Source organism: Heptranchias perlo, chromosome 34 (assembly GCF_035084215.1).
Source record: "Heptranchias perlo isolate sHepPer1 chromosome 34, sHepPer1.hap1, whole genome shotgun sequence".
Lineage (NCBI taxonomy): Eukaryota > Metazoa > Chordata > Chondrichthyes > Hexanchiformes > Hexanchidae > Heptranchias > Heptranchias perlo.
Genome location: NC_090358.1, coordinates 27,877,544 through 29,030,976, shown reverse-complemented (window position 1 = coordinate 29,030,976; position 1,153,433 = coordinate 27,877,544). Strand labels below are relative to the sequence as shown.

At 46.0% G+C, this 1,153,433-nt stretch overlaps 4 protein-coding genes and 1 pseudogene across 11 annotated transcripts; 4 read left to right on the top strand and 1 right to left on the bottom strand.

Annotated features, from left to right (window-relative positions):
• Positions 1-178,894: 178,894 nt before the first annotated feature.
• On the bottom strand, positions 178,895-243,355 carry asb7 (ankyrin repeat and SOCS box containing 7). 4 transcript variants are annotated; one of them, XM_067971651.1, is made up of 5 exons: positions 243,211-243,355; positions 238,534-238,609; positions 218,371-218,641; positions 200,182-200,787; positions 178,895-182,315 (listed from the first exon to the last, which is right to left on the bottom strand). In XM_067971651.1, exons 3-5 carry the CDS (start codon positions 218,579-218,581, stop codon positions 182,176-182,178), a joined length of 957 nt encoding a protein of 318 aa, XP_067827752.1. In that variant the 5' UTR covers positions 218,582-218,641; positions 238,534-238,609; positions 243,211-243,355; the 3' UTR covers positions 178,895-182,175. The 4 variants fall into 4 exon arrangements, with proteins under 4 accessions (XP_067827752.1, XP_067827750.1, XP_067827749.1 ...); XM_067971649.1 differs by lacking the exon at positions 238,534-238,609 and having other exon boundaries at positions 243,011-243,355; XM_067971648.1 differs by lacking the exon at positions 238,534-238,609 and having other exon boundaries at positions 218,371-218,561; positions 243,011-243,355.
• Positions 243,356-243,417: 62 nt separating this feature from the next.
• lins1 (lines homolog 1) lies at positions 243,418-291,710 on the top strand. Its single transcript, XM_067971647.1, has 7 exons — positions 243,418-243,494; positions 256,647-258,046; positions 264,679-264,768; positions 274,976-275,117; positions 282,682-283,299; positions 287,227-287,419; positions 290,651-291,710. The coding sequence occupies exons 2-7, from the start codon at positions 257,651-257,653 to the stop codon at positions 291,537-291,539; spliced, it is 2,328 nt and encodes a 775-aa protein (XP_067827748.1). The 5' UTR covers positions 243,418-243,494; positions 256,647-257,650; the 3' UTR covers positions 291,540-291,710.
• A 6,971-nt stretch (positions 291,711-298,681) lies between these two features.
• cers3a (ceramide synthase 3a) lies at positions 298,682-425,347 on the top strand. 5 transcript variants are annotated; one of them, XM_067971643.1, is made up of 13 exons: positions 298,724-298,765; positions 299,306-299,436; positions 311,003-311,069; positions 316,333-316,506; positions 326,701-326,818; positions 353,317-353,435; positions 357,178-357,235; positions 360,499-360,549; positions 370,671-370,763; positions 382,246-382,374; positions 384,320-384,426; positions 385,382-385,535; positions 420,322-425,347. In XM_067971643.1, exons 4-13 carry the CDS (start codon positions 316,334-316,336, stop codon positions 420,442-420,444), a joined length of 1,125 nt encoding a protein of 374 aa, XP_067827744.1. In that variant the 5' UTR covers positions 298,724-298,765; positions 299,306-299,436; positions 311,003-311,069; position 316,333; the 3' UTR covers positions 420,445-425,347. The 5 variants fall into 5 exon arrangements, with proteins under 5 accessions (XP_067827746.1, XP_067827744.1, XP_067827747.1 ...); XM_067971645.1 differs by lacking the exon at positions 299,306-299,436 and having other exon boundaries at positions 298,682-298,765; XM_067971646.1 differs by lacking the exon at positions 298,724-298,765 and having other exon boundaries at positions 299,142-299,436; positions 422,999-425,347.
• Positions 425,348-497,012: 71,665 nt separating this feature from the next.
• adamts17 (ADAM metallopeptidase with thrombospondin type 1 motif, 17) lies at positions 497,013-1,044,864 on the top strand. The gene is made up of 23 exons (XM_067971641.1): positions 497,013-497,134; positions 498,012-498,334; positions 501,371-501,530; positions 531,288-531,460; positions 589,380-589,463; positions 589,923-590,077; positions 639,106-639,149; positions 695,062-695,167; positions 759,931-760,071; positions 773,304-773,454; positions 817,229-817,330; positions 826,111-826,256; positions 841,757-841,923; positions 851,508-851,635; positions 866,789-866,909; positions 905,040-905,120; positions 923,838-923,995; positions 935,736-935,895; positions 950,099-950,234; positions 974,630-974,834; positions 990,762-990,914; positions 1,034,424-1,034,601; positions 1,041,043-1,044,864. Exons 1-23 carry the CDS (start codon positions 497,056-497,058, stop codon positions 1,041,192-1,041,194), a joined length of 3,303 nt encoding a protein of 1,100 aa, XP_067827742.1. The 5' UTR covers positions 497,013-497,055; the 3' UTR covers positions 1,041,195-1,044,864.
• LOC137301566 (putative nuclease HARBI1) lies at positions 775,634-791,103 on the top strand (annotated as a pseudogene).
• Positions 1,044,865-1,153,433: the final 108,569 nt, after the last annotated feature.

The window sequence follows — 1,153,433 nt, the reverse complement described above, 5'->3', positions numbered from 1 at the left end:
GTGTGGACAGTGAGTGTGTGTCTGGACAGTGAATGTGGACAGTGAGTGTGTGTGGAAAGTGAGTGTGTGTGGACAGTGAGTGTGTGTGGACAGTGAGTGTGTGTGGACTCTCTGTGTGTGGACAGTGAGTGTGTGTGGACTCTCTGTGTGTGGACAGTGAGTGTGTGTGGACTCTCTGTGTGTGAACAGTGAGTGTGTGTGGACAGTGAGTGTGTGGGGACAGTGTGCGTGTGTGGACAGTGAGTGTATGTGGACAGGGAGTGTGTGTGGACAGTGTGTGTGTGTGTGGAAAGTGAGTGTGTGTGGACAGTGAGTGTGTGGACAGTGTGTGTGTGTGTGGAAAGTGAGTGTGTGTGGACAGTGAGTGTGTGTGGACAGTGTGTGTGTGTGTGTGGAAAGTGAGTGTGTGTGGACAGTGAGTGTGTGTGGACAGTGAGTGTGTGTGTGGACAGTGAGTGTGTGTGGACAGTGAGTGTGTGTGGAAAGTGAGTGTGTGTGGACAGTGAGTGTGTGTGGACAGTGTGTGTGTGTGTGGAAAGTGAGTGTGTGTGGACAGTGAGTGTGTGTGGACAGTGTGTGTGTGTGGACAGTGAGTGTGTGTGGACAGTGTGTGTGTGTGGACAGTGTGTGTGTGTGTGGAAAGTGAGTGTGTGTGGACAGTGAGTGTGTGTGGACAGTGAGTGTGTGTGTGGAAAGTGAGTGTGTGTGGACAGTGAGTGTGTGTGGACAGTGAGTGTGTGGACAGTGTGTGTGTGTGGACAGTGTGTGTGTGTGGACTCACTGTGTGTGGACAGTGAGTGTGTGTGGACAGTGAGTGTGTGTGGACTCTCTGTGTGTGGACAGTGAGTGTGTGTGTGGACAGTGAGTGTGTGTGTGGACAGTGAGTGTGTGTGGACAGTGAGTGTGTGTGGACTCACTGTGTGTGGACAGTGAGTGTGTGTGGACAGTGAGTGTGTGTGGACTCTCTATGTGTGGACAGTGAGTGTGTGTGTGGACAGTGAGTGTGTGTGGACAGTGAGTGTGTGTGTGGACAGTGAGTGTGTGTGGACAGTGAGTGTGTGGGGACAGTGAGTGTGTGTGGACAGTGTGTGTGTGTGGACAGTGAGTGTGTGTGGACAGTGTGTGTGTGTGGACAGTGAGTGTGTGTGTGGACAGTAAGTGTGGACAGTGAGTATGTGTGGACATTGTGTGTGTGTGGACAGTGAGTGTGTGTGGACAGTGAGTGTGTGTGTGGACAGTAAGTGTGGACAGTGAGTATGTGTGGACATTGTGTGTGTGTGGACAGTGAGTGTGTGAGAACTCTCTGTGTGTGGACAGTGTGTGTGTGTGGACAGTGAGTGTGTGTGTGGACAGTGAGTGTGTGTGGACAGTGTGTGTGTGTGTGGACAGTGAGTGTGTGTGTGGACAGTGAGTGTGTGTGGACAGTGTGTGTGTGTGTGGAAAGTGAGTGTGTGTGGACAGTGAGTGTGTGTGTGGACAGTGAGTGTGTGTGGACAGTGAGTGTGTGTGGACAGTGTGTGTGTGGGGACAGTGAGTGTGTGGGGACAGTGTGCATGTGTGTGGACAGTGAGTGTGTGTGTGGACAGTGAGTGTGTGTGGACAGTGAGTGTGTGTGTGGACAGTGAGTGTGTGTGGACAGTGTGTGTGTGTGTGGAAAGTGAGTGTGTGTGGACAGTGAGTGTGTGTGTGGACAGTGAGTGTGTGTGGACAGTGAGTGTGTGTGGACAGTGTGTGTGTGGGGACAGTGAGTGTGTGGGGTCAGTGTGCATGTGTGTGGACAGTGAGTGTGTGTGGACAGTGAGTGTGTGTGTGGACAGCGTGTGTGTGTGGACAGTGAGTGTGGGGACAGTGAGTGTGTGGGGACAGTGTGCGTGTGTGGACAGTGAGTGTGTGTGGACAGTGAGTGTGTGTGGACTCTCTGTGTGTGGATAGTGAGTGTGTGTGTGGACAGTGAGTGTGTGTGGACAGTGAGTGTGTGTGGACTCTCTGTGTGTGGACAGTGAGTGTGTGTGGGGACAGTGAGTGTGTGTGGACAGTGAGTGTGTGTGTGGACAGTGAGTGTGTGTGGACAGTGAGTGTGTGTGGGGACAGTGTGCGTGTGTGGACAGTGAGTGTGTGTGGACAGTGTGTGTGTGGGGACAGTGAGTGTGTGGGGACAGTGTGCATGTGTGTGGACAGTGAGTATGTGTGTGGACAGTGAGTGTGTGTGGACAGTGAGTGTGTGTGGGGACAGTGAGTGTGTGTGGACAGTGAGTGTGTGGGGACAGTGAGTGTGTGGGGACAGTGTGCATGTGTGTGGACAGTGAGTATGTGTGTGGACAGTGAGTGTGTGTGGACAGTGAGTGTGTGTGGGGACAGTGAGTGTGTGTGGACAGTGAGTGTGTGTGTGGACAGTGTGTGTGTGTGGACAGTGAGTGTGTGTGGACAGTGAGTGTGTGTGGACAGTGTGTGTGTGGGGAGAGTGAGTGTGTGTGGACAGTGAATGTGTGGGGACAGTGAGTGTGTGTGGGGACACTGAGTGAGTGTGGACAGTGAGTGTGTGGGGACAGTGAGTGTGTGTGGGGACAGTGAGTGAGTGTGGACAGTGAGTGTGTCGGGACAGTGAGTGTGTGTGGACAGTGAGGGTGTGTGGATGGTGAGTGTGTGGGGACAGTGAGTGTGTGGGGACAGTGAGTGTGTGTGGGGACAGTCAGTGAGTGTGGACAGTGTGTGTGTGGGGACAGTGAGTGTGTGTGGACAGTGAGTGTGTGTGGGGACAGTGAGTGTGTGTGTGGACAGTGAATGTGTGTGGGGACAGTGTGTGTGTGTGCACAGTGAGTGTGTGTGGACAGTGAGTGTGTGTGGACAGTGAGTGTGTGTGGAGACAGTGAGTGTGTGGGGACAGTGAGGGTGTGTGGACAGTGAGTGTGTGGGGACAGTGAGTGTGTGTGGACAGTGAGTGTGTGTGCGGACAATGAGTGTGTGTGGACAGTGAGTGTGTGGGGACAGTGAGTTTTTTTGGCAGTGAGTGTGTGTGGACAGTGAGTGTGTGTGGGGGCAATGTGTGTGTGGGGACAGTGAGTGTGTGTGGACAGTGAGTGTGTGTGGACAGTGTGTATATATGTGGAAAGTGAGTGTGTGTGGACAGTGAGAGTGTGTGGACAGTGAGTGTGTGTGGGGACAGTGAGAGTGTGTGGACAGTGAGTGTGTGTGGACAGTGAGTGTGTGGACAGTGTGTGTGTGGGGACAGTGAGTGTGTGTGGACAGTGAGTGTGTGTGGGGACAGTGAGTGTGTGTGGACAGTGAGTGTCTGTGGACAGTGTGTGTGTGTGGGGACAGTGAGTGTGTGTGGACAGTGTGTGTGTGTGGACAGTGAGTGTGTGGACAGTGTGTGTGTGGGGACAGTGAGTGTGTGTGGACAGTGAGTGTGTGTGGGGACAGTGAGTGTGTGTGGACAGTGAGTGTGTGTGGACAGTGTGTGTGTGTGGGGACAGTGAGTGTGTGTGGACAGTGAGTGTGTGGGGACAGTGAGTGTGTGTGGACAGTGAGTGTGTGTGGACAGTGTGTGTGTGTGGGGACAGTGAGTGTGTGTGGACAGTGAGTGTGTGTGGACAGTGTGTGTGTGTGGACAGTGAGTGTGTGTGGGTACAGTGAGTGTGTGTGGACAGTGAGTGTGTGTGGACAGTGTGTGTGTGTGTGGACAGTGTGTGTGTGGACAGTGAGTGTGTGGACAGTGAGTGTGTGTGGACAGTGAGTGTGTGTGGACAGTGAGTGTGTGTGGTAAGTGAGTGTGTGGACAGTGTGTGTGTGTGGACAGTGAGTGTGTGTGGACAGTGAGTGTGTGTGGACAGTGTGTGTGTGTGTGGACAGTGAGTGTGTGTGGGTACAGTGAGTGTGTGTGGACAGTGAGTGTGTGTGGACAGTGTGTGTGTGTGTGGACAGTGTGTGTGTGGACAGTGAGTGTGTGGACAGTGAGTGTGTGTGGACAGTGAGTGTGTGTGGACAGTGAGTGTGTGTGGTAAGTGAGTGTGTGGACAGTGTGTGTGTGTGGACAGTGAGTGTGTGTGGACAGTGAGTGTGTGTGGACAGTGAGTGTGTGTGGTAAGTGAGTGTGTGGACTGTGTGTGTGTGTGGACAGTGAGTGTGTGTGTGGACAGTGTGTGTGTGGACAGTGTGTGTGTGTGGACAGTGAGTGTGTGTGGACAGTGTGTGTGTGGACAGTGAGTGTGTGTGGTAAGTGAGTGTGTGGAAAGTGTTTGTGTGTGGTCAGTGAGTGTGTGTGTGTGGACAGTGTGTGTGTGGACAGTGTGTGTGTGTGGACAGTGAGTGTGTGGAAAGTGTGTGTGTTGACAGTGAGTGTGTGTGTGGACAGTGTGTGTGTGTGGACAGTGTGTGTGTGGGGACAGTGTGTGTGTGGGGAAAGTGAGTGTGTCGGGACAGTGTGTATGTATGTGGAAAGTGAGTGTGTGTGGACAGTGAGTGTGTGTGGACGGTGTGTGTGTGTGGACAGTGTGTGTGTGGGGAAAGTGAGTGTGTCGGGACAGTGTGTATGTATGTGGAAAGTGAGTGTGTGTGGACAGTGAGTGTGTGTGCACAGTGAGTGTGTGTGGTGGCAGTGTGTGTGTGTGTGGGCAGTGAGTGTGTGTGGGTACAGTGAGTGTGTGTGGACAGTGAGTGTGTGTGGACAGTGTGTGTGTGTGTGGACAGTGTGTGTGTGGACAGTGAGTGTGTGTGGACAGTGAGTGTGTGTGGTAAGTGAGTGTGTGGACAGTGAGTGTGTGTGGACAGTGAGTGTGTGTGGACAGTGAGTGTGTGTGGTAAGTGAGTGTGTGGACTGTGTGTGTGTGTGGACAGTGAGTGTGTGTGTGGACAGTGTGTGTGTGGACAGTGTGTGTGTGTGGACAGTGAGTGTGTGTGGACAGTGTGTGTGTGGACAGTGAGTGTGTGTGGTAAGTGAGTGTGTGGAAAGTGTTTGTGTGTGGTCAGTGAGTGTGTGTGTGTGGACAGTGTGTGTGTGGACAGTGTGTGTGTGTGGACAGTGAGTGTGTGGAAAGTGTGTGTGTTGACAGTGAGTGTGTGTGTGGACAGTGTGTGTGTGTGGACAGTGTGTGTGTGGGGACAGTGTGTGTGTGGGGAAAGTGAGTGTGTCGGGACAGTGTGTATGTATGTGGAAAGTGAGTGTGTGTGGACAGTGAGTGTGTGTGGACGGTGTGTGTGTGTGGACAGTGTGTGTGGGGAAAGTGAGTGTGTCGGGACAGTGTGTATGTATGTGGAAAGTGAGTGTGTGTGGACAGTGAGTGTGTGTGCACAGTGAGTGTGTGTGGTGGCAGTGTGTGTGTGTGTGGGCAGTGAGTGTGTGTGTGGACAGTGTGTGTGTGGACAGTGTGTGTGTGTGGACAGTGAGTGTGTGGGGACAGTGAGTGTGTGTGGACAGTGAGTGTGTGTGTGGACAGTGAGTGTGTGGGGACAGTGTGTGTGTGTGGACAGTGAGTGTGTGTGTGGACAGTGAGTGTGTGGGGACAGTGTGTGTGTGTGGACAGTGTGTGTGTGGACAGTGTGTGTGTGGACAGTGAGTGTGTGGGGACAGTGAGTGTGTGTGGACAGTGAGTGTGTGTGTGGACAGTGAGTGTGTGTGGACAGTGTGTGTGTGGGGACAGTGAGTGTGTGTGGACAGTGAGTGTGTGTGGGGACAGTGAGTGTGTGCGTGGACAGTGTGTGTGTGTGTGCACAGTGAGTGTGTGGGGACAGTGAGTTTTTTTGGCAGTGAGTGTGTGTGGACAGTGAGTGTGCGTGGGGGCAATGTGTGTGTGTGTGGACAGTGTGTCTGTGGACAGTGTGTGTTTGTGGACAGTGAGTGTGTGGACAGTGAGTGTGTGTGGACAGTGAGTGTGTGTGGACAGTGTGTGTGTGGGGACAGTGAGTGTGTGTGGACAGTGAGTGTGTGTGGACAGTGTGTGTGTGTGTGGACAATGAGTGTGTGTGGGGACAGTGAGTGTGTGTGGACAGTGAGTGTGTGTGGACAGTGAGTGTGTGTGGGGACAGTGTGTGTGTGGACAGTGTGTGTGTGTGGACAGTGAGTGTGTGTGGTAAGTGAGTGTGTGGACAGTGTGTGTGTGTGGACAGTGTGTGTGTGTGGACAGTGAGTGTGTGGACAGTGTGTGTGTGGGGACAGTGAGTGTGTGTGGACAGTGAGTGTGTGTGGGGACAGTGAGTGTGTGTGGACAGTGAGTGTGTGTGGACAGTGTGTGTGTGTGGGGACAGTGAGTGTGTGTGGACAGTGAGTGTGTGTGGACAGTGTGTGTGTGTGGACAGTGAGTGTGTGTGGGTACAGTGAGTGTGTGTGGACAGTGAGTGTGTGTGGACAGTGTGTGTGTGTGGTAAGTGAGTGTGTGGACAGTGTGTGTGTGGGGACAGTGTGTGTGTGTGGTAAGTGAGTGTGTGGACAGTGTGTGTGTGGGGACAGTGAGTGTGTGTGGACAGTGTGTGTGTGTGGACAGTGAGTGTGTGTGGACAGTGAGTGTGTGTGGTAAGTGAGTGTGTGGACAGTGTGTGTGTGGGGACAGTGTGTGTGTGTGGTAAGTGAGTGTGTGGACAGTGTGTGTGTGTGGACAGTGAGTGTGTGAGTGGACAGTGTGTGTTTGGACAGTGAGTGTGTGTGGACAGTGTGTGTGTGTGGACAGTGAGTGTGTGTGGACAGTGAGTGTGTGTGGACAGTGTGTGTGTGTGGACAGTGAGTGTGTGTGGACAGTGAGTGTGTGTGGACAGTGTGTGTGTGTGGACAGTGAGTGTGTGTGGACAGTGAGTGTGTGTGGACAGTGAGTGTGTGTGTGGACAGTGAGTGTGTGTGGACAGTGAGTGTGTGTGTGGACAGTGAGTGTGTGTGGGGACAGTGAGTGTGTGTGGACAATGTGTGTGTGTGGTAAGTGAGTTTGTGAGCACAGTGAGTGTGTGTGGACAGTGTGTGTGTGGGAAATGTGCGTGTGTGTGGACAGTGAGTGTGTGTGGGGACAGTGAGTGTGTGTGGACAGTGAGTGTGTGTGGACAGTGTGTGTGTGTGTGGACAGTGAGTGTGTGTGGACAGGGTGTGTGTGTGGACAGTGAGTGTGTGTGGGTACAGTGAGTGTGTGTGGACAGTGAGTGTGTGTGGACAGTGTGTGTGTGTGGTAAGTGAGTGTGTGTGGACAGTGTGTGTGTGTGGACAGTGAGTGTGTGTGGACAGTGAGTGTGTGTGGTAAGTGAGTGTGTGGACAGTGTGTGTGTGTGGACAGTGAGTGTGTGTGGACATTGAGTGTGTGTGGACAGTGAATGTGTGTGGTAAGTGAGTGTGTGGACAGTGTGTGTGTGTGGACAGTGAGTGTGTGTGGACATTGAGTGTGTGTGGACAGTGAGTGTGTGTGGTAAGTGAGTGTGTGGACAGTGTGTGTGTGGGGACAGTGTGTGTGTGTGGGGACAGTGTGTGTGTGTGGTAAGTGAGTGTGTGGACAGTGTGTGTGTGTGGACAGTGAGTGTGTGTGGACAGTGAGTGTGTGTGGACAGTGTGTGTGTGTGGACAGTGAGTGTGTGTGGACAGTGAGTGTGTGTGTGGACAGTGAGTGTGTGTGGGGACAGTGAGTGTATGTGGACAGTGTGTGTTTGTGGACAGTGTGTGTGTGTGGTAAGTGAGTTTGTGAGCACAGTGAGTGTGTGTGGACAGTGTGTGTGTGGGGAATGTGCGTGTGTGTGGACAGTGAGTGTGTGTGGACAGTGTGTGTGTGTGGACTGAGTGTGTGTGGACAGTGAGTGTGTGTGGACATTGAGTGTGTGCGGAGTGTGTGTGTGTGTGGACAGTGAGTGTGTGTGGGGGCAGTGAGTGTGTGTGGACAGTGTGTGTGTGTGGACAGTGTGTGTGTGTGGGGGCAGTGAGTGTGTGGGGACAGTGTGTGTGTGTGGTAAGTGAGTTTGTGAGCACAGTGAGTGTGTGTGGACAGTGTGTGTGTGTGGACTGAGTGTGTGTGGACAGTGTGTATGTGTGTGGACAGTGAGTTTGTGTGGACAGTGAGTGTGTGTGGGGGCAGTGAGTGTGTGTGGACAGTGAGTGTGTGTGTGGACAGTGTGTATGTGTGTGGACAGTGAGTTTGTATGGACAGTGAGTGTGTGTGGACAGCGAGTGTGTGTGGAGGCAGTGTGTGTGTGTGTGGACAGTGTGTGTGTGGACAGTGTGTGTGTGGACAGTGAGTGTGTGTGTGGAAAGTGAGTGTGTGTGGACAGTGAGTGTGTGTGGACAGTGAGTGTGTGTGGGGACAGTGAGTGTGTGTGGACAGTGAGTGTGTGTGGAAAGTGAGTGTTTGTGGACAGTGAGTGTGTGTGGACAGTGAGTGTGTGTGTGGACAGTGAGTGTGTGTGGACATTGAGTGTGTGTGGACAGTGTGTGTGTGTGGACAGTGAGTGTGTGTGGACAGTGAGTTTGTGTGGACAGTGAGTGTGTGTGGACAGTGAGTGTGTGTGGAAAGTGAGTGTGTGTGGACAGTGAGTGTGTGGGGACAGTGAGTGTGTGTGGACAGTGTGTGTGTGTGGACAGTGAGTGTGTGTGGACAGTGTGTGTGTGTGGACAGTGAGTGTGTGTCTGGACAGTGAATGTGGACAGTGAGTGTGTGTGGACAGTGAGTGTGTGTGGACAGTGAGTGTGTGTGGACTCTCTGTGTGTGGACAGTGAGTGTGTGTGGACTCTCTGTGTGTGGACAGTGAGTGTGTGTGGACTCTCTGTGTGTGAACAGTGAGTGTGTGTGGACAGTGAGTGTGTGGGGACAGTGTGCGTGTGTGGACAGTGAGTGTGTGTGGACAGGGAGTGTGTGTGGACAGTGTGTGTGTGTGTGGAAAGTGAGTGTGTGTGGACAGTGAGTGTGTGGACAGTGTGTGTGTGTGTGGAAAGTGAGTGTGTGTGGACAGTGAGTGTGTGTGGACAGTGTGTGTGTGTGTGGAAAGTGAGTGTGTGTGGACAGTGAGTGTGTGTGGACAGTGAGTGTGTGTGTGGACAGTGAGTGTGTGTGGACAGTGAGTGTGTGTGGAAAGTGAGTGTGTGTGGACAGTGAGTGTGTGTGGACAGTGTGTGTGTGTGTGGAAAGTGAGTGTGTGTGGACAGTGAGTGTGTGTGGACAGTGAGTGTGTGTGGACAGTGTGTGTGTGTGGACAGTGAGTGTGTGTGGACAGTGTGTGTGTGTGGACAGTGTGTGTGTGTGTGGAAAGTGAGTGTGTGTGGACAGTGAGTGTGTGTGGACAGTGAGTGTGTGTGGACAGTGTGTGTGTGTGTGGAAAGTGAGTGTGTGTGGACAGTGAGTGTGTGTGGACAGTGAGTGTGTGTGTGGACAGTGAGTGTGTGTGGACAGTGAGTGTGTGGACAGTGTGTGTGTGTGGACAGTGTGTGTGTGTGGACTCACTGTGTGTGGACAGTGAGTGTGTGTGGACAGTGAGTGTGTGTGGACTCTCTGTGTGTGGACAGTGAGTGTGTGTGTGGACAGTGAGTGTGTGTGTGGACAGTGAGTGTGTGTGGACAGTGAGTGTGTGTGGACTCACTGTGTGTGGACAGTGAGTGTGTGTGGACAGTGAGTGTGTGTGGACTCTCTGTGTGTGGACAGTGAGTGTGTGTGTGGACAGTGAGTGTGTGTGGACAGTGAGTGTGTGTGTGGACAGTGAGTGTGTGTGGACAGTGAGTGTGTGGGGACAGTGAGTGTGTGTGGACAGTGTGTGTGTGTGGACAGTGAGTGTGTGTGGACAGTGTGTGTGTGTGGACAGTGAGTGTGTGTGTGGACAGTAAGTGTGGACAGTGAGTATGTGTGGACATTGTGTGTGTGTGGACAGTGAGTGTGTGTGGACAGTGAGTGTGTGTGTGGACAGTAAGTGTGGACAGTGAGTATGTGTGGACATTGTGTGTGTGTGGACAGTGAGTGTGTGAGAACTCTCTGTGTGTGGACAGTGTGTGTGTGTGTGGACAGTGAGTGTGTGTGTGGACAGTGAGTGTGTGTGGACAGTGAGTGTGTGTGTGGACAGTGAGTGTGTGTGGACAGTGTGTGTGTGTGTGGAAAGTGAGTGTGTGTGGACAGTGAGTGTGTGTGTGGACAGTGAGTGTGTGTGGACAGTGAGTGTGTGTGGACAGTGTGTGTGTGGGGACAGTGAGTGTGTGGGGACAGTGTGCATGTGTGTGGACAGTGAGTGTGTGTGGACAGTGAGTGTGTGTGTGGACAGCGTGTGTGTGTGGACAGTGAGTGTGGGGACAGTGAGTGTGTGGGGACAGTGTGCGTGTGTGGACAGTGAGTGTGTGTGGACAGTGAGTGTGTGTGGACTCTCTGTGTGTGGATAGTGAGTGTGTGTGTGGACAGTGAGTGTGTGTGGACAGTGAGTGTGTGTGGACTCTCTGTGTGTGGACAGTGAGTGTGTGTGGGGACAGTGAGTGTGTGTGGACAGTGAGTGTGTGTGTGGACAGTGAGTGTGTGTGGACAGTGAGTGTGTGTGGGGACAGTGAGTGTGTGTGGACAGTGAGTGTGTGGGGACAGTGAGTGTGTGGGGACAGTGTGCATGTGTGTGGACAGTGAGTATGTGTGTGGACAGTGAGTGTGTGTGGACAGTGTGCATGTGTGTGGACAGTGAGTATGTGTGTGGACAGTGTGTGTGTGGGGACAGTGTGCATGTGTGTGGACAGTGAGTATGTGTGTGGACAGTGTGTGTGTGTGGACAGTGAGTGTGTGTGGGGACAGTGAGTGTGTGTGGACAGTGAGTGTGTGGGGACAGTGAGTGTGTGGGGACAGTGTGCATGTGTGTGGACAGTGAGTATGTGTGTGGACAGTGAGTGTGTGTGGACAGTGAGTGTGTGTGGGGACAGTGAGTGTGTGTGGACAGTGAGTGTGTGTGTGGACAGTGTGTGTGTGTGGACAGTGAGTGTGTGTGGACAGTGAGTGTGTGTGGACAGTGTGTGTGTGGGGAGAGTGAGTGTGTGTGGACAGTGAATGTGTGGGGACAGTGAGTGTGTGTGGGGACAGTGAGTGAGTGTGGACAGTGAGTGTGTGGGGACAGTGAGTGTGTGGGGACAGTGAGTGTGTGTGGACAGTGAGGGTGTGTGGATGGTGAGTGTGTGGGGACAGTGAGTGTGTGGGGACAGTGAGTGTGTGTGGGGACAGTCAGTGAGTGTGGACAGTGTGTGTGTGGGGACAGTGAGTGTGTGTGGACAGTGAGTGTGTGTGGGGACAGTGAGTGTGTGTGTGGACAGTGAATGTGTGTGGGGACAGTGTGTGTGTGTGCACAGTGAGTGTGTGTGGACAGTGAGTGTGTGTGGACAGTGAGTGTGTGTGGAGACAGTGAGTGTGTGGGGACAGTGAGGGTGTGTGGACAGTGAGTGTGTGGGGACAGTGAGTGTGTGTGGACAGTGAGTGTGTGTGCGGACAATGAGTGTGTGTGGACAGTGAGTGTGTGGGGACAGTGAGTTTTTTTGGCAGTGAGTGTGTGTGCACAGTGAGTGTGTGTGGGGGCAATGTGTGTGTGGGGACAGTGAGTGTGTGTGGACAGTGAGTGTGTGTGGACAGTGTGTATATATGTGGAAAGTGAGTGTGTGTGGACAGTGAGACTGTGTGGACAGTGAGTGTGTGTGGGGACAGTGAGAGTGTGTGGACAGTGAGTGTGTGTGGACAGTGAGTGTGTGGACAGTGTGTGTGTGGGGACAGTGAGTGTGTGTGGACAGTGAGTGTGTGTGGGGACAGTGAGTGTGTGTGGACAGTGAGTGTCTGTGGACAGTGTGTGTGTGTGGGGACAGTGAGTGTGTGTGGACAGTGTGTGTGTGTGGACAGTGAGTGTGTGGACAGTGTGTGTGTGGGGACAGTGAGTGTGTGTGGACAGTGAGTGTGTGTGGGGACAGTGAGTGTGTGTGGACAGTGAGTGTGTGTGGACAGTGTGTGTGTGTGGGGACAGTGAGTGTGTGTGGACAGTGAGTGTGTGTGGACAGTGTGTGTGTGTGGGGACAGTGAGTGTGTGTGGACAGTGAGTGTGTGTGGACAGTGTGTGTGTGTGGACAGTGAGTGTGTGTGGGTACAGTGAGTGTGTGTGGACAGTGAGTGTGTGTGGACAGTGTGTGTGTGTGTGGACAGTGTGTGTGTGGACAGTGAGTGTGTGGACAGTGAGTGTGTGTGGACAGTGAGTGTGTGTGGACAGTGAGTGTGTGTGGTAAGTGAGTGTGTGGACAGTGTGTGTGTGTGGACAGTGAGTGTGTGTGGACAGTGAGTGTGTGTGGACAGTGTGTGTGTGTGTGGACAGTGAGTGTGTGTGGGTACAGTGAGTGTGTGTGGACAGTGAGTGTGTGTGGACAGTGTGTGTGTGTGTGGACAGTGAGTGTGTGTGGACAGTGAGTGTGTGTGGACAGTGAGTGTGTGTGGTAAGTGAGTGTGTGGACAGTGTGTGTGTGGGGACAGTGTGTGTGTGTGGACAGTGAGTGTGTGTGGACAGTGAGTGTGTGTGGACAGTGAGTGTGTGTGGTAAGTGAGTGTGTGGACTGTGTGTGTGTGTGGACAGTGAGTGTGTGTGTGGACAGTGTGTGTGTGGACAGTGTGTGTGTGTGGACAGTGAGTGTGTGTGGACAGTGTGTGTGTGTGGACAGTGAGTGTGTGTGGTAAGTGAGTGTGTGGAATGTGTTTGTGTGTGGTCAGTGAGTGTGTGTGTGTGGACAGTGTGTGTGTGGACAGTGTGTGTGTGTGGACAGTGAGTGTGTGGAAAGTGTGTGTGTGTTGACAGTGAGTGTGTGTGTGGACAGTGTGTGTGTGTGGACAGTGTGTGTGTGGGGACAGTGTGTGTGTGGGGAAAGTGAGTGTGTCGGGACAGTGTGTATGTATGTGGAAAGTGAGTGTGTGTGGACGGTGTGTGTGTGTGGACAGTGTGTGTGTGGGGAAAGTGAGTGTGTCGGGACAGTGTGTATGTATGTGGAAAGTGAGTGTGTGTGGACAGTGAGTGTGTGTGCACAGTGAGTGTGTGTGGTGGCAGTGTGTGTGTGTGTGGGCAGTGAGTGTGTGTGGACAGTGAGTGTGTGGGGACAGTGTGTGTGTGTGGACAGTGAGTGTGTGTGTGGACAGTGAGTGTGTGGGGACAGTGTGTGTGTGTGGACAGTGTGTGTGTGGACAGTGTGTGTGTGGACAGTGAGTGTGTGGGGACAGTGAGTGTGTGTGGACAGTGAGTGTGTGTGTGGACAGTGAGTGTGTGGGGACAGTGTGTGTGTGTGGACAGTGTGTGTGTGGACAGTGAGTGTGTGTGGACAGTGAGTGTGTTGGGACAGTGAGTGTGTGTGGACAGTGTGTGTGTGGGGAAAGTGTGTTTGTGTGGACAGTGAGTGTGTGTGTGGACAGTGAGTTTGTGTGGACAGTGAGTGTGTGGGGACAGTGAGTTTGTGGGGACAGTGAGTGTGTGTGCACAGTGAGTGTGTGTGTGGACAGTGAGTGTGTGTGGACAGTGTGTATGTATGTGGACAGTGAGTGTGTGTGGACAGTGAGTGTGTGTGGACAGTGAGTGTGTGTGGACAGTGTGTATATATGTGGAAAGTGAGTGTGTGTGGACAGTGAGTGTGTGTGGACAGTGAGTGTGTGTGGGGACAGTGAGTGTGTGTGGACAGTGAGTGTGTGTGGACAGTGATTGTGTGTGGACAGTGAGTGTGTGTGGGGACAGTGAGTGTGTGGGGACAGTGTGTGTGTGGACAGTGAGTGCGTGTGGGGACAGTGAGTGTGTGGGGACAGTGAGTGTGTGGGGACAGTGTGTGTGTGGACAGTGAGTGTGTGTGGACAGTGAGTGTGTGTGGACAGTGTGTGTGTGGGGACAGTGAGTGTGTGTGGGGACAGTGAGTGTGTGTGGCCAGTGAGTGTGTGTGGACAGTGAGTGTGTGTGGGGACAGTGAGTTTGTGTGCACAGTGAGTGTGTGTGGACAGTGAGTGTGTGTGGAGAGTGAGTGTGTGTGGAGACAGTGAGTGTGTGGGGACAGTGAGGGTGTGTGGACAGTGAGTGTGTGGGGACAGTGAGTGTGTGTGGACAGTGAGTGTGTGTGTGGACAATGAGTTTTTTTGGCAGTGAGTGTGTGTGGACAGTGTGTGGGGACAGTGAGTGTGTGGGGACAGTGTGTGTGTGTGGTAAGTGAGTGTGTGAGCACAGTGAGTGTTTGTGGACAGTGTGTGTGTGGACAGTGAGTGTGTGCGGACAGTGAGTGTGTGTGGGGGCAGTGTGTGTGTGTGTGTGGACAGTGAGTGTGTGTGGGGACAGTGAGTGTATGTGGACAGTGTGTGTGTGTGGACAGTGAGTTTTTTTGGCAGTGAGTGTGTGTGGACAGTGTGTGTGGAAAGTGAGTGTGTGTGGGGACAGTTTGTGTGTGTGGACAGTGGGTGTGTGTGGGGGCAGTGTGTGTGTGTGTGGACAGTGAGTGTGTGTGGGGACAGTGAGTGTGTGTGGACAGTGTGTGTGTGGGGACAGTGAGTGTGTGTGGACAGTGAGTGTGTGTGGGGACAGTGAGTGTGTGTGGACAGTGAGTGTGTGTGGACAGTGAGTGTGTGTGGACAGTGAGTGTGTGGGGACAGTGAGTGTGTGTGGACAGTGAGTGTGTGTGGACAGTGAGTGTGTGTGGACAGTGAGTGTGTGTGTGGACAGTGAGTGTGTGTGGACAGTGAGTGTGTGGGCACAGTGAGTGTGTGTGGACAGTGAGTGTGTGTGGGGACAGTGAGTGTGTGTGGACAGTGAGTTTTTTTGGCAGTGAGTGTGTGTGGACAGTGAGTGTGTGTGGGGACAGTGAGTGTATGTGGACAGTGTGTGTGTGTGGACAGTGAGTTTTTTTGGCAGTGAGTGTGTGTGGACAGTGTGTGTGGACAGTGAGTGTGTGTGGACAGTGAGTGTGTGGGGACAGTGAGGGTGTGTGGACAGTGAGTGTGTGTGGGGACAGTGAGTGTGTGTGGACAGTGAGTGTGTGTGGGGACAATGAGTGTGTGTGGACAGTGAGTGTGTGGGGACAGTGAGCTTTTTTGGCAGTGAGTGTGTGTGTGGACAGTGAGTGTGTGTGGACAGTGAGTGTGTGTGGGGACAGTTTGTGTGTGTGGACAGTGAGTGTGTGTGGACAGTGAGTGTGTCTGTGGGCATATGCACTCACTGTCCACACACACACACACTCCTTGCCCTGTTGGTTTTCCTCAGCCAGCAATTTTAAATTAATTTCTAAAGCTGATTCTTACAAAGCTGTTTTATTCTTTTATTCTAAACTAATTTTCAGGAGGCACAGACTGTTTTTATAATATTGCCAGACCCGGCCCCCAGACCCTCGGTTGCTGATGTTCTCTTTAAAAAAATGAATTTGCTCTGAGATGGTGATTGGCCTCTCTCTGGGATATGTCGATCTGCTAACAGGCCCCAAATCACTGTTTCTGTATTTTTAAATTCCTTTTCGATCCCAAACTGAAAGCAATTGAATTATGGACATTAAATGTTGATGATACAGCAATACCCGAATGAGTCCTGGAGAGAGCTTTCTCCATCTTTATTGTCCAATCACTGTGTTTGGGGAATGACTTATCCCTTGCTAAACTTTCTCTCCTGTTCAATTGGACAGCCATTCTATACATTATCAGTCCGGGCTGTATTTTCTGAAGAATTCTCTTTCCTCCTCAATCTATCTGTTGTCCTTTTCCATGGGACTCTCGGTCTTTTCACCGTTCCCAGGTTTGCCGCCCCACATTCCAGCTCTGCCCTTTTCCCCTTTTCATGTCTTGTTAAGACACAGTCTGCACTCCAGCTGCTCTCTCATGCGCATCCTGCCGCTTCTCAGCACCTCGTTTCCTCCATCCACCTTCCTCATGTCCCATATCCATCCCATTTTCTACATCTGCTGTCGGCCCTGTGCCCAGATACTGGAACTCCACGCCTGGATACACAAGCCCATCCGATCGGCCTTGTAGCAGAAATGGGACTCGTGCTTCCTTCAGCCGGTTACATTGTAGAATATAAAGTGACTCAGTTATACTGGAATGTGTTTATATTTTGCAGCCTCCGTTCTAGGTGTTTGGGTTAAATGCTGCACTTTCTGATGGACAGACGGTTTTAAACACTTAAATATAAAAACCCAGCATGTTATTTCTAAATTCCTAAACATTCTTGTTTTTAAAACTTTCCTCTTCCAGCTTTGCAAAGAGGTGCCGACTTTTCGAGCATCACAGAATTGCACTTATACCCAACAGACACTCAGTGTGTTATCAGTCTGTTGTAAACAATTTTACAACACCAAGTTATAGTCCAGCAATTTTATTTTAAATTCACAAGCTTTCGGAGGCTACCTCCTTCCTCAGGTGAACGATGTGGCACTGTCTGTGACACTGAACTGGCAAACAAATGGATCCCGAACGGAGAATTTGGAGAGGTTTTTAATCAGGTCCTGGTCGGAAGGAACATAAGAACATACAATTCCTCTTATTGCTACTCCTGAGAGGAAATGAAATAACTAAAGCACAGGAGCAAATCTAGGAGATCAGAGAATGATATAATTCACAAACTATCTCCAGAGAGTGATCGGCCAGTGAGTTACGATCAATTCATTTGATTTTGAAATGATTAAACTTTGAAAGTCCATGTCTTTAATTTTGCCAATTAGTTTTAGTTTAAGTAACAGGATTCCAAACAATGAGTATCTGAAATCTTGGTTATTTGATTTACAATCCATGGACAGAGGGGGAGAGCTCTGTCCTCACAGTCAGCGACTGCTTCATGTTCACAGGCCCATCATTAACACGGGGAGTTAAATCCTTGCAATCCTCTCAAAACCAAAATAAAAAGTTACCAGTTTTGTCCTAATCTGTCTGACAGGGCCGTGCATCGGAAATAATGATTTTGAATTTGTTTGAGAGCACAATATTTATATTGTAACATAGTAACTTTGAAGTAGTGCACACATTAGCCCGGGGATTATTGCTTCTGACGAATGACTGTGCATCAGGTTGTTGAAGGTGTGATCAGTTGTGATGTTCTTGTACTTGCACCTGGCTCTGTGACATCACGCAGCGGACTGTTGAAGTTAACACATGTAAACAAATGCTTTTGTTCTCCAAAACAAAGCCTGTCCCAGAGTGAGCATTGCTGGCCCGATACTCTGAACACTGTCGCTATTGTTCACCCTCTGTCGCTTCTTGTCAAAGTTTAATTACCAAAACGAACGTTCACAGGCTCATTTCGCACTTCAGCGCGTCTCTGACACTTGAGAAAAGAGCGAGAGGGAAAGTGGAAAAAACACCAAAGGGAACTGGAAAACCAGGCGAGGGAAGTAGAGAGAGAGAGAGAGAGAGAAAGGAGGGGGGGATGGGAGAGTGTGGAGGAAGAGAAGGGGGGAAATGGAATGAGAGCAGAGTGAGAGAGAAATGGAGACAGTGAATGGGCAGAGAAGAGTGAGAGAGAAAGTGAACAACACCAAAGAGAATTAGAAACCAGACAGGGAGAAGGAGCGAAAGGAAAGGAGCAGAGGAGAGTAAGAGAAGGGAAGGGGGAGGGAGAGAGAAGGGGAGAAGATGGAATGAGAGCAGAGTGAGAGAGCAAGGAACGGGGAGAAGGAGAGAGAAATGGAGGAAAGTGAATGGACAGGGAAGTGTAAGAGAGAAAGGGATGGGGAGAAGGAGAGGAAGGAAAAGGCCAGCTCTGAGCTCACACACACCTCATTCATAAAAAGATGTTTATGAAGAACAAAACCCTGCCATGGTCTCTAAAGGGTTAACAACTGGGGGAGAAGACGTTACACAGGAAGAGAAAATGAGTTTGACTAAACTAATTATACTTGCGTTAAATATTTTTCTTTACTAAAACATACTGAAGACAAAACCTTAGTCAGTTATCAGCAAGAGTTTTACAAAAATAGCACTGAGAAGGAAGGACAGGCTGACCTTCCCAGTGGAGACCCCTCACTGTATCGGGGTTGTGGGGGAGACATGGCTGAAGATCAGCCAGTATTTTGCAATTGCCCACCTTTTCATTTTGTTTCTTTAGTGTTTGAAGTTCGGTGAAACAGAGTGAGCAGGAAACAAAAACTGAGGCTTTCATTAATACTGAGAAACAATTGAAATAAATGTTATAGAATCAGAATGATTATCGAATCAGAATGATTATAGGATCACTATGATTTTGGGATCACTATGATTTGGGGATCACTATGATTTGGGGATCACTATGATTATAGAATCATTATGATTTATGCTGATTGTTATGTTGACTGATTCACATTGATTATTTCAAATACAATTAATGTACAACCAACCAGAGTAAATTCAGATTAACCCAGGTCTCACATTCTCACTGCCCCAATTTCCTTGCACTGCTTACCCTCCTTAACTTACCCTCTATACCGACTCCCCCACTCACATACAATGTCCCCCCCCCACACCTTGATCTTGTCATTACAAGTGTCCGCACAACATCTAAGGTCTCCACCATTAACAGGACTCTCTCAGGACACTTCCTCATCTCCATTCTTCTCTATATTTCTCTGCCTGCCCCAAACCACTTCAAACTGTAATCACTCCCCCTCCTCGACTAAAACTGCTCACTACTCCAAGATCATCCTACAGGACAGAAACTCCTCCAAAATTCTCTTCTGCACTACAGATATTCTCCTCAGAGTTCCCATCTTCACCACCTCCCATTCTCACCTCAAATTCAAAGTGCAAGGAACTCGAGTTTTTTATCTGTCCAAATTGAGACCATTGGTTGCCTCCTCTGACTGTTCCTTGATTCCTTGTCTGCTTTAAATCCCGACTTTCTCTCCTGACTCCCACCCAGCCTTCACCTACCCTGTTCACAGCAGTTTTACCCCAATCTCTCCTCAGTCCTCGGCACATTCATCTTCACCATTCGCTCCCTCTATTCCCTGCTTTCCCAGCTCCTGTAAAGCCAACTTCGCCACCTCATCCCCACATTTGCCAACATATTCAACCTCATGCTTTGGTCCTGTGCCTCCCCTACCTCCTTCAACACTGTATTTATCACCCTCTCTTCAAAAAAGTCACTCTCAACTCATCCATGTCTTCCTTTCCAAAGTCCTGGGATGTGTCATTGCTTCATAAATGTGCTGCCATCTCTCTCTTCACTCATTGTCTAAGACTGTCTAACCTGGCTCCATCCTGCCCATAGCATTCTGTGTGACAGTGATTCTGACTTTCAGCCCCTCCGCAGCCTCCTTGATTCCACTGCCTTCAACACTGTTGACTACCCCATCCTCCCCCAAAGTCTATCCTCTGCAGTTCACCTCTACGACACTGCTCTCACCCGGTTCCACTCATTCTGTTGCAATGCAGGTATGTTGCATCACCTCCAAACTGCTTCTCCTCCTCTGCTGTACAATCACCTCTGGTGTACCACAAGATCCCATCCTTGGTCTCCTACCCTTCACCATTTACTCACTACCCCCTGGCGATATCATGGTGGCAGCTTCCACATGTATGTTGATGACACACAGTTTCACTTCTCTGTCTCCTTCATCAATCCAAAGGCTGTCTCTACACTCTCCAGCTGCCTGTCCAACATCAAGAACTGGATGATCCAAAACTTCCTCAGCAAAACTAATGCCATTCCTTCGTGCATCTGGTCTTGTGTCCATCAATTGCTCTAGCTGACTAAGGTGGATACACGCCACAACACCATGAGGGTCATTTTCAATGCAAATGAAAATCGAGTAGGTTCTATGGAGGGAGGGTCTGATCCACTAGTTTACTGCCCGAGTAGTGAAGGTGAAAAGTATCCTGTGTGGGTGACGAGGACACGTGCTCTGTGATACTGCATAGCTCTATATCAGAAAGCAGAACTGAAGCATGATACCAGGCAATACCAAACTCATGTTAACACTGTATTGCGAATGATTATATGCACAGGATCAGTGTGCCATCAGAAAAGCCATTAACTTTTCAAAGAATCATAGAATCTTACAGCACAGGAGGAGGCCGTTCGGCCCATCGTGCCTGTGCCGGCTCTTTGAAAGTGCTATCCAATTAGTCCCACTCTCCTGCTCTTTACCCATAGCCCTGCAAATTTTTCCTTTTCAGCTATATATACATTTACTAAATATGCTAATAGCCAAGCTATTATTATAATGACATGATTGTATTTTACTTTTCCACAGAAAACACACGTTTAACATTAGTATCCAGACAGGATCTCTGAGCATTTGATGTATCGGCAGGTTGGTGATATAGGGACATGCTTGAGATTTGAAAAGGCACACACACGAATGTCATCAACAGATACAGGAAGGAAAGGTGATTTGTTGATTTGTTTTTCTCCTCTGACTATCCTGCCCTGGGGCCTGCTTCTATCAGCTGTTCCTCTCAGGCGTTGTTCAGGTGTAAACTCCACCCTGCTTACAATTTGTTAAAAGGGAAAGTTGTTTGTGGTTGTATTATTGAGATTAGACTTTACCCCTGCACGTTTCAGGGTTTGGAAGGACGTGGCAGCTCCAGTGAGTGTTATCGAGAGGAGAGAGACTGCTGGAACAAGTCGCAAAGAAAATGTCCCTTGTGTCACATGGAGAGAAGTGAACCTGACACTGAGGGGGCAAACTCTCTCACCCCCTGAACCACAGATCAGTGTCACAACAAGGGCAGACAAGGTAACTCACCGCTCACTCCCTCTCTCCTTCCTTGGTCACTCTGGGCATCAGCACACTCTTCACCCTCTAAAATTAAAAGCTGCACAACTAGCCCTTCACACTTCACAGACCTTTCAGTATCTGTCCTCATCTCACCCAACAGCACTTACTTGCATGCAGAACCTTTAGAATCCTTTGCTGCACTTTAAGAGAGTGATACCATCAGATCGTTTACAGCAGCTGTCTGATGGCACCTGGGAGACATGCCTCAGTTGCGAGCTCAATCTCGATGGAGGTGAACCTTGTGAACAATACTCCCAAGAGGAGGGGACATTTTTTACATTAAGGAGCCCGCCCCCTATGAGAGCAGACCTTGGAGCTGCTGGCCGGGCACTCTGCTCTTGCCATGGGAGTCGGTGAGGTCAGTAGCACGGTACTAGCACCAAGTTAGTGACTGTACACCTACACAATCACCATGGCATCCCTATGAAGTAGCACACAGCCACAAGCTTCCACCCCTTTCTCTGTCTCCTTAACACTAAGGGGGTTGTGCTCACTTATTCATAACTTGTACCCTCCTTTCCTGCTCGTCCACTGCAGCAATGGGGACAGACGATGAGGAAAAGGAAGAAGGTGATAATGAAGAGTTGAGGAGCAGCAGGAGAGAGGGAACTTCTTTCTTGTGAACTTTAATGATGATGTTGAGGAGGATGATGATGAAGATGAAGAGAATGTGAAGATCAAGACCACCCATGTTCCTCCTTCACAATCCCCTTAATTTCACCCCCTGTGTCACTGGATTTCTCACTTGCAAGCACCAGCTCAGATACTTTTGCGTGAGGATGAGGCACTGGCTGTTTCACAGAGCACAAGGCACTGGAAGAGTGGGTGAGAATTTGCCACCTTCCCCGTGGAAGCTGAGGAGAAGACTGTCGATGGTTTGAGTTGTGGGACCCAGAACTGCTGGGGACTCTCCTGAACATTCCACCTACACACAGGGTCTGAGGAAAGGCTCCAAAGATGTGTGGCAACTGACAGCTACAACTCTGGAGTTTACAGCCCTCATTTGCTGCAACATCAGGGAAGCTTTGTCTTCATTGCAGGCACCAGTGGACCATGGGCAGTTTCGTTGGAACCTCCATCTAATAGGTGTGATGTGGAGATGCCGGTGATGGACTGGGGTTGACAATTGTAAACAATTTTACAACACCAAGTTATAGTCCAGCAATTTTATTTTAAATTCACAAGCTTTCGGAGATTTTCTCCTTCCTCAGGTAAATGTTTACCTGAGGAAGGAGAAAATCTCCGAAAGCTTTTCTCCTTCCTCAGGTAAATGTTTACCTGAGGAAGGAGAAAATCTCCGAAAGCTTGTGAATTTAAAATAAAATTGCTGGACTATAACTTGGTGTTGTAAAATTGTTTACAATCATCTAATAGGTGTCCAGGGACCAGTTGGTGCCTTCTCCATGGAAGCTCAGACTGCTGCCCTGGTGGCAGGAGGGGAGAGATTAAACCCCCTGCTTGTTAGCCTTCAGGCACTGAGGGCCAGGATGCATGCTGCTATCTCTCAGGGCTATCAGGATCTGATATGTGTAATTAGACCAACCCTCCATGGTCAATGGCTGGCGGGGACCTGCCTGAGCCATCCAACCTTCCCCCTCAGAGAACCACGGCAGCGGTGAGGTGGAGGTGACACCAGGCTGCCCAGGAACAAGCCCCAGAGATAGAGCCAGCAGTGGCTCCCTGCCACGGGGAAGCTGCCATGAGAGGAGGGACACCTCAGTCCCATGAGCCTTTTGTAGAGCAGGAGCAGCCAATCACCTCTCACGATACTAACCCTCAGATTGACCAAGGCGATGCATGGGAATATATGAAGGAAAGTCATGTTTAGAGACCCAGCGGGAGGGTTAGGAGAGAGTAGGCTGGCTGCTGTTGACTTTGGAGCTGGCTGAACTCTGTTATTCATGAAGGTTAGAGTCATACAGGAAAGGGTGCACTTATTTCATGCTGACTTATTCACTCGGGCGATTATTATAGACATGCTCATGTAGAGGATCTGATGTATTCTGGTGCTCTACTCTGGGTATTGGATTGAAGGATTGGTCCTTTATTTGAAGATGGGGAAGAAGCAGTTAAGGCAGTAGTGAGAAAGGTGGACCGTGTTAAAGAGTGTGAGCAGTCACTGAGGCGTCCTTTAAGTGACGGGCATCGTGATGCTCTCCTCCATGTCGTTCTTCCTCCAAAACTGCTAGGGCTTCCTCCCGGGAATATCCATTTCAAGGACTTTTTGGATGGGGAAGGTGTACAGAGCACTGCAGGATACCACTATGCAGGACACACAAGCTGGAGAATATCACAGAGTTCTTCCCGACCTGCCAAGACAACAAATTTGCCCCTTTAAGATCCCAGCAGTCCTCCTGATGATCGATCTTGTGAAGGCATGTCCCTTGTAGCGGTCCTCTGCTGCTGCTCATGCAACTCATTATCCATGGAGCAGGAGGAAGTCTTCATCACCCACAAGCCATCCAATGACCTGATTTTCATCCTTGAAGAGCTCAGGGATGGCTGAACTCAGAAGGATGAATGTATTGACAAATTTCAAAGATCAAGCATTGACCTGCATGATCCTTTGCCTGTTGTTACACACAAGCAGGGAGTGGAAACCCATCTGGTTGAGGACTACCTGTAGGAGTTTGTAAAGCTTTGTCGGTTCCATTTATTACACCTTGAACCTTGGGGAACCTCATAGAACTGGATGGTCCTATTTCACTGGATGGTCCTATCTCACTGGATGCTCCTATCTCGCTGGATGGTCCTATCTCGCTGGATGGTCCTATCTCACTGGATGGTTTATCTCACTGGATGCTCCTTTCTCGCTGCCAAAGGTGATGAATTCCCCAGCTCTCCTGTAAAATGCATCAATCACCTGACGAATGCATTCCCGCACTGTACCCTGATTCATGTTACAGAGATCGCCCTTGGCTAGCAGCCTGTGCCATAAAATTGGAGTGTGGTCATCACCTTCATGGCCACAGAGTGCGCAGTGTGGGCAGATGACGGGCTGCAGATTCTAATGCAGTAGGCGTCAGTTCCCTTATTGTCTTTGTGGGGAAGCGATCTCCTATACCCATCTCCTCAATAAGGTCATCGTCGGACCTGTGTTGCCAGTATATTCTATTGGGGTGGGGGTAATATCTAATGGGGTTCACTTTCCTTAAATGCTGTCTCACTCTCCTTTCCTCTATCCTGTGCTGTTCCTCCTCCTTGTAATGGAAATCAAGAGTCTGCCCATAAGGAAAGCCATACCTGCTCCTGACAAGCCCTTACTGGGAGGCGGGACGTCACAATCTGCCTGTGGGCTCTCTCTCTCAGAGGGAAGTCCAAGCCTGAGTTGGCAGACTGACTAAACCATTGCTCCAAAAAATCGTTCACAGTTGCAGAAATAATTGAATCCCTTCACACTCTTCAGGCTGACTAATTGCCCCTTCACTGTTGCTGGCTGCAGCTGTGCTTTATATTTCTCATTCTAACTTACCACTAGTGCACTGTGAGTGGAAAACCAGGAAACTCGGGGTCGGGGGTTAAATTTTGGTGTAAAACTGGCAGAAACTGCTTCTAATGCCCCAAAATCAGTCCGTAAAAGCTTTTAAAAATGTCTCTCTATTTTAGGGCTGTTTCCCATTGTCCTCTCTCCTCTCTTCATAGCAACATGTGATACAGGGTTTGCTTCCTGTGAGTTCCTTCATAGCCCTCAAGATCTTTCTGATTCAGGCCTCACAGCAGTCTAAACACTCTCTGTTTTTTCACGGTGCCCTTTTTTATGTGGGCCGCTTATACACAACCAGTGATCGCCTCAAAACCAGTATATCAGGTCCCGGGTCATCATGGCGTGGAATAGCAACATAGCCTTTTAGTTTAAATACCAGCACCAGCTGTGGCTCTGTGATGTGGGCTGATTTGAAACAGGGTAGGAAGTTTGGAAGGCGCATGGAAGCACTGGTTCTCCTCTTCAGGCCCCCCTTGTTCATTAAACCCAGGAAAATCCACCCCCTGGGTCATAAACCCAGGAAAATCCACCCCCCGGGTCATTAAACCCAGGAAAGTCCATCCCCTGGGTCATAAACCCAGGAAAATCCACCCCCCGCCCCCCGGTTATCAACCCCAGGAAAATCCACCCCATTGGGTCATTAACCCCAGGAAAATCCTCCTCCCGGGTCATAAACCCAGGAAATCCACCCCACTGGGTCTATGAACGCAGGAAAATCCACCACCCGAGTCATAAACCCAGGAAAATCTATCCCTTGGGTCAGTGTGTACCATCCACAGGATGCACTGCAGCAACTCACCAAGGCTTCTTCGACAGCACCTCCCAAACCCGCGACCTCTACCACCTAGAAGGACAAGGGCAGCAGGCACATGGGAACAACACCACCTGCACGTTCCCCTCCAAGTCACACATCATCCCGACTTGGAAATATATCCACTCCGGCCAATTGCCGCCCCATCAGTCTACTCTCAATCATCAGCAAAGTGATTGAAGGTGTCGTCGACAGTGCTATCAAGCGCCACTTACTCACCAATAACCTGCTCACTGATGCTCAGTTTGGGTTCCGCCAGGACCACTCGGCTCCAGACCTCATTACAGTCTTGGTCCAAACATGGACAAAAGAGCTGAATTCCAGAGGTGAGGTGAGAGTGACTGCCCTTGACATCAAGGCAGCATTTGACCGAGTGTGGCACCAAGGAGCCCTAGTAAAATTGAAGTCAATGGGAATCAGGGGGAAAACGCTCCAGTGGCTGGAGTCATACCTAGCACAAAGGAAAATGGTAGTGGTTGTTGGAGGCCAATCATCTCAGCCCCAGGACATTGCTGCAGGAGTTCCTCAGGGCAGAGTCCGAAGCCCAACCATCTTCAGCTGCTTCATCAATGACCTTCCCTCCATCATGAGGTCAGATATGGGAATGTTCGCTGATGATTGCACAGTGTTCAGTTCCATTCGCAACCCCTCAGATAATGAAGCAGTCCGTGCCGGTATGCAGCAAGACCTGGACAACATCCAGGCTTGGGCTGATAAGTGGCAAGTAACATTCGCGCCAGACAAGTGGCAGGCAATGACCATCTCCAACAAGAGAGAGTCTAACCACCTCCCCTTGACATTCAACAGCATTACCATCGCCGAATCCCCCACCATCAACATCCTGGGTTCACCATTGACCAGAAACCTAACTGGACCAGCCACATAAATACTGTGGCTACAAAAGCAGGTCAGAGGCTGGGTATTCTGCGGCGAGTGACTCACCTCCTGACTCCCCAAAGCCTTTCCACCATCTACAAGGCACAAGTCAGGAGTGTGATGGAATACTCTCCACTTGCCTGGATGAGTGCAGCTCCAACAACACTCAAGAAGCTCGACACCATCCAGGACAAAGCCGCCCGCTTGATTGGCACCCCATCCACCACCCTAAACATTCACTCCCTTCACCACCGGCGCACAGTGGCTGCAGTGTGTACCATCCACAGGATGCACTGCAGCAACTCGCCAAGGCTTCTTCGACAGCACCTCTCAAACCCGCGACCTCTACCACCTAGAAGGACAAGAGCAGCAGGCACATGGGAACAACACCACCTGCACGTTCCCCTCCAAGTCACACACCATCCCGACTTGGAAATATATCGCCGTTCCTTCATCGTCGCTGGGTCAAAATCCTGGAACTCCCTTCCTAACAGCACTGTGGGAGAACTGTCACCACACGGACTGCAGCGGTTCAAGGAGGCGGCTCACCACCACCTTCTCAAGGGCAATCAGGGATGGGCAATAAATGCCAGCCTCGCCAGCGACGCCCACATCCCATGAACGAATAAAGAAAAAAAAACCCAGGAAAATCCACCCCCGGGTCATTTTGTGATGTGCGTTTTGTGACACCAGGTGATGTTTTAATTTTAACATTATATTTGAGTCAATCCTGATCTTTTTGCTTATCTTTTCGATTATTATAAAACTGCATAAGTTTGTTGATATTAAATTCCAGTGACTGAGCACTTGAACAAATATGAACTGATCAGAAAGAGCCAGCATGGATTTGTGAAGGGTAAGTCATGTCTAAGTAACCGAGTTGAATTTTTTAGGAGGTTACTGATATGGTAGATAAGGGAACGTCTATAAATGTTATTTATGTGGATTTCCAGAGGGCATTCGATAAGGTTCCACAAAAGAGATTGTTAACAAAAATGAGAGCACCATGGAATTGGAGGCAACCCATTGACATGGGTAGGGAATTGATTAGGAGGTAGGATTCAGACAGTAGGGATAATGGGTATAGAATCACACAGCACAGAAGGTGGCCATTCAGCCCATCGTGTCAATATCTGCTCTTTGAAAGAGCTGTCCAATCAATCCCTGCAAATTTCTCCTTTTTAAGTATTTATCCAATTCCCCTTTTGAAAGTTACTACTGAACCTGCTTCCACCGCCCTTTCACGTAATGCATTCCAGATCATAACAACTCGCTGCGTAAAAAACATTCTCTTAACTCTCTCCCCTCTGGACTTTTTTTGCCAATTATCATAAATCTGTGTCCTCTGGTTACCAACCCTCCTGCCAGTGGAAACAGTTTCTCCCTATCTACTCTATCAAAATCTGTCAAAACCCCCTCAAAATTTTGAACACCTGAATTAAATCTCCCCTTAATCTTCTCTGCTCTTCGAGCAATCCCAGCATTTCCAGTCTCTCCACATAACTGAAGTCCCTCATCCCTGGTACCATTCTGGTAAATCTCCTCTCCACCCTGTCTAAGGCCTTGACATCCTTCCTAAAGTGTGGTGCCCAGAATTGGACACAATTAGACTGAGGCCTAACCAATGTTTCATAAAGGTTTACCATAACTTCCTTGCTTTTGTACTCTATGCCTCTATTTATAAAACCAAGGATCCCGTATGCTTTTTTAACAGCCTTCTCAATTTGTCCTGCCACCTTCAAAGATTTTGTGTATGTGCTCAAATTGGCAGAATGTGTCCCCCAGGGATCTGTACTGGGGTCACAGCTTTTCATTATATTTATCAACAACTTGGATGAAGGAATAGAGAGCCGTATATCCAAGTTTTCTGAAGACACTAAGTTAGGTGGAACAGTAAATTGTGTAGATGGGAGCAGAAAGTTGCAAAGGGACATTGATAGATTCAGTGAGTGGGCAAATCTGGGGCAGAGGGGCTCAATCTGGGGAAATGTGAGGTCATCCACTCTGGACCTTAGGAACATCTCTGCCTTCACCAGACGGCGGAACACCCCACCCCCTGTTGGCCCGTTGGGACTTCCCAGTGTTGTGGCAGTGAATAGATTAATCTGCTGGAGTTGTTTGGCCAGTTGCTGAACATAAACTTCTTGAGTTAGAGCCTGATATTGTGGGTCAGACCAGTCGTCAAACATCAAACGTTCAGGTGTTTGCATCATTCGCCCCGTAAGTACCTCATGTGGGAGAGTTTGGTGGTTTTAGAGGGTGTAAAACGGATTGCCATCAGAACAAGGGGAAGTGATTGGCCCCACGTTTCAGATGATTGGGTGATGTGCTTTTTCAGCATTGTTTTGAGAGTGGGGTTCAATTGCTCAACACTGCTTGATGAGGTCGCATTGTACGCCATGTGGAACCTATTCTGAACCCTAAAGATGCATGATGTGTTACATCATCTCCCCGGTGAAATGGGTGCCTTGGCCTGAATCGTTGGACCCGGGTAACCCACATCTGATGAAGACATCTTGTATCAATACTTTAACTGTGGCCTAAACCATAGCTCGAGGAATCAGGAAAGCTTCTACCCACCTCGAGAAAGTGTCAATAATTACCAGGACATACTGGGCACCCCGAGAAGTTGGACAAAACGGGCTAATGTAATCGATCTGAAGATGGGTCCATGGCCCAGCTCAGGGCCTGGTATGTCGGAGATGGGCCTCTAGGCCTGTGGGTCAGGGTTGTTTTAAGCACAAACTCTGACAATAATCATCAACATCCTCTTTACACCCAGGCCACCAGGCTGTCTCCTGGAGTCGAGCAAGTGTGTTTGCTAGTCTGGGGTGACCTGAAGTTAGAGAATCGTTTACCTGACAAATTAATTGATTCGGCAACATTTTCAGCACAGCCCATTTTCCCAGAAAAAGGAGGACACCATCCTCGATCTGCAACGAGGCAGCTCACCTGGAGATCGGTTTAGGCCAAGGCTGTTCAGACTGTATGAATCTGATGACCAGAGGAAGGGTCGGATCCCCCCTTTTGTGGTAAATCTAAAGACTGGGGTTCGGACTGTGGAGCCACTGAATCAGCCGGGGGGGGGGGCCAAAGTCCGGGGATCCCACAGATCTCTTCTCTCCGCCCCCTCCCTTGCCAACTCATCCTCACGAGAATTCCGTTCCCAATGCTCCTCTGTTTCTGTATGTGTGCGTACCTTGTGTATGGCTGCTTGACCCTCATACTGCTGTGGACCTGAAGGGAGGGGCTTCTCGTCAGTAATGACCAATCCCCATTTCTCCCATAAGGGCTGGTACTTGGTCAGGGAATTACACATATACATTGAGTCAGGATAAATGGTGAAGGCAAGGGATAATCAGGAAGATTGGACATCACATGTGCAACTGCAGCAAGTTTGGCCACTTGTGTGGACAAGGTAGGCGGGAGTTTAAGGGAAATTTCCTGTTCTGGGTCAGCTCATAAATTCCACAACCAGTAAGTCACTGCCCATCTACCAATCGACTCGATCCACCCACATACACTGCGATAGATCCCACTGCCCATCTACCAATCGACTCGATCCACCCACATACACTGTGATAGATCCCACTGCCCATCTACCAATCGACTCGATCCACCCACATACACTGCGATAGATCCCACTGCCCATCTACCAATCGACTCGATCCACCCACATACACTGTGATAGATCCCACTGCCCATCCACCAATCGACTCGATCCACCCACAAACACTGTGATAGATCCCACGGCCCATCTACCAATCGACTCGATCCACCCACAAACACTGTGATAGATCCCACTGCCCATCTACCAATCGACTCGATCCACCCACATACACTGTGATAGATCCCACTGCCCATCCACCAATCGACTCGATCCACCCACATACACTGTGATAGATCCCACGGCCCATCTACCAATCGACTCGATCCACCCACAAACACTGCGATAGATCCCACTGCCCATCCACCAATCGACTCGATCAGCCCACAAACACTGTGATAGATCCCACTGCCCATCCACCAATCGACTCGATCAACCCATACACTGTGATAGATCCCACTGCCCATCCACCAATCGACTCGATCCACCCACATACACTGCAATAGATCCCACTGCCCATCTACCAATCGACTCGATCCGCCCACAAACACTGCGATAGATCCCACTGCCCATCTACCAATCGACTCAATCCACCCACAAACACTGTGATAGATCCCACTGCCCATCTACCAATCGAATCGATCAGCCCACAAACACTGCGATAGATCCCACTGCCCATCTACCAATCAACTCGATCCGCCCACAAACACTGCAATAGATCCCACTGCCCATCTACCAATCGACACGATCAGCCCACATACACTGTGATAGATCCCACTGCCCATCTACCAATCAACTCGATCCGCCCACAAACACTGCGATAGATCCCACTGCCCATCTACCAATCGAATCGATCAGCCCACAAACACTGCAATAGATCCCACTGCCCATCTACCAATCGACACGATCCACCCACAAACACTGTGATAGATCCCACTGCCCATCCACCAATCGAATCGATCCACCCACATACACTGCAATAGATCCCACTGCCCATCTACCAATCGACTCGATCAGCCCACAAACACTGTGATAGATCCCACTGCCCATTTACCAATCGACTCGATCCACCCACATACACTGCGATAGATCCCACTGCCCATCTACCAATCGACTCGATCCACCCACAAACACTGCGGTAGATCCCACTGCCCATCCACCAATCGACTCAATCCGCCCACAAACACTGCGGTAGATCCCACTGCCCATCCACCAATCGACTCGATCCACCCACAAACACTGCGGTAGATCCCATTATCTCCCCTGCCTTGATTAGTCCCTTGTTGCTCGGACCACGATTGATCTGACAGTGATTGGGTTGCCCTGATACAGAAGGCTGTTAGCTGGGAGTGACGGTGATTTTCTGTGTTTGACAGTGAGATCCCTCCCTTGTAAGCGAAGGATCCACCGAGCCAAATGAACATTTGAGACAGAGCCATCCTTGAGACAGCTGTCCAGAAGTAATTCGGTCGGTGTGTCACAGGTGAGTCAGTAAAAAGGAGGATATCGGTGAAATGCTGAACTGCCCAAAACAGACCCAATAAATGCTTTTCACTCACTTAGTAATTCGCCTCTACTGGGCTCAATCCTCGGGAAGTAAAGGCGATTGGAACAATTTCTGGTGGGTGTACTGGAGCAGGACTGATGTCGATGCAGTCAGTGGCTGCCACTCCCAGATAGAACAGTCTCTCCCCATCGAGGCCTCCTGTGTCGGGGCTGACACCAAAGCCTTTTTGAATTTTCCCGCTGACTCTGTACAGGCTGGAGTCCACTCCCAGGGAGCGTCCTTTCTCAACAGGGCATAGAGAGGAGCTCTAAGGGTCGTGAAATCTTCAATAAAGTCCCTACTGTAGCCGACAAGGATCGCAGGGAAGTGACAGAAACAGGCAAAGGCAATCTCGAGATTACCTCCTCCTAATGCTTGTTGAGGATCTGCCCATCAACACAGACCTGGGCTTCCAGAATCGAGACCGCCTCTTGGGCAAACTGCACCTTTTTCGGGTTCACTTTTAGCCCCACTGTGTGTAACAGTTTCACCAATTCATCCAGCAAACCACAAGATTCCAGATTCGGTGCGTGTAGGAGCAAATCATTTACTTACTGGATAAGGGCACTCGATTGGCTGAAATTGGTTTGGGCCTCAGCCATCCTCTGATGATAGGCAGCTAGTTGTGAAATCCCTGGGGAAGGCAGGTCCACCTAGACTGCTGTTCCTTAAAGATGAACACAAATTGATGCTGACAATCGGGATGTAAAGGAACCGACCAGAACCCATTTGAAGTGCCCATCAGGACCTCAGGGGCAGTGCCCATCAGGACCTCGGGGGGCAGTGCCCATCAGGACCTCGGGGGCAGTGCCCATCAGGACCTCGGGGGCAGTGCCCATCAGGACCTCAGGGGGCAGTGCCCATCAGGACCTCGGGGGGCAGTGCCCATCAGGACCTCGGGGGCAGAGGCGATTGTCGGGGCACAAGCTGGTGTCACTTTATTGAGCTGCCTGTAATCGATATTAGTCTCCACGACTCATCTGACTTTCTAACTGGCCAAATCAGGGAAAGCAATAGTTCGAGTCCCTCAATTTTATCTATTCCTGTCATTTTCCCACAATCATGTTTATACTTCGTGAATGCCTCCCAGTTATTATCTAAACCCTCCTCTCTCCCTTGGTCGGGGGAGACTGGTATTGGGTCTAAATCATAGAATTCAATTTTCTTATCGGCGATTCTCGCCCCGCGGTCTGTGATCACAAACATGGTGTTTATGGGTTGGCCCCCCTCAGGCCTTGGTTGCCAGGGCAATCAATTGACAAGATCCACCACCAGTCCCTGTGCAATCAAAAGGTCCGCCCCCAAAATGCTCACTCCGCTCTTGATGTTCATGATGACACATGGACACTCAACCTTTAAGGAGTCTATTCACAGGGGCATTGGGATTGACTCTACCCCTCTTTGTGCTATTCCAGTAAATCCACTCAACTGGAATCGAATTCACCTTGAAAACGGTGACCTCTCAGGATCGCGCTCAGCTAAGACCATTCGAAACACACCTCCAATTCTGGCCTTGTGCACATCTACGATTTGCATCGCGCTGCCATTGGCGGTCGTGCCTTTAGCTGCCTAGGCCCTAAGCTCTGGAACTCCCTCCCTAAACTTCTCCGCCTCTCTGCCTCTCTCTCCTCCTTTAAGACTCTCCTTAAAACCTACCTCTTTGACCAAGCTTTTGGTCACCTGTCCTAATGTCTCCTTATGTGGCTCAGTGTCAATTTTTGTCTGATCATCGCTCCTCTGAAGCACCTTGGGACGTTTTGCTTTGTTAAAGGCGCTATATAAATGCAAGTTGTTGTTGGTGTTGCTGTTGTATCTACAAGACAATTCTTGTGGTGGCCTCCAATCACAATCTGCACACATGGTCTTCTGTATGGTCAAGCTGTATTGGACACAACATGCTTACCGAGGTCAGGCACCGTCTTAATTGTGGTTGTGGGGATGGTGGCCAATTTCCCATGTTGGATATGGCACAGACTGGCACTGAAGGTACAACCTTCTCCAAGGTCCTTTGAACCTGTTGCATTTGGTCCATCAATTCAGTCAATTCTGGATACAGGCCCTGAGCCGCACCAGACCAATCAGACTGAGATCGATTCAGACAATCCCTCGCAAAATGACCCCCTTTTCCACACTTGAAACATTTTCCCCCATTACCAATAAAGGGGCCTTTTGCACTCCCGAATTTAGATCCCTCTCTACTTCGCCCTTTCCCCATGGCTTGGGTCTGTTTCTTAAATGAGGACCCCTCGTTATTCCATGCTATCTCCTGCGGTTCGGTGACAATATTCACTGATCCCTTTCCAGCACTTGCTTTCCGATTTTCGCACTTTAAAACCATCTTGCGAAGCACCCACTGCTGTTTGTGATTCAAATCCTCCGGATCAAATCCTTCCAGGGCTGCCTGGAGGTGCGGAAATGAGTGATTTATCAGAGGTTTTAGCCACCGAATCGCATGTGCCCCATTATTGGCCCGAGTTTGGTTGTTCCTCACCAGCCCTGGTCAGTACACCCTATCCTGGTATTGCCCAAGTGGACTCATCTAACAACTGTCTACATGTAGTCAATATCTCAGCTGGATCCCCTCTAATAAAACCCATAGTTTGGCAGAAGCTCCTCCTGCAAGTCCCCTGTCCCTGCATCTGGTCACTTGAACGGACGCTGAAAAAAGTGGGCCCCAATCACCATGAAAGCCTCCGCACTATCTCTGCCTGGCCCAGATTGTTGAGCTCAGCTCCCTGTGCCACATCACCCAGATGTTTTATAACATCTTTCCCATCAAATTTATGTTTGCTGCTGTGTCTTGCAGCTGTTGTGGGGGGTAAATGGGACCACGAATCGGGAGGCCAGATGGATGTCACTGGTGTCTGGATCTATGGCATATTGTTTCCTGTGTCGTGGGAGGCATTTCCCCACTCGATCTTTACAATGATAATCGGCTGCCTGTGGGGCCAATTCCTCTCAATTGACCTATGTTCGTCATGAACCATATTTTCCCCTCTTCACAGCTCGAGCCCTTTCCAGTCTCTCTATTTTCCTGTCACACCTGGTGTGGGAGATTGTCTCTGGTGTCTCTCGAGCCAGTGCCTCTTGTGTCTTAACTGGGGCTCGAAGGTCACGATTCTGTCTTTGTATTAGCTCCATCCGGTGGTCAGATGCAGCCTCACTGGCCCTGCACTGTTTCAGTTCCTCACCTTTTTCAAGGGCCTATGATTGATCATAGAATCATAGAATAATAGAATCATCCAGCACAGAAGGAGGCCATTCAGCCCATTGTGCCTGTGCCGACTCTCTGAAAAGCTACCAGTTAGTCCCATTTCCCTGCTCTTTCCCCATAGCTCTGCAAATTTTTCCAATTCAAGTATTTATCCAATTCCCTTTTGAAAGTTACTATTGAATCTGCTTCCACCGCCCTTTCAGGCAGCGCATTCCAGATCATAACAACTCGCTGTGTAAAAAAATTTCTCCTCATCTTCCCCCTGACTCTTTCGCCAATTATCTTAAATCTGTGTCCTCTGGTTACCGACCCTCCTGCCAGTGAAAACAACTGGGACAGAGTGTACTTTCTGTATAGGACACTGTGTACTTTCTGTATGGGATGCAGTGTCGTCTCTAAATGGGATAGAGTATACATTCTTTACGGGATAAAATGAACTTTCTATATGGGACAGAATGTACTGTCTATACGGGACCGTGTGTTGTGCGCTGCCTGTCTCTGTGGGACCATGTGTTGTGCGCTGTCTGTCTCTGTGGAACTGAGTGTTGTGCGCTGCCTGTCTCTGTGGGACTGCGTGTTGTGCACTGCCTGTCTCTGTGGGACTGCGTGTTGTGCACTGCCTGTCTCTGTGGGACTGCGTGTTGTGCACTGCCTGTCTCTGTGGGACTGCGTGTTGTGCACTGCCTGTCTCTGTGGGACTGCGTGTTGTGCACTGCCTGTCTCTGTGGGACTGCGTGTTGTGCACTGCCTGTCTCTGTGGGACTGCGTGTTGTGCACTGCCTGTCTCTGTGGGACCATGTGTTGTGCACTGCCTGTCTCTGTGGGACTGCGTGTTGTGCACTGCCTGTCTCTGTGGGACTGCGTGTTGTGCACTGCCTGTCTCTGTGGGACTGCGTGTTGTGCACTGCCTGTCTCTGAGGGACTGCGTGTTGTGCACTGCCTGTCTCTGTGGGACTGCGTGTTGTGCACTGCCTGTCTCTGTGGGACCGTGTGTGTGCGCTGTCTGTCTCTGTGGAACTGTGTGTTGTGCGCTGTCTGTCTCTGTGGGACCGTGTGTTGTGCGCTGTCTGTCTCTGTGGAACTGTGTGTTGTGCGCTGTCTGTCTCTGTGGGACCGTGTGTTGTGCGCTGCCTGTCTCTGTGGGACTGCGTGTTGTGCGCTGCCTGTCTCTGTGGGACCATGTGTTGTGCACTGCCTGTCTCTGTGGGACTGCGTGTTGTGCGCTGTCTGTCTCTGTGGAACTGTGTGTTGTGCGCTGCCTGTCTCTGTGGGACTGCGTGTTGTGCGCTGCCTGTCTCTGTGGGACTGCGTGTTGTGCACTGCCTGTCTCTGTGGGACCATGTGTTGTGCACTGCCTGTCTCTGTGGGACTGCGTGTTGTGCACTGCCTGTCTCTGTGGGACTGCGTGTTGTGCACTGCCTGTCTCTGTGGGACTGCGTGTTGTGCACTGCCTGTCTCTGTGGGACTGCGTGTTGTGCACTGCCTGTCTCTGTGGGACTGCGTGTTGTGCGCTGCCTGTCTCTGTGGGACTGCGTGTTGTGCACTGCCTGTCTCTGTGGGACTGCGTGTTGTGCGCTGCCTGTCTCTGTGGGACCATGTGTTGTGCGCTGTCTGTCTCTGTTGGACGCTATTGTACGTGCATATGAACTTAGGAACAGGAGTAGGCCATTCAGTCCCTAAAGCCTATTCTACCATTTAATTAGATCATGTATCTTAACTCAATTTATCCGCCTTTGCTCCATATTCCTTAACACAGTTAGCCAACAAAAATCTCTCGATCTTAGTCATGAAATTTTCATTCGTTCCAGCATCCACATATTTTAGGGGGAGAGAGTTCCAGATTTCCACTCCCCTTTGTGTGAAAAAGTGTTTCCTGATTTCACTCGTGAAAGGCCTGGCTCTAATTTTAAGATTTTGCCCCTTGTTCTGGAAAATCCCCACCAGGGGAAATAGTTTCTGTATATATCAGTTACATCACCCCTCGACCTCCTAATCTCAAGGGAATACAAGCCAAGTTTATGCAACCTGGCCTCATAATTTAACCCATTAAGCCCCGTATCTAGTGAATCTGCGCTGCACCCATTCGAAAGCCAATACATCTTTCCTGAGGTGGGGGGCCCAGAACTGAAGGCAGTCTCCAGGTGAGGTCTGACCAAGGCTCTGTACAACTGAGGTATAACTTCCTCCCCTTTGGGAAAGGGATGTACAAACAACCAAGTACAAGGCTATCAACTGCATCCCGTACCCAGGCATTTAAAAAATCAAATGTCCTCACACCTGCTGCAGCAACATTGCATGCTAGTTACACTGCTATGGCAGTGATGACGGAAAAGGACACATGATGAGACTCTACCATCACCTTGCCAACCTATATTTGGACATAGTTGCTGCCACATCTGGGTGCAAATTGAGGAAGAGGAGGCTCCAGCAAGGAGCACGTGGAGGGCCTAATGCTGCAGTCAGTTCTCTCGGTCCTTAATGGGGGGGGCTGTCACCAAGTAAAATCCTGAATGTGGAGTCAGGGGCTGCAGGCGTGCTCCTCCTGGCTTCACATTGAAATATTGGGCTGCCACCGGACACTGCTCCCCTACAACCCCCCCTCTCCCCCCCGCTGGACTTACCGCAGGCCCCCCACCTTCATTCCTGTCAGGGCCAGTGTACCACACCTCACAGCGTGACTAGACCCCCCCAGCCCGCCGCTCGGGTCCTGATGAAGGAAGGGGTCCTATTTCTTGTAGTCCTTTTCCTCATCAGGTTTGATGCAAACCTCTTTCCATCCCATAATCTTTCTTCACTCTACACACAGAGTAGAATATTTCCCTGAAAGAACCAGACTTGGTGAACATGTGTGATGATGACAAGGGCTTTCGACTGTGGATTTTAATCCCGACCATATTTTTAAAAACTATTTATTTAGTTTTGTTTCATCAGAAAGCAGATTGCAAGCAGGATTGCAGTTGTTTTAATTTGTCTTGATAGAAGCCAGTGTTAATTTAAACATTTGGTAAATTGTAAGGTTTTTGTTTGCTCTAATGGAGCTCACAGGAGGTCATTTAACTTTGGCCGATGGTGTAAATCGGCCGATATTGAATTAGCCGCCTGTCGCACACACCACCCGATCCCCCCACCAGCTCACTTCAATGGTGTGTTGGCGGCTAATTTGATATCGGCCGCTTTACACCATTGCCCAAAGTTAAAATGACCCTCGCTGTGTCTGGTAGGCACAATGGCAAAAGGTCTCCAATCAAAACCGTTCAGCCCATCTATTACAGCAGAGGTAACTGCATTAACAGCTTGTCAGTGAGATCATTGGTTGCAGCTTTATAGACTCTGTTTTTGTAATTAATATTTTTTAATTCTATAAAGGAAGTATAAGTGAGACACATTTGTGTTCTGTATCAAATGATTTTATAAATGAGGCATAGAGTGTAAGGAAATCAAGACAAAGATGGTTAGGTTTGGACAAACCCCATCACAGAAAGGACATTAAAGCCATAGAGAGCATTTGGTGTAGATTCACCAGGGTACCAGGGATGGCAAACTCTACTTATGAGGAGTGACTTTAGACATTGGAACTATTTACACTGGTAAACAATTTTACAACACCAAGTTATAGTCCAACAATTTTATTTTAAAATCCACAAGCTTTCGGAGGCTTCCTCCTTCCTCAGGTGAATGTTGTGGAAATGAAATCCTCGAACCTTTCGCATTTATAAATCACAGAACAATGCTTGGTGATTACAGATAGTCTTTTCAACTGCCCGTTGCCAAGGGCAGTAACACCTATCTGTCTGGACAACCAAATTGTCCAGACAGATAGGTGTTACCTACAAGGCCACCGAATATACAAATGGCCAGAACTAAAAAAACAGATGATGTGGAGATGCCAATTAAAAAAACAGAGCGAGAGAGGCAGAAACATATCGACAGCAACTGACCCGTTATATTAAAAACAGATAACATTTGTTCGCTGGTGGGGTAACGTGTAGCGTGACATGAACCCAATATTTACACTGGAGCAGAGAAGGCTAAGAGGCGATTTAATAGCAATGGTTAAAGTTATGAAGGGTTTTGACAGTGTGAATAGGGAAAGACTGTTTCTTCTGGTTGGGGAATCAGTGATGGGTGGTCATCAATTTAAAATTGTCACTAAGAGAATGAGGAGAGAGTGTGGGAAAGTGTTTATACCCAGAGGGTTGTTGGATTATGGGATGTTTTGCTGCAGGGAGCGTGAGCCAGAGACTGTTGCTTCTTTTAAGTGAAAATTGGATAAACACTTGAAGCAGAGGAAGATACAGAGTTATGGGGAGACTGAGGCAATGGGATTTAGTTTTGGATTGCTCGAGCAACATATGTGATGGGCTGAATAGCCTCCTTCTGTACTGTAAACTTTGATGGCTCTATGTAAAATTTTAATGACCTATAAACAGTATGAAGACTGCAGGCCACTCAGAAGCAATCAGTTCCGACACAGAGTTACACCAAAACAGGGACCTGCCTTTTCTCAGCTGCTTACTCCCAGAATTTATAGTCTTTGCTATTTATTTGTTCAGGAATCTATATTTGACTGATACTCGCAGAAAAAGTTATAAAGGTAACTTCAAATCTTGATACAGACATAAAAGGTGATTTTTCACTGAGGAATTATTAATCATTTATGTGACAGTCACACAATTTGTTATCAGCACCTCCCAGTGCAGTGAACTGTTCTGTCACATCCAGTTACAGGGGTCGTGTTCTTCTGCTAAACTTTCCGATTGTAGAAAACAACCTTTAACAGGATGTTATTTTTGATTCAGAGTGTCAGGACCTGATGTGAGAGTGCTGTCATCTTTGTGCAGTTCTCAGGCTCCATCTGATGTTAAAGTAATGGAACAGCTTTCCCGTCACTGACGCTAATGACTGATCTGATCCAGCCACAGCCGTACTGTACTGGCCTGAGAGAGTCAGCCCCTAGATAACTCTCCCCAGGTGTTCAGCCCTTAAACAATGAGCCTTTTCAGCCATGTCTGAGAATGAAGTGGCTTCAGTCGTCCAAAAACATCCCTCACTGAGGTTTTCCCAGATGCCAAGACAACCAGGCCAATATGTAGCTTGAAGAAGATGCTTAATCTGTTCTAAAACAGATTCAACAATGAGACAGTACCCTGATGTGAGTCTTATATGAACATCTTATTACACATTATTCATTTTTAATTGAGTCTCTTTCCAACGGTTCACTTCTCAAAGTCAGATCAGTGAAATTCCTTCAAAATTATCCTGAGGTAAATGAGTTAGTTCAATCTGGGTGGAATTCTCTAACAGAGCCATTACACCCACTAAAGACAACCTGCCCTCTCCTCTCCCTCCCCTCCTCTCCCTCCCCTCCTCTCCCTGCCCCTTCCTCTCCCTCCCCCTCCACTCCCTGTCCCTCCTCTTCCTCTCCTCCTTTCCCTCCCCTCCTCTCTCTGCCCCTCCTCTCCCTGCCCCTCTTCTCCATCCCCTCCTCTCCTTACCCCTCCTCTCCCTCTGCCTCCTCTCCCTCCTCCACTTCCTCTCCCCCCGCCTCTTCTCCTTCCTCTCCCCCTCCTCCACCTCCTCTCCCTCCCCCTCAGCCTCCTCTCCCTCCGCCTCCTCTCCCTGCCCTCTCCTCTCCCTCCCCCCTTCTCTCCCTCCCCTTCCTTTCCCTCTCCCTCCTCTCCCACCCCTCCTCTCCCACCCCTCCTCTCCCTCCCCTCCTCCCCCTCCCCCTCCACTCCCAGTCCCTCCTTTCCCTCCCCTCCTCTCCCTGCCCCTCTTCTCCCTCCCCTCCTCTCCCTCCCCCTCCTCTCCCTGCCCCTCTTCTCCCTCTCCTCCTCTCCCTCACCCTCCTCTCCCTGCCCCTCTTCTCCCTCTCCTCCTCTCCCTCCCCCTCCTCTCCCTCCTCTCCTCTCCCTCCCCTCCCTCTTCTCCCTCCCCTACTCTCCCTCCTCTCCCTGCCCCCTCCTCTCCCTGTCCCTCCTCTCCCTGCCCCCTCTTCCCCCTCCCCCTCTTCCTCCTGCCCCTCCTTCTCCCAAATTCAGAGATGATCCGAATGCCAGTTCCAAAGATGTTGTTTAAAGACGGGTCTCATTGTTACCTCAGGCCCGTGGCTCACCGGTGAAAGGAGATGCTGCACTTTGACTAGTTGGTGTTTTCAAAGATTACGAGTGTCCCGTTTTGGGAGTTTATGACTACGTTTCCACAGAAAATATTTAAATATAAAGAGTTACATTTAAATGTTGGGTTCTTTTAAGCAAAATGTATTCACACAAGTTAAAACAAACATCTAAAATGCTATTGGAAGTTGTTTCCCCAAAGACTGTAAATAATAAATGATTCATTAACTTGTCTCGGCAATCGATATACATCTCACAACCATTACCTCAGGTAGTCTCTGATCCCAAGTGCTCGGTAGAATTTGCCGGTTTGTCCTTCCTTTCCACCTATGAACAAAGAGAGATACAGAGACAGAGACAGAGGCAGTGAGGCATTGGATCTGAGGGGCGAGCAAGGGAGGGGAGCGCAGGGGGAGGGATGGGTAGATGGAGGGATAGGGTCACACAGGGGGAGAAGGGGAGGGGAGCAGGAAAGGGATGGGCTGGGGAGGGGTGCGCAGAGGGGTGGGAGCAGGGAATGGGGTGACTAGTGGAGGGGCGCAGAGGGAGGGGTGCCCAGGGGGTGGGGGCGCGTTCTGCCTGGGCCGGGCCTGTTAACGTGGGTGCAGTGACCCCGTGAAATTGGTGCGCACCCTGGACGCCCATGAAGGAGTCTGATCCACTATGGTGGGCGGCACTGATTGAGTGTGTGGACGCCACCCACCATATTGGGCCCTTAGGCGTCCATTTTATTCCTGTGGCACGATGGAATTTCTGGGCCCAGCTGCCTCACACTCAGCGAGCCAGCTGTTCAGCCTCCCCTGGGCAGGGCCAGCAGGGGGCAATCGAGCAAGAGTCATCGATCTGAAGAGAATGCGATCTGCTGGTTCAAATGTGGTGAGGAGAACCACAAAGCAAACCGCTCTTGGGAATCATGTGATGCAAGCCGGGAGGCCACATGAGCGTCTAAGATAAGTGATGGTTAGTTATGGAGTGGCAGCCAATCCCTTATCTTCACCCAGTCACCAATAATAGGACACACATAAAGGGGTCTATGAGACAGTAACACATTCCTAAAGGGGAAAACTGCCCGCATTCAGGTCAGTAGAACTCAGAACTGCCCATGGCCAGAGTTACAAAGAGGTTATGGAAGGGGGAGTTTGTTCATCCACACCGTTCAATGTTTTAGGAGTATAGGAATTGCTTAACTGAGAAAAGATCCAGATCTATCTTGTTCGCCTACTACCACCCTGGTATCGCACGATACGATGATAATGGAGTTGTTGACTAATCGTACAATCAATCTCTATCAATGAGTCTACAACAGACCCAGACATGAGGCGAGGAAAACCCCCAGTGGGGGAGAGCTTTGGGAACCATAGGTCCAAAGTCACCTGTTCCTGCCACATGCCGTGTCTGAAATTACTCATATACAGTATCCCAAAATCTATTTTCTGAAAGATTAGGGAATGACGTAGATACTGAGTTACAGCAAACAGCTCAGGGAAGAGGAGACGAGGGAGAAGCAGTGTTTGAGTCTCACTCACTGGTCCAGTGCGGGCAGCGGCATAAGTCACTGATAGAGGTGCACAATGCCTGGGACTCCCCACACTCAAAGAAACAATAGTGTCTGGATAAGATTGCAAGTGTGCTTGTCAAATGGAATCATAGAATCATAGAAAGGTTACAGCATGGAAGGAGGCCATTCAGCCCATCGAGTCCGCGCCGGCTCTATGCAAGAGCCCTGCAAGTTTTTTCCTTTCAAGTACTTATCCAGTTCCCTTTTGAAGGCCATGATTGAATCTGCCTCCACCACCCCCTCGGGCAGTGCATTCCAGATCATAACCACTCGCAGTGTAAAGAAAGATTTTCCTCATGTCGCCTTTGGTTCTTTTGTCAATCACCTTAAATCTATGCTGCCTGGTTCTTGACCCTTCCACCAATGGGAACAGTTTCTCTCTATCTACTCTGTCTAGACCCTTCATGATTTTGAATACCTCGATCAAATCTCCTCTCAACCTTCTCTGTTCCAAGGAGAACAACCCCAGCTTCTCCAGTCTATCCAAGTAACTGAAGCCCCTAATCCCTGGAATCATTCTAGTAAATCTCTTCTGCACCCTCTCTAAGGCCTTCACATCTTTCCTAAACTGGACACAATACTCCAGTTGTGGCCGAACCAGTGTTTTATAAAGATGCATCATAACTTCCATACTTTGTACTCTATGCCTCTATTTATAAAGCCCAAGATCCCGTATGCTTTTTTAACCGCTTTCTCAACCTGCACTTTCAACAACTTGTGTACCCTCTAGTTTATATTGCCTCTCCTCGTTCTACCTACCGAAATGTATCACTTTGCATTTTTCTGTGTTAAATTTCATCTGCCACGTGTCCGCCCATTCCACCAGCCTGTCTATATCCTCTTGAAGTCTATCACTACCCTCCTCACTGTTTACTACCCTTCCAAGTTTTGTTTCATCTGCAGATTTTGAAATTGTGCCCTGTACACCCAAGTCCAAGTGATTAATATATATCAAGAAAAGCAGTGGTCCCAGCACCGACCCCTGGGGAACACCACTGTACACCTCCCTCCAGTCTGAAAAACAACCGTTCACCACTACTCTCTGTTTCCTGTCCCTTAGCCAATTCTGTATCCATGTTGCTACTGCCCCCTTTATTCCATGGGCCGCAATCTTGATGATAAGCCTACCGTGCGGCATTTTATCAAACACCTTTTGAAAGTCCATATACACCACATCAACTACATTGCCCTCATCTACCCTCTCTGTTACCTCATCAAAAAATTCTATCAGGTTAGTTAAACACGATTTGCCTTTAACAAATCCGTGCTGGCTTTCCTTAATTAATCCACACTCGTCCAAGTGACTGTTAATTCTGTCCCGGATTATCGTTTCTAAAAGTTTCCCCACCACTGAGGTTAAACTGACTGGCCTATAGTTGCTGGGTTTATCCTTACTCCCTTTTTTGAACAAGGGTGTAACATTTGCAATTCTCCAGTCCTCTGGCATCAACCCCGTATCTAAGGATGTTTGAAAGATTAAGGAGCACCGTTAATCACCAGAGTGCAGCGTTCTGCAGTTTAATTCTGAACTTATGTTATGTCAATTGTTTCATCTGTGGATATATGAAAAGTACCAACTCTTTCACAGTTTCATGATCCATATGGTCTGAATTTAGGAATGTACAAAATTAGGTCACTCAGATCAATATGTCCTCCTCGATAAAGAGTCCATGTTTATTTTGTTAACATTGACCATTTATAATTCTGACATTCATACTTCTTATATTCTAACTCACTGTCAGAAAGCCCTACTCTGATTCCAACCTATTTAAGAACAAACTGATTAGCAGCAGACACAGGAGAACGAATCCTGTCAGATTAGTTTAACCAGCAAACTGCATAACTTTTCAATAAGTTCTTTTCATTTATCTCTCTTTTCCATCTTATTCCTTCAAGTGTGCACATACCTGCATCTGACAGCTCTGAAATCTAGGACTTTGAAGTTGTAAAGGATATTTTATCCCAGGTAATTTTCGCCATTTCAGGCACTTGGTGCGGTGTGTGATAGTTTGATCTGTCGCGATCTGGCAGAAGATTGAGAGACTGGCAGGCTCACTTTGCATTCAGAGATCAGAGCAAATGAGCAATTCATCAAAGAAAGAAGTCAGAACAAAAGAGTTTAGATTTGGAGTCCATCAGCAGATAATGAGAAAATCAAACAGGGGAAGCCTCCTCCTGCCATGTCCTGAAACGTACCTTCACAATGCAAGATTTTATTAAATAGTTTAAAACTGGGAGCTAAATTTTTAGATGAAATGTTTTCATTACAACAATAAAATGAAGGGAGTCTGCAAGCATCTCTCAGACCCATTCATAGGAATAGGAGGAGCCCATTCGGCCCCTCAAGCCTGTTCTGCCATTCAATCTACACGGTTTAGTTTCCATTCTTATGAATCTAAAATGAACTACAGGATAATTTCATGACGTGTATTTTGTGTTTTATAGATGTGCTAAAACTTATCAGAGTCAATAAACACCATGCCTAGTAAACATAAAGCTGGTAATTTTTGGATCCTGATGGGGAACCTTGTCTCCCAAGACTGCATATTGGACAGTCAGGCGGATTTTGCTCAGAGATTCCCGATCGTGTTGTGTACCCGAACTTCCAGTATGAGGTCCAGGAGGGACAAGGATCCCACTGGGAGTGGGAAGTCCTTTGTTGAAATGGACTCAGCAATCTGACAACTCATCTCTTTTGGTCCCCACTTCTCCTCTTTCCATCGTTCCACCATTGGCGGCCATGCCTTCAGATGCCTGGGGCATGAGCTCTGGAATTCCCTCCCTAAACCTCTCTACCTCTCTCTCCTCCTTTAAGACTCTCCTTAAAACCTACCTCTTTGACCAAGTTTTTGGTCACCTGTCCTAATATCTCCTTATGTGGCTCGGTGTCGAATTTTATTTGATAATCTCTCCTGTGAAGCACCTTGGGACGTTTCACTACGAAACGCAAGTTGGCCATGCTTCACATGTGAGCCAGTGAGTGCAGGGAGTCACACATCCATCCAATCCTGTTCTCACCACAACACTCACACTTTCCAGTTGAAGTCACTGGGCAGTGGGCAGCAGCACAAACTTTGTCTGTTTTTTTCCTTGCACCAGGAGCGCTGAGGCCCAATTACAGCACACACTGCTGCTGCTCTGCCTGTCGTCAGCTAACTCACTGGAATCTGGGCACTAAACCCAAACTTTCTGGCTTAGGTGGCGAAGTTACCCCAAAATTTGCTGGAATATGCCATAGCGAGCATAGCGGCTGTCAGAAACAGCACAGCCAACGCCCAATGTTTATCGGCCTTCAGTATTTGCGAGTTATATCGGTCTTCAACATGCCTTCTGCTGCTTTATCTCAAATGTATTTGTTGCATTTCTTTATGTGTATTTTTTTTAATTTATGCATTTGATCTTCCAAGGAATCTCCCTAAAACATATTTACAGGAATATGTTTATTAATAGAGGTGGCGGAGTCCGTCGCCTTGAGAGAAAATGTTAAGTGATAGAACATTGAAACAAATACCAAAGTTGTTACCAATGTTCAAGAAGCCCAAGGCCATTCTACAACCAACGAACGACTGGTTGGGTTAAACTGCAGCTCAGCAATCAGCAAGTGTAATTAACTTGTTACTTTTTGTTTTCTTTGAAAGCAGTGAGACAGCGATCCCTGTACCACACTGTCAGAGCACAGGGCTGAACCGCTGGGACCCAGAGGCTCTTTTATCCCTAACAATGGCCCAAAATCTTCCTGTAAAAATAATGGTGAGTTATAGAGTCATAGAGTCATAGAGTCATACAGCACGGATAGAGGCCCTTCGGCCCATCGTGTCCGTGCCGGCCATCAGCCCTGTCTACTCTAATCCCATATTCCAGCATTTGGTCCGTAGTCTTGTATGCTATGGCATTTCAAGTGCTCATCCAAATGCTTCTTGAATGTTGTGAGGGTTCCTGCCTCCACAACCCTTTCAGGCAGTGAGTTCCAGACTCCAACCACCCTCTGGGTGAAAAAGTTCTTTCTCAAATCCCCTCTAAACCTCCCGCCTTTTACCTTGAATCTATGTCCCCTTGTTATAGAACCCTCAACGAAGGGAAAAAGCTCCTTAGTATCCATCCTATCTGTGCCCCTCATAATTTTGTACACCTCAATCATGTCCCCCCTCAGCCTCCTCTGCTCCAAGGAAAACAAACCCAATCTTCCCAGTCTCTCTTCATAGCTGAAGCGCTCCAGCCCTGGTAACATCCTGGTGAATCTCCTCTGCACCCTCTCCAAAGCGATCACATCCTTCCTGTAGTGTGGCGACCAGAACTGCACACAGTACTCCAGCTGTGGCCTAACCAGTGTTTTATACAGCTCCATCATAACCTCCTTGCTCTTATATTCTGTGCCTCAGCTAATAAAGGCAAGTATCCCATATGCCTTCTTTACCACCTTATCTACCTGTTCCGCCGCCTTCAGGGATCTGTGAACTTGCACACCAAGATCCCTCTGACCCTCTGTCTTGCCTAGGGTCCTCCCATTCATTGTGTATTCCCTTGCCTTGTTAGTCCCTCCAAAGTGCATCACCTCGCACTTTTCCGGGTTAAATTCCATTTGCCACTGTTCCGCCCATCTGACCAACCCATCTATATCGTCCTGCAGACTGAGGCTATCCTCCTCACTATTTACCACCCTACCAATCTTTGTATCATCAGCGAACTTACTGATCATACCTTTTACATTCATATCCAAGTCATTAATGTAGACCACAAACAGCAAGGGACCCAGCACCGATCCCTGTGGTACCCCACTGGCCACAGGCTTCCAGTCACAAAAACAACCTTCGACCATCACCCTCTGCCTTCTGCCACTAAGCCAGTTTTGTATCCAAAGTGCCAAGGCACCCTGGATTCCATGGGCTCGTACCTTCTTGACCAGTCTCCTGTGGCGGACTTTATCGAAGGCCTTACTGAAATCCATGTATACCACATCCACTGCGTTACCGTCATCCACACGCCTAGTCACCCCCTCACGCACGGCGTTAGTAATGCGCAAATCGGCCAGCAAGTTCAGGCGAAGAAGAGCTATGGTGTGATTTGTGAATCGCCACAAGTTCCTGGGTGATTTGTGCTGCTCTGCCGTTAGCCTCGCACAAATGGCAGCTCACCCTCAACCTCCCCGTTATTTTTAAGAAATTGCTGGATTTGCACATTAAACTCAAATTAAACTCGCCACAGAAAGTTAGAGCTCGTATTTAAAGACCCTTTTAATACATGATAATTGTTAATGCAGCACCAATCAACTTCTCCAGCCCAGAAAGGGTGTTATTTAAAGTGTTGATTCATATGCCTACAGAAATCTTAGAGCTTTAAAAAAAAATTAAAATTTTTTAAATTTTAAATTTTAAATTTAAATTTTAATTTTAATTTTTTTTATATCTGTCTCTTTTTTCTCTCTCTCTTAATCCAATCTTTCTTTCCCTCTCTTTATTTCTCTTTCTGCACCTGATTTGACTCTAATTCACCCCATTTCCTTCTCCATCGTTCCTCTGTTTCTTTCTCAGTCTTTAAATCTCATTGGTTAAGGAGAGAGACTGTTGCCCTTGCCGTTCACTGAGGTCCCAGATACCTCGTTGCCCTCGCCGTTATCAGCTCGCACTTCCAGCAATTTGCAGCGCAAAAATTGTTCGAGGTGAAGGATGAAGAAAAAGTCTAACGAGCGGCACTCTCTGTGAGATGTCCCTCCAGCAAATCCTGGGCTATTGGGCCAGAAATTGCTCCCGAAACAACGGAGGAGCTCAGCAGCGCTCTCCGTTGTTGGTGGTGAATCGAAGGAGCAAGTTCCCGGGTTCGCACACGCGCAGTGAAACACGGAAATCGTGAACTTGCTCCTATTGGTTTGCCGGTGATATGACAGCTTCGATTTAAAGGGACATCGCACGCTGCAATCGGAGAAACTATTCAAAAATCACCAATTTACTCATCTGCCCAGCTGGAAAGTAATTAATTACACCCCAAACAGATACACTTAAAAATATCAGGTCTAAACTAAGTTTTAACAGTGTGGTTAGTCTCAATGATTGCCAAATAACTAAAAATTAATTTTTAAAAATGTGGAGTCTCATATTACTCCTTATTTTAATAGTTTTTGTTCATTTAAAAAAAAATTAAAATTTTTAATTTAGAATTTTTTTTATTTTTCCCTTCTGTCTCTTTAATTTAATTCAATCATTTCTTTGGGTTTTTATTGAAATAATTTATTTTTATTATTTACAATGATATCCAGAACACTAACTTTAAATGAATGAAGTCTGCTCGCCTGCTTGAGCAATGCAGCCTGAATCTGTGGGCGGGACTTCTCTTCCTGACAGATTTTGTGGGCATGTTTTCTCCTCACAGATGTTTCCAGCTGCGCGGCAACTCAGGCTGCTCAGAGGCTGGGTTGATAGCGCACAATTTGCTTAAAATTCAAACTCAAGCAATTCGACGCCACAGAGCCCGCAGTAAGTAATTTCGTTAATTAAATTCGCAGGAGCTGCGGTGAGCGTTGCCTCGCAGCTCGGAGCGATTTCTGGCCCAACTCATACATGCCATAATTTCGGGGGGTAGAAATTGGTCTGGGGCAGTCGTGCAAAACAGGCATGGGCTGCCCATTATACGCCCACCCGATATATACGCAGCGCTATTGAAGTCACTGGGACTGAATGTCGAGCGGGTCGTAAAATGGCTGACTGATGCAATATTGCCTGTTTTGCCTCCCCTCCCATGTCCAATTAATGGCGTACACCGTAAATGCACCATTGCTACGATGCAAGTTTCCAGGAAATTCCGGGCCAATAAGACAAATCAATTTGGCCACAACAGATGGTTCTCCTTTAATGGAGCTATTTACAGAACAGTCCACAAAATTACAAAATGTCAAAGTTATAAATCTTTTGGATTCATTTTCTGGTTTAATGGAATGTAGGTGGAGATGGAAAGTCCCAAATATCCATGCCCAGTTATATCTTCACAATGTGTCCACTTAAGACCATTCTCCATAAGTTGTGTTTTTTAATGCTTATGTTTCCACATTTTTTTTTCAAATTGCAGGAACCATAGAAATTACAGCATGGAAGGAGGCCATTCGGCCCACTGTACCAGTCTCAGTGCTAGCTCTTCAACTGGAGCTGTCGGCTCTAATTCCACTTCCCAACCCTTCCTGATTACGCTGCCAACTCATGTCATACTCTGATGCTATATTGTTGTTCTATATTTCAGTTGATTTCCTGTGGCATTACACACGGGGATTGGCGGGGGGGGGCGTAATTTTGACTTTGTGTGATCGTGTAAAACGGGTGATAGAGAATCAGCAGCCTATGTTACATCTCTCCCAATTATTATTCCCATTGAAAATACGTTCTACATGATCACATAAAGTCAGAATTACACCCCGGGGAGTTAAGACCAAGTGTTATCTTCAGGTGCAGTGGGTTAGCGGACAGGGAATAATTGGGCCAGGCACTGAGAAAACAGTCAGTCCCATTTTAAAGTCATTCATTCTGACCTTATTGTTGTATTTCCATTATAAATTCCTATGTCCACATTGTGAGAATCAGTGCCTCTAATGGTGGGAGGGTGTAATTACAGTGTGACAAGTTTACATAGGCAACTCTCATTATAAACGCGGGCAAAAGATTTTATAATGGCAAAGTTGACAGGAAGTGTTTGCAGTTGTAAGATTTTTAATATATTATGAATAGATATGGTTTTGGTCACATGGCACCTGGGAAATACAATCATTAAACAAATAAAATCTTGAAGAAACTGAAGCTCCATCTGGTTACACGGGCACCAAACTGTATCCAGGAAGGAAGAGGCTTGGTGACATTGTTTAGAGGCGGAAACTAGTGCCAGTGTTTAGTTCCAAAGTTTGACAGACTGCTTACTTCAAAATATAAATATTTGTGTCAAACAGCTACAGTACGAAGTTAGCATTTAATGGATTCGGATATATTGCCATGAACTGAAAAATTACTGAACTGCTAACCAATGGTTAAAACACTAATTACCACATCAGTTGCCGATGCAACTACTTTTGCGGTTAGCATTGTGCACAGTGGTCAGAAATTTCCAATTTCTGTCCTTTTCCACCTCCAAATTTCCTAACCTGGTTTGGTGGTAGTTCTCTCTCTCACAGACACACAAATACGCACGATGGAGGTAACTTCATGAACTCCCGGAGGGCAGCACATATCAGAAATTCAGGCACGTGTTGCCCGTGATTTTCTGGCCAAAGGGTCTGAAGATGGTGGGCTGCACTTGCCTGAATTTCTGCTATGTGCTGCCTGTAGCGAGACTCCCCTGTGGGAGCTCGGGCTCGAGAAGTTATTCCCACTGTCCAAGAGTTTCATTTTAAATTCTAATCAGGTGCTAATGGGAGCACCAGTGATATTCCTGAATTCTCGCACTGCACTGCAGTGTGCCTGTCCCCCCATTCCATGGAAGACGAACAACAAAGTGGGAATGCCAGGGATATCAGGTGGCACCAGTGGTAAACTGGCAGCGACCAGCATTATGCCACCAACCGTACCGACAGGCCCAGGCCCAATTACTTGGCAATGATGGTGGGGAACTGCCTCCTCGGGCTCAGGTTCAGCGGGGAAGCAGTTACAGACAGCTGTGCCCATCTGCCTCAAGGAGCCAATTTCCACCACAGGGATGGCGTTGTCAGGAGTCACTGTTGGTGACCATAGTCCTCAGCTTTTCTAGCTCTGACTCCTTCCAGGCTAGCTCGGCCCATCTGCTAACGTGCTGCCCACATGTGTATCAAACTGGTGACAGGCGCCTTGTTCAGCAGGGCTAACACCTTCATCTCATTTCCCATTGAACAGCAGCAACATGGCAGACCTGCCCAATGCCACCTCACTGCTGGATTTCCAGACGTCCAAGGGCTCATTGATGGTAACAATATGGTCATCCAGACCCCTAGGCACAATACCTTTGTCTACATCAACAGAGTGCGGCTTGTCTGTGACCACCAACACCCTATCATGCAGGTCAACGCCAGTGTCCCGGACAGCAGCTGAGAGGCTTTCACTTCAAGGCAATCACCTGTGACAGGCTTTTTGATGGGAGCTGGAAGGATGGCCAGAGCTTTTCTCTTTGGCCTTAGCTAATCAATTCCTTGAGGCAGCCATGAACAGATACAACATGGCAGCGTAGATTTACTAGAATGATACCTGGACTCCAAGGGTTAAGTTACGAGGCAAGATTACACAAACTAGGGTTATATTGCCTGGAATTTAGAAGATTAAGGGGTGTTCTCAAGATATTAAGGGGCACTGATAGGGTAGATAGAGAGAAACTATTTCCGTTGGTTGGGAGTCCAGAACTAGGGGACATAGCCTTGAAATTAGAGCCAGGACTTTCAGGAGTGAAGTTAGGAAACATTTCTACACGCAAAGGCTGGTAGAAGTTTGGAACACTCTTCCGCAAACGGCAGTTGATGCTAGCTCAATTGTTAATTTTAAATCTGAGATTGATAGAAAGGTATTAAAGGATATGGGGCTAAGGCAGGTATATGGAGTTAGGTCATGATCTCATTGAATGGCGGAACAGGCTCGAGTGGCTAAATGGCCTCCTCCTGTTCCTATGTTCCTGCACTCTGTTCTCGCCCAGAGCTGTAGGAGAGCTGAGGCCAAGTCCCAGGAGAGTGGCCTTAGCTCCATGGGAGAGGCACCCACTCCCCCGCTAGCCACTCTGCCAGTGCCTTTGTTGGTGCCACACAGCCAGCTGAGCCAGACTGTCCCGGCCCAGGCAGAGAGGCTACAGTCTGTAGCCGGGCCCTCAAGGCCCAGAGCTGCTCCAGGTTGCCCAGCACGGCCATAGAGTGTCCTCAATGGAAGCTCAGCAGCCTCCCACCTCCCGAGCTGCAGCTACTGGGGAAACACTTCATAGGAGCACCAGGTTAGGGAAATGAGCCCACAAGACAGGACTAAGGGCTTGTAGAAGGGTGATTCTTAATTCTGCAAGTCGAATATGACCAAATGTGAAGTGAGTTGCTGTGTAAACATTTTTTTCTGGATTTGGTGTTTGTGTTAATATTATTAGTACAGAGTCCTTCTCCTCCTCCCTCTTCTCCCAGCTGCTCCAGCTCACTCCAATCTTCTTTGCTGCTCTCCCTCCTCCTCCAGCCCTGAAGGCAGACATAACAGACCACCCCTAAGGGAATTAAAATATTTGCAAGGCAGACAAGCAATCCGTCACCTGCAAAATGTTCTTCCCAGAACTCACTATTCCGCTGTACAATGGAGAAAATTGCCAGAAAACAGGGCCCAGACGTTGACCAGCCGTCTAAGAGGACAAAGCAGCAACTAACTAATTGTTTAAAATGTGGAACTCACCACCACATGGAGTAGCTGAGGCGAATAGTATAGAGGCATTTAAACGGAAGCTAGATAAGTACATGAGGGAGAAAGGAATAGAAGGATATGCTGATAGGATTAGGTGAAGCAGGGAGGGAGGAGGCTCGTGTGGAGCATAAACACTGGCACAGGCCAGTTGGGCCGAATGGCCTCCTTCTGTGCTTTAAAGTCTGTGTAATTCTATGTAACCTAGAGGGGATGAGCCCTTTAAACAGCATTCCTGCAGAGTCCTTGCTGACTGATGGCTCCATGATTTGCTGGGCATGTTTAAGACAGATTAATTTCACACAAATGTCCTACAACCAGCGAAGGGGCACAATGGACAATGGGCCCACTGCTTCAGCCCCAGAAACAGAGCATTGATCCTTTATTTTCGAAATTATCTGAAAATTGATATTTTGCTGCACTCCTTTCATTGTAAACTGTTGGGTCTTTGCTGTACACTTAGAGACCAAGGAAGGGCTCTCCGCCAACCTATCTCTTTCTGATTGATTTCATCCCTGTCCTCTCACCATAATCCCTCGATCTCGATATCCAGAGACAGCCCAGCCTCTCTTGAGTCTGTTTCTATTTCTTGGTGTCTAAAGCTCTTAAGACTGGAGCTCACTATGTGGGCAATATTTGTGGACAAACACTTAAAGCGTTTATATGGCAGAGTTAGAAAGCAAGGTGCGAACAGAGTTATTTTAAATGGATTAGCAATTCCACTGAAGTGGTGGAGAGAGGAACATTATTAAGAGTTCATCACTGATATCACCAAGATTTAGGCTTTTGTGTGATGCGATTTATGCCTGAATTCCCTCTTTATTCTGAATTTCCTCATTTTTAAAACTTCTGTCAGTGTGAACAATTTTTTATCAACCCCCTTCATAATTTTGATCATTTTATTGGGCCGCTTTGATGTCTCCTCTGATGAAGATGAGCCCAGTTACATTCAGCTTTTTGTTTCCTAATAATGGCCAAGTATCGAGTGCCCCTCACCAAACCCTCCCAGGCCGCCTGATGCCCTATAGAGCTGTGACCAATTATACACAAAATCCAAAGCAAAATACTGCGGATGCTGGAAATATGAAATAAAAACAGAAAATGCTGAAGACGCTCAGCAAGTGAGGCAGCATCTGTGGAGAAAGAAACAGAGTTAATGTTTCTTCAGAACTCAGTTATACACAGTGGTGCAGTGATGTTAAACCTGTACACTAATATAACAAAAACAACAACAACTTGCATTTATATAGCGCCTTTAACATAGTGAAACATTCCAAGGCGCTTCACAGGAGCGATTATAAAACAAAATTTGACACCGCCCAACATAAGGAGATATTAGGACAGGTGACCAAAAGCTTGGTCAAAGAGGTAGGTTTTAAGGAGCGTCGTAAAGGAGGAGAGAGAGGCGGAGAGGTTTAGGGAGGGAATTCCAGAGCTTAGGGCCCAGGCAGCTGAAGGCACGGCCGCCAATGGTGGAGCGATGGAAATCGGAGATGTGCAAGAGGCAAGAATTGGAGGAGCGCAGAGATCTCGGAGGGTTGTAGGGCTAGAAGAGGTTACAGAGATAGGGAAGGGTGAGGCCATGGAAGGATTTGAAAACAAGGATGAGAATTTTAAAATCAAGGTGTTCCCAGACCAGGAGCCAATGTAGGTCAGCGAGCACAGGGGGTGATGGGAGAACGGGACTTGGTGAGTGTTAGGATACAGGCAGCAAAGTTTTGGATGAGCTCAAGTTTAGAGGGGTGGAAGTTGGGAGACCGGTCTGGAGAGCGTTGGAATAGTCCAGTCTGGAGGCAACAAAGGCATGAATGAGGGTTTCAACAGCAGATGAGCTGCTGATAATAATATCATCTCTTGTCATCTGGATTCTTGGACTTCAACATGAGATTGATGAAGATGGTCAGCCTCAATATCTTAATTCTAATTTTCTTGGTTTATCTCCTTTGTCCATCCCCAGCCTTAGATGGGGGGAGGGGAATGCCATCCAGGTGTTCCCTGTTAGTATAACCACAGTGGATGGTCAGCTGACAGGAAAAGCACTAACTGTTGTACTTACTCCTCCCTGAGGTGGAAGATTCCGTGATAACAAGCGAGATCCAGGAAAATATCAACTCAATGACAGGAGGACACAAACCTACAACCGGTTAATTGGAAACTGGTTCCAAACTCCATAGGCCTCTCCTACAGATAGTCATTTTTAAAACTACTGAAGCTCGTTTTTATTTGGCTTAACCTTATCACCCAGTTTGTTATCCCCTCCTCCCTGCTCACACTATTGTTTAATTTGCTGTGAGTAGCTGCCCAGGCTGAGGCCATTCACTAAGCAATTTTACTCCATTTTACTTCTCAATGTCAGCAAGTGCCCGACATCTGCTCAACGCTCCAAACTAACACGCTCTGTGGAGATAGGGAACTCGCAAACTGGGGGTCATTTTAACTTTTATCACTGGGCAAAAACCGGGCGATACGGCCACCTGTTTCACACCTCGCCCGATCCTCTCTTCTATTGAAGTCAGTGGGAAAGATAATCGGGCGAGATGTAAAATGGATGCCCCATTTCCAAGCACCCGTTTTCCGCCCGACGATCAAAGTTAAAATTACCCCCACATGTCTAAACCTGCCGCCGACGCTCTGTGACAGGACACTGCAGGGCCTCTCGCATTTCTCCAGTTCACTATTCACCAATGCACAGTCACACTTGCAGTAATGTGATTTCTGAAAAAGGTAGAGTACAAATGTGATATCGGGAGAGAAAGCTGCAAATGCTTTGAGCAGAAAGCAGTTTTGCAACAATGCTGCATTTCTTTACAGGAGCGTGGAAATTCCGTGAATGTCTAACTGATTTAATCAGGGCCAATTTTAATATAATTGACTGCAAATTGGAACAAGTACAAAACCTGACTGGAAAATTGGATGCAACTTTAAATCGATGGAATTCCTGCCAATTATCCGATCAGTTTTGTTCACTTTATAGAATCATAGAATCATAGAAGTTTACAACATGAAAACAGGCCCTTCGGCCCAACATGTCCATGTCGCCCAGTTTATACCACTAAGCTAGTCCCAATTGCCTGCACTTGGCCCATATCCCTCTATACCCATCTTACCCATGTAACTGTCCAACTGCTTTTTAAAAGACAAAATTGTACCCGCCTCTACTACTGCCTCTGGCAGCTCGTTCCAGACACTCACCACCCTTTGAGTGAAAAAATTGCCCCTCTGGACCCTTTTGTATCTCTCCCCTCTCACCTTAAATCTATGCCCCCTCGTTATAGACTCCCCTACCTTTGGGAAAAGATTTTGACTATCTACCTTATCTATGCCCCTCATTATTTTCTAGACTTCTATAAGATCACCCCTAAATCTCCTACTCTCCAGGGAAAAAAGTCTCAGTCTATCCAACCTCTCCCTATAAGTCAAACCATCAAGTCCCGATAGCATCCTAGTAAATCTTTTCTGCACTCTTTCTAGTTTAATAATATCCTTTCTATAGTAGGGTGATCAGAACTGTACACAGTATTCCAAGTGTGGCCTTACTAATGTCTTGTGCAACTTCAACAAGACATCCCAACTCCTGTATTCATTTTTATATCCATTAATGAGAAATAATCGATCAGAAAATCTACCCGACTGCATCTAAAATACCTGATCTGCACCTCTAACCTATTGTGATCTTACTGTAAAGAGATTTGAACTGCCTGGCTTTAAATCACATATTAAACTGTAAAATCTAACACTATCTGTGCCAGTGCTCGAATCCTTTACATGAATGAAAGTGCTGCTGCACATCGGTAAAGAAAGAACCTGCATTTATATAGCACCTTTCACGACCTCAGGATGTCCCAAAGCACTTTACAGCCAATGAAGTACTTTTGAAGTGTAGTCACTGTTGGAATGTGGGAAACGCGGCAGCCGATTTGTGCACAGCAAGATCCCACAAACAGCAATGTGATAATGACCAGATAATCTGTTTTTAGTGATGGTGGTTGAGGGATAAATATTGGCCAGGACACCAGGGAGAACTCCCCTGCTCGTCTTCGAAGTAGTGCCGTGGGATCTTTTACATCTGAGAGGGGAGACGGGGCCTCGGTTTAATGTCTCATCTGAAGGTAAATACTGTACAGTATAGGATTACCACTGATCATAATTAGCAATCCTACATTCACTACAAATGCTGCTTACAGAGCTCTCTGTTATTTTCAGTCTGCTTGTTGAAAGTGTTAAAACTGGTTTGTGTTAACAGTGCAGGTGTGAAAGTTGGAAAGATAAAAACCCACGCAGAAATATCCCAGTGACTGTCCACTCCGTAGGGCATTGTTTAAATACACCAGCTAGGTGGCAAAACTACAGCGCCTCTTAACACATTAGAAAGGACAAATACTCATTCACATTCCTGTTTGTTTACATTGCTGAGGCATGAATAAATGGCAGGCTCCTTAACGATTCCCCCTTTACTAAATCATCACAATCCTTCTTGTGGTTTATTTTCCTCCTCGTTATTTTTGACACATTGACAGGGGACATTAACCTGCTTATGTCTCTCTTTTATCACTACTAATAATGTCAGTCCTCCTCAGAACTATCCCCTTTCTCCTACCACCCTGCACATTTGCCCCCCTCCCCAAACCTACTTCCCTCAGCCTTTCCTTCCACCCACATCTTCAGGTTTTAAAACCCAAACTTGATGTCACCCAATCAACATTTTGCAATTTACTTTGTCCCACATTTTACTCTTTTATAATTTATCAAGTTTAAGCACAGCTGGTCTCTGAGAGTAACTCTGCTGGCCTGGGTCTGCAGGGCTGCACTATTCCAACACAGCTCTAACTCAGTGTGAAACCTACTGAGACATCTTTCAACAAAATGACAACGATTGGAGATGAAAACATTCTCCGATGAGGGCAGGAGGCTGATGAACTACTGAATTGTGGTGAGAAAATCCTCCAGACATTACATAAGATAGTGATAGTGGCTGCACAACACGGTCCATGGGATCAATACCTGCCTGTGCCCATGGGATCGATTCCTGTCTGTGTCCGTGGGATCGATTCCTGTCTGTGTCCGTGGGATCGGCACCTGACCGTGTCCATGGGATTGGCACCTGACCGTGTCCGTGGGCTCTGTATCTAACCGTGTCTGTGGGATCGGTACCTGACCGTGTCCGTGGGATCGGTACTTGTCTGTGCCCATGGATCGGTCCCTGACCGTGTCCGTGGGATCGGTCCCTGACCGTGTCCTTGGGATCGGTCCCTGACCGTGTCCGTGGGATCGGTCCCTGACTGTCCATGAATTAATTTAATATGTGGAGGAAATCCTAATCACAACTTCTTTAACTTCAGGACCAGTGATCTGGGAGTGATTTGAGCGTTATTGGAGAGTGATTTGGAAAGGATTTACGTGCTTTTTGAGAGTGATTCAGGAGTGATTTGCACATTATTTGAAAGTGAACTGGGAGTGATTTGCACGTTATTCGAGAGTGATCTGGGAGTGATTTGAGCTTTATTCGAGACTGATCTGGAAGTGATTTGGCATTATTTGAGTGTGAACTGGGAGTGATTTGCACGTTATTTGAGTGTGAACTGGGAGTGAATTGCGTTTTATTTGAGAGTGATCTGGGAGTGTGATGAAATAGGAAAGTTATTTCATTTAAATGGACTACTATATGTAATATATTATAATAATTGTTATTTATTATATATTATTATTTTACAATATATTATTTTTATTCTTTGATAGGTCTACGTTAACACATTGACATGATGTGTATCTCCGTGCTGGTCCTTTATTGCACCGATTTCAGTGTTTGCGGTTTTAATGCATTATCTCCTTATCAATCTTTTTATTTTACATAAAAAACCCTCAGGATACAAATGGTTGGTTGGTTGATTCTGAATTTGTGAAGCTGACCCAAGATGTCAGTGTCTTTTATAAAAGACTTTGTCAAAACGTCAAGATCTATTCATAGCAAGAAGAGCTAAAATAAAATAACATGCCTGGAGACAGCCGAGTGACTGGACGTAATTACCTGAAATTCAGTGTCAGGGAGGGAGCCCATGGTCACTGGCTGCTCACCTGCGACTGGCTTTGATGTGAGTGAAAGGCAAAAACGGCATGTAGCTATCATATAACTGTCTTTGTACTGAATACATCAGAGTAAATAAGTCTTTTAATATGATTTTATTTAATAAACACTGCCCACAGATGAGGGAGTTGGACAAAGATAAAGGGCTTATAAATTCATGCTTTCTTCTCTGTTGTGGGACTCACCCTGCAGGGTGGGCCTGGTTTGGCTGCCAGTTTATACACTGGCTAATTGTAATACTGAAAGCCAGCCTGAAAGATTATGTGTCATTGTGGAAGTTTATCAGCATCTCATCTAAAGAAAATGGAACATGACTGTGTTGTTAGTGTTGTGAGAATCCTTGTTGAATCGATGCCCTTGTGCAGGGCATTGAATGACAGAACATTGTTTACATTTCCCTGTTGACTGCAGAGTCGGCAGTCAGTGTCTCAGGGTAATGATCAGAACAATCCTTCAACTCTCTGCAAATTGAGATGCAGACTGTCCCTCAGCACTTCATCCCCACATTGAATAAAGCAGAACATTTGTCCCACTAACACTATCCATGTGAACTTCCAGAACCAGATAAGGGAACACACTTGTTTGATTCCAGCTGCAGTGAGGATGTTAGTGAGATGGTTTGTTTATGACAAAGAGTTTGTCTGATTACAGAACAGTTTGTAGGTCGTTAGTAGGAGAAACATTTTGAAAAACAAGTTCTTGGAGGAATCGGTAAGATAAGGAATATTTGATAAAATAATGACAAACAGTTAAACCAGACATCTCGGTATTTCAGCTTCTGCATGAAGAAGTGATTGAAAACAGTGGGGTCATTTTGACTTTGTGCGATCGTGTGAAGCTGGTGATAGTGAGTCGGCTGCTCGTTTTACATCTCCCAATTGACGTCAATAGAAATAAAACTTGGGAAATATGTAAAACGGGCGGCCGATTCGCTGTCACCCGTTGTTCACTATCGCACAAAGTCAAGATCTACCCAATGTTTTCATCCTCATGCAGTGATGTGTTCAGGAATAATTCACCGAAATCGTTCCATGTGTTGACTGATGTTATGTTAAACCCTTTGATTTTGATTAATTGTTGAAAGTGATGATTCACACAATTGCGATTTACATTTTCCCGCACACGCTGGCCGTACGGAGTCTCATGGACCGACCGTTCTCCCACGGGTGAGATCCCCAACCTGTACTCAGAAAGTTTCCACTGTTTCATTGCACTTTTACTGGATAATTGGCAAGGAAGTGGTTTGTTGGCCATTTTAAGAAATAAGGAAGAAAGAAAGACTTGCATTCATTTAATGCTTTTCACAACCTCGTGACGTCCCAAAGCGTTTTACAGCCAATGAAGTACTTTTGAAGTGTAGTCACTGTTCGATTTGTAAAGGGTAGGTTATGCCTGATGAACTTGATTGAATTTTTTGAAGCGGTGACTAAAGTAGTGGACAGGGGAATGTCTGTGGATGTTGTTTATATTGACTTCCAGAAGGCATTCGATAAAGTCCCACATAAGAGACTGTTAGCTAAAGTTGAAGCTCATAGAATTGAGGGCAAGTTATTGACCTGGTTAGGAAATTGGCTGAGTGGCAGGAGACAGAGAGTAGGGATAATGGGCAGGTACTCAAATTGGCAGGATGTGACTAGTGGTGTCCCACAGGGATCTGTGATGGGGCCTCAACTATTCACTGTATTTATTAATGACTTAGATGATGGGATAGAGAGCCACATATCCATGTTTGCCGATGACACAAAGGATGGTATCATTGTAATCAGTGTAGATGGAAGCATAAAATTACAGAGAGATATTAAGTAACTGTGGCAAATGGATTTCAATGTAGGCAAGTGTGAGGTCACCCACTTTAGACCTAAAAAGGATAGATCAGAGTACTTTCTAAATGGTGAAAAGCTCAAAACAGTGGAGGTCCAAAGAGACTTAGTGGTCCATGTACATAGATCATTAAAATGTCATGGACAGGTGCAGAAAATAATCAAAAAGTCTAATGGAATGCTGGCCTTTATATCTAAAGGGACTAGAATACAAGGGGGTAGAAGTTATGCTGCAGCTATACAAAGCCCTGGTTAGACCACACCTGGAGTACTGTGTTCAGCTCTGGGCACTGCGCCTTAGGAAGGATATATTGGCCTTGGAGGGAGTGTGTCGTAGATTTACTGGAATGATATTTGGACTCCAAGGGCTAAATTACGAGGAGAGATTACACAAACTAGGGTTTTAATCTCTGGAATTTAGAAGATTAAGGGATGATTTGATCGAAGTTTTCGAGATATTAAGGGGAGCTGATAGTGTAGATAGAGAGAAACTATTTCCGCTGGTTGGGGAGTCTAGGACTCGGGGACATAGACTAAAAATTAGAGCCAGGACTTTCAGGAGTGAGGTTAGGAAACACTACTACACAGAAGTTTGGAACTCTCTTTTGCAAACGGCAGTTGATGTTAGCTCAATTGTTAATTTTAAATCTGAGATTGATAGATTTTTGTTAACCAAGGGTATAAAGGGATATGGGGCTAAGGCAGGTATATCGAGTTAGGTCATGATCTCACTGAATGGCAGAACTGGCTCGAGGGGCTAAATGATCTACTCCTGTTCCTACGTTCCCATGTTGTAATGTAGGAAATGCAGCAGCCGATTTGTGCACAGCAAGCTCCCACAAACAGCAATGTGATAATGACCAGATAATCTGCTTTAGTGATGTTGGTTGAGTGATAAATATTAGCCAGAACTCCCCAGCTCTTCGAAATAGTGCCATGGGGTCTTTTACGTCCATCTGTGATTAAATGGATTAGACAAGGCTGCCATTGAACAAAGTAGATGTAAGGGTGAAGATTACTGTCAATGACGTTGTTGTACAAGCATTTATTTTAAACTGGTAAACGTCTCTGGTAAAGTAGCAGAGGGAGAGGTTTGCGATGAGCACATTAAGCGTATGTACGCAACACTGCTGACAGTGATTTCTACCTTGTAGAATGAATATGGTTTTACGCAGTGATCCCTGGATTCCAGCATGGAGACTCACTCAATGGAAGCACTATGTGGACTATCTACAGCCTGTACTCCCATCTAGTGAGGCTCCATTCTGTGAGCTGAATTTACCCCAGTCAGAAAGAATTGTGAATCAGAAGGGTGCAGAGAATTAGACTGTTCATAACTTTCATCTGAGTACAAAAAAGAAAACTCCATTTTTTACTCATAATTTTCACAAAATTATCAAATGGAAAAAATTCAGGCCTCAGATTTTTACAAACGTTAACTTGTGCAGGTGGCCAGGGTGGCTGAATAATTTTGAAGACTGTCAAAACTCACACAGCTGCACGCCAGAGTCAGTTTAAACCCCACCCACTGGGCGGAAACCGGGCAGGTGGGGAGTTAATAACGAGCGGGTTACTTACCCACTCAGAACTCGACCCCTTCCTGCCGAATCCGATATAAACCCGCTGCATTCCGCAGGCGGATGAGGCGGCCACCTAAAGCAGGCGGGAGCCCCGTGAATTTATGCAAATCGGGGTCCTATTACGCCAATAGGACATCGATGGTATTTTAACCGGGGTCTGAGTGGGGAAACCGCTGCTGCTCTCTCGCCAGGCTGGACCAGGTGAGCAGCTGGTGGGGAAGGACAAAGAGGCCCAAAAGGTAAGTCCAAACATTTCCTTTGTGGGACCAGGCAGAGCAGGAATATTCCTCCTGTCCCCTCAAGGAAAGTCGCAGTCTCCCCTGCCTGGACTCCTCCTCATTCCTCCCGCATGATCCTCCCCGCACCCCCTCCCCGCCACTTACCTGGAAGCTGGCGGGCAGCCAAGGGCCACTCGATTTTCGCGCACTGCTCTGCGCCCTCCATGCCCGTTCTGAAGAGTAATTGTGCCGGAGGCATTTAAATGAGGCCCAGTGGGTAAAATACTCCGGGCCTGAAACTTAGGCCAGCGAGTGTGTTTTGCACTCAACCCCCCGAAATCTGCTCTAATTAAAATCGACCCCAATGAGTCAGCATGGAACAGAAAGTCCCATGGAAATGGTGCCTTATGATTGAGGGCAGCTCCATGCACATTACACAGGGACATCCGGAGAGCAACATTTCACATTAATGCTTCCCGCCTGTTGTTCGAGACCTTCAGCTTGTGTGTGTGTAGAGAAATAGTCACAGTATTTTGTTTTCCTGGTCAGTTGATGTCCTTGGAAAATAAACCTGAAACAAACTGTCCTCATTTATAGTACAGAAAAACATGAGGGGAGAATTATGCAGAGTTTCCCCGATGAGGTCAGTCTGTGAGGTAAACGGATTAAAAGGGACTTTACTGGGTAGTTTGCAACCCGGCTGTAATTCAGGCAGGTGGTGTGTGGCCGAAATTTATTTTACAATTTTTGTCTGTCAAACTTCTATTTATCAGCCTGAGGTGGATTAAAATCACTTTCACTGTTACTCAGCGGTTAGTTTATTTTCTCATGGACTGTAGAATTAATGTGGATCTTTTGGTCTTTCAAGACTTTACAAGGCCAAAGGCTGTGGCTCAGTGGTAGCACTCTCGCCTCTGAGTCAGAGGGCCATAGGTTCAAGCCCCACTCCAGAGACAACGAGCACTAGGCCAACGTTTCAGTGCAGGATTGAGGGAGGTGCCATGAGCCATTAAAAAATGAGACCCAGTCTGCCCTCTCATGGTGGCTTTAAAAGATCCCATGGTACTATTCAATAGAAGTCTCCCCAATATCACTGAAACAGATGATCTGGTCATTGTCACATTGCTATTTGTGAGACCTTGCTGTGTCTTCCTACATTATAACAGTGACTACACTTCAAAAGTAGTGTAAAACACTTTGTGGTTGTGAAAGGTGCTATATCAATGCAAGTCCTTTTTAAATATCCGGAGCTGAGACCAAAAACATCTCCATGGAAAATGCTGGGCCAACCATTGTTCATTTGCTCACAACAACATGATGTTCTGATGTAAAGCAGGTCAGGATGCACCATAACGTCACTTGTACATCTTTCTATTGTGAAGAAAATAATCCTCCTCCCATCACAAACTACAAAAATAACTCATTTCCACAGAAAGTGCCCTTGAAAATGTGAAATTAAAGAAAACAAAAGTGTTGTGGGAGTGTGGAGATTCTTGGATTGAGAGCTATAAGAACATAAGAACATAAGAAATTGGAGCAGGAGTAGGCCAATCGGCCCCTCGAGCCTGCTCCGCCATTCAATAAGATCATGGCTGATCTGATCCCAACCACAAATCTAAAGAACACAAGAAGTCGGAGCAGGACCCGGCCACATAGCCCCTGGGCCCTCTCCGCCACCCACAGGGCATTGACCGATCCGAACTCAGCTTCATGTCCAATTTCCTGCCCGCTCCCCAATAAGAACATAAGAAGGGAAAGTTCTCTTATTCTCGTGGATATGAGTAAAGGTTTATTTGATATTTATGGTGATAGCATTTTAAAAGGTGGATTGCAAAGAATCAACAAATTTGAAATGGCACGACATTACCCCAAGGTTGAAAAGACGCTGGGTCAAAAAAGCCAGTCCCTCAAGGGGTAATCTTGAGCTTAACAGTGTCTCTGATATACCATGCACAAACACAACGCTGAGGATTATACACATTTATCATGCATCACTTTGTGACATTCTTTTGTGACAGTAGTGTATCATAGGTTGTCTGGTCAGGGTGGTCGCATGGAATGTTATGGGGTTAAAGAGCCCAGTCACGCACTGTAAGGTGTTATCCCATCTCAAGAAACAAATAATGCCAAGCTTAGTTGATTCACCTCGGTGAGCTAGAGCTGAAGATGCTGAGCAGGAACTGGGTGAACTGAGCTTTTTATTCCTTTAGGATTAGAAGGCGATGCTGTTATATTTAAGAGAACCTTCCTATTTACATTAATCAATTAATTGAAGTTATTCGAATAATATATGATCTAATTAATTGAAACCTGGTAGTGAAGATACTGTATATTAGCTGCTTAATGTTATAGAATCGATTTTATCAAATAAGTGTGGATCCAATTTAACAATCAATTCTTTTTGTGAGCAGAAGGGGCTGATTTTAATGTGGTTCCAGGCTCATACATTAGTGATCATTATAACCTTTTATATGAACTGTTGTAATATGCTGCATTTGGATTGGGACACATTAGTGCCGACTGTAAAGTTTTAAGTCAGCATTTCACTTCTTTCTCACTTGTATTTTCAATGTACTTTTGCACTGACCCCTTCTTGTATCATTTCAGGCTATGCTCCAACCATTTGTTCATTGCAGGCTCTGGAACACTACAAACTGAGTGGCAGAGGATGAATCATCCTCTGTTTCAGGAGGAAAGGTCTCCTGAACACCTGAGGGCTGAAACTGATAGTTCCCTGCAGGCAAATGCCAGGTTATTGGATTCCAGTGTGATCATTTAAGACTAAAATGAGGTCTAATAATTAACTGTTCCATGGTCTGAACATGGGCTGGCTGGTACTCGGTGGATTAGAGGAGATTTGAGTTCAATGAGTTGACCACAGAGTATTGGCGAAGGTCTGTTTATTGTCAACTGAACAATATGGGCTCAATTTTAAAATGGTGGTGGGGTGGCAGTGGGCGGGGGGGAGGGGGAGGGGTGAAGGTGCGCGTGGCAAACCTGAATAAACAAAACTTACCGTTTCCGACGCGATCGCATCGTGGTTGATGGTGATTAAAGTTCTTTCCGGGTTTTGCGTCCAGCAGCCCCTGATTGACAGGCTGGCTGCCGACAGGAGCTACAATGTGAGGGGGGGGAGAGAGAGAGACGTCATCCGGCATTGGAACGGAAGACCGGGGTGGAGGGAGAGGGGAAGATCAGGGGGGAGAGGGGAAGTTCGGGGGGGAGGGGAAGATCAGGGGGGAGGGGAAGATCGGGGGGGGAAGGGAAGATCGGGGGGAGGGGAAGATCAGGGGGGAGGGGAAGATCGGGGGGGGAAGGGAAGATCGGGGGGAGGGGAAGATCGGGGGGGAAGGGAAGATCGGGGGGAGGGGAAGATCGGGGGGGAAGGGAAGATCGGGGGGAGGGGAAGATCGGGGGGGAGGTGAAGATCGGGGGGGGGGGAAATCGGGGGGAGGGGAAGATCGGGGGGGAGTGGACGATCGGGGGGGAGGGGAAGATCGGGGGAGGTGAAGATCGGGGGGGAGGGGAAGATCGGGAGGAACGGAAGATCGGGGGGGAGGGGAAGATCGGGAGGAAGGGAAGATCGGGGGGACATCGGGTGGGGGGGAAGAGGACAATATTGGAGAGGGAGAAATCAGACATCGGAGCAGGGTGGAAAGGTGGGTTGATTTTGTGTTTTAACTTTGTGCAATGGTTTTTTATTTAATTTATTTTGTTTCTTTTTGCCTGATCCGGCCCTTGAAACCAGGTGTGAGTCAGGAGCCGTGGGAACGATGCCCAGGTGAGTTAAAAATCATTCTAACTACCAAATCTGTCACAAGTAAAGTGTCTTAAGTACCTCGATGAGGTACATTTGGTTTTTAACTATCGTCCCTCCGGCTTTCATTACCTGCGTGATTTCTGGATTCGGGACGCCCGCACACAGGTGCGTCTGTGGGAAACTCGGAAGTCGGTGGGTTGGAGCCGGCTTCTGAACCTGCTCCGCATTTCTGCAATTTTCGCAGTCCACCCGCCCCCAACACACCCAAAATTTATGTTTAAAATTGAGCCCTATGAATCAGAATGACCTCTTAGTGAGAAGTGACCTCTGCTGTTAAACATTCACCAGATACTGGAGCATAAAGGGTTAAATTATGAGGACAGGTTGCATAATCTTGGCTTGTATTCCATAAGGCCATAAGAGATAGGAGCAGTAGTAGGCCATTCGGCCCCTCAAGCCTGCTCCGCCATTTAATGAGATCATGGCTGATCTGATTTTTACCTCAACTCCACTTTCCCGCCCTTTCCCCATATCCTTTGACTCCCTTGCTGATCAAAATTTTGTCGAACTCAGCCTTGAATGTATTCAATGACTCAGCCTCCACAGCTTTTTGGGGTAAAGAATTCCAAAGATTCACAACCCTCTGGGAGAAGAGATTCCTCCTCATTTCCGTCTTAAACGGGCGACCCCTTATTCTGAGACTATGCCCCCTAGTTTTAGATTCCCCCATGAGGGGTAACATCCTCTCAGTTTCTACCCTATCGAGTCCCCTCAGAATCTTGTATGTTTCAATAAGATCTCCTCTCATTCTTCTGAACTCCAATGAGTATAGACCCAACCTGTTCAATCTTTTCTCATAAGACAACCCTTCCATACCCGGAATCAACCTAGTGAACCTTCTCTGAACTGCCTCCAATGCAAGTATGTCCTTCCTTAAATAAGGGCACCAGAACTGTACGCAGTACTCCAGGTGTGGTCTCACCAGCACCCTGTACAGTTGGAGCATGACTTCCCTGCTTTTATACTCCACCCCCCTAGAAATAAAGGCCAATATTCTGTTTGCCTTCCGGATTACCTGCTGCACCTGTATGTTGACTTTTTGTGTTTCAAGTACGAGGACCCCCGATCCCTCTGTACCGCAGCATTTTGTAGTATTTCTCCATTCAAATAATATTTTGCCTTTTTATTTTTCCTCCCAAAGTGGATGACTTCACATTTTCCCACATTATATTCCATCTGCCAAATTTTTGCCCATTTGCTTAACCTGATAATATCCCTTGAGTTTAGAAGGTGATCTAATCGAAATGTTTAAAATGATGAAGGATTCGTTAGGGTAGATAGAGAGAAACTATTTCCACTGGTGGGAGAATCCAGAACAAAGGGGCACAATCTTAAAATTAGAGCTAGGCCGTTCAGGAGTGAAATCAGGAATCACTTTTTCACACAAAGTGTGGAAAATTCTCTCTCTCTCCCAAAAGGCTGTGGATGCTGGGGGTCAATTGGAATTTTCAAGACTGAGATCGATAGATTTTTGTTAGGTAAGGGTATCAATGGATATGGATAAATGGAGTTGAGGTACAGATCAGCCGTGATCTAATTGAATGGCAAAGCAGGCTTGAGAGGCTGAATGGCCTTCTCCTGTTCCTATGTTCCTATTAGACTGCAAGAGCTGAGATTTCCTCCTTCCTTAGCTACTGGGAATTTATTTACTACTATTTATGGAATAGAATCATAGAATGATACAGCACAGAAGGAGACCATTCGGCCCATCATGCCTGTGCCAGCTCTTTGAAAGAGCTATCCAATTCCTCCCATTCCTCTGCCCTTTCCCCATAACCCTGCAAATCTTTCCCCTTCAAGTATTTATCCAATTCCTTTTTGAAAGTTATTATTGAATCTGCTTCCACCACCCTTTCAGGGCAGTGCATTCCAGATCATAACTCGCTGCGTAAAAAAATGTTTCTTCATGTCACCTCTGGCTCTTTTGCCGGTCACCGTAAATCTGTATCCTTTGGTTACCGACCCTTCTGCCGCTGGAAACAGTTTCTCCTTATTTACTCTATCAAAACCATTCACGATTTTGAACACCTCTATCATATCTCCCCTTAACCTTCTCTGTTCTAAGGAGAACAACCCCAGCTTCTCCAGTCTCTCCACATAACTGAAGTCCCTCATCCCTGGTACCATTCTAGTAAATCCCCCTTGCACCCTCTCTAAGGCCTTGACATCCTTCCTAAAGTGTGGTGCCCAGAATTGGACACAATACTCCAGCTGGGGCCTAACCAGTTTTATAAAGGTTCACCATAACTTCCTTGCTTTTGTACGCTATGCTGCTGTTTAGAAAGCCCAGGGTCCCATATGCTTTTTTAACTGCCTGATCAACTTGTCCTGCCACCTTCAAAGATTTCTGTACATACACCCCCAGGTCTCTCTGTTCCTGCACCCCTTTAAAATTGTACCATTTAGTTTATATTGCCTCTCCTCATTTTTCCTACCAAAATGCATCGCTTCACACTTCTCTGCATTAAATTTCATCTGCCATGTGTCCACCTGAAGTCTGTTACTATCCTCCTCACTGTTTACTGCATTTCCAAGTTTCAAGTTTAGAACATTTTTCCCAGGCATCTTGACTTTATGGCAGGAACAACTTTCTGGAACTTGTATGTATGACTGTGAAATGTATGTTAAATATTATTATGAACCTGAATATCAGTGACTGTGTTAGATCACTCAAAGGCACAGATGAGTAGTCGTACAGTTTTGTCCTCCTCATTGCAGCAAGGATGTCAAAGCAATGGGGAATGTGCAGTGTAGACTCACTGGGATATTATCAGGCCAAGGGTTTACGGTTATGAAGAGACATTTGAGAAGTTAGTGTTTTTTTTAACGAGCTGAGGTTAGTGATCTTCAGATTATGAAGGGTTACGATAAGGTTAATAGTGATGGATTGTTTCCGCTGGTTGGCGACATGGTAACAGTGGGGAACAAATTGAAGAGGGTTCTAAAATCCTTCTGATAATGAGGTGCCCAGAACTGCATGCTGTACTCGAACTGCGACATAAGCAATATCTTACACCAAGAACGAAGCAAGAGGTTAGGAAATTTTACTTTAATCAGAAGGTTGCTAAGACATGGATTGCCTGACCAGGAACAGTGATAGCAGAATCCATGATAGCTTTTAAAGGGAAGTGGATAAATATTTGGAAAAGAAAAACATATTAAAAGGGTTTAGGGAAATGGCAAGGGAATGAGACTAATTGGAAAGCTCTTTCAGAGAACTGATACAGGTGCGATGGGCCGAACTGTCTCCTTCTGTGCTATAAAATTCTATGGGGGTGCATTTCTTGGAGCTGCTCCCACTCTGCCTCTGTGACTTCAGCTGATGTTTGGTGGAATAAACGGGGATCCTGCCAAAAATTCACCCCTTACAGTTCTGTTACACAGGTGTCTATAGGGCAGGGGAGGGCAGGAAAGGGCAGGGCAGGACAGGGGAGATCAGGGGAGGGCAGGGAAAGGCAGGGCAGGGGACGGCAGTTCTGGGCAAGGCATGATGGGACAGGGCAGGGCAGGGCAGGGGAAGGCAAAGCAGGGCAGGGCAGGTGGCAGGGCAGGACAAGGCAAGGCAGCATAAAGCAGGGCAGGGGAGGATGGGGCAGGGCAGGGCAGGGCAGGGGAGGATGGGGCAGGGCAGGGCAGGCTGAACTGAGATTTTTTTATATAAAGCTCACCCTCTATTTTCAATAGGCTTCTGGTTTGCCCAGAGAGCTTGGCCTGTAGCACGCTCAGCTGGGAGCATAAAATTCAGAAACAACAGGAGAAAGCTTTGGGTTTTGCCCCAATTATAGGATTCACCAAAATCCAGAGCATCATCAACTGTACTCATGTTGCCCTGTGTTAGTGTTTGTCTAAGTGTTAGGGTTAATGTTAGGGTTAGGGTTAGTCTAAGGTTTAGGGTTAAGGTTAATGTTTGGGTTAGTCTAAGGGTTAAGGTTAGTCTAAGGGTTAGAGGTAGGGTTAGTCTAGGGGTTAGTGTTAGGGTTAGTCTAAGGGTTAGGGTAAGGGTTAGTGTTAGGGTTAGTCTAACGGCTAGTCTTAGGGTTAATGTTAGGGTTAGTCTAACGGCTAGTCTTAGGGTTAATGTTAGGGTTAGTCTAACGGCTAGTCTTAGGGTTAATGTTAGGGTTAGTCTTAGGGTTAATGTTAGGGTTAGTCTAAGGGTTAGTGTTAGGGGTAGGGTTAGTCTAAGGTTATTTGGTTATTTGGCGGACTTTGAGGAGGCCAAGTAATCCTAGCTAATGACAACCTTATGAGACCCATACTCATAAAGTGAATGTAAATACAAGGCCTATCTACCTCCCAGGGTACTAACAATAGCTGTGAGGATATTGCCACAAAAGGCCTTTGCAGCCAAGAAGAGTATTACACCAGACTCTTTTATTCATTCATTCTTGGGATTTGGGCGTCGCTGGTAACCTCGGCATTTATTGCCCATCCATAGTTGCCCTTGAGAAGGTGATGGTGGGCCTTCTTCTTGAACCGCTGTCGTCCATGTGATGAAGGTACTCCCACAGAGCTGTTAGGTAGACAGTTGCAGGATTTTGACCCAGTGACGATGAAGGAACGACCGTTATATGTCCCAAGTCAGAATGCTGTGTGACGTGGAGGTGGTGTTGTTCCCATGCACCTGCTGCTCTTGTCCTTCTAGGTGGTGGCGGTCGCGGGTTTGGGAGGGGCTGTTTAAAGGAAGCTCGGGCAAGATTAGTCCATCAGATGATCCCCCTTGGATACCAACAATAACAACAACAGCTTGCATTTATATAATTGTAAACAATTTTACAACACCAAGTTATAGTCCAGCAATTTTATTTTAAATTCACAAGCTTTCGGAGACTTCCTCCTTCCTCAGGTAAATGTTTCAGGAGCTCCTTGAAGCCTACGCATTTATACATATAGAACAATACATGGTGTTTACAGACTGCCCCTGCAACTGCCCGTTGCCAAGGCAATCACCGTGTTCAGACAGAGAGGTGTCACCTGCAGAACCCCCGAATACACATTCAACAAAAAAACAAACAGGGAAAAAAACAGAGAAAAAAAAACAGAGAGAGGCAGAAACATCCGGAAGGCAGAGAGAGCCAGCAAATGACCCATTATATTAAAAACAGATAACATTTGTTCGCTGGTGGGGTTACGTGTAGCGTGACATGAACCCAAGATCCCGGTTGAGGCCGTCCTCATGGGTGCGGAACTTGGCTATCAATTTCTGCTCGACGATTTTGCGTTGTCGTGTGTCTCGAAGGCCGCCTTGGAGTACGCTTACCCGAAGGTCGGTGGATGAATGTCCATGACTGCTGAAGTGTTCCCCGACTGGGAGGGAACCCTCCTGTTTGGCGATTGTTGCGCGGTGTCCGTTCATCCGTTGTCGCAGCGTCTGCATGGTCTCGCCAATGTACCATGCTCTGGGGCATCCTTTCCTGCAACGTATGAGGTAGACAACGTTGGCCGAGTCACAGGAGTATGAACCATGCACCTGGTGGGTGGTGTCCTCTCGTGTGATGGTGGTATCTGTGTCGATGATCTGGCATGTCTTGCAGAGGTTACCGTGGCAGGGTTGTGTGGCGTCGTGGACGCTGTTCTCTTGAAAGCTGGGTAATTTGCTGTGAACGATGGTCTGTTTGAGGTTGGGTGGCTGTTTAAAGGCGAGTAGTGGAGGTGTGGGGATGGCCATAGCGAGGTGTTTGTCCTCATTGATGACATGTTGAAGGCTGCGGAGAACATGGCGTAGTTTCTCCGCTCCGGGGAAGTACTGGACGACAAAGGGTACTCTGTTGGTTGCGTCCCGTGTTAGTCTCCTGAGGAGGTCTATGCGATTTTTTGCTGTGGCCCGTCGGAACTGTCGATCGATGAGTCGAGCGTCATATCCCGTTCTTATGAGGGCGTCTTTCAGCGTCTGTAGGTGTCCATCGCGTTCCTCCTCGTCTGAGCAGACCCTGTGTATTCGCAGGGCCTGTCCATAGGGGATGGCCTCTTTGACGTGGTTAGGGTGGAAGCTGGAAAAGTGGAGCATCGTGAGGTTGTCCGTGGGCTTGCGGTAGAGTGAGGTGCTGAGGTGCCCGTCTTTGATGGAGATTCGTGTGTCCAAGAAAGAAACTGATTCTGAGGAGTAGTCCATGGTGAGCTTGATGGTGGGATGGAACTTGTTGATGTTATCGTGTAGTCTCTTTAGTGATTCCTTGCCGTGGGTCCATAGAAAGAAAATGTCGTCGATGTATCTGGTGTATAGTGTTGGTTGGAGGTCTTGTGCAGTGAAGAAGTCCTGCTCGAACTTGTGCATGAAAATGTTGGCGTATTGGGGTGCGAATTTGGTCCCCATGGCTGTTCCGTGTGTTTGGGTAAAGAACTGGTTATCGAAGGTGAAGACATTGTGATCCAGGATGAAGCGGATGAGTTGTAGGATGGCTTCCGGAGATTGGCTGTTGTTGGTGTTGAGTATTGATGCTGTCGCAGCGATGCCGTCATCGTGGGGGATACTGGTGTAGAGTGCCGAGACGTCCATCGTGGTGAGAAGTGTTCCTGGTTCAACTGGTCCGTGGGTACTGAGTTTTTGTAGGAAGTCTGTAGTGTCGCGACAGAAGCTGGGGGTTCCCTGTACGATGGGTTTCAGGATGCCCTCGATGTATCCAGAGAGGTTCTCACACAGGGTTCCGTTGCCTGATACGATGGGACGTCCGGGTGTGTTGGCTTTGTGTATCTTTGGGAGGCAGTAGAAGTCTCCCACGCGGGGATTACGTGGGATGAGAGTGCGTAGGATGCTTTGAAGGTCTGGATCGAAGGTCTTGATCAGTTTGTTGAGCTGGTGGGTGTGTTCTTTGGTCGGATCTGCGGGTAACCGTCTGTAGTGTTCCTGGTTGTCCAGTTGTCGGTATGCTTCTTTGCAATAGTCTGTTCTGTTCTGTATGACTATGGCTCCTCCTTTGTCCGCTGGTTTGATGACGATGTTGCGGTTGGTCTTGAGAGCGTTGATGGCGTTGCGTTGTGCTCGGGTGACATTCTGAGGTAGACAACGTTGGCCGAGTCACAGGAGTATGACCCATGCACCTGGTGGGTGCGGCTGATGAATCTGGCATTGACGCATTTCCTGACAGCTTGAGCATACATGTCCAGCTGAGGGCAGCGACCCTCCGGAGGAGTCCAGTTTGACTCTTTCCTCTTCGGTTGCTGTACCGCGGATCCCTCTGTCTGCTGTTCCGGATCGTCGATTGTCTCATTGGGTTCGCTGCTGAAATCTTGGGGTTTGTGGTAGAATTCCCGGAGCCTCATTCTCCTGATGAATTCCTCTGTGTCCGCCGCGAGACTAGTGGGGTCCATTTTGGTAGTGGGGCAGAAATTGAGCCCTCGGCTGAGAACTTCGATTTCGTCTGGTTGATGACGATGTTGCGGTTGGTCTTGAGAGCGTTCAAGAGAACAGCGTCCACGACGCCACACAACCCTGCCACGGTAACCTCTGCAAGACATGCCAGATCATCGACACAGATACCACCATCACACGAGAGGACACCACCCACCAGGTGCATGGTTCATACTCCTGTGACTCGGCCAACGTTGTCTACCTCATACGTTGCAGGAAAGGATGCCCCAGAGCATGGTACATTGGCGAGACCATGCAGACGCTGCGACAACGGATGAACGGACACCGCGCAACAATCGCCAAACAGGAGGGTTCCCTCCCAGTCGGGGAACACTTCAGCAGTCATGGACATTCATCCACCGACCTTCGGGTAAGCGTACTCCAAGGCGGCCTTCGAGACACACGACAACGCAAAATCGTCGAGCAGAAATTGATAGCCAAGTTCCGCACCCATGAGGACGGCCTCAACCGGGATCTTGGGTTCATGTCACGCTACACGTAACCCCACCAGCGAACAAATGTTATCTGTTTTTAATATAATGGGTCATTTGCTGGCTCTCTCTGCCTTCCGGATGTTTCTGCCTCTCTCTGTTTTTTTTTCTCTGTTTTTTTCCCTGTTTGTTTTTTTGTTGAATGTGTATTCGGGGGTTCTGCAGGTGACACCTCTCTGTCTGAACACGGTGATTGCCTTGGCAACGGGCAGTTGCAGGGGCAGTCTGTAAACACCATGTATTGTTCTATATGTATAAATGCGTAGGCTTCAAGGAGCTCCTGAAACATTTACCTGAGGAAGGAGGAAGTCTCCGAAAGCTTGTGAATTTAAAATAAAATTGCTGGACTATAACTTGGTGTTGTAAAATTGTTTACAATTGTCAACCCCAGTCCATCACCGGCATCTCCACATCATGCATTTATATAGTGGCTTAACATTTAAAAAATCCAAGGCTTTTCACAGAGGAGTATTCAAAAAATGGACATGGGGCCAAAGAAGGAGATAATACGACAAAAAATTTGGCAAATGAGGTGGGTTCTAAGAAACGTCTTAAAGGAGGAAAGGGTGGCGGAGAGCCAATGGGCTTTAGGTACAGGTCCCAATGGTAGGGCTAAGGGAGGGGGGTGGAACAAGAAACCAGAATCAGAGGAATGGAGAGTTTGGGGGTGGTGGGAGATTAGCACAGGAGAAGGTTACAGAAAAATTGAGTCAGAAAAGTCAGTTCAGGGTCACATAGGACGGCGAGGTTGCGAACTGTCTGGTTCAGCCTGAGACAGTGACCGGGGAGGGCAAATGGAATATCAATGGAAGCTTGTGGTGGGGGCCGAAGACAATGGCTTCGGTCGTCTCAATATTTAGCTGGAGGAAATTGCAGCTCATCTAAGATCAGATGTCGGACAAGCAGTCTGACAGCCCAGAGGCAGTGAAGGGATTGGGAGAGTTAATGCTTCGAGCTCGGCTTCATTAACGTACATTGGAAGCTGGCTCCATGTTTTTGGATAATGTCGCCAAGGGACAGCATGAGGATGAGGAGGGGCCAAGGATAGGTCCTTAGGGGACCGCGGAGATAATAATTTGAGGATGGGAAGAGAAGCCATTGCTGGAGATACCCTGGCTATGATCAGATAGGTAAGAGTAGCAGCAAGCCAGGGCAGGCCCACTGAGCAACCTTTATTTCCAAGCAGACCCCATGAGGTCCAATTCCCTGAGGTCTGCAGCTGAGAAAGGATGTGAGCTGGCCCTCCAGACGCTAGTATCCTGCTCCTCCACTTGTTCCTCCTCACTCAGTGTTCAGTAACTTTAACCCCCAAGGACGGGTGGGTTGGGGGCGGGTGAGCAGTGAAAATGCAAAGTTTTCAGAGCGGGACCGCATCCCGGCTCCAACACCTCACTTCCGGGTTTGACCCAGACGCGTTTGGATGAGCGCGTGCCACAGATACCCAGAAGTCCCGTCGGCTTTAAGGGCCAATTTAGGCATTTAAACCACTTAAGGGGATTAACTTTTTGTGTATTGAGTTACACAAACCATTTTAACTTCTCCTCAACGTGTGTCCCACGGCCTCTGAAACGGAGGTGAGTTGCAGATGGCACCCATTAGGATCTTTAAACCAGCGATTGACACATGAAGAAAAGGTGAGTTTTTGCAGCAGGGCAATCAGTTCTCACAGACAAACCTTTGGCTGGGAATTCTTTGTGTTTAGACTGAGATTTCTTTGTTCACACTGAGAATTCTTGTGTTCAGACACATTTACCTACATTTTGGACCCTCTCAAACTGACACCATCAGGATGGTGGGGGGTGCAATGGATTTATTCAGCAGTTCATCTGAGGAGGAGGCACATCACCATCTGCGGCAGGCACGGCGTGGAATTCGGGGAGTTGCAGGTACACAAGACAGAGGTGCGCCACAAGGACCTGGAGAAGATCAGAGAGGGGAACGACGGAGGGGCCGAGGTCGCAGGAGGCAATATCCATATGAGAGGATTTACAGGCAGAGGCTGAGCTTCCTGGACCTCTCTGAGGAGCAGTGCCTACAAAGGCTCAGATTGAGTCACCAGGTGGTCACCAGGTGGTCGCCAGGTGGTCGCAGACATCTGCAGGCTCCTTTATGCAAAGCTGCTCTCGCTGGGTCTGGTGGCCACGCATTGCCCGTCACAGTTAAAGTCATCACTGCCCAAAATTTCTTCACCTCCGGATCCTTCCAAGGCGCCACCTGTGACATCTCCAGGGTCTCTCAGTTGTCGTAACATGAGTGCATACGACAGGTCATGGATGGCTTGTTTGCCAGGGCATCCCAGTACGTCAATTTCTCCCGCGACGACATCAGCCAGACTGGGTATGTCCTGTCCCACCGGCAGGACAGATCCACCAGAGGTGGCGGTACAGTGATATACAGTCAGGAGGGAGCAGCCCTGGGAGTCCTCAACATTGACTCTGGATCCCATGAAATCTCATGGCTTCAGGTCAAACATGGGCAAGGAAACCTCCTGCTGATTACCAATAACCGTCCTCCCTCAGCTGACGAATCAGTCCTCCTCCATGTTGAGCACCACTTGGTGGAAGCACTGAGGGTAGCAAGGGCACAGAATGTACTCTGGGTGGGGGACTTCAATGTCCATCACCAAGAGTGGCTCGGTAGCACCACTACTGACCGAGCTGGCCGAGTCCTGAAGGACATAGCTGCCAGACTGGGCCTGCGGCAGGTGGTGAGCGAACCAACACGAGGGAAAAACTTACTTGACCTCGTCCTCACCAATCTACCTGTCGCAAATGCATCTGTCCATGACAGTATTGGTAGGAGTGACCACCGCGTGGAGACCTTGTGGAGATGAAGTCCCGTCTTCGCACTGAGGACACCATCCAACGTGTTGTGTGGCACTACCACCGTGCTAAATGGGATAGATTCAGAACAGATCGAGCAGCTCAAAACTAGGCATCCATGAGGCGCTGTGGGCCATCAGCAGCAGCAGAATTGTATTCCAGCGCAATCTGTAACCTCATGGCCCGGCATATTCCTCACTCTACCATTACCAACAAGCCAGGGGATCAACCCTGGTTCAATGAGGAGTGTAGAAGATCATGCCAGGAGCAGCACCAGGCGTACCTAAAAATGAGGTGCCAACCTGGTGAAGCTACAACTCAGGACTACATGCATGCTAAACAGCAGAAGCAACATGCTATAGACAGAGCTAAGCAATTCCACAACCAACAGATCAGATCAAAGCTCTGCAGTCCTGCCACATCCAGTCGTGAATGATGGTGGACAATTAAACAACTAACGGGAGGAGGAGGCTCTGTAAACATCCCCATCCTCAATGATGGTGGAGTCCAGCACGTGAGTGCAAAAGACAAGGCTGAAGCGTTTGCAACCATCTTCAGACAGAAGTGCCAAGTGGATGATCCACCTCGGCCTCCTCCCGATATTCCCACCATCACAGAAGCCAGTCTTCAGCCAATTCGATTCACTCCACGTGATATCAGGAAACGGCTGAGTGCACTGGATACAGCAAAGGCCATGGGCCCCGACAACATCCCAGCTGTAGTGCTGAAGACTTGTGCTCCAGAACTAGCTGCGCCTCCAGCCAAGCTGTTCCAGTACAGCTACAACACTGGCATCTACCTGACAATGTGGAAAATTGCCCAGGTATGTCCTGTCCACAAAAAGCAGGACAAATCCAATCCGGCCAATTACCGCCCCATCAGTCTACTCTCAATCATCAGCAAAGTGATGGAAGGTGTCGTCGACAGTGCTATCAAGAGGCACTTACTAGCCAATAACCTGCTCACCGATGCTCAGTTTGGGATCCGCCAGGACCACTCGGCTCCAGACCTCATTACAGCCTTGGTCCAAACATGGACAAAAGAGCTGAATTCCAGAGGTGAGGTGAGAGTGACTGCCCTTGACATTAAGGCAGCATTTGACTGAGTGTGACACCAAGGAGCCCTAGTAAAATTGAAGTCAATGGGAATCAGGGGGAAAACTCTCCAGTGGCTGGAGTCATACCTAGCACAAAGGAAGATGGTAGTGGTTGTTGGAGGCCAATCATCTCAGCCCCAGGGCATTGCTGCAGGAGTTCCTCAGGGCAGTGTCCTAGGCACAAACATCTTCAGCTGCTTCATCAATGACCTTCCCTTCATCATAAGGTCAGAAATGGGGATGTTCGCTGATGATTGCACTGTGTTCAGTTCCATTCGCAACCCCTCAAATAATGAAGCAGTCCGAGCCCGCATGCAGCAAGACCTGGACAACATCCAGGCTTGGGCTCAAAAGTGGCAAGTAACATTCGCGCCAGACAAGTGCCAGGCAATGACCATCTCCAACAAGAGAGAGTCTAACCACCTCCCCTTGACATTCAACGGCATTACCATCGCCGAATTCCCCACCATCAACATCCTGGGGGTCACCATTGACCAGAAACTTAACTGGACCAGCCATATAAATACTGTGGCTACGAGAGCAGGTCAGAGGCTGGGTATTCTGTGGCGAGTGACTCACCTCCTGACTCCCCAAAGCCTTTCCACCATCTACAAGGCACAAGTCAGGAGTGTGATGGAATACTCTCCACTTGCTTGGATGTGTGCAGCTCCAACAACACTCAAGAAGCTCGACACCATCCAGGACAAAGCAGCCCGCTTGATTGGCACCCCATCCAGCACCCTAAACATTCACTCCCTTCACCACCGGCACACTGTGGTTGCAGTGTGTACCATCCGCAGGATGCACTGCAGCAACTCGCCAAGGCTTCTTCGACAGCACCTCCCAAACCCGCGACCTCTACCACCTAGAAGGATAAGAGCAGCAGGCACATGGGAACAACATCACCTGCACGTTCCCCTCCAAGTCACACACCATCCCGACTTGGAAATATATCGGCCGTTCCTTCATCGTCGCTGGGTCAAAATCCTGGAACTCCCTTCCTAACAGCACTGTGGGAGAACCTTCACCACACGGATTGCAGCGGTTCAAGAAGGCGGCTCACCACCACCTTCTCAAGGGCAATTAGGGATGGGCAATAAATGCCGGCCTCGCCAGCGACGCCCACATCCCATGAACGAATAAAAAAAAAAGCCAGACTGAGAGGGCAGTAGGTTTCCACTCTCTGGCTGGCTTCCCATGGGTACAGGGCGCAATTGATTGCATACACATAGCAATCCGAGGACCTGCACATGAGTCAGGACTGTTTATCAACCGAGAGGAATATCACTCCATCAATGTGCAGCCAAATTCCCTGGCAGTTGCCATGATTCCTTCATTTTGCGCGAATCCAACATCCCGGCCCTCTTCCACGCACAAAACAAACTGAAGCGCTGGCTTCTTGGAGACAACGGATGCCCCCTGAAGACGTGGCTCATGACACCTGTGAGAAACCCCACCAGCGAGGCACAGCAGCGGTACAACGACAGTCACATCACCACCAGGTCTGACATTGAACAAGTCATTGGAATGCTGGAGATGTGCTTCAGGTACCTGGATCGATCTGGGAGAGCCCTTCAGAAATCACCAGCGAGGGTGTGTAGAATAATAGTCGTGTGTTGCGTCCTGCACAACATCGCTGAACAGAGAGGGTTACAGGTGGAGGAGCTCCAATGCGCTCATGAAGCATCCGCACCTGCCATCAATGTTGAAGAAAGCGAGGAGGAGGAGGAGGAGGAGGAGGAGGAGGAAGATGGGGAACCCATCACCAGAGCAGTGGCGCACATGGCTGCTCGTGATGCCAGGGATTCCCTCATGCCCAACAGGTTCTCATAAGAGATCTGCAAACTGAAGATCGTGAACTACTCAGATCGCCTGGAACCAACCACCACCAACACCAGCCCCTCACCTCCTCTTGCACAAAACAGTCCTTCAACCACACATACACCCATTGTACACGCGCCCAATGGGTGGCATCAAGTCTCACCGTTCATGATGAGCCACATGAAAGGGCAATTTCACAAAAGGGACTCAAGAATGGACAAGGTGTGGCAGTGGTGGTGACAATTATAACATGGATTTAACAAAAAACAAATATAAATGAGAAACATGACATTCCGTCAGACACCCTTGTGCATACCCTTGGTGATTACAAAACCTTTGCCTTCATCTTCCTAGCTCTTCCACGTGACTTCAGCAGAGGTAGTGGCAGTTTGCTCAGATTCATTCCCTGACTGCTGAGATGCTCTCGGCCTATGACCTCTGGATTTTGGAGCCCGTGAGGGCCCCGCCAAAGGCTGCTCCACCTGCACCTGTGCAGAGGCAGGCTTGGCCATCAGGAGAGGAGGCAGCATTGTGGGTACTGGCTGAGAGGGGGGCAATGGGTGAGACGTGGGCACGCTCTGCGTGGAGTCCCCACTTCCATGTCCCCTTTCACCATCATCCCTCTCCCGGGTCAGTGCAACATCACTCCCATCACTCTGGTCTGTACGGCCATTATCACGGCCTGCACGGATTCATTTGAGAGCCGTGTTTGAAGTTCAATGAAAGCTGCCACTCTCTCCATCGAAGACACTCCCTCTCTTACCTGTGCCACCAATCCACTAGCAATGGGGTTGGACTCCTCCAGCCTATCCGCTATTGTGGAGAGTGTGCATGACACGTCTTCCATTATCTCACAAAGCTGGAGCTGTATCTCGATAATTCTCATTCTCAACAATGGCCCCCGGGGTTCAGCATCTGTGTCCAGCTGGGCAGAGCTTGGAGAGGAGTGCGTCCCCCGACAAGGACTCTCCGCAGCTGCCCCTGCCACCAGTATCTGTTCGTGCTCACTTGTGAGTGATAAATCACCAGGTGACAACCCAACTATCTGTCTAACAGAACCCACTGAGGTGCAAGTATCTGGGCTGGTGCAGGGCTGGATGTGATGTGACGGTGCACCCTCAGAGGAATGGAACTCCTCTGAGGAATCGCCCTCTTCCATGGTGTGTGACTCCTCATCAATCCTTGAAGGCCCTGGGAGAGAACATAAAGCAATATTAAAAATCATCGCAGAAGTTAGTTTCCAATGAGCATCCTGAGGTGTGCAACAGGTCAATCATTGATAACATCAGTTCATGATGTATGTGAAGGATGTTAAAGTTCTGTCACCAGCCGTTTGCGGGGTGACAGTCTCGGCATCTCCAACAGCCAGGCATTCAACCGTGCTGCTGAGGTCCAAGGCCTCCTCCTCCGCCTCAGGGGCACTATTTGTGGTGGCCCCCCTCCAGTCCGACTCCTCTCCCATGCATTTTGCACTCTCTTCTCCTACCAGGAGAGAAAGAACGGACGTGTGAGTGAGTGAAGGTGATGGGGTCACCTGATGGATTCATTGATTTGGGTGAAGCTGCCAATGAAGAAGTTGTATCAGAGGGTGAGTATCAGACAGATTGATCACATTGCATCAGGATGGGGGTGAGTGGTAGTGGTGGGGAGGTGAGGAAGTGCACAGAAAGTGAAGGTGAGTTGATGATGAGACTTCAGTGGGTGTGAGGTGGGATGTGATGGAGTAGGCTTGGCAAGACAGAGTGAGGGGGGGTAATGTACACCACAGGATGTAGGTGAATCAGTAACTGTACTCACTTTCCCTGACCTTGTTAGGTCATTAAATCGCTTCCTGCATTGCACCCATGACCTTTCCACTGTGCTCCTGCTGCTCAGCTCCTCTGCCACCTCCAGCCACGCCCTCCTGGTGGCAGAAGCAGGTCTCTTCCTCTGGTCAGCCGGGTACAGTATCTCCCTCCTGCTTCTGACACCAGCCAGTAAAACACTTGAGAGGAGTCGCTAAGACAGAGTGTTGCCTCACGCCTGTGATGCTGCATCTCTGCACATTCCTCCTTTCTCCTTCAAAATCCATGTTTGCAATGGCCCTTTAAATACTCCAGTTCACAGCACGTCATTCAGGTGCACAGTACACCCTCTGCGCAGCTTGGAGATGCGAAACACGGAAATAACAATAAGGGCCTTCAGTTGAGTCCCGATTGATCGAGCCGACACACAGAAAAATTTTCCGAGTTTCCCACATGACTATTCAGCCCCCACACCCCACAACTGCTGAGTTCCCGCTGCCATATTAAAATAAGCCCATGGAGTCAGCATAGACACCTGCTCCCTCAGGCTTGTCAGGAATGGCTGCCAATGGCTTCATATCTGAGAACCTCGGGGGTCTTTAATCCCCTCGTGATACTCCCTCACCAATAGAGTCATCCCCTTTACCATGTGAGTCGTGCTGTACATCAGTGACCTGTGAAGTGGGTGATGTGTACCCCCAATTTATGTAGTGTGAGGAAAGCCCCTGCTGCTGATTGTTTTCCTGCAAAGTATTAATGACCCTTCACGTGTGAAGGGAACACAAGAATAATGGGGACAATATCTATATTGCAGTACATGGTGCAGGGATGTCCTCCTTACTGAGATACTCTGATACTTGCTGCGAGAACCATGCTCAGAATGTACTTTTCTGGGTGTGGTTATCGATCATCAGTCTCAGGAGAGCGACTCCCAGAACAGTCTGGTCCTGATTAACTCCACTCGGGGCAGCATGGTCTTCTCTTGGGGACGTCTGGCTCTGGTGTTGAGATGAACGTGGATGGGGTTTGTTCCATCTTAGTTCATCCATCCCGAAAGACCCATTGTGACATCCAATTGTTTCTTAGATAATTCTAGGATTTTTGCCTGTAGTAATCTAACCAGAGTCCATTTCATGTGTTGATCACTCTTTGTGTGAAGGGGACCCTCCTGACACCACTCCTAAATTACCTCTTACAAATTTGAATCTCTGTCCACTTGCCCTACTCTCGCAATTTGCTTTGTAGTAATTTTCTGGATTTATCTTTTCCAATCTGTTTACTTCCTTGTACATCTCATTAAGATGCCTCTTTTGAGGGTAAAATTACCAAGGGGGATAGTTTTCACCGTGCGATGGTGTAAAGCGGGTGATAGCGAGTCGGCAGCCCCGATTTACATCTCTCCCCATTTTTGTTTCCATTGACTGCGAGACGGATTTCAGCCCCCATGTGTTTTAACACAAAGGGGTTAACGCGAGCCTGTTTGAATCTCCTGCATTCCCTGCGCCCAGCTCATGCAATACAGCCACAGGGACAAGAACATCTGGCCCCTGCAGCCCTCCTTGGTCAGCTTTCCAAAAACCACTGCCTCCCTCTCAGTGAAGAAATTCGTTCTTACATTCCCTCTTCAGCTCATCCAAAACATCAAGTACACGCCCAATTAATTATAAAGTAAAAATGTAAACCTTGTCTCATCTGTTATAAAATCTGCTCTCATGCGTCCTTGTCATTTGCTGTATATTTTTTAGATAAAAAAGGGGTGCAACAGAGCCATAACTGCACCCACATTCTGCACTGTAATAAAGCCCAGAGCAGTGGATGCTGTGGCTCTGAGAGTGAATAATCACCTTATTGTTAGTGAGCCCTGGCTCCCTCCCAAGCTGCTAATTGATACCAATGGTTAGATCTATATTTCTAGTTACTTTTACAGTAACAATAAAACAATTGTTTCTGTTGCCAATGTCTGGGAAAACTGGTTTCAGTTTAAGAAACAAAAGTTATTAATTAGTCCCAAGTTATCAGTGAAATCCAAGAAATGAGGTAGCCCTCTGATATGGACCACAGCCTGCATTGTGCATTATTAAATATACTTTAATGGTACATTGCTAAATAGACTGGTCTTCTGTTGCATTCGCCATGGCCGCTATTATTGACTGAATGGTAGCCAGCTCTGTCAGTGTGCTGCCTTGGGTCACCAGGTGCCAAACTTACCTTCCTTGTGCCTTGAAACCAATTAAAGAAACAGAAACTATTTTGAAAGTAGAGATGATTCATTAGAACCCAGCTAAATAAAAAAATGTTTTCTTTGTGAATTAATAGAAACCAGTGTTAGAACTCAAACAATCTTCAGTATATATATAAAGGTCCCGATAGTGACCGCTAGGTAGAGAGTTGTGTATTCTGTTTATCAACTCTGGGCTGGCAGATGGACTGAAATGATTCCTCTGGTCCTGTGCATTCCCACATTCCTATTTTCCTAATTGTGACTTCTACATGAGTTTATTAGGCACACTGAGTGCTGCAGAGTGACAAACTGCATATTATATATGCAATACAGTAATGTGTTTACTGTAAGACTATTGGTGTTACACTGAACATCCACACTTGTGCATTATGGAGCAGTAATTTCAGGAACGTGGACAGTATGTTTAATAACTTGTTATCACACGCCACGGACTTATTGGCCAGTGGAGGTGGTTTGTTGCTGCTATGCTCAGCTCACCAATGCTGGGATAGATGGTACATTCAAACAATTAATTCAGAAGCCATGCTGTTGCAGCAGATGCAGACTGTCTGACTGCACTGACAGGTGAGGGGTGAGAGGTGAGAGGTGAGGGGTCATTGGTGAGGGGTGATAAGTGAGGGGTGAGTTGTTACAGAATGGAGCTGCAGCATCTTCACTACAACAGCTGTTGGTTTGAGTGCTCCACCTGCCCTGCAAGAGGCTGAGGAGAACCGGCCACAGCAGGCAGGGGCTGTCCATCATGGAAGGTGGCAACCAAGTGAGGTCCCACCAGCACCGAGCACATTGGCTCCCAATTTCCACTGATCTCACTAACAATTGCAGGCTCACCCACTCGTCCCCTCACCCACTCGTCCCCTCACCCACTCGTCCCCTCACCCACTCGCTCCCCTCACCCACTCACCCCCTCACCCACTCACCCCCTCACCCGCTCACCCACACGCCCACTCACCCACTCGCTCATTCCCCAGCTCACCCCCTCCCCCGCTCACCCACTCGCTCCCCTCACCCACTCACCTACTTACCCGCTCACCCACTCACCAGCTCACCCACCCACTCGTCCCCTCACCCACTCACCCCCTCACCCACTCGCTCCCCTCACCCACTCACCCGCTCACCCACTCGCTCATTCCCCAGCTCACCCCCTCCGCCGCTCACCCACTCGTCCCCTCACCCACTCACCCCCTCACCCGCTCACCCACACGCCCACTCACCCACTCGCTCATTCCCCAGCTCACCCCCTCCCCCGCTCGCCCACTTGCCCGCTCTTCCGCTCCCCTGCTTGCTCACTCACTCGCTTGTCCCCGTGCCCGATCGCCTGCTCACCAGCTCGACCACTCACCTGCTCGACCACTCACCCGTTCACCCGCTCACCCGTTCACTCCCTCGCCTCTTGGCCCCCTCGCCTGCTAGTTACACTCCTAACCCATCCCACCTTCTGGCATCAAGGATATTTGTATACATCAGGTAGGCATTTACAGCAGAGCAGGGGCATGCACCTCAGGCAGGGCAGGTACCTCAAGTGGGGCAGGTACCTCAGGTGGGGCAAATACCTCAGGTGGGGCAGGTACCTCAGGTGGGGCAGGTACCTCAGGTGGGGCAAATACCTCAGGTGGGGCAGATAGCCCACGTGGGGCAGGTACCTCAAGTGGGGCAGGTACCTCAGGTGGGGCAGGTACCTCAGGTGGGGCAAATACCTCAGGTGGGACACATACCTCAGGTGGGGCAGTACCTCAGGTGGGCCAGGTACCTCAGGTGGGACACATACCTCAGGTGGGCCAGGTACCTCAGGTGGGACAGATACCTCAGGTGGGGCAGTACCTCAGGTGGGCCAGGTACCTCAGGTGGGCCAGGTACCTCAGGTGGGCCAGGTACCTCAGGTGGGACAGATACCTCAGGTGGGCCAGATACCTCAGGTGGGACACATACCTCAGGTGGGGCAGATACCTCAGGTGGGGCAGTACCTCAGGTGGGACACATACCTCAGGTGGGGCAGTACCTCAGGTGGGACAGATACCTCAGGTGGGACAGATACCTCAGGTGGGGCAGTACCTCAGGTGGGGCAGTACCTCAGGTGGGACAGATACCTCAGGTGGGGCAGTACCTCAGGTGGGGCAGTACCTCAGGTGGGACAGATACCTCAGGTGGGACAGATACCTCAGGTGGGGCAGTACCTCAGGTGGGACACATACCTCAGGTGGGGCAGTACCTCAGGTGGGACACATACCTCAGGTGGGCCAGGTACCTCAGGTGGGGCAGATACCTCAGGTGGGCCAGGTACCTCAGGTGGGACACATACCTCAGGTGGGACAGATACCTCAGGTGGGGCAGATACCTCAGGTGGGACAGATACCTCAGGTGGGGCAGATACCTCAGGTGGGACAGGTACCTCAGGTGGGACAGATACCTCAGGTGGGGAAGATACCTCAGGTGGGACACATACCTCGGTGGGACAGATACCTCAGGTGGGGCAGATACCTCAGGTGGGCCAGGTACCTCAGGTGGGCCAGGTACCTCAGGTGGGCCAGGTACCTCAGGTGGGGCAGATACCTCAGGTGGGCCAGGTACCTCTGGTGGGGCAGATACCTCAGGTGGGCCAGGTACCTCAGGTGGGGCAGGTACCTCAGGTGGGGCAGGTACCTCAGGTGGGGCGGTTACCTCAGGTGGGCCAGGTACCTCAGGTGGGGCAGGTACCTCAGGTGGGGCAGGTACAGACTCACTGTGGCAACGAAGGGGTTTCACCACATCAGCCAATTTTTGGAAGTTTGAACAAATGGCCTATTTTCTTTAACTGTTGGATGGTAGAGAATGCTGCAATGAGGGGAATAGTTGCCCCCAGGTTCTCAGATGCCTCCCTAGAGGTGTTGTTGGAAGAGGTCAGGGCTAAGAGGGACATGTTTTTCACCCAAAGCAGGAAAAGGATGCCCAACAGCCTCACTCAGAAAGCCTGCAGGGAGGCGGCAGATCAAGTGAGTTCACCCCAAGGGCCTGCATCCAGTGCAGGAAGAGATTCAATGACCCCACAGGACCTTTCCCCGTCTCTTGCATTACACCAGGTCACGGTCTCTCCCCTCCCTCCTCCATCACTCAGAGCAATGACCACCCTTGCCTCACATCCCTCACCACCAATCACACGGGTACACTGCACCACCTCTCATTCTCACTCCCGACTTGCTGCTTCACTCCTTCCACTAACAACTAAGAACCTGCACCTCCTCTCGTGACTCCTTTCTCAATTCACACTCAAGCCACTTACTTCCCATTCAACTCCTCCCCATTCTCCGAGCATCTTGCATCTTCTCCCTCTCAGCCTGTGCACTACTTTCAGAAGCCCAACACATGTGCACCTGCCTTCTCAGTAGCCATTCATAACTCTCTCCTTCTCCTTCTGCAGGAGAGGACATGCACAACGCCAGGAGGCACAGGAGGTCAGTGGGAGAGCTGGCAGCGCTGAGATGGCGAGGCTGGCAGCTCCTCTGAGCAGGGTGACTGCTTATCACTTGTACCCCTTCGTGCACCACAAGCAATTACACCTTCAATCAACTTCGGTACCCCAACCGGTATGAGCAAATTTTTCTGTGAGAATGTCCAGCCTCTCATTGTCATCCAAACTCTTGTCCCTTTCCTCTAGGTCCTTCTCAGCATCAAGATCCTCCTCAAAAAGGCACCTCGGAGGAGGGCATCACTCCTAAGGAAGCACCACGGTGCTCCATCCCCCCCAAGGCACCAGCACAAAGATTGGCGCCCTGGGTGGGATAGATAGTGAGTTAGAGGGGCCTGCACCTGGTAAACCACAAAGCACAGATGAGCAGGCAATGGTGGCAGGGACAGCCCAGGAGATGACTCACCGGAGGGCGCCGTCCTCTCCTCGTTCCACTGAGCAGGACAGGGTTGCGGACTTGCAGGGCCAGCCATGAAAAGAAAAATGCTTGAGGCGCACCTTCGATGAAATTAGGTATCGGAAGGTCTGCCATAGACTCTAAGCACCATGTCAGAAAGTATGGAGGAGTCCACTTCCAGCATGTGTGGAGTTCTCTCACGGGGCATTTCCACTCTGCAATCTATCCTGGAACGTGTGGCCATCTCCAGAAACAGTGCAGCACAGCAGGAGCCTGTCACCAGCCTTTGCAGCTTCGATGGAAGCTCAGACGGCTGAAATCCAGACTCTGGCTCCAATGTCTGCTCCACCTCGGTGAGGCTGGTGCACCAGATGGCTAGACCGGTGCACCAAAAGGGGCTTTCAAGGCGTCACTCATCTCCTGCAGTCTGCTCTGCTTCAGATCAGTGGGAGTGATAAGCTGCAGCCCCATGGGAGTGATGCTATGGGACAGGCAAACGTAGCTCCCTTACCACCCCGTTAACCAATACCTGCTGTGGTGCCTGAAAGCCAGCTGGGCCAGGCTGCCCGAAGAGCAGCCCGAGGAGCTTCAGTCTGCAGGCAAGCCCTCACGGACTCGAGCTCCCAGAGGTCACCTCAGGGGGACCCAACATCATCAACAGTGGCCGAGCACCAGCTCTGCTGAAGCCACTGGGGGAGCACTTTGTAGAAATAGTAGAGTGAGTAAACCTTCTTTTAAAAAGGGCACTTGGGTTAACACTTGGGTGTTTGATGCTTTGAAGCAACAGATTGTGTTTGGATGCACATTATAACTTCCATCACTCTTGGCGCTTTGGTCTGCAGTGTGTTTGTAGAGCAGCTGATGAGTCTGCTTTATGAATAAGCCATTGATGTAAAAGTTGGCTGAATGGTTTCAATGTCATACAATGCAGGATTAAGGGTGTGGTGAATGAAGTTACCAGGACTGTTAATGCAGAGGGGCTTTGTTGAAGTTTTCAGGGGAGGGGACTGAGCAGTTCACCTGAAGCGTGAGCTACTAATTCACCCTTTACATCGCTGGCTGTAAGGTGTTGTGATGGCCCGACTTCCTCTGCTGCTCCCTCGCCTTCTCCCACCTGTTCCTCGTCACATGATGAGTCTTCCTGTAGATTTGCTTCCACCAACTGCAGTCCTCTCCAGACTCTACTATTCCAATGCTCTCCTGGCCGGTCTCCCACCTCCCACCCTCCATAAACTTCAGCTCATCCTAAACTCTGCTGCCCGTATCCTAACTCGCACCAAGTCCCGTTCACCCATCACCCCCTGTGCTCGCTGACCTACATTGGCTCCCGGTCCGGGAACGCCTCGATTTTAAAATTCTCATCCTTGTTTTCAAATCCCTCCATGGCCTCACCAAAGGGGGTAGCCCTTTGTCCCCAAGCACACATCTTCGAACATTTCGGGTCAGGTGGAAAAGTAGGGGGATATTGACTGCCGCCAGATGAATGCATCATTACAGCAGCCTGGGAACTTGGCTCAGACCTACACAATCCTTCTGTCATCACACAATCTGAACATTAATGGAGTCAAACCCCTTCCTGTTTATGGAAGCTCCTGGTTGGTCTTGTGATGCCCTGATAGCAACATGAGTGCAGTAAATAGCGGCTCGCTGGAGGCAAGCAGCCACTGCTGCAAAACCCCAAGGCTCTCCCATGTTGACTGCTCTCATCCATAGGGAAAGCGACGTATTGATTGGCCCTGAGTTGCACTCCCAACTGAGTTGCACTCCCAGCACAGACCCACTCTCTGGCAGGGCCTTGAGCCAGAACAGGGGGTGGAAACAGAACCACAGCTGCAGGCCGAGCTGCTGGGCCTGGTTGTTGGAAAATAGCAGCCAGAAAGAGTCCAGGTCCCAAAATCCAATTGAACCTGAAACAATAAGGTTCCTTACCTGTTAATTGTATCCATGTGATTTATATCAATTAGCGTCAATTGTGTTCAGGTGGTGGATATTAATTGGGGACTCTCTTGTATCCATTTATAGGAGGGAACTTATCTAGGATGTGTAAGGGTGATCTCTGAATAAAGGCTTGGAAGCAACTGAAGACCAGGCTGTAGTATTCTATCCTTCACCCCCGGGCTATCTGACTTTTTACATTACCGTCTCATCCTTCTCCACTTTGCTGCCTGGCCTGCTCAAGATCTGAGGTTGCAAGATCCACTCTCAGTTTCTTGGGGCTTCCGTTCAATGTTATCAAAAGAAATTGAGGTGGGCGGGCTGGGAACATTCATCCTGCCTTATTGCCATGACAACGGTGGAGCTGCACCTGTTGCAGGCATGGATCCTGGTCCACCCTTTGTACACAATGTAAAGAAGGAGGAGGCCTGGCATACTGGGTCCTCACTCCTGTATTGTCAAGGAAACGAGCGTTCCAGAGGCACTCGGGAGAGCAATATCGGGGCGTAAATTGTCCCTTCCATTTTAGATTTTAAAAATGCAATGTCTACACTCATTGTAGTTTTCAAAAATTGGAAAATGCACCAAATATAACGGCTAATTGTGTGATCCTGCACTCCTATCAAAGAAACAGTATTCAAAGGGAGAGTAGGTCAGTGATAGGAGACATCCTCCTGCCAATTCTCCATCTGTGGTCACAAAGATCACATGGAGCGTTGATGTGTCAAAATTCACAATTTATGCCGAATGCACTCCACAAAATAAATTTTGTGCTTTTCCCCCTTCAAACGTTCATGTGCTTCTGATTTGTTTCCCCCAATATGACTGTAGGAATGTTCCTCATACCTCACCTTACAAGCCTGCATCGCACCACACTCTCAGTGTAATTCATTGTCTCCACATGCCATTGGCCTATATTCAGGGCTATTTTTGAGTTATCACTCACTGACGTGCAGGTCTACACAGAAACCTCACACACAGGACCTCGCATATCGAGCTCTGTTTAAAGATGCAGCCAACAGTCCTTTTGCCATTGCGGCAGCTGGCAGTGACTCGGGGCCAGACATCAGCTCACAACTTCCTGAGCCCCTCACACCAACATCAAGCATCAGCACAGCTGGATCTGATCTGTGAGCTTGAGGAGATAGCAATAGGTAAATGAGTGCAGGAGTGAGGAGGAGAAAGTGATGGTGCCGGAGGAGGAAAAGAAAAAAAACTTGCATTTATATAGCGCCTTTCATGATCTCAGGACGTCCCAAAGCACTTTTGCAGCCAATTAAGTACGTTTGAAGTGTAGCCACTGTTGTAATGTAGCAAATGCGGCAATCAATTTGCGCACAGCAAGGTCCCACAAACAGCAGTGTGATAATGACCGGATAATCTGTTTTAATGTTGTTGATTGAGTGATAAATATTGGCCAGGACACCTGGGAGAACTCCCCTGCTCTTCTTTGAAATAAGTGCCATGGATCATGTATATTTACCTGAGAGGACAGACGGGGCCTCGGTTTAACATCTCATCCGAACGTGGCACCTCCGACAGTGCAGCACTCCCTCAGTACTGCACTAAAATGTCAGCCTAGATTTTGTGCTTAAGTCTCTGGAGTGGGACTTGAACCTACAACCTTCTGACTCTGAGGCGAGAGTGCTCCCACTGAACCACAGCTGACGTCTTAGTAGGAACCTGATCCCGTGACGGGCAGGCCCCGTGCCCTGTACTTTGGGTAATGCAGCAGTGAGGTGGCACTGGAAAGTTGCATCATTGCTGCTATTGCCCTTCAGTGGGAGTAGAGATGAAAGTGCTGGGTAAGTTGAGCAATGCATCAGCCACTTATTTGATAGACGTGTGACCAGCTGACACAGGAGTGCCAACCTGGGGTGAGCGAGAGGCAGTGGTGAACCTGCCTGCCACTGGCCGTGCTGTGCCTATGTTGTAGATTGGCTGCAAGTGTTCTTGAAGCAGACGGCTAGGCTCTGCAATTGGCACCCTGCTGACCTGAAGCCTGCGGAGGCCGTTATCCTCAGTAATTGATAGGTCGGTGTGCCAAGGCTTGTGGATATGGTTGATGGCATCCCAAGAGTGCAGTTCAGGTGCCAGCTGATCTTCCTGCCATGTCTTCCTTCACCTCGTGCCATGTCAATCAGGAAGTGCTGCATCCAAGCCAACCCCCATCATTCATTGCACCTTGATATGGATCCCATCACAGGCCTCTGCAGCTTCTACCTGATACCCTGTGTCCCTGAGCTCCTTTGAAAGTTGCTATTGAAGGTACCTTTTAATGTGCCCTTGTTTCATTTGTTCCTGTTATGTTGAAGTCCTGTAAATGCATCACTTATAATCCACATTCACAGTGATTTAGTGATTGAGAAGCAGGCATAATTCATCAAAAAATTATAAATACTGAAAGCAATCTGTAATAAAAACAATACGGTATGAAAAGGCACCATTTTCATAGCGACTAAAAGCCTGTTTCCCTGTAAGAGCTCCATCGCGCATGGACCTTCCTTTGCAACCCTTCAGAATCGACTTTCAAGGCAAATAAACACAACCCTGGCACAAATCCAACAGATTGTGTCAGATATTCATCCTGTGCGCACTCTGGGGCCTCAGTGAGGCTACGACATGAAATATGCCCAAGTTCTCATTGAATGATAGAATCACACAGCACAGAAAGAGACCATTCGGCCCATCGTGCCAGTGCCGGCTCTTTGAAAGAGCTATCCAATTAGTCCCACTCCCCTGTTCTTTCCTGTGGCTCTTCAAATGTTTCCTTTTCAAGTATTTCTCCAATTCCCTTTTGAAAGTTATTGTTGAATCTGTTTCCACCACCCTTTCAGGCAGCGCATTCCAGATCATAACAACTCGCTGCCTAAAAAAAAATCTCTTCATCTCCTCTCTGGTTCTTTTGCCAAATATGTCCAGCACACAAAATCATAGACAGAGGGAACTGGGCACAAAACATACCTCACGCCTGCTCCAATCGCCCCCATGCCCATTCTGCGTCTGTGCGCTGTCACAGCTGAACACAAAAGCTAACCATAATTCCAACTGATAAATGTTTTAGTGAAGCTTGCCACTTTGAAACTCTCCAGAAACACTGTTATTATGAGAATTATAAGAGACTTACATACCGTTCTGACATTTTGATAACTCTGCTTACACAGGAATTTCTGGTTTCTACACCACGGCCCTGTTTTCTGCTCTGATTTCCAGCAAAGTATTACAGCAATCAGCACAAAACCTCCCTGAGAACAGGGCCGTTTGACTAAGCATGAACGATCACTGTGACACTGTAGCACTTTGTTATGGCAAATTCAGTCTTGTTTGCTACAGAGTCACTTCCACTGTCTGTGCAGTCTCTGTGGTGCTGACTAAGATATTCCACTCGTTTCCTGTCCTCTGCTTCTGGCGTTGGACTAACAGGTTTTCCAGTAACCTCAGCTATATATGGTGTGCATCTCACAAGATTCCGAGAGGTTTGTTCATTGAAATAATTACCCATCGCTCTCATTACTAAAGGGGAAGCATGAGTAAAAAGATTCATTTCAAACACTCCAAGTTCGGTTAGAGAAATCAATGGGAGTCATTTTCATCTCCACTGCCTGGTGACGGATTGCCTGCCCACTGTAGAACCTGCCCAATTTTTATTTCATTGTAACCGACATATGTCTGCTAGTCCCCTCCTGCCTATCTAGTCAAATAGCCTGTCAAATAGACAGAATCAATCCCTTCATTATTTGAAAGATCTCAATTATATCCCCCTCAAAGTCTACGAGGTCCCCTAAGCCTAAGTGCCCTTAAACTAGGTATCGATTGAGTGGCCCTTCTCTGCATCTTTTCCAGGGGCCTCGACATCATCCACCGTGTAACAGGGCCAAAACTGTGTTTGAACCAAGGCGATATATAAGATAAGAATTGTATCTAGTTTTATGTTCAATTGTAAAATATTGCAGATGTTGGAAATCTGAAATAAAAACAGAAAATACTGGAAATACTCAACAAGTGAGGCAGCATCCGTGGAGAAAAAAACAAAGTTAACGTTTCAGTTCGGTGACCCTTCGACAGAACTGGAAGAAGTTGAAGATTAATCAGTTTATAAGCAAGTACTCAGCCAGGGAAAGGCTCCATCCACCATCATTCCCTTCCCACCGTTCAGGACCCCAATCTCTCCTTCCAGGTGAAACAGTGATTTACTTGTACTTCTTTCAATTCACTATACTGTATTCGCTGCTCACAATGCAGTCTCCTCTACACTGGGGAGACCAAATGCAGACTGGGTGATCGCCTTGCTGAACACCTCCGCTCTGTCCGCAAGTGTGACTCTGACCTGCCGGTTGCTTGCCATTTTAATTCCCCGTCCCACTCCCACTCTGACCTATCTGTCCTCGGCCTCAATGAAGTTCAATGGAAGCTCGAGGAACAGCACCTCATCTTTCGATTGGACACTTTACAACCTTCCGGACTCAACACTGATTTCAATGACCACTGCTCCCATTCTTTCGGATAGCAGGTGCTGGTAATTGTTCTGCGTTGCCATTTACAGCTCCTCTAGACCCATCTTTTGTTTCTAAACTTGTCCCATTCCCATCCTCCCTGCCTTGCACCATCATCCCTTTGTCATTTAATCACTCCTGTCCTCTAATAGAGGCAAATTAGACGCAGGAAGAGAAATAAAGGGAGGGAAAGAATGATTGGAATAAGAGAGAGAAACAAAAGAGAAAGAAAGGAAAAATAAAGAAAAAACTTTTACGTTTAAAATTTTTAAAATCTCTGGGAACAATTTACTACCTACTGGAGTGAGAATCAACAGTTCAATTGTTCGCTTTCTGGGCCGGAGAGGTTGAGTTTCATATCAGTACCATAAATTATGTATGATGTGGAGATGCCGGTGATGGACTGGGGTTGACAAATGTAAGGAATCTTACAACACCAGGTTATAGTCCAACTGTTTTATTTGAAAATCACAAGCTTTCAGAGGCTTTCTCCTTCGTCAGGTGAGTGTCGGATTCCATGGAAGGTTACCGCATTTATAGTCAGAGAACAATACCTGGTGATTACAGATAATCTTTCCAACTGCCCGTTGTCAAGGCAATCAAAGTGTTCAGACAGAGAGATGTTACCTACAGGGCCACCGAATATGCAAACGGCCAGAACAAAAGACAGAGAGAGAGAGAGAAACATCCGAAAGGAAGAGAAAGACAGAGAATGACCCGTTGTATTAAAAACAGATAACTTTTTTTCACTGGTGGGGTAACGTGTAGCGTGACATGAACCCAAGATCCCGGTTGAGGCCGTCCTCATGGGTGTGGAACTTGGCTATCAATTTCTGCTAAACGATTTTGCGTTGTCGTGTGTCTCAAAGGCCGCCTTGGAGAACGCTTACCCGAAGATCGGTGGCTGAATGTCCTTGACTGCTGAAGTGTTCCCTGACTGGGAGGGAACCCTCCTGTCTGGCGATTGTTGCACGGTGTCCGTTCATCCGTTGTCGCAGTGTCTGCATGGTCTCGCCAATGTACCATGCTCCGGGGCATCCTTTCCTGCAACGTATGAGGTAGACAACGTTGGCCGAGTCACAGGAGTATGAACCATGTACCTGGTGGGTGGTGTCCTCTCGTGTGATGGTGGTATCTGTGTCGATGATCTGGCATGTCTTGCAGAGGTTACCGTGGCAGGGTTGTGTGGTGTCGTGGACGCTGTTCTCCTGAAAGCTGGGTAATTTGCTGCGAACGATGGTCTGTTTGAGGTTGGGTGGCTGTTTAAAGGCGAGTAGTCGAGGTGTGGGCATGGCCTTAGCGAGATGTTCGTCGTCATTGATGACATGTTGAAGGCTGCAGAGAACATGGCGTAGTTTCTCCGCTCCGGGGAAGTACTGGACGACGAAGGGTACTCTGTTGGTTGCGTCCCGTGTTAGTCTCCTGAGGAGGTCTATGCGATTTTTCGCTGTGGCCCGTCGGAACTGTCGATCGACGAGTCGAGCGTCATATCCCGTTCTTACGAGGCGTCTTTCAGCGTCTATAGGTGTCCATCGCGTTCCTCCTCATCTGAGCAGATTCTGTGTATTCGCAGGGCCTGTCCATAGGGGATGGCCTCTTTGACGTGGTTAGGGTGGGAGCTGGAAAAATGGAGCATCGTGAGGTTGTCCGTGGGCTTGCGGTAGAGTGAGGTGCTGAGGTGCCTGTCTTTGATGGAGATTCGTGTGTCCAAGAAAGAAACCGATTCTGAGGAGTAGTCCATGGTGAGCTTGATGGTGGGATGGAACTTGTTGATGTTATCGTGTAGTCTCTTCAGTGATTCTTCGCCGTGGGTCCATAGAAAGAAAATGTCGTCGATGTATCTGGTGTATAGCGTTGGTTGGAGGTCCTGTGCAGTGAAGAAGTCGTGCTCGAACTTGTGCATGAAAATGTTGGCGTATTGGGGTGCGAATTTGGTCCCCATGGCTGGTCCGTGTGTTTGGGTAAAGAACTGGTTGTCGAAGGTGAAGACATTGTGATCCAGGATGAAGCGGATGAGTTGTAGGATGGCATCTGGAGATTGGCTGTTGTTGGTGTTGAGTACTGATGCTGTCGCAGCGATGCCGTCATCGTGGGGGATACAGGTGTAGAGTGCCGAGATGTCCGTCATGGTGAGAAGTGTTCCTGGTTCAACTGGTCCGTGGGTACTGAGTTTTTGTAGGAAGTCTGTAGTGTCGCGACAGAAGCTGGGGGTTCCCTGTACGATGGGTTTCAGGATGCCACCATCACACGAGAGGACACCACCCACCAGGTACATGGTTCATACTCCTGTGACTCGGCCAACGTTGTCTACCTCATACGTTGCAGGAAAGGATGCCCCGGAGCATGGTACATTGGCGAGACCATGCAGACACTGCGACAACGGATGAACGGACACCGTGCAACAATCTCCAGACAGGAGGGTTCCCTCCCAGTCGGGGAACACTTCAGCAGTCAAGGACATTCAGCCACCGATCTTCGGGTAAGCGTTCTCCAAGGCGGCCTTCAAGACACACGACAACGCAAAATCGTCGAGCAGAAATTGATAGCCAAGTTCCGCACCCATGAAGACGGCCTCAACCGGGATCTTGGGTTCATGTCACACTACACGTAACCCCACCAGCGAAAAAAAGTTATCTGTTTTTAATACAACGGGTCATTCTCTGTCTTTCTCTTCCTTTCGGATGTTTCTCTCTCTCTCTCTGTCTTTTGTTCTGGCCGTTTGTATATTCGGTGCCCCTGTAGGTAACACCTCTCTGTCTGAACACTTTGATTGCCTTGACAACGGGCAGTTGGAAAGATTATCTGTAATCACCAGGTATTGTTCTCTGACTATAAATGCGGTAACCTTCCATGGAATCCGACACTCACCTGACGAAGGAGAAAGCCTCTGAAAGCTTGTGATTTTCAAATAAAACAGTTGGACTATAACCTGGTGTTGTAAGATTCCTTACATAAATTATGTAATTAACAGGGTCTTTATGACATGAAATACCAGTCCTGATTATCTGCGGCCTGATTCATTCGTGAAAACAGTGCAAATCCAGCAATCTCTTGAAACTCACAGGGAGATTGACGGTGAGCTCCCGTTTTCACAAGGCTAATGGCAGAGTGGTGCAAATCGTCCAGCAATTCATGGTGATTTGCAACTCAACGCGTATCTCGTCCTTGCCACAACCTGTGGGATGTTTTACTTACTAATAACGGTGAGTGTCGTAAACTCACCATTATTTTCCCAGCAAATTCTAGGCTGCATTAGGGTTAGGGTTATTTTACAGCTTTATCAAAATATCCTCCCACTTTGAAAGATTTGTGCATCTGAACCCCTAAATCTCTCTGTTCCTCGAACTCCTTTTAAAGTTTTGTGTCTTTTTCCTCTCCTTATTCATCCTCCCAAAATGTTTAAACTTGCATTTCTCAAATTTAAGTTTCATGTTGCACCCATCGGGCCAATCTATGTGTTCCTGAAATCACAGATAGTTATTATTTTTGCGTTGTTTGCAGAAGAGGGAATGTCACTATATGCACAGATAAATAAGCACTTCTGTGTTTCATATAGAATCATAGAAAGGTTACAGCACGGAAGGGAGCCATTCGGCCCATCGAGTCCGTGCCAGCAATCCAGCTAGTCCCATTCCCCTACCCTTTCCCCGTAGCCCTACACATTTTTTCCTTTCAAGTACTTATCCAGTTCCCTTTTAAAGGCCATGATTGAATCTGCCTCCACCCCCTCGGGCAGTGCATTCCAGATCCTAACCACTAGCTGTGTAAAAAGTTTTTCCTCATTGGTTCTTTTTCCAATCACCTTAAATCTATATCCTCTGGTTCTTGACTCTTCCAACAATGGGAACAGTTTATCTCTATCTACTCTGTCTAGACCCTTCATGATTTTGAACACCTCTATCAAATCTCCTCTCAACTTCCTCTGTTCCAAGGAGAACAACCCCAGCTTCTCCAGTCGATCCACATAACTAAAGTCCCTCATCCCTGGAATCATTCGAGTAAATCTCTTCTGCACCCTCTCTGAGGCCTTCACATCTTTCCTAAAGTGCGGTGCCCAAAACTGGACACAATACTCCAGTTGTGGCCGAACCAGTGTTTTATAAAGGTTCATCATAACCTCCTTGCTTTTGTACTCTATGCCTCTATTTATAAAGCCCAGGATCCCGTATGTTTTTTTAACCACTTTCTCAACCTGCCCTGCCACCTTCAACGATTTGTGAACATATACCCCCAGATCTCTCTGTTCCTGTACCCCTTTTAGAATTGTGCCCTTTAGTTTATATTGCCTCTCCTCATTCTTCCTATCAAAATGTATCACTTCATATTTTTCTATGTTAAGTTTCATCTGCCACGTGTCCGCCCATTCCACCAGCCTGTCTATATCCTCTTGATGTCTATCACTATCCTCCTCACTGTTCGCCACACTTCCAAGTTTTGTGTCATCTGCAAATTTGAAAATTGTGCCCTGTACACCCAAGTCCAAGTCATTAATATATATGAAGAAAAGCAGTGGTCCCAGCACTGACCCCTGGGGAACACCACTGTACACCTCCCTCCAGTCTGAAAAACAACCATTCACCACTACTCTCTGTTTCCTGTCACTTAGCCAATTTCGTATCCATGCTGCTACTGCCCCCTTTATTCCATGGGCTTCAATCTTGATGACAAGCCTATTATGCGGAACTTCATCAAATGCCTTTTGAAATTCCATATACACCACATCAACCACATTGCCCTCATCAACCCTCTCTGTTATCTCATCAAAAAACTCTATCAAGTTAGTTAAACACGATTTGCCTTTAACAAATCCGTGCTGGCTTTCCCTAATCAATCCAAACTTGTCCAAGTGACTGTTAATTCTGTCCCAGATTATCATTTCTAAAAGTTTCCCGTCCACCGAGGTTAAACTGACTGGCCTATAGTTGCTGGGTTTATCCTTACACCCTTTTTTGAACAAGGTTGTAACATTTTCAATTCTCCATCCTCTGGCACCACCCCCGTATCTACGGATATTTGGAAGATTATGGCCAGTACCTCCGTAATTTCCACCCTTACTTCCCTCAGCAACCTAGGATGCATCCCATCCAGACATGGTGACTTATCTACCTTAAGTACAGCCAGCCTTTCTAGTACCTCCTAATTATCAATTTTTAACCCATCCAGTATCTCAACTATATCTTCCTTTACTGACAGTCTGGTAGCATCTTCTTTCTTGGTAAAGACAGGTGCAAAGCAGTTATTTAATCCCTCGGCCATACCCTCTGCCTCCATGAGTCGGTCTCCTTTTTGGTCCCTGATCAGCCCCACCCCTCCTCTTACTATCCGTTTACTGTTTACATGCCCATAGAAAACTTTTGGATTCCCTTTTATATTGGCCATCAGTCTATTCTCATACTCGTATCATAAGGGGTTCCCTGCAGGTAAAGGCCACCCACTGCAATGATCATCCAGGCACTCCCATTGGGGAATTAGCTGCCAGAACCACAACCTCAACTGCTGCCACCTCCTCACCAACTGGGTCACGATGTCAAGGACCAACACAGAGACACCCACTTGGGAGGAAGGAGCCAGTGAGTCAGAGGGCTGTCACCAGCTGATGCTCTGAGTACCACTGAGAGTGAGGACCTGGAAGTGGAAGAGAGGAGCCTAGGGACCCTGATCACAGGAGGACAGTCCTCAGAAGAGCTATGAATCGGGAGCATGTGCAGGCGTTGGAGGCAGTTTCCACACATATGGTGGAGATGATGGAAGGATGGGAGGAGGAAGTTTCCCATGATCTGCAGAAAACCCTGGACACTGTAACAGCCCAAGAGATTTCTGTGACATGGAAGGACATCCGAGGAACTTGGTGGCTTCTGGAGAGGCAACTAACAAGTGCTGCCATATATGCTTTGAACAGAGCACCTTCACAGGCCTGTGAAAGTCGTGGATAGCACGTTCAGTGAGTTGGTCACACCGCAGATAAAAATTACTGAGGGAGATAGTGAATGGGTGACCAACAGACAGAGGAAGAGTAGGAAGGCAGTGCAGGGGTCCCCTGCGGTCATCTCCCTCCAAAACAGGTATACCGTTTTGGATACTGTTGGCGGAGATGGCTCACCAGGGGAAGGTGGCAGTGGCCAGGTTCATGGCACCGTGGCTGGCTCTGCTGCACAGGAGGGCAGGAAAAAGAGTGGCAGAGCTATAGTGATAGGGGACTCGATTGTAAGGGGAATAGACAGGCGTTTCTGCGGACGCAACCGAGACTCCAGGATGGTATGTTGCCTCCCTGGTGCAAGGGTCAAGGATGTCTCGGAGCGGCTGCAGGACATTCTGGAGGGGGAGGGTGAACAGCCAGTTGTCGTGGTGCATATAGGCACCAACGATATAGGTAAAAAACAGGATGAGGTCCTACAAGCTGAATTTAGGGAGTTAGGAGTTAAACTAAAGAGTAGGACCTCAAAGGTAGTAATCTCAGGATTGCTACCAGTGCCACGGGCTAGTCAGAGTAGGAATGACAGGATAGCTAAGATGAATACGTGGCTTGAGAGATGGTGCAAGAGGGAGGGATTCAAATTCCTGGGCCATTGGAACCGGTTCTGGGGGAGGTGGGACCAGTACAAATTGGACGGTCTGCATCTGGGCAGGACTGGAACCAATGTCCTAGGGGGAGTGTTTGCCAGTGCTGTTGGGGAGGGTTTAAACTAATGTGGCAGGGGGATGGGAACCGATGCAGGAAGTCAGTGGGAAATAAAGTGGTGACAGAAACAAAAGGCAGTAAGGGAGAGTGTACAGAACATGACCGGACAGATGGTCTGAGAAAGCAGGGCAAAGACCAAGGGAAGACTAGATTAAACTGCATTTATTTCAATGCAAGAAGTCTGATGGGCAAGGCAGATGAACTCAGGGCATGGATGGGTACATGGGACTGGGATGTTATAGCTATTACTGAAACATGGCTAAGGGAGGGGCAGGACTGGCAGCTCAATGTTCCAGGGTACAGATGCTATAGGAAAGATAGAGCAGGAGGTAAGAGAGGAGGGGGAGTTGCGTTCTTGATTAGGGAGAACATCACGGCAGTAGTGAGAGGGGATATATCCGAGGGTTCGCCCACTGAGTCCATATGGGTAGAACTGAAAAATAAGAAGGGAGAGATCACTTTGATAGGATTGTACTACAGACCCCCAAATAGTCAACGGGAAATTGAGGAGCAAATATGTAAGGAGATTACAGACAGCTGCAAGAAAAATAGGGTGGTAATAGTAGGGGACTTTAACTTTCCCAACATTGACTGGGACAGCCATAGCATTAGGGGCTTGGATGGAGAGAAATTTGTTGAGTGTATTCAGGAGGAATTTCTCATTCAGTATGTGGATGGCCCGACTAGAGAGGGGGCAAAACTTGACCTCCTCTTGGGAAATAAGGAAGGGCAGGTGACAGAAGTGTTAGTGAGGGATCACTTTGGGACCAGTGATCATAATTCCATTAGTTTTAAGATAGCTATGGAGAAGGATAGGTCTGGCCCAAAAGTTAAAATTCTAAATTGGGGAAAGGCCAATTTTGATGGTATTAGACAGGAACTTTCAGAAGTTGATTGGGAGAGTCTGTTGGCAGGCAAAGGGACGTCTGGTAAGTGGGAGGCTTTCAAAAGTGTGTTAACCAGGGTTCAGTGTAAGCACATTCCTTATAAAGTGAAGGGCAAGGCTGGTAGAAGTAGGGAACCTTGGATGACTCGGGAGATTGAGGCACTAGTCAAAAATAAGAAGGAGGCATATGACATGCATAGGCAGCTGGGATCAAGTGGATCCCTTGAAGAGTATAGAGATTGCCGGAGTAGAGTTAAGAGAGAAATCAGGAGGGCAAAAAGGGGATATGAGATTGCTTTGGCAGATCAGGCAAAGGTGAATCCAAAGAGCTTCTACAAATACATAAAGGGCAAAAGGGTAACGAGGGAGAGAGTAGGGCCTCTTAAGGATCAACAAGGTCATCTATGTGCGGAACCACAAGAGATGGGTGAGATCCTGAATGAATATTTCACATCGGTATTTACGGTTGAGAAAGGCATGGATGTTAGGGAACTTGGGGAAATAAATAGTGATGTCTTGAGGAGTGTACATATTACAGAGAGGGAGGTGCTGGAAGTCTTAACGCGCATCAAGGTAGATAAATCTCCGGGACCTGATGAAATGTATCCCAGGACGTTATGGGAGGTTAGGGAGGAAATTGCGGGTCCCCTAGCAGAGATATTTGAATCATCCACCGCTACAGGTGAGGTGCCTGAAGATTGGAGGGTAGCAAATGTTGTGCCTTTGTTTAAGAAGGGCGGCAGGGAAAAGCCTGGGAACTACAGACCAGTGAGCCTGACATCTGTAGTGGGTAAGTTGTTAGAGGGTATTCTGAGGGACAGGATCTACAGGCATTTGGAGAGGCAGGGACTAATTAGGAACAGTCAGCATGGTTTTGTGAGAGGAAAATCATGTCTCACGAATTTGATTGAGTTTTTTGAAGGGGTAACCAAGAAGATAGATGAGGGCTGTGCAGTAGACGTGGTCTACATGGACTTCAGCAAAGCATTTGACAAGGTACCGCATGGTAGGTTGTTACATAAGGTTAAATCTCATGGGATCCAAGGTGAGGTAGCCAATTGGATACAAAATTGGCTTGACGACAGAAGACAGAGGGTGGTTGTCGAGGGTTGTTTTTCAAACTGGATGCCTGTGTCCAGCGGTGTGCCTCAGGGATCGGTGCTGGGTCCGCTGTTATTTGTTATTTATATTAATGATTTGGATGAGAATTTAGGAGGCATGGTTAGTAAGTTTGCAGATGACACCAAAATTGGTGGCATTGTGGACAGTGAAGAAGGTTATCTAGGATTGCAACGGGATCTTGATAAATTGGGCCAGTGGGCCGATGAATGGCAGATGGAGTTTAATTTAGATAAATGTGAGGTGATGCATTTTGGTAGATCGAATCGGGCCAGGACCTACTCCGTTAATGGTAGGGCGTTGGGGAGAGTTATAGAACAAAGAGATCTAGGAGTACAGATTCATAGCTCCTTGAAAGTGGAGTCACAGGTGGATAGGGTGGTGAAGAAGGCATTCAGCATGCTTGGTTTCATTGGTCAGAACATTGAATGCAGGAGTTGGGATGTCTTGTTGAAGTTGTACAGGGCATTGGTGAGGCCACACTTGGAGTACTGTGTACAGTTCTGGTCACCCTATTATAGAAAGGATATTATTAAACTAGAAAGAGTGCAGAAAAGATTTACTAGGATGCTACCGGGACTTGATGGTTTGACTTACAGGGAGAGGTTAGACAGACTGGGACTTTATTCCCTGGAGAGTAGGAGGTTAAGGGGTGATCTTATAGAAGTCTATAAAATAATGAGGGGCATAGATAAGGTCGATAGTCAAAATCTTTTCCCAAAGGTAGGGGAGTCTATAACGAGGGGGCACAGATTTAAGGTGAGAGGGGAGAGATACAAAAGGATCCAGAGGGGCAATTTTTTCACTCAAAGGGTGGTGAGTGTCTGGAACGAGCTGCCAGAGGCAGTAGTAGAGGCGGGTACAATTTTGTCTTTTAAAAAGCATTTGGACAGTTACATGGGGAAGATGGGTATCGAGGGATATGGGCCAAGTGCAGGCAATTGGGACTAGCTTAGTGGTATAAACTGGGCGACATGGACATGTTGGGCCGAAGGGCCTGTTTCCATGTTGTAACTTCTATGATTCTATGATTCTATGATTTCAGTCTCTACTAACGCCGACCAGTAGCTCCTCTGAGCTTCCTTGTGGACTCCCTCCGAGAGAGGCATCGAGCCGGCTGCCTCAGACCTTCTTCAATATCCTAGAAGGACAAGGGCAGCAGGCACATGGGAACAACACCACCTGCACCTTCCCCTCCAACTCACACACCATCCCGACTTGGAAATATATCGTCGTTCCTTCATCGTCGCTGGGTCAAAATCCTGGAACTCCCTTCCTAACAGCACTGTGGGAGAACCTTCACCACACGGACCGCAGCGGTTCAAGAAGGCGGCTCACCACCACCTTCTCAAGGGCAATTAGGGATGGGCAATAAATGCCGGCCTCGCCAGTGACGCCCACATCCCATGAACGAATAAAAAAAAACATGAAGGACCTTCAGCCAGTGCAAGACAAGGGCTGCCAGAGGCTGGTCATTCTGGGAGAGCTGCTTCCCTGAGATAAAAATCACCCTGGGGAGATCATCACAGGTCCCCACTGTTCAACCTCATCTCAGTCAGGGGGCACCTTGTAGGAGCAGCAGATGAGAAGCACGAGCAAGGAAGTTAGCTGGCACAAAGGGTAAACATGCTGTCAAGTAGTTGTAAAAAAGATGATTTTGCACTTTTTGGAGAATATATTGTGTGAAGTAAACAAGACTTGTGCACATGGACTTTTGGGTTCATTTCTGGGAATGCTTTCAGCTTTTGAGAGTTGGATGAAATGTAGACATCTGTCTCATGAAAGAACTTTGACAGTGAGGGACTTTGTGAGGGTTGAGGGAAAAACAGCCAGGTGTGAAGTGACTTTATTGGTGAGTGAACCTTTACTTGTTGAAAGCGCTGTCATTCAGTCACACCTGCCCCTCTCTGACTGCTGGCTATCCTATCCCATCCTCTTCTCCCTGCACATGCTTTTCATACAATGGGGAGAGAGGTCCTTCCACTCCCCTCATCATCATCAACATTAGCTTCAGCTTCTGGGAGTAGCAAGCCTGTCTTCATTGTGATATTATACAGAATGCAGCAAGTTACAATCATTCTTGAGCCTCTCGCTGGGCTGTACTGCAGGGCTCCACCAGATTTATCCAGACACCTAAAATGGGACTCGAGAATTCCTATAGTTTGCTCTATCACTTCTTGAGGTGCCATGGGCTTCATTCTGTCTTCAGAAGTCATAAGCCATGAATGCAGAGGATAGCCCTGATCACCAATCAACCATCAGATCCATGGCTCCACATTATGAGGTCTAGCTTGCTGGATTGTTGCAAGATGAAAGTACCATGGCAGCTTCCTGGGTATCTGGAATTGACACACGGGATAAGGTGATTTGCATCGCACACTAGCCACACATAATAAAATGAAAGCCTTTCCCGCTCAAAAAATTGAGGGGGTTTGCACACAGGTCTTTGAGTGGCTCACGCATTCCATCAATTGCTCCGTGTACCTGTGGGAACCCTGCCAGTCTGTTGAACCAGATTGCCAGCTCTCTCGCTCTCTCTTCCATTGTCTGCTTCCATTCCGAAGGATATGAACTGAGCAGCCATCCTGAAAAGGACCTTGGTGACTTTGCCGATGTTAATGGTGAGCAGCTGCCTGATTAATGTGGCAAGGGTCACCTGATGCTGGAAGGATCCAGTGCAAAGAAACTCAAAGCAGATTTTTTTTTATTCGATCATGGGATGTGGGTGTCACTGGCGAGGCCGGCATTTATTGCCCATCACTATTTGCCCTTGAGAAGGTGGTGGTGAGCCACCTTCTTGAGCCGCTGCAGTCCATGTGGTGAAGGTTCTCCCACAGTGCTGCCAGGTAGGGAATTCCAGGATTTTGACTCTGCGACGATGTAGGAACGGCGATATATTTCCAAGTCGGGATGGTGTGTGACTTGGAGGGGAACATGCAGGTGGTGTTGTTCCCATGTGCCTGCTGCTCTTGTCCTTCTAGGTGGTAGAGGTCGCGGGTTTGAGAGGTGCTGTCGAAGAAGCCTTGGCGAGTTGCTGCAGTGCAGCCTGTGGATGGTGCACACTGCAGCCACTGTGCGCCAGTGGTGAAGGGAGTGAATGTTTAGGGTGGTGGATGGGGTGCTAATCAAGCAGGCTGCTTTGTCCTGGATGGTGTCGAGCTTCTTGAGTGTTGTTGGAGCTGCACTCATCCAGGCAAGTGGAGAGTATTCCATCACACTCCTGACTTGTGCCTTGTAGATGGTGGAAACTGCCCAGGTGGGATTTGAACTCACATTCTCTGGATTATTAGTCCAGGCCTTTGGATTACTGGTCCAGTAACACCAACCTTCAGCAGCAGCACACAAAGTGGCCACCTTAATGGAGGCCACAGGGACACCTGTCAGCAGCTCATACCGCCACTTATATAGTGACAGCGATTTTGCACAGAAACTGGGAAAAATGGGTCACAGGGCATGGTCACGCCCCTTCGATCCCACTTGCATGTGGTGGATTGGGCTCGCAGTGAGCATTAAAGGGCACTGCCACTTTATTGGGGGACAATAATTCAGATGCAGGTTTTTTGAGATGGCAGCATCTAAGGACCCATTTTACTCCATGGACCACCCTAAATCCACCCCAAAACAGGCAGTAATCCAACGGGATCTCCTGGCCATGATATCAGATCGACACGATTTGTGCTCCATCCAGCCAGGATCGCACACGGTCAGAAAATCTGGGATAACGGTACAAATCATTGTATACAAGGCTGATGAGTTCACGTCATTTGGTTTTCAAGGACCCGTTAATGCCTTGATCAAGTAAAACTTAATTAGCAATTGGAACAAAGCCTCCCTATTCTGACTAATTTCCAGATCAATCAACCTGACCAGGCCCAGTAGAAAATCCTGGCAGGGTTTGTTAGGTGCCCTTTGATGGGTGCCCTTTGATGGGTACCCTATGATGGGTGCCCTATGATGGGTGCCCTATGATGGGTGCCCTTTGATGGGTACCCTATGATGGGTGCCCTATGATGGGTGCCCTATGATGGGTGCCCTTTGATGGGTACCCTATGATAGGTGCCCTTTAATAGGTGACCTTTGATGGGTACCCTATGATAGGTGCCCTTTAATAGGTGACCTTTGATGGGTACCCTATGATAGGTGCCCTTTGATGGGTACCCTATGATAGGTGCCCTTTAATAGGTGACCTTTGATGGGTACCCTATGATAGGTGCCCTTTAATAGGTGACCTTTGATGGGTACCCTATGATAGGTGCCCTTTGATGGGTACCCTATGATAGGTGCCCTTTAATAGGTGACCTTTGATGGGTACCCTATGATGGGTGCCCTTTGATGGGTGCCCTTTGATGGGTGCCCTTTGTTAAGTACCCTTTGTTAAGTACCCTTTGTTAGGTGGCCACCATAAAATTCGTGGGGCTGGATTTTTAAACCGCTCGTCTGCCCCACTGCTGAACCTGGCGGATTTGCCATATGTAGATTTATTTTGGCAGACTCTTGCTGGTGTTTCTGCCTGTGCTGGAAGGGTCGGTCACAGGGCGGAGCAGATCAATAGGCACCGGCCCACACAACAGCTTCAAGCTGCCAGCCAGGCAGCAAGGGCAATGGGGCCTCAGAATCTGTCAGTGCGAGAGAGGTTACTGATCGTTCCCTTGTATTCAGTTCCATTAACTGGGGAGGGACCTTTAACTATTAAGCTCCCTTCTAGCAATGTTGGGTGCCAGTACATGCTGCATAGAGTAGCATCCAGGGTTGCTAAGGCAGTAATGATGGTGTAGCATAGGGGCTACTGAACAACATTACTGAATTCTGGGAAGAAAACCCTAAGGACTAATACTGGAATTATGAAAAACACAGATTTCCAGTAAAAGCTGGAGGCAGGGAAACCTTGGCACACAAACCGAGATCCAATTGAGGAAGGCTGAAACCACAAAGGTCATAAACCATTCCAAAGATAAACCCGAAATGCTCATTGATGGCTCTAAGCTGGTCATTAGATAAACAGAAGGGCTTGTGATAGGACATCAAAGTTGTGTTTATGGCCCCTTCGCTAGCTGATTGCCAAGATATGTAAACACTGGCGAGAAACGAAATAAAAACAGAAAATGCTGGAAACACTCAGCAAGCTAGGCAGCGTCGGTGGAGAAAGAAACAGAGTTAACATTTCAGGTCGATGATTTTTCATCAGAACTGGAAGAAGTTGAAGATTAAACAGTTTTTAAGCAAAATACAGAGACAGAGAAAGGGGGGGGGAGGAAAGAACAAAAGGGAAGGTCGGTGAGAGGATGGGGGGCAGGAGTGATTAAATGACAAAAGGGATGATGGTGCAAGGCAAGGAGGGTGGGAATGGGACAAGTTAAGAAACAAAAGATGGGTCCAGAGGAGCTGTAAATGGCAACATCAGAACCATTACCAGCACCTGCTGTCTGAGAAAATGGGAGCAGTGGTTATGATCTGAAGTTATTGAAATCAGTGTTGAGTCCGGAAGTTTGTAAAGTGTTTAATGAAAAGATGAGGTGCTGTTCCTTGAGCTTCCGTTGAAGAGCTTCATTAGAACAGTGTAAGAGGCCGAGCACAGAGAGGGAGTGGGACGGAGAATTAAAATGGCAAGTGACCGACAGGTCAGGGAGTGAGTGGAGGTGTTCAGCAAAGCGATCACCCAATCTCCACTCAGTCCGCAAGTGTGACCCTGACCTGTCGGTCGCTTGCCATTTTAATTCACCGTCCCACTTCCACTCTGACCTCTTTGTCCTCGGCTTCTTACACTGTTGCCTTTGGGGTGCATTAGGCCAAGACTAATGATCTGAACTCAGGTGGGTTCAGGTTTGGTCAGGCAGAGAACACTTAGGGTATCCTCTGCTCATCTAGTGCTGATGGGGGAGGGGGGAAAGAGGGAAAAATCGTTCCCAAAATCTGACCACCTAATTCCTGACGTGCGTCTCAAAATTGATTGACACATTGGAAAGGATTTAGTTGAACCAACTTCTTATCTGGACATTGAGATTTAAGCTCCGAAAGCAGATTGTCTCAGTGAGAATTAGGATACAAAAAGCAGTGCCTTGCCCCTTCCCAGGCAAGCAGTCAATCAGGCAGTTCGCAACCCAGCTCAGGGAGTCAGGCCAGTGAGTGCTCTGTCTCAGGGTTGGTGAGCCAGCAGAGCAAATGGGTAGAAAGAGAGAAAGTGATTTAAAAATTGAAACTTTGACGTTAATAGAAGATCATTGTTTAAAAGACAAAAGTAAAAGTCAAAGTGTATTGTCATTGTTATTAACTGCTCATGTCTCTGATTATAGAATGGGACCATGTGCACAGCTGATCTGTGAGAGGAGATTAGCTAGCCACAAGCGTCCAAGAAGAAGTCTTAAGATGGGGTGGCACAGTCTACTGAAGGACCAGGTAGTTTGCATCTATAAACAAGGATAGCCCATCGGAACATAGCAACAGTTGCTTTCAGCCCCTCGAGGCTGTTCTGCCATTCAGTCAGATCATGGGTGATCTGTACCTTAACTCTGTACATGCCTTTGATCCATATCCCTTGATACTCTTACCTAATAAGAATCTGTTGATCTCAGTCTTGAAAATTCCAATTGACCCCCAGCATCCACAACTTTTTGGGGAGAGAGTTCCAGATTTCCACTACCTGTTGTGTGAAAAAGTGCTTCCTGATTTCGCTCCTAAATGGCCGAGCTCTATTTTTAAGATTGTGCCCCTTGTTCTGGATTCCCCCCACCAGAGGAAATAGTTTCTCATAAAATCCTTCTATCATTTTAAACACCTCGATTAGATCACCTTCTATACTCAACGGAAAACTAGCAAAGTTTGTGCAGCCTGGTCTCGTAATTTAACCCTTCAAGCCCAGTATCATTCTGCTGAATCTGCTCTGCGTTCCCTGCAAGGCCAATATATCCTTCCTGAGGTCACACACAGAACTGTGTCTCCAGATGATAAAGACTCTGTACAATTGAAGTATCACTTCCTCCCCTTGAGATAAAGGCCAACATTCCATTAGCCTTTTTGATTACTTTTTGTACCTGTCCATTAGATTTTATTGATTTATGTACCTGGGCACCTTTGCTCCTCCACAGTTCCTAGTCTCTCGCGGTTAAGGAAATATTCTGATTTGTTTTTCTTGGCTCTAAAGTGGATGACCTCACACTTCTCCACATTGAACTCCATCTGCCACAATTTTGCCCACTCACTTAATCTGTCTGTGTTCTGTGGCAACTTTCTGTTCCCATCTACACAACTTACTGTCCCTCTTAACCTAGTGTCATCTGCAAACTTGGATATACAACTCTCTATTCCTTCATCCAAGTCATTGATATACATGGTAAAAAGCTGAGGCCCCAGTACAGATCCCTGGGGAACACCACTTATCACATCCTGCCAATCAGAGAATGTTCCCTTTACCCCCTACTCTCTGTCTCCTACCTCCCAACTAATTACCAGTCCATGTCACAAGGTTACCTCCAGTTCTGTGCGTTTTTATTTTTACTAATAATCTCTTGTGTGGAACTTTATCAAATGCCTTCTAGAAGGCCAAATGGTCTAATATGGCGGGCGGCATGTGCCCACATTACCCACCAGATGTGCACGGCCCGCCATATTGGTAAAAGCATCCAGGGCCAGCGTTAGGCCATTTGTAAATTCTGCTAATTCGATTCACTCCACGTGATATCAAGAAACGGCTGAGTGCACTGGACACAACAACGGCTACGAGTCCTGACAACATCCCTATGCTGAAGACCTGTGCTCCAGAAATGGCCAAGCTGTTCCAGTATGCTACACCACTGGCATTTACCCAATAATGTGGAAAATTGCCCAGGTATGTCCTGTCTACAAAGAACAGAACAAATCCAATCCGGCCAATTATCGCCCCATCAGTCTACTCTCAATCATCAGCAAAGTGATAGCACTGTCGACGACACCTTCCATCAAGTGGCACTTACTCACCAATAACCTGCTCACCGATGCTCAGTTTGGGTTCCTCCAGGACCACTCGGCTCCAGACCTCATTACAGCCTTGGTCCGAACAGAGGTGAGGTGAGAGTGGCCTGAGCTGTTGTAGCTTTTCCGCCGGATGAAGAAAGGGGAAGAGAAGCCGAGGCCCAAACAGGTTTTTTTTACTTTCCATCTGGGGCAAAGAGGAACAAAAGTGCTCCCCCGTGTCCCACAAGCAAAGTTTAGACCTCCCCTGCCCTGAGCTTCCCCCATTTCCCTCCTGCGAGACCCTCTGGAAATCTCCTCCCCAGGTGCGGTTATTGATCCCAGAGGGGATCGATTACATTCAGTAAAGGGCCCACTTGCTCTCTTTAGGAGCATTTAACAAGCAATTGACCTGCTTCTCCCCAGCCCTTCACAGGCCCTCAGAGGGATGTGGGTCTCCGCCAGATTCCCTGGCCATTGTCAGAACGGGCATCTCTGCAGCTTCCTTACAGATGTGGACTGCTTGCTCCAAATATCATAATGACCTCATCCTCAAATTTTGGGGCAGAGTGTATGAGGGGGGGTGGGTTCTATGGGTGGACACTTTGCCAATACAATAAATTAGTGCAGTCTTGCTGCCATCTGTGCTCGAATTTACCAGGACAGTTTTATGGGGTTAATTTTCTGAATTCACGGTTCAGGCACAGAGGCCCCATTAAAATTACCGGATGAAGATGGTGGCCAGTACCAATGTGTATGGCGGACAGACAAAGCTCCGCACCCAAACTCAGAAAATGGCATAGAGACTAAAATTTATAGCAAACAATTTTCCTGACCTTTGCCCCCCGGGGAACATCCATTTCTAGGGCACAAAGGTCAGGAAAAATGGTTACGTCTTCACACACACACACACACATAAAAACACACACACACACACACACACACATAAAAACACACACACACACACACACATAAAAACACACACACACATAAAAACACACACACACACAAAAACACACACGTAAACACTCAAACACACCCACACACACACACACACACACATAAACACTCAAACACATACACACACACACACACACACACATAAAAACACACACACACACATAAAAACACACACACACATAAACAAACACACACACACACATAAACAAACACACACACACACATAAACACACACACGTAAACACTCAAACACACCCACACACACACACACACATAAACACTCAAACACATACCCACACACACATAAACACACACACAAACACTCAAACACACCCACACACACATAAACATACACACACACACCTACACACACATAAACATACACACACAAACACTCAAACACACACACACACACATAAACATACACACACATAAACACACACACAAACACTCAAACACACACACACATAAACATACACACATACACACACATAAACTCAAACACACACCCACACACATAAACACACACACAAACACTCAAACACACACACACATATAAACATACACACACATAAACACACACACACACACAAACACACAAACACACACACACACCCCCACACACACAAACATACACACACATAAACACACACACACACTCAAACACACACACATAAACACTCAAACACACACACACATAAACACTCAAACACACACACACATAAATGCACAAACACACACACGCACAAACATTCAAACACACATGCCCACAGAAACACACACACAAACGCACACCTCACACACACACACAAACAAACGCCCATAGAAACACACATACAAACACACACCCCACACACAAACACACACCCCACAAACACACACACAAACAGCAACGCAAACACACAAACCTGCACACCCTCATAAACACACAAACACACACAAACACACATACACACACAAATACACACACAAACATACATACACACATACACACACATGCATGCGCATATACACACACACACACACACACACACAGGCATCTACTCAATCAGAAAACTATCACACACTGTATACTGCAGTGCACACACTATTTCAAGGTATCTCTTGCCACCAGCAGTGTAACACGCTCCTCTTCACTTTTCGTTGACCTCAAGGATTAGCCGGTTCGCACTGCCGCTGACCCCGAGCTAACCAGCACCTCACAGCACCCTGGTCATTCACACTGACTGTTACAAGCGCCCTGTACCTCTACACACCCCACCAAGGATGTACATGGTGAGCTTCAGGAGGCAGTGGGTGAGACCCACTACGCATATGAAGAGCAGCAAGGGGCGGTGCCGGAGACAGACCAGGCACCTGCTGCCCAGTGGACCAGTTTGGTCTCTTCCTCAGTTACACTGACCAGGGATTTACAGCTCACTGAGCCTGCATATAAAAGAAGATTGGTGTTTGTGTTGAATTAGTCACTGGCTTTGAGTCTGTTCAAAATACCCCATAGTCCACCAACCATCACCAGAACTGGAGAGTAGCCTTGGTCGCTAAGGAATCATCTTTGCTGCTGACCAATGTAACCTGCATGACAGGGCGCTGATGGTCACTTTGCCGCACATTAATGGGGTAGAACCACTTTCTGTTCACACAGGCAATGGCATTGTATCTATGGGCACAAATGGCCATATTGGTGCCATCAATGTGCCCTTTACTTTGAATAATCCTGTAGTTCAGTGAAATCCTATCATCCTATTGTTGCTGGTCAGTAAAAAAGGAAATGAAAGTGTTGGCTCTCCTGAATAAAAGGGTCACCCGTTTAACACATCAATGGATGACAAATTGGCGGATTCTGCAGATGTTTCCTGGAAGGACCATGGTGATTTTGATTGCCCTGGAAGTACCATCTTTGTAGTGGAGGTTGGCGGCAAGCCTCCTTGAAGCAGATGGCACAGTTCGTGTGAAGCATAAACACCGGCATGGACCTGTTGGGTCGAATGGCCTGTTTCTGTCCTGTACATTCTATGTAGTTCTGTAACTGCCTCACCGCTGAACCTGAACCTGCAGGGGCAATCGCTTCTATTATTTCCAGATGACAGTGTTTGGACAAATAGCTTAATAGCAAGTGGATAGTCCACTCTGGAGATTGCTCTGGATCTGTTCTTCTTCATCCTCGTCCTTTAGATCCAGTGAAAGAGGAGCCCTAAGATCGGCCCCCATGGACTGCTATTGGGTGACCACAAAGGAAACAAGTAACGGAACTGTAAGGCCTCAACGGGCTGGATTTAACATCCACTCGAGACGGGTGAGATTAGCAGTGCGAGAAACCAGAAATATCAGAGGTTTGCCTTTAACAACTGTTTAGCATCCAATTTAAATGTAAAATGAAACTCTGGCCCGAGTGAGCACACCACAGCGCCAACTGGGAATTGGGACAGGAACAAGGCACGAAGCAGAGAGTGACCAGGACGGGAGCAATTCACAGCAGGAATGATGTGAATCTGAACTCGAGCAAATACCAATGAATTCACCACCCTGCATTCACCTCACTTTGTTTTTCCAGTTTAACTTGTAGATATTTTATTTTATATATCAATGATTAGATCTTTCTTGTTGTGAGTGTACCGTCCCTGACATTCCTTCCACCCAAATGGGACACAGTGAAACGGAAAAAGGAACTAGGTAGATAAATGTTGCTTCTATATTTAACACATGTAATGCCCCTAAATCAGAAATAACATCAGGGAATTCCAGGAAACAGAAGTCCGATTAAGAATTGGTTACTGAAATGAAATATAAACTGCCTTCCATTGGTTTATTAATTAGAATTGTAAATTTAAGGTTTTCAAATCAGATAGTGTAATGTATCAGCATCTTCATTCTCCCTGTAACCGATGCCTTAAATTACAGGGCCAGTTTGGAATTTTAAATTCCGTGATTCAGGAATGCACTCCCACAGCCTCTGAGGCTGTGTTGAAATATGTGTTGATATAAATAGAAGTCTTGTGGTAAATTTCCATGGGGGTTTTCCCGATTTCCCGCTGTAACTTCAGCATGAGGGCGGCAAAATCCTCGGAGAAATAGTGTAAATGTTTTATTCATTCTCGGGATGTGGGCGTTGCAGGCAAAGCCGCCATTTATTGCCCATTTATTTCCCTGAGAAGGTGGTGGTGAGCCATCTTCTTGAACCACTGATAGCGGGTTTGACACAACTGAGTGACTTGCTGGACCACTTCAGAGGGCAGTTAAGAGTCACAACCATGTTGGAGTGAGGACTGGAGTCAAATATAGGTCAGAGCAGGTATGGACGGCAGGTTTCCTTCCCTAAAGGACATTAAAGAATCAGTTGAATTTTTACGACAATTCGACAGCTTCATGGTCATTTTTAATTTCTAAAATTTTTGCATGCCTTGGTGGGATTTGAACTCACGTTCTCTGGATTACTAGTCCAGTAAAATAACCACGTCACCACCATACCCTGTAAACGGCTATTCACATTGTTTCTCCAGCGTTTCCACCAAACTTCTGCCGACCTTACGGTGGGAGATTGGTGATTCTCCCGGAAATTCCAGGCGCTTGTATCTCGTCACACCTAGAATGGGAGAACATTAACCAAGCACACAAGGGGCATAAAATTAGGCAGAAATTAGTTCTGCTTCATTTCCGCCAATTTTTGATCCTGTTGGCTCTCCTGGTCAGGTCTGGGTTGGACAGTAGCAGCGACTGGTCAACTTCATTTGCATATTTATATGTTGGTGGGACATCCTATCCCTGAGTTCCTGGTGTTCGGATGTGCAGGACACAAAATGCAAATCCAGCCCAGGAAACCTGACCCACTGGGATGGGCAGCTTGTCTGAGGTCATTTGCAGGGCACAGAACAGGAAGGGAAGTGTTTTTTGGCCATTTCTGGGATGTCTTTGCTAATTTTTTTTTATCAGCATTTATGCTCTGATGAACCTTAGTATCATAAGAACAAAAGAAATAGGAGCAGGAGTAGGCCATACGGCCCCTCGAGCCTGTTCCACCATTCAATAAGATCATGGCTGATCTTCTACCTTAAATTCACTTTCCTGCCCGATCCCCATATCTCTTGATTCCCTTAGTGTCCAAAAATCTATCTATCTTAGCCTTGAATACACTCAACGACTGAGCATCCACAGCCCTCTAGGGTAGAGAATTCCAAAGATTCACAATCCTCTGAGTGAAGAAATTTTTTCTCATCTCTGTCCTAACTGGCTGACCCCTTATCCTGAGATTATGCCCCCTAGTTCTAGACTCTCCAGCCAAGTAAAACAACCTGTCAGCATCTATCCTGTCAAGCCATCTCAGAATCTTACATGTTTCAATGAGATCACCTCTCATTCTTCTAAACTCTAGAGATTACAGGCCCATTCTGTTCAATCTCTCCTCATGGGCCAACCCTCTCATTCCAGGAATTAATCTAGTGAACCTTTGTTGCACCGCCTCTAAAGCAAGTATATCCTTCCTTTGATAAGGAGACCAAAACTGTACACAGTACTCCAGGTGAGGTCTCACTAAAGCCCTGTACAATTGTAGTAAGACTTCCTTACTCTTGTACTCCAACCCCCTTGCAATAAAGGCCAACGTGCCATTTTCCTTCCTAATTGCTCGCTGTACCTGCATGTTAACTTTCTGCGTTGCGTGTACAAGGACACACAGATCTCTCTGAACACCAACATTTAATAGTTTCTCACCATTTAAAAAATATCCTGTTTTTCTATTCTTCTCACATTTCCCCACATTATACTCCATCTGCCACCTTTTTGCCCACTCACTTAACCTGTCTATAGCCCTTTGCAGACTCTTTGTGTCCTCCTCACAGTTTACTTTCCTGCCTAGCTTTTAAAGAAAGAAAGACTTAAATTTATAAAACGCTTTTCATGACCTCAGGATGTCCCAAAGCTCTTTACAGCCAATGAGGTACTTCTTGAAGTGTAGTCAATGTTGTAATAAGGAAACGCGGCAGCCAATTTGGACACAGCAAGATCCCACAAATAGCAATGCAATAGTGACCAGATAACCTGTTTTAATGATGTTGGTCAAGGGATAAATATCGTCCAGAACACCGGGGAGAACTCCCCAGCTCCTCTTTGAATAGTGCCATGGGATCTTTTATGTCCACCTGAGAAGGCAGACGGGGCCTCGCTTTAAAGTCTCATCGGAAAGATGACATCTCCGACAGTGCAGCACTCCCTCAGTACTGACCCTCCGACAGTGCAGCACTCCCTCAGTACTGACCCTCCGACAGTGCAGCGCTCCCTCAGTACTGCCCCTCCGACAGTGCAGCACTCCCTCAGTACTGACCCTCCGACAGTGCAGCACTCCCTCAGTACTGACCCTCCGACAGTGCAGCGCTCCCTCAGTACTGACCCTCTGACAGTGCAGCACTCCCTCAGTACTGACCCTCCGACAGGGCAGCGCTCCCTCAGTACCGACCCTCCGACAGTGCAGCGCTCCCTCAGTACTGACCCTCCGACAGTGCAGCACTCCCTCAGTACTGACCCTCTGACAGTGCAGCACTCCCTCAGTACTGACCCTCCGACAGGGCAGCACTCCCTCAGTACTGACCCTCCGACAGTGCAGCACTCCCTCAGTACCGACCCTCCGACAGTGCAGCACTCCCTCAGTACTGACCCTCCGACAGGGCAGCACTCCCTCAGTACTGACCCTCCGACAGGGCAGCACTCCCTCAGTACTGACCCTCTGACAGTGCAGCACTCCCTCAGTACTGACCCTCCGACAGTGCAGCGCTCCCTCAGTACTGACCCTCCGACAGGGCAGCGCTCCCTCAGTACTGACCCTCCGACAGTGCAGCACTCCCTCAGCACTGACCCTCCGACAGTGCAGCACTCCCTCAGCACTGACCCTCCGACAGTGCAGCACTCCCTCAGTACTGCACTGGAGTGTCAGCTTAGATTTTGTGCTCAAGTCTGTGGAGTGGGACCTGAACCCACGACCTTCTAACAGAGACGAGAGTGCGACCCACTGAGCCACAGCTGACACGAAGACTGTTCGAAGGCTTTTAGAATTTTCTGGCCTCTTACGCTCTGCACTAGATATTCTCTGGGGTGCAGTGTCACTGCTCATTCCCGTAAGGAAACTTCACATCCCCATGATCTGGAATGCACCTTCACTGCCCAAAACCAAGCGTAACCTTGGGACCTAAACAATAGGCCCGTTGTTTCCTGTACTGGATACCATGATCTCATGTGCTGCTGCATTCTCCTCTCTCTTTGGATGTTGTCTAATGGGTAAGTATTGTTCTCGGAAGCCAGGGATTGTGGGTTCCGGTCAATAAACATCAATTGTCAATCTCTTCAGTAGATGTTCCAATGAGACAAGGCTAATTGTTAATCAACAGACTGGTTTATTTTACATGACTTATATGAATAAACAAAATACAGTTCTCACAGCGCGATTCAATCAAATCATTGCAGCTCCTCATATTAAAAAAACAATAAAATATGTGCCCCTGCCCCATTATGGACTAAACTCACAAACGAGTTAGGCGACCCTGAGCTAACTGGTAATAAATCTTCCTCCTACAGGCCCTACGTTGCCCCATACTGGAGCCAGGAACCTGTCAAGCTCCTTCTAGCTGGCTAGAGAGCAAAATCTCTCTGTTTCGCTCACTCTTGTGGACTCAGAGTGCCCTCGACTTACTGCTCCAGAGAGAGAGAGAGAGAGACAAAGACTGACCTCTGACTTAACCCTCAACTCTGTGCGACGAGGAATGCTTCACTGCGTTGCCAATCAAAGTTAGCACCTTGAATGAGAAACACCCCTTATTGTAGGAGTTCACGGCAACTACATTGTCTGGTTTAGCTGAGCGGCCCACAGGTTTTATTAAATTAAAACCCGTTCTAACCCAGATGCAAATTGCTCTGGGATAGAATCATAGAATCATAGAAGTTACAACATGGAAACAGGCCCTTCGGCCCAACATGTCCATGTCGCCCAGTTTATACCACTAAGCTAGTCCCAATTGCCTGCACTTGGCCCATATCCCTCGATACCCATCTTCCCCATGTAACTGTCCAAATTCTTTTTAAAAGACAAAATTGTACCCGCCTCTACTACTGCCTCTGGCAGCTCGTTCCAGACACTCACCACCCTTTGAGTGAAAAAATTGCCCCTCTGGATCCTTTTGTATCTCTCCCCTCTCACCTTAAATCTGTGCCCCCTCGTTATAGACTCCCCTACCTTTGGGAAAAGATTTTGACTATCGACCTTATCTATGCCCCTCATTATTTTATAGACTTCTATAAGATCACCCCTTAACCTCCTACTCTCCAGGGAATAAAGTCCCAGTCTGTCTAACCTCTCCCTGTAAGTCAAACCATCAAGTCCCGGTAGCATCCTAGTAAATCTTTTCTGCACTCTTTCTAGTTTAATAATATCCTTTCTATAATAGGGTGACCAGAACTGTACACAGTACTCCAAGTGTGGCCTCACCAATGCCCTGTACAACTTCAACAAGACATCCCAACTCCTGCATTCAATGTTCTGACCAATGAAACCAAGCATGCTGAATGCCTTCTTCACCACCCTATCCACCTGTGACTCCACTTTCAAGGAGCTATGAATCTGTACTCCTAGATCTCTTTGTTCTATAACTCTCCCCAACGCCCTACCATTAACGGAGTAGGTCCTGGCCCGATTCGATCTACCAAAATGCATCACCTCACATTTATCTAAATTAAACTCCATCTGCCATTCATCGGCCCACTGGCCCAATTTATCAAGATCCCGTTGCAATCCTAGATAACCTTCTTCACTGTCCACAATGCCACCAATCTTGGTGTCATCTGCAAACTTACTAACCATGTGCTCAATGACTTCCCATTTTTTGAAAACCTAATGTGACTTGTGAAAGTACATAATTTCATGGCTCTCCCATCTGGTTCGCCACCTAATCATGGGACCAAATTTCTTTGACCATTCCACTAGACTCCCACATAAGGTCAGTTGAGGTCCCACAGAATGGCTTGGAAAGGGGCCCAGCCCTCTAAAGGCCACTGGCGCAGAGGGAGCAGGGCTGGGAACATGAGAGGTCAGGGCTGGAGGCGCAGAGGGGATAGAGCTGGGAGCACGAGAGGGCAGGGCTGGGGGCACGGAGCGGGCAGGGTGGGGGGCACGGAGCGGGCAGGGTGGGGGGCACGGAGCGGGCAGGGCTGGGGGCGCGGAGCGGGCAGGGCTGGGGGCGCGGAGCGGGCAGGGCTGGGGGCGCGGAGGGGGCAGGGCTGGGGGCGCGGAGGGGGCAGGGCTGGGGGCGCGGAGGGGGCAGGGCTGGGGGCGCGGAGGGGGCAGGGCTGGGGGCGCGGAGGGGGCAGGGCTGGGGGCGCGGAGGGGGCAGGGCTGGGGGCGCGGAGGGGGCAGGGCTGGGGGCGCGGAGGGGGCAGGGCTGGGGGCGCGGAGGGGGCAGGGCTGGGGGCATGGAGGGGGCAGGGCTGGGGGCATGGAGGGGGCAGGGCTGGGGGCATGGAGGGGGCAGGGCTGGGGGCATGGAGGGGGCAGGGCTGGGGGCATGGAGGGGGCAGGGCTGGGGGCACAAGAGGTCAAGGCTGGGGGCATGGAGGGGGCAGGGCTGGGGGCACGGAGGGGGCAGGGCAGGGGGCACGGAGGGGGCAGGGCAGGGGGCGTGGAGGGGACAAGGCGGGGGACGTGGAGGGGACAAGGCGGGGGGCGTAGAGAGGGCACGGCTGGGGACACAGAGGGGTCATGGACGGGGCAGGGCTGGGGGCAGGGCTGGAGGCATGAAGGGGGCGGGGCTGGGGACAAGGACTGCTTATGCTGGGAGTTCCCACTTCTGCAGCCCACATGGGACCCGACATGTGTAGAGGCAGGTACGCCCTGTGAGATAAGGCCTCCAGAAAGGTGCAAATTTGTCCGACTGGAGGGTCCATCTGAGGGAAGCAGTCTGGAACACCAAAGAAGAGGGCAGCTTTTAAAATATTAATCTGAATTTGCTCCCTTGTTCGGGGCAGGGAAGAATGGGAAGATGTCGGGGTTTCCAGCAGTCTGGGGCCTGCCAGGCACCCCAGGTGCGCTCATGGTGTTCACCGGTCTCATGCAAATCAGGTGAACTCCCACTGACCTTGCAAACTCCAGTGAGGGCCCAGCGGTCAGGATGCCGTGTCACTGCCAGGATTGCGGCCCAACAACTGGCCCCGATAATCCAAAACAGCTCGTGTATCTCTGGGAGTTAACCCTTAGTCAGCTGAACCCGACCGTCCATAAGGCAAATCAAACCAAAACCCTTTCTATGCAAAATAGGTACGTAACAATGGCACCCTCCTTTAATTGGCCCCATGCCTTTAGATTTAACTTACGGTTATATTCCTCTCTCACCATCAGTCCCCTCACAGACCCGTCTGAATCTGCACCTGCTGCTGTGAATAATTATGCAAATGAGCTTACACCAGAGGCATGAGTGGTAATAGCACTTGACCTTTCAAGTGGGATCTTGACCTTTTGGACCTGACCTACCCCTGTAGAGTAAAATTACCCTCAGTGTGTTCCTCATCAAAACATCACCTTGGTGTCACACCTCAAAGTGTCAGTGTGTTTAATAGCTACACCCAATTAAAACACAAAAACAAATCACAACTGCACAGGTATGGAACGTACCAATCAACAAGCAGCCAAAACAAATGAAAACTACCAACCGTGAATGAGCATTCAGGAAACAGATATCAATAAAATAAAAAGAAGGATCAACTGGGGACGTAGGAGGCCATTCAGCCCCTCGAGCCTGTTCCACCATTCAATTACAGCATGGCTGATCAGTATCTTAACTCCATTTACCCGCCTTGGTTCCCTATCCCTTATCTCACAAAAAATTATCAATCTCAGTTTTGAAATTTGCACTTGACCCCCAGCCTCAACAGCTTTTTGGGGGAGAGAGTTCCAGATTCCCACTCCCCTTTGTGTGAAGAAGTGCTTCCTGATATCACCCCTGAACGGCCTAGCTCTAATTTTAAGGTTATGTCCCCTTGTTCTGGACTCCCCCCACCAGAGGAAATAGTTTCTCTCTATCTACCCTATCAACTCCTTTAATCATCTTAAACACCTCAATTAGATCACCCCTTAATCTTCTAAACTTCAGGGAATACAAGCCTCGTCTATGCAACCTGTCCTCATAATTTAACCCTCTAAGCCCTGGTATCATTCTGGTGAATCTGAGCTGCACCCCCTCCAAGGCCAATATATCCTTCCTGAGGTGCGGTGCCCAGAACTGAACACAGTCTCCAGATGTGGTCTGACCAGAGCTCTGAACAGCTGGAACATAACTTCCTCCCCTTTGTATTCCAGCCCTCTTGAGATAAAGGCCAACATTCCATTAACCTTTTAAATTATTTTTTGTACCTGTCCACTAGCTTTTAGTGATTTCTGTACTTGGACCCCTAAATCTCTCTGCTCCTCCACAGTTCCAGTTTCTCATCATTTAGAAAATACCCTGATTTGTCTTTCTTAGGTCCAAAGTGGATGACCTCACATTTCCACACATTGAACTCATTTTTGCCCACTCATTTAATCTATCAATGTCCCTTTACCAAACGAACTGCAGCGGTTCAAGAAGGCGGCTCATCACCACCTTCTTAAGGGCAATTAAGGATGGGCAATAAATGCCGGCCTCGCCAGCGACGCCCACATCCCATGAGCGAATAAAAAAAAACTTTCTGCTCCCATCTACACTATTTACTGTTCCACCTAACAGTGTTATCAGCAAACTTGGAAATAAATCATTAAAAATACTATCAAAAATCCTTTTGGATATCATCTTGTAGAATCAATCACCTAAAATGAGAATCAGCAAAATAAGGTTTCTAACATAAGAATTGAGTAGTTCACAATAATATCATTAAACCCACTAACACACGGTTGAATTTTACATGTTTGAATGTCTTTAGGAACCTTTTTGTTTAGAGGCCTACCCCAGTGTTAAAAGCCTGAGGCTTGAATTTGACTGCCTTCCCAGCACTCTGAATGAAGAGGCTCGAGCTAAATTGCAGACTCCCAGGATGCGGCAATGTCGCTCTGATAGACTACAACTCCCAGCATCCACCTTGAGGCTGCCTCTCTCCTCAGTCCTTACTGAACAAATGGAAAGTTGTAACTTACCAGAGTGTCTGTCAATGATAGAAGAAATTCTGATGCTCTTATGGCACACCTGACTCACATCTATTGGAAGTGGGTTGATACGAATGGAATGTCTCCCACATTGGATCGTCACAGCCATCAGAGAGAGTAGATTCCCATCCCATCATCCTCAACTGGGTTTATATCCTAAAGGTGAAAGGTCAGCAGTCTAATTCACCCACTCCGCCACTCCTGCCCAGAGCAGACTGCTATGTTACTCCAACTATTGAAATCCTGGACACCGTTTTATTTGTCCAAACAACTCGCAGTGAGATAAAGGCTCTGATTTTTACTCTCTGTGCCTAGCAGAAACCCAGTGGGTGGGCACTTACACTGTCCTGACTTACTTGGCCGCCCTGAAGCCGCCAGGATTCTGCCTGTCCTCTGAGCGGGCAGCAAGGACACCCGCCCAAAGCCGACGGGGTCCTTCTTTACATACACGCATGTTAGGTCCTGATGATGTCATTAAGACCTGGTTGTAATTTAAACTCAGGCCTACGTGTGGGAACCGCTGGGGCCGACCCGGGACAGAAAAGGATTGGCCCCAGTAAAGGGAAGTGTTTTTCTCTCCCTCATGGGGCCTGGAGGAGCAGGAGTTCTCCGCCTGGCCCTGCAAGGAAAGCTCAAATCCTTCCCTGTCCTAGAATCCACCCCCCCACCTTCCTAAATCTGAACGAGGCCTGGTGGTTAAAGTAGCCCAATGACTCATTTCTGCAGCAGTGGGTAAGTTTCCAATTCACCTCACCACCCACCCACCCAAAACCCACCCGGAGTTAAAATCAGGGCCTTTAAAGCATCAGCAACAAATAGACAGATCAACATCACAGTAAGAATAGAGTGTGAAAACCTTACAGAGACAGTGACAGAGAATAGAAGACAAACAGAAAGACAGAGTGAGTGACATGGAAAGAATTAGAGAGGAGGAAAGAAGCAGTTACAGGAATTTGTTTTTATTTTTCTCTGTAAGCATGACATGATGTAACTAGTGTACACTAATGGTGTAATACTACTGTTCACTAATGGTGTAAAACTACCGTTCACTAATGGTGTAAAACTACTGTACACTAATGGTGTAAAACCATAATGAAACCTCTAATGTAGCATTAGGAGCTAGCATGAAATGGCTATTATCTGGTGAGAGCCTGAGAACCAAGCAGGAGGCAAGTGATGAATTACATGAAGTAAGATGAGTATATGATGATGGACTTCACTGTGAAATGCCCATCACTGTAATTGCAGATCTGTTTAAGTGGGAAACCTCAATCTGCTATTAACATCTCAACAAAGCTCTGGTGACGGGACTCAGATTGTGTAAACCAGAAACTGAGAGCTGTCATTAGCGAGACCACTTGTGCATGCTGCCAGCTAAATGGGAGGATTCTCTGTCATTTTGTTTTCCAGTTATGACAGAAAATACATGGCGTGCTAAGTATTTTACAGCCTAATGCATGTTATGTCATTGTGGCCTGTCTCAGGTACATTATTGTTGGTGCAGACTGCATTCTGGAAATGTATTTCTGCACTTTTAATCTTCAATTCCATGCATGATTGCATCTTTTTAAATACTAAAAGGCCTGATATCCCATTTCAAAGCACAAATATAATTTGTTGGAATGCTTCACCTTCCTGTCAATTCTGAAATAGTTGTGCCTTTCTAGTTCTTTTTAAACCTCCTCTTCCCCATTTCATACCCCCCATATCCAACCTTCTTACACCAACACCCTCAGCCACGACAGAGTGACAAATTCAACTGCAGGCTGTACTTTGACCGCAGTCAATACCAATCACTGGAAAAGACGACAGTTTCAGCCATTCCCAATACTCCCTCTCCTTTCACAGCCTGGACAACAATCTTCATGAACAGAACCAAAAGCTGCATCTCTCTTTTCATAGTGTAGTTCAGAGGACATTAGTAGCATGGACTGAAAGTTGGTTGACAGGCAGGAAACAAAGCGTTCGGATAATTGGGTGTTGTTTAGACTGGAAAAGCGTGGAGCACCCCGGGGATCAGTGCTGGGTCCACTTTTGTCCTTGGTTCTTACAGGTGATTTGGACTTGGCCACGGTGGGGGGACAATCTCAAAATCTGCTGGTGATATAAAGGAGAACTGGAACTGACTTCAGGAAGACAGAGACCGGTTAGGGGAATAGGCAGACAGGAGGCCGATGCAGCATAATGTGGACAAATATGAGGTAATACATTTTAGGAGAAGAAAAAACAATAAATAGGAGTTTACACTCAATGGAAAGACACTGAAGGGTGTGGATGAATTAAGAGACCCAGGGCTTCAAGTACGTAATTCCCTGAAAGTGAGAGTGCAGGTAGATAAAGCATAAAAAAAGGCCAACAGCATTTTGTGTTTTATAACTAGTAACATAGAGTGAAGAAGAAAGAAAGAAAGATTTGTATTTATATAACGCCTTTCACAGTCTCAGGACATCCCAAAGTGCTTTACAGCCAATTTGAAGCATAGTCACTGTTGTAATGTAAGAAACACAGCCACCAATTTGCACACAGCAATGTGATAATGACCAAATAATCTGTCTTAATGATGTTCGATGAAGGATAAATATTGGCCAGGACACTGGGGAGAACTCCCCTGCTCTTCTTCAAAATAGTGCCATGGGATCTTTTACATCCACCTGAGGGGGCAGACGGGGCGTCGGTTTAATGTCTTATCCAAATGATGGCATCTCCGACAGTGCGGCACTCCCTCAGTACTGCACTGGAGTGTCAGCCGAAATTATGTGTTCAAATCACAGGAGTGTATGTAAAGTAATGACAAAGTATGAGAAGTAATGATAAAATTGTAAAAATAAAAAAAAAGCATTGGGTAGGTCACAGTTAGAAACATAGAAACATAGAAAATAGGAGCAGGAGTAGGCCATTCAGCCCGTCGAGCCTACTCCGCCATTCAATGTGAGCATAGATGATCCTCTATCTCAATACCATATTCCCGCTCTCTCCCCATACCCCTTGATGCCTTCTGTGTCTAGAAATCAATCTAGCTCCTTCTTAAATATATTTAGTGACTTGGCCTCCACAGCCTTCTGTGGTAGAGAATTCTACAGGTTCACCACCCTCTGAGTGAAGAAATTTCTCCTCATCTCCATCCTAAATGTCCTTCCCTGTATCCTGAGACTGTGACCCCTCGTTCTGGACCCCCCCAGACAGGGGAAACATCCTCCCTGCATCCAGTCTGTGTAGCCCTGTCAGAATTTTATATGTTTAAACGAGATCCCCTCTCATTCTTCTAAACTCGAGTGAATACAGGCTGAGTCGACCCAATCTCTCCTCAGAGTGCCATGTGCAGTTTTCGATGCCCATTATAGAAAGAGTATTAAAGCCATAGAGAGCGTTCAGTGTAGACTCACCAATGATGCTGGGATGAGAAACTTTGTGCCCATACAAGGAGATGCAGATACCCTGGAGGCCCCCACGATACATTTATTCTACGTCAGTTTATCATTCCTCCTATTTTTTCAAAGCATTTCCACCCTAAATTCATGGATCTGCAGCCACCAGGGACAGCCTCTCGCACTGCGGCTGATGACACCAGTATGGAATACAAGAACTGCAGGAGAAAGGACGTATGATGAGACACAATACTCAGAAAGGGCACAAATATACCTTCTGAAACAAAGACCCCTCTGTCTGGAAAAGTCTGGGGATGTATCTAACCTCTAAAAAGTATGGTGATCCCAGAGTTGCGTATGGCGATTTCAGGGTTGTGTATGGCGATCCCAGGGCTGTGTATGGCGATCCCAGGGTTGTGTATGGCGATCCCAGGGCTGTGTATGGCGATCCCAGGGCTGTGTATGGCGATCCCAGGGCTGTGTATGGCGATCCCAGGGCTGTGTATGGCGATCCCAGGGCTGTGTATGGCGATCCCAGGGCTGTGTATGGCGATCCCAGGGCTGTGTATGGCGATCCCAGGGCTGTGTATGGCGATCCCAGGGCTGTGTATGGCGATCCTAGGGCTGTGTATGGCGATCCCAGGGCTGTGTATGGTGATCCCAGGGTTGTGTATGGCGATCCCAGGGTTGTATATGGTGATCCCAGGGTTGTATATGGTGATCCCAGGGTTGTGTATGGTGATCCCAGGGCTGTGTATGGTGATCCCAGGGTTGTATATGGTGATCCCAGGGTTGTATATGGTGATCCCAGGGTTGTATATGGTGACTATCTCCTACTAACTAATGAACTGCTCCTCCGAGCAGAAGTCAATGACTTGCCTGACTGCCAGGTGCTCCTGATTGCTTCTTGGATTGTGGTCTCTCTTTACCTCCTTCTGCAGGATGATAAGCCCGGCCTGGCACTTTGGTGGGTGCCTGAGCTGTAAGCTCTCTGGCTGTTCAGGATTCATTAAGTGGGGCAGCTGGGTGCAATGGATGTAGAGTCGCTGCCTACTCCTGCTGTACCCCTGCTGCTGGGCACCCCCTCAACATCCCCTGCCATGCATGTGGGAGCGGGCTGACGGGTGAAATAAGGTCACCGAAGCCGCCCTGCATCAGTGGGCTGTGCAGAGAACTCCCCAGCAGGGTGAATCCAGACAGAACCAACTTCGGGATATCAGAGCCCAAGGCCTCTGGAACATCAGCTAGTCCGTTCCTGAGGTGTGAATGTTCAGCTGTGCTTAGCGGGAACGTACCCCTGAGATGCCCCTGAGATGTCCCGACATGCCCCGGAGATGCCCCAAGAGGTGCCCCTGAGATGCGATGCTCCAGGGTGAACTGCAGTCTCTGAAGAGGCCAAACAACACTGCACATATACAGCTGTGGACTTTTCTATACTCAGACATTCAAATAACTCTCTGAAATAATGTTGTTCACAGAAAGAAAAAGAAAGATTTGCATTTATATAGCGCTTTTCTTAGGACCTCCCAAAGCGTTTTACAGCCAATGAAGCAATTTCAAAGTGTAGGCACTATTGTAATTGTAGGAAGCGCAGAAACAGCAATGAGATAATGACCTGATAAACTATTTTAGACTAGGACACTGGGGAGAACTCCCCTGCTCTTCATCAAAATAGTGCCATGGGATCTTTTACACCCACCTGACATGGGCCCTCGGTTTAACATCCCATCTGAAAGACGGCATCTCCGAAAATGCAACAGTCCCTGTATTAGAGTGCTGACGTAGATCTTGTTCTCAAGTCTCTGGAGTGGGACTTGAACCCAGGACCTTCGCCGCTACCACTGAGCCACAGCTGTCACAGGGCAACATTCTTCTGTATGCAGGTTCTGGGTGACACCACATCTCGCCAGCAGAGAGCGACCTGGAGCTGAACCTCCATCCAACCCCTTCCTGTACCTCTGCTGCTGTCTGCTCTTGCTCTGAGTTTCACCACTCACTCCTTGCTCTAACTCTAAGTCTACGTCGGTCTCTCCCAGAGTGGACATCCGCGGGCTGGAACTTGCTACAGGTGGAGCGAGTGATGCTGTGTGGTGTGAGGTGGAAGTCCCCACAGCCTCAGACCCTGTGAGCTGCTCCCTCAGCCATCTCCAAGGAAACCATTACACTCCATGTAACACATCTCAATCGCCAACACATGCCATGCTATGATGCTGTGGGACCTGATAACTTTCCACGTACCAGAATGCCTGACTGTGTGAGAAATTCGAGCGTGTAACAGCACATCAACCCTCTTTGCCCCAACACGACCGAACCAGTAATCATCACCTGACTGAATAAGTCAGCAGCAAATGAGAGCTCCCTTTCCTATATGACTGTAAACTCCATGAATAACAAAGCAACAAATCAGTGCACAGTCTCTTTTAATACAATAATCGCAAAGTGCAAACAATCACCCTACTCTTTCCCATCACTGGGACCCAGACCTTTCTATCTAACTAAAAGTTAACATGCAGGTACAGGAAGCAATTAAGAGGCAAATGGTATGTTGGCCTTTATTGCAAGGGGGTTGGAATAAAAGAGTAAGGAAGTCTTGCTGCAATTGTACAGAGATCTGGTGAGACCTCACCTGGAGTACTGTGTACAGTTTTGGTCTCCTTACTTAAGGAAGGATGTACTTTCCTTAGAGGCGGTGCTACGAAGGTTCACTAGATTGATTCCTGGGATGAGAGGGTTATCCTATGAGGAGAGATTGAGTAAAATGGGCCTATACTCTCTGGAGTTTAGAGGAATGAGAGGTGATCTCATTGAAACGTATAAAATTCTTAGAAGGCTTGACAGGGTAGATGCTGAGAGGTTGTTCCCCCTGGCTGGAGAGTTTAGAACTAGGGGGCATAGTCTCAAGATAAGGGGTCGGCCATTTAGGACCGAGATGAGGAAAAATATCTTCACTAAGGTTGTGAATCTTTCGTATTCTCTACCCCAGAGGGCTGTTGATGCTGACTCGTTGAGTATATTCAAGACTGAGATTGATGGATATTTGGACACTAAGGGAATCAAGGGATATGGGGATCGGGTGGGAAAGTGGAGTTGAGGTAGAAGATCAGCGATGATCTGATTGAATGGTGGAGCAGGCTCGAGGGGCCATATGGCCGACTCCTGATCCTATTTCTTATGTTCTTATCACCTATTCTCGTGCTCTTTCTAAGTGCCACCTGAGGGCTGGATCGTGATTGGTGTACAGAAAGGTCATGGGACTAAGGAGGCCCTCATCGCATGACAGCTGGCTCCTGGCATGGAGCCACTGCCGGCTGCAATCCTGCGGGAGCTCCTGGGCTGGGTCTCGCCTCCCATGTTCCACTGCCGTGGTGCTCTGTGGGGGGAGGCCAAAGGCCTGGCTTGTGTTGTTGAGCTGAAAGGCAGCAGGATCATGCAGGTGGACTCCAACTGTGGCCATTTCACTGGGCCCTGGATCAGTGTCCCCAATGATCGGTGCGATGGCTGGTCTAATGGCAGGTCTCAGATACTGAAAGCCCTGAGACACAGTGGTTACCGCAGTCTAGAACCCATGATTCATGCTACACTCACTCACTCACCCCAACGGTGACTGCAAGGAAGGCAAAGTGTCCGTGCTGTTGCTGAAAAGCGACCGCTGTAGATTCGAGAGTTACACCCGTCAGTTGCTGCACATCCTCAGAGACCGACCGCAGCCTGCACGTAGCTGCGATGTTCCTCAAACCTTTTCTGGTGAGCACCCATGAGTTCTGGATCCCACAACACTGAAACTAGGGGCAGTCTGGGAAGGTGACACAGTCTCACTCACTCCCCTCTCCTACAGCCCTCTCGTGCACTGTAAATCACCCAGTGACACAGTCTCACTCACTCCCCTCTCCTACAGCCCTCTCGTGCACTGTAAATCACCCAGTGACACAGTCTCACTCACTCCCCTCTCCTACAGCCCCTCTCGTGCACTGTAAATCACCCAGTGACACAGTCTCACTCACTCCCCTCTCCTACAGCCCCTCTTGTGCACTGTAAATCACCCAGTGACACAGTCTCACTCACTCCCCTCTCCTACAGCCCCTCTCGTGCACTGTAAATCACCCAGTGACACTGTCTCACTCACTCCCCTCTCCTACAGCCCTCTCGTGCACTGTAAATCACCCAGTGACACTGTCTCACTCACTCCACTCTCCTACAGCCCCTCTCGTGCACTGTAAATCACCCAGTGACACTGTCTCACTCACTCCACTCTCCTACAGCCCCTCTCGTGCACTGTAAATCACCCAGTGACACTGTCTCACTCACTCCCCTCTCCTACAGCCCTCTCGTGCACTGTAAATCACCCAGTGACACTGTCTCACTCACTCCCCTCTCCTACAGCCCCTCTCGTGCACTGTAAATCACCCAGTGACACAGTCTCACTCACTCCCCTCTCCTACAGCCCCTCTCGTGCACTGTAAATCACCCAGTGACACAGTCTCACTACCGTTATCTTATTCCCACCAGGTGAAAGAATCTGAGCTGGTGCCTGGGACTGAGGAAGCAAGTGCTGCAGAGGGTGGTGAGTTAGTGAGGATTGGGGAAGGGGGAGTGGGAGCAGGATGTAGCAGCTGCATGGGGAAGGATGTCCTGTTCATAGTAGGTACAGCACAGGAGGAGTCCAATCGGCCCATCGTGCCTGTGCCAGCTCTTCAAAACAGCTACCCAATTAGTCCCATTCCCCTGCTCTTTCCCCATAGTCCTGTAAGTATTTTCCCTTCAAGTATTTATCCAATTCCTCTTTGAAAATTACCACTGAATCTGCTTCAATCATCCTTTCAGGCGGTGCATTCAAGATCAGAACAACTCACTGCGTAAAAAAATGTTTCCTCATCTCCCCTCTGGCTCTTTTGCCGATCACCTTAAATCTGTATCCTCTGGTTACCGACCCTTCTGCCACTGGAAACAGTTTCTCTTTATTTACTCTATCAAAGCCGTTCATGATTTTGAACACCTCGATTAAATCTCCCCTTAACCTTCTCTGTCTTCTCCAGTCTTTCCACACAACTGAAGTCCCTCATCCCTGGCACCACTCTAGTAAATCTCTTCTGCACCCTCTCCAAGGCCTTGACATCCTTCCTAAAGTGCGGTGCCCAGAATGGAACACAATACTCCAGCTGTTTAAGTGGAGGAAGGGTTGTGGGTTGTCCATGCCAGTTGTTGGCGTCAGGGCAGCTGTGTAGCCATAGCCCAGGATACAGAGTTAGAGCCACCCTTAACCAGAGGGCGGTGTGAAGGGGTAATTGTGCAAGTGTTACTTTAAGAGGGTGAAGAGTGTATTCGTGCCTAGAGTGGACAAGGACAACAAGGAGAAAGTGTTCAATATGTTACCTTGCCAACCTTGGTGGGGTCATTGAATGGAGCTAGTGGGCACTCACTCGGCTGTTGCCATGGGCGATGGCGAAGGTCGGCGGCATCTTGCTGGTGCCGGGTTAGTGACTGAGCACAAATCTGCAGTCCTGGGGGTGAGGGGATTGGCACTCAGTGTCAGTCCTGGGGGTGAGGGAGTTGGCGCTCAATGTCAGTCCTGGGGGTGAGGGAGCTGGCGCTCAGTGTCAGTCCTGGGGGTGAGGGAGCTGGCACTCAGTGTCAGTCCTGGGGGTGAGGGGATTGGCACTCAGTGTCTGTCCTGGGGGTGAGGGAGTTGGCACTCAGTGTCAGTCCTGGGGGTGAGGGGATTGGCACTCAATGTCAGTCCTGGGGGTGAGGGGATTGGCACTCAGTGTCAGTCCTGGGGGTGAGGGGATTGGCACTCAATGTCAGTCCTGGGGGTGAGGGGATTGGCACTCAGTGTCAGTCCTGGGGGTGAGGGGATTGGCACTCAGTGTCAGTCCTGGGGGTGAGGGGATTGGCACTCAGTGTCAGTCCTGGGGGTGAGGGGATTGGCACTCAGTGTCAGTTGTGGGGGTGAGGGGATTGGCACTCAGTGTCAGTCCTGGGGGTGAGGGGATTGGCACTCAGTGTCAGTCCTGGGGGTGAGGCGATTGGCACTCAGTGTCAGTCCTGGGGGTGAGGCGATTGGCACTCGGTGTCAGTCCTGGGGGTGAGGGGATTGGCACTCGGTGTCAGTCGTGGGGGTGAGGGGATTGGCACTCGGTGTCAGTCGTGGGGGTGAGGGGATTGGCACTCAGTGTCAGTCGTGGGGGTGAGGGGATTGGCACTCAGTGTAAGTCCTGGGGGTGAGGGGATTGGCACTCAGTGTAAGTCCTGGGGGTGAGGGGATTGGCACTCAGTGTCAGTCGTGGGGGTGAGGGGATTGGCACTCAGTGTCAGTCGTGGGGGTGAGGGGATTGGCACTCAGTGTCAGTCCTGGGGGTGAGGGGATTGGCACTCAGTGTCAGTCCTGGGGGTGAGGGGATTGGCACTCAGTGTCAGTCCTGGGGGTGAGGGGATTGGCACTCAGTGTCAGTCCTGGGGGTGAGGGGATTGGCACTCAGTGTCAGTCGTGGGGGTGAGGGGATTGGCACTCAGTGTCAGTCCTGGGGGTGAGGGGATTGGCACTCAGTGTCAGTCCTGGGGGTGAGGGGATTGGCACTCAGTGTCAGTCGTGGGGGTGAGGGGATTGGCACTCAGTGTAAGTCCTGGGGGTGAGGGGATTGGCACTCAGTGTCAGTCCTGGGGGTGAGGGGATTGGCACTCAGTGTCAGTCCTGGGGGTGAGGGGATTGGCACTCAGTGTCAGTCCTGGGGGTGAGGGGATTGGCACTCAGTGTCAGTCCTGGGGGTGAGGGGATTGGCACTCAGTGTCAGTCCTGGGGGTGAGGGGATTGGCACTCGGTGCCACCTCCCTCCACACTGCAGGAATTATATTTTTGGCCCCACACCCAGGACTCTGTGTCTCCTGCCTTCAATCTCCTCCATGCGGCCTTGGAAGTCTGTATCTGTAAAGGTGTGTGTTCTTCTCCTGATGACGCCTTGCTCTGCTGCCCTTTGGTGCTCGAGTAGTCATTATTCAGTAAAAGTAAATACCAACATTGCTAAGACATGCAGTGGTTATTAGATAGTAAAAGGAGAGCCAAGCGCTGTGGCTCTAGGAACATCGGAACAGCAGGCCATTCAGCCCCTCGAGCCTGTTCCACCGTTCAGTTAAATTATGGCTGATCTGTATCTTAACTCCATTTACCCGCCTTTGCTCCATATCCCCTGATACCCTCACCCAACACAATTCTATCGCTCTCACTCTTGGAAGTTTCAATTGACCCCCAACATCCACAGCCTTTTGGGGGAGAGAGTTCCACATTTCCACTACCCTTTGTCTGAATAAGTGCTTCCTGATTTCACTCCTAAACGGCCGAGCTCTAATTTTAAGACTGTGCCCCTTATTCTGGATTCCCCCATCAGAGGAAATAGTTTCTCTCTATCTACCCTATCAAATCCCTGTATCATTTTAAACACCTCGATCAGATCACCCCTCAACCTTCTAAACTCGAGGGAATACAAGCCATCTTTGTCCCCTTTTAGCCCCGGTATCATTCTGTTGTGTCTGTGCTGCACTCTCTCCACGGCCAATATATTCTTCCTGAGAGCTGCTTGTCCCCAGTCTGCTGCTGGAGAGTGCAGGCTGACCAGATATTTCCGGGTAGTTCAGCTGCTCACACCTTTTTTACACCCATTTTACACCAGCGACGACTCCAAAATGGAAACCCACGTATAACTCCCTCTGTGGCCGGAGGCAGGTGCAAATTATTTCTTTTAAAAGGTGCAACACTGACATAACTCACTTAAAGGAAATTCTAAGTCTTTGTGTTTTTACACAACCCAAACACAGGATATTTCTCACTGATTCCTGAAAGGTGACATTTTCAGCTGCTAATTCATCTATTTTTGGTGTCAGTTACAAACTATTGAATAATAATGTATGGATTCAACCCTTCAGATCATCATCTTCTACATATTCCTTATCTTTCCAAATTCCTTAATCCGACTCGCTCTTTTCCTTGCCTTATTGCAGGTGTAAATGTTAAGTGCAGAATGTAGAATGTTTTTGCATTCGTTTTTTCTCTGTTTCTGCAACTCTCACTTGGTGTCTTAAAGAATGTAATTCTGTGCCCTGCTCAGTGCTCAGCTAAACACCGTGAAATGTCCATTTATTTGAAAGATCCCAATCAGTCAGAGAGGGATTTACTTTAATAAGACTGGGATCAGAAAGTTTAACCTGAACCATTGCAGCAACATTCCTGGAGCTGGGTGGAATTAACCCTGTCAAACAGCGATGAACACAATCAATAAAGTAGGAGAAAGGATATTTAACTAAAGCTCCACTCTCACAACCAATGCACCTGAACAATATTAATTTCTGAAGAATGTAACTTAATTAGAGTATGGACCATTTAGCACAATTAAATCCACAAATTTACAATTTATTAACTTTCTAAGTAGGTTCATTGATGAAACCTTTCCTAAATATCCAGAGTCATTCTGAATTTTACTTCTGAAGGTTTTTAATTTATAAGCAGCAGCAATGCTACCAGACCCATCCCTATTGTGCTGGGAGAGTGGATAGGGTATTCTCCAGCTCGCTGTCATTACCATTTCTTAATAAAGTCCCATTAGACCCATTAGCCTAACATCAGTAACAGGCGAAACAGTGGGCCAGGTTCCAGGATGGAGGCCAGAGGGGAATGTGTAGCAATAACTCGATGAGAGGCAGCTAGCAGGGATCTGGTGGGGAGATTCCTCCCTGAGAAACCTCCTCGAGTTCTTTGAGGTTGCTACACAATATAAGCAGTGACACTCCCCACCATATACATTAATTAAACTTTCAGAACGTTCTGGTCAAAGTTCCACCTGGAAGATTTCGAATTAATCCAAAAGCCCTCGCACGCAGGGTAGAAGAGGGGGCTGGATAGGCAGCTGGTTATAAAGTAGGAGAGTACACATGAGAGGGCAGGCTAGGGGAACCATTATGCAGAGTCCCACAAGGGACAGTGCATAGACCCATAGACCCGATTTTAACCGCCCACCCCGTCTAGTTTCCACCCATTGAGTGTGAAGAGGTGAATTCACTCGAGGGAGACAAGAGCAGGCAGAGGATGTAGTAAAAATAAATTGGGAAGGATTTGGATAAGCATTGTGATCCAATAGCCAGGGGGCAGATTAAATTTAACAATGATAAATATAAAACCTTACATTGTGTGGGTCATATGTGAAGAGTGAGAGATCCGAGAGAAGTACAGGACACCAAAATCCCAAAAACAGGTGGGTTGGGGGCAGCTTTTTGGAGCGGGATCATATCCCAGTTCCAACTTGCCCACTTCTGGGTTTAACCTAGGGCAGGTTTGTCTGTGATTGGAGAACAGTCACCCGGTAGAACCGCTCCACTTAAAGCTGGTGGGCCGATACTTAAAGGGGCAGTGTACCTCATTGAGATACTTGAGGTACTTAATATTTTGTATATTACAAAAGTAAAATGATTTTAATCTTACCTGTTTGGGTTTCCCATCACTTCCGATTCACATCAGGTGAAAGCCGGGGGGGGGGGTGTGGTGGGGACAGATTACATACCCCACATCCAAACCAGCCGTTTCCGCTGCTCAATGCGACTTCTTCTGTTGCAGTCAGAGGTCAGCTTCCTGTGGCTGCGCGCAGTTCAGCAGGGTCAGCAGGGTCAGCGGGTGAACGGGGTCAGTGGGTCAGCAGGGTCAGCGGATCAGCGGGCCAGCGGATCAGCGGGCCAGCAGGGTCAGTGGGTCAGCAGGGTCAGCAGGGTCAATGGGCCAGCAGGGTCAGCGAGGTCAGCAGGTCAGTGGCCGTGCGTAGGCTCACCCGGTACTCACGCTAAGAAGAGGCCCCGCAGAATATCAGAGCCGTGATCATTAGTCTGGAGAAAAGGTAGATAATAGGAACTCATCGAAGTATGTAAATTATACAAATTGGATAAAAATAGACCATTTCCTCAAAGTAAATCAATAAAGTAATAAAACAAATTTAGAACAGACACCAGGCTGTAAAAGCACTAAAATAGAATTCCCATTTCTACAGCACCTTTCACGACCTTAGTATGTCCCAATGTGCTTTACAGCCAATGAAGTACTTTTGAAGTGTAGTCACTGTTGTAATTGGTGCCAAAATATTGGCCAGGACACTGGGGAAAACTCCCCTGCCCTTCTTCCAATAGTGGCCATGGGATATTTTGCCCTGAGAGGGCAGATGGGGCCTCGGTTTATTGTCTCATCTGAAAGACGGCACCTTCGACAGTGCAGCACTCCCACAGTACTGCACTGGGAGTGTCAACCTAGATTTTGTGCTCAAGTCTCTGGAGTGGGACTTAAACCCATAACCTTCGGACTCAGAGGTGAGAGTGCTCCCACTGAGCCACGGCTGACACAATTTGCTGTGCGCAAATTGTCTGCTGCGGTTCCTCCATTACAACAGTGACTACACTTCAAAAATACTTTATTGACTGTAAAGCGTTTTGGGACATCTTGAGGTCATGAAAGGCGCTATATAAAGGCAGAAGGCTTTGGGCAGGGTTCAGGAGGGGAGTAGCCTGGCGCAAGGGAGGCCCCAGGAGGGAAACTGGGTAGGGGGAGAGATGAAGAGTTAGCACCAGCACAGGCTTGATGGGCCGAATAGTCGCTTTCTGTGCTGTCATTTCTATGATTCTGTACTTGATGCATGCAATAGTGACGTCAGATTTATCTGTTTCAGTTCAGACTTCCACCACTTTGAGCTTGATGGCAGTACAGCCCAGACAGTATTTAGGAGACTAGAAACAGCGCTGTAGAGGAGCGATTTTAACCCTGCCCACCTATAGAAACCGGGCAAGCGAGCAGTTAAAATCATCCGTGGGACTTACTAGCCGAGGCAGGCGGGAAGGACACCCATTGGAGAAAACCTTCTCTCAGACTTGGAAACGGGATGGGGAGGGAATTTTAACCTATCCCGTCCGGCGTAAAACTGGTGCGATGAGATCAGCCATCCATTTTACACCTCGCACCAAGTAAAATCGAGTTGGATGTAAAACAGGTGGTCGATCCAATCCCATAAACTTCTTCAGCAGGTTAGGTTAAAATTACCTCCGGAGGATGAGTGAGCTCCTTAACAGGACTGAACCAAAGAAAGAGGATGGGAGGGTGGGGGAGAACAACAGGGAGGGACCGGAATCAGGAATGCTGACTTCTGTCACAAAGAGGAGTTTAATGGGTTAAATGTTCAGCAAACAGGTTTTTTTGGCAAGCGGAAAGAGGTTAAAGTTGATTCGATCTCGAAGGATCCATAAATGAGACATTAATCGATCTTTTCCCTTTACAGAGACTGACGGACCCACTCTGCTTTTCCAGCGTTCTCTGCTTTGATCTCAAACTTCCAACATTTGCCTTTCTTTTAGTTCCTAGCCCTGGTGCTGCTCCTTTTCCAGAGTTTATCGATGTTACATAACAATCGGCAATCTCAAGGGAACTTCACATTTCAAAATACTGAGACAATCCACAAATTGATCCTCAGAACAGTAAAAATCCCACAGAATAAAAAAGGAATTTGACTCATCCAGTTACTAAAGCAGTGATCGCAAGGACAAAACTACCGAGGATAAATGGGTATCCTTCAATAACCTTTTGCAGTGTGGGCACATCCCTCAGTGTAACAGGGTTAAAAGTAAGCAAAAGAGATCAACAGGGAAAATTAAAAGGGAAATTAAGGAAACTGGGAGGATTTACAAAGCTGTGGGAAGGAAGGAGAGGGGAAACATTGAGCTGCGGACAAGATCGTAAAGAAACACCGAAGAGAGATTAATAGTGGCAGCAGAGATCTAGAAAGGAACAGAGAAAACACAATGTCAACCAACTCTTCCCATACTGTAAGAAGAGGGTCAGGAAGGTATTTCAAACTCAAGGGATTCATACAAAGTCCACATGAGGCATTAAAGGAAGAAAAAAAGAAGAAAGAGCTGAATAAAACTTAGAGTCTCAGTGGAATATAATTAAATTCTCAGGTGAATTAAGCTCAGGGATTGCTGGGCTCAGGTGAGGCAGACAAGATGTTATAAAGGACTGGCAAGTTGTGTACCTGGGTTCTCAGTGGCAAATGAAGTTCAGTACAGACAAGATACATGGTACAGCACCTTGGGAGTAAAAATTAGAGGCGCATGCACTCCGTGGGCAGGATGTAACTTAGCACGAGCCCGCAAGGTGTTCGCTTCTGTCTGAAGAGACGGGAGAATCAGCAGATCCACGCACCACATTCACACCTGAACCTCAATTTGTCTTTCCTTGCCCCAGGCAAGATGACTGCCTGTCGCCTTTTCACCGACTGCTGCAGGGAAATGGAAGCTGCCCCATTTTCCTGGCTTCCCTTCAATCCCTGGGACTACCAGGAGAGGGGTGGCAGTAGTCCCTGGGCAGCAGTGGGAAGTCCATTGATGCCCCCTTTTGGTGAGAGAGGGCCCAGTTGTGGGCGCCTCTCTGTCCCCTCAGGTTTCAATGACTCAACTTTTGAGGCCTCAGCCCAATCAGAGACCTTATATTAAAATTCCTACCTCCACCTTCATGGCTCTTCCACCCTGTAGCATTGCCCGGATTCTCCTTGCCCAGTAGTGGGAGGCTCTTGCTAGCTGGTGGGAATCCCATCAGGAGCCCAACCCAGGAAAATGCGTCTGGGTAGAAATTTCACCCCACCACAATAAGCCCACAGAACGAGAATCCAGCTGAGTTTGTCCAAACAATGTGAGGTGGCAATGAACAAAGTAGGTAACACTGCCAACTCAGATCAGTTCAGCCCACCATGTTATGCTGAAGCTGTCCAGAGCTCTGGTCAGGCTGCCTCTGGGGCACTGACTACAGTCCTGTGTGACAAAGGGGGCCATCCAATCCCCAGAGGAGGTACAGAGGAGAGCAACGAGGCTGATCGCCAGTGTTTGAGGGAAGTGCGATGAGCGACAATTTGATAAGCTCAGGTTCTTCAGCCAATAGAAGCACACGAAAGCACATCTTCTAGGAGTATTTAAAATATTTAATGGGATTGAAAAAGTAGAGGATGTATCAATACAGCAGGGTGAGAAGGAGCAGGGTCAGGGTGCAAAGGGCAAGTTCTGGGCAAATATCGGGTTGTACTTCTTTACACAGAGAAAGAAAGAATGACTTGCATTTATATAGCACCTTTCACAACCTCAGGACGTCCCAAAGCACTTTACAGCCAATGAAGCACTTTTGAAGTGTAGTCACTGTTGTAATACAGGATCACCGACAGCAGGAACAGGGTCCCAGGGAGGGTATTTGAGGCAGGACTCTGGGTGCATTTCGGAAACAGCTCAACGTGTAATGGGGATAAAATGAAATGGTCTCAAAGGGCCTTGGAGTGACGATGTTACTGAGACGATATTACTGAATGTAAACATTATGAGAATTACATTTCCCCCACAGTGCTTGGCTGACAACCTGAAGCACTTCCTTTTGAAAATAATGCAAGTAATTCTAGGACCCAGAACAGGTAGGAGTCACTGTGGCTGCCGGGGTCTGTACGTTTCTGCATCAGAATTGTGCAGCCAGACTGTGCCATCTACTGGTACACTCCTCTCACTGGTTTAATATCCATCAACAAGGACATTCGAGTGGCAAGTAAAATAAAGCAGTCCTTCCCAACAGAAGAGAATAGGAAATCTTGCAAAGCTGAGCTTTTCCTTCATGTAAGACTAACTAATAAAAACCCTTTAATAGCTAAGAAATTAACATCTAAAAGTCTTGCATTATCTCAATATTCAACAGAACAACTTGGATTATGGGGCAATTTGATAGAAGTGTTTAAAATTATGAAAGGATAGCAGGGGGTAGATAAAAGCAGACTGTTTCCATTATTTGAGGGTCCAGAATGAGAAGCCATAGATACAAGATTAAATATTAGACGTATAGAACAGAGAGCAGGAGAAACATCTTCACACAGAGTTGTGAGGCTGTGGAATTCACTTCTAGAGAAAATGGTTGAGGCAAAAACTATGTCAGCATTCAAGATTAGATTGGATGGTTGGATAAGAGGGTGGGTAAATACAATTAGAACTATTTGCTTGTGTGGAGGGTAAACGCTGACACGGGCCGGATGGGAGGAATGGCCTGTATTCGTGCAATAACTTCTTTATTTCACTCAGTATTTGTTATGATTTCCTGGGAAGCACTCACCGCTGCTAGTTTTTAAATTGTTTGACAGCACAAATTCCATGGAACTTGCATCAGGACCAGAGACTGTATCAGGACTGGGGTGTGTATCAGGACTGGGGTGTGTATCAGGACTGGGGTGTGTATCAGGACTGACATCTCGATCAGGACCGAGATCTGTATCAGGAATGGGGTCTGCATCATGACTGGAGCATGTATCAAAACTGGGGACTGTAACAGGACTAGGATGGTTATCAGGGCTGCGGTGCGTATCAGGGCTGCGGTGCGTATCAGGACTGGGGTGCGTATCAGGACTGGGGTGCGTATCAGGACTGGGGTGCGTATCAGGACTGGGGTGCGTATCAGGACTGGGGTGCGTATCAGGACTGGGGTGCGTATCAGGACTGGGGTGCGTATCAGGACTGGGGTGCGTATCAGGACTGGGGTGCGTATCAGGACTGGGGTGCGTATCAGGACTGGGGTGCGTATCAGGACTGGGGTGCGTATCAGGACTGGGGTGCGTATCAGGACTGGGGTGCGTATCAGGACTGGGGTGCGTATCAGGACTGGGGTGCGTATCAGGACTGGGGTGCGTATCAGGACACAGGTGTGTATCAGGACTGGGGACTGCAACAGAATTGGGGTCTGTATCAGGACTGGGGTCTGTCTAAGGACCAGGAGAGATTGAGTAGACTAGGCCTGTATTCTCTAGAGTTTAGAAGAATGAGAGGGGATCTCATTGAAACATACTAAATTCTTACAGGGCTCGACGGGGTAGATGCAGGGAGGATGTTTCCCCTGCCTGGGGAGTCTAGAACCAGGGGTCACAGTCTCAGAATAAGGGGTAAGCAATTTAGGACAGAGATAAGGAGAAATTTCTTCACTCTGAGGCTGTTGAATCTTTGGAATTTTGGAACCCAGAGGGCTGTGGAGGCTCAGTCATTGAGTACATTCAAAACAGAGATCAATAGATTTCTAGATACTAAAGGCATCAAGGGATAGGGGGATGGTGCAAGAAAATGGCGTTGAGGTGGAAGCTCAGCCATGATCTTGTTGAATGGTGGAGCAGGCTCGAGGGATGGCCTACTCCTGCTCCTATTTCTTATGTTCTTATGAACTGTATCAGGACTGGGATGTATTTCTCAGGACTGGTGCCTGAATCAGGACTGGGGTCAGTATCAGTACTTGGGATTGTATCAGGACTGGGATGTATAGCAGTACTGGGGATTGTATCAGGACTGGTTGGTGTGTCAGTACATAGGAATATAGGAACAGCAGTAGGCCATTCAGCCCCCTTCGTGCCTGCTCCGCCATTTGATAAGATCATGGCTGATCTGTGATCCAGCTCCATATACCTGCCTTTGGCCCATATACCTTAATACCTTTGGTTGCCAAAAAGCTATTTATCTCACCTTTAAATTTAGCAATTGAGCTAGTATCAATTGCCGTTTGCGGAAGAGAGTTCCAAACTTCTACCACCCTTTGTGTGTAGAAATGTTTTCTAATCTCACTCCTGAAAGGTCTGGCTCTAATTTTTAGACTGTGCCCCCTACTCCTAAAATCCCCAACCAGCGGAAATAGTTTCCCTCTATCCACCCTATCTGTTCCCCTTAATATCTTATAAACTTCGATCAGATCACCCCTTAACTTTCTAAACTCTAGAGAATACAACCCCAATTTGTGTAATCTCTCCTCGTAACTTAACCCTTGAAGTCCGGGTATCATTCTAGTAAACCTACGCTGCACTCCCTCCAAGGCCAATATGTCCTTCCGAAGGTGCGGTGCCCAGAACTGCTCACAGTACTCCAGGTGCGGTCTAACCAGGGTTTTGTATAGCTGCAGCATAACTTCTGCCCCCTTGTACTCCAGTCCTCTAGATATAAAGGCCAGCATTCCATTAGCCTTCTTGATTATTTTCTGCGCCTGTTCATGACACTTCAATGATCTATGTACCTGAACCCCTAAGTCCCTTTGGACATCCACTGTTTTTAACTTTTTACCATTTAGAAAGTACCCTGTTCTATCCTTTTTTGATCCAAAGTGGATGACCTCACATTTGTCTACATTGAATTCCATTTGCCACAGTTTTGCCCATTCACCTAATCTATCAATATCCCTTTGTAATTTTATGTTTCCATCTACACTGCTTACAATGCCACCAATCTTTGTGTCATCGGCAAACTTAGATATGAGACTTTCTATGCCTTCATTTAAGTCGTTAATAAATATTGTGAATAATTGAGGCCCCAAGACAGATCCCTGCGGGACTCCACTAGTCACATCCTGCCAATGTGAGTACCTTCCCATTATCCCTACTCTCTGTCGCCTTTCGCTCAGCCAACTTCCTAACCAAGTCCGTACTTTTCCCTCGATTCCATGGGCTTCGATCTTAGTTAACAGTGTCTTATGTGGGACTTTATCAAATGCCTTCTGGAAGTCCATATAAATAACATCCATTGACATTCCTCTGTCCACTACTTTAGTCATCTCTTCAAAAAATTCAATCAGGTTTGTCAGGCACGACCTACCTTTCACAAATCCATGCTGGCTCTCTCTGATTAACTGAAAATTCTTGAGGTGTTCAGTCACCCTATCCTTAATTATAGACTCCAGCATTTTCCCCACAACAGATGTTAGGCTAACTGGTCTATAATTCCCTGGTTTCCCTCTCTCCTTTCTTAAAAAGCAGAGTGACATGTGCAATTTTCCAATCTCGAGGGACAGTTCCTGAATCTAGAGCACTTTGAAAGATTATAGTTAGGGCATCTGCAATGTGCTCACCTACTTCCTTTAAAACCCTGGGATGGAAACCATCTGGTCCTGGGGATTTGTCACTCTTTAGTGCTATTATTTTCTTCATTACTGTTGCTTTACTTATGTTAATTTTATCGAGTCCCTGTCCCCGAGTCAATATTAGTTTTCTTGGGATTTCCGGCTGTAAATACTGACACAAAGTAATTATTCAACATGTCCACCATTTCCCCATTGTCAATGACAATATCCCCACTTTCAGTTTTTAAGGGGCCAACACTGCTCCTGACCACCCTCTTTTTCCTGATATAACTATAAAAGTTCTTCGTATTGGTTTTGATATCCCTTGCGAGTTTCTTTTCATATTCTCTTTTTGTAGCTCTTACTATCTGTTTTGTGACCCTTTGTTGATCTTTGTATCTTTCCCATTCGCCAGGATCTGTGCCATTTTTTGCCTTTTTGTATGCCCTTTCCTTATGTCTTATACTGTCCCTTACCTCTTTAGTTGTCCATGGCTGTTTTTTTTGGCAAGTAGAGTTCTTGCCCCTCAGGGGTATAAACCGATTCTGTATCTCGCTAAATGTTTCTTTAAACATTTCCCACTGATCATCAGTCGTTTTACCCATTAACAGATTTGCCCAGTTTACTGTGGACAGTCTCTGTCTCATCCCATTGAAGTCGGCCTTAACCAAGTCTAGAATCTTAGCAGCTGATTCACTTTTTTCCCTTCCAAACACTATATTGAACTCGATCATGTTATGATCGCTATTGGATAGATGTTCGCGTCCAGTTAAGCCGTTAACTAAATCTGGTCATTACTCATTACTAAATATAGTATGGCTTGCACCCTTGTTGCCTCCAGGACATACTGCTATAGAAATCTATCCCGGACACACTCAAGAAATTCACTTCCTTTCTGACAGTTGCTAGTCTGCTTTCCCCAATCTATGTGAAGGTTAAAGTCCCCCATTAAGATCACTATGCCTTTCTTACACGCTTGTCTAATCTCTGCATTTATACAATCTAGCACTTCAGAGCTGCTGCCAGGGGTCCTATACACAACTCCCACTATAGTCTTAGATCCTTTCCTATTTCTCAATTCAACCCATAAGGTCTCTGTTGGCTGCTTACCTCTCGTTATATCCCCCTTTATCATTGAATTGATTTAATCTCTAATCACTAAGGCTACTCTTCCCCCTCTTCCATGTTCCCTGTCTCTCCTGTAGACCTTATAACCCGGTATATTTAGTTCCCAATCCTGACCATCCTGCAGCCATGTCTCAGTAATAGCTATCATGTCATACCCTCCAATTTGAATTTGAACCTGTAGTTCATTTAATTTATTCCTTATACTCTGTGCATTTGTATATAGAACTCTTAGTTGGGCCACACACCCTGGCCTGACCTTCAGCCTTGATGCTGGGTTAATCGCCTTACGCCTTCTAGTTTTCACTTTATCTGTAGTGTCTAAAGTACACTTTCTTTCTGCTGCTCTACGCTTTTCCCTTTCACTTGTTCTTGAACAACTGTTTGTACTATTTGTATTGTAAATTTCCCCTGGGCCTTCCCCTCTCTTGCTGCTCTCAACTTTACTCCCTTCTGACTCCCCGCTCAGGTTCCCATCCCCCTGCCACTCTCGTTTAAACCTTCCCCAACAGCACTAGCAAACACCCCCGCGAGGACATCGGTCCCGGTCCTGCTCTGGTGTAACCCGTCCCGCTTGTACAGGTCCCACCTTCCCCAGAACCGGTCCCAATATCCCAGGAATCTAAATCCCTCCCTCCTACACCATCCCTGCAGCCACGCATTCATCCTGTCTATTCTCCTGTTCCTATACTCACTAGCACGTGGCACTGGTAGTAATCCTGAGATCACTACCTTTGAGGTCCTGCTTTTTATTTTATCTCCTAACTCCTTAAATTCACCTTGCAGGACCTCATCCCTTTTTTTACCTATGTCGTTGGTACCGATATGGACCACGACTACTGGCTGTTCACCCTCCCCCTTCAGAATGCCCTGCAGCCGTTCCGTGACATCCTTGACCCTAGCACCAGGGAGGCAACATACCATCCTGGAGTCACGTTTACGGCCACAGAAATGCCTATCTGTTCCCCTTACAATGGAATCCCCTATCACTATAGCCCTGCCACTCTTCTTCCTCCCCTCCTGTGCAGCAGAGCCACCCGTGGTGCCACGAACTTGGCTCTTGCTGCTTTCCCTGGATAAGCCATCTCCCTCAACAGCATCCAAAGCAGAATATCTGTTTGAGAGGGAGATGGCCCCAGGGGACTCCTGCTCTACCTGCCTAGTCCTTTTACTCTGCCTGGCGGTCACCCATTTCCTTTCTGCCTGTGTAATCTTTACCTGCGGTGTGACCACCTCACTGAACGTGCTATCCATGATAGTCTCAGCATCGCGGATGCTCCACGGTGAATCCACCCGCAGCTCCAACTCCGGTTTGCCAGTAGCTGCAGCTGGACACACTTCCTGCACACATGGTCGCCAGGGACACTGGTAGTGTCCATGACTTCCCACATAGTGCAGGAGGATCATATCATGAGTGCGAGCTCTGCTGCCATGACTTGCCTCATAGTTAAACTGCATTCACCTCTCAGACTCTCCTCCCACTCTCGGACTCTCCTTTTATACTGTGCTCACCTCTCAGACTCTCCTCCCACTCTCGGACTCTCCTTTTATACTGTGCTCACCTCTCAGACTCTCCTCCCACTCTCGGACTCTCCTTTTATACTGTGCTCACCTCTCAGACTCTCCTCCCACTCTCGGTCTCTCCTTTTATACTGTGCTCACCTCTCGGACTCTCCTGCCTCACCTGTGACGTCGCACAGTAGTTTTCTCTTGTTGCAGGTCTGCTGCTGCTTTTATCCCCACTCTCAGTCTTCTGCTGCTCAGGTCCACCGCTGCTCTGGGGAAAAAGTTTGGAAAAGCAAAGCAGCACCTCCTTCCCCCACTTCACCGAACTCCCACACTCACCAAACTCTCAGCAGTTCACTCTGTGCTCCGCTGCATTCTGTGCTCCGTTCGCACTAACAGGCCCCTGTTTGTGACTCAGATGAGTCAGGCCTGCTCCACCTTCAGGTACCAGTTTAATCTAGCGAACCAATTAACTAACTACAGCAGCTCTCTCTGCTGAAGCCTGACAGAAACTTAAAAATTTAAACTTTAAAATTAAACTTAAACAGTTGATAGCAATTTACACTAGATTTTAAAGAGATTAACCCTTAAACTCCCACACTCACCAAACTCTCAGGTGTTCACTCTGTGCTCCACTGCACTCCGTGCTCGGTTAGCACTAACAGTACTGGGGACTGTATCAGGACTGGGATGTATATCAGTGCTGGGGACTGTATCAGGACTGGGATGTATATCAGTGCTGGGGACTATATCAGGGCTGGGATGTATATCAGTGCTGGGGACTATATCAGGGCTGGGATGTATATCAGTGCTGGGGACTGTATCAGGACTGGGATGTATATCAGTGCTGGGGACTGTATCAGGACTGGGATGTATATCAGTGCTGGGGACTGTATCAGGACTGGGATGTATATCAGTGCTGGGGACTGTATCAGGACTGGGATGTATATCAGTGCTGGGGACTGTATCAGGACTGGGATGTATATCAGTGCTGGGGACTGTATCAGGACTGGGATGTATATCAGTGCTGGGGACTATATCAGGGCTGGGATGTATATCAGTGCTGGGGACTATATCAGGGCTGGGGACTATATCAGTGCTGGGGACTGTATCAGGACTGGGATGTATATCAGTGCTGGGGACTATATCAGGGCTGGGATGTATATCAGTGCTGGGGACTATATCAGGGCTGGGATGTATATCAGTGCTGGGGACTATATCAGGGCTGGGATGTATATCAGTGCTGGGGACTATATCAGGGCTGGGATGTATATCAGTGCTGGGGACTGTATCAGGACTGGGATGTATATCAATGCTGGGGACTGTATCAGGACTGGGATGTATATCAGTGCTGGGGACTATATCAGGGCTGGGATGTATATCAGTGCTGGGGACTGTATCAGGGCTGGGATGTATATCAGTGCTGGGGACTGTATCAGGGCTGGGATGTATATCAGTGCTGGGGACTGTATCAGGGCTGGGATGTATATCAGTGCTGGGGACTGTATCAGGGCTGGGATGTATATCAGTGCTGGGGACTGTATCAGGACTGGGATGTATATCAGTGCTGGGGACTATATCAGGGCTGGGATGTATATCAGTGCTGGGGACTGTATCAGGGCTGGGATGTATATCAGTGCTGGGGACTATATCAGGGCTGGGATGTATATCAGTGCTGGGGACTGTATCAGGACTGGGTGGTGTGTCATGACCGGGAACTGTACCAGGACTGGGGACTGTATCTGGACTGGGGACTGTATCAGGGGTCAGGTGTGTATCAAGACTGGGATGTGTATCAGGACTGCGTCTGTATCATGAATGGAGTGTGTATCTGTGCTTGGTACTGTATCAGGATTGGGGTCTGTATCAGGAAGGGGAATTGTATCAGGACTTGGGTGTGTATGAAGACTGGGGATTTTATCAGGACTGGGATGTGTATGAGGACTGGGGACTATATCAGGACTGAGGTTTGCATCAGGACTGGGGTCAGTATAAGGGTTGGAATGTGTATCAGGCCTGGGAACTGTATCAGGTCTGGGTGTACATCAGGACTCTGGTGTTTACCAGGACTGGGGACAATATCAGTATCGAGAACTGTAACAGGACTGGTGTTTGTTTCAGGACTGGGGTGAGTATAATCACTGGGCATTGTATCAGGACTGGGGACTGTATCAGGTCTGGAGTCTGTATCAGATCTGGGGACTGTATCAGGACGGGTGTGTGCATTAGGACTGGGGACTGTATCAGGACCGGGGTGTGTATCAGGACCGGGGTGTGTATCAGGACCGGGGTGTGTATCAGGACCGAGGTGTGTATCAGGACCGGGTTGTGTATCAGGACCGGGTTGTGTATCAGGACCGGGTTGTGTATCAGGACCAGGGAATGTATTAGGACCGGGAACTGAATCAGGACTGAGGTGTATATCAGAACTAGGCACTGTATCAGGAATGGGATGGTTATCAGGGCTGACATCTGTATCAGGACTGAGGTGTATTTTTTTTAAATTCGTTTTCAGGATGTGGGCGTCGCTGGCGAGGCCAGCATTTATTGCCCATCCCTAATTACCCTTGAGAAGGTGTTGGTGAGCCGCCTTCTTGAACCGCTGCAGTCCGTGTGGTGAAGGTTCTCCCACAGTGCTGTTAGGAAGGGAGTTCCAGGATTTTGACCCAGCGACAATGAAGGAACGGCGATATATTTCCAAGTCGGGATGGTGTGTGACTTGGGGGGGAATGTGAAGTTGGTGGTATTCCCATGTGCCTGCTGCTCTTGTCCTTCTAGATGGTGGAGGTCATGGGTTTGGGAGGTGCTGTTGAAGAAGCCTTGGCGAGTTGCTGCAGTGCATCCTGTGGATGGTACACACTGCAGCCACGGTGCGCCGGTGGTGAAGGGAGTGAATGTTTAGGGTGGTGGATGGGGTGCCAATCAAGCGGGCTGCTTTGTCCTGGATGGCATCAAGCTTCTTGAGTATTGTTGGAGCTGCACTCATCCAGGCAAGTGGAGAGTATTCCATCACACTCCTGACTTGTGCCTTGTAGATGGTGGAAAGGCTTTGGGGAGTCAGGAGGTGAGTCACTCGCCGCAGAATACCCAGCCTCTGACCTGCTCTTGTAGCCACAGTATTTATGTGGCTGGACCAGTTAAGTTTCTGGTCAATGGTGATCCCCATGATGTTGATGGGGGATCACAAAGGAAGATGGTAGTGGCTGTTGGAGGCCAGTCATCTCAGCCCCAGGATATGGCTGCAGGAGTTCCTCAGGGCAGTGTCCTAGGCCCAACCATCTTCAGCTGCTTCATCAATGACCTTCCCTCCATCAGAAGGTCAGAAATGGGGATGTTCGCTGATGATTGCACAGTGTTCAGTTCCATTCACAACCCCTCAGATAATGAAGCAGTCTGTGCCCGCATGCAGCAAGACCTGGACAACATCCAGGCTTGGGCTCATAAGTGGCAAGTAACATTCGTACCAGACAAGTGCCAGGCAATGACCATCTCCAACAAGGGAGAGTCTAACCACCTCCCCTTGACATTCAACGGCATTACCATTGCCGAATCCCCCACCATCAACATCCTGGGGGTCACCATTGACCAGAAACTTAACTGGACCAGCCATATAAATACAGTGGCTGGAAGAGCAGGTCAGAGGCTGGGTATTCTGCGGCGAGTGACTCACCTCCTGACTCCCCAAAGCCTTTCCACCATCTACAAGGCACAAGTCAGGGGCGTGATGGAATACTCTCCACTTGCCTGGATGAGTGCAACTCCAACAACACTCAAGAAGCTTGACACCATCCAGGACAAAGCAGCCCGTTTGATTGGCACCCCATCCACCACCCTAAACATTCACTCCCTTCACCACCGGCGCACTGTGGCTGCAGTGTGTACCATCCACAGGATGCACTGCAGCAACTCGCCAAGGCTTCTTCGACAGCACCTCCCAAACCCGCGAACTCTACCACCTAGAAGGACAAGAGCAGCAGGCACATGGGAACAACACCACCTGCACTTTCCCCTCCAAGTCACGTACCATCCTGACCTGGAAATATATCGCCGTTCCTTCATCGTCGCTGGGTCAAAATCCTGGCACTCCCTTCCTAACAGCACTGTGGGAGAACCTTCACCAAACGGACTGCAGCGGTTCGAGAAGGCGGCTCACCACCACCTTCTCAAGGGGCAATTAGGGATGGGCAATAAATGCCGGCCTCGCCAGCGACGCCCAAATTCCATGAACGAATAAAAAAAGGTTTGGCGGTGGTAATGCTGTTGAATGTCAAGGGGAGGTGGTTAGACTCTCTCTTGTTGGAGATGGTCATTGCCTGGCACTTGTCTGGTGCGATTGTTACTTGCCACTTATCAGCCCAAGCCTGGGTGTTGTCCAGGTCTTGCTGCATGCGGGCTCGGACTGCTTCATTATCTGAGGGATTGTGAATGGAACTGAACACTGTGCAATCATCAGCGAACATCCCCATTTCTGACCTTCTAATGAAGGGAAGGTCATTGATGAAGCAGCTGAAGCTGGTTGGGCCTAGGACACTGCCCTGAGGAACTCCTGCAGCACTGTCCTGGGGCTGAGATGATTGGCCTCCAACAACCACTAACATCTTCCTTTGTGCTAGGTATGACTCCAGCCACTGGAGAGTTTTCCCTGATTCCCATTGACTTCAATTTTACTAGGGTTCTTTGGTGCCACACTCGGTCAAATGCTGCCTTGGGTGTGTATCATGACTGGGGTCTGTATCAGGACTGGGGTCTGTATCAGGACTGGGGTCTGTATCAGGACTGGGGACTGAATCAGGTCTGGGGACTGAATCAGGTCTGGGGACTGAATCAGGTCTGGGGACTGAATCAGGTCTGGGGTCTGTATCAGGGCTGTGTCTGTATCAGGGCTGTGTCTGTATCAGGACTAGGGACTGTATCAGGACTAGGGACTATATCAGGATTGGGATCTGTATGAGGACTGGGGTCCGTATCAGCAGGGGGGTCTGTATCGGGACTGGGGGCTATGCCTTGACTGTGGTCTGTATTAGGAGTCAGGACTGAATCAGGACTGGGGACAGTATCAGGACTAGGAAATGTATCAGGACCGGGGTCTGTATCAGGACCGGGGTTTGCATAAGGTCTGGGGTGTGTATCGGGAGTGTGGACTGTATCAGGACTAGAGACTGTATCAGGAGTGTGGACTGTATCAGGACTGGGGGCAGTATCAGGACTGGGGGCAGTATCAGGACTGGGGGCAGTATCAGGACTGGGGGCAGTATCAGGACTGGGGGCAGTATCAGGACTAGGAAAAGTAGCATGACTGGGGTCTGTATTAGGACTGAGGTGTGTATCAGGATTGGGATTTGTGCAGAACTCGGGTGTGTATCATGACTGGAGTTCGTATCACAAATGGAATCTGTATCAGGACTGGGTTCCCCATCAGGAGTGGGGTCTGTATCAGGACAGGGTCTGTATCAGGAGTCGGGTTTGTGTCGGGTATGGGGTGAGTATCAGGGCTGAAGTTCGTATCAGGACTTGTGTCTGTATCTGGACTGGGGACAGGATCAGGTCTAGGAAATGTATCAGAAATGGGGTCTGTATCAGGACCAGAGACAATATCAGGAGTCGGGTGTTTATCAGGACTGGGTTGTGTATAAGGTTTGGTGTCTGTATCAGGAATGGGTCTGTTCCAGGATGGGGTGTGTATCAAGAGGGGAGTGTATCAGGAATGGGATCTGTATATGGACTGGGGTCTAAATCAGGATTGAGGTCTGCATTAGGACTGGGGACAGTATCAGGACTAGGAAATGTATCTGAAATGGAGTCTGCATCAGGAATGGGGACTGTATCTGGACTCGGGTCTGTATGAGGAATGGGGTCTGTATGAGGAATGGGGACCGTATCAGGAATGGGGACCGTATCAGGAATGGGGACCGTATCTGGACTCGGGTCTGTATGAGGAATGGGGTCTGTATCAGGAATGGGGACTGTATCTGGAGTCCGCACTGTATCAGGACTGGGATCTGTATTTAGGTTCGGGTCCATATCAGGATTGGTATCTGCAACTGGTCAGGGATCTGCATCAAGACTGGGGACAGTATCAGCACCAGGAAATGTCAGAAATGGGGTTTGTATCAGGACTGGAGTGTGGATCAGGACTGGGGTCTATAACAGGACTAGGAAATGTTTCAGGAATGGAGTCTGCACCAGGACTGGGGTCCGTATCAGGACTGGGGTCCGTATCAGTACTGGGGTCCGTATCAGTACTGGGGTTTGTACCAGGACTGGGGTCTGTACCAGGACTGGGGTCCGTATCAGGACTGGGGTTTGTACCAGGACTGAGGCCCCTATCAGGAGTCGGGACTGTATCAGGATTGGGGTCTGATTCAGGAATGGGATTTGTATCAGGTCTGGGATCTGTATCAGGACTGGAGTACATATCAGGACTGGGGACTGTATCTGGACTATGAATTGTATCAGGAATGGTGACTGTATCAGGCGTGGGGTCTGTATCAGGACTGGGATCTCTATCAGGAGTCTGGACTGCATCAGGACTGCGTCCTGTATCTGGACTGTGGTCTGCATCAAGACTGGAACCTGAATCAGGAATGGGATTTGTATCAGGACTGGAGTTCGTATCAGGACTGAGGTCTGTATTAGGACTGGGGTGTCTATCAGGATTTGGTACTGTATCAGGACTGGGGACAGTATCAGGACTGGGGACAGTATTAGGACTGGGGACAGTATCAGGACTGGGGACAGTATCAGGACTAGAAAATGTATCAGAATGGTGTCTGTATCAGGACTGGAGTCTGTATCAGGACTGGAGTCTGTATCAGGAGTTGGGTGTGTATCAGGATTGGAGTATGTATTAGGACTGGAAACTGTATCAAGATTGGGGTCTGTATTTGGGTTCACGCCTGTATCTGGACTGGGGTCTGTATCAGGGCTGGTGACTGTATCAGGAGTCAGGACTGTATCAGGAATGGGGACTGTCACAGCATTAGGAAATGCATCAGGTCTGGGGACTGTATCAGGACCAGGAAATGCATCAGAAATGGGGTCTGTATCAGGACTGGGGTGTAGATCAGGACTGGTGTCTGTATCTGGACTGGAGCACGTATCAGAACTGGGGTCAGTTTCTGGACTAGGAATTGTATCAGAAGTGGGGTCTGTATCAGGACTGGGCTCTGTTCCAGGACAGGGTTATGTATCAGGAATGGGGAATGTATCAGATCCGGGGACTGCATCAGGTCTGGGGACAATATCAGGACTAGGAAAAATATCAGGACTAGGAAAAATATCAGGAATAGAGTCTGTATCAGGACGAGCTCTGTATCAGGACGAGGTCTATATCAGGACTGGGGTCTATATCAGCACTTGAGTACGTATTAGGACTGGTGACTGTATCAGGACTGGGGACTGTATCAGGACTGGAGTCTGTATTAGAACATAAGAACATAAGAAATAGGAGCAGGAGTAGGTCAATCGGCCCCTCGAGCCTGCTCCGCCATTCAATAAGATCATGGCCGATCTGATCCTAACCTCAAATCTAAAGAACACAAGAAGTAGGAGCAGGACCCGGCCACATAGCCCCTGGGCCCTCTCCGCCACCCACAGGGCATTGACCGATCCAAACTCAGCTTCATGTCCAATTTCCTGCCCGCTCCCCGTAACCCCTAATTCCCTTTAATTCTAGGAAACTGTCTATTTCTGTTTTAAATTTATTTAATGATGTAGCTTCCACAGCTTCCTGGGGCAGCAAATTCCACAGACCTACTACCCTCTGAGTGAAGAAGTTTCTCCTCATCTCAGTTTTGAAAGAGCAGCCCCTTATTCTAAGATTATGCCCCCTAGTTCTAGTTTCACCCATCCTTGGGAACATCCTTACCGCATCCACCCGATCAAGCCCCTTCACAATCTTATATGTTTCAATAAGATCGCCTCTCATTCTTCTGAGCTCCAATGAGTAGAGTCCCAATCTACTCAACCTCTCCTCATATGTCCACCCCCTCATCCCCGGGATTAACCGAGTGAACCTTCTTTGTACTGCCTCGAGAGCAAGTATGTCTTTTCTTAAGTATGGAGACCAAAACTGTAAGCAGTATTCCAGGTGCAGTCTCACCAATACCTTAAATAACTGCAGCAATACCTCCCTGTTTTTATATCCTATCCCCCTAGCAATAAAAGCCAACATTCCGTTGGCCTTCTTGATCACCTGCTGCACCTGCATACTAACTTTTTGATTTTCTTGCACTAGGACCCCCAGATCCCTTTGTACTGCAGTACTTTCCAGTTTCTCGCCATTAAGATAATAACTTGCTCTCTGATTTTTCCTGCCAAAGTGCATAACCTCACATTTTCCAATATTGTATTGCATCTGCCAAATCTCCGCCCACTCACCCAGCCTGTCTATATCCCCTTGTCGGTTTTTTATGTCCTCCTCACTCTCAACTTTCCCTCCCATCTTTGTATCATCTGCAAACTTTGATATGTTACACTCGGTCCCCTCCTCCAAATCGTTAATATAGATTGTAAAGAGTTGGGGACCCAGCACTGACCCCTGCGGAACACCACTGGCTACTGGTTGCCAGTCCGAGAATGAACCATTTATCCCAACTCTCTGCTTCCTGTTAGATAACCAATCCTCCACCCATGCCAGATTAGGACTGGTGTCTGTATCAGGACTGGGGGCCGCATCAGGACTGGGGGCCGCATCAGGACTGGGGGCCGCATCAGGACTGGGGGCCGCATCAGGACTGGGGGCCGCATCAGGACTGGGGGCCGCATCAGGACTGGGGGCCGCATCAGGACTGGGGGCCGCATCAGGACTGTATCAGGGGGCATGATTAAGAAATTTGCGGATGACACAAAGATAGGCCGTGTGGTTGATAGTGAGGAGGAAAGCTGTAGACTGCAGGAAGATATCAATGGACTGGTCAGATGGGCAGAAAAGTGGCAAATGGAATTCAATCCGGAGAAATGTGAGGTAATGCATTTGGGGAGAGCAAACAAGGCAAGGGAGTACACAATAAATGGGAGGATACTGAGAGGTGTAGAGGAAGTGAGGGACCTTGGAGTGCAGGTCCACAGATCCCTGAAGGTAGCAGAACAGGTAGATAAGATGTTTAAGAAGGCATATGGAATACTTCCCTTTATTAGGAGGCATAGAATATAAGAGCAGGGAGGTTATGCTGGAACTGTATAAAACATTGGTTAGGCCACAGCTTGAGTACTGCGTACAGTTCTGGTCACCACATTACAGGAAGGATGTAATTGCACTAGAGAGGGTACAGAGGAGATTTACGAGGATGTTGCCAGGACTGGAGAATTTTAGCTATGAGAAAAGATTGGATAGGCTGGGGTTGTTTTCCTTGGAACAGAGGAGGCTGAGGGGTGACTTGATTGAGGTGTATAAAATTATGAGGGGCCTAGATAGAGTGGATAGGGAGGATCTATTTCCCTTAGCAGAGAGATCAATAACCAGGGGGCACAGATTTAAAGTGATTGGTAGAAGGATTAGAGCAGAAATGAGGAAAATTTTTTTCACCCAGAGGGTGGTGGGGGTCTGGAACTCACTGCCTGAAAGGGTGGTAGAGGCAGAAACCCTCAACTCATTTAAAAAAGACCTGGATGTGCACCTGAAGAGCTGTGACCTGCAGGGCTACAGACCAAATGCGGGAAAGTGGGATTATGCTGGGTGGCTCGTTTCTCAGCCGGCACGGACACGATGGGCTGAATGGCCTCCATCTGTGCCGTAAATTTTCTATGATTCTATGACTGGGGTCTGTACCAGAACTTTTGTACTTATCAGGACTGGGGTCTGAATCAGGACTTGAGTCTGATCAGGACTGGGGACTGTATCAGGCCAAGTGTCTGTATCAGGACTAGGGACTATATCATGACTGGAGTATGTATCAGAACTAGAGTATGTACTAGGGTTCGGGCCCTGGGGTCCATGTCAAGACTGGGGTCTGTATCAGAACTGGGGTCTGTATCTGGACTGGGGTCTGTATCTGGACTGGGGTCTGTATCGGGACTGGGGTCTGTATCGGGACTGGGGTCTGTATCGGGACTGGGGTCTGTATCGGGACTGGGGTCTGTATCGGGACTGGGGTCCGTATCGGGACTGCGGACTGCATCAGGACTGGGGACTGCATCAGGACTGTATCAGGGGGCATGATGAAGAAATTTGCAGATGACACAAAGATAGGCCGTGTGGTTGATAGTGAGGAGGAAAGCTGTAGACTGCAGGAAGATATCAATGGACTGGTCAGGTGGGCAGAAAAGTGGCAAATGGAATTCAATCCAGAGAAGTGTGAGGTAATGCATTTGCGGAGAGCAAACAAGGCAAGGGAATACACAATAAATGGGAGGATACTGAGAGGTGTAGAGGAAGTGAGGGACCTTGGAGTGCATATCCACAGATCCCTGAAGGTAGCAGAACAGGTAGATAAGATGTTTAAGAAGGCATATGGAATACTTCCCTTTATTAGGAGGCATAGAATATAAGAGCAGGGAGGTTATGCTGGAACTGTATAAAACACTGGTTAGACCACAGCTTGAGTACTGCGCACAGTTCTGGTCACCACATTACAGGAAAGATGTGATTGCACTAGAGAGGGTGCAGAGGAGATTTACGAGGATGTTGCCAGGACTGGAGAATTTTAGCTACGATGACAGATTGGATAGGCTGGGGTTGTTTTCCTTGGAACAGAGGAGGCTGAGGCGAGATTTAATTGAGGTGTACAAAATTATGAGGGGCCTAGATAGAGTGGATAGGAAGGACCTATTTCCCTTAATGGAGGGGCCAATAACCAGGGGGCATAGATTTAAAGTGATTGGTAGAAGGATTAGAGCAGAAATTAGGAAAAACTTTTTCACCCAGAGGGTGGTGGGGGTCTGGAACTCACTGCCTGAAAGGGTGGTAGAGGCAGAAACCCTCAACTCATTTAAAAAAGACCTGGATGTGCACCTGAAGAGCTGTGACCTGCAGGGCTACAGACCAAATGCGGGAAAGTGGGATTCGGCTGGGTGGCTCATTTCTCAGCCGGCACGGACACGATGGGCTGAATGGCCTCGTTCTGTGCCGTAAATTTTCTATGATTCTATGACTGGGGTCTGTATCAGTGCTGGGGTCTGTATCAGGGCTGGGGTCTGTATCAGGGCTGGGGTCTGTATCAGGGCTGGGGACTGTATCAGGGCTGGGGACTGTATCAGGGCTGGGGACTGTATCAGGGCTGGTGTCTGTATCAGGGCTGGTGTCTGTATCAGGGCTGGTGTCTGTATCAGGGCTGGTGTCTGTATCAGGGCTGGTGTCTGTATCAGGACTGGGGTCTGTATCAGGACTGGAGTATGTATCAGGACTGGGGTCCGTACCAGGACTGGAGTATGTATCAGGACTGGGGTCCGTACCAGGACTGGGGTCTGTATCACGAGTCAGGACAGTATCAGGTCTGGGATCTGCATCATGACTGGGATCTGTATCAGAACCAGAAATGGCGTCTGTATCAGAACCAGAAATGGGGTCTGTGTCAGGAGTGGGGCCTCTATCAGTATGGTGGTCTATCAGAACTGGGCACTGCATCAGGGCTGGTGTCTGCATCAGGGCTGGTGTCTGCATCAGGGCTGGTGTCTGCATCAGGGCTGGGGACTGCATCAGGGCTGGGGACTGCATCAGGGCTGGGGACTGTATCAGGACTGGAGTATGTATCAGGACTGGAGTACGTATCAGGACTGGAGTATGTATCAGGACTGGGGACTGTACCAGGACTGGGGTCTGTACCAGGACTGGGGACTGTACCAGGACTGGGGACTGTACCAGGACTGGGGTCTGTACCAGGACTGGAGTCCATATCAGGACTGGGGTCTGTATCAGGAGTCAGGACAATTTCAGGTCTGGGATCTGCATCATGACAGGGATCTGTATCAGAACCAGAAATGGGGTCTGTATCAGAACCAGAAATGGGGTCTGTATCTGGACTGGGGTCTGTGTCAGGAGTGGGGCCTCTATCAGTCTGGTGGTCTATCAGAACTGGGCACTGCATCAGGACTGGGGACTGTATCAGGACTGGGGACTGTACCAGGGCTGATGTCTTTATCATTACTGCGGTATAAATCAGGACTATGGTCAGTATCGGGACTCGGGTCCATATCTGGACTGGGGTCTGTGTCAGAACTGAGATCTGTATCTGCAATTGAGAATGTATCTGAATTGTGGTCTGTATCAGGACTGGGGTCTGTATTAAGACTGGGGACGGTATCAGGACGGTTGTCTCTATCAAGACTGGTGTCTATTCCAGGACTGGGGTATGTATCAGGAGTGGGGACTGCATCAGGACTGAGGTCTGTGTAAGGACTGGGGGCTGTATTGGGAGCTGGGACTGGATCGGGAGTGGAGTCTGCATTACGAATGGGGTGTATATCAGGACTGGGATGTGTATCAGAACTGGGGTCTGTATCAGGAGTCGAGTCTGTATCAGGACTGGTTCGTGTATCAGGACTGGAGTACATATCAGGGCAGGGGACAGTATCAGGACTAGGAAATGAATCAGAAATGGGGTCCGTATCTGGACTGGGGTCTGTATCAGGACTGGAGTACATCTCAGGACTGGGGTCTGTATTAGAACTGAGGTCTGTGTCAGGACTGGGGAATGTGTCAGAAATTGGGTCTGTGTCAGGACTGGTGGACTTTTTGCCACACTCGGTCAAATGCTGCCTTAATGTCAAGGGCAGTCACTCTCACCTCTGGAATTCAGCTCTTTTGTCCATGTTTGGACCAAGGCTGTAATGAGGTCTGGAGCCGAGTGGTCCTGGCGGAACCCAAACTGAGCATCGGTGAGCAGGTTATTGACAAGTAAGTGCCGCTTGATAGCACTGTCGACGACACCTTCCATCACTTTGCTGCTGATTGAGAGTAGGCTGATGGGGCGGTAATTGGCCAGATTGGATTTGTCCTGCTGCTTGTGGACAGGACATACCTGGGCAATTTTCCACATTGTCGGGTAGATGCCAGTGTTGTAGCTGTACTGGAACAGCTTGGCTAGAGGCGCAGATAGTTCTGGAGCACAAGTCTTCAGCACTACAGCCAGGATGTTGTCGGGGCCCATAGCCTTTGCTGTATCCAGTGCACTCAGCCGTTTCTTGATATCAAGTGGAGTGAATCGAATTGGCTGAAGACTGGCTTCTGTGATGGTGGGGATATCGGGAGGAGGCCGAGATTGATCATCCACTCGGCACTTCTGGCTGAAGATGGTTGCAAACGCTTCAGCCTCGTCTTTTGCACTCACGTGCTGGACTCCGCCATCATTGAGGATGGGGATGTTTACAGAGCCTCCTCCTCCCGTTAGTTGTTTAATTGTCCATCACCATTCACGACTGGATGTGGCAGGACTGAAGAGCTTTGATCTGATCTGCTGGTTATGGGATTGCTTAGCTCTGTCTATAGCATGTTGCTTCTGCTGTTTAGCATGCATGTAGTCCTGTATTGAAGTTTCACCAATTTGGCACCTCATTTTTAGGTATGCCAGGAGCTGCTCCTGGCATGCTCTTCTACACTCCTCATTGAACCAGGACCATGGCCTATATCAGGACTGCGGTCTGTATCAGGACTGAGGTCAATGTAAAGACTGTCATCTGTATCAGAACCAGGGACTGTATCAGGACTGTGAGATGTATCAGGACTGGGAACTGTATCATGACTGGGGACTGTTTCAGGACCGAGAACTGTATCAGGTCATAGAGTCATACAGCACGGATAGAGGCCCTTCGGCCCATCGTGTCCGCGCCGGCCATCAAGCCGTCTACTCTAATCCCATATTCCAGCATTTGGTCCGTAGCCTTGTATGCTATGGCATTTCAAGTGCTCATCCAAATGCTTCTTGAATGTTGTGAGGGTTCCTGCCTCCACAACCCTTTCAGGCAGTGAGTTCCAGACTCCAACCACCCTCTGGGTGAAAAAGTTCTTTCTCAAATCCCCTCTAAACCTCCCGCCTTTTACCTTGAATCTATGTCCCCTTGTTATAGAACCCTCAACGAAGGGAAAAAGCTCCTTAGTATCCATCCTATCTGTGCCCCTCATAATTTTGTACACCTCAATCATGTCCCCCCTCAGCCTCCTCTGCTCCAAGGAAAACAAACCCAATCTTCCCAGTCTCTCTTCATAGCTGAAGCGCTCCAGCCCTGGTAACATCCTGGTGAATCTCCTCTGCACCCTCTCCAAAGCGATCACATCCTTCCTGTAGTGTGGCGACCAGAACTGCACACAGTACTCCAGCTGTGGCCTAACCAGTGTTTTATACAGCTCCATCATAACCTCCTTGCTCTTATATTCTATGCCTCGGCTAATAAAGGCAAGTATCCCATATGCCTTCTTTACCACCTTATCTACCTGTTCCGCCGCCTTCAGGGATCTGTGAACTTGCACACCAAGATCCCTCTGACCCTCTGTCTTGCCTAGGGCCTTCCCATTCATTGTGTATTCCCTTGCCTTGTTAGTCCCTCCAAAGTGCATCACCTCGCACTTTTCCGGGTTAAATTCCATTTGCCACTGTTCCGCCCATCTGACCAACCCATCTATATCGTCCTGCAGACTGAGGCTATCCTCCTTGCTATTTACCACCCTACCAATTTTTGTATCATCAGTGAACTTACTGATGCAGCATTTATATAGTGCCTTTCATGACCTCAGGATGTCCCAAAGCACTTTACAGTCAATTAAGTACTTTTGAAGTGTAGTGACTGTTGTAATGTAGGAAATATAGCAGCCAATTGGTGCACAGCAAGCTCCCACAAACAGCAAGGTGATAATGATCAGATAATCTGTTTTAGTGATGTTGGTTGTGGGATAAATATTGGCCAGGACACCGGGGAGAACTCCCCTGCTCTTCTTTGAAATAGTGCCGTGGAATCTTTTACGTCCAACTGAGAGGGTTGACGGGTCTCCGGTTTAACGTCCCTTCGGAAAGACGGCACTCCCTCAGTACTGCACCAGAGTGTCAGCCTAGATCGTGTGCTCAGAATTTGTTGACGTGAAATCATTTGTGAGATTGTTTTCTGTAGATGCAGCAGAACGTTCAGCAGCACAACACACGAGAGGGCAGGTCCTGTCCAGCGTGGGGCTGCGTTCTCAACTTCTGGGTCTTTAGCCTTGTTCATTATCAGGTTAAACGATGTGGACTGGGGATTTGAAAGTGTTTCACTAGCCCCCTCCCGTTAGATTTCACCATAGCAATACCTGTAAAATCTCCAGCTTAGAGTGCAGGCGTAAAAGAGAGCAAGTTCGTCCCAACATTTCAAATCAGCAAAGGCTGGTGTTCAGAGAAATGAAAATAAAACATGCACACAGCTGGCTGCAGCTGCTTTTATCTCTGCTGCTGGACAATCCAGTTCTAACTGCCTCGAATGGACACTCTCACCAGCTGTGAAATCCCTGCCTGTAGAACATTAAAGGAATTCACTTCACAAATTGATCCTTAGAACCCAACTCCTGCCGATTATAATGGAGTGCAAACACACAAACATAAATGGGAAAAGGTTTTGCAAAGTGAGGTTTTCTCGGTAAAGCTGCCTGGGCACTATAAACAATGATAAAAGTGAATTCCATTGTATTCCAGTTTACTGAGAGATTATGGACGAACTTCTCCCCAATCAGCCAGTTAATTGTAAGTTATTTTAATTCAGTGTTGTCCAATAGAACAAACAAACAGATTTGCATTGATAGAAATCACCAACTAGCCACAGGTTTTTAGTAGAAATCACCTTACATACCCTTGCTCAATACAGGTAAATGTACTTGTGTATACAGTGTTTCTGTAACAAACATCCACCGCCATTCAGTAACCAAAGATGTAAAGAACTCAACAATCAAAAAACAATCACACATTCTATTTTTTTGTCTCTCCATTTTACCAACACACAAAAAGGTTAAAGTTCACATGCATTCACCGTGCGAATATGAGTATTGATTGGCCTGGGAATTGCAGTGTGGTGAATAGGAATTCATTTACAATTGTGATTTTACTCCATATAAAGTTGACCCCCATGGCATCGTAATAGAGAAAAGTTAGCAAAAAACACTGTTTGGATTACGTTTCTATATTTGTTCAGTATTACTTGGATTTTTTTTAAAAAAAGGAGAAACCAGGTATCTATAGATCTGCCAGTTTAACATCAGTTGTGGGGAAGTTACTGGAATCAGAGTGACTGAACACTTGGACAAGTATGAGGTTATCAAAGAGTCAGCATAGATTTGTGACGGGTGGGTCTGACTAATCTAGTTGCATTTATTGAGGAGCTCACTGGCATGGTGGATAGGGGAGTGTCTATGAATGTTATCAATATGAACTTTCAGAAGGCATTTGATAAGGTTCCACATGAGATTAGCAATAATAAAAGTGCATGGAATTGGAGGTAACCTTGTGACATGGGCTGGTAATTGGTTGGGAGGTCGGGGAGCAGGGATAGAGGGAATATTCTCTGATTGGCAGGATGTGACAAATGGTGTTCTCCAGGGATCTGTACTGGAATAGAATTGTATATACAATTTTGCAGATGACACTAAGTTAGGAGACACAGTAAGTTGTGCAGGTGGGAGCAAGATATTACAAAGGGACATAGACAGACTGAGTGGGCAAAACGATGGCAGGTTGAGTTCAATGTGAGAGAGCGTGAGGTCATCCACTTCAGATCTGAGAAAGACAAATCAGAATATTTTCTTTATGGTGAGAGACCAGGAGCTGTGGACGAGCAAAGGGATTTGGGAGTCTAAGTACATAAATTAAATTAAGCAAATAAATCGGCCTTTATCTCAAGGGGGGCTGGAATACAAATGGGAGGAAGTTATGCTTCAGTCATAGAGCCTTTGTCAGACCCCATCTGGAGTACTGCGCACAGTTTTGGGCACTGAACCTCAAAAAAAATATTTTGGCCTTGGAGGGGATACAGCGCATTCACCAGAACGATACCAGGATTTAAAGGGATGGCCAGGCACAGGCATGATGTACCGAATGACCGCCTTCTGTGCTGTATCATACTATGAATTATGAGGACAGGTTGCATAAACTTGGCTTGTATTCCCTTGGCTTTAGAAGGTTGAGAGATGATCTAATTGAGGTGTTTAAAATGATAAAGGGATTCGATAGGGTAAATGCAGAGAAACTATTTCCTTTGGTGAGGGAATCCAGAGCAAGGGGGCACAATCTTAAAATTGGAGCTAGGCCGTTCAGGAATGAAATCAGGAAGCACTTGTGCTCACAAAGGGTAGTGGAAATCTGGAACATTCTTTCTCAAAAAGCTGTTGAGGCTGGGGGACAACTGAAATTTTCAAAACTGAGATTGAGAGATTTTTTGTTTAGATCAGTGTATTAAGGGTTATGGAACCAAGGCGGGTAAATGGAGTTGTGGTACAGATCAGCCGTGATCTGATTGAATGGTGGAACAGGCTCGAAGGGCAGAATGGCCTATTTCTGTTTCTACATTCCTAATACTCGCAGTTCCTAATGAATTGAGCAGAAGTGACAGAACGATTGAGGTGATAAAATCTTTTTAGTTGAGTATTACTATTAACCAGGTGAGGAATCTGGGAGTAGTCCTGTTGTTAAGTAGGCAATAAATTATAATCATAGAACTATAGAATATAGAAAGGTTACAGCACGGAAGGAGGCTATTTGGCCCATCGAGTCTGCGCCGGCTCTATGCAAGAGCAATCCAGCTAGTCCCACTCCCCCACCCTATCCCTGTATCCCTGTAATTTTTTTCCTTTCAAGTACTTACTCAGTTCCCTTTGGAAGGCCATGATTGAATCTGCCTCCACCACCCCCTCGGGCAGTGCATTCCAGATCCTAACCACTCACTGTGTAAAAAAGTTTTTCCTTTGTTTCTTTTGCCAAAGGTGACATATCACCTTAAATTTATATCCTCTGGTTCTTGACTCTTCTGCCAATGGGAACAGTTTCTCTCTATCGAGATTGAATACCTCTATCAAATCTCCTCACAACTGTCTCTGTTCCAAGGAAAACCACCCCAGCTTCTCCAGTCTATCTACGTAACTAAAGTCCCTCATCCCTGGAATCATTCTAGTAAATCTCTTCTGCACCCTCTCTAACGCCTTCACATCTTTCCTAAAGTGCGGTGCCCAGAACTGGATACAATACTCCAGTTGTGGCCGAACCAGTGTTTTATAAAAGGTTCATCATAACTTCCATACTTTTGTACTCTATGCCTCTATTTATAAAGCCCAGGATCCCATATGCTTTTTTAACCACTTTCTCAACCCGTCCTGCCACCTTCAACGATTTGTGCACATATACCCCCAGATCTCTCTGTTCCTGTACCCCTTTTATAGTTGTGCCCTCTAGTTTATATTGCCTCTCTTCATTCTTCCTACCAAAATGTATCACTTCGCATTTTTCTGCGTTAAATTTCATCTGCCACGTGTCCGCCTATGCCACCAGCCTGTCTATATCCTCTTGAAGTCTATCACTATCCTCTTCACTGTTTACTACCCTTCCAAGTTTTGTGTCATCTGCAAATTTTGAATTGTGCCTCGCAATGTCCCAGCAATGACCCCTGGGGAACACCACTGTACACCTCCCTCCAGTTCGAAAAACAACCGTTCACCACTACTCTCTGTTTCCTGACACTGAGCCAATTCTGTATCCATGTTGCTACTGCCCCCTTTATTCCATGGGCCGCAATCTTGTTGATAAGCCTACAGTGCAGCACTTTAGCAAACACCTTTTGAAAGTCCATATACACCACATCAACTGCATTACCCTCATCGACCCTTTCTGGTACCTCATCAAAAAACTCTATCAAGTTAGTTAAACATGATTTGCCTTTAACAAATCTGTGCTGGCTTTCCCCAATCCCAATTTAAATGAATGTATGTAAATGTTAAATGAATGTGGTAATGAGGTGAATGTCAAAATAAATATGAAGCGGGACCGGCAGCTCGGGATGCCCCGTCTCATTTCCCTGGTCTCTCTTCAAAACTCATTGTTTAAATCAGTCTGCATTCATTGATCATTCTACCTCTGAATATCTCTCACCAAAATCTGTATTAGAACATGCATGAGATGAGTGACTGCCCTTGACATCAAGGCAGCATTTGACTGAGTGTGGCACCAAGGAGCCCGAGCAAAATTGAAGTCAATGGGAATCAGGGGGAAAACTCTCCAGTGGCGGGAGTCATACCTAGCACAAAGGAAGATGGTAGTGGTTGTTGGAGGCCAATCATCTCAGCCCCAGGACATTGCTGTAGGAGTTCCTCAGGGTAGTGTCCTCGGCCCAACCATCTTCAGCTGCTTCATCAATGACCTTCCCTCCATCAGAAGGTCAGAAGTGGGGATGTTCGCTGATGATTGCAGTGTTCAGCTCCATTTGCAACCCCTCAGATAATGAAGCAGTCCGTGCCCGCATGCAGCAAGACCTGGACAACATCCAGGCTTGGGCTGATAAGTGACCAGTAACATTCATACCAGACAAGTGCCAGGCAATGACCATCTCCACCAAGAGAGAATCTAACCACTTCCCCTTGCCATTCAACGGCATTACCATCGCCGAATCCCCCACCATCAACATTCTGGGGGTCACCATTGACCAGAAACTTAACTAGACCAGTCATATAAAACCTGTGGCTACAAGAGCAGGTCAGAGGCTGGGTATTCTGTGGCGAGTGACTCACCACCTGACTCCCCAAAGCCTCTCCGCCATTTACAAAGTAAAAAGAGTGTGATGGAATACTCTCCACTTGCCTGGATGAGTGCAGCTCCAAACCATCCAGGACATAGGAACATAGGAACAGAGGAACAGGAGTAGGCCATTCAGCCCCTCGTGCCTGCTCTGCCATTTGATAAGATCATGGCTGATCTGTGATCTAACTCCATATACCTTCCTTTGGCCCATATCCCTTAATACCTTTGGTTGCCAAAAAGCTATCTATCTCAGACTTAAATTTAGCAATTGAGCTAGTATCAATTGCCGTTTGCGGAAGAGAGTTCCAAACTTCTACAACCCTTTGTGTGTAGAAATGTTTTCTAATCTCACTCCTGAAAGGTCTGGCTCTAATTTTTAGACTGTGCCCCCTACTCCTAAAATCCCCAACCAGCAGAAAGTTTCTCTCTATCCACCCTATCTGTTCCCCTTGATATCATATAAACTTCGATCAGATCACCCCTCAACCTTCGAAATTCTAGAGAATACAACCCCAATTTGTGTAATCTCTCCTCGTAACTTAACCCTTGAAGTCCAGGTATCATTCTAGTAAACCTACGCTGCACTCCCTCCAAGGCCAATATGTCCTTCCGAAGGTGCGGTGCCCAGAACTGCTCACAGTACTCCAGGTGCGGTCTAACCAGGGTTTTGTATAGCTGCAGCATAACTTCTGCCCCCTTGTACTCCAGTCCTCTAGATATAAAGGCCAGCATTCCATTAGACTTATTGATTATTTTCTGCACCTGTTCATGACACTTCAATGATCTATGTACCTGAACCCCTAAGTCCCTTTGGACATCCACTGTTTTTAAACTTTTCACCATTTAGAAAGTACCCTGCTCTATCCTTTTTTGATCCAAAGTGGATGATCTCACATTTGTCGACATTGAATTCCATCTGCCACAGTTTTGCCCATTCACCTAATCTATCAATATCACTTTGTAATTTTATGTTTTCATCTACACTGCTTACAATGCCACCAATCTTTGTGTCATCGGCAAACTTAGATATGAGACTTTCCATGCCTTCATCTAAGTCATTAATAATTGAGGCCCCAAGACAGAGCCCAGCGGGACTCCACTAGTCACATCCTGCCAATGTGAGTACCTTCCCATTATCCCTACTCTCTGTCGCCTTTCGCTCAGCCAACTTCCTAACCAAGTCCGTACTTTTCCCTCGATTCCATGGGCTTCTGTCTTAGCTAACAGTCTCTTACGTGGGACTTTATCAAATGCCTTCTGGAAGTCCATATAAGTAACATCCATTGACATTCCCCGTCCACTACTTTAGTCACCTCTTCAAAAAATTCAATCAGGTTTGTCAGGCACGACCAACCTTTCACAAATCCATGCTGGTTCTCTCTGATTAATTGAAAATTCGAGGTGTTCACTCACCCTATCCTTATTTATAGACTCCAGCATTTTCCCCACAACAGATGTTAGGCTAACTGGTCTATAATTCCCTGGTTTCCCTCTCTCCTTTCTTAAAAAGTGGAGTGACATGTGCAATTTTCCAATCCAGAGGGACAGTTTCTGAATCTAGTGAACTTTGAAAGATTATAGTTAGGGCATCTGCAATGTGCTCACCTACTTCCTTTAAAACCCTGGGATGGAAACCATCTGGTCCTGGGGATTTGTCACTCTTTAGTGCTATTATTTTCTTCATTACTGTTGCTTTACTTATGTTAATTTTATGAAGTCCCTGTCCCCAATTCAATATTAGTTTTCTTGGGATTTCCAGCATGCTATCCTCTTTTTCTACTGTAAATACTGACGCAAAGTAATTATTCAACATGTCCGCCATTTCCCCATTGTCAATGACAATATCCCCACTTTCAGTTTTTAAGGGGCCAACATTGCTCCTGACCACCCTCTTTTTCCTAATGTAACTATAAAAGTTCTTCGTATTGGTTTTGATATCCCTTGCAAGTTTCTTTTCATACTCTCTTTTTGTAGCTCTTACTATCTGTTTTGTGACCCTTTGTTGATCTTTGTGTCTTTCCCATCGCCAAGATCTGTGCCATTTTTTGCCTTTTTGTATACCCTTTCCTTATGTCTTATACTGTCCCTTACCTCTTTAGTTGTCCATGGCTGTTTTTTTGGCAAGTAGAGTTCTTGCCCCTCATGGGGTATAAACCGGTTCTGTATCTCGTTAAATGTTTCTTTAAACATTTCCCACTGATCATCAGTCGTTTTACCCATTAACAGATTTGCCCAGTTTACTGTGGACAGTCTGTCTCATCCCATTGAAGTCGGCCTTACCCAAGTCTAGAATCTTAGCAGCTGATTCACTTTTTTCCCTTTCAAACACTACATTGAACTCGATCATGTTATGATCGCTATTGGATAGATGTTCACGCACAGTCAAGCTGTTATCTAAATCTGGTTCATTACTCATTACTAAATCTAGTATGGCTTTCCCCCTTGTTGCCTCTAGAACATACTGCTGTAGAAAACTATCCCGAACACACAAGAAATTCACTACCTTTCTGACAGTTGCTAGTCTGCTTTCCCCAATCTATGCAGATGATATAAAGATGGGAGGGAAAGTAGAAAGTGAGGAGGACATAAAAAACCTACAAGGGGATATGGACAGGCTGGGTGAGTGGGCGGAGATTTGGCAGATACAATACAATATTGGAAAATGTGAGGTTATGCACTATGGCAGGGAAAATCGGAGAGCAAGTTATTATCTTAATAGCGAGCAACTGGAAAGTACTGCAATACAAAGGGATCTGGGAGTCCTAGTGCAAGAAAATCAAAGTTAGTATGCAGGTGCAGCAGGTGATCAAGAAGGCCAACGGAATGTTGGCTTTTATTGCTAGGGGGATAGAATATAAAAACAGGGAGGTATTGCTGCAGTTATATAAGGTATTGGTGAGAGCACACCTGGAATACTGCATACTTAAGAAAAGACATACTTGTTCTCGAGGCAGTACAAAGAAGGTTCACTCGGTTAATCCCGGGGATGAGGGGGCGGACATATGAGGAGAGGTTGAGTAGATTGGGACTCTACTCATTGGAGTTCAGAAGAATGAGAGGCGATCTTATTGAAACATATAAGATTGTGAAGGGGCTTGATCGGGTGGATGCGGTAAAGATGTTCCCAAGGATGGGTGAAACTAGAACTAGGGGGCATAATCTTAGAATAAGGGGCTGCTCTTTCAAAACTGAGATGAGGAGAAACTTCTTCACTCAGAGAGTAGTCGGTCTGTGGAATTTGCTGCCCCAGGAAGCTGTGGAAGCTACATCATTAAATAAATTTAAAACAGAAATAGACAGTTTCCTAGAAGTAAAGGGAATTTGGGGTTACAGGGAGCGGGCAGGAAATTGGACATGAATTTAGATTTGAGGTTAGGATCAGATCAGCCATGATCTTATTGAATGGCGGAGCAGGCTCGAGGGGCCGATTGGCCAATCCTGCTCCTATTTCTTATGTTCGTATGTGAAGGTTAAAGTCCCCCATTAAGACCACTATGCCTTTGTTACACGCTTGTCTAATCTCTGCATTTATACAATCTAGCACTTCAGAGCTGCTGCCAGGGGTCCTATGCACAACTCCCACTATAGTCTTAGATCCTTTCCTATTTCTCAATTCAACCCATAAGGTCTCTGTTGGCTGCTTACCTCTCGTTATATCCTCCTCTATCATTGAAGTGATTTCATCTCTAATCACTAAGGCTACTCCACCACCTCTTCCATTTTCCCTATCTCTCCTGTAGACCTTATAACCCGGTATATTTAGTTCCCAATCCTGACCATCCTGCAGCCATGTCTCAGTAATAGCTATCATGTCATACCCTCCAATTTGAATTTGAACCTGTAGTTCATCTAATTTATTCCTTATGATCTGTGTATAGAACTCTTAGTTGGGCCACACACCCTCGCCTGACCTTCAGCTTTGATGCTGGGTTAATCGCTTTACACCTTCTAGTTTTCACTTTCTGTAGTGCCTAATGTACACTTTCACTTGTTCTTGAACAACTGTTTGTACTATTTGTATTGTAAATTTCCCCTGGGTCTTCCCCTCTCTTGCTACTCTCAAAGCCGCCCGCTTGATTGGCACCCCATCCACCACCCTAAACATTCACTCCCTTCACCACCGGCGCACCGTGGCTGCAGTGTGTACCATCCACAGGATGCACCGTAGCAACTTGCCAAGGCTTCTTCGACAGCACCTCCCAATCCCGTGACCTCTACCACCTAGGACAAGGGCAGCAGGCACATGGGAACACCACCACCTACACGTTCCCCTCCAAGTCACACACCATCCCGACTTGGAAATATATCGCCGTTCCTTCGTCGTCGCTGGGTCAAAATCCTGGAACTCCCTTCCTAACAGCACTGTGGGAGAACCTTCACCACACGGACTGCAGCGGTTCAAGGCAGCGGCTCACCACCACCTTCTCAAGGGCAATTAGTGATGGGCAATAAATGCTGGCCTTGCCAGCGACACCCAGATCCCATAAATGAGTTTAAAAAATCTGTGCACTATGTCCCATAAATACGTGAATCCAAGGCCATGGTAAAATATGCAATCATACAAATGTATGAAATTGATGGGCAGGAAAAGACCAGGTGGTCCATCAAACCTGCCCTACACCATAATGGCCGGAGTATCATGACGAAATACTTCCACTCTATCTTCTATATGATACGATCTCCGCCCCAATCAAGAACCAGATCAGCTCCCTCTTGAAGCCAGAGAGTCAGCGCCCACCACACCGGCCGGCAATGTATTCCAGAGGCTCACTACTCTGGGAAAAGAAATGCCCAACATCCAGTCCACTCCAACTCTTACATAGTTTAAACTCATGTCCCCTGATCATCCCCAATCTGTTATGTGGGGGGACCAAAACTGGGCACAATACTCCAGATGTGGTCTGACCAGCGACCTGTACAGCGACAAAATGGTGTCCTTTGATTTATACTGAATGGTTGTATTAATACAACTCAATACCCTGTTAGCTTTAGCTACAGTTTCTTTGGTCACTAATCTTCAGTGATCTATGCACAATAGCACCACAATCTTTTTCTCTCTCAACCTCAGTATTGTTCCCTGCAAATGACATGTATTCTGTGTTGGCCCTACCAACATGCATGATACTACATTTATCTAGACTAAATGCAATTTGCCATGGTGTAGTTCACTCCCTCTTAGCAAATTTGAACAGCATGACCTGTTTTTCCAGAAGCCTTGTTGTGAATTTCTAGGCATTTAAAACGCTGGATTAGGAATTGGCTCCAATTATTAATGGTCTGGACAGTGGTGCTGGGAGTATGGTCAGTAAGTTTGCAGATGACATCAAAATCTGTACAAGGGTTGAGACAGTAGAGGAGTGCAATCAAATGCAAACAAATGTAAATGTGCTAGGGGAGTTCCCCAGGGGTCGGTCCTAAGCCCGCCTGTGAACAGTAGCGGGCCTCGGACCGATCCCTGGGGGACACCTAGAGTCATAGAGAGTCATAGAGTTATACAGCACGGATAGAGGCCCTTCGGCCCATCGTGTCCGCGCCGGCCATCAAGCCCTCTGGTGACATGTTTCCAGGCTGAACCACATCCGTTAACTACAACTTTTTGGATGGGAGATTGGAGCTAATTCCTAATCCAGCATTTCAAATGCCTACTGGTGGATGCTTCACATCGGTGAAGATAACTCAGTGTGAGGTACCATATCAAAGGCTTTCTGAAAGTCCAGGGAGACAATGTCTACCGGATTTCCATCATCCACTACCCTAGTGACTTCCTCAAAAACCTCTTAGCAAATTTGTACCTATTTTTCTAGAAGCCTTATTGTGAACTTCTAATGATGCCTTCCCTTTCCCAGTGATCATAAAAGGGCATCTCTTACCATCTCCTAGTATCTTCCCAATAATGGATCAAACTCTGGGAACAGCATAAAACAATCTACGGGGAGAGGGCTATGATGGCAAAGGTGTCAGATCATGGGACATTTATTGGTAAGTTATTTTTGGTTAAATAAAATTTATTATATGCAGTGGGGTAAGTGAGAAACTAATACAGCTGCTGAATGGAAAGAACTTTAAGGTGTGCTCAGGTAGAGTGAAGTGTTTAAATGTTTTTTGATTGGGCCACTGATGGTGCTAACTGTACCCACTTTCAATTTCTAGCCCTAAACACTGAACCTTAAGTCAGCTTCCTGACATAGATATCGTTAGATGAAAAAAGACTAGTTCATCTAGTTCGCCTTTCACCAACCTGGTAGTCCCATGATACAATGATAATGGAGTTACTGACCAATCATAGCAATCAATCTCAATCAATTAGTCTACAATAGACCCATAGAAACATCGAAAATAGGAGCAAGAGTAGGCCATTCGGCCCTTCGGGCCTGCTCCGCCAGTCAAAATGATCATGGCTGATTGTCTAACTGAGTACCCTGTTCCCGCTTTTTCCCCATATCCCTTGATCCCTTTAGCATTAAGAAATATATCTATCTCCTTCTTGAATACATCTAATAACTTGGCCTCCACTGCCTTCTGTGGTAGAGAATTCCACAGGTTCACCACCCTCTGAGTGAAGAAATTTCTCCTCATCTCGGTTCTAAATGGCATACCCCGTATCCTGGGACTGTGACCCCTGGTTCTGGACTCCCCAGCTATCGGGAACATCCTCCCTGCATCTTGTCTGTCTAGTCCGGTTAGAATTTTATATGTTTCGATGAGATCACCCCTCATTCTTCTAAACTCCACTGAATATAGGCCTAGTCAACCCAATCTCTCCTCATACCTCAGTCCTGCCATCCCAGGAATCAGTCTGATAAACCTTCGTTGCACTCTCTCCTTGGCAAGGACATCCTTCCTCATGAGACCAAAACTGCACACAATACTCCAGATGTGGTCTCACCAAGGCCCTGTATAACTGCAGTAAGACATCCCTGCTCCTGTACTCAAATCCTCTTGCAATGAAGGCCAACATGCCATTTGCCTTCCTAACTGCTTGCTGCACCCGAATGCTCGCTTTCAGTGACGGGTGTACAAGGACACCCAGGTCTCGTTGCACCTCCCCTTTTCCCGATCTATCATCATTCAGATAATAATCTGCCTTTCTGTTTTTACAACCAAAGTTGATAACCTTACATTTATCCACGTTATACTGTATCTGCCATGTTCTTGCCCACTCACCCAACTTGTCTCAATCATATTGGAGCCTCTTTGCATCCTCCTCACAGCTCACATTCCACCCCAGCTTTGTGTCGTCTGTAAACTTGGAAATGTTACATTTAGTCCCCTCATCCAAATCATTGATATATATTGTGAATAGCTGGGGCCCAAGCACTGATCCCTACGGTACCCCACTAGTCACTGCCTGCCACCCGGAAAAAGACCCGTTTATTCCTACTCTCCGTTTCCTGTCTGTCAACCAATTCTCAATCCATGCCAGTATATTCCCCCCCCCAATCCCATGTGCTTTAATTTTGCACACTAACCTCTTGTGTGAGACCTTATCAAAAGCCTTCTGAAAATCCAAATACACCACATCCACTGGTTCTCCCCTATCTATTCTACTAGTTACATCCTCAAAAAACTCCAGTAGATTTGTTAAGCATGATTTCCCTTTCATAAACCCATGCTGACTTTGTCCAATCCCATTAATGTCCTCCAAGTGTTCTGTTATCATATATTTTATATGAGACTCTAGCATTTTTCCCCACTATTGATGCTAACTGGTCTGTAATTCCCAGTTTTTTTCTCCTTTTTTAAAAAAAAAGTAGGGTTACATTTGCCACCCTCCAATCTGTAGGAACTGTTCCAGAGTCTATAGAATTTTGGAAGATGATCACCAATGCATCCATTATTTCCAGGGCTACTTCCTTTAGTACTCTGGGATGTAGATTATCAGGCCCTGGGGATTTGTCAGCCTTTAGCCCCATTAATTTCCCCAGCACTATTTTTTTTTTAGTAATATTGGTTTCCTTCAGTTCCTCCCTCTCACTAGATCCTTGGTTCCCTAACATTTCTGGCAGGTTATCTGTGTCCTCCTTTGTGAAGGCAGAACCAAAGTATGTGTTTAATTGTTCTGCCGTTTCTTTGTTCCCCATTATAATTTCCCCCATTTGACTGTAAAGAGACCTACATTTGTCTTCACTAATCTTTTTCTCTTGACCTATTTATAGAAGCTTTTACAGTCAGTTTTTATGCTCCCTGCTAGTTTACTCATACTATATTTTCCCCCTCTTAATCAATCTCTTTGTCCTCCTTTGCTGAATTCTGAACTGCTCCCAATCCTCAGGCTTGCTGCTTTTTCTGGCAATTTTATGTCTCCTCTTTGGATCTAATATTATTCCTAATTTGTTTAGTAAGCCACGATTGAGCCAGCTTTCCTGTTTTATTTTTGCGCCAGACAGGAATGAATAATTGTTGTAATTCTTGCACACATTCTTTAAATATTAGCCATTGCCTATCCACCGTCAACCCTTTTAGTAAAGTTCCCCAATCTATCACAGCCAACTCGCACCTCAGTTTCATAATTTCCTCTATTTAGATTCAGGACCCTAGTTTTGGATTCAACTACTTCACTCTCCATCTTAATGAGGAATTCTATCATGTTATGGTTGCTTTTCTCTAAGGGACCCCGCACAACAAGATTGTTAATTAATCCATTCTCATTGCACAATACCCAGTCTAGGATCGCCTGTTCTCTCGTTGGTTCCTCAACGTATTGGTCTAGAAAACCATCACGTACACACTCCAGGAATTCCTCCCCCACAGTATTATTGCTAATTTGGTTTGACCAATCCATATGTAGATTAAAGTCACCCATGATTATAGTTGTACCCTTCTTACATGAGTCTCTAATTTCCTGTTTAATGCCCTCCCCTACATCTCCACTACTGTTTGGGGGCCTATAAACACCACCCAACGTTTTCTGCCCCTTGGTGTTTCTTAGCTCCACCCATACAGATTCCACATGGTGATTTTCCAAGCCAATATCCTTCCTCACTATTGCATTGATTTCCTGCTTTACTAACAAGGCTACCCCACCTCCTTTCCCTTTTTGCCTGTCCTTCCTAAATATTGAATACCCCTGGATGTTCAGTTCCCATCCTTGGTCACCTTGCAGCCATGTCTCTAAACACAACTACATCATAACCGTTAATATCTATCTGCGCTGTTAATTCATCGAGCTTATTGCGAATGCTCCATGCATTAAGACACAATGCCTTTGGACTCGTCTTTTTAAGACTGCTACTCATCTTAGTTTTATTTTGCACTATGGCCCTATTTGTTTTTCGCCCTTGTTGTCTCTGCCTTCCATTATTGCTTCTTCCCTTTCTGTCTTTCGTTTCTATCCTTGTTTCCCCCTCCTCTGTCTCCCCGCTCAGGTTCCCATCCCCCTGCCATTCTAATTTAAACCTTCCCCAACAGCACTAGCAAACACCCCCGCGAGGACATCGGTCCCGGTCCTGCTCTGGTGTAACCCGTCCCGCTTGTACAGGTCCCACCTTCCCCAGAACCGGTCCCAATGTCCCAGGAATCTAAATCCCTCCCTCCTACACCATCCCTGCAGCCACGCATTTATCCGGTCTATTTTCTTGTTCCTCTACTCACTAGCACGTGGCACTGGTAGTAATCCTAAGATCACTATCTTTGAGGTCCCGCTTTTAAATTTATGTCCTAACTCCTTAAATTCACCTTGCAGGACCTCATCCCTTTTTTTAAACCTATGTCGTTGGCACTGATATGGACCACGACTACTGGCTGTTCACCCTTCCCCTCCAGAATGCCCTGCAGCCGCTCCGTGACATCCTTGACCCTAGCACCAAGGAGGCAACATACCATCCTGGAGTCATGTTCGCGGCTGCAGAAACGCCTATCTGTTCCCCTTACAATTGAATCCCCTATCACTATAGCCCTGCCACTCTTATTCCTCCCCCTCCCGTGCAGCAGAGCCACCCGTGGTGCCACGAACTTGGCTCTTGCTGCTTTCCCCTGATAAGCCATCTCCCCCAACAGCATCCAAAGCGGTATATCTGTTTGAGAGGGAGATGGCCCCAGGCTCCTGCTCTACCTGCCTGGTGGTCATCCATTTCCTTTCTGCTTGCGTAATCTTTACCTGCGGTGTGACCACCTCACTGAACGTGCTATCCACGATAATCTCAGCATCGCTGATGCTCCACAGTGAATCCACCCGCAGCTCTAGCTCCGAAATGTGGTTAGCCAGTAGCTGCAGCTGGACACACTTCCTGTATACATGGTCGCCAGGGACACCTGTAGTGTCCATGACTTCCCACATAGTGCAGGAGGAGCATATCACGGGTGCGAGCTGTGCTGCCATGACTTGCCTTAGATTAAGCTAGTTAGTTACTCCCTTAAGGATTTACTCCTTTAAATTACTCTTAATCTAGAGAATGTTAACTACACCAGGGACCTTGATTCACTAAAAAACACCACCTGCAGACCATACCTTTTTTTTTTAAAACTTTAGTTACTGCACCGTAGAATAGTAGAAATACTCACCTGAACCTACTTACCAATCAGCTGCCTCCCCTGCGCCGTGTCACTTTTTCCACTGGTGATGTCACCTCTGGAACTCTGCCGCTGGTCTCAACTTATCCGCCTCCGGACTCCCTCAGCTCAGCTCTCCCGCTCTCGGGCCCTCCTTTATCCGCCTCCGGACTCCCTCAGCTCAGCTCTCCCGCTCTCGGGCCCTCCTTTATCCGCCTCCGGACTCCCTCAGCTCCAGACATGAGGTGAGGAAATCCCCCAGTGGTGGAGAGCTTTGGGAACCATAGATTCAAAGGCATCTATTCCTCCCAAGCCTGTTATACTTACATATATCGTGTCTCAAGTAACTCATACTGTATCCTAAAGTATTATTTTCTGAAAGAAATTACCTAAAAAGAGCGCTAAGAATATGGAACGGGCTACCACAAAGAGTAGTTGATGCAATTAGCACAGGTGCATTTAAGGGGAAGCTCGATAAGCATGAGGGAGAGAAAGAAATAGAAGACATGCTGAGAGAGTTAGATGAAGAGGGGTGGGAGGAAGCTTGTGTGGAGCATGAACACTAGGAAAGACCAGTTGGGCCGAATGGCCTGTTTCTGTGTTGCAGATTCTATGTAAATCCATCTATTTGCATTTGAATTAATCAATACTAACTGCTACCACCGTCTCCCTTGGGAATCTGTTACATAGATTGACCACTCGCTCACTGAAATAATGTTTCTGCAGATTAGTTTTGAATTTACCTCCCTTTAAGCACTAGGCATGTCCTGCAGTTCTACTGTTTTCAACATGGTGAAGCAGCTCGTAATGGCTGACATTTAGTCCCTTTAGAATCCTAAAAATGGCAATCACCTTTCACCCTTCTCTTTTGCAGTGAGAACATGTCCAGCCTGTGTAACTGCTCCTCATAATCCAATCGCTCCATCCCCTCAATCATGCTGGTTGTTTTCTTCTGTATTCTTTCAATAGCTGCAATCTTTTTTCTACAGTGGCGACCAGAACTGTACACAATATTGGAAATGCAGTATCACTAATGATTTAGAAAGTGGCAGGATTCCCTCACTATTTCAGCTCAATATTGACCTTTTAATACACCCTAACATCCGATTTGTTTTAATCACTGCCACCAAGCATTGTTGTGATAGCTTCAATATATTGTCAATCAGACCCCCGGATCTTTCATTTTCAACACACATCAATTTCTTTCCATTTGACTAATAGTCCCTTCAAATGGGGACAAAAAAATCCTGGAAGAACTTTGCATTTCTCTACATTAAATTTCATCTCACGTATATTCAAATCCTCCCATAGCTTATCCTGTTCAGCTTTGGAATCTACCACCTTCATTTGCTTTGTATCATCTGGAAATTTATCCACTGTGCTTTTGACTCCTAGCTCCAGACCATTTAAGAAGATATAAAACAAAAGAGATCCCTGTGGGACCCGACTGGTAACATTCTCCCAGGGTGATGACAATCCCTGGACCACCACCCTCCAGGTTCTATTGGTCAATAAATTGCATTGTAATATATTCCCGCTGATTCCTACTTTCTTTATTTTCAGTGCCAGCCTTCCCAGAGGAACTGTAGCAGACGCCTTACTGAAATCCAAGAACATATCAACTGCCTCAAGCTCCTCTGTCACACCCTCAAACAAAACATCCCACACAACCACCAAATGGACCGTGTGCAGCTCCTGCAAAGTACCCATTATCTTTAAAACTACTACTGCTAAGCACTGGATAGACAGCAAAAACCATCAGCTATATTCGTAGAGATCTTTAAATTAAACTGATTTCCTGGATTTGAGGGTGGTGAATCAGTTAAGAACTGATTTCCTCTGAACTTAAAGAAATTTCCCATTTGATTTGTTACCAAAAATGTGGCCTGGAGATATGCATGCATCACCTCCATAACAACAGGACAGACACTGAAGAGCTTTGATAATGATACAGTGCTCTTATTAACAAAATGGATATATGACATACAATAGTCACAATATACCAAAATTTAAATTTAGCACCAACTTTCTATTTAGACAGACTTGAACAATAGTCAAGCTTCACGATACCATGGTGATATGCCACGTTAAACACTAATTGTAGCGGTCAACATTTTGCACCACGCTGTCCATTCACAAATATTACCAATGGATTTTACTGTTTGAATAACGCAACAGTATTTTGTGACCATAGAAAATAATTATTTTGGAACTGTCAATAAAGCCTACGAAAGTGGTGCCTGTGAACTGTGTAAATTATCACCAGTTGCCATTTAGCCTAACCTTGCCTTGTTAGTCCTTTGCTGGTTTTGAGGTTTAATGATGCTCAAAATAAATATAGATTTTTATTGATTTTCTTTGAACTTAATCCAAGTTTTTGTGCTGTAATTTTTTCCTCCAATTTTCTCCCAATTTTTGATGCCAAAAATAAAAACTTAAAAAACACCTGGAAAAGCCCATCAATAAAAACTGACTTTGAAGGGTCCTTGTATATCTATTAGATTGGTCGATAACTTCTGACCAGCAGGTAAGGAGTTTGGGCATGATCTAGAAGAAAATTCGCGTTGAAATGTAGGAAATCATCCTTGCAGAAATAAACCAATTAATAAAAGAAAGCATTTTCTCAAATCTACCTTGGGGCTCAGCTCACTATGTTTTGTGTAAAATGTAACATGTACCAACATCACAAGCCATGAACAAAGTATCTGAATACAAACAATATAACATGACCAACACTTAGGAAATATTTTATTGAATTGTGGCATTTAAATAACTCAAAATGTATTAATCTGTTTACATTTAGAACACAAAACATTTACAAAAATCAGTGGTCCATTTCTTCAAACATTAAATAGTTCAGTCGATACATTACCAGTTATAAAACTGTACAAAAAAATTCATCCAATGAATTCTTGAAGATCTTAGTTTTTCTTTGGTATTTCAAGTTAAGATGAAAAATGTACAAAAAAAACACTTTAAATGACCCCTATGCATCATAGCTTACTAGTTTTTAAAAAAAATGTACTTATATACTTCTGTATTTACTCAGGATTAGATCCCAACCCGTCAAGTCTAGAAATGATGCAAGATAAAGTTTGGTCTTCAAAGCTGTTTAACTCCAATGGGCTTTCTTTTTTTGCACTCAAAAGGCCACATACTAAATTTCCTTTTGATTGGTGCAGTAAGAGCTAAATAGTTCTAGAGCTCGACATTAAATAAGTGGCCCAATACAACTTGATAGTACAGTGGGCCCTTATTACAACATGCTATTCACTACCAGCTAAATGCCCTATTGCAACAAGGACTGCATCACTAGCTTCAGTGGGCATTATTGTGAATTCTAGGGTCAGCTAGTGAACAGATTGCTACGGGCAGAAAACAGTAGGTTTTAGTGCTAACTAAGCACAAGGGCAAGGCAAAATACAGGTTAGCCACTAAGACTGACTTAAAAGTCTTTCTCTCAAGAGAAGTAAATGCAGTTAAATGCTCCTGACTACCTGTATTCTTATTAAATATTTTTGTATTACCTGAATAAAAAAAGGTCAGAAACAATTTAAGATTTAAATTATAAAATTTTTATTTCTTTAAAAAAGAGTAAAGCAAAATGATGATTTCTACAGTGTTGAGGCTTCAAGACTGGTTCCTTTTGTTTGTTATGTCAGTGTGGAGAGGGATAGTCAAGTGTCAGACCAGTTAGTTGTATAAGGCATTTCACATTTGCAAGGCAGACACCACTTTTTTTGTGTAACATCAGTGTCAGTGGTTCCCATGTGCAGACATTTGAATAATAGTTTTGTTTGTTGTAGATTTTTTGCAAAGGCAACGTGCAGAGGGGTACTCAACTGTAACAAGAGTCAGTCATCAGGGACCGTTTTAACTGCTGCAGTGCAGCATGTGACAGAGCTATCTCCACTGGTGTGGAAACAAGTTTTGGGGGCTGTAAATAAGAATGTGACTGTATAGGATTTGTAAACATGCAGCACTATCTCCCGTCATATTTTCATCTGAGCAAGAGAGAGCAGACAGTAGGTAGTAACATTACACACTGCCACGAGTTTAATAGCAGTCCCCCTTCTACCCCTGAAATCTCTCACTATCCACACAAAACTGGCAAACAAAAAGCATAAAGTGTCCCTTACATCTTAGTGGCTAAAGCATATTCTTACCTTTACTTGTAACTTATGAAACCGACAGTATTGAGTCATAGCAATCTTTTCAACAAGTTTGAAACAAGAAAGGAGGATTCCATTGCTTACTGCTTTTTACTTTGCTGGGAGTGGGGGGGGGGGGGGGGGGGGGAAGACAAAGAACAGGACAGAGAGGAATGAGAAGAAAAGGAGTGCACCAGTAACCTCGGGTCTTACTACCCTTATGGAAGAGCAGCCCTGTTCTTTATGACTGGGTTGGACGCCTAACTGCACTGTTGAATAACACTAAGTAGAACAGAACTGTGTACTCAAGTTTACAATCAACAGGACCATTCTCTCCACAGCAGTATCTGTAATAGTTTATCTCCTTTAATATTCTGGCAGAACCAAATAGAAATTCTTAATATTCTGTGTATTCACACCAAGCTTGACCTCAGTACTAAAGCCTAGCTGACGGGCCGGGTTTTCTGCTTGTGTTTAGCAGCCCGCAATTTTCCTGTCCATTAAAATGAATGGGGGAAAACCATGGCAGTGAGTGCACAAGCAGAAAACCAGGGCCACAATTTCTTCCCAGCAGATTTTGATTCTTAACTGGGGCCGAGAAACTGTAGTCAATCACCCAGTTCCAGTTGTTGATCACTCCAGGCGCCGGTCCTAAGCGAGCCCTTCTTACCCTGAACCGTGCCCTGCTGTGCTGGCATATACCAAAGTACTGTTCCTGGTTTTGTTTCTCTGTCTTGTAAAGCACTTTATATACTTCTATAAAAGCTACGGGACAAACTAGAAGATTACAGTAGAATCTGCATTTGAAAAAAAAATCACGACTACCACTAGGCAATTAAAGATCAAATACTAATCCTTTCAAAAAGGGAGTCTAAATGTCAGTGAGATCCAGGTTTTGCTCAGAATATAAAAAATACTCCTAACTATTCTGCTTAGAATTTGATGCAAGTGAAAGATATGATAATCTCTAATTTTAGGCTGAATACAACATACATTAAAAAGTTGTATAGTTTTTAGGATTCTTCTACTTTTTATGAAACACCTCTCACAGGGACAAATACCACTAGGCAGACACACGAGAAGTACTACTCACTGACACCCTTCTGCCTTCAGTGCTGTTACAACTTCTGCAACTCCTTGTTGTAGGTTTCAAAACTAAAAAGGAACAATGAACTGGTTGCATACATCAGACCATAGCAATATGAAACAGATGGGAGTGGTGTGCCTACACTATAGGTCATGTTAGTGAGCCCATTTTCATAATCATGATTTGAAAGGGTTTCTGGTGTGGGCAGAATGGAAGATGCCAATTGCAGAGCAAGGTTAAGGGAAAAGAAGATAACACAGAGGTACAAGAGTAAACAGCATAAACTGATGAGAGGGGCACTAAGGACAGAACAAGGCTGAGTGAAGAGATATTTATTATATGAAAATCTGATTTATGATATACACACTGGTCAGCTCTTCACCACCCCACCCCCATCTCCCAATCAATATTTCCATGTTCAATACATGTCACCTGCATTGCCAAACCACCACAGACATTATAACAGAGTATTACAGAAAGGGCAATATAAGCAGTTTTGGAAGGGGTGGAAAAGAGAAGACAGAAGAATGGAAAATACTGCAATAAAAGCCTAACAAATCACACTGACCTCTTTAAATTTTGCTTCTCATCAAAACACAATAGCCTGGGCATGGCAGACACCAACACATCGAGGAGGCACGCTGTGGAGAAGACACACTGACATTTTGACCTCACCCTTTTTCAGAATTGAAAAAGAAAAATGTACAAACATTAATAGGATCAGAAAAAGGGGGAGGGGAGGGAAGAAAAGGACCAGTGGAATGTTTGTTGGATGGTGTAACAGATCTGTGTCAAGTAATCTCACCCATAATCTCTTCCTTAAGCCTCCCAACTGCCATAGCCATTCACACATCCTTCCTTTAATTTACTTAACAGTTCTTTCTTTTACTTGAGTACAATGATACATCATTCATTCCATGACTACTTCCTTACTGTTTGTTGGCCTGTCTTTTGTTCCCGTCTCCACTCCCCCATTTTCTGATCCTATTAATATGCTCGTCTGTCTCTTATTTTGCAGTTCTGATGAAGGGTACGTGCCCAAAACACTTACTGGCCATCCTTTCCACAGATGCTGATTGACCTGCTGTTTGTTTCCAGCTTTTTCCACTTTTGTTTCAGATTTTCAACATTTGACTTTGAAGATCAGTCTTGAAACAAACTAACTTACAGGTGTACCAAATACATTTACGGAAATTTTCAAACTGAATTTCTTTGTAGCTTGTTCTCTCTTGTTCCGTGACCTTTATCATTCAAATTTCATCTGCTCAGGTTGAGTAAATTTTATAAAGTTAAAACAATTGAACATTTTGTTGGAACAGAAGTTAAGTAGGGAGAGAGGAAATAATGAAAGTTTTTGAACTTTGTCAACTCAAAACAGTTAAGTATGTCAGCTTGGAACTTTTTTTTGGAAGTGAAGTGAATGCAGAGATTCTCCTAGAGCGGGCCAATTATGACAAATAAGACCGAGTTGTTAAATTCGGAGAGGTATGGATACCCGTATTGACTTTAAATTTCATCAAATCGGGAATTGCATAGGATGTACTTGGGGCAAGGCAGCACCTACTACAAACCCTCAAGACTTGAATTTTCAACATTCAGATGCCATCAAACTTGTGCTTCAAATAGTCTTTCATGACCTTTGCAAGAGGGAGTTCATCCAGTCCTTTCAAATTCTGCAGGCCTATACACTGTCGGATCTTAATTCGGCACAGGTCCTGTAAATTTCTAGGCTGTCCTAGAGGGAAGGAGAGAGAAAAAGAGAGAGAGGGAGAGAGAGGGAGAGGGAGAGAAGCATTACACTAATGTCTCATGACTATCTCAATAAATTACACATCTTCTGGGTTAACCAGCAATTTAGGAACAAACTGAACATAAATTTCACATTTTATTGTACCTTTTCTGATTTTAAAAGCTCTCTTTTCCATTGCAAATTTGCAGAAGGTAATCATTGTTCCTTCAATTGTTTCAACCCCACATTGGAACTGGGACATGCAACTTGATGAATTTTCTAAGGATAGGTGGGAACAAACAAAATGGCCAAGAAATTGCTTTTAAAGTAACGGTGAGCCTAACAGCGCTCATTGTTATGAGTAGTAAAATCGAAGAGCAAGTTTCGGCAACCGCACATGCGCAGTCAAACACGGAAATCTGGAACTTGCTCTTCCTGGTTTGCTGGTGATGTGACAGTTTCACCTTAAAGGGATATCGCCGGCTGCAATCAGTGGAATCAACAGACTAGCGCTAACCTGCTCTCCTGCCCAGCTAGAAACAAACTAATCACTCCACAACACAGGTACGCTCAGTTTTTTTAGGTAAAAAAAAAGTTTTAACAATGTGGTCAGTCGTAATGACTGCCAAACAACCTCTCCGGCATTAAAAATTAACTTTTAAAAATGTGAAGTCTCATTACTCCTGATTTTAATAATTTTTGGACATTTAAAAAAGTTTTAAATTTTAAAAAAAAAATTGAAATTTTTAAAAACTTTGCCAATTGCCTTAAATCTGGTTACCAACTCTATTGCTTTTTTATCCATGTTTGGACCAAGGCCGTAATGAGGTCTAGAGCCTAATGGTCTGGCAGAACCCAAACTGAGCATTGGTGAGCAGGTTATTGGTGAATAAGTGCCGCTTGATAGCACTGTCGATGACACCTTCCATCACTTTGCTGATGATTGAGAGTAGACTGGTGGGGCGGTAATTGGCCGGATAGGATTTGTCCTGCTTTTTGTGGACAGGACATACCTGGGCAATTTTCCACATTGTCGGGTAGATGCCAGTGTTGTGGCTTTACTGGAACAGGTTGGCTAGAGGCGCGGCTAGTTCTGGAGCACAAGTCTTCAGCACTACAGCCGGGATGTTGTCGGGGCCCATAGCCTTTGTTGTATCCAGTGCACTCAGCCGTTTCTTGATATCACATGGAGTGAATCGAATCGGCTGAAGACTGTCTTCTGTGACGGTGGGGATATCGGGAGGTGGCAGAGATGGATCATCCACTCGACACTTCTGGCTGAAGATGGTTACAAATGCTTCAGCCTCGTCTTTTGCACTTTTTTTTAATATTCGTTCATGGGATGTGGGCGTCGCTGGCATTTATTGCCGATCCCCAATTGCCCTCGAGAAGGTGGTGGTGAGCCGCCTTCTTGAACCGCTGCAGTCCGTGTGGTGAAGGTTCTCCCACAGTGCTGTTAGGAAGGGAGTTCCAGGATTTTGACCCAGCGACGATGAAGGAATGGCGATATATTTCCAAGTCGGGATGGTGTGTGACTTGGAGGGGAACGTGCAGGTGGTGTTGTTCCCATGTGCCTGCTGCTCTTGTCCTTCTAGGTGGTAGAAGTTGCGGATTTGGGAGGTGGTGTTGAAGAAGCCTTGGCGAGTTGCTGCAGTGCATCCTGTGGATGGTACACACTGCAGCCACAGTGCGCCAGTGGTGACGGGAGTGAATGTTTAGGGTGGTGGATGGGGTGCCAATCAAGCGGGCTGCTTTGTCCTGGATGGTGTCAAGCTTCTTGAGTGTTGTTGGAGCTGCACTCATCCAGGCAAGTGGAGAGTATTCCATCACACTCCTGACTTGTGCCTTGTAGATGGTGGAAAGGCTTTGGGGAGTCAGGAGGTGAGTCACTCGCCGCAGAATACCCAGCCTCTGACCTGCTCTTGTAGCCACAGTATATATGTGGCTGGTCCAGTTAAGTTTCTGGTCAATGGTGACCCCCAGGATGTTGACAGTGGGGGATTCGGCGTTGGTAATGCCGTTGAATGTCAAGGGGAGGTGGTTCGACACTCTCTTGTTGGAGATGGTCATTGCCTGGGACTTGTCTGGCACGAATGTTACTTGCCACTTATCAGCCCAAGCCTGGATGTTGTCCAGGTTTTGCTGCATGCGGCTCGGAATGCTTCATTATCTGAGGGGTTGTGAATGGAACTGAACACTGCAATCATCAGTGAACATCCCCATTTCTGACCTTATGATGGAGGGAAGGTCATTGATGAAGCAGCTGAAGATGGTTGGGCCAAGGACACTGCCTTGAGGAACTGCTGCAGCAATGTCCTGGGGCTGAGATGATTGGCCACCAACAACCACTACCATCTTCCTTTGTGCTTGGTGCCACACTCGGTCAAATGCTGCCTTGATGTCAAGGGTGGTCACTCTCACCTCACCTCTGGAATTCAGCTCTTTTTTTGTCCATGTTTGGACCAAGGCTGTAATGAGGTATGGAGCTGAGTGGTCCTGGCGGAACCCAAACTGAGCATCGGTGAGCAGGTTTTTGGTGAGTAAGTGCCGCTTGATAGCACTGTCGACGACACCTTCCATCACTTTGCTGATGATTGAGAGTAGACTGATGGGGCGGTAATTGGCCGGATTGGATTTGTCCTGCTTTTTGTGGACAGGACATACCTGGGCAATTTTCCACATTGTCGGGTACATGCCAGCGTTGTAGCTGTACTGGAACAGCTTGGCTAGAGTCGCAGCTAGTTCTGGAGCACAAGTCTTCAGCACTACAGCCGGGATGTTGTAGGGACCCATAGCCTTTGCTGTATCCAGTGCACTCAGCCATTTCTTGATATCACATGGAGTGAATCAAATTGGCTGAAGACTGGCTTCTGTGATGGTGGGGATATCGAGAGGCGGCCGAAATGGATCATGCACTCGGCACTTCTGGCTGAAGATGGTTACAAACGCTTCAGCCTTGTCTTTTGCACTCACATGCTGGACTCCGCCATCGTTGAGGATGGGGATGTTTACAGAGCCTCCTCCTCCCGTTAGTTGTTTAACTGTCCACCACCATTCACGACTGGATGTGGTAGGATGCAGAGCTTTGATCTGATCCGTTGGTTGTGGAATCGCTTAGCTCTGTCTATAGCATGTTGCTTCTGCTGTTTAGCATGCATGTAGTCCTTTGTTGCATTTATATAGTGCTTTACACTACCTCAAGACATCCCAAAGCACTTCACTGCCAATGAAATACTTTTGAAGTGCCAGTGGCAAAAGAACTAGAGGGGAGATGAGGAGAATTCTTTTTAAACTCAACAAGTTATGATGATCTGGAATGCACTGCCTGAAAAGGTGGTTGAAGCAGATTCAATAAAAACTTTCAATAGGGAATTGGATATATACTTGAAAAGGAAAAAGTTTGCAAGGCTACGGGGAAAGAGCAGGGGAGTGAGATTAATTGGATAGCGCTTTCAAAGAGCTGGCACAGGCACGCTGGGTCAAATGGCCTCTAATTGTGCTGGAAAATTCTATGATTCTAGGTTACTAGGGAACTCATACCTCTATCACTGAAATCAGTATCAGTTTGCACTTCCTGGTTGCCAGGTACACTTCCAGTGTCAGTCTATGTGCCTGCACTTTGATATGCTCAAAATTTTATATTCAACAAATCACAATTTAGTGGCAAATGCAACCAAAATCTACTAAAGTAAAGCAGAACCTGAACCAATCAAATTACAAAAAAAAAAATCCAAATCCTTCCAGCCACAGCCAACCAGAACTCTAACAACTAGACTGAGCATATTCCACTAAAAAAGTTAAAAAACAAATTGAACCAAATTGCACAAAATGCTTTGAGAATGTTTCGATTCTCCATTTGCACATCTGGATTTTAAAAAAGTACAATTTACAATGTAAAAAGTGAAAACATTAAACATTTGCACATTTAAAAAAAAAATACACCCAGAAAATTGCCCAGATCATATGGAATTGCTGACGAGACTCTTCCAGTAACTAAGTGTCTCTGCTTCTTTCCCATTCTCTCGGGGGGGGGGTTTAAACTGCCAGCACTTTGAGCAGGCTGCACGGCCACCCAACGTCATCAGTGGGGGGCTCGGACAAATTTAACGGCCAGGCCTAGTTAGCGGGCGGCCCACCCACTCATGGGGCAGGGTTTCCTGTGGGCCTCACTATTTAAAGTGATGTGAATGCACCTCTTAAAAGGGAAGTTGCATTCAAATCACTAAAATTTGTCTGTGGTTTTGCTAGAAACATAGTTAAAAACAAGTCTGAAGCAAGTCCCCAGATTCTCAAACATCCGTGGAAGTCCTCATTGAGGTGAGGCATAGAAGGACATCATGTTTCCACCTGATGGAGAGAAGCTGTGATCTTGGACAGAGATGGCAAAGGTAGTGAATTCTTGGAGCATCGCCTCAAAAGACCTGAATTCAATGCAGGAAATGCTTCAGTGACCTGACCACTGGAGAGTATAGGTCTTCCTAGCTCCATTTCTCTGCATTACACCTAGCTCCAGCAACACCCAACAGCACTCTGAACACTATGACCCAACCCTGTGCCACATCCTTCTGCACTAATCAGAGGGGACACTAATACCTCGCCTTCTCATTCCAATCTCATTCCTGCACCAAATGGGAGCTCCAGGATACTTCAGGTTTCCTGGGTGACCATGTGCGCTGGAAGTGCCTCTGGTTGCACGAGCTCAGAGTTTGAGCTTAAAGTAGCAGCTGGAATCACTGCAGGGTATACGGGAAGCTGAGAATTTCCTGGATTGCACGAGGAGGTGGTCACCCCACAGCCACAGAAAGCTCAGGATAGTAAGTGGGTGGCCACCCGGCTGTGTAGGAAGAGGCAGACACTCCAGGAGTGTGTCGATCACTAACCTGTTTTCAGTATTGAATACCGGTGAGGGTGATGACACCTCGAAAGAGTACAGTCTGGAGCATGACATCATGGGAGCGAAGGACTTCATAGGATGCAGTGGTTATGGGGGATTCAATAGTCGGGGGACAGACAGGCATTTCTGCAACCGCCGACTTGAGTCCGGCATGGTGTGTGGCCTCCCTGGTGCCAGGGTAAAGGACATTACCGAGAGGGTGCAGTACATTTTTTTGGGGGGGGGGGGGGGGGGGGGGGGGTGCTGGGGCAGAAGGGGAACAGCCTGAAGTCGCGGTCCATGTGGGAACCAATGACATAGGAAGGAAAAGGGTTGAGGTCCTGCAGTCAGAGCTTCAGGAGCAAGGGAGGAAGTTAAAAAGCAGAACCTCAAAGATAGTTATTTCCAGATTACTCCCAGTGCCACAAGCTAGTGAGTATAGAAATAGTAGGATAAGACAGGTTGATCTGTGGCTGGAGCAAAGGTGCAGGAGGGAGGGCTTCAGATTCCTGGGGCATTGGGACCAGTTCTGGGGCAGGAAGGTCTGTACAAGATGGATGGGTTGCACCTCAACAGTACTGGGACCAATGTCCTCATGGGGAGGTAAACTAGTGCTATGGGGGAGGGTTTAGCTAATTTGGCAGGGTGATGGGCACCAGGATCAGCGAGGAGAAACAACAACCTGCATTTATATTGCGCCTCTAAAGTAGTAAAACATTCCAAGGTGCTTCACAGGAGCAATTTTTAAACAAAATTTGACACGGAGCCACATAAGGAGATGTTAGGACAGGTGACCAAAAGCTTGGTCAAAGAGGTAGGTTTTAAGGAGCGTCTTAAAGGAGGAGAGGACAGGTAGAGGGGCGGAGAGGTTTAGGGAGGGAATTCCAGAGCTTAGGGCCCAGGCAGTTGAAGGCACGGCCGCCAATGGTGGAGCGATTAAAATCAGGGATGCGCAAGAGGCAAGAATTGGAGGAGCGCAGAGATTGCGGAGGGCTCGTAGGGCTGGAGGAGGTTCGAGAGATAGGGAGGGGCAAGGTCATGGGGACATCTGAAAACAAGGATGAGAATTTTATAAATCAAGGTGCTCCCAGACCAAAAGCCAATGTAGGTCAGCGAACACAGAGGTGATGGGTGAATGGGACTTGGTAGAAACATAGAAAACAGGAGCAGGAGTAGGCTATTTAGCCCTTCGAGCCTGCTCCGCCATTCAATATGATCATGGCTGATACTCTATCTCAATACTATATTCCCACTCTCTTCCCCATACTCTTGATGCCTTTTGTGTCTAGAAACCTATCTAGGATATGGGCAGCAGAGTTTTGGATGAGCTGAAGTTTATGGATAGTGGAAGATGGGAGGCCGGCCAGGAGAGCATTGGAATAGTCAAGTCTAGAGGTAGCAAAGGCATGGATGAGGGCTTCAGCAGCAGATAAGCTAAGGCAGGGGTGGAGTCAGGAGACGTCACGGAGGTGGAAATAGGCGGTCTTGGTGATGGAGCGGATGTGTGGTCGGAGCTGATCTCAGGTGCAAATAGGATGCCAAGGCTGCGAACAGTCTGGTCCAGCCTCAGACAGTGGCCAGGGAATCGGTGGCTAGGGAACAGAGTTTGTGGCGGGGACCACAGAAGACTGGGAGAGACAAATAGCACTAAAGTGAAGAATAGTTCAGAAATAGGAGGGAACAAACAGGGGAAGGGGGCAAATGCAAGGCAGTCTAAGATGGATTTGGAGTGCAAGTGCATAAATGCATGTAGCATGGTAAATAAGATTGGTGAGCTGCAGGCACAAGTCGCCAGATGGGACTATGATATAGTGGCAATAACAGAGACCTGGCACGAAGGAGGGGAGGATTGGGTACTTAACATTCGCAACCCCTCAGATAATGAAGCAGTCCGAGCCCACATGCAGCAAGACCTGGACAACATCCAGTATTGGGCTGATAAGTGGCAAGTAACATTCGTGCCAGACAAGTGCCAGGCAATGACCATCTCCAACAAGAGAGAGTCTAACCACCTCCCCTTGACATTCAATGGCATTACCATCACCGAATCCCCCACCATCAACATCCTGGGGGTCACCATTGACCAGAAACTGAACTGGACCAGCCATATAAATACTGTGGCTACGAGAGCAGGTCAGAGGCTGGGTAATCTGCGGCAAGTGACTCACCTCCTGACTCCCCAAAGCCTTTCCACCATCTACAAGGCACAAGTCAGGAGTGTGATGGAATACTCTCCACTTGCCTGGATGAGTGCAGCTCCAACAACACTCAATAAGCTCAACACCATCCAAGATAAAGCAGCCCGCTTGATTGGCACCCCATCCACCACCCTAAACATTCACTCCCTTCACCACCGGCGCACTGTGGCTGCAGTGTGCACCATCCACAGGATGCACTGCAGCAACTCGCCAAGGCTTCTTCGACAGCACCTCCCAAACCCGCGACCTCTACCACCTAGAAGGACAAGAGCAGCAGGTACATGGGAACACCACCACCTGCACGATCCCCTCCAAGTCACACACCATCCCAACTTGGAAATATATCGCCGTTCCTTCATCGTCACTGGGTCAAAATCCTGGAACTCCCTTCCTAACAGCAGAGAGAGAACTGCAGCGGTTCAAGGCAGCGGCTCACCACTACCTTCTCAAGGGCAATTATGGATGGGCAATAAATGCTGGCCTTGCCAGCGACACCCACATCCCATGAACAAATAAAAAAAAATATTCCTGACTACAAGGTATTCAGGAAAGATAGGAGTTTAGAAGAGGTGCTCTCATTGAAACAAAAGATTCTGAGTGCACTTGACAGGGTAGATGCTGTGAGGCTGTTTCCCCTGGCTAGAGAGTCTAGATGCAGGGGGCATAGTCTCAGGACAAGGGGTCAGCCATTTAGGACTGAGATGAGAAATTTCTTCACTCGAAAGGTTGTGAATCTTTGGAATTCTCTACCCCAGATGGGCTGTGGATGCTCAGTCGTTGCATATATTCGAGACTTGAGATTGACAGATTTTTGGACTCTAGGAGAGTCAAGGGATATGGGAATCGGGTGGGAAAGTGGAGTTGAGGTCGAAGGTCAGCTATGATCTTACTGAATGGCAGAGCAGGCTCGAGGGGCCATATGGCCTACTCCTGCTCCTCTTTCTTTAAGGAAGGAAAGAAAGGAGGAGGGGGGATGGCAGTATTGATCAAATACACTATTACAATGCTGGAAAGGGGTGAGGTCATTGAGGGGTCAAAGACAGAATCTATTTGGTTAGAATTAAGGAACAACAGAGGTGCTATTACTCTAATGGGTGTATACTATAGGCCACCAAATAGTGGGAAGGAGATTGAGGAGCAAATTTGCAGACAAATTACAGAAAGGTGCAAGAACGGTAGAGTAGTGATAATGGGGGACTTCAATTAACTCAATATAGACTCGGATAGTAACAGTGTAAAGGGCAAAGAGGGTGAGGAATTCCTGAAATGTACAGAAAAGAACTTTCTTGATCAGTGCATTTCCAGCCTGGAAGGAAGTAGTGCTGGATCTAGTTCTGGGGAATGAAGTGGGGCAAATGGATCATGTTTCAGTGGGGGAGCATTTGGGGAACAGTGATCATAATATAATTAGGTTTAGACTATGGAAAAGGAACAATCGTAAAATTGTGAAGGAATACATAAAAATACTTCACTGGAGGAGAGCTAATTTCAGTGAGTTAAAAAGGGATCTTGCCCTGGTGTATTGGAATAAAAAAATTGGTAGGCAAAACAGTAATTGAACAATAGGAGGCCTTCAAGGAGGAGATGATTCGTGTACAGAGTAGACACATTCCCACGAGGGAGAAAGGAAGGGCAACCAAAGCTTGAGCTCCGTGGATGAATAAAGATAGAGATTAAAACGAAACAGAAAAAGGCTTATGACAAATGTAAGGTTCATAATACTGGAGAACACCAAGCTGAACTCAAAGTACAGAGGAGATCTTAAGAAAAAAGGAATAAGAAGGGTAAAGAGAGAGTGTATAAGAATAGATTAGCGGCTAACAAATGGGAACCCGAAAGTTTTTTTTATAAACATATAAAAATAGTAAAAGAGCAGTCAAAGGGAGGGTGGAGACCAATTAGGGACACAAAAGGAGATCTTCTTGTGGAGGCAGAGGTACTAAATGAATACTTTGCATCAGTCTTCACTAAAGAGGATGCTGCCAATGTAGCAGTAAAGGAGGAGGTGGGAGCAATATTAGATAGGATAAACATAGAAAAAGGAGGTACTTAAAAAGTTGTCAGTACTCAAAGTAGAAAAGTCACCCGGTCCAGATGGGATGCATCCTAGGTTACTGAGGGAAGTAAGGGTAGAAATTGCAGAGGCTCTGGCCACAATCTTCCAATCCTCCTTAGATAATGGGGGCAGTGCCTGAAGATTGGAGGATTGCAACTGTTACAGCCTTGTTCAAAAATGTGGAAATGGATAAACCCGGCAATTACAGGCCAGTCAGCCCAACATCGATGGTGGAGACACAATTAATTGGCATTTGGAAAAGTATGGGCTAATAAATGAAAGTTAGCAGAGATTTGTCAAAGGAAAATCATGTTCAACTAACTTGATTGAGTTCTTTGATGAAGTAATGGAGAGGGTTAATGTTGTGTATATGGACTTTCAAAAGGCATTTGATAAAGTACCACATAATAGACTCGTTAGAAAAATTAAAGCCCATAGAGTTAAAGGGACAGTAGCAGTGTGGATACAAAATCGGCTAAGGGACTGAAAGCAGAGAGTATCGGTGAACGGTTGTTTCTCAGACTGAAGGGAAGTATACAGTGGAGTTCCCCAGGGGTCAGTTTTAGGACCACTGCTCTTTTTGATACAAATTAATGACCTGGACTTGGGTATAGAAGGTATAATTTCAAAGTTTGCAAATGTCACGAAACTCAAATGTAGTAAACAATGGGGAGGATAGTAACAGACTTCAGGAGGACAGACAGGCTGGTGAAATGGGCAGACACAAGGCAGACATAATTTAATGCAGAGAAGTGTGAAGTGAAGTAGGAAGAATGAGGAGAGGCAATATAAACTAAATGGTACAATTTTAAAGGGGGTGCAGGAACAGAGAGTCCGGGGGTGTATGTACGCAAATCTTTGAAGGTGGCAAGTTGAGAAGGATGTTAAAAAAGCATATGGAATCCTAGGCTTTATTAATAGAGGGAGAGAGTCCAAAGGCAAGAAAGTTATGCTAAACCTTTATAAAACACTGGTTAGGCCTGAGCTGGAGTATTATGTTCAATTCTGGGCACCACTTTTTAGGAAGGATGTCAAGGCCTTAGAGAGGGTGCAGAAGAAATTTACTAGAATGGTACCAGGGATGAGGGAACATAGGAACAGGAGTAGGCCATTTAGCCACTCAAGCCTGTTCTGCCATTCAATGAGATCATGGCTGATCTGTGACCTAACTCCATATACCCGCCTTAACCAAAGGTATTAAGGGATATGGAGCTAACAAGAATCTTTCAATCTCACATTTAAAAATAACAGTCGAGTCAGCATAAACTGCCATTTGCAGAAGAGTGTTCCAAACTTCTACTACCCTGTGTGTGTGTAGAAGTGTTTCCTAACTTCACTCCTGAAAGTCCTGGCTCTAATTTTTAGGCTATGTCCGAGTCCTAGATTCCCCAACCAGCGGAAATAGTTTCTCTCTATCTACACTATCAGTTCCCCTTAATATCTTGAAAACTGATCAAGTCACCCCTTAATCTTCTAAATTCCAGGGAATACAACCTTAGTTTGTGTAATCTCTCCTTGTAATTTAACCCTTTGAGTCCAGGTATCATTCTAGTAAATCAAGGCTAATATATCCTTCCTAAGGTGCGGTGCCCAGAACCGAACACAGTACTCCTGGTGTGGTCTAACCAGGGCTTTGTATAGCTGTAGCATAACTTCTATCCCCTAGTATTCTGGTCCTATATTGGAATGCTGGCCTTTATATCTAGCCTTTTTGATTACTTTCTGAACCTATACATGACTTTTTATTGATCTATGTACATGGACCCCATAGTCGCTTTGGACCTCCACTGTTGAGCTTTTCACTGTTTAGAAAGTACTCTGATCTATCCTTTTTAGTGGATGATCTCACGCTTACCTACATTGAAATCTATTTGTCACAGTTTTGCCCATTCACTTAATCTATTAATATCTTTGTAATTTTATGCTTCCATCTGCACTGCTTACAATGCCACCTACCTTTGTGTCATCAGCAAACTTGGATATGTGGCTCTCTATCCCATCATCTAGCTCGTTAATAAATACAGTGAATAATTGAGGCCCCAACACAGATCACTGTGGGACACCACTCGTCACATCCTGCCAATTTGAGTACCTGCCCATTATCCCTACCCTCTGTCTCCTGCCGCTCAGCCAATTTCCTAACCAGGTCAATAATTTGCCTTCAATTCCATGAGATCCACAATAACCTCATGAATGGCAAAGGACTTGTTCACAAGTGAAGCGACATTCTAGAGGGAGATTCAGAGAGAATCTCCTGCAATGATTTCTCTTCCCACTCCCACACCGTTACCTCCAGAGACCCCAAGGATCTAAACTTGGCCCCCTCCTATTTCTCATCTACATGCTGCCCCTCAGAGACGTCATCCGAAAACATGTCAGTTTCCACACCTATGCTGACGACACCTAGGTCTGCCTCACCACCACCGCCTCTGATTTGTCATGCTGCTTGTCAGACATCCAATATTGGATGAGCAGAAGTTTTCTCCAATTAAACACTGGGAAGACCGAAGCCATTGTCTTCGGCCCCCACCACAAATTCCGTTCCCTTGCCACCGACTCCATCCCTCTCCCTGGCCACCACCTTGAGGCTGAACCAGACCGTTCACAACCTTGGCATCCTATCTTAACATAGCCGAGCTTCCGATCCCATATCCTCTCCGTCACCAAGACCGCCTACATCTAACCTCCATAACATCGCCCGTCTCTGCTGCTGAAACCCTCATCCATGCCTTTGTTACCTCTAGATTTGACACTTCCATTGGTCTCCTGACCAGCCTCCCACCTTGCACCCTCCGTAAACTTGAGCTCATCCAAAACTCTGCTGCCTATTTCCTAACTTGCACCAAGTCCTGTTCACCCATCACCGCTGTGCTCACTGACCTACATTGGCTCCCGGTCCAGCAACGCCTCGATTTTAAAATTCTCATTCTTCTTTTCAAATTCCTCCATGGCCTCTACCCTCCCAACCTCTAACCTCCTCCAGCCCTACAACCCTCCGAGATCTCAGCGCTCCTCCAATCCTGGCATGATGCGCAGCCCCGATATTCATCGCTCCACCATTGGCGGCTATGCCTTCAGCTGCCTAGGCCCCAAGCTCTGGAATTCCTTCCCTAAACCTCTCTTTCCTCCTTTAAAAGGGGCTCCTTAAAACCTACCGGTTTATCATAGAATCATAGAAGTTACAACATGGAAACAGGCCCTTCGGCCCAACATGTCCATGTCGCCCAGTTTATACCACTAAGCTAGTCCCAATTGCCTGCACTTGGCCCATATCCCTCGATACCCATCTTACCCATGTAACTGTCCAAATGCTTTTTAAAAGACAAAATTGTACCCGCCTCTACTACTGCCTCTGGCAGCTCGTTCCAGACACTCACCACCCTTTGAGTGAAAAAATTGCCCCTCAGGTGACCAAAATTGCTTTTGGTCATCTGTCCTAATATCTCCTTATATAAATGCAAGTTGTTGGTATCAGAAAGGTTATAGCACGGAAGGAGGCCATTCGGCCCATTGAGTCCATGCCGGCTCCATGCAAGAGCAATGCAGCTCGTTCCACTCCCCCGCCCTATCCCCGCAGCCCTGCACATTTTTTCCTTGCGAGTATTTATCCAGTTCCCTTTTGAAGGCCATGATTGAATCTGCCTCCACCACCCCCTCGGGCAAGGCATTCCAGATCCTAACCACTCGCTGTATATAAAAGTTTTTCCTCATGTCACCTTTGGTTCTTTTGCCAATCACCTTAAATCTATGTTCCCTGGTTCTTGACCCTTCCAACAATGGGAACAGTTTCTCTCATTTGTGCAATTAGTGTGCACTGCTCCTGACCAACCAGTGCAGCATAAAAGTCTTCAAAAGCGGCAAGGTAAAAAACACAACACTGTTCTAAAATTATTCAATACCTCATAAATAGCTATAATGCTCAACAGCTCTTCACTGGACACCAATAAGTCCTCCGAACATTTTGGAATTTCAAGAGGAATAAGGTCAGTTTCTTCGAACAATGGCGACCATGCCTGATGCACCCTTGTCTATCTTCTCCTTCCTGGAGTACTGTTGTGTGCTGTGACTTCTGAAGCTGCACTCTGTGCAATAACTAGCATCGTCCTCCTCTGTGACCTGCTGATAATCCAAATCCTGCTCGTTCTCCTCTCGGTCATCCTCTTCTTCCTCCCCGCTCTTGTGGTTGTCATAGATCACTTTGTTGACAGCCAGCCTGAGGGATCTGCCGCACCCAACGCACCACCGTGGCCCAGGCCCTGCCCTGGGTGCCTGCTCCGACATGATTCACTCGCTTGTCCACTCCTCTGCCTCTCCCGGCCCGGTACCTCAGGCTCCCTGCTGGTTCCCCACCACCTCCTCCTCCTCCGGCGAAGCAGAGCGTCTTGGGCAGCCTACCGCTCATGTTTCCCCCCCCCTCTTTTTCTACTTTAATCCGCAAACCTCCCCCAGGGCGTCTCACTTTTTCCTTAATGTACCTAATCTTTGCGGGCAGGCTTGCGTATGTGGAAGGAGTAGTCCTCGTCTCCTATAGCCATCCTCTAATCTTCTGCGACAGGTGGAATTTGAGGTGATAGTTGTCTGGTGCAGAATGAAAGAATCGTGTCAGCTGTCTGGAAATCTGGCACAGATCCATTATTCTGTGGCGGTGATCACTGACCAGCTGGAGACAGGTGGAATGAAAACTTTTTGTTAACAAATGCTCTTGGCTGGTTTTCTGGTGTCCTAATAGCTACATGTATATAGCCTATGACCCCCTGCGCTTGAGGGAAGTCAGTTCCTGCAACAAATCCCAGAGCCTTTTCATTCTGACTGCTGCCATCCATTGGGGAAGTAATGTAGTCATTGGTTCTGGCAAAGAAGGCACCTGCTTGATGCAATTATGAACTACAGACTGAGAGATGCAAGATATGTTCCCTGTATCACCCAGGAAATAGCCTGAAGTAAAGTGGTTAAGGGTGGTGGTGATTTTCACTGCAAAGCATGGCTACCTGGCCCAGCAAACAGTACAATTTCTTGCAGACGGCTGAAGAGATCTGTAACAGCCTGTCTGAAGAAGCACAGCCTCCTCATGCATTGCTCCTCAGACAAATCCAGGAAACTCACTCTAGGCCTTACACCCTGTGGGTTGAGTAAGGCCTCCCGCACATGTAGTATCCTAACAAGCCCAACTGCTGCTCCTTGTGGTAGGACAGCTACGACTCCTTCACACAACCAAATTAAAAGTTCTAAGAATGACACCCATCATGAGCTGTGTACTTAGAGGATGTGGAAGCAGAATAAATGTAGAGAAAAAAAGCAATATCCATGGCAAACTCTCCTATGGAAATCCAAAAACGCAGTAACAGATACCCATTAGCTGAGTGCTTGCAGACAAGTGTCCCTTTAATTATCACTTTCAATGGCCATCGTCAAACCAACGTTGCTAGGTTTTACTCAGCAGGTTCACAACTAGGCGGACTTCCGTTTTTGTTCATTAAAATTCCATCAGGGTCCTAATGACATCATAGATCATGATTTGCATGTATTCATGAGGCTCCGACCTGCTCCTGGCAAACGCCTAAAAGAACTGCACGGTTATAATGGCAGCAGGTAGAAAAGGGCGAGTTAAAATGACCCCTTCTAATTCTGTCACACTATCTTTGTCTTCTACCCTTCTAGGCTTTGATTTATATGACCGTCACACACAATTCACATTGTGGTATCTATTACTCTGTCGGACTGATTACAGCACAGAAGGAGGCCATTCGGCCCACTGAGCACATGCCAGCTCTTTTTGTAAGAGCAATCCAGTTAGTCCCATTCCCCCACTCCTTGCACGTAGCTCTGCAAATTTTTTCCCTTCAAGTATTTCTGAAAGCCATGATTCAATCTGCTTCCACCACCTTCTCAGGCAGCGGATTCCAGATCATAGCTGCTTGCTGCATAAAAAAGCTTTTCCTCATGTTGCTGTTGGGTCTTTTGCCAACCTTAAATCCGTTTCCTCCGATTCTCTACCCTTCTGCCAATGGGAACAGTTTCTTTTTATCTACTCTGTCTAGACCCTTCCCTTTATCTAAACCCATCACTTGATCTAAACTTCTTCCATTCTCCCTGCAAGTATCTCCTTCCCTCTCTTTTGTATGGCTCCAGTGTCTCTGGTGCACATGTTTATACTGGTGTACTCAATAACTGGCTGACTCAACAAATTGCAGGATTGAGGTAGGTTGGGGAGAGGCTGTTGAACGGTTAAAACAGAAGGTGTGACTGAAGGTCACGTCAGGGGGGAAAGTTAGGGGGTAGGTGAGGCCGAGAGAGGGTCATGCATGATAGGAGAAGCAAGATTGGAGTAGGAATACTGAGCAAGAATATTGGAATTAGGGAAAAATTGGCATTTTTTAATGCTACTAACCATCATGCTCTGCAGGCTGTGCTGCATATTTTGCTGACTTGTAAACGGTTAATCTTTGACTAGTGACTGACTGTTGTCACCCTCATTGTGAGGCAAGGCAGATACGGGATAAAAGAAGAACAATGACCCAAAAAGCAGAACAATGATCCAAAGATAGTGATAAGAACAAGATCATGACTAGATAGCCAGGCAAGTGTGGTCAAACAAACTGGCCATCCTGAAAAACTACCTTGCAAAGAATCTTGTGGTTAAATGAGAGCTCAGGGCAGAAGAATCAGCAAAGACCACCCAACTGTTGAAAGAACACTTAGCTGCCTGAAGATGATACCGCAGTCAGAAGAACACCTGACTATCGGAAGACCACCTCACTGTCGGAACGACCACTTCGCCAACTTAATTATGACCTCTGTCCAGAGATCAAACAGGGTAGTATTGTTTGATCTCTGGACATATTTGATTTGACTATTAATAAATGAGACATTGATTACCAATTGGTGTCACATCCGAATCTGTTACAACTGCATCTAGCAGCAGCCTGGGAGGGAGTGAAATGAGGGCTGGTCTTGGGAGTCATGGCAGATGAGGTGTGGTAGCAATGGGATCTGGAAACAGAGTGGGATTGTGCTGGCTAGACACTGGCTGCATTCATGGGGGCTACTCATGGTTGTTGTGAAGCCTAGGACAAAGTGAGGGGAGGAAATTACTGTCTTGAGTTACTCAGGAAGGCACTCGGGGGGGAATCTGAAGGCTTAGGAAATTGGGGAACTAGGGAAGTGCCTCAACAAACATCAAACCATTATAGTTTTTCATAGAATCATAGAAAGGTTACAGCACAAATGGAGGCCATCTGGCCCATTGAGTCCGTGCCGAATTTGCTCAGAGATTTTATGGTTACCCCCATCACTTGTTCAATCCGAGTACACCTCTTGTAACACTTTTTATGGCAACATTTATAATGGAGAAAACCGCATGTTAAAATTATGCAGTCACTATTTGATGATGAATCAGCTCTCTACTTTCAGGAATTGTGCCGATGGATTGGAAAATTGCAAATGTGACTCATGAGGGCTCACCATTTAAGAAGGGAGGGGGAGAGATAACAGGTAATTACCTACCTGCCGGTTTAACGTCAGTTATGGGAAATTACTGGATTCTATCAGGGACAGAGTGACTGACCACTTGAACAAGTATGAGGTCACCAAAAAAAGTCAGCATATATTTGTGACGGGTAGATCGTGTCTGATTAATCTAGTTGAATCTGTTGGAGGTTGTCACTGGCATGGTAGATAGGGGACTGCGTATGGATGTTATCTATATGGACTTTCAGACGACATTTTATAAAGGTCCAATGCAAGAGATTATTAGCAAAAATGAAAGCACGTGGAATTAGAGGTAACCTTGTGACATGGGTTGGTAATTGGTTGGGAGGTAGGAAACAAGAGTATAGATAAAGGTAACATTCTATGATTGGCAGGCAGGGGGTTACAAGGGACATAGACAAACTAAGTGAGAGGGCAAAACTATGGCAGATGGAGTTCAATGTGGGAAAGTGTGAGATCATCCATTTTAGATTCAAGAAAGACAAATCAGAATATTTTCTTAATGGGGAGAGACTAGTTGCTGTGGAAGAGCAAGAGGATCACTAAAAGCTAGTGCACAGGTACAAGCAGTAATTAAAAAAGCTAATGTAATGTTGCCCTTTATCTCAAAGGGGTTGGAATGCAAAAATGAGGAAGTTATGCTTCAGTTGTACAGAACCAGTCAAGACCATGATGTCAATGCAAGCATAAGATCATGGATGGCACTTGTTTGCAAGTGAACAGGCATTCTGGAGGGAGATGCAGATGAGACGTTGAACTGAGGCCCCATCTGCCCTCTCAGGTGGATGTGAAAGATTCCATGGCACCATTCATGAAGAGGAGCAGGGGAGTTCTACCCGGTGTCCTAGCCAATATTTATCCCTCGACCAACATCACTAAAAGACAGTTTAACTGGTCATCTGTCTCGTTGCCGTTTGTGGGACCTTGCTGTGTACAAATTGGCTGCTGCACGCCTACAAAACAGTGACTGCACTTCAAAAGTACTGATTGGCTGTGAAGCACTTTGGATGTCCCGAGAATGCGAAAGACCCTATACAAGTGCAAGTTCTTTCTTCTTTACTATATTTATGAAGATGCTTTGTTTGAAAATTAAATGGAAAATTCTAATCAGCATTTTTAATAAACTCGGTACTTCTTGCACTTACCCACGCAATCTAGTTTAAACTTCATACAGAAGGGTACGCTTAAGACAAGTGCTGAAAGTGTGCTTCCTCCGGCCTTAATTTTTTACCGTTTGAAAAATTTAAAATTACTTACTTGTAACTTCCTGTAAGAAATCCAGACAGGGTCTGCTGGTTCCAGATAGACTAACAGAGACGGCGAGAGGGGTCTGTCCCTCATAGTTCCTTGTGTTACAGTCTGCGCCATAGTTATGTAACATCCGTGCACAAAGCACATCGTCCTTTAGTGCAGACAAGTGTAATGGGGTCTGTCCATCCTCCAACCGGCCAAGATTTGTGTCTGCCCCTCTTTGAAGGAACATTCGACAGTATGAGTGGTTGCTTTTGATCACTGCATATCGCAGCAGGAAACCGTTTTGAATGTCGATGTTGGCATTGTGATCCAAAAGAATTTTCACGCAGCTTGAGCGCTCTCTGATAATGGCCAGCTGAAGTGGCGTGGTGCCTTTATCGCTGAGTGGGTCGACCTCAGCTTTAAACTCCAGCAGCAGTTTGACAAACGAGTCTCTGCCATAATGGGCAGCCACATGGAGAGGAGTCCAGCCGTCATTACTTTTAGCATTAATAATATCAGGTCTGTGTTCCGATTCCAACATCAACCGTGCAATCCGTGCTCGGCCATGCATGGCTGCATAATGCAAAGCAGTGAAACCTCCAATTAAGTCTTTAACAGTGGGATCAGCTGGAAAAGATCAAAAATAATTAAACTGAGACAGTACCAGAAAAAAAACTGTCTAAATACAATGGCACTTAATTAATTTGGACGATTGTGTTGTAAAACCATAAAATTGAAAACTCTAAGAAGGGCTTGATATGATTGTTTCTAGAGGAGGAACAATTTACTCTGAAAAGAAGTCTGGGCTGCACCTTGGGTAATCTGAACTCTAGGGGTCACTTTGGCCTCTGCAGCCACCTTGTTAGAATACTGATCAACCTTTGGCTGGGACTTTACTCATCCAATGCATTACTTTGAAACTTATTTCATTTTGTTGCAATTCTATGTGCAAACTGCACTCTTATTAGTAATATAGTACCTGTGACGATGAGTTAACATAACCTATACAATGATAGCTTGATACAGAATTGAAACACAAATCTGGAAGCAGGGGTGATTCACATGTTCAGCTGTGCTCAGTGGTAGCACTCTCGCCTCTGAGTTTTAAGGTTGTGGGTTCAGTTCCCACTTCAAAGACTTTAGCACAAAATCTGGCCTGGCACTTCAGTGCAGTACTGAGGAGTGCTGCATTGTTGGAGGTGCAGTCTTTCGGATGAGATTTTAAACCGAGGCTTGTCTGCCCTCTCAGGTGAACGTACAAGATCCCACGGCACTAGTTGATGAACAGCAGGGGAGTTCTCCCGGTCTCCTGATCAACACTTATCCCTCAAGCAACACCTAAAACAGATGATCTGATCATTTATTTCATTGCTGTTTGTGGGTGCGTGCTATGTGTAAATTGGCTGCCATGTTTCCTACATTACAACAGTGACTACAAAAGTACTTTATTAGCTGTAAAACGCTTTGGGTCGTCGTGAGGTCATGAAAGGTGCTATATAAGCATTTCTTTCTTCTTAGATGATAATATGACCTCAAAAGCAAAACTACGGGACAGCACTTGGGCACATAATCCAGGCCCGCACTATTTACCATGCAGTACTGGGGGAGAGCTGCACTGTTGGAGCTTTTGGATAAGATGTTAAACAGGTAGGTCTCAGTTTAGGTGGATGGAAAAGGTTCAATGGCACTATTCAAAAAACAGCAGGGAGTTCTCCCTAGTGCTCTAGCCAGTATTACTCCCTCAACCAACAATGCTAAAAAACAGATTAGCTAGCCGTTCATCTCATTATGTTTGTGGGACCCTGCTATGTACATATTAGCTGCCATATTTGCCTACATAACAATAGTGACTACATGTCAAGAGTACAAGAGTAATTCATTTGATGTGGTGCATTGGAATGCCCTGAGGATGTGATAAAGCACTACGTAAATGCATGATCTGCATTTTTTCTTTGACAGTGATCTCTTGTTAGACTACTGTTCATTGGTGTCAGCAGCCTCTCATACCTTATCCAAGAGCCGTTCTTCATGTGAGCCTAGATAGTGAGTGGCAGGCTTTCAACCAGAGAAGACATTACAGCCAAGTTTGATCCTGTCCTCACCCGCCATCTATACATGCACACTTCCAGTTTTTTGAGGTGGGGGGGGGGGGGGGGCGGTCGTCAATGAATCGCGATCAGGAGTGTGAACCTTGTCAGATTTCTTCATCCCCTCCAGCCCATTGAACGCTGAGCCCCAATGTATTACCACAATTGCTGAACAACAACATGCATTTTTATAGCACCTTTACCATAGTAAAACGTCCCAAAGCACTTCACAGGAACACTATAAAACAAATTTCGACACCGAGCCACATAAAGAGATATTACGGCAGGTGACCAAAAGCTTGGTCAAAGAGGTAGGTTTTAAGGAAGAGAGAGATAGAGGGAATTCCAGAGCTTAGGGCCTAGGCAGCTGAAGGCACGGTTGCCAATGGTGGAGTGAATAAAATTGGGGATGCCCAAGAGGGAAGAATTAAAAAGGAGCAAAAAAAATCTTGGAGGGTTGTATAGCTGGAGGAGGTAACAGGGATAGGGAGGGGAGAGGCCATGGAGGGATTTGAAAGCAAGGATGAGAATTTTAAAGTCAAGGCGTTCCCGGATCAGCAGCTAATGTACGTCAGCAGGCACAGGGGTGATGGGAGAACGGGACTTGGGGCGAGTCAGGATGTGGGCAGCAGAGTTTTGGATGAGCTCAAGTTTATGGAGGGTGGAAGATGGGAGGCTAGCCAGGACAGCATTGGAACAGTTAAATCTAGAGGTAATAAAAGGCATGGATGAGGCATGATAATCAGCTAACTCAGCGCAGATCAGAAATCAAACCTGGTATCTTCAAGTCTGAACGCTTAGTACTGCATCAGATGTTGCATTTATCCAGAGCCTTAAAAAGATTTTTTTTTTAAATTGTAAAACAATGCCTAATTAATGTGGCTAACTGAAAACAGTATGGCTCTATCAGAGCTATACTGGCCTCATATACACATTGTGCTAATTCTTAAAATCAGGTCTTATCTGCAAATTTCCAATGAAGCGTTAACACAAAAGGGTACACTAGCCTAGTGGACATGGTACTAGCTTGTAATCCAGAGGTCGAGTGTTCAATGAATCTGGTAATTTGAGAGCTGGCACCAGAAAATCTGCTGGAAACCTGCTGGATTGTCAAAAACCTAACTGGTTCACTAATGTTCTTCAAGGAAAGAACCTGCTGCCCCTACCTGGTCTAGCCTACATGTGACTCCAGTTCTATATGGTTAACTCTCAACACCCTCAGGGCAACAAGAATGGGCAATAAGTACTGCCTTGCCAGTATTACCCACATCTCAGGAACAATTTTTTTTTTAAAAAAGATAAATTAACATGGTCTAAAACAACATTTTTATGGAGAATCTCTTCATTTAAAAAGAGACAAAAAAATTGTATGGTGCTTTACGTCTCAAATGTCCTGCAGTGCTTCTTATAGAATAAATTATTTTAAATATGGCGACTTATGTAGGTAATGCAGCAACTATTTTTGCACATAGCAAGATCCCATGAATAGATGAATTACCAGTGAATCTATTTTTGTCTGTGTTGGCTGAGGGAGGAATATTGGCCAAGACAAAAGATCTTCGAATAGGGCCATGGATCTTTAACGTTCCTCTGAACTTCCAGATGGAACCTGGCTTTAACATCCCTTCTGAAAGTGCAGAGCTCCCTCAGTACTGCACTAAAGCATCAGCCTAGAACATGGGCTCAAATCCTGGAGCAAGGCTCGAACCCACAAACTTCTACCAATTAAGTGAAGATGGCGCTGGATAAGTTTTCTGTCTAGACAAAAACAGAATGCAAGATAAAACAATTTTTTTTTAAAAATGAAGTACTGTAAGAACAAGTTGGTTTAGTGGCAGTCACTCAGTCTATTTTGTTGAATATGCTTGGTTGCTACAGTAGAAAGCCAGGGTAAGTCAGTCAATCAAAAAACACTTCAAAGTTTTCACTTTTACCATGCCCCAAATTATTTGAAATAATAATAATTATATATATAAAAAATATAAAGTATCAAGTGCAGCACCACATTATGCAGTATAAGTGTGGAATTACTCTATTCCAAATAGAAATCTAGGAGTAATTCATTTCTTAAATGACTTACACTGCCACCTAGTGAAGTGCAAAAGTACCACAAACAAACAGACACAACAAAAAGTTCAAAGTCAGGAAGCACTGCATATAGTGATTAGTACTAGATGATGTTACAAACTAACTGAAAAATTGCAGCAAATCACGTCTGAGGGGCTCACGCACAGCAGAGCCAGTTACATAAGAAACAGGAGCAGCAGTAGACCTTACGGGCCTTCTAGCCTGCTCTGCCATTCAATAAGATCATAGCTGATCTTCTACCTCAACTCCTGCCCTATCCCCATTTCCCTTGACTCCGTTAGCATCCAAAAATCTATCGATCTCAGCCTTGAATATACTCAACAACTGAGCATCCACAGTCCTCTGGGGTAGAGGATTCCAAAAATTCACAACCCTCAGTGAAGAAATTTTTGCTCATCTCAGTCCTAAATGGCTGATCTCTTATCTTGAGACTATGACCCTAGTTCTAGACTCTCCAGCCAGGGGAACAGCCCCTCAAACCCTCTAAGAATTTTATACATTTCAATGAAACCATCTCACTCTCGACTGGAAACTAACTCAGTAGTACAAAGGACTAGGAAGAGGAAGGCCCTTGCGGAGGTAGGGAGGAAGGAGAGCTAAAGTAGTGCCCTCGATGGGGTACCCAAGAAACACCAAGGTGCTGGCAGTGAAGAACTGGGGTTCACTATCCAATTGCAAGTCTTTGCTTCTAAACAGAACCACAACTGGCACTTTTATATGGCTGTGGGACTGGATATAAAAGGATACTGCCCTACAAAGATCCGCAAATTTGATATGGTAAATAAAATGAAGGAATTTCAATTTCTGCCCTAAAGGAAACTTATTTTATGAAGAGATGGAAAACAGGGAAGTTATTTTAATGGAAGACTTGAAATCAACTCAGTATAAATTGGGAAAACCTAGGTGGTCTAGAGTCAGAACTGAAATATAATGAGTGACTTCAGAGAAGTCACAAAAGGTAGTGCTCATCAACCTGAAACGTTAGCCGGTCAGGCAGCATCTGAGAAACCAAGTTGAGTATTTCCAGCATTTTCTGTTCTTATTTCAGATTTCCAGCACCCGCAGCATTTTGCTTTTGTTTTAGTGATCATCTTGACCTGGTATACATAAATTACCCAGACAACGTATTAAAAAAAATGAAATTGTGGATTCCTGAGGGACAGAATCGCAGATGGAGTTTAATTTAGATAAATGTGAGGTGATGCATTTTGGGAGATCGAATCGGGCCAGGACCTACTCCGTTAATGGTAGGGCGTTGGGGAGAGCTATAGAACAAAGAGATCTAGGAGTACAGGTTCATAGCTCCTTGAAAGTGGAGTCACAGGTGGATAGGGTGGTGAAGAAGGCATTCAGCTTGCTTGGTTTCATTGGTCAGAACATTGAATACAGGAGTTGGGATGTCTTGTTGAAGTTGTACAAGACATTAGTTAGGCCACACTTGGAATACTGCGTACAGTTCTGGTCACCCTATTATAGAAAAGATATTATTAAACTAGAAAGAGTGCAGAAAAGATTTACTAGGATGCTGCCGGGACTTGATGGTTTGACTTATAGGGAGAGGTTAGATAGACTGGGACTTTTTTCCCTGGAGAGTAGGAGGTTGAGGGGTGATCTTATACAAGTCTATAAAATAATGAGGGACATAGATAAGGTAGATAGTCAAAATCTTTTCCCAAAGGTAGGGGAGTCTATAACGAGGGGACATAGATTTAAGGTGAGAGGGGAGAGATACAAAAGGGTCCAGAGGGGCAATTTTTTCACTCAAAGGGTGGTGAGTGTCTGGAACGAGCTGCCAGAGGCAGTAGTAGAGGCGGGTACAATTTTGTCTTTTAAAAAGCATTTGGACAGTTACATGGGTATAGAGGGATATGGGCCAAGTGCAGACAATTGGGACTAGCTTAGTGGTATAAACTGGGCGACATGGACATGTTGGGCCGAAGGGCCTGTTGCCATGTTGTAACTTCTATGATTCTATGACAGCAGCCACAGAACAAAATCTGGGGTTCAGAAATACCAAAGATAGATAACTTTTAAAAGGTTAATTTCAAAGAAATTAGGGAACACCTCAAGCAAAATGACTGCAGAAGGCTGTTCAACACCACCACTTCAGCAGAGAATGAGTGCAATCTCTTTAAAGCCATAATGATCATGCAGAATAAATACATACCTAAAATCAACAAGCTCATACTAAGGATAGGAAGAATCATAGAACGTTACGGCACAGAAGGAGGCCATTCGGCCAATCGTGTCCATGCCGGCTGAAAAAAAGCTATCCAGCTTAATCCCACTTTCCAGCACTTCAAGTGCTCATCCAAGTACTTTTTAAAATGAGTTGAGGGTTTCTGCCTTTACCACCCTTTCAGGCAGTGAGTTCCAGACCCCCACCACCCTCTGGGTAAAAAATTGCTCCTCAGCTCCCCTCTAATTCTTCTACCAATTACTTTAAAACTATGACCCCTTGTCACTGACCCCTCTGCTAAGGGAAATAGGTCCTTCCTAATCACTCTATCTAGTCCAGTCATAATTTTACATACCTCAATTAAATCTCCCCTCAGCCTCCTCTGCTCCAAAGAAAACAAACCCAGCCTATAAAAATCTTCATATACCTGAAATTCTCCAGCCCTGGCAACATCCTTGTAAATCTCCTCTGTACCCTCTCTAGTGCAATCACATCTTTCCTGTAATGTGGTGACCAGAACTGTACACAATACTCAAGCTGTGGCCTAACCAATGTTTTATACAGTTCTAGCATAACCTCCCTGCTCTGATATTCTATGCCTCGGCTAATAAAGGAAAGGATCCCATATGCCTTTTTAAACCACCTTATTGACCTGTCCTGCTACCTTCAGGGATCTGTGGACGTGCACTCCAAGGTCCCTTTGTTTCTCTGCACCTCAGTATCCTCCCATTTATTGCATACTCCCTTGCCTTGTTTGCCCTCCCCAAATTACCTCACACTTCTCTGGATTGAATTCCATTCGTCACTTTTCTGCCCATCTGACCAGTCTACTGATAGCTCCCTGCAGTCTACAGCTTTCCTCATCAACCACATGGACCAATTTTTGTAACATCTGCAAACTTCATGATCAAGCCCCCTACATTCAAGTCCAAATCATTAATATATCTCACAAAAAGCAAGGGACCTAGTACTGAGCCTTGCGGGACCCCACTGGAAACAGCCTTTCGGTCGCAAAAATACCCGTCAACCATTACCCTTTGCTTCTTGCCTTCTTGCCACTGAGCCAATTTTGGATCAAACGAGCCACTTTCCCTTGGATCCCAAAGGCTTTTACCTTTTTGACCAGTCTGCCATGTGGGACCTTGTCAAAAGCCTTATCGATCCTCCTTGTTACCTGCTCAAAAAGTTCAATCAAGTTAGTCAGACACAACCTTCCCTTAACAAATCCATGCTGACTGACCTTGATTAACCCGTGCCTTTCTAAATGGCGATTTAGGCTGTCTCTCAGAATTGATTCCAATAATTTGTCCACCAGAGGTTGGACTGACTGGCCTATAATTACTCTGTTTATCTCTCTCTTCCCCCTTTTTAAAAAACGGTACAATGTTAGCAGTCCTCCAATCCTCTGGCACATCAGGGAGGATTGGAAAATGATGGTCAGACCCTCCGCTATTTCCTCCCTTGCAGCTCTTAACAGCCTGGGCCTGGCGATTAATCTACTTTCAAAGATGCTAATCCCCTTAATACTTCCTCTCACTATGTTTATCCCATCCAATATTTCACACTCCTCCTGCTTAACTACAATCTCTGCATTGTCCCCCTCTTTTGTGAAGACAGAAGCAAAGTATTCATTAAGAACCATACCCACATCTTCCACCTCCACACATAGGCCCTATTCTTTTCTTAGTTATCCTCTTGCTCTTTATGTATTTATAAAACATTTTTGGGTGCTTAATGGTATATACCTCAATGCAAGGAGTAAAGTGAATAAGGCAGATAAGCTAAGGGCACAGATAGACATGTGGAAGTACGATATCTTAGCTATTACAGAATCATGGCTTAAACAGGGCAGGAATGGCAGCTCAACGTTCCTGGTTACAGGGTTTTCAGGCGAGATAGAGAGGGGGATAAAAAGAGGGGGTGGCAATATTGGTTAAAGAAACAATTACGGCTGTGAGGAGAGATTATATGTTCGAAGGGTCATCAAATGAGGCCATATGGGTTGAGCTAAAGAACAAAAAATGGGCAGTCACACTGCTGGGAGTGTACTACATATAGACACTCAAACAGTCAGAGAAGGAGATAGAAGAGCAAATATGTAGGCAAATTTCTGAGAAGTGCAACAATAATAGGGAAGTAATAGTAGGGGATTTCAACAATCCTAATAGTAACTGGGATACAATCAGTGCAAAAAGGTATAGAGGGTGCAGAATTCTTAAATTGCATTCAGGAGAACTTTTTTTTAAAGCCAGTATGCAGCAAGCCCAACAAGAGAGGGAGCAGTTCTGGATTTAGTTTTAGGGAATGAAGCTGGGTAGGTGGAAGGAGTATCAGTGGGAGAGCATTTTGCTGGTAGTGATCATAAATTTTTTTTATTATTCGTTCATGGGATGTGGGTGTCACTGGCGAGGCCGGCATTTATTGCCCATCACTAATTGCCCTTGAGAAGGTGGTGAGCCGCCTTCTTGAACCACTGCTGTCCGTGTGGTGAAGGTTCTCCCACAGTGCTGTTAGGAAGGGAGTTCCAGGATTTTGACCCAGTGACTATGAAGGAATGGCGATATATTTCCAAGTCGGGATGGTGTGCGACTTGGAGGGGAACGTGCAGGGGGTGTTATTCCCATGTGCCTGCTGCCCTTGTCCTTCTAGGTGGTAGAGGTCGCGGGTTTGGGAGGTGCTGTCGAAGAAGCCTTGGCGAGTTGCTGCAGTGCATCCTGTGGATGGTACACACTGCAGCCACAGTACGCCGGTGGTGAAGGCAGTGAATGTTTAGGGTGGTGGATGGGGTGCCAATCAAGCGGGCTGCCTTGTCCTGAATGGTGTCGAGCTCCTTGTGTTGTTGGAGCTGCACTCATCCAGGCAAGTGGAGAGTATTCCATCACGCTCCTGACTTGTGCCTTGTAGATGGTGGAAAGGCTTTGGGGAGTCAGGAGGTGAGTCACTCGCCACAGAATACCCAGCCTCTGACCTGCTCTTATAGTCACAGGATTTATATGGCTGGTCCAATTAAGTTTCTGGTCAATGGTGACCCCCAGGATGTTGATGGTGGGCCCCAGGATGTTGATGGTGGGGGATTCGGCAATGGTAATGCCGTTGAATGTTATGGGGAGGTGGTTAGACTCTCTTGTTGGAGATGGTCATTGCCTGGCACTTGTCTGGCGCGAATGTTACTTGCCACTTATCAGCTCAAGCCTGGATGTTGTTCAGGTCTTGCTGCATGCACGCTCGGACTGCTTCATTATTTGACGGGTTGTGAATGGAACTGAACACTGTGCAATCATCAGCGAACATCCCCACTTCTGACCTTATGATGGAGGGAAGGTCATTGATGAAGCAGCTGAAGATGGTTGGGCCTAGGGCACTGCCCTGAGGAACGCCTGCAGCAATGTCCTGGGGCTGAGATGATTGGCCTCCAACAACCACTACCATCTTCCTTAGGTATGACTCCAGCCACTGGAGAGTTTTCCCTCTAATTCCCATTGACTTCAATTTTACTCCTTGGTACCACACTCGGTCAAATGCTGCCTTGATGTCAAGGGCAGTCACTCTCACTTCATCTCTGGAATTCAGCTCTTTTGTCCATGTTTGGACCAAGGCTGTAATGAGGTATGGAGCCGCGTGGTCCTGGCGGAACCCAAACTGAGCATCGGTGAGCAGGTTATTGGTGAGTAAGTGCCGCTTGATAGCACTGTCGATGACACCTTCCATCACTTTGCTGATGATTGAGTGTAGACTGGTAGGGCGGTAATTGGCCGGATTGGATTTGTCCTGCTTTTGATGGACAGGACATACCTGGGCAATTTTCCACATTGTCGGGTTGATGCCAGTGTTGTAGCTGTACTGGAACAGCTTGGCTAGAGGCGCAGCTAGTTCTGGAGCACAAGTCTTCAGCACTACAGCCGGGATGTTGTCGGGACCCATAGCCTTTGCTGTATCCAGTGCACTCAGCTGTTTCTTGACATCACGTGGAGTGAATCGAATTGGCTGAAGACTGGCTTCTGTGATGGTGGGGATATCGGGAGGAGGCCAAGATGGATCATCCACTCGGCACTTCTGGCTGAAGATGGTTGCAAACGCTTCAGCCTTGTCTTTTGCACTCACGTGCTGGACTCCGCCATCATTGAGGATGGGGATGTTAGCAGAGCCTCCTCCTCCCGTTAGTTGTTTAATTGTCCACCGCCATTCACGACTGGATATGGCAGGATTGCAGAGCCTTGATCTGATCTGTTGGTTGTGGAATCGCTTAGCTCTGTCTATAGCATATTGCTTCCGTTGTTTAGCATGCATGTAGTCCTGAGTTGTAGCTTCACCAGGTTGGCACCTCATTTTTCTGTACACCTGGAGCTGCTCCTGGCATGCTCTTCTACACTCCTCATTGAACCAGGGTTGATCCCCTGGCTTGTTGGTAATGGTAGAGTGAGGAATATGCCAGGCCATGAGGTTACAGATTGTGCTGGAATACAATTCTGCTGCTGCTGATGGCCCACAGCGCCTCATGGATGCCCAGTTTTGAGCTGCTACATCTGTTCTGAATCTATCCCATTTAGCACGGTGGTAGTGCCACACAACACGTTGGATCGTGTCCTCAGTTAGATATAGTGTGGTTATGGAAAAGGACAAAGATAGAACAGGAGTAAACGTTCTAAATTGGGGAAAGACCAATTTTTAGTAAACTGAAAAGTGATTTAGCAAAAGTAGACTGGAAACAACTACTTGAAGATAAACCAGTGTTAGAGTAAATCAGAGAAAGGGGAAGGGGTTCACTAAAATGAATAAGACCATACAGAAACATGTTAAAAGAGGGTAATCAAAGGGGCAAAAATGATAAGAAATTCTCAGCATTTCCATAGTAAAAGGAGAGTCAGAGAAGGGATGAGGAAATCAAAAGATGCAAACAGGCTTGAAATAGAGGATGAGCAAAGGAAGGTAAAAATTCTGAATGAAGACTTCCTCCAAGTATTCACAAGAGAATACATGAGCAAGATGTCCCCCTGCCCCTACAGAGTTGCCCAAGGCAGAATTAGTGATCGACAAAGGATCAAGGCTCAAGAACAATAAATTCCCAGGGATAGGTTGCATTTATTCCAGATTGCTAAAAAGACTAGGAAGACTTGAAGCACTGAGGAGTCATTGCACAGTAAAGGGTACCAGTAGATTGGAAACAGGCTAACATGGTTCCCATATTTTAAAGGGGCAACACATCAGACTCTCAACTGCAGACCCATTAGACTTACTTCAATCCTATTGTAGATCATCTGTACACCAATAAAAATTCACAAAAGTCAGCATGGACTCAGAAGGGAAAGATCTTGCTTGACCAACCTTGATTTCTGGAGGAAGTGACACCCCAAATGAAAAAAGAGACTTGTATTTATATAGAGCCTTTCATGACCTTAGGATGACCCAAAGTGCTTTACAGCCAATAAGTACTTTTGAAGTGTAGTCACTGTTGTAATGTAGGTAGTGGTGGCAGTCCAACCAACACCTCACACTCCCTCCACCATCGACACTGCAGTGTGTAGTGCCTATAGGATGCATTGCAACAATTCGCCAAGGCTTCTTCAACAACACTTCCCAAACCTCCACCACCTGGAAGGACAAGGGCAGCAGGTGTATAGGAACATCACCTCCAGGTTCCCCTCCAAGTCACACACTACTTTGACTTAGACATATATCACCATTCCTTCATCTTCGCTGGGTCAAGATCCTGGAACTCCCTACCCAATAGCACTGTGGGAGCACCTTCACCACATGGACTGCAGCGGTTCAAGGCTGCGGCTCACCATCATCTTCTCAAGGGCAATTAGGGATGCTGGCCTTGCCAGCAATGTCCACATCCTAAGAATGAATTTTTGAAAAACTGTAAAAAAAAACCCTACCACGTATTGTACCTAGACTTCCAGAGGCATCAGACAGAGTTACACACAAAAGGCTATTAGTTAAACTCAAAGCTGTGGAGTTGCAGGGTGAATCTTGGATATAGTTAAGAAATTAACTGAAGGGTAGAAAACAATGGGTTTTTCTTAGGAGTAAAACAAGGTGGTGGGGGTGGGTTACTAAGTGGGGTCCCCCAGGGATAAGCAGTGAGACCACTACTGTTTCCAATTTGCATCAATAATTGGGACTCAGCAACCAATTTCAAATTGGTCAAATTTGCAGACAATACCAAAGTAGAAGGGGCAGTGGAATTGCTGGAAACATCTCAAACTACAGAATGAGTTGGACAAAATACGTAAGTGGCAAATAATGGCAGGTGACATTTAATACAAACAAAAGTAAGGGACTATACATGCAAAGGAAAAATGGGCAACATACATTCTCCAGTTTCAGCTGCAGATTGCAGAGATGTTGCAGATAGGAATCACAGGACTTAGTTGAACATTACCGAATACTGGCACCCCCCCCACCCCAATTCAGATTGTTAGATGGCTTCCATTTAGTACGTAGGGTGTCCACTACAACAGCAATAGGCTTAGGTCCAATAGTCATCCACCCTCAGCACCCGGGCAGTCAGACAGATGCCAGCTGGGCTAGGGTGTAGAACCTGACAATTAGAAACAAGATCTCTCCTGCGGGCTAATGAAACTGGGCCGCACCTACTCAACACCAGGATACTGGAGGGCACCACAAGGTGCGCTGGAGTGCAAGAGTGCGAGTGCTCTATTCTCTAAAAGTCCATCACTGTTGTCTTCTACTCCCCATCCAACCACTATTATAATCCATGTCCCCCCCCCACCACATCTGCTGAAAACTGCCATATTCTCCAACAGGGGAGGGGATTCCCCTACCCCCAACTCGCTGTCATTCACTTTCTGGTTACTTTGATTTGCTCCCCATCCCCCATTATGCTCTACTCTCCCCGCCCCACCTTGCTGTGATCTGCTTCTCACTTTCCCAACACTGTTCCATTTCTCACTCCCTCTAGATGTGCTCCATTCCAATGACCTACCCTGGTGTTCTACTTCCTGGTCTCTTCATGCCTTCTTCCCCCAACCAATGTTCTATTCTTCATCAACCCTCTTGTTCCATTATGCTCTACTCCCCAGCTACCTTCCCTACTACACCCTCATGTTCTACTCCCCAGCTCCCTCCCCCTTTACTGTGCTCTATGCACCCTCCCATCTGCCCCACCATCTTTTTCTGTGCTTTACTCCATGACCCCTTCCATCCTCACTACTTCCCCTGTACTCTCCACTTTGATCAGCTTAATCACTGTGCTCTAATCTCTGCAAACTACACCTCCATGGTGATATTCTCCTTCCTCCCCATATTCCACTGTCCACCAACCCTCTTGCTGTTCTCCACTCCCTGCCAGCTCCCTTGCTATGTTTCACTCCCCATCACTCCACTTTGTGCATTGTACTCCCCAACACGCCCCCTGCTGTGCAGTTCTCTCAAGCTTTGTTCCAGGCTCAGAATAAGACCATGCTAAAGATCACAAATGTGCTTCAGACTGCAAACTACCCGTAAGCAACAATGTGGGAGTTCAGGTAAAATGAGCATGATAATGTGGATATCAGAGGAAGGGAAGAAATTAAACAGTCTGGTTGGAGTTAAAAAAAAAGTTAGAAGACTTGACAATTGGGGTCTGTGCTGGGAAGGTAAAGGTAGATGACAATATTAAGATTTGAACAGTTAATAATGTTATAATTACAGTTGCCTTAAATTGACCCAGTATGAACCAGGAATGGAAGTACAGCAACAGATTACAAACTGATGATCCTAGCAGAAGGCAGGTGCTTGACACAATGCATCATGGGCCAGCACAGGCACGATGGGCTGAATGGCCTCCTTCTGTGCTGTACCTACTATGACCCCATTAGGAGAAACTCACATCTAGACTTGGTTCTTGGAAGCAATCAGGGTGGCATCAACAATTTAGATAATGTTGAACCTCTGGATTGGAGGTGATCTGGCAATCAGCACCAGCACAAAAAGATAGGATTTCAGAAAAACTGCATAACCTGGGCAGGCAGGGGAGGAAATTTGGATGGGGAGCCATTCTGCTGGCCCACCCCACCCAATACCATCTCTGGGACATTACAACAGGATGTAAATGACATATTTCCCTTAGCCAAGTTGGCTGCAAGGAACATGCACGTTCCTGGCATCCAGCATTGCTATAGGCCACAGAGGGAGCGAGTAAAATGTAAAAGAACACTTTGCACAAGTCAAAGCAGAAAATTTTAAAATTTAGAATTATGAAAAGTTTTTTTTCCCTTAACCGGCACCTTCACCTATGCTACACTGCGGCAAGGGACTGTCCAAATTTCCCTCCCAATCTAAGGCAGGTGCCATAGTAGTACCATAAATGGACCAGAGACCTGCTCCATATGTAAATTATCCTGATCCCAGGAAATGGGCTGGGGTAAGGCTGGAATGAAGCCCTACCACATTGCAATTTATAGTTTCATAGTATGAAACACAGAAAGAGGCCATCCGTGCTCTTTGAAAGAGCTATCCAGTTAGTCCCAATCCCCTGCTCTTTCCCCATGGCACTGCAAATTTTTTCCCTTCGAGTATTTATCCAATTCCCTTTTGAAAGTTATTAAATCTGCTTCCACCACCCTTTCAGGCAGTGCATTCCAGATCATTAATATATCAAATAGAGTTGCGTTCCTAATACCAACCCATGGGAAATACCACTGTATACTTCCCTCCAGTCTGAAAAACCGTCCATTATTCTCTGCTTTCTGTCCCTTAGCCAATTTTGTATCCATGCTGCCACTGTCCCTTTAATCCTAGGGCTTTAATTTTGCTAACAAGTCTATTGTGTGATACTTTATTAAATGCCTTTTCAAAGTCCACATACACAACAATACCCTCATCAAACCCCTCCGTTACTTCATCGAAGAACTCAATCAAGTTAGTCAAACACAATTTTTCTTAAATGAAAGTCAGCGCGGATTTGTTAATCAATTCATACTTTTCCAAGTGCCAATTAATTTTGTCCCAGATTACTGTTTCTAAAGTTTCCCCACCACCGTTAGGCTGACTGGCCTGCGATTGCCAGGTTTATCCCTCTCCCCATTTTTGAACAGGGATTTAACATTTGCAATCTTCCAGTCCTCTGGCACCTCCCCCATATCTGAGGAGGATTGGAAGATTGTGGCCAGAGCCTCTGCAATTTCTACCCTTACTTCCCTCACTAACCTAGAACGCATCTCATCTGGACCAGTTGACTTTTCTCAAGAGTACTTTTGAGTACCTCATCTAAATTTATCCTATCCAATATCACTAGTACCTCCTCCTTTACTGCTACATTGTCAGCATCCTCTTCTCTGTGACGTATTCATTTAGTACCTCAACCATACCCTCTGCCTCCACAAGATGATCTAATTTTTTGTCTCTAATCAGCCCCACCTTTCCTTTGACTACCCTTTTACAATTTAAGTTTAGAAAAAAAATTTTGGGTTCCCTTTTAAGTTAGCCGCTAATCTACTTTTATACTCTCTGCCCCTCTAATTCCCTTTTTTAGGTCTCCTCTATAATTTCAGTATTCAACTTGGCTCTCTACTGTATTACAAACTTTACATTTGTCATAAGCCTCCTTCTTCTGTTTCATTTTAATTTCTGTATCTTTAGATATGTCAAGGAAAACTGATTAAAAAGGATAAGTGATAGAATAATTGATTGTGAAGAATTTTAAATTGTTAAAACTGATTATTTTCTAGATGTTATTTTCACTGAGGGAAAAAGTATTGCTTCACTATCCAATTAGTATGGTACAGCAATTATTAGAATATTTTAAAAATCAGTCAGCATGCAGTACTTGTTGAGTTAAAAAGGCTGAAGAATTAAAAACATTTCTTGGGGAAATGGCGTAATTCCTTCCAGGTGAAGGACAGCAGGGGTGAAATTTGTTGAAGTAGCTGTATACCAATAATACAAGTCAGGAGGGGAAGCTCCAACTTGACAAAACTTGAGGATATTACAAATAAAATAGGTAGCAGAAGTTTCCATCATATAATTTATTTGGACTTCCAGAGACCTTAAGCGAGTAATGAAACTAACATCTGCGGGAATCAAGGGCAGAAAGTGATGCCGAGGGAATAGAAAATACCAGCCTCCACATTCAACGGATCATATTCCACCAATACTGCCACCTCCAGCACGATGCAACCAAACACATTTTCCCCTCCCCTTTCAGCATTCCGAAGGGACTGTTCCCTCCGGGACACCCTGGTCCACTCTTCCATCACCCGCAACACTCACTCCCCTTCCCCCAGCATCTTCCCACGCAAACGTAGGAGATGCAATACCTGCCCTTTCACCTTCTCGCTTACCACCGTCGAGGGCCCAAAACACTCCTTCCAGGTGAAACATCGGTTTACTTGTACTTCTTTCTACTTAGTGGATGGTATTCGCTGCTCACGACGTGGTCTCCTCTACATTGAGGTGACCAAACGCAGATTGGGTGATCGCTTTGCTAAACACATCCACTTAGTCCACAAGCCTGACCCAGAGTTTCTGGTCGCTTGCAATTTTAATTCTCCATCTCGTTCCCACTCTGACCTCGGCCTCCTATAGTGTTCCAATGAAGCTCAAGGAACAGCACCTCATCTATCACTTAGGCACTAAACCACCTTCCGGCCGCAACACTGATTTCAACAACTTCAGATCATAACCACTACTCCCATTTTCTCGGGCAGCAAGTGCTGGTAATGGTTCTGCTGTTGCCATTTACATCTTCTCTGGATCTATCTTTTGTTTCTTTATTGTTCCATTACCACCCTCCTTGCCTTGCATCATCATCCCTTTTGTCATTTAATCACTCCTACCCTCCACTATCACAGACCATCCCATTTGTTCTTTACCTAACCCCACCCCCACCAACCCCTCCGCCAAGCTCTGTAGTTGCTTAAAAAGTGTTAAATCTCTAACATCTCCCACTTCTGATGAAAGGTCATCGACCTGTAACTTTAACTGTTTCTCTCTCCACAGATGCTGCCTGACCTACTGAGGGATTAAAGCATTTTCTGTTTTTATTTTAGGTTTCCAGCATCCGCAGTATTTTGCTTTTGTATAAGCTTAGAGAGGTAACGTTGAGGCATTATAATGCCACACTTAAGTAATAAGTAATGTTGGAAACATTTGTCACCACAATTCAAAAGCACATGCATTGGAAAGAGTGTAGAAAAGGGCAACAAGAATCATACCAATATAAAGACCATGACCTACGAGGAGTCTAAGCTGTACAATCTAAAAAAGGTTAAAAGGGCAACCTCACTGGAGGCACAAAAACACATACGGCATTGCCAGCTTACTTGGCAGAAGCAAACTAAGCGGACATGTGGCTCCCACTCTCAGCAACATTCAACGCCTGGGAGAAAACACACCTCCAGCTTTCTCATTCAGTTAGCAAATGGATAGCAACTGTATTGCAATAGGTCTCTTGTAAATGCTAAATGCAAAAATTCTCTCAAAACAGGCATTGCCATCTTCAAATCATGCAGAATTGGAAAAATGGACATAGACAGCTCATTCGTGCTGAATACATCTGCACTTCAATTGATCCCATGGTAAAGAAGCTTGGGTATAAAATACCATCACTTAGACTATTCAGACATGGTTTCTCACCTCATGATACAGCTACAGGTCAATTTTAAATCACCAATTATTTACCTATTTTATAACCAAAACCAAATTTTCAAATGCCCTTTCTTCTATAGCCCTCAGCATGTCTTCTCCGTTCCCATCACTTTAATCCACAAATTGTAGCTGACTGGACCGCACCCAAACACACACACAGGTCAGTTACAAAAAAAAACACAATTTTTTCTAATCAATACAAGAACACAAGCAATTGTAAGTAAATTATGAGTAGTGTAGACTTGAGGTTCTGTCTTCACTTACCTCCGTGCTCTAAAAATACTCGAACACATCTTTCTTTGCCTCTAGCTGCAGAGAAATGGAGCAGTGTCCATCCATTAGCATCTCGACCATTAGGAGAATAGCCTTGCTCCAGCATCTTGCGCACTGTGTGAACATCACCAACTGCAACAGCATTTTGGATTTGCAGTTCCTGCTGCAGTTCCGGGTTTCTTCTACAGTGATGATGGAACATGCTAGTGAGTCACGTTGTCACAATAGATGCATGAGGTCAATGTTCTACACCTTCATCAAACTTTAACAAGAATTCACAAATTAGTTAGACGTAATGGCAATCTCCAAATCATTTTACAAAAATTAAACCCTCTAATAGAATCCACAATTGAAAAAACCTGGTGGTAAGTTTAGCAAATCCATCTGTAACCAGAATGGTAGAATCTGTTAAGAGGGTTCTGTCTGCTTAACAATAACAGGTTTCTTTGTACTATGAATTCTCAACAACAGACTTTGTGAAACTAAAGGGCCTCTTAGGCAGACAATACCATTCTACTCTTTAAAAAAAACAACCCATTTGTCTACCACAAGCTTGATACCAAACAGACTTAAATGTGCACTGCTGGAGAAAAGTTCAAATTTCCTAAGGATTTTTAAACTTCAAGCATACAATTTGTTCTCCCTCCCTCAAAGCTAATAAATTGTGGGTAATCCATCAGTGCCTCTTTCAGACTTTCCCCCATATTTATAGCTGAGTAATTTAAAATTAACAGAATGAGCATATGTAACACAAAACTTAAAGCAGGATTTACCAATCTAAACAATCACAAAAAAAGGTGATTAATGAATTGAACACTATAAATATCCATCACCTGCATAGAGCATCTTAAATGCTCTTTTCTGCTCTTCCCACCATTTAGCTATAAATTTTACTTCTGTATAGTACTACAGTATGTTGTGCTGTGTACCACACAGTACGTTAGTTGGTCAAAGAAAAGTCAATTTAGATCTATTAACACCAACATAATTTTGATGCAATTTCCAGTTACCACCCAGTAAAATTCATATTCTGTAATAATTGGTTAATTCAAGCAGAATTCAATAAACTAATAAAGGATTAGAGTAAATCAGTTACACTTTCCTGGATTAATCGTGCATTTTTGTAAGGTAATATGGTTATCACATGAGACAAACTCAAGATTGTTCCAAATGGCTGAACCAAAAGGTGAGTTGAATCTTGACACATTAGCGAACTTGACAAAACTGTTGATATCAAAACCCTCGTTTATCCGAAAGATTGGTTATTTCAGGGAAATATTGCAGATGTTTAACACAGGACGTAGCATTGACACTCACATTGACAGTACTAAAATGATAGACTGCGACCTTATAGGGTCCTGTTTCATTATTTAAGTAATATGCAACCTGCACACTGTGTAGGAGTGGAGTAAAGCCCAGCACAATTGGCAGAGAAAGCCAAACGTCTTGCACGCTTGTATAAAAGGTCTTCTGCACAAGTGATCTCCGACTTGGATTTCCTAGAACGTCCTAGGACCTACACTATAATATCAGACTGCTGTGATTCAAACCTACACTAAAACTAATGAGCAAACTTCTAACCACAACAAACTGACATCCCTGCAAGAACAAAAATAAATAGGTCAGTCAGCATTTGTGGAGAGAACAGACAGTCAAAACAGAATGGGACAAAGGGTGGGTATGAGAATAGACTAGCGACTAACATAAAAGGGAATCCAAAAGTCTTCTATAGGCATATAAATAGTAAACAGGTAGAAAGAGGAGGGGTGGAGCTGATTAGGGACCATAAAGGAGATCAACACATGGAGGCAGAGGGCATAGCTGAGATACTAAATGAATATTTTGCACCTATCTTTACCAAGGAAGATGCTGCCAAAGTCACAGTAAAAGAGGAGGTAGTTGAGATATTGGATGGGCTAGAATTTGATAAAGAGGAGGTACGAGAAAGGCTTGCAGTACCTAAAATAGATAAGTCACCCGGTACGAATTTTTAAAAAATTCATTCATGGGATGTGGGCGTTGCTGGCAAGGCCAGCATTTATTGCCCATCCCTAATTGCCCTCGAGACGGTGGTGGTGAGCCGCCTTCTTGAACTGCTGCAGTCCACGGATGGGATGCATCCTACGTTGCTGAGGGAAGTAAGGGTGGAAATTGCAGAGGTGCTGGCCATAATCTTCCAACCTTGGTTCAATGAGGAGTGTAGAAGAGCATGCCTGGAGCAGCACCAGGCGTACCTAAAAATGAGGTGCCAACCTGGTGAAGCTACAACTCAGGACTACGTGCATGCTAAACAGCAGAAGTAACATGCTATAGACAGAGCTAAGCGATTCCACAACCAACGGATCAGATCAAAGCACTGCAGTCCTGCCACATCCAGTCGTGAACGATGGTGGACAATTAAACAACTAACGGGAGGAGAAGGCGGCTCTGCAAACATTCCCATCCTCAATGATGGTGGAGTCCAGCACATGAGTGCAAAAGACAAGGCTGAAGCCCAGATAGGTCCTGTCCACAAAAAGCAGGACAAATCCAATCCTGCCAATTACCACCCCATCAGTCTACCCTCAATCAGCAGCAAAGTGATGGAAGGGGTCGTCGACAGTGCTATCAAGCGGCACTTACTCACCAATAACCTGCTCACCGATGCTCAGTTTGGGTTCCGCCAGGACCACTTGGCTCCGGACCTCATTACAGCCTTGGTCCAAACATGGACAAAAGAGCTGAATTCCAGAGGTGAGGTGACATCAAGGCAGCATTTGACCGCGTGTGGCACCAAGGAGCCCTAGTAAAACTGAAGTCAATGGGAATCAGGGGGAAAACTCTCTCGTGGTTGGAGTCATACCTAGCACAAAGGAAGATGGTAGTGGTTGTTGGAGGCCAATCATCTCAGCCCCAGGGCATTGCTGCAGGAGTTCCTCAGGGCAGTGTCCGAGGCCCAAACATCTTCAGCTGCTTCATCAATGACCTTCCCTCCATCAGAAGGTCAGAAATGGGGATGTTCGCTGATGATTGCACAGTGTTCAGTTCCATTCGCAACCCCTCAAATAATGAAGCAGTCCGAGCGTGCATGCAGCAAGACCTAGACAACATCCAGGATTGGGCTGATAAGTGGCAAGTAACAGTCATTGCCTGCCACTTGTCTGGCATTAATATCTCCAACAAGAGAGAATATAACCACCTCCCATTGACATTCAACGGCATTACCATCGCCGAATCCCCCACCATCAACATCCTGGGTTCACCATTGACTAGTCATATAAATAACCGTGGCTACAAGAGCAGGTCAGAGGCTGGGTATTCTGCAGCAAGTGACTCACCTCCTGACTCCCCAAAGCCTTTCCACCATCTACAAGGCACAAGTCAGGAGTGTGATGGAATACTCTCCACTTGCCTGGATGAGTGCAGCTCCAACAACACTCAAGAAGCTCGACACCATCCAGGACAAAGCAGCCCGCTTGATTGGCACCCCATCCACCACCCGAAATATTCACTCCCTTCACCACCAGCACAAAGTGGCTGCAGTGTGTACCATCCACAGGATGCATTGCAGCAACTCACCAAGGCTTCAACAGCACCTCCCAAAGCCACGACCTCTACCACCTAGAAGGACAAGAGCAGCAGATATATGGAAACAACACCACCTGCACATTCCCCTCCAAGTCACACACCATCCCGACTTGGAAATATATCACCGTTCCTTCATCGTCGCTGGGTCAAAATCCTGGAACTCACTTCCCAACAGCACTGTGGGAGAACCTTCACCACACGGACTGCAGTGGTTCAAGAAGGTGGCTCACCACCACCTTCTCAAGGACAATTAGGGATGGGTAATAAATGCCGGCCTCGCCAGCGATGCCCACATCCCATGAACGAATAAAAAAAAAAATCCTTAGATAAGGGGGTGGTACCAGAGGACTGGAGAATTGCAAATGTTACATAGTTGTTCAAAAAAGGGTTTAAGGATAAGTCCAGCAACTACAGGATAGTCAGTTTAAACTCTGTGTTGGGGAAGTTTTGAGATATGATAATCCGGGACAAAATTAATAGTCGCCTAGACGAGCGTGATTAATAAAGAAAAGCCAGCATGGATTTGTTAAAGGCAAATCGTGTTTAACTAACTTGATTGAGTTTTTTAATGAGGTAACAGAGGATTGATGAGGGTGATGCGGTTGATGTCGTGTATATGGACTTCCAAAAGGCGTTTGATAAAGCGTCATAGAATAGGCTTATCAGCAAAATTGAAGCCTATGGAATAAAAGGGGCAGCGGCAGCATTCATACGAAATTGGCTAAGTGACAGGAAACAGAGCAGTGGTGAATGGTTGTTTCTCGGACTGGAGGAAGATGGTATACCATGGTGTTCCCCAGGGGTCGGTGCTGGGACCGCTGCTTTTTTTGATATGTATTAATGACTTGGACTTGGGTGTCCAGGGCACAATTCCAAAGTTTGCAGATGACAAAACTTGGAAGTGTAGTAAACAGTGAGGAGGATAGTGATAGACTTCAAGAGGACAGATAGGCTGGTGGAATGGGCGGACACATGGCAGGTGAAATTTAACGCAGAGAAGTGCAAAGTGATACATTTTGGTAGGAAGAATGAGGAGATTAATATAAACTAAAATGGTACAATTCCAAAGGGGGTGCAGGAACAGAGAGACATGGGGTATATGTGCACAAATCTTTGAAGGTGGCAGGATAGGTTGAGAAAGCGGTTAAAAAAAGCATACGGGATCCTGGGCTTAACAAATAGAGGGACAGAGTACAAAAGCAAGGATGTTATAATGAATCTTTTATAAAACACTGGTTCAGCCACAGCTGGACTAGTCTCCCCAATTCTGGCACCACACCTTAAGGATGTGAAGTCCTTAGAGAGGGTGCAGAAAAGATTTACTACAATGGTTCCAGGGATGAGGGACTTCAGTCACGTGGATAGACTAGAGAAGCTGGGTTGTGACGAAAGGTCTTCGACCTGAAATGTTAACTGTTTCTTTCTCCACAGACGCTGCCTCACTTGCTGAGCTTCTTCAGCGTTTTGTTTTTATTTCAGATTTCCAGCATCTACAGTATTTTGCTTTTGCTGGGGTTGTTCTCCTTCGAGCAGAGAAGGAGAAGAGGAGATTTGATAGAATCATAGAAGTTTACCACATGGAAACAGGCCCTTCGGCCCAACATGTCCATGTCGCCCAGTTTATACCACTAAGCTAGTCCCAATTGCCTGCACTTGGCCCATATCCCTCTATACCCATGTAACTGTCCAAATGCTTTTTAAAAGACAAAATTGTACCCACCTCTACTACTGCCTCTGGCAGCTCGTTCCAGACACTTACCACCCTTTGAGTGAAACAATTGCCCCTCTGGACCCTTTTGTATCTCTCCCCTCACACCTTAAATCTATGCCCCCTCGTTATAGACTCCCCTACCTTTTTTGACTATCTACCTTATCTATGCCCCTTATCTATGATAGAAGTGTCCAAAATCATTAAGAGTTTAGATAAACTAAATGAAGAGAAACGGTTCCCATTGGCAGAACGGTCGAGAACCAGGGGACACAGATTAAAAGGTGATTGGCAAAAGAACCAAAAAGGTGACATGAGGAAAAACCTCTTTTATGCAGCGAGTAGTTATGATCTGAAATGCACTGCCTGAAAGGGTGGTGCAATCAGATTCAATCATGTCTTTCATAAAGGAATTGAATAACTACTTGAAGGGAAAAACCTTGCAGGGCTACAGGGAAAGAGCAGGTGAATGGAACTAACTGGATTGCTCTTACAAAGAGCTGGCACAGGTTTGATGGGCTTCTGTGCTGTAACCGTTCTATGATTCTGATTGAGAACAGAACGGTAAAACGAGAACAGTTAATGTTTCGGGCTCGTACCCTTCATCAGAATTGAAAAATAAGAGAAAACAAGTGTATTAATTGGATCCGAAATAGGTGGAGGAGGAGGAAAAATAAACAGGGAGGAGGTATGACTGGAGTGATACTTCCAGACACCAACAAATCTAACCCCACATCGCCAGCAACCCCTGCTGCAAGGGAAATGGTTTAAAGTCTGAATTTACTGAAGTCAATGTTCACTCGAGGGCTCAGGAGAAAGAGATATTGTTTTTGAAGCTAGTGTTGAGTTTCATTGGAACAGTTAAAAGGCTGAGGTTAGAGTGGGAATGGAAGGGGCAGTTCGAGTGGCAAGCCACAGGGAGTTTGGGGGTCACATATGAGATCAGAACAGGGTGTTTCGCAAAGTGGTCACCTAATTTGCATCCAGTCTCCCCAATGTAGAAGAGATTGCACCATGAGTAGTGAATACAGTATACCAGATTAGAGGAAGTACACGTAAATTGTCTCACATGGAGGTGGCGTTTGGGGCTCTGGACAATGGTGTGGGAGGAGGTGTATGGACTGGGGCGAGGGGGGGAACCCTTTGTCAGAGCAGGGGGGACAGGGCTGCAACCTCCCCGCTGACCTGCTCTCTCTTTTTGGAGCAGGTAACACACTGCATCATCTTCTGTTCAAATCTCAAACCTATTTGAATTTCAAACCCAATCCCTAGGCCATTTTCCATCATTCCCATTTTCTTCAGGCCTCCCACTGCTTCACCTATTCACACATCCTTTCTTTTTTTTAATGCTTATTTCCATTACTTGACTGAGATGATCAGCTGCATTGTCCAGCAATCGTTCCGCTGGTATTTCCTCTATTTATGCTCATTTGTTTTCCAATTTCCTGTTTCTGATTTTATTAACATGCATGTCCATCCCCTATTTTCCAGTTCTGAAGGGTACAAGCCCGAGACATCGACTATCTATTCTCTCCACAGGTGCTGACTGATCTGTGTGTTTCAATCTTTTTCTGTTATTTCAGATTTTCAGTATTTTGCCTTTTGTTTACGTTGCTGCAGGGCCTTGTGGTGCGTGGAGGAGGCATTGTTTCAAAAATTATAGGCCCTTTAAAGTAATCTATCGTTCCTTCTTCATTAAGCATCTTTCACACACTGGAGGAGCATACTGAAGTGGTACACTTTAGAAGCAGAGGTCTCTGAAGAGGAGCCATACCAGCACAAGTCAAATCTAAAATAAGTGCCTCCTTAGTTGGGACAATAAGTTGATGCCAGCTTCTGTCATAGGCTTCAAATGCTGTAGCCCATTTGTGATTGCTGGTGGGCAATCGCCAGCCACTTAAACATGCAAGGTTGAATCCACGTGGTATCCAGAGGTCCTCAGCACAGCCCAATTATCAATGGTGGATACATTGAGATCAGCAATTCTTGACTTGGGAGTATTTGATGCATCTTAAATAATGCACCACATGTGGTTCAAGTTATCTTTATGGGTACAATGTTGCAGGCAGCTGTCATGTTTTGGCAACAGGCATTCATGCATCAATTGTGCCCACCAGCAATCACAAATGGGTTATTATATTTTGCACGGTATTTGAAACCTTTGACAGAAGCTAGCGTCAATTTATTGCCCCAACTGAGGAAGTATTTATTTTGTTTTAGGGCAAGCAATATATTGCATGGGTCAGTGTTAGCAACCATACCAGATTAACAAGAGCCCAAATAGGGTATTCACACTTCAGTGCAAATTGCAATTACAATTTTGTGCCTCAGCCTCTTTTACGCACTTGCAATATCAGACATCTTTGTGTGCACTGGAACCTGGCTGTCCCAGAAACAAATGAAGTTGGGCTCTACATCTACATTGTGTGGAGCATCCTAAATGCAAAATATATGCAACATATAGGGAATCTGACAGCAGGCAAAGCGACAAGGAAGCAACCTCAACAAATGATACAAAAATATAATCAAAGACCGACAGATATAACAAACTCACTATCAACAACAAATGTATACCAATTTTTCTTCACTGTTATGGGATTGTTGCTTGAGACAGAGGAGTAATTACCCAGGTGAAAGAATTTAGGTGAAACCAATGTTGGAGCTGAAGGCACATGACATCACACAAAAAAATTAATAGCAGTATTTAAACTGGTATCAGTAAAAGTGACCATGATGCTGTCGGATTGTCATAAAAACCCAACTGGTTCACTAATATCCTTTATGGAAAGAAGCCTGCCGTCCTTACCCAGTCTGGGCCTATATGTGACTCCAGTCCCACGTCAACGTGGTTGACTCTTAACAACTCACTGAACTACTCTAGCAAGAATCATAGAAAGGATACAGCATGGAAGGAGGCCATTCGACCCATTGAGTCCGGCTCTATGCAAGAGCAATCCAGTTAGTCCCACTCCCCCAAGCAATCCTCGTAGTCCTGCAATTTTTTTAAAACTTTCAAGTACTTATCCAGTTCCCTTTTGAAGGCCATGATTGAATCTGCCTCCACCACCCCCTCGGACAATGCATTCCACATCCTAAGCACTCGCTGTGTAAAAAAGATTTTCCTCATGTCACCTTTGGTTCTTTTGCCAATCACCTTAAATTTATGTCCTCTGGTCCTTGACCCTTCCACCGATGGGAACAGTTTCTCTCTATCCACTCTGTCTGGACCCTTCATGGTTTTAAATACTTCCATCAAATCTCCTCTCATTCTTCTCTGTTCCAAGGGAAATAACTCCAGCTTCTCCAATCTACCCAAGTAACTAAAGTCCCTAATCTCTGGAATCATTCTAGTAAATCTCTTCTACACCCTCTCTAAGGCCTTCACACCTTTCCTGAAGTGCACTGCCCAGAACTGGACACAATACTCCGGTTGTAGCCGAACCAGTGTTTTATAAAAGGTTTATTGTGACTGCCTTACTTTTGTACTGTCTCTATTTATAAAGCCCAGATCCCATATGCTTTTTTAACCGCTTTCTCAACCTGCTCTGCCACCTTCAAAGATTTGTGCACATATACCCCCAGATCTCTCTGTTCCTGTACCCCTTTTAGAGTTGTACCCTCTAGTTTATATTGCCTCTCCTCATTCTTCCTACCGAAATGTATCACTTTGCATTTTTCTGCGTTAAATTTCATCTGCCACCTGTCCGCCCATTCCACCAGCCTGTCTTATATCCTCTTGAAGTCTATCACTACCCTCCTCACTGTTCACTACCCTTCCAAGTTTTGTGTCATCTGCAAATTTTGAAATTGTGCCCTGTACACTCAAGTCCAAGTCATTAACATATATCAAGAAAAGCAGTGGTCCCAGCACTGACCCCTGGGGAATACCACTGTACACCTCCCTCCAGTCCAAAAAACAACCGTTCACCACTACTCCCTGTTTCCTGTCCCTTAGCCAATTCTGTATCCATGTTGCTACTGCCCCTTTTATTCCATGGGCTGCAATCTTGATGATAAGCCTACCATGCGGCATTTTATCAAACACCTTTTGAAAGTCCATATCCACATCAACTGCATTGCCCTCATCTACCCGCTCTGTTACATCAAAAAACTCCATCAGGTTAGTTAAACACGATTTGCCTTTAACAAATCCGTGGTGGCTTTCCCTAATCAATCCACCCTCATCCAAGTGACTGTTAATTCTGTCCCAGATTATCGTTTCTAAAAGTCTCCCCAACACAGAGTGTTGGGGAGACTTTTAGAAACTGGCCTATAGTTGCTGGGTTTATCCTTACACCCTTTTTTGAACAAGGGTGTAGCATTTGCAATTCTCCAGCCCTCTGGCACCACCCCAGTACCTCCACAATTTCCACCCTTACTTCGCTCTGGAACCTAGCATGCATCCTATCCAGACCGGATGACTTATCTACTTTAAGTACAGCTGGCCTTTAAAGTACCTCTTCTTTATCAATTTTTAGCCCATCTATTGTCTCAACTATATTATTGTTATCCCAGTCTATATTAGGATAGTAGAAGTCCCCAGTTATCACTACTCTTTAGCTTTTGCACCTCTCTGTAATTTCCCTACAAATTTGCTTCTCTATATCCTTCCCACTAGTTGGTGGCCTATTGAATACACCCAGTAGTGAAATGGCACTGCTTTTATTTCTTCTCTCTAACCAAATATATTCTGTCCTTGACCCCTCCAGTACTGCAATATTCTCAATCAATACTGCCACCACCACTCCTTTCTTTCCTTCCCTATCTTTCCTGCACCTTGTACCCAGTCTCCGTTATCGCCACGACATCGTATTCCCATGTGGCTATTTGCGTCTGCAGCTCACCAACCTTGTTTACCACGCTTTGTGCGTTTACACACGCGCACTGCAAACCAGTCTTAGACTTTCTTTTACTCTCTCTTAGTCTGATCCCACCTAATACTGTACTATTACTTGCTTTAGTGCTATTTTTCTCCCCCGATCCTTTGCACCCCTTGTTTCTCCTTTCCATTGCTACATCCTGGTGCCCATCTCCCGCCAAATTAGTTTAAACCTTCCCTCACAGCACTGGCGAACCTCTCTGTTGAGGTGCAACTTGTCCGGCCTATACAGGTCCCACCTTCCCCAGAACTGGTCCCTGGAATTGTGCCCTCTAGTTTATATTGCTTCTCCTCGTTCTTCCTAATGAAATGTATCACTTCGCATTTTTCTGCATTGAATTTCATCTGTCACATGTCCGCCCATGCCACCAGCCTGTCTATATCCTCTTGAAGTCTATCACTATCCAAGTTTCGTGTCATCTGCAAATTTTGATCTGCAAGCCACCCAGCTGTATCAAATCTCTAATATGCAGCAGTTCAAGAAGGTCCACTACCACCTTCTCAAGGGCATATGTCACTATTCTATCATAGTCACTGGATTAGTATCCTGGAATTCTATACCTAAAACCATTGTAGGAGCACCATCACAATGACAAAGATAAGGCCCATCAACAGCTTTTCAAGGTAACTAGCGCTGGGCAATAAATGCGGCCTTGCCAATGTCAAGCATAATCCAAGAACAAATTTTTAAAAGCCCACCACATTCAATCCACAAACTTTAGTCCCTGTTGTCAGAACTTTTTGGTAAAGCTTAAACTGTCTTGTCGTGGCATTTTCCCATATAAACACAACTCACATTTTGCTGATGGAGCCAGACAACAAGGCAATGGAGTGATTTGATGGGTTCATTACTATGTAATTACAGGCTGTGATCACTAGGTGGTGCTGTATTATCTCCCCCACAAATCACTCAAAATTTTCATCCTTTCAAAGCTGCTGAAATTTCTAATGTCCAAAATAAGGTTGTAAACAATAAAATTAAAATATTACATATTTCATAATATGATTAAAATGTATCCATTGCATTGTTTTTGTCTTAATACCTACATTAAAGTTTTTACTTCAAGACCTATGTCTCTCCCAAAATGCTGGGCTTGGATTGGATAGTCACTCCTCTGGGTAGAAATGTCAGCTAAAGGCACACCCTGCAATCTGCCCAAATGCAGGGTGCACAATTTCCTGGGATGCATCAATAACATTTAAGCTGGCTAAATGATAGAGACTGAGAGAAGGGTTCTAACAAAATTATTTAGTTGCCTTTCAAAATTATTTGACGATAAGCTAAAGGATAAATTTCCAAAGGCTTATTCAGGTCAAATTTATATTGAATGTCCTTTTTAAAACCAGAGAATGTGTGTGCATGATTGAATGAAAAAAAAAGAACAAAAAAGAAAAAAGCTTAGTTGAACCCATAACCTTCTACATAGATGTGGAGATGCCGGTGATGGACTGGGGTTGACAATTGTAAACAATTTTACAACACCAAGTTATAGTCCAGCAATTTTATTTTAAATTCACAAGCTTTCGGAGACTTCCTCCTTCCTCAGGTAAATGTTCAGGATCCTGAACATTTACCTGAGGAAGGAGGAAGTCTCCGAAAGCTTGTGAATTTAAAATAAAATTGCTGGACTATAACTTGGTGTTGTAAAATTGTTTACACTTCTACATAGAAACAGAGGAAAAGGAGTAGGCCATTCAGTCCCTCGAGCCTGTTCTGCCATTCAATTAGATCATTGCTGATTTGTACCTCAACTCATTTACCTGCCTTTGATCCACATCCCTTGATACCCTTACCCAACAAAAATCTATTAAACTCAGTCTTGAAAATTCCAATTGACAAACCATCCACAGTAGGAAGAACAAGTTCCCGACTTCCACTACCCTGTGTGTAAAAAAGTGCTTCCTGATTTTGCTCCTAAATCTCACCTCAGTCAGAAGGTTGTGGGTTCAAGTCTCACTCCAGAGACTTGAACACAAATTCCAGGCTGACACGCAGTATTGATTCATATCAATTAGTGTTGATTGTATTCAGGTGGTGGGTATCAATTGGGGACTCTCTTGTATCCTTTTTATAGGAGAGTTTACATAGGGTGTGGGGTGCATGCAAGGGGAATCTCTGAATCAAGCTTGGAAGCTATTAAATACCAGGCTGTAGTATTCTATCCTTCACCACACGGCTATCCAATTTTAACACTATGCACTGTCGGAGGGGCCGTCCTTTGGATGGGACGTCAAACTGAGGCCCCACCTGCCCTCTCAGGTGGACGTAAAAGATCCCATGGCATTATTTCAAAGAGCAGGAGAGTTCACCCCAGTGTCCTGGCCAATATTTATCCCTCAACTAACATCACTAAAACATGTTGGGCTGGATTTTGCTGTAATAGTAATGGTGAGGCTAACGGTGCTCACCCTTATTCACGTACAAATCGGACAGTAACTTCCGGCGCCCACACCTGTGCAGTTAAACGCGGAAATCTGGAAGTTGCTGGCTGAGATGCGATGCTCCTCCAAAAGCTGCACGAAAACGGCATCTCACTGTCTGGCTCCCCGTTCAAATGTATTGAACGGTGTGACGTTCCTGTACTTACTCGATAGATACAGGCTTAACTCGCGAAAGAGAGTTTGTCTATTCCAGTGTAAGTACCATTTTAAACAGTGTGGTAAGTTTTAATTACTGCCAAACAACCTTTCCAGCACTGAAAATTAACTTTTAAAAGTGTGGAGTCTCATTCCTTCAGGTATTAATTACTGTTGGCTATTTAAAAAATGTAAATAAAAAAGTTTTTTAAAAACTTTTTCTTTGTCTCCTTCAACTCTTAGTTCAATTTTTCTTTCCATCTCTCTATTTCACTTTCTGTATCTGATTTGACATTGAATTCACTCTAACTTACACTTCCTGTTTCAGTCTCTGTGCTGCTTATTAACTATGCTTCAATCTGATTGGTTCAGGAGATACACAGATGCTTGCCCTGTTCACACAGGTCCCAGATGCCCTGTAGAGGGGGCCGCGCTCAACGGCTCTCTGATTTACAGGAACTTGAGTAAAAGATCGTAGAAAGTCTCTGGGCAAGTGCAAGCCTAACGAACTGCGCAGCAAAATCCGGCCCCTAATCTGGTCATTATCACAGTATTGGACCGTGGCAAATTGGCTGCCACGTTTCCTACATTACAACAGAGACTACACTTCAAAACTACTTCATTGGCTGTAAAGCACTTTGGGAAGTCCTGGGGTCATGAAAGGCACTATATAAATGAAAATCTTTTTCTTTCTTAAATGGCATGGCTCTAATTTTATTATGCCCTCTGGGTCCCCCCACCAGAGAAAATAGTTTCTTTGTATCTATCCTATCAGATCCCTTAATCATTTTAAACACCTCAATCAGATCACCCCTCAACCTTCTAAACTCAAAAGGAATACAACCCAAGCTTATCAACCTGACCTCATAATTTAACCCTTTAAGCCCTGGTATCATTTTGGTGAATCTGCACTGTACCATATCTTTCCTGAGGTTCGGTCACCAAAACTGAATGCAGTACTCCAGATGGAGTCTGACCAAGGCTCATTTCACATCGTTCACCTGACGAAGGGGGAAGCCTCCGAAAGCTTGTGAATTTAAAATAAAATTGCTGGACTATAACTTGGTGTTGTAAAATTGTTTACAATTGTCAACCCCAGTCCATCACCGGCATCTCCACATCTTAACAACTGAAGCATCATTTCCTCACTTTTGAATTCCAATCCACTTGAGATAAAGGCCAACATTCCATTAGCCATTTTGATTACTTTTTGTACCTGCAGAAATACATATAGAAGTTACAATATGAAACAGAGCATGCAACCCAACTGTGTCAGCGTTTACCCTCCACACAAGCAAATAGTTCTAATTATATTTACCCACCCTCTTATCCAACCATCCAATCTAATCTTGAATGCTGACATAGTTTTTGCCTCAACCATTTTCTCGAGAAGTGAATTCCACAGCCTCACAACTCTGTGTGAAGATGTTTCTCCTGCTCTCTGTTCTATATGTCTAATATTTAATCTTGTATCTATGGCTTCTCATTCTGGACCCTCAAATACTGGAAATAGATTAACGGGTCATTTGATGTTTGTGGAAACTCGCTGTGTGCAACTTAGCTGTTGTTTGCTTACAAGACAATAGTGACTTTATGTCAAAAGCTATTCTTTTGTTGTGAAGCGCTTTGGAGCATCCTGAAGACACAAAACGTGCAATATAAATGCAAGTTCTTATACAAAAACCCCAAATTCACTGTTAAAGATTAAAACAAGATAAACATGAATATCAGAGGCAAATGACTGGAAAAATCATGTAATTATATGAGACATTTGTTCATGAAACAGATTTTACATGCCCAGATTTGACTAAGTACATATGTAAGGTATGTGAAGAGAAAAAAATGTAGCTACTTTCCAAGAACCGATCAAAATATATTTACTCTAGTGAGCCCATCTCTTACAAACTTCTTTTTAAGTCTCCCATTACAATAACAACTTACATTTGTACAGCACCTATAACGTAGTAAAACATCCCAAGGAGCTTCACGGGAGTGTAATCAGACAAAAATGGACACTGAGACAAAGAAGGAGACATTAGGACAGGTGACCAAAAGCTTAGTCAAAGAAGTAGGTTTTAAGGAGGGTCTTAAAAAGGAAGAGAGAGGGGTAGAGAAGTTTAGGAAGGGAATTCCAGAACTTGGAGTCTAGACAGCTGAAAGCTTGGACGCCAGCGGTGCAGCAAAGGAAATGGGGATGCACAAGAAGCCAGAATTGGAGGAACGCAGAGTTCTCTGAAGGTTGTAGGAGGTTAGGATAGGGAGGGGCGAGGCCATGGGAGGATTTGAACACAAGAATGAGAATTTGGCATTGGAATGGTGGCAGTCCCAGACCGGGAGCCAACGTAGATCAGCAAGCACAGGGGTGATAGGTGAACCGGACTTGGTGCTAGTTAGGATATAGGCAGCAGAGTTTTGGATGAGCTTAAGTTTATGGAAGGTAGAAGATGAGAGGCTGCCAGGAGAGCATTGGAATAGTAGAGTCTGGAAGTAGCAAGAACATGGATGAGGGTTCCAGCAGATAGGCTGAGGCAGGGATGGAGACGGGTGAGATTACAGAGGTGATGGGAGAGGGTACGGGGTCGGAAGTTCAGCTCAGGGTCGAATAGGATGCCAAGGTTGCGAACAGTCTGGTTCAGCCTGAGACATGTAACCAGAGAGGGGAATGAAGTCAGTGGCCAGAGAACGGAGTTTGTGGCGGGGTCAGAAGACAACGGCCCACAACTTACTTACCTTGGACGCCACTCCATAATTTCGTCCATCCCAACCGCCATCAGATCCTTCGAAGCAAGTTCGCGAATGTGCACATGCGCATTAAAACCCGGAAATCGCGAACTTGCTCTGATTGGTTCAATGGCGTTTTGACAGTCCCGAATTAAAGGGCTAATCACGCCACAATCATATACAATCAAACACAATCACAAACTTAACCATCTGCCCAGCTGGAATGAAGATACCTACGCCACGAGAAGGTACACTTGAAAATACCAGCCCTACACTACTTTTTAAAAGCATGAAGACTTATATTGACTGCAAAACAACAAAAAATTAAATTTTAAAAATGTAGAATGGCTAATTATACTTATTAATTTTTTTTGATTAAAAAATTTAAAATAACTTAACTTCCGTATGTTTAAGTAAATTAAATAATTTCCTTGCATTTTTATAATCAAGTACACTAAATTTTTCTTTAAACATACGGAATGTCACTTTAAATTTATGCGTTTAACTTGCCTGCTTGCGGGCAGGGCTTGCAGTCCCAGTGTTTCCACGCGCACATGGCCTGCACTGATAACAGAACGCACCACTGAGGAAGATCTCAGAATCCACCAAATTTACGTTCTGGACCACGCAGTAAGTACATTCGTACTTTTTATCTGCAGGAGGTGCAGAGAGCCTTGGCACGCCGGTTGGAGCAAGTTCCGGCTCAATGGCTTTGGTCTTCCTAATATTTAAATAGTGGAAATTTCTGCTCATCCAGTACTGACAAATTAGAGAAAGTGGAGGGGTTGAGAGAGATGGTGGTGAGGTAGAGCCTGATGTGTTTTCGAATGATGTCGCTGAGGGGGAGCATGTAGATGAGAAATAGGAGGGGGCCATGGATAGGTCCTTGGGGGACTTGAGGTAACGGTGCAGGAGTGGGAAAAGAAGCCATTACAGGAGATTCCCTGATGTGACTGGATAGATAAGAATTGTTAAATCTTCTGTCCATCTATTAATGTTAAAAAATACAATGCCAACTCTCCAGACATTACATAGTTACAGATGCAATACAATCCGTAAATAAAACCCGGTGACTTTGTGCTGACTGCTTTGCAAACTGACAAGTACTTTTCAATCTGAATAATTCCTCCACCAAACAATTAAACTCTGATTCACCTCAGTGTTACTTTATTTCACAATTAGACTTGTGCCCCTAAATGCTACAAAAAGAAAGCCAAGTCTGACCCAAAGATTAATTTCAACAATGCAGAGCAATTGAACCTTATAGCCTTAAAGCAATGCTTATATATATTAGCAAAATAACCTGTTACCTGATAGAATGCTCCTCTTCCTTATAGACCAGCTTATCTTCTGATTTAACATCAGTACCATAGGAATCTGCTCAAATCTATACTAAAGGTTTTACACATGCCGCACCCCATCACAATTTCTATACCACTTCCTGTAACAGTTCTCTCCAAGACTTCATCATGGTCTCTTTTATCCTAATGTAGACAAATGAATTCTACCACACCTTAAAGGATCATCCTTCCCACTTCCCAGCCTTGGTTCTGCCAACCCTGACTTCCACCCTGTCAGCACCTGCAGCAGACCACAGATATGTTAAAATAAACTGCAAGCAATTGAACAGCAAGTGAAGTTTAAGTTTTTTAAACAATGGTTCTTGCAACTGGGATAACGTAAATATTCTACCTCCTGCAAGGTGCTCTTTTACAGATGCAAATCACTTAAAATATAGAGTTTCAGCTCCCTCTCCACATTGCACTATGTCTCCCAGCTTTTTAATTGACCTGTCAAGCAGGCAAAGTCAGGGGTCTGACCTGTAACTGACCCCAGCTTCATTTCAAGAATCCAGAGCCAGTAGAGATGTTGGATCACGAAGAAATGACAATGGGGAAGTGGTGACTGAGAACAGAACTTGTGCAAATACTAGATTGTAGTAGTGGGAGAAATGCCAAAAATGAAGACACAGTTGAAGGGCAAGTGTAGACTAGAAACCTTTAAAATCAGAAGGGAGGATATATTGGGTAGTTGTCCAAACTAGGTAAGTGCTGGGCCCAGCAGACTCTGAAGGAGATAGGCCTGGAGACTGCAAATCCCTTCAGCTATTTTCTAGAGCTCGGTGGAGGAGTCACAAACTGGAGGATTGGAAAATAGTAAACATGACTTTTTTTTTGTAAAAAAGGGTCTAAAGATGAACTGTCAAATTACAGACCTATAAGCCATGCCCTGATTTGAGAAATTATTGGCACTATACGATGTGATCATCTTGAGGCACAGTGGTTAATTGGAGATAGCCAACATGGTTTTGGAACCTGCAGGTCACGCTGAACAAATTTACTGGATTTTTGTGAGATGGGTTACAGATGTAATGAAATGGGCCTAGACAACAGATACTGTATATTTGATTTCAGCAAGGCATTTGACACTGTTCCACCTAATAGACTACTGCATAATACTGCTGAAAAACATAACAAAGAATAACAGTTTCAAATTAAGGACAAAAAAGAAAAATGGGAAATTCAGGTAACATTGGTTTCAGTGAACGATGAAACATGTGAAACAGACTGCCAGCAAGGGTAGCAGAACAAGAAACTATGACAGGGCTCAAAAAGGGACTAGACAAGTTCGTTCAGCAAGCAGGGTTCAGTGTTATTAAAATTCTAGATTGTTACAGCACAGAAACAGGCTCTTCTAGTGATTTTTCTACCCGAGCCAACTGGTCTAATCCCACTCTCCAGCTTCCCCCTTTAATTTTCTCTTTTTCAAGCAACCTTCTAATTGCCTTTTAAACAAAGAATTCAGCAATGGTTTGTGGCAATTCATCTAGCGTCCCCATCAGATTTAGTAATGCAGGAAGGTGATCTTGTGGGAAGTTGGATGCGTAGGGTAGATGAACCAATGTTCTAATCCTCCTTCAAAATGGTACCATGTTCCACCATCTGGTCTCAAATGCCTATGTTCTATTTTACAGGATGTAATGTGCTGCTCTTATAAAAGAATGCATACTGTAACTACCTGTGAGCACCAGATGATGTGTTTGCCTAAAATAAATTATAAGACACAAGTCATTCACTGTAAAGAAAGTACCAATTCTACCTGCATTTTGTACTAAAATGATTGATTTTCTGTCTCGTCTTGCCAATCAGAAGAAAATATTCTCATTCTTTCCTTTTCTAGGACATTTGTGAGCAGTTTGAAGCTGCAGAATCCCAAGTCAAGTTACTTTACATGCCTACAGAGAACGATCAAGCTGTAAAAAGTTCAGTAGTTCTATTTTCTTCCCAGCTGAACGTATTGATTTGTGGTGGAGTACAGTTCAACGAGCACTAGCAGCCCTCCGATACCTTGCCCTAGTGTCCATTCTTCGTCAGCCTAAGCAGCAAGATGCCACACGCTATGCTATCATGGTGACCATCACACGGAGCTCAATCGTGCCCTTACCTGACATGCACAATCAAGTACTTTCCAGCAGGAGTCACTATTCAGCAATTAGGAGCATAAAGTCTCACTGATTTTACACCTCCCTACTCCAAGGATGCGAGGCCAATCCTAGTACCCCAGTTTTGCCCTGGTTGAAAACAGATGACTCAGCACAAATCAGATGGTACATTTTGTCCGTCGCAATCTGATTTTGGTGCTGGAATATAAATTTACCATCAAGTCCACTTTCAAAAAGCAACAAGAGTGTTAACAATTCAAATCCCTCACCAATTATTTAAGGAGCGAGCTTGGATAAACCAACAGCTCCGTAATTTTGTTTTTATTACGCTTTTAAAAAAAAAACGCGTTCATGGGATGTGGGCGTCGCTGGCGAGGCCGGCATTTATTGCCCATCCCTAATTGCCCTTGAGAAGGTGGTGGTGAGCCGCCGCCTTGAACCGCTGCAGTCCGTGTGGTGATGGTTCTCCCACAGTGCTGTTAGGAAGGGAGTTCCAGGATTTTGACCCAGCGAAGATGAAGGAACGGCGATATATTTCCAAGTCGGGATGGTGTGTGACTTGGTGGGGAACGTGCAGGTGGTGTTGTTCCCATGTGCCTGCTGCTCTTGTCCTTCTAGGTGGTAGAGGTCGCGGGTTTGGGAGGTGCTGTCGAAGAAGCCTTGGCGAGTTGCTGCAGTGCATCCTGTGGATGGTACACACTGCAGCCACTGTGCGCCGGTGAAGGGAGTGAATGTTTAGGGTGGTGGAAGGGATGCCAATCAAGTGGGCTGCCTTGTCCTGGATGGTGTCGAGCTTCGAGTGTTGTTGGAGCTACATTCATCCAGGCAAGTGGAGAGTATTCCATCACACTCCTGACTTGTGCCTTGTAGATGGTGGAAAGGCTTTGGGGAGTCAGGAGGTGAGTCACTCGCCGCAGAATACCCAGCCTCTGACCTGCTCTTGTAGCCGCAGTATTTATATGGCTGGTCCAGTTCAGTTTCTGGTCAATGGTGACCCCCAGGATGTTGATGGTGGGGGATTCGGCGATGCTAATACCATTGAATGTTAAGGGGAGGTGGTTAGACTCTCTCTTGTTGGAGATGGTCACTGCCTGGCACTTGTCTGCCATTATGTCACAAGTTACATTTTGAGCTTTATCCCAACCCTTAACTCACGTTCACAGTAAAAGGTAATTTTCATAAGCAGATCTGCATCTCCTCTGAACTGAAATTTACACCCTTGTACATGAAGTGAATGGGATATTGTGCCACAAGAATTACCCTTTTATCAAGTTCTCCTGTCCATTCTAAGAAGTGTTGAGTAGCATGTTGTTATACCTTTACATTCAGTCTAAAACTAATAAAAATTTACAAATTAGATAATTACATTGAAGTAGAAAAAAGCAGCAAGATACAGTACAAATACTTATAAAAAAATAAAGATTGAATAAATACACAAAAGTTGATCATGTTCTCTAGAGAGTAAGGAGAGAAGTTAGGATAATTTTCTTCAGGCAGAAATAGAGGCAATGCCTTGCTAGAGGGAGTAGATGAGGCAGAGACCGAAGATAAACATTTGAAGCAGAGGAAGATACAGAGCTATGGGGAAAGAGCACGGAAGTGGGATTAGTTTTGGATTGCTCCAGCAAAGAGCCGGCAGTGGCCCTTATTCATCCTTCGGCAAATGCTTACCACTTCCTCAAAAATAATTCAAGATAAGGACATCTAAATTTTCCAGCACACTGAATATATCATGACTAAGTTGTTAAATGCACACCATCAGGTTAGCATTAATTTTTTTAAAAATTTACATTCTGCTGGAGAATTTTATGTGGACAAGTTATCCAACAATTTCCAGTGACAAGCAGCCAATCACAGCTCACTGCGGCAGGCAGGCCATACTGGCAGTGCAGTGCAATGCAATTTATGGAAGGTAAGGTGCTGTAATACTGAGCAAATGCTGTTTTCCTCCTGGACCAGGAGAACTATGGGATGTCTTTAATCAGTAAGAAGGACTACCTACAAATCAGGGAGTAAAATACCAACTTGGCACTGATGTGGTAGGAGCATGGAATAGAAAATGAGGAAGCATAAATTGACAAAATTTACTAATATTAATAAATATATAAGTTTGGATTACCATGGAGGGGGTGCAGAAGAGATTTATTAAGATTATACTACAGGTAAGAGGTTTTAGTTATGAAGAGAGAATACATAAAGAACTAGAACAAGAGAATAAAAGGAGATCTAATAAAGGTGCTCAAAATGATGAGGGGTTTAGATAACAACTTGCATTTATATAGCGCCTTTAACGTTGTAAAATGTCCCAAGGCGCTTCATGGGAGTGATTATCAAACAAAATTTGACACCGAGTCACATAAGGAGATATTAGGACAGGTGACCAAAAGCTTGGTCAAAGAGGTTATTTTTAAAAGGAGGAGAGAGACACGGAGAGGTTTAGGGCGGGAATTCCAAATAGCGTAGCGATAAAAATCGGGGATGAGCAAAAGGCCAGAATTGGAGGAGCACAGAGATCTCGGAGGATTGTAGGGCTGGAGGAGGTCACGGAGAGATTTGAAAACAAGGATAATAATTTTTTTTTAAATCGAGGCATTGCCACACCAGGAGCCAATGTAGGTCAGCGAGCACAGTGATGACAGATGAACAGGACATAGTGCGAGTTAGGATACAGGCAGCAGGGTTTTGGATGAGCTCAAGTTTATGGGGGCGGCAGGGGAGGGGGGGGGTGCACAAGATGGGATGCCAGCCAGGTGAGCATTGGAATAGTCACGTCCAGAGATAACAAAGGTATGGATGAGGGTTTCAGCAGCAGATGGATTGAGGCAGGGGAGGAGACAGGCGATATAATGGAGATGGAAGTAAGTGGTCTTGGTAATGTAGCAAATATGTGGTCAGAAGCTCATCTCAGGATCAGGTAGGATGCCAAGGTTGCAAACGGTCTGGTTCAGCTTCAGACAGTGGCCAGGGAATGGAGTTTGATGAAGTTAACGGGGAAAATATTTCCACTGGTCAGTGAGGCAATAACTAGAGGTCATAGGTTTAATCATCAAAAGAATGAAAAAGGTTAAGAACAATACATATTTTTAAATAAAAAATACAAATACGATGAACCTTTATAAAACACTGGTTCGGCCACAACCGGAGTATTGTGCCCAGTTTAGGGCACCGCACTTCAGGAATGATGTGAAGGCCTTAAAGAATGATGTGAAGGCCTTAAAGAGAGTGCAGAAGAGATTTACTAGAACGATTCCAGGGATGAGGGACTTTAGTTACATGGATAGACTGGAGAATCTGGAGTTGTTCTCATTGGAACAGAAACGGTTGCGCGGAGAGTTGATCGAGGTATTCAAAAGGTCTAGGCAGAGTAGATAGAGAGAACCTGTTCCCACTGGCGGAAGGGTCAAGAACCAGTGGATGTAGATTTACAGTGATTTACAGAACCAAAGGTGACATGAGGAAAAACTTTTTTTTAAACAGAGTAGTTAGGATCTGGAATGCACTGCCTGAGGGGATGGTGGAGGCAGATTCAATCATGGCCTTCAAAAGGGAACTGGATAAGTACTTGAAAGGAAAAAATCCACAGGGCTATGGGGATAGGGCAGGGGAGTGGGACTAGCTGGATTGCTCTTGCACAGAGCTGGTGCGGACTCGATGGGCCAAATGGCCTCCTTCCATGCTGTAACCTTTCTATGATTCTATGGTACATGGAATGCCCTAATTCTGGTGGAAGCAGAATCCATAATAACTTTTAAATGAAAGCAGATAAATATTTGAAGATTTAAACAGTTATGGGGAAAAGGCAGGGAATGCAACCAAGCGGATAGATCTTTGAGAACTGGTGTAGAAACGGTGGACCAAATGTTCTTCTGTGCTGCAAAATTCTTCAAGTTTTGTTGGAAGTTGCGGAGCGAATGAAAACATTTATCACCATCACTAAATAAAACTTCAAAGATTAAAACACTGATTCAAAATACATTTGCAAGCAAGTGCAAATTTTGTAAACACCAGTATCGAAACCAATGCCAAGTTTGGAATGCCCATAATTCAATCATAACTTGTACAGTTTTGAAGTTTTATTTAATTATGGAGCTAAAATGTTGCTATGTAAACCATTGGAGGAATATTTGAGTATTACAGGTTGGAGGGAAAAAAAATTATGACTTGCAAGGGAATATCTGACTTTCGCCAGAATTCACTTTTTAAAAAAAAACTTGCTTCCTGCTGCTGCTATGGTTGATATTTTGGCATTTTATTCCTTGCAGTATTTAAATTCTTGTCCACAGGTAGTTTATGTAAAAACTGCACACAAATAAATATTAAAATAATCAAAGGGAAACAAATGTAGTTCTAAAACACAGCTTTGGCAACAGCCTGGGCACCTGTTCATCCTTTAGGCAATAAGTTGCACATAACCTTGGTCAGACCCCATCTGGAGTACTGCATTCAATTTTGGGCACTGCACCTCAGGAAGGATACACGGGCCTTCAAAGGGGTGCAGTGCAGATTCACCAGAATATCAGGACTAAGAGGGTCAAATTATATGAGGACAGGTTGCATAAACATGGCTTGTATTCCCTTGAGTATAGAAGATCGAGGTGTTTAAAAGGATTTGATAGAGTAGATAAAGAGAAATTCTCTCCTCTGGTGGGGGACTGAAGATCAAGGAGACATAATCTTAAAATTAGAGCCAGGCCATTTAGGAGGAAAATCAGGAATGGCACATAGGGCAGTGCAAATCTGGAACACTCCCCTACAAAAGGCTATGGGTGCTGGCACAATTGGAGCTTTCAAGACTGAAACCGATAAATGTGTGTTAGGCAAGGGTATCAAGGAATATGGAGCAACGGCAGTTAAATAGAGTTGGGGATAGATCAGCCATGATTTAACAATGTCAGAGCAGGGGCCAGGGGTTGAACCTTATCCTTATGTTACTAATAAGTGCCAATGAACAAGAGAGCAATCTATAATTTTAAACATAATGTATGGTCATGGAAAATTAAAATGGCAATAGCTGGAGAGTGAGAATAATTGTGCCGCATATTTGTCTTAACATGACAATGTAATTTTGGCATTGACACAATGCAGGAACATACATCCCTTTGAGTTGCAAACAAATATACTATCCAGCAATTTTTTTGTAAAGTATTCCCCTTTTTATATGGTACCTTCTAGGTGCAAATGAGCAGGCAGACCTGTCCCACAAAATCGAATCAATGGAACAAACACTAAAGTTGTAAAACAAAAACAGAAAACACTAGAAACACAGATCATCAGCATCTACAAAAAAAAGAGGTTAACATATCAGTTGTAACCCCTAATCAGTTCTCTTCGCAGACCTGCTGTGCATTTCCAACATCTGCAGTTATTTATGTTTAAGTTATAACAATCTCCTAAGGCAACATCACTGACTTAAAACAATCTTAAGATCACCTTACACCACGCTGCTAAAGACTGGGTTTTAAAAAGAAAACTTCGCCTGTCAAGTGAGTGGAGGGGGTGAGGGGGTGGGGGCTGCCCGGAGTTTGGGTGCAGTTCGCCCCTTTGCCCAACCCCCCTGGGGTGTGGGGGGGGGGGGGGGGGGAAGAGCCCAGTATCGGAGCTGGGGGCCGGGACCCGGCTGCAGTTGGTGCCCCAGGTGTGACGCGCCCTGCCCCTCACCATGATGCGGCGGATCAGGTGGGAGCTTCCCCCCCCCACCCCCGGTCCCCGGTCCCCTGCCTCCTCCGTTCACACTTACATTACTCTGGCTCTCACTCGGCCTCCCTTTTTCCCCCTCATTGGTCCGTCTCCACGCATCCTCACTCAGCCGCCAGGGCGGGCCGGGCCGGGCCGGGGGGCGCCCCGGACTCGCCGACTAACACTGCGCCGTGCTCGCCGCTTGACAGGAGGGCCTGGCCGCTACCGGGCCGTCTGCTGCACTCGTACAAGGCGCCCTACCTGCTGGAAGCGTGTGACCGGGGGTTGACCAGGCCCCAGATGCGAGGTGTGGGCCGTACGCAATTTCCTGGGGAACTTGTTGCTGCGGAGCCATTTCAGTCCGAGGGACCCGGGCATCTACCCCGCGCGCATGCGCAGGGCCGCCCCCCACCCCAGGGCGCGTGCCCCCGCTTTCAAAACCCGGGCATGCGCAGTGCCGGGAGAGTCGGGAGCGCGCGACAAACGGACAGCGCCGGTCGGATGGGCGGGAGAGAGAAGCGCGGAATATTCCAGAACGCTTCCCGGTCAGTCAGAGGGGACCCGGCGGCGGGCGGGCGGGAGAGAGGGGAGGAGGAGGAGGAGGAGGAGGAGGCAGCCCGGCGGCGGGGGCGGGGGGAGAGGCTTCATACGCAGGGGGTTGGATCTGGACGTTCGAGGTAACCCCTCCCGCCGCCGCCGCCTCCTCTCTACAGGCAGGGGCCATGGAGCAGCCGCCGCCGCATTGGCACCAGGTTCGAGAGGCTGCATGTGGGAAGAAAGGCTGGTGAACCTGGGGTTTCTGTCATGGGAGCAGGGGGTGGAAAGGATTCCGAGTTAGCAGAGGCTTTAAGGAGATTTGTTCTGGTTAGTGATTTGGGGAGGGGGATGGAGGGTAGTGGAGAGGAGGAGGAGGTGGAGGTAGGGTGGGTGCAATCGCTAGAGAATGAAAGGGACACTCGCATCTTCACAGGTTGCCCCATGGATCCTTCACCAGTGCCTCTCCCTACCCCCTCGCTATGATGAATTACACTAACCCGAGGATCGGAGTATACAGACTGAGACTGTAATGAATTACACTGACCTGAGGATCAGAGTATACAGACTGAGACTGTAATGAATTACACTGACCTGAGGATAGGAGTATACAGACTGAGACTGTAATGAATTACACTAACCTGAGGATCAGAGTATACAGACTGAGACTGTAATGAATTACACTGACCTGAGGATCAGAGTATACAGACTGAGACTGTAATGAATTACACTAACCTGAGGATCAGAGTATACAGACTGAGACTGTAATGAATTACACTAACCTGAGGATCAGAGTATACAGACTGAGACTGTAATGAATTACACTGACCTGTGGATCAGAGTATACAGACTGAGACTGTAATGAATTACACTAACCTGAGGATCAGAGTATACAGACTGAGACTGTAATGAATTACACTAACCTGAGGATCAGAGTATACAGACTGAGACTGTAATGAATTACACTAACCTGAGGATCAGAGTATACAGACTGAGACTGTAATGAATTACACTGACCTGAGGATCAGAGTATACAGACTGAGACTGTAATGAATTACACTAACCTGAGGATCAGAGTATACAGACTGAGACTGTAATGAATTACACTAACCTGAGGATCAGAGTATACAGACTGAGACTGTAATGAATTACACTGACCTGTGGATCAGAGTATACAGACTGAGACTGTAATGAATTACACTGACCTGTGGATCAGCTTCAGCTTTGGGACCTGGGTTTAAATTCAGTTCAAGCTGGTGTAGTGAAGCTTCCTCTGGTTGTAACTTGTGAGGGTCCCAATGTGAAATTTGTTCACACAGCTTTTAATAAAGATGGTCCACAACACTGACACTTTCACTCAGAGAGGCCAGAAGGTTGGCCAGTGTGGGAAATTGAAAGGAACATGTTGGCTCTTTTCTGAGGTTGGATAAATGCAGGTTCTTCTTGATCACATCCTTTGTATATCACTGGTATGAGTCAGTCTCTGGGAAAAATGACATCAGGGATGATGTTCCTTTTAAGGTGTTTTTTGACCTGATTTGAAGCTATATGACCTTTCCCAATCCTACCCTCTGTAGGCTTCAGTTAATTAATCCAATGTCTTGCATTCTAATGTTCATTCCCAGCACTTGTGAAATCCATTTGTCATTTTTTTAAGTAAAAACGATGTGTAAAAGATACATATAAATCTCCAGTGGCAATGCTCAGGGAAAGTCAGAAGATGTGGTAAATATTTAAGGGAGGTGAGAAATCTACATTACAACTGAATGAAAAACATATAAATGATAAGGTTTTTAAAAAAAGTTTGATTAAAGTAATATGAACTCATGATAAATATTGATAAAAATGAAAGCTGCAGTTCAGCAAAATATATGCATGGATGGAGGTGGACTGTATTGTAGTTGAGGTGAGAGGTTACATGTAGGAGATTGATAAATATGGAAAAGGTTAAAAGGGAGGAAAAATGAAAGGAATAGAAGAATAACTGCAGATATAAAAATCAATGAGGTGCAATAGAATTGTGCAAAGAAAGAAAGGGTTGGTACAAGGACCACTGCTTTTTTTGATATGTATTAAAGACTTGGACTTGGATGTACAGGGCGCAATTTCAGAATTTGCAGATGACATAAAACTTGGAAGTGTAGTAAACAGTGAGGAGGATAGTGATGGACTTCAAGAGGACAGAGACAGGCTGGTGGAATGGGTGAACACATGTCAGATGAAATTTAACGCAGAGAAGTGCGAAGTGATACATTTTGGCAGGAAGAATGAGGAGATGCAACATAAACTAAATAGTACAATTCTAAAGGGGGTGCAAGAACAGAGAGACCTGAGGGCATATGTGCACAAATCTTTGAAGGTGGCAGAACAGGTTGAGAAAGCAGTTAGAAAGGCGTACAGGATCCTGGGCTTTATAAATAGAGGCATAGAGTACAAAAGCAAGGAAGTTATCTTGAATCCTTATAAAACACTGGTTTGGCCACAACTGGAGTATTGTGTCCAATTCTGAGCACCGCACTTTGGGAAGGATGTGAAGGCCTTAGAGAGGATGCAGAAAAGATTTACTAGAATGGTTCCAGGGATAAGGGGCTTCAGTTACGTGGATAGACTGGAGAAACTGGAGTTGTTCTCCTTAGAGCAGAGAAGGTTGAGAGGAGATTTGATAGAAGTGTCCAAAATCATTAAGGGTTTAGATAAAGTAAATAAAGAGAAATTGTTCCCATTGGCGGAAGAGTCGAGAACCAGAGGACACAGATTTAAGGTGATTGGCAAAAAAAAAACCAAAGGTGACATGAAGAAAAACTTTTCTACGCAGCGAGTAGTTATAATCTGGAATGTGCTACCTGAAAGGGTGGTGGAAGCAGATTCAATCGTGGCTTTCAAAAAGGAATTGAATAAATACTCGAAGTGAAAACATTTGCAGGGTTATGGGGAAAGTGCGGGGGAGTGGGACTAACTGGGACTTAAACAGGAGCAGGAATGACAACTCAACATTCCTGGTTACAGGGTTTTCAGACGAGATAGAGGGGTGATAAAAAAGAAGGGGGGGTGGCAATATTGATTAAAGAAAAAATAACCACCTTATCTACATATCCTGCTACCTTCAAGGATCTGTGGACATGCACTGCAAGATCCCTTTGTTCCTCTACACCCCTCGGTATCCTCGCATTTATTGTGTACTCCCTTGCCTTGTTTGCCCTCCCTAAATGCATTACCTCAAACTTCTCTGGATTGAATTCCATTTGCCACTTTTCTGTCCACCTGACCAGCCCATTGATATCTTCCTGCAGTCTACATCTTTCCTCCTCACTATCAACCACAAGGCCAATTTTTGTATCATCTGCAAACTTCATGATCAAGCTCCCTACATTCAAGTCCAAATCATTAATATATACCACAAAAAGCAAGGGAGCTAGTACTGAGCCTTGTGGGACCCCACTGGACACAACCTTCCAGTCACAAAAACACACATCAACCATTACCCTTTGCTTCCTGCCACTGAGCCAATTTTGGATCCAACCAGCCACTTTCCCATGGATCCCATAGGCTTTTACCTTTTTGACCAGTCTGCCATGTGGGACCTCGTCAAAAGCCTTACTAACATCCGTGTACACAACATCAAACGCATTACCCTCATTGACCCTCCTTGTTACCTCAAAAAATTCAATCAAGTTAGTCAGACACGACCTTCCCTTAACAAATCCATGCTGACTGTCCTTGATTAACCTGTGCCTTTCTAAATGACGATTTATGCTGTCCCTCAGAATTGATTCCAATAATTTGCCCACCACCCAGGTTAGACTGACTGGCCTATATAATTACTCGGTCTATCTCTTTCTCCCTTTTTAAACAAGGGTACAATGTTAGCAGTCCTCCAATCCTCTGGCACCACACCTGTAGCCAGGGAGGATTGGAAAACGATGGTCAGAGCATCTGCTATTTTCTCCCTTGCATCTCTTAACAGCCTGGGACACATTTCAGCTGGGCCTGGCGATTTATCTACTTTCAAAGTTGCTAATCCCCTTAATACTTCCTCTCTCACTATGTTTATCCCATCCAATATTTCACACTCCTCCTCATTAACTACAATCTCTGCATCGTCCCCCTCTTTTGTGAAGACAGACACAAAGCATTCATTAAGAACCATACCCACATCTTCTGCCTCCACACATATGTTACCTTTTTGGTCTCTATTAGGCCCTACTCTTTCCTTAGTTATCCTCTTGCTCTTTATGTAGGAAGCAAAGGGTAATGGTTGACGGGTGTTTTTGCGACTGGAAGGCTGTTTCCAGTGGGTTCCACAAGGCTCTTTGTGGTATATATTAATGTTTTGGACTTGAATGTGGGGGGCTTGATTAAGAAGTTTGCAGATGATACAGAAATTGGCCGTGTGGTTGATAGTGAGGAGGAAAGCTGTAGACTGCAAGAAGATATCAGTGGACTGGTCAGGTGGGCAGGAAAAGTGGGAAATAAAATTCAATCCAGAGAAGTGTGAAGTAATGCATTTGGGGAAGGCAAACAAGGCAATGGAGTACACAATAAATGGGAGGATACTGAGAGGTGTAGAGGAAGTGAGGTACCTTGGAGTGGCATGTTCACAGATCCCTGAAGGTAGATAACGTGCTTAAAAAGGGATATGGAATACTTTCCTTTATTAGGTGAGGCATAGAATATAAGAGCAGGGAGGTTATGCTAGAACTGTATAAAATATTGATTAGGCCACAGAGTACTGTGTACAGTTCTGGTCACCACATTACAGGAAAAATGTGATTTCACTCGAGCGGGTACGGAGGAGGTTTACGAGGATATTGCCAGGGCTGGAGAATTTTAGCTATGAGAAAAGATTGGATAGAATCATAGAATCATAGAATCATAGAAGTTACAACATGGAAACAGGCCCTTCGGCCCAACATGTCCATGTCGCCCAGTTTATACCACTAAGCTAGTCCCAATTGCCTGCACTTGGCCCATATCCCTCGATACCCATCTTCCCCATGTAACTGTCCAAATGCTTTTTAAAAGACAAAATTGTACCCGCCTCTACTACTGCCTCTGGCAGCTCGTTCCAGACACTCACCACCCTTTGAGTGAAAAAATTGCCCCTCTGGATCCTTTTGTATCTCTCCCCTCTCACCTTAAATCTGTGCCCCCTCGTTATAGACTCCCCTACCTTTGGGAAAAGATTTTGACTATCGACCTTATCTATGCCCCTCATTATTTTATAGACTTCTATAAGATCACCCCTTAACCTCCTACTCTCCAGGGAATAAAGTCCCAGTCTGTCTAACCTCTCCCTGTAAGTCAAACCATCAAGTCCCGGTAGCATCCTAGTAAATCTTTTCTGCACTCTTTCTAGTTTAATAATATCCTTTCTATAATAGGGTGACCAGAACTGTACACAGTACTCCAAGTGTGGCCTCACCAATGCCCTGTACAACTTCAACAAGACATCCCAACTCCTGCATTCAATGTTCTGACCAATGAAACCAAGCATGCTGAATGCCTTCTTCACCACCCTATCCACCTGTGACTCCACTTTCAAGGAGCTATGAATCTGTACTCCTAGATCTCTTTGTTCTATAACTCTCCCCAACGCCCTACCATTAACGGAGTAGGTCCTGGCCCGATTCGATCTACCAAAATGCATCACCTCACATTTATCTAAATTAAACTCCATCTGCCATTCATCGACCCACTGGCCCAATTTATCAAGATCCCGCTGCAATCCCAGATAACCCTCCTCACTGTCCACAATGCCACCAATCTTGGTGTCATCCGCAAACTTACTAACCATGCCTCCTAAATTCTCATCCAAATCATTAATATAAATAACAAATAACAGCGGACCCAGCACCGATCCCTGAGGCACACCGCTGGAAACAGGCATCCAGTTTGAAAAACAACCCTCGACAACCACCCTCTGTCTTCTGTCGTCAAGCCAATTTTGTATCCAATTGGCTACCTCACCTTGGATCCCATGAGATTTAACCTTATGTAACAACCTACCATGCGGTACCTTGTCAAATGCTTTGCTGAAGTCCATGTAGACCACGTCTACTGCACAGCCCTCATCTATCTTCTTGGTTACCCCTTCAAAAAACTCAATCAAATTCGTGAGACATGATTTTCCTCTCACAAAACCATGCTGACTGTTCCTAATTAGTCCCTGCCTCTCCAAATGCCTGTAGATTCTGTCCCTCAGAATACCCTCTAACAACTTACCCACTACAGATGTCAGGCTCACTGGTCTGTAGTTCCCAGGCTTTTCCCTGCCGCCCTTCTTAAACAAAGGCACAACATTTGCTACCCTCCAATCTTCAGGCACCTCACCTGTAGCGGTGGATGATTCAAATATCTCTGCTAGGGGACCCGCAATTTCCTCCCTAACCTCCCATAACGTCCTGGGATACATTTCATCAGGTCCCGGAGATTTATCTACCTTGATGCGCGTTAAGACTTCCAGCACCTCCCTCTCTGTAATATGTACACTCCTCAAGACATCACTATTTATTTCCCCAAGTTCCCTAACATCCATGCCTTTCTCAACCGTAAATACCGATGTGAAATATTCATTCAGGATCTCACCCATCTCTTGTGGTTCCGCACATAGATGACCTTGTTGATCCTTAAGAGGCCCTACTCTCTCCCTAGTTACCCTTTTGCCCTTTATGTATTTGTAGAAGCTCTTTGGATTCACCTTTGCCTGATCTGCCAAAGCAATCTCATATCCCCTTTTTGCCCTCCTGATTTCTCTCTTAACTCTACTCCGGCAATCTCTATACTCTTCAAGGGATCCACTTGATCCCAGCTGCCTATGCATGTCATATGCCTCCTTCTTATTTTTGACTAGTGCCTCAATCTCCCGAGTCATCCAAGGTTCCCTACTTCTACCAGCCTTGCCCTTCACTTTATAAGGAATGTGCTTACACTGAACCCTGGTTAACACACTTTTGAAAGCCTCCCACTTACCAGACGTCCCTTTGCCTGCCAACAGACTCTCCCAATCAACTTCTGAAAGTTCCTGTCTAATAGCATCAAAATTGGGGATGTTTTCTTTGGAACAAAGGAGGCTGAGGAGAGATTTAATTGAGATATATAAAATTATGACGGGACTAGATAGAGTGGATAGGGAGGACCTATTTCCCTTAGCAGAGGGGTCAGTGACCGGGGGCATAGTTTTAAAGTAATTGGTAGAGGGATTAGAGGGGAACTGAGGAGAAATGTTTTCTCCCAGGGGGTAGTGGGGGTCTGGAACTCACTGCCTGAAAGGGTGTTGAGGCAGAAACCCTCAACTCATTTAAAAAGTACTTGGATGTGCACTTGAAGCGCCGTAACCTACAGGGCTACGGACCAAGTGCTGGAAAGTGGGATTAAACTGGATAGCTCTTTTTTGGCCGGCACGGACATGATGGGCCGAATGGCCTCCTTCTCTGCAGTAACTTTCTATGATTCTATGAGCTGGATTGTTCTTATAAATTGCTGGCTCAGGCTCGATGGGCCGAATGGCCTCCTTCTGTGCTGGAACCATTCTTTGATTTTAAGAAAAAAATTGCGTTTATATAGCACCTTTTGCACGCTCAGGACACCCCACAGCCAGTGAATTACTTTTGAAATGCAATCACTCGTTTTATGGGCAAACATGGCAGCCAGTTTGTGCAGAGCAAGGTCTCACAAACATCAAGTGGGAAACGTAAACAATTAATGTTTTAGGTGATGTTGATTGAGGGCGGAATGTTGGCCAGAATACTGGGAGACGTCCTTGTATGCATGGTGTGGCGTGGTTGGAGATTGTGGTGGCTGGGACGTGGATGGTGATTATTCAGGGCAGGTCTGTGATTATAAACGTTGAAAAATAGAAAGCTCAAAAAAGGAAGAAAAATTAAAACAGAAAAACAGAAAATAACTGTCCAGGTACAAAAATAAATAGCGCAGAATAGAATAGCAGTTCATTGAGCCAGAGCAATTTGGGGAGCAGGTGTGTGATCGGGAGGAGGGAGGATGCTCATACATGCATGTTGGGGCTTAAGGGACTGGAGTTGGGAAAACAGGTACACTGAAAGAAAGTTATCTGTAATTGAAGAAATTTGAGTGAACCAAAGTGCAGTGTCAGAGTGTGACACAGAAAGTGTGTGCCAATTTTTTATAGCTACCAGCTGATATCCCATGGTGTTGCTCACGGTGAGTCTGATATTTTATAAGAACGGGTTTTATTCAAGTAGTATTATCAAGGACACTTAATTTATCAGCATTAGGAGCAGTCCTGGGATCTGGGAAGGGAGCCCAGAGTTTGACTGTACTAGGATGGGTGTCACAGGGTCTAACAGTACATTGAGGAAGTGGGGAATGGGGTCTAGGGGCACAACAGAGAGAAATTCTAGAAACATTGGGGCAGGTCCTGGGATCTTGGATTATTGGGAGAATGTTTGTGGGTGCATTGGTTCTTGGATCTGGGACAGTTCTATGGTCAAACAGCATTGCTCCCAAGGCCTCAGGGTAGAATCATAGAAAGGTTACAGGATGGAAGGAGGCCATTCGGCCCATCGAGTACGCGCCGGCTCTATGCAAGAGCAATCCAGCTAGTCCCATTCCCCTACCCTTTCCCCATAGCCCTGCAAATTTTTTCCTTTCAAGTACTTATCTGGTTCCCTTTTGAAGGCCATGATCGAATCTGCCTCCACCACCCCCTCGGACAATGCATTCCACATCCTAACCACTCGCTGTGTAAAAGAGTTCTTCCTCATGTCACCTTTGGTTCTTTTGCCAATCACCTTAAATCTATGTCCTCTGGTCCTTGAGCCTTCCGCCAATGGGAACAGGTTCTCTCTATTCTACTCTGTCTAGACTTTTCATGATTTTGAATACCTCTATCAAATCTCCTCGCAACTGTCTCTGTTCCAGAGAGAACAACCCCAGCTTCTCCAGTCTATCCACGTAACTAAAGTCCCTAATCCCTGGAATCATTCTAGTAAATCTCTTCTGCACCCTTTCTAAGGCCTTCACATCTTTCCTGAAGTGCACTGCCCAGAACTGGATACAATACTCCAGTTGTGGCCGAACCAGTGTTTTATAAAGGTTCATCATAACTTCCATACTTTTGTACTCGATGCCTCTATTTATAAAGCCCAGGTTTTCGTATGCTTTTTTAACCACTTTCTCAACCTGCCCTGCCACCTTCAACGATTTGTGCACATATACCCCCAGATCTCTCTGTTCCTGTACCCCTTTTAGAGTTGTGCCCTCTAGTTTATATTGCCTCTCCTTGTTCTTCATACCGAAATGTATCACTTTGCATTTTTCTGCATTAAATTTCTTCTGCCACGTGTCCGCCCTTTCCACCAGCCTGTCTGTATCCTCTTGAAGCCTATCACTATCCTCCTCACTGTTTACTACCCGTCCAAGTTTTGTGTCATCTGCAAATTTTGAAATTGTGCCCTGTACACCCAAGTCCAAGTGATTAATATATATCAAGAAAAGCAGTAGTCCCAGCACTGACCCCTGGGGAACACCACTGTACACCTCCCTCCAGTCCGAAAAACAACCGTTCACCACTACTCTCTGTTCCCTGTCCCTTAGCCAATTCTGTATCCATGTTGCTACTGCCCCCTTTATTCCATGGGCTGCAATCTTGATGATAAGCCTACCATGCGGCATTTTATCAAACGCCTTTTGAAAATCCATATACACCATATCAACTGCATTGCCCTCATCTACCCTCTCTGTTACCTCATCAACAAACTCTTATCAGGTTAGTTAAACACGATTTGCCTTTAACAAATCCGAGCTGGCTTTCCCTAATCAATCCACGCTCGTCCAAGTGACTGTTAATTCTGTCCCGGATTATCGTTTCTAAAAGTTTACCCACCACTGAGGTTAAACTGACTGGCCTATAGTTATTGGGTTTATCCTTGCACCCATTTTTGAACAAAGGTATAACATTTTCAATTCTCCAGCCCTCTGGCACCACCCCCGAATCTACGGATGTTTGGAAGATTGTGGCCAGTACCTCTGCAATTTCCACCCTTACTTCCCTCAGCAGCCTAGGATGCATCCCATCCGGACCGGTTAGCTTATCTACTTTAAGTACAGCTAGCCTTTCTAGTACCTCTTATTTATCAATTTTTGGCCTATCCAGTATCTCAACTATATCTTCCTTTACTGAGACTGTGGCAGCATCTTCTTCCTTGGTAAAGACGGGGGTTTGTGAGCATTGGTAGGGGGGGGAAGACCTGGGACCTGGCATCAAGAGGTGGCGAAGTCCGGAGTGAGAAATCCTGGTTACAGAAGAAGGGGAGAGGGGTCAGGACCTGGTAATATTGGGGGGCAGGGTCTGGCAGCTTGAGGGGATGAGGATCCAGGAAAAAAGGGCTCAAAGTGCCCTTGCCACGTTTTGAGCTCAGAATGATACAGTACAGCAGGAGACTATTTGGCCCATTTTGCCTCTGCAGCTCTTTGAAAAAGCTATCCAATTAGTCCCATTCCCCTGCCTTTCCCCTTAACCCCACAAATATTTCCCTTTCAAGCATTTATCCAATTCCCTTTTGAAAGTTATTATTCGATAAGGTGTCACATAAAAGGTTGTTACACAAGGTAAGGGCTCATGGGGTTGGAGGTAATATATTAGCATGGATAGAGGATTGGTTAAAGGACAGAAAACAGAGTAGGGATAAACAGGTCATACTCAGGTTGGCAGGCTGTAACTGGTGGAGTGCTGCAAGGATCAGTGCTTGGGCCTCAGCTATTTACAATCTATATTAATGACTTAGATGAAATGACCGAGCGTAATGTATCCAGGTTTACTGATGATATAAAGCTAGGTGGGAAAGTAAGCTGTGAGGAGGACACGAAGAGCCTGCAAAGGGATATAGACAGATTAAGTGAGTGAGCCTGAAGGTGGCAGATGGAGTATAATATGAGGAAAAGAGAAAGTATTCACTTTGGTCGGAAGAATAGAAAAACAGAATATTTTTAAATGCTAAGAAGCTATTAAACGTTGGTGTTCAGAGAGACTTGGGTGTCCTGGTACAAGAAACATAAAAAGTTAGTATGCAGGTACAGCAGGCAATTAGGAAAGCAAATGGCATGTTGGCCTTTATTGCAAGGGGGTTGGAGTACAAGAGTAAGGAAGTCTTACTACAATTGTACAGGGCTTTAGTGAGACCTCACCTGGAGTACTGTGTACAGTTTTGGTCTCCTTATCTAAGGAAAGATATACTTGCCTTTGAGGCGGTGCAACAAAGGTTCACTAGATTAATTCCTGGGGTGAGAATGTTGTCCTATGAAAAAAGGTTGAGTAGAATGGGCCTATACTCTCTGGAGTTTAGAAGAATGAGAGATGATCTCATTGAAACATTTAAGATTATGAGTGTGCTTGACAGGGTAGATGCTGAGAGATTGTTTCCCCTGGCTAGAGAGTTTAGAACTAGGGGGCATAGTTGCAGGATAAGGGGTCGGCCATTCAAGGCTGAGATGAGGAGGAATTTCTTCTCGCAGAGGGTTGTGATTCTTTGGAATTCTCTACCCCAGCGGGCTGTGGATGCTGAGTCATTGAATATATTCAAGGCTGAGAGATACATTTTTGGACTCAAGGGGAATCAAGGGGTATGTAGATCGGATGGGAAAGTGGAGTTGAGGTCAAAGTCAGCCATGATATGATTGAATGGCGGAGCAGGCTCGAGGGGCCGTAAGGCCTACCTCCTGCTCCTACTTCTTGTGTTCTTATTGAATCTGCTTCCGCTACCCTTTCAGGCAGTGCATTCCAGATCATCATAACTCGCTGCGTTAAAAAAATGTCTCCTCATGTTGCCTCTGGTTTTTTTGCCAATTACCTTAAATCTGTGTCCTCTGGTTACCAACCCTTCTACTGGAAACAGTTTCTCCTTATTTACTCTACCAAAACCCTTCATGATTTTGAACACCTCTATCAAATCTCCCCATAACCTTCTCTGCTCTAAAGGGAATAATCCCAGTTTTTCTACCCTCTCCACATAACTGAAATCCTGCATCTCTGCTACCATTCTAGTAAATCTCCTCTGCACTTGCTTCAAGGCCATGACATTCTTCTTAATGTATGGTGCCCAGAATTGGCCATCATACTCCAACTGAGGCCGAACCAATATTTTAGGCCTGTCTGGCACCCCCACCCACCCACCGCTTTCCCTGTTGGTTCCAGCCTTGAAGCAGTTCGTGCATAATTAGTGTGTTTGCCAATAAATGGAAACTCATTTGCTGCTGAGCAGAGAAGTGGAAAACCCCAGCTATATAGTCTTTAATAAATATAAATTTCCATTTAAGAAGTTACCTCAGAATACTCAGTTTCCAAGTTCTTTTACAAAGATTTACCCTTCAGCCCAAATAATTTGCCATCTTTCTCAGAAAATGTTTTAACTGAATTTGAAGCCAAAATAAAGAGGGATTGGGAGGAACCCAGTAATTGAAGTTCATCTTCCGGCTACGTTTAAATCTCTTGGGGTCAGAGGGAACCAAACTGTAATCCTCTTCAACTTTTCCAATGAGGGGGGAAAAAATCCACTTTTGATCTAGCCTAGAAATTGCACTGTCAAAATTATTTAAAAATAATGCCCCTCCCCCATGAAAACCATTGCACCATCAGCTGTGGAAGGTACTCAATGATTCCCCATTTTCTCAAAACTAAGGTAACATGCAAAATTACGCATTGTGAAGGTTATTCCATCTGGTATTACATCTAATCATCTTAACATTCAAAATGGCTTGTGTATCTTGGCATTAACCCTTTGTAAGCTGAGCTTCAGCCATTCTATCAGGCCAAATATGTATAGTGCAGGAGGCCATTCGGCCCATCGTGCCTCTTCAGTATTTCTTTGGCTTTCTGTCCCCTTTCTTGCACATCACTGGCTCCTCTCTCCTTGCTCATGTCACTCCGGCTCCTCTCTCTAGAGGTAAGTCTTTTCCTCTCAGATGTTACTTTCCTTGTGCTTCGCGCAGGATCCATTTTGATATACCGTCTGCGCAGATTGGGCACAGCGCATGTGCAGAGCTAGCTGCTGTTCAGGTTTATTATCCTGGGAAGCAAAGCTACTGGAGTGGGAGTGTAGTCCAGGTTGGGGGGAAGAGAACACCGGGATCAGGGATTGGTGCTGTGTAAACTGTTTTTAATGCTAATATTCTTGTGTTGATTCTTACAGATCTAAAGTTCCATCGCTACATGAAAAGCTAAGGACAAGAAAGGCCACTGGACCCACTGAAGCCCATTCGCCAATACTCTCCTCTCCACCTCGGTTTTCGACCTCTCTGGCGTTTTTGTTTCTACTGCCCGGCAAATTATTCCAAACAATTATCACTCTTTGAGTAAAGAAGATCTCACTAATACCTGTTTTAAATTAACTTTCCACTGATTTATATCTTTTGGTTTTTGTTCAGCAGTTTAGTTTGAAGTAATCTGAGTTTATTTTAAACTAATTACTATTTAATGTACCTTAGTGAGGTCCCCTGTAACCTTCTTTCCAAATGGAAGAGCTTGAGCTTCTTAAGTCTTTCCTCATATTTCATCCCTATTGCACTTGGGATCTGTTTTGTTGATCTGCACCCTCTTTAAATGTACATTTACTTTTCTGGGATTAGTGACCATAATTGACCATATTATAAGTATGGTCTGACCAGTAACTTGGCATAGCCTTCAGAGACTTGTACTGTATTGTACATGCTGCTATTCTATCCTGACATTCTCATTCCCTCATCACATTGCACAGGCACTGAAACTGATGAACTGCTGTCACACTCTGGTCCCCTTCTAAGTCTTTCTGTGCTAATTAAATTCCATTCATTGCATGCTTATCATGTGTATGTTTCAACTAATGTACAATACATTTGCCAGTATTACATTTTATTTGCCACCTTTCTGCTATATTGCATTAATGATATGAATTCTTATGTAAATGTTTTGCTGCATCTTTTTTTGCCACTACTCTCCCCAGTTGAGTATCAGCAAACTTGACAAGCTTTCATTTCATTTGGATGTCCAGGCTATTAAATATAGATGAGAAATAATAAGTCCATGCATTGATCCTCATGGAACCCCAACACCTTTCCCCTGTTTGATGTTACACATCCCTTGTGTACTCTGTTTTCTCTTTACCAACTTCCAAGTTCCAACCTGAAGCCTGTTTGTGGGATGCAGTGATACAGAATAATGGGAAAATACTTGCTATGTCTTCATCAGCTGTACAGGGAGTTGTTGGCTGGAGAGAGGCCCAGCGAGAGCAGTCAGGAACTGGCAACTTTCCTTTCTCCCGATATATGCATGAAAGAGTCAAACATTTCTATGGATACCAATGTATCTACTGAAAAAAGTAACCAGGCTGATCATTTCCATGGGAGCACATTGCCTGTGGATAGTCATGGCATGCTACCTGACAGCCTCTCCACAACAAATGGCAGTCAGAATGAAATCCTGTTGCTTCAGATGTCCCTGATTCAGATGATGAGTTCTAAAACGCATTCTGAAGTAGTGCTTCAAGATGTCAGAGAAACGTACACGAAGACTATAAGAATTCTATTGGAAGATATGGAAATTATATCTAAACTGGTGAGTGTGATTGGTATTCTGATACTAAGCATTCTTTATGTTTTACATAGAATTCACAGAAACAGGCCATTCGGCCCATCTGGTCTCTGCCAGTGTTTATGTTCCACACAAGCCTGCTCCCACTCTATTTACTATCAACATATCTTTCTATTCTTTTCTCCCTCATGTACCTATCTAGCTTCCCCTTAAATGCATCTATGCTATTCGCCTCAACCACTCCATGTGTTAGCGAGTTCCACATTCTCACCATTGCCTGAGTAAAGAAGTTTCTCCTGAATTCCTTATTGGATTCATTAGTGACTATGTTATATTTATGGCCTCTCCCACAAGTGATACATCTTCTCTGTGCCTACACTATCAAACCCCTTCATAATTTTAAACACCTCTATCAGGTCACCTCTCAGCCTTTTCTAACGAAAAGAGCCTTAGCCTGTTCAGACTTTCCTGATAGCTATAACCTCTCAGTTCTGGTATCATCTTTGTAAATGTATTTTGCACTTTCTCCAGTGCTTCTATAACATTATTGTAATATGGAGACCAGAACTGTGCGCAATATTCCTAGTGTGGTTACGTTATGTATTATCATTGCTTGCACTCTTCATGATTTGAAAGATTGTGTTCAGCTTTGTATGTATTGTGTCCGAGTACTTCGTGGGGCTAATTGCTATAAACTGGGGTTAGATTACAGTACCGATCTGCGACCCTTAGCTGTAGAGTGTGAAGTGTAGCTGACAATAGCATCATTGTACTGTGGGCTGTCACTCTCACTTTGCCTGCCCATAGAGAGTTCTGTGCATGTGGCTATTTTTGGCCTTGAATCCATTAACCTCCCTTTCTGCAATCTCAAGATGAGTCAAGAAGTGTGGAACTTTGACGTCCTGCTGACCCGAAGCTCAGCTCATCCTCCTCTCAGATCCATTCTTTTATCAAAACCGAGTTCTTCCACCTCTGCAACATTGTCCACCTCCGCCCCTATCTCTCCCTTCTTCCCACTGAAACTCCTAATACATGCATTCATCACCTCGAGGCTTGACTCCTCCAGTGCCCTCCTATCTGGGCTCCCTGCACCAACTCTCCACAAGCTTCAACTCGCCCAAAACACATCTTCACCAATGCTAGGTCCCGCATTCCCATCATCCATTTTCATCATGCAATTTCACATTTTCCCTTATGTTTTCAGATATCTTCATGGCCTTGCTCCTCCCTTAGTGATCTCCTTCTATCCTAAATGCCTGCAAGCACTCTTTGCTCCTCTAATACCAGACTTCTCCTTGTCCCGTGCTCCATTATCTTTCAGCCACTACACTCTGAAGTTTTCTATCTAGTCCTCTCCACTTTGACACCTCCCTGCTTTCAAAAATGTCTTCAACTGTGCGGTACTCTATTCTAGCCTTTCCATTCTCCTTCCCATTCCTCATGCTCGATGTCCACCTTATCCCTTTCCCCCCAAATGTGCTTGCCCCATCCTTCGGCTCGGCTCATCTCATCCCCATGGATCAACTTTCCCTTCCCCCACCGTCCCCCCTCCCTCCACCAGCCTGTCAAAACTCCACCTCATGCACAATCAGGTGAGTCCCAGACCCATTAATTATTTTCCATAATGATTTACTCTTGCCTTCAATGTTCCACAATCACCTTGTTTCCAGAGGTTCATCTATCACCTTCTTGAAGTACTGTAAAGAGCCAGTCTTCCCTACTTCCTCTGGGATCCTGCTCCACAGGTCAATCAATCTATGAGGAAATGTAAAACTTCCAGATTCCCAAGCACATCCCCTGCTTCCTCAGTTTGTATGGGTAGTCCCTAGTTATACCCAAACCCCCATTTTCTCAAACACTCTATCTAAATACACAAAATCCATGCCTTCAATAATCTTTAATACCTGGATCAGTTCCCTTCTAGGTCTTTGTCTCCCTAGTGAGTAGAAACCCAGGATATTGAGCCTATCTTCATAGTTCTATGAATTGAATGTGGGGATCATCCTTGTTGTCCTCCTTGAGAGTCACAATGTGCCCCTGAAGTGGGGAGACCAAAACTGGACGCAATACTCCAAATGCCAAACTGGGCCTGCATTAGGTGGTAAGGAAACTAACGCAAGAAATTAACCTGCATGACCTCTCCCTCACCCAACCTACCTGCCGCAGATCCGTCTGTCCATGATAGCACTGGTAAGAGTGACCACTGGAGTTCTTGTGAAGACAATTTTGTCTTCACCTTGAGGGCATTATCCATCATATAATATGGCACTATTGCTGTGCACAGACTAAAACCAGATCAAGCAGCCCAAAATTGGGCATCCATGAGGCATTGTGACCCATTCGTGGCCATGAATGTAAGTTACACAGCAAAGGTTATGTTCACTGACAACGTCCCAGCTATAGTGCTGAAGATCTGCACACCAGAGCTAGCTGTTTCCCTACCTGAGCTGTTCCTGTATAGCTATGACATATACCCAACAAAGGGAAAACCCTCCAGTGGTTCCTGATGGTTGAGGTTGCTGGAGGCTAATCATTAGCAGACCAAGGACATTACTACTGCCGTTTCTTAGGGAAGCATTCTTGGCCCCAACTGTTTCATCAATGACCTTCTCTCCATCATAAGGTCAGGATTGGGGCTGTTTCCTGACAGTTCCGCAGTGTTTAATTCCATTCACAATTCCTGTGATAATGAAGCAGTCTATGCCACCCTGTAGCAGAATCTGGATAATGTCAAGGCTTGTGCTGACAATTAGCAAGTAACATTCCGCAGCACATGAATGCTGGATAATGACCATCTTAAACAAGAGAAAGCCAACTCTCCTGCCTCCCCCCCACCCCCAACCCCCCGGACCTTCAACGCCATTGACATCGCTCAATCCCTCGCCATCAGAATCTTGGGAGTCACCATTCACCAGAAACTTAACTGTACCAGCCATATCAACACTGTAGCTTTAAGAGCAGAGGCTGGGTACTCTGTGACGAGCAGCTCACCTCCTAACTTCTCAAAGCCTCAGCTTCATCCACAAGGATCAAATCAGAAATGTGATTCAATACTCACCATTCGCCTGCAGCCGTGACAACACTCGAGAAGCTTGATACTATCCTGGACAGAGCAGTTTGATTGATATCCCTGCCATGAACTCAATATTCGCCCCTCCATCGCCAGTGCACAGTGGCTGCAGCATGTATAGGATGCACTGCAATAACTTGCCAAGGTTACTTCGACAGCATCTGCCAGCCTTAGAATTGTTACCACCGAAAAGGACGAGCAGCAATGTCTGGGGACCCCATCATCTCCAAGTTCCCCTCAAGTCACACACTATCCTGACTTGGCCTCATTCATCATTGTTGGGTCAATATCCTGGAATTCCCTACCTAACACTATTGTGGAGTACCACCACCACAAAGACCGCAGCAGTGCAAAGAGGCCCACTACCACTTTGGGACAATTAGGGATGGACAATAAACGCAGCCTTGCCAGCGTTGCCCAGATTTCAAGAAGAAAAAAGAAAGGTAGCTTGCCAAAGCCTAACATAACCATATTATTGTGGTTCCAATTTTGTAATTCAACCTTCTTGTTCTTAGAAAGTGGGTGACACACTCGCATTCTCATAACGTTAAAAAGATTCAAGTTTATACGGTGTCCAAATTCTGATTACCTGTCCACTTTTTAAATCTGGCTTCACATTTAGTGTGAAGTGTGAGAGACCTCTGGAGAAGTGTCTCACCCTTTGTGTCTAGTACATTTGGATATTGGATTGGGAGCTTACTCCTCAGTTATAGAAAGAAGAAAGTTGCCTTTATATAATTCCTTATTACGTCCTCATGACGTCCCAAAGTGCTTCACAAGCAATGGATTATATAGGCAAATATGGTAGCCAGTTTGCGCACAGTAAGGTCTCACAAATGACAAATAAGGTGAATGATCAGTTAAATTATTTTTTGTGGTGTTGCTTGAAGGAGGAATGTTGGCCAGGACACTGGGAGAACTCCTATTCTTTGAATAGTCCATACTGACAAAGCCTTAGTTTAATGTCTGATATGAAAAACAACACCTCTGACAATTCAGCACTCCCTCAATGTTGCACTGAAGTGTCAGCCTAGATCATGTGCTCAAGTCCTGGAATGGAGCTTGAACCTACAACTTCCGATTTGGACGAGACAGCTACCACTAAACTAAGGTGATACTGCCACTTTCATCCCTGTACACCTAAAAACATTGGAGAAAACGTTGCCGTATAATTACAATCTCATATACAATTAAAAAAATTCCCTTCATTAATCAGTGACAGAGTAGCATTGTCAGCTCTTCATCTTGTAAATCCTATGGGGTCAGGATTGGTTGATGGAGGGCTGGTAGGATAGGCAGTATGAGGAAGTGGGGGTGAGTGAGGCAGTTGTGTGGATAGCCCATTTCACCTATCTGTCTATGTCCTCCTGAAGTCTGCTATTATCCTCCTCACTGTTTATTACATTTCCAAGCTTTGTGTCATCTGAAAATTTCAAAATTATGCCCCCAATACCCAAGTTCAGGTCATTAATATATATCAAAAAGGGTAGAGGGTGAGATGCTTGAATGAAGAAAAGGTAGCCAAGGACTATGGGGAGATACTGCGATCGGCTCGACAATGAGAGACATACTGCTTCCACAGCAGTTTGAGTGGCCATGCATGCCGCTTGGAAAAGCTGTTGCAGCCCCAGAAAATGTTGACAACTTGAAAAAAACATATCCTGTCCTGCCTGCTGTTCATTCTCTGATGTTTGTCTTACTGTTGGCGCCCACATCTGACCAACCCCGTGCATTCTCTTCACCTTTTCACTTCTTGCTCTCCTATTGTTCTGTTCTCTTCGTTTTCAGCCACTAATCCTTCTTTAGCCCTTCACCTTTTTTCCATTCACCCTATCTTCTCTACCTCCTGTCACCCTTTCTGCTCTTTGCCCCTTCTGACTGTTGTCCTTTGCCATTTCCTCTTCCTCCTCCCTCCTCCCTGACCATTTCAATTTTTTTCTCCCCTCCATGGTGCTCCTCACCATTTCCCTCTTCTTCTCCCCTTCTTCCTCCCCTTCACTGCTGCCCCTCACCATTTCTCTCTTTCTTTTCCTTAGCCTGCCCCTCTCATTCTTCATTTCCCCATTCTACTCCCCCTCCTCTCAACCTTCCTTCCTTGCTCCTTGCCCATAACTTACCCTCTTCAATCTTCCTCTTTTTGGCCTTTTGCCATGGCACCTGTGAGCTTGGTGGCTGCTCTTTGCAGCTGGAAAACCTGGTCAATCTTTAAAGCACTCATAAAATATCTGCTGAGTAGCTTTTGCTTTGATAGATATTATATGAGCTGGGAGCACTTTTAAAAGTCACCAGCAAGCCTGGGGAGTGGTGGCGTTAGTGCTTTGAAGTCCTGAGCTGGTGAACTGGCAAACATCAGCTGAGGAGCCACATGGGAGACCACTACTGTCCCACTGCTTCTCAAGGCTTCATGCTGGGGAGTTATTCCTTGATGAAGAGGCAAATCACTGGAGGGGAGTCAGCCAGAGACAGGCACACCACTCGAGGAACCACTCTGCAAACAGAGTGGACGGGGCCCAAAAAGTGAGAAGTCCGCTCCAAACGCGAACAGTTGGAAACTGTGCCCTGCACCATCCAAGCCCTGCAATTTGTGCGGCTGATGTGCACTTTCTTGTTGTGGGGTGTTCTAATTTGCATGAGGCTTGTGAATTTTGTTCTTGTGTCCTCTACATCTAAGCTCACTATCTGAGTTAAACAGCTTGCAAATATGCACCTCCTTAGGTGGTTTGCCTTTTTTTTCCATAACTTAGTGTCCAAGTATGGGAGTCATCTTGGCCCTTTAGGCCTTTCTGATGCACATATATTTGAGGTAAAATGCTCAAAACCGTATGCCGCACTACAGAACCGACCACCTTTAATCTGTTTAACGTGTTCTGACTTATAATATAAAACCCTCCAAAAACTCAATATCCAAATTGCCTTATTGCTACCTAGTTCAGACTGATATAACCAAGGATCGTTCTGAAATCATTTTCCTTTTCAGCCTCTGCCAGGAGACATGTTCCCTGGATGGCTCAGTGGATAAGTGTTTGGGTGTGTGCGTGCTACTGATTGAGAAACATAAGGCCAGTCCTAGGTGTAGAATCAGGAAACTCTGCCCCTTTGACTCTCTGCTATCCTTCTGTGATTTGTCCCTCTACTTCTGTTACTTTTTCTAATGCTGTCTTTAGCAGTTGTGTTTTGTATGAATTTCAATCTCCCCTACTTTTTGTTTCCTCATATCTTTAAAGTATCTCTGCTTGTGTAGGTTCCATCCAACCTCTGTTAAACCACGGTGTGCAGCGTGTTGCTATTTTTATATTTCCCTCATTTTGTTCAGTAGCCTTCTACACTTTCCATTTTAATGCATTGAATCCCTGAGTGTCTCAGTAAATCAGCATAGAGAAAATCACAGCACAAGGCAAGCCCAGTAGCAACACTCTAAATGTGTCCATACTATGTGGTATCGTGAAACTGGGCCCTGGCGCAGGTTGGGGCCGGGCAATATAAAGCAACTGAATGATTTCACAACCTTTGCAGTAATGATTTTATTTTGATTAACTGCTGCGTTCTTTGGATATTCGGAGTGATACATAATGTATTCTATCCCTAGGTTCTCTTGTTTGGCTGCTCAGACAAGCTGTTGTCGCACGTGGCTATGAAATGCGTTGCATCACTGATTCTGGTTCAGATTTTGGTGACTGTGAGTATGAACAGTACTTTTAGTTACACCAGCAGACCTCCCTTGGTTTTGCTATGGTAAGTCAGAGGATGCAGTTTATAATAACACGAGCATTTAACCAAGAGACACAGAAACATTATTTTTTATCATCTGTGGCATTGCTTGTGGGCAAAAATTTCATCTCTGTTATCTACGGTAGGATTCTCGAACAGGGCTCTATTTGCAATGCACATGCCTTCGTAGTTCCATGGCACAGCTGTGGTTTCTATCCACAAGAAGATCGACCCTACTGAGACCAAAAACCATCAGCATTTGGCTGATATCAGTGACGGTTAATGTGAATCTTCAGATTGTGGAAGTGATATCAAATGCTGTGGAGTCCCATAGAGTAATTGTAAATGAACATAATCTTGTGGGATGTGTAGGGCAGGTTGTGGTTTATGTGAGATAATGGAATATCATATGGCTCAGGGGAAACCCCTTTCATTGTTTTTTGGACAGCTTTCAATCTAATGTCCCATGAGGAAGTTGGAAGCTGTGAATGTAAATAGCAGAATCTGGTAATTGGTTCAGAATGTGTGTTCTTATATCAACAACGACAACTTGCCTTTATGTTGCGCCTTTAATGTAGTAAAACATCCCAAGGCGCCTCACAGGAGCGTTATCAAACAAATTTTTGACACCGAGCCACATGAGATATTAGGCCAAAAGCTCGGTCAAAGAGGTAGGTTTTAAGGAGTGTCTTAAAGGAAGACCATAAGAAATAGGAGCAGGAGTAGGCCATATGGCCCCTCGAGCCTGCTCCGCCATTCAGTCAGATCATGGCTGATCTTCAACCTCAACTCCACTTTCCTGCCCAATCCCCAGTGGTTCGATTCCCCTACAGTCCAAAAATCTATCTATCAAAGCCTTGAACATATTCAACAACTCAGCATCAACAGCCCTCCGAGGTAGAGAATTCCAAAGATTCACAACCCTCTGATGAATAAATTCCTCCTCATCTCAGTCTTAAATGGCCGACCCCTTATCCTGCGACTATGCCCTCTAGTTCTAGACTCTCCATCCAGGGGAAACAACCTCTCAGCATCTACCCTGTCAAGCCCCCTCAGAATCTTATATGTTTCAATGAGATCACTTCTCATTCTTCTGAACTCCAGAGAGTATAGACCCATTCAAGGGACTTAGGGGTTCAGGTACATAGATCATTGAAGTGTCATGAACAAGTGCGGAAAATAATCAATAAGACTAATGGAATGCTGGCCTTTATATCTAGGGGACTAGAGTACAAGGGGGCAGAAGTTATGCTGCAGCTATACAAAACCCTGGTTAGACCGCACCTGGAGTACTGTGAGCAGTTCTGGGCACCGCCCCTTCGGAAGGACATACTGGCCTTGGAGGGAGTGCAGCGTAGGTTTACTAGAATGATACCTGGACTTCAAGGGTTAAGTTAAGAGGAGAGATTACACAAATTGGGGTTGTAGTCTCTAGAGTTTAGAAGATTAAGGGGTGATCTGATCGAAGTTTATAAGATACTATGGGGAACAGATAGGGTGGATAGAGGGAAACTATTTCCGCTGGTTGGGGATTTTAGGAGTAGGGGGCACAGTCTAAAAATTAGAGCCAGACCTTTCAGGAGTGAGATTAGAAAACATTTCTACACACAAAGGATGGTAGAAGTTTGGAACTCTCTTCCGCAAACGGCAATTGATACTAGCTCAATTGCTAAATTTAAATCTGAGATAGATAGCTTTTTGGCAACCAAAGGTATTAAGGGATATGGGCCAAAGGCAGGTATATAGAGTTAGATCACAGATCAGCCATGATCTAATCAAATGGCGGAGCAGGCACAAGGGGCTGAATGGCCTACTCCTGTTCCTATATTCTACTCAACCTCTCATCATAGGACAACCCTCTCATCCCAGAAATTAATCTAGTGAACCTCCGTTGCTCTGCCTCTAAGATAAGTATATCCTTCCTTATCTAAAGAGTCCAAAACTGTAAGCCGTACTCCAGGTGTGGTCCCACTAAAGCCCTGTACAATTGCAGTAAGACTTCCTTGCTCTTGTACTCCAACCCCCTTGCAATAAAGGCCAACATGCCATTTGCTTTCCTAATTGCCTGCTGTACCTGCATGTTAACTTTTTGTGTTTCTTGTACCAGAACACCCAATTCTCTCTGGACACCAACATTTAATATTTTCTCACCATTTAAAAAATATTCTGTTTTTCTATTCTTCCTACCAAAGTGAATAACCTCACATTTCCCTACATTATACTCCATCTGCCATCTTCTTGCCCACTCACTTAACCTGTCTATATCCCTTTGCAGACTCTTTGTGTCCTCCTCACTGCTTTCTTTCCCACCCAGCTTTGTATTGTCAGCAAACTTGGATACATTACACTCGGTCCCTTCATCCAAGTCATTAATATAGATTGAAAATAGCTGAGGCCCAAGCATCGATCCTTGCGGTACCCCATTAGTTATAGTTTGCTAACCTGATAATGACCCGTTTATCCTTACTCTGTTTTCTGTCCATTAACCAATCCCCTATTCATGCTAATATGTTACCCCCAGTCTATTGCTTAGCACACTGGAGGGGATTCAACGTCATGGCAAGCATTTCTCTTTGTCAGAGTCCTTCACTTAAGGACCTGGATTAAGCAGTTGGTGATGAGTAATCATGACTTTGACAAATCAAACAGCAAGGTGGCTGACATGTAGAAAACTGACTACGTAGATCATTCCGTCATGTTAGAGGTAGATTTTATTGATAGTGAGGAAACTCTAACAACAGCTACTGGAAAATGTTGCCTGGATTCCAAGTATGATGACATATAGTCATATCTCCAGTTTTCAGTGTCTACTATGATTGAGTTGCAGAGAGCAAGCAGTAGCTGCTAAAACTCTGCACCTACACCTGGAGGAACCACTGTTCAGTGGGTGTGGTGTATGCCCATACTGTGGTTAGGAGGATGGTAGCATTTTATGTTGACTTCTCCTCCGAGAGGAATGGGATCTGAGAGTCTCCCATCTACCTGTACACAGATATTAGAGAGCACATTCTGAACAAATTACAAGAGTCAGCGATTTATATTCACAGCTTCCAACTTCTCCATGTAGACTGCATGGGACATTAGATTGAAACCTGTCCAAAAAAGCAATGAAAAGGGCTTTCCCTAAGCCGTACCATATTCCATTATCTCGTATAAACCATCTCCTGCCCTACACATCTCACGTGAGACCCTGTTCCCTTTGCTTAGTGGCTGTCAGTTGCCTGACGAACTAGTGACTACTCCCCTTGACGGGGGATGGGGAAGTTGGTAAGCAGGGTCTTCTTGGAGACTCTGCGGAGTCTGGGGCAGACTCGGTAATCCGATACTTGAAGCAGGCAGGTCTGAAATAATCCAGGGCACTGTTGATAACTGACTAGCCAGTCTGACTCACCAATTGAACTTGGAGGGATGGGCCCATTATTAGGGGCTGGAATTCATCCCACTTGGCTCCAGATAACTCTGCAAACCAATACCTTAACAGGCAGGGTGGTCCTAGCTGGACAAGGAGCAGCAAGCTTCCCAATTATTGATAAGCTATTTGGTTTTAACTGGTTAACCTTCAGCAGCACTTGAAGATCTCCAGCTGTTGACTCTGCCAACCTGTATCTACATTCTCTGGGCTAAAGTAAATACCCCGATGGAGAGAGTGTGGTGTACTCTGTATCAGAAACTCGACAACGTAGATTTTTCCGTGGCTTGATTTGGTGACTCTTAAACATGTTGATTGTTTGTCAACACACCCAGCTTATCAAAAAATAACTTCCCCTTGCAACAGCGCCACCTCAAACTCACTGTCAGCAACATCATGGGACATTTATTACATCTAATGGTTCTGGGACACTCCTAAACTTCTGTCACCTATCAAAGTATTAAAAGGGAAGAAATATATTAATTTCATTGACCTGAAGCCAGAAATTTACAAGCAACAACAACTTGCATTTATATAACGCCTTTAACATAGTAAAACGTCCCACGGCGCTTCACAGGAGCGATATCAGACAAAATTTGACACCAAGCCACATTCAGACTGGAGGAAGGTATACAGTTCCCTAGGGGTTGGTACGAAGACCATGCTTTTTTTTGATTATATATTAATGACTTGGACCTGGGTGTACAGGGCATAATTTCAAAATTTGCAGATGACACAAAACTTGGAAGTGTAGTGAACAGTGAGGAGGATAATGCAAATGTGATACATTTTGGCTGGAAGAATGAGGAGAGGCAATATAAACTAAATGGTACAATTCTAAAGGGGGTGCAGGAACAGAAAGACCTGGGGGTTCATGTGCACAAATCTTTGAAGGTGGCAGGACAAGTTGAGAAAGCGGTTAAAAAAGCATATGGGATCCTGGGCTTTATAAATAGAGGCATAGAGTACAAAAGCAAGGAAGTTATGTTGAACCTTTGTAAAACACTGGTTCGGCTACAACTGGAGTATTGTGTCCAATTCTGGGCACGACACTTTACGAAGGATGTGAAGGCCTTAGAGAGGGTGCAGAAAAGATTTACTAGAATGGTTCCTGGGATGAGGGACTTCAGTTACGTGGATAGACTGGAGAAGCTGTGGTTGTTTTCCTTAGAACAGAGAAGGTTAAGAGGAGCTTTGATAGTGGTATTGAAAATCATGAAGGGTTTAGATAAAGTAAATGAAGAGAAACTGTTCCCATTGGCGGAAGGGTCGCGAACCAGAGGACACAGATTTAAGGTGATTAGCAAAAGAACCAAAGGTGACATGAGGAAAGTCTTTTTTACGCAGCGAATAGTTATGATCTGGAATGTGCTGCCTGAAAGGGTAGTAGAAGCAGATTCAATTGTGGCTTTCAGAAAGGAATTTGATAAATACTTGAAGGGAAAAAATTTGCAAGGCCAAGGGGAAGAGTGGGGGGGTAGGACTAACTGACTTACAAAGAGCCAGCACAGGCTCGATGGACTGAATGGCCTTGTTCTGTGCTGTAACCATTCTATGATAAGGAGGTATCAGGACAGGTGACCAAAAGCTTGGTCAACGAGGTAGGTTTTAAGAAGCATCTTAAAGGAGGAGAGAGAGGTAGAGAGGATTAGGGAGGGAATTCCAGACCTTAGGGCCTAGGCATGGCCGCCAGTGGTGGAGCAAATAAAATCAGGGATGCGCAAGAGGCCAGAATTGGAGGAGGTTATAGAGATAGGGAGGGGCGAGGCCATGGAGGGATTTGAAAACAGGAATGAGAATTTTAAAATCGAGGTGTTCTCAGACTGCGAGCCAATGTAAGTCGGCGAGCACAGGGATGATGGGAGAACGGTACGTGGTGCGAGTTAGGATATGGGCAGCAGAGTTTTGGATGAGCTCAAGTTTATGGAGGTTTATGTAGATGAGAAATAGGAAGGGGCCAAGGATAGATCCAGACAAAATGTGCGGGAGCAGGAAGAGAAGCCATTGCAGGTGATTCTCTGGCTACGATTGGATAAATAAGAATGGAACCAGGCGAGCGCAGTCCCACCCAGCTGGACAATGGAGGAGAGGCGTTGGAGGAGGATGGTGTGGCCAACCGTATCAAAGGCTGCAGACAGGTCGAGAAGATTGAGGAGGGATAGTTTACCACGGTCACAGTCACGCAGTCATTTGTGACTGAACTTTGATCAGGGCCGCTTCGGTACTTTGACAGGGGCAGAAACCTAATTGGAGGGATTCAAACATGGAGTTGCAGGAAAGATGGGCACGAATTTGGGAGGCGACAACACGTTCAAGGACTTTGGAGAGGAAAGGAAGGTTGGAGATGGAGCGCTAGTTTGCAAGGACAGAGGAGGGTCAAAGGTGGCTTTTTTGAGGAGGTGGGTGATGACAGTACCTACAAGCTTCCATCACCATCAGCAATTAAACTCATAAAGCTAGCGTGAACGGGACAGGCCAGGTTAAACACGGAATAATACATTGTCCATTACATGGTGTAGCATTACATCTGACTTACCATGAGCAATGCTATGGGAAGTCTGCCAGTTATATTGTAGCTATAAAAGGATTGCATCAGTTTTCAGGCTGGCTAGTCGGAACAGGTCACTGCAATTACATAGCTCCATTTTCTGTGGTGAATTCTGAATGCATGGAGATTAGATTTTTTTTATTCGTTCGTGGGATGTGGGCGTCGCTGGCAAGGCCAGCATTTATTGCCCATCCCAAATTGCCCTTGAGAAGTTGGAGATGAGCTGCCTTCTTGAACCACTGCAGTCCGTGTGGTGAAGGTTCTCCCAATGCTGTTAGGTAGGGAGTTCCAGGATTTTGACTCAGCGATGATGAAGGAACAGCGATATATTTCCAAGTTGGGATGGTGTGTGACTTGGAGGGGAACGTGCAGGTGGTGTTGTTCCCATGTGCCTGCTGCCCTTGTCCTTCTAGGTGGTAGAGGTCGTGGGTTTGGGAGGTGCTGTCGAAGAAGCCTTGATGAGTTGCTGCAGTGCATCCTGTAGATGGCACACACTGCAGCCACGGTGCGCCAGTGTTGAAGGGACTGAATGTTTAGACTGGTAGATGGACTGCTAATCAAGCGGGCTGCTTTGTCCTGGATGGTGTCAAGCTTCTTGAGCGTTGTTGGAGCTGCACTCTTCCAGGCAAGTGGAGAGTATTCCATCACACTCCTGACTTGTGTTTTGTAGATGGTGGAAAGGCTTTGGGGAGTCAGGAAGTGAGTCACTCACCGCAGAATACCCAGCCTCTGACCTGCTCTCGTAGCCACAGTATTTATGTGGCTGGTCCAGTTAAGTTTCTGGTCAATGGTGACCCCTGGGATGTTGATGGTGGGGGATTCGGTGGTAGTAATGGTGTTGAATGTCAAGGGGAGGTGGTTAGACTCTCTCTTGTTGGGGATGGTCATTGCCTGGCACTGGTCTGGCGCAAATGTTACTTGCCACTTATCAGCCCAAGCCTGGATGTTGTCCAGGTCTTGCTGCATGCGGGCACGGACTGCTTCATTATCTGGGGGGTTGTGAATGGAACTGAACACTGTGCAATCATCAGCGAACTTCCCCATTTCTGACCTTAGGATGGAGGAAAGGTCATTGTTGAAACAGCTGAAGATGGTTGGGCCTAGGACACAGCCCTGAGGAACTCCTGCAGCAATGTCCTGGGGCTGAGATGATTGGCCTCCAACAACCACTACTATCTTCCTTTGTGCTTGGTATGACTCCAGCCACTGGAGAGTTTTCCCCCTGATTCCCATTGACTTCAATTTTACTAGGGCTCCTTGGTGCCACAATCGGTCAAATGCTGCCTTGATGTCAAGGGCAGTCACTCTCACCTCACCTCTGGAATTCAGCTCTTTTGTCCATGTTTGGACCAAGGCTGTAATGAGGTCTGGAGCTGAGTGGTCCTGGCGGAACCCAAACAGCATCGGTGAGCAGGTTATTGGTGAGTAAGTGCCGCTTGATAGCACTGTCGACGACATCTTCCATCACTTTGCTGATGATTGAGAGTAGGCTGATGGGGCGGTAATTGGCCGGATTGGATTTGTCCTGCCTTTTCTGGACAGGACATACCTGGGCAATTTTCCACATTGTCGGGTAGATGCCAGTGTTGTAGCTGTACTGGAACAGCTTGGCTAGAGGTGCGGCTAGTTCTGGAGCACAAGTCTTCAGCACTGCAGCCGGGATGTTGTCGGGGCCCATAGCCTTTGCTGTATCCAGTGCACTCAGCCATTTCTTGATATCACGTGGAGTGAATCGAATTGGCTGAATACTGGCTTCTGTGATGGTGGGGATATCGGGAGGAGACCAAGATGGATCATCCACTCGGCACTTATGGCTGAAGATGGTTAATGTATTAAAAGCCCAGATTACTAAAATGATAATAAAGGACCTAAATACTCCATGAAACCTTAACAGCACCGCTTCTCACTGTGTTCTGTGAATGAATTTGAAAATTTATAATTTACATAATTAATATTCCATTGTTTTATGTTGGATTAGGGAGCACTGAACTAATTAAAACCATTGGCTGTCTCTTCTCCTTTAATCAATCTCTAGTCCAACATAAAACAGAATGGAGTGTTCATTATGACTGCACTAAAAAAAACTGTCAAAAGTGGGTTTGAATGGTTTTATAAAGGTTAATGGCTTTCATTATTCAGTGCTTTACACAATGCCATTGCCCAAATGTCAGTTTTCAGTGAAAAAAATTAGAGTTACTGTAATGTCATTTTGCTATGGAATGCAGAACTGCCAGTGAATAAGGTGATTAGTGAATTAGAATGTTTATGGGGTCAGTTGGTAATCACGGAACTATTGTATGCTTCTTGTAATTTCTCCTTTGAAATGGATAATGCAGTGTTTTGTGACCTTTTAATAGGCCGTATTGGGAACCAAGGATCTAATTTCTGAATGTTACTATGTTTCAGTAGTCCATTTTGTATATTGAACAACAAAATCCAATCATTTAACATGTGGACAGACAGGCAAGTCCTATTTCAGTCGAAACCCTCTGTTTCGTGAGCAGAATGAATAGATCTGTCACGGCGTTGCTTACGATGAGTTTATGGGGTGCTATACCAAGTAGTACTGCTGTGGACACTGACTTATCATAGAATGATACAGCACAGAAGGAGGCCTTTCGTCCCATCATGCCTGTGCCCACTCTTTGAAAGAGCTATCCAATTAGTCCCACTCCCCTTTTTCCCCATAGCCCTGCAAATTTTGGGGGGATCTGGCAGTACTCGGATGGGGTCTCGGGTTTTAGGGTATTTTTGGGGGGAAGATTCCAGGCTCTAGGAGCACTGGGAGGAGGGTCTCGGGATTCCAGGAACACTGGAGAGGGAAGTTCTGGGAACACTAGTGCAGGTCCTGTGATCATTGGGAAAGAGATCCTGGGGTGTTGGAGATAGAGGTCTCAGGGTCTGGGAGCATTGGAGCATTTCTGGTTCAGGGAGCACTGGGAATTCTGTGTGGGAGTTTGTGAGCACTGAAAGGGGTCCCAAGACCCTGGGTGGGAGATGAGAAATCTGGGAAGTGAGGACCTGGAGTCCAGCAGTCTTTTCTTCAGCCACTGATTTACAGATTTCACAGAAAAATAAACAGAATTGAGGAATTTGATCCCCAGAATGGAATGTTACAAAAATGCAATGTGACTTACTCAGTCACCATAAGTCAGTGGCTCTGACAATACATGGTGCATCACATGGCACAATGCCCTTGTTGGTATAAAACAGTGAAGTGTCTATTGACACCACTGTGTCAGCCAGTGAGTTGGAGGTGGGACGGGACTTACAGAAAACAGAGTCTATTTTACAGCAAACAGTCTATTTACTCAGCAAGCAGTCTCTACGAACCACAGCAAACAGAATTCATGACCGAAACTACAGCAAAGTCCCCCGATTTTAAAAAAAAAAGGAGGGTTATTTCACCAGCGAAATGCAGTGAATGGAGGATAGTTACATACAAATTATGTGCATAAAATCAATCCCAGTCGTTTACAACAGTGACTGACGGGGGAATTACCCAATCAGCTCCATTACCTTTGGGAATAGTCACTACATGCGCCATAAAATAGCGTATCCTCTTAACTCACCATCAACGACACCATGGAAGATCTGCGAGCATGTATTAAAAGTTTTGCATCCAGAGCTTATCTGTCGCCCACAGAAGAACACACTTTATTACAGATGAAATGAAATATTTTAAAAAGAATGAAAGGAAGACAGTCATTGTTGGAGCATGAAATTTACAACCAGTTGCAATGATCTAAATGTTCCTATTTGTAGCAGTAGCATTAAGGAAACGGGTCATGTTAGCAGCTAAACACCACAGTAAGCTGCAGAATTAAATTGCAGACCCATGTTGCCCCTCCCCAAAATGCTTGCAGACTCCAGTGCCTGTCCCCTTAGTCCTTCCATCATCGCCCCTCACAGATCCCAGACCCCTCTTCCAAATGTAGTTCTACAATTTAAATCAATATTAGCCGATCTGCCATGACTGTCAGCTAATGCTCATGGAGGCTTAAGTTTCAGACCAAATGCTTTGCGTTATTTAGGATTTTAAAATTATTTTAGGTAATAAGTTAAGGGATTTGAAGGTGGCAACAAATTAGCAATATTTGACAAATGTAAACTTGGTTCCATTTAAAGTAAATCTAGAGTCTTTAACACTCGTCACCTTAACAGGTACCGTTTTGTTGGTAACTTTTGACAATAGGTTTTATTATCATTCGTTTTTAGAACCTATCCGTTGATAGTTGGATGAATAGCTGCCTGCACACTCTGTCAGAAGACCCTGGAAGTAGACAGTCAGCTGAGTGGCTACATACTATTACAGTTGTAATTAAAGGAGTTTTAAAGGGAAAACCTCTGAACAAGACAGGTTAGTAGATCTATGTGGCAATATCCAAGATGAAGCTGTAATGAATCGTGTACTTTTTAAATGCTATTGTTCACATACAAAAAGGTGAGAAAAATGTTCAGTGCGTTAGACGGTGCCTCTGCACATCGCCACTCACTCCATACTAAGTCCTAAGGCAAAAAAATCACCTGGCCTTTTCTGTTTCCAAAAAGTATCTTCTGTCCCTTCTCATTTGCTTTAGTCCCTCTGACACTAGATATTGGCTTCATGGCACTTCTCTGCACTGCTTCAAGGGCTCGTGTGTTTCCCATGTTCCTTGGTGACAATATTCAAGGTGCAGTCTGACCATTGCATTGTACAGCTTCAGTATGATGGCCTCAGACTTTTACTCTACAGATCTGGCAATATAACCCAGCATTTAGATTGCTTTATTGATTGCTGTTCTGCAATGGCTAGTCATGGTCAAACCAGTGTAGCAAGTACTTACACTCCCAGGTGTCTGAGTCTCTTTCCAGCTATTTGAAAACCATTCATTAAATATACCTATTATTCTATATAAAAAATGCTGAGTGGGTCACAACAAAATGCATTGCAATCTCCTTTGTCAGGCTCTGTCAAGGGCAAAGTTCATTACAAAGTGTCAACATTTGTCTTCAATGCTTGTTATGCCAATAGGTGGCACTGTAATTGGCCCTTAGAATGATAAAAGGATTGTCACGCCGATGTTTCTTCCAAGTCAGTAATGGTCCAGCATTTTGTAATTATGAGCCAGCCTATGTGAAACCACTGAGTGATGTTGAACTAATCAGTTTGGCCGTAGATATACAATAATAACGAGAGCAAATGATCATTGTTTTTGAACATAAATCAGTTGATGCAATAAATATTACTCCCAGTGGCTGTCATGAAAATTTCTCTCTTAAAGGAGAATTTACAAGCAACATTAAACATCTATTACTGTCAAGGTAAACAACATTGCCGAGAAGTTTAACATACCCGACCTGATCGACATTCTTCCCACTCTTTCCATTGCCAACCTCCTTAAGATGGTCGCTCTTTTATATAACACCTGCCTACGGGTAGTGATCTGCAGTCCACAAGCCCAATGTAAGGTCTCCCACACCCCCCTCACCAACAGAGATTAAAATCCATGTCCGTCACAAGAACATGAGGGCAATCCCCACCCCTGCACCATTGAACGCCCCCCTCCCCCCCCCCCCCGCCCCGCCCCGTCAATGACATCAAAATCCATGCCTGGCAGAGGGAATTACCGCTCACTCCATCCCCACCCCCACCCCAATCGTTGAGGAGTGAAGGTGACCTTCGTGGAACCTCCTAACCCCACCCCCAAACCGAGAATAAATTTTGGCCTTTGCAGAGGGAGGCAAACCTTCGCCATGCATAACCTCTCCACTCTCGCGTCCCCCTCCCTCTCCACTCTTGCACCCCCTCCCTCTCCACTCTCGCGTCCCCCTCCCTCTCCACTCTTGCACCCCCTCCCTCTCCACTCTCGCACCCCCTCCCTCTCCACTCTCGCACCCCCTCCCTCTCCACTCTCGCACCCCCTCCCTCTCCACTCTTGCACCCCCTCCCTCTCCACTCTCGCGTCCCCCTCCCTCTCCACTCTTGCACCCCCTCCCTCTCCACTCTCGCACCCCCTCCCTCTCCACTCTCGCACCCCCTCCCTCTCCACTCTCGCACCCCCTCCCTCTCCACTCTCGCACCCCCTCCCTCTCCACTCTCGCACCCCCTCCCTCTCCACTCTCGCACCCCCTCCCTCTCCACTCTCGCACCCCCTCCCTCTCCACTCTCGCACCCCCTCCCTCTCCACTCTCGCACCCCCTCCCTCTCCACTCTCGCACCCCCTCCCTCTCCACTCTCGCACCCCCTCCCTCTCCACTCTCGCACCCCCTCCCTCTCCACTCTCGCACCCCCTCCCTCTCCACTCTCGCACCCCCTCCCTCTCCACTCTCGCACCCCCTCCCTCTCCACTCTCGCACCCCCTCCCTCTCCACTCTCGCACCCCCTCCCTCTCCACTCTCGCACCCCCTCCCTCTCCACTCTCGCACCCCCTCCCTCTCCACTCTCGCACCCCCTCCCTCTCCACTCTCGCACCCCCTCCCTCTCCACTCTCGCACCCCCTCCCTCTCCACTCTCGCACCCCCTCCCTCTCCACTCTCGCACCCCCTCCCTCTCCACTCTCGCACCCCCTCCCTCTCCACTCTCGCACCCCCTCCCTCTCCACTCTCGCACCCCCTCCCTCTCCACTCTCGCACCCCCTCCCTCTCCACTCTCGCACCCCCTCCCTCTCCACTCTCGCACCCCCTCCCTCGCCTCTCTCGCACCCCCTCCCTCGCCTCTCTCGCACCCCCTCCCTCGCCTCTCTCGCACCCCCTCCCTCGCCTCTCTCGCACCCCCTCCCTCGCCTCTCTCCCGACCCCCTCCCTCTCCACTCTCGCACCCCCTCCCTCGCCTCTCTCGCACCCCCTCTCCTCTCCACTCTCCCGACCCCCTCTCCTCGCCTCTCTCCCATCCCCCTCTCCTCGCCTCTCTCCCGACCCCCTCTCCTCGCCTCTCTCCCGACCCCCTCTCCTCGCCTCTCTCCCGTCCCCCTCTCCTCGCCTCTCTCCCGTCCCCCTCTCCTCGCCTCTCTCCCGTCCCCCTCTCCTCGCCTCTCTCCCGTCCCCCTCTCCTCGCCTCTCTCCCGTCCCCCTCTTCTCGCCTCTCTCCCGTCCCCCTCTCCTCATCCTCTCTCCCGTCCCCCTCTCCTCGCCTCTCTCCCGTCCCCCTCTCCTCGCCTCTCTCCCGTCCCCCTCTCCTCGCCTCTCTCCCGTCCCCCTCTCCTCGCCTCTCTCCCGTCCCCCTCTCCTCGCCTCTCTCCCGTCCCCCTCTCCTCGCCTCTCTCCCGTCCCCCTCTCCTCGCCTCTCTCCCGACCCCCTCTCCTCGCCTCTCTCCCGACCCCCTCTCCTCGCCTCTCTCCCGACCCCCTCTCCTCGCCTCTCTCCCGTCCCCCTCTCCTCGCCTCTCTCCCGTCCCCCTCTCCTCGCCTCTCTCCCGTCCCCCTCTCCTCTCCACTCTCCCGTCCCCCTCTCCTCGCCTCTCTCCCGTCCCCCTCTCCTCGCCTCTCTCCCGTCCCCCTCTCCTCGCCTCTCTCCCGTCCCCCTCTCCTCTCCACTCTCCCGTCCCCCTCTCCTCTCCACTCTCCCGTCCCCCTCTCCTCGCCTCTCTCCCGTCCCCCTCTCCTCTCCACTCTCCCGTCCCCCTCTCCTCTCCACTCTCCCGTCCCCCTCTCCTCGCCTCTCTCCCGTCCCCCTCTCCTCGCCTCTCTCCCGACCCCCTCTCCTCGCCTCTCTCCCGTCCCCCTCTCCTCGCCTCTCTCCCGACCCCCTCTCCTCGCCTCTCTCCCGTCCCCCTCTCCTCGCCTCTCTCCCGTCCCCCTCTCCTCGCCTCTCTCCCGTCCCCCTCTCCTCGCCCCTCTCCCGACCCCCTCTCCTCGCCTTGGTCCATTAACGCCCTGCCTTCCTGGTATATAACATTTTCTTTCCGTGTGTAAGACCTTGCCATAGTTCTGCACACTTGCAAGTATTGTCTAAGTTCTTCTACAATTCCTTAGCAGCTTCATCAGATTCTACTGCCCCTTCAGTATAATTTGCAAATTTGGTCAAGTTACTTTTTGTTTCTGAATCCTGATCATTTATGTAAATCAGAAGCAGTGAGGGTCGCAGCACTGACCTCTGGAACTCAGGGACATCTCCCCAGGCGAGCATCACGCCCGTAACCTATACTTCCTCTCCCTTGGCTAATTTTTCATCCACGTCCAAGTTTTGTCTATTATGCCCATTGCTTAAGATGGTGTAGCAGCCTTTCCTGTGGAACATTTATCAAAGTTTCTGGAAGCCTTGTTTTATTATATTGCGGCTTTCCATTTGAGATATCGCTTCCTCGAAGAAGTTACTGGTTGGTCAGGCAGGATCTGCCGTTTATTAGGTTATTTTATGCCAGTACTCAGCTTTTTTTCCTCATAATCCAGTCCATTATTGTACTGGTTCCTGATGTCAAACCAGCAGTCTGTAGTTATCCAGGTTTGTCTTATTGTCGTTTTTAAAAATAGATACCATGTTGGTTTGTTTCCGGTCCGGAGGGATCTTCCTTCTATTTATTGACTCCCACATGATGATGGTCAACGCTGTAGATTTTGGCTGGGAATTTCCTCGGAGCTGCTCCAGCTCAGCTGCCGTGACTTCACTGGAAATGCAGAGGAACCCCGTTTACGCGCTGTATATAGGGTTTCTATCACACGTCCGGCGAAGTTATGGTGGCGGAGCATGAGCAACTGTGAGGAAATTCCTGGCCTTTGTCTCTAGTCTCCCTTAGCCCGGCTGCATTGTGTTTGCAGTGGGGGGTTTACTGATTTTGAGCCCTTTAAGCTTGTTATGAATGATGTTGCCTTCCCTCATAATTTTCTTAGGGTGCAGGATGGTGCCCCCCACCTTCGTCACATAACTGGTAGAGGCAACTGAATCATACAGACCAGCAAGGTTCAGCTGATCCATCCATCACAGTCACTCACGGTCCACACGCAGCCAGTAGAATCGCAGCCCAGCAGCAAATCAATTGCTTCAGCAGTGAAGAAAAGGGAGAGTCATTTGGCAAAAAAGCTCAAAATATAGTTAAAATATAGAATTCGATAAGGTTTTTGCCATGTGGGTTTTTGAAGTGTTTTCTGCTGTGATGTCTTATGGGGATGTTTCTGAGATAAATAATGGGATGTCTCATTTTTCTCGAGCTCAGGAGATGATAAGTTGGGAGCTGCTGTTATCCAATATTGGGGAGCAATACCTTTAAGCAGCTGCAGATGGCACTGCTGCAAACCTAACAGCTCCACCAGAGGACAGTGGGTCACTGAGAAACTCCAGGGTAAAATCTGTGAACTTTAAAGGTCACAAAATTACTTGTTTAAAAAGAATGGAGATTTAGTGGCTGCAAAAACGGAAGTCCCTGCAGCTGTCTGGATCTTCAGACAGTTATTGCACTCTGTAGGTGTCCTTCCATGAAATTGATGGATAGTATCTTTAATGCCACTTTATGCTCTACATAAAGACACTGAACTATTATATATTTTCTATCACATCCCAACAAATTGCTGTGGCTGTGCTCAACTTAATCGGAGTTTCTGGATTATGGATGTACATTTTTGATGTCCTTATTTCTAAGCAGACTCCTGGGTCTCCACAGACTCAATGTGTGCTTAGTTCATATTGAAAAGCTTGGCCGTTTTAATCCTTGGGCTAGGAAGGTGATTGTTATTGAGAGTTCTGCATCTATAAAGGGAATGAGCATGTGCTGTGTAGCTGAGTATTATTGTAAATTAACAATCCATTTCACTGTTACTTTTTACATTTCTTTTGCCTGTTTTTGGTTTTTTCCCTTACTCAATTAGTACATCTGCCATTGCCCTGATCTCCATTAGGCACTGATTCCAATATCTCTATTAATTTTAAGTCTTAAGTGTACTTCAAGAAACCTGTTCAGCAAAAATAATTCATGCTCTCTCAGGAGCTGATGTTCAGAAAAAAAACAGAATGGTTTCCACTTCCTTTTGCCAGGCTAGTGTTTCCTGTCAGGTCAATGCATCCTTTGCAGAATCTCAACCATGTAAAACCATCACTGCCTTTCCCAAGGCGGCAGGTTCTTCAAGGTTGATGTGACCTTTGCCCATCTGTTCTGGGGGCTGTCCCATTCCCTCTGGTAAGCTGCATCATCTCAGTCCCCAATCACCATGTCTCTCGTCCAATCCACAGCCCCAACTCTGGCAAGTGACCATATCACTTCTTGCAAACTGCAGTCCATCAATCAGTACTCTACACCTAAACTTCATTCACCAGCAACCTTGTGTAAACCTAAGATATGGGGATGTTTTTCCCCACTCATTTTCTTCTTTTCTCTCCTGAAAGTGCCAATTCACATAGGGATATGGTGCCTTGTGTGTCAGTGATCCTTTACATCGTCCACAAGTGAACCATTCTTCTGTGTGTACCTAGACGGTCAGTACTGGCCATTGATGGAAGAGAGAGAGAGAGAGAAATAGCAGAGATTGATCCTGTCCTTGTGTAACATGCATTCACACACACTTTCCAGCAGAGGTCACTCAATGCAGATGAAAGGCATTTTCCTCTCACAAGTCACTTGTAGTTTCCCTGTAGCAGAGACAAGCTAACTCAGCACAAATGGGATAAAACCTGGGACCTTCCTGATTTCCTTGGCTCAGTGCCACATTTACAGAGCCACAAGGGAGTCAGTTCTTTAAATGCTCATGTTGGAAAAGTACCTAATTCTCTAAAGGCCTGTCTTTGAACAGAATACTTTATAATATTGACATACCATAAGAATTGTTCTATATTAACCCTCAATGCACCAGGGATAATATTACTTGTCGAGCTGAGCTGTGCTCACTCTCTGTTGGTGCGTGTTAGTTTGTCAGCGCTGCTTGCTGCTTTGACTCATTTTGCACATCATGGATTAACCTGGCCATATACGTGATGCAGTCATATTCAAACCGAAGCTGAGTCAGCCAATGGAAACCCTTTTTTCTTTTAAGTTTCTCTCACCTGAAGAATGGGGGTTGTGATCCTGGAAGAAGAAAACAGGTAAATATAAGGCTATTTTTAAAGTAACAAAAAGATTAGCGTAGATGGATTGAATAAAGATTTGTTAAACAGTAGTTAAAATGAGATAGGGAATATGGAGAAAGAGAAGAATTAGCATTTAAATTTTATTTAAAATAGAGATTTCAGTGGTTATTTTTTGTAGTTTAGAGTTGACCTTAGAGCTAGAAAGCACCTTCTCACGTTTAAGTAATGTTAATATTTATTGTAAGTAACAGCGAGTGAACTGAAAACTGACCATCCCAGAGCGGTAGTTATTTCCCTGGAATTCCCAGCAGTCTAAGGGTTATACTAAATGCACCAATGTAAGATTTGTTATATATTAATATACATGGCCATTTTATACCATTTTTTAAAAAAGTAATTTAGCTATTGCAACAAATATGATGCACATCCATATCCTGTATCAGTTTGCCTAAATTACTACAGTCACTGTAGTCCAAAAATAATTAATTCGATGAAAGGTTTTGAGATGTTATGTAAACATAAGTTTTATTATTTCAGTAGCAATCCTTGTTCCTGCAGAGGGAATTTTGTTTGGCTAAGATTTTAGTTAATTATTGTTGGGCATCTAGCTGAGTTTTCATTTTGCTTAGATATACAATTGGCAAAATCTGTTGTGGCTTCATCCATAAACGGTGTGCTAGTCATAAAGAAACGTACGGGACTGGAAAAGTGCCCTGCAGTCCACCTAGCTGGTCCCAAACATGAGTCTCCTTCAATCACCACCTCCTTCAAATATCTATCCAATTCTCCCTTAAATATTTCCTCACTCTCTGTCTCCTGGGTCGTTCAACCTCTGTGTGAGTACTTAAATCTAAACTGTCTGTGTATCTCTCCTCTCCAACACTTGCATGTCTGTGTTTGATGACCATGTACCGACTTCAGTGTAACTTTTGAAATGTTTCCATTTTTGCAGTGACACTACAGCAGCTCCTCATCCCGCTGGACTCAGTATTCGATGGCTTGTTTTCTATAATTTTTCCCTCGTATTCTAGTGACTGCCAAACAAGTGGTGCCACAACAGGGCCTGATACCAAGAACATTGCTACAATCAATCAGCTAGCTGTCATAGATGTACTTGAGGTTTTTGTTGCTATTAGAATCCGGCTGAAACTAAATTTTTCTTGTCTAAAGACTTTATACCTGCGTGCCTCACAAATACTGGACTGTGTCACTTCCTCTGCTCGTTACTTGGTTAAAAAGAGGCTGCTTTTGGTGCTCAAACAATGTATTCTTTGCCATGCTGGTGAAGATGATGCCAACGATTCCTGTCGTGCGATATCTCAACGAGATAGCCACATACACTGTGACTTACTGGCTGTATCTAACGCAGTGTTACAAGCTTTAGTGTCTGGTTGGTTAAGACAGGTTCCTGTGAATCCCAAGCCATGTTTCTTTGGAGGCAGTGAGATACTTGGTGTAGAAGATTCTAACCGTGGGCCAGATCTGGTGATGCTGAGGGCTGTAAGTCTTATTCTAATCAAAGCCATGGAAATTATGGTGCAGAACAGGACCTTTGCAGTCAAAGAGAGAGGTAACAATTTGGCATTTCATTCTTTAAGTTACCTGAAGACTTTAAGTAGTAAAGATTATTTACACCTGTTCACCGTGTGTTGGTGTCTGACATATCCACAGAATAAGTGAAAAGGGAAAATTATAATTCATAGACAGTATCGAAAGTTTCAAGATTACCTGGAACAATTTCACTGGAGGAAATTACAGTTGAGCAATGTACCTGCACTTGGCACTGCTGACACCGGTGAGCGTTCAGCTGCCACTAACCAAAAGTACATCAGGACACTAAATCAAAATTCATAGAATCATACAACGGTTACAGCACAGAAGGAGGCCATTCGACCTGTCGAGTCTGTGCTGGCTCTCTGCAAGACCAATCCAGCTAGTCCCACTCCCCTGCCCTATCCCCATAGCCCTGCAATTTTTTTCCCTCCAATTCCCTTTTGAAAGCCATGATTGAATCTGCCTCCACCACCCCCTCAGGCATCGCATTCCAGATCAGAACCACTTGCTGTGTTAAAAAAACAGTTTTCCTCATGTCGCCTTTGGTTCTTTTGCCAATCACCTTAAATCTGTGTCCTCTGGTTCTTGACGCCTCCGCCAATAGGAATAGTTTCTCTTTATCTAGTCTGTCTAGACCCTTCATGATTTTGAATACCTCTATCAAGTTTCCTGTCAACCTTCTCTGCTCTAAGGAGGACAATCCCAACTTCTCCAGTCTATCCAAGTAACTGAAGTCCCTCATCCTTGGAATCATTCTAGTAAATCTCTTCTGCACCCTCTCTAAGGCCTTCGCATCCTTTCAAAAGTGCAGTGCCCAGAACTGGACATGATACTCCAGTTGTGGCCGAACCACTGTTTTATAAAGGTTCATCATAACCTCTTTACTTTTGTACTCTATGCCTCTATTTATAAAGCCCAGGATCCTGTATGCTTTCTTAATCGCTTTCTCAACCTGCCCTGCCACCTTCAACGATTTGTGCACATATACCCTCAGATCTCTCTGTTCCTGCACCCCTTTTAGAATTGTACCCTTTAGTTTATATTGCCTCTCCTCGTTCTTCCTACCGAAATGTATCACTTCACACTTTTCTGCGTTGAATTTCATCTGCCACGTGTCCACCCATTTCACCAGCCTGTCTATATCCTCTTGAAGTCTATCACTATCCTCCTCACTGTTCACTACACTTCCAAGTTTTGTGCCATCTGCAAATTTGGAAATTGTGCCCAGTATTCCCAAGTCCAAGCCATTAATATATATCAAGAAAATCGATGGTCCTAGTACTGACCCATGGGGAACACCACTGTACACCTCGCTCTGGTCCGAAAAACAACCGTTCACCACTACTCTCTGTTTCCTATTGCTTAGCCAATTCTGTATCCATGCTGTCACTGCCCCCTTCATTCCATGGGCTTCAACTTTGATGACAAGCCTATTATGCGACACTTTATCAAACACCTTTTGGAAGTCCATATACACCACATCGCCCTCATTGTCCTCATCAACCCTCTCTGTTACCTCATCAAAAAACTCAATCAAGTCGGTTAAACACAATTTGCCTTTAACAAATCCGTGTTAGTTTTCCTTAATCAATCCACACTTGTCCAAGTGACTGTTAATTTTGTCCCAGATTATCGTTTCTAAAAGTTTCCCCACTACCAAGGTTAAACTGACTGGCCTGTAGTTGCTGGGTTTATCCTTACATCCTTTTTTGAACAAGGGTGTAACATTTGCAATTCTCCTGTCCTCTGGCACCACCCCTATATCTAAGGAATATTTGGAAGATTATGGCCAGTATCTCCGCAGTTTCCACCCTTACTTCCCTCAGCAACCTGGACTGGGTGACTTATCTACTTTAAGTACAGCTAGCCTTACTGGTACCTCCTCTTTATCAATTTTTAGCCCATCCAGTATCTCAACTACCTCTTCGCTTACTGTGACTTTGGCAGCATCTTCCTCCTTGGTAAAGACATATGCAAAGTACTCATTTAGTACCTCAGCCTTCATGTGTCTATCTCCTTTTTGGTCTCTAATCGAGCCCACCCCTCCTCTTACTACCCATTTACTGTTTACATGCCTGTAGAAGACTTTTGGATTCCCTTTTATGTTAGCTGCCAGTCTATTCTGTCTTTGCCCCTCATTTCCTTTCTTGCCTCCCCTCTGAACTTTCTATATTCAGCCTGGTTCTCACTTGTGTTATCAACCTGACATCTGTCATACGTCCCTTTTTTCTGCTCCATCTTACTCTCTACCTCTTTTGTCATCCAGGGAGTTCTGGTTTTAGTTGCCCTACCTTTCTCCCTCGTGGAAATGTATCTGGACTATACCCCAACCATCTCCTCTAAAAGGCTGCCCATTGTTCAATTACAGTTTTGCCTGCCAATCTTTGATTCCAATTTCCCCGGGCCAGATCCGTTCTCATCCCATTGAAATTGGTCCTCCTCCAATTGAGTATTTTTACTTTAGAGTGGTCCTTGTCCTTTTCCATACCTAATCTAAACCTTATGGTACAATGATCGCTGTTCCCAAAATATTCTCCCATTGAAACTTGCTCCACTTGGCCCACCTCATATCTGAAAGTAACCTGATATTTCCCCTCCTCAAACCTGCCTCTCTACCTGCCTCCCACTTTTAAAACCTTTCTCAAAACACATCTCTCTGACCAAGCTTTAAGTCATTTCTTCTAACCCTCCCACAAAGGCTCGGTACCCACTCCTTTTCTCCTCTGTGAAGCTCCTTGGGGCATTTTTCTATATTAAAGGTGCTAACGAACTATATGTTGTTGAGCTGTACCCAATTCAAGTTGTTTCCGGATGGTGTCTACGTATAGAGATTGTGTTAAGATAATGGAAACTCCAGCAGTTCCTGAGACATTACCCATTCATTGCTGATGGTAGTTTCAGCCTTTAGTGCTAACAGTCCCTCATTAACTGTATGAGCACAGAAACTTCATTGGATAGAACAGATATTTTTATTGGGAAATCAATGTGCTGAGGCTCCTTTTACATGACACTACCAAGTTTGCAAAGAGTAGAAGAGACAATGAGATAAATCAGGAAGTAATGATCAAGTGACTCCAAGCTTTATTTTTAAAAGCCTGAAGATTGTGGGAGGCAGGAGAGACTGAAGGAGGTAAGAGGTTGTAAAGTTTTGAGGTGAATTAGGATAGGAGTTGGTGCAATGAGTCTTGATTTCAACATTGTGAAGATGAAGGAAGGAGTAAGCTTGTAGGATGTATTTTCTGCCTAGGAAGAATAAGAAAGGAAATGTAAGAGGAGCAATGAGGCAAGAAAGGTTAAATTGGAGAGAGTTGATTGGCACTAGAAGTGAGAGGGGGATAGAGCATCATGGATAGAAAGCTGATTGGACATGAAACAAAGGGTTTGGATTATTTATTGTTTGGATTGGAAAATGGTTGGAAGTTGTTCCCAAGGGTCAGTGCTGGGTCCGCACTTGGGCGTCAGGAGAATGATAATGAAATTTGCTGGCGACATAAAAGTGTTTGGAGGACAGTAAAAGATTTCAGGAAGACATAGACCGGTTGGTGGAAAGGGCAGGCAGATGGCAGAGGCAATTTAATGTGGAGAAGTGAGGGAATTTATTTTGGAAGGAAGAACAAGGAATGGCATTCAATGGAAAGGTACAGAGGATATTAATGAACAGAGAGATTGAGTGATTCACTACTCATCCACAGCTGACATTACACCAACTGATTATGTACTGACCTGCAAGTCACACAGGAACACATCTTCATGGTGTTGAAATTAGACCCACTTCTCCTCTTTCACCTCAACATTGTGGAACTTCTCACCTCCTTTATTCTGTAACTGGTACTTATCACCTGATCATTTCTACATTTAATGTTTACGGGTTCCTCTAATGTATTTAGCACAGTGCGTAAGAGCAAACCTTAAGGCAGTACTTACTGTACGTTGATGTTTTCAGGCTGCCCGAGGGCTGAGCTCCAGTCTTGTGTATCTCAACTGATGATATTTCTGAGGATGCATTTCCAGTGCACTGTACATTCTCAGCAGCTCTCGCATCCATGTGCCTTGGTTTCCTTGGTTTTCGTGGAGCAGGATGATGATATGGTGGAGGCTGCCAGGGCACTGCTAACCATCTATACACATTTTGGCAGGTTGGTAACTCTTTTCTAGTTTGATCAGATTGTTTAAACCTGAGTGTGAAATATTGGATAGGATAAACTTAGTGAGGGAGGAAGTATTAAGGGGTTTAGCATCTTTGAACTCACCAGGGCCGGATGAAATGTATCCCAGGCTGTTAAAAGAAGCGAGGGATGAAATAGCAGAGGCTCTGACCATCATTTTCCAATCCTCCCTAGATACAGGCGTGGTGCCGGAGGATTGGAGAACTAACGTTGTACCATTGTTTAAAAAGGGAGTGAGGGATAGACCAAGTAATTATAGGCCAGTCAGTCTAACCTCGGTGGTGGGCAAATTATTGGAATCAATTCTGAGATACAGGATAAACCGTCACTTAGAAAGGCACGGAGTAATCAAGGACAGTCAGCACGGATTTGTTAAGGGAAGGTCGTGTCTGACTAACTTAATTGTATTTTTTGAGGAGGTAACTAGGAGGATCAATGAGGGTAATGCCTTTAATGTAGCCTACATAGATATTAGCAAGGCTTTTGATAAAGTCCCACATGGTAGATTGGTCAAAAAATTAAAAGCCCATGGGATCCAAGGGAGAGTGGCAAGTTGGATCCAAAATTGGCTCAGTGGCAGAAAGCAAAGGGTAATGGTCAACGGGTGTTTTTGTGACTGGAAGGTTGTTTCCAGTGGGGTTCCGCAGGGCTCAGTATTGGGTCCCTTGCTTTTTATGATATATATTAATGATTTGGACTTAAATGTAGGGGGCATGATTAAGAAGTTTGCAGGTGATACAAAATTTGGCCATGTGGTTGATAGTGAGAAGGAAAGCTGTAGATTGCAGGAAGATATCAATGGACTGATCAGGTGGGTAGAAAAGTGGCAAATGGAATTCACTCTGGAGAATTGTGAGGTAATGCATTTAGGGAGGGCAAACAAGGCAAGGGAATACACAATAAATGGGAGGATACTGAGAGGTGTAGAGGAAGTTAGGGACCTTGGAGTACATGTCCACAGTTCCCTGAAGGTAGCAGGACAAGTAGATAAAGTGGTTAAGAAGGCATATGGAATACTTTCCTTTATTAGCCGAGGCATAGAATATAAGAGCAGGGAGGTTATGCTGGAACTGTATAAAACACTGGTTAGGCCATAGCTTGAGTACAGTTCTGGTCACCACATTATAGGAAGGATGCGATTGCACTAGAGAGGGTACAGAGGAGATTGATGAGGATGTTGCCAGGACTGGAGAATTTTAGTTATGAGGAAAGATTGGATAGGCTGGGGTTGTTCTCTTTGGAACAGAGGAGCCTGAGGGGTGATTTAATTGAGATGTACAAAATTATGAGGGGCCTAGATAGAGTGGATAGGAAGGACCTATTTCCGTTAGCAGAGAGGTCAATAACCAGGGGGCGTAAAGTGATTGGTAGAAGGATTAGAGGGGAGCTGAGGAACATTTTTTTCACCAAGTGGGTGGTGGGAGTCTGGAACTCACTGCCTGAAAGGGTGGTAGAGGCAGAAACCCCCAACTCATTTAAAAAATATCTGGATATGCACCGAAGTGCCGTGACCGACAAGGCTACGGACCAAGTGCTGGAAAGTGGGATTAGGCTGAGTGGCTCATTTTCGGCCAGCATGGACACAAGGGGCCGAATGGCCTCCTGTGCCATAAATTTTCCATGATTCTATGATAAACTCAAAGCCTACAATTTAATATTCCACTTGGTGGGGAATCCTACAGTTGTAAAAAGTTATAAAATATAGTTATTTATTTTAGTGCCAGTTCCTCTTTAGAGTACAGGGGAATCAAGTGATATGGGGATCAGGCGGGAAAGTGGAGTTGAGGTTGAAGATCAGCCATGATCTTATTGAATGGTGGAGCAGGCTCGAGGGGCCATATGGCCTGCTCCTGCTGCTATTTCTTATATTCTTAAGTTTCTCATCCAGAGCTTTGCATCTTTTGTTTCCACCTGTCTACAGAGTCTTTTCTGTGCCGAGTTTCAGAGCAAGGTTTAATATACACCGACCAGGTGCCCAGTCTGTTAAACCAGCACATAATAACAAGCTCACCCCAAAACAGTTTCTTATTAGATGCAACATTCTTCTTCTACCTGTCCTGCTTCTACTTCCTTCACCACAACAGCACCTATTGTTGGTCATCATACACAAGATTCCAGTCCTATACTTTCTCTTTCTCTCTTCCAATCAACCCTGACGTTATGTGGTTCTGCAAAATCCATGACATAAGATTAACAATGCAAAATTGATATAATCCCTAGCAAACTAGGACCTTTTTACCCCAATTATCACACTCACTCACTCACTCACTCACTCACTCACTCACTCACTCACTCACTCACTCACTCACTCTCTCTCTCTCTTGTTCTCTCGTTCTGTCTGTCTGTAGGTCTCTATATCTATCTCCACCTACCTTCTCCCCTTCGACTCCCTTCCCCCTCGCCCTCCTTCCTTCTCCACCCCCCCCACCCCCGCAGTCGCCCTCTCCTCCCCTCCTCGTCCTCTTCCCACCCCGGCCTCTCTTCCCCCCCTACCCCTCACTCTCCTCCCGACCCCTCCCCCCGACCCACTCCGGCCTCTCCTCCTCCTGCCCCCTCACCCCCCCCCCCCCCCCCCCCGCTCTCTCACTGTTTTTGTCTGTATCTCTTTCTATTTGTGTCTGTCTCTCTCTCCTATCTGTCTCTCTCTTTCCTCTTTGTCTTTGTGTGTCTCTCTCTCTCTCAGCTGTCTCTCTGTCCTTGTGTTCCCTGTCTCTTAAACGTGTAGACTTGTGCTGGACAATTGTTGTATGGGCTCTGGCATCTTGGCATTTCACACAATTGACATTTCATGTGTGATCCGAAACAGTGAGTCTATGACTATGCGACTGCAGGAGGCATCATACCTGAGTAAAATTCTGTTCTCAGCTGACGTTCGCACATGCATCCTTTCTAGCAGTGGTCACTGGATGACAGTCAGGAGCAGGAATCCACTCTGTGTTTTTCCTGTTCCCAACTCTGAGTACACAACAGCCAGTTTCATTAATGCAACACTACTCCATCAACGAACTCAAGCTTAAATTTTGTACCTTTCTGAGCTGTACTATGAGCTGCATTTATCCATTCAGCCATCAGATGAGCCAGACGAGGATTACAGTCAGCCCCGTGCACTGCTATTTATCATGTTGTGAGTTTTGGGTCTGCATGAGATTTGAACTGGTTAGTTTGAATTGCTCAGTGCTTCATTTATATTTCTCTCCACAGATCCTTAGATAGCAACCCTCAGGAAAAGGCAGGCACCTCTTATGAAGCACATGAACATTGCTTCAATGCCCACTGTATCTTCCTGCTACTTTTACAGAGTATAGCATTTGATCATTATGTCCTGCTGGATTTCCTCATTTCCACTGAAACCTGCTTCCTGGAGTATTTTGTGAGATATCTGCGGCTTCTTCGAGAGGAGTGGCAGCCCTTCTGCTGCATTTGTGCTCAGTTTGATGCTGCTGCAGAATCGTTTTGTCCGCCTGCAGTTAATGAAGCCTGTGACAACCTCGATCATACTGCTGGGGTAAAGCAAGACAGGATCAACAGTCAAACAGTCACTGAAGGCCCAAAAGAAGCAATTGTAAACCCCTCAGCACCACACCTTCTCACACCCGAGGGAGAGCCGAGGCACAGCGGAGACACTGCGAGCAGCAGCAACTCTGGGCTTCTGGTGAGCAGTAATAGTCCCTGGCCACTTAGGCTGTCTCACGGTTTAGTGGACTATGAGAGCTCGGAGGACTCGGATACTGATGGAGTGGAAGCTGCCTACATGAATATTCTCAGCCTGGAAGGCAATCAGGGTGATGATGAGATAAATAATACAGGAAGAACTGGTGAGGCAATGAAACAAGCCCCAGAAAGAATCGGGGGTATCAAAGTTGTAAGAAATCAGAGAGATGTAAATTCGCACAGTTGTGAGAAAGATACAAAAATGGTCCTGTCCTTGGAGGGAATGTTTAAGAAATCAATGACTTGTTTGATTGAATTGAGGAAAACTATTGGCCGGTTGCAGGGAAGGAATCTTTTTCCGTACAATGCAACAGCACTGCTAAAACTGCTGTTAGATATTGAGGCACATTACAGAAGAGATGAATCAATCTCTACATGACTGTCAGTGAAGAACAGACCATCCGGCAATCCAAAGGTTTCAAATACTGTGCAAAAAAAGGAGGTCTTTTGTGCCTAGTGAGTTTATTGATGTGAATTTTCTCCAATACTATATAGTTAGATATTTGTACTATATTGATTTATGATTTATACTTGTAAATAAAACTTAACACTAGAAATCTGTTGAGTTAAATTCTTTGGTAACATATAGAAGTTTGCAACGAATAGAATGAAGAACAAGACATGAAATTAGGTAATTTAATCTATTCTACTACATCTCTAAATTGAAACATCTACAGTATTAGAAGGATTAGAGTCCATGAACTACCAAAGTGTTTCACTGTGAGGCTGAGATACAGAACAAATGCGGATAGCTATAATTTATATCCGAAAGTTTTAGGGTTTTGTTCGGTAAAAACACATCATAAGAACAACGCAAATTACGGGGCGATATGATAGAAGTGTTTAAATGATGAAAGGATGGGACAGGGTAGATGGAAACAGACACTTCCAGGGTTAGTGGTTGAGGCAAAAACTATGTCAATATTCGAGGTTAGATTGGATAGGGGGATGGAGGAAAAGGAGTTGTAGAAGAGATAAGGACTGTTTGCTCACATGGAGGGTAAACGCTAACATGGACTGGTTGGCCTGTTTCTGTGTTGTAACTTCTATGTATTTCGATGTATAAAATGACCCAATGGCACTAAAAGGCAAATCAGAGAATGAGCGAGTGATATCCATACCAGAAACTGACCTGAGATGATACACATAACCCACCAATGACACGAAACAAATCACAAAAAGACCAAGTGACACAAAGCACACATCACAACTAACCCAGTAACACAAAATGCCAATCACAAAATGAACCAGTAACTACACACAAAATGACAGTGACATAAAATGTCACCAGTTAATCATCTGATTTGCTGTTGGTGGCACTGGATCATTTTGTGACATTGTTTAAATCACTTTGTCAATTTGTGATAATTTTTTGTATTATTGGTGCCAGGCTGACCACATCGTGGAACGGGTGGGGAGAACAACTGGAAGCCGGGGTCCATGTTGAAACCAATGACATAGATAGAAGTACATTTGAGATCTTGCAGAAGGAGTTTTAGGTGTACGCACTAGATTGAGAAACTCGTTTTCAAAGAAAATTAGGACGATCCATGCAGGGCTGGTGCAGGAGGGAAGCATTCACATTCTTTGGGCATTGGGGAGATTTCTAGAAGAAGGGTACATTATATTGTGGGGTCAGTCTTCACTTGAACCCAAATAGCACAATGTCCATTTGTGAAAAGTAAAATCGAGCATTTAAATTAACATGCCAGAGGGGTGGGGAAAGTCATGACCCAAGACTAGAGGGGGAGTTCAGGTTTAATGAAGCAATCCGATAAGAAGCAGAAGGATTGGCTGAAATGATGGTGAGAAAATCCTACCAGAGGAGAAAGGGAAAGTAGTGAGATACAAACACTTTTAGAAGGGAGAAAAGAATAGGGATCGATGTTCCAAAGATTTGGAATCTGGATTGAGTAGTGTTTGTCAATGCACAAAACAAAATTGGAGAGTTCGAAGCATTGGTAACTGGAGGAATATGGTAAAGTAGGTATTATAGAGACATGGTTTAAATTTGAACACGACTGGAAGTTTAGTACTCCTGGTTATATTAGTTTCAAAAGAGGGGGGGGAGGGAAAAAGTGGATGGGGTGGCAATGTCAGTGAAGGATTCTATCACAGCTCTAGAACATAGGGCCGGATCTTGCTTGAAAAATAACAGTGTGCTAACGACGTACACTGTTATTAATGCGCAAATCAGCCAGCAAATTAAAGGGATTAAGAGATATGCTGTGAGGTGCGAATCTCCAGAATTTACTGGTCGATTTATGCCGCTCCGCTGTTTGCTTCCCACAAATGACATCTCGCCCTTAGCTTCCCCGTTATTTTTAAGAACTTGCTGGATTTGCATATTAAATGTCCATTAACTCACTACAGAAAGTTAGTCCGATAATTACTAGCATAAGTACCCTTTCAACAACGTGATAATTGTTAATTGAAACTGGACTCTCATTCCTTCAGGTAGTTAATTATTCTTAAAGATTTAAAAAATGTCAAATTTTACATTTTTTTTCTTTGCCTCTTTTTTCTCTCAATTGAATCAATCTTTCCCTCTCTTTATTTTTCTTTCTGTATGTGATTTGACTCCATTTCACCCGATTTCCTTCTCTGTCATTCCTCTGTTTCTTTCTCAGTCTTTAAATCTCATTGTTTAAGGAGATAGACTGTTGGTCCCGTCGTTGACTGAGGTCGTTATCAGCTCGCACTTCCAGCAAGTAACGGCACAAAAGTTTTTTGAGCTGAAGGGTGCAGGAAAAAGTCTAACTAAAGGCCCACTCCGTGAGATGCCCCACTCCAGCAAAATCTGGGCCACTATGTCCTGGGATGGGGGGAGGGGGATTAAGACAGAATTCGTGTGGCTAGAGTTAAGAAATAGGAATGGTGCAATTTTCTGTCTGCATTACAGGCCATCAATCAGTGAAGATGGGGTAGGGGTAGAGGTAGAGATCTGCAGACTATTCAGAGAGGTAGGCAAGAACAACAGGGCAATAATACCGGGTGATTTTAACTATCCTACGATAGAGTGGAATAAAGGTAATGAATGAATTCAAAGTGGGGAACACGTTTTAAAATGTCTCCAGGACTGCTCCCTAAATGAATCTGTTTCTAGTCCGAAAGGGAAATAGCCACTGCTTGATTTAGTTGTTGGGTCAAATGACTGTTGGGAGTAGGAGAACAATTCGGAAATAGCAACCACAACATAGTTAGGTTCAATGTAAGAACAGACAAGGACAATGAAGATTCAAAGATAAGGGTGCTGGAGTGAGATAAGGGATCTGGCCTAAATTTACTGGACACACAAGTTAGCAAACTGGTCAATCGTTTAACGATGGGAAATCTTCAACTATGAGATGGATAGAGTACAAAATAAATATACACCTGAAAGGTGAACGGGGGAACATAAGAACAGGAATGAGTCACCAGAATGATACTGAGGCTTAAAGGGATAAATTGTAAGGACAGGTTGCAAAAACTTGGCTTATATTCCCTTGAGTTTAGATGGTTGAAGGGTGATCTAATTGAGATGTTGAAAATGATGAACGGATTCTGCTAATGTAACTGCTAATGTAACACCCTTATTTAAAAAGGGTAGTAGGCAGAAGGCTGGAAATTATAGACCAGTTAGCCTAACATCTGTGGTGGGTAAAATTTTGGAGTCTTATTAAGGAGACAGTAGCGGAACATTTGGATAAACATAATTTAATAGGACAAAGTCAGCATGGCTTTACGAAGGGGAAGTCATGTCTGACAAATTTGCTTGAGTTCTTTGAGGACATAACGTACAGGGTGAATAAAGGGGAACCAGTTGACGTAGTGTATTTGGACTTCCAGAAGGCATTCGACAAGGTGCCACATAAAAGATTATTGCTCAAGGTAAAGAATCACTGGATTGGGGGTAATATTCTGGCATGGATGGAGGATTGGTTATCTAACAGGAAGCAGAGAGTTGGGATAAATGGTTCATTCTCGGACTGGCAACCAGTAGCCAGTGGTGTTCCGCAGGGGTCGGTGCTGGGTCCCCAACTCTTTACAATCTATATTAACGATTTGGAGGAGGGGACCGAGTGTAACATATCAAAGTTTGCAGATGATACAAAGATGGGAGGGAAAGTAGAGAGTGAGGAGGACATAAAAAACCTACAAGGGGATATAGACAGGCTGGGTGAGTGGGCGGAGATTTGGCAGATGCAATACAATGTTGGAAAATGTGAGGTTATGCACTATGGCAGGAAAAATCAGAGAGCAAGTTATTATCTTGATGGCAAGAGACTGGAAAGTACTGCAGTACAAAGGGATCTGGGGGTCCTAGTGCAAGAAAATCAAAAAGTTAGTATGCAGGTGCAGCAGGTGATCAAGAAGGCCAACGGAATGTTGGCGTTTATTGCTAGGGGGTTAGAATATAAAAAACAGGGAGGTATTGCTGCAGTTATATAAGGTATTGGTGAGACCGCACCTGGAATACTGCATACAGTTTTGGTCTCCATACTTAAGAAAAGACATACTTGCTCTCGAGGCAGTACAAAGAAGGTTCACTCGGTTAATCCCGGGGATGAGGGGGCGGACATATGAGGAGAGGTTGAGTAGATTGGGACTCTACTCATTGGAGTTCAGAAGAATGAGAGGCGATCTTATTGAAACATATAAGATTGTGAAGGGGCTTGATCGGGTGGATGCGGTAAGGATGTTCCCAAGGATGGGTGAAACTAGAACTAGGGGGCATAATCTTAGAGTAAGGGGCTGGTCCTTCAAAACTGAGACCAGGGGAAACTTTTTCACTCAGAGGGTGGTGGGTCTGTGGAATTTGCTGCCCCAGGAAGCTGTGGAAGCTACATCATTGAATACATTTAAAACAGAAATAGACAGTTTCCTAGAAGTAAAGGGAATTAGGGGTTACGGGGAGCGGGCAGGAAATTGGACATGAATTTAGATTTGAGGTTAGGATCAGATCAGCCATGATCTTATTCAATGGCGGAGCAGGCTCGAAGGGCCGATTGGCCTACTCCTGCTCCTATTTCTTATGTTCTTATGATTCGATAGGGTAGAGAGAGAGAGAGAAACTATTTCCTCTGGTGGGGGAATCCAGAATAAAGGGGCATAACCTTAAAATTAGAGCTAGGCTGTTCAGGAGTGATATCAGGAAGCACTTTTCCACACAAAGGATAGTAGAAACCTTGAACTCTCCCCCAGTAGGCTGCATATGCTGGGGGTCAATTGAAATTTTCAAGACTGATATCAATAGATTTTAATCAGGTAAGGGTATTAATAGATATGGAGCAAAGGCGGGTAAATGGAGTTGAGGTACAGATCAGCCATGATCTAATTGAATGGCTGAGCAGGCTCAAGGGGCTGAATGGCCTGATCCTGTTCCTATGTTCCTACAAACGCCTACATTCTCAGACTCAGTTCCAGCCTATTTCATAAGGCACAAGTCTAAACTTCCCTTACCATTCCATGAATTCTGAAGCCTAAGTGTCTAATTTCCACAACAACATTCACCAAGAGGTGCCAACAAATCCACACCTATTATCTATGAATACTCCTCATCAGCATGTCTACACTTTTTGCCAGTAACTTTCTTGTTCTAGTTTCTGATCTACTTCTATGAGATGTTTCTTGAGTATGATGAGGTTGAGCAGTAGATGGCTGGGAAGGTTTCCCTGGAGCCTTAAAGGCCTGAGGTGACTCATCTCAGTGAAGCAGCTGGTCAGAGGGACCAGCTTTTAGCAGCCTTTCTCTTGCAGCACCCTGGGGATGCCAGGCCCATATCTGAACCTCCCTTATCTGCAGGCATTAGAAGGAGCCTTAAGCGGGCAAGCTCATTGCCAGAGAATTAGTGGCGTCTGTGCCCTCACCTTGCAACCCAGTGCTGCAGGGCACAGGCTTAGAGGTGCTACTGGTCAGTCTGATTACAGACCAGTCCCAACCAGATCTTGGAAGCTCTGTGAAAATGTCTATTGGAGCATCTCTCCGGAAGGCACCAATGTCTGTAGAACCTCTTCCTGATGCCTTGTTGCTGCAGAAATCTCCTGGACTGCTACTCGCTCCAGGGTGTTCTGCAGGTTGAGAAACTTTCTGCAACGTGTTGCAGATGCAGTTAGTGGACTCCTCCCACTTCTCCATCATCTCAACCAAATGCATGGAAACCGACTCCGCTGAAATCAATGCTCCTGAATCATCATTCTTTTGAAGACTGGGCCCCTGAGATTGTGGGTCCCCAGGCTCCTCGGCCGAGAGCAGTCATTTTTCCACCTTCCGTGAAGGAACAGCATTCTCCCTCTCTTCCACTCCCAGGTCCTCATGCTTAATTCAGAAATATTTCATTGGCTGTGAAGTGCTTTGGGACAATCCGAGGTTGTGAAAGGCACCATATAAATGCAAATTTATTCTTTCTCAATGCTTCACCCAATGAAAACCCTTCTGCCTCAATAATTACTTCCCCCCGATTGGGTGTCTCTAGGCTGGAGTAGGTGAGAGCCATGACTGAGTTGGTGAGGATGTGACAGGATCTTTGTATCTGACAGTGCTCGGGTGGCTATCAGAGTGGCCAGCCTTTCCCTCCAAGGCACCATGTCAAAAACCGAAGAGCTTGTTTAGCTGTGCACAAAGTGGCATTTCCTCTTAAAGAAATGAGCTGAGACTCGCCATGATGAGCCTTGGGCCAGTCTTTAACAACTGGAGAAGGTGCAAAAAAGGTTTACAAGGATAATATCAGAACTGAGAGGTTATATCTATCAGGAAAGACTGAACAGGCTGGGGCTCTTTTCTCTAGAAAAGAGAAGGCTAAGGGATGTCCTACTAGAGGTCTTTAAAATTATGAAGGAGTTTGATAGGGTAGATATAGAGAAGGTGTTTCCAGACCAGAACTAGGGGCCATAAATATAAGATAGTCACTCATAAATCCAATGAGGAATTCAAGAGAAACTGCCTTACTTAGAGTGGTTAAAACGTGGAACTCGCTACCACATGGAATAGTTGAGGCGAATAGCATAGATGCATTTAAGGGGAAGCTAAATAAACACATGAATGGCCTGTTTCTGTGCTGTAAATTCTACGTAGTTAAAGTTTGCACATGTTTGTCTCATAGGTGAAATGCTCCCACACAAAAAGAATCTCGATTGCCTCAGATGTCACAGGAGCTAATCAAAATAACATTTACGTCACAGTTTCTGAGCACGTCTCTCACAAATTTCTTTCCAAATCCAATCAGTGGGCTTGTGTACCAGAGTACGACTGCTGCAGGCCCCTTGTAACAGCACAGCCTCTGACTGACTGAGCCACACTGCGATAGATTTACTCATACAGGTGTATGTGTAAAAATCCGTGCCGAACAGACTTCATTTTTTTTAAGGCTTACTTTCTTTCACATTCTTTACATCAGCCACTGAATTCAGCCTTTGTGAGGCAGTACGCCCTTAAGGTATTGTTAAGTGTACGCACGGGTTAGTCAGTGGTGCAGCATTAACAGAGGGCGTGAACTCAAGAACTTTCAACCAAGCTCCCAGGTTGCTGGGCTGTGCACGTGTACGAAAGCCTGGCAAGATAATCAGTGTTCAAATAGTCAGGCGCTCACTGCTGTCCTGCCACCCCTGACTTAAAGAAGTTTGAAAGGTAAACTGCAATACTGTTTGTACTTTGTCGTAAGCCACCATCCATATCAGTTTAAATGTCAGTGTCTTTACTTAGTGTATCATTGTGTGGGCCCACTAAATAAATTACAGGTTGGTCCATCAATGAAGTATGTGCTGTGTGACTGTTTATACAGAGAATTGTTTTGGTTACACTGAAGTATTTAAATTTACAAGAGTGGATCAGATAGTTTCACCTTAACGTGAAAAAAAGGACAAAACTATCTTAAGGTGCCATTAATTTCAGGGCGTGTGTGGGAGTGTTTAAATCACTGTGTTAAGTAATGTAATGATTTTGCAAGAATTAATGACAAAGAGATATGAGCAGCAGTACAGGAAGTCTCAGCACCAGCCTACAGGTGGGGACTTTGTGTTGAGGTAGCAACAAGGAATGCAGCCCAAGTTGAATAACTCACCAAACCAGTTGTATACTTGGAGAATGTGCTAGCAATATCCTCTGTGAAGAAACAGGAGAGAACAATGCTGCTCTGAAGCTACTACAGTGAATGATTTTTTAACTTAGCTACTGCCAGGAGAACTCAGGGACCTGGCCTTGGACTTTGTTCAGCGAGAGACCCTATCGTCTGGAGAGGATATCCTGGTGGTTGGGCACAACTCTGGTTCTACTGGCTTGGTTCGTGATCTTAGCTCGAGGTACGGTAAGCTTCAAGATGAGGGGGCGGGCTGATCTGCTCACTGCTTAACCTGGAAAAACATGTTTTTTAAACTGCATGCTGCTGACAGAAAGCATTTCTGAGTGGGTGCCTTTCTATTACGGAGTGTTTCTATCCGGGTAATTTTGTCAAACTCGAGATTTACACTATTTACACTTCAGGCCAAATTCCACAACACAGGAGCGATAGGTAAACAGCTGTACATGCCAGATTGTGGATACACAGCCTATTTAAAGTCACAGGCATTACTTCTGGTCCTCAGACCTTCGAAGATTTTTGGGAAAAGTTCACCTTGAACCAGACTGGGAACATCTCACTGAGTTACACAGAATGCGCAGTATGCATATAACCCAATAAAAACTGGCACCAGTGGTCACAAGATCACTAGACACGTATGGATGAGGAAGGGCCATCTTCATTCATCCATTCAGAAGAATCCTGCACTCCTCCCATTGATGTATTCAGTTGCTTCTAAAATGGTTCCAGGGTTTTCACCTCCAGCTCTCTGCCCAGAGTCTGCTGATTACACTCTGAGGGTAATTTTAACTTTTGGCGATAGAGTAAACAGGCGATATCAGATCAGAATGGCCGCCTGTTATACACTTCTCCCAATTTCCGTTTGCATCTCTGGAGAGATGTATAATGAGCGGCTGATCTAATATCACTCCGTTTAAATCATCACCAATAGTTAAAATGACCTGACTGTGTGAAGAAGAGCCTCTTGATGTCAGTCTTAGAATTACCCTTTATTAATTTGAACCTGTATTCCCGTGTCCTACTCTCACAGTTTCATGTAAAGTCCTATTCTGGATTAACCTTTTTCTTACCATTTACTCTGTAAGATCACCCCTCAGATGCCCCCCTTTCCAGGCCGAAAAGTCTAAGGGATTCTGTGGGTATTTCCCAATCACGCAAAGTAACGTTGACAGAAGATCCGTGGGATCCCCAGAGAAATGCGTAGACGGCATTTACGTTGTTTCTCCAGGATTTCCGTGGATCTTCGGCAAATGATAGGGACAGCCCCTATAGAAATCCCCCCTCCCCCACCAAGTCTCTCCTGCCTTTCCCAATAACTCAGACCCTGGGACTGGGGGTCAGTATCATGGCTTCTCTCTGCACTGCCTCCAGCACTTAACTGTCTCCCTTAGGAACATAGGAACAGGAGGCCATTCAGCCCCTCAAGCCTGTTCCGCCATTCAATTAGATCATGGCTGATCTGTATCTCAACTCCACCAATCTACCCTATCAAATCCTTTAATCATCTTAAACACCTCAATTAGATCACCCCTCAATGTTCTCTCCTCGAGGGGATACAAGCCTAGTCTATGCAACCTCTCCTCATAACTTAATCCTTTTAGCCCTGTATCATTCTGGTAAATCTGCTCTGCCTCCCCTCCAAGGCCAATATTTCCTTCCTGAGGTATGGTGCCCAGAACTGAACACAATATCTCCAGATGGGGTCTAAATTGAGCTTTATATAACTGTAAACTTTTTAATTATTTTTGTACCTGGTCCACTAGCTTTTGTGTCTGTGATTAGAACTGGACACAGTGCTCAAGGTGGCTCTGACCAGAACTGGACACAGTGCTCAAGGTGGGTCTGACCAGAACTGAGCACAATGCTCAAGGTGGGTCTGACCAGAACTGGACACAGTGCTCAAGGTGGCTCTGACCAGAGCCCAGTACAGTTTGATCACAACTCCCTCTGACTTGTATTCCACTGTTCTGACTATATAGTTCAACATTATATTTGCTTTGTTGATTGCTGCTCTGCATTGATTGGACATGTTAAGCGATGAATCTATTAAGATTCTTGGGTCTCTTTCAACTTCATCCTTAGTTATTTCAGCACCATTTGTGGAGTATGCATATTACCTCTGTGTCAGAAGGTCATGCGCTCAAGTCCCTCTCCAGGGACTTTACATAATCCAGGCTGACACTCTGTGTGCAGTACTGAGGGAGTGCTGCACTGTCAGTAGGTGCTGTCTTTCAGATGAGATGCTAAACTGAAACCCTGCCTGCCCTCTCAGGTGGATGTAAAAAATCCCATGGCACTATTTCAAAGAAGAGCAGGGGAGTTCTCCAGGGTGTCCTGGCCAACATTTATCCCTCAGCCAACATCACTAAAACAGATTATCTGGTCATTTATCTCATTACTGTTTGTGGGAGCTTGCTGTGCACAAATTGGCTGCTATGTTTCCTACAGTGACTACACTTCAAAAGTACTTCACTGGCTGTAAAGGGCTTTCTGAGGTTGTGAAGGGTGTTTATATACATGCAAGTCTTTCTTTCTTTACCCATGTTTCCTTTCTGGAGAGAGCAGCTCCCCCTTCCATTTAACTTCACCCCACTGTCTGGGGCCACTGTCCACAGTGACGTGAGACACAAAGGGGAAATGCAGCGGACTGATTCCAGACTATGTACTAAAGGTCAGGGAAAGATAATGCCTTGCTACTGTTTGTTTGGTTAAAGGCAGAACAGTGAAGACTGGCAACGTGTAAAGGCTAGATACACATTGCGGTGAGTTAGCTCCTGAAAGAGAAAAGACGGATCGGATGGAACTGCTGTGTGTTTCTGGCATTCCCCAAATTTTCTCCCCCAATCCCTCCCCAGTTTAATGGAGACTCTTAGAACAGACTTGCCCAAGCTGAGGGAAATGTTCTGAGAGGAAAGACTGAGCCAAGTGCCAAGGGGCAGGGGTGTAGCCACACTGGCTGGGGATTCAATACTGCGTTAGGTATCAAGAGGCTTCCGCTTATCATCATCTTTCATTTGTTCTTCTTGATACAAAATATCAGTGAATCCAAACTCGAGCTGTTCAACATTGACCTCACTGGACTCCCAAGCTGCGCCCTACATAAACCCCAACTCGTCCAAAACTCCACTCACCAGGTCCTGTCCCGCACCCAGTCACGTCCACCTCTCACCCCTGCCCTTGCTGACCTTTCGCTCCCTGAACCACAACATGTCGAAATCCAAACCCTCACCCTCACTTACAAATCCCTGTGTGGGCTCACCCCACACTACCTTTGCAACCTTCTCCAGCCCCATATCCTGATCCATGTTCTCCGGTCTTCCAACTCTGGCCTCCTGGGCATCTGCCCTCCCTCCACTCCACATCATTGGCACAGCCTTCAACCATCTTGGCTGTATATTAATCCGGGTTACTGTTCACAAATGAAGGTGTCAGCCTCGAAACATGGGTGCCTTGGAAGGGCTGGTACAGACTTCACAGGTGCTCGCATTTCTCTGAGGCCTCATCATTGCAATAGCTTTCCTCCATCTATGCACCTGGACAGTAAGTGTTATTGGGCTATTTGACTCTAGGGGTCTTCACCACTAAGCCCGAACCTGTCTTCACTCGACATCTACAAACACAAACTTACGGCACAGGTCAGGAGCAGGAACCATGGCTTTTCTTTTCGTGCTCTAGCCTAGATCATTGTAACCCCCACTACAACCCCAGCCTAGGGACACACCTGTATCCTTCCAGGTCTACCTCTGTACTGCATCAGGCAGTGCATCTTAACACCGATCCACCATTGTGCAATGTCTTCATCCTCTTTGAGCAGTCTGCTGCAGAAAAATAAGTTGCTAATGTTAGTACCGATACTGAAAGATACTGGTCCCATTTTTAATTATTCCTTCTCTCCCTTTCTGTGCCCTGAACCAATCACAGGGTCACCTACTGCTCAAGCTTATATCGATAGAAAAATCAATCTGAATTGTCGGGATTTTTAGTCCCAGTCAAATCCTTATAACAGTGTCCCGCGATAATGACCCAATCTGTAATCCTAGACTTGCGGACCTCCCATGGAAGTGTAAACAGTAAGTGTGTCTAACTCGTCCTTATCCCAGGTTCTCTCCCTCTCTCTCCAATTCTGCTTCTCTCAATTTTTGTCTTCCTTTCTACTGCTCTTGCTATATTCTTATTTTTCCTTCCCTCTCCTTTCTTCCTTTGTTGGTGTGAGGTGCAGGCAGTGGTCAGCGGAAGGATCTGCCCAGGGCTGCTGGACAGTGGATGGTGTATAGTGGTTGGGCAGTGGGTGGTGCGTAGTGTTTGGGCAGTGGGTGGTGCATAGTGGTTGGGCAGTGGGTAGTGCACAGTGGTTGGGACGGTGGGTGCTGTGTGTGTATGTGTATTGGTTGGGACGGTGGGTGCTGTGTGTGTATTGGTTGGGACGGTGGGTGCTGTGTGTGTATTGGTTGGGGCGGTGGGTGCTGTGTGTGTATGTGTATTGGTTGGGACGGTGGGTGCTGTGTGTGTATTGGTTGGGGCGGTGGGTGCTGTGTGTGTATTGGTTGGGGCGGTGGGTGCTGTGTGTGTATTGGTTGGGGCGGTGGGTGCTGTGTGTGTATTGGTTGGGGCAGTGGGTGATGTGTGTGTATTGGTTGGGTAGTGTGGCTAGTATCGTAGTAATATATTACAGCACAGAAGGAGGCCATTTGGCCCATCATGCCTGTGCCGGCTCTTTGAAAGAGCTATCCAATTATTCCCTCTCTCCTGCCCTTTCCCCATAGCCCTGCAAAATTAGAAGTCATTAACAATTTTCACGCCATTAATAGGGTACTTAAGCTGATAATTACTAGACTTAACTTCTGTGCTGAATTTAATGGGCAATTAATTTGTAAATACAACAACTTAATGAAATTCATGGGAGATAAAGCATGAGATGCCTTTTCACAAAGCTAATGGCGGAGAGGCACAAATACGCCAGAAATGTATAGTGATTCACAATTCACGGGATATCTGGATGGGGCAGTGGGTGATGTGTGTGTGTGTGTGGTGTGTGAGGTGTGTGTGGTGGGTGGTGTGTGTGGTGGGCGGTGTGTGTGGTGTGTGTGATGGGTGGTGTGTGTGTGTGTGGTGTGTGTGATGGGTGGTGTGTGTGGTGTGTGTGATGGGTGGTGTGTGTGGTGGGCGGTGGGTGATGTGTGTAGTGGGCGGTGGGTGATGTGTGTAGTGGGTGGTGGGTGTAGTCACTGTTATAATGTAGGAAACACGGCAGCCGATTTGCGCCCGTTTGGTGCCTACATCTCGACGCTTCTATTCAAATGAGGCCCGAGGGCACAGGCCCCGGGTATGGACCGGTGAGCAGAGCAATCACTCCACCCAGCGTTTTGCACGTGAGTCGAATTTATCCCCCTTTTGCCCCTGACCCTCTTTAAGTAGAAACAAAGGAGGCAGCCTGTAGCTGGTACACAAACCTTAGCTTCTCCCTGTGTTGACTTCAGTGTAGCTGGCACCTAACATCATTATCCCTGATAAGCTGCTTCTTCCCATTTACTTTATTCAAGGGTCCAGGACATTGGGAGTGTTAAATTGACAATCCTGCCCAACGTACATAAACAGTGTGACATTTCCGAATAAGCACTATTGTTTGCACAGATATGATGGGTACACTTAAAAGAAATAAAAAGAAAGATTTACATTTCTATAGCGCCTTTCACCACCTCAGGATGTCCCAATGCACTTTACAATCAATGAAGTACTTCTGAAGATTAGTCACTATTGTAATGTAGGAATCGCAGCAGCCAATTTGCGCACAGCAAGGTCCCACAAATGGCATTGAGATAAATGATCAGATCTTCTGTTTTTTAGTGATGTTGGTTGAGGGATAAATATTGGCCAGGTCACTGGGGAGAACTCCGCCCCCCCCCCCCCACTTTGAATAATGCCATGGGATCTTTTACATCAACCTGAGAGGGCAGGCGGAGCCTCAGTTTAACATCTCATCTGAAAGACGGCACCTCTGACAGTGCAGCACTTCCTCAGTACTGCACTGGAAGTGTCAGCCTAGATTATGTGTTCAAGTCTCTGGAGTGGGGCTTGTTAGGTACTGTGTGCGCTGTGCAGTTTGGAAAACTCCGCAGTTATTTACGTGAGCAGCCAGTCCAGGAGAAAGGCAATGAAACAGGCTGCGTGAGTGAGAGATGAAAACACAGTTGTAGAAGGGACAAGGGATGTCAAAAAATTAAACTAGGTTAAAAGAATGAGAGGTGATCTTATTGAAACATATAAGATCCTGAGGGGACTTGAAGGGGTAGATGCTGAGAGGATGTTTTCCCTTGTGGGAGAGACTAGAACTAGGGGACACAGTTTAAAAATAAGGGGTCTCCCATTTAATCTGGAGATGAGGAGAAATTTTTTCTCTCTGAGGGTCGTGAGTCTGTGGAACTCCCTTCCCCAGAGAACGGTGGAGGCAGGGTCATTGAATATTTTTAAGGCTGAGTTAGGTAGATTCCTGATCAACAAGGGAGTCAAAGGTTATAGTAGCTAAACGAGAAAGTAGGGTTGAGGTCACAATCAGATCAGCCATGATCTTATCAAATGGCAGGGCAGGCTCGAGGGGCCGAATGGCCGACTCCTGCACTTAATTCGTATGTTTGTATGAAAGCCAGGATAAAGAATAAGGGTCAGCAATTGAGTGATGTGTATGTGAATGCACAAAACATTCAAAACAAAATTGGAGAATTAGAAGCATTACTAATTATGGAGGGACATGATGAAATAATTATAATAGAGATGTAGCTTAGGTTTGGACAGGACTGGGAGTTTAATACTCCTGGTTATAATATAAGATGGTGGAACCCTTCCCCCACGCTATTTGTTCCTCCCTATCTCTCCTGGAACTATTATAACCAGGAATATTAAATTCCCAGTCCTGTCCAAACTTAAGCCTTGTTTGTGGTATAATTACAATTTCATATCCCTCCATGGTTAGTCATGCTATTCACTCGCCAATTTTGCTTTGTTCACTTTGTGCATTTACACACACCACTCAATTTTGAATCCAATTTTTTAGAATGCAGACTTAATTAAGGATGCGGTAGCATAATGTTATTGAACTAATAATCCAGAGAACATGAGTTCAATTCCCACCAGGGCAGTTTTTAAAAAATCTGGAAATAAAAAGCTAGTATCAGTGAGAAGTGACCATGAAGCTGTCAGATTGTTATAACAATCCGACTCGTTCACTAATATCCTTTAGGGAAGGAAACCTGCCGTCCTTACCCAGTCTGGGCCTATATGTGACTCCAGTCCCACACCAACGTGGTTGACTCTTAACTGCCCTCTGAAGTGCCTAGCAAGCCCCTCAATTATATCAAACCCACTATGAACTGCTTACCTAACAGCACTGCTGAAGCACCTCACCACACGGACTGCAGCGGTTCAAGGCAGCGGCTCACCACCACCTTCTCCAGGGGCAACTAGGGATGGGCAATAAATGCCAGCCTTGCCAGCGATGCCCACATTCCAGAGAATGAATTAATAAAAACCTTTATCAAAGTATGAAGTTCTATGGATAAACAGAGAGACTAAAATTAAACTGAAACTTAAAAGGGAGTTATGATAAAGTTAGGGCTCACAACATAAAAGAAAATTATGAGGAATATAGAAAGTGTAGTCAAGAGATAAAAAGGAAGATCAGAAGGGCTTAAAGGAAATTTTGGAAAAAAAGACTAGCAGATAATATAAAAGGAAATTGTAAAGGCTTCTATAAAAAAGTAAAAGAATATTTAGAGAGGATAGAATCTCTCGGATGAAGGGCCGAATGTAATTTGAAGGATGAAGTGGAGATTCTAATTATTTTGTTTACTTTTGTTTACGAATGATGGTGGAGGTGAGAATGTGGGTGTACAAGAGGAGGATATGGAGCAATTGTTAGAGGTAATTGGACAAAAGGAACTTGTTCTGAAAACAATAAGAGTAGAGCTCGAGGTGGATCAGCCAATGGGCTCTGAGGGCTGCTTCCCAAGCTGTTGAAGAAAGTCAGCGAGGAGATAAAATTATAGAATGATACAGCACAGAAGGAGGCCATTCGGCCCATCATTCCTGTACTGGCTCTTTGAAAGAGCTATCCAATTAGTTCCACTGAAATAAAAACAAGAAAATGCTGGAGAAGCTCAGCAAGTGAGGCAGCGTCTATGGAGAAAGAAACAGAGTTAATGTTTCAGGTCACTGACTTTTTGTCAGAACTGGAAGAAGTTTTTAACAGTTTTTAAGCAAGTACAGAACCCAGGAAAGGGTGGGAGAGGAAAGAACAAAAGGGAAGGTCTGTGATAGGGTGGGGGGCAGGAGTGATTAAATGACAAGAGGGATGATGGTGCAAGGCAAGGAGGGTGGGAATGGGACAGGTTAAGAATCAAAAGATGGGTCTAGGGGAGCTGTAAATGGCAACATCAGAACCATTACCAGCACCTACTGTCCAAAAAAATGGGAGCTGTGTTTATGATCTGAAGTTATTGAAATCAATGTTGAGTCCGGAAGGTTGTAAAGTGTCCAATCGAAAGATGAGGTGCTGTTCCTCGAGCTTACATCGAGCTTCATTGGAACAGTGTAAGAGGCCGAGGACAGAGAGGTCAGAGTGGGAGTGGGACAGGGAATTAAAATGGCAAATGACCGGCAGGTCAGAGTCACACTTGCGGACAGAGCGGAGGTGTTCAGCAAAGCGATCACCCAGTCTGCATTTGGTCTCCCCAGTAGAGGAGACTGCATTGTGAGCAGCGAATACAGTACAGTGAATTGAAAGAAGTACAAGTAAATCACTGTTTCACCTGGAAGGAGAGTTTGGGGCCCTGGACGGTGGGAAGGGAGGAGGTGAAAGGACAGAAACAGCATTTTCTGTTTTTATTTCAGAATTCCAGCATCTGCAGTAGTTTGCTTTTGATATAGTTATAGAGCACTTAGACTGACATCAGTTGTAGGCAATCTATTAGAATCCATAATTTAGTCAGTATTTAAAAATACACGGGTTAAACAAGGACAGTCAATGTGGATTTGTTAAAGGCAAGTCATGTTTGACAAATTTAAGAGTTTGTTGAAGAAGTAACCGATTGGATAGATTACAGAAAGAACATTAAAGCCATAGAGAGCGTTCAACATAGATTAACCAGGATGATGCCAGTGATGGGAAACACTAGACATGAGGAGAAACTTGTTATGATCTGGAACGCACCACCTGATAGGGTGTTGGAAGCAGATTCCATAGGAACTTTCAAAAGGCAATTGGACATGTATTTGAAGAGGATTAATTTGCATGGTTATGGGGAAAAATCTGGCGTGTGAGATAAAATTGGACAGCTTTTTCAAAAGCACGACGGGCCGAATGGCCTCCTTCTGTGCTGTAAGAGTCTATGATTTCCACTGGAGCAGAGAAAGCTAAGAGGAGATTTAATGGAGGTTTACAAAATTGTGAAGAGTTTTGACAGAGTGAATAGGGAAAGACTATTTTCGAATTCGAGGAGGAGATGGGGAGAGACAGTGGGGCAATTTTGGATTGCTCTAGCAAGCAGCAGGCACAGACACGATTGGCTGAATGGCCTCCTGTGCTGTAAACCTCTCTGGTTCTCTGGTTAACGTAGACCAAGGAATGTGATATTGACTCATTAACTCCTTGTCTGCTGATATTGCCAACAGTAACTTTTAGGTCCCAAAGGGATGATGGGCTGGTAACGTAACATTCCATGACTGTAGTGCTGCTACCAATCAGACACTGGCTCCCTGTAGTTCCATGTGCTGACCCCTGAGGCCCTGGAAGTGCCTGTAGCACTGGGTTTGCACACTTGTTGTGTACTAAAAAGAAAGAAAGATCCTGGACCGAGTGGGGGAGAGCAGCAGTTCAGCCCGGCTCAGCTGGCAAACATTGTTGTCGCCTTTTACACACCTTCACCCTGCAAAGTGACCTTCCCGTGGAGGAGGCACGAGATGACAGATAATTCACAGATGATAATCCTGGCCACGTGTTACCACCCACTTTCAATATGCCCCCCACTCCCTATATTTGGGGAGATGTATTTAATGGCTGCTGGAAAATTCCAGAAGTGGCAACTGCAGGAGAGCCAGTGGAATGGCCAGGAATCAGGCTGAAAGGGAGTGGAAAATCCTGTCCGGAATTGAGCTGAGGCAGGTCACTGTAAATCAGAGCCCAAGGTCTTTAGGGCCCCAGTCGGAGCATTTGTTCTAGGGCCTGAGCTTAGGACCTAGGCCAAGGTGGACATGCTGCAGAGGTCCCTGGAGTGGCCATGCTCTCCAGGCTGGTCATACAGCACAGCACAGAAGAGAGGTTGGGGGCTCTTCTGTAGATGCCCCCAAGCTGTAGAAGTTACGTGGATGAGCTGCTGTGTTTGTAGACAGGCTGAGTAAGGTCTGAGTCCCTGGGCTCAGGAGCTGCTGGAGTCCTTCAGCTAAACTTTCACCAGCCGGTAATGTCTCCATCAATTCCACCGAAACGTGCCCCTCCACTGTGTTTGTCTGCAGTGCTGCATTGTACGTGTGAGGGAATAAATGAGTAAGTGAATGAGAGAGAATGAAAACGAGGGATGATACTGAAGGCACAGTCCCTGAGCTTGAGGGAGACCTCCCACTAACCCTCCCCTCTCCCACTAACCGTCCCCTCTCCCACTAACCCTCCCCTCTCCCACTGTTGCCTCCATACCCAGAATCTCTAGGGAATTCTCCTCGCAATGAGTCAAAGGTCGTAGTTTTGGGGTAGTCCCTCCTGTCTGCATTCACTGGTGCGGATCATGTGCAGCCTTCTCCTGCGATCAGATAGAACAGGGACGTAGAATGTTGGACTAAGGAATACAAGAGAAGATTGTTTGTTTGATTCAAGTGCCCAGACCAGCAGCCACCTATGTGAGCGTGTGAACATGCATCATACAGGTACCGTCGGTGGGCAGCAGGCCGGGTGTCTGTTGCTTTCAAGGGCTATAGAACAAATACAAAACACTTTGCCACAGCTAACAAAGGATTAACTCTCCGCATTCTTCATCCAGGCTGCTCCGGCAATAATCCTGACTGTGGGCGCCCCTGCCCTCCAAAAAGATCCACCCTTTTCTGTAGCCCCTCCCACAGAAGCACCTTCAGAGCAGCAGGTTGGAATTGTGCTGTTCTGCGTCTGTCCCTTGCTTCCGTCATGTTTTAAATTTGGAACCTGTTCACCTTCAAGGGAGACCAGCGGCCCTTTAAGAGGTGCTGGTGTGCGATAACCTAAAGCTCCAAGCTCATCACGCGTTACGCGCTGAAAGCACATCGCACGCGAATCAGTCTACGCGCGGTTGCACCCAATCCTTATTATTGGCCCCGAGTGTGTTTCTGGGCACTGGCTTTAAGTTTCTGTTTAACTTGGCCGCCGTACACAGCCCCGCATGATACCTGCTATTTACTCTCTGACTGGATTTATATTTTGTTTGTCTTACTCATAATCAGTTCAGTTGTTGTCCTTTTAAAAACAGAAACTATTGGTAAACCATGAATCAAAGTTCAAACTGAAGTGGATTTGGTGACTCTTACACTGTGATGTTCCTCACAGTTAATACGGTCTCCAAAATATATGGCAGGCAGTGTGGAGATTGTACACGCCGATTACTGCTTGTGAATAGTATTTTGAAGGTCAAGTTCTACTGTATTTGTAATCAATTAATCCTCTCGGTGCAAAGCTGTTATATTCTATAAAGTTGTTCTATTTATGATTTACTAGTTTCCGATTCACTGCCGTTTCATCAGCCTGAAGTGACTCTCCACTTTTATTTCCTTGGTGGCAGCTCCATGATTGTATAAAGTTCACAAGGCCTTCTGTTCCTTTCCAACCTGACGTACAGTAACACTGGGGTAAGTGCTTTGCTTTCTCCTAATCTCACTGACTGTTAATGCTCAAACAAAATGTCAGAAGTTGTCTGAGCTGTTTTGTGAAATCGTCATTTCTTAGTCAATGAGTTTACAGAACTGGGGATCGTATTGTAGGAGCAGCAGGAAGCAGCACATTTATCCTGTTTCGATTTGTTCAAATATAATTAACCTGGTGTATTGTACATTAGCATCCTACACACTTATGTGTAAAGAGATCGTTAGAAGTCAGGCTGTAGGTAGACTGACTGCTTACATCGGTACTGCAAAGTCACACCACGCATAATGGCTTGGCTGATCGACTCGTGTGCGTGCGTGTGTGAGTGTTTGTGCGTGCGAGAGTGTGTGCGAGCGTGAGCATGCGTGCGCACAAATAGAGGCATGAAGTACAAAAGCAAGGAAGCTATGTTGAACCTTTATAAAACACTGGTTCGGCAGTCAGGGTATTGTGTCCAGTTCTCGGCACCGCACTTTAGGAAAGATGTGAAGACCTTAGAGAGGGTGCGGAAGAGATTTCCTAGAATGGTTCCAGGGATGAGGGACTTTAGTTACGTGGATAGACTGGAGAAGCTGGGGTTGTTCTCCTTGGAACAGAAACGGTTGCGAGGAGATTTGATAGAGGTGTTTAAAATCATGGAGGGTCCAGACAGAGTAGATAGAGAGAAACTGTTCCCATTGGCGGAAGGGTCAAGAACCAGAGGACATAGATTTAAGATGATTGGCAAAAGAACCAAAGGTGACATGAGGAAAAACTTTTTTACACAGCGAGTGGTTAGGATCTGGAATGCACTGCCCAAGGGGGTGGTGGAGGCAGATTCAATCATGGCCTTCAAAAGGGAACTGGATAAGTATTTGAAGGGAAAAAATTTGTAGGGCTATGGGGATAGGGCAGGTGAGTGGGACCTTTTTTTTATTCGTTCATGGGATGTCGCTGGCAAGGCCGGCATTTATTGCCCATCCCTAATTGTCCTTGAGAAGGTGGTGGTGAGCCGCCTTCTTGAACCGCTGCAGTCTGTGTGGTGAAGGTTCTCCCACAGTGCTGTTGGGAAGTGAGTTCCAGGATTTTGACCCAGCGACGAAGAAGGAATGTTGATATATTTCCAAGTCAGGATGGTGAGTGACTTGGAGGGGAACGTGCAGGTGGTGTTGTTCCCATGTACCTGCTGCCCTTGTCCTTCTAGGTGGTAGAGGTCGCGGGTTTGGGAGGTGCTGTCAAAGAAGCCTTGGCGAGTTGCTGCAGTTCATCCTGTGGATGGTACACACTGCAGCTACGGTGCGCTGGTGGTGAAGGGAGTGAATGTTTAGGGTGGTGGATGGGGTGCGAATCAAGCGGGCTGCTTTGTCCTGGATGATGTCGAGCTTCTTGATTGTTGTTGGAGCTGCACTCATCCAGGAAGTTGAGAGTATTCCATCACACTCCAGAACTAGCTGCGCCTCTCGCCAAGCTGTTCCAGTACAGCTACAACACTGGCATCCACCCGACAATGTGGAAAATTGCCCAGGTATGTCCTGTCCACAAAAAGCAGGACAAATCCAATCCGGCCAATTACCGCCCCATCAGTCTACTCTCAATCATCAGCAAAGTGATGGAAGGTGTCGTCGACAGTGCTATCAAGCGACACTTACTCACCAATAACCTGCTCACCGATGCTCAGTTTGGGTTCCGCCAGGACCACTCGGCTCCAGACCTCATTACAGCCTTGGTCCAAACATGGACAAAAGAGCTGAATTCCAGAGGTGAGGTGAGAGTGACTGCTCTTGACATCAAGGTAGCATTTGACCGATTGTGGCACCAAGGAGCCCTAGTAAAATTGAAGTCAATGGGAATCAGGGGGAAAACTCTCCAGTGGCTGGAGTCATACCGAGCACAAAGGAAGATGGTAGTGGTTGTTGGAGGCCAATCATCTCAGCCCCAGGGCATTGCTGCAGGAGTTCCTCAGGGCAGTGTCCTAGGCCCAACCATCTTCAGCTGCTTCATCAATGACCTTCCCTCCATCATAAGGTCAGAAATGGGGATGTTCGCTGATGACTGCACAGTGTTCAGTTCCATTCGCAACCCCTCAGATAATGAAGCAGTCCGAGCCTGCATGCAGCAAGACCTGGACAACATCCAGGCTTGGGCTGATAAGTGGCAAGTAACATTCGCGCCAGATAAGTGCCAGGCAATGACCATCTCCAACAAGAGAGAGTCCAACCACCTCCCCTTGACATTCAACGGCATTACCATCGCCGAATCCCCCACCATCAACATCCTGGGGGTCACCATTGACCAGAAACTTAACTGGACCAGCCATATAAATACCGTGGCTACGAGAGCAGGTCAGAGGCTGGGTATTCTGCGGCGAGTGACTCACCTCCTGACTCCCCAAAGCCTTTCCACCATCTACAAGGCACAAGTCAGGAGTGTGATGGAATACTCTCCACTTGCCTGGATGAGTGCAGCTCCAACAACACTCAAGAAGCTCGACACCATCCAAGATAAAGCAGCCCGCTTGATTGGCACCCCATCCACCACCCTAAACATTCACTCCCTTCACCACCGGCGCACTGTGGCTGCAGTGTGCACCATCCACAGGATGCACTGCAGCAACTCGCCAAGGCTTCTTCGACAGCACCTCCCAAACCCGCGACCTCTACCTCCTAGAAGGACAAGGGCAGCAGGCACATGGGAACAACACCACCTGCACGTTCCCCTCCAAGTCACACACCATCCCAACTTGGAAATATATCGCCGTTCCTTCATTGTCGCTGGGTCAAAATCCTGGAACTCCCTTCCTAACAGCACTGTGGGAGAACCGTCACCACACGGACTGCAGCGGTTCAAGAAGGCGGCTCACCACCACCTTCTCGAGGGCAATTAGGGATGGGCAATAAATGCCGGCCTTGCCAGCGACGCCCACATCCCGTGAATGAATAAAAAAAAACACTCCTGACTTGTGCCTTGTAGATGGTGGAAAGGCTTTGGGGAGTCAGGAGGTGAGTCACTCGCCGCAGGATACCCAGCCTCTGACCTGCTCTTGCAGCCACAGTGTATATGTGGCTGGTCCAGTTAAGTTTCTGGTCAATGGTGACCCCCAGGATGTTGATGGTGAGGGTTTCGGCGATGGTAATGCCGTTGAATGTCAAGGGGAGGTGGTTAGACTCTCTCTTGTTGGAGATGGTCATTGCCTGGCACTTGTCTGACGCGAATGTTACTTGCCACTTATCAGCCCAAGCCTGGATGTTGTCCAGGTCTTGCTGCATGCGGGCTCGGACTGCTTCATTATCTGAGGGGTTGTGAATGGAACTGAACACTGTGCAATCATCAGCGAACATCCCCATTTCTGACCTTATGATGAAGGGAAGGTCATTGATGAAGCAGCTGAAGATGGTTGGGCCTAGGACACTGCGTTAAGGAACTCCTGCAGCAATGTCCTGGGGCTGAGATGATTGGCCAGCAACAACCACTACCATTTTCCTTTGTGCTAGGTATGACTCCAGCCACTGGAGAGTTTTCCCCCTGATTCCCATTGACTTCAATTTTACTAGGGCTCCTTGGTGCCACACTCAGTCAAATGCTACCTTGATGTCAAGGGCAGTCACTCTCACCTCACCTCTGGAATTCAGATCTTTTGTCCATGTTTGGACCAAGGCTGTAATGAGGTCTGGAGCCGAGTGGTCCTGGCGGAACCCAAACTGAGCATCGGTGAGCACGTTATTGGTGAGTAAGTCCCGCTTGATATCACTGTCGACGACACCTTCCATCACTTTGCTGATGATTGAGAGTAGACTGATGGGGCGGTAATTGGCCGGATTGGATTTGTCCTGCTTTTTGTGGACAGGACATACCTGGGCAATTTTCCACATTGTCGGGTAGATGCCAGTGTTGTAGCTGTACTGGAACAGCTTGGCTAGAGGCGCAGCTAGTTCTGGAGCACAAGTCTTCAGCACTACAGCCGGGATATTGTCGGGGCCCAAAGCCTTTGCTGTATCCAGTGCAGACTAGCTGGATTGCTCTTGCAGAAAGCCGGCACGGACTCGACAGGTTAAAGGACCTCTTTCTGTGCTGTAACTATTCTATGAGTGTGTGTGTGTGGTGTGTGTGTGTGTGTGTGTGTATACAAGTGTGTGTATATATGAGTGTGCACGCATGTGTGTCTGTGTGTATGCGAATATATAAACACGTGTGTGTATATGTGTGTTTGTGTATGTGTATACGTGTGTGTATATATATAATATATTTTATATATTGGTGTGTGTACATACATGTGTAAGTGTGTGTATTTGGGACATAAAATCTTTTGATGAGATCAAGATGAGATAAAGAAAGCCACTCTTACACATTACTATAAATTATTCAAGTTTCCCAGTTTATCTGCTGGAAGCATGGGAGTAAATTTATATCTTCACTGCCTGGGCGTTACTCTGGCATTTATTCAATTGATTTTGATGTAATAAAAATCGGACGAGGTCTATAACAAGCTGGAGATTCCCCTCTCCTGGATTACTGGCCGTGCAGTGACGACAATAATTTATCCCAGCATTGCTCCTGGATTCTCAATTCAATGATTCACCAGCCATCACTGTTTTGTTCTGTGAGAACTTCTTTGACATTGTTTTGTTGTGAATTTACATGAAGAGTATTTGCCTTCGAGGCATCTCCTTGAGACCAGAGATGGATTGGTCAGATAAACTGTTTCAGCTTCCCTCGCTGCTCCGCCTGCTATTGTGAGCCAGATAAAGCTAAAACTAATCAATGCATCCCCAAGTTTGGCTGAAGGGTTGAAATCCAGCAGATACAAGCACTGATTAACCCTTTATGGATTAACTGGTTTTAATACGTCTGTCAAAATGTTTTTCTTTTTAACTCAAAGTCAAATATTATGAAGAAAAAGTTTCGAAAATTTTTCACTGTCACAGAACAGTTCTAGATTCTCAAAGTCCTGCACACAAACAAAAGTAAATTCTAATGACAGCTTTTTTAAGCACTTCGGAACAGAAATACAGCTCCAGCCTTGACAGGGTTAGAGTGAGAGTTTGTAAGAGTCATGCACTGCCCGACTGTCCCGAGGACGGAACGGGGTATCTGAGTGGGGCAAAGACCAAAGGCTCTTTCACGCTGTGGACGGGCTGTTTATTATGGCAGTTGTGACCGGCAAAGAATATTTGAAAAGCTCGGAAGATAATGCAAGGTTTAATTTAATGATACAATGTACAGTTTTAAAATGAATTTGATGACTACAGATTAATTGTTGCTTTTTGCCAGCAGGATGTTACAGACACTGAGCGATTGGTTTTGGTGGGATCACTTCTGGCTTCCCCGAAATCTAACATGGGCTGATCTCCAGGATAGGGAGGGCTATGTCTACGCAAAGGTCTCCCATTTATATGTCACAGTCCTGTATGCTGTTCTTCTTATGATAGTTCGACGCTTCTTTGAAAGGTAAAGTCCTTTACTTGGCTAAGTCCTGTAGAGTCTCTATGACGAGTATTGAAGGGAATATAAAGATTCAGGTCGATGATGTAAACAGGCTGTGACCTAGGGACCACCCAAAACAGCAAGGGAACCAATCGCTGCCCACCCTCACACAGTGCAGTCTGGCTGGGCCAACCCCTTGGGGGGCTGTGTGTGGCAGCAGTAATTGGGCCCCTTCAGCTTTGATCAGCAAATGTAATATTTTTATCTGCACTTTCTGTGTGTCATTCAGGTCTGAAACCCAAGTATTTCTTGGACTGAATAAACATGTATTACTGAAAACCATTAAAATAACACTAAAGGGGGCAATTCTCTAACTGTACTCTTGTATCAGATAATTAACCCCTGAAACTATAATGAGCACAGCTGTAAACACTTTTTTTTAATGTGAAAAGCAAAATGAAATTTAGCAGAAACTTCCTGTTTTGGGAATCAAATATCTTTCTTTAAATTAATGTATCATCTTGTGGCATTGCTCTCGGTGATGCCAACGTTATACCACAAGATGCAATGTATATAAAATATTATTTTACCTGTATGAGCAGATCTCCTGTAGTGTTGCTCACAGATAGTGTGGAGCATAGGTCAGGAGAAGGAGCAGTCAGCCAGTAATAGAACAAGGGGTGAGGGAGCAGAGCAGTTGGGCCACATAGGCCTAAACTCACATCCAAGAAATGTAATTCAAGCAGAGGCACAAGAGGAATAGCTTCAAAATGAAAAAACTTAGAAGCAATGGGGTAAATACAATGAACTCGTGCTGTCACTGGGGGAGTGTTGGAAACTCCAGACACCTTAATCTCCCTGAGGACAGACTTTATTTTTAATATGTAGATTCCACAATAATACAACCATATACTAAATGAGGGCAAACTGTTTAACATATAAGAAATTCTACAAAGGAATACTTATTGTAATATTCATACAATATGTGTAAGATTCATAATAGAGTCATAGAGTTATACAGCACGGATAGAGGCCCTTCGGCCCATCGTGTCCGCGCCAGCCATCAGCCCTGTCTACTCTAATCCCATATTCCAGCATTTGGTCCGTAGCCTTGTATGCTATGGCATTTCAAGTGCTCATCCAAATGCTTCTTGAATGTTGTGAGGGTTCCTGCCTCCACAACCCTTTCAGGCAGTGAGTTCCAGACTCCAACCACCCTCTGGGTGAACAAGTTCTTTCTCAAATCCCCTCTAAACCTCCCGCCTTTTACCTTGAATCTATGTCCCCTTGTTATAGTACCCTCAACGAAGGGAAAAAGCTCCTTAGTATCCATCCTATCTGTGCCCCTCATAATTTTGTACACCTCAATCATGTCCCCCCTCAGCCTCCTCTGCTCCAAGGAAAACAAACCCAATCTTCCCAGTCTCTCTTCATAGCTGAAGCGCTCCAGCCCTGGTAACATCCTGGTGAATCTCCTCTGCACCCTCTCCAAAGCGATCACATCCTTCCTGTAGTGTGGCGACCAGAACTGCACACAGTACTCCAGCTGTGGCCTAACCAGTGTTTTATACAGCTCCATCATAACCTCCTTGCTCTTATATTCTATGCCTCGGCTAATAAAGGCAAGTATCCCAGATGCCTTCTTTACCACCTTATCTACCTGTTCCGCCGCCTTCAGGGATCTGTGAACAATCTAGCAACCTGTGTCCATAAACTAGCTGGGAGGCACCATGAGATGTTTGACTCTGGCTTTAACAGTCAGCTTTCTTATTGTGGGGTGCTCGCTAACCTAAGCTTCAAACCATTCCCATATATAATGCCCCAAAAGGTACAGCCCATGTGACTTTGGTTACATCTGTCAATCAAATCATTAAACTGAAAACATTTATCAAACAAGACATTCTATTCAATGGCTGTTTGGATTTCATCGATTTATCTTTTCCTGTCTCATTAGAGCTAACTGATAGTCACAACAGTGTAACAGTTTGCGTCCACTGGTGCTTTTAAAGAAAGGAATAACCTTCCTCAATGCCACTCAGTCTCCCCATGCACACATTTCCAAGCCATGTCAGGGATAATTGGTGTCTACTCGTCTGAGGTAACCATGAGTCAATAGTTCACTGGACACAAACTCCACCAACACCAAACATACAAAGATATAAAACAAAGCAAGATTCTAAATCTAATTCATTCTTATGACTATTTCATATTAAATCTGACCTTTCAACACAGCAAATGGTGAGAGCCTCAAACTGGTCGCACTGACCTCCACACCCAATTCTGTCATTTGCCCTCCCGTCACAGGGACTCCCCGCTGGGAGTGCAAGGTCATAGCATTTGCTGCAAAATGTCTCTTATTTATTTCCTCATCTGCCCTCTCTTTCAATCTATATTGGTTCAAAAGGGCTCACAGACTAGCTGCTTCCAAGGTCACTCTCAAACAGGCTGCTGGGAGATGTATATGAGCAGTCTGGAGATAAATATTATTCACAATATTTATTAACGACTTAGATGAAAGCATGGAAAGTCTCATATCTAAGTTTGCTGATGACACAAAGATTGGTGGCATTGTAAGCAGTGTAGATGAAAACATAAAATTACAAAGCAATATTGATAGATTAGGTGAATGGGCAAAACTGTGGCAGATGGAATTCAATGCAGACAAATGTGAGGTCATCCACTTTGGATCAAAAAAGGATAGAACAGGGTACTTTCTAAATGGTAAAAAGTTAAAAACAGTGGATGTCCAAAGGGACTTAGGGGTTCAGGTACATAGATCATTGAAGTGTCATGAACAGGTGCAGAAAATAATCAATAAGGCTAATGGAATGCTGGCCTTTATATCTAGAGGACTGGAGTACAAGGGGGCAGAAGTTATGCTGCAGCTATACAAAACCCTGGTTAGACCGCACCTGGAGTACTGTGAGCAGTTCTGGGCATCGCACCTTCAGAAGGACATATTGGCCTTGGAGGGAGTGCAGCGTAGGTTTACTAGAATGATACCAGGACTTCAAGGGTTAAGTTACGAGGAGAGATTACACAAATTGGGGTTGTATTCTCTGGAGTTTCGAAGGTTAAGGGGTGATCTGATCGAAGTTTATAAGATATTAAGGGGAACAGATAGGGTGGATAGAGAGAAACTATTTCCACTGGTTGGGGATTTTAGGAGTAGGGGGCACAGTCTAAAAATTAGAGCCAGACCTTTCAGGAGCGAGATTAGAAAACATTTCTACACACAAAGGGTGGTAGAAGTTTGGAACTCTCTTCCGCAAACGGCAATTGATACTAGCTCAATTGCTAAATTTAAATCTGAGATAGATAGCTTTTTGGCAACTAAAGGTCTTAAGGGATATGGGTCAAAGGCGGGTATATGGAGTTAGATCACAGATCAGCCATGATCTTATCAAATGGCGGAGCAGGCACGAGGGGCTGAATGGCCTACTCCTGTTCCTATGTTCCTACTCCTCACTCATGTTCCTTCCATCCTCCCCTGTGGGAAGTGTGTAGTCGATTTGGTGCTTCCGACTATTGGCACATCTGGGACTGAAGACTCCTCGTGTGGGGACTCACACTCCTTTCATGGCAGAGTGTGTTGGGGTACCAGCCCACACCGTGTCATCTTTACAAAGCCACCTAGGGTTTGCATCCCTCCTCTCAGGCTTCAGTGCATGTGTGTCACATATCTCAGGGCTGTCACTTTGGTTGGTCAAGGTGGTACTTCAAGGAAAATACATTTCCAATATTTCTGCTAAAATACAGATTGATTTCATCTTATTTCATTTCCACCAGGTCACGTTAGTTTAATGTTCTGACTGCTATTTAATATCAAGCGATGAAACCTTTACTACTTTAAATGCAAGACCTTATATTATACAGAACCTTTCATGTCCTCAGCACATCCCAAAGTGCTTCACAGCCAATGAAATACTGTTAAAGTGTAATTACTGTTGTAATGTAAGCTGATGTGGCAGCCAATTTTGTGCACTGCAAGGTCCCACAAGCAGCAATGAGATAAATAACCAGGTAATCTGTTTTAAGAGAGACATTTAGTGTAATTCATGGTACAATAAAGGGCTCCCTACAATGGATTGGATTTACTGTTCATCTCATAGAATATCTGCCATTTATTTGTGCTTTGACACCATTCAGTACTTCTGATTTGATTTCTTTCAAGAAGCCTTGCCAGTCCATGGCTGCAGTGTGTTCTATCAACAGGATGCACTGCAGCAACTCGCCAAGGGTTCTTTCACAGCACCTCCCAAACCCGCAATGTCCACCCCCTAGAAGGACATGGGTAACAGGTGCATGGGAACAACACCACCTGCACATTCCCCTCCAAGTTACACACCATCCAGACTTGGACATATATCGGCCCTTCCTTCATCGTTACTGGGTCAAAATCCTGGAACTCCCTACCCAACAGCACTGTGGGAGAACCTTCACCACACGGACTGCAGCGGTTCAAGAAAAAGGCCCACCACCACCTTCTCAGGGGCAGCTAGGCATGGGCAATAAATGCCGGCCTCGCCAGCAGTGCCCACCTTCCCAGAAAGAATTTTTAAAAATTATTTTGAGCAATTGCTAAACCCTTAATTCAATACATGGAGGGCAAATTACAAGGTGACACCGAGCTTTCAGTCAGATCGGGTACATTACAAACAACAGTCAGTTGTACAGCAAAACATGTGCTTTGATTATGCTTAAGCCCTTGTTAACTGGCTAATTAACCAATGTAAATGGGCACACAGCCAGTCCTGCTGTGGAAGGTACTATTTTACAGGAGAATGGAAGCAGAAAGCAAAATGTGCAAAGCCCATTCAGAGAATAACCCATACAACAACCACACTAAACTATGATATAAATAATATTCTAACATAGCCATTCCTTTGGCTTGACAGAAGGGGCAGAAGGGGCTTAACAGGGTAGATGCTGAGTGATTGTTTCCCCTGGCTGGAGAGTCTAGAATTAGGGGGCATAATCTCAGGACAAGGGGTTGGCCATTCAAGACTGAAATGAGGAGGAATTTCTTCATTCAGAGGGTTGTGAATCTTTGGAATTCTCCACCCTATAGGGCTGTGGATGCTCAGTCATTCAGTATATTCAAGGCTGAGAGCGATAGATTTTTGGGCTCTAGGGAAATCAAGGGTTGGGCAGGAAAGTGGAGTTGAGGTTGGAGATCAGCCATGACCTGATTGAATGGTGGAGCAGACTCGAGGGGCCGTGTGGCCTACTCCTGCTCCTATTTCTTAAGTTCTTATGTTCTTTTTTGCACTGAGTCCTGACTATTTTTCCACAAAGACTACAGCCAGAATCCTTGATTCAAACAAGACAGGTTAATAAATACCTTCAAAAAGAGTGACCATGCAGCTTTAAAAAAAAAAGCTACCAAACATACATTTGAACGAATCCCACAAGATGTTTGTATCTGAATTGAATGGCTCGGCCCCACTTCCTCAGACACCAGTCACCAGTCTCTGAGAAATGGACTGATTCATAGAATCATGTAATGCTACAGCACAGAAGGAGGCCATTCAGCCCATTGTCCCTGTGCCGGCTCTTTGAAAGAGCTATCCAATTAGTCTGACTCCCCTGTTCTTCCCCACAGGCCTGCAAATGTTCCCCCTGTCCAATTCTTTCACACGTGTCTACATGTACACTTCTCCAATCTTTCAGTGGGTGGACTGATAACGCTTTAGTGAGGCAAAGCTGGTATGAGTTGCTGAACTGCATTATTTATAGGCAGCAAGTGAACATACTGAGTAACAGCTATAATCAAAAGTTACTTACTTCATTTAACTTCAAACCCTCCCTCATGAATAAGAAAAATAATAAACTATGCAGCCTGTGGGCTAAATACATTGCCTTCAGTTCATTTTAGCTTTGAATAAGACCAAGACTTGCATAGGCTTGGTTGACGTCTGCCTTACAATAAATTGCCTTTCTTGCCTTTCTCTTAACAGACCATCCCAAAACATAAGAAGCCATGATGTGGAGATGCCGGTGATGGACTGGGGTGGACAAATGTAAGGAATCTTACAACACCAGGTTATAGTCCGACAACGACACCTTTGATTGGTGTGATGGTGTCCCAGCCTAATATAAGATATGCGATTTGAGAACCTTTCACTCACTCACCTGACGAAGGAGATAATTTCCGAAAGCTTGTGATTTTAAAATAAAATTGTTGGACTATAACCTGGTGTTGTAAAATTCCTTACATTAAAACATAAGAAGTGGGAGGACTGTCCCTCTGACTTCTTCCCCATTCAGGGATTCGCCAGTAGGCCTGTCAACCTCACTGCCAAGAGTATATTATCAGCAGACAGCCCACACCCTGCTGGGTACCCGAGAGTATTGTCTCGAGTGGATGGCTTACTGGTATCCTGAAGGAAGATAACGTTACTTATTGTCTCCAGTAAACGTTAAGGATAATTGACACACCAATGCCCTGGTAGTCTCAGAGGCTGCAACATATGGCTGTAAGGAGGATTTTAAACCTGTGTGAACTCACTTGAATCTTAAAATGTAACTCATTCCCAAATCCTTCCTGTGGAAAAATGGTGAAAGTCCCAAAACATGATAAACACTTTAATGAGCAAAAATCTTATCATTTCTGACACTTTTCATGAATCATAAATCGTTTTTGGATAGGAGCAGTCTTCAGAACAACATTGAACATGGGAGAACAGTCTGTTAGCAAATTCTTACAGGTATCACACCTCATCCTACACTTGTGATAAGATCATTAGATGAAACTTAATGCAGAAGTGATGCATTTTAGTACCAAAAATGAGGAGAGGCAATATAAACTAAATGGTACACATTTTAAAGGGGGTGAAGGAACAGAGAGACCTGGGGGTTCACATTAAGAAATTATTGAAGGTGGCTGACAAGTTGAGAAAGCTGTTCAAAAAGCATATGGGATCCTGGGCTTTATAAATAGAAGCATACAGTACAAAAGCAAGGAAGTTGTGATAAACCTTTATAAATCACTGGTTAGGCCTCAGCTGGAGTATTGTGTCCAATTCTGGGCACCACACTTTAGGAAAGATATCAAGGCCTTGGAGAGGGTGCGAGGAGATTTACTGGAATGGTTCCAGGGATGAGGGACTTCAGTTATGTGGAGAGACTGGAGAAGCTGGGATTGTTCTCCTTAGAGCAGAGAAGGTTAAGAGGAGATTTAATAGAGGTGTTCAAAATCATGAAGGGTTTTGATAGAGTAAATAAGGAGAAACTGTTTCCAGCGGCAGAAGGGTCGGTAACCAAAGGACACAAATTTAAGGAGATTGGCAAAAGAACCAGAGGGGAGATGAGGAGAAATTTTTTATGCAGTGAATTGTTATGATCTGGAATGCGCTGCCTGAAAGGGTGGTGGAAGCAGATTCAATTGTAACTTTCAAAAGGGAATTGTTTACATACTTGAAATCATAGAATGGTTACAGCGTGGAAGGAGGCCATTCGGCCCATCGAAGCCGTGCAGGCTCTCAGCAAGTGCAATTCAGCTAGTCCCAACCACCACCCCCCCCCCCCCCCCCGCCCTTTCCCCGTAGCCTGCAAATGTTTTCCCTTCAAGTACTTATCCAACTCCCTTTCGAAGGCCATCACTGAATCTGTCTCCACCAACACCTCGGGCGGTGCATTCCAGATCATAACCACTCGCTGTGTAAAAAAAGGTTTTTCCTCATGTCACCTTTCGTTCATTTGCCAATCACCTTAAATCTATATCCTTTGGTTCTTGACCCTTCCACCAATGGGAACAGTTTCTCTCTATCTACTCTGTCTAGACCCTTCATTATTTTGAACACCTCGATCAAATCTCCTCTCAACCTTCTCTGTTCCAAGGACAACAACACCAGCTTCTCCAGTCTATCCACGTAACTGAAGTCCCTCATCCCTGGAACCATTCTAGTAAATCTCTTCTGCACCCTCTCTAAGGCCTTCACATCCTTCCTAAAGTGCGGTGCCCAGAACTGGACACAATACTCCAGTTATGGCTGAACCAATGTTTTATAAAGGTTCATTGTGACTTCCTTACTTTTGTACTCTATGCCTCTATTTATAAAGCCCAGATCTCATATGCTTTTTTAACCACTTTCTCAACCTGCCCTGCCATCTTCAAAGATTTGTGCACATATACCCCCAGATCTCTGTTCCTGCACCTCTTTTAGAATTGTACCATTTAGTTTATATTGCCTCTCCTCATTCTTCCTACCAAAATGTAACACTTCGCACTCTTCTGTGTTAAATTTCATCTGCCATGTGTCCGCCCATGCCACCAGCCTGTCTATATCCTCTTGAAGTCTATCACTATCCTCCTCACTGTTCACTGCACTTCCAAGTTTTGTGTCATCGCAAATTTTGAAATTATGCCCTGTACACCCAATTCCAAGTCATTAATATATATGAAGAAAAGCAGTGGTCCCAACATCGACCCCTGGGGGACACCACTGTACACCTCCCTCCAGTCCGAAAAACAACCGTTCGCCACTACTCTCTGTTTCCTGTCAGTTAGCCAGTTTCGTATCCCATGCTGCACTGTCCCTTTTATTCCATGGGCTTCAACTTTGATGACATGCTTGTTATGCAGAACTTTATCAAACGCCTAAAAGTCTATATACACCGCATCAACCACATTGCCCTCATCGACACTCTCTGTTACCTCATCAAAAAACTCTATCAAGTTAGTTAAACACAATTTGCCTTTAACAAATCCGTGCTGACTTTCCTTAATTAATCCATACTTGTCCAAGTGACTATTAACTTTGTCCCGGATTACCGTTTCTAAAAGTTTCTCTGCCACCAAGGTTAAACTGACTGGCTTATAGTTGCTGGGTTTATCCTTACACCCTTTTTTGAACAAGGGTGTAACATTTGCAATTCTCCAGTCCTCTGGCATCACCCCCGTATCTATGGATGTTTGAAAGATTATGGTCAGTACCTCTGCAATTTCCACCCTTACTTCCCTCAGCAACCTCGGATGCATCCCATCCGGACTGGGTGATTTATCTACTTTAAGTACAGCTAGCCTTTCCAGTACCTCCTCTTTATCAATTTTTAGCCCACCCAGTATCTTAACTGCCTCTTCTTTTACTATGACTTAGGCAGCATCTTCTTCCTTGGCAATGCCTCCTTCCTTGTTGGGTAAGAAACATACTGGTCAATAAAGTTATCCTGAACACACTTCAAAAATTCCTCCCCCTCTTTGCCCTTTGCTCTATTACTATCCCAGTCTATATTAGGATAGTTGAAGTCCCCCATTATCACCACTCTACGGCTCTTGCACCTCGCTATAATTTCCCTGCAAATTTGTTCCTCTATATCCTTCCCATTAGTTGGTGGCCTATAGAATACAGCCAGTAGTGTAATAGCACCTCTATTGTTTCCTAACTCTAACCAAATAGATTCTGTCCTTGACCCCTCCAGGACATCCACTCTCTCCAACACTGCAGTATTCTCCTTAATCAATACTGCCATCCCCCTCCTTTCTTTTCTTCCCTATCTTTCCTGAACACCTTGTACCCAGGAATATTTAGCACCCAATTCTGCCCTTTTTTGAGTCAGGTCTCCGTTATCACCACAACATCGTATTCCCATGAGGCTATTTGTGTCTGCAGCTCACCAACCTTGTTTACCACACTTCGTGCATTTACACACATGCACTGCAAACCAGTCTTAGACCTTCTTGTATTCTCTCTTAGTCTGATCCCACCTAATACTGTACTATTTCTTGCTCTCGTGCTATCTGTCTCTCCCAATCATTTCTCCTTTCCAATGTTGCATCCTGATGTTCATCCCTGCCAAATTAGTTGAAACCCTCCTCCCCACAGCACCAGCGAACCTCCCCACGAGGACATTGGTCGCAGCTCTGTTGAGGTGCAACCCATCCAGCCTGTACAGGTCACACCTTCCCCAGAACTGGTCCCAATGCCCCAGGAATCTAAAGCCCTCCCTCCTGCACCATCTCTCCAGCCACGCATTCATCTGCTCTATCCTCCTATTTCTATACTCACTAGCGTGAAATTGAAAAATTTACAGGGCTATGGAGAAAGAGCAGGGGGGTGGGACTAATTGGATAGCTTTTTCAATGAACCAGCACAGGGATGATGGGCTGAATGGCCTCCTTCTGTGCTGTAAGATTCTATGATTCTATCAGAGGAAAATATGGCCCACTTTGACTGTAGCCCACAGTTTTACTATAATATACGTTTACATTCACAGGTTGATAGCTACACCTCTTGCCAAAATCATGGGGATTAAGGACCAAGTACGGTTGAAGGTGACACATAATGCTGTTTTAGAAAACTGTTTTGTCTCAATTTCAAAGCATCCGACCAGGGTAAGTTTTTGTTTTGAATTTCAAAATTGCTGTAAAAATATAAAAGTTATATGCAAAGAAACAGAATCTCACAAACAGTTATTGTGAGTGAACTTGGACACATTAATAGTGAAGATGAATCTGGTATTTGTTTAGTATTTATTATTTCTGATCAGTAACTGATACCCGTGAGTCACTGTCGCAGTGGTTCGGGGGGGATTGGAAGTGTGTGGGTGGAAGGTGGGTGTGGGTGTACAGTGAGGGAGCATCAGGGTGTTGAGACTGTGAAGAGTTGAGGGATGTGCATTTGGGAAGGATTGAGGGGAACTATGGTTGGACACACTGAGAGTGCTGCAATGTCGGTGTTTTTTATATTACAAAGTTAAAAACTTATCTTTATTTTTTTGGGGTGACATTTTTGGGAGGATACATGGGACCCAGTGCCAATAAGTGCAGTATTCCATAATCTGTCGGGTACAGCATTTTCTGTAATTACTTTTTGGACATACAAAAGACAAATGATGCACAGGAAAAGACCTGTGCCACACAGTTGTGATGCCTTACGCTTAGCAATACGTACACTCCCGACCCCAACCAGAGCCATGTGATCTCCTGGGAAAGGCGAAAAACCAGATAAAAACCCAGGCCTAATTAAGGGGGAACAAAATCTGGAAAATCCCTCTCCAACCCACTTAGGCAATCCCAGTCCAGGACACCACTCTGGCCCTAATTAATGATACACAGTACCTACCTTTTGGACAAGGTGATCTCTGCCCCAGCCCGAAAGAGGTCCAGCGCTCTCTTGAAGGAATTTAGTGAATCAGCGACCACAGCACAAGCCAGCAGCCTGTTCCAGAGGTCCACTATTCTCTGGGAAAAGAGAATAACATCTAACCTAGTTCTGCCCTTACATAACTTGAGAATGTGACCCCTGGTCCTCCCTAACCTATTCAGTTGAAATAGTTTGATCTATGCAAACACAATCCAATCCCTTCATCATTTTATAAACCTCGATCGAATCACCCCCGAGTCAACGCTTCTCTAAAGTACAAAGACCCAGGTCTTTGAGCCTATCTCGGTAACTAAGCTGCTTTCGACTGGGAATTAGCCTTGTGGTCTTCATCTGAACCTTTTCTAAAGCCACCATGTGAGGAGACCAAAACTGGCCACATTATTCTAACTGAGGCCTAACCAAGGCCAAGGACAAAATAGTTTGCTTTGTTTTGTAGTTAATGATCCTATAAATACACCCTAGTATCATATTCGCTCTAGCTATTGCTTCATGGGATTGGTCATGAACCTTCAAAGATCTATGCACTAGAATGCCCAGATCTCATTCCCCACCGGCTTTAATTATTTACCCTGAAGGATGCATGCTCAGCATTTGATCTGTCCACACGTGTAACACTGCACTTTTCTAAGTCAAACATCATTTTGCCAATCTTGGGCTCAATCCCCAGTACATCTAAATCTACTTGTAGTGGTTGAGCATCGTCTACAGTCTTGACTCTCGCACATATCTAAGCATTATCTGCAACCGTGCAGATCATTCCCCAACACCTACATCCAGATCATTAATGAAAATAGGAACATTAGTTACAGCAGTAGGCCTGCTCCACCATTCAATTAGATCATGGCTGATCTGCACCTTACATAGAATTACATAGAATGCACAGCACAGAAACAGGCCATTCAGCCCAACTGGTCTGTGCTGGTGTTTATGCTCCACACAAGCCTCCTCCCTCCACACTGCAACTAACCCTATCAGCATATCCTTCTATTCCTTTCTCCCTCATGTGTTTAGCAAGCTTCCCCTTAAAGGCATCTATGCTATTCGCCTCAACTACTCCTCTGGTAGCAAGTTCCACATTCTAACCACTCTCTCGGTAAAGAAGTTTTTCCCGAATTCTTTATTGGATTTATTAGTGACTATCTCACAATTATGACCCCTAATTTTGGACTCCCCCACAAGTGGAAATATCTTCTCTACGTCTAACCCATCAAACCCCTTCATATGAAAATAAGAAATAGGAGCAGGAGTAGGCCATACTGCCCCTCAAGTCTGCTTTGCCAAATATTATATATACTATACAAGTTTAACATAACTTTCCTGCTTTTCAATTCTGTTCTTCTGGAAATGAACCCCAGTGCTTTGTTTGTATTTTTTATGGCCTTGTTAACTTGTGTCGCCACTTTTAGTGATTTGTGTATCTGTACCCCCAGATCCCTCTGCTCCTCTACCCCATTTAGACTCTTATTATCCAAGCACTATATGGCCTCCTTATTCTTCCTACCAAAATGCACCACCTCACACTTATCTATATTGAAGTTCATTGGCCATTTACACGCCCATTCTGCAAGTTTATTAAAGTCTTCTGATATTCTGTTGCAGTCTTTATCATTATTAACTATACCCCCCAAATTTGGTGTCATCCGCAAATTTTGAAATTGTACTTCCGATTCCAGAGTCTAAATTGTTGATGTAATGGTGAACAACAGTGGTCCCAGCACCGATCCCTGTAGAACACAACTTCCTACCTTCCACCAGTCTGAGTAACTACCTTTAACCCCTATTCTCTGTTTTCTGTTTTGTAGCCAACTTGCTATCCATTCTGCTACTTGCCCCCTGACTCCACATGCTCTGACCTTAGTCATGAGTCTATAATGCAGTATCTTATCAAAGGCCATTTGAAAATACAAATATATTACATCTACTACATTACCCCTGTCTACTCTTTCTGTTACTTCTTCATAGAATTCAATAAGGTTGGTCAAGCATAACCTTCCCTTTTGAAATCCGTGCTGACTATTCTTTATTATATTTTTGGTTTCTAGATGTTTTTCTATTACAGCTTCGAGTAAAAATTCCATTATCTTTCCTACCATCGACATTAAGCTAACTGGTCTATAGTTCCCTGGACTTGTTCTATCTCCCGTTTTAAATATAGGAATGACATTAGCTGTCCTCCAGTCCTCTGGCACTATATTGTTTTCTAATGAATTTTTATAAGTATGTAATAGTGCCTCTACAATCTCTTCCCTAACTACTTTTAATATGCACGGATGCAATCCATCCGGACCGGGGGTTTTATCCTCTCTAAGTTCAACTGGGTTATCAATTATCTCCCCCTTTCTATCTTAAATGTCTTGATATCTTTTTTGATCTCTTCCTCTAATGGCATGTCCACCCAGTTAGTCTCTCTGGTAAAAACTGAGGTAAAGTAACTATTCAATATTTCTGTCATTTCTTGGTCACGTTCTGAGTTTATTGTGTGCATCCCTTAGTGGCCCTATCCCTATCCTGATTTTCCTTTTGTTATTTATGTATGTAGAATACTTAAATATTTCTTTTGATATTGCTTAATAATCTAATTTTGTGGTTCATCTTTGCCTTCCTAATTTTTTTGACTTTTTTCCTAACCTCTTCATATTCCCTTTTGTCATCCTCTCCTTTATTGTCGATGTACTTAGTGTATGCCTTTTTCGTTAGTTTCAATTTTACCCTTATTTCTTTATTCCTCCATGGGGTTTCATTATTGACTAATTTGTTGCAGGTTTTTATTGATCACCTTTTTATATATTTCCTACTGCTATTCCATTTCTAGCTGTCAATATTATTTTCCAGTTTACCTTCCCTAGTTCCATTCTCATCCCCTCAAAATTAGCTTTCTTCCAATTTATTACTTTGGTCCTTGTTTTACTCATATCCTTCTCAATCATGATCTTAAACCTTATTATGTTGTGATCGCTATTTCCTAGATGTTCCCCTATGCTTACTTCTCTTATCTGCTCTGGTTCATTTCCCATTACTAGAGACAGCAGTGATTCCTCTCTTGTTGGGTTTCTTACACACTGTAAAAACTCCATTCCCTTTCCCCTTTCCCCACCTCTTCCTGCCAGTTTATTTGGGGGTAGTTGAAATCTCCCATGATTATTATTCTATGCCTTTCATTCATTTCAAAGTTTTGCTTACATATTTCTTCCTCCACTTCCCCTCCACTGTTAGATGGTCTGTAGAATATCCCTATTAGTCTGATCAATCCTTCCTTATCCTCTATCTCAATCCATATGGATTCTGTTTCTACCTTAATGTTAGTTATGTCCCTCTTTTATTGTCATTATGTTGTCCCCAATTAGTACAGCTACCCCTCCTGCCTTTCTTCATTCCCTATCCTTTCTAAATACGTCATAACCTACAATATTTAACTGCCAGTCCTGTTTTCTCTATCTCCTGCCTTTGCTCCATATCCCTTGATATCCTTACCTAACAAAAACCCATCAATCTCAATCTTAAAGCTCCAATTGTCCCCCAGCATCCACAGTTTTTTTGGGGGGAGAGAGTTCCAAATATTTACTACCCTCTGTGTGAAAAAGTGCTCCCTGATTTTGCTCCTGAACGGCCAAGCTCTAATTTTAACCAACTAATGCTCTCCACCAGGGTGTTCCCCTTCCTGTCAGTGGGTATGTGTTATGGTGCCCCAACTAATCTTCAGCTTCTTCTGAGTGCCGGCCCAGGGGGGAGGATGGCAGCTAAGCTTGTGGGCCCGACTTGGCTCTCGCTCTTTGATATTATGGCCATCAGATGCTCTATGTTCAAGCAGCTGATCTTCTGTTGCTATGGGCACAGTCCAGTCCTGCTGGCTTTCAGACTCCTGTGCAGTTTGGGAGTGGGCACACTGCTGTGGATGTGGTGCAATCAGGAGAGGCAGCACCACCATCCATTGGTAACTCGAGACTATTCCTTCTCCCAGTCTCCGTGCCACTTTGCCTGCTGATCTGAGGGTTGGCAGACTCCATGACAGGAGTGACTTTGAGCAAAATTCTTCTCCTGGTTTGAGCAAGCTCCGTATTAAGCCTGTCGATGGAGGACACACTACAACTGAGGGCCTGGATTGCAGCAGTCTGAACATTCATGATTGAACACTCAACAAGGCCCCTTCTGTGAGGGGCTGCTCAGCAGGTGCCTCTGGAGTTTTCACCAATGTTATCTGCATGTTCCCTATACCACGTGGACTCCTCCTCACTTGTCACCATGGTGCAGAAGCTGCTGGGCACGTCACTCACGGATCGTAACGTCCGTTCATGCTCCAAAAGCATCCTTCACTTTGAAAGTAGGGGCTCAAAGATTTGGGTCCCCAGCCCCTGTAGCCTGTGGCAGAGCCAATGGGGTGTTGGGAGGATTGGGGGTGGAGGGGATCATGACCATCCCCCCCCGCCCCAATCATTTTGAGGTCGGCGAAAACGGCTTTAGAGGACTGCCTCCATTTTGCTCCCAGAAACCTCTGCCACCCGTCTTCAGCCTCCAGGTTCAGCCTGCAGGTCTGTGCGGTTCCTGGCTCGGCCTACGGACTGGGTAAGTCGGCTTTCCCCCTTCCTGCCAAGTCGGCCAATTCTCGAGTTCGACCCCCGCATCCCAGCGGGGCCAACCTGAGCTCTGCCACTGACTGCAGCTGCCTGAGGTGGTGGCCTCCATCTTCTTCCTCCTCCTTCTCCTGCACTCCTGTGCTCCATCACCCACTATGCTCCCCTCATCCTCTCTATCTGGGTCCTCTGGTTGGATGGCACTGGGCTGCTACACAGCAAGTCTTGGAATTAGAAGGATGCGCCAAGTGAGTTGCTTGATGCAGACTCGGATGAGAGTCTGGCGTGATCTTGCTGTGCCGTTCCTGTCAACACATATAGATGGCCCTTCCTGGGAACTAGTTTCCAAACAGCATTCTGCAATCTCCCGTGAGACGTCATGCTGCTGAACATTCACCAAAGGCTTTGTTCAAATTAGCCCCAACTGGAGCCGGGGGCACCAGGCACTGGCTCTGGGTAGAGAGCAGTTCTGGTGCACTGCCCATGTTTAACACTCGCCTGCATGGGCCCCAGGAAAATTGGCCCTAGTCTCTGCCTCAGCAGTCAGCTCTTCTGGTGATGACCTTCAGTCTCTGCCCCTTTGTTGCCGATTCACAAACAGTCGAAACAATCTTTCACTACTTACCCTCTCAAAACCTTTTTATAATTTTGACAACCTTGTTTAGATCCCCCTCTTAACCATCTCTGTTCCAGTGCAAATAGCCTACATTTTTTGAGCCTTTATAACTATTCCTGATCCTATCTTCACTGTCTCCTATCCATGGTTCTGATACCCTTCCTATAATGAATGCCCAGAACTGTACACAACACTCCAACTGTGGTCTCTCCAAGTGTGTTGCACCCCCTCCTTGCTTTTATATTCATTTTGAACCTTTTCTACCTGCAGTTCTACCTTTAATCTGTATCCTTAGCTCTCTCTGTTCCTCTACTCGGTCTTACGTCCTTTTTATTGTTCTTTTTCCCCAAATTGTACTACTTTGCGTTTGAACTGTACCTGACCCCTCTCTGTCCACTCCCCTATCCTCCTACCATCTCCTGCATTCTTGCAGTTTGCCTCGCCTCTCAGTTTGGTATCATAAACAAACTTCAATATTATTTCTCCCATGCCTATGAAAAAATAATTCATATCAATGACAAACAAAAAGATGTCCCGGCTCAGATCTCCGGTCTACGAAAATGAAGACCATGGGGTGCCTGCGATTCACTCCATCTCATCACAACCAAAGTTAATGCCTGCAAATGGAGTTGTGGTGGCAACTTGGCAGGTGTGACCAATTATGCTTCACTGGTAGATTATCACCCTGGCATGAGTTCTTTCATAAAGCATGACAAGGTGGGTAAATGGAGTTGAGGTACAGATCAGCCATGATCTGATTGAATAGGGGAGCAGGCTCGAGGGGCTGAATGGCCTACTCCTGTTCCTATGACATGTGATTGGAGCGCTTCTGCAGTGTAACAGTTAGTCAGGCCTTCACACATATCTGTGCCACCACAGCTGATACCACAACCCAGCTTGGCAGTTGGAGTCTCTCTCTGCATGAATCATCTGCCAAAGTAAGTTCTGGTCACCTCCGCCACCCGTCTCCAGACTCCAGGTTCGGCCTGCAGGCCTGCGCGGTTCCTGGCTTGGCTTTCCGACTGGGTAAGTCGGCATTCCCCAATTCTCAGCTCGGTCCCCTTCCTGTGGAGTCGGACAAATATCGAGTTCGACCTCCGCCCCCCCGCTCCCAATGGGCCAACCCAAGCTCCACCACTGCCTACAGCCGGCAGAGGTGGTATCCTCCATCTTATCAACGTAAGCCTGCCCCACACTGATGATGCCTGCAGCATCATGACTGGACAACAACAACAACTTGCATTTATATAACACCTTTAACATAGTAAAACGTCCCAAGGTGCTTCACAGGAGCGATTATCAAACAAAACTGAGTCACATAAAGAGATATTCGGACAGGTGACTGAAAGCTTGGTCATAGAGGTAGGTTTTGAGGAGCGTCTTAAAGGAGGAGAGAGAGGCAGAGAGGCTGAGAGGTTTAGGGAGGGAATTCCAGAGCTTAGGGCCTAGGCAGCTGAAGGCACGGCCGCCAATGGTGGAGCCATTAAAATCGGGGATGCGCAAGAGGCCAGAATTGGAGGAGCGCAGAGATCTCGGAGGTTTATAAGACTGGAGAAAGTTACAGAGATTGGGGGGGAGAGACCATGGAGGGATTTGAAAACAAGGATGAGAATTTTAAAATCGAGGCATTCCCGGACCGGGAGCCAATGTAGGTCAGCGAGCACAGGGATGATGGGTGAACGGGACTTGGTATGAGTTAGAATACGGGCAGCAGAGTTTTGGATGAGCTCAAGTTTATGGAAGGTGGGAGGCCGGTCAGGAGAGCATTGGAATAGTCAAGTCTAGACCCCTCCCACCGCCACCCCACCCAGCCATGTAATCTCAAGGGAGAGGCAAAAAAACAGAAAAAAACCCAGGGCCAATAAGGGAAAAAATACTCTGTAAAATTCCTCTCCGACCCCTTCAGGTGATCGAAACCAGTCCAGGAGATCACACGGACCGAGTGCTTTCTATAGAGACACTTACCTTCTTTATGATGCGATCTCTGCCCCAGTCATGAACCGGTCCAGCTCCCTCTCGAAGGCAGAGAGTCGGCACCCACCACACCAGCCGGCAACACATTCCAGAGGCTCACTGCTCCCTGGGAAAAGAAAAACCGCCCAACATCCAGTCTATTCCTACTCTTCCATAGTTTAAACTCCTGACCCCTGGTCCTCCCCAACCTGTTAAACCGGAATAATCTATCAACAGGGACGCTATCCAGCCCTTTAATTATTTTATAGTCCTCTATCAGGTCACCTCTAAGTCTACGCTGCTCTGAAGTAAATAGACCAAAGTCCTTGAACCTATCTGAGTCGCTGAGGTTCTTTAAGCGAGGAATCATTCTTGCAACTCTCCTGAACCTTTTCCAAGGCCACTGTATCACCCATCATGTGGGGGGACCAAAACTGGGCGCAGTACTCCAGAGGCGGTCTAACCAGCGACCTGTACAATCACAGAATGGTGCCCTTTGATTTGTTATGAATGGTTCTATTAATACATCCCAATACTCTGTTGGCTTTGGCTACGGCTTCTCTGCATTGGTCATGAACCTTCAGTGATCTGTCCACAATAATTGTAAACAATTTTACAACACCAAGTTATAGTCCAACTATTTTATTTGAAAATCACAAGCTTTCGGAGGCTTACTCCTTCCTCAGGTGAATGTTGTGGAAATGGAATCCTCGAACCTTTCGCATTTATAAATCACAGAACAATGCCTGGTGATTACAGACAGTGTTTTGAACTGCCCATTGCCAAGGCAATCAGTGTGCAGACAGACAGGTGTTACCTACAAGGTCTCCTAGTCTCGCGGCGGACACAGAGGAATTCATCAGGAGAATGAGGCTTCGGGAATACTTCCACAAACCCCAAGATTTCAGCAGCGAACCCAATGAGACAATCAACGATCCGGAACAGCAGACAGAGGGATCCGCGGTACAGCAACCGAAGAGGAAAGATTCACACTGGACTCCTCCGGAGGGTCGCTGCCCTAAGCTTGACATGTATGCTCAAGCTGTCAGGAAATGCGTCAATGCCAGATTCATCAGCCGCACTCAGAAGACAGTCCAGAATGTCACCCGAGCACAACACAACGCCATCAACGCTCTCAAGACCAACCGCAACATCGTCATCAAACCAGCGGACAAAGGAGGAGCCATCGTCATACAGAACAGAACGGACTATTGCAAAGAAGCATACTGACAACTGGACAACCAGGAACACTACAGACGGTTACCCGCAGATCCGACCAAAGAACACACCCACCAGCTCAACAAACTGATCAAGACCTTCGATCCAGACCTTCAAAGCATCCTACACACTCTCATCCCACGTACTCCCCGCGTGGGAGACTTCTACTGCCTCCCAAAGATACACAAAGCCAACACACCCGGACGTCCCATCGTATCAGGCAACGGAACCCTGTGTGAGAACCTCTCTGGATACATCGAGGGCATCCTGAAACCCATCGTACAGGGAACCCCCAGCTTCTGTCGCGACACTACAGACTTCCTACAAAAACTCAGTACCCACGGACCAGTTGAACCAGGAACACTTCTCACCACGATGGACATCTCGGCACTCTACACCAGTATCCCCCACGATGACGGCATCGCTGCGACAGCATCAGTACTCAACACCAACGACAGCCAATCTCCAGACGCCATCCTACAACTCATCCGCTTCATCCTGGATCACAATGTCTTCACCTTCGATAACTAGTTCTTTACCCAAACACACGGAACAGCCATGGGGACCAAATTCGCACCCCAATACGCCAACATTTTCATGCACAAGTTCGAGCACGACTTCTTCACTGCACAGGACCTCCAACCAACACTATACACCAGATACATCGACGACATTTTCTTCCTGTGGACCCACGGCGAGGAATCACTAAAGAGACTACACGATAACATCAACAAGTTCCATCCCACCATCAAGCTCACCATGGACTACTCCTCAGAATCAGTTTCTTCCTTGGACACACGAATCTCCATCAAAGACGGGCACCTCAGCACCTCACTCTACAGCAAGCCCACAGACAACCTCACGATGCTCCACTTTTCCAGCTTCCACCCTAACCACGTCAAAGAGGCCATCCCCTATGGACAGGCCCTGCGAATACACAGGGTCTGCTCAGACGAGGAGGAACGCGATGGACACCTACAGACGCTGAAAGACGCCCTCATAAGAACGGGATATGTGCTCGACTCATCGATCGACAGTTCCGACGGGCTACAGCGAAAAATCGCATAGACCTCCTCAGGAGACTAACACGGGACGCAACCAACAGAGTACCCTTTGTCGTCCAGTACTTCCCCGGAGCGGAGAAACTACGCCATGTTCTCCGCAGCCTTCAACATGTCATCAATGACGACGAACACCTCGCTATGGCCATCCCCACACCTCCACTACTCGCCTTTAAACAGCCACCCAACCTCAAACAGACCATCGTTCGCAGCAAATTACCCAGCTTTCAGGAGAACAGCGTCCACGACACCACACAACCCTGCCACGGTAACCTCTGCAAGACATGCCAGATCATCGACACAGATACCACCATCACACGAGAGGACACCACCCACCAGGTGCATGGTTCATACTCCTGTGACTCGGCCAACATTGTCTACCTCATACGTTGCAGGAAAGGATGCCCCAGAGCATGGTACATTGGCGAGACCATGCAGACACTGCGACAACGGATGAACGGACACCGCGCAACAATCGCCAGACAGGAGGGTTCCCTCCCAGTCGGGGAACACTTCAGCAGTCAAGGACATTCAGCCACCGACCTTCAGGTAAGCGTACTCCAAGGCGGCCTTCGAGACACACGACAACGCAAAATCGTCGAGCAGAAATTGATAGCCAAGTTCCGCACCCATGAGGACGGCCTCAAACGGGATCTTGGGTTCATGTCACGCTACATGACACCACCAGCGAACAAATGTTATCTGTTTTTAATACAACGGGTCATTTGCTGTCTTTTCGATGTTTCTGCCTCTCTCTCTTTTTTTTTGGTGGTTTGTATATTCGGAGACCTTGTAGGTAACACCTGTCTGTCTGCACACTGATTGCCTTGGCAACGGGCAGTTGAAAACACTGTCTGTAATCACCAGGCATTGTTCTGTGATTTATAAATGCGAAAGGTTCGAGGATTCCATTTCCACAACATTCACCTGAGGAAGGAGGAAGCCTCCGAAAGCTTGTGATTTTCAAATAAAATAGTTGGACTATAACTTGGTGTTGTAAAATTGTTTACAATTGTCAACCCCAGTCCATCACCGGCATCTCCACATCATGTCCACAATAACACCAAGATTCTTTTCTCTCTTAACTGCTTTCAGTATTGTTCCCTCTAAATGATAAGTGTATTCTGTGTTGGTCCCACCTACATGCATGGCACTGCATTTTCTAGATTAAATGCCATTTGCCATTGTTTGGCCCATTCCCCTATCACATCTAAATCTCATTGCGGAAGTTTCTACTCCTCTACTGTCTTAACCCTTGCACAAATTTTAGTATCACCTGCAAACTTACTGACCAGGCTCCCAACACCACTGTCCAGGACATTAACAAGGACCGTGAACAGTAGTGGGCCTCTTACAGTTACAATCAGAATTAATTTCTTTGATTGTAAACACAGCATAAAGAGATGTGGGAGGTCTCAGATTGGCACTCCCAAATCATTCAGGAATCAGAATGACCCTCCCAACTGTTTCAAGTGGGAGCTCCCACTACAGATTGACTTTGTCTGAGCTCTAACATCAGACGGAACATTTGTAGCTGGGAATATTTAGCCCCCAGTCGTGTCGCAGCTGAAGCCAAGTTTCTGTCAAGGCTACACTTTCATGTCCCTCCATTCTAATTGATGCATTTAATTCCCGTACTTTGCACATTTGATTATAAACACTACAATCTCAACATACTCATTCTCCTCAGTAGTCTTTTCCTTTCTATTTATCTGTGCACAGTTCCGGTCTCCATATTACAAGAAGGATCTAGAGGCACTGGAGAAGGTGCAAAAAAAGGTTTACAAGGATGAGAGGTGAGAACCATCGGGAAAGATTGAACAGGCTGGTGGGGTTCTTTTTTCTAGAAAAGAGAAGGCTGAGGGATGACCTGATAGAGGTCTTTAAGATAATGAAAGGGTTTAATAGGGTAGACATAAAGAAAATGTTTCCAGTTGTGGGGGAGTCCAAAACTAGAGGCCATAAATATAAGATAGTTACTAATAAATCCAATAGGGAATTCAGGAGAAACTTCTTCACCGAGGGTGGTGGGAATGTGGAACTCGCTACCACAAGGAGTAGTTGAGGTGACTAGCATAGATGCATTTAAGGAGAAGCTGGATAAACACATGAGGGTGAAAGGAAAAGAAGGATATGCTGATAGGATTAGATGAAAAGGGGAGGAGGTTCATTTGGAGCATAAACACTGGCATAGACCTGTTGGGCCGAATGGCCTGTTTCTGTGCTGTGAATTCTATATAAATTCTATGAAATTTTTAAATTTCCGTTCACTATCCTTCTCTTTAAACCGCTCTCCTATCTATTTTAAGATTGGCAGGAAGTGGGGGGGTAAGTGGTGTCCCACAGGGACCTGTCATGGGACCATTGTTGTTCACCATATCCGGATATGATTTGGATTCAGGAATTAGAAGTGTTGAAATTTGAAGATGATAAATGGTACAATTCTAAAGGGGGTGCAGGAACAGAGAGACCTGGGGGTTTATGTACACAAATCATTGAAGGTGGCAGGACACGTTGAGAAGGCCGTTAAAAAGCATATAGGATCCTGGGCTTTATTAATAGAGGCACAGAGTACAAAGGCAATGAAGTTATGCTAAACCTTTATAAAACACTGGTTAGGCCTCAGCTGGAGTATTGTGTTCAATTTTTTAGGAAGGATGTCAAGGCTTGGAGAGGGTGCAGAAGAGATTTACTAGAATGGAACCAGGGATGAGGGACTTCAGTTATGTGGAGAGACTGGAGAAGCTGGGATTGTTCTCCTTAGAACAGAGAAGGTTAAGGGGAGATATGATAGAGGTGTTCAAAATCATGAATGATTTTGATAGAGTAAATAAGGAGAAACTGTTTCCAGCGGCAGAAGGGTCGGTAACCAGAGGACACAGATTTAAGGCGATCGGCAAAAGAGCCAGAGGCGACATGAGGAAAAACTGTTTACGCAGCAAGTTGTGATGATCTGGAATGCGCTGCCTGAAAGGGCGGTGGAAGCAGATTCAATAATAACTTTCAAAAAGGAATTGGATAAATACTTGAAGGGAAAAAAAAAGTACAGGGCTACGGGGAAAGAGCAGGGAGTGGGACTAATTGGCTAGCTCTTTCAAGGAGCTGGCACAGGCACGATGGGCCAAATGGCCTCCTTCTGTGCTGTACCTACTATAATATGCTAATAGTGTGGAGACTGCACCAAAATATAGGAAGACATAAACAGACTTACAGAGTGGGTGGATAATTGGCAAATGAAATTCAATATAGCAAAGTGTGAGGTGGTTCATTTTGGTGGGAAGAATAAGGAGGCCAAATACTCCTTTTAAGAAACTAAATGGGGAAGAGGAACAAAGATCCTGGAATACAGATACATAAATCACTAAAACTAGCAAAGCAAGGTGATAAGGCCATAACGAGTGCAAACAAATACTAATTTCTAGAGGAATAGGAGCATGGAGGTAATGATAAATTTACGTAGAATTTTGGTTAGGCCACACTTGGAGTACTGTGTGCAGTTCTGGTCTACATACTACAGAAAGGATATTGAAACACTGGAGAAAGTGCAGAAAAGATTTACCGTAACTGAGAGGATGCAACTATTTGGAAAGATTGAGCAGGCTGGGGCTCTTTTCTGTGGAAAATAGAAGACTAAGAGGACACCTGATAGAGATCGTTAAAATCATGATGGGGTTCGATAGGGTGGATATGGAGAAACTGTTTCCACTTGTGGGGGAGTCCAGAGTGAGGGGGCCTAAATACAGAGAGTGGTGAGAATGTGGAGCTCGCTGCCATACGGAGTGGCTGAAGCAGATAGCATTGACGCATTTATGGGGAGGCTTGATGCATACATGAGGGAGAAGGGCAGAGAGGGATATGGGGCAGGGTGGGAAAAGATAATTAGTGAGGTGCAGGAACGACCTCACAGCTTGAGAAACAGTCTCCTTACTGAGCTGTTCAAACTAATCTCTTTATTGAACTCGGCCCATAGCGACAATGAATGCCGCTATCCAAGGGCATCAGTAAGACGGAATATCCTACAGACGAATGTCAGGAAACTGGGGGCAGGAAGTTCTCCCTCCTTTTTAAATACTTTAATGAAGTATCCTCCTGCTTCTGTTTTCCCCACCCTTAGACATGCTTTGGAAGAGTAAAGTGGGCAGGGTTTGGGGGTTACGAATGTCCACCCACTTTTCTAATCAGGTTTGCCCAATCTATACCTGTAAATCGAGGCTATCACAATCAGAATATCTACCTGTTGTTTCTTATTAGTTCAAAAATTGACTGATAGTATATATCACATAAAATAACATAAATCCAACACCAGTAGCTCTTGGTCCCGAGACAGTTTCTTAAATTGATACCAGCAGTGCATGGGATGTGATTACCCCAGTTTTATCCGGTGGCGCACGAGGTGGTGAACCCCAACAGTCAATAAAACAGGCTGCCTTTCTTCATCTGGAAGTGTGCAAAGCCCTGGAGCGCTGGCTCTGGGAACAGCTTGCATCCCATATGAAGGTGAATGTGCTGCTGCGAATGAGGAGCGATAGATGGGGAAATATAACATCTCAGGTGCGAGCAACCTCAGTTACTGGGATCACTTCATAGCAGCATAGTAGGCACAGCACAGAAGGCCCATCGTGCCTGCTCTTTGACAGAGCTATCCAACTCATAGAATCATAGAACAGTTACAGCACAGGAGGAGGCCATTCGGCCCATCGTGCCGGCTCTTTGACAGAGCTATCCAACTCATAGAATCATAGAACGGTTACAGCACAGGAGGAGGCCATTCGGCCCATCAAGCCTGCACCGGTTCTCTGCAAGAGCAATCCAGCTAGTCCCACTCCCCCGGTCTTTCCCTGTAGCCCTGCGAGTTTTTCTCCTTCAGGTACCTATCTAATTCCCTTTTGAAAGCTGTAATTGACCCTGCTTCCACCACCCTATCAGGCAGTTCATTCTAGATCCTAACCACTCACAGTTATACCTCACGTTACCTTTGGTTCTTTTGCCAATCACCTTAAACCTGTGTCCTTTGGTTCACGACCCTTCTGCCAGTGGGAACAGTTTTTCTTTATTTACTTTGTCTAGACCCCTCATGATTTTGGACACTTCTATCAAATCTCCTCTCAACCTTCTCTGCTCTAAGGAGAACAATCCCAGCTTCTCCTGTCTATCCACGTAACTGAAGTCCCTCATCCCTGGAACCATTCTAGTAAATCTTGTCTGCACCCTCTCTAAGGCCTTCACATCCTTCCTAAAGTGCGGTGCCCAGAATTGGACACATTACTCCAATTGTGGCTGAACCAGTGTTTTATAAAGGTTCAACATAACATCCTCGCTTTTGTACTCTATGCCTCTGTTTATGAAGCCCAGGATCCCGTATGCTTTCTTAACCACTTTCTCAACCTGTCCTGCCACCTTCAACGACCTGAGTACATATACCCCCAGATCTCTCTGTTCCTGTGTCTCCTTTAGAGTTGCACCCTTTAGTTTACAACGGCCTCTCTTCGTTCTTCCTACCAAAATGTATCACCTCACACTTCACAGCGATAAATTTCATCTGCCGCATGTCCGCCCATTCCACCACCCTGTCCATATCCTCTTGAAGTCTATCACTATCCTCCTCACTGTTCACTACACTTCCAAGTTTTGTTCATCTGCAAAATTTTGAAATTGTGCCCTGTACACCCAAGTCTAAGTCATTAATACATATCAAGAAAAGCAGTGGTCCCAGCACTGACCCCTGGGGAACACCACTGTATATCTTACTCTAGTACGAAAACCAACCGTTCACCACTACCTTCTGTTTCCTGTCACTTAGCAATTTCATATCTACGTTGCCACTGGCCCTCTTGTTCCATGGGCTTCAATTTTATTGACAAGCTTATTATGTGGCACTTTATCAAACGCCTGGAGGGTATGACATAATAGCTATTACTGAGACATGGCTGCAGGATGGTCAGGATTGGGAACTAAATATACCGGGTTATAAGGTCTACAGGAGAGACAGGGAAAATGGAACAGGGGGAGGAGTAGCCTTAGTGATTAGAGATGAAATCAATTCAATGATAAAGGAGGATATAACGAGAGGTAAGCAGCCAACAGAGACCTTATGGGTTGAATTGAGAAATAGGAAAGGATCTAAGACTATAGTGGGAGTTGTGTATAGGAGCCCTGGCAGCAGCTCTGAAGTGCTAGATTGTATAAATGCAGAGATTAGACAAGCATGTAAGAAAGGCATAGTGGTCTTAATGGGGGACTTTAACCTTCACCTTGATTGGGGAAAGCAGAATAGCAACTGTCAGAAAGGTAGTGAATTTCTTGAGTGTGTCCGAGATAGTTTTCTACAGCAGTATGTCCTAGAGGCAACAAGGGGGCAAGCCATACAAGATTTAGTAATGAGTAATGAACCAGATTTAGTTAACAGCTTAACTGTGCGTGAACATCTATCCAATAGCGATCATAACATGATCGAGTTCACTGTAGTGTTTGAAAGGGAAAAAAGTGAATCAGCTGCTAAGATTCTAGACTTGGGCAAGGCTGACTTCAATGGGATGAGACAGAGACTGTCCACAGTAAACTGGGCAAATCTGTTAATGGGTAAAACGACTGATGATCAGTGGGAAATGTTTAAAGAAACATTTAACGTGATACAGAATCAGTTTATGCCCCTGAGGGGCAAGAACTCTACTTGCCAAAAAAAACAGCCATGGACAACTAAAGAGGTAAGGGACAGTATAAGACATAAGGAAAGGGCATACAAAAAGGCAAAAAATGGCACAGATCCTGGCGAATGGGTAAGATACAAAGATCAACAAAGGGTCACAAAACAGATAGTAAGAGCTACAAAAAGAGAGTTTGAAAAGAAACTTGCAAGGGATATCAAAACCAATACGAAGAACTTTTATAGTTATATTAGGAAAAAGAGGGTGGTCAGGAGCAGTGTTGGCCCCTTAAAAACTGAGAGTGGGGATATTGTCATTGACAATGGGGAAATGGCGGACATGTTGAACAATTACTTTGCGTCAGTATTTACAGTAGAAAAAGAGGATAGCATGCCGGAAATCCCAAGAAAACTAATATTGAATCGGGGACAGGGACTCGATAAAATTAACATAAGTAAAGCAACAGTAATGAAGAAAATAACAGCACTAAAGAGTGACAAATCCCCAGGACCAAATGGTTTCCATCCCAGGGTTTTAAAGGAAGTAGGTGAGCACATTGCAGATGCCCTAACTATAATCTTTCAAAGTTCTCTAGATTCAGGAACTGTCCCTCTGGATTGGAAAATTGCACATGTCACTCCACTTTTTAAGAAAGGAGAGAGAGGGAAACCAGGGAATTATAGACCAGATGGCCTAACATCTGTTGTGGGGAAATTGCTGGAGTCTATAATTAAGGATAGGGTGACTGAACACCTCGAGAATTTTCAGTTAATCAGAGAGAGCCCGCATGGATTTGTGAAAGGTAGGTCGTGCCTGACAAACCTGATTGAATTTTTTGAAGAGGTGACTAAAGTAGTGGACAGGGGAATGTCAATGGATGTTACTTATATGGACTTCCAGAAGGCATTTGATAAGGTCCCACATAAGAGACTGTTCGCTAAGATAGAAGCCCATGGAATCGAGGGAAAAGTACGGACTTGGTTAGGAAATTGGCTGAGCGAAAGGCGACAGAGAGTAGGGATAATGGGTAGGTACTCACATTGGCAGGATGTGACTAGTGGAGTCCCGCAGGGATCTGTCTTGGGGCCTCAATTATTCACAATATTTATTAACGACTTAGATGAAGGCATAGAAAGTCTCATATCAAAGTTTGCCGATGACACAAAGATTGGTGGCATTGTAAGCAGTGTAGATGAAAACATAAAATTACAAAGGGATATTGATAGATTAGGTGAATGGGCAAAACTGTGGCAAATGGAATTCAATGTCGACAAATGTGAGGTCATCCACTTTGGATCAAAAAAGGATAGAACAGAGTACTTTCTAAATGGTGAAAAGTTAAAAAAAGTGGATGTCCAAAGGGACTTAGGGGTTCAGGTACATAGATCATTGAAGTGTCATGAACAGGTGCAGAAAATAATCAATAAGTCTAATGGAATGCTGGCCTTTATATCTAGAGGACTGGAGTACAAGGGGGCAGAAGTTATGCTGCAGCTATACAAAACCCTGGTTAGACCGCACCTGGAGTACTGTGAGCAGTTCTGGGCACCGCACCTTCGGAAGGACATATTGACCTTGGAGGGAGTGCAGTGTAGGTTTACTAGAATGATACCCGGACTTCAAGGATTAAGTTACGAGGAGAGATTACACAAATTGGGGTTGTATTCTCTGGAGTTTTGAAGGTTAAGGGGTGATCTGATCGAAGTTTATAAGATATTAAGGGGAACGGATAGGGTGGAGAGAGAGAAACTATTTCCACTGGTTGGGGATTCTAGGAGTAGGGGGCACAGTCTAAAAATTAGAGCCAGACCTTTCAGGAGTGAGATTAGAAAACATTTCTCCACACAAAGGGTGGTAGAAGTTTGGAACTCTCTTCCGCAAACGGCAGTTGATACTAGCTCAATTGCTAAATTTAAATGTGAGATGGATAGCTTTTTGGCAACCAAAGGTATTAAGGGATATGTGCCAAATTCAGTTATATGGAGCTGGATCACAGATCAGCCATGATCTTATCAAATGGTGGAGCAGGCACGAGGGGCTGAATGGCCTACTCCTGTTCCTATGTTCCTATGCCTTTTGAAAGTCCATATACACACATAAACCATATTGCCCTCATCAATGCTCTCTGTTACCTCATCAAAAAACTCAATCAAATTAGTCAAACACGATTTGACTTTAACAAATCCATGCTGGCTTTCCTTTATTAATCCACACTTGTCCAAGTAATTTTTTCTCGGATTATTGTATCTAAAAGTTTCCCCACCATGGAGGTTAAACTGACTGGCCTGTGGTTGCCAGGTTTATCTTCACGCCCTTTTTTGAACAAGGGTGTAACATTTGCAATTCTCCAGTCCTCTGGCACCACCCCCTTATCAAAGGAGGATTGGAAGATTGTGGCCAGTACCTCCACGATTTCCACCCTTACTTCCCTCAGCAACCTCGGAAGCATCCCATCCAGACATGGTAACTTATCTACTTTAATTACAGCCAGCCTTTCTAGTACCTCCTTTATCAATTTTAAGCCCATCCAGTATCTCAACTATCTCCTCTTTTACTGTGGCTTTGACCGTTTCTTCTTCCTTGGTAAAGCCAGATGCAAAGTACTCATTTAGTACCTCAACCACGCCCTCTGCCTCCATGTGTAGAGCTCCTTTTTGGTCCCTAATCGGCCCCACCCCTCCTATTACTACCCGTTTACTATTTATATGACTATAGAAGACTTTTGGATTCCCCTTAATGTTAGCTGCCAGTCTATTCTCATACTCTCTCTTTGCCCCTCTTATTTCCTTTTTTACTTCCCCTCTGAATTTTCTATATTCAGTCTGGTTCTCACTTGTATTAACAACCTGACATCTGTCATACGCCCCCTTTTTCTGCTTCATCTTACTCACTATCTCTTTCGTCATCCAGGGAGCTCTGGCTTTAGTTGCCCTACCTTTCCACCTTGTGGGAATGTATCTAGACTGTACCTGAACCATCTCTTTAAGGGCCGCCCACTGTTCAATTACAGTTTTGCCTGCCAATCTTTGAGTCCAATTTACCCGCGCCAGATTTGTTCTCATCCCATTGAAATTGGCCCTCTTCCAATTAAGTATTTTTACTCTAGATTGCTCCTTATCCTTTTCCATAGCTAATCTTATGACACTATGATCACTGACCCCTAAAAGTTCCCCCACTGACACTTGCTCCACTTGGCCCCCCTCATTCCCCAGAACCAGATCCAGCAATGCCTCCTTCCTCGTTGGGCCAGAAACATACTGATCAAGAACGTTCTCCTGAACACACTTCAGAAATTCTTCCCCTTCTTTGCCCATTAGTTACATTCCCCTGCTCTTTGCCCATAGTCCTGTAAATTTTTTCCCTTCAAGTATTTATCCAATTCCCTTTTGAAAGTTATTATTGAATCTGCTCCCACCGCCCTTTCAGGCAGCGCATTCCAGATCATAACAACTCGCTGCATAAAAAAAATATGTTTCCTCATGTCGCCTCTGGCTCTTTTGCTGATCACCTTAAATCTGTGTCCTCTGGTTACCGACCCTCCTGCCACTGGAAACAGTTTCTCCTTATTTACTCTACCAAAACCCTTATGATTTTGAACAACTCGATCAAATCTCCCATTAACCTTCTCTGTTCCAAGGAGACACTGCGGTGATCTTTCCCATGCTTTGTTTGCCTTGTGTCATCAGCTCAGGAGCGCTTAATCCAAAACACATAGAAGGTCACCAGTTTGTTTTGAATAATGTTTCTTGGTGTTTGCTCACAGCACCTGGTTTCTATGTTCATTGGGCTTCATTCAATAAGTATTTCCTCCATTGAGTCTGTTCCTTTGTTTGCTCACTACGATATCGGTACTAAGCGGTAGAAGTTCATTGCTCACAACAGGGTCACTTTGATTAATACTGTCAACTGGTTGGTCAAATTGGTGATTCATGAGGATGATAACACCGGGGGGAAGTAATTCCTCTCGCTGTTAGATTTATCACCTGCACAAACTGGGACTAATAAGGTGATGTATCTGGTGCAGACAGCCCATAATATCAGGCCATGAGGCCCGAGGCCTGTATTGCGCCTATTGAAAATAGCACCCCATAATGCACTGGGGCAGTGGCTGTCATACTGAGATCCTTCAAAAAAAAATGAGATGAAAACCACTCTCGACACTTGAACAGACTACAGTCATTTGACAATGAGTGAAGCTATCAAATATAAATAAAGCTGGAGAGTAGATCCTGAAATCAACCATGTTGGTTCCTCTTATTAAAGGGTCATTACTGTATTTTGACTCATCGATTTATCTGCTTTGCTGCTGTTGGTTTTGTTTTCACTCCTATAGCTATACACACCTTCAAAGCTGCATCCCTTCTCCCACCTGCCAAGGGAACCAGGAATTGTACAGAGCACATACAACACCTGCTAGACATCCCTTTCTATCTGCAGGTTCTCGAGGAGGAAGTGAATGGCGGCAATGAGGTTGTTGAAGGCTTGTGTTAGGGCACTTAATCTGATTCCCTGACGGGGTGGATCCAAAGAGGGCACACAGGTGTAACACGGACCCCAAGGAGCATAAGGAGAAATTTTCCATTTTGGCACTCCCCACATGTGCTGCGAGCAAGTATCAGGAAATTCCACTCTCAGCTGTGCTTTTCCAGCTGTTAATTTAACTCACCAAAGCGGAAAATCTCCCCCGTGCCGTCTCAGTCGGAGTGCTCATGATTCAAGCTTAGGTCCTTGGGCAGTGGGTCTCCACAGCAGAGGGCCTTGGAGCGGCCGTGTTCTCCATAGTGGCCTGCAGCTCAGTCAGACGGTCACGCAGCACTGCCCAGATGGGGGGACGGATTCCTTCCTAGACACCCCCAAACTGTACGGGCTCGACTGTTTTGCTCACTGTCAAATGTATCCATGAACTGCTGAGCTACCAAACTGTATTTGTAGGCCAGCCCTGTGAACTCAGAGTGCCTGGGCTCGGCTGCTGAAGCAGTCGTAGATCTGGGCCTTCTGACAGCCGATTGCGACTCCACCATTTCCAGCAACACTTCCTACTCCTCACTCTTCCCTCTCCTCACTCTTCCCTCTCCTCACTCTTCCTGTGACAAAGTGTCAGCCTGCATGTTACATTCAAGTCCCTGGAGTGGGACTTGAACCCACAACCTTCTGACTCAGAAGCGAGAGTAAATCTATCCTGGTGGTCCTCAGACAGTCAGAGGGAACTGTCCAGGTATGAAAAAAGATAAATCCACTGCGTAACCCCTTCTCCAGCTCCTGTAATCAGTGCTAAAGGTTTCTTTAGTCTTCAGGCTCCAAACAGAATCATGTTCGCCAGTCCCAGCTGTTACTGGCAGTAGACCAGCCTGATTTAAATCTCTCCGTTAAGCAGACACACCGACAGCGGAACCTCTGGGGTTTCCGTATCGCAACACCACAGGCCCTCGTTTACCCATATATTCGAACCACCTGCGTGGAGAATTGGTGGGCGGATCGTGGGGAGGTCTCAGATTGTAAATTGGGTCTCTGCCAATAAGGGACAGAAACCCAGCGGAAAGGGGTCCCACCCAGAATGCACCTCATCAAACACAAGCGCTCTGAAATTCCCAAATCTCGGAGTCATTTTGGGACTGTATTGTATTATAATTATATCAGAGCCTTGTCCTATCTGGGTACTTCAACATTTCAATGAGAAGATTTAATATGTAGCAGACAGACCAGTCTCTGCCGTAAATACAGGAGAGCAGCAGAGCAGTGACTGGCAATGTAAAGACAGAACTTGCATTTATATAAAGCCTTTCACACCCTCAGGATGTCCCAAAGTGTTTTACAGCCAATGAAGTACTTTTGAAGTGTAGTCACTGTTGTAATGTAGGAAATATGGCAGCCAAGTTGCGCACAGCAAGATCCCACAAACAGCAATGTGATAATGGCCAGATAATCTGTTTTAGTGATGTTACTTGAAGAATAAATATTGGCCAGGACACCGGGGAGAGCTCCCCTGCTCTTCTTCAAAATAGTACCATGGAATCTTTTACGTCCATTCAAGAGGGCAGATGGAGCCTCGGTTTAACATCTCACTGAAAGACAGAATGTTTACTTTCTGTGCTGCAATAGCAGCTGGTAACATCCATGATGTTGGAACGTTCTAGAACCATTGCAACCAATGGATTTAAAACAACTGCGTAGTTTTTGTTGCACCGCTGTTAAACCATTTTAGTGCTGATATTAATGTGCTACGAGCCAAAATTTGGAATTGGGCCCCATAATGTCTGACAAATTTGCTTGAGTTCTTCGAGGATATAACGTATAGGGTGGATAAAGGGGAACCAGTGGACGTAGTGTATTTAGACTTCCAGAAGGCATTCGACAAGGTGCCACATAAAAGATTATTACTTAAGATAAAAAATCACGGGATTGGGGGTAATATTCTGGCATGGGTGGAGGATTGGTTATCAAACAGGAAACAGAGAGTTGGGATAAATGGTTCATTTTCGGACTGGCAACCAGTAACCAGTGGTGTTCCACAGGGGTCGGTGCTGGGTCCCCAACTCTTTACAATCTATATTAACGATTTGGAGGAGGGGACCGAGTGCAACATATCAAAATTTGCAGATGATACAAAGATGGGAGGGAAAGTAGAGAGTGAGGAGGACATAAAAAACCTGCAAGGGGATATAGACAGGCTGGGTGAGTGGGCGGAGATTTGGCAGATGCAATATAATATTGGAAAATGTGAGGTTATGCACTTTGGCAGGAAAAATCAGAGAGCAAGTTATTTTCTTAATGGCGAGAGACTGGAAAGTACTGCACTACAAAGGGATCTGGGGGTCCTAGTGCAAGAAAATCAAAAAGTTGGTATGCAGGTGCAGCAGGTGATCAAGAAAGCCAACGGAATGTTGGCTTTTATTGCTAGGGGGATAGAATATAAAAACAAGGAGGTATTGCTGCAGTTATATAAGGTATTGGTGAGACCGCACCTGGAATACTGCATACAGTTTTGGTCTCCATACTTAAGAAAAGACATACTTGCTCTCGAGGCAGTACAAAGAAGGTTCACTCGGTTAATCCCGGGGATGAGGGGGCGGACATATGAGGAGAGGTTGAGTAGATTGGGACTCTACTCATTGGAGTTCAGAAGAATGAGAGGCGATCTTATTGAAACATATAAGATTGTGAAGGGTCTTGATCGGGTGGATGCAGTAAGGATGTTCCCAAAGATGGGTGAAACTAGAACTAGGGGGCATAATCTTAGAATAAGGGGCTGCTCTTTCAAAACTGAGATGAGGAGAAACTTCTTCACTCAGAGGGTGGTAGGTCTGTGGAATTTGCTGCCCCAGGAAGCTGTGGAAGCTACATCATTAGATAAATTTAAAACAGAAATAGACAGTTTCCTAGAAGTAAAGGGAATTAGGGGTTATGGGGAGCGGGCAGGAAATTGGACATGAAGCTGAGTTCGGATCGGTCAATGCCCTGTGGGTGGCGGAGAGGGCCCAGGGGCTATGTGGCCGGGTCCTGCTCCGACTTCTTGTGTTCTTTAGATTTGTGGTTGGGATCAGATCAGCCATGATCTTATTGAATGGCGGAGCAGGCTCGAGGGGCCGATTGGCCTACTCCTGCTCCAATTTCTTATGTTCTTATGTTCTTATGTTCTTATAATATCAAACCCTCTGGTGTCGGACACCAGACTCATCCTTTTAAACACAGGGGGGTACATTTTCCTCTTCAACAGAGGTGAGTGGACAACTTGTAGGGCACAACACTACAGGTGATGCTGCACCTGAGGCCCAAATTACAATGCACCAGGAAAGAGACAGAAACTTCTATTATCAGGAATTGTATCAGAGGATGTAAAATACGCAACTTTTTCAAGATTAAATGTGGGGGATTTAATATGATTTATATAGTCACATAGGACCAGAAAAAACATTGCTTTCCAGCAGGTCAGTCCCAAACTCTGTCAAACATCACACTCCACATTCTTTCACATCCCTCAATCACCTCCATCCTGCTCCCTCTTGAACTTATTGACTAATCCAACTCCCCAGGCAGTGAATTCCACATTTTCATCATCCTCAGTGTAAAGCAATTAAATCTAAATTTCTCTGCTCACATTTCCTCTTCCTTACTTGAACCCATCTAGATTTTGTGATTAAATCAAATGTTACACTAGGGCTCACTTTATCATAGAATCATAGAAAGTTACGGCACAGAAGGAGGCCATTCGGCCCATTGTGTCTGTGCCAGCCGAAAAAGAGCGATCCATCTTAATCCTACTTTCCAGCACTTGGTCCGTAGCCCTGTAGGTTACGGCACTTCAGGTGCACATCCAAGTACTTTTTAAATGAGTTGAGGGTTTCTGCCTCTCCCACCCTTTCAGGCAGTGAGTTCCAGACCCCCACCACCCTCTGGGTGAAAACATTTCTCCTCAGCTCCCCTCTAATCCTTCTACCAATTACTTTGAATCTATGACCCCTGGTCACTGACCCCTCTGCTAAGGGAAATAGGTCCTCCCTATCCACTCTATCTCGGCCCGTCATAATTTTATATACCGCAATTAAATCTCCCCTCAGCCTCCTTTGTTCCAATGAAAACAACCCCAGCCGATACAATCTATTCTCATAGCTGAAATTCTCCAGCCCAGGCAACATCCTCGTAAACCTCCTCTGTACCCTCTCTAGTGCAATCTCATCTTTCCTGTAATGTGGTGACCAGAACTGTACGCAATACTCAAGCTGTGGCCTAACCAATGTTTTATACAGTTCTAGCATAACCTCCCTGGTCTTATATTCTATGCCTCGGCTAATAAAGGTAAGTATCCCGTATGCCTTTTTAACCACCTTATCTACCTGTCCTGCTACCTTCAGGGATCTGTGGACATGCACTCCAAGGTCCCTCACTTCCTCTACACCTCTCAGTATCCTCCCATTTATTGTGTATTCCCTTGCCTTGTTTGCCCTCCCCGAATGCATTACCTCACACTTCTCCAGATTGAACTCCATTTGCCACTTTTCTGCCCACCTGACCAGTCCATTGATATCTTCCTGCAGTCTACAGTTTATCTGTACCTTTAGGATCTTGAACACTTCAGTAAGGTCTCCCAAGGGCCTTCTCTTCTCAATCATAAACACTCCCAATTTCTACAGCCTCTCATAGCTCAGATGCTTATTCAGAAATCAATTGACCTTTCCTTCAATGTTTCGTCTCCGTGTGCCCCTTCCTAGGATATCCCTACTATAAGGTGGCATCCAGAATTGTTTACAGTATTCCAGGCAAGGCTGGACAATGCTCTGTACAAACTCAGTCACCCTCTGACTCTACACCCCAAGATCTTGTTTAATCCCGTTACTGCTCTCACACACTAGACGATGGTTTCAGTGAACTACCCTTACTCCCCGGATCCCTCTCCTGCAGTACATCCTACAGTATGTCATTATCTTATATCCACACTGTTTGTTCCTATTCCCCAATCTCAACACTCAGCATTTATCTACATTAAACAACATTTGCTACTTACTAGCCCAAATTTCCAAATCTCTCTGTATTTTGTATGTGTATTGCTTTGTAAGAATGTGATTTAGATATATCTATCAAGGAGAAAGATGTACAGTGTAGCATTGAATTAATTCTAAAGATGCTTTTATGTTTAATGTAATTAGTTGTATTGTTCTGTTCTATTTGCAGTCACAGGTAGAAGGCTTGTCAAAGAAATCCAGCTGGACCGTGCGGCAAGTCGAGAGATGGTTTCGAAGGAGGCGCAATCAAGATCGGCCGAGTTTGATGAAGAAATTTCGAGAAGCTTGGTAAATTTCAAGCTTGGTTGTTACAGGTCCTTGCCATGAATTTTGAATTGGTTTATTTCATTTTCAGAGATCATCTTTGATTCAACATCTGATTGGTCTGGAGATTTAAATTGCTAATAGCTGTATTGATGTAAATAGTGGAGACTTGCTGCAAAATATGAATGAGCTTGTGTGGCCATTGTGAATGTCTGGTTACTGTAGCTAACACGCTCTTTCTGTAAACTTCTGAATTTGGTTTATTATTACAGACAAAAATGAATGTTTCCACTGTGTGCAAATCCTGTTGTGTGTGTGTGTGTGTGTGTGTGTGTGTAAATCCTGACGTGTATGTGTATAAATCATGTTGTGCGTGTGTAAATCTTGGCATGTATGTGTAAGTCCTGTTGTGCACGTGTGCAAATCCTGTTGTGCACGTGTGCAAATCCTGTTGTGTATATGTGTAAATCCTGTTGTATGTGTCAATCTTGCTGTGTATATGTATAAATTCTGTTGCATGTGTGTTATTCCTGCTGTATGTGTGTAAATCTTCTTATGTGTGTAAATCCTACTGTGTCTGTGTAAACCCTGTTCTATGTTCAAGGGAGACAATGTGATGGGATATATTACACAGATACCAAAAGTTGTCCTAGAAAACAAAACCTATTGTATTCACATTACCAGTAACCCAGACTTTAAATTGAAAATAGATTATTATCTTCCTTCAAAAGTAATTCTTACGAAAGGTAATTGACCCATCTCGGATTTCTCTCTTTGTAGTTATGTTGTGTATTGATTATATCAGCCAAATATTTGTGCTTTGCACTTTTATCTAATTGAAAGTAAGTTTGCCAGTTATTATCTGATCTGAGTTTAATATCCACCTTTCTGTAAAGAGTGAAGTGGCACAGTGAGAGACTAGTTTAATCTGGTAAATGGAAAACTGCACAATGGTTAATTGTTAATTCTTGGGTCTGGCAAATCCGCAAGGGCAGATTACCAAAAAAGCTACAGCTTCTAGATCATTGGGTACAACGCAACTGAGAAATACAATCATCCAACAAAATACCCCAAATTGTGAGTCTGATAAAATAATGAAAAGCTAGCGTGTGTAAGCTCTTTTATTTGAAACAAAACAAGATGTTATAATAATATTGAGCAAAAAGCTCTCGTATGTCAGGGGTGCTCGAAGACGGGGCCGGATCCACAAGGTTGAACACTGAGTGGGCCATAACTTAATAAAACTCCAAACTCCTCCACTCTAAAATTCCAGGCCAGCTATAAACTAAAAACCTAAACTCCCTCCCCTTATACAAAAACGGAACCATACTCACCATTATGCTCTTGCTGACCTGATATGATCTATTCCCCTGCGTTCTCTCTTACTGCCAGGCCTGATCCACTACTGTCTGCCCCCGCCCGCTGCTTTGATCCTGCTCTGATGCTTTGTTACTCCTGATGTGCCCAACTGAGTGGGAGTGAGGGTCTCCTGCCTTTTTAAACTTCCCTTGGCCACGAGAGTCCTTCCCAATTGGTTCAAAAACGCTGCTTCTTCATAGACCTAAATGGACCAGACAAGAAGCAGCCTTGTCTAATCCTGCAGGCTCGGGAGCTTTGAACCACTCAGACAAGTTGTGTCCCCGTACAAAATCTCTCGATAATACTAAGTGTGGAAAGGAAACAAAACAACCCTGGGCTGGGTTGAAGGAACCCAAATACTTCAAAAGTACTTCATTGGCTGTAGAGTGCTTTGGGACGTCCTGAGGTTGTGAAAGGCGCTATATAAATGCAAGTTCTTTCCCTTCCTTTCTTTTTCTATTCCTCTCTTACCTCACCGTCGGGCTGTGTGTCTGATTTTCAAGTGCTGCAGTGTCCTTGGCATGTCTGCCTGCTCTGACAATATCCTTGTACCAGCTCACGATTGTACCACATTAAAGCAGATCGGCAGAAAACGGCAGGCTGAGTGAGCACAGAGGCAGGACACTGACCTGTACCCCTAGCCGACCTGTTACTAGAAACGTGTGTTTCTTGCAGCTTTAAGTTACTGAATTCGCGAACTCTCGACAATCTGTGACACTTCAGTGGTTTGGGCGAGAAGCAGGGAGCAGTTAAGTGGTTTTATCAAAAGGAGATTTAATGGCTTGTATCCCATAAACTAAACGATAAAGAGGTAGCAAAAGTCAATGTTAGTATGCAAGAGAAAATTGGACAATCAGCGCACGGTCTGTGACCAGAAATTCGCAATTGAAACAGCACAGTGCTATTACACAAAGGGCGATTAAGACAAATAGGGACATTTGATTTGACCCTGAATATATCAATTTCCTCTTAAGTGTCGCAGGCTGAACATTAATCACACACACACCATCTGTTCGACAGGGATATTAGATTCCCAGCGTTTCAAAATGAAATGTATAATTCATTGATACTGAAGTGGAAGAGTGAGCATGGAGCTGTCTCCCTGAACCAGCAGTCCTAGAATTTTAATATTTAAATGCACAGTATAAACCGTGAGTTGATAATTGAATTCTTAGCTCTTATGAGAGTGCAGTCACCCAATCGGCCCCTCAATCATTGGTAACACAGTGTGATTTTCTTCCACTAACATTGCTGAGCACGGCCTCTCAAGACCTCCTGTTCCTTGTACTTACCCTCATGTGTCAGCCTGAACAGCGAGTATCAACACAACGTTTGATTATTGGTGAGATTACAGCCAGCACCCGTCCTGTTCTTCACACACAGCAGGGATCACTGGATGTTGAACCCTGACTGACTATTCCACTCCCTAGCTTGGGCACACAGCAACAAACTGTCACGCCTGCACTATACCCCAGCGGGCTGGACACAGACTTGGGATTGAACACAGGACTCTGCCGGGAGATATGTTGCAGTAGCACCGACTGAGACACCGATCACGGAGGCATGGGGTGGGGTAGAGGGTCCACGGCTGCAGGTTCTATAGCACAGTGCACTCTCCGCCTGTTTGGCCCTCTAGGTTGCATCGGAGTCCTGTGTACGTCACGGAACCCTGATGTGCATAGAATGATGAGGGTCCCGCCTGATTCAGGTGGGCGCCTGGGCCAGCCAGCAGGAACGAGCCGTTAAGTCCACCACCTCGATTTTAACTCCATTCTTTCTGCCAGACGAAGGGAGTAAAACCTGCCCCTATAGTCCCATTCTCTTCCGATAGTATCCTCACAGATTCAGGCAGCATCTGTCGAGAAGACACAACCTTTCAGAGGAAAGGGTTGATATCCGAAACGTCAGCCATTTCGTGTCCATCGACTGATGTTTTCTGACCCGCCGAGTGCCTGACCCCTGACCCGCTGAGTGCCTCACCCGCCAAGGGCCTGACCCCTGACCCGCCGAGTGCCTGACCCCTGACCCGCTGAGTGCCTCACCCGCCAAGGGCCTGACCCCTGACCCACCAAGGGCCTGGGCCCGACCCGCCAGGGGCCTGACCCCTGACCCGCCGAGTGCCTGACCCCTGACCCGCTGAGGGCCTGACCCCTGACCCACCTTTTCTGATTCTATTTTACATTTCCAGCATCTGCACTATTTTTGCTTTTTTTTTTAGCCAGATAAATGCTGTGGCCTGTGCCTTTAATGTGCCCTGGATTCTGATTTCTTGGTTTCTCAACACCAGCTGGGCCTGACCTGTGTCTGTAACACGGATGTACCGACTCGGTGACTCATGTGCTCTCTCACTGCAGTCAGTGTCGGTTTGATGAGAAATTATTTAAGGAATAAACTGTTTGTTTTCCAGCTGGCGATGTACATTTTACCTCCTGGCATTTATTGGTGGCATTGCTGTCCTGATTGATGTAAGTGATTTCACTTCATGCTTTGACACACAGTAAACACATGTCAACAATTTAATATCATTGAGTATTCGACAAGTTTAATATTGATGCCTGGCGGAAACCGGGAGTTAAAATCCACTCACCCCGGGGCAATTCCAACCCTGCTGTTTTCTTGGGCGGCTGAGTCATGGATATGTGCAAATTTGGGTCTTATCTAAGATGCTATTTTAACTGCCTATTGAGTCAGGCTTCCGATACGGACGCCCCAATCAGTAACACCAGTTACCCTGATATCACCACATTAATGAGACGATGCTGGCACTACCCCAGAATTCTTTTCAGTAAAGGCGCCCGTAATCTGCATTAATTAAACCACATACTGTAACAATGTACCTGATGTATAGGACACCAAATCTTTGGGAAACAGATTGTGGTTTGACGTAGCAGTCAGTTTATATCATGTAGCTTGGGAGTTGCTGTTACTGTCCCAGAGACTGCCTGCACTACTTGTGGGTTACAGGAGACAATATCACAGCAGACTCAGTTCTCACCGGTTTATCACACGCTGCAACAATGCATTTTATAGTATGTGGCTTGTGGACTCCACAGCACTAAACACATTAAGATCATTATTATCAGCATCAAAGGTGGGTCAAAATACACCTCATTCCAAGGTTCAAATATTGTGCCACTGCTCTGTTACGATGACGACAGCAGCTTGCATTTATATAGCACCTTTAACGTAGAAAAACATCCCACGCGCTTCACAGGAGGTGTAATCAAAAAATCTACACCAAGCCAAAAAAAACGAAATAAGAGGTGTGACCAAAAGTTGGTCAAAGAGGTGGGTTTCAAAGAAGGTGGAGAGGTTTAGGGAGGGAATTCTGGAGCATGGGGCCTAGGTGGGTAACGGCAGGGCTGCCAATGGTGGGGCGGAGAGGGGTGATGGATACAGGCCGTCTACTGACAGCTCGGTTGCCGTTTCCTTGAGCTGAAACTTTGTCCTGCATGATGGGGATTGGATTGGATTCTCCTCGAGCACTGTAACTGGCTGAAGAGGGGCTGCAAGAGCAGGAAACTGCTCACCGTGTTAGGTGGCACACAAGGTGTATCTTCAGGTCCCACCCACACTCATCATCGTGACCTAGAAACTTGGCCCGTTCTACAGGCATAAAATAGACACCTAAAGGTCCGTTATGGTGGGCCCGAGCGCGCGCTCATTCCGCCATATTGGATCGGGCTGCTCAGTAAACGTCCAGGGCGGGTGCCTAAAAGCCTCATTATAATATTTAAATAAGGCTTGTTATACGACCCTTTTGTGAAATTGGGCTGCTGCTTTGGCTCGGTCTCAATTTCTGTCCTGTAGAGCACTCTGGGGCATTTTCCTATGTTAAAGGCACCGTATAAATGCAAGTTGTTGTTGTTGTATAAATTGTTTTAACTAAGCCCAGTTTAGTTTGGACCAAATTGATGTACATCCCTGTGAAAATGTAAAACACAGTCTCAGCCGGTCTCTACCCATATCGGTCAGAGAACCAGCTGGCCTGAAGAGAACAGTACTCAATGGAAACACTCTCTCACACTCTCTCCTACACTCTTACACACTCCTCTCACACACTCTCCTACATTCTCCTCGCGCACTCTATCATACTCTCGCACACTCGCTCACACTCTCGTTCATGCTCCCTCACACTCTCGCACATGCCTACACATGCTCTCGCACACTCTTGCACTCCCTCATACTCTCCTCTCATACTCTCCTCTCATACTCTCTTGCACACTCCCTCACACTCACACACTCTTGCAGATGCCCTCACATGCCTTCACACTCTCACTCACACTTTTGCACACTCTCGCTCACACTCCCGCAGACTCTTGCACATGCCCTCACACGCTCTTACACTCTCGCACACTTCCACACTCTCTCCTCTCATACTCTCTTGCACACTCCCTCACGCTCTCTCACACCCTCTCCCTCAAACTCCCTCACACTCTCTCACACCCTGTCCCTCAAACTCCCTCACACTCTCCTCTCACACTCTCTCACACCCTGTCCCTCACACTCCCTCACACTCTCTCACACTCTCTCACACCCTGTCCCTCAAACTCCCTCACACTCTCTCACACTCTCTCACACCCTGTCCCTCAAACTCCCTCACACTCTCCTCTCACACTCTCTCACACCCTGTCCCTCACACTCCCTCACACTCTCTCACACTCTCTCACACCCTGTCCCTCAAACTCCCTCACACTCTCTCACACTCTCTCACACCCTGTCCCTCAAACTCCCTCACACTCCCCTCTCACACTCTCTCACACCCTGTCCCTCACACTCCCTCACACTCTCCTCTCACACTCTCTCACACCCTGTCCCTCACACTCCCTCACACTCTCCTCTCACACTCTCTCACACCCTGTCCCTCAAACTCCCTCACACTCTCTCACACTCTCTCACACCCTGTCCCTCAAACTCCCTCACACTCTCCTCTCACACTCTCTCACACCCTGTCCCTCAAACTCCCTCACACTCTCCTCTCACACTCTCTCACACCCTGTCCCTCACACTCCCTCACACTCTCTCACACTCTCTCACACCCTGTCCCTCAAACTCCCTCACACTCTCTCACACTCTCTCACACCCTGTCCCTCACACTCCCTCACACTCTCCTCTCTCACTCTCTCACATTCCCTAACACTCCCGCACACTCTCCCCTCACACTCCTTCACACTCCTCTCTCACACTCTCTCACACCATCTTCCTCAAACTCCCTCACACTCTCCTCTTGCACTCTCACACACTCTTTGACACTCTCCTCTCACGCTCTCTCACACCCTCTCCCTCAAACTCCCTCACACTCCCCTCTCACACTCTCTCACACCCTGTCCCTCAAACTCCCTCACACTCTCCTCTCACACTCCCTCACACCCTCCCCTCACACTCCCCTCTCACACTCCCTCACACCCTCCCCTCACACTCCCCTCTCACACTCTCTCACACCCTCTCCTCTCACACTCCTCCACACTCCCACACTCTCATATTCTCTGCACAATTGGTTGCTGCATTTTTCTACAAAGCAACCGTGACTGTCCTTAAAAGTAATCCATTGTCTGGGAAGCCGTTTGGGATGTCCCAGGGAAGTGAAAGGTGTTCTTTCTATTGTAAAGAGAAGGTTTGGTTTGTATTTTTTATTCTAGTGCTCACTTTAATCACTTTGTGCAGTTTACTGACGATGTAAGTTTTCAGTTAATGTCATTCACGCTGTATTTTTATTATTCTGTTGCAGAAACCGTGGTTTTATGATACATGGGAGGTGTGGGTTGGGTATCCTAAACAGGTAAGTCCACTCTCGGCCTGATCTTATTAATTCCGCTCTTACACAGTGAATCTGTATTTAACATCGAAGGTGTTTGCGATAAAATCTGTACAAATAACTATTAACGATGGTTATTAAACAAGAGCGATGGCCGGTGATTGAAGGATTGTGTATCTACACCACGTTTCCACTCCTTCAGAGACTGTTTTCCCAATTATTATCCTGAGGCCATTGACTCAGTACCGACCCACAGTTATCAGCAGTTCTCCAACACCGAGCCCAGGTGACCATTCTTCACCTCTGACCCCAGGCACTGAGTGTGAGGACGATACTCTCCCATGTTCGGAAAACCCTCTGCCTGAAAAAAAATTCTTCTAATTTCCTCTTTCATTCTTCTAGTGGTAATCCTCAATCTGTGGCCCTTGTTACTGATTCACCAATCAGTGGAGACAATCTTTCACTATTTATCCCCTCAAAACCTTTTGTAAGTTTGAAAATCTCTATTTGTTCCCAGCTAACACAGTTTAAAAAAAACAATATTTTGTGCATTTCTTCATAATCACAACCTTTTATTGCTGGCCTTGTTCTATGAATCGGCACTGCACCATTCCCCTGGGTCTAATTTCTATCCTTTAATGAGATGTTCAGAACCGTACAAATTCATTATCTCTTCCTCTTTTCTATATTAAAGATCCCTATGTATAAATTCAGAATCCCATTTGCCTTTTTATGGCCTTTCTACTGCACTCCCAACTTTAACAATCTGTGAGATAGAGGCGGAGCCTTTACTGCCGGGGCAGTAATCAGCCAGAATTGGCTGGAGAATCAAGAACTAGGGGTCATAGTCTCAAGGTATGGGGTCGGCCATTTAGGACTGAGATGAGGAAAAATTTCTTCACTCAGAGGCTTCTGAATCTATGGAATTATCTACCCTGTGGATGCTCAGTCGTTGAGAATACTCATGACTGAGATCGACAGATCTTGGACACTAAGGGAATCAAGGGATATAGGGATCGGGCGGGAAAGTAGAGTTGAGGTTGAAGATCAGCCATGATCTGATGGAATGGTGGAGCAGGCTCGAGGGGCCATATGGCCTATTTCTTATATTTCTTTAGTTCCAGCAGATTACATAAGAACATATCACACGCCCCGTATAGAAGATTGATCTCAATGGAATGAAAATCCGGTGGGTTCTGTAATGGGTGGACAATCCGCTCCACTAGATGGTGAAGGTCAAAATCTACCCCAATATATCAGGACCCCATTAGAGGTGTGTGTACCATATAGAATCATAGAATGGTTACAGCACAGAAGGAGGCCATTCGCCCCGTCGAGCCTGTGCCGGCTCTCTGCAAGAGCAATCCAGCTAGTCCCACTCCCTCGCCCTTTCCCCGTAGCCCTGCAATTATTTTCCCTTCAAATACTTAACCAATTCCCTTTTGAAGGCCATGATTGAATCTGCCTCCACCACCCCCTCAGGCAGTGCATTCCAGATCCTAACCACTCGCTGCGTAAAAAAGTTTTTCCTCATATCACCTTTGGTTCTTTTGCCAATCACCTTAAATCTATGTCCTCTGGTTCTTGACCCTTTCGCCAATGGGAACCGTTTCTCTCTATCTACTCTGTCTGGACCCTTCATGATTTTGAACACCTCTATCAAATCTCCTCGCAACCTTCTCTGCTCTAAGGAGAACAACTCCAGCTTCTCCAGTCTATCCATGAAACTAAAGCCCCTCATCCCTGGAACCATTCTAGTAAATCTTTTCTGCACCCTCTCTAAGGCCTTCACATCCTTCCTAAAGTGCGGTGCCCAGAATTGGACACAATACTCTAGTTGTGGCCGAACAAGTGTTTTATAAAGGTTCATCATAACGTCCTTGCTTTTGTACTCTATGCCTCTATTTATAAAGCCCAGGACCCCCTATGCCTTTTTAACCGCATTCTCAACCTGCCCTGCCACCTTCAAAGATTTGTGCACATATACCCCCAGATTTCTCAGTTCCTGCACCCCCTTTAGAATTGTACGCTTTATTTTATATTACCTCTCCTCGTTCTTCCTACCAAAATGTATCACTTCGCACTTCTCTGGGTTAAATTTCTTCTGCCATGTGTCTGCCCATTCCACCAGCCTGTCTGTATCCTCTTGAAGTCTATCACTATTCTCCTCACTGTTTACTACCCTTCCAAGTTTTGTGTCATCTTCAAATTTTGAAATTGTGCCCTGTACACCCGTTAATATATATCAAGAAAAGCAGTAGTCCCAGCACCGACCCCTGGGAACACCATTGTACACCTCCCTCCAGACCGAAAAACAACCGTTCACCACTACTCTCTGCTTCCTGTCCCTTAGTCAATTTCGTATCCGTGCTGCCACTGCCCCGTCAATTTTGCTGACAAGCCTATTATGCGGCACTTTATCAGACACCTTTTGGAAGTCCATATACACTACATCAACCGCATTGCCCTCATCGACCCTCTCTGTTACCAATCAAGTTAGTTAAACACGATTTGCCTTTAACAGATCTGATACTCCTGCTCTGCCTGGTCTCACAAAGGAAATGTTTGGACTTACCTTTTGGGCCTCTTTGTCCTCCCCACCAGCTGCTCACCTGGTCCAGCCTGGCGAGAGAGCAGCAGCGGTTTCCCCACTCAGACCCCGGTTAAAATACCATCGATGTCCTATTGGCGTAATAGGACCCCGATTTGCATAAATTCACGGGGCTCCCGCCTGCTTCAGGTGGCCGCCTCATCCGCCTGCAGGATCCTGCGGGTTTATATCGGAGACGGCGGGAAGGGGTCGAGTTCCAAGTGGATAAGTAACCCGCTCGTTATTAACTCCCCACCCGCCCGGTGGGTGGGATTAAAATCAACCCTACGAGAAATCTGTTTCCACACATTGGGTTGTTGCAGGATGGAGTGCTTTGCCACGGGGAATGTTAGAGACAGAGACCACTGCATCTTTCAAGGAAAAGTGGACAAATATTTGAAGCAGAAGAAGATACAGGGGGAGAACAGGACAATGGAATCAATTTTGAATTGCTTTCGCACTGACTAAATGGGACAAACGGCTTCTTTTTGTGCTCTGCTAAGCTGCCTGTGTTTGCCTATATTCTCCTACAATCTTTGTCAGCTTCCCATGTCCCCTAATTTGGAATCATCAGCAAACTTTGACATCATTCCTCCTGTATCTTAATCATTTATGTGAATGGAAGCAAAAGAGGCCCAAGCACAGATCCCTGGGGAACATCACTGCCTACATCCAAAAAACATCCCATTCTACAATTCTGTGGTATTAAAGGGAAGTAGCTGCAAGGTTAGACAGATGATTAGAGGTCAGAAGCATGCGGGATATGCCTTTATTTTTATAAGTCCCTTATGTGAAGAATCTGTAAATGCTACAGGCACCACATTCCCTTTGGCTGTACAGATTCCATCGAGTACACTTGCCTTGTCTGATGTGTTGCAGCCCCACGGAGGTATCCAGAGTCTTTCTCTCAGAGGATGAGGGTCAGGCAGGTCCTGAGAGGGATGCTGAGGGTGAAGAGTTACCAGCTGCTCTCCTGCTGCCGATAGCAAGGCAGATCTGGCAACGTCTAATAGACAGCAATCTCGACTAAAGGTCAAAGTCACCGCAGCACAAGCATTACTGAAAACATGGCCCCAATAAACTGGCCACCAAGCCCCATAATCACCACAATCCTCCACCTGACCACGTTTACTATTTATGTCGTTCATACACCCCATTGCAACGGAGCGCTCTGCACCAAATAGAAATAGACTTTAAATAAATGATTCACCGAGCTGTGTTTGGAATATTATAGATTAGTGTTATTTCCCCTCGGTGGCTGTGGCTGGATGTGGTTTGTGTCTGGTACCTAATCTAATGCTGTTTCTCAGTGCCACCCCGGGGTGAGGAGGAAGTGAGATGGCTGGCTGCTCGATCTCATAGGATGGCTCTTGAGATGGTGCTAGTCCCATAATCCTTGGCGCAGGGTCATATGACAAGGGCCTACAACTGATGGTACCACATCCACGGCTGTAGTGACCTGCTGACCCTCTCTCTCTCTCTCTGTGCCTGAGTTACTCGATTGGGTGGTTGAGGACGCAGAATTTGTGTCACCCTCAGAGGCAGCTCCCTACTCCTGTCATGCTCCTGTTGCTCGGCACCCCCGTGACCTGTGTTAGGATGTAATGAGGTCATTGAAGCACCACATGGGGGTGATTCCTCAATGTAATGAATCCAGAGAGTACAGACTCACCGACACTGTAACCCAAGGTCAGTACAGCATCACTTACAACATTCCTGAGAGATCCCACCGCTGGCCCTGGGACCTCTGTCATTGGGGGGCTCTGCTGCAGGGGTCTGTGGAGGAGGGTCAGACTCCAGTTGCATGAAGTGGCCAAACACCACTGCACAGGTGAAGTGAGTTGTCTCCTCTGTATTGGGCGAAACTCCTTGCTGGGTGCTTCTCAGTCTCTCGAACGACCCCATGCAATGACAGAACTCAAAAAGCAACATTCATCTATATACAGGCCTGGGTCGCACAAATCCTGGAACTTGGCTTGAGGTTGGTGCTGATAGGCACATTCGTAGTACATTCCTGCCACTCTGCTGCCATCACTGTTCGTTCCTCCTCGTCAGTACTTCCTCTCCAAGTCTAAATCTAATTCCCCCAGAGTGGATGTACCCGTGCTGGTGCCTTGTGAAGGTGATGTGCGTATTACTGTGTGTCCCCCCCACAAGAAGCTGAGCCCTACTATCCCACAGCTGGCTCCGACAGCAACAAAAGGGCAACAACGGATTCAGCAACACATTCCTGGTACCTAATGGGACTCATCATTACACGGTGCGGGGGTGCACGCTGAGTTAATGAATGACAGAGTGCCTGACTAGGGGCCGATGGAATAACCATCAATGATGGGTACGAGCCTACAGGTACAGGATGCCCTGCTGCACCTGACAAGTGGCCCTCAAAATAGTGAGGCCATTTTGTGTGGAGACAACCTGAAGGTTGTCTCCACACAAAATGGCCTCACTATTTTGAGGGCCACTTCTATGAGCCTTGTTAGAGGTTTCAGGTTAGACGGGCTACCTGCTGTCGTTCACATCTCTCACCTGCCTTGAGCTTCTTTCTCCTGCAATAAAATGAAGGGCTATAAGCTTGAAGGACCCTCACAGAGCGATGCCTCCCAGAACGTGCCTGAGATCAGGAGTATGCAGCATGTAAGTTGCTGTTAGTGGAATCATCAGTAGCACTAACTTTTCTGATACGTAAATCGTAGCATCATACATCACAAAGGAGGCCATTCTGCCCATCACCCCTGTGCCAGTTCTCTGAAAGAGCTTTCCACTTTGTCCCATTCCCCCTCTAAATTTTTCTTTCTCAAATATTTATCCACTTCCATTTTAAGGGCTATTATTTATTCCGCTCCCACCACTGTTTCTAGTCAGGCGATCCATATCCTAACATAAAAATATTTCTCCTGACCTCTCTCTCCGTTCTCTTGGTGATGATCCAAAATTGATGCCCTCTAGTTAACAACCCACTGACCAATGGAAATAGACTCCCCCTTTTTACCTTATCAGAAACCTTCATAATTTTAAACACCTCTATCAGAGCTTCCCTTAATCTTTTTTCTTCCAATGGAAACTCGGAAATGTTGTAAACAACGTGGAGGATAGTAACAGACTTCAGGAGGACAGAGACAGACTGGTGAAATGGGGCAGACACATGGCAGATGAAATTTAACGCAGAGAAGTATGAAATGATACATTTTGGTAGGAAGAATGAGGAGAGGCAATATAAACTAAATGGTATAATTTTAAAGGGGGTGCAGGAACAGAGAGACCTGGGGGTGAATGTACACAAATCATTGAAGGTGGCAGGACAAGTTGAGAAGGCTGTTAAAAATGCATATGGGATCCTGGGCTTTATTAATAGAGGCACAGAGTACAAAAGCAAGGAAGTTATACGAAAACACTGGTTAGGCCTCAGCTGGAGTATTGTGTCCAATTCTGGGCACCACACTTTAGGAAGGACGTCAAGGCCTTAGAGAGGGTGCAGAAGAGATTTACTAGAATGGTACCAGGGATGAGGGACTTTAATTATGTGGAGAGACTGGAGAAGCTGGGGTTGTTCTCCTTGGAACAGAGAAGGTTAAGAGGAGATTTGATAGAGGTGTTCAAAATCACGTTTCCAGTGGCAGAAGGTTCGGTAACCAGAGGACACAGATTTAAGGTAATTTGCAAAAGAGCCAGAGGCGACATGAGGAAACATTTTTTACGCAGCGAGTTGTTCTGATCTGGAATGCGCTGCCTGAAAGGGCGGTGGAAACAGATTCAATAATAACTTTCAAAAGGGAATTGGAGAAATACTTGAAGGGAAAACATTTACAGGGGCTATGGGGAAAGAGCAGGGGAATGGGACTAATTGGATAGCTGTTTCAAAGAGCCAGCACAGGCACGATGGGCCGAATGGCCTCCTCCTGTGCTGCATCATTCTATGAAACTATGAATGAAAATAAACAATGGGCCAGAAATCGCTCCCGAAATAACGGAGGAGCTCAGCAGCGCTCTCCGTTGTTGTTGGTGAATCGAAGGGGTTCGCACACGCGCAGTGAAACACGGAAATCATGAACTTGCTCCTATTGGTTCACCGGTGATATGACAGCTTCGATTTAAAGGGACATCGCACGCTGCAATCGGACAAACTATTGAAAAAGTGCAAACTTACTCATCTGCCCAGCTGGAAAGTAATTAATCACACCCCAAACAGATACGCTTAAAAATACCAGGTCTAAACTAAGCTTTAACAGCGCGGTTAGTCTTAATGACAGCCAAACAACTAAAAATTAACTTTTTAATAGTTTTTGGTCATTAAAAAAAATTGAAAATTAAAAATATTAATTTTTTTTAACTTTTCCCTTCGGTCTCTTTAATTTAATTAAATTATTTCTTTGGCTTTTTATTAAAATTATTTTTATTGTTTACAATGATATCCAGAACACTAGCTTTAAATTAATGAAGTCTGCTCGCCTGCTTGAACAATGCAGCCTGAATCTGTGGGCGGGACTTCTCTTCCTGACAGATTTTGTGGGCGTGTCTTCTCACAGATGTTTCCAGCTGCGCGGCAACTCAGGCTGCTCAGAGGCTGGGTTGATAGCGCACAATTTGTTTAAAGTTCAAACTCAAGCAATTCGACGCCACAGAGCCCGCAGTAAGTAATTTCGTTAATTAAATTCGCAGGAGCTGCGGTGAGCGTTGCCTCGCAGCTCGGAGCGATTTCTGGCCCCCTATTTCTCCAATCGCTCCTCAGAACTAAAGCCTCTTATCCCTGGTACTATCTTCTGTACCCTCTCCATAACCGTGAACTCTTTGCTAAAGAAAAGTGCCCAAATCTGAGTCGTGGTGCGGCTGTGTGAGGCGGAGGTGTTTGTTTCAGATACGCCTCCCCATTTAATGAGATTCCGCTCAATGATGAAGACACTTTGACAGGCTTCCTGCAGGTGGAAAATTTCTTCTGATGCTGAGTGACTGTCGTGCTCACCAGAGACAACACACTGACCTGCTCAGACACCTCGTCCCAAACCTGGCTTTTCAGAAAGGTCTCCCTTGGATCCTTTGCTGTATTTCTGGCAGCACCACCTGCAGTCCCTCTCTGCACAGGGAGCTGTCCTCCCTCCCCCACCCACCCTCCCTCCTACTCCTTCCTCCCCTCCCTCCTTCCCCCTCCCCCTCCCCCTCCTTCCACCCCCTCCCTCTTCCTCCTCCCTCCTTATTCCTCTCTCCTACCCCCACCTCCTTCCTCCCCCTCTACCCCCTCTTCTTTCCTCCCTCCTCCCTCTCTCCTCCTCCTCCCTCTCTCCTCCTCCTCCCCTTCCCTCCCACTCCACCCCTTCCCTCTCTCCTCTTCCCTCCCTCTCCCTCCTCTTCCCTCCTTCTCCCTTCTCTCCTCCCCTACCCCTCCTCCTCCCTCCCACCTCCCTCCTTCTCCCTTCTCTCCTCCCCTACCCCTCCTCCTCCTCCCTTACCCCTCCTCCTCCTCCCTACCCCTCCTCCTCCTCCCTTTCCCCTCCTATCACTCCTACCTTCTCCCTCTCTGCTACCCTTCCTCCTTCTCCCCCTCCTCTCCTTCCTACTCCCTTCTCCCCTCCCTCCTCCCCTCCCTCCTTCCCTCCTCCCCTTCTACTCCCTCCTCCCCTTCCTACCCCCTTCTCCCCTCCCTCCTCCCCTCCTCCTCCCGCCTCCCCTTCCTCCTCCCCCTCTCTCCCCCTCCTCCCCTTCCTCCCTCCTCCTTCCTCCCCTCATCCCTCTTCATCCCTTCCCCTCCCTTTTCCCCTCCTCCCCTTCCTCCTCCCCCCTCCTTCCTCCCTCCTCTCCCCTCCTCTCCCCTCCCCTCTGCCCCTGCCTCCCCCTCCCCCAGTCTCCCCCTCCCCTCTCCACACCTCGGTGGGGATGGGGATTGTATTAGGCTTCCACAGCTTCCAGGAGCTTCTGGTTTCCTTTGTAAGGAGCAGGACCTCCGCCCACCACTTACGAGGGAAATAACAGGCAGGGAGCAGACCCAGGGGCCGAGTCTCCCGAAACCAGGAGCTTGCTTACGGGGTTGATAGGAATGCTGTTGTCGAGTGGAGGGGGTTGTGGGCCTGGGCAATGGGTATAACAAGGCCGAGGTTTCCGGCAGCATGGAGCAGGCAGGTGCCAGAGATGCTTCTGAAACGGCACTTGCACTCATCTGCCCTAAAGAGGTGCCCGCCCAGCGAACCGCAGACTCCATTGCTGATGATCCCACCATCATTGCTGAGCTCGTGACACCAGCAAATTCAGGGCCAGTGTGGGCAAAGTACTGTAGGCTGTGGCTCAGCTCTCAGTACAGGCCGGCAGTCTCCTGATTGATCTGACGGATCGGAGTGCTCTACACAAGTGGTGTCAGAGCCTTGGGGAATGGGGCCCACTGGGTCAGCAGTAATTACCTAAAGTCCAACCCTGTCTTCACCACTATAGCACAGACAGGCCACTTCGTCCACACGCCCTGCAGTCCATCCAGAGGATAACACTGGTGCTCAATGTAACATGAACACTTCCAGATCCTGACTCCTTAACTAGAAGTATCGACAGGATGTATTTCGCCTCTTGGTGCTTTGTTATTGGGCCAATGTTACATTTTATTTAACAATGTCAGGACTGTTGTGACAGTTTGACAATCTCTCTATTTCCTCTATGGCTTTGGTTGGGATCCTGTGACTGACTAGGCGAGCAGCTGTTTTGCGTCCAGCTCCCCGCTGGGACAGCACTCTCTCTGATGCTCCTCTGTGCTTGGATAGTTACCTATATCCAGCCAGTGTGTTCCCACAGCAGGTGGGAAGTTAATCCTGTGACAGGAACGACCTGTGGGATAATGCAGTGCCGTGGTCACTGGTGCAAAACCAGTGTTGCGCCCGATCCCATCAGTTTCCCGATGGGCAGGTTAGATTCGAATTGCCCCCAATGATTCTGCTGCTAGAATAAAATTAATTGTCTTTGTATCCTGAGGACTTTTCTGAAACCAGTTTTATTCATTGGGCCCCAAGAGTCACTTGGAGCTTTGACACTAATTCATAGAAACCCCGGGGGAGATTTTCAATTTGCCGCCCGGGTGTAAACCTGGCGATGGGGATTGTCCGCCCGCGACAGAAATCGGGCAGCATGTGCGGCAGACCCACATCACCAGTTTTACAACCAGTGATTCTTACTGATCACCTGACTGATCACCTGACTCACCGCCCACCTCCGCGGAAATAAATACTGAAAATCAGGAGTGCTGACGTTGGCAAGAGTGTCGATGGTTTGATGGAATACAAGAAATGGGGAATAAACGACTGACCGCTGCATATTGATTAAACTACCATGGGGAGTGTGTTCTCATCGCTCACTGCACTGCTACTGCATTCCCTGGGTGTGATTTGAAACAGACCCAACCCATTTCTTTTAAGTGGGTTTAAGTATTGTTTGACTAAAAATAGTGCAGAGAATGATATAGATCAGTGGATGTGAACTTCATCCATTAGTAATTGTAGCCTGATGATTCTGTAATGTTGACACACAGTAAATGAGTGTGAGGAATGTTACTGAATTGATGGATGTTCCTCTGTTTTCTCTGCAGACACTGTTACCATCCCAGTATTGGTACTATATAATGGAGTTGAGTTTTTATTGGTCGCTATTGTTCAGTATTGCCTCGGATGTAAAAAGAAAGGTAAGTGTTGAATCAGAAGGGTTTGTTTAGTGTAATGTCAGCACGATATTTTGGATTGCTCAGTGTTTGTTCCCATGAAGGGGGTTTGGGCGCCATGGTAACAGAAGGCCGTTTACCCAGTGGATGATGTCGTTGGGTACACGATGATGTCATTGCACCACCATTCACATCTCTCTCTAGTGCTTCGTAATTTGAGGTTAAATCAAATGAAAAATTCCAAGAGTTCACCCTGGGGCAAAGTGCTATCGGGTGATTTACTCTGAAAGGCAGTACATGATGAGAGAGCTTGTGAGGCTCCACTCTCAGTGTGGAGTCTCAGTATTGGGTATAATTGGGCAATCGGTGTTACAGCCCAACACCCACCCGCTGCAGGAGGAGCCTCACTAAATAACCCGTCATAGACTCTTCAGAGCAGGCTCCCCCCGGCTGTCCTGGGAACCTAGCTCCTCATAAGATCTCAGAGTGGCAGCATCATCCCTTTAAACACCATCCCTTTAAACACCATCCCTTTAAACACCATTCCTTTAAACAGAATCCCTTTAAACAGCGTCCTTTTAAACAGAATCCCTTTAAACAACGTCCCTTTAAACAGAATCCTTTTAAACAGAATCCTTTTAAACAGAATCCCTTTAAACAGAATCCCTTTAAACAGCGTCCCTTAAAACAGAGTCCTTTTAAACAGAATCCCTTTAAACAGCTTCCCTTTAAACAGAATCCCTTTAAACAGCTTCCCTTTAAACAGCTCCCCTTTAAACAGCGTCCCTTAAAACAGAATCCCTTGAAACAGAATCCCTTTAAACAGCTTCCCTTTAAACAGAATCCCTTTAAACAGCTTCCCTTTAAACAGCTCCCCTTTAAACAGCGTCCCTTAAAACAGAATCCCTTGAAACAGAATCCCTTTAAACAGCGTCCCTTTAAACAGAATCCCTTTAAACAGAATCCCTTTAAACAACATCCCTTTAAACATAATCCCTTTAAACAGAATCCCTTGAAACAGAATCCCTTTAAACAGCGTCCCTTTAAATAGAATCCCTTTAAACAACGTCACTTTAAACAGAATCCCTTTAAACAGAATCCCTTTAAACAGCTTCCCTTCAAACAGCGTCCCTTAAAACAGAATCCCTTTAAACAGAATCCCTTTAAACAGAATCCTTTATCAGAATCCTTTTAAACAGAATCCCTTTAAACAGCGTCCCTTTAAACAGCTTCCCTTTAAACAGCGTCCCTTAAAACAGAATCCCTTTAAACAGAATCCCTTTAAACAGCTTCCCTTCAAACAGCTCCCCTTTAAACAGCGTCCCTTAAAACAGAATCCCTTTAAACAGCTTCCCTTAAAACAGCTCCCCTTTAAACAGCGTCCCTTAAAACAGAATCCCTTAAAACAGAATCCCTTGAAACAGAATCCCTTTAAACAGCATCCCTTTAAACAGAATCCCTTTAAACAGAATCCCTTTAAACAACATCCCTTTAAACATAATCCCTTTAAACAGAATCCCTTTAAACAGAATCCCTTGAAACAGAATCCCTTTAAACAGAATCCCTTTAAACAGAATCCCTTGAAACAGAATCCCTTTAAACAGCGTCCCTTTAAACAGAATCCCTTTAAACAGAATCCCTTTAAACAACATCCCTTTAAACATAATCCCTTTAAACAGAATCCCTTTAAACAGAATCCCTTGAAACAGAATCCCTTTAAACAGAATCCCTTTAAACAGAATCCCTTGAAACAGAATCCCTTTAAACAACATCCCTTTAAACATAATCCCTTTAAACAGAATCCCTTGAAACAGAATCCCTTTAAACAACATCCCTTAAAACAGAATCCCTTAAAACAGAATCCCTTGAAACAGAATCCCTTTAAACAGCGTCCCTTTAAACAGAATCCCTTTAAACAGAATCCCTTTAAACAGCGTCCCTTTAAACAGAATCCCTTGAAACAGAATCCCTTTAAACAGCGTCCCTTTAAACAGAATCCCTTGAAACAGAATCCCTTGAAACAGAATCCCTTTAAACAAAATCCCTTTAAACAGCTTCCCTTTAAACAGAATCCCTTTAAACAGCTTCTCTTTAAACAGAATCCCTTTGAACAGAATCCCTTTAAACAGCTCCCCTTTAAACAGCGTCCCTTAAAACAGAATCCCTTTAAACAGAATCCCTTGAAACAGAATCCCTTGAAACAGAATCCCTTTGAACAGAATCCCTTTAAACAGAATCCCTTTAAACAGCGTCCCGTTAAACAACATCCCTTTAAACATAATCCCTTTAAACAGAATCCCTTTAAACAGCTCCCCTTTAAACAGCGTCCCTTAAAACAGAATCCCTTTAAACAGAATCCCTTGAAACAGAATCCCTTTAAACAGAATCCCTTTAAACAGAATCCCTTTAAACATAATCCCTTTAAACAAAATCCCTTTAAACAGCTTCCCTTTAAACAACATCTCTTTAAACAAAATCCCTTTAAACAGCTTCCCTTTAAACAACATCTCTTTAAACAGAATCCCTTTAAACAGAATCCCTTTAAACAGCGTCCCTTTAAACAACATCTCTTTAAACAGAATCCCTTTGAACAGAATCCCTTTAAACAGCTCCCCTTTAAACAGCGTCCCTTAAAACAGAATCCCTTTAAACAGCGTCCCTTTAAACAACATCCCTTTAAACATAATCCCTTGAAACAGAATCCCTTTAAACAGAATCCCTTGAAACAGAATCCCTTTAAACAGCGTCCCTTTAAACAACATCCCTTTAAACATAATCCCTTGAAACAGAATCCCTTTAAACAGAATCCCTTGAAACAGAATCCCTTTAAACAGCGTCCCTTTAAACAACATCCCTTTAAACATAATCCCTTGAAACAGAATCCCTTGAAACAGAATCCCTTTAAACAGCGTCCCTTTAAACAACATCCCTTTAAACATAATCCCTTGAAACAGAATCCCTTTAAACAGAATCCCTTTAAACAGCGTCCCTTTAAACAACATCCCTTTAAACATAATCCCTTGAAACAGAATCCCTTTAAACAGAATCCCTTTAAACAGAATCCCTTTAAACAGAATCCCTTGAAACAGAATCCCTTGAAACAGAATCCCTTTAAACAGAATCCCTTGAAACAGAATCCCTTTAAACAGAATCCCTTGAAACAGAATCCCTTTAAACAGAATCCCTTTAAACAGAATCCCTTGAAACAGAATCCCTTTAAACAGCGTCCCGTTAAACAACATCCCTTTAAACATAATCCCTTGAAACAGAATCCCTTTAAACAGAATCCCTTTAAACAGAATCCCTTTAAACAAAATCCCTTTAAACAGCTTCCCTTTAAACAACATCTCTTTAAACAGAATCCCTTTAAACAGAATCCCTTTAAACAACATCCCTTTAAACATAATCCCTTTAAACAGAATCCCTTTAAACAAAATCCCTTTAAACAGCTTCCCTTTAAACAACATCTCTTTAAACAGAATCCCTTTAAACAGAATCCCTTTAAACAGCTTCCCTTTAAACAACATCTCTTTAAACAGAATCCCTTTAAACAGCTCCCCTTTAAACAGCGTCCCTTTAAACAGAATCCCTTAAAACAGAATCCCTTGAAACAGAATCCCTTTAAACTGCGTCCCTTAAAACAGAATCCCTTTAAACAGAATCCCTTTAAACAGCGTCCCTTTAAACAGAATCCTTTTAAACAGAATCCCTTTAAACAGCTTCCCTTAAAACAGAATCCCTTTAAACAGCTTCCCTTTAAACAAAATCCCTTTAAACAGAATCCCTTGAAACAGAATCCCTTTAAACAACATCTCTTTAAACAGAATCCCTTTAAACAGAATCCCTTTAAACAGTGTCCCTTTAAACAGAATCTCTTTAAACAGCGTCCCTTTAAACAGTGTCCCTTTAAACAGAATCCCTTTAAACAGAATCCCTTTAAACAGTATTCCATTAAACCATGTCTCTTCAAACAGTAAGGGCGCTAAATTGGGCCGTGCAGCGCCCTTGTTTCGGCGCCTCTCCGACATCCAAGATGGCGTCTTGGCTGCGCACGCACATTTCCAGCGTGACGTGCGCCGGACGCCATCTTGGTGTAGGAGTTAGTGCAGGTGCAGACAACGAACGCTGGAATCATGTAAAGTAGGGATAAAATGGCTTCAATCAGTGTGCAACGCTGATTTAAAGTGATAGACACCATTTAGGGACTTAACGCACAGTCTTAACCCCGACCATCTGAACGTGTCTCAGAGTGTCTGGAGGACCCCCCACCAGTGCTATTTAAAGGGACCATGCAGGATTTACAGTTTAGTGGCTGGATTATTGCTTCTGGCTGCCAAGACATCTGTAACCGTTTATGGAGGTCTCCTAGACTTGAATACTAGGACGCGGGGACATAGCCTAACATTTAGAGCCAGGACGTGCAGGAGTGAAGTTAGGAAATGCTTCTACATGCAAAGGGTGGGAGACGTTTGGAACGCTCTTCTGCAGACGGCAGTTGATGCTAGCTCACTTGTGAATGTTAAATCTGAGATTGACAGATTTCTGTGAACCAAGGGTATTAAGGGATATGGGGCTCAGGCGGGTATATGGAGTTAGGTCACAGGTCCACCATGATCTCATTGAATGGCGGAACAGGCTCGAGGGGCTAAATGCCACTGCCACTTGCTGCCTCCTGATATGAACCACCTTCTCCTGCAAGAAAGCAAGGCGTGTGTCTGGGTGATGTGCCTGTCATGGTTGAATAGCTGCCAGTGTGTGTGGCCTGTGAGTTGTGGGTGGGCGGCTTGAAACAGTGGTAATGTGTGAGGGTGAGAGGAAGCATCTGATTGGAAGAGTTGAGTACAGATGGAAAGAGTTTGTTGGTATGTGGGTGATGGGGGGTGCAGTGCGTGGTGCAGTTGGTAGGAGATGCCACTTGACAGTTGACCTCACTCAACTTGACCACTCATGTCAAAGCATTGAACTTCTTCCTGCACTGCATCCATGTTCATGATGCTGTGCTCCTGGCATTGACTTCGTCCCCCGCTGCCTCCCACTGCCTTTTGAGTATATGTCTGGAGGGCCTCTTGCCCCCACCCCCAACCCCCGCCCATGGATATAGGATGTCCCTCCTTCTGTCCACCTCTTGCACCAAGGTCTCTAGTGCATCAGCAGAGAACCTTGGTGCACACACTCTCGCAGGCCTGGTACAAACTCAGATCGGCAGATTGGTGAGGTCTGGCGTGCAGATTGGAGGATGTGGGATTTAGTAGTGCGCAACCCTTATTCAATGTTTTAACATAACTCATCAGTGTGTAAACATAGGGATGGGACCTGCATCTGTGTTTTACGTGTGTGATGTCTGATCTCCGTTCAGACTCCATGCAGACAGCAGGCTGTTATTTTCAGCAAATAACAGGTACCGGCTACCTTTAAGAGATTTCTAAGAAACACCTTCCCTTTAAGAGATGGCGCTCCCTCTGGTGGTGGAAGATTGTAAACAATTTTACAACACCAAGTTATAGTCCAGCAATTTTATTTTAAATTCACAAGCTTTCGGAGACTTCCCCCTTCCTCAGGTGAACGATGTGAGGAAGGTGGAAGAGGAAGGGGGAAGTCTCCGAAAGCTTGTGAATTTAAAATAAAATTGCTGGACTATAACTTGGTGTTGTAAAATTGTTTACAATTGTCAACCCCAGTCCATCACCGGCATCTCCACATGGTGGTGGAAGGTGTGAATTGCATTGATTCCAGGTGCAAGTCCTGGAGAGGAACGCTGATTGCAGGTGAGTGCTCCCTTGGGACCAAACTTGCGTCTTGCCTGCCCAGGGTCCATCGGGCACGGGGTGTTACCGCGCTAACGTTGCCCAGAACGCAGCCTGAACCAATTTTTCCCCCTATCTCTTTAAAATAGTGTCCCTTTAAAATGAGTGACTGATGCCTTGTTCAACAGGGTCAATTTGTCCATCATGTTTTCCACTGAGTAGCAGGAGCAGCATGGCAGGGCATTACTGAACTCCCCAAAGTACAGGGGGGGTCATCGATGGTCCCTTGTGGCTGTTCAGACCTCCAGACACAGTCTCATGGCCTTCATCACCAAAAGGGGTTCAATCCATCAATATCTGGTTGGTCGATGATCAGAAAAGCTAGATCATGCAAATCAGTGCACCACCCCCCCAGACAGCATCAACAATACTTTCATTTGGTATATACGGACTATCAATAGGCGTTTGATAAAGGGCTTATCATCAAGATTGAAGCCCGTGGAATAAAGGGGGCAGTGCAGTATGGATACAAAATTGGCTAAGTGACAGGAAGCAGAGAACGGTTGTTTTTCGGACTGGAGGGAGGTGTACAATGGTGTTCCCCAGGGGTCGGTGCTGGGACCACTGCTTTTCTTGAGACATATTAATGACTTGGACTTGGGTGTACAGGGCACAATTTCCAAATTTGCAGATGACACAAAACTTGGAAGTGTAGTGAACAGTGAGGTGGATAGTGATAGACTTCAAGAGGATACAGACAGGCTGGTGGAATGGGCGGACACGTGGCAGATGAAATTTAACATTGAAAAATACGCCTGTCTTCTCCCCTGACTATAGAATCCCCGATCACTATCGCTCTCTTGACCTTTCTCCTCCCCCTCTGTACAGCTGAGCCACCCATGGTGCTGTGGACTTGGATCTGGCTGCACTCCCCAGAGAACCCTCTCCCTCACAGTATTCAGAACTGAATATTGGTTAGAGAGTGAGATGCCCTCAGGGCACTCCTGAACTACCTGCCTGGTCCTCCTTGTCTGTCTGGTGGTCACCCAGTCCCTCTCTGCCTGCACTTTCTTAAGCTGCGGGGTGACCATCTCCTGAAACGTGCTATCCCCATAGCTCTCAGCCTCGCGGATACACTGCAGTGACGCCAGCTGCTGCTCAATCTCTGAAACCCGGAGCTCGAGCTCCTCCAGCTGACGACACTTCCTGCACCGGTGGTTGTCCAGGACATGGGAAGCATTCCCACATGGCACAAGATGCTCATTGCACGGGACTGAGGTGCCCTGCCATGCTTCTATTTATTATATTATTAAATAAACTTAACTGAATATAAACTAAAGACTTAAAAAAACCACTCACCAGCTACTCACCAATCAGCTCCTTCCCTTGTGCGGACGTCACTTTGGTTTTTTTTCTCTCTCCCTGACGCTCGCGCTCCGACTCCCGCTGCCTTATGGGCCGCTCCCTCTCCTCTGCTCCGCCGCCTCAGTTGCTCTCGGGCCTCCGACTCCCGCCTTTTTATGGGCCGCTCCCTCTCCTCTGCACCGCCGCCTCAGCCAAGGGAAAAAATTTGCAGGTCTAAGGGCATAGGACAGGGGAGTGGGACTAGCTGGACTGCTCTTGCATAGAACTGGCATGGACTCGATGGGCCAAATGGCCTCCTTCCATGCTGTAATCTTTCTACGATTCTATGATTTGAAGGCAGTCAGCTGTGCTGCCCTTAAGATGTAGACAGGCTGCCAGGATGGCCCCTCTGAGACTGAAGCCACCCTCTTCAAGCCATGACTAGTGACACTGTGGCAGCCATGGATGGAACCACAGTACGGATACAGTGAGGCCCTTACAGTTACCAGTCTCCTGCTAGATGCTATACAGTGGTTTGAGGAAGCTGCCAGCCCTCCAGTGTACGGTTGTATTGTACTGGCCACCATTGCCCTGTTTGCCTGGGCCAGTCAATTCCTCTGTGCCCCCGTGGAAGGACCCAGCGACACAAGAGAACTTTTACTATTGTGCACGATCGCCCACAGTGCAGAACCTTATTGGTGGTGTGCGTATGGCTTTAGGCCCCAATCCCCAACATCACCACCGACATGAATGGAAAGCGGATTCCCTCCATGGTCTGAAACTGTTGGTACAGAAAAATGCACATGAATGCCTGGTACTCTGGCAGTGGCCATGATTCATTCATTTTTATGCCTATCTACACTGCCACCATTATTTTACAGGAGGATGGGATGGGTGGTTTCTGGGGGACTGACTCTATCCACTGCAGCTATGGCTCTTTACTCCCAAGGACCAGACCTGAAGAGAGATGTAATGAGGTGCTGCTGTTACCAGGGTCTTGGCTGAACAGACCATTATCCTCCTGAAGCAAAGGATCACATACCTGACCAAGTCGAGGAGAGCAGCTGTGCAGCCCAGCTCAACTGGCCAATAATGTTGTCGCCTTTTACACACCTACAGTGACCTTCCCATGGAGCAGTCATAGGAACAAAGGAATGGGAGGAGGCCATTCAGCCCCTTGAGCTTGTTCTGCCATTCAATTAGATCATGGCTAATCTGTATCTCAACTCCATTTACCTGCCTTGGTTCTGTTACCCTTAATCCCCTTACCCAACAAAAATCTATCAATCTCAGTTTTGAAATTTTCAATTGACCCCCAGGCTCAACAGCTTTTTGGGGAAGGGAGTTCCAGATTTTCACTCCCCTTTGTGTGAAGAAGTGCTTCCTGACATCACCCCTGAAAAGCCTAGCTCTAATTTTAAGGTTGTTCTGGACTCTCCCACCAGAGGAAAGAGTTTCTCTCTATCTACCTATCAAATCCTTTAATCATCTTAAACACCTCAATTAGATCACCCCTTAATCTTCTTTAATCAAGGGAATTGTAAACAATTTTACAACACCAAGTTATAGTCCAACAAATTTATTTTAAATTCCACAAGCTTTCGGAGGCTTCCTCCTTCCTCAGGTGACTGGTGTGGACTAGGCTTGTGTTCCCTTAATCAAGGGAACACAAGCCTAGTCTATGCAACCCTTTTAGCCCTGGTATCATTCTGGTGAATCTGGGCTGCACCCCCTCCAAGGCCAATATATCCTTCCTGAGGTGCGGTGCCCAGAACTGAACACAGTATCTCCAGATGGGGTCTAACCAGAGCTCTGAACGGCTGTAACATAAATTTCACCCCTTTGTATTCCAGCCCCCGAGATAAAGGCCAACATTCCATTAGCCTTTTGAATTATCTTTTGTCCACTAGCTTTTAGTGATTTCCATCCATGAACCCCATAATCTCTCCGTTCCTCCACAGCTAATAGCTTCGTGCCATTTAGAAAATAGTCAGAAGTAGACAAAAGAGACAGAAGATGATCCTGATGGGGAGAAAGGACATGTGTTTTCCCAGCGAATCAGTCACTCAGCAAGGCAGGTGGTGATAGAGGGCACAGTTAGTAAAGCATCAGAAACATGTGATCTGAACAGTCCCGTCTGTACCCAAAACCCATGGCAAATATAATGTCACCTCCATTGGCCCAGCTGTACATCAACACCCATGAATACAAAATGAAAACAGAAAATGCTGGAAACACTCAGCAGGTCAGGCAGCATCTGTGGAGAGAGAAACAGAGTTAATGTGTCGGGTCGATGACCTTTCAGCAGAACTGGAAGATGTTCGAGATTCAACAGTTTATAAGCAAATACGGAGCCGGGGAAAGGGTCGGGGGCGGGCGGGGGGGTAAGCAAAGGGGAAGGTGTGTGATAGGGTGGAGGGCAGGAGTGATTAAATGACAACATGGATGGGTGAAAAGGGGGCGATGATGGATATGACATCACCCTAACCTAACTCACACCCACAGAATGGGTCAGGACATATCACAGTATCACTAATCTGACCTTTTATTTACAGTGTGCAGTGCGAGTGTTTTCATTGTATCTGACCCCACTGCTTCCCCTTAAATGTGAGGTGATGCATATAAATGTGAGGTGATGCATTTTGGGAGATCGAATCGGGCCAGGACCTACTCCATTAATGGTAGGGCGTTGGGGAGAGTTATAGAACAAAGAGATCTGGGAGTACAGGTTCATAGCTCCTTGAAAGTGGAGTCACAGGTGGATAGGGTGGTGAAGAAGGCATTCGGCATGCTTGGTTTCATTGGTCAGAACATTGAATACAGGAGTTGGGATGTCTTGTTGAAATTGTACAAGACATTAGTAAGGCCACACTTGGAATACTGTGTACAGTTCTGGTCACCCTATTATAGAAAGGATATTATTAAACTAGAAAGAGTGCAGAAAAGATTTACTATGATGCTACCGGGACTTGATGGTTTGACTTATAGGGAGAGGTTAGATAGACTGAGACTTTTTTCCCTGGAGAGTAGGAGGTTATGGGGTGATCTTATAGAAGTCTATAAAATAATGAGGGGCATAGATAAGGTAGATAGTCAAAATCTTTTCCCAAAGGTAGGGGAGTATGTGAGAGGAGAGAGATACAAAAGGGTCCAGAGGGGCAATTTTTTCACTCAAAGGGTGGTGAGTGTCTGGAACGAGCTGCCAGAGGCAGTAGTAGAGGCGGGTACAATTTTGTCTTTTAAAAAGCATTTGGACAGTTACATGGGTAAGATGGGTATAGAGGGATATGGGCCAAGTGCAGGCAATTGGGACTAGCTTAGTGGTGTAAACTGGGCGACATGGACATGTTGGGCCAAAGGGCCTGTTTCCATGTTGTAACTTCTATGATTCGATGACTCTATAATGACAGTGTGCAATGCTTCCTAACTCTGCTCTCCTTCTGAGTGTTTCCCCAGTGGGCGGAGGAAGAGAGACTGTTGGATGCTGGGTGTCAGTCAGTGCCTGCCTCTGGGGATAAGAATATAAGAAATCGGAGCAGGAGTAGGCCATGTGGCCCCCCCGAGCCTGTTCTGCCATTCAATAAGATCATGGCTGATCTTCAACCTCAACTCCACTTTCCTGCCGATCCCCATATCCCTTGATTCCCTTCGAGTCCAAAAATCTATCGATCTCAGCCTTGAACATACTCAGTGACACAAAATCCACAGCCCTCTGGGTTAGAGAATTCCAAATTTTCACAACCCTCTGAGTGAAGAAATTCCACCTCATCTCAGTCCTAAATGGCCGACCCCTTATCCTGAGACTATGTCCCCTCGTTCTAGACTCTCCAGCCAGGGGAAACAGACTCTCAGCATGAGGTGACCCAGTGCCTCCATGTGCTCGGTCAGCAGTCGGCCCGGCAACTACAGGCGCCACAGGTACTGAAACGATGGCTGCTCGGTCTGTATTCCAAGGCTGAGCATCACTTGTACAGAGCTGTGTACAGGGCTGTGTACAAGGCTGAGTATTATTTGTACAGGGCTGTGTACAAGATTGAGCATCACGTGTGCAAGGCTGTGTACAGGGCTGTGCACAAGGCTGAGTACCACTTGTACAATGCTGGCTTTGTATCATTGCACAAAAACAGAGAGGTAAAAGGACTAGGTCAGAAATGCAGTGGAAAAGTTTGGAGCAAAAACACAAGCACAGATTTCTGTCACAGCAGTTTGGAGAATCTTGAGTTCTAGAAAACTAAAATCTAAAATCTGAGCCTCTATCCTCAGCGGTATGTGGATTAGAACAGTCCAGATGTGACAATTAACCCTGCTTACTCTCAGACACGGTCGTGTTTGTGGGACTAGGCTGATATTAGTCTCAGATACCATGATGTTTCTGGCACATTTATACCAAATAACTGTTACTTTTAATTACTGCTTAGGATTTTCAAGAACAAATAATTCATCACTTAGCAACCATCGTCCTCCTGAGCTTCTCCTGGTGTGCGAACTATATCCGTGTGGGAACGCTTGTGATGGCTGTGCACGATTCATCTGATATCCTACTGGAAGTAGGTGAATTTAATGCGATATTAATAATTACACTCAGTTCCATTTCTTGCATGTCCACCTCAGACACAAAATGAGGCACTCAGGGTAATTGTAACCTAACCTGCCCGGTGGCAAACTGAGGGGATCAGATTGGACGTCTGTTTTACATCCCATCCACAATTAATTGCCATTGACTTCGATGGAAAAGACAATCAGGCAGAGTGTAAACTGGGTCACCGATCGCCCACTACGCACTCCCGCCCTAGGCCAATTTCAGGTGTCCATAAGAACATAAGAAAAGAAATACGAGCAGGAGTAGGCCATTCGGCCCCTCGAGCCTGCTCCACCATTCAATCAGATCATGGCTGATCTTCGACCTCAACTCCACTTTATCCTGCCCGATCCCTAAATCCCTTGATTCCCCTAGAGTCCAAAAATCTATCAATCTCAGTCTTGACTATACTCAATGACTGAGCATCCACAGCCCTCTGGGGTAAAGATTTCCAAAAATTCACAACCCTCTGAGTGAAGAAATTCCTCCTCATCTCAGTCCTAAATGGACGACCCCTTATCCTGAGACTATGTCCCCTAGTTCTAGACTCTCCAGCCAGGGGAAACAACCTCTCAGCATCCACCCTGTCAAGCCCCCTCAGAATCTTATATGTTTCAATGAGAAGTGTGACGTTTGACCTCTGAGGCCCCACCCTGAGCAACCACCTGTACAGAACTCTCTTCTTTAACGGATAACCATTTTTCAGAAGCTCAGACAAGAGGAAATATTATTGATGTTTATTAACCAGGCTCACCACTGTCTGACACTGACGGAGCAGGTGCTGGATGCTCACCAGTACACACACTACCACAGGGTGTCCACTCGTGGACTGAATATTATTCTCTGTGCAATTTATACCAAACTATTTTTAATTCCCTGCCCCTGAATGTGAGGCCATTATGTTACTGTCAGTTCTGTCACCCTTATTCCCAGGCCTTTGTTACACCACATCACCAGCCTATCCGGCATCTTATAGGGAGGAAAGTTCTAAAGTAATTACATATAATTGGACACCACTCTAAAGTTTTTGGTGAGTTCATTCCAGAGAATCAGAGGAATAATCGCACAGAAGGAGGCCATTCAGCCCATGCTGTATTTGCTCTTCAAGTGGAGTTATTGGCCTGGACTTTTCTCCACAGACTCCATGTTTTTGGGAGGTGTAGCAGGAAAAATGGGGCAGCAATGGCAGCCATACTGCTGACCCCCACCCTGAATCATCCCATCCCTGAATTTCCCCCCTCCCACCTCACACAAACCCCCCGCAGACACCCAAAGGCACAAGCTCCTACTCCCCCCACAGATACGCCCCCTCCACACCCCCCCTACAGAACCCCCTCCTCCACACACCCCCCACAGACCCCCCTCCACACCCCCCCTACAGAACCCCCTCCTCCACACACCCCCCACAGACCCCCCTCCACACCCCCCCTACAGAACCCCCTCCTCCACACACCCCCTCCACACCCCCCCTACAGAACCCCCTCCTCCACACACCCCCCACAGACCCCCCTCCACACCCCCCCTACAGAACCCCCTCCTCCACACACCCCCTCCACACCCCCCTGCATAACCCTCCCCCCCACACACCCCGCACACCCCCCACAGACCCCCACAGACACCCACACACCTCGTACACCCCCCTCCACACCCCCCCACAGACACCCACACACCCCCTCACTGATTAATCCTCACTGAGACCTGCTCTCAACTTTCTGTTTCTTTGAGTGCATTTCTGCTGACTTCAGATTAGAGAGTGAAGTTACACACACCGGAATCGAGCTGATTGTCATCGCGATCAATTTATCTTCATTATTTTGTTCTCCCGTGTGCTCAATGAAACATGAAACTCTTGCCATTTGTCTTTGTTTTATTATTGAGAGACTTACATTAAACCCTTCCTCCCTCTGTGACAGTCGGCCAAGATGTTTAATTATGCAGGGTGGAAATCGATCTGTAACTCTCTCTTCATCGTGTTCGCTCTGGTATTTATAATCACCAGGCTCGTCATCTTCCCTTTTTGGTGAGTAAACAATACAAAACATTTCCTTCTTTGCATCACCAGTAGAGAAGTAGTTTTGAGGGGCTGAATATTACTGTCACCTGGTTCTTTCTTCTCTAATGCAGCTCAACACAAGTTCACTTCAAATTACAGGCGGATAAATCAAATACGTTTAGCATTATAAGGACAGGGACATTATATGGTGTGACACACGGTGTATTATAAGGACAGGGACATTATATGGTGTGACACACGGTGTATTATAAGGACAGGGACATTATACGGTGTGACACACGGTGTATTATAAGGACAGGGACATTATACGGTGTGACACACGGTGTATTATAAGGACAGGGACATTATACCGTGTAACACACGGTGTATTGTAAGGACAGGGACATTATACCGTGTGACACACGGTGTATTATGCGGACAGGGACATTATACCGTGTGACACACTGGCCAAGATAAGTTTCACCCCCACAGAAACCCTTCCACCCCCCCTCTTGACAGACCGGTAATCAGACACAGAAACTGTTTGGGGGCGGAGAGGCCGCGCACAAGTTTCGAACCATTAATTTAAAACCCATGGAACGTGACTTTCTGGTCCCGCTCCCAGTGGGTTAAGCTCTCCCAGCCCGAGTGCAAGTTCAGAAAGTGAACCCTTATTAGGTGGGGTGTTAGGAACTGCTGTTGGAGCTGGTGTTGGGGATTATGGTCATTTCCACTGCTGTTTATGAACGTGCCCCTTGATTTATATCGAGGGTAATGTTTCTCTACAAGTTTCAAAAACGATGGGGCCAAAACTATATGGAATGTAACAGTTTAGAAGTGGTGCCCAGATGTTCAGTATCAAGCAGTGACTATAATTCTTTGTTTCAGTGGTCTCTGAGCACATCTGGGGACTGACCTTTGAACTGAGTTTTATTGGAAACCTTTAACTTGGTAAAGTTGAACCTGTTTTTCTCATTGACAGGATCATCCATTGTACCTGGGTCTACCCAATACATTACTATTCTCCATTCTTTGGGTATTATTTCTTCAATGCCATGCTGGTTGTCCTTCAGCTGCTTCATATTTTCTGGGCGTATCTCATCCTGCGGATGGTCTCAAAGTTCCTCTTCAACAAAGTAAGTTGCTTCCTGTCACCTCAGAACCGTACAGTGTGACACGTACTGGAATAGCTTGCATTTCACCTGTACACAGAACAGGCAAACACGAGGACAGACAAAGCCCACATCGGTGCTGCTCAATTCTTCAGATTTGCACACACACATCTGGTTTTCATGAATGGTTTAAATAGTCTTCAATTCTCTCCTTGTTCACTTCCGTGGGGAGGATTAGCCTGCGGCCTGCTCAATTCTACCTGCTTCAGTCGCACTGGTTCGCTCTGCTCCAGAACAAGTGCTGCAGTAGGACTCCGCCAATCTGGCAGATTTGGAGTTTGTGACATTGCTCAGGCTGGCACTGTGCACTGATAGAAGTATAATTAGCTGGCGCCCAGTGGATTCTCAAACTTTAATAGGATGGAAGACCTCGTAATCTCGTTAGGATGTCCCAACAGGTTTTACAAATAATTAATTCATTTTTCAAAGTGTGGTAAGCCAATTTGTGCACAGCAAGATCCCACAAACAGCAAATGAAGGAAATCTGTATTTGTCGGAGGTGGTTATGGGAGAAATGTTAGCCAGGACAGCTTCAAATGGTGCTATAAAATCTTATATGTCAACTCGAACAGACAGAGCCCTGGTTTGACACCTCAACTGAAGGGCAGCACCTCTGACAGTGCAGCACTCCCTCAGGACTGCACTGAGGACGTCAGCCTGGATTATGGGCTCAAGTCTCTGGAGTGGGACTTGAACCCACAATCTTCTGACTCAGAGGCGAGAGAGAATGCTACCCGCTGAGTCAAGTCTGACACAAGGCACATTGTCACCCCATAGCACTACAGACACACGCAGCGCCCAAAGAGTGGCACTCCCACTGGCACAGTGCCAGCGCTGATAATGTGTTCAAAAATAACAACCAATTTATTCACCTACTTGTGTCCTGTGAGTGATGTGATGGTGTTGGTGCTTCCCCCTAGTGTTGGTGCTTTTTATGCACAGTCTAACCCCAAACCTGCGATTTGTTCCATGTGACTGTCCTGCAGATGGAGTACATATGCTGGCTGACCAAAGGGTGTTCGGGAGAGCTAGCTCAAATTTAAGTGGCCCTCTGCTTCCTTGTGCTGATTCACCACACAGCTCTGCCACTGACTCCTCCTATGGCAGCCAGCTTGTCCTGCCTACACCTACTGTCACATATACATGCTGGATGTGGTATCGCCCAGAGAGACAGGAGCATCATCAGGGCTTGCTCCAGTCACACCCCTGCTGTTAGGCACTCGTGCAGCATGAGCACTGATCTGCATGAGGGCAGCAATGCAGCCTGCGCATCCCTGTCTCAAGTTTCTCTCAGGGCTAACAGCTCTTGTAGACTGGAGTCCAAGGGCTCTATAGCAGCAGTCTGAGCATTCGCCAGAGGTAATCTGACCGGCTTTAGGACCTGAGCCACTCGTGACCCTGCTGCAGATGCCCCTGGAATTGCTCCATGCAAAATCAGTCCTTGTACACAGTACTCATATATTCCTTTACAAGATTAATTTCAATTCCTCATTCCATCAGTACTGCACTCAGTGCAGCTAACTGCCCATCTATGTCTACAGACCTCCTGACAGTAGTGATGTAGCGGGGAGACATATAAATACGGAGATCAGGGAAGCATGTAGCAGAAAACAGTGTGGTTATAATGGGAAGCTTGAATTTTCACAGAGACTGGGAGAAGCAGAACAGCTCAAGTCGTAACAGCAATGAATTTCTAGAATGTATTTGAGACAGTTTTCTCGAACAATGGCTCGACTTTCTGCTTTGGGCACAATCGGGAAATTGCGCTGGTTTGGTTACAGTTCAAGTTTCCGCCAAAATTCATTTGCTTAATCACAAATGTAAAATCTTCCATGAACTAGCGCAATTGGGCAGTGTTATTACATAATTGTTTCTTTTTTTTCCTCCCCATTAAAAAGTATTCCTTGATGTATTTAAGAGCGGTGACCTGGTGCAGTTTTATTAATACAGCTGAAAATGGGTTTATCACCAAAAATCAGCATTTTTAATAAGTGTCCAGTCCTCCACCTGTGAGTAACATGATTTAAAATCACTGAAAATGACTTTAAAAATCTACACTGAACCATTTAATACTTTCATTGGTGTACACTAGTCAGTTTCTTAGTAAATTAAATATTTTTTGATCTGTAAAAACGTTTAAAATGTGCCGACCACTGCCTGTGCGCCGAAGAAAATGAGTTCAATTTGAAGAGCCTTCCCGACCCAGCGCAATCGGCAAAATCTCGACCTGGGGGCGGGGCCAGTTTTGTGGGCGGAGCCTGAGCTGGGAGAATTGAATCTTAAACAAGTGTAAAAGATCGCGGAAAACACAAACGTACGTGGTTTTGGGCATAACTCACTTGCGTTTAAAATTTTGAGAGGGAGAAGGGAGAGTCACAAACCAAGGTTTTAAATTTAAGTAAGGAAAACTTCGAAGGATGAGAAATGAATTGACCCCTGTAAACTGGGCTGAGCTTTTAATGGGTAAACCTACAGGTAAACGGTGGGAAGTATTCAAGGGAGTACTTGGTAGGGTATAAAATCAGTGCATACTCCTAAAAGGCTCCACTTGTGTAGTTAACAAACGAGGTAAGAGACAGTATCAAGCTGAAAGAAAAGGTTTACACACATGGAAGGAAAAGTGGAATTCCAGCAGACTGAAGAGTTATAAAAAGCAACAAGAGAACATAAGAACATAAGAAATAGGAGCAGGAGTAGGCCAATCGGCCCCTCGAGCCTGCTCCACCATTCAATAAGATCACGGCTGATCTGATCCTAACTTCAAATCTAAAGAACACAAGAAGTAGGAACAGGACCCGGCCACTCAGCCCCTGGGCCCTCTCCGCCACCCACAGGGCCTTGACCGATCCGAACTCAGCTTCATGTCCAATTTCCTGCCCGCTCCCCGTAACCCCTAATTCCCTTTACTTCTAGGAAACTGTCTATTTCTGTTTTAAATTTATTTAATGATGTAGAGGATAGAAAGAAAGTAATAAGAGGTGCAAATAGGGAATATAAAAAAAACCTGCAAGGGATATCAAAGCTAACAGAAAAAGTTTTTAGAAATATATTAAGAGAAAGAGTGTGACAAAGGGGAATGTGGGCCCATTAAAGACAGATGTAGGTGATACCAGAATGGGTAATAAGGAAATGGCAGACTTGTTAAATGAATACTTTGTATCTGTTTTCACTGTGCCAGAAGAGAACAAAATATCAGCAGTACAAGTCAAGGGGAGAAATTTATTGGATTTAATATCAGTAAGAAAATGATAATGGAGAAAATAATGGGACTTAAGACAGACAAATCTCCAAGATCTGATGGCTTCTACCCTAGAGAATTAAAAGAAACAGGTGGGAAAATTGCAGAGCTGTTCGTCATAATTTTCCAAAGCTCTCTAGATTCAGGAATTGTGCCTTTGGATTGGAAAATTACTAATGTAATTTTATAATTAAGAAAGGAGGGAGAGATAAACCAGGTAATTACAGACCTGTCAGTTTAACATCAGTTGTGGGGAAATTACTGGAATCTATCATCAGAGATAGAATGGCTGAGCAGTTGAACAAGTATGAGCTGATCAAAGGGAATCATGCATGGGTTTGTGAGGGGTAGGTCATGTCTGGCTAATCTAGTTGAATTTTTTGAGCAGGTCACTAGCATGGTAGATAGGGGAGTGTCAATGGATGTTGTCTGGACTTCCTTAAGACATTTGATAAGGTTCCACACAAGTGATTATTAGCAAAAATGGAAGTACATGGAATTGAAGGTAACCTTCTTGCATGGGCTGTTAATTGGTTGGGAAGCAGGAGACAGAGATGGTGATAAAAGGAATATTCTCTAAGTGATGGGATGTGAAAAATGGTGTTTACAGGGATCTGCACTAGTCTTAGCTTTTCACCTTATACACCAGTGACTTGGATGAATGAATAGAGAGTTGTATATCCAAGTTTGCAGATGGCACTAAGTTAGGAGGCACAGTAAATTGTGTAGATGGGAGCAGGAAGTTGTGCGTGACCAGTAACAATGAGAAATTCATCAATACCCTGTATTGTATAATACACTGTGTGTCATATCAGCTGTATTACATGATAATACACTGTATATTACACGGTATATCATCTGTATTACATGATAATACACTGTATATTACACTGTATATCATCTGTATTACATGATACACTGTATATTACACGGTATATCACCTGTATTACATGATACACTGTATATTACACGGTGTATCACCTGTATTACATGATAATACACTGTATATTACACTATATCACCTGTATTACATGATGATACACTATACATTACATGGTATATCACCTGTATTACATGATAATACACTGTATATTACACGGTATATCACCTGTATTACATGATAATACACTGTATATTACACGGTATATCACCTGTATTACATGATAATACACTGTATATTACACTGTATATCACCTGTATTACATGATGATACACTATATATTACATGGTATATCACCTGTATTACATGATAATACACTGTATATTACACAGTATATCACCTGTATTACTTAATAATACATTGTATATTACATGGTATATCACCCTGTATTACATGATAATATACTGTATATCACATAGTATATCACCCTGTATTACATGATAATACACTGTATATTACACGGTGTATCACCTGTATTACATGATAATACACTGTATATTACACTATATCACCTGTATTACATGATGATACACTATACATTACATGGTATATCACCTGTATTACATGATAATACACTGTATATTACACGGTATATCACCTGTATTACATGATAATACACTGTATATTACACGGTATATCACCTGTATTACATGATAATACACTGTATATTACACGGTATATCACCTGTATTACATGATAATACACTGTATATTACACTGTATATCACCTGTATTACATGATGATACACTATATATTACATGGTATATCACCTGTATTACATGATAATACACTGTATATTACACAGTATATCACCTGTATTACTTAATAATACATTGTATATTACATGGTATATCACCCTGTATTACATGATAATACACTGTGTGTTACAGGATATATCACCTGTATTACATGATAATACACTGTATATTACACTGTATATCACCTGTATTACTTAATACACTGTATATTACACTGTATATCATCTGTATTACTTAATAATACATTGTATATTACATGGTATATCACCCTGTATTACATGATAATACACTGTATATTACACTGTATATCATCTGTATTACATGATAATACACTGTATATTACACGGTATATCACCGGTATTACATGATAATACATTGTATATTACACAGTATATCACCTGTATTACTTAATAATACATTGTATATTACATGGTATATCACCGGTATTACATGATAATACACTGTATATTACACAGTATATCACCTGTATTACTTAATAATACATTGTATATTACATGGTATATCACCCTGTATTACATGATAATACACTGTATATTACACAGTATATCACCCTGTATTACATGATAATATATTGTCTATCACACAGTATATCACCCTGTATTACATGATAATATATTGTATATCACACAGTATATCACCCTGTATTACATGATAATACACTGTGTGTTACAGGATATATCACCTGTATTACATGATATCATGTGTGGTATAGGGTTAACATCCCTGTTGTCATAAAATATTTATGCTCTGACTAAACAGGGGAGATCAATTAGCATCTAATATGGTTGTGTTGCATGTTGTAAAACAGCTTCTGCTCTGACCCACGCTGAGCAATGTCACAGGACAGCTGCTAGTGTGTATTGTAATACGTGGTGTGCTAGTTGGTATGAAGCTGCTTTTGGTGAAACAACAGCCCTGACTCACCACGAGCATAACCCATGGGAAACCTGCTAGTGAACATTCAGCAGAGAATCAAAGTCAGCTTTCGAGTCTCTTCCAATTCTGCACCTGCAACAATTTGGGAAATTATTGCAGCAAAATTTAGTGTTTCACTTTCTCCACATCTGCTTTTTGAACGGTGAAACAGATGTAATTATATCTCCAGTGTGTCATATGTTGGGATTCCACTAACCTTAGTGGGTGAAAGATTATTTAGTTACTCCCCATTCTCCAGGTGAGTGTTATCCAGATTCAAAGAAAGAAAGAAAGAATCTGCATTTATATAGCGCCTTTCACGACCTGAAGACATTCAAAGACAGCCAATGAAGTACTTTTGAAGTGTAGTCACTGTTGGAATGTAGGGAACTGACAAACTGACAAAAGCCATTTGCTGTGACTGTGGTTGACTAGACTGTAAGGAGTTGGACAGCACCATGGTTGGAACTGTTCCTCTACATTTTATTTTCCATTCCGTGCTCTTGTCAGAGAGTATAGGTTAGTAATACCTAATAACCATTCTCTTAAGATGTGATTTTATGTAAAATCCAGTCATTATTATACAGGCATATAACAATAAATTACTTGTATTATTATGCTGTGCTTTTCTGACAGTAACAGGGTGAGTTGGTCCTGTGGTTTAAATGTGAGCTGTCTCTTCCAGCTGGGTGACTCCCTTTCATCATTTTTACCCAACCTTCAATAACAAAGGTTAGATTTGTATTCTACTTTCAAAGTGATTTCATTCATGGGTACGGGTCCATTAGTAGCAGCACATTGAGTTCTACAAAAACCCATGACTGTAAATTCCTCAAATGGCCTCACACACATCACTGTCCAGGACACTGAGAAAAGGCAACAGGAAGGTTTGAAGCCTCATACCTGTGATCAATATTCGGCTAAATTCGACGATCTCCACTCCCACCGGGGAGCTGTACTTGACAGAGGGTGGGTCAGAGAATTGGTGCTACGATACTGTATCCCTATCTCTTACCCTTGCCCCCTTCAAATTTAACTCCATTTCTGGAGCACAGGATTGGTGAATTTGCCCTATACAGTGTGGCTGCCTAACTATGGGAATAACAGGCCTCCACTTGCTAAAGCTACCTTGACTTTGTATATCTCAACGATCATGTTCTCACTGCTGGTCCAGGGTATCCGCCAGGCACAAAAACAAGTGTATCAGTTCAGTGACTGACGGAACGGATAAAGGGGAGGTAACTTTTCACTGAAAGGTCTTCATCACAGGAAAAGACTGGGGCAGAGTTCTCCTGGTCCTGTGCTTGGCGTATTGATGAGGAAGGTCCCACACATGTAAGGGAGCCTACCTGATTTTCCGGTATTCACTGTGCCCTGGGCTCAGTAGTTCAGTGATTAGTTATTGGGCTAGTAATAAGGAGAACGTGAATTCGAAATCCCACCAGGGCAGTTTGAGGATTTGAATTCAGCTTTTAAAAATCTGGAAATAAAAAACTAGTATCAGTAAAAGTAACCATGAAGTTGTCGGATTTTTGTAAAAACCCATAATGTTCTTTAGGGAAGGAAACCTGCCGTTCTTACCCCGTCTGGTCTATACGTGACTCCAGTCCCACACCAATGTGGTTAACTTTTAACTACCCTCTGAAATGGTCCAGTATGCCACTCAGTCAAATAGGGATGGGCAATAAATGCTGGCCTTGCAGTGACACCCATACCCCAAGAATGAATTAAAAGAACAAGTAAATCTGCCCCCTTTGTTCATTCCAGATTCTAAGCGTGACCAGTCCAGGCTGAGAGATGAATAGAACATCACAAACTGATATCAGTTATCATTGAATCCGGTAAAACACGGGGGAATTTTAATTATCTCTCAATGTTTAACACCAGATGATCCAAACCTTTAAATCTGGGTTGTGTTTTACTTCCTGCTCCCTTCTTGTGACGGTGCTGATTCTAACTGGGGTGCAGTTCCATGGCTGGCTGCCAGCTCCTCTCCCAATTCACTATTCTTTAACAAAAATAAAATACTGCAGATGCTGGAAATCTGAAATAAAAACCGAAAATGCTGGAAACTCTCAGCAGGTCAGGCAGCAACTGTGGAGAGAGAAACAGAGTTAATGTTTCAGCTCGATGTCCTTTCATAAGAACTGGAAGATGTTAGAGATTAGCAGCTTTTAAAAGGATGAAGGACTTTATACAGTCCCTTTCACAACTTCAGGACATCCCAAAGCAATTTACAGCCAATAAAGTGCTTCTGGAGTGTAGTTATTGTTGTAATGTAGGAAAGACAGCAGCCGATTTGCACACAGCAAGATCCCACAAACAGCAACGCGATAATGACCAGATAATCTTTTTTTTTAGTGGTGTTGGATGAGGGAAAAACATTGGCCAGGACACTGGGAGAACTCCCCTGCTCTTCTTCGAAATAGTGCCATGGGATCTTTTACATCCGCCTGAGAAGGTGGACAGGGCCTCAGTTTAACGTGTCATTTGAAAGATGGCACCTCTGACAGTGCAGAACTCCCTCAGTGCTGCACTGGAGTGTATGTGCTCCAGTCTCCGGAGTGGGACTAGCGAGAGTGCTACCACTGAGCCATGGCTGAGGTGGATAGGAATGGCATGGAGTCATTCAAGAGGGGCTCAATCCTGAGATGGTGGCAGGAGAGAAGGTAAGCTGAAGAGTAGGATCAAGTGTGAGGAAGGATTGAGGAAGGCATAGTGCTGGAAATAGAGAGGTGAAAGAAGGATGAGATGAAGAAGAGGAGAGCAGGGCAAGGACCAGAAATAGCCGACAAGGAAAAGTGGGAGTGGCAGCCAAAATCCACTTACAAATGGACACAGAGGGAAACCTTCAATTACACGGAGAAGTGGCAGAGACCTAAGCATGGCAAGGAAGGATGTTAGGGTAGGGACATGAGAACCTGCAAATGTTTGAGGGCCTGTCATAAGGGTGAAAACCTCTGGGCAAGAGGCAGTGATGAAATTAAGTTCAACTTGGAGCCAGCAATGGCAAAAACCCAGTCCAGGAGCCTGTAGAGGAGTTACGTCCAGTTCAAGAGCCAATAGGGGCAGAGGAAAACAGTGGAGGAGCAGACTGGAGCCCTGAAAACCAGTAATGAGATCCAACCCAGGAGCCAGTGAAAGAGTGAAGCACAACCCAGAAAACCAGCAGAGAAGAAGAGGAGCACAACTCAGAAAACCAGCAGAGAAGAGGAGTACAACTCAGGAAACCAGCAGAAAAGAAGAGGAGTACAACTCAGGAAACCAGCAGAGTAGAGGAGCACAACTCAGCAAACCAGCAGAAAAGAACAGCACAACTCAGGAAACCAGCAGAGAGGCAGACTTCTGGGCAGGAGTCAAAGCAGCATAGTAAAACCCAAAACCAGCGAAGAGAACTTTAGATGGTGATGTGAGAATAGCATTAAATAGTATTCATAACATTCATCTGAAACCTTGTTTGTTAGGCCAAATGGCTTCACAATAGTAACTTTCAAAAGGGACTTGGATAATTACTTGAAGGGGAGAAAATTACAGGGCTATGGGGAAAGAGCAGGGGAATGGGACAAATTGGATAGCTCTTTCAAAGAGTTGGCACAGGCACGATGGGCTGAATGGCTTCCTTCTGTGCTGTAAGGTGATTCTATGACCCTTGTCTGGCTAAATTAGCCTTGTGCTGCTCACTGTTCCGGCGTAATCACTTTAAGGAGTGCCCTGAACTTCCACCCTTTTCCCTCCTGTTCCTCTTCCACATCGCGCCCCGTGGTGATATGATCTGTAGGAATGGAGGCATCTTCTGTACATATTCTGAAGACGCCCAGCTCTTTCTCTCTGGCGGCGCCCTTGACTCCTCAGCCAGCTGTGTGACTGCTGGTCCAACATCAGTTCATGGATAGAATCATAGAATCATAGAAGTTACAACATGGAAACAGGCCCTTCGGCCCAACATGTCCATGTCGCCCAGTTTATACCACTAAGCTAGTCCCAATTGCCTGCACTTGGCCCATATCCCTCTATACCCATCTTACCCATGTAACTGTCCAAATGCTTTTTAAAAGACAAAATTGTACCCGCCTCTACTACTGCCTCTGGCAGCTCGTTCCAGACACTCACCACCCTTTGAGTGAAAAAATTGCCCCTCTGGACCCTTTTGTATCTCTCCCCTCTCACCTTAAATCTATGCCCCCTCGTTATAGACTCCCCTACCTTTGGGAAAAGATTTTGATTATCGACCTTATCTATGCCCCTCATTATTTTATAGACTTCTATAAGATCACCCCTTAACCTCCTACTCTCCAGGGAAAAAAGTCCCAGTCTGTCTAACCTCTCCCTGTAAGACAAACCATCAAGTCCCGGTAGCATCCTAGTAAATCTTTTCTGCACTCTTTCTAGTTTAATAATATCCTTTCTATAATAGGGTGACCAGAACTGTACACAGTACTCCAAGTGTGGCCTCACCAATGCCCTGTACAACTTCAACAAGACATCCCAACTCCTGCATTCAATGAGCCAGAACTTTCCACAATGGTGAAAGTTCCCCGATGGCAAGACTGAAGCCATCCTTTTTTAGTTCATACCAAAGATTCTGAACCCCAGCCCTTCGTTCCTATCCCCCCTCCCCGGCCCCCCTCCACCCACCCGCTCATTCACCCTGAGACATGGTGTCCTATTTGACCCTAAGCCGAGGATCGAATCTCATATCAACTTCTAGCGTCTGCTCACTGGGCAGAAAACGATGGGGATAGCATTCCCAAATTCCCAACATGCAGGCGGGGGTCCCCTCTGGGGGTGTGACTTCCCATAATGACCGGGTCCGTTCTGTGAAGTGAGCTGAATGAGGTGGGGTCACTCGACCTTTGTGTGCAGTCGTTCCATGTTCTGTCATTTGTGCAGAAATGCTTGTGTATTTCTCAAAGCCACGTTAAGCTGCGAGTTTTTAAAATATGAAATAATACGTGCAGAACTCTCACTGACGTGGAAAATATGCAATGAGCCTGTATTGTGACCATTCACATCAATAAAGTTATTGACTTGAGGGGAGGTTAGCCTGCAGTCCAAATCCTCTTTGAGAAGTTCATTTAACTAAAGGATCAATTCAGCTACTTTGGGGCATTTATAGTGCTCATTCTGACAAGATCGCACTAATGAGGAGAACTCACAAGTCCACATCAATGTACCAGGGCTGATAATGTCAGTGTCGATACTGACGTGTGTTGGGCACCAGCTCCCCGCTTTATCCAGTGCAGGAATCTGAGACCGGCCACGTGCCCAACCCACTCAGTGAGACCCAGTACAGTGACTGACACCCGTAACCGGATAATGGGCAGCAAGTCTGTGTGATTGGACCTTACTCAGGTCACGCTACAGAACAAGAGGGGTACAAAAAATAATTTAAAAGACTAATGGAATGTTGGCCTTTATCCCAAGGGGGCTGGAGTACAAAGGGGAGGAAGTTATGTTACAGCTGTTCAGAGCTCTGGTCAGACCCCATCTGGAGATACTCTGTTCAGTTCTGGGCACTGCACCTCAGGAAGGATATATTGGCCTTGGAGGGGGTGCAGTGGAGATTCACCAGAATGATACCAGGGCGAAAAGGGTTAAATTATGAGGACAGGTTGCATAGACTAGGCTTGTATTCCCTTGAGTATAGAAGATTAAGGGGTGGTTTAATTGAGGTGTTTAAGATGATTAAAGGATTTGATAGGGTAGATAGAGAGAAACTATTTCCTCTGGTGGGGAGTCCAGAACAAGGAGGCATAACCTTAAAATTAGAGCTAGGCCGTTTGTAAGATAAGAAATAGGAGCAGGAGTAGGCCATACGGCCCCTCGAGCCTGCTCTGCCATTTAATAAGATCATGGCTGATCTTCGACCTCAACTCCACTTTCCTGCTCGATCCCTATATCCCTTGATTCCCTTCGAGTCCAAAAATCTATCGATCTCAGTCTTGAATATACTCAACGACTGAGCATCCACAGCCCTCTGGGATAGAGAATTTCAAAGATCCACCACCCTCTGAGTGATGAAATTCCTCCTCATTTCAGTCCTAAATGGCCAATCCCTTATCTTGAGACTATGCCCCCTAGTTCTAAACTCTCCAGCCAGGGGAAACAGCCTCTCAGTATCTACCCTGTCAAGCCCTCTAAGGGGTTCAGGAGTGATGTCAGGAAGCACTTCTTCACACAAAGGGTAGTGGAAATCTGGAACTCTGTCCCCCAAAAAGCTGTTGAGGCCGGGGGTCAATTGAAAATGTCAAATTTAGATTGATAGATTTTTGTTACGGAAGGGTATGAAGAGATATGGGACCAAAGTGGGTAGGTGGAGTTAAAATACAGATCTGCCATGATCTAATCGAATGTCGGAACAGGCTCGAGGGACTGAATGGCCTCCTCCTGTTCCAATGGGCCATTGTTACCAAATCACACTCCTGGTGGGGGGAGGAACTTGGGGGGGAGGAGTCTTTGCTTGTTTGGGAATCCAGGTCTTTCCGCTGACGACCTGTGTCACTAATTTAACTTCTTACGCTGGGGTCACTAAAATACTGCTGTTTATGAATAATAAAAAAAAATCACCTTTTGTGCGATAAGAGCCATTTCTGCTACTTTGAGGTGATCTCAGTGCCAGATTTGGAAACAAGGGAGCAAAGTCCATCCAGGCAAATTGTTTACTGCGGACAATGGTTCAAAAACCTGAGGACACAAGTTAATAGTGAGAAAGTTGGAGGAAAGATAGGATGTCCCGTAGAACTTTTCACCCAAATAGTAACAGAGTTGTGGAATAAGTTACCAAGGCAGGCCGTGGATACCAGGCAAGAGGCCCAGAGACATCTCGACATGCTTCTGAAGAGAGAAGGGACTGGGGGATATGGTGAGATGGTGGGTAGGTGGTGTGACAAGGTGTTGCACTGTGTTGAAGCAGCCAACAGCTCCTAGATCCGGATATTAAACTGAACCTCCCCTCACGGGGAAAGCAAGTGGCAAAGTGAAGAAAGCAACTCCTTCGAGCTAACCTGGAACTGGACCCAAAATAGAATAAACAAACTGGGGCCATTATTCCGGATCGTTCCATAAAATGAATTCCTGCAAGATTACGACTGCATTTTGGCCCAATAAAACAGCAGTATCCAAACCACAGCCTACAGATTACATGTAGTCAGGCCCCAGACAACTATTTGTGTTTATATTTCTCACTTTGTTGGTTTGCCCTGTTTGAATGTTGTGATCCTGGATGTTTGGAAAGTGCTGTTCTCTGGTGCTGTTTCATTGGTGGATACGTCCTAAATCAGAACACTAAGATCTGTTTGTACGAGCAACTTGAGATGGCCACAGCTTAACGGGAACATGACTTCAACTTTATATGTGATCCCCGAGGATCCATGTGGCACAAAGGTTGGATACCCCGATTGACAGGGACAGAATGTGTCAGCTTATATTGCCATCAGTACAGTTGTGACTAAACTAGCAGCAAGTTTGTCTGATGGAAAACCTTCCAGTTTACACAAGATGTTTCAATTCACCATCCATTACTTAAACCACAGTTTATTTATAGGTTCACAGAAGATTAAAACAGATGGAATTTTAATGACAGACATTGTATATTGGCAATCCCTGCTTTAAATCCACCGCTGGAACTCACCAAGAATTGGTTTAAAGCACTGAGGGTTTTAAAGAGCTGCTCTCCCAGTTGTGTAAATATAGAGGGAGGATAGTCTTGTTCTAAATTTAATGCAGGCTGGGTGTGGTACTGCTGGGCTCTTCATAACCCGCTGATCTGCAGGAAAACAGACCGTAGGAAATTACTAACATCCCTTATTCCCTGGAGAGACGACCCCAAATATCCTCCATAGTGTTCTCTCTATTCTCTCCATTCCGTTTGAGTTGCAGAGGATGGAGGCAAGTGAGAGGAGGGTGATGAAGGCACGGGTGGGTGTGAGGAGGTGACAGCAGGAAGATCCTGAAGAACAAAAAACAAGTGAGCAAATTTTTGTTATTCGAAGTGAATATTGACATGTCAACCAATGAGTTGGAGGCAGGGTGCAACTTATGGCAGGACTCACTACAGCAAACAGAGTCTATTTAATCAGAGTCTCTACGGACTACAGCAAACAGAATTCATGAGCGAAACCATGGCAAAGTCTCCTGATGAAAGCAGGGTGATTTCTCCAGCAAAATGCAATGAGTGGAGGATAGTTACATAATACAAATTACGTGCGTAAAATCTATTCCAGTCACTTACAGCAGTGCAGTCTCCAGGCGTGATTGACGGGGGAATTACCCAATCATCTCCATTCTGGCCAGGAATAGTGGTATCACTATATGCAGCCTTTTTTCTTTTCTTCATTCTCAGGGTGTGGGCATCGTTGAGAAGGCCAGCATTTATTGCCCATCCCTGGTTGCTCTGAAAAAGTGGTGGTGGGCCTTCGTCAACTGAGTGGATTGCTGGACCTTTTCAGAGGTTAATTAGGAGTCAACCACCTTGGTGTGAGACTCGAGTCACATTAGAGGCCAGACTGGGTAAAGACGGTGGGTTTCCATCCCTAAAGGTCATTGGTGAACCAGTTGGGTTTTTACAACAATACAACAGCTTCGTGACCACTTTTAGTGATGTCAGCTTTTTAGTCCCAGGTTTCGTTAAAACGGCCATGGTGGGATTTAAACACATTCCCTGTTTTACTAGTCCAGTGACAAAACAGAATAAAAAAGAACTTGCATTTATATAGCACCTTGTCAGATCCTCAGGACGTCCCAAAGTGATTCACATCCAATGGACTAGTCAAACCCCCTTCTCTCTAGATCGTGTCCTTTATATATACCACCTCGATATTTTAGATCTGCTGAACTCAAACCTGTTTCCTATCAGTGTTTAAAAACCCTTAGGGCTGTGACTGTCCCATTCAAACCTCCCATGCTCCACAGAATCACTCATCACTCACCGTGACTCAGCTGTCCTGTGGTACACACCACAAGGCTTCCACGTTGTTGAGACAGAATTGGAGGGTTGGTGGTGAGGGGAGAGGTGGTAAGCCTGTGATCCTTATGGGAGAAATTAGAAAAGCAGAATTACAGGAGACTCCAAAATGTTGGAAAATGCACCAATGGTGAAAATCAAATATTTCTGGGTATATATCAAGACCCTTCTAGAAAATAAATGAGTGTTTGGCCGCCTTCAGGAATGTCTAAATCTGTCACTGTTGTAAACTGAAGCTTTTTTTAGGGTTTTTTTCTGCAGCAGGAATGATGAGTCGTTGGGTGTACCGAGAGCTTAAATTGCTCATGTCCCACTGCACTTTCAGTGGGACTGTCTGTTTTAACCTGTTGGCCAATATTCAGGCCCATTTGGTCGCAGCAGTTTTGCTGATGTTGGTTAATGTTTGGTAGTTTTCTAAGTCAGCATGTATACATAGGCCCTCTTCAGGCCCTTTACCTCTCGTCCAATTGAGAACGCAAGACTCAACTTGCACAGAAGTGGGAGATTCTACATTTTAACACGGTTAAAGAAGCCAGTTTAAATGTTAAAGAACACTGGAACCTCTGGAATAAGCAGCTGCTGTGAAGTTACAATGGTGGAGCAGTGTTCATGCCCGTGTGTTGGTGAGCTGATGGAAGGCTTTGAGCTGAATGATAGATAAATAATGAAAATGAAAGAGGATGAAAAAAAATCTGACAGTGAGAGAGATAGAGAGAGATTGAGACAGGGAGAGAGAGAGAGACAGAGAGAGAGAGATAAAGCCAGAGTAAGAGAGAGAGAGATAAAGACAGAGAGAGAGAGAGACAGGGAGAGAGAGACATGGAGAAAGAGAGAGACAGACAAAGAGAGAGAAAGACAGAGTACGAGAGAGAGAGAATGAGAGAGAGTGTGAGAATGAGAGAGAGAATGAGATAGAATGAGAGAGAGAGAATGAAAAAGAGAGAGGGATTGAGAGAGAGGCAGTAAATAGGCCTAGCAGAGGCAGGCCTTGCAGTGAATAAGTATAGCCTCAGGAAAAACAGAAAGGCAGAGTATTATTTAAATGGTGATAGATTGGTGAATGTTGATGTACAAAGGGACCTGGGTATCCTTGTACACCAGTCACTGAAAAAGCAAACATGCAGGTGCAGCAAGCAGTTAGGAAGGCAAGTGGTATGTTGGCCTTCATTGCAAGAGGATTTGAGTATAGGAGCAGGGATGTCATACTGCAGTTATACAGGGCTTGGTGAGACCACACCTGGAGTATTGTGTGCAGTTTTGGTCTTACCTAAGAAAGGATACATTTGCCATAGAGGGAGTGCAGCGAAGGTTCACCAGACTGATTCCTGGGATGGCAGGACTGTCGTATGAGGAGAGATTGGGTCGACTCGGCCTGTATTCACTCGAGTTTAAAAGAATGAGAGGGGATCTCATTGAAACATATAAAATTCTGACAGGGCTAGACAGACTGGATGCAGGGAAGATGTTTCCCCTGGCTGGGGGGTCCAGAACGAGGGGTCGCAGTCTCAGGATACGGGGTAGGACATTTAGGACTGAGATGAGGAGAAATTTCTTCACTCAGAGGATGGTGAACCTGTGGAATTCTCTACCACAGAAGGCTGTGGAGGCCAAGTCACTGAATATATTTAAGAAGGAGCTAGATAGATTTCTAGACACAAAAGGCATCAAGGGGTATGGGGAGAGAGCGGGAATATAGTATTGAGATAGAGGATCAGCCATGATCATGTTGAATGGCGGAGCAGGCTCGGAGGGCCGAATTGGCCTACTCCTGCTCCTATTTTCTATGTTTCTATGGATCGCAGTCCAGATTTTGATGGGGCTTTCTGGAAATTTCTAAAATGCAAATTAGACACCGAGTTATTTTCCTCACTATCTAATTTTCCACTTCCATCTGTGCCTGGTGATATTGAGATTGATTATTAAATTTTCCAATTGGTTTTCAGCAGCAGCAAAATAAAACTCAGAAAACAGGCCCTAATCCCATCGGTCAGCCGGTCTCTTTCCAGGTAAAAGCTGGAGGCCGTGACCACATACAGATCTTAAAAGGACCCCCACTGGAGTTTAAACCTGGTCTCATCCACTGTTCACAAATGAAAGGAAGAACCAGCTTGCATTTATATAGCACCTTTCACATCCTCAGGATGTCCCAAAGCGCTTCACAGCCAAACAAAGTACTATTTGAAATGTAGGCACTGTTGTAATGTAGGGAAACATGGTAGCCAATTTGCACACAGTAAGATCCCACAAACAGTAATGACCAGATCATTTTTGGGGGCGTCTCATTCCCCCAGTACTACACTGGTACATCCACCTCGATTATGTGCTCAAGTCTCTGGATGAGGCTTGAACACAGCCTTCTGACTCAGAGGTGAGAGTGCTGCCCACTGAGCCAAGTCTGACACCTGCATACTTTGCAGTTATAGTCACGGGACAGCAATTGGGAGGGGATTTTGTTTTGGCACTCTAACTACTGTTGTCAGCTGCCATCAGTTAACTCAGCACTTAACTCAGGAGGGGATCGAACCTGGGCCTTTCTGGTCTGTATTTATAAACACAGCAGACCAGGCGGTGACTTTAACCATTAGGTGGCGCTCCAAGCCGGGTGTTTGATCCAAACATTCATTATCGGAATGTTACGCCGTAAACCCAGCGAGAGCAGTGACCATACACAGCGATCTTGCTTTATCTGAGTCTGACTCCATTTACTTACATCCTTTGGATGGCAATTTTACCAGTCACTCTATTCAAAGGCTGCTTTATTATAGAAACTGTTCAATTCAATCATAAACCTGTTGGTATCGAGAAAAACTGTGGTACAATCAAGGAGGCCAGATCGACAGAGGAAACCCTTAGCCTTGTTCTAAGTACACACGAGTGCGATGTGTGGGCACTGGACACATCCCAGCTCTTTCAATAAACTTCACTTTGATTTTGAGCAGTAGTGAATGTTCTGCCCATGGGTGATATAATGCAAGTCTAGTTATGGTCTGTGGCATGTTAACTCTGAAGCTGTGATTTGAGGCCCAGAACGACAATGATGATAAATTCCTGATGTAGAAGGTCTAATAATAACATTCAACACAAGGAGCAAATTTTGTCACTTCAAAAAGTCATCAGCGCCAAATTCTTTCAGCTGTTGTGCTCGACTCTCATCATAACCCTCGCTGAACAGCTCAGGAAATGGCAGATGGGATCAGGTCTGGAGTCAGGAACTCCCTACACTGGAGGCTCCCACTTCCCTGGCACTTAGAGAACCAGCAAAAGACTGGAGGCTTATACGCCCAGTGAGATGAGACGTACCAGTCGTCAGAAGGGCAGAGGTGGTCCCACCGAGACGGTGGGGGAGGGTGGGGGGGTTGAGGGCTGGGTAGCTGGGCCCCTGAAGATGGGAAATTTAAAATAGAATTAGGATTGTCACATGAGATGTCCACCCACTGACACTGCAAACTCCGGTGGGGTCAGGACTGGTGGGTACGGTGCTGACACAACCACCGAGATCACCCATGGTCGGGGCCTCTAAGTTTATGCAGAGGGCACCCTGCTCAGGTCTGGGATTGTACGGGCACTGAGCTCCACAACACCACGCTCACCAGGCTGTGTCTTCTCACCCGAGTAATGTTTGTCCAGAAACTGAGTGAAATAAACATTTACACAATCACTAACCCTGCATTTACACAATCACTGTAACCCTGCATTTACACAATCACTGTAACCCTGCATTTACACAATCACCATAACCCTGCATTTTCACAATCACCATAACCCTGCATTTACACAATCACTGTAACCCTGCATTTACACAATCACCACAACCCTGCATTTACACAATCACCATAACCCTGCATTTACACAATCACCATAACCCTGCATTTTCACAATCACCACAACCCTGCATTTACACAATCACCGTAACCCTGCATTTACACAATCACTGTAACCCTGCATGTACACAATCACCATAACCCTGCATTTTCACAATCACCACATCCCTGCATTTACACAATCACCACAACCCTGCATTTACACAATCGCCATAACCCTGCATTTACATAATCACAGTAACCCTGCATTTTCACAATCACCATAACCCTGCATTTTCACAATCACCACAACCCTGCATTTACACAATCACCGTAACCCTGCATTTACACAATCACTGTAACCCTGCATGTACACAATCACCATAACCCTGCATTTTCACAATCACCACATCCCTGCATTCACACAATCACCATAACCCTGCATTTACACAATCACCATAACCCTGCATTTACATAATCACAGTAACCCTGCATTTTCACAATCACCACAACCCTGCATTTTCACAATCACCACATCCCTGCATTTACACAATCACCACAACCCTGCATTTACACAATCACCATAACCCTGCATTTACACAATCACCATAACCCTGCATTTTCACAATCACCATAACCCTGCATTTACACAATCACCGTAACCCTGCATTTACACAATCAATGTAACCCTGCATTTACAAAAATCACTATAAGAGGAGTTATGTTAAACTTGTATAGAACCTTGGTTAGACCACACTTGGAGTACTGTGCACAGTTCTGGTCTCCATATTATAAAAAGGATGTAGAGGCACTGGAGAAGGTGCAAAAAATATTCACAAGGATGATACCAGAACTGAGAGGATATACTTAGCAGGAAAGGCTGAACAGGCTGGGACTCTTTTTCTCTAGAAAAGAGAAGGCTGAGGGGTGACCTGATAGGGGCTTTAAGATAATGATAGAGTTTGATAGGGAAGACGTAGAGAAAATATTTCCACTTGAGGGCGAGTCCAAAACTAGAGGCCATAAATATAAAATAGTTGCTAATAAATCCAATAGGGAATTCAGGAGAAACTTCTTTATTGGTAAAAATGTGGAACGTGCTACCATAAAGAGTAATTGAGACATTTAAGGGGAAGCTAGATAAGCTAGATGAGGGAATAAGGAATAGAAGGATATGCTGATAGAGTTAGATGAAGTAGGGAGGAAGGAGGCTCGCGAGGAGCATAAACACCAGCACAAACCTGTTGGGCCGAATGGCCTATTTCTGTGCTGTAGTTTTGCTGTAACTCACTGTAACCCTGCGTTTACACAATCACTATAACCCTGTATTTACACAAACACCATAACCCTGTATTTACACAATCACCATAACCCCACTTTTACACAATTACTACAACCCCGCATTTACACAATCACCATATCCATGCATTTACACAATTACTATACCCCGCATTTACACAATCACCATATCCATGCATTTACACAATTACTATACCCCACATTTACACAATCACTATATCCATGCATTTACACAATTATTATAACCCTGCATTTACACAATCACTCAAGCCCTGGCAGTGGTGGGAGGAAGGGAAACGGACCTCGGTCAGGATTCTGCCTCAGGGGCTTGTTTTCTTAAAAAGACTGAGTACTTTTGATTCAAAAGACGAAATTGGTTCTGTGTTATAAGGGTGAATGTGTCACCTGACTGTGAGACTCACAGAGCAGGTAAACAGACCATCAGCCCCATCTCCCCCCACTTAACAAGAGGAGCAAAATGGCCCCATCCTACCCCTCAAAGCAGGTAAACATGGCTCCCCCCCCCGCATTGAGCACTAAATGGGGCCCAAGCCTGCCCCTGGCTCGGCCTATCCTGCCCTCCCAAGAGGAAAATTGCATTCTTCAAGAGATACTGCATAGCCCCTCTCCCTCCCCCCACTGGGAGGAAGTGTCATTTTGGGGCAAACCCCCGCCCCCCCTCAAAATCCTGGTCCTATGAATCTCAGCATACCCCCTGAAAATCTGCCAGCCTCCCTCACCTGGCTCAGTTGCTTCCGTGCCTTTGCTGTCCCCGTCGCCTTTCCCACATTCTCCTTTTTCTCCTCACCTCCTCCTCACCTGTTCTTTCTCCTCCACTGCCCTCCTTTTCCTTCGCTTCCTCTCCCTCCCCCTCCCCTCTTTTAGACCACCCCCTCTCTCCTCCCCCCACCTTCTGCCTCCCCCTCCCTTATCTCCCTCACCCACCAGGGTCCAATTGCCCTTTGCCCCCTAACCTGCTTGACCTGATTACTGCACTTGGTCCTGACTCCCCTTGTACAACACTGCAGGACATCGACCAGGGTACAACAAAAAAGAGGACTTAGGCACATAGTTCATGCCGACACGTCAGTGCAGTAGTGAGGGAGTGCTGCACTGTTGGAGGTGCCGTCTTTTGGATGAGACATAAAACGTCCCGATTGGAAGAAGAGCAGGTGAGTTCTCCCCGGTGTCCTGGCCAACGTTTATCCTTCAACCAATATCACCAACAAAAAAGATTAACTGATCGTTTATCCCTTGCTGTTTGCAAATTGGCTGCTGTGTTTCCTACATTACAACAGTGACTACACTTCAAAAGTACATCATTGGGACATCCTGAGGTCATGTCAAGACGTTATATAAATGCAAGAAAGACTTGAAAGTCTTCAGTAATTAAATAAAAGACCAGATAATATGTTTTAGTGATGTTGGTTGAGGGATAAATCTTGGCCTGGACACTGCGAGAACTCCCCTGCTCTTTTTCGAAATAGTGCCGTGCGATTTTTTACATCCATCTGAGAGGGCAGACTTGATTTAACATCTCATAGAGTCATAGAGTTATACAGCACGGATAGAGGCCCTTCGGCCCATCGTGTCCGCGCCGGCCATCAAGCCCAGGCGTACCTAAAAATGAGGTGCCAACCTGGTGAAGCTACAACTCAGGACTACAGGCATGCTAAACAGCGGAAGCAACATGCCATAGACAGAGCTAAGCGATTCCACAACCAACGGATCAGATCAAAGCTCTGCAGTCCTGCCACATCCAGTCGTGAATGGTGGTGGACAATTAAACAACTAATGGGAGGAGGAGGCTCTGCTAACATCCCCATTCTCAATGATGGCGGAGTCCAGCACGTGAGTGCAAAAGACAAGGCTAAAGCGTTTGCAACCATCTTCAGCCAGAAGTGCCGAGTGGATAATCCATCTCAGCCTCCTCCCGATATCCCCACCATCACGGAAGCCAGTCTTCGGCCAATTCGATTCACTCCACGTGATATCAAGAAACGGCTGAGTGCACTGGATAAGGCAAAGGCTATGAGCCCCGACAACATCCCAGCTGTAGTGCTGAAGACTTGTGCTCCAGAACTAGCTGCGCCTCGAGCCAAGCTGTTCCAGTACAGCTACAACACTGGCATCCACCTGACAATGTGGAAAATTGCCCAGGTATGTCCTGTCCACAAAAAGCAGGACAAATCCAATCCGGCCAATTACCGCCCCATCAGTCGACTCTCAATCATCAGCAAAGTGATGGAAGGTGTCGTCGACAGTGCTATCAAGCGGCACTTACTCACCAAAAACCTGCTCACCGATGCTCAGTTTGGGTTCCGCCAGGACCACTCGGCTCCAGACCTCATTACAGCCTTGGTCCAAACATGGACAAAAGAGCTGAATTCCAGAGGTGAGGTGAGAGTGACTGCCCTTGACATCAAGGCAGCATTTGACCGAGTGTGGCACCAAGGAGCCCTAGTAAAATTGAAGTCAATGGGAATCAGGGGGAAAACTCTCCAGTGGCTGGAGTCATACCTAGCACAAAGGAAGATGGTAGTGGTTGTTGGAGGCCAAGCATCTCAGCCCCAGGGCATTGCTGCAGGAGTTCCTCAGGGCAGTGTCCTAGGCCCAACCATCTTCAGCTGCTTCATCAATGACCTTCCATCCATCATAACGTCAGAAATGGGGGTGTTTGCTGATGACTGCACAGTGTTCAGTTCCATTCGCAACCCCTCAGATAATGAAGCAGTCCGAGCCCGCATGCAGCAAGACCTGGACAACATCCAGGCTTGGGCTGATAAGTGGCAAGTAACATTCGCGGCAGATAAGTGCCAGGCAATGACCATCTCCAACAAGAGAGAGTCTAACCACCTCCCCTTGACATTCAACGGCATTACCATCACCGAATCCCCCACCATCAACATCCTGGGGGTCACCATTGACCAGAAACTTAACTGGACCAGCCATATAAATACTGTGGCTACGAGAGCAGGTCAGAGGCTGGGTATTCTGAGGCGAGTGACTCACCTCCTGACTCCCCAAAGCCTTTCCACCATCTACAAGGCACAAGTCAGGAGTGTGATGGAATACTCTCCACTTGCCTGGATGAGTGCAGCTCCAACAACACTCAAGAAGCTCGACACCATCCAAGATAAAGCAGCCCGCTTGATTGGCACCCCATCCACCACCCAAAACATTCACTCCCTTCACCACCGGCGCACAGTGGCTGCAGTGTGCACCATCCACAGGATGCACTGCAGCAACTCGCCAAGGCTTCTTCGACAGCACCTCCCAAACCCGCGACCTCTACCACCTAGAAGGACAAGGGCAGCAGGCGCATGGGAACAACACCACCTGCACGTTCCCCTCCAAGTCACACACCATCCCGACTTGGAAATATATCGCCGTTCCTTCATTGTCGCTGGGTCAAAATCCTGGAACTCCCTTCCTAACAGCACTGTGGGAGAACCGTCACCACACAGACTGCAGCGGTTCAAGAAGGCGGCTCACCACCACCTTCTCAAGGGCAATTAGGGATGGGCAATAAATGCCGGCCTTGCCAGCGACGCCCACATCCCATGAACGAATAAAAAAAAACAAAAAACAAAAAAATCTAATCCCATATTCCAGCATTTGGTCCGTAGCCTTGTATGCTATGGCATTTCAAGTGCTCATCCAAATGCTTCTTGAATGTTGTGAGGGTTCCTGTCTCCACAACCCTTTCAGGCAGTGAGTTCCAGACTCCAACCACCCTCTGGGTGAACAAGTTCTTTCTCAAATCCCCTCTAAACCTCCCGCCTTTTACCTTGAATCTATGCACCCTTGTTATAGAACCCTCAACGAAGGGAAAAAGCTCCTTAGTATCCATCCTATCTGTGCCCCTCATAATTTTGTACACCTCAATCATGTCCCCCCTCAGCCTCCTCTGCTCCAAGGAAAACAAACCCAATCTTCCCAGTCTCTCTTCATAGCTGAAGCGCTCCAGCCCTGGTAACATCCTGGTGAATCTCCTCTGCACCCTCTCCAAAGCGATCACATCCTTCCTGTAGTGCGGCGACCAGAACTGCACACAGTACTCCAGCTGTGACCTAACCAGTGTTTTATACAGCTCCATCATAACCTCCTTGCTCTTATATTCTATGCCTCGGCTAATAAAGGCAAGTATCCCATATGCCTTCTTTACCACCTTATCTACCTGTTCCGCCGCCTTCAGGGATCTGTGAACTTGCACACCAAGATCCCTCTGACCCTCTGTCTTGCCTAGGGTCTTCCCATTCATTGTGTATTCCCTTGCCTTGTTAGTCCCTCCAAAGTGCATCACCTCGCACTTTTCCGGGTTAAATTCCATTTGCCACTGTTCCGCCCATCTGACCAACCCATCTATATCGTCCTGCAGACTGAGGCTATCCTCCTCGCTATTTACCACCCTATCAATTTTAGTATCATCAGCGAACTTACTGATCATACCTTTTACATTCATATCCAAGTCGTTAATGTAGACCACAAACAGCAAGGGCCCCAGCACAGATCCCTGTGGTACCCCACTGGCCACAGGCTTCCAGTCACAAAAACAACCTTCGACCATCACCCTCTGCCTCTTGCCACTAAGCCAGTTTTGTATCCAAAGTGCCAAGGCACCCTGGACTCCATGGGCTCGTACCTTCTTGACCAGTCTCCTGTGCGGGACTTTATCGAAGGCCTTACTGAAATCCATGTATACCACATCCACTGCGTTACCCTCATCCACACGCCTAGTCACCCCCTCAAAAAATTCAATCAAATTAGTCAGACATGATCTTCCCTTGACAAAGCCATGTTGACTATCCCTGATTAATCCTTGCTTCTCCAAGTGGAGACTAATTTTGTCCTTCAGAATTTTTTCCAATAATTTTCCTACCACTGATGTTAGGCTCACTGGCCTGTAGTTCCCCGGTTTTTCCCTACTCCCCTTCTTGAATAATGGTACTACATTAGCGGTTCTCCAGTCCTCTGGCACATCCCCTGTGGCCAGAGAGGTTCTGAATATATGTGTCAGAGCCCCCGCAATCTCCTCCTTTGCCTCACACAGTAGCCTGGGATACATTTCGTCCGGGCCTGGGGATTTATCCATTTTTAGGCCTGCTAAAACCGCCAATACCTCCTCCCGCTCGATGTTAATATGTTCGAGTATATCACAGTCCCCCTGTCGTATTTCTATGTCTACGTCGTCCTTCTCCATGGTGAAAACAGATGCAAAAAATTCATTTAGAACCCCTCCTACATCTGCCGGCTCCACACACAGGTTGCCATTTTTGTCCCTAATGGGCCCTATTTTTTCCCTAGTTATCCTCTTACCCTTAATATACTTATAAAACATCTTAGGATTTTCCTTTATTTTGCTCGCCAGTGTTTTTTCATGGCCCCTCCTTGATCTCCTAATTTCCTTTTTAAGTAACCCCCTGCACTTTTTCTACTCCTCTAGGGCTTCCTCCGTCCTTAGCCTTTTGTATCTGCCAAAAGCCCTCCTTTTTTTCCTAATCCATTCTCGTATATCCCCTGACATCCAAGGTTCCCTGGAGTTCTTGGAACCACCCTTGACCTTTACGGGAACATGTTGCCATTGTATGGTCTCAATCTCCCTTCTGAAAGACTCCCATTGCTCCGATGCGGATTTTCCTACAAGCAGCTGATCCCAGTCCATTTTGGCCAGATCCTGCCTTATCCTATTAAAATCGGCTTTCCCCCAATTTAGAACCTTTATTTCCGGCCCCTCCCTGTCCTTTTCCATGACCACCTTAAATCTCACTGAATTATGGTCACTGTCACCAAAGTGCTCACCTACTAGCACTTCTTCCACTTGGCCGGCCACATTCCCTAGAATTAGGTCCAGTACCGCCCCCTCTCTTGTAGGACTTTCTACATGCTGGCTCAAAAAGCTCTCCTGGATGCACGTTAAGAATTTTGTACCCTCTAAGCATTTTACACTCTGAGTATCCCAGTTAATATTGGGGAAGTTGAAATCCCCCACTATTATTACCCTATTATTTGCACAATTTTCTGAGATTTGCCTACATATCTGTTCCTCTATCTCCCCCTGACTGTTTGGGGGTTTATAGTACACTCCCATCAAAGTGCTTGCCCCCTTTTTGTTTTTAAGCTCCACCCATATGGCCTCATTAGAGGAACCTGCTAATATATCATCCCTCCTTATGGCAGTAATTGATTCTTTAATTAATATTGCGACCCCCCCTCCTCTTATACCTCCCCCTCTGTCTCGCCTGAAGATTCTGTACCCCGGAATATTGAGCTGCCAGTCTTGCACCTCCCTCAACCATGTCTCTGTGACAGCAACAATATCATACTCCCATGTGTTGATCAACACCTTCAGTTCATCCACCTTATTTGCAAGACTCCTTGCATTAAAATAGATTGTAAACAATTTTACAACACCAAGTTATAGTCCAACGATTTTATTTTTAATCCCACAAGCTTTCGGGGGCTTTCCCCTTCCTCAGGCGGTGTGGAGATGACAATTTCGAATCCTTCGCATTTTAAGATCACATAACAAAGCCTGGTGATTACTGCCCGTTGCCAAGGCAATCACAGTGAGCAGACAGAAAGGTGTCATCTAAAAGGCCATTGAATATACAACCCCCCAAAAAAAAAGAGAGAGAGACAGAACGAAGACAGTCAATGACCCGTTATATTAAAAACAGATAACATTTGTTCGCTGGTGGGGTTACGTGTAGTGTGACATGAACCCAAGATCCCGGTTGAGGCCGTCCTCATGGGTTCATGTCACACTACACGTAACCCCACCTGCGAACAAATGTTATCTGTTTTTAATATAACGGGTCATTGACTGTCTTCGTTCTGTCTCTCTCTCTTTTTTTTTGGGGGGTTGTATATTCAATGGCCTTTTAGATGACACCTTTCTGTCTGCTCACTGTGATTGCCTTGGCAACGGGCAGTAATCACCAGGCTTTGTTATGTGATCTTAAAATGCGAAGGATTCGAAATTGTCATCTCCACACCGCCTGAGGAAGGGGAAAGCCCCCGAAAGCTTGTGGGATTAAAAATAAAATCGTTGGACTATAACTTGGTGTTGTAAAATTGTTTACAATTGTTAACCCCAGTCCATCACCGGCATCTCCACATCATTAAAATAGATGCCATCCAGCCTTGCTCTTACATATTTGCCCTGTCTTCCAAGCTGATCGGAAAGACAGCACCTCCGATCGTGTAGCACTCCCTCAGTACTGCAGTGGAGTGTCAACCTAGGTTATTCATGTTCGTTTGATTCCCATCACCAGGAACTTGTCCATTCATAAAAATGATTGGGGATCAGTTTTCCTGATCAAATAACAAAGAAGGAATTTCTGCTCCTATAGAATATAAAATGAGTGGACTTTGGTCAGACAATGAGACTTCCTTTAATACTTTCCTGAACATTAGCCCTGAGATTCCTTTATTGTAATTTTGTGCATTGATTGATTAAGTTAATTAAGGAATTTCATTCATAAAAGTTTAATCCATTCAGTTGGAATTTGAACCTTTCTGATCTTTATTGCCACTTTTGATCTGATCAGTTCCTGACCTGCCTTTTGGAATGTTTTGCTCTATTCCACTTAATGTTTCATACTTTTATTACAAAAAATACAAAGCAATAAAAGGTTAAGTCAAAAGAAAAAATGCCAATCTGCTTAAGGAGACTTGTGTTACAATGATGAGTCTGTTGTATAAGAACATAAGAGCATAAGAAATAGGAGCAGGAGTAGGCCAATCGGCCCCTCGAGCCTGCTCCGCCATTCAATAAGATCATGGCTGATCTGATCCTAACCTCAAATCTAAATTCATGTCCAATTTCCTGCCCGCTCCCCGTAACCCCTAATTCCCTTTACTTCTAGGAAACTGTCTATTTCTGTTTTAAATTTATTTAATGATGTAGCTTCCACAGCTTCCTGGGGCAGCAAATTCCACAGACTGTTGTTACAATGGTGAGTCTGTTGTATAATGGGAGTCTGTTGTATAATGGTGAATCTGTTGTTACAATGGCGAGTCTGTTGTACAATGGGAGTCTGTTGTTACAATGGCGAGTCTATTGTTACAATGGCGAGTCTGTTGTACATTGGGAGTCTGTTGTTACAATGGCGAGTCTGTTGTTACAATGATGAGTCTGTTGTACAATGGGAGTCTGTTGTACAATGGCGAGTCTGTTGTACAATGGGAGTCTGTTGTTACAATGGCGAGTCTGTTGTTACAATGATGAGTCTGTTGTACAATGGGAGTCTGTTGTACAATGGCGAGTCTGTTGTACAATGGGAGTCTGTTGTTACAATGATGAGTCTGTTGTACAATGGGAGTCTGTTGTTACAATGGCGAGTCTGTTGTTACAATGATGAGTCTGTTGTACAATGGCGAGTCTGTTGTACAATGGGAGTCTGTTGTTACAATGGGAGTCTGTTGTTACAATGATGAGTTTGTTGTACAATGGGAGTCTGTTGTACAATGGCGAGTCTGTTGTACAATGGGAGTCTGTTGTTACAATGGCGAGTCTGTTGTTACAATGATGAGTCTGTTGTACAATGGGAGTCTGTTGTTACAATGATGAGTCTGTTGTACAATGGCGAGTCCGTTGTACAATGGCGAGTCTGTTGTACAATGGGAATCTGTTGTATAATGGTGAATTTGTTGTTACAATGGTGAATCTGTTGTTACAATGGGAGTCTGTTGTATAATGGTGAATTTGTTGTTACAATGGTGAATCTGTTGTTACAATGATGAGTCTGTTGTACAATGGCGAGTCTGTTGTACAATGGCGAGTCTGTTGTACAATGGGAATCTGTTGTATAATGGTGAATCTGTTGTTACAATGGTGAGTCTGTTGTTACAATGGCGAGTCTATTGTTACAATGGCGAGTCTGTTGTACAATGGGAGTCTGTTGTTACAATGGCGAGTCTGTTGTTACAATGGCGAGTCTGTTGTTACAATGATGAGTCTGTTGTACAATGGGAGTCTGTTGTTACAATGGCGAGTCTGTTGTACAATGGCGAGTCTGTTGTACAATGGGAATCTGTTGTTACAATGGCGAGTCTGTTGTACAATGGCGAGTCTGTTGTACAATGGGAATCTGTTGTATAATGGTGAATCTGTTGTTACAATGGTGAGTCTGTTGTTACAATGGCGAGTCTGTTGTACAATGGGAGTCTGTTGTTACAATGGCGAGTCTGTTGTTACAATGATGAGTCTGTTGTACAATGGGAGTCTGTTGTTACAATGGCGAGTCTGTTGTACAATGGGAGTCTGTTGTACAATGGGAGTCTGTTGTTACAATGGCGAGTCTGTTGTACAATGGGAGTCTGTTGTTACAATGGTGAGTCTGTTGTACAATGGGAGTCTGTTGTTACAATGGCGAGTCTGTTGTACAATGGGAGTCTGTTGTTACAATGGCGAGTCTGTTGTACAATGGGGAGTCTGTTGTACAATGGGAGTCTGTTGTACAATGGGAGTCTGTTGTCCCAATCCCAGCCTCTCTCCGAACTCCAAGTTTTTGCTGGTTTTCTTTAGTTTCTCTTCCAAGCTCAATAATTCAGCAAGCAGATAAATCTGGAGCAGCAATAATACTGAGCATCCGAAAGATAAGTGCAGATAAGATAAGAACGGTTGGCCATTTGGTTCAATTGCCTCATCCTGCCATAGAAACCTAAAGTCCCATCACAGCTGCCTCTTGAAGACTTCAGAGTTTTTACCTCTACTCCCCTACCCAGGGCCTGTCCCTCATATTGATCCCTCTTTGTGTGAGGAGGTGTTTCCTGATTTCAGTTATGAATTCCCCTTGTCCTGGAGTTGGAAATAGTGCTCAGGAGCAGCCATGTCCACTCCACTTAGTGGGCTTAATTCTCACTTTCATTGCCCGGAGGGTAATCTGGCGGAGTGGATTTTATGGCAATCAGGCCGGCTCTACAAACAGGTGGCGATCCAATCTGCTAAATTAACACCTGGGTGTTGATGGTAAGAATTACCCCTGGTATCTTATACATCAATTTAAGGTCCCCTCTTATTCGTCTCTTTTCGAGGCTGAAAAGTCCCAAGTTTTTCTAAACTTTCCTCATAACTGAGTGGGCGGAACTTTCAACTCCAACGGGGGCTTTGAAGTCAACAGAAAGAAAAGTGAGATGGGGGGTGGGGGGTTATATAATGGGTGGCCGATCGGCTGCTGCCCATTTTACACCCTCGCTGAAGTTGGAGGTCCCTCTGACTCTGGGCATCAACTTTGTACCCTTTCTCTGCACCACTTCTAGGGCTTGGTTATTTACCGTTTTTAAAAATGCATTCTCCGGATATGAGCGTCACTGGCAAGGCCGGCATTTATTGCCCATCCCTAATTGTCCTTCAGAAGGTGGTGGTGAGCCGCCTTCTTGAATTGCTGCAGTCCGTGTGGTGAAGGTTCTCCCACAGTGCTGTTCGGAAGGGAGTTCCAGGATTTTGACTCAGCGACGATGAAGGAACGGCGATATATGTGCCTTTGCCTTGTGTATGTTCGTATTACCTTAGTGCCTATGTGACCAGTATCAAATCTGTGAGGAGAAAGTATAAATGTAAATAGTGGAACTGCCAATAAAGGCTCTTACAAACTATATTTTCCACCAAAGGAAGATGTCCCTGAAGGCCTGAAACTAGTAAGGCTGGAATTAGTAAAATACAATCAGTTTCACCTGGCAAAAGAAAAGAGAACTTTTCAACAATAAACCTTCCATATGTTGCTAATTGATCGCAAACTTGCTATGTTCCCATGAAGGGTGTAAATGGAGTCACACATAAAGATAACTTATTACACTTTCAAAAAATAACGCAAATTATTTGAAATCTGAACCTCGTTTTATTAGAAAAGCTAGGAATAATAATTGGTGAAGCAAGCTGACTCGTTGTTTAACTCATTTATTTAAGACTAGACTAACATACTTTGGTGAACTTTTTATGAAGGCAGAGAGCGAGAGCTTGTTACACGACAAAGGGTTTGAGGTTACATGAAAACGTCAGTTGCTCGTAATAAAAATTTTACTGCCACAAAATCACCAGGAACAAAAACCTCTACCATGAACAAAGTTATTCAAATAATACTTTAGTTTTGCCAGGCACGACTATTAGTGGAGGCAGGTACGATGTGTTGTGTTGGGACACAGAGCTAGGATGTAGGAGACAGCACTGGAGAGAGGGCAAGGTTGCCCCATGCAGAAGGGGAATCATTGCTTTTGTGTATTACAGTTTTGACTAAAGAGTGCGGTCTGGTACAGGCAGAGCTGGATTAAGAATTCTTGGGGCCCTGGGCATTCAAGGCCCTGCTGCACCCCTCACACAACTGCCACCCCCACCCCCCGCCCATTAAAACACAGACGTGTAGTAAAATGTATGAAGCAATAGGCCCGTAGAATGTTTACACGCTGCATTAATAATAGAGCAAATCGTATCACAATATATCACCTGAGAGCTGATACTTCCGATGTACTCGGCAATGGAGTGTCAGGGAGGCCAGCGAGTCCTGGTTCTGCGGGAGGGTAACAGAGCACAAGTTAGTGAAGTGTAACAGAGCACAAGGGCACTGCCTGGGCCAGGGGTGGAGGGGTCAAAAGGCGTAGCGAGCTTGATTATACAGCCCAGGTATCCAATCGACCACATCAAGCCCTGGGTCTAGCACATGCGTATGCTAATGGCCCACCTCACCTGTGAGGAAGTGGCCCCCACGTATAATAACTGCCCCAGCGGAGGGGGAGGAAGGTGAGATTATAGACCTCTCCGGGTAGATTTTTGTCCTTACTGCCTGGGCGTTAAGCAGCACCTGCGTGGAGGAAAATCTGGCAGAGTGGATTGAACGATGCTAACAGATCCGGTTGGGTCTGTTACTGTGTCCAATCCGCTCCGGCCAGATTTTCCTCCCTGTGTTTGCTCAGGCCACGCTTAGTGCCCAGGCGGTAAAGGTGTAAAGTAGCCTCTTGCCTGTGACTCTATCAGCTTAGTTATCTCCCACACAGAAACAGCAAGCGAGCCAGTTGTTACACATTCACTCACTGCTCACACTCACAAGTTTCTGCAAGAGGTAAACAAGAACAAAACAACATCTTGCATTTATATAGCACCTTTAACATAGCAAGACGTCCCAAGAAGTTTCACAGAAGGGTAATTGGACAAAATTTGATGCTGAGCCAATAGTAGGAGGAGGGATTAAAAGCTTGGTCCAAGAGGTGGGTTTTAAGGATGGTCTGAAAGGAAAAGGGAGAGGTGGAATGGCAGAGAGGCTTAAGGAGGGGATTCCAGAGCATGGAGCCTAGTCAGTACAGGGTCAGAAGCTCAGTTTGAGGTCAAATAGGACGCCGAGGTTGCAAACAGTCTGATTCAACCTTAGACCGTGGCTGGGGAAGGAAAAAAATCGGTGGTGAGGGTTTGGAATTTGTGCCGCAGGCCGAAGACAGTGGCTCCGGTCTTCCCAATGTTTAACTGGAGGAAATGAAGGCTCATCTAGGACTGGGCACTTCAAATCCCACATGCTAATGAGCATACCCCATGCTGTACAGTATGAGTGAACACTGAGCTCGAGGCGTATAGGAGATGTTGGATCTGTGTGTAACATGGCTCTCCCAGGCCCATGGACATTGCTGGTGGCGTTAGCCTAGGGGTTGCCAACTCTGGTTGGACGTATTCCTGGAGGTTTCATCACATGACCTCCTGCCTCCAACCGCCCCTCCCTCACGCTCCCGCCATTGGTCACCCAACTCGTCCATCCTCACAGTGCCCCACCTTCCCACAGCCAATTGGGAAACAAACAGACTATTTAACCCAGCGGCGGGATCTCAGCAGGGGGTGGGGGGGTCAATAAGCAGGTGGGAAACCGTGAAAAAAATTTTCGTGCATTTTCTTGCGCGATCGGGACTAAATTGCAGGTCCTTAATGTAACTTCCGGGTTTCACGTCTCCAAGCTGCTCATCCGAACCCATTGCCTTCTCAGTCTGGCTGATGTTATCGATGAGGAAGTTGACGTAGTGGGATGCCCTGGCAAACAAGCCATTCATGACCTGTCGTATACACTTATGTGCAGACGACTGAGATATCCTGGTGATGTCAGAGGCGAAGAAATTGAGGGCAGTGGTGACTTTAACTGCGAGGGGAATGCGTGGCCACCAGGCCCAGCCGGGAGCAGCTCGGTATGAAGGAGCCTGCAGATGTCTGCGAGCACCTGGTGACTCAATCTGAGCCTCCGTAGGCACTGCTCCTCAGAGAGGTCCAGGAAGCTCAGTCTCTGCCTGTAGACCCTCTCGTGTGGGTAATGCCTCCTGTGACCTCGGCCCATCAGGTGGTCCTCCCTCTGCTCTTCTGCAGGTCCTTGTGTCTTGTGCACCTACAGATCCCAGAACTGCACGTCGTGCCTGCCGCAGATGGTGATGTGCCTCCTCCTCAGATGAACTGCTGAATAAATCCATTGCACCCCCCCATCCTGATGGTGTCAGTTTGAGAGGGTCCAAAATGTAGGTAAATGTGTCTGAACACAAGAATTCTCAGTGTGAACAAAGAAATCTCAGTCTAAACATAAAGAATTCCCAGCCAAAGGTTTGTCTGAGAGAACTGATTGCCCTGCTGCAAAAACTCACCTTTTCTTCACGTGTCAATCGCTGGTTTAAAGTCCTAATGGGTGCCATCTGCAACTCACCTCCGTTTCCATGGCGTCTTTCAGGGGCCGCGGGAGACACGTTCGGAAGCAGTTAAAATAACTTATGTAGTTCAAACCACAAAAATTTAACATCTTTAACTACTCTGAGTATCTCAATTGGCCCTTTAAATATTGTCCCGCCGGCTTTAAGTGTCAGCGGGACTTCTGGGTTTCAGAAGCGGGCACCCAGACAGGTCAAACCCGGAAGTCGGCGGGTTGGAGCTGGGATGCGGTCCTGCTCCCAAAACCAATAATTTTCACTGCCCACCCACCCTCAACCACCCATTCTTCGGGGTTAAAATTTACCCCTTTGTTACCGATTGGATGGTTCTTGACTCTCAGTCTTACAGACTTTTATCCCCATCGCCAATATTTTTATAACAATTAAGCAAAAGTGTTCAAAGAAAATGAGGGGGCAAATTTTTTTTAATGCCCCCTATAATTTTTCTCCCGGTTTGCTCGCGGCAGTGTCCTGGAGATTAACCTTCAATTCCTGGAGACTCCCGCACAATCCTGGAGGGTTGGAAACCCTACATTGGCCCCTAGGACCAAACCAAGTGGTCCTGGGTAGTTTTCTCAGTGGCAATACCACAGAAAACAGCCACACTGATGAGAGGGACCAGAGGACCGAGGAATGGGCCTGCTGTCAGCTTCAAGCACTCTTAGGTTGGATGCAGGTGATGGTTCCTGCTGCAAGAACTGAATAACGCATCTGAAGCCACTAGGAGCTGAATTAGAAATGAACCAGGATTATTCCAGCTATCAGAGGCAGCAGACTTACATCCCATGACTCTGGGCTTGATTCCAACCCAGGACATAGAGATGCACCTTTATTTGAACTCACTAGCAAGACACCTGGAAGGAATTAAGGTCCAAAGGAGATACTTTTTATTGAGGCTGCCTGTGGAGGGTTTATTGCTGCAAATTAAGCTTGCTGTGTGTAAATAATGTAGATCACAGCGGGCTCCAAGCTGCATCAGTAACACAGGAGTTGAATCTCAGCCATCTCATTTAACCAAGTTCACAGGTCTTCTGGTGAGATTTATCATTGTGACCTTGCAGAGTTTCAGGATCCAATACGATTTAATTAAAAACTATATCTACATCATATTGCAATTCATCCATTAAGCACAGCACATTGAATTTCTTTTAGCTGGATGGAGACGATCGGAGTGACCAGGAGGAGTGTGACGGGAGTGATGACGAAGATGATGGCATGAATAATGGCGCTGGCTCCAACAGAAATCTGCCAATAAACAGTCATCACAGTCACTGAGACGGAGACAAGATCAGATTGCGACAGCTCCTGCAGCTCAGTAAGGAAACGTGTGGAGCTGGGAGCGGAGTCTGTGGAACAAGTGTCGATGAAAAATAATTCATGTGCCTGGTAAATGCTGTTATTGGACCTGGGTGTTGGCTTCAGTCAGCGATATTTGTGAAGCTCTTCCGCTTCGGAATTCCATAAGTTATTCAAGGAACTGCACTGAAAGGGCAATCCGCAAGTATTTCCATCGCTCTCAATGTGCAGAGTGGTGAGGAGTAAAGTGTTATGGGGCAGATTTTATGAACACACACTGCTGGCAGGTGTACTTAAAGGGAAACCGCAGACAACTCTCCCCATTGGCCTCACTTAACGGGAAATCGGTCCTTCCGTCCAACTTGTTTTTCTAAATCACATCATACACTGACATTGCGCTGATCTGCTTCACAAGGCATCTTGCAGTATTCCAGAGTAATTAATTTGTAACACGGTCAGCTCCCATCACACTCAGTAAGCAGCAAGTCGCTAGCATACAAACAATCTTAAAATGAACCTACCAATCAACTTAGAGTTTGCCAATATTTTTTAAACAGTCACTGCTCCTTTCGTATTGTCCTAAATGATGACTTGTACGTTATTTATTCTGCTAATAACCATTTCCCCAGCGATACTGAGGGGTGATTCTGTGACCCGACTCTCCCAGCGGGGAGCCGGACTTGCGGACACAGTCCACGATTTTCCGTCCGTTAATTTTAATCTCAGGATCGTTCCTGCGATATTTGGACTGGCAGAATCATCCTGTACCAAATTCTAACCTTTGAGTCAGAGGGACAACGCCAAGTGTGAAAATACACAATACACCTAATCACATGAGGTAGCATTTCTGATTTAAGAACTTGCATTTATATAGCGCCTTTCACGACCTCAAGACGTCCCAAAGCTCTTTACAGCCAAGGAAGTACTTTTGAAGTGTAGTCACTCTTGTAATGTAGGAAAAAAACAGCAGCCAATTTTTGCACAGCAGGATCCCATTAACAGCAATGTGATAATGACCAGATAATCTGTTTCAGTGATGTTGGTGAGAATAAGGTGATTTGAGTTATTAAGTGAGCGAGCAAATCATTTTAAATCTCTTATAGTGATGTTAATTTGCGATCAGATGCTCATTTACCTTATTCTTTAAGCAGCTCCTCTCATCCACCAGCCTCAAACTATGAAGCAATCGAAGAGAGACTCAAGGAGAAGATTTTCTTCAAGGAGGATTGGTGCTGGAATGGGTCGGAGAAGCACATCCGCCAGCTTGTCCGACCCCGCCACCACCCTGGCCCATTTTCCTACGTTGGGTTCAGTTAAGTCTGCAGGCCAGACTCCCAGCGACATTTGTGGAGTTTGCCAGTGCTGGTGGAGAGGAGGGGTGGAGAGGGAAGTGTTGGGGTCCCGCACAGGGGACATTCACTGCAACAACTGGAATGGGTTGGGGCCAGTTTTAAAGGAGGCGGAGTCCCCCTAAATGTTCTGGGTGAAGTTCTTAATTGGCTCTGAATGAGCTCAGCGCTAAGGAACTGGCCAGTGGAGAGGCTGGAGGAGGGAGAGTTGGCTAGATCGCCAAGCTTGCAGCCAAATCAAATCCCACTCCACGACCCTGACAGTCCCCATCGCCTCCTGCCTTCTGGCCGCCAGCAGTGGAAATCAGCTGGAGTCTGACACTCCCTCTCCCCTCCCTCGTGTGATTTACACGTGGCAGAACAGGCAATGGACGGGAGTGGAGGGAAATCTCAGTGGCCGATTTTAGGGCATGGATTTGGCAAGAGGCCTCCCCACTTCAGCAACTCGCCAAGGCTTCTTGAACAGCACCTCCCAAACCCGCGACCTCTACCACCTAGAAGGACAAGAGCAGCAGGCACGTGGGAACAACACGACCTGCACGTTCCCCTCCAGTTCACACACCATCCCGACTTGGAAATATATCGCCGTTCCTTCATCGTTGCTGGGTCAAAACCCTAGAATTCCCTACCTAACAGCACTGTGGGAGAACCTTCACCACACGGACTGCAGCAGTTCAAGAAGGCGGCTCACCACCACCTTCTCGAGGGCAATTAGGGACGGGCAATAAATGCCGGCCTCGCCAGCGACGCCCACATCCCGTGAACTCTCTGCCCCTGGACTGCCTGTTCTCGGGCGGAGCTTCGAAGAAATATCCTCCTCTCTGACTCAAAAGAAGCAGGTAGCTGTCCTGAGGTATTACCATGGACATTGGCCGGATTCAGGTTTACTGCACAACACAGTAGAGACAACAGGGTAAGTACGGCAATGCTGTAGTCCCACTGCGGGCCCTCACTCAACAGGAGCGTGGCTCATTGAATCATAATGAATGTGAAGGGACCAACTGTGAGCCATCCTGCTGTTCAGCCAGGCTCGGCACTGGGAGTGCAGTGTTGCTGAATTTACCCCAATGTGCAGTCCATCGAATGATAGATTTAAAAACAATGCAAGAAATTAAATATTCTAAGTTAAAACTTTACATTAAATCCCAACAGTGATTACTATTTGGCCAATATTTATCCCTCAGCCATCATCACCAAAACAGATGATCGGGTCATAATCACGTTGCTATTTGTGGGACCTTGCTGTGCACTCATTGGCTGCCGCGTTTCCTACATTACAACAGTGAGTACACTTCAAAAGTACTTGATTGACTGGACACGCTTTTGGACATCCTGAGGTTGTGAAAGGTGCTATATAAATGCAAGTTCTTTCTTTCTTTAATATGAAACCTGCATTATCCACCACCACATTCAGATGTTATTGTACAGCATCCACCAAAGGCTCAGATTTTCACTCTCACCCCCCTGAGGATATGAAATCCTGTCCAGCCAGCTGTGGATTTGCTGCTTATCCAGAACTCCCACCCACAAAAGGAACAGCAAAAGTACTGTGATTCACCCAGTAGTTCAATATCCAGCCCCAATTGTATTAAACTAAACCCATTTTTTTCACTCAAAGGGTGGTGAGTGTCTGGAACGAGCTGCCAGAGGCAGTAATAGAGGCGGGTACAATTTTGTCTTTTAAAAAGCATTTGGACAGTTACATGGGTAAGATGGGTATAGAGGGATATGGGCCAAGTGCAGGCAATTGGGACTAGCTTAGTGGTATAAACTGGGCGACATGGACATGTTGGGCCGAAGGGCCTGTTTCCATGTTGTAACTTCTATGATTCTATGATTCACAAAACCAGTATAAAATGTAACAACACATTTCAGATTAACTCTGCGATCAAATCCCACCAAAGAGGAAACCCCAAACCACCTTTCCTGATATAAACTCATTACCATTTCTTTTCCCAATAACAGAAATCCTATAATGAGATGTAGAACTTGCTGTCACTATTCTCCAGTACTATGGGCAAAGAGTGCCCTCTAATATTGGGCACCTATAATTGAGCTGCTCTGTTATACTGGGCCCTGTAGTATGGACCACCAGTTCTCTGTTAGACCCTTCCCTAGTATTTAGCTGGCAATGGTCCGTACTTGTGTTGAATTTTATTCAAGTTTCTTTTGCGGTGCTGGTGTGTGTGCTGTGAATGGCAATCTGATGATTGATCAGCAGTAAAGGTGCCAGGCACCCTCTTGTCTCAACAGCAATTTTAAGTAATCCCGTCTCATTTTATTTCTTTGAGCTGCCCTGTCACATTCACACTTCTCCCTTCAGCTGGAAGGTGGGATCGATCCAGGCCGAGGCTCTCTCCACATCTGGTGTCTGTGCTGCCCTGCATCAGCCAACAGGAAATTATACTTGTGGAACGAGCAGAAAGGATCCTCTGTAAACGCCCCCCCCACCCCGCCCCCACCCTGAAATGGAATGCTCCAGCCCAGCCCGGAGCCAGAAAATCCCACGCCAACCATTTCTGTATTTTTATTATTATACAAACCCGAGAGAATTGATTTGGTGAAATCCCAAGCAACATTTAATAGGAAATGATCTGGAGAGGTTTTCAATCTGGCTGGTGCAAGTTCAGCTCCTGTCTGCACAAATGCTCCATCACACTGTGTGCAGTGTGTTGCTGATTCTGGATAAATAATCATTCTCATACACACCTCCCTCCTGATTGCCTGAGGATCCTGACTGCGGAGGTCTCTCAGTATGCGGATGGTGTACCCACACAACTCGACGTTAAGGAGCAGCTTCTGATGAAGTCTGGGCTCAGGGACATTGGTGCTCTAAACACAGACGGAGCAGAGCATCAAAATATTTATTTAAAGTTTCTTTTGGAAGCCATAATTGAACAGAAATAATGAACGGGCCGGTTATAATTGAGGGGCTGGGATTTGATTGAAGAAAAGGCCCTGAGGTCATGTCCTGCGGTCAAACTGCCCGTCCTCACTTACAACCATGGCGCTCCTGTGCCGACATTAACATTTAATTTCACAGCCTTTTCCAAGGAGTGCATGTGTGGAGGGGCTGAGCTGTCGGGGTGCAGATGACATTGTGAGCCAATGAATTCAATGATTGAATGATGGTCACTTTAACTGGTTCTGAGCAGTGCATCACTTGCAGTGGCTGAATTCGAAGTTAACAGGACTGGTACATTGACAAGTGCTGATGTTCTGTGTGCGCAGCCCGTGCCCCAGTTTCCGATATTTGCTCCCTGTGAGCGAAGCTCTCCTGTCGGCAGTCATTAACCCCTTCTGTGCTGTTACCCTTCTATCACCTGTTGATGCGTCAGCATATCCCTTTTAAATAAAGAAACCCAACACAAATTTCAAATATTTTTATATTTTACTGTATGTGTAGTTTCACTCATTATCTTCCCATTCTTTACTGTTTATGTAATTAGCTCTTATGTAATAATTGATGATTAACAATTACCTTCTGGAACATTCAAGTATGTATTCCACTTTTGGGAATGTTAATGTTAAAATGATGGTAATTATGAATCTTGTTTACAATAAAACATTTTATTTGATTGTTATTGTGGAATTTATCATATTTATAATAATTTGGGAGCTATTCAGTTACCGTGATTAATTTGAAGGCTGATTTTTTTGCAGATGCAGCAAATGCTGGAAATCTGAAACAAAACCAGAAACTGATGGAACCACTCAGCAGGTCTTGACCAAGGGTTATAACTGAAATAATAACATTTTACCTTTGCTCACAGACACTGCCTGACCTGCTGAGTGTTTGCAGCATTTTCTGGTTTTGTTTCTAGCGTTCACAGGTCGGTGAAGGAGACTCTGGGATAAGATTTGCAGAGGGGCCCACAGGAGCACACACGGAGCGTGGATGGACACAGGTCCTATCAGTGAAATTAAAAATTCTCTCGAGAGAAGAAACAAGTCAATAGACAGCTCACTGCCTGCCTCTTTCTCCCATTGAGGCAGGCCCTGAATCCTAATGGTCTCGGCCCCCGGTTAGGCACAACTTCCTGACTGAGGCCTGGAATCTCATGGGATTCGGAGCAGGTGAAGGTTCTGTCCCGTAGGAAAAGTTGGCCATCAAAGGCTTTGGAGCCCAACCCTAAGCCGCACTGTCTAGGCTCATGATAACTTGGCTGGATTCTGTGGGACTGTTACAAGTCTCGGGTCTATGCTACTCATTCTCTCCGGTTCACTGACTCCAGTCATTGCTGTAAGCAGACCCCATGTCCCCTACGATCAGGAGTTCATCCATTCTGCCCAATATTAAGTTACATGACAACATGATCCAGGGTTAACAACAAGAACCCCTTGTTATATGAACTGGCTATTGCAATCCTTACACCTGTCTTCTGGTGCACTTCACCAATCATCCAAAAGGCAGACTGATTTACATTTTAGTGAGATGAGGTCATATATGTTAAGCTGCTTTATTGGACTATCAGCAAATGAATGTAAACAGTGATCATTGCAGCAAACCTCACTTTTCCTTAACTTAATTTCAGTCCTTCCTCACAACAAAATTAGCTGAGCCTATTATTGGGCTAAACTTCCTTTTGTTTGCCCCTTTCACTGACTTGAACCAAGGCTTGCTGCGAAGTAGAGTGGCCTCGATCCTTACCTCTCAGCCAATCTCGCCAACTGACCTCAAGTATGTGTTTTCTGCAGCTGGTCAGGAAGTTGGCAGTTTGACCTCTGGTCAGTAGAGCTACTAATTTTATACAGCCCTCCCCCCCCCTTTTAAAGCTTTGTGAACTCACTTTAACTTAAAAGTAACATTTTAATATAAATAATAACCCAATCCTTCAATAGCAAAACGGTAGGATCTCAAAACACAATAGGAACCACGCAGCTGATTTTCCAAATGTGCATTCCTGGCCGCGTGCCTTGCCTGTTGGAAGCGAGTGTTGGGAAGTCACAGGGAGCGTGTCACTATTTCCCGATTCGTGCTTTCTCTGGATGAGGCGTCACACATTCAGGAGGTTGGCCCTCTGGAGTCAATACCTTCTGGAGAGGAGGCGATTACTGAAGATCAAACATACCGGGCGAGTGAGGTCCTGACCTGGAGACTCGAACTCCTGCCTTATCTTCTGGTCTTCAATAGATTTATGAAACTAGTGAGTAATGAATAAAAATCCTATTAAGATGGTTGTAATTGGCATTATTAGTCTCCAATGTAGAGTAATTAATTAAAAAATGTGACTAACTTTAGAATCACATTTGTTAGATTAGAAAGTAACTGATTCTAATCTTTAATAATTAAGATGTCACAATCTTTAGAATTTAATCATTCTTTTTATTGTAATTAACAAATCGAGGGCAGAGTGGGGGGTGGGGGGAGAATGGGGGGAGAGTGGGGAGTGGGGGAGAGTAGGGACAGAGTGGGGTGGGGGGAGAGTGGGGAGTGGGGGAGAGTAGGGACAGAGTGGGGGTGGGAGGAGAATGGGGGGAGAGTGGGGAGTGGGGGAGAGTAGGGACAGAGTGGGGTGGGGGGAGAGTGGGGAGTGGGGGAGAGTAGGGACAGAGTGGGGGTGGGAGGAGAATGGGGGGAGAGTGGGGAGTGGGGGAGAGTAGGGACAGAGTGGGGGTGGGAGGAGAATGGGGGGAGAGTGGGGAGTGGGGAGAGTAGGGACAGAGTGGGGGTGGGAAGAGAATGGGGGGTGGGAGGAGAATGGGGGGTGGGGGGAGAATAGGGACAGAGTGGGGGGCAGGGGGTGGGTTGGGAGAGTAGGGACAGAGTGGGGGGTGGCAGGACAATGGGGGTGGGGGAGAGTGGGGTGTGGGGGAGAGTAGGGACAGAGTGGGGGAGCGGGGGGAGAGTAGGGGGAGTAGGGACAGAGTGGGGGGTGGCAGGAGAATGGGGGTGGGGGAGAGTGAGGTGTGGGGGAGAGTAGGGACGGATTGGGGGAGCGGGGGGAGAGTAGGGGGAGTAGGGACAGAGTGGCGGGTGGGAGGAGAATGGGGTGGGGGGAGAGTGGGGTGTGGGGGAGAGTAGGAACGGAGTGGGGGTGGGCCGAGAATGGGGGGCGGGGGGAGAGAGTAGGGACAGAGCGGGTTGTGGGAGGAGAATGGGGGTAGGGGGAATGTAGGGACAGAGCGGGGGGGTGAGGGAGAATGGGGGTTGGAGGGAGAGTAGGGATGGGGGTTGGAGGGAGAGTAGGGATGGGGGTGGAGGGAGAGTAGGGATGGGGGTGAGGATGGGGGCAGGGTAGGGGTGGAGCAGAGTAGGGGTGGGGGCAGAGCTGAGGTGAGGTTGGGGACTGAGCAGGGGTGGAGGTGGGGGAGGGGTGTGAGTGCACCCAAATCCACAGCGACTAGAGCTGCCTCACCAAATTCTGCAACACCAGCCCCTTCCTTTAATTTCAACACATTCCCTGCACATGGAAACTGTGCACAGAAAGACAGGCCTGTGTGCCAGTTGGCTGTGGGTCATAGAACTGGGCAACAAATGACTCTCAAAAAGGTGATACTTGCTGTTAAAGGGGAGTTAATCTACCATTGCTTGTTCCGCAATGTGTGCACAATGAGAGCAATGGGGTAGACTCATACCTTGGATGTCCAGGTACAGGAGGTCCAGCAGAGGAAGGGGTTTCTCACCAAGTCCAAGTATCAGTGCAAACGTGTAAGAAGTTCAGTGACATCTGAGTCATGTGTACTCATTGATTGCTCGCTCAACATTCAAACTAGGTGTCAGGAGGCTGTGCCAAAGCAAACTGGGATGTGGATGAATTGCCTGAACTATTCAGTGCCAACTTGGACCACAACAATAGTGGGGTTTGGCAAGTCCTCATTTAGATTAGTGTCCAGTTTTGGTGTCTCTGCTTCAGGAGGGACATTGTGACTCAAGAAGGTGCAGAGAGGGGCCACAAGGATGATCCCCGGCCTAAGTGAATAGATTGATCAAGGTTGGCTTTGACGCCTTGGGTTTGTACTCATCAGAGAGACAGTGATTAAAGGGGATCTGATCCAGGTAATAAAAATGAAATAGTGCTCGGGTATAACTAAAGGCCACCCATAAAACTGAGGAAGCAGGGGATGTGCTTGGGAATCTGGAAGTTTTACATTTCCTCATAGATTGATTGACCTGTGGAGCAGGATCCCAGAGGAAGTAGGGAAGACTGGCTCTTTACAGTACTTCAAGAAGGTGATAGATGAACCTCTGGAAACAAGGTGATTGTGGAACATTGAAGGCAAGAGTAAATCATTATGGAAAATAATTAATGGGTCTGGGGTCTCCTGGGACCCTCCTGATCGTCAACAACACGAGGGATCAGGGAGGAAGTTTTGACAGAAGACTCCTGAATTGGCTACAGATCTCTGTTTCTTTTCCTCTCCCAGGAGGTGGAGAGAGAAGGGAGGGTCGGTTTTTGGAGATGAAATGAGCCTAAGGATGGGGCAAGCACATGTAGGTCAGAAGGTTATCCTGGATTCATAAATGTAAACATCAGGAGACGTGCCAAGGTAAGTGTCCCATCTTTATATACATTCTTACTCTTTATTCATTGACGGCATGGACTCAGTGTAAATGTTTATCGCTTATATACAACACAAACTGTAGGGCACAGTTCTAGTAAGGCACAGTAACACCTGCCATGTGGCAGTTCAAAGTTCAGCTCACAGAGTATTGGCTGCAGAAACATCATGCAAGCTACTTTACAGTGGACTGGCGCAATAATGGGGGTGGTCTGGGCACAGAGGTGCTGTTTGGGGTGTTCATGGAATTCTGACATCATCATAAATGTGTTCTGAGAGGTTGCTCACAACCATCGAGAGAGAAACAGGAGAGTTGTCCCAATGTGAGAAGATGGATCTGGCCCTTTTTGGCCATGAATCCATGAGGGGGTTGGTGAGGGTCGGTTTGGAGTGTGGTGTCATCACCCACCCAACAAATATCCTCTGTTTATTCTTATCCTTCCTACATTGAATCATCTTCATAATTCTCACTGCAAGAGCTACCTTTGTTCATCAAATGTATGAAGTACAAAATGTGATCGTACCTCTCTTTGAAGGCATTATCTCACAATTAATTGTCATTCTTTCTTCTTTTCTCTTTCAATAGCTTCAACACAAGATGGTGAGGGAAGATCAAGTCCCTCCACAGACCCTGACAAATCAGAACAGCTCGTGTCAAACACTCCACCTGACCCAGCATCAGCAACGATCAGAGCACTGGTTCACTCCCAACTCATAAGAGGAGAGGAGTGAGTGGAGGTGGCAGGAGAGGGGGCCAGGCTGACACCCCACACTGTATATCTGCTGTATAAGCAAGAGATTAGTATCTTACTGGGCTTGTCTTCTGGCAGGAATTAATGCAGAAACAGAAGGCCTTCTGCGTGATCTTTGAGCCTGTCATGAGCAGCCTGCAGCAGTTGAGGGAGAATCTGCAGCAGTCCACCTCCGACTTACTGCAGTCCTGCATGAGGGACTTAGTCAAATGCAATGGACCATGAAATGAGTGGCACCTTCACAGCCAGCTACTGGGGAGGACCCAAAACCACAGGAGGTGCAAGCACAGAACTAATTGCTCTCTCAAAAGCTGCAACAGGTAGGATTGAGAGATTGGGGACCCAAGTACAGGAGTCTGTCACTGTGAGCTTGATACTGGGCGTAACCAACAAGGTAGATGCCATAGAGACTGCTTTTATGTGAATCACTGGGCACCCAGCTCAGGCACCCACCAACTGAGGTGTGGCAGGAAAGTGCCAGATGGGGCAGCTTCCGCATAGGTGTCGTCAGAGGATGTGAAACCTGACCCCATATCTTCGGATGATGTCATCAAAGGGCAGCATGTAGAGGACGAAGAGGGGAGATAGTTCGTGAGGGGCCTCCAGAGGTAATGATGCGGGGGCTCTGGAAGAGAAACCATTGCTGGAGATGCTCTGGCTATGACTGGATAGATGGGAATGGATCCAGGCGAGGGCAGTCCCACCCAGCTGGACAATGGAGGAGAGCTGTTGGACGAGAAGGTTGTGGTCAACTGTGTCAAAGGCTGCAGGCAGTTCGAGAACGATGAGGAGGGATTGTGCACCACAGTCACAATCACATAGGATGTCATTTGTGACTTTGATAAGGGCCGTTTCAGTGCTGTGGCAGGGGTGGAAACCTGATTTGAGGGGCTCAAACATGGAGTTGCAGGAAAGGTGGGCACAGATTTGAGAGGTGACAACACGTTCAAGGACTTTGGAGAGGAAAGGGAGGTTGGACATGGGACAGTAGATCAAAGAACAGTGGGGTCAAGGGTGGGTTTTTTGAGGAAAGAGTAATGACGGTGATTTTGAAATGGAGGGCAACAGTACCTGAGGAGAGGGAACCATTTACAATGTCAACTAGCATGGGGGCCAGGAAGGGTAGTTGGTGTTAGCAGATTAGTGGGAATGGGATCAAAGGAGCATGAGATGGGTCTCAGAGACATAATGAGTTCAGAGAGGGCATGAGGGGAAGCAGGGTCTTGGATATTGATGGGAGCAAACAAACTGCCTGAGGTGTTGTTGAACCTGAAGATTTTGTCTCCTCCTAAAATCTTCATCTTCATAAATTTGTACAGCACAATTGAAACACCCAAAGAGATTCCCATCCTGCCAACTTTATTAGTTGTAACTTGTACTGTGGCAGCAATTGAAAAGACTATAGAAGAGTGTTGCTAGCAAAATGGAAGGTTGGCCAAAATGCAGAAATGCACGGGGCAAAAAAGCCTTCTGATGGACCTCTGGAAACAAGTTGATTATAACACATGGAAAGCAAGAGTAAATCATTCCGAACAATAATTACTGGGTCTGGGGCCGTTTGGGACTCTCCTAGTCGCCCATGAGGGATCAGGGAGAGATTTTTGACCGAGGACTCCTGAATTGGCTACAGATTCTGTTACTTTTCCTCTCCCTGGAGATGGAGGAGGGAAGGAAGGGTCTGTTTATGGGGATGAAATGAGCCTGAAGATGGGGCAAGCCGATATGGGCCTGATGGATAATCGCTCACTGAAAAAAACTACATGTCAGCGCAGACTTCAACGACCTTGCCCTTAAGGATGAGGTGAAGCAGGCTGAGCACATGGAGTTACCATCGGCCCATTCTATGTGGGTGAGGTTACACACTGGAGGCAGGACTTTGCCCACAGCTATAAAATTCATTAAAAACCTCATTTCAAATTATTTAAAGCTGTGTTGCTGTCCCCTCATTCCACCTCCAAAAATTGAGCCTTGAAAATTTAGGTGTTAGAAGTTGGTCACACAAAGTGGGTGTCTGATTTTCCAAAGCCTGTTCTGTTTAGTGCTTTAGGTCTGATTTCACGAGGCAGAGCCTCGTGAAATCGGACCTAAAGCACTAAACGGAAGCGATCAAACTGTCCGCATCACACTTGTTACTCCTGTTACTCCCGTTACTCATGAACGTGAGTGGGATCCACTCTAGGGACCATGGGGAAATGGCAGCGTGAACGTGTTTGTGAAGTTCTGCTCTGCTCAGAATTCTCTGAGAAATTGTAAACACGTTCAATTGCTGCACAGCCTGTCAAAACAGGACTCCCCGAGCTTGTGAAATGGTTCGAGTTAAATGGGTGTTAATGAGAACAAATTGTGAATTTAAGAGGGAAGGCGGTTTCACACAGATATATGAAACTGTTAATTCTGCCAAACATTTATTCACAGAAATCAGTTGGAGGTTTGTTGATTTTTCAGATAGAGTAAACTATGGAAAATAATGCAGGAATTATGATCACAATCCCCTTTTCATCTGCGCCATTAGCCGTGTAAAACCGTTCTTTCAAGCGCTCTGTGGACCTTTCATTTATTCAGGTTGCTAAGTGGCGTTACCGCCCTCATCTCCACAAGTGGAAAATTCCTGCGGAGTAAATGTTTTTCTTTCAATCAGTGGAATGTGACTTTTTGATGTGCATAGTTTGCAATTTATTCGGAGCCAACAATCACATGGTCCTGACTCACTGTTTTGATGCACTGTATCTTCAACTCTTGGACAATCAATCGATGGAAGTACAAATGATCATAAAGCAACATGTTTGACATCTTCAGGTAGACCTTTTGACTTTGTGCGATCGTGTGAAACAGGTGATAGCGAGTCGACAGCCCGTTTTACGTTTCTCCCCGTTTTTATTTCCGTTGTGACGGGAGGGAACGGTTCATGGCAGTATTGGTTCCTGGCAAAGAGATGACATTGCAGCTGATACCTTGACATTCCTGCTGCACCTCTGCACAGTGCTGGTGGCATTAAATGGATCAGTGATCTCCATCGAGAGGTTGGTGGGACATCTGTCATCAGTGAAAGCAAGTGATTGCAAAGTTATGAAGCATGACTGCAATTTACAAAATGCTGCATGGCACCCTCAGATCAATCTAGGCACTGTAACCTTCCATTCAGCATCCCAATTGCTCACTTCATTCTTATCATTGTCTTTACGTGTGCTTCATTGTAGCCTTCCTCTGAAACACTGGTAGCGTCATGAGCCATGGGATCCCTCATCACCCAGCAACCATCTTACACCTTTCCCCTCTTGTTTAAATAGAGCTGAGACATTGGACTGACAAAGTAGAAAAGCATCATGACAGGTCCCAGCACGTCATGGATTCACATGCAGGAAACTGTGCCTCTCATTCCAAATGAGCTGCAAATTTAGGGAATGAAAGCCTTTGCGGTTCATGTAAATATGGGGGTTTACATTTGGGGCATTCAATGCCACGTGGGTGCAATCAATAGCCCTGTCAGAGCAAGCCAGGGCTGGATTCAGATCCTGCAGAGGAGCAGCAACAGGGTGAAGACGCAACTGATCAAACGTTAACAGCAGCAAGGAACTTCCAAAGTCAGCTCATCAGAAACACCTCTGTCCAGTTTATGGAGGCAATAATTTCTATTGCTGTAATGGCAGCACCCATCCCCTTCCCCTCTTCTCCATGCACAAAATCCACACAGTCTGAGGATCAATTCTACCCTCTCTTGCCATGTTCTATTCTGTGGGCCACATCCTTGAGTGGTGGGAATAGAACATCTTCCCCCACGCCACCCACTGAAGCAATTACTCTATTGACTCATCATCAAAGCAGGGTTCCCTGTTCCTTCCAGCCCTCCTTGGCAGTGTAATGGTCCAAAAACAATCCGGGATGGTTATTCAGAAGTTTCCTGGATCCCAAAACAGTCCAGAAGATACAGCAACCCTTTAAAGGCCAGCAGCACTGCGATTTCCTGTTCTTTCATTCCAGCACCCAATCACAACACAGGCCCCACCCATGAAAGCCCAGCAGTATTACAAGTAGTTCTGACAGGGAGTCGAGGTGTTAGGCGCTGGTTCCAGGTGGAGCTTTCTTTTGGTGAACTGTCCACGTTTAGACGTCATCTGAATGGGCCTTAGGAGAATCGGTCCTATTGTATCTCGTTTTGGGTGCGTTACTTTAGGAGGATGCAGAAGAGATTCACTTTAATGATATGATGGAGAAGATGCTCTAGCTATGAAGAGAGACTAGAGAAACGAATGCTTCTTTCATTAGAAAAAAGATTAAAGGGCGCTCTGCTAGAGGTGATAGAAATCTGAGGGCTATTGATAAATCGGGGGGAAACTATTTCCACTGGCTGGTCAGTCAGTAACTACAGGTTATAACTTTAAGATCATCACCAAAAGAACAAAGGCAGGGGATGGGACAACTCTTTTTACACAAAGGGTTGTTGGGACATGGACTGTCCGACCAGAAACAGTGATGGAAGCAGAATCCAGCTTTTAAAAGGGAAATGGATAAATATTAGGAAATTAATTTTAAAAGGGTATAGGGAAAGAGCACGGGAATAGGACTCAGTGGAAAGCTCTTTCCGAGAGCCAGGACAGGCATGATGGGCCAAATGGCCTCGTTCTCTGCTGTAAAATTCTGTGATGCACATAGCAATAGGCCATTTCCACTGGTCAGCGTGAAAATAACAAGAAGGGATTGAAGAAATCACAAAAACAATTGAAGGGGACGTTGCACAGAGGGTGGTTAGAATGTGGAATTCTCCCCACAAACTATTGTTGCAACTGTTTATAAATACTTTTAAAAGGGAATTAGACAGTCGCTTGAAAAAGAGGAATATTAATTTGTACAGGGGAACGAGCAGGAGAGTGGGATTAGACTTGGTGACTCATGTGAAGAAAAACATCATTGTAGACTTATGGGCCAAACAATCTGTTTCATTGCTGGAACAGTCCATGGCTGGAAATTTCCTCGTAAACAAAGTTTCTGCCTGACTTCCAACAACGATATGGCTGCTCCAGCTCCAAGGAAACGTCTAATGAGATTAAATGTTCTTTCTTTGCTGGGAACGAGTGTTAAATGTGAATAGGTGCCCACGGTCTCAACCCAACTCTTAGTGGTGAAGGTTTTCCCACAATTCAGCACATTGGCACTAAATCAACACCCTCGTTTGGACAAGCCCTAAAATTGGTTGGTGTGGAAAATGGAAATCCCACTAAGGGGCTCCACTACTGAGGCCTGGGTGAAGGCACACTGCCTAAAGCCATGTCACTCTACAGATGGGACTCTTCTGTCATCAGAAGATGACAGAAGGGTAAGGTAGCATAGTGGTTATGTTACTGGGCTAGTAATCCAGCGGCCTGGACTAAAATCCAGAATCACGAATTCAAATCCCGCCACGGCGGCTGGCGAATTTAAATTCAATTAATTAAACAAAAATCTGGAATTAAAATACGAGTATCAGTAATGATAGTCATGAAACTACCGGATTGTCGTAAAAACCCATCTGGTTCACTAATGTCCTTTAGGGAAGGAAACCTGCCGTCCTTACCCGGTCTGGCCTATATGTGACTCCAGACCCACAGCAATGTGGTTGATTCTTAATTGATGTGGAGATGCCGGTGATGGACTGGGGTTGACAATTGTAAACAATTTTACAACACCAAGTTATAGTCCAGCAATTTTATTTTAAATTCACAAGCTTTCGGAGACTTCCTCCTTCCTCAGGTAAATGTTTACCTGAGGAAGGAGGAAGTCTCCGAAAGCTTGTGAATTTAAAATAAAATTGCTGGACTATAACTTGGTGTTGTAAAATTGTTTACGATTCTTAATTGCCCTCTGAAATGGCCTAGCAAGCCACTCAGTTGTAAAAATCTCGCTAGGGATGGGCAATAAATGCCGGCCTTGCCAGCGACGCCCACATCCCGTGAACGAATAAAAAAAAAGACAGCTTACAAATCAACCATTTGCGTCAGCGTGCTGAGGGTCCCGCCCGTGTTTCCATGCTTGAACCAGAATCAGTGTGGACCAGCCTCCTCCCCATAAGAACGCTCTTGTGCACCTACTTGTTGCTGCTCCTACTGTGGGTGGGAATTCTTACGCGACTGGGAACCCAGCGAGGTCAGTCAATCCCAGCAGGAGCACCAGCAGGTGGGAGCTCAGTGCTGGTACTTGGATTGAAGGAGGAGGAGGAGGAGCGGCAGTCTTGGGGTGCAGAGAGGGAAGATACCAGAAGCAGCAATTTTGAGGGGGAAGGAAAGGAGGGAGAAGAAGCCAGGAGCAGCAATGGGAGGAGGAAGAGAGGGAGGTGAAGTCAACACTTTGTGAGGAGGGGGGGGACACTAGGGTTGCAGGTAGTACCTTAGGGAAGAGGGAGAAGTTGTGAGAATGTTCTTGGGGTGTTTGAAACCCAAAAGTCTTTGTTTATCCTTTTTCATTATTACAGGCTTATCAATTAAGTATAAAAGTGATTAAAATTAACTGGAATGTAGCATTTGTTGATGTAAAAATTCTACATTTTCCAGGAGAGTGAGGCCATTTAGGAATAAAATTAAGAAGCACTTTTTCACACAAAGGATGGTGGAAATCCAGAACTCTCTCTTCTAAATGGCCAATTGATATTTTCAAGACTGAGATCAATAGATTTTTATTGGGTAAGGGTATAAAGGGATATGGATCAAAGATGGGTAAATGGAGTTAAAGTACAGATCGGCCATGATCTAATTGAATAGCAGAACAGGTTCGAGGGGCTGAATGGCTACTCCTGGTCCTATGTTCCATCGGACTCCCTCTAGAAATGTACCAGCATTTGTGTGGCGATGGGGGGCAGCTTTGGGGAGGACTGTTCCGTTTGTAAATTTGCTGCATACAGCTCTGACTGTAATTATTCTACGATCGATAAAAGTGGATTGAATTTCGATTTGCTATTAAGCAACTTTAAAAACAATCATTATTTTTTCTGCCAGTACAGTCCCCACCATTTAAAACATCCAAGTTTAAAACGGGCAGTCGCTTATATTGGCCGAAAAGCGAAAACCATTAACCATCTGCAATTTCAAAGTTGCAGGTCATAGTGTCTTAAGTGCTGTGTTTATTTTGTGGAGAAACAGCTGTGTTTACTGACCAGTTCGCACCTCCTTAAGGTGCACTGAAGCAAGAACAATCATATCTAAATAATACCTCGTTAAGGTCCAATTATCTTTTGTGTAATGAAGCTCTTCTAATCCCCTAGAAGTGGTGTGGGGTTATAGTTTGTGTTAAGCACCAACTGCAGTAGCAAACATGACTTCAATAGTGATCTACAGTATATAGTAGAGTATATAGTAGTATATACGATAGAAACTATAGTATATAGTAAAGTTCTGTCAGTGCTCCATCGCGTGTAGCCGGCAAATCACATTCACACAGCGGGGATTGTAATAGATCAGCTACTACTACTGAGGGAAACATACGCACATACGACGGACAGGAAAAGACCCTTTGGCCCATCCAGCCTGTCCCACACAATTGTGATACCCTGTGTATCGCAATATATACACTCCCCACCCCACCTGAAATCATGTGATCTCCTGGGAGAGGCGAAAAAACAAGATAAAAACCCAGACCAATTTGGGGGGAAAATCTGGGCAATGCCGTTCCGACCCTCCCTAGCCGATCGAAACTAGTCCAGGAGATGACGGTGGCCCTGATAATTCCATGCATTACCTACCTTTTGTACGAGGTGATCTCTGCCCCAGCCAGAAACAGGTCCAGCTCTCGCTTGAAGGAATTCAGTGAATCGGCGTCCACCGACAGCCTGTTCCAGAGGCCCATTATTCTCTGGGAGAAGAACCACCTCCCGACATCTAACCTCATCTGGCCGTGTACAGCTTGAAATTGTGACCCGTGCCCCTCTCTAACCTATTTAATTGGAAGAAACAGTCAGCTCGAACTCAATCTATTCCCTTCATCATCTTATAAACCTCGATCAGATCACCCCATAGTCTACGTTTCTCTAAAGTGTACAGTCCCAGCTCTTTTAGCCTATCTTCTAAACTAAGATGCTTTAAGCTGAGAACTAGTCTAGTGGCCCTCATCTGCATACTTTCCAAAGCCTCAAAGAACTTTTAAAATATGAAGAAAAAATATCATTCCCAAAAATGCCTGCTCACGAGAAGCCTAGCAAAAGCTCTTCCCTATTCAGATAAAAAAAACTGCAAGAGCGTGTTAGGCAAGCAGGACAGTTCAGTATATTCCAAAGATTGACAAAACTCGAAGTGAAGAAATTTCTCCGTATCTCGGTCCTAGATGCCCTCTAGTTCTAGACTCTCCAGCCAGGGTAAACAGCCTCTCAGCATCTACCCTGTCAAGCCCCCTCAGAATCTTAAATGTTTCAATGAGATCACCTCTCATTCTTCTAAACTCCAGAGAGTATCGGCCCATTCTACTCAACCTCTCCTCATAGGCCAACCCTCTCATCCCAGGAATCAATCTAGTGAACCTTTGTTGCACTCCCTCTAAGGCGAGTATATCCTTCCTTAGATAAAGAGACCAAAACTGTACGCAGTACTCCAGGTGAGGTCTCACTAAAGCCCTGTACAATTGTAGTAAGACTTCCTTACTCTTGTACTCCAACCCCCCTTGAAATAAAGGGCAACATATCATTTGCTTTCCTAATTGCTTGCTGTACCTGCATGCTAACTTTTTGTGTTTCTTGTACGAGGACATCCAAATCTCTCTGAACACCCTTAATAGTTTCTCAGCATTTAAAAAATATTCTGTATTTCTATTCTTTCTGCCAAAGTGAATAACCTCACATTTCCCCACATTATACTCCATCTCCCACCTTCTTGCTCACTCACTTAACCCGTCTATATCCCTTCACAGACTTTTTGGGCATGATTTTAAAAGGGCGGCGGGATGGCAGCGCGGGGGGGGGTGAACGGGCGGGCGGGTAACCCAAATAATAAAAGCTTACCGTTCCCCACGCGATCGCAACTTAATTGGTGGCCATTAACCATGTTTCCGGGTTTGGCGTCCGAAAGCTGCGCAGTGGGCGGACTGTGCACCCGCATGACAGGCTGTTAGCTGGAGCGTCTACATTTAAAGGGCCATTGCACCAATGGATTTTGCTGGAACAAGGAGGAAGGAGACCCAATGGAGCAGCACAGGGGCAAGGCAGCTCCAAGATTCAGCGACACCTCAATTAAGGTGCTGCTGGCCAGGGTGAGGAGGAGGAGGGAGCTATTTTACCCAGCCGACAGGAGGAAGTGGCCTACCTCTGCCACCAAGAAGGCTTGGCTCGAGGTGGCAGAGGTGGTGGTGGACAATTAAACAACTAACGGGAAGAGGAGGCTCCAAGAACATCCCCATCCTCAAAGATGGCAGAGTCCAGCACATGAGTACAAAAGACAAGGCTGAAGCGTTTGCAACCATCTTCAGCCAGAAGTGCCGAGTGGATGATCCATCTCGGCCTCCTCCCGATATCCCCACCATCGCAGAAGCTAGTCTTCAGCCAATTCGATTCACTCCACGTGATATCAAGAAATGGCTGAGTGCATTGGATACAGCAAAGGCTATGGGCCCCGACAACATCCCAGCTGTAGTGCTGAAGACTTGTGCTCCAGAACTAGCCGCGCCTCTAGCCAAACTGTTCCAGTACAGCTACAACACTGGTATCTACCTGACAATGTGGAAAATTGCCCAGGTATGTCCTGTCCACAAAAAGCAGGACAAATCCAATCCAGCCAATTACCGCCCCATCAGTCGACTTTCAATCATCAGCAAAATGATGGAAGGTGTCGTCAACAGTGCTATCAAGCGGCACTTACTCACCAAAAACCTGCTCACCGATGCTCAGTTTGGGTTCTGCCAGAACCATTCGGCTCCAGACCTCATTACAGCCTTGGTCCAAACATGGACAAAAAAGCTGAATTCCAGAGGTGAGTTGAGAGTGACTGCCCTTGACATCAAGGCAGCATTTGACCGAGTGTGGCACCAGAAATGGGGATGTTCGCTGATGATTGCATAGTGCTCAGTTCCATTCACAACCCCTCAGATGATGAAGCAGTCCGAGCCCGCATGCAGCAAGACCTGGACAACATCCAGGCTTGGGCTGATGAGTGGCAAGTAACATTCGCACCAGACAAGTGCCAGGCAATGACCATCTCCAACAAGAGAGAGTCTAACCAGCTCCCCTTGACATTCAATGGCGTAACCATCACCAAATCCCCCACCATCAACATCCTGGGGGTCACCATTGACCAGAAACTTCACTGGACCAGCCACATAAATATTGTGGCTACAAGAGCAGGTCAGAGGCTGGGTATTCTGTGGCGAGTGACTCACCCCTTGACTCCCCAAAGCCTTTCCACCATCTACAAGGCACAAGTGAGGAGTGTGATGGAATACTCTCCATTTGCCTGGATGAGTGCAGCTCCAACAACACTCAAGAAGCTCGATACCAACCAGGACAAAGCAGCCCGCTTGATTGGCACCCCATCCACCAGCCTAAACATTCACTCCCTTCACCACCGGCGCACTGTGGCTGCAGTGTGTACCATCCACAGGATGCACTGCAGCAACTCGCCAAGGCTTCTTCGACAGCACCTCCCAAACCCGCAACCTCTACCACCTAGAAGGACAAGGACAGCAGGCACATGGGAACAACACCACCTGTACGTTCCCCTCCAAGTCACACGCCATCCCGACTTGGAAATATATCGCCGTTCCTTCATCGTCGCTGGGTCAAAATCCTGGAACTCCCTTCCTAACAGCACTGTGGGAGAACCTTCACCACACGGACTGCAGCGGTTCAAGAAGGCGGCTCACCACCACCTTCTCGAGGGCAATTAGGGATGGGCAATAAATGCCGGCCTCGCCAGCGACGCCCACATCCCATGAACGAATAAAAAAAAAGAGGTCACAAGCAGGAGCAACATATCCCACACCTGGGTCCAGTGCAGGTCAGCAAAAGTGAGTACACTGACTGATCCTCCTGCATTCCGTGTCGCACATCACCCCACCGCCCCCCCACCCCGCAAACAACATCACCCCACCCCCCTTAAACAGGCAGACAGAAACTTTACAACTGGGCTTCCAAGGCATCACACATGCCCTCCAAACTGTTCTCCAGCAGGGTGTTAGGAGTGATGTGGGCCTGGTCCAAGAGAGAGATGATGGTGAAAAGGGGACGTGGAAGTCGGGACGCCACTCAAAGCGCTCCCACGTCTCACCCGTTGCCCCCCTCTCAACCAGTACCCCCAATGATGCCTCCACTCCAGGTGGCCAAGTCTGCCCCTGCAAAGGTGCAGGTGGAGCAGTCTTTGGAGGGGCCCTCACGGGCTCCAAAACCCAGAGGTTGTAGGCCAAAAGCATCTAACCTGTCCAGCCATGGACATGAGCAACCTGCCACTACCTCTGCTGCAGCCACAGGGGATAACCACGTAGAAGTAGTAGGAAGAGAAAGGCTAAAGTTTTGTGATCATGAAGGGTATGCACAAGGGCATTTGACAGACTGTTATGTTTTTCATTTATATTTGGTTTTGGTTCAAGTCATATTAAATGTTATCATTCTCACCACTACTGCCATGTCTTGCCCATTCTTGACTGCCTTTTGTGATAGTGCCCTTTCATGTGCTTCATCATGAAAGGCGACACTTGATGCCACCCAGTGGGTGACTTCACAGTGGGTGTATGTGTTGTTGCAGGACTGTTTAGTTCAGGTGTTGTGAGGACTGGATTATTCTCACTCTGTGATCTTACAAGAACCATTCACATATGAGTGACTCCCTGGCCTCATGAGCAGCCAGGTGAGCTGCTGCTCTGCCATGGGTTCCTCCTCCTCCTCCTCAATGTTGATTGCAGATGTGGATACTGGATGAGGGCATTGGGCCTCATCAACCGGTACCCCTCTCTGTTGCGCCATGTTGTGCAGGACACAGCACACTACTATAATGTGACCCACTCTCACTGGTGCATATTGAAGCGCTCCCCCAGAACAATCGAGGCACCGAAATCACATCTTCAGCAGCCCTATCGCATGTTCAGTTGTAGACCTGGTAGCAATGTGGCTGTTGTTGTATCGACGTTGTAGCTCGGTGATGGGGTTCCTCAGAGGTGTCATGAGCCACGTGTGCAGGGGGTATCACTTGTCCCCGTGGGGCCAGCCCTTAAAGCTGTTCGGTGCGTGGAAGAGGTCTGGGATGTTGGATTCCCTCAGACTGAACCACCAGGGAATCTCGCACACGTAAAGGGATCTCTTGTGGTGGTCACAAACGAGCTGAGTGTTGATGGAATGATACCCCTTTCTGTTGATGAAGAGTCCTGGTTCGTGTGGAGGTGCTCGAATTGCTATATGGGTGCATTCAATTGCACCCTGTACCCGTGGGAAGCCAGCCACAGCGTGGAATCCCACTGCCCTCTCCATCTGGCTGAGGTCGTCCATGGGGAAGTTGACGTACTGCGAGGCCCTGTGAAACAAACCGTTGGTGACCTGTCTTGTGCACTTGTGGGCGGACGACTGAGAGACTCCGGCGATGTCCCCAGTGACACCCTGGAATGATCCAGAGGCAAAGAAGTTGAGGGTAGTGGTGACTTTAACAATGACGGGTAATGAGATGCCGCCAGGCCCAGCCGGGAGCAGCTCGGCATGAAGGAGGCTGCAGCTGTCTGCGACCACCTGGCGACTCACTCTCAGCCTCCGTGTGCGCTGCTCCTCAGAGAGGTCCAGGAAGCTCAGCCTCGGGCAGTAGACCCTCTGACGAGGGTAGTGCCCCCTGCGATGTTGCTCCCTCTGTTGTTCCCCTCTGTGCTCTTGAGCAGGTGCCTGTGGAGCAGCACTGTGTTGTGGAGCTCCACGTGACGGAAGTGCAGGCCGTGCCTGGCGTGGATATTACTCGTCCTCGGATGTACTGGTGAATGCGCCCCCCCCATCCTGATTGTGTCGGTTTGAGGGGGTCCAAAAAGTTGGTGAATATGTGCAAACAGAACAATTCTGAGTGTGAACCAAGAATTTTCAGTCTAAACACAAAGATGTCCCAGCCAAAAGTTTGTCTGAGAGAACTGAGTGCCATGCTGCAATAACTCACCTTTTATCCCCGTCTGTCAGACAGGGATTTAAATGCCCAAATGGCTGCCTGCTGAAACCCGACTACTTTCCCATGGCGTGTTTCACACAGCACCGGAAACAAGCTGAGGCAGCATTGAAATCGCTTGCCTTCGTTCTTAATTAGATTTATGGACATTTCAAGTACTTTAAGTACTTGATTTACTGGTTCAAATATTGTCTCGCCGGCTTTAATTGCGTGTTGGAGCCAGGATTCCTGCCCACTCCTCAAAAATCTGATTTTCTTTGCCTTCCACCCACCCCAAAGCACTCTCACTTTTCTTTTAAAACCGTGCCCTCTGTGTCCTCCTCACAGCTTACTTTCCCACCTAGCTTTCTATCGTCAGTAAACTTGGATACATTACACTCGGTCTCTTCATCTAAGTCATTAGGCCCAAGCAGTCAGGAGTGTGATGGAATACTCTTTGGATGAGTGCAGCTCCAACAACACTCAAGAAGATCGACACCGTCCAGAAAAAAGCAGGAAAAAGCAGTCCTCTTGATCAGTACTTTACCCACTCCCTCCAACGTCCACTCCCTCCGCCACCGGCACACAGTGGCTGCAGTGCTTACTATCTATAGGATTCACTGCAGCAACTCGCCAAGGCTTCTTCAACAGCACCTCCCAAACCCACAACCTCTGCCACCTAGAAGGACAAGAGCAGCAGTTGCATGAGAACACCATCACCTCCAAGGTCCTCTCCAAGTTACACACCATCCTGACTTGGAAATATATCGCCGTTCCTTCATCGTTGCTTGTTCAAAATCAAGGAACTCCCTACCCAACAGCACTGTGGGAGAACCTTCACCACACGGACTGCAGGGGTTCAAGAAGATAGGAACATGGGAACAGGAGGAGGCCATTTAGCCCCTCGAGCCACTTTCGCCATTCAATGAGATCATGGCTGATCTGTGACCTAACTCCATATACCCGCCTTAGCCCCATATCCCTTAATACATATCCCTTAAAAATCTATCAATCTCAGATTTAAAATTAACAATTGAGCAAGCATCAACTGCCATTTGTGGAAGAGAGTTCCAAACTTCTACCACCCTTTGCGTGTAGAAGTGTTTTCTAAATTCACTCCTGAAAGTCCTAGCTCTAATTTTTGGGCCATGTCCCGCAGTCCTAGACTCCCCAACCAGCGGAAATAGTTTCTCTCTATCTACCCTATCAGTTCCCCAATAATATCTTGAAAACTTCGCTCAAATCACCCCTTAATCTTCTAAATTACAAGAAATACAACCCTAGTTTGTGTAATCTCTCCTCGTAATTTAACCCTTGGAGTCCAGGTATCATTCTAGTAAATCTACACTGCAGTCCTTCCAAGGCCAATATATCCTTCCTAAGGTGCGGTGCCCAGAATTGAACACAGTACTCCAGGTGTGGTCTAACCAGGGTTTTGTATAGCTGCAGCATAACTTCTGCCCCCTTGTATTCTAGTCCTCTAGATATAAAGGCCAGCATTCCATTAGCCTTTTTGATTATTTTCTGTACCTGTCCATGACATTTTAATGATCCATGTACATGGACCCCTAAGTCTCTTTGGACCTCCACTGTTTCAAGCTTTTCACCATTTAGAAAGTACTCTGATCTATCCTTTTTAGGTCTAAAGTGGATGACCTCACACTTGCCTATATTGAAATCCATTTGCCACAGTTTTGCCCATTCACTTAATCTATTAATATCTCTGTAATTTTATGCTTCCATCTACACTGCTTACAACTGCTGCCTATCTTTGTGTCATCGGCAAACTTGGATATGTGGCTCTCTATCCCGTCATCTAAATCGTTAATAAATACAGTGAATAGTTGTGGCCCCAACACAGATCCCTGTGAGACACCACTAGTCACATCCTGTCAATTTGAGTACCTGCCCATTATCCCTACTCTCTGTCTCCTGCCACTCAGCCAATTTCCTAACCAGGTCAATAATTTGCCCTTAATTCCATGAGTTTCAACTTTAGCTAACTCTCTTATGAGGAACTTTATCGAATGCCTCCTGAAAGTCCATATAAACAACATCCATAGACATTCCCCTGTCCACTACTTTAGTCACTGCTTCAAAAAATTCAATCAGGTTCGTCAGGCACGACCTACCCTTTACAAATCCATGCTGGCTCTCTCTGATCAGCTAAAAATTGTCAAGGTGTTCAGTCACTCTATCCTTAATTATAGACCCTAGTAATTTCCCGACAACAGATGTTAGGCTAACTGGTCTATAATTCCCCGGGTTCCCTCTCTCACCTTTCCTAAATAGTGGAGTGACGTCCAATTTTCCAATCTAAAGGAACGGTTCCTGAATTAAGAGAACTTTGGAAGATTATAGTTGGGGCATCTGCAATGTTCTCATCTACTTCCTTTAAAACCCCTGGGATGGAAACCATCTGGTCCTGGGGATTTGTCACTCTTTATTGTCATTATTTTCTTCATTACTGTTAATTTAGTTAACAAAATTAGTTTCATTGGGGTGTCTGGCAAGCTATCCTCTTCCTGTACTGTAAATACAATGTAATTATTTAACATGTCCACCATTTCCTTATTTTCATTAACAATATCACCATTATTAGTTTCTAAGGTCCACATTGCTCTTGACCACCCTCTTTTCCTAATATAATTGTAAAATATTTTTGTGTTGATTTTGATATCCCTTGCAAGTTTCTTTTCATATTCCCTTTTTCTAGCTCTTACCATCTATTTTGTCACCCTTTGCTGTTCTTTGCACCTCTCCCTGTTGCCAGGATCTGTGGTATTTTTTGCAGTTTTGTATGCGTTTTCTTTTAGTTTCATATTGTCCCTTACCTCTTCTGTCGTCCATGGCTGTTTTATTTTGGTGAGTGGAGCTCTTGCCCCTTAGGGGTATAAATCGGTTCTATATCACATTGAATTCTTTTTTGAACACCTCCCACTGATCTTCTGTCGTTTTGCCCATTAACAGATATGCCTAGTTTACTGTGGACAGTCTCTGTCTCATCCTGTGGAAGTCGGCCTCACCTAAATTTAGAATCTCAGTAGCTGATACGGGTTTCTCCCTTTCAAACACAACATTGAACTCGATCATATTATGATCGCTATTAGATAAATGTTCACGTACCGTTAGGCTGTTAACTAAATCTGGCTCATTACTCATTATTAAATCTAATATGATTCAAGAATAAGGCCCATCACCACCTTCTCAAGGGTAACTGGGGATGGGCAATAAATGATAGCTTTGCCATTCCGAGAATGAATAAAAAGATCTTTTAAAAAAATTAATAGACTTGCTTGAGGGAATCTCACATATTATCAGATGGCATTGTCTCAATTATAAAACAAATGACTTCATGAGCAGGAACTAAAGGGTTGACATTAGGTCCGTGTGAATGAATAAAGGAAAAGGAAATAATCAAATCCATTGAATATTAAATCTGGCTCATCAAACACAAGCCCAGGCTGGCTCTGTGAACACATTTAGTTAAGGTTCTTCTGAAAGATTAACCAGTATTACAGGCCTATCAAAAAGCACCACTTCTTCTAAGTTTCTTCCAGTGAGTCCATAGAAATCTGTAATTTATCACAGAATGTGTGGTTAGAAAACGATACAGCCAGTTTATTACCTTCCGTAATTCTTGGGACATTGAAATGGATCCTTTAAAGAACCAAGAGACTGGACATTAAGATTAGAGTGAAAAATGACACCGAAATACAGAAACAGGTGTGACATTTATACAATGGGGCTGTTGCTGGTGATTTCACATTCTGAGCTGCCAGATGTGGGACACAGAAAGTTAGTTTTCACTGATAATTTGGGCTTCCACCCTAATTCCTGCTAAACTCTGCATTGTGATCACTAAAGATAGAAACACACTCCTTCATGCCAAAGCCTCATTAAAGACCCAGAATGGAACAAAAAATACCTAAATTAATCTCTGATTTAATTTCCCAGCTTTTGTACCAAGATTGCACTTTTTTCCCTTCAAAAGCCATTTTGAATGTGCAATGGAACTTTAAAGGGGAACAGGGACTCTTTTCTCTAGAAAGGAGAAGACTGAGCAGTTATAAAAGGGTTTAATAGGGTAGACGTGGAGAAGATGTTTCTACTGTGGGGGAAGCCAGAACTAGGGGCCATAAATATAAGATAGTCGCTAATAAATCCAATGGGGAATTTAGGAGAAACTTCTTTACCCAGAGAGTGGTTAGAATGTGGAACTTGCTACCACAAGTAGTAGTTGAGGTGAATAGTATAGATGCATTTAAGGGGAAGCTAGATAAACACATAAGGGAGAAAAGAATAGAAGGATATGCTGATAGGGTGAGATGAAGTAAGGAGGGAAGAGGCTCGTGTGGAGCATAGACCAGTTGGGCCGAATGGCCTGTTTCTATGTAGGCCTTGGACTATTTTGTTGCTATGTTTGCAGTACCTGCTTAGTCCTGTGTTTTTATTAGAAATGTTTTCCAATATTTCTGAAAATGCTATTAATTACAAGTGCTTTTGGATTAACTTTAGGGAACAATTTATATTTACTTGTTACTTGTTTCTAAAAGTCCGAAATAAAATAATCCATGGTTCCCAATTAAGTGATTGGGAAATGGTCTGTAGGTGATGCATTTACAGGACTTCAGCAGGAAAGGAACAGAGGACATAAGAAAAGGAGGTTCTCTTCCCCTCTTCTTGAGTAGAGTGGGCCGATACTCTCTGGAGTTTAGAAGAATGAGAGGGGATCTCATTGAAACATATAAGATTCCAAGGTGGCTTGACAGGGTAGATGCTGAGAGGTTGTTTCCCGTGGCTGAAGAGTCTAGAACTAGGGGGCATAGTCTCAGGATACGGGGTCGGCCTTATAGGACTGAGATGATGAGGAATATCTTCAAGCAGAGGGTTGTGAATCTTTGGAATTCTCTACCTCAGAGGGCTGTGGATGCTCAGTCGTTGAGTATATTCAAGGCTGAGATCGATAGATTTTTGGACTCTAGGGGAATCAAGGGATATGGGGATCGGGCAGGAAAGTGGAGTTGAGGTCGAAGATCAGCCATGATCTTATTGAATGGTGGAGCAGGATCGAGGGGCCGTAGAGCCTAATCCTGATCCTATTTCTTATGTTCTTATGTTCTTACAGCACCAATGTTCATGGCATCTAGGCAAAGCATCTAGGTGTAAGCTGCAGGGTCCCACATCAGGCAGTGTGACCATGATTACAGTAATTTGTGGTTTGAAGTGGTACAAAATGAAAGCGATCATGTGATGGAGGTCAGCTCCCACCTGAGCTACACTGACCACACCTGCCATTATAGCCTTTAACACAGTAAAATCTCCCAAGGCGCTTCACAGGAGCGTTATCAAACAAAATTTGACACCAAAGAAAGAAATGATTGTCCACCTTTGGGAGGCTTCCCTAAGACCCTTCCAATGTTCCTATTGGTCTCTCTAACTAGGGGGCCGATCAGCCTCAATTTTTTTAATTCTTTAAACTTTTCGGGGGTCCAGGCTGCTTGCCGAGCAGTGTTGGTGTTGCTTTAAGAGGGTGAAGGGTGCAGTGGTGCCCAAGGAGGAGAGGGAGAGTGTGGTGATACCCAGGGAGGAGAGGGAGAGTGTGGTAATGCCCAGGGAGGAGAGGGAGAGTGTGGTGATATCCAGGGAGGAGAGGGAGAGTGTGGTGTTGCCCAGGGAAGAGAGGGAGAGTGTGGTAATGTCCAGGGAGGAGAGGGAGAGTGTGGTAATGTCCAGGGAGGAGAGGGAGAGTGTGGTGGTGCCCAGGGAGGAGAGGGAGAGTGTGGTGATGCTCAGGGAGGAGAGGGAGAGTGTGGTAATGCCCAGGGAGGAGAGGGAGAGTGTGGTGGTGCCCAGGGAGGAGAGGGAGTGTGTGGTGACCCAGGGAGGAGAGGGAGAGTGTGGTGGTGCCCAGGGAGGAGAGGGAGAGTGTGGTAATGCCCAGGGAGGAGAGGGAGAGTGTGGTGGTGCCCAGGGAGGAGAGGGAGAGTGTGGTAATGCCCAGGGAGGAGAGGGAGAGTGTGGTGGTGCCCAGGGAGGAGAGGGAGTGTGTGGTGGTGCCCAGGGAGGAGAGGGAGAGTGTGGTGATATCCAGGGAGGAGAGGGAGAGTGTGGTGGTGCCCAGGGAGGAGAGGGAGAGTGTGGTAATGCCCAGGGAGGAGAGGGAGAGTGTGGTGGTGCCCAGGGAGGAGAGGGAGAGTGTGGTAATGCCCAGGGAGGAGAGGGAGAGTGTGGTGGTGCCCAGGGAGGAGAGGGAGTGTGTGGTGGTGCCCAGGGAGGAGAGGGAGAGTGTGGTGGTGCCCAGGGAGGAGAGGGAGAGTGTGGTGGTGCCCAGGGAGGAGAGGGAGTGTGTGGTGATACCCAGGGAGGAGAGGGAGAGTGTGGTGGTGCCCAGGGAGGAGAGGGTGAGTGTGGTGAGATGTTACCCTCCCCTGCCCTCATGAAGTGTTTTCACCTCTTTCTGCCCTGTTATTCAGTCCTGGGTACGAGAGAGTTGGGATCAGTGCCAGCTCCCTCCACGACTGATGATGATGTCTGGATTGGTGAATGAAAGATCCAGGAGAAGGCTTGTCCCTCTTGGAGGAGGGCATGGAGATCTTTATCAGAGGAGCCGGTTGTGCCCAGGATACAGCTGGCAGCTAAGTGGGCATGATGGAGGCAAAACTGGCTGTGGGTGACTTGGTGGAAATTGCCAGTGAAACCACTTGTTGGCTGCTGACCTTACTGTCAGACAGTGTTCTGCCTCTGGGCGTCTCTGGAGTGCGTTTAATAATTTACACCGTCGTTGCACAGAAGTTTCCGGGGAGGGTGGGGGTTGGGGGAGATTGGTCAGCAACTTCCACAGTTTCTACACTCAAGTTACATCAGAGCTGCACCGAAAATGTTTAAATTAACTTACTCCAGGAAATTTGTGTGTGATAATGGCTTAACTGACACTAAGGAAATTCAGGGCCCTTTTCCTTTTTGGTTCCCTACAGATTCTTTGATGCAACATGTTCATACAATAGATGGCAAGGGTGAGATGAAGTGAGGTGGGAGGAGGCTCATGTGGAGCATAAACACCGGCATAGACCTGTTGGGCCGAATGGCCTGTTTCTCTGCTGTAAAATTGTACGTAACGGCAAATATGTTAGCAGGATCTTTACAATGGTAGCCCTTAGTCTGCCAGGGTAGAGTTCACCACTGAGGTTGATATAACTGAAACAGGGCACTTCGAAAGGCACGGCCATCATTTAAACCCAACTGAAAACTGCCTGCTGTTAAATTACGTACTGAAATATTAACAGAGCATGTCAAAGTTCAATTAAACTATTAGTAACTCATCCACCTGACACTCGATTTTATACCAATGTCTTCTCACAGTAAATCACGAATGCAGTCACATATGTTTCTACAGTGAAAGCGCTGATGTGTGCAGATGTGTAAATATCCAGTGTCTAAATCCTTTTATTGTTAAACCGACCAAGAACAGAGTTCATAATCCCATGGAGAGTTATTGTGGGATTCACTGAGCTGTTTATCTCCTTCCTAATGTGTCACTTCTATAACTTTATACTCAGAACTATTTCTTTGAAAATATGTTATTATTATTTAATGCTGATTGCAGATATTCACTTTTTGCAGATATTCACTTTTGCAGATATTCACTTTTTGCAGATATTCACTTTTGCAGATATTCACTTTTTGCAGATATCCACTTTTGCAGATATTCATTTTTGCAGATATTCACTTTTGCAGATATCCACTTTTGCAGATATTCACTTTTTGCAGATATTCACTTTTGCAGATATCCACTTTTGCAGACATTCATTTTTGCAGATATTCATTTTTGCAGATATTCACTTTTTGCAGATATTCATTTTTGCAGATATCCACTTTTTGCAGATATTAATTTTTGCAGATATTCACGTTTTGCAGATATCCACTTTTGCAGATATTCACGTTTTACAGATATCCACTTTTGCAGATATTCACTTTTTGCAGATATTCACATTTTGCAGATATTCACGTTTTGCAGATATCCACTTTTGCAGGCAACAGTATTTTCAGAATGTTCACCAAGGTCCAGATGTTACCAGCTCGCACTTCCAGCAACTTGAGGCGCAAAAATAATACAACCTGAAATGTGAGGGAAAAAAAATCAAATTGTTGATTCTGTGTTTGAGAAATTTCTGGGACAGCAAAGGAGCAAGAACAAGACAAAGGTCAGGGCAGACAAGTAGCTGCAAAGTGTCAATTGTTTTAGCTCCATGTGACTTTCTCAGTTGGTTTAAATATCAATTCCTGAGTTTTCAACTTGGTTTCCACTTAGTTGTTTAAAAAAATGCTAAATAAACTTCAGGATCATATTGCATGTAATGTGGGGGAGAAGGCAGTTAAATGTATCTTAGTATCATAGTATCTTAGTAGGTGCAGCACGGGAGGAGGCCATTCGGCCCATTGTGCCTGTGCTGGCTCTTTGAAAGAGCTATCCAATTAGTCCCACTCCCCTGCTCTTTCCCCATAGCTGTGTAAATTTTTTCCCTTCAAGTATTTATCCAATTCCCTTTTGAAAATTACTATTGAATTTGCTTCCACCGCCCTTTCAGGCAGTGCATCCAGATCATTACAACTTGCTGCATGAAAAAATGTTTCCTCATGTCACCTCTGGATCTTTTGTCGATCTGTGTCCTTTGGTTATCGACCCTTCTGCCACTGGAAACAGTTTCTCTTTATTTACTCTATCAAAACAGTTCACGATTTTGAACACCTCTATCAAATCTCCCCTTAACCGTCTCTGTCTAAGGAGAACAACCCCAGCTTCTCCAGTCTCTCCACATAACTGAAGTCCCTCATCCCTGGCACCATTCTAGTAAATCTCCCCTGCACCCTCTCTAAGGCCTTGACATCCTTCCTAAAGTGTGGTGCCCAGAATTGAACACAATACTCCAGCTGTGGACCAACCAGAGTTTTATAAAGGTTTAGCATAACTTCCTTGCTTTTGTACTCCATGCCTCTTAATGCTGTGTTTAAGAAGCTGTGTTTAAGATTGAGCTGTGAGAAGATACTGGAGAAACTTGGGCCTTACAGCCTTTGAGGAAGGTGATTGAGAAGTGATCTTATAGAGATGTGTAAGATAGTAAATGTTATGGAAATAGTAAATCCAGATAATTACTTCAAGTTAAACCATGGCACAAGGAAAAGGAGACACTAGCTCAAAGTATGGCACGGCCAATTGAGGACTCATATCAGGAGGTTCTTCTCCCCACAGAAAATTGGGTTACCAACCCTCTCGGGTTGTCCTGGGGTCTCCAGGAGTTAAAGATTAATTTCCCGGACACTGCTGCGAGTAACCCAGGAGAAAAATCATAGGGGCATTAAAAAATATTGTGTGCTTTTTCATTTACTTTGAACCCTTTTGTTTATTAGTTGTAAAAATATTGGAGGTGGTGAGTAAAGACTGTTTGATTGACAGTCAAGAATTGTCCAATCGGGTAATGACGGTGGTGGGCCGCGAGGATGGACGTGTCGGACGACCAATGGCGGGAGTGTAGGGGCGGGGCGGTTGGAGACGGGAGGTCATGTGATGAAACTTGGTGGAAAATGTCCAACCAGAGTTGGTGACCTTAACAGAGAGTGATCAAGGCATTCAATGATAGGACGTTGGAGGTAAAAGCCTAGAAGTCATTTAAGAAACCATTGGATGCTGCGATGGATCTTTCTGGATGGATGAGCTGAGTTGAGTTGAATGACCTTCTTCATCTGTATCTACCTTGTGAGATGTAAATAATTAAGAGATGTCAATACAGTGAGTAGGGCAGAACAGATAGTGAGAAAACTGTTAATTTCTATTAACTTACGAGCATCAACGCCTTCTGCACAGTAAATATCCTCCCTCCTCTACTTAAAAACCATCGAGTACAGTAAATAATATGAACTTATCGAGCCTGAGCTCAGTATCTCCCCTCCATTCTTAAAATCCCATCTGTGGAGTAATTAGATGTCAACCTTGGCTCAGTGGGTAGCACTCTCGCCTCTGAGTCAGGAAGGTTGTGGGTTCAAGGTTCACTTCATAATCTTGGCTGACATTTCAGTGCAGCACTGAGGGAGTGCTGCACTGTCAGAGGGTGCCATCCTTCAGATGAGATGTTAAACTGAGGCTCCGTCTGCCCTCTCGGGCGGGTGTAAAAGATGCCATGGCACTATTTGAAGAAGAGCAGGGAATGTGTACTGGCAAATATTTATCCCTCAATCATACAGCACAGAAGGAGGCCATTCGGCCCATTGTGCCTGCGTCAGCTTTTTAATTATAACCCACAGTCACCATCCCCACATCAACATTACTAAAACAGATTATCTGGTCATTATCACATTGCTATTTGTGGGACCTTGCTGTGCACAAATTGGCTGTCACGTTTCCTACATTACAACAGTGACTACACTTCAAAAGTACTTCATTGGCTGTGATGGGCTTTGGGATGTCCTGAGGTTGTGAAAGGCGCTATATAAATGCAAGATCTTTCTTTCTTTCTTTTAATGTATGGGGCCTTTTAAAAACAAGGCCAGTAACATTTATCTTAAAATGCTGTGTGACTTTTGTAGAGCAGCTCACAGATGTGAAACCTTTGGTGATGCTGTTAGGCACTTAACAGGGACATTGCTGCTTTCCTTTAAAAAAGCTGAGAGAGCCCGAGGCCTCCCAGGTGTAGCTGTAGCGGAGGTCTGGGTTGGGAGGTGTGCGGAATATTAAGAGGAGAGAGGCATCTCACACCAACTTTATTCACATCTGAACAAGCCGCACAATGCAAACTCTACATTACTTGCATATCACAGCATGTAATTCATCTCCCACTCAGTGTGAGAGTTGGTTTGTGTGCCTTTCCTTTGTAAGTATGTATAAACCACATTTAAAGTGAACAGACGGGATACCTGTCGATTGGCAGCATTAAATGTTGGTTGGCTTTGTCACTGGAATCTACTATGTAATGAAGTGAAGTGGGGTCGAAGCAAACAGAGTCAACACGTTCCAAATTAACCCTTTAGATTCACATATTCAGTAGAAACACGTTCTTGTATGCCAGGAAAATGGTATGTAGTTTGCAAACTGCCAAATATCGGCAGCTCAGCCCTTCAGAGTGTGATGGAGGTGTTGTCTGTGCTTAGTCACCTTCTTGAATAGGAAAACCCAGGATCTCAAACCATCACTTAAAGTTCTCCGTATGTACCTGACACTTAACTCCATGCTGCCAAACCTTCTTACTTCAGAAAATGTTCCCATTTCAATATTTTTCCCTCAAAATTGGGAATATTTACCTCAGAAATGAAAATCAGCAGGATAAAAAAAAAGGGACTTCATAAAAATAGTGTCACTTCAGCCTCAGGGAACTCGTTTCAAGAAAGATTGGTGTAAAGTAAGAAACTAGTGTCAAATTTGAAGCTGTTCATATGGGCCTGATATTAACCCAGAGGCGGGTTCTGAGTGCGGGGGTGGGGCGGGGGGGGCGATAGTGGGAATGAAACCTGGATGAAGTTTCGGCGTGTCAGAATGTCCGATTTCAAAATGGATACCTAATTATCATTTTACTCCGGGTTTCGCCTCTCCAATGCGCGTCAGCGGGTGTGATGCGCACCCGAATGACGCGATCTCAAAGGGACTATTTAAAGGGCCACTTCAAAGATGGAACTTGGAGCAGTTGGGAGGTTTTGGAAAGAGACAGCAAACGTGCAAGATGGACTCAGGGCGTTCAAAGTCTGCGCCATGCTTTAATGACACATCGCTTGATGTACTGTTGGGTGCAGTAAGGAGCAGGATGGGGGTAATATTCCCCAGAAACAGGGAAAAAAACATGCTGCTGTCACCAAGAAGGCGCGGTGGGAGGTGGCTGAGGAGGTGAGCAGAAGGAGCATTGTGCCCCGTACCTGGATCCAGTGCAGGAAACACTTTAATGATCTAACTAGGTCAAGAAAGGTGAGTCCAGTTGCAGATTCACCGATGTAGTGCACCCTGCCCCCCCCACACTGTCCTGTCAAGTGTACTCCATCGCATTACTCCACACGGCCACTTAAGTTCGAAGAGCACCCATCGTTCACTTTCTCACCTCCCCACTTATCCATCCACCACTGCCACTCACCCCAATCCTTATGCAATGTGATGCATCTGCCTGATAGTCACCCTCACCCTGCATCCATCGGGTGAACACAAGCCTTACAGACACTCATAGATTTGTTGTTCCCCCATTGCAGGAGAAGCAAGCACAAAACATAAGGGAGAGGGAGAGGACCGGAGGTGGCCCGCCACTGATAGTGCGGCCAACATCATCAGAGGAAGAGGCAATGGGGATCAGTGGCATCTCTGCGATGTAGAGACTGGGACTCCGCAGCTGTCTGATGACAGAAATAAATATCTCCGACCCACATCTCATACCAGACCAAGTCATGTTGACTTGATTTCAGCAACGAGTGAAATATGATCATCTTAATTACGCTAAGCAGCAACACTTTTGCATTGCCAGTACTAATTCATATCTGTCTCTTCTCTCCTCTAGGGCTTTCACGCGTAGAACAGCAGTCCGTCCACTTTTCTGAGGACGATTCCTCGAAGGAGCTGATTCCTTCAGAGAGTGCACTGTCCCAGGACACATTACCAGGCACCAACGCAGACACTCGCACTTCCGGTGGGTCCTCTTAGACAGTTCGGTGGGTTTTCACCTGGTGAGTCACAGTTCACAAGTGAGCAGACACTGGTGGCAGGGGCAGCTGTGGAGAGTCTGAGTCAGTGGGCACACTCCTCTACAAGCTCTGCTCAGCTGAACACAGGTGCTGAAAAGGATAATCACGTAGGCACAGCAGCAAATGTGTGAGGTACTGGCAGTCCTGCCATGCACACTCTCCACAATAGCAGAGAGGATGGAGAAGTCCAGCTCAAGCATTTATGGATTGAAGTTGTAGGCCATTGCGAGGATGTCTGCCATGGATAGACTGGCCTCCTCTGTGAAACATCAATCGCGGCAATCAAATGAGCGCATGCAGGCCATGACCACGGCTGTGCAGACTTTGGATTCCAGCATGTCTGCTGCCTTAACCAGGATGACAGATATCTTATCCATGGCCTTACAACGCGTCACTGATCTGCACCGACCTGCTCTCCCACAGAGTGGTGGGAGTGATGTTGTGCTGGCCTGGGAAAGGGATGATGGCGAAAGGGGACATGGAAGTGGGGACTCCACTCTAAGCGCTCCCACCCATTGCCCCCGCCTCCCCGACCAGTACCCGCAATGCTGCTTCCTCTCCCGATGGCCGAGTCTGCCCCTGCACAGGTGCAGGTGGAGCAGTCTTTGGCGGGGCCCTCACGGGCTCCAAAACCCAGAGGGCGTAGACCGAGAGCATCTCAGTAATCAGGGCATGAATCTGAGCAACCTGCCACTACCTCTGCTGAAAAGTCACAGGGGATGCACCACGTAGGAGCGGCAGGGAAAGGAAAAGAAAAGCTTTGTAGTTCACCGAGGGTTCGCACATGGGTGTTTGTGAAAATGTTATGTTATTAAATTTCCTTTTTTTTAATCAAATCACATAAAATGTATTAATGTTCACCACTTCCCCTTGTTGCCCATCCTTGCGTGATGAGTGGAACGCGCCTTTTCAGTTGCACGGTGATGAATGTGAGGACCTGAATTGATGGGGACGAATTGGGGGATGTGCAATGGGTGGATGGTTGGTTACAGGACTGCTTTGCGTGAGTGGGGGTGGGGGGAAGGGGCCGGTGATCTGATAGTTACCTTGGTGCAGTGTGAGTGACTAACTGAACCTTTGAGCTATTAGGGCATCCCTGGCATTCAGAGCAGCGATGTGATCGTCTGGTCTGGCATTGGGAGCCCCATCTTCATCTTCCTCCTCTTCCTCATCGGGTGAAGAGTGCTGAGCAGCTTGTTCTTCCTCCACCTCTGCGCTATGTTGTGCAGAACACAGCTCACCACAATTATCCCTAGTGACCCTCACTGGTGAGGACTGAAGAGCGCCTCCAGACCTGTCCAGGCACCTGAAGCACAACTTGAGCATGTTGATGGCTTGCTCGATGACACATCTGGTTGTCATATGTGTTGTATCGCTCCTGGGCTTCATCAGTGGGGTTCCTCAGAGGTGTCATCAGTCAGGTTTGAAGGGGGTATCCCTTGTCGCATTGCAGTTACAATTTCAGGTTTGTCCCAGGTCTGAACAGGTCGGGGATTTTGGACTGCCGCAGGATGAAAGCATCATGGCAGCTCCCAGGGAATCTGCCGCAGACCTGCAGGAACCTTTCCGTGTGGTCGCACACCAGCTGCACATTGATGGAATGGAATCCCTCGCGGTTGACGAATGCTCCTGGTGGATCTGGTGGTGCTCGGATTGCCAGGTGTGTAGAGTCGAGGGCTCCCTGTACCTGTGGGAAACCAGCCAGAGATGTGAATCTGAGCGCCCGCTCATTCTGGCTATTATCATCAGGGAGGAAGTTCACATACCGCCCAGCACTGTAAACAACCCATCCATCACCTGCCCTGTGTATTTATGTGCAGCCGACTGTGAGACCCTCCATATGTCTCCGGTAGTGGCCTGGGAGGATTCGGAGGGAAGGAAGTTGAGGGCGGTGGCGAATTTCACAGCCTCTGGTAATGTGTGGCCACCAGGTCCAGCAGGGAGCAGCTCTTCTTCTAGGAGGCTGCAGATATCTGCGACCACCTGACGTGACAATCTCAGCCTGCAGAGGTATTGCTCCTCCGACAGGTCGAGGGAGCTGAGCCTCTGTCTGTAGACCCTGTTGGGTGGGTAGTGCCTCCTGTGACTTTGACCCCTCTGTTACTCCCCCCTCTGTTGCTCCCCTCTCTGTTGCTCCCCTCTCTGTTGCTCCCCTCTCTGTTGCTCCCCTCTCTGTTGCTCCCCCCTCTGTTGCTCCCCACTCTGTTGCTCCCACCTCTGTTGCTCCCCACTCTGTTGCTCCCCACTCTGTTGCTCTCCCCTCTCTGTTGCTCCCCCCTCTGTTGCTCCCCACTCTGTTGCTCCCCACTCTGTTGCTCCCACCTCTGTTGCTCCCCACTCTGTTGCTCCCACCTCTGTTGCTCTCCCCTCTCTGTTGCTCTCCCCTCTCTGTTGCTCCCCTCTCTGTTGCTCCCCTCTCTGTTGCTCCCCCCTCTGTTGCTCCCCACTCTGTTGCTCCCCTCTCTGTTGCTCCCCCCTCTGTTGCTCCCCACTCTGTTGCTCCCACCTCTGTTGCTCCCACCTCTGTTGCTCTCCCCTCTCTGTTGCTCTCCCCTCTCTGTTGCTCCCACCTCTGTTGCTCCCCTCTCTGTTGCTCCCACCTCTGTTGCTCCCCCCTCTGTTGTCCATCTGCAGCTCCCACCACAGCACGCCATTGCTGCTGCTGATGCTGATGGCCTTCCTAGTTCGAAGTCCAATCCATAATAGTCATGGCGCCACCCATCCTGATGTTGTGTGTGTGTGAAGACCTTCAAACTGCACAAATAAGTCTTTCACAACAAGTAGTTTCACCAAACCTTTTCCCAAAAACATTTCTCCTCATCTCCCTCCCTGCTTCTTTTGCCAGTTGTGAGCACTGAGCCTTTATTAATCTCTGGACTCCTGCCCTTTCACCATCCCCATGAAGTGCCGCTCAATCTCGCCTCCACTTTAATGGCGACTTTCACGAACCCCGGGAAACGCACGCAGGAGGCCTTAAATTCAAATCACAGTGAGAATCTCTTTGAAACAGCCTCATTTGAATATGATAATCATTAACTCCAAAGAGTGTTGCTCGCACGCACCTGAGCCTGCCTCCAACGCATGGGCGGGCTGGAGGCGGCTGGGGGTTGGGTTTTAAATTGGGAGGGGTAGGTTAAAATATCACACAGCGCGGAAGGAAGCCATTCAGCCCATTGTGCCTGTGCCGGCTCTTTGAAGCAAAATGATTTGGAAGCAGTTTACTGGACACTGCATCAGCCAAAACTCTGATTGAGTTGAGTTCATTTTCGGTGATTACCAGATGCAATCCCAGCAAGAGATGGATGGAAAAACCAATGGGAATTATTGTCCATCACCCCCCAACAACTGAAAGCACAGCAGAATTGGCGTCAAAGTTATAAAATCATAAGAGTTTAAGAATGAGAGAAGGGCCTTCTCCTGCGTGGCCTGATGTGTCATTAGGGCCCACATGCACAGACCCATCCTCACTCTCTTACCCACCTTGTTACCAAGTGCCGAGTCTTCATTCACCCCACTGAATGCTTTAACCCTTAGACTGCCACTAATTTCAGGGGAATTCCTGGTTCCCTGGGCTGACTGGTTTTAGCTTCTGCTTCGTGGTGTATGAGCTGAAAACAACAATAACCAGGTCAGGAATAAAAAACTACTCAAAATATGTGGCATTGAGTTAGGATCGGAATGTGAACCAGTGAGTCCCACAATAAGCATGAAAATACGAACAGAACCAAAAATAAGAAAAAGGATAAACACTTTGGAATGAAACTGGTGGTGGCCTGATTCATGGATAGTGAAATCGGCAGCCGGATTTACAGCCCCGATTTAAACCCCCGATTTACACCCCCCGATTTACAGCCCCCCCGATTTACACCCCCGCGATTCACATTCCCGATTTACACCCCTGCGATTTACACCCCCCCCGATTTACATCCCCGATTTACAGCCCCCCCCGATTTACATCCCCCCCCCGATTTACACCCCTGCGATTCACATTCCCGATTTACACCCCTGCGATTTACACCCCTCCCCCGATTTACATCCCCGATTTACAGCCCCCTCCGATTTACACCCCCCGATTAACAATCCCAATTTACATCCCTGATTTACATCCCTCATATACACCCCCTCCCGATTTACATCCCCGATTTACACCCTGTCTGTTTTACATCCCCTATTTACAGCCCCCAATTTACACCCTTCCCAATTTACGCCCTGCCCAATTTACCCCCCAGTTTTACACCCCCCCATTTACACCCCTTGTTTTACAACCCCAATTTACACCCCCCAATATAGACCCCCCAGTTTTATACCCCCATTTACACCCCCTCATTTTACATCTCCCCGATTTACACCCCCGTTTCACAATCCTCCGTTTATACCCCCCATTTATACCCCCCATTCCCCCCTCCTGCAATTTACACCCACCCCCAACTCCCGATTTTCTTTTTCATTGACCTAATGGAAGAGATAATCTGGTGTGTTGTTAAACGGGCGGCTGATTCACTGTCGCCCATTTTGCGCTTTCGTTGACGACCAATTTCACCATTTTAAACTCGGCTCGCTCCGCTCTCCCTGCTCTTTCTTACTTTCACTTTTCATTACCTAATTCAACATTTCTTATCTCTGCCTTAACCTCTTACCCTGAACAAAAAATGAAGTTTAAACCGTTTTATGTACACTCGGTAACACTCTTCATTTTGGAGGTGGGAGCAAATTTCGGAAAAATATAGATCTTCATTGGCTTTAAAGGATACCTTTTCAGCCAATGAAAAGCCCAGACTTGGGTGATTGGTCTGGATGCATCATGACTGGTTAATTTCTCACATGTTAAACCAGAAGGGGAGGAGGGGCCCTGATCATATATCAATGGCAGCCCGAGGGACCAACACACTCTGATGAGTGAATTTGTTTCATGCGTGTTTGAACTGAATGGGCACTCACTTTACCAGGTCACAGTGGACTCCACAAGTTACAATTCTAAGTAATTCTGAGTAAGCTCCTAATTCCCTTAGTTTGCAATCACTCTCTTGATTCTGTACAAAGAACCCATTCATTTCTTTGACTTCCCTTCACAATTTAAAAATATTGGGGGGGTGGGGGGGGGGGGTAAAGAAAAAAAAAAAATTGGATAGGGCCTATTTTCGGGCGCGGGAAGTGCGATCTGCTATTAACCCGCACACCGTGCTTCCTGTACAGGTAGGACGAGACTTTTGTCCGGCCTGTGGACTTACCTGCATTGGAAATCAGCATTGACATGACGATTCAATGCAATTGAAGGGGGAGCCCCAATCTCTTAAAATCTCTTAAAGGTAGCCAGTACCTGATATTTGCTGAAAATAACAATCTGCTGTCTGCTTAGAGTCTGAACGGAGATCAGACATCGTACACGTAAAACACAGATCCCCGTCCCTATGTTTACAAATTGATAAGTTATTTTAAAACATTGGGCCCGATATTACCATGGCAGCGGGTTCGCGGCGGTGTGGGGGGGGGCGAATCCACTTACCTGTTGTTCCGGGTTCCGCGCTGCTGAGCTGCGCGTCGGGCGGGCTGCGCATGCGCAGTAAGGTCTGTCAGCTGGAGGAGCTCTATTTAAAGGGGCAGTCCTCCACTGACAGATGCTGCAAGAAATAGGAAAAATTACAGCATGGAGCAGCCCAGGGGGAAGGATGCTCCCAGTTTAATGATGCCTCACTCCAGGTATCATTGGATGGGGTGAGGAGGAGGGGGAGGACAGAGATCATCCCCCCGGCAGGCAGGAGGAAGCGGCCTGCCTCTGCCACCAAGAAGGCCTGGCTCGAGGTGGCAGAGGAGGTCACCTGCGCCACCAACATATCGCCCACCTGCATACAGTGCAGGAGGCGCTGCAATGACCTAAGTAGGTCAGCCAAAGTGAGTACACTTACTCATTCCCCTACACTCCATCTGCCACATCACCGCCCCCACCCCACATCTCCTTCTGCACTGCCAACACTACTCTGTCACATCACTCCTCATACCCACTCAAGCTTCATCCTCATCTTACCTGCACTTACTCACCTCGCCAGTACTCATCCCGCCACTACCACGCAACCCAATCCTCATACAATCTCATGGCTCTATCTCATACTCACCCACTCGTGCATCTCTTTCACGGTCAGCCTCACTCAACCTGCCACTACCTGTGCTGCAGCCACAGGGCATGCATCACAAATGTGCAGTAGGAAGCGTAAGGCAAACGTGTCGTGAGCATGAAGGGGATGCACAAGGGTGTTTGAGGGTTTGTCATGGTTTTTACTTATATTGAATTTCTGATCAACTCACATTACATATTATATTGTCACCACTACTGCCACGTCTTTGCGAATCTTGTCTGGTTTGTCCAATAATGCCCTTTCCTGAGGATCACTATGAAGACCCACAACTGATGCCACCCATTGTGTCACTGCAGAGTGGGTGTAGGTGTATTTGCAGGGCTCTTTTGCGCAGACGACTGAGAGACGTCAGCGATGTCCCCGGTGGCACGCTGGAAGGATGCGGAGGAGAAGTTGCCGAGGGCAGTGGTGACTTTGACAGCGACAGGTAAGAAGATGGTGCTCGGGCCAGCCGGGAGCAGCTCGGCATGAAGGAGGCTGCAGATGTCCACGACTACATGTTGAGTGACTCTGAGCCTCCGTGCGCACTGCTGCTGAGAGAGGTCCAGGAAGCTGAGCCTCGGTCTGTGGACCCTGTGGCGAGGGTAGTGCCCTCTGCGACGCATCTCTCTCTGCAGTTGCCCTCCCTCCTGCTGTGCAGGTGGATGTGTCACAGCACTGTGTTGTGGAGCTCCACGTGTCAGAGGTGGACGGCGTGGCGGGAGAGGCTGGTGATGCTGTTCGCCCTCCGAGGAGGTCATGACTGCAGCTACGGCGGCCCCCACCCGGAAGATATACATCTGAGGGGGTCTGCAAGGTAGGTACATGTGTCTGGACCCCGGGGTAAGTGTGCAAGTTGGTGAATTTTGTTGTTAGGAGGAGGGTGGTGGAGGCCAAACTTTGTCCAAAGTGACAGAGTGGCCTCCTGCAATGAGTGAGGGTCTCCCCCCACCCACCTGTCAAATGGACCTTTGCAGCTGCCACAGGCTGATGGCTGCAACACGTCCATTTGAACTGGGAGTGTTTCCCCCAGTACGGGAAACAGTCCCAGTCAGTTGCAAAATCCCAACCCTCCTAAAATATCACATTAATCAGATCTCGAAACAACCTGAAATACCTGAATAAATACTTTAAGTGGCACCCCGCTGGCTTTAATTGCCGGCGGGAGTCCCACATGAGGGGTCTGCGCGCGCATGTCAGCGCGTCAGTGGGGAACCCGGAAATGGGGCGGGTTGGAGCCGGGCTCCCGACCCACCCCGGGAATCCCCGTTTTTCGTAGCCCCCCCGCCAGGAATGCACCCGATCGCGGGTGCGAAAATCGAGCCCATTGAATAAAGGTTGCACACTACTAAATCCCACGTCCTCCAATCTGCACACCGGATCTCACCAATCTACCGATCTGAGTTTGTACCAGGTCTGTGAGAGAGCGTGCACCAATGTTCTCTGATGATGCATTAGTGGCCTTGGTGCAAGAGGTGGACAGAGGAGGGACATCCTATATCCGCTGGGAGGGGGCAAGAGGCCTCCAGACAAATGGCCAAAGGGCAGTGGGAGGCAGCGGGGGACAAAGTCAATGCCAGGTGCACAGCATCATGAACATGGATGCAGTGCAGGAAGACGTTCAATGCTTTGACATGAGTGGCCAAGGTGAGTGAGGCCAACTGTCAAGTGGCATCTCCTACCAACTGCACCACTCACTACACCCCCATCACCCACATACCAACAAACTCTTTCCATCAGTACTCAACTCTTCCCATCAGATGTTTCCTCTCACCCTTACTCATTATCACTGTTGCAAGCTGCACACCCACAACTCACAGGCCACGCACACTGGCAGCTATTCAACCACGACAGGCACATCACCCAGACGCATGTCCCACTTTCTTGCAGGAGAAGGTGGCGCATATCAGTAGGCAGCAAGTGGCAGTGGCATTTAGCCCCTCGAACCTGTTCCTCCGTTCAGTGAGATCATGGTGACCTGTGAGCTAACTCCATATACCCGTCTTAGTCCCATATCCCTTAATACCCTTGGTTCACAGAAATCTATCAATTTCAGATTTAGAATTCACAAGTGAGCTAGCATCAACTGCCGTCTGCAGAAGAGCTTCCCAAACTTCTCCCACCCTTTGCATACAGAAGCATTTCCTAACTTCACTCCTGTACGTTCTGGCTCTGAATGTTAGGCTACGTCCCCTAGTCCTAGTATTCAAGTCTAGGAGACCTCCGAAAACAGTTACAAATGTATCGGCAGCCAGAAGCAATAATGCAGCCATTAACCTGTAAATCCTGCATGGTCCCTTTAAATAGCACCAGTGGGGGGCCTTCCAGGCACTCTAAAACATGTTGAGATGTTTGTGGTTAAGACTGTAGGTTGAGTTGAGCGTTAAGTTCCAAAATGGTGTCTATCACTTTAAATCAGCGTTGCACACTGATTGAAGCCATTTTCTCCTTACTTTACATGCTGCCGGCGTTCGGTATTTGCACCTGCGCTAATACCTATACCAAGATGGCGTCCGGCGCACGTCACACTGGAAACGTGCGTGCGTAGCCAAGACGCCATCTTGGCACTTCGGGAGGCTGCATAGCGCAGAAACAACAGGCGCTACACGGCCCAATTTCTCGCCCATTGAATTATTTCCTCTCACATAGTCTCTTTTTCTCAATCAGAGCATATTTATTCCCTTAGCCATCCTTTACCTAATTTAAGAACCGTAGTCACCCTCGTATTTATTGCTTTCAGACACCATTTTGATTGTCAGCTGTGACTCAGTGGGAGCACTCTCACCTCTGAGTCAGAAGGTCATGGGTTCAAGTCACTCTCCAGAGACTTGAGCACAAAATCTAGGCTGACACTCCAGTACAGTACTGAGGGAGTGCTGCAGTGTTGGAGGTGCCGTCTTTCAGTTGAGACGTTAAACTGAGGCCTCTCAGATGGACGTTAAATATCCCATGGCATTATTACGAAGAAGAGGAAGGGAGTTGCCAGGGTATCCTGGCCAATATTTATCCCTCAACCAACATCACTAAAACAGATTATCTGGTCATTATCACATTGCTGTTTGTGGGATCTTGCTGTACGCAAATTAGCTGCCGCGATTCCTGCATTACAACAGTGACTACACTCCAAAGTACTTCATTGGCTGTAAAGCGCTTTGGGACGTCCTGCTATATAAATGCAAGTTATTTCGTTTTTAGTAAATACAGTGACCCAATACTGAACACAATGCTCAAAATCTGGCCTTGTCAGATCTTCTCAGAAGGCGAGGATAATTTCTGTAGATCTACTTACACACTTGAAAATTCTATTTGCCGGGGTAATGACTGCAATACAAGAACTTGCATTTATCTGGTGCCTTTAACATACAAAATATCCCAAAGTGCTTCACAAATAAGGGTCAGGAAAAGCACGCGAAGCCGGAAGGGAGAGATTATGAGGGAGACCAAAAGCTTGGATCTTGAGGAGGCTTTAAAGGTGGAGGGAGGGGCAGAGGGGTCTCAGCGAGAGTTGGAAAGAATACAATTGAAGTGGCTGAAAGAATTAGCTTGCATTTATACAACCTCAGGAAGTCCCAAAGTACTTTACAGCCAATGAAGTGTTTTTGAAGTGTAGTCACTGTTGTAATGCAGGGAAACATGGCAGCCAATTTGAGCACAGGAAGATCCCACAAACAGCAATGTGATAATGACCAGATAATCTGTTCTAGTGATGTTGGTTGAGGGATAAATATTAGCCCAGGACACCTGGGAGAACTCTCCTGCTCTTCAAATAGGGCCATGGGAATTTCAAGCTCCATCTGTGAGGGCAGACTCCGACAGTGCAGCACTCAATCAGTACTGCGCTGGAGTCTCAGCCTAGATTATTTTCTCAAGTATCTGGTGTGGGACTTGAACTCACAACTTTCTGACTCTAGAGGCAAGAGTTCTAACCACTGAGCCACTCGACATTGAACGTCATCTGTTATTTCTCAGCCCAACAAATCTGTTTTCAGTGACGTTGGTTGAGGAATAAATATTGGGTAGGAAACTGGAAAAACTCCCCTGCTCTTCTTCCTGCCAAAGCATTACTTACATCGGCCCGAGAGGGCAGACGGGGCCTCAGTTTAATGTCTCATCTGAAAGACGGAACCTCTGACAGTGCAGCACTGAAGTGCCAATCAACATTTTGCACACCAGTCTCTGGAGCGGGGCTTGAACCCACAATGGTGGGGTGAAAGGAGAGGGGGGAAAGCAAAGGAATGTCAGACCCAGAGTAATGGAACATTCAGGAGGGGATAGAGGACTAGAAGAGATTGTAGAGATAGGGTGAGGCAAGGCCATGCAAAGCACCAACATGTGGTACACAAGTACACAAAGACATTCTCCCTAGTCCCTATGTCGTGATCTATCACTCACTGTGCAATCACACTTGCTCTTGCCAGTGTTGATATGTTTTACTGTTTAATATTGCTGAACATGCAGTCCCTTCTGACGTTTGCTCCGTTGCTATTGGGGTTGATTTTAACCCTGGGTGGGAAGGCAGCAGAGCGAGTGACCAGCCCCCACTCCGAGAGCAGCACCAGGCAGGCTCGGCCGGGTTTCATTTACATGTCGCTTGCCGAATCTCCGACCAAAACGGCTGAGAAGTCGGCGGGAAAACACCTGCCTGACCGTTAAAATCAGGCGAGAGGAGGCCACCGCCAAGGACCCAGGGGAATGGCCCTCAGCACAAGTTGACTGCTCCAGGAGAGGAATCCCAACCGGGTAGGGGGCAGCCTGGGGCAGAGGGGGGGGTCCAAGGCTTCCTTGTGGGGCCGGGAGAAGCACCCCTACCTCCTCCTGGCCCACAAAGGAACTTGTAAGTAAGTGTCTGGAGATCAAAAATGGACCGTGTCCGCAGGGTCACGATGTACAAATCTCCAGAGAAAGGGGGGAAAGGCGTGCCCAACGTGGCCCTCATCCTGATGGCCACCTTTGTGTGCGGCTGCATCAAGCTGTGCGTAGACCCTCGGTACGCAAACACGAAGTGTCACTACGTGCTGAGGTTCTACCTGTCCCCGGTGTTGAGAAGGATGGGCCTGGCCACGCTGCCACGGAACGCTCCGTCCAGTTGGACCGTTCCGCCCCACCTGTCCTTCGTGGAAAGGTTTATGCAGGAAAACACCTTTGATCACAAGGCGATCAGCAAGTGGTCCGCACGTAACATCCTCGAGACCCTGCGGGAAAAGGAGACGGTGGATCCTGTCGGTTGGTTCCCCGAGCAGACTGTCAATGTCATTTGGCAGAACGCCTCATCGCCAGAGCTTTCAAACAAGCACCAAGACCTAGCTTGGCTGGTGGTGAGAAGGGCCCTTCCCGTCAGATCCTTCATGCACTCCCGGAGTCTCAGCGCCACCGCGCGCTGTCCCAGAGGAGGCTGCGGTGGAGACGAGACCGTCACCCATCTCCTTATGGAATGTGCCTTTGCAAAGAAGGTCTGGAGAGAGATGCAGTGGTATCTGTCCAGGTTCGTCCCGAGCAGTTCCGTAACACAGGACTCTGTGCTCTACGGGCTGTTCCCAGGGACGCACACTGAGATGGACATCAGCTGCTGCTGGAAGACCATCAACTCGGTGAAAGACGCCCTTTGGTCTGCCCGAAACTTGCTGGTCTTCCAGCACAAGGAGCTGTCCTCAACCGAGTGTTGCAGACTGGCACATTCCAAGGTCCAGGACTACGTGCTGAGGGACGCACTGAGGATGGGTGCGGCCGCCGCAAAGGCCCTGTGGGGAAAGGCAACCGTTTAGAGCCTTCCCGCCATTGCAAACCGAGGGGCTGCAATCAGGGAAAAACCCCCTCGGGCAGAAAGTAAAATTCAAATTGCTGTAATGTACCTGTAATGAATCTGAAATGAATCTGTAAGCAATAATCTGTGTTGAGTATGATGCAATGAGACACCCTAGAGTGTCATGAACTGTAATTATGTCCAATGTGTTCATTGTACTGCACTTGACGTAACCTGCAAATTGTATAATCTGTATTGTGTACGTTTGGAAAGTGATATGACAACTGTATTGTATGTACTGCTGCAAATTTTATGAATAAAGTATATTTTTTGAAAAAAAAACAAAGAAACTTGTAAGAACAAATTTAAAAGCTCACCTTACAGGGCCTCTTCTGGCCCTGGCACTTTGCCCGGCAGGTTTGTCCTGGTAAAGGAGCCAACACTGCTCTGCCACTCAAGCCTCAGGTTAAAATAGCAGTGACATCACCAAACCCCAACTGCATATTTGAAGAGGACCGTGCCAGCGAGGAGCGGGTGTCCTAGTGCAGGCGGAAAGGAGTGGGTAAATCGGCCACTCCATTTTAACTGCCCCCCACACCCCCCGCACCTGGTTTCTGCCGGGGGCACGGGTGATAGTTAAAATGGCCCCTTAGTGTCTGTAGATTCCTTTAAGTGGCATCCTGCTTCCCCACACAACTTGTTTTGATCACTATCAAATATCATAAACCCTGAAAGAGTTATAGAATCATAAAATGTTCCAACACAGAAACTAGCCATTCAGCCCATCAAGTCTGTGCTGATGTTTTTCCACCCAGTCTAATCCCACTCCCCTGCTCACTCCCCACACCCTTTAATATCCCACCCAGTATAATCACACTCCCCTGCTCACTCCCCATACCTTTAATATCCCACCCAGTATAATCACACTCCCCTGCTCACTCCCCATACCCTTTAATATCCCACCCAGTCAAATCCCACTCCCCTGCTCACTCCCCACACCCTTTAATATCCCACCCAGTCTAATCCCACTCCCCTGCTCACTCCCCACACCCTTTAATATCCCACCCAGTCTAATCCCACTCCCCTGCTCACTCCCCACACCCTTTAATATCCCACCCAGTCTAATCCCACTCCCCTGCTCACTCCCCATATCCTTTAATATCCCACCCAGTCTAATCCCACTCCCCTGCTCACTCCCCACACCCTTTAATATCCCACCCAGTCTAATCCCACTCCCCTGCTCACTCCCCATACCCTTTAATATCCCACCCAGTATAATCACACTCCCCTGCTCACTCCCCATACCCTTTAATATCCCACCCAGTATAATCCCACTCCCCTGCTCGCTCCCAATACCCTTTAATATCCCACCCAGTCTAATCCCACTCCCCTGCTCACCCCCCATACCCTTTAATATCCCACCCAGTCTAATCCCACTCCCCTGCTCACTCCCCACACCCTTTAATATCCCACCCAGTCTAATCCCACTCCCCTGCTCACTCCCCATACCCTTTAATATCCCACCCAGTATAATCACACTCCCCTGCTCACTCCCCATACCCTTTAATATCCCACCCAGTATAATCCCACTCCCCTGCTCGCTCCCAATACCCTTTAATATCTCACCCAGTCTAATCCCACTCCCCTGCTCGCTCCCAATACCCTTTAATATCTCACCCAGTCTAATCCCATTCAGCTGCTCTCTCCCCGTACACTTTAATATACCTCCTTTTCAAACAACTACCTAATTACCCTATTTTTATAAATTTATAAAGTCTGCTTCAACAAGTTTGTGGCAGGGAATTCCTTATTTCGAACCACAATGTTATTTTCTCACCTCCACTTTAATTCTTTGTTGGAATTTGATGTGGCATTGATGAGTGGGGAATTACATTAGATCACAGCTGTCCAAGCTAAACTATAGTGTGACAAAGAGCTACCCCACACCTATTACCAACCAGCCAACAGTGCAATTTGCAACTTTATCATGGAGCTATGTGTTTTATTTTAAATACATTTCCAGTAAGGGACCTCAGTGAATGCTTTCTATGTAATCGTTACCTCATTCTCATCCATGCCCAGTAAAGATGTGAAGGCCTTAGAGAGGGCGCAGAAGAGATTTACTAGAATGATTCCAGGGATGAGGGACTTTAGTTACGTGGATAGACTGGGGCTGTTCTCCTTGGAACAGAGACGGTTGCGAGGAGATTTGGTAGAGGGATTCAAAATCATGGAGGGCCGAGACAGAGTGGATAGAGAGAAACTGTTCCCATTGGCAGAAGGGTCAAGGACCAGAGGACATAGATTTAAGGTGATTGGCAAAAGAACCAAAGGTGACTTGAGGAAAAACTTTTTTACACAGCGAGTGGTTAGGATCTGGAATTCACTGCCCGAGGAGGTGGTGGAGGCAGATTCAATCATGGCCTTCAAAAGGGAACTGGATAAGTACTTGAAAGGAAAAAAATTGCAGGGCTACAGGGATAGCGCGGGGGAGTGGGACTAGCTGGATTGCTCTTGCATAGAGCCGGCACGGACTCGATGGGCCGAATGGCCTCCTTCCATGCTGTAACCTTTCTATGATTCTATGATTCTATTGGCTCCAGAATATTGGCAAACAATTCCAATAAGTTAGTTAAGTCTGAGGTACCTGACAGAAATGCAAGTTGATTGGTCTTTTGATCCATTGGTTTTCAAACATTTCTGCACGTGTACAAGTCTACACAGACCCAGGGACCCCCTGTAAATACTGACACACTCCCAGGGACCCCCTGTAAATACTGACACACACCCAGGGATCCCCTGTAAATACTGACACACTCCCAGCGACCCCCTGTAAATACTGACACACTCCCAGGGACCCCCTGTAAATACTGACACACTCCCAGGGACCCCCTGTAAACACTGACACACTCCTGGGGACCCCCTGTAAACACTGACACACTCCCGGGGACCCCCTGTAAACACTGACACACTCCCGGGGACCCCCTGTAAACACTGACACACTCCCAGGGTCTCCATGTAAATACTGACACACTCCCAGTGACCCCCTGTAAATACTGACACACTCCCAGTGACCCCCTGTAAATACTGACACACTCCCAGGGACCCCCTGTAAATACTGACACACTCCCAGTGACCCCCTGTAAATACTGACACACTCCCAGGGACCCCCTGTAAACACTGACACACTCCCAGGGACCCCCTGTAAACACTGACACACTCCCAGTGACCCCCTGTAAATACTGACACACTCCCAGGGTCTCCATGTAAATACTGACACACTCCCAGGGACCCCCTGTAAATACTGACACACTCCGAGTGACACCCTGTAAATACAGACACACTCCCAGTGACCCCCTGTAAATACTTTCACACCTGGATATTCCTTAACCTCCAGGACCCCAATTTGAATAGTTATATTTTAAAACAATATAATTCCTGGTCAGATTTTAGTTGTAAGACTTCAAAGCATTAACTTCCTGCGTCAAGTGAAAATAAAGCTCCATCACAGACATACTCACAATTATTGGACTGTTTTAAATAAAAGGAGCAAATGATTTCAATACAATACTTTCAGGGTTTACAGATAAAGACATAAATTCCCAGAGGAATCAGAAAAATATTGTGCAAAATGAAAAAATAAATGATTTTGACAGGGGCAATTTGACAAGACTGCGTATAACCTTCAACTTTCTAAAGTTCAACGGTCTTAAGAAAGAAATAACTTGCATTTAAATAGTCACCTGCTCAGGATGTCCTAAAGCTCTTCACAGCCAGTGAATCGTTAGTAAACACGGCAGCCAATTTGCACACAGCAAGTTCCCACAAGCAGCAACTTAATGAATTGACTGTGGTGATGTTGGTTGAAGGATGAATGTTAGCCAGGACGTAGAAATACAGAGAAGTTACGACATGGAAAGAGGCCATTCGGCCCAACCAGTCCGTGACAGCATTTACTCTCCATGCAAGCAAATGGTTCTAATCACATTTACCCACCCTGTTCCCATATTTCTTCATCCTCTTAGAAAAGATCATAGAATCATAGAAAGGTTACAGCATGGAAGGAGGCCATTCCGCCCATCGAGTCCATGCCAGCTCTACACAAGAGCAATCCAGCTAGTCCCACTCCACCGCCTAGCCCCGTAGCCCTGCAATTTTTCTCCTTTCAAGTACTTATCCAGTTCCCTTTCTTCTCCTTCATCCTCCTATCCAATCTAATCCTGAATGTTGACATAGTTTCTGCCTCAACCACTAACCCAGGAAGTGGGAATCAATAGAATTCTTCACTCTTTTCACATAAGAGCATTGATCCATAATCTAGACTGACACATCAGTGCAGTACTGAGGGAGTGCTGCACTGTAGAAGGTGCCATCTTGTAAAAGATCCCACGGCACTATTTGAAGAAGAGCAGGGAAGTTCTCCCAGTTGTCCTGGTCAACATTTATTCCTCAACTCAACATCACTAAAAAACAGATTATCTGGTCATTTACCTCATTGCTGTTTGTGGGACCTTGTTGTGCGCACATTGGCAGCAACATTTCCATTCATTTCAACAGTGACTGCACTTCATCAATACTTCATTGGCTGTAGAATATCTCGACAGGCATCCCTGTGGAATACTGGGGCTCGTCTAATTGTCAGGGTTGGCTTGCAGAAAGGAGCCTGGGACTGGATTCTCCCCTTGCTGGTAGGGTAACGGTGGGGTTGGCCTTCTACCCGCCTCTGTGACCCTGCTCAAACCTCCACCCATTTTCCTGGATGCAGAGTGGACTCCCAGTGGGATTCCCGCCATTCGGAGGGAGCCTGCCACTGAGGAGAAGGGAAACTGATCAGTGCTGCAGTGGAGAAGCTCTTCAAGGGGTAGATGTTGGAAACCTTTTTACTGAAGGCTTCAGACAGGACCGAGGCCTTCAGCGGGTAAGTTTCTGGCGCCATTATGAAATGGGAGAAGACCAGTACTGGGCCCTCTGCATCCATCAGCAACCCAGTGAGTTTGTTGCTGCTACCCCAGGGCCTACTGCCACATTTCTCCTGGACAGTCCCTGGGGTCAGTAGAGGCAAGGAGGAATATCAGCCAGGATCTCGGACCCTGTCTCTCCACTGGCATTTACACAGCAACAACAACCTGCATTAAATTTTGGGGTGAAATTGGGCCGTGTAGCGCCCGTTTTGTAGCCACTACGCGGACTCCTTAAGCCCCGAAAAAGGCATCCGAGATGCGCACGCACACTTCCAACGTGAAGTACGCAGGACACCATCTTGGTAAAGGCGTTTGCACGCGCCGCACCTAATGAGCGCCGGCAGCAAGTAGAGCCGGGAGATTATGACGTAAATCAGTGTGTAGCCGGCAGCATTTTGGAACTCCACACTCCAGCCGACGCACTGTCCCAATCTCGCACAGCTGAACAGAACCTAAACGGCATGAAGGACCCCCCCCCAACCAGTGCTATTTAAAGGGATCGTGCAGGAGTTACAGGTTAGTTGTTGGGTCAGTTATTCTGGCTGCTGGTGCAATTGTATGCGTTCTTGGAAGTTTCCTATACTTGGAGAAAGTTGCAATATCCTATAGAGTGTGGTCTGGCTGGTCTTGCAGTACTGTGAGTGGTATTTAAAACAGTGCGCTGACCAAAGCTGCTTCCAAACATGGGTGGCCTGCTCGGGCTTCCACTGGGAATTGAACATGACTGGGAGCAGGCAGAGAGGCCACACAGAGCAGGACAAGCTGTGAGAAGAGGGAGGAGGAGGCTCAGGGCACTCAGCAGGAGGCCATATCCAAGGAGGGCCTTCAGGGTCCAATTCTCTTACCTGAACCTGAGCGAAGATCAGTGCATCCGACGGCTGCGTTTCATGAAAGAGGTCGTGACTGAAATTTGTCAATTACTGCAGCCTCAGAGCAGGGCGAGGACAGCATTGCCTGTGGCTGTCAAGAGGACTGTGGCACTTAATTTTTACAGTTCTGGCTCCTTTCAGGCTGCTGCTGGAGAAATAAGCAACATCTCGCAGTCTGCAGTCACGGCTGTATAAGGGAGGTTACCGAGGCTCTCCACGCACTCAGAATCAGATTCATCACATACCCGCTTGACAGAGAGAGCAGGAGTGAGCATGAGGGTTTGCTCGCATTGCAGGCTTCTCCATGGTGCAGGGTGCCATTGACTGCATGCATATTGCCATCAGAACTCGGCCAAATGCATGAACAGAAAGGGATTCCACTCCCTCAATGTGTAGCTGGTGTGCAACCACACACAGTCCATCGTGGAGGTCAATGCCCGCTATCCTGGCAGCAATCTTGATTCCTTCATTCTGCAGCAGTTCTCTGTGCCACCTAAATTTCAACCAGCACAGCAAGTCAAAGGCTGTCTCCTGGGCGACAAGGGTTAGCCCCTCATGAAATGGCTCATGACTCCGGTCCGGAATGCACGCACACATGCAGAGCAGGTGTACAACGAGAGCCACGCTGCCACACGGAACATCATATCTTCTACACGCAAAGGGTGGTAGAACTTTGGAACTCTTCTTCCGCAAACAGCAGTTGATGCTAGCTCAATTGATAATTTTAAATCTGAGATTGATAGATTTTTGTTAACCAAGGGTATTAAGGGATGTGGGGCTAAGGAATTAGGTCACAGATCAGCCATGATCTCATTGAATCAGGCTCGAGGGGTTAAATGGCCTGCTCCTGTTCCCATGTTCATAGAGCACGCCAAAGGCTTCCTCAACCAACATTTCCTCTGTCTGGACTGTTCCGGAAAAGCCCTGCAGTACTCAGCTGAGCGGGTATCAAGATTTGTCGTTGTCTGCTGCGTGCTACACAACCTCGCCCTTATGGGAGGACAGCCTTTACCACCGCCTATCCGGCGAGAACCTGAGCCAGACGCAGAGGAGGAAGAGGAGGAAGAGGTTACAAGGTAGACAAGCCCTGTCTGCCAGGGCTCCGCACGATCAGATGATTAATGAGCGATACCAGTAACCTCAATGACACCGCCCCACGCACCAACAGTCCTACACTCCCCACCTTTCCTCTCTCACATGACCATCAAATCATCCTCCTTATGATTACACATTGCTTCCTCCCTCCACTCATTGCACAAATAAAAACCAACACTAAATACAAATTCATAACCACATTTATAGATTTACACATAAAATGATTCAAACAAACTAATACTATTTACCCTTGTAGCTTCCCTCAGTGCCTGTCGTTCGTGTGTCTTTTCCTTTCCTGGTGCTCCTACGAGGTGCTTCCCCAGTGGCTGGAGCATGGGTGGTGGGAGGCTGCTGACCTTCAGTTGAGGAGATGGCCTTGGAAGATGACCTCGAGCAGCTCTGGGCCGGGAGGGCCCGGCTTCAGACTGCACCATCTCGGCCTGGGCTGCAGCTGTCTGGCCTGGCTGGCTGATAGGCAACAGCAAGGGCGCTGGCGGAGTGGCAGGAGTGGGAGCAGGAATACTGTCATCTTGAGAGGCAACAGCAGGTTCATCTGCCATGGCGCCACTGCCACTCTCCCGGGCGGCGCCTCAGCAATCCTGGTGATCTGCTGGAGAACAGGTTGCTGGAGTGCTGTGATGCCCTGGAAGCCCCGTTCCACTGTGGAACCCAGATACACGATAGTCTGAGCTTCCAAGGCAGCAGTCTGAGTTTCAAATGCAGCAGTCAGACCTTGGATTGCGGATCTCTGTGCTGCAATGGGAGCTGCATCATGGTGGGCTCCACAGGTGCGCTGATGGAGGTGATCACCTGTTCCATGCGGGAAAGCATGGGCTCCAAGCTCTGCGCAAAGCTGAGCTCCTCCATGCCCCTTGACATCGTGCGCAGACTTTCTGGCAGGCTTTCCAGTGCACCAAGCATTTGGTTGTGTACGCCCATCAGCCTCATTCTGTAGCCTGGCCCATCGAAGTCATCATCTGACTCCTCTGCAGCAGAACTAGTGTGCGACCTCGCCCTTCAGTGAGCTGGCACCTCTGGTCTCTGTTCACCCTGCCCCGGCTCCTGCACACTTGTGCCCGGTGTCTCACCACATGTAGATCCCTCCTCTATCCTAGCCTTTAAATTACGGGCAGTGTTAGTATCTAAGCTGGTGGCTGCGAGTGTAAGATCGAGTGACGGAGTGTCTGCAGCATCATTGTCATCTTCCTCTGACTGCCAGCTCCCGTTCTTGGGTATCTGAAATGGGACACGGGTTGAGGGGAGGAGAAAGTAAGACGTGAGTGCTGACACCATCTGCAGCACGTGAGTCAGAAAAGATTGTGGGATGAGGGAGAAATGGGAAGCAAGAAAGAGAATTAGGTATGCAGAGACCCTCAACATCAATACCCCCAGTGCTGCCAGTGGCCACGGCTGCAGCAACGGCCTGCCCAATGATGGACAGCATGGTCTTCTCCATGGGGAGTGAGGACGTGTAAGCATGCTTGTTCTCCTCCAGTTCTTTACCGCTGCTTGTTGTGTGCCACCTTCTCCTGCAAGAAAGAGGGACGAGTGTCAGTGAGTGTCTTGCAAGATGTTTGGGTGACGTGGCTGTCATGGTTGAATAGCTGCCAGTGTGTGTGACCTGTGAGTTGTGGGTGTGCGGCTTGCAAGAGTGGTAATGTGTGAGGGCGAGATGCAGCATCTGATTCGCAGGGTTGCATACTGATTGAAAGAGTTTGTTGGTATGTGGGTGATGGGGGTGTAGTGTGTGGAGCAGTGGATGAGGCTAGTGGTGCAGTTGGTAGGAGATGCCACGTGACAACTGAACTCACACACCTTGACCACTCATGTCAAATCATTGAACTTCTTCCTCCATTGCATCCATGTGCATGGTGCAATGCTCCTGGCATTTACCTCGTCTGCCACCGCCTACCACAACATTTATCCCTCAAACAACATCTAAAATAGCTTATCTGGTCATTTATTTTATTGCTGGTTGTGGGACCTTGCTGTGCGCAAATTGGCTACAACTTTTCATACATTACATTGATTACACTTCAAAAGTACTTAATTAGTTGTAAAGTGCTTTGGGATGTCCTGAGTGTTAAAAATTGGATAGAATGAAGGATAGAATACTAGAACCTGGTCTTCAGTTGCTTCCCAAGCCTTTATTCACAGAGATCAACATTACACACACCACACCCTCGATAAGTTCTCTTATAAATGGACACAAGAGAGTCCCCAATTTTAACACACCACCTGAATACAATTAAAACTAATTGCTATAAATCACATGGATATAATTAACACTGAGGTTGTGAAAGGCACTATATAAATGCGAGTCTTTCTTTCTTTCTTATACATCCCTTTGATATTGGGCCAATGTTAAATAGCAATGGTCATGATTTTTCACTCGTCCAGCAGCTGTCAATTGTCCACATAGTATGTTAGACTACATGTTCACATACAAAAACCCAAGGGATATCATGTGCTTTGCATTGATGGAAAGGCAGTTTATTTAATTTGCCTTTACTGTGCTGGCAATGAGTCGTGCTGCTTGGAGTAGCGGCAACTATGGCTGCTATGTGCCAATCATGTCATCGTGTTGACTACATGCCAAACCTGACAGGATGTCACTTCTGGATCGTTGCAATGAAAAGTTGGCTTCCATGAACATTTTACCAAAACACATGGGTGGACCGTCAGTTTTCAATGTGGAGACAAATCGTTGAGTGAAACGAGGCTAGGAATGTCAAAAAAAACATAGGAAATCTGATATTTGTGCAATAGGGATTTCAATACCATGGGGCTTTTTTTGGACTGTGGGGATTAGTGAAAGTAGAAGCTTAATGAGAGCTTGGTTGTAGCTTGTGAGTGTGTGTGTTTGTAGTCATGCTCCCAAGGTGTGGGACAACAGTATTCTGTTCTAGGAAATGGGATATTTTTCCCTTCATACAGTAACAGCATCAAGCATAGTCCAGCGAGATGAATGTTACACCAGTATCCTACGTTAACTTACATAACAAAATTCTGTGAGAAACCTGTATGTGTGCCAAACTCCCAACTTTCCGTACACTAGTTTAACTTTCCATTTCCTATATATATAGACCAAGCTTCTTGCCTTTGTGGGTCTCTCTAGTGTGTACCATGGAGCGTCAGGCGCTACATGCAAAATGTAACAACTTGCATTTATATAGCACCTTTCACGACCTCAGGACCTTCCACAGCACTTCACATCCAGTGAAGTGTAGTCCCTGTAATATAGGAAATGTAGCAGCCAATTTGTGCAGAGCAAAGTTCCACAAACAAGAGTGAAATAAATGAACAGATAATTTCAGTGGTTTCAGTGATGTTGGTTGAGGGATAAATATTGGGTAGGACACAGGGGGAACTCCATTGCTCTTCTTTGCATAGTTACATCGAAACTACAGCACACAAACAGGCCATTCGGTCCAACCAGAATATGCCGGTGTTTATGCTCCACACGAGCCTCCTCCCTCCCAACTTCATCTCGCCCTATCAGCATACACTTCTATTCCTTTCTTCCTCATGCTTATCTAACTTCCCCTTAAATGCTATTTGCCTCAACTACTCCTTGTGGTAGCATATTCCACATTCTAACCGCTTTTTGGATAAAGAAATTTCTCCTGAATTCCCTATTGGATTATTAGCGACTATTTTATATTTATGGCCTCTAGTGTTGGATCCCCCTCAAGTGGAAACATTTTCTCTACACCTAGTCGAATGCACGGCCTGTGCCATGTGGGAACGCTTCCCGTGTCCTGGACAACCACAGGTGCAGGAAGTCTCGTCAGCTGGAGGAGCTCGAGCTCCAGATTTCAGAGCTTGAGCAGCAGCTGGCGTCACTGCAGTGCATCCGCGAGGCTGAGAGCTACGGGGATAGCACGTTTCAGGAGGTGGTACAGAGTGCAGGTACAGAGGGACTGGGTGACCGCCAGACAGACAAGGAGGACCAGGCAGGTAGTGCAGGAGTCCTCTGAGTGCATCTCACTCTCTAACCAGTATCCAGTTCTTAATACTGTGAGAGAGAGGGTTCCTCTGAGGAGTGCAGCCAGAGCCAGGTCCACAGCACCATGGATGGCTCAGCTGTACAGGGGGGGAGAAGAAAGGTCAAGAGAGCGATACTGATCGGAGATTCTATAGTTAGGAGAGCAGACAGGCGTTTCTGCGGCCACAGACATGATTCCAGGGTGATATGTTGCCTCCCTGGTGCCAAATGTAAGGAATCTTACACCAGGTTATAGTCCAACTGTCTTATTTGAAAATCACAAGCTTTCGGAGGCTTTCTCCTTCGTCAGGTGAGTGTGGTGATCTCCACATCATGGCTACTATCGACACCACAAATCCCCACATCCCTGGTGCCAGGATCATGGTTGTCACTGAGTGGATGGAGAACATTCTGGAGGGGGAGGGTGAACAGCGAGAGGTGGTCCATATCAGTACCAACGACATAGGTAGAAAGAGGGATGAGGTCCTCTAGACGGAGTTTAAGGAGTTAGGAAAGAGATTAAGAAGCAGGACCTCAAAGGTAGTAATCTCCAGATTACTCCCAATGCCATGCGCTGGTGAGTATAGAAATAGGAGGAGAGAGCAGATGAATGCGTGGCTGGAGAGATGGTGCAGGAGGGAGGGCTTTAGATTCATGGGGCATTGGGACTGGTTCTGGGGGAGGTGGGACCTGAATAAGACCAATATCCTTGCGGGGAGGTTTGCTAGTGCTGTTGGGGAGGATTTAAACTAACTTGGCAGGGGAATGGGAACCTAAGAGGAGATTCAAAAGGGAGAGTAACAAAGCTGGAAGTGGAAGGCAGAAAAGTAGTAAGTGAAATTGGAAGGCAGCGGAAACAAAGGCCAGCAGCAAATAAGGTCAAAATAGGAAAAAATGTTAAAAAGGCAAAATTAAAGGCACTTTATCTGAATGCACACAGCACTCGCAACAAGGTAGATAAATTGACGGCACAAACAGAAGTAAATGGGTCTGATCTAATTGCTAGTACAGAGATGTGGCTGCAGGGTGACCAAGGCTGGGAACTGAATAGTCAACATTTCAGAAGGACAGGCAAAAAGGAAAAGGAGGAGGGTTGGCGTTGTTAATAAGGAATGAGATCAGTACAATAGTGAGAAAGGATCTTGGCTCAGAAGCTCAAGATGTAGAATCAGTTTGGGTGGAGCTAAGAAACAGTAAGGGGCAGAAAACACTGGTGGGAGTTGTTTATAGGCCACCAAACAGTAGTGGTAATGTAGGGCACGGTATAAAGCAGGAAATTAGAAATGCATGTAACAAGGGTAATACAGTAATCATGGGGGACTTCAATCTGCATATAGATTGGGCAAACCTAATTAGCACTGATACTGTGGAGGACGAATTCCAGGGCTGTATACAAGATGGTTTTCTACATCAGTATGTTGAGGAACCAACTAGGGAACTGGCCATTTTAGATCTAGAATTGTGCAATGAGAAAGGGTTAATTAATAATCTTGTTGTAAAGGAGCCCTTAGGGAAGAGTGACCATAATATGATAGAATTCTTCATTAAGTTTGAAAGTGATATAGTTCAATCCGAAACTAGGGTCTTAAATCTAAACAAAGGAAACTACGAAAGTATGAGGTGCAAGTTGGCTGTGGTTGATTGGGGAACTACATTAAAAGGTCTGACGTAGACAGGCAATGGCCAGCATTTAAAGAATTAATACATAATTTGCAACATATACATATTCCTTTAAGGCACAAAAACCCAACAGGAAAAGTGGTCCAACCTTGACTAACAAGAGAAATTAAAGATAATATTAAATCAAAGAAAGAGGCAGATAAAGTTGCCAGCAAAAGCAGTAAGCCTGGGGATTGGGAGCATTTTAGAATTCAGCAAAGGAGGACCAAGAAATTGATAAAGAGGGAAAATAGAATATGAGAGTAAACCAGCGAGAAACATAAAAACGGACTGTAAAAGCTTGTTTTGGTTTGTAAAAAGGAACAGACTGGCGAAGGCAAATGTGGGTCCCTTACAGACAGAGACGGGAGAATTTATAATGGGGAATAAGGAAATGGCAGAGAAATTAAACAAATACTTTGTGTCTGTCTTTACTAAAGAAGACACAAAAAACCTCCCAGAAATACTAGAGAACCAAGGGTCTGGTGAGAATGAGGAACTGAAAGAAATTGGTATTAATAAAAAAAGAGTACGAGAGAAATTAATGGGACCAAAAGTCGATAAATCCCAAGGACCTGATGATCTACATCCCAGGGTTTTGAAAGAGGTGGCTATAGAGATAGTGGATGCATTGGTTATCATCTTCCAAAATTCTATAGATTCTGGAATGGTTCCTGCAGATTGGAGGGTAGCAAATGTAACCCCACTATTTAAGAAAGGAGGGAGAGAGAAAACAGGGAACTACAGACCTGTTAGCCTGACATCGGTAGTAGGGAAAATGCTAGAATCTATTATAAAGGATGTGATAACAGGACACTTAGAAAATAATAATAGGATTTGGCAAAGTCAACATGGATTTACGAAAGGGAAATCATGTTTGACAAACCTATTGGAGTTCTTTGAGGGTGTAACTGGTAGAATAGATAAGGGGGAACCAGTTGATGTGGTGTATTTGGATTTTCAGAAGGCTTTCGATAAGGTCCCACACAGGAGGTTGGTGAACAAAGTTAGAGCGCATGGGATTGGGGGGAATATACTGGCATGGATTGAGAATAGGTTAACAGACAGGAAACAGAGAGTAAGAGTAAATGGGTCTTTTTTGGGGTGGCAGGCAGTGACTAGTGGGGTACCGCAGGGGTCAGTGCTTGGGCCCCAGCTATTCACAATCTATATCAATGATTTGGATGAGGGGACCAAATGTAATATTTCCAAGTTTGCTGATGACACAAAACTAAGCAGGAATGTGAGTTGTGAGGATGATGCAAAGAGACTTCAAGGGGATATAGACAGGCTAATTGAGTGGGCATGAACATGGCAGATGGAATATAATGTGGAAAAATGTGAAGTTATCTACTTTGGTAGGAAAAACAGAAATGCAGAGTATTTTTTAAATGGTGAGAGATTGGGAAATGTTGATGTTCAAAGGGACCTGGGAGTCCTTGTACATGAGTCACTGAAAGCTAACATGCAGGTGCAGCAAGCAATTAGGAAGGCAAATGATATGTTGGCCTTTATTTCAAGAGGACTTGAGTACAGGAGTAACGATGTCTTACTGCAATTATATAGGGCCTTGGTGAGACCGCACCTGGAGTATTGTGTACAATTTTGGTCTCCTTACCTAAGAAAGGATATACTTGCCATAGAGGGAGTGCAATGAAGATTCACCAGACTGATTCCTGGGATGGCGGGATTGTCGTATGAGGAGAGATTGAGTAGACTAGGCCTGTATTCTCTCGAGTTTAGAAGAATGAGAGGTGATCTCATTGAAACATACAAAATTCTTACAGGGCTCGACAGGGTAGATGCAAGGAGGATGTTTCCCCTGGCTGGGGAGTCTAGTACCAGAGGTCACAGTCTCAGAATAAGGGGTAGGCCATTTAGGACTGAGATGAGGAGGTATTTCTTCATTCATAGGATGGTGAATCTTTGGAATTCTCTACCCCGGAGGGCTGTGGAAGCTCAGTCATTGAGTACATTCAAAACAGAGATCAATAGATTTCTAGATATTAAAGACATCAAGGGATAGGGGGATGGTGCAGGAAAATGGCATTGAGGTGGAAGATCAGCCATGATCTTGTTGCAGGCTCGAGGGGCCGGATGGCCTACTCCTGCTCCTATTTCTTATGTTCTTAGGTTCTTATGTCTACCCTATCAAACTCTTTCAATATCTTAAAGACCTCTATCAGGTCACCTCTCAACCTTCTCTTCTCTAGAAAAAAGAGTCCCAGCCTGTTCAGCCTTTCCTGATAAATAGAACCTCTCAGTTCTGGTATCATCCTTGTGAATCTTTTTTGCGCCATCTCCGATGCCTCTACATCCTTTCTATAATATGGAGACCAGAACTGTGCACAGTACTCCAAGTGTGGTCTAACCAAGGTCGTATACAAGTTTAACATAACTTCTCTGCTTTTCAATTCTATCCTTCTAGAAATGAACCCCAGAGCTTGATTTGCCATTTTTATGGCCTTATTAACCTGCGTTGCTATTTTTAGGGATTTGTGTATCTGTACCCCTAAATCCCTTTGCTCCTCTATCCCATTTAGACTCTTATTATCCAAGCAGTGTGTGGCCTCCTTATTCTTCCTACCAAAATGCACCATTTCACAATTCATCTATATTGATATTCATTTGCTAATTACACGCCCATTCTGCAAATTTGTTAATGTCTTCTTGCATTTTGACATTTGTGGCATAGTGCCATGGTATTACTTATATCGACCCGAGAGGGCAGACAGGGCCTTGGTTTAACATCTCATCTGAAAGACTGCACCTCTGATAGTGCAGCACTCCCTTGGTACTGCACTGGAGAGTCAGCCTAGATTATGTGCTCAGGTTTCTGGAGTGAGACTTGAACTCACAACCTTCTGACTCAAGATGTGCGAGAGTTACCACTGAGCGAAGATTGGTACCTTGCTAGCCACCTTCTTTTAACAGATCTCATTGTTCTGGTTTCAGATTTATCCATCAATGAAGGACCCTTTCCAAATCTCCAGGCTCACAAAATTCAAGCAGGACAAACCAGTGAGTGAGGAACAGAAACGGAGTTGCCTGGGTTTCTTGCCAGAGTTCAGAGGCTGTAGGCGGCCCAAAAGCTGTAGCTTGAACCTTCCTATCGGAGTGAGATTAATGAGTTAAAATATGCTGAATTCACAGCAGTTTTGTGCTCAATACTTTGACCCATTGTGAACTGGGCTGAAGCTGGCCACTTTCTCTTCCCATCTTTTTTTGTGATTGAGCTTGAACAACATTGAGATTAAGGAGATTCACAAGGTTCCCCAACAGATGGAAGAGAAACCCAACATTCTGTCACATTCACGTCTTTTTCACTAGTTTGAGTTTGTCGGTAACCTGATCTGTGTAAGTCCTGTCACTGTCTGTCTCTTTGTTAATGACACATTGCTAATCTGCCTTTCAGTGACATGCTTCCTGTCAATCACTTTAGATTTATTACCATTCCACCTGCACCTGTAGCCAGTTAACTTAGGTCATGATTATAATCATGGCATTTGTAATGTGCATCAATGTGTAGTTAGCGGATCTCTGATCTGTAATCACACTTTCAAAAGTGAGATTATCACCCAGTGCGGATAAAATACTAAAGGACAGGCAGGCTGAGTCTAGACTCAGGCTACTTTTTCTAAGTATTGTCCTGGGCCAATATTTCTCCTTCAACCAACACCACTAAAACAGATTATCTGGTGATTCCCCTTATGCGCAAATTGGCTGCCGCGTTTCCTACATTACAACAGTGACTATACTTCAAAAGTACTTCATTGGCTGTAAAGTGCTTTGGGATGTCCTGAGGTTGTGAAAGGTGTACTATAAATGCAAGCTCTGTCTTTCTTTTCGAATCACATGGGGGAACTGATGTGAGAAGACACAGAACTCCAAGCTCTACACATTTTTTACTGAGGGTAACAGGAAACACCCTGAAAGATTACTGATAATTGACAAATAAATACAGTGAATAAACCTGAATCAGTGAGCTCGGTGGCAGACTCGTCATAAACACGAAGAGTACAACGGTGCTTCATTTCATGAAGGCAGACTTCAGGGAATGAGGAGTTAATAAATCTGGACTGGTATAGATTGTTAGTGACATGAAGCGTGCATTTCTAAATGGGAAGTGCCAGAATCATGAAATCAATTTATACCACTTAAGAAATAAAATAGGAACAAGGCAAGGACAAACCGGGTAACTATAGACCAGTTCATGAGAAGGATAAAATGGGTAACTATACACCAGTTAATGAGAAGCATAAACCGTGTAACTATAGACCAGTTAATGAGAAGGATAAACCTAATGACTATAGACCAGTTAATGAGAAGTATAAACCGGGTACTATAGACCAGTTAATGAGAAGGATAAACCGGGTAACTATAGACCAGTTAATAAGAAGGATAAACCGGGTAACTATAGACCAGTTAATAAGAAGGATAAACTGGTCAGTCTAACATCATTCGTGAACAAACTCTTAGAATACATCATAGCTGTGGGGCAGTATCAGAGGCATAAGTGGACCGCTGGGCACTTAACTCCTGTTCTGCCTGGTTTCCACTGGACGGTGGGAGGTAAAATGCCCTCTAATGAGCTGAATGGTCTCTTTCTGTGCTGTAAACGTCCATGGTTCAATGAAGATTTCTGTGGGAAACAAAGAGAGTGATGCAAGGAATAGGGCATTCCACAAATAAAGCTCTTCATATTCAGTGACAGTCTGTCAGCTGTATAAGGATAGGGTGAAAACTGTTAGAAAATTGGTTTGGTGACAAAAATAAACAATGTGAGCAGGAAGCATAAACAATGGGCCCGAAATCGCTGCCGAAATAACGGAGGAGCTTAGCAGCGCTCTCCGTTGTTGTTGGTGAATCGAAGGAGCAAGTTCCCGGGTTCGCACACGCGCAGTGAAACACAGAAATCGTGAACTTGCTCCTACTGGTTCGCCGGTGATATGACAGCTTCGATTTAAAGGGACATCGCACGCTGCAATCGGAGAAACTATTGAAAAAGTGCAAACTTGCTCATCTGCCCAGCTGGAAAGTAATTAATTACACCCCAAACGGGTACACTTAAAAATACCAGGTCTAAACTAAGTTTTAACAGTGTGGTTAGTCTTAATGACTGCCAAATAACTAAAAATTAACTTTTAAAAATGTGGAGTCTCATATTACTCCTTATTTTAATAGTTTTTGGTCATTAACAAAAAATTTAAAAATTTAAAAATGTTTTTGTTTTTCCTTTCTGTCTCTTTTATTTAATTAAATTATTTCTTTGGCTTTTTATTAAACTTTTTTTATTGTTTACAATGATATCCAGAACACTAACTTTAAATGAATGAAGTCTGCTCGCCTGCTTGAGCAATGCAGCCTGAATCTGTGGGTGGGACTTCTCTTCCTGACAGGTTTTGTGGGCGTGTCTTCTCACAGATGTTTCCAGCTGCGCGGCAACTCAGGCTGCTCAGAGGCTGGGTTGATAGCGCACAATTTGTTTAAAGTTAAAGTTCAAGCAATTGGACGCCACAGAGCCCGCAGTAAGTATTTTCATTAATTAAATTCGCAGGAGCTGCGGTGAGCGTTGCCTCGCAGCTCGGAATGATTTCTGGCCCAATATAAAATGTTTCTATAAACAGAGTAAACAGAGGGTTAAGGTAGCAGGGCCTTTGAAAGGCCCTGATATGGAGGTTGTATCAGATATTTGGGCGATAGTGGGTACCTGAATAAATTCATTATACCGGTGATCTTAGAAGAAGCCACTGACCCTCTTGTACAGGTGAGGGTTGATTTCCAGGGAAGAAGGAGCAATATTAAGGACAGTAGGGATTTGAAAAGGAAATGAAGGAAACACTAAAGGCACCAAAAGAGAATAAGGGCTTGCTGCTGAGGGTCTGCACACAAGGGTACTTCAGAAAATGCCCAACAAAACTGGTGGGGAACTTTAGATAATTGGGACTTGTACTAAAGGGTTGGAGAGAAAGGAACGTATTATCTATCATTAAAAAAAGGACAAAAAGATTGTCTTGGAAATTACAGGCTGATGAGTCTGACATTGTGTGTAAAATGTTAGAAAGGTATCAAGAAACACCTAGAAGAGAACAAAGTCATCAAGCTTAACAAATCAGTTAGAATTATTTGAGGAGGTATCGGAGCTAGTGAATAAAGGGAACTCCATAGGCTTTGTTTATCTAAGCTTCAGCGATGGTGATAATGCCACATAGGAGGCTGGCCCACAGGGTAGAAAAGCATGGAATAGGTGGGTAGTTATTGACGTGGATTGGGCAACTGGCTGCATCAAAGGAGACGGAGGGTAACTATGGACGCAGCTGCGTCAGGGAGTGACCAACGGGTGCCCCGGGGATCAGTGATGGGACCGGTGTTACTCATGTTTTATATCAATGATTTGGAAATGGGGATAGAGACAAAACTGTCAAAATCTGTCAGTGGCACCAAGGTCGGGGAGTGTTGTCAACAGCCTAGGGCAGGTTGGTCAAGGCAGAGGGATCTAGGTAGATTGGGAAGTTGGGCTGAGAAATGACAAATGAAAATCAATGTTGGCAAGTACAAAATGATGAGCAGGAGAATGATAAAAAACACTGGAACTTGAAACTGAATTGGGTCAGTGTACAGAGTACAGAACACGGAAAGGACTTGGAGGATTGATGGACAGCTGAAACCATCTGCACAATGTGTGGCAGCAGTAAATACTGCAAATGGGATCTTGAGTACTATAGCACATGGAATAGAACACAAATCACAGGGTGTGATACCGACCTACACAGGGCATTGGTACCGACCCACCGGGGGCACTGTGTGCAATTCAGGGCACCATATTATAAGAACATAGGAACATAGGACGTAGGAACAGGAGGAGGCCATTTAGCCCCTCGAGCCTTATCCGCCATTCAATAAGATCATGGCTGATCTGTGACCTAACTCCATATACCCGCCTTAGCCCCATATCCCTTAATACTTTAGGTTATCAAAAATCTATCAATCTCAGATTTAAAATTAACAATTGAGCCAACATCAACTGCCATTTGCGGAAGAGAGTTCCAAATTTCTACCACACTTTGCGTGGAGAAGTGTTTCCTGACTTCACTCCTGAAAATCCTGACTCTAATTTTTAGGCCACGTCCCCTGGTTCTAGACTCCCCAACCAGCGGAAATAGTTTCTCTCTATCTGCCCTATCAGTTCCCCTTAATATCTTGAAAACTTCGATCAAATCACCCCTTAATCTTCTAAATTCCAGGGAATACAACCCTAGTCTGTGTAATCGCTTCTCGTAATTTAACCCTTGGAGTCCAGGTATCATTCTAGTAAATCTGTGCTGCACTCCCTCCAAGGCCAGTATATCCTTCCTAAGGTGTGGTGCCCAGAACTGACACAATACTCCTGGTGTGGTCTAACCAGGGCTTTGTATAGCTGTAGACTAACTTCTACCCCCATGTATTCTAGTCCTCTAGATATAAAGGCCAGCATTCCATTAGCCTTTTTGATTATTTTCAGTACCCGTCCGTGACATTTTAATGATCCATGTACATGGACCCCTAAGTCTCTTTGGACCTCCGCTGTTTCGAGCTTTTCACCATTTAGAAAGTACTCTGATCTATCCTTTTTAGGTCCAAAGTGGATGACCTCACAAGTTGAAATCCATTTGCCACAGTTTTGCCCATTCACTTAATCTATTAATATCTCTTTGTAATTTTATGCTTCCATCTACACTGCTTACAATGCTGCCTATCTTTGTATCATCAGCAAACTTGGATATGTGGCTCTCTATCCCGTCATCTAAGTCTTTAATAAATACAGTGAATAGTTGAGGCCCCAAAATAGATCCCTGTGAGACACCACTAGAATCATAGAATCATAGAAGGTTACAGCATGGAAGGAGGCCATTCGGCCCATCGAGTCCGCGCCGGCTCTATGCTTGAGCAATCCAGTTAGGGATGGGCAATAAATGCTGGCCTTGCCAGCAATGCCCACATCCCATAAATGAATAAAAAAATACTACTGCACTCGGAGGGGTAGAGAATGACAGATCAGATAGAACTACCGCACACAGAGGGTGGGGAGTGTTTGGAATGGACTGCCCAGGAAGGTGAATGAGGCTGATGAGATCAATAATTTTACGAGCGATTTGGAGCGGCATTTGGCAAGAAAATCGGTTGAGGGATATCAGTATTGAGTTGCATATTCTGTTTTTAAATCTTGAGGGTAGCCAAAAGGATAAAGATGTTCTTATCTGGTCCTCTACGTTCCTCTCAGTTGCTATCAGCAAGATATCATTGAAGAAAACTGGGGCAGGTGGGACAGGACTTTCTCGACCGTCACTCCATGGTGATTGACTGTGTTTAAGAACTGTCACATTTTACTTCTCAATGAAATCAGCTAAGACTGAATTCTTACTTCCCCTCAAAGTAGACGACCCTTCGCACAACCCGAATGCTGACGTCTACAATCCAATGGAAAGGAGTGAAGAGTCATTTCGAAGGTAGTTGTATTGTTTCTTAAGGCACTTTACATTAACAGTTTGCCATCAATGCCAAGAGTCCATCACTCACACAGTAATATAACACAGGTGAACTCAGCGCACAAGATAGCATCCAGAACCCACCTTTTCATGAGTCTTGAGGTTGGATCTGTCAGAGGTTTGGAAAATAAACACCTCTTTCTATTGCCCCTCCAATGGGGGTTTGAGACATAAAGTAAAAGTTAATAAAAAAGGAGATGCGGTTTTCCAAAGCCGTCAGCGCCAAAAGACCCAGCGGCTTCTTCCCCCATCAATTTCCCCTCGCTCCTCTCTGAAGGCTTTGACTCCTTGCTGGGATATGGGTGTTAGTTACCCTCTGGTACTTCACCATGGTGTTTGTACTCGTATGTGGGCCTTGACAGTGAGTTTGGGCCTTGACACTGAGTGTTGTTGTGTTATTCAGCCACTGGAGCTAACAGAGCTGGTCCTCACTTGAAATCAACATGTGCACATTTCCAGGAGGAAGCACTGGAGAGCAATCAGGGATGGAATGTAATGGTTTGTAATCTATTTTAACAGGAGTGCTCAGAAGACCAATTGCTGCTTCGTTCGAGCTTTATTCCAAAGTCCAGCTTCCTTCCCGAAGCTCATGGTGTTTTTATATCGATTCCACCTCCGAACACCAGATGGCCTCTACAACTTTATATCGACCAGGACTTTACACAGGACCGTTGGCTGATTTTATTCTCCCTGTCCCTTGGGTGCTGAGGCCAATTATATTACCCACAGAACTGCCCTGACTGAGATGAGCTAACTCAGCATAATCTGGGCATTGGACCTTCCTGTTCTTTGTGGCTTAGCTCCTCAATGGATAAACTCATTCAGCCATCACAGGAGCCATTAAAAATGCCATTTAATGTGTTGGCCGTGGCTCAATTGGTAGCACTCTCGCCTCTGAGTCAGCAGGTTGTCGGTTCATAGACCCACTCCACGGACTTCACCACAAAATCCAGGCTGACACTCCAGAGCAGTATTGAGGAAGTGCTACACTATCAGAGGTGCTGTCTTTCGGATGAAACATTAAACCAAGACCCTGTCTGCCCTCTCAGATAGACATAAAAGATCCCATGGTAACATTTGAAGAAGAGCAGGGGGAGTTCTCTCCTGTGTCCTGGCCAATATTTGTCCTTCAACCACCATTACTAAAACAGATTATCTGGCCATTACCTCATTACTGTTTGTGGGATCTTGCTGTGTGGAAATTGGCTGTCGCATTTCCTACATTACAACAGTGACTACACTTCGAAAGTACTTCATTGGCTGTAAAGCGCTTTGGGACATCCTGAGGTTGTGAAAGGCCCTATAAAAATGCAAGTTCTTTCTTTCTTTAAGGAATTTAGGAGCTATTAAAATACCATTAAGAAATTTTAGTACATGTGCTGAGGGCCCCGGCAGTTAATTTTGAATATTAGGACAGTACAGTGGGACTGTGCTCTCCTAACATTAAAAAGATTGCAAAGTAAGTTAATAAAATTCCTAAGTGCTCTGGTAGATTGGCTGAGCACTTTAAAAATTCAGCTTCACACTGGACTGAAGTTATACTGCACTTGGGCAGTCACACCAGTGTTTGATGGTCTCCTGGAGTCGGTATCATCCCTTTGGCTTTAAGGCACTTGAGAATCAGGTGGGGATCAGACTCCGGAGTTATACTATCACTGCTGCATTAATGTGCACCTACAACTAATTTGCATCTCTGCAGTAAAGCTGTATTCTACTGGTAAATTCTCACTGATGCCAAAAGTATTAGAGGATCATTTTAAGTAGAGAGAAAAAAGTAGGGACATATCAGTTTATAACATTTTAAAGGTCTGGTGTAACAGCTCGAACATCAGTAAACAGACTGTTACAGAGCAATATAAGCTTTTACACCACTGAATAATAAATCAGAATTGTTCTTTATGCATTGATAGTTCCATTGGTTAGTCCCTGAAGGTAGGCTAGAGAAGTGTGCTACTGAGACCACGACACTGTCTACAAGGCTGAGGTTTCACAGATTTGTGCAATGAACCATTTGTTCTCAGTGTTTTTAATTAAATACTAAAAGTTGGTGAGGCGACCATTAGGTGATATCGCAAATCACAAGTGACATTATTGCCCACTCGCCCAGTTCCAAACCTGACACAGTGTCTTGTAACAAGCTCTACCAGGCTACAAAGACCCTGTCAAAGATATTTTATTGCCGCAAACCAGAAGCGTGACTAAACCGCTAATTAAGTTTGTCAAAAATAACAGCTTGCATCTTTGTAGCACTCCTCGCAAAAAGGGAAATGTCACAGAGCTTCAACGAGGAGGAAAGAACAGGGAAGAAAGTTAGGAGGGGGAATCAAGTGGTAATTTTACGCTTCACGCTCCTGACAGGATCATCCATAACAAGCTGTAGAATCCTCTGAGAGGTCGTATTGGAAATTCAGGCATGTGCCACTTGGTCCAAAAATTGTGGACAATGCTTGCTGAGTGGGTGAAGCTTCTCACTGTAAGAACAGTGATAAAGTTACTCTTCAAATGACTGTCATTGACTGTCTTCCTTATCTCTCTCTCTCTCTTTTTTTGGGGGGTTTGTATATTCGGTGGCCTTTTTAGGTGACACCTTTCTGTCTGCTCACTGTGATTGCCTTGGCAACGGGCAGTAATCACCAGGCATTGTTCTGTGATCTTAAAATGCAAAAGATTCGAAAATGTCATTTCCACACCGCCTGAGGAAGGGGGAAGCCCCCGAAAGCTTGTGGGATTAAAAATAAAATTGTTGGACTATAACTTGGTGTTGTAAAATTGTTTACAATCTTCAAATGTACAGAGAGTTTTTGGTGGGTATTTGAATGCAGGCAAAGAAGAGAATTCTAGACAGTGACTGGAAAATTGTCCTTTGATAGTAGAGCAGAGGAAATGGGGAGCAAGAAGTTATCTGAAGTCAGAGGAAGGGATATATAACTGACGGGGTTAACTGCAGTAAGGCAGGGCAAGGCCTTGGGGGACTTTGAATACCAGGACTAGATTCTTGAAGTCAATTTGTTGGATCACTGGAAACTAGTGCAGATTGGAAAGGCAGGGGACTTGGTGTGGAGATGACTGGTGGAGTTTTGGAGGCAAGGATACTGATGAGAAGAGGCTCAGAGAGATAAGAACACAAGAAAGTCAGACTGAGAAAAGTCCATTTTATTCTTCTAACCCACTCCATCCAGGATCAATGTCTGATTGTTTCATCATAGACTTTGCTCCCACATCATCTGTTGATTCCCTACTTCAATGAACACTGAGGTCTGTCCCCTACCTGGCCTTAAAACAAAAGTTGAGCCTTGCTGTTAATATCCCAATAATCCACAATCCCGCTTCCCAACAGACATCAATTCAATTCCTTTAAAAGTTGCCTGTTGACCCTGAATCAATTCCCTTCTCTGGAACTTTGTTCCACATGTTTTTTCCCCAGTAAAAATAAGTTTAGTGGCTTGAGCCTTTCTTCATATCCTCGTGTGCTGAGGCCTGGAATCGTCCTGGTGACTGTTCCCTGGACCCCTTCCAATCTATCTCAAGGTACAGTGACCAAACATGCCCATGATATTCCTGGCCTCACTACTGATCTTTCAGTGTAACCTGAACCCTTTGGTATCCCGTTGGGGATACTGTTTATAATTTTTGTTAATGTCTTAGAGGATAGAATATTGTCCAATGTGTCTTTTTGCTGAAGACTCCTAATTGGGTGTGGTTGCCAGTGATGCTAAGCAATGTGCAATAGTCCAAAATGATCTGTACAGGCTTAAATTAATGGGCAGGCAGGTGTCCAATGGAATTCAACACAGATAAGTGTAAAGTCATGAGACGAGGTGGAAATAGCAAGAATACAGATTATATATTTAATGGCAATGAGCTTAGGGTAACAATTTAGGAAGTGATCTGGTGGTTTTGGTGGAAAAGTTGTTGAAACAGTTGGTTCAGTGTTCACAAGTGGTGAAGAAAGCTAATAAATTGTTGAGATAGCCAAGGGTGTGACTTATAAGCCTATCCACGTTGAAGTTGTATCTAGCTTTGCTGTGCTACATCTGGAGTACTGTGTTTAGTTTTGGTCACTCTATTACAGAAAAGAGGTAGAATTATTGGATGCAGTGGGAGAGGCTGATCCTGAACTTCAAGGGCTGAGTTATGAGGAAAGATTGTCTAGGATTTTACTCACTAGAGAGCTACCAACTGAGCCAAGCTGGCACTTAAACAAATGAAATCCCCCAAAATACATTTGAAAATCCTTTCAGCTGCCAACTTGCTTTTGCACTAAGATAAGGAACATAGAATTAAAAGTGATATTCCTGACATAATAAAGGCATAAAATTAATTGATTCAAAATAAAAGAATCACAAAGCTTGCTGAAATACTTACCTTTAGTCTCTTAAAAATGTCTTTAGCAAACTTCACCTGGACAGGCCTGTCACATGCCAAGGTCTTGCTTTGTCTTCCCCTCGGCTTTTCTTACATTACAACAGTGACTGCATTTCAAAAGTACTGGCTGTAGAGCGCTTTAGGACATCCTGAGGTAATGAAAGGTGCTATATAAATGCAAGTCTTTCTTTTCTTTCTTTACTGAGATATATTCTCTCAGGATTCCCATTCAATTTTTTAGATGCTCAGTATTTCCCCTCTGATCTTTGTTGCCACTCTGCACATGTACATTCTCTGCTCCTCACAAATACAATTCTCTGTTACTCACACGAACAATTCTCTGTTACTCACATGGACAATTCTCTGTTACACAAACAATTCTCTGTTACTCACAAATAATTCTCTGTTACTCACATGTACAATTCTGTTACTCACATGTACAATTCTGTTACTCACATGTACAATTCTGTTACTCACATGTACAATTCTCTGTTACTCATATGGACAATTCTCTATTCCTCACATGTACAATTCCCTATTACTCACGTGTACAATGCTCTGTCACGCATGTACAATTCTCTGTTACTCGCATGTACAATCTCTGTCACTCACATGTACAATTCCCTGTTACTCATGTACAATTCTCTGTTACTCACATCATGCCCCTCAATTGCAGTAATTAGTTTCATTAGTCATTTCTACTATTTTTTCATGCATTGGGTCTTTATATATAAAACATCATTTTACATTTATTGGTCTACTTATACAACAGTTTATATTGATTATTAGTCATCTATCAGGTATTTATATAATATATTTATTGACCCTTTTGGTTTTTGTATATCACTATATATTAGAACACTTCATCCATTTGCTGCCTATGCAAGTGAAAAATAATTGTCCATCATGTCCCACAGATTGACTGCAACCATTAATACACTATCAATCTCATGATTACTAGGGATTACCGGGGACCACTCTCTTGTTCCTGGCCTGACTACCGGTTGCCTGACCAATCGATCATTTTTGGGCGATTTAAATCCCACCTTTGCAGCATGCCAGGGACACATAAGCATCTCTGGTGCTCCGTGTTGTTAAGGCACAGGTGACAGAAGATGTATTGACAGATTTCCATCATTTACACACCTTGGCAATACGCCTGCCTCTATACCGGTGGATGAATTGTCCTTTATCTGTCACTTCTGAAGGGATATCCAGAAGTGATGGGGACAGTTGTGAGGTGGCAAAGCAGTTTCTGAAGACTTTCTTGGGCACATCTTCTCGAGTTATCCTGGGGAACCTGTATAACTCGAGCAGAAAATCTGGTCTAGTGTTATTGTGATCACTGATATTCTCATCACAAATGAAGTAAACCAGCAAGGTATTTTGAAGCTTAGTGTTTCAATGTAATTTTTTTCCAACTATTTACCTGAAATCTGGATTGTACTTCCATCCCTCTTTCTATGTCTCACTTCCTCCTCTCATTCCCATTCTCCCAATCCTCCCTCTCACATTCACTCTTTGTCTTTCTTACTATCCCAACTCTCATTCATTTTTACTCCTTTTTCTCAATTCCTCTATCATTTCTTCTTTATCTCTTTCGCATTCTATCTCTCATTGCCTTTCATTCACTCTTTCCATTCTTCCTCTTCCTCCTTTGCTCTCATTCCTTGCAGTATCATAGAATTTTACAGGACAAAGAGAGGCCATTAAGCCCACTGTACCTGTGCTGGTTCCCTGAAAGACTTTTTCACTGAGTCCCAGTCCCTGAAAGAAAAAAAGACTTGCATTTATATAGCACCATTCGCAATCTCAGGAGGTCCCAAAACGCTTTACAAACAATGGAGTGCTTTTGAAATGTAGTCACTGATGTAATGTAGGAAATGCAGCAACCATTTTGTGCACAGCAAGGTCCCACAAACAGCAATGAGATAATGACCAAATAATCTGTTTTAGTGATGGTGGTTGAGGGATAAATATTGGCCAGGACACCGGGGAGAACTCCCCTGCTCGTCTTCGAAATAGTACCATGGGATCTTTTACATCTGAGAGGGCAGACTCAGTTTAACATCTCGTCTGAAAGACGGCACCTCTGCAAGTGCAGCACTCCCTCAGTACTGGGCAGGGAGTGTCAGTCTGGATTTTGCCTCTGGAGTGGGACTTTCCCTTTAAATGTTTCTTTTTCAAATATTTATCCATGTCCTCTTTAAAAGCTATTCTGGATTCTGCTTCCCCCACTGTTCCTGGTATAAAATTCCACGTCGCAACAACTCACTGCATTAAAAAAAAATTTCTCCTAATCTCTCTCTTCGTTCTTTTGGCGATGATCTCAAAATTATAGCAGGGAATGAGACTAATTGGATAGCTCTTTCAAAGAGCTGGCACAGGCACGATGGGCAGAATGGCCTCCTTCTGTGCTGTATCATGATATGAAACTGTGAAATTTACGTCCTCTCGATACTGACTCAGTAACCAGTGGGAATAGTTATTCATTATTCACTTTATCAAAAAATTTTGAGTACCTCCATAGGAATTCTCTTAAGCTTCTTTGTTGCAGTCAAATGAACCTCAGTTTCTCCTCATAACTATAGCCTCTTACCCTTGGTATCATCTTAGTTCTCTTCTCCATTGACTTGAGGTCCTTTCTAAAGTAGTGTTGGACACTATTCTGACTGTAAATCGGGTTGTGTCTGGTGCTTAGGGTTTCCAACTCTGGTTAGAGCTATCCCTGGAGGTTTCACCACATGACCCACTCCCCCGATCCCCGCAACTGCCCTGCCCGGTCAAATAGCACTTTTTTCCCATCGCAAATATTTTTAGAACTAATAAATTATAGAGTTCTAAGAAAATAAAAAAAACACAATTTTTTTAATGCCCCTATGATTTTTCTCCTGGTTTGCTGGCAGCAATGTCCGACATATTAATCTTTAATTCCTGGAGACTCCAGGGCAATTGGGGAGGGTTGGCCACCCTGACTGGTGCTCAGGATCTGCTGGGTCACTTCTGACCAAAGGTCATCGACCTGACCCGTTAACCCTGTTTCTCTTTCCGCACAGACGCTGCCTGCCTTGCTGAGTATTTCCAGCATTTTCTGGTTTTTATATCTGCTGGGTGTGTGTGTGTGTGACGTTCCGCAGCTTCATTCAAAACCTAAAACCCCTCATTTAGCTTGCAGGATGCCTGTAGCAGCAGTGGCGTTCGCTGGTCACTCATATGCCAGGCTCTGGTGGGATTAAGTGGCTGGCTGGGCACGGACAAAGAGTCGCACTTCAGTCACAGCAGAGGTGGGGGAGCCACCGATTGCCCAGCCCTGCACTGACTGTGACCTGACGTGTATCACTGGTGATCAAAGCAGCTCTGAGTTAAATGGGGTCAATTTGCAACTTGTGGTCATGCTGCCAATTCGCATTGTGTTCGGCTGGAACAGCTCCAGGGAAACACTTGAGAACATTCCCGGTATTGTGTGAAGTTAAGATGTGGAGATGCCGGTGATGGACTGGGGTTGACAATTGTAAACAATTTTACAACACCAAGTTATAGTCCAGCAATTTTATTTTAAATTCACAAGCTTTCGGAGGCTTCCTCCTTCCTCAGGTGAACGATGTGTGAAGTTATTCTGTGACCAACACCACGAACTAATCTTCACAGGAGACCGAGTGAGGAGTCACTCAGACTGTTCCTGACCAGACCACCGGCAGAGCCAGCCCGGCTCACTGACTGACAGCTCCCACAGCCAATCCCAACGCTCCCCGCTGGCAAAATCGAACGCGCTGACACCTCCCGGCCAATGGGCGGGCGGGGTGGGCGGGGCCGGCCGGGTTAGGTGCCCCCCCCGCCGGGAGCAACTTTTCATTGTCAGCGGCGCTCGATCCGATCCCGAGCCGAGAATCGGGCCCCCCGCTCGGAGCCCCGGAGCAATGTGCGGCCGCTCGCTGCCTCGCCTGGTGCTGGCCGCCTGCCTCCTGCTGCTGGACTCGGAGTGGAGCCCCGGCCCAGGTACCCCCCGCTCTCTCTCTCTCTGCTTTAACCCCCCCCCCCCCCCCAAGATTGTGCCCGCACTCTAGGGGCTGCTTCCCCCCCCCCCCCCCGGGGTCTGTCTGTCCCCCTCTCTCTAAACCCCCCACCGGGGTCTGTCTGTCCCCCTCTCTCTAACCCCCCCCCCGGGGTCTGTCTGTCCCCCTCTCTCTAACCCCCCCCCGGGGTCTGTCTGTCCCCCTCTCTCTAAACCCCCCCCCCGGGGTCTGTCTGTCCCCCTCTCTCTAACCCCCCCGGGGTCTGTCTGTCCCCCTCTCTCTAAACCCCCCCCCCGGGGTCTGTCTGTCCCCCTCTCTCTAACCCCCCCCCCCCCGGGGTCTGTCTGTCCCCCTCTCTCTAACCCCCCCCCCCGGGGTCTGTCTGTCCCCCTCTCTCAAACCCCCCCCCCCGGGGTCTGTCTGTCCCCCTCTCAAACCCCCCCCCCCCGGGGTCTGTCTGTCCCCTCTCTCAAACCCCCCCCCCCCCGGGGTCTGTCTGTCCCCTCTCTCTAACCCCCCCCCGGGGTCTGTCTGTCCCCCTCTCTCTAACCCCCCCCCGGGGTCTGTCTGTCCCCCTCTCTCTAACCCCCCCCCCCCCGGGGTCTGTCTGTCCCCTCTCTCTACCCCCCCCCCCCGGGGTCTGTCTGTCCCCTCTCTCTACCCCCCCCCCCCGGGGTCTGTCTGTCCCTCTCCCCCCCCCCCCCCCGGGTCTGTCTGTCCCTCTCCCCCCCCCCCCCCCCGGGTCTGTCTGTCCCCCTCTCCTTCTCCCCCGGGGGTCTGTCCCTATCCCCCCCCGGGGGGTGTCTCTCCCCTGTCTATAATGAGCCCCCATTAACCTGCTCCTTTTCCCCCCGAACCAGCGGCCGCCGAGCTGACGGTCCCGCGGAGGATCCTCCAGCACCTGGCCCGGGAGGGAGAGGGGCGCCGGGCACCGCGATCGATGGCGCCGGGCGGAGCAGCCAGCGGGGACCACATCTACCTCAGCCTCCCGGCTTTCGGCACCGACCTGGGCTTGTATCTGACGCGGGACCTGCGCTTCCTCTCCTCGGCATTCACGGTGGAGGAGCGGGGCGAAGGGGACGGGGCTCCGCGCCCGATTCCTGCCGAGCAGCTCTGCTTCTACACCGGCCACGTCCTCAACCACAGCCGCTCCTTCGCCTCCCTCAGCACCTGCAACGGACTGGTAACCGGCGCACTTCACACAACGACGGGCACGGCACAGAAAGAGGCCATTCGGCCTCTCGTACCTGTACTAGTACGATGGGCCGAATCTCCATTAAACTCTCCCACTGGACCCTCGGGGAAACTGCAGATTAAAAAATAAGGCTAAACTCCTCTATCTTTCAGCAAACCCTTGGGTTTAACCCCTCTTTACCTTGGGGTAGTTTACACCTTGTTGACCCTTTTGGTTTTAGGTGGAGTGAGCGGGATGAGTAGCAGTTTTAGTAACATTTAATGGAGTGGGGTCATGGATGGCTCTGGACTCGGTGCTGAGTGTGGTGTCCCTTTGAGTTGAGGGATTAGTAGTTTGTCTCTAAGTGTTTGACCTTTTGGGGGTTGCAGATGTTGGGGGTTGCAGATGTAGGTATTGCCGGAGCCCAAATGTGATGTCCTCACTGTGAAAGGACACTTTTCACCACATTAGTTTTACTTTACAGTGACATTCACGCAGTAGTTCGGGACTCGCATGAGAGTCTAACCCCGACTGATTAAATAGAACTGACTGGGGAGTAAATTTGGGACCTGGTAACAATTTGCATCAATAAGCCCTGCCAGGATGGTTTGGATTGAGTACGAGGGTTGGACTGGATCTCATTCTAACTGCAGCTGCATCAGGTGTAGAGACCAGAGATTGAAATTTGTCTTGGCAGCGGGAGCTGAACTGAATTGGAGACTTGGCTCCGTCAGTAACATGGAAAGCTGCAACTATTCTCCAAGTCTGGAATCGAGCCAGGCAGAGGACTTGAGCCGCTTTCCTTGACGCCTCACCTTCCTCAATTAGCTAAACAAGCGGGGAGAGAGTTCAGTGTGACTGACCGGTGGCGTGAGTGTCGATCGAAGACCTCCCGAGAAGTCTTCAAATCCAATCACTCCCCCAAAAAAGTAGGAAACTCAAAGCGACTTAGTTCAGAGTCCGAAGTGAATGCGATTGACTGCAGAATAAGGGTTAACTGGATGTTTATTATAGAAACAGTGCTACTGGGAGTCAGTGTGAACTTGGATCCGGTGCCCGTTAACTCTGTAATTGTTTGACTTAATTTAGGCAAAGGCTAAATATTTCTGCATAATTAATTTTTCTTCTAACAGCATTTTTCTTAGTAAAACTGGACGTCTAACAGTTAAAGTTGTACAATATTGTCATAACATTGATCGATTACACTCGTTTGTCAACAGTTAATTTTTTTATTTCTTAGATTGAATCTTTAAGTTAATCACAATTGTTTTAAAGGAGAATAGTCATCTTTGAGTAGTCTGCGGGCAAACTCCCGGAGTAACTTACTGCAAAAAACTCAGCTGAGTCTGCAAATACAAACTTTTTTTTTGCGCAAGGTAGTTTCCAACCTTTTGGTTCCGCCTGTGATTAAAACATGGAGACAGTCAGTACTGTACCGACTTCTATGTGTTACCACCCTGTGCCTGGATGTGATGAAGTGTCTTACGCCATGTGAGAACACTTCTTAGTTAAACATAATAGCAGAAATAGTCACACAAACGAGCCATGCTGTCAGGGAAATAGACTTCCCGCTTCAGAAGGTGCTTTATTAAAATCCGAGTATTGGCGAGTTACGGCGGTGTTGAGTGTTAAGCACATATTGCATCCTTTGACTTTTTAAAATGAAGATATAATAAGGTCGATATTGCTGGTCGGCAGACCAATGTTTTGTGACGACGGATGGACCAGTTGTTTGCAGGCTGGTTCCCGGTAACCGGAGCCCACAACTCTCCTATTGCTGCTTCACCTTATGGGTTAAGAGAAAATCACACCGAGGAATTGCATTTGTTTTGGATCCCTTGAAGTTGTGATTCAGGCAACTGTTAGACGCCCAGTTTTAATGAGAAGTGTGCCGCAACCTTTGTTAGACGAAACATTAATTATGCAGAAATATTATAAACTTTCGCAACAGTTTCACAACATTATAAACGCTGTACTTGGGGTTTAAGTTAACCCTTTGATAACAAATCACATTTCTAAAAAGCTGTTCGGAGTTGAAATTTCCTCAGAATATATTAAAAATTTGATTTCCCACCCGCATATTTGCAAAACAACAATTACAAACTAATAGTAAATCCATGCATTCCTTATACATGAGAGCTTTGGTGAGGGATTTTAAAGGGGTTTCTCCAGTAGGTGTTGATCCTGGAGTACTCCTTTTTAAGAATATAACTTTAGAAGCAGCCCATGTGTCCCCATAGCCAATGCACCACTTTCTCTTTCACTAGTTTGATTATCTGACTGTTATTTTGATACAGCAACTACACTTCAAAAGCACTTCATTGGCTGTGAAGATCTTTGGGATGTCCTGAAGCTCTTTCTTGCTTGAGGCACACTGCTTGGTGTAATGTGTGGGAACTCTGCTGTCCTTCAGGCATGTTATTTGTTGAGTTTCAGCACAAATCAAGTTAAACTAATTTTCCCTCCTCATATATTCACTTTAAACTTGCACATGGGATTATAAACTATCTCAGCGCTTCTGATCAATTGCAAAGAGCAGTTCTCGATTTGCACTAGAGGTTCGATGAGCCGACTGCCCCAGGTCATGTTTCTGGCTAAGAGCATGTGACACAACAACTTGCCTTTATGTAGCGCCTTTAACATAGTAAAACATCCCAAGGTGTTTCACAGGAGCGTTATCAGACAAAATTTAACACCGAGCCACATAGAGATATTTGGACAGGTGACCGAAAGCTCGGTCAAGGGTAGGTTTGGAGGAGGGAGAGGTTTAAATGATAAAGTTTCCATAGCAATCGGCTATTGAGTGTTCATTGTCAAATTTCAGTGCTTCGGAATAGAGGGAATGAGTTGAGCATGATGCCTGCACCGTTTTTCTGATAGTGCCCACTGTATCGAGGGCCCTCCTCTCTTCTTTCTATGCTCTTGAACCTTGTGGCTCAAGTCCATAAGAGGAAGTATTGAGACGACACATGGCACAGGAAATGGTTAAAAATACAAGTTGGATAAATATAAGGCACTTCCTAAAAATGTTTCTTTTTTTTTCAGTTTGGGTTTATCCAGCTTGGGGATGATCTTTTGTCAATAGAACCTGTAAATAAAATAAACTCGTCGTTAAGTGGAGAATTGCACCAGATCTACAGGCACAAACGGTCCCCCACATCGAAGAAGACTCTCCTCTCCCATGACTACTGCAAAGTGATCAAAGGTAATCTTTTTAAATTCGGGTCCAAAGAGAGCATGGTGCTTGAAAGCTGGGCTGTAAACCTGAATTTTCCGAATCTAGGGCCACCTGAGGAACAGTCAGCACCAGCACATGATCTCAAGACTGCGGCTCTTTTCTCTAGAATTGACTGAGGGGTGATCTGATCGAGGTCTTTAAAGTTATGAAGGGGTTTGATAGGGTAGACATAGAGAAGATGTTGCCACTTGTGGGGAGTCCAAAACTAGAGGTTATAAATATAAAATAGTCACTAATAAATCTAATAGGGAATTCAGGAGAAGCTTCTTTACCCAAAGAGTGGTAAGAATGTGGAGTAGTTGAGACGAATAGCGTAGATGCCTTTAAGGCGAAGCTAGATAAACACCTGGAGGAGAAAGGGTGAGATGAAGCGTGGTGGGAAGAGGCTCATGTGGACCATAAACACCGACATGGACCAGTTGGGCCGAATGGCCTGTTCCTGTGCTGTATGATCTTTATAATACTTGGGGGAAAATGATTCCGGAGTTCAGATAAAGACATGGGTTGGAATTTTCCACTTCAGTGCTCTTGGCACATACGAGTGCATATGGGGAAATTTAGGGTTGGAAAATCGTGGACTGGGGTTATGAAATTTCCAGATATGTGTTCTCGCCCTGCGGCAGGAATCCTGAAATGGAAAACCTGGACCATTTTATGTTTACCTAAAAGGAGAAAATGGGCATTTGTTTTCCTGTTGCTGTTTGTTATCATTCTCCTTGACTATAAGGTTGTTTGACATTTACTCACTTATTTATGCTTGTGAACTAATAATAAGTGCATACCAAGTAAAATGGGAAACGGTTTAAATTATCCAGATTATTTCACGTTCTGTTCCTAAAGATCTACGTAGAATTATTTGGTTTCCTCACTACGATCACTTCCTGGAAGTGTATGTTGGGCGCCATGATACAGCTCCCCTCATCCCATAAGACTGAATAATCTACCCATATTCGCGTGTGAGTATGGTTAAGGTATTGGAGGGTGTTGGCACCTCTAAGACCACATTCCAGAACCACTGGTTTCAGGTGGAAGGAGATTAATTTACACTCGCTGATATTACAGGGGATGTGCTGAGCTCCTTCTGCTCTTCGACCCCTCCAACAATGTTTTCCAAGCCATGCCATGGAACATCTTAGTTTGACCACACCCTTTTACAGTGATTGACAGTCAGCATTGGCGTGTGTCTGTGTGCAGACCGTGGGGATAATTTTACCAGTGCGCACTTCTGACAGTCAGCCTTGTCCACTTGGAGTGTATATTGGGGGGTCTCCCACAATTCCCTGATCTGTGCTCCTGTTAAGCAGGGTGCCCATTTGATGAAGATGGTCCTGGCATATAGACTAGAGGGCTGATTTCCCCAGTTGGGTGCTCCCAGTGGGGAGTGTCGCTTTGATAGTGCTGGCCAGGGAATCTTAGGCCTGCAGTTCCAAACTTTCCAGCCAGTAATTTAAATGGCCAGAAAATCAAATTCTGGGGCCCACAATTTCCTGACCAGTGCTCCCTGCGAGAGCTGAACGTTGCCAGGAGCATCCGATTGTGTGGACTGGTGTAAACAATCTTACACAGTGCTTCATCCTTGGAGGACCAACACAACATTCTTTCACCAGAATTCTTATTTAAACTGTGGGGTCAACTATGATGTGTAATATGTCACCTCCCCCACGCCAGCACTCGCTGCCTGGACTAACACCCAGAGAATGCTCAGTTGGACAAAGTAGTTTAGAATGTACCCAGTGTGAGTCAGCATCTTCAGAAAATTGGGAGGGGGGGAAAACTCTCTTCTTTCTTTATAAATCCTCATTCTCAATGTGACTGCTCTGAAAAGTAAAAGGAGATTAAATCTTAGAATGATAGTTGGTGCCTGTATTTTTGAGTTGCCTAGTCTAATTCCACACGTCTGCTCACTCAATATTTCTTTCTTTTTAAGCAACTATCGAATTTCCTTTTAAAAGATTCCAGTTGCCCTCTGTGTAAAAGATTTTTTTTCTAACCTCCCCTTTTAATTTGAGTTAAAATCAGAATTGGCTGAGAAATGTCCTAACGGCATTAAGTCATTCAGTCCCTTTCTCTATGTTTGGATCAATGCATTTCTGTGATTTCTTGGCTCTAGTTCTGTTATATTTTGCTCCTCCTACCGTATAAATTTTTCACTCTTGATATTGCACACTGGAACTATGCTGGAGTGCACTCGAGAATGGGATTCTTTTGATGCAATAAATGTTAAGAGGAAATTCAAGGCTGAAAGGATAATCGCTTTGTGATGTCCTTCAGGAACAGCCCATGCCCGATTATCCTTTACATATTCCATTTTGCTACTGTTAGGTTAGGTTTTTATCCAAGTTATTTGATATAGTTTCTGTCAGACAATAAATGAGCATTAGAATTAATAAGCTAGCAGGGAAGGAGATTTGTAAGAATGGTTAATGCAGCGATTGTTTAAACTACTAACTACAGGGGGACCTTGAAGAAAGGCAGCTGTTTCTTGCATTTAATTCAAACTGGATCCTACTCTGTGCCTGGAAAAATGCCTGTCTGATCTTTGAGTGTTTTCTTGATTTTTGGCGATTGAGCTTTTCCAGTTCATGTTAGCTGTGTATTAAAACATTTGCGGCAACAAGTAATGGATACCCTCTGAAGACAGCAAGGCTCTGGGCTATGTGGTGTAGCATGCAGTTGGTTTGACAATTATGGCCAATGCAGAACTGTTTTAATAATTAAAGCCGAAATATGAAAATACTGCCCTTGAATCTGTAATTGCAACAACGGTTTGTATTACAAATTGGGTCAACTGTAGATACATTCTTGGGTTGAGTGGCATCTGTTGAACCTTTATAAAGCACTGTTTCGGCCACAACTGGAGTATTGTGTCCAGTTCTGGGCACCACACTTTAGGAAGGTTGAGAAGGCCTTAGAGAGGGTGCAGAAGAGATTTACTAGACTGGTTCCAGGGATGAGGGACTTTAGTTACGTGGATAGGCTGGAGAAGCTGGGGTTGTTCTCCTTGGAACAGAGATAGTTGCGAGGAGATTTGATAGAGGTATTCAAAATCATGAAGGGTCTAGACAGAATAGATAGAGAGAAACTGTTCCCATTGGCAGAAGGGTCAAGGACCAGAGGACATAGATTTAAGATGATTGGCAAAAGAACCAAAGGTGACATGAGGAAAAACTTTTTTACACAGCGAGTGGTTATGATCTGGAATGCACTGCCTGAGGGGGTGGTGGAGGTAGATTCAATCATGGCCTTCAAAAGGGAACTGGATAAGTACTTGAAAGGAAAAAATTTGCAGGGCTACGGGGATATGGCGGGGAAGTGGGACTAGCTGGATTGCTCTTGCATAGAGCCGGCGCGGACTCGATGGGCCGAATGGCCTCCTTCCGTGCTGTAACCTTTCTATGATTCTAGTATCCCCTTGTGACCTGAACCCAATATTTGTGCTTTTTGCAAGTGTACTTCAATCTCTCCTGAAGGCAGACTGAACAAACACTCAGTGAGACTAGGCCTGATGAATCAATATGCTGCTTTATTTCATAGTAGGGTGACATACAGAATAGGCATTGTAATCTGACTCACTTAATTCAAACAGTAGAACAGTGCATAATACAAAATAAAGAATATACCACCCTTCCCCACATCAGCGGGTCATTTGGCTTGACCTGAACGAAATGACTTCTGACTGCTGTCTTCTGCATTCCATCCTCCTGGCTGCCTCTCTCCTTGTGCCTGTGCTTTATCTTTTGGTGTTCACAGCCAGACCAGGAAATCTGTCAGACCTGCTCAGTGCCCGAGACCCGTGACACTCTAACATAGTGTGTGTCATTTATTGATTACTGAGACTAACTAACTGTTCACTACCTGCAGTCCATGGGGAAAGAACATCAAAGTTACCTCATTAGCTCCTTAACAATCTAGCATAAATAGGCAATGCTTTGAAACACAACATTTAAATTAACTTTTTGTCCAAAAATCAATGCAGAAGGATGGTGGGATTAGTGTGGTTAAGCCACTGCGGCCATTTTGACTGCCCACCTGCTGGGTGGGTAGAGTTAAAATGGGCCGTACAATGTTAATTGGCTGCAGAAATCTCCTGATCCTGCAGTTACAATCTGTCAGGATTCATGGAATGGATGGTACTAATAGTTGGTGGAAGGGAACAAGGACCTCGGATGTGAGACTTCAATGTGCTAGCATGCATTACAAGATGTGAGCCAGTTGACACGAATGCCAGGCACCAGTGCTTCTGGTGCAAGGTGCTGAGAGATAACCCACAGGGCAGAGCTGGAATTCTGGGGCAGGGAATACCCATTTGCTTCACTGTTTCAGTGAGCCTTCATTCTTTACTTGACAATGCAAGTACTTTTGCAGATCTTGGAGGTCATTAAACCTATGATATTAAGGGATCCTCACCCCTGTGACCACCTCCTACCTGTCCCAGTTATTCAAACTGTAGTACCCTCCTTTCTCTGATTTCTGACAGCAAAAGTTCAGTATTGGCTTCAGTAAAATTGGATGCTTGCCGCCTTCCTTACCTTGGAGCTGCCATTTCATTCCCACTTACCAGAGTCTGCTCAACCCTTTAAATTGATGCGGTTCTTTCAAATTAGTTGTGCATCTGCTTCTTCCTAATCCAGAACATTCTGCCCCTCCAGGATTCCTAGCCTGCTGCTGGCGGGACTCGTATCTGTGTCCCACTTAGAATTATAGAGATTAGCTGACCCCGGGATTTCTGTCCTTGGAAAGCACCAGGCTGAACCCCCGCCATGGGGAACCGGGGATTCCGGGGCCACTGGGTCCGTCGGCACCTGAAAAGGAAATAAGTAGATAAGTTAAGATACAGATCAGCCATGATCTAATTAAATGGTCTTATTGTTTCCTCTGATCTCAACTGGGGCTTTTATATCCCCTCCATTACTAAAGCTGCCTTCAGGGTCAGTTTTTTTTTTCTTTCATGTCAAATATTTCAGTACCATTATCAGGCAGGAGTAGACCACTTAGCTTCCCACAAAATTACCTTGATGCATTACCTAATCTACTAGCCTTGAATCCTAATTGACAGGAACTTGCTCCTTTTTCGAACCCCTTCATAGTTTCCTGTCCCAATGCCCTTGCTGGTTGTCTGTTTCACATGTTTATTATCCTTTTACTGGGGTAAAAAAATTGACTGAATTTCCAGTTTTCTGTTGTCCTTAATTTGAAACTTTGATCCATTCTTATTGAACATCATACGTGCCAGAAACCTGTTCCGAACCGCTCCATATTCTTAAATATGTACTAAAAAATCACCCATGATCATTTTTTCCAAGAGAGAATAGTCCCATAGTTACCTTGTATAGGTAGCTAATCTGGGACTAACCTTAGAAGCATGTGCTGATAGGGTTAGATAAAGTAGGGTGGGAGGAGGCTCATGTGGAGCATAAACACCGGCAAAGACCAGTTGGGCTGAATGGCCTGTTTCTGTGCTGTAAATTCTATGTAATTTATGTAACCTCTCATCATTGCCCTATCTCTGTTCTGGGAATAACCTTGAAGACCTACTTTCACAGTGTCTGGTCAGATTGTACATCCGGAGCTGATAGCATGGTATTGAACTGCGTTGACTTCTAAATCTTATCTCAATAGTGGTTCAGACCCTACTTAGTCCCAAGAATACTTCCACTGTCTGGGATTATTATGCCACTTGACCGATGTTTGTGGAATGATGCACGGCTAGGTCTACCCTCCCTGCCGATTTATGTATCTGCACTCATTGTTTGAGCTGGGTCTAAAGTTCTGTTCAGTTCTGGTATATGTAGCTGCCGCCACGGCCTGTCGACAACCAGTTGTCCAAGTCCTGCAGGTTCCCGTCCATTTGTGTCTCACTTTAAGCGAGCTTTATGGATGTTTATGGAATGCAATAGACTTCCCTTAATTCCAACTGAGATCTTAATGTAGTCCTTAATAAGCTATGGACCCATCAGTCAAACATCTTTGTGTGATTTGAATCTTCATTAGTAGCATTCGGTGTGGAGAGTGTCGGTGAGCCGCTGCTTTAGTTAGCGATCAGCCTTATTTGCTATGAGATTAGAATAGTTTCTAGGACTCGCCCAGGGTTTTCCCCAAGGGGGTCTCAGTTTCATCTGATGTGCTTTTTTTTCTATTTTGTCTGCTCATCAATGGGATGAGGTTTCACCGTGTCGATGCACAGAGGGATTTGTTATTTTTGTATGAACTCAGGACTTCAGGAAGTTATTTGTGAAGAGAAGACCATGGGTCTCTTGATGAAGCAACGTCAAGTGAAATGGCTAATAAACATCCCAGAGATTTCTATATTCTATTCATTCCATGGCTACTTCCTTGGTTTCTTTTGATCAAATGTCCATTGGAGCTAAATAGAATATTCCCCTGACATGTATCAGGCATTAGGGTTAAATTTGGCCAACACCCAGGACAATATTTTCATAGTAGGGGTTGTGATGTCCCAGTCACCTCACTGAAACATATCAGATTCTGAGGGGGCTTGACAGGATAGATGCTGAAAGGTTGTTTTCCCCTGGCTGGAGAGTCTAGAACCAGGGGGCATAGTCTCAGGGTAAGGGGCCATTTAAGCTGAGATGAGGAATTTCTTCACTCAGAGGAAATCTCTACCCCAGCGGACTGTGGATGCTTAGTCGTTGAGTATGTTCAAGACTGAGATATAGATTTTTGGACTCTAGGGGAATCGAGGGATGTGGGGATCATCAGGAAAGTGGAGTTGAGGTCGAAGATCAGCCATGATCTTATTGAATGGCAGAGCAGGCTCAAGGGGTCGTGTGGCCTACTCCTGCTCCTATTTCTTATGTTAGAGACCACCCCCCCCCCCCCCCCCCCCTTCCCATACTACTGTGTTATGGATTTGGTGTGTGAAGGATGCTTGAAAGATGATCAGAGTAAGATTACCTACCTCGTCACTACTTTTGGAGGAATAACATCCTTCACACGGCATAATTCCATCTGACCATCTCCTCGGCCCCTGCTGGGGTCATTGTTATTTTATGGTTCAGGAGTTTTATAGGAAGTTGTTTATTGGATACTGGTGGTCAAAGGGAATGGCGCTATTGCCAAGTCCTGTGCCTTTTATACAATGCGGGGCCAGTGGGTCACATGGGGAACGTGATTGCAGTTGCACATTTAGCAAAGGTCTTGCATTGTTGTGATGGAGAAGGCAAGTACTGCTGGTCACTGGGGTTACAGTTGATTCTTGGGGAGAACCCTAGGGCAGAGGGACTGTCCCACACTGAACTGATCTTACAAACATCCTCACACATAGCAAAACGCAAATTTCCAGTTCTTGCCTCTTGCGCATCCCCAATTTTCATCGCTCCACCATTGGCGGCCGTGCCTGCAGCTGCCTAGGCCCAAGCTCTAGAATTCCCTCCCTAAACTTCTCTAACTCTCTCCTTAAAACCTACCTCTGATCTTGTGTGGCTTGGTGTCAAATTTTGTTTAATAACGCTCCTGTCAAGTGCCTTGGGGTTGTTTTACTACGTTAAAGGTGCTATGTAAATGCACTTTGTTGTTCTTAAGTCATTGTTAAGAGCTGCCTGTTATAAAACCAATTTCCTTAGCCACTTTTGATATAAGAAAAGAATGGAGGCAGATGATATCATTTGAAGATAAAGGGTATGATGCTGAGACTTGTGTTAATGGGAGTAGAGTTTCTTGATTTTTTTTCTTACTGAAAGCTGTTGTTGATTCTTGACAATTTTACAACACCAAGTTATAGTCCAACGATTTTATTTTTAATCCCACAAGCTTTCGGGGGCTTTCCCCTTCCTCAGGCGGTGTGGAAAAGACAATTTCGAATCTTTTGCATTTTAAGATCACAGAACAAAGCCTGGTGATTGCCTTGGCAACGGGCAGTAATCACAGTGAGCAGACAGAAAGGTGTCATCTAAAAGGCCACTGAATATACAACCCCCCAAAAAAAGAGAGAGAGAGAGAGATAAGGAAGACAGTCAATGACCCGTTATATTAAAAACAGATAATATTTGTTCGCTGGTGGGGTTACGTGTAGTGTGACATGAACCCAAGACCCCGGTTGAGGCTGTCCTCATGGGTGCGGAACTTGGCTATTAATTTCTGCTCGACGATTTTGCGTTGTCGTGTGTCTCGAAGGCCGCCTTGGAGTACGCTTACCCGAAGGTCGGTGGCTGAATGTCCATGACTGCTGAAGTGTTCCCCGACAGGGAGAGAACCCTCCTGTTTGGCGATTGTTGCGCGGTGTCCGTTCATCCGTTGTCGCAGCGTCTGCATGGTCTCGCCAATGTACCATGCTCTGGGGCATCCTTTCCTGCAACGTATGAGGTAGACAACATTGGCCGAGTCACAGGAGTATGAACCGTGCACCTGGTGGGTGGTGTCCTCTCGTGTGATGGTGGTATCTGTGTCGATGATCTGGCATGTCTTGCAGAGGTTACCGTGGCAGGGTTGTGTGGTGTCGTGGACGCTGTTCTCCTGAAAGCTGGGTAATTTGCTGCGAACGATGGTTTGTTTGAGGTTGGGTGGCTGTTTAAAGGCGAGTAGTGGAGGTGTGGGGATGGCCATAGCGAGGTGTTCGTCATCATTGATGACATGTTGAAGGCTGCGGAGAACATGGCGTAGTTTCTCCGCTCCGGGGAAGTACTGGACGACGAAGGTCTACAGCGAAAAATCGCGTAGACCTCCTCAGAAGACTAACACTGGACGCAACCAACAGAGTACCCTTCGTCGTCCAGTACTTCCCCGGAGCGGAAAAACTACGCCATGTTCTCCGCAGCCTTCAACATGTCATCAATGACGACGAACACCTCGCTATGGCCATCCCCACACCTCCACTACTCTCCTTTAAACAGCCACCCAACCTCAAACAAACCATCGTTCGCAGCAAATTACCCAGCCTTCAGGAGAACAGCGTCCACGACACCACACAACCCTGCCACGGTAACCTCTGCAAGACATGCCAGATCATCGACACAGATACCACCATCACACGAGAGGACACCACCCACCAGGTGCACGGTTCATACTCCTGTGACTCGGCCAATGTTGTCTACCTCATACGTTGCAGGAAAGGATGCCCCAGAGCATGGTACATTGGCGAGACCATGCAGACGCTGCAACAACGGATGAACGGACACCGCGCAACAATCGCCAAACAGGAGGGTTCTCTCCCTGTCGGGGAACACTTCAGCAGTCATGGACATTCAGCCACCGACCTTCGGGTAAGCGTACTCCAAGGCGGCCTTCGAGACACACGACAACGCAAAATCGTCGAGCAGAAATTAATAGCCAAGTTCCGCACCCATGAGGACGGCCTCAACCGGGATTTTGGGTTCATGTCACACTACACGTAACCCCACCAGCGAACAAATGTTATCTGTTTTTAATATAACGGGTCATTGACTGTCTTCCTTATCTCTTTTTTTGTGGGGGTTGTATATTCAGTGGCCTTTTAGATGACACCTTTCTGTCTGCTCACTGTGATTGCCTTGGCAACGGGCAGTAATCACCAGGCTTTATTCTGTGATCTTAAAATGCAAAAGATTCGAAATTGTCTTTTCCACACCGCCTGAGGAAGGGGAAAGCCCCCGAAAGCTTGTGGGATTAAAAATAAAATCGTTGGACTATAACTTGGTGTTGTAAAATTGTTTATAATTGTTAACCCCAGTCCATCACCGGCATCTCCACATCACGTTGATTCTTGAAGCAGTGATAGTTACCACATAACGCGATCAGTGCAGCAACATTCGGGAAGCTCCATCCCATCCAGACACTTGATTGGCACCCCTGCTACTCGCCTTAATATCCACCCCCTCCATCATTGGCGCACTGTGGTTGAAGTATGTATCATCTACAGGATGCACTGCAGCAACTCGCCAAGGTTACTTTTGACAACACTTCTCTTTTCTCCACGACCCTTTATTGCCAAGACAGCGATGTCATGGGTGATGCCATCATCTCCAAGTCACACGCCATCCTGACTTGGACATGAACCTCTCTGTTCCTACATCAATGGGTCAATATCCTGGAATTCCCCACCTAACACCATTGTGGGAGCACCATCAGCACAAGGACTGCATTGGTTGAAGGAGCAAGCCCAATACCAATTTTCAGGGTAGCTAGGAATGGGCAATAAATGTGGCCTTGCCAGCATCGCCCAGTCCTGAGTACCAATGGAAAAAAAAACCTGCTAGTTGTTAATTCCTGAAATAGTTCAGTAATATGGAGAAAAATTCATCGCTCCACCATTGGCAGTCTGCACATGGCAGACTGGTCAAAAAAGTAAAAGCCCATGGGATTCAAAACAAAATGGCTAGTGCAGCGGGCACATGGGAACAACACCACCTGCACGTTCCCCTCTAAGTCACACACCATCCCGACTTGGAAATATATCGCCGTTCCTTCATCGTCACTGGGTCAAAATCCCGGAACTCCCTTCCTAACAGCACTGTGGGAGAACCTTCACCACACGGACTGCAGCGGTTCAAGAAGGCGGCTCACCACCACCTTCTCGAGGGTAATTAGGGATGGGCAATAAATGCCTGCCTCGCCAGCGATGCCCACATCCCATGAATGAATAACATATTTTAGGGAACCTCAATAGTAAAGTGTTCCAGTCGTGCACGGTTACACTTCCTGCCTGCCCCCTCTGGGCTGCGTTTTCTGCATTGCTTAAGGGACCAGTGGGGGAAATGTTGAAGTTTAACTCCACAAAAAACTTCAGAATGTTTCGCACGTATAGTTTTTAAAAAACTGACTTAACGCTGCTACTACTGAATTAGGGAACGTGTGGCACTGCTGAATTGGTATCGAAGAACGAAAAATAAGCTGTTCCTCCAGTGTGGGTGGACGCAGACGGATCTGATCGAGATGTTTAAAATGACAAAAGGATTCGATACGGTAGATATGGATAAACTGTTTCTTCTGCTGGGGGAATCAAGAACAAAGGGGCACAATCTTAAAATTAGAGCTAGGGCGTTTAGGAGTGAAATCAAGATGCACTTTTTCACCAAGGGTGGTAGAAATCTGGACCTCTCTTTCCCCCAATAGGCTGGGGGACAATTGGAATTTTTAAGACTGGGATCGATAGATTTTTGTTGGGTAAGGGTATCAAGGGATATGGAGCAAAGGTGGAAAATGGAGTTGAGGTACAGATCAGCCAAAATCTAATTGAATGGTGGAGCAGGCTCCAGGGGTTGAATGGCCTGCTCCAGGGGTTGAATGACCTGCTCCAGGGGTTGAATGACCTGCTCCAGGGGTTGAATGGCCTGCTCCAGGGGTTGAATGGCCTGCTCCAGGGGTTGAATGGCCTGCTCCAGGGGTTGAATGGCCTGCTCCAGGGGTTGAATGGCCTGCTCCAGGGGTTGAATGGCCTGCTCCAGGGGTTGAATGGCCTGCTCCAGGGGTTGAATGGCCTGCTCCAGGGGTTGAATGGCCTGCTCCAGGGGTTGAATGACCTGCTCCAGGGGTTGAATGACCTGCTCCAGGGGTTGAATGGCCTGCTCCAGGGGTTGAATGGCCTGCTCCAGGGGTTGAATGACCTGCTCCAGGGGTTGAATGACCTGCTCCAGGGGTTGAATGACCTGCTCCAGGGGTTGAATGACCTGCTCCAGGGGTTGAATGACCTGCTCCAGGGGTTGAATGACCTGCTCCAGGGGTTGAATGACCTGCTCCAGTTCCTCCTTTTAACCAAAATAATTTTTAGAGAAGTTACGCATCAAAGATGGGGAGAATGTGCTTTGTGTTAAGTACCTGCTCCTACAGCTAAAACGGGCAGAGCTCGGCTCCTGAAAGGCTGGAAGACCGAAGCATGTAAGATGCAACTTGTGATGTTGATTATAGCACCTTTTTAATCACACAATTCAGGGTCATTTCAACATGAACATTTTAAACAGGGACTATTTCCACAGTTAAAACAGAATTTAATGGAGAAATTGTGGAAGGTTGTGAAAAGGGAAAAACACTATTTTCTCTCAGAGTGATGAACATAGGAATAGGACAAAGCCATTCAGCCCCTCGAACCTGCTCCGTCATTCAATTAGATCATGGCTGATCTGTATCTCGACTCCATTTAACCATTAGGAGAGAGTTTAGGAAAGTTTTCTTCAGAGTTATTGGACCATGGAATGCTTTGTCACGGAGTGATTATACCTTTTGAGGGAAAAGTGGATAAATATTTGAAGTAAAGGAAGATGGGGGAAGGTGAGGGTGGGGTGGAAAGAGTGGTTCAGTGGGATTGGTTTTGGATTACTCAGCATAAAACCAGCACAGACACGATGGGCCAAATGGCCTCCTGGTGGACTGTAAACTGCAAGGCTTCTAGTGCTAAGTGAGTTTGCTTTTCCATTTTGAAGTATGGGATTTTCAATATATTAGATGTAATTTTAACAAAAGTAAAATTCTAAACCTAGAAATGTAGTGTTGGTGATATTAGCGGGCAAACACTGAACGCACTCACTTGACATGGTCTGTCCACCACTCGAAGCTCGACACCATCCAGGACAAAGCAGCCCGCTTGATTGGCAGCCCATCCACCACCCTAAACATTCACTCCCTTCACCACCGGCACACCGTGGCTGCAGTGTGTACCATCCACAGGATGCACTGCAGCAAGTCGCCTTCGACAGCACCTCCCAAACCCATGACCTTGACCACCTAGAAGGACAAGGGTAACAGGCACGTGGGAATAACACCACCTGCACGTTCCCCTCCAAGTCACACACCATCCCGACTTGGAAATATATCGCCGTTCCTTCATCGTCACTGGGTCAAAATCCTGGAACTCCCTTCCTAACAGCACTGTGGGAGAACCTTCACCACACGGACTGCAGCGGCTCAAGAAGGCGGCTCACCACCACCTTCTCAAGGGTAATTAGGGATGGGCAATAAATGCCGGTCTTGCCAGCGACGCCCACATCCCATGAACAAATTTTTTAAAAATCCACTTAAAACAAACAGAATCAAAGGACTGGATAGAGGAATGTCACATGAATGCATTGAGCGTTTGACCACCAATATTGCCTGCAGTCATTTCTACGCAAGTGTTTTTTGGGGGAATTCATGACCCTTCAGTTTAAGGATATTTATAGAGACAGAATCCAAAATATCTGGGACCACATGACGCTTGAGGGGTTAATGATCTAATGTTAAGTAATTCATAATGAAATGGAAATCATCAGGAAATGACGAGGGATCCTCAGACAAATACAGTAATCAGTGTGATGCATGGCAGTTTAATATATATTTGAAAAATCCTGTTGTGTTTTGCTGCTTAACTTAATTTAAATTGGAAACAGCAGCAAATTGCCTTGTGTGTCCCCTGGATGACATGTATATACTCACCTGTGTGCTGCAGAGTGCAGTATCAATCAATCATCTGAGTCAGCCTTTCAACCTAGTCAAGGATTTGATTTAAAGGGGTGCTGTTGAACATGGTAGACTGTTGTGTGAGAGCTTACCGCTGTGTCTGAAACCACAATGAGGTCACTCTTACCTACAGGACGTGGCACTAATGGTTGATGGTGGCGGCTACATTGCCGGACTTTCACCCAGCTCAAACGATCATTGCGCACCCATGAGGACGGCCTCAACCGGGATCTTGGGTTCATGTCACGCTACACGTTACCCCACCAGCGAACAAATGTTATCTGTTTTTAATATAACGGGTCAGTTGCTGTCTTTTCTATGTTTCTACCTCTCTATCTCTTTTTTTTGGTGATTTGTATATTCGGAGACCTTGTAGGTAACACCTGTCTGTCTGCACACTGATTGCCTTGGCAACGGGCAGTTGAAAAAACTGTCTGTAATCACCAAGCATTGTTCTGTGATTTATAACTGCGATTTCATTTCGAGGATTTCATTTCCAACATCGTTCACCTGAGGAAGGAGGAAGCCTCCGAAAGCTTGTGAATTTAAAATAAAATTGTTGGACTATAACTTGGTGTTGTAAAATTGTTTACAATTGTCAACCCCAGTCCATCACCGGCATCTCCACATCGTGATCAGAAGGTGATCACGATCAGGGGAGGGGAGGCCCAAGGTTTCCTTGTAGGACACGGAGGAGCACTTCTACTGGGCTGGACCCTGATCCACTGGGTTTCTGCTCCATCTAATATACCCTGCAGATTCCAATCCCGGGGCGGGGAGGGTGGTGTCTGTTAGTAATTAGTAATATAAGAACTGCCGCAGTCCTGTGCCTGTCTGCCTAGGATGAATTCAAAACACATTCAAACCCTTGAAGGTTCATTAAAGATTAAATGTTATATGTGCACTCACACCCAACGACGAGATCACAAAGGATTCTTTGCCACAGAAGATACACGTGCATTACAGTCGGGTGAGTTTTAACCCTCCAGATATCTCCATCCTCCAACCTATGGCTATGATACCCCATTTATGCTGTTGGTAGCTGCGCTAATACTATAGGCTTCGGTGTCCATGGCTCCCCTCTCAATCTCCATTTCCGTTCTGACATCTTGTGGTCTCGAGTTGTATAGAAAAACATTGGTGTTTTAGGGTTAGGACATAATGGAGCTATGGCACCAAAACAGTGATATTGAATCTCTGGCTTAGTGATAAAGTGAGTCTAAATGTGAATATGCGCAAGGCTGGCCCGGAAATAGGCTATAGTCAACCTTTTGTATGGACATAGTACTGTTAGTTGCTTTTTCAGTCTACAGAACTTAATATAAATGAATTATTGTAAAATGATTTCCCATATTATTTCTCAATCTTAATCTCTAAGTGTTGTACCTCAAACGCGTCACGTATTTTGTAGGATCAAAAAATAGCGCTTGGTTGAAATGACCACTTTCTGTAACTGACCAATCAAAAGCAGTTTCATTCATTAGACAGGTAGAAAAAGCAACCAATGAGCAGCAAGTAGCCAGCTGAAAATCGAGCGATTAAATAAGTCACTTTTTTTTCCCTCCCAAACTATCTTTCACGTACCTGCAAACACCGCCTATAAAATTGCTCGAGATATTTATCCCCTAGGTTGTTGCTATAGCCATGTTGCTTTTCAAGCTGGCTGGCTGTATGTTCACAAATGTCATAAAATGTTCATAAATAAATGAGTTTGTGTAGCCCAGTTTTATTTACTTCTGAAATCTCCACTGTTTAAAATAGATAAGGTCAAGCTACATTAGAGCGAAGTGGATCAGCCAGCAATGATTAGCCAACTAACAGGAAGAATTTTAGGCCTCCCACTCTTCCACTTCCTTCTATTTGATGAGAGATGGCTGAACGTTTACATTTTTCTTACTGCGACGAACATTACGAGGGAATGAGCCCTCACATTCTTGTTATGTGAAGATACTTTGAGGGCAAACTGGTCAAGGATGGATATAGTTCAAATTAAGCAGCATGCAAGACAATTATTTATTTGCTTTGTTCTGAAAAGTCATTAAGTGGGGTCATTGTTCAATAGAGGAGGTAAAGTCTCAAGGACGGTCTAAGTGTGAGAAGCAGGTTAACCTGATCACGAAGGAGCTCGGCTGGTCAACGTAACTCTGCATCCCTCGTGTTTTAAATTTTGTGAAAGTAGGACCACCAAGTGTAAAAGGTACATATTTGATTTGCTGTCTCCTGAACATAGATGAACTCGAGTGACCTGGTTATCTGGGGGGTTGGGCAGGGGGAGGTCCCATAGGATGTCTCTGGAGTGGGGGTTGATAGCCCTATTCCCAAGTAGAGATCTACTTTGGGCCTTTTCACTCTCAGCTATTCAGTTCTAGTATCACTGTGGTGCTGTGAGCCGGTACAAATCCCCAGATGTATGAGTCACAGTACAGATGCTAGTCCAGGTTAAGTATTATCGGGAGAGTTAGCAAAATATTGCACCTTTTTTGTTGTTTTTGAACCTAAGGAGGGACCATGAGTTAAAAGTTCTGTTTAAAAATAGTGCAGACTTCTGTGTCATCTCTTGTTAATCTGTTACTTTTAATGAACCTGTTCTATATTTCATAACATTAACCATGGTCTGATGTTTGTTCTTCTGCTATCAGAAGACTAGGAGATCATGAGGGCTTGTGACAAGTCCAGTGAGCTAAGTAAATGAAGGGTTTCAGTTTGACTGCTGGGTTAAGCTACAAAACCAGAGACTGGGGGAGGGTTTACGTCCAGGGGTGGTCCTTGCTGCTGAGCATGAGAAATCTGGTGAAAGCCTAAAACTGTAACGGCAGATGGACTGCCAGCTTTTAGGTAAATAACCTGAAGATTTCCGTGAAGCAAGGAGCTCGTGATGATGAGCATTTCAGCACACCAGGTCCTTTCTGCTTTTATAGTTTGATGATGGCTCTTGCAGTGGAAGATCACATTAAATGATCTCTCTTTAATATTTCATTACTAAGTGTATTAATCTTTTCTTTTTCATTCGTTTCATAAAATCATAGAATGATACATCACAGAAAAAGCCATTCGGCCCATCGTGCCTGTGCCGGCTCTTTGAAAGAGTGATCCAATTAGTCCCACTCCCCTGCTCTTTCCCCATAGCCCTGCACGTTTTTCCTTTTCAAGTATTTATCCAATTCCATTTTGAAAGTTACTATTGAATCTGCTTCCACCGCCCTTTCAGGCCGCGCATTCCAGATCATCATAACTCGTTCAAAATAAAAAGTGTTCTCATCTCCTTGTTCTTTTGCCAATTATCTTAAATCTGTGTCCTCTGGTTATCTACCCTTCTGCCAGTGGAAACAAATTCTCCATATTTACTCTACCCTAACCGTTCATAATTTTGGACATCTCTATTAAATCTCCCCTTTTCCTTCCCTGCTCTAAGGAGAACAATTCCAGTAAATCTCTTCTGCACCCTCTTCAAGGCTTTGACCTCGTTCCTAAAGCATGGTGTCCAGATTTGGAGACGATACTCCAGCTGTGGCTTAACCTTCATTTCTTTTTTCCTTTTCTGATACTCCACTGTTCTGTTCGTATTGCCATGGCGCAAAATGTTGTCGACCCATTGTACTGGGGAAGGCATACACAGTGCTGGGAAATGAAAATGTCTCCTAGGATTTTAGAGGACGTAATGTCAGAGGAGGTCCATTAACCATGGCACAAGTCCATACTGGGACTGGTGCACACTCTGGATGAACCATTCCAAGTATTGCGCACACCATTACCCATTTGCACAGTCATTCATTGTGCCTAAGGGGCTGGGCACACTTTCCTTGTAAGAGATGAGGAATGGCATACCGAACAAGGTACTCCTGCTGTTACCGGGTTTTACCGTGGATGCAGAAGATAGGCTATTCTGCCAACCATGCACCCAGCATTCTTCTTTAAATTAATGTGGGCTTCTGCACAATGAAAGCTTTGTGGCTGGTTCCAGGATAACGTCCATTGACCTGGATAATCGTTCTATGGTCAGATACCACCTGAACAGTAAATGAGTGGGAACCCTTTGTGTATTTAGACCATGGGGTTGATGTGGACAGCCTGAATGACCACATGGGTGCCTGCACTTGAGGAAACTCTTGCCACCCAGTGAAGGCTATGCAACCTGTCCAACTGATGCCTCCTTGTTGCAAGAAAAGTGATGAAGATGTTGCCTCTTGTGAACAGTGTTTTATCACTTGCTTGATCCAGATGTGTGCGTTGCAGACTGTTTGAGGCAGATGTTCCCTCGGGTGGATAGGAAGGATGTGGTGGCATGAAAACTTCATGCTGTGGTAACTTTCCCTTCTATGGGATAGTTGTCCTGTTCCAGATGTTGTCTGCCGATTTGTCCTGCAGCTGACGGCACAGCTGTGTGGCACTCGCTCTTGTGTAACTGAGGCAGCAAAGACAGGTCTCCTGAGCTGTTAGGTGTGGCAGGCTCTATAAATGCAGAGCCTGGATTAGTGACTGGTGTAGGCCAAAGAGCTCTGTTTGCCCCTCATCAACTTGTCTTTTTCTTATTCTCACTGATTTCTGTGCTGCAATTTAAATGGAAATTTAACAGAAAATGCAAAAAAGGCACTTTGCTGTAGCTGTGCACTCTTAACCCATCTTTATGAAACATACCCGAGCTGGCCGGGAAATTAGGTCCAGGAGGTGGCCATTCACTCCCTTGAGCCTTCTCCACCATTCAGTTAGATCATTGCTGACCTGAACCTCAACTCCATTTACCCGCCTTGGTTCTGTTACCCTTAATACTCTTACCCAACAAAAATCTATCAATCTCAGTGTTGAAATTTTCAATTGACCCCCAGACTCAACAGCTTTTTTGGGGGGGGGGGGGGGGGGGGGAGTTTTCCACATTTCCACTACCCTTTGTGTGAAGAAGTTCTTCCTGATCTCGCACCTGAAAAGCCTAGCTCTAATTTTAAGGTTATGCCCCCTTGTTCTGGACTCTCCCACCAGAGGAAATGCTTTCTCTCTATCTGCAGAGGGGCAAAAGAAATGCAGTTGTTATGAGGGATTCGATAGTCAGGGGGCTAGACGGGCGTTTCTGCAACTGCCGACGTGAGCCCTGTGTGGTGTGTTGTCTCCCTAGTGCCAGGGTAAAGGACATCACTGACAGGGTGCAGAACATTTTGAGGGGGGAAGGGGAACAGCCAGAAGTTGTCTTCCATGTGGGAACCAATGACGGAGGAAGGAAAAGGGTTGAGGACCTGCAGTCAGAGTTTCAGGAGCGAGGGAGGAAGTTAAAAAGCAGGACCTCAAAGGTGGTAATCTCTGGATTACTCCCAGTGCCACGTGCCAGTAAGTATAGGAGTAGTAGGATAAGACAGGTTAATACATGGCTGGAGAAATGGTACAGGAGGGAGGGCTTCAGATTCCTGGGGCATTGGGACCAGTTCTGGGGCAGGATGGATCTGTTTAAGGTGGATGGGTTGCACCTCAACAGAGCTGGGACCAATCTCCTCACGGGAAGGTTAACTAGAGTTGTGGGGGAGGGTTTAAGTTAATTTGGTAGGAGGATGGGCACGAGGAGGGAATATTAGAGAGGAGAAACAAGGTGCACAGAGGACTGGGAGGGACAAATAGCACTAGAGTAAAGAATAGTTCAGAAATAGGAGGGATCAAACAGGAGGTAAATGCGAGGCAGTCTAAGATGAGATTGGAGTATATGTCCGTAAATGCACATAGCGTGGTAAATAAGGTTAGTGAGCAGCAGGCTCAATTGGTCATATGGGACTATGACATAGTGGCAATGAGAGACCTGGATCAGAAGGGGAGGATTGGGTACTTAATCCTGGCTACGAGGTATTTACGGAAGGATAGAAAGGAGGGGATGGTTGTGATTTATTACACTACTGGGTGCATATTATAGGCCACCAGATAGTGGGAAGCAGATAGAGGGGAACATTTGCAGGAAATTAGCAGAAAGATGCAAGAACTATAGAGTAGTGATAATGGGGGACTTCAATTATCCAAATATAGACTGGGGCAGTAACAGTGTAAAGGGCAAAGAGGGGGAGGAATTCCTGGAATGTGTACAAGAGAACTTTCTGGAACAGTGTGTTTCCAGCCCAACCAGGAAGGAAACAGAGCTGGATCTAGTTCTGGGGAATGAAGTGGGGCAGGAGGAACATGTTTCAGTGGAGGAGCATTTGGGGAACAGTGATCATAATATTAGGTTTAGAATAGTTATGGAAAGGACTAGGAATAATCAAATGTGAAAATACTTAACTGGAGGAGGGCAAATTTCAGTGAATTAAAAAGGGATCTTGCCCAGGTGGATTGGAATCAAAAATTGTTAGATTAAACAGTAATTGAACAATGGGAGGCCTTCAAGGAGGAACTGGTTCGGGTACAGAGTGGACACAATCCCACAAGGCGGAAAGGAAAGGCATCCAAAGCTAGAGCTCCCTGGATGGCTAAAGATAGAGGTTAAAATGAAACAGAAAAAAGAGGCTTATGAACATAAGGTTTATAATACAGTAGAGAACCAGGCTGAATACAGAAAGTACAGAGGGGATCTAAAAAAGGGGATAAGAGAGTATGAGAATAGATTAGCGGCTAACAAAAAAGGGAACCCAAAAGTCTTTTATAAACATATTAAAAAGTAAAAGGGTAGTCAAAGGAAGGGTGGGGCCAATTAGAGACAAAAAAAGAGATCTTATGGGGGCAGTGAGCACGGCTGAGGTACTAAATGGATACTTTGCATTCGCCTTCACTAGAGAAGAGGATGCTGCCATAGTAAAGGAGGAGGTAGGAATGATATCGGATAGGATAAAAATAGATAGAGGTACTTAAAAGATTGGCAGTAGTCAAAGTAGAAAAGTCACCCAGTCCAGATGGGAAGCATCCTAGGTTACTGAGGAAAGTAAGGGTGGAAATTAGAGGCTCTGGCCACAATCTTCCTTAGATATGGGGATGATGCGGGAGGATTGGAGGATTGCAAATGTTACACCCCTGTTCAAAAAAGGGGAGAGGAATAAACCCGCCAATTATAGGCCAGTCAGTCTAACGTCGGCGGTGGGGAAACGGAGACAATAATCCAGGACAGAATTAATTGGTACTTGAAAAAGTATGGGTTAATTAATGATAGTCAGCATGGAATTGTTAAAAAGAAAATCGTGTTTGACTAACTTGATTTGAGTTCTTTGTCCTTTGTCATTGGTCCCATTGAGTAATGGACTGGAGGGAAGTATACAGTGGTGTGTCCCCCAGGGTCAGTGTAAGGACCACTGCTCTTTTTGATATATACTAATGACCGTATTTGGGTATAGACGGTATAATTTCAAAGTTTGCAGATGACATGAAATTCAGGAATGTAGTAAATAATGTGGAGGATAGTAACAGACTTCAGGAGGACAGAGACAGACTGGTGAAATGGGCAGACACATGGCAGATAAAATTTAACGCAGAGAAGTGTGAAGTGATGCATTTTGGTCGGAAGAATGACGAGAGGCAATATAAACCAAATGGTACAATTTTAAAGGGGGTGCAGGAACAGAGAGACCTGGGGGTTTATGTACACAAATCTTTGAAGGTGGCACGACAGGTTGAGAAGGCTGTTAAAAAAGCATATGAGATCCTGGGCTTTATTAATAGAGGCATAGAGTACAAAAGCAAGGAAGTCATGCTGAACCTTTAGAAAACACTGGTTAGGCCTCAGCTGGAGTTTGGTTCATTTCTGGGCACCACACTTTAGGAAGGATGTCAAGGCCTTGGAGAGGATGCAGAAGAGATTTGCTAGAATGGTACGAGGGACTTGATGTGGAGAAGCAGGAATTGTGCTCAGAACAGAGAAGGTTAAGGGAAGATTTGATAGAGGTGTTCAAAATCATGAACGGTTTTTGATAGAGTAAATAAGGAGAAACCGTTTCCGGCGGCAGAAGGGTCGGTAACCAGAGGACACAGATTTAAGGTCATTGGCAAAAGAGCCAGAGGCGACATGAGGAAACATTTTATTATGCAGCGAGTTGAAATCTGGAATGCACTGTCTGAAAGGGCGGTGGAAGCAGATTCAGTAGTAACTTTCAAAAGGGAATTGGATAAATACTTGAAGGGAAAAAATTTAGAGGTCTATGGGGAAAGAGCAGGAGAACGGAATTAATTGGATAGCTCTTACAAAGAGCTGGCACAGGCACGATGGGCTGAATGGCCTCCTCCTGTGCTGTACCTACTATGATATCTTATCAAATCCTTTAATAATCTTAAACAGCTCAATTAGATCACCCCATAACCTTCTATATTGAAGGGACTACAAGTCTAGTCTATGCAACCTATCCTCATAATTTAACCCTTTTACTGCATTATAATTCTGGTGACTCTGCGCTGCACCCCCTCCATGGCCAATATATCCTTCCTGAGGTGCGGTGCCCAGAACTGAACACAGTATCTCCAGATGGGGTCTGACCAGAGCTTTTATATAACTGAAGCATAACTTCCTCCCCAGTGGACCCAGGATCCTTGATGCACGAGGTGTGCGCTGTGGGTGGAGCTTTGGTTGAAGCCGGAAGGATCGCGTGGGACCCATTGGAATAATTATTTTAATTAATACGAGTGTGAGAGTATCACCACTTCAGTTTCTCGCCCCAAATTGCCTATTGGAAAATTGGGCTTGCAGGGTTGGGCACAGGAATTTCTGACCCAGCCTGACATATTAACGATTTGGAGGAGGGGACCGAGTGTAACATATCAAAGTTTGCAGATGATACAAAGATGGGAGGGAAAGTAGAGAGTGAGGAGGACATAAAAAACCTACAAGGGGATATAGACAGGCTGGGTGAGTGGGCGGAGATTTGGCAGATGAAATACAATATTGGAAAATGTGAGGTTATGCACTTTGGCAGGAAAAATCAGAGAGCAAGTTATTATCTCAATGGCGAGAAACTGGAAAGTACTGCAGTACAAAGGGATCTGGGGGTCCTAGTGCAAGAAAATCAAAAGGTTAGTATGCAGGTGCAGCAGGTGATCAAGAAGGCCAATGGAATGTTGGCTTTTATTGCTCGGGGGATAGAATATAAAAACAGGGAGGTATTGCTGCAGTTATATAAGGTATTGGTGAGACCGCACCTGGAATACTGCATACAGTTTTGGTGTCCATATTTAAGAAAAGACATACTTGCTCTCGAGGCAGTACAAAGAAGGTTCACTCGGTTAATCCCGGGGATGAGGGGGCGGACATATGAGGAGAGGTTGAGTAGATTGGGACTCTACTCATTGGAGTTCAGAAGAATGAGAGGCGATCTTATTGAAACATATAAGATTGTGAAGGGGCTTGATCGGGTGGATGCGGTAAGGATGTTCCCAAAGATGGGTGAAACTAGAACTAGGGGGCATAATCTTAGAATAAGGGGCTGCTCTTTCAAAACTGAGATGAGGGGAAACTTTTTCACTCAGAGGGTGGTAGGTCTGTGGAATTTGCTGCCCCAGGAAGCTGTGGAAGCTACATCATTAAATAAATTTAAAACAGAAATAGACAGTTTCCTAGAAGTAAAGGGAATTAGGGGTTACGGGGAGCGGGCAGGAAATTGGACATGAATTTAGATTTGAGGTTAGGATCAGATCAGCCATGATCTTATTGAATGGCGGAGCAGGCTCGAGGGGCCGATTGGCCTACTCCTGCTCCTATTTCTTATGTTCTTATGTATGACACCAACAGACAGTTGGATAATAATGTCAGCCTTGGCTCAGTGGGTAGCACTCTCGCCTGAGATAGAAGGTTGTGGGTTTAAGCCCCACTCCAGAGACATGAGCACAAAATCCAGGCTGACACTTCAGTGCAGTACTGAGGGAGTGCTGTACTGTCGGAGGTGCTGTCTTTTGGATAAGACGTTAAACCGAGGCCTTGTCTGCACACTCAGGTGGACTTAAAAGATCCCATTGCACTATTCGAAGAAGAGCAGGGGAGTTCTCCCTTGTGTCCTGGCTAATATTTATCCCTCAACCAACATCACCAACAGATTATCTGGTCACTATCACATTGCAGTTTGTGGATCTTGCTGTGCGCAAATTGGCTGCCGCATTTCCTACATTACAACAGTGACTACACTTCAAAAAAACACTTCATTGGCTGTAAAGCGCTTTGGGACGTCCTGAGTTCATGAAATGTGATATATAAATGCAAGTACTTTCTTTAAATGTTTGCTTGGATGTCACTGTGGACTGAGAGCTCAGTTTCTGATGCTTTTTAATCCACCTGTGAAGAACAAAACTCAAGCTCACATTCACAGAGAAGCACTGAACGATGATTGGATACAATCTCCTGCTCAAGCTCCTTCACTGATATGTTGCTGCCTCATTGATCGATTCTGAATTTGGTTTTCTTGAGCAATGTGTGGTTGTTGATTTCTGTTTCCTTTGTAGATGAAGTACAGTACGTAGCTACATCGACATTTCATTCTGCGATAAGTGTAGTTGTCGACTTGTGCCAGACGAGATCCAGTTGTACAGATAACAAAGGCTCTTTGGCATAATGTCCTGTTCTTAAAAACAACACATACCATGTCACTTTTATCATGCAACTGAATTTCTACAACTGATTTTCCAATGGAAAAAGTATCAAAGTACACATGGAGTATGTGAAAGTGCTGTATCGTTTCAATCAGCGGAGGATGGCTGAGTATAGTTGCATAGCCTCCAGCAGATGATGGAGAACCTGTTCAATTAATCAGATTAGATGAGCAGTTCAGATTATCATTTCCAAAGCTGAAAATTAGAGTTTGACTTGTTCTGATTATTCCTTATTTAATAGAACATTATTTCAAACAATAAGTACATTCTACAGTCACAGATTTTATAATGCAGATCTCATGGGTTGTCTGGTTGAGCAGGCTGGGAGGTGGAATAGTTGGGTAGAGATTGTGTGGTATTGGGTAAATGCAGGTAGTCTTGGGGCCAAGGACACGATAGAGGCTTGGATGGGGGTAGACCCAGCTCTGTATGAGGTAAATTTAGGACTGATGTCAGGAAGTTCTTCACACACACACTGATTAAAGTATGAAATAGACTTCAAGGAAGAGTAGTGGTGATGAATATCCTGGGATTTTTGAAGAACTAGTTGGAAGCTGAATTGGGGGTACTTTAGGGCCTCTCTGGTTGGTTGAAGTAAGATGGGCTGAATGGTTTCCATTTCTATGTTGTGATCTCAGGAATGTAGCATGTTTGCACTAATTATATAGTTTTGTGTGTGTGCGTTGATTGCCAAAGAGTCAAAATGATATTTCCACCTGATATCAAACGGCTGAGTGCACTGGATACAGCAAAGGCTATGGGCCCCAACAACATCCCGGCTGTAGTGCTGAAGAATTGCGCTCCAGAACTAGCCGCGCCTCTAGCCAAGCTGTTCCAGTACGGCTACAACACTGGCATCTACCCGACAATGTGGAAAATTGCCCAGGTATGTCCTGTCTGCAAAAAGCGGGACAATTCCAATCCGGCCAATTACCGCCCCATCAGTCTACTCTCAATCATCAGCAAAGTGATGGAAGGTGTCATTGACAGTGCTATCAAGCGGCACTTAGTCACCAGTAGCCTGGTCACCGATGCTCAGTTTGGGTTCCCACAGGACCACTCTGCTCCAGACCTCATTATAGCCTTGGTCCAAACATGGACAAAAGAGCTGAATTCCAGAGGTGAGGTGAGAGTGACTGCCCTTGACATCAAGGCAGCATTTGACCGAGTGTGGCACCAAGGAGCCCTAGTAAAATTGAAGTCAATGGGAATCAGGGGGAAAACTCTCCAGTGGCTGGAGTCATACCTAGCACAAAGGAAGATGGTGGTGGTTGTTGGAGGCCAATCATCTCAGCCCCAGGACATTGCTGCAGGAGTTCCTCAGGGCAGTGTCCTAGGCCCAACCATCTTCAGCTGCTTCATCAATGATCTTTCCTCCATCATAAGGTCAGAAGTGGTGATATTCGCTGATGATTGCACAGTGTTCAGTTCCATTCTCAAATCCTCAGATAATGAAGCAGTCCATGCCCGCATGCAGCAAGACCTGGACAACATCCAGGCTTGGGCTGATAAGTGGCAAGTAACATTTGTGCCAGGCAATGACCATCTCCAACAAGAGAGAGTCTAACCACCTCCCATGCCATTAAACGGCATTACCATCGCCAAATGCCACACGATCAATATGTGGGGGTCACCATTGACCAGAAACTAAACTGGACCAGCCACATAAATACTGTGGCTACAAGAGCATTGGGTATACGGGGTATTCTGCGACAAGTGACTCACCTTCTGACTCCCTAAAGCCTTTCCGCCATCTACAAGGCACAAGTCAGGAGTGTGGTAGAATACTCTCCAATTGCCTGGATGACTGCAGCTCTAACATAATTCAAGAAGCTCGACACCATCCAGGACAAAGAAGCTCACTTGATTGGCACCCCATTCACCACCCTAAACATTCACTCCCTTCACCGGTGCACCGTGGCTACAGTTTATACTGTCCACAAATTGCACTGTAGCAACTCACCAAGACTTCTTCGACAGCACCTCCCAAACCCGCGACTTCTACCACCTAGATGGACAAGGGCAGCAGGCACATGGGAACAACACCACCTGCACGTTCCCCTCCAAGTCACACACCATCCCAACTTGGAAATATATCGCCGTTCCTTCATCGTCGCTGGGTCAAAATCCTGGAACTCCCTTCCTAACAGCACTGTGGGAGAACCTTCACCACATGGACTGCAGCGGTTCAAGAAGGCGGCTCACCACCACCTTCTCGGGCAGTTAGGGATGGGCGATAAATGCCGGCCTCGCCAGCGACGCCCACATCCCGTGAACAGATTTTTTTTTAAAATGAGGAAAGTAGCGAGAAAACCACCAACGGAATTATGAAAATAACCAATCCTGAACGACCAGTGAAAAGAAACTAAGCTAATTTGTTAGCGCTGTTTGAATTTTTTTTTTGCCTGCTTGGTGAGCATGGGGTAAAAACAAAACGGGCAATTTTAACCCTTCCCCGATCGGTGAGAAAGGGGCAGGGGTGCAGTTAAAATGCCGCTGATCTTGGCAGCGAATGAGACTCTGGCCGGACACTGACCAGAGCCTCATTTTAATAAACGCAAATTGGGATCCTATGATGTACATGGCGGGGTCTGAGGGAATTCTAATCCACTCCTGAGTAAGTTAGAAAAACTTGAACCTGGCAGTAATATGCACACTGTTGTTAAAGACTGTTTGACTTTATGAAGTGGAGCTGATAAAAGATTGGGAACTGGGCTCAGGAGTACAAGACTGGACTGGATGCTGCCCACAGCTGTGCAGAGGCTTGCAAAGGCTTCATTTAAGTAGATGGTGGTTTTGGTGCTAGACTAGCAACTTGGAGATTGGGAGTTCAAATCCCACTCTGGCAAGTTGTAAAATTGAATTCGATGCATCTAGTAATTTGTGAGCTAGCACCAGAAAAAACCACCACAAAAGCTGTTGGGTTTGTCAGAAAAACCCACCTGTTTCATTAATCTTCAGGGAAGAGAATCATAGAATAATTACAGCACAGGAGGAGGCCATTCGGTCCATCGTGTCCGCGCCGGCTAAAAATGAGCCACTCAGCCTAATCCCACTTTCCAGCACTCGGTCTGTAGCCCTGCAGGTTACGACACTTCAGGTGCATATCCAGGCACTTTTTAAATGAGTTGAGGGTTTCTGCCTCTACCACCCTTTCAGGCAGTGAGTTCCAGATGCCCACCACCCTCTGGGTGAAAAAAATTTTCCTCCGCTCCCCTCTAATCCTTCTACTAATTGTTTTATGCCCCCTGGTTATTGACCTCTCTGCTAAGGGAAATAGGTCCTACCTATCCACTCTATCTAGGCCCCTCATAATTTTGTACATCTCAATTAAATTTTCCCTTAGCCTTTCTTGTTCCAAAGAGAACAACCCCAGCCTATCCAATCTTTCCTCATAGCTAAAATTCTCCAGTCCTGGCAACATCCTCGTAAATCTCCTCTGTACCCTCTCTAGTGCAATCACATCTTTCCTGTAATGTGGTGACCAGAACTGTACACAATACTCAAACTGTGGCCTAACCAGTGTTTTATACAGTTCCAGCATAACATCCCTGCTCTTATATTCTATGCCTCGGCTAATAGAGGCAAGTATTCCGTATGCCTTCTTAACCACCTCATCTACTTGTCCTGCTACCTTCAGGGATCTGTGGACATGCACTCCAAGGTCCCTCACTTCCTCTACACCTCTCTATCCTCCCATTTATTGTGTATTCCCTTGCCTTGTTTGCCCTCCCCAAATGCATTACCTCACACTTCTCCGGATTGAATTCCATTTGCCATTTTTCTGCCCACCTGACCAGTCCATTGATATCTTCCTGCAGTCTACAGCTTTCCTCCTCACTATCAACCACATGGCCGATTTTTGTATCATCTGCAGACTTCTTAATCATGCCCCCTACATTTAAGTCCAAATCATTAAACATTAACTGGCCTGTAATTACTCGGCCTATCCCTCACTCCCTTTTTAAACAATGATACAATGTTAGCAGGCCTCCAGTTCTCCAGCACCACACCTGTATCCAGGGAGGATTGGAAAATGATGGTCAGAGCCTCTGTTATTTCCTCCCTTGCTTCTCATAACAGTCTGGGATACATTTCATCCGGCCCTGGTGATTTATCTACTTTCAAAGTTGCTAATCCCCTTAATACTTCCTCTCTCGTTATGTTTATCCCATCCAATATTTCACACTCCTCCTCCTTAACTACAATCTCTGCATCGTCCCTCTTTTTTTTGAAGACAGACGCAAAGTATTCATTAAGAACCATATCAACGTCTTCCGCCTCCACACATAGGTTACCTTTTTGGTTTCTAATGGGACCTAATGTTTCCTTACAGGAGCAGGGATGTCTTACTGCAGTTATACAGGGACTTGGTGAGACCACATCTGGAGTATTGTGTGCAGTTTTGATCTCCTTATCTGAGGAAGGATGTCCTTGCCATGGAGGGAGTGCAACGAAGGTTTACCAGACTGATTCCTGGGATGGCAGGACTGACATATGAGGAGAGATTGGGTTGACTAGGCCTATATTCAGTGGAGTTTAGAAGAATGAGAGGTGATCTCATCAAAACATATAAACTTCTAACAGGACTAGATAGCCTGGATGCAGGGAGGATGTTCCCAAGGCTGGGGAGTCCAGAACCAGGGGTCACAGTCTCAGGATACGGGATATGCCATTTAGAACAGAAATTAGGAGAAACTTCTTCACTCAGAGGGGGCCGAACAGGCAAATGTCATTGGCCCACAAGGGTGCGTTTTTTGTTATCAGACTCTGGATAAATGTCTCCAGAAGGAAGATGTGGATCAGTCCGTGATTTAGAAAGTCTGTTCTTGTGGCTGAAGAATGAAATCTAAAGGGTGAGCTGCAAGTTAGAACCTAACCATTAAATACCATAAACATATGTGTAACTAACCAGAAGCTTTCATTATGTATTAAGCTTTAACGAATGTGACCTGTATATATTTATAATATGTTTAAATCTTTATTGAACAGCATTTGCTTCATTTCTTAGAATTCAAAACTTGGTGTTTGTGAAGAAATAAATTATGCAAATCCAGGATGGGCCTTTGATCGATCAGCATTTCTATTCTACTGATCAAAGAACTCGCTCCATAACTCTCCAGACTCTCTTTCCCCACTACAGAAGACAATTATTTAACTTTGAAATGTATTTTGTAAAGCCCCTTTCCCTTCCCCCAACCTCGTTAAATCTGTTTCTCCGCCCCCCCCCCCCCCTCCCTCCAATACATGGTCTCTGGCCTCCATGTGTGCTCCTCGAGGTGGGAGAGTGAGAGCAAGGCACTTGCATTTTCACAACCTGTGTCAGTGTATTCTCTCAGCTGGCCAGAAGTGAAATGAGATAAGTATGGCCCATCTCTCCCTCCAGAATAGAAATAAAGAAAGAACTTGCATTTTTATAGCATCTTTCAAGACCTCAGGACATCCCAATATGCTTTACAGCCAATGAAGTATTTTTGAAGTGTAATCATTGTTATAACATAGGAAACGTGGCAGCTAATTTGCACACAGCAAGCTCCCACAAACAGTCGTGAGATGACCAGATATTCTGTTTTAGTGATGAGTTTTAACATTCGGGGGGTATCTCGTCCTCCAGGATGGACCAGTCTGTAATCGAGGTGCTCCATGTAGTCCTTGGATAAAGCTAATGAGATTAATTTTGGGCGAGTGGGATTTGATTGACGGGCAGCCATAGGTTGTAAACCCTCCATTTGGTCGGGAAGCTAGAGCTGCAACTACTGGGTTATTGGACTGTCCGATTTGTGTGTACATTTGTATTTCTGAATGCCTGAGATAGTTAATCATGTGTATAAACTCTTCTAGGAAGAAAGAGATTGAAGAAGGCTGATGTTTTCAACGTCTGGCGGCCCAGAAGAAATGCCATTCGATTAACCAATGAATACACAGTGGAGACGTTGATGGTGGCGGATTCTGATATGGTCGAGTACCATGGTGCCGAGGCTGCCCAAAGATTCATACTGACCGTCATGAACATGGTATGTTGCTTAAAGTACTGTGGTTAGTATCTCAAATAAGAACTTAATCACTCTTTCCAACGGAGGAGACAGTTGGAGCTTTGTATAGTAGCGATCCTGCTGAGTGTCTGAATAATACGCTGTGATTCTTTGTGGAAGAAGCTGGTGTCCTCCTCATGCCCATTGTATTAGTTGCCGTGATTAGCAACTCTGCCTCAATGTGCCCTACGTACCAAACACAAATGGTGGAACAAGAAACCTGAATGGGTTTCAAGAAGGAACTGAAAAGGTTCTTGTCGACAAATGGGATTCAGGGTTATCAGAAATGCGCCAGGGAATAAATAGAAAAGCAAAAAAGACTTTCATTTATATCACACCTTTCACAACTTCAGGACGTCCCAAAGCGCTTTACAGTTAATGAAGGACATTTGAAGTGTAGTCACTGTTGTGATGTAGGAAACCCGGCAGCCAATTTGCGCACAGCAAGGTCCCATAAACAGCAATGAAATTATGACCAGATCACCTGTTTGTGATGTTGGTTGAGGAATAAATGTTGACCAGGATACAAACTGGCTAGGTGGGCTAGATGGACTGAAGGTTCTCTCGTGTCTGAAACTTACTGTGTTACTATGTAAACCCACACCCTTTTGCTGGGCATCGTTCATATTTGAATGGACGGTGCTTGTCTCTTTCAAGAGGAAAAGTGCGATATTGGTGTCATTTTACACAGTCGAGGTTAGCTGGTCTGCAGTGTTGATGGGTCACATCTAAGTGATACATGTCCAATTCTGTTAACAGCACATGTCACAAACAGTTTTCACTTTGGGTTTAAACAATTCTGAGAAAATGTTCATTAAGCAGGTGTCACAGAGTTAATACTTTGGGGGAGAAAAAACTTCTAATTGTTCAAGACGTGATGTACATGTTCCCTGGGAATCCAGAGATCGAGGGCAACTGAGAGATCTCTCTGATGATCTAGTGACCTAGCATGTGTCCAATTTAGAGTGAGTGATGCAGACTCTTAGTGCCGCTAAGTTCCCAATGGCCAGTGGAGAATTCCATGCTCTTCTTTGCCAAGTGCTATAGGATCTTTAATGCCCATGTGTAGTGGCAGATGGGTCTTCAGTATCACATCTGACAATACTGCACTGAAAGCCTAAATTTATGTGCTCAAGCCCTTGAATGGGATTTGAACCCACCAACCTTCTCACTCACAGGAAAAGGTGCTACCAACCGAGTCAGACTGACACGAGGGGTCATTTTATGAATTATAATGGACAGGATTTCTGATGTGTGCTTCTGATGGTGACACTCTGCCCCAGGAGTACAAGCTCAAAGTTTACCCTTTACTCTACGGTATGTTTAAGAATAACATGAGGGGCGATTTTAACTGCCATTTCCGGCAGGAATCTGCTGGCTTCGGTTAGTTTCCCGCCCGCCTGCGGGAGTATGAGGTGACAGCGATTTTAACCGCCGTGCCTCATTAACGTGTCGCCGGTCCTCTTCCCGTGGCCACTCTGGTCAGTGTGGGGGAGAGCGTTCTGGGGGTCTCCAAGACACTCCTGGTTTTTTTTAAAAAAGGCTTACCATTGTGGAACCAGGAGTGTCTTGGAGACCCCTCTTCACGCAGCCCTTCTCCTGGAGGGAAAGCTGCAGCAGCTCAGGACGGAGTTAAAATTGCTGCCTAGGTCCGATGATGTCATTGCATCCTGATTAGCATATGTCTATTAGGAGCCCACTGGCTTCGAGCAGGCGGCTTAACTGCCTGTCCAGAAACGTGCGTTAAAATTGGAAACGGCGGGATCTGGGTTGCTCCAGAACAGGTATGTAACCTGGGGCATTTTAACTGCCCACCCGTTTGGTTTCTAAAGGGCAAGTAGGGTTAAAATCTCTCCTTGAACTCAGGACAGTGTTTCCCAGAAGTAAAGGGAATTAGGGGTTACGGGGAGCGGGCAGGAAATTGGACATGAATTTAGATTTGAGATTAGGATTAGATCAGCCATGATCTTATTGAATGGCGGAGCAGGCTCGAGGGGCCGATTGGCCTACTCCTGCTCCTATTTCTTATGTTCTTATTGCTGTCTTTCACAAAGCCTATCTGTTCAACTCTAAACAGAGTGTGAGAATCGTGAGGAAGAGACCAAGGAACCAGAGCTGGAACGAAACAACCTTCATGTAAAGTCTAAAATAAAACCAGAATATGCTGGAGATACACAGCAAGTCAGTCAGCATTGGGAAGGAGAAAAGGCGGGTTAATCTTTTAACATGCTTGAAATGTTAACCTGTATTTTCTCTTTACAGGTGCTGACTGACTCTGTTTTCAGCATTTTCTGGTTTGGTTTCAGACTTCCAGAAGTGATTTATATTGGTGCAGAATTTGCTGCCAAATTAATGTTGAGGCGAATGGTGCTCACCGCTATTTATGTGCAAATGCTACAGCAACTTCAGGCGAGGGGCAGATGCGTGGTTTAAGGTGGAAATCCGGAAGTTGCTGTCCGAGATGCGCAGTTCCACCTTAGCTTTGCGAAAACAGCATCTCTCTGCCTGCCTCACCATTGAAATGCAGTGAACGGCCTGAAGTGCCTGTATTTGCACGGTAGATGCTAACTAAACTCACCACAGAAAGTTAGGGCTTGTTCACTTCAGTCTAAGTATCCTGTTAACGACGTGATAAATGTTAATTACTGCCAGTCAACCTCTCTGGCACTGAAAATTAACTATTACAAGTTTGGCGTCTCATTCCTTCAGGTTTTAATTCTTGGAGATTTTAAAAAGTAAAATTTAACATTTTTACATTTTTACATTTTTCCTTTGCCTCTTTTTTTTATGTCTTAATCCAATCTCTTTCCCTCTTTCTGTACCTGATTTGACATTGAATTCACCCATTCTAATTTATACTTCCTTCTCCATTCTTCCACTGTTTATTTTACCATCCTTCAATCTGATTAATTAAGGAGATATCCAGTTGCTTGCCCAGTTTACTCAGGTCCCAGATGCCCTGTTTCTCTCACTGCGACATTATCAGCTTACTCTTTCAGCAACTTGCCACGTAAAAACTTTAAAAACCTAAACGTGCAAGGGCAAGTTTAACTAACGGCAGATGCCATTAGATGCCCTGCCACAGCAAATTATGGCCAGTTAGATCTTGGTAGTGTGGTTTACTACCAAATCAGCAAGAGTGACTGCTCCTGTTCAGGGCTCTGTGATTGTCACCCACTCATGCAGGAGTCCACGCACATACATGCACACTTCTTATACTGACTGGTGTTATATAGTTTATACAAGGCTGTGAAACTCATTACATATATTGTAATGGTGCCATTTAAAACCAATTAAACATTGCTGTGGTTTCTTGTGACAGTGATGTGTTAATGACATTTAGTTTTTGTTGCATCATTCCGTTCCTGATAGAAATTTACTAGAAATATGGATTTGTGAAGACCATTGTTTGTCCAACAAAACACTGGGCATCTCCCCACATGAACTTGGGCATCTGCCCGATGGGCCTGGGATGTCTGCCCAACAGGAACGGTGTGTGGATGTGTCTCTAACGAGGCTTCCAAACTCTTTAAACATCCCATTAATAACCTGTGTCAAAGGTAGAAAAGCCAGACGTGGGAGCTTTCCTCATTAAAAAGAAGCTAACCTTTCTGTTTTGATGGGCTGTATTTTAACTCTTAATTAACCAAAGATGAATCAGGCCATATTGTTTTGACAGAGCCCTCTACATATACTTGTTTTTCACATCAAAGGTTAACCTCTTGCTGGTCAATCAGCTAAAAAGTAACCTTTTGAATCCTGATTTTAGCCAATCAAATGAACCTTTTTTAATTTAAAAAAAAGTTACTTCCATTCTACCTTCACTAGAGAAGAGGATGCTGCCATTTGTAGCAGTAAAGGAGGAGGTAGTAGTGATATTGTACAGGCTAAAAATAGATAGCGGAGGTACTTAAAAGATTGGCAGTACTCAAAGTAGAAAAGTCATCGATCCAGACGGGATGCATCCTCGGTTACTGAGGGAAGTAATGGTGGCAATTGAGGAGGCTCTGGCCACAATCTTCCTTTAGATATGGGGATGGTGCCGGAGAAGTGGAGGATTGCAAAATTCAAAAAAGTGGAGAGGAATAAACCCAGCAATTACAGGCCAGTCAGCCTAACATCGGTGGTGGGGAAACTTTGAGAGAATAATCCGAGACACGATTTATTGGCACTTGGAAAAGTATGGGCTAATAAATGAAAGTCAACACGGATTTGTTATAGGAAAATTGTGTTTGCATAATTTGATGAAGTAACGGAGAGGGTTGATGAGGGTAGTGCGGTTGATGTGTATATGGACTTTCGGAAAACATTTGATAATCTATCACAATAGATTTGTTAGCAAAATTGAAGCCAATGGGATTAAAGGGACAGTGGCAGCATTGGTACAAACTTTTCTAGGGGACAGAAAGCAGAGAGTAGTGGTGAACGGTTGTTTTTCAGACTGGAGGCAAGTATACAGTGGTGTTCCCCAGGGGTCAGTATTAGGACCACTGCTCTTTTTGATCTATACTCAAGTCAAGGTCATTAGTATATAAGGTAGAATTTCCAAGTTTGCAGGTGACACGAAACTCGGAAATGTAGTAAACAATGTGGAGGATAGTAACAGACTTCAGGAGGACAGAGACAGACTGGTGAAATGTGCAGACACCTGACAGATGCAATTTAATGCAGAGAAGTGTGAAGTGATGCATTTTGGTAGGAAGAATGAGGAGAGGCAAAATAAACTAAATGGTACAGTTTTAAAGTGGGTGCACAGACACCTAGAGGTGTATGTACACAAATCTTTGAAGGTGACAGGACAAGTTGAGAAGGCTGTTTTTAAAAATAAAAAGCGCATGGGATCCTGGGCTTTATTAATAGAGGCATAGAGTACAAAAGCAAGAAAGTTATATTAAACCTTTATAAAACACTGGTTAGGCCTCATCTAGAGTATTGTGTTCAATTCTGGGCACTGCACTTTAGGAAGGATGTCAAGGCCTTGGAGAGGGTGTAGAGGAGATTTACTGGAATGGTACCAGGGATGAGGGACTTCAGTTATGTGGAGAGACTGTAGAAGCTGGGATTGTTCTCCTTAGAACAGAAAAGGTTAAGGGGAGATTTGATAGAGGTGTTCAAAATCATGAATGGTTTTGAAAGAGTTAATAAGGAGAAACTATTTCCATTGGCAGAAGGTTCGGAAACCAGAGGGGACACATTTAAGGTGATTAGCAAACGAGCCAGAGGCGGCATGAGGAAACATTTTTTTTATACAGAGAGTTATTATGATCTGGAATGCGCTGCCTGAAAGGGCGGTGGAAGCAGATTCAATAATAACTTTCAAAAGGGAATTGGATAAATACTCGAAGGGGAAAAGAATTATAGAGCTATGGGGAAAGAGCCGGGGTGTGGGACTAATTGATAGCTCTTTCAAAGAGCAGGCACAGGCGCAATGGGCCGAATGGCGGCCTCCTCTGCTGTACTTACTATGATACTTCCAAACTCGACAGTAGGTTGCGGGGGAAATATTCTAAACTTTAAAAAAGGAAACATATGTACAATATATTTATTAGGGAAAAAAAGTAAAATTGAAGTTAAAATAATGAGGTAAACTGCAGAAAGTGAGCAGAACTGAAGTGTTAAACTTGTACATCAGGCATGATGTAAAGGAAGACAGACTTGCAATTAAATAGCACCTTTCATGACCTCAGGATGCCCCAAAGTGCTTTACAGCCAATGTCGTACTTTTTAAGTGTAGTCACCGTTGTAATATAAGAACGGTTTAGCGTTGAAATAGTGTCTGATAAAGTTGGCTCTAATCTTTTGCCCGTTGCTTTGTACCTGACCAGCGCTGCAGCTGAGTTTCCTGTATGGCTTTTCAAGTGGTTGTACCGACTGCCCCTAGAGAGTGCACCATTATAAATTGCAGACAAAAGCATGTCTGAGACATGTGCACCAGATTTCCTGCTCTAGTGCCAGGACAGTTCTCAGGCAAACCACTCCCTCAAAAAAGCCTGGCACTACAGCTTTCAGCTCTGCTGTTTAGATGTCTCTGACATGCTATCGACAGTGAGGTGGGGCTTACAAACAGCAGGTTGTGGCATGCTGTGTGAAGGGCCAGTCTCGCTTACTGATTTGCACGAACATAGGAACAGGAGTAGGGCCTTCAACTCCTCGAGCCTGTTCTGCCATTCAGTTAGATCATGGCTGATCTGTATCTCAACTCCATTTACCCGATCTCAGTTCTGAAAATTTCAATTGCTTTTTCCCCAAAAATACCCGTATCTTTGGAAATCAGATTCAAGAAACAATTCTATCAGAACAGCTGTCATCACAGTTCATCTTTTCCCCTATTTCTCTCTAAAACTGTGCCACTCTCCCTGGCTTACTGTGCACTACTCTTTGCCTCTTATTAAGAAATGAATTATGTCAAAAGATTGCTTTATGTCTGAGCCAGTGTCCTTTTGAGATGATGACCCCTGCGGTGCAACAGACTGGTTGGGGAGGTAGATCAACTCATTGTTTCTGATGGCTGAACCATTAAGGGATTGGATGAGAGGAAGTTGGAAAATAACAGCTGCTCGTAACTGGAATGCAAGCATTTCCTACCATTGGTTGATTGGCAGCTATTTATTCCGAGACCTTTGGTCTGAAATATACTGGAGAAATCTCTCAAAATAAATTGTTCAGTTCCGAATTGAATACTGGACCAGGGATCTCATCGCCCACTTACAGCATCACATTGAGTGTTTCATCCAAAAGTCTTGTGTGATGAGTTATATTACATAAGAAATAGAAATATATGTTAGAAAAGGCAATGTAAATAGCGAACTTTTAATTTCTTGCAGCAACAAGCAAATCAAATCATGACAATGACCTAAAAAAAAAACGTTCTCTCTTTACATCACTGGTTTTATACAAAAACAAATATTCAGTTACCTTTGTTTCTCCTAATAATCTGTTGGTGCCGTCGATCATTTTTGCATCGCCAGATAGGAGGGATGGGGCTAGCAAACAGCAACTCACGGCACATTCTGTGAACGGCCAGCCTCTCTGACCATTATTTTTTTTTAAATCCTTTTAATCTTATGTGGCCCTTTAAGCTCCCAGAATCTGCCGCTCGTCATTAATTTTCGATGGGGAGCTGCGTAATTTGTAATCTTGAACCAAAAATGAGGGGAGAGGCTTGTCATAATTGATATTAACAAGAAAAATGCAACAAAGGCCAACTCAATAATCAAAGCTCCAGGGAAGTGTTTTAAGGATATAGAGGCAGTGGAGAAGGTGCAAAGAAGATTTACTAGGATGATATCAGAACTGAGGATTTTTTTCTCTAGAAAAGAGAAGTCTGAGGGGTGACCTGATAGAGGCTTTTAAGATTATGAAAGGGTTTGCTAGGGTAGACGTAGAGAAGAACTAGGGGCTGTAAATATAAGAGTCACTAATAAATCCAATAGGGAATTCAGGAGAAACTTCTTTACCCAGAGAGTGGTCAGAATGTGGAACTCACTACCACATGGAATAGTTGAGGCAACTACATAGATGCATTTGAAGGGAAGCTGGATGAACACACGGAGAAAGGAATAGAAGATTATGCTGACAGATGAAGTATGGAGGGAGGAGGCTCGTGTGGAGCATAATTACTGGCATGGACTTGTTGGGCTGAATAGCCTATTTCTGTGCTGTACATTCTATGTTATACTATTCTATGTAAAACCAATCATGGGCTCCTATCACAGGAGGAACTCTCTACAATGTGCTCCTCCAATTCTGGCCTCTTGCACATCCCCGATTTCCATCACTTCACAATTGGCAGCTGTGCCTTCAGCCGCCCAGGCCCTGAGTTCTGGAATTCCTTCCCTAAACCTTTCTTCCTTTCTACCCTCTACCGCTCCTCCTCCTTTTTAAGTTGCTCTTTAAAACCTACCTCTTTGACCAAGCTTTTGGTCACCTGTCCTAATATCTCAGTGGCTGGGTGTCAAATTTTGTTTGATAACGCTCCTGTGAAGCACCTTGGGACGTTTGAATTTGTTAAAGGTGCTATATAAATGCAAGTTGTTGCATGAAAATGTTCTACAACATATAAGAGATAACTGAGTAAAAGCAAGCATTTTACTAACTTTGTAATTTCTTTGGATTTCTTTTATGTTATAAATATTACATTTTTAGAAGATATACATAAGAAGGCATTTCAAATCAAGCTCACAAAATATTTTGAGCAATTTGATAGGTTGGTTTCTGCTACTTGCCAATTTGGAGTTGGGGGGAAAAAGTTGGGTGGTTTAGTGTTCTGACACATAGCTATTAACTGATGTGAATTGCTTTTCATTTGTTCCTGTTCAATCAATGGGATATTTGGTAACTTAAGATACAAGTGCTCTTTTCAGCTGATCAATACTTCTCGTCTTGTGAACCCATCACAACTTGAGGTATGATGCCCTGTGGTGTGACACCTCAAAGTGTCACATTCTGTAATGTGACACTTTAGAGAGATAGCCAAAGGAAAAGGCAGCAGCATTTTAGGTTTTATGAATAGGGGCATAGAGTACCAGTGTAAAGAAGTAATGATTAATTTATACGAAACACTGGTTGGGCCACAGTTAGAATACTGGGTGCCGTTTTGGACACCCCATTATAGAAAGGAGATTGAATTCATAGAAAGTGTTCAATGATGCCAGGGAATGGGAAATTCTAGTTATGAGGAGAGACTTGAGATGCTGAAGTGACTTCCACTGGAGCAGAGAAGGCTGAGTGGAGATTGAACAGAGGTTTTTTTAAATTATGAAGGATTTGATAGATTAAATATAGGGAAAGACTATTTCCTTTGGTGGAGGAGTTATCAGTGAGGAGCAGGGTTAGGAGAAATTTCGTTATGCAGAGGGTTGTTGGATCATGGGATGCTTTGCTACAGGGAGTGGTTGAGGCAATTTTTAAGCAAATACAGAGCCAGGAAAAAGGGGAAGGCCTGTGATGAAGTGGAGGGCAGGAGTGATTAAATGGGAAAAGGTCTGATGGTGCAAGGCAAAAGGAGGAGATAATGAGAGAAGTATAGAAACAAAAGATGGGTCCAGAGGAGGTGTAAATGGAGGGACGCTTAGCTCCCGTGGCCTGGGAATGTGGCGGAAGAAAGGCAGGTAGACCCCAGGAGTATGGACCACCCCGCTGGCCGTGTACCGATAGGGGATCCGCATCTCAAGCACCAGCCCACACCTCCGCCATTCGCAGTGGCTCTGATGCAACCATCCTCCATTACCAGCGCACGCAGTCTGAGAAAGGAGTGGTCGTTAAGTTCTAAACTTGTGAAACTCCATGTTGAGGCTGAAAGACTATAAAGTGCCTAATTGAAAGATAAGGAAATGGAAGGCAGAAAATTAGTGAGCGAGTTTGGAAGGCAGAGGAAACAAACACTAGAAAACAGATGACAAAGGAGTTTTTGGCAGTGCTTAATATATACTTCAATGTAAAGAGTCTAGTGAATAAGGCAGATGAGCTGAGGGCACAGATAGACACATGGAAGTACGATGTCATAGCTATTACTGAAACATGGCTTAAGCAGGGGCAGGAATGGCAGCTCAACGTTCCTGGTTACAGGGTTTTCAGATGAGATTGAGAGGGGATAAAAAAGGGGGGTTTGCAATATTAGTTAAAGAAAAAATTAAGCTGTGAGGAGGGATGAAATGTTAGAAGGATCATCAAATGAGGCCACATGGCTGGAACTGAAAAACAAAAAAGGGGCAATCACACTGCTGGGAGTGTACTAAAGACCCCCAAACAGTCAGAGGGAGATAGAAGAGCAAATATGTAGGCAAATTTCTGAAGTGCAAAAACAATAGGGCAGTAATAGGGGATTTCAACATAATATTAACTGGGTTAGAATCAGTGTAAAAGGTATAGAGGGCACAGATTTCTTAAATTGCATTCAGGAGAACTTTTTTAGCCGGTATGTAACAAGCCCAACAAGAGAAGGGGCAGTTTTGGACTTAGTTTTATGGAATTAAGCTGGGCAGGTGGAAAGAGTATCAGTGGGAGAGCATTTTTGTGGTAGTGATCATAATTCCGTTAGATCCAGCATAGTTATGGAAAAGGACAAAGATAGTCCAGGAATAAAAGTTCTCAATTGGGGAAAGGCCAATTTTACTAAGATGAGAAGTGATTTGGCAAAACTGGACTGGAAACAGCTACTCGAAGGTAAATCAGTGTCAGAGCAGTGGAGACTCAGAGGGTTCAGAGCAAATATGTTCCCACAAAGAAAAAGGTGGGGCCCCCTGGATGTCAAGGAGCATACAGGGTAAGATAAGACATAAAAGGGAAGTTTATGTCAGATACCGAGAGCTCAATACTGCAGAAAGCTTAGAGGAGTATAGAAAGTGCAGGGGTGAAATTAAAAAGGAAATTAGGAAAGCAAAGAAGGGGCATGAAAAAATATTGGCAAGTAAAATCAAGAAAAACTCAAGGATCTTCTATAAATCCATAAAGAGCAAGAGGATAATTAAGGAAAGAGTAGGGTCTATTAGTGATCAAAAAGGTAAACTATGTGTGGAGGTGGAAGATGTGGGTATGGTTCTTAATGAATACTTTGCATCTGTCGTCACAAAAGAGAGGAACGATGCAGAGATTGTAGTTAAGAAGGCGGAGTGTGAAATATTGGATGGGATAAACATAGTGAGAGAGGAAGTATTCAGGGGATTCGCATCTTTGAAAGTAGATAAAATGCCAGGCCTGGATGAAATGTGTCCCGCACTAAGAGAAGCCAGGGAGGAAATAGCGGAGGCTCTGACCATCATTTTCCAATCCTCTCTGGATACAGGCGTGGTGCCGGAGGATTGGAGGACTGCTAACATTGTACTGTTGTTTAAGAAGGGAGAAAGGGATAGACCAAATAGTTACAGGCCAGTCACTCTCACCTCGGTGGTGGGCAAATTATTGGAAACAATTCTGAGGGACAGTATTAATTGTCATTTAGAAATGCATAGATTAATCAAGGACAGTCAGCATGGATTTGTTAAGGGAAGGTCATGTCTGACTAACTTGATTGAATTTTTTGAGGAGGTAACAAGGAGGGTTGATGGTAGTGTGTTTAATGTAATCTACATGGATTTTAGCAAGGCTTTTGACAAGATCCACATGACAGACTGGTCAGAAAAGTAAAAGCCCATGTGATCCATGGGAAAGTGGCTAGTTAGATCCAAAATTGGCTCAGTGGCAGGAAGCAAAGGGTAATGATCAGGTGTTTTTGTGACTGGAAGGCTGATTCCAGTGGGGTTCCACAGGGTTCAGTACAAGGTCCTTTGCTTTTTGTGGTATATATCAATGATGTATTCTTGAATGTGGGGGCATGATTAAGAAGTTTGCAGATGATACAAAAATTGGCCGTGTGATTGATAGTGAGGAGGAAAGCTGTAGACTGGAGGAAGATATCAGTGGACTGGTTAGGTGGGCAGAAAAGTGGCAAATGGAATTCAATCCAGAGAAGTGTGAGTTAATGCATTTGGAAGGGCAAACAAGGCAAGGGAATACACAATAAATGGGAGGATACTGAGATGTGTAGAGGAACAGAGAGACCTTGGAGTTTATGTCCACAGATCCCTGAAGGTAGCAGAACAGGCAGATAAGGTGGTTCAGAAGGCATATGGAATACTTTCCTTTATTAACTGAGGCATAGAATATAAGAGCAGGGAAGTTATGCTAGAACTATAGTACTGCATACAGTTCTGGACACCACATTACAGGAAAGATGTGATTGTACCAGAGGGAGTACAGAGGAGATTTATGAGGATGTTGCCAGGGCTGGAGAATTTTAGCTATGAGGAAAGATTGGATAGGCTGGGGTTGTTTCCTTTAGAACAGAGTAGGCTGAATGGAGATTTAATTGACGTGTTTAAAATTATGATGGGCCTAGGTAGAGTGGATAGGAAGGACCTATTTCCCTTAGCAGCGAGGTCAATAACCAGGGGGCCTAGATTTAAAGTGATTGGTAGAAGGATTAGAGGGGAGATCAGGAGAAATTTTTTTACCCAGAGGGTGGTGGGGGTCTGGAACTCACTGCCTGAAAGGGTGGGAGAGGCAGAAACCCTCATTGCATTTGAAGGGTACTTGGATGTTTACGTGAGGTGCCGTAACCTACAGGGTTACGGACCAAGAGCTGGAAAGTGGGATTAAGCTGCCGGCACAGACACGATGGGCCGCATGGACTCCTTCTGTGTCGTAAATTTCTACGAGGTGCTGTACCTCGAGACTGCGTTGAGCTTTATTGGAACTGCATAGGAGGCCAAGGACAGAGAGGTCAGAGTGGGAGTAGGGTGGAGAATTAAAATGGTAAGCGACCGGAAGCTTAGGGTCTCACTTGCGGACTGAACAGAAGTGTTCAGCAAGGTGATTACTCGATCTGCGTTTGGCCTCCCCAGTGTAGAGGAGACCACATAGTGAGTGGTGAATACAGTATGCTAAGTTCGGAGAAGTACAAGTAAAATGCTGTTTCATCAGGAAGGAGTGTTTGGAGCCCTGGATGGTGGGAAGGGAGGAGGTGAAATGGTAGGTGTTGGATCTCCTTCACTTGCATGGGAAGGTGTCTGGGGAAGGAGTGGGTGTTGGGGGTGATGGAAGAGTGGATCAGGGTGTCGTGGAGGGAACGGACCCTTCGGAATGCTGAAAGGGGCGGGGAAGATATATTTAATGTTGGCCTCAAGCTGGAGTTGGTGGAAATAGTGGCATTTTGTGTTTTTATTTCAGATTTACAGCATTTGCAGTATTTTGCTTTTACAATTAATGTGTGTTTGATGCAAGACTTTTAATTGTGTAGATATGATTTCAACATAAAAAGATGTAGAAAAGTATTCTACAGACACATAAATAACAAAAGAAAAATCAGGGTAGGGAAAGGGCCATGAAGGCATTTACAAAATAAACTTATAGGTAATGACAGTGAAATGGCAGAAATATTGAATAGGTATTTTGCCTCAGTATATACCAGGAAGACTAACGAGGTGGGCATGGCATTAGAAGAGATCATCAAAAAAGGTATAAGACATTTAAGATAGATAGATAGACAGGGGGGAGATAATTGATAAACTAATCAAACTTAGAGAGGATAAAACCCTGGTCCGAATGGATTGCATCCTCGAATATTAAAAGTTAGGGAGGTGATAGCAGTGGAGCACAGCTAATGGTTCTATATTTAAAAAGGGAGGTAGAACAAGTCCAGGGAACTATAGACCAGTTAGTGTAACATCAGTGGTATGAAAGATAATGGACTTTTTACTCAAAGATGTAACAGGAAAATATCAGAAAACAAAAATATAATAAAGAATAGTCAGCATGGATTTCAGAAGGGAAAATCATGTTTGACCAACCTCATTGCATTCTTTGAAGAAGTAACAGAAGTAACAGACAAGGATATATAATATATTTGGATTTTCAAAAGGCCATTGTAGACTCATGACTAAGGTCAGAGCATCCTCCGCCACCTCCAGCATGATCTCAGCAGCAAACACGTCTTCCCCCTCCCCTCCCCTTTCAGCATTCCGAAGGGACCGCTCTCTCCGCAACACCCTGGTCCACTCTTCCATCACTCGCTCTCTTTCCCACGGCACCTTCCTGAGCGAGCGCAGGAGATACAACACCTGCCCCTTCACCTCCTCCCTTCCCACCGTCCAGCGCCAAAACTCTCCTTCCAGGTGAAACAGTGATTTACTTGTACTTCTTTCAATTCACTACACTGTATTCGCCGCTCACAATGCGGTCTCCTCAACACTGGGGAGACCAAACGCAGATTGGGTGATCGCTTTGCTGAACACCTCCGCTCTGTCCGTAAGTGTGACCCTGACCTGCTGGTCGCTTGTCATTTTAATTCCCCGACCCACTCCCACTCTGACCTCTCTGTCCTCGGCCTCTTACACTGATCCAATGAAGCTCAAGGAACAGCACCTCATGTTTCATTTAGGCACTTTACAACCTTCCAGACTCAACATTGATTTCAATAACTTCAGATCATAACCACTGCTCCCATTTTTTCAGACAGCAAGTGCTGGTAATGGTTCTGCTGTTGCCATTTTCAGCTTCTCTAGACCCATCTTTTGTTTCTTGTCCCATTCCCACCCTCCTCGCCTTGCACCATTATCCCTTTTGTCATTTAATCACTCTTGTCCTCCACCCTATCACAGACCTTCCCTTTTGTTGTTTCCTCTCCTTTCCCCGCTCTGTATTTGCTTATAGAATCATAGAATCATAGAAGTTACAACATGGAAACAGGCCCTTCGGCCCAACATGTCCATGTCGCCCAGTTTATACCACTAAGCTAGTCCCAATTGCCTGCACTTGGCCCATATCCCTCTATACCCATCTTACCCATGTAACTGTCCAAATGCTTTTTAAAAGACAAAATTGTACCCGCCTCTACTACTGCCTCTGGCAGCTCGTTCCAGACACTCACCACCCTTTGAGTGAAAAAATTGCACCTCTGGACCCTTTTGTATCTCTCCCCTCTCACCTTAAATCTATGCCCCCTCGTTATAGACTCCCCTACCTTTGGGAAAAGATTTTGACTATCGACCTTATCTATGCCCCTCATTATTTTATAGACTTCTATAAGATCACCCCTTAACCTCCTACTCTCCAGGGAAAAAAGTCCCAGTCCGTCTAACCTCTCCCTGTAAGTCAAACCATCAAGTCCCGGTAGCATCCTAGTAAATCTTTTCTGCACTCTTTCTAGTTTAATAATATCCTTTCCATAATAGGGTGACCAGAACTGTACACAGTACTCCAAGTGTGGCCTCACCAATGCCCTGTACAACTTCAACAAGACATCCCAACTCCTGCATTCAATGTTCTGACCAATGAAACCAAGCATGCCGAATGCCTTCTTCACCACCCTATCCACCTGTGACTCCACTTTCAAGGAGCTATGAATCTGTACTCCTAGATCTCTTTGTTCTATAACTCTCCCCAACGCCCTACCATTAACGGAGTAGGTCCTGGCCCGATTCGATCTACCAAAATGCATCACCTCACATTTATCTAAATTAAACTCCATCTGCCATTCATCGGCCCACTGGCCCAATTGATCAAGATCCCGTTGCAATCCCAGATAACCTTCTTCACTGTCCACAATGCCACCAATCTTGGTGTCATCTGCAAACTTACTAACCATGCCTCCTAAATTCTCATCCAAATCATTAATATAAATAACAAATAACAGCGGACCCAGCACCGATCCCTGAGGCACACCGCTGGACACAGGCATCCAGTTTGAAAAACAACCCTCTACAACCACCCTCTGTCTTCTGTCGTCAAGCCAATTTTGTATCCAATTGGCTACCTCACCTTGGATCCCATGAGATTTAACCTTATGTAACAACCTACCATGCGGTACCTTGTCAAATGCTTTGCTGAAGTCCATGTAGACCACGTCTACTGCACAGCCCTCATCTATCTTCTTGGTTACCCCTTCAAAAAACTCAATCAAATTCGTGAGACATGATTTTCCTCTCACAAAACCATGCTGACTGTTCCTAATTAGTCCCTGCCTCTCCAAATGCCTGTAGATCCTGTCCCTCAGAATACCCTCTAACAACTTACCCACTACAGATGTCAGGCTCACTGGTCTGTAGTTCCCAGGCTTTTCCCTGCTGCCCTTCTTAAACAAAGGCACAACATTTGCTACCCTCCAATCTTCAGGTACCTCACCTGTAGCGGTGGATGATTCAAATATCTCTGCCAGGGGACCCGCAATTTCCTCCCTAACCTCCCATAACGTCCTGGGATACATTTCATCAGGTCCCGGAGATTTATCTACCTTGATGCGCGTTAAGACTTCCAGCACCTCCCTCTCTGTAATATGTACACTCCTCAAGACATCACTATTTATTTCCCCAAGTTCCCTAACATCCATGCCTTTCTCAACCGTAAATACCGATGTGAAACTTTAACTCTTTAACATCTTCCAGTTCTGACGAAAAGTCTTCGACCTGAAATGTTAATTCTGTTTTTCTTCACAGATTCTGCCTCACTTGCTGAGCTTTTCCAGCATTTTCTGTTTTTATTTCAGAGCATGTAGAGTCAGGGGACAGTTAGCAGAATGGATAGCAAGCTGGCTACAAAATGGAAAACAGCGTAGGGGTTAAGGGTAGCTACTCAGACTGGCAAAAGGTGTGAAGTGGTGTTCCACAGGGATCGGTGCTGGGACCACTGTTGTTCACAATTTACGTTAACGATTTGGACTCGGGAATCGGAAGTACAATTTCAAAATTTGCAGACGACGTGAAATTGGGGGGCATAGTTAATACAAAGGAAGAACGTGTCAAAATGCAAGACAACATTAATAAACTTGCAGAATGCGTGTGTAATTGGCAAATGAATTTTAATATTGATAAGTGTAAAGTGGTGCATTTTGGTAGGAGGAATAAAGAGGCCACATACTCCTCGGAAAATAAGAGTCTAAATGGGATAGAGGAACAAAGGGATCTGGGGGTACAGATACACAAATCACTAAAAGTAGCAACACAGGTTAATAAGGCCATTTAAAAAATGGAAAGCAAGCATTGGTGTTCATTTCTGGAGGGATAGAATTGAAAAGCAGAGAAGTTATGGTAAACTTGTATCGAACCTTGGTTAGACCACATTTGGAGTATTGTTCAGTTCTGGTCTCCATATTATAAAAAGGATATAGAGGCATTGGAGAAGATGCAAAAAAGGTTCACGGGGATGATACCAGAGCTGAGAGGATATACTTATCAGGCAAGACTAAAAAGGCTTGGGGCTCTTTTCTCTGGAAAAGGGAAGTCTGAGGGGTGACTTGAGAGAAGTCATTAAGATAATGAAAGGATTTGATAGGGTAGATATTGAGAAAATGTTTCCATTTGTGGGGTGGTCATAATATAAGATAGTCACTAATAAATCCAATAGGGAATTCAGGAGAAACTTCTTTACCCAGAGAATGGTTAGAATGTGGAACTTGCTACCACAAGGAGTGGTTGAGGCAAATAGCATAGATGCATTTAAGGGGAAGCTTGATAAACACACGAAGGAGAAAGGGATAGAAGGATTTGCTCACATGGTTAAACGATTGGCTGCCGTGTTTGTGTACATAACACTTCAAAAGTAATTAATTGGTTGTGAATCGCTAAGGATGTGATGGATTTATGAAAGGGAAATCATGTTTGACAAACCTACTGGAGTTTTTTGAGGATGTAACTGGTGGAATAGATAAGGGAGAACGAGGGGTCACAGTCTCAGGATATGGGGTAGGACACTTAGGACTGAGATGAGGAGAAATTTCTTCACTCAGGATGGTGAACCTGTGGAATTCTCTACCACAGAAGGCTGTGGAGGCCAAGTCACTGAATATATTTAAGAAGAAGCTAGATAAATTTCTAGACATAAAAGGCATCAAGTGGATGTGGTTTATTTGGATTTTCAGAAGGCCTTTGATAAGAGGTTAGTGTGCAAAATTAAAGCACATGGAATTGGGGATAATATACTGGCATAGATTGAAAATTGGTTAACAGACAGGAAACAGAGTAGGAATAAATGGGTCTTTTATCGGGGTGGCAGGCAGTGACGAGTGGGGTACCGCAGGGATCAGTGCTTGGGCCCCAGCTATTCACAATATATATCAATGATTTGGATGAGGGAACCAAATGTAATATTTCCAAGTTTGCTGATGACATAAAACTTGGTGAGATCGTGAGTTGTGAGGAGGATGCAAAGAGGCTTCAAGGCGATGTAGACAAGTTGAGTGAGTGGGCAAATACATGGCAGATGCAGTATAATGTGGATGAATCCACTTCGGAAGGAAAAACAGAATGGCAGAGTATTATTTAAATGGTGATGGGGAAAGGTTGTACAAAGGGACCTGGGTGTCCTTGTACACCAGACACTGAAAGCAAATATGCAGGTGCAGCAAGCAGTTCGGAAGGCAAATTGTATGTTGGCCTTCATTGCAAGAGGAATAGAGTACAGGAGCAAGGATGTCTTACTGCAGTTATACAGGGCTTTGCTGAGACCACACCTGGAGTATTGTGTGCAGTTTTGGTCTCCTTACCTAAGAAAGGACATACTTGCCATAGAGGTTCACCAGACTGATCCCTGGGATGGCAGGATTGTCGTATGAGGAGAGATTGGGTCGACTCGGCCTGTATTCACTCGAGTTTACAAGAATGAGAGGGGATCTCATTGAAACGTATAAAATTCTGATAGGGCTAGACAGACTGGATGCAGGGAGGATGTTTCCCCTGGCTGGGGGGGTCCAGAACGAGGGGTCACAATCTCAGAATACGGGGTAGGACATTTAGGACTGAGGTGAGGAGAAATTTCTTCACTCAGAGGATTGTGAACCTGTGGAATTCTCTACCACAGAAGGCTGTGGAGGCCAAGTCACTGAATATATTTAAGAAGGAGCTAGATAGATTTCTAGACACAAAAGGCATCAAGTGATATGGGGAGCGAGCGGGAATATGGTATTGAGATAGAGGATCAGCCATGATCATATTGAATGGCGGAGCAGGCTCGAAGGGCTGAATGGCCTACTCCTGCTCCTATTTTCTATGTTTCTACGTTTTGAAGACTGAAGCCATTGTCTTCGGCCCCTGCTGCAACTCTGTATCCTTGCTGCTGAATTAATTCCCACTCCTGGATATTCTCAGACTGTTCGCAACCTCTATTTGATCCCAAGCTGATCTTCATGGTATCACAGTACAGGAGGCCATTCGGCCCATTGTGCCTGTGCCAGCTCTTTGAAAGAGCTGTCCAATTAATCCCATTACCTTGCTCTTTCCCCAAAGCCCTCTAAATTTTTTCCCTTCAAGTATTTTTCAAATTCGCTTTGGAAAGTTACTATTCAATCTGCTTCCACTGCCCTTTCAGGCAGTGCGTTCCAGATCATAACAACTTGCTGTGTTTTTTAAAAAAAATGTTTCCTCATGTTGCCTCTGGCTCTTTTGCCAATCACCTTAAATCTGTGTCCTCTGATTACCGACCCTTCTGCCACTGGAAACAGTTTCTCCTTACTTACTCTGTCAAAACTGTTCATGATTTTGAACACCTCTATGAAATGTAACCGTAACCTTTTCTGTTCTAAGGAGAACAATCCCAACTTCTCCGGTCTATCCATGTAACTAAAGTCCCTCATCCCTGGAATCATTCTGGTAAATCTCTTCTGCACTCTCTCTAAGGCCTTGACATCCTTCCTAAAGTGTGGTGCCCAGAATTGAACACAATACTCCAGCTGAGGCCCAACCAGTGTTTTATAAAGGTTTAGCATAACTTCATTGCTTTTGTACTCTATATGCTTCCATTAACAAAGCCCAGGATCCCATGTGCAGGGTGGTGCTAGGGGACTGGAGAATTGCAAATGTTACACCCTTGATCAAAAAAGGATAAACCCAATAACTATAGGCCAGTCAGTTTAACCTCGATGGTGGGGAAACTTGTAGAAATGATAATCCGGGACAGAATTAACAGTCACTTGGACGATCGTGGATTGACTGGGGAAAGCCAGCACGGATTTGTTAAAAGCAAATCATGTTTAACTAACCTGAGAGTTTTTTGATGAGGTAACAGGGTAGATGAGGGCAATGCAGTTGATGTGGTGTTTATGGACTTTCAAAAAGCATTTGATAAAGTACTGCATGGTAGGCTTGTCATCAAGATTGCAGCCCATGGAATGTAGCAACATGGATACAGAATTGGCTAAGGGACAGGAAACAGAGTAGTGGTGAACAGTTGTTTTTTGGACTGGAGGTCGGTGCTGGGACCACAGCTTTTATTGATATATATTAATGACTTGGACATGGTTATACAGGGCACAATTTCAAAATGTGCAGCTGACACAAAACTTGGAAGTGTAGTGAACAGTGAGGAGGATAGTGATAGACTTCAAGAGGATATAAGACAGGCTGGTGGAATGGGCGGACACATGGCAGATGAAATTTAACCCAGAAAATTGGGAAGTGATACATTTTGGTAGGAAGAACGAGGAGAAGCAATATAAACTAGAGGGCATAATTCGAAACGGGGTTGCAGGAACAGAGTGATTTGGGGGTATATGTGCACAAATTGTTGAAGGTGGCAGGGCAGGTTGAGAAAGCGGTTTAGAGCATATGGGATCCTGGGCTTTATAAATAGAGGCATAGAGTACAAAAGTAAGGAAGTTACGTTTAACCTTTATAAAACAATGGTCCGGCCACAACTGGAGCATTGTGTCCAGTACTGGGCACCACACTTGAGGAAAGATGTGACGGCCTTCGAGAGGGTGCAGAAGAGATTTACTAGAATGATTCCAGGGATGAGGGACTTTAGTTATGTGGATAGACTGGAGAAGCTGGGTTGTTCTCCTTGGAACAGAGAAGCTTGCGAGAAGACTTGATAGAGGTTTCAAAATCATGAAGGGTCTAGAAAGAGTAGATAAAGAGAAACTCTTCATATTGGCAGAAGGGTCAAGGAACAGAGAACATAGATTTAAGATGATTGGCAACAGAACCAAAGGTGACATGAAGAAAATCTTTTTTACACAGCAGCTGGTTAGAATCTGGAATGCACTGCCTGAGGGGGTGGTGGAGGTAGATTCAATCATGGCCTTCAAAAGGGAACTGGATAAGTACTTGAAAGTAAAAAATTTACAGGGCTACGGGGATAGGGCGGGGGAGTGGGACTAGCTGGATTGCTTCTGCATAGAGCCGGCGTGGACTCGATGGGCCGAAAGGCCTCCTTCCATGCTGTAACCTTTCTGTGATTCTATACTTTCTTTTAAAAAGCAGCCTTCTCAACTTGTCCTGCCACCTTGAAAGATTTGTGTACGTGCACCCCCAGGTCTCTCTGTTCCTGCACCCCCTTCAAAATTGTACCATTTAGTTCATATTGCCTCTTCTCGTTCTTCCTTCCAAAATGCATCACTTTGCACTTCTGCGTCAAATTTTATCTGCCATGTTTCTGCCCATTTCACCATCCTGATGTCTTCCTGAAGTCTGTTACTATCCTCCACATTGTTTACTACATTTCCAAGTTTTGTATCATCTGCAAACTTTGAAATTATACCCTCTATACCCAAGTCCAGGTCATTAATATATGTCAAAAAGAGTAGTGGTCCTAATACTGACCCCTGGGGAACACCACTGTATACTTCCCTCCGGTCTGAAAAACAACCGTTCACCGCTGCTCTCTGCTTTCTGTCCCTTAGCCAATTTTGTATCCATGCTGCCACTGTCCCTTTAATCCTATGGGCTTTAATTTTGCTTACAGTCTATTGTGTGATACTTTATCAAATGCCTTTTGACAGTCCACATAAAGAACATCAACCACACTACACTCATCAACCCTCTCTCTCTGTTACTTCATCAAAGAACTCAATCAAGTTAGCCATACACAATTTTCCTTTAACAAATCCGTGCTGACTTTCATTTATTAGCTCATACTTTTCCAAGTGCCAATTAATTTTGTCCTGGATTATTGTCTCTAAAAGTTTCCCCATCGCCGATGTTAAACTGACTGGCCTGTAAATGTTGGGTTTATCCCTCTCCCCTTTTTTGAACAGGGGTGTAACATTTGCAATCCTCCAGTCCTCTGGCACCACTCCCATATCTAAGGAGGATTGGAAGATTGTGGCCAAACCCTCCGCAATTTCCACCCTTACTTCCCTCAATCCCTTACTTCAAGAGGATGCATCCCATCTGGACCGGGTGACTTTTCTACTTTGAGCACTGCCAACCTTTTAAGTACCTCCTCTTTATCTATTTACTGTTGCAATGGCAGCATCCTCTTCTCTAGTGAAGACTGATGCAAAGTATTCACTTAGTGCCTCAGCTATGCCCTCTGCCCTCACAAGGAGATCTTTTTTTGTCCCTAATCGGTCCCATGCTTCCTTGTGACCCCATAGTCTCTCCATTACAAAGACCGCCTACTTCCACCTATGTAACATTGCCCACCTCAGCCCCTGCCTCAACCTATCTGCTACTGAATCCCTCATCCATGCCTTTGTAACCTCCAGACTCGATTATGCTAATGCTCTCCTGGCCGGCCTCTCATTTTCACTCTCCGTAAACTTGAGCTCATCCAAAACTCTGTTGCCCGTATCCTAACTTGCACCAAGTCCTGCTCACCCATCAACCCTGTCCTCGCTGGCTGCATTGGCTCCCGGTCCTCCAATACCTCATTTTAATATTCTCATCCTCGTGTTTAAATTCCTTGCCTTTCCCTATATCTGTAACCTTCTCCAACCCTACAAGCACCCCCCCGCCCCCCCCACTCATAGCCCCATCATTGGCAGACGTGCCTTCAGCTGTCTGGCCCCTACACTCTGGAATTCCCTCCCTAATCCCCTCTGCCTCTCCACCCCTCCCCTCTTTTTGAAACCCTCCTTAAAACCCATCTTTTTGACCACCCTCCTAATATCTCCTCCTTTGGCTCGGTGTCCATTTTTATTTCTGGTTTTCTGCATTAATGGCCCTCTGTAAATGCAAATTGTTAATATTACATGGGAACAGGAGTAGGCCACACTAGTAAATGGCCTGGCTCTAATTATAAGGTGGTGCCCCCTCATTCTGGATTCCCCACCAGAGTAAATAGTATCTACCCTATGGAATCCCTTAATCACTTTAAACACCTTGATCAGATCAGCCCTCAACCGTCTTAAACTCCAGGGAATACAAGCCAAGTTTATGCAACCTGGCCTCATAAATTAACCCTTTAAGCCCTGGTATCATTCTGGTGAATCTGCATAGTACCCCCTCAAAGGCCAATATATCCTTGGTTTGGTGCCCAGAACTGAACTCGGTACTCCCGATGGAGTCTGACTGAGGCTCTGAACAACTCAACCATCACTTTTGATTTCCAACCCACTTGATATAAAGGACAACATTCTGTTAGCTTTGATTGCTTTTAGTACCTGTGTACTAATTCTTAGTGATTTGTGTACATGGACACTTAAACCCCACTGTTCCTCCACAGTTCCTAGTTTCTCACCATTGAGAAAATGTTCTGATTTGTCTTTCTCAGATCTGAGGTGGGTGACCTCACACTTCCCCACATTGAACTCCATCTGCCACAGTTTTGCCCACTCACTTAGTCTGTCTGTCCCTTGTAACTTACTGCTTCCATTGGCACAATTTACTGTGCCTCCTAACTTAGTGTCAATTGCAAACTTGGACATCCAAGTCCATAATAATTATGGTGAAAAGCTGAGGCCCCAGTACAGATCCTTGGGGGGACATTACTTGTCACATCCCACTAATCAGAACCAACCCTTTATCCCTACTCTGTCACCTACCTCCCAACCCATTACTAATCCATGTCACAAGGTTGCCTTCAATTCTGTGCGTTCTCATATTTGCTAATTATCTTTTGCGCGGAACCGTATCAAATGCTTCTAGAAGACCATATAGACAACGTCCATAGACACTCCCCTAGCAACAATGGGGGTATTCCATAGGCCGCCAACTAGTGGGAAGGATGTGAAGGAACAAATTTGCAGGGAAATTAGAGGGTTCAAAGCGCCATAGAGTGGTGATAATGGGGGACTTCAATTTTACCAATATAGACTGGGATAGTAATAGTGTAAAGGGCCGAAAGGGGGAAGAATTTCTGAAGTGCGTTCAGGAAAACGTCCTTGATCAGTACGTTTCTAGCCCGACTGGGAGGGAGGCATTGCTGGATCTGGTTGTGGGGAATGAGGTGGGCCAAGTGGAGCAAGTGTCAGCGGGGGAACATTTAGGGAACAGCGATCATAAGGTTTAGATCAGCTCTGGAAAAGGACAAGGAGCAATCTCGAGGAGGGCCAATTTCAGAAGGTTCAGAACAGATCTGGCCCAGGTAAATTGGAATCAAAGATTGGCAGGCAAAACTATAATCGAACAATGGGTGGCCTTTAAAGAGGAGGTGGTTCGGGTGCAGTCTAGATACATTCCCACGAGGGGGAAAGGTAGGACAGCAAAAGCCAGAGCTCCCTGGATCACTTAAGAGACAGAGTAAGATGAAGCCGAAAAAAGGGGTGTATGACACATGTCAGGTTGATAATATAAGTGAGAACCAGGCTAAATATAGAAAGTTCAGAGGGTAAGTGAAAAAGGAAATAAGAGGGGCAAAGAGAGTTTGAGAATAGACTGGCAACTAACATAAAAGGGAATCCAAAAGTCTTCTATAGGCTTATAAATAGTAAACAGGTAGTAAGAGAAGAGGTGGGGCTGATTAGGGGCCAAAAAGGAGATATACGCATGGAGGCTAAGGTACTAAATGAGTACTTTGCATCTGTCTTTACCAAGAGAGAAGATGCTGCCAAATTCACAGTAGAAAGGAGGTAGTTGAGATTCTAGAGGAGGTTGGTGGTACTAGAAAGGTTGGCTGTACTTAAAGTAGATAAGTCACCCAATCCAGATGGGATGTATCCTAGGCTGCTGAGGGAAGTAAGGGTGGAAATTGTGGAGGCTCTGGCCATAATCTTCCAAACATCCTTAGATACGGGGGTGGTACCAGAGGCTGGAGAATTGCAAATGTTACAACCTTGTTCAAAAAAGGATGTAAGGATAAACCAACCAACTACAAGCCTGTCAGTTTAACCTTGGTTGGTGGGGAAGCTTTTAGAAACGATAATCTGGGACAAAGTTAATAGTCACTTGGACAAGTGTGGATTAGTTAAGGAAAGCCAGCACGGATTTGTTAAAGTCAAATCATGTTTATCTAACTTGATTGAGTTTTTTGATGAGGTAACAGAGGGCCGATGAGGGCAATGCAGTTGATTTGTGTATATGGACTTCCAAAAGGCGTTTGATAACGTGCCACATAATAGGTTTCAACTTTGCTGACTGGCCTATTGAATAAAAGGGGCAGTGGCAGCATGAATACGAAATTGGCTAAGAGACAGGAAAAAGAGAGTAGTGGCGAAGGGTTGTTTTTAAGACAGGGGAAAGGTATACAGTGGTGTTCAACGGGGGTCAGTGCTGGGACCACTGCTTTTCTTGATATACATTAATGTCTTGGACTTGGGTGTACAGGGCACAATTTCCAAATTTGCAGATGAGACAAAACTTGGAAGTGTAGTAAACAGTGAGGAGGATAGTGATAGGCTTCAGAGGATATAGACAGGCTGGCGGAATGGGCGGACACGTGGCAGATGAAACTTAATGCAGAGAAATGCAGAGTGATACATTTTGGTAGGCAATATAAACTAAATGGTACAATTTTAAAAGGGGTGCAGGAACAGAGACCTGGGGGTATATGTGCACAAATTGTTGAAGATGGCAGGGCAGGTTGAGAGAGCAGTTTTAAAAAAAAACAGAGGATCCTGGGCTTTATAAATAGATGTGGAGATGCCGGTGATGGACTGGGGTTAACAATTGTAAACAATTTTACAACACCAAGTTATAGTCCAACGATTTTATTTTTAATCCCACAAGCTTTCGGGGGCTTTCCCCTTCCTCAGGCGGTGATTTCCACACCGCCTGAGGAAGGGGAAAGCCCCCGAAAGCTTGTGGGATTAAAAATAAAATCGTTGGACTATAACTTGGTGTTGTAAAATTGTTTACAATTTATAAATAGAGGCATAGAGTACAAAAGCAAGGCGGTTATGATGCACCTTTTGTAAAACACTAGTTCGGCACAACTGGAGTATTGTGTCCAGTTCTGGGCACCGCATTTTAGGAAGGATGTGAAGGCCTTAGAGAGAGTGCAGAAGAGATTTACTAGAATGGTTCCAGGGATGAAGGACTTTAGTCACGTGGATAGTCTGGAGAAGCTGGGGTTGTTCTCCTTGGAGCAGAGAAGGTTGAGAGGAGATTTGATAGAGGTGTACAAAAACAATGAAGGGTCTAGACAAAGTAGATAGAGAGAAACTGTTCCCATTGGTGGAAGGGTCGAGAACTAGAGGGCACAGATTTAAGGTGATTGGCAAAAGAACTAAAGGCAACACGAGGAAGAACATCTTTACGCAGCGAGTGGTTATGATCTGGAATGCACTGCTTGAGGGGGTGGTGGAGGCAGATTCAATCGTGGCTTTCAAAAGGAACTGGATAAATACTTGAAGGGAAAAAAATTTGCAGGGCTACGGGGAAAGGGCGGGGGAGTGGGACTAACTGGATTGCTCTTGCAGAGAGCTGGCACGGGCTCAATGGGCCGCATGGCCTCCGTCTGTACTGTAACCATTCTATGATTCTATGCTATTGACCTGCTCAAAAAATTCAACTAGATTAGTCGGACATGATCTACACTTCACATTCATACTTGTCCAAGTGCTTAGTCACTTTGTCTCTAATAGATTTGAGCAACTTCCCCATAACCCACCTTAAACTGACAGGCCTGTAGTTACCTGGTTTCTCCCTCCTTCCCTTAAATAATGGAGCGACATTTGTAATTTTCCAATCCAAAGGCACAATTTCTGAATCTAGAGAGCTTTGGAAAAGTAACGCCTGTTCAGTTTCTCCACTAATTAATTTCTTTTAATACCTTGGCATGGAAACCCAAATTCTGGAGATTTGTGTCTCAAGTTCTATTACCATTTTTTGAACTTGCATTAAATCCACTAAGTCCTTCCCCTTGACTTATTTTAGGTTCTCTTGAACCGTGGGTATTTTGTCCTTTTCTGGCACTCTGAAAACAAATACAAAGTATTTTGGTGGAGGCAGAAGATGTGGGTATGGTTTTTAATGAATACTTTGAAAATGACTTCTCAAAAGAGGGGGGCAATGCAGAGATTGTAGTTGAGGAGTTGAAATATTGGATGTGATAAACATAGCGAGAGAGGAAATTTATTAAGGGTTTAGCGTCTTTGAAAGTAGATAAATCACCAGGCCTGGATGAAATGTATCCCAGGCTGTTAAGAGAAGCAAGGGAGGAAATAGCGGAGGCTCTGACCATCATTTTCCAATCCTCCCTGGCTGCAGGCGTGGTACTGGAGGACTGCTAACATTGTACCGTTGTTTAAAAAGGGAGAAAGGGTTAGACCGAGTAATTATAGGCCAGTCAGACTAACCTCGGTGGTGGACAAATCATTGGAAAAAAATTCTGCGGGACAGCATAAATCGTCATTCAGAAAGGTAGGGATTAATCAAGGACAGTCAGCATGGATTTGTTAAGGGAAGGTCGTGTCTGGCTAACTTGATTGAATTTTTTGAGGAGGTTAAAAGGAGTGTCGATGAGGGTGGCGCGTTTGATGTAGTCTACATGGATTTTAGCAAGGCTTTTGGCAAGGTCCCACATGGCAGACTGATTGATTAGAAAAGTAAAAGCCCATGGGAATCCAAGGGAAAGGGGCAAGTTCGATCCAAAATTGGCTCGGTGGCAGGAAGCAAAGGGTAATGGTCAACGGGTGTTTTTGTGACTGGAAGGCTGTTTCCAGTGGGGGTCTGCAGGGCTCAGTACTAGGTCCCTTGCTTTTTGTGGTATATATTAATGATTTGGACTTAAGTGTAGGTGACATGATTAAGATGTTTGCAGATGATGCAAAAATTGGCCGTGTGGTTGATAGTGAGGAGGAAAGCTGTAGACTGCAGGAAGATATCAATGGACTGGTCAGGTGGGCAGAAAAGTGGCAAATGGAATTCAATCTGGAGAAGTGTGAAGTAATGCATTTGGGGAGGGCAAACAAGACAAGGGAATACACAATAAATGGGAGGATACTGAGAGGTGTAGAGGAAGTGAGGGACCTTGGAGTGCATGTCCACAGATCCCTGAAGGTAGCAGGACAGGTAGATAAGGTTGTTCAGAAGGCATATGGAATACTTTCCTTTATTAGCTGAGGCATAGAATAGAAGAGCAGGGAGGTTATGCTGAAACACTGGTTAGCCCACAGCTCGAGTATTGTGTACATCTCTGGTTTCCACATTACAGGAAAGATGTGATTGCATTAGAGAGGGTACAGAAGTACGAGGATGTTGCCAGGATGGGAGAATTTTAGCTATGAGGAAAGATTGGAAAGGCTATTTGTTTTCTTTTGAACAAAGGAGGCTGAGGAGAGATTTAATTTAGGTGTACAAAATATGAGGGGAGTAGATAGGAAGGACCTATTTCCCTTAGCAGAGGGGTCAATAAGCTGAGGGCATAGATCTTAAAGTGGTTGGTAGAAGGATTAGAGGGGAGTGGAGGAAAAGCTTTTTCACCCAGGGGGTGATGGGGGTCTGGAAACTCACTGCCTGAAAGGGTGGGAGAGGCAGAAACCCTCATCGCATTTAAAAAGTACCTGGATGTGCACCTGAAGTGCCGTAACCGACAGGGCTACGGACCAAGAGCTGGAAAGTGGGATTTGGCTGGCTAGCTGTTTTTCAGCTGGCACAATCACGATGAGCCAAATGGGCTCCTTCTTTGCTGTTAATTTCTATGATTGTATGATTTAACAAGTCTGTTATTTTATCCATTATTGTCTTGCCTGCATCTGTCTTTAATGGGCCCACGTTCCCCCTTTACCACACTCTTATTGTCGGGTATTGTGGTTTTGCACTTTATTTTGGTTGCTGATGCAAGTCAACTTCAAAAAACCTCATTGGAATCTATTCCATGGGATCACACGATCTCCAGTCACTCCAGGCTGGTTCTTGGATGCATGTTATTAAATGCCAGTTTGAGATGCTGTTTTCTTATCGTGCTTGGCTTTGGAAGATTGCTCACCCTCCAACTCTCTGGGTCTCCTTCTCCTTGGTGTCATGGAGCTCTCTCTGGGTCTCCATGGAATCACGGACCTCTCTCTGGGTCTCCTTGGGATCACGGACCGCACTCTCTCTCTCTTTCTCTCTCTCTCTCTGGGTCTCCTTGGGATCACGGACCGCACTCTCTCTCTCTCTCTCTCTCTCTCTCTGGGTCTCCTTGGGATCATGGACCGCACTCTCTCTCTCTCTGGGTCTCCTTGGGATCACGGACCGCTCTCTCTCTGGGTCTCCTTGGGATCACAGACCGCTCTCTCTCTCTCTCTCTCTCTCTCTCTCTGGGTCTCCTTGGGATCACGGACCGCTCTCTCTCTGGGTCTCCTTGGGATCACGGACCGCTCTCTCTCTCTCTGGATCTCCATCCCCTTGGTGCCCGAGTCTCTGGCTGTCCCTCTTCTTTCATTTCAGCACACTTCAAAATGTTGAAGAATGCACGAAAAAAAATCTCCCTCGTCAAAATTTCCTGGAGGGACATGAGCCCCGATGCTGCAAAGGAGCTCACTTCCCCATTAAATAATTTCTAAATCTAGTAGAATTACATGTTTGCATCCTTCAGTTTTTTTTCCCCTCCTTTTTTAATACACCTGAAGGAATATTGACGTTAGCTACAATTTGCATCATGTCCCACTCCACTTGCGTTGTCTTTCTGTGTGCCATATGTGAGGCAATTGGGTTTCAGTTTTCACTAGAAAAACAACCTGAATAGTGGAATGTGATCCCCAAACACGAATAAAGATCCTGAAAACCAATGAAATAAAAAGGAATTTAACTTATTCAGTTGCTTTGAAGCCGTGGTCTTGGTCCTGGATCTTAGTTTGGGACTGTTCTTCAGTTGTACATTGATATTTTGAGGTGTCAGCTTTTTCTCCAGCTGTTCATCAGCTTTTTGGAATTTTGTCGATTGCCACATCTGCATCAATCCGAGCTCCATTTGAACCCAGGTGAAAGGCCAGTGCCAAGCCCACTGCACTCTCCAGTTAGCCAGGCTGCACTTATGTACTGTTTGCAAGTCAGATTCTAATGAATTTAGGAGACTGCTGCTCTTTTCAAATATAAACTTCTGTGGTTTGCTTTTCAACTTCAATCTCAGTGCATTCAAGGCAGAGATTGCAGTGAAGTCGGAACAATATCTCCCACAATCTTTGCATTTGTGGCCATAGAATCTTACAGTACAGCACAGAAGGAGGCTATTCGGCCCATTGAGCCTGTGAAAGCGCTATCCAATTAGTCCCACTCCCCTGCCCTTTCCCCATAACCCTGCAAATTTCTCCAATTCCCTTTTGACAGTCACTATTGAATCTGTTTCCACTAGGGTGAGACCCTTTCACCGATGGCTGTGAATAATTCTGATTTGCTGTGTGAACTGTTGAATTAGGGTGCATTGTTCTGCTGATTTTAACAGCACAGTGTAGGTTCTGCACACAACCTGCCTGTTCTATGACAGAAAAGATTTAAGTGGAAAATAAGCACGTCCCGAATGGAAACTCCCTGAGTCTGTGGCAGTCAGGGTTATATTTCATTAAAGACCGCTTCCAGAGCCAAAATATACGGGGCAGACACTGCCTTTTTGTTTGGAAGCAGATCAATGGTGCAATAAAAACTTACACAAGCATTCTCAAAATGAGGATGTGTTGAATCCTGGCCAGTGCAGGAAAAGGAATGCACTCAACACAGCAAAAGAGGGAGATATCTCGGGCAGAATGTCAGCTAAAGGGCTTCAGCTGTGATGTGACATCTGTAAAGTGTAATACACTGTGTGTGAGGGACAGTTTGCACTGTATTGTGGGGCAGGGGATACAGAATCTCCAGTTTAAAAAAAATAGACTTGTTATAAGTGATTGGAAAAAGTTTCCCAATTTTCTTGCTGACCTTTATGGAAGTGCGCATGGTGACAACAGCTGGTAATACTCTCCACCTGGCATGTTCTGAAGGGCTGCTCACTGCTATTCAGGATGGTAACAGGCTGCAGGCTGCTACAACTCTTTGATCTTTGCATAGATTCTTTTTGTTCTCCATTTTCTGCCACAGTTTCTGCCATTTTGGTCTTTCCCTGGCACCATTCGTGATTGACAGAAAAAAGAACTTGCATTTATATAGCGTCTTTCACGGCCTCAGTACATCCTAAAGCGCTTTGCAGCCAATTAAGTACTTCTGAAGTGTAGTCACTGTTGTAATGTAGGAAACGTGGCAGCCGATTTGCGCACAGCAAGATCCCACAAACAGCCATAATGACCAGATAATATGTTTTAGTGACTTTGGTTGAGGGATAAATATTGGCCAGGACTCTGGGGAGAATCCCCTGCTCTTCTTCGAAATAGTGCCATGGGATCTTTTACGTCCAGTGAGAGCGCAGACGGGGCCTCGGGTTTAACGTCTCATCCGAAAGACAGCACCTCCGACACTGCAGCACTCCCTCAGAACTGCACTGGATGTCAGCCCAGATTTTGTGCTCAAGTCTCTGGAGTGGGCCTTGAACCCACAACCTTCTGACTCTAGCGGTGAGAGTTCTACCCACTGAGCCTTGGCTGACATCTCAAGAACAGTGCTAAGCAGTGAGGCAACTGGGGCAGTGAAGGAGTGGTGAAATCTGGCTCACCCTCCGATTGCACCCTCTCGACCTGGAAATGTCTTCATAAACATTTCATATCTTCTCCTGATGGTCCTGCCAATAGCTCGTCATGTGAAGAATTGGGGGAGGGTCTTATATCTTGTGACTCTGCTGGCTCTATTTCTCTGCTGCAACGATTGTTCACCATAGTACAAAGAGGCAGTACCTCCGACACCACAAATGCTATTTCCCCGTAACAGCAGTGTGCTGGTAAAAGTAACCGTGTGTAACTCCAGCAGCGAGCAGTGACTCTCTCCAGATCCATCGCAGAGTTTTCCGTGGAGAATTGCCTAAATGCCGCTTACCTGGAAGCGGTAGATGGCCAAGGGGTCACCTGATCTCTGGCAGCCGCTCTGCACCCGCTCCAGGAGAGTTGTGCACCGACGGTATTTAAATGAGGCTCAGTGGCTAAAATCACCAAAGCGCTCCTGCCGCCACTGGTGGGCGGGAAATGAACTCATCGGAGCAGTTCCACCAGACACTTGCTCAGAGTTAAAATCCACCCCCATTATTACACCCGAGTAAACAGATGAGAATATTTTGCTTAATTCAAGCCTGAAGTATTTGATGTCCCACTTTTATAGTTCTGTTTTGAATTTTATGTTGTAATACGACCCTGGTTTGTATTGAATCATGAGGACCCCCCCCACTCATCTGCAGGTCAGGATCGCAGGCTGGGGGAAGTGGGCAACTTGAGGGGCAGGTAACCCTCAGTGTTTAATGACGGTGCGTACCCTCACACTCTCACTCACTCACTCACTCTCGCACACTCGCTCTCACTCACACTCGCTCTCACTCACACTCGCTCTCACTCACACTCACACTCGCTCTCACTCACACTCGCTCTCACTCACACTCGAGTCCTGGATGCTTTATGGGACAAAAGGTGGCTACAGTGCAATGTGAGAAATTGCAAATATTTGTGTATTTATTTTACGAAAACATATCAACATTTATAAGACTTATTGCAAAAACAGGAGAAGCTTCATAGTCCTCTGTTCCATAGCTGGTCACAGTGAAATATGAAACTCGTAGAATGCAAACACAAACTTGAAGTGAACGGCCTTTTGCATGGGCTAATAGTTAAACCTTAAAGAACAGCTCCAACTTCCTGACATTTATGGGGTTGGATACTGTACTGTGCTGAAGGCTCAAATGTAGAAGAATTCCCGGCAGAGATTAATTAGGTGCTGCAGCAAAAACTGGACCAGGATTAGAAAACTGTGTTTGAATGTGAATCGCTCACGCTCTGTAGTGATTACTAACACGAGGTTCCCTGGTGCTGTCTGTGACACTGTGTTCTCCCAGCATCGCAGTATGTTTCCATGGCTACCGTGTGCCCCATGCAATGGAATTCAAATGAGGCAAAACACTTCCCCTGTGTTTTGTTAAAGGGACACTGACTTCACAAAAAAGTATTTAGCAAACCAATTTTTGTTGGGGAGGGAGAGTAACACATAACCCGTGATTTATTTCCACTAAGATGTCGTGTGCAAGTCATGCGATTTGGGTGGTTATAGAAAATGAGGGTTTTCTATATACGACCTGTATATGAAGGTACTCTTATCATTGGTGTCCCTTCAAGGGGTGCAGCTCCGAGCGTGTACAATTTATACAGAATTTTTTGATTGACAACAGAACTGGTCATTTATGGAACGTGTCAGGACTTGTGTTTAAGCCCAACCCCCATCAATGGAAAATTGCTGAGAACAAAACCGACAGATACAGAGGGAGAAATTCAACAGTTTTTCTGGTGTCAAATCAGTGTAAGGCCTCGGAATGTAGCGCATGATCTATGCTGGAATTGCGTTGGATGCCATATTGACCCTTGCTACTTTTAGTCATCTAGGACGCCTGCCTGAAACATAGAAACATAGCCCTTCGAGCCTGCTCCGCCATTCAATATGATTATGGCTGATTCTCTATCTCGATACCATATTCTCGCTCTCTTCCATACCCCTTGATGCCTTTTGTGTCTAGAAATCTATCTAGCTCCTCCTTAAATATATTCAGTGACTTGGCCTCCACAGCCTTCTGTGGTAGAGAATTCCACAGGCTCACCACCCTCCTGAGTGAAGACATTTCTCCTCATCTCAGTCCTAAATGTCCTCCCCCATATCCTGAGATTGTGACACCTCGTTCTGGACCCCCCAGCCAGGGGAAACACCTTCCCTGCATCCAGTCTGTGTAGCCCTGTCAGAATTTTATGTGTTTCAATGAGATCCCCTCTCATTCTTCTAAACTCGAGTGAATACAGGCTGAGTCAATCCAATCTCTCCTCATACGACAGTCCTGCCATCCCAGGAATCAGTCTGGTGAACCTTCGCTGCACTCCCTCTATGGCAAGTATTTCCTTTCTTAGGTAAGAACACCAAAACTGCGCACAATACTCCAGGTGTGGTCTCACCAAGGCCCTATATAACTGCAGTAAGACATCCTTGCTTCTGTACTCAAATCCTCTTGCAATGAAGGCCAACATACCATTTGCCTTCCGAACTGCTTGCTGCACCTGCATGTTTGCTTTCAGTGACTGGAGTACAAGGACACCCAGGTCCATTTGTACATCAACATTCCCCAATCTATCACCATTTAAATAATACTCTGCCTTTCTGTTTTTCCTTCCAAAGTGGATAACTTCACATTTATTCACATTATACTGCATCTGCCATGTATTTGCCCACTCACTCAACTTGTCTAAATCGCCTTGAAGCTTCTTTGCATCTTCCTCACAACTCACGATCTCACCTAGTTTTGTGTTGTCAGTAAACTTGGAAATATTACATTTGGTTCCCTCATCCAAATCATTGCTATACATTGTGAATAGCTGGGGCCCAAGCACTGATCCCTGCGGTACCCCACTAGTCACTGCCTGCCACCCCGAAAAAGACTATTTATTCCTACTCTCTGTTTCCTGTCTGTTAACCAATTTTCAATCCATGCCAGTATATTCCCCCCAATCCCATGTGCTTTAATTTTACACATTAACCTCTTATGTGGGACTTTATCAAAGGTCTTCTGAAAATCCAAATAAACCACATCCACTGGTTCTCCCTTATCTATTCTACCAGTTACATCCTCAAAAAACTCCAGTAGGTTTGTCAAACATGATTTCCCTTTCATAAATCCATGTTGACTTTGTCTAATCCCGTTGATATTTTCTAAATGTCCTGTTATCACATCCTTTCTAATAGATTCTAGCATTTTCCCTACTACTGTGTTAGGCTAACCGGTCTGAAGTTCCCTGTTTTCTCTCCCTCCTTTTTTAAATAGTGGGGTTACATTTGCCACCCTCCAATCTGCAGGAACTGTTTCATAACCTATAGAATTTTGGAAATGACAACTAATGCATCCACTATTTCCATGGCTACCTCTTTTTGTACTCTGGGATGCAGATTATCAGGCCCTGGGGATTTATCGGCTTTTAGTCCCATCAATTTCTCCAGCACTATTTTTTACACTAATACTAATTTCCTTTAATTCCTCCTTCTCACTAGTCCCTTGGTTCCCTAGCATTTCTGGGAAGTTATTTGTGTCCTCTTCCTTGAAGACAGAACCAAAATATTTGTTTACTTGCTCTGCCATTTCCTTGTTCCCCATTATAAATTCTCCCATTTCTGACTGTAAGGACCTACATTTGTCTTCACTAATCTTTTTCCTTTTACATACTTGTAGAAGCTTTTACAGTCCACTTTTATGTTCCTTGCAAGTTAACTCTCGTGCTCTATTTTTCCCCTCTTAATCAATCTCTTGGTCCTTTTTTGCTGAATTCTAAACTGCTCCCAATCCTCAGGCTTGCTACTTTTTCTGGCAACTTTATATGACTCTTCTTTGGATCTAATAATATCCTTAATTTCTTTTGTTAGCCATGGTTGGGCTGCATTTCCTTTTGTGTTTTTGCACCAGAAAGGAATGTATAATTGTTGCAATTCATGCATTCGTTCCTTAAATGTTAACCATTGCCTATCCACCATCATGTCTTTTAATGAAGCTTCCCAATCTATCATAGCCAACTCACTCCTCATACCTTCATAGTTTCCTTTGTTTAGATTTAGGACCCTAGTTTTGGATTGGACTACTTCACTTTCCATCTTAATGAAGAATTGTATTATTTTATGGTCACTCTTCCCTAAAGGACCCCGCACAACAAGATTATTAATTAACCCCTTCTCATTGCACAATACCCAATCTAGGATAGCCTGTTCCGTGGTTGGCTCTTCATTGTACTTGTCTAAAAAAGCATCTTGTACACACTCCAGGATTTCATTCTCCACAGTATTATTGCTAATTTGGTTTGTCCAGTCTATGTGTAGATTAAAGTCACCCATGATTACTGTAGTACCCTTGTTACATACATCTCTAGTTTCCTGTTAATCCCATCCCCTACATTACCACTACTGTTTGGAGACCTATAGACAACTCCCACCAATGCTTCTGCCCCTTGGTGCTTCTTAACTCCACCCAGACTGATTCTACATCATGATTTTCTGAGCCAATATCCTTTCTCACTATTGCTCTGATTTCATCCTTTACTAACAACGACACCCCACCTCCTTTCCCTTTTTGCCTGTCCTTCTTAAATATCAAATACCCTTGGATATTCAGCTCCCAGCCTTGGTCACCCTGCAGCCGTGTCTCCGTAATTGCAATTATATCATATCCGTTTACATCTATTTGCGCTGTTAATTCGTCTACCTTATTATGAATGCTTCGTGCATTCACATACAGTGCCTTTAGATTTGTCTTTTTAACCATTTTAGACATCTAAATTAGACATCTAAAAGACATTTTTAGAAAGCAGCTGGGTCCTGATAAATATATGTAAATTTGCGCCCTCTACCCGGCTAAGGATTCTCCTGCCAAATTGAACTTTGGGAACGCTGTATTCGTTCATTCTAAAACTCACCCACAAGTCCTTGGCGGCAACATTCGGCAATGAGGCTGTTCCCAGCGCTGTTTAAAGGGATTATCCGCTACACTGTGGTAAGTCTCTGGTTAATTGTTTGAGACTGCTTGTGGACTTAGGCATATTTTTGGTTTTGTTTGCTGCGCCAGCTCTGTTCAAGAATTGTGCGGTTATTGTTTGGAGCTGCAGGTCAATCCCTGCCCAGGGGCCTGTACATAATGTTACTCTGCCAACAAGGGTGTGCTGCTCAGCCTGCCCTTGGGGCCAGAGGAGGAGTGCGGAGACCTGCAGCTGCTGGGAGAACTACTCCCAGCTGCTCTCTTCACTTTGCAGCAACAGCTGAGAGCTATGATTGAAAACAGTCAAAGTGCACCTTCCCTTTAAGAGGTGCAAGCAGCCTTTAATGGTGTCATGGATGCCGATTTCCCGGCCCCGCAATTAGCGAGCCGTCAGTGAACAGCACGAGAAGCGCTGGCAGCTCGCTGACCAATATCAAATGAGGCACGCGGATTGGCTGTTACGCCCGTTACCCAATGACGTCCACAAGAGGCTCAAACCATATTGGTGCTCGTGCCTTATTTTGTATGTGTTTTTGGTGTAAGTTGAATTTTTCCCCTACAATTTTTGGGACGGAGAGTGACCAGAATTTGTGCTCCTGTACCGTTACCTCGAGACCCTCAAGGATCTATCCTTGGCCCTCTCCTGTTTCTCAACTACATCCTGCCCGTCGGCAACATCAACATCCGATTCCACATGTACCCTGATGTTACCCAGTTCTGCCTCACCACCTCGCTCGACCCTTCCATTGCCTCTGTATTGTCATGCTGCTTGTCCTACGTCCAGTCCTGGATGAGCTGAAATTTCCTCCAATTAAATATTGGAAAGACTAAAGCCATTGCCTTTGGCCTCCACCTCTGTTCCCTAGCCACCGATTCCATCCCCCTCCCTGGCCACTGTCTACAGGCTGAACCAGACTGTTTGCAAACTTGGCGTCCTATTTGAGCTTCTGAGCCCACCATGGGTTCAATGGCCTCCTTCTGTGCTGTAAACTTTTAAATGATCCTGACTCAAATAATGAATAATCATATAATCAAAACCGGTTGCAACATTTACTGCCCATTCCTGGGTGGCTTGCTTGGTCATTTCAGAGGGAATGAAGAGTTAGCCACGTAGTCACATGCAGGCCCAGACTGGGTAGGGCTGGCAGGTTCCCTTCCCTCAACGACATTAGGGAACCAGTTGTTTTTTTTTACAACAGTCTGGCCGTGTATTGCTGTAAAATCCTAGCGCACAAATGACCAGATTTATTGAACTCGATTTCGCAACTTGCTGTGGTGGGATTTGTCCTCACGACTTCTGGGTTGTAAATGCAGAACTTTAACCACTACACTGCACTATTCAAGGAAATAACAAATAAATGTTTTTAAATTGAAGCATTTTACCACCAGGTTCTGCTTAAAAATACTAATTGCTGTTGGAGGTACTTGTAAAGAAGGCGAGATAAGATCGGATTAAGCTGGGGTTTTGCGGGGTCATTTCTATGATCTTATCTCTGACCAACCCCCAACCACCCCCCCAAACCTTTGAGTGTGGCTTCTGGCTAGCAACACGAGATCATATATCTTGGCCTTCACTATAAAAAAACACACCCTAAACAGAAAAAGTGAAGAACTGCTCCCCCCCCCCACTCTTAGAAACAAAGATTTATTTCAGGAACTGGTTATTTAGCCACTCTGCTGTGGTTAAAGAAAACCCCCAGGTGCGATTTTAACTCAACCCACCCGGTGGGAACAGTGGGCCATTAAAATAGCGAAAATTGACTTCCCGCTGACTGCCATTTAACTCGGGAGCTGACTCTAGTGGGGGGAGGGGGCGGGGGAGAAAGGGGACGGAAGGAGGAGACCGGCAGTTGCCTCATTAATTAATGCAAATCAGGGTCCTTTGGTTAGGGTTCTAATGCGGTTTTAACTGAGCGGGTTTGTGGGGGGGGGGGAGGGTTAGAAGTCCCGCCTCGCGGCCAACCCACCGACTTAAACCTTACGGAATAGTCTTCACAAACCGACTGACGTGACTGGAAGCATTATTTCAAGGGACATTCAGCTGCTGGAACTCTGATCAGAGGGATATCAGAGAGATTTTTGAGCTGGGAGATTGCTCGTGTCTGAACTTATTTTTTGTCTTATTCGCCCTGATTAAGCTCTCACAGCTTATCATGGGAGCCATTTTTGGTTCTTTGCTTTGGATTGAGGGACAGTTGGAGGAAGAGGAGCAGCAGTAGCCTCGACAACCAGCGCGAAGAAGGTGGGCCTGTTAGAAGACTGCAGGTGAGGGGAGCTCGTAGAAGGCCTTACCCAGCCCACAGGATCTATAGGCCAAGAGTCTGTTTCTTGGATATTTCTGAGAACCAGTGCGGGAGGAGGCTGAGGTTCACCGGACAGGGTGTTGCTGATCCCTGCAGCCTGTTGGACCAGGAGACCATGCTTTGCCAGTGACCGTCATAGTCATCATCGCCCTTAACTCTCTTACCTCAGGCTGCTACAGGGGACATTGTCCGCATCTCCCAGCCTAGAGCGCACACCTGCGTCGCTCAGGTCACCAATGCCTTTCTTGCCAGAGCTGACCTATACATTATCTTCCCCGTGGGCACCAACAGCCAGATTGAGAGTTGCGGGATTTACAGCAGTGGTTGGCTTCCCTCGTGTTTAGGGCATAATAGACTGCACTCATGTAGCCATCAAGGTATCAGGAGATGAGCCGGGAGCTTTAGTGAACAGGTAGGCCTATTTGTAACGTCCAACTAGTGTGTGATTACCGCAGACGGACGATGCAAGTCTGCACCAGATTCGCTATTAACAACTGCAGCGCCCTTCTCCTGCTACACTCATCCAGCCTTCTCTCACCACCCCCCCGTCCCCCCCCCAAACACCACCCCACACACACCACCACATATACACACACACACACACTTTTCCACCCATCTAGAGGATGGCTGTTGGGGGGGCAAGAAATACTCCCACAATTATGGCTGATTGCACCCCTCCACAAATCCATCACACATGATCAGCTCAGGAACAAATCACAGCCATAAGACCACCAGGAATATCAAAGAGGGCGCCATTGGCATATTGATACAAAGGTTCAGGTGCCTTGACCAGACTGGGAGGCTCCCTATAATATGGCCCAGTCTCAGTGAGCCGCATCAGTGTCGTTTTCTGCATCCTGCACAACCTGGCAGTACAAAAAGGAGCGCAGTTGGAGAAGACAGAGAAACAGGAAGAGGCACCATCTGACGAGGAAGAATTGGATGAAGGTGAGGGAGAACCAGAAGGAGGAGGAGTAGCACGAGACATTCCAGCTAGAGAGGCCAGTGATAAGTTAATAGTTCTTGGGAATGAAGTGGGGCTAGTGGAGCATTTTTCAGCAGGGGAGCATTTGGGGAACAGTGATCATAATGTCATTAGGTTTAGAAAAGATCAAGGAATATTCAAAACATTAAAATACTTAACTGGAGGTGGGCTAATTTCAGTGAGTTACAAAAGGGATCTTGTCCAGGTGGATTGGCTTCAGAAATTGGTAGGCAAAACAGTAATTGAACAATGGGAGACCTTTGAGGAGGAGATGGTTCGAGTACAGAGTAGACACATTCCCATGAGTGGGAAAGGAAGGGCCTCCAATGCAAGAGCTCCCTGGATATAGAGATTAAAATAAAACAGAAAAAGGAGGCTGCTGATGAATGTATGGTTCATAATACAGAAGAGAACCAGGCTGAATGCGAATTGCAAAGGGGATCTAAAAAAGGGAATAAGTAGGGCAAAGAGAGAGTATAAGAATAGACTAGTGGCTAACATATAAAAGGGAATCCAAAAGTGTCTCAAACACATAAATAGTAAAAGAGCAGTCAAAGGAAGAGTGGGGCCGATTAGGGACAAAAAAGGAGATCTTCTTGTGGAGGCAGAGGGCATGTCTGAGGCACGAAATGAACACTTCGCATTGGTCTTCACTAGAGAAAAGGATACTGCCAATGTAACAGTAGAGGAGGGGGTAGTAGTGATATTGAACAGGATAAAAATAGATAGAGGAGGTACTAAAGCTTGGCACTACTCGAAGTAATAATCACCTGGTCCAGATGGGATGCATCCTCGGTTACTGAGGGAAGTAAGGGTGGAAATTGCGGAGGGTTTGGCCACAATCTTCCAATCCTCCCTTAGATATGGGGGCAGTGCCAGAGGACTGGAGGATTGCAAATGTTACACCCCTGTTCAAAAAAGGGGAGAGGGATAAACCCAACATTTACAGGCCAGTCAGTTTAACGTCTGTGGTGGGGAAACTTTTAAAGACAATAATCTGGGACAAAATTAATTGGCGCTCGGAAAAGTATGGGCCAATAAATGAAAGTCAGCATGGATTTGTTAAAGGAAAATTGTGTTTAACTAACTTGTGTTTAACTAACTTGATTGAGTTCTTTGATGAAGTAACGGAGAGGGTTGAGGAGGACAGTATGGTTGATGTTGGTTTCCTTCTGTACTGTAACATACTATGATAATGCTTTTGATGACCTCATGTCCCTCCCGGTGAAAGTTACAGAAAGCCTCTCTCCATTAACAGCCCTTGTCACCTCCTTCACTGCTCCCTTAATCCTGCATTAATTCCGCTAACCTCTACATCAACGTGACAATGCTGACTAAGAAGCTTCAGTGAGAAAACACTGCAGGACAAAGGGCCCAGTGCGATGAAGGTGATTACTTTAATGCCAGACCCAATAATTTACTTCAGTTCATTTAGTGCACAAGTGATGAACCCATAGTGCTTTTCTTAAAAGGTTTACTAACGTCACTACTCCTGTGAGGTGCTCCCCCAGTGGCTTCAGCAGAGCTGGTAGATGACTGCTCATGTAGGGCCTTTGAGGTGTTCGTGGCCAGTGACCTCTTGGAGATCAAGCCCGAGAGGGCCCGGCTGCAGACTGTTGCTCCTCAGCTGTTGCCAGGACAGTCTGGTCCAGCCAGCTTTCTGGCACCATGAGGGAATTGGGTGAGGGGATGGCGAGGGAGCAGATGTGCTGTTTTCCTGAGAGCGGGTGACACCTGCTGATCCCTTGGTGCTGGGTCTCATCACTTCTACTGATCTGAGGGAGAGCAGACTGCAGAATAGGAGTGAAATCTTGAAAGCCTCTCGTAATTTAATCCACCAACCTCTCCCAGCTGGTTGCTGTCCCCTCCCTGCTGGAGCCCAGAACCTGCATGGCAGCCATCTGAACTTCCACCAAAGCTGCAAAGGGCGTGAATGTTGATTCCTGTTGTGTGGTCCAGTTGCACCATCCCTGAAGGTGGCCACACTCTCCAAGGTAGACTGCAGAGTGCTGATGCCCTAGGACATCTCACAGGCTGGCAGCAAACTCCTCCACACTTTCAGCCACGGTTCTGAAACTCCTTGGCAAGCCTGCCAATAGCTGGTGTAACTGCGTGTGTGAAGCCAGCTGTATTCTTTTCATAACTGGGCCCCTCATCTCAACAGAGCTGAGAGAAGAACTCTCCCAGCGCTGAGCTGTCCCTGCCACCAATACCTGCTGCTCACTAGTGCTGGGTACATCACCGTGTGCAGACCCCTCTCACTCACTAACCCGCCGGGGGTGCCAATCTTTGTGCTGGTGGTTGGGGGCAATGGAGCACAGGACGGTGTATCCTGAGAAGGATTGTCCTCCTCCGAGGTTTCTTCTTTGAGGAGTTGTGGCTGTTGAAAAGTACCTAGAGGAAAGAGAAAATGGACAATGGTTTGGATAGCTCGGAGAGGCTTTGCAGTTGGAAGTGATGGGCATCACAGTTCAGCTTGATGTTGTCAAGCTGATTGGCTGTACGTTTTTCTATGCTTTGTGATTGGGTACAAGTACTAGTCAGAAACCCTGTTCAGATAAGCCCCCAGTCTCATTAATCCCCGATACGCACAGCTCTTGCAGCACCGAGAGTTTGCTGCTCCGGCTCCAATATGACCAAGAGGTTGGCTGGTCCTCTCCAAGTCCCACTCTCCCTGGTATTTCCTGTTTTCTCCTGCAGCGTTAGTGAGTGTCTCCTACAACGGGGAGTGTACACGTGGGGATCTCTGTTTGCATTGCATGTGCTGAGAAGAAGCAAGGTTTATATTAAATCTGGTGCATTCTGGGAGTCTCAGAGGGCCGCATATATTGACCCTGGTGAATCTTTACACATTTGCATATTTATGTAGGGTAAGTTTAATGATTTTTAAAAAATATTTATGTTCGATATCTTATTTTTATTACTGTCTGGTGAGATGACTTACAAAATAGCCTAAAAGAATTTCAAAATGCATTTTGAGCAATTTCATTGGTTGCCATTGACCTGGGCCTTTACTTTTGACCAAGGCAGCTGGGTCATGAGGGGATCAAGAGATAGTTGGTGGGCCTCGTGGAGGAAGTGAGTCTGAAGTGTTCTGAGGTGGAGATTGGGTTGGTCGGAGGTTATGGTGCAGGGCCTGCTTTTTACTGCAGGGTTTCAGGTTAGTTGGCAGGTGAAGTGGGGTGAGGAGAGCAACAGCAGAGCTGGGGATAGGGCTGGTTAGCACAGGAGAGCAGATCCACTGGAGATTTTGCTTTCCTTCTGTACCTTGTCTTCTCCTTCATCTTGTGTGTAAATCTGTTCCTGTAAACTCAGCGCTCAATTGAAGAGATTTTAGGCGGGAGTCTGCAGGAGTCTTGCTGTTCCAGGGTAGAGCCTAGCCCCTGTGCTAGTGATGGAATCTGCTCGCCCACCGTCTTGAGCGCAGAAGTGGTGATTCGAACACTTCCGGTTTCAAAAAGAAAGGGCTTGGCAAGAACTACGAGTGGGAAGGTAATGGAACCTGGATTGTAAGTATGATCACTTGGAGCAGATGTGGGATGTTCGCTCTGGAGCTGGGAGGGGAGTGGGATAGAATTCCACTCCAGGAGCCTCACAGGGAAAGTGTGCCAAGCGGCCACCATCTCATCCATCATAAACCACTTTGGCTCAACGTACATTCAGGTCCTGAGCCTGAGCAGACACCAGTGGTGTCAGCCTTCCCTCTCCCACCAGCGGGACAGTCTCTCATCTCTTGCAATTGGCACTGTGGACTTTAACCCTATGTGGTGTGAAGCCGGTTCACAATGTGCTTGGGCTCTCCTTGGACTCTCCTGAGCACTTTATATAAACTTGCAGCAGAGGCTCATTAATGTTAGATGAAAGTGAAAACACCAACCCATACCCTCCAACCATAAAAACACGGTCACCGGGGCAGCGGAGTTCTGCGCACACACACATGTAGGCACTTGTGTGCAGAGCTTTTTCCTGCCAGACAGAGTGCCCTCAGTATAGCTCAGGTCCAGCCTGCCATGCGTTGCCCTCTCCAGCTGTTGGTCTCCGACTAGTAGGTGTGTGTGTGTGTTTCTCTCTCTCTCTCTCTCTCTCTCTCCCTCTCTGTCTGACTGGTAGTGCTCTCTCTCTGTCTCTCTCTCTCTCTCTCTCTCTGTTTCTGTCTGACTGGTAGTGCTATCTCTCTCTCTCTCTGTCTGTCTGTCTGTCTGGTAGTGCTCTCTCTCTGTCTCTCTCACCAGTAGTGCTGTGTCTGTGTCTCTCTGACTGTTAGTGCTGTGTGTGTGTGTGTGTGTGTGTGTGTGTGTGTCTCTCTCTCTCTGTCTCTCTCTCTCTGTCTCTGTCTGACTGGTAGTGCTCTCTCTCTCTCTCTCTCTCTCTCTCACCAGTAGTGCTGTGTCTGTGTCTCTCTGACTGTTAGTGCTATGTGTGTGTGTGTGTGTGTGTGTGTCTCTGTCTCTGTCTCTGTCTCCGTCTGACTGGTAGTGCTCTCTCTCTCTCTCTCTCTCTCTCTCTCTCTCTCACACCAGTAGTGCTGTGTCTGTTTCTGTCTGACTGGTAGTGCTGTGTGTGTCTCTCTCTCTCTCTCTCTCTCTCAGTGCCTCTCTGGTAGTGCAGTGTAACCGCACGTTTAAAAGTCTAAAGACCAAAAGAAATTAAAGTTATATATTTCCTCTTTATTGATTAAATGAACTGACCCACTATAACTCTAGTTATGTATTAAGTATATTTTTATACTTTTAGTTAAAGGAACTCAGTGATTTTGGCAGCAAATCAGTTAAAGGAAGATGATTGAATGGAACAGTTTTTAAATTATTGCTGTATGGTCAGTAAAAACATTAGATAAGGAAAATTTATATCCCATAAGCTGAAACATAGAAAAAGCTAATTAGGATTGGTTTAGAAGAGTATAAAACACTTATGAAAAAACAGCAGTTAAAGTTGGGTTGAAGCATTATTACAAAAGGGCACAGTTTTATTCCTGATATGTTATCAATAGAGAGTTACTGGGACTCGATGCTCTGAGTTACCTGCCTCAGTGGCTGAGCAATTTGCTGCTTTACTATCAGGAGCTCAGGATTTTCACACTCCATCGCTGCGGATGGGTTGGAGACACTGAAATCCTCTTTAACTGAATTGTTGCCTTTTTGGGTTTTTTTTCCTCCAGACATTATTCTTGGGTTCAGCACCTCTGACCACTCCCGTCGGAGAGCTCTTATTCCCGATGACCCAGAGTGTGCCTTTGCCTGCACAATACCTAGGCCATTTGTAGCATGTCAGGGATCAAATGGAAAACCCTCATTGATACTTGGTTTACTGGTTTTATTACACAATCCACTAGACTGTGGCTTAGGCTATAAGCTGCCAAAGAGAATTATTAACCAGTAAATGGAGCTTAACTATTCTTCCTTGGAAGATGGAAAAAAAGTCAAAAGTTGTGCTAAACTTCAAGTTGAACTGGATCTGGCTCAAGGTCCCTGAATACTCACTTTGTCTGGCAATTCGGTGCTGGTTTACCCTGGGTAGGGAACTGGTTAGGAGGTAGGAGACAGAGTAGGGATAATGGGGACGTACTCAAGTTGGCAGGATGTGACTAGTGGTGGTCCCCCGGGATCTGTACTGGGGCCTCAGCTTTTCACTATATTTATCAATGGCTTGGACGAAGGAATAGAGAGCCGTATATCTAGGTTTGCTGATGACACTAAGTTAGGTGGCACAGTGAATAACGTAGATGGGAGCAGAATGTTGCAAAGGGACATTGATAGATTCAGTGAGTGGGCAAAACTGGGGCAGTTGGAGTTCAATTTGGAAAAGTGTGAGGTCATCCACTTTGGACCTAAGAAAGATAGATCAGAGTATTTTCTGAATGGTGAGAAGCTGGAACTGTCGAGGAACAGAGAGATTTAGGGGCCCAAGTACAGAAATCGCTAAAAGCTAGTGACAGGTTCAAAAAATAATTTAAAAGGCTAATGGAATGTTGGCCTTCATCGAAAGAGGGCTGGAATACAAAGGGGAGGAAGTTATGTTACAGCTGTTCAGAGCTCTGGTCAGACCCCATCTGGAGATACTAAGTTCAGTTCTGGGCACCGCACCTCAGGAAGGATATATTGGTCTTGGAGGGGGTGCAGCCCAGAATTATAATGGGGCTAAAAGGGTTAAATTATGAGGACAGGTTGCATAGACTAGGCTTGTATTCCCTTGAATATAGAAGATTAGGGGGTGATCTAATTGAGGTGTTTAAGATGATTAGGATTTGATAGGGTAGATAGAGAGAAACTATTTCCTCTGAAGGGGGGAGTCCAGAACAAGGGGTCATAACCTTAAAATTATAGCTGGACCGTTCAGGGATGATGTCAGGAAGCACTTCTTCACACAAAGGGGAGAGGAAATCTGGAACATCCCCCCCCTTCCCTCCCCCCCCTCCCCCCCCAAAAAAAACTGTTTAGGCTGGGGGTCAATTGAAAATTTCAGAACTGATATTGATAGGTTTTTGTTAGGTAAGGGTATCAAGGGTTACGGAACTAAGGCAGGTAAATGGAGTTAAGATACAGATCAACAATGCTGTAATTGAATGGGGGAACAGGCTCGAGGGGCTGAATGGTCTACTGTTCCTATGGATTCTTTCTGGCTTGCCTGTATCTCTCAAACAGACTACTCGATTGAACAAAATAAGCTGAGAAACATTTTCAAAATTTGACTGGGACAAAGGAAATTTAAATATGTATCTCTTACAGCTCTGAGCTATCATAACAAAGATATATTCAAATCAATCCCAAGAGAGGCTAGTATTTGAATTGAAAGGCTAGGCCAGTATCTCGTGTACCTGCTGCAGAGATAATGGGGCAGAGATTGGTCAATCGTACCCATTTTACAGGTGCAAAAAGGGCCAATTTTGGAGTTCAACGCCCTGTGCCTCGAATATCCCTGAAAAACATCCGACCCGAAATTGGGTGAGGCTATTTTTCAGGTGTCTGTGGCGGTCGCCTAAAACGGGTGTTAGGCCCATTGCATGTGCTAATGAGAGGCCTAAGGCCTGTTTGAGTTCCCTTACCAGTAATCGGGCTGCCCTGAGTGGCAAAATAGGAAATATACCCTGCATAAACGGAGCACCACGGGAGAGGCCTGAGGAGATTTAAAAGCGGCGGCAACAGAGGCATAGAACAAATACTGAGAGAATTTGAGAAAATTATGTGACAGTAAGTGTGGAGGAGGTGCTCTGAGGGGGGCCCGGAATAAAAGTGTAAGTAGATTAAGAAACAGTTTAAAAATAATCAGATAAATTAATTCATTACTAATTTCAAATCACATTAAATCCATTCACTAATAGCTAAATAAATAAATACATAAATAAATAATCAGTAATTAATTAGACCTAAGGGGATACAATAAACTGAGTCGAGGATACTAACACTAAAGCGATGCAATTGGTGATTAATGAAGTATGTCCGCGACAAGCGTTGACCCTCAGAGACCGAAAGGTCAAGAGAATAAAGTGCAAAATGGTTCATTGCATCAAAAGGATACATTCGCATCTGAAATTAAATAATTTACTTCCACTGTCACACTAAATACTTGCAGTAAAATTAACATACTTTTGCTAATATTACATTTTAACAAAAAAAACACAAGCTTAAAGTAATACAAGGCTAAACTTAATGCTTAAATAAAATCTGGTATACATAAATATTAAATAAATAATAAATAGGAGTTAAAGGGGTACTAAGATAAAACTTAGACATAACATATACAATATAAGTAGACTCTAAATAGAATGGAGGAACAGCTAAGCCCTGTTTCCTGCGCCATGTGGGAACTCCATGTGCGCAGGAAGTGCCTCCAGTTGTTCGAGCTCAGAGTTTCTGAGCTTAAGCGGCTGGAAACACTGCAGGGCAAGCGGGAGGCCGAGAATTTCTTGGAGCGTATGTTCCAGGAGGCGGTCAACCCAACAGCCACAGAGTGTTCAGGATAGAAAGTTGCCAGGGTTGGCTGAGGCTGGCAGTGCAGGAATCCTCCAGGAGTAGAGCATGTTTCAGTATTGAGGGTGACGACACAGCGAAGGAGTGCACTGTGGGGTAGAGGACTGCACTGTGGGGGCACAGTGTAGGAATGCCATAGTGATACAGGATTCAATAGTCAGGGGAACAGACAGGGTGTTTCTGCTGACGTGAGTCCTGCATGGTGTGTTGCCTCCCTGGTTCCAGGGTAAAGGATATCATGGAGAGGGTGCAGAACATTTTAAGGGGGGGATGGGGAACAGTTGGAAGTCATGTGGGAACCAATGACGTAGGAAGGAAAAGGGTTGAGGACCTGCAGTCAGAGTTTCAGGAGCTAGGAAGGAAGTTCAAAAAGCAGGACCTCAAAGTAGTAATCTCTGGATTACTCCCAGTGCCATGCGCCAGTAAGTATAGGAATAGTAGGATAAGACAGGTTAATGCGTGGCTCTAGCAATGGTACAGGAGGGAGGGCTTCAGATTCCTGGGGCATTGAACATAAGAACATAAGAAATTGGAGCAGGAGTAGGCCAATCGGCCCCTCGAGCCTGCTCCGCCATTCAATAAGATCATGGCTGATCTGATCCCAACCACAAATCTAAAGAACACAAGAAGTCGGAGCAGGACCCGGCCACATAGCCCCTGGGCCCTCTCCGCCACCCACAGGGCATTGACCGATCCGAACTCAGCTTCATGTCCAATTTCCTGCCCGCTCCCCATAACCCCTAATTCCCTTTACTTCTAGGAAACTGTCTATTTCTGTTTTAAATTTATCTAATGATGTAGCTTCCACAGCTTCCTGGGGCAGCAAATTCCACAGACCTACCACCCTCTGAGTGAAGAAGTTTCTCCTCATCTCAGTTTTGAAAGAGCAGCCCCTTATTCTAAGATTATGCCCCCTAGTTCTAGTTTCACCCATCTTTGGGAACATCCTTACTGCATCCACCCGATCAAGACCCTTCACAATCTTATATGTTTCAATAAGATCGCCTCTCATTCTTCTGAACTCCAATGAGTAGAGTCCCAATCTACTCAACCTCTCCTCATATGTCCGCCCCCTCATCCCCGGGATTAACCGAGTGAACCTTCTTTGTACTGCCTCGAGACCAATTCTGGGGCAGGAGGGATCTGTTCAAGATGGACGGGTTGCACCTCAACAGAGCTGGGACCAATCTCCTCATGGGAAGGTTAACTAGTGCTGTGGGGGAGGGTTTAAGCTAATTTGGCTGGGGGAGGGGCACTTGGATGAAGCAGTAGAGAGGAGAAACAAGGTGCACAGAGGACTGGGAGAGGCCAAGAGCATTAGGGTTAAAAAAAAGTTCTGAAATAGGAGAGATGACTGGGTAAATGTGAGGCAGTTCAAGGATGAGTTTGGAGTACATGTGTGTAAATGCACGGAGTGTGGTAAATAAGGTTGGTGAGCTGCAGGCACAAGTAGCCACATGGGACGATGATACAGTGGCAATAACAGAGACCTGGCTCAAAGAAGGGGAGGATTGGGTACTTAATATTCCTGGCTACAAGGTATTCAGGAACGATAGGAAAGGTAAAAGAGGATAGGAGGTGGCAATATTGATCAGAGAGACTATTATAACTCTGCACCTTGTTTCTCCTCTCTAATGCTTCATCCAAGAGCCCTGCCCCCAGCCAAATTAGTTTAAAGAGTGGCTCGGTAGCACCACTACTGACCGAGCTGGCCGAGTCCTGAAGGACATAACTGCTAGACTGGGCCTGCGGCAGGTGGTGAGCGAACTAACACGAGGGAAAAACTTACTTGACCTCGTCCTCACCAATCCACCTGTCGCAAATGCATCTGTCCACGACATTATTGGTAGGAGTGACCACCGCACAGTCCTCGTGGAGATGAAGTCCTGTCTTCGCACTGAGGACACCATCCAACGTGTTGTGTGGCACTACCACCGTGCTAAATGGGATAGATTCAGAACAGATCTAGCAGCTCAAAACTGGGCACCCATGAGGCGCTGTGGGCCATCAGCAGCAGCAGAATTGTATTCCACCACAATCTGTAACCTCATGGCCCGGCATATTCCTCACTCTACCATTACCAACAAGCCAGGAGATCAACCCTGGTTCAATGAGGAGTGTAGAAGAGCGTGCCAGGAGCAGCACCAGGCGTACCTAAAAATGAGGTGCCAACCTGGTGAAGCTACAACTCAGGACTACATGCATGTTAAACAGCGGAAGCAACATGCTAAGACAGAGCTAAGCGATTCCACATCCAACGGATCAGATCAAAGCTCTGCAGTCCTGCCACATCCAGTCGTGAATGGTGGTGGACAATTAAACAACTAACGGGAAGAGGAGGCTCTGCAAACATCCCAATCCTCAATGATGGCGGAGTCCAGCACTTGAGTGCAAAAGACAAAGCTGAAGCGTTTGCAACCATCTTCAGCCAGAAGTGCCGAGTGGATGATCCATCTTGGCCTCCTCCCGATATCCCCACCATCACGGAAGCCAGTCTTCGGCCAATTGGATTCACTCCACGTGATATCAAGAAACGGCTGAGTGCACTGGATACAGCAAAGGCCATGGGCCCCGACAACATCCCAGCTGTAGTGCTGAAGACTTGTGCTCCAGAACTAGCTGCACCTCTAGCCAAGCTGTTCCAGTACAGCTACAACACTGGCATCTACCCGACAATGTGGAAAATTGCCCAGGTATGTTCTGTCCACAAAAAGCAGGACAAATCCAATCCGGCCAATTACCGCCCCATCAGTCTACTCTCAATCATCAGCAAAGTGATGGAAGGTGTCGTCGACAGTGCTATCAAGCGGCACTTACTCACCAATAACCTGCTCATCGATGCTCAGTTTGGGTTCCGCCAGGACCACTCTGCTCCAGACCTCATTACAGCATTGATCCAAACATGGACAAAAGAGCTGAATTCCAGAGGTGAGGTGAGAGTGACTGCCCTTGACATCAAGGCAGCATTTGACCGAGTGTGGCACCAAGGAGCCCTCGTAAAATTGAAGTCAATGGGAATCAGGGGGAAAACTCTCCAGTGGCTGGAGTCATACCGAGCACAAAGGAAGATGGTAGTGGTTGTTGGAGGCCAATCATCTCAGCCCCAGGACATTGCTGCAGGAGTTCCTCAGGGCAGTGTCCTAGGCCCAACCATCTTCAGCTGCTTCATCAATGACCTTCCCTCCATCATAAGGTCAGAAATGGGGATGTTTGCTGATGATTGCACAGTGTTTCGTTCCATTCGCAACCCCTCAAATAATGAAGCAGTCCGAGCCCGCATGCAGCAAGACCAGGACAACATCCAGGCTTGGGCTCATAAGTGGCAAGTAACATTCGTGCCAGATAAGTGCCAGGCAATGACCATCTCCAACAAGAGAGAGTCTAACCATCTCCCCTTGACATTCAACGGCATTACCATCGCCGAATCCCCCACCATCAACATGCTGGGGGTCACCATTGACCAGAAACTTAACTGGACCAGCCATATAAATACTGTGGCTACGAGAGCAGGTCAGAGGCTGGGCATTCTGTGGCGAGTGACTCACCTCCTGACTCCCCAAAGCCTTTCCACCATCTACAAGGCACAAGTCAGGAGTGTGAAGGAATACTCTCCACTTGCTTGGATGAGTGCAGCTCCAACAACACTCAAGAAGCTCGACACCATCCAAGATAAAGCAGCCCGCTTGATTGGCACCCCATCCATCACCCTAAACATTCACTCCCTTCACCACCGGCGCACTGTGGCTGCAGTGTGTACCATCCACAGGATGCACTGCAGCAACTCGCCAAGGCTTCTTCGACAGCACCTTCCAAACCCGCGACCTCTACCACCTAGAAGGACAAGAGCAGCAGGCACATGGGAACAACACCACCTGCACGTTCCCCTCCAAGTCACACACCATCCCGACTTGGAAATATATCGCCGTTCCTTCATTGTCGCTGGGTCAAAATCCTGGAACTCCCTTCCTAACAGCACTGTGGGAGAACTGTCACCACACGGACTGCAGCAGTTCAAGAAGGCGGCTCATCACCACCTTCTCGAGGGCAATTAGGGATGGGCACTAAATGCTGGCCTCGCCAGCGACGCCCACATCCCATGAACGAATAAAAAATAAATAAATAAATAAACCCTCCCCCACAGCACTAGTTAACTTCCCCGCGAAGACATTGGTCCCAGCTCTGGAAAGGGATGATATAGTTGAGGGGTCAAAGACAGCATCTATTTGGTTGGAATTAATGAGCAGTAGAGGAGCTATTACGTTACTCGTTGTGTACCGTAGGCCACCAAATAGTGGGAAGGGGATAGAGGAGCAAATTTGAAGGCAAATTGCAGAAAGAAGCAAGAACTATAGAGTAGTGATAATGGGGGACTTCAATTATCCAAATATAGACTGGGATAGTAACAGTGTAAAGGACAAAGTGGGGGAGGAATTCCTGAAATGTGTACAAGAGAACTTTCTTGATCAGTGTGTTCCCATCCCAACAAGGAAGGAAGCGGAGCTGGATCTAATTTTGGGGAATGAAGTGGGGCAAGTAGAGCATGTTTCAGTTGGGGAGCATTTGGGGAAAAGTGATCATAATATCAGGTTAAGAACAAGGAAAAGGATAAGGAACATTCAGATGTGAAAATACTTAACTGGAGGACTAATTTCAGTGAGTTGAAAAGGGATCTGGCTCAGGTGGATTGGAATCAAAGATTGGCAGGCAAAACAGTTATTGAGCCTTCAAAGAGGAGATGGTTTGGGTACAGACTAGACACGTTGCTATGATGGGTAAAGGAAGGGCATCCAAAGCTAGAGCTCAGTGGATGAATAAAGATATAGAGATTAAAATGAAATTGAAAAAGGAGGCTTATAACAATTGTCAGGTTCATAATATAGTGGAGAACTAAGCTAAATACATAAAGTACAGAGGAGATCTAAAAAAGGAAATAAGTGGGGCAAAGAGAGTATGAGAATAGATTAGTGGCTAACATAAAAGGGAACCCAAAAGCCTTTTATAAACATATAAATTGCAAAAGGGTAGTTAAAGGAAGGGTGGGGCCAATTAGGGACCAAAAAGATCATCTTGTCGAGGCAGAGGGCATTGTTGAGGTACTAAATGAATACTTTACATCTGTCTTCACTAAATGTTACTGTAAAGGAGGAGGTAGTAGAGATATTGGATAGGATAAAAATAAAGAGGTACTTAAAAGGTTGGCAGTACTCAAAAGTAGAAAAGTCATCCAGTCCGGATGGGATGCATCCTAGATTGCTGAGGGAAGAAAGGATGGAAATTGCAGAGGCTCTGGCCACAGTCTTCCAATTCCAGATATGGGGGAGATGCCAGAGGACTGGAGGGTTGCAAATTTTACACCCCTGTTCAAAAAAGGGGGAGAGGGATAAACATGGCAATTACAGGCCAGCCAGTCTAACATTGGTGGTGGGGAAATTTCTAGGGACAATAATCTGAGACAAAATTAATTGTCACTTGGAAAAGTATGGGCTTATGAATGAAAGTCAGCACGGATTTGTTAAAGGCAAATCGTGTTTCAGTTCTTTGATGAAGTAATGGAGAGGGTTGATGAGGGTAGTGCAGTTGATGTGTGTATGAACTTTCAAAAGGCTTTTGATAAAATACCACATAATAGACTTGTTAGCAAAATTAAAGCCCATGGGATTAAAGAGACAGTGGCAGTGTGGAAATGAAATTGTCTAAGGGACAGAAAGCAGAGAGTAGTGGTGAACGGTTGTTTTTCAGACTGGAGGAAAGTATACAGTGGTGTTCCCCAGGGATTGGTATTAGGACCACTGCTCATTTTGATATATATTGCATCGAGTTACATTGGATTCTATAGCAGAGAAATGGGCCATTCGGCCCATCTGGTCTATGCCGACATTTATGCTCCACACAAACCTCCTCCCAGCCCTCTTCTAACCCTATCAATACACCCTTCTATTCCTTTCTCCTCATGTGTTTATCTAGCTTCCCCTTAAATGCATCTATGCTATTTGCCTCAACTACTCCACGTGGTAGTGCATTCTGCATACTCACCACTCTTTGGGTAAAGAAGTTTCTCCTGAATTCCTGATTGGATTTATTAGCGACTGTTTTATATTTATGGCCTCTAGTTTTGGTCTCCCCCATGAGTGGAAACATTTCTCTACATCTACCTATCAAACTCTTTCATTATCTTAAAGACCTCGATCACATCACCCCTCAGCCTTTTCTCTGGAGAGAAGAGCCCCAGCCTGTTCAGCCTTTCCTGATAAGGATATCCTCTTAGTTCTGGTATCATCCTTGTGAATCTTTTTTGCAATGCCTCAATATTCTTTTATAGTATGGAGACTAGAACTCTGCACAGTACTACAAGTTTGGTCTAACCACAGGTCTGTACAAATTTAACATAACTTCTCCTGCTTTTCATATTAATGACCTGGACTTGGGTATTGAGGGTAAAATTTCAAAGTTTGCAGATAACACAAACTTGGAAATGTAGTAAACAATGAGGAGGATAGTAATGGACTTCAGGGGGACATAGATAGACTGGTGAAATGGGCAGACTCATGGCAGGTGAAATTTAATGCAGAGAAGTGTGAAGTGATATGTTTTGGCAGGAAGAACAAGGAGAGGTAATATAAACTAAATGGTATAATTTTAAAGGGGGTGCATGAACAAAGAGACTTGGAGGTTTATGTACACATCTTTGAGAAGGCTGTTAAAAAAAGCATATGGGATCTTTTTTCTTTATAACTAGAGGCATAGAGTATAAAAGCAAGAATGTTATGCTAAACCTTTATAAACACTGGTTAGGCCTCAGCTGGAGTATTGTGGCCAATTCCGGGCACCACACTTTAGGAAGGGCCTTAAGAGGGTGCAGAAGAGATTTACTAGAATGGTACCAGGGATGAGGGACTTCAGCCATGTGGAGAAACTGGAGAAGCTGGGGTTGTTCTCCTTGAAGCAGAGGAGGTTAAGGGGAGATTTGATAGAGGTGTCCAAAATCATGGTTTTGATAGAATAAATAAGGAGAAACTGTTTGCAGTGGCAGAAGGGTCGGTAACCAGAGGACACAGATTTGAGGTAATTGGTAAAAGAGCCGGAGGCGACATGAGGAAAAGAAATTTATACAGCGAGTTGTAATGATTTAAAATGCCTGAAAGGGTGCTGGAAGCAGATTCAGTAATAACTTTCAAAAGGGAATTGGATAAATACTTAGAGGAAAAAATTATAGTGCTATGGGGAATAAACAGGGGAATGGGACTAATTGGAGAGCTCTTTCAAAGAGGTTTTACATAGGTCCCTTATAGCTACCAGACACATGAGACTTTCATCCCAGAATGTTGGTTAAACGCTGAAACTATCTCGTTTCCATGTAGAATCATAGAATGATACAGCACAGAAGGAGGCCATTCGGCCCATCGTGCCTCTGCCGGCTCTTTGAAAGCACTGTTTAATTAACCCCACTCCCCTGCTCTTTCCCCATAGCTCTGCAATTTTTTCCCCTTCAAGTATTTATCCCTTTTGAAAGTTATTTTTGAATCTGCTTCCACCTCCCTTTCAGGCAGAGCATTCCAGATCATCATAACTTGCTGCGTAAATATTTTTTCCTCACGTCACCTCTAGTTCTTTTGCCAATCACCTTAAATCTCTGTCCTCTGGTTACTGACCCTTCTGCCACTGGAAACAGTTTCTCCTTATTTACTCTATCAAAACCCTTCATGATTTTGAACACCTCGATCAAATCTCCCCTTAACCTCCTCTGTTCTAAGGAGAACAACCCCAGCTTCTCCAATCTCTCCTAACTGAAATCTCTCATCCCTGGTATCATCCTGGTAAACCTCTGCGCCCTCTCAAAGGCCTTGACATCCTTCCTAAAGTCTGGTGCCCAGAATTGGACACAATACTCCAGCTAGGGCCTAACCAGTGTTTTATAAAGGTTTAGCATAACATTCTTGCTTTTGTACTCTGTGCCTTTATAAAGCCAAGGATCCCGTATTGTTTTTTAACAGCCGTCTCAATTTGTCCTGCTACCTTCAAAAATTAGTGTACATACACAACCAGGTCTCTCTGTTCCTTCACTCCCTTTAAAATTGTACCATTTAGTTTATATTGCCTCTCCTCATTCTTCCTACCAAAATGTATCACTTCACACTTCTCTGCGTTAAATTGCATCTGTCATGTATCTTCCCATTTCACCAGTCTGTTTATGTCCTCCTGAAATCTGTTACTATCCTCCTCATTTTTTACTACATTTCCGAGTTTCGTGTCAACTGCAAACTTTGAAATTACACACTCTATACCCAAATCCAAGTCACTAAAATATGTCAAAAAGAGCATTGGTCCTAATACCAACCTTTAGGGGACATCACTGCGCACTTCCCTCCAGTCTGAAAAACAACCGTTCACCACTACTCTCTGCTTTCTGTCCCTTATTCAATTTTGTATCCATGCTGCCCCTGTCCCTTTAATCTCATGGGCGTCAATTTTGCTAACAAGTCTATTATGTGGTAATTTATCAAATGCCTTTTGAAAGTCCATATACACAACATCAACCGTACTACCCTCATCAACCCTCTCCGTTACTTCATCAAAGAACTCAATCGAGTTTGTCAATCATGATTTGCCTTTAACAAATCCGTGCTGACTTTCACCTATTAACCCATATTTTTCCAAGTGCTAATTAATTTTGTCCCAGATTATTGTCTCTGAAAGTTTCCTCACCACCGACGTTAGGCTGACTGGCCTGTAATTGCCTGGTTTATCCCTCTCCCCTTTTTTGAACAGGGGTGTAACGTTTGTAGTCCTCTGGCACTGTCCCCGTATCTAAGGAGGATTGGAAGATTGTGGCCAGAGCCTCTGCAGTTTCCACCCTTACTTCCCTCAGTAACCTAGGATGCATCCCATCCGGACCCGGTGACTTCTCTACTTCGAGCTCTGCCAATCTTTTAAGTACCTCCTTTATCTATTTTTATCCTATCCAATATCGCTCCCACCTCCTTTACTGTGACTGAGGCTTTTTGATCACTGTGACATGTGTTCATTAGAGTTTCTGTTGATGCAAATAGCAAATATGAGATGTTATCCTAATCTTTTTGCTTCTGCCTGAGCTTTGTGAAGGGTGTGATGATCACAATTGTTAATTGTATCTGTGAGTTATATCAATTAGTGTTAATTGTATTCAGGTGGTGTGTATCAATTGGGGACTACCTTGTATCCATATATGAGAGCTTATCTGGGGTCTGAAGGTTTGTAATGTGGAGCACCGAGAATAAAGGCTTGGAAGCAACTGAAGACCAGGCCGTAATATTCTATCCTTTACCGGGCTATCCAGTTTATCACAACAATCAGCATCTAATTGCATTGCTGAGCTCTTGCTGTGAGTCGTCGCAGTGTTGATGTGAGCAAACTGTTGTTAGTGGCTGGCCTGTACTTCACTGCTGGGATTGAGCGCGCGGTTGTTTATTGTAAGAGACAAGCTACTTACAACAACAGTCAATCACAGTCTCAGGTGGAGAATAAAACTCCATGTCCAATACAGTGCTGCATGCCCACCATTTCATGAAATGGCCTCCCTGCAAAGCGCCTCTCCCTGTGGGGAGCACCAGACAGCGGAGTCAGTCCTTGTGTCCTGTCTTTGCTCAGATATACTGTGCCCAAGAGGATATAGACAAGTACCATCATTTGCCTATTTTTCTTTCACCCCCCCCCACAGAGGGAATACTATTGCACTTAGACCTAGGAGCTGTTTGCACTCTGTAGTCGCTTGCTGCTTGGGACCGCTCTTCTTGTGTTGGGAACTGTGCACTCGGTGCCTCCACTGATAGTCCAGCTGAGTGGACTATCAATCCCAGTCCCCCTATCGAGTGCTGCCTTGGCCGGTGGTCGAGCTGAGCCTCCGAGGTACCAACAATAAGGCTTCGAAGTCTATCTGTAAATCTTAATTTTCAACCAAGACATTTTCTAACTTTGTGCTGTGGTGGAGAGATGCCCTGAATAATGAGGTGCTTTGCACACGGGAGTGAAACTCAGAATATCCCAAGGCACCCTTCTAATAGCGAACCCGAGACCAACACTAGCACAGGCTGGGCTGCTGGTCCCTGACTGCCCTTTTTTTTCCCACCCCCCTCTCTTTTCTCCCCCTGCCCTCCTCCTTTCCCCCTCCCTCACTCGCTTTCTCCTTTCCCCCTTGCTCGCTCCTGGCTCTCTCCTCCTCCACCCCCCCGCCCCGGCACTCTCCTCTTCCTCCCACCCACCCCACCGGCTCTCTCCTCCTCCCTACCTCCACCCGTGGCTCCCTCTTTTGTCCCTCCCCCCTCCCTGGCACTCTTTCCCCCCCCCCCCCCCTCCCCAAGCTAAGGAATCACCTGTGATGGATGTGACACCTCAAAAGGAGAAATAAGACCATTTTAAAATGTGGGCAGGAATGGATCCGTTATGCTGATGTTTATGCTGTGTGCCTGCTCTCTCAGTTATCGTTGCAGCTGAAAATGTCATTTCTTTGGCAGGTATACAACATGTTTCAACATCACAGTCTGGGAATCAGGATCAATATTCGAGTGACCAAACTAGTTTTGCTTCACAAACGTCCGGTAAGTGTGATTGGAGCCCATCGCAGCATCTGCCATTAATCATAACAGCATCCCATGGTCACGTGACTGGCCAGTATTCAGAGAGCACAGTGGGATCAGATTAGGTTTATTTTGTAAAATAATTTAATTAAAAAGCTGAGCTTTTCTAATCCCCAAAAATGTTGAGTTTTAAATTCCTTTCCAATAACAAAGAACATTTTCATATCAAATCTATCCAAACTGTCAACGTTTCTACATCAAACTGCAGTGATTGCTAAGCAGCCAGTTAATTCCACATCGTAGAATCGTACAGCACAGAAGGAGGCCATTCGCCCCATTGTGCCTGTGCCTGTTTCTGCATCATTTCTGTTTAAAAGCCTAAAGTTACTTTCTTCTGCAGGGAAGATTTTTTTTTTCCTGTTTTGAAGTAGTTTTGGATTTTCCTCATTTGCATATTACATTTTGTAAACCATTTCTTAGGAGCAACTGTTAATTGGTCATCATGGAGAGCGGTCGCTCGAGAGCTTTTGTCATTGGCAGTACAAGGAGTTTGGAGCTAAATACCTGGGGAATAACCAGGTACCCGGTGGGAAAGATGACTTACCAGCTGTGGACACTGCTGTATTTGTCACAAGGTACTTCTTTAATTTCTGTCTCACACGGAACTGTTGTGTGTTTTTTCAGCTGATGAATCCTGTGCTTTAGGTTTGAATAGCAACCCTCATCGTCTCTTTGAGCTCGCATGTGATAAGGCAGAGCTTTTGTGCCTGTCTGAACCGCTTAGAATATCTCGCCGACTGACATTAGACGCCAAACGGATTCTTGCTTTCTGACCAGGACCTCGTCTCTGTTATTGTGCTCGTGAGACACTGAGCAGAAAGCCAATGGATTGAAGGGGAACTGAAAACTTTGAATAACTTGTATTTCACACACAACGCGCACCCAGTATCGTGGTCCATGCACTCATTCTCATCACTTCAGTGACACAGGAGAGCATGAATTAAATGGGATGCTTTTGTGAGATTGTCTCATTGAGATTATCAGTCTCTTATCAAATCCTGATGTTGTACAGCTTGCATGAAAATATTGGGAAGTCATTTATAAGGTAGCCATTTATAAACAGAAAACTCTTGTGAATTGTTTTCATTCGTTCTTGGGATGTGGGTGACGCAGGCAAGGCAGGTATTTATTGTCTATCCCCAGTTACCCAGAGGCATTAAGAGAGTGTGGGACTGGAGTCACGTGTAGGCTGGACCAGGTTGGAGGCGGCAAGTCCACTTCCCTGAAGGACATTAGTGAACCAGTAGCTTTTATGGTCATTTTGTCTGGTGCCAGCCCACAAATGGCCCGATTGTTTTGAATTTAATTTTCTGTGAGGGGATTATGAAGTTACAACCTCAGGGTTACTGGTCCAATACCAAAAACCACTAGGTCAACATACCCACCCCGAGTCACAACCATTTCCTATTAAATTAATTACAAAAAAGAACAATCTCTTGTATGTTGGAATATAGCTCTGCCATGCACTAATACCGGCCAGTCATATAACTATCTTGTGCGGCATTTTTTATGCGATATATTTTATACTGCTGTTTTGCTGTCAATGGAGTTAACCCAAAGCTAAAAGTACATCCAAATTAGATAAACCTGAGTTGTTACTTTGATAGCAAGATCACTGGAGGAGGTGTCTGGTACCAATCCTGGGGCTCGTTGCTTGCAGTATAAAAGGAACCAGTGCCAAGTGCCACCAAATATGGTGAATGTTCAGGAAGTCTGGTGGCCTGGTGCACCGTCCATATCAAAGCTTTTCAGGAGCTGATGATCTCATTAACCGTTAGAATTTGCCGCCACAGTTGAATTTGCTGTGAACCCATGGCCGAAGCTTTGAGTTCACCACACCAGGAAGTTCCCACCAGGCTGTGCTGAGTTGGCTGACCTCAGCCTAGGCTGGCAGCTCCAGTTGGCCACAGTGCCCCAGGGTGATGGGAGAAGTGTCAGTGTTCCCACTCCACATCGTTGGTCAGTCAACACTGACCCACATTGGCTCCTGGTCCGGCAATGCCTCGATCTTAAAACTTTCATCCTTGTTTTCAAATTCCTCCATGGTCTCCAAAATTCTCTGGACTCAGCAAAGGTCCCGGCAGATTGGAAAACTGCTAATGTAACACCCTTATTTAAAAAGGGTAGTAGGCAGAAGGCTGGAAATTATAGACCAGTAAGCCTAACATCTGTGGTGGGTAAAATTTTGGAGTCTATTATTAAGGAGACAGTAGCAGAACATTTGGATAAACATAATTTAATAGGACAAAGTCAGCATGGCTTTACGAAGGGGAAGTCATGTCTGACAAATTTGCTTGAGTTCTTTGAGGACATAACGTACAGGGTGGATAAAGGGGAACCAGTGGACGTAGTGTATTTGGACTTCCAGAAGGCATTCGACAAGGTGCCACATAAAAGATTATTGCTCAAGATAAAGAATCACTGGATTGGGGGTAATATTCTGGCATGGGTGGAGGATTGGTTATCTAACAGGAAGCAGAGAGTTGGGATAAATGGTTCATTCTCGGACTGGCAACCAGTAGCCAGTGGTGTTCCGCAGGGGTCGGTGCTGGGTCCCCAACTCTTTACAATCTATATTAACGATTTGGAGGAGGGGACCGAGTGTAACATATCAAAGTTTGCAGATGATACAAAGATGGGAGGGAAAGTAGAGAATGAGGAGGACATAAAAAACCTGCAGGGGGATATAGACAGGCTGGGTGAGTGGGCGGAGATTTGGCAGATGAAATACAATATTGGAAAATGTGAGGTTATGCACTTTGGCAGGAAAACCCAGAGAGCAAGTTATTATCTTGATGGCAAGAGACTGGAAAGTACTGCAGTACAAAGGGATCTGGGGGTCCTAGTGCAAGAAAATCAAAAAGTTAGTATGCAGGTGCAGCAGGTGATCAAGAAGGCCAACGGAATGTTGCCGTTTATTGCTAGGGGGATAGAATATAAAAACAGGGAGGTATTGCTGCAGTTATATAGGGTATTGGTGAGACCGCACCTGGAATACTGCATACAGTTTTGGTCTCCATACTTAAGAAAAGACAAACTTGCTCTCGAGGCAATACAAAGAAGGTTCACTCGGTTAATCCCGGGGATGAGGGGGCGGACATATGAGGAGAGGTTGAGTAGATTGGGACTCTACTCATTGGAGTTCAGAAGAATGAGAGGCGATCTTATTGAAACATATAAGATTGTGAAGGGGCTTGATCGGGTGGATGCGGTAAGGATGTTCCCAAGGATGGGTGAAACTAGAACTCGGGGGCATAATCTTAGAATAAGGGGCTGCTCTTTCAAAACTGAGATGAGGGGAAACTTTTTCACTCAGAGGGTGGTGGGTCTGTGGAATTTGCTGCCCCAGGAAGCTGTGGAAGCTACATCATTAAATAAATTTAAAACAGAAATAGACAGTTTCCTAGAAGTAAAGGGAATTAGGGGTTACGGGGAGCGGGCAGGAAATTGGACATGAATTTAGATTTGAGGTTAGGATCAGATCAGCCATGATCTTATTGAATGGCGGAGCAGGCTCGAGGGGCCGATTGGCCCACTCCTGCTCCTATTTCTTATGTTCTTATGTCTCGCCCCACCCCCAATCTCTGTAACCTCCTCCAGCCAGCCAAACCTCCAAGGCCTCTTTTGCAGCCCTGATTTTCATTGCTCCACCATTTGTGGCCGTGCCTTCAGCTACCTCGGCCCTAAGCTCTGGAATTCCCTCCTTAAACCTCTCAGCCTCTCTCTCCTCCTTTTAAGATGCTCCTTAAAAACTACCTCTTTGACCAAGCTGTGCTAATAGCTCCTTATATGGCTTGGTGTCAAATTTTGCCTGATAATACTTGTGAAGCGCCTTGGGGCGTTTTACCACATTAAAGACGCTATATAAATACAAGTTGTTGTTAGAATCATAGAAAATTTACGGCGCAGAAGGAGGCCATTCGGCCCATAGTGTCCGCGCGGCTGAGAAACGAGGCACCCAGCCTAATTCCACTTTCCCGCACTTGGTCCGTAGCCCTGCATAGCACAGCTCTTCAGATGTACATCCAGGGATTTTTTTAATGAGTTGAGGGTTTCTGCCTCTACCACCTTCTCAAGAGTGAGTTCCAGACCCCACTACCCTCTGGGTGAAACATTTTTTTCCTCAGCTCCCCTCTAATCCTTCTACCAATTACTTTAAATCTATGCCCCCTGGTTATTGACCACTCCGCTAAGGGATATAGGTCCTTCCTATCCACTCTATCTGGACCCCCCATAATTTTGTACACCTCAATCAAATCACCCCTCAGCCTCCTCTGTTCCAAGGAAAACAACCCCAGGCTATCCAATCTGTCATCGTAGCTAAAATTCTCCAGTCTTGACAACATCCTCGTAAATCTCCTCTGCTCCCTCTCTGGTGCAATTACATCCTTCCTGTAACGTGGTGACCAGAACTGTGCGCAGTACTCAAGATGTGGCCTAACCAGTGTTTTATACAGTTCCAGCATAACATCCCTGCTTTTATATTCTATGCCTCGGCTAATAAAGGAAAGCATTCCATATGCCGCCTTAACCACCTTATCTACCTGTCCTGCTACCTTCAGGGAGCTGTGGACATACACTCCAAGATCCCTCACTTCCTCTACACCTCTCAGTATCCTCCCATTTATTGTGTACTCCCTTGCCTTGTTTGCTCTCCCCAAATGCATTACCTCACACTTCTCCAGATTGAACTCCATTTGCCACTTTTCTGCCCATCTGACCAGTCCATTGATATCTTCTTGCAGTCTACAGCTTTCCTCCTCACTATCAACTACATGGCCTATCTTTGTGTCATCCGCAAATTTCTTAATCATGCCCCCTATGTTTAAGTCCAAATCGTTAATGTATACCACAAAAAGTAAAAGACCTCGTTCCGAGCCCTGTGGCATCCCACTGGAAACAGCCTTTCAGTCGCAAAAACACACATCGACCATTACCCTTTGCTTCCTGCCATTGAGCCAATTTTGGATCCAATTTGCCACATTCCCTTTGGATCCCATGGACCTTTACTTTTTTGGCCAATCTGCCATGTGGGACCTTGTCAAAAGCCTTGCTAAAATCCATGTAGACGACATCAATTGCGCTACCCTCATCGCTCCTCCTTGTCACCCAATCAAGTTAGTCAGACATGACCTCCCCTTAACAAATCGGTGCTGACTGTCCTTGATTAGTCCGTGCCTTTCTAAGTGACAGTTTATCCTGTCCCTCAGAATTGATTCCAATAATTTGCCCACCGCCGAGGTTAGGCTGACTGTCACGTAATTACTCGGTCTATCCTTCGCTCCCTTCTTAAACAACGGTACAACGTTAGCAGTCCTCCAATCCTCCAGCACTACGCCTGTATCCAGTGAAGTTTGGTGAATGATTGTTAAAGCCTCCGCTATTTCCTCCCTGGCTTCTTTTAACATCCTGGGATACATTTTATCCGGCCCTGGTGATTTATCTACTTTCAAAGATGCTAATCCTCTTAATAATTCCTCTCTCTAAGTTTATCCCATCCAATATTTCACACTCCTCCTCCTTAACTTCAATCCCTGTATCATCCCTCTCCTTTGTGAAGACAGATGCAAAGTATTCATTTAGAACCACACCCACATCTTCCGCCTCCACACATAGTTTACCTTTGTGGTCTCTAATTGGCCCTACTCTTTCCTTAGTTATCCTCTTGCTCTTAATGTATTTATAAAACATCTTTGGGTTTTCTTTGATTTTACTTGCTAATATTTTTTCATGCCCTCTCTTTGCTTTCCTAATTTCCTTTTTAACTTCACCCCTGCACTTTGTATATTCCTCTAAGCTTTCCATAGCATTGAGTTCCCGGTGACTATCATAGGCTTTCTTTTTCTGCCTTATCTTACCCTGAATGCTTCTTGACATCCAGGGGGCTCTAGATATGGCAGTCCCTCCTTTTTTCTTTGTGGGAACGTGTTTACTCTGAACCCCTTGAATCACCCCTTTGAATATCTCCCACTGCTCTGACACTGATTTACCTTCAAGTAGCTGTTTCCATTTTACTTCTGCTAAATCACTTCTCAGTTGAGTAAAATTGGCCTTTCCCCAATTGAAACCTTTAACTCCTGCTCTGTCTTTGTCCTTTTCCATATCTATGCTAAAACTAACTGTATTATGATCACTACCACCAAAATGCTCCCCCACTGCTACTTCTTCCACCTGCCCCTCTTCATTTCCTAGAACTAAATCCAGAACTGCTCCCCCTCTCGTTGGGTTTGCTATATACTGGCTAAAAAAATTCTCCTGTAAGCAATTTAAGAATTCTGCACCCTCTATACCATTCACACTGTTTGTATCCCAGTTAATATTAGGGTAGTTGAAATCCCCTATTACTGCCCTATTGTTTTTGCACTTCTCAGAAATTTGCCTACATATTTGCTCCTCTATCTCCCTCTGACTGTTCGGGGGTCTATCGAACACTCCTAGTAGTGTAACTGCCCCTTTTTTGTTCTTTAGCTCAATCCATAAGGCCTCTTTTGATGCTCCTTCTAAAATATCATCCCTCCTTACTCCCGTGCCACTGGGAGTAATCCAGAGATTACTACCTTTTTGAGGTCCTTTACCTAACTCCTTAAACTCTGCCTGCTGGATCTCATCCCTCTTTCTACCTATGTCGTTTGTCCTGACACGGACCATGACTTCTGGCTGTTCACCCTCCCCCGCTCTCCCCCCCCCAGAATGTTCTGTAGCCGCTCAGTGACATCCATGACCGTTGCACCAGCGAGGCAACATACCATCCTGGAATCACGCCTGCGGCCGTAGAAACACCTGTCTGCCCCCCTAACTATGAAATCTCCTATCACTATTGCTCCCCCGACTTGTCTCCTCACCCCCCTCCCCCCGCCCCGACGGTACAGCTGAGCCACCCATGGTGCTGTGGTCTTGGCCCTGGCTGCACTCCCCAGGGGAACCTTCTTCCCCCACCAGTATTCAGAACTGAATACTGGTTAGAGAGTGAGATGCCCTCAGGGGACTCCTGAACTACCTGCCTGGTCCTCCTTGTCTGTCTGGCGATCACCCAGTCCCTCTCTGCCTGCACTCTCTTAAGCTGCGGGGTGACCACCTCCTGAAACATGCTATCCACAAAACTCTCAGCCTCGTGGATACACTGCAGTGATGCCAGCTGCTGCTCAAGCTCCGAAACCTGGAGCTCGAGCTCCTCCAGCTGACGAGACTTCCTTCACAGGTGGTTGTCCAGGACATGGGAAGCATTTGACCGAGTGTGGCACCAAGGAGCCCTAGTAAAACTGCAGTCAATGAGAATCAGGGGGAAAACTCTCCAGTGGCTGGAGTCGTGCCTAGCACAAAGGAAGATGGTAGTGGTTGTTGGAGGCCAATCATCTCAGCCCCAGGACATTGCTGCAGGAGTTCCTCAGGGCAGTGTTCTCTGCCTTGCTCTTCTTGGTCAAATCTTCCTCCTACTCCAGGGTCATTCTGGAAAGCTAGGATGTCCGAAGTCTCCTTTTTCCATGATGAACCAGCTCTTTAAACTGCTTTTCCATTGCCCCCCTCCCATCAATACCAAGTGTGAAGAGCCCATATATTTACTTGCCTCTAAGATTGAGATCTCCTTGCACCTGACTCTGCCACTACCTCCCCACCTGGCCTGCCCTGCTTCTGATCTCTTCCTCCCACCCAGTCTACCTCTGATCTCCTGTCACTATGTAGTTCCTCTCCCATCTTCTCCCCTGTCCACTTCAAGCTCATCTCCTCCTTGAGACCGAGCTCTTGCTTCCTAAATTCTCTTTCCCCCCAACGCTCAACAACCACCCTCGGCTCCCATGCCAACTTACATTGGTAATGGCTCCGTTTGCTCAGGCACCATTCTCCACCTTTCAAAGTCGCTGTAATCAGTCCTCAAAAAAACCCAACTCTCAACCAATACTCTCCAACTACTTCCATATCTTTAACCTGCCATTATCTAAGGTTTCGAATCTATCATCATTTCCCAGCTCCAGGCTTGGTTTTAACATAAGAACATAAGAAATAGGAGCAGGAGTAGGCCAATCGGCCCCTCGAGCTTGCTCCGCCATTCAATAAGATCATGGCTGATCTGATCCTAACCTCAAATCTAAATTCATGTCCAATTTCCTGCCCGCTCCCTGTAACCCTTAATTCCCTTTACTTCTAGGAAACTGTCTATTTCTGTTTTAAATTTATTTAATGATGTAGCTTCCACGGCTTCCTGGGGCAGCAAATTCCACAGACCTACTACCCTCTGAGTGAAGAAGTTTCCCCTCATCTCAGTTTTGAAAGAGCAGCCCCTTATTCTAAGATTATGCCCCCTAGTTCTAGTTTCACCCATCCTTGGGAACATCCTTACTGCATCCACCCGATCAAGCCCCTTCACAATCTTATATGTTTCAATAAGATCGCCTCTCATTCTTCTGAACTCCAATGAGTAGAGTCCCAATCTACTCAACCTTCCCTCATATGTCCGCCCCCTCATCCCCGGGATTAACCGAGTGAACCTTCTTTGTACTGCCTCGAGAGCAAGTATGTCTTTTCTTAAGTATGGAGACCAAAACTGTATGCAGTATTCCAGGTGCGGTCTCACCAATACCTTATATAACTGCAGCAATACCTCCCTGTTTTTATATTCTATCCCCCTAGCAATAAAAGCCAACATTCCGTTGGCCTTCTTGATCACCTGCTGCACCTGCATACTAACTTTTTGATTTTCTTGCACTAGGACCCCCAGATCCCTTTGTACTGCAGTACTTTCCAGTTTCTCGCCCAAAGGTCCCTGCCCGCATTCCTTCGGTTTGCTTTTGCTCATCTCACAGCACCAAAATCATCATCATCAACAACTTGCATTTATATAATGTAGTAAAATATCCCAAGGCGCTTCACAGGAACGTAACCAAACAAAAAAAATTGACGCAAGCCGAAGGAGGAGACGTTAGGACAGGTGACCAAAGAGAGAGATTTTAAGGAGCGTCTTAAAGGAGCAGAGAGGCGGTGAGGCTTAAGGAGGGAATTCCAGGGCTTAGGGCCGAGACAACTGAAGGTACGGCTGCCAATGGTGGGGGCAAAGGAAGTCGAGAATGCACAAGGGGCCAGAATTGGAGGAGTGCAGAGATCTTGGAGGGTTGGAGGGCTGGAGAAGGTTTCAGAGATAGGGAGGGGCGAGGCCGTGGAGGGATTTGAAGGATGAGAGTTTTAAAATCGAGGTATTGCAGGAATGGGAGCCAATGTAGGCCAGCGAGCATAGTGATGACGGGAGAACGGGACTTGGTGCGAGTTAGGATACGGGCAGCAGAGTTTTGAATGAGTTCAGGCTTATGGAAGACGGAGGCTGGTCACAGCATTAGAATAGTCGAGTCTGGAGGTATCAAAAGCATGGATGAGGGTTTTAATAGCAGATGAGCTGAGGCAGTGGTGAAGATGGATAATGTTATAGAGGTGGAAGTCGGCGGTCTGTGTGATGAAGAGGATATGAGATCAGAAACTCAGTTCAGGGTTAAATAGGATGCCCAGGTTACAAACAGTTTGGTTCAGCCCGAGGTAGTGGCCGGTGAGGGGGATGGAATCAATGGCTAGGGAACGGAGTTTGCGATATTAATGACGTGACCTGTGTTTAACCCACTTTACCACTCAGTTTTTTTAAAATCCATTTATATATTACATTTTATTTATTTATTTATTTTCTGCCTCTTAAATAGGTAGACGAATTAGCAGCGCAAATAGATGTAAATGGATACGATATAATTGCGATTACGGAGACATGGCTGCAGGGTGACCAAGGCTGGGAGCTGAATATCCAGGGGTATTCAATATTTAGGAAGGAAGGGCAAAAATGAAAAGGAGGTGGGGTGGCGTTAGTAAAGGATGAAATCAGAGCAATAGTGAGAAAGGATATTGGCTCAGAAAATCAAGATGAAGAATCAGTCTGGGTGGAGTTAAGAAGCACCAAGGGGCAGAAAACACTGGTGGGAATTGTCTATGGGCCTCCAAACAGTAGTGGTAATGTAGGGGACGGCATCAAACAGGAAATTAGAGATGTATGTAACAAGGGTACTACAGTAATCATGGGTGACTTTAATCCACATATAGACTGGACAAACCAAATTAGCAATAATACTGTGAGGAATGAATTCCTGGAGTGTGTACAAGATGGTTTTTTAGACCAGTACGTTGAGGAGCCAACCAGGGAACAGGCTATCCTAGATTGGGTATTGTGCAATGAGAAGGGGTTAATTAATAATCTTGTGCGGGGTCCTTTAAGGAAGAGTGACCATAACATGATAGAGTTCTTCATTAAGATAGAAAGTGAAGTAGTCCAATCTGAAACTAGGGTCCTAAATCTAAACAAATCGAACTACGAAGGTATGAGGAGTGAGTTGGCTATGATAGATTGGGAAGCTTCATTAAAAGGCATGATGATGGATAGGCAATGGCTAACATTTAAGGAACGAATGCATGAATTGCAAAAACTATACATTCCTTTCTGGCACAAAAACACAAAAGGAAAAGCGGCCCAACCATGGCTAACAAAAGAAATTAAGGATAGTATTAGATCCAAAGAGGAGTCATATAAAGTTGCCCGAAAAAGTAGCAAGCCTGAGGATTGGGAGCAGTTTAGAATTCAGCAAAAAAGGACCAAGATATTGATTAAGAGGGGAAAAATAGAGTATGAGAGTAAACTTGCAAGGAACATAAAAGTGGACTGTAAAAGCTTCTACAAGTATGTAAAAAGAAAAAGATTAGTGAAGACAAATGTAGGTCCCTTACAGTCAGAAATGGGAGAATTTATAATGGGGAACAAGGAAATGGCAGAGCAAGTAAACAAATACTTTGGTTCTGTCTTCACAGAAGAGGACACAAATAACTTCCCAGAAATGCTAGGGAACCAAGGGACTAGTGAGAAGGAGGAATTAAAGGAAATTAATATTAGTAAAAAAAAATAGTGCTGGAGAAATTGATGGGACTAAAAGCCGATAAATCCCCGGGGCCTGATAATCTGCATCCCAGAGTACAAAAAGAGGTAGCCATGGAAATAGTGGATGCATTAGTTATCATCTTCCAAAATTCTATAGATTATGAAACAGTTCCTGCAGATTGGAGGGTGGCAAATGTAACCCCACTATTTAAAAAAGGAGGGAGAGAAAATAGGGAACTACAAACCGGTTAGCCTAACCTCAGTAGTAGGGAAAATGCTCGAGTCTATTATAACGGATGTGATAACAGGACATTTAAAAGATATCAACGGGATTAGACAAAGTCAACATGGATTTATGAAAGGGAAATCATGTTTGACAAACCTACTGGAGTTTTTTGAGGATGTAACTGGTAGAATAGATAAGGGAGAACCAGTGGATGTGGTGTATTTGGATTTTCAGAAGGCCTTTGATAAAGTCCCACATAAGAGGTTAGTGTGTAAAATTAAAGCACATGGGATTGGGGGTAATATACTGGCATGGATTGAAAATTGGTTAACAGACAGGAAACAGAGAGTAGGAATAAATGGATCTTTTTCGGGGTGGCAGGCAGTGACTAGTGGGGTACCGCAGGGATCAGTGCTTGGGCCCCAGCTATTCACAATATATATCAATGATTTGGATGAGGGAACCAAATGTAATATTTCTAAGCTTGCTGATGACACAAAACTAGGAGGGATTGTGAGTTGTGAGGAGGATGCAAAGAGGCTTCAAGGCGATTTAGACAAGTTGAGTGAGTGGGCAAATACATGGCAGATGCAGTATAATGTGGATAAATGTGAAGTTATCCACTTCAGAAGGAAAAACAGAAAGGCAGAGTATTATTTAAATGGTGTTAGATTGGGAAATGTTGATGTACAAAGGGACCTGGGTGTCCTTGTACACCAGTCACTGAAAGCAAACATGCAGGTACAGCAAGCAGTTGGGAAGGCAAATAGTAAGTTGGCCTTCATTGCAAGAGGATTTGAGTACAGGAGCAAGGATGTCTTATTGCAGTTATACAGGGCCTTGGTGAGACCACACCTGGAGTATTGTGTGCAGTTTTGGTCTCCTTACCTAAGAAAGGAAATACTTGCCATGGAGGGAGCGCAGCAAAGGTTCACCAGACTGATTCCTGGGATGGCAGGACTGTCGTATGAGGAGAGATTGGGTCGACTCGGCCTGTATTCACTCGAGTGAAGAATGAGAGGGGATCTCATTGAAACATATAAAGTTCTGACAGTGCTAGACAGACTGGATGCAGGGAGGATGTTTTCCCTGGCTGGGGGGGTCCAGAACGAGGGTCACAGCCTCAGGATACGGGGTAGGACATTTAGGACTGGGATGAGGAGAAATTTCTTCGCTCGGGGGAGGTGAACCTGTGGAATTCTCTACCACAGAAGGCTGTGGAGGCCAAGTCACTGAATATATTTAAGAAAGAGCAAGATAGATTTCTAGACACAAAAGGCATCAAGGGGTATGGGGAGCGAGTGGGAATATGGTATTGAGATAGAGGATCAGCCATGATCATATTGAATGGCGGAGCAGGCTCGAAGGGCCAAATGGCTTACTCCTGCTCCTTGTTTCTATAATGCAGGTTGTTGCAGAAATGAGTCTGGGTAGGACTTAATCCAGTTCCTAATGTGCATAGACTCACAGTTTAAAACTGCCCCCATGTTGGTACTACATCTGCAATTGTACTCCGATGCCATGAAAATGAAATAGGTGAAGTTGGACAAGTTCTTCTGAGTTGTGACTGAGGCTCGCTGTTCCGTAGAGGAAGCTTTACAGCTAAAAGTGCTAAAGCTGCCCTGGGTGTGCCCTGACATTATGTGCCTGAAGTGGAAAACAGTTTGTTCCTCAGCACCAATACCCTTCATCTGAATCAGCGCAAAGGTTTACTGCTCTGCGAAAATGGACCTGGGTTGGAATCTAGCCCCGACACACCTTTAGTGCAGTATGAATGTGGCAGTAAGAAATGGTTGTAAACAGTCCAACCTGATTAACAATTAATCTGGCAATAAAAAAAACCATTGATCTCTCCAGAGCAGTGACTGTAGATAAAATGAATTAGGGGTAGATATCAGGTGTTGGAGGAACATTCTATCTATCTACAGGCCAGTCAGTTTAGCCTCTGCGGTGGGGAAGCTTTTAGAAACGATAATCCGGGACAAAATTAATAGTCACTTGGTCAAGTGTAGATTAATAAAGGAAAGCCAGCATGGATTTGTTAAAGGCAAATAGTGTTTAACTAACTTGATTGAGTTTTTTGATGAGGTAACAGAGAGAGTTGATGTGGTGTATATGGACTTTCAAAAGGCATTTGATTAAGTGCCACAGAACAGACTTGTCAGCAAAATTGAAGTTCATGGAATAAAAGGAGAAGTGGCAGCATGGATTCGAAATTAGCTAAGATGACACAAAACTTGGAAATGTAGTGAACAGTGAGGAGGACATAGACAGGCCTGCGGAACCCCACTAGAAACATCCTTCCAGTCACAAAAACACCCGTCGACCATTACCCTTTGCTTCTTGCCACCGAGCCAATTTTGGATCCAACTTGCCACTTTCCCTTGAATCCCATGGGCTTTTACTTTTCTGACTAGTCTGCCATGTGCGACCCTTGGCAAAAGCCTTGCTAAAATCCAGATAGACTACATCAAATGTGCTACCCTCATCGATTCTCCTTGTTACCTCCTCAAAAAATTGTCAGACATGAACTTCCCTTAACATATCCATGTTTGACTGTCCTTGATTACTCTGTGCCTTTCTAAATGACGATTTATGCTGTCCCTCAGAATTTTTTCCAATAATTTGCCCACCACCAAGGTGAGTCTGACTGGCCTGTAATTACTCGGTCTAACCCTTTCTCACTTTTTAAACAACATTAGCAGTCCTCCAATCCTCCAGCACCACGCCTGTAGCGAGGAAGGATTGGAAAATGATGGTCAGAGCCTCCGCTATTTCCTCCCTTGTTTCTCTTAACAGCCTGGAACACGATTCATCCGGGCCTGGCAATTTATCTATCTTCAAAGATGCTAAACCCCTTAATATTTCCTCTCACTATGTTTATCCTATCCAATATTTCACACTCCTCCTCCTTAACTACAATGTCTGCATTGTCTCCCTCTTTTGTTATGACAGATGCAAAGTATTCATTAAGTATTCATACCCATGTCTTTTGCCTCCACACATAGTTAACCATTTTGGTCTCTAATAAACCCTACTCTTTCCTTAGTTATCCTCTTGCTCCTTATGTATTCCGAAAACCCAAAGATGTTTTATAAACATAGGAACAGGAGTAGGCCATTCAGCCCCTCGTGCCTGCTCTGCCATTTGATAAGATCATGGCTGATCTGTGATCTAACTCCATATACCTGCCCTTGGCCCATATCCCTTAATACCTTTGATTGCCAAAAAGCTATCTATCTCAGATTTAAATTTAGCAATTGAGACAGTATTAATTGCTGTTTGCGGAAGAGAGTTCCAAACTTCTACCACCCTTTGTGTGTAGAAATGTTTTCTAATCTCGCTCCTGAAAGGTCTGGCTCTAATTTTTAGTCTGTGCCCCCTGCTCCTAGAATCCTCAACCAGCGGAAATAGTTTCTCTCTATCCACCCTATCCGTTCCCCTTAATACCTTATAAACTTCGATCAGATCACCCCTTAACCTTCTAAACTCTAGAGAATACAACCCCAATTTGTGTAATCTCTCCTCGTAACTTAACCCTTGAAGTCCGGGTATCATTCTAGTAAACCCATGCTGCACTCCCTCCAAGGCCATTGTGTCCTTCCGAAGGTGCAGTGCCCATAACTGCTCACAGCACTCCAGGTGCGGTCTAACCAGGGTTTTATATAGCTGCAGCATAACTTCTGCCCCCTTGTACTCCAGTCCTCTAGATATAAAGGCCAGCATTCCATTAGCCTTCTTGATTATTTTCTGCACCTGTTCATGACACTTCAATGATCTATGTACCTGAACCCCTAAGTCCCTTTGGACATCCACTGTTTTTAACTTTTCACCATTTAGAAAGTACCCTGTTCTATCCTTTCTTGATCCAAAGTGGATGACCTCACATTTGTCTACATTGAATTCCACCTGCCACAGTTTTGCCCATTCACTTAATCTATCAATATCGCTTTGTAATTTTATGTTTTCATCTCCACTGCTTACAATGCCACCAATCTTTGTGTCATCGGCAAACTTAGATATGAGACTTTCTATGCCTTCATCTAAGTCGTTAATAAATATTGTGAATAATTGAGGCCCCAAGACAGATCCCTGCGGGACTCCACTAGTCACATCCTGCCAATGTGAGTACCTTCCCATTATCCCTACTCTCTGTTGCCTTTCGCTCAGCCAACTTCCTAACCAAGTCTGTACTTTTCCCTCGATTCCATGGGCTTATATCTTAGCTAACAGTCTCTTATGTGGGACCTTATCAAATGCCTTCTGGAAGTCCATATAAATAACAACCATTGACATTCCTCTGTCCACTACTTTAGTCACCTCTTCAAAAAATTCAATCAGGTTTGTCAGGCACGACCTACCTTTCACAAATCCATGCTGGCTCTCCCTGATTAACTGAAAATTCTCGAGGTGTTCTGTCACCCTATCCTTAATTATAGACTCCAGCATTTTCCCCACAACAGATGTTAGGCTAACTGGTCTATAATTCCCTGGTTTCCCTCTCTCTCTTAAAAAGCGGAGTGACATGTGCATTTTTCCAATCCAGAGCGACAGTTCCTGAATCTAGAGAACTTTGAAAGATTATAGTTAGGGCATCTGCAATGTGCTCACCTACTTCCTTTAAAACCCTGGGATGGAAACCATCTGGTCCTGGGGATTTGTCACTCTTTAGTGCTATTATTTTCTTCATTACTGTTGCTTTACTTATATTAATTTTATTGAGTCCCTGTCCCCAATTCAATATTAGTTTTCTTGGGATTTCTGGCATGCTATCCTCTTTTTCCACTGTAAATACTGTCGCAAAGTAATTATTCAACATGTCCGCCATTTCCCCATTGTCAATGACAATATCCCCACTTTCAGTTTTTAAGGGGCCAACACTGCTCCTGACCACCCTCTTTTTCCTAATATAACTATAAAAGTTCTTCGTATTGGTTTTGATATCCCTTGCAAGTTTCTTTTCTTACTCACTTTTTGTAGCTCTTACTATCTGTTTTGTGACCCTTTGTTGATCTTTGTATCTTTCCCATTTGCCAGGATCTGTGCCATTTTTTGCCTTTTTGTATGCCCTTTCCTTATGTCTTATTCTGTCCCTTACCTCTTTAGTTGTCCATGGCTTTTTTTTTGGCAAGTAGAGTTCTTGCCCCTCAGGGGTATAAACCGATTCTGTATCACGCTAAATGTTTCTTTAAACATTTCCCACTGATCATCAGTCGTTTTACCCATTAACAGATTTGCCCAGTTTACTGTGGACAGTCTCTGTCTCATCCCATTGAAGTCGGCCTTACCCAAGTCTAGAATCTTAGCAGCTGACTCACTTTTTTCCCTTTCAAACACTATATTGAACTCAATCATGTTATGATCGCTATTGGATCGATGTTCACGCACAGTTAAGCCGTTAACTAAATCTGGTTCATTACTCATTACTAAATCTAGTATGGCTTGCCCCCTTGTTGCCTCTAGGACATACTGCTGTAGAAAACTATCCCGAACACACTCAAGAAATTCACTAGCAACTGTCAGAAAGTTAGTCTGCTTTTCCCAATCTATGTGAAGGTTAAAGTCCCCCATTAAGACCACTATGCCTTTCTTACACGCTTGTCTAATCTCTGCATTTATACAATCTAGCACTTCAGAGCTGCTGCCAGGGGTCCTATACACAACTCCCACTATAGTCTTAGATCCTTTCCTATTTCTCAATTCAACCCATATCTGTTGGCTGCTTACCTCTCGTTATATCCTCCTTTATCATTGAAGTGATTTCATCTCTAATCACTAAGGCTACTCCTCCCCCTCTTCCATTTTCCCTGTCTCTCCTGTAGACCTTATAACCGTGTATATTTAGTTCCCAATCCTGACCATCCTGCAGCCATGTCTCAGTAATAGCTATCATGCCATACCCTCCAATTTGAATTTGAACCTGTAGTTTTTCCTTGATTTTACTTGCCAATATTTTTTCATTCCCCCTCTTTGCTTTCCTAGTTTCCTTTTCAATTTCACCCCTGCACTTTCTACACTCCTCTCGGCTTTCTGCAGTATTGAGCTCTCGGTATAGAACTAAAGAACCATTGAAAAGATACAGCACAGTTGAGGGCCATTTGGCCCATCGTGTCCGTGCCGGCTCGAAGAACAACCAGGTGCCCATTCTAATCCCACCTTCCAACACCTGGTCTGTAGCCTTGCAGCTTACAGGGTTTGGGTCCAGGTACTTTTTAAAAGAGTTGAGGGTCCCTGCCTCTACCACCAATTTGGGCAGCGAATTCCATACACCCACCAACCTCTGGGTAAAAAAGTTTTTCCTCATTTCTGCTCTAATCCTTTCGCCAATCAGCTTAAATCTATGTCCTCTAGTTCTTGAACTCCCTCTAGGGGAAACAGGTACTTCCTGTCTACTCTATGTAGGCCCTTCATAATTTTGTACACCTCAATCAAGTCTCCCCTCAGCCTCCTCTGCTCCAAGGAAAACAACCCCAGCCTATCCAGTCTCTCCTCGTAGCTGCAATTTTCAAGCCCTGACAACATTCTTGTAAATCTTCTCTACGCTTTCTCCAGAGCAATTACGTCCTTCCTGTAATGTGGTGACCAGAACTGCGCACAATACTCCAACTGTGGCCTTACCAGCGTTTTATACAGTTCCATCAATACATCCCGGCTTTTGTATTCTATATCTTGGCTAATAACGGAAAGCGTTCCGTATGCCTTCTTCACAACCTTATCTACCCTGCACTGCTATCTATCTGACATAAACTTCCCTTTTTTGCCTTATCCTAACCTGCATACTCCTTCACATCCAGGGGGCTGTAGATTTGGGAGTCCCACCCTTTTCCTTTGTACAATCTCCTCCATGAATGCTTCCCACTGCTCTGACACTGATTTACCTTCAAGTAGCTGTTTCCAGTCCACTTTTGCCAAATCACATCTCAGTTTAGTAAAGTTGGCCTTTCCCCAATTGAGAAGTTTTACTCCTGTTCTATCTTTGTCCTTTTCCATAACTATGCTAAATCTAACTGAATTATGATCACTAGCACAAAAATGCGGATGATATAAAAATTCCAAACTAGAACTTGAGAAAGCTATTAAAGAAGCATACGGGATCCTGGGCTTTATAAATAGAGGCATAGAGTACAAAAGCAAGGAAGTTATGTAGAACCTTTATAAAATACTGGTTCAGCCACAACTGGAGTATTGTGTCCAATTCTGGGCACCGCACTTTAGGAAGGATGTGAAGGCCTTAGAGAGGGTGCAGAAAAGATTTACCAGAATGGTTCCAGGGATGAGGGATTTCAGTTACGTGGATAGATGGGAGAAGTTGGGGTTGCTCTCCTTAGAGCAGAGAAGGTTGAGAGGAGATTTGATAGAGGTGTTCAAAATCTTGAAGGGTTTGGATAAAGTAAATAAAGGAGAACTGTTTCCATTGGTGGAAGAGTCGAGACTCAGAGTACACTGATTTAAGGTGATTGGCAAAAGAACCAAAGGCGACATGAGGAAAAACGTTTTTACGCAGCGAGTTGTTATGATCTGGAATCCGCTGCCTGAAATGGTGGTGGAAGCAGATTCGATCGTGGCTTTCAAAAAGGAATTTGATAAATACCTGAAGGGAAAAGATTTGCAGGGCGATGGGGGAACGATAATAACGGGATTACTCTTACAAAGAGCCGGCATGGGCCGAATGGCCTCCCTCCGTGCTGTAACCATTCTATGATTCTATGAGCTGTGTTGCCACAATGCGAGTCATGGCATAAACTCAGGTTCAGAGTTCCCAAACTTAGCTGCTACGTTTTAGTTCCAATCAGACGTGAGGCACTTCCCTACAGGGACTGAGGGAAAATCAGATATTACTTAGATATTACTTATCAGTTACAAGTGCAGCATTAGGGCTGATCTGCACCTCAACTCCTTTTACCCGTCTTTGCTCAATATCTCTAGATGCCCTTACCCAACAAAAATATATCGATTTCAGTCTTGAAAGCTTCAGTTGACCCCCTTTATCCACAACCTTTCGGGGGTGAGAGTTCGAGATTTCTGCAACCCTTTGTATGAAAAAGTGCTTCCTGATTTCACTCCTGAATGGCCTAGCTCTAATTTTAAGATTATGTCCCCTTGTGATAGATTTCCCCCATCAGAGGAAATAGTTTCTGTGTCTACCTCTTCTAACATTTTAAACACATTGATCAGATCACCCCTCAAACTTTTATACTCGAGGGAATACAAGCCAAGTTTAATGCAACTTATCCTCATAACCCTTTTAAGCGCTGGTATCGTTCTGGTGAATCTGCACTGCACCCCCTCCAAGGCCGATATATCCTTTCTGAGGTGCGGTGCCCAGAACTGAACACAATATCTCCAGATGGGGTCTAACCAGAGCTCTGTACAGCTGTAACACATCTTCCACCCCTTTGTATTCCAGCCCCCTTGAGATAATGATCAACATTCCATTAGCCTTTTGCTTACTTTTTGTACCCGTCCACTAGCTTTTAGTGATTTCTGTATTTGGACCCCTAAATCTCTCCTCTACGGTTCCTAGTTTCTCACCATTTAGAAAATACTCTGATTTCTCTTCCTTGGTTCCAAATTGGATGACCTCACACTTGCTTTGTGTGTTGGGGTCTCTGCAAGATCAGCTGAGGATAAGATTTTCCCTCTGCCCCACACTTTTCCAACAGGATTGGAAAATGGGATTGATTGATATTATGGGATAGACTCGATGCATGATTAGCATAGTGGGAGAAGGAGGAGATGACATGCTTGCAGCAGTCCCACCGTGTACATACCGGGTGAGGACCTTCCCACCCAGTTCATATCTGTGGAAAAAAGAGCTTGTGATACAAAGACAGTTCAGTCTATTTCAGACGTTAGTGAGGGCTGCTCACGCAGTATAGCGACAACAAAAGGAGAAAGAAACACTGTTTACATTTGAAGATGAGCCAACAGCTCTGGTGTGACTTGTCCGTTTAAAAAGAATTAACTGTGAACCAATTTCTTTGTTTCTCTCGTGATTCACGTACACAGACCTGAACATCCCTCACTCTTCAGGCGTGGGCCTGCTGGGAATGTGGTGGAACAGCTACAAGTTAGGTGGGGACCTGGAAACACTGGCACCCCCTTAAACCAGCACCTCTATGTTGGGGTTCCTGGGCTCCTGTGACAGGTGGGGGTAAGGAAGGGTACCTCCCCCCTGCCCCCGGAAAGTGTGCTGGGGTCAGCGGCGGAGTTTCGTGGTGGACATGTCCAGGCACTTACACTGAGAAACCCTCCCCCGTGGATTTTCCCGCCCCATTATAACCCGTGGACAGCAGTTGCTAGCAAACTAGCTGCCATGTTAGAGACCCACACTGGTCAGATGTTGTGATCTGTACAACAAAAAGCTTTGAAAACTATCTCAGTAAATCCTGCTGCCTTTTACGTCATAAAAATCTGGGGACATGCCTTATGTACCAAAGGTTATTTTGCAATTTAGCCTATGGCAATGCAAATTGTACACTGAATATTATAATAGGCCTGGTTTCAATGAGGTGATTCTTAAAGGATGATCACCACCTTCGAAATATGCCTCTGCTAATGGGTCCCAGGTTCCCAGGTGTGTGTCCCTAATGGATCTGTCGTTCCCAGATGTGTGTCTCTAATGGGTCTGTAGTTCCCAGGTGTGTGTCTCTAATGGGTGCCAGGTTCCCAGGTGTGTGTCCCTAATGGATCTGTCGTTCCCAGATGTGTGTCTCTAATGGGTCTGTAGTTCCCAGGTGTGTGTCTCTAATGGGTCTGTAGTTCCCAGGTGTGTGTCCCTAATGGATCTGTCATTCCCAGATGTGTCTCTAATGGGTCTGTATTCCCAGGTGTGTGTCTCTTATGGGTCTGTAGTTCCCGGTGTGTGTCTCTAATGGGTCTGTAGTTCGCAGGTTTGACTCTGTAATGGGTCAGTAGTTCCCAGCTGTGACACTCTAATGGGTGTGTCTGTAATGGGCCTGTAGTTCCTCGGTGTGTGTCAGACCCATTAGAGGCACACACCTGGGAATACAGACCCATTAGAGACACACACCTGCGAACTACAGACCCATTAGAGACACACACCTGGGAATACAGACCCATTAGAGGCACACACCTGGGAATACAGACCCATTAGAGGCACACAGCTGGGAATACAGACCCATTAGAGGCACACACCTGGGAATACAGACCCATTAGAGGCACACACCTGGGAATACAGACCCATTAGAGGCACACACCTGGGAACTAAGTAGTTGCTGAGTTTGGCTCTGTAACCCTTTTTGAATTTGAATACTGCCTGTTGCAGTCTGTGAGTGTTTGACACTCTCAATCACTTTCAGAGCTACACATATTTCCTCCCTCATTCCTCTAAATACTCTGGGGTGAGTTCTCCCAGCCCAAGGGTGGGGAAACTCATTAAGGACTTTAACAAAGTAAAAATTATGAACAGTTCAAGATAGTAACTTGTGGCATTTGTGTCAAAGTGAGCAACATTACATTGGTGGCATTGGCTACAGTAATTGTGGTTGATGCCAGGTATAGAGAAGAGAGCACTGTAATGGGCCATTAAGTAGTGTACAGGATGACTTCAGGATAAGTGGGCCAACTAGAACTGTGCCATAGCAATTGAAATTTGTATTGGTATTGTATGAGTATCCAAACATCCTGAATTGCATACAGGAACTGAAGAGATAGTAACGCAGGATAAATTCATCAAAAATCACTTATATCCAATATACTCTGTGTATTTTTTAAAACGACAATTGTCACTATCAGTATTCTTTTTTAAAATATAAAACTATTAGAAAATAATTTTGAGTACTGAAACATTATTTTCTGACATTTTCTGTTTCGTTTTTTGGACCGTAGAAGTTTACAGCACAAAGAAAGGCTATTCGGCCCATCGTGCCTGTGCCGGCTCTTTGCTTGAGCAATGCAAAACTTAATCCCCTGCCCTTTGTCTGCCCAAAGCCCTGTATCTTTCCGTGCTTCAAATATCTATCCAATTTTCCCTTTACGATGCAGTGGTCCTGGGTCAATTACTCCCTCAGGCTAAAACATTTCTTTTAACCTCTCTCCTTAATCTCTTAGTGACAATTTTAAATTGATGACTTCTCGTCACTGACTCCAAGACCAGAGGAAATAGTCTGTCCTCGTTTATCGTATTAAAACCCTTCACAATTTTAAAAACTACTACTAAACCTCCTCTTAATCTTCTCTGCTTCAATCACTCCTCATAACTAGAGTTTCCATCCCTGGTTATCATCTGGGTGATAGTCAAATATTTTAGTTCAAACAAGAGTACAGTATTAGAAACATAGAAAATAGGAGCAGGAGTAGGCCATTCAGCCCTCCGAGCCTGCTCCGCCATTCAATATGATCATGGCTGATCCTCTATCTCAATACCATATTCCCGCTCTCTCCCCATACCCCTTGATGCCTTTTGTGTCTAGAAATCTATCTAGCTCCTTCTTAAATATATTCAGTGACTTGGCCTCCACAGCCTTCTGTGGTAGAGAATTCCACAGGCTCACCACCCTCTGAGTGAAGGCGGCTTGGAGGAGATCCTGAGCTGATCAGTGCAAGGGAGCTAACTTGGTATCAGCGGAGCTAGTTATTAACCTGAAGGTCATTCAACGTTTGTACGTACGTTAATTGAGTTCTTAAAGTGGCATTATTCAGAATAGAAAACACACAACCTCTGAGCATAACCGAAATTATTCTGATATTGGAGGAATCTGACATTGCAGGTTTCTCGTGTATCCCTGTTTTTTGGATGGTGAACAGCATTTTGATTGTTTAGCCAAAGTGAAGACTGATTATGTGTAAGGTTATCAGTTCGGTGCCATTTTTAATATAATATAATCATTTTGTGCTTTTGGTGTTGAAGAACTAATGAGGCATAGGATTGGATTATTTACTGAAACATTGACAGACTCTGGGAGCGATGCTTTGCATGATGGGAATTGAAGTCCTGTTTACATTTTGATATCTGTAATTAGCAGGTTTCCTTAAAGGAAATACTTTGGCATGTCATAAAGCACCATATAAATGCATGTTCTTGCTCCTTTGTTACATCCTTCCCTCCATTCTTTCTGGCTTTTTTATGCATTCTTGAGATATGGCTAACACTGGTAAGGTGGGATGTATTGGCCATCCATTGATGTCCTAAGGGCATTAAGAGTCAACCACATAGTGTGGGACTAGAAAGGCAAGTAGGGGTAGCTGGATCCATTCCTTGAAGGACATTAGTGAAACAGCTGGCTTTTTACAACCGCTTTCGCAGTGACCTTTCTCACAAAGGACCAGATTTACTGAATTCAATTTTGCAGCTTGCTGTTGTGGGATTTGAACTCGCGGCCTGTGAGTTGCACGTCCAATATCAAAACCTCTAGCCCACTGTGCCTTCCTGCTGAGGATATCAGACCACAGCAGCACCACAGCTATTTTTCTGAATTTGTGAAAAGTGCTAAAATGTTTGCCTCGTTTAGCAAATGTGTTGATGAAATAAGAGGATTAAATTTGTAAGAGTGAAATTGACCTATACACCAGATCGATGACATATGGAAAGGGCAACAGGTTAGGTAGTCCATCAATCAGCAACTGATAGGTTGGGAAAAGGTGGTCATGTGAGTGACTACAGTCAGTGTACTCAAATCACGCATCTGATCTGATGCAGCAGTACATCTTCAACTTACAGAAAATATGATGTAACGTTCACTGAGCACAAGTTTCAGTGGTGTGGTAATAAAGATGTCAGTTGCTTGATGAGATTTTGGAATTAAATTGAGGTATGTGCTGCACATGAGTAAAAATGAAAATCGCAGCATATTTTATTTGTAAAATGTGTACCTGAGCCAAGAATGAACTTGAAAATGGATGAGAGGTTCTGGATATAACAGCTGTCCAAACAATAAAAGTCCGTAAGCACCTTGACAGAATCTGGTTTGGCCTAAGATGGATGTAATGTTTAAACATTACATGACATGCAAAACTGTAGTTTGTCAATTCACAGAAACCGATGAATTTCAGACAATAACATACAGTCCACTAGCAAAATAAATCCTTTCATTAAAGCAATCCCAGCGTGCCAAGTTATACTGTGGAGAGGGTAAGAAAACGAATAATAAGGTTGCATAAAACTGATTACTTCTTCAGGGACTAAGGGGGATGTTTTCCACCTTTTTAGGTGTTCATTTTGTAATTTTTTTTAACTGCAACAATTAGAATGTTTTTCCAATGAGTGAGTTTGCTCTGTAGGATGCCATTGGCATGTGGAGGAAGCTGGCCAATCAGGACTTGCCTCTGATCATTTTGCACCTCTTGAGTAGTTTAAGCAGTCAAGTGACAGCTCAGGATGTCCAGTGGATCTCGCTATCAATCTGTGAGATCCATTAGCCTTACCTCTCTGTGATCAGTTAGTTATCTCTGTATAAAGTTAAGCTTCCCCTTTACTTATCACCTGCGATTATTGTCTGCGGATGGATTACTGGAACCGGAAAACCTGGAAGAATTTTAATGCAACTCCAGAAAGTGGGAAACTGTCTGAAATAAAACCAATTTGTCCGGCTCGATTCACTGACATTTCCTGACTTTGGAAGCCTGATTTATAGATCAGTGTCATTTGAACCAAAGTCTTTGTTTGTATGGGTGCCGTCAACCTCTTGAGTTTTGAAATCAGAGGCAATGTGTAGTTCAGGTTTCAAAAAATGCCTGCACCATCTACTTGTGTAGCTTGTGTTGAAAATTATTTTTAAATTAAGTTCTTGGCTAGTTCTTTGTACTTTTAGCTGTTTATTTAAACAAACAAACTTTGAGATTGTCAATTTCCCATAAGGATGAATTAAATTTACAGAGGAGCAGCTCATTGGGGCTTTTCAGCAGTTTATTGCTCATCTGCTTACAATCCCCCTGAGCCCAGCACGTCTCAGTCAATCAGCGTTAGTGAGCAGTGGACTGTTTAAAGCCCGAAGGTCGGTGAGATCTCGGACTCTGGGGAAACCTGACTTCCCTTCTCCCACCAACAGCAAAGTTTAACCAATGTCTCAGCTGCAGTAAAATCTGTATTGAACTGCCAATTGGATGGGAGAGCTAATTCATACCTGATCCTTTTAATATCCTTCAGTAGAAAACTGCTGCATCTTTCTGTGAAAGCTCATAGCAAGGTACTGAGTAACAGCAGATAAAAAAAATCCTTCACCGATTTGTTTTTGGATTGAGAACAGGTAGCACAGAACAAGGAAACAACAAAGCATTGGTTTCAGCTGAGCTAATGGCTTCCTATCAATTTTAATGCCTAACTCTGCTCTCATTTCTGTTAAATAGTGAAAAACGCTCCCGTGAGATACTTCATAACAAGTGTTCACTTAAACCAGTGGTAAAGAATTACGATTAGCTCCACTTGAAAAGGCGGCACTAGGACAGGCATGATTGGCCGAATGGCCTCCTTCTGTGTTGTGAATTCTGTGATTATATAAACATCAAAATCCTTTTATTAGATGATCTTACAGTTAGTGATCATTGTTTCTTCAACACTGAGAGATGCACTATTAACAGAGCGTGCACAGTTGTATCTATTTGTTTTGCCTCGATCCACTACAGGTGTTAGTGAAACTTTCAATCAATTGCCAGAATTCCATGTTGGAGAGATTCAACAATGGGATGAGAGGACTTGTTCCAAATCCAGTCATTTTCAGAGGGAGGAGCTGAGAATTTGAATGGTGACTGAAACCAGTGTCGAGGTCGGCACTGCCTTAAAATCAAGTGTTTCCATTGCAAGACCAAAAATTTGGTCACCTGTCCTAACGTCTCCTTTGGCTCGGTGTCAATTTTTGTCTGATTACACTGCTGTGATGCGCCTTGGGGCATTTTACTACGTTAAAGGCGCTATATAAATGTAAGTTGTTGAGTCCCCCGAAGGAGCGGCGATCTTGTTTAGCGTGAAGAATGGGTAGATTGTCCACAAACAGCTCCCTGACTTCTGTTTTGCCTACCATCAGAGCCCAGCTCAAACAAAGTGTTTTATTTATAAAGTCAGGGCACCACAACTACTGACACATCTGCTAGCTGAAAAGCTCCCCAAGCCTGTAGTGGATGGATTTGAGTATCAGATCACGATGGCATTTTGAAAGGAGGATCTTAAAACAATAGTTAGTGAATTTCATCAGTTGACCCAGGTGCTAGGAGTGTGGGGGAAGGGTTTTAGTCTTCCTGTTGGCCAATCATAGAGCAACTTTGGTTGCCATGTAACTTGCTGCAGCTCACGTAGTGGAAAGAGTCCGTCTCGAGATGGAGGTGGACTTACACAGGTGTGAGCAAGTGCTCGTCCAACCCGAAACAAATGCAGTTGCAGTATCCAGAATGAAAGGTTAGTATAAATTTGTGTTTCAGTGGCCCAGAATTTGCAGGAGCGGGACATCTCGCAGTGTGCCCCGTCAGTTAGACTCTTTCCCACATCCTTCAGCTTGAAATTTTTTTGCGCCATAACTTGCTGGAAGTGCAAGCTGATAACGGTGAGGAAAACGGGGCATCTCGGACCTTGGTGAACGATGGGACCAACAGTCTATCTCCTTAACCAATGAGATTTAAGGATTGAGAAAGAAACAGAGGAAGGATGGAGAAGGAAATAGTGAATTAGAATCAAATCAGGTACAGAAAGAAAGAAAGAGAGATGGAAAGAAAGATTGAATTGAGAGAAAAAAAAGACAGAGGAAAAGTAAGAACATTTTTTTTTTAAAATGAAAATTTTAAAAATCTTGAACAATTTACCTGTAGGAATGAGACTCCACAGTTTCAGTTGTCCCCTTTCTGGGCCAGAGAGGCTGAGTGGCATTGCAGGAACATGAATCTCGTCATTAAAAGGGTCTGTTTGCTGTTAAGTACCAGCTCTAACTTTCTGCAGCGAATTTAATTCATTTTAGCAGCGCAGTTGCAGCAACGTCACCAAACTCACGGGAGGTTGAGGGCGAGCTTTCGTTTTTGCGAGGCTAATGCCACAAATCGTCCAGCAACTTGTGGCGATTGCAGTTCACGGGGTATCTCTTCCTCGTCACAAGTTGCTGGACGGCTTGCACATTGATAACGGCGAGCGCATTAAACTCAACGTTATTTTGCTAGCAAATTTTGGCCCAAAATGTTTCGTATAAGCCAGTGCTGTCTCTACATGGATGTGTGAGGCCCAATTTGAGAGGAAACTGGAAGTGAAGGGAGAATATAACAGAATTGCTCCTAGGTTTTGTCATTGGATTTTTACATGTCCTGCTTGTACCTCCTGGGAGTGCTGGACGTGCTTGCATGGTTCTAATAAAACAAGTCTATAGCTTTCACAGCAATGACTTGGATCCCGATATGCTCATTACATAATGAGAGACATCTCCGAGGACTTTCCAGGGTGGTGGAGAGTGAGCGAACAGCCGGCAGGACTTTGGAGAATGTTGGATGACTGGTACATTATTTTAACTAATAGATAGTGTCCACTTTGAACTACTGTGCATGAAGATTTTGTGACAGTGTCTTTCATAAAATCTAAATTATAGTGTAAGCGGGAACTTAATAAATGGGAAGGATGTAACTGCAGAAAAATGAAATTCATTGACTCCATAAATCAACTGGCTACAGGCTAATTCAAACAACATGGTTACACCCAGTCGGGCTGATTTCCCCAAATGCATGTTCTTTAATTGAGGCGTGTCTAACGGGAGCGCACAGTGGGAAAAGGTGAGAGTGCACCCAGGATTTGCTGTTATTTGCTTTGGTTGGGTGAGGCTCTGCACCAGAAAGTCAGCGCAAGTATCTCATAGAAAACAGCCGTTTGTCAAACCAGCTAGTTCCCCGAGGGTTGTCATTATCTGAGATAAATTACCTACAATGCAAACTTCTCTTCACTCCTTTAATTAAATCAGAGAGAGCTGCAGGGCAGCGACCTAACAGACTGCTGTTATTATGTGCTGGAAATTCCATTAGTGTCATTGTCGCTGCTGTGCCTGGGTGTGGGCCTGTTATGTTACTAGTGATGTAGTCCACTGCTGGTCATTTTAACATGTAGGTTTGGGAATGTTTAAAAAACAGTTTAGTCTTGTCCCAGTCTGTAACTGTCCAGTTGAAACCAGACTTGATACCATCAGTTTTCCCTGTTGATGTTCCAGTGTAGGATTATTTTTGCAGCAGCGGTTTCCAAATGTTCAGAATTCTGTTTAATTCCCAAGAAGTGTTCTGTACTTCAGATTTATGTGGACTGGTTTCCCTGTGTGGCTGATACTGACGTTGACCAGTGAAGGATGATTTTCATGTTTAAAAAATGCAACAGGGCTGATGTTTTTCAGTTCGGTCTGTGCCCTGCCATTCCCAATATTCCCTGAGTTTATTGTGAGAGTCAGTGGGTTGGCTTGTTACAAGATGCACTTAAAGCTTCCCCAGGATCCAAACATCCGTTACAATGAGCAGCCTGTCAGCGGTGACTGAATTCCAGGTGTTTTTTCTGCTCAAGTGAAAGACCAGCTCTCAGTCAGTCACTGCTGAGATTTCCTGCCTATCACACCTGGACTGAAAAAGTTCTCAGCCAAAGGAGTTTGGAGGGTTATGTTGAACAGTGGTGTACAGATGTGTACGTTCCCTCCTCGTTCTCTTGGATCTCTCTGCATCTTTCAACACAGTCGATTGCTCCATCCATCTGCCCTCTTCTGTGGAGCAGCCCTATCTTAGTTCCATTTTTACTTATCCCAATGGGGCTAGTACAAAAACAACAACTTGCATTTATATAGCGTGGTAAAATGACCCAAGGTGTTTCACAGCAGTGTTATCAAATAAAATTTGACACTGATAAAGAGATATTAGGACAGGTGACCAAAAGCTTGGTCAAAGAAGTAGGTTTTAAGGACTGTCTTAAAGGAGGAGAGAGAGAGAGGTAGAGCTTTAGGGAGGGAATTCCAGAGCTTAGGGACTAGGCAGCTGAAGGCACAACCGCCAATGGTGGAGCGATTTAAAATCAAGGATGTCCAAGAAGCCAGAATTGGAGGAGTGTAGAAATCTCGGAGAGTTGTAGGACTGAAGGAGGTTAAAGATAGGGAGGGGCAAGGCCATGGAGGGATTTGAACACAAGGATGAGATTTTTAAAATCTAGCTAATGTAGGCCAGCGATGGGTGAACGGGACTTGGTGCGAGTTAGGATACGGGCAGCAGAGTTTTAGATGAGCTCAAGTTTACAGAGGGTGCAAGGTGGGAGGCCGGCCAGGAGAGCATTGGAATAGTCGAGTCTAGAGGTAACAAAAACATGGATGAAGGTTTCAGCAGCAGTTGAATTGAGGCTTGGCAGAGACTGGCAATGTTACGGAGGTGGACGTAGGCGGTCTTAGTGATGGAGCGGATATGTGGTTGGAATCTCTGTTCATGGTCAAATAGGTTGCTAAGGTAGTGAACAGTCTAGTTCAGCTTCAGATAGTGACTAGCGAGAGGGCTGAAGCCAGTGGCATTGGAATGGAATTTGTGGCGGGGACCGAAGACAATGACTTCGGTCGTTCCAATATTTAATGTTAGGAAATTTCTGCTCATCCAATACTGGATGTCGGACAAGCAGTGTGACAAATTGGAGACAGTGGGGGAGTTGAGAGAGGTGGCGGTGAGGTAGTGCTGGGTGTCATCAGCGTACACGTGGAACATAGGAACATAGGAACAGAAGTAGGCCATTCAGCCCCTCGTGCCTGCTCCGCCATTTGATAAGATCATGGCTGATCTGTGATCTAGCTCCATATACCTGCCTTTGGCCCATATCCCTTAATACCTTTGGTTGCCAAAAAGCTATCTATCTCATTTAAATTTAGCAATTGAGCTAGTATCAATTGCCGTTTGCGGAAGAGAGTTCCAAACTTCTACAACCCTTTGTGTGTAGAAATGTTTTGTAATCTCACTCCTGAAAGGTCTGGCTCTAATTTTTAGACTGTGCCCCCACTCCTAAAATCCCCAACCAGCGGAAGTAGTTTCTCTCTATCCACCCTATCTGTTCCCCTTAATATCTTATAAACTTCGATCAGATCACCCCTTAACCTTCGAAATTCTAGAGAATACAACCCCAATTTGTGTAATCTCTCCTCGTAACTTGACCCTTGAAGTCCGGGTATCATTTTAGTAAACCTACGCTGCACTCCCTCCAAGGCCAATATGTCCTTCCGAAGGTGCGGTGCCCAGAACTGCTCACAGTACTCCAGGTGCGGTCTAACCAGGGTTTTACATAGCTGCAGCATAACTTCTGCCCCCTTGTACTCCAGTCCTCTAGATATAAAGGCCAACATTCCATTAGCCTTCTTGATTATTTTCTGCACCTGTTCATGACACTTCAATGATCTATGTACCTGAACCCCTTGGTCCCTTTGGACATCCACTGTTTTTAACTTTTTACCATTTAAAAAGTACCCTGTTCTATCCTTTTTTGATCCAAAGTGGATGACCTCACATTTGTCTACATTGAATTCCATTTGCCACAGTTTTGCCCATTCACCTAATCGATCAATATCCCTTTGTAATTTTATGTTTTCATCTCCACTGCTTACAATGCCACCAATCTTTGTGTCATCGGCAAACTTAGATATGATACTTTCTATGCCTTCATCTAAGTCGTTAATAAATATCGTGAATAATTGAGGCCCCAAGACAGATCCCTGCGGGACTCCACTAGTCACATCCTGCCAATGTGAGTACCTTCCCATTATCCCTACTCTCTGTCGCCTTTCGCTCAGCCAACTTCCTAACCAAGTCCTGACGTGTTTTTGGATGTTATTGCCGAGCAGTATCATGTAGATAAGAAATAGGAGGAGGCCAATGATAGATCCTTGGGGGATTCCAGAGGTAACAGTGCGGGAGCGGGAAGAGAAGCCATTTGCAGGTGATTCTCTGGCTATGACTAAATAGATAAAAATTGAATCAGGCGAGGGCAGTCCCACCCAGCTGGACAACGGAGGAGAGGTGTGGGAGGAGGATGGCGGGATCAAACGTGTCAAAGTCTGCAGACAGGTCGAGGAGGATGAGTTTACCATGGTTACAGTCACATAGGATGTCAGTTGTGATTTTGATAAGGTCCATTTCAGGCGGAAACCCGATTGGAGGCGTTCAAACATGGAATTGCTGGAAAGATAGGCACAGATTTGGGAGACGACAACATGTTCAAGGACTTCGGAGAGGAAAGGGAGGTTGGAGATAGGGCGATAGTTTGCCTGGACAGCTCCTCCAATGGCTCCACCTCTAATTCCACCACCATTGATTCCTTTTGTCCACATGCTCCATCTTCAATTCACTCCTTTTTGTCATCTACATATTTCCTCCCAAGCGATACAGGGGACTGTTTTAACCCTGCCCATTAGCCGGTGGGCAGTTAAAATAATCTTTGGGATTTTCCTGCTGATGTCCCACACAGATTTTTACCCTGCTCTCTGAGCAAGCGGTCCTTCTTTAGATATGCAGATTGGACTCTGATGACGTCATCAGGGCCTGACAGCTATTTTAACAAGAGGTTTGCCCGGGGAAGCCATTGTGGCTTTCCCACCAGGTCAACCTAGCAGCAAGTGGAGTCGGGGCCAGATGATACCCAAAAAGGTAAGTGTGGCTTTACCTTTTCTAGACTTTGTGGGGTCAGGAGGAGTAGGAGTGTCCCCTGCCCTGGGTTTCTCCCCGCTCCTCCGATTGTAAGCCCTCCCGAACTACCTCCCCGTGACTTAAGTGCCGGAGACCTGCAGACTTTGACACGTTTGATGCCTACCTCTCCTCCGTTGTCCAGCTGGGTGGGACTGCCCTCGCCTGATTCCATTTTTATCTATTTAGTCATAGCCAGAGAATCACCTGCAAATGGCTTCTCTTCCCGCTCCCGCACTGTTACCTCTGGAATCCCCCAAGGATCTATCATTGGCCTCCTCCTATTTCATATCTACATGATACTGCTCGGCAATAACATCCAAAAACACGTCAGGACTTGGTTAGGAAGTTGGCTGAGCGAAAGGCGACAGAGAGTAGGGATAATGGGAAGGTACTCACAGTGGCAGGATGTGACTAGTGGAGTCCCACAGGGATCTGTCTTGGGGCCTCAATTATTCACAATATTTATTAACGACTTAGATGAAGGCATAGAAAGTCTCATATCTAAGTTTGCCGCTGCTGTCTGGCTTAATGCTGGGCATTTCAGTTTTGAAAGGAAGTGACTTAGAGGGGATCTCCTGGAGGTATACAGGATAGTAAACCGTATGGAAAAGATAGATCGATAACACTGCTTCAAGTTAAAATTGGCAGTAGGACGAGGAGACACAATTCATACCGCTGAAGAACAAATTTAGCACTGATGTCAGGATGTTCTTCACACAAAGAATGGACTTCTTGGTAGGGTCGTAGAGGCAATAACCCTGTCATTATCCTCATGCTGCTCCCTCATTCCTCATCCTCCTGCATCGATATCCTCCATCCCGACATAAAGCATTCCTGGCAATCTGAGTGATTTACAGATTGAAGGAAAAAAGCGGACACCAAGTATGCGGGAGAAAGGAAAACGAAGAATTGGGGGTAGCAAAAATACAATTGAAGAGAAGGTCTTTAAGGAGATGTTGAAGGGGGTGAGGCCTCGAGGCCAGTTTTAGAAAAGCACCCTACTGTGTGGAGGTTTCCATTTCCCATGCAACTTCACCCTTTGGCATCTCTGAGTGATGCTGCTAATTTGTATCTAATTGAGTTTTTGGTGGTGAACTTGCACTGGCCATGAGATGATTCGAAAAAGACCAGTGCTGGAAATTTGAACTAAGACAGTGCTACAAATGCACATTGGGCAGATCATCATCTGAAGGAGAAAGATAATTGAATGCTTTGTGTGTGCACCTTTCAGCGTAGCTGCTGCTTAGATTTTCCCAAAACTCGCTTCCCAAAACTAGAACCTTTGCAACCAGAAGAGACTTTCACCTCTTCAGTCTGGGCTGGGTTGAAACCAGGTCCTGAGGTGGACATTGTTCCAATCCAGGTGTTTCCAACCTGCAGCTTGAGAAACACCTTGGTCCAAGCCCTGGTAATCCTGCTCTCCAAACTCAGGCAAATCGATCCTACGTGTGTTTATAATTCTTATCTGTTGGTTTGTTCTGTTTGAGTTTTATGGACCTGGAGGTTTAGAAAGAGCTGTTTTTTTTAACAATGTTTCCTTATTAACTAAGAACACCAAATTAATGGGAATGATGATTTAAACTTTATACATGACGCTGGAGGCTCAATCGTACGTGCCTGTTGCAGATTAAGGGTCTGATGTTGAGACCTCCTTGAGTTCAGTGGCATCAGTCACTCCTGTAAGTGGATCCCATGCACTTCATGTGCCAGAGTTGACTCACGTTGCCCAATAGCTACTTGTACAGTATTGTAACAGTGCGTCTCATTTCACTTACAAACTGGATATCGTGTCTTCTGCATGTGCCCCACCTGCGCTTCTCCAACCCATCGATACACGGAACTTGGGAGCTCTGGTAAGGCGAGTTCAATGACATATCCAAGAAGCTGGTTTATTTTGCAAAGTGCATCTAAACTGAACAAAAGGAGCAATCCCAGACTTTTTGAATCTTCTACAACGCTTCCTGTAACAACATAAAACGACAGTAGTGAATGGAACATTCACTGTCCGTTTTATTTCTTCTTGGATCAGTTTCTAGCTGGGTACCCCACCTGCTCTATCAGAATTCCCAGCCCCGGGCCCAGCTCTGCCTTGTCGCAGCCGTTGTTAGACCTGACCGACTGAGCGTTGGTTTTTCCTCTCCCATTAGTTCTGTCCTCGGGAAACAAAATCTCTCACGATTACCCCAGCAACTACTCTGAGCACAGGTGAAGTGTCGTCTCCACAAGAATAGGTGTGCACAATCACTGAAATGTCCAAACTAACTTCCATTCAAATAGACTGCTTCAGACACCCCATCTGAAACTTAACCAACATCTCCCATCCCTGCTGTCCTGGAAATTTAACTCCTTGAGAGCTCAGTTTATTTCAGTAGTAGCATTTTTAACACCAACATTCCCCTAAGGAGGCATTCTCAGAAATGTGACCAGACCCATGTGGATAACAAAGGCAAAGTTTGGACACCCAGGTTGTAATCTACTCCCACCCAGTCCCCCATTAGCAAACCAATTTCTAGTATCAATTAGTTTATTTACTGAAGAAAAGTGTGACTTTCCAGTAGACTGAATTGGGATAAATGGGTTTTAGTGTCAGCTGTGGCTTAGTGGTAGCACTCGCCTCTGAGTCAGAAGGTCATGGGTTCAAGTCCCACTCCAGAAATTTGAGTATATAATCCAGGCTGACACTACAGTGCAGTGCTGCGGGAGTGCTGCACTGTCAGATGTGCCATATTTTGGACGTGATGTTAAACTGAGGCCCTGCTTCTCCTCTCGGGTGCACATAAAAGATCCCATGGTACTATTTGAAGAAGAACATGGATTTCTGTTTGTATCTTGGCCAAACACCACTAACGCAGATTAACTGGTCATTTATCACATTGCTGTTTGTGGGACCTTGCTGTGTGCAGAATAGCTGCTGTGTTTCCTATGTTACAACAGTGGCTACACTTCAAAAGTACTTCATTGGCTCTAAAGCACTTTGGGACGTCCTGAGATCATGAAAGGCGCTATATAAATGCAATTCTTTATTTTCTTAATGAAGAGAGCAAAACTGCAGCGTTGCATCTTCATGCTTTATCTGATCTAATGGTGCTGATCCAGCACATTCATCCTGGCCAAAACCTCCAGTTCCCTTTGGCAGTGAAGGCAATTTGAGTTTTTAAAGAAAGCTTGTGACATTATCGACAAAGATCTTTTTTTCTGAAAGAAACTTCTGCTCTTGTTGCTTTTCTAGTTTTGAATATTATGTTCTCAGCGTGTTCCATTAACATTAGGGATGATGTAAGTACACACGTATGTTGTTCACATTATTGTTCCACTGCCCATAATTTTGTACTTCGATTTAAAAAAAAACAATCTTGGGTCATTACAGCCTCTTGGTATCTTTTAAGCTAAGTGTAGGCCCATGTTCCCCTCCCGCATCTGAAACTATTTGGTGTGTTTCAGGGATCTGCATTTATAACTAAAGTCCTTGTGCATAGCTGTAATCACAATGAGTTACAGGCGTGGGCATGTGGTGAGGTACAGGCGGCGAACCACAGCAGCGAGTTACAGGCGCGGACGTGCACTGTGAGTTACAGATGCTTGTTCCACTCCTGCACCAGGACCTGCCGCTGAGCAAAATCTTCTTTAAACGCCATGCTGAGAGTTACATCCTGTCCCTGCAAAGAACGTTTCAGTCCATGTGAAAATGGTAAAGAAAAATCTGAACCCAGAGACTCCCATTCAGTCTTGGTAAAGAGCCAAGACTTCTGAACCAGTTTAAATAAAGCACCTGTGAGATATTTAATATAATATATAAATCTGCGTTCCTGCATGATGTAATTCTGAGAGCTTTGGGAAGATAAATACTTGAAAATGTAAAGTCATGAATGTCTGTAGCTTTAAACATATGTTAAAAAGCTTCACAGGAAATTCAGCAGTGACGAGGATATGGCTTTACATTCCCTGCACACACTCACGGACACTGAGCTAGTTCAGTGTAAATAAGTCTGCTCTAACTCATACGCTAAGATGATTGTTCTAAGGTGATTCTACAATAAATACTGCATGTGCAGATAAAACAGCTTTAGGCTAATTTGAATAGCTTCAAACCCCAAGTGTACACTGAACGTAAGCCAAGCCTGAGGCAGTGGGGTGTTTTGTGTATTTAAGTTTTCTCTGAATAAAGGTGATTTGTAACAGTGCTGATGACTGTGCGTCACGGGCCTTTCTCTTGGGACCACCTCCAGTTGGAGAGCAGGCTGCCACGGACTGATGGTTTGGCAGCTGCAGTGGCTGGAACTCAATACACTGCCTGCCAATGTAGGCCCAGCACTGGCTGCCAACGCTGTCTCCAGTGTCCCGAATGCAGACCTGTCTTCCGGTCCAGTCCACTGGGTACAGAATTGCAGGAAAATCCCAGCCCTTGGTGCTGTACTTCGTATTTATTTTTCACATTTATTTACTTCAGCTAATAAGTTGCTGCTGATATTGTGCCTGCTGTGTGCTGTTCAGTGTATGAAATCAGCACCCTTGAGGCTGCACTCAACACGCTCTTGAGTGCAAAGCAGCAAGCATGGATTGCAGTTCGAGGGTTTCAATAATGCATTTCCATTTTTTCCACCTAGTTAAATTGTGTTTCTTTGCACTGATGTGCAGTAACTGAAACCATTTTAAATTGTTAGAATTACAGGGCCTAGCTACAAATTGATATGCAAGGATTAAATGTAGAGATTCTTATAACTGGAGACCATATGGATCTCATTTCATTAAGAGAGACTTGGCAGCTCCTGCAAAACATGGCACCCAAAGATTCCAAAACTATAATCCCGAGAGTTTAGGAAACTTAGCACTGGGTCACTGAAGCTCTTCGGGGGTGAAATTGATCTTCAGGCTGCCGATTCGCTATTGCCCATTTCACGCTCTCGCCGATAACCGGTTTCACCTCCTTTGTCGTCGTGGGCCATGTAGGTGTGTGTCAGGGAGTCTCAGGGGCCACATATAAATTTCAAATCTATTTTCCCGTTAATTTGTGCAATCTCAAGTTGCTGATTGTCGCGTTTCAGGTTGTTCCACCATTTTACCGGGATAGATCTGGGTATGATTTAGATCGCTCTGTTACTTTTCAGTTAAATTGATCTCACAAGGGTTTGAAAATCTCCTCTGCAGCATTAGCGGAGGTCATGTTGAGACTTTTGAAAGCAGGAAGGGTGGTGGGGGAGGGAGATGGATATTAAAGCCAGGCTGGCAGGTGTGTAGAATGCTGTTTCTCACGTACTGCTCCTGCGTGAGAATGAAGGCTGTTAAGTCTTTCCTGTGAACCACCTGTGCCCATTATGTTGAAACAGCCCCATCCATCTTCAAAAACAGCAGGAGTTAGTTTCTAGAGCACTCCACCTGGGGAGGGGCCGGGGTGAGGTGTTAGCCGGTTTAACTGGCAGCTTTACTTGCCAACGAGAATAGGGTTAGAGGTCACTGCCTAACTTCCTGTGCAGCTACCAGTTAGAAGAGCGGGGAACACATGTGCAGGTCAATTTGTAATTTCTGCTGAGAGGGGCAGGTAAGGGCCTAGGCCTGTTCACCTTTAAAAAGAGAGCTGACCGGGCCCAGAGCTGGTCTGAATCATTGATTTGATCAAAAGAAAGTGTTACTTAGCCCACTTAAGTGGACCGTATGGCACGGTTATAGTTTCCTTTATTACAAGTTGGGACTGCACTTTAATGCAAGATATGCTACAATTGTTACTCTGTACATTAACTTACTGACTGGAAAATAAATCAGCTTAATGATTCATACCTGACCGTATCTTATTAAAATGTTAATTAGTCGGTCTCTTGGAAGATTGGAAAAGCGGGCATGCAAGTTTATAGTAATCAGTTGATATAACGAGGGGTTTTTATTGTTATGCACCCTTCTTCCTTGGGTCACGTCGTTATATGAGCTGGATTATTGGAATGTACAGGTGAACTCCAGAGCATAGGGGTTTGAGGGCCGCTTATGGAATAAACAGATGATGCTGAATCCGGGAGAATGTCTAAGGCAGAGCCGAAATTCTTAACACCGACAATAACTGTGCCACACTGTCCCCTTGAGTGGTCCAACTAACACATTTGTTTGGTAAAACCAATCAACGATTCAGACCAAAGCTTGCTGTGGGCCTGGTTGGTTCTCTTTTTAAGGCCTTTACCTGCCTCTCTCAGCAGAAATTACAAATTGACCTGCACATGTGTTCTGATTCAGGAGTTATCCCCCAGTGAGGCAGCAGTGATAAAAACAGCCCTTTCGAAACCAACAAGTTTTCAATCTAAATCAACAAAATTCAAACAGGACAAACCAGTGAATAAGGAATATAAGTGCAAATTGGACTGAGTTATTTGGGCTTCAAGGCCGGACTCCCAGGGCGCTGGGTCCACAGGCCGTAGTTTGGAAATGCCTGCCCTAATAACTGGAAGATAGGAACCGTGCTAAGTTTTTTTTTATTCGCTCATGGGATGTGGGCGTCGCTGGCGAGGCCAGCATTTATTGCCCATCCCTAATTGCCCTTGAGAAGGTGGTGGTGAGCCGCTTTCTTGAACCGCTGCAGTTCGTGTGGTGAAGGTTCTCCCACAGTGCTGTTAGGTAGGGAGTTCCAGGATTTTGACCCAGCGACGATGAAGGAACGGCGATATATTTCCAAATTGGGATGGTATGTGACTTGGAGGGGAACGTGCAGGTGGTGTTGTTCCCATGCGCCTGCTGCTCTTTTCCTTCCAGGTGGTAGAGTTCGTGGGTTTGGGAGGTGCTGTTGAAGAAGCCTTGACGAGTTGCTGCAGTGCATCCTGTGGATGGTACACAATGCAGTCACTGTGTGCCGGTGGTGAAGGGAGTGAATGTTTAGGGTGGTGGATGGGGTGCAAATCAAGTGGGCTGCTTTGTCCTGGATGGTGTCGAGCTTCTTGAGTGTTGTTGGAGCTGCACTAATCCAGGCAAGTGGAGAGTATTCCATCACACTCCTGACTTGTGAATGTAGATGGTGGAAAGGCTTTGGGGAGTCAGGAGGTGAGTCACTTGCCGCAGAATACCCAGCCTCTGATCTGTTCTTGTAACCACAGTATTTATATGGCTGGTCCAGTTAAGCTTCTGGTCAATGGTGACCCCCAGGATGTTGATGGTGGGGGATTTGGCGATGGTAATTCCGTTGGATGTCAAGGGGAGGTGGTTAGACTCTCTCTTGTTGGAGATGGTCATTGCCTGGCACTTGTCTGGCGCGAATGTTACTTGCCACTTATGACCCCAAGCCTGGATGTTGTCCAGGTCTTGCTGCATGCGGGCTCGGACTGCTTCATTATTTGAGGGGTTGCAAATGGAACTGAACACTGTGCAATTATCAGCAAACATCCCCATTTCCGACCTTATGATGGAGGGAAGTTCATTGATGAAGCAGCTGAAGATGGTTGGGCCTAGGACACTGCCTTGAGGAACTCCTGCAGCAATGTCCTGGGACTGAGATGATTGGCCTCCAACAACCACTACCATCTTCCTTTGTGCTCGGTATGACTCCAGCCACTGGAGAGTTTTCCCCCTGATTCCCATTGACTTCAATTTTACTCGGGCTCCTTGGTGCCACACTCGGTCAAATGCTGCCTTGATGTCAAGGGCAGTCACTCTCACCTCACCTCTGGAATTCAGCTCTTTTGTCCATGTTTGGACCAAGGCTGTAATGAGGTCTGGAGCCGAGTGGTCCTGGCGGAACCCAAACTGAGCATCGGTGAGCAGGTTATTGGTGAGTAAGTGCCGCTTGATAGCACTGTCGACGACACCTTCCATCACTTTGCTTATGATTGACAGTAGACTGATGGGGCGGTAATTGGCCGGATTGGATTTGTCCTGCTTTTTGTGGACAGGACACACCTAGGCAATTTTCCACATTGTCGGGTAGATGCCAGTGTTGTAGCTGTACTGGAACAGCTTGGCGAGAGGTGCAGCTAGTCTGGAGCACAAGTCTTCAGCATTACAGCCGGGATGTTGTCGGGGCCCATAGCCTTTGCTGTATCCAGTGCACTCAGCCGTTTCATGATGTCACATGGAGTGAATTGAATTGGCTGAAGACTGGCTTTTGTGATGGTGGGGATATCGGGAGGAGGCCGAGGTGGATCATCCACTCGGCACTTCTGGCTGAAGATGGTTGCAAACGCTTCAGCCTTGTCTTTTGCACTCACGTGCTGGACTCCGCCATCATTGAGGATGGGGATGTTTGCAGAGCCTCCTCCTCCCGTTAGTTGTTTAATTGTCCACCACCATTCACGACTGAATGTGGCAGGACTGCAGAGCTTTGATCTGATTCATTGTTTGTGGGATCGCTTAGCTCTGTCTATAGCATGTTGCTTTCGCTGTTTAGCATGCATGTAGTCCTGAGTTGTAGCTTCACCAGGTTGGCACCTCATTTTTCGGTACGCCTGTGCTGCTCCTGGCATGCTCTTCTACACTCCTCATTGAACCAGGGTTGATCCCCTGGCTTGTTGGTAATGGTAGAGTGAGGAATATGCCGGGCCATGAGGTTACAGATTGTGCTGGAATACATTTCTGCTGCTGCTGATGGCCCACAGCGCCTCATGGATGCCCAGCTTTGAGCTGCTAGATCTGTTCTGGATCTATCCCATTTAGCACAGTGGCAGTGCCACACAACACGTTGGATGGTATCCTCAGTGCGAAGACGGGACTTCGTCTCCACGAGGACTGTGTGGTGGTCACTCCTACTAATACAGTCATGGACAGGTGCATTTGCGACAGCTAGATTGGTGAGGACGAGGTCAAGTAAGTTTTTCCCTTGTGTTGGTTCGCTCACCACCTGCCGCAGGCCCAGTCTGGCAGCTATGTCCTTCAGGACTCGGCCAGCTCGGTCAGTAGTTGTGCTACCGAGCCACTCTTGGTGATGGACATTGAAGCCCCCCACCCAGAGTATATTCTGTGCCCTTGCTACCCTCAGTGCTTCCTCCAAGTGGCGTTCAACATGGAGGTGGACTGATTCATGAGGGAGGGCGGTAGGTGGTAATCAGCAGGAGGTTTCCTTGCCCATGTTTGACCTGATGCCATGAGATTTCATTGGGTTCAAAGTCAATGTTGAGGACTCCCAGGGCCGCTCCCTCCTGACTGTATATCACTGTACCGCCACCTCTGGTGGGTCCGGACATACCCAGGGATGGTGATGGAAGAGTCTGGGACATTGGCTGAAAGCTATGATTCTGTGAGTATGGCTATGTCAGGCTGTTGCTTGACTAGTCTGTGGGACAGCTCTCCCAATTTTGGCACAAGTCCCCAGATGTTAGTGAGGAGGACTTTGCAGGGTCGACTGGGCTTGGTTTGCTGTTGTCGTGTCCGGTGCCTAGTGGTCCGATGCCGGGTGGTCCGTCCGGTTTTATTCTAATTATGGCTTTTTTTAGTGAGAGTTTACAACTGAGTGGCTTGCTCGGCCATTTCAGAGGGCAATTAAGAATCAGCCACATTGCTGTGGGTCTGGAGTCATGTATAGACCAGACCGGGTAAGGCCGGCAGTTTTCCTTCCCTAAAGAACATTAGTGAACCAGATGGGTTTTTACGACAATCTGGTAGTTTCATGGCCACCATTACTGATACTAGTATTTTAATTCCAGATTTTATTTAAATAAATTTAAATTCCTCAACTGCTGTGACGGGATTTGAACTCATGACTTCCGATTATTAGTCCAGGCCTCTGGATTACTAGTCAGTAACAAAACCACTATGCTACTGTACCCTTTAGTGTCCTTTACTTGGAGGCTGTACCAGGCACGACATGGACAACACATCATCCAACATCAAACACGCCGTCTCTGCTCCAGCACGTTGGCTTTAGTGATGCAGGGGATCTACGTGGGAGCAAAGGGTCAAAACAAGTAAATTCCCAGGATAGATGAACTAAATTGCAGGGAATTTACAGCAACTGCAGCAACTTGTACAGAAAGACAACTCCAAGCAGGGTGGAAAATTGAATGCTGGGCAGGAGGGAAAAACCGTCAAGAGTTTGGGGATGAAGCTGAAGGTCCAGTTGAAGAAGTTTTTAGGAGGCTTTTGACAGTGAGAGGGGATATGGCGCTGTGAGGGATTGAGATAGGGTGGAAGAGTGGCCACTGAAGGTGGACCTGAGGGATTAAAGAATCAGGAGTAAACTGGTGTCAGACGGGCGGAGGCTTCGACTGGAGGAAATCAGGTCGGGTGGGGTGAGGCCAAGAAGAGATTTGAAAGCATTGTAGAGCATATTAAAATGAATTTGTTGAGATATGGGTGCCTGTAGAATTTGGCGAGGACATGAGACTTTGTGGGTAAGGATATGGGTCACTGCCTTCTGAATGAGTTGCGATAATGGAGGCGGGGAGGCTGGGATTGCGTGAGAAGTCGAGCATTGAAGTGATCAAGGTATGGATTTGCGCTTCAATGTCAGTGAGATATATGGGCAGAGGTAGATGGTGTTTCAAAGATGGTTAGAGAGTCAAAGAGGAGTTTTGTGAAACACTGGGATAGCCAAATGAACATTGGGGATATTTGGCAGACAGTTTCGATTTTGCAGGGTGACAAATCCATATCTGCTGACTACAGACTCAGCAGCCCGAATAATTGGAAAACTAAATAGAATCAATAATTTAATAACTAATTAGGGAATATGGCTTTAGGGCTAGATCTTGGCTAACCAATCTCAAGACATTTTGAGGGTGTGACATCGCAAACCGATGGAGGAAGCCATATAAATAGTGTTCCTGAACTTCAAAAGGGACTTTGATAAAGTACCACATGAGAGACTGTTTCACAAAGATAACCAGGTACCAGGGACAATGGGTACGTCTCGGACACTACATCCCCAGTGGGAAATCATCCTTGAAAGAAGTGAGGAGGAAAGCTGTAGACTGCAGGAAGATTTTTTTTTTTTATTCGTTCACGTGGGCGTCGCTGGCAAGGCCGGCATTTATTGCCCATCCCTAATTGCCCTCGAGAAGGCGGTGGTGAGCCGCCTTCTTGAACCGCTGCAGTCCGTGTGGTGACGGTTCTCCCACAGTGCTGTTAGGAAGGGAGTTCCAGGATTTTGACCCAGCGACAATGAAGGAACGGCGATATATTTCCAAGTCGGGATGGTGTGTGACTTGGAGGGGAACGTGCAGGTGGTGTTGTTCCCATGCGCCTGCTGCTCTTGTCCTTCTAGGTGGTAGAGGTCGCAGGTTTGGGAGGTGCTGTCGAAGAAGCCTTGGCGAGTTGCTGCAGTGCATCCTGTGGATGGTACACACTGCAGCCACTGTGCGCCGGTGGTAAAGGGAGTGAATGTTTAGGGTGGTGGATGGGGTGCCAATCAAGCGGGCTGCTTTATCTTGGATGGTGTCGAGCTTCTTGAGTGTTGTTGGAGCTGCACTCATCCAAGCAAGTGGAGAGTATTCCAACACACTCCTGACTTGTGCCTTGTAGATGGTGGAAAGGCTTTGGGGAGTCAGGAGGTGAGTCACTCGCCACAGAATACCCAGCCTCTGACCTGCTCTCGTAGCCACAGTATTTATATGGCTGGTCCAGTTAAGTTTCTGGTCAATGGTGACCCCCAGGATGTTGATGGTGGGGGATTCGGCGATGGTAATTCCGTTGAATGTCAAGGGGAGGTGGTTAGACTCTCTCTTGTTGGAGATGGTCATTGCCTGGCACTTATCTGGCGCGAATGTTACTTGCCACTTATGAGCCCAAGCCTGGATGTTGTCCAGGTCTTGCTGCATGCAGGCTCGGACTGCTTCATTATCTGAGGGGTTGCGAATGGAACTGAACACTGTGCAGTCATCAGCGAACATCCCCATTTCTGACCTTATGATGGAGGGAAGGTCATTGATGAAGCAGCTGAAGATGGTTGGGCCTCGGACACTGCCCTGAGGAACTCCTTCAGCAATGCTCTGGGGCTGAGATGATTGGCCTCCAACAACCACTACCATCTTCCTTTGTGCTAGGTATGACTCCAGCCACTGGAGAGTTTTCCCCCTGATTCCCATTGACTTCAATTTTACTCGGGCTCCTTGGTGCCACACTCGGTCAAATGCTGCCTTGATGTCAAGGGCAGTCACTCTCACCTCACCTCTGGAATTCAGCACTTTTGTCCATGTTTGGACCAAGGCTGTAATGAGGTCTGGAGCCGAGTGGTCCTGGCGGAACCCAAACTGAGCATCGGTGAGCAGGTTATTGGTGAGTAAGTGCCGCTTGATAGCACTGTCGACGACACCTTCCATCACTTTGCTGATGATTGAGAGTGGACTGATGGGGCGGTAATTGGCTGGATTGGATTTGTCCTGCTTTTTGTGGACAGGACATACCTGGGCAATTTTCCACATTGTCGGGTGGATGCCAGTGTTGTAGCTGTACTGGAACAGCTTGGCTAGAGGCGCAGCTAGTTCTGGAGCACAAGTCTTCAGCACTACAGCTGGGATGTTTTCGGGGCCCCATCGCCTTTGCTGTATCCAGTGCACTCAGCCGTTTCTTGATATCACGTGGAGTGAATCGAATTGGCCGAAGACTGGCTTCCGTGATGGTGGGGATATCGGGAGGAGGCCGAGATGGATCATCCATTCGGCACTTCTGGCTGAAGATGGTTGCAAACGCTTCAGCCTTGTCTTTTGCACTCACGTGCTGGACTCCGCCATCATTGAGAATGGGGATGTTTGCAGAGCCTCCTCCTCCCGTTAGTTGTTTAATTGTCCACCACCATTCACGACTGGATGTGGCAGGACTGCAGAGCTTTGATCTGATCCGTTGGTTGTGGAATCGCTTAGCTCTGTCTATAGCATGTTGCTTCCGCTGTTTAACATGCATGTAGTCCTGAGTTGTAGCTTCACCAGGTTGGCACCTTATTTTTAGGTACGCCTGGTGCTGCTCCTGGCATGCTCTTCTACACTCCTCATTGAACCAGGGTTGATCCCCTGGCTTGTTGGTAATGGTAGAGTGAGGAATATGCCGGGCCATGAGGTTACAGATTGTGCTGGAATACAATTCTGCTGCTGCTGATGGCCCACAGCGCCTCATGGATGCCCAGTTTTGAGCTGCTAGATCTGTTCTGAATCTATCCCATTTAGCACGGTGGTAGTGCCACACAACACGTTGGATGGTGTCCTCAGTGCGAAGACGGGATTTCATCTCCACGAGGACTGTGCGGTGGTCACTCCTACCAATACTGTCATGGACAGATGCATTTGCGACAGGTAGATTGGTGAGGACGAGGTCAAGTAAGTTTTTCCCTCGTGTTGGTTCGCTCACCACCTGCCGCAGGCCCAGTCTAGCAGCTATGTCCTTCAGGACTCGGCCAGCTCGGTCAGTAGTGGTGCTACCGAGCCACTCTTGGTGATGGACATTGAAGTCCCCCACCCAGAGTACATTTTGTGCCCTTGCTACCCTCAGTGCTTCCTCCAAGTGGTGCTCAACATGGAGGAGGACTGATTCATCAGCTGAGGGAGGACGGTAGGTGGTAATCAGCAGGAGGTTTCCTTGCCCATGTTTGACCTGATGCCATGAGATTTCATGGGGTCCAGAGTCAATGTTGAGGACTCCCAGGGCTGCTCCCTCCTGACTGTATATCACTGTACCGCCACCTCTGGTGGGTCTGTCCTGCCGGTGGGACAGGACATACCCAGGGATGGTGATGGAAGAGTCTGGGACGTTGGCTGAAAGATATGATTCTGTGAGTATGGCTATGTCAGGCTGTTGCTTGACTAGTCTGTGGGACAGCTCTCCCAATTTTGGCACAAGTCCCCAGATGTTGGTAAGGAGGACCTTGCAGGGTCGACTGGGCTTGGTGTTTTGCCGTTGTCGTGTCCGGTGCCTCGTGGTCCGATGCCGGGTGGTCCGTCCGGTTTTATTCTTATTATGACTTTTCGTAGCGAGATTTTTCAACTGAGTGGCTTGCTAGGCCATTTCAGAGGGCAATTAAGAATCAACCACATTGCTGTGGGTCTGGAGTCACATATAGGCCAGACCAGGTTAGGATAGCAGGTTTCCTTCCCTGAAGGACATTAGTGAACCAGATGGGTTTTTACGACAATCCGGTAGTTTCATGGCCATCATTACTGTGGACTAGTCAGATGGGCAGAAAAGTGGCAAATGGAGTTCAATCTGGAGAAGTGTGAGGAAATGCATTTGGGGAGAGCAAACAAGGCAAGGGAATACACAATAAATGGGAGGATACTGAGAGGTGTAGAGGAAGTGAGGGACCTTGGAGTGCATGTCCACAGATCCCTGAAGGTAGTAGGACAGGCAGATAAGGTGGTTAAGAAGGCATATCGAATACTTTTCTTTATTAGCCGAGGCATAGAATATAAGAGCAGGGAGATTATGCTGGAACTGTATAAAACACTGGTTAGGCCACAGCTTGAGTTCTGCGCACAGTTCTGGTCACCACGTTACAGGAAGGATGTAATTGCACTGGAGGGTGCAGAGGAGATTTACAAGGATATTGCCAGGACTGGAGAATTTTAGCTATGATGACAGATTGGATAAGCTGGGGTTGTTTTCCTTGGAACAGAGGAGGCTGAGGGGTGATTTGATTGAGGTGTATAAAACTATGAGGGGCCTAGATAGAGTGGATAGGAAGGACCTATTTCCCTTAGTGGAGGGGTCAATAACCAGGGGGCATAGATTTAAAATGATTGGTAGAAGGATTAGAGCGGAAATGAGGAAAAATGTTTTTCACCCAGAGGGTGGTGGGGGTCTGGAACTCACTGCCTGAGAGGGTGGTAGAGGCAGAAACCCTCAACTCATTTTAAAAAAATACCTGGATGTGCACCTGAAGAGCTGTGACCTGCAGGGCTACGGACCAAATGCGGGAAAGTGGGATTAGTCTGGGTGGATCATTTCTCAGCCGGAGTGGACATGATGGGCTGATTGGTCTCCTTCTGTGCCATGAATTTTCTATGATTCTAAGTGTGGGCTGGAGATTGGGCCCACAGTGTTGTCGCTCTTTCTTTGACCCCCACTCCTATCCAGCATGAAATCTTACAAGAAATGCAAGGTTAGGGAATTTACCCTAAGATATGGAGGTGGATTTGTGACTGGTTAAAAGGAGGGAAGTCGATATAGTGGGACAGAGGTTGACATAAGAAGTTGTTGAATGGAATGCTCTGTGGACAGTGCTGAGATTTTTCCAGTTCCTGATGTACATAAGACCTGGATTTGTAGTTGCATTGAATTACATCGAAACTACAGCACAGAAACAGGCCATTCAGCCTAACTGGTCTATGCCGGCATTTATGCTCCACATGTGCCTCCTCCCTCCCTACTTCATCTTACCCTATCAGGATATCTTTCTATTCCTTTCTCCCTCATCTGTTTATCAAGCTTCCCCTTAAATGCATCTATGTTATTTGCCTCAACTACTCCTTGTGCTGGCACGTTCCACATTCTTACCACTCCTTGGGTAAAGAAATTTCTCCTGAATTCCCCAGGATTTATTAGTAACTATTTTATGTTGATGACCTCTAGTTTTGGACTCCCCAACAAGTGGAAACCTTTTCTCCACGTCTACCCTATCAAACCCTATCATTATCTTGAAGACCTCTATCAGATCACCCCTTAGCCTTCTCTTTTCTCGAGAAAAGAGTCTCAGCCTGTTCAGGCTTTCCTGATGAGGATCACCACTCAATTCCAGTTTCATCCTTGTGAATCTTTTTTGCACCCTCTCCAATGCCTCTATATCCCTTTTTATAATATGGAGACCAGAACTGTGCACAGTACCACAAGTGTGGTCTAACCAAGGTTCTATACAAGTTTAACATAACTTCTTTGCTTTTCAATTCTATCCCTCTAGAAATGAACCCCAGTGTTTGACTTGCTTTTCTTATGGCCTTATTAACCTGCATCACTACTTTTAGTAAATCATGTATCTATCCCTATATCTCTTTGTTCCTCTACCCCATTTAGACTCTTATTATCCAAGCAGTATGTGGCCTCCTTATTCCTCCTACCAAAATGCACCACCTCACACTTCATCTATATTGAAATTCATTTGTCAATTACATGCCCAGTCTGCCAGTTTATTAATGTCGTCTTGCATTTTAATGCATTCTTCCTTTGTATCCACAAATTTTGAAATTGTACTTCCAATTTGCAAATCCAAATTGTTATTGTAAATGATGAACGACAGTGGCCCCAGCACTGAACACCACTTCACACCTTTTGCCAGCCTGAGTAGCTACCCTTAACCCCTACTCTGTTTCCTGTTTTGTAGTCACCTTGCTATCCATTCTGCTAACTGTCCTCTGGCTCCACATGCTCTGACCTTAGCCTTGAGTCTACAATATTAAACCTTATCGAAGGCCTTTTGAAAACCCAAATATATTACATCTACTGCGTTACCCTTATCTACCCTTTCTGTTACTACTTCAAAGAATTCAAGAAAGGTTGGTCAGGCATGACCTTCCCTTCTGAAATGCGTACAGACTATTCTTTATTATAATTTCATTCTCTGGATATCTTTCTATTACATTAGTTTCTGTGCAAATAGTTAAATTTGCACGTGGATGAAATCTAGGACGGACGATGGACTCAGGAGGCAGCCCAGATCATTAACGAGAGCTCAAGAGGGTTCTCAATGGTCGAATCGGTGGCAAATAAAGTTTGATCTGGATAAATGTAAGATATTGCATCTTAAAAGTAAAATCTGAGAGTGGGACTAATTGGATAGCTCTTTCAAAGAGCTGGCACGGGTACAATGGGTCGAATGGCCTCCTCCTGTGCTGTAAGATTCTATGAGATACAGTGGTAGCTGCACCTATATGTGGGATAGAATTTTCCAAGGGAGAAGTGGAAAGAGAGGTTTCAGTATTAGTTAATTCCTCATTCACCACGTTTATACAGTGTGCAGCAGCAACAGACAAAGTGATCAGGATGCTGGGTTATATTGATAAATCAGCTGAGTTGTGTAGAAGCTGTTCATTGCTCTGGTGAGGCTGGAGTACTGTGTACAGTTCTGGTTACCATGGCAGAAGGAAAAATGCATGGCAAAAACTCCACTTGTGCAGTTAAACAACCATGGTCTACAATGGAGAATGGGATGGGACAGTGAGACGCCCGCCAAAGGAGCATCAAATAACCTTTCCTGCTTTAAGAACATAAACAAGTGGAAAGAAGAAAATGCCTTCAAGCCAATTAAGCTGATCCTGTCATTTAGGTTCACATTAAGACTTGGCTGTGATATTAATGAAATGGAAATACAATTGAATTAAAAACCTTGTCATAAAAAATCCGTCTGATTTGTTTTTCGTTTCTCCTTTCCCATATTTTAGTTTTTATTGTTTCTTACATATTTCATGTTGCTCTTATAGAGCAGATTGTGGGACAGAGCCTTATGAGGTGCTTTCTCATTGCATAGTCCACTAACACCCACCCACATAACCTCCCACTGTCCAAGCCCATGCTTGTGTTATTTGTACGGCACTTACATTCGATCACCCGCTGAGGTTATTGCTGTATCGTGTATGTAAGACTTGGAGGGTGGGGGGTGCGGAGATAGTGCAGCTACCATTGTAAGCTTGCTGTCTCCACTGCCTTCCAGTTAGAGATCAGAGTCTTGTCCTTTACAATCCATCTCTGAATGGCTGAAAGCTGCTTTCAAAGGCCTTGTTTTTGCAGCCATTTGGGAGGAAGGGTTTGTGAAGTTTGATTTGTTTATCACCAGGAAGCAAAAAGAGAGGATGTTAACAAGGTAGCTGAAGTATTTAGCAGGACAGCAGTGGGGTGGGGGGAGGGGAGATTAACTAACTAAAAGCCTATATTTGGCATGGTTTGATTTTATTATTTAACAGGCATCAGTTTAGCGTGGAATAATGTCGGCCAGTTGTTTAGTTGTGTCAGGGATGCGTGAAGGATTTATCTTCAGAAAGTTATTCCCTCTTCCCATTTATTTGCAGGACTGACTTCTGTGTACACAAAGATGAGCCATGTGATACTGTCGGTGAGTAGAAGTTCCTTGAAATAAAAAGAGCATTTTAAAAAATATATATATATATATAGATTAAAAATTGATTTTTTTATGTAAAATTCCTCATCTAAGCCAAATGTCTAGTTTTTTGTGGGTTTGTTTTTGGAATTTGTAGTGTTTATTCAACCCTTCCACGTGCATTGATTTGGGTGTAAATATAAGCCCCGGAATTGCAAGACTCCTCTCCCAATATGAAGTCTTGCTTGACTGGGCTCTCGATTTGCAGTGCTATTGATTTTCCTACATGCCCAACTCCGTGATCTGTATTCTGGCCCAGCAAGATTCCACGGTGGGAGCACTGCCTCTTAATTCAGGGCTAAGGTGTGCTTGGCTCAGTTAGTGCCATCCTAGATATTCATCGTGAGCACTCCCCTTAAATAATCTCAGTATGGCTCTGCGGGATTTGAGTGGTGTTATAATCATACTTGCAGATTTTTAGAATTTATAAAGGATTGTTAACCATATACTTAAACTCTGACATGGACTAATGTTTTCATTAAAAATAATTTCTACTTGAAATTGGTTGTTGTGTGAAAAATTGAAAGCTGAGGAGATAGTGAAAATTGGGCAACATTGGGGCTAGTTTGTTAATCTCGGCCCAATTAGGAGTTTTGGAATTGATGATTACGTTTTAATGGAACTGAGGAACAATCAGTGCACAAAGTTGCAAATCAGTGATCACCTCACGACCTGGTGAAATATTACAGTCAGATGGTTTTACTAATTACCTTCACAACCAAACTAAATGATGATGTGGAGATGCCGGTGATGGACTGGGGTGGACAAATGTAAGGAATCTTACAACACCAGGTTATAGTCCAACAAATTTATTTTAAAATCACAAGCTTTCGGAGATTATCTCCTTCGTCAGATGAATGAATGAAAAGGTTCTCAAATCGCATATCTTATACTATGTTGGGACAGCATCACACCAATCAAAAGGTGTCGTTGTTATTCAAACAGGCCAGTCACGGAGAACAGCACGTCTCAGTACACTAGATATACATTGTGTCTATTACACAGGCAGGCAGAAAGAAACTCAAAATGGCAGAGAGAGAGAGAGAATTAAAAAAAAAATGTTAAAATTCTCTCTCTCTCTCTCTGCCATTTTGAGTTTCTTTCTGCCTGCCTGTGTAATAGACACAATGTATATCTAGTGTACTGGGACGTGCTGTTCTCCGTGACTGGCCTGTTTGAATAACAACGACACCTTTTGATTGGTGTGATGCTGTCCCAACATAGTATAAGATATGCGATTTGAGAACCTTTTCATTCATTCATCTGACGAAGGAGATAATCTCCGAAAGCTTGTGATTTTAAAATAAATTTGTTGGACTATAACCTGGTGTTGTAAGATTCCTTAAACTAAATGATGATAATTAAGGTACTAGTGGATCAGCCATTGGCATTGCTCAAGGTAAGTAGGAATTATTGAGGGGTAATTTTCACCTTGGACACGGGCAAAATACTGGCGGTTGTGAATTGGTGACCATTTTACATGCTGCCCGATTCTCCATTCAATCAGTGTCAATAGAAAGTAGATTGGGCGGTGTGTATAATGGGCACCCAATGCACAACTGGCAGTGTTCCACCCACGCCCAAAGTGAGAATTCTCCACATGCTGTTGCATAAGGACAGGTTGCATAAACTTGAGTTGAATTCCCTTGAGTTTAGAAGGTTGAGGGGTGATCTAATTAAGGTGTTTAAAACAATAAAGGGATTTGGTAGGGTTGATGCAGAGAAACTATTTCCCCTGGTGGGGGAATCCAGAACAAGGGGCACAATCTTAAAATTAGAGCTTGGCCATTTCTGGAGTGAAATGAGGAAGGGTAGTGAAGATCTAGAACCCTCTCCCCCAATAGGCTGTGGATGTTGGGCCAATTGAAACTTTCAAGACTAAGATCGATAGATTTTTGTTGGGTAAGGTAAGGGCATCAAGGGATGTGGAACTAATAGAATTGAGGTACAGATCAGTCATGAACTAACTGAATGGTGGAACAGACTCAAGGGGCTGAATGGCCCACTCCTATTCCTATGAGTATTAACGCATTGTACACACTGTAATTTGCTGCTAAAGGGGCAGCTGTCTGCAATCTGGATTGTTCCTTTAAGACCACAAGGTCTAATTATTGGGACAATCTGAGGGAAATTAGAGCCTAAATTGCTCAGATATCCTGAGGCCGCCTAGAAGGTTTTTTTCTGCTGCTGGGAAGGATTTTCCATCAGTTAGAAACAACTGGTTTCTTATTTTTAAAGACTTTTAAGTATGACAGAAATTTGTAAGTGTGACACTTGAAATCTGATGGATGTGTCACATACATGGTAGATGGATGTGGGCAGGGAATATAAGTGATAAATACAACAACATTTAATTTTATAAACTGCAGCACAATCCAGTTTATTGTGGTGGAGTTTATGTTCAGGGTTACTGGTTAATACAAATGTGTGTCATTTACTTGTGATACAAGCTGTCATAATTTGAAGGATTTACTTGACGTAGCTTGATTTCAGGCAGTGGATTCTGATTCAGAGATCAAAAGGGTCAACATTGAGATTGAGTCATTTCAAATTGCAAACCAGGTTGTTTCCTGGATGGATTGATGAGTGTTTTGATGGGGAACCTCTCTCGATGTTGCACCTGCAGTTTGTATAGTATTATAAGATATTAAGGGGAACGGATAGGGTGGAGAGAGAGAAACTATTTCCGCTGGTTGGGGATTCTAGGAGTTGGGGGCACAGTCTAAAAATTAGAGCCAGACCTCTCAGGAGCGAGATTAGAAAACATTTCTACACACAAAGGGTGGTAGAAGTTTGGAACTCTCTTCCGCAAACGGCAATTGATACTAGCTCAATTGCTAAATTTAAATCTGAGATAGATAGCTTTTTGGCAACCAAAGTTATTAGGGGATATGGGCCAAAGGCAGGTATATAGAGTTAGATCACAGATCAGCCATGATCTTATCGAATGGCGCAGCAGGTACGAGGGGCTGAATGGCCTACTCCTGTTCCTATGTTCCTAGTGAGTGCTGTGAATTTGACCGATGGCTACTTGCTTGCATTTGTATATCTTCATTTACTGTGTGTGTTGCATTTGTCAATTGTGTTTGTAAATATATAGTTAAGGTCACCTAAACACCTGACGTCAAAAGAGTTAAGAGGTTTAAAACCAGACTCTTAGTCCTGAAATTTTATCAAAGTGCTGCTTTCAATTTTGTGTGTGTGGGTTTTGATCTCTGCATCATGTTGTGATTGAGGATGGTACACTGATACTGGAAGTGGCATGAAAGTTCACAGCTTTCGTTTACCAAAATCCACCTTCACTGTCTGTCTGGAGCAAATGGTTATCTTACTGATACAATCGCCTAGATTTCCTGATCGGTGAAGCCAGATTTTTGGGTGTAAGGTGGGAGTAACCAAGTGGAAATGGACAGAACTCTTTAACGTTTGATCTCTGCCCATTTAGCTTAGCACTTACCTTTTTTCGTTCTCGTTTTGAGCACAGGAAACTCCCTCCTGAAACAGGCCCATTTACATCATTTAGATGCCCATACCATTCCTACCATAAAAAACGGATTACTAGCACAAACCTGTATATGGCTCTGGGTTTCAAGGGCCCTGCCCGAGGATTGCTGGGAACATTTTGAGGAGATTTCTGATCCTTTTCCCTTGGTTTTTTTTGTGCTCAGGTGGTCAGGAGCCACTGCAGCAATTGGTGTGCCGTGGCCATTTTTTTTTTGTGAGATCCCTGAACTCTGACAGTTGGAAGAAGTTGGTAGCGGCAACGTTATAGAAGAAGTTTACAACATGGAAACAGGCCCTTCGGCCCAACATGTCCATGTCGCCCAGTTTATACCACTAAGCTAGTCCCAATTTCCTGCACTTGGCCCATATCCCTCTATACCCATCTTACCCATGTAACTGTCCAAATGCTTTTTAAAAGACAAAATTGTACCCGCCTCTACTACTGCCTCTGGCAGCTCGTTCCAGACACTCACCACCCTTTGAGTGAAAAAATTGCCCCTCTGGACCCTTTTGTATCTCTCCCCTCTCACCTTAAATCTATGCCCCCTCGTTATAGACTCCCCTACCTTTGGGAAAAGATTTTGACGATCTACCTTTTCTATGCCCCTCATTATTTTCTAGACTTCTATAAGATCACCCCTAAACCTCCTACTCTCCAGGGAAAAAAGTCTCAGTCTATCTAACCTCTCCCTATAAGTCAAACCATCAAGTCCCGGCAGCATCCTAGTAAATCTTTTCTGCACTCTTTCTAGTTTAATAATATCCTTTCTATAGTAGGGTGACCTTCTTATGGTTAAGCCCCTGGATGAGGAGGGGAGCGGAGGTCTGGATGTGTCAATGTCTGGGGAGACAGCACCATCATCTGCTTCACCGTGGCCACTGATTGGCATGAGGGGAAAAGTAATCATGAAAAGTAAAGCCCTGTGCCATGTTCTAACCAGCCAATACTGAAGCTTACCAACAACAACAACTTTGCATTTTTATAGTGCCTTTAATGTAGTAAAATGTCCTAAGGTGCTTCACAGATATGTATCAAACAAAATTTGACACTGAGCCACATAAGGAGATATTAGGACAGGTGACCAAAAGCTTGGTCAAAGAGTTAGGTTTTAAGGCGCCTCTTAAAGGAGGAGAAAGAGGTAAAGAGTTGGAGAGGGATTTCCAGAGTTTAGGACCTAGGCAACTGAAGGCACGGTCGCCAATGGTGGAGCGATTAAAATTGAAGATGCACAAGAGACAAGAATTGGAGGAGTGCAGAAATCTTGGAGGGTTGTAAGGCTGGAGGTTACAGAGATAGGGAGGGGTGAGGCCATGGAGGGATTTGAAAACAAGGATGAGAATTTTAAAATCGAGGCGTTCCCGGACCGGGAGCCAATTTAGGTCAGCGAGCACAGGGGTGATGGGTGAACGGGACTTGGTGCGCATTAGGATACGGGCAGCAGAGTTTTGGATGAGCTCAAGTTTATGGCGGGTGGAAGATGGGAGGCCTGTCAGAGGAGCATTGGGATAATCAATCTAGAGGTAACAAAGGCACGGATAAGGGCTTCAGCAGCAGATGAGCTGATGCAGGGGCGGAGACGGGCGATGTTGCAGAGGCGGAAGTATCTTGGTGATGGAGCGGATATGTGGTTGGAAGCTCACCCCAGGGTCAAATAGGATACCAAGGTTGAAACGGTCTGGTTCGCCCATTCCACCTGGAACCTCGAGCATCTATAGTAGTGTGTGTATACTCATGGGAAAATCCCCTACTGACCTTACGGTCATGGGGTTCTGCTGCAGATACCCTCTCCCTGGTGGACTGCACTGTTGCAAAACAGACATTCAAGGCTGTGCACATGTGGTTAATGGACTCTTCCATATGAGTAGACATCTGCAGTATTCTGTTTGGCACAGTCCTCAGTCCCCACCAATGCACAATGCAAAAGCAAACTTCTGTTGAAAGCAGATTCCATGAGATTCCAGATCCTGGGCTAATTAGCACGAACCCAGAACTGGGTTCTGTCCTTCTACTTCCCTATCTCCAGTTCCCTCAAGGCCTCTATCTCCAGGATTGTATGGGTTGGTGCACAAAAGTTGGTGGCTCCTTCTCTTGTTTTCCCTCTTTTATTGTACTCCTGCAAGCAGAGTACAAGTGAGAGACTGTAATTATCTTGATGTGCAGTGATACTCAGATGTCGAAATGTAGAACACAGTGGGTGTGATGACATGTACATGCATCATACAGTTACACTAGTAGACTAATTGATAGAGATTGATTGCTACGATTAGTCAACTCCATTATTGTATCATGTGACTACCAGGATAGTAGAAGGCAAAATAGATGGACCTTAGTCTTTTTTCACCCAATAATTTCTGTGCCCCTAATAGGTGGCACAATTACTTTGGCCCGAATGCGTGCAAGAAACACTTCTAGGGGCAGACCGGTGGTACTTTGTGTTAATGGCCATTCATGGCAAGCAGTGAAAATTACTGAAGACAGTGTGGGGGAGGTAATTGTAAGTGTCTTAGATACTTAGTGCACTGAATTAATGTGAAGTAACAATGTGTTAATAATAAGACAACTTCTTATATTGGATGACTGATAAGGTCACTAAATTTTGTCCTAGATTGCCTGCAGGTTCATGGTATGTTACACATGGCATTGATATCCTGAATAGATTCCCCTCAATTTCATTTTCTCCTTCAGAATTTCTATTGCCCCAAATTTCGGGTCTACCGTAGATATTCAGTTGGGTTCAGTTGCACTGGTCATTCCAGCGAGCGGTCCCCAAGTTTTGCATTCAGGAGTGAGCCCCTACTGCCCAGTATCTAATCATATACTTGTGTAGCCTGGGGTTGTAACAATAGGACCGTTTTGTGATCTGAACTGGATATCATGCCTTTCACATGTCATAGAATCATAGAAAATTTATGGCACAGAAGGAGGTCATTCGGCCCATCGTGTCTGCTCCACCCAGTCTAATCCCACTTTCCAGCACTTGGTCCGTAGCCTTGTCGGTTACGGCACTTCAGGTGCACATCCAGGTACTTTTTAAATGAGTTGAGGGTTTCTGCCTCTACCACCCTCTCAGGCAGTGAGTTCCAGAACCCCACCACCCTCTGGGTGAAAAAAAAATTCCTCCGCTCCCCTCTAATCCTTCTACCAATCACTTTAAATCTATGCTCCCTGGTTATTGACCTCTCTGCTAAGGGAAATAGGTCCTTCCTATCCACTATCTAGGCCCCTCATAATTTTATATACCTCAATCAAATCTCCCCTCAGCCTCCTCTGTTCTAAAGAAAACAACCCCAGCCTATCCAATCTTTCTTCATAGCTAAAATTCTCCAGTCCTGGCAACATCCTCGTAAATCTCTTCTGTACCCTCTCTAATGCAATTACATCCTTCCTGTAATGTGGTGACCAGAACTGTACTCAAGCAATGGCCTAACCAGTGTTTTATACAGTTCCAGTATAACCTCCCTGCTTTTATATTCTATGCCTTCTTAACCACCTTATCTACCCGCCCTGCTACCTTCAGGGATCTGTGCCTTCATGCACTCCTCCAATCTTTCAGTGGGTAAACTGATATTTTAGCGAGATGAGGCCAAATACAAATCATTCATCTGCTTTATTTTACAAACAATAAGTGAATGTACAGCGTCACAGTTATAATAAAAACTCACTTTCTTCACTTAACTTTATTCCCCCCTCGTGAATAAGAAAAACCACAGCCCTGTGAGCTAAATACACTTGTTTTTAGTCCTTCTCAGCATCTAACCATACCAAGGCAGGCGTGGGCTTGGTTGGAACTCGTCTTATAATAAACCGCCTTAGCCTTTCTCTCCATCCTGACTGAGTGACCTTCACATCTGGGTCTTTGTTCTCTGTTTCATTTTCATCTTGCATTTGCAGGAAGTTGGGTGGGGGGGTGTCTTGAGTTGGGGAGGGTTGGGGGATGCGGTGGGGAGGAACACATTGCTCCGAATTCTATCCTAACCACAGGTTGGGAGGGAGACCAGCTACCTCCTCCGCCCCTCCCCCAGAGTTGATTCACTGTCGACACCCGTACTGGGCTTAAATGAAAGGGTCATCCCAACGACAATAGGTGTGGATGTTTATAAGCAGCCTGGAGCAAGATAATGAATCATTGTGTAAACATATCTTCAATGCCTGGCTCAAAAACATATCAATTCCACTTTGCCTCAGTGGCTGCAGGATATGGCTGTAAGGAGAATTTTAAACTCGTGTAGGTCCGTTTTAATTTGAAACATACCACTTAAAAGTAACTTATTTCCAAATCCTTTTCGTAGACAAATGGTTTAGAAAACCCCCAATCCATTCTGTGCCCTGCTGAACTGTTTGCAGAGGTAGCGCCAAAAACAATAGTCTGATTTTAACCCCCCCCCCCCATGCCCAACAAGAATGAGGTGAGCGGGGGAGAGTAAAATAGAGGCTGGGTCCACACTGAACGCATGCCCCGGGCCATTTTAGCAGGCGCGTTTTGGCCAGACAGGGAGTGCATCGTCCCCAGACATTGAGATTCAGACAATGGGGCATCGGGCGGGAATTGGGCCTGGTATATTTAAATGAGGGCCTGGAGTTAAAATAGCCCACACCCCAAGTCTGTGAGCCGGGTTGAGCCTGCCAGCCCCACAATCGCCCTTCGCCCCCCCCCCCCACCCCAGTAAAAATTGGGCTGCCTTGTAAACCGTAATGCCTGCCCCTTTAAGCTGTGGCATGCTTTTAAGGCCCAAGTAGCACACAATTTTCCAACTCTGCAATGGGTGGGTTCCCTATTGTGGACATTGCCCATGGCAAGAGCTCCAAGATTATGCTAATGATGCTGATCCCAGAGTTATGCCCCACTTAGAAACATGCTTATGTCCTACTGGGAAGACTAGTCTAATGTAGGGTACTGATTATTTATGGGTGTCTAACTCACGCCCTCAAACTGAGATGAAACATTGGTTACATTTCTTGACAACATTCTTAATTCCTGTCCCTATAGCACATAAGGTGAGCAGGTCAGAGGACCTCCTGATAGGTCTGATCTGAACGTGGCTCAATCAGCTGCTCACAAAGCCAGTATGAATAGGATTGCTCAGTCAGACTCCTCTTGGCTGTGTTTCGAGCTTTAGAACATGCCTGTATGGCCCTGGAGGGCAGGAATGTCGTTTCCAGTGATTTACGAGAGATATTCCACAACTGGTGGGCATCGCATAAGATTGATTGCTTTGTTCAACCTGCTCAGCTACCACTGAAGATTAAGCTATGGATCACATGCTTCAGGATATTAGTTCTCACAGACTGGCGTAACTTTGAGTCCGTGTTTCTGCCAAGGAGCTTTGCCCACCTGCAGCGCATACTGGAAATTGGTGAAGTTAAGGTACCTCAGCTGCCTGTGGTGTGCTTGAGGTAGTTTTGGTGGTCTTCTCATGTCCTCCTTGGTGCTCCTCGCTGCTCATCTTCCTCCTACTTCTCCAATGTGTTCAGCAAAATGGGACTCATTTAAAGCTAGTCGATGGGTACAAAAAACAATCAAAGAGGTTAATGGATTGTTGATCTTTATCTCAAAGGAGAGGAAGTTATGCCTCAGTTGTACAGAGCCTTGGCCAGTCCCCATCTGGAGTACTGCGTTCAGTTTTGGGCACTGCGCCTCAGGAAGGATATATTGGCCTTGGAGGGAGTACAGCACAGATTCACCAGAGTGATACGGGGCTTAGAGGGTTAAATTATGAGGACAGGCTGCATCAACTTGGCTTGTATTCCCTTGACTTTAGAAGATTGTGGGATGATGTTAAAAGGATTCAATAGAGCAGATACCGAGAAACTACTTCCTCTGATGAGGGAATCAAGAACGAGGGGACATAATCTTAAAATTAGAGCCAAGCCATTTGGAGGGAAATCAGGAAGCACTTTTTCACACAAGGGGTAGTAGGAATCTGGAATTCTCTTCCCCCAACAGGCTGTGGATGCTGGGGGTCAATTGGAGCTTTCAAGACTGAGATTGATAGATTTTTGTTGGGTAAGGGTATCGAGATATGGAGCAAAGGCGGGTGAATGGAGTTAAGGTACAGATTAGCCATGATCTAATTGAATGGCAGAGCAGGCTCGAGGGGCTGAATGGCCTCCTCCTCTTCCTATGTTCCTGTACTCTATGGATTGAAGTAGTTGAGTCAGGGCTTTCAGTGTCTACCCTTCTGTGGGCTCATTCCATTTTTTTAAAGAAAGATCTTGCATTTATAAAGCACCTTTCATGACCTCAGTACAACCCAAAGCACCTCCCAGCGAGTGAGGTATTCTTGTAGTCACTGTTGTAATGTAGGGAAATGCAGTAGGCAATTTTCACACAGTAATCCCGCAAACAGCAATGAGATAAATTAAGCTGTTTGAGTGATTGTTCTGGCCAATCAGATTATGTTTGTCAGAGAATTGCCCTGCTCTTCCTGCCACAACATATATTTCTACAGCACTCCTCATGTATAGGAAGGAAGGAACTTGCATTTATATAGCGCCTTTCACGTCCTCAGGACACCCCAAAGCACTTCACAGCTACTTTTGAAGTGTAGTCACTGTTGTAATGTAGGAAACACGGCAAACAAATTGCACACAGCAAGATCCCACAAACAGCAATGTGACAATAGCCAGAACATCATTTTTTGGTGATGTTGGTAGGAAGATCTGCAGGAAGAAAATGAGCAAATTTACGTGTTTACTGCTAATTTGTTTTTAATGAGCTCTTTTGTGAAGAAAACCATTAACGCTGAGTCAGTGTGTTAATGTGAATTGAGGGAGATTGCTGCTGAGGAATTTTCCGAGCACTGGTACAAACCGGCAAACCCTTGGTTAATGCTAACACACAGCCTGTTACTGCACACTGAGCATGTGCATTAATGCGAGCACACAGACCAATTTCACCTCATTGCTGGTGTCGAGTTAATGAAACTCCTTTCCTAAATGAGAGCTGTTTAAAGGGGCGCGCTCCTGTTTATCTGGAAACGCCACTTTGCCAAGAAAATTGCTGCTCTTTCAGATTACAAACTCCCCCCGATTTACAGACTCCGACTTCTGCACCTTGTGTAATTGATCGTAAACTTCAGAAGTGGAGCTGGAAGGCAGTGCACTCTGAGTCTTCCAGTCTGTAGTAGACCTTCGCTTGGGAGCAGTATTTTCTTTGCCTGCCCATACGTGTGAGCGCAGCTAGCTAGTAAGAGTTTATTTTAAGTGTTCATTTTTAGAGAATTTACAGCTCTTAAAATTCCAAAGGGCTCTCAAACATGTTTCCTTGTCAGGGATAAGAAACCATGTCCCCAGGCCTGCACGTCGCTGGTGGATCTGCCACAGCTGTCTGGGGTCACTTGCTTCTACTTGTCATTTTACCATGGACGGTGTAGGTTTTGATCGGTTTATTTATTTTTTAAATTTTTGATCGCAAAGCCCAGTTTTTTTTTCCCTCTCCTTTTCGTCAACTTATTTTTGGCTGGAATTGCCGGGTTTACAGTAAAATATCAAAGTCAGACCGATTCAAACCGTTCCCAACAGCTGCAAAATCACCAGGACTCCCAGATGAACCACCGTCTCACCAGCACACACAGCTGCTGATCTCTGTAAAAATATCAAAAAATGTAAACAGCGAGATGACTGCAAATAAATAGCTTTCACTGGAACTGGGAATTGGGGACCTGCCTCCAAATATATAAATAATCCGAAGTCTGATACTAGTACTGAATAATAATGAGCCCGAGGCCCTCCATCGCAATCTGCAGCAACTTAACAGTGAGCTGGAAACTGGACTAGGAATTAGGATACCCTGAGAAAGAGGGTGGAAGGCCGGGGGAGAAAGAGGGTGGAAGACCGGGGGAGAAAGAGGGTGGAAGGCCGGGGGAGAAAGAGGGTGGAAGGCCGGGGGAGAAAGAGGGTGGAAGACTGGGGGAGAAAGAGGGAGGAAGGCCGGGGGAGAAAGAGGGTGGAAGACTGGGGGAGAAAGAGGGTGGAAGGCCGGGGGAGAAAGAGGGTGGAAGGCCGGGGGAGAAAGAGGGTGGAAGACTGGGGGAGAAAGAGGGTGGAAGACTGGGGGAGAAAGAGGGTGGAAATGCACTCCCTCTCCTGGGTGCAGTGCGCCCCCTATAGTAGTTGAATGTTGAGACCACATAGTACTCTAAATAATTTGCCTTAATACACTTTTTGAAAAGTTGTTTTTCTAGTCAATGCTCTTTCCTTCTACCCTTCAGTCATTTTAAGGTGACAACTTCATTTGTCTTCCTGATTTTTCTCTCTACCTCTCTCCTTTGCTCTGTGTCTCACTCTATCTCCCTTTCTCACGCTCTCTTTCAATTTCTTTGTCCCCCCTTTCGTGTGTATCTCTCTCTGTTTTTCTTTGTGTCTCTCTTGCACTTTTTGTCTCCCTTCTCTCCCCGCCTCGCTCTCTTTACTCCCTCTCTCTCCCCTCTTCTTCCCTCTCACTCACTTTCTATCTCACCCTTAATCTTTCTCTCTCTAACCCTTCTGTCCTACATCATATCTGTAGCCACTTATCTGTCAAAATTCTATCTTGCCTATATTGTGCTCTGTGTGACACTAGTTGGAATTCAGAGATTAATATTCCAGAGACTCCTGATATTAATCTAGCACCTAGCTCCAGAAAATTTGACTGCAGGACCTCTGGCCTACACATGCCTGCCATTGGTTCTCACCTGTCCACGGCCATTGCCTGCTCCCTCTCTTTTTCCAGGAGTTTGTCTAACTGTGACATTCTTCCCCTGCACTAGGGAGACACGTGACCATCCTGGACTCATGGTCATGAGACCCCGCTTCTGATTATGAAATTCCCCGTCTACAAGTTAATTTGTCGTTGTCCTTGCACCTCCCCCCGCATCCCTTAATTAGCCAGGTTCCCTAGCGACTGCTCTTTGGTGAGACGGCTTGTGTGCTCCTGTGATCCTGGGAGCTGTGCAGGTGGTAGTATAACTCCAGGATTCCCCTACATCCTTCATCAATACTCAACAAATTGTTTGTTTGAAGTCAAAAGTCTTACAGAGGTGTTTAGTAAAATAATTAATTTGTTTATAAAAAAAAATTCTGCATCTATCTTGGTGTCTTTTAGTTATTATGAAATTCAGTGGGTTTTAGCAGAGGAAAAGGCTCTCTCCCCCTCAAATTGAGGCTCTACTGGATTGTAAATAGACTTCACTTTTCAAGCAATTCAAACTGGGTGTGTTAGTACTTTTGCACCAGTTCTGAATTTCACTACCGTGGTCTGATAAAACTTCTCATTGGAGTGCTCCATCCTGCACAGATTGAGGTTTCTATTCCCTGTTCTTTTAATCCTAATTTCTGGGTAACTTTCAGCAAATGCTAAAATTTGGACAGTCTTTGTGTTGGTTACACAACTGTAGGTAATAACCGTTAACAGTCATCTGAGACTCTAATGTATCCCCTCCTGTATCCATTCAGACATGAAGTCCCATTGTAAAAAAGGGCTCCATGATAGTCCGACACAGGGCATTCTCCAGCCTTGTACAACGTTTCTGCAATGAATCTGTTTGAATCCCGCAGTAGTTTATCTGCCCCAAATTGAGATGTAACATAACTTGAGTAATCTATTAGAGCTGTGTGAGCAGTAGCCACTTACCTGTCAAAATTCTATCCTGCCTACACTGTGCCCTGTGTAACACGAGTGAGAATTCAGAGATTAATATTCCAGAGACTCCTGATATTAATCTAGCACCTGAATTGTTAGTCTTTTTATTTCCCAGTTCTGGGCCTTTATACTTCGCAGTTCTGAATTGAGCAGAGAATACCTAAACGTATCATGTGGAAAAAATTCCTATGACATTGCAAGATTGTTTTAAGTGTAGAAATTATGATGATTTCTGCGCTACGACCATTTTATTTTTAAGCTAACGTTCTTTAATCTTCAAACAGCTAGCTGCTCCATGGAATTCCTGGATTAGATACTTTTTTGAGATTTCAGTTGCTGAAGATGCTCCACAGTTAGTAAATGATGCTTAGATATTGGATAAAAGCTGTATTAATATTAATGTGACATGATTGGTATCCTGGTCAATATTTATCCCTCACCCAACAACATTAAAACAGATTATCTGGTGATTATCACATTGCTGTTTGTGGGACCTTGCTATGCATAAATTGGCTGCCGTGTTTCCTACATGACAACAGTGACTACACTTCAAAAGTACTTCATTGATTGTAAAGCGATTTGAAACGTCCTGAGAGGTGCTGTAGAAATGCAAGTTTTTTCTTTTGTCGCTGAAAATGTACTTGAAAATTATAATTAAAAATAAGTGTTAAAAACTTTGTTCCTGCTGTGTTTGTCAGCTCCGTCTTACATCTCATTAGTGGCTGATTACAATGCAACGGGTCATTCTGTGAGTCGACTCACCAGCTGGGAGAAGTTATTAGACATTCTGCTGCTTGTTTAAATTTTGGTCTAATTATCGTGCACTGCACATGCCCGAATTAGGGGGGTGATTTTAACCCCTGAGAGCGGGTGGGAGTTGAAAACAGTTTTTTGGGTCGCGACCACAACCCGGCTTTATTTCCGGGTTTAACGTCGGCCCGGAAAAGTCCAGGTTTCCCACTGGGAATGCAAAGTCCGAAAATTTTGCGGTTGCGACCTGAAAAAACAACTGTTTGCAACTCCCGCCCGCCCCCAACCCACCCGTTCTTGGGGTTTAAAATCGCCCCCTAGGTGTCAGCTGATGGGCAGGATTGGAGCAGCAGGATGTCAGAGAATTAGTGACCCCCTCACACCCCGTATTCATTCAACATTGTTGGGGGGGGGGGTTCTTGAATTCCGATTTGCGCTCCTGGTGTTGATGCTTTGCGCAAGTTTAAGCAATTGATAAAATCCTGATAATAATCAACATTACGACAAGGGAGAGATCAGTGAGGCAAAGATGGAAATTAAAGAGCTATTAGACGGTAAGCAGGTTTTGAAAGCTGTTTCCAGAAATCTCTGTGTGATGGATTGTTAGTGTTTGAGTTGGGTTGGCAGCCTGTGGAGATGACTCTCTCGTGTCTTTAAATCATGAGCAGATTTCTGTGAAATGTTGCTGGCTCCTCGACCCCGAAATTTGTTAAGTCTTCAAAATTCACCAGTCAGACCTTTCAGTGAGACAGATTATAATTGAATGTTTAAGGAAGTATTGGCCTTAAAACAAAGGCAATTTTTTATAGTTAAAGAGGCATTTCTGTTTTCTGTATGTATTTGTAGGATTGGCTTCTTACTGTAATATCCGAGCTCATTGTGAACCAGGTTACATTTCAAGGACCAGGCAATTTCATTGAAAACAAAAGGTAAACTGTGGTTTCACTCCAACTTCTGATGTGAAACGCTGATACCGAATTTGACTGTCACCATTTTTCGGACCACTGACAGAATTTGAGAGAACTTCAAAATCTCTGTAATGAGCAGTAGGATTGGCACAAATAGGGCAGGAGTGTCTGAAAGGAGGAGGTAGAGAGGCAGAGAGATTCAGGGAGGGAATTCCAGAGCTTAGGGCCTGGACGGCTGAAGGTATGGTCGCCAATGGTGGGGCGAGGGAAGTGAGCAATACATAAGGCCAGAGTTGGAGGAACGTAGAGTTCTCGGGGTGGGGGGGTGTTGTCGGACTGGAGGAGGTTAGAGATCGGGAGGGACGAGTCCATTGAGGGATTTGAATTTTAAATTTGAGGCGTTGGTGGACCTCATTTTGTCTATTCATCTTTCATCAGGTAATTTTTAAATTTAACAAGTTACATTAATTTGCAATTGGGCAATTGATTGTTAAATGTATAGACAAATTTGCTTTTAAACATTGATCTGTTATCTTGCATTGAAATACAGAGGCCCAGAATTTCCTGCAACGTGAGATTAGTGACGTACATTGCTAATTTATTCCAAAATTTCCTGGGTGTCTAATTGGAATTCACTAGCAGCAAATCAGAATCAGCAGCCATTGTTTTTCAGTGATTCGACATTCTCAAAGTAACCAATTCACGCAACGGGCTTATTTCTTCCTTCTGATGATTTAGTGATTAACCGTACAGGGTTGATTCTCATTATTTAACATGGTAATATAATATCACACATTGTCAGCACAAGCATACTTGCCTTCCAACTTCTGACTTACATTTCCAATTTACATTTAATCTTCACTCTTCGATTGTCGCACAACAATCTAATGTAGGTCGAGAGACATTTCCATTTAGCTTTAGAAGAACTATTGTCATTGTCACTTCAAACTGTTGCTATCAAGGTTGTCAGAAGATCGTAACATAGGCGACTGACAGAATCACGGAACACGGTCTCCAAAACATGGCTTGAAGAGGGGCCGGAATGGCAGCTTAATGTTCCTGGTTACAGGGTTTTCAGACGAGATAGAGAAAGGGATAAAAAAGGAGGGAGTTGGCACTTTTGGTTAAAGAAACAATTACGGCTATGAGGAGAGATGATATGTCAGAAGGATCATCAAATGAGGCTATATGGGTTGAGCTAAGGAACAAAAAAGGGACAGTCACGCTACGGGAGTGTACTATAGACCCCCAAACAGTCTGGGGGAGATAGAAGAGCAAACATGTAGGCAAATTTTTGAGAAGTGCAAATACAGTGGGGCAGTAATAGTAGGGGATTTCAACTACCTTAATACTGGTTGGGACATGAACAGTGTGAAGGGTATAGAGGGCCCAAAATTCTTAAATTGCATTCAGGAGAACTTTTTTAGCCAGTACGTAGCAAGCCCAACAAGAGAGGGGGCAGTTCTGGATTTAGTTTTAGGAAATAAGGCTGGGCAGGTGGAAGGAGTATCAGTGGGAGAGCATTTTGATGGTAGTGATCATAATTCAGTTAATTTTAGCATAGTTATGGAAAAGGACAAAGATAGAACAGGAACTAAAGTTCTCAACTGGGGAAAGGCCAATTTACTAAGCTAAGAAGTGATTTAGCAAAAGTGGACTGGAAACAGCTACTTGAAGGTGTCAGAGCAGTGGGAGGCATTCAAGGGGAAGATTCAAGGGGTACAGAGTAAACATGTTCCCACAAAGAAAAAGGGTGGGGCTGCCAAATCTAGAGCCCTCTGGACGTCAAGGAGCATAGAGGGTAAGATAAGGCAGAAAAGGAAAGCTTATGTCAGATAGCGAGAACTCAATACTACAGAAAGCCTAGAGGAGTATAAGAAGTGCAGGGATAAAATTAGGAAAACAAAGAGGGGGCATGATAAAATATTGGCAAGGAAAACCCAAAAATGTTTTATAAATACATAAAGAACAACAGTATAATTAAGGAAAGAGTACGGCCTATTAGAGACCAAAAAGGTAACCTATGTGTGGAGGTTGGGTATGGTTCTTAATGAATACTTTGCATCTGTCTTCATAAAAGAGAGGGACGATGCAGAGATTGTAGTTAAGGAGGAGGAGTGTGAAATATTGGATGGGATAAACTTAGTGGGAGAGGAAGTATTAAGGGGATTAGCATCTTTGAAAGTAGATAAATCACCAGGGCCAGATGAAATGTATCCCAGGCTGTTAAAAGCAGCAATGGAGGAAATAGCAGAGGCTCTGTGCATCATTTTCCAATCCTTACTGGATACAGGCATGATGCCAGAGGATTGGAAGACTGCTAACATTGTACCAGTGTTTAAAAAGGGAGTGAGGAATAGAACGAGTGATTACAGGCCAGTCAGTCTAACCTCAGTGGTGGGCGAATTATTGGAATCAATTCTGAGGGACAGGATAAACAGTCACTTAGAAAGGCACAGAGTAATCAAGGACCGTCAGCATGGATTTGTTAAGGGAAGGTCGTGTCTGACTAACTTGATTGAATTTTTTGAGGAGGCAACGAGGAGGGTCGATGAGGGTAGTATATTTGATGTAGTTTACGTGGATTTTAGCAAGGCTTTTGACAAGGTCCCACATAGCAGATGGATCAATAAAGTAAAAGCCCATGGGATCCAAGGGAGAGTGGCAAGTTGGGGATCCAAAATTTGCTCAGTGGCAGGAAGCAAAGGGTAATGGTTGACGGGTGTTTTTGTGACTGGTAGGCTGTTTGCAGTGGGGTCCCGCAGGGCTCAGTACTAGGTTCCTTGCTTTTTGTGATATATATTAATGATTTGGAATTAAATGTAGGGGGCATGATTAAGAAGTTTGCAGATGATACAAAAATTGGCCATGTGGTTGATAGTGAGGAGGAAAGCTGTAGACTGCAGGAAAATATCAATGGACTGGTCAGGCGGGCAGAAAAGTGGCAAATGGAATTCAATCCAGAGAAGTGTGAGGTAATGCATTTGGGGAGGGCAAACAAGGCAAGGGAGTACACAATAAATGGGAGGATACTGAGAGGTGTAGAGGAAGTGAGGGACCTTGGAGTGCATGTCCACAGATCCCTGAAGGTAGCAGGACAGGTAGATAAAGTGGTTAAGAAGGCATATGGAATACTTGCCTCTATTAGCCAAGGCATAGAATATAAAAGCAAGGCAGTTATGCTGGAACTGTATAAAACACTGGTTAGGCCACAGCTTGAGTACAGTGCACAGTTCTGGTCACCACATTACAGGAGGGATGCAATTGCACTGGAGAGGGTACAGAGGAGGTTTACAAGGATGTTGCCAGGACTGGAGAATTTTAGCTATGAGGAAAGATTGAATAAGCTGGGGTTGTTTTCCTTGGAACGGAGGAGGCTGAGGGGAGATTTAATTGAGGTGTACAAAATTATGAGGGGCCTAGATAGAGTGGATAGGAAGGACCTATTTCCCTTAGCAGAGAGGTCAATAACCAGGGGGCATAGATTTAAAGTAATTGGTGGAAGGATTAGAGGGGAGCTGAGGAAAAAAAAATTTCAACCAGAGGGTGGTGGGGGTCTGGAACTCACTGCCTGAAAGGGTGGTAGAGGCAGAAACCCTCAACTCATTTAAAAAGTACCTGGATGAGCACGTGAAGTGCCGTAACCTACAGGGCTACGGACCAAGTGCTGGAAAGTGGGATTAGGCTGGGTGGCTCATTTTCGGCTGGCGCAGACACGATGGGCCGAATGGCCTCCTCCTGTGCCGTAAATTTTCTATGGTTCTATGAAACCTTCAAGTAGCTGTTTCCAGTCCACTTTTGCTAAATCACTTCTTAGCTGCCATTACTCAGTAATTTCTGGCCTTGTGCATTTTAAGGTTTTAAAAACAGAAAATGTTTGAATTGCAGGTTGATTATCTAAAAGAGGAATAGACAGGTTAATATTAGCTGTGATACTTCATCAGAAAGATAAGAAGAAAAGAAAGACTTGCGTTTATATAGCACCTTTCATGTGCTTGGGATGTCCTACAGCCAATTAATTATTTTTGAAGTGTCGTCACTGTTGTAACGTGAGAAACGTGGCAGCCAATTTGTGCACAGCAAGATCCCACAAACAGCAATGTGACAATGACCAGATAATCTGTTTTAATGATGGATATATGTTGGCCAGAACATATATTGGAAGAGAGCTCCTCTGCTCTTCTTCCAATAGTGGCCATGGGATCTTTTACATCCACTTGCGAGGGCAGGCGGGGCCTCGGTTTAACGTCTCATCCAAAAGATGGCAAATCCTCCGACAGTGCAGCACTCCCTCAGTACTGACCCTCCGACAGTGCAGCACTCCCTCAGTACTGACCCTCCGACAGGGCAGCACTCCCTCAGTACTGACCCTCCGACAGGGCAGCACTCCCTCAGTACTGCACTGGAGTGTCAGCCTGGGTTTTGTGCTCAAGTGTCTGGAGCGGGGGTTGAACCCACAATCTTCTGACTCGTAGGTGAAAAGACTCCCACTGAGACATATCTGACACTGATCTGAGTTTTGAAAGTGTAGGTTGTGCTTGCGTTGGGCAGCGTGCAATGTTTCCAATATGCCCAATGCCACACTCACATTGTGGATACAGGACAAATGTTCCACTGTTCCTCCAGGAATTCCTGGGCACTTTCCACACAGCAGACTGTTAAACCAGGGGCCATCACTCTGCACAAAAGTTACCTTGTGTCCCTTGAAACTTCTTATAATCGCTGTAGAAAGTTCATTTAAATGGTAGCATTAACATGTTTATATGTTCTTGCAAACAGCCAACACACGAGAGGCTATCCCAGATGGACTGTATTGGAATTCCTTTGAGTTTCATGGTTTCATTTTAAGAACATAGGAACAGGAAGAGGTCATTCAGCCCCTCGAGCCTGTTCCGCCATTCAGTTAGATCATGGCTGATCCGTATCTTAACTCCATTTACCCGCCTTGTTTCCGTAACCCTTGATACCCTTACCCAACAAAAATCCATCAATCTCCCAACCTCAACAGCTTTTTGGGGGAGAGAGTTCCAGATTCCCACTACCCTTTGTGTGAAGAAGTGCTTCCTGACATCACCCCTGAACGGCCTAGCTCTAATTTTAAGGTTATGCCCCCTTGTTCTGGACTCCCCCCACCAGAGGAAATAGTTTCTCTCTATCTACCCTATCAACTCCTTTAATCATCTTAAAGACCTCAATTAAATGACCCCATAATCTTTTATACTCCAGGGAATATAAGTCTATGCAAACTGTCCTCATAATTTAACCCTTTTAGCCCCAGTATCATTCTGGTGACTCTGCGCTGCACCCCCTCCAAGGCCAATATATCCTTCCTGAGGTGCGGTGCCCAGAACTGAACACAATATCTCCAGATGGGGTCTGACCAAAGCTTTATGTAACTAACATTTCTTCCCTCCCCTTTGTATTCTAGCCCTCTTGAGATAAAGGCCAACATTCCATTAGCCTTTTTAAATTATTTTTTGTACCTGTGCACTAGCGTTTAGTGATTTCTGTACTTGGACTCCTAAATCTCTCTGCTCCTCCACAGTTCCAGCTTCTCGCTATTTAGAAAATATTCTGATCTATCTTTCTTAGGGCCAAAGTGGATGACCTCACATTTTCCCACATTGAACCCCATCTGCCACAGTTTTGCCCACTCACTTAATCTCTCAATGTCCCTTTGCAACTTTCTACTCCCATCTACACTATTTATGGTGCCACCTAACTTGGTGTCATCAGCAAACTTAAATATCCGGCTCTCTATTCCTACATCCAAGTCATTTATAAATATAGCGAAAAGCTGAGGCCCCAGTGCAGATCCCTGGGGGACACCACTAGTCATATCCTGCCAATTTGAGTACATACTCATTATCCCTACTCTCTGTCTCCTACCTCCTACCAATTCCCAGTAAATTGATTGTTTAGGGTGAAAACCCACTTTCTTGTTTTGATCAGATTTTAGGACAAAATTGTGTTTCACTGTGGGCAACAAATCTGGGAGGCACCAATTCTGAGTAAATGAAGATGAGTTACGGGTGCCAGTTCCTGTAGTGGTATAACTCACCCTACAGTGATTTAAACAATATGCAGTCGTATAACCCATCCTACATTCATATAAACCATTGTATAGTACCATGACCCATTGTACAGTGATATAAACCATTGTATAATGCATGACCCATCGTACACTCATATAAACTGTTATACAGTGTTATACCCCATCATAAAGGGGTTGTGGTCCAGCGAGACCTCCTTTTTGGCAGAAGCTTGACTGGAAGATTTTGCACTTGATTATTTTTGCATCCAAAAAAAAACCTTAACAAAAGGCAAATGGAGAACAAGTTCCGCTGCTAACCCTTCATGACTTGAATTGCAGTAAATGAGGCCCAGGTACTCGAAGCACTGGAGATTTTGGCAAGGCCTGAGAGATGGACTTTCCTCAGTGGGGAATCTGGGCTGTTAATGTCCAGGCATCTGTTGCCATGTGTTGGTCGGGGGAGGTGTTTGCGGCACCTCTAGTTCTTCGGTATTTAGGATGTGGATCTTGATCTTCCACAAGCCACGTCCCAGGGTCGGGAAGGAGACTGGGCTGAGGAGTCCTGCAGCAGTGTCACTGGCCATTGTGCTGTGCTCCTCATCCGTGCCTTTGTTACCTCCAGGCTTGACTATTCCAATGCTCTCCTGACTGGCCTCCCACCTTGCACCCTTCGTAAACTTGAGCTCATCCAAAACTCTGCTGTCCTTATCCTAACTTGGACCAAGTCCCATTCATCCATCACCCCTGTGCTTGCTGACCTAAATTGGCTCCCAGTCCAGCAATGCCTCGATTTTAAAATTCTCATCCTTGTTTTCAAATCCCTTCCTGGCCTCGCCCCTCCCTGTCTCTATAACCTCCTCCAGCCCTACAACCCTCCCAGATCTCTGCGCTCCTCCAATTCTGGCCTCTTGTGCACCCCCGATTTCCTTCGCTCCACTATTGACGGCTTGTCTTCAATTGCCTAGGCCCCTAGCTCTGGAATTCCCTCCCTAAACCTGTCTGCCCCTCCTCCTTTAAGTCGCTCCTTAAAACCTGCCTCTTTGACCAAGCTTTTGGTCACCTGTCCTAATATCTCCTTATGTGGCTTGGTGTGGAATTTTGTTTGATTGTCGCTTGGGAGGTTTTACTACGTTAAAGGTGCTGTGTAAAGGCAAGTTATTGTCTGCTGGGTGGGTGAGGGGAGGGGTTAAAGGAGATCCATTGTTAAGCCCTGATCAGCCTTGTTTACGGGAGTCCTGTTGTCTTTTCTGGTTTAGAGTGGGTTGGCCACATTTTGTGGAGTGGAGAGGTTCTGATCCTGGTCGTTATATTTGGGGCCATGGTGACTGAGCCGTGGGCACTGCAGGGTGGCGGTGCAGAGTGTCAGTGGAAATGTCAAGAACAGGCTTGTTCAACATCGGGGGGCAGGAGACAGGCTTGTTTCCTGAGTTCCGATTCCGCTGCCTGCCTGCTTTCATTGGAAGAAGCACAGGTGCCCGAGTGCTTGGGAAATCAATGTATCTGACAGGTCAAATTCAGAGTGTGTCTGTGCCCCAATTCGAGCCAATTCAAACACCAGCCACTTGCGATGACTGGTGCTGGGCTGCCAGAGCCTGCCAGTACCACAGTCTAATGTTCTCAAATGGGCCGGTTTGTGTCTGAGTTTCACCTTTGTCATTACAAGCTTTGGCCTAATTTGATTTGTGCAGAATATTTTTCTAAGATGTTCGGCAAGTAAATAAACCATCACCTTATCTCAGTGAGAATGTATTGGTGTAATCGTCCCTTTTTTTTGCGAAGGTGAAGGGATTATAGCTCTACGTGATTGCGCTGGGACACAGTTTAGTTTGTCGAGTAGATTGTCTGCGCAGTTCTCGAATCTTGAGAATTTATTGTAAAATGTTCAGTATTTTATCATGTGACTGTCTGGCTTATTTTGCTTTCAAAAATCCTGATCTGTTTCATCGGACTAGTGACGTCACTCATTATTTTTCTGCGGAGGATTTAAACCGATCCCCTGCCCGTGAGACGGCGGCTGCTGCTGCTGTGTCTGCAAGAACACATGGACAAAAGCCTTTATTAACTCTGCCTGTTTGGCAGTAACTACCCCTGCCCTGAGACCTTTGCAAAACCCACAAGGATTGTACCTGTGATTTAACTGGCATTTCAGGCTTGTACCCAGTCAGCTGAGTGACTATATTTTGGAAGTGCGCACACCCAACTTGTCACGCTAAACCCTGTGGGGGGGGGGGGGAGGACATTTCTGATCCCCCCCCCTCTTCCCCCCGCCAGATCCGTTGATTTCCCTAAATGGATAGTGCGCTCGTCCAAAACCAGGCCTCATCTGAGTAATTCTGGTGAGCTGCGGGCGCTTGCCTGTCAGGTCTCCTGAGGCAGCTCGCTGGTTCCCCCTGGTCCCATTTTGACCTGGTGTTACTGCCCTCAGGTAGGCCCTGGGGGTGGGAGGTCAACAGGCGGGGGACAAACATGGGCAGGTAGCGGCCCACAGTAGTGCTGTGGAGTCAGGAGGACCACTCCTCCTCCTGACTACTCATCAAGGTAAGGTAAGAAGCAAATACTTACCTTTCTGATGGCGACCTCCGGCAGTCCCTTGAAGTACCATTGGTTCGGCTGCAGAATTACATAGAATTATATAGACTTTAAAACACAGAAAAAGGCCATTCGGCCCAACAAGTCTATGCTGGTGTTTATGCTCCACACGAGCCTCCTCCCTGCTTCATCTAACCCTATCAGCATACTTTCTCCCTCGAGTGTTTATTTGGCTTCCCCTTAAATGCATCTATGCTATTCGCCTCAACTACTCCTGTTTGCTTTTATTCAGTGAAATTAAATATATTCCATTAGAACTATTAGCCAGAGGAAATTTAAAACTATTTAATATATCTTTTATTTTTAAAAATTCCCAGATGGTGAGTTAAATGAGCAAATACTTTTTTTTTATTCGTTCACGGGATGTGGGCGTCGCTGGCGAGGCCAGCATTTATTGCCCATCCCTAATTGCCCTCGAGAAGGTGGTGGTGAGCCGCCTTCTTGAACCGCTGCAGTCCGTGTGGTGACGGTTCTCCCACAGTGCTGTTAGGAAGGGAGTTCCAGGATTTTGACCCAGCGACGATGAAGGAACGGCGATATATTTCCAAGTCGGGATGGTGTGTGACTTGGAGGGGAACGTGCAGGTGGTGTTGTTCCCATGTGCCTGCTGCTCTTGTCCTTCTAGGTGGTAGAGGTCGCGGGTTTGGGAGGTGCTGTCGAAGAAGCCTTGGCGAGTTGCTGCAGTTCATCCTGTGGATGGTACACACTGCAGCCACAGTGCGCCGGTGGTGAAGGGAGTGAATGTTTAGTGTGGTGGATGGGGTGCCAATCAAGCGGGCTGCTTTATCTTGGATGGTGTCGAGCTTCTTGAGTGTTGTTGGAGCTGCACTCATCCAAGCAAGTGGAGAGTATTCCATCACACTCCTGACTTGTGCCTTGTAGATGGTGGAAAGGCTTTGGGGAGTCAGAAGGTGAGTCACTCGCCACAGAGTACCCAGCCTCTGACCTGCTCTCGTAGCCACAGTATTTATATGGCTGGTCCAGTTAAGTTTCTGGTCAATGGTGACCCCCAGGATGTTGATGGTGGGGGATTCGGCGATGGTAATGCCGTTGAATGTCAGGGGGAGGTGGTTAGACTCTCTCTTGTTGGAGATCGTCATTGCCCGGCACTTATCTGGCGCGAATGTTACTTGCCACTTTTGAGCCCAAGCCTGGATGTTGTCCAGGTCTTGCTGCATTCGGGCCCGGACTGCTTCATTATTTGAGGGGTTGCGAATGGAACTGAACACTGTGCAGTCATCAGCGAACATCCCCATTTCTGACCTTATGATGGAGGGAAGGTCATTGATGAAGCAGCTGAAGATGGTTGGGCCTAGGACACTGCCCTGAGGAACTCCTGCAGCAATGCCCTGGGGCTGAGACGATTGGCCTCCAACAACCACTACCATCTTCCTTTGTGCTAGGTATGACTCCAGCCACTGGAGAGTTTTCCCCCTAATTCCCATTGACTTCAATTTTACTAGGGCTCCTTGGTGCCACACTTGGTCAAATGCTGCCTTGATGTCAAGGGCAGTCACTCTCACCTCACCTCTGGAATTCAGCTCTTTTGTCCATGTTTGGACCAACGCTGTAATGAGGTCTGGAGCCGAGTGGTCCTGGCGGAACCCAAACTGAGCATCGGTGAGCAGGTTATTGGTGAGTAAGTGCCGCTTGATAGCACTGTCGATGACACCTTCCATCACTTTGCTGATGATTGAGAGTAGACTGATGGGGCGGTAATTGGCCGGTTTGGATTTGTCCTGCTTTTTCTGGACAGGACATACCTGGTCAATTTTCCACATTGTCGGGTAGATGCCAGTGTTGTAGCTGTACTGGAACAGCTTGGCGAGAGGCGCAGCTAGTTCTGGAGCACAAGTCTTCAGCACTACAGCTGGGATGTTGTCGGGCCCCATAGCCTTTGCTGTATCCAGTGCACTCAGCCGTTTCTTGATATCACGTGGAGTGAATCGAATTGGCCGAAGACTGGCTTCTGTGATGGTGGGGATATCGGGAGGAGGCCGAGATGGATCATCCACTCGGCACTTCTGGCTGAAGATGGTTGCTAAACGCTTCAGCCTTGTCTTTTGCACTCATGTGCTGGACTCCGCCATCATTGAGGATGGGGATGTTTGCAGAGCCTCCTCCTCCCGTTAGTTGTTTAATTGTCCACCACCATTCACGACTGGATGTGGCAGGACTGCAGAGCTTTGATCTGATCCGTTGGTTGTGGAATCGCTTAGCTCTGTCTATAGCATGTTGCTTCCGCTGTTTAGCATGCATGTAGTCCTGAGCTGTAGCTTCACCAGGTTGGCACCTCATTTTTAGGTACGCCTGGTGCTGTTCCTGGCATGCTCTTCTACACTCCTCATTGAACCAGGGTTGATCCCCTGGCTTGTTGGTAATGGTAGAGTGAGGAATATGCCGGGCCATGAGGTTACAGATTGTGGTGGAATACAATTCTGCTGCTGCTGATGGCCCACAGCACCTCATGGATGCCCAGTTTTGAGCTGCTCGATCTGTTCTGAATCTATCCCATTTAGCACGGTGGTAGTGCCACGCAACACGTTGGATGGTGTCCTCAGTGCGAAGACGGGACTTCATCTCCACGAGGACTGTGCTGGTGGTCACTCCTACCAATACTGTCATGGACAGATGCATTTGCGACAGGTAGATTGGTGAGTACGAGGTCAAGTAAGTTTTTCCCTCGTGTTGGTTCGCTCACCACCTGCCGCAGGCCCAGTCTAGCAGCTATGTCCTTCAGGACTCGGCCAGCTCGGTCAGTAGTGGTGCTACCGAGCCACTCTTGGTGATGGACATTGAAGTCCCCCACCCAGAGTACATTTTGTGCCATTGCTACCCTCAGTGCTTCCTCCAAGTGGTGCTCAACATGGAGGAGGACTGATTCATCAGCTGAGGGAGGACGGTAGGTGGTAATCAGCAGGAGGTTTCCTTGCCAATGTTTGACCTGATGCCATGAGATTTCATGGGGTCCAGAGTCAATGTTGAGGACTCCCAGGGCCACTCCCTCCTGACTGTATATCACTGTACCGCCACCTCTGGTGGGTCTGTCCTGCCGGTGGGACAGGACATACCCAGGGATGGTGATGGAAGAGTCTGGGACATTGGCTGAAAGGTATGATTCTGTGAGTATGGCTGGCTATGTCAGGCTGTTGCTTGACTGGTCTGTGGGACAGCTCTCCCAATTTTGGCACAAGTCCCCAGATGTTCGTAAGGAGGACTTTGCAGGGTCGACTGGGCTTGGTGTTTTGCCGTTGTCGTGTCCGGTGCCTCGTGGTCCGATGCCGGGTGGTCCGTCCGGTTTTATTCTTATTATGACTTTTCGTAGCGAGATTTTACAACTGAGTGGCTTGCTAGGCCATTTCAGAGGGCAGTTAAGAATCAACCACATTGCTGTGGGTCTGGAGTCACATATCGGGTAAGGCCGGCAGGTTTCCTTCCGTAAAGGACATTAGTGAACCAAATGGGTTTTTTACGACAATCCGGTAGTTTCATGGCCATCGTTACTGATACTAGTATTTTAATTCCAGATTTTATTTAATTAATTGAATTTAATTAACTAATTGAATTTAAATTCGCCAGCTGCCGTGGCTGGATTTGAACTCATGACTCTGGATTTAGTCCAGGCTCTGGATTACTAGTCCAGTAACATAACCACTATGCTACCGTACCCATAATATATGTTTGTCTTATACTACATGATATCAATGAATTAATATTTTTTTTCTAGAGGCTGTTCTCGATAGATGTGTTAATCATTCAAATAAATGTTCACACTCCTATATCCTGGTAGTGAACTCATTGACTATCAATGTTTTGTATCCCGAGCGATGGCCTTTTGTATTTTGAATGTTGCAATTCATTAGTTTTAAACATTTCTTCCTATTCAGGAGCTATTTTGTCAGATTAAAATGAGTCGTAAATCTAATCTTTCAGATGGATTTCTTAGAAATGAAATTAATGGAGGGCTAGGATTTTTTGTCAGCAGAATTCTAGCTGACTTACATTGGCTACCAGCCCATCAACGCCTCAGATTTAAAATCCTCATCCTTGTGTTCAAATCCCTCCGTGGTCTCGCCCCTCCCTATCTCTGTAACCTCCTCCAGCCCTGCAACCCTCCGAGATCTCTGCCTTATTCCAGCTCTGGCCTCTTGTGCATCCCTGATTTCCATCACCCCACCATTGGCAGCTGTGCCTTCAACTGTCTAGGCCCCAAGCATTGGAATTCCCTCCCCAAACCTCTCCGCCTCTTTCTCCTCCTTTTAAGACGCTCCTTAAAACCTTCCCGTTTGACCATGCTTTTGGTCACCTGTCACAACGGTCCAGAATTTGCTGGGAAAATAACGGCAAGTTTAACGGCACACGCCATTATCAGTGTTTTAAAAACCCAGCAATTTGTGGTGAGGAAGAGTGAGTTATGAATCGCCACAAATTGTTGGATGATTTGTCTCACTCCTCCGTTAGCCTCGCAAAAACGAGAGCTCATCATCCATCGTCCCGTGAGTTTCAAGAAAGTGCTGGATTTGCGCCGTAAATATGAATTAGACACCCTGCAGAAAGTTAGGGCTGGTATTCCACGATGTGAGAACCCTTCTAATAACTAGATTTATGTTCCTGCAATGCCACTCAACCTCTGACCCAGAAAGGGAACAGTTGAAACTGTGGAGTCTCATCCTACAGGTAGTAAATTGTTCCTAGAGGCTTTTAAAATTTTAATTTTAAATGTTTTTATTTTTTTCTTTTCCTTTCTGTCTCTTTTTTTCTCTCCATCCAATCTTTCTTTCCCTCTCCCTCTTTCTCTTTCTGTATCTAATTTGACTCTAATTCACCCTATCTCATTCTCTGTCATTCCTCTGTTTCTTTCTCTATCCTTCAGTCTCATTGTTTATGGAGATAGACTGTTGGTCCCGTCGTTCACTGAGGATCCAGATGCCTCGCTGCACCGTTATCAGCTCGCACTTCCAGCAAGTTACAGCGCAAAAATAATTGGAGCTGAAGGGTGAGGGAAAAACTCCAACTCACGGCACTCGCTGCGATCTCCTTATGTGGCTCGATGACAAATAATGTCTGATAACACGCCTGTGAAGCACCGTGGGGTGTTTTACTATGTTAAAGGCGCTATATAAATGCAAGTTGTTGATGTTGTACTAAGAGTTGGTGAAGACACAGCCGAGCTAGGCAATTTGAAAGCCAGGAAATGCCAGGGCAGAAATACTGCAGCCAGTGTGGAAATAAGCCTCCATTGGTTCAAGTGGGCCTGGAACATCATAAGGCTCAGTGCATCCCTTGCGAGGAAAGAATCCCAACTATGTAGTGAATTATTTAATAACTACTCTCATTAACGGAGAGATAAGCTGAAGCCTGATTGTTTCCGCTTTGTCAGATCTGCACCATCTTGATCTGCAGGCACATTAAATTTATCGTGCTTTTAACCTTCAGTTTACACGCATCATTTTAGCCCCTTAAAAATTGGATTTCTCCACTTCTCGCAGCACCATAAGATCGTCAACTAGTCTCCGATCAGTAGCCAGCAGGACCAGGATCGGAAATGTAAAAAGAAAATCCTGGAAATACTCAGGCAGCATCTCCGGAGAGAGAAACAGAGTTAAAGTTTCAGGTCGATGACCTTTCATCAGAACTGGAAGATGTTTGAGATTAAGCAAATAGAGTCAGGGAAAAGGGAGCAGGAAAAGAACAAAAGGGAAAGGTCTGTGGTAGGTTGGAGCACATTAAATAACAAAAGGGATGATGGTGCAAGGCAAAAGGCAGTGGTAATGGGACAAGTATGGAAACAAAAGATGGGCCCAGAGGGAGGTGTAACTGGTTACAGCAAAATAGCAGAGGGGAGGGAAGTATGGAAAATCTGGTAAAGAGAACACTCCCGTGGCTCGGGAATGTGACGGAAGAAAGGCAGATAGACCCCAGGGGTACGGACCACCCCGCCGGCCGTGTACTTCTAGGGGATCTGCACCTCAAGCACCAGCCCACACCTCCTCCATTCCCAGTGGCTCTGGTGCAGCTATCTTTTTTTATTCGTTCATGGGATGTGGGTGTCGCTGGCGAGGCCGGCATTTATTGCCCATCCCTAATTGCCCTTGAGAAGGTGGTGGTGAGCCGCCTTCTTGAACCGCTGCAGTCCGTGTGGTGAAGGTTCTCCCACAGTGCTGTTAGGTAGGGAGTTCCAAGATTTTGACCCAGTGACGATGAAGGAACGGCCGATATATTTCCAAGTTGGGATCGTGTGTGACTTGGAGGGGAACGTGCAGGTGGTGTTGTTCCCATGTGCCTGCTGCTCTTGTCCTTCTCGGTATGATGTGGAGATGCCGGTGATGGACTGGGGTGGACAAATGTAAGGAATCTTAAAACACCAGGTTATAATCCAACAGTTTTATTTGAAAAACACATGCTTTCGGAGGCTTTCTCCTTCGTCAGGTGAGGACGAAGGAGAAAGCCTCCGAAAGCTTATGATTTTCAAATAAAACTGTTGGACTATAACCTGGTGTTGTAAGATTCCTTACATTTGTCCTTCTAGGTGGTAGAGGTCATGGGTTTGAGAGGTGCTGTCGAAGAAGCCTTGGTGAGTTGCTGCAGAACATCCTGTAGATGGCACACAATGCAGCCACGGTGCGCCGGTGGTGAAGGGAGTGAATGTTTAGGGTGGTGGATGGGATGCCAATCAAGCGGGCTGCTTTGTCCTGGATGGTGTCGAGCTTCTTGAGTGTTGGAGCTGCACTCAACCAGGCAAGTGGAGAGTATTCCATCACACTCCTCACTTGTGTCTTGTAGATGGTGGAAAGGCTTTGGGGAGTTAGGAGGTGAGTCACTCGCCACAGAATACCCAGCCTCTGACCTGCTCTTGTAGCCACTGTATTTATGTGGCTGGTCCAGTTAAGTTTCTAGTCAATGGTAACCCCCAGGATGTTGATGGTGGGGGATTCGGCAAAGGTAATGCAGTTGAATGTCAAGGGGTAGTGGTTAGACTCTCTCTTGTTGGAGATGATCATTGCTTGGCACTTGTCTGGCGTGAATGTTACTTGCCACTTATGAGCCCAAGCCTGGATGTTGTCGAGGTCTTGCTGCATGCGGGCACGGACTGCTTCATTATCTGAGGGGTTGCGAATGGAACTGAACACTATTCAATCATCAGCGAACATCCCCATTTCTGACCTTATGATGGAGGGAAGGTCATTGATGAAGCAGCTGAAGATGGTTGGGCCTAGGACACTGCCCTGAGGAACTCCTGCAGCAATGTCCTGGGACTGAGATGATTGGCCTCCAACAACCACTACCATCTTCCTTTGTGCTGGGTATGACTCCAGCCACTGGAGAGTTTTCCCCCTGATTCCCATTACTTCAATTTTACTAGGGCTCCTTGGTGCCACACTCGGTCAAATGCTGCCTTGATGTCAAGGGCAGTCACTCTCACCTCACCTCTGGAATTCAGCTCTTTTGTCCATGTTTGGACCAAGGCTTTAATGAGGTCTGGAGCCGAGTGGTCCTGGCGGAACCCAAACTGAGCATCGGTGAGCAGGTTATTGGTGAGTAAGTGCCGCTTGATAGCACTGTCAACGACACCTTCCATCACTTTGCTGATGATTGAGAGTAGACTGATGGGGCGGTAATTGGTCGGATTGGATTTGTCCTGCTGCTTGTGGACAGGACATACCTGGGCAATTTTCCACATTGTCGGGTAGATGCCAGTGTTGTAGCTGTACTGGAACAGCTTGGCTAGAGGCGCAGCTAGTTCTGGAGCACAAGTCTTCAGCACTACAGCTGGGATGTTGTCGGGGCCCATAGCCTTTGCTGTATCCAGTGCACTCAGCCGTTTCTTGATATCACGTGGAGTGAATCGAATTGGCTGCAGACTGGCTTCTGTGATGGTGGGGATATCGGGAGGAGGCCGAGATGGATTATCTATTTGGCACTTCTGGCTGAAGATGGTTGCAAACGCTTCAGCGTCGTCTTTTGCACTCACGTGCTGGACTCCGCCATCATTGAGGATGGGGATGTTTACAGCGCCTCCTCCTCCGTTACCGGCACACACTGCCCGTGGAGCAGGATTCGCCTTGGGGAACATGCAGATGTCATAGAATCGTCACAGCACAGAAGGAGACCATTTGGCCCATCAAGCCTGTGCCAGCTCTTTGTAAGAGCAATCCAGTTAGTCCCATTCCCCCCACTCTTTCCCCGTAGCCCTGCAAATTTTTTCCTTCATGTATTTATACAATTCCTTTTTGAAAGCCGTGATTGAATATGCTTCCACCACCCTTTCAGGCAGCGCATTCCAGATCATAATGCACCTAGTCTAATTCCACTCACCTGCTCGCAGCACATACCCTTCAATATTCACCATGTCTTATTCCATTTCCTTGCTCTCTCCCCACACCTATTAATATCCCACCCAGTCTAATCCCACTCTCCCGTTCACTCCTCAGACTCTTTAATATCCCACCTAGTCTAATCCCACTCTCCTGCTCACTCCCCACGGCCTTTAATATCCTATCTAGTCAAATTCAACTCTCCTGCTCACTGCCCACACCATTTGATGTCCTACCTTATCTAATCCAACTCTCCTGCTCACTCCCCACATCTTATAACAACCTACTGAGCCTAAACCCACGCTCCTGCACACTACCCAAACACTTTAATATCCTAACTAGTCTGATCCCACACACTTGCACACTCCCCACACATTTTAATATCCCAACTAGTCTGATCACACTCTCCTGCTCAACCCCCATACTCCTTAATTTCCTAGTTTAATTCCACTCTTCTGCTTACTCCCCATACCGTTTAATATTAGAGAGGACAAACAAGGTGCACAGAGGGAGGGACAAATAGCACTAGAATAAAGAGTAGTTCAGAAATAGAAAGGGTCAGACAAGGGACAAATGCGAGGCAGTCCACGGATGAGTTTGGAGTGCATGTGTGTAAATGCACGGAGCATGGTAAATAAGGCTGGTGAGCTGCAGGGTCAAGTCGCCACGTGGGACTATGATATAGCGGCAATAAGAGACCTGGCTCAAAGAAGGGGAGGATTAGATACTTATTATTGGGACAAAAAAGACCACCTTGTGGAGGCAGAGGGCATGGCTGAGGCACTAAATGAATACTTTGCACCCATCTTCACTCGAATCATTGCATAGAATCATAGAATGGTTACAGCACAGAAGGAGGCCATTCAACCCATCGAGCCTGTGCCGGCTGTTTGTAAGAGCAATCCAGTTAGTCCCATTCCCCAGCTCTTTCCCCTTCGTCCTGCAATTTTTTTCTCTTCAAATATTTATCCAATTCCTTTTTGAAAGCCATGATTGAATCTGCTTTCACCACCCTTTCAGGCAGCACATTCCAGCGCATTCTTAACTACTCACTGCATAGAAAAGTTTTTCCTCATGTCGCCTTTGGTTCTTTTGCCAATCACCTTAAATCTCGACCCTTCCGCCAATGGGAACAGTTTCTCTTTATTTACTTTATCTAAACCAGTCATGATTTTGAACACCTCTATCAAATCTCCTCTCAACCTTCTCTGCTCTAAGGAGAACAACCCCAGCTTCTCCAGTCTATCCACGAAACTGAAGTCCCTCATCCCTGGAACCATTCTAGTAAATCTTTTCTGCACCCTCTCTAAGGCCTTCACATCCTTCCTAAAGTGCAGTGCCCAGAACTGGAGACAATACTCCAGTTGTGGCCGAACCAGTGTTTTATAAAGGTTCAACATAATTTCCTTACTTTTGTACTCTATACCTCTATTTAAAAAGCCCAGGGTCCCGTATACTTTTTTAACTGCTTTCTCAACCTGCCCTGCCACCTTCAAAGATTTGTGCACATATACCCCCAGATCTCGCTGTTCTTTCTCCAGGTTTAGAATTGTACCCTTTGGTTTATATTGCCTCTCTTCAGTCTTCCTGCCAAAATGTATCACTTTGCACTTCTCGGCATTAAATTTCATCTGCCACGTGTCCACCCACTCCATCATCCTGTCTGTCCTCTTGAAGTCTATCACTATCCTCCTCACTGTTTACTACACTTCCAAGTTTTATGGCATCTGCAAATTTTGAAATTGTGCCCTGTACATCCAAGTCCAAGTCATTAATATACATCAAAAAAAGCAGTGATCCCAGTACCGACCCCTGGGGAACACCACTATATCCCTTCCTCCAGTCCGAACAACAACCGGTCACCACTACTCTGTTTCCTGCCACTGAGCCAATTTCATATCCATGCTGGCACTGCCTCTTTTATTCCGTGGGCTTCAACTTCACTGACAAGCCTATTATGTGGCACTTTATCAAACGCCTTTAGAAAGTTCATATACACAACATCAACCGCATTGCCCTCATCAACCCTCTGTTACCTCATCAAAGAACTCAAACAAGTTAGTTAAATGCAATTTGCCTTTAACAAATCCGTGCTGGCTTTTCTTTATTAATTCACACTTGTCCAAGCGACTATTAATTTTATTGTGGATTATCGTTTCTAAAAGTCTCCCCACCACCGAGGGTAAACTGACTGGCCTGTAATTGCTGGGTTTATCCTTACACCCTTTTTTTGAACAAGCATGTAATATTTGCAATTCTCCAGTTCTCTGGCACCACCCCCATATCTAAGGAGGATTGGAAGATTATGGCCAGCACCTCCGCAATTTCCACCCTTACTTCCCTCAGCAATCTAGGATGCATCCCATCCGGACCAGGTGACTTATTAACTTTTAGTGCAGCTAGCCTTTCTCGTACCTCCTCTTTATCAATTTTTAGCCCATTCAGTATCTCAACTACCTCCTCTTCTACTGTGACTTCGGCAGCATCTTCTTCCTTGGTAAAGACAGATGCAAAGTACTAATTTATTACCTCAGCCATGCCCTCTGCCTTCATCAGTAGTTCTCCTTTTTTGGTCCCTAATGGGCCCCACCCCTCCTCTTACTACCCATTTACTGTTTATATGCCTGTAGAAGACTTTTGGATTCCCTTTTATGTTGGCCGCCAGCCTATTCTCATACTCTCTCTTTGCCCCTCTTATTTCCTTTTTTGCTTCTCCTCTGAACTTTCTATATTCAGCCTGGTTCTCACTTGTATTATCAGCCTGACATCTGTCATACGCCCCATTTTTCTGCTTCATCTTGCTCTCTATCTCTTTCGTTGTCCAGGGAGCTCTGGCTTTAGTTGCCCTACTTTTCCCCCTCGTGGGAATGTACTTAGACTGTACCCGATCCATCTCCTCTTTAAAGGCCGCCCATTGTTCGATTACAGTTTTGGCTGCCAATCTTTGATTTGAATTTACTTGGGCCAGATCTGTTCTCAACCCACTGAAATTGGTCCTCCTCCAACTAAATATTTTTACTCGAGATATCCTTGTCCTTTTCCATAACTAATCTAATCACACTCTCCTGCTCAATCCCCATACCCCTTAATATCCTAGTTCAATTCCACTCTTCTGCTTACTGTTCTTCTCACTGTTCCCTAAATGCTCCCCCACTGACATTTGCTCCACTTGGCCCACTGCATTCCCCAGAACCAGATCCAGCAATGCCTCCTTCCTTGTTGGGCTGGAAACATACTGATCAAGAAAGTTCTCCTGAACACACTTTAGAAATTCCTCCCCCTCTTAGCCCTTTACACTATTACTATCCCAGTCTACATTAGGATAGTTGAAGTCCCCCATTATCACTACTCTATAGTTCTTCCACCTCCCTGTAATTTCCCTGCAAATTTGCTTCTCTATATCCTTCCCACTAGTTGGTGGCCTATGGAATACACCCAGTAGTGTAATGGCGCTTCTATTGTTTCTTAACTCTAACCAAATAGATTCTGTCCTTGACCCTTCAAGGAAATCTCTCTCCAGCACTGTGATATTCTCCTTAATCAATACTGCCCACCCCCTCCCCAACCCCCCTTTTTTTCCTTCTCTATCTTTCCTGAGCACCTTGTATCCAGGAATATTTAGTACCCAATCCTGCCCTTTTTTGAGCCACGTCTCCGTTATCACCACAACATCATGTTCCCATGTGGTTATTTGCGCCTGCAGCTCACCACCCTTATTTACAATGCTTCGTCTGTTTACACACACGCACTGTAAACCTATCTTCTCGTATTCTCTCTTTGTCTGATCCCACCTAATACTGTACTATTTTTTACTCTGGTGTTATCTGTTTCTCAAATCCTTTACGCACCTTGGTTCTCCTCTCCAATGCTACATCCTGGTGCCCATCCTCCTGCCAAGTTAGTTTAAACCCTCCCCCACAGCACTAGCGAACTTCCCCGCAAGGACATTGGTCCCAGCTCTGTTGAGGTGCAACCCGTCCGTCTTGAACAGGTTTCTCCTGCCCCAGAACTGGTCCCAATGCACCAAGAGTCTGAAGCCCTCCCTCCTGCACCATGTCTCTAGCCACACATTAACCTGCCTTATCTTCCTATTCCTTTACTCACTAGTGTGTGGCACTGGGAGTAATCCAGAGATTACTACCTTTGAGGTCCTGCTTTTTAACCTCCTCCATAGCTACTGAAACTCTGACTGTAGGACCTCAATCCTTTTCTTTCCTATGTCGTTGGTACCCATATGGACCACGACTTCTGGCTGTTCCCCTCCCCCCCTCCCCCCCTGGAGAATGTTCTGCACCCTCTCCGTGATGCCCTTTACCCTGGCACCAGGGAGTCAGCACACTATGCGGAACTCACGTTGGCGGTCACGGAAATGCCGGTCTGTCCCCCTGACTGTTGAATCCCCTACGACTACTGCATTTCTACACTTCTCTGTGGCCCCCCCTGTGCAGTCCTTTGCCCCAGTGGTGCCATGCTAAGGACTGCACTCCTTCGAGGTGTCTTCACCCTCACTGATACTCAATGCTGAATACCAGTTTGAGAGTTAGAGTAGAGCACTGAATGAAACACACAACATGCGTGAGGAGGAGGAGCAAGTGCAAGTAACAACAGAGGAGCAACAGGAAGGGATTGGCTGGAGGTTGACCTCCAGACCGTCTTTAAATGCTAGATTGCGGGATTGCTACCACCCAGGACTTGCATATAAAAGAAAGTTCCTTTCTGAGAACCATCACTTCATTGCGTCCTTTGAGAATATGCAAAGGACAATGCCAGGTGTGGTGGCTGGTGTGGAGGAGTCCTCTACATGTATCTGTGCAGTGTTCTGTGACTGCAGTCTAACCTGGAGTGTTCGTCACTGTCCAAGGGCATTTACAGAGTCGTCCTCTTCTAATCAAGGCCCTAAAACAATGATGGGCTCTTTCAGGAGCAGCATAACTGATGCTACAGAGACCCTGGGCTCTGATCTCCATGACTCTGATCATACTGGATTGTCCATATTGGAGATAGTCTTGACAGGACCTTCAGGCAGGGTTTCTCACAGCAGCCCCGTGGACTGCCCTCACGCAGACGGCCAAACATGCTACATTCCCAGCACGAGTACAATGGCAGAGGGAGGCAGGGGTGAGACAGGTGCTGTTCCAAGTGACTCGTCATCCTCGCCACCCAGCCGATGTACTCAGTCAGAAAGGGAGCAGGCCCAGGCAGCTACCACAGCAGCACAAGTGGTGCCTGCGATTGCAGGGACATCTTCTATCACTTTTCCGCATTGTTGGGTAAATGCCACTGTCATAGCTGTACTGGAATGCTTAGACTTAGAGAGGGGTGTGGGCAGCTCGTTCTGATAAACAGGTCTACAGTACTACAGCCAGGGTGTTGTCAGGGGCAATAGACTTTGCTGTGTCCAGTCCACTCAGCCACTGCTTTATCACATGGATTGAACCTAATTGGCTGGAGAGTGATATCTATTATGGTGGGACTATGGGGAAAGGGCGAGGGAGTGTGACTAATTGAATACCTCTTTCAAAGAGCCGGCATGATGGGCCGAATGGCCGCCTCCTGTGCTGTAAGATTCTATCCCTATTTTGCCACAGTTGCACTCTGGTAGGATATAATTAAGATAGCTACCAGCAACTGCTAGCTGTGTGAGCCTTGTAATCCTGCTGAATCTTACAGAAAGGGGTGGCCATAGAATGAAAATGGGCTGATTTTAAGGTTTCCAACAGAGAATTGGACAGGGATGACATGACATGAAACCAGGAGCAGATGCTAAGCAAGTGGAGCGTGGGTACATGTGCAGACAGGCAGATATTTCTTCTGCCAGTTTCGCAGGAGGAGGACTGCTGGGAAGTGGAAAGTTGGTTCACATCTTAGTACGGCCGACAATTGGCAGAGAAATCCTTTCATTAGTGCTGACATTGGAGGTGACGATTCTGACTAATATTTATGCGGTGAGGGAGCTTTATTTTCATAACCCTGCTGTGTTATGTTATTGCCGTAGCTAAAAGTGGAATATTTTTGCAGTTCTTACTGACTTTTAATCACCAAAGGATTATGCCTTAGCAGATGTATGCTAACATATTCTTGGCTTCATGGCAGAATTAGCCATTGGCACTGTATAGGCTTACCCCATTCATAAAAATATAAGCAGGCATGACATGAGAAGAGGGCATTCACCTGTCCCTCCAACAGACTCTTGTACGAGTTGCTCCATCATGGACTCTGCCCAACCTGTTTAATTTTTTTTTATTCGTTCATGGGATGTGGGCGTCGCTGGCAAGGCCAGCATTTATTGCCCATCCCTAATTGCCCTTGAGAAGGTGGTGGTGAGCCGCCTTGAACCACTGCAGTCCGTGTGGTGAAGGTTCTCCCACTGTGCTGTTAGGTAAAGAGTTCCAGGTAAGATGGGTATAGAGGGATATGGGCCAAGTGCAGGCAATTGGGACTAGCTTAGTGGTATAAACTGGGCGACATGGACATGTTGGGCCGAAGGGCCTGTTTCCATGTTGTAAACTTCTATGATTCTATGATTCTATTTTGATCCAGCGACGAAGAAGGAACGGCGATATATTTCCAAGTTGGGCTGGTGTGTGACTTGGAGGGGAACGTGCAGGTGGTGTTGTTCCCATGCGCCTGCTGCCCTTGTCCTTCTAAGTGGTAGAGGTCGCGGGTTTGGGAGGTGCTGTCGAAGAAGCCTTGGCGAGTTGCTGCAGTGCATCCTGTAGATGGTACACACTGCAGCCACAGTGCGCCGGTGGTGAAGGGAGTGAGTGTTTAGGGTGGTGGATGGGGTGCCAATCAAGCGGGCTGCTTTGTCCTGGATGGTGTCGAGCTTCTTGAGTGTTGTTAGAGCTGCACTCATCCAGGCAAGTGGAGAGTATTCCATCACACTCCTGACTTGTGCCTTGTAGATGGTGGAAAGGCTTTGGGGAGTCAGGAGGTGAGTCACTCGCCGCAGAATACCCAGCCTATACCTGCTCTTGTAGCCACAGTATTTATATGGCTGGTCCAGTTAAGTTTCTGGTCAATGGTGACCCCCAGGATGTTGATGGTGGGGGATTCGGCGATGGTAATGCCGTTGAATGTCAAGGGGAGGTGGTTAGACTCTTTCTTGTTGGAGATGATCATTGCCTGGCACTTGTCTGACGCGAATGTTACTTGAATCTCCTGAGGAAAGGTTCTGCACTATTTTCTTAGCCCCTCAAAATTCAAGTAAAACCATATTTAGTCTGGAGTATGTTAGTTTGGAGCCTCACGAGATATGAGTGCAGGTTGGAGGTAAGGCTACAGCATGAACGCCTTGATTCTGCACCCCATGCTTGCTACTAGGGAGACTCCGCAGACAGGACAATCCCGCAGAATTACACCTTCTATGCCACACTAGAAACCTAACAAAAACTGACCAAAAACTTCAAAAAACCTGATTACTGAAACACGGCTCTGAATATAGGCTTATGATATGTGAAGACAAGTAATTACACTGAATTTGTTGAAAGTGGGACACGGGCTTGTCATAACCCAGGTGTCAGTCTTACCTCAGTGAGAGCAGCCTCTGAGTCAGAAAGTTGTGGGTTCAAGCTCCACTGCAGAGACTTGAGCACATTTTCCAGGCTGACACTTCAGTACTGAGGGAGCGCTGCACTGTCGGAGGGGCAGTACTGAGGGAGTGCTGCACTGTCGGAGGGGCAGCACTGAGGGAGAGTTGCACTGTCGGAGGGGCAGTACTGAGGGAGCGCTGCACTGTCGGAGGGGCAGTACTGAGGGAGTGCTGCACTGTCGGAGGGGCAGTACTGAGGGAGCGCTGCACTGTCGGAGGGGCAGTACTGAGGGAGAGTTGCACGTTCGGAGGGGCAGTACTGAGGGAGCGCTGCACTGTCGGAGGGGCAGTACTGAGGGAGTGCTGCACTGTCGGAGGGGCAGTACTGAGGGAGTGCTGCACTGTCGGAGGGGCAGTACTGAGGGAGCGCTGCACTGTCGGAGGGGCAGTACTGAGGGAGCGCTGCACTGTCGGAGGGGCAGTACTGAGGGAGAGTTGCACGTTCGGAGGGGCAGTACTGAGGGAGCGCTGCACTGTCGGAGGGGCAGTACTGAGGGAGTGCTGCACTGTCGGAGGGGCAGTACTGAGGGAGCGCTGCACTGTCGGAGGGGCAGTACTGAGGGAGAGTTGCACTGTCGGAGGGGCAGTACTGAGGGAGACTTGCACTGTCGGAGGGGCAGTACTGAGGGAGAGTTGCACTGTCGGAGGGGCAGTACTGAGGGAGAGTTGCACTGTCGGAGGGGCAGTACTGAGGGAGAGTTGCACTGTCGGAGGGGCAGTACTGAGGGAGAGTTGCACTGTCGGAGGGGCAGTACTGAGGGAGTGCTGCACTGTCGGAGAGGCAGTACTGAGGGAGTGCTGCACTGTCGGAGGGGCAGTACTGAGGGAGAGTTGCACTGTCGGAGGGGCAGTACTGAGGGAGAGTTGGACTGTTCGAGGGGCAGTACTGAGTGAGCGCTGCACTGTCGGAGGGGCAGTACTGAGAGGGTGCTGCACTGTCTGAGGGGTAGTACTGAGGGAGAGTTGCACTGTCGGAGGGGCAGTACTGAGGGAGAGTTGGACTGTTGGAGGGGCAGTACTGAGGGACTGTCGGAGGGGCAGTACTGAAGGAGAGTTGTACCTTTGGAGGGGCAGTACTGAGGGAGTGCTGCACTGTCGGAGGGGCAGTACTGAGGGAGAGTTGCACTGTCGGAGGGGCAGTACTGAGGGAGAGTTGGACTGTCGGAGGGCAGTACTGAGGGAGAGTTGCACTGTCGGAGGGGCAGTACTGAGGGAGCGCTGCACTGTTGGAGGGGCAGTACTGAGGGAGAGTTGCACTGTCGGAGGGGCAGTACTGAGGGAGAGCTGCACTTTCGGAGGGGCAGTACTGAGGGAGAGTTGCACTGTCGGAGGGGCAGTACTGAGGGAGAGTTGCACTGTCGGAGGGGCAGTACTGAGGGAGAGTTGCACTGTCGGAGGGGCAGTACTGAGGGAGAGTTGGACTGTCGGAGGGGCAGTACTGAGGGAGTGCTGCACTGTCGGAGAGGCAGTACTGAGGGAGTGCTGCACTGTCGGAGGGGCAGTACTGAGGGAGAGTTGCACTGTCGGAGGGGCAGTACTGAGGGAGAGTTGGACTGTTCGAGGGGCAGTACTGAGTGAGCGCTGCACTGTCGGAGGGGCAGTACTGAGGGAGAGTTGCACTGTCGGAGGGGCAGTACTGAGGGAGCGCTGCACTGTTGGAGGGGCAGTACTGAGGGAGAGTTGCACTGTCGGAGGGGCAGTACTGAGGGAGAGCTGCACTTTCGGAGGGGCAGTACTGAGGGAGAGTTGCACTGTTGGAGGGGCAGTACTGAGGGAGAGTTGGACTGTCGGGGGGCAGTACTGAGGGAGAGTTGCACTGTCGGAGGGGCAGTACTGAGGGAGAGTTGCACTGTCGGAGAGGCAGTACTGAGGGAGTGCTGCACTGTCGGAGGGGCAGTACTGAGGGAGCGCTGCACTGTCGGAGGGGCAGTACTGAGGGAGAGTTGTACCTTTGGAGGGGCAGTACTGAGGGAGTGCTGCACTGTCGGAGGGGCAGTACTGAGGGAGAGTTGCACTGTCGGAGGGGCAGTACTGAGGAAGTGTTGCACTTTCGGAGGGGCAGTACTGAGGGAGAGTTGGACTGTCGGAGGGGCAGTACTGAGGGAGAGTTGCACTGTCGGAGGGTCAGTACTGAGGGAGAGCTGCACTTTCGGAGGGGCAGTACTGAGGGAGAGTTGCACTGTCGGAGGGGCAGTACTGAGGGAGTGCTGCACTGTCGGAGGGGCAGTACTGAGGGAGTGCTGCACTGTCGGAGGGGCAGTACTGAGGGAGTGCTGCACTGTCGGAGGGGCAGTACTGAGGGAGAGTTGGACTGTCGGAGGGGCAGTACTGAGTGAGAGTTGGACTGTCGGAGGGGCAGTACTGAGGGAGTTCTGCACTGTCGGAGGGGCAGTACTGAGGGAGAGTTGGACTGTCGGAGGGGCAGTACTGAGGGAGTGCTGCACTGTCGAGGGGCAGTACTGAGGGAGTGCTGCACTGTCGGAGGGGCAGTACTGAGGGAGTGCTGCACTGTCGGAGGGGCAGTACTGAGGGAGAGTTGCACTGTCGGAGGGGCAGTACTGAGGGAGTGCTGCACTGTCGGAGGGGCAGTACTGAGGGAGAGTTGGACTGTCGGAGGGGCAGTACTGAGGGAGTGCTGCACTGTCGGAGGGGCAGTACTGAGGGAGAGTTGGACTGTCGGAGGGGCAGTACTGAGTGAGAGTTGGACTGTCGGAGGGGCAGTACTGAGGGAGTTCTGCACTGTCGGAGGGGCAGTACTGAGGGAGAGTTGGACTGTCGGAGGGGCAGTACTGAGGGAGTGCTGCACTGTCGGAGGGGCAGTACTGAGGGAGTGCTGCACTGTCGGAGGGGCAGTACTGAGGGAGTGCTGCACTGTCGGAGGGGCAGTACTGAGGGAGAGTTGCACTGTCGGAGGGGCAGTACTGTCGGAGGGGCAGTACTGAGGGAGTGCTGCACTGTCGGAGGGGCAGTACTGAGGGAGTGCTGCACTGTCGCTGCATTTCAGATGAGATGTGAAATCTGGCTCAGTCTGGTTACATAGGTAGGTGTAAAAGCTCCCATAGCATTATTTGAAGAACAGCAGGGAATTTATCCCTCAACTAACACCACTGAAACAAATAATGTGGTCGGGGACCAGAGAACACAGCTTTAAGGTAATTGGCAAAAGAGCCAGAGATGAGATGAGAATTTTTTTTACCCAGCGAGTTGTGATGATCTGGAATGCGCTGCCTGAAAGGGCGGTGGAAGCAGATTCAATAAAAACTTTCAAAAGGTAATTGGATAAATACTCGAAGGGGAGAAAATTGCAGGGCTGTCGGGAAAGAGCAGGCAAGTGGGACTAATTGGATAGCTCTTTCAAAGAACGGGCACAGGCACGATGGGCCGAATGGCCTCCTTCTGTGCTGTATGATTCTATGATTTATTCCATTGCTCTTTGAGACCTTGTCTGTGCACAAATTGGCTGCCATGTCTGCCATGTTCTTGTAGAGGGATGTAACGTTGAAGGTACAAAATTCATTTTCCAAAGGGTTTGGCAGCATGTCCCTCCAACAATTACAGGTTTTTGATAGTTTACATTCTCAGTATTTTGGAATCCACTCTGTATGTTCGGATAGTTTGTTAATCTAAGCATTTCACTGACAGTAAGGAATGTGTGTTTTGATCAATTTAGAAACAGTAAACAGAAGTGAAACATAACGTGCGGGGACTGATTCAGGCCAAGGGTTCAATTGACAGACTTAAAAAATCGCGAGTACTTGGGGGTATTGTCGTTAAGGGAGTGACTCGCTTACACTCAAATTTCTGTGATCTTTTACGTTGTTTGACTTCTTTGTGTCCGGATTAAGCTGTTATCTGAGCGTAAATCAGGAGGAAACTCCAGGCCACAATGTTAAACAATGGGATGAATAAAGGGCATGCATTAATTTTCTTTTCTCCTCTGCATGTGAACAAGTGCTAGTGCAATGATAATTAAACACAGTTGTCAAATCCAGTTGATACCAGACCAGTTCCTGCCCTCAGGCAGCGATGACAGGTTGTGCGGTCGAACATTTGTAAATCCAAACAATGGAACTTATTTGTGCAAAAGATATAATTCACTGAGTAGTTCAGGCTGTATATCGGGGTAGAACGATATGAAGATTAAATGTATTTTGTTAAAAATAATCCCCATGGGAACTGCAGCTATTGGAAAGGCTCATGGGACATGTAGTCTGAGTGAGTGCGAGACTGACCCACTGCGAGGGCATTCTGGCTCCCCATTATTTTGCAGCCGCTCCTGGTGGATGAGTCTCCACACCGGAAACGGACATTTGGAGAAGTGTCCCTCATGGGTACATTCTGAGGGGGCTATCACGTGCTGCACATTTATTCTAAGTGAGCAATCAAAAGAATTCCAACACAAAGTTTAAAGAATTTGTGCAGCCACCAATGCGTTAAAGAGCACAGTATGTGATGAAATATCCTGCGTTGTGCTATCTAATTCTATTTAGTTATTTCAAACAAATCAATTTCTTCACGGCATACCCCCTACTGCCGCCTGACTATAACTAATTATAATTATTATGTATTATGTGGCCATTATTTGGGATTTTGCTGCAAAGAACTGCAGTAGATCAAAGGCAGGAAGCTTAAACCTTTGATAGTGCTCCTGGATCTTCATTTGGCTCCCAACTGCTCGTTCAATTTATCAAAACATGAACAGACACAACTTCTTGATTCACTTGGTTTTCATTATCTTCCTTTGGGTGAAAATTGAGAGTTTTAATCACTTAGCTCTTGTTTTAAAATTGATCAGTATCTTTTGTTGTGGTGCTGGGTTATGTCTCTCTCCTCCTCCTCACCTTTCCGGGTGTAGCAGCCCTGTGAAATGGCAGCACGGACATTAAAACTCAAGCAGGGTAACTCATCGGGCAATCTCACCGATGCTGGAACCCAGAGTTTCAATGGGACCAACTCAGCTTCGTGGTGACTTTGAAATCTCTTTTCCATCCCTCACTGAACATGGACCAAGCAGATGCTGTCAGACCATGATACATATGTGCACAGCCACTGCACCTTTGTGTCATTTAGTTCTTCGTTGCAGTACGAGTAAAGGAAGATTTGGGATATCTGCAGTTTAAGTTACGACAAGCTCAGGTCCTACCATATTCTCAGTGTTCTCATGTTTTCATATGTCATACACAAGGGCTTTGGATTTCAATTTTCACAGGATTATGGGCCGGATTGCAAATCCTGGAAACCTATGTATTAAAAATAGCATTTAACGTGGTCAGCAGTTCTATTCAGGGCTGTTTTTTGAGTTGTCTGCTTTTTTGAAGCTGTTCCTCAGCTTTGCTAGTTTTCTAGGTTGTTTTTTATGCATTGATTCCATTCAGTGTTAATGGGTGGGCAGTGCCATTTACACTAAAGCAATAGCTTGCTTTTTGATGCCATTTGGTTCAGGAAATCCTAGATTTGTAGAAGAAATAAATCAGATAGTGTGTGCTGCACAGTTTGAAACACACATTGCTGATTTTTTAAAATTTCGGCCAATCAAAAAGTGTGACATGGGAAGTGTGAAGTGATAAAGGAGAAGTGACCATAAGAGATAGGAGCAGGAGTAGGCCATTCGGCCCCTCGAGCCTGCTCCGTCATTTAATGAGATCATGGCTGATCTGATTTTTACCTCAACTCCACTTTCCCGCCTTTTCCCCATATCCTTTGACTCCCTTGCTGATCAAAAATTTGTCTAACTCAGCCTTGAATGTATTCAATGACTCAGCCTCCACAGCTTTTTGTGGTAAAGAATTCCAAAGATTCACGACCCTCTGGGAGGAGAAATTCCTCCTCATTTCCATCTTAAACGGGCGACCCCTTATTCTGAGACTATGCCCCCTAGTTTTAGATTCCCTCATGAGGGGTAACATGCTCTCAGCATCTACCCTATCGAGTCCCCTCAGAATCTTGTATGTTTCAATAAGATCTTCTCTCACTCGTCTAAACTCCAATGAGTATAGACCCAACCTGTTCAATCTTTCCTCATAAGACAACCCTTCCATACCCGGAATCAACCTAGTGAGCCTTATCTGAACTGCCTCCAATGCAAGTATGTCCTTCCTTAAATAAGGGCACCAGAACTGTACGCAGTACTCCAGGTGTGGTCTCACCAGCACCCTGTACAGTTGGAGCATGACTTCCCTGCTTTTATACTCCATCCCCTTAGAAATAAAGGCCAATATTCCATTTGCCTTCCGGATCACCTGCTGCACTTGTATGTTGACTTTTTGTGTTTCATGTACGAGGACACTCAGATCCCTCTGTACTGCAGCATTTTGTAGTATTTTTCCATTCAAATAATATTTTGCTTTTTTATTTTTCCTCCCAAAGTGGACGACTTCAATTTTCCCACATTATATTCCATCTGCTAAATTTTTGCCCATTCGCTTAACCTGTCAATATCCCTTTGCAGACACTTTGTGTCCTCATCGCAACTTGCTTTTCCACCTATCTCTGTATCATCAGCAAATTTGGCCACAAGACACTGTTCCTTCATCCAAGTCATTGATATATATTGTAAATAGTTGAGGCTCCAGCACTGATCCCTGCAGCACCTCACTAGTTACTGATTGCCATTTTGAAAATGACCCTTTTATCCCGACTCTTTGTTTTCTGTTAGTTAGCCAATCCTCTATCCGTGCCAGTATATTACCCCCAACACCATGAGCTCTTATCTTGTGCAGTAATCTTTTATGTGGCACCTTATCGAATGCCTTTTGGAAATCCAAATATACTGCATCCATTGGTTCCCCTTTATCCACCCTGCCCATGACTTCCTCAAAGAACTCTAATAAATTTGTCAGACATGATTTCCCCTTCATAAAACCACTTTGACTCTCCTTGATTGTATTATGAGTCTCCAAATGTCCTGCTACTACTTCCTTACTAATGGATTCTAGCATTTTCCCAATGACAGATGTTAGGCTAACTGGTCTATAGTTACCTGCTTTCTGTCTCACTCCCTTCTTGAATAGGGGTGTTATGTTTGCGGTTTTCCAATCCGCTGGGACCTTTCCAGAATCTAGTGAATTCTGGAAGATTACAACCAATGCATCCACTATCTCTGTAGCCACTTCCTTTAAAACCCTCGGACGCAAGCCATCAGGTCCAGGGGACTTGTCAGCCTGTAGACCCATTAGTTTACCTAGTATTTTTTCTCTAGTGATAGTGATTGTTTTTAGTTCCTCCCTCCCCTCTGCCCCTTGATTTTCTACTATTATTGGTATGTTATTAGTGTCATCTACTGTGATACAAAATATCTGTTCAATTCCTCTGCCATTTCCTTGTTTTCCATTATTATTTCCCCAGTCTCATCCTCTAAGGGACCAATGTTTACTTTAGCTACCCGCTTCCTTTTTATATACTTGTAGAAGCTTTTACTGTCAGTTTTTATATTTCTTGCTAGTTTACTCTCATAATTTATTTTCTCCCTCTTTATTATTCTTTCAGTCACACTTTGCTGGTTTTTAAAGTTTTCCCAATCTTCGGGCGTACCAATAATCTTTGCCATGTTGTATGCTTTTTCTTTTAACCTGATACCATCTTTGACTTCCTTAGTTAGCCATGGTTGGTTCACCCTTTTTGTGGCGTCTTTCCTCCTCACAGGGATATATTTTTGTTGCGAGTCATAAAATATCTTTTTTAATGTTTGCAACTGCTTATCCACCATCATACCATCTAATCTGTTTACCCAGTCCACTTTAGCCAATTCCGCCCTCATTCCTTTATAATTGCCCTTATTTAAGTTTAATACAGTAGTTTCAGACCCAAGATCCTCGCTCTCAAACTGGATGTGAAATTCTGTCATGTTATGATCGCTGCTTCCCAAGGGATCCTTTACTTTGAGATCATTAATTAATCCTGTTTCGTTACCCATTACCAGATTCAAAATGGATACCCATTACCAGATCCAAAATCCAAAGTGCAGACTGTTGTTCTGTTTATAATACATCACTGATAGATGTGTCAATGTTGACCACTCTTGTAATTCAGATATGTCTGTTCAGCTCTTTGTGCAGTTAGTGATTACAGAAACTCCCATCAGCAGAAAAATACGCATATTCCAAAATTTTATATTCAACTCTACTTCACTCAATTAGTGCAGGAAGTGACATTCGTTTGCCACAGTTTCTGACATTACAGAGACCTGGCTCCAACCTGATCATGATTGGAAGCTAAATAGTCCAGGCTATAAGATCTTTAGAAAGGACAGAGAAATTGGGAAAGGAGGGGGAGGAGCAATATTGATAAAAGACACAATTACAGCAGTGGAAAGAAGGGATTTCAGCAAGTGTGATCGGGCAATGGATACAGTATGTGTAGAGTTAAGGAACAGCAAAGAATGCAAGACTCTGGTAGGAGCTGTCTACAGACCTGATCGTAGTCGTGTAGCAGGGAGACGTATAAATACAGAGATCAGGGAAGCATGTAGCAGAAACAATATGGTTATTTTTCGCACAGACTGGGAGAAGCAGAACAGCTCAAGCAGTAAAGGCCATGAATTTCTAGAATGTATTCAGGATAGTTTTCTCAAACAGTATGTTTTAGAACCAACTATGGATGTTGTCTGTATGGACTTCCAGAAGGCACGTGATAAAGTTCCACACAAGAGGTTATTAGCCAAAAATGCAAGCCCACGGAATTGAAGGTAACCTGTTGACATAGGTTGGTAATTGGTTAGGAGGTAGGAGACAGAGAGTAGGGATAAAGAGTTTGTTCTGTGATTGGTGGGATGAGACAAGTGGTGTTCCCTGGGGATCTGTACTGAGGCCTAAGCTTTTCAACATATTTATTAATGACTTGGATGAAGGAATAGAGAGTTGTATATCCAAAGTTTGCAAATGACACTAAGTTAGGAGGCACAGTAAGTTGTGTGGACGGGAGCAGGAAGTTACAAAGGGAGTATGTGAGTGGGAAAACCTATGACAAATGCAGGTCAATGTGAGGAACTGTGAGGTCATGCACTTTGGATCCAAGAAAGACAAATTGGAATAATAATGGTGAGAGACCAGGAGCTGTGGAGGAGCAAAGGGCTTTAGGTATCGAGGTACACACATCACTATACCAGGGCTTAAAGGGTTAAATTATGAGGACAGGTTGATAAACTTGGCTTGTATTCCCTTGAGTTTAGCAGGTTGAGGGGTGATCTAATTGAGGTGTTTAAAATGACTAAGTGATCCGACAGGGTAGATACAGAGAAACTATTTCCTCTGGTGGGGGAATCCAGAACAAGGGGCACAATCTTTAAATTTGAGCTAGACCATTTAGGGGGGAAATCAGGAAGCACTTTTTCATACAAAGGGTAGTAGAAATCCCCAAAAGGCTGTGGATGCTGGGTGAATTGAAATTTTCAAGACTGAGATCAATAGATTTTTGTTGGGTGAGGGCATCGAGATATGGAGCAAAGACGGGTAAATGGAGTTGAGATACAGATCAGCCATGATCGAATTGAATGACGGAACAGGCTCGAGGGACTGAATGACCTCCTCCTGTTCCTATGTAACTGCAGGTTCTCTGTCTGGCTAATAACAAATTAATCTAATCAGTAGGCAGGAACTAAAAAAAAATTATTTGCTTCTAAAACCAAATCAGTGTAAATCTTTGCACTGATGCAATACAGGCTCGCAGGTGCTGGGATATCGCATCTTTGCTTGACTCAGCTTGGCAACAATTTTGCTAGACTGCTTTATTTTAATCAGTTTGATGTTAATCAGGTGAAAATGAGTTCAAAATCCCATCCTTTGTGATACCATCTCAATATGGGCATACAGGTGAAAATGCCTAGGCCGGTTCAACAAGACTTCCTAAAGAGGGAGCTGAGGGATTTTATTTTATTCCTTTTCGGGATGTGGGCATCGCTGGCAAGTCTGGTATCTATTGCCCATCACTAGTTGCTCTTGTAGAATTGCTGGGCCACTTCATAGCCAACCACGTTGGTGTTGGACTGGAGTCACATATAGGCCAGACTGGGTAAGGATGGCAGATTTCCTTCCCGAAAAGAATTTAGTGAACCAGTTGGGTTTTTACCGCAGTCCGAAAGCTTCACGTTCACTTTTACTTATACGAGCCTTTTAATTTCCAGATTTGTTTTTTTTTAACTTTTTGTCAAATTCTCAAACTGCCGTAGTGGGATTTAAATTCTTGGTCTCTGGATTATTAGTGCAGGCCTCTGAAATACTAATCGAATAGCTTAATCGCTACACTACCATACCCAATGTGCTGCAACAGAAATTGCTAAAGTTAGCATGTCACATTTTGTTTTATTAAATCATTTTTTCCACAAAGAAAGTGATTATAAGAATATAAATAGGAGCAGGAGTATCCCATGCAGCCCCTTGTGTTGATCTTCTACCTCAACTCCTCTTTCCCACCCTATCCCCATATCCCTTGATTCCCTTAGTGTCCATAAGTCTATCGATCTCAGTCTTGAATATACTCCACGACTGAGCATCCACAGCCCTCTGGGATAGAGAATTCTAAAAATTCACAACCCTCTCAATGAAGAAATTTTTCCTCATCTCAGTCCTAAATAGCTGAAGACTATGACCCCAAGTTCTAGACTCCCCAGCCAGTGGAAACAGCCTGTCAGCATCTACCCTGTCAAGCCCTCTAAGAATCTTATACATTTCAATAGGATCATCTCTCATTCTTCTAAACTATAAGAGAGTATTGGCCCATTTTACCCAATCTCGCCTCCTAGGACAACCCTCTCATCCCAGGAATAAATCTAGTGAACCACCGTTGCACCACCTCTAAGGCAAGTTTATTCTTCTTTGGGTGATGAGACCAAAACTGTACACAGTACTCCAGGTGTATAATTGCAGCAAGACCTCCTTACTCTTATACTCCAACATTCTTGCGATAAAGGCCAACATACCATTTGCCTTCCTAATTGCTTGCTGTACCTGCATGTTAACTTTCTGTGATTCGTGTACAAGGACACCCAAATCCCTCTGAATACCAACATTTCTTAGTCTCTCACCTTTTAAAAAATATTCTGCTTTTCTATTCTTCCTACCAAAGTGAATAATTTCACATTTCCCCACATTATACTCCATCTGCCACCTTCTCGCCCACTCACTTAATCTGTCTATATCCCTTTGTAGCCTCTTCGTGTCCTCCTTGCAGCTTACTTTCCCACCTAGCTTTGTATCGTCAGCAAACTTAGATACAAGTTTGGATACAAGCAAACTCGGCCCCCTCATCTAAGTCATTGATATATATTGTAAACAGCTGAGGCCCAAGCACTGATCCTTGCGGCACCCCACTAGTTACAACCTGCCAACCCAAAAATGAACCATTTATTCCTACTCTCTGTTTTCTGTCCATTAACTAATCCTCAATCCATGCTAATAAATTGCCCCCAATCCCACAATCCCTAATCTTGTGATCATAATATCATCAGGTTTAGTACAGTCATGGAAAAGGACAAGGAACAATCAAATATGAAAATACTTAACTGGAGGAGGGCTAATTTCTGTGAGTTAAAAAGGGATCTTGCCCAGGTGGACTGGAATCAAAAATTGGCAGGCAAAACAGTAATTGAACAATGGGAGGCCTTCAAGGCGGAGTTGGTTTGGATACAGAGTAGACACATTCCCACGAGAGGGAAAGGAAGGGCATCCAAAGCTAGAGCTTCCTGGATGACTAAAGATAAAGGGATTAAAGTGAAACAGAAGAAGGAAGTTTATGACTAATAATACAGTAGAGAACCAGGCTGAAAGTACAGAGGAGACCTAAAAAAGGGAATAAGCGGGGCAAAGAGAGAGTATGAGAATAGATTAGCGGCTAACATAAAAGGGATCCCAAAAGTCTTTTGTAAACATATAAATAGTGAAAGGGCAGTCAAAGGAAGGGTGGGACCGATTAGGGACAAAAAAGGAGATCTTCTTGTGGAGGCAGAGGGCACGGCTGAGGAACTAAATGAATAAATCGCATCGGTCTTCACTAGAGAAGAGGATGCTGCCATTGTAACAGTAAAGGAGGAGGTAGTAGTGATATCGGATAGGATAAAAATAGATAAAGGAGGTACTTAAAAGATTGGCAGTACTCAAAGTCGTAAAGTCACCCAGTCCAGATGAGATGCATCCTCGGTTACTGAGGGAAGTAAGGGTGGAAATTGCAGAGGCTCTGGCCACAATCTTCCAATCCTCCCTAGATATGGGGGAGGTACCAGAGGACTGGAAGATTGCAAATATTACACCCCTGTTCAAAATAGGGGAGAGGGATAAAGCCAGCAATTACAGGCCAGTCAGCCTAACATCGGTGGTGGGGAAACTTTTAGAGACAATAATCCGGGACAAAATTAATTGGCACTTGGAAAAATATGGGCCAATAAATGAAAGTCAGCACGGATTTGTTAAAGGAAATTCGTGTTTTTCTAACTTGATTGAGTTCTTTGATGAAGTAACGAAGAGGGTTGATGAGGGTAGTACGGTTGATGTGTATATGGACTTTCAAAAGGCATTTGATAAAGTATCACATGATAGACTTGTTAGCAAAATTAAAGCCCATGGGATTAAAGGGACAGTGGCAGCGTGGATACAAAATTGGCTGAAGGACAGAAAGCAGAGAGTAGTGGTGAACGGTTGTTTTCCACACTGGAAGGAAGTTTACAGTGGTGTTCCCCAGGGGTCAGTATTAGGACCACTGCTCTTTTTGATATAAATTAATGACCTGGACTTGGGTATAGAGGGAATAATTTCAAAGTTTGCAGATGACACAAAATTCGGAAATGTAGTAAACAATGTGGAGAATAGTAACAGACTTCAGGAGGACAGAGACAGACTGGTGAAACGGGCAGACACATGGCAGATAAAATTTAATGCAGAGAAGTGTGAAGTGATACAATTTGGTAGGAAGAATGAGGAGAGGCAATGTAAACTAAATGGTACAATTTTAAAGAGGGTGCAGGAACAGAGAGACTTGGGGGTGCACATACACAAATCTTTGAGAGGCAGGGCAAGTTGAGAAGGCTGTTTTTTTAAAAAAAACATATGGGATCCTTGACTTTATTAATAGAGGCATAGAGTACAAAAGCAAGGAACTTATGGTGAACCTTTATAAAACTCTGGTTAGGCCTTAGCTGGAGTATTGTGTTCAATTCTGGGCACCACACTTTAGGAAGGATGTCGAGGCCTTAGAGAGGGTGCAGAGGAGATTTACTAGAATGGAGCTAGAGATGAGGGTCTTCAGTTATGTGGAGAGACTGGAGAAGCTGGGGTTGTTCTCCTTAGACAGAGACGGTTAGGGGAGATTTGATAGAGGTGTTCAAAATCATGAACTGTTTTGATAGAGTAAATAAGGAGAAACTGTTTCCAGTGGCAGAAGGGTCGATAACCAGAGGACACAGATTTAAGGTGATCGGCAAAAGAGCCAGAGGCGAGATGAGGAAACATTTTTTTATTCAGCGAGTTGTAATGATCTGGAATGCGCTGCCTGAAAGGGCGGTGGAAGCAGATTCAATAATAACTTTCAAAAAGGAATTGGATAAATACTTGATGGGGAAAAATTTCCAGGCCGATGGGGAAAGAGCAGGAGAATGGAACTAATTGGGTTGCTCTTTCAAAGAGCTGGCACAGGCACAATGGGCTGAATGGTCACCTCCTTTGCTGTACCTTCTATGAATTTGGAAAGAAAAAGTTAAATTTAAGGAATGTGTTTTAACACAAAGTATATTCACACAAGTTTATTTTTAAAAAGGTACTGAGTCAAAAGCTAGTTAAAATGCTACTGAGCTGAGATTATAGTTGTTTTCCCACAGATTGTAAACCATAAACAATTCATCATACGGTCTCAGTAATTGATAAACAACTCACAGCCCATTGGAGCCGCAGCTGTAGATGCCCATGGAGTTGTCATGTGCTTCATGCTGGACTGAAGTTTTGATAAATGGTGAAGCATAACTACATAGATGCAGCTGGTGGACTCCTCCAGAATCACCATTTGACCTCCCAGGGTGTTGTGCAACATGTCAAATGACTCCTGAAGATAACATTGTTCAGATACCAACCTTCTTTTAGATGCAGAATCCATGAGATGCAAATCCTTGGAGCGTGCAGCTGAAGCAGGACATGAGTTGGTCCATTGGCCAGAAGATCGCTGCTCCTCCTCCATCAGCACCACATGTTCCTCCCCGTTTGTGTTCTGTGATGCACTGAGTGCTACTTCCTCAAGTTGTCTACCTAAAACCCCAGGGATTTTGTATCTATGTTGGAGCTTATAACACAGGGAATGAGGGAGTGAGTTGCTACCTCCTTCCATTTCCATGGGAAATGCAGCTGGTTCTTGGCTATACCAATAAAAACAGATGAGGGACCGATGTGGCGAGGTTTAGTGTCAGTTGTGGCTCAGTGGGCAGCACTCTCGCCGCTGAGTCAGAAGGTTGTGAGTTCAAGACCCACTCCAGAGACTTGAGCACATATTGCAGGCTGACACTCCAGTGCAGTACTGAGGGAGTGGGAGGTGCCGTCTTTCGGATGGGACGTTAAACCGAGGCCCTGCCTGTCCTCTTAGTTGGACGTAAAAGATCCTATGGCAGTATTTGAAGAAGAGGAGAGTTGTTCTCCCCAGTATCCTGGCCGATATTTATCTCTCAACCAACATTACAAAATAAAAACAGATTATCTGGTCGTTATCACGTTGCTGTTTGTAGGATTTTGCAGTCTGCAAATTGGCTGCCGCATTTCCTGCATTAAAAACGGTGACTACACTTCAAAAGTACTTCATTGGCTGTAAAGTGCTTTGGGATGTCCTGAGGTCATGAAAGGCGCTACATAAATGCAAGTCTTTCTTTAGTGCGAGGCATCTGTGTTCCAGCACACTGTCATGTTAGAGTGCACGTCTGCGCGGGACGTAGTGAGTGGGGAAGAGATTACAAGAGAAGGATGGTGTTGGCCCTGTGTTTGAGGCATTCTCCTCCAAAACTCTCAGTGCCCTTGAAGGCTGATATAGGCCTGAAATTCGGGGGCCATCCTCTCTGGATGCCGATCTCGTGGAATTTTTTTTATTATTCGTTCATGGGATGTGGGCGTCACTGGCAAGGCCAGCATTTATTGCCCATCCTTAATTGCCCTTGAGAAGGTGGTGGTGAGCTGCCTTCTTGAACCGCTGCAGTCCGTGTGGTGAAGGTTCTCCCATAATGCTGTTAGGTAGGGAGTTCCAGGATTTTGACCCAGCGACGATGAAGGAACGGTGATATATTTCCAAATCGGGATGGTGTGTGACTTGGAGGGGAAACGTGCAGGTGGTTGTTCCCATGTGCCTGCTGCCCTTGTCCTTCCAGGTGGTCGAGGTCGCGGGTTTGGGAGGTGCTGTCGAAGAAGCCTTGGCGAGTTGCTGCAGTGCATCCTGTGGATGGTACACACTGCAGCCACAGTGCGCCGGTGGTGAAGGGAGTGAATGTTTAGGGTGGTGGATGGGGTGCCAATCAAGTGGGCTGCTTTGTCCTGGATGGTGTCGAGCTTCTTGAGTGTTGTTGGAGCTGCACTCATCCAGGCAAGTAGAGAGTATTCCATCACACTCCTGACTTGTGCCTTGTAGATGGTGGAAAGGCTTTGGGGAGTCAGGAGGTGAGTCACTCGCCGCAGAATACCCAGCCTCTGACCTGCTCTTGTAGCTACAGTATTTATATGGCTGGTCCATTTAAATTTCTGGTCAATGGTGATCCCCAGGATGTTGATGGTGGGGGATTCGGCGATTGTAATGCCGTTGAATGTCAAGGGGAGGTGGTTAGACTCTCTCTTGTTTGAGATGGTGATTGCCTGGCACTTGTCAGGTGCGAATGTTACTTGCCACTTATGAGCCCAAGCCTGAATGTTGTCCATGTCTTGCTGCATGCGGGCTCGGACTGCTTCATTAAATATTGGCATTATTTATATTGGCATTAAAAGACCAATATAAATCCTTATTTAATTACCTTCAATCCTGTTCTTACTGAGATGTTATTGAAGAATACACATGATATTAATATTACAATTTTTAGCATAAACCCAGACAAAATTCAACCGGGGGCTGGATTTACATCAGAATAAACAGTGTCCTCGCTGAGCTCTGGTACCTTCACAACCCCTGACTGATCGTAACCAAGAGAGACAAAAGCGTGGGGCCTTCTCCAAGTTTGGTTCTCCCCCCTCCAGTACCCCATGTCATATGTGCAACATCTGAGATGGCTTGTGGCCTAGACTGTAAAATATTGGTTGTTTTTATTACTATGAAACTGACCTTCCAGCACCTGATGTGGTAACACAATGTGATGAGATTTTATATAAACCTCTTCGTGAAAACTGAGCCAAGTAAATCTACAAATCGGAAGTGTAGGAGATGATGTAAGTATCAGACTGTGCAGAACTCAGGAGAGTGCCCCGGGCACTGAACTCACCTTATTACATTTTCAAAGTCCAACCTGGCTGCTGCTTCTGACTGTTACGTTTTTGATCAGGAAGTACGAAAACCGCTTTACTTTTGGATTGTTTTTACCTCCAGTTATTTAATCACTGTCCATTTTGCGATTTCCCCCACAGGGATCGCGTACCTTGGAGGCGTATGCAGTATGAAGCGTAAGTGTGTGCTTGCTGAAGACAATGGGCTGAACCTGGCATTTACCATCGCACACGAACTGGGCCACAAGTAGGTTAATACCAAGGGCTTTATAAAATTCAGTAATGTGATTCCAGACTCGAGCCTATCGTATTTTAAAATTACTACGTTTAAGATGTAAAGATCATTAATTTTAAATCTATCTGAATTCCCAGATGTTTGTTACACATTTTGCAGGATGAAGATTAAGAGTTGTGACTCTAGTGTCAGATCATTGGTTCCAGCTTTAACTTTCTTCCGATAAGTAGTACAGGCATGACTGAGGCAGTGTTATACAGGCTATGGTGTCACTAAGGCAGTGTTTTACAGGCCGTAGTATGTCTGAGGCAGTGTTGTACAGGCCGTGGTATGTCTGAGGCAGTGTTATACGGGCCGTGGTATATCTGAGGCAGTGTTATACGGGCCGTGGTATATCTGAGGCAGTGTTATACGGGCCGTGGTATATCTGAGGCAGTGTTATACAGGCCGTGGAATGTCTGAGGCAGTGTTATACAGGCTATGGTGTCACTAAGGCAGTGTTGTACAGGCCGTAGTATGTCTGAGGCAGTGTTATACGGGCTGTAGTATGTCTGAGGCAGTGTTATACGGGCCGTGGTATGTCTGAGACAGTGTTATATGACCAATGACAAGACTGAATTTAATGAAAGACAGAACAAACATTTATATTACGTCTTTCACACCCTTAGGACATCTCAAAGCATTTCACAGCCAGTGAAGTATGTTTTGAAAAGTGGTCACTGTTATACTGTATGAAACGGGGCAGCAATTTGTGCACAGCAAGATCCCACAAACAGTAATAAGATAAATGACAAGTTGAACTGTTTTTGGTGGTGTTGAAGGTTATATGTTAGCCAGGACGTGGGCCGAACCCCCTGCTCTTTGCATAGTGCCGTGGGATATTTTACATCCATCTCAGCAGGCAGATGGGGGCTTGGTTTAACATCTCATCTGAAAGAGAGTGGGGTCGATTTTTACCGTACACGCACGGTGGAATCCGAGGGAGGGCCGTTAGAACGAGCAAGTTACTTACCCACTCGGATCCCGGCCGTTTACAATATTATCCTGCAGGCGGATGAGGCAGCCACCTAAAGCAGGCAAGAGCATCATAAATTAATGCAAATCAGGGTCCTGTTATAGGACAATAGGACCCGATGGTATTTAAACTGGGACCGAGCACCATGGCAGAAGCAGGTCGACAGGTGGAAAATGCCCTACTGCTAAGTCTAAAACTTTCCTTTTGTGGGGCCAGGAGGGGAAGGAGTGCTCTTGTGGGCCTCTCAAAGAAAGTCGCAGCCTCACCCTCCCCCGTCCGGCCTGCCAGCCCCTCCCCCGTCCGGCCTGCCAGCCCCTCCCCCGTCCGGCCTGCCAGCCCCTCCCCCGTCCGGCCTGCCAGCCCCTCCCCCGTCCGGCCTGCCAGCCCCTCCCCCGTCCGGCCTGCCAGCCCCTCCCCCGTCCGGCCTGCCAGCCCCTCCCCCGTCCGGCCTGCCAGCCCCTCCCCCGTCCGGCCTGCCAGCCCCTCCCCCGTCCGGCCTGCCAGCCCCTCCCCCGTCCGGCCTGCCAGCCCCTCCCCCGTCCGGCCTGCCAGCCCCTCCCCCGTCCGGCCTGCCAGCCCCTCCCCCGTCCGGCCTGCCAGCCCCTCCCCCGTCCGGCCTGCCAGCCCCTCCCCCGTCCGGCCTGCCAGCCCCTCCCTTTCCCGCCTGCCAGCCCCTCCCCTTCCCGCCTGCCAGCCCCTCCCCTTTCCCGCCTGCCAGCCCCTCCCCCTTTCCCACCACTCAACTGGTAGCCGGCAGGCAAATAATAGCCACCTGGTCTTTGCCTGCTAGCATCTGCCCTCCCCCCACCCCACCTCCAGACCGAAATCTGCAACGGGTTAAAATCGACCCCAGCGCCTCCGACAGTGCAGCGCTCCCTCAGCACTGACCCTCCGACAGTGCAGCGCTCCCTCAGCACTGACCCTCCGACAGTGCAGCGCTCCCTCAGCACTGACCCTCCGACAGTGCAGCGCTCCCTCAGCACTGACCCTCCGACAGTGCAGCGCTCCCTCAGCACTGACCCTCCGACAGTGCAGCGCTCCCTCAGCACTGCACTGTGATGTCAGCCTAGATAATGCACTCAAGTCTCTTCTGACTCTAATGTGAGAGTGCAACCACTGAGCCAGGGCAGACGCTGTAATTGCTGCTGTGGAGGAAAATAAACGTAAGATTTGGAAGAGACATCCATTTTGTCTAAAAAGTGAATAAATTGTGAGGTGGAAACAGCCCCAGGATAATGGTGACTTTGTACAGAACACTGGTTCAGCTAGACCTTGAGAACTGTGTGTGATTCTGAACACCCCACTCCAGTGGGATAACCTGGGGTTCATCCACAAGCAGCGAAACTGATAACAGCAACTAGGCATCTGATCGATGAGACTATTTACACTGGGGAGAGATGGCTCGGGCAGTATTGGAGTACTCAAGATTCTAAGGGGTATAGTTAAACTGAACAATGATAAATAGTTTGATGTATTCACAAACTCTGTAACCAGGGCAGGGAGTTTAGGTCAGAAGGGAAACAGACAATTTAGATTAAACTGCTCCACACAGAGGGTGGTGAACATGTGGAACAGACTTTCCAGGGAGACGGTGGCGATGGATAGCGTCATCAAAATGAAAAGGTAGTTGGATCATTTTTGGCGAAGGAAGTGATTAAGATTATAGGAGACAGGGCATAGTCGCAGAATGGGATTTCTGTGAGTTATGGGATTGGCCAGGTGGAGCTCGAAGGCCCTTTCTGCTCCTGTAAATTCAAATGTTCGCAATACGTTACAATAAAAACAGAGTATGCTGGAAATACACAGAGGGTCTGCCAAGTTTTCAAAGAAAGAGGAATGTTTGTCCAGATGCTCACTGACCTGCTTCATATTCACAGCACTTTCAGTTTTTCTCCAATTTGCGCTTTCTGCTTTCCACTGGGGCTGATCTTGGTTTCCCAGTATAGAATGGGAGGGAGGTGGGCAAGTGTAATTAACAGCTGCCCATTGAGTTGGGAGGAGGTGTCGACCCCACGACCCACCTGATATTCTCGGTCACCCCATAGCACGAGGCAGGCAATCTACTGCCGCAAAAGGCAATCAATATGGGCAGCTCCCTAATAAGGGGGGAAAGAAATCAGCTGATGCTATAGGTTCTAAAGGGCCTTTAGCAGCTTAAAGGGGATGTGTATTCTTTCTGGCCAAAGTGTAGGGGATGGGGACATTCTGGAGCCTCAGGAAAATGATTGGGGGAAAGAAGAGTTCCAGCAGCGACCCGAAGTTTTCTGATCCAGTTTTGGGGATGCTGGTGGAGCAAGTTTGTGAGAGGGGAGAAGTCCTCTTCTTGGATAGTCAGTGGGTTGCAAGGCGAGTTGGTGAACTGGCTTGGCGAGAGGTGCAACAGCACGTCAATGCAAACAGCATTAACACCAGGACTTGGCTGCAGTGCAGAAAGAAATGTAACGATCTCAGCAGGAATACCAAGGTAAGACTTCTATCCACATCTCTTTCGCTTTCTGCCTGCTTGGCCCCTCATGACCCTTCTTTCTCCAGTGGACACTCTATCCATCCATTTTCTGCTTCTCATGGTTGTCTGTAAGTCAGCAGGGAATAATTCATTCAGCATGCTCGAGCCTGTTCCGCCATTCAATTAGATCATGGCTGGCCTGTATCGTAACTCCATCTACCCACCTTGGTTCCGGAACCCTTGATACCCTTGCCTAACAAGAACATATTAATTTCAGTTTTGAAATTTTCAATTGACCCCCAGCCTCAACAACTTTTTGGGGAGTGAGTTCCAGATTTCCACTCCCCTTTGTGTGAAGAAATGCTTCCTGATTTCACCCCTGAATGGCCTCGCTCTAATTTTAAGGTGGATTTGATAGGGTAGATAGAGAGAAACCGTTTACCTGAGGAAGGAGGAAGCCTCCGAAAGCTTGTAGATTTCAAATAAAAATTGTTGGACTATAACTTGGTGTTGTAAAATTGTTTACAAAAATCCATGAACATTATGGTAAGCTGGCTCATGAATGGTAAGGGTTGAAAGCCCTTGCCCCGGGCAAATATTTACCCTCTTCCATTCTCCAGCGGTGGAAGTTGTCAACAACTGGAGTGAGACAATCCGCACGGGGAGTGGTCCTGCCACTATACAAACGCTGACCCTTTTGGAAGAGGTCATCATTGGCATCTTGAGATGAGACACAACAGTGGCTTTAGAGAAGGCAAAGCTGGAGTTGTAGTCTCTCTCAGCAGGGTTTCTGCACCAATTATATCTTCCTGCTTAACCCCTTCACTCAACCCTCATGCATCTCTTCAACATGATAACCTGGCAGATATAGTGCTGCCGTCGATACTACCTCCTAATCCTTGTCCTCCTTGCTTTTTTCTAGCTCCATCAGAAGACTCGGATGCCAATGCCAGCTGAGTGAAGGTGAAAGCCTTGATAATCATGTACCGTCACTTGCTCTTACCATTCCAAGCACTTGCACAGAAATGGGCACCCCGTGTGACTTAGATCGAGAGTTTGAGGGACTGCATTGGGGAATTCACCGAGCACGTGAGCAGGTGCAGTTGGAGGTGGCAAAGAAGGCAAAGGCAAGAGCTAACTGGAGGGTCAGCTCATGTCCTAGCTCAGCTGAAGAGAGCATAGATACATACTTCAGGGGCCCAAAATTTTTTTTAAAAAAGGTCTGATTTCTGTACACAAACAATTTTTGAAGAATTTGGACTTCCATTAGTCTGATCCATCTGAACAGGTGGTGGTAGCAAATATTCAAACGAGAACTTTGAAGGCCGAAGAGGAGAAGGGTTCCATGTGAACAGCATTGGAACATGGGTTTGTCGGCCCGAAGAGAACCAGGATCAGATGGGACGTACAAATAGTGCAGAAGTGATGCCTCTTACCAGGGTTGAGATCTATCAAGAAAGTCCAGGCAATTGGTTTATATACTGGCTTTTCACTAGTGGGACCTGGGTTCAAATCCAGCCCAGACTGGTGGGGGTCCTGTGAGCTTGGGCAGCCTCAATCCAGTCCCCAATGGGCATGGGCCTAACTGTGCATAACTGGCCCTGATTTAGCACTAATTAGCAACGTCACTCTGAGCTGGTGTGGGAGAAGGATATAATGCTACACTGGGAGGTGCTCTTGAAGTTGGGGCAGGGTAGGGGGGAGCTTTACTCTGAATCTGGCTGTGCTATATCTGACCTGCTGACAATGGATGCCTAAAATGGAAAGTGTTGCATTCCCCAGCACTAATATCCCTCACCTTGATGAGCACCAAAAACACACAGACCTGGTGGAACTATTGGCTCACTCCTGTTTCCAGAAATTCTTAAGTTCTTATTCAGCTCAAATTTACACATAACACAAATAAGCATGATGTGGAGATGCCGGTGATGGACTGGGGTTGACAATTGTAAACAATTTTACAACACCAAGTTATAGTCCAGCAATTTTATTTTAAATTCACAAGCTTTCGGAGGCTTCCTCCTTCCTCAGGTGAACGATGTGAAAATGAAATCCTCGAGATGAAATCGCATTTATAATTCACAGAACAATGCTTGGTGAGTACAGACAGTTTTTTCAACTGCCCGTTGCCAAGGCAATCAGTGTGCAGACAGACAGGTGTTACCTGCCAGGTCTCACAGAATATACAAATCACCAAAAAAAAACAACAAACAAAAAAAAAACCGAGATAGAGAGGTAGAAACATAGAAAAGACAGCAACTGACCCGTTTTCTTAAAAACAGATAACATTTGTTTGCTGGTGGGGTAACGTGTAGCGTGACATGAACCCAAGATCCCGGTTGAGGCCGTCCTCATGGGTGCGGAACTTGGCTATCAATTTCTGCTCGACGATTTTGCGTTGTCGTGTGTCTCGAAGGCCGCCTTGGAGTACGCTTACCCGCAGGTCGGTGGATGAATGTCCATGACTGCTGAAGTGTTCCCCGACTGGGAGGGAACCCTCCTGTTTGGCGATTGTTGCGCGGTGTCCGTTCATCCGTTGTCGCAGCGTCTGCATGGTCTCGCCAATGTACCATGCTCCGGGGCATCCTTTCCTGCAACGTATGAGGTAGACAACGTTGGCCGAGTCACAGGAGTATGAACCATGCACCTGGTGGGTGGTGTCCTCTCGTGTGATGGTGGTATCTGTGTCGATGATCTGGCATGACTTGCAGAGGTTACCGTGGCAGGGTTGTGTGGTGTCGTGGACGCTGTTCTCTTGAAAGCTGGGTAATTTGCTGCGAACGATGGTCTGTTTGAGGTTGGGTGGCTGTTTAAAGGCGAGTAGTGGAGGTGTGGGGATGGCCATAGCGAGGTGTTTGTCCTCATTGATGACATGTTGAAGGCTGCGGAGAACATGGCGTAGTTTCTCCGCTCCGGGGAAGTACTGGACGACAAAGGGTACTCTGTTGGTTGCGTCCCGTGTTAGTCTCCTGAGGAGGTCTATGCGATTTTTTACAGCAATGAGGGGTGACCGGCTAGAGTGGGAACGCCCAAAAAAACTAGCCTCTGTGACAAGTTTGAAGTGCTGATGTCCTGTGGGAAGGACGAGGACTCTGGGCAGGACCATCAGATGGATTACAGTGGCAAAAAAAACATGAGCTGGTTCATAGTGGGGGGAGATTAGCAAATGAGTTAAGATGCAGTAGTAAGAGGAGACTCAATAGTTCGAGGGGTGGAAGCTATCTTTTGTAGTCCACACCGAGTGTTCCAGATGCTTTCTGGTTGGCCCGAATGATCTGTTTCTGTGGTGTATTTTCTATGTAATTCTATCAAGTACCTTATTGTACTGGTCAGCAAGAGCACTTGTACGAACCTTAATTTGTGCTGAGATTTTAAAAGATGACGTTCCGCCATTTGTATAGAAGTAATCTCTATAATGGAGTGAACCTTGGCTTAATGTTAGCAGAAAGTTATTGGTTTGAGCCCCACTCCAGACTGTCCCGGTGAGTGGAGACGAGAGTTCCGGTCTCTGAATACTGGGTTGAGATCCAGTGGGATGCTCGCATCCGCTGGGAGTGGAGTTTCCCCCTCCCCCCCGCCCCACATAGTAACCACAGTGAGCATGGAATTAGAGGCCTGACCTTTGAATACTGGACCGGCAGCACCTTTCAAACCCTGCACCACCGAGAAGGACAAGGGCAGCAGGTGCATGGGAACACCACCACCTCCGAGTCACACACCATCCCAACTTGGACATATATCGGCTGTTCCTTCATCGTCGCTGGGTCAAAATCCTGGAATTCCCTACTTAACAGCACTATGGGAGAACCTTCACCACACGGACTGCAGCGATTCAAGAAGAAGGCCCATCACCATCTTCTCGAGGGCAACTAGGGATGGGCAATAAATGCCGACATTACCAGCGACACCCACGTTCCAACAATGAATTAAAAAAAACACCCAGCGAGGTACTCGTTGGGAGTGAATGGGGAACCCCCACCCCATCTGGCCGGTTCTCCTGGTGGGGGTTATGAGTCAGGTCAATGACCTGTCCACATAAAAAGGGACTTTGTTACGGAAACAACCCAGAGCTCCTTCTGTTGGTGCAAAAGCAGTGGAAAAAGGTGGGTTGCCATATTTGCCACTAGGCACGGAAGAGATGAATTTGGATAATAAATGAATTTGTCATCCTGCTATCCTTGTCTTGTTTCCCCAAGTGATTGCAGTGAAAATGCTGAATTTATGGATAAATTGCCACTCACAAATAAGAAATGCTCTCTTTTCGGTTTAGCTTTTTCAAGGGAAGACGAGTGCCATAACAAGAGTGTGCGTCTGAACATGTGTGGGCAAGTATGTGTGTATGTGAGTGTGTGCAAGTGCATGTGCACATGTGTGTGTGTGTGCATATGTTTGCATGTGAGAATGTGTATGTGTGTGTGCAAGTGATTGCGTGTGTATGCGTGCATGTGCATTTTGTGGGACAGTAGCAGTACTGTTTTAATGTCAGTGCTGCAGTTCCGTCCGAGCCTCCTTCCTTGGGGGAAGGTGTAGAATTGGTAGCCTGAGGTGAAGTGAGCTTTCACTCTTGCAGAGGGCAGTGGGAGGCTTCTGAACTAGCTACACTTCAAACTGGGCTGCTCTGTGACCTAGTCACTAAAAGTAGACGACAGGAGAGGGAGGGCATTGGAAAAGAGCACTCTTCAGTGTAAATACTGCTGTCACTCATATATCAACAACGTGTATGCTTTGTGTTCTCAAGATTACTTCTTACTTTACAGGGGCTGCATATTTTCCAAAGATTTATTTCAAGAAAATGACTCTTTATAATTGCAAGCAGACAAATGTAAAACGATAACGGTAGATGGTGTCCCTGATCTTACGTGATACAGGACGAGAAAGGATCCTGCCTTGATTGTGATAATTGATGATGAGTAACAGGGACAATAAATGTGGCTCATATTTTTGACATTCTGACCTCAATTGAAAGGAAATCTGTGCTTTAATCGGTGGACGGACTCTCCAGTATTGCTATTTTTTTCACTTTTTATATCGATAAATCAGCCTTTGTTTTGCATTTCAAAATCTGATTGTTTCAATATTTTAGATAGAATAATTTTCAAAGTCAAATGAAGAAATCCTGCGATAGTTTTGATTTATATATTGAATATATGCTTTTTAAATCCACATGGGGCCTGTGTCAGGCCCGTTTTCATATCTCACACCACAGGCTTATGTTAGAACTTGCTGTTTTTAAAATATTTAGCATGTGGAGGTGGATTCGGCCCCCGCTTTTGTTAAAGCAATGGATTTATAACCAGCCTCACCCTCTCTGCTTTTATCAGAAATTTGGATTTGTTTCAACTAATGGTCAATAACCAATCCAACAAGTGCTGATCGCTCCTTATAGTGTGGCGGTAAATGCCCACTCCAAATGGTGGTGAATTGGATACTTTAAAAAAAACTCTCAAAAATGAGTTGTTTGATTTTCAAGTTTCCTCCTTTTATGTTGGGTGAAAGACCTCCCTTCACAGTCATGCCCCCCTCCTCCCAGGGGAGGCAGGGGGGGATATATCAGCTGGCTATTTAACTCTAGGGGCAAATGGCCAATGTTATCCTGACCTCACCTGATGTACGTACAGACACTCAGTTTGTAGTAGTAGTTACTGGATAGCAATCGAGAGGTGCGAGCCCAGGGTCGCTGTTACCTTGCCTGAGCTATCTCGGTGCAGGCCAGGGTTCCAGCTTGGATTTTCCTGGACTTTATTCCTTGGTGCGGCACAATATGAACCCCGGGCTCCGTCTGTCACTCTGCCCCCCCTCGCCCCCCCCGGGGCTCCCGTCTGTCGCCCTGCTCCCCCCTCGCCCCCCCCGGGGCTCCCGTCTGTCGCCCTGCTCCCCCTCGCCCCCCCCGGGGCTCCGTCTGTCGCCCTGCTCCCCCCTCGCCCCCCGGGGCTCCGTCTGTCGCCCTGCCCCCCCCTCGCCCCCCGGGGCTCCCGTCTGTCGCCCTGCTCCCCCCTCGCCCCCCGGGGCTCCGTCTGTCGCCCTGCTCCCCCTCGCCCCCCGGGGCTCCGTCTGTCGCTCTGCCCCCCTCGCCCCCCCCGGGGCTCCCGTCTGTCGCCCTGCTCCCCCTCGCCCCCCCCCGGGGCTCCGTCTGTCGCCCTGCTCCCCCCTCGCCCCCCCCGGGGCTCCCGTCTGTCGCCCTGCTCCCCCCTCGCCCCCGGGGGCTCCATCTGTCACCCTGCCCCCCCCTCGCCCCTGGGGGCTCCATCTGTCACCCTGCCCCCCCCTCGCCCCCGGGGGCTCCATCTGTCACCCTGCCCCCCCCTCGCCCCCCGGGGCTCTGTCTGTCGCCCTGCCCCCCCCCCACCCCCCGGGGCTCCCGTCTGTCGCCCTGCCCCCCCCCCCCACCCCCCGGGGCTCTGTCTGTCGCCCTGCCCCCCCCTTTTCCCCCGCTCTGATGCTGTTCCATTCCTCTCTTTGTCAGTGAACTGGCGTGTTTGTACGAACACTGAGCATAAGGTGAGTGATTGTTGCTGTATGTAGGTGCTAGAGCAATTCAATTCATACAGTGTAACCTGCAATGCGCTGCAGCCCTTCTGTGTTGATATTGATGTTCGGATTGATCACACGGTAACATGTGACAAACTATTTCTCCACAGTGCGTAGCTTAAGCTGGCTTTTCAATATCAGTGTCAATCTCTGCAAAGGAGTGTGCTGCTAAAAGCTCCATTTATTGCTGCCTACCTGAAGTCCTGTATTCTGACAATTCGCTTTCAGCATCAGAGAAAAGACAAACCCGGAAGTATCTCCTCATATGTTTTGTGATGGGACGAGCAGCTTTAAACTGCAGTGGTTGTGCTCCCTGTGCATTAGAACCGGCAGGTACCTTCACTGCGCGTTAAGGTGCAGTCATCGGAGCCGATGCTCCCAGCGAGCACTCCCTGGAAGGAGCGGCAATTACAGGGAGCGCTGGGAGGGTAATCCTGGCCTGCAGCACGAGACTTTTCATCCACTCATTTAAATGAAAATAAAATCAAGATTTCCCAGCACCACTCACTGTGAGAATCGCTTCTTGCTGGTTGGACAATTGACCCTATTAATGGAGCAGTCACTACCATGCTTCCATTCCTACCTGTCTTCAACATTGACTCTGGACCCCATGAAATCTCATGGCATCAGGTCAAACATGGGCAAGGAAACCTCCTGCTGATTACCACCTACTGTCCTCCCTCAGCTGATGAATCAGTCCTCCTCCATGTTGAGCACCACTTGGAGGAAGCACTGAGGGTAGCAAGGGCACAAAATGTACTCTGGGTGGGGGACTTCAATGTCCATCACCAAGAGTGGCTCGGTAGCACCACTACTGACCGAGCTGGCCGAATCCTGAAGGACATAGCTGCTAGGCTGGGCCTGCGGCAGGTGGTGAGCAAACCAACACGAGGGAAAAACTTACTTGACCTCGTCCTCACCAATCTACCTGTCGCAAATGCATCTGTCCATGACAGTATTGGTAGGAGTGACCACCGCACAGTCCTCGTGGAGATGAAGTCCAGTCTTCGCACTGAGGACAACATCCAACGTGTTGTGTGGCACTACCACCGTGCTAAATGGGACAGATTCAGAACAGATCGAGCAGCTCAAAACTGGGCATCCATGAGGCGCTGTGGGCCATCAGCAGCAGCAGAATTGTATTCCAGCACAATCTGTAACCTCATGGCCCAGCATATTCCTCACTCTACCATTACCAACAAGCCAGGGGATCCACCCTGGTTCAATGAGGAGTGTAGAAGAGCATGCCAGGTGCAGCACCAGGCGTACCGAAAAATGAGGTGCCAACCTGGTGAAGCTACAACTCAGGACTACATGCATGCTAAATAGCGGAAGCAACATGCTATAGACAGAGCTAAGCGATTCCACAACCAACGGATCAGATCAAAGCTCTGCAGTCCTGCCACATCCAGTCGTGAATGGTGGTGGACAATTAAACAACTAACTGGAGGAGGAGGCTTTGCAAACATCCCCATCCTCAATGATGGCGGAGTCCAGCACGTGAGTGCAAAAGGCAAGGCTGAAGCGTTATCAACCATCTTCAGCCAGAAGTGCCGAGTGGATGATCCATCTCAGCCTCCTCCCGATATCCCCACCATCACGGAAGCCAGTCTTCGGCCAATTCGATTCACTCCATGTGATATCAAGAAACGGCTGAGTGCACTGGATACAGCAAAGGCTATGAGCCCCGACAACATCCCAGCTGTAGTGCTGAAGACTTGTGCTCCAGAACTAGCTACGCCTCTAGCCAAGCTGTTCCAGTACAGCTACAACACTGGCATCTACCCGACAATGTGGAAAATTGCCCAGGTATGTCCTGTCCACAAAAAGCAGGACAAATCCAATCTGGCCAATTACCGCCCCATCAGTCTACTCTCAATCATCAGCAAAGTGATGGAAGGTGTCGTCGACAGTGCTATCAAGCGGCACTTACTCACCAATAACCTGCTCACCGATGCTCAGTTTGGGTTCCGCCAGGACCACTCGCTCCAGACCTCATTACAGCCTTGGTCCAAACATGGACAAAAGAGCTGAATTCCAGAGGTGAGTTGAGAGTGACTGCCCTTGACATCAAGGCAGCATTTGACCGAGTGTGGCACCAAGGAGCCCTAGTAAAATTGAAGTCAATGGGAATCAGGGGGAAAACTCTCCAGTGGCTGGAGTCATACTTAGCACAAAGGAAGATGGTAGTGGTTGTTGGAGGCCAATCATCTCAGCCCCAGGACATTGCTGCAGGAGTTCCTCAGGGCAGTGTCCTAGGCCCAACCATCTTCAGCTGCTTCATCAATGACCTTCCCTCCATCATAAGGTCAGAAATGGGGATGTTCGCTGATGACTGCACAGTGTTCAGTTCCATTCGCAACCCCTCAAATAATGAAGCAGTCCGAGCCCGCATGCAGCAAGACCTGGACAACATCCAGGCTTGGGCTGATAAGTGGCAAGTAACATTCGCGCCAGATAAGTGCCAGGCAATGACCATCTCCAACAAGAGAGAGTCTAACCACCTCCCCTTGTCATTCAACGGCATTACCATCACCGAATCCCCTACCATCAACATCCTGGGGGTCACCATTGACCAGAAACTTAACTGGACCAGCCATATAAATACTGTGGCTACGAGAGCAGGTCAGAGGCTGGGTATTCTGCGGCGAGTGACTCACCTCCTGACTCCCCAAAGCCTTTCCACCATCTACAAGGCACAAGTCAGGAGTGTGATGAAATTCTCTCCACTTGCTTGGATGAGTGCAGCTCCAACAACACTCAAGAAGCTCGACACCATCCAAGATAAAGCAGCCCGCTTGATTAGCACCCCATCCACCACCCTAAACATTCACTCCCTTCACCATCGGCGCACTGTGGCTGCAGTGTGTACCATCCACAGGATGCATTGCAGCAACTCGCCAAGGCTTCTTCAACAGCACCTCCCAAACCCGCGACCTCTACCACCTAGAAGGACAAGAGCAGCAGGCACATGGGAACAACACCACCTGCACGTTACCCTCCAAGTCACACACCATCCCGACTTGGAAATATATCGCCGTTCCTTCATTGTCGCTGGGTCAAAATCCTGGAACTCCCTTCCTAACAGCACTGTGGGAGAACCGTCACCACACGGACTGCAGCGGTTCAAGAAGGCGGCTCACCACCACCTTCTCAAGGGCAATTAGGAATGGGCAATAAATGCTGGCCTCGCCAGCGACACCCACATCCCGTGAACGAATAAAAAAAAAATGTATTCAGCACATCTCCCCAAAGGCTGCTCCTCCCACCCCTCCTTCAGCAGCCCACCTCTTTTTCCTAAACTACTTGCTGCCCTCCAGTGAGTATTTTTGTAAGGATGTGGTCGATTGTCACGCACATGGTAGTGATTTCTTCATCACCACCATCAACTCCACCACTGAGGCCGTGCTGTCTGACCGCCTGTTGTACACAAAGTTATGGGTGAGTCCGAACTTTCTCCAGCAAGATGGTAGCTGTCCTGTTTAGTTTCCAGTTACAAGCTTCAATTACATTTAGATTCCCAGCTGCTCGATCAGGCTGTACCCTATTGTGTGCAACCGTAACCCGTTATTTAACCCTGAGCTGAGCTTCAAGGTATAAATCTGTTCCATCACCATGACCAACTCCACCCTGTAACTTCACTCACCTTTGTTCCTACCTCATTCCCACCACTGCTGAAATCGTCATCCATTCCTTTACCTCAAGGCGACTTCCAACCCTCTCCTCACCACTGTCCCAAGCTCCAATCTATATAAATTGCAACGCATCCAGAACTCTGCTGCTATTACTGTACCTAGCCCTACGTCCTGCTCACCCAGGACCCTGTCCCCTCCATCTCCCAGCGCATTGACTTCGAATTCCTTGTTCTCAGTTTTAGATCTTTGCATGACTTCACTCACCCTACTTCTGCAATCTTCTTCATCCCTATGTCACAGCACGGAGGGGTAAATTTAACCCCCAAGAATGGGTGGGTTGGGGGTGGATGGGAGGTAAAATAACAGCTTTTTGGAGCAGGACCGCATCCTGGCTCCAACTCGCCCACTGCTGGGTTTGACCCAGGCAGGTTTCGATGCGTGTGGACAGCAGACACCCGGAAGTCCTGCCCCCGTTAAAGTCAGCGGGCCGATATTTGAAAGGGGCAATGTACCTCTTGAGATACTTGAGGTACTTAATATTTTGTGTATTGGAAAATTAAAATGAATTTAACCGTACCTGTTTGGGTTTCCATTGCTTCCGATTCACGTCAGGTGAAAGCAGGTGGGAAGGGCCGGGTCCATGAGGTGAGTGAGGGCCTTTATTGCACTGCTTATGGGCCCGGAGCAGCAGGTGTGCTTCATCCAGGACCAACAAGCTCACCTGGCCGACAGGACCCCCACGATTGGCCGACATCCCTGCCTCCCCCCCCTTCCCCCCCTCCCCCCCCCCTCCCCCCCCCTTCCCCCCCTCCCTACCTCCAACTCTTCACCTGACCTCCAGCAACCTCTGAACTCCTCTCCGGCCTCCTGATCGCCTCCCAGGCCCAAGATCCCTTCCTCCCTCCCTCCCTCCCTCCCTCCCTCCGATCCCCGGGTGCCGCAGGTCTTCCTGCCCGACAACCAGCCAGCCCACTAATCAGGAAGTAAAATTATTGGCCTCATTAACACGACCCACCAACTTAAGCATCCCCCCCGCCGGCTCGCTCGCTCGCTCGCATCCTGGCTCGAAGTGAAAATTCTGCCCATAGCCTCTGACCTTGTGACTCTGGTTTGCTGTGTCTCTGCCACTCCCTTTGTTCCATTGTCGGTGGCAGGGTCTTCAGGCACTCTGCCATTTCATTCTAGGACTCCTCCTAAATCCTCTGCCTAGGCACCTCTTCGCCACTTTCAAAAACCTACTCGATGCCTCTTCAACCTCCCTTAATGTCTCGCCTAACACCTGATTCTGTGTCCTCCAAACTGCTGTAAAAGGCATTTGTCTGTGATAGGTGCTGTACTAATGTGAATTGTTGTTAATGAGCAGTTAACAGGAATCGTAAATTTCCTTAAGATTTACTTCATTCGCACGATGTGTTAATTTTCTGCAAGTGAAGCTGAGAAAGTTTTTGGCTGATTTTGAGGAATTAGCTGAGTGGCCGCTAGTTTATGGAAATAGCCAAGGAGGAGTTTTCCAATGAATAGGGCAGCAGCAGTCAATCCTTGCTGGACACTTTTGAAGAGGACAAGAAGATAGCTTGGGAGATTCAAGTGCTTAGGAGACAGATCATTAGGACCCTTCACCACCCGATGCAGCGTATCAAACGTATGCACCAGCTACTTGGACCTCAGCAAGGAAGAGCGCACGCAGAGACTGTACCTCGTGAGAGATGCACAGAAAGCCCTGTGTCAGCTCCTGCAATCAAGGAGTGACATCTAAACTGCATTAGCAGTAATAATGAGCACTGCATCATTCTATGCTGCTGTGTTCTTCCAGGCACCAGCAGGAGCCATCAGTTGGGTTGACTGTTACGTTAGAGGTAATGGACACTCTCTTTCAACATGCATGTGGCTACATAAAGTTCAGTTCTTTATGCAGCAGCAGCTGGATTGGGAGATCTAATTTTTTAAGATATTCCAAGGGTCCAAAGCACAATTTGACTGCACTCATGTCACCACTCGTGCACCTGTGGGCGATGCTCTCCCTTTTATCAGCAGGAAGTTTGCATGCTTCCTTAACATTCATGTGCTTTATGGCCACCTGCAACAAATTGTACAAGTTAATGCTTGTTTTTTTTTGCAATGTTCAGAGTGCATGCACCTCAATGCAATCGAGAGTTCCCCAGCCCTTCAGGGAGGACTCCACAAGGATGGCTCGTAGATGGTTCCCTAGAGATGCAGGCTACGCAGTTCACATATGGTTGATGACATTTGTGTAAAACAGACGTACCCTTCGAACCTACAATAACGTAGGTCCACGAGGTAAAACTGTAATGGGGCCACACCTTTGGGGTTTTAAATCAGCATTTCTGATATCTGTGCTACGGGGAGCCTTGTGGTATGAACAGGAGCGAGTTGGCAGAATAATGGTAGTATGTTGTGTGCTGCACTCGATCCCATTGAAAGATGAATACATTTGCTTGCTGAGGTGAAGCAGCAAGAAGAGAGTAAGGGGGAATATGAACCCTTTATGGCACAGCAGCCACTGCTTGGAGTGGCACTCGGTATGACACTCATTCATCAAGGATTTTCTTTCTCTTGAGGCTTGCACAGGACCATTGCTACAACTAGAAGGACAGAATTTAGACCAGCAATGAGATAAATTTTGTTGTATCGTTCTCATTATTTGTATTAAATCTGTTCATTGAGACTCTATCTGCTGCCACCAGGTGGAGCTATAGCAAAATGGATGCATTTTGTTCACGGGTTGGTGTTCAAATAAAGTTTGTTACTTTAGACAAGGACAGGCCGAACTCTTGTGCTTGCTCCAGCTGCGCAATTAAAGGGGAAATAAAGTCACTGCTGACTGAATGGAGGCCTTATAATGTAGCTCTGATGGACTTGGCAACTTGTATTGAGCAAATGGTGGTACAGGAGATCAAAGGGGAAAATCAGACCTTGTAGGACCAAAAACTTTACCCTTATGTGAAATCTTATAGCTCATGAAAAACCTGCAGTTAAAGACCTTATGGGAATTTAGCTAGGCCATTTTACCCTGCAGCTGGTAGTTATAATTGGGAGATTCAAATTTCATTGAAGAAACCAGCTGGCAAGCGAGTCAGTCTCCCAGAGTTAAGGACAACAGCTGATCATTGTAATTCTAAGGATTACTTATTATAGAATCATAAATATTCACATAGAAGGAGGCCATTCAGCCCCTCGAGTCTGTGCTGGACCCTTCATGATCGGCTTACAAATGAAAGGCATTAGTATCAACTAATAGCTGAGCACTATGGAGAGCATTTGATATAGCTCAAGGGACTGACACGGTTTGAGAAGCCAGCACAACACATTAATTTTTTTTAAGGCAATATGGAGCCAAAACAGTTGGGTCTGGAATTTGCCAGTCTCGGCCCTGTTACTGTTGCAATATGGTGGGACACAGCCTTCAAAAAGCTGCTGCTTGCTGATGGTGTTGGAAAGAAAGGGCACATCCAACGAACAGACTGATCAGCCCAGCATCGGACAAGGGCATTACTGAACCTCCTCAGATATGGCTGCAAGCCATCAAAAGTATCACAGCAAAACATTCATTTAGAAGCCACCCTGAGCCCAGAGAGATCAGAGCGTAGGTAGCAGTGACTGTGCTGATGTGTAACTTGAGTTTCATTAAAGTCTGGTCTGAATTCAGCTGAAGTAATTAAAGTGCAAGATGCTCTTCAAAGTGAAACTTGTAGAAGTAGAGTTGGGGACTTTCATCTTCTCAGTTTTGGAAGTCATGTGGCAGACAGTTGATTCTGTTATAACACAGTTGAGGTCAGCACTTTTCAATCTTTATATTGGGATTCTCATTTGCAAAATCAAGAAAATCCCCCCAAGACCGCAATGCTGTTTTAAATTCCATAATGATCTCCTGCACACACGGGCACATCTCTTATTCCTCATTCAAGGTTGCACTGTATCTCATAGGTGTACACCTCACTGCCGGTCCCAGCTCCGACCTAACACAGCTCCTTTCCTCTGGGAGTGGGTTAGGACCTCCCCTGGCACATCCAGTCAGGAGAATTTTTTTAGCCAGTTTGTTACAAGCCCAATAAGAAAGGGGGCAGTTCTGGATTTAGTTTTGGGGAATGAAGCTGGGCAGGTGGAAGGAGTATCAATGGGAGAGTATTTTGGTTGTAGTGATCATAATTCAGTTAGTTTTAGCATAGTTATGGAAAAGGAAAGAGATAGAACAGGAGTAAAAGTTCTCAATTGGGGAAAGGCCAATTTTACGAAGCTGAGAAGTGATTTAGCAAAAGTGGACTGGAAACAGCTACTTGAAGGTAAATCAGTGTCAGAGCAGTGGGAGGCATTCAAGGGGTTCAAAGTAAACATGTTCCCACAAAGAAAAAGGATGGGACTGCCAAATCAAGAGTCCCCTGGTAGACAAGGAGCATTTTTTTTTTATTCGTTCATGGGATGTGGGCGTCGCTGGCAAGGCCGGCATTTATTGCCCATCCCTAATTGCCCTTGAGAAGGTGGTGGTGAGCCGCCTTCTTGAACCGCTGCAGTCCGTGTGGTGACGGTTCTCCCACAGTGCTGTTAGGAAGGGAGTTCCAGGATTTTGACCCAGCGACGATGAAGGAACGGCGATATATTTCCAAGTCGGGATGGTGTGTGACTTGGAGGGGAACATGCAGGTGATGTTGTTCCCATGTGCCTGCTGCTCTTGTCCTTCTAGTTGGTAGATGTCGCGGGTTTGGGAGGTGCTGTTGAAGAAGCCTTGGTGAGTTGCTGCAGTGCATCCTGTGGATGGTACACACTGCAGCCACTGTGCGCCGGTGGTGAAGGGAGTGAATGTTTAGGGTGGTGGATGGGGTGCCAATCAAGCGGGCTGCTTTATCTTGGATGGTGTCGAGCTTCTTGAGTGTTGTTGGAGCTGCACTCATCCAGGCAAATGGAAAGTATTCCATCACACTCCTGACTTGTGCCTTGTAGATGGTGGAAAGGCTTTGGGGAGTCAGGAGGTGAGTCACTCGCCGTAGAATACCCAGCCTCTGACCTGCTCTTGTAGCCACAGTATTTATATTTCAGTAAGGCCTTCGATAAAGTCCCCCACAGGAGACTGGTCAAGAAGGTACGAGCCCATGGAATCCAGGGGCCTTGGCACTTTGGATACAAAACTGGCTTAGTGGCAGAAGGCAGAGGGTGATGGTCGAAGGTTGTTTTTGTGACTGGAAGCCTGTGGCCAGTGGGGTACCACAGGGATCGGTGCTGGGTCCCTTGCTGTTTGTGGTCTACATTAATGACTTGGATATGAATGGAAAAGGTATGATCAGTAAGTTCGCTGATGATACAAAAATTGGTAGGGTGGTAAATAGCGAGGAGAATAGCCTCAGTCTGCAGGACGATATAGATGGGTTGGTCAGATGGGCGGAACAGTGGCAAATGGAATTTAACCCGGAAAAGTGCGAGGTGATGCACTTTGGAGGGACTAACAAGGCAAGGGAATACACAATGAATGGGAGGACCCTAGGCAAGACAGAGGGTCAGAGGGATCTTGGTGTGCAAGTTCACAGATCCCTGAAGGCGGCGGAACAGGTAGATAAGGTGGTAAAGAAGGCATATGGGATACTTGCCTTTATTAGCCGAGGCATAGAATATAAGAGCAAGGAGGTTATGATGGAGCTGTATAAAACACTGGTTAAGCCACAGCTGGAGTACTGTGTGCAGTTCTGGTCGCCACACTACAGGAAGGATGTGATCGCTTTGGAGAGGGTGCAGAGGAGATTCACCAGGATGTTACCAGGGCTGGAGCGCTTCAGCTATGAAGAGAGACTGGGAAGATTGGGTTTGTTTTCCTTGGAGCAGAGGAGGCTGAGGGGGGACATGATTGAGGTGTACAAAATTATGAGGGGCACAGATAGGATGGATACTAAGGAGCTTTTTCCCTTCGTTGAGGGTTCTATAACAAGGGGGCATAGATTCAAGGTAAAAGGCGGGAGGTTTAGAGGGGATTTGAGAAAGAACTTTTTCACCCAGAGGGTGGTTGGAGTCTGGAACTCACTGTCTGAAAGGGTTGTGGAGGCAGGAACCCTCACAACATTCAAGAAGCATTTGGATGAGCACTTGAAATGCCATAGCATACAAGGCTACGGACCAAATGCTGGAATATGGGATTAGAGTAGACAGGGCTGATGGCCGGCGCGGACACGATGGGCCGAAGGGCCTCTATCCGTGCTGTATAACTCTATGACTCAAGAACTCTGTGACTCTCTATATGGCTGGTCCAGTTAAGTTTCTGGTCAATGGTGACCCCCAGGATGTTGATGGTGGGGGATTCGGCGATGGTAAGAGGGTAGGCATACAGGGTAAGACACAGCAAAAAAGGGAAGCTTATTTCAGACACCAAGAGCTTAATACTGCGGAAAGCCTAGAGGGGTATAGAAAGTGCAGGGGTGAAATTAAAAAGGAAATTAGGAAAGGAAAGAGAGGGCATGAGAAAATACGGCAAGTAAAATCAAGGAAAATCCAAAAATGTTTTATAAATACATAAAGAGCAAGAGGATAACTAAGGAAAGAGTAGGGCCTATTAGAGACCAAAATGGCAACCTATGTGTGGAGGCAGAAGATGTTGGTATGGTTCTTAATGAATACTTTGCATCTGTCTTCACAAAAGAGGGGGACGATGCAGAGATTGTAGTTGAGGAGGAGGAGTGTGAAATATTGGATGGGATAAACATAGTGAGAGAGGAAGTATTAAGGGGTTTAGCATCTTTGAAAGTAGATAAATCACCAGGCCCGGATGAAATGTATCCCAGGCTGCTAAGAGAAGCAAGGGAGGAAATAGCGGAGGCTCTGACCATCATTTTCCAATCCTCCCTGGCTACAGGTGTGGTGCTGGAGGATTGGAGGACTGCTAACGTTATACAGTTGTTTAAAAAGGGAGAAAGAGATAGACCGAGTAATTACAGGCCAGTCAGTCTAACCTCGGTGGTGGGCAAATTATTGGAATCAATTCTGAGGGACAGCATAAATCATCATTTCGAAAGGCACAGGTTAATCAAGGACAGTCAGCATGGATTTGTTAAGGGAAGGTCGTGTCTGATTAACTTGATTGAATTTTTTGAGGGTCGATGAGGGTAGTGCGTTTGATGTAGTGTACATGGATTTTAGCAAGGCTTTTGACAAGGTCCCAAATGGCAGACTGGTCAAAAAAGTAAAAGCCCATGGGATCCAAGGGAAAGTGGCTAGTTGGATCCAAAATTGTCTCAGTGGCAGGAAGCAAAGGGTAATTGTTGACTGGTGTTTTTGCGACTGGAAGGCTGTTTCTCGTGGGGTCCCACAAGGTTCAGTACTAGGTCCCTTGCTTTTTGTAGTACATGTTAATGATTTGGACTTGAATGTGGTGGGCTTGATGAAGTTTGCAGATGATATAAAAATTGTCTGTGTAGTTGATAGTGAAGAGGAAAGCTGTAGACTGCAGGAAGATATCAATGGACTGGTCAGGTGGGCAGAAAAGCAGCAAATGGGATTCAATCCGGAGAAATATGAGGTAATACATTTGGGGAGGGCAAACAAGGTAAGGGAATATACAATAAATGGGAGGATACTGAGAGGTGTAGAGGAAGTGAGGGACCTTGGAGTGCATGTCCACAGATCCCTGAAGGTAGCAGGACAGGTAGATAAGGTGGTTAAGAAGGCATATGGAATACTTCCCTTTATTAGCCGAGGCATAGAATATAAGAGCAGAGAGGTTATGCTAGAACTGTATAAAACACAGGTTAGGCCACAGCTTGAGTACTGCGTACAGTTCTGGTCACCACATTATAGGAAGGATGCGATTGCACTAAAGAGGGTACAGAGGAGATTGACTAGGGTCTTGCCAGCTCTGGAGAATTTTAGCTATGAGGAAAGATTGGATAGGCTGGGGTTGTTCTCTTTGGAACAGAGGGGGCTGTGGGGCAATTTAATTGAGGTGTATAAGTTTATGAGGGGCCTAGATAGTGGATAGGAAGGACCTATTTCCCTTAGCAGAGAGGTCAATAACCAGGGGGCATAGATTTAAAGTGATTGGCAGAAGGATTAGAGGGGAGCTGAGGAAATTATTTTTCACCATAGGGTGGTGGGGGTCTGGAACTCACTGCCTGAAATGGTGATAGAGGCAGAAACCCTCAACTCATTTAAAAAGTACCTGGATGTGTACCTGAAGTGCCGTGACCTACAAGTTTACGGACCAAGTGCTGGAAAGTGGGATTAGGCTGGGTGGCTCATTTCCGGCCGGCGCGGACATGGTAGGACGTATCGCCTCCTTCTGTATATGCCGTATATGTTCTACAATTCTAACTATCGAGTCTCCTCTTACTACTGCATCTTAACTCATTTGCTAATCTCCCCCCACTATGAAGCAGCTCATGTTTTTTTTTGCCACTGTAATCCATCTGATGGTCCTGCCCAGAGTCCTCGTCCTTCCCACAGGTCATCAGCACTTCAAACTTGTCACAGAGGCTAGTTTTTTTGGGCGTTCCCACTCTAGCCGGTCGCCCCTCACTTTGCTGAATGTGTGAACAGTCCGCACTCCTTCCTCCACCATTGGGCAGCTCCCTATCTCTCAGTGGGGTGATTACCCTCTGAAACTCTTGCTCCAAACACCTCTCTCCTTCCTTAATGTGTTGGATTATCTCCAACTCTGCCTCCAGATCTGAGATCTTGAGCTCAAGTACTTCAGTTCGAGGCACTTCCAACAGATGTATTTGTGCAAGTCAACATGTGCTACTTGAAACTCCCACATCATATTAATTAAGGTATTGCACATCATACAGTGAATGGATTGGCTCACACTTATATAGCACCTTTAATGTAGAAAAACATCGCAGGGGACTTCACAGAGGCCTACGGGATCCTTTCCTTTATTAACCGAGGCATAGACTATAAGAGCAGGGAGGTTATGCTAGAACTGTATAAAACACTAGGCCACAGCTTGAGTACAGTTCTGGTCACCACATTACAGGAAAGATGTGATTGCACTGGAGAGGATACAAAGGAGATTTACGAGGATGTTGCCAGGACTGGAGAATTTTAGCTATGAGAAAAGATTGGATAGACTGAGGTTGTTTTCTTTGGAACAAAGGAGGTTGAGGGGAGATTTAATTGCGGTATATAAAATTATAACGGGACTAGATAGAGTGGATAGGAAGGACCTATTTCCCTTAGCAGAGGGGTCAGTGACCAGGGGGCATAGATTTAAAGTAATTAGTAGAAGGATTAGAGGGGAGCTGAAGAGAATATTTTTCACCCAGAGGGTGGTGGGGGTCTGGAACTCACTGCCTGAAAGGGTGGGAGAGGCAGAAACCCTCAACTCATTTAAAAAAGTACCTGGATGTGCATTTGAAGTGCTGTAACCTACAGGGCTACGGACCAAGTGCTGGAAAGTGGGATTAAGCCGGATAGCTCTTTTTCGGCTGGTGTGGACACGATGGGCCGAATGGCTTCCTTCTATGCTGTAACTTTCTATGATTCTATCAGTGAGATTATTGGGCCAGATATCTGCATTAATTCAGCCCTGGTATCAGGCTGCACATTTACTCCCGATTGTTGTTAAAGGAAGTGCCCCTTTTTACTGGGGCTATAAATGTTGAATGGTCTGGGAGTAAACCTGAGAGTTTCTGGGATCTCGGTCTGCAGTTGCTATTGACTGATTTGCCCGAGTCTTCACAGATGTTTTGGGGGGAGTTAATGGAATTGAAGCAAATCTCGAGCTGACTGCTGAAAGGAACCTCAATCAGAGGGTTAACCAGAGGGTACAGAAAAACTTAGCAAAGATTTGCTGTTTGAGTTCCTTTATCACCAGAAGTTCTCTCTGACAATACCTAGAGGACATGCAGGTTCAGCCCTTTCTGCTTAGTAATTCTTCATTCAGATTATTTTGTTGATAAATTTACCTGTAGTTTTGCCCTTTTTTCCTCTCATTATCACCTACTATTTATCACCACTTCACCCAGTTCCAATTTTTTAGATTTCTTTTTTTAATGTTGCTCTTCCTTATTCAGTCTCCATATCCTAATATGCTGTGGGGTAAAATTCCCGAGGACACTGTTCTTTTAAGAAATGAATGCACTCTATGGTTCGGTTTTCCTCCTCCATTTCAGAGTAAGCCTCATTCTGGCCTGTGTTTTGAATTCTTTACTCAGATTATTTCCTTGGGGGTTCAGCCGGTCTCCTGCTGAATTCATGGTGGGAAGTCGGTACAATCCCCGTGGAATCTCAGGGCTCTGTTGTCCACTCGGACCCACTCCCCCCCCCAGATACGGATCAGGATGGATTTTTCTACCATGTTAACCGACATCAGTTAACTCAGTGCAGACAAAGAGCCAAACATTGCCTGGCTTAGATATTAACCAGAGTTCCAGCTATGGCAGTCATGAAATGATGCATCAGACAGATTGTCTGCAGGCAGAATACAGTCTGAACATCTCTATTGTTTAAAGCACTTAAGATATTTTGCCTACAGTTAAAATTATATACGTGTGAGTTTCTTAGTTTAGGTATCAGACCAGATGGTACATTTAACCCACTGAGCTACTGAAGTCTGAGCTGTGGGTTTGAAGTACATGGCCAGAGGGACCAATGTTGGTGCTTATGAGCCACCCTTGTGCCGATCATGCTGTTAGGCTGGTACTGTGTAATCGGGTGGTTGAAGCCAATTCCTGGTTGTAGATTTACCCTGACATTCTGGGAGAGCCAGACAACTGATTCCATAACAATCTAATGGTGGAGTGTGTGTCTCATGTTGATCTGTGGTTGGTTCCTCAGCCCACGATAGGTTTATGCCCAGTCACGGAAAGTGAAGAGGTTAGCATCTGTTTCCTTTAAGCAGCAACAACCCGGTGCCTTGAACGTGGTAATGTGCCTCTCAGAGGAGATCGCACATGCTGAATAGTAATAGAAGAGTCAGCAGAGATGGCCGCAGGTGTTGTTGCAAAGATTTTGAACTGACTTTTAAAGACAAGGGGGTAATTTTGACTTTGTGCGGTAGTGGGTGCTAGTGAAATAGCAGCCCATTTTACGTCATTAACTTGAATGGAAGTAAAAATGGGTAAAGAGGTAAAACAGGGGCTGTCGATTTGCCTGTTTTACACTATCACAAAGACAAAATTACCCCCATAGAGAGAAGAACAAAGAGACGTAGGGAGATCGACTATAATTAGGCCACGTGATTTGATATGGTACAAATTGTCTAAATGCAGGGCAGTTACAGCAAGTCCCTAATAGTTTCCCCCCTAACTAGGACTTCAATCCTAATGGGCAGCATGTTTTAAAATGCCCATGACGTGCCTCGCTCAGCCTGAGTAATGCTGAGGTAAGGTTCCTGCTGGCCTTACTGTCAGCAAGCGCTCAGCTCAACGGCACCGCTTAAAATGAGAGTTTGGATTAGATTGACGATCACCGAGGTTTGTGCCAACAGCAGAAGCAGTTAGAATAACCAGCTGGGAACTTCCTTCACTCCTGAGCAGGCTGACAGGGGCAGAACATCAACACTTTAAAAGAAGAAACAAGCTGCTGCTAATTAAAATAACATTGCTGGTGACGAGAGAAACTGGTGATGGTGGGTGATAATCACAGAAGGTCTCACGTGATACTGCAGGAAATCACTTGCCCTGCCTATAATAATACACGCTGCATTTCTTGGCATAATGCTCCTGTCATTATCAACAGCGTATCCTCTGATTTATTCTGAGCAATGTCCTGGGACGTCTGTTAATATATATAAACGTCCCGTGAAGTCTGCACCCGTCACACCACAAAGTGTCACACTGCCAAATGTTACACGTGCACCTGATTGGCTTAAATATTATTTTCGTAATCATTAACAACTCATGAGTGACTAGGTACGGAAAGTACCAATCAGGGCACTGTGTTTTTACAGCACAGAAATAGGCCATTCGGCCCAACAGGTCTATGCTGGTGCTTATGCTCCACACAAGCCTCCTCCCTCCCTACTTCATCTAACTCAGCAGATCCTTCTGTTCCTTTCTCCCTCATGTACTTATCTAGCATAGACCTGTTGGGCCGAATGGCCTATTTTTGTGCTGTAAAATTCTATGTAAAATGTCAAAGGACCCCTCTTTGTATATTAAAAGGGCCTACTGCCTGAAACAGCATTGGGCCCCTTTAAAAGTGGTGGCAGACAGTGCATCAGTGTGAACAACAACTTGCATTTAACGGAGGGAAATGTCCCAAAGTGTACAGGAGGGTAATCAGACAAAAATTGACACCGAGCTAAAGAATGAGATATTAGGACAGGTGACCAAAAGCTTGGTCAAAGAAGTCGGTTTTAAGGAGAGTCTTAAAGGAGGAGAGAGAGGCGGAGAGGTAAGGAGCTGATAAACCCCATGACGCTGTGTTACTGGGAGACTGACTCACTCACCAGCTGGTTTCTTCAGTGAAATTTGAATCCCCAATTATAATTACCAGCTGCAGGGTAAAATGGCCAAGCTAAATTCCCATAAGGTCCTTAACTGCAGGCTTTCCAAGAGCTATAAGATTTCACAGAAGGGTAAATAAAATCGATCCCCACTTTGGTGCAAAGCTGAAGGTGCCACCACCAAACTTGTAGCATGAATACACTCTTAGGCCCCACAGCCGGTGTATTGATGGAATAGTTAGAAATGCAATAGTTTGACTCCTGCTGCGTATGCAATGAGTGGGTTTAATAAAAGGTGAGTGATTATTTGGCTGAGTTGGTTTCATTGTGAGTCCGATTCCTGCGGTCCTGAGCTTGGATATCCTGTATTAGTGCTTGTGCACAGGTTACCATCAGAGAGAGTGCGTACCTAATCATTCGACATTATAAAGCTTGCAATTATGAAAAGGAACTATAAAGTTTTCAAATATCTCCCTCAATATACAGTTCAAGTACCAGTATAATGGATATAGAACAATATTCACAATATCAATTATATTTTCATGCCCTTTAACTGAAAATTAATATTTCTTGTGGCAAAGAGCATTTTCTAATGTCGAAAATGCACTTGGGACATGAATCTTCACAATACTTCATTTGGTTCCTCTGTATATGACAAGCTTGCCTTCCCTCCCCCTCTTTTTGTTTCTTGTGTTTCCTCCGAGCTGTTTGAAACAGAGGGGGGATGAAATCAGGCCCAGACTCGGCGCTGAGCGAGCAGCCCGCCCCCGATCCAAGGATTGATAGAAATTGACCCTCAGGCCTCACCTGCGCACTTGGGGCGAGCTGCAGGCGCTGGTCGACCGGGCGAAGACGTCAATCTCGCTGATGAGTCCCGAGTGGAGCAGGCCCGAGACCTGACCCGCTCATTGACATCTAATTTATCCAAGGGGTCTTTCGACAGGTGTTAGGCCCGTAATCAACATATTCAAGGGGCTTAACGCCTGTGTCCGCCTGGGATTCCCAAAAATTGGGTCCCACAAATTTAGCAGTGGAACGAACATCTGCACGGATCAGGCGGAGGTCGTTCCGCTGCTAAATTGGTACGCTTTAACCTGTTTTATCCCCGAGAAATGGGCACAGTGTATACAGATCTCTAGCCCTTTATCTGTAGCAGGGGTTAAGTTACGGCATCAGGGACCCTAGATTATGGAACCAATGCCTCAAAAACTCACCAGTTTGTGGTGAAACAAGACAAGAGAAACCAAACGTGCTCCTGCAGCTCCCTGTACACGGGTAGATCCCGGTACACGGGTAGATCCCGGTACACGGGTAGATCCCTGTACACGGGTACATCCATGTGCATTGTTGCTGGATGATTTACACATTAATAACAACGGCCTGTGCATTAAACTTGCTGTTATTTTCCCAAAGGCATAAATTCCTTTCTTTTTATCACCATCTATGGAAGCTCTCAGGACTTACAGTCACTATTTTATGTGAATAGAAAAGGTTGATTAGAAACCTTCAAAAAAAAAATGACTGGGACCAAGCAGATTTAAATAAATGTTTTAAATTTGCAAAAAGCTGCCAATCAAACACAGTTAACCAATCCCAAAAGATTGATTTGAATCGAATAGCTTGGCTGTCCCTCCCCCTGAGACCAGCCTCAGACAAACTCTCTAATTCTGGAGCAATTATATTACATTAAGTTGGTGCACGATTTCTGTAAGTGACACTAGCCGTGATTTTAACCAGGAGCGGGAATCAGGCTAACGGGAGGCCGGTGAGTGTCAAACCCACCCCGCCCCGCCCATCCCGACCCAGACAGCATGAGGCCCGGGTGATTTTAACTCTCCGGCCTCTTCTGCATGCTGCCAGTCAGCTAGGAAGTGGCAGCAAGCTGGCACAGGCTGGCACCCAAAGGAACGGTCGCTGGCAACAAGTTAACTCCCGCTGCTCCCGGCCCTACAGGGAAAGTAAAAAGAAACTTGCCTTAAGTGGCCTTTTACAGTCCCTGATTCCCCGCCCAGGCCACAGTTAAAATTATAGTGGGGTCAATGCCGTCACTTCATTTGTCGCACCTGCTTCTCCACTTCTCCTTGGGACATTTTCCTAGGTTGAAAGCATTATATAAATGCAAGTTGTTGTTATTAATGCCTACCAAATCAAACTAACCCCCCTCCCCCACCAATCCCAGGCTCCCCTTGTCCTAGCCCTGACCCCTGGTAAATTCTGATTTAGGATTATTTCAAAATAAGTCAACCCCCCAGTAGACACCTGGATTAACGATTCCTTCTGCGCTCGGTGCAGTTAACCCGTGACCTCTTCTTTATAAACGTGTTTATGATTTCATTGCACCGAGCTCACAGAGGGAATCTTTCCCCTTTCTGTTACTAATTGGATCCTGGACCATCTCACAGTACAGCAGCTTCCAGATTCAAGGTGAAGCCCAGTGTGATTTACACCAATCCGTGCAAAAATCTTGGTGTTACGTCCGACAGCTGATTGTGCGCATCACACTTTGATGGTGAATAAATGGTCAGGTTCTTCGAGCAATTGCAGGATTTTGGGATTTGCAGGAAAATCTGTCATCAGGTAGATCTTGTTCTGTGATGGGGACAAAAACAGAAAATGCAGGACACGCACAGCAGGCCAGTCAGTAGTTGTGGAGAGAACAGACGAGTTAATGTTTTGGGTGCAGAACCTTCCTGCAAACAGATTTCTAGCACCGATTGTATTTTGCTTTTTATTCATTCTGTGATTAGTGGCCTCTGTAATTTGTGAATTCAGGGTCTGACTTCAGACAACGAGCCCTTTATTAAATTAATTCATGGTGTTATAACAAACTGTGTCATGGACTGTTACTGCAGTTAGGAAAATATTACTAGCTTTTTCAGTTATAGAATAATTTTACTTAATTATAGTGTTGAGTTGTGGAAGTGTAGACAAACAATTAACAGCTTTGTGGCTGTAATGACGAATAATAAATAAATAAGGATTACATCTCCTTGGATAAGCCAGATGGCTATGGCTGAGACTAGGAACCTTCGAGGGTTGATTGCCAGTCTCTGCTCAGTTAGCTGATTTCAGGGTTCAGGGTGCTGCAGTTGGTCTGTTCAGAAGGGCCTGAGTTCCTGCTCCTGATCACTATCTGGTGACCCTCTGTTGGAAGTGCAAGTTTTAAATTGCCTAACCTGAATCAATAACACGGCTTTATCAATGGCAGATGTGTCCACAAGCATGATCCCTTACACAACCCTACTTTGTCAAGGACTCTATAGATTCGGGAATGTAATGATAACTCTATACTTGTGAGGAGCTTCCCTGTGAATCACTTGGGTCACTGTGCTGGAGTGACTTGTCCAGTTGCCAAATTCAAAGCCAATTGAAGACTGTGAATGCCTGCGATTGAATATGAGTGAAAACATATCCTACAGCATCTGTATTGCTCGCCTGTTGGTTACTTGTCGAGGCAACTGCACGTTCTGAGCAAGGTGAAGGATTGTAAATGATCAACACCAGACTCTGACTCCAATCCTTCAGCACCCGCTAATCATTAAAAATAATCTATTGCATTGCAAATTAATTTTATTTCAGATGATCTGTACAGTAGGACTCTGTTTTACCAAAATTTTTTATTCCACTGCTCCGGATTTACTGACGGCCATCAACATTCCCAACACCACCCTCAGTCCCTGACTCCGCCCCCTGCCCCCGACGCTCCCCTGCCCACCTGCTTCGTATACAAACTCTACTTCGTTCTGGAGCTCACTGCACTGAGCAGCAGAATGTTGCTCTCACAATGTTTGCCTGGGTTTCCTATGGCTTCATTCACTCTTCCCACAGGAGGCAAAAACAAGGGGAAGGGAAGTGTATCATCATTTGAGCTGAGATGTCAGGAACTTTAGTGGTTTGCCATTCTGAAGCCTCTTAAGAATAGCATGATGTCAGACCGGACGTCTAATCTTGGTAATAAAAAGAAGGTTACAGGGAAGCTCTCTGAACGATACCCTCACTCAGGAAAGCCCTGGGTACCTGCTCAAAGTGCAAAACTGGATGAGGCCATCTCCCTGTGATTGGCACAGAAGCAGTAAAGGCACATGGGATTGCTGGCTCCGGTCCACTGAATAAAACACTGGATCCTAGCAAGGCATTCAATAGATGTCTGGAATCACTGCTAGCTCAGCGTGGCTGCATTGAATTGCCTGGAATTTTTAAAATATATTTCAAAATATACTTTATTTCATTAAATTTAAAGATACACACAGTTCAATGTAAAAGGACACAATTCAAGCAATGCAGATCATACACACTATGATTCCATTATTACAATTCAAAACACAATACATATCTTCTAGTACATTCCATATGATACAAAGTGGGGTGACCTTTCCCCATAGAGCCTTTGTGTAGGCCGCACCTCGCCTCAGTGCGTCCTGCAGCACGTACTCCTGGACCTTGGTGTGTGCCTGTCGGCAACACTTGGCTGTGGACAGCTCCTTCAGCTGGAAGACCAGCAGGTTTCGGGCGGACCAAAGGGGCCTCCTTCACCGAGTCGATGGTCTTCCAGCAGTTGATATCTGTCTCGGTGTGCGTCCCGAGGAACAGCCCGTAGAGCACAGCGTCCTGTGTTACCGAGCTGTTGGGGATGAACTAACGCATCTCTCTCCACACCTTTTGCGCGAAGGGGCAGTCCATTAGGCGGTGAACGATGGTCTCGTCCCCGCCACAGCCTCGAGGGCAGCTCGCGGTGGTGTTGAGATTCCGTGCGTGTTGGTAGGATCACAATGGGAGGGCCCTTCTCACCACCATCCAAGCCACGTCCTGGTGCCTGTTGGTCATTTCCGGCGACGAGACGTTCTGCCAAATGGCATCGACTGTCTGGTCGGGGAACTGCCTGATCGGATCCACCCTCCTTTCCCTGCAGGACTCCCAGAGCGTTCTATGTCAATCACTGACGGCCTTGTGGTCGAAGGGCTTCCTCCTCAGGAACTTCTCCACCTGGGACAGGTGGTTGGGTACGGTCCAGCTGGACGGGACGTCCTACTCGGCCAGCGTGGCCAGAACCAACCTTCTCAGTGTGGTGGACAGGTAGAAACTCAGCACATAGTGACACTTGGTGTTTGCCTACTGGGACTGTACACACATCCTGAGGCAGTCACACACCAAGGTAGCCATCAGGATCAGAGCGGCATTGAGGACACCCTTCTCCCCTTTGTTCTGGGGGCTTGTACATGGTGTCCCTGCGGACACGTTCTACTTTGGACCTCCAGACAAATTGGAAGATAGCTCGGGTGACTGTGATGGCGGATCGACAGGGAATGGGTCAGACTCTGGCCATGTAGAGCAACACTACGAATACCTCACACCTTATAACAAGCTTCTGTTTAGCCTTGGTAACCAGCTCCTCCTAATTTTTGGCGCAGGCCTGGGGCCCCGCGAACCAGATCCCCAGCACCTTCAGGTAGTCGGACTTGACGATGAAGGGGACAAAGGATCATGTCTCCCACCTGCCAAAGAGCATGGCCTCACTCTGGAATCACTGCTCGTTCAGGGTGGCTGCTGGGCAGAAGCAGAAATGTATGGGATTTTTTAGATATTGAAAATTGGTGTCAGTGGTCTGTGTCTCTGGGACAGCTTTGTGTGAGAATCCATTTGTTCTGTGTTTAGGTTAGTCTATAGGGGACCAATACACATCGCTGACTACATCCAATCAAAGCATTGTATTCAATGAGAACCATCTGCGCCAGATGTTTCTTTTGTTGTTTCAGACCATGTTGGGCTACAAAGAAAGCAGCCTCTTGTTTGTGTCCATGAATTGTGTGTGAATTCTTCTTGATGGCTGTCTCAGAGTGAAATTAGCTCTAGTATTTGGTGTCACAAATCAGTTCAACTGGCAAGGCACAAATCACCACCAAAAAAGACTTCTTTCCTGATCTATTAACACATGTATTAAGGCCCAACATCGTCCTGTTTCTGCACTTTGAGGCGATGGGCATCCCACGTGGGGGGTTCATTTAAACTTTTGGCGACAGTGTAAAACGGGCGATATCGGATCGGCCACCCGTTATACACTTGGCCGATCGATCAAGGCAATCAACAATCAGATATTGCCCATTTTACAATATCACTAAAATTAAAATTACCTCTGTGTTCTCCCGTGAACAATTTCTTGTGATTTGGGCTGATTGTTGAACCTGGGTATGCTAATTCATACACAGCAGAGAATAGAGATTGCTGGCTTTGGTTCATAAAGAGACTGAAAGTCAGCAGAGTTTCTACTGGTCTCCCACCATTACTCTGGTACTATCCGATGGAACCATCCAGGGTGAGGCGTAAATGGGAGTTCTCAGCCGTTTGTACTGTTTCCCTGTGGGTTCTGCCGATTTCCCCCACCGGAGGTGTGGCAGGAGACCAGGAGAACCTCTGGCATTTTAGGGACTTAATCTGTTTACAATACCTGCAGTTTAACCATGAAGATGTGAAAGGATTTGGTGATGAAGTCTGAGTTGTTACAGGCTGGATGGATGGAAAAGCATCTGAGTCTTTGCTGCAGTACAAAGGCGGCAGGGAGCCTCACCATCCCAGTGTTGAACAGAAGCCATGATCTTCTGTACCAGGAAGGGTGATGGGGAAATTTTCTCAGGGCCCAATTCTCAGCTTCAACTCTCCTCTCATTCACTAGCGAGCCTGCCTAACACATGGATGAATGGAAAGCTGCTCATGGAACATATTCATTTCCAGTTTGTACTTTGTGCGACGAGCCAATTACAGAAGCAGAAACCTCCCACCCGGGCCGCCCTGATCGTGGACAACATCCCAGCACACACTGCCTGACCTGGCAGGACGAAACCAGACCTTGGCACTCCATCAACTGAGGCTTCCAGACTGCTTTCTTGCGTTACTAAATTACTGGCCCATAGTTGAATTAAAAAAAGCCCTGAAAACAAATACAATAAAAACAAATGAAAAACCCAGTACATTGGCACTACCAAGGTTTGGGTTACAGAATGGGTCCCAGTCTGGTTCTGTTTAGTAGGGTGTGTGTCTTACTGTATGTCAAACTAAAACTGCATGGAACAAAGAAAGAGGCAATCTTATGAACAGTGACGGACAGGAAAAGACCACATGGTCCATCCAGCCTGTCCCACACAACTGCGATGCCATGTCCATCACAATATACACATCCCCACCCCACCCGAAACCATGTGATCTCCAGGGGGAGGCGAAAAACCAGCTTAAAAACCCAGGACAATTTGGGGGAAAAGTACCTGGGAAATTCCTCTCCAACCTCCTTAAGGTGATTGAAACTAGTCCAGGAGATCACTCTGGCCCCGAAAATTCTATGCTGTACCTACCTTTTGTATGAGGCGATCTCCGCCCCAGCCTGAAACAGGTCACGCTGGAAGGAATTCAGTGAATCTGTTGCTGCTTTCATGTTTATTGCTGCCCAAATACATTGTTTGACTCTTATTGCACTTGGGTGTAAGTGATTGTCCGGGTGCAGCTTCTAGAAGGAAATCAGGCAGGCAGGCTCCATTACGAGCGTACGATCCTCGCAGCTTGGCTTTCCTCTATGTTCTATGGCCAGGGGATCCTTAATGCCCAAGTGGCATTGCCGGAGAATCTGCCCCTGTTACGTTCCTGTTTGGCAAGGCAACTATTCCCAAAACTCTCTTCAACCTACCAGTTTTGTGTTGCTGGAGTTTAGCTGCAGAAAGAAATCGCCAAGTGTGCAACTGGAATGTCTGATGACCGTTTTCGTAGAATTTGATTGTAGTGTTTCTGTAGTATACGGGTGACCTCCCTGTCTCAAGCAGTTATATCTATACCAGAATAACATTATGTTGCTATGCAACGAGATCAGCAGTAAAATGATGTCAGCTGTGCCTGTTGACACCTTGTTGGCATGTCTCTTTCAGTGCATGCTTAGCATGGTAATCAGGTATCTCAACTGGGAAATGGTTGAAAACATGCAGCTTCATCAAATCAAACTGATTTACTGAAAAGTCATTTGGAAGCTAAGGTCCAATAACTGAGCTTCCAATGGAGTGTGTCAATCAACACCATCCAGGACAAACTAGTCCGCTTGATTGGCAGCCTATCTGCCACCTTAAACATCCACTCCCTCCACCCCCGGCGCACCGCGGCTGCCATGTGTACTATCTACAAGATGCACTGCAGGAACTTGCCAAGGCTTCCAAGACAGCACCTCCCAAAACTACGGCCTCTACCACCAGGCCCACCACCCCTCCGATGGTTGTGAGCCAGATTCTCCTGCAGAAAGAGGGAGAGGAACATAAGAAGTGGGCCATTCAATCCCTCGAACCTGTTCCACCATTCAGTTAGAGCATGGCTGATCTGTATCTTAACTCCATTTATCTGCCTTTGTTCCGTTAACCCTTGATAGCCTTACCTAACAAAAATCTATCAATCTCAGTTTTGAAATTTTCAATTGACCCCCAGCCTCAACAGCTTTCTGGGGGAGAGAGTTCCAGATTTCCACCCCCGTTTGTGTGAAGAAGTGCTTCCTGACATCAACCCTGAACGGCCAAGCTCTAATTTTAAGGTTATGCCCCTGTTTTTTGTGTGTTTATCAGCCCGGTTATGCCCCCTTGTTCTGGACTCCCCCCACCACAGGAAATAGTTTCTCTCTATCTACCCTATCAAATCCTTTAATCATCTTAAACACCTCAATTAGATCACCCCTTAATCTTCTATACTCAAGGGAATACAAGCCTAGTCTATGCAACCTGTCCTCATAATTTAACCCTTTTAGCCCCATTATAATTCTGGGCTGCACCCCCTCCAAGACCAATATATCCTTCCTGAGGTGCGGTGCCCAGAACTGAACACAGTCTCCAGATGTGGTCTGACCAGAGCTCTGAACAGCTGTAACATAACTTCCTCCCCTTTGTATTCCAGCCCTCTTGAGATAAAGGCCAACATTCCATTTTTTGTACCTGTCCACTAGCTTTTAGTGGTTTCTGTACTTGGACCCCTAAAGTGAGTTAGTGAGTGGCTGCTGCAAGGGTTTGTGCAGATGTGTGGGTCAGCTTCACATAGTGTGCACGCTGAGAGGGCACAGCAGCAAGCTGTGAGCAGGATGGGACGGTGGAGAACAGTGGTCCAGAGTGAAAGGAGTCAGCAGACTATTGAATTGCTTTGCAGTTGCTAGCGGGTAAAAGCAGAAAGCTGTTAGTGCCTGTGGTTGAGGTCAGCAATGACAAGTGAGTGTATGATTGGAATGAGGAGAGTTGGGGCAGTGTCCCCTTGTGATGGGAAGAGATGCATGTGGACCAGCAGACGGAAGTGTTTGGAATGGTGGGGGAGTACTGGGGCAGAGAAAGAGAGAGAGGAAATCAGCGTTCTTACCCTTGCTGCCTGGGGGTGATGGTGCAGGCTTTGACATTGTCCGCAACCCCCCTCCAGACCTGCTGCAGCATCTGCTCGGGTACCGTCCTCCCATCGCAGGGGAACAGGACCTACCTGAGTGCCGCCACCGACTCGCCAAGCGTCTCCTCCATGTGTCTGGGAATCAAGATGCTCCTGCCTGCGACATGTTGCTCTCCACAGTAGCAGGGCGGGTTTGCACCGAGTTGAATGGTGTATCACTTTAAGAGGAACATGCACTCTTTAAATGGACGCCGGGCTCACCAGAAATCCCACCCTTCAATCGGCCGGGCTGCCTGTCACTGCTGGAAATGTATGGACAGCCCACAAATGAAATGCGAGGGAGGCCGGACCACCAAATGGTGTGGGTCTCAGGCGGGTGACATGGGGCAGGGGAGACGATCACTGCGGCCACTGCCTGCCCGAAAACCACCCGCAGGAAAAAATCAACCCCGCTCTCACTGATACCAACTGATTTTAGATTCATCGTCACTGATACTGACTGTGATTTTAGACTCACTGAGCTCGATTTTCCAGTGAAGTAGTGGGTGCGTTGGGAACGGGGGTGGGGGGCTCCGAAAATTGCGGAAATCCCGAGCGGGTTTGGAATCCAGCTCCAACCCATAGACTTCCGGTTTCCCCACTGGCGCGTCTGGATCCGCGCGTCTCCCGAATGCAAAAGTCCCACCGGCAATTAAAGCCGGTGGGATGATAGTTAAGAGACTTCTGTAGATACTCGAAGTACTTAATTTTGTTCATATTAAGGCGGGGGTCCGATTTTGAAACATCCTCAGCGTGTTTCCTGTGCTGTGGGAAACACTCCATGTTCCACCGGACGTGTTTCAGCCAGCAGCCAGTAGGACATTCAAATACTTGTTTGACAGATGAGGAGAAAAGGTGAGTTCTTGCTGCAGGGCACTCAGTTCTTTCACACAAACTTTTGGCAGCGAGATCTTTGTGTTTTCACAGAAAATTCTTACTTTCCACTCACAATTCTTCTGTTCACACATATTTAACTACTTTTCGGACCCCCTCAAACTCACATCGTCAGGATGGGGGGGCACCATGGCTGCATTCACCACTACATCCGAGGACGAGGAACATCACCGTCCTCGCCAGGCACGGCCTGCACTTCCGCCACGTGGAGCTCCACAACACAGTGCTGCGCCACAGGCACCTGCACAAGAGCACGGAGGGACAAAATAGAGAGAGCGACGCCGCAGGAGGCACTACCCTCGCCACAGGTTCTACAGACCGAGGCTCAGCTTCCTGGACCTCTCTGAGGAGCAGTGCATATGGAGGCTCAGAGTCAGTCGGCAGGTAGTCGTGGACATCTGCAGTCTCCTTCATGCTGAGCTGCTCCCGGCTGGGCTGAGCAGCATCTCATTACCCGTTGCTGTCAAAGTCACCACTGCCCTCAACTTCTTCGCCTCCGGATCATTCCAGGGTGCCACTGGGGACACCGCCGGGGTCTCTCAGTCGTCTGCCCACACGTGCATAAGGCAGGTCACCGACGGCTTGTTTTGCAGAACCTCGCATTACGTCAACTTCCCCATGGATGATCTCAACCAGACGGAGAGGGCAGTGGGATTCCATGCCGTGGTTGGCTTCCCACGGGTGCAGGGTGTAATCGATTGCACCCATATAGCAATACGAGCACCTCCACACGAGTCAGGACTTTTCATCAACACTCAGCTCGTTTGTGACCACTGCAAAAGATTCCTTCACATGTGCGCCAGATTCCCTGGCAGCTGCCTTCATTCTGAGGGAATGCAACACCCCGTCCCTCTTCCACGCACTGAACACCCGCAAGGGCTGGCTCCTCGGGGACAAGGGATACCCCCTGCACACGTGGCTCATGACACCTCTGAGGAACCCCATTATCGAGCAACAGGTCGATATAACAACAGCCACATCGCCACCAGGTATACAATTGAGCAGGCTATAGGTCTGCTCAAGGTGGAATTTAGGTGCCTTGATCGTTTTGGGGGAGTACTTCAATACGCACCAGACAGAGTGGGAAGCATTATAGTCGTGTGTTGTGCAAGGCACAACAGAGAGGGGGGCCACTTGAGGAGGCCCCATCCACATCTACCACCCACATTGAGGAGGAGGAGGAGGAGGAGGAGGATCCCATGGGCAGAGCAGCGGCTCACCTGGCTGCTCGTGAGGCCAGGGAGTCACTAATATGTGAATGGTTCTCCTAACATCAGAAAGTGAGAAGAGTCCAGTCGTCACACCACCTGGAAAGAGCAGCACCAACACCAGGCCGCCCACCACTCCCTGCATAAAACAGTCCTGCAACTACACATACACCCACTGTAAAGTGACCCACTGGGTGGCATCAAGTGTCGCCGTTCATGGTGAACCTCATGAAAGGGCCCGATCACAAAAGCTAATCAAGAATGGGTAAGTAGTGGTGACAATCATAACATTTAATGTCATTTTAACAAAAAGCAAATATAGATGTAAAAGATGACAGTCTGTCAAATGCCCATGTGCATACCCTTTGTGATCACAAAACCTTAGCCTTTCTCTTCCGACTACTTCTACGTGGTGCATCCCCTGTGGCTGCAGCAGAGGTAGTGGCAGGTTGCTCATGTTCATACCCTGACTGCTTAGATGCTTTGGGTCTACGCCCTCTAGGTTTTGGAGCCCATGAGGACCCCTCCAAAGACTGCTCCACCTGCACCTGTGCAGGGGCAGACTCGGCCACCTGGAGAGGAGGCCACATTGCGGGTACTGGTTGAGAGGGAACCAACGGGTGAGACATTGGGAGCGCTTTTAGTGGTGTCCCCACTTCCATGTCCCCTTTCGCCATCATCCCTCCCCTGGGTCAGGCCCACATCACTCCTACCATCCCGCTGGAGAATAGTGTGTTGGATATGTGTGATGCGCTGGAAGGCCACTTCTGAAGTATCTGCCTGCCTGTTTATGGCGGCAGAATGTTACTCACCCTGAGTCCGAACGGCTGTTGTCAGGGCCTCAATGGACTCATTTGTGAGCTGTGCTTGAAGCTCAACTGAGGCTAGCCTTCTTTCCATCGCAGACATTCCCGCACTTACCTGTGACACTGTCTCAGAGAGTGCCTCACGTCCCTGTGACAGTATCTCAGAGATCCCCTCCTGTACCTGTACCACCATTCCACTCATGCAGGAGTTGGACTCCTCCATCCTCTGCGCTATTGTGGAGTGTGCGCGTGGCACCTGTTCCAGCACCTCGCAAATGTGCTGCTGCCCCTCGATCATTCTCCTTTTAAAGGATGGCCCCCAGGGTTCAGCATCTGCATCCAGCTGAGCAGAGCCTTGGAGAGGAGTGCGCCCACCGATGCGGACTCTCCACAGCTGCCCCTGCCACCAGTGTCTGCTCGTGCTCATTTGTGTGTGGTGACTCACCAGGTGCCAACCCAACTAACTGAGGATTAGGACCCACCGAGGTGTGAGTATCTGCGCTGGTGGATGGCTCACTAAGATGTGACGGTGCATCCTCGGAGGCCAGGAGGTCCTCTGAGAAATCGCCCTCTGCCGTCACTGCAGTCGCTGAAGGCCCTGTAAGAGAACAAGTATCATCACAGATGTGTCATGTTGCGATGAGCATACTGAGGTGTTGAAGATGGCAAGGCATGTTAACATCAATTCATGTTGTGTGTGATGAATGTTAAAGTTGTGTCACCAGACGTTTGTGGGGTGCCAGTCTTGGCGTCCCCAACGGACAGGCACTCGAAGGTGTGGCTGAGCTCCAGCGCCTCCTGCTCCGCGCCCGTGAGGACCATTACTTGTGGTGGCCCCCCTCCAGTCCTGGCCCTCTCCCGTGCATTTTGCGCTCTCTTCTAGAAGGGGAGAAAGAACAGACGTGAGTGAGTGATGGTGAAGTGGCCAACCGATGAATGCATTGGGTGAGGCTGACTGTGAAAGGATGAGTGTCAGACAGAGCCATGACATTGGATGAGGATTGGGGTGAGTGGTAGTGGTGGGGTGACCAATGGGGAGGTGAGGAAGTGCTGGGGAAGTGCAGGTAAGTTGAGGATGAACCTTAAGTGGGTGTGAGGAGTGATGTGATAGAGTAGTGTTGGCAGTGCTGAATGAGTTGGGGAGTGGGGGCGGTGATATGGAAGATGGAATGTAGGAGAATCAATAAGCGTACTCACTTTTGCTGACCTAGTTAGGTCATTGAAGCGCTTCCTGCACTGGACCCAAGTGCAGGAGATGTTGCTGCTGCTGGTGACCTTCTCTGCCACCTCGAGCCAGGCCTTCTTGTTGGCAGAGGCAGGGCACTTTCCTCCCTTCCGCTGGGTAAAACACATCCCTCCTCCTCCTCACCCCATCCAGTAGCACCTGGAGTGAGGCATCATTAACCCTTGGAGCAGCCTTGCCCCTGTGCTGCTCCATTGTGGTGGGTGGGTGTTTGCTCCTGCAAAAGCCTTTGGAGCAATGGCCCTTTAAATAGGGCTCCTCCAGCTGACAGCCTGTGATGCGGGTGCGCAGTCCGCCCACTGCGCAGCTTTCCAGTGGCAAATCCAGAAGCCATGTTAAGTGGCACCAATTGAATTGCGATCATGTGGGAAACTGACATTTTTTATTGGTCGGGTTACCCGCGCGCCCATTCACCCCCCCTCCCCCCGCTGCCATTCCACCTCCATTCTAATATCGGGCCACTGCCACTGATACTGAATGATTTTAGACTCACTCACTGACACTGATTGTGATTTTAGACTCACTCACTGACACTGATTGTGATTTTAGGCTCACTCACTGACACTGATTGTGATTTTAGACTCACTCACTGACACTGATTGTGATTTTAGACTCACTCACTGACACTGATTGTGATTTTAGACTCACTCTGACACTGATTGTGATTTTAGACTCACTCACTGACACTGATTGTGATTTTAGACTCACTCTGACACTGATTGTGATTTTAGACTCACTCACTGACACTGATTGTGATTTTAGACTCACTCACTGACACTGATTGTGATTTTAGACTCACTCACTGACACTGATTGTGATTTTAGACTCACTCTGACACTGATTGTGATTTTAGACTCACTCACTGACACTGATTGTGATTTTAGACTCACTCACTGACACTGATTGTGATTTTAGACTCACTCTGACACTGATTGTGATTTTAGACTCACTCACTGACACTGATTGTGATTTTAGACTCACTCACTGACACTGATTGTGATTTTAGACTCACTCACTGACACTGATTGTGATTTTAGACTCTCTCTCACTGGTGCTGGGCACTTGGATGAGAATAAATTTGATGGAAGTTTATTTCAGTTGCTTCCAGAGAGTTTTCTTGGGATAGCGGAGTAAATTTCATGCTTTCGAGATCTGCATGGTGGAAGCTGGTATCGGGAATTCAGGTGCGGAGGTCAGCTCGCATTGCACGATCTTCTGTCCGTTAATTTTAATGGACAGAAAGCCACGTGGGCCATGAAGCATGCGTGGTGCTTTGTTCTGAGAGCATTAAATCCTAATTTTTATGCCAATGTTTTATGAGGTTTCAGCGAATGAAAGGGTTGGGAATTGTGGTAGTTTTGTTAGTGTAGAGGCCAATACTGGGGAAAATGTATTTGAGACAGAGGGACTGTTAAATCCATAGGACAGGTGGGACGTAGGTGAAGGTCTCGTCTATGAGGACGTGACAAATGGATCTTCCTGCCTTATCTTCATCTTGCTTAAGTCCAGGCTATGGATGGATGTTTTCCTCCTCTGACTGTTCCACGTTTCTTCCTCTTTGGATGGCACGCTGCACAACACGGTGACCTTGGAGGGGTTGGTAGAGTTGTATTGTTCGATTCCCAGATCTGTCCAGTCATCCGAAGCACTGCTTCAAAACACCTCTCAAGTTTTCAGAGATGATCCTGGTGGCTGCAGGGGGCCCTGTTCTTTGTTTTATCTTCACTCTGGGGGTAGCCTTGGTCTCTTAGAAGCCAATCATGCAATTTTCTTGGTGGTTCAAATAATCTGGGCACCATGGACTAAAAATTGAAAGCATCATGACTGCAGCATCCATTTACATAACCCTGCCACAGATGGTCACAGACGACCTGGGCGTTGATGTAGTAGAAGCCCCTGTGGTTCATGAAGGCCATGGCATTGTGAGCAGGGCCACTAGTGCTGTTAATCATACTCCTGACTTTGAGGAGTCTCGCCATGAAATGAAACACAGTGCATTCTCATTCTGCTGCAGATTGACCATGGGGGGAGTCGTGATATTGTGCCCTGGAGAACAACGCATCAGTCACCTCTTTAATATACTTATGAGCTGTAGATTGACCAAATTTGCTACAGTCCCTTGTGGTTGCTTGCAAGCAGCCATTAGTGCAAAACCCAGGGATGTAGTGACCTTGACAGCACTGGCAATGTCAGCCCAATGGTGCAGATCAGAATCCAGGAAGTGGCACAGATCTGTAACTGCCTTTGGAATGAAGCAAAGTGAGTTTATTTCTATGGTTCTACCATAAAGCTGGAAAGGAATAGCAGGTTCAACATTCTAAATTCTAAATAATTCGTGTCCTTTTAAATGCTGCCTCTCTGTCAACGCAAAATGTGGCAGTAACACATAGTGCAATCTCTAGGCTCAGTGTCGCACTCTCACCTCCGAGTCAGAGGGTCATGGGTTCAAGCCCCACTTTAGAAACTTGAACACTTAAATCTACAGTACTGAGGGAGTGCTGCACTGTTGAGGTGCCGTCTTTGGGATGAGATGTTAAACCGAGGCCCCGCCTGCCCTCCCAGGTGGATGAAAAAGATTCCCTGGCACTATTCGAAGAGCTGGGGAGTTATGAAATTAAAACAGAAAATGCTGGAAAAACTCAGCATCTGTGGAGAGGGGAACAGAGTTAATGTTTCAGGTCGATGCCCGTTCATCAGAACTGGAGGAGTTCTCCCTGCTGTCCTGGCCAACATTTATCCCTCTGCCAAAGTCACTGAAAAAAATTATTATCTGGTCATCATTGGGCACAACAGTGGGTACAGCAGTGGGCACAGCGGTGGGTACAATGGTGGGCACAGCAGTGGGTAGATCAGTGGGTACAGTGGTGGGCACAGCAGTGGGTACAGTGGTGGGCACAGCAGTGGGCACAACAGTGGGCACATCAGTGGGTACAACAGTGGGCACAGCATGGGCACGCCAGTTTGAAATGTAACTGTTGAGACAACGTGATGGGGAGAATCCTCGCTCTCTGAAATGCAGGTTCACAAAGTGTTCCTCTGAACACCTTGTAAACCAGGTTTCACACCACACTGGATTTGCACTCCATACAGTGTCAAACTGAAGTGGAGTGAGACTACTCCATTCGGGGGAGTCTTTATTCCAGAGTCTGGTTGGACTCTGGCTTTACCCAGCTAGTTTAGCGTGGGTACGAGGTGGAAATTGCTTCTCGCGAATGTTAAACATGCTGTGTTAATGCAACCTTAATTACTGCAGTTATTACAGGTCCCTCTTGTGACTGAAAAACCCCACAGAAAAGCAGAAATAAGTGGGGAGAAAAGGGAAATGTCAAAATTGTAATTTGACTCTTAGAACATGCAGGTAATTTTCATAGCAGGAAAAATACTCCTAAATGTTGATAACTCTGATCATTCAGAAGTTTCTATCAGTATGGGACTTGGCATTTCCAAAAATTAATCTTCCAGTTATTTCATACAGCTTTTGAAATTTAGAAAATGAACTTCCAGCAGTTAGGCACTTGGTTTTTAAGATGAGCTAATCCCTACTGCATGAAGCAGCCTCTTTTAAAAGCACAGTGTGTGTGCTGGGAATGATTAGACTTGCTGTATTTGTTGTCCAAGCACAGTTTATTTTTCCTGCTCATAATTGAATTCTGTCTGGTTTAGGAAAGGTTGAGACTATGAATGTAATTTTCTCGTACCTCTGTAGACTAGTTTGTACCTCTGCACTGTCTGGCTTGGATTTCAGAGTGAAATATGAAAAGATTTTGAGCCTAGTTTACCAAGTAGAAAACAACTGGGAGAAGGCAGCAAAAAAAAAAGCTGATCTAAAATTACACAAAACATTTGTATTTTACAAATGGATACCAGACGGAGGCAGTGCCTAAAAGCTTGCATAAATAGACACTACATGGTTGACCAATAGTCAGTGTGTATTGTCAGTGGTCTGATTTTATTGGACTGGTTATATCCCTATTATAACTGGTCATTACTAAAGTAACTGTTCTTGGTCTGGAGAATGTGCAAGTGGCTTGTGGGCAAACAGTTTTCATGTCCATTAGCCTTGGTCCAGCCAACCTGCATGTGGCCTGCTGGCTAAGCTCTTCCTATTCCTGCTTCATACTACTTTAGCCCAGCCAGGCAGCCACACAATCCCATTTTCTCGGACAGCATGTGCTGGTAATGGAGGATGGTTGCACCAGAGCCATTGGGAATGGAGGAGCTGTGGGCTGGTGCTTGAGGTGCAGATCCCCTATCGGTACAGGGCCAGCGGGGTGGTCCATACCCCTGGGGTCTACCTGCCTTTCTTCCGCCACGTTCCCGAGCCACGGGAGTCTTCTCTTTGCCAGATTTTCCATGCTTCCCTCCCCTCTGCTATTTTGCTGTAACCAGTTAGGTCTCCTCTGGACCCATCTTTTGTTTCCATACTTGTCTCGTTATCTTCTCCTTTTGCCTTGCACCATCGTCATCTCTTTTGTCATTTATCACCCTTACCCTCCACCCCATCATCGACCACTCCCTTTTCCCTGGATCTGTATTTGCTTAAAAACTTTTAAATCTCTAACATCTCCCAGTTCTGATGAAAGGTCATCGACCTGAAACATTTACTCTGTTTCTCTCTCCTCAAATGCTGCCTGGCCTGCTGAGTGTTTCCAGCGTTTTCCAGCGTTTTCTGTTTTTATTTCAGATTTCTACAAATACATAAAGGGCAAAAGGGTAACTAGGGAGAGAGTAGGGCCTCTTAAGGATCAACAAGGTCATCTATGTGCGGAACCACAAGAAATGGGTGAGATCCTGAATGAATATTTCACATCGGTATTTACGGTTGAGAAAGGCATGGATGTTAGGGAACTTGGGGAAATAAATAGTGATGTCTTGAGGAGTGTACATATTACAGAGAGGGAGGTGCTGGAAGTCTTAACGCGCATCAAGGTAGATAAATCTCCGGGACCTGATGAAATGTATCCCAGGACGTTATGGGAGGTTAGGGAGGAAATTGCGGGTCCCCTAGCAGAGATATTTGAATCATCCACCGCTACAGGTGAGGTGCCTGAAGATTGGAGGGTAGCAAATGTTGTGCCTTTGTTTAAGAAGGGCGGCAGGGAAAAGCCTGGGAACTACAGACCAGTGAGCCTGACATCTGTAGTGGGTAAGTTGTTAGAGGGTATTCTGAGGGACAGGATCTACAGGCATTTGGAGAGGCAGGGACTAATTAGGAACAGTCAGCATGGTTTTGTGAGAGGAAAATCATGTCTCACGAATTTGATTGAGTTTTTTGAAGGGGTAACCAAGAAGATAGATGAGGGCTGTGCAGTAGACGTGGTCTACATGGACTTCAGCAAAGCATTTGACAAGGTACCGCATGGTAGGTTGTTACATAAGGTTAAATCTCATGGGATCCAAGGTGAGGTAGCCAATTGGATACAAAATTGGCTTGACGACAGAAGACAGAGGGTGGTTGTAGAGGGTTGTTTTTCAAACTGGATGCCTGTGTCCAGCGGTGTGCCTCAGGGATCGGTGCTGGGTCCGCTGTTATTTGTTATTTATATTAATGATTTGGATGAGAATTTAGGAGGCATGGTTAGTAAGTTTGCAGATGACACCAAGATTGGTGGCATTGTGGACAGTGAAGAAGGTTATCTGGGATTGCAACGGGATCTTGATCAATTGGGCCAGTGGGCCGATGAATGGCAGATGGAGTTTAATTTAGATAAATGTGAGGTGATGCATTTTGGTAGATCGAATCGGGCCAGGACCTACTCCGTTAATGGTAGGGCGTTGGGGAGAGTTATAGAACAAAGAGATCTAGGAGTACAGATTCATAGCTCCTTGAAAGTGGAGTCACAGGTGGATAGGGTGGTGAAGAAGGCATTCGGCATGCTTGGTTTCATTGGTCAGAACATTGAATGCAGGAGTTGGGATGTCTTGTTGAAGTTGTACAGGGCATTGGTGAGGCCACACTTGGAGTACTGTGTACAGTTCTGGTCACCCTATTATAGAAAGGATATTATTAAACTAGAAAGAGTGCAGAAAAGATTTACTAGGATGCTACCGGGACTTGATGGTTTGACTTACAGGGAGAGGTTAGACAGACTGGGACTTTTTTCCCTGGAGAGTAGGAGGTTAAGGGGAGATCTTATAGAAGTCTATAAAATAATGAGGGGCATAGATAAGGTCGATAGTCAAAATCTTTTCCCAAAGGTAGGGGAGTCTATAACGAGGGGGCATAGATTTAAGGTGAGAGGGGAGAGATACAAAAGGGTCCAGAGGTGCAATTTTTTCACTCAAAGGGTGGTGAGTGTCTGGAACGAGCTGCCAGAGGCAGTAGTAGAGGCGGGTACAATTTTGTCTTTTAAAAAGCATTTGGACAGTTACATGGGTAAGATGGGTATAGAGGGATATGGGCCAAGTGCAGGCAATTGGGACTAGCTTAGTGGTATAAACTGGGCGACATGGACATGTTGGGCCGAAGGGCCTGTTTCCATGTTGTAACTTCTATGATTCTATGATTCTATGATTTCCAGCATCACTTTTGCAAAGGGCGTAGTTGTGCTTTAGGGAAAACCCCATTGTGTGGCTTATCTTCTCACATTTCTGCTCAGCTGAATATGGAATGATGTTGGGTGTTAGTATTACTAAACAGGCCATGGAATATCTCTATCAGCTAAAGGAGAAGGATGACCAAGTGTTAATGATGTGTGTTGCGAATTCAAATAGGAAAAATTGTGGTACAAAATAAAATACCAAGGCGATGGAAATAGAGCTAAAGAATGATCCAATTGTTGTGATCTATAGCGAATGTAATCTCCTGTAGTAGTCCTGTTATGAATTTTATTTATGTGTTTGCTCTCTCCAAAGTGAAGTTTACAGTTATAGGGCAGCTAATTAACAGCATCAAAGTCTTTCTAAGTTAGCCATGGGGTAGATCAAATATAAGGAATTCTCCTTGTGTTACTCAGTATTGTAACCTTCTGCTTTAGTAGGACTTTCTCATTAACAGTCTGAGAGGGGTTGCCAAATCCACATCATCATGCTCAAAGTAAGAACACTTTTATGCTGTGGATTTATGACTGCTGGGACCCAGATTTGAGACTCCATAAACTTAGTCCACATAGGACACTGAAAAGCTATGCAATGAGACTTTCACTCTACGTCTCTGGGCTGGACTTGAAGCCAGGTCTTGGGTGAAACAGAATCAGTCCATTGCCAAGTTCACTCCAGTCTCGGCTCGCCCAGTACACTGCAGTTCATCACAGTGTGATCCAGTTCTTTGCATTCATTCATGTCTAAAATTAATGCGATAGGGCTTGAACCAATAAGATACACCAAAACATGGGTATCCATCCAGCAACAGACAACTCTGGCTTAGGAAGTCAGAGGCACTTATTCCCAAAATACATTCAAATTGGGAGGAGTGTAAAACAGGCTGCTGATTGGCTCGTGCTAGTTTTGTGCTGCTGCCCGAGTTGAATTCCATGCCCTTCACCAGTCAGCCCAAGAATATTGCAGGTTAACTGCACCGTCATTATGATCCTGTATCTACTGCTGAGCAGGAAATGAACAATTTTGTACATTATGGTTGAATTTTTAAAATTTGTGGTTTGAAAGTTACAAAAGATGAATTTTTCACTTTTCTACTGATAAAGAAAAGGTTTGAATTTATGTCGCATCTTATCACAACTTCAGAACATCCCACAGAGCTTCACACCCAATCAATTACCTTTGACGTCTAATCACTGTTGTTATGTAAGCAAATATGACTGTCAATTCACACTCACGATCCCACAAACAACAAGTAAGATGAATGATGAGTTGATCTGTTTTGGTGGTGTTGGTTGAGAGAGGAACGTTAACCAGGAGAGCTTCCTGCTTCTCTTTGAATAACGCCTTGCATCGTTTACATCCACTGGAACAAGTAGAAGGGTTTTGCATCTCATACAAAGGATGGCACCTCTGGCAGTGCAGCACTCCCTCAGTACTGCAGCCTAGATGATGTGCTCAAGTCTCTGGAGTGGGGCTTGAACCCACTAACCATCTGACTCAGCAGCGCTAGTCATACCACTGAGCCAAACTTACACTCGGCACGCTGCAGCTAATGGAATACTGATTACATACACACAGAATGTTTCTTATTTTAATTCTGAAAAGTAAAGCAGAAAATAAAATATCTGTGGAAAGGGAATTCGTTAAAGATACTAGGTGGGTGGAAGCATACACAATGCCCTAAAAACACCAACCTAACTGAGTATAGTCTGACATTTGACACGTAACCTGGAGCTGGACGAGAAGCTGATTTTTACACACACATTATATATCGGGACAGAGTTTTGAGACTCCTAACCTGAGCGAGCACAAGGGAGTTCCCCTTACACGCCACTGACTTGGAAGATAATCTAATGAAGTGTTCCACTGGAATGTTCGAAGATGTAAGGAAAGGGAGCCAAATTCTGACAAATTTCTGGTTCAGCCAGAGAGCAAAGCTAAAGCTCTCCTACTGATCTACCCCTCCACCTCCCCCTTGCACAATCAAAATATTACCTGCTCTCAAGAGAGATCTGAAATCATGTTGTTGGCACAGTTCAATAAAACGGTTACAGTCGGCAGTCTAAAGGGTTAACTACACGAGGGTCTATAGCCCAACGAACTTGATCAGAAGAACCAACAAACAATACAGGAGATCTGGATTAATGGCGATCCACTGCAATTGATTTGAGAGGACGGAGAACCAGGCAACAGGGCAAATTTTAGTGTTTATTAATTTTTGGGGGTAAGTTTTCCCCTTTTCCTTGTAATTTTATCTTCTGACACTCCGGAGGAGCCACGAATGTAGGTGCACGGCCTATTACCAGGGCACCAGCAATGCCCCTGTGGCCAATCTTCAGGAGGCAGCAGGGACCACCTAGTGTGACTCTACCCTCTGATTTTCCCTTACATCTGCGGTTCCTCAGCAATGTAGTTAAGATTGGAATGTAAGTAAAGAGGGACTCAGTTGCATTCTTCCGCACTCCATGGTAATAAGTTGTTAGTATGTTAATGTTCACACCAGCACAGGCAGTGAGTTACTTAACCTGAGAAAATAGGAAATAATGTTATCAGATTATTAGCAATCTCCAACCACAAATCTGAGCCCTGGTGCACCAACCGTGTAACTCAACAGGAGTATAACAGGTTAATGGTCTATTGTAATCTGTCCTTCGCAAAAGTAATAGCTGATAGAATACTTAAACCTTTATAAAACACTGGTTAGGCCTCAGCTGGAGTATTGTGTCCAATTCTGGGCACCACATTTTAGGAAAGATGTCAAGGCCTTAGAGAGGGTGCAGAAGAGATTTACTAGAATGGTACCAGGGATGTGGGACTTCAGTCATGTGGAGAGACTGGAGAAGCTGGGGTTGTTCTCCTTAGAACAGAGAAGGTTAAGAGGAGATTCGATAGAAGTGTTCAAAATTATGAATGGTTTTGATAGAATAAATAAGGAGAAATTGTTTCCAGTGGCAGAAGGGTCGGTAACCAGATTTAAGGTGATCGGCAAAAGAACCAGAGGCGATATGAGGAAACATTTTTTTACCCAGCGAGTTGTGATGATCTGGAATGCGCTGCCTGAAAGGGCAGTGGAAGCTGATTCAATAACTTTCAAAAGGGAATTGGATAAGTACTTGAAGGGAAAAAAGTTACAGGGCTATGAGGGAAGAGCAGGGGAATGGGACTAATTGGATAGCTCGTTCAAAGAGCCGGCACGCTCACAATGGGCCGAGTGGCCTCCTGTGCTGTAACATACAATGATACTATGATATGACAAACCAGCTAGGTCCACGTGTAGCACTCACCTCTGAAATCAGAAGGCTGTGGTTCAAGCTGCAATCGTGGACCCGATGCTGGCACAGCAGTGGTGAACTGATGGAGGTGCGGTTTTTCAGCTGAGACTTTGCACTCAGGTCCTGTTTGTCTGTCAGGTGTCAGCCTGGATTAAGTGAATGTGAAAGATTCTGTGATGGCATGATTTGAAGACTATTTACCCCTCAGTGAACACCACCAAAACAGAATAACAGGTCATTCATCTCATTTGTTGTTTGTGGGACCTTGCTGTGTGCAAATTGGTTGCTGTGTTTGTTTACATAACAGTGACTGCACTTCATCGGCTCTGAGGCCTTTGGGACATCATGAAGGCAAGACAGGAAATATATGAATTATATCGGGAAGTAAGGGTGGAAATTGCAGAGATACTGATATTAATCTTCCAAACATTCATAGATAGGGGGGTAGTGCCAGAGGACTGGAAAATTGCAAATGTTACACCCTTGTTCAAAAAAGGGAGTAAGGATAAACCTGGCAACTACAGGCCAGTCAGTTTAACCTCAGTGGTGGGGAAAATTATAGAAACGATAATCCGGAACAGAGTTAACAGTCACTTGGATGAGTGTGGATTGATTAGGGAAAGCCAGCACGGATTTGTTAAAGGCAAATCGTGTTTAACTAACCTGATAGAGTTTTTTGATGAGGTAACAGGGAGGGTGGATGAGGGCAGTGCAGTTGATGTGGTGTATATGGACTTTCATAAGGTGTTTGATAAAGTGCTGCATGGTAATTTTATCATCAAGATTGTGGCCCATGGAATAAAGGGGGCAGTAGCAACATGGATACAGAATTGGCTAAGTGACAGGAAACAGAGAGTAGTGGTGAACAGTTGTTTTCGGACTGGAGGGAGGTGAACAGTGATGTTCCCCAGGGGTCGGTGCTGGGAGCACTGCTTTTCTTGATTATAATGTGGAGATGCCGGTGATGGACTGGGTGGACAAATGTAAGGAGTCGTACAACACCAGGTTATAGTCCAACAGCTTTATTTGAAATCACAAGCTTTCGGAGCTTTGCTCCTTCATCAGGTGAGTGTAGGGTTCCATAAAGGCACAGCATATATAGTCAAAGAACAATGCCTGGTGATTACAGATTGGGAACCAGTGGACGTAATGTATTTGGACTTCCAGAAGGCATTCGACAAGGTGCCACATAAAAGATTATTGCTCAAGATAAAGAATCACTGGATTGGGGGTAATATTCTGGCATGGGTGGAGGATTGGTTATCTAACAGGAAGCAGAGAGTTGGGATAAATGGTACATTCTCGGACTGGCAACCTGTAGCCAGTGGTGTTCCGCAGGGGTCGGTGCTGGGTCCCCAACTCTTTACAATCTATATTAACGATTTGGAGGAGGGGACCGAGTGTAACATATCAAAGTTTGCAGATGATACAAAGATGGGAGGGAAAGTAGAGAATGAGGAGGACATAAAAAACCTGCGGGGGAATATAGACAGGCTGGGTGAGTGGGCGGAGATTTGGCAGATGCAATACAATATTGGAAAATGTGAGGTTATGCACTTTGGCAGGAAAAATCGGAGAGCAAGTTATTATCTTAATGGCGAGAAACTGGAAAGTACTGCAGTACAAAGGGATCTGGGGGTCCTAGTGCAAGAAAATCAAAAAGTTAGTTTGCAGGTGCAGCAGGTGATCAAGAAGGCCAACGGAATGTTGGCGTTTATTGCTAGGGGGATAGAATATAAAAACAGGGAGGTATTGCTGCGGTTATGTAAGGTATTGGTGAGACCGCACCTGGAATACTGCATTCAGTTTTGGTCTCCATACTTAAGAAAAGACATACTTGCTCTCGAGGCAGTACAAAGAAGGTTCACTCGGTTAATCCCGGGGATGAGGGGGCGGACATATGAGGAGAGGTTGAGTAGATTGGGACTCTACTCATTGGAGTTCAGAAGAATGAGAGGCGATCTTATTGAAACATATAAGATTGTGAAGGGGCTTGATCGGGTGGATGCGGTGAGGATGTTCCCAATGATGGGTGAAACTAGAACTAGGGGGCATAATCTTAGAATAAGGGGCTGCTCTTTCAAAACTGAGATGAGGAGAAACTTCTTCACTCAGAGGGTAGTAGGTCTGTGGAATTTGCTGCCCCAGGAAGCTGTGGAAGCTACATCATTAAATAAATTTAAAACAGAAATAAACAGTTTCCTAGAAGTAAAGGGAATTAGGGGTTACGGGGAGCGGGCAGGAAGTTGGACATGAATTTAGATTTGAGGTTAGGATCAGATCAGCCATGATCTTATTGAATGGCGGAGCAGGCTCAAGGGGCCGATTGGCCTACTCCTGCTCCTATTTCTTATGTTCTTATGTTCTTATAATCTTTCCAACTGCCTGTTATCACACCTCGGCAGAGAGATAATCAAAGCAATCAAAGGAGTGGATGGTGTTCAGACAGGGAAACATTACATCCCAGACTACTGAATACACAAGCGGTCATAACACAAAGACAGAGAGAGAGAGAGAGAGATCCGAAAGGCAGAGAGAGAGAGAGAATGACCGGTTGTATTAACAACAGATAACTTTTTTTCGCTGGTGGGGTTACGTGTAGCGTGACATGAACACAAGATCCCAGTTGAGGCCGTCCTCGTGGGTGCGGAACTTGGCTATCAATTTCTGCTCGACAATTTTACGTTGTCGTGTGTCTCGAAGGCCGCCTTGGAGAACGCTTACCCGAAGATCGGAGGCTGAATGTCCTTGACTGCTGAAGTGTTCCCCGACTGGGAGGGAACCCTCCTGTCTGGCTATTGTTGCGCGGTGTCCGTTCATCCGTTGTCGCAGTGTCTGCATGGTCTCGCCAATGTACCATGCTCCGGGGCATCCTTTCCTGCAACGTATGAGGTAGACAACGTTGGCCGAGTCACAGGAGTATGAACCATGCACCTGGTGGGTGGTGTCCTCTTGTGTGATGGTGGTATCTGTGTCGATGATCTGGCATGTCTTGCAGAGGTTGCCGTGGCAGGGTTGTGTGGTGTCGTGGACGCTGTTCTCCTGAAAGCTGGGTAATTTGCTGCGAACGATGGTCTGTTTGAGGTTGGGTGGCTGTTTGAAGGCGAGTAGTGGAGACGTGGGGTTGGCCTTAGCGAGATATTCGTCATCATCGATGACATGTTGAAGGCTGCGGAGAACATGGCGTAGTTTCTCCGCTCCGGGGAAGTACTGGACGACAAAGGGTACTCTGTTGGTTGTGTCCTGTGTTTGTCTTCTGAGGAGGTCTATGCGATTTTTCGCTGTGGCCTGTCGGAACTGTCGATCGACAAGTCGAGCGTCATATCCCGTTCTTACGAGGGCGTCTTTCAGCGTCTGTAGGTGTCCATCGCGTTCCTCCTTGTCTGAGCAGATCCTGTGTATTCGCAGGGCCTGTCCATAGGGGATGGCCTCTTTGACGTGGTTAGGGTGGAAGCTGGAAAAGTGGAGCATCGTGAGGTTTGTCGTAGGCTTGCGGTAGAGTGAGGTGCTGAGGTGCCCGTCTTTGATGGAGATTCGTGTGTCCAAGAAAGAAACCGATTCTGAGGAGTAATCCATGGTGAGCTTGATGGTGGGATGGAACTTGTTGATGTTATCGTGTAGTCTCTTCAGTGATTCTTCGCCGTGGGTCCACAGGAAGAAAATGTCTTCGATGTATCTGGTGTATAGTGTTGGTTGGAGGTCCTGTGCAGTGACGAAGTTGTGCTCGAACTTGTGCATGAAAATGTTGGCGTATTGGGGTGCAAATTTGGTCCCCATGGCTGTTCCGTGTGTTTGGGTAAAGAACTGGTTATCGAAGGTGAAGACATTGTGATCCAGGATGAAGCGGATGAGTTGTAGGAAGGCGTCTGGAGATTGGCTGTTGTTGGTGTTGAGTACTGATGCTGTTGTAGTGATGCCGTCATCATGGGGGATACTGGTGTAGAGTGCCGAGACGTCCATCGTGGTGAGAAGTGTTCCCGGTTCAACTGGTCCGTGGGTGCTGAGTTTTTGTAGGAAGTCTGTAGTGTCGCGACAGAAGCTGGGGGTTCCCTGTACGATGGGTTTCAGGATGCCCTCGACGTATCCAGAGAGGTTCTCACACAGGGTTCCGTTGCCTGATGCAATAGGACGTCCGGGTGTGTTGGCTTTGTGCATCTTTGGGAGGCAGTAGAAGTCTCCCACGCAGGGAGTACGTGGGATGAGAGTGTGTAGGATGCTTTGAAGGTCTGGATCGAAGGTCTTGATCAGTTTGTTGAGCTGGTGGGTGTGTTCTTTGGTCGGATCTGCGGGTAACCGTCTGTAGTGTTCCTGGTTGTCCAGTTGTCGGTAAGCTTCTTTGCAATAGTCCGTTCTGTTCTGTATGACGATGGCTCCTCCTTTGTCCGCTGGTTTGATCACGATGTTGCGGTTGGTCTTGAGAGCGTCGATGGCGTTGTGTTGTGCCCGGGTGACATTCTGGACTGTCTTCTGAGTGCGCCTGATGAATCTGGCATTGACGCATCTCCTGACAGCTTGAGCATACATGTCAAGCTTAGGGCAGTGACCCTCTGGAGGAGTCCAATTTGGCCCTTTCTTCTTTGGTTGCTGTACCGCGGATCCCTCTGTCTGCTGTTCCGGATCGTTGATTGTCTCATTGGGTTCGCTGCTGAAATCTTGGGATTTGTGGAAGAATTCCCGGAGCCTCATTCTCCTGATGAATTCCTCTGTGTCCGCCGCGAGACTAGTGGGGTCCATTTTGGTGGTGGGGCAGAAATTGAGCCCTCGGCTGAGAACTTTGATTTTGTCTGGTTGATGGGTGTGGTCGGACAAATTGACGATGGACTTCCCCGTGGTTGCAACCGTGGTACCGGGGGAGGCTTGATTGATGCTGGTGGTGATGCCGAGTTTCTCAAGCTTCCTACTCATGGTTTTCATGTAGGCAGCGTAGTTCCGTTGCTTCGTCTGTTTGACGGTATAACGTAGCTGGTCTGCTGTGTCCTGAGTACAGGTTGAGAGTATGGACTCTATCTTGGTTTCGAGGTTGCGGTGTCTGCTGTAGAGTTGGTGTATGAGATGTTGCGGAGTGTGCGAGAGGTACGACGGCAGAGTCTCTCAGCATAGTCTGAGTTGTATGTCGACTTGAGTGGGTTCGTGATCTGTAATCCTTTCGGGATCTTGTCTGCTTTCTTGCAGCTCTGTAGAAACTTGATGTCTGTGTCGATATGCGCGATCTTCTTGGAGATCCTCTCCACTGTGAGCCGGCAGTTTGTGGTGTCAATAGTAGCCATGATGTGGAGATGCCGTTGATGGACTGGGGTGGACAAATGTAATGAGTCGTACAACACCAGGTTATAGTCCAACAGCTTTATTTGAAATCACAAGTTTTCGGAGCTTTTCTCCTTCGTCAGGTGAGTGAAGGGTTCCATAAAGGCACAGCATTCATCTGACGAAGGAGATAATCTCCGAAAGCTTGTGATTTTAAAATAAATTTGTTGGACTATAACCTGGTGTTGTAAGATTCCCAGCATATATAGTCAGAGAACAATGCCTGGTGATTACAGATAACCTTTCCAACTGCCCGTTATCAGACCTCGGCAGAGAGATAATCACAGCAATCAAAGGAGTGGATGGTGTTCAGACAGGGGAACATTACATCCCAGAATACTGAATACACAAGCGGTCAGATCACAAAGACAGAGAGAGAGAGAGAGAGAGAGATCCGAAAGGCAGAGAGAGAGAGAGAATGACCGGTTGTATTAAAAACAGATAACTTTTTTTCGCTGGTGGGGTTACATGTAGCGTGACATGAACCCAAGATCCCGGTTGAGGCCGTCCTCATGGGTGCGGAACTTGGCTATCAATTTCTGCTCGACGATTTTGCGTTGTCGTGTGTCTCGAAGGCCGCCTTGGAGAACGCTTACCCGAAGATCGGCGGCTGAATGTCCTTGACTGCTGAAGTGTTCCCCGACCGGGAGGGAACCCTCCTGTCCGGCGATTGTTGTGCAGTGTCCGTTCATCTGTTGTCGCAGTGTCTGCGTGGCCTCGCCAATGTACCATGCTCCGGGGCATCCTTTCCTGCAACGTATGAGGTAGACAACGTTGGCCGAGTCACACGACAACGCAAAATCGTCGAGCAGAAATTGATAGCCAAGTTCCGCACCCATGAGGACAGCCTCAACCGGGATCTTGGGTTCATGTCACGCTACATGTAACCCCACCAGCGAAAAAAAGTTATCTGTTTTTAATACAACTGGTCATTCTCTCTCTCTCTCTGCCTTTCGGATCTCTCTCTCTCTCTCTCTCTGTCTTTGTGATCTGACCGCTTGTGTATTCAGTATTCTTGGATGTAATGTTTCCTTGACTAACCTGTCTGAACACCATCCACTCCTTTGATTGCTGTGATTATCTCTCTGCCGAGGTCTGATAACGGGCAGTTGGAAAGATTATCTGTAATCACCAGGCATTGTTCTCTGACTATATATGCAGTGCCTTTATGGAACCCTTCACTCACCTGATGAAGGAGCAAAGCTCCGAAAACTTGTGATTTCAAATAAAGCTGTTGGACTATAACCTGGTGTTGTGCGACTCCTTACATTTCTTGATATATATTAATGACTTGAACTTGGGTGTACAGGGCACAATTTCAAAATTTGCAGATGATACAAAACTTGGAAGGGTAGTAAACAGTAAGGAGGATAGTGATAGACTTCAAGAGGATATAGACAGGCTGGTGGCATGGGCGGATACGTGGCAGATGAAATTTAACCCAGAAAAATGCGAATACATTTCGGTCGGAAGAATGAAGAGAGGCAGAAGAAACTAGAGTGCATAATTCTAACAGGGTTACAGGAACAGAGAGATCTGAGGGTATATGTGCACAAATCATTGAAGGTGGCAGAGCAGGTTGAGAAAGTGGTTAAAAAGACATACAAGATCCTGGGCTTAGAGTACAAAAGTATGGAACTCATGATGAACCTTTATAAAACACTGGTTCAGCCACAACTGGAGTATTGTGTCCAGTTCTGGGCACCGCACTTTAGGAAAGATGTGAGGGCCTGAGAGGAGGTGCAGAAGAGATTTACTAGAATGATTCCAGGGATTAGGGAATTTAGTTACGTGGATAGACTGGAGAAGCTGGGGTTGTTCTCCTTAGAACAGAGAAGGTTGTGAGGAGATTTGATAGAGGTATTCAAAATCATGAAGGGTCTAGACAAAGTAGATAGAGAGAAACTGTTCCCATTGGCAGAAGGGTCAAGGACCAGAGGACATAGATTTAAGGTGATTGGCAAAAGAACCAAAGGTGACATGAGGAAAATCTTTTTTACACCGTGAGTGGTTAGGATCTGGAATGCACTGCCCGAGGGGGTGGTGGAGGCAGATTCAATCATAGAATCATAGAATCTTACAACATGGAAACAGGCCCTTCGGCCCAACATGTCCATGTCGCCCAGTTTATACCACTAAGCTAGTCCCAATTGCCTGCACTTGGCCCATATCCCTCTATACCCATCTTACCCATGTAACTGTCCAAATGCTTTTTATAAGACAAAATTGTACCCGCCTCTACTACTGCCTCTGGCAGCTCGTTCCAGACACTCACCACCATCATGGCCTTCAAAAGGGAACTGGATAAGTATTTGAAAGGAAAAAATTGCAGGGCTATGGGGATAGGGTAGGGGAGTGGGACTAGCTGGATTGCTTTTGCACAGAGCTGGCACGGACTCGATAGTCCGAATGGCCTCCTTCCGTGCTCTAACCTTTCTATGATTCTATGATAAATTCATTATCGTAACCCGACTTCCGACCTGTGTTCCCTTCACGGACAACTCCTTGCTGGGAGTTCGGAATTGGTGAATATACCCGATTATTTCACTTAACATTTTCCGTGCAGTGTTGCTTGCTGCCTCCAGCTCATTATTCTATAGGGGTGCCCCTTGTGTCCTCATTCTTAACATCACTCTACTGAACTTCATGATATCATGACAATGGGAAATTTTGTACAAAATATCTTTTATAGACCTCCTTTGACCAACACTATTAAAGCTCTAATTTGTGCTGTTTTATTTAAGTTTTTACTTACAAAAGAACCTACAAATTTCAATTTCTACTTAAAGTTTCAATTCAAAAATGCACTGATTTACTGGAGTAAACTTTACAGGTTATCTTTCCTGGCAGAGACTGCTGCTCGCTGGGAGGATATATCAGACATCAGGCATGGAGATAATTGCATCTGATTTACACCTTTCAATTTTGTTCATTTTACCAACTAGAGATTATGGAAGGCTGGGGATCAGGCAGGCTGAACTAGGCACCTAATTGTCCATTCTGTCCTCCATCAAGTGAGGCTCTGTATCAGGAACGCCAATCTGTAGCATTTACATGTTTCACCGAATCCCATGCCAGTAACCGACTAAACATTTCCTCCAACTAAATATTGGGAAGACCGAAACCATTGCCTTTGGTCCCCACCACAAACTCTTTTCCCTCGCCACCGACACCATTCCTCTCCCAGGCCACTGTCTGAGGCTGAACCAGATTGTTCGCAACCTTGGCATCCTATTTGACCCTGAGATGAGCTTCTGACCACATATCCGCTCCATCACCAAAACCGCCTACTTCCACCTCTGTACCATCACCCATCTCCGCCCCTGCCTCAGCTCATCTGCTGCTGAAATCAGCCATGCCTTTGTTACCTCTAGACTGGACTATTCCAATGCTCTCCTGGCCAGCCTCCCATCTTCCACCCTCCATAAACTTGAGCTCATTAAAAACTCTGCTGGCCGTATACCAACTCGCACCAAATCCCGTTCTGCCATCACCCTTGTGTTTGCTGACCTACATTGGCTCCCGGTCCGGGAATGCCTCGATTTTAAAATTTTCATCCTTGTTTTCAAATCCCTCCATGGCCTCGCCCCTCCCTATCTCTGTAACCCCCTCCAGCCCTCCAACTCTCCGAAATCTCTGCCCTCCTCCAATTCTTGCCTTTTGCGCATCCCCAATTTTAATCGCTCCACCAAGGGCAGCCATGCCTTCAGATGCCTAGGCCTTAAGCTCTGGAATTCCCTCATTAAACCTCTTCGCCTCTTTACTTCTCTCTACTCCTTTAAGACGCTCCTTAAAACCTACCTCTTTGACCAAGCTTTTGGTCACCTGTCCTAATATCTGCTTATGTGGCTCGGTGTCAAACTTTGTTTGATAATCGCTCCTGTGAAGCACCTTGGGATGTTAAAGGCGCTATGAAAATGCAACTCGTTTTTGTTGTCGTGACGTTGTCAATAGTTGATGAAAGGGCCTGGGTTATAATAAACATATTAGCCAATCTCCCATAGCCTAGCACACAGGGATTGAGCATAAATTATAATCTTCAGGTGAAGTGGGGTCAGTGGCCAGGGGATAATTAGACCAGTATGAACAGATATCCTACGTTGGAAATCGTAGACTGTGCATACCTGAATGTCTAACAGGTCAACTATCCTAATATTAACTGGGATCTGAACTGTGTGAAGGGCATCGAGGGCACAAAATACTGAAATTGCATTCAGGAGAACTTTTTTAGCCAGTACGTAGCAAGCCCAACAAGAGAGGGGGCAATTCTGGATTTAGTTTTAGGAAACGAAGCTGTGCAGTTGGAAGGAGTATCAGTGGGGAGAGCATTTTGGTGGTAGTGATCATAATTCAGTTAGTTTTAGCATAGTTATGGAAAAGGTTAAAGATAGAACAGGAGTTAAAGTTCTCAAATGGGGAAAGGCCAATTTTACTAAGCTGAGAAGTGATTTTGCAAAAATGGACTGAAAACAGCTACTTGAAGGTAAATCAATATCAGAGCAGTGGGAAGCATTCAAGGGGGAGATTCAAGGGGTGCAGAGTAAACATGTTCCCACAAAGAAAAAGGGTGGGGCTGCCAAATCTAGAGCCCCCTGGAATTCAAGGAGCGTACAGGGTAAGATAGGGCAGAAAAGGAAAGCTTATGTCAGATACCGAGAACTTAATACTACAGAAAGTTTAAAAAAAGCAAGGGTGAAATTAAAAAGGAAATAAGGAAAGCAAAGAGAGGGCATGAAAAAATATTGGCAAGTAAAATCAAGGAAAACCCAAAGATGTTTTATAAATACATTACGAGCAAGAGGATAACTAAGGAAAGAGTAGGGCCTATTAGAGACCAAAAAGATAACCTATGTGTTAGGCGGAAGATGTTGGTATAGTTCTTAATGAATACTTTGTGTTTGTCTTCACAACAGAGAGTGACGATGCAGACATTGTAGTAAGGAGGAGGAGTGTGAAATATTGGATGGGATTAATATAGTGAGAGAGGAAGTATTAAAGGGATTAGCATCTTTGAAAGTAGATAAATCACCAGGGCCGATTGAAATGTATCCCAGGCTGTTTAAAGAAGCAAGGGAGGAAATTGTGGAGGCTCTGACCATCATTTTCCAATCCTCATTGGATACAGGCGTGGTGCCGAAGGATTGGAGGACTGCTAATGTTGTACCGTCGTTTAAAAAGGCAGCAAGGAATAGACCGAGTAATTACAGGCCAGTTAGCCTAACCTCGGTGGTGGGCAAATTATTGGAATCAATTCTGAGGGACAGGATAAACCGTCACTTAGAAAGGCACAGAGTAATCAAGGACAGTCAGCATGGATTTGTTAAGAGAAGATCGTGTCTGAGTAACTCGATTGAATTTTTTGAGGAGTTAACAAGGAGGGTCGATGAGGGTAGTGCATTTGATGTAGTCTACGTGGAATTTATCAAGGTCCCACATAGCAAACTGGTCAAAAAAGTACAAGCCCATGGGATCCACGGGAAAGTGGCAAGTTGGGTTCAAAATTGGCTCAGTGGCAGGAGGCAAAGGGTAATGGTCGATGGGTGTTTCTGTGAGTGGAAGGCTGTTTCCAGTGGGGTTCCGCAAGGCTCAGTACGAGGTCCCTTGCTTTTTGTGGTATATATTAATGATTTGGACTTAAATGTGGGGCGCATGATTAAGAAGCTTGCAGATGATACAAAAATTGGCCGTGAGGAGGAAAGCTGTGGACTGCAGGAAGATATAAATGGGTTGGTCAGGTGGGCAGAAAAGTGGCAAATGGAATTTAATCCAGAGAAATGTGAGGTAATGGATTTGGGGAGGGCAAACTAGGCAAGGGAATACACAATAAATAGGAGGATACTGAAAGGTGTAGAGGAAGTGAGTGTATGTCCACAGCTCCCTGAAGGTAGCCAGACAGGTAGATAAAGTGGTTACAAAGGCATATGGAATGCTTTCCTTTATTAGCCAAGGCATAGAATATAAGAGCAGGGATTTTATGCTGGAACTGTATAAAACACTAGTTGGCCCACAGCTTGAGTACTGTGTACAGTTCTGGTCACCACATTGCAGGAAAAATTCATTGGAGAGGGCACAGAGGAGATTTACGAGGATGTTGCCAGGGCGGGATAATTTTAGCTATGAGGAAAGATTGGATAGGCTGGGGTTGTTTTCTTTGGAACAGATGAGGCTGAGTGATGATTTAATTGAGGTGTATAAAATTATGAGGGGCCGAGATAGAGTGGATAGGAAGGACCTTTTTTCCTTAGCAGAGAGGTCAATAACCAGGGGGCATAGATTTAAAGTGATTGGTAGAAGGACTAGAGGGGAGTTGAGGGAAAAATTTTCACCCAGAGGGTGGTGAGAGTCTGGAACTCACTGCCTGAAAGGGTGGTAGAGGCAGAAACCCTCAACTCATTTAAAAAGTACTTGGATGAGCACTTGAAGTGCCGAGACCTACAGGGCTATGGACCAAGTGCTGGAAAGTGGGATTAAGCCGAGTGGCTCATTTTCGGCCGGCGTGGACACGGTGGACCGAATGGCCTCCTTCTGTGCCGTAAAGTCTCTATGATTCTATGTGCTACCGATCAGCGAGGTTCCTCGCCAGTAGCACAGGCTCATAAAATCCCCTGCTTCACATTTAACGAGTACATATATCTTTACCTGTTACAACTGTTTGGTCCCTGTGTCCGTATTTTATATTTCCAGTATAAATTCCCATGTCCACTTTTATAATGGAAATTTCTCGCGCTGTAATTGCAATCTGTGGCCAGTGGTGGCACTGTAGCTCCTCCACTGGTGGGAGGCTGTCATTACAGCGTCAGCAGTTTCCAGAGGCAGATTCATTATAAAAGTGGACATGGGAATTTATAATGGCAAAAGTTGACAGGAAGTGCTGCAGGCACAAAACATAGCTTACCTATTTGTATTCATTCAAATAAAGGATTTCTCATCTGCCATTCATGGTAAAGAAGAGTTTGCTTAAACTTACAGTTTGAAACCCTTTGTATTATTTAATAGTTCGATTTATGCAGACATGATCTACTGCAGATCACAGTGTTCCTGTGATACTTATAATTAAATTGCTAGATTGTTAGTTGTGTGGATATACCAGGGCTCCAATGGTTAGATTATGAGGAGTGATTACATAAACTAGGCTTGTATTCCCCGGAATAAAGAAGGTGATTTGATTGAGGTTTTAAGGATTTTGAGAGGAATTGATAGGGTGGATAGAGAGAAACTTTTTCTGCTGGTGGGGGAGTCTAGGACAAGGGGACATAACCTTAAAATCAGAGCCAGGCCATTCAGGAGAGAAGTTAGGAAACATTTCTTCACACAAAGGGTGGTGGAAGTGTGGAACTCTCCCCCACAAAAGGCAGTAGATGCTAGCTCAATTAATAATTTTAGATCTGAGATTAATAGATTTTTTTTAGGCATGGTTATTAAGGGATATGGAGCCAAGGCATGTGAATGGAGTTCGGATACTGATCAGCCATGATCTGATTGAATGGCAGTACAGGCCCGTGGGGCTGAATGGCCCACTCCCGTTGCTGTGTTCTTATACAATAAGAATTTTTCTTCAGTATTGTTCACGATGTTCCATCCCGTTATCTAATGCTTTGATTAGGTGGGATTCGTAGTTTGGAAATATGACTGACTCAGGAAAAAAAAATCTGTGAATCCTGTCTTTAGAAGATTTGTCTGTTAGGAGCATTTTCTACATAGACAAAAAAGTGTGGTTGCACTCCATATAAAACTAAGACCTGTATTTATACAGGGCCTACTGATGTCTCAGACACATCTCATGCTGCCTTACATACAATGAAATGCTTCAATGTAATGTTTGTAGGGAAACATGGCATCCCAAACAGCTGTGAGACAAATGACCATTTAATTTGCTTTTGGTGGTAATAGTAACGGGACTTGCTAGACCACTGGGAAAGCTCCCTCTTCTTGAAATATTACCATGGGATGTATGTCTCCTGGAACAGGCAGATGGAACCTCGATTAATGTCTCATCTGAAGGACGACACCTCTGACAATGCAGCAGTCCCTCAGTTCTCAGTACTGCACTGAGGTGTCGGCCTGGATTAAGTGTTAACACTCACATGTTGTCAGACTTGCTTGAAATATCAGATATTTGAGCGTGTGACTTCCTGCTTAGGAAATTTCAAATTTAAGCCTAGCCTCAGAAGGATCTGCATGCATAGTGCATTGAAATACTGGCACTTGAACATGAATCTGTTCCCTTGTAATGTGATGAAAATCTGCTTTCTTTGGTTGTAAGACTCCGAGGTAAAGTAACTTCTGGTAATCTCAGTCATATTTTTGTTTGTTTTTATTTTTAAATTAAAATGTTTGCTTCAGTAAGGCTGAGATTTGCCCGCCATTGGCCAGTCTGATAGATAAAGTCCCATTAGGTGCTTTATCTCAGGCAGGCAGTGGGGAGACGGTGACAGGGAGAGAACGATTATTTTGCATGGTGTGATTTCCATGTGATGTTAGTCAATCCTTTGATGGGATTAATTTTTGCCATGGAGAATGCAGTGTCTCATTCCACCTTGCCTGTGGAGGCCGTGGGAAAGTGTAACTGGGGAAAGGGAGAGGATATCAAGGACTCGCAGAGTCCCTGCTCCATCACTGAAGGTGACTCAGAGGGGAACTCATCGAGTTACGTTGCGTCTACAGCACAGAAACAGGCCATTCGGCCCACCTGGTCTATGCCAGCGGTTATGCTTCACACAAGCCTCCTCCCTCCCTACTTCATCTAATCCTATCAGCATACCCTTCTATAATCCCACCACCTGCAGGTACAGATGCAGATCCTGTGCCCAAATTGCCGGGACAGCATGGTCATATCATCTGGAATACTGGAGTGGCTCCACGTTCCTGTGACTGTGGAGAGAAGGTCAAGGAAGGATTCAGTGGAGTGTGAGTTTTTCTCAATCTTCAGCTCCTTGGGGAGCTGCGAGGCACTTTCTTATTGGTAATTGATTCGCTGTGGGATCGATTGTCTTTGGCCGTTGAGGTCTCGGGGGGCCTTTCATGGGCCCTCAGCGGGACACACACCAGCTCTCAGTGGGCGTGAGTTTAGCTGAAGCCTTTTGCGGCCGTAAAGAATGGAAATCCTGGGGGGGGCAGCCTATGAACTCCTCTGGACGAGCCATCTTGGCATCAGTGAGCGGGCAGACAATCACTCATGGCTCCCCACATTGGAGAATGGAAAACTTCCGGTGGGGTCCTTGCAGGGTTGGTTTCTTCCCCATTTTCTGGTTGATTTGGTCAAAAATTGTGTATCAAGGCAAAAAGATTTAATTAACACAAGTTATAAGGTAAACATAGGAAAAAATCCATGCCCAATCATGGACACGTCTCACCGCATCTCATTTATTTTTTTGCTTCTTTTTTAAAGAAACATTTCCTTGCTTCAGTATGGGTGAGTTCTATCAGTCAGTGTCCACGTTGCTCCCCGAACTATCATTAAATGCTTCATTTAAGGCAGGGAGTGGAGGAGAGAATGCTACGCTTCATTGTGCTGGTTAACTTCCTTCCTGCACACTGCTGGCTCCTTGCTCCCTGCAGCAGATCTGCTCCAGTTACCCTGTGGAATGAATCTCACCAGTCCTCAGCTGAACCGCTGGGCTGGGCGTTGACCAGAGATGAAACATCCAGCCCCTGAGGTGGGGAAACCAACACATCATCTGTCTCCAATCTCTCCAAGTGTGTCTATGTCATTGGAGCGAAGGGAGCTATTGATGTCAGAAATGAAATAGAATGCCATAATCGCAGCGAGAGCTACTCAGCACACACGCATTCATGTGGCGATCTGAGTCGCAGATAAGATTGTGTTTCTGTTACATATTGTAATTTAAAGCAGATGTTTCCCAGATTTATTGGCTAGCACATTACAGCTGTGCTGTAGTAAATCAGGTACTAATTACAGTTTAGACTTTCTAATGGTAGATTGCAGAAAAACTAATGGCAGATAGTTATGTGGCACACACCTGTCAGTCATGAGATTTGGACAAGCTGATGCGAGTTTTGCTCCCTTACTTACTGTCTCCTTCTCTTTCTCCCTCTCTCCCCCTCTGCCTCTCTCTCTCGGACAGCATGGGGATGAGCCACGATGACGATCATTCATCCTGTGCAGAACATTTCCACATCATGTCTGGTGAATGGGTCAAGGGAAAGAATCCAAGTGATCTGTCCTGGTCTGCCTGTAGCCATGACGACCTAGAGAATTTCCTGAGGTAAGACTTACCCCTCTTTTAAATGGCAACTTTTTCACAGCAGAATATTTCCTAGAATAAGCCAGCACTAAATACAGACTGGTCTGCACTGCCATAGCAAACCTAATAACGTCACAACCTCCCCGGAGTCGTCTTCAGTTGTAGTAGAACAGCTAAGAAACTTAAATCCCAGCTGCGCACTACCAGGTAAGTTCGCTGACCCCGTATTACCGGGGGTGGGGGGGAGCCGCGCACAATGGGAGTGCAGGTCGGAGAATCGGCACTGCAGTACGGTAGCTCTCCGTCCAACTGATGCTCCAAGCTGAGATCGATAGATTTTTGTCAGGTAAGAGTATCACAGAATATGGAGCAAAGGCGGGTAAATGGAGTTGAGGTGCAGATCAGCCATGATCTAATTGAATGGTGTAGCAGGCTCGAAGGGTTGAATGGCCTTCTCCGGTTGCTATATTCCTTGTGAGTACAGTGAGACTGCTAAAATCACCCTTATATCTTACCTTTTAATCAGAATGAGACTATAAATAAACTCAGTACAAATGTCAATGTCTATATAAATCAGTTGTAAACAATTTTACAACACCAAGTTATAGTCCAGCAATTTTATTTTAAATTCACAAGCTTTCGGAGGCTTCCTCCTTCCTCAGGTGAACGATCGTTCACCTGAGGAAGGAGGAAGCCTCCGAAAGCTTGTGAATTTAAAATAAAATTGCTGGACTATAACTTGGTGTTGTAAAATTGTTTACAATTGTCAACCCCAGTCCATCACCGGCATCTCCACATCATATATAAATCAGAGATTGTGGACACTTCATTCCACTGTGTAGAATGTAATCTCAGCATTGTGCCACTAAAATTCATTTGTGTTATCATGAAAGAGAGAAGTATGTTTTTAGTGGTGTTGGCTGAGCACAGTTTAATATCAAATTACTCCTTGATCATGTACTCATTAATAAGAGTCATGCACAGACTAAGGCAGAGTTGCATCTTTACACAGCAAAATCCTTCTTCAGTTTGGCGAGTACAAAGAGAAGCAATGATATGGGGGAAACCTCTCCGAGCAGGAGAGGATGGGGGGAGTGTGGCACATTGGAGTTGGGGAAGGAACCAATTTTTTTTTTTCTTTTGATTGACCTTTTTTAACACATGACGGTAATTAGCAGTAAATAACTGATGCCACATTGGCACAGTCAAGAATTTGGGGAGGATCCATTTTAAGAAAAACACGGCCATAATATCAGCACAGGTTGTCCTGCCTCTCTCGAACCATCCACACTTGGCCTCCCGCCCTGAGCACAGATTCATAAACATGCACCACACCCACCAAATCTGCAACAGAAGCCTCGGAATATCACTTGGACAACGGAAGAGCAATTGGAGATGATGGCTTCACCATGGAATTGCAGGTTCTAGGTATCTTCAGTAATATGTAGAACTGTGCTCCAAGATCTACTTTCTCGCAAAAAATTAACTTTTAGTTTTCTACACAGCAAAGTTTCAAAGCGAATTTTCCAACACGCTAATACCAAATACTCACTGATTTGGAAAACCTGCCCAGTGACCATTTTTAGCAGGTCCTTCTGTCCCCCTCTTCAGTTCCGACTGGGAGTACCCTCACTCTCCTACAGCTCTATTTGGTTTTAACTACATTTCGCCCATTTCGCCCAGTGGCTTCACAATAGCTGTTAACGCACTGAATTTTGTTCAGTCTTGACCTTTTCTGTTAAACTTGCTCTGTGTGCATTTTAAAGAGGATAGAAGAACTTACAGGGACAGGGAAACCACATTCTGTCCAAAAGCCCATCCCTCTTTGATAGATCAATTCCACCCATCTATCTTCCCATGACATCCCTCAAACCCTTCTCTGTCCAGAAATGGACCTAATTTTCTCTTAAATCTATTTATACTGCCCACTTTGATGGTCTTCCCTGCAAATTATCCCATAATTCTGTTGCCCTTTGGGTGCAAATGTTTGATCTGACTTCGATCTTGCTCCTAATTTCCTAATTTTTGACCTGTGTCCTCTGGCATTTGTACCCGTCACTGTAATGGGTAATCTACTCGGCTCAATTTTTTCAATTCTCTTCATAGTCTTGAAAAATTCAATTTGGTCACTTCGAAGAAAACAAGGCCAGCTTCTACAACCTTTCCTCATTAATAAAATTCCTGATTCTCTGAATCACCTTTATTCCATTGTCCCTATCACTGTTCCTAGGATAAGGTGACGAGAACAGCACACAGTATTCTGAGTGGGATCTGACCAATGTCTTAGACTGCAGTGTCACAACTATGTTTGAATTATGCTGTATCCTTGTGGTACAATGCAGTAGTTAATAGAGGAAATCAATGATCCTTCACTCGAACTGGAAGGCCTTGCTGGAAGGGAGCTCTTTAGTGGTGTTGCTCTCTCTCTGACCCACACTCCTGTTGAATGATGGGAGTGTGGGATAGCTGCATTTATCCAGATTTGCCTCTTTTACAGCAGATAAGCACAATGTTGACAGTTTCATTGATTTACCCACTTTAACGCATGGATCTCTTCCCCGATCAGCACACTATTCCATTAACACACATGCCTTACACGGAGCCATTAATCGCTAAAGCAAAGCTTTATCGAAAATCCACGTGAACTGCATTTCCTCTATCCGTTTTGTCAGTAATGTCTTTGTGGAACTTCACAGATTAATTAAGCATAACATCTCTTTCCTGAATCCATGCTGACTCTTTAATGAATTGTATTTTTTTACAAGTGTCCACCCATTATATTTTTCACCATTTTAGAAACCTTCCCTACAACTGATGTTATCAGTCTATAGTTTCCAAGAATATCTCGTGATCTTTTCCTGTTAGTCACTTTCAATGCTCAGGGATCTCATCCTGAATTTATTGAACTTACAAAAATTTTAGTTAAAGCTTCATTAGTTTCAGTCACCATCGCTCTTAAAACTCTTGGCTGCGAGTTGCCTGGGACCAGTTGATTTGTGTATTTAACTTTTATTATAGCTATATATCAATTGTTATCGGCATAATATCTAGTTCCTTCTCTGAACCCGAACAAAGAGAGAAATGTTGCATTATATAGCACTTTTCAAATCCTCAGGACATTCTAAGTGTAGTTACTGCTATGTAGGCAAAACTAAGTTAACTTCCCTTCCTCTTCCCGAGTAAAATCAATGCCACTATTTTTCTTAACTATCATTTTTTAAATGGACCATCATTTTCACCTGTTGTTTACCACAGACATTTGGAAAAAAACTTTGATGTTCTTTGAGATGTTAGCATAATTTTTATTGTTTTTCTTGGCTTGTCATATTACTATTTTCTAACCTGCTTTTGCTTATTTCTCTGTTTACCCAGTCTCCTACCTACCACATCCCTTGTATGTTTTTAAAGCTTTCTACTTTTCCCCGATAGCACCCTCGACATCCCTATTGAACCATATAAGCCTCTGTTCCTCTTTCTTCTGTTTTAGTTTGTCGAAAATGAACTTAAATTCTAGCCTTGCTAACATTTCTTTAAATAGTCCCTTTTCCACTGTAGATTTCCAAACCATTCTTATACTCCGATTAATAATTTAAACTCATTTCTTGTTCTTCAATCTTTTAAAGTCCAATTTTTGGGTCCCTGTCCATGTTCCAATCCCTCATGATCATTCCAGTTCCAGTGATATTAGGAACACTGGATCCTGGAAGCCCTTCAACTTCTTTCTTGTAGTTTTGATGTAACTTGATGTACCTTGGTCATTACTAAAGATTAGATCCAGAATCGCCTCTGGCTGTTTGGATGTTCAACAAGCAGAATAAAGATGCAATTCTACACCATTGATACTAGTTAATGTAGAAAACCACTGGAACCATACACTCTGTTTTTAGTTTGTCCACTGCTGCTTTCCCAGTCAGTACTTGAGTAATTGAAATCCCCCAGATTGATGCTCTGGTCTTTTTGCAGGTCCTGATCTGTAAGAATATTTCCCTGTCTGCCCCCTCCTCCTGTGCAGGCGGCGATGCCAATTATTAAAAATGATCTTGTTTCAATTACTATCTTTGACTACACAAAGCACTCATTGCTGAGGCACTAATTTCATTCCATGGATCAGATTCCTCGTTTATCGATATTGTTACTCCTCCACCTGCATTCTTGTGCTCATCCTTTCCGTAAGTCCTATATTTTGGAAATTTAATCTGCCACTCAATGTCCTGGTATAACCAGGCCTTTCCCTCTCTTATTCCAATTATCTTACACTTTTTCTTCAACTCATGTTTCCAATTCTGTTACTACACTCCAGTGCAGTACTGAGGGAGTGCTGCACTGTCGGAGGAGCCCTCTTTCTAATGAGACGATAAACCGAGGCCCCATCTGCCCTCTCAGGTGGCCTCAGACACGGCACTATTTCGAAGAAAAGCAGTGGAGTTCTCCCCGGTGCTCTGGACGATATTTATCCCTCAACCATTATCACTAAAACAGATTATCTGGTGTACAATTTTTCTCTTTAGTCTTTTTAGGGTCAGACACAGAGAAACTATCAGTCATAGACACAAGCCAATTCTCTTGGTAAACTTTAGCAATGATTTTATTAACGTGTGATTTTGGTCAACAAATCGTTAATCATAATACAACCTTTATATGGAAAGTTTCAGCACTCAAGACGGAGGGTTGATCAGACCTGCCGAAATCGAGTGGTTTGATTCTGGACGTCTTCTATCCTTTTAGGTGATAGTTTCTCACCATGAACTGCAGCCCCGAGGAGGGCCAAACAGCCTCTTTATATTCACTTTTTACTGCATGCTCAGGGCATGAACGCTGGCACAGTCGCCTTCCCCTCCAATCCTAAATCCTTGTTCACATGCACAGTTTTTGGTGATTCGCTAAGCTTGTTTGTGGTTGTAAACCATGACTCTTACTCATAGCCCGGACCGTAAGTGTGGTAGGAGCCATCTGTCTTCCATGTTCCATTCCACCTTTGTTTCAGCTAATCCTAGGCTCCACCGTTTCCTCTGATGGTGACCTCATGATGCTGTTACAGTAACTGGTTTATCAGTAAGAAGCTAACAGTTCTTGCAGTCAGTAACTTTATATGTTAGGGTTCTTTCTTTTTGCGTCAAGCAAATTTTTTTCCAATAATGCTTCACAGGTCATTATCACATTGCTGTTTGTGGGAGCTTGCTGTGTGCATTTTTGGCTGCTGTATTTCCTACATTACAACAGTGACCACACTTCAGAAATTCTTAATTGGCTGTAAAGCGCTTTGGGACATCCTGAGGTTGTGAAGGCGCTGTATTCATTTCCTTCTTTCTTTCTTTGTTCTGTACCCTCCTCGCATTGTGATCAGTACAAAAATATTTTACTATTCTCTCTCTGTCTCATTACCTCTCCTGCCTTTTCGTCCCTTTTAACAATGTTGCCTTTTCTTTGGGGCCCGACAGTCGCCTTTTAGTGCCTACCGCACCTCTCTCCCTTAATATAGTATAAAAAACTGCCAGGTAATTTTCTGTATTGGCATCTAGTCTGGTGAATCTGCAGCCCATCGCTCCATTCACCACAATGTTATTCTTTCCCTCCACCAACAATAAAAGGAACATTGTCTTCAAAACAGCAGCAGCCGTTTATAAGCTCCTGACACTAGTAATCATGCTCATGGCTTTGGCACTCTCCCCACATATCATGTGCAACCCGCTGAGAGGGCTGTAAGAAATAGTAATTAGCTGCCCTTTCAATATCCAGTGAGGTCAGTGTCTTGGCACGATTCCTTGTGCACGGGGGCTGCATTCATGGCCAAGTGAAGTCTTCTCTAAAATTCTTAATGTACTAGAGAGATCCTGAAAGGTATGTGTAACCATCTGTATCTCCCAAACGTTAGAGAAAAGATAGTCAGCAGACTTGATTCTTTCTCTTGTACAACGCATCTCGTACAAGAGGTAGGTAGGTACCTTGTAATGCTGATCAGGGCCAGAGTGATCTCCTGGACTAGATTTGATCGCCTATGGTGGGGGAGGAGGTCAGAGAGGAATTTTCCAGATTTTTTTCTCCCTAATTGGCCTGGGTTTTTATCTGTTTTTTTGCCTTTCCCAGGAGATTACTTGGCTCCTGGTGGGTGGGGAGTGTGTGTATCGGGATGCATGAGGCATCATAGCTGTACGGGACAGGCTGGATGAACCAGTAGGTCTTTTCCTGTCCCTCATTGTTTGTATGTCAAATCCAATCTTTGCAGCCACAACAGTAAATAGTTTTGATTTTATAAGCATGATGTTTTAGTTGAACCAAAACATCATCTATAAAGAAAAATTAACAGGGTGGTAAATCAGGTGTCTGTAAATTGGCCATTCTAACCTCAGCGGTCAATATTGCAATTAGCAGTCCCATTGTGTGATGCTCCACGCTGGGGATGCTAAATCAGCAAATTTACCCTGGAATTGGTTAGCACATAATTAGTCTTCTACAGATCCAACAACTTCAAGCAAGAGCGTGAGATCATTGCTCGAGTCACCGGCAGGTTCGCCTACAGTCTGTAGCCGCCGTTTGGCTTCATTCCGATTTCTGATCTAGTTGCAAAATAGTTCTGTTTTCTACACAAAATACACTTCCAACCCCCAGCAGGCCAGCCCTCCCCCTTTCTGACATGACAGTTTCCATGGTATTTGCATTCAATTTCAGGAGCTATCCAAAATTTCTTGAATCTTGTTTTGGAATTCTCTTTCTCGTTGCTAAATATTGGATTTCTTGCTGGGCACTTACTTTTTTTTCAGCTGCTTTGCTTTTGATTCGCCAGCTTTCGATAAGTTGATGCAAATTTTGATGTCAGTTTTGGTTCTTATAAAAATCCGCTACAGCTGTCCTGTGTCCCAATAACTGTTAGAAATGTTTCTATTGGCCCACAGTTACCTGTTCTGGTAAATCCAAAACCCTGTTGCCCGTATCCTAACTCGCACCAAATCCCGTTCTTGCATCACTCCTGTGTTCGCTGACCTACATTGGCTCCCGGTCCAGCAATGCCTCGATTTTAAAATTCTCATCCTTGTTTTCAAATCCCTCCCTGGCCTCACCCCTCCCTATCTCAGTCACCTCCTCCAGCCCTACAACCCTCCGCGATCTCAGCGCTCCTCCAATTCTGGCCTCTTGTGCATCTCCGATTTTTATTGCTCCACCAATGGCGGCCGTGCCTTCAACTGCCTAGGCCCTAAGCTCTGGAATTCCCACCCTAAACCTCTCTGCCTCTCTACCTCTTTCTCCTCCTTTAAGACGCTCCTTAAAACCTACCTCTTGGACCAAGCTTTTGGTTACCTGTCCCAATACCTCCTTATGTGGCTCGGTGTCCAACTTTGTTTGATAACGCTCCTGTGAAGGGCCTTGGCATGTTTTATTATGTTAAAGGCACTATGTAAATGCAATTTGTTGTTGTTCTAACTAAAGTGTGCTGACTCTCCACAAACAACTCCATTGTTTCATCAGAATCATGGTATGGGGTGTTAGAAATCTAACATTCATAGGTTCCAACACAAAATGTTTCCATCTTGCTAAGAACAACCTACGTCAGTCTTATCTTCATCCAGTGCCTCCTTACCCATACTGGTACTTAGTGTAGCAGTTCTGATATCTTTCAGTGCTTACTGAGACATGATGCAAACTCATAGTTGCCCCATATTCTCCTAAAAGTTTTCCAATTGCTTACTGCGTTACCTGTGATCTTCAGTATGGCTGGGGATGGTACAATTTCTATAATAGACTCACAGAAATGTACACTGGGCTGGATTCCTGATGCTTAATGTTTGATTTTAATTTTCCATTTTAAGTGACTTCTCGGCTCATGCAGTAATAGAAAACAGTTTATGTGGCAGGTCGCAATCAAATAAGAATAATGCAGTAAATAAACTCCTGAGCTGAAAAGCACATGGGCATTGTTACAGGTCTCAGGTCTGCCTCGGATATCGTCTTGGGTACAGTGGTGTTGGCCACTCCCATAGCCCATAGGCAGTCTGAGCATCTTGTGTTCAGGAGTGTGCCCGTGCTGCCTAATATTGAACCATAGGATAGCGCAACCCAGGGTATAATAACAGGACTTTCTTGTGATCTGAACTGGATATTGTATCTTCCACACGTGTCCTCATGCACATCTTCAATCTTGCTGAAGTTGGACTAAAACACTTACTGACTTACTGAGCGGAGGCCGGATAGGAATTGTTCAGCTGCTTTATTTTACAGAGGGTAAGCGAATATACAGAATGCCAGGTGGAATCACATCTCATCGCAGTGCAACTAATTATGGAACCTTCCTCAAGAACAAGAAAAATAACTTTAAAAAAAAAACAGACCACACTATCCCTATTAGTGAGCCCATTCAAGTTTTCCTGGTTAGCGTGATCAGCTCTGGTTTGTGATGGGCAAGTCTCCCCTTGCTGGCTGGACTTACTCACCAAACCCAGCTGGTGACTGCCTGCCCATATGTCTCTTTGCGGCAGAGAGCGCGCGGAGCGGCAGAGATGGCTTAAAAATGTTTTTCGCTATGAAGAAATAAAAAAAAGTTCCAAAAAGTGCTAAAGGGGCCAAAAAAAAGACTATTATTAAAACACCACAGTATTACAATCTTGTGTCTCTTTAAGAGCTCCCTTGCACATGGATCGTTCCTTAAGCTCGGTCAAAATGAGCTCACAGCACTAAAGCTTTACACACTGGGCTAGAAATTGGGCCGTGTAGCGCCCATTGTTTCGGCGCTACCCGGCCTCCCGAAGTGCCAAGATGCCATCTTGGTATAGGTATTAGCGCAGCGCAAATACCAAACACCGGCAGCATGTAAAGTAGGGAGAAAATGCGTACAAGCAGTGTGCAACGCTGATTTAAAGTGATAAGTTCCAAAATGGTGTCTAACGCTCAACTCAACGCACAGTCTTAACCCCGCACACCTGAACATGGAAGACCCCCCCACCAGTGCTATTCAAAGGTCCATGCAGGTGTTGCAGGTTAGTTGCTGGACTATTGCTTCTGGATGCTGGTGAAATAGGAAGTGTTTTTTGAAGCTCCCTATATTTACTGAGAGTTCCTGGAGTACATTTGAGAGTGGTTTGGCAGGTACTGCCTTACGGTTCGGAAAGTTACAACCCTGGTTGAACAACATTCCTGCCAACCATGGGTGATCTGCTAGGGCTCCCGCTGGGCATTGAGCACGACTGGGAGCGTGCAGAGAGGACACGCCCAGCAGGTGAAGCTGTGAAGAGAGGGACGAGGAGGAGGCGCAACCACTGAGCAGGAGGCAGTATCCAATGAGGGCCTCCGTGACCAATTCTCTTACCTCAACATGAACGAGAAGCAATGGCTGAGGTTCACCAAGGAAACCGTCACGGAGATCTGTCCACTGGTGCAGCCACAACTGCAGCCTCAGAGCAGGGTGAGCACAGCATTGCCTGTGGTGTGAAGGTCACCGTGGTGCTGAACTTCTACGGCTCAGGAGCAATTCCGGCCTCTGCTGGTGACATGTGCAACATCTCACAGTATGCAGTGCACTGCTGCATAAGGGAGGTCACAGACGCACTGAACCAGATGAGGAACAGGTTCATCACCTTCCCTCTTGACAGAGACAAGCAGAAAGAGTGAGCACGGGGGTTCGCCCACATTGCTGGCTTCCCCATGGTGCAGGGTGCCATTGACTGCACGCACATTGCCCTGCGTGCCCCACACATCAATTCGGCCGTCTTCGTCAACCGAAAGGGCTTCCACTCCCTCAACGTGCAGCTGGTGTGCGACCACACGCACTGGATCATGGAGATCGATGCCCGCTACCCTGGGAGCAGTCACGACGCCTTCGTTGTGCGGCAGTCCAATGTGCCAGCTATCTTTCACCTGGCTCGAAAAGTCAAAGGCTGGCTACTGGGCGACAAGGGCTATGCCCTCACGCTGTGGCTCATGACACCGGTCAGGAACCCATGCACACATGCAGAGCAGGTCTACAATGAGAGCCATGCTGTCACACGCAATGGCATAGAGCACATCATAGGCCTCCTGAAACAATGCTTCCACTGCCTTGACCATTCTGGAGGAGCCCTGCAGTACTCCTGAGGGAGTGGGAAGAGTCGTGGTGATATGCTGCATGCTGCACAACCTCGCCATCATGAGGGACCAGCCCTTGCCACCAATGATCGGATAAGATCCTGAGCCAGAGGTGGTGGAGGAGGAGGAGGCTGAGGAGGAAGAGAGGGAGGAGTCGAGGAAGAAGCAAGGGGGCAACAGGGAACACTCGCCTTGTCTGCAAGGGCTCTGCGTGCTCGCCTGATCCGTCCCCACTATCAATAATGTGAACTACATCCCCCAACTCACCAACAGTCTTACACTCCCCACCAGTCCATTCCCACAAGACCATCAAATCGCCCTCCATCTGATTACAAATTGATTTCCCCCTCAGCTCATCGCACAAATAAAAACCACCACCAAATGCAAATTCAATGTCACATTTATCAATTAACAAATAAAATTATGGAAACAGAACAGAACTATTCACCCTTGTGCATTCCCTTAGTGCCTGTTGTCCGTGTGCCTTTACCTCTCCTAGTGCTCCCAAGTGGTGCTTCCCCAGTGGCTGGAGCATGAGTGGTGGGAGGCTGTTGGCCTTCAATGAAGGAGTGTGCAGATGGCCTTGGAGGACGACCTCGAGCAGCTCTGGGCCTGGAGGGCCCGTCTTCAGACTGCAGGGGTGGGAGCAGGAAGGCTGTCGTCCTGAGAAAGGACAGCAGGTCCGACTGCCATGGCGGCACTGCCACTCTCCTGGGGCATCGTCTCAGCAGCCCTGGTGATCAGCTGGAGAACGGATTGCTGGAGTGCTGGGATGCCCTGGAAGCCCCGTTCCACAGTGGTCCCCAGAGCCACAATAGCAGCAGTCTGAGCAGCAACCGTAGCTTGCAGACTTTTGATCACATCTGTTTGTGCTGCAATGGAAGCCGTGACATCGGCCATCAGACGTTGCATCATGGTGGGTTCCACAGGTGTGCTGATGGAGGTGACCACCCGTTCCATGTTGGAAAGGATGGGCTCCAAGCTCTGCTCAAAGCTCTGTTCCAAGTAGGAGCTGGACTCCTCCATGCCCCTTCTCATTGTGCGCAGGCTTTCTGGCAGGTTTTCCAGTGCCCCAAGCATTTAGTGGTGTACGCCCATCAGCTGTCTTCTGTAGCCTGGCCCGTTGAAGTCCTCATCTGACTCCTCTGCAGCAGAACCAGTGAGCGACCTCGCCCTCCGGCAAGCTGACACCTGTGGTATCCGTTTCCCCCGCCCCGGCTCCTGCGCACTTGTGCTCGGTGTCTCACCACGTGCCGATTGCTACTCTAACCTAAAGGACGCGCAGCGTCAGTTAATGAGCTGGTGGATGTGAGTGTCAGATCGAGTAACGGTGTGCCTTCAGTGTCCTGCTCTTCGTCGGATGGTGCAGCCGGGTGTTCCTGGGTATCTGCAATGTCAAAGGGAAACAGGTTGAGTTGTGGAGTGGGGAGAGGAGCAAGTAAGAGGTGTGTCCTGACAGCATCTGCAGCATGTGAGTCAGAAAAGATTATGGGTGGAGGGTGATGTGGGAAACGAGAAGGAGCATTAGATATGCAGAGACCCCCTTCATCGGGGCCTCCAGCACAGTATGTGGTCATGGCTGCAGCGAAAGCCCGCCCAATGATCCGAAGCAGTCTCCTCCAAGGGGCTGAGGACGTATAGGCGTGCCCGTCCTCCCTCAGGTCTCTACTGCTACCGGCTATTATGCGCCATAGAGGACAGTGTGTCAGAGAGTATCCTGCAAGGTGTGTGGGTGATGTGCCTGTCATGGTAGAATAGCTGCCAGTGTGTGTGACCTGTGAGTGGTGGTTGTGTGGCCTGCAAGTGTGGTACTATGTGAGGGTGAGATGCAGCATGCCGAGTGCAGCATTGCGTATGGATGGGCAGTGTTTGTTGGTGGGTGGGTGACGGGGTGGGTGTGATGTGTGGAGCAGTGGTGCAGTTGGTAGGATGTGCCATTTGATACTTGCATTCACTCACCTCGACCACTCGTGTCAAATCATTGAACTGCGTGGTGCAATGCTCCTTGTGTTCACTTCCTGGGCCACAGCCTCCCAATGCCTGCGGAGCTGCAGTCTGGAGGGTCTCCTGCCACCCTGCAGGTACTTGTTGGCCCTCCTTTCATCCACCCCCTCCACCAAGGCCTCCAGTGCATCATCGGAGAAGCGGGGGCCCTCCCTTGCGCCGGCCCCACCATCCTTCCAGCCATCTCTCCCTCCTCCCAGCGGACTGTGCATGTCCCATTTAAAATGTGCACCTGCACCGCTAAGAGGTGCAGGCTGCTGATGACGTGCGCTGAGCACGCCCCATTTTGGGCTTCCTCATTCTCCGTGCAGCCTCTCAGCAGCGCGGGTAGCACTGGCTGCACAGAGCCATCATGCTAATTAGCAGGCAGCTCGAAGTTCACGTTCTGCCTGCGTAGGGGCCATCGGGCGCGGGTTAATAGCAGATCGCGCTACCCAATAATAGGCCTTATTCAACTTTCCCTCCACTTTTCCTTGACGCGGCTCCTGTTGGCAATGTGTGAACCCTCCATGCACCGGACAGATTCTGTGCCTGGAAACTCACAGAGTGTAGGAGTCGGGTGAGATATAGGCCTAAGGCCCACGTGCCCGTTTTCCTGATCCCCACTCGCTCAAACCACATCGGCACAACTGGTGAAGCAGATGAGATAATCTGCTCTAAAAATTGCTAATTAGAATAGGACATTAAAATGTACCCAGTCTGTAGATGATACATTATTGAATATCATTTGTAAATTGTATCATGGAACATGCCAGCTCTGTCCCCATAAAATTCTCCTCTGAAGTAAGGATAGCATGTTAGGGAAAATAGAAATTCTTTTAATGAATCATTACATATCTCAGTATCAGGTGTATCCAACATTGAATATTTAATGAAACATGCATTTAAATGTTAAGACTTTTTAAGTTCTACAAAACAGATACAGACTTTGTATGAGATGTGATATTAAGGTTTCGATTTGGGGTAACAGCTATCTGATTTATGGCAAGGGATAAATGAACTAGATAGGTTAAGAACATGACATCTCATTTTGGAAAAAATATGTTTGTATGAATTTCTTTTTATCGTTCAATCATGTATGTGAGCTGAATATTTAAAGAGTTGTTTTTCTGATTGTAGTGGGAATTGTTAGCTTTTCGATTAACACACTTTGTAGGGCTAAAGATAATTAAGACTTTTGTCTGTGTTGTCATTAACAGGTCGAAGGTCAGTGCCTGCCTCCTGGAGACTGACCCGAGAAGTCACTATGCAATGCGACTCCCACCCAAACTGCCGGGCATGCACTATAGTGCCGATGAACAGTGCCAGATTCTTTTTGGAACCAACGCAACTTTTTGCAAAGATATGGAGGTAATTTTACACAGCACTCATCTTAATAGTAACATAATTGTGATTGATTGGGATTTTATAATAGAAAGAGTGAGCAGAGGGAAGAATATACAAGGGGAATAAACAACAGGGCAAACAGATGAAGTGTTTTTTTAATTTTGTTTTTACGAAAGCAACAACTTGCATTTATATTGTACATCCCAGGGAGGGTTACAGCGGGCAAGGTGGGGGGAGTGAACAATCACCTAATCAAGGTGGGAAAGTTAGGAGAGCTGATGGAAAGACTGGTTGAAAGGCGGGTTCTGAGGTTTTTAAAGATGGAGAGACAGGTGAAGAGTTTGTGGGGAAATTCCAGAATGGGGTTGAGGTGGCTGAAGACTCTGGTGGGACAAAGGAAGTGTTGGGGCTACACAAAAGCCCAGAAAGGGGTGAGAGGGGTTAGATGTTGTGCAGATAGGGTGGGGTGAGGCTGTGGAGCGTTTGAAGACGATTTATTTTAGTTGTTAGACAATTAGAAATGAAAACATGGGGGTTTAACCTTACCTGCCTAGCAGAATGGGCAGATAATAATGAGCAGGTTACCTACCTGCTTGTAACTCAACCCTTTCGCCCCCATTCCGAATTTTAACCTTCAGGGTTCTGCAGAGAGATAAGGCGCACCCTAAATCAGGTGGGAAACTCATGAATGTATGCAAATTGGGGTTCTTTTATATCAGTAGTACCCCGATTGCATTTTAATTGGAGCCTGAGTGGGGAAGCTGCCATGGTTTTCATGCCAGGCTGAAGCTGTTGTGAAGACAGAAGAGTTAAGTGTAAAGCTTACCTAGAAGCACCAGGAGAAGCAGGATCGTTCCTCCGGGCCCTACAAGGAAAATCGCAACCTCATCCTCACCCAGCCTTCAAAAAAAACCACCCAAATCAGTCATAAAGAAAAGGAAGAGTAAAGCACCTTAAAATCAACAAGAAGCTTGAACTGGAAAGGTTTTTTTAATAAAACCCATTCCCTCTTCCCCTTTTCTCCTCTTCTCTCCCCCTCTCCTTCTCACCCCCGCCCGCCCCCGGTCTACCTCCTTGATGTAGAGAAACACCACAGTCACCACACTTCCTGACAGAACTGTCAGATGAACTTCTTAAAATGGTTTTCAGCAAACCCAATTCTCCGAGTCGCCACTCCCACTCCGAGATCGGATGGATTATAAGCACCTGCCTGGCGAGTGAGAAATTGGCGTCCCGTGCAAAGAGGAATCCAATATTCCTACAGCCGCAGGAGGCAAAATTCTCTGTTGGCAACACACCTTGAATATTGAGACTCAGCTGCCACCCAATCCCTCCCCCTCCCACCGTGAAATAAACAACATCCAGCTACACACACACAGAAGCAGAATCGAAGACCGGGCCCAACCTCCACCACAGCAAAACCAGCCCCAGCCCCTGAAAACAATCTGCCAGCACCTTCTATCCCACCGAGGAACTATAAGCAACCCACAGCCCCCACCCCTCATCTCCCTCTCTATTCTCTCTTTTCCTCTCTCCTCCATCCTCATCTCCCTCTCTTCTATCCTCTCCTCTCCTTCTCCCTCATTCCTCATCTCTCTTCCCTCTCCATTTCTCTCCTCTCCTCCCTCAATGCTCATCTCGCTGTTTTCCTCCTCCCCTCCCTTGCCTCTCTTCCCCACGCCTCATCTCTTTCTCTCCCCGACCCCATTCCCTCCTCCCCTTTCTCCTCTTCTCTCCCCCTCTCCTTTTCACCTCCACCCACCCCCAGTCTTCCCCCTTTGTCCTCACGCTGTTTGCTCCTCTCTTCCTCTCGGTTCTTTCCTCTCCTCTCCCCCTTGCCCTGTCCCCAATTTCACTCTCCTGTCCTTACCATCTTCCCTCCTCTCTCTGTGCTCTCCTCAACTTCTCAACCCTTCTCCTCTCCCTTGAACCGTCCTCTGTCCTCCTCACTCCTCTCCCCTTCCCTCTCACACTCTCCCCTTGCTATCTCTCCCCTCCTTTCACTCCCCTCCTCTCTCCCTCCCCTTCCCTCTCCATTCCTCTCCCCACCTTAGTTCAGTTATCTCCCCACCCTAGGTCTTGACTCCTCCCCGTGTGCACTCCATGGCAGATCGACTAATGTTTGAAAAAGCTGACTCTCCTTTCCCCAATCTAGCCCCCCCACCCCCTTCATCTTGCCTCTCCCTCCACCCCTATGGAAAACATGTTCATGCTCCAGGGGCAGCAGATGTCTGTTCACCAGCAGATGGTATCTAAAATTCCAGTCCTCCCGCACTCCTACCACGAGGGATGGACCAGGAAATCAGGAGAATATCTAAAGACGCTGGCGTTATTGGCTGAGCTCAGGTCACTTGTGCACACGCGCAGACGGTGATCCCAGCGTTCACTCTGAGCCACAGCAACAAGCGAGGCGTGGGGAGGAATGTCTGCTTTAATGCTGGCTTAGCGGTTTTCAATCGCGAAATAAAAACCATAAATGCATGCACTGTCACATTGCTAGACAGCAGACACCATCGAAACCGCTACATTTTCAGCAAAGTAAAGCTTGGAAACACATGTGCCACAGTGGCAGCAGAAGAGACCCTTAAAATAGGTGCTTTGTTCTTGCATGAATTTCTTGAAGTTTTGACCTCGCTCATGTTGAGCTTTTTTTCTGAACACATGGAGCTGATTAGAGAACATGAAAAAAACAATGAAGAGCAGATGGAGTCCGAGTCCGATTATCTAAACCTGCCCTTTACTGTACTCTACTGGCGAGACGGGGGAGGGGCGAATTTCAACCGCTGGACGCCCATTTCCCGCCTGAAAATCGGGGGGTAGGGCCCCCGCCCCCGGACCCCCGAGGTGCATTTGGTGCAATTTTCAGGGGGGCCTGTGAATGGCTCTGTTTCCAGCGGAGGCTGCTTAAATATGAAAATCAGGGTCCTATGCTGGCCGAAGGATTCCAATTGCAATTTTCAGGTACAAATGGACAGAGTGCACCTTGCGAATGCTCCACCCAGATTTAACCAGGCGTTGACCGACCAAACCAATGTCCTTAAAGGAACCGCTGGGGGTCACTGAAAAAACTGGCCAAGAAATCTTTCGCTCCTCATGGGCCTCAAGGAAAACTGCGGCCTGCTTCCTGCCCTTGCCATGCCCCCCTGGATCACCCACCCCAACCAGGCTTGACCTACTGACCGAATCAGCGGGCATTCAGCCGTGTTCCTGCCCTCCCACAACCGACAAGCTGCAGCTGGGATCCCGTTTGCTGCCCATAGCCCGCACTTCAATGAGGTCCGATCTGAAAATGGTTCGGGCCTCTCGACATCGACTTTGCCCGGTAACGCAACTGCTCTGCCCATTTCGCGCCCGTTTCAGATGGAAGTCAAAGATTGCCCCCTAAGGCTACCCCATTACAGTTTTGAACTGGCGAGGGGGGTATCTAAAGCTGTCTTTTACAGTATTGTTCTGTTGAGATAAAGAGGCCAATTTTCCTGGACCAGAGCCCAGGGAATATCTGTTCCTAAGGCACAAATGTCAGGAAGAAGGTGCCAGAGATTTGTCAGATCGGTCTCCGTCCATTTCACGTTTTTCCGGGATTTCCAAAGCTTCTCCCAAGAGGCGGAGCTGACCAAGCACTGCCGTGAAATTGGGGTGGCAGGTGTCACTCCCTGCCCTACTGTCGCACATCTCCTGTCATTGCCCTGGAAGGTACCCTGTTATGGGGACACTGAAGATGCTGGCAGAGGGTCTTTGCGCCTGGATCCCCCTCTAATTGGAGGGCCTCAGAGGCCAGGCGGAAAAGTAAAGAAGGCTCAAAGGTGAACGGCATTTTTCGTTGCAAGGATTCTTTGATCTTTGGGTTTGCAGGCCTTCCCGCTGCTCATCCCCAACCGGCCAGCAGCCAATCCCACAGCTGTAGGTCTCTCAAAGTGCAGCACCACCCTCAGTGGTCCCCCCGCCCCTTCAGTACAGCTGAATACAGCATATATCTAACTCCAACTGGTATATCCATATTGCTGTGTATTCTTAGCTTTAAATCAAGTAAGGGATAAAAATTAAGGGGTCAAGTTTCCACTTTGGATGCAATCAGGAAATTGTGCTTGAATTTGCGCTGGTTTGGTTACAGTTCAAGTTTCCGCTAAAGTTCATTTGCATAATCACAAACGTAAAATCTTCCGTGCCCCAGTGTAATTGGGCAGCATAATAGAACATAATCATTTTTTTTTCTTCGCGTTAAAAAGTATTCCTTGATGTATTTAAGAGCGGTGACCTGGTGCAGTTTTATTAATACAGCTGAAAATGGGTTTATCACCAAAAATCAGCATTTTTAATAAGTGTCCAGTCCTCCACCTGTGAGTAACATGATTTAAAATCACTGAAAATGACTTTAAAAATCTACACTGAACCATTTAATACTTTCATTGGTGTACACTAGTCAGTTTCTTAGTAAATTAAATATTTTTTGATCTGTAAAAACGTTTAAAATGTGCCGACCACTGCCTGTGCGCCGAAGAAAATGAGTTCAATTTGAAGAGCCTTCCCGACCCAGCGCAATCGGCAAAATCTCGACCTGGGGGCGGGGCCAGTTTTGTGGGCGGAGCCTGATCTGACGAATGAAAAGAGCGTGGAAAACACAAACGTCTGTGGTTTTGAGCGTAACTCACGTTTAAAATTTCCCAATCTTTTGCGCTGGTTGAGCTGATTCCGCCCGATTGCGCTCATATAACTAGCAGAAACTCATCGAAACTCGACCCTCAATGTATAAGTAAAGGAATATATATAAAATAAAGGCCGCTTATTTACGGTTTTCATAGAATAATGGAAAGGAATTCAATCCTAAAAGTACCAGGATAAAACCCAGACGTCCATTTATTACAAATGGATTTAACTTATTCAGTCACTGTCAGTCAGTGGCCCTGATGTTATCCCCTACATGGAATAAACACCCCATCTGTTAGGAAACAGCAAAATGGCTAACATTTAAGGAACGAATGCATGAATTGCAACAATTGTACACTCCTTTCTGGTGCAAAACCACAAAAGGAAAAGCGGTCCAACCATGTCTAACAAAAGAAATTAAGGATAGTATTAGATCCAAAGAGGAGTCATATAAAGTTGCCAGAAAAAGTAGCAAGCCTGAGGATTGGGAGCAGTTTAGAATTCAGCAAAAAAGGATCAAGAGATTGATTAAGAGGGAAAAATAGAGTATGAGAGTAAACTTGCAAGGAACATAAAAGTGGACTGTAAAATCTTCTACAAGTATGTAAAAAGAAAAAGATTAGTGAAGATAACTGTAGGTCCCTTACAGTCAGAAACAGGAGAATTTATAATGGGGAACAAGGAAATGGCAGAGCAATTAAATAATTACTTTGGTTCTGTCTTCATGGAAGAGGACACAAATAATTTCCCAGAAATGCTAGGGAACCAAGGGACTAGTGAGAAGGAGGAATTAAAGGAAATTAGTACTAGTAAAAAAAAATAGTGCTGGAGAAATTAATGGGACTGAAAGCCGATAAATCCCCAGGACCAGATAATCTGCATCCCAGAGTACTAAAAATGGTAGCCATGGAAATAGTGGATGCATTAGTTGTCATCTTCCAAAATTCTATAGATTATGAAACAGTTCCTGCAGATTGGAGGGTGGAAAATGTAACCCCACTATTTAAAAAAGGAGGGAGAGAAAACAGGGAACTACAGACTGGTTAGCCTAACATCAGTAGTAGGGAAAATGCTAGAGTCTATTATAAAGGATGTGATAACAGGACACTTAGAAAATATCAACGGGATTAGACAAAGTCAACATGGATTTATGAAAGGGAAATCATGTTTGACAAACCTATTGGAGATTTTTCAGGATGTAACTGGTAGAATAGATAAGGGAGAACCAGTGGATGTGGTTTATTTGGATTTTCAGAAGGCCCACATAAGAGGTTAGTGTGTAAAATTAAAGCACATGGGATTGGTGGTAATATACTGGCATGGATTGAAAATTGGTTAACAGACAGGAAACAGAGAGTAGGAATAAATGGGTCTTTTTTGGGGTGGCAGGCGGTGACTAGTGGGGTACCGCAGGGATCAGTGCTTGGGCCCCAGCTATTCACAATGTATATCAATGATTTGGATGAGGGAACCAAATGTAATACTTCCAAGTTTGCTGATGACACAAAACTATGTGGGATCATGAGTTGTGAGGAGGATGCAAAGAGGCTTCAAGGCGATTTAGACAAGTTGAGTGAGTGGGCAAATACATGGCAGATGCTGTATAACGTGGATAAATGTGAAGTTATCCACTTCAGAAGGAAAAACAGAAAGGCAGAGTTTTACTTAAATGGTGATAGATTGGGAAATGTTGATGTACAAAGGGACCTGGGTGTCCTTGTACACCAATCACTAAAAGCAAACATGCAGGTGCAGCAAGCAGTTAGGAAGACAAATGGTATGTTGGCCTTCATTGCAAGAGGATTTGAGTACAGGAGCAAGGATGTCTTACTGCAGTTATACAGGGCCTTGGTGAGACCACACCTGGAGTATTGTGTGTAGTTTTGGTCTCCTTACCTAAGAAAGGACATACTTGCCATAGAGGGAGTGCAGCGGAGATTCACCAGACTGATTCCTGGGATGGCAGGACTGTCGTATGAGGAGAGATTGGGTCGACTCGGCCTGTATTCACTCGAGTTTAGAAGAATGAGAGGATATCTCATTGAAACATATAAAATTCTGACAGGGCTAGACAGACTGGATGCCGGGAGGATGTTTCCCCTGGCTGGAGGGTCCAGAATGAGGGGTCACAGTCTCAGGATGTGGAGTAGGACATTTAGGACTGAGATGAGGAGAAATTTCTTCACTCAGAGGATGGTGAATCTGTGGAATTCTCTACCACAGAAGGCTGTGGAGGCCAAGTCACTGAATATATTTAAGGTGGACAAATGTAAGGAATCTTACAACACCAGGTTATAGTCCAACAATTTTATTTTAAAATCACAAGCTTTCGGAGATTATCTCCTTCGTCAGGTGAGTAGTGAATGAGAGGTTCTCAAATCGCATATCCTATATTAGGCTGGGATACCATCACACCAATCAAAGGTGTCGTTGGTGTTCAGACAGGTTAGCCACGGAAAACAGTAGGTCCCAGTATACTGAATACACAATGTGACAAATTATACAGACAGAGAGAGAGAGAATTTCCAGTTGTATTAAAAACAGATAACTTTTTTTTCCTTGCTGGTGGGGTTACGTGTAGCGTGACATGAACCCAAGATCCCAGTTGAGGCCGTCCTCATGGGTGCGGAACTTGGCTATCAATTTCTGCTCGACGATTTTGCGTTGTTGTGTGTCTCGAAGGCCGCCTTGGAGAACCGCCTTGGCCTTCGAGACACACGACAACGCAAAATCGTCGAGCAGAAATTGATAGCCAAGTTCCGCACCCATGAGGGCGGCCTCAACCGGGATCTTGGGTTCATGTCACGCTACACGTAACCCCACCAGCAAGGAAAAAAAAGTTATCTGTTTTTAATACAACTGGAAATTCTCTTTCTCTCTCTCTCTCTGCCTTTCGGGTCTCTTTCTCTCTGTCTGTGTAATTTGACACATTGTGTATTCAGCATACTGGGACCTACTATTTTCCGTGGCTAACCTGTCTGAACACCAACGACACCTTTGATTGGTGTGATGGTGTCCCAGCCTAATATAAGATATGCGATTTGATAACCTCTCATTCACTCACTCACCTGACGAAGGAGATAATCTCCAAAAGCTTGTGATTTTAAAATAAAATTGCTAGACTATAACCTGGTGTTGTAAGATTCCTTACATTTGTCCACCCCATTCCATCACCGGCATCTCCACATCATATATTTAAGGTGGAGTGAGATAGATTTCTAGACACAAAAGGCATCAAGGGGTATGGGGAGAGAGCGAGAATATGGTATTGAGATGGATGATCAGCTATGATCATATTGAATGGCGGAGCAGGCCAGAAGGGCCGAATGGCCTACTCCAGCTCCTATTTTCTATGTTTCTATTCCCTTCACTCACCGTGAGCTATGCCAAGGGACATTTGTTAGTGTGTATATTTATCCACAGATGATAAATTTGGATGGCCATTTTTAAAAAAATTCATTCTCAGGATGTGGGCATCGCTGTCATGGCAGGCATTTATTGCCCATCCCTGGTTGCCCTTGAGAAGATGGTGGTGGGCCTTCTTCTTGAACCTCTGCAGTCGTTGTGGTGAAGGTAGTCCCACAATTCTGTCCAGTGACGATGAAGGAACAGCGATATCTGTCCAAGTCGGCATTTGGACTTGGAGGGGAACCTGGAGGTGGTGTTGTTCCCATGCACCTGCAGCCCTTGTCCTTCTAGGTGGTAGAGGTCTTGGGTTTGGGAGGTGCTGTCGAAGAAGCCTTGGCGAGTTACTGCATTGCATCCTGTGGATGGTACACACTGCAGCCACAGTGTGCCGGTGGTGAAGGAAGTGAATGTTTAGGGTGGTGGATGGGGTGCCAATCAAGCGGGCTGCTTTGTCCTGGATGGTGTCGAGCTCCTTGAGTGTTTACACAATCCTTGCCTGACATGATTTCCCTGCTTTTATAAATGTGCAATTGTAAAAATGTCTCTTGATTTTTGATGCTTTTTGATGATTATTAAATTCCACAATCAGTTTCATTGATTGAAATAAGTTAGGTGGGAATTACACACATCGGGACCACTTTTATCAAATTGCACTCCTGATGGGGTGCCTCACTTGCCAGATTCACAACTTTGCAACATGAAGGCACTTGTCAGCTATTTATGATTTCCCAGGATGTACTCTCTCCAAATCTCCTTCTCTCTCCCTCCGCCCCTCCCCCCCCCTCCAATGAGTTGCTTTGGCCATGGCTCAGTGGGTAGCACCTCTGAGTCAGAAGGTTGTGGATTCAAGTCCCACTCCAGAGGCTTGAGCACATAAATCCAGGTTGACATTCAGTGCCGTACTGAGGGAGTGCTGCACTGGCGGAGGTGCCGTTTCTCAGATGAGACGTGGTACTGAGGCCCCGTATGCCCGATCATGTGGACGTAAAAGATCCCATGGCACTATTCGAAGATGAGCAGGGGAGTTCTCCCCAGTGTCCTCGCCACCATTCATTGCTCAATCAACATCACTGAAATAGATTATCTGGTCATTTATTTTATTGCTGTTTGTGGGATCTTGCTGTGCGCAAATTGGTTGCCGGGTTTCCTATATTACAGCAGTGACTACACTTCAAAACTACTGCATTGGCTGCAGAGCACTTTGGGATGTCCTGAGGATGGGAATGGTGCTCGATAAATAGAAACATAGGAACAAAGGAATTGCTGGATGAGAAAAGACCACAGCCGATCTAGTTCGTCTTCTACCATCCTGGTATCGCAAGATACAACGATAATGGAGTTGTTGACTAATCACAGCAATCAACCTCTATCAATGAGTCTACAGCAGACTCAGACATGAGGTGAGGAAAGCCCCCAGTGGGGGAGAGCTTTGGGAACCTTAGGTCCAAAGTCACCTTGTTCCTCCCAAGACTTCTACACTCACCACGTCATGTCTCAGATTACTCGTATACTGTATCCCAAAATCTTATTTACTGAAAGAAATCTTGTCTAATTTGCATTTGAATGAATCAACACTTTCTGCTTCCACCGTCTCCCTAGGGAGCCTGTTCCATAGATTGACCACTCGCTCACTGAGATATTGTTTCTGTAGACTAGTTTTGAATTTACCCCCTTCAAGCACAGGCCGTGTCCTCTGGATCTACTGCTCTGGACAAGGTGAAACAGCTTGTATTGGTCGACATTGTCTAGTCTGTTTAGAATCCTAAAATCAGCAATCATATCACCTCTCAACCTTCTCTTTTCCAATGAGAACATGCCCAATTTACATAATCACTCAGAATCTAATCCCTCCATCCCCTCAATGTATTCTGACAACCAGAACTGGTCACAGAATTTTAAGTGCGGTAGCGCTAACGATTTATAAAGTGTCAGGATTCCCTCACTATTTTAGATCAATATTGAGCTTCTACTACGTCCCAACATCTGATTGACTTCACTCACTGCCACCGAGAATTATTGTAATAGCTTCAGTATATTGTCAATCAGGACCCCCCAGATCTTTCATTTTCCACACATGTCAATTTCTTTGCCTTCCTGGATTTTTTCTCCCCATGTGAAGCACTTTGCATTCCTCTACATTGAGTTTCATCTGTCACCTGACTGCCCAATTCTCAAGTATATTCAAATCCTCCTGTAGCTTTTCCTTTTCAGCTTTGCAGTCCACCACCTTCATTATCATAGTGTCATAGTAGATACAGCACAGGAGGAGGCCATTCGGCCCATCGTGCCTGTGTCAGCTCTCTGAAAGAGCTATCCAATTAGTCCCACTCCCCTGCTCTTTCCCCAGTAAATTTTTTTTCTTCAAGTATTTATCCAATTCCTATTTGAAAGTTATTATTGAATCTGCTTCCACCGCCCTTTCAGGCAGCGCATTCCAGATCAGAACAACTCTCTATGTAAAAAGTTGTTTCCTCATGTCGCCTCTGGCTCTTTTGCCAATTACCTTAAATCTGTGTCCTCTGGTTACCGACCCTTCTGCCACTGGAAACAGTTTCTCCTTATTTACTCTATCAAAACCGTTCATGATTTTGAACAACTCTATCAAATCTCCCCTCAACCTTCTCTGTTTTAAGGAGAACAACCCCAGCTTCTCCAGTCTCTCCGCATAACTGAAGTCCCTCATCCCTGGTACCATTCTAGTAAATCTCCTCTGTACCTTCTCCAAGGCCTTGACATCCTTCCTAAAGTGTGGTGCCCATAATTGAACACAAACAGCTGTGCAAACTTAAGGTAAATAAATCTTAGGGGTCGGATAAGATGCATCCGAGGATTCTTAAGGAAACAAGGGAGGAAATGGCAGGAATTCTGGCACAAATCTTCCAGAGATCACTGAATACTGGAGAGGTGCCTGGGGCAGGAAGGCAGATCTAACTCCTATTTTTTTAAAAATTAGCAAAAGTGACCTAACAAACTACCAGTGAGTTTGATGTCCAATGTGGATAAAGTTATGGAAACCTTATTAATGATAAGGTCTTGGAGCATCCGGATTGAAATATCATAAAAGGTAACCAATATAGGTTCATGAAGGGGTGGTCTTTCCAATCTAAGTTACTGGTTTTCTTTGAGGGAGTGACAGAGGAGCTTGATTGGAGTAAGGCAGTGGATGTGGTGTACTTGGATTTCAGTAAGGCCTCTGCTACAGTTCCTCTGGAAATAAAGAAAGTGGAATCAGTGGTTGACCTGGAGGGTGGTGATCCAGGGATTGTCATCACTCTGGGAGAATGTTACTAGTCGGGTCTCTCAGGGGTCTCTTTTGTTTAATATCTTCATAAATGATCTAGAACTAGGAGTCAAAATCACAGTAGATTAATTTGCAGCTCAGCTGTTTGTCTACCATGCTGGTCATAATATGAATAGTGTCATAACATATCTCTACAGCAGCCTCCAGTTCCCGTTCCAGATCAAATAAGTTCCTTGGTAAAAACTGAGGCAAAAAACTTAATTCAGCATATTTGCATCCTGTGCAGCATCAGTTGTCATTCCTTGACCCGATCTGATTTTTAGTGGACCACTCCATCCTCGTTTTTCTTTATCTCTGAATATAACTAAAAAACTTTTTATTATCCTTCACTTCTGTTACCATATTCAATTTATAAAAAATCTTTACCAAATGATGCCTTTTTTACATTCCTGGCATACCTTTTGGTATTGAATCTGTCTTAATTCTGTGCCATTTTCCTTCATGCCTTAAATGCCTTTTTCTTCTCTCCTTTATCAGTTGTTTGGTTGTCCCGTTCAACTAGGCAGGAGCTTTCCGCATGGTACCTTTGCTTTGCATGGATACACATTGGTCCATTGCATTCAGAACCACCTCCTCGAAGGAACTCCACACTTCATTCACTCCCCTTAGTCATATTCAAACCTTCCAGGCCCACTCTGACCAGACTTCTCAAGCGCATAAAGTTGGTCCTGTTAAAATTTGGCTATTTTGTTTGAGTTTTTAATAACCTCTCCAATCCTTCCAATGTCAAATGTGATCACATTATGATCACTGGTACTTAAAGCCACTCCCACCTTGGTGTGTTGGGGGGGTTCGAGCATTCCCAGTACTTACAATCAAATCCAGGATGTTTTCGCCCCTTATTGGCTCTTTTGAAAACTGAGTATTCCATTAACTCAAGAAATCGCTTCCCTGTCTTACCAGTAGAGGCATTATTGTCCCAGTCAATTTCTGGTAAGTTGAAATCTCCAACTACTATAGTTTATCCCTTACTAGTCACCTTGCTTATCTCATCTTACAGTTCCAGATCAAGGCTTTCACCCTAGCCTGGGGGTCAACAGCATACCCCCCAGTGATGATTTACCTCTGTTACCATCTATTAATTCTACCCGAGATGTTTCAAGATCTGCCCTGCCCTTTTTTATATCCTCTCTCACTTGTGCCTCAATACTCGAGTTTATATATACTCCCACACCACCGCCTTTTCTCCTGATAATGTCTCTTCTAAACAATTTATATCCTTCCAAATATGTATCCCACTGATTGGAATCATTCCACCGTATCTCTGTGATGCTAATGATGTCCAATTTATCATAGAATCAGAGAAAACTTATGGCGCAGAAGGAGGCCATTCGGCCCCTTGTGTCCATGCTGGCCGAAAATGAGTCACCCAGCCTAATCCCACTTTCCAGCACTTGGTCCGTAGCCTTGTAGGTCACAGCACTTCAGGTACATATCCAAGTAATTTTTAAATGTGATGAGAGTTTCTGCCTCTACCACCCTTTCAGGCAGTGAGTTCCAGACTCCCCACCACCCTCTGGGTGAAAATTGCTTTCCTCAACTCCGCTCTAATCCTTCCAATCACTTTAAATCTATGCCCGTTGGTTATTGACCTCTCTGCTAAGGGAAATAGGTCCTTCCTATCCACTCTATCTAGGCCCCTCATAATTTTGTACACCTCAATTAAATCACCTCTCAGCCTTCTCTGCTCCAAGGAAAACAACCCCAGCCTATCCAATCTTTGCTCATAGCTGAAATTCTCCAGTCCTGGCAACATCCTCGTAAATCTCCTCTGCACCCTCTCTAGTGCAATTACATCTTTCCTGCAATGTGGTGACCAGAACTGTGCACTGTACTCAAGCTGTGGCCTAACCAGTATTTTATACAGTTCCAGCATAACCTCCCTGCTCTTATATTCTTTGCCTCGGCTCATAAAGGAAAGTATCCCGTATGCCTTCTTAACCACCTTATCTACCTGTCCTGCTACCTTCAGGGATCTGTGGACATGCACTCCAAGGTCCTTCACTTCCTCTATTCCTCTCAGTATCCTCCCATTTATTGTGTGCTCCCTTGCCTTGTTTGCCCTCCCTAAATGCATTACCGTACATTTCTCTGGATTGAATTCCATTTGTCACTTTTCTGCCCACCTGACCAGTCCATTGATATCTTCCTGCAGTCTACAGCTTTCCTCCTCACTATCAACCACACGGCCAATTTTTGTATCATCTGCAAACTTCTTAATCACGCCCCCTACATTTAAGTCCAAATCAACAATATATATCACAAAACCTGCAAAACCTTCCAGGTCACATACCTTATTTGTCAAATTTCTTGCATTAATATAAGTACCTTTCCCATTTACTTTATTAACATTTTTACTTTGTTTTTCACCATTGGAATTAGACGTATTAAATGTTGATTTATGTTTTCACTGGCACACCTTCTCCGGGTGTTCTCTTGCATCTACCACAATCACCCTCGCATCTAGTTTAAACATCCCCCACCATTCCATCTATCCTCAACTCCCCTTTTGTTTTGGGGGGAGCCCATCGTTGGTGCCTCTGTCTCCCTTCACTAACACACGGTCGGGGTAATATTGAAGTCCTTCCCTTAAGCTTCCTCCCTAAATGCCGGATCTTTCTTTCTCTAATTGCTGAAGGAGGCACACTTTTTACGGAGGGCCCAAGTTATCTCTCTGCTATTTCCTCTCGCCATTTTTTCCCCCCCAAGTATTCGATATTGATAATTCCTGAATCTCTTGATCAACAATAATTCACAGCCATATTTATAATGCTCAGTGACAGAGAATGTTTAGAAAATTTTAAAGTCATATTTATTTGAAGAGCCTGGATGTCAGTGTAGAAACTGCCAATAAGACACCTGGTTTGTACGGCTGGAGTCTGACACAAAACCTCACAGAAAGTTAGTTTCAAACACTATTACAGTACTGGGTTATTTTGGAGATGGAACAATTCACTGTAACTGATTTTGGGATCAAATTTGCATCCTGCCGTTCTGTGTAATTCAGGACACTATCAACACACTGCATGGGATTAGCCCTTTTTTCAAATTTCACAAGTTTTTTGAACATGACCTTTTTGTGAATTCTCACCTAAATTTCTGTGTCTCTTTTTGTTTGAAAATTGGGTCCAGTTTCTTTTTCCGTGTTTCCTGAACGGTTTTAAACATCAAACGAATGGTTTGTACTTGTAATTTAATTTATTCAGTCCTAGCCTGTAGTCATGACACAGGAGGCCACAATCCTTTGGATGAAGCTGTCGTAATCTTGCTGTTTCCAGCCGCTGTGATACTCTTGTTTGAATGTTTCAATTTCCTTTCTCAAATTGCCGTTTATAAACATATTTTTGAGCGTGGCCGTTCATTACAGCATTCTGGGTGGTGGTGTATGCTGAAATGACACTGAAGCTGGTTGGTGTGCCATAGAACGGTAGAACACAGGTTTGTTGTAATTCTCTAGACAGCAAACTGACCGTGGCAGCCAGGCTGGCAGAGGGAGGCCATAACTGAAGGCAAGCTGCAACCCCACAAGAAAAGGAGGGATAAAGCTCCTTGTCTGATGGGCCTCCTGGTAGCCAATTACAATGTGATTTTGATGTGTGCCTACTCATCCTCTAGGCTTGTCGATGCTTGACTGAATATCCACACCAGGGATGATTTTTATGTCAGCACAATCACTCAGCACGTTTGTTCATAGCAGGGGCATTAGGGCCTGAGATATCATCCACATGTCCCAAAACCAAATGCACAATTCATGTTGAAAAATGATTTAAACCGTCTGCTCAATAATGCCCCCTATGTCGGATGGTCCGGAATTTCCTGTTTGAATTGCTGGAAGACACGCACAATTGGGACGTAAAGCCAGTTTCCTGAGGTGAAAGATGAGGAAATTAGGGCATAAGTGTGTTACGCACGTACTTACGCTACGCCTGAGTTTCCTCGATCTTTTCCGCTGTTCATCGAGTCCTGTGTCCAGACACATCGTGGCTCATTAAAATAGCCCAGAATTTGCACTGAGTGGTGAGCGAACAGTACCTGCAGCTCATTGGATTTAAACTTGTTGTAAACACAAACTATCCACGGGCTTCTGGCCGCTAACTTGGTGCACTGGGGAGTGGATAAAAGTGCAGCGTCCTCTCCCGGGCATCTGTGAGGTGTGTGAGCGGGGAAAGGAGCTCTCTGCCCCCTCAACCAATCGGATTGAAGCGTCCTTGACAAGCCGCACAGTCACAGAACCAGGAAGTGAAAGCTACAATAAATTCAACGTAAAATCAGTTAGAAAAAGTGAAATAAAGAGAGGGCAAGAAATATTTAATTAAAAGACAGAGATAAAAGAGACAGAAAGCAAAAGTATAAAAATAAAAATTTAAACATTTTATTTAAATGTCCAACAACAATTAAAATCGGATGGAACGAGGCTCCACATTTTTAAAAGTTAATTTTCAGTGCCAGAGAGGTTTTTTGACAGTCGTTAAGACTTACCACACCGTTAAAAGTTAGTTTAGACCTAAAAAACTGAGCGTACCTTTTTCTGTGTAGATTAGTTAGTTTCCAGTTGGGCAGGAGAGCAGCATCACACTGGTCCAATCATTTCACCCCCGAGCTGTCCTTCCCGCACAGCTTTCGGACAAGCAGGACACCTGGTAGAGAACCTTCCGGATTTCCACATTTGACTGCGCATGTGCGCTCACCGGACGTGCTGTACCAGATGCACAGAAATAACGGTGAGTGCTGTTAGCCTTACCGTTATTTTATGAGCAAATTCCGGGCTATGGTCTCCGCCCCCATGTTAACAAGCCATACACCCAAATTTCCTGCGATTGCACTGGTTCAAAAGTGGTGTAAAATTACGCCCAGAATTTTAGGCACATCAGAAAACAAAGTCACATTTCTGGTGTTTTATGGGGGATTTTTTAAGCAATTTTTAAAAAAAATTATTCTGCTCTGTATTTTCTGTTTCTTTGAATGCGTTTTTTTGGCAAACAGTATGAGTCACATTAAAAATTGGAAAGCTTCCATGATTGCCTTTTCTTAAACATGCTGTGCCTAATGTGCACGAGTAATGGTTAGATTGAAACTTTAATTTTTATACTTAAAAAAGGAACATATAGCCTGAGTTCCACACTTTCCTTGGGCCCCGATTGTTTTATATTCCGGTGTATGCTAATGAGACTGGCAGGGCAGTTTGGCGTAAATTGCCATTGGCAAAATGGGAATAAAAACAGTTGTAATTTCGAAGTAACTTGCCGATTATGCCCCCGCAGGAAATTCCAGGCTGACATCATTAGCATAAAAAATGTTAGGATAGATTTTATGCTCACACAGCAATCTCGTGGAACGACCTTGGGCCAGATATACCTTGGGCAAACCTCTCTATGTCATCATTATAGAGGAGGAGGAGATACCGCAGTGTGTGGAACTGAGGAGAATAAGACACAGCAGAAGACACCAGCCCACCAGGTACTACCCTTGACCTCGTATCTATAGGCAGCGCAGGTCCTTCAAGGACCTCTCGGAGAATCTCTATGGTCGAAAGTTGAGATTGTCCAAGACTGCCAGAGCACCTCTCTGCAACCTTCTTTGCAAAGATCTTCAGTCTCGCTCCATTGCTAGAACCACCTTGTGTGTCGCAGTGAAAGTGACCACTGACCTGATTTTATATTTGGCACCGGATCCTTTCATGGTGCCACAGGGGTTCTGTGCAACACCAGCCAGGGAGCGGCCGTGACAACCATTCGGCAGGTCACGGGCGTGCTCTTCCACAGAGCTGCAGAGTTCATCCACCTTGGCATTGCATGCAGGCAGCAGAGGGAGAGAGCCAGGGAGTTCTACGGCATTGCTGGATCCCCCAGGGTGCCACAGATGGCACACACGTGGCACAGATGGCACCAAAGGAAGATTTGCTGACACTTGTGAAGAGGAAGGCGTTCGATTCACTGAATGTTCTAATTACCTGTTATGCCAACCACAAGATCCTACCAGTGAATACCAGGTATGCCGATAGCTGCCGCCATGCTTTCGTTCTTAACCACACTACACTATCTGACCTCTTCTGTGAGGACACCCATGTCCAAGGATGGCTCCTCGGAGACCGTGTGTACCTCCTACAGCTGTGGCTCACAATTTCATTGAGGCAACCGAGAACTCAGGCAGAGGACACAAACATCGATGCAGCAGCAAGACTTGTGGTGGAGAAGACCATAGGACTGTTGAAGAGCAGATTCTGGTGCTCAGACAGATCCGGTCGCGTCCTGCAGTAAACGCCCCAAAGGGTTGTGAGGATCATCGTCGGACACTACACTCTGCACAGATTTGCACCGTAGGAAAGTCATCAATTCAGCTTCGATGACGAGGGGCCGTGCTACCTGAAGAAAGGGAGCTGCAGGACCCAGGAGGGTGAACAGTCGGAGGGATCATCCCAGACTGCTGCTAGGCCCATCGGAAATCAGACTGTGCACGAGGTGTTCAACCACCATGGGGACATCCTGCACTGTCACCTCCTTCTGTGCCAGTCGACAAGAAAGTGACCTTCCTTCAAACCAACCTTAGCGCAGGACTGCTGAGTAGCCCTCGATGCCCCAACAGCACTGTGCCAGTATTTGTCACCTGAGTATTGATGTCCACACCAGCGGAACGCTCCCTTTCAAAAATGACTTTACTGTCCATGAACAACAAAGTACAAGATCAGTGTAAAATGTACAGTCATCAACAAACATGTTCTCCATGTGAAACTAACAATCATTGCACTCTGTATTTACGCCCTGATTCCTCTTGCTGACTTGGCGTCACTTCATACATTCTCGTCTGTTGCTACTTCTAAGGCTGTCAGGCAATGGGAGGCTCCACATACTGTACAGTAGAGTCATGCGGTGGCCCCCAGCTCAAAGCAGCTGGCTCCTGACACTGAGCCTCCGCTGGCTGAGTCTCTGGAGGGAGCTCCTGGGCAGTCGAGTCTCGCCTGCCACCCTCTGCAGGCAATGTGCTCTGAGAGGGAAGGCCCGAGTCCTGGCACATGCTGCAGCCCTGAGAGACGGCGGGATCAGGCACAGGGACTCCAGCCTCCACCATTCCACTGATCAGCGGGACGGCTGGTCTAATGGCAGCGATCAGATCCGTCGAGTCCTGAGACACGGTACTGGCCACTGTTTGGAAGCCCCATACAATGCTGTGGTCCATTGTCACCCGCATTGGCTCCCGAGCTGCAGTCTGTGGTTCCTCAGAGGTGGAGGTCCCGATTGGTCCCTGTCTGCCTCTTATCTGGGGCTCTTTAGCAGATGTCCATGCAGATGACCCTCACCGTGGTGTTGCCTGCAAGGAAGATAAAGCCTCCAAGATGTTGTAGCAAAGGAAAGATGCAGACTCAATAGTCACAATTGCCAATTGCTGCACACCCTGGGAGATTGTCCATGGTGCCTTTACGTATGTACAATGTTCCTCAAAACCCTTTTTTTAAGCTGCATGCCCATGAGTTCTGGGTCCCAGGATGTTGTAGCCATCGGTAGCCTTCTCCTCAGCCTTCACTGGGAAGAGGGTACATCTTCCCAACCCCTGTGCTGGAAGATTCTGCTGGTGACACTTCCAGAACCTCACCATGTACATTTCCCTGCGTAGAACTCCCTGGCCTGGTGCTTTGGAGAGAGGGAAGCAACTACCGTGGGTGAAAAAGTAGGTGGGGTTGGGAATAAGGTAGACGGGGTGGAAACAGTCTGCTGGCTCTGTGCTGTGGTCTGCTGTCTACTCTCCTCCTCTTCCTCTTCCTCCTCCAGAACTACCCCTTCCGCCTCCATTGCTGAGAATGGGCTGCTGTTCACCTCCACCTCCTCTTCTTCAGAGTCCTCCTTTGCCATTGCATGTCCCCGTGGCTGCGGTCCATCTGCAGGGAAGAATGGCAGAAGGTGAGATGGAGTGAACATGCCCCCCATAGGATGAAGGTGAGATGGAAAAGGGGATGGAAATTTGAATGTGCGTAGTTATGTTTTGGGATGCTAGGGCGGGATCGTGGGTATTGAGGTAGTCACTTGACACTGGCGATATTCTGCCGGCCTCAGCATCACTTGTAGCGATGGGCAGTGCCTGCCCAGGATGTCCAAGGCCTTCAGCTCGTTGCGGGGTTGGAGGGGGGGTGTCTGGAGTCTCCGGTTGGGGATGCCCCTTCTGGGCATTATATGCCAACTTCTCCTGCAACAAGATAAGTAAACGAGGGCTAAGCTTGCAGATAAGGAGTGTGTGATAGAGTAAATGGGGAGCAGAGATGAGAGAGGAATGGGCCTTGGTGGAGGAAGGTGTTTTGGGATCATGTAAGGCAATTGTTCTGTGTTAGGGAAGGTGTGTGACCATAGAGGAGGATAGGGAGTTGTTGGTTTCCCTTAAACAGTGTGGAGTATGAATGGTTAGTAGTGTGAGTGTTGCTTTAAGAGGGTTGAGAGTGTAGTGGTGCTCAAGGTGGGCGAGGAAGAAAGAGTAAAAAGTGCTTTGGACCTTACCTTGCCTTCCCTGCTCAAGCCGTTGAAAAGGGATAAAGGACTTGTATTTATATAGCACCTTTTATGACCTCAGGACATCCCAAAGCACTTACAGTCAATGAAGTACTTTTGAAGTGTAATCACTGTTGTAAGGAAACATGGTAATCAATTTGCACACAGCAAGGTCCCACAAACAGGAATGAGGTGAGTGGTGTTGGTTGAGGGCAAATATTGGCCAGGTCACTTGGAGAACTCCCCTGCTCTTATTGAATAATGCCATGGGATCTTTTACATCCACCTGAGAGGGCAGAATGGGCCTCGGTTTAATGTTTCATCCGAAAGCTTATACCATAATTGCACCAAAAACAGATTAAATACATGGAAACCAGTGCAGGAAACACACAGGCTCCAGCTGTTATCAATCTTTTTGCTAAATAAATGGACACCAACAGGGCTCCTCAAGGAGCACTTCAAATTTGACTTCGTTTAGATAGAATATTGAGAGGAAAAGTACATGGTCACATGTCGGCATAAGTGCTGGACGATCACAGTACTGGCCCTGAGCTCTGGCCTCCTTTAACTGTAGCATCAGAAGTGATAAAGAGACCTTTATATAAAACCAGAAAGTGGGGAGAATTTATTGCGATAACTAATCCTTTATAGAAGACATAGTTGTTTCCTGACATCAGTCCTGAACTTGCCCATTAACTAGTTTGCACATCCCTCTGCCCTGCGGTTGTGGTTTGTTTGAACTAGTGCTCTGGGTTAACATTTTCTATTCTACCTATTATCTTGTACGCCTCCAGAAGGTCGCCTCTCTCTTGCCTCCTTCCAAGGCAGAACAGTCTGAATTTTCCTAGCCTTTGCATGTAACACGGTTCTCAGACACAAGGGGTGAGCATCATGGTCCCTCTTGGTGGGTGGGGAGAGGGAGGGCGGTGGTGGGGAGAGGGAGGGCGGTGGGTGGGGAGAGGGAGGGCGGTGGTGGGGAGAGGGAGGGCGGTGGGCGGGGAGGGGGAGGGCGGTGGGCGGGGAGAGGGAGGGCGGTGGGCGGGGAGGGGGAGGGCGGTGGGCGGGGAGAGGGAGGGCGGTGGGCGGGGAGAGGGAGGGCGGTGGTGGGGAGAGGGAGGGCGGTGGGCGGGGAGAGGGAGGGCGGTGGTGGGGAGAGGGAGGAGGGTGGGTGAGGAGAGGGAGGGCGGTGGTGGGGAGAGGGAGGGCGGTGGTGGGGAGAGGGAGGGCGGTGGGTGGGGAGACGGAGGGCGGTGGGCGGGGAGAGGGAGGGCGGGGAGGGGGAGGGCGGTGGGCGGGGAGAGGGAGGGCGGTGGGCGGGGAGAGGGAGGAGGGTTGGGGAGAGGGAGGGCGGTGGTGGGGAGAGGGAGGGCGGTGGGCGGGGAGGGGGAGGGCGGTGGGCGGGGAGAAGGAGGGCGGTGGGCGGGGAGAGGGAGGGCGGTGGGCGGGGAGACGGAGGGCGGTGGTGGGGAGAGGGAGGAGGGTTGGGGAGACGGAGGGCGGTGGTGGGGAGAGGGAGGAGGGTTGGGGAGAGGGAGGGCAGTAGTGGGGAGACGGAGGGCGGTGGGCGGGGAGACGGAGGGCGGTGGGCGGGGAGACGGAGGGCGGTGGGTAGGGAGAGGGAGGAGGGTTGGGGACACACTTGAACCTACAACAGGCGCCAGCTTTGAAATTACATGGAAATGAGGCAGGAGTGAGATCATTGTGCCTCCTGCCTGGTCTTCCCTGGGTGTGAGCCTGGGTTCAGTGGCAGCACTCTGACCTCTGAACCAAAGTTTGTGTGGATTTACTTCTCGCAGATGGTGGAAATTCTCCCCCCCCCCATATTTAAATGAGGTGATAATAAGATACTGCAAAAACTCTTTGAAGATTGTTATTCTGGAGCCCTTTTATTTTGTTTCAACTTTTTATTTTCGCTCCCCCCCTGCCCCCGTCAATCCAATGAGCCCACAATGGGATTTCCATTGGGAATACCCCTGTATCTGTGTTTCTTGGAGGAAGACGAGGAAGGGGGAGTAAACGCAAGCCAGGCTGGTCAGGGATCACAGGAGGCATAGGACACCCACCTGCCAGTACCCCCACTCCAGAATATAAAAACCAAGGCACTGCCGCCCCCAGCTGCCCGAGGAGCGGTGCTTGTGGAGACTGTGCTTCACAAGAGGAGTTAAACCACATGCTGCAACCTGACCAGCTCACCTTCACTGTAGGCACCACACTGCCAGTGGCTGTGAAGGTCACCACCCCTTTGAATTTTTATTCTATGGGGTCTCTGGCGACGCCAGTAACATCAGTCGATCAGCTGGGCATTGTTCGAGAGAGCAGGTCAGTTTTTCACCTTCCCTGTGGACAACCAGTGTCAGGATGACGGCACTGTAATTTTACAGGGCGGCAGGATTCTCGAAAGTACAAGGAACCAGAGTGCCCCGGCGTGCTTCCTTCATCAATATTGACATCTACATCAAAAGGAAAGGGTTCAAATCACTTGATTCGTGACCAGTAACATCACATCATGCAAATAAATGCTTGCTTTTCTGTCACCTGCCGCAGTGTCTTCATTTTAAGGCACTCGGGGAAACTTTCAGTTTTATCGCAGGACAAGAAACGGATCAGCTGCTGAGCTGCCCGATGTACACACCTTCTGATCATCTGTTCCGTTGATGTCAGTGGAAAAGAAAATAGGAAGATGTGTAAAATGGGCAGTCGAGTCACTATCATCCATTTATCGCCATGAGGTAAAAGTGAAATTTACCCCCACTGTTTCAAACGGAAATAGAAGTGCTGGATTGATAATGGCCGATCGAGGCCATGAGGATAACACTAGTGTGCTTTCCTGGGACACCTACTGAGCACTACAGATACGGTTAGTGGACTCCTCTTATTGATCCGCCATTGGCTGGACATCCTTGAATACTGTCCACCATTTATACGTTTGATGATCTGCAAGTATCCTTCTTTTAGAAACAACACCTCTGAGACCTGGTAGCCAAGATTCTTCAGATAAGGACCCAATGATGCTCCAGTCAGTAACATCTCCCACCCTGTTGTCCACCTTCACCATCTCTTGCTTCTTGCTCACTTGTGCTTTGTGCATTGCCCTGCTGACTCACTGTGTAATGCTCCTCTGGTAGATGTCCCTGGGCTGGTGCTTGGCGGGGGAGAGGGTGAGTGTCAGCACGTCCAGTCAAGTACTGGCAGGTGGGAAGTAGCAGGTTTTGATACATCATCTTCCTCTACTTCTTCTTCCTGTGTCACATCCAGAGGAAGAAAATAAGAAGAATGTGTCAGTGAGAAATGGAATTCACATATGACACGAAGGTGTAATTATCTAGTTTGCTGACCGGTTATCACAAGATCACAAGGTAGTTAAGGATGAAGGAGGCCATTCAGCCCATCTTACTTTGTTCATCCAGAAAGACCCTAAAGTCCCCCCATTATAGCATCCACTTAGTTCCTGAATGATTCCAGGATTTTCACCTCCATTACTCTGTCTGGAAGTCCATGTCGTGTTTTGATCATTGTTTGTGTGATGAAAAATATTCCTGATCTCCGTCCTAAATTTGCCTTTTTACTAGTTTGAAGTCAATGGAAATAAAAACGGGGAGAGATGTGAATCGGGCTGAGGATTCGCTATCACCCGTTTTACACTATCGCGCAAAGTCAAAATCTACCCCACCGTGTGAGATATTTAGCGGAGTCACGTAAGGCTGTGAAGGAATGAGCTTGCTGAGGGGCTGAGGGTCCCCGGTATCTCATGGACATTAATGGTAAGCTCTTGAAGCACTTCAATACAGTAAGGGAAAAGTAGCTGAAGTAGCAAGCATGTTCAGTGCCGTGCATAATAAGGTGTGCCTAACTCCTCTTACCTTGCTTGACCTGGTGCAGAGTTGCCACTGCTGGTGTTGTTGAGTTGGCAGTCCCACTCTCGTACTCTGTCAATGAATATTCCTTCCACTGTGCTTAAGCAGTGCCATTGAGACCCTTCTTGGTCCCAAGGAGGGCCTCCCTCCTCAGCGTTATTTGGGCCAGGAATGTTTCAGTGGTTGTGTCTGAAAACTTGAGGCCCCTATGTCCTGTGCCCTGCAGTATACCTATTGGATATTGTCTACCAATCTTAGCACTTGCTTGCAATCAAATTCTGCAGCATTATGACATTTTCTGTCTCTCAATCCCCCCATGGTGAACTCCCAATCAGAGCCGGCTGGTGTTACTGCTGGGAGCCCACCTATAATATTTAATTGAAGCTGACTGGGAAATACACTGCGATCAGAATTTCTGCCCCAAAACACTTCTAATGACAGTGCTACTGGAAAATCTAGGCTCTGCTCTCACTCTCACTGAGATCTTACTTCCCCCACAACCTTGCTCCAAGCTCTGTTGGCTTTTTCAGGTTCCTCTTCCATGAACTTTTTAATTGATGAAATTAAAATAAGACTTTACACAGAACGGGCATGAGTCAGAAGAGGAAAAATCAGAATAATCGGAATGCGTGGTTAAAGGAAAGGAGGAGGGAACTGTTAGTCCCGGGTCAGAGTATGAGAGGGGAAACTGTTAGTCCCGGGTCAGAGTATGAGAGGGGGAAACTGTTAGTCCCGGGTCAGAGTGAGGGGAGGGGGAAACTGTTAGTCCCGGGTCAGAGTATGAGAGGGGAAACTGTTAGTCCCGGGTCAGAGTGAGGGGAGGGGGAAACTGTTAGTCCCGGGTCAGAGTATGAGAGGGGGAAACTGTTAGTCCCGGGTCAGAGTATGAGAGGGGAAACTGTTAGTCCCGGGTCAGAGTATGAGAGGGGGAAACTGTTAGTCCCGGGTCAGAGTATGAGAGGGGGAAACTGTTAGTCCCGGGTCAGAGTATGAGAGGGGAAACTGTTAGTCCCGGGTCAGAGTATGAGAGGGGGAAACTGTTAGTCCCGGGTCAGAGTATGAGAGGGGAAACTGTTAGTCCCGGGTCAGAGTATGAGAGGGGGAAACTGTTAGTCCCGGGTCAGAGTATGAGAGGGGAAACTGTTAGTCCCGGGTCAGAGTATGAGAGGGGGAAACTGTTAGTCCCAGATCAGAGTATGAGAGGGGAAACTGTTAGTCCCGGGTCAGAGTATGAGAGGGGAAACTGTTAGTCCCAGATCAGAGTATCAGAGGGGAAACTGTTAGTCCCGGGTCAGAGTATGAGAGGGGAAACTGTTAGTCCCAGATCAGAGTATGAGAGGGGAAACTGTTAGTCCCAGATCAGAGTATCAGAGGGGAAACTGTTAGTCCCGGGTCAGAGTATGAGAGGGGAAACTGTTAGTCCCGGGTCAGAGTATGAGAGGGGGAAACTGTTAGTCCCGGGTCAGAGTATGAGAGGGGAAACTGTTAGTCCCAGATCAGAGTATGAGAGGGGAAACTGTTAGTCCCGGGTCAGAGTATGAGAGGGGAAACTGTTAGTCCCGGGTCAGAGTATGAGAGGGGGAACTGTTAGTCCCGGGTCAGAGTATGAGAGGGGAAACTGTTAGTCCCGGGTCAGAGTATGAGAGGGGGAAACTGTTAGTCCCGGGTCAGAGTATGAGAGGGGAAACTGTTAGTCCCAGATCAGAGTATGAGAGGGGAAACTGTTAGTCCCAGATCAGAGTATGAGAGGGGAAACTGTTAGTCCCGGGTCAGAGTATGAGAGGGGAAACTGTTAGTCCCGGGTCAGAGTATGAGAGGGGGAACTGTTAGTCCCGGGTCAGAGTATGAGAGGGGAAACTGTTAGTCCCGGGTCAGAGTGAGGGGAGGGGGAAACTGTTAGTCCCGGGTCAGAGTATGAGAGGGGAAACTGTTAGTCCCAGATCAGAGTATGAGAGGGGAAACTGTTAGTCCCGGGTCAGAGTATGAGAGGGGGAAACTGTTAGTCCCGGGTCAGAGTGAGGGGAGGGGGAAATTGTTAGTCCCAGGTCAGAGTATGAGAGGGGAAACTGTTAGTCCCAGATCAGAGTATGAGAGGGGGAAACTGTTAGTCCCAGATCAGAGTATGAGAGGGGAAACTGTTAGTCCCGGGTCAGAGTATGAGAGGGGAAACTGTTAGTCCCAGATCAGAGTATCAGAGGGGAAACTGTTAGTCCCGGGTCAGAGTATGAGAGGGGAACCTGTTACCCCCTGGGTCAGGGTGAGGGGGAGGGGGAAACTGTTACCCCCTGGGTCAGGGTGAGGGGAGGGGGAAACTGTTACCCCCTGGGTCAGGGTGAGGGGGAGGGGAAAACTGTTACCCCCTGGGTCAGGGTGAGGGGGAGGGGAAAACTGTTACCCCCTGGGTCAGGGTGAGGGGGAGGGGGAAACTGTTACCCCCTGGGTCAGGGTGAGGGGGAGGGGGAAACTGTTACCCCCTGGGTCAGGGTGAGGGGGAGGGGGAAACTGTTACCCCCTGGGTCAGGGTAAAGGGGAGGGGGAAACCAATCAAATTGGAAGACTGAACAGGCCAATGAGATAACGATTATATATTTGCCATGGACCAGAAATGGACCAATGAGATCAATGGTTAGATATTTCCATAAACCTATTGGATGTGATAAAATTGAGCTTTAGCGACAGACCAGCTCATGTATCTTTTAATAATATATCTGCCTAAATTAAATAAATTTTAAAAAGAGGTGGATAGTCACACAGTTAAAATCTCCTGTATTAAATGTATTTTGTACTTGGAAGTTCTGGGCTGTCAGGTAAATAACTTATGTGGCAAATGGCTCACTTAGGTGAAGATTTCACCATCGCCTTGACAAAGCTCGTTCCTGAATAGTTCACTCTCTCTCTTTACCTCTTTAAAGCCATGATGTGGAGATGCCGGTGATGGACTGGGGTTGACAATTGTAAACAATTTTACAACACCAAGTTATAGTCCAGCAATTTTATTTTAAATTCACCTTTAAAGCGGGTGACTTGGGTAATGATATATTTTTATACACCCCCAGTGTCTGCGGTGATGATAGAACATCATCGTTGATCATCACTATAATGGCTGTTGTAGATAACTGCAATTAAAAATCAGACGTCTGCCTCTTCACAGCACGTCTACCCCCACCCCCACTGACTGTTCAATTAGACAAAAGCACAAATAACTGGATCAAACCATTAAATGGTTAATGTACTGCACCAATACTCATCTCTCCTTCCCCCCCCCCCCCCAAAACATCTGGACTCCGTGACTCTGTGAGTCATAATGTACCACATAATGATTTCATGTGGAGCTATTCATTCTCGGTTAAAGTCCGTTTCCGCTGTGCTTTAAGCAAGAAAAAAAAGCACCTAAAATAATATTGCTGCTAAGAGTTTAAAGTGAGCAGATGAAGTAGAGAGTGCTGCTGTTCATGGACCTGGCCCCTTTCATCAACTTGTGACTTTACCATTCATTGATGGTACAGCTGTGTCCATTGAGAGGATGAATTTGATGAACTCTCTGTGTGCTTCTTTTACAGCGGAAGATTTACACAATGCTCATGTTTGTTTTTAGTAACATCTTTAAAATACTCACTTTAGTCCAGTAACTATTTAATAAGCGAATACAATCTAAGGTTCTCCATCCGTCTTCTATATCATTCCACTAACTTTCTGCTGATGGATCTTTTGTCATTTTCTCTGTAACTCACTGCTCCCAGTATATTAATGATAGGTAGTTTAACAGCTTACTGGGCTATCAGACTAATTGTTGGTGATGATATTGTTTGAAGGCTTCAGGTGCCAAATTCCTCCCTCTGGTAATTTTACGGAAGCAATAACCCGTTTAACATAAATATTTAAACAAGCTGATCCCAAATGCAAATATCCTCACCGAGGAGATACCCAGGGCCAGTTTTGGTATTTTTCATGCCTTGAAAATGAGCACAGACGGGCACAACCAACCTTGAAATTGGGCAGAAATCAGTTTTGTTTGATTTTCGCTGAATTTGGGCTGTGCCAGATATTCTGATCGGGCTTACCACGGACGGGAGCTTCATGAATGTATTTAAATATGGCCAAAGCGATGCCATTTGAAAGTCAATGTTATTTTTGCATTGATTCTAAATCGATAAAACTAATTTCTGGTCACGCCCACAAACCTCAGGTGTTGAATTAAATGAGAAGGATTTAAAGGGCCCAGCGCCTGATGTAAGGTGATGTTGGAAGTTTTTACTGCAGCAAGTGATTTGATGATAATTGGAGATACTCTGTATGTGAACAGAGTTTGTGGACCTGTTGTTACAAATAGCCGAACCCTCTGCTCCATGGCTGTACCTACGAGGATACCGTTACATTTAGGAAGAGGTGGAAGAGCAATCAAACAGGGCTGCTTCTCAAGGTACAGTAGGAAGAGGCCTGCTTTATCCTTCCAACTGGCTGTACAAGCCATGGTGAACACTCCTGCAGCGAACAGGAGAGCAGTGCATGTGCTTCAGCAGGGAGGCAGTGTCATTGTGTGTCGCCAGCTGCAAGGTGATCTGCAGCCAACTTTCAGGGCAGGCACAGCGCTGCCCATTGCAGTAAAGGTGATTGTGGCCCGGAACCTGTTTTTGCCTCTGGCTCTTTCCAGGTTGCTACAAGGGGACATCAGTAACATCAGCCAGTCTGCAGCTCGTACAAATGTAAAGGAGATGACTGACACATTGTTAGCCAGAGCAAACACCGTCATCATTTTCCTCATGGACGTCTGGGAATTGCAGGAGAAGACCTTGTTTTGCTCTGCCTCTGGTACTGGGCTCTGTCTCTGATGTACATGAGAGCAGACTGAAGGAAAACATTGAGCTGATTCTAGCACCTATTCATATAATCTCCTGGCCTGTCCAAGGCAGAGGAGATAATAAAGCCCAGGGCCTCCATGGCTACAGTATCAGCATTCCTGGTGTTACAGGTTCTGTAATGGGGGTAGGGAGCTCTGCTGCCGGTGGCCCTGGATTGATTAAGCGCTCGGCGCTAGTCTGCAGGGATTCAATGCCATGAATCAGGACCTCACATGCAGGTAGTGGAATTCTCCAACCCAGCTGCTATATGGTGGAAGCTCCTAGACACACTGTCCAATGCCTCCAGCCTTCTCCCATGCTCAGAAAGCATCATCCTTTGAAAAGCTGAGCTATTCAAGTCTGCATTCCTGCCCTCTTCAACAGAGGGATGGACATGAGCTCGGCTGCAGGATCCTTTTCCACCCGTGACACCGCCACTTGCTTCTGCTCACTTGTGGTCCATGCATCACCCAGTTCATTTCCCTCAAAGCCATTATCTACACCCCACAGATGGATATAAAGAGCTGCTGCATGATAGACTAAAGAAAGAAGAAAGACTTGCATTTCTATAGCACGGTGTCCCAAAGTGCTTTGTAGCCAATGAAAGACTTCTGAAGTGCAGCCACTGTTGTAATGTGGGGAACGCGGCAGCCAATTTGCGCACGGCAAGGCCCCACAAATAGGAATGAGCTAATGACTTGATGATCTATGTTTCAGTGATGTTGATTGAGGGATAAATATTGGTCAGGACACTGGGAGAACTCTCCTGCTCTTCGAAATAGCGCCATGGGATCTTTTGCATCTACCTGAGAGGGCAGAACAAGGCCTTGTTTAACATCTCAACCGAAAGACGGCACCTCCAGCAGTACAGTACTCCCTTGGTACTGCACTAGAGTTTCAGCCTAGATCTTGTGGTCATGTCTCTGGAGTGGGACGTGAACCCACAATCTGACTCAGAGGTGAGAGTGCTACCAATTGAGCCAGGGCTGGTATGATTGAGTGAAGGTGCATCTTAGAGCAGAGAAGGTTAAGAGAAGATTTGATAGAAGTATTCAAAATCATGAATGGTTTTGATAGAGTAAATAAGGAGAAACTGTTTCCAGTGACAGAAGGGTCGGTAACCAGAGGACACAGATTTAAAGTGATCGGCGAAAGAGCCAGAGGCGACATGAGGAAACATTTTTTTTACTCAGTGAGTTCTAATGATCTGGATGCACTGCCTGAAAGGATGGTGGAAACAGATTCAATGGTATTAATAATAGTATCAATAGGGAATTGGATAAATACTTGAAGGGAAAAGAATTACAGGGCTATGGGGAAAGAGCAGGGGAGTGGAACTAATTGGTAACTCTTTCAAAGAGCTGGCACAGGCATGATGGGCCAAATGGCCTCCCTCTGTGCTGTAGCATTCTATGATTCATTGTATTTATTGGAGAATTTATAATGGGGAACAAGGAAATGGCAGAGCAATTAAACAAATACTTTGGTTCTGTCTTCACGGAAGAGGACACAAATAACTTCCCAGAAATGCTAGGGAACCAAGTGACTAGTGAGAAGGAGGAATTAAAGGAAATTAGTATTGGTAAAAAAATAGTGCTGGAGAAATTAATGGGACTGAAAGCCGATAAATCCCCAAGGCCTGATAATCTGCATCCCAGAGTACTAAAAGAGGTAGCCATGGAAATAGTGGATGCATCAGTTGTCATCTTCCAAAATTCTATAGATTATGGAACGGTTCTTGCAGATTGGAGGGTGGCAAATGTAACCCCACTATTTAAAAAAGGAGGGAGAGAAAACAGGAAACTACAGACCGGTTAGCCTAACAGTAGGGAAAATGCTAGAGTCTATTATAAAGGATGTGATAACAGGACACTTAGAAAATATCAACGGGATTAGACAAAGTCTACATGGATTTATGAAAGGGAAATCGTGTTTGACAAACCTACTGGAGTTTTTTGAGGATGTAACTGGTAGAATAGATAAGGGAGAACCAGTGGATGTGGTTTATTTGGATTTTCAGAAGGCCTTTGATAAAGTCCCACATAAGAGGTTCGTGTGTAAAATTAAAGCACATGGGATTGGTGGTAATATACTGGCATGGATTGAAAATTGGTTAACAGACAGGAAACAGAGAGTAGGAATAAATGGGTCTTTTTCGGGGTGGCAGGCAGTGACTAGTGGGGTACCGCAGGGATCGGTGCTTGGGCCCCAGCTATTCACAATATATATCAATGATTTGGATGAGGGAACCAAATGTAATATTTCCAAGTTTGCTGATGACACAAAACTAGGTGGGATCATGAGTTGTGAGGAGAATGCAAAGAGGCTTCAAGGCGATGTAGACAAGTTGAGTGAGTGGGCAAATACATGGCAGTTGCAAAATAGTGTGATGAATTTGAAGTTATCCACCTCGGAAGGAAAAACAGAAAGGCAGAGTTTTATTTAAATGTTGATAGATTGGGAAATGTTGATGTACAAAGGGACCTGGGTGTCCTTGTACATCAGTCACTGAAAGCAAACATGCAGGTGCAACAAGCAGTTTGGAAGGCAAATAGTAAGTTGGCCTTCATTGCAAGAGGATTTGAGTACAGGAGCAAGGATGTCTTACTGCAGTTATACAGGGCCTTGGTGAGACCACACCTGGAGTATTGTGTGCAGTTTTGGTCTCCTTACCTAAGAAAGGATATACTTGCCATTGAGGGAGTGCAGCAAAGGTTCACCAGACTGATTCCTGGGATGGCAGGACTGCCGTATGAGGAGAGATTGGGTCGACTCGACCTGTATTCACTCGAGTTTAGAAGAATGTGAGGGGATCTCATTGAAACATATAAAATTCTGACAGGGCTAGACAGACTGAATGCAGGGAGGATGTTTCCCCTGGCTGGGGGGGTCCAGAACGAGGGGTCACAATCTCAGGATACAGGGAAGGACACTTCGGACTCAGATGAGGAGAAATTTCTTCACTCAGAGGGTTGTGAACCTGTGGAATTCTCTACCACAGAAGGCTGTGGAGGCCAAGTCACTGAATATATTTAAAAAGGAGCTAGAGAGATTTATGGACACAAAAGGGCATCAAGTGGTTTGGGGAGGGAGCGGGAATATGGTATTGAGATGGAGGATCAGCCATGATCATATTGAATGGCCTACTCCTGCTCCTATTTTCTATGTTTCTATGATCTTCAAGAAGACTTTCTTCATGGTTTCCGTGGTCCCTAATTTGACTTATCCGGTAGACTTAGGGACAGAGAACGACAAAGGATAAGATGCAAGAGCTACTAGCTGGCAGTTAAGGCCGTTTATCCATCAAAATGATGTATGAATAGATATAATTAGTGAGAAACCTGCTTCAGGGTATGAACAGATAGATTAGTTGATCTCCTTCTTAAAACGGTTTCCTTCTTTGATTTGCCACATACCCACTGCAATGATTGTTGGATCTTTCCTCTGTGGACATTGTAATGACAAATGCACCTTCTTAGGGCTACGTGTTTTGTGTTTTTCTATCAAATGGATATGCAGCATCTCCCCTGTCATTATACTGGAACATATAAATTACAGTCATTAATCAAAATACGAGACATAAGCCGCTGACAGTCTTACGCCATGGAGCGGTTACTGGAACTTGTCCTAGTTAATAACTTTTTGCCATCTGTGCACCCATTGCCTTGGGCACTTTGCCCTTGTGTAAAAGGCCTGCACTTCACCTGAAGACATAAAGCAGTCAAAAATCAATACCTCGAGATGGAATTCCAGTCCAGTTTCTGGTCGAACTATTCAAAGTTCCCTTTGAAGAGTATTATAGTTGTGTCTGAGATGGAAGTGGTTCGAATTCTAAGAAACAAAACTCTTCCGGTATATCATTAATACCATTAAGATTATTGCCTTTGAGAAATGAGTCAATCTTCATTTTCTACTTCAAGAAGGCATCTCTGTATTCCCTTCAGTTTGGCACACAGGTTTTGCAGTCTACTTAAATAAAGAACTGTGTGGATCTGTTTTGTGTTAAAGGTGTTTGTCATTGTTTATGTTACAGCTGTCACACGCTAATGAGCGTAATTACACCCACCATTTGAGTGCTGTGCTTACGGTTTTGCTCCACTTGAACATCGTAGCCAAACTCACATTTTCCCGGGGCAATCAAAAAAAAATCTCTTTTGGAAAGTGACTGCTGTTGTGTTCCTTGTTGATAGCAGGTGCTGATCAACATGTTGGTTTATTACAAACTGTTGAGGGTTATTTAGCACATGGAGCCAGAATGAACGAACAAAGGTTCCTATATGTGAAACCTGCGTCAATGGACATTTCAACACACTGTGGTTTTAAACAGAAACAGAACAAAGTTTAAGTTCAATTGACAAAGGTTATTTTTCCCCTTTAAGTTATTACAGATTTCCCTCTTACTCTTCAGAGGTGGGGGTGAGCAGATAACCTTCTCTCAGAGCCTCTGTGAGTGCTTCTCTGTAAACATCTTTAAGATCAGGTTGTCCAAGCTTTGTGCACTGATGCACTTGGAGACCACATGTAAAGTTTAAATCTCTGTTCCTATTTATTTGCATATATCCCAAGTTGCTGATACTAACAGGTATTGGTGTTCTGATTCAGCCCTTTCCAAACCTCCAGGCCAAAAAATGCAAACAGGACAAATAAGAATCATAGAAAATTTACGGCACAGAAGGAGGCCTTTCAGTCCATTGTGTCCGCGCCGACCGAAAATGAGCCACCCAGTCTAATCCCACTTTCCAGCACTTCATCCATAGCCTTGTCGGTCACACCACTTCAGGTGCACATCCAGGCACTTTTTAAATGAGGGTTTCTGCCTCTACCACCCTCTCAGGCAGTGAGTTCCAGACCCTCACCACCCTCTGGGTGAAATAATTTTTCCTCAGCTCCCCTCTAATCCTTCTACCAATTACTTTAAATCTATGCCCCCTGGTTATTGACCTCTCTGCTAAGGGAAATAGGTCCTTCCTATCCACTCTATCTAGGCCCCTCATAATTTTGTACATCTCAATTAAATCACTCCTCAGCACTCCAAGATCCCTCGCTTCCTCTACATCTCTCAGTATCCTCCCATTTATTGTGTACTCCCTTGCCTTGTTTGCCCTCCCCAAATGCATTACCTCACACTTCTCCAGATTGAATTCCATTTGCCACTTTTCTGCCCACCTGACCAGTCCATTGATATCTTCCTGCAGTCTACAGCTTTCCTTCTCACTATCAACCACACAGCCAATTTTTGTATCATCTGCAAACTTCTTAATCACGCCCCCTACATTAAATCATTAAGATATATCACAGAAAACAAGTGAGTGAGAACTGTTTTGCACGGGTTCCGAAGAAAAGATTGCCAGGGTTTGGGGTTAGTATTTTGGACACCCCTGTGCAAGGTGGTGTGCGAGTGTGGCTCAGGAATTCTGATTTCCCCTTGCACCTTTTGGAGTGCCCCTACTCCCCACCATGAACCTTCCCCCTCTGATAGGGCAGGAGTCTACCTCCAGCTCATCAGTGAACTTCAGGTTGTACTGGCTGTAACCTTTCGCAGCGATGAGTCCTTATTGTTACTACTTCATTTTTTGAAACATTATTTATAACCCCCCAAAAAAAAACCAAAATTTGTTAGTTTTCCCTTTAGGTCATTTTACATCATCAGCAAGGGGTGGCACAGTGGGAGCACTCTCACCTCTGATTCTGAAGGTTGTGGGTTCAAGGCACTCTCCAGAAACTTGAACACAGAACCTAGGCTGACATTCCCAGTGCAGTACTGAGGGAGCGCTGCACTGTCGGAGGTGCCTTCATTCAGATGAGACGTTAAACCGAGGCCCCATCTACCCTGTCAAGTGGACGTAAATGATCCCATGGCCACTATTGGAAGAAGAGCAGGGGAGTTCTCCCCGGTGTCCTGGGCAATATTGATCACTCAACCAACATCACTAAAACAGATTATCTGGTCATTATCACGGCGCTGTCTTTGGGACCTTGCTGTGCACAAATTGGTTGCTGTGTTTCCTACATTGCAACAGTGACTACACTTCAAAAGTACTTCATTGGCTGTAAAGTGCTTTGGGGCATCCTGAGGTCATGATAGACACTATATAGATGCAAATTCTTTCTTTTACCACTGAGGGGGCTGAAGAGAGAGTCACTGGAGCAGGTAGAGTCAGCCTCCAGTCTCCCACCTCTGCTGCAGTGCACTGAGTTAGCACCCCAACTTGTTCACAACTGTAGTACCTCAACAACAACAACTTGCATTTATATAGCGCCTTTGATACAGAAAAATGCCCCATGACGCTTCACAGGAGTGATAATCAGACAAAATTCGACACCGAGGCACATAAGGAGATATTAGGACATGTAACCAAAAGCTTGGTCAAAGAGCTAAGTTTTAAGGAGCGCCTTATAGGAGGAGAGGGAGGTAGAGGCGGAGAGGTTTAGGGAGGGAATTCCAGAGTTCAGGGCCTAGACGGCTGAAGGCACGGCTGCCAATGGTGGGGCAAAGGAAGTGAGGGAAACACAAGAGTTGGAAGTTTATTCCAAATTTTCCAAGAACAGAATTCCTTTCAATTCAGAGGTGAACAGTGTACAAGAAGCTGTGGCCACAAATGTCACCCATGCCTCTTCTTACTCTTCTGCCTCTCACTAATAATTGAAGAGGGTTCAGTGTCAGGCAACAGCAGCACCAATTTTTTATTGCCCAGTTACTGATGGTGCCTTACAAATGGCCAATACTTATCCCTCAACCAACATCACTTAAAACGGATTAACAGGTCATTTATCTCGTTGCTGTTTGTGGGATCTTGCTGTGCTCAAATTGGCTGCTGCGTTTCCTACATTACAACAGTGACGACACTTCAAAAGCATTTCACTCCAAAAGTACGTCATGAAAGGCACTATATAAATGAAAGTTTTTCTTTTCTTTCTTTTACTAAAGGAAACAAATAGAAATACAAAGAAGATAAGTTCTTAAAGAAAATCTCTACTTTTATTGGGGAACGCAGCTCCTTTTTATGATCAAAGAATTCTAGTGGCTTTTGGAGAATCCTTCTTGATATCCCAGTCAAACTTGTACACAATCATTGCTTTGATGCTAAGATCTTAAGACAAGTTCAGTTTGGCAACACTTAAAAACTCATATGACAAGGACTGAAAAATTTGCCAGATGCTTTCACTCCACTTCAGATATATGCACTCCAATTAAGCAAGCAATTAATTTTAATTCTATTGTTTTTTGTCTTATTCATGTCTTGAAGGAAGACCCCTACCAACTCAGTTCAGTAAGGATTTTAATAGAAAATTTGTAAGTGTCAGTTTGGCTAATTTGATGACACTCGCACCTCTGAGTCAGAAGGTTGTGGGTTCAAGCCCAACTCAAACTTTTGAGCACGTAATGGAGGCAGAGCCGTTAGTGCAGTACTGAAGGAGTGCTGCATTGTCAGAGGTACCATCTTTCAGATCAGCTGTTACACTGAGGCCTACCTGTTTAGATGGATGCAAAAGATCTACGGCATTATTTGAAGAACAGCAGGAAGTTCTGGTGCCCTGGCCAACATTCCTCCCTTAACCAACACCACCAAATCAAAACAGATTAACTTGGCCATTCATCTCATTTGCTGTTTGTGGGACCTTGCTGTGTAAAAATTGGCTGCTGTGTTTGCCTGCAAAACAACAGTGATTGTAGTTTATTGGTGTCTTGAGGATGTGATAAAATGCTTCATAAGTGCATGTTTTTTTAACCAGTGCAAAATTTATTGTAGGGAATCAGAATCTATGACACATGAAATGTTAATTGTGTAGAAGGCTCCCATTCCACATAATGCTTTGCTCTATCCTTACCAAATCTGCTGCAATGCTGAAGTCTTTATATTTCTATATTCATTTATTAAACCGGTAATGAATTTTGGAGATAAATCTAACAAGTTTTTAATCAGTTTTAAGATGTGTTAAAAAAAACATATGGGATCCTGGGCTTTCTAAATAGAGGCATAGAGTACATAAAAAGCGGAGAGTAGTGGTGAACGATTGTTTTTCAGACTGGAGGGAAGTATACAGTGGTGTTCCCCAGGCGTCGGTATAAGGACGATTGCTCTTTTTCATATATATTAATGAACTGGACTTGGATATAAAGGGCAATACTTCAAAGTTTACAGATAACATGAAACTCGGAAATGTAGTAAACAATGAGGAGAATAGTAACAGACTTCAGGAGGACATAAACAGACTGGTGAAATGGGCAGACATATGGCAGATGAAATTTAATGCAGAGAAGTGTGAAGTGATTCATTTTGGTAGGAAGAATGAGGAGAGGCAATATAAACTAAATGGTACAATTTTAAAGGGGATGCGGGAACAGAGAGACCTGGGGTGCATGTACACAAATCTTTGAAGTTGGCAGGACAAGTTGAGAAGGCTGTTAAAAAAGCATATGGGATCCTTGGCTTTATAATTAGAGGCATAGAGTACAAAAGCAAGGAAGCTATGCTAAACCTTTATAAAACACTGGGTAGGCCTGAGCTGGAGAATTGTGTCCAATTCTGGGCACCACACTTTAGGAAGGTCAAGGTCTTGGAGAGGGTGCAGAGGAGATTTACTAGAATGGTACCAGGGATGAGGGACTTCAGTTATGTGGAGAGACTGGAGAAGCTGGGGTTGTTGCCCTTGGAATAGAGAAGGTTAAGGGGAGATTTAATAGGGGTGATCAAAATTATGAAGGGTTTTGATAGAGTAAATAAGAAGAAACTATTTCCACTAGCAGGTAAGTCAGTAACTAGAGAACATAGTTTTAAAGTGATTGTCAAAAGAACCGGGGGGAGATGAGGAGACATTTTTTTACGCAGTGAGTTCTTATGATCTGGAATGCACTGCCCGAAAGGGTGGTGGAAGCAGATTCAATAGTAACTTTTGAGTGGGAATTGGATAAATACTTGAACAGGAAAACATTTACAGGGCTTCTGGAAAAGGCCAGGGGAATGGGACTAATTGGATAGATCTTTCAAAGAGCTGGCACAGACATGATGGGCCGAATGGCCTCCTTCTGTGCTGTATGATTCTATGATCTCTAAAGAACATGAGCTGTGTCCTGTGATACTGATGTGGAGCAACCAAAGGGATTCTCAATGAAAGAGTTGGTAGTTTGTTGAAAATCAGTTTCTTTTTGGAAAGACAGGCAGGTTCCTGTGGGTTAATGGGAGCCCGGTTGTGTCGAAGGTTTGCTGATTGTTTCAGTTTTGGAAGTCAAGGCTCTGCACAGTCCTGAGATCTACAACCAATTGGACCACAGTGACCCTTGACTGCAGTGCCAGTATTATTCCAACTTACCGACACAATGAAGAAGTGATGGAGGGAGGTTCCCACCCCTCTGTGAAGCAAGCCCACTTTTCCCCCAACTGTTTAGGTGTCAATATAGCAAGCAACAAGAATATGGAGCAACATCCATTTATGGGATGGTACTGTCACTAAGGGGTGAAAACCATATCAGAAAACCTGTTCAAACTTCCGGTGATGGGGACAGCGTAATACAATGGAGAAGTATGTTTTGTTGACTTATTGGGGTTTACTTTAACCCCCCCCCCTCAATGAGTGGGGTTGAAATCGGGCGATCAGCTTATCGACCCCAGCTTGCTCCAGCAATATTTTTTCCCGCTGCAGGCAGACAGGAACATAATTGAAATGTGAAAGTCGCGAACTGACCATATCATTGGTGCTGCAACACTATTAACGAGAGCTTGTGGGGTGGGGGCTGCCTGGTGGAAAACCCACCAGAGAAACCAGGCGGGAGGCAGTAGAGTGGCGAGAAGAGGCCATATAAAGTTTCACTTTGTGCTCCTTGGGAGGATTCCTCAGGGGCCAGGAGCAGCAGAAGTGCCTCTGTGAGCCCTGGAAGGAATCCTTAGGCCTCCCCTCCCGCTATCCTCCCTCTCCCTCACCACACCACCATATGTTTGAGAACCTGCTCCCCCACTCCGCCCTCTCCCCTCCCCCCCCCCCCCCCACCCCCAAGGATTTACCTTTTCCCCTTAGGTCTCCAGTAGAGTCCTGCTCCTGCCCCAATTCCTGCTCACGTCCGCCAGCATTGGCATCAATCCCAACAGCTTCGGGCAGGAGACAGATATGGAATATTAAAATGAGGCCCAGGCATTAAAATCGTCCCGGCCTCACCTCCTTTCTGACTTCTGGATTCACCACCTGCTCCAGGTCCCCATGCACCAATCCCGTCCTGAGTTCAAATCGACCCCATTAAGTGATCAGGAGATTCACAGGCAAACTGTCCCTGTATCCTGCTTCCTCAATACCGCTTTCCACTGTCACTTTCTCCTTTGTCCAAAAGAGAGGTGAACCTGGATTGCAGCTTCGCCAAAGGCATTCTGAAGGATTCAGCGAGCACAGATGGTACATTAACATGGGCTGGACACGATCTGTGGAGGTACATTAACATGGGCTGGACACGATCTGTGGAGGTACATTAACATGGGCTGGACACGATCTGCGAAGGTACATTAACATGGGCTGGACACGACTTGCAGAGTGCATTAACATGGGCTGGACTCGATCTGCAGAGGTACACTGATATGGGCTGCACTCGATCTGTCACGTTATCTTGCCTCACCTCCTATTCCAAAGAGCATTCTGCTGCTCCATCTCACGGCTTAGTTGAGAGCTAGAAATACATGCACATCGCAGAAGGAGAGCTGGAGCAGCAGCTGCGACCGAGATTCAAACTGTCGGCTCTTTACTTGTAATGTTGTAAATGCAGAACAGTTGGTCCTTGTTCTCAATTCTCAATTGCTGTCATTCGGTTTAAATATTGGGGTCTTTTAGGTGCAAAAGAACTGGTTCTTTTTTTCACTGGAACAGGTTAAGTCGGATCTAAAATTGGAAGCTTTCCAGAGGTGTAAATCTGGCGGGTTCTATAAAGTGTGGGCGACCCACTCACTGCCAAGCATTGAAGGTGAAAATTATCCCCCTTTAAAAGGGAATTGGATAAGTATTTAAAAAGAAGGAATATAAAAGGATATAGGGAAAGGCAGTGCAACAGGATTAAAGTGACTGCAGTCAGGAGCTGGCACAGGCACAATGGCTCCTTCTGTGCTGTAAATATTATAATTCATTAAAATCTGAAGTAAATTAAAAGGGAAAGCATTTCTTGTTGGTCTGTGACTGTTAAAAGCACCATGCTTGGTGGAGAATGTATTTGTACTGCGCAACTCAGGGCAATATAGAAATTGCACAAAAGATTAAAAGTGCTTAAACATCTGTTTTTAATACAAAATTTACTTTGAATTCACTTCAGCAGCACATAATGATTAGAGAGGTAGTTTATATTCTTGTTTGTGTTCATTATACGGCCGCAGAAAGCCAGGTTATTTTCCTGGCCCTACGGTTCTGCTGACAATATTGGAGTCGATTTTCCGCGTGGCCTGTACACTGGTGGGACTTGGTTGGCCCACGGTGGCCGATTTCCCAGGGTCAGGGTGATACTGTTGGCAGGTTCCTGCGGATGCTCCTGCCCCCGGGAGGAGGGCAGGGGTCGTGGCACCTGTCGCAGCCTAGCGGAGGCTGGAAAAATTACAGACTTTTTTAATCTCCTGGCTTGCCTAATGCATCTGATCGATAGGCAAAGTGGCTCTTCAAAGTTTCAATTCCCCCTTCCCACCCAGGTGACATCTTAGATGCGATGCACACCAACGTTTCGAGTGGCCAGCATTGCTGTGGTACAAATGGCAGAAAGTAAATATGACGTAATCGTGTTATTTGCATCTCGTTACGACACACTTGACACCACTTCTGGCAGGAATGCAGAGAATTGGATATGTACTGGAAAAGGAAGAAAATTGCAAGACTAGGGGGAAAGAGCAGGGGAGTGGGACTAATTGGATAGCTCTTTCAAAGAGCCAGCACAGGCACAATGGGCCGAATGGCCACCTGTATGATTCCAAGAAGTGGAATTGGGTGGTGGGGAGCTGGTCGGATGATTCCCTGCCTGATTTCCCCCCCCACCTGCTGCAGGGAGACGGCATAACTACAAAGTAAAATCCACCCTAATGATAGATTCCCCTCAGACCAGCTCCGAGTCTGTAGCAGTATGGCAGTGCCACATAATATCATTGAAGTACCATACAGTCAACGGCTATTTTTGCAGTCACAGTACAAGTTGTATATAACCCATGCAGTGCAACATTAATTAAATGCACATGCATGGGCTTAGTTTATGAAATCGCACTTCTGCCAATGAGCCCTCTCCATGAGGAGCATCTATCAGGAAATCGGAGGTGTGCTACCTGTTATTTTCTGTACAAATGCAATCCTGGGTAGTCATCTCCTGCCAACAGTGGCACTGAACTACTCAGTAACAACTGCAGTCCCGTCCATGGTGAGCATGTTCTGGGTTAGCTGCTCTGTCATTGAACAAACTCCAGGGTGAGGAAATTGCTACCTGCAGTTTAATTTGTTCCATTGGAAAAATGCTGCGTCTTTCTATGAAAGCCCATTAACAAAGTATTAATGAGCAGCAGCAGGTTCTTGGGGGAAAAATGATGACTGTCACTCCTTGTTTGGGTGGGTGAGGAATCAGGAGTAATGCGGAACGAGAAAAGCTGATGGTTTCAATTTATCTCCTGGTTCTCCACCAATTTTAATAAAAAGAAAGACTTGCATTTATATAGCCTCCTTCACAACCTCAGGATGTCCCAAAGTGCCTTACAGCCAATGAATTACTTTTGAAATGTAGTCACTGTTGTAATGCAGGATACGCAGCAGACAATTTGTACACAGCAAGATCCCACAAACAGCAATGAGATAAATATTGGCCAGGACACTGAGGAGAACTCCTCTGATCTTCTTCGAAATAGTGTGATAAGATCTTCTCCATTCATCTGAGAGGGCAGATGGGGCCTCGGTTTAATGTCTCATCTGAAAGACGACACCTCAGACAGTGCAGCACTCCCTCAACTGCACTGGAGTGTCAGCCTAGATTATGCGCTCAAGCCTTTGGAGTGGGACTTGAACCCATGACCTTCTGACTCAGGCGATGATTGTCTCTGTCATCATTACCATTAAACAATAACAATGCCCCCCCCCTCCCAAGAGTGAGATGGATGAGATACTCAGTGATAGAGTGAGACCAATGCCTACATTTTCTAATTGGGCATAAGCCTGACTGGGAGTGGGCCTGTGCAGCACCTCATCCATGTGACACATGACCGCCTGGAAATTAAAATTGGGTGGTTTCTGTAACGGGAGGCCGATCCACAACCCTGGATCGACACCCAGGTGGCAGGTGCACTAACGCTGCACGTATTTCTGAAGTCAATTTAACTGTAATACTGTGGGTGAGGTGCAAGCATGGAGAATGCTGTGATTGAAAGCTCACCTGCTGGTGGGAAGGAAATTGTAAACTGTTGCAGCATTTAAAGGCCTGCAGCAGCTGGAAAGGGGCAGGCCTGTTACATTCTGAAGTTTGGAAGTCAGCAAGCTTAGACTATAGATGCAGTGAGTCAGGGAGAGAAGGTTCCTGTGTGGTGCTGAACACCACAGGCCTTCAGAAAGAGCAACCCCTGGGGAATGGGAGGAGTAGGGCATCCCCGGAATGGGCACGGATAATGGTGCTGCCTCCCAGGGAACCAACACTGCGGAGCCTCCCGCCAGTGCTATCTGATGCCTGAGCAGGTCCCCACGCTGTCTGCGCGGTAGCAGAAGTGTCGCAGGCTACAGCAGGTCCATCTCAGGACTCAGCTGCCAAGAGGCAAGGACGCCCCCCCTCCGCAATCCCAGGAGGCACATGTATACACACAGTGTCCAATACCCTCATACACTCCTGCCACTGAGGTAGCATCTAGACGAAGCATTGGACTCAGCAGTGGGGTAAACTCCCTGGGCAGTAGTAAACCTACAGCTTTAGCAAGAACTCCATTGTAGGAAGTAGGAAAAGAAAAATATCTTCTATATTCATGTAAATAACCCAGACAAAGTAGGCATAGTTTGCGGAGGGTTAGGGTTAGGGTTTGCGGAGGGAAGAATAAATAAATAAAGTACTTGCATCCTAAGCAAATACGGCAAATCCATCATGGGAGATGGGAGCAAAAACAATTATAATATAAATAACTGAGAATACGGTTTCGGGGAAGGATGAACAATGTTACTTGCATCTGTGAAAGTCTTGTTAAGTAGTACGTAAAATATGATACAAGTATATTTGGAAGTCCCACTCCAGAGGTTTGAGCACAAAATCTCAGCTGGTACCCAGGGCAGTACTGAGGGCGTGCTGCACTGTCGGAGGTGACGTTTTTCAGATGAGACGATGGAAGTAAAGGATCCCATGGCATTATTCGAAGAAGAGCAGGGGAGTTCTCCCTGGTGTCCTGGTCAATATTTATCCCTCAACCAACATCACTAAAAACAGATTATCTGATCATTATCACATCGCTGTTTGTGGGATCTTGCTGTGTACAAATTAGCTGTTGCGTTTCCCACATTACAACAGTGACTACACTTCAAAAGTACTTCATTGGCTATAAAGCGCTTTGGGACGTCCTGAGTCCATGAAAGGCGCTGTAGAAATGCAAGTTCTTTTCTTTCTGTATCTTTCAGAATCAGTAGAGTGTGTGATATTATTGTTCTGTGTCAGTTACATGGCATATTGGGCGGAAAAAGGGCAATAGCGCCCTGAAAATGGGCATTGACCTACCGCCTCGTTGCTGCTGTCGTTGTGTCCGCAGCAGTGCTCCGCTGGGCCTACCGCTGACCGGCCAGACTGGCCTCCGGAGTCAGGCGGTCAGAATTTCTCCTCCAGGCACCATAAATCCAGCCTGGGCCGCACCACTCCGGTTCCCAGACATTGGTCTCCCCCACGGACCTACCTTCTGTGGCCACAGCCCACCATTACTAATGAGGTCTGGCCGTCGGAATTGACCGAGCCTCACACCTTGACTACCGGGCGGCTGGTCAGTGAGTTCTGACGGTCAGCTTCTTGTGGTGTTGGGGGGATCCACCCCATTGCCTCAGTAATTTTCCCGTGTGACAGTGATGGGTGAATTGTTGTGTTTAAGGCTGCAGTGGGACTGAGGATGACATGAGAAGCTGCTCTTGTGATCCAGACTACCTGTGACCAACTCCTAAGGAGATCCACTCTTATTATTATTAATATTTACAGACGTTAATTTTTAATTGAAGGATGGGAAATTTTATTTAATTGTTTGTTGATAACCCGTTTGTTTTGTTGATCGAGATTACCAGTTACTTGAGACATGATATGGCCCCAAACTCTAACTCTCAAATTTCCTTTCATTTTAGCATTTAATGTGTGCTGGTTTGTGGTGTCTGGTAGAAGGGGAGCAACCATGCAAAACAAAATTGGACCCTCCACTGGATGGCACAGAATGTGGTGTTGACAAAGTAAGTTAAAGATTTGTAAAATTCACATAGAATCATACTTCGATTGTTGTATCTATCGCTGTGTGTTGATATTATACAGCCACAGGGTCACCATGGACCAAGCAAATCCTGCTATCCCATTCCAGAAAAACAGGCAAGAACTGCTATGTTGGATTATGAGCCAAATGCACATTATTGTTAAATGATTTTCCCAGCCATTTTCTCCTGTTGTTTTCAAATTATTATTCTTTGTCACACCTGCTTCCTCTTCTGCCCTGCTGTCATCATCCTTCTTGTTGTCTGTTTCTATTTGAGAGACCATGTCTACACCACTATCGTCCTTCTCGCTATCTCTACCCTTTGCTGGGGCTCTAATTCAGCCTGAGGCTTGACCTAGGCCTCCAGCCTCCAGCTTTTGTTTTTCAAGTGTTTTTCCTCACTGCAGCCCCCGCTCTTACCCCACTATCACTTTTTTTCCTCTCGCTACTAGTCCCTCATGTCTCCCAGGATCACAAAATGGCTCCTCCCTTCAAGAAAAACTAACCCAAGAGAGAGAGAAACAGCTAATATAATGCAATAATTGAAGATAAAAAAGCAATGGCTGCCCAACAAACACAAGAAGGGAAAAATAAACAGCTTGCTAGCCCTCGGCCCTCCAGACCCACCCAATGCCCAGCCCCAGCTCTTACTCCATCTCAGCCACAGCCCTGCCCCCTCACAGCTTCCGGCTGCGTTTTCTTTCAGGAATGGTGCATTAGCTCCTCGGCACGCCTGGAGTGTCCACTAGGAACGCAATAGGCCAATTGTGCCCAGGATGGGCCAGAGACTGCGCTGGTTTTGCCGAGTTGAAGTTATGCTCAAGTTTCTGCTCAAACTAATTTGCATGAACCCGAACGTGAAATCTCCCATGAATCAGCGCAAATAAGCAGTGTAATCATAATCGTCATCGCAAAGAACAGTGGGATTCCCAAGAAATTAGCCTTTCTTCCAATTTTTAAACTAATTGATATTTCTGCAGCAGCTGGGAAGATCAAGTGACCGATTTAATGCTCTTGGTCTTACTTTTTAATTGGCTTCAGTTTTCTGCAGATCAGGTGATTGACGCTGGATTCATGTGACCAAGAGAGAGATGTTGACCTCTAGAAGAGATAGTACACGGAGGGAAAGACAGACTCATAGAAAGGCGGAGAGAAAAGTCTGTGACAGAATTACAGAAAGGGAGAGAGAGAAAAGGGAGATGGAACGAGTTGAGGATGAAGAAAGAGAGAGTAGGGAAAAAGAGGTCAAGTGGGGACTTGATCTACTTTTCTTTATTAGCCGAGGCATAGAATATAAGAGCAGGGAGGTTATGCTAGAACTGTATAAAACATTGGTTAGGCCACAGCTTGAATACCGCGTACAGTTCTGGTCACCACATTACAGGAAGGATGTGATTGAACTAGAGAGGGTGCAGAGCAGATTTACGAGGATGTTGCCAGGACTGGAGAATTTTAGCTAGGAGGAAAGATTGGATAGGCTGGGGTTGCTTTCTTTGGAACAGAGGAGGCTGAGGGGATATTTAATTGAGGAGTATAAAATTATGAGGGGCCTGGATAGAGTGGATATGATGGACCTATTTCCCTTAGCAGAGAGGTCAATAACCAGGGGGCATAGATTTAAAGTGACTGGTAGAAGGATTAGAGGGGAGTTTTCACCCAGAGGATGGTGGGGGTCTGGAACTCGCTGCCTGAAAGGGTGGTAGAGGCAGAAACCCTCAACTCATTTAAAAAGTACCTGGATGTGCATTGAAGCGCCGTAACCTACAGGGCAACGGACCAAGAGCTGGAAAGTGGGATTAGGCTGCATAGCTCTTTTTCGACTGGCACAGACACAATGGGCCAAATGGCCTCCTTCTTTGCCGTAAATTTCTACGATTCTATGACAGAGAGAGAAGCCGTTACAGCAAACGTGAGATATGACTTTTTAACATCAGTTACACCAGCTGGTGGAGTTTGTAAATTCTCTGTTCGTGAGGGACAAAAATCTCAGGAGTGCTTCCAAATCAGAGGTTAGTTACGTTGTAGAGTTGCCTCGGAGTTGTAGCGAAGAGAAGTGGATTGCAGCCAAAAAGTCCCAAGTCAAAGGCATTCCGATCCATCCCAGTTTTGTTATATCAGATCAGTAGATGGAGCAATTTTCACCAGCGGAGTGTCCCATCTCAAGAAAGTAGAGCAAAAACGTACAAGACCTGTGTAGCAGACAGCTGTTGGCAAGTCCGTTCCTGGGGCCGTTCATTCTCCTGGCTGAAGGAGGAAACGTGGTCAAGAGACAGATTGGTAGGAACGAATTGGGAGCCAATTACATAAAAACTATTCCGAATGGGCAGCCAGGTAGATCTCAGTAACTGGTGTTAATGTTTGTAGTCTGCTGTTGAGTGAAAATGTGGTTGAGGAGATTCATTAAATAAAAGGCACATTTTCCTGCACTTTTTAAACCCGTAACCTATAGGAACACACAGGACCAGGAACCTAACTTCCATCCAAGCAACAGAAACCTGGGTTTTCCAATGTATACCGCCCGGTTTTTGGGGGAGTGGGAGGGGCAGCAATCTGTTATACCCGCTCAGTGTTCCGCTGCCTTTTCTGGCAAATGTGCATGTGCTCACCCTGAAATAGGGGGAATATTTAAATGAAGTGGTAACGATGTGATGACATAATTTACATTCAGCGGGAATCACACCCACATTAGACAGGTGTCTCGTGTTGCTAGAAATGTATTTAAAGGGCCCTGAAGAATTTTCGAAGGATTTATGGAAATCTTATTTCTCAGCTGATTTTGGTCATGTTTTGGGGGTGGGGTGTTCACTACTGGCAATTGCATACCCAGCTACCTTAGTACCTTTTGCTTTGTGGCTGACACCCTCCCCCTTGAAAGAGGGCACGGTGGGCTTCCCATTGGAGAGTCCCCTGTATCTTTGTTTTTTGGAGAAGGAGCAATGGAGAAGAATAGGCTGGTCAGGTAATCCCAGAGGTCCATGGCACCTGCTCATTGGTACGCCACAGTAGAATATACAGATCAAGGCATTCCTATCTTTGGTTGTCACATGAGCAGTGCTTGTGGAGACTGTGCTTCGCAATGGAAGCCATTAATTATTTTAGGCCGGATGCTGCAACCCAACCTACAGCCCACCCCCACCATAGACATTTAACTGCCAGTGACTGTGAAATTCACAAGCACCTGTTCTCTTATGCGTTAATTGCCACTGGGACATCAATCATACATGTCAATCAGCTGCACACAGATGTATTAATCAAGTCACAGATGCATTATTTTCTAGAACAAGCTATTTCATCTCCTACCCTATGGACAACCAGTGACAGTATGACAGGGCACTGTAATCTTACAGGGTGGAGGATTCATCATGGTGTCACAGATTGCACACACATGTCCTCTTGATCAGTGCCAACACATACACCAACAGGAAGGGATTTCGCTCTCTGAGTATCTCGGTCATTTCCAATCAGTAGCACCTCATCATCCAAGTGAATTTATTTATTTGACACCTTTCGAGTGAGCTGGTTTGAGTGGGTAATCGGTTAAACAATTATTATATTAGCCTTGTGATTAGCTGTTCTCTGATTAGTTTTTCCCCCCTGTCACAATGGGCCAGTATGTAAGTTAAGATAGTATAATGTTTTGCTGACTAGGGAGAAAATAATCTTGAGTTGTGAGAGGCCAGTAAAATGCAATGGCCAGGGGATTGTGGAGTTCAGCTTCAGAGCAAGTTCAATCTTGAGGTGCAGGTGGCCTAAAATTGAGAGATTAAATTAGTAAGTTACTGTTTTCCATTTTATTAAATTTTTAAGAGAAAATAGTTTATTATATAAGAAAGCAGAAGCGTTTGTGTAAGGTACCTGTGCAATGTGCATGGTCCAGGATGACTGTATGTACAGCAAATGTCTCCAACAGCTTGCACTTGAGCTTAAAGTTTCTCCGCTCTAGGAGCAGCTGGTGACTCTCCATCAGATTCAGGAGGCTGAGGGTCCTTGGAACGCACACGCCAGGAGGCAGAGCGGGTCAGTGGTGGACAGAAGTGGGTGACCGTCCACTGGGGTAGGGAGAGTAGGCAGGGGGCAGAGCAGGGCTCTCCTGAGAGTGTTGAACTGACACACACTGAAGATCTGCAACAATGAGAACAACTCAGAACAGGGGAACCAGGAGAAAAACCATTGGCACTGTGGAGCAAATGGTGCCTGAGCCGGGGGGAATGAAGTGCTGAAATGCAGAGGTAACAGGGGATTGTGTAGTTAGGGGCATTTTTACAGCTGAAACTGGCAGTCCTGAATTGTGCATTGTCTCCCAGGCACCAGGGGAAGGGATATCTTGGTGCAGGTACAAAAGATTTTGGAAAGGAAAGGGGAACAAGCCGAAGCTGTGGTTCATGTTGGAAGCAATGACATGGGAAGAAGTAGAATTAGGGTCCTGCAAAGGGAGTTTAATCATTTATGGGAGAGATTAAAGAGCAGGACCTCGAGGCCAGAAATCTCAGGATTACTCCTAGTGCCACGTACTGGTCAGAATAGGAATAGTAAGAAAACAGAAGTCAACGTGTGGCTGGAGAGATGGTGCAGGAGGGAAGGGTTCAAATTCTTGGGCTATTGGGCCCAGTTCAGATGGACAGGATTCATCTGAACAAGACTGGAACCAGTATCCTCACTGGGAGAGTAACTAGTGCCGTGGGGGAGGGTTTAAACTGATATGACCGTGGGGATGGGAAAGAAACAAGATGAGGAAGCAGAAAGAAAGCAAAAGATGTTAATTGTTTCCATTTACTGATTATATTTAAGAAGGAGCTAGATGGATTTCTGGACACAAAAGGCATCAAGGGGTATGGGGAAAGAGCGGGAATATGGTATTGAGATAGAGGATCAGCCATGATCATATTCAATGGCAGAGCAGACTCGAAGGGCCGAAAGGCCTACTCCTGCTCCTATTTTCTATGTTTCTATATCAATTATTGTTAATTGTATTCAGGTGGTGCGTATCAATTGAGAATGCTCTTGTATCCATTTATAAGAGAGCTGATTTAGGGTGTGGTGTGTGTAATATGGAGCTCTGTGAATAAAGGTTTGGAAGTAACTGAAGACCAGGCTCAAGGATTCTATCCTTCACCTGGGTTATCCAATTTATTACAAAAGATGCCAGAGGTGTAGGAAAGAGCAAAGAGCAAAATGGATCAGAAGGAGCAGCGAGTAAAAGGGAGTAAGATTGAGAGAGAGAGAGAGAGAGAGAGAAAGGTTTGAGTTGTATATATGTAAATGCAGATATTGTATATTGCAAAGAAAATTGGTGAACTAGAGGCACACATTGAGAGTGTTATTTTGGGCGCATGATATAATAGCAGTAACGAGACATCACTCGGGATAGGGCAAGACAGGGAGCTGAACAATCATAGATACAAAATATTCAGGGGGGATAAAATAGAAAAAGGAGTGTCAGTATTAATGGAAGATTCCGTTACAGCTCTAGAACACAGGGACAATGTAGGCTGGATTTTCTTTTATATTAAACCTAGATTTGTCATGTGCCTTTTTTGAAAGTTTCATTTTAATTTCAACTTCACTTATCCAGGGAACTCCAGCTATTGCTGCACCGCCTTTACATCCTGTGGGAATATGTCTGGTCTGTACCTGGATCATCTCCTGTTTGAATGACTCCCACTGTTCCTGCACTGTCTCATTTGCCTGTTTTTCTTTCCAGTTGATCTGGGCTAGTTTCTTCTGTATCTCTTTGAAATTGCCTTGTTTCCAAATATCGTTATCTTTGACCATTCCCTCCCTTTTTCACTTTTTATAATGAGCCTAATTATGGGATTCGATCAAGAAGATGATCTGGTGAGTAATGCAGAACAAGGGGCGCAATCTTAAAATTAGAGCCAGGCCATTCAGGAGTGAAATCAGGAAGCACTTTTTCCATACAAAGGAGAGTGGAGATCTGGAACTCTCTCCACAACTGAAATTAGACTGGCTGGTTTAGAGTTAACCTGGATTCTTAAATAATGGAGAGAAACAGTTGCAATTTCTTTGCCATTTCTTTTACCCCAGTCTATCTCAACAGCAGGGTCTCCAGTCCTTTCAGCCAAATGACAATGTGTCTTGACCCTTTGGACAGTAACATCTTCCTCCTCCTGTTCCACAGTTTGTTGTCCAATCACATGCCCAGAGACATCCATAGGAGAGCGAGCCCGGAGTGGGTGCACAGGGTGATTCAGAGACCACCAGTGGGCAGGAGGAGTTGGCAGGCTGGAAGCACGAGGGCCTTGTTTTTGTTCTTCATCACCTTCTTCCTAGGGCACATCTCAAGGAGGAAAAGAATTGAGGTTAGAACGGGCTGCTGAGAAGCAGAGCTCACCCCTCACTCTCAGTAGACAAGTCACAGGAGGGTTTCATGATATAGCTTGTGAAGGACGAGAAGCAGAATGTAAGCTCCTTACTTACCTGTCTTCAGTTAATTTTATTGCCTCCTTCCCCAGGAGCTGCAATGCTTGCTCCTTTTAGGGGTGAGAGGGTACAAGTTTGGGGATCCATTACCTGTCCATGATCTCTCCTGATTGTTGTAAACTGTCTTGCCCTAGAAAAAGAGAGGGAAATGGGCCATTATAGCTTCAGTAACCATGAAATGCAGTAACACTAGGTGTCCGCATACAGTCCATAAGGCGAGTGCTGACAGGTGAATGCAACGAGCAGTATCATTCCATGTGAGGCAAGGGTGATTCTTTGAAGAAGGCTGGGGTTGTAAAGGACATGACATGACCATATGAGCGTTGACGATAAGCTCTTTAGTGGTTGTAAGTAGCAGACATGCTTAATACAGTACAGTCTCGGAAGCCGTGGCTGGCTGTTCTTACCTTGCCTGACCCAGGAAGGTTATTAAACATATTTTGCAGCATTGACTGATCATTTGCCAAATATTGGACTTGGCAACCTCCTTCCAGTTCTCTGTTGCTGCTCTCTTTGGAGTCTGCTGCTTGTCAGTGCCAAAAACTGCCTAGCGCCTGTCCCTGACGCCCTCTAGGGGCATTTCGACATCTGATGGACAAGATTGCACCATGTCTGATGGGCCGCATGGTCTTTTCCTACCCTTTAATGTATGTTCGTAAGCGGGAGGCTCTCCGTCTGCAGATGACCCGTCTGACATTTTAACAACAACAACAACTTGCATTAATATAACGCCTTTAATTTTCCACACCGTTCACCTGAGGAAGGAGGAAGCCTCCGAAAGCTTGTGGAATTTAAAATAAATTTGTTGGACTATAACTTGGTGTTGTAAAATTGTTTACAATAGCCTTTAATATAGTAAAACGTCCTAAGGCGCTCCACAAAATTATCAAACAAAATTTCACACCGAGCCACATAAGGAGATATTAGGACAGGTGACGAAAAGTTTGGTCAATGAGGTAGTTTTAAGGAGCGTCTTAAAGGTGGAGAGAGAGGTAAAGAGGTGGAGAGGTTTAGGGAGGGAATTCCAGAGCTTAGGGCCTAGGCAGCTGAAGGCACAGCCACCAATGGGGGAGTGATAAAAATCGGGGATGCACAAGAGACTAGATTTGGAGGAGCGCAGAGGTCTCGGAGGGTTGTAGGGCTGGAGGAGGTTACAGAGATAGAGAGGGGCGAGGCCATGGAGGGATTTGAAAACAAGGATAAGAATTTTAAAGCGAGATGTTGCCAGACCAGGAGCCAATGTATGTCAGCGAGCACAGGGGTGATGGGTGAACGGGATTTGGTGCGAGTTAAGATACGGGCAGCAGAGCAATTCCTGAAACTTGAGGCCTCTGTGATAGTGCTCCAGTCATTTGATCCCTGCAGCGCCCGTATCAAATATATGGAAGGTTCAAGAGGCCTCAGGGGCGTCCTGTGCCTCATTAAAGTGGAATTCTCCAACAAACGATAACAAAAAGTAACGAGGAATTAAAGAGGAATTCCCTGTAGTGCCTGTGACTTCTCTTTGCTGTCGGCATAGCTTTTCCTGCCACTGATCGTAGAAATGATGCACAGCAGAGAGATGGAGCAAAGTGATTTGAGAGTCCAAGTACACAAATCATTAAAAGCCCGTAGACAGGTACAAAAACCAAAAAAAAAGGTTAATGGAATGTTGGCCTTTAGCTCGAAGGCTGGATTACAAAGGGGAGGAAGTTATGCTTCAGTTGTATATAGCCTTGGTCAGACCCCATCTGGAGTACCGCATTCAATTTTGGGCACTGCACCTCAGCAGGTTATATTGGCCATGGAGGGGGTGCAGCGCAGATATACCATAATGACACTGGGGTTAAGAGGGTTAAATTATGAGGGAAAGTTGGCTGGTATTCCGTTGAATATGGAAGATTGAGGGGTGATCTGATCGAGGTGTTTAAAATGTTAAGAGGATTCAATAGGGTAGATACGGAGAAACTATTTCCTTTGGGACATGATCTTAAAATTAGAGCTGGGCCGTTTAGGAGGGAAATCAGGAAGCACTTTTTCACACAAAGGGTAGTGGAAATCTGGAACTCTGTCCCCCAAAAGGCTGTGGATGCTGGGGGTCAATTAGGGTTTTCAAGACTGCGATTGGTAGATTTTTGTTGGGTAAGGGTATCAAGGGATATGGAGCAAAGGTGGGTAAATGGAGTTGAGGTGCAGATCAGCCATGATCTAATAAAATGGCGGAATGGGCTCGAGGGGCTGAATGGCCACCTCCTCTTCCTATGTCCCTAGCAGGGAGTGATTTTGGTGAACAGCTGGTGTTGGTGTGTAGATTTTAATGTATGCTTTGTGCTGTGATTTAAGTGGTGCAGGGCAGGGGAGTGTGTCAGCAAAACGCCAATCCCGCAGCACGTGGACGGCGATTGGAGCACGTGGAGCCAATGGAGTATGTGCAGCCGGACATGTGGAACAGGAGCCAGGTTTAGGCAAAGAAAATGCGACAATCCCCCGTAAGTGACTTTGACAAGTTCTACTGCAAAACAGGCTGTGATTTATTACTGTGCCGTCTAATTAGGGGATGTCTCCCTTTGTCAGAGTACATGTGGTGGAGTGGATTGTAATAATGCTTCAATATTCCGAGCAATTACATATATTATAGGAAGAAAGCTCCGCCTCCATATCAAACATTTAGTAAAAATTAACCGCGATCCAAAGATGTCGGAAAGCTCTTCGGTTGAGCGTGTTCAAGATTCAACTCATTTTATGCAAAGTACTTTTGATTATGCATGTATTTTAAATTCCATTTCCAGCTTCCTTTAGACTCTGTGTGACTCTGACTTTCTTTCATGTGGTAGAGGCAGTGCACATGCCAAGTCAGTAATTTTGGCCTAGATTTTCCGCTCCACCATGACACTGGAGGAAGTGTGTTGGGGTGAAACTTACGCCCTGCTCACGTGTGCCCCAATTTCCTGTGGGTCAGCTTACTTGAATAGCATTGGGCGGGCTCCTGCTGGAGTCCCACCAGAGATTGCTTTGTGCTGGAGGAGGAGGGCAGGCAGAAGCCTTGGGCTGCTGCAGGATTTAAAGTCCTGTAGCATCTTAAAGGGGCAGGCAGCAAGAGCAAGTTACAACGGTCCTGTTGGTCATCGGTCAGCAAACTTTCATGCCAGCAAGAAAGAAAGAAATACTTGGATTTATAAAGCACCTCAGCACATTACAGCTAATGAAGTACTTTTGAAATGTAGCCACTGTTGTAATGTAGGAACTGAGGAACTCAATTTGCGCACAGCAAGGTCCACAAACAGCAATGTGATAATAACCAGATAATTTGGCCAAGCCATCAGGGAGGAGCTCCTGCTCTTCTTCAAAATAGTGTCATGGGAACCCATACATCCCCCTGAGAGGGCAGACGGGACCTTAGTTGAACGTCTCATCCGAAAGACGGCACCTCCAACAGTGCAGCACTCACTGCACTGGGAGTGTCAGCATAGATTTTGTGCTCAAGTCTCTGGAATGGAACTTGAACCCACGACCTTCTGACTCAGAGGCGAGCGTTCTACCACTGAGGCAAGGCTGACACAGCAAGACAGAGGGTCCCTGCAGGAGACGAGGGAAAGGGCAAGGTACTGGATAACATCAAGGGCAGTGGCTGCATGCCAATGGAGGGAGGTGGCATTGGCACTAATTGTCACCTCCAACTTCCTGCCCCTTCCGGACAGCTCTGCAATGCAGAAAGAAGTTTAATGATCTCACAAGGATGGGCAAGGTAAGAGAAGTCACGCATGAAATGCACTGTACCAGTGTCTTATTCTCTCACTATTTAATCTCACAGTGTACAAGCACTGCGGAGAGTCTCTCACCATTTTACAGGCACCACGGACAGTCTCTCACCGTGTACAGGCACTGAGGACAGTCACTCACTGTGTACAGGAACTGTGGATTGTAAGATATGCTTGAGATTGAGAAAGTGATGCTTCAGCTGAACAGAGCTTTGATCTGACCCCAACTTGAGCACTGTGTTCAGTTTTGGGCACCAAACCACAGGAAAGATATATTGGGGGTACAGTCCAGATTCACCAGAATGATCAGCCCCTCGAACCTGTTCCGCCATTCAACTAGATATTGGCTGAGTTGTATCTTAACTCCATTTACCCGCCTTGGTTCCGTAACCCTTAATACCCTCACCTAACAAAAATCTATCGATCTCAGTTTGGAAACTTTCAATTGACCCCCAGCCTCAACAGCTTTTTGGGGGAGAGATTTCCAGATTTCCATTATCCTTTTCATGAAGAAGTGCTTCCTGGCATCACTCCTGAATGGCCTAGCTCTAAATGTAAGGTTAGGCTCCATTGTCCTGTACTCCCCCACCAGAGGAAATGGTTTCTCTCTATCTACCCTATCAAATCCTTTCAGGCCAAGAGGGAAGTTGTACAATTTAATATATTAGTTTTTACATCGAGTCTACAGCACAGAAACAGGTCGTTCGGCCCAACTAGTCTCTGCTGGCGTTTATGCTCCACACGAGCCTCCTCCCTCCCTACTTCATCTCACCCTATCAGCATATCCTTCGATTCCTTTCTTCCTCATGTGCTTAACTAGCTTCCCCTTAAATGCACTTGTGCTATTTGCCTGAACTATTCCTTGTGGTAGCGAGTTCCACATTCTTACCACTCTTTGGGTAAAGAAGTTTCTCCTGAATTCCCTATTGGAACTTGTCCACGAAACACAGAAAGTTAATATGCAGGTACAGCAAGCAATTAGGAAGGCAATTGGTATGTTGGCCTTAATTGCAAGGGGGTTGGAGTACAAGACTAAGGAAGTCTTGCTACAATTGTACATGGCTTTGGTGAGCCACCTGGAGTACTGTTTATAGATTTGGTCTCCTTACCGAAGGAAGGATATTCTTGCCTTAGAGGCGGTGCAACGAAGGTTCACCAGATTGATTCCTGAGATAAGAGGGTTGTCCTGTAAGGAGAAATTGAGAAGAATGGGCCCATATTCTCTGGAGTTTAGAAGAATGAGAGGTGATTTCATTGAAATATATAAAATTCTTAGAGGTCTTGACAGGGTAGATGCAGAAAGGCTGTTTCCTCTGGCTGGAGAGTTTAGAATTAGACGGCATAGTCTCAGGATAAGGGGTGGACAATTTAGGACTGAGATGAGGAGAAATTTCTTCACTCAGAGGGTTGTGAATCTTTGGCATTCTCTACCCCAGAGAGCTGTGGATGCTCAGTCGTTGAGTATATTCAACACTGAGATCGATGGATTTTTGGACTCCAGGGGAATCAAGGGATATGGGGATCGGGTGGGAAATTGGAATTGAGGTTGAAGATCAGCCATGATCTAATTGAATGGCGGAGCAGGCTCGAGGCGCTGTATGGACTACTCCTGCTCCTATTTCTTATGTTCATATTAGTGACTATCTTATATTGATGACCTCTAGTTTTGGACACCCCCACAAGTGGGAACATTTTGTCTGGGCCTATCCTATCAAACCCTTTCATTATCTTAAAGACCTGTATCAGGTCACTCCTCAGCCTTCTCTTTTCAAGAGAAAAGAGCCCCAGCCTGCTTAGCCTTTCCTGATAAATAGATCCTCTCAGTTGTGATATCATCCTTGTGAATCTATTATGCACCTTCTCCAGTGCTTCTATATCTTTTTTATAATATGGAGATCAGAACTGTTCACAGTACACCAAGTGTGGTCTAACCAAGGTTTTATACAAGTTTAACATAACTTCTCTGCTTTTCAATTGTATCTTTCTAGAAATAAACTCTAGTGCTCGGCCTGTCTTTTGTTATGGCCTTATTAACCTGCCTCGCTACTTTTAGTGATTTGTGTCTCTGTACCCCTAGATCACTTTGCTCCCCTACCCCATTTAGACTCTTATTATCCAAGGGATATGTGGCCTCCTTATTCTGCTTTCCAGAATGCACCATCTCACACTCATCTATATCGAACAATATTACAACAATATTAGTTTTTTTTAAAAATTCCTTTTTTGGAAAGGATATAAAGAATATATTTAAGAATTTTGTAAAGTACTTCTAAGGTTTTTTTTTAAGTTTAATCTTGTGGACTGGACCTGAGGAACCAATGGAGCTGTTCCCCACAAATTTGAAGACCACCAATTGGAGATCATTCAACACAGAGGCACTCCCCTATCCTGCCTCAAATCATTCATTACACATAGGGCCCGATATTAGCACCCGATATCGGGTGCATTCCTGGCGGGGGGGGCTCCGAAAATCGGGGAATCCCAGAGCGGGTCCGGAGCCCGGCTCCAACCTGCCCACTTCCGGATTTTCACAGACGCGCTGAGGTGCGCGCGCAGCCCCCGCATGTGGGACTCCCGCAGGCAATTAAAGCCAGCAGGGTGCCACTTGACAGTATTTATTCAGGTATTTCAGGTCGTTAACAGACCTGATTAAGGGAATATTTCAGGAGGGGTGGGATTTTACAAACAACTGGGACTGTTTCCCGTACTGGGGGAAACACTCCCAGTTGAAATGGACGTGTTGCAGCTATCAGCCTGTGGCAGCTGCAAAGGTCCATTTGACAGGTGGGGGGGGAGAGACCCTCACTCATTGCAGGATGCCGCTCTGTCACTTTGGACAAAGTTTGGCCTCCACCACCCTCCTCCTAACAATAAAATTCACAAACTTGCACACTTACCCCGGGGTCCAGAGACATGTACCTACCTTGCGGACCCCCTCTGATGTACATCTTCTAGATGGGGGCCGCCGTAGCTGCAGTCATGACCTCCTCGGAGGGCGAACAGCATCACCAGCCTTGCCGGCCACGCCGTCCACCTCTGACACTTGGAGCTCCACAACACAGTGCTGTGACACATCCACCTGCACAGCAGGAGGGAGGGCTACCACAGAGAGAGATGCGTCGCAGGGGGCACTACCCTCGCCACAGGGTCTACAGACCGAGGCTCAGCTTCCTGGACCTCTCTGAGGAGCAGTGCACATGGAGGCTCAGAGTCACTCGACATGTAGCCGTGGACATCTGCAGCCTCCTTCATGCCGAGCTGCTCCCGGCTGGCCCGAGCACCATCTTCTTACCTGTCGCTGTCAAAGTCACCACTGCCCTCAACAACTTCTCCTCCGCATCCTTCCAGGGTGCCACCGGGGACATCGCCGGCGTCTCTCAGTCGTCTGCACAAAAGAGCCCTGCAAATACACCTACACCCACTCTGCAGTGACACAATGGGTGGCATCAGTTGTGGGTCTTCATAGTGATCCTCAGGAAAGGGCATTATTGCACAAACCAGACAAGATTCGCAAAGACGTGGCAGTAATGGTGCCAATATAATATGTGATGTGAGTTGGTCAGAAATTAAATATAAGTAAAAACCATGACAAACCCTCAAACACCCTTGTGCATCCCCTTCATGCTCACAACATGTTTGCCTTACGCTGCCTACTGCACATATGTGATGCATGCCCTGTGGCTGCAGCACAGGTAGTGGCAGGTTGAGTGAGGCTGACTGTGAAAGAGATGCACGAGTGGGTGAGTATGAGATAGAGCCATGAGATTGTATGAGGATTGGGTTGAGTGGTAGTGGTGGGATGAGTACTGGCGAGGTGAGTAAGTGCAGGTAAGATGAGGATGAAGCTTGAGTGGGTGTGAGGGGTGATGTGACAGAGTAGTGTTGGCAGTGCAGAAGGAGATGTGGGGTGGGGGCGGTGATGTGGCGGTGAGTGTAGGGGAATGAGTAAGTGTACTCACTTTGGCTGACCTACTGAGGTCATTGCAGAGCCTCCTGCACTGTATGCAGGTGGGCAATATGTTGGTGGTGCAGGTGACCTCCTCTGCCACCTCGAGCCAGGCCTTCTTGGTGGCAGAGGCAGGCCACTTCCTCCCGCCTGCGGGGGAGCAGATCTCTGTCCTCCCCCTCCTCCTACTCACCCCATCTAATGATACCTGGAGTGAGGCATCATTAAACCTGGGAGCAGCCTTCCCCCTGGGCTGCTCCATGCTGTAATTTTTGCTATTTGTTGCAGCATCAGTCAGTGGAGGACTGCCCCTTTAAATAGAGCTCCTCCAGCTGACAGACCTTACTGCGCATGCGCAGCCCGCCCAACGCGCAGATCAGCAGCGGGGAACCCAGAACAACAGGTAAGTGGATCCAATTAGGCTGCGATCGCGCACGGGGCAGACTGATTTCACCGGGCGCGTTACCCACGCGCCCAGTCGCCCCCCTGCCGCCAACCCGCAGCCCTGGTAATATCGAGTCCTATAGTGTCAGTAACCACTGTTTAAGACCTATCAATGTGCCCTTTCAAAATTGGCCTCTTACTTCTCCTACAGTGGCAGAGTGTTATGAGATGGCCGACTGATGGTTTGCAGCAGGACCTTTGAGGTTTTGAGGTAGTACTTCCTTATCTTTGTTTCTGGGCCATTTCCCCTTGCAGAACAGAGTAGGGTGTGTGAAGACCTTCTGCGTGCAGTCATATGGAATGCAACCCAGGATTCAGAGCCATTCCTTAATAGTGGTCAGGTGCCACTCGCTGCCAAGGCCACAAGCCCAGATCATGGCAAATCGTGCCTGACTAACCTGATTGAGTTCTTTGATGAAGTAACAGAGAGGGTTGATGAAGGTAGCGCAGTAGATGTTGTATATATGGACTTTCAAAAGGCATAAGAAATAGGAGCAGGTGTAGGGCATTCGGCCCCTCATGCCTGCTCTGCAATTCAATAAGATCATGGCTGATCTTTGACCTCAACTCCACTTTCCTGCCCGATCTCCATATCCCTTGACTCCCCTAGGGTCAAAAATCTATTTCTCTCAACCTTGAATACACTCAACGATTCAGCATCCACATCCCTCTGGGGTAGGGAATTCCAAAGATTCACAACCCTCTGAGTGAAGAAATTCCTCCTCTTCTCAGTCTTAAATGACCGACCCCCTATCCTGCGACAATGCCCTTTAGTTCTAAACTCTCCAGCCAGGGGAAACAACTTTTTAGTATCTACCCTGTCAAGACCACTCAGAATCTTATATGTTTCAATTAAATCCCTCTCATTCTTCTAAACTCCAGAGAGTATAGGCCCATTCTCAATCTCTCCTCATAGGACAACCCTCTCACCCCAGGAGTTAATCAAGTGAACCTTTGTTGCACCGCCTCTAAGGCAAGTATATCCTTCCTTAGATAAGGAGACCAAAACTGTACAAATTGTACAACTGTAAAATTGTAGTAAGACTCCCTTACTCTTGTACTACAACTCCCTTGAAATAAAGGCCAACATGCCATTTGCCTTCCTAATTGCTTGCTGTACCTGCATTTTTGTGTTTCTTATACGAGGACACCCAAATCTCTCTGAACACCAACATTTAATAGTTTCTCACCATTTTAAAAATGTTCTGTTTTTCTATTCTTCATACCAAAGTGAATAACCTCACATTTCCCCACATTATACTCCATCTGCCACCTTCTTGCCCACTCACTTAACCTGTCTATATCCTTTTGCAGACTCTTTGTGTCCTTCTCACAGCTTACTTCTCCACCGAGCTTTGTATCGTCAGCAAACTTGGATACATTACACTTGGTCCCTTCATCTAAGTCATTAATATAGATTGTAAATAGCTGAGGCCCAAGCACCAATCCTTACGGCACCCCACTAGTTATAGCCTGCCAACCTGAAAATGACCCATTTGATAAAGTACCACATAACAGACTTATTCAGAAAATAGAAGCACATGGGACAAAAGGGACGGTGGTAACTTGGGTACGTAAGTAGCTAAGGGATAGGAGGCAGTGAGTAGTGGTGAATGGATGATTTTCTGACTGGAGAGAAGTATGCAGTGGGATCCCCCAGGGGTCGGTATTAGGGCCGTTACTTTTCTTGTTACATATAAATGACCTGGACTTGGGTAAAGGGAGTACAACTTTGAAGTTTGCGGATGATAAGAAACTTGGCAACGTAGTAAATAGTAAGGAGGATAGTAGCAGACTTCAGGAAGACATGGACGTACTGGTGAAATGGGCAGACACATGGCAGATGCAGTTTAATGTGGATAAGTGTGAAGTGGTGCACTTTGGGAGGAACAACAAGGAGAGGCAGTATTATCTAAATGGTACTATTTTGAGGGGGGTGCAAGAGCAGAGGGACCTGAAGGGGCATATTCACAAATGATTCAAACCCCATTATAGGCTGAGACTTCAGTGCAGTATTGCATTGTCGGAGGTGCCACATTTTAGATGAGATGTTAACTCACAACCCTGTCTGCCATTTCAGGCTGACATAAAAGATCCCATTGCATATTATAAAGAATAGTAATGTCCTGGTCAACATTCACCTTTCAACCAACACCACCAAAACTGAATTCACTTGACATTTATTCGCTTGCAGTTTGTGCAACCCCACTGTGTGTGAATTGGCTGCTGCATTCCCCTAAATAACAGCGTCTCCACTTCAAAAGTAATTAATTGGCTGTGACGTACTTTGGGACTTTTATTCAGAATCTCTCTCCAAACTTAAATACAGTTCTTCCAAAACTTACTACTGTTGATATGAATCATTTTGTTATCTGTTTGTTCAAGCTCTGAGATAAGTATAAATAAAAGAAATGCAGTTGGTTTAGATGTTTAAAATAATTTACAAAATATATAAACACCTGTTCCGAGTTATTCCTGCCCAAGTCCTTCCCCATTTCTTGGTTTTCTCCTTGGATTTGTTCAGCTCTCTTGCTGTATTTGCTGACTGCTGGAGATCAGTGCGTGTGTATCTATCCAGCATTTTTGCTTTTCAGCTTACCTCAAGAAAAGTTGATGAGTTTGTGTTTTACTTTGTTGTTGATGTTTCATACAAAAAAAATCCAGTTCTGGTCACTGTCATTGCTTGCAAAAATTGGTTTCCTTGGGGGTTTTCATCTGCAATAATTTTCCATTGACACACAGGCCTGTAAACAGCAAGTCCTTGCATGCTCTGTGAATGGCCAGTCTTGCTATTAGTCATTAAAGATATTCTGGAAATTGCAGATGCATGCTGGAAACTCGACCTTGCTGAGTCTTGCCAGGTGACAATGATAGTTCTGGAACTCAAGGCTCAGCCCAAGCCTCTCACATAGGCAAGTGTGACACATAGGCAAATCATGTTGGAGGCATTTCTGCAGAAGGTGTTATTGTATAGGTAAGTTTAATACAATTTCTTGGAAATTTGTCATTTTGTTCTATTTATTGTACTGCAATTCTTATTTCTAGTGCTAAGTTTCTTATCTCAGTTTTTTACTGAAGGATTTTCAAAAATATTTGGAGAGATTTCTTTGGCTCTCCATCTCATTTTATTGGTAGTTTTCACTATTCTGATAATTCTCTATCTGTTCAGTTGTGATTTGTTGCTATTTTATGAATATGAAATTTGAGGTGCGTGACTATCAGAGGAGAACGTCCTTTATAGGCTCAGGAGCATCAGGGTGACAATGACAGAGTTTGCCATCAGCTACAAGGTAACCTGCAGACAACCACCCCCACAGGCACAGCACCACATGGTGGTAGCCAAGGTAACCGCTGGTCTGAGCCTTTATGTTTCCGATTCCTTCCAAACTACTGCAGGGGACATATGCAACATCAGTCAAAATGCAGTGTGCAGACGTATCAAGCCAAGTCACTGATGCTCTGTTCACCAGGGAAAACATTTGTACCAGTTCCCCAATGGGAAAGCAACAGCAGAGGGAGAGGGCACTGAAATTCTTCCATGTTGCAGGATTCCTGTAGTCACAATGTCATCAGCAAAGTGATGGAAGATGTTGTCGACAGTGCTATCAAGCGGCACTTACTCACCAATAACCTGCTCACCGATGTTCAGTTTGGGTTCCACCAGGACCACTCGGCTCCAGACCTCATTACAGCCTTGGTCCAAACATGGACAAAAGAGCTGAATTCCAGAGGTGAGGTGAGAGTGACTTGCCTTGACATCAAGGCAGCATTTGACCAAGTGTGGCACCAAAGAGCCCTTGTAAAATTGAAGTCAATGGGAATCAGGGGTAAAACTCTCCAGTGGCTAGAGTCATACCTAGCACAAAGGAAGATGGTAGTGGTTGTTGGAGGCCAATCATCTCAGCCCCAGGACATTGCTGCAGGAGTTCCTCAGGGCAGTGTCCTAGGCCCAACCATCTTCAGCTGCTTCATCAATGACATTCCCTCCATCATAAAGTCAGAAATGGGGATGTTCGCTGATGATTGCACAGTGTTCAGTTCCATTCGCAACCCGTCAAATAATGAAGCAGTCCGAGCCCGCATGCAGCAAGACCTGGACAACATCCAGGCTTGGGCTGATAAGTGGCAAGTAACATTCGCGCCAGACAAGTGCCAGGCAATGACCATCTCTAACAAGAGAGGGTCTGACCACCTCCCCTTGACATTCAACGACATTACCATCGCCGAATCCCCCACCATCAACATCCTGGGGGTCACCATTGACCAGAAACTTAACTGGACCAGCCATATAAATACTGTGGCTACAAGAGCAGGCCAGAGGCTGGGTATTCTGCGGCGAGTGACTCACCTCCTGACTCCCCAAAGCCTTTCCACCATCGACAAGGCACAAGTCAGGAGTGTGATGGAATACTCTCCACTTGCCTGGATGAGTGCAGCTCCAACAACACTCAAGAAGCTCGACACCATCCAGGACAAAGCAGTCCGCTTGATTGGCACCCCATCCACCACCCTAAACATTCACTCCCTTCACCACCGGTGCACAGTGGCTGCAGTGTGTACCATCCACAGGATGCACTGCAGCAACTCGCCAAGGCTTCTTCGACTGCACCTCCCAAACCCACGACCTCTACCACCTAGAAGGACAAGAGCAGCAGGTACACGGGAACAACACCACCTGCACGTTCCCGTCCAAGTCACACACCATCCCGACTTGGAAATATATCGCTGTTCCTTCATCGTCGCTGGGTCAAAATCCTGGAACTCCCTTTCTAACAGCACTGTGGGAGAACCTTCACCACACGGACTGCAGCGGTTCAAGAAGGCGGTTCACCAACACCTTCTCAAGGGCAATTAGGGATGGGCAATAAATGCCGGCCTCGCCAGCGACGCCCACATCCCATGCACGAATAAAAAAAAATGTCCAGATAGCTAGTGACCAGTTACAAGTAACTGTCTGATTCCCCGTGTCTAGTTGTTTGAAGAACAAGGCAGACTTGAAGAATGGCTCCTTGGAGACCAAGGCTACCCTCTGCAACGCTGGCTAATGACACCCTATAGCAGCTTTCACATCCTCGGGACATACCAATGCACTTCACAGGCAATAAATTACTATTTGAAGCTTAGTCACTTTTGTTTTGCAATTTGCAAACGGCAAGGTCCCACAAACAGCAATGACACACATGACCAGTCAATCTGTTTTTATTGATGTTGATTGAGAGACAAATGTCCAGGACACCGGGAGAATTCCCTGTTCTTCTTCAGATAAATCTTCTACGTCTAAATGACCGCATCACTGACACTGCGGCACTCCATCAGTACTGCACTAAAGAGTGGGTCGAGATGATGTGACCATGTTTTGGAGTAGGGCTTGAACCCACAACTTTTGTGTCAAAGGGGAGAGTACTACCACTGATCCGAACTGACACTCAGCTAGCAGCTAAATAGACTGCTGTACAGGTCCAGGTGTGACAACACACGTTAATACACCTCATTGATCCAACTAGACACAATACTGAGTGACTTCAGCATCAATACATTATGTGGTTGCCTTCACTCGCTGTGTAAATGTTGGATCACATCAAGACCTGTGTACCGCCCTCTACAACACAAACTGTATTAGATCCAGGATGTAGAAGCTAGAACTTCAGCACCATGTCCCATTTTCAGGGCTCCTGCGTTAAGAGTAACATTTGCTTCAGATAAGTGCCAGGCAATGACCATCTCCAACAAGAGAGAGTCTAACCACCTCCCCTTGACATTCAACGGCATTACCATCGCCGAATCCCCCACCATCAACATCCTGGGGGTCACCATTGACCAGAAACTTAATTGGACCAGCCATTTAAATACTGTGGCTACAAGAGCAGGTCAGAGGCTGGGTATTCTGCGGCGAGTGACTCATCTCCTGACTCCCCAAAGCCTTTGCACCATCTACAAGGCACAAGTCAGGAGTGTGATGGAATACTCTCCACTTGCCTGGATGAATGCAGCTCCAACATCACTCAAGAAGCTCGACACCATCCAGGACAAAGCAGCCCGCTTGATTGGCACCCCATCCACCACCCTAAACATTCACTCCCTTCACCACCGGCGCATAGTGGCTGCAGTGTGTACCATCCACAGGATGCACTGCAGTAACTCGCCAAGGCTTCTTCAACAGCACCTTCCAAACCCACAACCTCTACCACCTAGAAGGACAAGAGCAGCAGGCACATGGGAACAACATCACCTGTACGTTCCCCTCCAAGTCACACACCATCCCGACTTGGAAATATATCGCCGTTCCTTCATCGTCGCTGGGTCAAAATCCTGGAACTCCCTTCCTAACAGCACTGTGGGAGAACTGTCACCACACGGACTGCAGCAGTTCAAGAAGGCGGCTCACCACCACCTTCTCGAGGGCAATTAGGGATGGGCAATAAATGCTGGCCTTGCTAGTGACGCCCACATCCCATGAACGAATAAAGAAAAAGAGAACTAAGGGAGAGATAAAGTTGATCTAGCAATGTTTTACCTTAGGTGTTTATAGGTTACTTTTTAAATTTCACAGGCTGCAGTGTTCAGTAAATGTGTTGCAGATGCCCAGTGGCATAATATAAATAATAAACAAGGCTTTATTTTATTATATTAACCAACTGTCCATTCTTTCTGTGCTATTTAAGCTTTTTTTAATATTCGTTCAGAAGGTATTCACATCCACCTGCTTTGAAATCGGTTCTTCATTTCACTAAAATTTCCAAGTTGCCTTCAATATATATTGTCTACAGCTGAGAGTTTAAAAAGCAGGGATGTGGGCGTCGCTGGGTAGGCCGTCATTTATTACCCATCCCTAATTGCCCTTGAGAAGGTGGTGGTGAGCCGCCTTCTTGAACCACTGCAGTCCGTGTCGTGAAGGTTCTCCCACAGTGCTGTTCGGAAGGGAGTTCCAGGATTTTGACCCAGCAACGATGAAGGAATGACGATATATTTCCACGTCTGGATGGTGTGTGACTTGGAGGGGAACGTGCAGGTGGTGCTGTTCCCATGTATCTGCTGCTCTTGTCCTTCTAGGTGGTAGAGGTCGCGGGTTTGGGAGGTGCTGTCGAAGAAGCCTTGGCGAGTTGCTGCAGTGCATCCTGTGGATGGTACACACTGCAGCCACTGTGCGCTCGTGGTGAAAGGAGTGAATGTTTAGGGTGGTGGATGGGGTGCCAATCAAGCGGGCTGCTTTGTCCTGGATGGTGCCGAGCTTCTTGAGTGTTGTTGGAGCTGCACTCATCCAAGCAAGTGGAGAGTATTCCATCACACTCCTGACTTGTGCCTTGTAGATGGTGGAAAGGCTTCGGGGAGTCAGGAGATGAGTCACTCACCACAGAATACCCAGCCTCTGACCTGCTCTTGTAGCCACATTATTTATATGGCTGGTCCAGTTAAGTTTCTGGTCAATGGTGACCCCCAGGATGTTGATGGTGGGGGATTCGGTGATGGTAATGCCGTTGAATGTGAAGGGGAGGTGGTTAGACTCTCTCTTGTTGGAGATGGTCATTGCCTGGCACTTGTCTGGCGCGAATGTCACTTTCTACTTATCAGCCCAAGCTGGATGTTGTCCAGGTCTTGCTGCATGCGGGCTCGGACTGCTTCATTATCTGAGGGGTTGCGAATGGAACTGAACACTGTGCAGTCATCAGCGAACATCCCCATTTCTGACCTTTTGTTTGGAGGGAATGTCATTGATGAAGCAGCTGAAGATGTTTGGGCACCTTCCATCACTTTGCTGATGATTGAGAGTAGACTGATGGGGCGGTAATTGGCCGGATTGGATTTGTCCTGCTTTTTGTGGACAGGACATACCTGGGCAATTTCCCACATTGTCGGGTAGATGCCAGTGTTGTAGCTGTACTGGAACAGTTTGGCTCGAGGCACAGCTCGTTCTGGAGCACAAGACTTCAGCACTACAGCCAGGATGTTGTTGGGCCCATCGCCTTTGCTGTATCCAGTGCACTCAGCCGTTTCTTGATATCACATGGAATGAACCGAATTGGCTGAAGACTGGCTTCTGTGATGGTGGGGATATCAGGAGGAGGCCGAGATGGATCATCCACTCGGCACTTCTGGCTGAAGATGGTTGCAAACGCTTCAGCCTTGTCTTTTGCACTCACGTGCTGGACTCTGCCATCATTGAGGATGGGGATGTTTACAGAGCCTCTTCCTCCCGTTAGTTGTTTAATTGTCCACCACCATGCACGACTGGATGTGGCAGGACTGCAGAGCTTTGATCTGATCTGTTGGTTGTGGAATCTCTTAGCTCTGTCTATAGCGTGTTGCTTCTGCTGTTTAGCATGCATGTAGTCCTGAGTTGTAGCTTCACCAGGTTGGCACCTCATTTCTAGGTACGCCTGATGCTGTTCCTGGCATGCTCTTCTACACTCCTCATTGAACCAGGGTTGATCCCCTGGCTTGTTGGTAATGGTAGAGTGAGGAATATGCCGGGCCATGAGGTTACAGATTGTGCTGGAGTTATTGCTGGTTTGTTTGGATTTAACCAAATTTAGTGAAATATTTCAGTTTGTGAACCCTATGAACAGCCCTACATATAAATGGCTCCAAAGAACTGAACTAAGTCAAAAAGCCAAGACGTCAAGAATTAATATGTGTGTTTAAAACCCCTCAAGCTCTTTAGCTGTGGTTTTACTCAAATGCAGGAAAATATTGAGATCAATGTTTTCAGTTAATTGGAATCAACAGGAAGCCATTTGTTCCATTGCACCTGTGCCGGCTCTCTGAAAGAACTATCCATTTTATCCCATTTCTTTGCCCTTTCCTTGTATCCTTTTAAGTTTTTCTTTTTCAAATATTTATCCACTTCCCTTTTAAAAACGATTCTAGATTCTGCTTCCCCTGCTGATTCTGGTACAGCATTCCATGCCCTAATAAAATAACGCTTTGTGCAAAAACATTCTTCTAACCTCTCCCTTCATTGTTTTGATGATGATTTTAAATGTATGCCGTCTAGTTACCGACTCATTGACAAGTGGAATATTTTTTCCTTGCATTCCTTATTAAAACAGTCTGAATTTTGAACACCTCTATCAGATCCCCACTTAACCCTCTCTCGTTTAATAAAGAGCTCCAGTTTCTGTAGTTTCCTCATAACCAAAACCTCAGTCGAAGGTATTCTTCTCAATAAGGGAAGCTCTGTGCTGTGTGCTCCTCACACTTCAGGGGTCATTTTCCAAGTACACGTAACAGTCAAGGTCCCTGCTGCCAGTCCATATCCAGAAAATGGCCAACTCTGCTTACTTTAATCTTTGTAAACAATTTTACAACACCAAGTTATAGTCCAGCAATTTTATTTTAAATTCACAAGCTTTCGGAAGCTTCCTCCTTCGTCAGGTGAACGATGTTCACCTGACGAAGGAGGAAGCCTCCGAAAGCTTGTGAATTTAAAATAAAATTGCTGGACTATAACTTGGTGTTGTAAAATTGTTTACAATTGTCAACCCCAGTCCATCACCGGCATCTCCACATCATGACTACTTTAATCTTGTTAAATCTTATTTTACAAATTTGCATTTTATAAGGTCATAGCTTGAAGTTCCTTAAATCACGCAGAATACCAATAGGTAAACCAGATAAGAATTTAAGAGAAATATTATTTATTAATTGTTAGGGAGTAATTGAGAAGTTTTAAAACCAGGTTCTTCTGTTCACACACTTGGTTTTAAAATGTGTAACGGCTGTTTTGACATAAAGGGAGCAGGAGCTTGACAGCAAGGGTGAAGGTGGGAGAACAGTACAAGATAATTGATGTGTCTCTAGCTAATAACCAGTTTGGTGATGCTTTGTACCTTGTACTCACCAGTCCTGGGCCAGGAGGAACGAACTGCCAGGGAGGTAGTGTGGAGCACAAGGTGTGTGAGAATTTGCCCTGTACCAAGGGATTGCCCAGTTTCAGAGATCAACAGTGCCAGTCCCAAGACAGACAAGGTCATAAGAAGAAAAAACACTGGACTGCAGTTCTCAATGACGGTGAGCACATGTGAAATTGTTTGTTCGTGGGATAAGGACCATTTCAAGGCTGAAACACTATTGACAAATTGCAGAATTTTTTTTAAAAAGGCTGTTCTGTTTTTCTTTTCACTTACTTCTCTCTGTAAACTGCTAAAGCAAAGACTTGCATTAAATTGCACCGTAGCCCCTTCTCGTTATGTCCCAACCCAGTTCACAGCCACTGATGTACTTTAGAGGTACAGTCGCTGTTGTTTTCTAGACAAACGCAGCAGCTAATTTGTGCACAGCAAGGTCCTACATTTAGTCCTGAGACAAATGACCAGATCATCTATTTTGGTGGTTTTGTTTGAGGGATAAATGTTGGTCAGATTACTGGGAAAACTCCTCTCTCCCTTTTTGAATAGTTCTATGGGATCTTTTATATCTACTTGAACAGGCAGACTAGTTCTCATATTAATGTCTTATCCCTCAGTACTGCACTGAAGTGTCAGCCTAGATGGTGTGCTTAAGTCCTGGAGAGGGGCTTGAACCCACAACCTTCTGGGTCAGAGATAATACTGAGCCAAACTGGCACTAGTTATCCACTGCCAATTGTACAATATACGTACCTGTTATATATTAAAATTGGTGCATGGTCGCAACATTCCAAAGGTATTTTACCTGTAGGTGGTGCTTGAGCGTAACATGACATGGCATAACGATACCTGACACCGAGACCAAGTATAATGAACGATGCTTCCAGCCATCCCCCCACCCACTGATGCTAAAATCGCTCACAGGAACCCCACCATGGACGGTGTTTGCTTGTGGGGGCCCCCATGTAAGTGTTCGGCTGGGGGCCCCCACATTTTATTAGACAATGATACTGAATACTACCGACTTAATCTGGTGTCAAATTCACATCCGTACGATTGTGAAAAGGCATGTTTGCAGTAGGTAATATAAGAGTAATTGACAAAATGATAAGCGATTGATAACACGAGTGAATGACATTGAGTGATTGTAACGGCCATGAAAGGTTATTTCAGTATCTGAGCCTTATGATAACTCAGAAACCAGCTTTTCGTGCTTTAACGTCAGCGAAGTCTGGTATAATCTGAGTAGACGAGTGGCATTTACATCTTCTCCTTCTCCCACCTCAGCCATGACTGTGGGAGGGTGCGTGGGGTGGGTGAGAAGGCGACGCTGAGGTCGGAGCCCACTACAGGCCTCAGTATGTCCTCTGGATTACGACTCGTATTATCACTTACTGATTGACACACTCGCATTCACTCACTCACTGACTCACACTCTTTCACTGATTCACTCACTCTCTCACCAACACTCTTATTCACTCAAACTGTCTCATCACTCACTCACTCTCACTCAGTAACTCACCCTCTCATTTACTCTCACACTTACTCTCACTCAGTCTCTCAACCTCTCATTTTCTCACTCAGTCTTTTACTCGATCAGCTACTTAATCACATTTCCCCTCACTCTCTCACTCATTCAGTCTCTCACTCATTCACTCACATGCTCTCACTCCCTTACTCATTTTGCGCTCTCACTCACTCTTCCTGATACAATCACTCTCTCCCTCTCTCTCACTCAGTAACTCAACCCCTTTACCCGAGAGGAGAGGGAACTGTACCCTAATCCCAGGGGAATTTTAACTCTTCGCCGATTGGCGAGAAAGGAGCGGGGTTGCAACTAAAATGGAGCGGCTCCATTTCCTGCCCACCGATTCCCCAGTTTAACGCCGCTGGTTTTTGGCGGTGGATGAGGCTCGCATTCCGGTAAAGCTGTGGGAATCCAGCGAGTCCGTTAAGGTAAGTTTTAAAAAAAAACTTTCCTTATTGGGGCCAGAAGGAGTAGGAGTGCTCCTACAGGCTCCACACGGACTGTCTGGGCCTTTGCTGCCCTGGATTCCTACCCTCCTTGGCCATGAGACCCTGGCAGCACTCCACCTCTCCCACACTTACCTTGCTGCTGGCAGCCTTCTCTCGGTGCCAGCGGCTGGCCTCCAAGCTGCCCAGTCTTCGCCCACCCAAATCGGCCAGCTGCCACTTTCTGCCGAAACGAGCGAAAAGCTGACCGGCGGCATTCAAATGATGCCTGGCGGTTAGATTCAGCCGTGCTTACGACGAAGACTCTCGCACGGGATTGCCTGGAGTTAAAATTGGCCCTTGAGGCTCTGGTCTGTCTGTAGTGGAGCTGATTCTCTGTGTTCATCGGCATGGAACATGTGCTGTGTGTGGTCAGGGTTATAGAGCAGTGCTGATATTACTAGCACTAAAGAAATACTGCAAAAACTGTACGAGCACTGAGCAATAGGAAACAGTGAGGACTGAGCCAAGCTGCCCAGGAGATTTTGTCCTGTTTGTTTAACTTCCTCTTCAAGTTTCACTTCGATCCAAGCTGACTGGTTTCAACACTCCATTTTTTTTTGAAAATCCTAACACACATGTGTGCGAACAAAACAGATCTGCGATGTGCAAGTCATGATGAAAAGTCCATGTTTTTTTTCCTGACCTTACTTTTCAACTGAAATATCAAAAGTCAGACGTCAGAGAAAAAAAAAAATCTTGTTAATTGTAAACTTTTCACGAGCTGGGAAAGAAAGTCTGGGACTGTTTCTCACTCAATTGGAAAAGAGTGCGAGAACTGCCAATGTGGAAGCACAGGGACCTGAGCCAGGACCAGCACAGTCTGTACAGGACTGGGAAATGTCTTCAAGGTGATCGGTCGCTTGCCAAGTCGTTCCTTTCGAAAAACTCGCCTAAATGAAGTTTCACTTGACACGGGGTGGGTGGGGCAGGGGGATTTTCACTTGGTGAAATCAGTAGAAATGAAAGTCAGGCAATTTCTAGAACAGGAGGTCGATCCACAGCACCAGTTTACCACCTGGCTGGCAAGGTAAAAATTACCCTCACAATCAACCGCATTAGCCAACGGAAATTGAATCGTGAAACAGAATAACCGGCATAGGCCTATTGGGCCGAATGGCCTGTTCCTGTGCTGTAAAATTCGATGTCATCCTATGTAAAATTCAGCTTTGGTCCTGACCAGGGACTAAACGTTAGCACAGGATTAAGTATGAGTAAATATAATCTGATAGCAAGAATGTAGTAGGCAAGGTGACAGAGACAGAAACATTAGGGACATTCGAATGCAGTTAGAGGCTAGTCTATCCCAGCCAGGGTCCAAGAGTTTCCATAGGCTGAACGGCCTGCTCTCATCTTTGACTGCTCTTATGAAGGATTAGAGTCGAAAATGAATACTGGGGTATGTTTCAATCTGGCCAGTGGCTTGGTTTTAAAGCTCAACAAAACTGGAAAGTTGGCAGGTGGAGTTTCCAGCCTTGACTCTGCACAATAGTATGTTTAAAAAGCGAAAGGAGAGCCAAATCGAGAGAGATTTGAACTTGGCTCTTATTCAGTCAAAGCAGAGAAATCAGGTATGCCAGCATTTTGAGTTTGACTCTCTTCTCAAAATACAGTGCTGTTGAAATTGGCCTATCTTAACATAACTGGTACTGGCCTGGGTTCTTTACAGGCGAACCCCACCCTTATTACAACTAATTTTCTCTTCTCCTCAGTCATCTGGTCAATTTACATTGGAATGTACAGAAGTGGGAGAGACCATTGTGGTGAAACTGGGCGGTCCCAAGATTCAAAACCTGCTGCACCCTGTCTCTCACACCTCTCAATCCCTTTCTCCACAGGAATGTAGGGCTGTACAGGAAAGTGAGAGGCCATTATGCTTCATTTGGCTGGTCTCAAATTTAGCAAATGAAAAGGCTGCTTTCTGCCCTAATTTATCAGGAGTGTGTAACATTTGGCCCTGTTTTGCTGTATGTGGAGCTCACAATTTTAATCCAGCATTGCAAAAGATTTATTTTGCAGTGAATAACATATGACAGTAAACTCATTAACTGAACTTTGTTTTGTTGTGAATGATGTGGTAGGACTAAATAAAGATCTCCATACTGGACTTGCCATATTGCGTCTTACTGTGGAGGTCCTACATTCTGGGACTCTCTTACCTCAGGGCACTGGGCCATGACAATTCAAACATTGTATTCCTAATGAGTACCACCCTCCAAGAGTACCCACGGACTGTAGAATCTATCATCCAGGTGAAACTGGTAAGCAAACCACGGAAAATCCACAGGGCCAATTTTCTGCTCCTCCCCCCAGAGAATACCCTATTCCCAGGTGCAAAAATCAGTAAAAAGGGGCAGAGACTGGGTCTAGATTCCTTTGCCAACAATTCATTTCCCCATTTAAAGGTGAGAAATGTTTAAGATACTGTAATTATTGAACCTGTTTCTGAAGTGGCTGAAGACAGCTCCTAGCTATAGCATCACAAGTACAGTATTACCCAGCAATTTAATGCAGTGGGCAGGAGTTAAATGCAGAACGGGTTCTAGCCACAGCACGAGTACAGACAGCAAGTATAATGCTAAAAGGATAGCTTCTAAGCTCCAATTTTGCAATACCCCAAAAATTGCCCCATGCTGCAGGCACATCTGCACCTATTGTTTGGGGGACAGACTGCAGTGAACTTTTGTACTATAAAGCTCAGCACTATTTAAAATAGGCTACAAACACGGGAAAAGCTTACTCTGAGAGCTTGGCCTATAGCACTATTGGCTGGGGAGTGTTAAATATGATAAGGCTGCAGCTTTTAAAGGGCTGCAGCTCGCCGTTGAAGGAGAAGATGTGGTGTTGGTAGAAAAGTGAACTAATTTGTTCACTGTAGCACAGCAGAGAGTTGTGGACAATATGACTATTTTGATGTTGAAGTATTGGAAATTCTGTTGAGGGAGATACACCAAAGGACAATATCCCTATTTGGGGCTCAAAGTCACCCTCCAGTAAAGGCACAGGTGCCAGCTGGATGAAAGGAAGTTGCTCAACTCCTCACACCTGGATACAAATGAAGAAGATGTGTGCTGGGATCAAGCGGAAGGTGAGCGTTCCTCTCACTTTTAGAAACATAAGAACAGGAGTAGGCCATTCAGCCCCTCGAGCTTGTTCCACCATTCAGTTAGATCACTGCTGATCTGTACCTTGGTTCCATTTACCCGCCTTTGATCCGTATCTGTTGATACCCTTACCTAACGAAATTCTATCGATCTCAGTCTTGAGGATTTCAGTTGACCCCTAGCATCCACAGCATTTTTTTTTGGGGGGTGGGGGGTGGGGGGAGGAATTCCAGATTTCCACACCCCTTTGTGTGAAAAAGTGCTTCCTGGTTTCACTCCTAACTGGCCAAGCTCTAATTCTAGAGGATGGAGCAGTTCCTGATGTAGGTTTGCGTGGCACTACAGACAGATTTGAGTGCAAACCTTTTCAATTCATGTAGGCAGTAGGTTTGGAATGAAGAACCCTGATGCCCACATAGTCTCCATTTGCAAGTCTTTGCACCCGAAGGAACCCTGCCACCTGGTGAAACCTGTTGCCCTGTCCAACTGGTGCCCCTCTTCCACAAGAAAAGTGGTAAAGATGTTGCCCTTTGAAAACACAGAGGTTGTCACTTCCCTGATGCACGTGAGCGCTGCAGACCGCCTGGTATAGTGGCTGATTCCGTGGCTTTCCTGGAAGGATAAAAGCTTCCTGCTGTTGCAACCTTCACTCCTGTAGGTAGAGCTGCCAGGGATCCAGCTGTTGTGTGCAGATTATTGTGTGACAGATGGCACAACTCCGTGGCAACCTGTTTTGTGAAGTAAAGAGGCTGATGTGGTCAAGGTCAGTTTATCGCAGGCATCTTCCTGATGCCTCTTAAAGGGAAAAGGTAGGCTTTAAGAAGATTTTTTTCTGTATGCTTTTAATTTGCATTTTCACATTCCCTTTGCTGCCTTTTCTTCTATGCATTAATTGGTTTTGCTGGGTAGGCCTCCATTTTTGCATTTTTTGGTTTCTTTCTCCAACACTTCTCTTTATTATTCTTGTGTATTACCGACTTTGACATTGCATCATCGGCTATACAGCGGCCTCCCATTTTGGCATCTCCCAATCCTCTACAGTTTCCCTTCCAATGAGAGACAAATGCAAGTGGCCTCTTCAGACATGTTCAGGGGTCTGTATTTTGTTGGTCCTCCCCCAGTGAAGGTTATTCCCTCCTATTGAATGTTGCCTAGTCCTGCAACTAGGTAAACAGCCATGAGAGAACACAGTGACAGTGTCAGGGAGCTGCACACTTTGTGTAGTAACCCAATGTTGTGTGTTCCTGGGCAGAACTATGTTGAATAAAGTGGCAGGTTTGAGTCATATCTTACTGTGCATACACCATAGCAAGTGAGGTCTTTTAGCAACTCTGCTCTTCCCATTCAATGAATTCCTTCCGTAATTCAGCAGTGTAATGGTTAATGCCGTGATCCCACTCTCCATGCAGTAACTGCAAGAGATAAGAAGCTGTTCAAGGCTGACTTGAAGTATATTGGTGACAGTCGAAGGCAGAGCTAATAATCCTTGCTCTAGTTTTGATTCATTTCTTCAAGTATGCCATCCTCTTTACATTGCTGAGGGTTCTGGACACCTTATTCACTAATTCAGTTCTGTCTTGTCATGCCTGGTGAACTTGGCACTCCTGGAGTAGAGTGGGATGTCCCTCCTTTTTGTTAGGTAAGGCTATCAAGGGCTATGGATCAAAGACAGTTAAGTGGAGTTGAAGTACAGATCAGCCATGATCTCATTGAATGTCAGAACAAGCTTGAGGGGCTGAATGGCCTACCCCTGTTCCCATGTTCCTTCCACATATATTTCCCTTCGATCTCACACTCTTTGGAGCAGTGCCTCCAGAGCCTGATCATCAAATCAGTTCTTCTTCTTCTCTCTGCAATATGTTAATTCTCCAAATTGCAGTGTACAGACATGGCCTGCTCTTACATGAGCGTTTAAACTGCATTGATTTCCTTTTAAGGTCTAAAGAACACTGCTTAAAGCTTGATTGGAGCACGGTCTCACTGGCTGCCCCATTGTCTGAGCACTGGAGTGTGGGGAAAAAAACAGAGAGATTGCAACTTCGGCAGAATATCCAACCATGCTGCCAAATTAAAACATAAGTACAATTAATTCCAATGTAGGATCAAATGCTTAGCCAAAAAGGTAGGTTTTAAGGAGCGTCTTAATGGAGCAGGAGAGGTAAAGAGGCAGAGAGGTTTAGGGAGGGAATTCCTGAGCTTAGGGCAGAGGCAGCTGAAGGCACGACCACCAATGATGGAGCAATAAAAATCAGGGATGCGCAAAAGGCCAGAATTGGAGAAATGCAGAGATCGCGGAGGGTTGTAGGGCTGGAGGAGGTTACAGGGATAGAGAGGGGTGAGGCCATGGAGGGTGTGGGGTAATATATTAGCATGGATAGAGGATTGGTTAACGGACAGAAAAAGAGAGTAGGAATAAACGGGTCATTTTCAGGTTGGCAGGCTGTAACTAGTGGGGTGCCGCAAGGATCAGTGCTTGGGCCTCAGCTATTTACAATCTATATTAATGACTTAGATGAAGAGATCGAGTGTAATGTATCCAAGATTGCTGACGATACAAAGCTCAGTGGGGAAGTAAGCTGTGAGGACACAAAGTGTCTGCAAAGGGTTAAGTGATTGGGCAAGAAGGTGGCAGATGGAGTATAATGTGGGGAAATGTAAGGTTATTCACTTTAGTAGGAAGAATAGAAAAACAGAATATTTTTCAAGTGGTGAGAAACTATTAAATGCTGGTGATCAGAGGAATTTGGATGTCCTTGTACAAGAATCACAGAAAGTTAATGTGTAGGTACAGCAAGCAATATAGAAGGAAAATGGTATGTTGGCCTTTATTGCAAAGGGGTTGGAGTAAGGAGGTCTTGCTACAATTGTACAGGGCTCTGGTGAGACCTCACCTGGAGTACTGTGTACAGTTTTGGTCTTCTTACCTAAGGAAGGATATACTTGAATTGGAGGCGATGCAACAAAGGTTCACTGGATTAATTCCTGGGATGAGAGGGTTGTCCTGTGAGGAGAGGTTGAGTAGAATGGGCCTATACTCTCTGGAGTTTAGAAGAATGAGAGGTGATCTCATTGAAACATATAAGATTCTGAGTGGGCTTGACAGGCTGTTTCTCCTTGCTGGAGAGTCTAGAACGAGGGGGCATAGTCTCAGGATAAGGGGTCGGCCATTTAGGACTGAGATGAGGAGAAATTTCTTCACTCAGAGGATTTTGAATCTTTGGAATTCTCTACCCCCGAAGGCTGTGGTTGCTGAGTCGTTGAGTATATTCAAGGCTGAGATCGATAGATTTTTGGACTCTAAGGGAATCAAGGGATATGGGGATCGGGAAAGTGGAGTTGAGGTCGACTATCAGCCATGATCTTATTGACTGGCGGTGCAGGCTCGAGGGGCCATGTGGCCTACTCCTGCTCCTATTTCTTATGTTCTTATGATTTGAACACAAGGATGAAAATTTTTTAAATCGAGGCGCTCCCAGACCAGGAGCCAATGTAGATCAGCGAGTTCAGGGGTGATGGGTGAATGGGACTTGGTGCGAGTTAGGATACTGGCATTGCTGGACCAGGAGTCAATGTAGGTCAGCAACAGCACATTCTGTCCTTATTTTTATGTAATACTTTGACTTGGTATTATTATAATGAACTAGAAAAATATAGGGCGATTTAGAAGTAGAGTTGGTTAATGTATAGGAGTTGCTCTGCAGTCGCTGCTGAGGAGCTGGGAGATTGGCGCCACAGCTGGTCAAGGAGTGTAATTACACAGTGACAAGTTTACATTGGGAGTTCCCATTATAAATATGGCTATAGGAATTTATAATGGGAAAAGTTGACAAAAATGTGACAACAGAAAGTAAGGTTTTGTAGACAGGAAGTGTGAGGAGACAGAAGATTTTTAATATATTATTGATAATAATACTTGGGAGATGTTCTGCACTGGCGGCATCCCACAGACAGCAGTGAGGTGAATGAGCAATTAATCTGTTTTTTTAGTAGTGTTGGCTGAGAGAGGAATATTGATCAGGACCCCGAGGGAAACTTCCTTTTGTTCTTTTAATGGTATCATGGGATCTTTAGCGTCTACCTGAACCACTGGAACAGAGAGACTGGATCTTGGTTGAACAGGGCCAATCTTACCTATTCTCGCTCAGGGTTAAGAGTCTTACCGACCAGGAAGCGGCATCAGGAAGTCAAGCGGGCACCCAAATTCCTGGTGTGCGCTCTTTGTGGGCTAGGCCTCTCCTGGGAACAGGATTAGATAAAGTCAGCCCAAACATCTAACCCAAGAGACAGCATCTCTGACAATGCAGCTTTCCTTCACTAGTTCACGGAGTGTCAAACTAGACTGTGAATTCAAACACTGACATGGACTTCAACCCACAATCTTCTGACCCACAGAGTACAGCCCAATTGTTATGTCCACCACAGAAAAACACCGAGAATCGTTTAAGGATCTGTCGCATTTATATATTAAATGCTAGTTTTATTTAAATTCCATCACTTGTCTTAACCCTATTTATCTTTCATTTGTAATTGCAGAAAATGTGAGATTGATATTTTCCTCTACAGTTTATGGAGTTAATAATCTGACTTGTAATCGGACTTTGTTGATCAGAGCTGCCTTTTCCCATTTCAGACAAGCCTTGCACATTGTATTGCTCTCCTTTTGGAAAAGAGTCCCCTGTCTTGATTGCCGAGAGAGTTCTTGATGGTACTCCTTGTGGGCCCTACGAGACTGACCTTTGTGTGAATGGCAAATGCAAGGTGAGTCCCAGCTGTGAATAGTCCCTTTAAAGAGCGTACATTTCCTGAAATTAGCATAACACTGTCTTGTTCTGCCTTAAAAAGGAAGTCAGTGATAAAAGGACTAATTCATTAATGGACTGATTTTAGATTGCAGGTTAACATGTTCATATCAAATCCCTCCATCTGCTATTTTATTAAAGCTCTTTAGAATAATTTCTAATGCTTCAATGAAAATATTCGACAAAAGTATTTCATACAAACACATAGGTTCGTAAGTTAATATCGTGCTTTCAACCCAGAGAGAGTTTCTTTCATTCATAAAGTTAAGTGTTGCCATGGAGACCTTTTCAGTTGTATTCTACTTCTCTGTTTGGTGACATTTTCCGGAATGTGTTTTCTAGTGTCATGAGGTCTGTTTCACTTCCATTTGAGATCACCTTCTGAACATAAACCAGTCGCAGTATTTATGAACGACTTTATCAAGTTAAGAAAACTGATCGGGATAAACTTTCTGATCGCACACTGGGAGAGAATCTCAGAAAATGGTGTGTGCATAGCCCATGATCATTGATTTCTACTCATGGGCCGTGTGCACTCCCAATGGGTGAGGCTCCGCTGCCCACCATCAGGAGCCCACCATCAGAACATTTACTCTATATAAAGTTTGGATCCAATCTGTTTTCAGACCAACCAGTTAAAGAATGAAAATAGACTTGTAATCCCAGTGGCAAATGATGCATTGACCTTTTCACAACTGTGGTGATGTCAGTTGATGACAGAGCCTCAATGAGGGGGGAGGGAGATAAGAACATAGGAACAGGAGCAGGCCAATCAGCTCCTCGATCCTGTTCCGCCAATCAAGCAGATCATGTCTGATCTGTACCTCAACTCCATTTTCCGCCTTTGCTCCATATCCCCCGATACCCTCACCCAACAAAAATCGATCAATCTTAGTCTTGAAAATTTCAGTTGCCCCCCAGCATCCTCAGCCTTTAGGGGAAGAGAGTTCCAGATTTCCGCTCCCCTTTGTGTGAAAAAGTGCTTCCTGATTTCCCTCCTAAATGGTTCTGGTCTAATTTTAAGATTATGGGGTCGATTTTAGCACCCGCGATCGGGTGCGTTCCTGGCGGGGGGGGCTTCGAAAATCGGGGATTCCCGGGGCAGGAACATGCGCGCGCAGCCCCCGCATGTGGGACTCCCACCGTCAATTAAAGCCAGTGGGGTGCCACTTAAGCTATTTATCTTGGTATTTCAGGTCGTTTACAGACCTGATTAACGAAATATTTTAGGAGGGTTGGGATTTTGCATACAAATGGGACTGTTTCCCGTACTGGGGGAAACACTCCCAGTTGAAATGGACGTATTGCAGCTATCAGCCTGTGGCAGCTGCAAAGGTCCATTTGACAGGTGGTGGGGGGAGACCCTCACTCATTGCAGGAGGCCACTCTGTCACTTTGGACAAAGTTTGGCCTCCACCACCCTCCTCCTAACAATAAAATTCACAAACTTGCACACTTACCCCGGGGTCCAGACACATGTACCTACCTTGTGGACCCCCTCAGATGTACATCTTCCGGATGGGGGCCGCCGTAGCTGCAGTCATGACCTCCTCGGAGGGCGAACAGCCTCACCAGCCTCGCCGGCCACGCCGTCCACCTCTGACACGTGGAGCTCCACAACACAGTGCTATGACACATCCACCTGTACAGCAGGAGGGAGGGCAACCGCAGAGAGAGATGCGTCGCAGAGGGCACTACCCTCGCCACAGGGTCCACAGACCGAGGCTCAGCTTCCTGGACCTCTCTAAGCAGCAGTGCACACGGAGGCTCAGAGTCAGTCGACATGCAGTCGTGGACATCTGCAGCCTCCTTCATGCCGAGCTGCTCCTGGCTGGCCCGAGCACCATCTTCTTACCTGTTGCTGTCAAAGTCACCACTGCCCTCAACAACTTCTCCTCCGCATCCTTCCAGGGTGCCACTGGGGACATCGCCGACGTCTCTCTGTCATCTGCACGAAAGAGCCCTGCAAATACACCTACACCCACTCTGCAGTGACACAATGGGTGGCATCAGTTGTGGGTCTTCATTGTGATCCTCAGGAAAGGGCATTATTGCACAAACCAGACAAGATTCGCAAAGACGTGGCAGTAGTGGTGACAATATAATATGTAATGTGAGTTGATCAGAAATGAAATATAAGTAAAAACCATGACAAACCCTCAAACACCCTTGTGCATCCCCTTCATGCTCACGACACGTTTGCCTTACGCTGCCTACTGCACATATGTGATGCATGCCCTGTGGCTGCAGCACAGGTAGTGGCAGGTTGAGTGAGGCTGACCGTGAAAGAGATGCACGAGAGGGTGAGTATGAGATAGAGCCATGAGATTGTATGAGGATTGGGTTGAGTGGTAGTGGTGGGATGAGTACTGGTGAGGTGAGTAAGTGCAGGTAAGATGAGGATGAGGTTTGAGTGGGTATGAGGGGTGATGTGACAGAGTAGTGTTGGCAGTGCTGAAGGAGATGTGGGGTGGGGGCAGTGATGTGGCAGACGGAGTGTAGGGGAATGAGTAAGTGTACTCACTTTGGCTGACCTACTGAGGTCATTGGAGCGCCTCCTGCACTGTATGCAGGTGGGCGATATGTTGGTGGTGCAGGTGACCTCCTCTGCCACCTCGAGCCAGGCCTTCCTGGTGGCAGAGGCAGGCCGCTTCCTCCCGCCCGCCGGGGGGAAGATCTCTGTCCTCCCCCTCCTCCTCACCCCATCCAATGATACCTAGACTGAGGCATCATTAAACTGGGAGCAGCCTTCCCCCTGGGCTGCTCCATGCTGTAAATTTTGCTATTTGTTGCAGCATCTGTCAGTGGAGGACTGCCCCTTTAAATAGAGCTCCTCCAGCTGACAGACCTTACTGCGCATGCGCAGCCCGCCCGACGCGCAGATCAGCAGCGGGGAACCCAGAAGACCAGGTAAGTGGATCCAATTAGGCTGCGATCGCGCGCGGGGCAGACTGATTTCACCGGGCGCGTTACCCACTAGCCCCCCCCGCCGCGAACCCGCAGCCCTGGTAACATCGAGCCCTATGACTTCTTGTTTTGGATTATCCCACCAGAGGAAATAGTTGAATCACTTTATCATTTCAAACACCTCAATAAACACCCCCTTCAATCTTCTAAACTCCAAGGAATACAAGCCAAGTTTATGCAACCCCTCCTCATAATTTAACCCTCTAAGCCCTGGTATCATTCTGGTGAATCTGCGCTGCACCCCCTCCGAGGCCAGTATATCCTTCCTGAGGTGCGGTGCCCAGAACTGAACAGAGTATCTCCAGATGGGGTCTGACCCAGAGCTCTGTACGACTAAAGTTTCACTTTTAGGAATTACGCACAGAGTGGGCCCATTTACTCCCAGAGCAAAAATAAATACTTTCGGAAAAGGAACTAGAGTTTTTAAATCCCCAAAGTATTGTCTGCTGTGACCATTGATTTTCCCGTCCAGCCTTGAACTAGACCCAGTCTAGAACCCCTCGCACTCGTGCATAAATAGCTTTGTACATCGTGTGACAAAGCTGCATGTTTAGATGCAGCAAAGTCTGGAAGATTTAATTCCATGATCCTGGGCCGATCACACAGGGAGAACGGTGGGAGAGTTGTAGCTATGACATTGTAACTCCCTATCTGACCTGCTCTCTGCAACCGACCTCACACTGAGAGCCCAGGGTCATGGAATTAGCCCAAATTACCATCTAAAAACATTTGTTCAACAGACATGTTCAGGATGAACATATTCGTGAACCATTTAGTTAAAGAGACGTTTAATGTATAAATCTACACTTCTAAGAATAAACTATATAGTGTGCATTTCATGAAAGCCTTCCTTACACAAACACATATGCTGTAAATATTTGTATTTGATGAGGTTTTACCAAAAGTGTAGACCACAACATGTGAAATGATTTAAAACAGTCATCAAATGATGAACAAGTCACCTCCTGTCATCTAAAGATTGAATTGACTTTGTATGGTTTTAAAACTGTTTTTGATCTTGTCTGTCATCTCTGTAGACACAGTAATGATGTGATGTAGTGGCTCCATGGGGGAATGAAGTCTTTGCATATCCCCTTATTAATAAAGTGTGCCATTTTATGTAATATTGAGCCATACGGCCCCAGGAAGGTTCCAGAGTCAATTCTTGTGGAGATTTGTTGTAAAATCGTCAGTGGGGTTGACAAAGAACACGGTGATTTTGCTCCACATGTCACACAGAGAATCATCTTTCCCCTGCGCCCAGTCTACTGAGTCAGATGATCTCAGGGCTAGGGAAGGGGAACATATGAGCAAGAGTAGTCCATTCAGCCCTTTGGCCCTGCTCCACCATTCAGTTAGATCACGGCTGACCTGTTTCCTAACTCCATTTACCTGCCTTGGTTAAACAATCCTTAACACCCAAAGTGACTGTGTATGATGACTGTGTGCAGTGACTGTATACGGTGGTTGTGTATGGTTGACTGAGTACGGTGACTGTGCATGGTGTTGTGTACGGTTGTTGTGCATGGTGACCATATGGTGGTTGTGTACGGTGACTGCGTACAGTGATTGTGTATGGTTGTTGTGTTTGTTGGCTGTGTACGGTGGCTGTGTAGGTTAGCTGTGTATGGTGACTGTGTATGGTGGCTGTGTAGGTTAGCTGTGTATGGTGACTGTGTTGGGTGTCTGTGTACGGTGACCGTGTATGGTGGCCGTGTATGGTGATTGTGTATGATGGTTGTCTACGGTGACTGTACGGTGACTGTATGGTGGTTGTGTACGGTGGTTGTGCATGGTGACTGTGTATGGTGCTTGTATACGGTGACTGTTTATGGCGGTTGTGTACGGTGACCATACGGTGGTAGTGTACGGTGGCTGTATACAGTGATTGTGTACGGTTGTTGTGTGGCTGTGTACTGTGACAGTGTATGGTGACTGTGTAGGTTAGCTGTGTATGGTGACTGTGTATGGTGACTGTGTATGGTGGCTGTGTATGGTGACTGTGTATGGTGACTGTGTATGGTGGCTGTGTATGGTGACTGTGTATGGTGACTGTATATGGTGGCTGTGTATGGTGACTGTATATGGTGGCTGTGTATGGTGGCTGTGTAGGTTAGCTATGTATGGTGACTGTGTATGGTGACTGTGTATGGTGACTGTGTATGGTGGCTGTGTATGGTGACTGTGTATGGTGACTGTGTATGGTGGCTGTGTATGGTGACTGTGTATGGTGACTGTATATGGTGGCTGTGTATGGTGACTGTATATGGTGACTGTGTATGGTGACTGTGTAGGTTAGCTATGTATGGTGACTGTGTATGGTGACTGTGTATGGTGGCTGTGTATGGTGACTGTGTATGGTGGCTGTGTAGGTTAGCTGTGTATGGTGGCTGTGTATGGTGACTGTGTTGGTTAGCTGTGTATGGTGACTGTGTTGGTTAGCTGTGTATGGTGACTGTGTTGGTTAGCTGTGTATGGTGACTGTGTTGGGTGTCTGTGTACGGTGACCTTGTATGGTGGCCGTGTATGGTAATTGTGTATGATGGTTGTCTACGGTGACTGTATACGGTGACTGTACGGTGGTTGTGCACGGTGACTGTAGGGTGGTTGTATATGGTGACTGTGTATGGCGGTTGTGTATGGTGTTTGAGTAGGTTGACTTTGTACGGTGGTTTTGTAAGGTGGTTGTGTACGGTTACTGTGTACGGTTACTGTGTACGGTTACTGTGTACGGTGGTTGTGTATGGTGATTGTGTACGGTGTTTGAATATGGTCACTGTGTACAGTGGTTGTGTACGGTGTTTGCTTAAGTTGACTTTGTACGGTAGTTTTGTACAGTATCTGTGTACGGTGGTTGTGTACAGTGACTGTATACAAAGGTTGTGTACGGTGTTTGTGTACGGTGTTTGTGTACGGTGACTGTATACAGTGGTTGTGTACGGTGGTTGTGTACGGTGACTGTATACAGTGGTTGTGTACGGTGGTTGTGTACGGTGGTTGTGTACGGTGACTGTATACAGTGGTTGTGTACGGTGTTTGTGTACGGTGGTTGTGTACGGTGACTGTATACAGTGGTTGTGTACGGTGGTTGTGTACGGTGACTGTATACAGTGGTTGTGTACGGTGTTTGTGTACGGTGGTTGTGTACGGTGACTGTATACAGTGGTTGTGTACGGTGGTTGTGTACGGTGACTGTATACAGTGGTTGTGTATGGTGTTTGTGTACGGTGATTGTATACAGTGGTTGTGTATGGTGTTTGTGTACGGTGGTTGTGTACGGTGACTGTATACAGTGGTTGTGTACGGTGTTTGTGTACGGTGGTTGTGTACGGTGATTGTCTGCACTATTTGTGTATTTAATGCTGTGTCTCATGCCTTGTGCAAGAACAGCTGTTTTTCGGGCAGGATCAAATGCCATCATGTAAGAAATGAATACTAGTTGTATGTCCAATGTTATAGAGGATAATGTATACCATGATGACCAAATACAATGCACTCGGGTACGATGGTGTCATGGTTATATAACTGGACTAGTAATCCAGCGATTTGGACGGATATTCCAAAGAATGTGAGTTTAAATTCCACTCCCCACTGAGTCACTCTTCAGTTAAAAGAAAGTCTGGAGATATAAAGCTGGTTAGCCCAGCAGAACCCAACTTGTTTACTAATGTCCTTTAGGGAAGGAAACCTGCCGACCTTACCCGGTCTGGGCCTATATGTGACTCCAGTCCCACACCAACATGGTTGACTCCTAACTGCCCTCTGAAGTGGTCCAGAGAGCCACTCATTTGTATCAAACCGTTAAAAATGGTTTAATGCTTCCTCCTCTCTCCCCCTTAGCAGCACGCTGCAAAGTTGCTGATCTAGAATTAATGGAGAAAGGGAGGATATGATGCATATTTACTTGAGCACATTCACGTTAAAAAAAGCTAACGGTAAGGATTTAAGCCTCCCCTCTGCATTTAATACACTTGGTCAGTTGCCTTTAGTCACTTACCTTTTGGTAAAAGTTTAAAAGGAGCAGAGTGACTGAGAGATTCAAACCTTCGAAAGTAGAAGGGCAGGCTGGTCAAGCTGGAAAAGAAGCAAAGAGGATCCGAGGTTTTATAAATCACGGCACGGAGTACAAAACGAGAGATATTACTAAACCTGTAAATCACTGGTTAGGCTGCGGTTAGAATATCCTGTCCTGTTTTGGGTGCTTTATTTTAGAAAGGATATCAAGGCCATGGAGAGGGTGCAGAAGAGAATCACTGAGGTGGTCCCAGGGATGAGAGGATTTAGTTACGAGCAGAGACTAGAGAAACTGGGGCACTTTTCATTAGAACAGAGAAGATTTAGGAGAGAGGTGTTCAAAATTTGTGAAGAGTTTATATAAGGTCAATAGGGTAAAACTATTTACACTGGGACAGTGCGTTGGTCACTAGAGGGCGTAAATTTAAGATCATTACCAAAAGAACAAAGGGAGAAGTTAGAAGACATGTTACTTGCACAGGAGGGTTATGAGGTCACGGAGGGGTCGAGACTGGTTTACGGTTCGCACGTTTTCCGGGTCCAAAGTTGGATTCCGTGCCGGAGGTGCAGCTGACATCATATTGGTTTGTGCACTCGACAGGCATCCCTGGCGGCCGTCTTAAACAAACGTAGGTATCATTTAAATATGTTAATAAGGGACCCGTGGTGTCCAAACATGCCTGAAACATACTTTCCTTAACCCGCCCAAATCATGGCGGGAATTTCACAAGCGGTATTTAAAGGGACCCTCAGCTCCATTTAGGTAAGTCTCTGGTTCATCACTTCAACCTTCTAGGATGCTTTTAGGCCAAGCTTTTGGCTGTTTTGCCAAGCGTTTGTCTGTGAGATACTTTTGCGGAGTGAGTTTTTGGAGGACAAGAACTGTTTCTCAGGATTTGCTTGTTCTGAATTGCTGAACATGGGAATGCCGCTGGGCCTTACCATTGAGATTCCCAAATGAGGAGGAGGAGCAGAAGCAGCAGGGAAGGGAGCAATGCCCTACGCAGGCTGCAAGAACAGGGTGAAGGAGGGAAGGGCGCAGGAAGCATTACAGCATGCAGTTATTCAGGAACAGAACATCATACCTGACCATCACAGAGGAGCAGTGTGTAAGGCGGCTGTAATAGGTACCTGTACGCTGTGCAGCAGGGCTGGAATGCGACCTCTCCCTCCTCCAGCTGTTTCCTGGACCATCCTATCCCTCAGCCTTTGCTCCTCCGCTCTAGTGTCGGGTGCCTCTCCATGTGCACACCCCTCCAGCCTACTCTCTGAACTACGCAGGGTCCAGTCCCTTCAGCTGGTGTCTGCAAGTGTAAGGTCGAGTGATGCTTGCTGCTCTTCTTCTGCTCCCTGAGGGCTGTGTGGAGTTTCTATACCTGAAATGGAAAAAAGGGACAAGGGCTAGCATTTAGTGGCATAGGTTAAACCGAGACAGACGAGTGGCTTCTGAAAGTAGCAGCAATCTGGCAAGCATCATGTGTAAGGGTAAGATTTACGTGAGATGGGAATGAGGAGAGGGTGGTTTAAAATCCTGCGGTACATGTGCTCCGGCCTCTCTAGTTGCCCAACACAACCCTGCTCACATTGTCCATCACTTGTTCCTCAATCGGAACAGCACGTGGATGAAGTGTGACCCTCCTCCTGTGGCTCCCAGTTATTTTGTGAAAACTTGCCCTGCAAGAACAAAGGGAGTGTGTCAGTGGTAGAGTGGTGAGAAGTTTTGAGGACGTGAATTTTAAAAAATTCAATCTGGGGATGTGGGCGTCGCTGGCGAGGCCGGCATTTATTGCTCATCCCTAATTGTCCTTGAGAAGGTGGTGGTGAGCCGCCTTCTTAAACCCCTGCAGTCCGTGTGGTGAAGGTTCTCCCACAGTCCTGTTAGAATTTTGCCCCAGCGACGATGAAGGAACGGCGATATATTTCCAAGTCAGGATGGTGTGTGACTTGGAGGGGAACGTGCAGGTGGTGTTGTTCCCATGTGCCTGCTGTTCTTGTCCTTCTAGGTGGTAGAGGTCGCGGGTTTGGGAGGTGCTGTCGAAGAAGCCTTGGCGAGTTGCTGCAGTGCATCCTGTGGATGGTACACACTGCAGCCACAGTGCGCCGGTGGTGAAGGGAGTGAATGTTTAGGGTGGTGGATGGGGTGCCAATCAAGCGGGCTGCTTTATCTTGGATGGTGTCGAGCTTCTTGAGTGTTGTTGCAGCTGCACTCATCCAGGCAAATGGAGAGTATTCCATCACACTCCTGACTTGTGCCTTCATAGTAACATAGCATATTACAGCACAGAAAGAGGCCAATCAGCTCATCGTGCCTGTGCCAGCTCTTTGAAAGAGCTATCCAATTAGTCCCATTCCCCTACTTTTTCCCCAGAGCCCTGCAGATTTTTTCCCTTCAAGTATTTATCCAATTCCCTTCGGAAAGTTATAAATGAATCTGCTTCCACCGCCCTTTCAGGCAGTGCATTCCAGATCATAACAACTCGCTGCGTAAAAAAAAATGTTTCCTCATTTCGCCTCTGGCTCTTTTGCCAATCAACTTAAATCTGTGTCCTCTGGTTACTGACCCTTTTGCCACTGGAAACAGTTTCTTCTTATTTACTCAATCAAAACCGTTCATGATTTTGAACACCTCTATCAAATCTCCCCTTAACCTTCTCTGCTCCAAGGAGAACAACCCCAGCTTCTCCAGTCTATCCACGTAACTGAAGTCCCTCATCCCTGGAACCATTCCAGTAAATCTTTTCTGCACCCTCTCCAAGGCCTTGACATCCTTCCTAAAGTGCGGTGCCCAGAATTGGACACAATACTCCAGCTGTGGCCAAATCAGTGTTTTATAAAGGCTCAACATAACTTCTTTGCTTTTGTACTCTATACCTCTATGTATAAAGCCCAGGGTCCCGTATGCTTTTTTAACCGATTTCTCAACCTGTATTGCCACCTTCAAAGATTTGTGCACATATACCCCCATGTCTCCCTGTTCCTGCGTCCCCTTTAGAATTGTACCATTTAGTTTATATTGCCTCTCCTCATTCTTCCTACCAATACGTATCACTTTGCACTTCTCTGAGTTAAATCATCTGCCATGTGTCCGCCCATTCCACCAGCCTGTCTATGTCCTCTTGAAGTCTATCACTATCCTCCTCACTGTTTACTACCCTTCCAAGTTTTGTGTCAACTACAAATTTTGAAATTGTGCCCTGTACACCCAAGGCCAAGTCATAAATATATATCAAGAAAGATTAGACCAATATCTACACCGGAATGTCCTACCAGAAACAGTGTGGGAGTAGAATCCATATTAGCTTTTTAAAGGAAAGGAGATAAATATCTGGAAAAAAAACTCAGAAAGGGTCTGAAGAAAGGGCCAGGAATTCGGATTGAGTTGGAAGCTCTTTCAGAGAGCCAGCACAGGCATGATGGGCCAAATGGCCTCCTGTTGATTCTAATTAACTGAAAACTTTGATTCAATCATATTCCTGTATTTGCATAAAACCCACAGCTAAAGACATCAAAGGATTTTAAACAGTTGTAATAATTCTTGATGTACCGGCTTCTTGACTTTTTTTAAAACGGAGGTGGATAAAAATTTGAAAAAGAAAAAATGAAAGCAGTCTGGGGAAAGGGAAGGGAAATGGGACTAAGTGGTTAGCACTTTCAGAGAGAGGGCACAGACACAATAGGCCAAACTGAGCTGTAAAATTCATTCAATTCTGTCATCTTATTGGAGTGCTCTCCCTGATATATTGCCCCACTCTACCTTTGTCACCATGTCCTGTATTACCTCTCCATATCCATCCTCCGCTCCATCATCGACAGCTGCTTATTCAGTGGCTACATTCTGCCTTCTGAAGCTCCTTACCCAGTTCCCAGCTCAGTGGGTATTACTTTTGCCTCTGAGTCAGAAGGTTGTGAGTTCAAATCCCACTCCAGGGACTTTGAATATAAAATCCAGGCTGAGGGAGTGCTGCACTGTCGCAGGTGCCATCTTTCGGATGAGACGTTAAAACCGAGGCCCCGTCTGCCCTCTCAGGTGGACGTATAAGATCCCATGGCACAATTTTGAAGAAGAGCAGGGGATTCTCCCTGGTGTCCTGACCAACATTTACCCCTCAACCAACACCACTAAACCAGATTATTTGGTCATTATCACATTGCTGTTTGTGGGAGCTTGCTGTGCACAAATTGGCTGCCGCATTTCCTGCATTACAACAGTGATTACATTGCAAAAAAGTACTTTATTGGCTGTAAAGCACTTTGGGACGTCCTCAGGTCGTGAAAGGCCAGATATAAATGCAAGTCTTTCAATCTTTCCCTCCAACTTGCGAACTCCATTTCTACTTTAAAAGTCCTCCCCCTTAACTCTGTCCTTACTTCTCTATTTTCTTTCCCTTTCCCCATTAGAGTCGCCAACTCTGGATGGATGTATTCCTGGAGGATTCATCACATGACTCCCTGCCCCCAATCACCCTGCTCAGTCAAATAGCCTATTTTGCCCCAATTTACGATATTTCAAAGAAAATGAGAAAAAACTATTTTTTATAATGCCCCTATGGTTTATTTCCTGGGTTGCCCGCAGAAGTGTCCAGGAGATTAATCTTTAATTCCTGGAGACTCCAGGATACCCCTGGAGGGTTGGTAACCCTATTCCCCATGCTTGATGCCCACTGCATCCCTTCAACTCCCAGGTCCTAAACTCTAAAATTCCGTCCCTAAACTTCTCCGCCTCTCTCTCCTCCTTTAAGACGCTCCTTAAAACCTACCTCTTTGACCACCTGTCCTGATATCTCCTTAAGTGGCTCGGTTTCAAATTCTGTCTGTTAACGCTCCTGTGAAGTACCTTGGGACGTTTTACTACGTTAAAGGCGCTATATAAATGCAAGTTGTTGTAGTTTGCTCCTTATTTTGAAGTACCCCGAAACATCCTCCTTTGTGAAATGAATTTGGGGTGACCTCAATCCCGTTCCTGGTAGGCAGGGACTCGCAGCACAAAGCGATCCCTAACTTGGCACGAATTGGCAATGTCACTTAGCGAGGCCACAGGATGGCTGGTGTTGGAAGTGGAGCTGGTGCAGCAGAGGGTTTTGTTGCGAGGTGGGAGCATGTTGAGCAAAGTGAGGGAGCTTCACTCTTCACCTGGGAGTGCCTGGTGCTGACACCACAGCTCGAAAACCCATCACCTCGATTGTGCACAGAAATGAAAAGAAAATTCAAGCTGTTAAAAAACAGCCGTCAAAAGCATCCTGGCTGTTCCCACTGAGCTGTTCTGCGCGAATGTCCCCAACTGTGTGTGAAACGGAAAAAGATTCATTGTAACAATATCTGCCTCCTGGCCTGTGTTCTGCACTCAGGGTATGCATCTCGTTGATTGATTATTGTGCGTAATCCCACCCTTGTTGAGAGCAGGCCCAATTATCACTCGGACTTGTACATCGGTTATAAAGAGCACATGTGGGGGACGTGATGAGTATTTTATGATTTAAGCACAGCATGTTAAAATACAATTCTAGGTTCAATCCGTAATAAAATGTCTGTTTAAAGGTCATTATCTTATTTTATGTTAAACTTGACCTTCAGTGTTTGTAAAGACATCACAAACAAGACTTTTAAAATATTTTAAAACCAGTGGGCGTTAAATTGGGCCGTGTAGCAGCCGTTGTTTCGGCGCTACGCGGCCTTTCCAATATCCAAGATGGTGTCTTGGATGCGCGTGCACGTTTCCAGCGTGACATGTGTCAGACGCCATCTTGGTATAGCAGTTAGCGCAGGCGCAGATAACGAACGCTGGAATCATGTAAAGTAGGGAGAAAATGGCTTCAATCAGTGTGCAACGCTGATTTAAAGTGATGACACCATTTTGGGACTTAACGCTCAACTCAACGCACAGTCTTAACCCCGACCATCTGAACATGTCTTAGAGTGTCTGGAGGACCCCCCACCAGCGCTATTTAAAGGGACCATGCAGGATTTACAGGTTAGTGGCTGGATTATTGCTTCTGGCTGCCGAGACATTTGTAACTGTTTTTGGAGGTCTCCTAGACTTGAATACTAGGACGCGGGGACATAGCCTAACATTTAGAGCCAGGGCATGCAGGAGTGAAGTTAGAAAATGCTTCTACACGCAAAGGGTGGGAGACGTTTGGAACGCTCTTCTGCAGATGGCAGTTGATGCTAGCTCACTTGTGAAAGTTAAATCTGAGATTGACAGATTTCTGTGAACCTATGGTATTAAGGGATATGGGGCTAAGTTGGGTACATGGAGTTAGGTCACAGGTCCATCATGATCTCATTGAATGGCGGAACAGGCTCGACGGGCTAAATGCCACGGCCACTTGCTGCCTCCTGATATGCGCCACCTTCTCCTGCAAGAAAGCGGGACGTGTGTCTGGGTGATGTGCCTGTCATGGTTGAATAGCTAGTGTGGGTGGGCGGCTTGAAACAGTGGTAATGTGTAAGGGCGAGAGGAAGCATCTGATGGAAAGAGTTTATTGGTATGTGGGTGATGGGGGTGTAGTACTTGGTGCAGTTGGTAGGAGACGCCACTTGACATTTGACCTCACTCACCTTGACCGCTCTTGTCAAAGCATTGAACTTCTTCCTGCACTGCATCCATGTTCATGATGCTGTGCGCCTGGCATTGACTTCGTCCCCCGCTGCCTCCCACTGCCTTTTGAGTATATGTCTGGAGGCCTCTTGTTTCCCACCACGACCCCCTCGCCCCCCCCGCGGATATAGGATGTTCCTCCTTCTGTCCACCTCTTGCACCAAGGTCTCTAGTGCATCAGCAGAGAACCTTGGTGCATGCTCTCTCGCAGGCCTGGTTCCAACTCAGATCAGCAGATTGGTGAGGTCTGGTGTGCAGATCGGAGGATGTGGGATTTCGTAGTGCGCAACCTTTATTCAATGTTTTAGCATAACTCATCAGTGTATATACATAGGGATGGGACCTGCATCTGTGTTTTACGTGTGCGATATCTGATCTCCGTCCAGACTCCATGCAGACAGTAGATTGTTATTTTCAGCAAATAACAGGTACCAGCTACCTTTAAGACATTGCTAAGAAACATCCTCCCTTTAAGAGATTGCGCTCCCCCTGGTGGTGGAAAGTGCGAATTGCATTGATTCCAGTGCGAGGCCCAGACTGGAACGCTGATTGCAGGTGAGTCCTCGGGCCGGCCGAAACTCGCGTCCTGCCTGCGCCGGGGTCATTTGGCGCGGGGTAATAGCGCATCACGCTACCCGCGCCCAAAAACAGCCCCTATCCAATTTTTCCCCGATTGTCTCCCTTATAAAGAGGCAGGCCTTGAAAATAGTGTATCATCCTTTTGTTAAAATAAAATTTGCACTGATTACCTTCTCCGCAATCTAATGAAGAATGCTGTGGAAATACAGTTTCATATCTAGCCCAGTGGAATTTGAACTAGAGACTAATAGATAGTAATGGATTTGCCTCTGAACCTCATTTATGTACAGTGTGGAACCAATTGACTAGAATTAGTCTGTTTGAGGCATAAACGTTTCCAACATCTTCTCAATCAAGTAACTTTGTGTGGGGTTCATTTTCTAAATTGAGTTTTTGGATTGGATAAAGGCTTAATAACTGGAAATCAAAGATGATTATGAGAGGGAAATGATCCTTCTATTGAGTGAATGTGAAGTCTTTATCATTGGTGCAATATGTAATATTTACCCTATGACTGACTTATTATTATGTATTCTTATCTCTGCAGCCTGATTATTTCCCAATGACTTGTGTGAATTTAGTTGAGATTTTCACGTAATAAAAGCCCGAGCAGGTTTCCCTTGACTTTCAAAAAGTCAGACAGACATTTCAGTTCATTGTGACGCTTCTGTAAAACTGAGAGGATGGCCTGATATATTTTGAGTAACAACAGTTATCGCTTTGTGAAACAAACCAAATTCCTTATGCATTGTTTTTACCTGGTAATATTCTGTTGAGCTAAAGAGTAGCACGGCTCGGACAGTAATATGGGTCCTGGGACGTGTTCGGCCATTATATTCTGCTCATAATAAAGCCCAGGGTATGCAGGAGCAACACCAGGAGGTTGCTTGTAATTAAATGTAGCTGAGTTTCATTATGAAACCAATAACGGAGACACCTGTTTGTTATTAACAGAAGATTGGCTGTGATGGAATCATTGGCTCAGCGGCGAAAGAGGATTACTGTGGGGTGTGTAACGGTGACGGCAAATCCTGCAAGATCATCAAAGGAGACTTCAATCAAAGCCGAGGAATGGGTGAGGTCAAACGAGAGAGGCCGCTGTTGGTGGCCATTTACCTTCTTTCTGAAAATCTGGCTTATTGGTGCCGTGTTTATAAAACCCACACACTGCAGTGAGGTGAAATCAGCTCGGACATCAATAAATATTCATGGTTCAGTCGGACTGTGCTCCAGACTGTTTGGAAACAGTTTCCTTGACAAATCACAAAGCTGATAATTGTGTTTTCTTTTCTGAAAATCAAACTCAGTATTTTCTAACAGTCCAAAAATTACTGTCAACTGAATTAAATTCTGAAGATCATATTAGATTTCTAAAGTCGCGGCCGACTTTCCTATTCGCAGGCTGCGGGGAGCTGAGATTCCAGGTATCACGGAGAGGTCACTAGGCCGGAATTGTGCTCTCACTGTGACTGGGATTTCCAGGACTTTTCCAAATGGGCAAACCTGGGCCTGCGCCTACCGTTTGCGCAGTCACGGTATTGGTCGGGAACCGGAGGTGGGAGGGAGGGTTCCTGGCCCTCCAGCCATCATTCCCTCCAGGTATGTCCAAGGGGTGCACAGACGGGGTGTGGGGGGGGGCTCTTGAATGCTGCCCGCAGGGCCTGTGCGGGGGTCAGATCAGAGGGTCTGAGGGGGGCTCCAGGAGCGACCCAAAGAGCAGTGCCACAACAAATAAGTCTGTTTCTCCCTTCCTCCAACAGGATTCTCTGACCTGGGGCTTTCTGGATGCTCTCCAACAACCTTGAATACTCAAGGCCAACAGCCATGCCCACAGCTGCAGAAGGCAGGCCGGTGCCAGGGGTACACCTGGGCCATACTGCACCTCTCCAGCGCCCTGCGTAGGGTAAAGGGCACTTAGGTTATACACAATATATTTAGAATTTTACAGCACAGAAGGAAGCCATTCGGCCCATTGTGCCTGTACTGATTCTTTATAAGAGCTACCAATTAGTGTTACTCCCCTGCTCTTTCCCCATAGCCCTGCAAATATTTCCTTTTCAATCATATACCCAATTCCCTCTTGACAGTTACTATTGAATCTGCCCCCACCACCATTTCAGGCAGTGCATACCAGACCATAACAACTCGCTCCGTAAAAACATTTCTCCTCATCTCCCCTCTGGTTCTTTTGCCAATTACCTTAAGTCTGTGTCCTCTGGTTATCGATCCTCCTGTCAGTAGAAACAGTTTCTCCTCATTTACTCTATTTGATTAACGTAATACCATTTCCTATTGGAACATCACACAGCTTACATTTTAACTAAAAAACGTGGGTGTTAGAAAGAATTTTTCATCATCTTTTGCAGCAGATGTAATATGACAAAAATTGTTTAGAAGCTTTTGATGGAAACTATCTAGACATCTTCAAGAATATTGGAGAGACAGTGGTGCAGCCTTTCAGTTTAACAAAACGGAATGAGTAGATGACAAAAAAAAAAATCAATTTTGTAGTGTACTGTGCCCGAGTGGTTCTGGTACTGGGTTAGTAACAAGCTTGTGTTCAAATCCCATCACAGCCAGTAGTGAAATTCAGTTCAATAAATCTGGTAATTTGTGGGTTGGCACCAGATAAAATGACCATGAAGCTTGCCAGATTGTTGTAAAAACCCAACTGGTTCACGACTGTCCTTCAGGGTGGGGAATCTGACTGCCCTACCCAGTCCGGCCTACACTTGACTCCAGTCCCACACTATATGACCTTGCAGCCACTCAGTTCTAAATAAATTGCTAAGAAGGTGTCACCTTCTCAGAGCAACTAGGGATGGGCAATAAATGCGGCCCTGCCATCTTCATTTACATCCCAAGAACAAATTTTAAAAAAATAGGCCTAAACTCTCGGCTGGTGTGGTTTCCACAGGGCATAATGGGTGGAATTCATGGGGCAACCTGGAAACTCACCGGGCACACCAATGCAGTCTTCTGGCGTGGAGGGGGCAGATAGAAGACTCACCCTCTTCCTCGGATGGTCATAAAAACCCAATTGGTTCACTAATGTTCTTTAGGGAAGGAAACCTGCCGTACTTACCCAGTCTGGCTCCAGTGACTCCAGTGCCACACCAACGTGGTTGACTCTTAACTGGCCTCTGAAGTGGCCTAGCAAGACACTCAGTCATATCAAACCGCAATAAAAACCTGCCTTCCCAGTCACGCCCACATTCTGAGAATGATTAAAAAAGATCCTGCTCTGTGATTATGACTTGCAAAATCTTCACTCGAAGACAATGGGGTTAAATTTCCATGGGGATTTTCCCGCTTGTCCGCCATTTTTCTAGGGCTTCAATTGATCTTTTGTGAACAAGCAGGAAAATCCTCACGGAAATTCATCCCCTATGTAACTTGAAAACTGAGCCAATTACTCTGTTCGTAATTTAAGATACATCATGCTGCAGTTCAGTTGGTAAATTCTAAAGAAATTAAATTTGAATCCTACTTGGTAGTCGATTGGTCTTTTTTAAAATTCGATCATGGGATGTGGGTGTCGTTGGCGAGGCTGGCATTTATTGCCCATCCCTAATTGCCCTTGAGAAGGTGGTGGTGAGCCGCCTTCTTGAACCGCTGCAGTCCGTGCGGTGAATGTTCTCCCACAGTGCTGTTAGGAAGGGAGTTCCAGGATTTTGACCCAGCGACGATGAAGGAACGGCGATATATTTCCAAGTCAGGATGGTGAGTGACTTGGAGGGGAACGTGCAGGTGGTGTTGTTCCCATGCACCAACTGCCCGTGTCCTTCTAGGTGATAGAGGTCGCGGGTTTGGGAGGTGCTGTCAAAGAAGCCTTGGTGACTTTCTGCAGTGCATCATGTAGATAATACAGGAGGGAGTGGATGTTTAAGCCAGTGGATGGGCTGCCGATCAAGCAGACTGCCTTGTCCTGGATAGTGTAGAGTTTCTTGAGTATTGTTAGAACTGCACACATCCAGACAAGTGGAGAGTATTCCATCACACTCCTGACTTATGCCTTGATGGGGAGGCTTTGGGGAGTCAGGAGGTGAGCCACTTGCCACAGAATACCCAGCCTCTGACCTGTTCTAGTAGGCACAGCATTAATGTGGCTGGCCCAGTTCAGTTTCTGGTCAGTGGTGACCCCCAGGATGCTGATGGTGATGAAACTTGCCCCAAGCAAAACGTTCGTATAAAGATTCGAGTTCAGCCTATTCAGGAGTCGAGCCTTTCAACAATGATGGTACTCAGCCACTGGTGTAAATACTAAAATACTTTTAAGCCAAGAGTGAAAGAAAATTTGAGGGACAATTCAGCATAAATTTCAGAACTGGATTATAAAACAAGTGGAACAAAAACCACAGAGGTGATTACTTTCTGCACAGAGCTGTACCAAAAAGGCCAAATCTAATATTTACAATTACAAAAGTTTTTAAACTTTGATGATTGAGAGTCATATTTGTGTTCCACTCAAATAGGAATGAGATTCTATGACAGCACCTGTTACATTAAACAAGTTGGCTGCTGTCATTACACTGCTCTGTCATTACACTGCTCTGTCATTACACTGCTCTGTCATTATACTGCTGTCATCACACTGCTCTGTCATCACACTGCTCTGTCATTACACTGCTCTGACATTACACTGTTGCCATTACACTGCTCTGTCATCACACTGCTCTGTCATCACACTGCTCTGTCATCACACTGCTCTGTCATTACACTGCTCTGACATTACACTGTTGCCATTACACTGCTCTGTCATCACACTGCTCTGTCGTCACACTGCTCTGACATTACACTGTTGCCATTACACTGCTCTGTCATCACACTGCTCTGTCATCACACTGCTCTGACATTACACTGTTGCCATTACACTGCTCTGTCATTACACTGCTCTGACATTACACTGTTGCCATTACACTGCTCTGTCATTACACTGCTCTGACATTACACTGTTGCCATTACACTGCTCTGTCATTACACTGCTCTGACATTACACTGCTCTGTCATTATACTGCTGTCATCACACTGCTCTGTCATCACACTGCTCTGTCATCACACTGCTCTGACATTACACTGCTCTGACATTACACTGTTGCCATTACACTGCTCTGTCATTACACTGCTCTGACATTACACTGTTGCCATTACACTGCTCTGTCATCACACTGCTCTGACATTACACTGCTCTGACATTACACTGTTGCCATTACACTGCTCTGTCATTACACTGCTCTGACATTACACTGTTGCCATTACACTGCTCTGTCATCACACTGCTCTGACATTACACTGCTCTGACATTACACTGTTGCCATTACACTGCTCTGTCATTACACTGCTCTGACATTACACTGTTGCCATTACACTGCTCTGTCATTACACTGCTCTGTCATTACACTGCTCTGTCATTACACTGCTCTGTCATTACACTGCTCTGTCATTACACTGCTCTGACATTACACTGCTCTGACATTACACTGCTCTGTCTGCTGTCATCACACTGCTCTGTCATTACACTGCTCTGACATTACACTGCTCTGACATTACACTGCTCTGACATTACACTGCTCTGACATTACACTGCTCTGTCATTACACTGCTCTGTCATTACACTGCTCTGACATTACAATGCTCTGACATTACAATGCTCTGACATTACACTGCTCTGTCATTATACTTCTGTCATTGCACTGCTCTGTCATTACACTGTTCTATCATTACATTGCTCTGTCATTACACTCCTCCGTCATTACACTGCTCTGTCACTATTGCTTAAATATTTTTGAAACAGCTCTATTCTCTGCTCAATGATTGTTCCTGGGGATGGTGTCAGCGGCCGAGAAACCCGGAAATATGGGAAAGGCGGAGGACCCGCTGAATTCTAAAACACTTTAGAATTTTTTTACTTCGTTTCCCGCCCGGCAGCCGGTCAGATTGGGAGGCTGGCCACTGCCAAGTGAGAAAGTCTGCCGTAGATGACCACATCTGGGGCCCGGAGAGGAGGGAGGGAGGGAGAGATCACGGCGGGGGGGGGTTTGGCCGATTGCGCGGTGGGAAGTTGGAAGATCGCAGCACCATGAAACACCATCGGTGAATAAAGAGATAAGGTTTAATTGAAACTAAAAATAAAGGCATACTCTAAGTACATAAAGCAGAGGACAACAAAAGGAATACAAAGAGGTGAGGAAAGAAGTCAAAAAAACTATTCAGAAAGCAAAGAAAAATGACTAAATTAAATTATCAAGGAATATCAAAAGAAATAGTAAAGTATTCTAAAGACACATAAATAACAAAAGAAAAATTAGGATAGGGATAGGGTCACTAAGGGATACACAGGATAATCTCACAGGTAATGACAGCGAAATGGCAGAAATATTGAATAGTTACTTTGCCTCAGTATTCAGTATTTACCAGGGGGAGTAATAAGAAGACATTTGATGAGCAGATCAAAAAAGGTATAAAGACATGTAAGATAGAAAGGAGGGAGATAATTGATAAACTAATCAAACTTAGAGATGATAAAACTTCTGGTCCAGATGGATTGCATCTGCGCATATTAAAAGAAGTTAGGGAGGAGATAGCAGAGGCACTATTGCATATATTAAAAATTCATTAGAAAAGGGAATAGTGCCAGAGGACTGGCGGACAGCTAATGGTATTCCTATATTTAAAACGGGAGTTAGAACAAGTCCAGTGAACAATAGACTAGTTAGCTTAACATCGATGGTAGGAAAGATAATGGAATCTTTACTCAACGATGTAATAGGAAAACATCTAGAAAACAAAAATATAATAAAGAATGGTCAGCACGGATTTCAGAAGGGAAAGTCATGCTTGACCAACCTTATTGAATTCTTTGAAGAAGTAACAGAAAGAGTAGACAAGGGTAATGTAGTAGATGTAATATATTTGGATTTTCAAAAGGCCTTCAATGAGGTATCACATTGTAGACTCATGACTAAGTTCAGAGCATGTGGAGTCGGGACAGGTAGCAGAATGGATTGCAAGCTGGCTACAACAGAAAACAGGGTTGGGGGGGTCATGCGAGTAACCTGCTGTCGAGAGGCGGGTCAGGAATTAAAATATGCTAATGAGGCTTTGTGCCTCAGATTTTGGCAGCCATTTGGATTTGTAGTTAATACAAAGGAAGAATATGTTAAAATGCAAGCAGACATTAATAAACTTGCAGAATGGGCATGTAATTGGCAAATGAATTTCAATATAGATAAGTGTGAGGTGGTGCATTTTGGTAGAAAGAATAAGGAGGCCACATACCACTTGGATAATAAGAGTCTAAAGGGATAGAAGAGCAAAGGGATCTGAGGGTACAGATACACAAATCACTAAAAGTAGCAAGGCAGATTAATAAGGCAGTAAAAAAGGCAAATCCAGCACTGGGGTTCATTTCTAGAGGGATAGAATTGAAAACCATAGAAGTTATGTTAAACGAGTGTAGAACCTTGGTTAGACCACACTTGGAGTACTGTGCACAGTTCTGGTCTCCATATTATAAGAAGGATATAGAGGCATTGGAGAAGGTGCAAAAAAGATTCACAAAGATGATACCAGAACTGAGAGAATATACTTATCAGGAAAGGCTGAACAGGATGGGGCTCTTTTCTCTAGAAAAGAGAAGGCTGAGGGGTGATCTGAAAGAGGTCTTTAAGATAATGAAAGGGATTGATAGGGTACACCTAGAGAAAATGTTTCATAGAAGCATAGAAACTAGGAGCAGGAGTAGGCCATTAGGCCCTTCGAGCCTGCTCCGCCATTCAACATGATCATGGCTGATCCTCTATCTCAATACCATATTCCCGCTCTCTCCCCATACCCCGTGATGCCTTTTGTGTCTAAAAATCTATCTAGCTCCTTCTTAAATATATTCAGTGACTTGGCCTCCACAGCCTTCTGTGGTAGAGAATTCCACAGGCTCACCACCCTCTGAGTGAAGAAATTTCTCCTCATCTCAGTCCTAAATATATTCTGAGACTGTGACCCCTCATTCTGGACCCTCCAGCCAGGGGAAACATCCTCCCTGCATCCAGTCTGTCTAGCCCTGTCAGAATTTTATATGTTTCAATGAGATCACCTCTCATTCTTCTTCACTCGAGTGAATACAGGCCGAGTCGACCCAATCTCTCTCATACGACAGTCCTGCCATCCCAGGAATCAGTCTGGTGAACCTTCGCTGCACTCCCTCTATGGCAAGTATATCCTTTCTTAGGTAAGGAGACCAAAACTGCACACAATACTCCAGGTGTGGTCTCACCAAGGCCCTGTGTAACTGCAGTAATCCTTGCTCCTGTACTCAAATCCTCTTGCAATGAAGGCCAATGTACCATTTGCCTTCCTAATTGCTTGCAGCACCTGCATGTTTGCTTTCAGTGACTGGAGTACAAGGACACCCAGGTCCCTTTGTACATCAACATTTCCCAATCTATCACCATTTAAATAAAACTCTGCCTTTCTGTTTTTCCTTCCGAAGTGGCTAACTACACATTTATCCACTGTATCTGCCATGTATTTGCCCACTCACTCAACTTGTCTAAATCGCCTTAAAGCCTCTTTGCATCCTCCTCCCATCTCATGATCCCACCTAGTTTTGTGTCATCAGCAAACTTGGAAATATTACATTTGGTTCCCTCATCCAAATCACTGATATATATTGTGAATAGCTGGGGCCCAAGCACTGACCCCTGCGGTACCCCACTAGTCACCGCCTGCCACCCCGCAAAAGACCCATTTATTCCTACTCTCTGTTTCCTATCTGTTAACCAATTTTTAATCCATGCCAGTATATTACCACCAATCCCATGTGCTTTAATTTTGCACACTAACCTCTTATGTGGGACTTTATCAAAGGCCTTCTGAAAATCCAAATACACCACATTCACTGGTTCTCCCTTATCTATTCTACCAATTACATCCTCAAAAAACTCCAGTAGGTTTGTCAAACATGATTTCCCTTTCATAAATCCATGTTGACTTTGTCTAATCCCGTTGATATTTTCTAAGTGTCCTGTTATCACATCCTTTATAATAGACTCTAGCATTTTCCCTACAACTGATGTTAGGCTAACTGGTCTGTAGTTCCCTGTTTTCTCTCCCTCCTTTTTTAAATAGTGGGGTTACATTTTCCACCCCCAATCTGCAGTTTCCACTCATGGAGGAGTCCAAAACTAGAGGTTATCAATATAAGATAGTCACTAGTAAGGAATTCAGGAGAAAATTCTTTACGCAGAGAGTGGCAAGAATGTGGAATGTGCTATCACAAGATTAGTTGAGCCAAATAGCTAGATGCATTTAAGGGGAATCTAGATAAGCACACAAAGGAGAAAGGAATAGAAGGGTATGCTGATAGGGGTAGATGAAGTGGCGAGGGAGGAGGCTCGTGTGGAGCATAAATGCTTGCATGGACCAGTTCGGCTGAATGGCCTGTTTCTGTGCTGTAGGCTCGGATGTAACTCAATGTCAGGTTTCCTTGGGGGTCCGGGGGGAAGCACTGCTGCTCCTCCTGGTCCACAAGCAGTGTTGGACAAGCACTTACCTGCTGAATCTGGCAGTTCTCACCTCCCTCTAGCTGCCGAGTTTCCCGAGCTCTGGGAAACCCAACCTGCAGCTGTTAAATCCAAATGGCTACCAAAATCTGAGGCGCGGAGCCTCATTAGCATATTTTAATTCCTGACCTGCCTCTCGACAGCAGGTTACTCGCACGACCCCAAACCCACCCCAGTTAAACCAGAAGTAGGCACGTTCTCGTCGGGTTGGGGTCGGCTTTCCCATTTTTAAGAATTTAACCCCCCCTCCTCCCTCACCACTGTCCCGCCCGTCCTGGGGGGGTTAAAATTCCCTCCATGGTGTCCGAACATGGCGTGATGGGTGAGGAAATGACGTCATTCGGCAGGATTCCTGCCTCATGGTGCATTCCCTGAGCAGTCACAGTCCGCGGGAAGAGACCCAGAACACAGACTGTCCTCTCGTCCCAGATCAGTAATAGTGAAAGATCCACAACACAACGGAAAAAGAACAAACTGAATCCCCCCCCACCCAACCCCCCGCCATAAATCTAAGAATATCCTTTCAGTTCGATATCAGAATCAACCTATTGATTCTAGTTCCAGTTCAGCTCATATTACTTGGCTGTTTTTAACTTTATCAAATTGACTTGAAATTGAAAAGTAGAATAATGGAAAAGAATACTGTGACTTCAACTGAGAGCTTCTATAATGCTGTGGTTTTTGATGCTTATCACTGATTATACACCGATACAGCAGCGAGCCTTCCCGAGTGAATGAAATCACTTCAATGATAAAGGAGGATATAACGAGGGGTAAGCAGCCAACAGAGACCTTATGGGTTGAATTGAGAAATAGGAAAGGATCTAAGACTATAGTGGGAGTTGTGCATAGGACCCCTGGCAGCAGCTCTGAAGTGCTAGATTGCATAAATGCAGAGATTAGACAAGCGTGTAAGAAAGGCATAGTGATCTTAATGGGGGACTTTAACCTTCACATAGATTGGGGAAAGCAGACTAGCAACTGTCAGAAAGGAAGTGAATTTCTTGAGTGTGTCCGGGATAATTTTCTACAGCAGTATGTCCTAGAGGCAACAAGGGGGCAAGCCATACTAGATTTAGTAATGAGTAATGAACCAGATTTAGTTAACAGCTTGACTGTGTGTGAACATCTATCCAATAGCGATCATAACATGATCGAGTTCACTGTAGTGTTTGAAAGGGAAAAAAGTGAGTCAGCTGCTAAGATTCTAGACTTGGTTAAGGCCGACTTCAATGGGATGAGACAGAGACTGTCCACAGTAAACTGGGCAAATCTGTTAAAGGGTAAAACGACTGATGATCAGTGGGAAATGTTTAAAGAAACATTTAACGTGATACAGAATCGGTTTATACCCCTGAGGGGCAAGAACTCTACTTGCCAAAAAAAACAGCCATGGACAACTAAAGAGGTAAGGGACAGTATAAGACATAAGGTAAGGGCACACAAAAAGGCAAAACATGGCACAGATCCTGGCGAATGGGAAAGATACAAAGATCAACAAAGGGTCACAAAACAGATAGTAAGAGCTACAAAAAGAGAGTATGAAAAGAAAATTGCAAGGGATATCAAAACCAATACGAAGAACTTTTATAGTTATATTAGGAAAAAGAGGGTGGTCAGGAGCAGTGTTGGCCCCTTAAAAACTGAAATTGGGGATATTGTCATTGACAATGGGGAAATGGCAGACATGTTGAATAATTACTTTGCGTCAGTATTTACAGTAGAAAAAGAGGATAGCATGCCGGAAATCCCAAGAAAACTAATATTAAATCGGGGACAGGGACTCAATAAAATTAACATAAGTAAAGCAACAGTAATGAAGAAAATAATAGCACTAAAGAGTGACAAATCCCCAGGACCAGATGGTTTCCATCCCAGGGTTTTAAAGGAAGTAGGTGAGCACATTGCAGATGCCCTAACTGTAATCTTTCAAAGTTCTCTAGATTGGAAAATTGCACATGTCATTCCGCTTTTTAAGAAAGGAGAGAGAGGGAAACTGAGGAATTATAGACCAGTTAGCCTAACATCTATTGTGGGGAAAATGCTGGAGTCTATAATTAAGGATAGGGTGACTGAACACCTCGAGAATTTTCAGTTAATCAGAGAGAGCCAGCATGGATTTGTAAAAGGTAGGTCGTGCCTGACAAATCTGATTGAATTTTTTGAAGAGGAGACTAAAGTAGCGGTCAGGGGAATGTCAATGGATGTTATTTATATGGACTTCCAGAAGGCATTTGATAAAGTCCCACATAAGAGACTGTTCGCTAAGATAGAAGCCCATGGAATCGAGGGAAAAGTACGGACTTGGTTAGGAAGTTGGCTGAGCGAAAGGCGACAGAGAGTAGGGATAATGGGTAGGTACTCACATTAGCAGGATGTGACTAGTGGAGTCCCGCAGGGATCTGTCTTGGGGCCTCAATTATTCACAATATTTATTAACAACTTAGATGAAGGCATAGAAAGTCTCATATCTAAGTTTGCCGATGACACAAAGATTGGTGGCATTGTAAGCCGTGTAGATGAAAACATAAAATTACAAAGCGATATTGATCGATTAGGTGAATGGGCAAAATTGTGGCAAATGGAATTCAATGTAAACAAATGTGAGGTCATCCACTTTGGATCAAAAAAGGATAGAACAGGGTACTTTCTAAATGGTAAAAAGTTAAAAACAGTGGATGTCCAAAGGGACTTAGGGGTTCAGATACATAGATCATTGAAGTGTCATGAACAGGTGCAGAAAATAATCAAGAAGGCAAATGGAATGTTGGCCTTTATATCTAGAGGACTAGAGTACAAGGGGGCAGAAGTTATGCTGCAGCTATACAAAACCCTGGTTAGACCACACCTGGAGTACTGTGAGCAGTTCTGGGCACCGCACCTTCGGAAGGACATATTGGCCTTGGAGGGAGTGCAGCGTAGGTTTACTAGAATGATACTCGGACTTCAAGGGTTAAGTTATGAGGAGAGATTACATAAATTGGGGTTGTATTCTCTAAAGTTTAGAAGGTTAAGGGTTGATCTGATCGAAGTTTATAAGATATTAAGGGGAACGGATAGGGTGGATAGAGAGAAACTATTTCCACTGGTTGGGGATTTTAGGAGTAGGGGGCACAGTCTAAAAATTAGAGCCAGGCCTTTCAGGAGTGAGATTAGAAAACATTTCTACACACAAAGGGTTGTAGAAGTTTGGAACTCTCTTCCGCAAACGGCAATTGATGCTAGCTCAATTGCTAAATTTAAATCTGGGATGGATAGCTTTTGGCAACCATTGGTGTTAAGGGATATGGGCCAAAGGCAGATATATGGAGTCAGCCATGATCTTATCAAATGGCGGAGCAGGCTCGAGGGGCTGAATGGACTACTCCTGTTCCTATATTCCTATGTTGCTATTAATGTGTCGTTAGTGCACGTAAAGGTCAGACCACGTTAAGGAATATGGGTAAGATAAACGGTCAGGTAACAAATACAGAGTGCACAATGACCGTTAAAAATAAAGTGAGGGAAACAGTTATTAAAAACAAATTAAATTGCCTGTACAGCAATGTGCACAGCATCCAGAACAAAACAGGGGAACTGGAGGCAATAACTCATAGCGAGGAGCCAGATGCATTCGGGATAATTGAAACATGGCTACATAAAGAACAGGACTGGAAATTAAATATTGCAGGATATATCGTATTTAGAAAGGACAGGGAAGGAAGAAGGGGGGTGGGGATGTAGCTTTACTAATTAGAGACAACATAATGGCAACAGAAAAAAGGGACATAAATAACATTAAGATAGAAACAGAATCCATATGGATTGAGACAAAGGATAAGAAGGGATCGATCACGTTAATAGGGATATTCTACAGACCACCTAATAGTGGAAGGGAAGTGGAGGATGAAATCTGTCGACAAATCTATGAAATGAGTAAAAGACATTGAATAATAATCATGGGAGATTTCAACTACCCCCAAATAAACTGGCAGGAAGAGGTGGGGAAAGGGGAAAAGGGAATGGAGTTTTCACAGTATGTACAGGACTCCGTTCTTACCCAGTATGTGAGGAGCCCAATAAGAGAAGAATCACTGCTGAATCTAGTAATGGGAAATGATCCAGACCAGATAAGAAAAGTAAGCATAGGGGAACACTTAGGATATAGCGATCATAACATAATACGATTTAAAATAATGATTGGGTCCCTTGCTGTTTGTGGTATATATTAATGATTTGGACTTGAATGTCGGGGGCATGATTGGCAAATTTGCAGACGACACAAAAATTGGCCGTGTAGTTGATAGTGAAGAGGATAGCTGTAGACTCCAAGAAGATATCAATGGGTTGGTGGAGTGGGTGGAAAAGTGGCAAATGGAGTTCAACCCAGAGAAGTGTGAGGTAATGCAGTTAGGGAGGGCAAACAGTAAAAGGGAATACGCAGTAAAGGGAATATATTGAGAGGGGTAGAGGAAGTGAGAGACCTTGGAGTGCATGTGCACAGGTCCCTGATGGTGGCAGTACAGGTAGATAAGGTTGTGAAGAAGCCATACGGAATGCTCTCCGTTATTAGCCGAGGTATAGAATACAAAATCAGGGATGTAATGATGGAACTGTATAAAACGCTGGTAAGGCCACAGCCGGAGTATTGTTCTGGTCACCACATTACAGGAAGGATGTAATTGCTCTGGAGACAGTGCAGAGAAGATTTACAAGAATGTTGCCAGGGCTTGAAAATTGCAGCTACGAGGAGAGATTGGATAGGCTGGGGTTGTTTTCCTTGGAGCAGAGGAGGTGGAGGGGAGACTTGATTGAGGTGTACAAAATTACGAGGAGCTTAGATAGAGTAGACAGGAAGTACCTGTTTCCCCTAGCGGAGAGTTCAAGAACTAGAGGATATAAATTTAAGCTGATTGACGGAAGGAAATTGAGGGGACACGAGGAAAAACTTTTTTTCCCAGAGCGTGGTGGGTGTATGGAATTCGCTGCCCGAATTGGTGGTAGAGGCAGGGACCCTCAACTCTAAGTACCTTGACCTGCACCTAAAGTGCTGTAAGCTGCAGGGCTACGGGCCGGGTGCTGGAAGGTGGGATTAGAATGGGCACCCCGGGTTGTTCTTCGAGCCGGTGCGGACACGATGGGCCGAATGGCCCCCTTCTGTGCTGTATCTTTTCTATGGCTCTATGATTGAGAAAGACATAAGTGAGACAAAGACCAAAGTAATAGATTGGAAGAATGCTAATTTTGATCAGATGAGAATGGAACAAGGGACGGTAAACTAGAACAAAATGTTGACAGGCAAAGAGAACAGCAGTGAGAAATATTTAAAACGGTGATCAATAGAGACCAGGAGAAATATATTCCTCTGAAAAACAAGAACAAACTAACCAATAATGAGACACCATCGATGAATAAAGAGAGAAGGTTTAATTGAAACTAAAAAAAAGGTATACTCTAAGTACATAGACAATAAAGGAGAGGATGACAAAAGAGAATACGTGAGATTAGGAAAGCAAAGAGGAACAATGAAATTAAATTATCAAGGAATATAAAAAGAAATAGTAAACTACTCTACAGACAGATAAATAACAAATGAAAAATTAGGATAGGGATAGGGCCACTAAGGGATACACAAGATAATCTCACAGGTAATGACAGCGAAATGGAAGAGATATTGAATGGTTACTTCACCTCAGTATTTACCAGGGACACTAACGAGGTGGACATGACATTAGAAAAGGAGATCAAAAAAGGTATAAAGACATTTAAGATAGAAAGGAGGGAGATAATTGATAAACTAATCAAACTTAGAGGATAAACCCCTGGTCTGAATGGATTGCATCCACACATTTAAAAGGAGTTAGGGAAGAGAAAGCAGAGGCAGTATCACATGTATATAAAAATTTATTAGAAAAGGGAATAGTGCCAGAGGACTGGCAGACAGCTAATGTTTAAAAAGGGAGATAGAACTAGTCCAGAGAACTATAGACCAGTTATCTTAACATCAGTGGTAGGAAAGATAATGGAATCTTTACTCAAAGTTGTAATAGAAAAACGTCTAGAAAATGATAATATAACAAATAGTCAGCTCGGATTTCAGAAGGGAAAGTCATGCTTGACCAATCTTATTGAATTCTTTGAAGAAGTAACAGAAAGGGTATCATAATAGGTACAGCACAGGAGGAGGCCAGTCGGCCCATCGTGCCCGTGCCAGCTCTTTGAAAGAGCTTTCCAATTAATTCCATTCCCTTGCACTTTCCCTATTACCCGGTAATTTTTTTTCCCTTCAAGTATTTATCTGATTCCTTTTTGAAAGTTACTATTGAATCTGCTTCCACCGCCCTTTCAGGCAGTGCATTCCAGATCATAACAACTCGCTGCGTAAAAAAATGTTTCCTCATGTCGCCTCTGGCTCTCTTGCCAATCACCATAATCTGTGTCCTCTGGTTACCGACCCTTCTGCCACTGGAAACAGTTTCTCCTTATTTACTCTGTCAATGATTTTGAACACCTCTATTAAATCTCCCCCTAACCTTCTCTGTTCTAAGTAGAACAACCCCAGCTTCTCCAGTCTCTCCACATAACTGAAGTCCCTCATCCATGGCACCATTCTAATAAATCTCTTTTCTAAGGCCTTGACATCCTTCCTAAAGTGTGGTGCCCAGAATTGAACACAATACTCAAGCTGAGGCCTAACCAGTGATTTAAGAAGGTTTAGCATAAGTTCCTTGCTTTTGTACTCCATGCCCCTATTAATAACGCCCCAGATCCCATATGCTTTTTAACAGCCTTCTCAACTTGTCATGCCATCTTCAAAGATTTGTAGACAAGGGTAATGTAGTAGATGTAATATATTTGGATTTTCAAAAGGTCGTCGATAAGGGACAGGGAACAGAATGGATAGCAAGCTGGCTATAAAACACAAAACAGAGAGTAGGGGTTAAGGGTAGCTACTCAGACTGGAAAAAGTGGTGTTCCACAGGGATCAGTGCAGGGACCACTGTTGTTCACCATTTACATCAACGATTTGGACACGGGAATCGGAAGTACAATTTCAAAATTTCCGTCGACACGAAATTGGGGGGTGTAGTTAATACAAAGGAAGAATGTGTCAAAATACAAGAGGACATTAACAAACTTGCAGAATGGGCGTGTAATTGGCAAATGAATTTCAGTATAGATGAAGTGTGAGGTGGTGCATTTTGGTAGGAAGAATAAGGAGGTCACATATTGTTTGGTTAATAAGAGTCTAAATGGGGTAGAGGAGCAAAGGGATCTGGGGGTACAGATACACAAATCACTAAAAGAAGCAATGCAGGTTAATAAGGCCATAAAAAAGGCAAACCAAGAACTGGGATTCATTTCTAGAGGAATAGAATTGAAAACCATAGAAGTTGTGTTAAACTTGTGTAGAACCTTGGTTAGACCACACTTGGAGTACTGTGCACAGTTCTGGTCTCCATATTATAAGAAGGACATAGAGGCATTGGAGAAGGTACAAAGAAGATTCACAAGGATGATACCAGAACTGAGAGGATATACTTATCAGGAAAGACTGAACAGGCTGGGGCTCTTTTCTCTAGTAAAGAGAAGGCTGAGGGCTGACCTAATAAAGGTCTTTAAGATAATGAAAGGGTTTGATAGGGTAGACATGGAGAAAATGTTTCCACTTGTGGGGGAGTCCAAAACTAGAGGTCATCAAAATAAGATAGTCACTAATAAATCCAATAGGGAATTCAGGAGAAACTTCTTTACCCAAAGAGTGGTAAGAATGTGCAACGCGCTACCACAAGAAGTAGTTGAGGCGAATAGCATGGATGCATTTAATACACCTAGATAAGCACACGATAGAGAAAGGAATAGAAGGATATGCCGATAAGGGTAAATGAAGTAAGGAGGGAGGAGACTCGTGTGGAGCATAAACACCAACATAGACCAGTTGGGCCGAATGGCTGTAGACTCAATGTAACTGCAACATCAATTTGTTAAGGTTCCAATTACTGATGGAATTCATCATTGAGTTTTCTCCAATCTTGTTTAACTCACCTGGGTGGGAGCCAGCTGTGAGGTATTTTTGTATCTGTGGCATCACACACACTTGGTAATGTACTTTAAAGGGACCTACCTATTGAATGCTGGGTGTCAATTTTCTGACAAAAAGAAAATGTGTTTTCTCTGGATCGTTCTGTGTAGTGTTTAAAATCTGGGTTGCCATCACTCCTTATGTGACTGTGACAAATGCAGTTCTTGTGGGAAACTGTTCTCTGAAAGTTGTTTTAAGATTGATTCATGAATGTGACTTTCCACTCAAATGAGATGTGACTTTAATCTCTGTAATAAAACATTAAGATGAATGGAAAAATAATCAAAGAGCAGTTGGAGCCAGACGCATTAGGAGTGATGATATTATATCATCCTTTCGAGGTAATTCACATTTTATAATTCCCTGGAAGCAGAGTAATTAAATCTTACAGACTGTCCTCTCTGCTTACCTGCCAATGAAATGAATGTGACTTCTCAGTACTTTAAAACTACTCCATCAACTTACCACAAACTTTATATTGACTTCAACTCGCTGGGTATTGTACTGCTTTTGAAAAAGGACAGATTGGACCCATCTGCTATAATTCAGCTGTCTGTCGACACTGCTCTAACATCTCATTCAGCGACCCTCTTCTATCTGGTGATGTGTTTGCCTTATTTCTGAGAGCTAGAAATGGCCACTTAGATTGTGTTTAAAGTCCAAAAGATCCATCTACAGGAGCTAATTCCATTCACTCCCGATTAACTGCTCCCATTAAATGACCATTACCTCTAACACAATCAGGAAATTAGCTCAATATTCAACTGTGACTTGAAAGTCAGAATGTAAGTTGGGTTCAGACTGATGTGATGATGATGCCAGTACAGAAATAATGTTCGCAGATGATTTTCAAAAGCAGATTTAAAATACAGAATTGAGGCTGAAGAATTCTGTACCACTTCAATTCTTAAAGCAATCAGAGGGTTTTTGGAACTTATGCATCAATAGATTGTCTGTTGTTGTAAATTAAAGCCTTATGTGTGAAGACAGCGGGGTTTATTTTAACTTTGCGCGATGATGTAAAACGGGTGATATTGAATTAGCCGCCCATTAAACACCACTGAAGTCAATGGGAAATCGGGCGGGGTGTAGGTCAGGCGGCTAATTCGGAATATGGCCCGTTTTTACACCATCGCCCAAAGTTAAAATTACCCCTCATGTGTGTTTGCTATTTGCGTCATTCCCGTCACAACCAGAGAACTTGCAACTGATTAGAAATTGCAACTTTCTGAGATGAAAAATTTGAATTGTTTTCTAACATATAAAAAAGAAATACTGAGACAGGAGCGCTGGGGCGAAAGTATGTCAGGTTTGAAAATAGTGAATGAATTCAACTCTTCAAAATAGGTCCTACAACCTTTACTATAACAACAAGAAGCTGCTGGATAAATACAAAATTTACAAAATAAGTAGAAATGGGGAGAAAACCCAGGAGCTTGAGCTCCACGTGGATCATTTACAGGAAATATGCTCCACGAACAGCCCTGCTGAATTGGAACTCCTTTGAAAATCAGGTCATAAAGTTGCTAGTGATGTCCTAGAAAGGTAACAAGGACTATCGATCTCCTCACCAGCTGCCTGTGAATGTTGGACTGGCATTATGGGAGTCACAAGAACCTGTAATGATGCCAGGTTGAAAGGATTTATAATGATAAATTACAATTATATACAGGGAGGCTGACTATAATAGAATCATAGAATCATAGAAGTTACAACATGGAAACAGGCCCTTCGGCCCAACATGTCCATGTCGCCCAGTTTATACCACTAAGCTAGTCCCAATTGCCTGCACTTGGCCCATATCCCTCGATACCCATCTTCCCCATGTAACTGTCCAAATGCTTTTTAAAAGACAAAATTGTACCCGCCTCTACTACTGCCTCTGGCAGCTCGTTCCAGACACTCACCACCCTTTGAGTGAAAAAATTGCCCCTCTGGATTCTTTTGTATCTCTCCCCTCTCACCTTAAATCTGTGCCCCCTCGTTATAGACTCCCCTACCTTTGGGAAAAGATTTTGACTATCGACCTTATCTATGCCCCTCATTATTTTATAGACTTCTATAAGATCACCCCTTAACCTCCTACTCTCCAGGGAATAAAGTCCCAGTCTGTCTAACCTCTCCCTGTAAGTCAAACCATCAAGTCCCGGTAGCATCCTAGTAAATCTTTTCTGCACTCTTTCTAGTTTAATAATATCCTTTCTATAATAGGGTGACCAGAACTGTACACAGTACTCCAAGTGTGGCCTCACCAATGCCCTGTACAACTTCAACAAGACATCCCAACTCCTGCATTCAATGTTCTGACCAATGAAACCAAGCATGCTGAATGCCTTCTTCACCACCCTATCCACCTGTGACTCCACTTTCAAGGAGCTATGAATCTGTACTCCTAGATCTCTTTGTTCTATAACTCTCCCCAACGCCCTACCATTAACGGAGTAGGTCCTGGCCCGATTCGATCTACCAAAATGCATCACCTCACATTTATCTAAATTAAACTCCATCTGCCATTCATCGGCCCACTGGCCCAATTTATCAAGATCCCGTTGCAATCCTAGATAACCTTCTTCACTGTCCACAATGCCACCAATCTTGGTGTCATCTGCAAACTTACTAACCATGCCTCCTAAATTCTCATCCAAATCATTAATATAAATAACAAATAACAGCGGACCCAGCACCGATCCCTGAGGCACACCGCTGGACACAGGCATCCAGTTTGAAAAACAACCCTCGACAACCACCCTCTGTCTTCTGTCGTCAAGCCAATTTTGTATCCAATTGGCTACCTCACCTTGGATCCCATGAGATTTAACCTTATGTAACAACCTACCATGCGGTACCTTGTCAAATGCTTTGCTGAAGTCCATGTAGACCACGTCTACTGCACAGCCCTCATCTATCTTCTTGGTTACCCCTTCAAAAAACTCAATCAAATTCGTGAGACATGATTTTCCTCTCACAAAACCATGCTGACTGTTCCTAATTAGTCCCTGCCTCTCCAAATGCCTGTAGATTCTGTCCCTCAGAATACCCTCTAACAACTTACCCACTACAGATGTCAGGCTCACTGGTCTGTAGTTCCCAGGCTTTTCCCTGCCGCCCTTCTTAAACAAAGGCACAACATTTGCTACCCTCCAATCTTCAGGCACCTCACCTGTAGCGGTGGATGATTCAAATATCTCTGCTAGGGGACCCGCAATTTCCTCCCTAACCTCCCATAACGTCCTGGGATACATTTCATCAGGTCCCGGAGATTTATCTACCTTGATGCGCGTTAAGACTTCCAGCACCTCCCTCTCTGTAATATGTACACTCCTCAAGACATCACTATTTATTTCCCCAAGTTCCCTAACATCCATGCCTTTCTCAACCGTAAATACCGATGTGAAATATTCATTCAGGATCTCACCCATCTCTTGTGGTTCCGCACATAGATGACCTTGTTGATCCTTAAGAGGCCCTACTCTCTCCCTTGTTACCCTTTTGCCCTTTATGTATTTGTAGAAGCTCTTTGGATTCACCTTTGCCTGATCTGCCAAAGCAATCTCATATCCCCTTTTTGCCCTCCTGATTTCTCTCTTAACTCTACTCCGGCAATCTCTATACTCTTCAAGGGATCCACTTGATCCCAGCTGCCTATGCATGTCATATGCCTCCTTCTTATTTTTGACTAGTGCCTCAATCTCCCGAGTCATCCAAGGTTCCCTACTTCTACCAGCCTTGCCCTTCACTTTATAAGGAATGTGCTTACACTGAACCCTGGTTAACACACTTTTGAAAGCCTCCCACTTACCAGACGTCCCTTTGCCTGCCAACAGACTCTCCCAATCAACTTCTGAAAGTTCCTGTCTAATACCATCAAAATTGGCCTTTCCCCAATTTAGAATTTTAACTTTTGGGCCAGACCTATCCTTCTCCATAGCTATCTTAAAACTAATGGAATTATGATCACTGGTCCCAAAGTGATCCCTCACTAACACTTCTGTCACCTGCCCTTCCTTATTTCCCAAGAGGAGGTCAAGTTTTGCCCCCTCTCTAGTCGGGCCATCCACATACTGAATGAGAAATTCCTCCTGAATACACTCAACAAATTTCTCTCCATCCAAGCCCCTAATGCTATGGCTGTCCCAGTCAATGTTGGGAAAGTTAAAGTCCCCTACTATTACCACCCTATTTTTCTTGCAGCTGTCTGTAATCTCCTTACATATTTGCTCCTCAATTTCCCGTTGACTATTTGGGGGTCTGTAGTACAATCCTATCAAAGTGATCTCTCCCTTCTTATTTTTCAGTTCTACCCATATGGACTCAGTGGGCGAACCCTCGGATATATCCCCTCTCACTACTGCCGTGATGTTCTCCCTAATCAAGAACGCAACTCCCCCTCCTCTCTTACCTCCTGCTCTATCTTTCCTATAGCATCTGTACCCTGGAACATTGAGCTGCCAGTCCTGCCCCTCCCTTAGCCATGTTTCAGTAATAGCTATAACATCCCAGTCCCATGTACCCATCCATGCCCTGAGTTCATCTGCCTTGCCCATCAGACTTCTTGCATTGAAATAAATGCAGTTTAATCTAGTCTTCCCTTGGTCTTTGCCCTGCTTTCTCAGACCATCTGTCCGGTCATGTTCTGTACACTCTCCCTTACTGCCTTTTGTTTCTGTCACCACTTTATTTCCCACTGACTTCCTGCATCGGTTCCCATCCCCCTGCCACATTAGTTTAAACCCTCCCCAACAGCACTAGCAAACACTCCCCCTAGGACATTGGTTCCAGTCCTGCCCAGATGCAGACCGTCCAATTTGTACTGGTCCCACCTCCCCCAGAACCGGTTCCAATGGCCCAGGAATTTGAATCCCTCCCTCTTGCACCATCTCTCAAGCCACGTATTCATCTTAGCTATCCTGTCATTCCTACTCTGACTAACCCGTGGCACTGGTAGCAATCCTGAGATTACTACCTTTGAGGTCCTACTCTTTAGTTTAACTCCTAACTCCCTAAATTCAGCATGTAGGACCTCATCCTGTTTTTTACCTATATCGTTGGTGCCTATATGCACCACGACAACTGGCTGTTCACCCTCCCCCTCCAAAATGTCCTGCAGCCGCTCCGAGACATCCTTGACCCTTGCACCAGGGAGGCAACATACCATCCTGGAGTCTCGGTTGCGTCCGCAGAAACGCCTGTCTATTCCCCTTACAATCGAGTCCCCTATCACTATAGCTCTGCCACTCTTTTTCCTGCCCTCCTGTGCAGCAGAGCCAGCCACGGTGCCATGAACCTGGCCACTGCCACCTTCCCCTGGTGAGCCATCTCCGCCAACAGTATCCAAAACGGTATACCTGTTTTGGAGGGAGATGACCAAAGCTAGGAATTGATATTCAATGTCCTATTTCACCACAAAGACCACTTACTTCCTCCTCCGTAATATCGCCCACCTCAGCCCATCTGCTGCTGAAACCCTCATTCATGCCTTTGTCATCTCCAGACTCAACTGTTCCATTGCTCCCCTGGCCAGCCTCCCGGCCTCCCATCCTTCATGCTCTGTAAATATCAGCTCATCCAAAAACTTTGTTGCAGATGTCCTATCCCGTACCAAGTACCATTCACACATCACACCTCTGCTTGCTGACCTACATTGGTTCCCGATCCTTCAAAATCTCCAATTTAAAATTCTCACCCTTGTGTTTAAATCCCTTCATGGCCTTGTCCCTCCCTATCTTTGTAACCTCTTCCAGCTCTGTAACCCTCCAAGAACTCAGCATTCCTCCAACTCTGGACTCTTGTGCTTTGCTCTGTCCCCTTGCCCCACCATTGATGGCTGCGCCTCCAGCCACCTAGGCCACATGCTCTGGACTTCCCTCTCTAAATCCCTCTGCCTCTCCACCTCCTTTTCCTTCTTTAAGATCCTCCTTACAACCCTGTGTCCAAGCTTTTGATCACCTCTCCTAACATCTCCTTCTATGTCTCGGCGTCCCTTTTTGTCTAATTACACCTCTGTGAAGCACCTTGGGCCCTTTCTCCATGTTAAAGGTGCAATAGAAATGCAAGTTGTTGCTGTTGTTTTAGTACAAGTTAGGCCCCAATTGGAGCGTTGCATGCAGATCTGGGCATTCCTATAGGAAGGATATTAAAGCCATTGAAAGGGCACAGGGTAGATTCATTAGAAAGATATCAGGAATGAGCTGTTGTAGTTGTGAAAAAAGGCTCTAAAAACTGGGGCTTTTTTCACTGAAACAGATGATGAAGGGGAAATTGAATAGAGGTTTTCAAAATTGTGAAAGATTTTGAGAGGATAGGTAGTGAAAGACTTGTTTCCACTAGTTATATAGTGTCAACCTTAGCTCAGTGGTAACACTCTTGCCTTTGAATCAGAAGGTTGTGAGTTCAAGTCCCATTCTAGAGACTGTTTTTGGACCCCCCATTAATAGTTGTATGGTTCTTTTAGCCCCATTGCCAACATGCTGGGCCGAATCATCATTGTATTGACCACCAATGCAATATTCAGATATCTCTTTGAATAAAATTAAAAAGATGCAACAGTTTATTTCTCTAGCTGAGCTATGTTTTGACGTTTAGTTTCCTGATTCTTGCCCTTAAAGGGCGTGTCTCATCTGCCCTTTGGTCTCATGCTCGTTCTAAGTGCCACCTCAGTAGGAAGAACAGATCTGTTGGCTTCTCCTCAGTGGAGACATCATGGCTCGGCTGCAGAGATTCCTCTCTTACTCACGGGATAGCCCTGCAATGGCAGCAGCATCTCAGCCCCTCTACTGGTCTGCTGCCTCCCCCATAAGAGGGTCATCGCCCTGAGAGATGACTATTTCATCTGTGCCTCTCCCTGTCCTGCTTGCTGGTGTTAGTTGTGTTTGGACAGTTCTCCTCACCATCAAAAACGGCCACTTCAGCCAGGCCAACCTCCAGGGTTTCTCCTGTGTAGGGCTTGGTTCTCACAGGTCCCGAAGACATCTTCTTAGATACAGCAATAAGGGTCCAGTCCACATTAGACACTGTGCCTTTACGTGTTGCTGCACTACTCAGCCCCTGCCTACCAGCTGCAGGAACGCTCCCTGCACAAGGACAACGTTCAAGGAGCTCGATCACATTATTAAAATTAAGTGACCGCACTGACTCCGGCAGGGATGGATGGTCACTCCAGTTAAGATGCAGCACGGAGAGTATTGTTTTTTTTCCCCCTACCATCGAAGTACTAACGACATTGGTAGAAAGAGGAATGAGGTCCTGCAGGCTGATTCTAGGGAGCTAGGAAAGAGATTAATAAGCAGGACCTCAAGGGTAGTGATTACCGGATTACACCAGGTGCCAGTGCGTATAGAAATAGGAGGATAGAGCAGATGAATGAGCGGCTGGAGAGATGGTGCAGGAGGGAGGGCTTTAGATTCCTGGGGCATTGAGATCACTTCTGGGGGAGATGGGACTAGCATTAACTGCCACCTGCAGAAGAGCGTTCCAAAAGTGTCCCACCCTTTGCGTGTAGAAGCATTTCTTAACTTCATTCCTGCACGTCCTGGCTCTAAATGTTAGGCTATGTTCCCACGTCCTAGTATTCAAGTCTAGGAGACCTCCATAATCAGTTACAAATGTCTCGGCAGCCAGAAGCAATAATCCAGTCACTAACCTGTAAATCTTGCATGGCCCCTTTAAATAGCGCTGGTGGGGGGTCCTCCAGGCACTCCAAGGCACGTTCAGATGGTCGGGGTTAAGACTTTACGTAGAGTTGAGCATTAAGTCCCAAAATGGTGTCTATCACTTTAAATCAGCGTTGCACACTGATTGAAGCCATTTTCTCCCTACTTTACATGATTTCAGCGTTCATTATCTGTGCCTGCGCAAACTCCTATACCAAGATGGCGTTCGGTGCACGTCACGCTGTAAAAGTGCATGCGCATCCAACACACCATCTTGGATGTCAGAGACACCGTGTTGCGCTGAAACAACGGGCGCTACACGGCCCAATTTAGCGCCCCTTGTCTTCAGGAATATTTAGTACCCAATCCTGCCCTTTTTTGAGCAGGTGGCAGTTGATGCTAGCTCACTTGTGAATGTTAAATCTGAGATTGATAGATTTCTGTGAACCAAAGGTATTAAGGGACATGGGGCTAAGGCGGGTATATGGAGTTAGGTCACAGGTCCACCATGATCTCATTGAATGGTGGAACAGGCTCGAGAGGCTAAATGCCACTGCCACTTGCTGCCTCCTGATATGCGCCATCTTCTCCTGCAAGAAAGTGGGACATGCGTCTGGGTCATGTGCCTGTCATGGTTGAATAGCTAGTGTGTGTGGCCTGTGAGTTGTTGGTGGGCGGCTTGGAACAGTGGTAATGTGTAAGGGTGAGAGGAAGCATCTGGTTGTAAGAGTTGAGTACTGATGGAAAGTGTTTGTTGGTATGTGGGTGATGGGGGTGTAGTGCGTGGTGCAGTTGGTAGGAGATGCCACTTGACAGTTGACCTCACTCAACTTGGCCACTCATGTCAAAGCATTGAACTTCTTCCTGCACTGCATCCATGTTCATGATGTTGTGCGCCTGGCATTGACTTTGTCCCTCACTGCCTCTCACTGCCTTTTGGATCTATGTCTGGAGGGCCTCTTGTTCCTCCCCTCCCCTCCATCTGCGGATACAGGATGTCCCTCCTTCTGTCCACCTCTTGCACCAAGGTCTCTAGTGCATCAGCAGAGAACCTCGGTGCACACACTCTCGCAGGCCTGGTACAAACTCAGATCGGCAGATTGGTGAGGTCTGGCGTGCAGATTGGAGGATGTGGGATTTAGTGGTGCGCAACCGTTATTCAATGTTTTGACATAACTCATCAGTGTGTAAACATAAGGATGGGACCTGCATCTGTGTTTTACGCGTGTGATGTCTAATCTCCGTTCAGACTCTGTGCAGACAGTAGACTGTTGTTTTCATCAAATACCAGGTAGCAGCTACCTTTAAGAGATTTCTAAGAAACATCCTCCCTTTAAGAGATTGAGCTCCCCCTGGTGCTGCAAATTGTGAATTTTTAAAAAATTCGTTCATGGGATGTGGGCGTCGCAGGCAAGGCCAGTATTTATTGCCCATCCCTAATTGCCCTCGAGAAAGTGGTGGTGAGCCGCCTTCTTGAACCGCTGCAGTCCATGTGGTGAAGGTTCTCCCACAGTGCTGTTAGGAAGGGAGTTCCAGGATTTTGACCCAGTGACGATGAAGGAACGGCGATATATTCCCAAGTCGAGATGGTGTGTGACTTGGAGGGGAACGTGCAGGTGGTGTTGTTCCCATGTGCCTGCTGCTCTTGTCCTTCTCGATGGTAGAGGTCGCGAGTTTGGGAGTTGCAATTGAAGAAGCCTTGGCGAGTTGCTGCAGTGCATCCTGTGGATGGTACACACTGCAGCCACTGTGCGCCGGTGGTGAAGGGAGTGAATGTTTAGGGTGGTGGATGGGGTGCCAATCAAGTGGGCTGCTTTGTCCTGGATGGTGTCGAGCTTCTTGAGTGTTGTTGGAGCTGCACTCATCCAGGCAAGTGGAGAGTATTCCATCACACTCCTGACTTGTGCCTTGTAGATGGTGGAAAGGCTTTGGGGAGTCAGGAGGTGAGTCACTCGCCGCAGAATACCCAGCCTCTGACCTGCTCTTGTAGCCACAATATTTATATGGCTGGTCCAGTTAAGTTTCTGGTCAATGGTGACCCCCAGGATGTTGATGGTGGGAGATTCGACAATGGTAATGCCGTTCTTTCTGTGCTATTTAAGCTTTTTTTTTTACCCGTTCATGGGATGTGGGCGTCGCTGGCAAGGCCAGCATTTATTGCCCATCCCTAATTGCCCTTGAGAAGGTGGTGGTGAGCCGCCTTCTTGAAGCGCTGCAGTCCGTGTGGTGAAGGTTCTCCCACAGTGCTGTTAGGTAGGGAGTTCCAGGATTTTGACCCAGCAACGAATTCAGGAACATATCCATAGTGGTTAATTCTGATGAATGGTGACCCCCAGGATGTTGATGGTTGGGGATTTGGCGATGGTAATGCCGTTGAATGTCAAGGGGAGGTGGTTAGACTCTCTCTTGTTGGAGATGGTCATTGCCTGGCACTTGTCTGGCGCGAATTGCATTGATTCTACATGCATGGCCCCGAATGGAACGCTGAATGCGGGTGAGTTCTCCTGCCGGCCGAAACTTGCGTCCTGCCTGCGCAGGGGTCATTGGGCGCGGGGTGATAGCACATCATGCTACCCACGACCAAAAACGGCCCTTATCCAATTTTTCCCTCAAGGTGTTCAGGAAAGATAAGGAAGGAAAAAAAGGAGGGGGGGGTGGCAGTATTGATTAAGGAGAATATTGCAGTGCTGGAGAGAAAAGATGGTCCTGGAGGATTCAAGGACAGAATCTATTTGGTTAGAGTTAAGAAACAGTAGAGGTGCCATTACACTACTGGGTGTATTCTACAGGCTACAAACTAGTTGGAAGGAGATAGAGGAGCAAATTTGCAGTGAAATTACAGAGAGGTGTAAGAACTATAGAGTAGTAATAATGGAGGACTTCAATTATCCTAATACAGACTGGGATAGTATTGGTGTAAAGGGCAGAGGGGGGAAGAATTTTTGAAGTGTGTTCCGGAGAACTTTCTTGATCAGTACTTTTCTGGCCCAATGAGAAAGGGGGCATTGCTGGATCTGGTTCTGGGGAATGAGGTGGGTCAAGTGTCAATGGGGGAACATTTAGGGAACAGCGATCATAGGTTTAGATTTGTAATGGAAAAGGACAAGGAGCAATCTAGAGTACAAATACTCAATTAGAGGAGGGCCAATTTCAGTGGGTTGAGAATGGATCTGGCCCGGATAAATTGGAATCAAAGATTAGCAAGCAAAACTGTAATCGAACATTGGGCGGCCTTTAAAGAGGAAATGGTTTGGATACAGTCTAGGTACTTTCCCACAAGGGGTAAAGGCTGGGCAACCAAAACCAGAGCTCCCTGGATGACGAAAGAGATAGAGAGTAAGATGAAGCAAGAGTAAGAGAAAGTGGGTTTATGACAGATGTCAGGTTGATAATATAAGTGAGAACCAGGCTGAATATAGAAAGTTCAGAGGGGAAGTGAAAAAGGAAATAAGAGGGGCAAAGAGAGAGTGTGAGAATAGACTGGCGGCCAACATAAAAAGGGAATCCAAAAGTCTTCTATAAGCATATAAATAGTAAACGGGTAGTAAGAGGAGGAGTGGGGCCGATCAGGAACCAAAAAGGAGATCTACACATGGAGGCAGAGGGCATGGCTGAGATACTAAATCAGTACTTTACATCTGTCTTTACCAAGGAAGAAGATGCTGCCAAAGTCACAGTAAAAGAGGAGATAGTTGAGGTACTGAATGGGCTAAAAGTTGATAAAGAGGAGGTACTAGAAAGGCTGGCTGTACTTAAAATAGATAAGTCACCAGGTCCAATGAGATGCACCCTAGGTTGTTGAGGGAAGTAAGGGTGGAAATTGCAGAGGTACTGGCCATAATCTCCCAATTCTCCTTCGATACGGGGATGGTGCCAGACGACTGGAGAATTGCAAAAAAGGGTGTAAGGATAAAACCGGCAGTCAGTTTAACCTCGGTGGTGGGGAAACTTTTTGAAACAATAATCCGGGACAAAATTAACAGTCACTTGGACAAGTGTAGATTAATTAAGAAAAGCCATAACGGATTTGTTAAAGGCAAATTGTGTTTAACTAACTTGATTGAGTTTTTTGATGAGATAACAGAGGGGGTCGATGAGGGCAATGCGTTTGATGTTGTGTATATGGACTTCCAGAAGGCGTTTGTTAAAGTGCAACATAATAGGCTTGTCCGCAAAGTTCAAACCCATGGAATAAAAGGGGCAGTGGCAGCATGGATACGAAATTGGCTAAGAGACATGAAACAGAGAGTATTGGTGATTGGTTGTTTTTTGGACTGGAGGGAGGTGTACAGTGGTGTCCCCCAGGGGTCGGTATTAGGACCACTGCTTTTCTTGATATATATTAATGACTTGGACTTGGGTGTACAGGGCACAATTTCAAAATTTGCAGATGGCACAAAGCTTGGCAGGGTAGTGAACAGTGAGGAGGGTAGTGATAAACTTCAAGAGGATATAGACAGGCTGGTGGAATGGGCGGACACGTGGCAGATGAAATTTAACGCAGAGAAGCGCGACATGATACATTTTGGTAGGAAGGATGAGGAGAGACAATACAAATTAAAGGATACAATTCTAAAGGGGGTGCAGGAACAGGGAGATCCGGGGGTATATGTGCACAAATCGTTGAAGATGGCAGGGCAGGTTGAGAAATTGGTTAAAAAAGCATACGGGATCCTGGGCTTTATAAATAGAGGCATAGAGTACAAAAGCAAGGAAGTTATGTTGAACCTTTATAAAACACTGGTTCGGCCACAGCTGGAGTATTGTGTCCAATTCTGGGCACCGCACTTTAGGAAGGACGTGAAGGCCTTAGAGAGGTGCAGAAAAGATTTACTGGAATGGTTCCAGGGATGAAGGACTTCAGTGGATAGGCTGGAGAAGCTGGGATTGTTCTCCTTAGAGCAGAGAAGGTTGAGAGGAGATTTGATCGAGGTGTTCAAAATCATGAGGGGTCTGGACAGAGTAGAAACACAGAAACTGTTCCAACTGGCGGAAGGGTCATGAACCAAAGGACACAGATTTAATGTGATTGGCAAGAGAACCAAAGGCGACATGAGGAAAAACATTTTTACACAGCGAGTGGTTATGATCTGGAACGCACTGCCTGAGGGGGTGGTGGAGGCAGATTCAATCATGGCCTTCAAAAGGGAACTGGATAAGTATTTGAAGTGGAAAAATTTGCAGGGCTACGGGTAAAGGGCGGGGGACTGGTACCAGCTGGATTGCTCCTGAAGAGAGCCGGCACGGGCTCAACGGGCCTCCTTCAGTGATGTAACCGCTCTATGTTTCTATGAATCGGCCTTTGTGAGGTATCCTGAATTGTATCCACCAACTCTCTGCCCTTGAATACTGATTTGTTGCTTGAATAAATTCAGAACACTTCAGAGGATGTGAAACTAATTAGACACGGAGCATCCTTTCAACAGAGTGGAAGCAATTCCCCAAAGATCCATGGGTCTTCCGGGGCAATCCTGCTCTAAGTCGGGGCAAGTGTGGCAGAAAGCCCCTCGATTTCAGGCAGCAGCCAAATACAGAAGGCTCCTAGCCTCCACTGTGAGCATCCATGAAGATGCGTTTGGGGTGAGACCTCTGTCAGAGAGGGTGTGGCCGGGGAGTGGGCTGTGTGGAGTTTTGGTCTCCTTATCCAAGGAAGGATATATTTGCCTTGAAGGTGGTGCAGTGAAGGTTCACTATATTGATTCCTGGGATGAGGAGAGATTGAGTAGAATTTGTCTATTCTCTCTGGAGTTTAGAAGAATGAGAGGTGATCTCATTGAAACATATAAGATTCTGAGGGGGCTTGACAGGGTTGATGCTGAGAGGCTGTTTCCCCTGGCTGGAGAGTCTAGAACTAGGGGACAAAGTGTCAAGATAAAGGGGTCGGAGATTTAGGACTGAGATGAGGAGGAATTTCTTGTGAATCTTTGGAATTCTCTACCCCAGAGGGCTGTGGGTGCTTAGTCGTTGAGTATATTCAAGACTGAGATTGATAGATTTTTGGACTCTAGGGGAATCAAGGGATATGGGGATCGGGCAGGAAAGTGGAGTTGAGGTTGAAGATCAGCCATGACCTGATTGAATGGCGGAGCAGGCTCGAGGGGCCGTGTGGCCTACTCCTGCTCCTATTCCTTATGTTCTTAGGAGTTTCCTTGGCCTCAGCCTGGGATCCACTGAGCTGCTGAAACACAGAGTGAAAGGTGGCCTACTGGCCTCCCAGCTGGTGGAAATGGAGCACAACCTGGGGATCCAGATCTGTGTCTTGGTCTGGACCCCCGTCAAAGAACTTCACCAGCCTTTCGGGCTGGTTGGACCCTTTCAGAAGGGGATCAATGGACCCTTTAAAATTTCTCACTTTGGTCGGGGTCATAAAGCCGCCCTCACTCTGCTGAACTCCCAAGATGCCCCGCCAGCAAATTGTCAATTAGGGGAACTCAGGCTGACCCCAGATACTCCAGTGGGGTCGGCGGTGAGCATTCCCGACGTGCAGATCCCGGGATGCCAGTATCCTAGATATTCGGGCGCGGCACGTGCATCTGACGCCCATCTGTAAAAGTGGAAAATTCTTTCTCGTGTGTCCATCCGACTTGACAGTCGAAAGCCTCTCATCAAACTCTTGGGGAGTGAAATTGGTTTTCAGCAATAGTGTGCAAACCTAGTATACTGTGATAGTGAATCAGCAGCTCATTTTTACACTGCACTCGATTTTCTTTTACGTTGAAGTCAGTGGGAAAGTAAACCGAGCGCATTGTGAATCGGGCTGCTGATCCGTCTCGAGCTTGTCTCATGCTTCGGTTGAAGACCAGTTTCACCCCTTTGAGATCTTAAATAAGGATTTTATTTCTCAGGAGAACAGAAGATGAGTTTAGATTTTAATTTTGAAATGCCACCTCTACCGACCTCTCCTCTGGGGCACTGAAGCAAACACCTTGCTGCAAGAAGCACCATCAGATCAATAATTATACCTCACAACTTCACGGTATATATACGTGTGCTTTAATTCTCTCAGTAGTCACAAGGCCTCTTTCTAAAGGTGGTTTGCTTTGAACCGTCTACATTCGCGGATCAATGTGAAATGGTTGATCACCATAACTTACTTTTAGATTTTCATCCAAATTACCAAGTGATTCTTCGTTGCTTCCTCTCAGCTGAGCTGTTAGACTGCTTTAACATCCTGTAACGCCTCAATAACTTCACAATGTTTTGTTGAATTTTATTCAAACTTTATTTTAAGGAGGCCTCTTTCACAGGTGCTTTGATCCCAGGTGAGCTGTCAGGTAAATTCTCCGCACATATTAGGAGATCACACATGCTGCCTTGACTTTTCATCCATTACGTGCATAAGTGGAAAGCTTTCACTTGTATTTATGTGACTTCCAATCCTAATAATTTAAGATGATGATATTTTCCAGCTGGCACAGTGCACAGAGACACACTGCTGCAGTCCTCCATCTGTTCAGTTCCAGATCTCAGCCACGTCTCCATGCGCAGAGAGAAAGAGAGACAGAACTTGCTTTTATATCATGCCTTTCACAGCTTCAGGACGTCCCAAAGTGCTTTACAGACAATTAAGTAATTTTTAAGTGGGGTCGCTGTTGTAATGTAGGAAGCGCGACAGCCAATTTGCGAGCAGCAAGGCCCCACAAACAGCAATGTGATAATGACCAGATAACCTGGTTGTTGGTTAAGAGATGAATGCTGGGAAAACTCCCCGCTCTTTTTAAATAGTGCCGTGGGGTCTTTTACGTCCACCTGAGAGGGCAGACGCGGCCTCAGTTTAATGTCTCATCTGAAAGACGGCACCTTCGACAGTACGGCACTCCCTCAGTACTGCACTGATGCGTCACACTTCTCGTCTCTGGAATGGAGCTTGAACCCACGACCTTCTGACTCGGGAGCGAGAGTGCTACCACTGAGAGGCCTGGTGAGACCCCACGCAGAGGGAGGAAAGTTAATGGATGAGTCACCAAACAAGTGGTGGGTTACAGAGGAGCACCGATGGAGGCCGAGGAGCACCAGTCACCCTCTCAACAGTGTTTTTTTTCTATTTGTTCTTGGCTCAGTGGTAGCACTTTCGCCTCTGAGTTAGAACGTGGTAGATTCAAGCCACACTCCAGGGACTTGAGTACATAATCTAGACACATCAGTGCAGTACTGAGGGAGGGCTACTTTGTTAGAGGATCCCTCTTTTGAGTAAGCCATTAAACTGAGGCCCCATCTGCCTGTTGAGGTGGATATAAAAGAGCACATTGCACTGCTTGAAGAAACACATGTGTGTTCTTCCAGTGTCCTGGCCAATATTTATCACTTTACCGACACCAGAAAAACAGATCGCATAATCATTATCTCATTGCTGTGGGACCTTGCTGTGCACAAATTGGCTGCCGTGTTTGGAATATCCTGAGATCATGAAAACCAAACTTCTTTTCTTTTTCTTTTTTTCTTTCTCTCTTTCTTTCTCAATAAAAACCAACTTCTGATTTTAATTGAATGTCTGTGACTATCTCTCACCGGACAGTAGATTTGTTTTCAAAAACAAAATACTGCGGATGCTGGAAACCTGAAATAAAAACAGAAGATGCTGGAGAAGCTCAGCAAGTGAGGCAGGATCTGTGGGGAAAGAAACAGAGTTAACGTTTCAGGTCGAAGACCTTTCTTCAGAACTGGAAGATGTTAAAAGAGTTAAAGTTTTTAAGCAAGTACAGAGCCAGGGAAAGAAGGAAGGTGAGGAAAGAACAAAAGGGAAGGTCTGTGATAGGGTGGAGGACAGGAGTGATTAAATGACAAAAGGGATGATGGTGCGAGGCAAGGAAGGTGGTAATGGGATAGGTTAAGAAACAAAAGATTAATCAGCTTAGCTGTAAATGGCAGCAGCAGAACCATTACCAGCGCTCACTGACCGAAAAAATGGGAGCAGTGTTAATGACCTGAAGTTATTTGTTTTGCAAGACAAGCATTGCAAGAACTCTCCTTTGGTCCAATTTACACTCAGCTCTGAGCTCATCCCTCCACCAATCCCTGTTCAAATCCCATCAATCTTTCATCCTGCCTATAGAGATGGTGCTAGCCAAAGTCACCAGCGACATTCTTTGTGGTTTCAACCACAACTCATTATCCCTCCTTGGCCTTTCTGCCACATTCAGCACAGTTCACCACCCCATCCTCCTCCACCATCTCTCCTCTGTGGTCCAGCTCCGCTGAACATTGGCAAAGCAAAACTACCCCATTTGCCTTCCACCAGAAACTCCACACACTCGACCAATTCCATCTGCCTCCCCACCTCTTTACTGAGGCTGAACCTGACAGCCGGTAACCCCAATGTTCTCTTTGACTCTGAGCTGAGCTCCAACAAACCCAATATCCTAACCATCACCAAGACCATCTGTTCCACCTTTGTAACATTGCCCACCTCCATCGATACCTTCCTCACAATGCTGTTAAAACCCTCATCCACATGTTCGTCACTTCGTTTGATTTCTTAAATGGTCTCCTTGTAGGCTTCCTGAACTTCATCCTTAATAAATTCCAATCTCGTTCACCTACACCTTATCCCGTTTTAATCCCACTTACCTATCACCCACCTTCACCCACCTCGACTAGTTCCCGAATACATTAAAATCGCCCCCTCAATTACAGCCCAGTGCTCTGGAGTCCCCACCTGAACCCCTCCCCATCGCAACCTCTCTCCAGCCTCAAAACTTACCTCTTCAGTCACACCTTTGGTTATCTCCCCCACCTCTTCTCCTAACTCATACTCAGTGTCTGTCCCTCCACCTTGTTCTCCCAACTCCCATTTGGTGCCGCTTCTTCCCCACGTCCTTTTTGTAAAGGATCTTGACACATTATGTAAGGTGCTACATAAGCGCAAATGGCTGTGGCAGAAATGACCAAAACGAGTGTAATTTCATTGATTCTGCTTCGACCCTCAGTAGGGAGGGGCACAAGTTGCAGAATCGGTTCTATAATGCTAAGGGACCTATCTGTGACCCACCCGTCTTGAGTGAGATCCCCACTCCCTTGGGGTGCAGCATCGGTCAATTCACCCCGCAGCAAGATGTATATTTAAAGCAGTGCTCAAGGACTAAAGCAGCGCAAAATAGCCCAGAAATTGCTGGTGGTTCGCCGCTCCATAGTTTTATATTAACCCACTAACTTACCGTGGTCTTTACTGGGTGCACGTCCTCTAATAGGATAAGAGCCCAACATTAATTCCAGGGAAGCTAGGACCCATTGGAGAAGCGAGAGGATCGCTCTCTCCCCTCGAGCAATCAGATTGCAGCATTTTTGACAAGCTGCGAAGAGTCTCTGCAAGCTGGAATGTTAAATCTAGGAATGAAAGGTACAACATTACAATCATTTGTGAAAACAGTTATAGAGAGCAAAAAAAGAGAGGGTAAGAAATAATCGATTAAATAAGAGACAGAAGGGAAAAGTAAAAAAAAATTGTTCTAATTTTTAAAGAAAAATGTTTTAATGACCAAAAACTATTAAAATAAGGAGTAATGAGACTCTACATTTTTAAAAGTTAATTTTTAGCTGTTTGGCAGTCATTAAGACTTATGTTAAAACTTAGTTTAGATCTGGTATTTTTAAGTGTACCTGTTTTGTGACAATATTAGTTACTTTACAGCTGAGCAGATGAGCAAGTTGGCGCTGGTTCAATGATTTCTCCAATTGCAGTGTGCGATATACCTTTAATTCGAAGCTGTCATATCGCCGGCAAACCAGAAGGAGCAAGTTCCGGATTTTCACGTTTCACTGTACATGTGTGAACGCTGGAAGTTGCTCCGCCATTTCGCCACTAGCAACGGGGAAAGCTGTTGAGCTCACCGTTGTTTTCTAGGCAATTTCTGGGCCAATGTAGAGTTCAGTAAACCTTGTGAAATATTCCTGGGGCTGTTTCAGCTTGCTACATGTCAGCGTGTACTTCATTCCCTGGAGGGGAAGATAAGAATTTGATGAACTTTGCACATATTCCTGGTTTGCTTTGCATATTTAGTTTTAGTTTAGTATCTAGAATTGATGACAGGACGCAGGGAGTACATGGAACATGAGTAGTGCGCAGGACCGCCAAGGGTCCGCGAGGATTGGATGCTGGATAAAGATTGGTTGGATTTCTCTCAGGTTCTGAAAGACTCAGATCTGATAATAAATAATAATAGAGGTCTTTAAAATCATGAAAGGGTTTGATCAGGTAGACGTAGATAAAATGTTTCTGCTTGTGGAGGAGTTCAAAACTAGGGAATAAATATAAGATAGTCACTAATAAATCCATTAGGGAATTCAGGAGAAACTTCTTTTCCCAAAGAATGGTTAGAATGTGGAATGTGCTATCACAAGGAGTAGTTGAGGTGAATAGCATAGATGCATTTAAAGGGAAGCTAGATAAACTCATGAGGGAGAAAGGAATAGAAGGTTATGCTGATAGGATTAGATGAAGAGGAGTGGGAGGAGGCTCGTGTGGAGCATAAATGCCAGCATGGACCAGTTGGGCCGAATGGCCTGTTGCTATGCTGTACACTCTATGTAATTCTATGTAAATTGTTTAGCTTGAATAGACAACATACAAACTATCCAGTATTAAATCAGTGCTGTTCTTTGCACTAGGAAATGTCGATGATGAACTGTCTCAAGACCACACACAGAACGGCCTCCTTACGTTTATCCAGAAAGTGATGTCAGTCACTTTGGCCGGCTTAGTTCAGTCTGGTAGTTCTCTGTGGGCGGCAGATGATGGAGAAGTTTACATTACATTCGTCTTCCTTATCTGCCTAATATTTTCTATCAAATGACAAATGCAATTTTTTGATGATTTTTTAAATTTTGAAATGGTGGATTATGCATTGCAGCTCTAAATCAGAGCCTCTCAACGTGGAAAAAACAGCCCAAGGCACTTCACAGAGCAGGAGAGTGGAAGCCAAGCATTTGTGGCAGGGGTAGGAGAGGTGTCTGTGATACTTGATCCAAGAAGTTTGTCTTGAGAAGGCTTTTACAGAGAGGGAGATAGCGAGGCAGAGGGCATGAGAGAGGGACTTCCAGAGAGTAGTGTTGAGACAACTGAAGGCTCTGCCACCGACAGTGGAGCAGAGGGAGAGACAATGTACAGATGGGCAGAGTCAGGGGATTGCAGGACTCGGAAGGGGATGGAAGGCTGCCGAGGGAGAGTTGGAAGAGGCAATGGGGGAGGGAGGGTGTAAAGAACTATTACTCATGGCTACTATAAGCCAATTCACTGAAAGCTTTAGGAATTATCTGTCGTCCAAAGTAATATTGGATCCGAAGCAAAAATAATGATGATCTTTCAGAATGCAATCTTGGGATTCCTTGTCAAACTTAGGCAAACATTAAAGGAGAATTCAATCGCATTTTTCCAGTTCCTAAAAACTACCTTTATATTGGCTGTGCTTCAGAAACACCTCCCTCAGCTACAGTTGATAAAGTACACTGTGAACTTAATTTTTGGTCAATAGTCATTTGAGAAAAAGACAACATTTTAAGAACAATTTAGCCCCACTCCCTCATATTTCTGTAAGCGTTAGCGTCAAGCTTCCAGGAAGAATGAATGTACTTGCATTTATATAGCGCCTTTCACGTCCTCAGGACATCCCAATGCGTTTTACAGCCAATTAAGTACTTCTGAAGTGTAGTCACTGTTGTAATTCAGGAAACCCAGCAACTAATTTGTGCACAGCAAGATCCCACAAACAGCAATGTGATGAATGACCAGATAACTTGTTTTAATGATGTTGGTTGAGGGAGAAATAATTGGTCAGGACTCTAGGAGAACTCCTACATCTTCTTCAAAATAGGGCCGTTGTCTTGTTTACATCCACCTGAGATGGCAGGGCCTCGGTTTTAGGTCTCATCTGAGAAACAGCATCTCCGACAGTACTGCACTGGAGTGTCAGTCAAGATTATGGGCTCAAGTCTCTGGAGTGGGGCTTGAACCTATAACCTACTGACTCAGAGGTGAGAATGCTGTCACTGAGCCATGGCTGATGATTGAATGTGACCCTGGTGAGTGAGCAGTGATAACATCCCTGGGTTTCTCCTTTGTGCATCCAAACAGTATTAACTCCTGAAATCAATACGGTATCTGATCATCAACATAGCAAAGATGTGGAAATTGCAACAATGAATAGAAAGGCTGTTAACTTTTGAGGCAAAGTTACACTTCCAGTTGTTGTCATCTGGATGGGCACTAAGATGAATTTGAAGTGAAATGTAATTTTTATATTGATATTTTTATGAATGATACTTGCATAAAATGTAAACAACGAAACACTTCTGCTTTTTTTTGAAAAAATGAGGTAATAGCAAGTTGTGAAATGCACCCTGTCAAAATTTTTCTCCCCTCCTCACTCCATTTACACAAGAATTCCCCACCTAACACCATCATCACCTCAAGGTCTGCAGCGGTTCACAGAGAAAGCCCAACACCATCTTCTCAGGGCAACGAAAGATGGGCAATAAATGCCGATCTTGACAGTGACACCCACATCCTGAGAACAGATTAACCAGAATTGAGGAACCGATTAAGTCCCGTTAAGAACAGTGATACCTTCTGAAATACGATCCTTGAGCGAGCTGAAATCAACCATGTATATTAGAGCCTGGTAAAACTAGCTTTACTGAGTGTCTGAAGGACCCACTGACTGTGGTTGTGCTGAAAATTCTCTTTGGCTAACAGCTCATTCCTGCCAACCAGTAGCTTCTCAGCATGACATCTAATTGTATATTTCAAAAGAGTCCCACCATTCTTCAGACTCAGCCTGTATAATTGGTTAGCATCCAAACCAGGCATCGCGTGTAGTTTCTTTATGTGGTTTAGACTGTGTTCATTCTTTACGTGATTCCTGGATTGAGACCTTGGAAAGAAAGCTGCTGAATGCCATTCTTGCTGGACCCTCCTGATTATTTAACCTTTGTTGCCTCAGGTTACGTAGAAGCCACTGTGATCCCTGTCGGAGCGAGGAGAATCCGAGTGGTAGAGGACAGACCAGCCCACAGTTTCCTGGGTAATTAACGATGACTCGCTGCCATCTTTTTGTAGTTGTGTTTGCCAAAGAAACTAGACCTGCCGGGGCAGATTTCACTCTTAATGTACTTGGGTGTAAAGTAGAATCATAGAAATTTATGGCACAGAAGGAGGTCATTTGGCCCATCGTTTCTGTACCAGCCAAAAAAGAGCTACCCAGCCTAATCCCACTTTCATAGCCTTGTAGGTTACAGGACTTCAGGTGCACATCCAAGTAGTTTTTTAAATGCGATGAGGGTTTCTGCCTCTACCACCCTTTCAGGCAGTGAGTTCCAGACCCCCACCACCCTCTGGGTGAAAAAAGTTCTCCTCAACTCCCCTCTAATCCTTCTACCAATTACTTTAAATCTATACCCCCTGGTTATTTACCTCTCTGCTAAGGGAAATAGGTCCTTCCTAACCACTCTATCTAGGCCCCTCATAATTTTATACTCCTCAATTAAATCTCCCCTCAGCCTCCTCTGTTTCAGAGAAAGCAACCCAAGCCTATCCAATCTTTCCTCATCCTTGTAAATCTCCTCTGTACCCTCTCTAGTGCATTCACATCTTTCCTGTAATGTGGTGACCAGAACTGAACACAGTATTCAAGCTGTGGCCTAAATAGCGTTTTATACAGTTCTAGCATAACCTCCCTGCTCTTATATTCTATGCCTCGGCTAATAAAGGAAAGTATCCCATATGCCTTCTTAACCACCTTATCTACCTGTTCCGCTACCTTCAGGGATCTGTGGACATGCACTCCAAGGTCCCTTTGTTCCTCTACACCTCTCAGTATCGTCCCATTTATTGTGTATTCCCTGCCTTGTTTGCCCTCCCCAAATGCATTACCTCACACTTCTCCGGATTGAATTCCATTAGCACCAGAGTGGAACATGTAGCGGAAAACCAGGGTGGGGAGGACCCGGCCAGTAACAGACCTCACCTGATTTCTCGTCCATTTAAATTCATGGGCAGAGAATCATGCTTGGGCTGTTTCTGGAGTGGGATCCTCTGTGCTCTGCACCCAGTTGATTCGTTACATCCAAGTACAGGATCAGGAGAATCTGCCCTAATGTTTTATCTGTCTTATCGTTTTACTATGTTACAGGCGCTATATAAATGCAAGCTGTTGTTGGTTTATTCTTGCTTTTATTCCCTTTGTTCATTGACAAAGTTAAATCCACTTATCTGTAAACAGAAATCAGGAATGTCACAGTATTATAGTAGGTACAGTACAGGAGGAGGCCATTCGGCCCATCGTGCCTGTGCCGGCTCTTCGAAGGAGCTATCTAATTATCACCATGTGACAGTGTATTTCTGACAGTCAGTCAGCACTGTTACTCCTGGTCACATTGAGCCATCTTCTATTTTCCCTTCACCTGTTGCATGTGATGCTGTCGTTCTGCTGTTCATAATTGTGATTGTCTGACATTTTCAGCTTCTCTGTATGTGACAGTAATTTGGGGGAAGTTTTTTTCAATCATTTCCTTGGAAGATTTTTATGATTACATTGATATTATTCCAATTGGTTTCCATGATGGGACAGTTACTGTGTAAGAGGAATGAGCTGCAATGGGCAGATTGGCCTTTACTCATTAACGAAAAAAAGAATTTGCATTTATATAGCACCTTTCACGACCTCAGGATGTCCCAAAGCACTTTACAGCCAATGAAGTACTTTTTGAAGTGTAGTCACTGTTGTAATGTAGGAAACGCAGCAGACAATTTGAGCACAGCAAGGTCCCACAAACAGCAAAGTGATAATGACCAGATAATCTGTTTTTAATGATGTTGGTAGAGGGATAAATATTGGCCAGGACACTGGGGAGAATGTCCATGTTCCTCTTTGAAATAGTGCCATGGGATCTTTTACGTCCACCTGAGGTGGCAGACGGGGCCTCGGTTTAACGTCTCATCCAAAAGTTAGTGCCTCCGACAGTGCAGCACTCCCTCAGTACTGCTCTGGAGTGTCAGCCCAGATTATGTGCTCAATTCCTGTGGTGGAATTTAAATCCACAACCTTCTGACTCAGAAGCCAGAGTGCTACCCACTGAGCCACGGCTGTTATGTTCTTACACTTGATCCAAGTCGTTGCTTTGTTCAACCAAACAGTGAAAATTGCAGAAAGGAAAGGTAACGCCTATCGTTGGATCAGGCCCTGTACCTCATGCGTTGTGTGCTATCCAAATATTTAAATGAGCTGACCTCACATGATGGGTTATGGGTGAGTATGCGGCCTGCACCCCATGCACAAGAGTCCCGCTGCTGCTGTACCTTGGTCTTATCATCGACCCCAATACCATCATTTAAAGTGGAATTGTAGAATCATTTGAAAAGGACAAATACAGAAGGATTTGGGGGAAAAAAACGGAAAATAGGCTGAGAGTAGACAGCGCCAGTTGAAGAGCTATCACCAGGACAGGCACAATGGGCCGAATGGCCTCCTCCTGTGTTGCAAATCTATGAAAACTACAGAGCCTGTGAAATAAAAGCTGTGTGAATCAAAGAACACGGCATTTATTCTTGCAATATGGTTTTATTTTCATTTGGTTGTTTTTAGAATATTTTCGAACTAAAAATGTTGTCAGCAAGCTAAAAGGCTCTTTGTTACCAGCTGCTTGGGGCAGAGTTACAGCAGGTCAGGTGAGCTGCAAAATGCAGGAGAATGATTCCTGGGATGAGAGGGTTGTCCTGTGAGGAGAGATTGAGTAGAATGGGCCTATACTCTCTGGAGTTTAGAAGAATGAGAGGTGATCTCATTGAAACATATAAGATTCTGAGGGGGCTTGACAGGGTAGATGCTGAGAGGTTGTTTCCCCTGGCTGGAGAGTCTAGAACTAGGGGGCATAGTCTCAGGATAAGGGGTCAGACATTTAAGACTGAGATGAGGAGGATTTTCTTCACTCAGAGGGTTGAGAATATTTGGAATTCTTTACCCCAGAGGGCTGTGGATGCTCAGCCGTTGAGTATATTCAAGACTGAGATCGATAGATTTTTGGACTCTAGGGGAATCAAGGGGATATGGGGATCGGCAGGAAAGTGGAGTTGAGGTTGAAGATCAGCCATGATCTGGTTGAATGGTGGAGCAGGATTGAGGGGCCATATGGCCTACTCCTGCTCCTATTTCTTATGCTTCTTATTCGACACACCCTGGTGGAGAAATTGGACTTGGTTTCACCCGTACTTCAGGAACGGAACAGGGGGAAAAGGTCCAATTTCAGGGGCTACGTCCCACTCTCCAAGGGGCGCCTGAAATATGTCCAACACTATATTGCCTCGAACGATATTCAGGCGCACCTAGCGGCTACCTTAAACAGGCGTTAGACCCCTTGAGTATGCTAATGAGGGGCCTGTGTTTAAGGACCCCTCTCCGAAAAGGTCAAAAACCCGAAGGCAAAGTAAGCAAACGGTTTTTTATCTTACCTGCATGTGAAGCCAGGACAAGCAAGAGCAATATTGCTGGCCCACACTCCCCCCCTCCCAACAGCCCACACTCACCCCTCCCCCACAGCCCACACTCACCCCTCCCCCCCCACAGCCCACACTCACCCCTCCCCCCCCACAGCCCACACTCACCCCTCCCCCCACACAGCCCACACTCACCCCTCCCCCACAGCACACACTCACCCCTCCCCCACAGCACACACTCACCCCTCCCCCCTACGGCCCACACTCACCCCTCCCCCACAGCCCACACTCCCCCCCCCACCCAAACCCCCCACACAGCCCACACTCACCCCTCCCCCACGGCCCACACTCACCCCTCCCCCACAGCCCACACTCACCCCTCCCCCCACAGCCCACACTCACCCCCCCCCCCACGGCCCACACTCACCCTCCCCCACAGCCCACACTCACCCCTCCCCCCCCACGGCCCACACTCACCCCTCCCCCACAGCCCACACTCACCCCTCCCCCCCCACAGCCCACACTCACCCCTCCCCCCACACTGCCCCCCCTCCACAGCCCACACTCCCCCCTCCCCCCACACATCTCACACTCACCCCTTCCCCCCAACACAGCCCAAACTCACCCCTTCCCCCCAACACAGCCCACACTCACCCCTTCCCCCCCACACAGCCCACACTGCCCCCCCCCACACAGCCCACACTCACCCCTCCCCCCACACAGCCCACACTCACCCCTCCCCCCCCACAGCCCACACTCACCCCTCCCCCCCACCCATGGCCCACACTCACCCTCCCCCCACCCCCGGCCCAATGTCTCTCTCTCCATCCCAGGACCTATCTGAGGGCCACTCCCGGTGCCCGAGCCTGACAATCTTGCTCTGGGCCCAGCCGGTGAGCTGGATTAGGACACCCGATTGGTGCCTCCAGCTCTCCAGTTTCATGGCAATGAGGCCCGAGGGCCAATCTCGGCTGATCTTCGAGCAGATCTCATCGGGCTTGCTTCACAGTCGCTTCCTTTTACAGAATTAAATACTTGAGGTGAATGAAAATCATGTTTGTTTTGCTATTCAATCACATGCACAGGTCCGCATTGATCTGTTTATATACGGATCTCAGCCTTTTCAAGTAGCTAATTGATGTTGAAGTGAGTCTGTGCTGGGGGAAACTGAGAGTTTGGTCGCCGTTTACTGTGACACTCCCTTTCCGAAATGAATAATTCATCAGAAGTACAAAACTGAACAGATATTTGTTTCCATAAATTCATTAAATGTTCATATATCGCAACTCATTTTACCTGATGAAAGCATTGAACTGCTTTAAGAAACTGAGCCATGGAAACATGACTCCTGCCCATGAAAACACCATTTCTGTTTGACGTTTATACTCAAGTATGAGATTAGGAATTTAAGCCATTGTTTGGGATCTTCTTGTACATGACTCACTGCAGAGTGGGAGTTATTTGCACCTTCACTGGCAGAGGAGATTGCCTTCCCATTATAAAACCTGCCTGATTCCTAATTCCATTGAAATCAATGGGATGAAAATCAGGCGTATATATGTGAGTAAAATTATTGAAATATATATTAGAACAGTTACAGAAATGTATTACTTATATATTAGTGCATCTATTGAAATATATATAATTAATACAGGTAATGAAATATATTTATTACTACAGCTATTGTCTATATAGATGTATATATAGGCCCAGAGTTTGCTGTCAAATTAACGGTGAAGCTAATGGCACTCACCGTTATTTATGCGGAAATGCTACAGCATCTTCAGGCGAGGATTAGGCAGATACACGGTTAAACGCGGAAATCCAGAAGTTGCTGTCTGAGATGCACCATGCCGCCATTAGCTTTGCGAAAACAGCATCTCTCTGTCTGCCTCACCATTGAAATGCATTGAACGGCCTGAAGTGCCTGTATTTGCACGGTAGATGCTAACTAAACTCACCACAGAAAGTTAAGACTTGTCCATTTCAGTCTAAGTACCCTATTAACGATGTGATAAATGTTAATTACTGCCAGTCAACCTCTCTGGCACGGAAAATAACTATTACAAGTGTGGAGTCTCAATCCTTCAGGTTTTAATTGTTGGAGATTTAAAAAAAATACAATTTTAAATTAACATTTTTTTTTACTTTTCCTTTCTGTCTCTTTTTTCTCTCTCTTAATCCAATCTTTCTTTCCCTCTCTTTAATTCTCTTTCTTTACCTGACTTGACATTGAAATCACCCACTGTAATTTATACTTCCTGCTCAGTCCTTGCACTATTAATTTCACAGTCCTTCAATCTGATTGGTTTAGGAGATACCCAGTTGCTTGCCCTGTTCACACAGATCCCAGATGCCCTGTAGAGGGCATGGCGCCGTTTCCATCTCCCACTTCCAGCAACTTCCAATGCAAAATATCATGGAGATTAAACGTGCGAGGGCGAGTCTAACTAACGGTGAGCACCGTCCGTTGCCCTGCTACAGCAAACTCTGGGCCAATATTACTCCTATTTAAATGTACTTCCTAGGTTTAATGGGTGTTTCCTTCCCTGCCTGGCACACCTTGTGTTTGGTGGTTTGTGCCCTTTGTCCCTCTGAAGGGCAACTGGCTGCTCCTCACTCTGCCCGAGGAGCCCAGAGAGCCCTGTTCACTTTGCTGTATCGCAGTCATTTAATTCTTGCCCAGTCGGATTACCTGAACCATTTAACTTCTCTTTAGCTCATTAATGAGTGACTCTGTGGCATTAATAGAGCTGCATGCTGATTAGCTCATCCATGGGCTGTGCATTGTAACGAATCCCATCTTGCAAATGTCGCTGTGCTGAAAATCACATGTTCCGGAGAGTGGGTAAGGAGTTAGTGCAAAACAGTTAGTGCTCATTTAACGTACGAGTTATACACAGAGAGGAATTTCAACCCCAGATACATCAGTTTAAACTACTTTCTTAAATATATTTAAACGGCAATTATACAGTTCCACGTTACCACTTGGAGGCCACGTTATTTAAATATTCACTAGTGTTTGGCTGTGTAGAATCATACTGCACAGATGGAGGCCATTCGACCCATCGTGCCTGTGCCGGCTCTTTGAAAGAGCTATCCAATTAGTCCCACACCCATGCTCCTTCCCCAGAGCCCTGTAAATTTTTCCTTTTCAAGTATTTATCTAATTCCCTTTTGAAAGTTATTATTGAATCTGCTTCCTCCACCCTTTCAGGCAGTACATTCCAGATCCTAACAACTCGCTGCGTAAAAAAAATTCTCCTCCTCTCCCCCCGGCTTTTTTGCCAATTATTTTAAATCTGTGTCCTCTGGTTACCGACCCTTCTGCCAGTAGAAAGTTTCTCCCCTATCTATTCTATCAAAACCCTTCATAATTTTGAACACCTCTATTAAATCTCCCTTTAACCTTCTCATGTTGGACAATGGTAGACTGTGTGTGACTGAATGTCGAACAGGCACTGCTGATGAGCGAGGTTCCTTGCCAGAAGCACAGGCGCGTAAAATCCCCCCTTCATATTTAACGAGTACAAATAACTTTACCGGTTTTATTACCAAAACAACTGTTCTGCAGTGTGCCGTTGTGGGATCAAAACCGTACACGGTGAAGCAGTGTTCGATGAGCGAGTACTAACCAGGAAACAATAGCTTAAAGGACACACGTAGCCTCTGTGTGTACAATCAGCACACACATGGCTGCCAGCTGTCAGATATATTCTTTAAACCTGACTGATACATGGAATAAAAATCCTACAACACGGCCAACAGCTTTGCACCATAAGTTTTACGGGAAACTCGCGAAAGGTTTTTGGAATGCCACACCTACCAGCAATCAGGAAGAGTAAGTTGAGTACCAGAAGTTCGTTGGAGACTGGAGGGTCGATTTTCTGAGTGTGATCTGCAGACGGCAAACCTTGCCTGCCAGCTGCACATGTCGGGAAACAGTGGGCACGATTTTCCATCCCGCCAAAAATATACTCAGTAAATCCATCCTTTACTCACCCACCAGCTCTTCGAAAGATGGTCTCAACCCCAACCAATGCCATGCTCAGCAGCCAGTCTCAGGAATGCTTCAACAACCAACCAGTTCACTAACGTCCTTTAAAGAAAGAAAGACTTGCATTTAGATAGCACCTATCACGACCTCAGGACGGCCCAAAGCACTTTACAGCGAATTTTTGAAGTGTAGTCACTATCGTAATGTAGGGAAACGTGACAGCCAATCTGCGCACAGCAAGATCCCACAAACAACAATATGATAATGGCCAGATAATCTGTTTTTAGGTGTTAGTTGAGGGATAAATATTCCTTTACGGGAAGGAAACCAGGAAGCCTTACCCAGCCTGGCCTGTATGTGACTCCAGTCCCACACCAATGTGGTTGTCTCTTAACTGCCCTCTGAAATGTCCTAGCAAGCCACTCAGTTGTATTAAACCTGGGATGGGCGATAAATACCGGCCTTACCAGCGACACCCACAACCTGAGAATGAAGTTTTTAAAAACCCATGAAGTGTCGGGATGGCAGTCTGTCTGCGATTCCTCACACAGTGAGATTCTGATTTCAATACTGCAGTTGCCAATTGGAGATAAGGTGCTTTCACACAGACAGAGAAACGGGTGACCTAGCTGATAGCTCAGTGAGTTAGTTCTGTTTTAACTGAGTACTTTCACTTGCGGTAAAGAGGCTGGGGTAACCCTGCTTCCTAACAACAAAAACTTGCATTTATATAGCGCCTTTAACAGAGTAAAACATCCTGAGACACTTCACAAGAGTGATTATCAAACAAAATTCGACACCGAGCCACATAAGGAGATATTAGGTCAGGTGGCCAAAAGCTTGGTCATAGAGGTAGGTTTTAAGGAGCGTCTTAAAGGAGGAGAGAGAGGTGGAGAGGTTTAGGGAGGGAATTCCAGAGCTTAGGGCCTAGACAGCTGAAGGCACAGTCGCCAATGGTGAAGCGATGAAAATCGGGGATGCGCAAGAGGCCAGAGTTGAAGGAGCGCAGAGATCTCGGATGGTTATTGGGCTGGAGGAGGTTACAGAGCTAGGGAGGGGCGAGGCCATGGAGGGATTTGAAAACAAGGATGAGAATTTTAAAATCGAGGCATTCCCAGACCAGGAGCCAATGTAGGTCAGCGAGCACAAGGATGATGGGAGAACGGAACTTGGTGCGAGTTAGGATACGGGCAGCAGAGTTTTGAATGAGGTCAAGTTTACAGATTGTGATTGTGTGTTTGCAGCAATCCTTTACCTGCTCTTGCTGCAGAGCAAGCAAAGGGGAGAGTATAGCACCGAGTCCCGGTGTGGTCGGCAACCTGTCGTCAGGCGAGCGAGGAATAAAAGGCATGAGACACCTGGAGCAGGTGGTCTGGACGGGACGACATGTGAAGGGGAGATGGGTCACTAATGGTCCTGGGCCATGTTATCACACAACTGACTCACTGCAAACTCTGCATTGTTGTCCGTCAGCTGTCAAGGAATATTGAGCAAATTAAATTTCCATTGAGGCTGTGCAGTTTGTAATTATATCAATCATGTATAATATCAAGTATTTGAATGCAAGACATTATTAAAATAGGGTCCCAAAAGATCATAGTGACATTAAGCAGTAATACAAGACAGAAATTATTAAATGAATATATGACTGGTAATAAAGCAGAACTGATTGAATAATTTCACCAGGCGCTAATTCTGAATCCACGAAGAAAAACAGAAACAAAGGGAAGTGAATAATGTCACGTGATCACTAACACCTCCTAAACTGCATGCTGTAGCTGAGAATTACAGTGATTATTTGAATAATTGTAGGCTCTTCCGGTAGCATGCAGCAACACTCTGACCGTTGATTCCTTCAGTGCATTAGAAACAGCTCACAGGCTGATTGTACATTAAGGTGCAGCAATTTTGTTCATTAGCATTAATGAGATGCACACTAATTTCTGCCTCTCTTCTTCCAATTGCACCTGGCAGTAAACAGGTGCAGTGTATATTAACACACAGACTCAGCGGCAATTATCTTTGTTGCTAAGTCCTTGTTAAGAAGCAATTTGCACTGATTCATTCTTCACGTTAAATTTGCAGAATTAAAGTTGGCATGAAAGCGTCAGAGGGAGCAGTGAGCTGAGCTCACAAATATCGCCAAAGAGAAGGATTAAGGTGCAGACTTGGGCATGAATTTGGCGAGTCACTTTTTACTGGGTACTTTGAAAGAGGAGACCGAGGCCCTGGGAGGTTCAAGGGCACAGGAGGCAGGCACTCAGGACACACTACCAGCCAATGCAGGGTGAAGTAACAGAGAGGGTTGATGAGGGTAGTGTGGTTGATGTGGTGCATATGGACTTTTAAAAGGCATTTAGTAAAGTATCACATGATAGACTTGTTAGCAAAATTAAAGCCCATGTGATTAGAGGGACAGTGGCAGCGTGGATACAAAATTGACTAAGGGACAGAAAGCAGAGAGTAGTGGTGAACGGTTGTTTTCCACACTGGAGGGAAGTTTACAGTGGTGTTCCCCAGGGGTCAGTATTAGGACCACTGCTCTTTTTGATATATATTAATGACCTGGACTTGGGTATAGAGGGTATAATTTCAAAGTTTCCAGATGACACGAAACTTGGAAATGTAGTAAACAATGTGGAGGATAGTAACAGACTTCAGGGGGACATAAACAGACTGGTGAAATGGGCAGACACATGGCAGATGAAATTTAAAGCAGAGATGTATGAAGTGATGTATTTTGGTAGAAAGAATGAGGAGAGGCAATGTAAACTAAATGGTACAATTTTAAAGGGGTGCAGGAACAGAGAGACCTGTGGGTATATGTTCACAAATCTTTGAAGGTGGCAGGACAAGTTGAGAAGGCTGTTAAAAAAGCAAATGGGATCCTGGGCTTTATTAATAGAGGCATAGAGTACAAAAGCAAGGAAGTTATGCTAAACCTTTATAAAACACTGGTTAGGCCTCAGCTGGAGTATTGTGTTCAATTCTGAGCACCACACTTTATGAAGGATGTCAAGGCCTCGGAGAGAGTGCAGAAGAGATTTACGAGAATGGTGCCAGGGATGAGGGACTTCAGTTATGTGGAGAGACTGGAGAAGCTGGGGTTGCTCTCCTTAGAGCAGAGAAGGTTAAGGGGATATTTGATAGAGGTGTTCAAAATCATGAACGGTTTTGATAGAGTAAATAAGGAAAAACTCTTTCCAGTGGCAGAAGGGTCGGTAACCAGAGGACACAGATTTAAGGTGATCTGCAAAAGAGCCAGAGGTGACATGAGGAAACATATTTTTACGCAGCGAGTGATTATGATCTGGAATGCGCTGCCTGAAATGGTGGTGGAAACAGTCTATAGTAACTCTCGAAAAGGACATTAGATAAATACTTGAAGGGAAAAAATTTACACGGCTATGGGAAAGAGCAGAGAAATGGGACTAATTGGATAGCTCTTTCACAGAGCCGGCACAGGCACGATGGGCCGAATGGCCTCCTCCTGTGCTGTCCCACACTTATGATACTATGAGTGCTGCAGATCTGCTGGTTACCTGGAGCACCGCATGGAACGAGGGTTGCACCTCATCAAATTCAGGTTTCCTGACCCGCGTCAGCTGCTAGACCCTGACATGCAGGAGGGAGTAATATCTCAATGGAACTGAAATGACCTTCACACTTAACACTAGGTCCTTTAGCCAGCATCTGGAAACATCAATGGTGCCCACCAGCGTGCAGCTCCCCCAAAGGCAAAAAATGCTAGTCTCAAAATTCCATGGGACCATTTTGCCAGTGAGACACCTCAGAGATGGGACTTCCCTGACCCCCCTGCTGCTCCTGGCCTGACTCGCTGAGAGCACCAGAAAAACATTCAAGTGAGCTGCCCTTGTGCTATCGGGCAAGACCAACTCACTCATACTCTGGAGGACAGAAGACATGATCAGCTCCACTGATACCACTGGCGCATTATCATCCCCGGTGTTTCGTTGTGGCCGCGGTGACCTGTGTAAGATGAGAAGTTCTTTGAACAAGTGCCCTCGCGATGCAGTCCAATATTTCATTTGCTTTGTTGATGACTGCTTCATACGGACTGGAAACCTTCAGTGAACGATCGTGGACAAACCCAAATCCTCCTCCTTCTCCATGTTGGGGGAATGGCAGGCTTTCTGTATGTGTCCATGCCTGCTGTTTCCTGTTCCAATCAGTACTGCCTTCCATTTATCGGCTTCAAAGTGCAAGTTCCCGGTGCGGGGCCTCACCCAACGGGAGCACGTATCGGAAATCGCAGGCACGCTCCCCCCGATCTTCTACCCGTTAATTTGTCAGACTTATCCTCAAACTGTTGCCCCATTCCTTGACCCAGCTTGCTTATCACTTCAGGATGCTGTTTATCGCCCTTGTATTTGTCACCTTGCCAGATAGCTTGATGTCATTGGCAAATTGGAAAATATTGCACCAAGTGTAAGGACCAGAACTCTGCTGGTCACCGGGACTGGTGGCTTTACACATTGATCAGCTCCCTCTGCTACCTGCTGTTTTTATTCAGCTGGATTCCATCAGATTTTCAAGTCATGACCACACCTTCTCAATCCGTGCTGATTACTCCTCCAGCGTCTGAACGCAGGAGACGAGCACCGGGTAACTTTTGAGGACATCATCCACAACTGAAGCTTTATAACTGGACAGTTTCTCAGAGCCCGCAGGGAGACTGTGATTTGCCAGTCCCTGGTGCTGGTGACTGACGGTTTACTGAGATGGTGCTAACTGGTCTGTAATTCCCAGGTGCGTGCTTTCTTTTGATATGACAAGATGTCATTTACTTGTTGTCAAGTGCTCAGGTACAGCTCTGAGGGTGTTATGGCGGGGGTGGGTTGGTTCCACAGAAGAAGCCCCCAAATAGTGGCCCGGGAAGGGTGGGCAGTTGATTGACCTGCCACCATTACACCCGCAGATTACTAGGCTCCCTCAGGATCTCTGCTCAGCTCTCCAGCTGATACTGAACAGATTCCTAGAATCATGGGGCGTAGATCCCATTCTGGGTCTTAAGAAGGCTCCGACAATGCTGCAGAGACCGCGAATCAATCCCCTTTGCTCCCTGCGGGGCCTAAAATAATTTTTTGGGGTCTCATCTTCAGCCTCCCTTGGAGCGGACGGGCACCAGTCCGAGTGTCGGGCAGCTCAGTGGGGCGAGAGCCGCTACAAGCGCAGGGCGCACACCCTCACTGTTAAACCGACCCTCTCCCTGGGATTTGGGACAGGATCATGAGAAGGCGGGAGTCCCACCTGGCCACACTTTGCCCCCTCGGCAGGGTCCACGGGACTTTAAACAGCCGGCATTTACGGGAAGTCGAGAAGTGTTCCTGGTTAATTTTTGTGGTATTTTGTTGACGCCAGCCTGATGTGAATCTCCAGAGTTACAGCTGGCTCCAGAGGTGGGAACTTTTAGTTTAAGGATCGCAGGAAGGAATTGAGTAATTACGCTGCAGATTGGACCATAGATCCAGTGCGAGAGTCAGTCTGAGCCTTTAGCATGAAAGAAGTTCGAAACTTGAGGGGTACCTGTAGCTGCGCCATTTGTAACCGAGATTCTCATGGTGGGAGGCAAGTCTTTGGGGGGATTTTATCTTAACTCGCCCGATGGGGAAACTGACGGAATCAGCCGCCCATTTTACACCAGGCCCGATGCCTTCAATGGAAAGTAAAATCGGGGCAGTCGATCCCGTCCCATCAGCTTCCCGCCGGACAGGTTAGATTAAAGTTACCCCCCAAATTTGTCTTCCGCAATGGGCCATCGCAGAGATTTCACCTGTCTACGCATGTCTGATCTGTGTGCCCTTTTGGAAGATCAGCTGCTCTGGCCGCTGATGGATATCCTCTCATCAGACCTACAGCCACCATTCTGAGCACGCTAGGCTCCCAGCCTCTACCTAGCTGTCAGCTGGTAACCATCTGCTGTCTGTATTTTTACAGCTAATTAAAATGCTGAAAGATCTTGGGAGACTAAAAACAAGACTAGCTATTAAAACGAGCCAACGTTTGGAGGCTTCCACACGAAGCAGTTTATTCTCTGCATGTCTTGCTGCAAGGTACCAATTAAACATTTACCCACAAGGGAAGGGGAGGATCAGCAAAGCAGGATCTCTGGGCTGAGCTTGAGCACCTCCTGGTGTGGAATCAAGAGCAGCAGCGGCAGAGGGCTGGAAGGGGGCAGACAGTGGCAAGGAAAAAGAACCTGGCAAACGCTGGAGATCCCAAATAAAAGCAGAAAAGGCTGGAAACAAAAGCGTCTCGATAGAGAAACGACAGGTTAATGTTTCGGGGGGTAGACCCTTCATCAGAAGTGAGAGCTGAAAGTAAAGCGAGTTTTTTGATCGGGTTAAAAAACAAAATAGAAGGGGAGGGAGGAATAAGCATCAAATACTCCCGTCACAGAGAGTAAGTTCATTGGTTTAATGGTCCACAGAATGCTTAATAGAGAATTGGGAATCTGTTAAATAATATAAATGATCATCTCAGTGCGACAATGGGAAAGGCAATAACAGAATAAAAGAAGATATAAATACCTGACAGTGACAAAGGATGTGAGGGGCCCGCACAACGTAAAAACCGAGAAAATGGGGTAAGTTTTAAAAAGGGAGGAGAAGACCCTGCAAATACAGAAGGTCTGAAATGAAAATGGAAAAGGCTTGTGTGTTGGCAGAAAGATTGGACAAAATTGCAAATACATTCCTTAAAAATGGGGAGGAAATTTCTGTAGAATATAGTTTACATTACAAGGTGTGGGAGTGAGACAAGTCTCCACTGGAAGTGAGTAGTGCTTGGGAAGGAGCATTTACGTTCCATTCAAAAATATAATAGCAGAAGATTGCTGAAATACTATAGTGATCTGCTGGAAACAATACCAAATATTAGGTCGTTTTTTATCGATCATTGTTCCCTTATTAAAATGAACAGTTTTTACCTTCCGCACACGAGTAACAAATCTCAGCTGCGACAAGGTGACACAGAACATCTTGTAGCGTTTGTGCCAAACAGTAAGCACTAATTCAGTTTATGAAGCATCACAGCTGATCCCATCATGAATGCAGTAGATTGTTTAAATGATCTCTCATATTTACGGTCATAGTATCATGGAAAGGTTACATAGAAAACATAGAAAATAATAGCAGGAATAGGCCATTCGGCCCTTGGAGCCTGCTCCAATATGATCATGGCTAATCCTCTATCTCAATACCATATTCCTGCTCTCTCCCCATACCCCTTGATGCCTTTTGTGTCTAAAAATCTATCTAGCTCCTTCTTAAATATATTTAGTGACGTGACCTCCTCAGCCTTCGGTGGTAGAGAATTCCACAGGTTCACCATCCTCTGAGTGAAGAAATTTCTCTTCATCTCAGTCCTAAATGTCCTACCCCGTATCCTGAGACTGTGACCCCTCGTTCTGGACCCCCCCCAGCCAGTGGAAACATCCTCCCTGCATCCAGTCTGTCTAGCCCTGTCAGAATTTTATACGTTTCAATGAGATCCCCTCTCATTCTTCTAAACTCGAGTGAATACAGGCCGAGTCGACCCAATCTCTCCTCATACGACAGCCCTGCCATCCCAGGAATCAGTCTGGTGAACCTTCGCTGCACTCCCTCAATGGCAAGTATATCCTTTCTTAGGTAAGGAGACCAAAACTGCACACAATACTCCAGGTGTGGTCTCACCAAGGCCCTATATAACTGCAGTAAGACATCCTTGCTTCTGTACTCAAATCCTCTTGCAATGAAGGCCAACATACCATTTGCCTTCCTAACTGCTTGCTGCACCTGCATGTTTGCTTTCAGTGACTGGTGTTCAAGGACACCCAGGTCCCTTTGTACATCAACATTCCCCAATCTATCACCATTTAAATAATACTCTGCCTTTCTGTTTTTCCTTCCGAAGTGGATAACTTCACATTTATCCACGTTATACTTCATCTGCCATGTATTTGCCCACTCACTCAACTTGTCTACATCGCCTTGAAGCCTCTTTGCATCCTCCTCACAACTCACGATCCCACCTAGTTTTGTGTTGTCAGCAAACTTGGAAATATTACACTTGGTTCCCTCATCCAAATCATTGATATATATCGTGAATAGCTGGGGCCCAAGCACTGATCCCTGTGGTACCCCACTAGTCACTGCCTGCCACCCTGAAAAAGACCGATTTATTCCTACTCTCTGTTTCCTGTCTGTTAACCAATTCTCAATCCATGCCAGTATATTACCCCCAATCCCATGTGCTTTAATTTTGCACACTAACCTCTTATGTGGGACTTTATCAAAGGCCTTCTGAAAATCCAAGTAAATCACATCCACTGGTTCTCCCTTATCTACTCTACCAGTTACATCCTCAAAAAACTCCTGTAGGTTTGTCAAACATGATTTCCCTTTCATAAATTCATGTTGACTTTGTCTAATCCCATTGATATTTTCTAAGTGTTATGTTATCACATCCTTTATAATAGACTCAGGCATTTTCCCTACAACTGTGTTAGGCTAACCGGTCTATAGTCTCCTGTTTTCTCTCTCCCTCCTATTTTAAATATTGGGGTTATATTTGCCACCCTCCAATCTGCAGGAACTGTTCCATAATCTATAGAATTTTGGAAGATGACAACTGATGCATCCACAATTACATGGCTACCTCTTTTAGTACTCTGGGATGCAGATTATCAGGCCCTGGGGACTTATCGGCTTTCATTAATTTCTCCAGCACTTTTTTTTACTAATAATAATTCCCTTTAATTCCTCCTTCTCACTAGACCCTTGGTTAGTTATTTGTGTCCTCTTCCGTGAAGACAGAACCAAAGTATTTGTTTAATTGCTCTGCCATTTCCTTGTTCCCCATTATAAATTCTCCCGTTTCTGACTGTAAGGGACCTACATTTGTCTTCACTAATCTTTTTTTATGTACTTGTAGAAGCTTTTACAGTCCACTTTTATGTTCCTTGCAAGTTTACTCTCATACTCTATTTTTCCCCTCTTAATCAATCACACAGCTCTGTACATCCTTTCTCATACAGCTCTGTATGAGAGAGGATGTGCAGAGTCCTGTATGAGAGAGGATGTACAGAGCCCTGTATGAGAGGATGTGCAGAGCCCTGTATGAGAGAGGATGTACAGAGTCCTGTATGAGAGAGGATGTACAGAGCCCTGTATGAGAGAGGATGTACAGAGCCCTGTATGAGAGAGGATGTACAGAGCCCTGTATGAGAGAGGATGTACAGAGCCCTGTATGAGAGAGGATGTACAGAGCCCTGTATGAGAGAGGATGTACAGAGCCCTGTATGAGAGAGGATGTACAGAGCCCTGTATGAGAGAGGATGTACAGAGCCCTGTATGAGAGAGGATGTACAGAGCCCTGTATGAGAGAGGATGTACAGAGTCCTGTATGAGAGAGAATGTGCAGAGTCCTGTATGAGAGAGAATGTGCAGAGCCCTGTCCTTCCGTTCATGTTATATCAACGTGTTATTTGTATTTTGTATATAACATTATTCTGACCGTTCAATCTAGTATTAGTTTGACACGACAACAGTCCTCTCACCTCCGAGTCAGAACGTCCTGCGTTCACGGTTCACTCTAGGGATATAATCTAGGCTGACAATGCAGTCTTTTGGATGAGACATTTAACCAAGGCCGTATTTAGCTTGATTTAAAGATCCCATGTCTATCCCTCAATCAACACCTCCAAAATTAAAGTAACTGATCATCTATCATGTTTGCTGTTACCTAGGCTGACACTTCAGTGCAGCACTGAGTGGTGCCATCCTTCAGATGAGTCATTAAACCGAGGCTCCATCTGCCCTCTTATGTGGACATAAGAACATAAGAAATATGAGCAGGAGTAGGCCATATGGCCCCTCGAGCCTGCTCCATTCAATCAGATCATGGTTAATCTTCGACCTCAACTTGACTTTCCTGCCCGATCCCCATATCCCTTGATTCCCTTAGAGCCCAAAAATCTATCGATCTCAGACTTGAATATATTCAATGACTGAGCATCCAAAGCCCTCGGGGGTAGAGAATTCCAAAGATTCACAACCCTCTGAGTGAAGAAATTCCTCCTCATCTCAGTCTTAAATAGCCGACTCCTTATCCTGAGATTATGCCCCCTTGTCTGTACTCTCCAGCCAGGGGAAACAACCTCTCAGCATCTACCCTGTCAAGCCCTCTCAGAATCTTATATGTTTCAATGAGATCAGCTCTCATTCTTCTAAACTCCAGAGAATATAGGCCCATTCTACTCAATCTCTCATCTTAGGACAACCCTCTCAGACCTAAAAGATCCCACAGCATAATTTCAAAGAAGAGCAGGGGAGTTCTCCCAGTATTCTGGCCAACATTTATCCCTCAACCAACACCAAAAAAACATTATCTGATCATTAATCTCATTGCTGTTTTTGGGACCTTGCTGTGCACTAATTGGGCTGCCGCATTTACCTACATAATAACAGTGACTGCACTTCAAAAGTACTTCATTAGCCGTGCAGCGCTTTGAGACGTCGTGCGGATATGAACGGTGCTATATAAATGCAATTTTTTTCTTTCTTAGTACCTAGCCACTAATGGGATGTCTAAAACAATCGTTAAAATCATCTGAAGTGAAGACAGGTATGGAGGCAGATGACAGCTTCCATTACACAGGGCTTCCCCCAATACTTGCTGAGGCAGAATTCCAAAACTTACACCGGCCTGACTTCAGCGGAAAAGAAAATTGGACACGTGTGGAATGAGCTGTCGATTTGCTGCCGAAGACCGATTTCACCCTCAGTCGCTCATCAGCAGCTGTGACTTGAGACCGGTTAAATGAAAAGTAGCCCTCTACTTTCAAAGTGAACTACCTGGATCCATGTTTGGAGGAACCCCCAGAATCTATGTCCTCCCTCTTATTATTAAAGTAATTCGGTGAACGGTGTAACTGGGTCGTGTGGCAGACTCTTAAGAAAAGTTGTATCGAGGTTGTCTGACTGTCTGGAGCACTAGCCAAATTGGCATTCAGACAGCACAACCAGCTGGTGGCCTTGAGAAACCGTGAGCTGCAGCCCTGCTCCTAGTTTATTAATTTGGATTGTAGCTGTTCAAAACAAAAATCTAAAGTATAGGCCCTGGCAATAATCCACACCCATACTTCAGATGTTTTGAAAAGTAATGGAAGTCCTGTTGGAAGATAAACTTTCTAAGCTTGCTGTTTAAGTGTCTCTATGAGGCTATTTGCAGATTCCTCTCAGACTGAGGAAAAAATGTTGATCACAAATGTTTCATGAGTAAATTTGTTTGATATTTGTATTTCACCAGCTTTAAAGGATTCCACGAAACAATCCATCAACAGCGACTGGAAGATTGAGCTTCCTGGGGAATTTCCAATAGCAGGAACCACTGTCCGCTACGTGCGGAGGGGGCTTTGGGAAAAGATGTCTGCCAAGGGACCAACTAAAACACCACTTCACTTAATGGTAGCTCTCTAATCTTTCTGTCATCTCCTTTGGAATGCTGAGCTCCCAATGGACGTTTCCTAACTTAATACTGTTTTTTTTGGAAGCTGTTGTGACTAAGAGATTATTTTGGTTGTATGCTAATATTCAGATCTTGCACAAACAGAAAGGATGTCACTTTAGCAGTGACTATCTTGCCAGAAGCCTGGTAACCTTTTGAAGATTATATTTCATTGGCGTCCAGGTACACAGTACTGTTTGCCATACGGAGAGGGAGAAACAAGCAATGAGATTCTGCCAAGCTGCACATCAGTGTGGCGGGCGATTCTCAATTTTCTACCTGCTGTTTTCCTCATTGCATTTTTAAAAATTTGTTCTCGCGATGTGGGTGAAGCTGGTACAGCCACCTTTATTGCCCATCCCTAGTTGCCCTGATGTTCTTTGGTTTGTTCGGCCACTTCAGAGGGCATTAAGAGTCAACCACCTAGGGCTGGCAGGATCCTTTCCTCGAAGGACACTGTTGACAATCCAGCATCTTTCATGGTCAGTTTTTTCTGGTGCAAGTCCACAAATTCCCACATTTATTGAATTCAATTTCTGAACTTGCCAAGATAGGATCTCACCACACTATCTCTGAGTTGCTAGTCAGTACCATAACCATTAAACCCCCACACGCACGTAACAATAGAGTACATTCATCCAGTGATCCAGTGTATCATTAATTTACAATGTCATAAGTATATTAAAACAGTAAAATCTCTGCTGCATTGCAGTGACATATCCACAAAAACACAGGGACATGAAGGAATAGAATCTTAGAATTTTACAGCCTAGAAGGAGGCCATTCGGCCCATCACACTTGTGCTGACCCTCTGAGAGAGCCATCCATTTAGTCCCATTCCCCAGCTCTTTCAAATATTTTTCCGCATCCATTTTAAAAGCTATTATGCATCTGTTTCTAGTGTTTCATGTCATAACAATCCACTGCATAAACAAATTCTCCTATCCTATCCCTTTGTTCTTTTGGCCCTGTTGCCTCTCCCTCTGGTATTCTATAATCCAGGAGCAGAAAAATCTTCAGAAATGGGGTTGGTGGGTCTGCAGATTGACACTGCGTCCCTGGTTAATTTTATTAATGGGTTTAAGTAGCCTTATGGTGATGTCACACAGTGACTGCTAGGAACTGCTGTTCAGCCCTTCAAGCCTGCTCCACCATTCAGTTGGATCATGGCTGATCTGTAACTCAACTCCATTTACCTGCCTTAGCTCCATACCCCTTGATACCCTTACCTATCAAAAATCTATTGATCGCAGTCTTGAAAGCTCCAATTGCTCCCCAGCGTCCACAGCCTTTTGGGGGAAGAGAGTTCCAGATTACTACTCAAACCCTGACCCTGTGTCTATATCAGTTGGGCCGCTTTTGAAATCAACTTGGCATCAGCCAATGCTGAGACCAATTGGAAATTTAAATTCACGTCCTCTTCCAAATATAATCACTGCCATGCAATAACTTAATGCTTCTCATTTAAGGTGCTGCTCCTTACTATATATCTGCAATGTATTACTGGACCGTGGTTTTCAAGGGGTTAAAATACACCCTCTCACCTCTAACTCGACACTCCAGAGTGTCATTGTGTACACTGCGTCGAAGCTATGGGCTACATTCGCTATTCTTAGAGAGGGTGCAGAGGAGATTTACTAGAATGGTACCAGGGATGGGGGACTTCAGTTATGTGCAGAAGCTGGAGTTGTTCTCCTTAGAGCAGAGAAGGTTAAGGGGAAATTTGATAGAGGTGTTCAAAATCATAAATGGTTTTGGTAGAGTAAATAAGGAGAAACTGTTTCCAGTGGCAGAAGGGTCGGTAACCAGAGGACACAGATTTAAGGTAATTGGCAAAAGAACCAGAGGCGAGATGAGGAAAAACTTTTTTATGCAGCGACTTGTTATGATCTGGAATGAACTGCCTGAAAGGGTGGTGGAAGCAGATTCAATAGTAACTTTCAAAAAGGAATTGGATAAATACTTGAAGGGGAAAAATTTGGAGGGCTATGGGGAAAGAGCGGGGGAGTGGGACTAATTCAATAGCTCTTTCAAAGAACTGGCGCAGCCATGATGGGCCGAATGACCTCCTTCTGTGCTGTATCTTTCTATGATTCTATGATACCCGTTGGCGAGGAATGGACAGGAAAATCTAGCCCATAGTAATTTCTTTAACCTTGAAATTAGGTTGCGGGATACCGATTTATCTGAACTTCTCTCTGCTATTTTAGCAGAAATCCTGACCTCATTTATTATTAACGGGTTAACACCACCACTAAAGTAGTAGAGAGAGTAATTTCTGGTGGATACATTAAGTGTTTATTGCTGGCATCCTAAGGCGACATTTCGGGCAAGATTTTAACATGGCGGCGGGAATTCAGCGGGGGCGGGGCGGGGGGCAGGCGGCGGTGAACAGTCATGTGGGAAACCCAGAAAAAAATTTCTGTGCATCGACTCCAGCAATCCCGACTAAATTGAAGGCCCTTAATGTGACTTACGGGTTTCACGTCTCCAAGCTGCGCAGAGGGCGTACTGTGACGTGCTGTGAGTATTTAAAGGGCCGCTGCAACCATGGATTTTGAAGGAAAAAGGAGGAATGTGCAGCATCACAGGTGTGAGGCAACACTCTGTCTTAGCGACTCCTCGAGTTGCCACTGGCTGGTGTCAGAAGCAGGAGGGAGATACTGTACCCGGCTGACCGGAGGAAGTGACCTGCTTCTGCCACCAGGAGGGCGTGGCTGGAGGTGGCAGAGGAGCTGAGCAGCAGGAGCACCGTGGAAAGGTCATGGGTGCAATGCAGGAAGCGATTTAATGACCTAACCAGGTCAGGGAAAGTGAGTAGAGTTATCAATGATTGACCTGTTGCACACCTCAGGATGCTCATTGGAAACTAACTTCTGCGATGATTTTTAATATTGCTTTATGTTCTCTCCCAGGGCCTTCAAGGATTGATGAGGAGTCACACACCATGGAAGAGGGCGATTCCTCAGAGGAGTTCCATTCCTCTGAGGGTACACCGTCACATCACATCCAGCCCTGCACCAGCCCAGATACTTGCACCTCAGTGGGTTCTGTTAGACAGATAGTTGGGTTGTCACCTGGTGATTCATCACTCACAAGTGAGCACGAACAGATACTGGTGGCAGGGGCAGCTGCGGAGAGTCCTTGTCGGGGGACGCACTCCTCTCCAAGCTCTGCCCAGCTGGACACAGATGCTGAACCCCGGGGGCCATTGTTGAGAATGAGAATTATCGAGATACAGCTCCAGCTTTGTGAGATAATGGAAGACGTGTCATGCACACTCTCCACAATAGCGGATAGGCTGGAGGAGTCCAACCCCATTGCTAGTGGATTGGTGGCACAGGTAAGAGAGGGAGTGTCTTCGATGGAGAGAGTGGCAGCTTTCATTGAACTTCAAACACGGCTCTCAAATGAATCCGTGCAGGCCGTGATAATGGCCGTGCAGACCAGAGTGGTGGGAGTGATGTTGCACTGACCCGGGAGAGGGATGATGGCGAAAGGGGACATGGAAGTGGGGACTCCACGCAGAGCGTGCCCACGTATCACCCATTGCCCCCCTCTCAGCCAGTACCCACAATGCTGCCTCCTCTCCTAATGGCCAAGTCTGCCTCTGCACAGGTGCAGGTGGAGCAGCCTTTGGCGGGGCCCTCACGGGCTCCAAAATCCAGAGGTCGTAGGCTGAGAGCATCTCAGCAGTCAGGGAATGAATCTGAGCAAACTGCCACTACCTCTGCTGAAGTCACGTGGAAGTGCTAGGAAAGGTTTTGTAATCACCAAGGGTATGCACAAGGGTGTCTGACGGAATGTCATGTTTCTCATTTATATTTGTTTTTTGTTAAATCCATGTTATAATTGTCACCACCACTGCCACGTCTTGTCCATTCTTGAGTCCCTTTTGTGAAATTGCCCTTTCATGTGGCTCATCATGAACGGTGAGACTTGATGCCACCCATTGGGCGCGTGTACAATGGGTGTATGTGTGGTTGAAGGACTGTTTTGTGCAAGAGGAGGTGAGGGGCTGGTGTTGGTGGTGGTTGGTTCCAGGCGATCTGAGTAGTTCACGATCTTCAGTTTGCAGATCTCTTATGAGAACCTGTTGGGCATGAGGGAATCCCTGGCATCACGAGCAGCCATGTGCGCCACTGCTCTGGTGATGGGTTCCCCATCTTCCTCCTCCTCCTCCTCCTCTTCCTCCTCCTCCTCCTCCTCCTCGCTTTCTTCAACATTGATGGCAGGTGCGGATGCTTCATGAGCGCATTGGAGCTCCTCCACCTGTAACCCTCTCTGTTCAGCGATGTTGTGCAGGACGCAACACACGACTATTATTCTACACACCCTCGCTGGTGATTTCTGAAGGGCTCTCCCAGATCGATCCAGGCACCTGAAGCACATCTCCAGCATTCCAATGACTTGTTCAATGTCAGACCTGGTGGTGATGTGACTGTCGTTGTACCGCTGCTGTGCCTCGTTGGTGGGGTTTCTCACAGGTGTCATGAGCCATGTCTTCAGGGGGTATCCGTTGTCTCCAAGGAGCCAGCCCTTCAGTTTGTTTTGTGCGTGGAAGAGGGCCGGGATGTTGGATTCGTGCAAAATGAAGGAATCATGGCAACTGCCAGGGAATTTGGCACACACCTGCAGAAACCTCTTCCTCCACATCAGTTGCACATTGATGGAGTGATATCCCTCTCGGTTGATGAACAGTCCTGGCTCATGTGCAGGTCCTCGGATTGCTACATGTTGCAATCAATTGCGCCCTGTACCCATGGGAAGCCAGCCAGAGAGTGGAAACCTACTGCCCTCTTAGTCTGGCTGATGTCGTCAATGGGGAAGTTGACGTAGTGGGATGCCCTGGCAAACAAGCCATCCGCGACCTGCCATTTACACTCATGTGCAGACGACTGAGAGATCCTGGTGATGTCACAGATGGTGCCCTGGAAGCATCCAGAGGCGAAGAAATTTTGGGCAGAGGTGACCTTAACTGCAACAGGCAATGTGTGGCCACCAGGCCCAACTGAGACCAGCTCTGCATGAAGGAGCCTGCAGATGTCTGCGACCACCTGGCGACTCAATCTGAGCCTTTGTAGGCACTGCTCCTCAGAGAGGTCCAGGAAGCTCAGCCTCTGCCTGTAGGCCCTCTCACGAGGGTAGTGCCTCCTGTGACCTCGGCCCCTCCGTTGTTCCCCTCTCTGATCTTCTCCAGGTCCTTGTGGCGCACCTCTGTCTTGTGGAGCTGCAACTCCCAGAACTGCACGCCGTGCCTGCCGCAGATGGTGATGTGCCTCCTCCTCAGATGAACTGCCGAATAAATCCATTGCACCCCCCCATCCTGATGGTGTCAGTTTGAGAGGGTCCAAAATGTAGGTAAATGTGTCTGAACACAAGAATTCTCAGTGTGAACAAAGAAATCTCAGTCTAAACATAAAGAACTCCCAGCCAAAGGTTTGTCTGTGAGAACTGATTGCCCTGCTGCAAAAACTCACCTTTTCTTCACATGTGTCAATCACTGGTTTAAAGATCTAAATGAGGCTGTTTCAGAGGCCACGGGAGACACGTTCTGGACAAGTTAAAGTGGTTTTAAAAGTTAATCCCCTTAAGTGGATTAAATGCCTAACTATCGGCCTGCCAGCTTTAAGTGGTTTAAATGCCTAGCTATCGGCCCGCTGGCTTTAAATGGTTTAAATGCCTAACTATCGGCCTGCCAGCTTTAAATGGTTTAAATGCCTAACTATCGGCCTGCCAGCTTTAAGTGGTTTAAATGCCTAGCTATCGGCCCGCTGGCTTTAAGTGGTTTAAATGCCTAGCTATCGGCCCGCTGGCTTTAAATGGTTTAAATGCCTAACTATCGGCCTGCCAGCTTTAAGTGCCAGCGGGACTTCCGGGTGTCAGAAGTGCACGTGTTTCCTAACACGTCTGGGTCAAACACGGAAGTGAGTGCGTTGGAGTCGGGATTTGGTCCCTCTCTGAAGACGCAGCATTTTCACTGCCCACCTGCTCCCAACAGACCTGTTCTTGGGAGTTGAAATTTATCCCCTCAACTTTTAGCTGTTTGCGGGGAGGGGCTGTGATCAGTGATGTACAGCAGCCCGTTGTGATCAAATTACATGATTTGACAAGCAATGATTGGAATTTAATTCACTCTCTAATAGAGTGGACTATTGTAAGGTTTTAAATTACGCTCTGCACTATATCACTTGCCCTGAGGATTAGTAAGATGGTCCAGTTTTTTAACAAACTTCGCTAAAGTTTGATAAGTTAGATTTGCACCAATTGGCTCGTGGGAGCCCATGCTGAGCTTTGAATAAATGAGCTTTAATGCAAACGAATGCTTTTAATTGATTTTACACAGTCCCTGGATTCTCGGTCAAGCAGGGTAAGTAGTTGTATCTGAATCCCCAGTAGCATAACATTTCTTATCTGTGATATTTAGCCTTTGAGTCCAAGAGACCAGTAGGAGGTGAGCTTTCATCATTTATTTCAACAATGTCATTTTTAAAATGGAAAATCGTGGGTCTTATCTGCACTGCTGGGAATTTCAAGCTAAAAGGCTCCACACGGACTGCAGGGTCCAAGAAGGCCCACTGCCATCTTCTCAAGGGCAACTAGGGATGGGCAATAAAGGCTGGCCTTGCCAGCAACGCCCACATCCTGAAAATATTTTTTATTTAAATGTCACTGTTTCAAAATATAGGGGTCTCTCGAGAGTATGGTGGGCAATTACAGATTCACAGGACTGAAGTTCTTACATTGCTGCCTTGCAGGGACACAGAGGAGTGCTACTAGCCAAAGCAGTGCTAACACACTGCGCTCTGCATCACATTCAACCCCTGCTTTGTTGGAAGCAGCCTTTAACCTCACATACACGAACAAGATTAAGATGCAGAATTGTAAAATGTGAAGTGAAGAAGCTGATTGCCACTTAGATGAATTGTTGCTAGGAAATTGTTATAACTAAAACTATCTCAAGAAGCCACCAGCTTGTGTCTTTATTAGATCAATTCATCTGAATTTGGTCGCGACAGGAAAGCTGCTGTGTGGATCTGACTGAGCAAATTTCAGTTTGTTGCTTGTACTTAAAAATTCTAGGAGATACTGAATGAAGCTTTCTGGTGTGAAGGAAATTTGAAGTATTTATGTTTGCTTGAATAAAGAATGGCAGTTGTGTGAGTGGCTCTAACTTTCATGTTCTGCCTCAGCATTCTACCATCAGTTTTAAAGGTCATTTGTTTAATTACAGGAAATGAGACCAGTTCTAGTGAGATTAGTTCTTAGAACTGCGTTCTTGTCCAGCAATTAAAGCTGTTACATACATGCCAGTAGAGGAATCTAGCAAAAGCTGACTGATGACATTGATAACTCAGCACCAGCCTTAATCCAGGCTTACGGCAGGTCGTTACATACAAGGTGCCGTAGCTAGTTACCATCTGCAAGCTTGGATTTTTAAAAAGTTTATTCTCAGGATGTAGACGCCGCTGGTAAGGTCAGCATTTATTGCCCATCCCTAGTGATGAGAAGTATCTATGTAGTGGCCCTTCTTCATGAATCGTTGATAGCGGTTTGATACACCTGAGGGGCTTGCTAGGCCACTTCAGAGGGCAGTTAAGAGTCAACCACATGGGTGTGGGAGTCACATATAGATCAGACTGGGTAAGGACGGCAGGTTTCCTTCCCTAAAGGATATTAGTGAACCAGTTGGGTTTTTAATGACAATCCGACAGCTTCATGGTCACTTTTACTGATACCAGCTTTTTATTTCCAGATATTTTAAACTAAATTCAAACTCTGAAACTGCCCTGGTGGGATTTGATCTCATATTCTCTGCATTATTAGTCCAGCAACAGAACTACTATACAACCGTACCCTCTGACCTCTATCCCCAAATCCATAAATATAGAAGGGTTGATGCCTTTCCCTCTAGCCCCTGGCCCGCCTCATGCTGCCAGAAAATGCCGCACCTGTTTACCACTCGGAGGAGGGTGCTGCCTTGATCTCCCACCCCCCTTCCCTCTCCCCAACCCAGGCCCTGTGCTCTTCGGCCCCTTGTTAAGGGAGCCCAGCAAGAAATTTTTTTAAAACTTGATTGGCGGCCTCTTGGACCCCACCGGTGAGCCCACTTGCTCTGTTGTGGGGCTGGTCGCCCTATATGACTCAGAGTGCCCACCTCTGGTACTGCGTCGGGCCCTGAGTGAACCTGGGAAATGGGAACTCCCCATGTAGGGAATCCCCACCTCTTTGGTGTTGTTATTTTCTACAAGGCGGCAGAGGCTACATCCCTGAGAAGGAAGGCCGGGAAATCCTAGAAATGGCGTAGGCCCTGGGCCACCGGGTCCCTGCTGTTTTCTAGTTGGTTCCACCAGTTTCCCGCTGGTGTTAAGGTAGGAGACGAGCAGGAACCATCCAGATTTTCAGGGAGGGAGCCATTGCTGACCCAAAGGAAGACTTCAGTTACCGTCCTATCAGCCTACTCCCAATCATCAGCAAACTGATGGAAGGTGTCGTCAACAGTGCCATCAAGAGGCACTTATTCACTAATAACCTGCTCACTGATGCTTAGTTTTGCAGGACCTCATTACAGCCTTGGTCCAAACCCGGACACAAGAGCATAATTCCAGAGGCGAGGTGAGAGTGACTGCCCTTGACATCAAGGCAGTATTTGACAGAGTGCAGCACCAAGGAGCCCTAGTAAAACTGAAGTCAATGGGGAACAGGGGAAAACTCCCCAGTAGTTGGAGTCATACCTAGCACAAGGGAAGATGGTAGTGGTTGTTGGAGGCCAATCATCTCAGCCCCAGGACATCACTGCAGGAGTTCCTTTAGGGCAGCGTCCTAGGCTCAACTATCTTCAGCTGCTTCATCAAGGATCTGCTGTCCTTTGTAAGGTAAGGAATGGGGCTGATCTCTGATGATTCCACAGTGTTCAGCTTCATTCACACCTCCTCTGATAATAAAGTAGTCCATGCCAGCCTACAGCAAGACCCGGACAACATCCAAACTTGGGCTGACAAGTGGCAGGTAATAGTCACACCACATAAGTGCCAGGTAATAACCATCTTCAGCAACCTTCAATGGCACCACCATTGCCAAATCCCCACCATCAACATCCTGGATCTCACCAATGATCAGAAGCTGAACTGGACCAGCCATATCAACACTGTGACTATAAGAACAGGACAGTGGCTGGCTATTCTGTGACAAGTGCCTCACATTCTGACCCCTCAAAGCCTGTCTACTATCTACAAGACTCAAGGCAGCTGCAGCCATGCTCAAAAAGCTCAACAGAGAACAGGACAGAGAGGTTTGCTTGATTGGTGCCCCTGCCACTGTGGCTGCAGTATGTACCATCTACAGGATGCACCGCAGCAACTCACCAAGGTCACCCCAACACCAGCTCCGTCCACTGCGACCATTACCGTCAAGAAAGACAAGAGCAGCAATGTCTTCTTCATCACTGGGTCTCTTCTTCATCACTGGGTCAATATTCTTCAATTCCCTCCCTAACAGCACTGTGGGAGCACCATCAGCACACAGACTGCAGTGGTCCATGAAGAAGGCTCACCACCACCTTCTCAAGGCAGCTAGAGATGGTCCATAAATACGGCCTTGCCCACATCGCCCACATCCCAAGAACAATTTTTTTAAAATGTTTCTGCAGTTGTCACCGTAACATGGAGGCACCCGTGTCCTCCAGATCCTCCAACTCATGCCAGCTCCCTCCTCCACCTCCCCATTCTCTGCCACTTTTCTCCACAGCCCCTCCTGGCTCATACTGCCATTCTTCTTAGCTTCCCCCCAGTTCACCCTGACATGTTTCTTCTTCCCCCACTTAGCTTGCACCATCGCTGTCCTCCCCCTTCCCAGTTCATGCAGGCACTCTTCTCTCACTCCCACACTTCTCCCCCCCTCTTCACAACGTGCTGACGCTCTCTTCCCCCTTCCCAGTTCATGTTGTTATCCATTCCCCTCCTTCCTCATCACCACTCCTGGCTCTTGCCTGATGCCACTGCCAGGGAATGGAACTCTGACACACGCTTATGGCTGAGAATTCCCAATCTGGCAAAACAATCACGAGAATTGCCACGCACAGTGTCCGAAAGAGATCGAACCCTCAGAGCAGCAGCATCAGATAGGAATCAGGATTGACTGTGAGAGGCAGAGCCAGGAATGGTAGTAAGAAATGAAGCCATGAGTGGCGCTGATTTTCATCTGCAAACACAGACTTTGACTCCAAAATGCAGGCAGTTAACATGAGCGGAAACAGATACTTGAGCTGCCAGACAGTCCAATGATGTCTGCAATTTAAAATGTTTGAATTCTTCATTGACAGATTCAAATGTTTCTGTAATGTCACCAAACTTCCTTACTGGCACGCAGTGATGAGAGCTGGCTACTGCAAACTGCGATGGCAAAACCAGATAACAGGGATACTCTCAACTTCACTGGGTGCCCCCACATTAAAATACCCCTTTGAGTTAAAAAGTCAATCTAATTGGCTTTATATGTCTCATTTTGTTGACCTTGGCTCCGTGGGTAGCACTCTCACCTCTGAGTCAGAAAGCTGTGGGTTCAAGTCCCACTCCAGAGAGCTGAGCACAAAATCTGGGCTGACACTCCCAGTGCAGTACTGAGGGAGTGCTAAACCAGCTTTCAGATGAGACGTTAAACCGAGGCCCCGCCTGCCCTCTCAGGTGGATGTAAAAGATCCTATTGCACTATTTCAAAGAAGAGCGGGGGAATTCTGAGGATGTGAAAGGTGCTATAGAAATCTAAGTCTTTTTTTTGGCTGGTATCACACGTTCCTCTTTGTAAGGGATGTCAGTGCTGGGGAATGCTTTCCATTTTGGGTACCTAACATGTGTATCAAATATTCCCGGGTCAGGTATAGCGGTCCGAGTGCGTTTACACATTAACATCACACCGAAGGAGCTTGCCCCTCACACCGAGGCTAAAGTTGTTGTAAATCCAAGCACAGGGCCCAACCTGACTGCAGAGAAGTGGTGTGAAAGTCCCTGGAGTATTAGCCTCACACTGCTTGACACTACACGGAGTATAGTTGTATAAATGCAACATAAGATGCAGAGTAAAGCCTCAGCTACGAGCCTGGTCCCTGGGCTCAGGAGTACACACTATTGCACCAGTCTGATATTTTTCCATTTCCCACATCAGCCAACGTATTTTCACTGCTCTGAAACGCTGGCACGTAAGTTATATAAAGAGCAGTTAATTGCTAACAAACACATTGTTTCTTGCACAATATATCCTTGAAATTCTCTACTAAAAAAACACTTACTTTTATGTGCTTAATTTCTGATGAACATTTAACAATGTGTTTCTCAAACCGTGTGGTCAAGAAGATCGATGATAATGCCTACAATAAATGCACTGCAAACATCCCTTTTATCCAGTTCGTCAGCCTGTTATAGTAAAATCCATTAACTCGCACCCCATGGATTTGCCGTTTTAAGATGATTCTAATTCCAAAACAGTGCAATTTCTTACTGATGTTCCCACTGATTAATTATTTAAGGGCAAACAGTATAAAAATGCCAGACTTATTAATTGTGGGAGCTTTGCTCTTTATTCAAACCTGATGCGTTGATAATGGCATCATTAATAAAGCTCTCAAATTAACAGTGCAATTTCACAGAGAGCTAAGAGGTTGGTGTAATTTGCATTCTAACAGAATTTTGTTGTATCACAAAATAGGTGCTGCTATTCCACGATCAAAGTTACGGCATTCATTACGAATACACAATCTCCACGAACAATTCCATTGAAGGGAAGAGTGAGATGCGAAAACAGCTGGAACCTCTTTACTTATGGACAAACACTGGCTGGAGGGACTGCAGTGTACAGTGTGGAGGAGGTACGGTCAATAAATAGCCACCATTTAGTGTTTATAAAGGGTATCAGAGATACTCCCAGATTCCAGATGTATTCGTATCGCATTGTGAGTTTTACTTAACAACAACAGCAACTTGCCTTTATATCTTGCCCTTACTGTGGAAATATAACCCAAGATGCTAAAAAAGAGGCTTGAGGATAAAACAGACACTGAGCCAAAGGAGAGATTAGGAATGGTGACTAAAGACATGGGAAAGAGTTGGGTTTTAAGAAGAGGAAGGAGGAGGAGAGGTGAAGGGGTTTATGGAGGGAATTCCAGAGCATGGTGCCTAGACGGTTAAAGTCAAGGCCGTCAGTGGTGGGGCGAAGGGGGATACGCAAGAGGAACGGAAAGTTTGGGGTGAGTTGTAGAGCTGGAGGAGGTTCCAGAGATAGGGAGGGGCGAGGCCATGAAGGGAATTAAACACAAGGATGAGGATTTTAAATACGAGGCACTGGGAGATTGGGAGCCGATGTAAGTCAGCAAGGACAGGAGTGATGAATGAGCGGGACTTGTTTCAATGTAGGATACGGGCAGCAGAGTTTTGGATGAGCTGAAGTTTACGAAGGGTGGAGGATGGGAGGCCGGCCAGTAGAGCATTGGAACAGTTCAGTGTGGAAATGACCAAAGGCATGGATGAGGGTTGCAGCAACAACTGGGCTGCAGTAGGGGCAGAACGGGCGATGCGACGGAGGTGGAAGTTGGTGGTCTTTATGACGGTGAGGTTAAGGGGTCGGAAGCTCAGCTCAGGGTCGAACAGGGTGCTGAGATCGCGAACACTCTGCTTCGACTTGAGACAGTGACCAGAGAGGGGGATGGACTCACACCAGTGTTTACAATATTTCCCTCTATTTAGAGTCAGTTGTGGACAATTTTTTTTAAAAATTCATTCTCAGGATGTGGGTATCACTGGCAAGGCCGACATTTGTTGCCCAACTCTAGGTGGTGGTTGGCCATCTTCTTGAACCACTAGCGGGTTGGATATGACTGAGTGACTCGCTAGGCCACTTCAGAGGGCAGTTAAGAGTCAACCACGTTGGGCGTGGGATTGGAGTCACATCTAGGTCCAGACCGGGGAAGGACGGTAGGTTTCCTTCTCTAAAGGACATTAGTGAACCAGTTGGGTTTTTCATGGTCACTTTTACTGATACCAGCTTTCTATTTCCACATTTATTAAAAAACTGAATTGAAGTTCTCGCAGTGCCAGGGTGGGATTTGAACTCACATTCTCTGGATTACTAGTACAGTAACATAGCCACTACACCACCTTACCCCATTATACAGTACTGCCGGGAAGCCTCAGTGGGGACATCACAGGCACACTGCCCGCGATTTTACAGAATGTAAAATGAAGGGAAGGTGATAAGCCGTGAATCCGTGATTTCCTGACATGTGCGGGCGAGGCTCCCCCGCACTCCGAAAATAGAGAAAAGCACGAGCTGAATGTTCATTGGCATCAAGAACATTATGCCTTAACGAATAAGATTCTGTCCTTTCCTGACAACTGCCCGCAATAACATTTTGTCAATTTAACAAATTTCAGGGTTAAATGTGAGAGGGCATATTTCACAAAATCACACTTGTGGCGGGAAACCTCACAGGGTCCCAGAACATCACAGACTCGTCCCATACCTGCTCACCGGAAACAGTGATTTTGTAAAAACAGCCTCTTAAATGTGTAAATTATACATCTGTAAGGAATCTTACAACACCAGGTTATAGTCCAACAATTTTATTTTAAAATCACAAGCTTTCGGAGATTATCCCCTTCGTCAGGTGAGTAGTGAATGAGAGCTTCTCAAATCACATATCTTATCGCATATCTTATCAAATCGCTCATAAGATATGTGATTTGAGAAGCTCTCATTCACTACTCACCTGACGAAGGAGATAATCTCCGAAAGCTTGTGATTTTAAAATAAAATTGTTGGACTATAACCTGGTGTTGTAAGATTCCTTACATTTGTCCACCCCAGTCCATCACCGGCATCTCCACATCATAAATTATACATCAACACTTAAAGGGAGCAATTGATTGAAACAATTGCTAGCAGGACTGACTATAATGGTTGACTCTGGGAAATGCTTTGGAATATTATCATAGAATGGTTACAATACAGGAGGAGGCCCTTTGGCCCGTCGAGCCCATGCCGGCTCTTTGCAAAAGCAATCCAGCTAGTCCCACTCCCCCACCGTTTCTCCGTAGCCCTGCAAATTTTTTCCCTTCAAATACTTACCCAATTCCCTTTTGAAGGCCATGATTGAATCTGCCTCCACTACCCCCTCGGGCAGTGCATTCCAGATCATAACCTCTCGCTGCTTAAAAAAGGTTTTCCTATGACAGTTTTGGTTCTTTTGCCAATTACCTTGAATCTGTGGTTCTCGACCCTTCCGCCAATGGGAACAGTTTCTCTCTATCTACTCTGTCTAGACCCCTCATGACCCCACGTATTATGGATCAGGAGGTCAATTTAATGGGGCTGTCAGTGCATAAGAACACTTTTAAAGGGCACACGTCACCTGACAGGTCAGACAGTGTGTCACATTGGCTCTGAAAAATATTAGCGCCCTGCTCAAAAAAAAAATATTCTGCAATCCAATAAAATTGGGCATGCAATGGGACAGGGCAATAAAAAAGAAAGAAATAACTTGCATTTATATAGCACCTTTCACAACCTCAGGACGTCCCAAAGCGCTTCACAGGCAATTAAGTACTTTTGAAATGTAGTCACTGTTGTAATGTAGGAAACACGGTCCCACAAACAGCAATGTGATAATGACTAGATAATCATAGTGATGTTGGTCAAGAGATAAAGGGGATTAAATTGGTTAACCCCCGAATCCGGGCGCGGGTATCGTGGTTCCGATGCAGGCAGCACGTGAGATTTGAGCTGCCGCCTCACTTACCTGATCGTAGCGCAGCACTCAGGCCTGTCTGCGATGTTTCACCAACTTAACACTTCTCACCAGCAGGGGGGCCCAGATATCATGTGAGTTGCTTGCACCTCTTAAAGACAACCTGCACCTCTTATGTGCAAAATATAAGATACGGGTCCGCACGGAGTCTGAATGGAGATCAGACATCGCACATGTAAAACACAGATGCAGGTCCCGTCCCTATGTTTACAAACTGTTGAGTTGTTTTAAAACATTGAATAAAGGTTGCGCACCACCAAATCCCACATCCTCCAATCTGCACACCAGACCTCACCAATCTGCCGATCTGAGTTGGTACCAGGCCTGCGAGAGTCCGTGCACCGAGGTTCTCTGCTGATGCGCTAGAGGCCGTGGTGCAAGAGGTGGACAGAAGGAGGGACATCCTATATCCTCAGTGGGGCAAGAGGTCATAGAGTCATAGAGTCATACAGCACGGATAGAGGCCCTTCGGCCCATCGTGTCCGCGCCGGCCATCAGCCCTGTCTACTCTAATCCCATATTCCAGCATTTGGTCCGTAGCCTTGTATGCTATGGCATTTCAAGTGCTCATCCAAATGCTTCTTGAATGTTGTGAGGGTTCCTGCCTCCACAACCCTTTCAGGCAGTGAGTTCCAGACTCCAACCACCCTCTGGGTGAAAAAGTTCTTTCTCAAATCCCCTCTAAACCTCCCGCCTTTTACCTTGAATCTATGTCCCCTTGTTATAGAACCCTCAACGAAGGGAAAAAGCTCCTTAGTATCCATCCTATCTGTGCCCCTCATAATTTTGTACACCTCAATCATGTCCCCCCTCAGCCTCCTCTGCTCCAAGGAAAACAAACCCAATCTTCCCAGCCTCTCTTCATAGCTGAAGCGCTCCAGCCCTGGTAACATCCTGGTGAATCTCCTCTGCACCCTCTCCAAAGCGATCACATCCTTCCTGTAGTGTGGCAACCAGAACTGCACACAGTACTCCAGCTGTGGCCTAACCAGTGTTTTATACAGCTCCATCATAACCTCCTTGCTCTTATATTCTATGCCTCGGCTAATAAAGGCAAGTATCCCATATGCCTTCTTTACCACCTTATCTACCTGTTCCACCGCCTTCAGGGATCTGTGAACTTGCACACCAAGATCCCTCTGACCCTCTGTCTTGCCTAGGGTCCTCCCATTCATTGTGTATTCCCTTGCCTTGTTAGTCCCTCCAAAGTGCATCACCTCGCACTTTTCCGGGTTAAATTCCATTTGCCACTGTTCCGCCCATCTGACCAACCCATCTATATCGTCCTGCAGACTGAGGCTATCCTCCTCACTATTTACCACCCTACCAATCTTTGTATCATCAGCGAACTTACTGATCATACCTTTTACATTCATATCCAAGTCATTAATGTAGACCACAAACAGCAAGGGACCCAGCACCGATCCCTGTGGTACCCCACTGGCCACAGGCTTCCAGTCACAAAAACAACCTTCGACCATCACCCTCTGCCTTCTGCCACTAAGCCAGTTTTGTATCCAAAGTGCCAAGGCACCCTGGATTCCATGGGCTCGTACCTTCTTGACCAGTCTCCTGTGGGGGACTTTATCGAAGGCCTTACTGAAATCCATGTATACCACATCCACTGCGTTACCCTCATCCACATGCCTAGTCACCCCCTCAAAAAATTCAATCAAATTAGTCAGACATGATCTTCCCTTGACAAAGCCATGTTGACTATCCCTGATTAATCCTTGCTTCTCCAAGTGGAGACTAATTTTGTCCTTCAGAATTTTTTCCAATAATTTTCCTACCACTGATGTTAGGCTCACTGGCCTGTAGTTCCCCGGTTTTTCCCTACTCCCCTTCTTGAATAATGGTATTACATTAGCGGTTCTCCAGTCCTCTGGCACATCCCCTGTGGCCAGAGAGGTTCTGAATATATGTGTCAGAGCCCCCGCAATCTCCTCCTTTGCCTCACACAGTAGCCTGGGATACATTTCGTCCGGGCCTGGGGATTTATCCATTTTTAGGCCTGCTAAAACCGCCAATACCTCCTCCCGCTCGATGTTAATATGTTCGAGTATATCACAGTCCCCCTGCCGTATTTCTATGTCTACATCGTCCTTCTCCATAGTGAAAACAGATGCAAAAAATTCATTTAGAACCCCTCCTACAGCTGCCGGCTCCACACACAGATTGCCATTTTTGTCCCTAATGGGCCCTATTTTTTCCCTAGTTATCCTCTTACCCTTAATATACTTATAAAACATCTTAGGATTTTCCTTTATTTTGCTCGCCAGTGTTATTTCATGGCCCCTCCTTGATCTCCTAATTTCTTTTTTAAGTATCCCCCTGCACTTTTTGTACTCCTCTAGGGCTTCCTCCGTCTTTAGCCTTTTGTATCTGCCAAAAGCCCTCCTTTTTTTCCTAATCCATTCTCGTATATCCCCTGACATCCAAGGTTCCCTGGAGTTCTTGGAACCACCCTTGACCTTTACGGGAACATGTTGCCATTGTATGGTCTCAATCTCCCTTCTGAAAGACTCCCATTGCTCCGATGCGGATTTTCCTACAAGCAGCTGATCCCAGTCCATTTTGGCCAGATCCTGCCTTATCCTATTAAAATCGGCCTTCCCCCAATTTAGAACCTTTATTTCCGGCCCCTCCCTGTCCTTTTCCATGACCACCTTAAATCTCACCGAATTATGGTCACTGTCACCAAAGTGCTCACCTACTAGCACTTCTTCCACTTGGCCGGCCACATTCCCTAGAATTAGGTCCAGTACCGCCCCCTCTCTTGTTGGACTTTCTACATGCTGGCTCAAAAAGCTCTCCTGGATGCACGTTAAGAATTTTGTACCCTCTAAGCCTTTTACACTCTGAGTATCCCAGTTAATATTGGGGAAGTTGAAATCCCCCACGATTATTACCCTATTATTTGCACAATTTTCTGAGATTTGCCTACATATCTGTTCCTCTATCTCCCCCTGACTGTTTGGGGGCCTATAGTACACTCCCATCAAAGTGCTTGCCCCCTTTTTGTTTTTAAGCTCCACCCATATGGCCTCATTAGAGGAACCTGCTAATATATCATCCCTCCTTATGGCAGTAATTGATTCTTTAATTAATATTGCGACCCCCCCTCCTCTTATACCTCCCCCTCTGTCTCGCCTGAAGATTCTGTACCCCGGAATATTGAGCTGCCAGTCTTGCCCCTCCCTCAACCATGTCTCTGTGACAGCAACAATATCATACTCCCATGTGTTTATCAACACCTTCAGTTCATCCACCTTATTCGCAAGACTCCTTGCATTAAAATAGATGCCATCCAGCCTTGCCCTTACATATTTGCCCTGTCTTCCAAGCTGACTTGTTTTTTTCTCTATATTTGGCTGCACATCACCCCCTATTGTAGCTCCACTCTGTATCCCATCCCCCTGCCAAGTTAGTTTAAACCCCCCCCAACAGTGCTAGCAAACCTCCCCGCAAGGATATTTGTCCCGCTCTGGTTCAGGTGCAACCCGTCCGACTTGTACAAGTCCCACCTTCCCCAGAAGCAGGCCCAGTGATCCAGGAAACTGAAACCCTCCCTCCTGCACCAACTCTTTAGCCACGCATTCATCTGTTCTATCCTCCTATTTCTATACTCACTAGCCCGTGGCACTGGGAGTAATCCAGAGATTACAACCTTTGAGGTCCTGCTCTTTAATCTGTTACCTAGCTCCCTAAATTCTTGATGCAGGACCTCATCTCCCTTCCTACCTATGTCGTTGGTCCCAATGTGGACCACGACCTCTGCCTGCTCACCCTCCCCCTTGAGAATGCCCTGTAGCCGCTCAGTAACATCCATGACCCTGGCACCAGGGAGGCAACAAACCATCCTGGAGTCACGTTTACGGCCACAGAAACGCCTGTCTGTTCCCCTTACGATAGAATCCCCTACCACTATAGCTCTTCCACTCTTTTTCCTCCCAGCCTGTGCAGCAGAGCTACCCCTGGTGCCAGGAAGTTGGCTGCTGCTGCCTTCCCCTGATAAGTCATCCCCCTCAACAATATCCAAAGCGGTATATTTGTTTGAGAGGGGGACGGCCACAGGGGACCCCTGCACTGCCTGCCTGCTCTTCTTACTCTGCCTGGTGGTCACCCAATTACTTCCTGCCTGTACAACCTTTACCTGCGGTGTGACCATCTCACTAAACGTGCTGTCCACGACGTTCTCAGCATCGCGAATGCTCCATAATGAATCCATCCGCAGCTCCAGTGCCGCAATGCGGTTTGTCAGTAGCTGCAGCTGGATACATTTCCCGCACACATGGTCGTCAGGGACACCGGAAGGGTCCCTGATTTCCCACATAGAGCAGGAAGAGCATAACACAGATATATGCTCAAGAGGCAGTGGGAGGCAGCGGGGGACTAAGTCAATGCCAGACACATAGCAGCACGAACATGGATGCAGTGCAGGAAGAAGTTCAATGCTTTGACACGAGTGGGCAAGGTGAGTGAGGTCAACTATCAAGTGGTGTCTCCTACCAACTGCACCACACACTACACCCCCATCACCCACATACCAACAAACTCTTTCCATCAGTACTCAACTCTTCCAATCAGATGCTTCCTCTCACCCTCAGACATTATCACTGTTGCAAGCTGCTCACCCACAACTCACAGGTCACACACACTGGCAGCTATTCAACCGTGACTGGCACATCACCCAGACATCCTGCAGGAGACTCACCGACACACGTCCCGCTTTCTTGCAGGAGAAGGTGGTGCATAACAGGAGGCAGCAAGTGGCCGTGGCATTTAGCCCCTCGAGCCTGTTCCGCCATTCAATGAGATCAGGTTGGACCTGTGACCTAACTCCATGTACCCGCCTTAGCCCCATATCCCTTAATACCCTTGGTTCGCAGAAATCTATCAATCTCAGATTTAAAATTAACAAGTGAGCTAGCATCAACTGCCATTTGCAGAAGAGCGTTCCAAACTTCTCCCACCCTTTGAGTGTAGAAGCGTTTCCTAACTTCACTCCTGCAAGTTCTGGCTCTAAATGTTAGGCTATGTCCCCTTGTCCTAGTATTCAAGTATAGGAGACCTCCAAAAACAGTTACAAATGCATCAGCAGCTAGATGCAACAATCCAGCCACTAACCTGTAAATCCTGCATGCTCCCTTTAAATAGCGCTGGTGGGGGGTCCTCCAGGCACTCTAAGACACGTTCAGCTGGTCGTGCTTAAGGCAGTGCGTTAGCTGGAGCATTGAGTGCCAAAATAGTATCTATTCCTTTAAATCAGCGTTGCACTCCCTCGGTAGTGCACTGGAGTGTCAGCCTGGATTATGGGCTCAAATCTCTGGAATGCGACCTGAACTCACAACCTTCTGACTCAGGTGAACCACAGCCGACAGTGGGCTGAGGTGAGCTATAGTGTCACACCCTGAGATGACCTTGTCGGCAAGGAGCAGACATATTTGCAGCAGCTCCATTCTGACCAGGTCTGACTGATGTGTCCTCACTCTGATTGGCATTATTTGCTCTCGTCCTTCATCCACATGTTCTGGATTTGATTGATACTGTTCCAGCAATGGCTTTTTCAGACTTTCATGAGAGCTGCAACTAATCTTTTCATTCTTCTAGCAAAGTCGATAATCCAATCTCCATTGTGGTTTATCAGATTTTTTTTCCAATTTACTCTTTCATTACAAAAAAAACTTTTCCTCCTTGGTTTTATTTATTTTTGTGTAGTTGCCAACATAAATGCCCCTTCTTGTGAGATAATGTCTTTCTTCTTGGGCTCTAGGACTCCCATACCGACCCTCTTATTGGGGGGATTTTTAACTGGGAGTGGGTTTCGGGCAAGTGGGGCACAGTGAGGAGCATCAACTCCCCCAATGGCATCAGTTTGAGGCCCGGGCTATTTTAACTCCTGGGCCTCATTTACATCCCGCCGGCCAGTTACCAGCCTGAAACAGGTGCAAAGTGGTTGCTCGCAGGTGAATATCAGGCAGCCCGGAGGCCACACCTGGCACTCAGGTAAGTCACGTGGAGGGAGGTAGCATTGGCAGGGACTCGCAGGCTAGAAGAAGGGGGAGGGAGCCTGGGCAGCAGAAGCCCAGACTTTCCCTGTGGAGCCCAGAGTATCACTCCGACTCCGCCTGTCCCCACAAAGAGCAATTTAAAACTCGGGGCCTCCACTTCTTCCCCAACAGGTGTTACTGAGCTGCTGATCTCTGCACCAAGCACCTGATAAATAATCCCATCGTGCAAAGATCTGTCACTGGAAGTAAAATTTATATAAATCTGACAGTCTTTACTTCCCATCTTAATATATATCCAACAATTTGTATTGATATAGCGCATTTAACGTAATAAAATATCCCAAGGCGCTTCACAGGAGTGTAATCAGACAAAAATTGACACTAAGCCAAAGAAGGAGATATTAGGACAGGTGACCAAAAGCTTGGTCAAAGAGGTAGGTTTTAAGCAGCATCTTAAAGGAGAAGAGAGAGGCGGAGAGGTTTAGGGAGGGAATTCCAGAGCTTAGGGCCCAGGCAGCTGAAGGCACGGCTGCCAATGGTGGAGCGATGCAAATCGGGGATGCGCAAGAGGCAAGAATTGGAGGAGCGCAGAGATCTCAGAGGGTTGTAGGGCTGGAGGAGGTTCAGAGATAGGGAGGGGCGAGACCATGGAGGGATTTGAAAACAAGGATGAAAATTTTAAATTCAAGGCGATGGTGGACCGGGAGCCAATGTAGGTCAGCGAACACAGGGGTGATGGGAGAACAGGACTTGGTGCGAGTTAGGATACGGGCAGCAGAGTTTTGGATGAGCTCAAGTTTATGGAGGGTGGAAGCTGGAAGGCCGGCCAGGAGAGCATTGGAACAATCAATTCTAGAGATAACAAAAACATGAATGAGGGTTTCAGCAGCAGATAAGCTGAGGCAGGGACGGAGACGGGCGATGTTACGAAGGTGGAAGCAGGCGGTCTTTATAATGTTGAGGATATGGGGTCAGAAGCTTAGCTCAGGGTTTAATAGGATGCTAAGTTTATGAACTGTCTGGTTCAGTCTGAGACTGGCCAGGGAGAGGGATGGAGTCGGTGGCTAGGGAACGGACTTTTTGCCGGGGACCGAAGACAATGGCTTCTGTCTTCCCAATATTTAATTGGAGGAAATTTGGGCTCATCCAGCACTGGATGTCGAACAAGCAGTGTGACAACACAAAGGCAGTGGAGACGTTGAGCGAGATCCCACCCTAACATAGATTGTTTAGGAGTCAGACACTTAGTTATGTTATGGTGATGTGTTCTTATATTGGAGGGCTGTTAGTGTTTGGATTTGCATGAGTCCATAGAGCTGCTACTGAGCACAACAGGGTTTGACATCAGTCGAAATCCTCATAGAATTTTTGTGAAAGTGAAAGGTCACAGGCTGGTTTCCTGCCACTAACAGTAAGACCTGTTTCAGCTCGCTGTTGATGGCCACACCTGGGAGTGAGGTCGTGGAAGTTGTGGTCCTGTGCCTGGGAACCATCACATGCTGATATTCCCCTATAGGGGCCGCTGTTGTGCACCTCTTTGTGGCCAGTTACTGAGTTTCATTAGCAGAGGCCTGTTGGCAGGTCTTGGCCTGTCTCCTGGGAAGAGCTATAAGGGGAAATTACATGCGTAGAATCTACAGCACAGAAACAGGCCATTTGGCCCAACTGGTCTATGCCAGTGTTTAGACTCCACACGAGTCTCTTTCCATCCTGCCTCTGTATCCCTCTATTCCTTTCTCCCTCATGTATGCATCAAGCCTCCCCTTAAATGCATCAATGCTATCTGCTTCAGCCACTCTATGTGGCAGCGAGTTCCACATTCTCACCACTCTCTGCGTGAAGAAATTCCAACCAAAGTACATGACTAGGAATGCAGAATCTTTAACTTGTGGGCCCCATCAGACTGCAAGTCAAACTTAGAAGGGCAAGGAGCAGCGAAGGTCACTGTCGGTCTGGCTGTTTAACTACACACAAGTGATCCCAGCTCCTTAAACAGCTTCAGTCTTTAGGATGACAGGTTATCGCTAATCAAGGGTTAAGTTTATCTTCATTCAGCAGTTTGGCTAGAAGAATTATTTAAATTCCAAAATCTCTGGGCCACATACAGACACGCATTCAGATCCGCATTTATTCTAAGACTATCTGAGATGGCCGTTAAAAAATATAAATCACTGAGGCCTTCTGATAACAAAAAGACATTGTTTAAAGGAATATAGTGACGAGCAAAATGGAGATCTGAACAATGAATGAGAATGTGAAGTTAGGGTTTTGGAGGCCAAACGCTTTGTGTTTGCAGTGATTGCCAGTGATTGCCAGTGACCTGATTGCCAGTGACTTACTCGGTACCTGACCAGGAGGGGAGAAGTAAAAAAGACCTGCATTTATATAGCACCTTTCACGAGTTCAGGATTATCCCAAAGCACTTAACAGCCAATTAAGTACTTCTGAAAAGTTATAATATGGGAAACATGGCAGCCATGGTTTGGACAGCAAGATCCCACAAACAGCAATGTGATAATGACCAGATAATCTGTTTTAATGACGTTGTTTGGGGGATAAATATTGGCCAGGACACAGGGAGAATTCCCCTGCCCTTCTTCGAATAGTGCCATGGAATCTTTTACGTCCACCTGAGAGGGCAGATGGGGCCTCACTTTAACGTCTCATCTGAAAGACGGCACCTCCGACAGTGCAGCACTCCCTCAGTACTGCACTAGGAGTGTCAGCCGAGATTTTGTGCTCAAGTCCCTGGAGTGGGACTTCAGCCCACAAGAGAAGATTTAGTTAGTAGCTGCAGGGTTGGGAAATGAAGTATATCATTGAATAGTTGGGGCCTGTTCCCCACCAGCCTGTCATTAACTGGAGTTACTGTAAAACAGAACATTTTGGTTTTGGTGGAGTCTGGTGATTCATGCAAAGGTTGGCCAGCGTGATCTTACGATTCTGGGAATGTTGCCCATTATGCAGTGGGTTTCTGGTGTCCATTTCGTCTCCAGGAAATGAACACTCAGGGCAGTGTGCCCAGCTATCTGCTGCAAGAGCTGCCACGCCACCAGACGTACAGCAATGTGTAAATCAGCATAATAGCAGTGCCACATGGAGGGTACTGCCAACCTGGCAAGTTCTGCAAACAGATGTACGAAAATGTAATGCGTTCTGCTGCGCATTTCAACTTTACAGCTGCTCTCTCAAGTAGGAACTTGTTCATGCAATGCTTTTTTTTGTTGCAATTTCTAGATATTTTTTCTATAAATGCCACAAGTAAAATCAACTCTGAACAGTGAATTTATGGTTTTTTTGGTGTTGGAGAGAATTTTGTGCCCCCCTTTCTGTGGAGTTTTAGTTCTCCTGGCCGGCCTCCCATCTTCCAACATCCATAAATTTGAGCTCATCCAAAACTCTGCTGCCCGTATCCTAACTCGCACCCGTCCCGTTCACCCATCACCCCTGTGCTCGCTGACCTACATTGGCTCCCAGTCCAGCCACGCCTCGATTTTAAAATTCTCATCCATGTTTTCAAATCCCTCCATGACCTTGCCCCTCCCTATCTCTGTAACCTCCTCCAGTCCTACAATCCTCCGAGATCTCTGCGCTCCTCCAATTCCGGCCTCTTGCGCATCCCCGATTTTAATCGCTCCATTGTTGGCGGCCGGCCTTCAGCTGCCTGGGCCCTAAGCTCTGGAATTCCCTCCCTAAACCTCTCCACTGCTGTAACTGTCTCTCCTCCTTTAAGACGTTCCTTAAAACCTACCTTTTTGACCAAGCGTTTGGTCACCTGTCCTAATATCTCCTTATGTGGCTCAGTGTCAAATTTTGTTTGATAATCGCTCCCATGAAGCGCCTTGTGGCATTTTAATACTTTGAAGGCGCCATATAAATACAAGCTGTTGTTGTTGTTGTTGTTGTTGTGAGCCAGCTGTGACGTCTTCATAGCTGCACCATCACTGCGTCTACACACCCTGGTCTTAATGCCTCGTGTGCCATACACAGCACTTGTGATGCCCGTGTCACCCGGATTAACCTGGGAAGATGCAGCTGGGCAGCAGATGGCAGAACTGGCAAATGGCCAAAAGTGGACGATCCATTTCTTTTAAGGAAGGTTTTGTATTTGGGCCTCAGGTTGTTCCGTTGGAGAAAAGAAAGAGAAGGAGTGAGACGGTGTCCAGAGATATTCTGAACAAAAAGGTCTTGGGACAGTCACAAATGTTTTACCCCTCAACCAATGTTGACCCCTCAACCAATACGTAAAAACAGATTATCCGGTCATTACCACATTGCTGTTTGTGGGATCTTGCTGTGCACAAATTGGGTGCCCCGTTTCCTACATTACAACAGTGACTACTACACTTCAAAAGTATTTCATTGGCTGTAAAGCACTTTTTGATGTCCTGAGGCCATGAAAGGCGCTATATAAATGCAAGACTTTTTTTTTCTTTCTTTTTTACTATTGTTTAAAATTAGATGACAGTGCTTAATGTGAAAACACACGTGACTGAAATATAGAGAGCTACCAATCTGTAGAAGCAGCTCACCGCTAAGAGGCAGCATCAGATGTACTAGGGTTTATTTTACAAATGCGTGATCCCAGCACGGAGCCTCACCCACCGGGAGCACATCTCCTTATCCCCATGGGAATGAACAGATAATCGCGGGAAGCGAGAAATTCCATAAAATCGGCCCTTAGATACCAGTTTGAAGTGTGGAATAAGTCAATTTAAAGGTTTGAAAGCATCAAACACTTCCGAAACGTTCGAGGCCCTTTAATACTCCGGTCTTTGGAGAGAGGCGTAAGGGCTCCTGCTGCGGTCGTGCCACCGGTCTTCCCCGAACCAACAGCAGAGTGCGGTCTGGGGGTGGCCCAGTGAACGGAGCAACAGCGCAATGCTCATCGTATAATCGCGTCACCAAAACATCCCGTGCTTTCTTCAGCATGTTACACGGTGACCCCATCACGGCGGGTTCCGATGTCCTTGCGGATCATCCTGCCGACAGAGCTGGACCGGCAGCTGGCATGAAGACCCGGTAAAACAACTAGTCCTCCTGGTCGGCGACCCAACCATATCTGGTGGTTTTCAATTCATTGGGCCGCTGGTAACAGGAGGAGCCGGTGCCTGAAGAGCAACGCAAGAGCAGCTTTAGAGATCGAACAGAAAAGCTTTGTGATTGTGCAGTCCTGGGTCAAACCTGGGTCAATAGAATGGTTCCCTATGTTCTGATGTATTTCTTCCTCTTCATACTATCCTCCTTGTTTTTAGGTGAACGTAAAACGATTGTCCGTTGCACCAAGATTGTAAATAAGACGTTGGCGGCAGCGAATGACAGCGACTGCCAACATTTGGCTCGTCCGGATCCGCAGGTCAGGAAGTGCAACATACATCCATGCCAGTCACGGTAAGAAACGCTGTCATGAGCAAGAACCTTTCACTGGTACACAAGTACCTTGGAGAATGATTCCTCCAGTTAAAGTTCTGGTGCTTTAGAAAGAAAGGCTTTTCACACTCAATTTGTTTTTGGAACGCAGTGACTGTTGTTATGTAGGTGAATGTGGCACAGCACAGAACAATGAGATAAACGATCAGTTAGTCAGTTTTTAATGATGTTGGTTGAAGCAGGAATGTTGGCCGTAACACCAAGAGAAATTCCTTCTCTTTCAGTAGTGCCATGGGAGCTTTAACATCCGCCTGTACCATCAGAACCATCCCTTTAACACTTCATAGAATGATACAGCACAGAAGGAGGCTATTCGGCCCATTGCGTCTGTGCCGGCTCTTTGAAAGAGCTATCCAATTAGTTCCACTCCCCTGCTCTTTCCCCATAGCCCTGCAAATTTCCCCCTTCAAATATTTATCCAAATCCCTTTTGAAAGTTATTATTGAAGGTGCTCCAACCACCCTTTCAGGCAGTGCATTCCAGATCATAACAACTCACTGCGTAAATATATTTTTTCCTCATGTCGCCTCTGGTTCTTTTGCCAATTACCTTAAATCTGTGTCCTCTGGTTACCGACCCTTCTGCCACTGGAACCAGTTTCTCCTTATTTACTCTATCAAAACCGTTCATGATTTTGAACACCTCTATCAAATCTCCCCTTAACCTTCTCCGCTCTAAGGAGAACAACCCCAGTTTATCTAACCTCTCCATGTAACTGAAGTCTTTCATCCCTGGTACCATTCTAGTAAATCTCCTCTGCACCCTCTCTAAGGCCTTGACATCCTTCCGAAAGTGTGGTGCTCAGAATTAGACACAATACCCCAGCTAAGGCCTAATCAGTGTTTTATAAAGATTTAGCAAAACTTCTTTGCTTTTGTACTCTATGCCTCTATTTATGAAGCTAGGATCCCATATGCCTTTTTAACAGTCTTCTCAACTTGTCCTGCCACCTTCAAAGATTTGTGTATGTGCACCCCCAGGTCTCTCTGTTCCTGCACCCCCTTTAAAATTGTACCATTTAGTTTATATTGCCTCTCCTCATTCTTCCTACCAAAATGTATCACTTCACACTTCTCTGCATTAAATTCCATCTGCCATGTGTCTGCCCATTTCACCAATCTGTCTCTGTCCTCCTGAAGTCTGTTACTATTCTCCTCATTGCTCACTACATTTCTGAGTTTCGTGTCATCTGCAAACTTTGAAATTGCATCCTCTATACCCAAGTCCAGGTCATTAATACACATCAAAAAGAGCAGTGGTCCTAATACTGACCCCTGGGGAACACCACTGTAAACTTCCCTCCAGTCTGAAAAACAACCGTTCACCACTACTCTCTGCTTTCTGTCCCTTAGTCCATTTTGTATCTACACAGCCACTGTCCCTTTAATCCCATGGCTTCAGTTTTGCTAACTTTATCAAATAGGAACATAGGATGTTAAATACAATCCAAAAGATGGGCCCTCCGACAGTGCAGCACTCTCTTGGCACTGCACTGGAGTCTCAGCCTGGATTATGTGCCCAAGCTTTAGTGTTGAAAAGCTCAAGTCCATAAAAGAGCCCAAACTGACAGAAATTCATTTTAGATATTTAAAAGTTAGTCCATCTTTAAACCAGGATCAGCTGTACAAATTCATGTCTGTAAAGTTTTACACCAAAGTAAGTGGAAGTATAGAGTCCCAAAATAGGGATAAAGCATTGAGGAATCTGTCTTCCATCTCCACCAATACTCAGTCTTGTTCCCCTACTAAATGCATTCACGAGAATTAAGTTTAACACGTTGCTAAAGGGCAGGAATAAAACTCCAGCAGAATTGTGAAGCGGCAGGGGATGGATAGAAATTAATGTTGAGTTACTGGGGTAAAAGCCTGATGTCACACTCCTGATGGGGAGCCTGACTTGCCAAAAGCAGTTATCAGGAATTCTGCTGTGCACCACATGTGCGAACATTATCCACCTAAGCCTCCAGAGGGCGAGGCTCACCCCCCAATAGCACACAGTCATAATATTACCCCTCTCCGCTCCTTTTAAACCTGTCTTGTGAGTTATTTACAGAACCAGGAAGTGAAAGCTACAACAGTAAATTCAATGTAAAATCAGTTAGAGAAAGCAAAATAAAGAGAGGGTAAGAAATATTTAATTAAAAGACAGAGATAAAAGAGACAGAAAGAAAAAGTAAAAACAATAAAAAATAAACAATTTTTTAAATGTCCAACAATAATGAAAATCGAATGGAATGAGACTCCACATTTTTAAAAGTTAATTTTCAGTGCCAGAGAGGTTTTTTGGCAGTCATTAAGACTTACTACATCGCTAAAAGTTAGTTTAGATCGAAAAATCCCAGCGTACCTTTTTCTGTGTAGATTAGTTGGTTTCCAGCTGGGCAGGAGAGCAACTTCACGCTGGTCCATTCGTTTCACCAGCGAGCTGTCCTTCCCGCACAGTGTTCAAACATGATGTGGAGATGCTGGTGATGGACTGGGGTTGACAAATGTAAGGAATCTTACAACACCAGGTTATAGTCCAACTGTTTTATTTGAAAATCACAAGCTTTCGGAGGCTTTCTCCTTCGTCAGGTGAGTGTGGGATTCCATGGAATGTTACCGCATTTATAGTCAGAGAACAATACCTGGTGATTACAGATAATCTTTCCAACTGCCCATTGGCAAGGCAATCAAAGTGTTCAGACAGAGTGATGTTACCTACAGGACCACCGAATACACAAACGGCCAGAACACAAAACAGAGAGAGAGAGGGAGTGAAACATCCGAAAGGAAGAGAAAGACAGAGAATGACCCGTTGTGTTAAAAACAGATAACTTTTTTTCGCTGGTGGGGTTACGTGTAGCGTGACATGAACCCAAGGTCTCGGTTGAGGCCGTCCTCATGGGTGCGGAATTTGGCTATCAATTTCTGCTCGACGATTTTGCGTTGTCGTGTGTCTCGAAGGCCGCCTTGGAGAACGCTTACCCGAAGATCGGTGGCTGAATGTCCTTGACTGCTGAAGTGTTCCCCGACTGGGAGGGAACCCTCCTGTCTGGCGATTGTTGTGCGGTGTCCGTTCATCCGTTGTCGCAGTGTCTGCCTGGTCTCGCCAATGTACCATGCTCTGGGGCATCCTTTCCTGCAACGTATGAGGTAGACAACGTTGGCCGAGTCACAGGAGTATGAACCATGTACCTGGTGGGTGGTGTCCTCTCGTGTGATGGTGGTGTCTGTGTCGATGATCTGGCATGTGTTGCAGAGGTTGCCGTGGCAGGGTTGTGTGGTGTCGTGGACACTGTTCTTCTGAAAGCTGGGTAATTTGCTGCGAACAATGGTCTGTTTGAGGTTGGGTGGCTGTTTGAAGGCGAGTAGTGGAGGTGTGGGGATGGCCATAGCGAGGTGTTTGTCATCAGTGTTCAAAAAGCAGGGAATCGAGTACAGCAACTTCCGGATTTCTGCATTTGACTGCCCACATGTGCTCGCTGGAAGTTACTCTTCCATTTGCCCTGAAATAACGGTCAGTGCTGTTCGGCTCTCCGTAACTTTTGGAGCAAATTCTGGGCCATTATTTTTTTTATCCAGAAGAGAATTTAAGGTGCTCTATAGTAACATGCCACTCACAGCATTCAAATTGTTTCAACAGAGTATTAATAATTGTGATGTGTAACCAGCAATGACAGATGATGAGTTAATATTTGTCTTAACTCCAATGTATGGAATGGAATTTTAACATATATTCAGGTGCTGGTTTCAGGTGTATCTAGTCATCTACGTACCTCCACCTGATGCCATGGTATTCATGAATCACGGGGCGTTCCATCCCATTAATGTTTAGGAGTTGCAACACAGGTTCATACAGGTGAATGCCCACATGTCAGGCAGCTGTCTAGACCCCTTCATTTTAAGACAATCCTTTGTGCCTGGGCTATTTGAAGGCTGATCCGGGGAGAGCTGTAGAGTTTGGCCATGCCTAATACAAGCGAGCGTGAAACTCTCCTTTCACCAGTCTTACAGGCTGAGCTCCAAGACCGGAAAATCTTCCCTCATATTCCCTCATATCCCTCATCAATTCGCAGATTAACAAATGATTCAATAATCGAGCAATCACGGCAGAGTCGCTCACTGTCACAGACTTTCATCACCCTCCAAAGTTCAGAATTAGTGAAAGAAAACAACTCCATCCTTTGGGTGAATAAATCACACAATCCGGGTGGCCAGAGGAGGAATTTTGGGAGGGGCACAGTAACAGCAATTCTCCACCATTTTCCCACTCATCAGAAATTCCTTTGGATTTCGGGTGGGTTCATTGCTAAGGCCCTGGAGGGGGGGCAGATTAAATTTAAATGGCCAGTTTCCTAAAAGCAGTCGATCTCAGAAAACAGCCTCTTGGGCTGGCAGTCTGGTCCACACACACAGGGGCCGAGTTCTGCTAAATTGACCCTCCACCCCCCAGCTGAATTGCCTCAATTACGCCATTCCAGAAATGGGCACCTGCCCACAATATGCAAAAGCCCCTGACCCTGAGATTCAGGACTGGGTCCATCCCATGGGGCAGGAGAAGCTCCATCTCACTCCAGATGCTTCTCCAATGGCCTTCCAGAGGGCTGCTGTGTTGTTCACGTGGTGACCAGGTCACCAGTTGCTTCTAAAACTTTGTTTCTTGAAGCTTGAGTTCTTCGAAATTGAAAGCTTTCAATAAAAATACCTCAGGAGATTCTGACGGTTGGTAGCCTTTTGTTTAAGGGTGAATTTCTCCAGTCTTTGTTGCCAACGAGAAGTCTTGCCCACTGGTCGCACATATTGGAAATTCGGACACTTGCTGCCCATGATTTTCTAGAACATGGGGAACATTGCGTGTCCAGAGTCTCGATATTTCCTGGTGATGGATGATTCTCCCAGCTGGCAACGTGGACTCAACTTTAACTTCCCCGTAATGTCAACATTTACAGCAAAACAGAATAAATCGTTACTCTGCTGCATGTCTAAGAATAGTTTACTTTTATTTGTTCCATATTAAAGATTCTGGTATGTGACTTTAATTTTCCAATCTAAAAATAACAGAGACGGATAGAATTATCAGGAGGGCAAATCACTGCTTTGTTCATCAACAACAACAACTTTTTTTTCCCATTCACGGGATGTGGGCGTCGCTGGCGAGGCCAGCATTTATTGCCGGGAGCCAATATAGGTCAGCGAGCACAGGGGTGATGGGTGAAAGGAACTTGAGTGAGTTAGGATACGGGCAACAGAGTTTTGGATGAGCTCACAGTTATGGAGGGTGGAAGATGGGAGGTCGGCCTGGAGAGCATTGGGATAACACCAACAATAAGGTGTGAGAAACTGCCTAACAGGTCTACATGGAATGAACATGCTGAGTGGCTCAAATTTCTGTTGACTGAACACAAACAATGAACAACCAGAAAATCAACCAAAGAAATCTTTGAACGCCCATCCTACTTCCCCTCGCACCTCACCATGTCGTTGAAGAAAATTGACAAAATAATAAACAGTTCAACAGTTGAGGAAAAATAATCACAAACTTACCCACAAACAGGTGAGTGGTTCTGGGGGGATCACAATACTGGGGGATCAGGCTCTCCCCCCATTTCTCCCTGGGGTACAATTCTACGATCCACTGGATTTTGTGTGCTAGATCCTTGCGTGCATTTCATCCCTCAGCCTTATTAAGGCCCCATATTTAATGCAAAAATATTAAATGAAGACAAAGCAGAATTCTATGGGTTTTACCCCAGATTTGTTCTTTTTTCCTTGTTGCGCCAATCAGAATGGGAACCCCATGGGTGAAAGAGCTGATCTAAAACTCTGCTGCCCGTATCCTAACACTCACCAAGTCCAGTTCTCCCATCAGCCCCGTGCTCGCTGACCTACATTGGCTTCCGGTCTGGGAATGCCTCGATTTTAAAATTCTCATCTTTGTTTTCAAATCCCTCCATGGCCTCACCTCTCCCTGTCTCTGTAACCTCCTCCAGCCCTACAACCCACCGAGATCTCTGCGCGCTTCCAATTCTGGCCTCTTGTGCATTCCCCATTTTAATCGCTTCACCATTGGCGGTTGTGCCTTCAGCTGTCTAGGCCCTAAGCTCTGGAATTCCCTCCCTAAACCTCTCTGCCTCTCTACCTCTCTCTCCTCCTTTAAGATGCTCCTTAAAACCTACCTCTTTGACCAAGCTTTTGGTCACCTGTCCTAATATATCTGTCCTAACACCTTAGTTACCAATTCTCTCTCTGGTTGTTACTGCTTGAGCACCCCTTGTGTATGTGTTGCATACTGTGTATATACACAGCATATACTGTGGATATGTACTCTACATACCTTGTGTCTATAAATATATTTTATTGTTCATTCATGGGATGTGAGCATCACTAGCAAGACCAGCATTTATTGCCCATCCCTAAGTGCCTTTGAGAAGGTGGTGGTGAGCCACCTTCTTGAACCGCTGCAGTCCATGTGGTGAAGGTTCTCCCACAGTGCTGTTAGTTCTAGGAATTTGACCCAGCTATGATAAAGGAACGGCGATATATGTCCAAGTCAGGATGGTGTGTGACTTGGAGGGGAACGTGCAGGTAGTGGTGTTCCCATGTACCTGCTGCCCTTGTCCTTCTAGGTGGTAAAGGTTGCAGGTTTGGGAGGTGCTGTCGAAGAAGCCTTGGCGAGTTGCTGCAGTGCATCTTGCGGATGGTACACGCTGCAGCCATGGTGCGCCGGTGGTGAAGGGAGTGAATGTTTAGGGTGGTGGATGGGGTGCCAATCAAGCGGACTGCTTTCTCCTGGATGGTGTCGAGCTTCTTGAATGTTGTTGGAGCTGCACTCATCCAGGCCAGTGGAGAGTATTCCATCAAACTCCTGGCTTGTGCCTTGTAGATGGCAGAAAGGCTTTGGGGAGTCAGGAGGTGAGTCACTCGCCGCAGAATACTCAGCCTCTGACCTGCTCTTGTAGCCACAGTATTTATGTAGCTGGTCCAGTTTAGTTTCTGGTCAATGGTGACCCCCAGGATGATGTTGATGGTGGGGGATTCACCGATGGTAATGCCGTTGAGTGTCATGAGGAGATGGTTAGACTCTTTCGTTGGAGATAGTCATTGCCTGGCACTTGTGTGGCACGAATGTTACTTGCTACTTATGAGCCCAAGCCTGGATGTTGTCCAGGTCTTGCTGCATGCGGGCACGGACTGCTTCATTATCTGAGGGGTTGCAAATGGAACTGGACACTGTGCAGTCATCAGCGAACATCCCCATTTCTGACCTTATGATGGAGGGAAGGTCATTGATGAAGCAGCTGAAGATGGTTGGGCCTCGGACACTGCCCTGAGTAGTAGTAGATCACTTCCATATGTTCGCTGCAGCCAATAACGTGACTTGGGCTAGATGGTCTGCCTATTGAATATGATTGGACAGAACAATCTCGCGCTATCCCTTGGGCAACAATCACCGTGCTTCACATGTGGACCACTCGGTAATGGTCCTGTGTGAGTCTAATACTGAACCTATTGCGATATTTAAGACCAGAGTTTTATAAGCAGTGCCCCCAGCTACTGATACTTCCTTCCAACACTGCAGTAATACAAATGGATTACAAAGGTACATGCTCCTGTCTCTTCCTATTGAGACTTTGTAAAGCATGACTATCTCTCCATTTTAATTGATGCTGAACCTTGATTTTGCTGCTGATTTTTTAACATGGCTGGTGGACAGGGAAGAAAGACATTGCTACAGCTTCAATGTGGGTTTTCACACCTTAAGTGATCAAGATTTCATTTTCAAATTGACAATCTTGTCATATTCGCAAGTTGGCAGACGTTGGATTGTGGGAGCTGTGTGGCTTGAAATATATTTGATCAACATGCAGCCTACATAAAAGAAAATAAAAGCTCTTCGTTTGATGCCTATTGATTAAAGCTGTACCCTTTCTGGGTGACTTACACAAGCTGATTTCTCAATATACATCTGGAAGAAAAAGAGAACAAGAAAAACTAATCCATTGTGAAACCAGCCTGCCTAAAACAATATTGCGGAGTTTCTCTTTGCTGCAACGAAATATTGTCAACTTTAACAGCCAACTGTTGTGGGGAAGAGGATTATTACATTTAACAAGGATCATGGCACAAACACAACTAGTTTAAAATAGTCATGATGTGGAGATGCCGGTGATGGACTGGGGTTGACAATTGTAAACAATTTTACAACACCAAGTTATAGTCCAGCAATTTTATTTTAAATTCACAAGCTTTCGGAGATTTTCTCCTTCCTCAGGCAAATGTTTCAAGGAGATCTTGAAACATTTGCCTGAGGAAGGAGAAAATCTCCGAAAGCTTGTGAATTTAAAATAAAATTGCTGGACTATAACTTGGTGTTGTAAAATTGTTTACAATAGTTTAAAATAAGCAGTTAATCCACCTGGCACCCGCCCACCGCACTTCAGATATGCACATTGTGAACCACACTGCTTGATTGTCTCAAATAATACATGCATAGAATTATACAGCACGGAAGGAGGCCACTTGGCCCATCGTGCCTGTGCCGGCTCTTTGAAAGATCTATCCAATTAGTTCCACTCCCCTGCTCTTTCCCCACAGCCCTGCAAAGTTTTCCTTTTCAAGTATTTACCCATATCTCTTTTGAAAGTTATAATTGAATCTGTTTCCACCGTCCTTTCAGTGCTTTCCAGATCATAACAACTCGCTGCATGAAAAAAATTCTCCTCATCTCCCCTCTGGTTCTTCTGCTAATTACCTTAAATCTGTGTCCTCTGGTTGTAGACCCTCCTGCCACTGGAAACAGTTTCTCCCTATGTACTCTATCAAAACCCCTCATAATTTGAACACCTCTATTAAATCTTCCCTTAACCTTCTCTGTTCTAAGGAGAACAATCCCAGCTTCTCTAATCTCTCCACATAACTGAAGTCCCTCATCTCTGATACCATTCTGGTAAATTTCTTCTGCCCCCTCTCTAAAGCTTTTTTTTTGACAAAAAGGGAATAAATTTGTTTAAAGTAAAGCATGCTAATTGGCTGAAAAGTTATTGCACAGGTGGAAAACCCACCAATGAACAAGCAACAAACAGCTACCAAGAAACAGCTAACAAGAAAAGGGCGAACCAGTAAAGCTGCTCATAATATTTTTTATGAAAATGCTTTCAGGCTCCATCTTACTAACCTGAGAATATGAGTGGAGACTTCCCACTTCGATGCTTCCAGGCCACGTCCATCAGATTGGGCGCCCTGGTCCGTGGATTTTGTCTGTTAATTTTAATTTGTAGGTTTGAGATGAACACTTTCCCAACACATATCTTCAGCAGTTGCTGGTTGTGCCAAGAAGTAAATCTCCCCTATAGAACAAAAAAACAAAACATCTAACACAATAAACACACAGGCCTGGAGTTTGCTCCACATTTGCGCCCAGAGGCACCCATAATCTGGGCGGGAAGAAATCACGCGGCTTAAAAGATCGCGGAATTTTGGGCGTAGGCGAGTTACACGCGTAACTACAATCCGACCAAGTCGCCTCGATCTTTTACATCTGTCCATCAAACCCTCCGCCCAAACAAATCTCCGTCCACAAAACTGGCCTCGCCCCCGACTCTCAAATGCGAATACTCTCCAATTGCACTTGCTCGGAGGGTCTCTTCATATTGCAACCAGATTTTCAGGCGCATTAGGAAAGAAAGTCATTCTTCTGGTGTTTTATTACAATTTTTTGAGCGTTTTTGTTTAATTTATCTTCACTGAGACCTGCTCTGTGTTTTCTGTTTCTTTAATGCATTTTTACAGCATCACTATGAGTCACATTAAATATTGAAAAGCTTCCCTGATTCCTAACCATACAGCGCCTGATGTGCATGATTGATAGATAACTGAGTTCAAACTTTTCATATTTAAAGAAGAAATACATGGTGTGGGCTCGATGCTTTTCGTGGGCCCCGATTGGTTTTGCTGATTTACGCCCATTTTAAGTTCGGGCGTGAGATTTTGAGGGTACTTGGGCGTAACTTGACATCGGCAAAATGGCTGTGGTGTTGGGCGCATTTTTGGGTTTAAATTCCGGATTGCGCCCATGGGGAAACTCAAGGCTATAAAAATTAAATAATGCTGATAAACTTCATCAGATTATCCCATACATTTACCTATAACCTCAAAAATACCTCCAATTTTTTTTTACCAAGTAGGACCTGCCCCTCTGGCCATGATCTTGGGTTAGCGTTTGCTTCATTCACTGAACTGGGATATTTTAGGTGCAACTTCCCCTCAGCAACCTGGAGCCTCTCCTGATCATTTGTTTTGGTGTTACATACATGTGGAAATTCTCTGCTCCTTCGTGCCAAGTTTTTTGAGGCTCCCAACCCCAAGTCTCATCCCGAGCACTTCGAGCCTCTCCTCCACGTGCTTGTAGAGCCTAGATGTTACCTCCTGAGTTTTGGTAAAACCCCTCCAGCTCCCCACCCAAGTGTTGCCAAAACACAGACCTCGTACCCCCGAGTGCTGCTGGATCCCTGAGCACACGCGGACCCCAAACCATCCTAACTACTGGAGACCCCAAATTGCCCCAAGCACTACGGTTCCTCCTGACCCCCCCTCTACCTGATCCAGAACAAATCTCAACTGACACAAGTCCTGCCAGACCTCAGACCCTCCTGACAGCTGCTGAAACCTGTTCTTCACCATGTTGTCAAAAAAACCAACTCTCCCTGTCTTTCTCAAGCACTGCTAGACACACTCCTCCCCTGAATGATAGGTAGCAGACCCCAGATCTTCCCTCTACCAGACCCAACACCCCTCACCCTGTACTGCCAGTGTATACACAGCATGCATCCACGTACACCAGGGGTATTCAAGTAGTAACAGTTTGTATTTGTAAAGAAAATTGGCAGAAGACAAAGTCTCAATTGCTGCAGGCTTCACCAGCACTGGTTGGCCCCAAGACATTTAATGGGTCTGTCGAATGTAATGAGTTGAGTTCGATTCAAGCAGCATTTCCATCCATCAGAACTTGAGGGATCAGAGAACATTTCTCACCAAGGTTTAAGGTCTTTTCAGCAGTGAAATGATTTAATTGGAATTGCACAAGATTCATGAAAGAATGATGTATTGCACAGATTTTTTTTTTTGCTTTGCTTTGCTTTGCACTGAATCATTAGCTTGTTTAGTGCCAAATAGTAAAAGGAACAGGAGGAGGGCATTCAGCCCCCTGAGCTGTTCTGCCATTCAGTCAGATCATGGCTGATCTGTATCTTAAATCCATCTGCCCGCCTTGGTTACATAACCCTTAATACCCTTGCCCAACAAAAATCTATCGATCTCTGTTTTGAATGCGAATTGCACTGGATCTCACTTTGCAATTAATGGGAACTTGATTGAATATAAGACCCAGGTTGGCAGCATTGCTTTGGTATGTCTCTGAACTGTATTGTTAAACATCTGGCTGTTCTGTTTAACTCCTCCCTTCAGTAATTTAACATGGGTAAACTTTACTGCATTTGTAAAGAAGCTTAGCATACACCTTTTATCCAGTTAATATCAAAATGGACAGCTGGTGTGTACCTCCTGTCCATCACACCTTTCCGTCCTATTTCTTGGTCACACTCCAGAGAAAGGTATAAAGAAACAAAGGAATCCTCCAGGAACACAAGGGGCGCTAATTTGGGCCGTTTAGCGCCCGCTGTCTCGGTGCTACACAGCCCCTCTGACATCCAAGATGGTGTCTTGGATGCTTACGCACGTTTCCAGCGTGATGTGCGCCGGACGCCATCTTGGTATAGGAGTTAGCACAGGCACGGATAACGAACGCTGGAATCATGTAAAGTAGGGAGAAAATGGCTTCAATCAATGTGCAATGCTGATTTAAAGTGATAGACACCATTTTAGGACTTAATGCTCAACTCAATGCACAGTCTTAACCCCGACCATCTGAACGTGCCTTAGAGTGCCTGGTGGACCCCCCACCAGTGATATTTAAAGGGACCATGCAGGATTTACAGGTTAGTGGCTGGATTATTGCTTCTGGCTGCTGAGACATTTGTAACTGTTTTTCGAGGTCTCCTAGACTTGAATACTAGGACGCGGGGACATAGCCTAACATTTAGAGCCAGGACGTGCAAGAATGAAGTTAGGAAATGCTTCTACACGCAAAGGGTGGGAGACGTTTGGAACGCTCTTCTGCAGATGGCAGTTGATGCTAGCTCACTTGTGAATGTTAAATCTGAGATTGACAGATTTCTGTGAACCAAGGGTATTAAGGGATATGGGGCTACGGCAGGTATATGGAGTTAGGTCACAGGTCCACCATGATCTCATTGAATGGCAGAACGGGCTCGAGGGGGTAAATGCCACTGCCAATTGCTGCCTCCTGATATGCACCACCTTCTCCTGCAAGAAAGTGGGACATGTGTCTGGGTGATGTGCCTGTCATGGTTGAATAGCTGCCAGTGTGTGTGTGGCCTGTGAGTTGTGGGTGGGCGACTTGCAACAGTGGTAATGTGTAAGGGTGAGAGGAAGCACCTGGTTGGAAGAGTTGAGTACTGATGGAAAGAGTTTGTTGGTATGTGGGTGATGGGGGTGCAGTGTGTGGTGCAGTTGGTAGGAGATGCCACTTGACAGTTGACCTCACTCAACTTGACCACTCATGTCAAAGCATTGAACTTCTCCCTGCACTGCATCCATGTTCATGATGCTGTGCGCCTGGCATTGACTTCGTCCCCCGCTGCCTCCCACTGCATTTTGGATATGTCTGGAGGGCCTCTTGCCCCCCCCACCATGGATATAGGATGCCCCTCCTTCTGTCCACCTCTTGCGCGAAGGCCCCTGGTGCATCAGCAGAGAACCTTGGTGCACGCACTCTCGCAGGCCTGGTACAAACTCAGATCATCAGATTGGTGAGGTCTGGCATGCAGATTGGAGGATGTGGGATTTAGTAGTGTGCAACCTTTATTCAGTGTTTTAACATAACTCATCAGTGTGTAAACATATGGATGGGACCTTCATCTGTGTTTTATGTGTGTGATGTCTGATCTCCATTCGGACTCCGTGCAGACAGTAGACTGTTATTTTCAGCAAATAACAGGTACTAGCTACCTTTAAGAGAGTTCTAAGAAACATCCTCCCTTTAAGAGATTGAGCGCCCCTGGTGGTGGAAAGTGTGAATTGCATTGATTCCGGAATGGAACGTTGATTGCAGGTGTGTCCTCGGGCCGGCCAAAACTCACGTCCTGCCTGCGCAGGGGTCATTGGGTGTGGGGTAATAGCGCATCACGCTACCCGCGCCCAAAAAGAGCCCCTATCCAATTTTTCCCCCAAAATATCAGTTCCTGGATGCCTGCAGTCCCTCAGTTGACTTGTGCATGAACTCACCCAGTGTTTATTTAATAGCAGTGGCTTCTTAATTGACCTCTGTATGAACCCACTGTACTTAACATCACTGTGACAAAGATTATATATGTTTGTCTAGTTTTAGTTGAATCCAGTCACTATAGTTACGCTGATTTAAAGATACTGGCAGCCCAAGCTTCATTTTGACTTGTGTTGCAAGGTCAGTTCAAACTCACTGTTGAACTTTGACTACAAGTGAGGAAACAAGCTAACTTTGCACAAACACAGGCGGTGGGGGTAAATTTGACTTTGGACGATAGTGTAAAACGGGTGATATCGATTCGGTCGCCTGTTATACATCTCTCCTGATTTAATTTCCATTGAAGTCATGGAGGGTTTTCCCCCGATCCCCATTGGCTTCAGTTTTATTCGGGTCCTTGGTGTCACACTCAGTCAAATGCTGCCTTGATGTCAAGGGCAGTCACTCTCACCTCAGCCCTGGAATTCAGCTCTTTTGTCCATGTTTGGACCAAGGCTGTAATGAGGTCTGGAGCCGAGTGGTCCTGGCGGAACCCAAACTGAGCATCGGTGAGCAGGTTATTGGTGAGTAAGTGCCGCTTGATAGCACTGTCGACGACACCTTCCATCACTTTGCTGATGATTGAGAGTAGACTGATGGGGCTGTAATTGGTCGGATTGGATTTGTCCTGCTTTTTGTGGACAGGACATACCTGGGCAATTTTCCACATTGTCGGGTAGATGCCAGTGTTGTAGCTGTACTGGAACAGTTTGGCTAAAGGTGCAGCTAGTTCTGGAGCACAAGTCTTCGCACTACAGCTGGGATGTTGTCGGGGCCCATAGCCTTTGCTGTATCCAGTGCACTCAGCCGTCTCTTAATATCACGTGGAGTGAATTGAATTGGCTGAAGACTGGATTCTGTGACAGTGGGGATCTCAGGAGGAGGCCGAGATGGATCATCCACTCGGCACTTCTGGCTGAAAATGGTTGTGAACACTTCAGCCTTGTCTTTTGCATTCACTTGCTGGACTCTGCCATCATTGAGGATGGGGATGTTCAAGGAACCTCATCCTCCTATTAGTTGCTTAATTGTCCACCACCATTCACTACTGGATGCGGCAGGACTGCAGAGCTTTGACCTGATCTGTTGATTGTGAGATCACTTAGCTCTGTCTATAGCATGCAGTATCTCATAATCTTTAGCTGTGTTTATTATATCTGACTGCTGCATCATTTACTATCGACCCTGTTTCCTCGCTATCGAATAAGGGTATGGGCAGTGCAGAGGTTATGGTGCAGGGTTCCACATTGCAGAGGTTGTGAGTTCAAATCCCATTTGTGCAAGTTGTGAAATTAGAGTCAATAAATTCAGGTAATTTTTGGGCTGATACCAGACAAAAAACAACTGGTCCACCGATGTTCTTCAGGGAAGGGAACCTGCCACCCCTACCCTGTCTGGGCCTACATGTGACTCCAGTCCCACACAATGTGGTTGACTCTTAATGCCCTCTGAGGTGGTCAAACAAGCCATTTGTTATAAAAGCAATCCATTCAGAAGGCCCACCACCATTTTATTGGGGTATTAGAGATGGGCAATGAATGCAACCTTACCAACATCCTAAGGGGAAAGTTCAGACTTTATGGATTGGAGCCTGAACCATAATTACAAAGTTTGATGAGTGAAATATTCCCCATTCAAACTCGTTGAATGGCAATTTAGATTCTTGAGAAGTGTCAAAACAACAGGCGCATTGTAATTGGCTGATTTTCTGTTCCTAACACTGAATGCGTACTTCACAAAATCGCAACTAGCTGCCATTTAAATTGGCAGATGCTTAAAGCAACAAAAAAAAGTCCATAAGAAACTATAGGGCCAATTCATTGATGTCGCCCTGAGGGAGCGGTGTCCACCTCATGCAAGTAAGGTCCATCGAATCAGGAGAAGTTCTGACCAGTTGTGAAGCCGTGTTGCATGTAGCGCTGGCCTCACTAAAACCACTAGATTTATGTAAATTGGTGCTCGGGTCCAATGGTCACTTCACCGTGGTCTTTTGCAGTGCAGCTCCTCATTTGCTGAATGACCTTACAATATGGGCACTGGGAGGCCTCCATGCTGTTCACTGTAGATCTTCATTACTTAAAATGAGGATGCCATTATTTTGATACTGTGGTTTTTGCCTGCTGTTTCTGTACAGCCAAACTGAACTTAGAAGCAGAAAAATATTAGGAACAAGAGTAGATCATTCAGCCCCTTGAGCCTGTTCCACCATCCTATTAGATCATGGCTCTTCTGCACCTCAACTCCATTTACCCACCTTTGCTCCATAATCCCTTGATACCCCTTACCCAACAAAAATGAATGTATCTCAGTCTAGATAGCTCCAACTGTCCCCCAACATCCACAGCCGTTTGGGGGAAGAGAGTTTCAGATTTCTGCTGCCCTTTGTGTGAAGAAGTGCTTCCTGATTTCACTCCTGAACGGCCTAGCTCTAATTTTAAGGTAATGCCACGTTGTTCTGGATTTACACCCCAGAAGAAATAGTTTCTCCGTATCTACCCTATCGAATCTTTTAACATTATAAAAGCAATCCATTCAGAAGGCCCACCACCATTTTATTGGGGTATTAGAGATGGGCAATGAATGCAACCTTACCAACATCCTAAGGGGAAAGATCAGACTTTATGGATTGGAGCCTGAACCATAATTACAAAGTTTGATGAGTGAAATATTCCCCATTCAAACTCGTTGAATGGCAATTTAGATTCTTGAGAAGTGTCAAAACAACAGGCGCATTGTAATTGGCTGTTTTTCTGTTCCTAACACTGAATGCGTACTTCACAAAATCGCGACTAGCTGCCATTTAAATTGGCAGATGCTTAAAGCAACAAAAAAAGTCCATAAGAAACTATAGGGCCAATTCATTGATGTCGCCCTGAGGGATCCTATACTCGAGGGAATGCAAGCCAAGTTGCAAGCAACCTGTCCTCATAATTTAACCTTCAAATCCCTCTAGAAGATTAAGAGTGATCTAATTGAGGTGTTTAAGATGATTAAAGGATTTGATAGGGTAGATAGAGATAGACAGGGAGTCCAATATAAGGGGGAATTACCTTAAAATGAGAGCTAGACTGTTCAGGGGTGATGTCAGGAAGCACTTCTTCACACAAAGGGTAGTGGAAATCTGGAACTCTGTTCCCAGGAATCTGTTGAGGCTGGGGGTCAATTGAAAATTTCAAAACTGAGATTGATAGTTTTTTGTTAAGTAAGGGTATTAAGGGATATGGAGCAAAGAAAATTTACAGTTTTAAAGGAGGTGCAGGAACAGAGAGACCTGAGGGTGTATGTACACAAATCTTTGAAGGTGGCAGGACAAGTTGTGAAGACTGTTAAAAATGCATATGGGATCCTTATAAACAGATGTGGAGATGCCGGTGATGGACTGGGGTTGACAATTGTAAACAATTTTACAACACCATGTTATAGTCCAACAATTTTATTTGAAATTCACAAGCTTTCGGAGGCTTCCTCCTTCCTCAGGTGAATGTTGTGGAAATGAAATCCTCGAACCCTTCGCATTTATAAATCACAGAACAATACCTGGTGATTACAGACAGTCTTTCCAACTGCCCGTTGCCAAGGCAATCACAGTGTGCAGACAGAGAGGTGTTACCTACAAGGCCACCGAATATACAAACAACCAAAAAAAAAACAGAGAGAGAGAGGCAGAAACATAGTAACATCTGGAAGGAAGAGAAAGACAGCAAATGACCCGTTATATTAAAAACAGATAACATTTGTTCGCTGGTGGGGTTACGTGTAGCGTGACATGACACGTGTTCATGTCACGCTACACGTAACCCCACCAGCGAACAAATGTTCATGTCACGCTACACGTAACCCCACCAGCGAACAAATGTTCATGTCACGCTACACGTAACCCCACCAGCGAACAAATGTTCATGTCACGCTACACGTAACCCCACCAGCGAACAAATGTTCATGTCACGCTACACGTAACCCCACCAGCGAACAAATGTTCATGTCACGCTACACGTAACCCCGCCAGCGAACAAATGTTACCTGTTTTTAATATAACGGGTCATTTGCTGTCTTTCTCTTCCTTCCGGATGTTACTATGTTTCTGCTTCTCTCTCTCTCTGTTTTTGTTTGGTTGTTTGTATATTCGGTGGCCTTGTAGGTAACACCTCTCTGTCTGCACACTGTGATTGCCTTGGCAACGGGCAGTTGGAAAGACTATCTGTAATCACCAGGTATTGTTCTGTGATTTATAAATGCGAAGGGTTCGAGGATTTCATTTCCACAACATTCACCTGAGGAAGGAGGAAGCCTCCGAAAGCTTGTGAATTTCAAATAAAATTGTTGGACTATAACTTGGTGTTGTAAAATTGTTTATAATTTATAAACAGAGGCATAGAGTATAAAAGCAAGGAAATTATGCTAAACCTTTATAAAACACTGGTCAGGCCTCAGTTGAAGTATTGTGTCCAATACTGAGCACCAGACTTTAGGAAGGATGTCAAGGCCTTAGAGAGGGTGCAGAGGAGATTTACCAAAATGGTATCAGGGATGAGGGACCTCAGTTACATTGAGAGACTGGAGAAGCTGGGGAAACTGAAGCCCATGGGATTAAAGGGACAGTAACTGTGTGGATACAAAATTATCTAAGGGACAGAAAGCAGAGAGTAGTGGTGAACAATTGTTTTTCAGACCGGAAGGAAGTACACAGCGGTGTTCCCCAGGGGTCAGTATTCGGACCACTGTTCTTTTTGATATATATTAATGACCTGGACTTGGGTATAGAGAGTATAATTCCAAAGTTTGCAGATGACATGAAACTCAGAAATGTAGCAAATGAGGAGAAAAGTAGCAGACTTCAGGAGGACAGAGACAGACTGGTGAAATGGGCAGACACATGGCAGATGAAATTTAACACAGAGAAGTGTGAAGGGATACATTTTGGTAGGGAGAATGAGGAGAGGCAATATAAACTAAATGGTACAATTTTAAAGTGGGTGCAGGAGCAGAGAGATCTGGGGGTGCACATAACGCTGCCTTGAAGGTGACAGGACCAGTTAAAAAGGCTGTTAAAAAGGCATACGGGATCCTTGACTTTATACATAGAGGCATAGAGTACAAAGCAAGGAAGTTACACTAAACCTTTATAAAACACTGGTTAGGCCTCACTGGAGTATTGTGTCCAATTCTGAGCACCACACTTTAGGAAGAATGCCTTAGAGAGGGTGCAGAGGAGATTTACTCGAATGGTACCAGGGATGAGGGACTTCAATTACATGGAGAGGTTAGATAAACTGGGATTGTTCTCCTTAAAGCGAAGAAGGATAAGGAGAGAATTAGTAGGCGGTGTTCAAAATCATGAGGGTTTTGATAGAGTAAATAAGGAGATAATGTTTCCAGTGGCAGAAGGGTCGGTAACCAGAGGACACAGATTTAAGGTAATTGGCAAAAGAACCAGAGATGAGATGAGGAGAAATGTTTTAAATGCAGCGAGTTGTTATGATCTGGAATGCGCTGCCTGAAAGGGCGGTGGAAGCAGATTCAATAATAATTTTCGAAAGTGAATTGGATAAATACTTGCAAGGGAAAATTTGCAGGGCTATGGGGGAAGGGGAGGGGAATGGCACTAATTGGAGCCGGGACAGGCATGATGAGCCAAATGGCCTCCTTCTGTGCTATAAGATTCTATGAACTACTTGGGCATGTCTGAAGGGAGCCCGTCTTTGTTGTCTACACTTAGCAGTGGGGCTGTCACCGAGTTGTGCTCACTGCTGGAGCCTGACCTGCGGACTGGATCAACCAAAGGGACAACCCTACCCATTACAGTGAAAGTCACGAGGGCATTGAACGTTTGTACCACCATTTCAAGCCATGACCAGAGACATTTCCCAGGTGGGTCAGTTGTCCATGTACCCCCCACCCCGAGGTTGAGCAGGGCCCTGCAGTATTGTTTGCCCGAGGCAACCTGTTTGTCACTCACCACGGAAAGGAGGGGACAGCTGGAAAGGGCCCATCACTTTTACCGGGGGTGGGGAGGGAGGTTCCTAAATTTGTAGAGCCTCATTGATGGCACCCATGTCACCATCAGGGAGCCTAACAATAGCTCTGTGCCATGGATCAACAACAAACAACTTGCGTTTATATAGCACCTTTAACCTAGTAAAATGTCCCAAGGCACTTCACAGGAGCGTTATCAAACAAAAATTGACACTGAGCCACAGAAGGAGATATTAGGACAAGTGACCAAAAGCTTGGCCAAAAATGTAGGTTTTGAGGAGCATCTTAAAGGAGTCCATGCTATCAGTGTCCGGGTGGCCTCGGACCATCACACACTGCCGCTGACTGCACGGTACCCTGGCGGATGCCACTATCCTTCCACATCTTAAATCATTAAAAGTAGCAACGCAGGTTAATAAGACCATAAAAAATGCAAACAAACCACTGGGGTTCATTTCTAGAGGAATAGAATTCAAATGCAGAGAAGTTATGTTAAACTTGTATAGAACCTTGGTTAGACCACACTTGGAGTTCTGTGAATAGTTCTAGTCTCCATGTTACAAAAAGGATATAGAAACACTGGAGAAGGTGCAAAAAAGATTTACAAGGATACAAGGATGATGCCAGAACTGAGAGGATATACCTATCAGGAAAGACTGAGCAGGCTGGGTTCTTTTCTTTAGCAAAGAGATGGCTGAGAGGTGACCTGTTAGAGGTCTTCAAAATTATGAAAGGGTTTGATAGAGTAGACGTAGAAAAGATGTTTCCACTTGTGGGGGAGTCCAAAACTAGAGGACATAAATATGAGATAGTCACTAATAAATCCAATTAGGGGTTCAGGAGAAACTTCTTCACTCAGCGAGTGGTTAGAATGTGGAACTCGCTGCCATTTAGGACCCCCCTCACTGGCGCCTTGTTGTCCCTTTAGTTGAGGTGAATAGCATAGATGCATTTAAGGGGAGCTAGATAAACACATGAGGGTGAAAGGAATAGAAGGATAATGCTGATAGTGTAGGATGAAGTAGGGTGGGAGGAGGCTCGTGTGGAGCATAAACACCGACATGGACCAGTTGGGCCGAATGGCCTGTTTCTGTGCTGCTAATTCGATGTAATTCTATTGCAACAGTAAACAAGTGTTTGAAGGAGCAGATGGAACGAACAGATGGCTGCAGGGTGACCAGGGTTACCCCTTGCTGCCCTGCTGGCTATTAACACCAGTCAGAAACCCCCACATCGGGGCAGAAAGGAATTACAAAGGGGCCGATGCCTCCACCTGAATTCTGGTGGAACATCCCATCGGGATTTGAAGCACTGCTTTCATTACCTGGGCAAGTCAGGTGGGGTCCCACTACACAGCCCCTAGAAAGTTTCCACGGTCATCTGGGTCTACTGTGTGAAATCATCGTTCATAGAGGCGAAACACCGCAACCAGAAGGGCTGGAATGTGAGCTGAAGCTTTGACTGCAGAGAATGAGTATGAGGTGGAGAGAAGATCAGACCACTGCTGATGTTCTGGAATTCCTTCCCTAAACCTCTGCACCTCTCTATCTCTCTACCTCTCTATCTCTCTCTCCTCCTTTAAGACACTCCATAAAACCTACCTCTTTGACCAAGCTTCTGGTCACCTGCCCTAATATGCCCTTATGTGGCTCAGTGTCAAATTTTGTGTGACACCGCTCCTATGAAGCGTCTTAGGTCGTTTTACTGCGTTAAGGGTGTTATATAAATGTAAGCTGTTGTTGTTGTTGTAGTTGTGTCGCCAGGCAGACTGATGCACGAGGGACTGATTGACAGGACTTGCAGTTGAAAGAAACCTTTGATTCCCTACATGAACAGTCCAATGGTTCTGTCCGTGCCACACTCGCCCCACGCCAATGTGTTAATCCGAAACTCCCTTCCTTCAGTGCTGCCCTACTCTACTTTCTCTCAGTGCCCATGTTCGTATGTCCCTTATGTCCAAAAATTCATCTTCAATCATTCCAAGGAAGATGCAATCAGTGTGTCCTTAGGCCACTGTTTGCTTCCCCGGGGCTTGCCCTAGGTGACAGTGTGGGCTGTGTGTCACCTACTTCCTAATCTCCTTCTCCTTCGAAGTACCACCTTGGTGACAGCCCGTTGCTGCTCCCCATACTCACCTGTGGCAAGTTCCGTTACTACTGAATCATGAGTTTGCCTCCCAGTGTTGGCAGCGCCTTGACATCGTGCCATCCGGCTGCACCAGGCCCCTCCCTGCCTCTTCCACAGGGAGGCCAGCTGGGGGTGGCAGAGAGGCCATCGTCCGGAGAGCTTCTGGAATTTTCCTTGATTTATTTTTGGGCGTCAGGCGTATATATGCAGGAGAGTCGCTCGGCGATTAAACAGATGGAGTAGAATCTACGGCGGGATCGAGTGTGAGGCGGTCTATGAAACATTGGGCTGCCTTGGTTCCACAGTTTCTTAATCTACATATTATTCTTCAAAAAAAGAACAAAAATACAGAGCCACAAATGACTGTCAAGTTTAGGAGATCCTAGTGGTGGTGTTCTCTGTAATAGCAGCACTGTCCTCTAAAGCTACTCAGTAAATAAGTGTGGATTAACTTGAGTTCCAGTGACTCAGTGTCAGAAATGTCACTTGGTGAATTAAAGTAATTAAATGGCACTTTCACTCAATGATGTCTTCCCTGGATTAGTGCTGGTAGTTTGACACTGATAGTTGTTAAAGGACACAGCTTCCCAACTCTGCGGCAGAATCTTCTTCCTTTTAATTGTAAAGTCTACAATAGGCCGTGATTCCATTTGTGGTCTTCCAGTTGGAGGCCCGAAATGGCCGATGGTACCTGGGCCTGGATTTCTATCCTGTCCCAAGTCAAGGGGCATGGTGACAGAAACAGCGGGAAACTGGGCCGATTAGGCCGAGCACCACTTCCCTATCCCCACCTTAATTTCCATCTCCCCGCCCCGCCAGGTCAGCCACTGTTCCCCTCTTTCTAGCCTGATGCATGGCGGTGGGGAGGCAGGGCCTGGCAAACCGACTCATTTCCCTGCCTTCCAACTGTGTCCCTGCCGCCCCCGGGCCCTGTCAGTAATCCCGATGAGCACCATGTTGGATAGAGTGGGCACTCTAGTTGGCGTCACCCCCTCCCTTATGGCCCCTTATCACTTCAGTGAGGTACTGCAGCTCCTGGAGGAAATCTTCTAGTGTCTTCTAGTCCCCTTAAATAATTCTCCTCTTCCTTCACCTCCTCTTCTTCCTCCTGCTGCTCCTCCTTCTGCTCCACCTCCTCTTCCATCTTCTCTTCCTCCTGCTCTTCCTGCCTCTCCTCCTCCACCTTCTCCTGCCTCTCCTCCTGCTTCTCCACCTCCTCCTGCCCCTCCTCCTCCACCTCCTCCTCCTGCCTCTCCTCCTCCTGCTTCTCCACCTCCTCCTGCCCCTCCTCCTCCACCTCCTCCTTCTCCTCCTCCTGCTTCTCCACCTCCTCCTGCTCCTCCTGCCTCTCCTCCTCCTCCTGCTTCTCCACCTCCTCCTGCCCCTCCTCCTCCTCCTGCCTCTCCTCCTCCTCCTGCTTCTCCACCTCCTCTTGCTCCTCCTCCTCCTGCTTCCCCACCTGTTCAACAGTGTTTGCTCCTGTTTTGGATCCCACCTGGATTTTAACCGACAGCGGGTTTCCAGTGGGAATCTGCGGCATCGAGTTAATCACCCGTGGCCCGCGGCAGAACGAGGCCCGGTCGTTTTTAACCCCCGCCTGACTATTCTGGGTGGGAAGTCGTCGGGAAGCGCTGGAATATCGCGTGGGTCGGGCGCTGCCCGCTGACACATGGTAGGTGGTGGGATCAGACTCTGAGGACATGTCGCAGGGTGTGGGCTCGCGTTCGGAGTGGGTCCAGGGCAGGGGAGGCCTCCGCTTTCCTCATAGGGCCCAGAGGAGAACCTCTGCTCCTCCTCGCTCCACAAGGGAAAGAAAAAACTTACCATTTTTGGCCTCTTCTGGGGCTGAGATCCTCTTCTGTCCCGGTTGGCCTGGTGGCAAATCCACAGCAGCTGCTCCGCCCAGGTCTGGGTTAAAATTGCAGTCGGGTCCCAATGACATCATTCGTTCCCAATGTGCATGTATAAAGAAGGACCCAGCTGGCTTTGGGCGGGTATTCTTGCCACCTGCTCAGGAAGCCAGGTTAAAATTGTGGACTGGGGGAATCCAGTGGCTGCAGGCCGGGTAATTAAGTCAGTATTTTAACTGCCCACCCGCCATGGATGTAAGAAAGAAAGAAAGGCTTGCATTTATATAGTGCCTTTCACGACCTCAGGGCGTCCCAAACGCTTTACAGCCAATGAAGTGTAGTCACTGTGTGAGAGTATGGGGTTATCCATTTGGGAAACAGCCATCAATCTTTGCAGCACTGAGATCGCAGATCCTGCTTTGCCTCTCTCACAACCCACACACTGTGAAAACAATGGCTGGAAATCTTATAGAATCTCTCATAAATATTGGTTGCAAGGAATTATAAGTCACCGTATTTGCTTTTTTCTGTATCTTTTTGCTGAAGTGTTAAGCATTTAGCTTGGAATGACTTCTTAAACATGATGGTGAGGGAGCTGAATGATATGCACAGTTGAAATGACTTGGTGACTGAAACACTCTAGGTTCTGCCTCTTTTACTGCAGTTTGAAGCAGAATTTACATCTGCTTCAACATTAATTTGGTGCAAAATTCCAGTATAGAGCATCCAACTGACTGATCCATCTGTACTGCCCTCATCAAGTGCTACCAAACGGGTACCTTAGAACCAAAGGAATTTTACAGCACAGAAGGAGGCCATCCGGCCCATCATATCTATCCTGGCTTTTTACTGGAGCACATTGAAAATAGGAAACACTCTAAAAAGCAGAGTGGGAGCAAGTTATAAGTAGAAACATCCTTTACCAGTTCTGTTTTTGCTCATTGCTTCTACTTTTCAATGTTTAAAAATGAATTCTTAATTTTTGGCGATGATTGAGATGCAGATGTGATGTTTTTTTTTATCCAGCTGGGTGGGAGGCGATTGGAGTCCGTGTTCCAGCACCTGTGGAAAAGGCACTCAGCTTCGGAATGTCACCTGTGTCTATCAGCTGCAAAACGGCACGTATTTCAACACAAGAAATCTCTACTGCCTCGGTCCGAAGCCGCCTGCGGTACAAGGCTGTGAAGGCCGCGATTGTCTCACGCTGTGGGAGGCCTCGGACTGGTCAAAGGTACGTGGTTCTCAACGACCAAACAAAACCACTAGGAACGGACAGACAAGGTCATATTTAGTGATCGGAGCCCAGAAATGATGAATCTCGTCTCCCATTCCATCACCATCACTGTGCCTGTCAGTAAATGAGTTCATTCTAAATCATCTTAAAAATTATACTCGCTGCCAGGGCCCCATAGGCCATGTTTGAACAGTGAGATTTGTTCCTTTGCAGAGTTAATGCAATAATTTAGTTATGTTACAGTACCGTAGGGCTGATTCCTCACATTTTAATTATGTTTCAGTATCGAAGGACTGAGTCCCCATATATTAGGCGCTTCAGTACTAGATGAGTAATTCCCCCATATTTTAATCTTGTTGCAATTCTGTAGGGATGATTCCTCCAATCGGGCACCCCGAACATTGACAGGGAGCACAGGCACTGGTCGGGAAATCAGAGGCCCGATGCTCTGTCCATTTATGTTAACGGCTGAAGTGTCAGCTCCTGTGGGCCGACGATATCCAATCAGCGCTCCCTGTGAACGCGGCTCCATGCCGGGAGCTCATGATTGAGGAATCGACCCATTACTTCAGCGGTGAATTCAGTAGGGATTTCAGGAGAAACTTCTTTACTCAGAGAGTGGTTAAAATGTGGAACAAGGAGCAATTGAGGCGAATAGCATGGATGCAAGTAAGGGGAATCTAGATAAATACATGAGGGAGAAAGGAATAGAAGGAGATGCTGATAGGGTGAGATGAAGAGTGGTGGGAGGAGGCTCGTGTGCAGGATAAACGCCAGCATTTTTTTTTATTCGTTCATGGGATGTGGGCGTCGCTGGCAAGGCCAGCATTAATTGCCCATCCCTAATTGCCCTTGAGGAGGTGGTGGTGAGCCACTTCTCGAACTGCTGTGGTCCGTGTGGTGAAGATTCTCCCAAAGACCAGTTGGGCCGAATGGCCTGTTTCTGTGCTGTAAATTCTACGTAATTCTATGAAATTGTAGCTCACTTTCTATAAACAAATTGTTTAGGACCTTTTATATTATCGGCTAGGTATTGAGACAGTGGCTGTTCTCACATATTAACTTTTGAATGGTCTTGCTGTGACCTGGAGTAGAAGCTCGTGCTTAGGCTGGCCGTGAGGCTTGGGCCTGTACACTTACGCAGAACATTTCCCTTGTGACTTTTGGGTCGTGACGATGTGAAAGGAATAAATGCCTTTTTGACATCATAGAGATCGTTTTCGTTAGTGGGGAAAATGGTGAGAAAATCATGGCCAGCACGGACTCATAAAATCACCTCTGATGACATTACTTCCAGAATGTGCTGCTGCCCCATTAAAACCGAGCCAGTGAAAGTCGAGCCCTCCTCACCACCACTTTAAAAACGCCAGCTGGGATTGACCTGCTCTACAGGGGCTGCTGACCACAGAACAATATAAAGGCAGCTCTGGTGATAGAATCAGGAGGGGGTCATTCAGCCCATCGCGCCTGTGCCAACTCTTTGAAAGAGCGAATAATTAGTCCCACTCCCACTCTCTTTCCCCATAGCCCTGCAACCTTTTCCCTTTTAAGCATATATCCAATTCCCTTTTGAATGTTACTATTGAATCTGCTTCCTTTCAGGCAGAGCATTCCAGATCATAACAACTCTGCATAAAAAAAAATTCTCCTCATCTCCCCCCTGGATTTTTTGCCAATTATCTTAAATCTGTGTCCTCTGGTTACTGACCCTCCTGCCACTGGAAACAGTTCCTCCTTATCTACTCTATCAAAACCCCCCATAATTTTAAACACTTCTATTAAATCTCCCCTCCTTTGCTGTAAAGAGAACAATTGCAGCTTCTCCAGTCTCTCCACATAACTGAATTTCTTCATCTTTGGTCCCATTCTGGTAAATCTCCTTGTTGTTGTGACAGGATAAAAATAATTCACACTCTGGGGCGATTACCACTTCAACAACTTGCATTCCGATAGCAGCTTTAAAGTAGAAAAACGTCCCAAGGATCTTCATAAAGGCATCAGGAAAAAAATGGATGCCAAGCCAACGAAGGAGAGATTGGGAGGGGTGACCAAAAGCTCGGTCAAAGACATGGGTTTTAAGGAGAGTCTTAGAGGAAGAAAGGGAGTTGGAGATGGACGAGGTTTAGCATGGGACCTAGGCAGCTGAAGGCACGGCCTCCATTGGTTGGACGAGTGTGGGAGGGGGGGTGGGGCTGCACCAGAGGCCGGAATCAGAACAACTGAGAATTCGAGGAATGAATTGTAGCATTGGAGGTGGATACGGAGATAGGGAGGGGCGAGGCAATGGAGGGATGTAAAGATGAGGATAAGAATTGGAGTATTTTGGGCCACTTTGTATCATGAACAACTCATCCACTTAATGCTGCTGCTGTGTTTCTTCCATATACATTCAAAATAAATTAGCAAAAAATGCCAAATATTGCCAAGTACACGTGCAGTCCTTTACTTGAAGCAAGTTACATTTCAGTTCCAGGTTCTTTGGTATTTTACAATTTAATTTGAACATGTCACCTCCCTTATCTGTGATGGCTGCCCATATGATAATGCACTTTGCAGCTGTGTTAAACTCTCTGCTTGCTTTACACACGGTCCACTTTCAGCCTTCAATAAGCTTCGATGAATTTAGCCAATAATGAAGAAGAATTTTGTATCTCCAGGAGGTTTATTGTCCCAGCGATTGTTTCAGTCTCAGGCAAAGGCACGTGATTTTAAAAAAATCTGCTTTGTTTATCCTTACCCTTTTTCGTAACTTCTGAGTAAAACAATCAATCCTGGAGTTTTAATGGTGCTTGTTTTAATGGTTTGTTGTATCAGTACCAGACAGTACGTAGACAACATACCAAGGCTAACACTGGCTGACTTCCGAAGCTGGGTGGGCTGGTGGCCACACTCTGATGTTATTTCCAGTGCTGTCCATTCAGACTGAGCATGAGGTGATTGATTGTGAGGAGATTCAAGGCAGGTTACTGAGATAAAAAGAGAAACACAAATGCTAGAAATCCAAAATAAAAAACGAAATTGCTAGAAATGCAAAGTAGGATGGTCAGCACTTAGAAGTAAAAAGAACGGGTTTAATATTTCTGTCCGATGAAGGGAGTGAATTTGTTGCATCTTCCATTAAACTTTAGGTAATTGGCAAAAGAACCAGAGGGGGTGATGAGGAGAATTGTTATGATCTGGAATGCGCTGCCTGAAAGGGCGGTGGAAGCAGATTCAATAATAACTTTCAAGAGGGAATTGGATAAATACTTGAAAAGGAAAAAATTGCAGGGCTATAGGGAAAGAGCAGGGGAGTGGAACTAATTGGATAGCTCTTTCAAAGAGTCAGCACAGGCACGATGGGCCGAATGCCCTCCTTCTGTGCTATACGATTCTATGATTAAATTAATTAAAATGCCACCTAATGCCACAGCGAGTTAAAATCGTCATTATTTTAGTCGGTTTTGTTTTGACACTCGAACCATTCAAAATCCAAAGCTGCAGCCAGCTGTTCTCTCCTGGTTTGGTTCCTGAATTTAATGACCAACTTCTGCCTCTCTCTGGGAAGCACCATTCTAAAGAGTTTCATCGCGTGGGTTTGTTAATTCCACTTCCTGCTGATAATTTATGGCACTGAAACTGGAAGTTCTAATTAACTGGAGTGAATTAATGTTTAACGCCACATTCCAGGCGAGCGTTTAAAAATGATCTCCGCAACGCCCACGGTAAACAGACAATTACGCCAGTGGCAGCCTGTTCAGACTGGCCTTTCCCCGGTGAGAAAACGCTCCACAACTCCTTCATGTCTGGGACACTTATGAGTTATGGGTCTTTTATAGTCTTAAAAGTATCATAGAACACAATCATAGAATGATACAGCACAGGAGGAGGCTATTCAGCCCATTGTGCCTGTGCTGGCTCTTTGAAAGAGCAACCCAATTAGTCCCACTCTCCTGCTCTTTCCCCATAGCCCTGCAAATTTTTCCCCTGCAAGTATTTATCTAATTCCCTTTTGAAAGTTATTGTTGAATCTGTTTCCACCGCCCTTTCAGGCAGCGCATTCCAGATCATCACAACTCGCTGCATAATTATTTTTCCTCATGTCGCCTGTGGTTCTTTTACCAATTACCTTAAACCTCTGTCCTCTGGTACATGGAATGTATTCGAGATGGTTTCCTAGAGCAATACGTCATGGAACCAACCAGGGAACAGGCTATTTTAGTTCATGTATTGTGTAATGAGACAGGGTTAATTAGTAATCTCACAGTAAAAGAACCTCTGGGGAAGAGTGATCATAAAATGATAGAATTTCACATTGAGTTTCTACTTAAGTCAGAAACTAGAGTCTTAAACTTAAATAAAGCCAATTATATAGGTACAAGGGGTGAGTTGTCAAAGGTAGATTGGGAAATTAAATTAAAGGGTTTGACAGTTGAAAAGCAATGGCAAACATTTAAAGAAATATTTCAATATTCTCAACAAATATACATTCCATTGAGAAATAAAATCTCCATGGGAAGAGTGATCCACCTGTGGCTAACTAAAGAAGTTAAGGAGTGTACTAAATTGAAAGAAGAGGCCTATAATGTTGCCAAGAAGAGTAGTAAGCCTGAAGATTGGGAGAGTTTTAGAAACCACAAAGGACGACCAAAAAATTGATAAAAAGGGAGAAAATAGAATATGAAAGTAAATTAGCAAGAAATATAAAAATGGATTGTAAGAGCTTCTACAAGTATGTAAAAAGGAAGAGAGTCGCAAAAGTAAACGTTGGTCTCCTAGAGGCTGAGACAGGAGAAATTATAATGGAGAATAAGGAAATGGCAGATGTGTTAAGCAAATATTTTGTATCTGTCTTTACAGTAGGGGACACAAAAAGCATACCAGAAATAGTGGGGAACCAAGGGGTAAATGAGAACTTAAAATAATTAATATCACTAGAGAAAAAGTATTGGATAAACTAATGGGACTAAAAGCCAACAAATCCCCTGGACTTGATGGCCTACATCCGAGGGTTCTAAAAGAGGTGGCTGCAGAGATAGTGGATGCATTGGTTGTGATCTTCCAGAATTCTCTAGATTCTGGAATGGTTCCAGTGGATTGGAAGGTAGCAAATGTTGCCCCGCTATTCAAGAAGGGAGGGAGAGAGAAAACAGAGAACTACAGGCTAGTTAGCCTGACATGGGTCGTCGGGAAAATGCTGGAATCCATTATTAAGGAATTGGTAACAGAGCACTTAGAAAATCATAATATGATTAGGTAGAGTCAACATGGTTTTATGAAAGGAAATCATGTTTGACAAATTTATCAGAGTTTTTTGAGGATATAACTAGCAGGGTAGATAAAGGAGAACCAATGGGTGTAGTATATTTGGATTTTCAAAAGGCATTCGATAAGGTGCCACATAAAAGGTTGTTACACAAGGTAAGGGCTCATGGGGTTGGGGGTAATATATTAGCATGGATAGAGGATTGGTTAAAGGACAGAAAACAGAGAGTAGGGATAAATGGGTCATTCTCACTTTGGCAGGCTGTAACTAGTGGGATGCTTGGGCCTCAGCCATTTACAGTCCATATTAATGACTTAGATGAAGGGACCGAGTGTATTGTATCCAAATTTGCTGACAATACAAAGCTAGGTGGGAAAGTAAGCTGTGAGGAGGACACAAAGTGTCTGCAAAGGGATATAGACAGGTTAAGTGAGTGGGCAAGAAGGTGGCAGATGGAGTATAATGGGCCGATGGGGAAATGTGAGGTTATTCACTTTGGTAGGAAGAATAGAAAAACAAAATATTTTTTAAATGCTGAGAAACTATTAAGGGTGCTCAGAGAGATTTGGGTGTCCTCGTACAAGAAACACAAAAAGTTAGTATGCAGGTACAGCAAGCAATTAGGAAAGCAAATGGCATGTTGGCCTTTATTGCAAGGGGGTTAGAGTTCAAGAGTAAGAAAGTCTTACTACAATTGTACAGGGCTTTAGTGAGACCTCACCTGGAGTACTGTGTACAGTTTTGGTCTCCTTATCTAAGGAAGGACGTACTTGCCTGAGAGGAGATGCAACAAAGGTTCACTAGATTAATTCCTGGGGTGAGAATGTTGTCCTCTGAAGAGAGGTTAAGTAGAATGGGCCTATACTCTCTGGAGTTTAGAAGAATGAGAGGTGATCTCATTGAAACATATAAGATTATGAAGGGCTTGACAGGGTAGATACTGAGAGGCTGTTTCCCCTGGCTGGAGAGTCTAAAACTAAGGGGCATAATCGTGTGATGCAGGGTCGGCCTGAGATGAGGAGGAATTTCTTCACACAAAGGGTTGTAAATCTTTGGAATTCTCTATCCCAGAGGGCTGTGGATGCTGAGTCATTGAGTCTATTCAAGGCTGAGATGGATAGTTTTTTGGGGTCTAGAGGAATCAAGGGATATGGGGATCGGGCGGGTAAGTGGAGTTGAGATGGAAGATCAGCCATGATCTGATTGAATGGCGGAGCAGGCTCGAGGGGTCATATGGCCTACTTCTGCTGCTATTTCTTATGTTCTTATGTACTGGCCCTTCTGCCACTGGAAATAGTTTTTCCTTATTTACTTTATCTAAACCTTCATGATTTTGAACACCTCTATCAAATTTCCTCTTTACCTTCTCTGCTCTAATGAGAACAACCCCAGCTTCTCCAGTCTCTCCACATAACCAAAGTCCCTCATCCCTGGCACCATTCTAGTAAATCTCTTCTGCACCTTCTCCAAGGCATTGACGTCCTTCCTAAAGTGTGGTGCCCAGAATTAAACACAATACTCCAGCTGGGGCCTAACCAGCGTTTTATAAAGATGTAGCATAGCTTGCTTTTGTACTCTACGCCTCCGTTTATGAAGCCCAGGATCCCATATGCTTTTTTTAACAGCCTTCTCAACTTGTCCTGCCGCCTTCAAAGATCCGTGCAACACCATGTCCTGAAATGCACCTAACAAGAATAATGTCACAAAAAGAGACCTGCATACGCCACCCAGAACCTAGGAAAACCGTACCAATTTCAAAAACAGTGACACTGGCTCCAAAAATGCTGACAACTCAATAATTTTGATGCCTAATTTCTACGTCAATGCAAGGAAAACAAGTGGTCAAAGGGGCTTTGTAAATTAAACTATAGGAATATGCAACATTCCTCAACTCCACCCCGTCCCCTCAGTTAATACCACCACTGTGCCCCTCCCCCTCATTTAATATTGGAAGTCAGCCCCATCCCCTCAGTTAATACTGGCACTCTGCCCCTCCCCCTCAGTTAATAATGGCACTCTGCCCCTCCCCCTCAGCAACTGCTGGCACTCTATTCCGCCCCCTCAACTAGTCTGCCCCTCCCCCTCAGTTACTGATGGCACTCTGCCCCTCCCCCTCAGTTACTATTGGCACTCTGCCCCTCCCCCTCAGTTACTGATGTCACTCTGCCCCTCCCCCTCAGTTACTGATGGCACTCTGCCCCTCCCCCTCAGTTACTGATGGCACTCTGCCCCTCCCCCTCAGTTACTGATGTCACTCTGCCCCTCCCCCTCAGTTACTGATGGCACTCTGCCCCTCCCCCTCAGTTACTATTGGCACTCTGCCCCTCCCCCTCAGTTACTGATGTCACTCTGCCCCTCCCCCTCAGTTACTGATGTCACTCTGCCCCTCCCCCTCAGTTACTGATGGCACTCTGCCCCTCCCCCTCAGTTACTGATGTCACTCTGCCCCTCCCCCTCAGTTACTGATGTCACTCTGCCCCTCCCCCTCAGTTACTGATGGCACTCTGCCCCTCCCCCTCAGTTACTATTGGCACTCTGCCCCTCCCCCTCAGTTACTGATGGCACTCTGCCCCTCCCCCTCAGTTACTGATGGCACTCTGCCCCTCCCCCTCAGTTACTGATGGCACTCTGCCCCTCCCCCTCAGTTACTATTGGCACTCTGCCCCTCCCCCTCAGTTACTGATGGCACTCTGCCCCTCCCCCTCAGTTACTGTTGGCACTCTGCCCCTCCCCCTCAGTTACTGATGGCACTCTGCCCCTCCCCCTCAGTTACTGATGGCACTCTGCCCCTCCCCCTCAGTTACTATTGGCACTCTGCCCCTCCCCCTCAGTTACTGATGGCACTCTGCCCCTCCCCCTCAGTTACTATTGGCACTCTGCCCCTCCCCCTCAGTTACTATTGGCACTCTGCCCCTCCCCCTCAGTTACTGTTGGCACTCTGCCCCTCCCCCTCAGTTACTGATGTCACTCTGCCCCTCCCCCTCAGTTACTATTGGCACTCTGCCCCTCCCCCTCAGTTACTGATGGCACTCTGCCCCTCCCCCTCAGTTACTATTGGCACTCTGCCCCTCCCCCTCAGTTACTATTGGCACTCTGCCCCTCCCCCTCAGTTACTGATGGCACTCTGCCCCTCCCCCTCAGTTACTATTGGCACTCTGCCCCTCCCCCTCAGTTACTATTGGCACTCTGCCCCTCCCCCTCAGTTACTGATGGCACTCTGCCCCTCCCCCTCAGTTACTATTGGCACTCTGCCCCTCCCCCTCAGTTACTGATGGCACTCTGCCCCTCCCCCTCAGTTACTATTGGCACTCTGCCCCTCCCCCTCAGTTACTATTGGCACTCTGCCCCTCCCCCTCAGTTACTATTGGCACTCTGCCCCTCCCCCTCAGTTACTATTGGCACTCTGCCCCTCCCCCTCAGTTACTATTGGCACTCTGCCCCTCCCCCTCAGTTACTGATGGCACTCTGCCCCTCCCCCTCAGTTACTATTGGCACTCTGCCCCTCCCCCTCAGTTACTATTGGCACTCTGCCCCTCCCCCTCAGTTACTGATGGCACTCTGCCCCTCCCCCTCAGTTACTATTGGCACTCTGCCCCTCCCCCTCAGTTACTGATGGCACTCTGCCCCTCCCCCTCAGTTACTATTGGCACTCTGCCCCTCCCCCTCAGTTACTATTGGCACTCTGCCCCTCCCCCTCAGTTACTGATGGCACTCTGCCCCTCCCCCTCAGTTTCTGATGGCACTCTGCCCCTCCCCCTCAGTTTCTGATGGCACTCTGCCCCTCCCCCTCAGTTACTGATGGCACTCTGCCCCTCCCCCTCAGTTTCTGATGTCACTCTGCCCCTCCCCCTCAGTTTCTGATGGCACTCTGCCCCTCCCCCTCAGTTACTGATGGCACTCTGCCCCTCCCCCTCAGTTACTATTGGCACTCTGCCCCTCCCCCTCAGTTACTATTGGCACTCTGCCCCTCCCCCTCAGTTTCTGATGGCACTCTGCCCCTCCCCCTCAGTTTCTGATGGCACTCTGCCCCTCCCCCTCAGTTACTGATGGCACTCTGCCCCTCCCCCTCAGTTTCTGATGTCACTCTGCCCCTCCCCCTCAGTTTCTGATGGCACTCTGCCCCTCCCCCTCAGTTACTGATGGCACTCTGCCCCTCCCCCTCAGTTACTGATGGCACTCTGCCCCTCCCCCTCAGTTACTGATGGCACTCTGCCCCTCCCCCTCAGTTACTGATGGCACTCTGCCCCTCCCCCTCAGTTACTGATGGCACTCTGCCCCTCCCCCTCAGTTACTGATGGCACTCTGCCCCTCCCCCTCAGTTACTATTGGCACTCTGCCCCTCCCCCTCAGTTACTATTGGCACTCTGCCCCTCCCCCTCAGTTACTATTGGCACTCTGCCCCTCCCCTCAGTTACTGATGGCACTCTGCCCCTCCCCCTCAGTTACTGTTGGCACTCTGCCCCTCCCCCTCAGTTTCTGATGGCACTCTGCCCCTCCCCCTCAGTTTCTGATGGCACTCTGCCCCTCCCCCTCAGTTACTGATGGCACTCTGCCCCTCCCCCTCAGTTTCTGATGTCACTCTGCCCCTCCCCCTCAGTTTCTGATGGCACTCTGCCCCTCCCCCTCAGTTACTGATGGCACTCTGCCCCTCCCCCTCAGTTACTATTGGCACTCTGCCCCTCCCCCTCAGTTACTGATGGCACTCTGCCCCTCCCCCTCAGTTACTGATGGCACTCTGCCCCTCCCCCTCAGTTTCTGATGTCACTCTGCCCCTCCCCCTCAGTTTCTGATGGCACTCTGCCCCTCCCCCTCAGTTACTGATGGCACTCTGCCCCTCCCCCTCAGTTACTATTGGCACTCTGCCCCTCCCCCTCAGTTACTGATGGCACTCTGCCCCTCCCCCTCAGTTTCTGATGTCACTCTGCCCCTCCCCCTCAGTTACTGATGGCACTCTGCCCCTCCCCCTCAGTTACTGATGGCACTCTGCCCCTCCCCCTCAGTTACTGATGGCACTCTGCCCCTCCCCCTCAGTTACTGATGGCACTCTGCCCCTCCCCCTCAGTTACTATTGGCACTCTGCCCCTCCCCCTCAGTTACTGATGGCACTCTGCCCCTCCCCCTCAGTTACTATTGGCACTCTGCCCCTCCCCCTCAGTTACTATTGGCACTCTGCCCCTCCCCCTCAGTTACTGATGGCACTCTGCCCCTCCCCCTCAGTTACTGATGGCACTCTGCCCCTCCCCCTCAGTTACTGATGGCACTCTGCCCCTCCCCCTCAGTTACTATTGGCACTCTGCCCCTCCCCCTCAGTTACTGATGGCACTCTGCCCCTCCCCCTCAGTTACTATTGGCACTCTGCCCCTCCCCCTCAGTTACTATTGGCACTCTGCCCCTCCCCCTCAGTTACTGATGGCACTCTGCCCCTCCCCCTCAGTTACTATTGGCACTCTGCCCCTCCCCCTCAGTTACTGATGGCACTCTGCCCCTCCCCCTCAGTTACTATTGGCACTCTGCCCCTCCCCCTCAGTTACTGATGGCACTCTGCCCCTCCCCCTCAGTTACTGTTGGCACTCTGCCCCTCCCCCTCAGTTACTGATGTCACTCTGCCCCTCCCCCTCAGTTACTGATGTCACTCTGCCCCTCCCCCTCAGTTACTGATGGCACTCTGCCCCTCCCCCTCAGTTACTGATGTCACTCTGCCCCTCCCCCTCAGTTACTGATGGCACTCTGCCCCTCCCCCTCAGTTACTGATGGCACTCTGCCCCTCCCCCTCAGTTACTGATGGCACTCTGCCCCTCCCCCTCAGTTACTGATGTCACTCTGCCCCTCCCCCTCAGTTACTGATGGCACTCTGCCCCTCCCCCTCAGTTACTATTGGCACTCTGCCCCTCCCCCTCAGTTACTATTGGCACTCTGCCCCTCCCCCTCAGTTACTGTTGGCACTCTGCCCCTCCCCCTCAGTTACTGATGGCACTCTGCCCCTCCCCCTCAGTTACTGATGGCACTCTGCCCCTCCCCCTCAGTTACTGATGGCACTCTGCCCCTCCCCCTCAGTTACTGATGGCACTCTGCCCCTCCCCCTCAGTTACTGATGGCACTCTGCCCCTCCCCCTCAGTTACTATTGGCACTCTGCCCCTCCCCCTCAGTTACTGATGGCACTCTGCCCCTCCCCCTCAGTTACTATTGGCACTCTGCCCCTCCCCCTCAGTTACTGATGGCACTCTGCCCCTCCCCCTCAGTTACTATTGGCACTCTGCCCCTCCCCCTCAGTTACTATTGGCACTCTGCCCCTCCCCCTCAGTTACTGATGGCACTCTGCCCCTCCCCCTCAGTTTCTGATGGCACTCTGCCCCTCCCCCTCAGTTTCTGATGGCACTCTGCCCCTCCCCCTCAGTTACTGATGGCACTCTGCCCCTCCCCCTCAGTTTCTGATGTCACTCTGCCCCTCCCCCTCAGTTTCTGATGGCACTCTGCCCCTCCCCCTCAGTTACTGATGGCACTCTGCCCCTCCCCCTCAGTTACTATTGGCACTCTGCCCCTCCCCCTCAGTTACTATTGGCACTCTGCCCCTCCCCCTCAGTTTCTGATGGCACTCTGCCCCTCCCCCTCAGTTTCTGATGGCACTCTGCCCCTCCCCCTCAGTTACTGATGGCACTCTGCCCCTCCCCCTCAGTTTCTGATGTCACTCTGCCCCTCCCCCTCAGTTTCTGATGGCACTCTGCCCCTCCCCCTCAGTTACTGATGGCACTCTGCCCCTCCCCCTCAGTTACTGATGGCACTCTGCCCCTCCCCCTCAGTTACTGATGGCACTCTGCCCCTCCCCCTCAGTTACTGATGGCACTCTGCCCCTCCCCCTCAGTTACTGATGGCACTCTGCCCCTCCCCCTCAGTTACTGATGGCACTCTGCCCCTCCCCCTCAGTTACTATTGGCACTCTGCCCCTCCCCCTCAGTTACTATTGGCACTCTGCCCCTCCCCCTCAGTTACTATTGGCACTCTGCCCCTCCCCTCAGTTACTGATGGCACTCTGCCCCTCCCCCTCAGTTACTGTTGGCACTCTGCCCCTCCCCCTCAGTTTCTGATGGCACTCTGCCCCTCCCCCTCAGTTTCTGATGGCACTCTGCCCCTCCCCCTCAGTTACTGATGGCACTCTGCCCCTCCCCCTCAGTTTCTGATGTCACTCTGCCCCTCCCCCTCAGTTTCTGATGGCACTCTGCCCCTCCCCCTCAGTTACTGATGGCACTCTGCCCCTCCCCCTCAGTTACTATTGGCACTCTGCCCCTCCCCCTCAGTTACTGATGGCACTCTGCCCCTCCCCCTCAGTTACTGATGGCACTCTGCCCCTCCCCCTCAGTTTCTGATGTCACTCTGCCCCTCCCCCTCAGTTTCTGATGGCACTCTGCCCCTCCCCCTCAGTTACTGATGGCACTCTGCCCCTCCCCCTCAGTTACTATTGGCACTCTGCCCCTCCCCCTCAGTTACTGATGGCACTCTGCCCCTCCCCCTCAGTTTCTGATGTCACTCTGCCCCTCCCCCTCAGTTACTGATGGCACTCTGCCCCTCCCCCTCAGTTACTGATGGCACTCTGCCCCTCCCCCTCAGTTACTGATGGCACTCTGCCCCTCCCCCTCAGTTACTGATGGCACTCTGCCCCTCCCCCTCAGTTACTATTGGCACTCTGCCCCTCCCCCTCAGTTACTGATGGCACTCTGCCCCTCCCCCTCAGTTACTATTGGCACTCTGCCCCTCCCCCTCAGTTACTATTGGCACTCTGCCCCTCCCCCTCAGTTACTGATGGCACTCTGCCCCTCCCCCTCAGTTACTGATGGCACTCTGCCCCTCCCCCTCAGTTACTGATGGCACTCTGCCCCTCCCCCTCAGTTACTATTGGCACTCTGCCCCTCCCCCTCAGTTACTGATGGCACTCTGCCCCTCCCCCTCAGTTACTATTGGCACTCTGCCCCTCCCCCTCAGTTACTATTGGCACTCTGCCCCTCCCCCTCAGTTACTGATGGCACTCTGCCCCTCCCCCTCAGTTACTATTGGCACTCTGCCCCTCCCCCTCAGTTACTGATGGCACTCTGCCCCTCCCCCTCAGTTACTATTGGCACTCTGCCCCTCCCCCTCAGTTACTGATGGCACTCTGCCCCTCCCCCTCAGTTACTGTTGGCACTCTGCCCCTCCCCCTCAGTTACTGATGTCACTCTGCCCCTCCCCCTCAGTTACTGATGTCACTCTGCCCCTCCCCCTCAGTTACTGATGGCACTCTGCCCCTCCCCCTCAGTTACTGATGTCACTCTGCCCCTCCCCCTCAGTTACTGATGGCACTCTGCCCCTCCCCCTCAGTTACTGATGGCACTCTGCCCCTCCCCCTCAGTTACTGATGGCACTCTGCCCCTCCCCCTCAGTTACTGATGTCACTCTGCCCCTCCCCCTCAGTTACTGATGGCACTCTGCCCCTCCCCCTCAGTTACTATTGGCACTCTGCCCCTCCCCCTCAGTTACTATTGGCACTCTGCCCCTCCCCCTCAGTTACTGTTGGCACTCTGCCCCTCCCCCTCAGTTACTGATGGCACTCTGCCCCTCCCCCTCAGTTACTGATGGCACTCTGCCCCTCCCCCTCAGTTACTGATGGCACTCTGCCCCTCCCCCTCAGTTACTGATGGCACTCTGCCCCTCCCCCTCAGTTACTGATGGCACTCTGCCCCTCCCCCTCAGTTACTGATGGCACTCTGCCCCTCCCCCTCAGTTACTATTGGCACTCTGCCCCTCCCCCTCAGTTACTGATGGCACTCTGCCCCTCCCCCTCAGTTACTATTGGCACTCTGCCCCTCCCCCTCAGTTACTATTGGCACTCTGCCCCTCCCCCTCAGTTACTGATGGCACTCTGCCCCTCCCCCTCAGTTACTATTGGCACTCTGCCCCTCCCCCTCAGTTACTATTGGCACTCTGCCCCTCCCCCTCAGTTACTATTGGCACTCTGCCCCTCCCCCTCAGTTACTGATGGCACTCTGCCCCTCCCCCTCAGTTACTGTTGGCACTCTGCCCCTCCCCCTCAGTTTCTGATGGCACTCTGCCCCTCCCCCTCAGTTTCTGATGGCACTCTGCCCCTCCCCCTCAGTTACTGATGGCACTCTGCCCCTCCCCCTCAGTTTCTGATGTCACTCTGCCCCTCCCCCTCAGTTTCTGATGGCACTCTGCCCCTCCCCCTCAGTTACTGATGGCACTCTGCCCCTCCCCCTCAGTTACTATTGGCACTCTGCCCCTCCCCCTCAGTTACTATTGGCACTCTGCCCCTCCCCCTCAGTTACTGATGTCACTCTGCCCCTCCCCCTCAGTTACTGATGGCACTCTGCCCCTCCCCCTCAGTTACTGATGGCACTCTGCCCCTCCCCCTCAGTTACTGATGGCACTCTGCCCCTCCCCCTCAGTTACTATTGGCACTCTGCCCCTCCCCCTCAGTTACTATTGGCACTCTGCCCCTCCCCCTCAGTTACTATTGGCACTCTGCCCCTCCCCCTCAGTTACTGATGGCACTCTGCCCCTCCCCCTCAGTTTCTGATGTCACTCTGCCCCTCCCCCTCAGTTACTGATGGCACTCTGCCCCTCCCCCTCAGTTTCTGATGTCACTCTGCCCCTCCCCCTCAGTTACTGATGGCACTCTGCCCCTCCCCCTCAGTGACTATTGGCACTCTGCCCCTCCCCCTCAGTTACTGATGGCACTCTGCCCCTCCCCCTCAGTTTCTGATGTCACTCTGCCCCTCCCCCTCAGTTACTGATGGCACTCTGCCCCTCCCCCTCAGTTACTGATGGCACTCTGCCCCTCCCCCTCAGTTACTATTGGCACTCTGCCCCTCCCCCTCAGTTACTATTGGCACTCTGCCCCTCCCCCTCAGTTACTATTGGCACTCTGCCCCTCCCCCTCAGTTACTGATGGCACTCTGCCCCTCCCCCTCAGTTTCTGATGTCACTCTGCCCCTCCCCCTCAGTTACTGATGGCACTCTGCCCCTCCCCCTCAGTTTCTGATGTCACTCTGCCCCTCCCCCTCAGTTACTGATGGCACTCTGCCCCTCCCCCTCAGTTACTATTGGCACTCTGCCCCTCCCCCTCAGTTACTGATGGCACTCTGCCCCTCCCCCTCAGTTTCTGATGTCACTCTGCCCCTCCCCCTCAGTTACTGATGGCACTCTGCCCCTCCCCCTCAGTTACTGATGGCACTCTGCCCCTCCCCCTCAGTTACTATTGGCACTCTGCCCCTCCCCCTCAGTTACTATTGGCACTCTGCCCCTCCCCCTCAGTTACTATTGGCACTCTGCCCCTCCCCCTCAGTTACTGATGGCACTCTGCCCCTCCCCCTCAGTTACTGATGGCACTCTGCCCCTCCCCCTCAGTTACTGATGTCACTCTGCCCCTCCCCCTCAGTTTCTGATGTCACTCTGATGATACTCTGGGCCTGGTTTCTGCTGGTTTTAATCAGTGATCGCAGACACACGACAGACACCGATGGTTAGCCTTTTGCAGAACAAATGTATATGGAAGACATTTGTTTACAATGATGAAACTAATTTTAAAAGTGAGTCAGTATCCTGCAGAGTAGGGTGAGGACATGAGAAATGGGAACATGTAATATACGGATGGAGAATTGAAACAATAAGTAACTGTGACCAATTCCTGTAGTGCTCAACTGACTGTGGGCGAGGAATCCATCGAAGGACAGTGAATTGCACCAATCCACAAAGGAGATGTGATCTCACAACTAAACCCAGGGAGGAGGAGGAGTGTGAGGATCACACAAACTGCTACGAGTGGCGAACAGGAGAATGGTCCAAGGTGCGTAACTCTATTCCTGCCTATTATTACCCCTGTGCAATATATTATCATCAGAGTAACATTTGGCCCGAGTTTGTTAATGGCACCCACTTTAACGTAGAGTAAATTTGTTCTTTGAACTGCTGACAAAACAGTAGGCACAGAAATTGTGACTGTCTGCATTCCCTTTCATGTGAACTCCATGAATGTGGGATCCTTAGGGTGAGTACTTAATCCACATGGGAAATACAAAGTAATATGAAATTAGTTAATTTGATCCCGATTCGATGAGATGTTAAACCAAGGTCCCATCTCAGGTGGATGTAAAAGATCCCATGGCACTATTCGAAGAAGAGTAGGGGAGTTTCCCCCAATGTCCAGGGCCAATATTTATCCCTCAACAGATTATTTGGTCATTATCACATTGCTGTTGGTGGAACCTTCCTGTGCGCAAATTGGCTGTCACGTTTCCTACATTACAACAGTGACTACACGTCAATAAAGTACTTCATTGGCTGTAAAGCGCTTCAGGACGTCCTGAGGTTATGAAAAGCGTTATATAAATGCAAGTTCTTTCTTTCCTTATGTGATCAGAAAATCCTGCACCTACCCGCCGTCTGAGAGGGTGGCCAGGTCCCTCCTCCCAGAGACCTCAGCACCTCCCCTTCAAGCCCTCTGTGTGAGGAGGCTGACTCAATTTTTTTTTTAAATTATCTTTCTTTGGGGGTCTTGCCCAATCCGCTTCCCTGGACCCTCCCCCTGGGCATGGGGGCCTACTTGCACTCCTCTGGGGGCTAATACATCTAATGCCCCTTGCCATCCCAGCCTCCAGTGATTCACCAGGTCCCTTCTGGGCCAGGGAAGCCGGAATGCCTTGCATGGGAATTCCCCACCTAGCTCCACCTCTTTGGCACCATTGGCCTTATAAGCGACAGATGGAGGTCGTGCCCCTTACCAGGCTGACCAGGAAATCCGAGAATCAGCAGGGACTTGGCATAACCGGGTTCCTGCCTCTTTCTAGCAGAACCTTCGAGGAAATTGGTGGTTCGTTGTGTCTAAGTTTGTTGAAGACTCCAATTGGGTGCAGTGACCAATGATGATAACCAGTGTGCAATAATCCAAAGGGACCTGGACAAGCTTGGTCAGATGGCAAAGAGATGGCAGAGGAAGTCAAATTAATTACATATAATTAAAGTCATGATATTATGTAGAAGAAGAGAGAGTGCAGAGGACACATCTGTTGTTGTTTGACACAACTGAATGGCTTGCTAGGCCTCTCAGAGGGCAGTTAAGTGTCAGTCATTTTGGTGTAGGACGGGACTGGTAAGGGCAGCAGGTTTATTAGTGAACCAGTTGTGTTTTTTACAACGATCTGACAGCTTCCTGGTCAGTTTACTGATACCAGCCTTTTTATTTCCAATTTATTTATTTAACTGAATTCAAATTCTCAAACTGCTATGGTAGGATTTAAACTCAAGTTCTCTAGATCAAAAAAAAAGACTTGCATTTATATGGCACCTTTCACGACCTCAGGACATCCTTTACAGCTGAAGAAGTACTTTCTTTGAAGTGTAGCTACAGTTGCAATGTAGGAAATGCAGTAGCCAACTTGTGCACAGCAAGATCCCAAAAACAGCAATGTTATAATGACCAGATGATCTGTTTTTTTAGTGATGTTGGTTGAAGGATAAATATTGGCCAGGACAATGGGGAGAGCTCCCCTATTCTGAATAGTGCCATGGGATCTTTTACATTCACCTGAGAGGGTAGACTGGGCCTCATTTTAACATCTCATCAGAAAGACAGCACCTCTGACAGTGCAGCACTCCCTCAGTACTGCATTGGATCGCAGCCAGGATTATGTACTTAACTCTCTGGAGTGTGACTTGAACCTATGACTGTCTGACTCTGAGGTGAGAGTGCTACCCACTGAACCACAGCTAACAATGTGATTATTAGTCCAGTAACATAACCACTAAGCTACCGTGCACCGATATATAGTAATGTGCTTGAGGTAACACAGCAGGAAGGAGATCTGGCAGTTTTGGTGGATGGGTCATTAAGACGATTTGCAGGCAGTCTAAAATGTTGGCATGTGTACCAAGGGGTGTGACTTCGAAATCAAAGGAGGTGTCACTGAAATTGTCTCTGGCCTTGGAGAGGCTACATCTGGAGCACCACATGGAGCGTTGGGGCATGATTTTAACCCCGAAGAACGGGTGGGTTGGGGGTGGGGAGGCAGTAAAAATTTTTGAAGTTTGGAGTGGGAATGAGCCCCGGCTCCACGCGATGAAATATTAGTTTCACCGAGACGCGTCTGGGTGCGCGCGCGCTTCGGAAACCCGGAAGTTGAGTTACGTGGCTTCAATTGAGTCGCGATCGCTCGGGAAACCGCACGATTTTTTTCTCCGGGTTTCCTGCCCGATTATTGACCCCCACCAGCTGAGATCCCGCCACCATGTCAAAATCATGCCCTTGGTCTCCGTATTAGAGGAAAGATGTATAAATAGAGCAGAGTTTCAGAATTATTGCTGAATTTATAGGCTGAGTTATGAGGAAAGCTGGTCCACCCTCTTAATGGTCTTCTCCTGGGTAAAACACTACTATTGTTACTATTCAAGTCTTTATACAATTAATAATTGATGAGCAACAAAAAAAATTTGATACAGAATTTCAGTTGGGAGCAGTTGAGAGGAAATCTTAGGAGGAGAACTTGGAGTTTTATTTGAGATCAGAGGAGATAGGGTATATCAATAGATGATGGATAGGGTATATCAATATATGATGGATAGGGTATATCAATATATGATGGATAGGGTATATCAATATATGATGGATAGGGTATATCAATATATGATGGATAGGGTATATCAATATATGATGAAGAGACAGAGTATATCAATATATGATGGATAGGGTATATCAATATATGATAGATAGGGTATATCAATATATGATGAAGAGATAGGGTATATCAATATATGATAGATAGGGTATATCAATATATGATGAATAGGGTATATCAATATATGATGAAGAGATAGGGTATATCAATATATGATGGATAGGGTATATCAATATATGATGAATAGGGTATATCAATATATGATGGATAGGGTATATCAATATATGATGAAGAGACAGAGTATATCAATATATGATGGATAGGGTATATCAATATATGATAGATAGGGTATATCAATATATGATGAATAGGGTATATCAATATATGATGGATAGGGTATATCAAAAAAATGTTGAAGAGATAGAGTGTATCAATATACGATGAATGATTAATGATTCTATTCTATGTTCATGAACTTCCTTCAGTTCATGCCTCAGTGCACAGAATCTCCACTCCTTAATTTCTAACAATGAAAGTTAAAAGGCAGCATCTGTTGCTTGAACCTGTGAGAGATATGAAGAAACCCCACCCCACGAAGAGCGGGCGAGGATCGGGGGTGGTTAATAATGAAATTCACGGAACCCGTCCCCAACCAGCCAAGCACTCGCCCGCTGCCATTTCTACGGCGACGGATATCGGGGCTTCCGAGTGTCCCACTGTGGGAGGCGGAACACTTATTAACATATTTAAATCGAGCTCCTACAGTGGAATTGGGAGCCCGATTTGAAATTAACTGCTGCTCCGCGCGTTTCCCAGGGGACGGGAAACTCGGCAGTGAAAAGGAGGCGGAAGATGCCAGCTCCACAAGTGGCTCTTTCAGCACTCCTTGTGATCCAGGAGGAGCAGGAGTGCTCTCCCCAGACCCCTCAAGGAAGCATTTGGCCGCCCCCAGCCCCAATCATCAGCCTCCCCCCAACCCCCAACCCTCCTGATTGCTGACCTTCCCCCAGCCCTCCCAATTACCAACATGAGCTTCCTCCCCCCATCCCTCCCAGTGCTACGGACCGTCCCCAAGGGTCCCCGGCTGTGGCCTCCAGCCGCTAGTGTCCCCTCCCGCTCGCCGGTTAGTCTGTCCATTCGGCCGGCTGCCAGGTGGGAGACAGAGCTACAAGATGTTAATGAGGTCCTACCATTCAGATCGACAAGACCTCTACCTCCCCGGCCTTGCTGGATTCTTTGGCCATCTTTGACCTCACCTGCACCGTCCCTGTAAATATCGGAGTCCATTTCTCCCAGGGACCGCAAGAAACAGAATTTCCATTACCCCATGGAAAAGTATGAAGGAGATTAAGAGGTAGTGATTTAGCCATTGCAGTACAAGAGGGATGAAGATTGTGAGCACTAGAGCCGTAAGATATGAAGGAAGTTGATGAGTGCAGAGTGGAATCAGTATCAAAAGTGCAGAAAAGGCTGGACAATGGATGAGTTTTGAAGGAACAGAATGGGAGAGTGATAGAGCCCTGGGAAACCTTTAAATTGATGAAAAAGATTCCAAAAATGAGCCAGTAAGTGCAGAACAGAGAAAGCAATCTGAGTGGAAACTAGATTAAGCTTGCTTAGGGGTGTACTGCGCCTGACCTGTCAAAGGCTTTGTTGAAGATGTCCACGCTGAATGAATCACCAAAGTGTTGAACAGCAGAGACACATAACGCAAGATCAACACTGGAACACCACAACAAAAACCCTACTCCTGATCAGAGATTGGGTCAGAACTTGGAAACTGATGGGTAATTTGAAAATTAACAGGAGTTTCCATAACTTTAGAAATTACATGGGTAGGAGCAATTGGGGTTAGGAAGGAAGGAGGGGTCATCTCTCCGAGGGATAGGATGAGCACCAATAATTTTCTGAGGAGAAAATGTAGTCGGAGAAGAAGAGATTGACGAGGCAGAGTAGGTCAGGAGTGAATTCGGAGATGCACGTAGGAGGACATTTTATTTTTAGCTCAGCTAGATGTCTGATGTATGAAAACCCATCACTGAATTTCAGTCTCAAACTCTAGCCGCTGAGAAATCTACACCCACCTGCAGGGTTTCTGTTTGCCCAATATTTAGTGCACACTCTGGCTCTGTAGGGAAACATCCTACTTATCCAAGTTCAGAGATCATAGGTGCAGATTGGCAGAGCCAAGAATTCGGGAACCCCAAGCAAGGACTGCAGTTTAACAAGGTAAAGCCATGCAGCGTGTGAGAGCAGACCACTGGTAAGCTTCCCAGACTGATTCCTGGGATGGCAGGACTGTCGTATGAGGAGAGATTGGGTCGACTCGGCCTGTATTCACTTGAGTTTAGAAGAATGAGAGGGGATCTCATTGAAACATATAAAATACTGACAGGGCTAGACAGACTGGATGCAGGGAGGATGTTTTCCCTGGCTGGGGGGTCCAGAACGAGGGGGGTCACATTCTCAGGATACGGGGTAGGACATTTAGGACTGAGATGAGGAGAAATTTCTTCACTCAGAGGGTGGTGAACCTGTGGAATTCTCGACCACAGAAGGCTGTGGAGGCCAAGTCACTGAATATATTTAAGAAAGAGCTAGATAGATTTCTAGACACAAAAGGCATCAAGGGGTATGGGGAGAGAGCAGGAATATGGTATTGAGATAGAGGATCAGCCATGATCATATTGAATGGCGGAGCAGGCTCGATGGGCCGAATGGCCTACTCCTGCTCCTATTTTCTATGCTTCTATGTTTGTCCAGCTAGGACCACCCTACACATTAAGGTTCTGGCCTGCAGAATCATTTGGAGCCAAATAAGAAGAATCCCGTTTCCCACTGAGAGGCCTCCCCCTCCAGGCTAGCTGGTCGATCACCAGAAGCACCCTGGCGTACTGGGGAGCTGCCTGGTAAGCATATCACATTACCAAGTCTGCAACGAGGATTGGTTCCAATTATACTTTGCCAGGTGTGCCATCTTAGAGTCACCTTGGCCCTAAAGGGACCCATCTCCCTGTTCCCCCAAGGAGGTTGTTCATTCAACAACTTACACTGGTCTCCATTTTATAAAAAGGATATAAAGGCACTGGAGATAGCGCAAGAAAGATTTACAAGGATGATACTAGAACTGATAGGTTAAAATTATCAGGAAAGACTGAACAGGCACGGGCTCTTTTCTCTAGAGAAGAAAAGGTGACCTGTTAGAGGCCTTTAAAATTATGAAGGGGTTTGACAGGATAGATGTAGAGAAGATGTTTCCACTTGCGGGGGAGTCCAAAACTAGAGGACATAAATATAATATGGTCACTAATCAATCCAATAAGGAATTCAGGAGAAACTTCTTTACTCAGAGTGCGATGAGAATGTGGAATTTGCTACACGGAGTGGTTGAGTTGAATAACATAGATACATTTAAGGGGAAGCTAGATAAAGAAAGAAACAAAGATTTGCGTTTATATAACACTTTTCGCAAATCAGGACATCCCAAAGCGCTTCACGGCCAATGAAGTATTTTGGAAGTGTAGTCACTGTTGTAATGTAGGAAACGCAGCAGCCAATTTGAAAGGTCCCACAAACAGCAATTTGATAATGACCTGATAATCTGTTTTTAGTGATATTGGTTGAGGGATAAATATTGGCCAGGACACCGGGGAGAACTCCCCTGCTCTTCTTCAAAATAGTGCCGTGGGATCTTTTACATCCACCTGAGAGTGCAGACTGGGTTTAACGTCTCATCCGAAAGACAGCACCTCCAACGATGCAGCATTCCCTCAGTCCTGCACTGGCGCGTCAGCCTAGATTTGTGCTCAAATCTCTGGAGTGGGACTGTGAATCCATGGCCTGCTGACTCAAAGGCGAGAGTGCTACCAACTGAGCCACCGCTAACACATGAGGAGGAAAGGAATAGAAGGATATGCTGATAGGGTTAGCTGAAGAGGGGTGGGAGGAGGCTCATGTGGAGCATAAGCACCCGGCATAGATCAGTTGGGCCGAATGGCCTGTTTCTCTGTTGTAAATTCCAGGTAACAAGTGGCGAGCAGAGATTTGAGCCCTCAATTGATGAACAGCTGGTACGAGGAGCTCCTCATAATAGGGATATGGTTAGCAGCTCAAATCACTACAAACAGCATTGTCACCATCCTCCTGATCACAGGATGGGCACACTCCAGATCCCACTGAACAATGGAGGCACGGAGCTTTAGCAATTTCTCCTTGCCTCTCTGCAACCCAGTTGTGGTGGGCAACAAGCTCTGGATATACAAGCTTCATATCCAAGCTCCAGGTTACACCTTCCAGCTGTTGTCCCAAGTATCTGCCTTCAGTGTAGTGGAAGGGCCTACACAGGGCCGCTCGTGCTCTGCCAGTACCTTGATATATCTGGACACCCAAGATCAGTGCCCTGTACCAAAGTCACTCATTACCGACTACAATCCTCATATGAGGGGCTTTGGTAAAGAAGCATGGCCGCCATGAGGCTGACTCCCTCTGCAGAGTAGTCGGTCACAGGTGGGTGCAGGCCAGAGACCTCATCCTTCAAACCACTTTGCCTTCAGAAAGAAAGAATGACTTGCATTTATATAGCGCCTTTCACACCCTCAGGATGTCCCAAAGCGCTTTACAGCCAATGAAGTACTTTTGAAGTGTAGTCATTGTTGTAATGTAGGGAAATGCGGCAGCCGATTTGTGCACAGCAAGATCCCACAACAGCAATGTGATAGTGACCAGATAATCTGTTTTAGTGATGTTGGTTGAGGGATAAATATTGGCCTGGACACTAGGACAATTCCCCTGCTCTTCTTCCAATAGTACCATGGGATCTTTTACATCCATCTAAGAGGGCAGACAGGATCTCGGTTTAACGTCTCAACTGAAAGACGGCACCTCCAACAGCGCAGCTCACCCTCAGTACTGCACTGGAATGTCAACCTGGATTTTGTGCTCAAGTCTCTGGAGGGGTGCTTGAACCCATGACCTTCTGACTCAGAGGCAAGAGTGGTAGCACTGAGCCAATGCTGACTTCTTCACTCAGAGGGTGGTAGGTCTGTGGAATATGCTGCCCCAGGAAGCTGTGGAAGCTACATCATTAGATAAATTTAAAACAGAAATAGACAGTTTCCTCGAAGTAAAGGGAATTAGGGGTTATGGGGAGCGGGCAGGAAATTGGACATGAAGCTGAGTTCGGATCGGTCAATGCCCTGTGGGTGGCGGAGAGGGCCCAGGGGCTATGTGGCCGGGTCCTGCTCCGACTTCTTGTGTTCTTTAGATTTGTGGTTGGGATCAGATCAGCCATGATCTTATTAAATGGCGGAGCAGGCTCGAGGGGCCGATTGGCCTACTCCTGCTCCAATTTCTTATGTTCTTATGTTCTTAATCCAACTCACAGCTGGGTCCTGGGTCGTGAGGACAATGAATGGGGTACCATCAGGACCAGGGGACTATGGAAGTCCTGGGAGGAGCGGATGTGACGGAAATGGCAGGCAGTGGATTTTAATTTTCAGAGTGAAATGTAGTAAAATATGTTTTTAGAGCAAAATTGGTTGAAACATATTGAAGTGATTGACGAGGGTCAGCCTTAAAGAGACATCGGAGTAGTGTTTTGTGTTTGCATCGTGTGGGTGGAGCGGAGAATAGAAAATCAGGCGAGATGGATCACACACGCGTAATGGATCCCACCACTGAGTTTCCAGGCGGGCTCCGTTACTGGTGGGCAATCCTCCCCCCTCGATTCTCCTCCTCCCTCGATTCTCCTCCCCCCTCGATTCTCCTCCTCCCTCGATTCTCCTCCTCCCTCGATTCTCCTCCTCCCTCGATTCTCCTCCCCCCTCGACTCTCCTCCCCCCTCGATTCTCCTCCTCCCTCGATTCTCCTCCCCACTCGACTCTCCTCCCCACTCGACTCTCCTCCCCACTCGACTCTCCTCCCCACTCGATTCTCTTCCTCACTCAATTCTCCTCCCCACTCGACTCTCCTCCCCACTCGACTCTCCTCCCCACTCGACTCTCCTCCTCACTCGACTCTCCTCCTCACTCGACTCTCCTCCCCACTCGACTCTCCTCCCCACTCGACTCTCCTCCCCACTCGATTCTCCTCCTCACTCGATTCTCCTCCTCACTTGACTCTCCTCCCCACTTGATTCTCCTCCTCACTCGATTCTCCTCCCGCCTTGAATCTCCTCCCCACTCGACTCTCCTCCTCACTTGATTCTCCTCCTCACTCGACTCTCCTCCCCACTCGATTCTCCTCCCCACTCGACTCTCCTCCCCACTCGACTCTCCTCCCCACTCGACTCTCCTCCTCACTCGACTCTCCTCCCCAATTGACTCTCCTCCCCAATTGACTCTCCTCCCCACTCGACTCTCCTCCTCACTCGACTCTCCTCCCCACTCGACTCTCCTCCCCACTCGACTCTCCTCCCCACTCGACTCTCCTCCCCACTCGACTCTCCTCCCCACTCGATTCTCTTCCTCACTCGATTCTCCTCCCCACTCGACTCTCCTCCCCACTCGACTCTCCTCCCCACTCGACTCTCCTCCTCACTCGATTCTCCTCCCCACTCGACTCTCCTCCCCACTCGACTCTCCTCCCCACTCTATTCTCCTCCCCACTCGATTCTCCTCCTCACTTGACTCTCCTCCCCACTTGATTCTCCTCCTCACTCGATTCTCCTCCCGCCTTGAATCTCCTCCCCACTCGACTCTCCTCCCCACTCGACTCTCCTCCCCACTCGACTCTCCTCCTCACTTGATTCTCCTCCTCACTCGACTCTCCTCCCCACTCGATTCTCCTCCCCACTCGACTCTCCTCCCCACTCGACTCTCCTCCCCACTCGACTCTCCTCCTCACTCGACTCTCCTCCCCAATTGACTCTCCTCCCCAATTGACTCTCCTCCCCACTCGACTCTCCTCCTCACTCGACTCTCCTCCCCACTCGATTCTCCTCCCCACTCGACTCTCCTCCCCACTCGACTCTCCTCCCCACTCGACTCTCCTCCCCACTCGATTCTCTTCCTCACTCAATTCTCCTCCCCACTCGACTCTCCTCCCCACTCGACTCTCCTCCCCACTCGACTCTCCTCCTCACTCGATTCTCCTCCCCACTCGACTCTCCTCCCCACTCGACTCTCCTCCCCACTCGATTCTCCTCCCCACTCGATTCTCCTCCTCACTTGACTCTCCTCCCCACTTGATTCTCCTCCTCACTCGATTCTCCTCCCGCCTTGAATCTCCTCCCCACTCGACTCTCCTCCCCACTCGACTCTCCTCCCCACTCGACTCTCCTCCTCACTCGACTCTCCTCCCCACTCGACTCTCCTCCCCACTCGATTCTCCTCCCCACTCGACTCTCCTCCCCACTCGACTCTCCTCCCCACTCGACTCTCCTCCCCACTCGACTCTCCTCCTCACTCGACTCTCCTCCCCAATTGACTCTCCTCCCCACTTGATTCTCCTCCTCACTCGATTCTCCTCCCGCCTTGAATCTCCTCCCCACTCGACTCTCCTCCCCACTCGACTCTCCTCCCCACTCGACTCTCCTCCTCACTCGACTCTCCTCCCCACTCGACTCTCCTCCCCACTCGATTCTCCTCCCCACTCGACTCTCCTCCCCACTCGACTCTCCTCCCCACTCGACTCTCCTCCCCACTCGACTCTCCTCCCCACTCGACTCTCCTCCCCACTCGACTCTCCTCCTCACTCGACTCTCCTCCCCAATTGACTCTCCTCCCAAATTGACTCTCCTCCCCACTCGACTCTCCTCCCCACTCGACTCTCCTCCCCACTCGACAAACCACCCGATCCCATGGGTTTCCCCCCGACGAATTAGGTAAAAATAACCCCCCCCAATGTGTCTGAGCTTTTACTATTAAGAACATAGATGTGGCAGTAAATGACAAGGCAACTGCAGCTGGATTGACCATCCTACCTCTCCCCCAAAACACTCTGCCCCCTCTCCCCCAAACACTGCCCCCTCCCCCAGACACTGTGCCCCTCCCCCAAACACTGTGCCCCTCCCCCCAAACACTGTGCCCCTCCCCCCAAACACTGTGCCCCTCCCCCAAACACTGTGCCCCTCCCCCAAACACTGTGCCCCTCCCCCAAACACTGTGCCCCTCCCCCCAAACACTGTGCCCCTCCCCCAAACACTGTGCCCCTCCCCCCAAACACTGCCCCCTCCCCCAAACACTGTGCCCCTCCCCCAAACACTGTGCCCCTCCCCCAAACACTGTGCCCCTCCCCCAAACACTGTGCCCCTCCCCCAAACACTGTGCCCCTCCCCCAAACACTGTGCCCCTCCCCCAAACACTGTGCCCCTCCCCCAAACACTGTGCCCCTCCCCCAAACACTGTGCCCCTCCCCACAAAACACTGTGCCCCCTCCCCCAGACACTGTGCCCCCTCCCCCAGACACTGTGCCCCCTCCCCCAGACACTGTGCCCCCTCCCCCAGACACTATGCCCCTCCCCCAGACACTATGCCCCTCCCCCAGACACTGTGCCCCTCTCCCCAGACACTGCGCCCCCTCCCCCAGACACTGTGCCCCCTCCCCCCAGGCACTGTGCCCCTCCCCCCAAACACTGTGCCCCTCCCCCCAGACACTATGCCCCGCCCCCAGACACTGTGCCCCTCCCCCCAGACACTATGCCCCTCCCCCAGGCACTGTGCCCCTCCCCCAGGCACTGTGCCCCCTCCCCCTGACACTATGCCCCCTCCCCCTGACACTATGCCCCCTCCCCCCAGGCACTGTGCCCCTCCCGCAAGGCACTGTGCCCCTCCCCCCAGGCACTGTGCCCTCTCCCCCTGACACTATGCCCCCTCCCCCTGACACTATGCCCCCTCCCCCAGGCACTGTGCCCCTCCACCAGACACTATGCCCCTCCCCTAGACACTGTGCCCCCTCCCCCCAGACACTATGCCCCTCCCCCAGACACTGTGCCCCTCCCCCAGGCACTGTGCCCCCTCCCCCAGGCACTGTGCCCCTCCCCCAGGCACTGTGCCCCTCCCCCAGGCACTGTGCCCCTCCCCCAGGCACTGTGCCCCCTCCCCCTGACACTGTGCCCCTCCCCCTGACACTATGCCCCCTCCCCCTGACACTGTGCCCCTCCCCCAGGCACTGTGCCCCTCCACCAGACACTATGCCCCTCCCCTAGACACTGTGCCCCCTCCCCCCAGACACTATGCCCCTCCCCCAGACACTGTGCCCCTCCCCCAGGCACTGTGCCCCCTCCCCCAGGCACTGTGCCCCCTCCCCCAGGCACTGTGCCCCCTCCCCCAGGCACTGTGCCCCTCCCCCAGGCACTGTGCCCCTCCCCCCAAACACTGTGCCCCTCCCCCAGGCACTGTGCCCCTCCCCCGAACACTGTGCCCCTCCCCCTGACACTGTGCCCCTCCCCCTGACACTGTGCCCCTCCCCCAGGCACTGTGCCCCTCCCCCAGGCACTGTGCCCCTCCCCCAGGCACTGTGCCCCTCCCCCAGGCACTGTGCCCCCTCCCCCAGGCACTGTGCCCCCTCCCCCAGACACTGTGCCCCTCCCCCAGGCACTGTGCCCCTCCCCCAGACACTGTGCCCCCTCCCCCTGACACTGTGCCCCTCCCCCACACATGCCTCCCCAGTACCATGTTACTTTAAACAAAAGAGCGTTCACAACAAAGAGCGTTTTCAAGATCCAGCCTTCGGACAGCGAGGCTCCTTTAATAAGTGAAAGTTATTCACTTCATGTTGGAAGCACGTAACAAATTAAAGCATTAATCTCACAAAGCCAGGTTGAATTGGACCTTATGTTGTGACAGTGACTGTTGAGGCAGTCGCAGTAGATACTGAGCGGCAAGGCCATGGGAAACTCCACACACACGTTAAATAATCCCTGCTGTTGCTTCAGATACGTCAGTCATGTTGTAAATTAATCCTTCATCTATTTTGCCACATCTGTGTCTTTGCTAGTAAAAGCTCACACATTCTGCAAGGATATGTCTATCATCTCCCAGTAAGCCCATGTTATGGTAACCATAGGTGCAGGATCAGAGAGCAGCAGTCCCTTCAGTGTTAATATTTCACACAAGATTCTGCCACTCGATATTCCCCCCTACTCTAGTCCAGTAGATGAGAATATAAAATACAGCAGAGAGAAGTTGAGGACCATTTCAATTTATTGTTTCCTTGCAAACCATTTCATGATAGTAATAAATTTCTGTAGTATTTGCATTATGTCACAGGTTTTTAGTGGCTGAACACTTGGAAAATATGTATTCTGTGCAGTTAACAACCATTCATCAATAAGCAACATTTTAGTAAGATTTTCCTCAAAAAGCTGTCAAGCCAGAGGGAAATTTTAAAGTCAAGAAAGCAAAATTGCATCAACTTAAAAGCGACAAAATGATCTGCAGATTGATGCAATTTACTTAAGGAGTTGTGATTCTGCTTGAGACGTTTCGAGAATCTTTTCATTCAGATCTCCGAGCAACGCGATCAGAGGCAGAGGCTTCTGGGAAGGCCCCTTCCCCTCACACGGACTGAATTAGGTGGCTTCTTCCGAACAGGAGTTGAATTTTATTTTGGGCTATAAAAATAACCGAAGCAATACATTACAATCCATCTCCTGTCAGTCAACAGCAATTTGAAGCAGCATAGGCTGCAAAATCATCCTCTTGTATTGTCTTCTGGCGATTAAAAGTGTCGGCTGAGAATGTGGGGTAAACTTTCAGGAACTTCGCTCCCAACGCAGGTCAGAGAATCAGGCACAGGGGTCAGTGCTCCCGATTTGCGCCGCACCTGTTATTCCAGTTATTAATTTTAAGCAACACTCCAGGCTGGGACCGGAGTCTCCAAGATAGTCACTTATTTCCTTTTCAGAAAATTTGTACTAGGAAGGTGATCAGCTCGGTGATTCCTGGAAAGAAGGGGACAAGGGAGAGCGCTGATAATGTGAACTAGAACATGTGCATGTGTATCTGTGTGTATATATGTGTGTTTGTGTATGTATATATATACATGTGTGTATGTATATATATGCATGAGTGTGCATATATATATATGTGTGTGTGTGTTTATATTATACACTAGCAGGTCTCCTGTGGCATTGCTCATTGTTCATGGTGATTCTGAGGAGATGCTATTTTATAACATTGAGTGTTAGGTCATGTGGTGCACAGCGTACTATTGAGGACACTGATTTACAGTGACTGAATAAGTAAAATTCCCCTGGTATTAAATGGTATTTTGGGATTTTGACTGGTGCTTTAGGGGTTGAATTCCACAATTGTGACTGTAAGCCAGTGCCCTATGGTATTTTGTATATATTCCTTTACCTATACTAAATATTTTATCCCTTACGATTTTGAAAGTTGACCATACATAGCAAGATGTACCAATTAGAGGTCGGTACCAGGTACTAGTGGGGTTGGTTTAACACCAGTGGGGTGCAGTCCTGGGGGTTGTGTTTTTTTTATTTGTTCTCAAGATGTGGGCGTCACTTTGCAAGACCGCATTTATTGCCCCTCCCTCGTTGAAAACGCAGTGTTGGGCCTCCTCCTTGCTTCATAGTGATTGATTTTACAACTGAGTGGCTTGCTGGACCACATCAGAGGGCATTAAAAGTCCACCATGTAGTGCAGGACTGCAGTCACATGTAGACCAGAGTGGATAGGAGAGGCAGATTCCCTTCTCTCAAGGATATTGATGAACCAGTTGGGTTTTTACGACAGAAACTTTCACGGCCATTTTTCCTGAAGTTAGAACACAAATTCCCAAATTTATTGAATTCAACTTCACAACTTGCTATGGTGGGATTTGAACTCATGACCTCTGGGTTGCTAGGCCAGCTTGGTTCTCAAAAGCCTGATTGTTGCGTTAAGTATAAAGCAATGCACGACTACAATATGAAAACTAGGTAGGGCGTGCGTGTGCTACAGAAAGCCACATTTATTTATCGTGAAGCACATTACTGGCTATATTTGATGTAACACAGGGCATGGTCTTGTACCTTGGAGAGCTTTGAGTGATGCATTACTGGCAGTCTAGGATATAATGTGCTGTGTGCTTTTTATTAGTCTATTAAGCGGATTTAATTATTGAATTAAACCAATTACCTAGCACACAGATTAAACAGAGCTCCTGTTTTTAGAGGAGTAAATTTCAGTGAAATGTCCTTCAAGCTGCAATGTCAACAGATGAAACAACTTAAATTCCTTAATTTGGTTTATAACTCACTATGGTACTTATAACCAATCAGCAGCACTTCTTGTGGCATCAGGAGGTACAAGCAGAGAGTTGTTTGGAAACATGCACGCTCGTGTAAAATGCCGTTTCCAAGACGACACACGAATGCCTCGCATAGCTCCATTCCACAATTCCATTCCAAAATGCATCACAGTCAAAACACAAGGCCATTTCCAGCAACTGCTGCAGAACTTCAGAAAGAGCATCAAGGCATCTTCTTTGAAAACTTTGCTCTGAATTTCCTGCCGGGCTCTCACACGTCATTATTTTTAACGCTGTCTTAAAAAAGAGAACAATCGGTCATGGTTTTTTAAATCATTACTGTTTCAGAGGTACTTGCTTCAGGCCTCTTGGTTCCCTTGTACGATAGACTGCAAGAGGCTCTGAGGAATCCTATCTAAAAAACAGAGATACACGCTCTTGGAGGGTGGAATTGGTCTTGAGCGATAATGCAAAACGAGCGACAGCGAATTGGCAGCCCATTTTACACCCCGGACAATTTTTGTTTCCATTGAATTGCCGTGAAACGGGCTGCCGATTCGCAATTCCTGTTTTGCATTAATGCCTAAGACCGATTTCACCCCTGAAATATTACAAAGTTACAAGTGTTAAAGCTGCACTCACTCATAAACTCGTTTATGCAGATTCATTACATAGAATTTACAGCACAGAAACAGGCCACTCGGCCCAACAGTTCCTCACGAGCCTCCTTCCTCCCTACTTCATCTCACCCTATCAGAATACCCTTCTATGCCTTTCTCCCATGTGCTTATCCAGCTTCCCCTTAAATGTATCTATGCTATTCGCCTCAACTACTCCTTGTGGTAGTGAGTTCCACATTCTCACCACTCTCTGGGTAAAGAAGTTTCTCCTGAATTCCCTATTGGATTTACTAGTGACTATCTTAGATTTATGGCCCCCAGTTTTGGTCTCCCCCCACAAGTGGAGACATCGGGGAAAAAATTCGACAGGGGCTGTTTTTGGGCGCGGGTAGCGTGATGCGCTATTACCCCACGCCCAATAGCCCCTGCGCAGGCAGGACGCGAGTTTCGGCCGGCCCGAGGACTTACCTGCAATCAGCGTTCCATTCCAGGCCTTGCACGTGAAATCAATGCAATTCACACTTTTCACCGCCAGAGGGAGCTCAATCTCTTAAAGGGAAGATGTTTCTTAGAAATCTCTTAAAGGTAGCTGGTACCTGTTATTTGATGAAAATAACAGTCTACTGTCTGCACGGAGTCTGAACAGAGATCAGACATCGCACACATAAAACACAGATGCAGGTCCCAATCCTATGTTTACACACTGATGAGTTATGTTAAAACATTGAATAAAGGTTGCGCACCACTAAATCCCACATCCCCCAATCTACACGCCAGACCTCACCAATCTGCCGATCTGAGTTTGTACCAGGCCTGTGAGAGTGCATGCACCAAGGTTCTCTGCTGATGCACCAGAGGCCTTGGGGGCAAGAGGTGGACAGAAGGAGGGACATCCTATATCGGCAGGGGGTGTGGGGGTGGGGGGGCAAGAGGCCCACCAGACATATACTCAAAAGGCAGTGGGAGGCAGCGGGGACGAAGTCAATGCCAGGCGCACAGCATCATGAAAATGGATGCAGTGCAGGAAGAAGTTCAATGCTTTGACATGAGTGGTCAAGGTGAGTGAGGTCAACTGTCAAGTGGTGTCTCCTACCAACTGCACCACACACTACACCCCCATCACCCACATACCAACAAACTCTTTCCATCAGTACTCAACTCTACCAATCAGATGCTTCCTCTCACCCTTACACATTACCACTGTTGCAAGCCACCCACAACTCACAGGCCACACACACTGGCAGCTATTCAACCATGACAGGCACATCACCCAGTCACATGTCCCGCTTTCTTGCAGGAGAAGGTGGCGCATATCAAGAGGCAGCAAGTGGCCGTGGCATTCAACCCATCAAGCCTGTTCCGCTATTCAATGAGATCATGATGGACCTGTGACCTAACTCCATATACCCGCCTTAGCCCCATATCCCTTAATACCCTTGGTTCACAGAAATCTATCAATTGCAGATTTAACTTTCACAAGTGAGCTAGCATCAACTGCTGTCTGCAGAAGAGCGTTCCAAACGTCTCCCACCTTTTGCGAGTAGAAGCATTTCCTAACTTCACTCCTGTATGTCCTGACTCTAAATGTTAGGCTATGTCCCGGCGTCCTAGTATTCAAATCTAGGAGACCTCCTTAAATAGTTACAAATGTCTCAGCAGCCAGAAGCAATAATCCAGCCACTAACCTGTAAATCTTGCATGGCCCCTTTAAATAGTGCTGGTGGGGGGTCCTCCAGACACTCTCAGATGGTCGGGGTTAAGACTGCGTTGAGTTAAGCGTTAAGCGGCAAAATGGTGTCTATCACTTTAAATTGGTGTTGCACACTGATTGAAGCCATTTTCTCCCTATTTTACGTGATTGCATCGTTCGTTATCTGCGCCTGCACTAACTCCTATACAAAGATGGCATCTGGCGCACGTCACGCTGGAAACGTGCATGCGCGTCCAAGACGCCATCTTGGATGTCGGAGAAGCCGCGTAGTGCGGAAACAACAGGCGCTACACTACCCAATTTAGTGCCCATCCTCTTACATCTACCCTATCGAACCCCTTCATAATTTCAAAGCCCTCTGTTTAGAATTCAGAATTGGAGTGGTTGACTGGTCAATAATTACTGTTAAAATGATTTGTTTTCACAGAGTTTTGCTTGCTCTCTACATAATCAATACCCCACAATCATGTTTATAACCTTTTAGTGACAGCAATTGTTCTATCGTTCCTCCCAATCAAATAGACTGAAACAAGTTTTGAAAAATCAGTGCCAACAAATGTAAACTCTTGGGGGATTAACCACGTAGAAAAACACTGAAGAATCTTCAATATGAACCCTGACCCTTTCTACTCCTGAATCATAACAATTTAGAAGTGAGTGCATGGAGGATTCAGTTTTTAGTACAGCTGGAGCTGAAAACTTTGCTCTGAATTCCCTGCCGTGCTCTCACTGACTTTGCCGTTTAAAGCACTACAACATTAAAATAAAATGCCTAAAAACTGAAAAGTATTGTCTAAGATTAAAATAAATAAGTCTGATCTGTGCAATTGAAAATTCATGCTGTGCTTGTTTTAGTACTGACTTACCCATCTATTAAAGGGATTTACACCCAGTGAGCTGCCTTTCAAGGCAAATCACCAGGTTGGTAACGCACAAATATTCTTCCTCATTCATTTGTCGTCCACAAACAAATTAGTAGCATTATTTAAATACGAGGAAATCATGGGGCAATCTCCCTATAAGACTTTCAGAGCCACACTTGCTCAAAAGCACGATCAACGCCACCAACTCAGAAGATATTATTGCCCATTGCAAGTTCCACAGCCTCCTTCAGTTATTGCCAGAAACCTTTGGCAACTGGCTTCGTATCAGCTTCAGGCACTGCTGGTACTACTTATCTTCAGTCAGTCTGGATCTGCGCTGTGACTGCCAATAAACCAACTCCAAACGGGATTTGAGCTGGAGAGGTACAATCCCACCTTCACATCTGCTCCAACCGGGCTTCAATAACCCTCAAGTTATTGGTTAAAACAACTGATTGTCCCTTGTCAATTTTCTCTTCTTCAATGATTACATGTGTGCGTGTTGGCCAATACAGGTCCGAACTCTCCTCAGATGTAGTGTCAGAGAAAAGGACTCTTCTCAGGTGTTGTAACAGAGCAGAACACCACTCAAGTGGTGCTTATGGAGATGTGACAGTTCTTCAAAAGGGAATCTGACAAGTTCTTGAGAAAAGAAGTCATTTACAGTTATAAGGGATAAGTTGTTATTTACTTGTGATCATGCAGATTTATGGGCTACTAGTGTCCTTGGGCCTCGTTTGATTGAGAGGAATTTCTCTTAGTTTTTCCCAAATTGACCACAGTTTTTTTTCTGTTTTTTGCATGTTAAAAGGTTGTGTGGATGGTATATCACATTTCACCATTGTGTGGATGTGGCAGGTTTAATGGGACTGATGGTCTTTTCTCACCTTTCTCTTCATATGTGAAGTTTCTGGTGGGGGGCCAGTAAAAGGTTTTCACAGAGTTGTGACGAGGGGCAGGCAACGTGAGAGGAGGCAAGAAGGCCTGAACCTGCAGGTAAGTACCTTTATAGCATGGCTTGTGGGCCCTGAGGAGCAGGAGTGCTTCCCCCAGGCCCGACAAGCCTACCTGCAGCAGCCCACCCTACAATCTCCAAATCCCTCCCACGTTCGCCAGCCCCCGCGATGACCCCTGACTGACCACCCTCCCCCCCACCTCCCCCCCCGTGACTGAGGCCCCCGATGACTGACCCCCACCCCCAATGACCCCTGACCCCCCCCCCCCCCCCCCGATGACTGAGCCCCCTGATGGCTGACTCCCCCGGTGACCCCTGACCCCCCCCACCCCGAGATGACTGAGCTCCACTCCCACCCGATGACCCCAAACCCCCCTCCTACCCTCAAGGACACCCCCCTCCCCATCAAACACTTATCTGTTCACATCCTCTTCCTTTTTCTTCTCCTGTCCAACTGAGGCCAGCCGGTTAATCAGGCCAGCCAGTCGGGCACGAAACCGTCAAAAAAGAAGCCGTCCTTACGTCAAAATCGGGCTTTGGGTTTCCCATCAGGAATTCCACACCCCCCACCCCCGATAAAATCATGCCCCTAGGTCTCTACTACAAAAAGTTCCATCCCAGTTTCATTTGGGCATGATGTTGTCCCATTGTTTTGTCACATCAGCTGGAAATAGAGCATCATTTCACTATGTGGCTTCTCCCCACATTATTACATTTCTCATCTGAAGCGATTTCAGAAATCTCTTGTTTCCATTGGTTCAAAGATTCCAGACATATGGATGAACATTCAAATCATCCCATGCCAGCCTACACCAAGACCTGGACAATATCCAGGCTTGGACTGACAAGTGGCAGGTAACATTTGCACCACATTAATGTCAGACAATGATTATCTTCAACATGAAAAGGACTAACCACCACACCCTGACCTTGAACAGCACCACTACCGACGAGTCCTCCACCATCAACATGCTTGAGTTCACCATTGGCCAGAAACTTAACTACAAAAGCAGGGCAGAGGTTGGTTACTCTGCAATGAGTGGACCATCCCCTGACCCATTAAAGCTCTCCACCATCTAGGGAATTGGATATATACTTGAGCAGGTCTATGGGGAAAGAGTGGGACTAATTGGGTAGCTCTTTCAAAGAGCTGGCACAAGCACAATTGGCCAAATGGCCTCCTTCTGTGCTGTATCATTCTCTGATACAAGGTTCAAGTTAGGAGTGTGGTAGAATTCTCACCACTCACCTGGATGGGTGCAGCTACAACACTCGAGCTCAACACCATCCAGGATAGGGCAATCCCCTGCCACTGGCCTCAATAGCCATCCCTCCACTAACTGCGCACTGTGGCTATGGTATGTACTATCTACAGGATGCATTGCAGAAACTTACCAGGGTTACTTTGACGGACCTCCCCACCTTGCGACCTCCACCACCAAGAAGAACAAAGAGTCACAAGGTCATGGAAACACCACTGCCTAAAAGTTCCCCTCAAAGACATACACGATCGTAACTTGGACATATGCTGCAGTTCCTTCATCATCGTTGATTCAAAATCCTGGAATTCCCTGCCCGACACCATTGTGGGAGCACCGTCACCTTGAGGACTGCAGCGGTTCAAGAAGGACAAACATCCCTTTCTCAGTGCTCTCAGGGATAGGCAATCAATGTAGCTTTGCCAGCATTGCCCACATACCGAGAACAAATTAAAGTAGCAGCGAGCTAAGTAGGTAGAGGGTAGAAGCCCAGGGGCAGGTTAAAGGTCATTTCACCCATTCCACAACTGCTTTCTGTGCATCTCACAAGCAGGTGATTGATAGTATTTAGAAGGGTGCCATATTGAGTAATCCTCACACATTTACCAAGCATTACTGTCTCGAAGTTACTGTTATACACAATAATGTCTTTGGCACGTTTTTCCTAGAAACTGGTGTATGTCTTCTCTGCAAGGGCTCCCCGCTCCTGAATTGCACTACTTTGATATATTCCTACAGTGTGTGCAGGATCTTTGAGTGAAGATTATTTACCTTCTAGGGGCGTCTTTGTTCTTCAAATGATAGGCATCGTCAATCTCACCAACCATCGTCTCAAGCCCTGAAGGCACATAGGTTTTTTGAGATTTGCTATTTAGTCAATTTCAGTTTATCTTCAGGTCAAAATCAACTTCAAAGTGATTTTGAAGATCCTGGGACTTCACGGGACACCAAAGTAGAAGACGACATGTAACCACCTAGCTACAGGTTTGTGCGTGTTAACCGCCAGTCTTCTTCACAACCAGTCTGGCTAGGCTAAATTCCGATGGTGTGTGGAGATCCATATCATTTGAAGAATGAAGAACACCTGTGAGTTAGATAATCTTGATTTTTTTTTTGTAAGTGAAGTTTGAAAGCGAGTTCTAGTTTAGAAAAGTGGCAAAAAAAAATATTGGAGGCAATTTTAAACCTAAGGTGGGGGGGGGTGGGTGGTGAGGAGTGAGAGCAAAACGCACTCACTGGCCTAGATTTCAGGTTGGGTGGGGGAGGTTAAAATCCCCCCGGGCTTCATCTGCATTCCACCGGTCAACAGAGCACCTGAAAATGGTTGGAAAATGGAAGCTGGCCACTTGGCACCAATATGGAATAAATGACTGTGGAAGGTGATTGAAGCACACAGTATAAAGAGACAATTTGATGCATTTCTGGAGACAGAAGGGATTGAGAGAGAAGGCGAGAAGGCTCAGTGCAGTTGATAAATTTGGGTAGGTGGAGGCCAGCACATGTCTCCATCCACCTTGGCTTCTGCTTCTGTACAATGCGATTTTTGGTGGGAAGATGGCCCCAAAAGTGTAGTAAACATGGCAGGCAGACACAACTAAAGAAAGAAAGAACCTGCATTTATATAGCGCTCTTCACAATCTTGGGACATCCCAAAGTGCTTTATAGCCAATGAAGTACTTTTTTGAAGTGTAGTCACTGTTATAGGAAATGCAGCAGCCAATTTGTGCACAGCAAGCTCCCACAAACAGCAATGAGATAATGACCAGGTAATCTGCTTTAATGATGTTGGTTGAGTGATAAATATTGGCCAAGACACTGGGAAGAACTCACCTGCTCCTCTTCAAATTTTTTTTAAATTTGTTCATGTGATGTGGGCGTCGCTGGCGAGGCCAGCATTTATTGCCCACCCCTAATTGCCCTTGAGAAGGTGATGGTGAGCCGCCTTCTTGAACCGCTGCAGTCCGTGTGGTGAAGGTTCTCCCACAGTGCTGTTAGGAAGGGAGTTCCAGGATTTTGACCCAGCGACGATATATTTCCAAGTCGGGATGGTGCGTGACTTGGAGGGGAACATGCAGGTGGTGTTGTTCCCATGTACCTGCTGCTCTTGTCCTTCTAGGTGGTAGAGGTCACGGGTTTGGGAGGTGCTGTCGAAGAAGCGCCGTGGGATCTTTTACATCCACCTGAGAGGGTTTAACATCTCATCTGAAAGACCCCACCTCTGACAATGCACCACTCCCTCAGTACTGCCCCTCCGACAGTGCGGCATTCCCTAGGTACTGCATTGTAGTGTCAGCCTGAATTATGTGCCCAAGTCCTAGAATGAGACTTGAACCCACAACCTTCTGACTCAGAGGTAAGAGTGCTACCCACTGAGACACAGCTGGAACTTTAGAGTCAACGCAGTGTTAACACAGTGAGGCCTGAAGAGGGGAACAACTTTAAAAAGAGCACAAAGATAAAGCATAAATATTACCGTGAAATCGCAACACAAGACTTGAAAAAGTAGTAATAGTTACTAAAGATATACGCAAAATATGCTAAACTGGTGCAGGATGTACCCAGTCAGAAAGTATAAATGTAAATAACAGGGTTATACAGATTATATAAAGATCCGATAGCCGAGATGAGGAAGATCATTTGTTGCACCATGAGTTAACTCACACTGCTTCAATCCCCACTGCTTTTATGTTTCAAAATAAACTTGTATATGACTGGAGGTCACAGCTAGGAATAGATTGTAGATGCACAGTCCTCATGAACAAGATATTGTCAAGCTGTTTGGGAGGTTGAGTTTGAAGGCACACAGCTGCAGCAGTTGGAGGAGAGTGTAGTACTTCACGGAACCATAAACGTTTACACCCAGAAGGAGGCCATTCGGCCCGTCATGCTGTGTAGGCTCTTTGCTAGAGCAATCCAAACTAATCCCACGGTCCTGTTCTCTCCCCATAGCCCCGTGCCTTAAAAGATGCAATGGTCTGTGCCTCAGCCACTCCATGTGCTAAAGCTTTCCATGCTCCAAAAACCCCCTGCATACAGAAATTTATCGTCACCTCTCTCCACACCTGAAGAGCATTACTTACAGCTATCACCATCCACATTAAACAGACGCACTGGTACATGTACTGTGGGAGATTTTAGGGGCAATTTTAACCAAACCTGCCCGTCGGGAGACTGATGGGTTTGGGTGCAATGCTGGTTTTACACCCCACCCGATTCCACCCCGTCCAATATTTCCGTCAACTTCAATGGAGAGTAGAATTGGGTGGAGTGTAAAACAGGCTTTTCACCCGATCCACTGGATTTCCTGCCCAGCGAGTTAGATTAAAATTACCCCCCTTATGTTGAAGAAGCACAGGGCGAGTCACTGGGGACTGATGGGGGAGGTATACCTGTAGTGGGATTTGATGAGTTGTCAGCTGGTACGGGGTGGAGTTATGGCACAGTACGTGCCCTCATGAGTTGCATAAGGGTGGTGACCTCGTAAGGCCTACTTTCACGTCAAGACTGGTACAACACCAGGCCCACATTGAGAAGTCATTTGCCTCATTGCAAACAACACTGGGAGATTATCTGCGTCATGTGGAAAACTCCAGCACCTAGCTTCGTGCTGTCATGGAGCAATGGTTTGCTGCACTGTAATCTGCCATTGAAGGCATGCCAACACCAGTGGCATTAACTGCAGAGATCTATCGTGCAGCTCACAGGCACAGTAAGAGGATTTCTCACAAATGTGCCCGAGCGCCATCGAAGAGGTCCAAAGTACAAAATGGCTGACTTCAGCTCACTTGGCGAGGGTACAGGCAACCATAATGGAGGGAATTCAAGACCCTATAGATATCCAATGTTCTTTGCTCAAAAACAGTAGTGAGCCTCAACAGAAAGTGTCCTTCACCAGTAACACAAGAGCATCCATTTGCTACTTATATCAGCTGTAGTTTTATGCCATCACATAGCCCTGTACAGTAGGTGCTGACTCTGAAAGCAATCCACAGCAACTCCAGCAAAGCAGCAAAGACTACCGCTGGTGTTGATGCAGTAGCATCAAGATTAGTCACAGATATAGATAGTGAGCCTTCTGCATCCCCTGGATCTCCAAGTTGGTTAAGCAGCCACCCCCGGTGCCCTTGCTTTGACTGTGGAGAATCTAGTAGCACATACACTACACATAGGGACGACATGACGCACAACATGTAAAGGCACCGGCAAAACCCATTAAACACAATCTCCACTAGAACTGCACAACTCAACAAAATATAATTATTTTAATATATCTCGCAGTCTTTTATTGGGCAGAAAATAATACAAGAATGGCCGGCTGCAAGATTTATTATAGCTGAATCCATTTTTAATATTTAATATCCGAGGAGATGGAAGGGCTGATTTTCTGAGTGGGAAACCTCACGCTGCACATGTTGGAAATTCACAGCCAGCGTTTACTCCGAAAATTGGCCCCATGAACTTCTCTGCTAAAACTAAACAACTAAAGCAAAAAGTAAATATGTTCAATGGAAAGAAATAGTACTGAGTGCAGCGGAATAACTGGCCAATGAGATGCCGCTCACCTGTCCCCCGCCTGGTGCTGGTGGCCTTGACTGTCCCTGACATGCAGTTACTCATTCACGTTCATGGTGAAGCTTCTCAATGGTGTCGCTGAAGGTGTCAGCCACAGCTCAGTTGGTAGCTCTCTCGCCAGTCAGAGGGTTGTGGACTCATAGTCCCACCCCAGAGATTTAAGCACATAATCTAGACTGACTCTCCAGTGCAGCACTGAGGGAGTGCTGCACTGTCGGAGGTGCCGTCTTTCAGATGAGATGTTAAAGTGAGGCCCTGTCTGCCCTCTCAGGCAGATGTAAAAGATCCGATGGCACGATTTGAAGAAGAGCAGGGGAATTCTCCCCAGTGTCCTGGCCAATATTTATCCCTCAACCTAAATCACTAAAACAGATTATCTGATTATTATCACATTACTGTTTGTGGGACTTTGCCATGTGCAAATTGGCTGCCACGTTTCCTACATTACAACAGAGACTACACTTCAAATGTGCTGCGTCATTGGCTATAAAGGACTTTGGGATGTCCTGAGATCATGAAAGGTGCTATATAAATGTAAGTTCTTTCTTCTTTTATTATGTCATCAGGACATTCTAAAGCACTTCACATGAAATAGACGACTTTTTAAATGCAGTCACTATCATTATGTAAAACACAATTTGCGCACAGCGAGGTGCCACTGTTACCAATTCAGGTCTGCCTTCTTGGGTTCAGTGCCATCAGTCGCTCTCATAGATGGTCTGAGTGTCTTACTTTCATGGGAGTTAACTCACACTGCCCTAAATCTACTTGTACAACAGCATAACACAGGGGTGAAACAGTAGCACCCCCTTGTGATCTGGACAGATATTCATGTTTTTGCACATGTATCTCTTCAGTCTCTGAAGGTGAACCAAAACGAGGTTAAGTTTTGGTTTGAATCGTGAGCTGTTTCACTCCACAGTAAGGTGAACCACATAGATTTGAACAGAATCACTTAGTTCAGTCGATATAACTTAGATTCGCATAATGATATAAAATAAAGAACACGCACGCTATCCCCACTTCAGTGGGTAATCTTATTTAACTTAACCAGAATAATCTCTCTGTATCCTGTTCTACAGCCCAGAGCGGAACCATTGCCTCTGCAGTCCCCCATCCTGCCTTTCGTAGCCTTTTCCTGCCCACCTGTCTGTGCAGCATCCTGTTTCCCAAAAGCCCGACTGCCTTTCCTGATGTCCGTGTTCTGTGCTTAAAAGCATCTCACTCTCTGTCAAAAAGCCTATCCCTCCCTCAGACTTTCACAGACCAAAGGGTCTTCCAACACAATGGCAAGAGGTGTCTCCCAGAATACGCAGACAAACTAACAAATTGCTTATTGTTTAGTCTCTGGGAGAAGCAACGTTTGATCAGGATATTTTCCACCTTTTGTCAGGGAGCTTTTTTTTAAAACATTTGTGAGAATGCGCATTGCTTTCAAAATCCTCCCATGAAAAGTACTGTTTTGTCCAACTTCCTTCTGTGGAAAATGGTGAAAAAAGTCCAGAAACGTGACAGCCACAAAGAGTGAATGAGACGAATGGCCAGTTAATCTGTTTCTGATGGTGCTAATTGAGGGATCAGAATAGCACCAGGACAGCAGGAGATCTTTTCTTCAAATGCTGCCTGGGGATCTTAACATTCAGCTGAACAGGCAAATGGGGCCTCGGTTTTAATGCCTCATCTCAAAGATAGCACTCACAATAATGCAACACTCCCACAGTACTGCACTGAAATATCCGCCTAGACTATGTACTCGAGTCCTGGAGTAAGACTTGAACCCACAGACTTGTGACTCAGAGATAAGAGTGCCACCAACTGAGGCTGAGGTAACACTTAAAGAGTTTCAAATTCCAACCAGGTGGAATGTGGCAAATTTCCCTTAACCAATAGGTTACTGGTTTGTATTGCTGATTTGAAATTTGCTTATAAGCCACTTGTAGGAGGAGACAGTAATACAGTAAGCCCGATGGCTTGGTTTCACAAACTGGTACTGTAATGTTAGATACTTTAGAATCAGAGGGTTCTGTTGCTGGTGATCAGGAGGATGGGGAATGGAAGGGGGCAAGTAGGGCAACAAGGAAGTGGCATAAAGTGACTACCCTATCTCGTCTGGTGATACCAATGAATTGGGTCGCTATCCTTGTGGTCTGTGCAGTGAGTGGGCCAGTCTGTCCTTCCATCCATGGGGTTGGCGAGGCAGATTTAATATAGACTGTAGGGAAAGGGGTCCATATTGCTGTGTATTTTGCCAGCCTTAGTGAGAGATCAAATATAATTTGTTCAGGTGATACACAACCTACTGATGTTTAGCGCACATGTTGGTGTTGATGACCGAGTGGTTCCCCATTGCAGGGGACTACATCTTCCTGCTGTTAGGAGTGATCATTACTGGGGGCAGCCTGCCCTCAACCCCTGGGAACAAGCACAGGAGGCAAAAGAGTGGGTCTGAGAGGAGTTTTTTTGGCCTTTGTGGCATCCTAAACTATCTCCAGAATGGCTGGAATTGTGGTCAACTGTGCTTTAAGCATTTCCAGGTATCAATGGCTGCCAGACAGGGGATAGTCCCCGCCCACCCTGATTATCACCACTTAAACCCCAAGCACTGGCTTCATAATTGGAGGGTGGGATGGGAAGAGAATTCAGATCTGAGGCAAATGTGGTTTTTGCATTTTTTTCCAGCTGGAATGTCTGTTTGCCTGTGGTGAATATCACTTGCTCCCACAAAACCAAGCAAATGGAACATTAGCTGTTCATGCTGGTGCAAGTGCTAGAATTGACGGTTTTTAGCAGAAGTCTGTTTTCAAGCATTGGGAAAAACGCAGCTGCAGACCTGGGAAAATCTTTCAATTTTAACGCGGCTGAATTTTTGAACAGCTCTTCCGAAATGTTTCTGGTTCCGTTCCTTCTCCTGGGATTAACTCGCGACAAGCCAACAGCTCTGACAACAAACAATAGTCATTGGGCAAGTTCTCTGCTAGTCCAATTAAGTAGCGATATCTCCCAGCCTCAGAAACGCTGATAGTGCTGAATGGTCCCTGCAAAATAAAGCAGAGGGGAAAAGTACTACTCTTGAGGGGAAAAGACAGCACAACTGCACAATCCTGTTGTGATTAAATGCAGGACAAAGGAGGATTGATGTGGAACATTGAGTTAGTGTCGTGAACTGCCCTTCATTGGGATCAAGCCCAGATGGAATTTTTCCCAGTTCTGAGCTGGGAGTTCCTTGAAGTTCGACTGTCAATTTAACGTGGAATGTTTTCCATTCTCATTTTCTGGATTGGGAATGCCGAACCCTTTCAAAGCTCGGAAAGTAAGTTCTGTACTGAAAAAGAGCCACATGTTTAAATGTGAGAGCGGTTTGTCCAATCGAGAGTGCCCGGTGAGATGTGACACTCACAGGGAGCGCTGATAGGAAGAAAGAACTTGCATTTATATAGCGCCTTTCACAACCTCAGTATGTCCCAAAGTGCTTCACAGCTAATGAAATACTTTCAAAGTGTAGTCACTGTTGTAATGTAGGAAATGAGGCAGCCAATTTGTGCACAGCAAGGTCCCACAAACAGCAATGTGATAATGGCCAGATGATAAGAACATAAGAAATAGGAGCAGGAGTAGGCCAATCGGCCCCTCAAGCCTGCTCCGCCATTCAATAAGATCATGGCTGATCTGGTCCTAACCTCAAATCTAAATTCATGTCCAATTTCCTGCCCGCTCCCCGTAACCCAAATGATCTGTTATAGTGATGTTGGTTGAGGGATGAATATTGGCCCAGGACACCAGGGAGAACTCCCCTGCTCTTACTCAAAATAGTGCCGTGGGATCTTTTATGTCCACCTGAGAGGGCAGAAGGGGCCATGGTTTAACGTCTCATCCAAAAGACGGCACCTCCGACAGTGCAGCACTCCCTCAGTGTGCCAATCTGGATTTTGCGCTTAAAACTCTGGAGTGGGACTTGAACCCACAACCTTCTGACTCTCAGGCAAGAGTGCTACCCACTGAGGTAGAGCTGAAACCAAAAGTAAGGAAATCACAGGCTGTCAGACCCAGAATTTCTGTCTGTTTATTTAAATGGATGAAAACCTGAGGCCCAAATTCTCGATTCTCCAAGGCCCCGCACCTCACTGGGAATGACCAATCGAGGAATAAGCCTGAGAGTGCCAAAAAACAGCCACTGATATTCTTCTCATTGTGACTACAACTAATGCAAGACATTTTGAAACCCAGACTTTTGGAATTCTTTATTGCTATTTTTTTAATATCTGGATTATGCCCTCCTGTCTCTTTTTCACGTTGCTTTCATTGCCTTCGTCTCTCCCTGGCTCATTCCCTTTTTCCTGCCTTACTCTTGCGTTTGCATAGCACCTTTCATGACCTCAGGGCACCCCAAGGTGCTTTACAGCCAACAAAATACTATTGAAGTATAGTCACTGTTGTAATGTAGGAAATGCAGCAGCCTATTTGCACACAGCAAGATCCCACAAACAGCAATGAGATAAATGACCAGATAGTCTGCCTTAGTGATACTAGTTGAGGGATAGATATTGGCCTAGGACACCAGGAGAACTCCACTGCTCTTACTTTGTAATAGTGCCATGGGATCTTTTACATTCACCCGAGAGGCCAGACAGGGCCTCAGTTTAACGTCTCATCGGAAAGATGGCACCTCAGACAATGCAGCACTCCCTCAGTACTGCACTGGTGTCAGCCTGGGTTTTGTACTTAAGTCTCTGAAGTGGGACTTGAACCCACAACCTTCTGACTCTCAGGTGAGAGTGCTACCAACTGAGCCACAGCTGATACCTAAAAGACCAAGAAAGGACTGCTCAAGAAAACAAAGCTGCAGGAATTAAATAGGTCTACAGACGTGTTCAAGCAATGAGTGGGATGTGTTACCTCAGGATATATTATAGGCCGGTCGGGAATAATTTTCCAACTCGACACACTCCCAGTGGGGGAGGCTTCCTCTCCCCCTTTATATTAAACATAGAAAAGTGCATCCTTTGCTTATTGTTGATTTATCTGCTGGTCTGCTTTGCTTTATCGGTAGACTAAGGAGCACTGATCTCAGACAATAATTTATCATGAAGACTTCTCTTTATGTTGTGTAATGTGAGGTATTTCCTGTATTCTTCCTTAGAGTGAGTCATTCTGCTAACTCCTAGTTTCTGTCGTGAGCCCACCTATCACTCAACCAGGCTTCTTTGTATCCAATGCAGCAGCGGTGACCACATGGGCTTGTACCATCAAACCTCAGAGGCCACGTTTTAAGTTTAAAGCTATTAATTTACAGATATCGCAAGTTACTGATATTAACAGATCTGATTCTGGTTTATGGTTTATCCACCACTGAGGCAACAACACTAAAATTGGACCATTTTCCAAATGTTCAGGCCCATGAAATTCATACAGAGCAACATACTGAATATTAGATGTAAGTACATACAACTAAGTTGTCATAGCAACATAGAAAATGGGAGCAGGAGTAGGCCATTCAGCCCTTCGAGCCTGCTCCGCCATTCAATATGATTATGGCTGATCCTCTATCTCAATACCATATTCCCGCTCTCTCCCCATACCCCTTGATGCCTTTTGTGTCTAGAAGTTTATCTAGCTCCAAATTAAACATATTCAGTGGCTTGGCCTCCACAGCCTTCTGTGGTAGAGAATTCCACAGGTTCACCACCCTCTGAGTGAAGAAATTTCTCCTCATCTCAGTCCTAAATGTCCTTCCCCGTATCCTGAGACTGTGACCCCTCGTTCTGGACCCCCCCAGCCCGGGGAAACATCCTCCCCGCATCCAGTCTGTCTAGCCCTGTCAGAATTTTATGTGTTTCAATGAGATCCCCACTCACTCTTCTAAACTCGAGTGAATACAGGCAGAGTCGACCCAATCTCTCCTGTACGACAGTGCTGCCATCCCAGGAATCAGTCTGGTGAACCTTCGTTGCACTCCCTCTTTGACAAGTATGTCCTTTCATACGTAAGGAGATCAAAACTGCACACAATACTCCAGGTGTGGTCTCACCAAGGCCCTATATAACTGCAGTAAGACATCCTTGCTCCTGTACTCAAATCCTCTTGCAATGAAGGCCAACACACCATTTGCCTTCCTAACTGCTTGCTGCACCTGCATATTTGCTTTCAGTGACTGGAGTACAAGGACACCCAGGTCCCTTTGTACATCAACATTTCCCAATCTAACACCATTTAAATAATACTCTGCCTTTCTGTTTTTCCTTCCAAAGTGGATAACTTCACATTTATCCACATTATCTGCCATGTATTTGCCCACTCACTCAACTTGTCTAAATCGCCTTGAAGCCTCTTTGCATCCTCCTCACGACTCACGATCCCACCTAGTTTTGTGTTGTCAGCAAACTTGCAAATATTACATTTGGTTCCCTCATCCAAATCATTGATATATATTGTGAATAGCTAGGGCCCAAGCACTGATCTCTGTGGTACCCCACTAGTCACTGCCTGCCACCCCGAAAAAGACCCATTTATTCCTACTCTCTGTTTCCTGTCTGTTAACCAATTTTCAATCCATGCCAGTATATTCCCACCAATCCCATGTGCTTTAATTTTACACACGAACCTCTTATGTGGGACTTTATCAAAGGCCTTCTGAAAATCCAAATAAACCACATCCACTGGTTCTCCCTTATCTATTCTACCAGTTACAGCCTCAAAAAACTCCAGTAGGTTTGTCAAACATGATTTCCCTTTCATAAATCCATGTTGACTTTGTCTAATCTAATTTTCTAAGTGTCCTGTTATCACATCCTTTATAACAGACTCTAGCATTTTCCCTACTACTGATGTTAGGCTAACCGGTCTGTAGTTCCCTGTTTTCTTTCTCCCTCCTTTTTTAAATAGTGGGGTTACATTTGCCACCCTCCAATCTGCAGGAACTGTTCCATAATCTATAGAATTTTGGAAGATGACAACTAATGCGTCCACTATTTCCATGGCTACCTCTTTTCGTACTCTGGGATGCAGGCTTCAAAGGCCAGAATGCCAAGACTTGGGGCCCCCAGGTTGGATACCCTCAGTACACAGCTCCCCCGTGCTGTTTCCCTCAGACCCATCTGACTGTTAAACCTGGATTCCCATTTTTAGGTTTTCATAGAATCATACCCCACTCAATCAGATTAATGTTGATCTGTATCTTAACTCCATCAACCCTTAATACCCTTACCTAATAAAAATCTATCAATCTCAGTTTTGATAGGAACATAGGTCTGACGAGTCGGAAACTTTCCTTTTGTGGGGCCTGGAGGAGCAGGAGTGATCCTGCCTTTGGCCCATATCCCTCAATACCTTTGGTTGCCAAAAAGCTATCTATCTCAGATTTAAATTTAGCAATTGAGCTAGTATCAATTGCCGTTTGCGGAAGAGAGTTCCAAACTTCTACAACCCTTTGTGTGTAGAAATGTTTTCTAATCTCGCTCCTGAAAGGTCTGGCTCTAATTTTTAGACTGTGCCCCCTACTCCTAAAATCCCCAACCAACGGAAATAGTTTCTCTCTATCCACCCTATCTGTTCCCCTTAACATCTTATAAACTTCGATCAGATCACCCCTTAACCTTCTAAACTCTAGAGAATACAACCCCAATTTGTGTAATCTCTTCTCGTAACTTAACCCTTGAAGTCTGGGTATCATTCTAGTAAACCTACGCTGCACTCCCTCCAAGGCCAATATGTCCTTCCGAAGGTGCGGTGCCCAGAACTGCTCACAGTACTCCAGGTGCGGTCTAACCAGGATTTTGTATAGCTGCAGCATAACTTCTGCCCCCTTGTACTCTAGTCCTCTAGATATAAAGGCCAACATTCCATTTGCCTTCTTGATTATTTTCTGCACCTGTTCATGACACTTCAATGATCTATGTACCTGAACCCCTAAGTCCCTTTGGACATCCACTGTTTTTAACTTTTTACCAATACAAAGGAATTTTACTTGATCTTGTTAACTAGTACCCTATCGAATTATGTTAATCCCCACATAACCACACAAAGAGTAAAAGACTCACAGGCCCTACAATCCGTGCAGACCAGCCTGGAACTGAGGACCAGAAACACATCAGGACCAGTGAGTGGGCCACCTGTAATTACCCATGAACAAAAACTGCAAGACCACCATAATTCTATGCCCCATAAATGATAAGTTCAAGCCCGACCCCTCCTTTCCTTCTTCCTTACCCCCACCCTTTCGCCCCACACCTTTAACTCCCATCCTCTCCATCCCTCGAAGCTTAAAAACGTGGAAGCTTCGGCTCGTCAAAGTTCCCACGGTTAGAGAACTGGTAAAAGTTGATTCCCGAGCGGCGCGAAATAGATTGCTTTCCGAATGGTCAAAATCCTCTGGGCTCAGGATGCTTAAAGAGCTGAAGTTCAATTGGTTTTACACACAAGCGCTCAAGAAGAGGAGCAAGGAGGAGATTCACCCCAGGATAGACCCGAGCGTTCAGAAGGAGGCCTCGGAAAGAGTAACGATTCGATAAATGGAGCAGGTGAGTCTGATGGAGGTAGCACAGTCAAAACTCTTGTTAAAAACCCAGTTACAGAAGATGTAAAAGGGGCTGAGCAGGAACAGCAGTGATTAGAAGGGATGTGAGCTCATTAGCATGTCTCTTAAGGCACAAGTTAATAAGTTGTGAATTGTATTAGCTGCAGGTTTTTCATTGCTTAGAGAATATTTATGCCATTCTAGGTCAGAGTGTTGAAAGAAAAGGTGAAATTATATCTTTCCAAAAACGGCCCCCTCCCGCCTCCTGGACTTGACTTCCTGTAAAAAAAAATCTTCAACCAGGAACCAAATGGATAACACATTAGGCCTAATCCCAAAGGCTGAATCAAGAGGATGTGTGAGAGCTTGTCAGGTCTAACGGATGGTTTACAAAATCCTACAAAATGGATCTAGTTTCTGAGTATTTTTTTAAGCTTTTTAAAATCTGAGATTAGAAAAGACAAGATAATCTCCCAGAACCACAGAACAGTAAAACGAGAATTTACTATTTGGGAACTATGCGAATGTGTTCTAGAGCAACCAAAAGCTGTGCCCCACAAATCCTTGGGACACGATTCTGGCGGTTGCACCCTCCAACACTGACCACTCGGGGAGGGTACCTAATGTGCATGGGGCTAGGGGGGCACCCTTGGGGACACATCTCCAGTGCCCACCTGCCCCATCCAGCTGGGAGAATCCAGTACGTGCCCATCACTGGAGCGATCCCCAAATTTCAGCCGTGTCCCCTTCAGCCCCTGTGTAAGGGAGCTAATCAAGAGTCTTTTTTTAAAAATTGTATCTTTTTCCTGGGGTCTAACCTGCTTCCCAGACCACAAGGAGACCCATTTCACTTATCTGAGGGCTGGTAGGCCTCACCTCACTCGGTGTACCAGCCTCCAGTACATCGCCGGGTCCCAAATGGGGCAGGGAAGCAGGTACTTCAGCATAGGTACCTCCCATCCCCTAGCTCCACACTCTTCCCCCTCCCTCCCTCCTCCCCTGATGACATTTTCCTTGTAAGCAGCAGGCAAAGATCCCACTCTTTTACGAGGCAGGCTGGAAAATCCCAGAGACGGTGGGAGACAGGTGGAACTCCCAAGGGTATTCAGGGAGAATATCTTAGTCTAAGGCCTTGTAACACCCTTTGGCTCTGATTGGGGTGGACAATAAGCTTCTAATACCAATAAAGTCACATGTTTACAGGCCAGAGTTGACATGGAGACTTGCTATCATTCCTGAGGTTGGGTAATTGCAGAATTACAGAGTGTGCGAGCCTGTACCTAAGACAAGCAAAGAACTAACTCGAATGATGCTCTGCGTTTATTCAGCTCCAGGAGTTCTGACATCAGTTGATTTCCATCCGTCCTATATTTATCTTTCTCGCACGAAGTACATCTGTTGCAGTGCCCATCTCACTGAGCGCTTGTCCTGTAACTTACCCTCTCATGCAGTGCACGGTTAGAGATCACAGTATGCTTCAAGAAGCATCGGCAAACACAGACTCTCCGAGGAATGAATTTCCTTTGCATCTTTCAAAGCTCTCATTTTCTAAAACACCTAGGGCCCAAAATTCTTCCAGAATATGATGGGGAAAATGCCCTTTCTGTGTTGCGATAACAAACTACTAACGGAATTTTGGGAAATGCACAATGTTTGAAATTTCCTGAGATTTCAAGGGGATGTGTCTTCGTAACTGAAGGAACATAATTCTGAAATGGACAGTCTGGTGCTAGTCCTCAAGAGCAAGTCATCAAGGATTAGCGCAACCAGACACAAGAGTAGTCAGGGAAAAGAGACAAGTGCTGAGGGAAACCAAGGAAATGGGGATCTCGGGAGAGTTAAGATTGGCAAAAGTAACAAGGAAAGTAAGAAAGACTCAGGTGGTTCCAGTAACGACAGTGCCCAATAATGCAGACAAAAACCAGGCCAGAAGAAACCAAGTAACAGAAGAAAAGGTAGAAAACCATGTGAGATTGCTGGGCCAATGATACAGGCTGTTTTTGTAGGGAACTGTTTGCTCTTGAAGGTGGGTCGATATGTCTGTGTAAGGATAATATCTATAGGATGGTGAGTTGTTTACCTGAAGCTAGAGTGGCCCATTAAGATTAGAAGGACAATGAAAGGGACAGGAAGAGACCCATTGGAAGTAGTCAGTGTAGAACTAAACTTCAGAGGGAGAAACAATATAGGGGCCTTAAAAGTTGCAAGTGTGAGGATCACCTCAAAACTCAAAGATAGGGGATGCAAAATAATGTTCTCTGACGTACTCCTGGTGTTTGGCAAAGGAGGTGAGTTCAGACAGAACATTGAAGATGCAACTAAATGGCTGGCAGTCTGGTGTGAAGTTAATGATGTTATTTTCCTAAGTAACTGGGAACATTTTCAGTACAAAAAAAATGACTCATTCAGGAGTGACACGCTGCAGCTTAACAAAGCAAGAGTGATGAGACTTTCCAGGAATAGCTATCGAGAATAATTTAGTCAGGCGGGGGGGAGAGCAGACCAGACTGATTGTAGAGTGGAGGATAATCACGCTGCAGGTATGGGCGCAGAAAGTGATAGAGACACACAGGAAGCAGCGATTACAACAGACGGATACAAGGAGTCAGTAAAGTTGGCACATCTACAATATGAGATACGTACATGGATGCTAGAAACATTAGAAATACGATACTGGAAATGGGGTCGATGTGGCTGCAGGGAAATCTGCTGTAGTAGGAATAACGGAAACATGGCTGACTCCAGAGGATGGGAATGATTACAACGTACAGGGACAGTGTTAGGAAAATATACAGCAGACAGGTAACCCGATATCTCAGGGACACTTGGGAAGCTAACGAAGTTGATCCTGCCGGAAGTCGAATGTCACACAATGAAATATTTTGGTTCGGTATCCTTAACATGACAAAGACAAAGCTAACACTAGGGTATTTAACAGGTCACCAGATCAGAACAAGAAGGGAGACAGTTTGGCCTATGCTGAGAAATGGTTGCTTTTAAACAAGTACAACAATAAATTGCATTAATACAGCGCCTTTAATGTAGAATAATATCCCAAGGAGCTTCACAGAGGCTTAATCAAGTAAAAATTGGTGCTTTTAAAAAAAATCATTCTCGGGATGTGCAGCAAGGTTGGCATTTATTGCCCATCCCTAGTTTTTTTTTCATTCGTTCATGGGATGTGGGCGTCGCTGGCAAGGCCAGCAATTATTGCCCATCCCTAATTGCCCCTTGAGAAGGTGGTGGTGAGCCGCCTTCTTGAGCCGCTGCAGTCCGTGTGGTGACGGTTCTCCCACAGTGCTGTTAGGTAGGTAGTTCCAGGATTTTGACCCAGCGAGGATGAAGCAACAGCGAATATTTCCAAGATGGGATGGTGTGTGACTTGGAGGGGAACGTGCAGGTGGTGTTGTTCCCATGTGCCTGCTGCCCTTGTCCTTCTAGGTGGCAGAGGTGGCAGGTTTGGGAGGTGCTGTCGAAGAAGCCTTGGCGAGTAGTTGCAGTGCATCCTGTGGATGGTACACACTGCAGCCACGGTGCAACGGTGGTGAAGGGAGTGACTGTTTAGGGTGGTGGATGGGGTGCCAGTCAAGCGGGCTGCCTTGTCCTAGATGGTGTCGAGCTTCTTGAGTGTTGTTGGAGCTGCACTCATCCAGGCAAGTGGAGAGTATTCCATCACACGCCTGACTTGTGCCTTGTAAATGGTGGAAAGGCTTTGGGGAGTCAGGAGGTGAGTCACTCGCCACAGAATACCCAGCCTCTGACCTGCTCTTGTAGCCACAGTATTTATGTGGCTGGTCCAGTTAAGTTTCTGGTCAATGGTGACCCCCAGGATGTTGATGGTAGGGGATTCGACGATGGTAATGCCGTTGACTGTCAAGGGGAGGTGGTTAGACTCTCTCTTCTTGGAGATGGTCATTGCCTGGCACTTGTCTGGCACGAATGTTACTAGCCACTTATCAGCCCAAGCCTGGGTGTTGTCCAGGTCTTGCTGCATGCGGGCACGGACTGCTTCATTATCTGAGGGGTTGCGAATGGAACTGAACACTGTGCAGTCATCAGCAAACATCCCCATTTCTGACCTTATGATGGAGAGAAGGTCATTGATGAAGCAGCTGAAGATGGTTGGGCCTAGGACACTGCCCTGAGGAACTCCTATAGCAATGTCCTGGGGCTGAGATGATTAACCTCCAACAACCATTACCATCTTCCTTTCTGCTAGGTGTGACTCAAGCCACTGGAGAGTTTTCCCCCTGATTCCCATTGACTTCAATTTTACCAGGGCTCCTTGGTGCCACACTCGGTCAAATGCTGCCTTGATGTCAAGGGCAGTCACTCTCAGCTTACCTCTGGAATTCAGCTCTTTTGTCCATGTTTGGACCAAGGCTGTAATGAGGTCAGGAGCCGAGTGGTCCTGGCGGAACCCAAACTGAGCATCGGTGAGCAGGTTATTGGTGAGTAAGTGCCACTTGATCGCACTGTCCATGACACCTTCCATCACTTTGCTGATGATTGAGAGTAGACTGATGGGGCGGTAATTGGCCAGATTGGATTTGTCCTGCTTTTTGTGGACAGGACATACCTGGGCAATTTTCCACTTTGTCGGATAGATGCCAGTGTTGTAGCTGTACTGGAACAGCTTGGCTAGAGGTGCAGCTAGTTCTGGAGCACAAGTCTTCAGCACTGCAGCTGGGATGTTGTTGGGGCCCATAGCCTTTGTTTTATCCAGGGCACTCAGCCGTTTCTTGATATCATGTGGAGTGAATCGAATTGGCTGAAGACTGGCTTCTGTGATGGTGGGGATATCGGGAGGAGGCTGAGATGGATCATCCACTCGGCACTTCTGGCTGAAGATGGTTGCAAATAGCTTCAGCCTTGTCTTTTGCACTCACGTGCTGGACTCCGCCATCATTGAGGATGGGGATGTTCACAGAGCCTCCTCCTCCCTTTAGTTGTTTAATTGTCCACCACCATTCACGACTAGATGTGACAGGACTACAGAGCTTTGATCTGATCCATTGGTTGTGAAATCGCTTAGCTCTGTCTATAGCATGTTGCTTCCGCTGTTTAGCATGCATGTAGTCCTGAGTTGTAACTTCACCAGGTTGGCACCTCATTTTTAGGTACACCTGGTGCTGCTCCTGGCATGCTCTTCTACACTCCTCATTGAACCAGGGTTGATCCCCTGGCTTGTTGGTAATGGTAAAGTGAGGAATATGCTGGACCATGAGGTTACAGATTGTGCTGGAATACAATTCTGCTGCTGCTGATGGCCCACAGCGCCTCATGGATGCCCAGTTTTGAGCTGCTAGATCGGTTCTGAATCTATCCCATTTAGCTCGGTGGTAGTGCCACACAACACGTTGGATGGTGTCCTCAGAGTGAAAACGGGACTTCGTCTCCACGAGGACTGTGCGGTGGTCACTCCTACCAATACTGTCATGGACCAATGCATCTATGACAGGTAGATTGGCACGGATGAGGTCAAATAGGTTTATCCCTCGTATTGGTTCGCTCACCACATGCCGCAGGCCTAGTCTGGCAGCTATGTCCTTCAGGACTTGGCCAGCAGTAGTGTTACTGAGCCATTCTTGGTGATGGACATTGAAGTCCCCCCACCCAGAGTTCATTCTGTGCCCTTGCTACCCTCAGTACTTTCCCCAAGTGGTGCACAACATGGAGGAGGACTGATTCATCAGCTGAGGGAGGGCGGTAGGTGGTAATCAGCAGGAAGTTTCCTTGCCCATGTTTGACCTGATGCCATGAGATTTCATGGGGTCCAGAGTCAATGTTGAGGACTCCCAGGGCCACTCCCTCCTGACTGTATATCACTGTACCGCCACCTCTGGTGGGTCTGTCCCGCCGGTGGGACAGGACATACCCAGGGATGGTGATGGAAGGGTCCGGGACGTTGGCTGAAAGGTATGATTCTGTGAGTATGGCTATGTCAGGCTGTTGCTTGACTAGTCTGTGGGACAGCTCTCCCAATTTTGGCACATGTCCCCAGATGTTAGTGAGGAGGACTTTGCTGGGTCGACTGGGCTTGGTTTGCCTTTGTCGTGTCCGGTGCATTGTGGTCCGTCCGGTTTTATTCTTATTATGACTTTTTGTAGCAAGATTGTACAGCTGAGTGGCTTGCTAGGCCATTTCAGAGGGCAATTAAGAATCAACCACATTCCTGTGGATCTAGAGTCACATATAGGCCAGACCGGGTAAGGATGGCAGGTTTCCTTCCCTAAAGGTCATTAGTGAACCAGATGGGTTTTTGTGACCATTACTGATACTAGTTTTTTTATTCCAGATTTTATTTAATTAATTGAATTTAAATTCCCCAGCTGCCGTGGCGGGATTTGAACTCATGACTCCGGATTATTAGTCCAGGCCTCTGGATTACTAGTCTAGTAACGTAACCACTATGCTACCGTACCCGGTAATTGCCCTCTGAAAGGTGGTGAGCTTTCTTCATGTATCGCAGCAGTCCGTGTGTTGATGGTGCTCCCACAGTTCTGTTAGGTATTTGACCCAGCGACAATGAAGAAACGGTGATTTACGTCCAAGTCAGGATGGTGTGTGACTCGGAGGGGAACCTGGAGGTGATGGTGTTCCCATGCACCTGCTGCCCTTGTCCTAGGTGGTGGAGATTTGGGAAGTGCTGTCAAAGAAAGAGATATTAGGAGGATTTACGAAATGCTTGGCCAGAGGTGCGTTTTAAGGAGGATCTTAAAGAAGGAGAGGCAAAGGCATCTAGGAAGGGAATTCCAGCGTATGGGGCCTGGATGGCTGGATGCACGGCTGCCAAAAATGGGGCAAAGAGAGGGTGGAATGCACAAGAGGCCACATTTAGTGGAATGGAGAGTTATGAGGGGGGCTGAAGAGATGGAGGAGGTTACGGAGATAGGGAAGAGTCAGGCCATGTAGGGATTTAAACACAAGGAAGAGAATTTTAAATTATGGAAACCGGGAGACAATGTAGGTCAACGAGGACACGGGTGATGGATGAGGTGGTGAGGATGTGAGGTTGGGGTTGAGTAGGACGCTGAGGCTCCAAACAGTCTGGTTCACCCTGAGACTATGGCTGGGGAGGGGGATGGAGTTGGTGGCGTGGGTTCGGAGTTTGTGGTGGGAGCTGAATAATGTAGAATCTACAGCTCAGAAACAGGGGAGGCAGGTCATTCAACACAATAATTGTTAAAGATCTCTTTGCACTTGAAACAATCACCACGGAAACATTTTAATCATGAGTAAAGCTGTTTTATTTTACATGGAAAATATTCCTTTGCCTTTATAGAGTACATAGTAGTGAACAAATATCCAGTTTATCCTGTTTTAGTCAATGTGTCTGTTTTTAATCACTCAAGATATAAACAGCACCTTCTACTGTTTCCCATTTATCACTTGGAGCAAAATTCCCGTTCAGCCGAGAAATTAGTAACAGGCTTATTTCAAATTTAGAAATTTTCTTTCACATTTCTGAATTTATCAGAAGTTAAATATCACAGAGCTTTGAAAGTTCTAAAGGTGAACATCCAGCTTGTTTTGTACTGTGTAATCTGCTTCTATCCACTCACTCTACTCCAGAGTCTGTCCTTAGTTCAGCGTCCAGTCAATGGTTTAAAGTGACAGTCAGCATTTCAACCCTTGTCAGCTTCTTTGTGTCTCTCAAGGAAAATCAGCTGTTATCACTATGATTGGAGTTTGCCGGTTTTCCCTAATCGGTTCAGTTGGAAGGTAGGAACATGTCAGAATCAAATTGGTTGGAGGGCAAGATTGGGGCCTGTTGGAATCGATCGGGTTGATTGGAGGTCAGAACTAGAAGCTGCCAGAACTAATCAATCAGCCACCACTTTCTCTCATTGTTCATTGCACCTAAAGTTGAGGCAGAAAAGTTTTAAGATGAGCTGATGGTTTTTGAGAGAGTCGTAGTTACGGATATGTTCATTTAGTGTTTGTACCCAAATAAGTTATGTACAACAAATAAACGGCTTCTACACAGCTTTTAAAAGCTTCTTATTTTTCTCTGAGGAACTTTCTGGTGCAAAGCCCAGTAGTCATAGAATGTGGATTATTATCTTCTCAGCTGCTGGAGGCTGGTTTTTTTGAGATAACAAAGATGTGAATGCATGAACCGGCTTTATTTCATTGCCCACGCAGTCTCAAATACCTCGGGGTTTTCTGTAATCGTCTCCCAGCAGATGCTGATGATTTAGTAATTAGTGGCAATTTGCAAACTGTGAACACTTCATATTTCTCGTAAGTGTTAGTTCACCAATCCCGTGCTCACTGCAAGGAAGCTGCGTCGAAAGGAACACAGGTTGAGAATCACAATGTGGAAGCCCTGTCTCAGATCTGTGCTCCCTTCAACCACACTGGGAGCATGGGATCGATGAATTTACCTTATAGACAATTAACATCCCTTTTGTTGTCTTTCCATGAATTTTTCTCAATGTTTTGTTTAAATAATGAGTGCTGATGGCATTATCACAGTGACCCTGACTGTAAATGAGCTGAGTTAAACAATATGCAACGACAGAATAACAGAATCAACCCAGGTTACTGATCACACGTCCACTGGTGTTAACTCACCTCCCTCACACTGTCAGAGTCATCAGGATAGGTTTTACAAATTCACCATCTGGGCGCAGGGCCTGGTGCATTATGAGCGAGTATCAGGAAATATCACTGACCTCCACTCTGGAATTCCCGATAACCATTCCCGCTTTACGGGGCCCTGCACTGGGAGCATGAATTTGTAAAATCTCCCCAGTAACTTCACTAAGTCAGCTCCCCGATTTAAATCATCAACTCCCACTATGTATAGTGTCGTAAGGTCAGAAATGGGGATGTTCGCTGATGACTGCACAGTGTTCACATCCATTCGCAACCCCTCAGATAATGAAGCAGTCCGTGCCCGCATGCAGCAAGACCTGGACAACATCCAGGCTTGGGCTGATAAGTGGCAAGTAAAATTCGCACCAGATAAGTGCCAGGCAATTACCATCTCCAACAAGAGAGAGTCTAACCACCTCTCCTTGTAATTCAATGGCATTACCATCGCAGAATCCCCCACCTCAACATCCTGGGGGTCATCATTGATCAGAAACTTAACAGGACCAGCCACATAAATACTGTGGCTACGAGAGCAGGTCAGGGGCTGGGTATTCTGTGGCGAGTGACTCACCTCCTGACTCCCCAAAGCCTTTCCACCATCTAGAAGACGCAAGTCAGGAGTGTGACGGAATACTCTCCACTTGCCTGGACGAGCGCAGCTCCAACAACACTCAAGAAGCTCGACACCATCCAGGACAAAGCAGTCCACTTGATTGGCACCCCATCCACCAGCCTAAACATTCACTCCCTTCACCACCAGCGCACCGTAGCTGCAGTGTGTACCATCCACAGGATGCACTGCAGCAACTCGCCAAGGCTTCTTCGACAGCACCTCCCAAACCCGCAACCTCTACCACCGAGAAGGATAAGAGCAGCAGGCACATGGGAACAACACCACCTGCACGTTCCCCTCCAAGTCACACACCATCCCGACTTGGAAATATATCGTCATTCCTTCATCGTCGCTGGGTCAAAATCCTGGAACTCCCTTCCGAACAGCACTGTGGGAGAACCTTCACCACACGGACTGCAGCAGTTCAAGAAGGCGGCTCACCACCACCTTCTCAAGGGCAATTAGGGATGGGCAATAAATGCCGGCCTTGCAGTGACGCCCACATTCCATGAATGAATAAAAAAAATTTTTAAAAATAAACAACGAGTAGTGAAAATAAATTGTTTCTTAGATCAGCTCTTTTAAAATTGTCTTGTGTCAAATGAAGTTGCCCTTATTTTTAGGGCAGTTGTAAATAAAGTTTCACAGACAAAAGCAATTTGTTTTCTAAATCTTGAAGATGTCACTGGTTTCCTCATTGCCTATTAAGGAGCTACCAATATATAAATATGATTGAGTAGCTAATAACTATCGATGGATTGAGCCTCTATGTTGATGTTTTTTTCAGTGTTCCTCTACATGTGGGAAGGGCCTGCAGTCACGAGTGGTTCAATGTATGCACAGAGTCACCGGTCGCCATGGCAACGAATGCCCATCTTTAACCAAACCACCAGCTTACAAACAATGTCACCAAAAACCCTGCAATGAAAATATTAATGTCAACACTATCACATCGCCCAGGCTTGGTGAGTGTCGATACACGTTTTACAATAACTGTGGGTTGTAATGAGATGGGTCAAAATGTGAACCAGAGTCCTGACAGATCATTAGGGGGCAGAGAGCTTAAAGCTGATTCCAACCAGCAGGGTAGATAAAGGGGAATCAGTGGATGTATATATTTGAATTTTCAAAAGGCATTCAATAAGGTGCGACACAAAACGTTGTTACGCAAGATAAAGGCTCATAGGGTTGGGGGTAGCATATTAGCATGGATAGAGGATTGGTTAACGGACAGAAAACAGAGAGTAGGGTTAAACGGGTCATTTAAAGGTTGGCAGGCTGTAACTAGTGGAGTACCGCAAGGATTGGTGCTTGGGCCTCAGCTATTTACAATCTATATTAATGACTTGGATGAACGGACCAAGTGTAATGTTGCTGACGATACAAAGCTAGGTGGGAAAGTAAGCTGTGAGGAGGACATAAAGAGTCTGCAAAGGGATATAGACGGGTTAAGTGAGTGGACAAGAAGGTAGCAGATGAAGTATAATGTGGGGAAATGTGAGGTTATTCACTTTGGTAGGAAGAATAGAAAAACAAAATATTTTTTAAATGGTAAGAAATTATTAAATGTTGGTGTCCAGAGAGACTTGGGTGTCCTGGTACAAGAAACACAAAAAGTTAACATGCAGGTACAGCAGGCAATTAGGAAAACAAATGGCATGTTGGCCTTTAAGGGGTTGGAGTACAAGAGTAAGGAAGTCTTACTCTAATTGTACAGGGCTTTGATGAGACTTCACCTGGAGTACTGCGTACAGTTTTGGTCTCCTTATCTAAGGAAGGATATAGAGGCGGTTCACTAGATTAATTCCTGGGATGAGAGGATTGTCCTATGAGGAGAGGTTGAGTAGAATGGGCCTGTACTCTCTGGAGTTTAGAAGAGTGAGAGGTGATCTCATTGAAACAGATAAGATTCTGAGGGGACTTGACAGGGTAGATGCTGAGAATTTGTTTCCCCTGGCTGGAGAGTCTAGAACTAGAGGGCATAATCTCAGGATAAGGAATCGGCCATTTAAGACTGAGATGGGGAGGAATTTCTTCACTCAGAGGGTTGTGAATCTTTGGAAATCTCTACCCCAGAGAGTTGTGAATGCTGAGTCGTTGAATATTCAAGGCTGAGATGGATAGATTTTTAGACTCTAGGGGATTCAAGGGATATGGGAATCGGGCAGGAAAATGGAGTTGAGATGGAAGATCAGCCTTGATCTTATTGAATGGTGGAGCAGGCACGAGGGGCCGTATGGCCTACTCCTACTCCATTTCTTATGTTCTTATGTCAACCTATATAGATACATGATGTGGAGATGCCGGTGATGGACTGGGGTTAACAATTGTAAACAATTTTACAACACCAAGTTATAGTCCAACGATTTTATTTTTAATCCCACAAGCTTTCGGGGGCTTCCCCCTTCCTCAGGTGGTGTGGAAAAGCGAAATTGTCTTTTCCACACCGCCTGAGGAAGGGGAAAGCCCCCGAAAGCTTGTGGGATTAAAAATAAAATCGTTGGACTATAACTTGGTGTTGTAAAATTGTTTACAATTATATAGATACAGGTTATGACTGGGCCTGGCCAGGTTTGTATATATAAAAGTTGCTGCCAGTCCGAGAAGGCACCGTGTTTTTTGGCCATGTGTGATCTGTGTGCTCGGCCTGGGAGTGATATGGGAGAGAATTTCACCTTCACCACTTGGGCAGTAAACTATCGGAGTGGAACAATCACCCGTTACAGACCCCGCCTCATTGTCATTTCCTAATCAGTGAAAGTGAAAGTTGAGCACGTTCTCAAAGGATGGGTGAAAATTACCACCCAATCAGTGAGGGTGAAAATGAACCCTCGGTATTTTCTCACTGACGGACCTTTCTGACTGTTTGAGGAAGGACCTCGGGCATAAAATCAATGTCACATACGTGACTTCTTCTGTTTTTATTTCGGTTTTCCACGTTTTTCATTTTGGGGGAACCTTGCTCCCCATCAGCCTACGTTGGAATATCGTGTCAGCGCTGAGTGAATGCACTCACAAAGTGAGCCCTACATTCTCTACAGGGCCAATTAGTTTGAGTTCAATGGATTTATTGATCCTTTCTTCACCCATGCCAATAGGTCCATCTTATAAAGCCAAAGTAACCTCTGGGTTGAGTTTGATAGCGGGAAGAGGGCAGGATTTCTCACACATTGGCCCCAATTTTAACCCAACCTGCCCGGCGAGAATGTGGCATATTCGGTTCAGGCGCCCGATTTACCCCCACCCGATTTACAGCTCCCCGATTTACCCCCTGCCCGATTTACAACTCCCCAATTTACCCCCACCCGATTTACCCCCTGCCCGATTTACAACTCCCCAATTTACCCCATGCCCGATTTACCCCCTGCCCGATTTACAACTCCCCAATTTACCCCATGCCCGATTTACCCCCTGCCCGATCTACAGCTCCCCGATTTACCCCATGCCCGATTTACCCCCTGCCCGATTTACAACTCCCCAATTTACCCCATGCTCGATTTACCCCCTGCCCGATTTACAACTCCCCAATTTACCCCATGCCCGATTTACCCCCTGCCCGATTTACAACTCCCCAATTTACCCCATGCTCGATTTACCCCCTGCCCGATCTACAGCTCCCCGATTTCCCCCCCCCCCCCCCCGATTTACACTCTATTGACATCAATAGAGAATAAAATTGGGCAGGGGTAAATCAGGTGGGGTAAATCAGGCAGGTTAAATCGGGCGGGGGGTGAATCGGACGTCCGTCCCAAACTTATTCTGGCTGGGCGGATTACATTAAAGTGGGGGCGATTTGTCAGAATGGTACAGAAATACAGCTGGTGTTATTTCTGTAACTGCTGTTCAGTGCAATGTAATATCACGCTGAGCTAGGACTCCAACAGAACTTTAATTTGCCCAAATGCCTTTGCGTTTGTGGGTCTAATCTCACACCAGCTCCCACACAGGTTCGAACCAAACGCATTACAATAAGCACAGCACAACCCGACTGATGGCAGTGAATATATTTCACTACAGTAATAAACAGAATATCTGAAATAAATGGCTTATTAAGCAAGGAATAAAAACAGTGATGCAGTGCCCTGGTCAGAACTGTCTGAGCTTTCCGACGGTCGCTGCAGGATAGACGGGGGGGGGGGTGACTAACTAAAGAAGTTAATGATAATATTAGGTTAAAAGAAGAGGCCTATAATGTTGCGAAGAAGAGTAATAAGCCTGAGGATTGGGAGAGTTTTAGAAACCAGCAAAGGACAACCAAAAAATTGATTAAAAGAGAGAAAATAGAATATGAAAGTAAATTAGCAAGAAATATAAAAACAGATTGTAAGAGCTTCTACATGAATGTAAAAAGGAAGAGAGTAGCAAAAGTAAATGTGGGTCCCTTAGAGGCTGAGACAGGAGAAATTATAATGGGGAATCAGGGAATGGCAGAGACATTAAACAAATATTTTGTATCTGTCTTCACATTAAAAGACACAAAAAGCATACCAGAAATAGTGGGGAACCAAGGGGCTAATGAGAGTGAGGAACTTAAAACAATTAATATCAGTAAAGAAAAAGTACTGGATAAACTAATGGGACTAAAAGTCGATAAGTCCCCTGGACCTGATGGCCTACATCCTAGGGTTCTAAAAGAGGTGGCTGCAGAGATAGTGGATGCATTGGTTGTGATCTTCCAAAATTCCCTCGATTCTAGAACGGTCCCTGTGGATTGGAAGGTAGCAAATGTAACCCCGCTATTCAAGAAAGGAGGGAGAGAGAAAACGGAACGACAGACCAGTTAGCCTGACATCAGTCATCGGGAAAATCCTGGAATCCATTGTTAAGGAAGTTGTAGCAGGGCACTTAGAACATCATAATATGATTAGGTGGAGTCAACATGGTTTTATGAAAGGGAAATCGTGTTTAACAAATTTATTAGAGTTCTTTGAGGATGTAACTCCAGGGTAGATAAAGGGGAACCAATGGGTGTAGTATATTTGGATTTTCAAAAGGCATTCGATAAGATGCCGCATAAAAGGTTGTTACGCAAGATAAGTGCTCATGGGGTTGGGGGTAATATATTAGCATGGATAGAGGATTGGTTAATGGACAGAAAACATATAGTAGGGATAAACGGGTCATTTTCAGGTTGGCAGGCTGTAACTAGTGGGGTGCCGCAAGGATCAGTGCTTGGGCCTCAGCTATTTACAATCCATATTAACGACTTAGACGAAGGGACCGAGTGTAATGTAACCAAGTTTGCTGACGATACAAAGCTAGGCAGGAAAGTAAGCTGTGAGGAGGACAAAAAGAGTCTACAAAGGGATATAGTCAGGTTAAGTGAGTGGGCAAGAAGGTGGCAGATGGAGTATAATGTGGGGAAATGTGAGGTTATTCACTTTGGTAGGAAGAATAGAAAAACAAAATATTTTTTAAATGGTGAGAAACCATTAAATGTTGGTGTCCAGAGGGACTTGTGTGTCCTCATACAAGAAACACAAAAAGTTAGCATGCAAGTACAGCAGGCAATTAGGAAAGCAAATGGCATGTTTGCCTTTATTGCAAGGGGATTGGAGTACAAGAGTAAGGAAGTCTTACTTCAGTTGTACAGGGTCTTGGTGAGACCTCACCTGGAGTACTGCACATAGTTTTGGTCTCCTTATCTAAGGAAGGATATACTTGCCTTAGAGGTGGTGCAACAAAGGTTCACTGGATTAATTCCTGGGATGAGAGGGTTTGCCTATGAGGAGAGGTTGAGTAGAATGGGCCTATACTTTCTGGATTTTAGAAGAATGAGAGGTGATCTCATTTAAGCATATAAGATTCTGAGGGGACTTGACGGGGTAGATGCTGAGAGGTTGTTTCCCCTGGCTGGCGAGTCTAGAACTAGGGAGCATAGTCTCAGGATAAGGGATCGATCATTTAAGACTGAGATGAAGAGGAATTTCTTCACTCAGAGGGTTGTGAATCTTTAGAATTCTCTACCCTAGAGGGCTGTGGATGCTCAGTCATTGAATATGTTCAAGACTGAGATAGATAGATTTTTGGACTGTAGGGGAATCAAGTGATATGGGGATCAGGCGGGAAAGAGGAGTTGAGGCCAAAGATCAGCCATGATCCTATTGAATAGCAGAGCAGGATCGAGGGGCCGTATGGCCTACTCCTGCTCCTATTTCTTATGTTCTTATCGTCACCCCACTCTGCTGCTTCACAAATGATGCTGCTATGTGGGGAGGTTAGTGTGAAAACAGAATTAATTCGTTCGTCAGAGAGGAGGCCAAGCAGAGAAGGAGGGAAAGAAAGAACTTGCATTTATACAGCACCTTTCACAACCTCAGGATGTCCCAAAGTGCTTTACAGCCAATGAAGTACTTTTGAAGTGTAGTCACTGTTATAATGTAGGAAGCATGGCAGCCAAGTCGCACACAGCAAGATCCCACAAACAGCAATGTGATAATGACCAGATAATCTGTTTTAGGGATGTTGGTTGAGGGATAAATATTGGCCAGGACACCGGGGAGAACTCCCCTGCTCTTCGAATAGTGCCATGTGATCTTTTAGGTCCACCTGAGAGTGTAGGTCTCATCCGAAAGACGGCACCTCCAACAGTGCAGCACTCCCTCAGTACTGCACTGGAGTGTCAGCCTTGGAAAATCAGAGGCTCACTCTCCTGCCATTCCCATTTACAGTGTTGTCAGCAAAGCCAGAAGCAGGTCACCAATCTACAATCTCACTCAGGGAACTAACTGTTTGTAGCACAAACGAAAAGAAGAGGCTAAAAAAAGATAAAAGATACAAAGGGAGAGCTTCCACTTCACTGGACCCTGCACACATCGAGAGCACATATCAGGAAATTGCACCTCAGCCCCTGATTTAAGATTAATGGTCAGATAATCAGGGGCTGGGGGTTGCACAATTTCCCGATATGCACATGCAAAATTTACCAAAATGCTACCGGGGCTTAAAGGGTTAAATTATGAGGACAGGTTGCATAAACTTGGGTTTGTGTTCCCTTGAGTTTAGAAGGTTGTGGGATGATCTGATTGAGATGTTTAAAATGATAAAAGGATTCGATAGGGAAGAAAAGCTATTTCCTCCGGTGGGGGAATCATGCACAAGGGACATAATCTTAAAATTAGAGCTAGGTCGTTTAGCAGGGAAATCAGGAAGCACTTTTTCACACAAAGGATAGTGGAAAACTGGAACTCTCTCCCCCAAAAGCTGTGGACACTGGGGGTCAATTGAAACTTTCAAGACTGAGATCGACAGATTAATACCAGGTAAGGGTATCAAGGAATATGGAGCAAAGGCGGGTAAATGGAGTTGAGGTGGTGTTCACTATGGGACAGTTTGGTGAAGTTAGAGATTGTGCTTTATTGGTGCCCGTAAAGAACTTTTTCTAACATTCTGCGTTGATCTGCCAGCTGCCCTAACGTACAAGTGCACGGGAGATCAGTGGACGGTGTATTGCAGGGTGATCCGCGAGAAGAACCTGTGCCAGGACATGCGATGGTACCAGCGCTGCTGCCAGACCTGCAGAGACTTCTACGCAAACAAGCTGCACCACGGCAGCTAATCGCAGGTTACACTGCAGCGTGAGATCATTTAAGAGGACTTCTCTGCGTCTCAGAATTGGGGGCTGAACGGTATGTAAACTGGAAGAGAACGGTGCTTGGATATGATGTGGGCTCCACACCATTGCTACCCACACTCTGCAAATGACCCCTGCTGTTTTGGATTGTGCTGCAGAAACTGCTGTTAGAGGGTCAGAAGCCAAACCAGCGACCTTTCCGAGAAGCACTGCCTGTGAATATTCTGTGGGTTCTGCACTTACCTATCACTCACTACAACATCAGCAGCCTGACTTTAATCAGTGAAAAAAAAAGCTTAAACAGCAGCCTCCTTTTAACAAAACAAAAAGTTGTTTATAGTCTCTCACTGCATGTTTTTGTGGAGTTAATATTATGGACTTGAACTATTTCCAGAAGAAGCCAAAGGAAAATGAAGGAGCTGGAGAATCATCAACTTCAACGCACAGTCTAGGTGGAGATGTGTTTCGAATCTCAATCCACTGTTTGTTTTCACTCTCGTAGTTCTGGAATATATGAATAATGTAACAAGAAGTCTCTGCATCCAGAGTATCGATCAAACCACTTGCTTCAGGAAGAATTTTGCGACTTGATAACTTCATTTATAGCAACAAAAGTATTTACAGTTTTTAGCAATGCAAAGGCAAATTTGAATGGTGCTGTTTAACCTTTTCACCACTGTTCCAGGTTCTAGGCTAACCTTCCTGTGCAAATTGTAGCATGAATCTTGTAAGTGACATAACAGGACCACAATCCTTGAGAGAAGCAGGCAAAGGACATCTTGGGCACGGTTTACACGCTGGTAGTGATCAGGAGCAGTGTCACTGCTAGAGGCAACTTGGATTTCTACCTCCTCACAGCAGTAAACTACTCTGTTCAGTTTTCCCATCTTTTTGAGCACTGAGGCTGTGAACTACTTGGGGTGTACAATGATTGGGCACCTTGCTGTACGAGGGTGTAGACTTGGAATGCTACCAGCCGGATGCCCAATTTTCCTCTTTTGTGCTCTGGGTTACTGCCAACAAGCACATGACTGGTGCGAGCTGGCTCTGCCCCTGCATGTTAATCAGTGAAACCTTGGCCGCCTCTCACATATAACATCAATTGGAATACTGACCCCACCAGGATTTTGGGGAGGGGGAAATTAACCAACATATAATGGCCTAGAAATGTACCAATTGGGCAGCCTTCCCACCAAATGGGCACAGACCAAGAGAAATGGGCCCCTTTGGCATGTAAAAATAGTCATGTCAATATTACCATTTTCCCACTGGTCTTAACCCTGCTGGTCACTCCTACCCTCCCTGGTGAAATGTTATGCCCCTGAATCGCACATGAGCATCAGTGAAATGTAGAAACTGTCACAGATGTACTTCTCGTAGATGTCACTTTCTGCATATATGTGCGTGGGATACATTGAAGTAACTGACTCTGACATGCAGGCATGTGCTGGTTCAAAGCTTCACTGCACAGAGGTTCAAGTCTTAGACACGCCAATACCATAGCACAGGGGTGGACTAGGCTCAGTTTTCCAATATAAGCTCCACCCCCTATTTTGAATGGGCTACAGGGGAGCTTGGCCTGCAGCGCATTTGGTTAGGATTCAAAAAATTTGGTGCGGAGCAGCTTTTAAAAGGATGCTGTCCACCATAAAAGTGGAAATTATGGTGAATTATGGACGGGACAGTTACCTAGTTATTCACAATGGCACAAGGGAGTTATCTGGGCAACACAATCACGTGAGTCGATGCAGTTGCCCAGTTCCCTTGAACCTCGTTGAAAATGAGGAAGAAACATCCTGCTCTTGGAAGCAAGGTGAAGGTGATTGTGCTTCTCACTTTAACACGCGTTTCTAGCAAGGCCCATCCAGCAAGCTCATCAGTCTTCTGGGAGGTACCATTTCAAGTGTTGTGCACAACCATTCCCCAGGAAGCAAGAGGCTGACTCTGTGACTAAAGGATGGAGTGGTACAACACTGCCTTATGCCTGGCAGAGTGGAGGTGATGCTGCATGGCGATAATAAGGAAGTCTATGCCAGTGTTTATGCTCCACATGAGCCTCCTCCCACTCTTCACCTGACCCTATCAGCATATCCTTCTATGCTTTTCTCCCTCATGTGTTTATTTAGCTTTTCCTTAAATGCATCTATGCTATTCGCCTCAACTACTCCTTGTGGCAGCAAATTCGACGTTTTAACCACTCTCTGGATAAAGAAGTTTCCCCTGAATTCCTTATTGGATTTATTAGTGACTATCTTATATATATGACCCCTAGCTTTGGACTCCCCTATAAGTTGGCTCTGTTTGCTACTACTGAGCAGCCTTTCCACAGGACAGTGTGGAAGGAGGCAGAGCTGCCCCATCCTGCCACTGGCAGTGCCAGCCCTCTGCTGCATGTTAGCTGCAGCTGTCCTTGCAGCAGGTGGCACAGTTCCAACACTGCCTCCGTGGTAATTCGGAATATCAACAGACAGATCCAAGTAGGTGTGCCGCGGCCTGTAAATGTGGATGTAAGGGTACCAGTGGGTGCGCACAGTCTGCTTCTGCTGCAGCCTGGCCAGGCTGATATCAGTATTGCTCCCCTCTTCTTCCTCCAAAAAAAATTCCCATTGGGCAACCCCCTTGTGCCATTGTGGACATTCCAAAATAATGGAAGTGCCAGAACCTTGGCACAAATCCTCTGAGCAACTAAGTGCCAACAGGAAACAAGGAAACAGAAATCAACAAAAAAATCTGAAAAACAGCTTTACGTCTGCTCACAGGCTTCATTAAAAGTACTCCAGCATACAGCATCTCCCTCCCCCATCCCACAGCCACCCCTAGACGCCCATTTTTTTTATGGCCAGCGCATACTTTTCACTGTGGTTTTAATTCTTTTTTTAAATTTGTTTGAATTAACATAAGGTAAAAATAAGAAGGTAAATTTTCTGATTGCACACTCCTGGCACTGAGCTTTGCTCGTCGGGAGCACGCATCAGGGAGTTGTACCAGGAACGGCCAATTACAAAACCTACCCAAAGAAGCTGGTAAAGAAGTGGGTGAGCAGGTGTCTCACGGGCCCCTCCGCTTATCAAGCTGCTGAGGTTTCACACTTAGCACAGCTCTTCGAAGACAATATACGGATCCTTCTCTTGATCTGTGGTTCCACTTAACCACTAAACATGCATTTAGCACACCCCGTTACGGGTCAGTAGTGAAAAGGTTATTCTGGTTCTGTGTGTGGCAGAGCTTGTAAGCTGCAAGGTTTTTTTTGGTGTTTATTTTAGTGGTGCTATTTTTACTGCAATCATACTTGTTTTATTTCAGTTTTACACAGTAGGCGATGTACTATTCCAGTTGTACTGTTAAATGTTAGTTGCACAAGTGACTGCCACTATATTCTACATGGTGCTAGCCTATTGGAACAATAATCTTTGTCAGAAAGGTGCTCGTTATTATCGTAATGTGATACGGAGATATATTCAACACGACTAGCTTTTTATTTACAAAATGAAATGTTGTTTTGGCAGTTTTGCTAACACACGTACTGTATCGATGACCTACAGTATATTTATGGTTTTCTTGTGTCAGAGAAAGAATGCACAAAATGCATGAGAAATTATAAGAAGGCTATTGAACCCGGGCAGCCAGTCCCCCCGTTAGCGGAAGAACATTTTGCAGAACATTTCATATTAAATTTATTTTCATCAGTAAAGAGTCCCCGCTGCTTTAATTGTCTATGCGAGTTTGAATTTTTGTTCTGCCCTTATGTGGATCATTTTCAAGGGGGAAACATAGGAATTGGTGGATGAAAAAAGACCAAGGTCCATCTAGTTCATCTTCTACCACCCTGGTATCGTACGATACAACGATAATGGAGTTGTTGACTAATCGTACAATCAACCTCGATCAATGAGTGTACAACAGACCCAGACATGAGGTGAGGAAAACCCCCAGTGGGGGAGAGCTTTGGGGACCATAGGTCCAAAGTCACCTGTTCCTCCCAAGCCTGTTACACTTACCACACGTTATGTCTCATATTACTCATATACTGTATCCTAAAATCTTATTTAGTGAAAGAAATATATTTAATTTGCATTTGAATGAATCAACACTTTCTGCTTCCACTGTCTCCCTAGGGAACCTGTTCCATTGATTGAACACTCGCTCACTGAGATATTGGGCCTGATTTTAGCAGGCCTGCGGGTTTCCGGCGGGTTGGGTTTCGGGTGCGTGGCCTCCGCACCCGGTGAAATTAGTGGGTTGCCCGCGCGATCGTAGCAGGCAATCCACTAATTGGAATCACTTACCTGCTCCTCCGGGGTCCGCGCTTCTGGTCTGCGCATCGGGCAGGCTGCGCATGCGCAGTGCGATCTGTCAGCTGGAGGCTCTCTACTTAAAGGGGCAGTCCTCCACTGACAGATGCTGCAACCAATGGAACAAATTACAGCATGGAGCAGCCCAGGGGGAAGGCTGCTCCCAGTTTAATGATGCCTCACCCCAGGTATCATCAGATGGGGTGAGGAGGAGGGGGAGGACAGAGATCTTCCACCCGGCGGGCGGGAGGAAGCGGCCTGCCTCTGCCACCAAGAAGGCCTGGCTCGAGGTGGCAGAGGGGGCCACCTGCACCACCAACATATCGCCCACCTGCATACAGTGCAGGAGGCGCTCCAATGACCTCAGTAGGTCAGCCACAATGAGAACACGTAGTCTTTCCCCTACACTCCGTCTGCCACAACACTGCCCCCACCCCACATCTCCTTCAGCACCGCCAACACTACTCTGTCACATCACCCCTCATACCCACTCAAACCCCATCCTCATCTTACCTGCACCTACTCACCTCGCCAGTACTCATCCCGCCACTAACACGCAACCCAATCCTCATACAATCTCATGGCTCTATCCCATACTCACCCTCTCGTGCATCTCTCTCACGGCCAGCCTCACTCAACCTGCCACCACCTGTGCTGCAGCCACAGGGCATGCATCGCATATGTGCAGTAGGCAGCGTACGGCAAACGTGTCGTGAGCATGAAGGGGATGCACAAGGATGTCTGAGAGTTTGTCATGGGTGTTACCTATATTGAATTTCAGAGCAACAAACATCACACATTATATTGGCACCACCACTGCCATGTCTCCGCGAATCCTGTCTGTTGTGTCCAATAATGCCCGCTCCTGGGTATCACTATGAGGACCCACCACTGATGCCACCCATTGTGTTACTGCAGAGTAGGTGCAGGTGTATTTGCAGGGCTCTTCCGCGCAGACGACTGAGAGACATCGGCGGTGTAGCCGGCTGCACCCTGGAAGGATGCGGAGGAGAAGTTGTGGAGGGCAGTGGTGACTTTGGCAGCGACAGGTAAGCAGATGGTGCTGGGGCCAGCCAGGAGCAGCTCGGCATGAAAGAGCCTGCAGATCTCCATGACTACATGTCGAGTGAATCTGCGCCTCCGTATGCACTGCTGCTCAGAGAGGTCCGGGGAGCTGCGCCTCGGTCTGTGGACCCTGTGCGGAGGGTAGTGCCCTCTGCGACGCGTCTCTCTCTGTGGTAGCCCTCCTGCTGTACAGGTGGATGTGTCACAGCACTCTGTTGTGGAGCTCCACATGTCAGAGGTGGACGGCGTGGACTGCGAGGCTGCTGGGGCTGGTCATGCTGTTCGTCCTCCGAGGATGTCAACGCACCACCCATCTGGCAGGTGTTGGTCTGAGGGGTTGTGCAGGGTAGGTAGTTAGTTCCTCGCACTGGGGATGCGGTTTCACGTCGGTCTGTCCTCTAGCTTGGCGGGGGGTGGTGGAGGGCAGGGGTTGCCCTACGTGACGCGGTGGCCTCCTGCGTGGGTGAGGGCTCTCCCACCCGCTGTGGAGTGCACCTTGGCAGCTGCCACAGGCTGCTGGCTGGAACACGACCGGTTGAAGGGAGACTGTTTCCCCCAGTGTGTGAAACTCACTGCCTTGAAGCTAAAATCCCACACTTCCTGTTTTGACAGCTGCTTCAGCTCATTTAACGACCTCAACGAGCAAGGTAAATACACTCAAGTGGAACCCCGCTGGCTTTAATTGCCTGCGAGATTCCCACCGCGCTGACGTCAGCGCGGCACCCGGAAGTGGCCGGGATCTCGGCGCGATCTGGTCACGTGACTGGATATCGGGATTTTCGGGGCCCCCCCGCTGGAAACCCGCAGGAAACCCGACGCTAAAATCGAGCCCGTTGTTTCCACAGATTAGTTTTGAATTTTCCCCCTTCAAACGCAGGTCATGTCCTCTGGTTCTTGTCAGTAGGTTGTGGGTTCAAGTCCCACTCCAGAGACTTGAGCACATAATCTAGGCTGACACTTCAGTGCAGTACTGAGGGAATGCTGCACTGTCGGAGGGTCAGTACTGAGGGAGTGCTGCACTGTCGGAGGGTCAGTACTGAGGGAGTGCTGCACTGTCGGAGGTACTGTCTTTCGGATGAGACGTTTACGCCAAAGTCCCATCTACTGGCTCTGAGATTCACTCTCTGACTGCTGACTGAAGACTGGAAATATAATTTGTTGTTGCCTCAAGCTGTCCAACACAGAGGACTCTAGCCAATCAATGACCCTGCCCTCTTCTCAAAAAGTTTCAGAAGCACCTGTCAATCTAAGTCACGACCTCAGGCTGAGTCTAACCTCAGATCTGTGACCAGGTGGCTTGTGAACACCCCCAAAGATCCTGAAACAAAAGCAAAAGCAAAAGGTGACTTCATCTCCTATGAATAATTGGAGGTAATGCAGGGAAAGTCCAATGACCATACTTGATTTTAATGTCTCAATTTTAAAATTCTCATCCTTGTTTTCAAGATCCCTCCATGGCCTCGCCCCTCCCTATCTCTGTAACCTCCTCCAGCCCTACAACCCATGTTTTCCTTGGACCAGAGGAGGCTGAGGGGTGATTTGATTGAGGTGTACAAAATTATGAGGGGCCTAGATAGAGTGGATAGGAAGGACCTATTTCCCTTAGTGGAGGGGCCAATAACCAGGGGGCATTGATTTAAAGTGATTGGTAGAAGGATTAGAGGGGAGCTGAGGAAAAAAAAATTTCACCCAGAGGGTGGTGGGGGTCTGGAACTCACAACCTGAAAGGGTGGTAGAGGCAGAAACCCTCAACTCATTTAAAAAGTACCTGGATGTGCACCTGAAGAGCCGTAACCTACAGGGCTACGGACCAAATGCGGGAAAGTGGGATTAGGCTGGGTGGCTCGTTTCTCAGCCAGCACGGACACGATGGGCCAAATGGCCTCCTTCTGTGCCGTTAATTTTTTATGATTCTATGAACCCTCCGAGATCTCTGTGTTCCTCTAATTCTGGCCTCTTGCGCATCCCCACCATTGGCGGCCGTGCCTTCAGCTGCCTGGGCCCTAAGCTCTGGAATTCCCTCCCTAAATCTCTCCACGTCTCCCCCTTTAAGTCGCTCCTTAAAACCTAGCTTTTGGTCACCTGTCCTAATATCTATGTGGCTCGGTGTCAAATTTAGTCTGATAACGCTCCTGTGAAGTGCATGGGGATGTTTTTACTACGTTAAAGGTGATATATAAATGCAAGTTGTTGTTGTTGATCACCCAATGGAGGGGAAAGCTGCACTACCTTCGTTTAATGCAGTGTTTAGTGTGTGTGACACTTCCGGGAGCTTCTTGCCGACAGTCTCTGAAAGTTCTTTAAGTGCTTACTATGCATGTCCATTATGCAGGTGCACTTTGAACTCTCAGCCTTCACCTGGAAGTGTTCTCTTCACTCAGGTCCTTACATGTCATGACAGGCACTATAGGCTGCACACTAACACTCTGGTATCATTGGTATTATCATGGCAATAGGAACTTCTCACTTCTTGTACTCTGCAGTAAAAGTCAACCCATAACAGCAGGGAATGAACACGGACAGGCAGAGGCCCTCCTAACATGGGATCTTTCGTGCCACATAAGGGGGAAGCCCTGGAAATACCTGGAAGGGAACCCGTAGAAGGTGTTGGAAATGAGGGGGTAGTAAGACTTGCCACCTCTGGGTTTGTGATAACCTTCTGCTGCTCATCACACTCTGCTCTCTCTCCCTTTTTCTTCACTGAACAATTTTTTTCTCCCAGTCCCTCAGCAGGAATAATGGGCGTCATTTTAGCACCCGCTATCGGGTGCGTTCCTGGCGGGGGGGCTCCGAAAATCGGAGAATCCCGGAGCGGGACCGGAGACCGCCCTGAACCAGCGCACTTCCGGGTTCCCCGCTGACGCGCCGGCGTGCGCGCGCAGCCCCCGCTGGTGGGAATCCCGTAGGCAATTAAAGCCAGCGGGATGCCACTTGAGAGTATTTATTTAGGTATTTCAGGTCATTAACTGACCTGATTAAGGGATTATGTGAGGAGGGGTGGGATTTTAGAGCAAACTGGGACTGTTTCCCACACTGGGGGAAACACTCCCAGGTCTCTGTTTCTCTCTCTGTCTCTGTGTCTCTCTCTGTCTCTCTCTCTGTTTCTCTCTGTGTCTCTCTCTGTCTCGCTCTCTGTTTCTCTCCCTGTCTCTGTGTCTCTCTCTGTCTCGCTCTCTGTTTCTCTCCCTGTCTCTGTGTCCCTCTCTGTCTCGCCCTCTGTTTCTCTCTGTGTCTCTCTCTGTCTCGCTCTCTGTTTCTCTCCCTGTCTCTGTGTCCCTCTCTGTCTCGCCCTCTGTTTCTCTCTGTGTCTCTCTCTGTCTCGCTCTCTGTTTCTGTCCCTGTCTCTGTGTCCCTCTCTGTCTCGCCCTCTGTTTCTCTCTGTGTCTCTCTCTGTCTCGCTCTCTGTTTCTCTCCCTGTCTCTGTGTCTCTCTCTGTCTCGCTCTCTGTCTCTTCTCATTGCCAGCAGTGCAGAGACAGAAAATTTCTTCTACTCTTCTCTGTTTAAAAATTCTCAAATCTGTGTTGTCAAAATGAACAAATTATTCTTGGATAAATAGAGAACAGATATAGAAGGGATGGAATAAATTATATTTTCCTTTGCTTAAATAATGATGCCATTTAACAACATAATTGCTAAGGTTTGTTAACAAGATAGCTCGCTTGCTGCTGACTGTACAGTACATGACAAACCCCTTGGAAGGCTGAGTGGTTTCTAATTACAGAGTAAGGCCTGATCTGTTGCCAGCTCTTCCACTCCATTTTACGATCAGCTAAATATTTGGATGTTTCAAATCAGGGGTTTCAACTTATTGCTCAATGAAGTTCAAGTGTTTTTGGACATACATGAAAAGCCAACACTGGCACCTGCACCATGAGCCAAACGGCCTCTTCCTGTAACCTCAGTGCTTCTCTACGGCATTGCAGTGATGTCCTGGCAAATGTGTCAGTCAAGCTTCAGAATAGTGCTGATTTGGCAGTGAAAGTTCGGCCTCCATCACCCCTGATGTTGCCTTCACAAAGTTCCAATATTCAGAACTCAACGGCTTTGTCATAGAATCACGGAAATTACAGCACAAAAGGTGGCCATTTGGCCCATCACGCCTGTGCCAGTGCTAGCTCTTCAACCACAGCTGTTGGCCTTTAAAATTCTGCCAACCCTTGGGAGGCGATGAAAGTGCGACAGAGCAGCTACTTAGGCCTCGCTAAGACCCCATCCCAAATCGAGGGGACTGGATCACCTGAATAATCGAGGCAGGTGACCCGTAACAGAAGTGTGGAAGTGTGACAGAGGTGCTTGCCCTACTGTCCCACCGGAATCTCAAAGTGGCACACGACCGCTCACGAGAGGCAGAGCCCTTAGGGTTGCCAACTCTCCAGGATTGGCCCGGAGTCTCCACGAATTGACGATTAATCTGCAGGACACTGCTGGGAGCAACACCCGGGAGAAAAATCATAGGGGAACGAAAAAATATTGCATGCTTTTTTCATTTCCTTTGAATACTTTTGTTTATTGGTTATAAAAATTATTGGAGTCGAGGAAAAAAAAGGCTGTTTGACCAACAGAATCATCCATTTGGGAAATGAAGAGTCTATTCACTTTCCAATTGGGTGGGAAGGGGTGTATGGTGACGATGGACGTGTCAGGTGACCAATGGCAGGGGGTGGAATTGGGGCAGTTGAAGGCAGGAGGTCATGTGTTGGCGACCCGAGGAGCCTTAGACCTTTACCGTGCTGTAAATATTTTTTTTAACCTCTGCAGGGAATTTTTTCCCAGCTATTGGACGTATTCAATCCCTCTGGAGTCCCTCTGGGATTAACTAACTTTGCAAAATCACAACCTCGGGCCTTCCGCTGACCCACAACGGAATCTGCACCTGTTCTCAGCAGAGTTTCCGCTGGATGGAAGTGAGATGTAACGAGCAAAATTCCAAAGGGTGAGACCGCACCTGGAATACTGCATACAGTTTTGGTCTCCATACTTAAGAAAAGACATACTTGCTCTCGAGGCAGTACAAAGAAGGTTCACTCGGCTAATCCCGGGGATGAGGGGGTGGACATATGAGGAGAGGTTGAGTAGATTGGGACTCTACTCATTGGAGTTCAGAAGAATGTGAGGCGATCTTATTGAAACATATAAGATTGTGAAGGGGCTTGATCGGGTGGATGCGGTAAGGATGTTCCCAAGGATGGGTGAAACTAGAACTAGGGGGCATAATCTTAGAACAAGGGGCTGCTCTTTCAAAACTGAGATGAGGAGAAACTTCTTCACTCAGAGGGTAGTAGGTCTGTGGAATTTGCTGCCCCAGGAAGCTGTGGAAGCTACATCATTAAATAAATTTAAAACAGAAATAGACAGTTTCCTAGAAGTAAAGGGAATTAGGGGTTACGGGGAGCGGGCAGGAAATTGGACATGAATTTTATTGAATGGCGGAGCAGGCTCGAGGGGCCGATTGGCCTACTCCTGCTCCTATTTCTTATGTTCTTATGTTCTTATCTTATGTTCTTATCATGGAAACAGTCCCCAAAACATACCAAAATATTTCTTAGTCATACGTGAGGTGGGCAGAAAATGCACTCAACCCCCGCCTATGGGTAATTGAGATGGGACAGTGACCCAGCAGATTTGGGGCAACTCCAAATTCCTCCCACCCCTCCCACGGCCTTACCACAAGTCCATAGGAAATCTGCGTTTCCAGGAGCTGGAATATCTAGGCCATCGACTCATCCCATTCCCCTGCCCTTTCCCTATACTTGTCCAGTTCCTGTTTAAATGATACAAACATACAGCAAAAATATACTGTAGATGTTGGAAATTTGAAACAAAAAACAGAAAATGCTGGGAAACACTCAGTGGGTCAGGCAGTGTCCGTGGAGAGTGCAGAGGAGTTGATGTTTCGAGGATTGACCTTTGATTAGAGGTCAATTCTCGAAACATCAACTCGTCCTGGCGGAGACGGAGCAATGACTCAAACAGTGTAAACAAAGAGCAAAAAACAACAGATGCAGGAAATCTGAAACCCAAACACGACTTGCTGAACACTTTTTGACGAAGGTTCCACACTCGAAACATTGGCCCAGAATTTGCAGGAGCGGGGCATCTCGCAGCTTACGCCGTTGGTTCGAATTTTTCCCTCACCCTTCAGCACGAAATCTTTTTGCCCTGTAAGTTGCTGAAAGTGCAAGCTGATTACAGAGCAGCGAGGGCAACAGGGATACTGGGACCTTAAACAATGAGCTTTAAGGAGAGAGAAAGAAACAGAGGAATGACGGAGAATGAAATTGGGTAAATTAGAGTCGAATTAGATACAGAGAGAGAAATAAAGAGAGGGAAAGAAAGATTGGATTAAGGGAGAGAAAAAAAGAGACAGAAATGAAAATTAAGAAAAAAAATTAAAAGATTCAAAATTTTAAATTTTAAAAATCTCTCGGGACAATTTACTACCTGTAGGAATGAGACTCCACAGTTTCAATTGTTCTCTTTCTGGGCTGGAGAGGTTGAGTGGCATTGCAGGCACATAAATCTCCTCATTAAGTACTAGCCCTAACTGTCAACGCCGATTTTAATTGGTAATTACGGCGCAAATGCAGCAATTTCTTGAAACTCGCGGGGAGGTTGAGGGCGAGCTGCCGTTTTTGCGAGGCTAACAGCGGAGTGGCATAAATCATCCACCACCTTGTGGCGACTCGCAATTCATGGGGCATCTGGTCCTTGCCACAAGTTGCTGGACGATTTGCACATTAATTATGGCAAACGCATTAAATTCGCTATTATTTTGGCAGCAAAATCTGGCCAATAAATCAGTTTCTCCACAGATGTTGCCTGACCAGCTAAGTGTTTCCAGCATTTTCTGGGTTTTTTTCTCTTTTAAATGATGTTATAGGTTCAGAATTTTATTAACAATTTAACAATGATAATAGCAAAATATTCTTCACACCAAGACTTCACTCCGTTCCCCAAATAAGAGAAATTAATAATTTTGTTGATTATCAGTATTGGCAGCCAGTTGCAGTGACATCGCTGTGGTGCTGATTGTGGATTGGAGTGGAGCAGACGCCACACGTCTGTCCTTGGAAAGACAACTTTCCTCAGATCACTCAGCTAGGTGTGACCAGGCCAATGTGTTAGGGTGGGTAAAGGTGCATTCAAACCTGCCTCACAACCCTCCTTTCATCATTATCTTCCTCTTCCAAATAATACAACATAAGAGGAATGCCCCTTGGAATTCCTGTATCCAGAATTTGGATTGTAGTAGCGATAAATCTTGCAGCTGACTGTCTGCAGCAAAAACCTCCAAAAATGAACAAATGGCCAAAAAAGAAACAAACACTGAAAAATCCAGCTCCCAAGAATCCAAAGATAAAGTAAACTTTCACACACGCTCCTAATATAAATACAGCTGGTTCCCCTTCAACCACAGCCTTCCAGTCAGATCAGGACATGCCTGCCCCTGAGGGGCCTTTATATACGGGTAGTCTGAAGGCACAGCGCATTCCATAGGAACATAGGAACAGGAGTAGGCCATTCAGCCCCTCGTGCCTGCTCCGCCATTTGATAAGATCGTGGCTGATCTGTGATCTAACTCCATATACCTGCCTTTGGCCCATATCCCTTTGGTTGCCAAAAAGCTATCTATCTCAGATTTAAATTTAGCAGTTGAGCTAGTATCAATTGCCGTTTGCGGAAGAGAGTTACAAACTTCTACCACCCTTTGTGTGTAGAAATGTTTTCTAATCTCGCTCCTGAAAGGTCTGGCTCTAATTTTTAGACTGTGCCCCCTACTCCTAAAATCCCCAACCAGCGGAAATAGTTTCTCTCTATCCACCCTATCTGTTCCCCTTAATATCTTATAAACTTCGATCGGATCACCCCTTAACCTTCGAAACTCTAGAGATCTCTCCTCGTAACTTAACCCTTGAAGTCCGGATATCATTCTAGTAAACCTACGCTGCACTCCCTCCAAGGCCAATATGTCCTTCCGAAGGTGCGGTGCCCAGAACTGCTCACAGTACTCCAGGTGCGGTCTAACCAGGGTTTTGTATAGCTGCAGCATAACTTCTGCCCCCTTGTACTCCAGTCCTCTAGATATAAAGGCCAGCATTCCATTAGACTTATTGATTATTTTCTGCACCTGTTCATGACACTTCAATGATCTATGTACCTGAACCCCTAAGTCCCTTTGGACATCCACTGTTTTTAACTTTTTTTTACCATTTAGAAAGTACCCTGTTCTATCCTTTTTTGATCCAAAGTGGATGACCTCACATTTGTCTACATTGAATTCCATTTGCCACAGTTTTGCCCATTCACCTAATCGATCCCCATCAGAAATTGAGAATCACGCCTGCACTGATTTCCAGCTCCTTGCTATTCACTGTAATATTCAAATGAAGCTCTCGCAGATTTTGCAGGCCAGTTGAAAATCTGGCACACCCGCCAATGGCAATTCCTCCCTCAGTTTATTGGGTCCAGGTTGCCCATTCCATCCTGGCATCACAAGCAATGGCAAGCAGAAAACCAGTGTAAGATTTTCAGATATAAAGATTGTAGGTTGTACTTCCTAAATATCATAGTTTAACTGTTGACGAATAAACAAGAGCCCATTGATTTTCCTATTGTTAGCCCTAAAGATACCCTGGAAGGAGGTGCACCCACCAACAGCGGCAGCTCAGTCCTGAGGCCATGGTTTTAACCCCATGCCTCCACTGTTGCTATCAGTTTGTAGCGACAAACCATCCCTTTGAAATGAGTCACGTCTCTCCAATTTTTCCCTTTCCTTGCCCCACATCCAGGCTGGAATGTCCCTCTCTAATCAACACTCCATCTAATCACCACGCATGAACAAAGTTCCTGGACAAATGTAAGGAATCTTACAACACCAGGTTATAGTCCATCAGCTTTATTTGAAAATCACAAGCTTTCGGAGGCTTTCTCCTTCGTCAGGTGAGTGTGGAATTCCTTGAAGGCTACCGTATATATAGTCAGGGAACAATGCCTGGTGATTACAGATAATCTTTCCAACTGCCCGTTGTCAAGGCAATCAGACAGAGAGACAGTACATACAGGACTACTGAATATACAAACGGTCCGAACCCAAAGACAGAGAGAGAGAGAGAAACATCCGAAAGGAAGAGAAAGAGAGAGAATGACCAGTTGTATTAAAAACAGATAACTCTTCGCTGGTGGGGTTACGTGTAGCGTGACATGAACCCAAGATCCTGGTTGAGGCCATCCTCATGGGTGCGGAACTTGGCTATCAATTTCTGCTCGACGATTTTGCGTTGTCGTGTGTCTCGAAGGCCGCCTTGGAGAACGCTTACCCAAACATCGGTGGCTGAATGTCCTTGACTGCTGAAGTGTTCCCCGACTGGGAGGGAACCCTCCTGTCTGGCGATTGTTGCGCGGTGTCCGTTCATCCGTTGTCGCAGTGTCTGCATGGACTCGCCAATGTACCATGCTCCGGGGCATCCTTTCCTGCAACGTATGAGGTAGACAACGTTGGCCGAGTCACAGGAGTATGAACCATGCACCTGGTGGGTGGTGTCCTCTCGTATGATGGTGGTATCTGTGTCGATGATCTGGCATGTCTTGCAGAGGTTGCCGGGGCAGGGTTGTGTGGTGTCGTGGACGCTGTTCTCTTGAAAGCTGGGTAATTTACTGTGAACGTTCAATGTGGAGCCTGGTGAGCTGGGAGTGCGAGTCGGAGATGGGGTGGTAACATTATAAGGCTGATTCTGAGCTCTGCCAGTCATAGGATATCAAATTACATGGAGAAAGTGAGAAATGCCTACACTGGACAGCTGTTTCCTCTCACTGTTCTAAATACTGCGCGTCATTGGTCATTACAATTAGTAGCTGCACATCTTTCAGTTTATTACAGGGTCATTTTACCAGTCCCAGTTGCCGATGAAAAGTTTTGCCCAATGACAGGGCGCATTGGAAACTCTGGTGTGAGCTGCCTATGAATTTCCAACCCTTGTGGGCAGCCTTTGCCCAAATTTCCGACATACACTGCTAGTGTTAAGGTTCCCCAATAACCCAGTAACCTACCCGTCCCATTTCTAAATGTCTTCACCAATTGGCCACATTGTTGATAGTCAGCTGACAGTAGCACAAACGGTGCTGGATGTCAGTAACAAACTCCCACCAGTAACACCTTACACTGGATATAACCGCAGGGGAGAGTGACCCCCTCTGGTTACAGCCATGTGTTGACCATATCATCTATTGAGATGGTTTTCTTAAGGAAGGAATTTTCTTAGGTCTGTGCACTGGCCATGGCGAATGTTGGAAAATTGGGGGGGTTCCTTTACAAACGTCCGCACGGAATTGTCCAATTCTCCAGTAATAGCTGTACTCGGGGGGTCCAACGTACTTGGGCTCACTCCCAGGAAAATCTCCCCTAGCCTTAAGACACATTGTTCAAAAGCACTGGATTCAGGAACAACCAATGGATTTCCATCATGGCAACTTCAAAATACATTTCAAGAAAAAAAAATGGAAACCACCATAAATTGGGATCCAATCAATGTTTAATCAGACTGCTAGCTGTTCTCTCACTGAGGATTAACAGCTAGTGCGCAAAGTGGGGGATTTTTGGGATGTAGGCAACGCCAGCAAGGCAGCAATTATTGCCCATCCTTACTTGTCCTGAGGGCATTAAGAGTCAATCTCAATGTGTGGGAGTGGAGTCACATGTAGGCCCAGACCAGGCAGGAGTGTCAGGTTCCCTTCCCTGAGGGCATCAGTGAACCAGTTGGGTTTTTATAGCAATCCTGCAGCTTTTATGGTACTAGTTTACAAATTACCAGATTTGTTGAATTCAATTTTTAATTTTCCATGGTGGGATTTAAATTCACAATCTCTGGGATGTAGCCGACTACCTTAACCACTTGGCTACCCTCTCCATAACTGTGATGCATAAATATTAAAGATCCAGTTCCACAGACACCGGGGTATGAGGACACATCCCCCTTCACCACAGCTCTTCATGGCCAAGAACTAGATTCCTCAGTCCTCTCCCTGGATTAACAAGCTTCCAACAGACCCAGGAAAAAGCTGTTCGAACTGAATGAGACCATCGACAGAGAGGCACGACTCTTTCCTCCCAAGAGAGGGACAACCCCACCCTCCCAATTGTTAGATATTAAATGCCACAACTGCTAGAGTACCTGTGAAAAGTAAAGTAATATTGCTGCAGATTCCCATGCACCAGTAAAACTGTGGCAATGCCCACAAACTGACCAACACATGCACAGGATTAAAAGGTCCTTTGAGCAGGTCTGTGACAATGGCAGTGTGGCAAGAGGCAATTTGTTGCACAGCTTCTTAATTAACTTCGAAGAATCCACCTTCACTAAATGCACAGCTTGCTGAATAAACTCAGAATAATCTCATGTACGAGGGCACATTGAGGGCAATTCAGCCGTGACCCTTACTAAATGGTAAGCTGCACGGGAATGGGATTGGGATCATTTCAGTGTTTCATCTGCAGAAAGTGCATCTTAGGCCAACGTGAAATGGAGCTTAATTTGTCATGTGTTAGGTTGAACTTGTCCTCATTCATTGATTCAACGAGAGACTTCATCATCCCTCGTAGTAAGAAAGAACTTGCATTTATATAGTGCCTTTCACGACCTCATGATGCCCCAAAGCGCTTTGCAGCCAATGAAGCACTTTTGAAGTGTAGTCACTGTTATATTGTAGGAACAGGTTGTAATGAAATAGGAGGTTACAGGGCAGAAATGGGAAAAGATGGATGAAACAAATTGGATCCTGGTAAGCTTTTCTACCATGTACAAAAGACATATTTTCAAATTAAGGATAACAATGGCAAAGACATTAAACAAATATTTTTTATCTGTCTTCGCAGCAGAAGACACAAAAATCGCACCAGAAACAAGGGTCTAATGAGAGTGAGGAACTTAAAGTAATTAATATTAGTAAAGAAAAAGTACTGGAGAAATTAATGGGACTAAAAGTCAACAAATCCCCTGGACCTGATGGCCTACATCCGAGGGTTCTAAAAGAAGTGGCTGCAGAGATAGTGGATGCATTGGTTGTGATCTTCCAGAATTCCCTCGATTCTACAACGGTCCCAGTGGATTGGAAGGTAGCAAATGTAACCCCGCTATTCACAAAAGAGGGAGAGAGAAAACAGGGAACGACAGACCAGATAGCCTGACATCAGTAGTAGGGAAAATGCTGGAATCTATTATTAAGGACGTGGTAATAGGGCGCTTAGAAAACTATAATATGATTGGACAGAGTCAACATGGTTTTATGAAAAGGAAATCGTGTTTGACGAATCTATCAGAGTTTTTTGAGGATGTAACTAGGAGGGTAGATAAAGGGGAACCAGTGGATGTAGTATATTTAGATTTTCAAAAGTCATTCGATAAGGTGCCATATAAAAAGTTGTTACACAAGGTAAGGGCTCACGGGGTTGGGGGTAATATATTAGCATGGATAGAGGATTGGTTAATGGACAGAAAACAGAGAGTAGGGATAAACGGGTCATTTTCAGGTTGGCAGGTTGTAACTAGTGGGGCGCCGCAAGGATCAATGCTTGGGCCTCAGCTGTTTACAATCTATATTAAAGACTTAGATGAGGGACCGAGTGTAATGTATCCAGGTTTGCTGACGACACAAAGCTAGGTGGGAAAGTAAGCTGTGAGGAGGATACAAAGGCCCTGATTTTCAAAGGAAATTGAGGGTGCTCTGGGGACGGGGGAGGGGACTGTGAAAATCGGGGAAAACCCGAGCGGGTGAGGAAGCTGGCTCCAACCCGCCGACTTCTGAGTTCCCCACAGATTTGCCTGTGTGCGCGAGGGCTTCACGAATGCAGAAGTCCCAGCGGGATGATAGTTAAAGAACCAAAAGTACCTCATTGAGGTACTTAAGGTACTTTGGATGGTGGAACAGGCTCGAGGGGCTAAATGCCACTGCCAATTGCTGCCTCTTGATACGCGCCACCTTCTCCTGCAAGAAAGCAGGATGTGTGTCTGGGTGATGTGCCTGTCATGGTTGAATAGCTGCCAGTGTGTGTGGCCTGTGAGTTGTTGGTGGGTGCTTGAAACAGTAGTAATGTGTAAGGGTGAGAGGAAGCATCTGGTTGGAAGTGTTGAGTTGGAACTGTTGGAACTGATGGAAAGAGTTTGTTGGTATGTGGGTGATGGGGGTGTAGTGTGTGGTGCAGTTGTTAGGAGACGCCACTTGACAGTTGACCTCACTCACCTTGACCACTCATTTCAAAGCATTGAACTTCTTCCTGCACTGCATCCATGTTCATGATGCTGTGCGCCTGGCATTGACTTCGTCCCCCGCTGCCTCCCACTGCCTTTTGGGTATATGTCTGGTGGGCCTCTTGCCCCCCCACACTCACTGCAGATATAGGATGTCCCTCCTTCTGTCCAGCTCTTGCACCTGGTGCATATCAGAGAACCTTGGTGCACGCACTCTCGCAGGCCTGGTACCAACTCAGATCGGCAGATTGGTGAGGTCTGGCGTGCAGATTGGAGGATGTGGGATTTAGTGGTGTGCAACCTTTATTCAATGTTTTAACATAACTCATCAGTATGTAAACATGGGGACGGGACCTGCATTTGTGCTTTACGTGTGAGATATCTGATCTCCGTGCAGACAGCAGACTGTTATTTTCAGCAGAAAACAGGTACCAGCTACCTTTAAGAGATTTCGAACAGACAGCCTACCTTTAAGAGATTGGAGATCCCCCTGCTGGTGGAAACCGCGAATTGCATTGGATCCTAGTTCAATGCTGATTTCCAACGTAGATTGCAGGTCAGTCCTCAGGCGTGACGAAAGTCTCGTCCTGCCTCGCAGGGGCCATTGGGCGCGGGGCAATAATGGATCGTGCTACCCCCGCCCAGAAACAGGCCCTATCCAGTTTCTCTCCCAATCATTTCTGACATATTAGGTAGTTAAAACGATATTAAACTTACCTGGGCGGCTTTCCCACGGCTTCCGATTCACGTCTGGTGAAACCAGGGCCGGATCAGGCAAGAATAAACAAAATAATATAAATAAAAAACCATTGCACAAAGCTAAAAAACAAAATAAACCTACCTTTCCACACTGCTCCGATATCCGACTACCCCTCCCCGATGCCCCACTCAGCCCCTGATGTCTCCCTCTCCGATCTCCTCCTCTCCCCCCTGATCTCTCCCTTTCCCTCCTGATCTTCCCCTCTCCCCCCCGATCTTCCCCTCTCCCCCCCCCAATTTTCCCCTCTACCCCCCTGAACTTCCATTCTCCCCCCCCGCCCCCGCTCTTCTGTGCCCTCCACTCTCTGTTCCAGACCTCTCTATCCCTCTCTTTCTCTCCACCCCCCAACCCCCCGCCCTTGGTGTTGCAGCTTCTGTCAGCAGCCAACCTGTCAATCAGGTTGGCTGCCAGGTGCGAAACCCGGAAACACCTTTAATCACGATCAATTACATCACGATTGCGTTGGAAAAGGAACGTTTTTTTTATTCGGGATTGCCACGCGCGCCTTCACCACCCCCACACCCCGTTGCCAACCCATCACCCGTTCAAAATTGAGCCCAAAGAGTCTGCAAAGGGATATAGACAGGTTAAGTGAGTGGGCAAGAAGGTGGCAGATGGAATATAATGTGGGGAAATGTGAGGTTATTCACTTTGATAGGAAGAATAGAAAAACAGAACATTTTTTAAATGGTGAGAAACTATTAAATGTTGGTGTCCAGAGAGATTTAGGTGTCCTTGTACACGCAACGCAGAAAGTTAACATGCAGGTACAGCAGGCAATTAGGAAAGAAAATGGCACGTTGGCCTTTATTGCAAGGGAGTTGGAGTACAAGAGTAAGGAAGTCTTACTGCAATTGTACAGGACTTTAGTGAGACCTCACCTAGAGTACAGTGTACAGTTTTGGCCTCCTTGCCAAAGGAAGGATATACTTGCCTTAGAGGGAGTGCAACGAAGGTTCACTGGATTGATTCCTGGGATGAGAGTGTTGTCCGATGAGAAGAGATTGAGTAAAATGGGCCTGTAATCTCTAGAATTTAGAAGAATGAGAGGTGATCTCATTGAAACATGTAAGATTCTTAGAGGGTTTGACAGGGTAGATGCTGAGAGGTTGTTCCCCCTGGCTGGAGAGTCTAGAACTAGAGGGCATAGTCTCAAGATAAAGGGGTCGGACATTTAGGACTGGGATGAGGAGGAATTTCTTCACTCAGTGGGTTCTGAATTTTTGGAATTCTCTACCCCAGGGGGCTGTGGATGCTCAGTCGTTGAATATATTAAAGACTGAGATTGATAAATTTTGGACTCTAGGGGAATCACAGGATATGGGGATCGGCAGGAAAGTGGAGTTGAGGTCGAAGATCAGCCATGATCTGATTGAATGGTGGAGCAGGATTGAGGGGCCGTATGGCCTACTCCTGCTCCTATTTCTCATGTTCTTAACAAACCAAAAAAGGAAATTCAGGAGGAACGTTTTCACTAGAAGTGGGGACGGGGGTATGTTGAACAGATTTAGAAACATAGGAACATAGGAACAAGAGTAGGCCATTCAGCCCCTCATGCCTGCTCCGCCATTTGATAAGATCATGGCTGATCTGTGATCTAACTCCATATACCTGCCTTTGGCCCATATCCCTTAATACCTTTGGTTGCCAAAAAGCTATCGATCTCAGATTTAAATTTAGCAATTGAGCTAGCATCAATTGCCATTTGCGGAAGAAAGTTCCAAACTTCTACCACCCTTTGTGTGTAGAAATGTTTTCTAATCTCACTCCTTAAAGGCCTGGCTCTAATTTTTAGACTGTGCCCCCTACTCCTAGAATCCCCAACCAGTGGAAATAGTTTCTCTCTATCCACACTATCTGTTCCCCTTAATATCTGATAAGCTTCGATCAGATCACCCCTTAACCTTCTAAACTCTAGAGAATACAACCTCAATTTGTGTAATCTCTCCTCGTAACTTAACCCTTGAAGTCCGGGTATCATTCTAGTAAACCTACGCTGCACTCCCTCCAAGGCCAATATGTCCTCCCAAAGGTGCGGTGCCCAGAACTGCTCACAGTACTCCAGGTGCAGTCTAACCAGGGTTTTGTATATTTCTGGCAAGGGTGGTGGAACATGAAACTTTAATGGGTTTCAAGAAGGAACTAATAGGTTCTTGTGAACAAATGGGATTCAAGGTTATTGGAAATGCACCAAGGGAACACTGGACAGGTGGGCTAGATGGACCGAAGGTCTTCTCCTGCCTGAAACAGTTACTATGCAACAACTAAATTAGGCAAGGCTTGCATTCCCTTGAGTATAGAAAATTAAGAGATGAGCTAATTTAGATGTTTAGGATGGCTAAAGGATTTGATAGGGTACAGAGAGAGAAACTATTTCCTCTGGTGGGGGGAATCCAGAACAAGGGGGCATAACCTTAAAATTAGAGCTAGGCCGTTCAGGGGTGATGTCAGGAAGCACTTCTTCACGCAAAGGGGAGTGGAAATCATTTTGGCTTCATTGCCTTTCCACGAGAAATAGGTCAAGTGAAAATTTCTAACCTGAGATTGATGGATTTTTTGTTAGGCAAGGGTATCAAGGGTTACGGAACCAAGGCGTGTAAATGAAGTTAAGATAAGGTTTATTCATGATCTAATTGAATGGCAAAACAGGCTTGAAGGGCTGAATGGCCTTCTCCTATTATATGTTCCTATATTCCTAAATAATATTCAGTACAAAGGGTTTATGGCTTTGGTCTGGCTGTGGAAGTAAATACAACTGCATTTGTCCAGCACAGACTGAGTTTGGCCATTGTTTTGCGTTATCTGGATGTCTGACTGGCACAGAAACCCATCACTATGTTTAAGAGTCTCCAAACTAAGCTACTGAGATCTGCACACAAGTTTTCCCAACATGGAGTCCACACTGTATCCCCCTACAGACACACCCCAGTTACCAATGTCCAGAGACCTTAGGTGCTGGCTAATACAGCCAAGGCTTAGTGACTGTCAAATCCACACAAGGGTACAGCTGGAGTTTAACCAGTAAAACCACAATACCGAGCACTGGTAAGCTTCCTGCTGCTTGCCCAGGATTACCAGGAGCAAAGTGAGAACAACCTCAGGCCCCAGTGACTAGTCTACTGCTCCAGGTTCCATTAGAGAGCCAGGCTGGCTGGTTAATCATCAACAATACAGTGGACCTGCCTGGTTCAGGTATCAGAATACAGAGGCTGCCACAAAGGGTTGATTTGGTTCTGAACATTGATCACCAGGTGTGTCATCCCCGCACTTTGCTGTCATTGAAAAAAGATTGAAAAGTGCCTTTTGTCTCTCCACAGCTTGGTCCCAAAGGACTGCATCCAGGCTGAAACTGGCATCCATCAGCTCCTCCAGGTACCAACATGAATCAGCAATCGGAACAGATACCCCCCGTATCTTCAAACCAATAACTCTGAGATTCCTTTTGAGCCCTGTGCCCACCACCCAATCTCACTGTTTGGCCCATTATTCAAGATGGTGAGTAGAACAGACACTACATCCCAGATGAGTCTACAAACACCACAATATCACCTGTGAACAGGAGCACCGCAATATCACCTGTGAACCACAATACTTTCACAATACTGAAACAGGCACTCTGAGACCACATCTTATGATGTCATTCAACACATCATTGCTGAATGCACTGAATAGGATGAGTGATGGTGGACATTTTGGCTTCATTGCCTTTCCACGAGAAATAGGTGCAGCGAGTCTCTCATCCATCCTCACACGGATCTTGGCTAAAACCCAGGATTTGGACTATAGCTTCCAGCTTCTTCATGGAGGTCGCATGAGGTATGAGGTCAAAGGCCTTATGAAACTCAATGAGCGTTACAATGCTCTGCAAACTTGTATAAAGTTACAACCCGTCCTACACATTTCTCATGAGAGACGAATCCAGCCTGTTCCATTTTGATTACACCATCAACCTACAATGCATCAGATCTGTGTGTCACAAAAACTAGAACCACCTTAAGAGTCTCGGATATCAATCAAATTCCTTAGTGGTTTTCAGTCTCACTAGGTTGCTCCTTCTTGTCGAAATCACAACTACGCTTTGGACCACTAAGGCTCCGCATGCCTCAAACAGCTCAGTTCTGGTCTCCATTTTACAAAAAGGATGTAGAGGCACTGGAGAAGGTGCAAAAAAGATTTACAAAGATGATACCGGAACTGAGAGGTTATATCAAGAAAGACTGAACAGGCTGGGGCTCTTTTCTCTAGAAAAGAGAAGGCTGAGGGGTGATGGAGGTCTTTAAAATTATGAAGGGGTTAGATAGGGTATACGTAGAGAAGATGTTTCCACTTGTGGGGGATTCCAAAACTAGGGAATAAATATAAAATAGTCACTAATAAATCCAATAAGGAATTTAGGAGCAATTTCTTTACACAAAGAGTGGTTAGAATGTGGAACTTGCTAACACAAGGAGTGATTGAGGCAAATAGCATAGATGCATTTAAGGGGAAGCTAGATAAACACATCGGGGAGAAAGGAATAGAAGTATATACAGATAGGGTTAGATGATGTAGGGGGGGAGGAGGCTCATGTGGAACATAAACACCAGCATAGACCAGTTGGGCCGAATGGCCTGTTGCTGTGCTGTAAATTCTATGTAATTGTATGTAATATTCACCAGCCTCAGAGCAAGTTCAGGGAGAGTTGGTGAGTTGATGTTACCTCCCATCTCATCTAGAGCAACATTGAAGAGTTCAGCGTATATACCATCCATGACCACCGTTAGGTGATCCACTTCTATCAAACTGCTTCATTACGGCTTTCCATTGTGCACCACTGGCTTTTCCAACATCTGTGCCGAGGGATCCCTACTATGGCTGGTTGGGTCTGATGCCAAAGCAATATAGAGCTCTCTCCAGACCCAGTCCCAGGGGATGATCTCAAGGGTTTGTTGGAGAGCTCTGGACTTGGCGGCCATTGACTCTAACCCATAGGAATCCTTTGAACCTGATTGACCACCAGCATTAGGCAATGGGAAAATGATTCCACATCATATTTGTGTAATTGCACATCCTTGCAGACGAACGCAACTCACCAATCCCACTTCCTCAGTCTAATGACCCTCCATGTCTCACAACATCAGAATATGCCTTCTTGATCACTCCAAATTAAGACTTTAAGACTCTCGGCAGCCAAACTGATCACCCAGGGTTTGGCCCTGTGTTGCAGCCTGAATAAAATTGCTGCTCGTGTGCTGGAGCCCCCCTCCGTCACACACCAATACTACCATCTCCAGTGGTGGGACTTACACAAATGGACTTACACTTGCTAGCGTAAGATCTACACCCTGCTGTGTGGAAACTTGCTCATGGAGCTCGTGCTGCTCAATGACCTGAATTATGCACAGAACAAATGGAGCGAAAAGCTCCTGATCACTTTTATTTTGTGTCAAGTTCCAGCACATCACTGAGCCTGAACCAGAGATCCCAAACAATTCCTTCACATATAGCTACTTACAATATGTGTTGATTTACCTAACCCAATCGGGCAGGGCTGTCAACGAGGAGAAAAATCAATTTTGTTCTGGCAGTCAATAAATTCTTTGCACAAATCAGTGAACTGGGCCTTTGATCTCTGACCTGGCCAGCCGTCATTTCCACTATATGAGCGACCACGAGAATCAGTTTCATTTTCCCCTCCGCACATTAACCTTCTGACCCAGGGTAATTTTAAAATGAAATTACACCATTAAATCACATTTGCCAGGAAATTACAAGCATAAAATTTGCTACTTCTCCATTAAATGAAAGGGGTGCCTGATTTTTCCGAGATTAATTTGATATTTACGATTGTTCCCTTTTTGATCCATTTGCAATTAATGGCTTTTCGAAACAAGCTGGCTGGGCTACTGAAGCCATTTCATTAATGCACCAGTGATTTACTCATTGGGAAATGTTACCAGCAGAATGCATTGATCATTTTCAAATTAGCTGAAGAATCTGTGGAAAATATACATCAGTTAAGTCACTGGAACAGCCTCCCTCGCTTGTTGCTGGCCTCAGATAACCACACCCTGATTCAACCTGCAAGTTCCCGGGGCTTTTATTCTTTACAGAACCGTATGATTTGGAAAGTGTTGTCCACTGTGCTCTAAACCAGGGGCTTTTCAACTCACCCCCAACAGCAGTGCCCAGGAACATAGGAACAGGAGGAGGCCATTCAGCCCCTCGAGCCTGTATCGTCATTCAATTAGGTCATGGCTGATCTGTACCACAGCTCCATTTCCCTTGATATCCTTACCTAGCAAAAATCTAGCGATCTCAGTCTAGATTAGACAGGGCTTGATGGCCGGCGCGGACACGATGGGCCGAAGGGCCTATATCCGTGCTGTATAACTCTATGACTCTATGACTCTATGAAAGCTCTAGCAGCCCCAGTATCCACAATCCTTTGGGGAGAGAGTTCCAGATTTCCACCACCCTTTGTGTGAAAAAGTGTTCCCTGATTTCACTCCTAGCTCTAATTTTAAGATTATGCCCCCCTGAAACATTTCTAGAAAACATTTACGGGTTAACTTATCATAGTATTTGTTTTTCTTGCCCTTTGCACTGAGAGGTGTCAATTTTATGCGTGACGCTCAGTGAGGGCTTCATGGAAAATCAGACCTGCTGATCTCTGTGTCCAAATTCCTGATATGCGCTCCCCTCACGTGAAGATCTGGGCTGGGAGCTCTAACTCGTGTAGCGTAGCCAAGAGCAGTGTCGCTGGCCTTATGTTAGGTTGGGATCTTGACAGAAAATAATAGGTTTGGCATTCCTCACCGTCCTTAGGATTGGTTACGAATCCTGGTCCCAGAACCCTAATTCCTTTGGTTGCCATGTGCAGCCACATCGGAAATACTTTCACCGGGAGTTGCTGTGTATGTTAGTTTTTAGGAGAATCATAAATTTAGAAGGCGGGACATCTTCAATAAGCATACCAAATGGGAAATATTCATAAACACAGTTACAACAGAGCAGGCTCTTGGGGCTGTGCCAGACGGTGTCCTGCAGATACTTCCCAAATGGAAGAGCCCACTACCTACCTGTGCAGAACCAAGCCCGATGTCGTCGACCCTGAAGTGTATAGCAACTCTGGGGACATCTGCAGTGGAGACCCCATGCCAAAGACCCTATGGGAAGGCTGTTCTTCCTTAGGGAATGCTCAGGCTTCTGCCATAAACCTGAGTGCCATACTGGAGAGGTCTCTTCACTGAAGGATTGGCGCTGAGTTGGAGGTAAGTACCTCACGGGGCTTTGCTCATCTCTCTGGCAACACGAGGTCTGCTTTCCTGCAGATCGATGACCAAAGCAGGGAGAATCCAGTACTTAGTGGCATGGCAGAAATGGGCATGCATGATGCTGCTGTCTCTCAGAATAGCAACACATGCAGAACCTCCCAACAGACCCCGCCAATGCTCATTTATGATGAAGGGAAGGTCATTGATGAGGCAGCTACAGATGACTGGTCTGAGGTTGTTTCCCTGAGGAACTCCTGCAGTGATGTCCTGAGGCTGAGATGATTGGTCTCCCACAACCACAATTATCTTCATTTGTGCCAGGTATGACTCCAGCCACTGGAGAGTTTTCCCCCTGATTCCCACTGACTTCAGTTTTACTGGGGCTTCTTGGTGCCACACTCGGTCAAATACCGCCTTGATGTCAAAGGCAGTCACTCTCACCGCACCGTTGGAATTAAGTTACCGTGTCCATGTTTGGACCAAGGCTGTAATGAGGTTTGGAGTTGAGCGGTCCTGGCAGAATCCAAACTGAGCATCAGTGAGCAAATTATTGGTGAGTAAGAGCCCCTTGATAGTACTGTTGACAACATCTTAGAATCATAGGATCATAGACTGGTTACAGCACAGAAGGAGGCCATTCGGCCCATCAAGCCCATGCCAAAGGAGCCCATCAGTTTGCCGATGATAGCGAGCAGGTGAATAGAGTGGTAATTGGCTGGTTGGATTTTTTCTGCTTTTTTTGGACAGGACAGACCTGGGCAATTTTCCACATTGTCGGGTAGATGCCAGTGTTGTAGCTGTACTGGAACAGCTTGGCTAGAGGTGCAGCTAGTTCTGGAGCACAGCTCTTTAGCACTACAGCTGGGATGTTGTCGGAACCAGTAGCCTTTGCTGTATCCAGTGCACTCAGCAGTTTCTTGATATTACGTGGAGTGAATCGAATTGGCTGAAGACTGGCTTCTATGATGGTGGGACCTCAGGAGGAGGCCGAGATGGATCATCCACTTGGCACTTCTGGCTGAAGATGGTTGTGATACTTCAGCCTTGTCCTTTGCACTCAAGTGCTGGACTCTGTTATCGTTGAGGATGGGGATATTCAAGGGACCTCATCCTTAATTGTCCACCACCATTCATGACTTGATGTGACAGAACTGGAAAGCTTTGATTTGACCCGTTGGTTGTGGGATCACTTAGCTCAGTCTATAGCATACTGCTTCCGCTGTTTGACATCTCATGTAGTCCTGTATTGTAGATTCACCAGGTTGGCACCTCATTTTCAAAAATACGCCTGGTGCTGTTCCTGGCATGTTCTTCTACACTCTTCATTGAACCAGGTTTGATCGTCTGTCTTGATGGTGATGAAGGAGTGAGGGATATGCCTGGGCCATGAGGTTACAGATTGTTGTGGCTGCTGACTGGTCACTGTGCCTCACCGATGCCCAGTTTTGAGCTCCAGGGCCTCACGCTCCGGAGGGTCCAGACATATTGCCGTCTGTTTGGCCCCATTGGCCCGACTCCCGCCCCGAGTTAAAATCGACCTGGTTGTTTCCACAACAGAGTGAGAATTGACAAAAAAACAGAACAAATTCTATTCAGAATGAGCGTTTCGTGGATTCACTTAACTGGTTAAATGGCTAATATGGAATTCAGGCCATAGGAGCTGTGTCCATATAACTGAAGAAAAGAAAGAATAAATAATTCATACGGAGTAGCCGAGCCCCACATGTTCTGGTAACCATTAATGCCATTCAGCTCTTCTGCTTGTATACTACTGCACATTTATTACTGCCTATTACTTTGTAATCAGTAAGAATTACCCAATATTAATGGGCTACATACTGCTCAATGTGTACCCTTGAGACACTGCTTTTAATATTTCATGTATCTGAGTGATATCATTGATCAACTCCTGCAGCATGTGACGTGCATTCCCATAAATCTCCAGCAGTCAAGAATTCCCATGGCAACCGCAGAGAATCAAAACAGAGAACCGTACAGCCAACCAGGCCCATACGCTGGAGGAGAAGATTTATCAAACCCTTTCCGTTACTTTATGTTATTTATCTCCTCAGACGGCTCCAGTCTATTAGTGAATTATGATATCTTGCTGCTGAATATTTTTTATGCTCTCTCGGCCTTATCGATGAACATTCCCACTGATTCTCTCGAGCATTTGCCCCACTACCGATATCAGGCTATCTGGTGCAGGGGGCTATAGACTATGGCTTTGTTCATACCAATGATCAATTAAAACATCAGACTTATATTTGCAATCCTCCAGTTTTTTCAACTCCTAAGAATATTAAGCAAAGCCTCACATATTTCCCTCTCGTTTCCCTGAGGATGCAGGCAGTGGAACTTCTTTGTTATTGTTCCCATTAAGGTTTCACTTAAATGATAAAGAGCAACCACAACTTGCATTTGTATAATGTTTTTAATGTAATAAAATATTCCAAAGTGCCCATAGAGAGTGAGAGACAGACCAAGTCGTAAAGGATCTTGGAGTCGGACTGATTAGGATTGAATAACCCATTAGCCAGCTGGCTACACTCAGCTCTATCTCTCCATCACCTTTTTCAACCCCTTCACTGTCTCAATTTTCAGACTGCTTGCCCAACATCCAGTCACAATTTCCTCCAATTGATCATTGGGATGATCAAAGCCATAGTCTATAGCCCCCTGCACAATCCAGGCCCTTACCACTGATTCCATCCCCCTCATTGGCCACTGTCTCAGGCTGAAGTAGACTGTTTGCAATCTCGGCATCCTGGAGTACTGTCAGCAGTTCTGGGCACCGCACCTTCCGAAGGACATATTGGCCTTGGAGGGAGTGCAGCGTAGGTTTACTAGAATGATCCCAGACTTCAAGGGTTAAGTTACGAGGAGAGATTACACAAATTGGGGTTGTATTCTCTAGAGTTTAGAAGGTTAAGGGGTGATCTGATTATAAGATATTAAGGGGAACCTAGGGTAGATAGAGAGAAACTATTTCTGCTGGTTGGGGATTCTAGGAGTAGGGGGCACAGTCTAAAAATTAGAGCCAGACCTTTCAGGAGTGAGATTAGAAAACATTTCTACACACAAAGGGTGGTAGAAGTTTGGAACTCTCTTCCGCAAACAGCAATTGATACTAGCTCAATTGCTAAATTTAAATCTGAGATAGATAGCTTTTTGGCAACCAATGGTATTAAGGGATATGGGCCAAAGGCAGATATATGGAGTTAGATCACAGATCAGCCATGACCTTATCAAATGGCGGAACAGGCACGAGGAGCTGAATGGCCTACTCCTGTTACTATGTTCCTATTCCATATCACCATCCACCCCTACCCCTGCCTCAGTGGATCTGGTGCTGAAACCCTCATCCATGGCTTTGTCACCTCCAGATTCGACTATTCCAATGTTCTCCTCACTGGCCTCCCATCCAGTTAAATGAATACTTTGTATCTATTGTCACAGTAGAGGAAGAGGACAAAATACCAGTGGTATAAGGGAACCTAAAAATAAGTCAAGGGGAGGAACTTACTAGATTTGATAGAATTTTAAAATTGTAATGGAGAAAATAATGGGACTTAAGGTAGCCAAATCCTTAGGAAATTAAAAGAGACAGGTGGGAAAATTACAGATGTGTTAGTCATAATTTTCCAAAGTGTTCTAGATTCTGGATTGAAAAATTATAAATATCACTCCATTATTTAAGAGGGAGAAATCAGGTAACTACAGACCGGTCAGTTTAACATAAATTGTGGGGAAGTTATTGGTATCTATCATCAAGGACAGAGTAACTGAGCACTTGAATAAGTATGAGCTGATCAAAGAGAGTCAGCATGGATTTGTAAAGGGTAGGTCATATCTGACTAATCTAGTTGAATTTTTCGAGGAGTTCAATAACAGGGTGGACAGTGGTGTGTCTATGGATGTTGTCTATGTAGAATTCCAGAAGGCATTTGATTAGGTTCCACACCAGAGATTGTTAGCAAAAATGAGAGCGTGTGGAACTGGAGTTAACCTTGGGACATGGGTTGAAAATTGTTTGGGAGGGAGGAGACAGAGAGTCGGGATAAAGGGAATGGACTCTCACTGGCGGGATATGACAAGTGATGTTTCCCTGGGATCTGTCCTGGGGCCTCAGCTTTTTACCATATATGGATGAAGGTAATAGAGAGTTGTATATCCAAGGATAAGAAAATGAGGTGGAGTGTAAAACGGGCAGCTGATTCGCTCTCTCCCATTTTGCGCTTCCGATCAAGGCAGGTTTATACCCCTTTGGCACTAAAATTCCTCGGGTGGAGTATCTGGCGACATTCGGCTAGAACTCTGGTGGGAGACTGATGGAACCCCCAGGAAAATGGGAAAGACCTGGTTCCTTAGGTCTCCGTCATATTACGGAATTTCCTGGATGCCTGGAAGGGGGCTGAACTTCAGACCCACCTCCCCCCCCCCATCCTAACCTTTTACAAGGCAAATGATGGCACGGGTCAGAGAATGCCTAAGTCAGGACTTCCCGCTTGTCGGGTGGAAGGAGACCTGGTGTAGTGGTGGTGGTAGGAACACGAAGTGAGTGAAGGCATTGCGGCCTCCTCCAAGACGTTTGTCGACCCCTCTGGTGAGGCCCAGGCCAAGCGAGCACTCAAAAAAAAATTATTCATAATATTGGTCCCCTTTCTCCCCTCACCTTTGGCAGGATCGGGGGTGGTGGGAGGAGAAGCCTAGGCAACCCCCTCCCCCGGCAACAGATGGACAGGCACCAGAGTTTCTGGAAGGCAGGTGTAGGCAGGCACCAGAGATGCAGCCAAAGTGGTGCCTGCGGCAGGCTGACCCATGGAAACTCCACAAAGTCAGTGCTGGAGAGTGTCACTGATGGGATTGTGGAATTTGGGGGCATTATATTGGGAAAAGCTGAAATAAAACAAAAACAGAATGTGGCATTGTACTGCTGCATTCTGGAAATGGCTGACTGAGGACAACAAAGGATCTAAATCTTAGCCAAACATCGATCTTAAATGTGGCCACCTGATTTACAGACCTGTAGGCCAATAAAACCATAGGGTAGAACCAAAAAATGTAGAATTGCTTCAAACAGCTGGCAGGATGCTATTGTCATGGTTACAATGTAGATTTATACACTTTCCCTTTGAAGAGGAAAGTCAAGCTGATCCATTCAAACCAAACTCGGTGTGACTTCGAGTTTTGATTTATTCATTACATTTTCCATCACTCTCTCCTTATGAGCAGCTCTGTTGGCTAACAATCCCACACTACCACACATTGGAAAATACATCAAACTAGCAGAGTAAATCTTGCCTGATTACTGACTCCAAAATATATCAACATGCCTGAGAATCCACTTAAAGTCACAGGAGTTAAATTTGCTCTCCTGCTCCTCTTGGCTCCACAAAATATGTTTTTTTTTACTTACCTCGAGGGCCTTCACTTCTGATCAGACATTTCTACTGATCTGTGAGAATGCCCTTGGTGTCTTACCTCTGTAATGGGGCCTCAATTATCATGAATGCCTGAGGGCTCCCACTTGATTCAGGTGGGCACCTCAGACTCCCAGCAGTGGGGCAGTAAAAGAGCAGTAAGTGAAAGGCTTTGATTTTAACTCTATGGTTTCCACACTGTTGGGCATAGCTGTTGACAAGAAACGCAGTGACCTCACCAGAAGGGGCAGGTAAGCAAGTGCCTAGGTACCTCTTTACACTCTTCTCCAACCCACAGGTGCAGGATCTCTGTACTGCTCATAAATCCCTTCCTTCATAATCACTCTGCTTTCCCCGGTCGCCATATCCTCCAGAGTTCACTTTTGGCACTCCTTCCCTCAGCATAAGCAGAGTCACTAACACACAACGTCTGTATCTTAGCACTTACCTCTCCTCCCATCATACATGGGATTGGCTATTTTCATTTCACACTTTATCACCTTCTTTATCCCTGCTTCATCTTTTATAGGAGAAAGCACATAACAGGAGAGAGATGATGAAGCATCGATCGGAGCCCTCGACCCATTTAAGGAGCGGACCCTGGACATCCAGGGCCACAACAGGCATGAGGTGGGGAAACATGGAGCTGAGCCGCAGTGTAGGGTTTGTATCACAAGGATCCTTCCTCCTCTCTGTCCAACATCCTCCCCTAAGCTCTGTCACACAAGCTGTCAACACCATTCCATCTGCTTGCCCAGGACTTTTCTATTCTACTTGGTGCAGTTCTTTCTTCTAACAGTGTCCTTTTTCCGTCTTTGTCGATAACCTGTTTTGATGTTGTTGGTTGAGGGATAAATATTGGCCAGGACACCAGGAGAACTTCCCTGCTCTGCTTCGAAATTATGGCTTTTATGTCCACCTGAGAGGGCAGACGGGGCCTCGATTTATCATCTCATCCAAAAGATGGCACCTCCGACAGTGCAGCACTCCCTCAGTACTGCGCTGGAGTGTCAACCTAGATTTCGTGCTCAAGCCTTTGCAGTGAGACTTGAACCCACAACCTTCTGACTCAAAGGTAAGAGACGTACCACTGAGCCAAGGCTGACACCGTTGACTTCAATGCAAAGTAAAATCGAGCAGCGTGTGAAGTGGGCGGGTTAGGTTAAAATTAACCCGTATGGTGACAGTTTGTAAAACAAAACTGGTTGATCTCCAGTGGTGTTACTCAAGGGCAAAGATATATTTACCACATTCTATGTACCGCTCTTTATAATGTGAAAAGTTGGCCACCTTGCCCGACAAATTTCCTGGGCGCCTGCCCCATGGAGGGTGAAGGAATGTAGGAATGTTTGCTGCTCTGTCAGACAGGGGGTTATTGCAAGCAGAGATAGATGAACCAGTGAGATCTGGTGGGGCTGTTATCGCCTCTTTCAACGATGTTAGGATATTAAGGGACGGGCGCAAGAAATACTCGCCCCTAATTCTGTCAGAAATTTGGATCGCAGGCAGAAAGGGGCGGAGATCCATCGGGACTGAGTCCTAACCGGAAAGCCCTCCCCTCGCCCGCCAAGATTGTGCCATGTTGATGCTCCAAAAGCGGGCCTTTTGGCAGCTGTGATGCCCTGAGATCACAGCGAGTCTCGTTCTGTTCATCCCATCGCTGAGCAGGATAACACAATTAACACAAATCTCGGATCTCACCCAGAGAGATGGGAGCAGCAACATAAAAAGTTACACTGATGCAGTGGATCAAGGCACCTTAGGGGGGCAGTGTAGAGGGAGTTTTACAAACATCTAGTTACAAACAGCGTTTTCATCGGTCCCCATTAAAATAGAAGTGAAAAAAAAATATCCAGGACCTTACTGTTCCTCTCAGAGATACTTCACTGAGTGTTGTTGGTGACAATTCCATTTCTGCTTTGCATTTATAAAGTGTTATTACTCTCTATCCAGATCAGTGCACCACTGATTGGTCTCCCTGCATATCCCCTGGTATCTCACTGTATACAACAAGCAACTGAATGAAGTATTTTAATAAAAATGCAAAATTTACAAAGAAAATTATATCAATATCAGAAATGAAATTTAATATATCAAGAAAAATAAATTTGTTTGATTGGATAACAAATAAAACCAAGTACAGAGGATGCAGTATTTGTGGTCAATGACTGCATAATTAGGGCTGTGAATCATTAATGTAGTAATTAGCTGTAGTGAATAATTTGAACGTCAATCGCCATTTTCTTAGCGCATTGAAATTTATCCATTGACTTTGTGTCTTTTGAGATCCAACATTATAGATACCAATCGCAGACTGCTGATGAAATGTGCTGCCAGCAGACCTGAGTTATACTGCCAGCTACAGGTTGCATAGAGCTATGGTCCTCAATGGCTAAATAGCTTATGAAAGAATGGGGTAGATCTTGACTTTGTGCGATATTGTAAAACGGGTGATAGTGAATCGGCCGCCCGTTTTACATCTCTCCCCATTTTTATTTCCACTGACTTCAATAGCAATAGCTAACTCACTATCACCCATTTTACACTATCACACAAAATCATCTATCCCAATGAGTGGGCACAGCATTCTCTGAATATTAAAATGACTCTACAGTATTCACCACCCCTGTGCTCGCTGACCTATATTGGTTCCCAGTCAAGCAATGCCTCGATTTTAAAATTCTCATCCTTGTTTTCAAATCCCTCCATGGCCTCACCCCTCCCTATCTTTGTAACCTCCTCCAGCCCTACAACCCTTCCAGATCTCTGCGCTCCTCTGATTCTGGCCTCTTGTGTATCTCCAATTTCCTTCGCTCCACTATTGACGGCGATGCCTTCAGCTGCCTAGGCCCTAAACTCTAGAATTCCCTCCCTAAACCTCTCCGTCTGTCTACTTCTCTCTCCTTCTTTAAGTCGCTCTTAAAATCAAACTCTTTGACCAAGCTTTTGATCACCTGTCCTAATATCTCCTTATGTGGCTTGGTGTCAAATTTTGTCTGATTACGCTCCTGTGAAGCATCTTGGGACGTTTTACTACCATAAAGGCGCTATATAAATGCAAGTTCTTGTTGTTGTTGTAAGGTGATAAAGTGCCCAGGTCTCTGGTAGAGTATTGGGCCCAATTCTGATCAGTGAGATTCAAGGGCAATAATTCAAGCAGACAAGAGCCAAGGGGCTAATCCCTATGGGCTGAACTTCCACAGTGATTCTCCCGACTGTCTGTCGTAATTTCGACAGAAGAGCTGTGGAAATCCCAGAACAAAGGGTGTAAAGACCATTTTCCTGGGTATTTGCAGCTTTTCTTCTGAAGATATGGTGGATGATCCGGAGAAACCTCCGCGGACACTCATGGCCCTAGTGTCAGGGGTCTGAGTTATGAGGAAAGACTGGAGAAATTTTGGCTTTTCAGCTGTGGAAGGAGGCAACTGAGAGGTGACTTTATTGAGGTAGATTAGATATGGAGCAGGTAAATCTGGAAATTAAAATTGTAGACAAGGGGACACAGGTCCAAACTAGTAAAAGATACATTTAGGACTGAGTCCTTCTCTACACAACGAATGAGTAGCACATGGACAGGTCTCTCGGATAGAGGAGTGGAGTCAAAAACCTTGAAATTACTTAAGGAACAATTGGATGTTGCATTGGGAGGGGGAACATGGGGGTGAGGGAGGACTGCAGGGTCCTTCTGGAAGAATAAATAAAGATGAATTAATTGACCTTCCATATCCATATTTATTTTGTGATCCTGTGACAGGGCACATTTAAAAAGTAGCATTGCACCAAGAAGAAATATCCCACACAGGTTCAAAGTGAGACTATCTACTAGAGGTGGTCTCGCACCTCCTACCTACGAGAGGTGGTCCCACACCTCCTACCTACGAGAGATGGTCCCACACCTCCTACCTACGAGAGATGGTCCCACACCTCCTACCTACGAGAGATGGTCCCACACCTCCTACCTACGAGAGATGGTCCCACACCTCCTACCTACTAAAGATTGCCTCACACCTCCTACCTACGAGAGATGGTCTGTACAGCAATGTAAACAGCATCCAAAATAAACGGGGGAACTAGAGGCAATAATCCGTAGTGAGGAATCAGATGTAATTGGAATAAATGAAATGTGGCTACATAAAGAACAGGACTGGCAACTAAATATTGCAGGCTCTAACATAATCAGAAAGGATAGGGAAGGAATAAATGTGGAGGAGTATCTGTGCTAATTAGAGATAACATAATGGCAGTAGAAAAGAGGGTCATAACTAACAGAAGGTTAGAAACAGAATCCTTATGGATTGAAATAAAAGATAAGAAGGGATCGATTATGTTACAAACCACCTAACAGTGGAAAGGAGGTGGAGGGAGAGATATGTGAGCAAATATGTGAAATGAGTAAAGGACATAGAATGATAATCATGGGAGATTTTAACTATCCCCTAAGGATAGGTAAAGGAGTAGAGAGAATAGAGATTTTACAATGTGTGCAGGACTCATTTCTCACCCAGTATGTAAAAGGCCCAACAAGGAAGAAAGCATTGCTGGATTTAATAATGGGAAATGAACAAGAACAGATAAGAGAAGTAAGTATAGGGGAACATCTAGGCAACAGTGATCACAGCATAATAAGGTTTAAGATAAAGATTGAAAAGGACATAAGTAAGACAAAGACCAAAGTAATATATTGGGAAAAAGCTGATTTTCAGGGGATGAGAATGGAACTAGGAAAAATAAACTGGAAAAATTTACTGATAAACAAAGAAATAGAACAGCAGTGGGAAACATTTAAAATGGTGATCAATAAAATCCAGGAGAAATATATCCCACTAAAAAGGAAGAACAAACCAGCCAGTAATGATACAGCATGGATGAATAAAGAAATAAGGGCAAAATTGAAACTAAAGAAAAAGGCACACAGACAACAACGTACATAGTACATAGACAACAAAGAAGAGGATGACAAAAGAGAATACAAAAATAGGAAAGAAGTTAAAAAAACAATTGGGAAGGCAAAGAGCAGCTATGAAATTAAATTATCAAAGAATATAAAAAGAAATAGTAAACTATTCTACACACACATAAATAACAAGAGAAAAATCAGAATAGGGAAAGGGCCACGACAGGATATATATGATAAACTCACAGGTAATTACAGTGAAATGGCAGAAATATTAAATAATTATTTTGCCTCAGTATTTACCAGGGAGACTAACAAGGTGGGCATGACATTAGAAGAAGAGATCAAAAAAGATATAAAGACCTTTAAGATAGAAAGGGGGGAGATAATTGATAAACTAATCAAACTTAGGATAAAACCTCTGATCCAGATGGATTGCATCCATACATATTAAAAGAAGTTAGGGAAGAGATAGCAGAGGCACTATTACATATATATAAAAAATCATTAGATAATGGAATAGTGCAAGAGGATGGATGGACAGCTAATGTGATTCCTTTAATTAAAAAGGGAGATAGAACCAGTCCAGGGAACCAAAGATCAGTTAGTTTAACGTTGGTGGTAGGAGAGATAATGGAATCTTTACTCAAGGATGTAATAGAAAAACATCTAGAAACCCGAAAATATAATAAAGAATAGTCAACACAGATTTCAAAAGGGAAGGTCATGCTTGACCAAACTTATTGAATTCTTTGAAGAAGTAACAGAAAGAGTAGACAAGGGTAATGCTGTAGATGTAATATATTTGGATTTTGAAAAGGTCTTCGATAAGATAGCGCATTGTAGACTCATGACTAAGGTCAGAGCATGTGAAGCCAGAGAACAAGTAGCAGAATGGATAGCAAGCTGCCGACTAAACAGAAAACAGAGAGTGGGGGGTTAAAAGTAGTTACTCAGACTGGCAAAAGGTGGGAAGTTGTGTTCTACAAGGATTGGTGCTGGGACCTCTGTTGTTCACCATTTACATCAACGATTTGGACTTGGGAATCGGAAGTACAATTTCAAAGTTTGCGGATGACACCAAATTGAGGGGGGTGGGTATAGTTAATACTGAGGAGGACTGCGACAAAATACAGGAAGACATTAATAAACTTGCAGAATGGGTGTGTAATTGGCAAATGAATTTCAATACAGCTAAGTGTGAGGTACATTTTGGTTGGAAGAATTAGAGGGCCACATACTGCTTGAATAATAAGAGTCTAAACGGGATAGAGGAGCAGAGAGATCTAGGGGTACAGATACACAAATCACTAAAATTAGCGACGCAGGTTAATAACGTTGCAAAAAAAATGCAAACGAAGCACTGGGGTTCATTTCTAGAGGGGTAGAATTGAAAAGTAGGGAAGTTATGTTAAACTTGTATAGAACCTTGGTTAGACCACACTTGGAGTCCTGCGCACAATTCTAGTCTCCATATTATAAAAAGAATATCAAAGCACTGGAGAAGGTGCAAAAAAGATTTACTAGGATGATACCAGAACTGAGAGGTTATACCTATCAGGAAAGATTGAACAGGCTGGGGCTCTTTTCTCTAGAAAAAAGCAGACTGAGGGGTGACCTGATAGAGGTCTTTAAGATTATGAAAAGGTAGATGTAGAGAAGATGTTTCCACTTGCTGGGGAGACCAGAACTAGGGGCCATAAATATAAGGTAGTCACTAATAAATCCAATAGGGAATTCAGGAGAAACCTATTTACCCAGGGAGCGACTAGAATGTGGAAATTGCTACCACACGGATTAGTTGAGGTTACTAGCATAGATTTAAGAGGAAGCTAGATAAACTCATGAGGGAGAAAGGAATAGAAGGATATGAAGTAGGGAGGGAGGAAGTTCGTGTGGAGCATTAAGACTGGCATGGAGCTGTTGGGCCGAATGGCCTGTTTCTGTGCTGTGCTTTTCATGTAATTCTATGTAATTCTATTTACTGGTGCCTGGGGTCCGTCCAGTGAAGCCGTTGGTCGACTGCCTGTTCTGGCAGGGAAGCGGCCTCCAGGCATTTTGAGGCTCCAGCCTCATTTATATTCGCCAGGCGAGCTGTGGTGGGGGGGGGGGCAAAGAGGCGACCCGACATATCTCTCCAGATTGAAGACTAGAAATGGGCCGGAGCTGCCTCCAGCAAGGTAAGCTGCTGGGGGGGTGGGCTGTGAGGGAGGGAAGGGGAGAGCATTACCACCCCGTTAACATCAGGCGAATGTGGTGAAAATCGATCCCTCTCTTTGAAGCACAAGGAAGGGAGCTCCAGCGAAGCCCATCTGGACATACGGGAGCGACACAATCAGGGCCGAGACCAGGCTTAATGGCTTTCCTTCCCTCCGCCTCTGCTTTGTGGCCTAAAAACTGGTGGACTTGGGATGCACAACACTGGAAAATCTATTGGGTTGCAAAGGAATATATGGCTTGCAAATAAAATAAATTTCTGCTAATGACTTGTTGACAATGTGAAATAAAACAAGAAAATAATGAGCAATTAAAACAGGAACAGGAATGCATGAATTATTCACTGGAAAATTTCAGAGATAAAGGGAACAACAGATCATTTTGAAGGCTTTTTTGAAGCATGTTCAATTCTTTTATGTTCAAATGCCCGATGTTCATATTTTGATGTCCTTTAAAATCATATGTTGCTTTTTATTTATTCTCTCCATTTATTTCCATCCGTTACACCACTCTTTTCCTCCCATTATTTCCTGTTGTTCAGGTTAGCTTCCTGCCTCTCCTCCCGCTACCCTCCCCCAACACTTGCTCACATCCACACTATCCTGGCGGGTCAGTGAGTGGGAGAGGGGATCTCACACGAGGACACACAGCTCTGTGGTCCCACCTGTAGTCGAGGGTGGAATCTCCTCTGCTCACTGAGGACCTTCCATAGAATACATTGTCCATGGAGTCCCTCTACATTGCAATTGTGGGCACTGACCCGAGTGTGTTAACCCAGTGCTGTTGACTTCTCCTAAGACTGTAGTTGGTATAAAGAATGAGAGGGAAGTGGGAACAGGCAGAGAATTTTGGGAACTCCATAGATTGATAGGAGACATTCCAAGGAAACGAACCCCTGCAAACAAACGCAGCATTGATTTACAAAAAGCACAAGGAGGCAGCAATGAAAACAAAGAGATTTTTGTATTTTGATTGCATTTTAAAGAAAGAAAGGGCTTGCATTTATATAGCGCCTTTCACATCCTCAGGACGTCCCAAACCGCTTCACGGCCAATATAGTATTTTTGAAGTGTAGTCACTGTTGTAATGTGAGAAAAGCAGCAGCCAATTTGTGCATAGCAAGATCCCAGAAGCAGCAATGAGATACATGATCAGATAATCTGTTTTAGTGATGTTGATTAAGGGATAAATATTAGCCAAAACACCAGGGAGAACTCTCTTATTCCTCTTCGAAATAGTGCCATGGGATCTTTTACGTCCACTTGACAGGATAGACGGGGCCTTGGTTTAATGTCTCATCCAAAAGGCGGCATCACCAACAGTGCAGCACTCCCTCAGTACTGCATTGAAATGTCAGCCTGGATTATATGTTCAAATCTCTGGAGTGGGACTTGAACCCACAACCTTCTGACAGAGGTGAGAGTGCTACCCACTGAGCCACGGCTGACACCTGAAGGAAAATAGGGAAGTTAACAGATGGCTTGTAGGTGACAAGATGTAGCCTTTGCTGCCATGGACAATGAGCCATAGAAAATAAGAACAGTAGATGAGGGGTGTGACAGTGAGGCACATGTCTGTACCAGAGCGGTCATTAGAGAGTCATCAGGGTCCTTAAGGGGTTGTTTTGTTGCTCTGAAACACTCTGCAAAATTTTATAGATCGTGTCACCAGCATAGTTGTAGCCTGCTGTGCCTTACATAATTTTGCCATCCAGAATGGCCTGAACATGGATATTCCTAGGGAGAAGGCACTAGCTGCTTTGTAGGCAGAACCGCATGGAGTAGAACATCAATAGAGCTGTCACTTGGGGGACTTCTCAGCGATGGCTGTAAGGGTCATCAGAACTCAGTTGATCAATGAAATCTTCTCATCTGATTAACGCAGTCTACCTTCATCACCACTGCCAGAACCTCCTTTTCTCCTTATCTTCAAGTAAATTATAAATCCATCTATCCAGTACCCATCTTAGAAAGTCACGTCACATCAGAGCTCTTTGCCCCGACAAGACCATGCAAGTCTACATAATATGAATGAATAATTGAGCATGTCATAAGTGCACATTCTCCTTTATTAAAGACTTGTAAAAAGCAACCATAAGCTATCCTACTCTCTCCTAACAAAGTGCTTTCCCTGGGTGTGGAAACTTGACCTTCCTTCTCCTATTCTGCTGCTTCTAGGTGCAACCTGAGGGTGTGTGTTGCAAGTGATGTTTTGGCTGCTGCACTGGAAGACAAGCCTTACGGGACTGAGGTAGTCCTCCTCTTATAGCAGCTTGGTCTCGAGGGGGAGCCGCTGCTGGCTCCATCTCTGGATCTTCTGCCTGGCAGCCTGGTGTCACCTCCTACATGCCACTGCTGTGGTGCTCTGACAGAGAAGGCCAGATGCCTGGCATGCATTGGCATGTCCTGAGAAATGGCGGCCTGAAGCTGCTCACCTCCAGCCATTGCCATTCCACTGGACCCTGGATCTGTGTGTCCATTAATCAGTGGGACAGCTGGTCCAATGTCATCTATCAGATCCTGAAAGCCCTGAGAGACAACTGCATGCATCCCAGCCCACAGGTTCTGGAAGCCTATGCGCATGATGCTGACTATTCTCTCCTCTGTTGCTACCAGAACTTCAGTCTATGCTTCCGTGGAGGAGAAGGTACTGACTGGTTCCTTGGTCACATCTGAGGTGGGAGTCTCGCAGATTCCACTGAGGTTATCTCACACTCCATTGGTGCCTGCAATGAAGAAAAAGCTCCCTTGATGTTGACTGGGCTGCAGACTCGAGTCAGACCTGTCAGTTGCCGCACATGCTCGGAGACTGACCTTAGATCTGTACGTAAGTGTGATATTCCTCAAACATCTTCTCTTTTCAGGTAAGTAGAGTTCAGGATCCCACGACTCCAAGGCCATGAGCAGCCGTCTCCTCGGCCTATGCTGGAAAGATCCCTTAAACTGTCCAATTTCCCCCCTCCCTGCCCCGGGGGAAAGTACTTGAGCTGGTGTGTGGGAGTGAGAAAGTGACTGACGCATGGATGACACTGAGGGGGTTGTGGCAGAGGAACATGGGGCAAGATGTTGCTCCAGAGACTCATGTTTCCTCAGCATTCTGCTCCTCCTCATCAAAATCATTCATCATCACGGCCGATGGGGAAGGCATTTCTGACCTTCTAGTCCTCGCCCTCCTGATCATCTCCTTCCTTCCTTCCTCCACGTCATCATTCACCGCCGCCCATAGTTGTGATGGATGTGCAGGAAAGGAGGGCGTTAGCTGAGAATGGGTGAGCATACCCCCTTAGGGTTAAGGAGACGGAAAAGGTGTGAAATCTTCTAGCTGTCTACTGCTTCACAGGGATGCCTGCACTGTCCCACCAATCTTGCCCTCCCCCGAGTGTCTCTCCAGGAGCCTCGTGGCCTGCTCCTCACAGGGAGACAGCTCTCTGATGGCCAGAATACCCTCTCTAGTCCCCCGCCTTCCACGGGCATTCTGCACAAGCTTCTCCTGTAATGGGATTGAATGAATCAAATGGAGGCTGGCATTTAAGGACTATCCCCCAGGTGCTATCATTCAGCTGATATAATACTGTAATAACATATATAATAATAATGTAACAAGAGCCTCATCCTTTTAAAATGGAAGAAGAGGTTTAAGTCACAGTGCCATGTGAAGGGTTACTGTGCAGCTTTACTATCAGAGGGTGAACAGTGTGTTGGTGTCCATGGTACCCAGGAGGAGAAGGCAGAATGGCCAATGTGTTACCTTGCCTTGTCCTAGTTAGGTCACTGAACATTTTCCGGTACTAGTCTGCAGTTCTGGAGGTGAGAGAGTTAACACTCAGTGCCACTGCCACCTCCCCCCGTATGGCATGTAAGACACTTTTTGTGGTTTCCTCCCATGTACACCCAGCAATCTCTCCTTCTCTGCATCTCCTCCGGGAGGTAGGTCGGCTTTGCTGACATTTTGTGCGCCTCTGTTCTACCTCCTTCTAATGTCCTTCTCCCCTCTTCCAAAGTATCTGACAAGTCCTCCAATTGAAGACATGCTTTAAAAGTGCCACAAAGTCTCACCTGAGCCACCTACTACACATCCCCAACAGTTATCTCAGTCTCGCACAATGTTCACTCTGGTGCTGCAATCTTCAGCTATTCCAGGTTTATTAAAGAGTGTCAGCCATGGCTCAGTGAGTAGCACTCTCCCCTCTGAGTTAAAAGGTCATGAGTTCAAGCCCCAGAGACTTGAGACCATAATCTAGGCTGACACTCCAGTGCAGTACTGAGGTAGTGCTGCACTGGTGGAGGTGCTGCCTTTTGGATCAATCGTTAAACCAAGGTCCTGTCTGCCCTTCCAGGTGAACGTTAAAGATCCCATGGCACTATTTCAAAGAAGAGCAGAGGAGCCAATATTTATCCCTCAACCAACATCACTAAAACAGATTACCTGGTCATTATCTCATTGTTGTTTGTGGGACCTTGCTGTGCACAAATTGGCTGCCACATTCCCTACATTACAGCAGTGACTACACTTTGAAAGTACTTCATTTGCTGTAAAGCACTTTGGAACGCACTGTGGCTGTAAAAGTGGCTATAGAAATGCAAGTTCTTTCCTTTGCACCGACAATCTCCAGAGCGCAGTGTCCTCATGTTGTGCTGGAGATGTGTTCAGCTAATGCCAAACGATATGTAAATGACCTTGACCCTGCGATTTATGGCAAAGACGTGCATTGTCGTCCATTTTCTCACTTACAGATCCAGGTGACAGATGTGTTATTTAAGGCACCACTTTCATCACATTTGCCACTGAGCAGAGAGGGATTCACCACTGGTATCAGGTTGCTGGCTTTCCAATTGTGCAAGAGGTGACTGAGGTGCGATCATCGGGGTCCTGTGCATAACCTACATGAACCAAAAGGGGTTCTACTCTATCAATGTCCAGCCAGCAGCACAGAATCACATGGATCAATGCCCACTTCCCCCACAGCTCCCTCAGTGCTTTAATTTTATGGCAATAATCTGTGTCAGTCTTAACTGAAGGGGAACAAGGGACGGAAGAATGGTTTCTAGGAGCTTAAAGTTATGATAAATTTTTGTGAGGTAAGAGTATCAAGAGATGTGATCTAATTGAATGGCAGAACAGGCTTGAGGGGCTGAATGGCCCACTCTGTTCCTATGTTCCTATCACACCTTTAGACCAACCATAGACGTCAGCAAAGCAGTGAGGCTATCCCAGTGGTGAAGAGGCAGCAGTGATTTCAGGGCCCTGGCCTCCTGTACATCGAATCACTGAGCCACAGGGCAACTCCGAGGCAGCTCATCGCACTAAAGTTGGCCAATATTGGGCCGCCCAGGCCAGCAGGCGGGGGGTGTGGCGGGGGTGGTCATGATGGTGGAGGACGGGGTCTCAGGGTGGCTTGCTCCTCCTGGGCCCACAAAAATTATTTCAAACTTACATTTGCTGGGCCTCTTTGCCTCTGATTGGTGGAAGAACCTGGAGAGAGTGCAAGGCGCCTGAAGCTCCGACCAGTTCTCTGCTCAACGACACTCAGGGACATATACATCACAGGACCCCAACTTGCATATCGAAAGGGACCTACTGCCTGAAACAGGCAGGTGCTTCAGCCACCCATGGTAGGCCCCTTTCAAAATGGCAGCGGCTGCGTCGGAGGGGCGAACAGGGCGGTAAATACTGCCCCGCCATTTTAACTGTCTTACCGAGTGTTTGCACCATTTGGGTCATGTTAACATGGACTCTGCTGTGTGTTAACTCAAAATCCAGAAATAAACCTCAGTTAACCTCAAACAGTGCAGAAATTTCCTATCTGATTACTTTCCAACTGTATTTACTAAGACAAGACGGTGAAGTTAACCAAACTCAGGTATCTGATTTCTAGCAGTAACAGGGGAGCCGGCTAGCACAGAAATCATGACACACATCATTAGAAAAAGATTAGAAGCTCTTGAAATACCCGGTTCATACAATTTATACCCATGAATCTTAAAGGAGATGGACACTGAAATTAAGGGAACTTTAACTGACATTTTTGTACAGTTAATAAATTTGGGAGAGGTTCTTGAGGATTGGAAAGTAACTAACGCAACTCCTTCATTTAAAAAGAAGGGACAAATACACAACAGGAAATGAAAAACCAGTAGCAGGGATATTACTGCAATGCCTCACTCCCAGCAAGGAGTTACAATCATGGGAGCACAGGTAGGGCCTACAGTGTCTGAGCCACACTCGAGTGGAGAGCAGGTTCCTCTCTGGCAGTGCGGGATCATGGAATTAGCCCTAACATCTATTGTAGGGAAAATCTTTGAAATTATTTTAAGAGATCTAATGGACAAACATTTGGAAAATCAACCCGGATTCAGGAAGAGGAGGGTGTGTTCCCCAATTCCCCCGCCTCCCTCCATTAAGGCTCTCCATCTAACCACTTTCCACTACATTCAATGCCTAAACCACTATGTCAATGGGACTGTTCTCAGCTCCAGGTCCCACCTCACCCTGTTCCCTCATTTCTCTGGTTTCTTTTCTTTGTTTGACACCTCACCTTTTATCTCCCTTCCTGCCTCTCTTTCAATGTCTTCAGTGTTTACTGCCCTTCCAAGGTGACTTATTTGCTGAAATCTCCTCCTCATTCTCCTCACCTCACCTTGGCACCAAGCAACTATCATCCTCGGTGATTTCAATCTCCAGCTCAATTTCCTTGCCTATTTCCTCTGACTTTTGTGCCATTTTTTCCATCTCCATCCTCACCTTCCATGTCAACTTGCCAGCCTCCACCAATGGCCTCCCATTCGACCTCAACAGTACATGAGCCTCCGTTGCCTCTGAGTTCCCCTTCACTGAGAGCCCATCTCTCCTCACTTCCTCATTTCCCTTTGTGCGTTGTCCATCTCCACCCTCCACCCTGACCTTTACATTTGTCAGGGTTTCTTTCCCCCAAGAGAAGCTAAGAGCTTGAACATAAGAACTGCGTACCTTTGTTAAAGTGGTAGAAAGCAGGGAATGCTGGGACACACGGCCATCTTACATTAAACGGAAAGAAACAATGGATTTCAATGTCAGGTTCTAATCCTCAATTAAACTGTCAGTGATAAAATGTTTAACACATGAAATCTTATTGAGGAAACTTTGATGAAAGTTTTAGATCTGTTGGCCAAGGTACTGGTATCACTGAGTGATCCCAGATTTGCTGTTAGTTTCTCTATAGGATGATTAGTCCTCTGAGACCTGCAGTCACATGTCATCCAATTCAAGATCATCATTAGAATTTTCACAGTGAGACCATCATAAACAAAGCCTCATTCTCCAGTAATTGGAATAAAACTTTTTTCCCTATAAACTTAGAGGTAATTAAATCTCAGAGCAGGCAAAGACTATAATGAATGTTTTACGATGTTTAATTATAAATACAGATAATGAGGCCATCGGTTATTATAAAAGTGGTAGATTGCCATTATGTACAGAATGCGGTGGTGTCTGTCATCATGGGCACTGGTACAGAACAACAGCTGGACATTAGGTAATTATTTTATGGTTGTCAGCTATAGTAAAATGGCTTAGTTGTTGTATGGGTGGCAGGTACAGTGTGAGAAGCTAATACTTTGTTACTGCCGTGGAGCAGGACTAGAGCAAATAGGAGGTAGCATTCGGTTATTGTAGGAATGGCAGATCCGATATAAGAGGTTAATGTTCTTAATGTGGGGGCGGGTATGGTATCAGGGGTTAATGATCTCATTGATGGGACAGGTATGGTATCAGGGTTAATGATCTCATTGATGGGGCAGGTATGGTATCAGGGGTTAATGATCTCATTGATGGGGCAGGTATGGTATCAGGGGTTAATGATCTCATTGATGGGGCAGGTATGGTATCAGGGGTTAATGATCTCATTGATGGGGCAGGTATGGTAGGGTTAATGATCTTATTGATGGGGCAGGTATGGTATCAGGGGTTAATGATCTCATTGATGGGGCAGGTATGGTATCAGGGGTTAATGATCTCATTGATGGGGCAGGTATGGTATCAGGGTTAATGATCTTATTGATGGGGCAGGTATGGTATCAGGGGTTAATGATCTTATTGATGGGGCAGGTATGGTATCAGGGTTAATGATCTCATTGATGGGGCAGGAATGGTATCAGGGGTTAATGATCTTATTGATGGGGCAGGTATGGTATCAGGGTTAATGATCTCATTGATGGGGCAGGAATGGTATCAGGGGTTAATGATCTCATTGATGGGGCAGGTATGGTATCGGGGTTAATGATCTCATTGATGGGGCAGGTATGGTATCGGGGTTAATGATCTCATTGATGGGGCAGGTATGGTATCAGGGGTTAATGATCATATTGATGGGGCAGGTATGGTATCAGGGGTTAATGATCTTATTGATGGGGCAGGAATGGTATCAGGGGTTAATGATCATATTGATGGGGCAGGTATGGTATCAGGGGTTAATGATCTTATTGATGGGGCAGGAATGGTATCAGGGGTTAATGATCTCATTGATGGGGCAGGTAAGGTATCAGGGGTTAATGATCTCATTGATGGGGCAGGTAAGGTATCAGGGGTTAATGATCTCATTGATGGGGCAGGTAAAGTTTCAGGGGTTAATGATCTTATTGATGGGGCAGGTATGGTATCAGGGGTTAATGATCTTATTGATGGGGCAGGTATGGTATCAAGGGTTAATGATCTTATTGATGGGGCAGGTATGGTTTCGGGGTTAATGATCTTATTGATGGGGCAGGAATGGTATCAGGGGTTAATGATCTTATTGATGGGGCAGGAATGGTATCAGGGGTTAATGTTGGTTTCATGGGACTGGATCAAGGGATTATGGATCAAAAGCGGGTAAATGGAATCAAGATACAGATCAGCCATGATCTAATTGAATGGTGGAAAAGGCTCGAGGGGCTGAATGGCCCACTCCTTTTACCATGGATATGGTATGAAGGGATGGTGCTCTTATCAGAGTGATGGATAGAGTACAAGCGGCTGGTGTTAGTTACTGTGGGAGTGGGTACAGTCGAGGGGAGGGTGTTCTTAATGTGGGGTGCAGTATAAGTGGCTGATGGTTACAATGAAAAGGGTGGGTATTTTATAATTGTGGGGTTAGTTTAATTGTTGATAGTCATGTTGCTTTTATCACACATTAGTGACAAAACGAATACCATACTGAATCCTATCATAAAGTGAAGTTGAGAATGGGGGTTCATGTCACTAAGATGGTAAAGTTGTTGAAAAACCAAATGTACTTTGACTTACTACCACAGAGCTGTGTCTTTTTATTATAAAACCCATCGTCTGAAAAATGAGGGCAAGTAATAAGTCATTGATAATGGGCATCCAAAGTAATGCTAGAAGGAATCGATATTCTGGTTAACTAATGCATGTTTACCTAATAAATTTTGTCTCGAAATGTCGCCTTATATTCTGACTTTATTAAGCATCGCTGTTGGATTTTGACAGTGTGGGGATGTTTTTGCAATACAAATGACCCAGTTTCGCTGCACTAGGCAAGAGCAGACAACCCACAACACACATGTTTTATGGGAATCAATGCTTCAGTGTAAACAATGTCACACAAACTCAATTCTACTTTTAACACTTAAAAGGATTCTCCACCCTTTCTTAAACTGCTAAAAATGGTGGAGTTTATTCTGACAGGAAGATAGAACATGATAGGACTTTTCCATGTGAATTTTATGTTCCTTTTGAATACTGAACGTTGTTTTGTGGAATATTCCAGAGACCTCTGTTGGAAAGCACATGGCTTCGGATATTAAATGAAGACAGGATTTGACATGGCTGAGAAGCTCCCTTGGCTGCCGAGGCTTCTGACGTTCACAGGAAGAAATTGCGAGGTTCTGTTGGTGCAGAGTTGCAGCAGATGTAAGTGCAGGAACAGTGCCCTTCACTGTCTGGGCTTCCACATGAAGAATCATCGGTTGCCTGTGCGACAGGTACTCATAGCACTCATGTCCATTGTACTGGTGCCTGTGGGACTGATGCTCATTATACATAAGGAAGAACAGGGAGGAGATCCTGCTAAAGGAATATCAAGAGCTAGGAACTAAATTTAAAAGCAGGACCTCCCAGGTGCTGATCTCAGGATTACTACCCGAGCCACTTGCTAATTGGCACAGGGATAGGGAGATCAGGAAGGCGAATGCGTGGCTGAAAGACTGGTATGAGAAGGAAGGGTTTCTATCCATGGGACACTGGCACCAGTACTGGGATAGGAAGGAGATGTACCATCGGGACAGGCTCCACCTGAACCGGAATGGGAATAGAGTTCTAGTGGAAACGATAAATAAGGTGGTGCATAAGGCTTTAAACTAGGAAGATGGGGGGAGGGAGAAAGGAACAGAAAAATATGCTGATAGGATTAGATGAAATAGGGAGAGAGGAGGCTCGTGTGCAGAATAAAGACCAGCATAGACCTATGGCAGGATGGCCTGTTTCTGTGCTGTACTTTCTTTGTAATTCTATGTAATTCTATTTACTGGTGTCTGAGGGACTGATGCCCATTGTACTATTGTCAGAGGGACTGATGCTCCTTGTACTGGTGTCTGAGGGACTGATGCTCCTTGTACTGGTGTCTGAGGGACTGATGCCCATTGTACTGGTGTCTGAGGGTCTGACACCCATTGTACTGGTGTCTGAGGGACTGATGCCCCTTGTACTGGTGTCTGAGATACTGATGCCCATTGTACTGGTGTCTGAGGGACTGATGCCCATTGTACTGGTGTCTGAGGGAATGATGCCCATTGTACTGGTGTCTGAGGGAATGATGCCCATTGTACTGGTGTCTGAGGGACTGATGCTCCTTGTACTGGTGTCTGAGGGACTGATGCTCATTGTACTGGTGTCTGAGGGACTGATGCTCATTGTACTGGTGTCTGAGGGAATGATGCCCATTGTACTGGTGTCTGAGGGACTGATGCCCCTTGTACTGGTGTCTGAGGGTCTGACACCCATTGTACTGGTGTCTGAGGGTCTGACACCCATTGTACTGGTGTCTGAGGGTCTGACACCCATTGTACTGGTGTCTGAGGGACTGATGCCCCTTGTACTGGTGTCTGAGGGACTGATGCCCCTTGTACTGGTGTCTGAGGGTCTGACACCCATTGTACTGGTGTCTGAGGGACTGATGCCCCTTGTACTGGTGTCTGAGATACTGATGCTCATTGTACTGGTGTCTGAGGGACTGATGCCCATTGTACTGGTGTCTGAGGGTCTGACACCCATTGTACTGGTGTCTGAGGGACTGATGCCCCTTGTACTGGTGTCTGAGGGACTGATGCCCATTGTACTGGTGTCTGAGGGTCTGATGCCCCTTGTACTGGTGTCTGAGGGACTGATGCCCATTGTACTGGTGTCTGAGGGACTGATGCCCCTTGTACTGGTGTCTGAGGGACTGACACCCATTGTACTGGTGTCTGAGGGTCTGATGCCCCTTGTACTGGTGTCTGAGGGACTGATGCCCATTGTACTGGTGTCTGAGGGACTGATGCCCCTTGTACTGGTGTCTGAGGGACTGACACCCATTGTACTGGTGTCTGAGGGTCTGATGCCCCTTGTACTGGTGTCTGAGGGACTGATGCCCATTGTACTGGTGTCTGAGGGACTGATGCCCATTGTACTGGTGTCTGAGGGACTGATGCCCATTGTACTGGTGTCTGAGGGACTGATGCCCATTGTACTAGTGTCTGAGGGACTGATGCCCATTGTACTGGTGTCTGAGGGACTGATGCTCATTGTACTGGTGTCTGAGGGTCTGATGCTCATTGTACTGGTGTCTGAAGGACTGATGCCCATTGTACTGGTGTCTGAGGGACTGATGCTCATTGTACTGGTGTCAGAGGGACTGATGCCCATTGTACTGGTGTCTGAGGGACTGATGCCTGTTGTACTGGTGTCTGAGGGACTGATGCCTGTTGTACTGGTGTCTGAGGGGCTGATGCCCATTGTACTGGTGTCTGAGGGACTGATGCCCATTGTACTGGTGTCTGAGGGACTGATGCTCATTGTACTGGTGTCTGAGGAACTGATGCCCATTGTACTGGTGTCTGAGGGACTGATGCCCATTGTACTGGTGTCTGAGGAACTGATGCCCATTGTACTGGTGTCTGAGGGACTGATGCCCATTGTACTGGTGTCTGAGGGACTGGTGCCCATTGTACTGGTGTCTGAGGGACTGATGCCCATTGTACTGGTGTCTGAGGGACTGATGCCCATTGTACTGGTGTCTGAGGGACTGATGCCCATTGTACTGGTGTCAGAGGGGCTGATGCCCATTGTACTGGTGTCTGAGGGACTGATGCCCATTGTACTGGTGTCTGAGGGACTGATGCCCCTTGTACTGGTGTCTGAGGGACTGATGCCCATTGTACTGGTGTCAGAGGGACTGATGCCCATTGTACTGGTGTCTGAGGGACTGATGCCCATTGTACTGGTGCCTGAGGGGCTGATGCCCATTGTACTGGTGTCTGAGGGACTGATGCCCATTGTACTGGTGCCTGAGGGGCTGATGCCCATTGTACTGGTGCCTGAGGGGCTGATGCCCATTGTACTGGTGCCTGAGGGACTGATGCTCATTGTACTGGTGTCTGAGGGGCTGATGCCCATTGTACTGGTGTCTGAGGGACTGATGCCCATTGTACTGGTGTCTGAGGGACTGATGCCCATTGTACTGGTGTCTGAGGGGCTGATGCCCATTGTACTGGTGTCTGAGGGACTGATGCCCATTGTACTGGTGTCTGAGGGGCTGATGCCCATTGTACTGGTGTCTGAGGGACTGATGCCCATTGTATTTGTGTCTGAGGGACTGATGCCCATTGTACTAGTGTCTGAGGGACTGATGCCCATTGTACTGGTGTCTGAGGGACTGATGCCCATTGTACTGGTGTCAGAGGGACTGATGCCCATTGTACTGGTGTCTGAGGGACTGATGCCCATTGTACTGGTGTCTGAGGGACTGATGCCCATTGTACTGGTGTCAGAGGGACTGATGCTCATTGTACTGGTGTCTGAGGGACTGATGCCCATTGTACTGGTGTCTGAGGGACTGATGCCCAATGTACTGGTGCCTGAGGGACTGATGCCCATTGTACTGGTGTCAGAGGGACTGATGCCCATTGTACTGGTGTCTGAGACATTGATCCCCAATTGTCTTCTAAGCCTTACACCTAAGGCAAAAACAAAATTGACTCCGGTAACAGTAGGTACACTGAAGAATCAGAAAAAAATGAAATTAATTACCTGCAGAAAGAAAACTTTCCTCACTCCATTACCTTTCACTGGACTTCTGCCTTCTTAACCTCACCAGATGACCCTTTTTTTCATGGTGTTTGTTTGCAGAGGTGGAGCAAACACAGAAGATGATGGAAATGGAGCAAAGCAGATCACCTGCATTTTAAAGAGAGTTTGCATGCGGCAGACAGGCAACCAGTGAGCAGTACAGGACATCAGGGCCTGAGGAAAATGTCGCCAATTATCGGGATGTGGGGATATGGCAGCAGGCCTCCCGCTCTATTTCACTCTTCTGTCCACTGCAGGGGCACCCACAAAATGGCACAATCATGAAGGAAACCAACCCCTCACTGTCTTGGCTAACAAATGAAGAATGAACGATTAAGCAAGAAAAAGACAGCTGCTGGAACTAAACCCGACCAAGAGTCAACTTCTTCAGAAGGGGAAAGAGGGAAAAGGTTACAAGAAAACAATGGCTGACTCATCTCATGTTACATTCAGACTTGCTTTATAGATTGGGTTCATGTTAATTTGATCTGGAAAGTGAGCCAAGCCGTACCTAACTGTTTACTAACTGGGACGGTTTCCTGTTTCCCCTCCCTAGCCCTAGGACACTGAGACCAACTGTTTCATTCCAACTATTTCCCCAATATCCTTGGATATGGGGGCGTTTTAAGTGAACTGGAGGGTAGAAAATGTTACTCCCATGTTCAAAAAAGGGGAGAGGGGTAAACCTGGTAACTACAGGCCAGGCAGCCTAACGTTAGTGGTGGGGAAACTTTTAGAGGCAGTAGTCCAGGACAAAATTAATTGTCACTTCGAAAGACATGGGTTATTGACTGCCAGCACGGATTTGTTAAAGGCAAATCGTGTCTGACAAACTTGATTGAGTTCTTTGATGAAGTAATGGAGAGGGTTGATGTTGTGTATCTGGACTTTCAAATGGCATTTGATAAAGTGCCTCATAATAGACTTTTAGCAAAATTAAAGCCCATGGGATTACAGGGGCAGTGGCAGTGTGGATACAAAATTGCCTAAGAGACAGAAAGCAAAGATTAGTGAACTGTTGTTTCTCAGACTGGAGGGAAGTATACAGTGGTGTTCCCAAGGGGTCGGTATTAGCACCACTACTCTTTCTGATACATGTTTATGATCTGGACTTGGGTATACAGGTTATAATTTCAAGGTTTGCAGATGCCATGAAGCTCGGAAATGCAGTAAATGGTGAGGAGGATAGTAACAGAGTTCAGGAGGACATAGACAGGCTGGTGAAATGGGCAGACACATGGCAGATAAAATTTAACACAGAGAAGTGTGAAGTGATGCATTTTGGTAAGAAGAATGAGGAGAGGCAATATAAACTAAATCGTACAATTTTAAAGAGGGTGCAGGAACAGAGAGACCCGGGGGCGTATGTACGCAAATCTTTGACGGTGACAGGATAAATTGATAAGGCTGTTAAAAAAGCATTGGAAGGATGTCACGGCCTTAGAGAGGGTGCAGAAGAGATTTACTAGAATGGTACCAGGGATGAGGGACTTCAGTTATGTGGAGAGACTGGAGAAGCTGGGGTTGTTCACCATAGAACAGAGAAGGTTAAGGGGAGATTTGATAGAGGTGTTCAAAATCATGAATGGTTTTGATAGAGTAAATAAAGAGAAATTGTTTCCAGTGGCAGAAGGCTCGGTAACCAGAAGACACAGATTTAAGGTAATTGGCAAAAGAACCAGGGGTGAGATGAGGAGAAATTCATTTACGCAGCGAGTTGTTATGATCTGGAATGCACTGCCTGAAAGGGTGGTGGAAGCAGATTCAATGATAACTTTCAAAAGGGAATTGCATAAAAACTTACAGGGCTATGGGGAAAGAGCAGGGGAGTGGGACTAATTAGACAGATCTTTCAAAGAGGCACAGGCACGATGGGCCGAATGTCCTCCTTCTGTATCATTTTATGATTCTATGATTCTAAGTGAGAAGTGATGCATTTTGGTAGGAAGAATGAGGAGAGGCAATATAAACTAAATGGTACAATTTTAAAGGGGGTGCAGGAACAGAGAGACCTGGGGTTGCATGTACACAAATCATTGAAGGTGGCAGGACAAGTTGAGAAGGCTGTTAAAAAGGCATATGGGTTTCTGGGCTTTATTAATAGAGGCATAGAGTACAAAAGCAAGGAAGTTATGCTAAACCTTTATAAAACACTGGTTAGGCCTCAGCTGGAGTATTGTGTTCAATTCTGGGCACCACACTTTGGAAAGGATGTCAAGGCCTTTGAGAGGGTGCAGAGGAGATTTACTAGAATGGTACCCGGGATGAGGGACTTCAGTTATGTGGAGTGACTGGCGAAGCTGGGGTTTTTCTCCTTAGACCAGAGAAGGTTAAGGGGAGATTTAGTAGAGGTGTTCAAAATTATGAGGGGTTTCGTTAGAGTAGATCGGGAGAAACCGTTTCCATTGGCAGAAGGGTCGTTAATCAAAGGACACAGATTTAAAGTGATAGACACCATTTTGGGACTTAACGCTGAACTCAACGCACAGTCTTAACCCCGACCATCTGAACATGTCTTAGAGTGCCTGGAGGACCCCCCACCGGTGCTATTTAGAATTCTCAATTGAGCTAGCATCAACTGCCGTTTGCAAAAGAGCATTCCAAACTTCTCCCATCCTTTGCGTGGAGAAGCATTTCCTAACTACACTCCTGCACGTCCTGGCTCGAAATGTTAGGCGCTATTTAAAGGGACCATGCAGGATTTACAGGTTAGTGGCTGGATTATTGCTTCTGGCTGCCCAGACATTTGTAACTGTTTTTGGAGGTCTGCTACACTTGAATACTAGGACACAGGGACATAGCCTAACATTTAGAGCCAGGACGTACAGGAGTGAAGTTAGGAAATGCTTCTACACAAAAAGGGTGGGAGAAGTTTGGAAGGCTCTTCTGCAGACGGCAGTTGATGCTAGCTCAATTGAGAATTCTAAAACTGAGATTGAGAGATTTCTGTGAACCAAGGGTATTAAGGGATATGGGGCCAAACCAGGTGTATGGAGTTAGGTCACAGGTCCAGTCTGATCTGATCGAATGGTGGAACAGGCTCGAGGGGCAAAATGCCATGGCCACTTGCTGCCTCCAGATATGTGCCAGCTTCTCTTGCAAGAAAGCGAGACGTGGTACTGGGTGATGTGCCTATCATGGTTGAATAGCTGCCAGTGTGTGTGGCCTGTGAGTTGTTTTTTTTTTATTCGTTCATGGGATGTGGGCGTCGCTAGCGATGCCGGCATTTATTGCCCATCCCTAATTGCCCTTGAGAAGGTGGTGGTGAGCCGCCTTCTTGAACCGCTGCAGTCCGTGTGGTGACAGTTCTCCCACTGTGAACATAAGAACATAAGAAATTGGAGCAGGAGTAGGCCAATCGGCCCCTCGAGCCTGCTCCGCCATTCAATAAGATCATGGCTGATCTGATCCCAACCACAAATCTAAAGAACACAAGAAGTCGGAGCAGGACCCGGCCACATAGCCCCTGGGCCCTCTCCGCCACCCACAGGGCATTGACCGATCCGAACTCAGCTTCATGTCCAATTTCCTGCCCGCTCCCCATAACCCCTAATTCCCTTTACTTCTAGGAAACTGTCTATTTCTGTTTTAAATTTATCTAATGATGTAGCTTCCACAGCTTCCTGGGGCAGCAAATTCCACAGACCTACCACCCTCTGAGTGAAGAAGTTTCTCCTCATCTCAGTTTTGAAAGAGCAGCCCCTTATTCTAAGATTATGCCCCCTAGTTCTAGTTTCACCCATCTTTGGGAACATCCTTACTGCATCCACCCGATCAAGACCCTTCACAATCTTATATGTTTCAATAAGATCGCCTCTCATTCTTCTGAACTCCAATGAGTAGAGTCCCAATCTACTCAACCTCTCCTCATATGTCCGCCCCCTCATCCCCGGGATTAACCGAGTGAACCTTCTTTGTACTGCCTCGAGAGCAAGTATGTCTTTTCTTAAGTATGGAGACCAAAACTGTATGCAGTATTCCAGGTGCGGTCTCACCAATACCTTATATAACTGCAGCAATACCTCCTTGTTTTTATATTCTATCCCCCTAGCAATAAAAGCCAACATTCCGTTGGCTTTCTTGATCACCTGCTGCACCTGCATACCAACTTTTTGATTTTCTTGCACTAGGACCCCCAGATCCCTTTGTACTGCAGTACTTTCCAGTCTCTCGCCATTAAGAAAATAACTTGCTCTCTGATTTTTCCTGCCAAAGTGCATAACCTCACATTTTCCAATATTATATTGCATCTGCCAAATCTCCGCCCACTCACCCAGCCTGTCTATATCCTCTTGCAGGTTTTTTATGTCCTCCTCACTCTCTACTTTCCCTCCCATCTTTGTATCATCTGCAAATTTTGATATGTTGCACTCGGTCCCCTCCTCCAAATCGTTAATATAGATTGTAAAGAGTTGGGGACCCAGCACCGACCCCTGTGCTGTTAGGAAGGGAGTTCCAGGATTTTGACCCAGTGACGATGAAGGAACGGCGATATATTTCCAAGTCGGGATGGTGTGTGACTTGGAGGGGAACGTGCAGGTGGTGTTGTTCCCATGTGCCTGCTGCCCTTGTCCTTCTAGGTGGTAGAGGTCGTGGGTTTGGGAGGTGCTGTCGAAGAAGCCTTGGCGAGTTGCTGCAGTGCATCCTGTGGATGGTACACACTGCAGCCACAGTGCGCCGGTGGTAAAGGGAGTGAATGTTTAGGGTGGTGGATGGGGTGCCAATCAAGCGGGCAGCTTTATCTTGGATGGTGTCGAGCTTCTTGAGTGTTGTTGGAGCTGCACTCATCCAAGCAAGTGGAGAGTATTCCATCACACTCCTGACTTGTGCCTTGTAGATGGTGGAAAGGCTTTGGGGAGTCAGGAGGTGAGTCACTCGCCGCAGAATACCCAGCCCCTGACCTGCTCTTGTAGCCACAGTATTTATATGGCTGGTCCAGTTAAGTTTCTGGTCAATGGTGACCCCAGGATGTTGATGGTGGGGGATTCGGCGATGGTAATGCCGTTGAATGTCAAGGGGAGGTGGTTAGACTCTCTCTTGTTGGAGATGGTCATTGCCTGGCACTTGTCTGGTGCGAATGTTACTTGCCACTTATCAGCCCAAGCCTGGATGTTGTCCAGGTCTTGCTGCATGCAAGCTCGAACTGCTTCATTATTTGAGGGGTTGCGAATGGAACTGAACACTGTGCAATCATCAGCGGACATCCCCATTTCTGACCTTATGATGGAGGAAAGGCCATTGATGAAGCAGATGAAGATGGTTTGGCCTAGGACACTGCCCTGAGGAACTCCTGCAGCAATGCCCTGGGGCTGAGATGATTGGCCTCCAACAACCACTACCATCTTCCTTTGTGCTAGGTATGACTCCAGCCACTGGAGAATTTTCCCCCTGATTCCCATTGACTTCAATTTTACTAGGGCTCCTTGGTGCCACACTCGGTCAAATGCTGCCTTGATGTCAAGGGCAGTCACTCTCACCTCACCTCTGGAATTCAGCTCTTTTGTCCATGTTTGGACCAAGGCTGTAATGAGGTCTGGAGCCGAGTGGTCCTGGCGGAACCCAAACTGACCCTCCATATCATGTATCTGCTTTTCAGAGCTGTCTGAAACTGATGGAATATTCCTCGGATGGTCCTGTGTTGCCTTGTCATTGATTTGTTGGTCTGATTTGATTACCTGTTCTTACTATGCTTTAATTTGTGACTCGACTCATTCCTGGCATCGTCTACACCCAGGGCAGCCATGAGCTTCAGGAGATCGAGCACCAACTGAGATACAAGGTCATGTCAGCCCTTGAACTGGGGACCTGACAGAACTCGGGATGAGTGCTCTCTGCCTTTAAAAGCCCAGGAGAGAAAAATTAGATAGGGCCTGTATTTGGGCGGGAGTAGCACGATCCGCTATTGCCCCGAGCCCAATGGTCCCTGCGCAGGCAGGACGAGATTTTTGTCAGGCCTGAGGACTTACCTGCAATCTGCGTTGGAAATCAGCATTGAACGAGGATTCCATGCAATTTGTACTTTCCACCAGCAGGGGGAAGCTCCAATCTCTTAAAGGCAGGCTGTCTGTTAGAAATCTCTTAAAGGTAGCCGGTACCTGTTCTTTGCTGAATATAACAGCCTGCTGTCTGCATGGAGTCTGAACGGAGATCAGACATCGCACACGTAAAACACAGATGCAGGTCCCATCCCTATGTTTAAACACTGATAAATTATGTTAAAACATTGAATAAAGGTTACGCACCACGAAATCCCACATCCTCCAATCTGCATGCCAGACCTCATCAATTTGCCGATCTGAGAGTCCGTGCACCAAGGTTCTCTGCTGATGCAGCAGAGGCCTTGGTGCAAGAGGTGGACAGAAGGAAGGACATCCTATATCCATGGTGGGGCGTATGGGGGGGAGCAAGAGGCATTCCAGACATACATCCAAAAGGTAGTGGGAGGCAGAGGGGATGAAGTCAATGCCAGGCGCACAGCATCATGAGTAAGTGCCGCTTGATAGCACTGTCTACGACACCTTCCATCACTTTGCTGATGATTGAGAGTAGACTGATGGGGCGGTAATTGGCCGGATTGAATTTGTCCTGCTTTTTGTGGACAGGACATATCTGTGCAATTTTCCACATTGTCGGGTAGATGCCAGTGTTGTAGCTGTACTGCTACAGCTTGGCTAGAGGCGCAGCGAGTTCTGGAGCACCAATACTGTCATGGACAGATGCATTTGCGACAGGTAGATTGGTGAGGACGAGGTCAAGTAAGTTTTTCCCTCGTGTTGGTTTTCTCACCACCTGCCACAGGCCAAATCTGGCAGCTATGTCCTTCAGGACTCGGTCAGCTCGGTCAGTAGTGGTGCTACCGAGCCACTCTTGGTGATGGGCATTGAAGTCCCCCACCCAGAGTGAGTGGGCGGCTTGCAACGGTGGCAATGTGTAAGGGTGAGAGGGTTGAGTACTGATGGAAAGAGTTTGTTGGTATGTGGGGGGGGTGTAGTGTGTTGGTAGGAGACCCACTTGACAGTTGACCTCACTCACCTTGACCACTCATGTCAAAGCATTGAAATTCTTCCTGTACTACATCCATGTTCATGATGCTGTGCGCCTGGCATTGACTTCATCCCCTCTGCCTCCCACTACCTTTTGGATGTATGTCTGGAATGCCTCTTGCTCCCCCCCATACGCCCCACCATGGATATAGGATGTCCCTCCTTCTGTCCACCTCTTGCACCAAGGCCTCTGCTGCATCAGCAGAGAACCTTGGTGCACGGACTCTCAGATCGGCAAATTGATGAGGTCTGGCATGCAGATTGGAGGATGTGGGATTTCGTGGTGCGCAACCTTTATTCAATGTTTTAACATAATTTATCAGTGTTTAAACATAGGGATGGGACCTGCATCTGTGTTTTACGTGTGCGATGTCTGATCTCCGTTCAGACTCCATGCAGACAGCAGGCTGTTATATTCAGCAAAGAACAGGTACCGGCTACCTTTAAGAGATTTCTAACAGACAGCCTGCCTTTAAGAGATTGGAGCTTCCCCCTGCTGGTGGAAAGTACAAATTGCATGGAATCCTCGTTCAACGCTGATTTCCAACGCAGATTGCAGGTAAGTCCTCAGGCCTGACAAAAATCTCGTCCTGCCTGCGCAGGGGCCATTGGGCGCGGGGCAATAGCGGATCGTGCTACTCCCGCCCAAAAACAGGCCCTATCTAATTTTTCTCTCCTGGGCTTTTAAAGGCAGAGAGCACTCATCCCGAGTCCTGTCAGGTCCCCAGTTCAAGGGCTGACATGACCTTGTATCTCAGTTGGTGCTCGATCTCCTGAAGCTCATGGCTGCCCTGGGTGTAGACGATGCCAGGAATGAGTCGAGTCACAAATTAAAGCATAGTAAGAACAGGTAATCAAATCAGACCAACAAATCAATGACAAGGCAACACAGGACCATCCGAGGAATATTCCATCAGTTTCAGACAGCTCTGAAAAGCAGATACATGATATGGAGGGTGCAGTCAATAACAACTGGAGATCTGTAGGCTTTGTAACCTACAAGTGACTTTTCCTTATCTTTGATGTATATCATGGTTGAACAGACAAGAAGGTTGTGACAGAATGGGAAGTAATCTCCTCTGGGGATCCCTAATGGACAGAACCATTCACTGATAATGTCACAAACCCTCCCACAGTGAAAAGCATCTTCCAGCTATTGACAGCACAGTATTAAGTGTCAGAGTCAATACTGGCTGAAATTTTTGAAATGTAAGTAATAATGAAGGCAAGTTGCCAAGTGTCAGCAATTTTGCTTGACAGCCTCACAGCAGCTGGAACCAGCAGTGGAGTGTGCCCGCCTGACAGGAATGGAGACTTTCAGTTTCTAACCAAGGAGTAAAATGTTTACGATAGATTTATCCTGCAGTTATAGCAATTATGACTATTAAATGATAAGTTAATTAAATGTAACATGGCCACATCAAACTGTGGTTTGCAGATGGAAGGGACAGTAGAGTGGAAACATTGCTCTGTAACACTGCCCGTCTCCGCCCTGCCTCAGCTCATCCGATGCTGAAACCCTTATCCGTGCCTTTGTTACTTCCAGACTCGACAATTCCAATGCTCTCCTGGCCGGCCTCCCCCCTTGCACCTTCCGTAAACTTCAGTTCATCCAAAACTCTGCTGCCTGTATCCTAACTCGCACCAAGCCCCATTCACTCATCACCCCTATGCTCACTGAACTACACTGGCTCCCGGTCCTCCATTCATTCCTGGAATCATGTACACCCAGGGGATCCATAAGCTTTAGAAGGTCAAGCACCAGCTGATTTTAAAATTCTCATCCTCGTGTTCAAATCCCTCCATGGCCGTGCCCCTCCCTACTCTGTAACCTCCTCCAGCTCTATGACCCTCCAAGAACTCTCCAAGAACATGGTTGTGCATTAAGCCATCTAGGCACTAAGCTCTGCAATTCCCCTCCTAACCTGCCTCTCTACCTCTCGCTTCTCCTTTGAGTCCTTCCTTAAAACCTACCTCATTGAACAAACTTTTAGTCATCTGGCCCGTTCTTTGGCTCAGTGTCAATTTTTGTCTGATTATGCTCCTGGGGGGTTCTTGGAGGGTACATATTACAGAGAGGGAGGTGCTGGAAGTCTTAACGCGCATCAAGGTAGATAAATCTCCGGGACCTGATGAAATGTATCCCAGGACGTTATGGGAGGTTAGGGAGGAAATTGCGGGTCCCCTAGCAGAGATATTTGAATCATCGACAGCTACAGGTGAGGTGCCTGAAGATTGGAGGGTAGCAAATGTTGTGCCTTTGTTTAAGAAGGGCGACAAGGAAAAGCCTGGGAACTACAGACCGGTGAGCCTGACATCTGTAGTGGGTAAGTTGTTAGAGGGTACTCTGAGAGACAGGATCTACAGGCATTTGGAGAGGCAGGGACTGATTAGGAACAGTCAGCATGGTTTTGTGAGAGGAAAATCATGTCTCACGAATTTGATTGAGTTTTTTGAAGGGGTAGCCAAGAAGATAGATGAGGGCTGTGCAGTAGACGTGGTCTACATGGACTTTAGCAAAGCCTTTGACAAGGTACCGCATGGTAGGTTGTTACATAAGGTTAAATCTCATGGGATCCAAGGTGAGGTAGCCAATTGGATACAAAATTGGCTTGACGACAGAAGACAGAGGGTGGTTGTAGAGGGTTGTTTTTCAGACTGGAGGCCTGCGACCAGCGGTGTGCCTCAGGGGTCGGTGCTGGGTCCGCTGTTATTTGTTATTTGTATTAATGATTTGGATGAGAATTTAGGAGGAATGGTTAGTAAGTTTGCAGATGACACCAAGATTGGTGGCATTGTGGACAGTGAAGAAGGTTATCTAGGATTGCAACGGGATCTTGATAAATTGGGCCAGTGGGCCGATGAATGGCAGAAGGAGTTTAATTTAGATAAATGTGAGGTGATGCATTTTGGTAGATCGAATCAGACCAGGACCTACTCCGTTAATGGTAGGGCGTTGGGGAGAGTTATCGAACAAAGAGATCTAGGAGTACAGATTCATAGCTCCTTGAAAGTGGAGTCACAGGTGGATAGGGTGGTGAAGAAGGCATTCGGCATGCTTGGTTTCATTGGTCAGAACATTGAATACAGGAGTTGGGATGTCTTGTTGAAATTGTACAAGACATTAGTAAGGCCACACTTGGAATACTGTGTACAGTTCTGGTCACCCTACTATTATTAAACTAGAAAGAGTGCAGAAAAGATTTACTAGGATGCTACCGGGACTTGATGGTTTGACTTCTGGGAGAGGTTAGATAGACTGGGACTTTTTTCCCTGGAGAGTAGGAGGTTAAGGGGTGATCTTATAGAAGTCTATAAAATAATGAGGGGCATAGATAAGGTAGATAGTCAAAATCTTTTCCCAAAGGTAGGGGAGTGTATAACGAGGGGGCATAGATTTAAGGTGAGAGGGGAGAGATACAAAAGGGTCCAGAGGTGCAATTTTTTCACTCAAAGGGTGGTGAGTGTCTGGAACGAGCTGCCAGAGGCAGTAGTAGAGGCGGGTACAATTTTGTCTTTTAAAAAGCATTTGGACAGTTACATGGGTAAGATGGGTATAGAGGGATATGGGCCAAGTGCAGGCAATTGGGACGAGCTTAGTGGTATAAACTGGGCGACATGGACATGTTGGGCCGAAGGGCCTGTTTCCATGTTGTAAACTTCTATGATTCTATGATTCCTGCGAAGTGCCTTGGGATATTTTCTTATGTTAAAGATGTTATACAAATCAAGTTGTTGTTTTTGTTGTTGGAAAGGATAGCAGAGTGGAAATAACGGTAAAATGGAAGGAACGTCATCCAGAGGTTTAATCTTTTAGGTGCGAGGTGATTTATTTCGTCTCGACCTTTACAACAGGTTGGATGTAACACATTTGTTGATTTCTGCTGCTTAATACGGTACTGATTATTGGAATACTAGGCATTCCATCACATTACAGTACTGATAAGGCTCTCTACAACCTTTAAAACTGCTAGAAATCTACAACAGTGAGCTTCAAAGTGGTTTGGTGTTTGAATACATTACAATTATATTGGATAACCCCTGAAACCGGGGGCAAGGGTCGTGCTGCGCGATTAACCCGTGCCTGGTCATTGAGATGCGGGCAGCAAGTGAGATAATCTCCATGATTGCTTCGTGCAGCCTGCGATACCTGCACTGCTGAGTTGCTGCACACGCCAGCGGGGGGGCCCGATGTGGGGCGTGGCCAGCTCTACTTCAAGGCAGCCTGCACCTCTTAAAGGGGAGGTGCACTGTGGCTACAGGAAGTGATTTGCCAATTAAATCTGTGCTGGAAGATAATGACTGGGCCTGCGAGAGAGCGTGCACCAAGGTTCTCAGACAACGCACTGGGAGGCCATGGTGGAGGGAGTGGACACACAAAGAGGGCCATCTTGTATCCGCAGGGTGGCAGGAAGCCCTTCAGACAGCAACTGCAGAGGCAGTGGGAGGCAGTGGCGTTAGAAGTAAATGCCAGGAGCATTAGACCACGCATGTAGACGCAGTGCAGGAGAAAGTTCAATGATTTGACGCAAGTGGTCAAGGCGAATGAATTTACCTGTCATGTGGCATCTCCTACCAACTGCATCATGCACGACACCCCCACCCACCCCTCACCCACCCACCAACAAACGCTTTCCATCCGTACTCAACGCTGCACTTCGGATGCTGCATCTCACCCTCACAGGTACCACTCTTGCAATCCACAAACCTACCAGTCATCGCTCACACACACTAGCAGCTATTCAACCACGACAGCCACATCACCCAAACGCCTTCCAGGACACTCACTGACACACTCCCCTCTGTCTTGCAGGAGAAGGTGGCGCATAACAGCCGGCAGCAGGAAAGACCTGGAGGAGGACAGGCAGGCCTACACGTCGTCACCCCTTGGAGGAGACCGTGCTGGGATCATTGGACGGGCCGTCGCCACTGGCGGTGCTGGAGGTATCGATGATGAGGGTCTCTGCATACCTAATCATCCTTCTCGCTGCCCACGTCTCCCGCATCCCACAATCTTTTCTGACTCACGTGCTGCAGATGGTGGAAACACACACGTCTTACTTTCTCCTCTCCCCGCTCTACAACTCAACCCGTCTCCCTTTGTTATTGCAGATACCCAAGAACTGGAGCCGGAACCGTCCGAGGTGGAGGAGGAGGAAGTGCACAGGAGCCGGGGCGGGAGAAACGGATACCACACATGCTATTTCACTGGAGGGAAGATCGCTCACTAGTTCTGCTGCAGAGGAGTCAGATAATGACTTCGCTGGGCCAGGCCACAGAAGACGGCTGATGGGGGTACACAGCCAAATGCTTGGTGCCCTGGATAACCTGCGCACAATGTCAAGGGGCACGGAGGAGTCCAGCTCCACCTTGGCACAGGGCTTTGCGCAGAGCTTGGAGCCCACTGTTGCACACATGGAACGGGTGGTCACCTCCATCAGCGCACCTGTGGAACCCACCATGATGCAGCGTCTGATGACTGATGTCACAGCTTCCATTGCAGCACAGAGATCTGCCATCAAAGGTCTGACTGCTGCGTTTGGAGCTCAGACTGCTGCTATCACGGTTCTGGGTTCCACAGTGCAATGGGGCTTCCAGGGTGTCACAGCAGTCCAGCATCCGTTCTCCAGCCACTCACCAGGATCGCTGAGGCGCCGCCCTATGCGAGTGGCAGTGGCGCCATGGCAGTCGGACCTGCTGTCCTCTCTCAGGATGACAGTATTCCTGCTCCCACTCCTGCCACTCCGCCGGTGACCTTGCTGTTACCTGTCAGTCAGCCAGGCCAGACTGCTGCAGCCCAGGCCGAGAAGGTGCAGTCTGAAGCCGGGACCTCCCGGCCCAGAGCTGCTCGAGGTCGTCCTCCACGGCCGTCTGCACGCTCCTCCATTGAAGGTCAGCAGCCTCCTCCCACCACCCATACTCCAGCCACTGGGGAAGCACCTCGTAGGAGCACCAGGAAAGGAAAAGGCTCACGAACGACAGGCACTGAGGGAATGCACAGGGTGAATAGTGTAATGTTGTTTACATGATTTCATGTGTTAGTTTATAAATTTGTATTTGAAGTCGCAGTTGGTGGTGATTTTTATTTATGCGATGAGCTGTGGGAGGAAGCAATGTGTAATCATAAGGAGGATGATTGGATTGTTATGTGGGAGAGGAAAGGTGGGGAGTGTAGGACTGTTGGTGATTTGGGAGGTGTCATTGAGGTTACTGATATCGCTCATTAATAAGGTGAACACGCAGAGCCCTGGCAGACAGGGCCTGTGCACTTTGTTGCCTCCTTGCCTCCTCCTCCACCTTTTCCTCCTCTTCCTCCTCCTCTGGCTCAGGGTCTCGCCGGATAGTTGGTGGCAAGGACTGTCCTCTCATTAGGGTGAGGTTGTGCAGCACACAACGATGAATCTTGACACCGGCTCGGTGGAGTACTGCAGGGCTCCTCCAGAACGGTCCAGGCAGCGGAAGCGTTGCTTTAGGACGCCTGTGGTGTGCTCGGTGACGTTTATTGTAGCAGCATGGCTCTCATTGTAGGCCTGCTCTGCACGTGTGCGTGGGTTCCTGACCCGAGTCATGAGTCACCTCATGAGGAGATAGCTCCTGTCGCCCAGTAGGCAGCCTTTGAATTGCTGAGCCGCTTAAAGATAGGTGGGACATTGGTCTGCTGCATAATGAAGGCATCATGACTGCTGCCAGGGTAACGGGCATTGACCCACATGATGCGCTGCATGTGGCCGCACACCAGCTGCAAACTGAGGGAGTGGAATCTCTTTCTGTTCATGAACTTGGCCGAGTTGAGATGTGGAGCACACATGGCAATTCGTGTGCAACCAATGGCACCCTGCACCTTGGAGAAGCCTCCAATGGGAGCAAACCCTCGTGTTCACTCATTCTGCTTCTCTCTGTCAAGCGGGAAGGTGATGAATCTGTTGTGCAGCTCGTACAGTGACTCAGTGACCTCCCTAATGCAGCAGTGCACTGCAAACTGCGAGATGTTGCACATGTCGCCAGCGGCAGCCTGAAAGGATCCAGAGCCGTAGAAGTTCAGCGCCACGGTGACCTTCACAGCCACAGGCAATGCTGTCCTCGCCCTGCTCTGGGGCTGCAGTTGTGGCTACAGCAGTTGACAAATCTCCGTTACGACCTCTTTCGTGAACTGCAGCCGTCGGATGCACTGATCTTCGCTCAGGTTCAGGTAAGAGAATTGGTCCCTGAAGGCCCTCCTTGGATATGGCCTCCTGCTCAGTGCCCTGAGCCTCCTCCTCCTCCCTCTTCCAGCAGTCTGACCTACTCTGCATGGCCTCTTTCCCTGCTCCCAGATGTGTTCAATGCCCAGCAGGAGCCCTAGCTGGCCACCCAGGAATCTTGTTCAGCACACTGTTGTAAATGACATCAACAATAACGCAGGACCTGCCAGACCACTCTCTGTATAATATTGTAACTTTCTCCAATTATAGGAAACTTCAACAAACACCTACAATTGTGCCAGCAGACAGAAGAAATAATCCAGCAACTAACCTGCAACACCTGCATGATCCCTTTAAATAGCGCTGGTGGAGGGTCCTCCAGGACATCAAAGACCTGTTCGGCTGTGCGAGGTTAGGACAGTGCGTTGGCTCGAGTGTTGAGTTCCAAAATCGCATCTGACCCATAAAATCAACATTGCACACTGATCTACCGCATATTCTCCCTACTTTATGTGGCACCCATGTTCATTATCAGCGTGTGCATGAATGCCTTTCCCAATATGGCGTCCGGCGCGCACATCACGCTGGAAGTGTGCACGCTCATTCTGGATGCCATTTTCAGATTTTAGGAGGCCACGTAGTGCCTACAAAACGGGCGCTGCGCTGCCCAATTTAGCCCCCACTACTTTCTACGATGTAACATACAATGTATAATCAGGGCCACTGAATCGTGGGGATTGAATATGTGAAATTGTGTTTTTAGCGTATTGTAGGAACGAAAGTAATACTTTAGTGCTCTCTGTGATTGTGCACAATATTTGCACGGATGCTGTTAATCAGTAAGTATGCAGTCAATTTTATCTCTAGGCTTTTTTTTAAGCCCAGGATACAGAGGAAGATGGTAGGGAAGGTGTTTCAGTGGGTAGGTAGGTGCTGGGTTGGAGGAAATATGTACAGTGGTGATGGGGAGTTTGGGATCGAGGCAGCTGCGTGCATTGGTAGTGTTGAGAGGGTGATTCTGGAGTTTGGGAGCTGGGGTCATAGGGTGCGGGAGCATTTTGCAGGTGTGAGGGTCAGGGAGAAATGGGATGAGGTTTCAGTTTGTGAAAGGACTAGGAGAGGCATTCATTGTGTTTGGGAGCCCTGGGAAGAGGGTTGTCAGGGTATTGTAGCACTGGGGAGGAGGTGGGAGAGGAGATCCTGGGGTATGGGAGTACTGGGAGGTGGTGGTGCGGTGTGGGAGAATTGGGGAGGGGATTCCTTGGTGCTTGAGTACTGGGATGGGTTGCAGGTTGCTGCTGGCAAAAGCACAGTGATAGAGGTTTTCTTGGGGCTGCTCGGAGTGGAGGAAAAGGCATGAGTGCTCAACATGGTGGGATGGGAGTGGTAGGAGGGAGTGGGGAAAGGGGAAAGTATGGATGTTCAAAGGAGGCGTCCAATCGTGAGGGCGATGGTGGCAGCAGGGGTGGTGCCGACTCCTTAAAAGGGTCTCCCTGTGGAAACCTAGACCATTTAAAATGGATGTTGCTGAACATTTATGCTAAATATTGCAGGCTTTCCTGGGCCACTGCTGGGGAAACTCTTCCACCAAATTCGAGCCCCTCTCCCCCACCCTTGCACCACAACCCCTCCATCATCATAGATTTTATTGGTCCCACTGTGAAGGAATTAACCTACCATGACCAGAAGACAAGCCCCAAAGTTGAGCCTCAAGTCCTATTGTCCGAATCTTGATCCCACACCTCCAAAAGGCAGTGTTTACATCCACTTCTGGGAACCAATTCACTGTTTCCTAATTGCATTTCAGCTCTTTTATTATTTTATTATTTATAAACTTTGAAAACAAAGCTTGAGGAACTTGAAACCAATTCCTGGCTATAGCCAGGTACATGGCTTTTAGGAGTGCAGGTGGGGGCCTCTCGAGGCTCAAAATCAGGGCTCAGGGCCTGGTGGTGGTGGGGGGAGCTGATCATGATGGGGACAGCCTGCTCATTGTGGTGGGAGGGCAGTGCAGGAGCAGACGGAGGATGTCAGAACTGGACAGTCAATACCAGGCCACAAGCTCTAAGTCACAGCATCACCGACCTGGTAGACGCAGCTTGGGGACTCAATCAGAGATAAGAGAAATGAATAATTAAGTTTAATCATGATGAAAAGCATGACAGACAAGCGTAACAGAAAAAAAATAATTGAAATAGGTGTGGCAGAAAATTATTATGGTAATATGTGTGATATCCACAGGAAGTGTGGACATATGGAGGACTTTAGTATATTATTACTCGACCATGTATTGCACATGGAGAGTCAAGACCAAGTGTAGTCTTCAGGTTAAATGGGGTTAGAGGCCAGGGGGATCTTTGGACCAAGACCACATATGGAATTCAGTCTCTATTTTAAAGTTATGCATTCTGTCCTTATTTTTATATTTCTATTACAAATTCTTATGTCCATATTTATAATGGAAACTTCCTATGTAAACTTGTCACACTGTAATTACACCATCCCACCAGTGTATGATTTGGCAACTTGTTCCATAGGAACCCAAAAGCCTTTTATAAACATAAATAGTAAAGGGTAGTTAAGGGAAGGGTGGGACTGATTAGGGACAAAAAAAGGAGATTTTATTATGGAGGCAGAGGGCTTGGCTGAGATACTAAATGAATACTTTGCAACCGTCTTCACTAGAGAAGAGGATACTGCAATTGTAGCAGTAAAGGAGATGGTAGTAGCAATATTGGATAAGATAAAAACAGATGAAGAGGAGGTACTTAAAAGATTGGCAGTACTCAAAAGAAGAAAAGTCACCCGGTCCAGATGGGATGCATCCTAGGTTACTGAATGATGTAAGGGTGGGAATTACGGAGGGTCTGGCCACAGTATTCCAATCCTCCTTAGATATGGGGATGGTGCCAGAGGACTGGATGATTGCAAATATTAAATCCCTGTTCAAGAAAGGGGTGTGGGATAAACCCAGCAATTACAGGCCAGTCAGCCTGACGTCAGTGGTGAGGAAACTTTTAGAGACAATAATCCGGGACAAAATTGGCATTTGGAAAAGTATAGGCCAATAAATGAAAGTCAGCACGGATTTGTTAAAGAAAAATTGTGTTTGACTTGATCGAGTTCTTTGATGGAGTAACGGAGAGGGTTGATGAGGGTAGTGTAGTTGATGTGTATATGGACTTTCAAAAGGCATTTGATAAAGTACCACAGAATAGACTTGTTAGCAAAATTAAAGCCAATGGGATTAAAGGGACAGTGGCAGCATGGATACAAAATTGTCTAAGGGACAGAAAGCAAAGAGTAGTGGTGAACAGTTGTTTTTCAGACTGGAGGGAAGTATACAGTGGTGTTCCCCAGGGGTCAGTATTAGGACCACTGCTCTTTTTGTTATATATTATTTACCTTGTATCGAGGGCATAATTTCAAAGTTTGCAGATGACACAAAACTTAGACATGTAGTAAACAATGTGGAGGATAGTAACAGACTTCAGGACGACAGAGACAGATTGGTGTAATGGAGAGACACATGGCAGATGAAATTTAAAGCAGAGAAGTGTGAAGTGATACATTTTGGTAGGAAGAATGAGGAGAGGCAAAATAAACTAAATGGTACAATTTTAAAGGGGGTGCAGGAACAGAGAGACCTGGTGGTGCACATACACAAATCTTCAAAGGTGGCAGGACTAGTTGAGAAGGCTGTTTAAAAAGCATATGGGATCCTGGGCTTTATTAATAGAGGCACAGGGTACAAAAGCAAGGAAGTTATGCTAATCCTTTATAAAACACTAGTTAGGCCTCTGCTGGAGTATTGTGTCCAATTCTGGGCACCACACTTTAGGAAGGATGTCAAGGCCTTAGAGAGGGTGCAGAAGAGATTTACTAGAATGGTACCAGGGATGAGGGACTTTAATTATGTGGAGAGACTGGAGAAGCTGGGGTTGTTCTCCTTGGAACAGAGAAGGTTAAGGGGAGATTTGATAGAGGTGTTCAAAATCATGAACGGTTTTGATAGAGTAAATGAGGAGAAACTGTTTCCAGTGGCAGAAGGGTCAGTAACCAGAGGATACAGATTTAAGGTGATCGGCAAAAGAACCAGAGGCGACATGAGGAAACAATTTTTGAGCAGTGAGTTGTGATGATCTGGAATGCGCTGCCTGAAAGGGCGGTGGAAGCAGATTCTATAATAACTTTCAAAAAGGAATGGGATAAATACTTGAAGGGGAAAAATTTACAGGACTATGGGGAAAGAGCTGGGGAAAGGAACTAATTGGATAGCTCTTTCAAAGAGCCGGCACAGGCATGATGGGCTGAATGGCCTCCTGTGTTGTACCATACTATGCTACTATGATAGGTCGATGACTTTCTGCAAAAAGAAAAACCTCCTGCTATCTAACCCAGTTCTATGCTGATGTGACTTATACTCGTGTCCCTGGTCTTCCCTTACCTATCTAACTTGAATAGCACATCCACTTGTACTGAACCTAATCTTTTCATTATTTTTAAAGACCTCAATCAAATCTTCTCGAAGTCAACGCTTTTCTAGGCTAAGAAGCTCCAGCTCTGAATGCTTATCATGGTAACTGAGGGGTTTTAAACGAGGTATCAGTATAGTGGTCCTTCTCTGAACCTTCTCCATTACCCACTATGTGAGGGGACCAAAACTAGGCACAGTATTCTAGGTAAGGCCTAATCAAAGTCACATGATGGGAATGCATAATCAGAATGTTGGTGACTCCTACTCCCGGATTGGACAATATTCCTGATATGTGTCCAATCATGTGAAGCTTTGCACCAGGAGCACTAAACTGCTATCGTAGATCTATCTGTCTCTTCTTATTTTTAGCTTAGTTTTCTTCTCATTCTTACTGTGAAAATCTGCTGCTATGTTTTTCTTACTTGGGATGTGGACAACACTGGCACTGACACTTGCCCAAACCTGGTTGCCCTGAGCAACATTAAGAGTCAACCATGTGTGGGATTGGAACTGCAGATAGCCTAGGTCAGGTAAAGATGGCAGGTTTCCTTCCCTGCAGGGCATTAGTGAACCAGTTGGGCTTTCATGGCCATGTTTCCTGGTGCTAGCCTCAAATTACTAGATTTATTACATTCAATTTTATAATTTGCCATGTTAGGATTTGAGCCCATGAACTCAGTGGTTACAAGCCCAGTACCATATCCACTAGGCCACCATACTCAAATGCTAGTACTACTATATCTATAAGTGAATATTAGGAGGTATACATGGACATCATGGATTGATTTGGGCTCTAATTTTATCTACTTGTCCCTTGGTAAATTCTTCATCTCTGCAGAGTATCTCCCCTTGGTACCTTGTTTGAATCTAGACAGAAACATAGTGCACTGGGAACTGCAGAGGTGGGTCCACCTGGTACAGTGTCCGTCCCCTGAGTAAGTCAGCAGATAAAAGGTAGGATTTTCGACATACTTCTGACTTTTTCCTTGAGATTCAGTCTGTCCTGGGGAACTGACAACAACAACAACAAACCAACAACAACTTGCATTTATATAGCACCTCTAACGTGGTAAAACGTCCCAAGGCGCTTCACAGGAGCGGTTTCAAACAAGATTTGACACTGAGCCAGATAAGTAGATATTAGGACAGGTGATCAAAAGCTTGGTCAAAGAGGTAGGTTTTAAGGATTGTCTTAAAGGAGGAGAGAGAGGCAGAGAGGCAGAAAGGTTTAGGGAGGGAATTCCAGAGCTTAGGGCCTAGGCATCTGAAGGCACGGCCGCCAATGGTGGAGCGATGAAAATCGGGGATGGGAAGAGGCAAGAATTGGAGGAGCTCAGAGATCTCGGAGGGTTGTAGGGCTGAGAAATAAAAACTCCAAGGGAAAAGTGATCCGCCCGTGGCTAACTAAAGAAGTTAAGGAGAGTATTAGATTAATAGAATAGGCCTATAATGTTGCCAAGAAGAGTAGTAAGCCTGGAGATTGGGAGAGTTTTAGGAACCAGCAAAGGACGACCAAAAAGTTGATTAAAAGAGAGAAAATAGAATATGAAATTAAACTAACAAGAAATATAAAAACGGATTGTAAGAGCTTCTACAAGTATGTAAAAAGGAAGAGAGTAGCAAAAGTAAATGTTGGTCCCTTCGAGGCTGAGACAGGAGAAATTATAATGGGGAATCAGGAAATGGCAGATGCATTAAACAGATATTTTGTATCTGTCTTCACAGTGGAAGACACAAAAAACATATCAGAAAAATGAGAGTGAGGAACTTAAAGTAATTAATATCAGTAGAGAAAAAGTAATGGGACTAAAAGCTAATAAATCCCCATGACCTGATGGCCTACATCCTAGGGTTCTAAAAGAGGTGGCTGCAGAGATAGTGGATGCATTGGTTATGATCTTCCAAAATTCCCTAGATTCTGGAATGGTCCCGGCGGATTGGTCGTTGGGAAAATGCTGGAATCCATTATTAAGGAACTGGTAACAGAGCGTTTAGAAAATCATAATATGATTCGGCAGAGTCAACATGGTTTTATGAAAGGGAAATCATGCTTGATAAGCCTATTCGAGTTTTTTGAGGATGTAACTAGCAGGGTAGATATAGGGGAACCAGTGGATGTCGTATATTTGGATTTTCAAAAGGCATTTGATAAGGTGCCATATAAAAGGTTGTTACACAAGGGAAGGGCTCATGGGGTAGGGGGTAACATATTAGCATAGATAGAGGATTGGTTAACGGACAGAAAACAGATAGTGGGGATAAACGGGTCATTTTCAGGTTGACAGGCTGTAACTAGTGGGGTGCTGCAAGGATCAGTGCTTGGGCCTCAGCTATTTACAATCTACATTAATGACTTAAATGAAGGGACCGAGTGAATGTATCCAAGTTTGCCGACCATTCAAAGCTAGGTGGGAAAGTAAGCTGTGAGGAGGACACAAAGAGTCATCAAAGGGATATCGACGGGTTAAGTGAGTGGGCAAGAAGGTGGCAGATGGAGTATAATGTGGGGAAATGTGAGGTTATTCACTTTGGTAGGAAGAATAGAAAAACAGAATGTTGGTGTTCAGAGAGACTTGGGTGTCCTCGTACAAGAAACACAAAAAGTTAGTATGCAGGTACAGCAGGCAAGGGGGTTAGAGTACAAAAGTAAGGAAGTCTTACTACAATTGTACAGGGCTTTGATGAGACCTCTCCTGGAGTACTGTGTACAGTTTTGGTCTCCTTATCTAACGAAGGATCTACTTGCCTTAGAGGCGGTGCAGCGAAGGTTCACTAGATTAATTCCTGAGATGAGAGGGTTGTCCTTTGAGGTGAGGTTGAGTAGAATGGGCCTATACTCTCTGGAGTTTAGAAGAATGAGATGTGATTTAATTGAAACATGTAAGATCATGAGGGGGCTTGGCAGGGTAAATGCTAAGAGGTTGTTTCCCATGGCTGGAGAGTCTAGAACTAGAGGGCATAGTCGCAGGATAAGAAGTCAGCCATTTAAGACTGAGATGAGGCGGAATTTCTTCACTCAGAGGGTTGTGAATCTTTGGAATTCTCTATCCCAGAGGGCTGTGGATGCTGAGTCATTGAGAATATTCAAGGCTGAGATAGACAGATTTCTGGACTCTAGGGGAATCAAGGGATATGAGGATTGGGCAGGAAAGTGAAGTTGAGGTCGAAGATCAGCCATAATCTGATTGAATGGCAGAGCAGGCTCGAGGGGCCGAATGGCCTACTCCTGCTCCTATTTCTTATGTTCTGAAAGAGATTACAGGGATAGGGAGGGGTGAGGCCATGGAGCGATTTGAAAACAAGGATGAGAATTTTAAAATCGAGGCATTGCCAGATCGGGAGCCAATGTAGGTCAGGGAGCACAGAGGTGATGGATGAATGGGATTTTGTGCGAGTTAGGATACGGCCAGCAGAGTTTTGGATGAGCTCAAGTTTATTGAGGGTGGAAGATGGGAGGCCGGCCAGGAGAGCATTGGAACAGTCAAGTCTAGAGGTAACAAAGGCGTGGATGAGGGTTTCAGCAGCAGATGATCTGATGCAGGGGCGGAGATGGGCGATGATATGGAAGTTGGAGTAGGCGGTCTTGGTGATGGAGAAGATATGTGATTGGAAGCTCAACTGAGGGTCAAATAGGATGCCAAGGTTGCAAATAGTCTGGTTCAGCCTCGGACAGTGGTTAGGGAGAGAGATGGAGTTGGTGGTTAGGGAATGATGTTTGTGACATGATAACCTTCAAACAGTGGCCTGTCTAATCTTCATTCTCACAGCATCTACAGTGGAAATCAAATTGATCAAAGCATTGTGATAAAAGCAATCTATTGCACAAAGGGGAAAGCAATTCCTCTGATTTAAAGTAACAAGTTATTACAGAAGTTAATGTGGAATAATTTTAACAGAACAATAGAACTTGCAGATATATTTATGCTTTAAGTCAGTGAACAGTTTTTTATCTATTTTCAGTTAGTCCAAATTTCATTGAGATCTTCAAAATTGCAATGCATTTGTTTCATGTTGTGTATAAAAATTGGTGTGGATTTTCAGAGGCTGAGCTTGACACACTGTGGGCACTGTTTGGAATTTCAAGTGCCGACATCAGCGCCACTGTTTAGATGCCCGTCCCACTTTTCCACCATTAACTCTGTGTGAAGCTCTGTACCTGGGCAGCTAGATATTTTAAAATGAGAAAATCATTTTTTTGGCCTGCAAAACTACTGAGCAAAATGTCAGGGAAAGTCATAACTAGAATGGGCCTTCAAAGGTCAAAGGTAAAAGAGTATTCAGGATGTCATGGACAGTGAGGGACCCACTATAGTTGTGTCTTTAACATGTCTTTATTATTGAGTTTTGGAAATCACCCTAACTTCCTATTTTAGCTGTAAATAGTTTGATAATTTATACTATCGATAATTTAACACTATCCATTGATATAGAAATTGATGGTGACTGACGATACAAGTACATCACATCAATTTGCCTGCTAGATAGAGTAAATGTTACAAAACTGTATTGCCAGTGGAGATCATCACCCACTGTGTCAGCCATGGCTCAGTGTGTAGCACTCTCACCTCAGAGTCAGAAGGTTATGGGTTCAAGTCCCCCTTCAGGGACTTGAGCATACAATCTAGGGTGACACTCTAGTGCAGAGCTGAGGGAGTGCTGCACTGTCAGAGGTGCCGTCTTTTGGATGAGACAATAAACTGCGGCCCTATCTGCCCTCTCAAGTGGACATAAAAGATCCCATGGCACTATTTCGAAGAAGACCATTGAAGTTCTCCCCCATGTTCTGGCCAATATTTATCCTTCAACCAAAATCTAAAAACAGATTATCTGGATGTTATCTCATTGCTGTTTGTGGGATTTTGCTATGTGCAAATTGGCTTTCCTACATTACAACATGGCGACACGTCAAAAGTACTTCAGACTGTGAAACGCTTTAGGATGTCCTAAGGTCATGAAAGGCGCTATATAAATGCAAGTCTTTCTTTCTTTATTGGGAATACATATTGGGAAACTGTGGGCGCCAAATTGGGCCGTGTAGCGCCCATTGTTTCAGCGCAACATGGCCTCTCCGACATCCAAGATGGCGTCTTAGATGCGCACGCACGTTTCCAGCGTGACGTGTGCCAGACGCCATTATAGGAGTTAGTGCAGGCGCAGATACAGACGCTGAAATCATGTGGAAGTAGGGAGAAAATGGCTTCAATCAGTGTGCAATGCTGATTTAAAGTGATAGACACCATTTTGGGACTTAACGCTCAACTCAACGCACAGTCTTAACCCCGACCATCTGAACGTGTCTTAGAGTGCCTGGAGGATCCCCCACCAGCGATATTTAAAGGGACCATGCAGGATTTACAGGTTAGTGGCTGGATTATTGCTTTTGGCTGCCGAGACATTTGTACTGTTTTTCGAGGTCTCCTAGACTTCAATACTAGGACGCAGGGACATAGCCTAACATTTAGAGCCAGGACGTGCAGGAGTGAAGTTCGGAAATGCTTCTACATGCAAAGGGTGGGAGACGTTTGGAACGCTCTTCTGCAGACGGCAGTTGATGCTAGCTCACTTGTGAAAGTTAAATCTGAGATTGATAGATTTCTGTGAACCAAGGGTATTAAGGGATATGAGGCTAAGGCGGGTATATGGAGTTAGGTCACAGGTCCATCATGATCTTATTGAATGGCGGAACAGGCTCGAGGGGCTAAATGCCACTGCCACTTGCTGCCTCTTAATATGGGCCATCTTCTCCTGCAAGAAAGCAGGACATGTGTCTGGGTGATGTGCCTGTCATGGTTGAATAGCGTGTGTGGCCTGTGAGTTGTGGATGGACAGTTTGAAACAGTGGTAATGTGTAAGGGTGAGAGGAAGCATCAGGTTGGAAGAGTTGAGTATTGATGGAAAGAGTTTGTTGGTATGTGGGTGATGGGGGTGCAGTGCGTGGTGCAGTTGGTAGGAGATGCCACTTGACAGTTGACCTCACTCACCTTGACCACCCATATCAAAGCATTGAACTTCTTCCTGCACTGCATCCATGTTCATGATGCTGTGAGCCTGGCATTGACTTCATCCCCCGCTGCCTCCCACTGCCTTTTGGGTATATGTCTGGAGGGCCTCTTGCCCCCCTCCCATCCGCCACTGCGGATAAAGAACGTCCCTCTTTCTGTCCAGCTCTTGCGCCAAGGCCCCGGTGCATCAGCAGAGAACCTTGGTGCACGCACTCTCGCAGGCCTGGTTCCAACTCAGATCGGCAGATTGGTGAGGTCTGGCGTGCAGATTGGAGGATGTGGGATTTAGCGGTGCACAACCTTTATTCAATGTTTTAACATAACTCATCAGTGTGTAAACATAGGGACAGGACCTGCATCTGTGCTTTACGTGTGCGATGTCTGATCTCTGTTCAGCAAATAACAGGTACCAGCTACCTTTAAGAGATTTCTAACAGACAGCCTGCCTTTAAGAGATTGGAGCTCCCACTGCTGGTGGAAAGTGCCAATTACATTGAATCCTAGTTCAATGCTGATTTCCAACGCAGATTGCAGGTAAGTCCTCAAGCATGACCAAAGTCTCATCCAGGGGCCATTGGGCGCGGGGTAATAGCGGATTGTGCTACCCCCGCCCAAAAACAGGCCTAATCCAATTTCCCCCCCTGTATGTTCTTCCATTAATTGTCTGTCCAGATGAACAGAAAATAATTCGTGATGTGCACACGGTTTCCTGATACAAACTCCCAGTGGATGAGGCTGAAGGCTAGGAGTTTGCATTCATAAAATTTACCCTTACATGTAGGCACTACCTATATACATCCTACAATTTAAGCTGGTAATGTTTTCATTTGCAGGAAGTGTAGTGCATCCTGAAAATAGTGATATAAAAGGTAACTATAACAGTAGAATATCTGAGTATAAACAACTTACTGATTAAATGACATTAATGCTTCCCCTGGTAAGTTAATTTGGATGAAAACAGTACTTGGAAAAATGTTGAAAGATAACATTTATTATTTCTGTTCCTATGTATGAGAAAGGAAGTGCACCTCTATATGTCAGTGAAATCTTGTGTAGAATGTGTGCTTCCTGTCCTCAAACCTGCTTCCCATTTTTGGTTACACTTTTCTATCAACACCTTGCATTTGAAATTACTGTCAATGTTTCCCATTCAATTTTCCTATGTCAACTGTCACAATATAGAGGCAGGTTCTGGCCACTAGGTGGTTCCATTGAATGCATTTCTGAATTCTCTCCATCTCATACATTAAAAAAAAACTTTGAATCATCAACTGACTGCGGGGCACAACCATTGGAAGTTACTGCTTTTTATAACAGACATGGCTGTCCGTTTGCAACTTCTGGTACAAGGTTGACCTGTATAAGGTTACTGTGATTGTATCTGCCAATATCTGGGGACTCGGATCTTGTGGCAAATAGATGGGTGAAGATGTAGCAGTCCTGATTGCAGCATGTTGTCTCAGTACTGCATGGCACCACATAAATGATTCTATTGTGATGGGCGCAGAGGTCAAGTAAAGCTCTACAATGGCAGACCCAAAGTAATAATCGGCTGCACGAATGAGACACTGTGTTTGCTGATTGTTATATATCATTAGACTGAAAGAAGTTTATCTGTTTGATTTACTTTGGTATTAGTTGTGGACACTTTCTCAATCTCATTGCTGCCTAGTGTTCCAACATTCAGGCTCCTTAAATTATAAATGGGATCTCACCAACAGGCAGTCCACAAAGGACAGGATAATTTATCTTAAAATGAGAGATACATTAAGATTCAACTCTGAAGATAACTTAAGAATTCATAACAGAGATTGCTTACAAAGGTCTGCAAGCCATACCCCGAGGATTGTAAACATGCTCCATTTATCGATTCAGAATTCATCAAAGGCAGAAAAAAAATCTGAAAGTTCATTTGAGAAAATGTGCAAAGTAAATCTGGTTTATGACACATCAGGTTTGCACTGGGCCGTTACTTTCTGTCTAAGTAAGCTATACCAGTTGTTCATTTATCACTGAAGCTCACGTCCTCTCCCACTCAGGTTGATAAAACCCATCTGTTAATGAGAAGCGATTTGCCACCACATCTTAGGATAGATTTTTGAAAGCACAGTCTGGTGAGTTTCCATGTGACTGGCACAGAGATTGTAATAAATTCTGCTCAGCGAGGAGGGAATGCAATTGATGTTTCACATGCAGTTCAGTCTCAATAAATCTATAATATTTTGGTAAAAAATATTGTGCTTGGATCAGAACTTCAATACAAAGAATCCGCTGCTATATCAAAGTGATTTGACTTCTTAAGCATGCCACTCTCTGTTGCTGTGGCAACACTCACTGAGTGCCTTAGCACGGGGCACTAAGTCAAACACGCTGCTATGGCCGCACCCTGGAGGCCTGCCGACTGGAGGGTCTGTAGGGCACCCAGGGGCAGGTTAAAGACATGCAGGTGATTGTTCCATCCTATTATTGGAGCAGGCCCCAGGATGTTTGGAGACAACTGGAGCCTCAGAATCATAGAGTCATACAGCAAAGAAGGAGGCCATTGAGCCCATCGTGCCTGTGCCGGCTCTTTGAAAGAGCAATCCAATTAGTCTCACTCCCCTCCTCTTTCCCCATAACCCTGCAAGACTTCTGGCTGGTGATAGAGATACGGAACCAGAAGAGCCTGATCTCGAAGGCCCGACAGGTATGGCTGCACCAGCTGAATAGGTGCAGGGCTCATCATGAAGGCGGGACTTGCCTGGGGTGCACAAAGGCTATTAACATTGAGTACTTTGGATCAGTCTTCACAAAAGAAGAGGATGCTGCCAGTGTCACAGTAAAGGAGGAGTGGATAGAGAAACTGGATAGGATAAAAATAAAGAAGAGGTACTTAAATGGTTGGCAGTGCTTAAAGTAGAAAAGTCACCCGGACTAGATGGGATGCATTCTCGGTCGCTGAGGGAAGTAAGGGTAGAAATTACAGAGGCTCTGGCCACAAATCTTTCACTCCTCCTTGAATATAGGAGTGGTGCCAGAGGATGGAGGGTTACAAATGTTATGCTGCTATTCAACAAGGAGAGAGGGATAAACCTGGTAACTAGGTCAGTCAGCCTAACGTCAGTGGTGGGGAAACTTTTAGAGACCATAATCCTGGACAAAATTAATTGTTGCTTAGAAAAACATGGGCTAACAAATGACAGCTAACACCAATTTGTTAAAAGCAAATCATGTCTGGCAAACTTGATTGAGTTTGTTAATGAAATAATGGAGAAGATTGATGAAGATATTGTGTATATGGACTTTCAAAAGGCGTTTGATAAAGTGCCACATTATAGACTTGTTAGCAAAATTGAAGCCCATGGAATTAAAGGGACAGTGGCAGCATGGATACGAAATTGACGAAGACATAAATAGAGAGAGTAGTGGTGGACAGTTGTTTTTCAGACTGGAGGGAAGTATACAGTCGTGTCCAGATTTAAGGTAATTATCAAATGAACCAGAGGCGAGACGAGGAGAATTTTTTTAATGCAGCGAATTGCTATGATCTGGGATGCACTGCCTGAAAGGAAGGTGGGAGCAGATTCAATAATAACTTTCAAAAGAGAATTGGATATATACTTAAAAAGGAAAAATTTGTGTGGAAAGAGCAGGGGAGTGAGACTAATTGGTAGCTCTTTCAAAGAGCTGGCACAGGCACAATGGGCCGAATGGCCTCCTTCTTGTGCTGTAAGATTCTATAATATGGAGAAATGGGGATAATATGAGGAACTGGGGATAATATGAGTGGATGGGGATTTAAATATACCTGCACCATGCAGCAAGAAAGTCTATCTGTTAACAGACACAGCAATTAGTAAAAGCACCAGGTCTTGTTTTACACAAAGCGCTGGTGTGTGTGTGTGTGACTCGCTGCTGATGGGGGTAATGTTTGGAGACCCTCTTCTGTGAGCATTTGGAAAATCAAAAAATATTGCATATTGCAATCCAAATCAAGAAGGATTATTTTAAACTCCAATTTCAGACCTCAGAAATGCCTTAGACAGAATCAAGTAGCTGTCACTATCCATCAGATAAGACAGACATCTTGTCAGTATAAGTCTAATCTCCTCGAATTGGTTTATTTTTAATAGTGATATTGTCAGAATATTGTACTTACAGAACGAATGGGGCTGCTGGTACACTGGTGTTAAGGCAGAAGAAGGTGAATTTACCTCCTGTCATGGTTCCAAGAGTGTGAATGACGGCCCACGGGGGTGAGGGTGGGAGTTAGATGAGTGTAAATGGACCCAATTATTATATAATTTTATTTAAGTCTAAAACTGTTTCTATTTTTCTCTCCATTCCTTATGTTGATCGGTTTATGATTCACTCGTACAAGTGGAAACAGTAGATGCAATCAGCATGGCTCGAAAAGAAAAAACAAATTGCATTAAAGCATCTTTGGCATGTGATATGATATGTCACCATTGTACTGGTCGCTCCAGTATTAGTGTCAGCTGTGGCTTAGTGGGTAGCACTCTTGCTTGTGAGTTATGAAGGTTGGAGGTTCAAGCCCCACTCCAGAGACTTTAAACACAAAATCTAGGCTGACACTTCAGTGCAGTACTGAGGGAGTGCTACACTGTCAGAGGTGTTATCTTTCAGATGAGATATTAAGCTGAGGCCCAGCCTGCCCTCTCAGGTGGATGTAAAGGATCCCATAGCACTATTTCTATGCAAGTGCAGTGGCATTCTCCCCAGTGTCCTGGCCAATATTTATCCCTCAATTAAGATCAATGGTTGTTATCGAGTTGCTGTTTGTGGGACCTTGCTGTGTGCAAATTGGCTGCTGTGGTTCCTACATTATAACAATGCGTATACTTCATTGGCTGTAAAGTGCTTTGGAACATCCTGAGGCTGGGGAAATCCAAGTTCTTTCTCTTTTATTGCAAAATAACAGCTGCGTTGTACTGAGGAATTAGAAATGCTGGACTGTGGTGCATTTATTTTGCTTGCATCAGCTCACTTTCCTCTCTCTGCTGCACTGCTTTGTGTTATTCTTCCTCTGGTGCAGTAACCTATTGAAACCAACGTTCCACTGTGTAAGTGCTCATGATTGAATCCCATTGTTTGCCGCGTTAGATTGATATCCTGGAATTTTGCCAGATTACCTCAGGGGGCTGGAGAGAAATTTCACACAGCTTTATCTTTTCTGAGATTTGATCAGTTGATAGTCATCTCCTCGGGGGTAGAGGAATGACACTGCAAACTATACTGGAAGTTTGCAGAGGGTACACTAAACAGGAGTTCACTTATTTATTGCGCTCTCAGGAATCCACAGCTGTAATTCCTGCATTTTCTGAAAGTTTGGTGCATTCGAACTAATGCACAGCTGCAGTCAAAGCAGTAATGCTGCTAAGCACCGTAATAAACTGTTCACCACGCACAGAATGAGCTCAATCTCCAAACATTGGCTAACACTGCAGTGCGGTGTGTGCAAAAGTGCAGGAAATGCAATGCATTCAAGAGGCTCTGCAATAACATGTGTCCACAAGGACAACCTGCCTTTTAATTATAAAAAAAAACTTACATTTATATAGCACCTTTCACATCCTTAGGGCATCCCAAAGTGCTTCACAGCCAATGAAGTACTTTTGAAATGTAGTTACTATTGTAATGTAGGCAAACATGGCAGCCAATTTGTGCATAGCAAGGTCCCACAAACAGCATTGAGAAAAATCTGTTTTGGTGGTATTGGTTGAGGGGAGAATATTGGCCAGAACACCTCCCTGATTTTCTTCAAACAGGACCATGGGATCTGAGCAGGTAGATGGGGTCTTGGTTTAATGTCTCACCCAAAAGATGGCTCCTCTGACAGTGCAGCCCTCCTGCAGTACTGCACTGAAGTGTCAGCCTAGATTATAAGCTGAAATCTTGAAGTGGGGCTTGAACCTATGACCTCTGCTTCAGAGACAAGGGTGCTAAGCCTAGCTGGTGCAGCATGAAGATTGGTGCTTATGATAAAATAATGATGTGTGCGAGTATTCCTTGCTGCCTGTCGCTCTTTTACATAATACTTGCCACAGCTACACAACACAAATCTACCGACTCATTCAGTAATATTTCAAAACAGTGAATTTGAAACCAGATAACATGCCTCAACAGGGCCCATATGTTAGCAGTGTAAGATTTTACACAGAAAAGGCAATGAAGTTTGTGTCATATTGAGATTGTCTTATAAGCTCAAGTACAGAATCGTTATATTTCTGAATTTAAGCAATCGTTCTAACCTGAGTAACATTTAATGGAGGTGAAGATTCAGCCAAGTGCAGAAAGCAGGAGGTGTAGACAAACTAGCTGGGGATTCAGAGGCTGTGTCAGGTCCTCACAAGGCTTGGATTAAAATATATACATTATATCATACCCTCATTTATTCGGTATGATATAAAATATATCAATAAACAAAGTAATGAGATAAATAGATGCATATTAAGAGTTGCAAGGGTAAGGCAGCATAGTGGTTATGTTACTGGACTAGTAATCCTGAGGCCCGGACTAATAATCCAGTAGTCGTGAGTTCACAATCCCACCACGGCAGTTGGGGAATTTAAATTCAATTAATTAAATAAAATCGGGAATTAAAAGACTAGTATCAGTAATGGTGGCCATGACCTAAACTACTGGATTGTTGCAAAAACTGATCTGGTTCACTAATGCCCTTTAGGAAAGGAAACTTGCCGTCCTGACTCCAGACCCACAGCAATGTGGTTGATTCTTAATCACCCTCTGAAATAGCCGAGCAAACCACTCAGTTATACAATCTCACTAAAAAAGTCATAATAAGAATAAAACTGGATAGACCACTAGGCACCAGACACGACAAAGGCAAACCAAGCCCAGTCAACCCTGCAAAGTCCTCCTCACTAACATCTGGGGACTTGTGCCAAAATTGGGAGAGCTGGTCAAGCAACAGCCTGACATAGCCATACTCACAGAATCATACCTTTCAGCCAATGTCCCAGACTCTTCCATCACCATCCTTGGTTATGTCCTGTCCCACCGGCAGGACAGACCGACCAGAGGTGGCGGTACAGTCAGGAGAAATCTCATGGCATCAGGTCAAAGATGGGCAAGGAAATCTCTTGCTGATTACCGCCCTCCCTCAGCTGATGAATCAGTCCTCCTCCATGTTGAACACCACTTGGAGGGAAGCACTGAGCGTAGCAAGGGCACAGAATGTACTCTGGGTGGGGGACTTCAATGTCCATCATGAAGAGTGGCTCGGTAGCATCACTGCTAACCGAGCTGGTCGAATCCTGAAGGACGTAGCTGCTAGACTGGGCCCTGTGGCAGGTGGTGAGCGAATCAACACGAGGGAAAAACTTACTTGACCTTGTCCTCACCAATCTATCTGTCGCAAATGCATCTGTCCATGACAGTATCAGTAGGAGTGACCAGCGCACAGTCCTTGTGGAGACGAAGTCCTGTCTTCAGACTGAGGACACCATCCAACGTGTTGTGTGGCACTACCACCGTGCTAAATGGGATAGATTCAGAACAGATGTAGCAGCTCAAAACTGGGCATCCATGAGGCACTGTGGGCCATCAGCAGCAGCAGAATTGTATTCCAGCACAATCTAAAACCTCATGGCCCGGCATATTCCTCACTCTACCATTACCAACAAGCCAGGGGATCCACCCTGGTTCAATGAGAAGTGTAGAAGAGCATGCCAGGAGCAGCACCAGGCGTACCTAAAAATGAGGTGCCAACCTGGTGAAGCTACAACTCAGGACTACATGCATGCTAAACAGCGGAAGCAACATGCTATAGACAGAGCTAAGCGATTCCACAACCAACGGATCAGATCAAAGCTCTGCAGTCCTGCCACATCCAGTCGTGAATGGTGGTGGACAATTAAACAACTAACGGGAGGAGGAGGCTCTGTAAACATCCCCATTCTCAATGATGGCAGAGTCCAGCACATGAGTGCAAAAGACAAGGCTGAAGCGTTTGCAACCATCTTCAGCCAGAAGTGCCGAGGGAATGATGCATCTCAGCCTCCTCCCGATATCCCCACCATCACAGAAGCCAGTCTTCAGCCAATTCGATTCACTCCACGTGATATCAAGAAATGGCTGAGTGCACTGGATACAGCAAAGGCTATGGGCCCCGACAACATCCCATCTGTAGTGCTTAAGACTTGTGCTCCAGAACTAGCTGTGCCTCTAGCCTAGCTGTTCCAGTACAGCTACAACACTGGCATCTACCCGACAATGTGGAAAATTGCCCAGGTATGTCCTGTCCACAAAAAGCAGGACAAATCCATTCCGGCCAATTCCCGCCTCATCAGTCTACTCTCAATCATCAGCAAAGTGATGGAAGGTGTCGTCGACAGTGCTATCAAGCAGTACTTACTCACCAATAACTTGCTCACCGATGCTCAGTTTGGGTTCCGCCAGGACCATTAGGCTCCAGACCTCATTACAGCCTTGGTCCAAATATGGACAAAAGAGCTGAATTCCAGAGGTGAGGTGAGAGTGACTGCCCTTGACATCAAGGCAGCATTTGACCGAGTATGGCACCAAGGAGCCCTAGTAAAATTGAAGTCAATGGGAATCAGGGGGAAAACTCTCCAGTGACTGGAGTCATACCTAGCACAAAGGAAGATGGTAGTGGTTGTTGGAGGCCAATCATCTCAGTCCCAGGACATTGCTGCAGGAGTTCCTCAGGGCAGTGTCCTCGGCCCAACCATCTTCAGCTGCTTCATCAATGACCTTCCCTCCATCATAAGGTCAGAAATAAGGATGTTCGCTAATGATTGCACAGTGTTCAGTTCCATTCGCAACCCCTAAAATAATGAAGCAGTCCGAGCCCACATGCAGCAAGACCTGGACAACATCCAGGCTTGGGCTCATAAGTGGCAAGTAACATTCGCGCCAGACAAGTGCCAGGCAATGACCATCTCCAACAAGAGAGAGTCTAACCACCTCCCCTTGACATTCAACGGCATTACCATCGCCGAATCCTCCACCATCAACATCCTGGGGGTCACCATTGACCAGAAACTTAACTGGACCAGCCATATAAATACTGTGGCTACAAGAGCAGGTCAGAGGCTGGGTATTCTGCGGCGAGTGACTCACCTCCTGACTCCCTGAAGTCTTTCCACCATCTACAAGGCACAAGTCAGGCGTGTGATGGAATACTCTCCACTTGCCTGGATGAGTGCAGCTCCAACAACACTCAAGAAGCACGTCACTATCCAGGACAAAGCAGCCCGCTTGATTGGCACCCCATCCACCACCCTAAACATTCACCCCCTTCACCACCGGCGCACTGTGGCTGCAGTGTGTACCATCCACAGGATGCACTGCAGCAACTCGCCAAGGCTTCTTTGACAGCACCTCCCAAACCCGTGACCTCTACCACCTAGAAGGACAAGAGCAGCAGGCACATGGGAACAACACCACCTGCACGTTCCCCTCCAAGTCACACACCATCCCGACTTGGAAATATATCGCCGTTCCTTCATCATCGCTGGGTCAAAATCCTGGAACTCCCTTCCTAACAGCACTGTGGGAGAACCTTCACCACACGGACTGCAGCGGTTCAAGAAGGCGGCTCACCACCACCTTCTCAAGGGGCAATTAGGGATGGGCAATAAATGCTGGCCTCGCCAGCGATGCCCACATCCCGTGAACGAATTTTAAAAAATGACTGCTCAAAAATGAGGATGTCATTCTCCAAATGAGTGAGTTGGAAAGACAATGTAAAGAATGAAAAGGTGCTAACCTATTCCCAATAAACTGCTGACCCCCCAACTTCCCTTCCTGGCTTTCATGTTAGTGGATATTGTAAAGGAGTGAACAGTTTCCCCTCTGCAGGTACTATTCCCCTTTCTTTCAAATTTGCCGTCATCACTCCCTCCTCAAAAAATACACCCCTGACCCCTATGACCTTGCAAACTACAGCCCCGTCTCCAACCTTCCTCTCCAAAGTCCTTGAACATGATGTCACCTCAAATCCGTGCCCATCTTTCCCGCAACTCCATGCTTGAACCTCTCCAATAAGATTTCTGTCCCTGCCACTGCACTGAAATGACACTTATCAAACTCACAAATTACATCCTATGTGACTGTGACCGTGGTAAACTATCCCTCCTCATCCTTCTCGACCTGTCTATAGCCCTTGACATGGTTGACCACACCATCCTCCTCCAACTCCTCTCCTCTGTTGTCCAGCTGGGTGAGACTGCACTCGCCTGGTTCCATTCTTATCTATCCAGTCGTAGCCAGAGAATCACCTGCAATGGCTTCTCCTTTTGCCCCCGCACGATTACCTCTGGAGTCCCCCAAGGATCTATCCTTGGCCCTCTCCTATTTCTCATCTACATGCTGCCCCTCAGTGACATAATTCGAAGAAACAACACCAAGTCCCACATGTATGCTGTCGATACCCAGCTCTACTTCACCATTACCTCTCTCAACCCCTCCACTGCCTCTGTGTTGTCACCCTGGATGAGCCGAAATTTCCTCCAATTAAACTTTGGGAAGACCGAAGCTATTGTCTTCGGCCCCCACTTCAAACTCCGTTCCCCGGCCGCCAATTCTATCCCTCTCCCTGGCCATTGTCTCAGGCTGAACCAGACTGTTTGCAACTTTGGCGTCCTTTGGCGTCCTGAGCTGAGTTTCCGATCCTGTATGCTCTCCATCACCAAGCCCGCCTACTTCAACCTCCATAACATCGCCCATCTCCACCCCTGCCTCAGCCCATCTGCTGCTGAAACCCTCATCCATGCTTTTGTTATCTCCAAACTCGACTATTCCAATGCTCTTAGGGCCAGCATCCCATCTTCCACCCTTCATAAACTTGAGCTCATCCAAAACTCTGCTGCCCGTATCCTAACTTGCACTAGGTCCTGTTCACCCATCACCCCTCTGCTTGCTGACCTACATTGGCTCCCGGTCCACCAATGCTGCGATTATAAAATTCTCATCCTTGTGTTCAAATCCCTCCATGGACTCGCCTCTCCCTATCTCTGTAACCTCCAGTCCTAAAACCCACAGAAAACTCTGCGTTGCTCCAACTCTGGTCTCTTGTACATCCCCCAGTTCCTTTGCCCCATCATGGGCGGCCATGCCTTCAGCCGTCTAAGCCCTACGCTCTGGAATTGCCTCTCCGAACCTCTCTGCCTCTCCACCTCTCGCTCCTCCATTAAGTTGCTCCTTAAAACCTACCTCTTTGACCAAGCTTTTGGTCATCTCTCCTAATGTCTCCTTCTTTGTCTCAGCGTTAATTTTTGTCTGATTACGCTCCTGTGAAGCGCCTTGGGACATTTTACTACGTTAAATGTCCTAAATAAAAGCAAGTTGTTGTTGATTATGCTGTTGGTACTAGACTGCATTGAATCAGAAAAATAAATCTACTCCCTACATAGAATCATAGAAATTTATGGCACAGAAGGAGGCCATTTGGACCAATGTGTCTGTGCCGGCCGAAAAAGAGCTATCCCATTTAATCCCACTTTCCAGCACTTGGTCCATTGCCATGTAGGTTACGGCACCTCAAGTACATATTGAAGTACCCTTTAAATGAGTTGAGGGTTTCTGCCTCTACCACCCTTTCAGGCAGTGAGTTCCAGACCCCCACCACCCTCTGGGTAAAATAATTTCTCCTCAGCTCCCATTTAATCCTTCTACCAATTACTTTAAATCTATGCCATCGGTCACTGACCCCTCTGCTAACGGAAATAGGTCCTCCCTATCCACTCTATCTAGTCCCGTCATAATTTTATACACCTCAATTAAATCTCCCCTCAGCCTCCTTTGTTCCAAAGAAAACAACCCCAGCCTATCCAATCTATTCTCATAGCTAAAATTCTCCAGTCCTGGCAACATCCTCGTAAATCTCCTCTGTACCCTCTCTAGTGCAATCACATCTTTCCTGTAATGTCGTGACCAGAACTGTACGCAATACCCAAGCTGTGACCTAACCAATGATTTATACAGTTCTAGCATAACCTCCCTGCTCTTATATTCTATGCCTCGGCTAATAAAGGAAAGGATCCTGTATGGCTTTTTAACCACCTTATCTACCTGTCCTGCTACCTTCAGAACCCCACCACGCTCTGGGTGAAAAAATTTCTCCTCAGCTCCCCTCTAATCCTTCTACCAATTACTTTAAATCTATGCCCCCTGGTTTTAGACCTCTCTGTTAAGGGAAATAGATCCTTCCTATCCACTCTACCTAGGCCCCACATAAACTTATACAACTCAATTAAATCTCTCCTCAGCCTCCTCTGTTCCAAAAAAAACAACCCCAGCCTATCCAATCTTTCCTCATAGCTAAAATTCTTCAGTCCTGGAAACATCCTCATAAATCTCCTCTGCACCCTCTCCAGTGCAATCACATCTTTCCTGTAATGTGGTGACCAGAACTGTACACAGTACTCAAGCTGTGGCCTAATGAGTGTTTTATACAGTTCTGGCATAACCTCCCTGCTCTTATATTCTATGCCTAGGCTAATAAAGGAAACTATCCCATATGCCTTTTTTAACCTGTTCTGCTACCTTCAGGGATCTGTGGACATACACTCCAAGGTCCCTCTGTTCCTCTACACTTCTCAGTATCCTCCCATTTATTGTGTACTCCCTTGCCTTGTTTGCCCTCCCCAAATGCATTACCTCACACTTCTCTGGATTGAATTCCATTTGTCACTTTTCTGCCCACCTGACCAGTCCATTGATATCTTCCTGCAGTCTACAGCTTTCCTCCTCACTATCAACCACACGGCCAATTTTTGTAACATCTGAAAACTTCTTAATCATGCCCCCTACATTTAAGTCTAAATCATTGATATATACCTCAAAAGGCAAGGTTCAAGTAGATTTATGCACATTGAGGACATTGTACCATGAAGTGTTTTGTGCAGTGAAATGAGACTGGGGAGAAATACTTATTCATATTATGTTACTTTTTATGAGTAACTGCTTGTCATCAGCCTCCTGTCCCATTGGTTAATGCTATTTGGATGCTCCAGAGCAACCAGAGAACCGATTGATTGATTCCCGCATCAGAGGCAACTCGTCATTACTAAGGTGAAAAATGCATGGTTTCCATTGATAAACCTGATGTGGAGATGCCGGTGATGGACTGGGGTGGACAAATGTAAGGAATTTTACAACACCAGGTTATAGTCCAACAATTTTATTTGAAAATCACAAGCTTTCGGAGGCTTTCTCCTTCATCAGGTGAGTGTGGGATTCCATGAAGGGTACTGTTGGACTATAACCTGGTGTTGTAAGATTCCTTACATTGATAAACTTCTACATCTTTTGTAATATTACAATCACAGGCCCCCAGGAGACAGTGCAGTCCTGGGGAAATGGATCCAGGGGAAATATCGAGAATGACTGCTGAGCTGATTTTGCAAAGTTAAATTAGGGCTCGCAGCAGTAAACAAGCCATTGAACTGCCCAGTAAGAAACTGGTGAGCACAATAATCACGGCTATACTTTGTACTCTGAATAGAAATTGGATGCCACAGCAAGAACGATTGAATCTATTAGATCATTGCTCATAACTGCGAATTCTTACAATGCAGACTGTTCACCAACATAAAACCACATTAGGACTAATTGGGACTATTAAATGATAAATCAAATGTTATCTGCATTGCTGCATTTCTGAAATTATTACAACAATCTTATTTTTCTTTCATGTAATGCTTAAACTATTTTGACAGCAGTGATCAGTTTACTGATCTGTTCTTGCAGTCTCAGTAAAAAGAGGTCATTGGAGAGTCCAACAAGGCATGATCCAAACTTTTCAAAAGGATGAGGAGAAGCAATGAGATGGATATCACCTTTAGGATTGTTGATTTTAGTTTTGGGATTTGGGATTGAGCTGGGTTTAAATGTTGCATTTTAGAAAAAGAACCTGTGGATTTGCATATATTATATTATAAAGCCACCGACTACAGGGTGGAGGGGAGCATGAGGCATTTATGAGCTTGGTATTGGAGAGGTCTCCTCGATGACTGGGGTAGCAAGCAATCCAACAACAACAACAACAACAACAACGTGCATTTATATAGTGCCTTTAATGTCCCAAGGTGCTTCACAAGAGCGTTAACAACAAAATTTGACACTGAGCCACATAAGGAGATGTTAGGACAGGTGACCAAAAGCTTGGTCAAAGAGGTAGGTTTTAAGGAATGTCTTAAAGAAAGAAAGTGAGATGGAGAGGCGGAGAGGTTTAGAGAGGGAATTCCAGAGCTTAGGGCCTAGGCAGCCGAAAGCACGACCGCCAATGGTGGAGTGATTAAAATCAGGGATGCTGAAGAGACCAGAATTGGAGGAGCGCAGAGATCTCAGAGGTTTGTAGGGCTGGAGGAGGTCACAGATAGGGAGGGGCGAGGCCAAGAAGGTATTTGAAAACAAGGATGAAAATTTTAAAATCAAGGCTTTGCCGGACCGGAAGCCAATGTAGGTCAGCGAGCACAGGGATGATGAGAGAACGGGACTTGGTACGAGTTAGGATACGGGCAATTCGTAATCTCATCTCAGATAGTCAACAATTATTCACACCCATTATGATGAAGGTGATTCTATTCATGCGGGCACGACATGAGAGGTGTCTGTGGAGATAATATCAATGATATCAATGCTCATTGCCAAAAATTGAAGAGCCTTTTCCTGCTTTAAATGTAGATGAATTATTTATGAAACTCTCCTGTGAAAGAGAGAAAGCAGTCAGTTTGTTCGACAGGCCTGCTGGCGAATCCCTGAATGGGGAAAGTGCGAGTGATACTATCCCTCTGCTTCCTGATACACTTATATTCCGTGTCCCTGTGCACGAAACCCAGAATCACATTTCCCTTTTGTGATCTTTTCCATCTGCACTCCCTCCTTTAAAGAGCCATGTATCTGCACCTTTAGGTCACTCCTTCATCCACTGTAAATGTCTTACTCTTTAGAACATTTTTTCTTTCAATGTTCTGCTTCCCAAAAGCTGCAACTTCAAATTGATATAATTTATAATATTTTTGAGTCGCAGCTACTCAGTGTAATTTTAGTTTGGGCAATGGATATCGAATGACGACATGAAATGTTATTAAAATGGGATAATACCAGGTGCTGCTATTGGGTGGAACAAAGACCAATCGGATTGAACGGGAGTAAAATTTGGACTTTGTGGGATCTCGGTCTGCAGTTCCTATCTGAAAGACACGCTGCAGCTTTCACGGATGGTTGATGCTCAATTAAAGGAATGGAAGCAAAGCTCGAGCTGACTGCGGATGGATTTTCACAAACTTCAATCGTTCTCTTGTTCGATGATCAGAAGATTAAGAAGGAGTTGGAATGCCTTGAGCAACTTCAGGTAACTGAAATGGTTACAGAAGATGCTGCAGTCTGGACGTGTAGAGGCGGTAAGGTTCACTGTTAGGTGCACATCAATGCTCACTGCCAAAAATTGAAGAGCCTTTTCCCACTTTGAATGTAGATGAATTATTTATGAAACTTGCTTTGAGGCAGGAGCTCCACAACCACCAGCCCACACCAAGGGCTGCACCATTGGCTCTTTGCCAGTCTTTTTTAACAGGTCTTGGAGAGGGTTCTACAGGGCCTCCCAAGCGTGATTTGTTTTCACTGACAAGAACTTGTCAAGTCACATCCAGGACCTAGGCCCAGTTCTGTCAATGATGCAGCAGCTTGGAGTTCATGGTAAAAGAATCAATTCTGCTGACATCTTGTTTAACAAAAATAACTCACCCACTTCACTTGAAGTGGGACTGCTAGTCAATGTCCCCCGGCCCGAGAATGTTTGTTCCTTTTTTAGGAATAGTAAATTGAGAGCAAGAGTTCAAAGCCCACCGAGGCAGTTTAAGGATTTGAATTCAGTTTAATAAATCAGGAAATATAAAGCTGATATCAGCAAACGCGACTATAAAGCTGTCGGATTGTTGTAAAAATCCAACTGGTTCACTAATGTCCTTGAGGGAAAGAAGCCTGCTCTCCTTACCCAGTCAGACCTCTATGTGACTCCAATCCCACACCAATGTAGTTGATCTAATTGAGGTATTCAAAATTATGAGGGGTTTTGTTAGAGCAAATAGGGAGAAACTGTTTCCCCTGGCAAGTGGGTCAATAACCAGAGGTCATAGATTTAAAATAATTGGCACAAGAACTAGAGGGGAAATGAGGAGAATTTTTTTCACACAGCATGTTGTTAAGATCTAGAATGCACCGCCTGAAATGGTATTGGAGCAGATTCCATAGGAACTTTCAAAAGGCAATTGGATATGTACTTGAAGAGGATTAATTTGCAGGGTTATGGGGATAAAGCTGGGGTGTGGGAATAAATTGGACAGCTCTTTCAAAGAACCGGTACAGGCACGAAGGGCTGAATGGCCTCCTTCTGTGCTGTAAGATTCTATTCTATGACTCTTAACTGCTCTCTGAAGTTGCCTAGCAAGCCACTCAGTTGTATCAAACCGTGTAGTGCAACTAGGGTCTTGCCAGTGATTCCCACATCCTAACAATGAATTAAAAAAAAGTGGGGAACCTAAACTGTTTAAGTGTCAGCCTTGGCTCAATTTGTAGCTAAGGTGCCATCGGGTAAGATATGAGAGATGACCATCTCAACCATGGTACAATTTTAAAGGGGGTGCAGGAAAAGAGAGACCCGAGGGTTCACCTACACAATTCTTTGAAGGTGGCAGGACAAATTGATCATAGAATCATAGAAAGTTACTGCACAGAAGGAGGCCATTCAGCCCATCGTGTCCATGCCGGCCGAAAAAGAGCTATCCAGTTTAATCCCACTTTCCAGCACTTGGTCCATAGCCCTGTAGGTTATGTTCAGGTGCACATCCAAGTACTTTTTAAATGAGTTGAGGGTTTCTGCCTCTACTTTTTTCATCCAGACCCCCACCACCCTCTGGATGAAAACATTTCTCCTCAGCTCCCCTCTAATCCTTCTACCAATTACTTTAAATCTATACCCCCTGGTCACTGACCCCTCTGCTAAGGGAAATAGTCCTCCCTATCCACTCTATCTAGTCCCGTCATAATTTTATATACCTCAATTACATCTCCCCTCAGCCTCCTTTGTTCCAAAGAAAATAACCCCAGCCTATCCAATCTATTCTCATAGCTGAAATCTCCAGCCCTGGCAACATCCTCGTAAATCTCTTCTGTACCCTCTCTAGTGCAGTCACATCTTTCCTGTAATGTGTTGACAAGAACTGTATGCTGTACTCAAGCTGTGGCCTAACCAGTGTTTTATACAGTTCTAGCATGGCCTCCCTGCTCTTATATTCTATGCCTTGGCTAATAAAGGAAAGTATCCCGTATGACTTTTTAACCACTTTATCTATCTGTCCTGCTACCTTCAGGGATCTATGGACAGGCACACCAAGGTTCCTCTGTTCCTCTCCACCTCTCAGTATCCTCCCATTTATGGTGTATTCCTTTGCCTTGTTTGTCCTCCCCAAATGCATTACCTCACACTTTTCTAGACTGAATTCCATTTGCCACTTTTCCTGCCCACCTGACCAGTCCATTGATATCTTCCTGCAGTCTACATTTATCCTCCTCACTATCAACCACACGGCCACTTTTTGTATCATCTGCAAGCTTCTTGATCAAGCCCCCCACATTCAAGTCCAAATCATTAATATATCTCACAAAAAGCAAGGGAGCTAGTACTGAGCCTTGTGGGACCCCACTGGAAACAGCCTTCCAATCGCAAAAACACCCGTTAACCATTACCCTTTGTTTCCTGCCACTGAGTCAGTTTTAGATCCAACTAGCCACTTTCCTTGGATCCCATGGGCTTTTACTTTTTCGACCAGTCTGTCATGTGGGACCTTGTCAAAAGCCTTGCTAAAATCCATGTACACTACATCAAATACACTACCCTCATTGACCCTCCTTGTTACCACCTCAAAAAATTCAATCAAGTTAGTCAGACTGATAAGGCTGTTAAAAAAGCATACGGGTCCTGGGCTTTATAATTAGAGGCACAGTGTACAAAAGCAAGGAAGTTACACTAAACCTTTATAAGTCACTGGTTAGGCCTCAGTTGGAGTATTGTGTTCAATTCTGGGCACCACACTTTAGGGATGATGTCAAGGTCTTAGAGAGGATGCAGAGGAGATTTACTAGAATGGTACCAGGGATGAGGGACTTTAGTTAAGTGGAGACATTAGAGATGCTGGGATTATTCTCTTTAGAGCAGAGAAGTTTAAGTGGAGATTTAGTAGAGGTGTTCATAATTATGAAGGGTTTTGACAAAGTAAATAAGGAGAAACTGTTTCCACTGGCAGGGACGCAGATTTAAGGTAATTGGCAAAAGAACTAGAGGGGAGATGAGGAGAATGTTTTTACGCAGTGAATTGTAATGATCTGGAATGCACTGACTGAAAGGGTGGTGGAAGCAGATTCAATAATAACTTTCAAAAGAGAAGTGAATAAATACTTGAAGGAGAAAAATTTGCAGGGTTATGGGGAAAGAGCAGGGGAGTGGGACTAATTGGATCGCTCTTTCAAAGAGCCAGCACAGGCACGATGGGCTGAATGGCCTCCTTCTGTGCTGTATTGTTCTATGATTCTATGATATTAAGTTGCCAATTTATAAGATTCCAATGTGTGTTTTGGAGTTCATAGATTTCAGAAAAATCATCCTGTCCAACCTGCAGGTACCAGTCGTTCAGCACCCTGAGGTTTTACCTCAGTGTGGATTTGAATCAAATGCAGACTGATGATATTCTTTTCTCTCCCCCTGCCAGCTGTAAGTGTCCTATGTGCAATGAGTTTATATAATTCCAAGCAAGTTCCTAATGGGTTTGTGCCCATAGCTCAGATGGTTTCTGAGGGAAATGGAGATGTTGTTCTCTGAATGGGACCATAGAACATTTTTGAGACTCAGAATAAGCATGGGAGGTGAGGGGGTGAAGCAGGGGTGAGGGGGGCAGTCATCCAGTGACAGATCGGTGGAACTCCCAGAGAAACAGCCTAAAATGTTTAAAAATGGCTGCCCATGTCGTTTCTCCAGGGTTTCTGCCAATCTTACGGTGGGAGATCGGGAGATCCCCATGGAAATTCAGGGCCACAGAGTTTTACTCTACACGTGCCTGTTCTTTACCTTTGGGAAGGCCTGAAACTGGCACAAGGGATATGATTTCACTAAGAATAGTCAACATTAGGAAAAAGTCGATGTGAATAGAAAATGGTGGTTATCTAAGGTCCACTTTTCCAGTTAAAGCAGTGAATGGAGGAAAATACAGCCCTGGGGAACTGGAGAATTGATCCAATCCTTGGCACTGCCACCACTCATAATTGGAACAAAAGATAAACTTTTAACAATTAAGGATATCATTTAAAAGTAATGGAAATCTCTAGCCATCCACAGCGACTCCTGGTTTAATCGTTCCTTGGGAATACAAAAATTAACCAACGGAGCTCATAATTACTGAGCTGGCAACTCTAGTTATTCGGCAATCAGAGATGTGGAGGCTGTGATTTTCTTTCTTGAGAATATCGTTTCAAGTGCGGGCCTGCTCATAATTGGATTCAAATTGGGTTTTATAATAAAGATCACCTTTCTTACCATTTGTGATTGTTCTGTGTATTCCCATCAGCCCTTTTATTGTTATGAAGCTGAGCTATCCTCTCAAACTTTCCCTTTACAAGATAAATGATAAGATTTATGATGGCGACAACAGTGATGGATGTGATATTATATGTTGCATGAACACCAGCACAGTAAGCCAGCAGTCGGAGAGATGCACCTGTAAACAAGATGTCTGAAGGGATTCTAGAGGGACTGTGTAGACCATTATACCCATGTGAAGGATAAGCCAAAACCTTTAGCTTGAATTTATAATTTGCCTCCAAGCCCATTAGAGCACGTGAATGTGCCAAAACCTTCTGACTTGCTCAATTATTCCGGGTCCTAATGTCCACATCATTCTGACCACCCAAACTCTTTTTTTAAGTAGTGAGTTGTTATGATCTGGAATTCACTGCCTGAAAGGGAGGTGGAAGCAGATTCAATAGTAACTTTCAAAAGGGAATTCGATATATGCTTGAAAGGGAAAACATTTCAGGGCTATGGGGAGAAAACAAGCGAGTGAGACTAATTGCATAGCTCTTTCAGAGAGCTGGCACAGGCACGACGGACCTGATGGCCTCCTTCTGTGCTGTATGATTCTATGATTCTATGAACTCTTCTGGGCATATGTCACAATTTGGGCAATATTTCAACAGGAAGCAGCCTGATCTGTCTGGGCTGTCTCATATCTATCTGCATAGTCAGAGGGGGCGACCTTGACTTTCAAGTACTGTAACCTGTTCACTAAGGTTATACTGAAGGTGAATTACAATATCAGAGAACTAATGGACGTTAAGAAGCTGCAGTTAATGTGGCTCTGAGCTGGTAGTTCTGCAATAAAGTCACTTTGACAATATTTTGCTTTCACAAATTCAGAATTAATTACCCATGGAGTAGCAATTGAAAAACAAGGATGGTGGGTGTGATTAATGGAAAAATAAGTTGGCCAACCAGGATGCACCAGGGAAGGATAATGAGGAATACTAGAGGGCATCCAGAAGGAGGAAAGAATAAAACTTAGAGAAATATAGACTAATAAAAGGGAGTCAGGGTGGCCTTTTGAGAAGGAGGTGACACAAGACAAATTCACTGGAGTCTTTCAAAGAAATACTGACCTTGTGACCACAAGATGTCACTTTATTAGATTTTATTAGAGTTTTTGGCACAGTGTTGCACAGGGGATTGGAAAATAAATAAACAAGTTGGAAAATAAAGGCTTGTAATTATACAGTGTCCTTATCACAACTGTTAGGAGCATTTCAACTGTTTTTGGTGCTGTCCACCTCTCTCTCCTCCTTTATGATGCTTCTTAAAACCTATCTCTTTGACCAAACTCACCGGTTCTAATATCCTATTCTTTGACTCGGTGTCAATTTTTGTTTGATAATGCTCCTGTGAAGCGCCTTGGGATGTTTTATTACGTTAAAGGCACTCCATCAATGCAAGCTGTTGTGTTGGTTGAGGGAATGATGGACACAGAGAGAACTACATAGAATTACAAAAAAATGTGCAACATAGAAACAGGCCACTACGGCCCAACTGGTCCATGTTGGTGTTTATGGTCCACACGAGCCTCATCCCACCCCTCTTCATCTCACCCTATCAGCATAACCTTCAATTCCTTTCTCCCTCATGTGTTTATCTAGCTTTAAATGCATCTATGCTAGTCACCTCAACTACTCCTTTTGGTGGTGAGTTCCACATTCTAACCAATCTCTGGGTAAAGAAGTTTCGCCTGAATTCCCTATTGGATTTTTTAGTGACTATCGTATTTTTATCGCCCCTAATTTTGGTCTTCCCCACAAGTGGAAACATCTTCTCTATGTCTATCCTATCAAACCCTTTAATAATCTTAAAGACCTCTATCAGGTTCTCCCCGGTGTCCTGGGAAATATTTATCCCTCAACTAACATCACTAAAAACCGATTATCTGGTCATTTATTACATTGCTGTTTGTGGGACCTTGCTGCGCATAAATTGGCTGCTGTGTTTCCTATACTACAACAGTGACTTCACTTCAAAATGTACTTCATTGGCTGTGAAGTGCTTTGGGACGTCCTGAGGTTGTGAAAGGCGCTATATAAATGCAAGTCTTTCTTTCTTTCTTTCCTTCGAGCGTGGCCCCCCTGCTACAAGCACAGGATTGGGGAATTTACCCTGTTGTACAAGCCAACTTTGAATTAAAGTGCTTGTTTCACTAACAAATTGCAAACTCAATACTAGTTTATTGGAGAAGATTTCAAGTTTGGAATCCATGGTCAGGATTGATGCTCAGCGATTTAATAGATGTGTATACATGGCACAGAGCTGCAAATTTATGCTTTCCTTTCAATAGACCCCATGCTGATTCATGAGCTACATTGCCTTCACTGACGGGCTTGACGTTCCCATCTGTAATTACTACTTGTAAGCAATCTGTGTGAAACATTGTGTAATCATTCAAAGGAAGATTAGCTGGAAACTTCAAAATTGAACTCTGATCCATGTCACAGTTCTTTAATAATCAGCAAGACGAACGCAAGAACAAGGCTACTCTTGAATTGTCAGACAGCCATAAAAACTGATGAAGCAGTACGGAGCTTATCAACGAAACAAAAGCCCTCGTAAAACTTGACGCACCAGAAAGGTCACTTGAATCAGTTAAAGTAATCACAGGGCTGATGAGTGATTGTTCTGAAACCGTTCAATCTGATCTACTGCTCCATCAATTCCTGTATGTTGGACAAGGCCAGGGAGACGTAGGATCCACTCATTGATCCATCGTGCTGGTAGCATGGCCTGAGGCCTACTCGGTGCCCGCTGCACACTGTGCGTGACAATAAAAAGACTGGCATTTATACAACACTTTTCATGACATCAGGATGTCCCAAAGCGCTTTTACAGCCAATGAAGTACTTTTGAAGTGTAGTCACTGTTGTAATGTAGGAAACACGGCAGCCAATTTGCACACAGCAAGGTCCCACAAATTTGATTCTGACCAGATAATCTGTTTTTAGTGATGTTGGTTGAGGGATAAATATTGGCCAGGACACCGGGGAGAACTCCCCTGCTCTTCTTCAAAATAGTGCCATGGGATCTTTTACATCCACCTGAGAGGACAGTCAGGGCCTCGGTTTAACGCCTCATCCGAAAGACGGCCATCGTTGCGGGCTGGAAGCATTGAGTGTGTGCAAAGTTCATTCAAGCCCCCCATTTTATTTAAATTAGAGCGAAGCTCCATAATGCTCCTGAGCAGAGCTCCAGATGCCCAACGCCAGTCTCAAACTGTAAGGGAGGTTTGTTCGGTATTGGTTAGTTTAGAAACTGATGCCTTTGCCTGCCCATTAATGTTCCTTCTCCATTACTGGTTCTTTGCTGCAGAGCAGGGCACCTGGTTGTCTATTTGTTTGTTTCAGTGCCTAGGCGCAAAGGTCCTTGAAACTGTACAATCAGCTTCGGAAACCTGTACCGGATCTGCGAGTTGCATCTGTTTGTCCAGGGATATTTTGTACAGTGCTGTCTAGATAGATATACCTTTAGGCATTCCTCTGTGTTTGGTGTTTTGGAGGAGCAAGAGCAGAGAACCAATGCCAGACAGCTCCATTGGCAGCTTCTGCCTTAGTGTAGGAACTGCCCTTAGGTTGTCCTCTATCTGTACATGTTCAGACATTCCTACACGAGGAAGGGACCTGAATAAGTAGCTGACAATTCTCCGAGGAAGCCGTCAGATGAATATGCACAAACCTGAGGCCGCACCTGGTGACCAGTGGTTGTCAAGCTACCTGCTGCCTTGAACCTTGATTGTGTGGAGTCCTTCCAAATAACAGCAGGCGTTGTCAGCCAAATCTCCCAACCTGCTGTGCACTGTGGCACCTTGTCCATGCAGGCTTCTCAATTCATCTCCTTCCTCCTGGAAACGTGCAGTTACACAACCTCACCCTGCCAAGAGACTGTCCCACACGGCAAGCAGGAGAAGACAGGCGACAGCAACCAGTGGCATTCCATTTACTGCCTCCGCCAACCAGATTACACCAGTTTCCCAATTCGATGGCAAAGGAAATTCAAGGCCAAAGTCTCAGACACACTGACATTCCAATTACCCCCAGTGTTATTGATCTTAACAGTGTGTGGTGCAAACAGTGTTTGCCCTGGTTTTTCCCTTCCGTGTCAGTGTATATATGTGCCTTCTACCTTGATCGACAAGCATGTTATGTACGTCCTGCCAGCTGTCTACATTCCTTAAGGAGATTTCTATGAAAATTCCATACCCCCATTACATTTGTAATGGCATGTCACACCTGCACGGCATGTCACACCTGCACGGCATGTCACACCTGCAGGTGGCACTCTAATAGGGTTTTCTCATTTCAATCTCTCAGCCTTTCGTCACACGTTTTAGTCACAAAAGCCTGTGACTGTACAGTTCGCTGATAAAAAGCTTGGTTTGAGCCTGCCTGCAATTCCATGTTCTGGCTACTGGGTGTCTGGGGAATTAATAATGGAGAATAAGGAAATGGCGGATGAATTGAACAGATATTTTGCGTCCGTATTCACTGTAGAAGATACAAATAACATGCCAGAAATAATTGTGAATCAAGAGGTGAAAGGGAGGGAGGAACTTAAAACATTTACAATCACCAGGGAAAGGGTTCTGAAAAAATTATTAGAACTAAAAGCTGACAAGTCCTCAGGTCCTGACAGACTTCATCCTAGGGTCTTAAAAGAAGTGGCTGCAGAGATAGTAAATGCATTGGTATTAATTTTCCAAAATTCCCTAGATTCTGGAAGGGTCCCATCAGATTGGAAAATAGCGAATGTAACTCCTCTATTCAAGAAAGGAGGGAGACAGAAAGCAGAAAACTACAGGCCAGTTAGCTTAACATCTGTGATAGGGAAAATGCTAGAATCTATTATTAAGGAGGTTATAGCAGGGCACTTAGAAAATCTCAATGCAATCAGGCAGAGCCAACACGGCTTTGTGAAAGGGAAATCGTGTTTGACTATTTTATTAGAGTTCCTTGAGGAAGTAACAAGCAATGTGGATAAAGGGGATCCTGTGGATGTGGTGGACTTGGATTTCCAGAAGGCTTTTGACAAGGTGCCACATCAAAGGCTACTACACAAAATAAGAGCTCGTGGTGTAGGGGGTAACATATTATCATGGATAAAGGATTGGTTAGCTAACAGGAAACAGAGAGTAGGCATAAATGGGTCATTTTCAGGTTGGCAAGATGTAACGAGTGGAGTGCCACAGGGATCAGTGCTTGGGCTTCAACTATTTACAATTTATATCAATGACTTGGATGAAGGGACCGAATGTATGGTTGCTAAATTTGCTGTTGACACAAAGGTAGGTAGGAAAGTAAGTTGTGAAGAGAACATAAGGAGTCTGCAAAGGGATATAGATAGGTTAAATGAGTGGGCAAAAATTTGGCAGATGGAGTATAATGTGGGAAAATGTGAACTTGTCCACTTTGGCAGGAGGAATAGAAAAACAGTATATTATTTAAATGGAGAAAGATTGCAGAACTCTGAGATAAAGAGGGATCTGGGTGTCCTAGTACATGAATCACAAAAAAGTTAGTATGCAGGTACAGCAAGTGATTAGGAAAGCAAATGGAATGTTGTCATTTATTGCAAGGGGAATGGAATATAAAAGTAGAGATGTTTTGCTACAGTTGAACAGGGCATTGGTGAGACCACACCTAGAATACTGTGTGCAGTTTTGGTCTCCTTATTTAAGAAAGGACATAATTTCTTTGGAGGCGGTTCAGAGAAGGTTCACTCGACAGGTTCCTGGGATGAGGGGGTTAACTTATGAGGAAAGGTTGGACAAGTTGGGCCTGTATACACTGGAGCTTAGAAGAATGAGAGGTGATCTTATTGAAACATATAAGATCTTGAGGGGATTGGAAGGGGTAGCTGCTGAGAGGATGTTTCCCCTTATGGGAGAGACTAGAACCAGGGGCCGCAGTTTAAAAATAAGGGGTCTCCTATTTAAGACAGAGATGAGGAGAAATCTTTTCTCTCAAAGGGTTGTGAGTTTGTGGAACTCCCTTCCCCAGAGAGCGGTGGAGGCAGGGTCATTGAATACTTCTAAAGGCTGAGTTAGATAGATTCCTGATTAACAAGGGAGTCAAAGGTTATAGTAGGTAGACGGGAAAGTAGGGTTGAGGTCACAATCAGATCAGCTATGATCTTATCAAATGGCAAAGCAGGCTCGAGGGGCCGAATGGCCTACTCCTGCTCTTAATTCGTATGTTTGTATGTTCAATCCGGGATTCTCAGACTCCTCTCTCTGTCAGTCATATTATGAAAAGTGAGTTTTTAGTCTGTTGAAAATATTAATAATTGAAAAGTTCTGCACTATTGTTAGTGTGGTTTGGTGTTCCCCCAACATACAACCCCAACCAGAAACTCAATCCCCACAGGAACGGAGATTCCAATGCACCTGAACCAGTCTGGGACCAATACCCCAGCGGAAAGCATAAGTAGGACTGTAGAAAGGACTTTAAACCAGTAAAGGGGAGAGAGGGTGGAAATAGGAGTAAGGAAAAGAGGGGATAAGAGCAAAGATCAGAGTACGAAAAGTGATAGAGATAACATAAATACTCCAGGAACAGAAAAGGTTATAGGAAGTAATAATAAAATAGCCATTATAAACAAAGATGGAGTAATAAAAAACAGGAAAAGATTAAATACGTCTGTGAAGCAATGTACAGAGCACCAGCAAAAAAAACAGTGTGATAAGTCAGAAAGTGTGAGAAATAAACCATATGGTCAGGGTGGGGACAGTTACCCAAATAAGAGCCATGCACACAAATGCACCTGGCATAAGAAATAAAACAAATGAGAGGGAAGCACAAATTTAGCTTAAATGGTATGATGAAGGAGCCATTACAGAGACCTGGCTACAAGCTGGGCACGATTGGCAGCTAATTATTTCAGGCTAGAAAGGACAGGGAAATTGGGAAAGGAGGGGGAGTAACTATACTGATAATAGATACAGGGGGTGAAATTGGTCTTGGGCGATAGGGCAAAATAGGCGATAGCGAACCAGCCCGTTTTACACTGTGGATGATTTTCTTTTTCATTGGCTTCACCCTGGGGTATTAGACGAATAGTTGAGAAAATTGCAGATACGTTAGTCATAATTTTCCAAAGCTCTCTAGACTTGAGAATGGTGCCTTTGGATTGGAAAATTGCAAATGTCACTCCATTATTTAAAAAAAGAGGAAGGGAGAAACCAGGAAACTACAGACCCATCGGTTCAATGTCAGTTATGGAACCTATCATTAGAGACAGAGTTATTGAGCACTTAGACAAGTATGCGCTGATCAAAGAGAGTCAAGGTGTCTCTATGAGGGACAAGTGTCTCTGACTAACCTAGTTCCATTTTTTGAGGCGGGCACTAACATGGTGGATAGGGGAGAGTCTATTTCCAGAAAGCATTTGATAAGGTTCGACACAAGAGATTATTGGCAAAAATAAAAATGCTCAAAATTGGAGGTAACCTTGTGGCATGGGTTGGTAATTGGTTGGGAGTTAGAAAACAGAGAGTAGAGATCAAGGGTTTGTTCTGATTGATGGGATGTGACAAGTGGTGCTCCCCAGTGATCTGTACTGGGGCCTCAGTTTTTAACTATATATCTCTCAATGACTTAGATGAAGGAATAGAGAGTTGTATATCCAAGTTTGCAGATGGCACCAAGTTCGGAGCCACAATAAGTTGTGTAGATAGGAGCAGAAAGGGACATAGACAGATTAAATGAGTGGGCAGAACTGTGGCAGTGGGAGTTCAATGACGGGAGGTCATCCACTTTGGATCCAAGAAAGACAAATTGAAAGATTTTCTAAATGGCAAGAGACTAGGAAATGTGGAGGAGCAAAAGGATTTAGGTATCCATGTACACAAATCACTAAAAACTAGTGCACAGGTACAAATGCAATCAAAAGGCTAATGCAATGTTGGCCTTTATCTCAAGAGGGCTGGAATACAAAGGGGAGGAATTGATGCTTCAGTTGTTAAGAGCCTTGGTCAGACCCCATCTGGAGTATTGCATTCAGTTTTGGGCACTGCACCTCAGAAAGGATATATTGGCCTTGGAGGGGGTGCAGCACAGATTCACCAGAATGACACCAGGTCTTAGAGGGTTAAATTATGAGGACAGGTTGCATAAACTTGGCTTGTATTCCTTTGAGATTAGAGGCTCCGGGTGATCTGATTGAGGTATTTAAAATGATAAAGGGATTCATTAAGATAACTACAGAGACACTGGTGGGCATTTTAAGTCCCCTCTCATGACTGGCGGGAGAGGGTCGGGGGGGAGGTTTAAATTGCTAAAAATGTGAAACCCAACCCCAACCGCCCCATGAACACGCCTACTTCCAGTTTAACCGCAGCGGGTTAGGGGCGACCGAGTAACCCGCTCTGGAGAGGTGGGTCCGTCATTATAATATTTAAATGAGGCTGTGTTCCTCAGATTTTGACAGTTATTTAAAGTTAATGGCTGCGGGCCGGGTTTCCCAGGACTCGGGAAGATGGGAGCTGCTGGTCCCAGCAGGTAAGTGCTTTTCCGGCACTGCTTGTGGTCCAGAAGGAGCAAGAGAGCTTCCCCCACCCCCAAACAAACTTTCTGCCGCAATCTCTCCCCCTCCGTGATCGGCCGACTCCTCCTGTGATGTCTGCCCCCGGTCATGTCTTCCACCAACCCCACCCCCCCCGCGACGTCTGCCCCGCCCATGATCTCTTCCTCCTGCCCTCCTCACTGCTGCTCTCCCAGCCCCACCCACCGACCCCCGATCTTCTCAATTTCCGGGGACATTGCGGCTGCGGTCTTGTACAGCAGACTTTCCTGCAAGACAGCCGGCGAGTCTCTCAATCTGGCCGGCTGCCGGGCGGAAAAAGGAGTAAAAAAATTCTAATGAGGTCCTGCCGTTAAATTCGGCAGTACCTCCGCCTTCCCGGTATTTCTGGGTTTCCTCGGCCCCGACACATGCCCCTGCTCCCTCCCCATAGATTTCAGGGCCGTTATTTCCTCTTGTGGGGGACTCCAGAACAGAATCGAGAATTAAAGTTAGAGCTAGGCCATTAAGGAGGGAAATCAGGAAGCACTTTTTCACACAAAGGGTGGTGGAAATCTGGAACTCTCTCCCCCAAAATGCTGGGGGTCAATTGAAATTTTCAAGACTGATAGTTTTTTTGTTGGGTGAGGTTATCAAGGGATATGTTGCAAATACGGGTAAATGAAGGCGAGATACAGATCAGCCATGATTTGAATGGTAGAACAGCTTAAGGGGCTGAATGGCCTACTCCTGTTTCTGTGTTTCTATGTTCCCATGACTTTCATCGCTGAATCAAGCAGCTCTCGCGACTTTCTAGTCGTAACTTTGAAAACTTTCGCAGTCTGCCCCCCACCCCTGCCCCTGAGATACAGTCCTGGTCTGGCATTTATCCCTCCCCCGTGAGATACAATCCTGAGCTCTCAATGTAACCCCTCCCTCTGCTTCCAGAGAGATAGATTCCCATCCTCATGATGCCGTTTTCCCCTCTTCCCTCCTCCATTATCTTCTGCTATTGAACTTCCTCAACTTTAATGCCTCCTCTTTTCTCCTTTCCATCCTCTCTCCCAGACCCCCTCCTCACCCCTCCCCTCTCCTCCTCTCCCCTTTCTCCCTCCTCCTTTCTCCTTTCCATCCTCTCTCCCAAACCCTCTCCTCACCCCTCCCCTCTCCTCACCTCCCCTTTCTCCCTCCTCCTTTCTCCTTTCCATCCTCTCTCCCAGACCTCCTCCTCACCCCTCCCCTCTCCTCACCTCCCCTTTCTCCCTCCTCCTTCATCCCTCCCTCCCCCTCCCTAGTCCAAATATCTCCTGACCTCTAACCCTGCTTGACCTGAGGACCACACCTGTTCTTGACTCCCTGTGTGTGTCACCACAGGAGACCCACTAGACTCAATAAAATAATGACACTCATAATATCACAGTACAGTCCCCACCGCTTATAACTATGATAGAAGTGTTTACAATTATGAAAGGATGTGACAGGATAGGTAGAAACAGACTGTTTCCAGTAGTTGAGGGTCTCGAGTGAGGGGCCATCGATACAAGATTAAATGTAAGAGATTTGGAACAAAGAGAGGAGAAACTTCTTCACACAGAGAGTCGTGAGTCTGTGGAATTCACTTCCCGGGTTAGTGGTTGAGACAGAAATTATATCAATATTCAGAATTAGACTGGATAGGTGGATGAGGAAAAGAGGATGAGGAAAAGAGGAACACGCGATTAGAACTATTTGCTCACGTGGAGGGTAAACATCGATACAGATTGGTGGGGCCGAATGGCCTGTTTCCAGGTTGTAACTTCTGTGTATTTCTATGTATCTATGTGTTGTTCAACAGAGCAGAGAGATCAATCCTGAGCTGGAGATCATTCCCAATACTGCAGCCCTACAATCATTTTGATGAGGGTAAATTAACCTCCAATGGGCTTTGAAAGCTATTGTTTCATATAAGTATCTGTTTACACAGTCCACTTTGTCATAAAAACTAATGCACAGAAGAAAATATGACCCCACAGAGCACAGCATTATTTCAAACAAATGAAGTAGGAAGTTGCTAGCAGTTAACAGCAAAAATATGGATAAAGCATTACTATGACTAATGAGACTGTTAATTGCTTTACTCATTTAGTTTTTGTTAAGAATTGCAGATGTTTTATTGGACAATTGACTGTTTCTTTCTGTACTATAACAGGCGGTGTGATGTGTTAATTGTATTCAGTGTTTTAGTTCCTGTCCGGTGAACATGTTTAATGTGTTTTCCTGATGCTTATGCATCTTGTGACTGAGGAGCCTCTCTGTCTGTGCTTCATGTGTGTGTCCTACTCCCAACTGAGGGAATAGCAGGATTGGGTGGCTCTCAGTCAGCTGGTGAACTGAATGAGATTCAGAAGGCAGATACTGGTGTCAGTGGCCAACTCTACCAGGCCTGTCCTTCGCTGGAGCCTCTGAGGGCTCATTGTGTTCAGAGGTGGAACCAATGGTCAGTTGTGCAGGACTCTGTGATGAGCACCATCTGGCTATTCCTCTGCTAGCCCATACATGTCACTGCTGGAGACGGGCTCCTCACAAAGCCCACTGGTTTGTTTTCACTCGAAGCACTGGGTAGTGATGAGCTCTTTCTCATTGTTGTCTTAATGGTCTGCAAGTGAATTGAAAATAGCCATGACTGCGTTTTGGAGTGTGGATCCCAAAGCATGCACAGCAACAGTGGGAACGTCCATGACAGATGCTGCTACTATGCTTATGGCCTAGGTAATTGTGTTCACCATTGCATTGATATTGGTTCTTGCTCAATGGCACCCTACAATGCAGACAATTGTTTATCCAACCCAATGGTATTACCATCCACTGCTATATGTATGGAAGTAACTGCTCAACCTGAATCATTGAGCTGATTCCCCAATTGGGCACTCCTGGTGAGGAGTGACACTCACAGGGACCCTGGGGAATTCCTGGCTAGCTCTCTCTGTGAGTAGCACTCCTCACCAGGAGTGCCCAATTGGGGAATCAGCTCAATGATTCAGGTTGAGCAATCGAGGAATCAGCCCTCGTGTGTTGCTATGGTCTGTATATACTGATGGAATCAACTCAAGAGGGGCAGTGAGCAAACAGGGTGTCCATCATGTAACTACTGACCTCGCATCAAAACCCACCTCTAACATCACTTTATCATCAGTGCCTCGTGCTTTATCCTGTGCTTCTTTGACCATGTGTAGTTGTCAGGAAGGAGTGTTTGTTTCAGTGTTGGTGCTTAATGCCAATGTACATGGTGATGGTTGGTGATCTGGTGACTTCCTCTCCTGGTGCATGGTTAGAATCATTTAATCATACAGCACAGAAGGAGGCCATTCGGCCCATCGTGCCTGTGCTGGCTCTCTGAAAGAGCTATCCAATTAGTCCCACTCTCTGGTTCTTCCTTGCTATGTGAGGAGAGCAGATGCAACATTCTGAGTACATGAGCACCCATATCAATTTGGATGTCACATTCTCAATACATGAATCATTAAGCACTTACATATAGTCAGTGTGTATAGACATAATGCTGCAACACACGGTACAAATCATAGAGTCTATGATAAATACCATTTGAGTTCCACAGCTCTGTAAGCCCTTCATGCTCCGGCTGGGTCAACTGGAAAGACTCGTGTAGGAGAGTAATACAATCGTGAGCCACTCTCCCCCCTCCTGCCCAGTCCCACCAGGAATGGGAGCAGGTTACAGAAAGAGTGAATGGAACATCCAGGACCTGCAGGAGCTGGCACGAGGCCAGAGGAAAGCTGTCTGACCTGAGGGTAAGCTGACATCCTGTTCCCGGTGACAACTGCCTACCCTGGGTAGACATGCATGAAGGTTTAATCTGTTCATGCTGGAAGATCCTAAGCAGTAGTTTACGTGGGTGCAGTTGTGCTTTAATAGAACCAGGGCAAGGGATTCTTTGTTTAGATAGGGGCATATGATCTATAGTGTAGTTATAATTAAGAAGTACATATGGCAACCAGTGTGTACAGCAATAATTCTTAAAGGGAATTCACACATGGAATATGGGTGCTCAATTCAGACCATGCAGTCTGCCTCTGAAGATGTACAGCTGATTGCATTAATAGAATCATAGAAAGTTACGGCACAGAAGGAGGCATTTCAGGCCATCGTGTCCACGCCAGCCGCAAAAGAATATCCAGCTTAATCCAACTTTCTAGAACTTGGTCCATAGCCCTGTAGGTTACAGCACTTCAGGTGTACATCCAAGTACTTTTTAAATGAGTTGAGGGTTTCTGCCTCTCCCACCCTTTCAGGCAGTGAGTTCCAGACCCCCACCACCCTCTGGGTGAAAACATTATTCCTCAGCTCCCCTCTATTCCTTCTACCAATCACTTTAAATCTATGCCCCCGGTCATTGATCCCTCTGCTAAGGGAAATAGGTCCTCCCTATCCACTCTATCTAGGCCCCTCATAATTTTATATAATTTTAAAAATGATATTCTTTTTCCATTCTTGGGATGTGGGCGTCACTGGCAAGGCCGGCATTTATTGCCCATCCTAAGTTGCCCTGAGAAGGTGATGGTGAGCCGCCTTCTTCTTGAAGCGCTGCATTTTTTTCTTCCCAGCCGTTTGAAACAACTCAGTAGCTCTCTCGGCCACTTCAGAAGACTGTTAAGGGCGAGGGATTGAAGTCAAATATAGGCCAGACCGGGTAAGGACGGCAGGTTTCCTTCCCTAAATAAACCAGTTGGGTTTTTAGGACAATCTGACAACTTCATGGTCACTTTTACTGAAACTAGTTTTTATTTCCATATTTATCTTTTAAGCTAAATTCAAATTCTCGAACTACTTGGGTGGGTTATGAACTCAGGTTCTCTGGATTACCAGTCCAGTAACAGAACTGCTGAACCACGTACCCTATGTTTCTGGAGGTTTTTGATTCTGGTATAAGTACCAGGATCCACCAACCGAGGACCCCTGCAGGAGTATCGGGTGTCAGGGGGAGGGTCCCTCATTCAATTAAAATGAGTGGGTGCCTGTGCCAGTGTGGGTGGGAGGGCGAGAGAAGCAGCAAAGGCCAGCCTCTCGATGGGCCCGCAACAAACTCCGGCCTAAACTAAAAATCAAATTATCTGAAACTACAAGAATGGATTAAGACACCGATCAACTTATCAACAACGAAAAGTTAAACTTAAACTATTAGCTACTCAGTGCTTGGTCTATTATTCGAATTTTGAAAGGGTTCGTTAGCTGTCCAAATGAGGCTGATCAAACCGTAAAGCTGGCAGAGTTTGTTGGGGGTCTAGGACAAGACACAGGCCTCAGCCCCGCGAATGGGCCCCGCAAACTCTGGCCAGTCAGGAGGTCAGCAGGCCTTGTGCCTCCTGGTGTACAGGCCACCTGGCATAACCCAAGCCAGGACCAAGGGAATTCCTGATCTGGGCGGTCCATCCCCTGGCCATGCCCCCTCTGATGTATGAGACCATGTTTGGGACAGACAGAGGTTCCACCAAACAAGCCCCCGGGGGGAACCCGGAGAGCAGGCTGGGACTCGGCGTCCCCGCCAATGTTCCAGGCCTTCCCCCGCACATCTGGCACAGTTACACCGGGGCTGCACCAGAAAGACCTCTGGCGGTAGAATTTGACTGTTGGCTAATTGCCTGTTCAGGCGGTAAAATAACCGTGACAATTTTGAGGCCCAGGTTTCATTTGATTCATACCTCAGGATGTCCGTTTGCCGTGTGGAGCTCACTGGTATAAGGTTAGAGGAATGTTGGTCGGTTGGGCATCTGACAGCTGCAGGAAAGTCCTGGAAGAAAGAAAGAAAGAAAGACTTGCATTTCTAAAGCACCTTTCATGTCCTCAGGACGTTACATCCAATGAAGTACTTTTGAAGTGTAGTCACTGTTATAATGTAGGAAACACAGCAGCCAAATTACACACAGCAAACTCCCACAAACTGCAATGTGATAATGACCAGATAAACTGTTTTTTAGTGACGTTGGTTGAGGGATAAATATTGGCCAGGACACTGGAGAGAACAACCCTGCTCTTCTTCGAAATTTGGCCGTGGGATCTTTTACGTCCATCTGAGAAGGCAGACAGGGCCTTGGTTTAACGGCTCATCCAAAAGACGGCCCCTCTGACAGTGCAGCACTCCCTCAGTACTGCACTAGAAGTGTCAGCCTAGATTTTATGTTCAAGTCCCTGGGGTGGGGCTTGAATTTGCAACCTTCTGAGAGGAGAGAGCCTGGGCCGACAGTGGCCCGCAGTATTTCTGTGCAGCCCAGAGGAGAACTCCTACTCCTCCCGGCCCCACAAAAACAAAGACAGACTTACCCGTGGGACCCTCTTTAGATGGACCGCCTACCGATACTGGATGGAATGTGAGCCCAGTGCCATCCCAAAAAAAGCAGTCGGGGTCCTGTGTATGCCATAAATGGGCCTACTGCTTGAGTCAGGGGGGTCTCCCGCCCCCCCCCCCCCCCCCCCCCAGCAGTCGACCCGCGGAGGATTTACACGGAGACAGTGTCAGCGGGAACGGGGCTGTAAGACTTTATCCTTGATTCTCGGGATGCCACCTGATGGGCAGGAGGCCTCAAAACTCAGCCCATGGATTTTCAGGGCCTGTATCTGTGTACTCCTTCATCCTGCAGGACGGGCTGGCCTTTATTCACCATGAACACATGGACGCAGGAGCTGGCTCAAAGCAATTCATCATTGACCTCATTTAAAGAAGCCACCCCTTCATAGAATTTACAGCACAGAAACTGGCCATTCGGCCCAACTGATCTATCCCGGTGTTTATGCTCCACACGAGCCTCCTCCCTCCCTACTTCATCTCACCCTATCAACATATTCTTCTATTCCTAAAGAAGTTTCTCCTGAATTCCCTATTGGATTTATTAGTGACTATCTTATATTTATAACCCCTAGTTTTGGACTCCCCACAAGTGGAAACATCTTCTCTACATCA

Excerpts from the sequence above, each read along its gene's own strand:
- asb7 (XM_067971648.1), bottom strand. The coding sequence starts at position 243,069 with ATGCGTGGAGACGGACCAATGAGGGGGAAAAAGGGAGGCCGAGTGAGA. Across the intron at positions 200,788-218,370 it reads AGTATTTTTAGAGCACGGAG|CTGATCCCACTGTTAAAGAC; the intron begins GTAAGTGAAGAC and ends GATCTTTTCCAG. Across the intron at positions 182,316-200,181 it reads TTTCTTACAGGAAGTTACAA|GACAGCCTAGAAATTTACAG; the intron begins GTAAGTAATTTT and ends CCTTCCCTCTAG.
- adamts17 (XM_067971641.1), top strand. The coding sequence starts at position 497,056 with ATGTGCGGCCGCTCGCTGCCTCGCCTGGTGCTGGCCGCCTGCCTCCTG. Across the intron at positions 497,135-498,011 it reads GGAGTGGAGCCCCGGCCCAG|CGGCCGCCGAGCTGACGGTC; the intron begins GTACCCCCCGCT and ends CCCCCGAACCAG. Across the intron at positions 851,636-866,788 it reads GTGTGAATGGCAAATGCAAG|AAGATTGGCTGTGATGGAAT; the intron begins GTGAGTCCCAGC and ends TGTTATTAACAG.
- cers3a (XM_067971645.1), top strand. The coding sequence starts at position 316,334 with ATGTTACAGACACTGAGCGATTGGTTTTGGTGGGATCACTTCTGGCTT. Across the intron at positions 326,819-353,316 it reads TTTCAAAGCATCCGACCAGG|TCACAGGTAGAAGGCTTGTC; the intron begins GTAAGTTTTTGT and ends TTCTATTTGCAG. Across the intron at positions 384,427-385,381 it reads CTCGTCATCTTCCCTTTTTG|GATCATCCATTGTACCTGGG; the intron begins GTGAGTAAACAA and ends TCTCATTGACAG.
- lins1 (XM_067971647.1), top strand. The coding sequence starts at position 257,651 with ATGGGAAAATACTTGCTATGTCTTCATCAGCTGTACAGGGAGTTGTTG. Across the intron at positions 258,047-264,678 it reads TGGAAATTATATCTAAACTG|GTTCTCTTGTTTGGCTGCTC; the intron begins GTGAGTGTGATT and ends TTCTATCCCTAG. Across the intron at positions 264,769-274,975 it reads TGGTTCAGATTTTGGTGACT|AACCTATCCGTTGATAGTTG; the intron begins GTGAGTATGAAC and ends ATTCGTTTTTAG.